Here is a 1,125,922-nt window from a genome sequence, read left to right as displayed (position 1 = left end):
GTCTTTATGCGTTGAAATTTTCGCCACTCCGTCAGGATAATAGTTCAATAAAGCAAAATTATATTTTTTGCCAGTTATCGTTTCAACATAATCTTTTACATTTAGAAGAGTTTGAGTCCATGGTTCTGCACAAATGCTCGTTCCAGAGAATTCGTAACTAAGTCCTTCATCACCAAAACCGAGTACTTTTCTTCGTGGAACATACTGAGTCCCATTAATTTCAAAACTAATATTTTTAAAATCATAATTTGATAGTTCATCTAGCAAAATATCAGCTTCATTTCGTGAGTAAAATTCTTCGTATAATTCCACATTTAACTCTGTATCACATATATTCCTCATATTCGCTTCTGAATCTAACGACAATTCTGAATGATATAGAAATACGTAGCATTCTTAAATAGCAAAAATTATCTAAAACATACATTAACGAAATGATTTCATCAACACTTATCGTAATACATTCTTATCATGTCTTGTTTGTGAAGCCAGTCTTTCCGGCGTCATATGTGTAAAAATAATCATGATAGGATAGTGGGAAAGAGTTATAGTGTCCTAATGTTGTTATTCTGAACCTCGATGTTACATATATGCATAAGGAGAATCTTAAAAGCATCATCCACTTATCATGATAGAGTAATGGAAAATTTCTAAAACTCTGATAATCATACGCGAAAGAATGTATTATCTTAAGGTTGTTGTTGCTATTCCAAGTTTGACAATACATACAGAAGTGAAGGAAGATCCTTGATAAGCGCTGTAGACTTCATGTTATCATGATAACGTGCAGCACTTATCAAGGGTCTTCCTTTACTTCTGTATGTATTGTCAAACTTGGAATAGCAACAACAACCTTAAGATAATACATTCTTTCGCGTATGATTATCAGAGTTTTAGAAATTTTCCATTACTCTATCATGATAAGTGGATGATGCTTTTAAGATTCTATTTATGCATATATGTAACATCGAGGTTCAGAATAACAACATTAGGACACTATAACTCTTTCCCACTATCCTATCATGATTATTTTTACACATATGACGCCGGAAAGACTGGCTTCACAAACAAGACATGATAAGAATGTATTACGATAAGTGTTGATGAAATCATTTCGTTAATGTATGTTTTAGATAATTTTTGCTATTTAAGAATGCTACGTATTTCTATATCATTCAGAATTGTCGTTAGATTCAGAAGCGAATATGAGGAATATATGTGATACAGAGTTAAATGTGGAATTATACGAAGAATTTTACTCACGAAATGAAGCTGATATTTTGCTAGATGAACTATCAAATTATGATTTTAAAAATATTAGTTTTGAAATTAATGGGACTCAGTATGTTCCACGAAGAAAAGTACTCGGTTTTGGTGATGAAGGACTTAGTTACGAATTCTCTGGAACGAGCATTTGTGCAGAACCATGGACTCAAACTCTTCTAAATGTAAAAGATTATGTTGAAACGATAACTGGCAAAAAATATAATTTTGCTTTATTGAACTATTATCCTGACGGAGTGGCGAAAATTTCAACGCATAAAGACAATGAAACTTGTCTCGAACCTGAAAGTGATATACCTATCATCAGTTTAGGTGCAAAACGTCAAATGGTATTTACCAGGCGAAATTTCACATCTCGAAGCGTGGACTTAACTCATGGAACTCTCCTTGTAATGAAACCCCCAACGAATCAATTTTGGATGCACGGAATACCCTCTCAACCTGACATTAAAGATCCTAGAATTAGTATCACATTCCGAAACATAAAAATTTCGAAAATTAAAAAACGACGCTTGGAAGATAATGAGGATGAACTTCCAGAGGATGACTGGTTTGCCCACTATATGAAGTCTGTTCCTGAAAACATCTTCATGCCGAATAATCGAGAACAGAAAAAAGAAAGTTCGAAGTTGATTGCACAGTGGACTCTTGGTTGGGAATATTTTGTGTCCATAAATCAGTTTGAAAACAGAATGAACATTCATCTACGTGAATGTGTGGAACAAAATAAAATATTATACCCTACTACACGCGGTGTTGTTATAACTCCTGCAACATGGCAAGAATTTTCCTCAAAAATATATGAATTTAATCTTGTCTATACGACTGCCAGCATCATTTGCAATAATGAGTTGGTAGTTTTCAACAAAGAAGGTGAGTGTATTTTTCAACAAGTTTTTAAACAAGATGAAAATTCTTTTAAACTGAAACCTACATACCTAGAAGTAAACTGTGATATTTTAAAAAAAATTGAATGAAATTATTCCTGATGTATCTAATACTTTATATAAAAGTATTTTTGAAATTATTTTACCGTTGCAAATCAAATGTAAAAACAATTGTTCGGATATGGTAAGTGATGATGAACTTTTTAAAGAACTCATAAACTCTATCAAAACTGAATTAAATTCAGTGATTAAAAAACTATTTAAATGCGAAGGTTGTATTGTAAATCATCCTTCACAAACAAGACATGATTGCATTATAATAAGTATTGAGGATAGAATTAAATATATTGGGGAAGATATATTTTTATGTATTAATTTTAAAAATATAAGAGATTCTTTAAGGCAGAAAAAAATGTTTCATTTATTTTGTAATAGGTTTTTTGAATCGAAATGTTATGAAGATTATAAAAATGCACTAATATAAGTACAGCTATTCTATTTAAATTTCTGTCTTTGGTTGATGTTATGAGTATTTTTTTTTTCCTTATGTTTTTTATTAATAGAAATATATTGAAATTTTAGTTTTAATTTTAAAGCAAACATGTATATCAAATATCAGTAAATGGATATTGTTGTTAATTTGATATTAACTAATGAAAGAAAATTCTAAGTATATTTTATGTATAATACAGAAACTTGTTCTTTGGAAATAAATAAATGTATTTAAATAGAAAAGCTTCTTGGTGAAATGAATGTATTTTTATTTTTTATAACAATTTTTTTAAGTATTGTATGCTTACAGTGCAGTATATGCTTCAAAGTGATTCACTCGTGTTGAAAATTTAAGAGTTTATGAAGGGATTATTCGCTGAACTTATGTGATATATTTGTAAGGTTTCTTGAATACGAGTAATCTGGAGAGATATTTGAAATCTCATGAAAGAAACATCAGATGTAGTGTATGTCCTAAGAAATTTAAGTTTGTAGTTTGAAAAGTCGCGAAGCTTCTCGTCTTAGAATTTTGTAGTGAATAATCACAAGTTCTTTTCATGTAAAAAGGATATGAAAACTTATAAAGTTACTTTTAAGAGTAAATCGTGATAAAAAATATTTAGTGAGCATAAGAATTTAAAACAATATGAATCTTTACATCGTATTGAATGTTCGGACATTTTTTCAAGTAAAACAGAATTTGAAGAAAATCTCACGAACCGGGTTTTTTTTTTTTTTTTTTTTTTTTTTTTTTAAATTTTGCCGGTGTCAAAAGAAACAGAAATATGCTGATGATGATGTTTTGAAACAGCATGATACTTCTCTTCTTATAAATTGCATCCATTGTTTACAAGTGTTTAAAAGAAAAAGTGATCTCTTACACCACATTCGAATGCGACATGATTTGATGTGAATCTTATAAAAACGAAGAAACGTTGACATCGTTAATACATGCAAGTCTTCTAAAATCGCAAGTCTTAATAGTATGTTCGCAATTGAATCGATTTGCTAGAACATAGAAAATGATCATGTCTTAGATGTACTTCTTGAATATATAAAATTGTAGTTAGTAGGGAAAAAATGAGTTATGATGTAGTTTTACACTGAGTTATGATATCGGTGTTTGAAATGGTAATCAATAGTTACATTTAAAATGTGTCGTGAGTGTGAAAATGCAGAAATAAAAGAGCTTTGGCGAATTTAATAAACTTGGTTCAATGTGGTTGATGGAAAAATTTGTTCCATGTGAATTAAATAGTGTAAGATATGAATCTCTTTCTCTCAATAGTTAATTATTCAATTGTAAGACAATTAAATTTTAAATATATATGCATATAGTACATGTAATGATTAATATTACATTGATTAATGTAAATAACTGATGATATGTGTATTAACATAGTGAATGTTCGCTTTTATGAAGTTCTAAGCATTACTTTAAATACCATTCATAAAACTTTTATCTCATATATACAAACATGACAATATCTATTGAGTTTTCGTTTATTCTTTGGAATGTATGAAAGTTTAAATATTTTTATAAATTTAATGTAGATTGGAGTAAAATATCTGTATCTTTCTTCATTTCAAAGGGTAATATCTGTATGCTCGTAAAGGTACACATGTTCGTAAGAATTATACTGTGTCACATTTTTGACAATCTTCTTTCATTCATATTAGCTAATAAGAGAATTATTGAAGTTAGTAAAGTAATGAAAATCAACGTTATTGAAAGAAAACTCTAAAAGCATTTACATTTCCAGAAATATATCAAAGTTCCTTTTCTTAAAACCAGCAGGTGTATCGTAGTTTTTATTCCTATTTCATGAAAAGCTGAACTTGTAAAATAAAAATTTTCTATTAGTGTAAGGTAAACAAAAAGAAAATCAAGAGACAATCCGTATCATGAATGAAATTCAAGTCTTACATCGGATTAAAAAGAAATATTCTGAATCTAAATGTTTATGCCTATTTAGCTCAAAATGCGTTTATTTGTGTTATAAATTTAACTAAAACCATTCTTATAACAGTATGTTGCCTTTAAACTGGGTAAAAGTGTTAAGTATATTTTCTGATGGTATTGATATACTTGTCAAAGAAGTTCTAGAAACCTCAAATGTCGAAAGAGCATATGATAAGAATCTCCTTTCCTATCGCTACATCAGTTACAGGTTAAGGGGTGGCTTGAATGGATAAAGGAAATGTTTGTGCAAAAATATAGTAGTTCTATTTTTAAATGAGAAATAATTCTCTTTTTGTCAATTAAGGAAACTTGTGGTATTATTAAACAGAATGTCAGTGAAAGACATTGCGTTTGCATAGTGAATTATGAAGGTACTGAAAGGTAGTAAAGAAGGTGAATGAAAGAATTAATTTGAACAAATAAGGTAAGGCTATCATTAAAAGAAAAAACTGTTTAAAAGATGTATGTTAGAATTAAAAGTAAGATGTTAAAATTTAAAAAGATGTAACAGAGTAAAACCAAAGAATACTGGTAATTCCTATCTGGAAAACAGTAATTTGAGTACAATATTGAAAAAGTTGGTTTTAAGAATTTCTTTATGCATGTGATGCAAAACAATTGCTAGTTTATCATGAGTGCTGACATAGATGTAATTAGTGCAGGAAAAATAGTAAAATTAGTATAGTTAGTGTCTCTAAAACATGAAAAAATAATAGTGTGAGCAGTGTAAATTCATTTGAAGTACTGAAATATGACATAGACTAAATATCAGAAAATGTAAGAAATATTTTGGTATGTGTGGATGAAACACTGAACGTGGTTGTAAAATTAGAAATGAAAATTATCAACACACTTAAAGGTAATCGGGATTTAAAACTAAATATGATGTTAGAAACTTTGAAGACCATAAAACTATATGAGAAAGAAATACATTTAGATATAAATGGTATTAAAGTGTAAAGTTGTGAATGGAAATTTCTGAGTAAAACCTGTAGATGATCTATTATGATCGAGGAATAAAACAAGTATTATAAAAATTGTAAGGAAATATTTGAATATGGAGTAAATGAAAACAATCCATATCGTTAAAATGAATAAAAAGGGATAAAATGTTGGAATTACGAGTGATGAGACAGAAATAAAAACATTATAATAAATAAGTTAAGCTAGAATTAAGAAATATAAACACAGAAGGGAAATCATGAACGTAAGAAAAGCAATTAACAGTTATAGACTTAAGTTTTTTTAAAAAATATTCGGTAATGTAAGGAAGATATTGTTAAACACGTGAAAGAAATTAGAAATTCTGTAGAAAATTTAGTAAAAGAACTAAGATCATGAAAAATAAATGTTTCTTTTTAAATACAATTTCATACCACTAAGTTAAAGTGTGTATAGAATACTAGAATGGTTCAAAAAAAGTAAATGAAGTTAAAATTCAGAATATATTGAACATTCTAACGTTAAAAAAAGTGTGAAATTGCATCTAAAATTAAGCAATGTAACAAATAAACAGCACGTGCGGGAACGTTTGTGAAATATAACGTATAAGTTAAAAATCAGGTATTCTGAAATTTATGAAAGGTATGAAAAAAATAGTATGTGGAAATTAAATAAAATATTACAAATAAATTAGAAACGTTAAGTATTAAAAAAATATGACAGTAAATGAATATGTTATTATGAAACAGAAAACCTGAGAAATAAGTTAAAGTTTCATGAAAAACTAGAAAGGATAAAAGTATCAGAATAAATTGATGAGTCGATTCAAATTCCATTTTCTTAAATAGGCTTTTTTACCTGAATCTGAATGTATCACATCAGCTTAGTGGTTAAAATCTTCAAACTACTGAGCTGGTGAGGTATTTTGTTTGAGAGTTCAATTCTATATTTTGAATAATAGAACATTTAAAAAAAAAAAAAAAAAAAAAAAAAAAAACTTCTAAAATAGATTATTTTCTTTTTTCGTCCCTAGAGGACGCCATAAGCAATTCCTAAATAAATTATTTTCTTTTTTCGTCCCTAGAGGACGCCATATCTCCGTTGCCAATTTAAAAAAACTAACTTTAAATGAAAAGCAGGACGTCTACAACTCAACCAGCAATCTAAAAACAACTCAACTCCACTCGAAACCACGCCTCCTAGTGTGATGTCGTTGCCTTTGGCCCCGCCCTCTGTGATGTCATTGACCACGCCCACACCCCACACCGCGTGCAGGTGAACCCCCATTTTCTATCTACTATCCAGGTTCAGTCCTTGTCTACACAACCTGCACTATGAGACACACACATAGTTTGCAAAGTGGGTGAATTTTCTTGCCATACTGGAACACTCTGAATAAGCTGCACATCAGTTTCTTCCATCTTTGCATCACATGCATTTTCAGATGGTTCAATACTTGCTAACTGCGACCGTAATTTCACTATGTGTTTCGACGAACTTTTCCAGTTCCACTTCAGGCACTTAAGAACCAAAAAGCTTCTTTCCCGTCTTTTATTTCTTCACGTTTTCGTTCTTTTTCTTTAATCCCATTAGGTGTTTCATCCATCATTTTTGGATCTTTCTCAGACAGTCCACCAGCTACTTCCTTCATTTCTTCATCCTCTGATTCTTCAGATGCCACTACCACTTCCACATCTTCTTTTATGACTTCAGTTTCTTCTGCAAGCTCCACTTTCATCTATTGGAGTTGCTCTCGCAACTTTTCTCAGATGGCTTTCATCTCTTCTCGTCCGGCCTTCACATCTTCCGGTCCGGCTTTCATCTCAGCTGTCATCTCTTCATATCCAGCTTTTATCTCATCATATCCGGCTTTTATCTCGGCTTTCAGCACTTCTCTCTCGGCTTTCATCTCTTCTAGTTAGGCTTTGATCTCGGCTAAGAAGTCCATAGGTGCATCCAGACAAGAGCCAGTGCACCTCGAAGCGATTTTTTCAAAATTCGAATCAGACTTTTTTTTTTTTTTTTATTTTTCTTTTCGATTTTATCGCAACATTTTGAATAGTTTCATTCTTTTAGAATTGTGGTTTTGGCAACAGTTTTTCATTCAATTGTATGCTGGACTGCTGACTGTTGAAAATCAGCACTGTTGCCACTTGGAAAAATTAGGGCGATTATTCTGTGCAGTTTTTTAATTTAATGTTTCTCTTGGATACTGGACGTTTGTTGAGAGAAGGCAACGTCAAGTTAGTTAATTTAGTTACTAGGATAATTAATATTTGTATTAAATTTGGATATTGCTTATTTCATTGTAATTTTGTTATATATAATACATTTTATTAAAGTATTTTTTGTTATATGTAATACATTTTTTAAAAATAATTTTGTTATATGTAATACATTTTTTAAAAATATTTTTTGTTATATATAATAATTAAAAAAAAATTTTTTTTTTTTATGAAGTTGTTCTGCCGAATAAAATTCTGCGCAGTTTTGAAATTTAACGTTTGGTGTTCCCTTCGGGCATTTTTCCGGTACGTTTAAAAGCCAAACGAAGGAAGCTCCTGGTTAATGATATAAAATGGTAGGTGATTTTTTAAAATAATCATTTAATCTCTTGTCTCCTTTAAGCTATGTAATAAATTATTTTATCTTCCTTTAGTTCATTAATTATTTTGAGATTCAAATAAAAGCTTATTGAATGAAAATTTTTTAGTTATTCGTTCATTTTAACAGCAAAAAAATCTTTAGTCTTTAGGGGGCTTTCTAAAATTTGGGATTAACATTGTGCTACCAGGCCGTTTTTTAATTTGGCAAATTTTGGTTTTTTAATTTGGCTGTTCGATGTGGCTTAAGATCTCTGATTTATCTATCAAATTAGTATAATAGCAAATGCTTAGCAAATTGAGCGCATTCAAAACAACGAATGCACTTGCTTTTTTAATTATGTACACCTTGCTAAAACAAAACAAAAATAATGGGGGGGGGGGGTGTTCCGTATCTTCCGTTTTACAGGGACAATTGACGAAACATAACCTGCGTTTTTCATACCTCGAAAGCGCGATTTAGGACATATATTAGATTTAAACATAGCATTTGTTCTGTAATAGGTATTCTGACACAAAATCGACTTTTTCGGAAATGACATACCTATGTTGTTCCATTTTTCGATTCTACGACTCATATTATGCCAAAATGCCAAGTTCTGTAAAATTCGCATTTTTAAAAATTAGCTCTCAAATTTTAGCTTTGCAGTGTTAGTTGGATTTGGTATATATATTTATTAATATCTCTTTTTTTAATTAAACTTACTTCATCCGTTTCTTCACATTTCCAAATTTAAGGTCAATCCAAATAAAATTCGCAGATATTTTCTGATTTAACTAATTAATCTTTATTTTTTTAGAAATTTTATAAATTTTTCAAAAAAATTGAACTATAAAATATAAAAATTTTACCTTCACCTTAAAGTAGTTGCATTTCTAGGCACACCAGCAAAAATTAGTATTTTATTCAAAATTTCCAAACATGTACGTGAATTTTTGCATTGGCGAGTTTTGAAATTTGGCATATTTGTAATAAGCGATATTAACGCCAAATATGGTTTACGAAATTTGTTAAAATTATTTGAAACAATGAACCAAGCGTCTTTGTTCCCTCTTGTGCACAGTGAAAGGGAAAGGAAACTAGGTTACCGTAAATTAAGAATTTCGCTAAGGGAATTGTTCTTGGCGCAAATTGAAAAAAGTGTGCAAATGTAAAATTTTTAATTTCTCGGTTATATTTCACACCATAATTTACAAAATTTAATATTATGTCTAAATATTAAATTTTTATTAATCTGAGTTGAAATATGGAAAAAAATCGGTATGTCATTTCAGGAAAAGTTCGATTTTGTGCTAAAATACCTATGTAAGAATAATCCTATATATAAAGCTAATGTATATGCTAAGTCGCTCTTTCGAGACATGAAAAACGCAAGTTAAATTTCTTATATCGGCTCAGTAGAAAAGGAAATTTAAAACTGTCCTTTATTTCCTTTTTTCCCCATAGTGTTCATCTTAAATTAATTTCATGTATTAATGTTTTCGCTAAATGTATTTAAATTTCAATAATGATGCATATGTTTGTAAAATTTACGTTATTGATAATTTTTATGAGCATATGCAGTATATTGGTATTAACCGAAGATTTATTTAATTCCTGTTTTCTCAATTGAAATATGCAATTAAATATTCATTTTTTACATTTAAAATATCTTAAACTTAGTTATTGAAAACCATTAAAACAATAGAACAAATAAATCAGAATTTAAAAGCGACTGAAGAAAATAATGACAGACGACACCGTCTGGAGCTTCAGTTACAAAACCGTCAACATGGGTATGACGTCATCAGTTTCTCTTCACCGTCGAAGCTGTATTTGCTTTGTTTGAATTAAATAAATTTTATGAAAAGTAACCTTTGACCTTAGTTTAAAATTTAACGGCTGCTAATATTAAAATGTTTCAGCGCTTTCCAAAAGAGAATCATTGATAAAGATTAGCGATTTCATCGCTTCTATTCTAATCATGATCAAAGAGCAGAATTTCTTGTGACGTTTTCCTGCAGCCGTGCTTTTTTCTTCGATCCGAAGTCTCGTGATGCAACTGGCTGGAGGTGCGCCTGCCTAATCTGATGAATGGTTTTCACATTTGGGCGAATGCCAAAATACCGCCTCTCAACATATACTTGTTGAGACTTATATACTTACTACAATTACTTCCAATTACTTAGCGGTTGCATCCGTTTAATTTTAGATGGAATTATGTCAGCGCAGAAAACCTTTCTCTTCGCCCTAGTAAACAAGTTTTTATGGACTGTTTCCCATGTTCATGAATTCTTAATTTGTGTAAAACCGTATAATGTTGCATATTAAAAGAAAGGCGGCTAATTGCACAGGTATTTCCCGCCTTAATAGGTTTTTCGCCACTTCCCTTTACGAAAGCCTTTTACTTCAGCCTCTTTTCTGATATACAAAATAATTTTTAAAAAAAATCGCTTTAAATAAATGTAAAAATTTAAGTTCTGGTCTACGTTTCATACAAAGAATGAAGAAAAACATAAACTTGTAGAATATGTAGATTTGAAGTTGTTTTAATAATTTAGTAAAGCCTTGATGAAGATCCAACAAATCGAGGCAAACTGTCGTATTTCAAGCCTTGCTGGTAGGCTAGAGCCGACAAGAACCTCGAGTTTTGACACCTGGGCGAGCACACATAGAAATAATCCACGCAGTGACCTGAAAGATGCGTAGCCCAGACGGTATAGTGGTTAGGGGAGCCTCGAAAGGCCCGGGTTCAAATCCCAGAGAAGATATGGATGTTTGTAAATGTATACTGTCGGTACGGCATGGCAGCACTCTAAATATGCAGCTACCCGAGAGGGGTTGGAGACGCCAGGATCCCCCCCCCCTCCGGGGTGCTCTCCCTCAAAATTGGGAGTGGAAAATAAAAGTCCAACCTCTCTTCGGAGTAGGCAATCATTGTTCCATGTAATATGGACACGACAATAACAACAACAACCTGAAGGATGCAAACGACGATGAGGTAACAATGAATTATATTTACCCCCTTCTTCTTAATATCTCCACTACCGAAGCTGCCGTGGGCCCATCAGCGGCCGAGCAGTAAGATCTCAGAACACTGGTATTTACGACCTGATTCGATTCCAGACGAACGAGCTGGCCACATGGGCGCTTTAGTAGTTTTCCCCATGTCTAGCATTTATACGAGCCAGTTTCACTTTAAAAGCCCTCCACGAAGGCACTCCTTCCCTTTGCTATAATCAACTAAATCAAATCAAACCGAATCTCCGGTAACTCTGTTCAAAGTATCATCGTTTTTACTAACACCTCTAAGCTTACCAGTGTGCTTCCTTTCTTCTTAGTTTTGGAAAACGAAACTGCTCTGTGCACTCATTTAAATGCCGATGTAGTGACTGCTTATGAACTAAGAAAATATTATTAAGTTGAGGCCGCATTTTAATTCAGCTTTAAATTTGTTATTTATTTCAAAAAGTTCAGTTTAAACCCAACTGGGAGTTAGCCGAAAAGGGCCATTTGTCTCGAAACAGCGTTTCGTGTCCAAATTTTCAAATTGTTGTTCCCAAATATTATCGCCCTGCATTATATAAAGACACTAAATAATGAAGAATCTACATGAATGTATGTATGTTTCTCGTATTGTGAAAAAACAACGGTACCTAGAGTTATCAAATTCTGAGTAACATAGGCTTTCACCTGGAAGTCCGAATTTGGAATTTCGAGTTTGTTTTATTGTCTATTTTATATTTCGTAAAACTTTAACAAATGTTTGACTAAAAAACTCAACGATCAAAGCGAGCAGTAGCGAAAGGCTGTGTTGAATAAAATCTCCAGCGCTCGAGAGTTTTTGTCGAAAATTCAAAAGATACGGTGTTTTTAAACATTTTTAGCACAATGTGGCGTTAATCCAAATGCTCTTGAAACATATATGCGTCTGTAAATGGGAAAAAAAAAAAAAAAAAAAAAAAAAAGCTTTTTTGTGCGTAATAGAAAACCTGAATGCTTTCAGAATTTATTTTATTTTATTTTTCACTGGCTAATAAATTTGCTGCTTTATATTTCAAATACTGATGCGGCGATAATATTACTTAAAAAACAAATTACAGCTCTGCTTCGTCTTAAAGTTCAAAGCAGCACTGAGCTTTGCTTTATGAACATTAGCGAACGCATGCGAAACAATCCCCTTAATGTGCTAAACCATTAAGTATTTTCTATATGTCGTATAGAACTTTTTTTTCCCTTAAGTCCAAAGGGGCTTTGTCCCTTGAAGAGCTATTATTTTCGTTTTGCGATTTTGCGTTGGTTCACTATAAATGTCCGTTTCACATTTCAAACTGTTGCCACGAAATGTTAGAGTCCTGCATATATTTGAGCAAATTAAATAATTAAAAATCTGCATAAATGTATGTATATTTCTCGCATTGTGATAAAACAACGGTACCTAGAGCCAACGAAAATTGAAATTTGGAATTTGTTTTATTATCGATTTCATATTTTGTAAAACTCTAAGGAATTTTTGTTTAAGAAACTCAACGATTTCAAAGCGAGCAATGGCAACACTGTACACACACACACACACACACACACAAAAAAAAAAAAAAAAAAATATCTCTAGCGCGCGAGACTGTGTATTGCGACATTGCTGTTGAACTGAATTTTAGGGTTTAAGTGCAAAGAATGTGATATTTAATAAATAAAGGTCAGACAAAATGTTGAAAAAACGCCCCTTTAGAGGTAATTTAAAATCTGAATCCTTTCAGATTTTCTTTTCTTATTTATTCATTTTTATTTTTATTTTTTTAAGCTATAGTAGAATCCGACTTCGCTTCCGGAATCGGGTGACTCCAAATCCGCTCCTCTTCATCATACATTTTTTCAGCGGTTTTAAGATAAAAGAAATTTCAGCTTGTGAACCTTAGTTTAAAAACACACATACGAATTCCAAATGAAAGGTTGCAATAACGAAGTTGGACGAACATGTTCATACGTTCTCACCGGGATTGAAATCCGCATTCAAGCATCAATGGTCAGCGTCTTCTTCATTTAACCGTTGGTAGGCTATGAAATGAAAAAAATCTAATGCGGACACCACATGACTTCCTTGTACGGAATATTGAATTAAACGCACTTTTTGCTGCATTTTATTTAAACTTATTCCCTCGAATTTTATTAGAGATATTTTTCTCATTCAATTAATTCGGTTCTCTTTTCGCGTCAATACATAAAAACTTCAAAATACCTTCATTAAAAATTGAAAAATATAGAAAAACATAAAACACCAAATATAGTTAAAACAATTAAAAAAAGAATTTTTACAATTAAAAATAGAGTTTCTGCGCAAAAGGAAGCAATTCGGACAGCAGTCAAGACGCCAGATTTTTCAATGCGAAAAACTGAAAATTTACTTTTGGTCCTACTCAGCAGAGAGACACTGAAGATGCAGAAACTGACTTAATTCACTATTCTGCTAAGTTTCAAATGTAAACAAATATGGTGGCTATGGTAAAAATAAAAATTAGGCATAGCCGCATTTAAACAACTTTTAAATTTTTTGATAGTTCTACAAGTATTTCATGCAGATTAACTAAAGGCATAAAAACCTTAACCGGAAGATAAGAACAACATAATTCGATCATTTTTAAAGGAAAAAAAAAAAAAAAAAATGCTCATATATAATAATGATAAAATACTGAGCTAACCGAGTGGATATATACACCCACTCCGTTACTCAGCTTACTACTATATGCCGCAGCAATCCTGTATACAAAATTTCAACGTTCTGAGACTACTCGTTTTTGAGTTATGCGAGATACATACATAAATACGTATTCAAGCACAGACGCCACGAAAAAATCTCTTCTGAATCCACTTAAAATCAGGTTTATATTTCGTTTGGGGGAAAAAGAGTCCTTTATTCTGTTCTCACGTACAGATGTTACGCAAAAACACTGTTGAATTGCATTCGATAGCGGTCAGAATGGATATTTTCGTTGAAATATGACACCCGGAATTTTTCATGATTACAATACTTCCTTTATTTCGTACAAAGAAGTGGAAAACGCATTGTCAAATCGGCAATATTTTGAAACTAGCTTTCATATATGAACTAATATGAGAATATATATGAGACTAATGAAAAACGAACGTTTAACCGAGAGTGCATTAAATCGTGGTTAGACCGTGTACGTCATTTTTACATTTTTGTGTTATGTATACGTATTTACGAAAAAAATCTAAATTCAAGAACGTAGTTCAATATTTGCTTTATCAAAAAACTAAACAAAAAACTTACTTTAATTGTGAAATATCACTCCGCTTAAGGCTACCTTTTCAGCTTGTTTTGATTGCCTACAAAGAACTGTATATTGGAGAGGGGGGGGGCTTATATTGCTGTTATATAAATCCATATAACAGCAATATAAATTCAAAAAATTAAGTGTTTTTGTCGTACATGTGTCATATAAAAACTAGATCTAGGTCATCAACGTTGTTAATGCGTTATTTAGTATGGCAATGTAGACGTAGGCTGTCTGCCTTAAGGTCATCACTGTCAGCTACTCAAACTTGCAGAATTTGAAGCATTAATTTTATAAAGTAATTTATCCAGAGGGCATCACTTCTACCGGTATTCTCCCAACAGCAAAAAGGAAGTTTCATTCTGTGTCTTATGTCTTATTTGAGGTTACGAAATAGACGACATCATTAATAAGTGGTTTCATCGTAACCTTCGTTTCACACACAAGTGAAAGTAACACTGCTTTCATTTAAAAGCTACTTTTCCTATCCTGCAGCATTTTTACCTGTTTCTGTACCTCAATCCAAATTACATTATTTTTCACTGTCACCAAACCAATTTTAGCAGCCACAACACTACATTCGTTCTACTAGGTAATTGTGTCCGAAGACTTCTTGTACACAGTCTTAACAAATAGATAATTAATACTCAAATTTTACACGAAAAATATTTCTTTTATCCAAAAACACTTCACAGATGCAATATTTTCACGCAATGGAAACGCTTCTATGATGTAAGAATCATCCCTTGTTCAAGTATTCTGCTCGCAGTTTTTTATTAAAAATTTGAATTTTATATTTATATTTATTAATCCAAAGGAGCAATTTGATCAGAAGGACTATTCATTTCGTTTTGGAATTTTGCGTTGAAATATCGATTCACTTTTCAAATTGTTGCCAACAAATATTAGAGCCCTGTATTATATTGAAAGAAATTAAATAATGAAAAATCTGCATAAATTCATGTATGTTTCTCGCATTGTGATAAAACAACGGTACCTAGAACCATCGAAATTTGAATAACGTAATCTTCCATGAATATGGCCATGTAGAAGCCCTAATTTGAATTTGAAATTAGTTTTATTATCTGTTTCATATTTTGTAACACTTCAACGAATTTTTGCTTAACAAACTAAACGATTTCAAAGCGAGCAACACTGTACCCCCCCCCCAAAAAAAAAATTATCTATAGCGCGCGAGACTCTGAATGGGAAATTCTAAAGCTATTATCATTTTAAAGTTATTTTGCAATATTGCTGTTGAACTGAATTTTATGATTTAAGTGCGACGAACATGGTATTTCATAAATACAGGTAACACATAAAATGTTAAAAAGTATAAAATCTTAACACATTAATCTTAATAACAATTACCTTAATTGTTAAACATTGTTGTCTTCGCACCTACGCCATATACAATTCAACAGCAACATAGCAGCATATGGTTAGAATTTCCGATGCAGTGTTTAGTGCTGGCATACATTTTAATATTTTTTGTTCAGTCTTTTCTCAGTTCATTATACCAATGTTCTGCTTTCTCACTAAGATGGCTTACTAACGTCCCCCTCCTTTTTTTTTTTTTTTTTTTTTTCTGTCTCTATATTATTAACGTTTTGTGTGTTAGCTTTATTTATTAAATATCACGTCCTTCACACATACGCCACATAAAATTCAATTCAATAGCAAAATCACAAAATATTTAAAAACAGCATATCTTTAGAATTTCCGACAGACATTGTCGCGCTGGAGATAAAAATATTTTATTCCGTACAGTGTTACCACTGCTTGCTTTCAAATCGTTGAGCTTATTAATTAAAAATTCATTGCAAAAATTACAAAGATTTACAAAATATGAAATAAATAATAATTATTATAATATATATATATATGTGTGTGTGCGTGTAACGTCATTCTATGAAAATACTGAATATTTTATTTAGATCACGAATTAAATGCATTTTATTATTTAAATGAATTGGATTCAAAAATAAGAAACGAGTATCTTACGAACATCATCTATTGCTTTTAAATACTTAATTTCTTAATCCACGATAGACAGATTTAGTTTGAAAGATAAATATCTTACATTTTGCCAAATGGAAATAGACTCGAATTAAAAATGAAATGAAGCATTTATAGTGATTCGACGCAAAATCTCATTTCGAGACCAACAGTCCTTTTAGGCTGATAATGAATGAATGATATCAATATAAACAGAAATGATATTTATACAGTATTGCTTTCACTTGCTAAAACTGGAAAGCGAGCAAGGTGCACCAGATGACTTAAGATGGTAGCAATGGTGGTGGTCGAACTGAGGCGTTGGAGATGAGATAGTGGGCGAGATACAAGATCTACAATGAAAGAGGGAAAGGACAAAGACATAGGTATTTTATTGTTATTTATCTATAAGATCTCTGTGTTTGGAGTCTTCAATGGCTGTCTGACTAAATGATGAAAATGGAAATCTATTGTGCTCTTTCTGTTGCAAAAGATTTGAAATAAGATAGTAGTTTGGATGAAATAAGATAGTAGTTTGACTGACATGTTTTTCCTACTATAATTGTTACCTTAAAATAGGAACTTTCAGATTATTTTCCGCCTCCCGACTTGTCTTGTAGCTATGGGAATGACAGCTGCAGCAAACAATTTGAGACGTATAATTTTTTGAGAAGTGTAATTCATTTTTGTTTAGCGTGATTATTTTTGCGAAGTGTAATTCATTTTTGTTTAGCGTGTTTCGCTTCATGATAATCGCGCAAGGCTGACTTGAAATACAAAATCAAGTGAGGTGGAGAAAATAATGAGCTCTGGGAGGATGACGACATAAGTTACGATAGCAAAGGGAAGAGCTGGCAACACCCTTGAAGTGCCTATTTTACAGTAACAGACTACAGTTACCATTTTACTGTAACAGAAGGAAAACAAAACATCTCACAAAAACTGCCTTAAAATCGTATGCTATATAAGTTACCATACGCTTCTTCAATAAATGCGTCAAAGAAAGCTGAATCATTTCATTTTCGCTTTCTACCTTTTTTCGTAAAAGCAAAAATACTCTTCGTTAAGCGAGCATTTTCACAAAGCTGGGAATACCTATAATTGAATTCTTCAGCAAAAGAAAATCGCGAAGAACAAAAACTTTGAAGGATTAAAATGCAAGAGTATAAAGTGCAATTTTGTTTGTTTACATTGTTAGCAAATTGACACGCTAGTAACGTAAAAAGACTCTTTAGGAGAGTTTTGTTTTCATTTTGTTTAACAGTCTCTGCTTTGTAGATTTGTTGAAATCTGGCATAGAAAGAAAGCAAAGAGAAAAAAAGGTTTCCTAAACAAACTCTCCTTAATTAGAACGTAAATAACAGAAAGCAAGTTTAGAAATTTCGTTTCATTAAACGAAATAAGTTAAATATTCTTAAACCTTCTAAGATGAGAATTTTTAAAATGATCTTTCTTGTAGGGAATAAGTGTGAAAGTGTTATAAAAAAAAAGAATCCAAGATGACAAAAAAAAAAAAAAAAAAAAAAAAAAAAAAAAAACATGAACCGAACTATGTGAAGTTTTCTTATTTTTTGTAAGATGAGAAATATTAAAACAGTCTTTCTTGTAAGGAACAAGTGTGAATGTGTTAAAAAAAGTGTGAAAAAATAAAGTTAAAAAAAAAAAAGATTTTTGAAAGCTTTCAGATTTTATATTACGTCCAAAGGGGCGTTTTTTTTACCGTTTTCTGTGTTATCTTTATTTGTTAAATATAATGTTCTTCGCACTTAAACTACAAAATTCAATTCAACAGTAATGTCGCAAAATATTTTTTTAAATGAGCATATATATCTTTAGAATTTGCGATACACAGTTTGGCGCGCTGGAGATAAAAATGTCTTTTCTTTCCGTATAGTGTTGCCATTTCTCGCTTTGAAATCGTTGAGTTGTCTAATCAAAATTCTTCAATGTCTGCCAAAATATGAAATAGATAATAAAACAAATTCCAGATTAGGGCTTCCAGATGCTCATATTCGGTGAAGGATTACGTTATTCAAAATATGATGGTTCTAGGTACCGTTGTTTTATCACAATGCGAGAAACATACATACATTTATGCAGATTCTTCATTATTTAAATATAATACAGGGCTGCAATATTTGGTGGCAACAGTTTGAAAAGTGAACCGAATTTTATAATGAACCAACGCAAAATGCCAAACGAAATTAATAGTCACCCATTGTTCTAGTTGAGGGAGGCTCGTAGAAAGTTGTGAATATGGGAAATGAATGTTTGGCGAATAATTAAGCATTTTACGTTCTAAAATGAATATTTCATTTAGATATATACCGTGACAACAAATTCAAGACACTGTTTGAAGTTAGACGGATTTACTAAATGCTTCTTAAAGGTCTGTGATCTAAAATCTGAAAACGTGATTGATAACGCTTTTGTGAAATGAGATTTTTTGCGATAAGGCTTCAACAAGGATGTGATAAAAATCGCTTCATTGAATTAGTCAAATTTATAAGTTATTCCCTAGATACATAACAAATTAAAGAAGACCCCTTCCCCCCCAAAAAAATGTGGAAAATCTGTCCGTTACCGGAAAACAAAAACAACTTATCATATTATAATTTTAAATCTCATTTATTTAGGCACAAACGTTCTCCATTTTTGCAGCTTTTGACCTGTGTAACATGAATTCAAGGGAATTTCTCATAGAAAATTTTTCAACAGCATACCTCTTCTATCGACAGATTATCCTCGCAATGAGAAATTTGGGAAAAAAAGGAATACAACTTTTTTTCCATTATGATTATTGGTATTATTACTCTTGATATTTTACGCAAGTTTTTTTAAAAAACGAACTATTGAAATACCAATATCTAATCAGAAACAAAACGTAGATAGCGAAGACAGGATTTGAGATGAAACTGTCACATACTTCATCGCTTTTTAGATAACATATTTGCAGGACACTGCTTCCCCGTCTTCCCATGTTTTTACGAATTTCTTCGCAATTTGTCGCATAGTTGTATACTTCATTTGGATTTCTTTTCTAATCGAAAGGAAATAAATAAGTGAACAAAAACAGCTTGCATTCCAAACCACTTTAAATGATTGATTTTAATCTATTCATTTAAAGGGGATTTTTACCATAAAATTAATAAATAAAAACTGAGGATGTAGAAACCTTTAAGCTTTTTAAAGACAGCAACCATGAAAAATTAACTTGTTACGCCCTTGTTACGAATCGAAGCTTCCAGTCGCTAGCTGAACATGGTAACAACTAACACCACGAGAGTACGTACGGGTGATGCGACAATTCCTTAAATTTTCCGCCACTTACAAGAGCGACTGAAAGGCACTAGACCCAGTCGACCAAATCCAGATGTGATCTAATTGTCATTCACCACAATTTTAATTCGATCGCCACTCTAGAAATTAGTTCCGCCCATTCGAAATTATGGTTAGTGACTCTGACTACCTTATTCTAATGGGCCCGCTTTCAAACCTTGGAGAAGGCATGAATGTTTGTAAGTGTATAGTGCTTGTGCGGCAAGGAACACTCTAAATATACGGCTTGTTGAGTGGTCGATGGTACTTAAAGAGGGATGGGAGAGAGATTCTCGAACAGCCTTCCGAAGCGTATTCTCCATGAAAACTGGGACAAAGCATAACTAATGCGTGCGATTACGCAAGTATACAAATGGAGAGGGAACTGATGCCCAACCCCACTTATATGTCCACCAATGTAGTTCGTGTCCACCACCACGAACTACAGGTTTACCGGATACTAAATGGACGGGCTAATGCGATAATTTCTTCTATCTTCGGTATTTAAAGAGTGATTGGTGAGAAACATAAAACTCAATCAACCAAATCTTTAGATGGTAAGAGTTACCATCCATTATATTTTTTTTTAGTTCGGTCGCCATTGTAAAAACCCACTGAGCATTTTGAACTAGAAAACACGAAAAGAATTGACGGCAGTCCCACAGAAGAGAAAATTATGGTAACATAGCTGACAGTCATCCTAACATTAATTGAGATACGCTTCGCATATTTTGTGGAGTAAACAATCATAAATCAGGAAAAAGAATAGCAGATAATATGAAACAATTCAAAAGAAAAAGGGATAGTAAAATTTTGCCAGTTTTCTTACCAGGAAATAAATAGAAAAAAATTCAAAAAAAAAATTGCTTTGATTTTTAGTTTTCATAAGAGCAAAACTATGCGGAATTTTTCTGCGTTTACATTTTTTCGGACATAAATTTCTTGATATTATTTGAGAATTGTGTAATAAACAATTTTCGCAAATGGCGCCATAGATCCCTTAAAATTGCAGTAGACACTTTCGTTTTTCTGAACTCGGTGCTACGGAAAAAAGAAAAATGTCCATAAGTTTAAAAATTTGCAAAATTTATTACTTTGAGCTAAAAAAAAATGAAAGAAAGTTTTTAGGACTAATGCGACAGTTCGTTAAAATGAGCAGTTCCTAAAAACGCATATTTATCATCGAGCATCGATTTTTATTCGCAAAGGAAAAAAAAAAATTCTGATGTGGACAAGATGACTTCCTTTACGGTCTATGAAATTATACACATTTCTGGCTGCACTTAATTTAAACTTCTTTCTTAGAATTATTCTAACTTAATCAACCGGTTCCTCAATGCACAAGTTGAAAATGACATGAAAAACTGCAAATTTTGGTATTAAATATTCCGGTCAATTTTTGTCGCACGGCAGTCAAACTTCTTATATTTTTATTTTTACTTCAATATACGAAGTATATTATATAGGAAGTACTGCAAACGAGAGAAAATTTCGAGTATCATATTTCAACGAAAATATCCATTTTGACAGCTCTCGAATCCATCTAAACGATGTTTTTGCGTGATATCTGTATGTACACACAGAATAAAAGTCCTTTTTTTCCAAAACGGTTTAGAAAATGGATTTTAAACGGATTCAGAAGAGATATTTTCGTGACGTCTGTCCTTACGTATATATGTACGTATCTCTCATAACTCAAAAACGAGTTGTCTCAGAACGTTGAAATTTTGGATATGGGACTGTTATAACATGTAGTTGTCCACCTCCCTTTCTGGTTGCTATTGGCCGAACCAAACGTACACAGAAATATATATCCATTCTGTTACTCGGCTTTGTGAGCTCAGTTTTTTTATTTTTATAGGGTGGTAAGTTGTGTATTTTTTTCTTTAAACGTGACTGAATTATGTTGTTCTTAAATTCCGATTAAGATTTTTAATGCCTATAGTTAATCTGCATGAAATAATTGTAGAAGTATCAAAAATTTAAAAGTTTAAGTGGCGCTTTAAGCCTAAAAAAAGTCATTTGTTTATATTTCAAGCTTAGGAGAATAGTGAAGTAATTCATCTTCTGCGTCTTCAGTGACTTTTTGCCGATTAGGACCAAAATTAAACTTTCCTTTTGTGCATCGAAAAATTAGCCTCTTTGCCCGCTGGCGGAATTGCTTGTTTTTGCGTAGGAACTCTAATTGTAAATTTTTTAAAAAATTGTTTTAACTGTATTTGGTGTTTTATGTTTCTCTATGTTTTTCAATTTTTAATGAAGATGTTTTGAGTTATTATGTATTTTAGCTTTGCCGCGAAGTGAGAACTTAATTAATTGAGGGAAAAATATATTTCTAATGAAATTAGAGGAAATAAGTTTAAATGAAATGCAGCAAAAAATGTGTATAATTTAATAGGCCGTACAAGAAAATCGTGTGGTGTCCAGATCCAAGTTTTTCATGAATATTTTCGTCATTTAAAGGCACTTCAACCAACGATTTTGAAAATAAAGGCCGGGTAAGGATATTTAAAAAAGGTGGTAAAAGGGGTAGGTGTATATATATATATACTTTTAGTATTCCTGATTGCTGTAAAAAAGGGGGTGCACAAGTGGATGTTTTAGCAGTCCCGTATACAAAAGATCAACTTTCTACAGTTTTCAGCATTCTATAATACTTTCCTTTACTTGGTACACGGAAATAATTATTATGCTTTGCTTAAAATATGAACGATTTCTATGAGATAGGAAAAAGCTATAGAATAACAATCAAATTGCTTTTGAATGGGAGGATCTCGTTTAAAACGATTAACTGGGAAATTAAGCGTGCCGACAGACAATTTCTTAACTGTACATATTTGTTTCGCACTAAATTTCTATCTAAAGCACAATCTTGTATTTCACCTGGAAACAAGATTGTATGATATAAAAAAGGACGAATCAAATTATCAGTCTTTCAATTGTACTAGATTGCTATTATTCTGTCTGATGCGTATCTTCTAAAAGACAAAATAATCGAAACTGTTGTTCTTTTTCCCCTGCTGCTGAAGGTTCGACTGGACGTTTATGGAACCAGGTAATAGGTACTACCTTTTACCAGTTTGATCCGCTTGCATTTTGGCCTAGTTGGGCAACCAACTACACCGCCATTACGACAGAGAAGAGTATAATTTTAAACGTTCTTTCATGGAGCTTTTCTTGTTTGTTCTTTCTAACGTGTACTTGCTTACTCAAGCGCGTAAGAGAAAGTTTCTATTGCGGAATTTTTTGTGCTACTCAAGTAGATATGATATAATGCTAAGGTAGTGGATAATTTATTGTTAGCTAAGAGCACAGTGTTGTAAGTAAAAAAAGCTGCTCCCGATAATTAGGAAGGCATTCATTGATTAAAGAATTCACCTCTTTCATGATTAGCAGTTGTGCAGTATCAGAATTAAACAAGTAAGCTCATTATATCAACGAAATTACTATTAATTAAGGTAGTGGATGTCAACTAAATTCCAAACAGAGAAAAACTAGTATTTTATACTTCACCTATTAATAAAATGGTAGACAGCAGCCATTTCGTAATAAAAATTACGAAAACAAACATTTTAGCAATTTTTAAGGCCCAATTTCATTTAATGGCTTTATTTTTATTTATTTATTTATGCCTTAATGAATTTAATGTTAAATAAAAGGAAAGAAAATATTTTTCTAAATTTAAAACAGGAATCATTTAAATGTGAACTTGTTAGTTGAAAGGGGCTTTGTCCCTGAAAAACTATTGTTTTTGGGATTTTGCGTCGGAACCCTAAAAATGGCGTATCACTTTTCAAATCGTTGCCACCAAATACTATCACCCTGTATTATATCTGAAGAAATTAAATAATGAAGAATCTGCATAAATGTATGTATGTTTCTCGCATTGTGATAAACAACGGTCCTAGAGCCATCCAATTTTCAATGACGTAATTCTACTGCGGATATGGACATCTGAAAGCCCAAATTTAAAATTTGAAATTTTTTATTATCCATTTCCTATTTTGTAAAACTTTAACGAATTTTTGATTAACAAACTCAACGATTTAAAAGAGAGCAATGGCAATACTCTAAAAAAAAAAAAAAAAAAAAAAAAATCTCGAGCGCGCGAAACTATGTATCGGAAAAGATATTCTAAAGATATGCTCATTTTAAAATTACTTTGCGACATTGCCGTTGAACTGAATTTTATGGTTTAAGTACAAAGAACATGATATTTAATAAATAAAGGTAACACGTGAAAGGCTATAAAAACGCCCTTTAGACGTAATTTAAAATCTGAAGCCTTTCAGATTTTTAAAAATTTTTATTATTTTTATTTTTATAGAGCACACATATTAAAATCTCAAGTCTTGGATTTTTTACCAGAGACGTGTGGGAAACTGAAAATAGTATGCAATTCGCACTATAAAAAAAAAAAAACCGAACCATTTCTATGTGATCGACCTTGTCCTGGCATTTCTCAGTATTTTATCTCTAAGGAATGGAAAAAGCCTTAAATGTTGATAAGCGTGTACAGAATGAAAGATATGCCATGTGCTCTTGTAGTGTATTGTCAAAATATCCAGTTTGCGGTGGGAGAGTCTTGTTCGATTCCTTTTTTTGGGGGAGGTATAGTTGAGTTTTCTAGATTTACTTTTTCAAAAATTAAATGAATCTACAAGCTTTTGCCGACATTCACCAGATTTATTGAAAACAAGTAATATAATTTTTTTTCCCTTAAAGTCAGTTCCTACTTATAAGAATTTTCGCTACATAATGGGACATTACATCCGCTTCATTTAACTCTATAAAACTACGATTCTTTAATTTTATACATACATGAAAAATCTTTAGAACTCTGTCTTACTGTTGCCACTTATTTTTGTTAAATATTACAATCCAATTTACAACAGTCATGCACTATTATTTATAAGTTGTTATAAAATTAATTTTTACAGCACGTGAGAATTCGTAATAAAAGGTCATTATCTGTAAGTTTTAATATGTGAAATTTTAATATGTGAACTTTTAAATATGTGAAATTAAATTTTAATTATCTTTAATATGTGAAAAAACTGTATTAACATCAAGTGTCACTACACGTTTAAAAAATGTATTTGAACTTGAGTGGCTGAATAAAAAGTATTTTATTAACGATGGAACATTTGAACAAGATATAGGGAGAGTGTGAATTTAAAGTAGGAATTTAATGATAAAGAAAAAAAGAAAAGAAAAGAACCACAATAAAATCTTCTGCACAGCCTTGGTTGGGAATCATTAAGGAAAACAGACGCCCAGATGATTGAAAGAATGCACCCTCCGTTTTTATCTTTAAGATAGAATATTCAACAAATATCCTCCAGTGTGTCTTGATTGATATTAAGCCTACGAGACTGGTTGAGAAACCATAAATGAAAAATCCCGTTACAGAATGTTAGGCATAAGGAAACTGTTAAGGAAAGTTCTAAAATTTAGATGATTATGCAGTCTCTCACAAACATAATAGGCTTTAAGTATGGATGGCATAAGTAGCCGCTTAGGGTACTAATTTTCTAAAAACGTCATTTAAAACCTACGAAAGGTTATGTTCAAGGAACCATGATGTGTTGAGTTTAAGTATACTATACAAAGAATTTAAGGTATTCAAAGTCAGGTATAGATGAAGAGCATGACCAAAAATCTCAAAAGAATTTTTTATTAGACAATTTGTTTTAGCTCAATTTATTTAATTACAGATGTTAGATCTCCTTTTTAGAGTACTAGTTGAAAGCAAAAAGCTAAAATTCCGTACAGTTGAAAGAGGTTACTTAAAAGTTTAATCCCCACTATATAATGCGAGGGTTGCTTTTAGCATTTGAGTAGGTTATTGCCATTGTTATTATTTGCCCTTGAAATAAAAGTCGTTTAACACTGTTATGTAGGATAAAATTCCTCATTCTGTTGAGACCCAATTATGATTGATCTGTTTGGCTTCGTTTCAGGAAAAGGCAGAAAAGTGTACTTCTTCCGTTTGCTGAGAGTCTTGCCGAGAAAAAGCAATAAATTAAGTGTAATTCTGATTTCATACTTTCAAGAAAAAAACTTGGTCCTAACTATAAACGTATCATATATGCCATACTTATAGCATATAAAAAATTTGTAGAATAATTAGAATTAATATTTTTTAATTAGTCTGATAAACTACCGTTATCATATGTTGCACCACCCTCTCTTATTAACTGCGACATTTTTATTTACGTATAAAACGATAAAATTCTCATTAGTGCTACCCATGCTGGAAACCCAAACCCGGAACGAACTTCTACCATTCGGTAACTCAAACCACTCGACCACTGGCATGCCAGTCGGAGCTTAATTACTCCTCTCTCTATACTAGTTATGTGAATGGAAAATATACAGATGTTCCTATTATAAATTTAGGTTAGGTAACTAAATTACGAAGCACAGAAGCATAAAATGCTTTCCAAGGGGAATATCATATTTATTAATTATTTTATATTCATGATTTTTGATTGTGAGTTGTTTTCAAAGAGAAGTTTAACTTATATAAACAAATATTTAGTCTCGCTTCCAGTTCTTGTAATTCCGATAAGTAACAAAGATATTCTAACACTTCGAAAATAAAGTTTCAAAAATCTAAAAAATATTTAAAAAGCAAAATAATAATAATAAGATTAAAATAAAGCTAAATTTTATGTTGATACGCAGATTTCAGTTTAGAGCCTGAAATAATTTTGTGCTAAGCAGTTACGATAGGTCTAATTCAAAAATTAGATTTCCAGAAATTAAAATAACAGAATTTAAATTATGTTCCTCAAAATCTTGGTGTTACATGCAACTTTGCTAAGGTTTCTGCAAGTCAAAACCAAAATTTGAAACAATTTTTTAATACCAAAGAGATAGAAAAGCATCTAAAATAATTAATTAAATGATCATTTTTTGTATTTTGTTTTATTTACTTTGTTTTATTTATTTCTGTCGCCATTTTTTTACTTAAAACAGTAAGAATCTGATTAAGATTTCTTTCAGGTTTCTTAAAACATCTGATTTATGAGTTAAATTTATTACACTTCGTTCATAAATCTAAAACATCGTGCGGTCTAGGGTTCACGAAATATTATTCCACATCCAAAACAGTCTATAATTAAAAGGCAATGAAAATCAAGTTTCAAGGTTTATTCAAGTCTATTACTTATTCGTCACAAGCTGTTGCCAGATTAGCCGTTGCCAGATTCAAAATAAAAAACATGCATCGTTTACGCCCTCAACGCCCTCTGTGGGCGATTAAAATAGATTTCCAGACAAAACTTTTTACAAACTTATTATTAAACTAGACGTTACGTGGTCAGCCTTCGTCTGGCTTTTAAATGTACCGTAAAAATGCCTAAAGAGAACACCAAACATTAAATTAAAAACCTGCACAAAATTTTACTCTTCAGAACAACTATATTAAAATAAAATTCAATAAAAATGCATCACATATTAAAACATTGCAATGAAATAGGCAATATCCCTTAATGCAAATATTTTCCCGTTGCAAAATCTTACGAATTCCAATGGTATAAAGCAAGAACTCTATTTCCTAAAAACAATCATGCAAAACTTTTTATATAATTAAAATTATATGTTATTAAAACGTAATATAAAATATTTACAATGAAATAAGCAATAAATCTCGTATTTTTGAGAGAAAACAGTCAGCAGTCCAGTATCCAAAGTAATGAATGAAAAACTGTTGCCAAAACCACATTTCTAAAAGAATGAAACTATCATCAGAAAGCAAAGCTTTGTGGATGACATAATTCAAAATATACAAAGCCTCTTTAACATTAGCTAATAAAGAGAGAGAGAGGGGGGGAAATGGAAATTCTTCGCTTCGAAAAAATAGCTTCCAGGTGCACTGGCTCTTGTTTAGATACACCTAATGTCTATTAGTTTACGCGCAGCACGAACGAGAGAGACACAGGCAGACTCTTTCTTTTATTATATGGTAAAGATAATCATAACAAAGTTATTATGAAATAATCATTTTTTAACATTTACTTTTCTGTGGATTATAGGAATTCTTAAAAAGGTTATAGGTTATGTGTGCTCTAAGTCGATCACAGACTGAAGATTGGATAAAAAACATGAAATTTTGTATTTAAAGTGAGGTGTTCAAAATAGTTAAGCCAAATGATAGGGGGAAAATTTGCTGTGAAATTATTTCTTACTAATTTAACGCCACATTAAGTTATATGAGCATATTTAATAAAAGACGAGACTAAAATTTTCAAAGACGCAGCAGTTCACTTCTTCCGTTGCACTGTTGATGTACAAAGCTTGCAGCTAGTATTTTTTTCAAGTGGTATTACTCTTCTGCTTTGCGAAGACACGAAATCCACTTTCTAAATACAAGAATCTCTAGCATTTAATAAATAAATGTATTATATTATTTTCAGGTTAATTTTTTTAGTCCAATGGGGCTTTGCCCTTGAGGGACTATTGTTTTCGTTTTGTAATTTTGCGTAGAATTACTCTGAATGTCCGTTTCATTTTTCAAACTGTTGCCACCAAATATTATCGACCTGTATTATATTTGAAGAAATTATATAATGAAGAATCTGCATAAATTATGTATGTTTCTCGCATTATGATAAAAAAACGGTGCATAGAGCCATCAAATTTTAAATCACGTAATCCTACTGCGAATATAGGCATGTGGAAGCCCAAATTTGAAATTTGGAATTTGTTTTATTATCGATTTCATATTTTGTAAAACTTTAAAGAATTTTTTATTAACAAACTCGAGGATTTCAAAGCGAGCAATGGCAACGTTGTACAGAAAAAAAAAAAAAATTATCTCCAATGCGCAAGACCCTGTATCGGAAATTCTAAAGATATGCTTAATTTAAAATTATTTTGCGATATTGCTCTTGAACTGAATTTTATGGTTTAAGTGCGAAGAACTTGATATTAAATAAATAAAGGTAGAAGACAAAATGTTAAAAAAAGGCCCCTTTGGACGTAATTTAAAATCTGAAACCTTTCAGATCTTCTTTTCTTTTTTTTTCTCCCCCCCCCCTTTTTTTTAGAAGAATATGCATTTCCTTCTTTGCGTCAAATTTATTATGTAATCATATGTTTTGATACAAATTACTTTTCGAATTCTTATCAACCACTCTTCAAAATGCGCTAATCTTGAACTTTCTCCAAATCAAGGGCATTATCAACCACATGCCAGTGTGAAACCCAGTAAGCGAAAATAATAATAGCAAAATGGCTTAAGCGTCTTCTGTGATGAATAACATATTTTAAGAGATGTCAATCAAAATTTGAGAACCCTTTGCCTCACACGTGCTATTCTACTGCGCTCTGTAAAAAAGTTTTTTCTTTTTTGTTTTTCTTTTTGTTGTTATTACTTAATTCTTCTTAAGGGAGGCTTGTCACGAGTTCTGGAACAAGAACCTCGTTTAATAAATACAAACGCCGAGAGTTATGTTGTTTTTTGTCTTTTAACCCTTGTGGTTATGAGAAGAAGCCTGCTCAAATCTAATGCAAATCAATAAATTGAATAAATCTAAGAGACTCTTTGTAAGGATCCTAAGTTTTACTAACGTTTATTTTATTTTAAAACTGTAGTATCGCTTCTTATTTTCTACTTCCGGCCAGAATTAAATGCTTTAACTTGTTTATGCAAATTGTCTTGCTAACGCCAAGTACTTAAGTTGTGGTTTTTTGCCAAGAGAGAGAGAGAAGGAGTTTTAGGAAGCAAGCCGCTTGCCACTGTAGTTTTACGAGTTTTCACTCGGTTGCTGGTTGCCTTTAAGGCCAGAGGTTTAGCCCTTTTGATATTTGCAGACGTATCGTAGTTTTAGCAGCTCGGCGTACTACACACGTACCTTTTTTTAAATAAAGGCCAGTCTTAGTGCTTGGTATTCGTATACTAATTCAAAGTTAGCTTTTAGTTAGTAGTTTTTATATTCTTACGTTCAGACCACAAGTGGGTGGTCTCTGTATTCCGAAGTTCGGAAAGACCTGTAAAGTATTGAAAATAAAGGGTTTCGTATACCCTTCCTGCTTGTGCTGTCTACTTTACACCTTCTTGAACTTAGCTTGAGAAAGCTCCCTGTTCCTATTCAGGATCATTTATGTTTCCAAAGCGAATCAAGAGAAACACAAGTCCTGACATCCTTTCTTTGAACGAGAGTTATTTATTCTTTGTATAAAATAATTTTAAAATAGTGTTTTCATGACTTGATTGTTTAAGACGTGTAGCTTATATTTTACCTGCATTAGTTGAAATTTCCATTTTCTAGATCAATAAATATCAGATTAGAGGTAAAAATATAATTACTAGAGATAAAAATGTAATTATGTCGAAGCACATTTATCTGCACAATGAAGATTAATTAATTTAAGGTGATAGGATTTCTAATTTAAGAAAATGCTTTTATCTGATTCATCGGGAAATGTTATAAGGTATTTCTCCTGCCTTCTTGGCATGCCTTCGTGATCTGCACTCTGGACGCATATTCCAGAGGTCCGCGACTCGATTGCCGGCGAAGGCGTTGCACATTTTTCATCTTTATTATTTCCAAAAAAAATCTTAATGTCTCTACAGTGGCGCCCGAACTAAAAGGGTGTTGGATGAGGATTCTCCACACCCAAGATTTAACAATTGGGTAACCCTAAAACCCCCAGTCGCCCTTTAAAAGGGGGAGTATATAAGGTATTTCTCACGCCTTCTTGGCATGTCTTCATGGGGTGGTGGTCTGCATGCTGGGCGCTTATTCCAGAGGTCCATGCTTCGATTCCCGGCGAAGGCGTTGCACATTTTTCATCTTTCCTGTTTTCAAAAAAATCCTAATGTCTCTGCAATGTTTCGTTAAAAAAAATTCTGATTCGATCTCCGAATTTATAACAATTGTCCAGAGTTACCCATTGAAATAAGAAAGGACGTAAAGTTAAAAAAGGAGGGTAACATATTGTTACGAAATGTCAAGGCGCGGTGAGATGGCTTCCCCGCAAAGCAGTTTTAGGGTTGCCATAAAATGGCAAGGGAAGGCAGAGTTGCCATATTTGGCGAGCAATCTCTTATTTGGCGACAAAATTGCCGATATGCCATGGACTGATGGAGAACCTTCTGGAACGAATTCTTACCACTTTAACCCAGAATGTCCTAGAACACAAGCCGAAAGCTATATAAACCCTGCTGGTCCGCAGTCAGTGAGTGTGTGCCTCGTCTGGCGAGCTGATAGTCAGTCAGTATCGAGAGTGTGTCTCTCATCGAGAGTGAGTATGTCTCGTCTAGCGAGTCAATCCCTGCGGAGTCGATCGAGTTGACAGCCGGGCAACGAATGCCGAGTGGTTCGTCGAGTGCACCGAAGGAGTCTCTTAGTGCATCGTCGAGAGAGCGTGTTGAGCTCCAGGAACGACTGAACCGAAGAGTCGGGAGCCGTGCTCTGCGTGTCGTCGAGTGCATCGCGAGTTGTAGCGTGGAGAGTGTCGAGAGTACGTGAAGTTCCGAGAACGACCAAGGAGAGTCGAAGGCTGTACTCTGGTGCTTTGCAGTGAAGCTGTCTCCACCGTTGTTGCCTGACAGTGGGAAGGCTGTGGCGTATTTATTGTAGATCTTCGACGACTGTAAAAGTGTTTTGGAGCTATCCTGGCAATACTGACTAATAAAGTGTGTTTCGATACTTCATCAAGTGTCGTCGTTATTCATTCCAAATCTACGAACACCGGACGAACGTGAAGGAAGAAAATAACGTAACAACTGGTGTCAGAAAAAAAAAAAAAAAAAAAAAAAAAAAACGCAACAACTGGAGGGGGAAAAAAAAAAAAAAGTAACAATATTGGTGTATATATCAGCAGATGGAATGAGTGAAATCAGAACATGGATGCTTGTAGCCAGGTTGAGAAGTACAGCTCGATGATTGCAGATCAAACACAAATGAGTTGAGATAAGACACTCTGTATCTAGAGCTCTAGTGCAAATTTTCTTTTGCTAACAAGCTCAAAAAAGAGTCTTCTTCCAAATTTTCTCATGTACCCGTAGTCTTAGTAGACATAGAGTCACAGCATCTTGTATTTAAATTACGAATAAGGCATTTATCCGTAATTTAGTAAATACAAGGCATCGGCTTATTAGCTGCCACAACTCAACGATGAAGGCTAAAGGGTCTAAGACAGCGGTTCTCAACCTTTTCACTAACGTGTACCATCTAAACAAAAATTTAAAACCTTTAGTACCACCACTACAAAGTACTACTACCACCACCACGCTTGAACAAAGCTCAGATCGCATAAATTTACGAGTGTTAGAGAAAAACTCAATCAAGGTGTTGCGTCTCTTACGTACCACAGGTTGAGAACCCCTGGTCTAAGACTTTTGGCAGTCGCCGTTTTGCCGTCGCCCTTTCGCCGACAGGGCAATCCCTCGGCAGCTGATTCGCCATGGGCTATTTCGTGGTCACGCAGAAATATAACAGTTCCAATGGCTGCTGCAAACTGTGAACTTAACTGCTAAGTGGTAGACTTCTAGTTACGATTGGCAGTTATTGCCAGATATCGATCTTGAGAAGGAATTTCTATTCGTTTATATCACGCAGACCTCGTTCAAGTATCCTTTCAGGATTCTGAAATTGCTTCTCTAGCGTAGAGCTTTGTCTGTCTGGAAACATTTACACCTCTCACTGCTTCCGTAATTGTCTGTCTTGTTTCTAAACGTCCGATGATTCGCCACTTCACAAATTCTTCCAAAAGATACTTCTGAGCCACAACAAACTGTTTTGAGTCATTGCACATTGAAATCAAGCGCTGTATTGAGATATTCACTTTGCGCAAAGTGCTTAATTCACATTCAGATGACGCCTTGATTTGCATATCAATACCGTTTGATCACTTTTGATTGAATAATGCTAATTAGGCTTGTTTTTCACATATTTTCTAAAAAAATGGATTACATTGACTGGATATTTCACGGAATACCACTATTTTAGGTACCATTAAAATTGCATACCATTATTTCTAGGTATGTAAAAACAAAACTGGACATGAATGTATACTGAGAATATCTTCACACTGATATTGCAACAGCAACGATCTCTTTTACTTCATACTTTTCTACTGCTACTTTCACTGCATGAACAGGAAGGAGCTCTTTTATTTTTAGTATCTGATATTTATAGAACCTGCTGCGTTTCCGTGTTTCATGTAGGAAAAAGTTTACTTCAGTCTGTCGATTTTGTCTGAAATGTGGTATCATAGGAGATTTTTAATGTAAACATTAAAATTTTCACAAGCGTTAAAGAATTTTTTTTTTTTTTTTTTTTTTTTTTTTGTTGTTATTATCATATCTGCTTTCAAATCGAACTCTTCAAGAATCATGTGTCAGAGAAATCGTTGCACCTGTCGTTGATGATGCACATTAACCACCGACGTGTATGATCAACAGTACCAGTAACTATACTAGAGAACTTTCGGTGCGATAAAATTTAAAATTCCCTTTTTCTTCGTACATGTGACAGTCACAAGCATTTGTACCCTTATTGGGATTCTTGACTTGAAGTTGTCTAACTGAGCGCTATTTCGTATATTATATTTTATTATGAAGATCTGTCTACCACCATGTGTATCATCAGAACGGGCAGTAGGCATTTTTGCCGCCAGGTGCGTTTCTAAATTCTAAAAATTTTTCTGTTCGATGCTTCTAAAAATTTTCATCCCTAAATTCTTTCTTCGGGTGCAGCAATGCCGATTGCACCGGCTCCAGCGTCAGCTTTCTTTGTGTTCTTTACCAATTTAACATATATTTTTGAGAACCTAAGGTTGATGGTTATAATTATCACATTTAAAAGGAAATTCTAGTATATTCCGTATTAAATAAATTATTACTATTATCGTTATTTTGTTCATTAAACAAAGGGAGGTAATTGTATAAGGAAATACTTTAATAAGATACTCCGAAAAGTGAATTACATTGTTGAATTTATTCTGAATGCTTCTGCCAAAGAATGAATAGCATTGCGTGTTAAGGCTTCTTGTATTGCGTGTTAATCTTGCATTCTTGACAAGCATTATTAATGGAAACGAAAAGCCTGACCTTGATGAAGTTTTAAAATGCCTACAGTGAAGGGAAAAAGTATTTGAAGAATACAAATTTATGCAATAATTTTACAGTAAATGATATAAATTAAATTAAATTTTTGCATCACAACTAGTTCAAATTTGCTTATGTAAAAAAGAAAAAATAACTATCATGTAATCACAAAGCCAAAAAACAAAATTATGCAAATTTCCAAGAGAAGAAAAGCGTTTCAACAGCCAATGGAAAAGGTAGAAACTTGACTTCAAGTACTGAAAGTAAAAGAAAAAGAAAAGCAATTTGTTTTAGAACATTCTATTAATCTTATCAGTTAAAATTCCCTTTTTACTTCCTTGTACGAAGTAAAAAGGAAGTATTGTAATCGCGAAAAGTTTCAGGCAGCATATTTCAACGAAAATATCCATTTTGACCGCTATCGAATGCAATTTAACGATGCTTTTGCGTGATATCTGTACGTAAGGACAGAATAAAATACTCTTTTCCTTCAAAAAAATTGTAAAACTGCTTTAAAATTCATTCTGAAGGGAATTTTTCGTGGCGTCTGTACGAACGTATGTACGTTCGTGCGTACGTACATATCTCGCATAACTCAAAAACGATTAGTCTCAGAACGTTGAAATTTTGTATATAGGACTGCTATAACATGCAGATGTGCACCTCGTATTTTGGTTGCAATCGGCCGCACCAAACGTATATAAATATATTTATATATATATCCACTTTATTACCCGGCTCAGTGATCTCAGTTTCTTTACTCTTATATGCTTTTAAATTGTGCATTTTTAGCTTTAAAAAATGATTGAATTATGTTGTTTTTATCTTCCGGTTAAGGAATTTATGCCTTTAGTAAATCTGTGTGCAATATTTTTAGAATTATCAGCAATTTTAAAGTTGTTTAATTGCCGCTAAGCCTGTTTTTAATGGCGGCCATTGATGTTTACATTTGAAACAGGAGACTAGTAGATTTGTTGCCAATCTAGAGAAACTTAGCTTCGCAACAAGAAAGATAACGCCTTCATTTATTATTGCCAATTAAATCATGCTTAATTCTTTCTGGAATTTTTTCGACGAAATAAGCGTTTGAAATTTACTTCGTAATTTTTAATATAGATATTTTGAGTTTTTATGTATTTCTGCCTTCTCGCGAAGTGAGAACTGAATTAATTAAATGAGAAATACTCAATCGTCTGTGAAAAACTGTTTCTTTTTTGTTTTGTTTGCTTAATTTCTTTTATTCATAGTTCTAGCTTTATTATAGTATTTGAATAGAACATGTGGCAACGATTAGATAATTCTTTAAATGATATACATTTTGTGCATTCTGAGTTATAATATGAATGAAATATAATACTGTTAAGTAAACCTAGCGCCAGAGTGTCGCTATGGTAAACAAAGTGAATTTTAAAGAATGCATTTATTCTATTGTGGTTTATGCGTTGTCGGCGAAGTAGTTTTAATTCAATCGAATAAGTTTAAATAAAATGCAAGAAAAAATGCGTATAATTTAATATTCCGTACAAGGAAGTCATGTGGTGTACACATCAGATTTTTTATTATTAAAAATTTATTATTTTGAAGTCTGTGGAAAGCAGAATGAGTTGAATGAATATTGCTTGATAGAATTGTACATTTAAGAGGCGGTGGGAATGTTGTGGTATGAGGTAGTATGAGCTAGAATGAAACTGGTAATTTGACTAGAATTGAGGGAATTTTGAATGCGAGAAACAAAATTTTTTTTTTCCATATTTAGATTCTTCGACTCAAATTATGCCAAAGTGCCAAGTTCTGTAAAATTTGCACAAGTTGTTTTTAAAAAATTAGTTCTCAAAATTTTAGCTCCTCCATGTTAATTGAATTTACATATTTGTTAATTATTTCTTTTTTTGTTAAACTTACTTCATTTGTTCTTTCGCATTTCGAAATTTAAGTTCAATCGAAATAAAATCCACAGATACTTCCTGATTTATTTTTTCAATTTGTAGTTTTTAGTAATTTTTATAAATTTTTCAAAAACATTTTGTATTATAAACGACAAAAATTTTACTATCATCTTGAAGTAGGTGTATTTCTAGTCACACCTGCAAAAAATTAGAGTTTTTTATTCAAAATTTCCAAAGATAAACACTGGGTGGGGAATGGGGCAGTTCTATAGCTCTCGTTCTACTAATTGACGATATCTCTTGTTCTCGCCAATTGACGAAATTCAAATTGCGTTTTTCATGTTTCAAAAGCGCGAGTTAGGATATATATTAAATTTATCGACTCAAATTATGCATAGATTTTAAGTTTTGTAAAATTTGGTGCGAAATTTACGGAGAAATTAAAAAAGTTATTTTGGCGTATTTTTTTTAGTTTTCTTCAAGAATAATTTACTTAGCGAAATTCTTGATTTATAGAAACCTATTGGAATGAACCTAAATTTCGAAATGTGAAAGGAAGAATCAAATAAGTTTAAAAAAAAAAAGATATATTAATAAATATATATCAAATTGAATTAACACTGAGGAGCTAAAATTTTTAGAGCTAATTTTTTAAAAACTACTCTCGCGATTTTTACAAAACTTGGCAGTTTGGCATCATTTTAGTCGTAGAATTGAAAAATGGAAAAATTGGCATGTCATATAAGAAAAAGTCCGATTTTGTGTCAAAATGCCTATATTAGAACAATGCTATATATAAATCTAATATATATCCTAAATCATATATAAATCTAATATATATCCTAAATCATATATAAATCTAATATTTATCCTAAATCATGCTTTCGAGATATGAAAAACGCAATTTGAATTTCGTCAATCGGCCCAGTAGAACGGGAGATATAATATTCTTCCATTTTTTTTTTCGCAGTGTACGTGAACTTATGTACTGGCGCGTTTTGAAATTTGGCATATTTATAATAAGTTATAATAACGCCAAATGTGGTTTACGCAGTTTGTTAAAATTATTTGAAAGAATGAACGAAAGATTTTTTTTTTTTTTTTTTTTCTGAGAAAAGTGAAAGGAAAATAGATTGCTATAAATTAAGAAGTTCGCCAAGTGAATTATTCTTGGTGCAGAGGGAAAAAATGCGCCAAGATAAATTTTAAAATTTCTCTACAAATTTCTCACAAAAAATTTATAGAATTTAATATCTAAGCATAATTTGAGTCACAGAATCGAAATATGGAAAAAAATGCTGATTTGCTAATGAAACGTTACATATTAAATTTTTCTATCACTCCTACTGAAGCTTTAATCAATACAAACTGAGAATCAATGATGAAGAAAAAGAATGTTATCTTCTTTAAAAATAACTGTCCAAGCGAGCCAGGAATTATCTCAGTTTTACGCACGACAGAAATTCAAAAGACGAGTAAAAACATTTCTTCTTGTCATAAATTTCCTTACTGGTTAGACTTGTAGCAAGTGCGAGTTGACGCTTGTTTCTGTCAATTCTAACTCTTCTATCATCGGCACTTTCTGTAGGAGTTCAAGATTTATCTGATCAATATTTTGGCTAGTTAGGAGTTGTGAAGGTACAGCAACCTTTTCTAAACCTTGGACGAACTCTGTTAAGAGAGTCCGATGCCATACGAACAGCATTCTTTCAGGGACACTTAATGCTCTTTGTTTTTGTATAAAAGAAAAGCATAGTAATGCGGAAGTTGGGGCTACCCAAGATACAGAGCTTTAGGCTTGGACTTAGTAGGTCTAGGCAGTAACTAGGTTCTATTTTTGGGTTTATTACTAAACAGTCCAAAAATACATTCATACACTTTTTGGCTAGCGTGATTTATAACAAATCAAAACTGAGCTTGAGAGAGTAATTGCAGAATTTGATAATTTTGGCTTGCATTTAGATGTTAATGTAGTCAAAACCATTCCATAGAGGCTAATATGCACAGAAATAAAATAAGAAGTGCAAAGACGTTTAATGAATTTAACTCAAGCTCATACCTTTTTAATGTTAATAGTAAATTATAAAACTAAATTTAACAAGGAATTATTTTTTTCTTGTTGCTGTATTAAAAACCAATTGTATTATCTTTTAAATACATATATTATTATTATTATTATTATTTTACAAATGGCACGCACTTGCGTATAACGGCATTGGCCACTACTAAGGCCAGAAGTGGTAGCCATTTTATTGTGGAGGCACCTAATAGGCGGACATATATTATTATTATTTATATTTATATTATTATTTACTCGTATATTATATATTATTATTCTGAAGCAATAATATTGATTAAGTAACAGGTTCAGGCCTTATATGCGCTTTAATTCCGCAAAAATGACGACAAATATGAAAGGAGCAAGCACATAGCTATCAAAAAACAGCTCAACCTGTAGATTAGCTAAATTTTGTATTATTTTTCTCCGTTTATAAGTGTGTGCAACTTCAATTTTCAATTCATTCGACTATGGGCATCTGGAAGCCCAAATTTGGAATCTATTTTATTACCTATTTGACATTTTGTAAATCTTTAACGAATTTTTGACAAACTCAACGATTTCAAAGCGAACAGTGGCAACACTGTACGGAAAATAATAATAACAATAATAATCTCTAGAGCGCGAGACTGTGTATCGGAAATTCTAAAGATATGCATTTTTTAAATTATTTTGTGATATTGCTGTTGAATTGAATTTTATGGTTTAAGCGCGAAGAACATGATATTTAATAAATAAATTGAGAGTGGTCGTCTAAGAAAAGTTTTCCTATATTTTGACATTTTTCTATTAGTATTATTTCGTATTTCAAAGAAAAATGGAGGAAAAAACTGATGGAGCTTTAAAAATTTATTTATTTTGTTTTGATTTTATTTAATGGTAAAAATTTAGTCCCCCCTCCCCAGTTCGCAACATCATGCACTACATTTATTTATTAATTAATAAAATTCTCTACGAGGTGTTACATGCTATAACTGAAATCATTAGAATGCAAATTTTCTATTTTTTAAGTAAATACTTTTTATTGCTTTATGAAGGATCGTCGTGTTATGTCTCCAAGAACATCATTCTATCTGCATTTCGTCATGGTACTCTCTGATCGTCTGTATCAATAAGTAACTGAAATACATCACATTCTTTGAGTGAATGCTTTGCTTGTAGTTGAATCAAGACTTCGCTTAATTTTTTTATGTTGAAGTTAAGTTTATTTTTCTTGCAGGTGCTACTTGAATAAATAGGAAATGCATGTCTGAGAGAACGATTCTTCCGTGTGATAAAAAAATAAGGTACTGGAAAGGTGATGATAACAGGTGTTGTAATATTTGCTTTACGAGAAACTGTCAATGTGGCATAGAGAAAAATTGTTATTGAAAAAGAGTGTGGCCTTCAAATCTAGTCACATTTACATATAATTAAAAGTGTTGGACTTTTTAATTCATTCCAGAAATTAATGTTACAGAGATTATAATAAATGATTTTAAAAATTGTGTGCACTGTTAAAACTAGAGGATGTATCTGTTTTACATAAATAGAAAATTGCGGAGTTTCCGAGTTTAATTTTTTGTTTTATTTTTAAAAAATGAAAGATACGGGTGTTATTATTTATATATTGCTTACAGCATTTTCGACACAACAGATGTAGCTGTTGCCCTTTAAGTAAGAAGAAGAAAATTATTGTTTCAAAACAGAATTATACTGCTTCAGAAGCTATGACTATTTCGGTGAAAAAAAACAGCGTGATTATTTCAGAATAGAATTAATACATTACTTAAGAGCTCAAAAAGAAATTTTTCAAAATAGAATTATAACACTGGAAAAGCTAAGTAAATCTGTCAGAAAAAGAAAAGAACTAGTTGAAACACCGAATAGTAATATATCATAACATACCTTTACTTGTATGCGAAAAGTTGACGAACTTTTAATTTAAGTTCGAAAAAAAAAAAAAAAAAAAAAAAAAAAAAAAAAAAATTTCTTCAAAAATGATTCTAATACAACAGAAACAGTCGACATTTTAATCCTAAAAGCTAAAAATTGATTGAAAACCATAATTATAATGCCTCATAAGTTATCTTTACTGCAGGATCAAAAGCATAAAAATATTGTTTCAAATGTGAAAAGCAAAAAAAAGTGTTTCAAAGAAAATTTCAACACCTTAGAAGCAATCAACTCTTCAGCGGTAAGGTAAGTTAATTTTGTGGTTGTTGTTGTGACTAATCTCGCTTGTCGCCTCAGGCAAACAGCGTTTGCAGACAGGTGGGCCCGCGTGTGAGCGCTATGCTAGTGTAACACATATGCCGTTTTTCGAACATTTATAAGTTCCGAATACATAACTAGATTGCATAACATGCGATAAACAAAAACATGGCACACGTCGATGAAAAGTCCGCAGGGTAGATAGCGAAGAGCCAATCGAGACCATTTATGCTACGGATGCAGTCGATAGTCAAGTCCAGATGAATACTTAGTGCAAGTAAGCAATGTGAGTAAACGGTAGTGCGAATTCAGTGGCAAGTAGGTTTAAAAAAATGTCAATATGCAAGACAGATCAATAATAATATAACATTACAAAACAGCAGTAAAGAAACGCATAAACATATAGTACTCAGCAAAAAGTTTTCAGAATCAAAGTACATGGTTTAAACATATGGAGGAACAGTGCAAATATATAGAACAGAATTGATATAAGTATAACATATTCCATTTAGTACAAGGTATAACACATTTTTTGGCATATATATGTCATAACACTGCCCAATTATTGTGATAAAACTGCGTTAAAATTGTAATAAGATGACCTGGTTTAGAGCTGCAACGGACTGGCGTTGGAGAGGACTGCATCATAACTTGAAGACTTTGCTGCGTAGTTAGCAAAATGACACTCGAAAAACACACATAACGGCAAATTCTACACATAATGTCATTCTTATATAATTCACATTATCACTGTGGGTGCGCTATGCACCCTTCAATTTTGTACACATTACGTCTTCTTAAAGGACGAAAATTAGAAAAGTTAATTCTCCATGGATAAAAGACGGCAAGGCGACACAAGCGTCTGGGAAGAACGAAGAGAAAAAGAGAGAGTTGCGACGTAATTACCCTTTTTATACCAAATTCCCTTTCAGATCGCATGAAAAATTAAGGCACAGGATTTTGGATTCAGATTTGATCGGTAAGGGCGCATCAGAACTGCAGGGAGAAACTTTATTGCTGTTATTTTCAGAATGAAAGTGAAGTTAAAGGGCTATTAATATATTATTTGAAAGCAAGATTTTATATTTTACAGATATATATATATATATATATATATATACAGAGAGTCATTGACATTAGTTTAAGTGTCTGAGGACCGCGAGGTGTCTTTTCTATTCGCCCTATTATTATAATCACAGCTTAACACAGGAATTGTGTTATTTTGCACAAGTGGTATTTTTCTAAAGTATTTTTCAGCCAACATGGCCATACAACATTTTATTTCACGCATTTTAAATTCACGGTGGATTGCCGAGTTTCTAATAAACCACGGACAATCCACCGCTTGTCTAAGCATAAAATTTTGCAACACTTATGATTTGTTTAAAGAAGTTTTGCAGGCATATCCCCAGACAGGACAGACATAGGTAAGTATGGGACGCAACATGGTCTTATAAATGAGTATTTTATTATCAGAACACTGTGGCGAGCAGTTAAAGAGGAAATGTCGCTTGTCTGAATCAGAACAAGCCCACGAAATTCATCGTGGCAGGGAGCACAAGATTACGCCTGTCGTTGACAAGAGCTTGAGCACCATATAGATGACAGTACGATTTTTTACAACTCCATCCAAATTTTGAGGAAAAGCACCCCGGGTGTGGGTCCGAGGGTCTCCCACTCCTCTTCTCCTACCACACAAGAGGATCCAAATCCACACTAGAGGACTTTTGGCTGGCTATATATTTAGAGTGCCCAGCTGCAAAGAACTACAGATTTACAGACACCCAAGTCTTCTCCGAGATTCAAACTAAGGCCCTTCTGTATGGCAGTCAGAATCACTAACCACTATCCCGTTTGGGGCGGCAGATTGATTTTAATTAAGGCAATGCACATAGGAGCTAGTTGCCCAGACAGAGATGCCTTGTGAATGAATTTTTCACAGAATTACCTGGTATTTATGTTGTTACACATGTGGAAATCATGTAAATGTCCAGTATTCCTTGGCATTGAAACCTAGTCATTGAGTCCTTAAACGGACATAATGAAGAAATATTTCAAAATTCTATGTATTTTAATGAGAAGCTAATTAAGCTTAATTAAGCTAATAATATTTTAGCGAGGAAACTGAAAGAATTATTTCATAATGTAACTGTACACTACCAATACTTAAATGAGAAAAGCAAAAGAATTGGCTTAAAATATACTATAATACCCCAACAGTTTAATTTTCAATAAACTCTTAGTTCTGCAATTAAAACCTAATACGAGGCGTTGATTTTTTTAACTGCTTTGTTGACGAGAATTTTACATTAGAAGCTGTGAAAACATGAGTCGTAGCTGGCAATAACAGCACTGCTAGAATTGTAAATATACAGCTGTAATATGCATTTTTCTGCCTCTTTTTTCCTTTTCATGCTTTCTTACTGATTTATGTTAGAAACTTTCCAAGCTTAATAATACTTCTGTTGAAGTGAGGTCCTGAATACGAATCTGACAACTTTCTGCTACACGACCGTTATTCAAATGTGAAATTTCAGCTCTTTGAAAGAACAAAAACTTCCGCTTTGATTATCTGTAGATGTATCAATTTTAAAGGAAGTTCCGGCGTAAAAGTGACCCGAATGAAGTAATACTACGTTGTTAAACTGCTTAAACAGATTATAAACAGGAAAGCAGTAGTTTTAGTAGGGATGACGTTCAGAATGAACGAAGGCTGAAGGTGGCTGTTTAAAGAGGTGAGTTTCTGTTGTTTTCGTACTTAAAAAGTTTTTCATTTTATCTCCATTATCATAGAAGGACGAATGCATACTATGTTGGAAATGTGTTTAATTAAATGATAAGTTAACTACTCTTGAACGAAATAACAAACAACTACAAACTAAGCTCTCCTTTCGTTTCCAATAGATTAATTCTATAGGAATATTTTTAAAAGAATAAAATGAATAAAATTATTGCAGTTGATATGCAAAAGTAAAGTTTCATTTCTGAAATAAATCTGAAAAGTATTCTTTCGCCGTGTTATGGATTTATTTTTCGGAAGAAGATTAAAGAAAAATCATATATCTTTTTAGCTAAAGAGTTAAAAGAGTTCTTTCAAAATAAAATAGTTTGTTGTTTTTATAGTTTTGTTTTGAACAGACTTGTTTGCTTTTCTCGTTGAAATTTTAGAAAACTTAAACATTTTAATTTTTTCATAATTAATTGATAAATTATTTGACACATAATTTTTAATATTTATAAATATATCTTAAAAACACATACCTCTTTATTGATTTTTTTTCCAACTTCTCAACGAAAGCTCTGAGATGTTGAGAAAAAAGTTTTCACACTTATTTGTCGGGCTAATTATAGATTACAGCATACTGCAGGACTTGCTGTGTTACATACAGGCTTGTTACCTTTTCTTTAGGGAAAATTTTCTTATTTCTTTATGTTAGATATGTTGCAGGCGTGTAATGAATATAAAGCTCTGATTTGAATTAATTTATATTAAACAGAGCTGTCCAAGGTTATAGAAATGTGAGCGTCCTTCAGAGTATTAATTCCTATACTCCTTTTTGTGTTGTTAACTTAGTGTCTTTATTTACACTTATTAGCTTTGGCTATTGTATATGTAGTGATAACTTGCTAAAAGATGGTGAAAATGTTGATGTTAGGGTAACAATCGGAAATTTTCAGAAAAGGAAGTTACGAGTTATGAAGAAATTTTAATCTACTGTTGTCAAAATGCATTTTATTTTTTCTAATATTATTTCAAAATACTCTTTTTGGAGGTTAAAAACCCCGCCTAAAGTTCACACACACACACACACACACAAAAAAAAAAAAAAAAAAAAAAAAAAAAAAAAAAAAAAGGAGCTTATACGCGCTGGTGCCTCCACGCTAATTTCAAGCATATCTAGTCTTTTAACACATCGTCAGGCAATGAAACTGACGACTTCCTTATCTGTGTGGTTAATTCTTCTTTTCTACTCGTCTTGTTTAATCCTCACGCCTATTCTTTTTACAATATACACTCATGTCCATAAATTAAAGATAATGCAAAATCAGGCAAAAGAAGAGTTAGAAGCAAAGCAAATTTGACTTATTTGTAAAGCTTATTTATTAAACAAAAGGTAAAGAGCAAAAGAAGATGCTATATGTTTGATATTATTAAAAAAATTAGCAATTTTTTCTCCCTGGAGCAAATTAAAAAAAAAAAAAAAAAAAAAAAAAAAAAACCCTATTTACAAAAAAAAAAAAGAATATTACATGGTTAGTATGATTGTTAATACGTTGTATGTCTCCCAGACGATGCAATACAGTGCGTAAAAAGCCTAGGTATGCTGAGGATCAAATTATCGATCTGATCTTGGGGGATATTACACCACTCAAAAAGCAATGCTCTCCGAAGTTCCGGTAGACATGTAGGAGAAGGTTGACGGGCTGCAACTCGTCGGCCAAGCATTTCCCACACGTGCTCTACTAGATTCAAGTCCGGGGCGAATGCTGGCCAGTCCATACGGGTGATATCCTCCGAATGAAGGCATTCGCTTACGATGTTTGCACGGTGAGGACGGGCGTTGTCATCCATAAACACAAATTGTGCGCCCATGGCTCCCCGAAACAAACGTGCATGTTGTTCCAAAATGACGTCCCGATAGATTTGGCTTGTCATGGTTCCAATTTGAACATGCAGGTCAGTTCTGGAAGCCAGAATAATTCCACCCCAAACGAGCACTCCTGCACCACCGTAACGGTCTCGTTCAATGATGTTTTCTTGGTGGTAACGGGTACCTGGAGCTATCCATATGAAAGTCCGGCGAGAATCAGACTGCAAGCTAAACCTGGACTCGTCGGAAAACATCACACAAGCCCACTGTTGCAGTGTCCACAATGCATGCTCTCTACTCTAGGCTAACCGCCGGCGACAGTGAGTTGCAGTAAGCGGAACGCATCTGACAGGTCTACGAGCACATAGAAGCAATCTGCCCTAAGCGTCTGTACACGGTCTGCCTTGAAATTGTCGTATCAGTGGCTGAAGAGAGCTGACGAGACAGGTCTGAGGCTGTGCTCCGCCTGTTTCTTTTGGCAGTAACTACCAAATACCGGTCCTCATTCGGCGTTGTAACTCTGGGGCGATCTGTGCTGTAACGTCTACTCACATTACCCTCATCTTGGAATCGTTGCCAAAGCCTGGAGAGGACACTCTGGGCAATTCCAAGTTCGTCTGATACTTCCAGTTGGGTACGCCCACATTCCAGACTGCCGATAATTCTACCACGTAAAAAATCATCCAAATGCGTCCTTTGTGTCATAACTATTCGGTTATTGCACTGAAATGCTTATAAAGCGCCTGCGAACAATTTTACTCCTTTGCCTATATTCCTCATATATCACTCTCTTACACTCTCGTCATCGTGACGTACCATCGGTGTCATATGGTTACTTCCTGAAATTTGCATATGATTCTCGAAGATGTGTGTAGTGATTTTACAGGTGATATATTTATTTTAGAGTTCGATTTCCGCGTGACTCCGAATTATCCTTAATTTATGGACATGAGTGTAAGTACACTCACTCCATATCAGCGTATAGTGAATCATTAAAAAAGGTATCTGTACTTCTCAACACTATTTTGCGACGAATGTTGTTAACGTTTTTCAATCAACATGATAAATAAAGCATGTTTCTAATGCGAGCTTAGAATCTTGTCTCAATATAACTGTACTTTATCGTCTGCATTAAAAATGAAACTAATGGTAAAGAAAATCTGAAAAATTTCAGATTTCAAATTACATCCAAAGGAGCTTTTTTTTTTTTTTAACATTTTGTGTGTTACCTTTAGTTATTAAATATCATGGTCCTCGCACTTAAACCATAAAATTCAATTCAAGAGCAATATCGCAAAATAATTTTAAATTGAGCATATCTTTAGAATTCCGATACACAGTCTCACGCGCTGGAGATAAGAATTTTTTTTTTCTTTTCCGACGTTGCCATTGCTTGCTTTGAAATCCACGAGTTTGTTAATCGAAAATTCGTTAAAGTTTTACAAAATATGAAATCAATAATAAAACAAATTCCAAATTTCAAATTTGGGCATCCAGATGCCCATATTCGCAGTAGGATTACGTCATTCAAAATTGAATGGCTCTAGGTACCGTTGTTTTATCACAATGCGAGAAACATACATACATTTATGGATATTCTTCATTATTTAATTTCTTCAAATGTAATGCAGGGGGATAACATTTGGTGGGAACAGTTTGAAAGTGAAACGGACGCTCAAAGTGATTCGACGCAAAATCGCAAAACGAAAAGAGTAGTCTCTCAGAGACAAAGCCCTCCTTTGGACATCTCCTGCAACATACAGATTTTAATCACTGGTACGCTTCTTTTCAAATTTATCTAAACTCTAATATTGGATGGGTGCTGCTAGTTTCAATTCACTTGGAAGAAATATGAAATATTTTTTCCAAGAGCTGTATGCAAACCATATATAGGGACACAGCCGGATTCAGACTTGATAAGGCCCTAAGATATTTGAGATATGGAGCCCTTTATAAGTCCAGATATCATATGTCAGGGCCGTGCCCCCAAGAAAGCGGGAAGCTCTATGCTATAGTTTGTGTAGCTTATACCTAAATACTGCACTGTATAGGAAAAAGAAAGAGGTTAGCTCCGTCTTAAATAACTTAAACAATTTGGTGTTCTTTGATAGCATAAGCCAGTATCCAAATTCCTGACGCCGACGAGTGGTAAGATGGATGAAGACCGATAGTTTGGTCCGGGGTTCGAACCCTGGCGAACAGGCTGGCTTCATGGAAGTTTTCGTGGTTTTTTTCATGTGTAACATGTATATGAGGCAGTTCTCTTAGAGAGTCTTCCACGAAGGCATCCCTTCCCATAGGCTGATAACTCAAGAGTGTTTTGCGATAATCAAATAAACCGAACTCTGACACACTTGGAGCTAATTATCGCTCATCCGTAGGTAACGACAAAGACTTGAAAAGCTTACAAAATAAACTTTTTATTATTTCAGAACCTTGGACAAAAAATGCACGTCTCGTACTTAACAAAGGCAGCGCCAAACACTTGTGGCGAGATAACTTAAAAGTAGCAGTCATATTCAAATTAAAACTAAATCTAGTAGTCGAAGACTACACAAATTATTTAACGCAAAGTTTGCTCAAACTGCTCACCGGCGTAACAATTTAAATGTCAGCAATTATGGGCAATGCAAAGCCGAAGACTATAATCTTATTTGAACTAAAGAAATCTTCTAACATGGCCTTGAGAGGCAGAACACGCTTTGACTTAATCCAAAAACCTCGCCTTAAATACACCGCTGGCCTCCCAAATTGCAACAACAAGAAAGACAAGAGATATCACAACAAAATTTATTTAATAGATAACATGTTGACCAAATATCAAGTGATTAAATTTATAGACTTCTGTGAAGTGTGGTTCCTTCCAGAATCAGTAGCAAGTGTAGCCGCCATTGTTGATGATCACCGCTGCCACACGCCTCGGCATTGATTCAAAGAGACTCTGGATGTGTTCTTGGGGTACAACAGACCAAGCAGCTTCCACACGTTGCCAAAGTTGATTTGGTGTGGCAGCTTGGGATGTAATCTGGGTCAATCGTTTAGCAACCATGGACTACATGTTTTCTATCGGCGAAAGATCCGGAGACTGAGCAGGCCAGAGAAGCAATTCAATCTGGCGATTGACGAAGAACCCTTGGACAATGCGTGCCCCGTGTGGTCGCGCATTATCCTGTTGAAATATGGCAGTGGGCAAGCCCTGAAGGTAAGGAAGGACAACTGGCTCCAACATCTCGGAGATGTAACGCTGGCTGTTTAAAGTACCGGTAATGCGTATTAGAGGAGTGCGAGAGTGATATACAATACCGCCCCATACCATAATACCCGGTGCAGGACCAGTGTGGCGGTGCATAACGCAGATGTTCAGCGTCCTCTCTCCACGGTGTCTCCAGACTCGAATCCGATCATCGTGGTATTGCAGACAGAAGCGTGATTCGTCAGTAAAGACAATTTCATTCCATTCTGCCGTCCACATCCTTCTTTCATCTCACCATTGGCTTCGGAGACGTCTGTGGTTTTGCCTCAAGGGTAGACGAAGCAATGGACGTCTTGCAGACAGACCACTCTGCTGTAAACGGCATCGAATGTTACGCGCAGACACTGGATGATGCGTTATACAGATTGAATGTGCTGTGCTATTGTTCGTGATGTGACTGAGCGATCAATCACTGCGATGCGCACAATATTCCTGTCATCACGTGAAGTGGTGCACTGAGGTGGATGCGTTTGAACACGAAGGTCTTCGTACCCTCCTGCATCCAACGGTCACATATCCGCATTACACTTGTTTGGTTTCGTCCAACACGACTACCGATTTCCTTGAAAGATAATCCACACTCTCGGTAGGTCACTATCCTTCCTCTGTCGAACTCGGATAGATGATCAAACGATGATCAAACACAATTGCCGAACTTGAAATCGTCGAAAACTCGATCCTTAAATAGCGCTTTGAAGAGGCGCCACAGGCACGTGTGATGTGCATCTGCGTTGAAATTCTAATCATTTGCATATCTCACCTCCGCTAATGCATGTTGTAAATTTCATGTTATTTGCATGCTTCCGTCAGGGTGTTGCATTTACGATGGCCAGCAGTGTAGTATTGAACTTGATTTGCATTCTGGTAGGAGAACAGAAGGGAGAAGCGAGAGTACGCACCTGAATCATAAAAACTAGTTAGATTAAGATAATGGAAAGTTATAAACTGAAACTTTTCGTTGTTAAATAAAAGCGAAAATTCCATTTTTCATTAATTTATGAGGAAATAATATGACGGCAAAGTTGTTTTTCCTTCCAGTTTTACTCTGAAATTTTGAAAGCTCGTTGTGCTTAAGATTGTTTCAAATTTTAAATTAGAATCTGTATTCGGAGATTAGAATGATTTTTTTTTAAATTTTATGATTTTTACATTTTTAATTAATTTATTTTTTTCTATTTATTTATTTTATCGTTGACTTTAAAAAACTTTTATTCAAATTTCAAGAATCAGTTGTTAACGATGATAAATTTCAGATTACGTTCTGAACAAGTCAAGACTGTAGCCTTAGGTATTCAGATTATGATTTTATTTATGAGTTTCGTTTCGCTCATTAAAGATTAAAAACTGAAATAAATATGCGAACGCCTTAAATATTATAAGATGTATTTCAAAATGATAGGCAAAATACTTGTATGCCGTTTTTATTTCAATAAAGTTCAAGATATAGAATTCAGAATCTTTGGAACTCTTCTCTGGTTTACGTATACATAAATATTAGTATTCCTGATCATAGGAAAAATGAAAATCAGTTTCAGTTTTAGTTTAGATTTAAATCTGAATCACCCTTCCCCCCCCCCCATATATACATTTCTTTGCGATTTTTTTTTTTTCCCAGGTACTAAATGGGTAAGATATCGTTTAATTTTGAAAGTGTCAATAGCATTTCTGTTTATCACGATCTCGCAGTATTCCCACAGAGCTAAAAGAAAAGTCAGTAACCTTTCTTTCGTAATATTTCGGAAGAGCTAAATTGGAAAGAATATAACGTGTACTTCCTGTATCATTCTGTTTGTATTCATTTCATAACATTCCTGAAAATTTTAAGTCGATCATGGAAATATTCATGAAAGGCTAAAATCGAAGAAAATATAACAAAGAAATCTTTGAACGAATGATTCGAACCAGGTTAGTAATATTGTAAGATTGCTATTCATCTGGAAACCGAAGTTAAGGCCTGTAGACCCTATTAGAAAAGCTAGCCATTTATCTCTATGTCTTAAAAATTCACGGATACAGGAGAGGATTTTAAAATAACCTTTTTAATTTGGAAGTGAGCCATAAGGCACGTCTTGTGTTGCAGACTAACCGCCACTTGTGACAGTTCTGTAACATGCAATTAAATTCAAACGTGGGTAAAGTAGTTTAAGACAACACATTCAGTAAAATAAGCTATAAGCTGGCTCAATTATCTTACCGCCATGTAAACTTAATAATATATCGGCTAGCGAGAGAATACTAAAGACGGAATTATCACTTTTAGATACAGCTGGCGAGGATTTCTAATAGCAGATGGAAGTCCTAGATGCTGTCGCTCTATAAGATTCAGAACACTCAGCTGAAATACTTTCAAATCTAATTTTCGTTCTGGTGAGGAATACGGAAGGAAGATGTTACAGTGAAGATCAAAATCATAATAATTGGTTAAGGGACGTAACATACTTTGCAATATATTACGATAAAATCCTCTTTGATGAAACTTAGTAACTTGTTCATAAAAATTATTGCTTGGGATACATTACGAATTAAATATATTTTATATCATTTCAATTAGATTCGTTATTTAAAAAAATTTTTAATTTAAATTATTAAGAAAATACGTTCTGAAACTATTTTTATTACATTATTAATATATGTATATTGCTTTTAAATCGCGCAGTTCTTTAAAAATTACAGACTGGTTGAGTTTGGTGATAAGATAAAAATCTTATGTTTTGCCGAACGGCAGAGTGGTATGTAAACTGATTATTTGCAACACCGCGTGGATGTAAAATTCAAGATTTTATGTTTCGCTCGGTGGTAACAAAGCTAACGTAACAAATACAGTGCTGTAACATTTTTTGAAGGATTCTAAGGATATTTTTTAACGTTAAAAGACCTATTAGATTTATATATAACTGTTTTTGTATTTTTTCACAGCATAGTTTTCATTCATCTTTTAATTAGTTACTATTAAAAATTAATATTTGAGATTTAATAGAGAAACTGAAATGCATTATATTCAATTTTATAGAGTAACAGTTAAGCGTTCCGGGTGGGAAAATCTTCAAAATTTGAAAGCTAACTTTATACAAAATATTTGCTTTTATAAGGTGTCAATGGAATAGTTTTCTTTCCTTTTTCCAACAAAATGCTACTTGAAAAGTCGTTCTGAACAAAACTTATTGAAGAGAAAATTGTGATAGTAGCAGATTTTTCCTTTGTTCAAACTTCATGTTGCATTATTCGTTACATTAATCAAATTTGAAGTTTTTTCTATCGCTAATTAAAATGTTTGCTCAAAAAATTCCTCAAAATAAAAAAAGTATAAAAACGACCTTTTTTAAAAAATAAATAATTTTTTTTTTTTTACGAATTTAATACTTTTTTCTTACCAGCATTAAAACATATTTTGCAAGTAGTGAGAAAAAGTTATTGAGATAATCTAAATAATTACATTTTGCAATGTCTTACAAAATTTGGTAGATTATAAAGTTTTGAAATTTGTTGAAATGTTTGAAGTGCTTTGAAATTTATATCGTATTACAGCTGACCTGAAATAATTACATCTGACCTTAATACTTCATCATCTTCGTGTTTGCAAAAAATTAGAATTTGCACTTTTACCGAGTTCTTCCGCATTCTTTAACGTCACTCTGAAGTTCTAAACATCTTTCTGCACATTTATTACTGCCTTTGAGCAGATCGTTGGAGGTTTCTTTTCTGAAAAGGAAAGTTTCGTAAAATTTTTATTATCACTTGGCTAGAGATAGTGGTGTTTTAATTTTGCAAAGAAAATAAATTCATGACGAAACGAGGAAATTGTTTTTAAAAGTGTAACTTCAGTATGAGAGCATTCCAAAATTCCTATCTTCGTCATTTGCTATAATTTTCCATTCTGTTTAAATAGCTAATTCGAAGACCTCTGAAGCAATTTTAATAGGAATTATTGTCAAGGACGTAAAATTTATCTTTGAAATATACTCGTATAACTGAATATAAATCTCTTTTTTTTTTAACTGCCCGAGGAGGCTCAAACACAGTTTAGTTTTGAAGTAAATTAAATACATGATTAATTTTCTATCTCGAGCATTTCTTCAGACAGTGGCTCGGCTCTGCTGCCTAGACCGTCATCAGATGATGTTGTCTCATTTTTATAGTTCTCTCCTCCACGTTTCTGGAAAATCCTGAAATCAGTTAGTATTAAATAAGGGAATAGTGAATAATAATCTGTTGCCAGTCTTTTTTAAGAAAAAGCTTGAATACATTTTATACCTGAACAGCTTAATGACGTAATTTCCTAATTGTTGTTTGGTACAAAATGTTTGGTTGGATACACCAAACATTTTGTACCAAACAACAATTAGGAAAATGCTTGGTTGGATGTTTAAAATGAGATTCTCTTTTCCTCAAAAAAGTCTGAAAGGTTTCAGATTTTAAATTACGTCCAAAGGGGCATTTTTTTAACGTCTTGTGTATTACCTTTGTTTATTAAACATCATGTTCTTTGCACTTAAACCATCAAATTCAGTTCAACAGCAATGTCGCAAAATAATTTTAAAATGAGCATGTCCTTAGAATTTCCGATACACATTTCCGTGCGCTGGAGATAAAAAGGTTCCCCCCCCCGGTAGAATGTTGGTTGCCATTGCTCGCTTTTAAATCGTTGCTTTTGTTAATCAAAACTTCGTTAAAGTTTTATAAGGTATTTCTCCCGCCTTCCTAGCGTGCCTTCGTAGTGTAGTAGTTCTGCAAGCTGGGACGGTATTCCAGAGGTCCGTGGTTCGGTTCCCGGCGAAGGCGTTTGCTCATTTTTCATCTTGCCTGCTTTCGAAATAACCTAATGTCTCTACAGTTTTACAAATATAAAATCGATAATAAAACTAATTTCAAATTTGGGCTTTCAGATGCCCATATTCGCAGTAGGATTACTGGCTCTAGGTACCGTTGTTTTATCACAATGCGAGAAACATTCATACATTTATGCAAGTTCTTCATTATTTAATTTCTTCAAATATAATACAGGGCGATAGTATTTGATGGCAACGATTTGAAAAGTAACACACCATTTATAGGGTTCCGCCACAAAATCGCAAAAAGAAAACAATAGTCCTTCAGGAACAAAGCCTCTTTGGGGAGGCTTAAAAAAAAATTCAGTTTCAAATTTTTGAGAAAGATTTTGGTTTTAATTTCAACAGTTTTGTTTGGGATATTATTTGTATTAAATTAATTTATAAAAATTTAAAATATAATAAAAATTTCTTTTATATTGCAACATTTTTCTGATCCGGAAGCATATTTCAGCATACCACTGGACATTTTTCTCGATGATATGGGATTGATATCATGGGATTGATAATATATTGTTTTAAAATTTATATCATATCATTTATGAAGAAATGAACAAAATCCGAAGTAAATATCTTTAATCCAGAATTAGCATTGCTTGAAAGAGTTCTTCACTTTGTTGCTATTGAAAGCGCAGAGCTTAAGTGACAATTAATGAATCCATGGATTTAAGAAATTAGTAACTTCTTATCTCCATATTTGAATCACTTCCAAATTTGCGTAAAAGAGACATAAATTATTTACACGTTTTACATATTTCATTTCTTCCATCCAAAAAAGAAAAAAAAAAAGATGTGAAAATCCAGTTTTTTATCTTTGAAATTCATACCGATAACAATATGGTTTTATGATGAGCTAAAAAAATAAAAATCAATTTTCTTAACTATGCCAATATTACTGATTATATGTGACTAAAAATTAAAATAGGAAAGGGATTACTAAAATGGCAGATATTTTTAGATGAAACTGTCAAAGAGAAATTTAAATGGATTATTGAATATAACTATTTTTATCTGTCATTTTTAGCCCAAAGGACCATTAGCTCAGAAGGGCTATTAGTCTCAATACGACATTTTGTGGAGTTTCACTGTAAACGGTGAATCACTTCTTAGATTGTTGCCACCAAATATTATCGTACTCCAGTTGGTTGTGGGTGACCCCGCGCGCTCCTGGGGTGGCAATGATTACAGAGAAATCTTTAAAATCTGGTCATCTTGCGAATGGCGGGCCCGAGGCGATGAGCATACCATACTTCGATTGGCGACCCTCTTGGGGAACTTCTACTCACGACACCTTCCTGCTTTAATATGGCAGCTTTTCAGTTGGGATTGCTCCGTGTAGTACCGGATAGGCGGCCCACATAACATAAGATGTGTACCACAAAGCATAACCAAAAAAAAAAAAAAGTATTTTTATGTATCCTTAATATATTTTTTTATCCTTCAATCTGAATATAGGGAAAATTTCCCCTGTAATTTTATACAGTAACCAAGAATGTGGTGTTAATTTTCTTTCAAGATCTCCCGATCTATGTAATTTTGTGAGATTACCTTCAACTCTTTAAGTTTTAATTAAAAATTTCGACTTCATTAGGATTTGAGGCTGCTAACAATGATGGATTTAAAACTCTGTTATATTTAGTAGTAGTGGAATAATTAAAGAAGAAAAAGAAAAGATAAAAACATCTCCACACATAAACCCAGATTTGTGGAATTCATCCAGGTCAAACGGTAAATAAATTTTAGATTTATGATATTTGTGAATTTTTTATTGCTACGAATTTTGAAATCGGCATTTTTTTCCCTCAGTGTACTTTTAGACGTTCATATAACTATATAAAGTGGATTGGATAGCAAGGACATTCTGAATTAACAAATGGAAAATATTTAACGTTTTAATCAATTAACATTATTGCTATAATTATCAAGAGTGGAATCTTGGAATGAATGATGTTTGCATATGGCAAAACACAGGAGGGCTATTTGTCTAAGGAAAGGAAACTGGTTTGTATACACGTTACACTTAAGAAAAACGACGAAAAGCAATTTTGCAGCCAGTCCGTTCCTCCAGCAGAACTCCCAATATGCAGCAGATTAAGCCATTCGGCCAGTGCCTGATAGTGACAGTGCATTGATAGTGCCTGAAGCCAATAGTGATTTTCTTTATAAAAGGAAGATAATATGGATGCAAGAAGGACAGTAAGTTTTTTTTTTTTTTTTTTTTACTTGAACAGTATTTTAAAATGATGTCCTCCATATAAAAAACTGCTCCAGAGATTGGTACAGATGTTGTTCTGTCTAGTGCCGTTCAACCGGGATAGCGGTTAGCAACGCTGACTACTGTATCGATGGGCCCGAAGAAGACATGGGTGTTTGTAAATGTATGTCATGGGGCACTCTAAATATGCGAAGAACTGAAAGTCCTCTCGAGAGGTTGAAGGTAGGAAAAGGGGTGGGAGACCCTCGGACCCGTCCCTCCAGCTTGTTCTTCATGAAAATTGGAAGCGGAACTTAGCAAAATACAGTGTTCAAGGCTCTTACCAACGACAGGCGCAGTCTTGTTCTCTTTGCCACGATGAATTTCATGGGCTCGTGCTGATGTAACTGTCAGACAAGTGAGATAATTCACAGCAATGTCTAGTGAATATGATGGTCGAAGCAAAACTTCCTATTTAAATTCTATATTTGTAATCGTCTGCTGGATGTTTTATGCCACACATTGGTTTGCTTTGTTATAGAATGATTGACTATTCTTCGCGTGGATGACCACCATGGATACTTAACATGTAAAGTTTAATTTAGACAACTGAGTTACAACACACATCTACAATGATAGATTGACACTTGCTTCATTACAGTTTCAGTTCAATACAAATGTTTTCTTCACATTAATATTTAACCCCTTCGCGCCGACTGTCACGTCTACGTGTCAGCAACGAACACACTCACCTACCGGCCGACACGCAGGCGTGACAGAGCATTTTCCCGTTTACTACCGACTGTCACGTATTTGTGCCAGTGTGCTGGAACGTTTTTCAAACCATAATTTCTGCCACAAGATGGCACTGTATGTCCATATGGTTTCAGATATATGTACATTAGACCTTCTACTCGAAATGAGAGAAGCATGACTCACATACACGTGTTTTTGATTATATAAACAAACGGGGAACTAAATGTTTCCGAATGGCGTGATTTATGACGTCTCTTTAAATCGCACTTTATTCGCACGTGGTAGTTGTTTATTGTAAGTAGAAGTTTTATATGCGCTAAAGCATTGAGTATTTCGGTTTACAGTTTAGTTTTTAGAAAATAATTAGATCTTGTTAGACGTGAATTCTTTCTGTTTTTACCGTTGCAATATCGAAGCGTCGAAAATGTTTAACAGAGCATGAAATAGCAGAAATGATGCAAAATATTTCAGATATTGATTCTGAAATTCTGATATTTTGATATTGATTCTGAAAGATTAACTGAAAGACACTTTCCAAAACTTTGTTCAGAAGAGACTGATAAGAAAATGAGACGACGATGCTTCGTTTGTTCACATTCCCGGAAAAATCCTCCAAAACGGCAAATGAGTTATTACGAGTTCAAGGAATGTAACGTAGGACTGTGTGTAGATCCCTGCTTTCAAATTTTTCATACGAAAAGAGAATTTTAAGTAATATATTTAGTTTTCAGATGTATAATGTTAAAAGTCATAAAATGGTGAGTAATTAAAATAAAATGTGTAAAATATGCATTTAAACAAGAAATAAGGTAATTAAAGTATATATATATAAATATTTATAAAACATAAGCCGTTTAAATACTCTATAGAGCATTATTAAACAATGCGTTGATACTTCGGAAATTTCATGGATTTAGGCTTAGTAGCAAAAAAGGCCCCGGCCCTGGAGAGACGCTCGCGGAAGACACTGCCGGCCTCCGCGAAAAGCCCGCGTTTTCGCTACCCGGCTCGAAGGGGAGAATATAATAAATTCAACTCATTTTGGAATACATGGTTACTGTTTTGAATAATTCTTAAAGTGCCTTTAGAAATTTGTGTTTTGTTTTTATAACAGTTTCTCAAAGTGCCTTTAGGAATTTGTGTTTTGTTTTTATAGCAGTTTCTCGTTTCTTTAAATTCATACTGCACATAAAGTTTGTGGGCAAGTGCAGAGTATTTCGGCTGTTCAATGTGCAAAACTGTTATTTTGATGGTATTTATGCAATCTACATAAGTGACTTTTCGGTGAGCTTTGCATAATATTTAGTTCAAAATTTGCATGAATTACAGGAAAAGCTTTCGTCGTATTCACCAGTTGGCCTCGTTAAAAGTCTTGCTTTGCTGTAAAAAAAATCTGTTCGGAATTTTTATTTTTTAATTACAACTATACGAGAAACATTTTATGAGTTTTCAGTGAGCTTTGTGTATTATTATTCATATTCAGTTCAAAATTTGCATGAATTACAGGAAAAGCTTTCGTCATATTTACCAGTTGGTCTCGTTAACCTTTTAACTGTCATGCCCGAGTTAATCTCGGGCACAGCACTGGTGTTCGAAAATGTCACGCCCGAGTATTACTCGGGGTATTTTTTTTTTTTTTTTTTTTTTTTTTGAGTGCATCGTATTGTTATACCCGAATATATATCGGGAGACGTTTATTTCGGCTTCATTTCTTTGCCAAACCCGACAGTATCTCGGGAAAAGTTAATGTGCGCTCAATTCAATAGATGACAGCACTTTACTGAAGATTTCAAAGGTCAGAGGTTATAAGTTCTTTGGTTCAAAGTGCACCGGATCTTTTTGTTGTAAAATGGCGTCCAGTTCTTTGAAACGTTATATAGATGATTTAGATTCTTCAACCGAAGATGAAAGATGTGTGTCTGATGTGCAGTATTCATGATATTTCCATGGTCAGCCTTTAAAAAAAAAAAAAAAAAAAAAAAAAAAAAAAAAATGAAGATATACTCAAGCCGAAGATTGTTTCTGACAACAGTCTAACTATGGGTGGTGTAGATCGCTGTGATTAGGAAATATCCTTTCATCCAAAAATCCGAAAACGTCAGAAAAAATATTATAAAAAGATATTTTTACATTTACTAGACAAGGTACTTTGGAACTCATATTTACTCTATAAAAATTTATTTGGGAAACGTATTACATTTTTAGAATTTCGAATCCAAGTTGTAGAAGAGCTTTTACATAAATATGATGATGCAGCTTCTGGACAAAAGAATGTTGGCAGACCACCTACAATAGATAACCCTGCTCGTCTTACTGAACGACATTTTATTTCCTGTATTCCTCCTGTGAAACGTGAGCCTACAAGACAGTGCAAAGTGTGTTGTTTGAAAAAGGATAAAAATGGGAAAAAGATAAGGAAGGAAACACGGTTCTGGTGTAGTGATTGTGGAGTTGGTTTGTGCTTGGAAAAGTGTTTCCAGTTGTACCACACAAGACTGAATTACTGAACTAATACGTATTCACTTTTATTTATTTTTTCATTTATTTATTTTTTAGAAAATAATTCATTTTCTTTCATTTTTAGAAAACAATGCTCCACTAGAAGCGAACTTTACAACTGCCATGTTGAGTGGCAGCCGCCTCAAGCAAATACGTAGTGGCTACAAAACTTTAAAAATTTTACCCATATACTTCAAAATATCAATTTTTAACTACTTAAGTATATTTTATTTTGTACTAAACATTTGATTTTTCCAATAAAAAAAATTGACAATTTGTGTACCCAAATCATCAAAATAACTCGACAGTTAAAGGTTAAAAGTGAAACGTTGATTAGTCGAGGTTTCGCTTGTTCAAATCACAGTTTTCGAATATTAGATTTGCTTTTTTTTTAGTCCAAAGGGGCTTTGTCCCTGAAGGACTATTGTTTTCGTTTTGCGATTTTGCGTCAGTTCACTAAAAATGTCCGTTTCACTTTTCAAACTGTTGCCACCAAATATTAGAGTCCTGCATTATATTTAAAGAAATTAAATAATGAAAAATCTGCATAAATGTATGTACATTTCTCTCATTGTGAGAGCCATCTAATTTTGAATGACGTAATCCTACTGCGAATAGGGGCATGTGGAAGCCCAAATTTGAAATTTGGAATTTGCTTTATTATCGATTTCATATTTTGTAAACTTTAACGAATTTTTGATTAACGAACTCAAGGATTTCAATGCGAGCAATGGCAACGTTGTACAAACAAAACATTTTTATCTCCAGCGCGAGAGACTCTGTATCGGAAATTCTAAGGATATGCTCAATTTAAGACTATTTTGCGATATTGCCCCTGAGCGCGAAGAACGTGATATTTAATAAATAAAGGTAAGAGACAAAAATGTTTAAAAAAACGCCCCTTTGGACGTAATTTAAAATCTGAAACTTTTCAGATTTAAAAAAAAAATCATTTTATTTATTTTTTGACCTTTTTAATGTGATATTCTCACTATTTAAGTTGTACCTTTAGAAACAGTGTACATCACATATTTTTTCTTCTTTGTTTTCAAGCGGTAAAATAATAAGAAAAGTCTGGAAAATACGTGAGTATATACAGTATTAAACAGCAGCTAAAATTCTGAACGTGCCTGAAATTAAACAAGTTTGTATTCATACAACTACAATTACCGTTATGTTTCGTTTCTTTAGCACGCGTGAGACAAAAAACAAAAGTTGACAAACCAGTCGAGGTTCCTCCAGCTTTCATTACACTTTATTAGCCTTGAAAATAATCGCACGCTCATACAAAAGAGCACCGCGGGGTACTGGTTTCAATATCTAGAGAAGGAAGTAAAATACGTAATTTTCTCCCGTGATATGACGTAAAAGTTATGAAACAGTTCGTATCTGATAAGAACGGTTGGGAAATCTTTTCATATTTCTTGCTGTTTGTAATGTTACGACTGTTAAGTGGAAGTATGAACTTTGGTAGGAGATCGGTAATCTTTTAGCTGTTTATTAAGATTGCGTTTTGTCTGTCTAATCCCTTTTTTACGCGCGGTTACCCGAATCGTGATTGCAGTCGAAATATAGTAGTCGAGTTTGCAATTACAAGTTCCATTAAGAAATAACGCGGCCGGTCATTAAAATTATTATTTTTTTTTTTTAAATCTGAAAGCATTCAGATTTTGTATTACACCCAAAGGGGCGTTTTTATAACGTTTTGTGTGTTTTTCTTTATTTATTAAATATCATGTTCTTCGCTTTTGAACTGTAAAATTCAATTCAACAGCAATATCACAAATTAATTTTAAAAAAGCATATCTTTAGAATTTCCGATACACAGTCTCGCGCGCTGGAGATAATTTAAAAAAAATTTTTTTTTTATTCCCCATACAGTGTTGCCATTGTTCGCATCGAAATTGTTGAGTTTGTTAATCAAACATACATTCATGCAGATTCTTTGTTATTTGATTTTTAAATATAACGCAGGGCTCTAATATTTGGTGGCAACAATTTTCACTTTTCAAATTATGGTGAACCAACGCAAAATGTCAAAACGAAATTAATAGTCCTTCTGACAAATGGCCCCTTCGGGATAAAAATTAAATTGTTGCTATGAATCAGAAGTTTCTAAATCATTTGAATCTAGCGGGAACAATACGCCAGGGGGAGAATATGCAAGTCAGTACGCTAGTTTCGAAATGCAGTATTTATTCGTAACACACTTTTATTTCGATAGAACCTGGACACGTGTAATTATCCATTGAATACTTTTGACAGAAGGCTGTTCTTTCAGGCGATAGTTTGCTTGTCGAAGGAAAAGTCATCGTAATAAACGGAAAAACTATCCTGTATATTTTATTACATAATTTCTGTGATAGATCACAAGTACAGAGGCACTTCGTTATTCGTTGTAGTTATCCTCGTTTCGCACCTCGTTATCCGCACCCTCATTAATCCGTTCTACATCCTTGGGCGTATACCAAACTGGACCAGACTTTTTCAATAAGAAATAAAGGAAAAATAATTAATCTATTCTTATTAAAAAGTCCTATTGTTATTATTAATATAAGATTGTTTAATGCTAAAACATCGTTTGATACTAAACATAGCACTGTTTAATTCCAAAATACAGATAAAGTGGATGAAATACAGAGGGTTTTAACAATTTTAGAACAATTTCGTGGCAGTTTAATTAATATTTAAAACGTAAAATATATTTTTTAATGTTCGATTTGTGAGCCGTTTTGCTGGACTATAAATCTGCATCGTGATTTCCATAAAAGAAGGGCTTTTCGTTAAAATTTCCGGGGATACTTTCCAGAGACCATTAACCGTAGGGAGTTTGCGTTAGAGGGAGATCTGTTCAAAAGACCCAGGTATAATAGTTCATATGCCAAACGTCAGAAACTTTGCAGGAATACGTTGAAAAGTATATATGCCATACTTGTATCAGTCTTTATTTTTTCAAGGAATTTAATGGTATTTTCCGAAGTATAATTTGTTGCATAGTCTTGATGAAATTTATCATTGAAAGTCGTTGGGATGAAGGAATAGAATTTCTTCTGTATATATTGGGCATAAAACTTTCTCTTGACAGTGCGCTGAGTTGATTTCAAAACTTTTCCCACTCTTCATATTTATTTTCCATTTCCCATTATAAGAGAATCCTGCTACAATCATAAACATCTTACTGACACTTTCTTTGATGGAAAAGTTTGTACACTTTTTTCTCTTTACTTTCGATAATAAACAGTTTTTGTTGCAATTTATAGTATCATTTAAAGAACAGTTTTTGTTACAATCATTTAAGTAAATCCATGCTTCATCAAGCGTCACAATGTATTTCCCTTTATCTCCTTCTAAATAGTTTTCATACAAGCAAATGTTTCTGCGTTGAGGGACATGTCTCGGCAAAAGCTGACGAACATTTTGTATTTTAGCATTTTAAATTTGTAAATTCTGGTTTGTTATTTTATTTATTGTTTCTACAGGTGTATTTAAAGATTTTGCAACTGATTTCTACGTTGTCGGTTTTTCTCTTGCTACCAATGATTTAACTTTAGAAACATTAGAAACAATGCGTATCTTTTTCGGGTATTCTTTCCATGTAGAAGTAATGATGACGGTTTTTCCTTTTCCAATTAATAATGTTATTTGTTTTATGCTTACAAATTTTAATGCTGTGCATTTCACAGCTTTTTTTAATTATGGGATAGCAATATTTTTCTTTGGAAAATGCAAAAACATATCCTTCAATCCACAGCTTGTTTACACGCGACATTTTGAAAAAATAAAAAGTAACAGACGATATGTTTAATTTCAAATAAAAATTTGTTGCCAGAAATTTCTTTTCCAAAAGATTTGCTTTTTAAATTTTTTTATCGAAATCGTTCTATAAATGTTTATGCACCTTCTGTACATTCTGTACATAGATGAAACACTGAACACGATAATGTACATAAATATTTCTCCACTGTCCAAATCAAAAGCAAATTTTTAACATGCTGTAACATCTCTGATCTTTGTCTGAAAATCGATCTCACCTCTTTCGCAACATTAGCCGATTTAATAGCGTTTCATAGACAGCATCGTACTCGGCACACTGTATGCAATAGCCAATTCCCGGATATGCATCCCATTTCTCTATTTTCCAACAATCAAAAGTTTTACCCCGCCCCCCCCCAAAAAAAACGCAAAATCACTTAAAAATTCAGAGTATGGGGGGTTCTTTCCTGAATCGTAGTAACAGGCGTACTGGCGCTCATGGGCAGTCGTAACATTGCCTCGAAAGTGACAAAGTATAGCGGGCGCAGTCGTTACTCGAATCGGATTCGAAACAAATATCCTATACCAAATAAAAATTTTCGCATTCAAACAGGATACATACCAAGCGAACGTATACCGAGGCACCACTGTACGTAGAACAAGACCACGTATTTTCAGCAAGAGATTTTAAGAATATTGTGGCTGTTTCATTTTTTGGGCTAACTGTTAACTGTTGTGTTAGTGATTACCGTACCTTAGCATGTATATAATGCTGACATCAAAAATTTTTTAGCTGTATGTTTCTATGCTTCATATACAGCCTGTCTATCTTAAGAAAAACTCTCGCCAGTTAGTCTGCAGTTGTCTGTTGCCGTAGAAACAAGCCTTGACCCATTTTCCGTAAAGGTATTTTTGAGGTTTATTTTTCAATTTGACATATTGGCGCAAGATGAATTGGCAACCCTTCGTTCGCTCCTATTTGAAATGTACTAGCCCTGTTGTTATAGCGACCGCCACCCGCCAGACAGTGTTAGGGAAGCTCTTCTTCTCGTAGCTTTTCTTCTTCTTGGAAAAAGTAACCTTCATAAGGATGCCTAACAGTTATACCCGGGTATTGCTTTTCAATAAGGTTTTAATTTGGTAATCCGGTTAATAATAATAATAATAATAAGTCTTATCTTAATGACAGTATACCAGCATAAATGTTTCAGTATATTTATGAAATTTGCTTTATTTTCAAATTAAAAACTGATCTTCATAAAGGTATATTGCCTACATCATATTGGTATATCGCTGTGAATTGATTCCAGATTTTTAGAATAAATCTATATTACTCTTCTGTGTGTTCTTATCGTGTAAAAAATGTAGAGCATTTATTCAGTCAACAAAATCAAAATGAAAGCGTTATTTAACGGCTAAGTTGTTTTTACATGTGAATAATATAATTGCTGGCTTCAATCTCGTAATAAGGAAATGTCGGAGCACAAATCATCTAACGCTCCAGCGTGTTTCGGCTCGATAATCTTCCTGAAAAACAGACTTTTTTCAGGAAAAACTTCAAGTGCATCCAGCGGAGTTTAAGTATCCGCATGAGTAATTACATATATTTCAAAGAATATATAACATTTATTTCCGTGAAAAATTCAGCACATTCCGTGAAATTCACATTTTTCTGTTTCTATGCTTATTCTGTGTGTTATATGCAAGGTAATCCAAAAAATAAATAAAATTTAAAAGATTTGTATTTCAGGAAATTTTTCAATGCAGGCACACACATTTAACTACAATATTTGGCAACACTGTAAATTCGCTGCATACTAGTAAGTTGGTCCAAAGTTCGAAGCCCGTTGGCTGTAGGGGCGTTTTCGTGGCTTTCTTCATGTGTAAGGTGTCTACGAACCAGTTTCCTTTAGAAAGTCCTCCACGAAGTCCCTCTTCCCTTAGGCAAATAGCACTCGAGTGCTTTACCGTAATCAAATAAATCAAGCCAAAATATAAAATATCAAAATCAATAAAATTAATGGAAGATGTTAAAAAATATTAACATGAAAATTTTAATTGCAATTATGTCCATTAATCGGGTTCTACCAAATATTTATTGCAAAATTAATATTTGGTAGAACCCGATTAATGGACATAATTGCAATTAAAATTTTCATAAATTGATAAATATTATTATTTTAATTTTCATACAACTCTTACAGTACTGTGAGTAAGATTTAAGGCAATTAATTCTTTGAAAAATATTTCTTGGATTAGAATATCAATGATATGCGTTTAGATGCAATTTCAGTTAAGAAGAAATCGTCACCAAGTTGGCATAGTTCAGCGTATGAAGAAGAAAAAGCTAGTCCAGCTGGCATTCCATACGAGATTGTGTGGAAAAGCACGATGATATTTTTTTACCAGCTTTATGTTTCTGAAACGCTACTTATCTGTTTTGTTTCAAGTGGTCCATACTGTCTTAGCTGGCCTTCAGAAAATGCTTTATATTGTAATTTATAAATGCTTTATATTATCATGTTCATCATTTCAAATAATGAGGTACTTTGTGTTCTATTGCAAATAAAATGGCTATCCTTAGAAATAACTATAGCTTAAACATTTACATACAAATTTAAGCAAAAGTAATCATTTTCTGATTCTTTTATCTTTATTATACATCGAAAACTCACTGAAACAGGGAGTTTTCATATATTTGCTGATTTTTTTTTTTTTTTTATCAACTTGAAGGTACGATGAAATAAAAATTTATCTGAAGGTAAGGAAATAAAAGCTATACAACTCTTCGGCAAAAACGCTTTAAGGAAATTGAAAAATAAATAAATAAATAAATAAAAATTAAAAAATAGAAGAAATTACGCATGCTTAAAAATAATACTTGTGCTTAAAAGATAATAGACATGCTTTTCAAGACTAGTTAAGCTTCGCTGCTTACCATTTCAAGACATTTTATTAGTGATGATAGATTTATGACTGGTTACTAGTAAAAGACAGATGTAATGACTGTCAATCCACCATTACAAACAGATATATTTTAAATCTACTTTTGTTTTAAGCCTCTTGTTAAAATGGCTGATTGCAAGATGATCGTTTAATATCCGTTTTCCACTTGAAGCCATTTAGTTGGAAGTTATATTTAACAATCTTTTGCTTTTCGAAACATCAAATTCAGACACAGATAAATAAATTGCTTATTTATTTACTTGTGTTTCGATGAAGAAATATAAATGTAAGACAGTTTCGCAATATAATATGCTTTAATGAAATTAAATTTTGTTTTTTATGTTGAAATGTAGAAATGTAATGTGTGCTAGATTATTTTGTACCCAAGTAAATTATTTTTTGATGAACCCATTTTTTCCCATTTTATTTGCTTCTTCTGTTGATAAAAAGTAGTTCTAATGTATAGTATTATAAATTCAAGGTTTCAAAGGATTCGAATACATTTTCGATTAAATTTCAGTCTTGTATGATATCTTCATTTAAGGCCAAAGGCGAATGGGGTTATAGCAATTTCAGAAAATTCCTGTGATGCTGACATTTCTTATGTTGACGTTGCTTAGTATGTGAATTTTTTCCATTACAGTTTCTACAGCTCTGAAAGTTGAATACCAACAGTAAGGTTCCGTAAATTCCCTTTCGTTTTCCCTTCAGAGTGGAAATTACTAGAAAGGGGAAAAAGAAGGAAAATAAAGCATTGGCAAAAGAGTCTCAGAATCCTTTGCCTTTCTGAGACTCCTTTGCCAATGCTTTATTTTTCTTCTTTTTTCCCCTTTCCAGTAATTTCGTTCTCCTGATGAGGAGGGACCTTTAGCTCAGGACTTAGAAGAGGACTCTATTTATCCCTGCCTTTAGCTGCCCTCGAAATCGATTGAGTGTTTTAATATATGTACGCCAAATACAAGGTTGTTATTGCGATTTTGATTACCTAGAACATATTTCCTACCAATGCCTATTTTCAAAATAAAGTGGAACGGTCCATGGCGAATCAGCTGCCGGTGGATTGTAGGATTGTCCTCTGCTGGCAGAAAGGCGGCGGCAAAACGCTGACCGCCAAAAAAAGTGCTAGACCCATCGGTGTATCTTGTGCCTTGGCGATAGACTCTTTCAATGCAGAAAAAAAAAAAAAAAAAAAAAAAAAAAACCGCAGGTTGCCTTCTTGACATGAAATTCTTGCATCTTGGCGAAAGAAGGAAAGTTAAAAAAAAAAAAAAGTTACCTTTACCTTTTTTCAAGTTGCCCAGAACTGTTAGCCTAACCAATCCGTTCGTATCTCAGAAACTTCTACTTGGATAACTTGGCGCTATATCGGACAAATCCTCAAATTTTAATATATGCATATAAAATCTTATACGAACTACAGACTTTTGTTTAGAATTGCCTGATATGAATTAGGTTAATTTTACTTTCATCCCATTTAAAGGTGTTCACCAACGGGCCGAGCGGTAAAGTTGCTGGTAACTCGTCCGGTGTTCGAATCGTGGCTCCGTGAGCGTTTTTCTGGTTTTCTCTGTGTGTAACGTGTATACGAACCAGTTCCTTAGAACGGCCTCTATGAAGACATTCCTTCCCTTAGGAAAATAGCCTTCGAATGCTTTGCCATAATCAAATAAACCAAACCAGCCAAACCCATTTAAAGGTATCGATTCTGCAGAGTTCCTGAATGTAATCGGCTTATCTCTCGTTTATCAAGCATGAGTGAATTTAAAATCAGTTTAAGATAAAGTGTTAGTAGCGACAAAAGAATACAGTACAATTCAGTTTGAAGAGAAAGACTAAATAAAACGTATCTTGGTTCATACATCGCGATAAAAATGTCGCAAACAAAAACATCGGAGGCGAAAACAACGGATTGACGCATCAGAAATCAAGGAAGAGATAATATGAATAACTGGACAAACTTCGCACTGTTGTTCCAAGTCATCTTGGTAGAAAACAAAGCAGCAGCAAAATTTAAGTATCAGCCATTCAAATATCTAATTAGTGAAGCCTCGCAGGTGGTACCATGGATCCTTCTCTTACTCACTGTTGCATCATCTGTAAAGTGAAATAATTCATCCAGAGTAGTAGTAAAAGAAGAGGCTACCATGCTGATCCATCAGTACTTAGCATCTCTAGTTCCTTTTGAGGATTTCCAATCGTCGTGTCTCTGCAGGCCTGAAAATATCCGTTTGTATATGTTTTGTTGAACAGATATGACCAGGAGCTTGGCCAACCAGCTAAGGAATAACATATATAAGACAAACGCCGCCAATTTGATTATTTAAATTAGCAAAACTCAATATAATTTTGATTCTGTAGAGGAATTATGAGTTTTGAGAGGAGCCAATCTAAAGTTAGATTTTCTAGCTCAAGATGCAAAAATACTTTCTGAAAATACAAACAATTTTTATTAGCTTAAACACGAAACAACGTGATTTTTTCCCACCGCTGTTAAAATTTGTTTTATGTTAATTCGTTTGCATATACTTTTCAAGATGTCAATTTATTTCTGATGATAAATTTGCTAGAAAAAGTGTGCTGTGCTCCTTATAATTGGAATTTATTAAATAAAATCGGGATAGGAAGAACGAAAAATGATGTGGAGGAAAAAATTAAAAATAAGGCACTTTGTCAAGTAAATTAGATAATATATTGCATGAAAAATTATATGTCATTAGAAATTTATTAGCAGTTCTTGCCCTGAATGCATGTAGACAAAAATTTTAACTTAGTGGTTACAGCATTAAATCCGTGCGTCCGAATTCTGTGTATGTAATCAGTCCAAAAGAAAGATCTTCGTACGCAACATACAGTATTCTTCGAACCAGATTTACTAAGTTAAATAAGCTATAGGTTATGGTTAATAAATTTTTAATAAGCTATAGTTTGTACTTTAAGGTCTAAATGAATGCTAATTTTTTTTTAAAGAAATTTTTTTAAAAATTAGTGAAATCATATAATACTTTCAGCAGCAAAAATTTATCTATTCGTGAATATATTTTTTAAATTACATCAATTATTTTTATAAACGCATAATTACGGCATTTGTTTATTAACTTAAATGCTGTAACAAAGATACGTCATTTAAATGTCATTTTCAGATTAAGAATTTTAGGGCATTGAACATTAATTGCCGTCAAAACGTTAATTATGTTAGTTAATAAACACATTAATTAAGAAATGAAGAAAAATCTTTGTTGAAAAAATTTATTAAAATTAATTTTAACCAGCTACATTAGTCCTAAATATTTCATCTTCGTGAAACGTGTATAATTAATAAAATTTGATATTAGAATTGCATGAATGATAATAAAATTTGACATTAGAATTACATGCATGCTACATGTGCCGTTACATATATGCTAATAACATTTGACATTAGAATTACATTCATGCTACATGCCGTTACATGCATGCTAGAACGGTACTCAAAAGTTTTTATCTTAGCTTTATCTTATCTTCTTAAATTTTGAATTAGGTTTCATAATTCGCCGGGAATCGAACCGCGGACCCACAAAAGTAGTGACAAAGTAGTTCGAGGTGTGGTGGCCCAGTGTGCAGACTGATTAGTGTATAATCATACAAAGATTGGATGTCTAAGCGCGACTTCAATTTTCATTGATAGCATCCAAGGGAATGGAATCAGTAAGTCTGGTAACCTTGTAGAGACATTGGGTATATTTTTGGAAGCAGGAGAATTGAAAAATTAGCAACGCCTTCGCCGGGAATCGAACCGCAGACCGACAAAAGTAGTGACAAAGTAGTTCGAGGTGTGGTGGCCCAGTGTGCAGACTACCACACCACGAAAGTATGCCAAGAAGGCAGGAGAAATACCTTATATACTCCCCCTTTTAAAGGGCGACTGGGGTTTTGAGGGGACCCAGTCGCCAAATCTTGGGTAAGGAGAATCATCATCCGAAACCCTTTTTTAGTTCGGGCGCCACTAGAGACATTAGGTACATTTTTGGAAGCAGGAGGATTGAAAAATTAGCAAAATGCCTTTCCCGGGAATCGAACAGCGGACCTCAGCAATACGCGCCCAGCGTGCAGACCACCACACCACGAAGGCATGCCAAGAAGGCGGGAGAAATACCTCATAACCTCCCAAGAGTTTCGTATCGACAGAGTCTAAGTGCCCATATTGAGAGATCGCCCTACAGTCGTACGTGTCTAGCTAACGTACGTCCGGGGGCAAACAGTTTGTACAGTTAGTTTTCTGTAACCATATACACAGACTTCTTTAACCGCCATGCAGACCATACCAGATGGGTTAAGCTTGCCTTAAATTCTACTTGGACATTTCGAATTAAAAATCGCTAACCATTCTTTTTTAAATGACTGTATATCCGAGGAAAGAAATTAATACAGAAAAGTTTTTTACATGCTTTCCTTTGTGCATAATGCGTTGAGCTAGCTACCCTTTAAAGATTCTTCCCCTTCCCTTCTAAGTAAAAACTTTCTCCTCAAAGACAGATCGGCCTCTGTTGCTTTTATTAAACATCTAGTTAACTATTATCTCTCGCTGAACAAGGAAGGATAACATATAAAGGAAGTTGCGCTAATCAAGTTTCATTGAATGACTGATGGAATTAATTCATCATTAAGTTTGTCTCCAACAATAAGTTGAACTTATTTCTTGAGGCAGTTGCTCATGCAGCCATTGTTTCTTTTAAAAGAATTAGCTTTGAAGCTATTGTGGTGTAGTGGCCGAAACCGCTACGCAAACCCTGGGTTGTGACACCGGATTGAAACGAACTTCTAACTCAATTTTTAACAATAACATGAATTTTAATAAGATGAAAAGCTTAATAGTTGCATATCTTGACAATATGGGACTTGGATATATTTAGTTCCCTAATTTCAGAATTTTGTTACAGGAAAAATGCTCTAATGCATTTATACACAAGGAATGATCGTTCTTAGCAGGCCAACATGCACATAGCTCTGAACAGGAAAAATTCTCTTTCTCTTCTCAGGAAACCACCTTATATATCTTCCTGTGTTAACTTGCCCTGAACTCCCAAGGGGGAATGATTCTTTCCCTCATACATAACAAAGGGTCCATCTCCTGACCCTGATGAAAAGTCTTATTTTACCTCTTTTTCCACTGGAGTGACTATCGAGGCAGCAACCGGAATCATTAACAAAGGCACAGGATTTTCCCACTGATGAAAATTATTTCACTCTGAAGTCACTCATCCTAGACAAAGAACCTTTAAGCCACCTTATCACATTATGTATTTTATTTTATGATAGTAAAAACATTTCACCACCGAAACAGAATCCCACAAAATAATATTAGGCTTAATTTTAAGCACTACTGCTATTATAACACAGTAAAAGAAGTCATATTATGTGCTTGAAAATGCATTAGAATCCCGATTACTTCAGTTTCAGCTAAACGCTGTTCGGTATTATTCGAGATAAAAGTTAAAATGCAATTGTTTCAAAATTCATAAAAAATGGTCTATTTGTCCATTCAAAGAGCATGTTTATATATTGAGCAACGAAAAGGAGATGCCACATCTGCGATATTCTGATGCTGAGGTAACAACGGAATAAAGCGCCAATGAAACCAAAAATCCTGTCCTGAAATGAGAATTGCTCCCCCTCTTTAAACAACGTGTTAATATTAAAAGCGACCCGTATCTAAACTAGAAACTAATTCATTTCTATACTTAAGTCATCATTCCCTCAAGAACATGAACCATGTTTGACGTTTCAGAAAAGGCTTTTTCATCCAGGGAAGGTAACAACGTTTCCAGTGCTTCTTTCCTCAATAGATGGCACAATGCGCACTTCGGGATTAAATCAGTGCTCTAGCTTGAAATACTTTTTTGCTGAGAAAGAAATGATGTTTAGTTTGGTTTATTTAACTACCGTAAAACACTCAAGGGCTATCTGCCTAAGGGGGGATGCCTTTGTGGAGGACTTTCCAATGAAAACTGGCTCATATTACACGTGAGGAAAACCACGAAAACACCCATGTAGCCTGCACGTTCGCCGGGATTTGGACAGATCTACCAGTGTTCAGCGACTTTACCGCTCGACCGCTGGTACACCCGGCGAAGAGATGTGACCCTGCCTCTTTTGTAAGGCATTGAATTTGTTTTCAATTGCAATTCTACTCTAAATTTTAGCTATCTTTCATTGCAGAGTTTTAAAGATTTTTCGAAAATTGTGGGACGAATGAACTATTAACTGGACATGCTTCGGTTTTTCTCAAGCGTAACGTTAAATGTTAGCGTAACTTTCTTCTGCGTTAGGCAGCTTGATTGAAAAGTAGCCTTCAAAATCTATGACGATCGTTACATCTTGTTATCTTTAACAAAATACAGGTAAATTACCTCCTTTCTAAAACATAAAATTATCTTCATTTCAAATTATCTAAGATTAAATTATATTTATTTTAAATAATCTACATTTTCCGTAAGATAAATGAGAGAGGCCAATTCTAAAGCATCATGGTAACCTATTAAAAATGCATAACAAAGAAATTGCTAGAGGAAAATGATAAAATTTAATCTCTAAATAGCATCTAATCATTGGGGAGAAAAGTTCGTTTTTTGATAAGACAATACTTTGCATTGCAAAAGAATTTTTGCTATCATCTGGCTACCGTGCATTAATGTGAAGTTATAACTTCCCAGTGTTGTACTTTGAGTTTATTTATATTTGATAAAACGTTTATATTTAAGTACCTCTGCTTAGTGTTGAAATGATGGCAGAGATCGAAGATAAAAGCTCTGCTTTGTATAAAACTGTCGAGTCATTTGTCATCTGGAAGGGGGGAAAAAGATGGCAAGGCCTTCCACCGTTATGCATATTTAAAGCTTAATGCAGATATGTTTTATTAAGGAAGTTTGAAACATCTACTGTGTTATCCACTTATGTTTTATATTTCTGCTTGTACAACATCTGCTAAATTTACCAGTCGTAATGCACGTGTAACACAGCGGAAACTCCGAGACAATACATTCCTGGTACGGTGAAGATGCCTGTTAAGAACTAAGACACAAGTGTGTTTGTATATAGAGAGGCAGAGAAAACTGGAAAAACAAATTCTGATGCTCAAAGACGTTTTTTGTAAGGTTTTGTGTGTCACCTTTATTTATTAAATATCATTTTTCTTTGCACTTTAACCATAAAATTCAATTCAACAATACTACGAAAAAATCAATTAAAAAGAGCATATCTTTAGAATTTCCGATACACAGTCTCGTGCGCTGGAGATAATTTTTTTTTTTTTTTTTTTGTTCGTACAGTGTTGCTATTGCTCACTTTGAAATCGTTGAGATTGTTAATCAAAAGTCGTTAAAGTTTTACAAAATATGAAATAGGCAATAAAACAAATTACAAATTTGGGCTTCCAGATGCCCATATTCGAGGACTACGTTAAAATTTGATGTCCCTAAGTGCCGTTGTTTTTAACAGTTCCAGAAACGTACATACTATCATGAATATTCTTCATTCTTTAATTTCTTTAAATATAATGCAAGGCTCTAACATTTGGTGGCAACAATTTGAAAAGTGTGAAGAGACATTAGGATTTTTTGAAAGCAGATGTGCAAAAGGAGCAATAGCCTCGCTGGGACTCGAACCTCTCAAATGCGCGTCGAGTGTGCTTCCAGTTACACCATGAAGGCATGTTAGAAGGCGGAAGAAATACCTTATATGCTCCCCCTTTTAATAGGCGACTGGGGATTAGAAGATCCAGTCTCCCAATTCTGGTGTGGAGAATCATCATCCAACACCTTTTTTAGTTTGGGCGCCACTATAGAGACATTAGAGTTTTTTGGGAGCAGTAGATGTGAAAAATGAGCAGTGCCCTCGCCGGGACTCGAACCTCGGACCTCTTGAATACGCGTCGAGTATACTTCCAATTACACAAAAAGGCGTGCTAGAAGGCAGGATAAATACCTTATAAGTGAAAAGCCGTTGTATTATGAACCAACGCAAAATAACAAAACAAAATTAATAGCCCTTATGGGCAAATTGTCCCTTTGAGCTAACTGTGAAGATAATTGGCCCTGATCGCATACTGAGGGGGCGGGGGAAGTAGAAATTCTAAAATATAAACGTTTCCAACGTTAAAATGTATGAATAATAATCAGGCTTAAAGCAACAATAACGCTGTTGTTATGAGAGAAAAAAGTTCATTCTTACAATGACGATGTAACCAAAATCTTATTAGGAATTATTTCTAATTCTCATATTTACTGTTCCTTATTAACTAAATTATTAACACTGTACCAAAAGAATATTATTTAAAAACTTTTGTTATATGGAAATCAAATGAATAATTTCTTTTATTTACCTTATTTTAATTTTTTATTGATAAAGAAATGGTTTAAGATAAAAACTAGGATATTGTTCTGTATGTAATTTAAAAAGAAAACTGATTTTGAGTTTAGCCCTTTTTTATAGATTTTTCATTTAATTACCTTGCTTTTCTTTCTTTATTAATTTTATTAAAATGTTTCGATTACTAATATAACATTCACTTTAGTTCGTTTATGAATTTTCACGGTGTAGCCTATGACTTAAATTCTGAAATAAAAAGCTTTGGAATTCTAACAGTAGACAACTAAAAATGTTGATTGAAAGAATAATAATACTTTGGTGTGCAAAAATTTAAGAACGAAACGGAGATTTTAGTAAAGCACAGGAATGAATAAGCAAAAACGGTCTGAAGACCAATCAGGAGATCTTTTAGGGTCCAGTCCGATAGGACATGCAAATATATGCAGTATCGGTTAAATCTTTTGGAAAAATTTGCAGTTGTTTATTATAGGAACTCGATTGATTGCGTTGGACATATTCGAGGAATTTATTTTAGTATTTCACCATGTTAAGCTGACGGGAATTTGGAACGCATTCCCTTTCCCCATTCTATTGCAAATCGAACATAACTGAAACATCCTGCGCTGAATTAGCGGATACGACGCACGGGTAAGGTGACCCCTTCTAGCACCTTCGAAAACGAAAAATTTACTCGTTCTCAAACAAGTCTCATAAATATATTGCACTGGTGAATAAGGTTTCGACAAGTGGTGGGGGCAGACTTTTCTTTCTTTAAATTCTTCTTTAAATTTTTTTAAATTTGTCCAACGGTTTTTTTCGCAGGAAAAGATAGGTATTCATTGAGAAGTTAGAATCGATTTTTAAGACTTGATAACAGTTAAAGAAAAATTTTTCGGCTTCAGAAGAATTTTATGCTGAAATTGTGGTTCCGTTTTATAAAATAAGTGCCGGATGTGCTCTAGCTCTAGATAGAAATACGACTTATGTCAAACCTGAGGAGTACCAGATCCTGGGTCCGGTGGACTTCAGCGCAATTTAAGCTCAGTGCACCTGCATGCCTGTAGAACATTCTTGATAATATCTCACTTATTTAATTTTATCTAATAATCTTCACAGGATAATTTCACAAGGAAAATTTTGCATTTTTGGCGATAAAGGTATCTAGAGTTTTCTTTAATATCGGTCTTTAAGATAGAGTAGTAGTTTTGACTATGGACTCCGGTGCATTCAGGCTGAATTTGCGTAATAATTTAAACTTATGTAATAAAGTTTAGAGACTTTAATACTTTTTATCAACTGATCAGCATTGTGGGATTTAAAGTTATCATAAACAAAATTATTTATCTGTTTAGATTTTGATATAATGATAATTTAAAATGCTCCAGTTTCCTGATTAATCGCATCAAAAGCGCAAGTTGCTACCACAAGCTGTGACTACTGATTGACCTCCATTGTGAACGATGCCACGGAAAGCTCTTGTTAATGACAGAAATACGTTTCGTTTTATAATTTGAAATAAAACAAGAAACGGCAAACAGATTTCACGGTGCAGATAAAAATGTCTTTCATTTCGTAATACGTGCTTATTCTTTTTACTTACTTGTATTAAATAAAGGAAGTATTATAATCGGTAAAAATTTCGGGTATCATATTTCAACAGAAATATTGATTTTGACCGTTCCCGAATCCATTTGGACGATTTTTTTTGTGACGTCTGTCCGTACGGACAGAGTGATCTTATATTTGGAGCAGATTTCAATCAAAACTGTATCGATTTCTAGTGTGATCAGGCACAAGTCCACTCCGTAAGGAGTAAAAATAATTTCTGCTCTTTGATGCCGTCCAAATCAACAGGGTTTTGACTAAATCGACGCCCTAAGGTTGCTGTTTCGCTTGATGATTAAGTTTTGTATTAGAGCAAAACTTAATAATCGATCGAATAATCTTTCTTTTCTCTCTTAACAGCTTAATGCATCTAAACTATTTTGCTGTTTTTAAGGGTTTTTTTTTTTTTTTTTTTTTTTTTTATTTAAGAACTTCCATCTATTTTTTTATGAAAATTATTAAATGTTTTTGCTTGTTTTAGCAAAATTATTTTAAGCTGAAAAGAAGTTTTTGCCGTTAGATTTTTGTTTTCAAATTAAAATTTTTGGAACAAATACTTAATATCCTTTTTTTATAATTTTAAATATTTTTGCATGATTTCATTGTGAATATTAAAATTTTCTTCATAGGTTTAATGATCGATTTTGAAATTAATGAATTAGATTCTGAGAAAAAATTAAAAGCATATTTATATGTAAAAAACTTTGAAAAATATGATTTCAATTACATGTTCATTTTTGTTAGTTTTTCTTTCTAATGTTTTGCAAAATCCATCCTTATTACTATTAAATATACAATAACAGGCATGCAGTAAAAATATTAAATAATTTAGTCCATATGTGTAAGTTGTAAGACTTTTAGTAAAAAGATTTATAAGAAAATTTAGATCAGCTCAAAGAATGTAAACGCTTAAAATTAAAATGTTTTTTGATACCTTCTTTCCAGTATTTTAAACGCTTTTCTTATTGAATTTTGATGCATATATATCTAAAATTAAACCTATTATTACTCAATTAACGATGAAATCATAAATTACAAGTTTTTATTTAAAACCTTATCTGACCGGAAATACTTCAAGACAAATCATTAAATATAAATAGAATTTTTCTGTGTCTGGTTTTTTGTTGTAAATTTCATTCACTTTTGAATGAACAGTTTTGTTGGAATATATAAATTAATTACAATATTTTTTCTAAAATATTTATAATCAATACTGATAACATTAAGTTGTTGTTTAATCCTTTTTTTTTTCTTTTTCAAAATAATAATTTGAAATTGGAACAGACACAGAAACTTTTTATTTAGAACTGTCCAGCAGCATACGTGATTTCTTCTATTCTTTTAGCCATTTGTTCTCATATATATAAACTGCATTTTTAATTAATTAAAGAGCATTATATTTGTTCCAGCATGCTTTTCAGTAATGCTCTATGCAGGAACTTGATTACTTTCATTACCTCATTCTGTTCATATCCATCATAAGTAATCTTCCATTTTAGCAATTAAAATCAATCCTGATCGCACATGTATACAGAATTTTCTGCTAGATGCAGTCACAGCTAATCACTTTCTTCTTATTCTACACTGATTTTAACTAACTGAGGTAATTAAGAAGACAAAGGAAATAAACACTGAGATAGGCGTGGCATTTAAAGGACTGTCAAACTTTTAAAAGCCTTTTTGCGCCATTTATTATCGTCAGATCGTTTCAGAATTTCTTCTCAGTATAGTAATGGTATTAAAATGTACTTCTAGCAAAAAATTGGTTAAAATTGGTTATTTAATCTAATTTAGGGTACCAAGTTCTCTTAAAAAGTGTAAAAGTGACTCTCGGAAATTCTAATTACACTTCTTGAATATTCTTGATTTCTATCATACAGCTTCAATTGACATAAAATAGCCCCTCCTGACCTGCATTACTGAAAATGATCTGTATTACTGAAAATGACCTGCATTTACTGAAAATGACCCTCTGACCTGCATTACCTGCAGGATTCCTACCGCCTTCTATCAATTTTATTATGATCTGATAAAATGTAAGTAAAAAAAAAGTTGTATGTTTTATATGGATAAAGTTTTATAAAAATGCTTTCAAAGGTTAAAGATATAATATTTAAGTACTTCACATTCTTCATTAGATACGGCTAAAAATAAAATAATGGACACCTATGTAAGAATTACATTATGGCATTAACACCATTTCAAAGAACATCAGAACTGATATCATAGAAATGACACATATAAGAATTTAACTTATTTAGGATTTCTCTAGGATAATTTTGATTTAAAATTCATCATTAGTATAGCAATTTGATTTTTTTAATTTTTAGTCACACATAGAAAAAAAAATTATCTGTCTGTGCATTGTATTAAAATTGTGACTTAAAAGGTTTTTTTAAATCATTAATGACGCATATTTTGAACCTATTCATAGGCCCGTTACACCTAAAAACGGATTTTAATAAACTTTTATTTGTCTCACCATGGTGTTTGAAACTATAGTCAGAAGTTTGTTATCGATTTTTAAAACACATCCTGGTAAGCTATTACTCTCAAATTTTATATAAACGCTCTTTTTGGATGAAAATGCAATGCAGTGAAGCGAGATTTTCAAAATTTGGATTCGATTTTTTAAAATTTTATGTCAAAACAATTTTTCACACATATCTTCGTTTAATAAACAAACTAAAGCTCTCAGAACCTGTTTGCACCATCGGATAGAGCGGAAAAGAGATTCCTAAATGAGGTTTATGTGAGATTTTAGAGTAAGTTCTGTTAAAGGTCTATTAGTTTCAAAACGACATTTTGCGTCGTTTCACTTTCTGCATTGATTCACTTTTCAAACTGTTGCCACCAAGTATTACCACCATGTTTTACTTAGGTAACACACAAAATATTAAAAAATAAACGTTTTATATTACGCCCTTTTGAGCATAATATAAAACCTGAAAAAAACTTTCAGTTTTTCTTTTCTTTTTTTTGTCCAAAGGGACAATTAGCCCAGAAGGACTATTAATTTCATTTTGGCATTTTGCGTTGATTCACTATAACTATGCGATGATTTCACTTTTCAAATTGTTGCCACCAAATATTAGAGCACTGTATTATATTTAAAAAAATTAAATAATGAAGAATCTTCATCATCATTCATGTTTCTCGCATTGTGATAAATCAACAGTACCTAAAACCATCAAATTTTGAATAACGTACATTTCCACATGAATATGGGCATCTGAAAGCTCAAATTTGGAATTTGTTTTATTCCTTATTTCATATTTTGTAAAACTTTAACGACTTTTTGATTAACAAACTCAAGGATTTCAAAGCGAGCAATGGCAACACTGTACTGGAAAAAAAAATTCATCTCCAGCGCGCGAGACTGTGTATTGGAAATTCTAAAGATATGCTGATTTTAAAATTATTTTGGGATATTGCTGTTGAACTGAATTTTATGGTTTAATTGCGAAGAACATGGTATTTAATGAATAAAGTTAACACACAAAACATAAAAAAAAAAAAAAAAACGCCCCTTCGAGGGTAATGTGAAATCTGAAAGTTTTCAGACCCCCCCTCAAAATGAGTGGATTTTTTTTAATTATTTGACGTAGCAGAAAATAAAAGAATGGTGCTTCGTTGTTAAAAGACGATTTTTCAAATGACTACTTTGATTGATAACGTGTCATTGAGATGAAAATGAAAAAAAAAAAAAAAAAAAAAGAGAGAGAGAGAGAAAAGAAAATTTGAAAGGTTTCAGATTTTAAATTACATCCAAAGAGGCATTTTTTAAAGATTTTGTCTGTTACCTTTATTTATTAAATATCACGTTCTTCGCAATTAAACCTCAAGAACAATATCGTAAAGTAGTTTTAAATTGAGTATATCTTTAGAATTTAGAGTCTCGCGCGCTGGAGATAAAATTTTTTTTTTTTTTTTTTTCTGTACAACGTTGCCATTGCTCGTTTTGAAATCCTTGAATTTGTTAATCAAAAATACAGTTTTACAAAATATGAAATCGATAGTAAAACAAATTCCAAATTTCAAATTTGGGTTTCCACATGCCCATATTCGCAGTAGGATTATGTCATTCAAAATTCGATGGCTCTGTGTACCGTTGTTTTATCACAGTGCAAGAAATATACATACATTTATGCAGATTTTTCATTATTTAATTTCTTCAAATACTATAATGCAGAACTCAAACATTTGGTGGTAACAGTTTGAAAAGTGAAACGGACATTTATAGTGAACCAACGCAAAATCGCAAAACGAAAACAATAGTCCTTCAGGCATAAAGCTCCTTTGGACTAATAAGTATGTGTTTTCATTAAGTAAGTTTTTTTTTTTTTTTTTCTTTTTTTTTAAATTTTGAAAACTAATTATAGAATTAAAAAAAGAGCAATTATTTAGCATACAGTTTAATGGAAACAAGAGCATTTATAAATTCATTTGCAATTTTATATTACAAATAGTAAAAGCGTGAGCGCTAAGATAATAAAATCCATTAATCAATCTAATTGCGTTGATTTACAAATTTACCAACGGCGCCCGAGTTTTTATTATTCGTGATATAAAATTGTGGATGAATTTTGTAAAAAGAATTATTTTTCACTTTTTTCCATGAAATGCTATGATAAATTATATTTCTTCTTTTAGTTCATTATTATTTTAGGAATTTTAAACGAAAGCTTATTTTATAAAAACACTTTGTAACCGAATTTTTTTCTATCTCTTCTCAGATCGTGTTCTAAATTCCAATAGGTCGCCATTTCGTCATCTTGCAGTTGAGCCGTTGTCCTTGACCGTTAAGGATACGTCGTAAGTTCAATGTTGCAGGTACGGAAAATCCTAATGAGAAATTTGAGGTCATTACGTCTGTACTTTTCCTCCATTCATTTCTAAATTTCAATCTATAATCAATGAAGGGTGAAATAACTTAAATTGGTAATTGCTGTGGCAAATGGCGGAAAAAATCCATTTTACACTCCAATCTCTATTTAGTAATTTTTGATAATTGCAACTTAATTCGACATATTGAGGTAAAAACGGTATTTATATTATTGGATAATTTTCTTTTTTTGTATTTTCGCATTCTTTTGCGTGTACTAAAAGATGATACAATTTGATTTTTTTAGCATTACAACATTAAACAGATCAGTTTCTTTATTCATTTCATTTACTTAAACTAGGTTGATTGTAATTTTTTCGAACAATAATTTCACGGATGAAAGGAAGAATATAAAATTAAAAACCACTTGCATCCTTAATACATCAGTAAAGCCTACTACCTCAGACATGGTTGTTTTTTTTAATGTGTGTGTGTGTGAGGGTGGGGTTGAGATTTGAAAGCATTCAGATTTCATATACGCCCAAAGGGGCATTTTTTTAATGTTTTGTGTATTACCTTTATAAGGTGTTTCTCCCACTTTCCTAGCGTGCCTTCGTGGTGTAGTGGTCAGCACACTGGGCCGGTATTCCAGAGGTCTGTGATTCGATTCCCGGCGAAGGCGTTGCACATTATTCATCTTGCCTGCTTCCCCCCAAAAAAAATCCTGATGCCTCTACACCTTTATTTATCAGATATCACGTTCTTCGCACTTAAGCCATAAAATTCAATTCAACAGCAATATCACAGAATAATTTAAAAAGATCATATCTTTAGAATTTCCGATACACAGTCTAGCGTGTTGGAGATGGGAATTTTTTTTTTTTTTTTTTTTTTCCACGTACAGTTTTGCCATTGCTCGCTTTGAAATCATTATTGAATTTATTAATCGAAAATAAGATACAGTTTCACAAAATATGAAATAGATAATAAAAGAAATTCCAAATTTCAAATTTGTGGTTCCAGATGCTCATATTCGAATGGAGGACTACGTTATCCAAAATTTGATGTCTCTAGGTACCGTTGTTTTTTCACAGTGCGAGAAACATACATGCATTCATGCAGACTCTTCATTACTTAATTTCTTTAAATATAATGCAGGGCTCTAATCTTTGGTGGCAACAATTTGAAAAGTGAAACGTCGTTTTATATATCAAAACGAAATCAATCTCAAAACGAAATATCAAAATATCAAAACGATTTTGATATTGATAAAAAAAGTAACATCAGTCTCCCCCCGAGCTTGGCCAAAAAAATCAATATCAAAATATCAAAACGAAATCAATAGCCCTTCTGGGCAAGATGCCTCTTTGGGGTAAAAATTTCCTAAGGAAGATGTAAGTTAAGTAAAGTACTTGACAAATTTTTAAAATCGAGTTTGAAAATTAAAAAATAAGGAAAACAAACGGTATTTAGGACATTAAGAATCCTTTTTAAGGTGGTAAATCATTGTTTGTTCCTCTAAATAAGCGCTGATAATCTCGAAATTCTGTCCTTTTCCTGCTATCTGTTAGCTAGCCCTGTATAAAAAGAATTTCGGGAATTCTTCGGAATTTTGCAAGCAGAAATAGAACTTGTTTCGTCTAGTTCTGAGAGATAGTGAAATAGAGTGAGGAGGCAGTGTTTCCTTTACATTTCATTTGTGTTCCGAAGGAGAAGGAGAAAAACTGAAGGTCAGGGCTAAGTCGAGAACGTTTTGTGGGCACCTTTAGCTACAAAGAATGACTCCTTTTTCACTTGATTAGTTATGCGTGAAATGCGCAGCACCAGATTCGCTTTTGCTTGAATACTTTTACAGAGGAGTTTACGTTTACTACTTTTTTACTACTGCGTCATTTCAAATTTCGAAAACACAAGTTACACACAGGGAAGTAAGACTGGATAAATTATTCTAACTTTCCTGATCTTAACACATTTCAAAAACTAAATTTCAGAACTTTGCTGTAGTTGGAAAGGTAATAATAAAGCTGTTGGAGCAGGAAAAATTTTAAATTTTTTCTTCTGGTATATAACTTTTATTTACTGAGTAATCCAGAGCTTAAATTGCCCCGGAGTCCAGCTCCGGTACTTCCCAGTTTTCGAGACAAATTATTATTTCAGCCGGAGAGCACCGGAGCCATAAATAAAAGGGCTCCGGCCCTTATTTCATGTAAGTGAATTACAATTTTAGATCATAAATTTTATTTTAATAGTTAAACATGCCTTAGAAATTAATTCTAGCTTCTGAATGCAGGCCTGTCTTTCCCTCACTCTCAAGCATTGCACAGAGGTTGAGAATTTTAAGGAAAGAAAGCTCCAGTATATGCAATGAATTTATGACAGCGGGTAAATTTTGTATTTTTCAAAGAACTAAAAGTGATACACTGGTTGTGCACGTTCCACGCTAGAGCTCCTGTAAACTTTCTGAATGATGTAACATCAACGAAGATGTAGAGGTTATTGCATTAAGTTGCAAAGGTACTCCGTAACAATAATTAATGCCTTGGTCCTTGGTCCAAACGGCGGAGCCACTGCTGCCACTTGTACAGAGAAGTCTTATGTTTATTCTCATGCTGTATTCAGGGAAAATTTCTACTTAACGGCTAGAATTATATCGCGATGACAAAAGGCTTCAACTCTTCTCTCTTTATTATCAAAGTTACACTTTCCCGTTAAATTTCTTACCATATCTTCATACTGTTTCTAGAATTTTCACTATTCTCCTTAATCGATCTTTAATCGTTTTATCTTTTTTTCTTGGTGCGCAGCAAAGAGTGTGTGGTACCTGCTATCCTTTGGCATAGTACATTATACGTATAATCAGGGCGGAGATCTTCTGAGCTGCTTCTTAGTATCTTATTGGAATTGTAATTCCACCCTATGTCTCAAATAAGACAAGGTCCGATACTTTTTTTTTTCTATTTAACTATTTAAAATTAATCTAATAATTTATTAAATTTCTAATTTAAATTTAATTACTTAATTATTTAAATTTTTAGCTATTTTATATATTAATTTTTTCTTTCCTTCCTCTCAGTCTTCCATAGGGCTCCAGGACTGCTAATTTTATAAATTGAGCCCTGGAGTAATTTTAATAAAAGCAAGTAATTTTAAGTTTAAAATCAAAGAGTTTAGTGTGTTTAGTGTGTGGTCCGTTCAGTCCATGGAGGTAAGAATTACTTTCTACATCCATGGTTCAGTGTCGGCAGGGTCCATACGGTAACTGTCAAGTCTGTCCTCGGGGGTTCCAAAGAATCTCTAAAAAGGATCCTTAGACATTCTTTGGGGGGTTCAGCTCCATTGGTCAAGCTCGGGGGGGGACTGCCTTTGTTTATTGGATGACCAGTTCTTGCCTTAAAAATATACCCTGACCTTGCTCATATACCTTGACCTTGCCCTAAAAGTGAAACTTAAAAATGGTAAAGAAACAACATTGTGTTTGGTATTGGATTTAGACAAAAAAAAAAAAAAAAAAAAAAAAATTGTTCGCTTTACTGCAATCTTGCAAATTTTTTTGCTCCTGATGAAGAGGGACCGGTTTGCCCTCGAAATCACAAACTACTCAATTGATTTCTTAAAAATGGTAAAGAAACAACTCTTAAAAATGGTATTGAAACTTAAAAATGGTAAAGAAACAACCTTGTGTTTGGCGTAGATTTAGACAAAAAAAAAAAAAAAAAAAAAAAAAAAAAAAACTTGTTCGCGTTACTGCATAGTAGGTTATAAATAGGATCGTTACTCCCACCGCTTTCCAGTCTTGCAAATTTCTTTGCTCCTGATGAAGAGGGACCGGTTTGCCCGCAATACAAGGCAAATCTACGCTGTATTTGCACATAATGTTAGTTTCCTAATGGTTTCAAATATACAGGCCCTGTGAGAAAGCTGCATCAGTTACGTAAAATTTGCTTTTATTTATTTAATTAATTATGTGTTTTTTACAAATAATGAAGGAAACAAAAATCTCATTATATTTTAACAAATCTCTGTTAACATTACAGTATCTATATTGCGAATCTTGTTATTTCTTAAGTGTACTTTTAATAATTATGTTCAATTTCTATTTCTCTACTATAAAGGAAGAATATATCTACATGTGTTATAGATACATTCTAGGTTATCACATCCTTAAATGTAATAATGAGGACAGTAATATGGTCTTGAACATATAACACGACATCGTATCAATCATTTCCTCAAAATGCAAAGAAACATCTTACAGGTACAAATATACATGTTGAACAAAAGTCGTTAAATTTTAAGCAATTAAAATGAACCTGTTTAATATGCTGTATTATCTTATAATTATTTCCTAAAATATATTTATGCTGTACATACAGAACTTCTTAAAAACTATAAAAGCGTTTCACTACTTAATTTCAGTCACTCATGTTCTAATAACTGTTAACTTCATTAAATAGTTCATAATAATTTTTTACGGATCTGATTTTTGCCTTAAAATGTCAGGATATTTTAACAAGTATGCACTGGTTCAAAAATAGATATTTCACTTTTTTTTTTTTACTTTCCTTTCCATAGCAGGGCGTTCTCTTTGGAAACTCCATTTAGATGAATTAATTTAAGATTTAATAAAAATCTTACATGCGTATTTATTATTTAATATTAAATTGCTAATTTAGTATTAATAAAAAGGAGAGGAGTAGAAAAAATTTGAAAGAAATCTAAAACTATTAATGGAAAACGAATTCCGCTGTTATTTCTTAATATATTTAGAAAACCACCTTCGGTAATTACTAAATAATAATTACTGTAGCTATTCGCGTATTCCTCTCCTTTTTAGCCCAAAGGATATTAACCCAGAAGGGCTATTAATTTCGTTTTGGCATTTTGCATCGAATCACTAGAAATGGCGTATATAACTTTTAACGTTGTTAAATGTTAGAGCCCTGCATTATATTTAAAGAAATTAAATAATGAAGAATCTACATAAATGTATGTTTCTCCAAGTGTGATAAAACACCGATACGTAGAGCCATCAAATTCTGAATGACGTAATCTTCCACTCTAATATGAGCACCTGGAAACCCCAATTTGGAATTTGTTTTATTATCTGTTTCAAATTTTGTTACACTTAAACAAATTTTTGATTAACAAACTCAACTATTTCAAAGCGAGCAATGGCAACACTGTACGAAAAAAAAAAAAAAAAAGAATTATCTCCAGTTCGCGAGACTGTGTATCGGAAATTCTAAAGATATGCTCTTTTTAAATTATTTTGTGATATTGCTGTTGAACTGATTTTACAGTTTAAGTGCGAAGAACGTGATATTTAATAAATAAACGTAACACACAGAATTTAAAAAAGAAGCGCCTTTTGTGGTAATATAAAATCTGAAAATTTTCAGATTTTTTTTTTTTACAAATATTTTTGATCGAAAATCGAGAGAGAAAAATAAGGCGAATAATTTAGTTTCTGGAGGACTCGATTGCAGTAAGAATGTAACAAATGTAAAGTACTTACGGATAAACTGCCGGACACTATCACAGTAGTAGAAACCTATATTCCAATAAAAATACATAAAGATAAAACACTACCAACATCTGATAAGCTATTTTCATTTCTGCTCTTATTGTTGCGCACTGTTACTTTCCAGGCCTTAAATCATCTGAAACAGCTGTTTGTGTCGTCTACTATATCTTGCAATTCGTAAGCAAAGTTACCTTTGTCATCATCTTCATCATGGTTCGACCTTCATCACTTCCCACGTGCAATGATCTTCAGAACCGTCATGGGGCATTTAGATATCCCCTTTTTACACTGAAAATAACAAATGTTAACGTAAAGTTTGTTTTCATGTTCAAAATAAAAGAGCTATCAAAACTGATCTTGAATTTTGCAGTAATTAAACAGCTTGTAAAATTTTTGCTTTCGATAGTTTAGTGATTAATGATTACATAAGATTATTTAAACTTGACATGTAGCCTCGTCCTTTAGAATACTTAAAGTGGTTTGTAGAAATTTGGGTCAAGTATTATGATAACGTTTAAGTTCGCCCTCGGTTAGCATTGCCTTTTTAGGTTTGCGAATGAAATCCAATTTAGGGATACCAAAATTTTTAGAACTTAGCGGAGGTACTGGATAGCAGTTCAGAAGTTCTTAGGCATGGGGCAACCAGAATTTAGGACAGGAAGAGATTTTACTGTGCGGTTAAATGCTTGGCGCCGGCCGTGACCTTACCCTTCTTTAATGCAATAATTGTAACAAAGAAAAGTTCTTTGGTTGTAATGCCCTTAAAAAAAAAAAAAAAAACTCTGAAGAGTGGCCTCTATAATTGTCTGACAGACGATGGACAAAGCGGGAGCCGGAGCCAAGTTAGGTGCAGAATGTGGGAAGAGACAAAGAAGGGATACTGGACGGGAAAATGTAGGAGTCGAAGCTATTGCACTGGGCCTGTCAATGCAGGACTACATACTCTAATTTAGAAAAATGACCCCCCCTTCCCCACCGATATTCCAGACATTTAGCAAATTTTCTCTGCAATGCAATTCCTCTACACTGTCTTAATAAATAAGAAATTAACACTTTTGTCAGTCCAGATGTTAAAACATAGGAAGGAGCTAATAAAATTATTTAAGTATGACAAATAATAGAACACGTATTATATAAAAATAAAAATATCTAGTACTCGTAAATATATTTGTTATCCGAAGCTTCAGAAAATATGCTAATTTTCAGAAAAATTATAGTGGTCATTTGTAATGTAATAATTTACTACCGTATGATTCAAGAAAATCCTAGAGTGAAAAAAAAAATTGGTTTGGTTGAAAAAAATTTGAATTTGGTTGAAAAAAAATTGGTGAAAAAACACTGGCGGTGCCGTAGTATTTCTATGTGGAGTTGCTCTCATGAGTATCATTTGGAGATAGTTGCAAAAGGAGTTGTGACGCTTAAACGAGCCTCCAAATTCTTCCCAATCGAACCAATCAGAATTTCCCACCATTGCAACACAGCTGTTTACAATCATTACAACACGGGAAGCGGTGGATTCGCCTACGGGCATGCGCCATAACCAATCTTCCCTCGCGCAGTGTTCTGTGTGTCTATCGTAAAGTTCAGCTGATTTGGATCGTTGTGTGTCCCCTAATAATTGGAATAATGGAAATGTGCTGATATCAAAGTTTATTTCCAGTGGTTTTTAACTTGATTGTTCATTCGAATAAAGAAGTAGATGTTTTACTAGCAGATCAAGGATTCGAGGTCATTTTCTTGACATTGCTCAGTGTTACAACCCTATATTTTGTACAGACACGTGAATCGTGTAAACTGCTGTTTTCGTTGGGATTAGTTTTGGATTTTTGTTTTATTCTGTTGGTAAGCAGTTTTGTGCATCCACTGTTACATCATGTAAATTAAATCACTAGAAGTTTTAACCATGCAGGCTTTAAATGGGTATTAGTCTAAATGTTTAAACATGATTTATTGATGATCATCATATAGCATAATACTTTTCTGTTTTGTATAAGCCAAAATAAATAAATAAAAGTACATATTTGATGTTGAAATACATCCGATATACAAATCGACAGTTCATTATTTTAATTAAGTAAACAAATTACGGTTAAAAATTCTTGTATTTTTCATTGCATCATTTTTAAATTGATGAATTCTTCGTTTTTGTATCAATATTCTGCACTTTTCGCAATATATCATAGGAAATGTGTATAAATTTATTTTCTGTATAAACTAGGAACACACCTGTAGTTAATAAGTAGTGGTAACTTAATTAAGGAAAGATAAACTGAGGTACATAAACTTCCCTAATTTCAAAACATTTTAAAATGATATATATATTTTTTATTTTGTAGTTATTGCCGTGGTTCAGGCATCTGTTTCTCCATGCTTAGCCTAAAAGAAAAGTCGATATATATGACCCAGTATTTAAGATTGCTTAGAATTCAGAAGGATAACATGGGAAAAATGACTATTTTTCATAATGATTAAACTTGAAAGTTTGACAGAAAACTGTTAAGTGACTTTTACATGTCACATTCATGCAAACATTATGTTAAGACTTCTTACCAGTCAGATTTAGTGCCAATTTAATGTGTACCTTTAATATTGGGCTTGCAATGATGTAGCAAGATAAACAAGAAAATTACATGTAACCTTAGGTTGCTCATATTTGTATTTTACTGATGATACTAAAAAGCAAAATTTGTTTGTTTTCCACTGGTTATTTTGAAAAAACAGTGTAACTGTAAAGAAAATATCATGGCTATTTCTTGGTTATTATTTATTCTTGTGGAGCTTTACTTATTACTTAACATCTGTGTTTATGGAATTAAAAAATGTGATATGTTATACCAATATTACTTGTATAACATATCACATTTTTTAATTCCATAAACACAGATGTTAAGATTTTTTTGCTAGAAAAATTCATTTACTTATAAAAACTTGAATAAACCTTTGTAGAGAATTATGTGGTTGTTTAAAGTATATTATTTTGATTTCTGAGCTATACCTCAAAGTTTATGAAAACCTAGAGTAAATAAATTAGTGGATCTTGAATGCAGTAGCATAGTTTGTTAAAAACAGATATAAAGATGTGCAGGAACTACAATTCATTAAAAAAATTCAGTATGTAATTACAATATTTTTTTTTTAAAAAGCAAAAGGTGTATGTGTATTATGGGCAGTTTTCAGATAACCGGCCCTTGGCGACTACTTAATACTTATTTGTTTACTTTATTAAACATTTATTTCAATGTAAGTTGTTTAAGTTGCTTCGTTTTATGTGATAATACTTTCTCTTTAAATCTATAAACAGACATAATTTCTTGTTCAATTCCAAAGTTCCGCTGTTCAAGTCCTATAATTGCTGTGTCGAGAATACCGACTAATTTGTCAATCGAAATTTTTTCGTTTTCAATAATCTCTGTTACTTTCTTCTTCGCTATCGGAAGTTAATTATAATGACGACGCATTTGATTTAAATCATATCAAAGATGGAGTACATCGAGAGGAAATACCACATTTAGTAAGCAATTATAAGCCAAATAAAATAAAAACATCTGCCCTTAAGATAAGGATAGTGATAAGGACAGATAAGGTAAGGACCCTTAAGATAAGGACAGATCAACTTCCCGTTCATTGCGCTAGATACTTTCGCTGTGTATATCCTTTACATATTAGTAAATATATATCGGAAATTCTATTTGAAATAATCGAAAGTTCAAGCTTACTTTTATAAAATTGCTCTAACAGTCTGCAAAAAATAATAAGCCGGATCCAATTTGAAGATTAAGGAACAATGCAATCTGCAACATTAACTGAAATAGATAATTAGATAATTTTAGCTTAGCTTATCCCGTCCGTTATACATTAAACGCGCATTCGTAAACGTATTTTGCGCACGCGAATTCGCAGGCGTAAAGGTCTTGCGCGTCAACGCGATGAATGCGCAGAAAGTTTGTAGCTTTGAGGTCCGGATTATAGATCATTCCGGATTATGGGTGTCCGAATTAACGACGTTTGACTGTATATGCCCAGAATAATAAATAAGTTGTATTTTTTCATTTGTTTCTTCACGTTTCCTTAGCTCTTTTTGGTTCAAGCCTAGCAAATCTGAGGGAAAATTAATCTAATCAATCTTATAATTTTAAATTTATTGAAAAAAATTCTTTGATTAAACTGTAATTTTAGTACAGTTTCAGAAAACAAAGTTGATTGCATTTCATATTTCAAAGCAGTGTTTATGACATTGCTATTAACAGTTCATTTTTATCTATACTTTGTTTATTAAGGCTATTATAAATTTGTTTATGAATTATTAAGGTTATTATGAGTTAAGATTATTATGAATCTGTAAGGTTTATTGAATGCTGTTGATAGGAAAAACTCAATTTCTTTCTCTCCTTCTTTTTTTCTTTTAGATGTTAAAATTAAGTTATAATTAATTCTTTAGTTAAAAAAAAAAAAAAAAAAAAATTAGACTTGTAACAAGCTTTGAGTTCTGTTTTTATTTCCTTGTATAATGTAAAGAAAGTACTGTTATTGTAAAAAATTTTGGTTACAGTCAAAAGTCGTTAATCCGGACTCGTCGGGACTTCGGCGATTCCGGATTATCGATTTTTCCGGATTATAGATCATCAGTTTAAATCTCGTAAGATGGCATGCAGAAATTCTAAAATTAAAAATATGAAACCTTAATTTATGAAAGAAAGAACAGTTATAATCTAAAGGGTATCAAAATTTACAAAAAAAAGCTTAATATTTATTTGTTTACTTTATTAAACATTTCTTTCAATGTAAGTTATTTTAAGTTGCTTCGTTTTATGTGATAATACTTTCGCTTTAATTCTATAAACAGACACAATTTCTTGTTCAGTTGCAAAGTTCCGCTGTTCAAGTCCCGTTAATCGTTGTGCCGAGAATACCGATTAACTTGTCAATCGAAATTTTTTCGTCTTCACTAACCTCTCTGTCACATTCTTCATGTATTTATCCATTTTTTGCAGCAATTCCACTTTTCGTTTGATGGACATCGAAACATACTTTCGTTTTGTACGATCCTTTGGAAGCTCCAGAATCGGGAAATTCTATTTGACATAATCGAAAGTTCAAGTTTACTTTTATAAAATTGCTCTTACAGTCTGCAAAAAATAATAAGCCAGATCCAATTCGAAGATTAAGGAACAACGCAATCATCAACATTAACTGAAATAGATAATTAGATAATTTTAGATTATACCCTCCGTTATACATAAAACGCGCATGTGAAAACGTATTCTGCGCTTGCGTACACGCATATGCGCAGTGGTAAAAGGTCTTGCGCGCCCGCGTAAACGCCTATGTGCATCTGTCGATGTGGCACATGCGCAGAAAGTTTTTAGCTTTGAGGTCCGGATTATAGATCATTCCGAATTATGGGTGTCCGAATTAACGACTTTTGACTGTATATAGATTTATGAATGGATTGTTTTAGCTCATCAGCAGCCTTTTATTTGCACTTAAAGTGTTTACACTGTTCATCAGTGTCTGATGCGGATACAGCCATTTCTTATCTAAGTAGTTTTGATGTTTCATGTTTGATTTTATTATCATTGTGCAAAGTTCATTTTTGGATAACTTAAGATACTTTGCCTACCTGTGACACAAAATTCTCAAATCAAAGGGCATTGCTTCTCTTGTTTATAGATAACATAGATAAGGGGATAATATCTAAGGGAAAAACTATTTGAGAATGAAATTAGTAAGGTCATTTTTTTTAATGCTTGTTTTACAGCCTTAAATTTAGAATTTCTAAGATCATATTTAGGAAGCAAAAACTGCTGGTTTTGGAAATTAATAATTAATATTAAGATAAAGAGCATTTATAGCCAGTATTTTATTTTCTTAGCCAGTTTAGTAGCTAGTATTTTATTTTTCAGGAAAATGTTTATTAAGAATGTGTCTCTGAAATTTGAATATATTATATTCATATATAAATATCAGAATATTTTTTAAACTAATTAAAGCGTAATGAATATTTCAATGTTGAAATATTTACTCTGTGAAAAGACTATATAAAAAGTTATATTTTATTTTTCAGAACCCTTTTCTATACTAGCAAACCCTAACAACACTAACAAAACATTTTATGAAATTCTGCATTTGTTGTAAGAAAAGTTTACTGTTTAATGATATAAAGAGCATAGTCATTTTTGAACACCTGGTATAAATGAGTCTAATATTTAAATATAAACTTTATGGATAATATCTATGTTTATGTAACCTTCAATATAAAAAATAGTCTGTAAAATTTTAAATCATAGTTTAGTCTCTTATATGTTGTGTTTTGGGAGTTTTCTTGCAAATATGAAGAGTTAAAATATCTGTGCATGTTTACATTCTTTTCATTGATGTTACAAATCCAGTAACATTTTCATCTGCATAAAACAAGCACTGCAGACTTCATATCTTACAGATCTGTAAGATTACTGAAAGCTTTTCCCAGGACTTGTGATATTTCAGCCATTATTTTAAAAAGCAATGCATTTTAATTTGTTATATTTTTTATGCATTTGTTTGTACATTTTTAAGATTTAGCGAATTGATACTTAGTTGAATAAAAAGAGTTTCATTTTTAAATACGAGACAATGTTTTTTTTACTTCTTTTAATAATTGTAAATAATAAAATGTTTATTACATAAAATTAAAAAAAATAATTGAATTAGCATATCAATGAATTATTTTTTCTCTGTATGTAAAGTGTATGCTTTTTTAGTTTAATATCTATGTTTTAATTGTTTTATGCTTCTGATTTGCAGTAACTTCTCTTATTGAAGATGGCAGAAGCTCACTCTGCTGTTGCTTTCAGTTTTACTATCAGCCATGAAGGTGTCAACATAAACTATGACCATGAAATATTTTATGCAGTATGGCAGAGTGGACTTCGTTCTTGGAGGAGGAGATTGACTAAATTTTGGGTAAGCATAAAGCCAGATATTTTATCAAATTCCAGTTTTTAAATTTGTTTGAAAGTTTTTTAATTTTATGCTTAAATAAAAGTTATACTTAATTGTACCTCGTGAACTGAATTTCAACTTAATTTATTTTGTAGCTGAACATGTAGAATTCACTAAATTTGGATAAAAAACTGTTAAATCACTCTTTATGCTGCTTCAATTAATTTGAAATCTACTAATCTACCATTCATTGCTAGTGTAAAATTGGAAGTTATAAAAATTTTTCTTTTTCATTTCTGGAAAATATGTATTTATTTTTTTTTAATTTAAATTATTCATTTATATTAGATTAAATTTTTTGAAACTTTATTTTAGTTATCAGATATCACTGTTGCCCAAATGTGACATGATATTTTCTCTTAAAATACACTTGTGAAAATTATGCTCTATGGATTGGATTGGATTATTCAGTTATGGCAAAGCACACGAGGGCTATCTGTCTAAAGGGAGGGATGCCTTCGTGGAGGACTTTCTAAGGGAAACTGGCTCGTATACACGTTACACATGGGGAAAACCACGAAAACGCCCATGCAGCCAGCCCGTTCGCGGGATTCGAAACTCAGACCGAACTACCAGTGTTCAGCATCTTTACCGCTCTGTATGCTCATCTTATATAGGCTGATCAGGGTTTATAAAATATGTTAAGGTAGTTTTTCATTTATTACCTAATTTTTAAAGGAAAATATATTTGCTCAGCCTTTTTCATGAAGAATTAGATATTTAGACCATGTAATTAATCATTCTTGTAAATTTTTTTAACATATCAATTTCCATATGTAAGACATACATGTATAATTTATTACTGTTTTTTAAATTTTATTGTGTAAAAAGAATTTTATGATCATCTAATGCTGTGGGATGTGTTATGTTCAGATCAGTGTCACTCTTAAATTTTTAGTGAATTGAAAATATCTGATATTGAATTATATGTATTGGAATTTAGTTTTAAGTAATCTCAAATTCTGTGACACTTTTGTGAAGTTATTTTCTTTTTAAGATACTATAATTTTACTCTCTGCTTGTCAATTATCGCATGACTATTGAAGAACATACAGTGACTCACAGAAACGATCAGACACTTTGAATTTTTGTATTCTTTAATGAATATAAAAACTAAAATTAATTAAAACAAAAAGAAAAGCTTTTATTTTGATTATATATAAATTAAATTTTTTTATCGTAAATACATTTTCTAAAAGATGAAAATTAAATTAAAAAATCAGTATTATTTGTTTAATGAAGAAAAATATTCCCACAAAAATAATCGGACACTTTTTGCAACAGCCAAAAATAACAAAAACTTAACATTGTTTTTGCTTCTTGTGGAATTACCTGTACATTTGATCACTCACATCATTTAATCTTTTGGGCATTGGCTCATTTAGTTTTTTTTTTTTTTTTTTTTTTTGACTTATTTTATTGCCACTCCTCTTGAATCACTGCTTTCAGTTGCTGCCACGAAGATATGCTCTGTTTTCAAATTTTTGATTCTCTTTCCTGCTAAATATGTTCAATAGGATTAAGATCTGGTGATTGAGATGGTGCCTCAATTACTTCTGGTCACTTATATAACACCTAGGCTCTAACATTGTGTATAGTATGTTTTAGATCATTGTCCTAGAATTTAAAACTACTTCATGTTTATTTTTTTTTCCTGACGATGCCAAATTTCGCTTTAAGATGTTAAGGTACTTATACTGATCTATAATACCATCTACAAACTCTATATTACCAAAACTGGAATGTGCCATAGATCCCCATACCATAACTCCGCTTTCACTCTGTTTAGCACTTTATACTAAGTTTTGCTTCCGAAATTCTTCCTTGGGTTTTCTCCTCACCAGCACTCGTCCATTTGATCCGAAGCTGTTATATTTGTTTTCATCAGCAAATAACACTTTTTTTTTTTTTCAGTAGTAGGGTGTCTTTCTTTCATCGATTTAGCAGAAGTGAGTCGGAAGTTTTTGTTTTTTCTTTTTTTACTGACATAAAATTTTCGTCTCGCTATTGAGTAACGTCTTGCTACTAAGTACTTCCAACGGATTGCATTACTCTTCCTACAGCTTCTGTATTATGCTTTCTTACCTCAGCTTTCACCATTCCAGCAAATTTGCTCAAATTCTCAAGAATGGAAATGGAAAAGCAAAACAGACAGGTTGTGCAATTCAGTTTATTTGATTAAAATTTGCTTTTATAGACACTCCTTTCTTTTACAAAATAGCTGTAATGTAATTTATTTTACAAGGTAGGTCAGCAACATGACTAAATATTTCAAAGGAAAAAATTGAATGTCATATTAAGCTTGGAAGTTCATTTTTTTGTTTCATGCGAGTCACGTTCCTGCACTTATGTCATTAGCCAAGATGACAGTGAGCATGCTGAACAAGTTACAGTTACAGCAGTCCTGACTTGCACACCAGAATGATCACAAGGTGAAACTGGTTAAATGCAATATTAATATAGCATTGTTGCTGTTGACTGTCTGGAGAATCTGTTTACATGATTTTCAATAACATAAATATAATAAGAAGGTCAAGCAGTTTTAGGCAGATGAAGGAATCTGATTGGCAATGTTTTTCAATTAAAAAAAAATTTTTTTTTCACTTCTTGTAGCTTTATTATACTTCTGTTACACAGTGTGATCAAATATGCAGCCGTACTTCTGACTTAAGCTGTAAATGTAAAATATGATGCATTGGTGACTTGAAAATGATTTGATAAAGTTTCTGTCACAAATCTAAAATTTAACAAATATTTAATAACATAGTAGTTTTAGAAATATCACTACTGTTAAGTATTTGCTTGTTTTTCTTAGCACCATGTTCATTATAGTGTAATATCTGTGAAAATATTTCATTTATATTAAATTACTTTTATTTTTTAGAACAATATATGGACTTGTGCTTATCCAGCATCCCCATATAGTTTGCTCATTATAGCTGTTATCATTGCTTTTTTAACATGGAAAGAAAGAGATGTTTCGCATGGATTTGTTGATTTTCTGGCTTCACATTTCACTGAGTATGTAATATTGTCAGTTTTTTGTTTAATATTTTTGTCTGTTTTGAGGCATTTAAATGTAATTGCTTTTAAAACGACATTAAGTTTATGTATTAAATATTGTTTTAAAAGATTTCATAAGCCATTTTATTCAAAAATTATTTTCTGTTTATATATAAACACCACCATATTGGAATATCTCGACTTTGTGTTACCGCTGCTTAGACATTTGATATAAGCTGTTGCCAGTCATCTACAAAGAACTTGTGACATCCATGCGAAGGCGAGTTACAGCTGTTCTGTAGGTGAAAAGTTGTGCAATGCGTTATTGAGGCAGTGGGCATAATGTTGTGGTTCTTCAGTGTGTTCTAAGATTTCAGTTAATTAACTTAATTATTTAGAGCCTATAATATTAATAAATGCATGCTGTTTTGTACAGTGTGGTCAAATTCATCTTTATTTCTGATGCAACTTTGTCGCATAGTGCAGAGACAGATAGGACCATAGCTGTAAAATTTGGAGCATTTGTTGTTTGAATGATAAAGATGTGCACTTCAAAGTAATTTTTTTCTTTCAAAATTTGGTATTGATTTTTAAAAATTTAATATTAAATTGATTTTTCACACATTTCTTTATTTAATGAACAATCTAAAAATCTTAAGATTTTTTTCTGTTTGCATCATTTAGATGGTGAAAGGAATTCTTTAGATGAAATTTATACTGAATATTTAACAGAATTTACCAGTTTTTGGAAAACTGTTTTTTTCCCCATATCAATTATCCCCCATTATTTTGAAAAACCAACATCCAAATATCTGTCTTTTATAAAATTAAAAAAAGTGGTATCTTTTATTAAATAAAAAAAAAAAATTTCCCTCTTTTAAAACAAGATTGATAAAAATATTGATTAGGTATTTTTCCTAGAATTGTTTAGGTAAAAGTGTACAATTGTGTGCCTCTTGTTTATTTGGTGATTGTTTTTTGACACCAAGATCGGCGCTAGGAAGGCACAATTAAAGATGGCCGCTACACAAAACCAAAATAAAAAGTCAAAGAATTGCTCAAACTCGATGTCCATGTACACATCGATCTATTTTCACTTAAGAAACATCAGATAATTCCACAAACTAGGCATTGTGCACTGCCTTAACTTGGTCCATGTAGACACCGATCTATTTTCACTTAAAAAAAAATCAGGAATCTAAAACAGAGTTAAAACTATCATGGTAACCAAAAATGGGGTTTCATCACCAAAACAACAAAATTTGTCACTAATCAAAGGGGCATCCAATTCTACACAAGAGCCTTTTTTTAATATGCTACAGTTTGACTTTAAGTAGAAGGAAAAGTTCCTGTTTGTGATTTCCCTTGGAAACAAGTCATTCATTCTTCATTGATTTCTCTAATATTGATTTTATTTATTTATTAATTAGTTTTCTTCTTCCTTATTAGGAAGCATTATTTGCAAAGAAACTAGGTTTACTGTAGAAATAGTTTAGCATTTTATAAATCTCATTCTTCTTTTCAAAGATGCATTTTAATCTAAATTTGTAAATCTTTATTCACTGCATTGAGTAAATCAAGCCAGCTACATTGATGAGACATGCAGGAAAAGTATTTTTGTTATTCTGCTTGGTAGATCTTTTTTTTTTTTTTTTGCCTGCAACACTATAATGTTTTCAGTAGCTTCATAAGTCAGTAATATTTGCTCAAAAGGGGTGGAGTAGTTGTTTAAATTGTAAATAAAATATTATTCTTGCATAACATGAAAATGCATTTATCAATCTAGACATTGGGAATATTTAAATTACCATACAGTTGTGAAGTTATTGCTAGTATATTTCTGTGAAAATTTGAAAGAAATGTGTAACATAGTGTTTGTATTGTCTTCTCTTTTTCTAATCATTTTTTTAAAATCATTTTTTAGCAACCCACTGGTAGCTACTTTCAGTATAGCAGCATTTTATGCCATGTATACAATTATCTTATGGCTGATATTTGTGAATACTGTGAGATACTGTGTTAAATTGCTACTAGTATATAAAGGATGGATGTACGAAGCTCGTTCTGGAAAAATGTCACTGAAAACAAAATTATGGCTTGTAAGTATTATTTTTTATGGAATTAAGTTTTCTTTTTAATGTATTTAAATTACAATTATTTGTTTAAAATACTTCCTATAATCTAAAAACTTTCATGAACTTTATTATCTGCTTTTCTAAACTATCAGAATATTTTCTTATTTCCTTTTTTAAGATTTAATTATTTCACCAATGCAAACTATGATTTGGGTGTAGGAATTATCAATTCATTATATAAAGACCGGTTGTAGGAAATAAAATAAAATAAATAAATAAATAAATAAATAAATAAATAAATAAATAAAAAAATCATTGTTTAAGTCTTCTCAAATTTAATGTTCAACTTGTTAGCATTTTAGGAACAAGATGAGGAAAAAGAGAGGTATTTGCTTAATTAAACAGTTGAAAAGATTGCTAAATGTGGAGTATAACTTGTGTGAGGTATTTGTATTCTATGCATTATATTTGGAGGTGCATATTTACATTTCTTCCTTGGATATCAACATGTGTAGGCATGTTTCTGTATATTAACTGTGTTATAAAAAATTCACTATATTGTTGAACTCAGGTTATATCTTCCACTGCTTATTATAATTAAGAAATGGATGCCATATATTTTACAACTAAAACGAGTTAGTCATTATTCAGCATTTTTCAATTAATTAGTCATAAATGCCAAGCATTACTTAATTTTTTAAGTTTATAAAATGAATATTAAAGATAATGCAAAGAATGTAAATAGATAAGAATATATATTTTATAATTGTTTGATCTTATGTCATAGAAAATTATGTATTATTAGTCCAATGGGGCAATTTGTCCTGAAGGACTATTATTTTCATTTTGGCATTTTGAGTTGGTTCACTATAAGTGTCTTAGTCACTTTTCAAATTGTTATCCCCCAAAATTATCACAATGTATTATAAATAAAGAAATTAAATAATGAAGAATCTGCATAAATGTGTGTTTCTTGCATTGTGATAAAACTACAGTACCTAGAGCCATTCAATTTTGAATAATGTATGTTTCTAACCGAATATGGCCATCTAGAAGCCAAATTTAGAATTTATTTTATTATGTGTTTCATATTTTGTAAATCTTTAACGAATTTTTGGTCAACAAACTGAATGATTTAAAAGCGAGCAATGGCAACACTCTACGGTGGGGGGGGGAACCTTTTAATCTTTAGCACGCGGAACTGTTTGTCGGGAAATCTAAAGGATATGCTCATTTAAAAATTATTTTGTGATATTGCTGTTGAACTGAATTTCAAGTGCAAAGAACATGATATTTAATAAATAAAGGTAACGCACAAAGCGTTTAAAAAAAGCCCCTTTGGATGTAATTTAAAATTTGAAACCATTCAGATTTTTTTTTTTTCCCAGTTTACAGCTTATAAGTGTGGGGGAATGCCATCCAGCCAGCAGAGGTGGTTAGTGAATCTGACTGCCGTAGCGATGGATCTGGGTTCAAATCCCAGAGAAGGCATGGTTGTAACTGTCTCTACCTTCATCGGAGGCAGTGGTTGCTACTTGTTAGGTGTTTCCATAATAAAATGGCCACCACTTTCAGCACTTTTGGTGGCACAAGGCTAATGGTTCTTAAATAAAGCTCTCAGCCATTAAAAGAAAATTATGTGGGGAAATCAGCATGTCCATTTTAATTCCTCTGAATGGCATGATGAATTTATCTGGCCATAAGCTTTGTTGCTACTTTGTATATATTACTTCCATTTCTTTAAAATGTTTCAAATGGTTTCCTACCTTCTGATCAGTAAAAATTAATAATGCTTTATGTGATGAATGTACATTGAAAAAATATAAGAAACTGTATGAAGTGGGAATATGCAGTGGTTTTGTAATTTAGAAAGACCATTAATTTTGCTTTGAAGATGGATTTTTTTTTTTTTTTTATAAAATTCAATGCTAATTTTAAAATTTTGCTAGCATCATGCTTAAGAGGATTAGTGTGGGAATTTAGAAGGCTGATTGATATTTTTAGTTTTATATATTGTTTATTATTTCAGATTGCTTGGAATAATAAATGATTAATTTCTTATTATTTGATAATTTTTTTAAACAATTTATTGAACTGAGTAGATAGATAATTTTTGTTATTTTCTTTGTAGGCTGTTATGAAATTAATTGCAAAAAGGAAACCTCAATTGTACAGTTTTCAGGGTTCTCTTCCAAATCTCCCCGTACCTTCTGTAGAAGATACTATGTCACGAGTAAGAAACCAATATTATTTCCGTGCTTCATATTATGCTATGAGTTATAATAAAAATGTATGATTCATAAAATAAGCCTTAAGATTATATTTGTTTCCTTTATGAAACATAATCATATGAAATGAAATTGGCAGTAAAATTGTGAAATGGATTTTTTTTAGTTTGACATATAATATTTGAAATTCATTTCGCTGGTGGTGATGTAAATATTTATGTACTTTAAATGTACTTTTATATCTATCAGAATGCAAAGATGTTACTTTTTGTTTTACAGTATCTGCTATCAGTGAGATCATTGCTTGATGATGAAAAATTTAAGAGAATGGATATGCTAGCTAAAGAATTTCAAAATGGCATTGGAAAAAAGTTGCAACGGTACCTAATATTAAAATCATGGTGGGCTACGAACTATGTAAGTGAACATATCCATTTGTAATGTAAAAGCTGAAGACTCTAAATTTATAATTGGAACAGAATGTTTGAAATCAGTAACTTTTTTATTTGTAGGTTTCTGATTGGTGGGAAGAATTCATTTATCTTCGTGGGCGAGGACCTCTAATGATCAATAGTAATTTTTATGGAATTGTGAGTAAATGTTTTCAGAATATTGGCTAAATCATGATTTCTGTGTACTAATAAATATCTGATTTTACATTAGTGTGTAATATTTTGATTAATAGTAAATATAGAATATGTCGTTTGAATTTATAATGAATGTTGTTAAATTCTCAAATGTTAACTAGAATTTGCAAATAATCACTGAAGTAAATGTTTCCAATATTAATAAAAACTAATCCTTTATTAATGTTTTGTTAATTAATGTTGTAATTCTCTGCAGCATATATGTTGTAATCAGCACATAGTGTCACAGTTGTCATTACCACTGATAATCTGATCCCTATAATAAAATTAGGTAAAAATACTTTGTTTTCCCATTCCAAAGTAGTCTGGCATTCCAAAGATAAAATCGCTTGAAAATGTATTTTGATAATAATTCATTGTAGACATTGAGTAACACTGTCATAATTGAAGCTCATATTGATCCACTGGACTCGAATGAGATTGAAATGGTTTGCCTTTCACTTCTTATCATAAAATAATAATGGAGAGAGCATTTCAGAGTTTCGAGACTTCATTTCCTGTTCAAGATGCAAAATAAATACTAACCTTCCATCTCAAGATTAGTAGTTAAGGCTGTGTTACAGATGCAACTGTTTAGTATTATAATTTGTAGATTGTAGTTTGTGTAGTTGAATATGGTATCTGCATGAGGTTTTTCATGGTTTTCTGGTATAAATAATGAGATTTTTTTTGATGGTGTGTAGAACAACTGTAAACCAGTTTCACTTATAAAAAATCTCTGACAAAGAATCTGTCCTTTTCAGTTGATAGCCATTCAGGACCATATATGATGTAGAGTGAGAAAAATTTTTCCCCCCTGTTAAAGCATATAATTCAAACCTTTTCATTACTTATTTATTTAACTTCATTCTCTTTCATCATGATTGTTTGTAGAATATAGGTCAAGATGTCGAAAACATAGTTTGTTATCAAGATGTCACAAAAAATTAAGCTATTGGTTGAGTAATGCAATAATATGTGATTAGAGTGATATTTTCAGGATGCCATTTTAATACATCCAACGCAGAATCAAGCTGCTAGAGCTGCTGGTTTCATTCATGCCGCATTACTTTTCAGACGAGCAATAGATCGGCAAACATTAAACCCTGTAAGTATATCTCTCATGAAAATGTAGAGTATGGTTTTTCTTTTGTACACATTTTTCATTTTTTTTTTTTTTTTTTTTTTTTTTTTTATTTTATTTTTCAGATAATGGTGCAAAATATTGTTCCTTTGTGTTCAGCTCAATATGAACGAACATTTAATACTACTCGTATTCCTGGGAAAGAAACTGGTAAGGAAAGCGTTGCTACTCATTTCTGTTTCATTTTAATTGTACATAATTGATTTTGATACAGTTGTTTTAATATTCTTAATGTTATCTTTATTTGTCATTTTTAGATAAACTGATACATTTTGATGATAGTCAACATGTTGTTGTATACCATGCTGGGCGATACTTTAAGCTTCCTGTGTATTATATGGGTCGCTTACTGCGACCATGTGAATTACAAAGGTGAAGTTTATTTTTAAATAAAACTCATTTTAAGCATTGGAATTTGACTAAATTTTCCAAGAGAAATTCTGAAGTATAATTTAATGTATAAATTACTGTAATTCAGGGGATACCTAAATAGAAAGTAGTTATTCTAGACATTCCAGGGAACTCTTAAAGTATCAGTCTGTTTTAGACTAATTTTTAAAAAAATTTAAAATAGGTTCTAATTTTAGAAATGAAATAATGTTGTCTTTATTTTGTGCATCATCAGTTTTTCAATAAAAACAGATGGTCGGCATGAATCCTGAAGTATTTCTTCATAGTATGGATCAGTTTTCTTAGTGCTGTATTCATTTTTTCTCAATTTTTCAAATCCTGAATAGGTTGAAGCTTGAACTAGATTGATTACTTCTAGTGAACAGAAATAGGCTTCTGAATTATTTGTGTGATATATAGAACTTAATTGTAGACTTCTTCACATATTGTGTTGTTTATAAAAGAACTGTACCGCACCAGTTGTCGAACGGTTAAGGGCATGAAATATTGTATTTAGGGTTTAATTGTAGGTGCTAAATAATGGATTGGTTGCTATGAGAGTTGTTAAGACAGATGTGACATATAAATGAGTCACTCCGTAAATACATTCCTTGGTACACATGTAATTAAGTATTTTGCTGTAAATATCTAATCGTTCACAGTGTATGTGTGCAATAAATATGTCATTATAGAAAATTTTATTTTGAGCAACTTTCTTCCTTAGAAGGCAGAAATAACTTTCTTTTACTCCTTAAAATGTACCGTTGTTATTCAGAAGTTGCAGAATTATCTCTCACCAACTATTTTATATTCATTATTTATTTCCCTACAAGCCAGTATGTATAAATTTTACTGCTATAGTGAATCCATCGTGGCTTGTTTTTCTGTAAGATACTATTTAACATTATATTTGGTGCATATTAAGTTATATCAAGTTTGAAAATGTGTGCAATGAAAGAACAGTGAGTAATTACACTTTGAGTGTGCATTAAATTTTGTTACAAACTTACTATAATGCTTCAAAACCACAAAATGTTCAGCTTTCTGCAAAAACATTTTTAGACAGATGATAACACAAAAGTGGTTTAACTACTTCAAAAATGCCTTTATGTGTTGAAGGTGGTGATCGTTCTAGCTGTTCCTTAAACAGAGCAATGCCAGAGAACATTATAAACATACAAGAAATCATTCTGAAAGATTATTAGTAGGATATTCACAATGTCCTAGAGGTTGTTTGTCATACACTTCAAGTCAGAATATCAGAAAATTTTTTAAAGATGCATTGGATATGTGAAAACCTACAGACAAGTTTCTTTCACTGATTCATTTTTTTGTTTTGTTTTGTTGGGAGAATGGCATCCAGTTAATGATATTTACTAGCTTTAACAGGGGCAGTTTCTTTTGTCTTCTTCATGGCAATAAAAGTGATGGTTTAGGTCTTTTAAATGAAGTAAGAAGCTAAGAAAAATAACAAGTGGTACTAAATGGTGTAGCAGAAGATGTCTTTGCAAAGGTTTTTTTATTTATTAAAAAAAGACTTAGATTGATGCTGGTATAGCGGTTTAGGCTGATTTGAAGTTAATGGGTGAAGATAAAGTATAATTAGGTATATAAGTTAATAAATATTTTAAGAAATTTTGAATTTTTCAGTAGTAATTATGATTTCTAAATGAATTAAATTTTTCATTTTTTTTTTTATTTTTCCATAAATGGGTGCATTTCTGAATAATAATATGAATAAATAATAAAAGTCCAGCTAAAGTATCTTACTTTTGTTTTGGTACCAGTAAAAACTCTGGATGCTGTATAATATTTAAAACGTATAAAAGTTTGGAAACCACTGTAATGGTACTTAACTTATACTTTTCAGTGGGGAGGGAGATGAATTTATACTTTTAAGTAAATTATTCTTATTTTTTTTTCATGCGATGTAATTTTTTTTTTCTTCTTCCTCCTTCCCCACTGATTAAAATAAGTTTTGGAAGTTAAAACTTTTTAGATATTTACATTTTTATTTTGTTACATTAAAAAAAAAAAAAGTAGCTAAAATTGAACCTTTGTTTCACTTCAGGCAAATTGAAAAAATTCTTCGTGATCCATCTCCACCTCAGCCTGGGGAGGAACATCTTGGTGCATTAACTGCTGTTGAGAGGTAAGCTTCGCTGAAGAATTTAATTTATATGCATGAACTCATCCATTCTTTATTATTTTAGTACGACGAGACTTTGAGTTAGTACATCATTTTGGAAATTTAGCCACAAATGCAGATTTTTATGGTGGTAAAATAAAAGAATAATAATTGCATTAGAAAGAAAACTGCTGAAATATCCAGTCCAGTGTACATTCAGTGTTAATGCAATAGACAAAAATTACAGGAACACATTGAGTTAAAGTCAGTCCTGAAACTATTATACAGTCAAAAGTCTTTAATCCGGACTTGTCGGGACTTCGGCGATTCCGGATTATCGATTTTTCCGGATTATAGATTATCAGTTTAAATCTGGTAAGATGGCATGCAGAAATTATAAAATTAAAAATATGAAACTGTAATTTATGAAATAAAGAGCAATTATGATCTAAAGGGTATCAAAATTTACAAAAAAAGAAAGCTTAATATTTATTTGTTTACTTTTATTAAACATTTCTGTCAATGTAAGTTGTTTAAGTTGCTTCGTTTTATGTGATAATTTTATGTGATTTCTCTTTAAATCTATAAACAAACATAATTTCTTGTTCAATTCCAAAGTTCTGCTGTTCAAGTCCTATATTGCTGTGTCAAGAATACCGACTAATTTGTCAATCGAAATTTTTTTGTTTTCAATAACCTCTGTGACACTTTCTTCACTATCGGAAGCAAATTATAATGATGAGGAATTTGATTTAAATCATATCAAAGATGGAGTACATTGAGATGAAATACTACATTTAGAAAGGAATTATAAGCCAAATAAAATAACATCTGCCCTGAAGATAAGGATAGTGCTGACAGATCAACTTCCAGTTCATTGCGTGCTGCAACGTTCCCCCCCCCCCCCCCCCCCGCAGAGCAGCGTGAAATTGATAAACAGATTTCGGAATGGTTAGAGAAACAAAGGATATGCCTTTATCCATTTTTTGCAGCAATTCCATGTTTTGTTTGATGGACATCGAAACATACTTTCGCTTTGTAGATCCTTCGGCAGCTCCATCATCGGAAATTCTATTTGACATAATCGAAAGTTCAAGCTTACTTTTATAAAATTGCTCTAACAGTCTGCAAAAAATAATAAGCCAGATCCAGTTCGAAGATTAAGGAACAACGCAATCTGCAACATTAACTGAAATAGATAATTAGATAATTTTAGCTTAGCTTATACTGTCTGGTATACATTAAATGCGCATGTGTAAAAATATTATGCACATGCATAAAAGTATTACACGCATGCGTGAATGCATTATGCGTTGACGCATGCGCAGAAAGTTTGTAGCTTTGAGGTCCGGATTAACGACTTTTGACTGTATTGTTCCTCCCCTTCCCTTCCCAAATTTTTGCCTTATTAGAACATATGACATTGGTATTAATTTCTTTAGCTACAGAAATTCAAAATATAAGATGCAGGAAAGCATGAATGCATTGAAACTTGTGTGGATTAAAGTAAATAAGCTAAAACTTCTGTTCTTCAAGAGGTAATGAAATAAATGAATCTTCATTAAAGTTCAAATTAGAATATACGAGGGTTGGAACTTTAATAGTGGCAACACAGCTGAAAAAATGCTACGCTACAAAACCAAAGAATATCGCGTATACCACACGTGAACTACATACCTACCTTACCTCTCAGCAAAAAGACTCGTCCTGCCTACGTCAAGCGCGTGTGGAGTGACGCAAAGAACGGATCCTTGTATTAGCTCACGGTCTAAAATTAGTGTTGTTAGTATGTTTTTAAAAACAAGAAAACGATGTTGGATAAAAATTGAATGTGCCAGAGGTCGTACAGCACGACAGTGTCATCAAGGGCTTCAAGAGGCTTGCGGGAAATCTGCATTGCCTTACAGAACCGTAGAAAGATGGGTAAAAGCATTCAATGAAGGACACCAAAACGTGGCAGACATGCTGCGGCCAGGTCGTCCGAGTGTCAGCGATGTAGACGTGCAAGCTGTTGCCGCACTAATGGACGGTGATCGCCGCCAAACGATTCGTCAGCTGGCCAGACAAACAGGATTAGCACATACGACTGTGCTGCACATTCTGAAGGAACGTCTGTCCATGAGAAAAATTGTTTCACGATGGGTTCCACATCAATTGACGGAAATGCAGAAATGGCTATGATATGATGCTGCCCGAACCCACTTGGAGCGCTATGAGTGCGAAGGAGATGCTTTTTTATGCCGTATCATTACGCTGGATGAGACTTGGGCCCGATCGTACCAGCCAGAACTGAAACGCCAATCAAACGAATGACGTCGTTACGCATCACCACAACGTTCGAAATTTCATCAGAACCCCAGCAATGTGAAAGTTATGGTGATTCTCGTGTACGACTGTGATGGTGTCATCCTAATGCATACCGTTTCCCCACAGCAGACCGTCACTGCGCAGTATTACTGCTCATTTTTGGAGCACAATCTCCGACCAGCTTTGAGAAAAAAACGGCGACACTTTCTGCAGAACGCTCCTCTCATTTTGCATGACAATGCTCGGCCGCATGCAGCAAAAGCTGTGACTGATTTGTTCAAGTGATGGGGCTGGGAAGTGCTTTACCATCCACCATACTCCCCAGATCTAAGCTCTTGTGACTATGACTTAATTCCTAAGATGAAGGAACCACTTCGTGGCACTCGCTTCCAAACTGTTCCTGAGATTCTTGTGGCAGTAGACCGGTCCATTCAAACTATCAACAAAACAGGCACTGCTACAGGTATTCTGCGACTTCCACATCGTTGGAAACGGGTTGTACACAATGCTGGCAACTATATTGAAGGACTGTAAAACATGGTGACATGAATCATTTTTGTATTCCTTGTAAATAAATAGTTGCCACTATTAAAGTTCCAACCCTCGTATACGTATGCATTTTTAGCCCGGATGGGCAGTAGCTGAGAATGGCTATTAGTCTCGAAACGGCATTTTGCGTCGTATCGCTTTTTATATTGTTGCCACCAAATATTATCTCTCTGTATTATATTTAAAGACATTTAATAATGAAGAATCTGCCTGAATGTATGTATGTGTCTTGCATCGTGAAAGAACAACAATATCTAGAGCCATCAAATTTTAAATAACGTAGTCCTGCATCCGAATGTGGGCACCTGTAAGCCCAAACCTTGAATTTCAAATTTGTTTTATTATCTGTTTCATATTTTTTAAGCAATTTTTGATTAAGAAACTCAGTGATTTCAAAGCAAGCAGTGGCAACACACTGTACGGAATAAAATATTTTTATCTCCAGCACACAAGACTGTGTATGTGAAATTCTAAAGATATGCTGTTTTTAAATATTTGTACTCCAGTGTGGCATTAGCCCAAATGTTCTCGAAACATATATGTACCTAGCCCATGCTTGGACGTAATGCAAGTTCCGAAAACTTTCAGATTTAATTTTTATATTTGCCTTTTATTTGAAATATATGTATTTTTTGTATGTGTGCAGATAGCACTGTGTCATATGCAGTGAAAATTCTCCAGGATGACCACCAATGGATTCAGATAAATTTTGATCGAATTTGAGAATGAGTTTCAGTGTACATTGCATATAGTGTGTGTACAGATATGTATTTTGGCTTTCTTGAAAATTTGTACTGTTTTATTCTACCCACTCCAGCCTGTAGGGTTAAAAAAGCACAAATATTTTTATTGATAAAAGTACAAATATTTTTATGATTAATGTTCTGTGGTTAATTGAAGTATTGAATTCTAATTTATAAATGTCTGTCATTGTCAGTTCAAAAACAGCCTGATTCATTTATTTATTTCGTTACACCAGCCCCCCCCCGATGAAAGTGTAGCAAATGGTGTAAATAAGCTTTCCTCTCTTACTGTTTTCATTTTTGGTTTCCACTGTTTTTTTTACATTTTCATGTAGTTAGTCATTGTGCTTTTTGATGTTATATCTAATAATATGTTCTGGGTTAAATATGGAATGGATTTGAATGTTTTATTTTCATTTTACAATATTATCGCCAGTTGTTGCAGCTATCAGCAGACAATTGGATTACATTTTGGACTGCTTTGAATTTATTCATTGTATGTATTAGAGAGAGAGAGAGAGAGACAGAGAATACCATAAGAGAATTTCCTCCTAGGTCAGTTCTTTGAATATTAAATATCTAAAACACTTGTCTTCTAAAAGAAAAAATATGGCATTTCTAATAACTCTGTCAATATTTTAAAAATGCATTTATCCTGAAAATGGTAATTTATATGTTTCTTAATAAATTGAGGCATTTTAAAAATAATCTGAGAGAATTTTGTGTAGGTTAAAATCATGTTTGTACTGATATATTTTTAAATTGGTATACTTTTAAGTAATTTTTTGTATTTTTAAGGAAAATGTTTTTTTGTTATCATTTTGTAATGAAATGTATTTGTATCATATTTTTGTTGCATAATAAATTTCTTAATTACTTAGTAAATATTGAATTCACTGAAGGCTTTTTATGAATCCAGTAGCACTTCCACACTAGAGATTTAAAAAAAAAAGTTTAAAAAGTTACTTTTTCTGTTATTATTTATGTAAAACCATTATGTAATGTAGGGAAGACTGAATCAAACTTTTCAAAAATTTTAATAAATAAATTTATTTAAATTTTCGTATGACAAAGTTTTGATTTTTACAGAATTTTTGTGCACATTGTAATGCTATCAAATCTTTATATGTGGTATTATTATTACTGCTGTTTCATTTATTATTTTTATTGCAATTATACAAGTTTGTTTTTCTTGTGTTTTGCAACAAGTATTGTATCTTTTTCAATAAAGTTATTTAATATGTTTCATGTTTCAAAACTGTCTGTGTCTTTTACTGTATATTTCTGCACAGTTTTTATTTGATTACATATTTCAGAACTGTGTGGGCTGAAGTAAGAGAAAAGTACTTTTGCAAAGGTATCAACAAAGCATCATTAAACACCATAGAAAAGGTGAATTATAAAAATTAATTATTATTTATTCTATTTGGTAAAGTTTTTAGTGTGAATATATATTCTTTTTTCCATAAAAAAATTTGCGTTATAAAAACATGCTATTTGTTGATTTATTTCAATTTTTTTAGGCTGCATTTTTCGTAGCTCTTGATGAAGAGTCGTATAATTTTGATTCTGTAAGTATTATTGAATTTCAGTGAAATTTTTTTAGTTTAATTGTGAATTCTTTTAAAATTACTCAGATTTAAAACTATTTACTGAATCATAGTTTTTCGATTACAATTAAAAAAAATTATCTACTAATGTGATGTTTTTACTTTAGAAAGATCCTACTAAGTTGAATCAGTTTGGCCGTGCTATGCTTCATGGAAAAGGTTATGATCGTTGGTTTGACAAGTCATTCACCATAATTGTGGCTAAAAATGGCAGAGTGAGAAATTTATTTTGTTCAAGTTGTTTCTTCATCTCGCTGAACTTCATAACATAATTATTATTGTAGCTTCTTATTTCTGTTATAGTATTAGTGTTTCAAGAAAGTAGTATTTTTATATTTTGGGAATTTAATATTAGGAATTCATCTTCATTATAAACTCGAATTATTATATTTAATTTGTTATGTTTGTGTAGTGTGATCTGTGTTCAAAATGTATGAGTGTGTTATAAAGCTGTATTAAAATGGTATTTTTGCATAACATATTAATAAGTTAATAATCTTCGTGAACTTGACTTTAGAAGAAAAATTATATGTAAATTTATCACTAGTTTCCCTAGACAATTTATTAGTAATTAATATTTAAAAATACATCTACAATAATCAATAATTAATGTTTTGAAGAAACTGAAGATACCAAGGCAATTTTTATGTGTTAATTTTTTACAAAAAAATGTATCTCTAACTACATGCAGAACAAAATATAATTTATATTTCATCCCTCCAGTAATTTTGAATATGTTATACAGTCAAAAGTCGTTAATCCGGACTTGTCGGGACTTCGGCGATTCCGGATTATCGATTTTTCTGGATTATAGATCATCAGTTTAAATCTGGTAAAATGGCATGCAGAAATTATAAAATTAAAAATATGAAACCGTAATTTACGAAATAAAGAACAATTGTGATCTAAAGGGTATCAAAATTTACAAAAAAAAAAAAAAAAAAAAAAAGCTTAATATTTATTTGTTTACTTTATTAAACATTTCTTTCAATGTAAGTTGTTTAAGTTGCTTCATTTTTTATGTAATAATACATTCTCTTTAATTCTATAAACAGACATAATTTCTTGTTCAGTTACAAAGTTCCGCTGTTCAAGTCCTATAATTGCTGTGTCGAGAATACCGACTAATTTGTCAATCGAAATTTTTTCGTTTTCAATAACCTCTGTTACTTTCTTCGCTATCGGAAGCGAATTACAATGACGAGGCATTTGATTTAAATCATATCAATGAAATACTACATTGAGTAAGCAATTATAAGCCAAATAAAATAAAACATCTGCCCTTAAGATAAGGATAATGCTGACAGATCAACTTCCAATTCATTGCAGGCCACCGCAGCGTTAAAGATAAACAAAGTTTAGATAAACAAACGTTAAAGTTTAGATAAACAAACGTTAAAGTTTAAATAAGCAAAGGATATGCCTTTATCCATTTTTTGCAGCAATTCCAGTTTTTGTTTAATGGACTCCGAAAGATACTTTCGCTTTGTATATCCTTTACATATTAGTAAATATATATCGGAAATTCTATTTGACATAATCGAAAGTTCAAGCTTACTTTTATAAAATTGCTCTAACAGTCTGCAAAAAATAATAAGCCGGATCCACTTCGAAGATTAAGGAACAATGCAATGTGCAACATTAACTGAAATAGATAATTAGATAATTTTAGCTTAGCTTATCCCGTCCGTTATACATTAAACGCGCATTCGTAAACGTATTTTGCGCATGCGCACACGCAAATTCGCAGCGGTAAAGGTCTTACGCGCAAGCGTCAACGCGACGCATGCGCAGAAAGTTTGTAGCTTTGAGGTCCGGATTATAGATCATTCCAGATTATGGATGTCCGAATTAACGACTTTTGACTGTCTATCATTTTGGTACTTTAAAACTATTGAGTAACTACATTTCAGAAGTTGTAGGTAAAGAAAAGTTAATGTCTTGATGTTTTAAAAGAAAGCACTCCTTTTAGAATCTAATAGTTGGATAACAAAATTCATCTGTTGTCATTTTATCTTTTTTTTTTTTTTTTTTTTTTTTTTGAGATGCAACTATATATTTTTACTAGCTAGAAGTAATAGTTATATAATTAAAATGCTATTTAATAGGAAAATGTGATGAAACTAATTATGTTGATGTAAACTTTCTGGGTTATGTGAAATTAATATTTTGTATATGACAAGTATGAAATAATTATGGGTATTTGCAGATTGTCTGCATCCCCCATCTTTCATCTTGAACTTATTGCCAACTTTGGAGAGCATTCATGAACTCATTAGCAATAAAGTTTTCACCAAGCTAATGTACAGGAGACGAGCCAATTTCAAAATGGTTTTGTGCTAAGAATTCCATAAAAAAGCAATCAATCAATAAAATTTAAAAAGCAAGTAAACTTGAAAATAAATGAAATCAAGTACTTTTTCTAAAGAAATCTTTCTGTAGTTTTTTTCGCTGTTCTTCTCTCCATGTATACATCAATTTGTCTTTGCTTAAAAAAAAAAAAAAAAAGTATTTGTGCTGAAATGCAACATTTTCTTTTTCAACAGCCAGCAAACTCTATAGTCTCATTACAACTCATTATGAAAAAGACAAATATACTCAATGTGAAAGAAAATGTTAATCAGAAAAAGGATGATTGCATTTAAAATATGTAAGTTCACGTATGCTTAAACAAACGAGGGCTGAAGACATACCTGGTTTGCTACTAAGTACTTTTTTTGGCAATATTGCATTCCTTCATTTTTCCATGACTTTACAGTGGGGGTTGATTGTTCAGGAAGTACCAAATTATTTTTTAAATAAATAACTTTTTTTCTTGTTTAATAATTGTTTTTTTTAATGGGAAAAAATGAATATGCTATTTATATATTCATGGAATTATGTGAACAATTTTAATCTTAATTTAAATATTTTCATAATTAATATGCTATTTCTTATTCCATAGGTTGGATTAAATGCTGAACACTCTTGGTGAGTTTTTTGTTTTTTAACATATAGAATTTACAAATGGTATAAATACAGGTTACTGTTAATTTGCATAGTTATCTGTATTTTTATACAGTACAAAGTCCGAAATCTGGACTCGTCGGGACTTTGGCGATTCTGGATTTAGGATTTTTCTGGATATTAGATCATCAGTTTAAATGTAGTGAGATGGCATGTAGAAATTTTAAAATTAATATGATATTGGGATTTATGAAATAATGAAGTATTTATGATCTAAAGGGTATCAAAATTTACAAAAAAAAGTGCTTAATATTTATTTGTTTACCTTATTAAATATGTCTTTCAATGTAAGTTGTTTAAGTTGCTCCGTTTTTTGTGCTAATACCCTTCTCTTTAATTCTGCAGACAGACACAATTTCTTATTCAGTTACATTGTTAGAAGTGCTGTATCTGCTGTTTCGAGAATTCCGACTAATTTGTCAATTGAAATTTTCTCATTTTCAGTAACTTCTCTGTCACTTTCTTCACTATTGGTAGTGGTATTTTCTGGATTTAGAACCATACTACAGATTTCACCATTCATTAAATGATTGATGATTAAGAAGCATTGTCATCATCATGAAAACTTCTTTTATGTTATCTTCATTTATTACCGCTTCTCCACATTTCTTTACAAAATCTGTTAATTGGAAAATTTCACCTTTGTTTTGTGATATCCAAAAACCTTTAAAATTAGCAGCTATCATCATCAAATGTAGCTATCCTTCACTATACATATTTGGCTATGCATTATGAGCTTGGCGACTAATGATAAGTTGTTCCATTAAATTTTATCTTGCTTCTATAGCGCACTGAGACAATTAAGCCTGAATTGTATTAGTTTAGTTATTTATTATACTTATGTCTATTTCTTGCACATGCTTAAGGCTTATCAGAGTTCTGAATAAATAAATTCCCACATATACTTAAGCCTTAGTAGCACAAGGAGGGCCGGCACTAGATATCTTACCCCCTGATGCAGTCCTGTGGGTCCTAAATTCTGTGACTCCTTGCGGCTATACAAGCCCTGGTGCTGGTTCTGGTTTTATGTGAATAACAAATCAGTTATATTTAATTCAAACAGCGACAAATGTAATCTTTGGGTCTATGAGTATCATCAGCAAAATCTATTTTTAGCATATGGAAAGAAAGTTTTGGTAAATTTTTCCTCCTCATAATTTTTTAGCTTATTTAATTTAAATCTGTAATCATTGCCAAGCGTAATGTCAACATAAAATGTTTTGATAAAAATGCAGTGATGAAAGGAAAGTATAATAAATAATGATTTGCCAGGTTTGCTGGTGTCAGATCAACAATGTATCTATGTGGAATGTTTCGATTTGAGATGTGTGCCAAAAAGCAGATACACAGCAATGGAGCCAAATTATTGATTGTAAAACTTTATGCTAAAATTTTTGTTTCTTCAATAACAAGTTATTTTATTTAGTGTCGAAGTGAAATTTTAGAATCGGGACTCTTCAGATGTTTTATTATGTGTGGAGGATGGAATTAAATGCACATGCATAAAGCCTAGGAGAAAAATGTTGTTGGTGGTTTTGAGGTCCAAATTTTAGAGCATTCCGGATAATGGACGTCTGGATTTTGGACTTTGTACTGTATTTCTTTTAAAATACTTGTTTATCAGTGTTCTTAAATGTGTGCTAAATCATTTAAAGGTCTCAAATTTTAATGAACAATTCAAATTTAATATTTTGCTGAATTTTCATAAAATTTTTAAAAAATAGTTAAAGTAATATTTTAATATGGCAGCAGCAAAAATGTGCACAAAAGCATAAATGATAGCAGCCTTAATATGAACTGTGCAACTATTATACAGTCAAAAGTCCGGACGTCCATAATCCGAAATGATCTATAATCGGGACCTCAAAGCTACAAACTTTCTGTGCATGGGTAAACGCATAATGCCTTTATGCATGCGCATAATACCTTTATGCATGCATATATGCATTTATGCATGCGCATAATATGTTTACACATGCTCGTTTAATGTATAATGGATGGTATAAGCTAAGCTAAAATTATCTAATTATCTATTTCAGTTAATGTAGCAGATTGCATTGTTCCTTAATCTTCTAATTGGATCCAGCTCATTATTTTTTGCAGACTGTTAGAGCAATTTTATAAAAGTAAGTTTGAACTTTGATTATGTCAAAAAGAATTTCCGATTTTGGAGCTGCCAATGGATCTATAAAAAGCAAAAGCATGTTTCAATGTCCATCAAACAAAAAGTGGAATTGCTGCAAAAAAAAAATGGATAAAGGCATATCCTTTGTTTCTCTAACCATTCCGAAATCTGTTTATCAATTTCATGCTGCTCTGCGGACGGGGGGGGGGGGCACGCCACAGCACGCAATGAACTGGAAGTTGATCTGTCAGCACTATCCTTACCTTCAGCACGGATGTTTTTATTTTATTCGGCTTATAATTCCTTAGTAAATGCAGTATTTCATCTCGATGTACTCCGTCTTTGATGTGATTTAAATCAAATTCCTGTTGTTATAAATATTACGAATACACATCAAATAGTTTTCTGGTTGCAATTTTCTAATTTCGACTATGCGTAATGTATGCTTTATGCGTGTGCGTGTTGAAAGAAATGTTTAATAAAGTAAACGAATAAATATTAAGCTTTTTTTTTTTGTAAATTTTGATACCCTTTAGATCATAATTGCTCTTTATTTATAAATTACGGTTTCATATTTTTTATTTTATAATTTCTGCATGCCATCTTACCAGATTTAAACTGATGATCTATAATCCGAAAAAACTGATAATCCGGAATCGCCGAAGTCCCGACAAGTCCGGGTTAAAGACTTTTGACTGTACTTATCATTTTTTTTGATCGAGTCCAATTTGATATGTACAATGGTAGTGATTTTTCGTTGCTAGTCCTCTTAATCGCTCTCAGATTTGAATGAGTTATATTTACGATCTGCCGTACACTAAGGTTTCTTTTTTGCTTAATTTTAAATTTAAGAATATTCTAAAATTACTGCATATTTAATATTTGTCTCTCTCCATTTTAGATCGTATAAAAATGAAGATAGATGTAGAGTTGTTTAAAATTTAAGATACCCAGCTAGGAAAATAGATGAAAAATGTTAATTCCTTTTTTTTTTTTTTTTTTTTTTTTTTTTATGTACATACTCTTGTAAAATGAGTTTTTCATTTTTTGTCAATGTCTTCTTGTGTAGAAAGTAGTCAGAAACACAAAGGTGATTTTCAAGATGTAAATAAAGAACAGGGAAGCAAGAAACTGTTATTAAATATCCTATTTTCAAATCTTAGTTTACATTATAAAATAAAAATTTATATATTTAATTTTAACATATGTATTTTTGTAAGTTTCATATATGCATAAAAATGTGTTCACATGGTTATGCTTGCAAATTTTATGTGTGTGAGTTACTTACATAGCCCCCCCCCCACACTTGTGCAAGTTTCCATTTAGTACAAAATTGTGAAAATTTTTTAAGCATTCAGCTTCATTCTTTAAACTTCGTTAAAGCACTGATAAAGTGAGCTTCTCTAAATTAAATGAATTCGTTCATGTAGTAGTAGTTTTCATTGTCCTAATTGATTTGCTTAAGGATTTTTGGATGCATGGTCTGTGACTGATAATGAAATAATATTGAAAATCTTCAAGAAAATGTGGATATCTGATGCTTATTTAGGTTCTGAAAATCATTGTTCGTGGAAAGACAGATTGAATAATGATAATGGTAATGATCTGCAAACTGTAGCAGATGACACACACACAGCTGTTCCAGCAGCATTAAACAATCTGAGGCCCAGAAAGTAACACAGGGCTACAATAAGAGCTGATAAAAGTCAGTGTAGAGGAAATTGATGTGAAGATATTTAGATATTGGAATATTAATATTATTATGTATGTATTCTTATTCAAATGTAGATTTCTTTTAAATAAATAGTATTGTGATAGTTACCATTGTCTTATGCATGAATATTTTTCTTTTGTTATGCTCTTATTGTAACTGCATCCTTTGGAAATTAAATGATTTGCATAATTTTCTCTTCTTGATTAATAAAGAAAGGGAGAAAACTAAGTGAGTAAGCATGGTAACTGAATGTAACATAATTTTACAGTCAAAATATTTTTGTAAACTTTATCTGAATCATGCAAAAATTTTTAACCACCCTCTATTTAAATGCAAGGAAAATTCACTTTTAGTTTTATTTATGTTAAAAATATGGTTTTGATTGTTTATAAAAACATTCTGAAATTCAGATCATAACTTAAATATGTTATCCCAGACACTTACAAGCATATTCGAAAGTGAGTATGGATTGTCCACTTTCATTCTGAGAATGCGAATTCTGCTTTTAATTTTACTATTTCCTGAAATTATATTGTATTATGAAAGTTAATATGGAATTATTGTTACTTTTAAATATTTTTCTATAGAAAACAAAATTTTAATATAAAAATAACTAAAAACTATATTTTGCAAATAGGGCTGATGCACCAATTATGTCACATGCTTGGGAGTTCTGTTTAGCACAAGAATTCAATTCTAACTGGTAAGTTCCAGTTCCTAGATTAAATAATTTATCTGCTTTTGTGTTGTCAAATATCAATATCATTTACTTCTACTGCTATGATGACTTGTACTTTTATTTTAGGTATGATGCTGATGGAAATTGTGTTGGGGAATCCAAAAATAACTTATTCCCACCAAGTCATTTGAAATGGGATTTCTCTAATGAAGTAAGAACTTTTCAAAATTATTGGGTAATCTGAAAAGCTCTGCAGATTTTTTGATAATAAATAAAAATGAAGCAACAGAAAAACATGAGGAAATTTCTTTGAATCACATAAGCACCGTTTTATTCTATGACATTTTGCCATTTTTCCAGTAGCTGGAAAATGCTTTTTTAAAGCAAAATTATTGGTTTTAGCCATAAAGAAATTATCAAAATTTGAGTCTCCAAAAAAGTGCTCTCCGGGCCCTTCAGAAAGTTTTAAAATGACCTGAAGAGAAAAAAAAAAAAAAAAAAAACAGAGGGGAATAGGGCAGATGAATATTGGGAGAAGGATGAACTATATTCATTCCAGCTATATGCAAAATAAGCCTTTGACATCTACTGAAATTTGGAGCTGAAAGATTGTCATGATGAAAGATACCTCCAGGATTCTGTGCACTTTGCTTCAATTTCTGCATTTAAAACTGCCAGTTGAGAATGTAGTTTTCTGAATTTATTGTCTGAGTTTTTTTTATAACATGCAGTTTTTTTGTAGTCCAACATGTACAAAGCATTACTTTTTTAAGCATTATTTTTTTTTAGATATGTCAGTAAAAAAAGGTTCACTTGCCATACCACAAGGTTTTTTTTCCAGGTGGGAGTATTGTATAGTATCCATTTCTCATGTCCAGTGAAGAGCCATTTTAAAAAAAGAACTTCTGCATTTCTTTTCAGCATGTGCCAAAGTCGATTAAGTATATTCTACTCTATATGGTATCCATGTATTATAGTGGCTTATGTACTCACTCTTATTCAAATTATCATATGCATTATTTTTTGAAATATTTAGTCTCTCTAATAGTTCCTAAACTGTATAACATCACTTTTCAGCAGTAGCTTCTTCTAATGAGTCCTTGTTTACAGATGACGATCATCCAGACCTAGCTTCATCTTTGAGGCTGAAATTTCCTTACTTAAACCAGCCACCTTATAACTGTGTCATTAAAAACAGCTCTCTATCCATATACAGCTCAAATTTAAAGAGCAGTCTGATAGCATATTTTCCTGTTTTAAAAATAAAATACTGTAATATGAAAATGAACTTTTGAATTTGCCTATTCTTAGCAGCATGCCGAAACAAAAATTATCTCAACTTATGCTAGAGTTATGCAGCAGGAGAAAGGCCGTTTAATCAAGGTCAAGGTCAATTGCTTCAATAAAGGTCATTCTTTATCAGCAGTAAGAGAATATATTTCAATTTGAAAAACTGTAGAAATTTTGGAATGGTTCAATAGTCTTGTAGTTTTTTACATTGAAATAAATTGTTTTGTTGTTAATTAGATAAACTAAAATATCTCATGCAGTAAATTTTGAAAATCAAGTTGCTCATCAGTAATATTCTATTCTGATATACTTTTTTAAGGTACCGAATTTTATTGATTATTTTTTCTTTCCAGGCTATAGAAGTAGTAGAAAATTGCATGCAGTCAGCTCAAACTGCTATTGATGATGTAGACCTCAGGTTATTAATGCATGATGCATATGGCAAAGGGTTTATTAAAAAGTGCCGTGTTAGTCCTGATGCTTATATACAAATGGCTTTTCAACTTGCTTATTATAGAGTAAGATAGTTTTTCCAGTTTTCCCTCTTATCTATATTTTTATTGTATATATATCTTAACAAGAAATACTTAAAACATATATTAGAAGCAAAAAAGAATCTTGAAAGAATTCTTATTGATTGAAATGTAAGCAAAACCTGTAACTGTTTAAAAACAAGAAATTAATGTGATTCTTATATTATTCAGAATGGGGTTGCATAGAAGACTGTGCATTACATTTGATAACTCCTTAAAGTTGAAAACTGCTACTCTACATGTTAAACCATAACAGATGTTTAGTCCCATAGAACCACAAAAAATAAGAGTATTGCTGATTTTAAATAAGATAATTAAGCCAGAATTAAAATTTGGAACTAGAATTTGATAAAAGAAGAGATTTTAATTTACTGTGTATAAATATTGTTATGAACTGAAAATAGGGCTGACACTAAAACTAATCACTAGGCCTTTTGCCTTTCAGTACTGTCCCCACAGCTTCTAAATACTGTCATCTGTCATTCCTCTATGGATTAAAAAAATTTTGCTGCTCAGTGCAGCTGCATTGGTTGCACTGGCTGTGGTGGTGGGCCTGACAAGGAAGAGTATTTATTTTTCAGATTTATTGCCAGAATGGTTGTAATAAAACTTTAAAAAATTTAAAGTGTGAACAAAATTGCAAATATTAGGATTGTTCAACAGAAGCATTATGTCATTCACATATGTAACTTTTTAATAGTCACATAAAAATATTAATGAAGCAAATATTTTAATCAATTATTTTATTTTTGTATTTCAGACATAAATATTATTACAAGAATATGTTGGCAACTTCCATTTTTCATCTAGTGCTTCCATTTGTGATGCCTGAGCTGGCATCTAAATCTTTTTTAGTGATATTAGATTTGTATTTTGTTTTTTTAATTGCTGAATGAACCAGTTCACAACCTCATATTCTTCCAACCCACAGTAATAAATATAATACTTTTAAATCATTTTCTTTTAATAGTATCAATTATATTTCCAACTCTTATTCTTCAGCAGGATGTACAGATAAATTGTAAATATTCTAATTAGTTAAGGTCAGGAACATTGTTGCATATCGGATATGATTGATTTCCGTATTAATCATTTTATCAGTGGTATAATAATAACAGTTGCTCTGAAAATATTATTTAATGGTTCTATACTATTCATCTGTTTGAGATAGAATGTGAGTTGTATCCCATGAAAGCTGTTTGATTTATTTTAGAAAAGACTGCTTGTCACTTATTTATCTGTGCTGTTCTATATTTTCTAGGATTCTCGAAAATTCAGCCTTACTTATGAAGCTTCAATGACTCGCTTGTTCCGTGAAGGTCGAACAGAAACAGTAAGACCTGTCACTACAGAGTCTTGTGCATGGGTGAAATCAATGATAAATCCTAATGCTACAGTGAGTGGATTATATTTTAGTGCTTTCTTTTTTGTAAATTGTTGTTGTATTGTGAAAAATATTTATAATTTTGAGTTGTTTGACTTAAAATGTCCCAGGCATGACTTTTTAAAATTTATTTTCTAGCTTTACTTAGCTTTCATTAATTTTTAGGTTAAGCATAATTATTCATCAAGCAAATTCTTGATTTACCCTTAATGCTTTTAGTTATTTAAATTTGTATTTAAAATATTATTGCAAAATATTTTAAAATCTCCTTCCCTTCCCAAGTCAAAGATTATAAATTTTATAAAACATTATTTTATGAAAAAAAGTTTTTTTAGCGGGTTTGTATCAATTATGAAATTGTAGATTAATTATTAAAATTATGGAATAATTGTAAATTATTGTATACAAATTCTGTTCAGCAATTTTTGGCAAAATTTTATTACGTGATCGTATATTAGCACCAAGTACATGTTCTTATACCTTGCCACTTAATTGTTTATTAGCACTGTGTTGCATTTTTGCTTTCGCTGTGTGTTCTGTATTATTAATTTTTGAGGAGGTTTCTAATTTGCATTGTTTATTTAAAAATATATTCATTGCTTCTTTTGTTAATATGACATTAACTGTCTTTAATTTGCCAAGTAATGAGGTTGATGCCATATCATTTTTTCAAGTAAGAGGTCATTTACCTGACAAATGAGTTGAAAACAGCCACAAAATGAAACTTTTTGTTAATGCTGAAACTATTTGCAGGTGCAGTATTAAAAACTGCAAAAAGAATAAGGGCCTCCATGTTGGAAATTGGTTCAGTGGTTCCAGAAACACTTGTCACTGCTATCAGATTTATGTGTTCATGGGTAGAAGATTTGACATCCATAATATGGTGTAACAAACCACTTAATATGTATGAAAGTGCTGCAGTTGACTGGAACAATTACATGCGATAAAATAATAATAAGGACTCTCAAAAATATTATATATTGTCTTGTTTATTTTTACATTCGCGCTTCACAACCTTGGCAAAATTATAGCTGATATCTTGGTGCAAATCTAAAATCACCAAATATGGTTGGTGGCCGTTATAGCAGAGAAGTACCATGTGTTTCTTAAAGTGTTAGGTAAATTAAGGTAATTAACTGTATTCATTTTCTACTATTTGAATAATTTCTCTTCCCATAGCTTAGTTTGAAAGGTATTTAATTATGGAATAAAAATTAATTGGTTATGTTTACACATCCTGTACATTTAAAGCATAGGATGCTTAGGTAAGACAGTCCCAGAAGAGTTTATAGGTCTTATTAAATTTAGCTATATATTTCTATTTTAGCTATTTATTTCCATATTCATAATTTTATGATTTTTGATTCTGTTGATTATGATCTTTCATTTCCTAAAAGATCATAAAGAATTTTAACTAGACGTATTTCATTAAAAAGGACAAAATATTTTTAGGTACTACATCTGAACTTTAATTAAAATCTTGACAAGGTAACTATCAGTGGTACTAGGTGATTTTATGTTTCATAGAGACAGTCATTTTAGAGAGTTGACATTTAGTGCCAATATTGATGTGTGTTATCACAAATACTGCTCATTATCAAAGGCAGTCATATATGGGTAGTATATGAGAGTATTCACTGTTATTCTTCATGTTGTTACTAAAATGTGTTCATTCAAATACTTATTAATTATTATACTATTTTATAATTCCATTTGCTATGTCTTTTGTGATTCGTACATTAAAAAACTCATAGTACTTTGAGGATTTATTTTTAGTGTTAGTAGTAGTAAAAAGGCTAAATATAAATACAGTAGTACCTCCTGTAAGAGATAACTCTATTTAAGGGACAATTCTGTTGATCCGTGTCTTTTTGAATTAGGCATATAAAGGATACTTCTATTTAAAGAACAAAATGTCTGGCCTGGTGGGTGTCCCATATTGGGAGATACTACTGTACTATTAAAATAGCACGTGAAGTTACTCATTTCGATGGTCTATTTCTGAAAATGATCCATGTGAACGAGTTAATTATTACCATTTCCTAAGTGCCCTGAAAAGCTAAGGAATGTGCCGTATAGTGTATATAGGTATAGATAATACATTCAGTGCACTGTAGCTGTAAAAATGCTGCTTTTGAATTTCAGTATAATTTTAAGCAGTTTTTATACCTTTACAATAAAAAGTATCTAGACTATGCAGAAGTTTCCTCTGAGTTCTTTTGAATTAAAATTTATTATGTGACTGAAATGAATTCCCCCATGTAGCTTGGTGCGCATAATTATTATTTATTTGTAATTAAAATTTAAATGCATCTCTACATTTTTAATTTAAAATTTAAATGCATTTCTATATTCTACAAAGTATAAATGAGAAAGTACATTCAGTATTTTCTCATTTATACTTTTACCATTGTGTACAAACATTTATTAAAATGTGATATATTCAGTAAACGTGTTAAAAGTGTAAAAGTGCTACTCATAAATTTCAGCATTATTTTCCATTTAATTTGATTAAAATGAAATTCACATCTAACAGCTGGATAACCAAATATATGGCTTAAATTGCACTAATAATACGTATCCAGCCAATCTGATACACAGTGCATCCCTAGTTGTGACTGTTACTGCTGAGAATAATGATTTCATATTATTAATTGAAGATTTCATGTTATTGCCAGTGCAGAATACAATATTCAGTATGCAGCTAATTTGATATCTTTTGCATTCCTAGTCATAATTGTTACTTCAGAGAATAATGATTTCATATCTTATTTTATGTTATAATTCAAATATCTATTTGTGGATTTCATTATTACATAAAAGGTTCATTAAAAATAGACAATATTAAATCTAGATAGTAAAATCTAAAGCTTAAGTCACATACCTGCAAACTGGAGGGAGGAGGGGAGGTTAATGATAGTCTTTTGCTTGATACAAAGAAATTGTGTTTGCCATATTATATAACTAGCAATAAGTGACAAAAGTTTAATAAATTTCAGTCTTTTAAATTTAACTTTCAAATAGAGGAATTCATTAAGGGAACATTTTAATACCTCCTTAGTTTGACCACTAGATAGTGTACATAAAATGTAGATGAGCTTCATAAAAAAAGGAGGAGGAAAACTTTTGTTTGAAAGTTGTAAATAATGTTATGTAAGTTCTGTTACTTAGCCATACAGTCTGAATCCCTATGCAGTTGTAAACTAGGTTGCATGAAAGTCCCAATTCTCTTAAATTCTGAGCAGCTGCAAATTTGAAACCTCTCCTTAATATTGTTAAAATCAACACAGAATGATACTGCAACCCAACCATCAGCCAAGTGTCTAACACATAGGTATTTCACCTGGTTCCATAAATAGTTAGTGACTTTTAATGTCAGAACTATCCATTTAGGGCACGAAGCGCCCTCCCCCCCAAAAAACAAGGTGCTTACAGTGTAATTTAGTAGTTAACAGAAGGGAATAGCAACCAAGTTATTATCATTATTTTTGATTGAAGAGTTTTTTTTTTTTTTTTTTTTTTTTTTTTTTTTTTTTTTTTTAATGCTAAAGAAGGGAGTATGAACATCTTCATTTGACTAAAGAGTAAGAAATTTAAATATTGTTTGTACTGTTTTGTTTGTTTGTATAGTAAAATTAAAAGTATTTTAGTGGGGGATTTTTTAAATTATAGAATGAAGAGAGAATAAGATTACTTCGTATAGCCTGTGATCGTCATCAGAAGGGTTATCAAGATGCAATGTGTGGTAAAGGCATTGATCGTCACTTGTTCTGCTTATATGTAGTAGCTCGGTACCTCAATGTAGAATCGCCATTTTTGGATGAAGTTCTGAGTGAACCCTGGAGACTCTCAACCAGTCAGGTATAGCAGGTGATCTTTGTATCTTTGTTTTGTAATGCAAAAATTTTATGGTTTAAAAAAACTGATTAGTTTTTGGAGGTGCAAGAATTTTATACACATAGCATAAGTAGCTATGCGTTAGGTTGAAGAACAACTGAAACATGATTTAATTTTTATTTATGCTAATTATATAATTATTTTATTTATATATTTTGTATTGACTATTTGCCTTTACATAACTTAATATTAATGTAATGTAAAGTTCCTTTCTTCAAAATCATGCAGAAGAAAATGATAGTATTAAAAAATTAAAAAGATTTTATGGAGATCAACATTTTGAAATTTTAATTCATAGATTATGTATGCATTGGTGAGTAATTTATTGTATTAGATACAAATCAAAATTCTGTATCAAAATCTAAATGTCTAATGTAAAAGACACCGAAAAAATTAGTTTTCATGAGAAGTTCGTAAAAATAGCGATATAAATTGAAAAGGACTGCTAATTTATTGTGAAGATGCTGTATTTAATTTCAGCTTCTATCTAAAATGGCAATATTTTGAAGAGTAGCAATTTGTATAAATTTCTCTTTAAAATCTATTGAAACCATAATACCATTTACTTAGCTCTGTATTATCTAAAGAAAAATGCATTATGAATTCTATGCTTTAGTAAAAAATTCAGAAACTGTGAATTACACATAACTAATTTTTATGTGATTTTATGTAACAAAATTCATCGGAGTTATTTCTTTAGTTGGGTGGAACAAAACTATGTTCACTTAAAACACATTTCACTTCTACAGCAAATTAAAAAATACTTGTTTTTAGACTTTATGGATGCATTTCATATGTGTTTAATGCAAAAATAGGTGTTCCATTGCTTTATTTTTTGTAATGAGATATAGGACATGTTAATTGCAACTGATTGAAATGTCATGTGATTTATAGAAATAGCTAATTAACGAATATCTGAAATTTTAGAAGGATAATAAATGTATACTTTCCCTTAAAGGTACATTAGTGTATTCTGGCGTTTACTTTTCTGAGATAATATGAATAAAATTGTAATTATTTTTCTGATTCTGTATTATTTGACATGGCTTAGTTAATGGAAGTTTGTTTCAGCATTTTAAAGTGTAGAATTAATATGCGAGGTATTATTACAAGTATTGTTAGTAATTTTAATTTATATGTGTTAGTTTTAAAGGTATATCGTATTCCTTTAGAATCAAAATTATATCCAGAGATGATGAAAATTTTATTAAATTTTATTTAATAATTTTTGTTCTAGACTCCTCATGGGCAGACTGATTTGATGGATTTAAGGAAAAATCCTGATCATATATCAGCTGGTGGTGGTTTTGGACCTGTAAGCACCTCTCAAATTTTGTGATTGAATTTACATGCTGTGCATTAATATTTATCATGATTTATATATTCTAACTGAACTGTGCTTTATATTGCTGTATTCAAGCTAATAAAGAACTTACGTATATAATACTAAACATATTGTACATTTTAGTTTAAAGCCATCAGAGCTGTGCTACTGTTTGAATAACTTTAAAATATCAGTGATTTAAATTTAATCAGCCAGGCATGTTGACAATTCCTGTTTCTTGAATAAAAGGGCAAATTCATGCAAATTATTCATGTTTAAACTATTAAATATATGCAAAATGCCTTCGTCAGAAAATAGTGATTACAGACATTTACTGATCAATATTACTACTTATTTACTTATTAACAGTAAGAGTTTTTAATTTCATTTCTTACATTTTTAGATTAAATTTCTAGCGATTGTTCAGTTCACCAGTGGTTGAATAAATAAAATCATAAAACCATTATAATTCATGTTATTTTTATACATATATTTTAAGTTTTGTATTGGACAAATCCTCACTAAATAGCTCTTATGGTATAAAATATCTTTTAATTAGTTATTTAATGCAGACCTTCTATATTTAATGTTTTGAGCTGAAAGAGAGAAATGTTAGCAAGATTCAAGAAAACATGACTTATAATCCACAAAATTCTCTAATTCACACAATCTTTGATCCCAAGCTATGCAAATTATCCATCTAGCATTGCATGAAAAGGGCAAAAGTTAAAAAAGAATAAGAAATATACAGATTTTTTTTTTTTTTTTTTTGTTCTTCATTAACATAACCAAGGTAAAAATGTAATCTTGTTAAGAGCTGACCCATATTTCATGACAGCTGTTCACACCAACGACTTCATATAACAGGTAGACGGCTCACCCACAGGGAATTCGTCTGCTAGGCACTCTCCAACATGTACCACGTAACTTATACTCTTGCCGCTCTTGAAGAGTGATAGCTTAAGCTGTTTGGCGTGCTTTTGATATGGCAGGTAGTGTTTTTAATTTCTGTTTTCTGGCAGTCGGCAGACAACAACCTCGGATTAGGTTATTCAATTTTTTGCAATTATTTTTAGATATAATTAACCCCTTTTTTCCTGAATATTTTATCTGTATTTTTAACAATCATTTTAAATTGTTTGCACCGTTGTTTAAGATGTTTAGGTTAAATAATTTTAGGAAGAAAATCTAAAATCAATAATAAAAAATTGAGCTGAAAACTTTAATTTTGAATAACATTTAAAAATTATGTTACGGTTAGTACTTATAAATAGAAATTTACAGTTTCCTATGAGGGCTATGTATAACTTTTATTAAAAAGGGAGCAAAATGTTCATTTTTATTAAAAAGACAGGACAGCCGAGAAATGTTGAGAAAATGGTGCTATACTGTTCATATAATACTTAAGGTCAGCGTTTTTTGTATATAAATATGTAGAAAAGTATAGCTTTACATTTAATAAATATGATTTATAATTTTTAAAGTTTAAGTCTATTTTAGTTGTTAATTATGAGCAAACAAGTTAGTTATGAGCATATTTAATGTATAAAACTAAAGGGGGAAATGTAAACAAAACAAAAAGACATTATCTATAATCCACAAAATTCTGTTATCAGCACAATCATTGGTCCCAAAGTATGCAGGAATTTTACTGTACTCTGTGTGTCATAAAAGTTATTTGCAGTTCCATTAAAATCCTTAGTGAACAAGCAGGTAGCTCTTGACATCTATATTGTAATAAATTATCAGCATTTGGCTATTTGGTTATTTTAACAATTTATAATAATAAATGCAATGGGAAGTTATCAATTCTGCATTATAATTCACTAAATCTGAAATCCTGAAAAATTGCAGCCCTGTGAATAAACTGTTTATTAAAAAGTAGTTTCATTGTCTAAATTCATATTAAATATTGATTACACTACATAATACAATAAAAGGCTGAAAGTTTGCCGAGACTTAAAATTTATACAGTTTCTCAAAGGTCAGCAGTGAAATTCAGTCAACAAGACCACAAAACTTCCAAAGATTCATCAGTAGCAAGGCCAATGAAGGGAAGTGTCAGTTGTAAAAGATGTTTTTTAGTTTGGATTGTTTTGGCTATGGTTTATTTAAATATGGCAAAGCACACAAGGGCTATCTGCCTAAGGTGAGAGATGCCTTCATGGAAGACTTCCTAAGGAACACTGGGTTGTATCCATGTTACACATGGGGGAAAACCACAAAAAACCTATGCAGCCAGCCCATTATTTTTTTGCTCTTCTTCATTATTAAAAAAAGTATGTCTAACTGAAGAGGATGAGTTAAAATAGTGGCATTTCTTGACTATTCACTAAAACTGTGCTTCAATTGGGAAACGTGGTTTCCTTTTTGGTGATAACTGCCAACATTTAAACATTATTAATGATAGGTTTCTTTCTTCGATATTGAAACAACTACTATATTCTATTGCTTATATATATAATATATATTTTTCTATGGAAATACCATAAAAATAAATTAACTGTTTATAATAATTAATGTTAAAAATAAATTAACTGTAACTCTGAACTTTTTTAAAAATATTTATTCTTAATTTTTTTTTTCAATCTAAATCTAATGAGTTTTCACTTATAACACTATCTCATCCTGTAAGCTAGGTGACCTTGTGGTTATTTTCTGTATAATTAAAATACAGAGTACATCAGTTACATTGTGCGAATTACACTTTTCTGTTTCCTAATAATATTTTTGCTTAATATATGAATTTAATTTCATGCAATGTGATAGAATTGCTATGCCATTAATTAACAGTATGATCATTGACATAAGTGAAATGATGTTTTATTTTTTAATAATAGGTTGCTGATGATGGATATGGGGTTTCTTACATAATAGCAGGAGAAGATATAATATTCTTCCATATATCAAGCAAAGTATCATCTCCAGAAACAGTATGTTCTCTTTAATTTTAGTACAAAGGGGCTTTGTCCCTTCAGGACTATTGTTTTCGTTTTGTGATTTTGCATTGCATCACTCTGAATGTTTGTTTCACTTTTCAAATTGTTGCCACCAAATGTTAGAGTCCTGCATTATGTTTGAAGAAATGAAATAATGAAAAATCTGCATAAATGTATGTATATTTCTTGCATTGTGATAAAACAACGGTACATAGAGCCATCGAATTTTAAATGACAAAATCCTCCTACAAATATGGGCATGTGGAAGATCAAATTTGAAATTTGGAATTTGTTTTATCATAGATTTCATATTTTGTAAAACTTTAACAAATTTTTGATTAACAAACTCAACGATTTAAAAGCGAGCGATGGCAACACTCTATGGGGGGGACCTTTTTATCTTCAGTGCGATGTGTATCCGAAATTCTAAAGGTATGCTCATTTTCAAATTATTTTCCGGCATTGCTATTGAACTGAATTTTATGGTTTAAGTGTAAGGATAAATAAAGGTAACACACAAAATGTTAAAAAAATGCCTCTTTGGACGTAATTTAAAATCTGAAACCTTTCAGATTTTTTTTAATGTCATTCCTGATTTTTTATATATTTAAGCAATAAACAAGTGTGAAATTATGTGTAAGTAGCACATATGCTGAAGCCACATATGTAAAGTTACATGAAGATAAATGTGACAGTTAGGTCTCCGTTATCTTCCTTTTTTCAGTGTGCATAGTATGTAGCATTATGATTTTCATATCTTTCAGTTTGCCTACTGCCTTCAAATACAGCAGGTAAAACATGCTGATAAAGCATTAAAATTTTTCATGTATTTAAACATTCTTTGTTTATAGTCGTTTGTTTCTTGAATGTTTCGAGGGTGCATGTTTCTGCATTTAAAAGTGTTGATATTTTGTGCTTAAATGGAATAAGACAGCTTTTATGTCGTCATTGAAGGTAATTGGTTGTTTTAAGGTAATCAAGTTCTGCTGGTGGAATTGAATAGAATCCATGTACTAGTATTTTAACTTCTATTTGAAAATTTTGAAAATTCTTAAAATTTTTTGAAGTATTTTTGTGTTTTATCGAGAATTGGCTAACAGCTTATCAGTTTTCCAATTTATTAACGGTTATTTTGCCTATTCACAAATCAGAGTGATATTATGTCACATACAGTTTCATAGTACTTATACAAGAAATACTACAATTTACATGCAATTTCGCTGAAATTATGTACATGTATACAAAGTTCATAACATTGTCCCCTTCTCAAGGACTGCATGTCCCAGACAGTATAATCCATGGACAAGAAGCCATGCTTAGAGCTAAGGAAAAATCAGTAACTGAATACTAAAGGCAATATTAAAATAATTTCAAAAAATAACATACAGCTAATAAAATACTAAATCAATACATAAATGTACAAATTTATGTGAACAATAAAACCGTGGTCTTAGTGAACTGTTATTTTATACACAATGGGAACTACTTACTGTGGCCATAGTAAGGGACTAGCCTACCATACTTTTGGCTTAAAAATGATGATTTATGGATCGGAACTGTGATGTTGTTCTGCCTGTTTAGAACTGTGTAAGAACTGTCCCAGGATGATTTTATATAGGCGAAAGTATCTTCCGTTGAATCTGACATAACCACACCGTGCCATTTTCATTGAATCAATGTCCTGTAGCTCTGGTGTCACATCAGCTCTTCATCTTCTGTTGGCAAGTTGACTCGCTCTTGTGCAGAACTGTGCATTTTTTCAAACCATGTAATCCTTAATGTACCATCTTAAACCATCCTTAATATACTTCTAAAGTGAAGAAGGCACATCCAGAGAGTGATGAAACAGCAGATCACAAGGCTAACAAAGTTCATGACCGAAGAACATCTGAGATGAGGAATAGCTGATAGTCTTGTGGACAGCACTGCAGTAGAACAGAAGTAACTTCTGGTCCCAATCCTGTTGGTCAATGAGAGGTTATTAAGGATGAATCGATTAAACATGTCTACCAAACCAGCTTATTGTGGATGTAAAGGTGTCCTTTGAGTTTTATCTATTCCAAATAATTAACAGTGGTAGCCAAAATTGTGGACACTTTTGGAAATTTTTTTATTTTTGAACTTTCTATGCTTATAGAAAATGTTACGTTTCGCAAAATGCAAACTTGTATATATCATTTTAAAGAGAATTTATTACTGAATTCAATACAAAACACATAATTCAATTATTTGCAATACAAAAAAAGTTATACGTACTTTAATATAAATAAAAAACACAGTTATGAAGTGGTTTGTAATGTCTAGCTTTCCTGGCCAATTACTGTTCTTGTTCTGAGAACCAATCAAATGTTAGTAACTGCCAGTAGAAGCTGACATCATGTTTACACTTGAAACAATTCATTATTTTGCTTTGTTCTGTAGAAGGAGGACCTGTTTCTTATACACTGCAATTACAAGTAGGAATTTTTGTAAAAAATTTTAATATTTAGTCAAGAAGCAATGACATCAAATAAAAGAGTAGATTGGACACCTAGAAAGAGATGTAATATTATTGTGTTATGAGAAAGTGGTCTTTCCTATGCTGAAATTGCAAGACAGGTGGGTGGTTCAGTGACTACATCTAGAGTCCGAAAGTTTTGTTTACGATATCAGGAGACAAATTCAATAAAAAACAAAGAAGGAAAAGGCCGAAAAAGGTGCACCTTTTCCATCTTTTCTTAGTCCACTTTCATCTCTACTTGAACATATTTGACAGCCTCTTCCAACTTTTCTTAGAATACAGCAAAGCCTGTCACAAGCTCTCTTAGTTGCTGCTCTATCGCTCTTATCACTGGCATTCAGTCCCCTCTTCTGACACTGAAAATTTTATGTGTGTGTGTGTGTTCATAATGGATTGAATGTGCACAGTACTGATGAAAGCTTGATGAAAGTATTTTCCATTTAAGTTCCAATTAATACACAGTTCTGGAACTTTTCACACAAAAGTACTCGTACAGCTCTTCTCAGTATGACAGAACACAGTCAGTAGTTATCACTTCAAACTACTAGTAACGTTGCACACTAGGCAATGCAGAGTGCACCTAAAAGCAAAAGCACATATGATGATCTCTCAGTATTCTGAGCTAAACGTAACACTGATGCTCTCTCTGATATAGTTTTCCCCCTTCCACCAGAGAAATTTCCTGTACTTTCAATTTCTCGAAATTGCTGAAAGCAATATATAGTTACAGTTATATACAGCCAGTTACAGTACGCAAGGATCAGACGAAATTGGCGCCAAGCTTGGCGATTTCTCATTAAATTTGGCGACAAATATTAGTTTGCAAAATTATTGTCAGCTTGGCCCTATGTTGCTAATTGGCAGTTTGCTGAGATAGCAATTTACCTAACTGTTAAATAAGCTTACCTGTGTATTCTTATTTTTCCAGTGATGCTTCCCATTTTGACACTTTGAATGCTATTTTACAAGAGGTACTACAGTTTACATATAATTTCACAAAATTATTTACATGTATACAAAATTCATAGCAATATTTAAATATACATAATTCAATTAAATTTGCATCTGCTAGGCTTGAGTTAAGTGTGGTTTATGCATCAGGTATTCAAGAGGAACAAGTAGTTATATAATTTTCTATTTTTGTTCTGTTGTTCTGTTTTTGTTCAGTTTTGATTTTAAATATTAGTAAGTTTGCCATTTTTGAATAATTTAATTATACAAGGGAGAGTCCAAAAATAAATTTTCTCTTGCGACAGTGGACAGAGGTGTGTATGAAAGACAAAAAATATGAGACATTTAAGATGTTACTTTATTTTTCTACATACTTACCAAGTACTTTGAGACATTTTTCATACCACTTTATAAGCTTCAAAAAGCTCTCGAGGAAAAAAATCAGGGCTCTGCATACGGAAGAAGAGTTGAACGGCTTGTGTGACGTCAGCATTACTTCCAAAGTGCGTTCCACCAAGATTCTACTCAGATATAGAAACAGATGGAAGTTATGGGGTGCGAGATAAGGACTGCGTGGTGAATAGTCAGGGCACTCCCAACCAAGCATTTCAATATGGTTTTGGGTTGCCATTGCCGAGTATAATCTTGCATAGTCATCCAACAACAGAACATTAGATCTGAGAAGGCCTGGCTGCATTTTCCGAATAGCCTGTTTCAGTTTCGACAGGGTGTGACAGTACCCCACAGCACTGATCATTCCAACCTCCAAAAAGTCCAGCAACAAAACTCCCTGGGCATTCCAGAAAGCAGTAAGGAGCACTTTACCTGCAGTGGGAGTTGTTTTGAACTTCTTTCAGACAAGTGATGACAGATATTTCCACTCCATAGATGATGGCCATTCCCCGTAAAAATCCGAAACAGAAATTCATTGCCATCATGATGGTAACACATGAGATGTTTCAGGCTGACTGCCGTGCATTATTCCATGTGGTTCCAAGTCTGTTGTTGGAGCACCCGTCGTGCTGACACTTTCAAATACCAAAGAATGCTGTGGATGATCTTGTGATCTTGTGCATGTCCGATTTCAAGTTTTCCCACTACTACATTGATGGTGATATGCCTGTTTGCTTTAATTATGTCATCCATCTTGATATTTTCGTGTGTAGTGGCTGTGCATATCCATGCAGGTGTCGGTCTGTCCAGCACTTGCTGACATTCCTCACTGAATTTGCGGCACCATCTCAGCACACATCTGGCCCATCCATGAGGTGGTTGTGGATTTCTGCTCTCAAGCAGACAACCATTCTCACTTCCTCCTCTAACTATGGATTCAAGACGCACCTTCTCTCCATATCTACCGCGACCAGGCTCAGAGGAGAGGCTCATCTTTGTGCATGCAGTATAACAGCATCATCTGCTTGATCATGGTTGAACAATACCTTTTGGTGTAACAGTCTCTTACTACCGCTGTCCTGTTTCTCCCATTGCTCTTTGATTTCCTGGTGAAAACTAGAGGGGGAAACCTGTTTTTTTAGACTCGCATTCATTTTATTATTTGTTTTTCAATTAATTTTGAAACATAATGTGTGACTTTGATAATTAATTTTTCAATTTCTGATCTGTAGAATATAAATATGTATACATATATTGAATTTTATGAAATTTGAAATGAAAGGCCAAAAACTGCTTTAAGTCTCCTTAAAAAAATATCTAATTAAGGAAAAAACAGGAGGTTAGTGTAGAATGCACAGAAATCATCACTGGAGTAAAAGAATTTGTGGACAATGAAATTATGCATATATCTTCCTTCGGGGAGGGGGCAGAGATCTATGATTTTTCATTTAGAAGATATGAAAAGAACATTCTATCTAGCATTGTATCTTTTACAAGAACTTAAAATACCTCTGTTTTAAAATTTTTTTAAAAAATTTTTTATTTCTGTTCATGCAATATGTAATGGTAGAAACTACATCAGTATGTTGTTGAAAATTTGATTTGACTTGGATAATCTGTTATTAAAGCTTGAAAAATCAGTATTTTTGTCATGAACAGAAAAGAATACTTGAATGTCCATTAAGTGAAATTTTAGAGCTCTTTTATATATTTTTTAATAGGCTAGTATATAAATTCACACAGTATGATGAATTCTTTTCTTATATCTGATGTTTTAAAAGTTTTTGATCCAAATTTTATGCAATTTCTATTCCTATTCCATATTAAAGAATAAAACAATGCAAATATTAATATATTTTAGGATTCAGAACGTTTCAGAAGACATATTGAACAGGCTTTAATGGACATGAAAACTCTTTTTGATCAAAAGGCTTGAAGAATGAAGCAAACTTTTTGATGTCATTGAATTTTTATTGGCATTTTATTTGCCAAATGTTGCTTTTTTACCATTATGTGCCTCCAAATCTCTCAAGAATGCAATATTGTGAATATTTAAGCAAATTAAATAAGCGCTTTGTTTTTACAAACTGTAAATATATATGGGACTTTGCTACCCATATATAATAAATTTTAGATTTAAGAAAAATATAAGAACTGTTATTGGGAATAAAATTATTATGTATCTTATTGTATTAAAGCATTATGTTTTGTCAAGGTTTGAATAAAATTTGGTATCCATTTATTGGCACAATTAGAGTAGTGATTCTCAGAATTATCTGTGATCATCGTTGGTTTGCTAGTCTTAAATTTTAAAAATGTGAGAAAAATGATGCAATTCAAGAATTTTAAATGAGTTATTTTAAATTTGCCTATAGTTTTTTTTTTTTTTTTTGTGTCAAGTCTTATTTTTTTGTTGAAGTGATTTACTACTCAGATGCTGTTAAATTATTAATGCTGTGAAGTAATAAAATGGACCACTCTTCCCCTATTTATAATGCGGTTTTTATGCATTTATGCCTTTTAAAACTCTGAAATGTTCATGTTACTGCAGACCAAAAAGTTTTTGTTCATGTTTTTCATCTTTTAACTTATTAGCATTTTGTATGAACAAATATCTAATTTTACTAAATATAGTTAATGTGAAATTTAAGCAAAATCCAAAGTAAATTCATTTTAATTTTCTGTGTATTGTTTTACTTCAAAATATATTGGATAGCATTAATGTTTTATTGAGGTACTTGTCCATTGTGATTAAATCAATGCAAGAAAGTATGCCCTGCTTGCTACTTTATGTTGTTGTAATATTGAATTTAATTAATTTATTGCCAAAACACTACTTCATTGAAAATTTTGATCACTTGTAGTTCATGTTAAGTACAATGATTACTACATGCAATTATCAATGCAACTTACTTGTTATCAATGCAATTTATGTATTTGTGTTGTTTTTTAATTTTAGTATTGTTTGGTTGGTTTGGTTATGATTTGAAATAAGGTTGTTCCAAAGTTTCTTTTTTATTTATGCATTGGCAGCTGGTTTCATTAGATAGTTGTCTTTTTTTTAAACTTTCATTTTCTTATTTTTTCATGCAGTCTCTTGCTGTTAGCTGTAATTTATTTGGCATAGTAATTTTGAAAAAGGTAAAGGTTTATATTTCTGGTTTCATAGTTAAAATATAAAAAATTATTTAATTCCTGTTTAGATAGATGTTTCAGTCAAAAATAAGTACGACTTCAGTATTATAAATATATGTAAATGGTATAAATACTAAATATTAGAGTTTGTAAATCAGCACAAGCATGGTATTTTCTTTCTATTTATCAAGTTTTAAATTATTTCATTATTATTTAAATTGTATGATTTCTGAATTAAATTTTACATAAAAAAGTCTGTAGCCTTTTATTAGGAAAAGTTATGAAAGACCCTTATGATCCTTCTGTTCGTACCACTTTTAACCAAATGAATTGTTATAGAATATTTTAAATGCTCATTAAATCGTCATAATAATGCTGTTTAATGTTTTAAATTAAATGTATTAAATGTCATTAGAGGTGAAAGTATTGAATTCATTTGTCTGTCTGGATATATTAAGTATACATTACTTCATACATAATACTAGCTTCAAAAGTAGTGTCTTCAGGAGCATTTTGCCCATATTTTCTTTTTCTCTGGAATAATTCTGTATGTGTTATTTCAAACCCATAAGTTTTTTTTCATGGTTTAATTTTTGGAAATGCTTTAACATCTTGATCACTTAGGCTTTTTTCTTAATGAATTTCCCAACTATTTTAAAATTATGATTTATAGAATTTTTGATGAATGCATCTAAATTTTCTTTTGAATTACAAATTAGCTTTATATGCATGGACTGAAAAAAACCACCCTCAGGAATATATATATCTTTAAAGAAATATATATTTAAAGTAAACTATTGTATGTGATTTTATTAAGTATTATTGCTATGTTGTTTTATTAATAAACCTTGATTTGTTCTTAAGCTTCTGCATACATGTGTATGTGTTATAGGATATCAATTTGTTTTAACGAAATTAAAATATTGTTGCTATTGGAATGTTTGTTATTATTATAATTTGGCTTAATGCTAAGTTTATATGTTCTGCTCATGTTGCTGAAATTAAACTGATAAAAATTTAGGCTAGGTTAAATATGAAATTGCCAAACTAATATTTGAATATGCAACTTATTGAAATTCAGAACACTGAATTAAAATATTTAATTAAAGAATTTTTGATAAAGCTGAGTATCAAATAAGAAAACTGAAGAGAATAAAAATAGTTACATCTACATTACAGCACTCTATTTAACTTTTTGCATGCATATTTTTGAAATTTTCATTTGGTACTGCAATATGTTTGCAGTGTGCTTCTTTTTTTTTTTTTTTTTCCAATAAATCTCTTCAGAGTTGCTAGAGGAAGGATAAATACCACGATTTGTATGATAGGTAAGTTTTCGAAGAGTTGGGAATCTGAGGCAAAAAACTCAAAAATAATGAATTTCAGTTTTATGATAATTTTATTCCTCATTTTGGTAATTAGAATTCTTATTTATTTATTTGAATCTTTCATTTAAATAATTAATAGGGATTAAAGTGATGCCATGAATAACAAATTGCAAATTTCATCAGTAATTGCATACAAGTTGAATGAGATTTGAATGTCAAAGGCATATGTAAAATTTATGCATTTGTGTTTTTAATCTGGGTATACTTATTCTTTAAATTGTATCTGGTATCATACCATTGGATGAACTAAACTAGTGTTTCAAGAACAATTCCTGAGGGTGATATCATTGAGTATCTGTGAATTTAATCTATTTGTAATTTGAGTATAGTATTTTCGGAAATATAAGCCTTTAATTGTGCTTTTATTTATATTCATGTGGCTGAAAATATGGTCTCAACTTTTGTTTCATAACCAAACTAAATGAAACTCATCATGGTGTATAAAGTATGTTTAATGTGGTATAAAAAAACTGCTGGAGTTTTGACTTTAAATGAAGGTAAAACTATGTTTGCAGTTTTCTGTAAAAAGTTAATAAAATTCCATTTGACAAATATTTTCATGTGTTTTTCATTTCATTTATATTCTTTATTTCAAGTTTTTTAAACACATGTTTTCTTCCTCTTCCATGTATGATGTTTGCATATTGCATATCTATATCCAGGCATGAAAAAAATAAATGCTAAGAATAAAAAATAAATGCTATATAAATTCTAGCAAACTTCTATTATTAATTTTTTATAAAGTCTTAGTTTTTATTTAAGCAATCATAAAAATGATCATTTTTTAAATTAAGAAATTTAACATTAGTTTTCAAAATGAAATGCATAGTTAGCATTAGTTAAACTAAGGGTGCTATCTAGTTTTCTTAATAAGATCTGAAACAGCAGAGATATTTATTGACCATTATTTGTGAATGTTTCATTATTAACTGCACTTCTTTAGAGCTACTATCAGATTTGATAACAAATTCTAGATAACACAAGCAATTCTCATTATGTTTCTAAGAATATTTGTTTGTATTATTAGGTTACTTATTTCAATGCATAGCATAATTTGGGTACCAATCATAAATCCAGTGTTTAATAGACAGCACTTGCAAACAGATTTCCTTTTGAAATAACAATTACTGATAGGTTATGAAATGTGACAATGCACTTACAATTATTTAATGATTGTAATAATTAATTTCATGTTGGATCTTGACTATTTTGATAGAAAATTTGTTCATAATACTATCCATTATCTGGTAAGTACCAAAATCTGTTGTCACTGAATCATTTCTCAGGAACTTATGCTTTCCTTCTGAATGGTGGGACAAATATTTTCAATAACATTGCATCTGGAGTAACATTTTGGGTCTTCAAATAAATCTTGGTCTTGGAAATGCATTCTTCAGATAGGTTATATTAGAACGTGTTTTGTGGAAACATTATAAGTTTCTGGACAAAATTTAAAATTAACTCGATCTAATGAAATCAACATCATGTTCAGTATTTGTGTTCACTAGGTCACATTGTTTATGTCACTATTGACTTTTTTTCTTCAGCAGACACAAGAGAGGGTAAGTACATTGTATGAGGAAACTATTAATAGAGTGTTGAAGTGTAATGTGTTCTTACAACATGGCTGCTGTGCACAAACTTTTCATATTATCCCTGTAACTTGGTTTGTAATTTAAGTGCATTAACCACTTGCGCTAAAAAAGACGTGCCACGCACGTCAAGATGCTTTTGTCTCGAACCGCGAGTGACGTGAACAGCACATTGATAGGCATTTATTGCAAAAATGAAAATAACGTGGTGCACACGTCGCCTAACAACGAGATTGTTTATTTCTCGAGTTACAGCTTGGATTGCACTCGCAGACGCGGAGCGGCCAAATGAGACACTTTACCGCTTGTTATATTGTAGCTCATGGCACCGCAACTGTGAAGTTTAATTGTAGCGCAAGTGCTTAAATAGTAGATTTTGAAGTTATCTGTTTTTGCATAATGATAGTCTGACAGTGTGCTCAGAAATTTGAAATTTCAAAAGGAAATGGTCCTATGTTCAAAACTGAATAGTTTCTGCTCTCTTTTTTTTCTTTCTTTTTTTGACTGAATCATCACAAAGTTATTTACAGAATTTAACTTTAGTGGTGTAGTCTGAAATAAGTTGTAGAAGAATTGGAGTTTCATTGTCTATATAAAAAATATTTCGAGTTAAAAATTTTTTTTTCATATTGTATTGCTGTAAGATGAATGCATATTTGCCACTTCACCATTCCTCCAATTCCCTTCTTAGGTGCATAACTTACATTAATAATGAGAGCAAGAGCTTCTGGCATGGAAGGTAATATAATTTGATATGTGTCCATATAAGCTCCTTTTCTTCAGTTTTTGTGGGCTTCACTTGGCACCAATTTGTACAGTTTTGCCAGCTGCCCTTTATTCATCTCTTATAAACATTTTTGAGCATAATCTCTTATGCTCAAGACAGAGGTTATGATAAGAGTTATTGTTTTCTTGGATCTTTTGAAAAATTTTCTTTGTCTAGTTTAGATTTTTGATTGTTTTTTGTGGAGTGGGAGATATTAATTAAAAACTTAATTAAATTAATTAAAACTGGAGCATTAGTTTCAACATATAGACATTTTAAATTTTAATATACAAATTTATCACTTTTTCTACTTATTTACAATTTTGCAATTATTTTTGGAACACTCTCATTACAGAATTTAAACTTGTTTCACTGTCTGTAGAGCTATTAATTGCTCTGAAACCCCGCCCAGATGTGTTTAAATAGCTCTGGATTATGCTTAAATTGTGATAATCGATAAAAAATTCTTTGTCTTAATATTGAAAAGTGTTCATTTTGGGAATAACCCCTTTTCCAGAGTACATTTAATCATTATTGTTACTGCTGTCTGCCTGTAAATAAATTTTTTTAAAAAAATGAACACTTGTGAATGATAATGTGAATCAACAATTTCGTAGGTTTCATCAAAAATTATTGTATTCAATGTAATTGGAAATGATCCATAAAACACAAGATTTAAGGTTATTGGTCGTTATGTATTATATTCTCTTCAAAGCAACCCATCCGACTGCAATGCATTATATAAAACTGGTTCATCATTCGCAACAAATTTTCTTTTTATTGTATCAATAAATTAAAATTAGTGATTACAAAGTGACAATTTTAACCATGGAAATAAAGTCGCATGATGCCTTGTTGGGTGAATACGAAGCTTTCAGAATCATATTTTTTGTCCATAATTTCTGAATACGTCGTGAGTTATATTATCTTGGTGCAGAATATTGAGTTACCTTGTTACAGTTCAGGTCTTTTTCATGAATTGGTGCACGCAAACGCCGTAATACATTCACATAATATTCTTTGTTAATAGATTGGTATTCATGATACAATGCTAAAAAAAATGATAATCGAAGAAACTAATCAACATTGCCTTGCCGTAATTTTGGACCGAATTTGATGTTTTTTTTTGGGGGGGGGAAGGGTACTTGCTTTATCTTTTGCTCACTCTTCTCATATTATAGTCTGTTATTTGAATACATGCATTCCAAGGCTGTAGCCAATCCTTCCTATTTGTGATCATATTGCGTGACGTCATCACCACACAGCATTTATTTTCACCATCGCATTTGAGACTGTAGTTCTAATTTGCATTATAAATTGTTAACTTCATCCGTGCTGCAATTGGCATTGTCGCGTCCACCTCAGCAGCCCAATCAGATCCTAATGTATTCATCTCTGATTCCGGGCTTCATGGCCACCTCCTTTTTTCCTCTTTAGTAAGATTACCACGCCAGGAAAATCTTACTGTCATGCGCCTTAGGGCTTAATTATCAACGAGCCGGCAAAATTACACATTTATATAATAGTTCTGGCGTTATGTTTGTAAGCTGAAGTTGAAGACTGCCTTTCAGGTAAGCTTTTATTCACATGCTTTTTCATGAAGCGGAGAGAAAAAAATTAGGCGAATCAAATCGTTGGTTGCAACTGTTATACTCATGATTATGAGGCAATGTGGACGGCAGAAAATAACCTTGGAGTTCTTATCTGAAACAACACAGACATTTATAGTTATTATAGTTGTAACAGACTATAATTGAGCTCTTTTTTGTATCGGAAGAATGCATGTTTTATGCATTTTAAAAGACTCGTTTTGAGAAAGCATCTTGACAACTCGAATAAATCATTGTTTTAGACAAAATTCACCGTTTTCGAAATAACTCGAGAAATTATGCACCGCAAGCCTAAACAATCTTTCAATATTACTTCAAGTGATATAGAAATAATATCCGTAATTATTAAAATGCAATCGCTAAGCACTAAATTTCTGACTTGATCGATGTGTTTTTCATTAATCGAAAAAGATGGTCATCAGAGTATGGCTCATCTTCGACACAGTCTCTGTCTTCCTTAAATGTCTTAACCATTCAGAAACTTCTGCTTTTGAAAAAGCATTTTTCCCAAATACTTTTTCGGGACGTATTTGTAGCAGAAATTTCATTGCGAAAACAAAATTTATTGCATGTTGAATAACATTCACCATTTCGGGAAATCGCCAAAGAAAAGCTCTTTCTTCATTAAAACCGAATTTATTTGCAAAAGATAAAAGAAAATCAACTTCAAATTTTCGTCAGGTGATAATGAAAGTCGTAACACTTTCTAAAAATACGTTGCAAGTGATTTGTTGGTCGTGTATATTTTAAATTAGTAATCATTCTTGATACTTTTTAAATCATTAAAAAGTATCATGATATTATGAAATATTTTTTAACTATACGTACTAATATTAATATTAATTTGAAATGAGTTTATACAGAATATTAATGCAAAACCATGATATGAAATGACCAACCTGTAGCTACAGAATCGATACTGAAGTCCACAAACCTGTTGTTTCTACACCAAAGCACTTTCATTCATGAACTGCGTGCGTTCCCGACTTTAGCAGATTCCGTCTTATTTGCGAACATCTATTTCAGAGCTACCTGAGGTTTTGCTATTCTAAATTTTAGTAAAAGTAGTGAATGAATAGTTGCAGGGATTATTGTTGAATATTATCATATACTTAGCATACATATTGTTATTACGTGTAAAAGGTACCTAGAATCACCTTGATTTTGGAGATTTTTTTCAGATGAAATAGAACGATGGCTTATAATTGGAAAAAATACATACATGCATATTATTCATATACACATATAATTTATAATTTAATTAGGCATCTATCTCGAAAATCATTCCATAAATTTACGAGCGAATTTTTTTTTTTTTTTTTTTTTTTTTTTTTTTTTTTTTTGGAAGTTTTGTGACGTCCTCTTTAAGAATGGTTATAAAGCAATTGTTAATTTTAAGCGAGTTAGCGGCAATATATTTTATTCCTGCAGAAGTTTTGCAGCAATTTCTTCTTCTGTAGGCAAATCTTACAAGTGCATAATTTAAAACTGAGTGAGTCTAAAGGGAAAAAATATCATAGGTTTTCCATAAATCATTCGAATATAACATAAAGAAAGCATTAATGGCGACGTTATTTGCTGAAAATGAAAAATTATTACGTGCATGGTTGCCAGAATTTAACGCATTTTGAAAATTTGGTGATTTCTAGTAAGTTTTTTGCGTTAATGCGTAAATACTGTCGGAAATTGATTTTTGTCAGTCTAGAAGAGCATTTTGCTATAAGCGCGTGGTTAGAATTTTGATTTAGGTTTTGGTCATTAACCTGATGAACTGAAATGCTGTCATTACAGGGGTGTTGGAAGAAGTAATATGTTTGTGTTTGGGTTTTCGTGTATGGAACTAGTATTCAGTTCTTTCTCACATGCACTATACATATTTTAGACATGAGCATATTAAATAACTATTTTACTTAGCAAAGGTAAACTTAAATGTTTTGTAATGTAATGCACTGCAATCTGAAATGCTATTTCAGTGTTCGTTATTTTACATTAATATTGCACAAAATCTTCTGGTTTAGTGTAACAGAACTCCAATTATTTGGACTACTGGGATAACAATCTTTTCCAGATAACTGAAAAATCTGAATTCTTTTTCTTTGTTTTAAGCCATTTTTACTTCAATACTAGTGAAAAAGTTTTATTTATTTATTTTATTTATATGATGTTTTGTTTTACCATTGTACGGATAAAAAGCTACGCCATTTTAAAAAATGGGATAAAAAGAATCATCTTTAAGAGGAAGGAGAACAGCGCACAAAAAAGAATGCGACGTACACTTTGCGCGCACACACACACACACACACACACACACACACACACGCACAAAAAGAGCCAGTTCTATATCTCTCGTCCCGCTGAGCTTATTGATGAAATTTAACTTGCAGTTTTTATGTCCTGAAAGCGCGACTTAGTATATATATTAGATTTATATATATTGCATTGTTATAACTTATGTATTCTGACACAAAATCGGTATTTTTCTGGAACTTGACACGCAGATATTTTTTTCGTATTTCGATTGCGCCAAAGTGATAAATTTAGTAAAAAATTGCAAGATTAGTTTTTAAAACATTAGCTCTCAAAATTTTTGCTTCTCAATGTTTATTGAATGAATCTCTTTTTATAGTTAAGCTTTATTAAACTTGATTCCTTCTTTCAAAATTCGAAATTTAGGCTCAATCCAAATAAAATTTCACATATTTTCTGAATTGTTTTTAAAATTTATACTTTTTTTAGTAATTTTTATAAATTTTTCGGAAACATTTTTGAGTTATAATCTATAAAAGTTTTACCATCATCTTAAAGTAAATGTATTTCTAAGCATACCTGCAAAAAATTAGAGTATTTTATTCAAAATTTCCCAAGATATACGTAAATTTATATATTAGTGCGTTTTGAAATTTGACATTTTGTAATAAGAGATGATAACGGCAAATGTGGTTTACGCACTATGTTAAAATTATTTGAAAGAATGAACGATGCATCTTTTTTTTTACGCTCATGCATAATGAAAAAAGGGAAAGGAAAATAAGTTACCATAAATTAAGAATTTCGTCAAATGAAATATTCTTGGCGCAAAATAAAGAAAGTGCGCAAAGATAAATTTTTTAGTTTCTCACTAAATTCTACAAAATTTAGTATTTAGGTATAATTTGAGTCGTAGAATCGAAATATGAAAAAAAGTGGTATAGCATTTCAGAAAAGAACAACCGCTATACATAATTCTAATATGTATCCTAAGTCGCGCTTTCGAGACATGACAAGTGCTAATTAAATTTTGTCAATCAGCCCAGTAGAACGACAGATATAAAACTGACCCACCCTTTTTTTTTTTCATTTCCAGTGTACGTTAAAAAGCTATAAAAAATTATTGAGTCTCTTGTATAAGCTGTATGTTAAGGGGAAGATTAAAACCATTTCATTAAAAGTGAACAATTTATTTTTTCCTCGTGCAAAGTCTAAAACTGTTTTTCGAATTTTCTATTTTTATTACCATTCATTCTTTATCAGTTCAGTAAATATTCCGTATGTACTTTCAAACAGAAAAATTATCATAAAATGTCCTTACAAAGTTTTAGCCTGAATTTCTCTTACTGGTTTTCGGTCAATCATCTGGCGACCTATCATTTCAGTTCAGAACTGTCACTCAGCTTAAAGCAAAAATTAAAAAAAATACCTAAGGAGAACTAAAATGATTAAAGTCCCCTCCCCCCCAAAAAAAAGTTAAAAACGAGTCGGATAAATCAGAATTCTGGATACTCGGACTTTGGGTGATTAGGGTTCTATACTGGGTTTAAAATTTGTTAATATTTATTTTACTATGTATATTATAGACATTTATTTTGAAAGAAAACTTTTCATGTGTAGATTCATACTGTTATTTTATACGGGTTTGATCTGATCTTAAGCAACCAGGCCAAACAGGAAGTACATTTTTATTTCAACTTGAGGTTATTAGAAAATCTGCATTATCTTTTGCAGCTGTGCGGTGCAGATGAGGCGTAAAGTTCAACACTATATAGTCCCGTGGCAGAAGCTAAGAAATGTAAATGTGAAGACTCTGTATCCTCCTGATATACACACGCCTAATCCAGGGTGTGTGTCGCTCCTGGTTATCAATGTGTCTAGTAGCCGTGATTATCTCCACGGCGATCGGAAGATGGAATGACGATCGGATGCAAGGCATCCTGACATGAAAAATAGCTATGGAAGACTACAATGAGAATAAGAATCTATCAGTGTATCCCGAACAGCATTTACTATATGAAGGAATTGTTGCAGTTAGTATCTGCCAACATACCAGTCAAGTTAATCCCTTGTTATCCATCTTCCATCTTCATTATCACGTGTTTTTTTCCACATCTCATAGGTTGATATATCCTGTTCATCTGTTAGTAAGCTCAAGGAAAGCACCCATTAAAACTTAAGTTTAACTTACAACAACGAGTATGCTCCTTTGGTAAGGAACGATGTCTTACACTATGCTAATCTCAGTATCCCCCAAATTAAAATTCAACACAGGTGATAACATATTTTATACATATGAAGAAAAATAACTCAATAGCTCGTTTTAGGAAATGGTAAACTTTTTATGAGAAAAATGGTAGTTAGCTATGGCATGGCTAAAATGTGCGGCAAGCTATTAATTCGGAAAATTAAGTCTTTTTTAAGTGCAAGTAAATCTGTTTCTAAAATTTTTGGAAAATTTCATGAAACAGAAAATAAGATAGAGAAAAAGATAAAAATCTTCACGCAAAACGAACTGCAAATGCGATTTAACAAAATAAATGGTTCTTAGTTAGTAAAAGCGCAGAAGCCAGAAAGAGAGAATATTTCACATTTTTACATCGTACTATTATACATTTGTACAAATCTTCCAGTCTAAGCCAACCAACATTACCCTCCTTAATAAAGGTTTCGGATAAAGCATTCATATCTCCTGTACCAAAGTTTTTTAAACTGTGGGTCGCAGGACCTACAGCAGGGTCGCCAAAAATTTTAGCAATTTTGCTATTTCTTTAAATCAATGATTAATTTAATTTTAGTTAATGGCCAGTTTTAATTTAGTTTAACTAAACCAACTGATGCCAGGAATAAGGCTCCAATTTTCACTCCGAAAAAATGCAGGAGCAAAAAAGATAACTAGGAACAGATGGTAATTTTTCTTGAAAAAAAATTCCGTTTTACGTTTAATTCTTGGTACCCTATTAGCACGTTCGAATTGTGAAGAGATTAGGTATTTTTTAGAAGCAGTAGAAGTAAAAAATGAGCAACGCCTTCGCAGGGAATCGAACCACGGATCTCTGGAATACTCGCCCAGCGTGGAGACCACGACGCCACGAAGGCATGCCAAGAAGGCGGGAAAAATACCTTATATGCTCTCCCTTTTTTTAAAGGACGACTGGGGTTTTTACGGGACCCAATGTCCAAATCCTGGATATGGAGTATCATCATCCACCAACCTTTTAGTTCGAGCGCCACTGTAAAGATATAGGGTATTTTTTAGAAGCAGAAGAAGGGAAAAAGGAGCAACGCTTTCGCCGGGAATTGAACCACAGACCTCTGGAATACGCGCCAAGCGTGCAGACCACCACACCTCGAAGGCATGCCAAGAAGGCGAGAGAAATACCTTATAGTATGTGCAAGCAAATGAAGAGAAAACCCTTTTTCTCTTTAGGTAACTTCAGGGCACTATAAAATTAAACAAGTATATTGCTTAAGAGGGGGAAAAAAGAAGTCACAGAAATGAAAGTGGCGGATGCGATCACAGCACTAGCATTTGGAATGGCAAAATTCGATTATGTTACGTAAATGAGCACTGAAAATTCCGGCACGTACTGGTATACGATTCGCGACTCATCACCCAGTGCAACGCATTAATAATAACCCAAACATAACAAAACAATCTCTAATGTACAATAGAGTTTGCTTTTTTTTTTAACTTAATAATAATTTTACAATTACCAAATATTTTTACACAATGTAGCTGAAAATAGATAAAGATTATACAATACAGACAAAGAAAAAAAGAAAACGTTTCGACGCATCTTTTTATAATAGAGAATTTCATTTTAATTGCTTAGCACGTGACGCTGTCAGTTTGTCAAAGACCCTGCGCATACAAGATCCGAGTGTTTTGGTAACACAAGGGCCGTCTTTGACTTTGAGCGTAGCGTTCAGCCGTCTCGCCAGTGTCAGAAGATCAGCCGTTCTATACTGATCCTTTTCACACGTATGAGCGCTCCTTCACTTCGAATATATATATGTCATATTTTAAATGCGTAAGAGGAATCCGTGTACTTTAAAGCTGGCTTTCGTGAGGAAGAAGTTGATGCGAAACCAAGTTCAGCCAATTGTCGTCTTTATTTCAGGCACACTAGAATAATTTCTCGTCGACAATATACTCTTTAAACATAACAATTACGGAAATTTCTTAAATATATAGGTTACCGTTGGAGACATCATTTTAGACGGACAAGCAGAGCATAGAAGATACGTTAGCAGTGGCGGAAGCTAAGGAAAGGAATGGAATGACGTAATTAATTCGCCAGCGGTATTTATACTAAGTCTGACGCAATTGTAGAGACAAGCTACGATTGATTAATTTGAAGTTGTTACATAACATAGAAAGATCTCGAATTTGGGAGAACAGATGAATTTAGGCGGAGAGCACCAAATCTAGAATCGTTCATTTTTAAAGCAGCTATCGTATTTTCTTACATCTTACATTTATGCGGTGCCGTTGTCCCGATAAAACAAACTTCCTGTCGCTTTTGCCATCGTTGTTTCGTTCGTTTCATCAGCAAGTACATAACTTATTTTTATTAATTATTGTCTATTTTATACAATCTCCCCCCCCTTGTGTTCTCAAACACTCCGAAAAAAGCAGTAATTATTATCAAATATTTTTATGAATCATGGATAAGGTGTTGAATTTAGGTAAACAGGATAAAGAAACGGAAAACGATAAAATGTCATCTCCGCTACCTAGCACGAACGCAGTTAAAATATCAAGGTTAACGAAAACATGACGAATCATATTTGGAATCTAGTTTTATTTCTTGTAATTATGATGAAATTGGAAAGTAATTATGATTAATTTGTAAAGAAGTTTTGGCTGCAGAAAGCATGAAACCCGACAAATTAAAGCGACACCTCGATACAAAGCATATTGCGCACTGCAAGAGCCCCAAAGAAACTTCGAACGACTTTTCGAAATCATCAAATCAGCAAAAATTTGGCTTTGAGAAAATTGTTAAACTGTGAACGAAAAGTATTTACTTGCGTCTTATGACGCATCCTACTTAATTAAAAAAATAAAATGGCCCATTCAGCTGAAGAAAATCTGATATTGTTGGCTACTATTAAGAGGTCCAAATTATTTCATGGGGGAAAAAAAAAAAGCGGATGAAATACTTCAAATTCCATTATCCAACGATACTTCGGATATTAATAAAGATTAACATCAGCAGCTAATAACTAAGCTGAAAATGAATCCTAAATTTGCAGTCCAGTTGAATGAATCTGATATTACTAGCTTGGCTCAATTATTAATGCATGTTAGATATATTTTTGAAGGATGTATTTATGAGGAACTTTTGTTTTGTCGTTCTTTGAAAGGACACACAAGAAAGGAGGACATTTTTGTAAAAGTTTATGAGTTACTTTTTCCGCCTTCTTAGCGTGCCTTCGTGGTGTGGTGGTCTGTACGCTGGGCGCGTATTCCAGAAGTCCGCGGTTCGATTCCCGGCGAAGCCGTTGCTCATTTTTCATCTCTCCTGCTGTCAAAAAATCCTAATGTCTCTACAAGTTAATCTATTTTTCATTGAAGAAAGTTTGCAATGGAAAAATTGTGTTGGCATTTACACAGACAGTGCTAAAACGATGGTCGGTGAAAATATTAGGTTTCAAGACAAAGTTAAGGAAAGTGGCAACGAACGTATATCATTTACTCATTGCATGATACATCGTGAGGCCCTGGTGGCCAAAAAATATCAGTAGAGTTAGATGTTGTGCTTCGAAACAGTGTGAAAGTGGTCAACTTTATTAAAAGTCGAGCTCTGAACAGTCGTTTGTTTTCAAATCTTTGTAAAGACATGGGTTCTGAATACAAAAGCTTATTATTATTTGCAGAAGTAAAGTGGGTTTCAAGAAGGCATAGTTTAAAAGAAGTGAAAGAAGAAATAAATCTCTTTCTCCCAGAACAAAAATCTTATTTTGCGAATTTATTCCAAAATAAGTTATATTATGGAATAAATATGTTGTTTGAATGGAATAACTATGTTATTTAACTGTGTTATTTGAATGGCTACAAAAACTATGTTATTTGAGTGACATTTGAAAATCTAAATGAACTAAATTTGTCGCTTCAAGGAAAAGTTGCAACATATTCATTTTCTAATCAAGAACTGATGCTTTTATTAAGAAAATTATCGTATGGAGAGCCATGGTAGAAAAGGTTTCGTTAGAAATGTTTGTCGCAATAAGTGAATTTTTAAGGGAAAATGATGAAATAGGTCATAAAAAAGATAAGTTGTTAAAAGGGATAAACGAACATCTTCGGTGTCTTGAGAAAAACTTTGAAAAATAATTCTCTTCAAATTTTAGTGCCCAAGAACTAATATGGATTGTAAAAACCATTCGGAATGAATGTGAAAAATGTTACTCATTTGAAATTAAAATCACAAGAACTTGCCGAGTTATCAAATGATTAGGTGTTGAAAATTGATTTTAATACGAAGTCCTTAGAAGATTTTTGGCTAGGATTCGCAAAAGCATTTCCAACGATTTCTAGAACTGCCATAAACTTTCTTTTACCTTTTTCTACAACGATATTTTCGCCTTAACCACGATAAAATCAAAGTGTCGACGATAAAATCAAAGTGTCGATCAAATGCAAAGATTATTGAACAAGTGCTTCGTCCTGCGGTGTCGACTATTTTGCCAAGATTTGATAACATAATTAAAAATAAACAGGCATACACTTCCCATTGATGCTTAATCCTCGCATATGCGCTGTTAGAAGTAAGTGGGTTTTCTTAGTAGTGACCTTCCAAGTAGCTACATTTAAGGGACAGATTACATTGACTACCAATAAGTATTTGGACACCTGTGATAGAAAAGAAAAACTAACTTTATTCAAAATCAATAGTTGGTAGAGCCTCCATGAGAGGTAATTACAGCGTGGATCCTCCGGGGCATACTTTCCACAAGTCTTTGTATGTCAGCTAGTGGTATTTTCTTCCATTCGGCTTGGAGAAGACTTAGTTCCTTCACCGATTTTGCACGGGTAGTGCATCCCTGAATTCGGCGATGTAACTCGTCCTAGAGGTTCTCGATAGGGTTCAGGTCTGGACTCTGGGCAGGCCAGTCCATTCGATGAACTGCATTGGCACCATACCAAGCCTTGGTTAAAGTCGAAACATGACAACTGGCATTGTCGACCTGAAAGTAACAGGGGTTCAACCCGTAAAACTGCCACAACGTAGGAAGCACATTGTCATCAAAAATAGTGCAGTAGGCATCGGAGTTGAGCTTACCATGAATGGGGACCAAGGGTCCCAGCCCATACCAGGAGAAACAACCCCAGACCATAATTCCACCTCCGCCGAACTTGACTGTTGGCACAATGCATTCTGGCAGGAGACGTTCTCCAGGTAGACGCCAGACCCAGACCCTGCCATCCGAACAGTAAAGGGTGAACCTTGATTCATCACTCCAAATATCCCGTTTCCACTGATCTACGGTCCAATTTCGATGTGCTTTGCACCACATTAACCGAGCAGCGCGGTTGGACTTTGTGATCAAAGGCTATGGGCAACAGCAAGACCATGAAAACCAAGCAGATGTGCTTCCTTACGGATGGTATTCATTGAAACAATACTCCCGGATGCCTGCTGAAACTCCTCGCGGATGAGGGCCATCGGTTGGGTGCGTTTCTTCCGAATTTCTCTGGACAGCACTCCTCGGTCTCTATCTCCCAGTTTCGTAGGTCTGCCGACTCGGGGCACATTCCGACAATCACCGCTCACCTTCAACTTCTTAATTACATAGGCCACTGTCGATTTTGGGTACTTCAGATCGCTAGATATGTCCCTTAAGGATCGGCCACATTTGTGATACCCGATAATTATACCTTCCTCGAAATCAGAGAGCTCCGAACTACGAGGCATCTTGCATGCGACTAAGACCGATGCTGTTTCCTACACGATATATACCGGCGGAGTCCGTGACGTACCTTAGGACCGCAGATATCGTCATTTGCATAGGTGTCCAAATACTTATTGGTAGTCAGTGTATATTTAATGTTTGAATTTACACAAGTAACTGAATTAATTTTATTATTGTATAATATTTTTAATTGTGTTATTTATTTAAAATGTTCACTTTGTTCTATGTCTTAAAAATTAAAGTTAATGACTTAAAACTGCAATAGTGCAATTACATTGCAAGAGAAGAAACTAACAGTTTCACTCATGTGCGTGTGTCGGATTTAGGCAATGCATATACAGTGGATGGACAAAAATATGGAAACACCTTGTGAAATGCATGTTTGAAAAGAAAGATTGATTTTAATGAAATATGTAGGTGGCGCTGGCGTTTTTGACTACTGACGCCACCTATACAACTTCGTAAATGTGGTAAACAGTTCAGTTGTTATCGGAGTACTGTTATGTGAGGTTGTCATTGCATTATGTCAGAGTTAACAGACTTCGAATGTGGGCAAATTGTTGGAGCACGTATGGTAGGTGCTTCCGTAAGCAAGGTAGCCGAGGTGTTTAGTGTTTCAAGAGGTACTGTATCGAAGATTTATTCCGCATATTTGAAAAGCGGAAAAACATCATCTGCTAAATCACAGCGCGGACGAAAGTGTGTCCTGAGTGATCGTGACAGACGATCATTAAGGGCAATAGTGACGAAAAATAAGAAGACCACAGCTGCAAAAGTTACTGCTGAAATGAATGTTGTGTTACCGAACCCTGTGAGTACCAAAACAATTAGAAGGGAGCTTCATAAACAGGGAATTGCTGGCCGTGCTGCAATTGAGAAGCCACTCATCAGTGATGCTAATGCCCGTGTAGGGTTTATATTTATTTTAACTAACATTTATTTTAAGTTTAAACTATCTTTCCTGTCAAGCCTTACTTTCCCCTGGAACTGCCAATGCCAGAATATGTAAATTTGAGTGGAACGCGCAAGGATTCAAATTATCAGCGGAAGTATTATGATTTAAATAGGAAGGAAACTCGAAGGTCAAGGCCCAAAAAGAAAATTTGAAAATAAACATCCGCGTAGCCAGAAGACACAGATTGAAAGGAAAGCTTTAAACGAATAGAAGGGCCTGTGAAAGGGAGGGTCCAGACCCCGGAAGTTTTAAAAAAACCCTCAAATAGACATTTAAATACGGTCATCGTAAAAAACTCACAGCTACCAATTATACAAGTCCTGGTTGGCGATGTACCAGTAGAAGCCCTCATCGATACAGGAGCAGAAGGAAATTTTATGAGTGAAAATTTCTTCAAAAAGAATTTTTATAGGGTACGACTACTTAAAACCAAAAATACGGAAATTATAGCGGCGCAAGGAAAAACATGTCACTGCATCGGGAAATTATCATTAAACTTACAGGTAAAAGAGGAAAGTCTCAAAGTATTAATTTTTGTGGTGAAAGATCTGCAACATTCTCTTATTTTAGGTATGGAGTTTTTAAGGGCCGCGAGGGCCAAATTAAATTTTCAAGATAGTTCCGTGGTGTTGGAGATGGACCAGAGGGTGGTGGAACCTGTGGAGACACCGCAATTGGACCTTAGCCATCTGAATGACCATGAAAGGAAAGCAATACAGCAAGTGGTGAGTAATTTTTCTCATTTGTTTTCAGAAAAACCAGGAAACTGCCAAATAGTGACGCACAAGATTCAATTAAATGCCGAAAAACCTTGTAGGACTAAGCCATACCGTTATGACAAACAAAAAGACTTAATCATCGAAGAACATATTCAGGAGATGTTAAAGAATAAAATAATAACGCCCATAAATAGTGAGTACGCGAGTCCAGTCGTACTATGTAGGAAAAAGAACGAGTTTCCTCCTTCGGATAAAAGGGCTTGGAGGTTTGCTATTGATTACAGAAAACTAAATAGTATTACCAAATTTCCAGTTTACCCTTTGCCGGTTATAGACGAGATCATTAGACAGATCAAATCGACAAGATATATGTCTACTTTGGACTTAACGTCTGGCTACTATCAAATAGCTATGAGACCCGAAGATATACATAAAACCGCGTTTATAACAAAATCGGGCACTTATGCATTTTTACGCATGCCTTTTGGGTTGTGTGGGGCCCCATCAACATTCCAGAGAGCTATGGACATTGTTCTAAAGCCTGTCATAGGAAAATCAACTTTAATTTATCTAGATGATATAATTATAACGAGTAGTACGTTGGAACAACACATTAATGACCTCGAACAAGTTTTTAAATTATTAAAAGAGGCCGGTCTTACAATTAACGCCTCAAAATGCAAGTTCGCAACTAAAGAACTTAAATATCTCGGTTATAAAATTTCGCAAAAGGGTATAGAAACGCAAGATTCAAAAATAAAAGCTATTAAGAATTTCCCACCGCCCAACACCGCCAAGAAACTTTCTTCGTTCCTTGGGTTATGTTCTTACTATCGATCTTTCATAAAAGATTTCGCTAATATTGTTGAACCACTCTTAGTAATCAAAAGAAAAAAGGGTAAGTTTACGTGGACAGCGGAAGCTAACACAGCTTTTGAAAGATTAAAAGAAGCGCTTATTAATGCCCCTGTTTTAAAATTCCCGGAGGAGGACGAAAACCTGGAAATTGCAGCAGATGCGTCAGACTATGCGGTGGGTGCGCTTCTTATGCAAAATAACCATCCGCTGGCATTTTTTAGTAAAACGTTGAATCAGACACAAAGGAATTATACAGCTACAGAAAGAGAAACATTAGCCGTATTAATGGCTGTACACAAATTTCGAGTTTATTTCGGCAAATCGCCAGTAACAGTCTTTTCGGATCATGCGGCTGTTGGTAGACTTTACTCGGGGAAAAACCTAACGCCCAGGTTAATAAGATGGGCTTTAAAACTCCAAGAATATAATATCACAATAAAATATAAACCGGGTAAGGAAAACAATGTAGCTGACGCACTTTCTCGTATAAAACTGGACGATGAAGGAAATGAACTTAAATGCGCTGTGTTGACTTCAAAAATTTTAGATTCTAGAGATACGGTTATTACTGAACTGAAAGCTGATCCTGAATTTGGAAATATCTATGCTTATTTGAAAGACCCCGAAAGCTTCGAGCACACAGATATCGATGCGATAAGAAATAGAGCAAAAAACTATGAAATAATAGATAATTTATTATTTTATACGAAAACAACAAACGAAAATCTTGAGTATAAGCCAGTCATCCCAGCCTCGCTTCAATTAAGCATTTTGAAGGAGTTGCACGAAGCAAAAACAGCCGGCCACCTCGGGGTCAGAAAGACTTTAAAAAGGGTACGCGAGGCGGTATATTTCCCGCAATTATACAAAATAGTAACGGCGTATGTCAGGTCCTGCAATCAATGTCAGTTAATAAATGATATTAATTACAGCCCGGCCGGGTACTTAAATAGCATTCGCGCTACATTTCCGAATGAAATTTTAGGCATAGATCTCCTTGGTCCCTTCCCCCAGAGCGAGTTAAATAAAAATCGTTTTCTTTTAGTAATAGTAGATCATTTTTCAAAATTGATAGAAATTGTTCCACTTAAACGCGCGTCAGCCAAAACAGTCGCAGATGCATTCTTACACAGATACATTTTAAAATACGGTGCACCGATAAAAGTCATTAGCGATAACGGAAAACAATTCATTAGTCAAATATTTGAAAACATATGCAATGGACTTGGCATACGCCATATCAAAATGGTTCCGTATAGACCACAGGCTAACATAGCAGAAAGAGTTAATAAAAACATAGTAAAAATAATTCGCAGTTACGTGAGCACACATCACAAGCGCTGGGATGGCTACATAAATGAATTAGCTTATGCTTTAAGAACGGCACATCATGATACTACGGGAAAAACTTCAGCAGAATTATTCTTAGGCAGAAAGTTAATTACGCCTTTAGATAAATTATTCTTTGTGCAACAAAGAGAGCAGGAGTTTAAACAAAAAGATGTGCAAAAGTTGATTGATCAGGCGCTTAAAAGTTCGGATACGGCAAGAAATAGGCAGAAACTATATTACGATAGAAAACGCCGTGAAGCACATTTTAAAGTTGGGGATAAAGTATTGAAGCGAAAATTTTCTTTATCAAGTGCCCCAGACAATTTTACGGCAAAGCTAGCTCCAAAGTTTGAAGGCCCCTATGTAATTCAGGAAATCAAAGGAGTAGTCTTATATCTTAAGAACGAGAGAGGGGAAATCTGTAAAGCAAGTCCCGACCAGGTGAAAAAATACTATAATCCAAATGATTTTGAAATCCTTAAAAGTTTCTTGCAGGACTCAAGTCTAAACGAAATAGAAGGTCCAGAGACAACAACTATTCCACCACCCAAGAAACAGAGAACTGAAGAGAGACCTAGCACTTCTACAACCCGGACGTCGGTATCAAAAAGAAAAAATAATTTTCAAACTCCAGCGTTTAAGAAAAACAAAAATACAGATGCACCGGGTAAAGAAACCGTGGTAAAGTGAAAAACACCACCTACAAAGGATAGCAGGAGAAATTACACATCAAGGAGAACGCGCACACGGCCACAGAGTCAGGTGTCGGCAAGGCCGCCGTTCCGGAAACTGAAACGACAACAGGAGGCACAAAAATACGACGAACAGAAGAAATTCAAGAAGGACTCCAGACCGGAGGACATCAAGACCAGCCGTCCCAGGGATAAACGGAAATGCCAACTACCAGACGATTACTCCGCCAAGAGGCCAGCATGTAGAGGAGGCAAAGTCAGGTGGACGACACTCGGAGGGCAGTAAGGAGAAGATTAACATCCATGAAACCTCTAACTTGGGACCAATTCTGCCAAAAACGAATGACGGAGTTTCAAGCATCGAAAACTCAAAGATAAGTTAAAACCTTTTATAAATTTTTTTTCTCTTTTGTTCCGAAATGTTATGCATAAGTACGAAGTTCTATGTTTTGACGAAAGTCAATATGTCTCGGTTGAGACTTAGTTTTGTTTTACTTTATTTGGCTAAGGCAAAAGTATTATTTTCTTTAAGTGTAAAAGCTAAAAACAAGCATTTTCTGTTGGTCGAAAGACTAATTCTGTTATGTTAAAGCCAAAATTGGGCCGAAGATAAAAATAACTTCGTATTCTTGTACTAATAAGAATTTTAGTTTCAGTGCCGCCAGCTTGGCGAAGAATGAGTAAAGTAAAATTTTATTTTCTCTTATTCATTTTATGGTAAATTGTAAAAAGCATATGTATTAAAATTTTGTAAATGTACGTAAATACTTGAATGTTATATAAAAGTAGAATTTAGTCTAGAAGCATAAAATTGTAGATGCTAAAAGTGAATGCTTAAAAGCAATGAAGTCAAAATTTAAGTAGTAAATTGTAGATAAAGTCATGCTTTAGAGCGAAAGCCTGCATGTTTAAAGATGAATGAGGGGGAAGTTAGAATGAATGTGTTTTGTAGGGTTCTCCACCTACATTTGAATTTTTAAGAATATTAAAGTAGCTCATTGAGTTGTAGAATGCCGAGTAAGGTGTGTCTATTTGGTCGTTGAATTCTAACAAATCATGGTGGTTAGGGGAAGTGTTGTAAGACTAAAACACGAATATTCCCGTTTGACACCACACATGGTGGAGAGCCAGGGTAAAGTTAAATTAATGTTTGAATAATTGAATGAATGTGAATTAAGCAGTACCTAAGGAAAACGAATCGTTTTAAAACAAAAATTTATTCAGTGTCAAGAAAGTGTAAATTATAATGTATTTAGAAAGATACTGATACTTATTCCTTCCAGATGCTGGAAGGAAAAGAACAAGATTGATTGCTGAATTCCAGGAAAAGTTGCTGTAAGAAGAGATATTTATATAAGTATCGACAGAAATTTAGTATACATTTTGTTACATAAGATTTTTTTTTGTGTAAACGAGGCTCTTAAGAGTTAGTTCAGAATTCTAGAAACTTACAACAGGTCGTTTGTAGGACCTGCTTCCAAGTTTTCCAAATTCTGGCAGCGGCAAATGTAGGGTTTATATTTATTTTAACTAACATTTATTTTAAGTTTAAACTATCTTTCCTGTCAAGCCTTACTTTCCCCTGGAACTGCCAATGCCAGAATATGTAAATTTGAGTAGAACGCGCAAGGATTCAAATTATCAGCGGAAGTATTATGATTTAAATAGGAAGGAAACGAGTTCGGTATGTGATATTCTTACTTCACGAGCGCGGAGGTAGTTAGCGAGAAATTGAAGAACCCCGCGTTTCGGCCTATGTGCTTGGCGGGAAGTAGTGTTAATCGTTCAAGTGAGCTTCAAGTCTGCTGAATTAGCAGCGGTATTGTGAAACGCGGTGAGTTAGTTATTTTAGAGAGCCTCGTAGTTAGAATCTTGTCTTTAGTTTCTTTTCAGGTTATTATTTTTATTTGACCGCCAAGTAGGCGCAGTCTGTGAGCGTCAAGAGCACGCAATTGTAATTTATTACGTTGAATAAAAATGGACTTAAACCCTTCACAAGATTCTGTATTTTATCCAGTTGTCACAGTCACCTCTTGGTTGCGTGCAAGTTGGAGGCGCGCAACGTTATACCCGTAACAGGAAAAGGTGGTGTTTAAGTCATAAAGCCTGGATTATAGAGCAGTGGAAGCGAGTAATATGGTCTGACAAGTCTTCTTTCACATTGTTTCCCACTTCTGGCCGAGTTTACGTCTGGAGAATGCCATCTCAAGCCTATAATACAGACTGCATGGTTTGGGCAGCCATATCGTGGTTCTCTGCTAGCACCATGATAACTGTGTCAGGGCACATGACTGCCAAGACTTATGTGAACATTTTGGCCGATCAAGTTCATCCCATGGTACAAACTTTGTTCCCCGATGGTGATGGTGTCTTCCAAGACGACAAAGCCCCTGTCCACACAGCTCACATTGTTCAGGACTAGTTTGGTGACCCGTCTCCCCTGGCCACCACAGTCACCAGACCTGAATATTATCGAACCTTTGTGGTCTACATTGGAACGGAAAGTGCGTTCTCGTTATCCACCGCCAACATCGTTATCTGAACTTGCCACCGTTTTGCAGGAAGAATGGTATAATATTCCCTTGGCAAACATACAGGAACTGTATTTATCCATTCCGAGAAGACTGCAAGCTGTTTTGGATGCCAACGAGTTTCCTACACCATATTAAGCAAAGAAACATGTTTTTTTAAAGGTGTTTCCATATTTTTGTCCAACCCCTGTAGGGTTCGACAAAAGTTTCGTAAATATTATGGAGTCCCACACCAAAAAGTTTAAGAAACTCTGTCCTATACTAAAAGATTCAAATTTAAATTAATAAATGCAGGACTTGATTATCCTTGAGTGTACTAGTTAGTAAGGAGATTTCAATTTTAATATCTTGAATGTCTGTACAAATAATCCTTATCTTCTTAACATGATTGATAAAGTCATTTTCTATTAATTTTTAGAAATATTGGAGTTCCATTGATTAATTTGATTGTAGCGAACTTAAATTCTCTTCTTTTGTCACAAATCTTAATACTGCGATGATTAATAATTATTAGTCAAGATAGTGTATAACATGTTGATCGGTATTAATGGGATTAAGTACTGAAATATTTGCTGCCATATTTAAGAATTGGTTTTATATAGGTGTTATAAGTGGGATTTAGAGTGTCCTGTTTGCGACCACATTTTGCACCGGCCAGTTTCTGTAAGATAGGTAATCTTTTTTTCAGCTCTAATCACAGTCTATCTGATATGGTACGAAAAATTTATCTTACTGTCCATTAAAACCACGAAGTATTATGTCCTATTTCCATTTAGTTTCTATTTCTGTTAATTCCATTTGTATTATCCAAATACAAATCAAAGTCAGGTATGACATGTCTCAAAGCAAAATATTATTAATAATTTTTGATTTATTGATGATCATGTGATTGTCCATGTCCCAAGATTGAAGGGTGTTCAGAGCTTTATTCATATATCTCTTAAGTTGCTGTTTTTGTCTTTGATAGCTTCGCCAGTTACTATTTCCACCCCTATCACTAAGTCATTATCAAACCTGCTCACTTGAATATCTTCAACCTCTTTCAATCTCTTAATGAGATCATTTACATAAATGTTGAAGAGTATGGGACTATTCACTGAATCCTGTAGAAAACCGTTATTAGACTGCTTGGTATTTAGACTCTATATTGTTCCTGTATTTAGACTTAACTTATTTCTGAGTTAGAAATCTTCCATTCCAGCCAAGCATTTTCTCTTCTATTATTTGTTTTCCTAATTTGCTTAGGAGTTTTTTCCTGCAAATAGTATCATAGGCTCCCTACAAATCCGCTTGTACTACTATGTTAATATTAATTTTCTCTATTTTGTATGTTCTGTGCATAGCATTTATCATCTTTCACTAGTTGTAGAGTGATCTCTATTTTAGTATGTGATTATTTTTGTTTAGCCTCGAAATTTCCTATCTGAAACTTTCTCTCATTTTTAATTGGATTTACGATGTCGTTGCGATGACCACTCCCTTCCACCACCTTCTCTTGCTTTCTGCAAGTGGGAATTACAAATTACTGACTGTTATCAAAGTGAAATGTCTTCACTGATTTCACTTGATTTCTGCAGCTTATGCTGCTCGGACATGAAGTCATATATGCATATGCGTATAGTCTCAAGTATTAAATATAACATGAAAGCTATTTGAAAAGTTTTTAATATATGTTACTTGAGTTTAAAATTAGTTTCTGCCATGAAAGCATCAAGTATTTACGCATAATTTGAAATTAATATATCGATTGAGTTCGTTCAGACATCATAATTGTGCTTGTTATAAATCTTTAGGAGTATAATTCATAGAGAATATCAACGTTTTAATCTTATTTTTGCTCTGCTACTGTTTCATTTCTAATCTTATTTCAAACAGAAGACTAAACAGGAAAGTTTTCCTCTTATAAACCTTCCTTTTAACCTCTAATCCAGGGATTGGCTTCACGAATCTCTCTTTTTTTAAAGTTTCTCATCATTACTGTTTAACTTGCAGCAATTGTGATGAATTTTAAAGGATTTACTCATACGTAACGAGCCAGTTTCCCTTAATAAGTCCTCCATGAAGGCATCCCTCGCCTTAGGCAGATAGGTCTCTAGTACTTCGCTACAATTAAATAAACCGAAACCAGAGATGAATTTTCGGGCGAACGCATCTGAGGCGATAGCATTTCGAATAACATATACTTTGCAATTGCGCATAATTTAGAAGGATATTTTATCCTGTTTCTAAGCGGAATGACACATTCTAAGCAAAAGAATGTGTCATTCTCTTTAAATTCTAATCATGTAACGTTAGATGTGTTTTTTATATAACCTGGCTGCAGGGAACCTTGTTTTCGATAAACTACTTTGATGAGCGAGTTTTCTTAATATTGACTAAACTTTGGGAATAATTTATAATGATTGTGCAGTACAGTGGTAATTAATAAGTAAAGGAAAAAACTCTCATTAAGTCCTCCTCCTCTAATGTTAAAAAGACTTATGAAAAATTATTTCTAGTTGTGCAACTGAGTTACTTTACATATTCTACCACACATTAAGCGAGCTGAAGAACGATGAACTAATGCAAATGTCTCTCCTGCCCGTATTCTCGGGGAAAAAGGCAAGAAAAGGAAAAAGTGCACTAATACCGTTTGACATGAAGGAAATAATTGTTACATGTTTATTGAATATCATTCGTTTTCGATGATAAATCGGAAAAGTTTCAGTTAATGTTAGTTACGAAGTTATTTCTCTATTTTCCGACCCAACAATGAAACCCAGATGTTCCCCTCTGATCTCTGTCGGTAGTAGCGTATTTCTTCAAAAATAACTGCATTCGACAGATGATTTACTCAATGGGAAAAGTGATTAATTGAAATCACTTTCTTTATTTGCTCGCTTGTAAAAGAATCGTTCTAAGTCAAAAGTACCTAAACTGATTTATTTTATGTAATCTTCTTATTAATAACTACAAAACGAACGTTAATTTGATTTTAACGAGGGAACGTTTTTACCCATTATTTTTAATTTTGGTTTTAGGAATATTTTGAGAAAAATAACGGAAATCAAATTCTAATGCAAAGTTATTATGTTAAGATCTTAATGTTAAATGAAAAAATCTGATGTGTACACCACATGACTTCTCGTACGGAATATTAAATTATACGCAATTTTTCTTACATTTCATTTAAACTTATTGGATTGAATTAAATCTACTTCGTCGATAGCGCATAAACCACTATAGAATAAACGCACTCTTTAAAGTTCACTATATTTATTTACCATAGCAACACTTCGGCGCTAGGTTCACTTAAAAGCGCTACATCTCATTCATTTTCTAATTCAGAGTGCACAAAAATTAGAATCTGAAGAATTATCACATATTCTATTTATATAAATTTAAAAAGATATATAAAAGAAATTAAACAAGTAAAAAAGAAACAGTTTTTCACAGACGATTCAGCGCCGCTTGCCTAATGCGCATGGCGTTACTAATTAATTCAGTTCTCACTTCGCGGCAGGGCAAAATACATAAAAATTCAAAATATTTTCATTAAATATTGAAAGATATAGAAAAACATAAAACAACAAGTACAATTAAAACAATTAAAAAATCAATTTTTACAATTAATATTACAGTTTCTACGCAAAAACAAGCTAATAATTTAAATGATAGTTCCAGAGTTAATTAAGTATAATTTAATTCGTTATAATAAAAGAAGACATTACTTTGTTGTTGCGAAGTTTAGTTTCTCTAGATTTGCAACAGATCCACTATTCTGCAAAGTTTCAAATGTAAACAATTATGGTTTCCATGCTAAACAAAAATTAGGCTTAACCGCACTTAAAAAATTTTTAAATTGTTAATAATTCGATAATTATTGCTCGCAAGATAATTAAAAACATAATTAATTAACTTTCATAAACCCATTGAGTAAATCATCATCAAAAATCCTAACCGGAATATACGAACAAAACGTTTCATTTATTTGGAAATCAAAAAATACACAAGTTAAGAACATAAGAATAACGAAACTGAGCTCACTGAGCCGAGTAACAGGACGGATATATATATACATATTTATATACTTTTGGTGCTGCCGATTGCAACCACAATAACAGGTGCACATCTACATGTTATAGCAGTCCTATATACAAAATTTCAACGTTCTGAGACTACTCGTTTTGGAGTTAAGCGAAATACATACATACATACGTGCACGTAGAGACGCCACAAAAAAAATATCTTCAGAATTCATTTTTAAATCAGTTTTATGTTTTAGGGAAAAAGAGTCCTTTGTCCTGTCCTTACGTACAGATGTCACATAAAAACATCGTTAAATTGCATTCGTTAGCGGACAAAATGGATATTTTATGAATATGATACTCGAAAGTTTTCGCGATTACACTTCCTTTTTACTTCGTACAAAGAAGTAAAAACGGTGTTTCAGGTCTGAAACATCAAAGAAGTAAACGAATGGAATAAAATACTGTCGAAATCCGGTAAGTAACTGGCATTGGCGGGCCGAGGTAAGAGCCGAGTTAGTGCAAAGCAATATTTCAGTGTCCCCATGAAACAGAATTTTCCAATCAAATTCAATTCGAGGAATTTTTATTTGCTTTATATCCAAATATAAGAATATATATGTATACATAAAAATAAACTACTTAAAAAATTGTCACCGAAACAACAACAACGACAAAAAAAAAAAAACAAATAAAAGAGGGAAAAAAACATAAAAAAGAAAAATTCAACCCATTAATAAAATTTTGACTTTGAAAATGAAATTTAATGTTATTTCACTCTTCTAGTTTATCCAAGTTCTTAATTAGATCACTTATAAATTCCTCATAATATCATTTACGTAGACATTTTTGGGACATTATATAACGCAAGTAATTTCTTTTCTTTAAATTTTATTTTAAAACTAAGATTTTATTTTTAACCCTTTTTCTTTAATAGCTACAGATACAACTAACATTAAGTAAATGCATAATAACGCATAACAGCAATGGAAAACATATCAGCTAATTTCTTTTCATGTGCGTTTCAAGGCGACTGCTTCATTGAGCGTCATCATTGAACATCACTTTAATAAGACGAGTATTTACACATAATACCAGAATCTTCTAGAATTGTAGTTAGTAGTCTTATTAGAAAGATTTTACTGTGTTTTGGAACATTGCAAGAAGACATATTTTCAGTGAAACATCGCAAGGCTTTTATTTCTGAATGAAAGGTTCTATTATTGGTATCCTGATAGTTAAACTTTTTATTATCACTTATTTTCCTGTACATATCTTATACTGTTATACTTTTAGCCTCTAAGTCCTAACTAAAGATATTTACTAAACGTTGAATTCTTTTCGTCTCATTTGACCACTCTGAAATATCCCTACCATTTTTTCTGAAGCCGGAGAGATGAAAAATTAGCAACCGCCTTCGCCGGGAATCGAACCACGAACCTCTGGAATACCTGCCCAGCGTGCAGAATCACTACACCACGAAGGCACTCCAAGAAGGGGGGAGAAATACCTTACATACTTCCCCTTTTAAAGGGCGACTGGGGTTTTTAGGGGACCCAATCGCCAAATCCTGGATGTGGAGAGTCATCATCCACAACCCTTTTAGTTCGGATGCCACTGTAGAGACATTAGGTTAATTGGAAAAAACGGAGAGATGAAAAATGAGCAACCGCCTTCCACGGGAATTGAACCACGGACCTCTCAATTACGCGCTGAGCGTACAGACCACCACACCACGAAGGCATGCCAAGAAGGTGGGAGAAATACCTTATAAGCTTTTATAACTTAAACTAAATAGTATTCTGTGTACAAACTATTCGTAGTACAAAACTATTCGTAGTGTACTGTTCAAAAAACGCGGGAAGAAGGGAGGCAGGAAAAAAAAAAGTAATATGTAGACCTTTCAATTATCATTCAAATCACATTTCAAATGCTTTAAAATTTATGTAGTTAATTAAGAAATAAAAGCATGTATCTTAAAATGTCGAGCTAATACTATACGGAACCACTGTAAACAACAGTGCTTTGAAAATTATTTTTAGAAAATTTCGAATTCTGTAAATTTCGTTACAAATATATTTATTCTTTTTATATTTTGCCATTTCCATTTTCAGTTTTATGTGTGGCAGGCCATTCGGTTTGAAATTTAACTACAGAAGGACAGACTTTTGTTATTAAAATTGTTAGAAATACTAGTTGTGTGATAAATGTGCTATGAAAGTAATTGGAAATGTTAATAACTTACAAAATTCATAACGATATTGCTTCTTTTCCAAAGCAAAAAGCTTGCAATCGAATAGAACAGAAAACATATTCACGATCAAAGCATCAATTCTATCAAAGAACCTTGATTCGCTGTTCGAGGAAACAAACGTTGCTGCTTTTGTTCGACAAATAAAAGAGCCATTTGTTCCATTACATTATGTTCTTTCAAAGAGAACACAGAAAATTACAACTCGCTTTTTTATATTTCACTTTCCCTAGATGTACGGCACAGAAAGAGATCGCATATTGTCAACGATCCGTTATTGACTTCGTTTAATTTTACTGCTGTTATTTACTGAAGCATTTTCACAAGCCATAATACAAAACGTTTATTTTGCATTTAACTGATGCCACAGGAAGGAGTCATACCCGAAGAAGGGTCATTCACATACTCTATTATGAAGATTTGTAAAGATGCAAAATGTATTTTTTCTGGGTTGATTGGAAATTAATTGGATTTCATAACTGCTACTTTCCATTTCCATTAATAATTATGCAGAGGCTGCAATATTCCAAAATATTTTTCTTTTGTTAAAATAAACAGTTTTTGTTTGTTTTGTTCAAAATAATGTTTGATGTTTTTATAACTTTCTAGTTCAATAATTAACGAATTTAATTTAAATAAATTAAAATGTGACAATAGGATTGAATTATTCATAGGCAAACAACATTATTAAATATATAGATTACTTTTTAATTCATACATACTTCACAAACAGCAAAGAGATGAGAAAAGCATATATAAGATAAAAAGGATGGATTAGAAATAATTCAGATATTGGATTAGCTACTTTTATTACTGTCATTATTTTGTTCTGAACTCTTTGTAAGATAATCGTAAAAATTTCGTGGTTAAATTTCAAATTGTGAATCCATTATTCCTAAACTAGTGACTAAGAGAAGGAAATCACCTTATATGCGGTCAGGTCGTAAATTTAGAACCCCTTTTTCCACGGGAGGGGCTGAAAAGGAGGGGATAATCTTGCTCATGGTCTTGAGAAAATGTGGGGGTCGTTTAAACATCTAACTTCTCTACATTCAACTTTTATACAGAGGAAAATACAAATTGAATTCTTCGAATGAATGCAATTTTGTACAATGAAAATGTATTAATGAACTATAAACTGTAAGGCAAATAACATCTTTTTTTAAAGTACGAGTAAAAAGATAGATATTTGTTACATCAATGAATTTGTAGTAAATATTGAATTTTTCATTTTGAATGCTATGTTCCATGTATGCGAAGTAGCTGAGTATCTGAGAAAATAGTCTTAACCCAAATCTATAGAAAACTGTCTGAATTTCTGTTTAATAGAGTCTGCATGAATGCATGTATGTTTCTCGCTTGTGATAAAACGACGGTACCTAGAGCTATCAAAATTTGAATAACGTAGTCTTCCATAGAATATCGGCATCTGAAAGCTCGAAGTTGTTTAATGAATTTTTGATTAACGATTTCAAAGCAAGCAATGGCAACACGGTACGAAAAAAGCATTTTTATATCCAGCGCGCGATATATATTCCTGATATACTGATACTGAATGAGACCTAAAAACACTTTTCTTTAAAAATCTATCTCCCCTTATGATCCCTGACACAGCCGTTTACTTTCCTCTTCCGTAATTAACGTCAGGCTCTTGCTCTTGACCGCATTTGCAAAGCCACCAAGAGAAGTACACTGCGGGGGTAAAAAAAAAAAGGATAGTTCTATATCTCCCGTTCTACTGCGCCGATTGACAAAATTTAAATTGCGTTTTTCATGTCTCGAAAGCGCGATTGAGGAAATATATTAGATTTATATATAGCATTGATATAACATAGATATTTTGACACTTTAAATCGGACTTTTCTGAAATAACATGCCATTTTTTTTCCATATTTTGATTCTACGACTCAAATTATGCCTAGATATTAAGTTTTATAAAATTTGGTGCGAAATTTACGGAGAAATTCAAAAATTTATTTTGGCACAATTTCTTCAGTTTGCGCCAAGAATAATTCACATGGCTAACTTCTCATGTGGCAACCAATTTTCCTTTCCCTTCCATTATGCCGAAGCGGATAAAAGGCACCTCTTATCTATCTTTTTACTTTCTGCATGAGCGGGAAAAAAGTCACTTCGTTCCTACTTTCAAATAATTTTAGCAAAGTGTCTAAACCACATCTGATGTTTTACCGCTTTCAACAAATATGTCAAATTCAAAACGCGCCAATATATAAATTCACGTATATCTTCGGAAATTTTGAATAAAAAACTGTAATTTTTTGCAAGTATGCTTAAAAATACGTCTACTTTAAGATGATGATAAAATTTTCATAGATTATAATTCAAAACGTTTTTTGAAAAATTCATAAAAAATATTTAAAAATACATGTTTTAAAAATAAATCATAAAAATGGGAAAAATTTATTTAGAATGAACTTCAATTTCCAAATGTGAAAGGAAGAATCAAATAAGCTTAATAATAATAATAATAAAAAAAGAGATTATTCAATATATACCAGACTCAATTAACACTAAGGAGCTAAAATTTTGAGACTTTTTAAAAGCTACTTGTGCGATTTTTACAAAACTTGGTAGTTTGGCGTAATCTGAGTCGTAGAATCGAAATATGGAAAAAAATGGTATGTTATCCCAGAAAAAGTCCGATTTTGTGTCAAAATACCTATATTAGAACAATGCTATATATAAATCTAATACATGTCCTAAGTCGCACTTTCAAGACATGAAAAACGCAAGTTGAATTTCGTCAATCGGCCCAGTAGAACGGAAGATATAAGAACTGTCTTTTCTTTTTTTTCGTGCTCCGTGTATATTCCTAAAACCTATTGACTAGACAGAAGGTCAGGCAAGTATTGGGTTGCCCCATAAGTTCTGGCTTATTTTTCTTAAAGTTTAGGTTTCCACAAAAATATACAAGAAAGGAACAACAAATCAATCAATAATATATTCTGTGTTGGTCTTTATAACTTCTTCCTAACGTTCAGCAGGCTGTTCTATGCCTCAGCGGTAGAGATCACCGTTTTTGAATATCTTAAACCAACTCTGAGCCGCCTTAACAGCCATCGGTTCTTCACCATACACTTCACAAATCTGTCGAAGAGCTTCTTTTATTTTTGGCACCTCCATTAAACGCAAAAAGCAGGTATCGAAAATGCCTTTTTTTGTTGACTTTGTTGTTGCTGACTTTCTTTGTTGTTTTGTTTACTTCCCTTGCTGTTGTTGTACTGTCCATATTATATGGAAGAATGGTTGCTGGAGCTTACTCCAAAGAGAGGTTGGACTTCGAAAGCATCCCTGGGGGGCCTTTCAACCAAACCACACGAGAGGACTTTCGGCTCTCCGCATATTTAGAATGCCTCCATGCCTTTGGATTTGAGCCCGTGCTCTTTAGTACCGCACTAGGCTCTCCTAACCACTCTACCATTTGGGCGACGACACTTCATTTTAATGACGTGAAGAGAACAAAAAGTATATAAACAGTTAAAAAAAACTAAACACAGTACTTTGTACAGCACATAATTCTCTACCAAATAACATAAAACGCATTGCTAGAACATTTTATTTTTCACACAAAATTTTCACTTTAAAAAAGACGCTAGGACTTATGGGTCAACCCAATAAACATTACTGATTTTATTTATTTTGGCTCTTGCATATAATTTTTGCTTAAGATATCGGAGTTATGGGAGAAATGTAAAATATTTAAGAAAGCCGGTAGAAATTACTGTTGGAAGTTTGCAATATTTACGGAAATCTTATTTTTTACAGAAAACTATCAATTATTTTAGACAGCTCGTTTGATGCTCTCTTTAGGGGAACACGAATGTAGCCGGCATTTGGCAAGGGAGAAAGATTTCTTGCGTGATGACAAAAAACAGTGCAAAAAGTAATGCGCAAATACAATTTTTCTTAGAATGTATCAAAACATGTCAAACTTTTCGTATGTCTCCTGAATCAGAATTTTAATAATAAATCTTTCAAAAAAGATGCGTGTTCTAGTACACTTCTGAGTTGTAACAAACTGTGTTAAATTGCATAAGCTAACCAAAAATTTAAAAATGAATGAAAGTTTTTATAAAAAATCACCGAATGGAACTAAAGTAATTTGTCTATGCTCTTTCTGCAAATAGTTATCTTAGTCTTTAAAAGCCTACTCGTAAAATAAAATTATCCGTAGAGCACAGCTAATGCTTTTAGATGATGGAAGCTCTATTTTATTTTTATCTAATCAATTTCGTGGCACTGAAATTTTTCATGAGTTCCGATGACCTCGATAGCTTTGTAACGGTTGTCTGACTATATTTCGAAGCTTTTATTAGCCTCATAACAAATTTAAGTATATTGATTTGGAGGATAGCAATAGTTTGTGCGGAATATTTCACAATTTGCTTTAAACTGTGAATTGAATTAAAAGCACCACAAGAACCATCAGTGATACAACCATTGATGGCACATTTATAAGTCGAAGCATAACAATATGCTCCTGCAATTGCAGCAGTTAATCAAAGACAATTTTATAGTGGAATGCAAAATATATTAAAGAAATTTCAAACCCAGTATTAAAAGTAGTTAAAAGAATCTTTCAAGTTATGAGGTGTTTCCTCCCTCCTTTCCACATACTTTCGTGGTATAGCTGGAAGCTCGTTCGACGCGTATTCGGGAGGACCGAAGTTCGAGTTCCGGCGAGGATATTGCGGATTTCTTCATCAAGCAATTCTAATGATCTACAGGTGACCCCCGAACTAAAACCTAAAAAAGGGGTATACGGTAATTCGACACCACCAGGATTTGGCGATTGGGTCCCCTAATTTTTAGTCGCCCTTTAAAAGGGGAGAGTATATAAAGTATTTTCTCTCTCCTTTCCGCATGCCTTCGTGGTGTAACTGGAAGCACGCTCGATGCGTATTTGGAAGATCGAATCCCTGCAAGGGGGCATTGCGGATTTCTTCACTTTCAATGACCTACCTTACAAAGTGTTAGATGGGAATATGAAGCATCAGATGACAAACTTCCTTTTAAAAGTCCTTTTCAATGAAATTTTATTGTCAGATGTAAAAGAAAAGCAATAATTAATGTTTGTAAATATGTAATATTTATTCTTAGATAGAGTAAATATATATTAATAACATTGCTTTTTGAAACCGAATAAATTATCTCTGTCTGTTTACCCAAAATTGTGCAAATATTTAATTTTCCTTATGAAAACTCCATTTTAATATCCCTCCCCCCCTTTTTTTTTAAATTTCAGTACAATTTTAATATTTCAAAAACTGAATGCTATACCACTAGCAAAATATGCATGTTTGCGTAAATATGCTTTGTCATCATATCGCATTTTAAACAAGTCTATTTTACTTACTGATGAAATTTCCAAAATGTCTTACTAGGAGCTAATAAATATATTTTACAAGCAATAAACATAAACCAAATATATTTTACAAACTACTAATAAATTATACGGGTATTTTACAAGGAATAAATCTGTACGTTCGTTATTTTTCATAAGCTCTGTAAAGCTAGTAAAAATGTTTTAATTTCATTAATCCGAATCTTTGCTAAGTGTGTTCATAAACTACTCAGCATCAGAGAAAGATTTTCCAGATTCCATTAGAAAAATTTTCCACAGATTTAATAAACGAAATCAGCATTTTCTTCTTTCCAGCAATTTTTATGATTTTAAATTTCTAATTATCTAATTAATTTTCTATATCATATGCACTTATTTAAGACTAAAGTATTGGTGGTAATGATATATATGTATATATATCATTATCTATCTATCTATCTATCTATCTATGTGTCTAATATATATATATATATATATTGATTTAAAATTTTTCACTGAAGTATTTTGTTTTTTCACTTTCGCTTTCAATTCATTTAAAAAGGTTAGAATTCTCTTTATTTGAGATTATTCTAATTAGAATTTACTATTATAATTAAGATACATTGAAATGGTTCATCGACTAATTCTAGATACAGAAAAGCAAGGATTTTCTGTAGAAAAGAGATTTCAATTAATTTCAATGTTCCTCCCCACCTGATGAAGTGGCATTGAGGTTGATTGAATTTCTCTTCTGCTTTTGTTAATTTTTCTTTAAGTTTCATTAATTTTTTAAAGTGGGGTTTTGCTTGTTTGTAACATTTTTAAATTCTTTGTTGTATTTATATGATTATTTTAAATTTATTAATTATGAATTTCAATTTCTGGTCTTTGTGAAATATTGGTTGTAAATTTCTTACTTTATGTCTTTAATGATAATTTTTCTGCAGCTTTATGCGCGAAAATACTAGGCATGTTTATATTTTGTTTTCAAAAGAATTATTTTGTAATTGTTTCAAAAGAATCGTTGTTTGTTTGTTTGTTTCAAAAGAATTGTTGCTTGTTTGTTTGTTTCAAAAGAATTGTTTGTCGTCTCGATATCTATATATATATATATATATATATATATATATATATATTGAGACTTAGCAATGCAAAAATCCTGGAAAGTGCTTTTGGGACTATAGGGATATCAAATTCTTCAGTTCTGACGTTTGGTTCTAATAAATGATTTCCTTTTCAAGATGTAATTAGAAATAATATGCTTACAAATTAGGTCTTCTCTGTAGAAACTCCGAAACTGTAGAAAACTGAAAGAAACAAATAATTCTGGAGTAAGACATAAGAAATTAGGATAGGTGAATATAGTTATAGCGATTGAGACAAGTGTTATTGTTGTGTCTAATCTCACTTGTCTGAACTAATAAGAACTAATCCACGAAATTTAATGCGGCAAGTCGTGCAAGTTTGCATTTATAGTTGGCACGAGTACAGCTGTGTCCATTTCCGCTTGAAGGAGAACAATCTGGAGGACGGGTCAGAGGATCTTTCACCGTTGTTTTCCTACAATCAAACCATTCGAAAGGACTTCAAGCTCGACGTATATTTCAAATTTGTAATTGCCGCATAAATACTATATATTCACAAATATCCATGCTCAACCCGAGGTTCGAGCCCGAGGCCTTTGGCATAGCAGTGAATGTCACTTACCCCTATACCAACTGGGCTTTTGAGAGAAGTCTTAAATGGATCCAGGAACTAAATCATCAAGCATACAAAAAAGTGGTTAGAAGATTTTGAATATTTTCAGTCATAGCAATTATATTTGGCTTCCAGGCTTTTCAAGGAATTTCATTGACATTTATTCCAGCTTTAATACCTCTAATAACTGCAATTATGTTACATTTGCTACTTTATTTTAAGTTCAAAACTCAGCAACTGCCCGCTATTCTTCTGGTCATTCTAAAAATGGCCAATATCTTTACAAATACAGGTAGTACTTGAAATGTCATACGTTAAAACAAATCATAATATATAGAATATTCCAAGGATGATGGCATTCAAATACTCATTGGAAAATGCATGGTTAGCCGGATTGTAAGATGTGTTTAAAATATTTTCCTTGTTTGTGTACGCGAATCTCAAGATGAGAGGATCAGTAGGCTTATGATAATTGTTCTCAAGGAGGTTTTAAGTTTGTAGTATTTATGTAAGAAATCCAGAACCTTTCCAGACCGGAAATCATTACCATGAAAGCATTTTGGATACTGAGAGAATTCACCAAGGAGCTATAATTTCGTCAATGGATATTCTGAGCAGCCCTGTGATATTTTATTTTGAACATTCATGTGAGCTGATAATTTAATGCGATAGCTACAGAGATCATACAGTTTCAGAGACTCCTTATTGAAAGATTATTAACAAATGCGTTAAAACTGTGAGCGAACAATGTGATTTTTTTCCTGGGAATAATTAATAAATTTGTATTATTAAATATCACAAATCTGAAGGTCTGCCTCTTTCGAAGAAGACGTTCGCCAACATCATGCATTTTCAGTGTATGAAATTCATGCGGTATCCTGCCTATATTACTATAAAAGCTATTATGTTGTATGGAAGGCATTAAATTTTTCATTTTAATCCAATGGTGAATACATGCCTATTCAGCATTGGCTACGCCTAAGGCTAGAGGTGGTGGCCATTTTATTATGGAGGGATTATTAGGCGACCACCGTTGTCTCCTAGCAAGGGACGAACAGTTAAATTACAGCTATGCCTTCTCCGGGATTAGACCCCGAGCTTTCCATTACCGCAGCAAGCTCCCCTAATCACTATACCGTCGGCGCGGCAAGCTTTAGAATATATCAAATGCTTGAAAAATGCATCTGTGACAAAAATTTTGGTTTTAATAAAATTCATGCGAAGCATACACAAAACATTTCTCTTCCGCATATTTTGAGCTAATTCATAAGTTCAAGAATACTCATTATGTTAATTTTTCACATATTTACTTAAAATATTTCAACTAAAGGTATTCCGCTATGCAATATTTCAATGAAATTAAAAATGGCAACATTAAGTTGTTAAAAGCTCCCACAATTCAACGAGAAATAAATTTTATTACCTACAGCGGATGAAACTTGAGGCCGAATAAGTCACAACTAATCATACATGATCCAAATGGCTATAAAAGATTTATGAAACTCTAAAAAACCGCGAGTGATGGGTACTTGGCCTTTGACTTTTAGAAAGGAGAAATTTCTGCTTTTACTACAGATTGTGAAAGAAAAAAAAAATCGATGCGAAAATTAAATTTCTATTTTTTATGCTTCAAAGGATTTTATACAAAAAGGATTAAAGTTTCATTAACTTTTATCACAACCCATCTGAAAATGCTTTTTTCTCACAGGAAAATTTAATTAAATATGTTTTCATCAACCGTAAAACTGAGAATTTTAGAAAATGTCTTCATTTTTGAGAAGGAATTAAAATATGAAATTTAAGGACGGTATTAAGTGCAATGAAAGAATGTTAATTATCACAAGCAACCTTTTGAAAGTTTAGATAAAATATAGTATGGTCCGGATTACTTGAGCTTAGGGTAACCAAATTTCACATTATATGAAATGAACTTCTAAGCGCTCCTAATTATCTTTGTTATAACTTAAAAATACTTTGCTATGAACAGAACACCCCCCCCCCCAAAAAAAAATGAGAACGCAGGTGATTTAAATGCAATGTAACAATAGTTTGTAAATTATTCAATAGAAGGAAGCCATTGCATTTGAAGGCATTATGACACTAGGTTACTGGAGAAACATAATATCAAAGAAGTAAATAATCTATAAGGGACCCTTTCAAGAGATAGTTTTAATAAAGTTTAAGAACAGTTAAAAGATAATACAACTAATTTAATTTTAAGACTTCTATTACTTAATTTTTAATTGCATTATAAGAAAAAATCATTCATATGAATAGGATATTACAATTACTTATATTTCAATTCTTAATATTCTTGTTTTGAAATTTATCTATATTTATATCTGAAGGGAAACTACAGTATGTGCAGACCACAACCATTACCGGTATCGTCAATTTCATATTAATGAAAATTTTAAAAAATGAAGCAGTTTGAAAGTTATAGCCCATAATTTAAGCCTACTCTGGCCGAAATAGAAGTTAAAGTTCAGTCATCAAAGGGTACAGTTAAGGAAGATGCTTCGATATTGCTGATGATTATATGAATGGGCCGTTTTGCAGTGTTTATGATTTTATATCAGAATTTTAATTAATCTATTCTTTGGTTACGGGAGAAAGTTAGCTCAAGACCCCATTCTGAATCTAGATAAAACTTAGGGTTTAAATTATTCTTGTCGATTTTACCAGCTATGGTAACATTTCGTTGACATAGCAGGAGTAATAGCTGTTGCACATGTCCGACAGAAAGAAGGAGCTTTATAACGAATATCTTTCAAGATTTAAATGAAAAGTTTGATTGAAATTCGAATCGCATTATAACGGGATTTGAACAGGGAGTGATTAAAGCCATATGACACGCTTCTTTCTCAAAAGAATATAACTACCAGTTTACAGAACATTTTGATGACACAAGCAGGACATTGGTATAGTAAATAAACATCCGGAAAATGGATAATTCGTATTAAGTATTAGATTGAACGTAACATTAAAGCGAGTGTTTAAATCGTTGAACACTAGTAATCTAGTAATTGACTTCGAGTACAAATCCCAGCTAGCATGGTAGTCTGCATGGTAGTTTTCGTGAGTTTTTCCATATGTAACATGAATACAAGCAAGGTTTCATTAAAAAGATTTTCATGAGTATATCCCTTGTCTTAGGCGGATAATTTTCGTGTGTTTTACCGTAATCTGTTTGCACCCCCCTTCGAAAAGACCCCTCAACAATTCGCAGATGAAGGCTCGTTAATAATAGGTGATTGAACAGACGAACATAAATTAAAAGCATTCTTTGATATTTTGCCCAACCAGCAGTTGGAAAATGAAAAATGTTTCTGTGAAATTATGACATTGTAACAGGAGAAGCACATTACAAACAATAGTACAGAAATTTAGAATCGCAAACTAAACAAACTTATGCAAATAAGTCATCTAAACTACAGTTTATCAAAATACTAGGAAAAGAAAAAGGTTAAAAACATAATAACTATTAAGTCGATTATACAGATTTGAGTTTTTCTAGAAAGCAGCAGCAAAACGAATACATTCAGATGGACAAAAAGATAAAAAATATCCTAATTAATTTAGGAGCAATGAACGATATTGGAACATAGCCAAGAATATAAAACCAAAAACTGAAGATGAAATGCTAGTTTGTGCTTTGAACGCAAGCCACTAATGACCTCATGATTTCAAAAGGTAAAAAAAAATAACATTTTTGTTTCATCGAAATAAAGGAAAATCCATTAATTATTTTTAAATACGCCAACATTTTGCTGCTGTCTGAAGGTTGGATAAAAATAAAGAAAAGTACAAATGCCTATAAATCAGATTTAAGGTGTTTATCATTCTTCGCAAAAATACGCGTTAACAATACTTAACAGGAATACATTGTTAAAAATCTAAATTTGTGTATTCAAGCATGCTCAAAACATTTCTAATGAACATATAATACCAAGTTTATTGAAAGATAACCAGGCAGAATGGTTTTAGGTGGAAGAACTGCTAAATTATTCAAACTTCGATTACCCTTCTATCAAAGAATATTTGGGTGAGGAAATCCCTGATTTCGATTTGCGCGCAAATGTCTTGTGTGGAAATGCAACTAAACCATATTTAGGTAGTTTAAGAAATAGTAAATATATCCTTTTTCCCTTAAAATTAGGAGCCTCCAAATATTCAGGTGAAGTCAGCCATCCACAAATTCACCATTGGTTCTGATCTCACTGCTATGTGCTTTTATACAATCATAACAGTTGATAGCATTGAAGGACTCACTTTGCGCATATCGAAGTGGTTTCAACTCCTGGAGATTCCGATGAGGTAAGAAGACAGTTTATACCGAGAGGAAGAAAAAGATAAATGAAGTCTGAAACTGGTTGACCAATAAATGGACCTTAGGAGGTCATAATATGATGGTAATATAAGTATTTTGACTTGCTTGATTACTAGGAGGTGATTAAATCATAGATTGAAAACACATTTTGCTTCACCATACGAACATCAGCCCTGAATAATCATCAGGTGGACGCAATAGATTTAATTATAGATCTTGAATTTCAGAAATATACATCTGCAGACTTTTAAACAACAGTCCATTGTACTTAGTCAAAGAAAGTGAGACTTAGTGATTATATGCTGTTAAAGATTTACTGTGCTAATAACATGTTATTAATTAGAAACCTTAAGCAATAGTTATCACGTGTACCAATAATGCATCTGTTAGCTCGAGGTTTTTGGCAGGAGTGCTGATATGATTATATGTTAGTTGAAATCCTTATGATTATATGTTAGTTGAAGTCCTTATGATTATATGTTAGTTGAAGTCCTTATGATTATATCTTAGTTGATGTCCTTGAGGATTGATAATAGTACTACGAGCTGAGAATCAGTAGGATGTCCAAGATTTATTAAAAGTTTGATCACAAACATTAGGGAAAGAGACTTTGAGAATTCGGTACCTCTCCGGGTCATTAAGGTTCTCATAACCATTCTCATAACTCGTTCTTATTCTGAATCTCATCTTCGAGCGGTACTTTCAGATTACAGTAACAATCAAGCTGTAGTTCAGATTGGAACGCCTTCTATTATTATTAATATCAACAAGGAACTCAATTACGTCAAAGAGTCTGTAACATTTATTTTGAGTTTTTGTGACCATTATTTCTTATTTTCAGTTTGTCTTGTTTGCCTAAGTTTTGGTACGTAAACTTAAGTTCACACCAGATGAAGATATAACTTGAAGCTGACTTGAATGAAGTGGTAAGATTGATTAAAAACAAACAGACTTGCATTTAAGTGTAACTTACGAATATTAATGCTTGATTGGATTGTTGATTTACGCAAGCTGAGGTCAAGCTATTTGTTTTCATTTTTATGTGCGTTGCCGTTTTTGAGCCTAATGGAATTTTTTTTCTACTTACTCTGTATTGTTTATTAAGATTGGTATAAGTTTCATATCTCATCTGTCGAATGGATTGGATTGTTTGTATTACAGCAAATCATGAGAGGGCTGTTTGTCCAAGGAAGGTTTTGGATTGGTTTGGTTTATTTGATTGCGGCAAAGGACTCGAAGGTTATCTGCCTAAAAAAAGATATGCTTTTACGGAGGACTTTCTAAGGGAAATTGGCTCTTCGTATTCACACGCACATGTGAAAACCATGTAAACCAACCATGCAGCCAACTCGTTTGCCTAGACTGGAAACCAGGTCGAACTAACAATATTCGTCGGTCGCCTACTAGTAGGGTAAGGATGTTTTAAGAGAAAGTGACAATTGACTCATATTCGCTTTACACACGGGAAGAACCGCAGTAACTATCCTGAAGCCATAATTTAGTTGAAACGCCTAATGGACGTAAATACTGCCGTTTTTTTACATTACTTGTAAGCAAAACTAGTTGACATTTTTCTATCACAAGCGAAGCAGTACAACACTATACGTACTGCATTTTTATTTACTGGTCCAAATGCAATTCTTTTATTTCTAAATTTAAATTATCAAATATCCCAATTACTTTTCAGTTTCCTGAGTCGAAATTACCTTAAAAATCTTAATCATACGCATTCGGGGATAGGAAAGGAAGGAAGAAAATTTCGGATTAAGAAAAGGAAAAGAACATTATCGATTTATAAGAAGAAAAAAAATTACTGGAGAAAAATGGAGTGGTCCGAAACGTGACGAACTGGTTCTTTGCTTTCATTTCAAGGACAAGAAATAAAATCTTCAATTCATTTGCTCTAATGCCCTTTAAATAATTTTTTATGTTTTTTATTCGTAGAAAACACTGAATTCGTAAAAATAATTCATTTTAATTATCGTCTCCTGTGCAGTTTGGAAAGTTGAATGACTATGTAAGTTGCCAATATTACACTAATTTATTGATCTAGTTATGAGAAGAAAGATAAATATAAGAAGTTTTAAAGGTCTTAAGTTATGCAAGTGCTATATAATTTAAAAACATGTCAAAATAAATTTGAAAAAAAACCAAAGCATTTCAAACTCCTTCAATATTTATGCGAATGTAATAGAACATTAAATATCTGGATTATTTAGAACCAAAGCTCATTCATATATTTGAAATGTTAGGATAAAAGGGATGTTTTTTAGTGCAATGGAAATGTAGAAACTTTTTTCTTTCGTTTATCGTATACTTTATTTAATCAAGATTATACAGTTAAAAATTTTAAAAAAATTACAATAAAATATAACAGAAACTCACATATTTTACCACAAAATAAAACAATGACATTATTTTTTATTTACCTTTATAACCTATTTCTATTTAATAGTAATATAATAATTATATTTACATAATAAAATATAGTAGCAAAATGATTTTTTTGTTTATGTGGGGACCTTAGCACCAAACATATAATGTTATTTTTTATTTTTACAATACTGCTACGAAATGCCCAGAATACTGCTTCCCCGAAAGCGGAGTTACATTTGCCGCGAAATTGTCCATTTGGGGATATGCCATAAATGGAGCGAGAACATTCTAGAATAGATTCTTAGTGGTTTTCTTCGGAAATATTCTCGAAGGTAGGGCAAAACTATATATACCTTGCCTGTATGCGAAGCACGTTGTAGTAGAAGAGTATCTTGAGTTCAGTAGTAGTGTTTTGAGTTTAGAAGATTAATATGAGAGCTTTTTATACTGTACTTTAGTACTCTGTGAAGAGGAGCTGTAGTTTAGTGCTCTGTGAAGCTGTCTTCACCGTTGTAGTCTGAAGGCTGTGTCGCTAATTGTTTCAGCGTGTTTATCGTAGTTTTTCGACGACTGTAAACGAGTCTTTGGAACTCTCCTGTGTATTACTGGTGAATAAATTGTGTACTGATTCTTCATCAAGTGTTGTCATCAATCATTCCAAATCCACGAGCCCATAGAATGTAACAATACGTTGTATTTTCAATGCATTATTCTTAGGACGTGTTTATGCTATAACTAAGTAAGAAATTGCAGAATAAACAAAGAACAGTAATAATAGAAGAGAATTTCTAAAAGACTGCATGACTCAATGTTTCATGAATGGTCTAATCATAGATCCATAGTTTCATTTCAAGAACTGAATCAAGTTATGTACTGAATAAAACCTTATTAAAACCATGTTAGTTACTTGATAATTTGAAACATATTTGTGGAATTTATATTTTTAAATAGGCTTTATAGAGAAAAAAGTTGCAATGAGAAAAATACATTTCCTATCCGAATTAATCAAGTACACAAACTTTCAAGCAAACAAAGATTCATCCTCGTACTAGGAATTTTACCTGAGACACCGTTAAGTAAAGTTCTGAGCATCATACTTAAATACTTCTGAAGATTTACGGATATTAATATTATGAATGGAAATTTTTAAAAAATGCCATGTACTCCGGGAAACTATTAATTTTTAAAGCTTGGTCTTGAACGTTTAAAACCTGTAGAACGGTTAAAACTAGACGTGTTACATTTAATAAATTTCAGTTTCATTTATCCCTACAGCAAGATTGTCATTTTCGTGTGAAAGTAATTCAAATCGCATAATTTTAATAATTTTTTTCCAATATCAGTTACGAATATTTCTGAACGGTTTTTCTTAAAAAATTATAAACAGAATTAAGTGCACTTATTAACTGGAGATTTCTTCGTAGAAGTTCTATATAAAACTTAAATTTCGCAAAGTTTTACTAAAGATGTCAAGTGCTTAAAGTTGTCATAGTAAGAAAGGTTCACTGAATGTGGATTGGATTGGATTATTCAATTATGGCAAAGCACACGAGGGCTATCTGCCTAAAGGGAGGGATGCCTTCGTGGAGGAATTTCTAAGGGAAACTTAAATGTTACACCTGGGGAAAACCACGAAAACGCCTATGCAACCAGCCTTTTCGCAGGATTCGAACCTCGGACAGAACTACCAGTGTTCAGCGTCTTTTTCCTCTCAGCCGCTGGTGGGCCTATTCACTGAATATGATTCATTTTTTAAATTAACCTACGATAAATCCTTCAAAGTATATTTAGTCCTACACACATTTCGAAACGCCTTTTAAATGGTGAACAATTACTTTTTAGTTTAACGATTATCAGCTGAATACTTACCGGACGTTATGGATCAATCAACAACAGATCATACCCTGCATTTAAATGTATTTAATAGCTTTTTTAAAGTACATAATTTACTACATTTTCTTTTTATAGTCTTTAAATCAGTGAAAGAATTAAAAATATTTAAATGAATTATTATGAATAAAGCTTAATAAAGCTTAATTTATATGGTATACCAATTCAGAAGTCAAACAACAAAAATCAGCGTTATACCTACAAAATTTTCACAGGACTAGTTTCGATGGTTTTACCGAACCATCATCTTCAGCTGCAAAACCGCAAATGAACAAGATAGGAAATAATGATTAGATAAGATAAGAAAGCCTGGACAAGAATAAGCAAGTGGCGCCATCTGTTGGCGAAACCAGAACTAAAACATAATTTCTCTAAAAGCCGAAGGCAAATTTGGATTGGAATTAGGATCGTTAACTAGAACAGAAAGATTTTTATGAATGTGAAATGCCTCTAGAAAATCCAGTTCTCCAATGGAAGATGTTTTTTGAATAATTTTGGCAGCAGAAAAATTGAAAGTGTGATTTTCGGACCAACAATGTTGAGCAACAGAAGACTTCTGTGTCTCCTTTTTCTAACATATGCCTCATGTTCTTTGACGCGAAATTCTAAGGCTCTCTTAGTTTGGCCAATGTAAATTAAACCACACTGGCAAGGAATCCTATAAATACCCCAGGAATTCATATCCGGAATGGGGTCCTTGAGTATAGAAGTTGGAATTTTATTGATGGGAGAATAAACAACCCGAAAGTTAAATTTCTGCAAAATATGTGCAACTTTATAGGTAATTGATGGAAAGAAGGGAATGACAACAGAATTTTTATAATCTCCTAAAATAAGATCATTTGCGGTTTTGCAGCTGAAGATGATGGTTCGGTAAAACCATCGAAACTAGTCCTGTGAAAATTTTGTAGGTATAACGCTGATTTTTGTTGTTTGACTTCTGAATTGGTATTTATTCAGCGTGTTATTGTGTCTTAATTATAAAAGCCCCAAACAGGCTTACATTTTGCTTTCTTTTTTGCACGTGGTGTGGCCGCCATTTTGTGATTGTAGGAGTTTCGGTGAGTACATTTTTGCAATTTTCAAGTTATGTTTATGTTTTGTACATTTGGATATTGTGCTTTGCTTGTCTGATTTCATGCATTTTGCTTACAAACGTTTTGTTTTCTATTCATTTCAGTGACGGCATTTTTCTGCTGTTTTGTGTGTACTTTATTATTGCTCAGTTAATTTGGTTTGATTTTCTGCATTGTTTATCATGCCTTCATCCGTTAATCGTTTCACTAAATTACGCCTGAAACGGCAAAAATTCCTGAATCATCTTGACTTTTTATTTAAATGTAAATGTAAAAAATTGATCCCCAATTTTATTCAAATCAAATCTAATCAAAAACCTTCGAGTCGCGTTTCAAGAATTCTGTTAAATTGTAAGCTTGCCTTACTTCGGTCCGTGATAAAGGATACACGTCAACAATTGTCCAAAATTGAACACGAACTCTATAAGCTTCATCTGGAACTCGCTAAATCATATCCAAAATTCACTGCCCTTGAACAAAAGTCTTGGTCTAGAACGGAGAATGCAGTTAACCGTCATAAAAACACCCTTGCAGTTAAATTCGAAAAACTTCTTTTACAGTCTTCCAGTTCAAGTAGTTCAAAAAATCTTCCCATTGTAAACATAAAGCCAATAGTTAATATTTCTAATGTTAGTCTTTCAGAAGAACAAGAGAGAATTCTAAAATATAATTTTAACTTCTCACAAACCTGTAAACCCTCGATTCCAAAGATTTTGGCTCCTATCGAAAAAGCTTTCAAGTTCAGTAAAGTTTCAGATTCACAGAAAGAAATGATTAGGCATCTTATCGCTCATAATGTGAAATTCAATAATAAACCTTTGAAACCAAATCTAACTGCGAGAGAAAGAGCTACAATGCGCGAAATTCATTCTAACCCGGATATTATCATTTCAAAGGCCGACAAAGGTGGCCAGATAGTCGTCATGGATAAGAACACTTACATCGATGGTGTCACTAAACTCTTAAACGAAGGACCATATAATCCGATCCCTAAAGATCCTTCACCTTCGGACTTATCCAAAATAAAAACTGCAATCAAATCTTCGCAAATCATTTCAAGCAACTTAAAACATTCCCTTATCCCATCTGTTGCGAATTGTGCCAGATTATATGCTCTTCCCAAAATTCATAAAAGTGGTATTCCTTTCCGCCCTATTGTATCAAATTTAGGTACTGCCTCGTATCCTTTAGCTAAATATTTAGTTTCTAGATTTTCCACTCTATTAGACAATAACATTTACACCATAAAAAATTCAATAGAGTTTGTAAAAAAGGTTAAAAACATTTCTCCTAGTAATTTACTCATGGTTTCTTTTGATGTAAAATCATTATTCACCAATGTCCCAGTGGAGGGTGCATTAAGATGTCTAGAAACCAGACTTCGCGAATTTCATTTCTCTTGCATCGAAATTGATGAGCTCATTTCTCTCACTCAACTCTTGTTTGAAACAAACACATTTTGTTTTCCAAAATAAATATTACAAGCAAACTGAGGGATTAGCCATGGGAAGCCCCCTCAGTCCCATCCTGGCTGATATCTACATGCATTATTATGAATCAAAATTGTTTGAAACTTTAGACTTCCCGGCATGGTTCCGCTACGTAGACGATACTTTTACCCTGTTTGAAGGTAATAAAGATGATTTAAATAAAGTTCTTTCAACAATGAATTCTATTGATCCTGCTATTCAGTTCACTTTTGAACTTGAGACTTGCAATTCTCTTCCGTTTCTCGACATTCTGGTAACACATAACACATCCAACTTCAGTACTACAGTTTACCGTAAACCTTCATCGGTTTGCCTTCCACCACACTTTAAATCATATCATCCGACTAAACAAAAGTTAGCTTCATTTTATTCCTATGTTTTCCGTGCTCTTCAAGTTTGCTCCTCCAAACTAGCCCTTGATGAAGAACTAAATTATTTAAAAGCAATAGCTATTGACAGGGGCTTTTCACCCAACATAATTAATCAAGCAGTTAAAAAATTCTCATCTGAACACACTAAAAGCCACACTCTTATTTTAGGAGATTATAAAAATTCTGTTGTCATTCCCTTCTTTCCATCAATTACCTATAAAGTTGCACATATTTTGCAGAAATTTAACTTTCGGGTTGTTTATTCTCCCATCAATAAAATTCCAACTTCTATACTCAAGGACCCCATTCCGGATATGAATTCCTGGGGTATTTGTAGGATTCCTTGCCAGTGTGGTTTAATTTACATTGGCCAAACTAAGAGAGCCTTAAAATTTCGCGTCAAAGAACATGAGGCATATGTTAGAAAAAAGGAAACACAGAAGTCTTCTGTTGCTCAACATTGTTGGTCCGAAAATCACACTTTCAATTTTTCTGCTGCCAAAATTATTCAAAAAACATCTTCCATTGGAGAACTGGATTTTCTAGAGGCATTTCACATTCATAAAAATCTTTCTGTTCTAGTTAACGATCTTAATTCCAATCCAAATTTGCCTTCGGCTTTTAGAGAAATTATGTTTTAGTTCTGGTTTCGCCAACAGATGGCGCCACTTGCTTATTCTTGTCCAGGCTTTCTTATCTTATCTATTCATTATTTCCTATCTTGTTCATTTGCGGTTTTGCAGCTGAAGATGATGGTTCGGTAAAACCATCGAAACTAGTCCTGTGAAAATTTTGTAGGTATAACGCTGATTTTTGTTGTTTGACTTCTGAATTGGTATTTATTCAGCGTGTTATTGTGTCTTAATTATATGGTATATTTAAAAAGAGGAGAGGAGAGAAAAATAATCCGGATAATTATAGTTCCCAATATCTGGACTCCGGATAGTTAGTTTCGATATATTGAGTCCAGATGGTTCACGTTTCGGGTATCTGAAGTCCAGATAATTCACGTTTCGGATTTCAGGCTAGTTGAGATTCAATTAAACTGTATGTATAAGTTCGTCACCATGTGCAAAACATGTTGCTGAAGAAATATGCAAATTTATTGTTGTTCTTATCTGTGAGAAGGATTCTACATCCCGGTGCAACGCCAGTAAATGAGGGCAATACTTTTGCTGAAGATTAAACTGATCTGATTGCGAAAAATATTCTTTTTATAAACTTAAAAACAAATTGAGATGGGCTCTTCTGTTACCGATGAAATCATAGAACACCTTCACTTAATTATGTTTTTTCCCCCACAACCTGTATTTGTCATGAATATTCAATCTAACCATTTTTTTTTATAGAAGTTTGTTCTAAATTTCAATGGCCTGTCTTTCAAAACCCGTTTTAAATACGCCAGATGTTATTTGCCATCTGGGTATTATTGATTTTGTGATTCTTTCTAACTTTTAAAATTATTCTTTATAAGTCTGTTACAGTTTAGTAATATTAAATGTACTGTTGTTGAAATATTAATAAAAGTCACAATACTTGGCATGAAGTTTAAAGAAATAACTGGAATTTCCTTGCCGAGAATCGGGTTTTTCGTTTTCCCTTGATTGCCCCATACTTTTATTAGTATTTCACTTTCCAGGAACTAAATGATTCTTCAAAATTTTGCCTGAAATGTTAAGATATTTTTAATATAATAAATTCAATAAATGCACTTATGCTGGATAATCGGTTATGGCAAAGCATGTAAGGGTTATCTGCCTTAAGAGGTACAACTCTATCTAGGTCTTATCGCTTAGATTTAGTTTGGAATTGGTAATTAGTAATTGTCGTGAAATTTAATTAAGAAGAATGTTTTGTGCATTTGTCATACTTCCCTATAATTTTGCGTCATTAATAGTAATGCATACCAAATTTAGATCATTACATCGGATTAAAAATCTTCTTCAAGTCGTATTTTATGAAATATTATTTTTTCTCTCGGGGAGGGAAGCGTTTTTCCGAGGTGACTTTATTTTCACTTTCGATAAAATCACATTCGTGATAAATTATAGAAGTTTTTGCCAATCGACAATAGATAAGATCTTTTCGTTTTATCTTCAATGTTATAAAAATGCATTGTTCAATACTTAAAAGGCCTTTGAATCTATACTCCATAGCAACATTTTGAAATATGTGTTAGTTTATACCATGAGTGTCAAATACAATGCGTTAAGAATGTATAAAAAAAGTCGACTGCCAAATTTCTACTTTGTGTCTACTATTATCTACATCCAAAACGAAATTTAATGATTGTGATAAAATTTTGTAGAGCAATGGCAACCTTCAGTACACAGTTATATTTTTAACTGTATTCAGGTGGTAACGTAATTTTTGAATATTTTCATATTTTTTGTCTATACTATTTTACGTTCAAAAGAGGTATGTCGAAAAAAGTATCAGAACATGTAAAGCAGAAATTATTTTTGAATTGAGTTATTAATTTTGTAAGTTGGCAATAGCTGATTTGTTTTAATATTAAAAAAGGAATATATATATATATATATGAATTTTCCTATTTTTAAATTTTTTGTACTTTTAATTCTTAAAAAATGTAATATTCAAAGCTTCATCGGAATATTAAATTTCAATGTAAAATTCCTGAATTTCGAGTTTTCGATTTTTTATAAAAAAAAACTGCAAAATGCAAAAAATATCAATAATTTTTTGAAGTCTTATTGCATTATAGCTAAAAATTACTTTAAAGAAAATCACGTTTACACAGCAGTTGAATTACTCGCGAGATCGCTTGTCACTTTTTGGATTTCTGGTGCGTGGAACATAGATCAAAATATAATGTTGTTGCGTATTTTGTGTTTAGCTTGCTATTTTTAGTAGAATTATAATTAAAATTGTTTTATACCCCCTTGCAATGCAGCACGTGACTTATTTTAAGAGAAAGCTACGCAGGAAAAATAAAAATACAGGAGCACGAGCATTTAACATGCAATAAATAGATATGTCGTAATTCTAGTCTTTTGTTTTGCAGAAATCTCGAGAAAATGGAAATTACCAGAAGCTTCTCGTGGCTGACTAAAAAGCTTTAAAAAGCCGAAGAAAAATATTTCAGTTCATTGTTTACTAAGTTGTTGTTTACTTAGCTCCTGTAATTTTGAGATCGGATTAGCTTTCGCTGAGCTTTGAATTGTGTTCTATATAACGTTTTAGTAGTTTAAAATATAACTACTGTGTGATATTGTGCTATTGTGCTAATATCTCTGAGGAAAATTTTCAGCATTTTGTTTTATTTCTTGTGATAAGAATAAATTTTATTGACTTTTTTATCAGACTTGTGCATTTAGTCTATTACAAATCCGTACGCATGCAACACTATATTTAACAAGGAGACTAAACAACAATGTAAATAATATACTTAATACAGTTATGTAAGAAACTGATAACGTGAAAGTTTTACAGTTATCCTACCACATTTAGTTCCAGTATTTTGTCAAAATGTCTTTATTAATATGAATATGAAATTGTTTTTTGTTTCTATAAAAACAAGTTTTCGTCGTCCCTTCCTTCTAAAGGATATGATTTTTTCACAGGATTTATGCATCCAAATACAGCAGTTTTCACCTTTGCAACTTTAGCATAATTATCTTGACTCTAAAACAATTCAATAATTCGGACCGAATAGACAGTCCAAACTAAATAATCAAATAAAGAAATAATCCATCTCAGTACAAAATCCCTTTTTCACGACTTGATGATCAGAAGGTAAAAATATACGACACACCAAATTATCTGTTTCGTCTCTTGATATTTGTGTTTAGTTTCATTGGACGTTTTTCATCAGTGAAAACGCAGAGAGTTTTCAACTTCGATTTTCATGTATTCTTGTTGAAAGATTCTTTCTGGGCAGCAAATAAAAGCCTTTTCTCAGTTGCTTCTATTTCGCGAAAAGATAAACCTTCTTTCAATTTGTGATCTGGATTTCCAGAATACTAAAATAATCGAAGTATCCAAGTTGTGGTCGAAAAACTCGCAAATATTTAATTTAGAAAAATGATGCACATACCATTTGTTTTTCATTAGGAGCAACTGAGATGACTGAAGCCGTTATTCCCTTTTATCTTTCTCTAGAAACTTCTACATTTAATTGAATCTCAGAAACAGATCAATATTCTTCAAACTGTTAAAGCCATGATGGCCCTCCGACATCTAGATGAAAGGAGGTCATCCGGATTGTGGCTTGCAGGGATATGCTACCATTGCTTCTTTGAAATTAAGCTTCTTATTTCCTTCATTCGGTTATTAAGAAACATTCTCCAATGATCCTATTTCTTAATCGAAAACAAAACAGTTGAAGCGTCAGTCCAACAGGTGCCTGAAATTAAGTCCATAGCTTCTTTAACTTAAACAGTCCAGGGAAAAAATCCAGTGATAATTACCAAAATTTTCCATTTAAAATATATTTTCTCCCTTCTTTCCGTATGCCTTCGTGGTGTAAATGGAAGCATACTCGACTCGTATTTGAGAGGTTCAGGTTTCGAATCCCGGAGAGGGCATTGCATATTTTTCACGTCTCCTGTTTAAAAACAAACCCTAATGACTCTACAAGTGGCTCTCGAACTAAAAGGGTGGTGCACGATAATGAATTAACACCGGGATTTGGCAATTAGGTTGTGGAATCTAACTCTCCTTTCTATCATCAATCTCGGTAGATCTCACCAAGAAATCTGGCGACATTTCGCTGAAGTTTCACAGTAAATTCAAAGACAAAGAGTTGCGCTGGACTAACAATCATTATTGTTAATTTAAGGCTAACTAAGCTGATTCAACAACCTACCCGGCTATATACTTATTACATAGCCAAAAAGGCGTATCGGTAATTCAGCGTAACAACAAGGACAGACTAGTAACTGGCGCTGGCTAGCAAAAAGTTCTTCATACTCAACAACAAATTTATGTTTGGTAGCTTTTCCATAAGTGCTATCAAAGTTGCTCAATATAATTACAAGTAAAATCAACATTCCGACTTTAAATGAATACATTTTACAATGAGATAGAAGTTAGCGGTAATAATCGTCTTTATGATTCTTTTGAATTGGCTCCAAAAAGCAAGTCAATCTTTGATTTACCCATCAAAATTCAAAAGTTCTATCTTCGGGATCTTTAAATCTCGTTTTTGAGCTGGCAGAGAATTAACGAAAGTTTTGTTTTTAAAAATTCTGTTCAAATAAATATATTTCTACGCTTACTTCTGTTTTTACGAAACTTTTGTTATATTCTTATATTACTGCGTACTCATTTTGATATTTTTTATCATCTTCATCTTCTAGTAATAAAAAGCTTATTTCATTATAAGTTTCAGCTAGCTGAGAATAAATTCTAAGCAAATTAGCAAAATTACACCTAATGTTCTTTTTCATAATGTTACCTCCTTTTAATAAGCCTATAAGGTATTTCTCCCGCCTTCTTCGTATGTCTTCCAGTGTGGTGGTCTGCACGCTCAGCGCGTAATTGAGAGGTCCGTGGTTCGATTCCCGGCGAAGGCGTTGCAAATTTTTCATTTCTCCTGCTTCCAAAAAATCTTAATGTCTCTACAGTGGCATCAGAACTAAAAAGGGTGTTGGATGATATTTCTCCTAACCCAGGATTTGGCGATTAGGTCCCCTTAAAAGAAAACCCCAGTCGCCCTTTAAAAAGAGGGAGTATATAAGGTATTTCTCCCGCCTTCTTCGCATACCTTCGTGGTGTGGTAGACTGCACGCTCAGCGCATCCTAATGTCTCTACAAGCCATTCAAAAAATTAAAGCCCTTCGTAAATTAGCTCTTATAGATCAGCGTTTTTTAACAGTTCCATTTTTTGAATAATGCGTAATTCAAAAAATGTAATGATATGATCTTTAAAATCATATTGTATGGGTCACCATGTTGCTGAGATCTATCAGAGTTTTATTCATTAGTCGGTCAGGCAATCCATCTAAGTAAATCAAAATAAAACCAAAGAAAATCCACCTCAATATGAAAACATGTTGATTATTCCTATATTTTCCCCAAAATGCAATTTTTCTTTTTCTACAATATCTCTTACTTTTCTCGAAAAGTATTCTTGATTCCCATATTCAGGATATCCAAATGAATTTACATAATCGACAACATATGCTTGTTTATTTACAAATTAATTATTAAAAATTAAATAAAAAATATATAAAGTTATTATCATTTACTACACTAATAAGCGTGCACCTTATAGAAAGAACTATAACATTGTATTCATTTTCTGAAAATAAAATAGGTTTATGAAAAAATTACCAATTATAAATTTTCGTTTTTTAAAAAGTAAGTCTTTCTGATTTTAAAAATTTAGCATTTTAATCAAAATATACTTTGTGGCTAAACGCACTATCTGATATTTATTTGTAATAATGTAAGCAGCTTTCGGTTTAGAGCTAATATTCAAATCTTAAAGGTTGATACAGTACCTAAATACAATCACCATTAAACACAGGGTACAGATACCTTGCGTTTGCCTATAAATAAATAAGCAATCGACCTTAGACAATAAAAATAGAATTAAAGCGAATGTTATACTTTTGCTTATTAAGCCCAGAAGTCTTTCAAAGAGCGTCCTTTTGATAGAAAGACTGAAAATCTCTGAACTATTTTCCCGACCAAACTCTAATCCCAAAACAATAGCATATTTTTATTGAGGGCGAAAGAAATGTAAGTCATTTCTATATAAATTACAGGTTAAAATGTTTTAGCTGAAATCAGATTTTGAATAAAAAGGGCATTGTTTACTTTAAAATGTAAGGGAAAAATAGATCGATATTGATAACAAAAGCATTCTTCTCTACAAAATCTGCTGTAATGTAATGTTATTGTTTTTTTTTTTTTTTTTTTTTTTTTTTTTTTTTTTTTTTGTTGTTGTTGTTGTTGTTGCAATATATGTTTTTTTTTCGTAAACACATACGTAAAAAAATAAACAGAAAATTAGAATTTTATGATTCAGATTTCAGCTTAAAACCGAACGCTAACATAAATTCTTATCTTCACAAAGTGAAACGTGTGATTAACAAATTAATTGCCCATTTCTGAAAGTCAAAGATGATGAGAGGGGAATGGCAACTTTAATGTACTGATAACTAAATATTTATAATAAAATTCCTGTTTATAGATATTACAAAATTTAGTCATATATCATTTTCTTATTTTGACGAGAATACAATTCTTTATCTTTCAATTTTTTCCACGGTGCGAAAGATCTTTTTATAATACTCATCTTTACATGAAAGATTTTACTTAGTGCATTTTTTACTTTTAAGTGTAAAAAATATTTTTATATATGCGTAACGGAAGGAATTACACCTGAACTTATAAAGATCAGTAATAGATAAGATTAATAATATTTAATTTACAACTTATCAATTAAATAGTAATATGTTTCAGCAGTTAAAGAGAATTATTACTGCACTGCAGTTACATTAAACAAAATAAGAAAGTACAAAAAATATGTTAAGCAAAAATTTTACTTGTTTCTGATACTCGCAAAACTTATAATTAACAACTTATAACAAGTTAAACTAATAACAAAAAAGTAAAACTCATAATTTCAAAGATAAATATATTTAAACTCAATCAAATTCTAAATTCAATGTGTAAACTCAGGAATGTGCAAATAGAGTACAAGAAAAGTATTGAATCGTCGAGTACTAAAAGTTCGAATTCTAATTTTACAAAAAGTAGTGAAAATGTTAATATTTCAAAGGGAAAATATTAAAAATTTTTTTTTTGAGCTTTGGATTTGGTCGCAAAATGTCTTTCTAATAAAGTAGCTCATCTCATACACTCAGTGTTGATTTGTAGAGACATAAATAAGTAAAAACAAATATAAATTTACTGCCATACTTTATACATATTTGTAAAATATTCAAGATGGAATTCAAATATGCACGTTTATTGGCAAACGTCAAACAAAATTTATTTGACATTTATCGTTTGAAATTTCTGAATTTCTGTTTTTTTTTTATTTCTTCTGTGTACAGTTTCAGGCGAGATCAAGAAGAAATGTCAATGAATCATTGTGACTTGAGAGAGTTCTCTTATTGTTCAGAGATTTCTGGTCATTGAAACGCATACATTGTAGATACTCCACTGCAATTTTGATGCAAATACACTTTGGAAACAGTATATCGGAGTCTTCTACTCGTATTTTCTTGTTATGAGACACACCAGAGGAGTTTCTGACATAAGGATTTTATTTGCTCTTTTCCTCCAGCTTCTTACAGAACATGCCTATTATGAACATTTGAGACTTAATTGGGGATTCGATTTGATACCATTGGCACAATAGCCCATCCGTTAAATACACTCATGTCCATAAATTAAGGATAATTCGGAGTCAGTCGGAAATCGAACTCTAAAATAAATATATCACCTGTAAAATCACTACACACATTTTCAAGAATCATATGCAAATTTCTGGAAGTAACCAGATTACACCGATGGTACGTCACAATGACGAGAGTGTAAGAGAGTGATATATAAGGAATAGAGGCAAAGAAGTAAAATTGTTCGCAGGCGCTTTATAAGCATTTCAGTGCAATAACCGAATGGTTATGACACAAAGGACGCATTTGGATGGTTTTTTACGTGGTAGAATTATCGGCCGTCTGGAATGTGGGCGTACCCAACTGGAAGTATCAGACGAACTTGGAATTGCCCAGAGTGTCATCTCTAGGCTTTGGCAACGATTCCAAGATGATGGTAATGTGAGTAGACGTTACAGCACAGGTTGCCTCAGAGTTACAACGCCGAACGAGGACCGGTATTTGGCAGTTACTGCCAAAGCAAACAGGCGGAGCACAGCTTCAGAGCTGTCTCGTCAGCTCTCTTCAGCCACTGGTACGACAATTTCAAGGCAGACCGTGTACAGACGCTTAGGGCAGATTGGTCTATATGCTCGTAGATCTGTCAGATGCGTTCCACTTACTGCAACTCACTGTCGCCCGCGGTTAGCCTGGAGTAGAGAGCACGCATTGTGGACACCGTGGCAGTGGGCTTGTGTGATATTTTCCGACGAGTCCAGGTTTAGCTTGCAGTCTGATTCTCGCCGGACTTTCATATGGAGAGCTCCAGGTACCCGTTACCACCAAGAAAACACCATTGAACAACACCGTTACGGTGGTGCAGGAGTGCTCGTTTGGGGTGGAATTATTATGGGTTCCAGAACTGACCTGCATGTTCAAATTGGAACCATGACAAGCCAAATCTATCGGGACGTCATTCTGGAACAACATGTACGTTTGTTTCGGGGCGCCATGGGAGCACAATTTGCGTTTATGGATGACAACGCCCGTCCTCACCGTGCAGACATCGTAAGCGAATGCCTTCAATCGGAGGATATCACCCGTATGGACTGGCCAGCATTCTCACAGGACTTGAATCCAGTAAAACACGTGTGGGACATGCTTGGCCGACGAGTTGCAGCCCGTCAACCTCCTCCTACATGCCTACCGGAACTTCGGAGAACATTGCTTTTTGAGTGGTGTAATATCCCCCAAGATCAGATCGATAATTTGATACTCAGCATGCCTAGGCGTTGTACGGACTGTATTGCATCGTCTGGGAGACATACAATGTATTAACAATCATACAAACCATGTAATATTGTTTTTTTTTTTTTTTGTAAATAGTTTTTTTTTGTAATTTGCTCCAGGGAGAAAAAATCGCTATTTTTTTAATAATATCAAACATACACCATCATTTTTTGCTCTTTACCTTTTGTTTAATAAATAAGCTTTACAAATAAGTCAAATTTGCTTTGCTTCTAACTCTTCCTTTGCTTGATTTTGCATTATCCTTAATTTATGGACATGAGTGTATTATACTGACTGGGTATTCACAGAGTGGTGCACGAAATGTCATTCCATTCACACACCCGATAAACTTTTTAATATCATATATTGAATACCGTATTCGTTCATGGAAAATACGGCAGATGTCTGGAGAAGTTAATATTGGCCTCTAATGTGTCACAAAACAACAGTTTTCAAGATGTGGGTGACGATTGGTTGAGTGCTGAATAGAAGGTGAACATTATAATCATTTTTGGGTTCTTCCTTATTATAGTGAAGGGTTTCTTAAACTTTTCTCAGCGGACACCTCTTTTTATCACTGAGATTTTTTCGCGACCCCCCAGGACCCCATAATATTTACAAAATTTTGTGGGACCCCATACGTATTGCGCAAATCCTACACCCGTGAGTGAAATTGTCAATTTTTTCACATGTACTGTAATATACCTTTACAGTTTTAGGTCATTAAATTCTAATTTTAAGTCATAGAACAGTGTGAAAAATTTAAATAAGTAGCTGACGAAATGACAGCATCACGTGCAAAGTAAGTAAAATGAACATTTATATTATAAAAAGAATGCGTCGAAACGCTTTCTTTTTTTGTTGTTGTTGTCTGTATTGTCTTATCTTTATCTATTTTCAGATACATTGCATAAAATATTTGGTAATTGTAAAATTACTATAATAATTTAAAGAAATATCAAAACTGCTAAAATTTTTGGCGACCCCCTGCTGCAGGTCACGCGTGGTCGCGACTCACAGTTTAAGAAACCCTATTGTAGTGGTTCCCGACCTTACGCAATGATTTCGCCAAATTAGTTAAGCGCGAATGTAAAAATAACTCAAATACAATAATAATAATACTCAGATGCTGTTTGCTAAGAATATGTTTAATAACTATAGTAAAGTAACTGTAACTTTTCTATTCTAACTATCTACAAATTATCAGTTATATCTATTATGGACTTAAACACTAAACTAATTATCTGTATAACAGCAATAATTATACAAAAGTAAAAAATAATGTAAAATATTAAAGATGTAATAACGAAATAAAATGTAACAGAAGATACTGAAGAAGTATACACAAATTTATGATTGTTTAAAATACAGTATACCATATAAATACTTATTTACGGCAACGCAAAAGGAATATGATTAATGAATCTGAAGTCTCAGATACAAGCGAAAATGCTTAATCAGAATGAGTTCTTTGAAGCTCTGCTTTGGTTCTGGATCCCTTCACTTCACGGAAATATTTGGCCTAACTTAATTTGCCAGTTTGGCATCACCTTATTACTTGAGTAAAGGACGAAACACCTTCGTATTTATTTATTTATTAATTATTATTCATTGAACGGGAGTTGGTTTGTTCCCCTTGAAAACTCAGCTAATTTCCGATCAATGGCAATGATTACTTGCTTTTAATTAATTTTTTTTTCAAATGAAATTTTGTTATTCATGATTTAATTCAAGGTCCTCTTAAAACATTTTTAACAATTTACATTCAAGTTAATTTAAAAAAATTCTCGGAATTAAACTTACTACACGCTTTTTAGATACTTCTACTAAAATTAATATTAGGAGATAATATAATAATTATTTCTTTAGTAAATAAATTACTCATATACAAACATATGCACATATTTACTGCATATCTGCAATTTATTTCAAAATGTAACTGCTTTTAATATTCATATCGGGTATTTGCAACCAATTTTCAATGCCCAAGCAACTCATTTTATCTACCATTCCCTTTAAGATTCCTTTACTAACTTAGCCACAACCTAATGGTACTTAAAGTACTCACAAAAATAAAAGTACGTTTAGGAAATTTAATTGGATACTTGTGCTTAGCTTCTCTTTTTGGTTCACTACTGAAATAAAATAAAGGAGAAAAAGAAATTTCTGACGTCATTTCCTTTCAACGATAAAAAAACCACATATACCTTTTTTATTATCAACCCATTTTCTTTCATATTACTTAATCCTTCCTTAAAGCGGTTCCTGTAGCTAAAGAATTTTATCAAAAAATTCTTCTGCTATCATTATCGAGGGAAATGGATGAAAATAACTCATTGTTGAGAGAAAAGCTCATATTTGAATAACTTCGTATGCTTTATTTATACTGAAGTACGCAAATTTAAAGAAAAAAATATGAACTTTTTACCGCAAAACTAGTGTTTCAGGTTCATCAAAATACTCAGGAATTGACAAAGGTTATATATGTAATAGTTATTAAAGCTATATATTTTGAGAAAATTTAAAAAATAGTTTTATATATTACATTTTTTACTTAATTTTTGTTTTCATGTATAAATAAAACAGGACTCTAAATAACTGGACTTATCTGTATAGTTATTTTATATTGTTTCCCCTACAAAACAAATTGTATTTACAGCGATGCAAGAAAAATGATTTGTTTCGTTTGTTTCCGAACAAATAAATTTCGTTTATTTCAAAACCATTTATTTCGGAACAAATAAATTTCGTTTATTTCAAAACCATTTTTTTCGAAACAAAGAAATTTCATTTATTTCAAAATAAACAATACAATTAAAAATAAATTAAATGTTCAGTAAAACAAGATACAAACTCACAAAATTTATTCTCTTTCTAGCAGAAGGTGACAGAAAGTAACTGACTATGTTTGCTCTATTAAATATAATTTCCTTCCTTACAGAAGAAATTGAGTTAATGTAGCAAAGGCTCGCCGAGCAAACAGAGAATTGTAGGCTTTTTAACAACATGCAGTTGTGTTTTCATTAATAGTTCTAGCCTATGTATTTCCAAACACTTAGACACATTAACATGCATATAACTGTTTAAATTTAATAGCTATTGCTGATGTCAACGTAACAACTAAACGAAAATAGGTAAAGAGTTAGAAACGACTGATTCTTGTTTGTTCTATGAAAAGGAACAGCGATCCGAATAATCTACTAGGAAGAAACAAGATTTGAATGTTTTTCGAATAACAGTCTTTTTATTCACATTCCGCAAACATCTTATACCGAAATTCCAAGTACACGGAGTACAGAAAATTGAAGTTATGTCGATGATAATAAAATTAGTGAAGATATTGCAATGGCAACGTCTTACGATTCAAAGTTCCATGCCATCATTCAGATGATGTCAACTATTTGACTGCCATTATAATGATATTTCATTTATTGAATGATTGTCTTACGCAGCACTGAAGAAAGTTGTAGTCTTATTCACGAAATTACAATCCATTCTTTAAAGAAATTTTAAAATTATTTTCCGAATATGTTTTTCAATTTAATATTTTATCAACACAAACTGTGTACATTTTCGTTACTGCCACAGCTTATAATTCGTTATCTCATATTTTGACCAAAAGATTTGCCTTCCATAGTTCACATTTTCTTTGGTATGTGGTGCAGGGGATTAGATCGTGGTTCTACCCACAACTGTGAACGATTTCTGAGAAAATTACCATCGTCGGAGTGAAATCGCACAGAGATCATGGAAGATTACAGAAGCCCAGAATACTATCACGCAGCTTTTACAAATTCATATCATGACTCAGAAAATACAATGTACCCTCGATGGAGAATTATTCGGTTTGCGGATTATCTGTTCGTAGCGGTGATCATGCACACTCACTCAACGCTATGCGGGAGAGTGTAGACTATTACAGTCAAAAAAGGGCATGGATGACCAATCTCCGAATATTTATTCGGAGATTGGTTCAGGACTAAATGGGTTCTTGAAGTGAAGGCGTTTTTTAAAAAGGAAATGGTTACCAGAAAATGTTGTATTATTATTGGATAATATACATCATGCACACAAAAAAGGAACTATTCAATATCTCCCGTTATACTGGGCCGATTGTCGAAATTTAACTTGCGTTTTCCATGTTTTGAAAGCGCAATTTAAGTTATATATTAGCTTTATATATAGCCTTATTCTAACATAGGTATTTTGACACAAAATCGGACTTGTGTTTGAAATAACATACCAATTTTTCTTCATATTTCGACTCTACGACTCAAATAATGCCTATATATTAAATTTCGTAATTTTTGGTGAGAAATGTATGGAGAAATTAGAGAAGTTATCTTGGCGCATTTTTTCCAGTTTGCGCCAAGAATAATTCAATTGGCGAACTTCTTATTTTATAGCAATCTATTTTCCTTTCTCTTTTTTCACTATACACGAGCTATCTTTTAAATAATTCGTTCTATCTTTAATAATTTTAAAAAAGTGCGTAAAGCACATCTGGCGTTATTACCGCTTGTAAGAGATGTGCTAAATTATAAAACGGGCTAATAAATAAATTCATATAAAGTTTGGGCAATTTTGAGCAAAAAACACAATTTTTTTGCAGGTATGCTTAGAAATGCATCTACTTTAAAACGATAGTAAATATTTTATAGGTTATAATTAAAAATTTTTTCGAAAAATTTATAAAAATAATTTAAAAATACAAATTTTAAAAATAAATCATAAAAAATGAGCGAATTTTATTTGGAATGAACCTAAATTTTAAAATGTGAAAGAAAGAATCAAACAAGCTTAATAAAAAAGAATTAATAAATATGTACCAAATTCAAATTAAAGCTAAAATTTTGAGAGCTGATTTTTTAAAAACTACTCGCACGAATTTTACAAAACTTGGCACTTTGGCATAATTTGAGTCGTAGAATTAAAATATGGAAAACAATTGGTATGTTATTTCAGAAAAAGTCCGATTTTGTGTCAAAATATCTATGCTAGAACTATAAATATAAAGCTATATATAAATCTCATATATATTCTAAGTCGCACTTTCGAAACATGGAAAACGCAAGCTAAATTTTGACAATCGGTCCAGTAAAACAGGAGATATAGAACTATCCCATTTTTTTGTGTAAGTTGTACCTCCTCATTCAAACGAGACCATTTTAGATAAAACGTATGATCTAATGGTAGCTAAATTTTTACCGCCAAATTTACCAGTTTAATTCACCCGAAGGAGCAATATGTAATATTATCAGCGAAACGACTGTACCATTCTGGTTTTCTCATAACTCTTGCTAAAAGAGATGATGATTTAATAAAGTCCTGGAAAAAGTTGACTGTATTGCATATCATATATGGAGTAGCAAAAGCTTGGTCGAAGTAAAACAAATAACACTGGTTCGATCACGGAGAAATATTCTTTCTATAGAAATAGGAGATTTAATTGTGAAATAGTCGAGACATTTACTGAAATTGTATGCCAAAAAATTTAAAAATATAAATTCCTTGGAAAAAAATAGAGAGAGAATGTGTGATACTGAACTTATAAGCGAAGAAGTTACTGAGAAATACATTAGTCCCGAGACAGCAATGACTACTGGACTTCACAGACCAAAAGGGATTCGAATACAACGACGTAGCACTTTGAAAAATACGTAGAAAAAATACGCAGTGAAATTAAAAAAATATTTAAACATCCTCAAAACCAGAATAAAATTACTGATTTTTTAAAGTAATAAACACGTACAATATGCATGAAAACTTATAGTTTAGATTTTTTGTGTTTTCAGTTATCCGTGAGCTGCTTTCTCGAAATTAGATCAGATAATCGAAAGTATACTGTTTTTCTTATTAGATTAAAAAAGTAAGTCATTTAAAAACACTTTGAATATCTTAAGAATATTTCAGGCCCACCTCTGTGATGAAAGATGCGGACCCGTGACAGTTCATCCCAGGAATTTTATTCTCGATGGCAGAACAAGTTGACTGCATGGGCCTTTCTTAGTTTTGCACATGATCACAAGCCAGTTTCTCTAAGGTTCTTATCCACGAAGATATTTCTCCTCTTAACTAGACAACAGTAGTATGGTTTACAATAAATTTTAGATACAATTTTTAGATTTATTCTATGGAAAGCGTTATTAATATGTATGTAAATTATAAAATATATAAAAAATTATTAAACTTTATTGTAAATAGACCATTTTATTCAAATATTTTAATTAAACTCATATCCTGTTTAACGGTACACTTTGCACCATTTTCTGTCACTGTGCAGCATGTTATGTCACTATTTCCCTGCAATTTATCCGCCCTGAGAAATCATTATTCCAATCACTGCTCAGGAGCGAAACAAAGATTTCTCCGGTTTGTAAATATGATCGCAGTTAGTACATAACAGTTTTTCTCGCCTACTGCTGATTGAACAGACCACGTCTCTCGCTTCGTCTTCTTTCTCTATTATTTAAAAATATGAGAGCGTATTTAAAAGTTTTGGGGGCCACATCGCCCCCAATATGCTGTGATACTCAGTATGATGTCTGAAATGAGAAATCGCCAAGTAATAAAGATATATAGTACTTATCCAAGGACTTTATGTTCTTCTAAATGTTAAGCAAGAAAATTCTTAAGCATTAAATAAGTATACTGTAGTTAAAATGAACTTATGCATGTATTCATGCATTATATATATATTCTACCAGTACTAACTAATGTGAACTAGCAGTAAGTACTAGTACTAATTATCCCTAAGATAAAAAATTACTGTTTTTGTGTAGCAAAAGAAAGTTTTCAGTATATTCGTTTATATATTGCTGGTTAAAAGGCATATTGCTTGAAAATTTAGGCATCAAAATATGTTAAAAAAAGGAAAATTCTGAATACTTCATTTGTTTTCAGGGCTTTGTACCCAGGGATAAACTTCAAGACTTCATCAGATATTGGCGATATGCTTAACAGAAGGATCACGCATTCAAAGTTTTCATGACATCTAATACGTAGTCCTCATTGTGCGTCACATCTATTACCACTTCGACTATAATCAATAAGTTGATTGGTTTCCTCTTCCGCAAAAATTACAACATCCCATACATAACTTCAATTTAATTAATAAATTATGTTTCACTAAGTCATAAATTATTAATAATTGCAGAATTTCTCTCTAACTCACGTACCTATGCGGTAAAGGTTGTGACGAAGATAAAAATGCAGTGACAAAATTCTTATAGAATATCATCTATACGTTTCTTCCTTTTTGACGTTTCTACACTTTTAGAATGATTTTCAGAATGAAAAAAGAAAGGAATATATTTTCATTGTAACTAGATTAAAATCATAACAGGATATTTTTCTTATAAGTGCATTTTATTTCTATGCAATTGGTAAAATGTTTTATTAAAAAGTTTCATTTAATGAATGGTAACACTTTCCATTTTAATTTGGCAAAGATAAAAAATTTAGCCAATAAAACAAATTATGAATGAATTAATTCATTTTATACATGAAACATCATATTGCATTTTTTTATTCTTTTCTACAGTTTAATACGACAGTAATTATTAATGAATACTTTTCTTATGAATATTCAGAGCTATCCTTTTCGAAGACTTCCCTCAATTATTCATGCACCTTAAACATATATGTTATGTTCCTTTTGATTTTTTTTAGGTGGAGTCAGATTATTTTACTTGTTTCTTCGTCTTCCTTAAAAACATTAGCTATCTGTACTTGCTCAAAAAATTCAGAGTTCCGCAAAATAAAATTAAACATTCTGTTTAATCACTAGAAATTGATAAATATTGGTTTTATTTTTCTAGCCTTTTGCGAAAATTATGGATCAACACGAGAAAAATTAATAACTTATTTATAATTATGGCATTTCAATTTTTTCAAATGAACATCATGTGTCTTTTCAAATATCTTTGTTTCACGTTTGGAAAAATTTTGCAGTGACAGCCCAAATTTTCATCAAAATGATTTTCTTCAAGCGGCAGTATACTGATAATCCAACTTTCACTGATAAAAATGCAGTGCAATATTTCGAAATAAAAGAGCAAAAAATATAAAAAATTTTTAAAGCTTTCAGATTTTATTTTAAGTCCAAATGGTCCTTTTGTATTTACAGACACCCAAAAGTTTCGACAGCATTTGCGCTAACGCCATATTGTGCTAAAATATTAAAAACAGCGTATATTTTTAAGAACATCCAATAGAATGTCTCGCGCGCTGGAGTTAAAGATGCTTTATTCCCTACAGTGTTGCCACTGCTCGCTTTGAAATTAAGTTTCTTTAATCAAAAATTTGTTTAAATTTCATTAAAGTGTTATAAAATATGAAATAGATAATAAAACAAATTCCAGATTCCAAATTCGGGCCTCCAGGTGCCCGCGTTCCGGTGGAAATATATTTTATTCGAAATTTGATGAAACTAGATACTGTTGTTTTTTTCTCAGTGCGAGAAATTTACATACATTCATGTAGATTCTTCATTATTTAGTTTCTTTCAATATAATATAGGGCGATAATATCTGGTGGCAAAGTGATTCGGGCATTTAAATTGTTTCCAAGCAAAATGACGTTTTGAGACTAATTGCCCTTCTGGAATAACTCCAATTTGGGCTAAAAAGAAAGTTTTGCTGTGAGAAATCTTGAAAATAATTTTTTTATAGTGTTACAATACCTTGTGTTGTTGTTGTGACTTGTCTGTGACAACAACACTTGTGTTGTTGTTATGACTGTCACTTGCCTGACAGTAACATCAGAACAAGCCCACAAAATTCATCGTGTCAAGGAGTGTAAGATTTCGCCTGTCGTGGGCAAGAGCCTTGAGCACCATGTAGGTGATAACACGACTTCCTTCAGTTCCGTGCCCAATTTAGTTAGAGAACACCCCGGAGCGACGGTCCAAGGGTCTTCCACATCTTTTCTACTACCACCAACCTCTGGAAAGGATTTTCGGCTCTCCATATATTTGGAGTGCCCCCATGCCGACAAGAAACTAGACATTTACCAACATACATGCCTTCTCCAGGATTCGAACCCAGGCTCTTCTGTACCCTAACAGGCTTCCCTAACAATTACATGGTCTGGACCGTTATAATACCTTGTTCCTTTCAAAATTCTGCCTGTTACTATGTATGCTCATGATAACTATTCAAAAGCAAAATTTAAATGTTTATACATTACAAATAAATTTATTGTTGTTTGGAATGTTATCCTAATTACTCCTTTCTCCTCGTTCAGTAAACAGAACAGATAGCACATCTGAAGATGTAACGAAATGACGAAATATAAAAAAGAATAGCAGCAGCAAATGACCATGTCTCCCTGTACGTCTACAAACGTCTTCTCAGTTCACTATTTTTGCATACAATTCTGATAACATTCAATAAGAAATAAACCGATAAGAGGGTATAGCAGTAAATAAGATTTAACTGAATGAAGAGCAAATTACTGGGTTGCCTACTTGTATCCGAATATTTTGCATATAGATATTAAATTTTACTTATCACAAAGTTTACATTTTTGTCTTACGTTACACACGTATGTTAATAGTTTATATATGCATGGAATTACCAACTTTATAATGTTATAAAAATTTTTGTTCTATGGTGCATTAGGGTTAAATGTTAGCCGGTTTCTTAGTAATCCCTATGCATCATATAAATAAAACAAAGAACTTAGTATTATCCATATTTCCACCAGTTATGAACGCATATTATTTCATTTTTGATGATTTAAAAAGTTTTAAACGGAAATATGGAGTTTTTTTAATTATATTAAAAAATTGCATCATTGTCTAAAATGATGAGTACAAAAATAGATATTTCTACTTTTTATGAAAAGAAACTCAGCAGTAGTTATTCAGACATAAAATGTTATTCATAAATTCTCCGCTTTAGCTATTTCGGATAAAAATTATTCGAATGAAATGCCTTTTTATGATGAGACTCTTTTTCCCCCTATACTAAGCGGCTTGTAGGCAACATTTTCAAACTATGGTAAATTTCCAAAGTATTTTCTAGTGTATGCTTATTAAAATTATTCGCATATAGTGCAGTTACGTATTTCACATCTTCTGTATTTAAGATATAGTCGCATGCATAATGAAGTACATTTTTATCTTTTCGTTTTTCAGGTTTTAGGGATTACTCTGAATAAACGAAAATCAAGAACTTACACGAGGAATAGTCGGAAATCAAGAACTATTGATACATGCACTAAAAATTTTAAAAAATAATTTGAGAATGATATCATGTTTTCGATTTATAAAATTAATATTTTATTTAATGTTATTTTTTTAAATGATACTTAATTCGAGATATCCGAAATAGGTATTAGGATAACTTAAATTAATTACTTATGATGTAGCATATGATCTATGGCTGTTATGTAGTACTGAAACCATTTTGTTTCCCCTCTGAGCATCTGGAAAATATCCCTGTCAATTCTTGTAGATGATGAAGCCCGATTATGGTTTAAGAGAAAAGACGACCTGACTCTGATTGACACATGATAAACGGTTCAGAGAGTAATTATTAAGATTGATTATAGAAATAAGGGAGAGCTCCGTAGTACAATACTTTGACCAATCACTACTCTCCACCATTCAAAAATGACAGTGACGTAATACCTGACGTCACAACGAGAGAATACGAATAGCGGAACTTCTTTATAAAACACGCATATCGTCGGAAGCTAAAGACAGTTTTCGAATATTATTTTCGAACAAAGTTCTTTATTGTGATTTGAAGTTCCTGTTTTCGAAGTATCGTAAGTTATATCTTTTATTTTATTATTTTTGGAACAGTAAAGGAATATAAATGTGAAGAGAGATGTTTCTAACAATTTTTTGCAGGGCTGTGGTTTCTCTGTCTTTGAATAATTTACAAAACATTTAAAGCAAGTATTTTTGTACTTCCTTTTACGTAGAGATTTTTGAGTTTTCTGAACCTTAGGATTCCAAATTACCTTTTCAATTCTAATACATTTCTGATTACACATAATTTTATATATACATATATATATAAAATTATAGAATATGATATTTATATGCTAAAATATGATAGAATAATAGATTATAAATGTTACGTAAACGCAGAAAGTCTGAGAAATTAAGATTTTTCCTTAAGTAACTGATGATTTCTTATAATAACACCGAAGTTTAATTACTAATATCTCAATAGCAAAACTAATGTTACTTGGAAACGATAGCCAATTTAAACAGTTAATTTAGGGTAGGAAATACCAAATGTTTTGAGTTTTCTGGAATTTAGATTTCTGAATTCTTTTTTGAATTTTAATTTGATTTTTCTAAAGAAACTTAAGAAATACACTATTATTCTATAGTTAAGAAAAACAGAAGTACCAGGAAATAATATGAAATCGAAAATCCATCCGAGCTCTAAATACTTCACTTCTACAAAACAAAACAATTTAATAATTATTTAAAATCTATACTAGGTAATTTAATAGTTATTTAAATTCTGACTACATAGATTTTTAAGAAATTCGTTTAGATTCTGTGATCTAATTTTTTAGTTTTTCTAAACTATGACATATTAGATACAGATATCCTGTGATATTTATTCCCTTTCTTTTAGGTACAGAAATCCTAATAACTGAATTCTTGTCTAGAATTAATGTAAACAATACTAGTGAGTAATACTGATGAATACCAAAGACAAACAAATAATAGGTTTAGAACTGAAATTTAACTTTGCTATGCAGAAAATTCAAGAACTTATTCTTTTTTATCATGAAAAATATTGTAATTCTTATACCTGGAAATAGTTGAAAGAATCATATAACCTTTAATATTAAGTAAATTGTTTCCTCTGCTTTTCTTTAATGGAGGATTCGAGCTATTACAGTTTATAAAGACCAGAGCAATGCTGTAACAATTCTGAATGGAAAATATTTAAAAAATCTGTTTCGAAAAAAGTGAAACGTTTCGTCCTACCTCCAGAGGCATACCGAGAAGGGAATGGGCGGTGGATCTTCCCAGGTTTTCTGATCACGGAGAACCACCGAAGAACCTTAAGCTTTTCATTACCATATGCTTTATATGTAGGAGTATATAAAAGGAAGAAGCGAAAAAGTGGTCTGAACTGAAAATGTTAAAGTTTATTGTGGAAATGGAATTTCAAGAATAAGTCTCTAATTTATACTTAAATTGTACGTTTTTGATGCCGCCCAAAAAAAGTTTTAGTTCTTTTGGCTTAATCCTATTATCCGGTGCACACGGGATTTGGCTACTTTATTGACAGAAAACTTTAAAACGTTTATTTAAAATCATCTGAAACAGCATATTAATAAACGTTTATAAATATATGTTTGTCTGCCAGATGTAAGCTGTTTTTTTATTATTAGTCCAAAGGGGCAATTTGCCCTGAAGGACTATTAATTTCGTTTTGGCATTTTGCGTTGAAAACTTTAAAAAGCTGTAACACTTTTCAAATCGTTTCCACCATGTATTATCGCTTTGTCTTATATTTAAATAAATTAAATAATGAAGAATAATTGTGATAAAACAACTGTACCTAGAGCCATCAAAATTTGAATAACGCAATCTTCTATAGAATTTGGGCATGTGGAAGCCCTAATCTGAATTTGAAATTTTTTTTTATTATCGATTTCATATTTTGTATCACTTCAACGAGTTTTTGATTAAAAAACTAAAAGATTTCAAAACGAGCAATGACAACACTGTACGGAAAAAAAAAAAAAAAAAAAAGTTTTATCTCCAGCGCGCGAGACTCTGTATCGGAAATTCTAAAGATATGCTCATTTTAAAATTAATTTGCGATATTGCTGTTGAACTGAATTTTATAGTTTGAGTACGTAGAACATGATATTTGATAAATAAAGTTAATACACAAAACGTTAAAAAAACGCCCCTTTGGACGTAATTTAAAATTTGTCTTCTTTTTTAAAATTTTTTTAATGTTCCACATTTTTTTAAAATACTTAATTTTAATTAAATAAATGTTAATTATATAGTTGGGTTAACATTTTACATGGTGGTCATGGTACAATTAAGGGACTATCAGGGAGATTTCCACACGTGCCTCGATAGCCACTGCCTACCTCTATTAATCTTGGTTTGTTTTATTTCTCTTATCTAATGTTACATATTTATTGCAATTAAATTATTTACTATAAGTATATAAAAGAAATGTTATTTTGGATTAAATAGTAATTAATTTCCTTAAATAAATCATGATAAGGACTACATTTCTTGTATTGAATAAAATAATATTATAATACACTAAAGAAATGAACGTGATTCTCGCTCAAAAACCACGTTGTCCAAGTTTTTCTAATTTTCATTCATACATCTCATAAATAAAACTGTATTAGACTGAATTATTCATAATACATCTCATAAATAAAACTGTATTAGACTGAATTATAAATCAAGTATAGTTAATCAGATAATCCGAGAAAAAGAATAAAGAATAAATTAACCCTAGCAAGCAAAACCATATATATGTGACCTTCAGAATTCTAAAAATTTTAACAGAAACTTTTATCGCAAGACTTGCCAGGAAAAAGATATCAGGCGACTGCAAACGTACGATCGCCAAAGATCCCATGATCATTTTATTTCCAACAATTTTGGTTTGCATTATTTCTCTTATCTGAAAATTTATTGATATTAAATTATTTACTGTAAGCGTATAAAAAGAATGTTATTACCGATGAAATATTAATTATTTACTTTGCATATTTCATGACAATAACTACATTATTTATACTGAATTCTTTTGAAGAATGAAAGATAGTCTGTTCCAGAAATTAATAAATTATAATAACGTAAAGATCATTTGACACTTAATAGAATATTCGATTGCAGATATTACTTACATTTGTTATTGCCTATTACTACTGAACAGCTAAACTTTCTATTAACAGTACATAACGTAAAATATCAAGCTCTAGCTAAGATAGAAGTGCTCAATTGAATTAATCATGTAACAATAGTTTTAAAAAGGTCTAATAATTTTAAAATTGGATTTATCTAAGTTCTACGATAGAACTAGATAATTAGCTAATAGTAAAAGTGGGGATGAACTTTATTACCGTAATAAACAGCTAATATAAAATCAGTCTGTAAAAACGAAACAGATAATATTTTATCTTGCACAATATTAATCATCGAGGCATAAGTAATAAAATATTGCTTAGGTAATGCTGTAATAGAACGGAATTAGCGAAAATTTAAACTTTATTTATCAAGTGATATCAAATGAAAAGATTCGTGCATTCAACAGATGAAGGAATGTTTTGCATTCTTCAGAAGCAAAATATTTTCTTGACTTTAACATCTGCCTTGGAGGGAAAATCTCAAATATATCAACTGCAATTGTTCTAACACGAAAGAAAAAACTGCTGGCTTTCTTCAAGAATAATATATAAGTTACAATTAATATTTATAATGAAAACCTTTTAATTAACTCATGAAATAAACTAAATTCATGCAATTCAATAAATTAAATCATAGCCCTCATAAAGATGAATGAATCTTGAATGTATGAAGTATTCTACTGTAACGATTTTACTTAAAATGCTATAAGAAGAGTTTATTTTAAATGTTGAAATTTTGTAAAATATTTTGAAATTTTTTAAGGCTCTAAGTTTTAAAATATGTAACTGCGGTATTGAACGCGCGAAATTTAGCGCAAGCCGTTAACCAATGCTGTTGTTAAATCAAGCAAAGTATCCTTGATGGTCTAAATGGAAGATATTTTCGGTTTAAAATAATTTTGCTTTAATTTAAGTTGTAAGGTATTTTCTACCTCGTTTTCCGCATGACTTCGTAGTGTAATTGGTAGCATACTCGATATGTAATCGAGAGGTCCAGAGTTTGAATCCCGGCAACGACATTGCACTTTTTTTCAAGTCTCCTGCTTTAAAAAAAATAATGCCAATTAATTTTGTCTGGCCTCTGTTCCGTGACAAACAAATCACAAAATTCAAACTATACGCTGGATTCCAGCCTACATCCATTAGTGCAGTAGCTGCCTTTTCTAACCAGCAAACATATAAGGAGGATTTTCTTAAAAAATATTCAGATTTGTAATATTTAACCTCGACATAACTACTAATTACCTTTCAGTGATATTTATACTGTAAAAACTTCACTGTCAAGATAATCCATATTAAATAGAAGTAAACTATTCTGTAACAAAAACAAAATTTTTCCTAAGTTCTCTATAAATATAGAATATTAGCTCAGTAGCAAACTGAAAGGGGTTACCTTAAGAGTCCTTTAAAGTCCTTAAAATTTTTAAATCGATTTTTGGTCTTTAAAAGTCCTTAACTTCGGCCCAAATCGTCAGAAGGTCCTTAATTTTAATCATCTGAAATTTCGGTCTTGTTTTTACAACTGCTCTTTTGAGTGTGAATTATCATTTTGGAGGAATATTTTTGGCGATTCACTGATAAATAGGATTGGTAAAAAGGGTAGGGTACTTGGAGTTTCTGAGCAAGAAGGGAAACATAAGCATTTCAAAATTATTTCATTTTTTTTTCTAATGAAGAGCTCTTAAACAACTTTACGCTATTGTGGATGTGAATTCTTTTATAAAACGGCTCGAAATTTAGTGACTTATCAGCATTTTGGCGATTTTAATATCACTTTCTTTAGAAAATTTTTAATTCGGAGATCTAGGAATTTTTGGTCGATATTTTTTAAAAATCATTATGACATTGATAAATTTAACTAAATTAATGGTAACATGTTGAAATTATATTTAGGAAATAAAATTAAAATAAAGCATTTATATTTTTTTGCTGTCATATTATGAAGAGACATAACTTTCCGTTTTGGCGACTTATTATACAGCATTTTGAATATGAAAAATAAACAAGATAATAAATGTTATAAAGAACAGTTTACAAAACAATTCATAGCAAAAGCAAAATAGCTATCTAATTAATTAAAAATTTCTTCCTTTCAATTTCTCAGGGTAAAAAGTTTTCCCATGTAATTGTTTCAGAATGATTAGAATATGCATCAGTTTTATCTATAAAATTAATTTCCCACTTTTTTCCACTGAATTTTTTTTCAATTTACTTTTTCAATTTTTTCAACTAGTGGCCTTTTTTCTATTACAGAATTGGTAGGGCTAATTTTTCTTTAGGATTTTAGGCATTGCAACTTGGAAAGTTTAGAAGGATGTGAAGGCAAGATTTACAGACCCACAATTCTAGAAGACTCCATTAAAATGTGACAAAATAAAAAATATCTTCATTGTATTAACACATAATGGATGTATTTTACGGAAATTTTATGACGAATTTCATACATTGTGAAGAATATTTGGAAGGACACTGAAAATGTAATGTTTGAATGTTGTACTTCCGATGCTAGAAGTCGTTTTCTTAACCTGTTTATCTTCTCTTTATTTTTCTCAACTTTTCACTAGACAAAACCATCGAAAATACCAAAAATGTTTCTAATATTTTCGCCTGGACAGTCATTTATAAAAAAAATAATTTTTTATTAATAAAGAAATTGAAAACTGACAATTTAAAAGATTTACCTTATACGTCTCAATGTATGATACACGGGGCTGGCGCTGACTCTTTTTACCACCTGATGAAATCTCTGTGGTTCCTAAATTCTACCGCCTGGTGCCTTCCCAAATTCTGCTGCTTAATGCTCTCCTAAATTCTGCTCCCAGTCCCTATCCTAAATTCAAAAGTTTTGCCATTTCTAGATTTTGTTGCTCGGCGTGTCACTAAAATCTAAAAATTCTGCCTCATCGGCTCAAACCAGCCCTTACCACATATCATTTCATATTTATTCTGAATGTTCATATTACTAAAGAAATAAAATTAGCAGCTTTTCCTTTATATTCTAAATGCATTTTGATTTTTTAGAATAACAGAAATCTTTAATTCCAAAAATTCTGAAGTGAAGAGGAAACACATTGAAAGAAACTGAATACATATGCAAATTAATCAGTTGTTTAGAATTTTAGCGTTTACTATAGCTTTTCCTTTCCGTTTCCTCACCATAATGCAAATCAGATAGTTTTTAAGCTGAGATTTTTGGGTTGTAAGACAGAAAGTTTTGGCCCTCCACTTGGATGTTGCCTTAGTTCTTGCTGCATCTGATAATTTGTAATTATTCATCTTTGCATTATCATTGCTAATATTTGAATTTGTTACTACAATAAAGGTACTGAGCCACCTTAGATTAAATTTAAATTGCGTAGTCTTTTAATTCAAAAGTTTTGCCATTTCTAGATTTTGTTGCTCGGCGTGTCACTAAAATCTAAAAATTCTGCCTCATCGGCTCAAACCAGCCCTTACCACATATCATTTCATATTTATTCTGAATGTTCATATTACTAAAGAAATAAAATTAGCAGCTTTTCCTTTATATTCTAAATGCATTTTGATTTTTTAGAATAACAGAAATCTTTAATTCCAAAAATTCTGAAGTGAAGAGGAAACACATTGAAAGAAACTGAATACATATGCAAATTAATCAGTTGTTTAGAATTTTAGCGTTTACTATAGCTTTTCCTTTCCGTTTCCTCACCATAATGCAAATCAGATAGTTTTTAAGCTGAGATTTTTGGGTTGTAAGACAGAAAGTTTTGGCCCTCCACTTGGATGTTGCCTTAGTTCTTGCTGCATCTGATAATTTGTAATTATTCATCTTTGCATTATCATTGCTAATATTTGAATTTGTTACTACAATAAAGGTACTGAGCCACCTTAGATTAAATTTAAATTGCGTAGTCTTTGAATACTAGTCTACATTTTTAGTTTGAATTTGGCTGTTCCTATTTACTTGCATCACCAAAAGCTGTAGTTTATTTTGTCAACATAACATAAGAACGTGCCTGTATGTTCCAAAGTCTTTTTAAATAAGAGGTATATTTAAATCTTTATGTGACGCTGTAGTTACCTTCAGACATAACGATAATTTGCTTCATATCTATCAGATGTTTTGGATTATTTAACTTTTACCAGATCACGTAAAACCTCGTTAGGTACACTGTTGAGAAACTACAAGTTAGGAGATAAAGCACGCAGAAACTAGTGGGAACATTGGTTTGTGTATTGAAACATATTTCTAATTGTTAGAAAAGATGTTTAAAGAGAAGAAAATTGATATAAATTAGCCAAAATGTCTAGGAACACTTCGAATTAAAAAGACACATAAATATTTTGTTTTGTAGCTTTTAATGTGTAATTATCCTAATACTGTTTAAGAATCAATATCATAAATTACATGTACTTTAAACTGTGATATGCTATTAGATTGTGATTTTAATAATGGTCATGTAAATCTATAACGACTGAGGGTATTTAACTACTTAATTTAATTATTTATAACTAACTGCTTATCTTTAATAGTTATCTATGAGTATTAAAGCAAGTCATTGCTTTTCATTAATTATTACTGTGGCTACAAGATACGGCACGAAAATGTAAAAACTATTGTAAACTTATTCTTTGCATCTAGTTAGACTTAAAATAATACAAAACAACTTATCACCTCTGCTATATTAGTGGCTTATTGGAACCTTAAAATATATTAACCAGGTTACAATCCCAGAAACTCTATATGAAGGCACAACACTTATAGAGACATTAGGATTTTTTTTAAAAATAGAAACAAGTGAAAAAGCGCGTTCACCGAGAATCGAACCGCGGACCTCTGGAATATGCGCCCAGCGTGCAGACCACCACACCACGAAGGCATGTCAAGAAGGCGGGAGAAATACATTATATACCCCCCTTTTAAAAAGGGGATTGAAAAAACATTTCAAATACACAGAAAATATGTACAAAGAATTGTAAATAATGAAGTCGCTTTTCCCTTGATAAGTCTGAATTAAACCTCGAGTTGGGCTAATTTACCATTATTTGCAATTCTTTGTATTTGAAATGTTTTTAAATTTTTTGCTTGCATCATTTAAAAATTAAAAATTTAATTTTAAATTTATTAGTCTTCTCTCATCCCTTTTTGATTTTGAAGTTATCTTGTTTTGTAATTGTTACATTAAGTTTTTATGCGATAACTTTTACCTCTTTAGTATTGCATAGTTGTTTTCACATGGTGTAACTATTTTACTCTGGAACTACAGTATCAAATGTACTTTTAAGCAATCGAGTTTGAACTTTCGTCTTCTTTGTAATTATATATATATATAAATGCTTTCGAATTTTTGCTTAAACAAATGTCTTGATAAGTGAACTTATTTACTTAAATAATAACAAAGATCATTAAATAAATAGGACAAAAGTTGTAGACTCATTCAAAGAACTTGAAGTCAGACTTTGGAAAAAAGCCCAGATTTGCTACTCGTCGCATCATTATTTCTGCATGAGAAATCACTTCCAAAGGACTCCCTTAATTCAATTTTGTTTCTATTTTATTTTCGACAAAAAAGAAAGCTTTTTAACGAGCACAATAATTAGAATAAAAACTAGAAGCATTCCTTATGTAATTAACGCAATAAATTCTTTCGATTTCATGATTATTTTTACTTCTAAACATATATATGTTTCCGTCAAAATACCGTAATCCTCCATTAATTAGAATTCCATTTTTAATAATGTATTATTTCAATCCAGCATATTTCTCTCAGTTCAAAGACTTTGAACTCATTTATATTAGGATTTGTGGCGCTTGGTATTTTAAAAGTATTGCAGAAGAAATGTATTAAATAAATTAATTCCAGTGCTTGTGCTAGAACTAAATAGATATATTTTCTTTTAAAATAAATTAATGAATAACTGATAAATTGGCTATACATATTACATATTTAAGCATTGGGTTGCTTATTTTAACTTTCTTGCTCCATTTTCCATAGGCATGGTAGTATATTTGCCAGGATTGTTTTGGAGTAACTCACTTTCAAGCATTTATTGCTTTAAATTTTGTTCAAATGTATTTATTTTAAGTTACGTGTATACTAATTTTGATACTTCACAGATATTAGAGATTCACAGATTCACAGAGGTTAATTCTCGCTCTCAAAATAATTAACGAATGCAAAATTTAGCAAAATGGTAATCTCTAGATTAATGTAGACATAATGCTGAACGTATTTACAAAACTACTTCAGTTAAAGAGACGAAATAATGAGTAATTAAGATTACCACACACTGGCAATTTGACCAATTTCCTGTGAATAGGCTGGCTGTCTGAGAAATTTGGTTGTTTTCTTCATGTATAGTATAAATATAGCCAACTGTTCATAAAAAGTCCTCCAAGAAGACATCCATCCGCTTAGATAGAGCATTATGGCAATACAAAATTAATCCTATTATATTTTAGTTATTTATTAATTAATTCTTATCTAGTTTTACCAAACGCTACCCAAATTTTCGGAGCTTGTGTTTTCTCTTTTGATTATTATTATTATTATTTTTGCATCAGTTCGCGTCATCATTGCCCTAGTAACGAAGATATCTGAATATTGATAGTTCAATAGGGTTAAAATCTCAGCGAATATGCTGTTTTCAAGGAAATTTCCATGGTTTCCCCATGTGCAATATGTGAATAAAATCTGGCTTCCTTTACAAATTTTTTCAAGAATACATAATTTATCTGAGACAGATTGTCTTACTACACTCTACCGTATATAAAAAATCCTATTATCTGTTCTCCATTGTCCGAGCGAATAAGATCGCTGAATACTGGTAGTTTAATGCGCAACAAATTCCGGCGAATGGGCGGGCTTCGTAGGTTATTTTGTTTTTTCTGATTGCAAAAAAGCATACAAGCTAGCATTTTTGTTCTCAGGCAGATAGCCCCGATGGAATTTTGTATACTCAAATAATCCTTACGTCAGTGCATTCTCGAAACAGATACAGCTTTATTAAAAATATACCCAATCTAAGGTTTCTTTTTATCCTTATTTTACATTTTACGCTGTTTCTTTCATATTATCTGTTGAAGCGTCTATCAGAAATACCTAGCTCATAACCACAAAATAGTATAGTTTGCCTAAAATATTCTGGGGTTCGGCCAGAAATAAGTAATCGGATATGATTTTTTAAAAACATTCCCCTGTAGTACTTCAATGTCTAGAAATTAATGCATGCACGAATTTCCTGAATTTTCTATTACATGTTCTCTAACCACAATCCTTTTTTTTTCTTGATTAAGTAAGTAAAATTCCTGAGAAGTTTTATCTTTGTGTTTGTAAATACACGTAAAACAGAAAAAATTATTAAAAATGCACTATGGGGAATAGGTTACTCCCATAGTTTCCTCTGTATGTATAACGGATATTAATTTCTGGAAATAAACTTCGCCCTCAGCTAAAAATTATCCACACTTATCTATCTTTTTTTCTCTATTGCACTTGTTTTCTTGACCAATAATATAAGAATATGAAAGAGAAGAGTAAAGTTTTTAGGAACAGGAAAAAGAAATAAATTAAGAACGCTAAATTCAAATAGTTCAGATACTGCTTTTATATCAGATATGCTATTATTATCATAATTAAAGACATAAAATGATTGTGCATCATGCAAAAGTGAAAGAATTGCTAATTGTTGAAGTACACTATTTCAACGCCAAAGTTGAACATGTAAAATCCTGAAATCGTTTAACATGAATGTTTTTCACTTTTTTTTAATTAATTCCATTAATAAATTGTAAATTAATAAAGTAATTGTTTATTACAAGTAATTGTTTACCACAAAGTTTGTTTGGATATTTATAACTGAAGGCATTCAAACTAGTTAATAAAAGAACATTTGGCGTTAGATGAACTAAAACTAAACATTTCTGAAATTAATAATAATATTAAGAATTTTAGGCTAATGTGCATTTGGAATGTAACTGAATCAGATGGGTGTAATCCTTTATAATATTGCTTTAAAAATAAATCTGTATCTCTGTAAATGATTTCTACTAAAATATATGAAGATATCTCTTTAGGTAATACATGCTACATGCATGATTTGATACAATCAGTTTTATAGGAAACTACATTACCAGTTTACTTCCTAAAATAATTCAGCAAATAAGCAAAAACCTTATATAGTATTTTATCCTGCCTTTCCACTTGCCTTAGTAATATAACGACAGCACACTCGGCGCATATTCAATAGGTCCAGGTTCGAGTGTCGGCGAGGGAATTGCTCGTTTTTCATGTCTCCTGCTTCAGGTTATCCTAATGACTCTACAAACTGCGCCCAAGCTAAAAGCTTGTGGACGAAAATTCGTCACCACCAGGATTTGGCAATTGGATCCCCTAATCCCTAGCCTTTAAAAGCGGAGTATATAAGGTATTTTCTTCCTCTTTTCCAGCATGACTTCGGTAGCACATTCGGCACGTATTCGAGATATCCAGGTTTGAGTTCCGGCGAGGGCATTGTTTATATTTCACGTCTGCCGCATGAAAAATACGTACTGACTCTACAAACTATTTAAGCTGATAAGCACAGTTTCCCAGAAAATATGCATAAGAGTTTCCACATAATTAAATACAATTACTTCTACGAAGGAACTTCATGTGAACGTCTGACAATGAAACTATCGAAAACATATTTCACGGCTTTCTTTTTATTATGTTGAATTACATTCCATACAAATCAAAATGCGTAAGTAATATAAGAATATGAAATTGAGTATACGTGAAACGAGTGCATGTCCTTCTTAGCATTAAGATATTTCAGAAAATGATTCGATTTACAAAGTCTCGAAATTCCTCTATGTCCACAATGCTAGCTTTTTACAAGGAATGAATTTTTTATGCTGAAAGATATGTTTCATACTTAAATAATGAAACACTTTTTCTAAGTAAAATTATTTTTCATATTTACGCGAAACGAAGTATCCAAAATTTCCCAGGAACTAAAACTGCCAATTGCTTTTAGAATTAATACTTCTAGAATTCATCTAACCCAGTAATCTATTAATCTCTCGATAGCGAAAAGAAAAGAAGGGCATATACATGATATATAGTTTTTATGAAGTGTGATATAAGTATTTCATTAGATTTACAGATTGGCTTGCTATAACGTTGAGCTTCGGTTATTGTAGCTATTTTAAAATAGTTACTGCAACTATTTTAAATACTTATTTTGCAGTTAATAAGAATATTAACAGTTTATCAAAATCAGACTCAGTTTAAAGCATTTTAATTATAAATCGTTTAAAATAATTTTAATGATGTTAAAATTTCGTCCTAGGTGTTTTGAGCGCCTGTAGAAGTATTTACCTTACGACATTCAAGAGTATGCTAAGAAACCAACATTTAAGCTAAATTTCATTGAAAGATTTGATAGAAATTGTGCTTTTCGCTCAGTTTCTTTTCTAAATAAACTGTAAATTAATAGCTATAATTTTTAACTACTTAAGCAAATATTCACCCTGAAATTTTAAGTTATGTATATTTTAGTGATAGCAAAGAAGCAAATGAAAAGTAATTTTCATGATTATTATAACTTAGCATTTTATACTAGAGCGTTAAAGACATTTTACTAACCTGACAAATCTTCATTAGTTAGAGGCGACTGAATGCCCGATATTCATGAACTATGGAAATATTATTCTAATATTCATATTTTGTTATAAAATACACAACTATGTCGATAAAAAAATGAAGTTTCTTTTAAGCGAATTATTCAAAATAAAGTCCATGTCTCCCTCTAAAAGAAGATTCTTGTTTAAAATATAAAATGTCGTTATAATTATCAATATTTCGCCTGATTAACTTCTAAAAGAAATTCTAAAGATTAAAGAACTAATAATTTGATTTAGGATGTGCATACAATTTAGAACAATTTTATATACATCACTACAAAAAATTCCAATTATCACTTAAGTTTCAAGTTTTTAGAGGCCAATAAACAGATTGATAAGAATACTAGAAATACGAACCGGTTCCGTACTAGTGTCTGCATCAGCTGGCTGAACAGTTTGTTATGGCTTTGATTGTATCTATAGGGAATCAGTTATCTTTAAAATATATTTCACGAAGATTTATTTTGCCTGAACAGATAAATGTGAACCGTCAAAAGAACATCAAAATAGATGCTATAAATAATCGAAACTTTATGGTTTTTATCAGAAAAGGCAAATAAACTAAAATAAATAACTGAAATGTAATGGCTTTATTCAAATAATCAAAAACATTCAAGCATCTGCACTGCGTATTCTAACTGAAAGTTTTCGTACAGAGGCAAAACACAAACTGTTAATGAAAATTTACCCCGTTATCTTGGATGCATGAAAAAGGTAATTTCAAACAAATAAATATTTCTTTTGAATTGTAAATATGTTAGTTTTGGATCTCAACCAAAATATTATTCCTCATTGAAAGAAGTTAGTAACGTTGCAAACATTTGATGAGCAGCCCAACCTTATAGGGGTTAGCGTCGCTGACTGCTTTGGCGAAAAGGCCGGTTTCGAATCCAAAAGAAGGTGTGGATGTTTGTAAAACGTGTAAGATCTGTCTCTATTATTCCACATCACAATGGCATCGTCAACTTGCGTCGAAACTGAAACTTAGAATATAATTCGTGTCGAAATCTGAAATAAAATAGTGATGGATTAGCACGTTAAATTACGCCTAACAGGTTGACTCACAAAAACCTAAGACGCGTGATGATAATCCGAAATGGCCAAGAGGCTTCCTAGCGTAACAGAGAGATAGAAACAAAACGCGCGCCAGATAGCCAAAACGTGCTCTGAATAAACACAGAGATTAACCCGTTTAAATACTCACTTAACAATTTACATCCTGGTGAGAAAATGTGAGGGAAAGTTGAGGAATTCGGGAAAGGAATCAAACTTAAAATAAATTTCTTATGCATAATAAGGGAAACCTTACAGAATATATAGTGTCCATGCGGCATGGGGGTGCTCTAACTATGCGGCGAGCCGAAAGTCCTCTCGATAGGTGGTAGGGAAAGAGGGGTAGGAGACCCTCGGACCCGTTCCCTCGGGAATGCTCTCCGTCAAATTTGGGGGTGGAACTGAGCTAAATCGCACAACCACGTGTAAGGTACTCAAGGTTGTTGCCAACGATAGGAAAATCTTGCGATCCTTACCACAAGGAATTTCTAGGGATGACTATAGGTCACACAAGTGAGCATTAGTCAACAACAGCAACATTTGACGAACATCTGGTTCAAGTTTAAAAAAATGCACAAGTTTTAAGATTTTTAAGGTCTTTTATGTTTTGCTCCTTCGGTGTTCACTCAGCATCGCCCTTGATATATGCAAATGGAGAATGCATTGGGGAAAACACAGGAGGCATGGAGATACAGCTTACTGTTTAGACAAAAACAGCGAGGAGTCCCAATTCATGTGAATCCTTGAGAATGTTTCTGACCTTAAAGCTGGCTATATTTTAATACGCTTGCTCTGGCTTTTTCTACGTAGTTTTATTTATTTTATTTTTTGGAACCAAACATTAGCGTAGATATTGCGCTTGTTGCGATAAAATACTAGTTGCAGCATCAGGTTAAGAATACCGTGTTTTAGGTAGTTATTCATTTAATACTAAATGCATGAAAAACACTGAGCTTTGATTCTTCGAATATTCTATAAAAACAGAATTTGTGTCTTTCTCCCTTCAACTTGCAATTCAATCTTCCAATAGCGTGTGTTTACAAGCAGAAAATTTTAAATAATATTTAGGTTGTGTGTTTTACTATTTTAGGCGGGATATTCAGTAGAAATCTAGTGATATAGATTTCATATGACAAAGACACCTTTCTTTTTTCTCTCAGCAAAGCAACATTTAGCCTTTGCTAATTTATGTATGCATTTTTTAATATAATAAAATAAAAAGAAGCATACTTGTTTAAAATTCTACTAAATTAATTTATATGAATATGTACGATGTGCAGATCCGCCTATAATGCTCGATGAATACATAGTACAAATTTTAAAATATAGCTTTTTACTCTACCTAAAACTATCGATATTTATTATGTGTGTAGGTAATTTTTTGTTTTATTATTTTGCATCAATAAAAATTTGTTTTAGTTTATATATAAATGTACAGAAATTGTTCTGAGTTTTGTTATGCGGAAATAAGTACTGCAATGAAAATAGAGCAATGTAAAACGATCTTCACCGTTCCAGATAATTTCGGTCTTCTGTGCAGGTGTTATTTTAGAAAAGGTGTTTCTCCGTATTAACAGTTTCCGATTTACATGGCAGATGTACTTATTCAAGGCTCTTGTAAATTGTTGGAGAAAAATACATGTAGTATAAATATAAATTTGAATTTAACAAATATTCTCTATTCGTATAAAGCTAATTTAAATTAAAAATTTAATTATGAAATTTTAATTGCAAATATAAAAGATTAATAACTACTGAGAACCAATTTACAAGATCATTTAAATTCTAAGAGCATATGTAAATTAAGTGCACGTATCTAAAACCATGAAAAAATATATAATATTCCGAAAAATTCCAAAAATTCTTTTAAAGAATTTTTAAGACCAAATTAATTTGCATAAGTGAATAATTGTTGAGCAGACAGGAGACAGATCTTATCAAGGGGAAGTTGTCTCCAAACCTAACTTTTCAATTACTCAACTCGCGTTTCGTCATCCATATAGGCAAGAAGTAATATTCAAGACCAAAAGTAAATCCAGATGTTGTGAATTACTAAAAAAGAAACATAAACTAGCAGGAAACCTTTTAGAAACTTTAATCTAACAGGTTGACTCAGAAACCCACACCGGCGATTACTAACCAAACCGTCAGAATGCGTAGCCGCTACTAAGATTAACATTTGGAGAACAAAATATCAAACCTGGGCTTTCAATAGCGAAATCAAGCTCTGTCTAACGTTTCGTTCCAACAGTTTAAATACTCTCGTTTACCTAGTTAATTTAAATCCTGGAGAGAAAATGCAAATAAGAGAATTCAGGAAAGGCTCAAAAATTAAAATAGCTGTTAGTAAAACTAAATAAGACCCTGTAACATTTCCTTAATGATGGTTATCAAAGGAACGTTATGCGGTACTGGAGTTCCTGTAATGTTACTGGCAATACGGACGTATAAACATTCTCTGTAATATATGCCCATAGAAAACACGATTATAGGTATAAGCTCTAGAAATCTCGTTAGCCATTTGAACGATCTTAAGTTATCTTTTCCATATCGACCAATCCAACGATGAGAGAATTGAACTTTCAGATAGGGATGTACTGCATTATGCCAATGAGATTGAATTCTGTCTTGTTGGAATATGAAATGTTTTAAAGATCTTCTCTTCGAGGAAATAACGAAAATTGCACCATATCACGACAGAGTAAACTCGCCCCAGTGTTCTAAAAATTTGTGTATATACTAATGTCTGAGGAATGGAACAAAAGTGTCTAGTTTTAGCGAATACCGTTTATGTTCTTAAACAACAAGACACATTTTGACACCCCGCATTCGGAAATTGTGACGGTTTGCCTTTCTGCAGAAATAAACCATCTTTTCATCGCTAAATACAAGATGAGCGCGAAACTGTCTCTAACTTCCTTCTCCATTTTGTCATAAATGCTTGGCTTTCAGCATTTTTGTCTTTACACAAGCAACTAACATTCTGAACTATCAGTACCAGTAGAATGCTCTGATGGCTTGATGAATCTCTACCATACTGCCTTCGAAACGCACGTTGCACAGTAACAATTGATAAGTACTTTGCGTATTATAAGACAAAAAACACTTTCAGCTTCAAAATCGCCGTTTTAAAAATAGAATTTTAGTGTGATAAACGATGTTCATAAGTTTGCTTGAAACGAATTAAAACTTTTAAGGTATTTCTTTCGTTATATCAAATACCCATGCGGTGCCTAGCTTGAACGTTTTTGGGCATTAAATTCCGACAGATCATTTACAGCAACCCTGTATTCTTAAATGTTGTATTAATTTTCTGAAATATTATGAATAATATTTTAAAACACGGAAACAAATCTTACGTGTTATGATAAAAATCAACAAAAGCTTTACGTTATAGAATTTTAAAAACATACATTACTTATTAAAGAAATCATTCATTAAAATTTACGAACCATTTGTGATAGAAACCTCCAGCAGAGTACCAATAACTTTTAACTATTTCTAAATTTAATGTTTTTTGTTTTATCACCTTTTAATCTAAAATTAATCACTTGAAAAGATTAACTTCAAATAAACACGACTGATGGCAATAACGTCAGCCTTGCCGTTCTTTGAAAACTGATTTGCTTATTGGCAGCTGAGACAAAAAATTAAAAAAATAGCATAAATAATTTAGGAATTTAAATAAGGATATAAAGAGAACCGTTTCATGATTCGCATCCAAATTATCTGAATCAAACTTACCTGTTAGAATACACAGCCCTGAATTAATGACTATTAAAAGTTTAACATAAAAGTAGGTTCAAAAACTATAGATGTAAATATTTCAGTATTTTTTTAGTCGTCTGGATACATGGTCTCAGTCGGTTTAAAAAGGGGTTGGCTTGAAGAATGCTACTAAAATTATTAATACTAATGCATTTTTATGTTTCACAAATATTGTTTACTTTTAAAAGTGGCTGACTACAGGAGGTGGTTAAAGGTTGACTATACAGTTCTTCTGAACATCCATTTGGACTGTGTTGTTGTTTAATCCAGATATCTGAATTTCTATTTTAATCATTTCTCTCTAGTACTTATTATGGGTGTGTGTGTATTTAATTATGGCAAAGCACACTAGGGCTATCTGCCTAAGGGGAGGGATGCCTTCGTGGAGGACATTCTAAGGGAAACGTTACACATGGGGAAAACCACGAAAACATCCATGCAGCCAGCCCGTTCGCGGGATTCGAACCTCGGACCGAACTACCAGTGTTCAGCGACTTTACCGCTCGGCCACTGGTGGGCACTTATTATGGGATTGAGCTGTGTAAATTTAGTAAAGCACTTTAATATAAGTTTCTATAACAGGATTCTGAAACGTAAAAGCTGTACTCCAGTTTAAAATGCTTTTGTACTCCTTTTATTGCAAATATGTGATCGGAGTACTAATTTTATTATTCGCTTTTGTTATCCTCATCAAAAGTACGTTCACGTTCAACATATTTGAAAATTATCTTTATCGGTCATCTATTTAAACTTTAATTGAAGTTTAGCATCAGTTATGCGTAGGAATAACCTACTAATACGTCAAATTTCGTAAAGTATTTCTGTGACTAATTTAATTATATCACATACAAGTTAATGAGATGTGAATATTTTATGTGTTTACATCCAGAACTAAGAAACGTGCTAACTCTTAGGTATTGCAGGGAAACGAAGCTCTAACTTCAGCTTAATTCGTAAGTAAGTGAAAGCTAATTAATTTGATATTTATAATTAATTAAGGATCCTTGTGCTTCTGAATGTTCTTTATAATTAGTCTTTTGGAAGAAAATATATTTAATTAATTTCGCTTATTCATCAATAAGTGCTTAATTTTTTTTCTTCTTGACGAGCACACTCTTTTCTCCGTTCCTAATCCTTAAGACATACTAAACCGAAGTTTTAAGAGGAATTTAATATTTAATTAATCAGAAATTCAATTTGTTAACTTTTATAAGGGATTGCTAGAAATGGAGTTAAGTATGCCTAACGTTTTTTCCCCAATATTAAGTATAGCTTAATATTAAAACGTGCTTTATTTATGCAAGTTGTATGTAAAAAACCAAAGTGGAGTATGTATAATTTGTACATAAATATATGTGTCAGATGTGACAAAGCCTCTTAATGCAGATTTTATGCATTACAAAATTTCAGCCCTCTTTATAGCATTTGCTAATTAGAGATTTTAGATATAAACTTTCCACTAGATGTTAACTTTTCACGTTATATGGCATAAGATTATTTAAAACCTTTTCTTCATATAACTGAAACTAGCATTTTATCAAAGAAAGCGGAAAATATGCATTCAGATTATTACGTATACTACTATGTTAAGATAAAAAAATCTGATGTGTACACCTCTTGACTTATTTGTACGGAATATTAAATTATACGCATTTTTTCTTGCATTTCGTTTAAACTTATTGGATTGAATTAAATCTACTTCGCCGACAGCGCATAAACCACAATAGAATAAATGCATTCTTTAAAATTCACTCTATTTGTTTACCATAGCGACACTCTGGCGTTAGGTTCACTTAACAGTATTATATTTCGTTCATACTATAACTATGTCTATGTCTATGTCTTATCACTTAGTAAGAGGCAATCGACCATTAACGGCCTTTACCAATATATGATACTTGACTTTTAAATGTTTTAAGAATAGAGTAAGTTGTATCCAATAATATGGAAGTACTTGTACACATGCTGTGCTAGAACTCAGAGATTACTAGCGACGGAGGCTCCTGTGCCGCCGTCCGTAGAATAAGTAAACTTTGAACAAATGAGATGCTCTTGTGGCGCCATCTATTAGTAGTGATCAAAGCATTTTAGTTGACTGGAGCTCTGGTTGCGCCATTTCTTGTAGGATGTATTGTAAGGCATTTTTAAAATTTCATAAAAATTATTCTTTTGATAAGCAATAATTAGCAAGTAAAATGATGAAAAACACAATTTGCAGTACATTGAAACGTTTCACAAGAGTAAAAACTATTTACACACAAAGTCTACCTGCTTTGGCAGGAACAAAGTCCATAGCGCTTTGTAATTTGATAAGTAAATCTATAAGTAAAGAAAATGAAGTAAAATCTTGGCTAACTAAGTAGAAAACGAAAATATATACATTACCACCGACTATTATGGTGAATAGTGCGGGGCCTCTTGTGGCGTTGTTCAATTATGAAATCATAATTTCCTAGTTTTTTGATTGATGATATTCTTAGGATGACTGACACATTTCATAAAAAAGTTATGAGAAGCTTTTAGAATTTCAGAATCCGTGGGTTTAATTTTTAAATCAATGTGAAGAGTGCTGTTTCGTACGAACCAAGGCGCATTTGTAATTATTCAGATGGCCTTGTTTTGAATTCTTTGTATTTTTTCGCGATGAGTTCTTGCAGTTGCAGCCCACGCTGGGGAAGCATACAGTAAAATCGGGCGGATAGCTTGTAGGTAGATAACTCTTTTTGTAGCGAGACCTAAGTTTAGAATTTCTCCTTATGAGTGCATAGATACTGGCTATTGCTTGGTTGGCATTTTTACAGATATTTTCGATATGGTTTTTGAAGGTTAGTTTTTGATCGAGATAAACGCCTAAATATTTAACACATTTTTCATTTGGGATGGAGATATTATTAATTGTAATATTGTCGAGATGTCTTCTGGAAGGGTTCTTTTGGAAATAATAATCTTTGTGGCTGGGAGGATCATTTATGTAGATGTTAAAAAGAAAAGGTGAAAAATTCGAACCCTGAGACCCTGGGACACCTGCTTTCATTACACTGATATTAGATAGCTCGTTCTTAATACGAACTTGAAAAGTTCTGTTTTCCAAAAAACTTAAAATTAGGACGATTAATCCAGGTGGAAATTTGTTTCCGATAAGTTTCATAAGAATGCGCCAAACCTTATCAAACGCCTTTTCAATATCAATGAAGATGCCAGCAACAGTTTCTTTTATATTAAAGGCTTCTCCGATGATTTCAGTAATTCTTGTAACTTGTTGAGTGTTGCTAAATCCATGCCTAAATCCAAATTGATGTTCCTTAATAATATTATTGTCTTCAGCAAATTTAGTGAGCCTATTGATGACTAATCTTTCAAACAGCTTGCCAACAGCTGAAAGTAAATTGATGGGTCTGTAATCTGAAGTGGAAGATCCATTTTTACCAGGTTTCTTCAAGACAATGATTATCGCATGCTTCCATTGTTTAGGAAGAAATCCCATACGCAGGCAAGCATTAAAGATGTAATATAGTTGCAGGATGGCTTTTCTTGGTAAATTTTTCAGGGTTTTATTAGTAATTTAGTCATAACCGGGAGCTTTTCTTGGTTTTAATTTTCAAATTAATTCTGTAATTTCTCTGGGTGTACTAAGTCACATTATAACTCAGAACGCACAAAATTTATATCATTTAAAGAATTATCTAACCGTTGCCACATGTTTTATTCAAATACTATAATAAAGCTAGAACGGTGTATAAAAGAAATTAAACAAACAAAATAAAAAAGAAATAGTTTTTTACAGACGATTGAGTATTTCTCATTCAATTAATTCAGTTCTCGCTTCGCGACAAGGCAAAAATACATAAAAACTCAAAATATCTGTATTAAAAATTACGAAGTAAATCTTAAACAGTTATGTCCTCGAAAAAATTTGAGAAAGGATTAAGCATGATTTAATTCGCAATAATAAATGAAGGCGTTATGTTTCTTGTTGCGAAGCTACGTTTCTCTAGATTGGCAACAAATCCACTAGTCTCCTGTTTCAAATGTAAACATCAATGGCCGTCATTAAAATAGGCTTAGCGGCACTTAAACAATTTTAAAATTGTTGATAATTCAAAAAATATTGCATAAAGATTTACTAAAGGCAGAAAAACCTTAACCGGAAGATAAGAACAACATAATTCAATCATTCTTAAAGCAAAAAATGTGCAATTTACAAACATATAAGAGTAAAGAAACTGAGATCACTGAGCCGGGTAACAGAGTGGATATATATATAAATATATTTATATACGTTTGGCGCGGCCGATTGCAACCAAAATACGAGGTGCACATCTACATGTTATAGTAGTCCTATATTCAAAATTTCAACGTTCTGAGGCTACTCGTTTTTGAGTTATGCGGGATACGTTCGTACAGACGTCATGAAAAATTCTCTTCAGAATTCATTTTAAAGAAGTTTCATAATTTTTTTGGTGGAAAAGAGTCTTTTGTCTGTCCTTACGTACAGATATCACGCAAATACATCGTTAAATTGCATTCGAAAATGGTCAAAATGGATATTTGCGTTAATATATGCTGCCTGAAACTTTTCGCGATTACAATACTTCCTTTTTACTTCGTACAAGGAAGTAAAAAGTATATTGGAATTTTATTTTAATATGAAAGGTAGTGCCAATTGAAGCTGAACAACTAGAATGTAATGATAAGAGACATTTATGAGACCCGCTATTCTTTCAAACTTTCCTTTTATGTGTAAGAATGCTTTTTTTATTCTTTACTGTTATATGCTGCAGCATCATAATGTTTGGTGGGTGCAATCAATGTACTCCTCCTATTCAGCGTGCAAAAATTCTTTTTAGGTGGTAGTTATAAAAACTCTCGTATGGGTTTTGAAGTTTTAATGACAAGGCTCTTATGCACTAGAAAAAAAGTGTATTGCTTCAGGCTCACTCTGGATAAAGCGGAACTACAATTAATTTGGATTCTCCGATATCCCTTTTGACAGTTAATACAAATTAAATTTAATAACTAATATTATTGCGCTTCAATTATTTTTATTTTTTTAAAAACATTTGATTAATGTTTTTAGATTCTATTAATCAAAATTGTTTACATACGTCGAAAAGAGGTTCTATGTGTTCCTACACAAATATGAAAAATTTCTTCTTTTATTCTAAACTTCTTTATTTTTTCAGTCATGAAGCTCTTAAGTTTTAAACAACTGAGAATCAGATTAACTTACAAATCACGTTATGTTACTCTAATGCAATAAATTTCTTAAATGCACAAAAAAATGTTAAATTTAAAAAATGCAATAAAAACGCAGTAATTAAAATTTCTGAAAAAACGGAACTTAGAAATTTGGTATCGTCTTAGTATAAAATGCATTTTTAAGATCGAATTTATTCTTGTTTCGATGGAAAAATGAAAGCTTATTACAGAGTGGTTAATTTGTAGAAATGAATTTAATTTGTTTAATAAAAAGTTTATGTAAATTAATCATACTTTCAATATTTTAAACTGTATAAATTAATTTTAGATAACTCTTTAAACAAAGACCTACTAATAGTCGGAGGATAGTTCAGAAAAATTTGTTGCTGTCAATCGATGTTCTAAATTTGTGCATGTTTTCATACATCTAACCATCTCATTTTTAATATCACACAAAAATCATTTGAAATAAAGGTAATTAATAATGAAATTAATGTAATAAAAATCTTGAAATAATCGGTATTAATTATTTCAGGACATTTTTCTAAATATTTGATAAACAAAACACATTATGCGGTGTAACCCAGTGTAAATTGACTCTTGTAGGTATAGACCTCCACTATTTTAAAGAATAGTTTTATTAGGAGGAAATCATCAAAATAACGTTATAGAAAGCAAAATCTTTTCATTCTGACGTAGTTTTCCAAAATTATCTAGAGACAGAGTTTAATTATGGAAACTTAAGTTAAAATCAGCAGTCTGATCTGAAATCTTGTTAAGTTTACAAAATAAAACTTACTATAATGAAAATTTACTTATTTTTAAATCTTCATAGACAATAAGTTGTTAAGCACTTTAGCTAATTTAATCCAAGATGTTCTTGATTCTAAAATAAACTGTTGTTATATCCGTTCAGACGAGATGTCTGAAACAGGTCGGCGACTTGTGCAAAATCCTTTACTTCAAATCTTTAGGTTGAATCAGAGATGCAGATCTGTTTGTAGGGAAAGATGTTGAATACCTGGTGAGTTCATATACAAAAGTTCAAGTAAGAAAGTGTATATTCTTCTTTCAGATGCACGAATATAACAGCGACTCGAGGTAAAATGAGATCGTACAGAAAAATCATTCTTACAAGCTTTTAAGAAGTTTTTATCAGAAGAAGACTTTGTGAACTGTTATATTCTGATAACACAAAAACGTTTAAGAAAGCAAGTTCTGAAACACAGCTTTTGCGTAAATGCTCGAAGGATCAAGAAACATGATGATTTTTCCAAACCATAGAATATTATGAAAGTTCGCTATTGAAAGATTTGAGTAATGCAGAGTTTTGTGAGTGAGGATGGTAAAGTCGACCAAAAATATCTTAATATGGATTTTAATAAAATCAGATTTATCATTCTCTTAATCAAAAATAGATATAATAAGACATAAAATCCATCCTGAACTTCAAGCCACTCACATTTGTTTACAGTGATCATAATGATCCTGAGCATCTAATATCCATCATTTCAAAACAAGCGAAGATTAGTATTATTTTCTCCTGATACGTTTGCTTCCGCGTCAACCAAAGTTTCTATAAGGAGAAATTATAACTATAAAAACCAAATTGTTAAGCCTTTATAAAAGAGATGTTATTCAGAATATTTGCTGAATAGGAAATTTGGATATCCTTCATCGTAAGCCAGCGGAGACTTTAGAATCAACAGGAACTCGATCGTTTTGATATATGAAAATAAAATACCCAGTCTATTGTGGAAGATCGATCTCTTAGAGGAAGCAGAACCTGCACATGATCGTAAAGCACTAGCTAGTTCTGTAGCACTTTCCAATAGAACTTTAATCAAAAGATCAATACTGTAAAACATGGAATTTATCTCTGAGTTAAAGGAACTGTCTGGTTGATAGATTGTTTATTGGTGTCAGTGATACATTTCGCCGATAGATCGTTTATTTAATTTCTGTATGTTCTTTGCCAGATGATGGTTGACGGCTGACAACGTGCGATAGAACATGTAACTTATAATATTGTAAATTACTCTTGTAAATGAATGTTTCGTTGTGTGAAGAAAAGCCTGACTGATAATAAGAGAGTTCTTCATAACAGGAATTATGCTCAAGGTGGTAAGAGATAAGAAGTAAAAGACAAGATAAGTAATTTTATCATTCAGTATTAAAATTCTAAGAAATAAATTATCTAAAGACCTTTTAGTTGCGCCTGAATACCTATACTTCTTTTATTAGCAGTGTAGCGAAAATTTGACGGCAAATCTTTGCATTGAATACACAGAAAATCAAGAAAAGTAGAGAAGTAGAGAGTAGTTGTAAAGTAGAGAAGTATTTTCATCTACTTTACAAGTTCTACTCCTTGATCGATAGAAATGTGTCATGAGGGAAAACCGACACGTGTGGTTTTGCGCGTAAAAGAAGGAACTCAGTATCGTGATGGGAATGCTTAAACATTTTTTCCAAAACATAAACTTGTATGAAAAATAGTCTTCCTTTCTACATACGATAATTTGATATAAATGTTAAACTGTGCTAGAAGCTTTCATTCATACTTCCTTTGCGTGACTATACTTTAATGACTTTGTAGGGAAGATAATTATAAATCAACAACTTCAGAACTCGCATGAATTGCATGTTAAGACAAGTATATTCTCTGGGTTTTCGGTATGCTCAGTATTTTATGATAGTGTCACAAGATATCTAAATATAGACTCGTAATTTCAGTGCCCTTCTATGAATTCTACCATCTTCTTAGAAAATGTGACGTAACTGATAAAATTTACTTCAGAAAGAATATAAATATTTTTATTATTTGCTACTTTTACCTACGTCTGAAGATCTGAAATTGTATTTTGCCGTGTTTTATCTGACTATGATGTAATTCGTAAATTATCATAGCTTTAATAATAAGATAAAATATGCTTAAAGCTAATTGTCTTTAGATACATAGATCTTATAAATATCCATGTCTTAGAGATTCGAAGAGAGACTTCGAGTTAATGCGAGAGTTACTGTAGTCGGCTTCCTTACTACGCTAACAGGGTGGCATGCTTTCCAAATTTCAAACGCGCCAATATATAAGTTCACGTATATCTTCGGAAATTTGAATAAAAAAACTGTAATTTTTGCAGGTATGCTCAGAAATACGTCTACTTTAAGATAATGGTAAAAATTGTACAGCTTATAATAAATTTTATAAAAATAATTTAAAAATTCAAAATTTAAAAATAAATTATAAAAAATGCGTGAATTTTATTTGGAATGAACCTGAATTTCGAAGTGGAAAAGGAAGAATCAAATAAGTTTAATAAACAAAGAGGAATTAATAAATATATACCGAACTCAATTAACATTGAAAAGCTAAAATTTTTAGAGCTAATTTTTTAAAAACTACACGTGTAATTTTAACAAAACTTGGTAGTTTGGCGTAATTTGAGTCGTAGAATCGAAATATAGAAAGCAATTGACATGCCAGTTCAGAAATAGGTCCGATTTTGTGTCAAAATATCTATATTAAAAGAATGCTATGTATAAATCTAATACATATTTTAAGTCGCGCTTTCGAGACATGAAAAACACAAGTTGAATATCGTCAATCGGCATAGTAGAACGGGAGATATAGAACTGTCCTTATTTTGGTTTTGCGCAACCTCAGAATACTATGTGTGTCAAAACCTCTGAGTATGGTAGCCAAGGAACAGAACCTTTGCTGGCTAATCCAACGAAGACCGTAATTAGTGTCGAGATAACTAATAACGTTATTGCTGGAATGAGGTGTCTCTCCATCCCCCTGGAAGCACATTCGTGTGTGAACAGCTGGAGGAAAAACAGAAAAAACTGCTGATAATGTCTTATAGAAAGATACTATACATGCTACCTTACATTCTACCTAACTAGTACTTATTAGAACCGAATATGTTTTTTTTTTTTTTCGTACTCTGCCATATGAAGCACTAATGGGGAATCTTTCCTTGATCTAAATCCCAAAATTTCGATTCCATAATTATCAAGATACATAATAAACAGGACATGGCCTTTTCCCAATACTATGAACATGGATTCACCAAAATTTATCATTTTGTCTGTGGAGCTTCAGATCACTACATAATTGAATGTTCTCTAACGTAAATAATACCCTATTAAATTTCCTATAGCTAACGTCGTTCCTTTCAAAGGATTCTTTATTAAGCAAAGATATCTTGTCCTCAAAAACTATAAAATTATGAATGTACTTGCTGTAGTGGGAAACGATATTTTTCATCCTTTTTTAAAAATTTGAACATAATCGTAACAAACGTACTTGTTTAAAATTTTATGTAGAACTTATATATATTAACTTTATTTTCTGAGCACAAGGTGTGAAGGTATTAAGACTTGATTTTATTAAGGTATTTTCTTCCTTCTTTCCTCATGCTTTCATGGTGTAAATGGAAGCACAATCAACGCGTTTTCGGAAGTTCTGGAATTCAAATTCTGAGGAGTGCGTTGCTGATTTCTTCAGTTTTTTAACATCAAAGAAATTCTACAAGACTGCACAAGTGGCGCCGGAAACTGTAAAACTCTACAAGGCTATACAAGTGGCGCCGGGAACTAAAAGGTGATGGAAGATAATTCGCAACCACCAGGATTTGGTGACTAGATCCTCTAATGTCCAGTTGCCCTTTGAAAGGGGAGTACATAAGATATTTTCTTCCTCCTTTCCGCATACCTACGTCGTGTAACTAGAAGCACACTCGACCCCTATTCGGGAGGTCAGGAGTTCGAATTCCGGCGAGGGTACTACACATTTTCACGTTCCAGCATCACGTTCCAGCATGGCTATAACTTAATGACGCTATAATTTTTACGACGGTTGTATGATCGATTTTATGAATGTTTGATCGTGACTTCGTGAACTGTGGACTTTATGAACTTAAATTTAATACAACTGCACTTATTTTTAGTTTTCTTATTCCTTTTTCATGCAAATATGTTTCAAAATTTATACTTTTCAGTTACGTAGTGTAATATAAAAAATATAAATAATTTGAGAATTATTATACGAGTAGAAATTCAAATAAATCCAGTTAATGATGGATATGATCTACTTAATGAATACTTGTTAAGCATTGGTAAAGGCCAGGTGTCCTCATTCATCGTCAATTGAAATTAACTTATCTGATCTCATGTCATGAATATTACCATGCCCCAAAATGTGAGAACTGTGGTACTAAACATAAACGAAGCTGCAAGCGTAGCCTCATTGGTGAATAAGATATACGAAGGGAAAGCAAAATATGCTACAGTATGCTACACGTGCCAACGGATATAGTTATTACCCAGAGGATAATCTTCTAGTTTCTGTGCATTATGTGCAAATGATATAGATACAACTCTTCCCCATTTAATGCGCTCTAAACGATTAGTTGCTTCACACTCAAAGCCCATCTAATATCTGTATCATCATTTGTAATATCATCAAATATATCAAATGACTATCAGCAGATGTATATATTACAGATTCTTCCACCACAAGAATTCTGTGATATCTTTCCCTGCCTACATCACTTTGCAAGCACGGAATGATCTATTCTCCAAGTTCATACGAATAAACATTTGGAGATTCGATTACTGCTCGAGAATCGTTTTTAGTATATTATTCGAGAAAATTCTCGGTTTCCGTTCGCAACCCCACAGATAAAATATTTATCGGCGAGCTGTGCTTTCGTGTAGCGATGTTCGAAGTTCACAAGCAGAATGATGAATTATTCCAGCGGACTGCTTTCACATATTACATTTAATGGCGTTCTCTAGTGTATGAACGCGTTATTTCCCCTCACACATTCCATTACAAAACCTGATTATTTCTGTCTCCATTGCTACTTTTACCCTTTTGCCAAATACTTTAGAATCCTCCTATATATTAAATGAAACTTTTATTAGTAAACTTGATTTAAAAAAATTAAATGTCAGTTGAAATCTCTGAATGTAAGTTAAGAACTTGTATCTAAATTTTTGAACTGCATAAACCTTATGTGCATTTTTTTGTTTTCAGCTCATTTATACCAAGATGTCAAACCCTCTTTTTACTACTGCTTTGTTCCTCTGTATTTTGGTTTCCAGTCTAAACTACACTTGGTCTTACCCTGCTAATAATAACTTAGCACTGAATTCTAGGTAATGCTTCCATTAACTTCTTTTTAGTAACTTTTATTAACTTTTTTAGTAGTTATTGCATTTTGTCTTTCTAAATGTTTATGTTTCAGGGAAAGCATCTATACCTTGACAGAAAAATATGTAATGTTGAATTTTCAAATAGTAAAAGAAAGCTATTTAATACTAAAAAGAACTGCGAAATCTACAATTAGATTTCAAAGAATTATCCCCCCACCCCCGCAGAAGTTTGTTACTATCTAAATTAGTTATATCTCAAACGTTGCGAGATTACTTCTCATTCTAATAACTACATCTATCGGGAAAAATACTATCTGGATAACTTTTTTATTATGATATATATATTGGTTCGGACTTATACGAATAAATGTAACAGCGAGAAAGTACTGGATCTTCTCTTTGTGATGAAATATGTTGATTTGGTGTGATTGGAGCAAAACTGACAAATTTGAGCAGTTCAGACAAAGGTATTTTTTCTACAGAGGCATAGATACAATATTTTTATGTTGTATACTCTGCACAAAAGAAGGGGCGGATGGTTCTGTATCTCTTATCCTACTGAACCGATTGAAGAAATTTAACTTGCGTTTTTCATGGCTCTCAAGCGCAACTTAGGATATATGTATTAGATTTTTATTGTATTAGGATATGTATTAGATTGTTCTGACATAGGTACAATTTTTTTTGAAAGAGCATACTGATTGTTTTTCCGTATTTCGGTTCTACGATTCAAATTATGTCCAAATATTATATTTTGTAAAATTTGGTGCGAAACTTACCGATGAATTTAAAAATTTATCACGTTTCTCTGTTTGCGCCAAGAATAATTCTCTTGGTGAAATTCTTAACTTATGGTAACTTATTTTCCTTTCCCTTTCATTGTGAACGACGGGAAAAATAGTGCATCGTTCAATCTATCAAATAATTTAAAAAAATCCGTAAACCTCATTTGGCGGTATTATCGCTTCTAATAAATATGTCAAATTTCAAAACGTGCCAATATATAAATTCACGTATATCTTGGAAAATTTTAAATAAAAAAGATTTTGGAAAGTATGAATAGAAATACACTTACTTTAACGTGATAGTATACCTTTTACAGGTTATAATTAAAAAAAAAACTCTTTCGAAAAATGTATAAAAATTACTAAAAACTTTAAATTTTAAATCAGAAAATATCTGCGAATTGAATTTCGAAACATGGGAAACGAAAATTAAATTTCGTCAATCGGCCCAGTAGAACGGGAGATATAAGACTGTCCCCCCCTTTTTTTTTGTGCAGTTATAAGGTATTTCTCCCACCTTCTTGCCATGCCTTCGCGGTGTGGTGGTCTGCCCGCTGGCGCGTATTCCAGAGGTCCGTGGTTCGATTCCTGGCAAAGGCATCGCATATTTTTCATCTTTCCTGCTTCTAAAATACCTAATGTCTCTACACAGTGTGTATTTGACTTAAAGCATCAACATGTGATAACAACTCGTTAGTATTTCTAAGTATTTCTCAAGTTATTCGCTTAAAATGGTTGGAGTCTAGTTAAGGATTTAAATCTAAAAAAAATACGTTGTTCTACCAATTTAGTTCACTTTTAGAGATTCACGTATTTCACTTATATTTAAATTAAACGAGTTGTATTTATTTACGTAATTTCTTTCTGAGTTTTGTTTAGATAGAAATTAAACGAGTTGTATTTATTTACGTAATTTCTTTCTGAGTTTTGTTTAGATAGCGAAAAAATGTGCCTTGTACGTACAGTGAGAAAGCAATTAGTGTGACAAGAAGTAGAGAAGTGGAACTTTCGATCATGCCAAATCAAAGCCATTTATTTGAACCATATTTGAACTTGATAAATTTGGAATAAATATTAAATCAAGAATTTATTTGTGTTCAAGAGCCATAGAGAAATTTTTTACGGCTGGTGTCTAAGTAACAACATTATAAGTTTCATCTACTTTTAATATTAAGTTTATAAATATGTATTACAATAAAACGGATTTTATTAAAAACCGTAATTTAACATCACAACAAATAAATTCAAGTAGCTAATCTTAACAACTATCCCTGCAGGACTCATCCATTTAAAGCTATAAGAGTAACTTGATTTTAGGAAACTCAATTTAGCTTAACCTTTAATTTTTGGATATCTCTTCGTAGCCACAGTTTAAGCAACTGACTAGTGTTGGGAACACCACCAGCAGATATACAGATATATAATGTTTATGTTAAATAGAGGTGAAGTTCTTTGATAAACGGTAATTAACGAAAATTTCGTTAAACATTTCTCTTTATCATAAGGCAACCATAAATAAGTGGCTATTAAAGATTCTTTGCACGTCAGTAAAAGGTAATATTGAATTAGAGAAACATATATTTATTTTCTTATCATTTTGAATATTTCACTTCTTAATCTGTATTGTCTGCTTATGATTAGATTTATGAAAACTATTATCTAACCTCTTATAGGTCAAAGAGATCTACAGACGAAAGCCCAGAGGAGATCGTCCGCATTCTGATGAAATTAGCCGAGACAGTTCCATCTTATTATATGATACCGTAAGTATTTTTACATCTTCAAGCAAGACTGCCATTGCACTTTCTTCTGTACGTAGAGGGCTCCAACAGTGGGTGAGAATATAAGACCGCTAAACACTGACAGCTTGCTTTCCGATCCCGATAAACAGCATAGCTATACGAGAATTGTCGAGAATCTCTCCGTATGTGATGTGAATATGAATCAGTTTCTCTAAAAAACACCTTCACGAAGGCATCTCTCAGCTTAGGTAGACAGCTCTAGAGTATTTCGCCATATTTTAATAAAATTAAAAGCTTTTAAATGTAGAGCAAAGCCAAAAGTCGAAGACAAAGAGATTCTTCATTGCTAATGAAGTTAATTATTATGCGTTGTAAATGCAACTTACTTCGTAAACTCACCGAGGAGTCACCAAATTTAAAATGCAAGCTGTCATGTTCTATCAAATCTATTCATGAATGAACATGAACGATGTTTGAACGTACAAACGTCATGACGTACTACTGGGGAATTAATAACTAAAGCAGTGGCAAAGCTTATATGTTTTTAACAACTTAATAATGACCCTTAAGTGTTTTAAATTGGTCATCATTCATAGATTTATAAAAACTTCACGAATTAAAAAAATAATATCCAGGCGAATTCCTAAGTCCAGTAAGAAAATAATTGGCAATTAAAGAACTCTATGCAGCCAGAAGATCAATTAGATCATTTAAAGAAAGAGGTAAAGAGGACTGACAGCGCTGTGTTAGATTTAAAATTAATCAGAGTGCACAACGTAAAGGTCATTATTAAACACACCTAAAAGCTAAGAGAAGCTAATTGAAACAGTAAGAGAAAATGCATATTTCTGAAGGATTATAATTTTTCTTACAAATGCAAAAAGGCAAAAAAAAAATTATAAAATGATTGTCCAGTCCACTGGATATCATTTTTAAAATCGTTCATCTTTTGACAGATTCATTCCAAATTCCATATTCAGTGATAGAAAGAGTTGGCTTTTCTCCATGTTTAAATAAATGTTAGTCAATTTCTCTTAGAAAGCTTTCCATAAATGTATACTTTTCATCCCATGATTAACTAAATAGCTAATTAAATGATGACTTAGCCAAAGAACCCAATAAAGTTGCTTTTCACATTCTCATTCTTCATTCGCTTACGATTGCTCAAATATTTCTTAATCATTTCTTATGACTTATTAGATTCGGTAACTTCATGAATCATCCTATTCAGTCGATCTAAGATAGCGATGAGGTCAAACAAAATACTGTTTATTTATTATTTTAACAAAATCTTTAGCACGTTCGTTGTTATTTCGCGGTCACTCTAGTAAGCCTTTTGGCTTTATCAGTTTAGTATCACGCCGGTTAGACTTTTGTGAGTCCATCTCTTAGGAGTAATTTTGAAGTGCGTTCTTGTACTCGTTTATTTTTCAGATTTGATTTATATTATAGTCTACTTTTAGTTACCGCCGCATGTGAACGGTGTTTTTATATTGCACGGCATGTGGACAAGTAGAGATAGATCTTACATGTTTTCTTTTTTACTTTCATGTCCAGTTGTTCTTGTTTTACGATACCTAAAGGTTTCTTGTATTTTGATTTAATTAATTTTTTATTTTTGTATGATATATTAAGGTATAAATACCGAATTTTAGAAAATATGTTTCGTTTTATTTCATTTACCAATTTATTTATTTATTTATTAAGTGCTTCGCCTTTTGGCACTATACGGAAAGGAAGGTAGGCCCGTGGAGGATTTTTTAAAGAAAACTGGCTCACGTTACAGATGGGGAAAATCACAAAAATCTCCATACAAGTCAGCCCGTTCGCTGGGTCTCGAAACCTGAGCCGAACTACCAGTATGTAGCGGCTTTTCCCGTTCAGCCGCTAGTGAGAATTTCCTATTTAAATCGTTTAAAGTAAGACAGCCAAATGATTTTATGATCCACTGTATCTCATGTTAGATTGGGCCATCTGTGGTCGAACTTTATGAATGATATGAACCTGTTGCCTTCTTTCTGTTGCGCAAAAGTTTGTTACGCATGTTCTCTATGTTGCACATTCTATGAAAATCAAGCCGGGTTGTGAAAGTCGTCTTCTCTTATCGTTCCAAATTCAACTGGTACAAACCACCGATATTATCCTTCATTTTGTTTATCCTTGAGTTAGATTTATCCCCAACAAAAACTTCTGAGGGTCTCAAAACTCACGAATTTCATCTGATTTTCTGAACTGCAGAGGAATAAGCAGAAAATCATTACCATGTATGCTATAGACCAAATTCTTCTGAAACATTTCTACTAATCCGCAAACCATGAGAAACATTTGGCTAGATGCAAAGTTTCCTTGGTCTGAATTAATGCGGCAATTCGCTACGTAAGTTAACGTTACTTTTAGGTAGTCGCTGGTAATTCAAAAAAATATAATTTAGATACTAATTATTGCATGCTAGTAACTGCAATACTTTTAACTTAAATGCCGGTCATTGGCTGAAATTAACAAAGTCCTCCATGCTCTCAGGTGCTTTGCCTTGATCTTAATAATCAAATAACTTTCAAATGATAAGTGTAACTTGCTATTCATAATTACAATAGTATTCTCAGAAAAGGCTGAGAATTTAACGATTAATTTAGTTATTACCACGGAAGCGTTTTCTTCAGATTGTTTTCTTTTCTTTTTTATAGCAATGAAAAAAGAGGAATCGATCTTGGTTTGTCCAGAGGATTTTCCGGTAGTCAAGCCGCGAAGCACTTGATGGGACTGCAAGCAGCAAATTTCGCCAACGGACCAGGACGCAGACGTCGTGATATCGAAAGCCAGTGAACGTTATTAAAACAGCCAGATTATTGATTCCGATCCTGTACATAAAATAACAAAATGCACGAATCAAAAATGTGAAGAAAAACATTTTTTCTATTATGATAAAAGCTTTGTTCATTCAAATTTTCTATTATTTGTGTGATAAAAATATTTCAAACTGTACTTGTTTCCTTAAATAAAACGATTTACTTCTAATACATTCTAAATCGTCATACATTAAAAATGATAAATAATTCCGATTTGTCTTCACCTTTATTCAATTACATTTTATAACAAAGCTTCGATAGCCAGGTATTAAATCAACATATGAATCACCTAATTACCCGTTTGATACGAGCATGGATCCAAAAAAAAAAAAAAAAAAAAAAAAAAAGGTTCGTGGGTAATAAAAAATTATTTATTAGCCATAGGCAAAAAAACAAGAGTGAACTAAGAGGCGTGCTTGCTTATTATTTTCCCACATAATCATCAAATCTATTTAGGCTTTTATCTGAACGTAGCAGCAACTTGTTTAACCCAGCTTGATAGAAATCACGTCCCAGCCCATTTAACCAGATCTCAGTAGTAGCTGTTTTCACATCATTTTCTGAAGAGAACCTCACCTTAAATAAATGTTCCTTCGATTTCGGAAAAACAAAATAGTCACTGGGTGCTATATGGGGGGGGGGGGCTCCAGATTTCCCACGTAAACTTTTGCAGCAATTCTTGACTTTGGCGAGCAGTATGGGGCCGGATATTGTTATGCATGAGGAGGACACCATCACTCAACATGCCAGGGAACTTGCATTGGATGGCTTCACGTAACTTTGCCAAAGTGGTACAATAACGATTGGCAGTAACGCTATGGCTAGGCTCCAGATACTCTATCAGCATAAAGAATCACGGCTCGCGCCTCCAAGCAAGACCACTTTTCTAAACGTCTTACCATTTCAATCGCTGTAACGCATCTGCGAACTTACTCTACGTACTAGCTGCACAACTGCTGCTAGCAAACTAGTGCCATCTGTCTGCACTCTGAGCAGGATGAAAGTATTCTCTCCACAATAATTATTCTTCAAATGTTGATGCTTGTAACTTTTTTTGGATCCACTTATGTACCAATATAGAATAATTCTAATGCGAAAAATTTCTTTGAGGACATTTTTAATTATCGAAACACAGTTTTTCTCATCGTGAGCAGATGACACTATACCTATTTTGTCTTTGCATTTTAATGTAATTCTTTTAATAAACTTCAACTACTACACATATCTTGATATGCAATTTTCTTACTAAACTACCGCTTAAAAGCGCTTTCTGTTTAACTCAGTGGAATCCTTTAAGAACTTAGAGCTGAGAATTTTACAATTTCGTATTTCCTAAAACAGTAAGAGAGTTAGGATTTAAGGAATGAAGAAGAAGACCTGTGTCTGAAGAAAGTACCTGGAAGAATTTAGACTCGTTAATCTATACAATAATGAACAGCCGCAGTCCTACAGACTCATGAGCGGACAATAAACCGAACGAGAATTTTATCTGATGCTGAGACCTGTAATTATCAGTATAACAGTATCCAGTAGTACTTGGTAATCAAGACTCTGCCAGCAGTTAATGGAACCACAAATTCTGGTTTTCTTGGAAAAAGATTCTTTGATCTTATGAAGGTAATTTTTCTATAATTCCAGGTTGAAGTATCTGTGAAGCTCTGAATTCCAAATGAAATACGGTTCTCACGTAATAATCTCCAGAAAAGTGTTTTGAAGCACTTGAAGTAGCTTCAGTTGCCTTTTAGAGATAAAAAGATAAAAGGCCAAGCTGGAGATGCATTAATAATAATTGGACAAATGACAGAAAATAATACATAGCATTTTTTTCACAAGATGAGGCTCTTTTTTACGTTCTAATTACACGTAGCCGAGATATATTTAATAGTTTTTCCATTGTTTACACGAATCCTCAGTTTCGAGATTTGCTTGGATGCTGCATAGCTAGACTACAGTGATTTTATCGCAATGGTTGTATCAACCGCATAGCATGGGGGGAAGACAATATCTATAGTTGCTGAAGCATACGTTACTGAGCTAAGAACTGATCTCTGTGGAATTTCAGTCTTAAGATTTTTAAATGAAGAGTTTCAGTTTTACTGCTAGAGTATAAAAAATCTATTTTCATGAAAAGAAGCAGCAAGATAGCTTCGAAATCAATACCTAGTTTGATAAGCTTATAAATGAAATTCTTTATGCCATACTTGAATAAAAGCTTTTGCCATGACTTCAGTTAAAGCTTTTGCCAGACTTGAATAAAAGCTTTTACCATTTTTTTTCATACGGGATGCCACATATTTTTACCGTGTGAAGCATAACTTGTGAATTCTGTGATTCTAAGTATCCCGATCCCAACTTGAATCCTAATTGAAAGACATTTTATTTTTGTAGGTGTAGGCTCAGTGTATATAAAGTGATGATTTCAAAAAGTGTTCCCAGCCAAGAAAGTAGATTTACTGGCCTTAAAATTTTCTCGGAATTCTAAGTTCTTCCCCTGTTTCCGGATACATATGAGTACCCTAAAAATTAGTTATTAACACTAGTTAGAATTAAGCAGCGGTTTGTAAGAAATAATACAATTTACGAACTTGAAGTCTAAAACATTTATAATACATATTTTTCCCAGAAGCTTTTTTTAGAAGTTGAATGATATTAATGGTAAGGGGGCGATTTCTGTTAAGCTGTAGATCATTGCTTTAGTGCAGGATTTCTTAAACTTTTTTCAGTCGCGACCCCCAGGACCCCATAATATTTACAAGAATTTTGTGGGACCCCATAAGTATAGTGCAAATCCGACAGACGCGTGTGTGAAACTGTCAATTTTTTCACTTGTACTGTAATATACTATTGAAGTTTTAGGTCATTAACTTTAAATTCTAATTTTAAGACATAAAACAATGTGAAGATTTTAAGTAAGTAACAGACGAAATGACAGCGTCACGTGCAAAGCAAGGAAAATGAAACTATATTATAAAAAGGATGCGCCGAAAAGTTTTCGTTTTTTTCTTTCTCTGTACTGCCTTATCTTTATCTATTTTCAGATACATTATGTAAAATATTTGGTAATTGTAAAATTATTTTAATAAGTTAAAGAAATATCAAAACTCTTAAAATTTTTGGCGACTCCCTGCTACAGGTTCCGCGACCCACAGTTTAAGAAACCCTTCTTAAGTGAATAATCTACGAAGATTTGTTAGACCTAGTCTTGTATGTCATTGGAGGAGGTTTTCTTGTCTTGCATCATTAGGGATGCTTATTGGTTTTGCATATACTTTGGTTTTGAACTAGCCAATAAAGACTGAATTCTAGATTGAGAAATTGAAATCATATTCAGTGTGACACTAAAATATTTTTATAGCTATTCAGAGGAATTTAAATACTTATGTTATGAAAAAAGAATCTTTAGTTTGTTATAACAACATCTTTGAAATTTGCCTAAATTAATAGGCTTTGAAATTTATGCACTCGGGTACAATCCCAAGCGAGAGATTGGAGATTACTAATCAACTTTTCAAACAAGAGGATCAAACTTTCAAACAATATCGCGCTTCCTCCCAATGAAAAAACATTTCATTCTGTGTCATTCGCTTATGCAATATGAGAAAAAAAAAACTTGTGAAGCAATGAAAATCCTGTTAGAAAGCTTAGTATGTCAAGCACTGCTGATCATAGTTTTCAGTTTAAAGATCAGCTCGGCTATATTAAATTATGGTGCTTCTGGTGGAAAGTGAAAAAAAGGAAAAAGCATCATTATAATAAGAAAGAAAGGCTAAACGTTTAATCACTTATGTCTGGGCAGAGAAATGCTGTACAATTATCATTAATAAACTCTAACATTATTAAATTTATATACTTCGTCCAAAGTTACAGCATTTCAAAAATTTTACTAAGATCGTAGATAAGAATGGGCTGTACTTAACAATGATATTAAAATCAAAGAAAGAAATTTTATGGGCTCACGCGATAAAAGCTTTTATGAAAAATATAAAATTCATAGATATATCAGGCTAAGCTGAAAATTCAACTTGGAGACTTCGGAAAACATATTGAGAAATCATAAGGCCCTAATTACCGCAAAATCGCAGATGAACTCTTACGGTTACAAACATATGGAGTGTAAGATGTTCCTCAAGATGCATTTCCAAGATCAATTAAATTCAATTATCACGATAGTTTTAGTACCTAACAGTCTTGATGCGTTCTGTGAAGAACTTAGATAGCCTTTGCGCTAAGATAAGATAACACTAAAGTAATACTGCTTTGAAAAAATGTGTTAGGCCCAACAGAGGGTAAGAATGTTTGCTGTTACCGTTAGACAGAGGAGGAATATTCCATATGCCACAAGCAGGAGAAAATTAATACCTGGAACATTTTAAGTATAAGTTGAATATTATCACACATGTCTGCAAATATATACATTTCTTAAAAATTTAACTTCAGCGTCCGAAACGAAAGAAAGAAATATAAAAACAGAAAGGTTTTCGATGGAGAAACTTACTTACCTAATTAAATTCATTGCTAAACGTTACGTTAGGATCTGGTGTTTTCCCTTTGCATTTACACTATGAGACAAAAAGAGTTTCTGTTTGCTTCCCAGTATGATAGCCAGCAGTGTTAGTCACCCAGTCAAAGAGAATCACTTGCAGAGAAAATCAAAATCTTCTCGAACTGTGTGTGAATGCTCGTCTTAAGATTCTCTGCAATTTATTTTAAAATTTTTTCAGCAAAGTATGTTAGGCAGTTTGTGTTAGCGATGTGGAATATTAATTGTTTTAAATACAAATACTTTTTGAGATAAAATGCTATAAACAGAAATCAAAAGTTATCTTGGGTTAAAATCAACACATATTGCGTTATGTATACGCGGGATGGGGAGAAGCTGAAAAAGGGAAAGAGGGAAAAAAGAAAGAGAAGTAATCTAATTACTAGGAGTTTTCAGTTATCAAGATAATTACTCAGATTAGCTTCGATGCTTGAAACTCTGCTGCAGTGGAAATTCAGCACTTATATCTGTGTCTATGGCTTCAAATTTTGCATTTCGGTAATTTTTGATCTGACGTCTTTTTGAATCAAGTTTTTCTGTTCTTATCGGGCGGTGTAATGAGTGATGTACGTCCAGTCTTTTATAACAACTTCAAATTCTACAAGCGAATTAGAAGAAACAAACTTTTTTATTTTATCATTTGAACAACTGGCTAATTTGAAATATATTCATGTAATCCATTAACTATAAAAATCAAAAATAAACTTCTTATTATTTGAATAAGCAATAAATTAAAAATACATTTGCTTATTCCCATTCTGTCAAAGCTTCTTAAAGCAAAGGTAGTGAATACCTAAATCTCTGTAGCAGGTGATAAAAGTGCATACCTCACAAATTGGCTTCGACGTTTTATGTGATTTATTACGACAGGCGGTATTATTAGCGACTATGCTATGGTTGTACTACAGAACTGTGGAAGGAAAATAGCACATATTTAATCGATATCTGAATGTTTCGGATCGATATTTTTCCGCAGAGATATTTAGTCAGGATAAGAAACCCCGTTGATCAAATTTCAGTACTTAGACATTTAGATCTACGAACACATATTTCAGTCATTGAAATTATACAAAAATGAAACAGCGTTTCATACTATAGCAGAAGTTTAGGTAGAAGTTTAGGTATTATCTGCTAGAAATTATTGAATTTTTATACGCACGTAAATAGAAAAGTTATATCCTTAGCTTTTGAATTTTCGGCTAGTTATTTTATCTCTAGTGCGTCAAAGTATCACTAACAATAGTAGAAATTATAGTTAAAAAGGATAAACATCCAAAATCGATAATGATATAATTTTTTATATCTTTAGGTTTTGATCCTTAGATAATGTTTATCTACTGTTCGAATTAAGTGCACAAAATGGCTTTCAGTCACATTTTGATCTAGCATGTGGCAGGATAAAGAATTGAATCTGTTTCTATAAATATAATTGTTGTTGACTAATGCTCACTTGTCTAACCTATAGTCAGTCCAAGCCCACGAAATTCCTCGTGGCAAGGAGCGCAAGATACGTCTGCCGTTAGCAACAGCCATGAGCACCTCACATGTAGCAGTGCGATTTAGCACAATTCCACTGCCAGTTTCGATGGAGAGTGCCCGGAGAGACGGGTTAGACGTTAGAGTGTCTTCCCTTACCATATAAACCTCTCAACAGGACTTTTGGCTCGCCGCATATTTAGAGTGCCCTATGTCGCATGGACTCTAGACGTTTAACAAACGTCATGCCTTCTGGGAGTTCGAACCCCGCCCTTCGGCACGGCAGTCAGCGACTCTAACCATTATACCGGTTGGGTAGCTCCAATAAAGTGTTCTAATACAACTGTTCCATTTTGAAATGCTTTGAATGTAATTTCATTATTTGGTCAGTTGCCAGTTTTGTCTTCGAATGGCTTTAATCCAAGCATTCCACTTATCAGTGTTTTCAGAAAACCTTTAAAAGTTTAAAAATGCAGTAGCGTACCTTCATGATTATTTGTACTTGTGGAAGAGCAACAGAAATTAAGGGAATGACTAAAGAATTCATGGAAAAATAGAACAGAAATTTGTCATAAAAATAATAACTGACAAATATTCGGTGGGAAATTACTTTATAAAACATTTAAATAATTGTTGCTTGGAATCTTCACGCAGCAAATAAATCGGAGCAGGTATAACTAAGCATCTTTTCATTTGCTGCATTTAAGCTCTCAAATAAATACGTTGCACTCACCTAACAGTAAATAACAGTAAAATTTTCAAAATTACGATTAAAAAGTACAATTCGCAATGCTAAAACGTTATATCCTCGCTTTTGTACTACCTGAATCATAAAAGTTTAAAACAGCCGTAGCGTTTAGAATTTCTTAGGAAAATTTTTGGCTTTAAATTGTGTTAGATCCTATTATATTGACCTTCTGCATAGAAACATTATTTTTTACGTACAAATAGTAGCTTCCTTAGCGAAAGAAACGTAAATATGAAATTACAAAATAAAAGCCTTTATATATAATTTATTTGACTGTAAATTATTTAAATAAGTTAATAAAAATAAAGCTTTCAAAATTTAATCTATCTTAAGGTACAATAACAAAAGAATTAAAATTAGGCTAATTTGTTGGCTTCAAAAGATATTCCATGAATCACAAACTGGTGATTAACATATAACAAAAAATGATTTAATTTTACTTACCTATAAAGATAATAAATTTTAACTAGTTTAACACAAAATTTATTTTAAATAATTTAAAATTCTACAAATAAAATCAGTCAATTTTTTTAAAAAATCCTTCAAATAAACATATTTCCAAGATCCTGTAAGATTATATTTCACATATATTATCCATTAAAAAGTTAAGAAATAACATTTATATAACATCAAAATCTGTTATATTCAGCATTATCATATGCCCAGACTAAAGTCGGATATTTCCAATACATAACAACCACTTCTAGGACCCAACACAACAGAAAGCAGAAATATTGCGAATAGAAAAGATTAGAAAAGAATAGAAAATTACTCTATATAAAAACAATATATAAAAACAATGCACCTATGGATACTAATTTTTTTTTTTGGGGGGGTACACCATTTTTATTTTTTGGAACATCTAATAGCAGAACAATAAACCATTGCATCAATTTAAATTTAAAAAAAAATATCGAAAACATTGTCTAGAATATTGTTACGTTTTTCTTATTCTTCTGGTACCAGTTGTTACGTTATTTTCTTCCTTCTTTCCTTTTTTCCTGTTCGTACGGGGTTCGGAGATTTGGAGTGAATAACGATGACACTTGAAGTATCGAAACACACTTTATTAGTCAGTATTGTCAGGACAGTTCCAAGTACGCTATTTTCTTCATTCCAGTACGTTATTTTCTTCCTTCACGTTCGTACGGGGTTTGTAGATTTGGAGTGAACAACGACGACACTTGATGAAGTATCGAAACACAATCAGGACAGCTCCAAAACTCATTTTTACAGTCGTCAATGAACTGCTATAAACACGCTGAGACGATCAGTGACACAGCCTCCAGGTTATCAGGCTATCACGGTGGAGACAGCTTCACGGCAAAGCACTAGAGTACAGCTCCCGACTCTGCTTGGTCGTTCTCAGAACTCCACGTACTCTCGAGACTCTCCACGCTACAACTCGCGATGCACTCGACAACACACGAGCACAGCTCCCGACTCTTCGGTTCAGTCGTTCTCGGAGTTCAACACGCTCTCTCGACGATGCACTAACCGCGATACACTAACATACTCCTTCGGTGCATTCGACGACCCACTCGGCGCTCGCTGCCCGGCTGTCAACACGATCGACTCCGCAGGGATTGACTCGCTAGACGAGACACACTCACTCTCGATGAGAGACACACTGACTGCGGACCAGCAGGGTTTAAATGGCAAAGAAAGTCTATGTAAAGAAAGAAAGGCTCCATAGACGTAATGTGTCTTCTACGCTGCTAGAAAGAAGAGGGACAATTCGCCAAGGGATTTGGCGACGGAACCTGTTGGCGAGAATTTCCCCCTTTGTGATGTACCTGGCCGAGATTTTCCCCCTCCGCCACGTGTACAGGAAATTGAGGAACACGGGTTAAGATGAATCGTTCTTTGACTTTTCGCGATAAATTAAATTCGAATTTTCGTGCTTTTTTGCTTTACTAGTTGAACTTGTATTATCCATATCGCAGTTTGATGTCTGATTTTATATCTGTCAATATGTAGGAAAAAAAATGGAGTAACTCAGCTTTAAACTCTTGATAAACGTGACCGTCGAACCTGTTCAAACTTCGACATCATCTTCGAGCTTTGGCGCTTTTTGGCGACAGATATTTCACGCATGCGCAGTTGTGTCCCTTTTCGTTCAGAGGGAGCCACTCCTGCTGCTGCGAAACTTTCCTTCTTAACAATACATATTCTTTGTATATGGCTTTCGGCTTGTGTTCGAGAACATTTTGGGCTAAACCGGTAAGAATTCGTTCCATAAGGTTCTCCATCCGTCCATGGCATATCGCCAATTTTGTCGCTAACAGTAGCCAAACGGGCGATGTCTCGCCAAATGAGGCAACCCTGCCTTCTTTTGCCATTTTATGGCAACCCTAAAACTGCTTTTCGGGGAAGCCATCACACCGCGCCTTGACATTTCGTAACAATATCATCGATGCTCATAATATACAGGGTGACGAGAGAATTGTACGAGGGCCAGTAAAAGAAATTTACTGTGGGGTGAAAATGATTTATTTCCAGTTTCAGATTTGGAACACAATATTCTCTCTAGCTATTTTTTAACTCCACGAGAAAGATTCACGATTTGTTCGACAAATCCTTCTACGAGCTACACAGTTTTAACAGGCACACTTCACAGTAACAACACGGCACAATCCACTCCTGGAATACTTATATTTGTACTGTGAAAAACCAGTTATTGTTTCTTTGGGGAATGAGACGCTGGAAGCACACTCGACGCGCATTCGGGAGGTCGGTGTGTTGTATTTTATATGTGTTGGGTACGTGCTCAGTGATTATTACAAGATACACAAACATCGTTTATTCTACATTACTCATCTACTATTCTATATTACAGTTATGGTTAAAGATAATAATAGATACAGTTACAGTTACATATATAACATCTCCCTTTTTTATAAAAAATAATGATAGTAGTAAAATTAAACATATTCTTTTAAATAATAAGGTTTCTTAACAGTCCTACCAGATCGAGTGACGTAGTTATGTCCATTTGAAAAATTTGATGATACTATACCTCTTTCACTATTTGGTGACACAACACTTCTGTTAGATTTTGAAGAACTTACAGGCACATCTAAATTTGTAGTGCTCCTACTATTTTCATATATCTCGGGTTCATCTATAACTTCATTCTCATAGTTGTTTTGTATTGCAAACTCTTCCTGATTAGTTCCTTTAAGAAGGTCTCTTCTGTTCCTTTCTACAGTTCTTCCATCTGTTCTTATAATCCTATATGAACGTGGTCTTTCTGCTTCTTCTATAAATTTCCCTCTTTCATTTAGTTTTTTTCCCTTTCTCTTTTATGTAAACGTGATCTCCTGTTTTCAGTGGTTTTAATGGTCTTGCATTCCTATCATAATGACTTTTTTGTAAGGTTTGTCTCTTCAGTAAGTGTTGTTTATGGTCTTCATATCGTTTAGCTTGGATGAAATTCTCTTTTATAGGCATCAATCCATTTACTTTTCTTTCAAACATCAATTCTGAAGGTGACTTAATTTCATCTGAAATAGGAGAGTTACGATATTCCAGTAAAACTAAATATGGATCCTTGTTGTTAACTACAGCTTTTTCTAACATTCGCTTGACAGTTTGAATATGTCTTTCAACCATTCCATTAGACTGTGGGTATTTTGGACTTGAAATTCTGGTTTCAAAATTCCATCTTCTTGCAAAATCTTTATATTTCCTGCAATTATATTGTGGACCATTATCCGAATATACTATTTTCGGAATACCATGTCTTGCAAAAATTGATTTCAATTGCTTTATCACTGCTACACTTGACAAATCTTCCAAATGTCCAATTTCAACATATTTGCTAAAATAATCTATAACTATTAGATAATCCCTTCCTTGAAAGTAAAAGAGGTCTATTCCCAATACTTCCCATGGACCATTAGGTATTTCTTTAGATATCATTGGTTCTTTAGTATTAGCTTTTTGTAAACTTAAACATGTTTGACAATTCAGTACCAAATCTTCAATTTCTTTGGACATTCCTGGCCAATATAATATTTCTCTTGCTTTGATCTTGCATTTTACTACTCCTAAATGACCATAATGAATTCTGCTTAACATATCTTTTCGTAAACTTCTTGGTACAACAACACAGGAATTTTTAAATATTAATCCATTTGCTTCTGATAGTTCTTCTCTGAAGTTAAAATATGGTTTTGCCAGTTCTGGAACCATACATTTTTCATCTGGCCATCCAGTTTTAATTAATTTTCTTAAAACTTGTAGTTCTTCATCTTTTTCTGTTTCCAGTTGAAAAACTTCCATTTTACCATTAGACATTGGTATACATTCTACAACTAATCCAACATGAGCTTCTATTTCTCCTTCAAAGAAATCAGATCCTTTATCAGTGAATGATCTTGATAATGCATCCGCTATAAAAAGTTCTTTTCCTGGTTTATATTTTATCTCAAACTGATATGGCTGTAATCTTATATGCATTCTTTGTAGTCTTACAGGGCATTTATTTAATGGCTTTTTAAAAATTGATTCCAGTGGTTTATGATCACTTTCCACAGTAATATTTTTTCCAAATATATACTGGTGAAATTTCTCACACGCAAATACAATAGCTAAAGTTTCCTTTTCAATTTGAGCATAATTCTTCTGTGTATCTGTTAATGCCTTAGATGCATATGCCACTGGTAAATTATTCTGCAGTAAGACTGCTCCTAGTCCTTCTTGAGATGCATCTACAGATAAAACTACTGGCATGTTTATATCATAATACTGTAAAATTGGTTTATTTACCAAGACATCTTTTAGTCTTCTAAATGCTTTTTCATGTGTTGCATTCCAGTTCCAGATAACTTGTTTTTTCAACAAATCTCTTAAACATGATGTCAATTCTGATACATTAGGTATAAATCTAGAAACATATGTAATCATTCCTAGGAAAGTTTCTAATTCTTTCAAATTTTTTGGTGGTTTTATATCCAGAATAGCCTTAATTTTGTCTTCATCTGGTTTTAAATCATCTTTAGAAAATATATGTCCCATATATTTCACTTCATTCAGCCCAAATTTACATTTATTTAAATTAAATTTAACATTCTTTTCTCTGGCTCTGTCCAACAACTTCTTTAATCTTGAATCTTCTTTTTTATCTTTACCCCAAACTAATAAGTCATCTATATATATTTGAACTCCTTCTAAATCACTAAAAATTTCAGAAAAACGTCTGTGGAAAACTTCTGGTGATGAACTCAGTCCATATGGCAACCTCAAAAAACAATATCTACCAAACGGAGTGTTAAATGTAGTAAATTCACAACTTGAATCTGACAGTTTAATTTGCCAAAATGCTTTGTTTGCATCTAAAATACTAAAGACCTTTGCATTTGTCATTTGAGATGAAATTTCTTCAAAGGTTGGTATGTGATAATGTTCTCTCAGTATATTTTGGTTAAGGTGCTGAGGATCTAAACACTCTTAAATTTCCATCTTTTTTCCTTACTACCACTAATGAATTCACGAATTCTGTTGGTTGGTTAACTTTCTTTAGAATACCATTTTTCACATTCTTGCTAATTCCTTTTTTAATGGATTTAATAAGCTAAGTGGAATTTTCCTACAGGGTTCTATTTTACCAACAGATCCTGGTTTTAATTTAATATGATATGTATATCCAGTTAAATTCCCAGTTCCTTTAAACAAATCTTGATATCCTTTTAAAAGTTCTGGTAACTTTTCATTAGAATCAGGATTTACTGTACAAATCCTTTGTATTAGGTTTAATTTTTGCAATGTAGGTAAACCTAAAATAGCTGGAACAGTTTTATCACATGCTACAACTTGAAATTCTATTTCATCCTTGTCCCCTTTTGATGTCTCGCATAATAATTTACATTTTCCAACTACATCAATTGTAGTACCATTGTAATTACTTAAAGTGACTTTTGATTCAGTTAAACATTTCTCTCTTAAATTTAATTGTTTAAATTTAGGCAATAGTAGCACATTACACTGAGCTCCAGTATCCAACTTAACAAATAAATATTTAGATATGTTTACTTTTAGTTTTTCAAACCATTCGGTTTTATTTTTAGAAAATGGATTTATATCTTCTACTGACCCTAAAATATATTCATTACCATTATTATGTAACTCATGCTCTAAATTATTCTGTACAACATTAACATTTTTATAAGTGCACATTTTAGAAAAGTGATTTTTCTTTTTACAGTACAAGCAAATCTTAGTATAAGCAGGACAGTTGTATAACTTATGAAAAGTTCCACATTTTCTACATGGTTTTGGATTATTGTACTTAGTTCCTTGATAGTTTGAAGAAGATTTAGTACTTTGTTGCTTTTGTTTTACATGATAGTCTTTCTTACAAGGCTGACTTTTTTCCTCTGAAGGTCGAAATTTATTACGTTTGATAGCTTCTATTTTATTTTCTTCAGTTAAAGTTTTCAGCTGAAGTTCTGCTAATTCAGAAGCTTTACACATTTTAATACATTTCTCCAATGTTAACTGATCTTCCCTTAATAATCTATCTTTGAGATTTTTATTTAGAATTCCACTTACTATTCTATCCCTTATTAAACTATCTTTTAATTCTGCAAATCCACAGTTGCTACTTAATTTCTTTAAATCGGTTAAGAAATCATCAAACGATTCACCTACATGTTGTGTTCGACAGAAAAATATATGTCTATCAACACTTTCGTTTGCTTTCGGTATGCAAAAATTTTCGAAAGCTTCAATTACTTTGTCAACATCCTTCTTCACTTAAATTAAAAGTATTAAATTTTTCAAGTGCTTCTTCACCAATTATATGCAATAAAATAGCTACTTTAATTTCAGGTGATTTAGTAATACCACCAGACGCTAACATATAAATTTGGAATTTTTGTTTCCATTTCTTCCAATTTTCGCTTAAATTTCCTTCGAAACTTAGATTACTTGGTGGCTTTAATCCATCGATATTTAATTTAGGACTTTAAATAGTTTATATATACGTATTTTTAGCCACTTCCAATAAAAATAAACAACTCACTTACCAGCGATATAAGTTTCGATTTCACAGTAAACAACTTCCCATGATGTTTTTGTTTAGAACATCTTTACCGAGGCTGCATGGTTCTTCAAAAAAGATTTTTTTTTTTAATCAACGACGGGCTGCGCCATGTGTTGTATTTTATATGTGTTGGGTACGTGCTCAGTGATTATTACAAGATACACAAACATCGTTTATTCTACATTACTCATCTACTATTCTATATTACAGTTATGGTTAAAGATAATAATAGATACAGTTACAGTTACATATATAACAGTCGGGAGTTCGAATTTCGGCGAGGACGTTGTATATTTTTCATGTCACAGCAAAGATGTAACTACTGACTCTACAGTTATAGCAGTGCATTACATTTCACAATTAATTGCTTTCATTTCCAGTTTGATTAATTTTATTTTTTTTTAAATTACAATTTTTATTTATTGTTTGGTATTTTGCATTTTTTGGGGGCATATCACTGCTACTTTCTGTCAGCCACTAAGCCATCTGTTTATTATTACTGTTTTTATTCTTATTAAAACTTACTTAAAAAAATTACACTCTGAAAAATAAAGGCATTGAAAACTGCAATTATGCTTGTTTTGAGATCAGTGGAGTTCTCCTATTGGATAGAAATCACGTCATCTGCTTTTAATTCTCTGATTAGCTTAATGGCTCAGATGAACTTAGATATAAAATCTCTCTGTGTAAACAAAAGGTTGTCAGGCGATATATCTGGTAGAAAAACCTGTTCGGAGATATGTCACCTCCTGTAGACGAGGCTTTACGAAGTGGGAGGGGGGAATACGCAACTTAGATCAGCTTTGCTTTCGGGACCAACAGAAGTGTATGGATATTACTACTCTGGTGGCAGTCAACGGAAGTGATTAAAATCTATCTACCTGGTAATTAGCTAAGAGTTTCGCATTTGGTAGTAACTTGGAAACTAATGGGATTTTACAGATTTTGCTTTGTTTCTCTAATATAATTATACATAATTATACTGAAAAACGTATTTTCAAGGCATTCAAATTTGCCAGAAAAACATGAAAAGATATAAAAAGAAGCAGGTAAATCAGGTATTTCGTTGCAATCAATGATCCCTGTATACATCATCAAACTTAAAGCAACTTAGAAGTATTAAAAAAGAATTTTTATTTTGTGCAATCAGTGTAGTGCATCACTCTATGTCTCTCTGTACCTCTATAAGGACAATAGGTCTACTATTAGGCTTAATCTGTTGTTTCGCGTCCCTTGCAGGAAGAAATCTACCAGCTGTGCACCGAGCCTACTGTTACACAAGCTATATTAAACACATGTCGCTTAGTTACAGGACATGCAAGACTCTTGAAGCAAACATTGGGATTCATAATATCACATGAGAATAGTAGATTATATAACCATCAAAGCTCCACTGCAGAAATAGAATTATTTATATCAATCTCATAAAACACATACAGTGACAAACGTTATAGGAATTTCCAATAGAATAGATGCAAATATTAGGGTAGTAATTTAAACGAAATATTTCCATAATATTTTCAAGACCATGATTTGAACAACGTTAAAACGAAAGTTTGTTTTACAAAGTAGGCGTGATTATACTGGCGATTAAAAAATATAAATATGTAAGAAATACAATAAATGTTAAACAATATACAGTCAAAAGTCGTTAATTTGGACACCCATAATCCGGAATGGCGTGCGCAAAATATGTTTACGAATGCGCGTTTAATGTATAACAGACGGTATAAGCTAAGCTAAAATTATCCAATTCAGTTAATGTTGCAGATTGCGTTGTTCCTTAATCTTCGAATTGGATTCGGCTTATTATTTTTTGCAGACTGTTAGAGCAATTTTATAAAGCTTGAACTTTCGATTATGTCAAATAGAATTTCTGATATATATTTACTAATATGTAAAGGATCTACAAAGCGAAAGTATGTTTCGAAGTCCATTAAACAAAAAGTGGAATTGCTGCAAAAAATGGATAAAGGCATATCCTTTGTTTATCTAAAGTTTAACGTTTGTTTATCTAAACTTTGTTTATCTTTAACGCCGCGGTGCGCAATGAATTGGAAATTGATCTCTCAGCACTATCCTTATCTTAAGGGCGGATGTTTTTATTTTATTTTGCTTATAATTCCTTACTAAATGTAGTATTTCATCTCGATGTACTTCGTCTTTGATATGATTTAAATCAAATTCCTCGTCATTATAATTCGCTTCCGATAGCGAAGAAAGTGACAGAGGTTATTGAAAACGAAAAAAATTCGATTGACAAATTAGTCGGTATTCTCGACACAGCAATTATAAGACTTGAACAGCGGAACTTTGTAACTGAACAAAAAATTATGTCTGTTTATAAACAGAAGGTATTATCACATAAAACGAAGCAACTTCAACAGGAAATATATATATATATATTTCCTAAACAATATTGATTAATTGATTATATTATCTCCTAAGTTTAATTAAAGTAGAATTATTTTAAAAGAGTTAATCCATACTAGTAAGTTATATTTTGAAAGATGTTTTGAAGTAACTTGAAAGTAAAATGTTAATAATGTTTTAACCGGGACTGGAGTTAAATCATCAATGTTGACTGGGATTTTGGGGATATGTTCAGGGGCCCAAAAAACTTGTATCTTGTTGCCTCCTCTAGCAACATGCCTGCTCTTTCATTTCCCATCGTCTTAAATAGGCTTTGGTCCATTGTAGGGTGATAAAACCAGTGCACAGTCATCAAAGTCGATGACAGCATCTACAATGCCGTTTGCGTTACCAGGCCGTTTACTTGCCATTACTAATAACTTAATATTAGACATGTCGACTGTGCATTTAACTGTTCTTTTGTTTTTACCGTGCGTCTACTTCTGTTTTGAGAATTGCAAATAATTAATAGACTGAAATCTGGTTTCACAACTAGCTAACAATGATTCATTCACAAAACAATGCCACAGGTTTGAGAAGATTCAAGAATTGTAATAAGAGAAACAAATAAAAAATGAGCTTATGTTTTAATTTATCTCTAGTAGCAAACTGAACAGTCTTCCTGAGTTATAGTCACCTTGGGGAACAATTTATCATTTATTTCTGTTAGGAGTTTGAGGGTGCCTATTTTTTCTAAAAGCTTTAAATTAAAAATTTAATTTTCGTGTTCCATACACAGTTGTCCAATATTATATAGCAGAATATGTTTTCACAGTTCCTGGTACAAGGCGAAGAACCTGTTTCCGCAAATATTCCAGTTTATTTCTCAAATTCTCAAAGCTTGAGCTTCTTTTATATGGTTTTAAAAATATCGTATCCGAATTTATTTATTTTCCTCATTTGATTTTCTGCCTGCGGACAGCAAGATCTAGCAGATGCAAAACAAGACGTCTATCTACTTTGTCTGTCTATCTGACCGATTTAGGTAAACAGTAATATAAACAATAACCGTTGTAATTCGTAACGTTCGAATCAGTATTGCATTACTGCATGTAATTATGTATGTGTAACATTGTGATAAAAGAAATGTTGCACATAATCACTTCTATAATAATACTACGTAGATTTATTTTTAGAAGTACGAACCATGTTTTTGTCTGAAGATAGTATCCAGTAGTTTTGTCAATTTTTTATAGATGATTAATATACCGTTCTTTTCCTCTTTTATTTCATGCATGTTTTAACAAATAACAATCATGCAGTTAGAAAAATTTAGAAAATATAATTAAGGTTTGTAGCAGTTTTAAGAAATATTACATTTAAATCGTTGTATGTACTGTGTAGATGATATCCTTAATGCTGATATGTATTTTATTACAGCAATGTGAATGCTGGCATTACTTTGATAAAAATGGAAGAAAATACCGGAGAAGGTGTAGATCCAAGGGTGAAAGTAAATATTTTATTTATTTTCATACTGGGATTAAACTAGTATAATCCTAGTATTAAATCGTATATTAGGATTAAACCGTTTTTTATTGTTTATTTAATGTTTTGAGGGCGAAATGTAAACAGGATAATTATTGTTATTTTAAATAGTTGAACACTGTTATTCTATTCAAAATAAAATGTTAATACATCCTTACAATTACTTTCAGGACCAACTGGAATATCTCAACTCTTATACTGATGAAATTAATAGCCTTGAATTACAGCTTGATGTATGTATATGTTTATTTATTTTTTCTTTATATTTTTAGTTAAATTGAATCTGAGAACAATATTTTTTATTTCAAAATATGTAAATATACAAAAATAGTTTGGCATATTTTCTAATTAACAAAAGTTAGGTAAAAATATTGCCTCACACCTGGTTCATTTTAAAAAAACATTTGAATTAATAAGCCATTCTCAAATTATTGTGGGCCATACCCGATTGCTATTCATTTTGATGTGTTATTAGCATTCTTAAGTTATAAACCATGGTATAGTTTGTTATGTTTATAGTGGTAGATAAATTATTCAACTCAAAGAAAATTATTGAATTTAGCTTATAATATAGAATTTTTTAAAAATATTATGTCATATTGCTGTATTTTAATAACATTGGCTTCCTGTGCTATTATTTATTCTCTTTTGCAACAGTTTCTTTCTTTTCACAGTGCATCATAGATTTTCAATTGAATTCATACCTAGACTATTTCCTAACTACAGAAATACTTTTACATTATTTTTAGTTAAAAATTATAAATATTTTTTGATTTTTGTATCATGGTGAATGAACATACTAGGCATCAGAAAATAATATTTTTCAGAATACCATTCTCCTTATATGAGGAAAAAAAAATCATACTTTTAAAATATTGATATTTTGTTCTTTTTTTATCTATCACATTCTAGATCCACAGGTCTTTTTCCTTTCATACATCCCTTATAAGATTTTGTAATTATTAAGTACTCCTAACCTTCCTTTCAAAAACTATGACCTTCTGTCTAGCATTCTCGTAATATTTGTTATTGTTATATTATTTTAATGTCATAAAATTAATAACCTGCAGTAGATAAAGTTAGAAAAATATAATAAAACAAAGACTTGTTATTATATAATTTAAAGTAAACACAGTGATAATGCGTATTTTAAACCAAAACAGGGCTAATAAATTGTAATTATTTTCTTTATCAATGTTTGTAAAAAAGAAAGAAGAAATTAAATGAATTGCTGAATTTATTAGCAGCATATACTTAAAACTCCAAGCATTCTTGAAATAGTGTGGTACCACAATAAAGCACCAAATTTAAAATTAATTATTGTATAACTTTGTTCGTACCAAGGTATTTATCACAATATATATATTTTTTTTCCATAACTGACAATCTTTTCATGTATAGATCTAAGCAGCAGGGTTAATCTTTGGATTATGGTAACTTTGGATTTGGCGAAAATTTGGCAACCAACTCTGCTCCCTCTATTTATTTTTATTTTTTTTTTTTTCCACTGCCATTTTGTCTTCATGAAGTAAAGACATGTTTCTTTTCTTTTTATGTACTGAACACTTTTTCCAACAATCTGCTATCTGAATTACACTTATGCTAGAAATTTTATGGAACACAACTGCTTAATCATGACAAATATTAACTGCAAAATTGGAAAAAAATGCAGAATCTCAAACTCCTTGCAGCGTTTTTCAAAATCGCACATACACATAAACAATGTACATGTCGACTTATTTTTACTTAAAATAACATCCCAGAATTGCACAAAAATGGCATTGCGCACACTCTTCACCATATCCATGTACACTGCTTTTTCCTCATAAATTAGAAAAATTTCACGAAAATGCATGAAAATTTTGTGAATCTTTAAATCCGGTAAAAAGAACATATATGAAATTACCTGATCGTGAAAAAGTATATACCCTTTCCAAGGATGAACATTTCCACGTATAAAATAAATAAAATATCCATAAACTTTTACCTCTAAATTATCTATTATATTATAAACGTCACCAACGAATTTATACCACAAACATGAAAAATGGTTACAAATACTTAGTGTCAAATATTTAAATTATTTCCATGCACGTTTACTTCAACTGAAACGTATACCAAATTGCTACAAACATAAAATTCACAAAATAACTATCATTTAATTAAGATATAACTAAACCATGTACACGTCGACTTATTTTTACTTAAAAAAAATCCCAGAATTGCACAAAAATGGCATTGCGCACACTCTTCACTATATCCATGTACACTGCTTTTTTCTCATAAATTAGAAAAATTTCACGAAAATGCATGAAAATTTTGTGAATCTTTAAATCCGGTAAAAAGGACATATATGAAATTACCTGATCGCGAAAAAGTATATACCCTTTCCAAGGATGAACATTTGCATGTATAAAATAAATAAAATATCCAAAAACTTTTACCTCTAAATTATCTATTATAAACGTCACCAACAAATTCATAACGCAAACATTAAAAATAGTTGCAAATACTTAGTGTCAAATACTTAAATTATTGCCATGCACGTTTACTTCCACTGAAACATATACCAAATTCCTACAAACATATAATTCACAAAATAACTATCATTTAATTAAAATATAATTAAATTAAAAAACACTACTTAAATATAAATAAGCACATACATTAAATTAATAAAAATTAGCTTACAATCCTAATTACTTTAAACTAAATCATTGCTAATAACAATTTTCCAATAATACCATATTACTTTATTTACTCCTTACATTTAGAACAATGCATAAAAATAATATCCTCAAATAATTAAAAATACTAACTTACCTAATCTTCTTCAGAATCTTGATTACGTGGCAGATAAACTTTTCTTATTTCCTCCGCTAAATAAAAAGCAATCGTATGTGCGCCTGTTTCAGGATCTTTAAAATCATACGTATAGTTCACAGCTGAAATCCTTCATCCTCCAAACAGACTTAATAAAACTTAATAAGCAATCTTTACTTCTATCTCGCACAACCTTAAAAAAACACTTATTACTACCCCTTTCAATCCCACTAAATACCCATTTCGAATTGACTTTAGATAGGGCCATGGGATCCAAAAATTAACCAACACTGTTTCACACAACATAGAATAAAGCTAAATACAAAATTTGCAGATTTTTTCCAGATTTCCCCCCTTTTCCGATAAAAGAACTGTAATTCGTCCGTTAATGTCACATGACATATCTCATGATCTCTCATTTCCCTCACACAAAATAATGCGTAATCAGAACTGAGTACTTCTCACATTATTCCCTAGTAGTAGGTAAGTCCTAGGTAGTAACCTTTATCGCCTCCAAAATGTCGCCAAACTACCTGTTACCATATTCCAAAGATTAGCCAAGCAGCAGCATACTACAGGTTAGGAATTGCTGTTTTAGAATGTTATTGAGGATGAATACTTTACAGTGTGTTGAGTATACTTTAAAGGCATCTGGAAGTAACTTTAATAATATTTGATATTTTAAATCTACTGAAGTTGCCTTTCTATTTAAAAAGGACATTTTCACCTGTTTTTTATGTGTCATTAGTGGTGATTTATTTTTCTGTCACATTTTCTTTTCAGAGTTGGGTAGATGTTTCAATTTTTTTTAATATTAATCAAAATATTCATTTTATTCTTCAATAAAGGCTTGGGAATCCTAATGCAATTACATATTGAGCCCTCACACTGGAATTTACATTGAAAAAAGTCAACATTTTCATTCTATGCTGTTTTTGCTCCTTATTAAATAGATGAGAATCCCAATGAAGGTGAATAGTGAGCCAAATCTAGAATAAAAAATATTAATTTTAGCTGTATTCTCATACTTAGCATGCTTATATTGAGTAAGTTTAATTGTAATTTTTTAGGACAAAATGTAATAAAATTATTCCAGTAATGTATAATTTGTGGCAATACATGCATATACATTGGTAACAAGCAGTAACTTCCGTGCATTAGAATTGGAAGCAGTGTCCTGGTATCTGTAGTGCTTGTATTGTGTGTATTTTTTTAATCCTAGACTAATGCTTAATTATGATTTTATCTCAGATCTCAAACTAAAGCAAAAGGCAATTACTGATTAAATAAACCCAAAAGGCAATACAGTGTCAAATTTGGAAAATCAGCGAAGACACTTCAAATGCTTTAATAAATTTACACTAACATGTCTACTGTGTGGCACTTACATCTCAAAAGGAGTAAAATAGCATTAGAAGATGTAAGAGGTCAGACTTTTATAAGCTGTCAGAAGAAATTCAACATCTTATGCATAATAATTGTTGGATCGTCATTAAGTAAATTGCCATTGTGTCATTTGGAACAGCACAAGTAATTATCTCATCAGTTTGAACATACATCACATTTTTCAGGTTTATACCAAGGATTCTAAAATAGAAAAGGCATCATGTCTACATTCCACTATCTATATCAGTAGGTCTTGGATGACCTAATTTTCATATTGTGAACAGAAACTGTTGCTGACAATATGGTGCACTTCTTGGATTGAGATTAAACTGTAGTTGTTCCTGTGAAAGACCCTTAAATTATATTACAATATATCCACCAAGCAATGAGCAATGAGCCACCAAGCACCAACCTGAAAGCAATGAGCAATGCAGTAACGTGATGGGGGAAAGCACTAGGTAAGAAATTCAGGTGTTTGGGGCGATCAGCCAATGTCTGAATGCTCGGGTGTTTGGGACGACTTCAATGTGAAAGACTTAAATCACCCTAGTTTCTTATGTTAACCTAGGCCTGAAGCAAGGCTGAGCAATATTGTGATTTATTTTGGTGGGACATTCATGCATTCAATATTTCATAAATTTATTCCTTTGGGGCAAAGTAACAATGCAGAATTTAACTATTGTATTCCGAGGTATTGAAAAGAGGACTTGATAGCAGTAACCTGACCTGCTACAAGAGGGCACTCATGTATTCCTTTCTAATAATTTACTAGCTTAAATGTCATTCAGAAGGCTGTTTTTAGGCTGAATTAATATGTTTGCCACAACTAATATGTTTATTTTTTTGATTTGCATACCCTCTGTGATTTTTTTTTTCCAGCTAGTATTTAAAGTGAAGAGTTGCTGTTGAAATACTATAAAAGAGATTAAGTTCAAATTGCAAATGTTGCTTGGTATGTTAGAACAGGACTTCCAAAAAGTGTTGATCAATATTAGAAATATTGACACAAGAGGGACAACTTTAATGGGTATGGTAAAACAGAAAAAAAAGTCTTGCTATTTTTCTGTTTCACCCTCATATAGTTGATTTTAAATGTTAGTATTAAAGTGCATTTAAAATATTTAAGGTGTGTACATTTATTTTTCATTTTCTCTTTAAAGGCTGCAAATGCAACTTTCAGAAATACTCTGAGTGAATATAGCCAGCGTCTGAAACTAATAGCAAAGAAGCTGGGCAAGTGTGTTCAGGTTGCCAGGCCATACTATGAAGCTGAGGAAGCTGCTCAAGCAGTAATATATTTTTTATAATTTATTCATTTACTGATTTGCTTTAACATTTAAATAAGATATGATTAACCTTATTTGTCTTTCTCTAAATATTTAAAATATTTATCTGCTGATGCTAAAACTGTAGTAATCTTATTTTTTTTTCTTTTAAAGAAATATCTAATTTAAAAAAAAAGAGGGGATTACTAATGAGATTGTATGAAATGTGTGGGATGAGAAAACAATAAATTAAAAAAAAATTGTGGTACATGGTTTAATTATTTTATTACTAGATATTAATGTGAAAATAATTATTGTATTAATAAATCTCTTTTTTTTTTTAACATTTATGTGCATTTAATTTATTGTGGATTTTAATATGTAGTAGAGCACTTAAAAGAATTTCCTTTTACGTTTTCCATTAATATTTAAGTATTTTGCCTGTTAGCAGTATAATTTTATTTGAAAATAAAGAAGACTAAACTTCGTAATTTAATATTAATTGATCAATTTTACAAAGTTGATTTTATTCTTAATTTTTTTATAATTATGGTAAATATTAGATTATAGCCCCGTTCACATGCAACGCTCCTTCGCACAGCTGCCGTTAGCAAGGGGAGAAAAAGGAGACATGAAAGAGTTTCGTCTTTAGGACCCGTTCAGAAGACCACCGTCTTCCTTCCCCTTTACACCTAAAGCCTCTGTGAACAATCATGTCTCCGATTTGGCAGATTTCTAATACTGTTTACACATTTTTAACGTGTTTTACTGTTGTTAATTTTGTAATCTGTACTTTCGCAACTGGTACCTGAACTTTCGTAATGGTTCCTGAAAAATATATGCTTTTTAATTATTATTATTATTATTTTATAAGCTGTTATTTAGTTCACTCTTGATGCTTGTCGCTATGGTTAAAAGAGGGTAATGGATTTTTAAACTGCTTCCCGATAAGATATAGAACTCAAACTTTGTACATACACTGCTTGTGGATGTGGTGTCACGCTTTTGATTTTTAGAGAATTAGATTTTTTTTCAAATTTAAAGTTGAAACGACTTTTTGCAAATATTAACAGATAAACTGAGAATCTCAGAATATTATAGTTTGCACCATAACACACTGCGAAAGAAAAAAGAAATTAAATGAAATTTTAGCGTAATTTTTTAAAAAAATATTTTGGGAGAATTTTGTACTTTTTTGAAAGATATGCAATGAAGCAGAATGGAAAATATTAGTTCTTCTTGGGCATCAATTCGAAACATCGGTTTAAAAGTAATAATCTCATTATACCACACTATTTTTATGACATTATTTACGCTATATAAGTTGTTATTGTTACCAGTTGTTAGTTCAGCGTGAGATTGGAGATATTTCTGAGTTAACTTTCTCTTAAGATGCGTTTTGCATTCCGTTGTGTTTAACGTTCTTTAGATTGAAGCATAACTACTGATTATACTTAGTGATATGCTAAACACTTGTACGAGTATTTCTGTGGAAAATTCCAGAACTTTGAAGTGTTTATGTTGATAAAATAAACTTAATTAAGCTATCATCGGATTTGAGTGCAATGACAATCATTTACGAACTATTATCAATCTATTACAAACCCATATGCAAGCAGCAATATTAGAAGTAATTAATGTATTAAAATTGTTTTGAACGTGTTTTACAAAACAAAAACAGGTAAAGAAAAATTCTGCTTGCGTTTTATTAGTTTTTGCAATTTTTCTGGCCACATAAGGTTTTAAAAAAAGGATTGTAATTTATGTTTATATTTACCAATTGAATAAATAGCACTAGGTTTGATTTATATACATATGTTTATATTGAAATTCAGTAATAAAATTTTAAAGATTTGAAATGATTAAATGTCTATTTAGACAGTTTGAATTCTTTAAACTGCAAATGCAAACTGAGAAACTTTTGCACTTTTTTCAATAAATCCTTTTACTCCTAAAACATATACACGTATGGATTAAATTTTGTATTATTTTTACTGCTTATATAGAATTATATACTTTATAGAAACAAGGATGGATTTTGCAAAATACTTTCGGAAAAAATTATTTGAAATGAAAATGTGACTGAGATCATATTTGTTTTAAAGATTTTAGATAAAAGTGTATTTTTTTTCCCTCAGAAACTAATTCATTAATTGCAAAATCATTCCTTGAAGTTATTACGAACACTCTAATAAATACAATAAAAAAACTGGGGGGGAGACATTGAAAATTGTAGGAGAAGAAAGACATTTTAATTGTAAAATTTTTCTTCAAAAATTTAAATTAAAAAAATGCTAGCAAAAATCTTTTTTTCAGCTTAAAATTATTTTGTCTCACAAAACCATTTAATAATATTCATAATTATTAAATGGATGATTCATAATTATTAAGTAGATGAAAATGCTTAAATTAAAAAAAAAATCATTCAAAAGGTAGAGTCCCTTTTTGTGTTGAAGCCGATATGCACTTGTTTTAACTTTAGTTTTAATTTGAACGATATTTCTGGATTACCTAGCATCAGATAACCTTGTCTGTATTTGCCTATAATTTCCGTATCTGGTACAGTTCTATCTAATTTGGGGGGGATCCCCAGACATCTATCAGCGCGATTGTTTCGCTGACAGTCCAGCGAGCAGTAACTAAAATTAAGTGAACCGCGCAGTATAGTACGGGAAATCTCCCCATTTGCCCTGCTCCCGAGAGGTAAGAAACATTCAACCAAGTTCTACCTCCAATTCGGCGAGGCAGTTAATGCTTGTCCCATGTGAACGGGGCACGTTGGAAGAACCGGTTTTCGCTACCGGTCGAATCTGCTCTTGTGAACGGGGCTTATGCGTAACAATAATCTAGCCTACTTTCAGAATTTTGTTATTCTTAGAATGGTGCTACAAATGTGAAATTTGGGCATAGATAATTGCTTTAATTTATTCAGTTCCCATTTGCTGTTAGGCTCTTAGTTTTTTTTTTTTTTTTTTTTTTTTTTGTTTTTGATAGTCTTTAAAAGTACTTAATTTCTGTGTGCAAAAATATGTACAAACTCTGTTTTTGAGATATTTTAAATTTGTGCAAAAATGTTAAAATTACTTATTTTCTTTTTAGACATTTATTTTTTATGATTTAGTTTTTAATGTATTTTATTTCAGGCGAAATTGGAGTGTGAAGAAGCTGCTATTAGATATCATCGAGCATGTGTAGTACACAAGGAAGCCCGAGAAACTATTGCTATGGCAGAAAAGAAATTTAACTCAAAGAAAGATGATTATGAATTTGATGCTGCATGGCAAGAAATGCTTAACAGAGAAACTATAAAGGTGAAGTGACTAGTTCTTAATTTTTTGGATGTCAGATTTTTTAGGGTGAGATGTTATTAACCATGAATGTTTGTATGTGTAATAAGTGCAAAAAGACTGAAATATCAAGAGCAAATATGGACAATCTTAAATATTTAATTTTTTAAAGTTATCAGTAAGTTTTTTTTTTTTTTTTTTTTTTTTTTTAAGCATCAGTAGGTTGTTGTGCACATGGGAAAACAGCAACATATGCAGTACCAAAAATATGCAATTCTGTGTTATTTTTTTCAGTAAAAACAGATCACTGGCACATTCCCCCAAAAAAGTGTTTTATTATAAATGTTTCTTACATTTTTAATTTTTTAAATTGATTCTGATTTTATGCAAGTATTAATTAAAATAACTGTTGTCTTTCATGTCTTAGCTCAGCGAAAATTGTTCTGAATAGTTGTAACTTTCGAGAGGGGCTCTGGATAATCAAAACTATCTTATCTTTTTCTGTAGTTAGTTACCTCTTGTATTTTCAGTTACAACAAAATTCATTTATAACATCAAATCTGATGTTAATTAATTTTTTTTTTTTTGTGCCAGAATAGATTAGTAATGTTCCTCCCATTTATAACTGTAATATTATTAGCACTGGTCTGCTTATTTGACCTAGCATCATTACCATCTTAAGTACCTATGCATATAGATGCTGTATGTGATTTATTAAATTTCCAACTTTGAGCATCAAATTTAAATCCTGTGTTCACTAAGTATATGGAGGAATGCTTTATTCCTTTATTTACAAGAGATTCATTTTGTCCTACATTCTACATTCTATATAAATAGGTACTTTTCTTGTTTGGACAGGTACTAATTATAGAAATTAATCGCATTGTTACATTTTTCTTATGTACGGTACGGGTTCATGGACTTGGAGTGATTGATGACAACACTTGCTGAAAAATGAAAACACAATTTATTAGCCAGTATTAATCAAGACAGCTCCAAAAGCATGTTTACAGTCATTGAAGAACTACAACAATCAGCTATCAGGCTATACCGGTGAAGACAGCTTCATGGCAAAGCACCAGAGTACAGCTCCCGACTCTCCTCAGTACAGCTCCGAGCTTGGTTCAGTTGTTCTTGGAGCTCAACATCCTCTAAGATAAAACTTGACGATGTACTAACTTGTGATACACTCTCTTGCATCAAGAGACTCTCTTGATGCATTTGGACGACCAACTGGGCACTAGACTACGAGACATTTCCTCACTGACTCTTAACTGACTCTCAATGTACCAGCAGGGTTTATATAGTTTTTGGTTTGCATTTGAGAACATTTTGGGCTAAACCAGTAAGAATTTGTTCCAGAATGTTCTCCATCTGTCTATGGCATATTGCCAATTTGTCACCAAATGGGCGATTTCTTGCCAAATATGACAACCCTGTCTTCCCTCGCATTTTCTGCCAATCCTAAACCTGCTTTGCAGGGAAGCTATCTTACCATGGCTGGACATTTCATAACAGTATTTGACTCCTTCAGGCATTAATTTATTTCTGTTTTATAAACATAAATACACTGCTCGACATTGAAAATGCAACACCAAGAAGGAGTGGTCAGAAAGTGATGAAATTTGGAAAAAAGACAGAGACAGCAAGCAACAATAAGTGATCTTTATTTCAAAATGATATTCAGAATACAGAATGGCATTGTAGGACCACTGTGGACAGCAATGCACGAAGAAACACGTCAAGGCATAGAGTCAATAAGAGTGCGGATGGTGTCCTGAGGGATGGCTCTCCATTCCCTTTCAACCATTTGCCACAGTTCATCTTCTAAACGAGGCAGGGGCAGAGTCTGCAAACGGCGTCCAATCGCATCCCACACATGTTCGATTGGTGACAGGTCAGGAGAGTACAGTGGCCAGGGAAGCATCTGTATATCTTGCTGAGCACGTTGGCAGATGCGAGCACTGTGTGGTTGGGCGTTATCTTGCTGAGAAATTGCATTAGGCAGCCCCTGAATGTAGGGGATATTGCCACTGGCCACAGTACATTATTCAAGTATCGTTGGGTCGTCATAGTGCCCTGAATACGAACTAAAGGTGACCTGGAATCGTAGGCAATAGCACCCCAAACCATTATGCCAGGTTGTCGTGCTGTGGGGCGTTCCACAGTTACTGCCGGATTAGATCTATCTCCACGTCGACGCCACACACATATGCACCGACTGTCACTGGATAAATAGAAGCATGACTCATTTGAGAACACAACGTTTTGCCATTCTATCATCCACATCGCTCCAGTCCGGCACCATTCTAAATGTTGCCGTCTATGCTGTGGGGTCAATGGCAGTCTTCTTAATGGACGGCATGAGTGCAGGCCACGTTCAACCAATCGACAAAAAATGGTTCTGGTCGACATGGGAACATCCAGGGTTTCTTGCACATGCTGCAGAATCGCAGTACAAGTGACTTGCAGGACTGCTACAGCTTGTCGGCAGATGCGTCGATCCTCGCGTGCTAACGTCACTCTGGCTGCACCTGCACCCTTCCTTCCTACATTTCCTTGTTCCAACAATGTTCGCCATAACCAATGTGCCGTGCTCACATCCATGTGGGTATCAGCTGCGGTTTGACGCAAGGACCAATCCGCTTTTCTCAGTCCGATCGCCGTACCCCTCGTAAAATCGTCTATCTGCTGGAAGGGCCTTCGTTGACAGCGGCCTGGTATTCTCTTGTATTACACGTAGCCTCCGGTACAAAAGCCAACTTTCTTTGATAATTCGTCTGGCAGAAATAACAACACAAATATTGCCCATTCTGCACGTTCCTTCCCTTATATCTTACTTCACGTGCGTCGGAGAGCTGTGCATTTCACATCATTCGCATAACTCGGTGACGTGCGTCTACTCTAAAATTTGCATAAATTTCTGACCACTCCTTCTTGGTGTTGCATTTTCAATGTCAAGCAGTGTATAAACATAAATATAAACTAAAAAGGATATATGGGAATCTCATAAAAATGAGATCCTGAGTTCTTGGGAAAGAAACCGTAATTGTTATCAAGCATTCTTATTGGTTTGTTTGAGAGGCTAATTGATTCAGGGATATCTTGTTGAACAATTCTGAACTACTGTCTTGGCTAGTATTACCCTCTAGATTCAAAAATAGAAACTGAGCTTTATTGTTAATATATTGTGCCATCAAAACTCTCATGTTCCCTCAGACAGTTGGTACTGTTTGACGATTGGAGCAAGTCAGTGTTTTTAAAATATGCTTTTAAAAAATGCTAAGGATTACACAGAAGCATGAGGAAAATTCTGCCTTATGTATTTGTTAAATTAATACGTGTATTATGTAATTTGCAGCACATTTGTGATTTTTACATTGGTTGATGATCGCACTAATATGACTTAATCCTGTAAGTGATGATAAGCCAGAAGGAAAATAAGAAATAATTTGAATACTTATCTTTAACTGAGATGTTAACTGCTTACTTCTAAGCCTTTTATAGAACATATATTTTTGCCGTAAGATAGTCATTGTAAAAATTAAAAAACTGTTGCTTAGATGTATCTTAATTTGTATTTTAGCTGATGAATGCAGAATCTTCAAAAGAAGAAAGTGAAAAAGAGCACAAAAGAACCACTCAGATTTTTGCAGCTGCTGTTCAAAAAGTAAAAAAATTGGAGCAGCAACTTAAAAAAGATATTGTCAAATCTAGGTAAAAGTTTGTTTATCCACATTGATGTCTTGTTTATACTTGATTTGTGATATTTCTATATGTAATTTTGCATTGGCAAATAAAATTAATATTTAATTCTATAGATCTTATTTTGAGCAGAAAAAGGTCTTTCTGAAAGTTTTGCAGGTAAGAAATTATTGTGCAGTATGCATTTATAATGCTTCAGAGCTGTAAAAAAAACTTTCCTTTGTTTATATAATAAACTATTTTAAAAATTAAGTTTTTAAATTCTTTGGCTTTTTTTATATGCGTTATCTATAATGGAGATTTTTTTTAATAGGTTCATATTATCATGTACAGTAAAAAACATTAATTGTATTTTATGATATTTTGCATTATTCTGTTTGCAAAATGATATACATTTCCTTTCCATGTCATTATTTGGGGTAGCAGAAACACTGCTTAAAAAAAGGGGGGCACCAATTAGAGGTATTTGTCAAATAGATCAATTAATGCAAGTCACCTTATCGTGAAATAAATCTTGAAATTAATTGAAATTACAGTGGATGGGCAAAAATATGGAAACACCTTGTGAAATGCATGTTTGAAAAGAAAAATTGATTTTAATGAAATATATAGGTGGCGCTGGCGTTTTTGACTACTGACGCCACCTATACAACTTCGTAAATGTGCTAAACATGTCATTATTTGGGGTAGCAGAAACACTGCTTAAAAAAAGGGGGGCACCAATTAAGCTGCGTTCCCACTGGGGTTTATCTGAGCTAACGAACACAATTGACGCAGCCGACCCATCTCCAAAACCAGTTTTTTCCCATAGGGTGGCAAGTTGAAAAATCTGAACTGCAGGCACAGCGGACCTAGTCGACACATAGAACTGATTCCGTTAGCTCAGATAAACCCCAGTGGGAACGGGCCTTTAGAGGTATTTGTCAAATAGATCAATTAATGCAAGTCACCTTATCGTGAAATAAATCTTGAAATTAATTGAAATTACAGTGGATGGGCAAAAATATGGAAACACCTTGTGAAATGCATGTTTGAAAAGAAAAATTGATTTTAATGAAATATATAGGTGGCGTTGGCGTTTTTGACTACTGACGCCACCTATACAACTTCGTAAATGTGCTAAACAGTTCAGTTGTTGTCGGAGTACTGTTATGTGAGGTTGTCATTGCATTATGTCAGAGTTAACAGACTTCGAACGTGGGCAAATTGGAGCACGTATGGTAGGTGCTTCCGTAAGCAAGGTAGCCGAGGTGTTTAGTGTTTCAAGAGGTACTGTATCGAAGATTTATTCCGCATATTTGAAAAGCGGAAAAACATCATCTGCTAAATCACAGCGCGGACGAAAGTGTGTCCTGAGTGATCGTGACAGATGATCATTAAGGGCAATTGTGACGAAACATAAGAAGACCACAGCTGCAAAAGTTACTGCTGAAATGAATGTTGTGTTACCGAACCCTGCGAGTACCAAAACAATTAGAAGGGAGCTTCATAAGCAGGGAATTGCTGGCCGTGCTGCAATTGAGAAGCCACTCATCAGTGATGCTAATGCCCGTAACAGGAAAAGGTGGTGTCATTAAGTCATAAAGCCTGGACTATAGAGCAGTGGAAGCGAGTAATATGGTCTGACGAGTCTTCTTTCACATTGTTTCCCACTTCTGGCCAAGTTTACGTCTGGAGAACGCCATCTCAAGCCTATAATACAGACTGCTTGTTGCCAAGAGTGAAACATTGCGGGGGTTCTGTTATGGTTTGGGCAGCCATATTGTGGTTCTCTGCTAGCCCTATGATAACTGTGTCACGGCACATGACTGCCAAGACTTATGTGAACATTTTGGCCGATCAAGTTCATCCCATGGTACAAACTTTGTTTCCCGATGGTGATGGTGTCTTCCAAGATGACAAAGCCCCTGTTCACACAGCTCACATTGTCCAGGACTGGTTTTCTGAGTACGAGGATGAGTTGTCCCATCTCCCCTGGCCACCACAGTCACCAGACCTGAATATTATCGAACCTTTGTGGTGTACATTGGAACCGAAAGTGCGTTCTCGTTATCCACCACCAACATCGTTATCTGAACTTGCCACCGTTTTGCAGGAAGAATGGTATAATATTCTCTTGGCAAACATACAGGAACTGTATTTATCCATTCCGAGAAGACTGCAAGCTGTTTTGGATGCCAACGGGTTTCCTACACCATATTAAGCAAAGAAACATGTTTTTTTTTAAAGGTGTTTCCATATTTTTGTCCAACCCCTGTATGTTCTTTTGAAAAATTCCAGATGCCTACCTTAAATGCATGTGACCTTGAGTTATCTTTAGCATCTGTAAAGATGTTAAAACAAGTGTATAAATATATGTTTAATGTCTTTTAAGAATTTAAAGTGTTTGCAGCTGTTATAAACTAGTTAAACTAATTTGTGAGTTGAAATGGGTTTTGTATATTTGTATTGAGATTTACTGATTGTTTCTGTAATGGCATATCCCAACTCTGAAAATCGTTTTTTAGGATCTGAAAAATCGAGTAGAGTCATTGCAGAAAGCAGTAATGGATTCCAAAGCCTCATATGCTACATGTTTGCACAATTTAGAAATGATTTCCAGTGAAATCCATGAAAGGAGAAAGCTAAATTTGCCTCCCAGAGAGCCAGGTGTTGGTGCAGAGTGGGATGCAAGAGCTAATTCTGAAATTAGTAAGTTCTTTAAGATTGAATTATGTAAAATAAAATGGGAATGAATGCCAGTGAACAAAATGACAAACACAGACTTCATGAAAAATGAAAGAAGTGGAAATAAAAATATACACAGGGAAAAGCTGTATTATCACTCTTTGATTTTTACTTTATGAAGAGGAGGTCAGTCATTAAGTGACAATACCTCTTTTCTTGCAGAATCTTTTTTTGTTTCTCTAGACTCAAAATTAACAAAGGTAAAATAAATAAACAAATGTTTTTAGTGCCTTCGAAAATTAAAAGTGTCTTATCTACAAAAAAAGGTTCTGCTCCTCAATTTTCATACAAATGTTAAATGCAATATGTAAAACTTTTAAAAAATATACAGCAACTTTGAAACTTGATATAAAAGCAACTTTTGAAAAGAAAATATCATAGCCAAAGAATAGCAAGAATATTATCTGCTGCTGCCTCTTGCTGCTGTTGTTCTGACTTGGTACAGGTTTTTTTAATCTGCTGTTATTTGATTTATAATAGTATTAGCAATTACGTTCTTGGAGATAATTGGGTTTTCTGATATTTATATAAATGTATATAATAACTTTCGGAAGTAGTAAAAACATTTGTTTATTTATTTGCTACCATATTTAATTTTTGCATGTACAGAAACAGAAAATGATTCTGATAGGAAAGAAGGGTTGTCTTGACAAAGTAAAAGTCAAAGAGTGACAATACAGTTTTTCTCTGTGTATATTTTTATTTCTATTTCTTTTGTTCTTTATTAAATTTTTGTTTTGCCATTTTGTTCACTGGTATTCATATTTTGATTTTTAATTAGTGCAATAGGTTTTAATTTAAACCTTTCAATATCATTACTATATATATTTTGCTCAATTTCTTTTTCCTGTTAAGTTATAATTATTTGTACATTATTTGTTAATTAAATCATTGCAGCAGTTTGGCCAGAATGAATATTTAAGTGCCTTTTATGTAATTTGTTGTAATATATATACACACACATTATACATATAAATATACCATGTTCACAAAAGTCCTTCCATAGCCTTAATTTTCACAATCGTTGCTTGTAGTCATATACTTCCACTTACAAAAATGTTTTAAATGATGCAAATATTCATGCTTTTGCATTTTAAAATTTAAAGTGATCAATTTTATGAAAATTATGAAATATAAAATACAAAAAGAGTGACTTCCGTACAACACAAATTTTTTGATATTTTATATGAAAGTCAAACACAATATTCAGAAACTATATGCAAATTGAAGAATCGAATATTTGCATTTGTGCATAATCTCCACCTATAATAAAAGAAACAGTCTGTCTTTCGTTCATGCTGCATGTAAGCTAATAGACCCAGGGTTACAAAATTTGGTATATAGGTGCATCCGGACAAGAGCCAGTGCAACTCGAAGCGATTTTTTCAAAATTCGAATCGGATTTTTTAAAAATTTTATCTTTTCGAATTTATTGCATCATTTGGAATAGTTTCATTCTTTTAGAAATGTGGTTTTGGCAGCAGTTTTTCATTTAGTTGTATACTGGACTGCTGACTGTTGAAAATCAGCACTGTTTCCACTTGGAAAAATAAGGGCGATAATTCTGTGCAGTTTTTAAATTTAATGTTTCTCTTGGATACTGGACATTTGTTGAGAGAAGGCAATGGGAAGTTGGTTAATTTATTTATTAAGATAATTAATGTTTATATTAAGGGATATTGCTTATTTCATTGTAATTTTGTTATATGTAATACATTTTTTTAAAATTCCTCTTTTTTAATATGCATATATATATGAAGTTGTTTTTCAGAGTAAAATTCTGTGCAGTTTTTAAATTTAACATTTGGTGTTCCCTTCAGGCATTTTTCCGGTACATTTAAAAGCCAGGCAAAGGCTGGCAGCGTAGCTGCTATTTAAAAATAAAATATCAATTCAGAGTAAGGATTTAAATGTTAAAAGGTTTAAGTGATGAGCATTTTTATTCAGATTATTGTGAAAAGTATTGATCAATATATATATTTTCAAATTGGTGATCTTTTTCTCAGAATCCTGTAGAATTTGTGTTGTAGAAAACATTGGCAGGTCATAGCCAGTTTGTAATGTAATTTGCATTAATTAAAGATAAAATGTATGAAAATTCTTTCAACTTACCAAATGTAATAGAATTATAAATTGACGATAAAAATAAAGCACAAAGGAATGTTTTTAAATATTGAATTTATTGAAGAAAAAAATCAACGTGGAATTATTGCAATTTATTTATTAACCAACCTCTCAATGCAAATTGAGAATAACATCAGAACCTTGTATGGGAGTCAAACTTTTTGTGTTTAATTTTTTACAAAACGTATAACATTTTCAGAAATAAGGACCAGAAGTAAGTGTAAAAAGTTAGACTACATAATACTTGAAAAACTGATTTCTTTAACATGTTGTGACGGGTAGCTTGGTCACCTAACCACTCTCTCGGGACAGTGCACTAACCAGATGCATTTCTTATGGGGATGGGCATTTCATGCTGATAAGCCTAAATTTGGGAAAAAAATTTGCATAAATTAAATTTGTTGTCCATTTACTCCAATTTTTGGTATATTATGTGGGAAGAGCACTTAGGTAGTTATCAGAATTAATTTTAAAACTTTATCATTGTGTTTTATTTAAAATTTTTTTTAAATAATTAATTAATATATGGGAGAAAAATCCAATTGTGCATTTTCTTTAGTACAAGACCTAAGTAATAAAAATAAAAATTATTACATAATTTTTGACATACCTCAAATAAATATGTCCATATTAGAATAGCTATAATTATCACTTTTCAATTCTGCAAAAATATCATCACCGCCATCAGTGCCAGAAAAAGTCTGATTTATCATTGGTGTATACTCTTCTGTTAAAAACCATACAAAACATTAGTCTTAAGGCTAGAAGAAAAAAAGTCTAAGAGCAATAAGTAAGGCCTTTGAAATGATAGAAACTGCATTTGTTTATATCAACTGAGCAGTTAAAACAGCTAAATGCATCATCCTTCAACATCCACCAATCTCCCTTTCCAAACAAAAAAGAACATTGCATAGGAATGAAGTTCATCATGCTTAACTTTTATAAATTTCACCATAACAGGCATGCAGCTGCATCTAGTGGCAACCAAAAAATACAGTACAAAGTCCGTAATCCAGACGTCCATTATCCGGAATGATCTATAATCTGGACCTCAAAGTCACAAACTTTTTTTTTTGTATGCTTTACACATGCACGTTGGGAGGATGTGTCTCCAGATATGTTAAAAAATGCTTGGCATAATTTATGGTAAGCTACCCTATTTCATGGTGTGGACGAAGAAGATGATAGCCGCGAATTTGAAGGTTTTCGGACATCGCAAACTAAACGTGAAGTTTTCCAGTTTTTGGATTTTGTAAAGAAATGTGAAGAAGCGGTAATAAATAAAGATGATATAACAGAAGTTTTTCATTCATGCCCCAATCATCAATCAATTAATGGACGGCAAAATCTGTAGTGTGGCTCTAGATCCAGAAAATACCGCTTCCGATAGTGAAGAAAGTGACAGAGAGGTTATTGAAAATGAAAAAATTTCGATTGACAAGTTAGTCGGCATTCTCGACACAGAAATTACAGGACTTCTAACAGTGGAACTTTGTAACTGAACAAGAAATTATGTCTGTTTATAGAATTAAAAAGAAAGTATTATCACAAAAAAATGAATCAACTTAAACAACTTACATTGGAAGAAATGTTAAACAAATAAATATTAACCCTTTTTTTTTTTTTTTTTGTAAATTTAGATATACTTTAGATCATAATTGCTCTTTATTTCATAAATTACGGTTTCATATTTTTAATTTTATAATTTCTGCATGCCATCTTACCAGAATTAAATTGATGATCTATAATCCGGAAAAAACCCTAATCCGGTTTCGAAGAGTCGGGATTATGGTCTTTGTACTGTGCTAATTAAATGTTCTGTCTAATGAACATGAATATTTGCATCATTTTCATAACTGGAAATATATATCTATGGCAGAACCGGATTTAGACTTTATAAGGCCTTAAGCTATTTGATATATGGGACCCTTTGTAAGCCTATTGTTAAGAATAAGTTCACAAAAACAAAGTGTAAGTGGACTGTAATATCACTTATTTATTTTACATAACACTTTCAAATAGAAGGAATGCCGTCTACATGACAACACAGCACACTTCACTCTTAGCACTGTAGCAAAAAAAACAAAAACAAAAACAAGCAAACAAAAAAAAAAAAAAAAATACAAATAAGTCATGAGTTGAAAGTTCATTACCATAGCAACCAGAATTGAATCATCAGGCAGCAGCGCCATATATTGTTGCAAAGACACACTAGTAATTCGTTTGGTAGCAAAAAATACTAAACACCTATTATACTATATTTATACAATATTTTATTTTTTTTGCTGCCAAGGATGTGGGAGCCCTAAGCTATAGCTTGTGTAGCTTATATATAAATCCTGCACTGGCCTATGGCTAACAGTTGTAAAAATAAAAGTCAAGTAAGGACTTTTATGGATACAATATGTTTGTGTTTATATATAACACAAATATTGTTTTCCATTTAGTGTTGAATATTACTTGTGTTTTCATATAATTATAGTAATTTTTGGAATATATTACCTGCAAATGCAGTAGCAGCTGCTAGATATCTATTGTATATGGTAAAAAGTGTAATTAAGGGCATGCTTTTACTTTTAAATTCATAGTTCTCACTTTAGTGTAGTTAGTAATTAATTCCCTCTTGGTAATGCTGATTTTTGCTTGCTTAGTTTGTTGTTTTATAGCTATGCTTCTTTATACGTTTTTGGGGGGGCTTCATGCATATACTATGCTTTTTAACATAGCAATCCATCCTCCCTTGTCATTGCTGCAATTATGGGAATCTGAAAGCCAGCATACTGATAGTTTATCATCTACAACTGAACCAGATGTTGCCTATGAACTTGAGCATCTTTGTGAAGAATTGTCACTAGAGCCAAGTATGTTATTAATTTCATGTATTTATTTCTATAGAATTTATTATTACAGTAGATTTAATTTGAAAATGCATTTTCTCTGTGGGTAATTAAAAATTTATAAAATGCTGTCTAATGCCTTTGAAAATAATTTTTTTACCTTGAACAGTCTAAATTTTCTGAACCATCTTTTATGATTTTATATGATTTTTGGATATCTTTATGTAAAACTGTAGTCATATCCATAAGATATTTATATTTCCATAAGATTATCTCATCTATTAAATAGTAACATCACTAGGAAAGGCTACACTGAATTTAGGATGCCCATTGATATAATTCATGTAGCAAACACATCAAGAACAAGGGTTAGAATGGCAAAAAAATTGCTGGCATTATAGCTAGTTCCTAATGTTTTGTAAACTGATTTTACATTTATATGGATCTGTAATATTCTTTTTGTTCCTGAAATATCAGTTTCAGAGCCAGTGGATTTATAAAGTCTCAAGGCAAGCAATTTCAGGTAATAATGGACAGTCTTGGTGCCAGAGCCAATGCAATTATACTAGGCAGCAAAATTAAAAAAAAAAAAAAAATAGGGAGGCACTGAGTGGCAGAATTTAAGAGTGAAAGATATTGTGTCCTGGGCATAAAAAAGCCCAGCGCTGGCCCTGTTGGTGGATAATAAAATGAGTTCATTCGCTCTTGTTCAGTCATTGGACAGGTGGGTCGAAACTAAAGATATTCTTAACTAAGTAAGCATAGTGAAGAATATTTTTTATTTTGTTAAATAACTAATTATGTTCATTACCATAATTTCTGGAAAAAAGACCACATCAATATAAACGCTGTGCTCGAGGAAAATGTGGGGGGGGGGAAAGAAAAGAAAACCAAAATTACACTATCACTGTGGACATCATAAGTGCAAAATGCATGAAATTAAACCATAGCTCAAAAATAAATAATAGGTAAGAAATGTTGAAGATAAACTTATGTTTATATATGTACTTATATTTACCCACTCAAGAAGTCCATTTACACATTATGTTATAACAAAGATAACAACAATAAGATATTAAATTGAACGACAGAAGAAAATTTTAATTTTTAATCCTGATCTAAATTAGGATTAAAAATTTAAATTTTCTTCTGATCTAAATAAGGATCAAAATAGTCCAAATCTGCCCATATCGTCACATTCATCGTGAATCATTTACTCCTTTATCTATTTTGCAAGGCTATTGTCTAGATTTGGCCATCTTATAGTACCATGTCTTTGGCTGGTTCTGTTGTGGCATATTTTCGTGCTCTTCTTTTTCAGTTCTCCAGCATCAGATGCATCGCTCGTCCACTTCAAATTCTCAAGCTGCTGCTCTATTTCCAGTTTGTTGAGCATAGAAAATCGCACTAAGCTTAAAACTAGCAGTATTATTTCTATACCATTTAAGTGCCACTTCCAAAAAATTTTTCACTTTGTCCTTACTTAAAAACTATCCAACAATTACTTTTATCGAAGCTGACAAGCTGTAGCTGGAAGAATGCCAAGAAGAATTGATTCATGCTAAAGGGGGAGAAAGAAGAAATACATTGGAGCTTGTTATTGCAACACAGGTAGAGTTCATGTTTGTGTTCACGTTTGACCATAGTAAATTTACTATGGGAAGGGGAATGGAGATGATGGGTCTCAGAAGATTTATCAAGGGAAGGGTATTCAAACTGATGTGAATGCTGATTTGAATGAGGGAGGAATATTACTGTTCTGAGATCTTGTTTTGGGTGAAAAGGCACATAGGTCCATTCAAGGATAGAAATACAATACAAAGACTATAAATACAATAAAGTTCATAGAAAGCAACTGGGTGTGGGAAAAGTACCGATGTAATCCAAGGCATCTTAGGAATATTTAAGTAATACTAATTTACAATGACATCTTGGGAATATTTTTTTAATCACACATAAGCACCACATCGATAGAAATGCTGCATCCCTTGAAAATTTAAGTTTTAAACACATAAACGCTGCAGCATTTCTTCTGGAAATTACAGTATTTCTTTGTTATAATGCTGCATATCATTTATATAATGAAGCATAGCTTTATAACAAATGTATAACTTTTGAGTAAGGGCTACCATGTTGATAGGCTTGGGTCAACCTCCATTTGGGTGTTTGTGACTATTTAACCTTTCTTGTGTATGCAATATTGGTCTTACTTCCTGTGATGCATTATGGGTAACATTCTCAGTGAAGTGATTATTGAGTCTAGCCATCCTCAAACAAATGTTTAATAAAAAATTCTGATTGTTGGATATGAAAGAGTTTATAATAAATAATCATTGTGAGATAAAAATGATAGTAAAATAAGACGTAATCTTCCTGAACGAGAATTATATGCCATTTCCATATGTAAATGCCACTAGTTATATGTTTTTGTCTCGGGAAGCTTACAGTTTATTAATCATAGCTTATGCTAGCATTCTATTGGTATTATTATTCATTTAACTCTTTAAAGCTGTTATTTGTTTAAATACATCTTAAAAATTTTCTCCCTTTTTTATTTCTTTTATTCAAAGAAAGCTTTTAATTTTATAGATTTGAGGTTTCGACACTCTCAGAGTCTGGAAGAATCAAGTTTAGAGCCATGTATTAGCTTTGACAGTGCCAATGCCAGTGCCAGCGGGTCTGGCCAAGTATCTCTGCCATCCAACACAAGCTGCCAGAAACCGTCCTCTCCTTCTACTTATACAGGAGATTATTCTGATGATTCATTTCAAGAAGTTGATCTTAGTACCTAGCATCTTGCTGAATTTTAAATAATTTTGCCAGTTGAATGGTAATTGTTAAATTCATTTATATGTTTTCATTCTTCCATATTGTTAAACTGTGTGTTCAATTAATATAATCTGAAAATAATTGTATAAAAATTTAAGATTTTAATATGTGTTATAATATTTTTTGAAAGATCTGTTGACACATTAGGAAAACTCTTATCTAATGGAATCTTTTATAGCACTATAACCATTCCTAAGGTGAACAGATTCTTCCCAATTATAGACAAGAAAACATCAGCTTTGAATAAGTTGTACAGGTAATCCTCGATGAACATAGTAGATTGGTTCCTCAAAAACGTCATGTGAAATGAAATCGGGTGATTCGAGTCCGCAAATTACATTGAAAAGAAATGCAAATGTAATAAATTTAACAAATCTATACAAAGCATTATTATACATATTTTGTAAAATAAAGGTATCTACATACATATTTTTGAATAAAAATACATTTATCGAATAAGATTCTATATCAAATTCATTATAAAAAAAATTAAAATTAAAAATATTTTTATTGTGTTTAATCTTCATATATTACTGATAATTTGCTCAGTTTCAGGGCTGTTTTTCTAAAAAAAAAATTTATTTATGGTGTAATTTCTGTGAAACTTTCTTCTATTATATGAATATACGGGATACTGTTTAAAAATTGTAGTTTTAATAATGCAAAGTAAAGAAAAAAAAATTCAAGTCATTTTATCAAATATATTATTATTATTATTATTATTTATTTTGGATATTATATTTGTTTAAATGGAAAAAATTAAACTATTGATAAAAATGTTATTTGAGGTAGCTAATAAAATATTATACAACAGTATAAATTATTGTAGTATTGCAGTAGTTTATACTTTTGTATTGTTTTTATAATAGTGAATAATAACTATTATAAATTTCCTGTATTTTAATAAAACATGATATTTAAAATTTTTTCGAAGTAAAAACTAGTGTCATTTTATTAAAAAATACATCTGATAAAATTGAGCATAAAAATTAAAATGTGTAGTGTGAGTTAACCATATCTATGGATAAATTTTGGACATATTTTGTGTTTGTAAATTTTTTTGTACAATATTATTATTCTTTTCATAATTAGAGTTGTTTTATGAAAAGTATGAGTGAGGCAGCATATCAATGAAATAAACTGTGATATTAAAACTTCCTTAAAATGTTTCTCTGTCTGCCTGATGTAAAAACTTGAATACTGCAGTAAGAAATAATATTTCAGATTCTACAGAGGAAGGAAGGAAGAAAATTTATTTATCCATGAAAAGATCACTTTTTAGTAATTAATATTTAATCAGTACTTTGTAAAAGTGAAAACATTGATTTTTCCAATAATATCATCATGATCCAAAAAATTTTAATTTATAAATGAAATGTTTATCTGTCATTAGGGATGGCTAAAGTGGTATTCAGGCTTCCTGCAAGCTTCCCAGCTTCATACTTTTATGTATTATAAATCAAATGTCAGTTTATGCTTAAGAGATCTGTGTTATGCATTTGAAGACTTTATATGAGTGTATTCATCTCTTGTTTGGTAAAATAATGATTCCACTTTTTTGGTGATATGAATGCATTTTATGTGTGTATTCTATTACTTATGGCAAATGTAAGAATAAATTTAGTTAAATAATACAGTTAAATATAGATGTTATAATATCATCTGAGGATAATTATGACATAGCCAGTCTTGTTATGAACAGTTTTCAGTATGTCTGTATAGATGTTTTTAAAGCCATGTGTACAATTTTATTTGGTTAAGAGATTTTTTAGCAATTTAGAGTTGTAAGGTGTTTTTAAGTATTAAAGTCTGTATTTCTATTTTTAATTGTGTATTTGAAAAATGGCATTCATCTTTAAATATGTACTGATAGGAAATTTTTTTTTAAAAATTTTTTCTGTTATTTTGATCTCTGAATATATTTTTAGTGTAAAATATATGATTTTATGCTATAGGAATTATCCATAAGCAGATTTTTATCAAGTTAAAAAAATTAGGACCTAGACTTGTAGTATATGTTCCTTACGCTGATATTAAAATTTTCAAATGATGTATATTTGTATTACATTGTGTTAGATTCTTTAATTATTTTATGGTTGTAGTATTATTTGTGTTATTGAACGTGGGCGAAAATATTTATTGCTGCATGTTCTTAGTTCTAAAAAGAATTCAAATGTTTCTATAGGCCTGTAAGGAATTATCTTTAATTGAAGTTAATTCATGTATCAAAACAAAGTTTATAGTAGACTTATATTAAAGCAACCTTTTAAATGCCAGGTAATTATATTAGTAATAGGGAGACTGGAAAGTAATGTCACTTTCTTACATTAAATTCACACGAATAAATTTTTAACATGTTTTTATTTTTAATCAATAATGTAATCAGCCTCGTTATCAACAGCCTTTTGCCATCTAATGTGCAGATTTTCGATCCCCGGACTGACATAAATCAATTGGTTTTTGAGTAAAATATCTCAAGATGGCATTTTGGACATCATTCAAATTTTCAAATTTTTTGGCACTAAGAAAATGTTGTAGGGATCGGAATAAACGGAAATCCAAGTGTACGATATTGGGCAAGTATGGTGGGTGATGCAGCACCTCCCATCCCAATTCATTCATTTTTTCCAGTGTCCGTCTTGCACAGTGCGGTCTTGTTGCAGAATGATGCCTTTTCTACTGACAATCACCGGATATTTTTCGATTAAAGATTGGTTCACTCAATCCAATTGTTCGCATTAAAGATCTGCATTAACAGTTTGTCCAGGTTTCAGCAATTCAAAATGAACAATTCCGCGAATACTCCACCAAACACACAGAAGCGCCTTTTTGGAATGTAAACCCTTTGTAACCCCTATTAAAACTGCCTTTTGCATTTTGGAATATCATATAGGACCCATTTTTCATCTCCAGTAATCAAATGATCAAAAAACGTTTCTGTATGGTGCCGTTGAAGCAATATGTTGCATGTTATGGATCAGTTGGCTTTGTTCTCTTTGGACAGATTATGGGAGTATCAAACACCTGCTTTGCTTATTTTTCCATTCTGCTTTAAATGTTTTTGGATGGTCAACCAAGGTTGGTTAAGAGTGTTTGACATGGATTTGCTTCCACTTCTGCCCTTAGCATGTTGTTGTCAACATGTGCAGAAACGACATTACTTTCTATTCCTCCTATTAAAATATTTTTGTTTGAAGTGCAATTTTCCTAGAATTGTGTAAAGATGTTTTAAAATGAATGCAATAAAACAGGTGATATATGCATATATTTACATTACATTCATTTTAAATGAAAAAAAGAAAAGATTATGTATTTAATTCATTTATTTTTGAGGTGCTTTTGAGGTAATTACCAGTTGTCTCCAAGCTATTAACTTTCAGCAGTGTTCCCCTCCATATAAGCAAAATCTTTTATTTTATTCCACATGCAAAAATTAGTTCTGTAACTGCAGTCCAGTTTACTTTCAGAGTGCAGTTTCAGCAGAATTTATCTTCATGTACATCAGTCTGGAAGTGGCTTCATTCATTTGAAATGGAAATGTGCATTTATTTGTAAGAGTGCGAGATAAGCTGGATTATTGACTAGATGTCTGTCATATCATAAAAGGAACTCACTTTGAGTACTCTTAAAGAAGATAAAACTTCTCATTTAGAATTGTATTAGTTTTTGTCTTATAACTGCAGTCTTTAACATTATATAAAAAATTAAATAATGTTAAAGACATTATTTAATTTATTTATTATTTAATTTTAATTAAATAATGTTAAATACATTATTTAACATATATAGTTTATCAATCATTTTGTAATGTTTTCTATATGCTAAGAGGTTTTTCCTCCCCCTTGAACATGCTATGTTGTTAAAAGTAGTAAAAAATAGAGGATTTCTCATGAAATTTCAGAATTCAGTCTGTAATTATTGTCCAGTTACGGAATGTGTTTTGGGCAATAAATTACTCAATATAAGCTCTTTCTCTCTTAGTACCCTGAGAACAAGAAAGACTATCCAGCATTATCAAATTAAACAGAAAGAATTAAATGGTAACTTTTAACTGAATTATTTTGAAAATAAAAGTATTCTTTGAAAGAATCATGATTATTTTACTCAGTCATGTGATTCATCAGTGTATAATTAAATTTATACTTTTGGATTTTGAAAAGCAGTTATGAGCAGTATGATTGATTATACAGTTAAATTATATATTATTGGTGATTTATTTGTTATTTTAAATACTGAAATAATAGAAAATTGAGATTGAAGAACTAATTTCATATGCATCAGACTAAAATCAAATACAAAATAATTATTAAGCTGCTTGATGAAAAACTGCTTAAAATACATATCAAGGAATTAAACATACTTTTGTGTTACATGAACATTTATTATAGTTATTCAAATAATGCTAATCTTAGCACATTGACTATTGATTATTTATAATGCTAGTCTGAGCATATTTTGACTATTTATTATTCCTATAACTCATAATTAGTTAACTTCAACAACTCTCATTTAACAGATTGCTTAAATGCATCTCGAAGAAAGACCTTTAATGTACTTTTAAGATTTTTGAGCTTTCTGTTACTAAATCTTTGAAAATACTAGAAACATTTGCATATGAAATTTGTAGTAATAAATATGGGCTATTTAAAGGGACATCTAAAAAAAGAAAAGGAAGTAATATATTTAAGCGTTATTCCTTTAGAATACCACTAAGTATATAATAATTTTTGTTTATATTTTCATTGGAAAATTATATTTATGTCATGTCAAGGCAAAATGTTGTGTAAATGCACCCATTCTACTGTGAGCAATAATTAGTTAAAATCTGCAAATATTTAATGGCATTTATTTGATTACTGATGATCTATTTTATTATAATACTGTAGAAAGAAATAATATGTAACCTGTATAGCTAGTGTGTTGTTTTATTTGTTAAGAATAGAAAAGTGTTTGATGCCCTTAGTTTTTTTATATTATTGTTTTGAATTGAGATTTTATGTTTTTTGTTCATACTCACTTTAAAAAAAAAGTGCATTTGTATTTTAACTTTCTTTGCTGTGGATTTTTGATGATGCCAAAATATTTTAAATGTCATATTTTTCATTGAATAGAAACATTATTAACACTAAATCTATTGTCAGGAATTCTTTATATTTAATGAATACCACTGTAATTTTCTCTTAAAACTCTTCAGTGTTCTTTGGTTGTATTTTATACGTTCATATTTTGTAAAGATTTTTAATGTGTATATATTTGTAATATTTGTTATTAAAGTAAATGAGTTTGTTAGTTTCATATTTTTCTATGCAAGAAATTTCAAAGAATATTTCTTTCAAAATTGATTATTTATGTTTAAAAAAAACATGCTTATGTTTGTAAATTTAAGTGAAAATTAGATACTTTCCTTAGTTGGAAACACCATTATTTCTACCTGTTGTACATTGTTGACTATCTGGAACTTTAATATGATAATTCTTACTTTTATATTTCATCCCAAAGGGCTCTTTCGTTGTGAATATTTTCATGATTTTATTATTGTATTTTCTGAAATATTCAACTGAGAATATGTCTTCAAATCTGTTAAAAATATTACCTTTTTTAACTGAACTCATTTGTATTTTCAGATGTTTGTTTTGGGTAAACAGCATATATTTATCACATATATATATACATATATACATATATGTTTATTACTTTTTATTTTAAATTTCTTAGTAATTCTGTTTCTTGGGTTTGTTAATAGGAGACAAAATGTGATATGAATTGAAATGAATTGAACCAATTTTTTTACATTGTTTAAATGTAATGTTGCATCACTTCAAAAATTTCCCATTCATATTTAAATAATATTAGTTCTGAGGGTAACTTTATTTCATCCCTTTAAGAGTTTGTTGGCAAAGAAGATGGGTAGAAAACTTTTAAATCTGTGCCCTTCATCAAAATTGGGACACAGATGGACAGAAGTCATGATATTGGTGCATAAAGTCTTGGGAAACTGAGAGGCATTCTCTTTTTCCTGCCATGGTTAATTGATGAACTTGATCAGAATTGGTATCTCAACATCAAAAGGATAAGTAACACCAACTTAATTTTACACCCCCCCCTTTTTTATGAAACATTTAACAATTTAGGGAGATTTTAAAAATTCTTTTAATTCTCCACATAAAGTAATTTTGATTCATTTACTTTCATTTAGATTAGTTTTATTTATCAAAAATATACAGAATTTTTAAACTAATAATCTATAGTTAACTGTATCTGAGCAAAATCATTCTTAAGGGCTATTGAATACCAGAAATACAGATACTTCCAAAATACAGGTAGCAGAGGAGTAGTATAAGTACATATATATGAAATTCTGACTTGGTATTAATAGAATTATTTGATGCTTTACTTTCTGGAAAGTGAAAAATACTCTGGTTAAAAAAAAAGTATGAAACAAAGATATTTTTTTTTCATTTTAATGTTTTGCACATTTTTTGATTGCAGTGCTGTATTAATTTTACAGTGACTTAGGTCTTATCAAATATGCAAATTTAATCGCATTTTTATTGCTACTGTGTAAAATATAATTAAAAAGTAAAGCTGCAATGCAGTACAACAATGCAGATAGTGCAGAAGATGCTGATTTCAGTAAAAGAGGAGAGAAAAGTTCTCGGATATAAATTTTCTATGCTTTGGTGTGTTTTTATTCTAAATGGGATAACAAGACAATAAGTGCCCATATCTGTGTAACCAATATATATCCATTTATTTTTCACTTACAATTCATAGTGAACATATTCAGAAATTATTACAGTAAAAGTGTGCAGAAATAGTTAAGCGATCTGTCGGAAAATTTTGAATGCTTGTTTAGTTTAAATTCCAAGGGTTTCTGTGATTTAAATATGAGTCTTACGATCCCCAGCATAGTAGTTTTTTGGGGGACGGGGGTGATGCAGATTGCTGTGTATGTTAATACTGATAATCTGTTAAATATATAAAAATTATATTATTTAATTTTTTAATAATTAATTTTAGATGAATAACAAATTAGGGGAAACGTCCAGTTTTCTATCTCTTCTTATTTTCTTAAGCATTTTTGATATTTTTAAAATATAGTTCAATTGTGATTGAATTAATTTTTTTTATACACCATAAAAATATTAAAAAAAATATTAATATTTTGAGCATATTGTGCTTGAGTGAAAACTGTCATACATTCCCTCCCCCCATTTTTTTCCTTTGTGTGGTTTTAAATAAATACAGAGTTTTACCTTTTATATGTATGTTTCTATCATTTCAAATGCAGTATAAAATTGAAAAGTGAATATCAGTGCATTGTGAAATAGAAAAAGGGCATTAGTTTTTGTCTGTTAAGTGGTTTAAAATGATGTAGTGCCAGATGTGTTTATGTTACTCTACAACAAGTACTTTCTGTGATACTATATTACAAAAGGTATTTCAACTATTAATGTTGGTGGCAAATCAGAAGTTCATCAAAATGGTTGAATGTGTTTTAATTTAAGAAATATGTTGCCTCCTATTGAATATTTGCTAATTTAATGACATATGAAATGATTTAAGTAAATTAAATTTATTTTTTAAGTATTGTTTCAGCTAAATGAAGATAAACTGCATTGGTTGATTTTTCATATTTCTTGTTCCTAAGTATCATGAAATCATTTTGCATGAGCAAAAGTACAAATACTAGTAAAAAATTTGAATGCCTTGAAACAAATTGCTGTTTTAAAAATTTTGAGTTATTTATACTCAAATTTATGTGTCATTTTTTTAATTTAAAACTGTCTTTTTGTATTATGCAAACAACTTATTTTTAATCTGGATTTTATTATATTAAACATACTGGGCTTTGGATAAAGAATGCTTTATGAAAGTATATATTAAGGTTTTTAAAGTATATTTTAAGGTTTTTAAACCCTTAATGTAATGTTTTGTAATATGGAATTTAAGCTTTGAAGAATTTGATTTGTATTACAATAATAAACCTTTGTTAATAGTAGGAGATAATTTAATTTTTATTACTATTATTTTTAAATGTTGCGAGTTGCTTATTAAGTTGCAGTATTTTAATGTTGTTTGTGAATGGCTAATTTATGTATTAGTCTTTTAAAGCTAATACTTTTTAATGTGTTTAGTTTTATTTGTTTTTGTTAAATTGTTTTTTGTTATTTACTTTAGTGTACCTGCTGTTGTTATACTTTTATGTCAATAATATTATTATATTTTCTTTGTGAAAACATGAAATGTTATCTTTTAAAAGTACGAGGGTTGGGACTTTAATAGTGGCAACTATTTATTTACAAGGAATACAAAAGTGATTCATGTCACCATGTTTTGAAGTCCTTCAATATAGTCGCTAGCATTGTGTACAACCCGTTTCCAACGATGTGGAAGTCGCAGAATACCTGTAGCAGTGCCTGTTTTGTTGATAGTTTGAATGGACCGGTCTACTGCCGCAAGAATCTCAGGAACAGTTTGGAAGCAAGTGCCATGAAGTGGTTCCTTCATCTTAGGAATTAAGTCATAGTCACAAGGGCTTAGATCTGGGGAGTATGGTGGATGGTAAAGCACTTCCCAGCCCCATCGCTTGAACAAATCAGTCACAGCTTGCGCTGCATGCGGCCGAGCATTGTCATGCAAAATGAGAGGAGCGTTCTGCAGAAAGTGTCGCCGTTTTTTTCTTAAAGCTGGTCGGAGACTGTGCTCCAAAAATGAGCAGTAATACTGCGCAATGACGGTCTGCTGTGGGGGAATGGTATGCGTTAGGATGACACCATCACAGTCGTACACGAGAATCACCATAACTTTCACATTGCTGGGGTTCTGACGAAATTTCGAACATCGTGGTGACCCGTGATGACGCCATTCGTTTGATTGGCGTTTCAGTTCTGGCTGGTACGATCGGGCCCAAGTCTCATCCAGCGTAATGATACAGCGTAAAAAAGCATCTCCTTCGCACTCATAGAGCTCCAGGTGTGTTCGGGCAGCATCGTATCATAGCCATTTCTGCATTTCCGTCAATTGATCTGGAACCCATCGTGAAGCAATTTTTCTCATGGACAGGCGTTCCTTCAGAATGTGCAGCACAGTCATATGCACTAATCCTGTTTGTCTGGCCAGCTGACGAATCGTTTGGCGGCGATCACCGTCCATTAGTGCGGCAACAGCTTGCACGTCTACATCGCTGACACTCGGACGACCTGGCCGCAGCATGTCTGCCACGTTTTGGCGTCCTTCATTGAATGCTTTCACCCATCTTGCTACAGTTCTGTAAGGCAATGCAGATTCCCCGCAAGCCTCTTGAAGCCCTTGATGACACTGTCGTGCTGTACGACCTCTGGCACATTCAATTTTATCCCACATTGTTGTTCTTGTTTTGAAAACATCCTGACAACACTTACTTTAGACCGCGAGCTAATACAAGGATCCGTTCTTCGCGTCACTCCGCATGCGCGTGATGTAGGCAGGACGAGTCTTTTTGCTGAGAGGTAAGTTAGGTTTGTAGTTCACGTGCGGTATACGCGATATTCTTTGGTTTTGTTGCGTAGCGTTTTTTCAGCTGTATTGCCACTATTAAAGTTCCAACCCTCGTAAAATTAATTTAGAGTTCTCATTATTGAGAATTACTTTTGGTCAGATTAGTGAGAGTAGTAAAGTGTAAGAAAATTTTCACTGAGTATGAAAGTAATATTGAACTTTGCACATTAGTGAGTTAGAAGTAAAATTTACCAAGAATTATTTTTGATCTGATAATGAAATGCTGTATTGAATGAAAAAAAGATCTCAATAAACTATTTTTTACACCAAGCATTTAATGACATTTTGTTCATTGGTTTCATTTGATACTTTAACTTACATCTCGAATGATTTTGCTGCTTACATCACATTCAGTGTTAACAAAATATTAAAATATCAGTTTTCTGTATTTTTTATTAGAATCAAAGAATTACACATTGAAGATCATTTTTAAATATTATTTCCTATAATTTGAAAAATTATAGTTGTAAATTAATTCTATAATTTGAAAAATTATAGAAAATAAGAAGAATGTTATGTTTAGAAAGAAGTTCAAGGTAAAAAATGTTAAAAAATACTTGTTAAAAGAAAGAAAATGTTAGAAAGGAAGATAAATGTTAAAAAACTACTTGTTAAAAGAAATGTTGTTATGAATATAATTTTCTATCAATAAAATATATTTAAATGCTGGCGTTTAATTAGAATAATCTTCACCTTATTTCGTAGCTGCCTTATCCTCCTGATTTTTTGACTACATCTTCAGGTCTTCTTGACGATACCAAATTTCTTGTTTTGTAACTTTTAGCCTTTTAATTAGGCTAAAAGTTACAGCAGTAATTGAAGCTTATTGATTTAATGAAAATTAAAATTGTGCAGACTTTACTCTAACCACCAGTGACATTACCATAATTTTTCTCATTAATTTTTTTTTTTTTTTTTTTTTTTTTTTTTTTTTTTTGACTGTTTTAACCTCTGTCGATATTTGTACAAATTGGTATGAAGATTCAACCCACGTTAAATTGGTTAATATGTGTGTTTCACATGATTTTGCATCAACATATGATACTTGCTGTGTTGTATCCACACACTAGTATATAATTTAGTTATCAATTTTATTTTTTTCGTATTTGAAAGTACTTAAGTAAATAAAAGCTTACCTTCCCTACTCATGATTTTCTTTGTATAAAAGTGTAAGAAAATTACAGAATTAAACTTGTAGAGACATTATAATTTTTGGAAGCCGGAGAGATGAAAAATTAGCAATCGCCTTCGCCGGGAATCGCACCATGGACCTCTGGAATACCGGCCCAGCGTGCAGAACCACTACACCACGAATGCGGGAGAAATACCTTATACTATACTCCCCCTTTTAAAGGGCAACTGGGGTTTTTAGGGGACCCAATCGGCAAATCCTTGGTGAGGAGAATCATCACCAAACACACGTTTTTAGTTCGGGCGCCACTGTAGAGACATTAGGATTTTTGGAAGCCAGAGACATGAAAAATTAGCAATCGCCTTCACCGGGAATCGAACCACCGACCTTTGGAATACTAGCCCAGTGTGCAGAACCACTACACCATGAAGGCATGCTTGGAAAGTGGGAAAAATACCTTATAAACTACACAAAGAATGTGTAATTAAATATTCATATAATTTTCATCAGAGTCTTATAAATAGTTCAGTAATCTGAATCAAGCATTATAAAATAAATTTAAGACAGTTTGGAGTATTTTGTAAACGGCGTCGCCACATAGCACGAAAATCTTCCACAACTCCCGAATTTTCATTTTCAAGGTTGGCAATTACGTTATTTTTTATTTTGGATTACTGCAAATGAAGTAACAAAATTTATAGATGTTTTAGAAAATACACAGAAAAAAATGTGTGACCACATGACTTTCTTGTACAGAATATTAAATTATACACATTTTTTCTTACATTTCATTTAAACTTATTGGATTGAATTAAATCTACTTCATCGATAGCGCATAAACCATAATAGAATAAATGCACTCTTTAAAATTCACTCGCAAAAATAACGACAATCTGGCGCTAGGTTCACTTAGCGTTATATTTCGTTCATATTATAACTTATGACTTACTTTTTTCTGGTCATTAACTACTAAAGAGTTTTCGCCAGTAAATCGCATTAAAGTGTACTAGGCAAAGATATTTCCAAATAAATGGTACTAGGGAAGTACCAACACCCGTGGGCGAAGAAAATTCAGCTGTGTGAGCAGGCATATCTTAATACTTTAGAAAGTAGACGTTCATTATAAAAATTGTGCAGTAATAAGCAATGGCATTAAATTGAAGCATGCAGGCAGGTGCAGTGAATTATATGGCAAATGCAGAAGGTGAGTGCAATATAGCTAGTAAGAGTGCAGGATAAGCAGTAGTGAGATATGAAAATGGCGGGAAGACAGTTCGAAGCTGTGAATGGCATAAGAGATCAAAGTCCTTCAGAAGTATGCAGTAGCTATATTATAACTCGGAATGCACAAAATTTATTTCATTTGAAGAATTATCTAATCATTGTCACATGTTATTTAAATACTATAATAAATTTAGAACGATGTATAAAAGTAATTAAGCAAACAAAACAAAAAAGAAACAGTTTTTCACAGACGATTTAGTAGTTCTCATTCAATTAGTTCAGTTCTCACTTCGCGACATACATAACTCAAAATATCTATATTAAAAATTACGAAGTAAATCTTAAACACCTATTTCCTCAAAAAATTTCCAGAAAGGATTAAGCATGATTTAATTCGCAATAATAAACGAAGGCGTTATCTTTGTTGTTGCGAAGTTTACTCTCTCTAGATTGGCAACAAGTCTGGTATTCTGTAAACAAATATGTTCACCATGTTATTTAAAAATTAGGCTTAACCGCACTTAAACAGCATTTAAATTGTTGATAATTGTACAAATATTGCTTGCAGATTTACTAAAGGCATAAAAACCTTAACCGGAAGATAAGAACAACATAATCCAATCATTTTTCAAGCAAAAAATGCACAATTTGCAAACATATAAGAGTAAAGAAACTGAGATTACTGAGCCGTGTAACAGTATGGATATATATAAATATATTTATATACGTTTGGTGCGGCCGATTGCAACCAAAATACAAGGTGCACATCTACATGTTATAGCAGTCCTACATACAAAATTTCAACGTTCTGAGGCTACTCGTTTTTGAGTTATGCTAGATACGTACGTACAGACGGCACGAAAAATTCTCTTTAGAATTCATTTTAAAGCAGATTTATAATTTTTTTGGAGGAAAAGGGCCTTTTATTCTGTCCTTACGTACAGATGTCACGCAAAAACATCGTTAAATTGTATTCGATAGAGGTCAAAATGGATATTTTCGTTGAAATATGCTGCCTGAAACTTTTCGCGATTACAATACTTCCTTTTTACTTCGTACAAGGAAGTAAAAATGCAGTAAACCTAATTTATTGAAATACTGAGGATATTAAATAAGTTCCAAGTCTGAATTTAACAGGAAACGATTGCATCGACCTTTGAGAGTATAAGAACTAATGCAGAGGTGATGGTAATTAACAGTTGATTTTTGATTTTCTTTTTATTAGATTGCGGCAAAGTACGCGAGGCGTAGCTACTGAAGGGATAGGATGTTTTTGTATAGGACTTTCGTAAGAAATTACCCCATATCTATGTTATACATGGGAAAAAAAGGATCTTTAGGATTTGAACCCGGATCGAAATGCTGTTTTTCAGAGGTCTTAGCCAGTTGGCCCCTGGAGGCCACGGAATTGTTTCTGTGAAGCTGCGAAATGTTAGAAATATTTGTGCATATCGAAAACAGCAGACGTCTTTCAGTGAATGAATTCTTGAAGGAAGAAAACATTAAACCGATAAATCCTTATGATCCTAATTTATGCAGTCGATAATGATACTGTGTTTTTTTTTATGCCATTCTCAAAAACTGAGCTGCCATATTTTGGCTGCAGAAACTGTCAGATGACCCAAGATAGGACCGCACATGGATGTTAATTTCGAAAAAATATGTGCAAAAGTCGAGGGACATGTGATGATTTTGGTTTATTTAATTATGGAAAAACAATCGAGGGCTATCTACCTGAGGGAAGGGATTCCTTCATGAATGCTTTTTCTAAGGGAAACTGGCTCGTATACGCATTACACATGAATAAACCATGAAAATGCTACTAGCGCGTTTGCGGGGACTCAAACTGCAGACCGACTACCACTGTTCAACGATTTTACCGCTCGGCCGCTGGTGGGCGATATGTGATATGGGAAATTGACGTATTACAGTTTCTTAAATTGCAACGGAAATGGGCGTCGGTGATAGATCGGCGGAGTAAAACTTGCATAAAAAAGCTAGGTATGTCAAAGTATGCGTTCGATAAGTAATTCGAACGCTGACGCTGGAAATGAAGAAAAACTGATCTTTTATTAGAAATGCTCGCTGGAATGAACGCAGATGAAGACAATTTTTAGTTTGGTTTCTTTGATTAGGGCAAAATACGCTAGGGCTATCTACCGCAAGATAATTTTATTTCACAGGTGATGGTAGTAGATGAGACTTAGCCTCACCCCTGTGATCCGGGAACGAAACATGATAATTTAGATGGAAGCTCAATGGATCTCCGCATCCTGAATGTTGTGAAATCACAGTCACATTAAGAAGATTTTAGGCATCATTTTTCCGAATGAAAAACTGCCGTGGTACATTGATTATTCTCTACATAGTACCATGATGACAGTTATTTATTATGCCTGTAACAAGTCCAAATTATAGAATCTTAGACAAGTTATTAGAGACGAGATGAATCCTTAATTTGCCATTTTATCAAGAACTTTCCCTCGCGTTGACAAAAAGCATATTGGTCTATTTTTCTATAACTCCTAACAATTGCCTAATCTTCCAATTTTTTATCAGTTTTTCGAAATAAAATCAAACTGGTCACCTTCCAACATCTAATGGAGTAACTACTTTTAACAGACGTTGAGGGTCAGTAAATAACGTAAAATTTATAATCCTTATTTCAGTAATGATGCCAAGGTTAATCCATTCGAACCTAAAAATGCAGATTCAGCTTCTTCGGTAAAATTGATATCATCCTTAAAATTAATCAGAATCCTGCTTCTATTCTTATCTCAGCTTGTCTAGGCAAATCATCTGAAAAGTGAAAACTGATAATTGCATTCAAAAATTTTGAATACCATGACTTTATTTAAAGTACTATGACTTTATTCAACTCTTTTTGATCTATAATTAAAGGGTATATATAAATAGTGTTCAGAGGGATAAGAAAAGTCTGCAAGAAATAAAAATTAATTTGATGATATAATAGATAAATGGATTTTGTAAATGCAACTTCTAAGAGTAACTGTAAGATAAACGTTAATAAAGCAAAAGTATTTTTCCTGTAAAATGCTAATAACGCAGTACTATGGATCGATGTTTTCTCAGCTCACTTTTCTAGTATATCAGTATTCCCGGGGAAATCGGTAGAGGTTCCATAACAAGTTTTGATGGGGAATCATAACTTGTGTTTCAACAGGTATTATATGAGACATGAGCAATATTTCAAGGGTTTCGTTATAATCCTATAATTTCTGTAATAGATAAGTATCTGCTGATAAGATCTGCTATTAGAGATAAGTATAATATGCCTCCATCCAAAAACTAATTTTATTAATGAAATGTATTATTTTAATCTTTTTCTCCTATTAATTGTTTAAGCAATCTCAATCAAAGCAATGTCATGTTTTCCGGTGTTGGACTATATAATTCAGACTATATAATTCAGAAATATTACTTAATAATTAATAAATTTTCGAACTATCTTAATATAGAGAGACGCTATATCTTAAGTAAATTATAGCGTTTTCTGTTTTTCGCAATTAAAAACTAAAGAGACACTAGAAGACTGTGCGAGGAATTATGCTCAAATCTTAAGAATGACAAAGTCCAGAGAAAGGTGTAAAGAACTCTTTATTCACTCAATATAATCACAGATGTCACCGACTCGTGCTTACAGAAGCCAACACTTTTGGCTTAACTGAAAAAGGTAACGATGAACTTTAAATTAAATGGAGTAAGTTTAGCCTAACGGTTCATAGGATAATTTAACGCGCAGGATGGCTCTGAATCGTAAAAGTCGGCGTAAATAATCGTAATGGCTGGAAGCGCACAACGATTTTACATTTCGACTTTAAACCACTACAGAGGCACTCAGCTGATTAATGGTTACGTTTGCAAGTAATGTTTTCGAAAATGAGAGTAGTCAAAAACGATCTGAGAGAGATCACTGAACAGTTAAAAAAATTTTGGTTCTTTCTGTGCGCTCGGCGAGTTAACATGAACATTGAACAGTCAAGAAAGTTTAGTTCTCTCCGTATGCTCCACAAGAGCACTAAAATGTCAAGCATTCAACATCAAAATATCAAACAAATTATTCGAGACAGATCATTAGGGATTGAAATAAGGATTGAACATTGTTCAGGTTTGGTTTATTTATTTATGGCAAAGCACTCGAGGGCTATCTGCCAAAGGAGAGGGATGCCTTTATGATGGACATTCTAAGCAAAATTAGCTCGTGTACACACGGTATGTTACGCGCCGAGTAAACCACGAAAATGCCCATGCAGCCAAACCGTTCGCTGGGACTCGAAACACTGACCGAATTACCGGTGTTCAAGGACTTTACCACTCAGCTGCTAATAGGCCTGAACGTTGTATAGGAAGTAGGGACTTTGGTTGTCATTTTGATTTAAAGCACTATTAGAGAAACAAGGGCTTACTAGTGAAAATAGAAACACCTAAAGTGTATCTGAGCTCACCAGCGGCCGAGCGATAAAGTCGCTGAACACAGTTCGGTCCAAGGCTCGAATCCCGCGAACGGGCTGACTTCATGGGCGTTTTCGTGGTCTTCTGTGTATACGAGCGAGTTTCTCTTAAAAAGTATTCTACGATGGCATTCCTCTCCTTAGGCAGACAGCGTTAGTGTGTTTTGCAATAATTAAACAAATCAAAGCTAAAGAATATCTTTCAAATCCATAGAAAATTTCTTTTAAAAAGGGCAGGAGAGAAATAATTTCTAAGAAAAACATATCAAACAAATGCACACAATAAAAAATAATTTAAAATTATATTCGAAAGAAAAGACTATACTTTTTAAATATAGTTGATCTCACTATAGCGAATCCGGCTTAGATATAACAAGCGAGGTTCCATCCTATTTCCTACACATTCAGTATTATTTTATACGGCTGCAACCGAGTCCCCAAAGGTATAAATCGGATATAAGGAAATTTACATATCGAATAAACGTTTTTGTAGTTTTCATAAATTTTTTGCATAATTTTTGCAAATGTTAACTGAAATTCTATTGATTCTTAAAATTATCCATGTTTGTGCTATTAGAATAGCCAAAAACATCTTTGCGTTACTGTTCGTTTATCTTCAACCCCACGTTTTTCTAAATAAAGTCTATTCAAAGTAGGTATAACGTTAAGGTCTTGGAAAATCAGGAAGAGACGATAAGAATACCTTAGAAGATCATATTATGTGTCGAAAATGATTATTCATAATTATAAATGCGCATTTTAGAGGGAGATGGAGATTTCGAGGGAAATATCTGAACCATGACTTCTGTGCTAAGTAATTCAACATGTAAAATTAGAGTACAGTGAAACAAAACGAACAATAAACAACTTTAATAACAGTACGCAATAGTAAATGCAGTTAACCTTTTATATGGTGTATTTTTTAATTAAATTTATTATTCACTTCTTTTAGTCAATGTGACAATCTTAATTAGTTTTTTCCTGTGATTTATTAATATTATTATTTTGTATGATAGATAATCATTTTCTCTTATCGGATCAAATTGAACGTACCAAACGTTTTCGTCCCTTGAAGTTCTTTACAGCGAGTTTTACTATATTTTAATAATAAATTGAAATGAAATGAGATACAGGAATAATTACGAGGCTATTTCACTTTGCGCCTTATTAACCTCGCGTACGGTTTTTCAACCTTGATTTTGCCATATGATGTATACTTCCAATTGTTGTACGTAATTGGCTTTTGTAACTGAGTGATTCAGAAGGAAAAACTGAATGCTTTTTAATGGCAGTATAACTTCCTTCTTTTGCTTCCAAAGAAAAAAAAAAATAAAGTTATGTTTCTGAAATTCTAATAATGTTTATTATCAAAACAGTGGGATTATGACGTCATTCTTTTGTACAATTAAACTGCACGCACGCATAGTCAGTACATACTGCTCACGGTTTTCTAGGGTATTCACATGACTTAAGTGAAATAAACAGTAAAAATTGTAAAGTAAATAATACAAAACACGCCGCCGTGGAAAATAAAACAGGCAAATCAGCAGGTCCACCTTCATCAGGAGCCAAACATTTTGGCAGAATGTTTGGCTCCTGATGAAGGGTGACCCGTTTTGCCCTTGAAATCGATTGGGATTTTACAAAATCTACGTCGAATACAAGGTTGTCGATTTGCCTGTTTTATAATAATAATCACTATTAAGATCACAACAGAGAAGTTTCTATTTTACATAGTAGAATACTATTCATTCGCTTTTAACTTAATTTGGAACTATTGTAGGCATAAGTGTTTGTGTTTAACTTACAGATAAATGAACATTTTGTGAACTTGACGTTTCTGCTCCAAGGAGCCACAAAAATTTAAATTTTATATTTAGAAGACCTATATGTCTTATATAAGTATCCACACACAAAAAGTAAAGTTTGTCTTCATATTTTCTTTCTATTGCCAAAAGTGTTTAAAAAATATTCTCTATTTTATTTCGAGAAACTTTGTAATTTTAAGTATATGTCCTAAATTTTGAATTAATTTGTCTTTCTTAAATACTGAATTAATAAATATTGTCTTTCTTAATTATTGCATTAATCAATATTTAGGAAAATTTTGTGGATGTAATCTCACACCCCTTACTTAATTGTATAGCTTTAGTTCAGTTTTTGAAATAAAATGTGAAACATGTGTAGCTCACATCTAGATCCTCAAACCTTATTGAGACTGTAATTGTGGAGGACTGAGAGAACTCCAAATCCCAAGTAGCACACGACGTTACAAAGTCGTTACAAACTGGTCCGAGAGGTTGCAAAATGGTCGTTGCAACTTTTACGACGTCTTTACTACGTTGCGAAGATGCAAAATATTTGCCGTTGCATCTTGGCAATTTGTCGACGTCGCTGAAGTGATATGACCGCTTTTAGACGTGGTCGTTTTAGCATTTTTTTCATAGTTCATCAGCGTTACTTTTAGAATGAAAAGAGACTAATTCTGCCCTTTCAAGAATCTGAAGTCCGCATAAGATTTACTTTGCAATGTTTCATTACTTTATTTCATCTAAATATATTAATCTAAGGCAGGTTCATCAAATTAAATATAAATTTAATATAAATATGATTTATTAAATTTAATTAGTACTAAAAATACGTGCTAAATAATTGTTTAAAATTTTGTTAAAATAATTAATACTTAAAATATTTTTTATAAATATTATAGCAAAATATTTAAAAATGAAACTAAGCTATAAAGTAAGTTATTAAGTTATGCATTTTATATATTTTAAAAAATCATATTTCCGAAATAATTGCAAATCACATGTTAGCAATTATTTCACTACTCAAATATAATTTTATTTATTATTTTTGAAGTAAGGACGAATTTATTTGAATTAACATGGTGACATTATATGAAACATTTTACCGCATGCAGTGCAAAAAGTACAATTTTCGCGAAGATATGATTCTGCGAAACTAATCTACAAAGTAAGTTATTAAGTTATGCATTTTATATATTTAAAAAATCATGTTTTCGAAATCAATGCAAATCACATGTTAGCAATTATTTCACTACTCAAATATGATTTTATTTATTATTTTTGAAGTAAGGACGACTTTATTTGAATTAATATGGTAACATTATATGAAACATTTTACCTCATGCAGTGCAAAAGTACAATTTTCGCGAAGATATGATTGTGCGTGAAGATGTATTCACGGATAAAAATGGGGCGATTTTAAGAATTCCGAGAAAACGTCCAATGTTAAAAGATGATGCATATTTATTTGCTGTCCAATATATATGGCAAAAAACTCATCGACAGTCAGGAGAAGCAGAACGGTACATTATTTACTGGATATAAACGAATATCTCGAGATTTGCGCGCTTTGGCTAGCTGCCAAATTCGAACAAGTAACTGCGCAATTAATTGAGATTCTAGCAGTTCTTTTAAGTAATTTGGTAAAGATGCGATCTGTAATTGACAAGACTGACTTCATGTTTGAAATTGAATCAAGCAATGACTGATATAAATAATATTGCTTATATTAAAAGTAAATGTAAACTGTCAATCAAAGACCGCATTGTGTATCTTCTCATTGTTCTGTATCTACTTACTTCAAATGCCTTCAACGAGTGAAATTTCATTTCTGTAAGCTCCTGTTTGGAAGCCTCTGAATTGAGCAGAAATTGTCGTGAGAATGCTGAATTTGTGCTTATTTTGTTTCTGAATATCTGCTTTACAAGCAATGCTACAATGCTAATCGTGAATATAGTGTTCGTGAAATAGTGTTGTGTTTTGGTGTTTTATGTGTTTCAGTGGCGTTCTTCAATCTCTGAGGTTCCAGCGGTGCAATATTTGGATACCCTTATTAGCTTTGTGCTTAGGTTATAACTTTTTAAGTGCTATATCGTTCCAATTTTAGTATATGCACTGCCAAAGCAATACATGTGCTATATCGTATATCATTCATATTAATCGATTATTGCGTTCATATTGAAAGGTTGGTTTTGAGAATTAATTTATATAAAACCAAAAACAACATACAACGGTAAGGAACTTTCTGGTTTTGCTGAAAATGTAATCAATACAGAAGCAACAACAATTCAAGCTGTTATGGTATGCTCATTATTTTCAAAATACAAAGAAATTATTGGACTGGTAACAGTACTTAGTATGACTGCTGAAGATGAATTAGATGTATGTAATAGCAAGAAGAAATACATTAAAATTAACAATAATGCACATTTTACAAGTATGTTGTCTTTTGTATAGTATGCAGAAAAGGTTAATGATTTTAAACAGTGTATGAAATGCATGATAGAAAAAATAGTGTTAAGGAAATATTAGCATTTCTATGAAATATTGTAATGTATAATTATGTGATATTTAACTGTGTAATATTAAAAAACACTAAATATTTTTTATTGATTGCAAATTGCAGTTTCATTACTTTTCGTTTGCTATCTGTTCTTCCAAACACTGTGTAATTCGAATTTTTTTAAATATTGCCGTTATGTATGTTTATTAGATTATCTCAATAAATGAATATTGGAAATTAGGTTTTATTTTTTTATTAAATTTAAGTATATTCTATTGCCGTTATGTATGTTTATTATATTATCTCAATAAATGAATGTTGAAAATTAGGTATTATTTTTTATTAAATTTAAGTATATTCTATTTTCTTCGCTTACTATTTATGAATATTAAATAAATTTATGTGCTTGTGATAACAAAGAAATTCATAATAAATAGAAACAAAAAGTTTCATCGTGTGCTATTTAACGAAGAGCTTACTTTAACGTACTTAGCTTACTATCCTATACTATATTATTTAAATTATTTCTGTACAGTATCAAAAGAAAAATTATTGATTATAAAAAGTGCATGAAATGATCATTGTAATCTACCACTATTCTAAAATGTAGAAACAAAAAATAAATAAATACATTAACATATGATCGAAAATAAATGGTGTTAAGAAACATCAGCATTACTAGTGAATACTGCAATCCATAATTATTGCACTTTTAATTGCTTACTATTTAAAAAACACAAATATATTTTAATTGGAAATTTTAGTTCTGTTACCTTCCTTCTGCTATTTATACTTTCAAATACTACTAGTTCATGTTTTTCCTTAAGTAGTGCTGTCATGCATGTTGTTTGTTAGGTTATTATTTCATTTTAGATATGAATACGGGAAGTTACTGATTACGTTACCTTAAGAATCCTAATTTATCATGACAGGAGCAGTTTTCAATGTTTCTGAGATTTAGCAGAAATAAATGTGATAATGCTGTTATCAGAAACGCTCTTTTTTTACCCACATATGTATCTTTACTTTTATTTGTGTCTGATTGAATTGTATTTACTTAAAACCTACTATTAATGTTACATATTTATAATAACCACATTCATAATTACTCTCACTTAAGAAACAAACTGATGAAATTTTAAATAACCGTAATTTAGAATTTAAGTTAATTAAAAATATAGTTTAAAGTACTGAAAATAATTAAGGCTATTATTAGTTATGCATATTTAGTCTAAAGAGAAAAAAATGTATTATCTTCTGGTTTTCAGGAAATGATAAAATATTTAAACTTTAGAAAAATACAAGGAATACAAAATTTTATAAAAGAAGAAAAATATATTAATTATTAAGCTTATTTTTTGCATAAATCAATATGTAACACGAGGACATAATAACCAATTTTTCACAACTGTTGCAAAAAGGTGGAATTTCGCGAACATTTAGGCGTCGTTAAGACGTTGCGATACGATGCTTTCACAACCAAAATATCACCTGCGAAAGACGCAATAACGACGTCTATGCGACAAAAACCTCATATGCAAAGACGTAATAAAGACGTCCTTGCAACGGTTGCAAAACAGTGGAGTTTCGCGTACACTTGGGCGTCTTAAAGACGATATATTGCTATGTTTTTGCAACCCGACTCGCCACCAATTTGCGACGTCGTTACGACGTTGCCGTGCTACTTGGGATAATCGGTTGAAGGATTTGTATATAGTGTGATTTCTCAGTTGTATATATTGTAAAAAGCTAATTGTCTTCAGCCTTATGCTGTTACTAAAAAAATGGGCCTATTTCATGATTTCAGTCTGTCTAATAGCTCTTGGACAGTGAAAATTCCTTTTTTCCTTTCTTAAATTCTTAATCATAGCGACACGACAATTATCCAGAAATTAATTAATTTCCATTCACTAGTATTTTCAAAAAATTCTTAACAGACAGTTTCACTCAAATAAGAGCTCCACATAATACATCCCTCAAGAATTCCGAGTTCCACCCACTACCATAAATTACTTCACTCAAGTCTTACCGACTGATATTATTCAAAGCCCCCACTGCCGCTGAGAATTTTCGGACACCCTACACTTATGAGTCAGACACGAAGAGAACACTTTGCCAACTCCCCACTAGGAAGATTGTAAATTACTTAATACCTTTTCTGGCCTTTATATCTTCATGTACATTCACTGTTCTTATTATATTTTTTATATTATTTTTATATTATTTTTGATTTGTTTTTACAAAGTTTGCATTATTTATCTTATTTTGTAATCTTCTATGTTTATTTCAACTTCACTTTGAATTCTATTTCATAATGACAATTTCCAATGTTTAATTTTTACAAATAATATAGAACTCAAATGCATAAACATGAGGGTGTCGGAGACGGTTACTCGAGTTTTTTCGGATTTCTCTACAGAAATTGCTTTTTACTCCAAACTGAATTGGCTAAAATGCTTCATAAGAATAAGTTCTTTGAGTATCAGCATTGGTTCGTAATCCCTTCTATTCGCGGAAATATTTGGCTTGACTAGAATTGCTGGTTTGGCTTTACCTTATAACTCAAGTAAAGACGAAACATCTTCGTATTTACGTATTTTTATTAATTATTGTTCATTGAACGGGAGTTGGTTTGTTTCCCTTGAAAAGTCAACTAATTTCCGATCAATGACAATGATTACATGTTTTTAATTTAATTTTTCCTTTTACAATTGAAAATTGGTTCTTCATGGTGATTTAATTCCAGTCCCCGTTAAAACATTATTAACATTTTACTTTCAAGTTACTTCAAAACATCTTTCAAAATATAACTTACCAGTATGAATTCACTCTTTTAAAATAATTCTACTTTAATTAAACTTAGGAGATAATATAATCAATTAAGCAATATTGTTTAGGAAATAAATTATTATATATGTATGTAAGATATAACAAAATATGATAGCTCTTTCAAAAAGTAATTGATAATCTCAAAATTAACATCCTAAATTTGGTGATTTCCCCCTAGGTTCATCTTTTCTCCCAGGTTCCAGATTTTTCTATGTTACATAATGTTTTAATGCAGATACCTCTTATTTAATCAAATTATTTGTAAACCAAAACTCTGAACTGAAACTTTTCCGACTCCAAAACTTCTTCCACTGAAGTACTGCGACACACTTCCTTTTTCTGCATAAGCTCTCCTGTTGGCAAGACGCTTTTCATTCATGCTGCTGCCGTTTACTTGCTTAAGATGACGTCGTACTTCAAAACGGAATTTATTGTCTTCAAATATGATTAGGCAACATCTTGTCTGCAAAAGGATGGTTTGATATACGTAAAAGAAAATAAAGATTGTGATACTTCAAGATCCGTTGTGCTAAATGCGTCATCATGCTTTTCCACTCAACCACCTTCAAGCTACTACCGTCTTCTCAGCCATCTACGCAATATTGTAAGCTGTTAAAAGTTCCAGTGTCTTCATCTACGCATTTTAAAATCATATATATATATATATATATATATATATATATATATATACATATGTAATGAAACTGTGGTTAGATGACACGAGAAGAAAGATTTGATTATGGCTGCGGCACAAACTTGCATTTAAACTTTCTGTGAAACAGGACTTTTCTCATGATTCACTGTGAACACCGAATAACAAACACATGTAGATTTCTTCATAATTATAATTGGCCGAGGAATGTAATGAGAGGCATTGAAATACGAACGCTGAGACGTAGATGCGTAGAAATACTAATTGCGTAGATACTTGATGTTTAGAGCGTCCATCCATTTTTGAAGAAGAAGCAGTCGAGCCGGATTAAATTCCTTTTATTTATTTAAATTCCCATTTTGTGGCCACAATTCGCTTGGCACTCTACTCGTGCCTATTAAAGAACATTTACAATTTTGATATTATTGCCATAGAAGCGAATATAGAAGTGAATATAGCAGTGTTTCTTGGCCACTCCTTCCGTTCTTACCTCCATGCAGTAAGCAAAGGGGCTTCCTCGCCGCCTGCCCTAGGTAATTCAGTTTGAATTAGCAGACACCTTTTCACAAATCATTTTAATTACAATATCTAGAACAGCGGTCATTTCGTATGACAGCCAGGCTTTCTATCGTAGTTTAAATATAAGCGCATTTCATGTCTTTTAAACTTGCTTTATTTAAAAAAGGCCGTTCAATTTTGTTTACTAATTATGTGGTTGGTAGCAAAGACGAAATTTTAAATGAAAGATTTATTAACTTATAGCAGTATCACGATGTTAAGGGACAGAATTTTTAAATGTAACGATAGTTTAAGTAAATAAAATGTAATCTTACATCACGATATTGTTCAGAACACATTAAAAGAACGGTGTAAAAGGAGTTTAACTATTATTGAAATGAAAAATTTAAATGCTCCAAAACAGAACTATTTTAAATAATTGAAGTTCTTTTCTAAAGAAGAATAAAACATAAATTAAAAATAAAGATTTTTTACAATAAGCGTTTATTTAAAATGTATGTGATAATTAATGTACTAAAAGGTGAAAATAATACGTATATCGTACAGTTTAATGAGAATAATAGATTAAATAATTCCATTTACTTAATTTATCTACAATTTTCTGCCCTTAATAATAAAATCACGGGGAGCCTAATTAACGAAGTCTATTAATTTAATTGCATTGTCAAATGTATAAGTACATCTTTTTTAATTTATTATAAGCGCCTCACGTTTTTATTATTTGCGGTATAAAATTGTACATGAATTCTGTAAACAGACTTATTTCAATCTATTATTCTCATTAAGTTATAAAATAAATTATTTTTTCCATTAATTTTCATACCCATTTTAAATAAACGTTTATTGCATAAAAAACTTTTTACTTCCTTCTACGAAGTAAAAAGGTGTATTGTAATAGCGAAAAGTTTCAGCCAGCATATTTCAACGCAAATATCCATTTTGACCGCTATCGAATGCAATTTAACGATGTTTTTGCGTGATATCTGTACGTAAGGACAGAATAAAAGACTCGTTTCCTCCAAAAAAATTATAAAACTGCTTTAAAATTAATTCTGAACAGAATTTTTCGTGGCGTCTGTACGAACGTATGTACGTACGTACGTATCTCGCATAACTCAAAAACGAGTAGCCTCAGAACGTTGAAATTTTGTATATAGGACTGCTATAACATGTAGATGTGCACCTCGTATTTTAGTTGCAATCGGCCGCACCAAACGTATATAAATATATTTATATGTATATCCATTCTGTTACCCGGCTCAGTGATCTCAGTTTCTTTACTCTTACATGTTTGTAAATTGTACATTTTTTGCTTTAAAAATGATTGAATTATGTTGTTTTTATCTTTCGGTTAAGGTTTTTATGCCTTTAGTAAATCTGTATGCAATATTTTTAGAATTATCAACAATTTTAAAGTTGTTTAAGTGCCGCTAAGCCTTTTTTTATGGCGGTAATTGATTGTTTACATTTGAAACAGCAGACTAGTGGATTTGTTGCCAATCTAGAGAAACTTAGCTTCGTAACAACAAAGATAACGCCATTCATTGCGAATTAAATCATGCTTAATCCTTTCTGGAATTTTTTCAAAGAAATAAGTTTTTAAGATTTACTTCGTAATTTTTAATATAGATATTTTGAGTTATGCATTTTTGCCTTGTCGCGAAGTGAGAGCTGAATTAACTGAATGAGAAATACTAAATCGTCTGTGAAAAACTGTTTCTTTTTTGTTTTGTTTGCTTAATTTCTTTAATACATCGTTCTAGATTTATTATAATATTTGAATAGAACATGTGGCAACGATTAGATAATTCTTCAAATGAGATAAATTTTGTGCATTCTGAATTATAATATGAACGAAATATAACGCTGTTAAGTGAACCTAGAGCCAGAGTATCGCTGTGGTAAACAAGCGTAGTGGATTTTAAAGAGTGCATTTATTCTATTGTGGTTTATGCGCTATCGACGAAGTAGATTTAATTCAATCCAATAAGTTTAAATGAAATGCAAGAAAAAATGCGTATAATTTAATATTCCGTACAAGGAAGTCATGTGGTGTACAAATCAGATTTTTTTAAAATTGTGTTTCAGTTCTGTTTTTTGTCTCAATTCCACGAAACTTGTGTAAAAAACGAACATTGCCAATTCATCATTTAAATGCGTCAAAATGGCAAACTCAAAAGCGATTTTTCTAACAGAATGTTTTTTTTCCTACGTCTGCTTCAGACTGCAAAACATTAAAAAAAATGCAGACAATCGCTCAGTTAATATTTTTTTTTAATCGTTCCTGTTTTAAAAAGAGGGCGAAAAGTTTCTTTTATACTCTGCGAAAATTAAAAAAAATTATGTTCGATTTACTTTTAGATGTTGAAACTTTAAAATCATAAACTTCAAAGAGTTTAAAAAATCCAGCGATTTTCAAAAAATTGCCAATAATCCAGAAATCAAATTAAAACTTCCACACAAATTTTATTGAAAAGATTTTTTACACTGTATTCGAAGGTGCAAACAGTAAAATTCTGATATGCTTAGTTTATTCGGTAAACAAAGATATGCGAAAAATCTATTAAATATTAAACAAAAAAATCTTGATCGAATATTATTTAAAAAATCTGATGTGTACACCACATGACTTCCTTGTACGGAATATTAAATTATACGCATTTTTTCTAGCATTTCATTGAATCTTATTGGATTGAATTAAATCTACTTCGTCGATAGCGCATAAACCACAATAGAATAAATGCACTCTTTAAAATTCACTACATTTGTTTACCACAGCGATACTCTGGCTCTAGGTTCACTTAACAGCGTTATATTTCGTTCATATTATAACTCAGAATGCACAAAATTTAGCTCATTTGAAGAATTATCTAATCGTTGCCACATGTTCTATTCAAATATTATAATAAATCTAGAACGATGTATAAAAGAAATTAAGAAAACAAAACAAAAAAGAAACAGTTTTTCACAGACGATTTAGTATTTCTCATTCAATTAATTCAGCTCTCACTTCGCGACAAGGCAAAAATGCATAACTCAAAATATCTATATTAAAAATTACGAAGTAAATCTTAAAAACTTATTTCTTTGAAAAAATCCCAGAAAGGATTAAGCATGATTTAATTCGTAATAATAAATGAAGGCGTTATCTTTGTTGTTGCGAATCTTAGTCTCTCTAAATTGGCAACAAATCTACTATTCTGCTGTTTCAAATGTAAAAAAATATGTCCGCCACGTTATTTAAATATTAGGCTTAATCGCACTTAAACAGCTTTTAAATTATTGATAATTCTACAAATATTGCTTGCAGATTTACTAAAGGCATGAAAAGCTTAACCGGAAGATAAGAACAACATAATTCAATCATTTTTAAAGCAAAAAATGCACAATTTACAAACATATAAGAGTAAAAGAAACTGAGATCACTGAGCCGGGTAATAGAGCGGATATAATATATAAATATATTTACATACGTTTGCTGCGGCCGATTACTACCAAAATACGAGGTGCACATCATGTTATAGTAGTCCTACATACAAAATTTCGACGTACTGAGGCTACTCGTGTTTGAGTTATGCGAGATACGTACGGACATACTTGCGTACATACGTACAAACGCCACGAAAAATTCTCTTTAGAATTCATTTTAAAGCAGATTTATAATTGTTTTGGAGGAACAGAGTCTTTTATTCTGTCCTTACGTACAAATGTCACGCAAAAACATCGTTAAATTGCATTCGATAGCGGTCAAAATGGATATTTTCGTTGAAATATGTTGCCTGAAACTTTTGGCTATTACAATACTTCCTTTTTACTTCGTATAAGGAAGCAAGAATCACACATTGCATTATCATCGAGCAACAGTGTGCGTACAAATTTGAACTCTATAGCTTATCAAGAAGTCTATTAAAAATCAACAACAAAATTCCTCTCACAATGGTGAACTGAATAAAAGCTTATGGTGATTAATTACACGGAATATGTTTCATAAAAATATGAGAAGAGAATAATTTTTAATATATATTCGTAAAATTTAGAATTTGCAATATCAAGTACAATTGCTTCTTCGGAAAAGTTTTTATTCCGACCCCCGCAAAAAGTTCTGCTTTTAAAACTTTAATTCTATTGTTAAAAGTGAATGTAAATTGCAATTTCGTAAATTACCATAAAATTGCTACTTTATGGAATCGTGTTTCCTGTCCTGAATGTATTAAGATTGAGTTACAGTTAAGATTGTTTTCCGATTTTCATATTGTACCTTGCGAGCTAAGTAAAAAATAAGTTCTTTTCTCGCAACCAGCAGTAGTCGACCTTGAATTCAAACGTAATATTGACAAGGATTTTGACTCTGTCAAAACACATGCAATATGACGCCGGTTGAAGAAGGACCGAATTTTGGCGACTTTTTATTCTGTACTCTTTTGTTTCTGTTTATCTTTGTCTATTTTGATATCATTGGTCGCATTAAGAAGTTACCAGTTACGTGTAAAAATCCAGAGGAAGGTGGTGAGTACATAGTTCTTTTCTAATTTTTAATTAAAATGAACTCAAAATTAAAAAAAAAGTAAAATAATAAACGTAAATTTTTAAAATTTATTTAAACAGGACCCATTTTTGAATAAAAAATATGTAAAAAAGAATTAAAACATTTACCATAATTTTTAGAAGTACTGCTTTTAACTTCTTTTTGCAATTTTTCATGTGAAAATGATAACTATTTTTAAAGCATAAATAAAATAGTTTCCATCTGAGTTTAGCTCATACTCATTTGTAATCACACTGATCAAAATACTTCGATTTGCTCATTTGTATTATTAACTATATTTCTTTCTTCGTGTTATATTTCCTAAATATTTTTTGTAATGCATCGTGTTTTCTTCTGTAATATCTAGTGTTCTATGTACCGTATATACCCGCGTAATAAGTCGACCCCCCCCCCACTTCGACATAAAAAATTCGTAGAACATAAGAAACCCGCGTATAAATCGACCCCCCACTTCCGAAATCGATCGAGAAACTTCGAAAATTTTTTTTTAAGTATTACATTTATTCAAAATCATCTGAGAAAAAAAAGTAAATATACGATAAAAAATACCTTGGTCAATAAACAAAATCAAAATCCTTCTTCTAGAATTTGTTTCGGAAATTCTAGAATTCTAGAATTAAAATTCTAGAATTTGTTCCGGAAAAGATTCGCGTACGTAAAATCTATCTGCATTTCCCCTTTTTAAAAGTTAAAAGAAATATTCAAAACTGTTCAGTTATTGCGTGGGCTATTTTTTTAAATTTTGACGTGTAATTTTACCTGTTAACAAAAGTATTTCATGAATGAACAATAACTATTATAAAGACTTATACGTACGTTTTATCGAAACTTACTCTAGTTCAAGTATGAAACTCTGTGATTAGTTCGTCACATAATTTAAGTCATGAAATTACTTCAAGTAAGTGACTTATTTGATAAGTCGTGCGGTAAGTAATTGAGTGCGGGAAGAAAACAACTGCATTATATAAAGAAATTTTTTAACTTCCGATTCTTTTAATTTTTTATGGCCCCGCGTATAAGTCGACCCCCCCCCACACTTTGAAGTCTTTTTTTTTGTCCAAAATATCTCGACTTATTACGCGGGTATATACGGTAATTTTTTTTTTTTTTTTTTTTTTTTTTTTTGGTTACACTATTGTTAAAATTAAATTTTGGTCATAAAAAATTCAAAACCTATACAGATTATATACTCTTTTAAAGATTTAAAGTAGTCCTCACTTAAATATAAGGATTTTTATTAAATTATTCTTATACAAATATGTTCGTAAAAATAAAGCTAAATAATCATAAAATCACAATAAAAGAAATGTTCTACGATGAATGGTTAAAATTTCACACACAACTGAAAGTATACAATTATCAGGTTAATATCTTTTGTACTGATTGCATTTCTGATTTCATCTAGATATCTTATACATACGCAAAATAAATTTCGAGTTTTTGTTTTACAAACATATCAAGAAATGAGATCATGGTTTTAGGCAGACATTTCGTAATTATTAATTTTCATACTTGTTATCAGGCCATAAGCTGAAAGCGCTTTTTGCAGAGAGTAAGCGGAGGGAGAAAGAAGCATGTGATGAACATTTAGCGATTTCATTTGCAATGGTTACTCAACCTGAAATATTGATTCTTTACATTGTTACTGGAAACAATGGTTTGGTTTTGCTGACGTAGTAAAGAAAATTACCGAAGCTGAAAGTAAGGATCTTGCGATCATTCAGCCGTGATTTTAACGTGAATTTAACGTAAGAACATTTGAGGTTGAAAGAAAAATAAAGTTCTAGTAGATCCTCTATTGTTATTTCATACCTTATAAGGGACTGCAAGAAGAACAAGCATATGAAAATTGTTAGAATACCTGAAAATTCTAAAATTCATCATTTCTGAGAACTTGGGGAAGATCAGATAAACTTCTAAATAACTCTGTGAGGTTATTTTTGAAGTGAATTAATTCAGTGTATGGTGATATCCCGAAATGTTCACAGAACTATTCAGACTCTATAGTTAATTGTTAAGTTATATTGCAATAGTTCAAATTGTATAACTATAATAACATACACTTTTACTTTGCCTCTAGGAAGAGATTCCTTACAGGACTTTCTACGAGAAACTGGTCCGTATTTACATGATACGTGAAGAGAATTATGAAAACCTCAGGCAGTCAGCTCGATTAATTGGCAAAAATAGAAGCCGGAAAAGTGAATAATTATTAAGAATGAAACCCAGATAATCTGTGTAATTCAAATTTCTCACAACAGCAGATAAATAAATGTCAGCTAGCTATTCTAAAGCTTAAAAATTTTGTGAAAAAAGTATACTTTTTAGAAATTATGTAATTCGCTGCACATGGTATATCATAAACAATAACAGAAGTTTCTAACCTTAGTCAGTCAAACGTTAGATATAAGTACCGTTAGTAGCACCCAAGTTACGCTTCAGAAACTAGATCTGAGCTGCAGCAACAACCAATATACAACTCTGAACAACTATTTGGGGAATGAAATTTTTTTCGGAGCAGTCATTTGTCCAATTGTCAGAATATCGAAACTCGAGTAGAACATTTTTGCATTAAAATCAAAACCTCTGCTTCAAGAGGAACTTCATTACCTGGTAGACAGACGAATTCGAGCTGTTGAATACGACGTCATGTCTGTGAATGTTTAGCACGGATGTTTTTTTACGTGTTGTATAAATGATTTCATTTATCACGTGTCGGATAAACAGAAAATACAGAAACAGCTGCAGAAAATATGCCCTTTATCTGCGTATCTCACTTAGTAAACATTTCTAGACCTTTCAAACTTAGAACACAGCAGAAAAATGAAATTCTCTTTATGCAGCTTTTTCTCGTAAAAATTAAAATATTAATTGGGAAGTAATTAAATGTCGGAGAAACAAACTCGAGCCTAAAACTCAATTTTTTTCTTGTATGCTTACTAATTTTTATTTTAATCTTTTTTTTTTTTTTTTTTTTTTTTTGGAGTTAGTCTAGAAATGAAGACTTGTTTTCATGTTACATTCAAGGATTCGTGAATTTAGCATACATTTATTTGCATTTATTTATTAAAGCAAAGAAAGCGTCTTGTGTTCTATTTTGTTATTTAAAAACATTTTCCTTAGGGTGATGTTTTATATTATCCTTTGGTATTAATCCTAATGATCTTAAAGCCTTTTTTAGTTTGGTTAAATGGGTACTTTAAATTTCTAATTTTGTTCATTCTATTTTTTTACAGTCCGTGCGCTCTTGAACTATGTAAATTTAGTTAGACTAAAAGAAGTTGCAATCCGCTTTAGGTTACAGAAGCTGTTAGAAAATATTTCAATGAGTTCTTTATGCTGAGAGATCCCCGCTGGAGCTATTGCAAAATTACCTGCTACGCAGGCGTGTCATTGAGTAACCTTGGGTTTTGGTGGGAAACAAAATAATGAAATTAAGTTTACTGATGAATACGAGCCTGCAAATAATAATTAAAAATAAAAATAATTTTATTCCTTCATTTGCAAGCAATTTCAAGTTATTAGTATCTCGATTAATACATAGTCTAATATCATTCATGATTATAAGGATTTTGGTACTTTTATGTTGTCTTGTGATATTTGTTTTACGTTTTAGAAACAGATAAAAGCTTAAGTTAAACGCAGTCTTGGCGGCATTTTCTTTTGCATGGCATATATTTGCAAAGTCCGAAAAATTATGCAAATGTGAAACTACATATTGCTTTGTTGTTGTCGATACCTCAAGCCAAAGCGAGCCATTGTATTTACATGCGTGTAAGATAAAAAATATGTATAGAAAACTTTTAATTTTAATTGGTAATAACCTCTAAATTCTTCACTTTAGTTTCGATATTTCCCTTTTGTGTCTTAAAAATAGTAATTGCTTATAATAAGCCTGTATGAACTGCGTCATTTCAAAATTAATGCTTACCATACGGTCTTACATAACACTGCTAATGCAGGTACGTTTTAGCCAATCAGCGAAAAGGATTTCAATCGAAACTGAGAGTCTTAAGAAACCGTAACTTTTATTCTCTCCTTCCAGGTTTTCTTTTAAGTGACTCGCACTTTCCTTATTGCTAGCTTTCACGATTCACTTCTATCTTTCATCCGTTTTATTTTTCTTAAAATGCAGCAACTTCTAAAAATATATGAAAAATGGGTGCAGATTGCGCCATTAAAGATGTGTGGATCAGAATATGCTTTTAAAGAGTCATTTGTCCAGAGATAAAGTGTGCTAAATTGTCATGACTGATGCATCTGAATGCAACTACGCAATCACGCGTTCGACATATCAGCAGGATTTACAGACTTTTGATCACGATTGAAATTATTTGTATTTTCTGGCATTCCTAAATCATTAAAAACACACACACACATATACATATAGAGAGAGATTTAGATATCTATAGTGGGGATCACTTAAACTTCGCACGGCAATTATTTCTAAAACTTTTTATGCTTTTGATGTGCTGATTTCACACATTGAAAGTTTAGACAAGGATTCATTCATTGAACCCATATACATATCTTAATAATCATTAGATTGTGTGTTATTTTAACAAATTTTCAAATAAAACTAGAGGAAATTAGAACTTCAATGGTGTTTTTCCCGCAGAATTCGACTGCAAGTAGTTTACGAGCAATCATAATATCAAAACTGTAAGCCCCGACAGTCGTCGACTCCATTTAATTAGTAGTTACTCACCACAATGTTCGTATATTTGCCTACATTAAGTTATCTCTGTTACATTTTGCTCTGCATGAAGAGTTAAATGGAGACGATTTTGAAAATCATGTTAATTTGTGTGCATTGGCATTAAGACATCATGCACTACATTTGTCATATATCGTGTTTAGTGACGAAGCAGAGTTTACAAATCATGCCCATGTCAGCCGTAGAAACATGCACTATTGGTTAGAAAATAATCCCACTGGCTTCATCAAGTGGAGCATAAGCGTCCATGGAGAGTTAACATATAGTATGGAACAATGAACCGTCATCTTCTAAGACCTTTTTTCATAGATGGAGCACTAAATTCTAATAAGTATGTTAACCTTCTGACAGATAAACTTCCACAGATATTAGAAGGTTTCGCACTGCAGTCTTGGAAGAGCCAGTGGTGTCAGCTTGATAGTGGTCACACATAGTGCAAAACATGCTGCTCATTGTCTTTATTGATTATTGCAAAATCATTGGATTGAGCGAAGGTGGCCGGTTCGTTGGCCAGTCCATTTGCCTAATTGACCCTTTTAGAATATTGTCTGTGGAGAAAACTAAAAGACACTATTTAAGTAAACATACCATCTATACAAGACGATCTGAAACAAAGTATTAGAGCTTCCTATTCTGAAATTTCGGCTGAAATGGTATAACGTGTGCAGCAATCTTATGTGACAGAGTGGAAGCTTGTATTGAAGCTGGTGGTTATCATTTTTAACACAACTTGTAAATGTCAGTTTTTTCTTTCTTCTTCTGAATCTTCATAATTTTCTTCGCTTCTCTGTTTCTTAATAAAGGGTTAACCTATCGTACAAGAGAAAAAAATACGAATTGAAACAGGTGGTTAATTGTCAAATCAGCAACAAACACAAAATCACTCCTACGAATATCGCAGGTAGTAACTACGCTATTACATGAAGTAGACAACTGTCAGTATTTACAGTTTTGGATATTACGATAGCTTGTAAACTACTTGCACTTCAACCCTAAAAGAAACACTGACATTCTAATTTCCATAAGTTTTTATTTCTTGATGTCTACAGGCACTGTTCTATTTGAAAAAATGCAACCTAATTAGAAATACACAACCTATAATTATTAAAATACGTATTTGGGCTGTAATTATGAGCCCTTGTCTAAACTTTCATTCTTTAAAATCAGCGCACCAATAGCAAATAGCATCTTTTATTTCAGAAATGCTTCTAAGTTACTTCATTCAACTACAATACTACTAACTTTCTCGAAGGAGATAATATACTCAATAATCCAACATGCGTATCTATAAAACTAGTGTTAGTCAAAGTCCACCTCAGATCCCGTTGCTATCTTGACAGGTTAAGTGAATCCCTACTGTTTAAATAAAGATTAAGCCATATATTTTATTTTAGGAGATTTGACAGTGTTAGTCATTAAGACTATTTAACTGTGAGATTACGTCATTTTTTCTCTTTTTGGCATTACAGATGTTCATTACAGCAACCCTGTAAACGCTTACTCAGTTTTATTTTTTATTGCTGTTGTTGTTAGTAGTAAGTCATCGCTTGAAAGATGGCACGCATTTGATTAAAGTTGTCGAATAAAATATTTAGTACAGTCCACTTCTAGTTAATTTGAAATTGTTGTATAACAACGCACGCATCGCATGAACACTTTATGGCCCGTCGAGCCACAGGTAAAAGACATCGTTGCTAAAATTAACTTTTTAGAACATTTGTAATACTTTCGTTTGGTTGTATTACGCATAACTTCATATAGAGTGTTTGGAATGCTTTCGTTTTCATGTGGATTACGCAATTAAGATTGGATACTGTGTCATCGTTCATTTCCGGTCTTGCTGTCGAGAAATCTGCAATCACGGTAAGTGATAAATTATTTATTTGTTCATGATGAGTGAATTGAAAGCAATTAAAGCTAACAAAAAAAGTTTAAAATGCAGTATCAGAAAGTTTGAAAATAAGGTAAATTCTACAGTGGATGAAGCAGATATTTCCTTATTGGAGTTATACGAATCAAAAATATTAGAATTTAAAAAGGAATTAAGTAACATTTTCGATTATTTATTTGCACATTGTGAAGAAAAGGACACTGACGAATTCATTAAGGAAAAGGAAAATGTAGTAGATAATCTCGATGAAATTCATTTGAAAATTAAAAGAAAAATTTCTGAGATCCGTTCTCAAAGGAATAGCTGCTCAAATGAAAACGGTTCGAGTAAAGACATAATTGTTTCGGATATAAAATTGCCTAAATTGTCTCTTCCAATATTTAGTGGGAAAATCGAAGAATGGATTGAATTTGAGGATTTATTTTCCGCAGCTGTGCATAAAAATAGCAAATTAACTAATGCGCAAAAATTGCAATATTTAAAGAGTTCGTGTAAGGCAGACGCTTTAAATATTATTCAGTCCATTCCAATTTCAGATTCGAATTATGACATAGCATGGAATCTGTTGGTTGATCGCTATTGCAACAAAAAAGATTTGATCAATTCTATCATAAAGAAATTAATTTCTATACCTCAAACGAGTGATTCTACTTCGTCGCTTTTAAAATTTATCGATAAGGTGCATGAATGTTTACGATCCTTGGAAGCATTGGAGCAAAAGATGGAAGAATTTTCAGACACGTTAATTGTTTATTTATTAGTTGAAAAGCTGGATAGAAATACTCGGTGTTGGTGGGAAAGGTCACTTAAAAAAGACGAGATAGGAACGGTTAAACAACTGACATGTTTTTTGAAGGAACACGCTCGCACCCTATCACATTACAAACCTCCGCATGAGGAATCGAAACGTTCATTTAATACCAAAGCTCTTACATCACTTTCGGAAAATTCAAAAAATTGTCCTTATTGTAAAGCTGATCATTTATTGTTGAAATGTGCGCAATTCTTAAATCTAACAGTCAAGAAACGATTGGAATTTGTAAAGACAAAAAAACTATGTTTCAATTGTTTATCTTCTGTCCACACAATCAAGGACTGTAAAAGTTCTAATACATGCAGAAAATATCAGAAATTTCACAATTCGCTCTTACATTTTATCGAAATGAAGAAAATTTCGATAAAGCAAATGGCACATCGAATCAAATCACAAACAAGACTAATAAATTAAGCAGTAATCTTTCTCCAAATGTTGATACATTTACTCCAATGGCAAGCAGCCAAAAGGTTAGTGACACTAATGAAACCAACCAAGCAAAGTCCATTAACGGTACTGCGTTGAATATTTCCAGTTCTTTTAATAAACAAGTTCTACTTTCAACTGCAATTATTTTCGTTAAGGGTAATGATGGAAAATTTATCTCGCTGAGAGCCTTGCTGGATTCCGGTTCTCAAAATAATTTCATTACTAAAGAAGGTGCTGAGTTATTGAATTTGAAGAAAAGAAAAATAAACGCTTCTATTTCAGGTATCAATGGTACAGTTATGGGTGTTAAGGAAAAAGCTATAGCAACCATCGCTAACGCTACTAGAGATTTTATTCGTACCTTACAATTTTTTGTTGTTCCAAAAATAACTCGCGTAACGCCTGCTAGATATATAAACATTCCTGATGTTAAGCAGTTGCAACTCATTGGTTTAGCTGATCCAGAGTTTTATAAACCTGGTCAAATACATGTTTTATTATCTAACGAAATATTTTTCGATTTACTGGGAACAAATAGAATAAATATGCAAGACCTGATTCTCCATCAGTCAGTTTTTGGATACATCGTTAGCGGGTCAGTACGCATGCCGCAGGAAGGCAGTGTTGATAATTTTTGTGGGTTTGTGGAAAATAGGGATAATTTATCTGACAACATGAGATGTTTGTTATGTTTTGGGAGATTGAAGGTATTAATGAAGCAAAAAAAGTGAAAAGTCAGGAAGAGGAATTTTGTGAACAGCACTTTCTTCGTACACACACGAGGCAAGATGATGGCAGATATGTAGTGGAAATGCCAATTAAGGAGGAAGGACTTAGCCTTTTAGGCGAATCGAAAGAAAACGCTAGTAAAAGACTGAATTATCTACTTAAACGCTTCACTCGCAATCCCGCAATGAAACACTTATACGAAGATTTCATTAAGGAATATAATAAATTAGGCCATTCCGAAGAAATTGATGAAGGGGATAGCTCTAGTTTCTCATATTATCTTCCTCATCATGGGGTTTTCAGACCTGAGAAACCTAGCACTAAACTTAGGGTAGTGTTCGATGCCACTGCTCCTACGACTACTGGAATTTCTTTAAACGATATTCTGCTGAATGGAGGGTTAGTTCAAGACGAACTATTTGATATTATTTGCAGATTTCGAACGCATAAAATTGCCTTCACAGCAGACATTGTAAAAATGTATCGTCAGATTTTGATTAAAGAACATCAAAGAGATTTATTACGCATCTTATGGAAGAGTAGTGAAGAAGAACCAGTTAAGGTCTATAGACTGAAGACTATAACTTACGGTACTTCCAACGCACCATATCTAGCAACACGCACACTTAATCAATTAGCAGAAGACGAGAAAAACAATTTTTCGTTAGCAGCGCCAATAGTACAAAGGGATATTTATGTCGATGACGTACTCACAGGAGCTCATACTCTAATAGAGGCTAAAGAATTACAGTCGCAATTGATTAACCTATTATCACGTGGAGGAATGCGCCTGCACAGATGGTGTGCTAATCATCCTGATCTTTTGCAGTTTCCGGATGGACAAGAGGAATATTCTTTCAGTAATTTCGATGACGATCAGAGCATCAAAACTTTAGGATTATTATGGAATCCAAGGATAGATTGTTTTTCGTACAAATCAACCATCAAGAAACCAACTACTTACACAAAGAGAACAGTGTTGTCTGATATTGCTCGCATTTATGATCCATTAGGACTGCTTGGTCCAGGGATAACAAAAGCAAAAATCTTCATCCAAAGACTTTGATTATTGAAGCTTGATTGGAACGATCCGCTACCCAAAAGGATAATTAAGGAGTGGCAACTTTTTATTGATTCAATGCAATCTATCAACAATTTGAAAGTCAGTAGATATGTTTTACAGGATAGTTTTTCTGATATACAAATTCATGGATTTTCAGATGCATCAGAACACGCATACGGAGTAGCCATCTATTTACGCTGTAGAAGTGACAATAATTTATCTTCACATTTGCTTTGCAGCAAGTCCAGAGTAGCTCCACTAAAACCGCTGACAGTACCTCGACTGGAACTCTGTGCAGCTGTACTGCTAGCACAGCTTGTTGCAAAGGTGGTGCCTTTATTGAAATTGGACATCAGTAAAATATGTCTGTGGTGTGACTCAACCATAGTGTTAGCATGGCTTCAGAATCCCCCGCATGTACTAAAAACCTTTGTTGCTAATCGAGTGTTGCAAATCCAAGAGCTAACACATACATGCCAGTGGAATTATGTGCGTTCAGAGGAGAACCCAGCAGACCTTATTTCCCGAGGACTGAATTTTGACAAGCTGCATGATGCTGATCTGTGGTGGAAAGGTCCTCCATTCTTGAGTGAGGGTGTCATACCTAACAAGAACATTGACTTTGAACAATTAGAAAAAACAGAGACATTTTCTAATGAACTGAGAAAAAGAACTGACATTGCTTGTTTATGCACTTTGCCTTCAAAATTTATTGATAATGTCCTAGATATCACTAACAATTATTTAAAATTATTACGTATTTTTAGTTATATTTTCAGGTTCATTTGGAACTCTAGGTGTGCAAAACAGAAAGGAGCACAGAGAAGAACAGGAGGAGTAAGTTCAAAGGAGTTAAATGAGGCAGAATCCTTTTTAGTAAGAGAGGTTCAAAAATGTAGTTTTTATTCAGAATACAACTCCCTCGCACAAGGTAAACCCATTAATAATAAAAGTAATTTACTTTCTTTGAACCCTCTTTTGGATGCAAATAATGTAATGAGAGTAGGAGGCCGATTACAAGGGGCCAGTGTAATGTTTTCACAAAAACATCAAATAATTTTGCCTGTTAAATGCAAACTAACTAAGCTGATTGCTGAGCATTATCATCAGAAATATTTACGCGTAGGTTCGCAAGCATTATTGTGTTTTATGAGACAGAAATTTTGGCCATTGCAAGGTAGGAATTTAACTAGAAAGATTACCCATGAATGTATAATTTGTAGTAAAAATAAACCAGTCACTATCGAACAAATTATGGGGTCATTACCTGCAGAGCGCGTAAATCCAAGCTCACCCTTTAATCATGTCGGCACCGATTTTTGCGGTCCATTTCTTATTAGGTACAAGGGACAGAGGAAAGGAACTCTTCATAAGGTATATTTAGCTCTTTTCATTTGCCTTATAACAAAGGCAGTGCATCTCGAACTAGTGAGTGATCTCACCACTGACGCATTTATTGCCACATTAAAGAGATTTATTGCTAGGCGCGGAAAATGCTCAATCATTTTCTCAGACAACGCAAAAAACTTCGTTGGCGCAAATGCCGAATTGCAAAGAATTAACAATTTAATTAGAAATCCTGACAAAAAATTAGCAGATTATTTAGGTGAAGAAGGAATAGTATGGAAGTTTATTCCCCTACGGACACCTAATTTTGGTGGACTATGGGAATCTGGAATAAAATCCGTGAAATATCACTTAAAGCGGATTGTAGGTAATGCAAGGTTGACTTTCGAGGAGTTATTAACTGTAGTAACTCAGATAGAGTCTGTTTTAAATTCTCGCCCTATTACTCCCTTATCTTCCGATGTAAATGATTTAGAGGCATTAACACCAGGTCATTTTCTCATTGGAAGACCCTTGAATGCTATAGTAGAACCCGAATTAATTGATATACCTGAAAACAGACTCTCAAGATGGAAACGAACTACCAGATTTGTCCAGTTGATATGGAATCGTTGGCATAGGGACTATTTAAACACACTACAACAGCGTTCAAAATGGAAGGTAGAACAAACGAATATTAAAATAGGTATGCTAGTACTAGTTAAGGAGGATGAGCTTCCTGTTTGTAGATGGGTGTTAGGGCGCATTAGAAGAATTTTTCCTGGAGTTGACGGTAAGGTTAGAGTAGTAGAAATACAGACAGCAAAGGGCATCATTAAGCGTGGAATTACAAAAATTGCAATTTTACCTCAAGAAGAAGCTTCCTAAGTTAGTTAAGTCTTAGCTTATTATTATAAAACTTGTATCGTACATTGTATTGTGTATAAAATTTTGTATTGAAAATTGAATATTATTATATTGAATTAAGAGATATTATTCGTATTGCATTATTGTATAAGGTAGTAATTGTACAATTTTGTAGGTTATTATGAGTATTATCGCACGAAATTATTGAAGTAACCCTTCAATGCCGGGGGGTATGTTAAGTCATTAAGACTATTTAACTGTAAGATTACGTCATTTTTTCTCTTCTTGGCATTACAGATGTTCATTACAGCAACCCTGTAAACGCTTACTCAGTTTTATTTTTTATTGCTGTTGTTGTTAGTAGTAAGTCATCGCTTGAAAGATGGCACGCATTTGATTAAAGTTGTCGAATAAAATATTTAGTACAGTCCACTTCTAGTTAATTTGAAATTGTTGTATAACAACGCACGCATCGCATGAACAGACAGTTTTATATTCTCAACTGTTTGGAAACCATTTGTGTGAAAAATGTCGACTTCTCATTCTTCAAATTTTTATCTTTAGCTGCAGAACTGTAAAAGATACTCTAAAATAAGTTTCATTGAGAGGACGTTTGTTGATTTAGAGGACGAGCGGAACTTTAGATAGACTAAGCAGTAGTGTGAACACTTTTAATTTTTTGCGCTTCCGTAATGAATATTTTATCTAATAGTATTTTCTTATTTAATTAACGCCTAAAACACTTAGTCTTATAAAATCTATATGTATTCCTAATTGGCTGGGACACATTAAAGATCAATCGGATTAACATACAGTTACAATAATTACGAAATTTAAATTGAGAAACATAGTTTAGGTTTCGTATAATTAATTATATTTTGAAAACGAATTAATATAATTTTTGAATCTCAGCATACGTTTTTAATCAACAATTAATTAATTAACCTAGAATTAAAAATATAAGCTCATATATTTATCTATAGTATTGCCCAAATTAAAAAATAAAAAAACTAAGCAATTAGAAAAAGTGTTTTGATAATTTTTTAATTTCAATATATTTCAAAAAGGATGATTTTCATTAACACTGGAGTAGCACCAACTAAAACTACGTATTCTGTAGGTTATATACTCGGATAAATGCAAAAAATGCGTTAGGATAGTATATATCACAAAAACTTTAAAAAAAAATATCCCAATATTATTTCCGCCCAATACGCTGCTGAAAAATTAATCAATTTTAGATAACAAAGTAAGAAATTTAGAACCTAATTCACAAAGACAAGAGGAAATAAAGTTAAAACGAATAAAATCTCAAAATTCCCCCTTCCTTCCAAAAAAATATCAACTAATTGTTTTCAAACAAGAATTTTCGAACAGAAAAATATAAAAGTGCCAAAATAGGAAGACAAATTCAATCAAAATCTGATTCAACGTTATCAAGAGGAGGCAGATCAGATTCAATTGAATTTGGAGAAAGCTAAAAAAAAACTAGTTTTTGTTCATCCAAAATTAGCTGATGAACTATCTTAAATAATTTAATTATAATAGTTTATTCGAAAATGAACGCCTCCCTGAAGATTTCCATTCATATGAAATAAAAATATACAAAAACAATTACATATGAAATAAATTCAACACCGCAAATAAAGTAGAAGAGAAATCGATGCATATATGGATATAATTTCAAATATATAAATTCAAAATAAAAAGTAAATTACTAAATTCATATTAATTAAAAGAGGACCATAATTTTGAGATCACCAGAGTCAGAAACAAAGGAAAAAATAGTAGTAATACAAAAAGGAAGCGTAAACGCTAAAGTTCAATCGGAGTAGTTTAGCGCCAATGGCTAAACAAATTGGAGAATGAAAGTATGAAATCTCCCAAAAGGTGAATTTTTTTTTTTTTTTTTTTTTTTTTAGATTTAGAAAAGCATTATACTAATACAAGTAGGAAAAAAGAAACAAATACTAGAAAAGATTAAAATCTTCTCGTCATGGGCATATCAAGACGATTTATAGAGTAGGCCCTCTGTTAATAAAAGTAAAAACAAGGACAAAGTACAATAATGTCATCAAATTACACTAGAAAATCCCCTGAAACATCCTTCCTTATTCTTCTCTTATTTGAGTTTTGAGATAGAAAATTCATTATTTTAAAATATTTATTATAAATTTATTATAAATATTTAGTATAAAATATTTAATTTATAAAATATTTAAAATATTCATTATTTAAAATAATTTTATAGGGTGTAAATCTGGTGTAAATCCCTCCAGTCTTTTTAAATAGACTGAGACAATCTACAATTAATTGATTTTTTTATTGGTCAAGTTTTAAACATTTGGGGTAGACATTGCTTATTTCAGTAAAACTATTATTGCTGAAAGTAATAATATCATCAATATATCTGAATGTATTTGCAGATTTTTTGTAACCATTTCAGAAAGGTTTTTAATATACTTTAGAAAATAAACAGAGGTTACATAAATGAGTCGAATAAGAACTTCCCATTGGAATACCCTTTGTTAGTAGGTAAAGACTGTTTGAATACTTGACAAAGCTATTATTAAAAAGCGAGAAATAGAGATAATCTTTCCATTTGCGTAAATCTAGAATAGTAAGCATTTCAGGAAACAAAATTGGAAGTTCAAGAAGACTCTCATAGATTTCTTTAAGTGAAAGAGACGTATAGAGACATTAAAGTCATAGCAGATGATATTGTAAATTTTGAGATTTTTAATTTTTTCAATAATTTGCAGTTGTTGTTAAAATCCAACAGTAGTGCACTTCAGCATTAGCTTTATCAGAAACTAAATTACATACGGATTTAAGTAGATTAGTAAATATATTATAAGAATTCTTCTTACAGTTTCTAGTACTGCTTACTATAAACTTAAATTTTACACGATGTTTATGAAATTTTAGAGTTTGATATAAAGAGAAATTTTCTATTTTTTATGAAACGAATTAATTTTGTTGATAATTGACCTTTCTTTATTTTCGGAAATATTATATATAGTTCAATTATGCAGCTTCTTTTCAATAAAGAGAATCACAGAACTTTTTTCATAAAATACTAAAACTGTTCCCTACTTTATCAATTTTGGTAACAGTAAATTGTTTTTCCAGTTGCGAAAATTTATGAAATGCTTCTTTCAACGTTCTGCGATTAATTATTTTTGAGTTACACTAGATATAATCCTACATACATACGTACGTACGTAAAAACGTTACGAAGAAATCCCTTTTGAATCCACTTCAAATTAATTTCACAATCCGTTTTGGAAAAAAAGAGTTATTTATTCTGTATCTACGTGCAAACATCATGCTAAAAAAATCGTACAAATGGATTCGCAAATGGTCAAAATGAATATTTTTTTGAAACATGATACCAAGTATTTCGCGACTGCAATACGTTCTTTATTTCATATAAGGAAGTAAAGTGACTATAGATTGAAATAGAATATTCTTACGCTTTTCGCGTAAAAGTTACAGGAAAATATTCTAGTTTTTTGAGAACAATGAGACTCCTTTGCAGGCATTTAATTTAATTATGTAAGATGTACGCAGTTTAAATTTCTCGTGCAGATCAAAGTAATTGTATGATGCTTATTTTATGGAACAATGTTATCTCTCTTGGAAGCAAAAGATCATTCATTGTAAATGCATCATCATTGAAGGTCATCAATGAAATACTGTTAGTTTTGAATGCATTGATGGATATTTATTTAAATTTGAATTGCAACGTTTTCCTAAAATAGTTCAGAGAAGTATAAACAAATTTCTCGTTTGTATATATGCATATATATATTTGCTAGTGTTGCTATTCCTCTCTTTGAAATCGTTGAGTTTCTTAATCAAAAATTCTTTAATGTCTGACAAACTATGAAAGAGATAATAAAACAAATTCCAAATTAGGTCTTCTATCCAACTAGCACAAGAACGTTCAGAGAACGTTCAGAGCAAGTGCTTTACAAACGTGTCGGGAACGTTCAAGCAGAACGTTCAAAATGCCGTCTATATGTTACAGTTCTAAGACGGGCAATAACACGTCAAATACTTGTGTTTGTAACACTTTCATGCAACGTGTCATTAACGTTCTAGTACAACGTTTTTGGCACGCTTTACCTGAACGTTCTGAACCACGTCTATGTATTGTAGTTCAATAACGGACAGTAGTTCTTCAAAAGTGGTACTACTATCACTTTTTTATAACGTTCTATGAATGTTCTTCTAACGTTTTTACAGAACGTTCCTTTAACGTTCAGGCAGAACGTGGTGAATCACGTCAATATGTTACAGTTGAATAACGAGTAGTAGAACGTCAAAAAATGGTGTTACTAACAATTTTATAAAACGTCCCTTGAACGTTATATGGGAGCCCTGTTACCTTCTAACAGAACGTTCCTTCAACGTTCTAGCAGAACGTTTCTTTAACGTTCAGGCAAAACGTTCTGAATTACGTCTGTAAGATGTAGTTCATTAATGGACGATAGAACGTCAAAATGTGGTACTAGTAGTAATTTTATATAACGTTCCTAGAACGTTCTTTGAAAGTTTCTATAACGTGCTAGCAGAACGTTCTCTTAACGTTTGGGCAGACGTTCTGAATGTCGTCTATAGATTAAAGGTTTATAACGAGCAATACCACGTCAAATACTTGTACTGTTAACACTTCTGTATAACATGCAAAGAACGTTCCGAATCACGTTTAACTAGAACGTTTTGAGTTACGTCTAACTAGAACCTTCTGAATCCGGTCTATATGTACAGACTCTGAAGGACAACAGTACATGAAATATTTATGTTTGTAATACTTGTGTCTAATGTGAAACTTAGTTTCCAAATAGTGAATTCATATAATAATTTACATTTCTTTAACGGAAGAGAACACTGCAATTTTCTGGAAAAGACATTATCTGTTTGAAGAGTTGAGCCTGAAATGTTACATTTACAGATATATGTTATGCTTTATATGTGCACCAAAATTCAGATTCTATTATTTTTTTGTATTCTCTTAGTTCATTACATACATGCCATTTATCAATGAAACTTTACACTTTTTCTCTACATTTACATGCAATTCCTCCAATGCAATATTATCTAGACCTTATATTTCCATAAAAGTTTTACACACCATTCCTATTAACTACATATAAAAACAAGATTTGTTACAGTTCTAATGATAGAAATGTATTTTAAGCTTAATAAATTAACCAAGAAATTACGTTATTGTTCTCACTGGAAGGAAAAGGAATCAGGCTGCAAATCACGATTTTTAATATATGGCCAGAATCATTGCAATTTTCAAAATTCTGAAACCTTATTCATGTGATCATATACAAACTATTTTAATGGGAGACTGAATTATATTCTGGACGAAATAATTATTTCTTATTAAATATAATCTTCGGTACTTTTTTGCAGTAAATTAAAAACAAATTGTTTTCTTTCAACACTAATAAGATCTGATATGCCAGTTTAATAACTGTACTTAAACTTTATATGAGACTACTGCTGTCTAGAGTTTTTGTCATTGCAGTAGACTAAAAGCATCAGGATGATGGGAATTTAAAGTGAATGCTTGGATATTTCTTGTCATTAAAATAAATTTAAAAGTTTGCATTTAAATGTATGCAAATTTTGAAAATAATAAATATTTTTTTTTCTTGTGTTCTGTTTACAAGCAATTTAACTGTATTAAACAGTTCTCTGTTAAAATTACTTCTGTCCATGTAATTTTTTTATAAAGTTAGAAGGCGTATTTTGAAAGTTAATAAACAACTAAAATGACATATAGCTTTCACAAATTCATTATTTTGCCATAAATTTGATTTATAAAATTAGTTCGGTGGATGGTCCAGTCAATGGATAAGGTTCTTAACAAGCAATTCTCAGTTAAAATATAATTATTGTCATAATTTAAAATTTGAAGCATTTATTGCAAAAGGTTTTAATTTAATTCAGCTACTAGGAATGCATTAAATTCTCAAAATCTATAAACTGATAGTTTTCTATTATTTCATAAAATTTCAAAGCAAAATTAAAAGTATTAAAAGAAATGTAATGAAATTAATTTCCATATTGCATATTCATGTAATAAATTCCTCTTCTAGAATCAAACATTCAAATTCAATGAACTAATTATTTTCATATTCAGTAATACAATGTATAAGATACAATATTTGCTTAAGCTAAGTATCCTCTACCAATCCATGTCTTCATGAAAGTTAGGAAACAAACTGAACAATTAATAACTTTAATTACAGTATTTTCGTACAAGCTAATACACAATTTTTTTATTCCATTGTTTACAAACTTCCTTCTGTTGTACATTTTCCTTTTTGTTTATGATACGTTTCTCGACAGGAAACACTTTTCAACCAGTCTTTTAAAACATTTTCAATAATATTGCAAGGTACTTCTTTGGTGGCCCGATTTTCTTTGAAAGCACCTAAAATAATAAAAAAATATTTTTTAAACTAAATAATCAAGAAATAATAAATTTTCTCAAACTTTAATAAAAGCGATGCTGTTTCATCCTATGTGGTCGGTTTAATGTAAAATTATGTTATTTTGAAATAGTACTATTGAATAATGCTTCAATTTGAGATTTTGCCGTTAGAGTTGATTTAAAAAAAATCAAAATTTTAGATAAATTTCAATTTTTTCAAAAATTAGATAATTGTTTTATCACAGTGCGAGAAACATACGTACATTTATGCAGATTCTTCATTACTTAATTTCTTTAACTATAACACTGGGCTAAAATATTTGGTGGCAACAACCTGAAAAGTGAAACGGACATATAACGTTTTCAACGCAAAATGACAAAACGAAATTAATAGCCTTTCTCGGCTAACGCCTTTTGGGCTAAAAATGAATAATAAATTAATATATTTTTTAAATATTTGGTTCACATATAAGACGAGTATGATTTTCAGAAGGTAGTTTTAAGATGTATAAAACCATAGTCAAGCCAATATGGTTTTGGAATTAAAGTGCTATTGCGGGTATTTCCTTAAACTGAAAGTGATTAATTTGACTCATAAGGACAGAAGAAAAATACTTCATCAATAATCAGTTTGCAGTTTCTCTCAGCATTTCAACTGCATTTCTTTCAGGCTACTGTTCGTTACGTTATTGATAGCTGCCAATGCGCTTTATGCTTGCGTCACGCTGTGAGGTAATTTAGTGTAATGTTGTGGTTCGTTATATATGCATTTCCTCATCTTGTATATTCTGCATTATTTCAAATCTAGGTCTCACTTCTCAGCATAGAACTCAAGTACTAATCCTTGTGCCTTCTAAAAGGCCATCTGCAATTTAAATCTTTCTTCTCTGCACTGTTTCATTAAAAAATGTTTTTGTTAAGGCAAAAAGTCCTGCTATTATAATGATCATTTCATTTACAGATGAGTGTAATGTAACAGTAATGTGAAGGTCCCAAAAGATGTTACCATAAAAAATCGTTAATTTTAAATAACTTAACATTTGAATCAAATCTAAGAGTTCTTTTCAATACAAAGCATCTCTAAAGTATAATTTTGACACAATGGCTTCAATATTCTTTTTTACATTTTCTTATGACAGAGAGACTGAATGTTTTTCAGGAGGAGAATGAACTTTCCAGATATGCATAAAAACATTTAAAGGATTTTTAAAGGAAATTTTAAGTTAAAATCCAACGACTTGGCGTGGGATTTGAATCCAAGACTCTCATACTATTGAGTTCTTCGAAGGGCTTAATGGATAAGATCTCTAACAAAAAAGTAGTAAAGAAAACCACTTTTCATCAATTATTGAAGGAAAGATTTATTGAAGCAAAATATACTTTTACGAAATGATCAAGTGCATTTATTACTCTTGTACAAATGACCGATTCGGGCAGAATATTGTTGCAGCGAGCATGAACAGTGATTCTCAGTAAAAGCTTATCGTTGTGCCATAAGATGCTTCAATAAGATGAGTCTTAGGTTTTTCTGATACCCTTACGTTCAGTAACTTTCTCAAAAAATAATAATAAATGTGTCCTTATACTCATGGATTTCCGTATTGACCTAAGTTACGATGGCATTGATTGTGACGTAGATATTACTAAGGGTCCCTTAAAAAGAATTTCGTGTGTTCTTCAGCGAAAGTACATATGCTAGCATATTCTTCGTAGTTTGTGCATGAAATATTAAATCATTCATTATGATATAATACGCTACCATTCTATGAGGTACTTTACATTCCAAAATAATTTAATTGATTAATTAGCGGTACTACAACACAATTTCAAGCAGCAAATCATTTATATAGATAGGTATTAAAATGTGTATTAAATGCAAATAAAAACAACAGACATGATATGAAAATAATTTTCATTCATAAATGTAAAACATTCATGTGTCATTACATTTTATCCTTGTGAAAGTGCTCTTTGTTCTGCGAATATATAATATTGTTTAAAAGCTTCCTTCAGGACAAAGCAAATCGTTGGAAAAATGCATTGTCTGTTGTAATAGCTTACGAGGAAAGAAAACTTGATATTTTTTAAGCAATTATTATTCACGGAAATAGTTTCGTTAAATTGCACTCATTTGATAGTAGATATTTGTTGATAAAAATGAGCTGAATTCTAAAAAACCTTACTTCTTAATTTCTCATTGTACTATTTTTCTCAGTTGCATGACGGATACGAGGTGCAAAGCAAACTCAAGAATTATTGTAACATCTCTAAAAGTGTTAAGAATGCTATTTATTTATTTATTTTTCAAGTATGTAAGAAAACTAAGTACGTGTGTAAAATCCAAGGCTAAGGATAAAAAAATGGTTTCTTTTATATAAATTAAAATAAGATACCTAAAAGACGGTACCATTTTTCAAATAGCCATGGGAACTATTTAGCTTTTTGCTAAAAACGAAGTGAAAACATTACCTACAAAGACGTATCATTACATACTGTAATTCATATTAAAAGTATTCACAAAGAGAATTCGCTTGCATTTCAGCGTTTTTCTCTTTCTTTGTCAATTTCGTATTCACAAAGAGAGAAAATAATTCTGAAAAGCGATATTTTCTTATACATCGTGGGCTTACAATGATTTCTTTAAAAAATGGAACCAGATGAATATAGAAAACTTGAACTTTCATTGCGAAAAATAACAGTTTTTAAGGCAAGAAAACAACTACAAATAGTCGAAGAAGAAGAAAACAAAAATAAAACGAAATTCTCCTTAAGACAAAAGAAATATTAAGCAGAAAAAAAATCTAAAAGCTGAACAATGTAAAATATATCAACAGGTCTCAATCTACTGATTTAGAAGTTGCTAACATCTTCCTATTTGCAGAATTTCTCATAGGGAATCAGCACTTCTACTTTATTTCCATCGAGATGACATCCGAAATTCCTAACCTGTAAGGACTTTTAATTTCACTAACGTATATTTTATTTTAAAACTTTGCGATCCTCTCTTATTAAATCCCTCCTGGGGCATCGAAAACGAACTTTTAAAAAATTTCCAAAATGTCACCAAGGTTCCAAGAAATTACTTATTTCGCCATTTTAGCAACAGAAGCAACATTAAGGCTCGGCCAAGGATTTTTGCCCACAATGCTGGCTCTAAGCTTTTAATCGATGTCAAATTAGAACACATGCAACGTAATCTCTGTTATTAAATAATGATGAATTTGTATGGATGTCTTTCGCATTGTGGAAAAAATGGCGGCTCTTAGATCCACCATATCTTAAACACACGTAGTCTTCCACTCGAACATTTTGAATTTTGATTTTGCTTTGATTTATTTTGTATTTTGTGCGAATTTAAGGAATGCTTGTTAGAAAATTCAGCGACTTAAAAGCATGTTGCCACTTGAAAAAGCATTAGATATTTATATTTCAATTATAATCAGGAAACTCAGTGATTGAAAGAAAATATGTTGCCACTGCCCGGCAACATAATTAAAAATAAAACATTGAAATTAAAAATAAGCTGTCATTCCAGAAAGCGTACGATGTCTAAATTTTCTTTCAAATTTAACTTGTAGCAGAGATTACAGAGGTTCTGTTAGTCTCGATACTCACATTTTGTGTCTGTATCACTTTTCAAGTAAAAGCAAACATTATCATTAGGAATTGTTTTGAAAGAACTAAAAGAGAGAACATAAAAGTAGTGCGTATGGTAATCCTTAACACTCTGTCGAGCATTGTAAAGATAGGCTGTTTTAAATATTTTGTGACTTCGCTATTGAATTTTATGTGGCCTAAGTGATGCTAGACGAAATTGTTTATAATAAAGTTAAAAAAAAGCTGGGTTAACTGGATTGGAAGCCAAGAGCAAACTGGTAAACTGCGAACTCAGCGAGAGCATAAAAAACCTTAACAAACCTTCTTGTGCGATGTTAAAATCTGAATTTTTTCAAATTTTCTCTTTTCTTATATATAGTATTATATATATATAAACTATATATAAGAAAAGAGAAAATTTGAAACATATATATTTGAACATATATATATATATAAGATTACATACTAGTTATATGTAAAGTACATATATATATAAGATTACATAGTAGTTATGTAAAGTATATATATATATGTGTGTGTGTGTGTGTGTGTGTGTGTTTGTGTGTGTGTGTGTGTGATATTTTAAGTGCGTAGAAGCCACTGGTAGTTTTAACAGCTTTCGATATGCGTCATGGCTGATGGTTAAGGCATACAGATAAAAATAATAAAACTTGATTTCGACAAATTACTAATCTATATTTTTAGACACATTCAATTAGTTTGACATACACTTATTCAATCATAACTAAGTACGATAAATTTCGATATACATTGCTTTTTTTAAAGAAATGACGTAGGCATCTGAGAAGGATAGCGGCGCGGGGATGACAGAGCAAGCACTTAGGGAAAGAATTGGTTTATTGTGGCGAGAGTACTTATACTAAGTCTGAAGTAATTGTGCAGACTAGCTATGATTAATTAATCTTAGGTTGTTACATAACATAGAAGGATCTCGAATTTGGGAGAACATATGAATTTAGTGAGAGAGCACCAAATCTAGAATGCTAATTTTGAGGTTGCCAATTATTCTTAAAGCAGCTATCGTATTTTGTTAAATCTTACACACACATACACACATATATATATAGATATATTGCTGGAATGATTGCTCAAAATTGTGGTGTTGACAAATCGTAGGGCAGCTAACAATATCAGATTTTTAAATCAAAATTGTGAAAGAGAAATTTAAACAAACTAAATGCAATCTTGAACCAACGAATACAGCGAAAGACCTTGAATGAGCGGTAAAATCATATGATGCTTCTTTATGCTAATTAAAAAAATAATTTCTCTGCGTTTAGAGGCAAAAATGCTTTTTCTTCCTCATTTGCTTCACCTTAATCACCGGACTAATAAGTGCGCACAAAAATATGTACAAAAACCTTTTTAGTTATTTGTGTTTTGTTATATGTCCTAAAAACTAAAAAGTAGAAAGCTAAGGATTCTGTATTACTCAAGACCACAAGACTTGTATAATATGTCTCTGTATGTCATATGTATATTTGCACAACCATTGTAACTTTGTAAAATTTTATTTCAAATAAATACCGCTGATAGAGGATGGTAGATAGTTTCCATCAATAGAGCACAAAAGCTGAAAGTCGTAATGATGGTGCAGTTGCTCTGTTGATGGTCTCCTGTCTCCTGTCCTGTATTACTCAAGCACATAATTTAGAGTTGTAAAGTTCTTTTATTGGTTGTAATACTTCTGTCCATAACAGTTATCCCTCGGATATATTACAAATGAATGCGCTTTAAATTTACATCAGGCAAATTTATTATTTAAAATAAAATAGAGATTTAAATGATTTGTTGTTTCTTGAAACCTTATTGGTTGTTAACACTTGTAACCTGACTAAAACTAAATGATAAATCAAAGATCATATGTTTTGGTACAGCAACATTCTTAGAATATGCTATACGCGGAGCCATATTAAAAACAAATTAAAGAGTTTATATTTTGTGCAGAGGCAATGCTTATAAGGCTAGGGCATGATAAATACATAGTACAACTGTAGAGTTCAATAGGCTTTTCTGACTAGGAAACAGATGTTTTTCCCAGGATTCGAATTCTGGACGTACTGATTGCTACCAATTACACCACGAAGCCACGAGATGAGAAAACTCTTTATAATATAACGTAATATAATGACACAAAAATTTGGAAAGACATCGCTAAGCATATTTCTGACAACAAAAGTAACTTTCCAGCTATTGCAACATTCTTGGTAATATGGAACTAAAAATAAAACCATGAGATGTCCATTAAAGCGCCATTTTGAGATATTAATAAAGTTATGAGGAAACGGTAGACGTGACGACAAAAATATAATAAGAATGATTGCTTTCCTTTCATTTCATTTTTTTATTCGATGATTTTGATTTAAAATTCGCCAGTGTTTTTAGCTTCAAATTTTTAGTTTTATTTACGTATGGTAGAAAAGTGATAATTATAAAAATCACTTTTTAATTTTTAGCACATTTAACTGAAACTATATAATCTAACAGGCCCTTTTACATGTATTTTATAAACAACTGATAGCCATTTCAACTTGACTAAGCAAGCGATATGGCAATAGCTAAATAAATAATTATATTGGGTTGAAATATAAGTAATGGCCGTTTATGTTGTGTTTAAAATTACGCGGTGAAAATAAAATATATTGGCATAATGTTATTTGCTATTTGAAAGAGAATCTTTCCCTCTACAAGATGGCGTATTTGATTTTTTAGTCTGAGCTAATTTTTGTTATTTTTCAGATTTAAATGGAGTGTCGAAGATGCGCGTCAAACCACTTGAGAATTAACCGCACGAATGGGATGTAGCAAAATGACTCTAGTTCGATATCTTGGGTCTATGAGGAAAGTCCGAAGACTAGGATATTATTCACTAATTTATTGCTTTTTTGTTTTGTTAAAATAAAAATTTTTAAATTAAAAAACGGCCATTACTGATGTTTCAACCGAATAATTCTGCCGATGCATTTATCCTGAAAGATATTCAAATGCCCTGTATCTCTGACGACTATCACAACCCTCTATGAATAAAGAGTTTTGTGTAGTTAATATCTGATATATGTGGTATATATTTAACGTATTAACGTTTAAATTTGCGAAGGACACAGAGCCATTGTTTTTACTCTGTGCAGTATTTGACTATCTGATTACTTAAAAAAATGGAAATTTGGCATATCTTTTACGGTTAGATTATGTTCAGGAAATCTGAGTATCAGAATGCCAAAATACTATCATTAACATTTCATATGCAAAAGGAACCCTGCGTAGGAAATATTTTGCGTAAATATTTTCCTCAAAAAATTAGCTTTGATTTCCTGCAGTTTTGAATCATTTTAGACAATCAAAATGTAAAATAAATTGTGACAATAAAAGTATAAAAATTTATGAAACTGCGAAAGAAATGGAATGATAGACAAGGTAAAAGAAAATCTGAAAAGGAATTTGAACGTTAAAGAATGAAATAAAATATCATCAGATATTTTGATAAACGTTGGTATTTTAAGAAAGATTATTAATCTTTTATACTCTTCCTAAAGTAGTTATATAATTTTTGACTAAATTCCTTATTTTAAATATCACTAACTAATTCGATTTATTACAAGCTCTCTCAGAATAATGAAAGATGAAAGTTCTTATTGAATATTTTGCAAGCTCAAATGGTATAAAATAATGATATAACTGTTTTTAATTTAAGTTTGAGCAATTCCAGTTTTCTTATTAGACTTATCAACCGTAACAAATTTCCCATAAAACTTAAATAATATGATAAATAGGCAACCTATATCAAATGGAAATAATATAAGAATTACTTTGAAAATTGGTCTTGAGAAAGTCTATACAGAGTTGGTTACAGGAAAGACAGTGCGTTTAACTAAGATGTTGAAGACTTGGTAGTGGGCAGTGTAACCGTTCAGCAAAAATAACGGGGGAGGGGGGGGGAATTCAAAGTTTATGAGCGCATTTTACATTTGATTTGCAAAATGCGCTGAATAATTTTGCGCCACCCTTTATTTGTACTAAACTATGCAAGGAAAAGGTATTGTTGTTGCTGTTGCAACTAATCTCCACTTGTCTGACCTAATCAGAACAAACCTACGAATTTTATCGTGACAAGGAATACAAGATTGCGTCGTGGAAACAGCCTTGAGTCTTCTGTGGATGGTAGTACGACTTTGACCAATTTCTCCCCAATTTTGATGAATAGAACCCCGACGGGCAGTCTGAGGGTCTTCCAAACTTTTCCTCTACCACCAAACTACAGAGAAGATTTTCAGGTCTCCTTGTATTTAGAACGCCCACGGGCCTCAGAGACACTATATATTTACAACATTTCACGTCTTCTTCAGGGTTCGAACTCGGGCCCTTCTGTACAGTAGTCAGAGCCACTAACCACTACAGCAATGAGGGCAATAAAAGAAATAAGCTGAAATAGAAAGTACTAAACTCTTCCGCTGCTGGCAAATTTCACAAGCATTTACTTTAAAACTAAGTTTACAGCTAGAAATATCACGATTTGTATATAAAAATCATTGGAACATGAAACATTGGAACATCAAGAACAACAAAAAGAAGGTATGCGAAAATGGCTAGAAGGATTGTAGAGACATTAGGTACTTTTTGGAAGTAAGAAAGAGGAAAAATAGCAAACGCCTTCGCCGGGAATCGAACGACGGACCTCTGGAATACCGGCCCAGCGTGCAGAACCACTACACACAGAAGGCATGCTAGGAAGGCGGGAGAAATACCTTATATACTTCCCCTTTTAAAGGGTGACTGAGTTTTTAGGGGACCCAATCGCCAAATCCTGGGTGTGGAGAATCCTCATCCAACACCCTTTTAGTACGGGCGCCACTGTAGAGACATTAGGTATTTTTTGGAAGCAGGTAAGATGAAAAATAGGGCATATACTATTGTATTAGAATATCAGCTACATATTTTTACTAATCTGTACTTAATTACTATTAACTTCCAAGCAAGTTCAGTGAATTTAAAAAGAAAACCACTTAGATAAATTATGGCTGAACATTAATTGAAGTGTTGAACACTGATTGAATTCTTGTTTCTGGTAGAGTTACCAAAAAAATAATAATAATCTCCACCGATTTAGAATGTATATACTAGAATTTTGCATAATCTCCTTGGCATACTTTACAACTAGGTTGATGAATTCCAGATAAGAAGATACAATCTTCACCAACCCCTAAAACTGTTAGAAATCTGGAAAATCTGAAAAAAATTAGAATTAGCGATGATAGACAGAAGAAAGAAATTGCTCTTGCTATCCCCAGCGATTCTATCTTCTGTCTGACATCAGTCTATCTTTTTCATCAGTTTATCTTTATTCTATCTTTCATCAGTCTATCTTTATTCTATCATCTGTCTGACATCATCTATCTTTTTCTAATTCAAGTGATCGGCATTCCGAGATCAACAATTTATCTGATACTGACCAAAGACTTGATGATGGTGATAAAAGTTCTCGCGATAGGTGTTCGGGATATGTACTACAATGATTAACGGTGTAATTTTGCAAGAATTTAGACCCAAATGTGTCAAACTGTTTACGAGAAAGGGAGGTACAAACGATTGATACAGGATAACTGTGTTATACGATAATACACCTACATTCGTCTCATATTGCCAGAACAGACGTTCAGGATTATCAGGATTCTGAACAGAAATTTAGAACTCTTCTTATTCAGCAAACTCAGCCTCTAAACATTTTTTTTATCAGACTCAAATATTTGACGTCCGGGTCAAAGAGATCCTTATTTCATGACATGAAAAGACCACATCTGCTGTGAACCCATTTTTGAATATCGGAACGGATCTTTCTACAGTTTTGGAATTATATATATAACATACAAATGGGAAATTACATCACTGAGAAACAACCCAATATCATTTGGTAGTATGTTATTTTGTGTGTTTCCAAAATTCATCTTGAACTTCCTCCTTTCTCTCTCCGTATGTATGTATACATGCATATATGGGAACAATAAAATATTTAAATAATCGGTTGTCAATAAACAGAAATATTGTGCATTTTTAAAAAATGCCTGTTTGGAGTTGACAAAAACAAGATTTTTAATTCTAAAATTTGCAACGGTAGCTGTACCTCTGTTTTTTGTCAATGAGTGCATGTAATGTTTGTGTTAATGTTAGTGTTACTTTTTGTACCAAAACGTTAATTTATCGTATTAGTTTAAATAGATGTCGAACTCCCCCCATCTCTCTCTATATATACATACGTAGAGAAAGGAGTTGTAGATTTATATGGCATAATTATTTCCCTCTTCTACATAGTAAATGGGTCTACCAGCGACTGATCAGTAAAGTAGCTGAATACTGATAGTTCAGTCTGGTTTCAATTCCAGGCCAACGGGCCGGCTGCATGGACGTTTTCGTAGATTTCCGCGTGTGTAACATGGATTCGAGAGAATTGACTCTAGAAAATCCTCCACATCCATCCTCCCATTAAGCAGATACTCCTCGTGAGTTTTATCATAATAGATAGTAGTATATTTAATGATCGAATCTATGTAGTTAATAAAAAAGGCCAAGTAGTATCGAAAATAAAAATTTACTGCTTAAAGAGAATAAGAAAAATACCATGTTTAAAGCAAAAAGTACAATATGAATAGATTGTGCCTTAAAAGTAGAGTAGTTTTAAATAGTTAATAGTTTAAGATGTAAAAGAATAATCATTAACGACTGAAATCCATAAAATATTTTAATAAGCAAATAACAGCGGAAAAACCCGTTAACGTCAATAAATTTCTTTAAATCTGAAGTTTTTTTGGAGGGCAGGTAATGTTGTTTATTAGAAGTTCTGAAACAGGAATAAAGTTTTAATGCCTAACTATGTAAACATGGAAACATGGAATTAGTACATGGAATTAGTAATTTACAACCTTTCACCAAAACAAAAGTTTAATATTCAGAGAAGAAAATGAATAAAAAGTGATTCCTAAATTTATTCAGTTTGGCAAATTTTGCCCAGCATGAATACAAAGAAAAAGTGTGTTCAAACACTGGACACGCAAATATGATTTAGAATGTAGTTTATCGGCGTTGACGATACCGCTGACCGGTGAACGTTGAAGAGATTTCTAATTTCTGGAGGTATTGTATTGCTCCTAGGTGGTAAGTGCAGGTTGATGATCAAATGGCAATGAAGAGTGTTTGAGAAATTTGATTTCCTAAACTGATTATAGTATAAACATTACAGACATGCGTTTTTACAAAATTTGTATCAAATGATGTCACTCGACCCTTCACTGATTTTAGTTCAAGATGTATGTAAAAATTCACCATTTGTTTTACAGAATTATGAAAAATGCAAATAAAATCCTGGCAATCTAAAATTCGTTAATACAAAAGCCTTTTATCTTTGCCAATGTGTTTTCGAATTCATAATGAAATTTGATAAAAAGTTTCTATGCAAAACAAATGCAGTAAGTAGATACTTGGAAATTTCAATGCACATTGAATCAGCGGGCAGGATATCTATTATATCAATGACGCGAAGCTTTAAGCGAAATAGTTTTCATGAAGGTCTGTGAGCCAAAACTGTTTGGAAAACTATAAGTTAAAATGTATATGTTTAGAATATATTACATTGCCCACCGGTAGGCTCTTGGGGTGTTATTACTAGTCAGAAAGGTTTTAGACTAATTAAGAAGTATGCATGAGTAAGTTCTAAAATTTAGTTGCTTAAGCATTTTTGAAGCAAACATCTATACATTCACTTATCTAAACAAATGTTACAGTCAAGCATTTTTCCAAAAATCATATCAAATTATATTAGCCTACCACAGATACAGTTTGGTGCAAGTTGCATGTAGCTTACTTTTTCTAATTCATGGAATTTTCTTATTTTAAGAAACTTACAAATTATCAGTCTAATTTTCTAAAACCGACGATCACAAATCCGTACTTGCACCAATATCCAGCACACTTTCAATTAGCACATTCTTTGAATATATACTACTGAGCTTGCTATGGCAGAAATCCATGCATATTTTGTAGATTCATTATACCACAAATACTTTGAGAAATCTGAAATCGTTACCATTCTGCTAACGTATTGTTAAATGAGATATAATAATAACTTTAAAGCATTGCAGGTGCAAAAAATACACAGAGATTTTTTTACGCATTTTCAGTTAGTGCTTACAATTGGCATTCAAACGACATCTATTACGAGTATATCACGGTTACTAGGTTCGGCAGTGTTAAACATGGTAAACCACGAAATGGGAACAGCCAGCCAAAATATGGTTGAGAAATTACGATTGAAAATGGCCTATTTCGTACAAAAAATCTTTAGTGCTGCCATCTATTGACAAAAGGAAGAACAATTATATGCTATTCAAATAAATGAAAACATTACAAAAACAGAGGCGTTACTAGATGGCAGCACTTCGTGATAACTTCGTGCAGTTGTCGAATGGTGCTTTCTAACTAGATGAAGTGATTTGATAGCAGTGCAGGATGTACATATAAGCTACACAAGCTATAGCGTAGCGAGGGCCACCGCTTTCTTGCCCCCCCAAAACCCCCTAGGTATCCGAAAATCATATTTAGCACTGACATATAATATCTGGACTTATAAAGGGCCCCCATATATCAAATAGCTTAGGGCCTTATCAAGTCTAAATCCGACCCTGCTTGATAGAATTAATAATTATTCTGAAAATTATCTTTTAAGCTTTCAAAATAAAGGCATTATTAGGAAAATCAAAATAAAAAAAATTAAAAAATATGCCTTGTAAAAATCCAAAGGTATTGATAAATATAAATATAAAATTGAAACGGTATTTACTGAAAAATGATTAAAACCGACATGAACAAAAGCATTACTTGACATAAATTACAAGTTTATCTGTTGATTAATCTCAAAATATTGAAGCAAAATAAAAGCCAAATTTATGAAAATTTAAAAATAGTAGAAGAATGAGTTTTCCTAATTTGCAACTAATCTTTCTTTAATATGGTGTGTAGTGAGTCATCTCTGATAGAAATGCAAACCTCACATTTAGATTTCATAGAATTTATCGAACTGTCGATCAGGCCTTGTGAAACCGCACCCCACTTTTCTGAAATTGCACCTTTCAGATAGAACAGGGTCTGGGGAGGTATTTGGTGACATAAGACATGATCAATTCTGGCGAGCAAGCCGAACCAACCCATTCGAGTGGTATCTTACCTTTGCAAATATTCTGACACCAGATGGGCTCCATCTGAACGAGCATTGTCATCCATTAGCAATAGATCTGGGCAGCTAGCCCTTCCTAAGTAGTCTTACCCAGAATTCCAACATCTCATCGAAGTTTGGTTATGGAACTCTCATCGAAGATGTGCGGCCATTTCTAATGACTCCGTCCCAAAACATGAAAAAACTTCTGTGAAAATGAGCTCTTTCATGAATAAGTTGCGTATTTTTCGCTCCATGCAGATCTAAGTAGTACATCTAGAATAACAATTTACTAACTCGATTTTCAGCAAACAATACACGATTCTATTCCTCTTGGCTAAATTGAACAAGGTGACGATAATAACCTGAACGGCATCTCTGGAAGTTGAAATGAATCGGAAAACTTCTGATGTTTTTCGCATTCTCCGAGAAGTCGGCATATAGCAGTAAAGTAGGTTATTCTAATTTGTAGAACAGATTGAAGGTCTAAAGGCAAACCTCGTGTAGTCACTTCAAAATTTCTTCGAACCGGCTACGACACTGATGCAGTTGCTATTCTTGAACGAGAGTCTGGTAACTGATTCACTGCTTAAAGCGCCGTTCAAGTTCTTGATATAACATTTTGAGAGAAGTTTAGTTCTTGAACGACCTCCATTTGCGTTTGCCTTTCATTTTTCTGTTTATTAGTTAACGCACAGTTGCCTTTCAATTAAACAAAGCTTTTGAATCTTAACTAATGAATAACGATTGCTCTCAAAAGCCGTTTTAAATTTAAACAACACCCCACACTCGAATTCCAACATGCTTCCCTTGAGCAACATGCGTCAATTGCCTAATTTGCATATTTCATACGCAAACTTAGGCTCAGAGGTGCAATTTTGCATTCAGTTACAAATAATTAATATAAATATTTATAACAATAGACATCCGTTAAAAATTTAAATTAGTAAAATAGGTTTTTTTTTAAGACTGCCTTGCCTACTTTTGAGAAGTAGTGTACAATTTCATAATTTTAAAGTTCTCTTTATCTATTTTAATAAGAATAAATTTAAACTCATATACGTTAGATATTAAAATTTTTCATTCGTTTCTGAAAGGTTTTCCAGTAAAATTTTATCTTTTTCACAATTTCTAATATTTCTTTTATGCGCATGCCAATTAACATAATATGTAACAATTTCAAGTTATGTAAATATTTGTTTGTATTGGAATTTATTTGTTGCAATTTATTGCATAGTGGTTTTTATTTACTTTGTATTACTACACATTTGTTCTCAATTACACTGAAGTATTTGTTACCAGTTTCTATAATGTGCTATTTTAGTCTATTTTTACTTATATTTATTTTCTTTATATGATTTATGAATTTGGAGCCAATAACTGTATGTTTATTTATGTAACTGTTTATTATATTGTCGTATATGTAGTTCTAGAAAAATACCTATTGTAGTTGTGTACATAGTTCAAAAAGGTACATAGAAAGAGCCTGTTAGCATCCGCTTGACCTCAATGATAACGTTTATCGAAAATTTGGTGATATTATTCGACATTCTGGAAGTTTCTAGAATAACATTTTTGAGAGGTTAGAGCCAATTTACCTAGACAATTGCAGTAATTCCATTGTCCTTCCATCTTTGAAAGAGACGAGTATTCTGAACATAAATAAATATCGGTATTTAACATCACTTCTCTGAAACGATTATCTTTGCAAAAAATCTAATTCGTCTAGATCCAAATATGATCGTCTTAGGAGGATCGAAGAATAGCCGTTCATTAAAGGAAACAATACTTGTGAATGTCAAGTAAATGAAATACTACGATATTGCTGCCTTCTACGGGTTCGTGGATTTGGAGTAATTGACGATAACACTTGAGGAAAAATCAAAATACAATTTATTCGCCAATATTACACAATTTCAGAGACACGTTTACAGTCATAAAAAAACTACGATAAACACGCTGAAACAATCAGAAACACAGCTTTTGGTTTACAACGGTTAAGACAGCTTCACGGCAAAGCACTAAAGTACAGCTCCCGACTCGGTTCGGTGGCAGTCAAGCTAATCTCTGAACTAAAAACACTACTACTGAACTCAACATACTCTCGACACTCTTCACGATAAACTAGTTACTACTCCGCGTGCAGGCAGGGTTTATATAGCTTTTAACCTGCTTTCGAATATATTCTGGGAAAAATCGGTAAGATTTCGTTCTAGAATGTTCTCTCTTCGTCTATGGCATATTGTCATTTTTGTCGCCAAAGGTGACAACCCTGCCCTTCCTTGACACATTTTGGTAAACTTAAACCTGCTTTACTGGGAGCTATCTTACCGCTGCTGGGCATTTCGTAACAATATCAAGAATAGGTGTGTAAAAAATGGATAAAGACAAAATGTAAAAAATTTTCAAATGCAATGAAACTTTCTTATGACGACCATTTAAACGGTGTTTTATTTGTTCCGTCATATAATACTACCTAATACAGGAGAAAAAAAACACACCTTCGAGAACAGGCAGGTTAAGAGAAGTTTAATATGATGACAGTTACAATCGTAATCTTGGAGTGGGATCGTAAACTTGGAGAAACTGACAGAAGCATTATCTTCAACTAAACACATTTATTTTCACGCAAGGGGGGGGGCACAACTCTAAGTTTTTTGTTCCTAAAAATAAGGAATAATTGGTATTATTGGCATAAGCTGATAAAAATCCAGTATTATATAAATCTAAATATTTGTTATAGATATCTTGAAATTTTATTACAAAAATTTTGAAAGGAATTGGCTGAATTTTATATGTTATATATATTTAAAAATCACTAAAAACTAAGCTAAAGAGGTTAAATCAGTTGAGGTCCCACTAAATGTTTAAAAATTTAATAATTTTATTAACTTTTTGACTATTTGACAAAATTTGAAACGTATATGTAAAATTTTAAACACAGTAAATGTAAATATAAAAATATCTGCATCATTTTTAAATTACCATTTTTATTTTTTTGCTATATATAATATTAAGGTAATTGAACATCAAGTTTTACTATCTATTCGTTTAATCGCCTATCCATTGTTACATAAATACGTGTATATTATGTTAAAATATTTTTTATGAAAATAAAAAAGGACATCATAGTGCAGTAAGGTATTATGTTTGATTATTGACTATCCGTTTGCAAAAAATAAAATTAACTTAAATTTTTTCCTATTATAAATTTATCCGAAATTATCAAAAAATACAGAAAAATTAGTTTTTTAAAAGTGAAAAAAAAAGAAATATTATTCCTAGTTAATGCGACGCTATCTTGAGATTAACAAATACAAAAATTATTTTAATTTACTCTGTTTTCAAATAAGTAGCATTTATAATTTATGTTAATGTAACACACAATAGTAAAAAAATTACAAAGAAATTTGCGATTTGGAACCCTTAATCTATAACCTCAAATACAGTCAAAAGTCGTTAATTCGGACACCCATAATCCGGACCTCAAAGCTACAAAATTTCTGCGCATGCGGTGCGTTGACGCATGCGCATAAGACTTTTACGGATGCGAATATGCGTGTGCGCATGCGCATAATCCGTTTACGCATGCGCGTTTAATGTATAACGGACGGTATAAGCTAAGCTAAAATTATCTAATTCAGTTAATGTTGCAGATTGCGTTGTTCCTTAATCTTTGAATTGGATCCGGCTTATTATTTTTTGCAGACTGTTAGAGCAATTTTATAAAAGTAAGCTTGAACTTTCAATTATGTCAAATAGAATTTCCGATACATATTTACTAATATGTAAAGGATCTACAAAGCGAAAGTATGTTTTGAAGTCCATTAAACAAAAAGTGGAATTGCTGCAAAAAATGGATAAAGGCATATCCTTCGTTTCTCTAACCATTCCGAAATCTGTTTATCAATTTCACGCGCTGCTCTGCGGCGGTGTGTGTGTGTGTGGGGGGGGGGGGGGAACGCCGCGGCGCGCAATGAATTGGAAGTTGATCTGTCAGCCCTATCCTTATCTTCAGGGCAGATGTTTTTATTTTATTTGGCTTATAATTCCTTACTAAATGTAGTATTTCATCTCGATGTACTCCGTCTTTGATACGATTTAAATCAAATTCCTCGTCATTATAATTCGCTTCCAATAGTGAAGAAAGTGACACAGAGGTTATTGAAAACGAAAAAATTTCGATTGACAAATTAGTCGGTATTCTCGACACAGCAATTATAGGACTTGAACAGCGGAACTTTGTAACTGAAGAAGAAATTACGTCTTTTTATAGAATTAAAGAGAAAGTATTATCACATAAAACGAAGCAACTTAAACAACTTACATTGAAAGAAATGTTTAATAAAGTAAACAAATAAATACTAAGCTTTTTTTTTTTTTTTTTTTGTAAATTTTGATACTCTTTAGATCATAATTGTTCTTTATTTCATAAATTACGGTTTCATATTTTTAATTTTATAATTTCTGCATGCCATCTTACCAGATTTAAACTGATGATCTATAATCCGGAAAAATCGGTAATCCGGAATCACTGAAGTCCCGACGAGTACGGATTAACGACTTTTGACTGTACTATTAAACGCAAGTTTTTAAATACCAAAAAATTAAAAGATGAAAAATCGTGCAAATATTTATTTTTTTCTCCTCAGCTAAAAATAATAAATTCTGCTTTCAATTCATTAAATTACATATCTGTAAATGCGGCAGGAGTACATTATAATTTAAACAAAATTTAAAACTGAAGTATATAGCGAAAGGCTTGCTCTATATATTACATAATTTCATGGTAACCACTATATTTAGCCCAGATACAAATAATATCGTATCAAAGAAATAGACTTTTGAGAGATTTCGTTATCAGTGAAACATAGTGCATTAAAAAACTATTTTATTTATGAAGCAAGGTAACTGTTGCTCAAAAATATTGTTGATAAATCCACGCAGAAGTGTTTCCAACTCATGAATTGCTGTAATGATGAATTCATTTATATTGAATTGAGGATAAATAGATCTTTGATATTTTCTAATGATATGGGACTGAAAGATCTGGTCTACGGACAACAACGTCTATTTATCGCAGACACGAGTTTTATCCCTTCGGGATGATTTATTACCCAATGCTTCAGCAGTAAACGGAAAACAAAAATAAACGTAAGATATTGGTCAGTCGGTCTAATAATTTGGCAAAGTACTGAAATGAAATACATTCGTACTTCAAAATCTTTATTGATGTTTCGGAATGGACATAATTAATTTTTAATAATATATGCTTTCAAAAACTATGAATCTTGTATTTCTCTATTCAGATGATTATTCTAAGATATTACTTAAGGATAATTATGTGCACTGCCATCGCATTAACATAGATTGTGCTGCTTCCTATTGGCAGCACTGTAAACTAGAACAGTGTCTATTAGAAGCGATAGATGGCAGCACTACTTGGTGACTAAATTGTTTTAATTTTTGGTAAATATCAGGGTACATTTCTGAAAATTTTTACTTTCACGCAACCCTCGAAATAATATTTCGTCTCAAGAAGTCATTACATATAATTATTAAGATTTTTCTTTCAAAAGGTAAACGATTTCAGGCAAAGATATTTTATTCTAACAAAAACGCTAATATTCTGGACAATATGGAGAACAATCACGCTAAGATAAGATGTCATGAACCTCGGATTTAATTTCTTGGTTACTCAGTTCGTAACAATTTTACAGTTTGTAAACAATGTGCACGTTTCTTTCCTCCTTGCTCTTAAAGTTGGAGGTGACTCTAGTGTTTTTTTTTTTTTTTTAACCGCTCTCTAAACAGCTGCTGTTGAGCCCACTGCCTCAGATTATATTCTTTGCAAAATAAAATTATATCGTCTTCATTATTCTCTCTCCCACTTTAATTTTCATAAATAAAGTCAAAAATTCTTTTTTATTTGTAATTTAAATCTTTAATACACAGAAAGGATTGTAGAAAGACAATATACTGTTATTTCTTTTCTGCAGAACAGTATTTCTTTTACGATATCAGAGACAAATTTTTTAAACACGAAGTAGTATTCAACCTTTGATTTGATTCTAGGCTTTAACAACAATATTCGTTTCAAGAAAAATTTTGATTTCCTTCTAAAATTCATAATTTTTCACAAAATGTTTCATTCCCGTCTAAGAAGACTTATTTCAGACTTTTAAAATGATACATGGATAATCTGCACATTGATAATCAGAAACTCTATACTAAGGGTTCTCAACCAAGGGGAAATTCTCCCTGGGAGGATTTCACAGTTAGAGGGGGTAATGCGGTCAACTTTTTATTTATCTGTTGAGTATTTAGGTTTAGTTTATGAATTAAAAAAAAAGTATTTTTAATTAAGTTAGTCAATATTTTCTACATTTTTTGTTGTTTAATTTTTAGAACACATTGAAAAATCGTATAAATCTATCTATTTATCTAGCTAACTATATTTATATCTGTATCTCTATAACTGATATTTTAAAAGTCAGTCGCGATACGTTGACAGAATTTAGGAGAGAGCTGACTGGAGAAGATGAAAAAAATCACTCTTTAGACATGACCGAGAAGAACTGCTGCGTAGATCGACTTCAACGAAAATCACAACTGGCTTGATCGTTAAAATACTATTTTTTTATTTACAGTAGGAACAATTATTCAAAGATATGCTTTTGCTTAAATTGGTACAACATTAGGAGCAATAAATGTGCTCGCAAAATTTCTATATATGCAGTTTACATTTTAACTAAAAGAAAGAGAAGCTTAGCGAAGAGACGTGACTTTCCGAGGCAGAGCAAGCTGCCGAAAAACTGATACGTGATCCCTGAAGCAGTATTTATAAGCTCATAAAATCTTTGTTTTAATATTAAGCAGCGATTAGACCAAGTTTTTTGCAGTGCAGAGAAATTGTAAGGAAAGAGTGACATAACATGCTGCAAAGTGACTCAAAAAGGTGCAAAACCTACCCTTGAAGAGGGCATATGTTTAATTAATAATTATGAATTTAAAGGTATTGTCGATTGCTTTCAATAAATTTCAATAATTTTGTTTCATATTTTATATTTTACATATATGTACATATGTATAGAGTTTCGGAAAGGAGGGGGGAATAATCTTCTTGCAATGGTGAAAGCATGGAACATAAAAGGCTGAGAATCCTTGCTTTATGCAGTATGTAAAATGCACCATTTCCTAAGGCAGTCACGCTTAGAGTTTTACTTAAACAGAGCTCATAGACGATTATGTAAATATCAGAGGTGTTCCGATTCCCTTCGCACAGCACTTAGTAATTTTTTATACATTTTTTAAAGAAAACAATTTCTATTATTCTAAATATATGGAGCCATCTTTAAGATGTTTCCTATTATTGGCCTTTAGAGGCGAGTAGTCTGATTTGCTGCAAGGAAACAGATCTGCGATAATAGATCTCTGGTATTTTATTGTTTTCCCGTGTAATTTAGATTGTTGCTTCGTTTAAATTCAAGGTTTTATGCAATGTACTAAGTTTTCCTAGATTTTGGTCCAAAATTTCTATTTTGAAAGCCAATGAAACAAACAGTCTTTAAAACATAATATTTTTTTTTTTCGACAGATATACCTTAAGACAGCAATTTATTAAAACTTTTATACACGACACGTGTACAGAGTTTAGTAATGAATTATACAAAATAGATGAGTAAAGAAATTAATTTTATTGCTGTTTAATCTGTTACATATATTTCTTCTAACGCTTGTAGAAAGTTTTAAAGCTTTTGAGTATTTTCGTAGAAACCATTTTGTTACGTTTTTGAATTTCTGAAAAGCTGAGAAAACTGTATCTTTAATCTGAAATGTTATTTCAAAAATAGAAGAATGATTCCGAAAGGTGCCAAACTGAGGAATAACAAGATGATTAATAGAATAGAGCTTTTGTCTACAACAAAAAGCTTAATGATTACAACAAAAAGCATTGTTCGAAGGAGTTAAAACATTTGTTATCTTATTAAGACTTTCCATGCCTAATATTTTTAGATGCCGGACCTATTACTTCTTATAGAGCAAGGAAACTACTGTCTTTCTCTTTCAAGCAGAAATTTATTACAAATCACTCCTTTTAAATTAAAGAAAGAGCCTGTGACATCCTTTACTCGAGGTTTCTAAGTTTCTGTAGCTGAAGCTAACATTTTCTGAATTAATGGAGATGGCTTGCATTAAAAAACAATAAAACGCCAGCTGTCACCCCTAGAAAAGATCTGTTTAAAAACTTTGGGCTTAGGTTCTGCTATTTCAGTCACAACACAATTTGGAAGTGCGTCAGTTTTTTTTTTAAATAGTAGACATGAAAAATATGCAGAGCTCCCGCTGGAAACCTAGGCCTCGCGAATACGGGTCGAGTTTGCTTCGAATTATACCTTGAAGGTATGCGGAAAGACGAAAAAAATACCTTGACCTTGAAAATACCTTGCGGACGAGCAACGGAAAGCAAAACTGGGAAACGTCGAGTTCGTCGAGTTACCTGATGCCTGTGACGTCAGTTTGCTTGATCCAGACAAATATTGCACGCTGATTTAAATCTTGGCATATTCCATTAAATGTTAATTATGATTACAGTTTTAATCCAAATGTAGTCGTTGGAAAGATAGATAAATGATGCATATATTGCAGAGCCTTCAAATTTAAGAATGAAGCACCAGAACTGTACTGCATGAATGGAAAAATGAAATTTCCCGAATAGAATTTACCTCCCAAACAATACCAATCTTGGTATCAAGTGACGCAAGCCAATCGAAGCATACAAAATATGCATAAAGAAAAAATTTCATAAAAGAATTAAAACAAACACTTTCTTTTCTTTAAGTAGCAGTGTAACGTATGCTAGGTAACAGCTAGTAATAAGATAAATTTTATTGAGAATATAATTACAATACGTTATAAATTTGAAACATAAAATTTAAAATTATAATTCTAATTATTATAAAAATAAACACAACTGAATGAATTTCTCTTTATCGGTGGCCTTTCCTGATGCTTGTGACGTCAGTTTAGTCAATTCTTTGTTATAGTTAATCATCTTAAGGCGAATACAGATTCTGTTCGCACATGTTTTAGACGAATTTACTTTGCTACTAAAAAGCACCGTCTGTTTGGAAAATAATTTTTTAACTGCGAGTATATTTTTCAAAGAACACGCTATCATCTGCTATTTGACAATTTTGTTTTCATACAAAATGGTGCTTTTAAATAAATAATATGCGGAAGACTATGTGTTCTTTCCGAAGAAAATTATTCGTATTTAGTTATTAAAAAATGCTCTGAAAGCCATGAGTTTTCGATATCTAAAGCAACGATAGATAATATTGTCAACAAGAAAGGGGGGAATGTAAACGTGTGGTTTTAAGGCCAAAAATTGTTCAAAATACATATCCAAGGAAAAACCGAAATGTTTCAAATGTTGCAAAGGTAAAACATTTAAAAGAAAATTTCCGAAATCAAAGGACATCAAAGCATAATCATTAAAATACTCAGTGTCAACTGTAAACAAAGTGATTAATGCTGATTTGAATTTTAAAAAGGCGAAAAAACTTAATGCGCATGTAGGTCTTCACGACATATCGCCGAAAGCAGAACGAGCTGCAGAATTGTGTATGAGAAACAATTATTCGGATAAAAATGGAAAAATATTGTCACAATAGACGAATCTTGGGTCTTTTTAAATGACCGCAGTAAAGAGAGATCCATTTATGACCATCAAAGAGAAGAAAAATGTCTTAGAACATGTTTCCAAAGAAACAAAAGAAAGTTTTTCAGAGAGATTTGTGATTATTGATGGCTTTTTGATATAACGACAAATAAAAATTAAAGAGTGTAGAAAACTGTTAAAGTGAATTTTAAAAATGTTATTGTTATTATTTATTTTCGGTTTATTTTTTATGTATTCTTCAAGTACTCGTTTCATATTTATGTTTCACAGTTTATTTTTATATAGCGTACTTTATTTTCGGAACTCAAGTAAACCACTTGAAATTATGAAATTGGTCAGTTGGTGAACAGAGGGTCCTAATTTGTCCAGTCCTGAATTAGATAATAATAGGAGACCAGTTGCCTGAAGTAAAAGGAAACTTTCTTGTTGGTAAATGACAAAGATCTTCGTACCCAAGATAACAAAAAATCTTATCAGATCTGTAAAGTGAACTGGAGAAATTCTGAGTACATCTGTCACTTTTTAGGCTGGCACTGATAACAGTTTTAAGCGTAAACTCTTTCTGTCTTTGTTTGTTCACCGTTTTCAGTCGTGTTTACATAATCGAAAAGTACATATTCCAAAGATGAATGACCTTCATCTTTTAGATAGTTTTTTTAGCCTTCGTCTATTAGATAAAGTTCCATTAACAAACAGTTCGAACTTGAAAACCTTGCGAAACAAATAATTATATGTTTTAGATTATTTTTACACTGGCAAAAAAGTATATAATAATTAGAAAAAGAAATCTACGTTAAATTCTTGCCAAAAAGAATTGATTTCATTTGTGTTGTAAGAATTATTATTAAATTAGTTAGTTGTTTATAATTTCAGCCTTCACTATACCTTCTACTTCCCGTTTCCTCACCGAAATGTAAATTGAGTTAAAGTATTTAAGCTGAGGTTTTTGGGTTGTAAGACAGCCATAAGAAATGCATGGCACTCCTTATGCTGGACGTGGCGAAAGCATTCGACTGCATAAGACGTTGTTTTACAAAACTGATCAGAATTTTTAGTGTCAGTCAAGGAAATGTCTATTCAGCCTTCAAACACAACGCTGCAGGTGTACTCCATGGTTCTTGGCTTGTGCCTCTACCGTTTTTACGTAATCAGTTTTCCCAGACATAAGCTGGATCACAACTCTGTGTTTGCTTGCTATACCGACGGTGCGCGGTAGCCATGAGCTCTGTCCAACCAGATAGTACCATCTCCGAACTCCAGGATTTTGTTTTAGATATTGAGGACTGGCCCAGAAAATGGAGATTCATTACAAATGGTTCAATGTCTAAGCTCCTATTGGTAAGGACATGTAAGTTTCGGAATGCAGCACTGAACAACCTTTGCTTATTCGGGGAAATTCTGAACCGTGTAATATAAGTTAACTATCATTAAATAAACGCTTACATGGACTTGACATGTTAAGCACGCCATAGAAAAAGTCTTTTCTATCGCCAACAAACTTTCTGTACTTCTTGGAAATTACTTTGTTCTACCTTTCAGCAAAAAAAGAAGGATAAATTTAGGCATTATAAGGCCAATTCTATGCTACTTACGTACAACGTGAATGCCAGTCTCAAAGGAGACTTCCATAAACCTTTCCTTGAGAGCTGTTCATTTTAAATCTAAGATACGTTTTAATACTATTAATTACCGGAAGCCTAATTCCCACGCTACTAAGTTATACTATTTGTTTAAGATAAAACTGTTTCAGGTACAAAACTGAAATCTGCACTTCTAGATCAGATGGCAATTCCTTTTTAGTTTGATTATTTTTACACTTTTGAAATTTTTATAAATATTTAACTTTTGAAACTTTAAAAAGAAATTATTCCAGGTGCTAGTTTGTAATTTGAAGTTCTTAGACTGCAATAATTTGTTGTTAGTATTATTAGTATATTGAAGTTAGTGTATTGAAGGTTTCATGGAAAATATGCTCTTACTGTATTATTTTGTTGTCACTGTAACTCATTATCTGCACTGGAGTGATATTGGAAGGTAATATGACTTTTCCTGTTTATAATAAAGAATTCGTAAAAATGAGACTGAGAAACGTCTCAGAATATAAATTAGTTAGATACTGCAAAATATTAAAAAAAATTCCCAAATATATTTTCACAATAAGGCTGAATGTGCTTCGAAATGACCAAATCGAATTTTAGAATTATTTACTAAAAATTAAATGACATTAGTAATCAATTTGGTTTTGTAATAGTATATAATTTAAAAATAATTAATGAGATATTTCAGGTCCAATTAAAATAAAAGAAGGAAGAAAAAGAGCTTGTGTTTGTAAAGAGGCAAAGTAGAAGCTTGTGTTGGAAATTAAACTTGAAGCTTAATTTATGTTTCAGCCATATTTATTACCATGCCATATTCACTCACTGACCAGCTTATTTATATTTCAGCCATTCTCTCATTTTAATATTTTAATTGAAATTATCTGATTTCGAATCTATAGAAAATATACCATTTTTCACTTAAACATGCTGCTATTCTCTGAAAATAATTATTAAACATGCTGTTATTCTCTGAAACTAATTATGATCTAGAAGAAACATCATAAAAGAATAAACGAATGTTTTAGATATAGAGCTGGCTATCTTTTATATGTGAATTCCTTGGGTGCTCGGAATTACCAGTCGGCTCTCTTGAATAGCTACCACTCATCTACTCAAGATTAGCACTATGGCTTTTAGCCAACACTCGGCCTCTCTGGCGCTGTTCTCAGACTGTCCTTTTACCATCTGTTAATGTTCTTCACTTCTGCAGATGCAGAGAGAAACTTCTATATTGCAGTCTTACTTTACTTTACAATAGGCACTCCAGGGCCGTTATTGCTACTCAAACCATGACTCATAACCATGGCAATGACTGCTGCGAGAAAAAGATAGAATCTTATTTGCTAAATTCCCTTAATTACCTGTATACGATGACGACCTGCATTATGATAGTAAATGAGGGGCGGGTCGCTATTACTTTGAAGCGATTATTTTAAAATAAAAGACTATAATGATGGTTGTTACTACTTAAAGAGAATTCAGATTATGTAAATCATCTTCGAATATTTGATATTTGATGTTACTATAAAAGGTCAGACAATAGGAACCAGCCGACGATAAGTGGTAAGAAGTGCAAAACTTCTGCATACCTCGAGATATATCTTTCTTTCTTTAAAAGAAATGCTCTACTGGCGTATTTTACCCCTTTCCAACTAATTTTCCCGTTTGAAAACTGGAGGGGGAATACGCAAAGTATACTATTTCTAAAGAGATTGCTTAAATGGTAAACATAGCATATTAAAAACACTCATAAAAATACATTAATATGTATTCTGTATTTCAAAGGCTTTATAAGTTTTATCAAAATTTATCAGAATATATTAAGTTACTTCAAAGGATTTATGAGTATTCTTTTTACTTGCACAAAATACTTTTCTGTTTGCGCATGCATTTCACATTGTTATCGTAAATCAGAAGTTCCTAAATCACATGCTGAAAAACGTACGGGAAAATTTCATGAATAAATATGATTTATGTAAAGGAATTACATTTTCTGCTTTCAGGAACAAAAAAATAAGTGGGTCTTATTGTTTTAGTTTCTTCTTTTTTTTCTTAATCTTATTTTCACGATCTCGATATTCATCCCGCTGTACAAATCAGTAAATGATTCTTTGTATTACGTTTATTTGCTTTTGAAATCTTATACGGATAAAATACGTCCATTAATTTTTTTTTATTTGAATTACATTTCTTACCTGAATCTCTTCCTGTTTTCAGATAAAAGCTAATTTTGAAATATTTTCCCAGTTTCTTTCAGATGCAAAATAAACAAATAATTAAAAATAAAGAATTCATTCTTCTTATATTTAATCCTTATTCATTTTTCTTAATGTCATTCTGAATCGCTTTATTCTAGAGCAAATATTTCAGTAAATAAAGAAATCTGATGATATACAGTGCCTTGTTTTTTAGTTGCATTTATTTTGCGTCATTTACAGTGAAAAAAAATCCCAAAACGTTTGTTGAGTTTTTTGCCTTACGACCAGCAGTGAGAAATCTATGTTACAAGTTTGAAGGATCAGTATCAATGCGAATAGCTAAAATATCTCTTTTAAAGTTTTCGCTAGTTTATATGAGATTAATAATGCTATTTTAGAGTAAGAATCGATGAAGTTTTGGAGTTGTTTTTCGTTTCCTTCCACATTTTCCCTTTCTTTCTGGAGAAAATGATTGTCTCCTCAGAATTCGAGAAACGCTTGATTTTCCAGTACCAATCACAAAAGCAATATTTGTTATTAGTCAATATTAATTACGGGTGTGGAAACTTAAAAGCGATAATCTTAGTTTTTTTTTTTTTTTTTTTTCTAGGCATTATATCCATTTTTATTACACTAAAATGAACAAATGCAAAACGTACTTAAAAATTACGCAAAAATACCTTCTTCTTCTCACTGGCGCAATAATCCTAATTTATTATCTAAACCAGTTCTAAGTAGTCAAATGCAGACATCTAGATGACACTAAGACAGACAAAACTACTTTGAGGGACCTGCTGGTGCTAGCTAGCTAACAACCAACATAAAACTTATATTAAAAAAATCGTTTTGTCCCAGTTGACGTGTCCACTATAATACATTAACTATGAACGCAGAAATGAAATGAAGATTCAAATCATTAAGAAAAACGTTTATTCTTTTAAATAGTGGCTCATTTATTAAGCAATAACAAAAATTTTAAATATATGTGACCTACATAATAAATAATTGTTAAAGGCTGGACTAGAGTACTTTGTATGAATATGGCAAAACACGTAAGGGAAATGATCTGCATGAAGGGAAGGAAAGCGCTTGCGTGGTAATTTTCTGAGACTTTTTTGAAGTTGACTCGTGTTTACGTTACACCATGGTGAAAAGCAAAATATGAAGTCAGTTATTCACCTGGGATCGAGACCGAGTTAAACTCTCAGTATTCAGCGATCTTAACCTTTCGGCCACTGGTAGAGTAAATAATTGTTAAAGATCTTATGTTCTATCGAATAGCAATTCTTTATAAACTATTAGGCAGGCCATAAGGAACAAAAAAATAAAGATGGTTCGTTCGATGGTGACACTTGCCACGTCACTTGAATAACAAATGTCATCGTAACGTAATTAAATATAACGTCTTCATTGGAAAACATCACTTGAAGACGTTTATAATATCAAAATTTTATCTTAACGAAAATCCAGAATCCTTTCTTGACGTAAACGAAAAAAAAAAAAATCATTTTTTAAAGCAACAGTTGTTCAAGCATATTCTAGACAATACATAAAAATTGATATTTAAAAGAATATAGTAGACTTTCAAAAATAAAAAAGTAATTAACTATTATTTTTCTTGTTACCAATTTATTTCGCGAATAATTTAACAGTTAGTTTTACATTCCGAAGAAAATACTTTGGGTTACCAGTATCCTAATGAAAAAATGATTGTTGATTATATTGTAAATAATATCGCAAGAATTTATTTTATTTTCTCCTTTTCTAACAACCAATAGTTTGCCCTTACGCAAAAAGTAAATAAAAAATAGCAGTAGGTCGAAATTCGTGAAATTAAATTATTACACCTTGTCAATATATCATTAGATTGTTTGCTTTTTCTCACTTTTTACAGCTCGCGAACAAGCATGAAATTTATTGAAACTATTCAAGTCACAAAAGTCCAGCTGTTTCAACACGCAATGTTCCTACTGCAAATAGTAGAATACGATTCGCAAATTCAGTAAAGTATCTTTTTTTCCCATTCCATGCAAATAGAAATTATCACGTGCCAAGGTTAGAGAAAGTCTATGTATATAACCCGCTGTACTCCTCCCATCACAGTATTTCTGAAATTTTTTAAACTGGAAGTTTTAATGCCTGAAAACGGCAACACAACTCGGGTTAATGTATTTTTATTTTGTTTTTATCTCTGTAACAGAAGACGTCTACCGGGTGTTAACTACTTTGGGACTGGTAATGTTGTGTTGCATAGTATGTGACAAGCTTGTACAGTACTGTGCAAATGGGATTAGACCCAAACCGGATGACGTGGATTTAAAGGCCTTTTATGAAGGACGACGTAAGTTCGTTTTAAATCTTCCTTCCTGACGATAATTTCATTAATTAAAGCTGTAATGCTTGAGTTTCATTATTAAAATTACCACATTAAGATCTATTAATAAAAAAAGATAACTTAAAAGGCCATTTGTAAGAATTTTTTTTTTTTTTTTTTTTGTAATGAATGTAGTCACAGAGTTCATTTTTTTGTATTCGAGTTAGAACTGAGGTTTAAGTGATAAAAAATATCAACTATATTTGGCTATGTTCCCGTTAACTTCTAACATTTTCTTTAATTATTGCGCAAAAATTTCAGAAATAAGTTTATCGCTTACTTCCCTTAATTACCATGTAACGTAGCTTCTGAAGAAAGCGCTTTCTTACTGTAATCATAAAACGAATTTTTCTCATTCTGAATGTCTGGCTTGTAAATTAATTTTATTTCGTTTATAATTATCTGACGATATTATTTCGGCTCAAAAAATTACCAAGATATCGCCAGAGTGCAGTTTATCAAGACCTGGATTATCATACTGAAATACGAAAGCTTGAATCAGATAATTTTCTCTTTCAACGTAAAACACGTATATAATATATAACTCATACCTAATAATATGTTGTATATAACTCGCATATGTATTTAGAGGAATACGTATTTCAAGAATACACATTTTCAGCCTCCAGAAGTTAGCATGTGCAAGTCTTGAACTCCAAGTTGTACATTTGTACATTTCTGGCGAGAATCTGCCCCAGTTGGGAATGGTATCGTTCTCTAAAATTGCATATTATTTAAGGAAAAAGTATTAGGATTCCTATTAAAGCATAATTATAATCAAATAAGCTTAGCTATAATTGTCAAATATTATTTTATAGTTCTCTTAAATTAGCGATGCATAATTAAAAGTAAAATTTTCTTTTTAATCCGAACTAAGGTTTCATACTAGGAAAACTGAATCAACAAAAGAAACTTTCGGTTTTCTGGCGTAACTTAAATTTTATCAATAGTCGCTGAACACTGGTAGTTCGGTCCGATGGCTCAAATCCCGCGAACGGGCTGGTAGCATGGACGTTTCATGGTTTTTCCAATGTGTAACGTGTGTACGAGCCAGTTTTCCTTAGAAAGTCCTCCACAAAGGCGTCCCTCTCCTTACGCAGATAGGGGTCCCTCGAGGCTTTGCCGTAATCACATAAACCAAAACAGTCGAATATAGTGAATTTATTTTTATGATGTCTGGAACTGTTAAAGATGCTACAAAAAAAAACATAGCTTTCATAAAGCAAACTTGGATAAATTTTGATGTTTATTACAGCTGAAACCTTTAGAAATCCTAGAAATACTTTTAGGAGGAATTTCTCTCTATTTTAAGTTAGTTACTTTTTAGTATGAATTGGAAAATGATGCCCTTAAATTTATTTATAGGTAACCCATTTCTTAGACTCAATCAATTAAAAATACTAATACATCTGTCGATGATTGTAAAGCTAACGCATTGAAAAAATGTTGCGTTTAAATTATGTCGGTTGTATAAAATATTTCGAAATTTTAAAGCTAATAGGTAGCTTTTCTCTGATACTTGAAGCTTTGGTTTAATCCTAGTATCCGGTGCACACGGAATTTGGCGACTTTATGATGAGCAGTAAAAACGGGACATATACGATGAGTAGTTAACGGGTCATTCAAAGAAAATATATAGTTAAACATAGTATATACTCGTACTATGTATATAGTATATATATATATATAGACGTTCTTCGGATCATTTTTGGTGTTGGCAATAATTTTCGCGCCAAGGCTGCACCGTATACTAGGATTCTACCGAAGCGGTTGCTAAAACTAAGTTTACTAAGTAGTAATTTTATTTTACGGCTTGTTTAAATTGCGATATCGTGTGGATCAATAACATCACCCCAGATCTACTTCTAACTAAAACCAGCCGGGCTTGGAACTGGTTATCGCAAAGGATTGAAAACTGATATAGAGAGGGTAGGAAAACCTACAGAAACTGGGATAACTGTCCGGATATAAAATTGATAATTGCGCACAATTTTTATTATCCAGCCATCCTTGCTGAATTGTTAAAAATTGTTGTCAACAATTTCACAACAGAACGAACTTCTTCGATGATAACATTTCGCAGATTGCCAAGGCTTCGCCAACGGCACTGTTTGAATCACTGACAAAAACACAACTTAGCGTCGTCATGTTTGAATATTTTATTTTTTAATTTTAAAATATGCGCTTGTGGAATTTGCGGAAAACCTGAGGTAAATTTTTTTCAGAAATACAGAATTTTGACGCAAAACTTCAAAAGATTCAACGAATCTCCTTCAAGTTCGGACACTTTAGTATGAAATACGGAATCAGTCGTGACTCTTACTCAGAAATTTATCCATGCTTTTCGAACCGCCAAGGCCGCCATTTCGAACATTTGTTTAAAACACCATTTTGAACATTCAGTTTTACCAGAAAGTACACTTAGTTTTCATATCGAACTATAACCTTACGTTCCCCAGAAAACTAACCTTGTAGGTGTAAAATAAATTTCTGTGACAGTTTAAAATGCGTATCTATTTTTCTGATGCACTCTGTATCTCTTAAATAACGATTATTTCATTTACTATTGTTGTAGTCTTTGGCTTGAAATCACCTGATTTCATTGTAAAATCTGCAGTTTACTATGAGGAATGAAGCAATAAAGGAAAATATTGATTAAAATTGTTAGTCTTTGGAACTCGTAAAGTAAAATTTTATTAAATAGGATTTTGTGTACCCTTCTGGGTTGATCTTTACAATATGGTAACTGGTAGTTTGGCGACATTTTGGAGGCGATAAAGGTTACTACCTGGGACTTTGGTAATAATGTGAGCAGTACTCAGTTCCGATTACGCATTATTTTGTGTGAGGGAAATGAGAGATCATGGGATATGTTATGTGATATTAATGGACGAATTACGGTTCTTGAATCGGAAAAGGGGGGGAAATCGGGAAAAAATCTGGAAATTTTGTATTTGGTTTATTCTGTGTTGTGTGAAACAGTGTTCGTGAATTTTTGGATCCCATGGCCGTAACTAAAGAAAAGTTTATCGGACACGTAATCAAGATTCTGAAGAAGATTAGGTAAGTTAGTATTTTTAATTATTTGAGGATATTATTTTTATGCATTGTTCTAAATGTAAGGTGGAAAGGAATTTGGTATTATTGGGAAAATTGTTATTAGCAATGATTTAGTTTAAAGTAATTAGGATTGTAAGGTAATTTTTATTAATTTAATGTATGTGCTCATTTATATTTTAAGTAGTGTTTTTGAATTTAATTATATTTTAAAGAAATGATAGTTATTTTGTGAATTTTATGTTTGTAGGAATTTGGTATACGTTTAAGTTGAAATAAACGTGCATGGAAATAATTTAAATATTTGATACTAAGTATTTGTAATGCTTGCGGTATGAATTCGTTGACGTGTATAATGTAATAGATGATTTAGAGGTAAAAGTTTTTGGATATTTTATTTATTTTATATGTGGAAATGTTCATATTTGTAAAGGGTAAATACTTTTCCGCGATCAGGTAATTTCATATATGTTCTTTTTACCGGGTTTAAAGATTGAGAAAATTGTCATGTATTTTCGTGAAATTTTTCTAATTTATGAGAAAAAAGCAGTGTACATGGATATAGTGAAGAGTGTGCGCAATGCCATTTTTGTGCAATTCTGGGATGTTTTTTTAAGTAAAAATAAGTCGCCGTGTACATGGTTTGTGTGTATGTGTTATTTTGAAAAACGCGTAAGGAGTATGGTATTGTGCACTTTTTCCCAAATTTGCAGTGAATATTTGTCATGATTAAGCAGTTTTGTTTGATAAAATTTCTAGCATAAGTGTAATTCGGCTACTAGATTGTTGGAAGAAGTGTTCAGTAGATAAAAAGAAAAGAAACATGTCTTTACTTCGTGAAGACAAAATGGCGGCGGGGAAAAAAAAATCGAGGGTTGCTGTAGGAGAGTTGGTCGCGAAATTTTCGCCAAAAAAACGCCAAGTTACCATAATGTAAAGATCAACCCTCTTCTGTTATCAGGACCAGATTCAGAAATGTATATATGTATGAATGTATGTATTCATAAGTGCCTGCATACATGTTCGTATGTATGCGTGTGTATACATCTATATATATGCGCACATACATATCGCGTTCCAATAACAGAAGAGTACAAGATTTTATGTATGCAGCTTAATCTGAAAGCAATATGCAATTTAAGCACAATTCATCTAATATTACATACTTAATAATTCAAATATAGGATATGTGTAACGTATTCTATGTATAAGCCAATGAACGAGATTTCTCAATGCAATGCAGCAATTTGTATCATCTATCTGGCCGTAAATTTTAATTACGGTTATTCTTCCGCAACGTGAGTTATGGTCAAGGAACATGAGGAACCATTCGAGAACTAATTGGCTCACACCGGGCAGAAAAAACAAATGAGTTTATAGCATTAAACTGGTTTCTTTTGTTCAGATTTAAATCAAAATATGCTTTCCAAAATATTAATTTTTAATCCAGTTTAATATCCATTATTAATTTTTAATTGTTTATTTAAATATTTTAAGCTTATGCACAGCATGAGATTTGTAGATTTGTGACAACTATTGGAAGGGATTATTTAAAAGAATCTGAGTAAATGAACTAAGATGAACGACTGAATTTATTACGCATGATTTACTATATCTGTTTACACTATTTGTTTACTACGCGTTTTCTCATGCGTGAAAAGCGATGTTCATTAACAAGTTAAACGATGCATCTACACATGGCCATACTTCACAAGATTCCTTAAGATACAAGGAAAGTAAAGTTAGGAATTTAATCTTTTAACAAAAGGCAGAAGAAATCAGCTTAAGATTACAAACAGTAACTAAAATTACGCGACATAAAGTTGAAGATACCAAAGGACGCAAATTTCGTTTTAGCGTTTACCTAGTACGATGCGGGTTCTGGGTATCTAATTGTTATATTTTAACTAATTATATTTTTACGCCAGAAATGTTTATAGCCAAGGCCTTTTCATAAATTCTAACACATTAGGCTTATGAATTGTTCATTATCCACGCAATCTGAGAATTACTGCCTTCACAAAAGAGGCAAGACCAGTAATGTTTTCTTCTAAGAAACCTACAAAAGGTAAAATAACAAAACTGTAGATGAATATTTTTAAATATTCTCTTCGCAATCGTTATCGTGTATACCAATGTATGTAAATTCAAATGCACTCAAAAAGCAGACTTAACGTTTGCACCAACAACTCTTATTGCTTTCTTTTTCTCCGGTATTAAAGGACAATTGCAAGTTTATATTCTACTTAACAGTAAACGTAATTTCTTCAGACATCTCATCATTTAGTTCATCAGACGCGATAGCAATAGAGGTTATATCGTAATTTTCATTACTTCTATATTCTGCTTAGAAGCTCTGATGGGTTTAAAATTACCTGGTATAAGAAATACCTAATATGCCAAACAGTGGGAAAAACCGGTAAATACTGCCTCTATGGTAGTTATATTGGCCTTACAATCTCTAGCTTCCAGTAAATAGTGGCACGCATAGAAACACTGGACACTGTTCGGAACGATGGTGATGTCCTTGAAAGAGACCAGTGAACTGCTTTGATAAATCTTTCTATACAGGCTGATTGTTTTACAAGAACTGAACGTAGTGATTGAGGTATGAACCGTATATACATATATATATAAATGAAGTGATAAAATGAAAAACCGGCATCAATAGGAGATTCTATTCGTCTAGGGAGGGATACTCAATTTGGTTCCTATCGCCCAAGACTGGGTGACTTAAGCTTTTACGGTGGGTGTTGGAGGTGTTTGACAGTCTTTCCACTCGTTGAATTAGGTATGTTTATGAATGGAACAGAGCTCTTGGTGAAGTCAAAGTTCGATTAGTGATGCAAGAATGGTTACGCTTTCATCAGAAAGGATCATTTTCCTACGGTATTTATTCGATCGCCAAGGGCTCATTTTTAAATGCCTTTGATAATTAGACGGTACTAGATGCTAAATTGAGTAACTGGACGAAAACTATTTTGAATACTGACAACTTTAGTGTTAGTAATTAATACAATGTAAACGAATTTGTTTTCCTCACTAGTGAAGTGAGGTAAGTGGTTAAGACCTCTGGTAATTCGACCAGGGCAAAACGAGCTGGTTGCTTCATAAGATTTCAGGATTTTTCCTATCTGTAAGGTGAAAGCGAGGTAGTTTCCCTCAAGTCCTCCATGAAGACATCCCTCCTCTTAGATAGCCTCCAGGTACTTTGCCGTGTTCAAATAATCTAACTACTTAGCGCATTAATATTTATGTACCGATTCAAATCATAAAATGACGTTATACATAGCATATACCTAAAACAAATTAGCTCACCATTGGCCGAGCAGAACATTGGTAATTCGGTCGGAGGTTCGAATCCCTCTATCGGGCTGGCTGCATTGGCGTTTTCTGGGTTTTCCTCACGTGTAACATGCATACGAGCCAGGTTCCCTTAAAAAGACCTACACGAAGGCATTCCTTCTCTTAGGCAGATAGCCTTCGAGGCTTTGCCGTAACCGCATAAACATAAAACCAATAACACATAATGAAGAAAAGATTTTTTGGCTCCACTAATTTTTGAATTGTGAATACTGTTTAAAAGGTTTGAACTGTACTTCACAGAAACAGCGAGTCCTACAGGACGTCACTATTTGAAAGATGCTGATTAATATTGGGCGGAAGTTATCAAAACGCTTCGATTAAGATTTGGCTTGGTTTATTTAATAGGAGAGCTCTTTGCCTAATAGAAGCGATGCCTTCGTGGAGAACCTTCTAAGGAAAACTGGCCGGTATAGACGTTACACAGGGAAAAGCCACGAAACTACCCATGCAGCTAGCCCATTCACTGGTATTAGAGTCCCGGACTAAAATACCAGTTTCAGAAACTTTAATGCTGGCCCGCTGGTGGTTGTAAAGAACTTTGAATTCTAATATTCTTCTAGAAACAATGTTGTTTATTCTATCAGTATAAATGGTATTTATTAGTAGTTTCGTATTATTTACTAGCAGGATTCCTTTATCAGTTCCGCTGCATACTCGCTATTCGAAACGGATCGTACATCGAAGTAGTATTGTAAACCGTTAACTAAATGGAATCTTTTCAGCATTAAAAATAAGGCAATACAAAGGTAAAATAAAATGCAGCCTAGCGATAGATTACTATATTTTACCTTGATAATCTTGGAAATTGCCAGTCAACACTTTTGTCAGACATCAATCTCTAATCAATTTTCTGTTTATACTTCCCTCTTATCTTCATTCTTTTTCATACTCGCATTGCTAAAACAAACATTTTTTTTTCTCAAACAATTATCACCAGAAAAGCATATTAACGTCTCCATAAACATGAGGGATAGATTATTAAAAATTGCATTACTTTTTGTTCCTTGTCTTTCATGTAAAACAAAGATAACGTATCCAGATATGATACACACTGTTTACATAAAAGATTTTACTTTTGTTTCGAATAAGCTTTGCTATTTATCTTCTGATAGCTGGATCCTTTGAGGTTTGAATATTTTTAAGATAAGACCGAATAAACTTACCATTAATTTCATTAATATTTCTGAATTTGACTTGCATAATCTAAGAATAAAAATAAACAGTACTGCTTTAACAGGGAAAGAAAGTAACAAACGATTACATGTGTAAAATACTTGTACATAGCTTTTAAAGCAATTTCATACTTGTCTAGAAGAAAATTCAATTTCAATACAATCACAATGCATTTAAGTACCTCTTTATTTAATAGTAGACAAAATAATTGGCAAACATTTACATCTTGGAACTAAAATCAGAAGGTTCATCTTTTGTCTAGACATGTGGTTGAATGCGAAACATGTTAAACTATTTATCAGAATAAATTAGTCGGAGATAGAAATGTCCTGCGACTATTGATGAAGCATGAGCATTTAACCGACTATAATAAGAGACAAAATAGACTTGTACACTTGGTTTCAAAGAACGGTTAGGTAACAGATTTATAAGTGCTAGTAATTTATATAGCGGGACGAGTTTTCGTGATCACTATGGCAGTTGCAATATTTCTCCCCTTGGATTTTCCGGAATTGAAGCGTTCTGTGCAACAGCCTGGAGTTCTGCAAAACATAGCATTGAGCAAGCTAATAATATTTAAACGAATTTTTTCAACCAACAATCTCGCACGCTGAGATACAAAAATATGCTTTATTTCGAAGTGTTGCCACTGTTGGCTTTCAGATCGTAGAGTTTGTTAATAAAAATTTTGTAAGTTTTACAAAATATGAAATAAAAATAGCATTGTCAAACATTCAATATGATTCTTATATAAGGTCATGTTATGACGTTGAAGAAAGTACGCGATTTCACGTGACGTCAATGTATGTCAAAATTGTTTCGTTGATGTCAGCATTTTAAATAAATAGCGCTTTTTTGTTTCGGATTAGGTAATTGACACGATATGTTATTGCTACTTTCTTTTATTGGTATTGAGAAAAAGTTGTTATATTACATTAAATTTAAATCATGACGTCTGGCTTATTAATCTCAAGTGTTTGTTTCCCGGTTTGATAACAAACATTATTTGCGAATTGGATGTTGCTTGGAAAGAATGAACTCGTTTCATTTATGCTGAAATATTTTTATACATTTTTTCAGATATGCATAGAATATATAAGTTTTGCTTTGGCCGCAGCTCGTTAGTTTCGTAGTAATTTATGTACAAATTTGTCTTGAATATTAGTCTAGAAATTCTGAGTGGGTGAAATGGATGAGAAAGTTTGCTCTAATGATGCTTACAAAAGATAGAACATTTAAATTTAAGTACTTAAAATAATTTAGTGATTAAAATTACAACGCTGAGAAATTCTATTTTCTTCAATATTTCCATTAAAAATAATAAAAGTAGCTAAATTAATAAGGTTGCTGAACAGGGATGTTTGGGTTCACTTTCCTCCGATCGGGCTGACTGTGATGATGTTTTTGTGCATTTCCTCACATGCAATATAAATATCAAACAGTTTCTCTTTAGAAAAATGGCCGAGAAGTGCAGTGGGTAAAAAACGTATTGGCAATTGCCTATAATTTATCATATTAGCTAACAAAGGAAATACTTGACAATTTTAGCTGGACATGAAGAACGCAGGAGGTAATAAACATACAAATACTAATGACACTTTCATTTTAGTATACGTTTTACACAAAATATACAGCAAAATGTGGGAGCAAAATTTAATGCTTTGTATTCCTGCCATTTGCATTTATATCAGCTTTTTTAATCTATTTCTCATAGAGAAAACCATTGTACTATTGTCTTGGTTGTACTATTGGGAGTTTTGTGCCATTCTTGCAGGAGTATAAGCTTAAGTTCATCTTTACACGAAATTTCGCTTCCTGACTTCTAGGTTCAATAAATTTTCATAAATGTTTAAGTGGATTTATATCAAGTGATTGAGGCAGTGTCTTTAACTGGCAAGGAGCGTTATAGAGTAACTACTCCCAGGTGAGGTTCACTGTATGCTTAGGGTCATTGCCTTGTTGAAACACTAATGATTTTCCTAAGCCAAGTTTTAAGGCACTGAATTTCAAGTTATGGCGCAGTAAGTCAATGTACGTACATGCTGTCATTATACCATCAATGAAGTACAGATTACCAGCTCCGTTTGGGGGAGGCTGTTGTACAGCCTTAAACTACGGCGCTCTCTTCGCCATACTTCCCAGTCGGTGTTAAATGATGTTTTTCCACTTCAGAGCTTGGCTTTCTCCACACATACTGTCGTCCATCTCTTCCGAAAATTTTAAACTTCGATTCGTCTGGGAAATATAACTCTGTTCTAAAAATCGTCTGCTAAATTGACAGATTTTACAAAATCTAAACTCTTTCTCCTGTTTATTTCTGAACTGAAATGTTTCTAGCTGGCCTTCCATAATAACTTCCTTCATGTAAAACATTCCGTATAGTCTGTACACTAAACGTTTTATGCGAAGTATTGGCAACATCTTTGGCTAACCGAGGTGCACTTATTTTACAGTTTCTCTTAACCTCTGAAAATGCCACGTTTTTCCCTTGCAGAAAATATTCGAAGCTGTCCACTTCTAATCTTATTTTATGCCGATGTCTCGTTGAACCTTTTTTTACAACACTTCTAACAGTAAATTAATGTTCAGTTGTAGTCCTATAGCACGATACGTCAGATCTTCTATAGCATCTTTTATTCCTATAGCACGATACGTCAGACATGACTCATCGTTTATGGTCTTTTCCTGCTTTGTGTTTGCGAGTTTTGCATGACTATGCTTTAATGAATATAATTTTTGCAAAGTTTACAAAAAAACAAAATGCTGCAATGCAGTTTATTCTTTTGTAGCATATATATGGCAATTTTTTCTAAAGTATTTGTAACATTTATATATCAGTTGTTAGGGAAGCCATCAATTGGAACCAGTGAACCCTGGAACCAGTGAAGGGTGAAAATTAGAAAACGAACTAGCAAATCGTTTCCATGATTTTACGTGATTTTAAAAGTTGCTAAATTTGTGGATGTTTTACACGGAATTCGAATTCAGATTTCTTCTACCTATTATGATATCTATTACCTAGCTGAAAACACGATAATGATTGACAATATAATCATTGGTATACGGGTATCTTTTTTATACAAATAAGTGTTATAACAAAAAGTGATTCTTAAAATGTATATTTTTGCCAGTTGCTACTCGGTATAAAGTAGAATTTTAAATTTATCTTTCAAGCTACCTGACAGCAATACTTACTATAGAGTGAGTAAACAGAAATAAACAATGTTTTTATGTATTACATCATATATGTAAAGTTTAAAAGATGTTTCTAGCTAGTTTATAGCTCACCGGAAAATGTTTGCGCATATGCTGTGGGCTGCAAAATGTTGCTCAAAAGCTAGAACTAGGTGATCAGGGACAAATCAGGGAGATGTTACTTTACTTTAATTTCATACAAAACAAAAATGAGTATGATAGTAAGTACTGCAAATTAAAAATCAACTCTGTAGTAACCAAATAGTTAGTTGAAAAATTTATTAGTCTTGATCATTTATAAATTAAAACATGGCGTTATAACACGTAGGAAGTATTTAAAAAATTCAACTTAAAAAACTGCAATTGGAAAACATTTAATGTGACTGTGGCCAGTTTCTTGGTTCCAAGCAGTGATATGCATCTCTATTTTGCTTAGTTTAAGCCAGGGTTTCTTAAACTTTTTCAGTCGCGACCCCCTTTTTATTAGAGTTTATTCGCGACCCCCAGGACCCCATAATATTTACAAAAAATTTGAGGGACTCCATTAGTATTTCGCAAATTTTATTAGAGTTTTTTTATTAGAGTTTTATTAGAGTTTATTCCCTTTTTATTAGAGTTTATTCGCGACCCCCAGGACCCCATAATATTTACAAAAAATTTGAGGGACTCCATTAGTATTTCGCAAATCCGACACACGCGTGAGTGAAACTCAACTTTTTCACTTGTACAGTAATATACTATTGCAGTTTTAGGTAATTAACATTACTTTCTAATTTTAAGACTTAGACCAATGTGAAAATTCTAAATAAGTAACAGACGAAATGACAGCGGCACGTGCAAAACAAGGAAAACGAACGTTTAAATTATAAAACGAATGCGTGGAAACGTTTTCATTTTTTCCTTTGTCTGTATTGTCTGATCTTTATCTATTTTCAGATACATAGTGTAAAAATATTTAGTAATTGCAAAATTATTATAATAAGTTAAAAAAATATCAAAACTGCTAAAATTTTGGCGAACCTCTGCTGCAGGTCCCGCGATCCCCTTGGGGTCACGACCCACAGTTTAAGAAACCCTGGTTTAAGTCTTAAAAGTGACTCTACTGCTAGTTTGTTTCGATAGTCAGATTTTTAAATAGAGAAATTAGGAAAATACAATTTGGCATATATACAGTGAGCCAAATGATAACTTTTAGAGCTGTATCAGACAGTTCTGAATATTCATTTCGAGCTTAAAACTAAAAATTGTCTAATTCAAATTCTTTGAAGACAAATTTGAATTCATCAAGTGATAACTTAGTTTTTTGGTTAAACGGAATGAAAAAATATTTCAAATAAAACACACTCGAAAGGATTTCAGATCCATTAAGAGTCAATCTTTCAGAAAATTGTTATTAAATTACTGTTTAAGATCAATCAAGACAGTTGTTATCTTTAATTGATTCAACAACTTTTAGTTTTTCTATAACCAAATATCTAAGGTAGAAAATGTTGCAAAATTTTCTTGCAGTATGGGCACCACAAACCAATTTTTTCTGTAAAGGCCTTTGATTTTCATATTAGCTATGAATATATTGAATTGCTTAACGAGCTGGCTGCATGGGCATTTTCGTGGCTTTTCCCCGAGTGTCACGTATGTTCGAGCCAGTTTCCCTTAGAAAGGCCTCTACCAAGGCATATCATTTCCCTTAGGCAGATATCCTTCAAATGCTTTATCATTAAATAAACCAAACCCGGAAGATTTAAATTATTCAAATAATTCAATTTGAGAAAAATATCACTTAAATAAGCTAACCTACATAGCCATTCCTTGTAGGTTAAAAACTGTGAAATTTTTATTATCATTATGATTGTTATATAAAAACACATAAGCACTTCATCTTTACGCTCAGTCTTGGTAGAAACCATACCCTCGAAAGCCAACTCACCTCTGTATGTAAAAAAGCTATTGATGTTTGCTGCCATTTCTCCCCACATTTGCGAAAATATACTTGAGAACCCATCTTTATAAAATTTATTACTGTAACTCCAATATCGAAGACCGACTTTTAGTTCGGTGGTAAGAGCTTCTTTATGAATCACAAAATTAACCCAAGTTACATTGGAAGTGACTTCTTTGATTCGGGCTAGACACCCGCTGTCTTTTCCTACCATGTCACGAACTCAATCACTGCAGACCCTCCACCACAGTTTTATCAAGAAATATTGTTTCCTGTGATGTAAGAATTTACCAAAAGATGTCTTCTTCCGTAGCCCATTGTAGTTCCTTGTGAAAAAATTGACCACCACTAAAGCCCGAAGTACTACCCACTTTATTGTGGAAGTATCTAATAGGTGGGTCACTGTTATCTCCTATGAAAGGATGGCTAATTACAGCCATGCCTTCTCCAGGACTGGAACCCGGGACCTTCCGTATCGCAGAAGGCTCTCCTATCCACTATACCGTCTGGATGACGAGTAGTATTTAATAAATCTGCTTTTCATTTCCGCCAAACATAATACCTGCTATATCCTGGGCTGCTGGAATAATTAACTCTTCAATAATTGTGTACGGCTTGCCAGTTTCAGCTAAACAATAGCTCCCGACTCGTAAGAAACCTTCAGCGATTTTTTTAATATCAGTAAGTGTTTAAATTTCAGATATTTTTCTGAAAAAATTCAATAATTTTTATCTTTGGATTCTGAGCGTTTGGTGTGTAAATAACTCTTCAGTTTATTAGGTTTCAGTGACTCGTTTGACAGTGCTGCCAAGCACAGAACGCATTTAGCCCTTGGTTCATCATCTTCACTACATGCAAACCATATTTTATAAATTCATATTCGAATTTACGAAACCGTTCCTTGCTTTTACTTTATGTCGGTAGAGGCAGAAGTCACCAAATGTATTTGGTCGGTTTCAGAAGTTAAAGCAGTCGAATTCGAAAGGCTCTTCCGGTTTTTTTCATTACCAGTTATTTCAGTTATGCTATCAGTGTTTAGTTACTTGTCTATGAGAACTTAAAAATTTGTAACTCTGAAAGCAATTCATTTAACCAAATACTAATATGAAATTATAAACCAAATGAATATTTAAAATAACAAAAATGTGCCCCGTTGACGGTAAATAGAACCTGCGATTTCATCACTTACGAGTACGTTCTTTGAAAATGAACTTTGAAATGTTCTTTGAAATGTTTACGAGTACGTTCTTTGAAAATGAACGCGATATTGCTGTCTATTAGGAGTATCGCTCTCGCCTTTACAACTAGTACTAGTTGGTAGCGGTCGCTATAGAAGCAGGGCTGATACATCTGAAGTAGGGATGAGCCAAGTGAATGCTTTATTTTGGTTTTGACGAATTTCGTCATTTAAACGCGCCAAGATGGGAAGCTGCAAGGCAATACTTCATGACACCTTCACGAAAATGGATTAGGCTCGTTTCTTCGGCAACAGACAGCTGCAGACTTTCTGTTGAGCTGTTTTTTATAGACAGTATACGAGTCATTGGAAGCACATCCAGGCCAAATTAAACTTTCGAACACTGGTAGTTCGACATAGGCTCGATTCCAAGCAAACAAGTTGGCTGCATGGGCGTTTTTGTCCCATGAGTAATGTGGATGCGAGCGAGTTTTCTATAAAAATAGTCCACCATGAAAACATCTCTTCCCTTTCGAGTTAGCTCTAGAATACTTTGCCATAATCAAATTAAACCAAGTTAATCAGAGATAGTCTATATATTTGAAGTCGTTCTAAAAATAGACTAATCTGCCTAGAATCGTATTTCATATTTTAAAAACCAGACATTTTGTTCCAAAGTTTGCCAATGATGTATTCAATTAAATTTATTTACAATTTTTGCATCCTTGTGACCCATTTGGGCTTGCGACATATGGATTGAATACCACTGTTCTATATCGATCCGGTCGATTGTTAGTGTGTCCAGCAGCGGCTGAGTGAATAAGAACACTGATCGCTGGTAGTTCACAGTTGGAATCCTCTAGAGTGAATTGGTTGTACGGTGTTTGTGGAAGCTACTTTCCTTTCAGCATATCAAAAATGCATACCTACAAATAAGCAGATATTTAGGTGTATTCAAATAAATAGATAATTCTTAGTGATTTGAATTCACTAATTTTATGTGTAAAGTTTCGTGTTTTTGCCCTTGTGCAGTGTGAATTAGACCTATCTGAAGTACGTAGGCATTCTTTCCAACATAGCCCTGTGCTGTGTGGAATTCCAAAACCGGTAATCTGAGTTATGAATCAAAATCAAGGCAAGAATTACGACCGAGGCTGTAAGATAAATGTTTTGAGACCTTTATCCAAAATAAACTTTGCATGTGGGTAATGCGCATATGCTTACTGATGTAAATTATTGGTTAAGAGTTGGTCGGTTAGAAAATCTTAGAACAGGTCTTTTTGTTTCAACAACTAAAATACCATTGGTAAAATCCTTAAAGCATGTTTGGAGTAGTTTACCAACGTTATAGTTATACATAAGTTTTAATATATATGGTATCCGTAAGTGCAACACAGCCACCAAAGGGCCTCACCTATGCGCCAGCAGCGAGAGCGAGGTGAAAATGGAGTATGACATAGGCAGTCTTCAATCCCACGCGAAGGTGGTAAGATGTCTCCACGAGAAGGTGATTAGAAGTAGGTCTACACGTGAAGGTGTTAAATATGAACTATGTTTTCACGAGGAGGGGGTAAATTGAACTGCATAATACTACAGCAAGTGCGAGTAGGCATTAAGCTACTGTTATAAGATTGGTAAAAACCTATCCAGAATCCTGTTTATATCAAACGGCACTGTGATTCGATTTAATGTACCTTCTTCTGTTATTTTTATTAAATGTTCTGTGGTAAGGAAAACGTTGGAATTGTTATTTAGCATCTTCAACTCCCCTACCGCATGTATTTGAAATAATGAATAAAATGTGATACGGCATCGGGTCCAAGCATTGTTGCTACCGTTATACCCTATTTGGTCTTGTTCTCATGGCGCCATTTATAATTAGTAATTGTACAACACAAAAGTGCACTTCCTGACCTCGAGCATTAAGGTGTCATATTCGAGTGGCAAGTGAAGTCACCACATGAGAAATGGTATATTAAAATTGTTTTTGAAATCTTAAACAGATAAAGTCCTTAAAATGAAGAATGGATAATTCATAGAAAGATGCAAAACTGGCTGTCTAATAAAGTACTTCGGTATAGAAATTTCTAAAAAATTGTTTGGGCCGAACATGGCAAAACTACAACCCTCATGTTATTTAACTAGCTTATTTCATGTGCAAGGGAATGAAACTTGTATAAAGTGTTTCTTGCCTTCAGCCATTCGACTTGTAATGAGTTTTTTAAGGCGTGAGACTTGTGATTAATAAGATGTGATATGACTTGTGATTAATAACTTACTTGAATCCCTGGTCGACACGGGCAAAAATTAAAACTCATTTTTCTAAACAAACGCAGAATTCGTAGGTAATTTATATTTTCTTTTAAAATAATTCATGTAAAAAAGTTAAATATCTAATGGAACAAAAAGAGCCACTTTTGCAAATACGAAAACGTTCGTGACCGATACCCAAGTTTCACGTTTTTAATCCTAATGTAAGACAGATGTCACTTAAGTAAGTTATTATTGCTTTCATTACGCAAGTTCCTTATCCTAGCAATACAGTTGCTGGTGCTACTTCACGCGGGGAAAATATATGTTCATGACTCGGGTGCAAGCAGTCCATTTAAAGAAATACATTGCTACATTTGGAATCCTTCCTTTTTTAAATTACTGTAAAAGGCTCCATGTGGCGTTAATTTATGAAATAGCATCAAAGCAAGTTTTCCTCTTATTTTTGGCCCTAACTTTTCTAGTTCTTAATTTTAGCGCTATTCTAATTTGAAAAACTCATTAAAAATAACTGATTTTGTGTTCCGTATTTTTAATTTCTAGAGGTTTATTCTCAAACCAAGTCTTGTTTTTTCACTGTTTAGTTTAAAGCCGTTTAGATGTTAAACTAGAATTTGAACTTGACTATCAAATTGTTAGCTTTTTGTTTTGGAATAACAAGGAAATTTTTAGCATTTTTTAATCCAAAGGCGCTTTGTCCCTGAGGGACTATTATTTTAGTATTGCGATTTTGTGTCGAATCATTCTGAATGTCCGTTTCACTTTTCAAACTGTTGCCAACAAATATTATCGCCCTGGATTATATTTGAAGAAATTAATTATGAGAGCTTTTTCAGATCACTGAATCCAACACCTTTACTTGATTCGGTAGAGTTCGTTATTAAATTCTTAATGTTACAACTCTGAATAAACGTGGATTTACTTCCAATATGCTGCCCACGCGTCAGTAAAAGTTAATCTCGGTATCGGAATATCTTATTCTTAATTTTATAGATAGCTTTCGGATTTGTGCCGCTATGTGTGCAGAACAAAATAAGCTTTCATGTGCTTCAATGCTTTTTATCATCTTGGAAATGCGACTTCTTGCAAAACAACTCAATTTCTAATTACAGCGGTAAAGAGACTTTTGTAGATTAAGTCAGAGGAATGCAGCCGGAGGATAAAGAGCTAAAATGTAGAGCAAATGTTTTGACCAACTTCATTTCCGCCTTAGCTTCTCACGAAGGTGAAAAGCGTGAAAAGAGGAAGCACAAGTAACGGATTTTTTTTCTCTTAATTGTATTGTTTTCCCTCATTTTATTTTATGGAATTATTATTTAACGGGCCATTTCATTTAGATCGGAATTGGGAAGGAAAAATTTCGCCCAAAGGACAGTTTCAAATTTTAAGCATTACTGACAGATTTATGCTTATGTTTTTCAGCCACTCAGTTACTGTGGTCAGTATTTCCTCCATTCAGCTAAATCGCACGTAAGCTGTTATATTTACGCTTCACTGAATTTAGGGACGGTAAACTCAGCTGCAAAAGTACAAATGGAGGCATTTGCACTTTGGCAGCTGAGGCTGATGTTTTGGTAAAATCATGGAAACAAGTCTAGTGGAAATCTGCAATTATAACTGTTTTTTTTTACTTCTAAATTAATAAATACTATGGTATAATCAGTTGGTAGATTCAAATGATTATGAGTTACCTGCTTTGCTGAGTCAAAACTGTTATTGTAACTTTAAATATGTAACCAATCCGGGGTGATTACCCGTGTTCAGCGATCTTAAGCAATTGGTTATTTGTAGGCTTTTCAAGCAAAAGAATGGGTCCACTTTCACCAGAATGTTTTCTTAAAAAATTAAATTTAACACAATTTTTATAACTTGGTGGAGCTCCATTCTGGTGAAAAATAGGCTGATGGTTTCTACCATATTCTGAAATTAATGGAACAAAAACAGCTTCAGGGTGTCGAGACTCGCTGCCGCATTTTGCTAATGCAATTTTATGCTGCTGCAAATTATGCTACTTCAATTTTGCTATTTTAACTTATTTATCGTAAGCGATGATAATACTTACTGTAAACATACTATGTAGGAATTACAACTAATGAAAGATAAGCCGAGGTTAAAGGAAGCAAATTTGGAAGAAAATATCACATGCTTTAGTTCAGTTTATAAGCTGCGTGGAGTTTGAAAATGTGCTTTATATAAATGGAAGAAACGTGGACATCCTCTGAATCGTGGGCAATTTGGTATTAGTTTCTTGCATTTCAGATCGGACAGTGGAAATAAGTGCTAATTTGAGAATATCTTAAAAGTATATGAGCACGTTCGGAGCAAAAAGAAAGATAATATTGCAAATATTTAAGATATTTTGAGCTTTATCTTTCGTAAGCATTAAAAATGAGCAATTTTTGAAATAAATCATTACTTTAAGAAACTTTTAAGTACAGGAAATAGTAAAAGCTTTCAAAAATATTGTATGGGAAAACATTGAAATTAATGACAAACAGTAGTACCGCAATAAGTATGTGCTTCCTTCTAGAGCATATACTATTTCAAAGTACTGCAATAAACAAATGTTTAAATATGCAAAATGATTCGAAGAATAATGTAAGATTTTCAGGCTTATTTCCCATGCTATAATACAAAACGACCATCAGAAAAGTACCACAAAATAGAATTATTTTTAGTACATGCTCTAAAAAACTTAAATCACTTAGAGCGTTTTAAAAATAGGATGTCTTTGAGATAACATTTATGAAATCTTTGCATAAAATTACTTTTGTGAAAAACTCATTTTAAGTAACAATTATTATATTTATATTAAAAATAAACCTGTTACAGTACCTAAAACATCCCAACAGTTATAGGTTATATACTACTCAGGATTACATTTGGCCATTTTTCCGACTTCATTTAGCTATTTCTTTAGGCAGACGCCAATCAGTTATCGATTGATCTGCATTTGAGTAGCGGTGGAGTATTGCCTAAGATCATGCATTCTGCATACTTTTCAGATCATTGGCGTTCGCTCCGAATTGCAGCGCTGCATTTTATTACTAAAGACATTAAATTTTGCGATTCCTTTCGGAGAGCTAAGGCGACAAATTTTTAAATTGCTTAATATATTCATATTTGATTACATCTGTTTTTTTAAATTTTTATTATCACTAAACCTTAGGGAAAATGTAACTTTAAAATATTTTACCTTAAATTACAGAGTGTTCATAAAACATTCCTCGATGTACCTCTAGCGTCCTATCCGCTCAAATAATCGAAATTTCAGATATTGTTATTTGAAGGCATGCGTTTGAGATTATTAAAAACAATAGTTCTCCCAATTACGATTACAGCGAAATTTTTTTAAAAATTTCCCGCGCAAATTGGTCAGCGCGTTAAAAACTATAAATGGTGTTGGAACGATAAAAGTGCGTTGAAAATTTCCGGCACGAAGCATTTGCAAAAAAGAGCATTGTAAAGGAACAATTACGACACAAATGAGTAGAGGGTAAACTTTTATTGGAATTTCGTAAGTTTTCAACATGGCCAGCTTCTCGGGGGAGATTGTTGACAACAATGACGAATGTAACTATGCAGGAGAAATCTGTACAGCTTCCCATTTTAAGGTATCTTTCAGGTCTGACAGATCTTGCGAGTTTGGTGTGTATACCTTGGATTTTGGAGAGTACCAGAAATCCATCGAGGTCGGGGGGTCGCGTTGGCCACGAAGAGGACTATCTTAAAATGTTGTGCACGTTCAAGACTTGTAATTTCAAGAAGTTTTCCTCTTTTCTCTTCTGTGTCGTTAGTGGCTCTTTACAATAATCTTCTTGAAAATATTTTGCGTAGGCAATTTTTCTTGTACATATGATTCCAACGCAGTGCATGGTTTTTCAGTGCAATGATGAATTTGTTCAGGGAAGAAGTTTTTGTTGCCATTAGAAAATTTCAAAATATATTCACTGTAAGTGTGATCTTGAGAGCTCTGTTGTGTGAAATCATCACAATCTCGAGGACATAGGTTTAAATACATGAAATTTCATTGCCATTGCTTGAACAGATAATCCGCTAGTGGCTTCAGATATCGGGGAAGTTTTCATGATCACCTGCATTTTCAGACATATTTATAACACTTTTAAAGACAACTTTTGAGATTGAAACGCTTGCTTATTCATTAAATCTTTAATAATTTCTCTTCTAATACACGCAGAAATGGAAGCATACTTATTTTGTAAAGCTCCAAATAGGCTGCATAAAAATAAAGCAAACATAATTTTTCTCCATAATCGGCAGCAATTCAATACGTTTGGTTAATTTAACAGTTTGGATTGTAATTTATTTCATGATGGTTTCTTTTAACGATAATTGAAGAAATTATCGATTATCACTGACGGTAGACCTTCATAAACAGAAAGCAAACTGAGCATTAGATTTTGCAGTTTTATAATTAACATGTAAAAACCGATTGGTATGAAATTTCACTTAATATCTTTACGGGTTACATTTTTGATACGTAAATCTTCCTCCATTGTTTGAAAGATGCCTTAAAAAGAGAATGCACCGATGACCAGTTGGATAAAACACAAGAATACAAGAAAACCGACTCTGGTTTGAATACCGGTCGAATAGAATAAAGGCATCAAATCTTTCGTTGGTTTCCTCACGTGCAAAGTAACTACCAGCTGTTCAATTTTAAAAAGCCCTGTACAAAAAATATCCTTTCCTTTCGAAGCATGGCCTTTATGTGCTTGCTGTCATGGGCTTTGACTCATTCACTTAAACAATAAATAACTAAATGAAGAAAAACATTTTTATTTCTTAAAATTTATTTATGCTGTGCTGGTTTTGGAATTAATATTTTATTAAACATTTACGCATTGTAATTTACTTTCCCTCCATAACTAGGGAACTTCTGAATATTATCAACAAGAACTGAAATATTTATCTCTCACGTACAGCATGAGAAGTTTTACTTTGCAGATGCAAGCAGCAGTGTAATAAATAATCTCTGCATGACTGCTGAGTATTCACATTTATGGTAGGTCAGTATTAATCAGATTAGGTGTTTCAATATTAAAGACATGCAGTTATTTTTCAGTAACTGAAAGCACTTTGGATATTTCCTGTTTATTACGTGACTGAATTCTTTTGCGATATCTAATTCTAAAGCTCATTTCTTTTTGCAAAAGGAATTCAAAGTAATCACAGAAGAGTTCATGAATAATAAAGCAAGACAAAATTCGATAACTTCTTTTCATTCTGTGGCAGAAATGTAATGAAAAATGAAACTTAACACAATGCAGTTTGGATACGAAGTCGAGCCTGAAAAGTATAGCTCTATTTCACAGTAATATTGAAACGTCATTCCTCAAGTGTCCATATTAGTGAAAGTATTACCTCGTGATCTGGTGTAACAAAGTGATTGGTCTCGTCACAATTCCTCTAATTTTAATATTTGCAATCGTTTTGATTTTAAAAGTATCGGTTTAGAAACGTACATGATTTTTGCTTCAATATACATAAATTTAAAAATGTTCAGCCTTAAAATGCATTGAAAAGGCATAAAGAATTCTCTGCATACCGAGGCGATTTTGAGAGGTACTCGAATTGAAGACTATTTTCTCTACTTCTCTACTCGTATTGGCACTTTTTTATGTCCAGTCATTTGTCTCCAACTCCTCTCTTCACAAAATTTGTTACCAGAATTAAAAATGACAGATAACAGTTCTTCTGTAAACTGGATTGATCAATTGAGTCACTTCCTTTAATGTTTTTTTCTTGGGGAAGAGGAGCAATATCTGCACTGATAACCGAACTCAAAGTAAATGAGTATGTAATTCAAATATGTTATAATAACTGGTTAAAAATGCATTAACTTGTAGTCTCTTGCCCCATGAAAACAATTTAATTGAAGGAAAAGAGGATAATGTGAAACTTCTTTATTAATCTATGAGGGGAATGTTAAAAAATGTTACTGTAATGAACTTGCAATGATAGTGTATTATTAACTTACAACATTCAAATACGGCTGTTGGGAAAACAAAAATAAAATCATCTAAATAGAACACAAGATTTGAATAATTTATCTAATTAAAAATTATGAAAATTATTGGTGGCATCTTCTAGTGAGAAAAAAATATCAAGGAGTCCACAAAAATAATCTAACGGCCCTTCTGAATGGTTAAAAAAAACTCCGATGTTCAATCTCTATTATTAAATATTTATTAGCAAAGCAATGCCAAGTGGCGATATTTTATGCTGATCGCTTGGCCATATATTCGATAAAATATGAAACTACTTTTGCACAGATATTGCGATATAATGTAATTGTGTTTTAGAAAATTTCTTTAAGGGATCGTGTATGTTAATATACAGAGCGAATTAAAAAACATTGCTCAACTGACCACACATTTCGCATACTGTCATGTCGAAAAGCTAGATAAATTTAATCATCTCTATTTTGAAAGTACTATAGTCGTATGTTAATTATTACTTGATTCGACATTCGTTCCAGAGTCAGCGAGCGCTTTATTAACGGCGGAGTGATTAGGATCATTAAACACTGCTTAATGTTTCCCTATTTCGCTTTCGCAAACGAGATAGCTGAATGGAGTTTCATAGTTTTTCCTATGTATTACAAAAATATGATTCGGTATCCTTAAAAAATATCCACGACGACATTCTTAGGGTTTTTGAGTAATTAGTTGCATGTTCAAAAAAAAGTTAGTTTTGTGCTATCAAGTGCATTATTTATAACAAGTAATATTTTTTCGTTGTATATAATAGGTTAGACGGGTATTCAGCATTCAAATATCTTGTTTAAATGGACAGAATGTCCGCCTTTATGCGATTAGGATTATGGAAGAATATAAGAAAATAATTTTCTTTTGAGCACTGAAGCACATTTTCTTTAAATGATACTGAACTAATTTCAGAAGCTTTGTAATGAATATTTTTTAGTTTACAAAATTTTGTTTGCTCACAGTATTACGAAATGAATATTTCAAAAAGTTACATTGGTAAATGGAACAAGCCATCAACATCATTGTATACATTCAACTATCTTCTTATGAGAAAGATAATTTGCTCTTTAAAATATCGCTATCTTTTTAGACTGCAAAAATAGTGCGAATGGAGAATTTTCCTAATTTTTATAAATACAAATTTACCATAAAATATGCTCGTGTTTAAGGCAGCCGCGTAGCAAGATATTCAATAAAATGATAGCAGTAAACATAAAAAGCCACTTTTAAGAGATTTTGTTACATTTTAGACTTATGAAAGCTATTTTAATGAAACATGTGTCGTTTAATAGTCCGTGGAGATACGCATCAATCAATATAGTGAAAGAAATTTAGTGATATAATTTCCCGATAAAAGGAAAAACATCGTGTATTTTGTTTAGGACACATTTTCCTAGAAATGGGGCACCTGATTTTTAAAAATGAAGAGCAACCATAGTTTTTCATACTAGAATAATATGGAATTGAGAAATGTAATCTGACTTATGATAAATTACAAAGTTAAGACTTTTCTTAATATTTTTTATAGCTGCAACATAATTTTAATTTCAATTGATTCTAGAACAGAATTCTTTAGAGTTCGGAAAAACTGCATTTTAGACTTTTTGGTTTACACTTCTGAGTTGTGAGCTCCTGCCTGATTTTTTTATTAACGAGCTGTTTATTTAGGCTTGAATTTTTCTTATTTGACTTATGTTTCTTCGGCTTTGTTTTAGTGGTTTCAGAGTCTCATCTTCATTTGATTGTATTGAAATAGTCTTCGAGGGTAATTACCTTACTGCCGTTAAATGTACCCTTTTTCAATTATTCTGAGGCATTTGTACTCTTTTGAATTTGCTTCTTAATATGTTTATTGGATAATTGACTAATATATATATTAATCAACTACTCTGAAGACTTCTGTGTATTAGTCTAAAGACCGTACGTGTGTATGTACGTATATACACGCACACACATATCCAGTGGTAAGCACACATGTTACTCATGGATTCATGTACCATCAATCAGTAACAGTTTTGAGTTCTTTCTTCTTTCATAGTAGTAATTTCCATTTAACTATAACCTTTAATTTGATGGCAAATTAACTTCATGAACTGGAGTAAAGTTCGTTTTACGGTCTTTCAATCCTCTACTCTGCCACTGACTTTAAATGGAAAGAAAACTTTTGTCCAAGCAAACTGTCTTTTTAACAAGCCTGGAAATTGTCTTTGCATCTACAACTGCTGAAGCTAGAATTTTTTCACCAGAATTATTTTCTATTGCTTTTGTATTAGCTATTTCTTCTAAATGTTGCTTTAATTTTAGGCTGAGACACATCTGATGTACTGAGTCATTGGATATCTCAGTAGACTGCTCAATTAGCCAACGTGTACGATCATTTACTTTTTCTCAAGAAAAGCCGAAACTAATGATCAGTTTCTGTCATGAGATAAAACTGTTGTAATATGCTTAATGTGCACATGACACGAGTAGATCATCTGACACTTATTACCTCATTACTCTAAAAATTAAGCTAACTTGTTTCAACATAATAAAATTTAACGATATTTTTGTTCTATACATTTTAATATGCTTAATTCCCTCACTTTAGAGGAGGGGGATAAAAATTGGAACCTGACACTTATAGTGCCACATAATTCTATTACAACAACTTTGGAAACTTAATTATTACCGATGTTTGATATCAGACCTCAAAGTAAAGCGCTGCTTAACCCTGGTAATCAAGAGAACCCTGGCAATCTTCATAATCAAAAGATTTCCTTAATTATGAAGAAACTTTTCTCATATAAAAGAGAAGCTATATGTCAATACGCTATCATGATTGTTTAAATACCTTAAATGCCACAGTTTACACAAATAATGCAAGTTCAAAAATGTTACAAATGCCCGAAACAGGCTAAATATGGCTGGCTTCTGATGCGGGCCAACCGAACGCCCAGTGGATACAGTAGTGCGGCGGAGCAATACCTGTAAAAGTCGCTGACTAAGTTCTGGTGCTCTGCCTACTTTTCCCTGTCCCTGTTTAACCCTGGTATATGAGAAGGGAAAAAAGCGGAACGTTTCCATATATTTCAAATTTTAACGAAGTGCTTAAACCACATTTGGTGTTATTATCGCTTATAGCAAATATGCCAAATTTGAAAACTCACCATTATATAAATTCACATATTTTGAGAAATTTTGAATAAAAAAAACTCTCATTTTTTTTGTAGGTAAGCTTTTATACATCTGTTTTAAGACGATTACAAAACTTTTATAGGCAAAAATTTAAAAAAGGTTTCGAAAAAAAAATAAATTTATAAAAATTATAAAATTATAAAAATTACTAAAATACACATTTTGAGAACAAGTCGGAAAATAGCTGCGAATTTTATTTGGATTGAACTTAATTTCGAATTGAGAAAGAATTATACAAGTTTAGTAAAAAAAAAGATAATAATGTATATCAAATTCAGTTAACACTGAACTAAATGTTTGAGTGCTAATTTTGTTTTAAATTACTCGTGCTTTTTTTTTTTTTTTCTCCAAAACTGAATGGTGAACACTTTAGCATAACGCGAATCGTAGAATCAGAATAGATCGTGTATAGATATGTTATTTCAGAAAAAGGCGGTTTTATGTCAGAATGCTTATGCTAGGACAATGCTGTATATAAATTTAATATGCAAATTTAAGTCGCGCTTTCGAGACATGTAAAACGCAAGTTCAATTTCATCAATCGGCCCAGTAGAACTGTAAACATAGGAATGTGCGCCCTTTTGTAAGCCCAAAGCGGATTAGACGAGAAGGGCTATTAGGCTCGAAACTGCATTTTGCGCTGAATCACTAGAAATGGCTGTATAACGTTTAAAATTACTGTCACCATATATTATCCTCCTGTATTGTAGTTAGAGAAATTAGATAATGAAAATTGCATGAATGTACGTTTCTCGCATTATGAAAAAAGGTACGTAGAGCCATCCAATTTTGAATAACTTAATCCTCCACCTGAATATGGGCAACTTGAAGCCCGAATCTTCAATTTCGAATTTGTTTTGTTATCTATTTCATACTATTTAAGCATTAATGAATTTTTTTCTTTAACTCGACGATTTCAAAACGAGAAGTGGCAACACACTGTACGGGGTAAAATAATTTTATTTCCAGAGGCTGTATCAGAAATACTAAAGATAAAATTTAGCCCAAAGGGGCTTTAGTCCAGATGCTCTCGAAACATGTATATACGTGTAAATGAAAACGAAACGCCGCTCGTTTGGGCGTAATATGAAATCTGAAAGCTTTCAGTATTTTTAAAATTTGTGTAGATTGTACATTCTCAAAATTCGGAAGACTCACTTAAAATGATACAGCTCAAAAATAATAAAACGTTTAATTTAAAGGAAAGCATGTGACATAACACGCATAAATTATTAGTAATATTAAAGCACTTGATATCTACATAATGCTTCACCTGCAAAGATAAAAGTTCATAGATCTTGCTGAAAAGATTTGGTTTTCAAACACTCAGCTGTGGGCATAAACATCAGAAATTTCGATGTCGCTGATCATCATTATAGATTCAAATTCCTAAATCTTGTGGACTTCATTAATTTTTCTGCAGGGCATTGAAAATTTGATAGTTGTACAGAATTTTAAAAGTAAAAATGTATGGTATTTTTTTTTTAAGGAGGCCACCTCAATCAGTTTGTGGCCCATCAGCGGCCGAGTGGTAAATTCGCTGAACGCTGTTAGTCCGGTCCTGGGTTCGAATTTTAGTGAACTCGCTGCATGAGCGTTTTCGCGATTTTTCACATGTGTAAAACGTATACGATCCAGTTTTCCTTAGAAAGTGCGCCACAAAGACGCCTCTTCCCTTAGACAATAGTCCTTGAGTGCTTTGGCATAACCAAATAAGCCAAAACCAAACCAGTAGGTCTGAAAAATCGTAAGATTAGTGGCCAGAACTGACTGACTGGACTACAGTAATAAAAAAAAACAAAAAAACTCGGTAATAACGGTAATCTAGCGTCTAATATATATCATGCTTAGTGTGTGCAAATTTTTAAGCGGAAACCGATTCTTGTGTGCATGGTAAGAATTCTATGCATACAGCAATCTCTTACACATATGATTTAATTACGGTTTTTCCTATTTTAAAGATTGTCGTAATGTTTTCTATTTTCGCCAATTTTAAATGTCGCCAAATTTCGTCAAAGCGCTTTATTAGCAAGGAAGTACCAAATTATTTACTTTTTAATACGAAAAGTATGACACTGAACTTGAAATGATAGATTGACCAAAAAAAAAAGCATTTTATTTAAAAAAAGCATTATTTTTTTGTGCGTAATTTTGAATAAATTAAAAAAGAAAGCTTTCTCCCTTGATAATATCTTTCAGGGATTTTTATTTCGTAGTTTTTTCTTCTGTTTGGCACAGTTTATCTGTCTTCACTATATGGGTATACTGGCAGCTGTCTGTGAAGTTCAGTGCACGAAAAGGCTGCGTCATTGGCATTTTGATTTACTGCACATGAAAAATCAAGTGGATTTTCTGTTTCGTTTCCGTAGCACTCTAGGAAAACCTTATCCAAAATGATTTCAAAAATGCTGCACTATATATTTTTATGCTGGCATTTGAAAATGTAGAGCAGGGTTAGCTGAGGCACTACTACGAATCCACCAATCTTTACCTGCTCTTCAGTTTCGCAACCGTTCGTGATTCCCATACGACACAACATTGATAGAAATATTTGGTATTAAATACGGATTATATTTATAAGTTGTACAGAAATTAGTTATGTTAAACAAAGATTAAATATCTTAAAAACCTTTGATTTTGGCGGTGGCCCAAAAGAGGTTTTTCTGCGCTATCGCTGGGCTAGCAGTCTACCAGTCTGCTGTTGCACTCACTTCTGCTAACCCATTTCTGTCTTTTTAGCTTCGCACTTAAGCCATATAAAATTCAGCAGAAAAATTACAAAAATTTTAGCGGCATGTATTTAGAATTGCCGATGAGGTATTAACTATTGGTATACATTTTTCTATTTTTCAGTCTTTTCTCAGTTTATCGTATCGATGTACAGTTTTTCAATGGCCAAGATGGCCTGCAAACCATCTTGTCTTTATTATTAAAGTTTTGAGTGTTTAATTTATTAGTTAAATATCATATTGTCACTTTACATCACAGTAAAATTCAATTAAACAACAAAATCGCAAAATATTTCGAAACAGCGTATCTTTAGAATTTCGGAAATTGTCTCGCGCCATAGAGATAACAAAGTTTTAATCTGCACAGTGTTGCCACTGCTCCTTTTCAAATCTTTGAGTGTGTTAAAAATTCATTAGTTTTACGAAATATGTAATATGAAATTCAAAATCGAGGCTTTCATGAGCACATGTTCGGGGGGACTATGTTATTCAAAATGTGATGAGCCTAGGTACTGTTGTTTTTGAGAATGCGACAAACATGCATACATTCATGAAAACGCTTCATTATTTTATTTTTTTAAATATAATTAAAAGCAATAATATTCGGTGGCACCTATTTTTGAAAACTGATTCAGACATATAAAGTGATACGCCGCGAAATCCCGTTTCGAGATTAATAGCCCATTCGGCATATAAATTAAAGGCACAAGTAAATCGCGAAACGTCACTGAATGGCATTTAAGGGGGGGGCGATCAACATCGAATTATTTATTAACGGATCCCTCAATGCAAAATTGAATAAGAGTAAAAAATCTCAAATTTTGAAGTTAAATTACTTGGTCGTCTTTTGCAGTATGGGAGTCAAGTTTTTTCCTTTTCTTGTAGCAAATATGAAATATAGGGACCGGAGTAACGTATAAAAATTTAGATTTCATAATTTTTCCAAAACTTATCTTTAAATTTAAAAATACCAAGACATGAATCTTTGCAATACTTGGAACATTTTTGTGGTTGGAAGTATACCTAAAACCAACCATTGCCAAAGCAAAGACCAAGTAAAGACTAAATATGGTATATATATTTTGCTTAAATTCTCCGTCTGCAGTTCATTTTTTAAAGTCTAGTTTTAAAATTATTTTCTATCAAAATACGCTGTAGTATTATGACTCTATCTTGTACCTTTGAACACGCTAAGTGACTTGAAATAATATGATCTATGTCATTATTTGCAGATAATTCGACCTATCAAAACAAAATTAATGTAGTTTAAGTTCTCTCATGCAAAAGAAATGGGAAGAGTAAACGCGAAGAAATGTAATTGAGCATAAAACAAAGATAAATGGTTGCTTTCCATGGTCAATTTATTTTAACTTCACAGAGCATTTTCAGAAATATGCAATGCAAAGTAGTCTTAGGAGAGGATGTTAATAAAAGGATTTGCAGAAATAAAAACACTATAAAATTATTTTTTAACTTTTTTATTATTTCTACATGAAGTGCACTATTCTAAGAAATCTTTTGATTTTATTTTATTAGAATGTGTTTCAGAAACTAGTAATTTGAAGTAGAATGTTTGAGATAGCTAAATATTTATCCATTTCTGACGCTCATCATTGGATAAAAGATTAAAGCCAGGAAATTCCGTAAGAAATTTGGTTCTCAGAGGTGAAATGACCGTTCTTGGCTTCTTAACGAAATGACAAGCAAACTTCTTTTCAGAAGACGAGGATCATCAGTAACCAAATATATAAGATCAATAAGCTCTCATGAATTCATTTTGAATTTCGTCCTCGATTGCTGAAATGCAGTTAATGTGCAATTTTACCAAAACTGTAGAGTGTTTAGTTACATTTTAGAGTAGAAGCCGTGAAAGATTTATAATGCGCTCGTCAAGATTTCGAACTACGAATTTTCCAATTACTAACTCGACATACTTTCCAATTACACCAGGAAAGCCCGTGGTAAGAGGGGAGAAAATGCCTTATACCCCCACTATTTAAAGGGCGACTAGGAAGCAATCGCTCAATTTCTAGACATTGACGGTGATAAATTGTCGTACACCATCAGTTTATTTCCGGCCGCCACTTGTCATTAGATTTATTTCAGAGCTGGAAACATGAAAAATCTGCAGTACCCTCACCGGAATCCAAATTCCGGGCCTTCCGATTGCTAGCCGGCCGTGCTTCCAATTACGCCACGAAGGCACGTAGTAAGAAAGGAGAAAATGCATTATAAGCATCAGTGACTATCAATGCAGTCTTCGATGTGTAACTTAATAAGAATATAACTTTTAAATACGATGTGTAATTTTGTCGACAATTAGTCTCAAAATATTTCTCATAAATGCATCCTTTTTTACTTGGATATCCTTTGAGTGTTTCATCATATGTATTTATTGTACTTGGAAATAAAGTTGTTTTGGTCACATCAAAAGTATTTTTGCCACTTTGAAAACAACAGTTTAAGAGGTTTGGTTCATTTGATTATGGCAAAGCCCATGAGGGCTGCCTGCCTAAGAGGAGGGATACCTTGTTAGTTAAACCGTTTGAACTAAAAGGGCAAATTTTTGTTTGTCATAGCCTAAATTAATGTAAGCGTTAAACGAATTTTATATGCGGCTCTCATAAATGCTAAAAATTTAAGCCTTTTTATAGTTTGGTTAAAAACTAGTTAATAAATGTCATTTCATATAATTTACCTGACTATATAGTAAATGCCTGAAAATTTAACGCGAAAGACTTTCGCATAAAATTCTCATTCTCATTCTTATTCTTCCTTACCCACCATATAGCCATCGACAACTCACTTAAGCGTTGACTTCATAGATGCACAGTAATCTCCTTTTGGAATGCTGGAACTCGTTTCTTGAATAAAAGCCTTTAATCGAAATTTAATAGACTTTCACGCTCAACCGCTAGCGGGCTGAAATAAAACCACTGAAGACAGAAAATGTTTTGTAGCAAAAGTCAACGGTTTCGCAGAATAGTGATAGCCCAATTATGAGGAAGCAAATTGCTGATATCAAGAAAAGCAAAAAATGTCTTCACTTATCCAATAGCTGGAAATTTATCTTTTTTTTTTTTTTCTGACAGGTTGGACTAATCATTTTGTCAAATATTCTGTTGCCTACATAATCAATAAAGGACTGCAAAAGATGATTCGTCAGGCAAAATTACCCTTTATCATTTAATTTCCAACCAAGAAAAATGATATGCTGCTCATGCAAAACTCTTTTTTTTTCTTTGAATTTGAGTCAGAACTTTGATTTTTGGGTTTACTCTTGTACAGCAACCCCACATATATCACTCTTATCGAGATATAGGTCCCTGCATTCATTCGCTCCACATTTCTGCAGATTTTACAAAAAATATCCAATTGTTGCGTGCGACAAGTTGACCCCAAAGGCGATTTTCCATGGAAGCAGCAATGGAGACATGCATCTTCTGTATAGAAACATGCTCGAATTTTTTTCGTACAATCAAAGAAATGTCCTGATAGAGGATTTCAGTTTAAAATATCAACTGTCTGTTTCTGATTAATCTTTTCGGGTATTTGTAATCATTGTATTTATCTCTAATTCTTTAAGAACTCAAAATGCTTTTTCTGATACGCTTCATTTACGTGTATAAACAAACAAAAATACTTCCACTGTGCCAAGCTGGCAAATGCAATTTACATAACTATTCTATTATACTCGTAGTTCGTGCATGTATGCATATATTCAATCGTAATGTATATATTTTTTATTTTCTTCACCGTCTTTTCTTTACTTTTCGTTTTGCTTTTGATGCAGAAATTTCATAAAGCTTTATTTATGCATGCCACTGCGCAAAACTGAGTCAGTTGTGAAAATATAAATCTCGCGTACTTTATTGATAATGGAAATTCGCCACAGTCTGCTTTATTGAACTATCTCTAAAATTCATCCACTTTGGGACAATTTCGCTTGTAAGAAACAATAAATTACGCTGCTTTTCTTGGATTACTCCAATAACGCCATTTTAATTATTGCAAATTTTCCCGTGTATAGAAAGTTTTATTATAGAAATATTAGCTGGTTTGTAATCTGAATAAGGTGATAGTAATCGAGATTGAAGACAGAGCACCAGGCCACAGGAGCATCATAGTCGGTTTTGTTTTCATAAATTAAAAAATTCAGTTAGTTACGTTTTCTAAGTAAGAAAAACAACTCAATTATATATCATGATTATTTATTGAATATTAAACTGACTTTTAGGGCATACAGCCAACAAATTCGATTCTATTTTTAAAGAAGTAAATCCCAATAAAATTCTTATGACAAATGAAATACGCTTTTCCTTTAAGAAAGGTTAATATGATAGAAATTCAATAAATGTTATGAACAAAACTTCGAGCAACATAAATCATGATGTTATTTAGATTCAGAGACTTTATTACCTTTTGAAACACGTTTTTGATATCGACGGTTTCCAATGAAAGGAAAATAAGATTAGCCGAGTGTTTTCATTACTTTTCTGAAATAAAATACGTTCACTGATCTTCCCCTGTAACCCAATAATAACAATCAAGCAGTCTCTTAAAAACGTTTCCACAAAACTAAGCTACAGATTAAAGATTTTTAAATAAAACCCATTCCACACATACAGATTGCAGTTGCAGAAGCCTGAACTACATATTAAGAAGCTTATTTAAATTATCTAATAATTGGTGCCAGAAAACCATAAAATTCGATCTAATTGATAATTAATGATAAAAAAAAAGCTATTCCCGCCAGGAAATTTAAACAAATTTACGCGCCTAATAACAAAAGTTAATTATTAATCATGCATTCTTGTTGCCTCTTTTGCCGGACAATACACTATAGAACTACTTTACGATGGTTATATTGTGCAGGAGGAAACGCCGAAGGGGACAAACGTTTTTGTTCCGTTCTTTGATGACAGATTTTCCTCTTAAGGCAGCTGGTCAAACTTCCGTGTCTGAAGTTAATTGGATCAATGTATCCATTTTCGAGGCCATTTTCGGTAGGCGGTGCCATTTTTAGGAAAATTACTTTGCTGCATCTAGTTTGTAATAGAAACCTAGACATGACATAAAATTCAATTTCCTTGATTTCAAAATTTTAGGAAGTGGAAATTGAATCTGCTCCGAATTCTAGAATCTCGATCTCCTAAAATCATTAAAATAGAGAACTTGCTTCTTTCTAAATTCGAATCACTCTAAGTAACAGACAATTTCTATCCGTATTCTGGTGTAACGTGAAAAGTCCACGACACGAAAAATAGTTTGAATTATAACTAAACAATTATCTGAGGGGAAAGCCAGCTAGAATTTTAGTGAAACTATATCTAGATGTGTGGACACAGAACGCACATTACCTTATAAAGCAGAATAGGATTCTTTTGCATGTAGAAAGTAATTCGGAATATTAAATTTAACTTCAAATCACAAAAGAAAAGCAGAATGAGCATAGGTTTCGTTAGAAACACCATAGCAATCCATTAATAAACGCGATTTATATTACGAGTAAACTTAATATATGGTTAAAAGACAAGCTTTTATTAAATATTAGTGTGATTTATTGAAAAGTAAGTACCCTTTTAACAGTGAAGACAGTTTGCTCTTACCTGTAAAATCAATGAACGACGACAGGTATCGCTTTATTTCCAAATTTTACACCTCTTCTTAACGAGCAAGATCTAATAAAGTTTTAAACCTACTGCTTCTTTATGTAGAATAAAATGCCTGGCCGTATACATATATTTTTATGAATACGAAACAGAAAACGGATTGTTTTATATTTATTAGCACTTATTTTTTAATTATTTTCGTAATAATTTATGGTCTGCTCATGAGTTAATACTGTCATCTATAACTGCTATTGACGTCATGCCAGAATGTACTCGATCACTTGTATATGACAGTCTTTGAGCTCCGTCCACCTCTGAAATTCTCGAGCACGTCTAAGAGCTTCACCACAATGCGCATGTCTTAGCATTTCAAGCTTTTCCCAAGCTTAAATCAATTTTAAATCCTACCTCTGCCGCACTATCAGATTTCTTCCTCATTCGCTACGACGAAACATACTAAATGCAAATGTATTTCCCGGAAGTAATAGATTGGTCAGGTGACTGGAAGTCTCCAGATTGGTCAGTTGCATGCTTTTCCCAAAACCAAGCATAAAGCTTCCATGTCTAGCATCCATAAAGATGGAGAAGAAAATTTTCAATCAGTTCTTATAAGCTTACTTGATGTTTAAAATCCCAAACTTCCACAGTTTCAGATAACCATCTGCGGCCTTCAATGCACTTGCAATCTGACAGCATATTGGTGGCTGTCTGTCTCACTATTATGCTAAACAGAGATTTTGTAGACCATTGGACATGACTAGTGAGACTTCGATTTAAATGAACGGACTTGTTTCTCGGAATTTCCATGAAATGTAATAAGACGATTGCTCTCTTTGAAGACTTCCATTCATTTGGAAAGAACTCTTGTTTGCGTTGTCTTAATGTTATTTAACCACATTTAAGCGTATTAACAAACTCTCGCATTATAGTAATGAAGAAACCAACTAACCGAAAAATATTCAAGCTCAGGCTTCTCAAATTGTCCACAAGCGGCAGAGCGTTAAAGTCGCTGAAGCTGGTAATTCGGCCTTGGGTTCGGTTCTAGGTAAACGATCTGGCTACATGGGCGTTTTTGTGACTCCCCTATTCCTAACATAAAATTGAGCCAATTTCTCTTGGAATACCTTCCACGATTTACCTCAGATCCTGTCGATCTACTAATGGAGAAATGGCTAAGACAGCTGAACACTGACAAATTCAACTCTGATTTGAATCTCATAAATTGGTCGACTTCCTGAATGTTGCTGCGGTTATTTTTTTTTTTTTTCAAGTGCAAGGAAATGCGTGCCATTTGCTTTAGAAAGCACTTCACAAAGGTAGATTCTAATGTCCTTTATCGTAACTGATTAAACAACTGTTAGCATTCAGAAAATAAGACAATCTCCGCGTGTGTGAAATGTTAAATAAAATGGCTTGAATGGCAAAGCAACAGTCAGAACTGGAGGACCGTAGCGCTGTCACAAACAATAACTTGTTTTATATATTTTTCACATTGCTTTCAGAAACAAATTTCCGAGGTATGTAGGGTTTACGTTACTTGTAAAATATTAATTTCATTAATCCCTATTATTAGGCAGTGCCTGTCTGCGGTTACTTATTTTTTATTAGCTGAAGTTCCTTAAAATGAGCAAACAGTTTTCTTTTAAACTGGTCAAATATTTTGCAAGTGCTATCCTACAGAATAATTATTTTATGTTCGAAATAATAAGTCGTCTTACGAGTGAAACAAGCTTCTAGCCGTGTAAACCAATATTTAATCGGTCATTATTAAATATACACTTTTTGAAAACTTATTAATTTTACATTCACCTATTTAATAACATTTAGCAATTAAAAGTCAAGTTTCATACAGCTAAAACAGCTCATAATATGTGCTGACACAAAAATTAGTACTGTTAATAGAAAATTTTGAAGATCCTCGAAGTGCTAACTCCGAAGCGGATCGTGACTGAAATTTTATGTACCACATAGATAGTTCATCCTCTATCCTGGCCAATTGGTGGCAGATTGGTTACGAACGCTCAATAGTAGTTTATCCTAATTTTTTTCTTCTGTAAACTGGCTGTCCACCCCTGGTTTTGAGGGTTTTGTGTATATAATGTGAATAAGATCTAGCTTCCCTTAGAAAGCTTTCCTTTAAAGGCATTAAAAAATTAGTAGTTGAAATTTATCAAGGAGAGGGACACTGATATTAATGGCATGTTTTATTAATTACCCCAAAAGGTATGCTAGTTCCGAATGGGATATTAGTCTGGAAATGGTATTTTATGTTGAACTATTGTAAACGAGGAATCGCTTTTCAAATTTTATGATCTTGTATTATATTTATAGAAATTAAATAATAAAGAATTGGCATGAATGTATGCATGTTTCTCGCATTGTGGAAAAACGTTACCTAGAGCTATCAAATTATGAATAATGTAAGCCTCCACCCGAACATGGACACCTGGCAGTCTGAATTTCAAATTTGTTTTATTATCTATTTCATATTGTAAAAAAGCCAGCAGCGTCAACCCTGTTCGGAATAACACAATTTTATCTCCAGCGCGCGAGACTGTCAGTTGGCAGTTCTAAAGATATGCTGATTTTAAATGTTTTGTAATTTTGCTGTTGATTCGAATTTTATTTGGCGTTATGTGACATTTAATAAACACACAAAGAGTTGATAAAAAAGGCAGACAAGTTTTTAAAATAATCTTAGTATGATAACTGAACATTGATATGATTAACTCGGAAAATACTGAAAAAAAAAAAAAAAAAAAAATAGAAAATAACACTTAACGCTGCATCGGGAATTCTAAACTATTCACTGCTATGCTGCTTTTAAAATTTTTGTAATTTTGCTTTTGAATTTTGTATGGCGTAAGTGCGAAGAAAATGATGTTTAATAATAAAGCTAAAAACACAAAGAAATGGATTAGCAGAAGTGGGTGCAACAGCAGTCTACTAGACTGCGAGCTCAGCGAGAGCCTTACGAAAAGACTTTAAAAACCCTTTTGGACGACCGTTAAAATCTGACATCTTTCAGTTTTTTTTTATTTTACTAATTCTGTTTTTCGTTTTTCAGCGAAACGATGTAGAGCTTAACGACATGTCTGTTGAATGGCGGGGTAGTACTGTGCAAAGTAAGTATAAGGCATTATTTATGGTATTTTTATTGATGGTGTCTGTCAATAAATTTAAAACTTTCCTCTTTACTATTGTCTTTTAATTTGTAAATAATATCTTTAGAATTAAAGAAACGGAAGAAAAATATTTGTATGTAAAATTTGCATCTTAGAAACATAACTTTTGATGGACAGTCAGAATATTTAAGAGGTTTACCTAAATATTCTTAGTGCATTATAACATAAATTCAGAAGTAGAAGTTGCAAAGTTCCCATGCACATGTATAATTTCCGGTTCTTGGAAGTCTCTTTTAAAAGTCAATAATTCTCGAGTAAATTATCAAACTGAAGTCTGTTATCTACGACTTGCTTAAATCTTTAGTCACAATCTGTTCTTACATCATGATATCGTAATCGAATAAAATGCTTTGTTAAAAATAAAATGCTCTATCAAATAAGGCTTCTTCTTTGCATCCGTCATTATACAAATCTTCACTATATCTATTGAAACTAATATTTCTACTGTCTTTAATACTCCAAACGCCCAATTCTAGAAGCATAGCTCACATTCTAAATAAAAACTTATTAATTTAGAGCATTCCACTCAATTGTTCTTTGTTTTCTTCGATAGAAATAATTTCATTCAATTAAGTTCAAGACGTCTTCATTGGTAATTCACAAAACGAAATCATTATATTTGTTTAATAGCTATTTAATCACATGTCTGCTTTTTGGCATTTATAACTATATAAAAACTTGAGTGTTTATTTAATTTATTTAGGCACAGTTTTGTACATATGCACGTTGAAAATAGTTTATAGAATTTACCTTAGTAACTTATTAAGGATATTTAGTAGTATATAGATATTACTAATAAGAATTTAAAGTAATAAATGCTCATGAAACTTAAACTATTACGCTTATTTGTAGGGAGACTCGTAATTTATGAAACGCATAAACTGTGAAAATTTTATGAATAGTTTACGGATGATATTTATAAATCAATTTACGCATGTTTTTAGATACTCTTTGCTCACCAACTACCAGGAATTTACTAAATGTTTAATTTGGAATACAAAATTTGTAAAAACATAACTTATGTAATAAACAAAATGTATTGCATGAAAATTTCAAAACAAAAATTCATATCAAAGTTCAATTAGTTTTCAAGTTCAAATTGCTTCAAATTAAAATCCTACTAAACCTTAACTATTGCCAACTTCGAAGCTGGCAATAGCAAAAAAGATTATTTTAAATTTGTGATAGTATAATGGGGAAATGGAAATTTTTAATATATATGTGTGTGTAAGAAAAATAAAGACTATATAAAAGATTAAATTAGCAACGTAAATTTCCTTTCTCAATTCTAAAAGTAGTAACCTCTCTCTGCACTGCGTCATTTTTAGATTAATCCATGTCGTATGACTCTTACATAATTCTGGTGATGTAAATAGAACTAAAACTCTTAACAGCCAATAGTAATTTTATACTAATATTAACTATTCTATCAAAATGCGTTGAGAACCAAAACTAACTCAGTATGAATTAAGATTTCACCCTGAACATAACGCACTTGCTTTCTACGTTTTGGCCTAGCTGGACTGCTATCCGTCTGCTCCTTCTATCTTATTGCAAATTTATCTAAAATGTAAGTTTTTGGAATAGGCACATTTAATGTGCGAACTTGTTTGTGGCCGCAACATGTTTGCTGTAATAAAAAATAAATATTTAATCCGCCTTCGCCTCATATTTCGTATTCATTATGGATCAACACTTCTACGCCATCAAAATTTCTGCTCGTCATCACTTCTAAGTTTATTTTTATTGCATATATATATAATCCTTAATATAGTATACAGAGGCTGTTCGCACATTTTTTAGATGACTTGCTTTGCTATAAAAACAATCACCTGCTTGGAAAGATTTTTAATTGCAACTGTATTTTTGAAAGTGGCAATTATCATCCGCTATTTAACAATTTTGTTTCCATGCAAAATGGCGCTTTTAAAGCAATAGATAGAACACTGCTGCGTATTTATAGAAGTTTTCTCGAAAGAAAATAAGGAAAGGGGAAAAAAGCACATAAATTTCTGGTGAAAAGGAATTTTTTAATGTTTAGAAAAAGTCATGCTTGCTGCTGAAGTTTCGCAGTCTTTCAATAACTTTCTTCATTTCTGGAGCCCTGTGATGTTCGTAATTCATAAAGAAAGGCTTTATGTTCCGAAATTTGACATTTTAAGCTAAAAGAACATGCGGTGACATTTTTATGCGGTGTGTGGGTATGGACCTATTTTATTTCCTAACACGTCAGACAGTGAAAGTAAAGGCAACCAGTTTCTCAAATATTTTGGGGTAGGAAATTGAATATTTATGCTTCTATAGGACTTTCAGTTATTTTTGTTTGTTTTTCGATAACTAGTTTCATATTTTTCCAGTTAACTAATTAAGTATCACGCGGGATCGAAAAAAAAAAGCCCAAGGTAGTTTCTAGAACTCTTACTCTAGTCCATTTGGAGTAAAAGTTATTTGATACAATATGTAATATAACATAACATAACACATGAAAAATACATAAAAACTCGTGCGATTTATTCTGCAGTGCTAAATTTTGAGCAGGAGTTTAATACATAAATTCATGCTTGAAAACACCCAATGCGTAAATTCATGCTTTAAAAATTCCCTCATTTCTAAAAATTGTATTAAATTTAATAGATATGTGCAAAAATATACTAATTATTTAAATGTCGGATATTATCAGAACGATGAGAGTAATTTAGTGAAAAGCAGATTAAAGAAGTTAGCAAAACAGCGTGAGAAATTCATTGTACAATTCTTTGGTTTCAATTTTAACTGCAGGCAGGAAAATTCGTTTCTGAAGTTAACCAATGAAATTGACCGTTATTGTTCAAATACGTTTATTTTGCACTGCAGTCTAAATTCTCATTCGCTGAATATTAAAAATTAATCTGTATAATTATAATTCTTGATCATTATGATAATGATAATAATAGTGAATTTAAAGGTAAACTTAGTTATTTCTTTAAGATTTTCTATAAAGCATCTTATAACTTAGTTCCTTATGAAAATTCTGAATTTAAAGTGATATCTGGCCCAGCAACGGCGGAGTTGCTGAACACCGGCAATTCGGTCTGAGGTTCGAATCCCACGAACGAGGTGGCTAAATGGGCGATTTCGTGATTTTTCACATGTGTAACGTGTATACGAGCCAGCTCTCCTTAAAATACCTCCACGGAGCATCCCTATATTTCCGTGTAGTGACTAAGGGAGCACGTAATAAAAATAAGCCCGTAAGTAAAAAAACTGACATCTGCTGATTGAAATTCCTACATATTAAGTTAATTCAACTAAATTAGACTTTCCAACAAAACTTTTATAGTTTTCAGTCGGCTTAAATTCGTTTTGCATTTTGATTAGAAGAAATTTGCAATGTCATTAGATCGAAGTAGATAGAAGTACTGAGACTGAGAACGGAGGGTCTATAGTAGGGAAAATTTTAATTCATCAATATTAAATAAAGATATTTTAAACAAAATCACGCTATCGAATAATTTCAAGCATTTATATAACGTAAGTACTTCCTAATAAATGAAGTACTTAGTAAGGTTTTAAATAAAATTCCAATAAAAGCAATTCCTGTGAAAATTTACTTCTAGATAAAATTCTATTCTTTTTACGTTTTTAAGCATAATTGTAATATTTTGATAGCTTTAAAAAGCAAAAATGAAAGTCTTCATGTAAAATTAACCTTAAATAAAAGCGAAATATGTAAATCAACTATTTCAAGCATTGCATATCATAAGGTACAACAAAAACTTATAGAAACGAAGTGCGCTTTGGTTTAGTAATTCTTATCCAGTTAAATTTACACACACACACAAAAAAAAAAAAAAGCCGATTCTGTTAATGATAAAATCATTTTTCTTTAATCATGTATTCTTATAATTTGTTTTACTCTTATAAATTTTACTCGTATAATTATGACTTTAATCATGTATTTTTATAATTTGTTTTAATTACTCTTATAAATTTTACTCGTATAATTATGACTCCTCAAAAACGCATGTTTCTTTATTACAGATTACAATGGGTTAATCATTCTCGTCCATCCGACATGCATTTAATATTTGTATTCAAGACAGCAAGATTGACCTTCGCTCGTGTACTGTTTTGTGTGTGGAGTACTATATATTGTAAATAAAAATTTTATGTAACGATTTTAATAAAGATGTATTTTAGTGTATATTATAAAAACGGGCCTGATCTGCTTTTGTTCAAGCCCTATGTTTAGATTATTTTACAAATAGAATTCTTATGTGATCTTGTATATCTTGTCTCCAGTCTGTCTAAAATTAGACTGTTGAGTGAATGTTGTACCAGCTCTTTTTTCCTATGATGTATGCTATTATTTTACAGAAAACGTATGAAATTATTAGCTTGTTAATAAGTAAACTGAGAAAAGAATGTAAACACTTGAGACTGTAAAGATTAAAATAAATTGACTTTTAACCGTATTGCTGCCCTATTACTTGCCTTCGAAACATTGTTTATATTTTTGTTTCAAAAGAGCTTACCAGCGACCGAGGAGTTAGTCGTTGAACACTGGTAGTTCCTACCTGGGTTCAATTCCAGGCAAACGGGGCTCGCTGGATGGACGTTTTCACGGTTTTTCCCATGTGTAACGTGTATAGGAGCCAGTTTCCCTTAGCAAGTCCTCCACAGAGATATCCCTCTCCTTAAGCAGATAGCCCTGGTGTGCTTTGCCATGATCATCCAGACCTATTTCACAAGTAAGTCGTTATATTCTTCATGTGGAGGGACTAAAGAACTGCCATTTCCCCTTTCATCTTGACTTTAAAAATCCAATGGTGTAATCTGCCTTTAACTAAGAAGTAACATTTGGAACTGGTTGCTTCAATAACATGCAGTAGAAGAGCGACATGCCTTCTTTGAAGATTATATCATGAGAATTCGCTTATCTCTTTCGCAGTTAGGAAATCAATATTTAGAAAGTGTCCGTTTATATTTCAGTTAGCGGAAGTACCCGATGCCATTTAAATTAAATCGAGAGTACTGCATCTAACATAGAGAACGATACCGCTGTAATCCTTCTCTAATAACGATGCAAAAAATAAGATTCATAGTCATAAATGTTTCCCGATGCGATATGGAACCCACATAAAAAATTTCGATAGAAAAATAAGCTAATTCTCTCTCATATCAGCAACAATGGCATGCAGTTTTTAATTATCGTCTTTCTAATCAAATGGTCGTAAAAGCTCAAGTTCCATCCGATATTTCACCTATATTCAATTTTAGTCTAGTCAATGTGGCAAAAAATTTATCATAATTGATCAGAAATAAGTAACGCAAACACACATTCTTCTTTACACGTATAGATTTTGTAAAACATGCGAATTTTTTTTATTAAACTGCGATTTGAAAGCGAGCAGTGGCAACAACTTTCGAAATAAAGCTGATTTTCATCTCCAGCTTGCGAGACTGTTGCTCTAAAAAATGAGGGCGAAAATGATCGTTTTTCTGAGTTTTTAATTAATATCTCTTAATTTAGCATTTTTTAAAAACGTGGACGTCGACATTTTTCAGGACCCATAAAAGAATTGTAGAAAGTTTGGTGACTATAGCTATAGCAGTGGCTATGTTACTAGAGACAAACGGACTTTCCTCTTTATACATATAGATAGTAACAAATTTTAGAAATTAAAAAAAAGCGTGTTAAAAGAATCGCAAGCTTTTGCAGATCGAATTAGGTTTCATAATTTTCAGTAGTTCCCCCAGTAGTATACTCAGTAGTTATTTCTTACCTACGATTTTTTTCAAATTTATTTCACATTGCACAGTTACCAAAAATACCGTGTTCACTGCTAACGAATCTGTTGGATTTCTAGGTCTAACAATTGTTGAACAATGCATATTTTGAGTCAGGTGTTCTTATGGATTTATTATTTTCACTGTGTATTATTTGGTTATTTATAATTAAATTTATTAATTTGTTTTATATATTTTTTGCGATGGCTCATCTTGTTTCTTTATTTTTTGGTCAGTTGTCTAATGAGAGAGTCTGAATGCAGCTAAGATTTTGTCTAGTAACTCATCAGTTTTCGTAACGTTATACACTGACTACCAATAAGTATTTGGACATTTATGCAAATGACGATATCTGCGGTCCCAAGGTACGCCATGGGCTCCGCCGGTATATATCGTGTAGGAAACAGCATCGGCTTGAGTCGTATGCAAGATGCCTCGCAGTTCGGAGCTCTCTGATTTCGAGAAAGGTATAATTATCGGGTATCACAAATGTGGCCGATCCTTAAGGGACATATCTAGCGATCTGAAGTTCCCAGTATCAACAGTGGCCTATGTGATTAAGAAGTGGAAGGTGAGGGGTGGTTGTCGGAATGTGCCCCGAGTCGGCAGACCAACGAAACTGGGGGATAGAGACCGACGAGTGCTGTTCAGAGAAATTCGGAAGAACCGCACCCAACAGACAGCCCTCATTCGCGAGGAGTTTCAACAGGCATCCGGGAGTATTGTTTTAATGAATACCATTCGTAAGGAAGCACATCTGCTTGGTTTTCATGGTCCTGCTGCTGCCCCATAAGCCTTTGATCACAAAGTCCAACCGCGCTGCTCGGTTAATGTGGTGCAAAGGACATCGAAATTGGACCGTAGATCAGTGGAAACTGGTTCTTTGGAGTGACGAATCAAGGTTCACTCTTTACCGTTCAGATGGCAGGGGAAGAGTCTGGGTTTGGCGTCTACCTGGAGAACGTTTCCTGCCAGAATGCATTGTGCCAACAGTCAAGTTCGGCGAAGGTGGAATTATGGTCTGGGGGTGTTTCTCCTGGTATTGGTTGGGACCCTTTGTCCCCATTAATGGTAAGCTCAACTCCGATGCCTACTGCACTATTTTGGATGACAATGTGCTTCCTACGTTGTAACAGTTTTACGGGTTGGACCCCTGTTACTTTCAGGACGACAATGCTAGTTGTCATGTTTCGACGTTAACCAAGGCTTGGTATGGTGCCAATGGAGTTCATCGAATGGACTGGCCTGCCCAGAGTCCAAACCTGAACCCTATCGAGAACCTCTGGGACGAGTTGCATCGCCGAATTCAGGGGTGCACTACCCGTGCAAAATCGGTGAAGGAACTTCTATGTCTTCTCCGAGCCGAGTGGAAGAAAATACCACTAGCTGTCATACAAAGACTTGTGGAAAGTATGCCCCGGAGGCTCCACACTGTGATTACCTCTCGTAGAGGCTCTACCAACTATTGATTTTGAATAAAGTTAGTTTTTCTTTTCTATCACAGGTGTCCAAATACTTATTGGTAGTCAGTGTACTATAACCCCTCAATACCAAAACATTTGATTCATAAAAAAATCACTGAACTTACACATGTGTATCAATTATGAACAGCTAAAAATATCATGGAATTTTAATATTTTTATTAAGTAAATGCCTAACGGTGGCTAAATTCGTTAAATATTGATATATTTGATTTCACGGTGGATACTTCTAACATTTGACTCTGATAATTTCCTTCATGTAGAATACATGCATGATCTAATTTCTCTTAGAAATCTTCCACGAAAGCATTCATGGTCATGAGCTGATAGCCTCAGCGTGCTTTGACATGATCGAATAATCTACCCCCAACTTATTTTAAATGATTCTTAAAAATTCCGAAAAGTAAAAACTTAAACTTTGTATTACATCAGAAGTATAACATTTTATTCGGCAGGTTTTCTCTGGATGAAACCCCTAAGAACTGGTATTTGTCTTGTATTTTTAAATCTCACGGTAACTGGCTGCATGAATATATACAACCACTGTAAAAATATTGAAATGGTGTAAACTCAAATTAGTTAGGTATCCTCGGAATGTCTTCCACGAAAGAATCCCTTAATGAGAATTGAAATATTTTAAGTTTTCAGACATACGTAGTAATCGATAAGAAACTAGTCAAATTTGATTGTTTCTTATTGATTACTACGTATGTTTGCAAGTTATTTCAAAAACATGCTGTTAAAATTCATTCTACGGAAAAAAAAATAGATCACTCAAAATTATAGCATTAAAAAGACTAAAGGTTTACTAAAAGTTACGAAAGTTTTACAAGAACTAATTTTCAAATTCAAATGTTTAATTTTTTTCAACTTGCGAAAATTTATAGAAAGAATGTTAGCAGGCTGGCTAAATTGAATTTTAAAATCTGAAAACGTTAATAACTTTAATGAAGTATAAAAGTCCCGTTTAATCGTTATTCTGCGAGTTATTTTAACTGGGATAAAGTTAACAACTCAAGTAGTGATGATCACATTTCCTCTTTCAGAAGAAATATCAAGTCTGACAATTTTATGAGCAAGAAGAAAAAGTCTGCCATTTAACTATTAGCAAATCCCAATGAAGTTTGTCAAAATGAAGAGTCTTGGTTAGCTTGGAAAACATTGGGACCTGGAATGCGAAAATCAACAAGTCGAAAAAAATGGATCCTTGAAAGCGCTTTGAAAATGTAATAGCGTCCATCAGTGCCTAAGTGGGTTAAAGCACCGAACATTAATATCTCCAATTTTTCTTCGTTGGCAACGTTAATATGAGCCAGTTGTCTTTAAAATGTCTTTATTTCTTTTAACATTAAATATCATACTTTTAAAACATTCGAAACATTCCGTTTTTTCCTTTGATATGTATTTGGAACATTTTTTCCACTTGAAGCTAAATTTTGATGTTTTTTCCATTGTTGTTGATAAATGTTATCTATCATAGCTTTAGATATCGAAAAGCTATTATTTTCAGAAGTTTTTTAATAGGTAGATACGAATATTTTTCTTCGGAAAGCACAAGCATAGCCTTCCATCCATTGCTTCTTTAAAAGCGACATTTTGCATAGAGGCAAGCTTTCAAGTAGCAGACAAATAATTTATACCTTCAAAAAAAAATCAAGCTGTAAAAAGCTCTCCTGTTAAAAAAAAGGTAAAATGTTAATAGTAGTAATTAGTAAGATTACAAGATTTTTTTAGACGAGTTTGCTTTACTTTGCTAACATTTTTTTAAAGCAAAGTAAAGCAAAAAATGTAAAAAAGAAATCCAAGATTTTTTTACTTTTTTACTCGTACTTTTTTACTTTTTTAGAATCTAAGAATCTAAAAAAAGTAAAGCAAAGCAAACTTGTCTAAAAAATGTGCGAATAGCCTCTGTATTTATTAAATGTTCTTTGCACTTATCACATAAAATTCAATTCAACAGCAAAATATTTAGAAATTAAACATCCTAAGAATTTACTACACAGTCTAGCGCAATGGAGGTAGAATTGTTTTATTCTGTACAATGTTTCCACTGCTTTCCTTTAAATTGTTGAGTTTGTTAATCAAAAATTCGTTGAAAGTTTGCAAAATATGAAATACAAAGCATCTGCAATAATAGACATTTGCATGCAAGGCTTTATACGTTATTGAAAGGCCAAAAAGAAACTTTGATAACTTCCGAGTAAATAAAATGTATTTTGGAATGAGCTTAAAAATCCAAGAAATTGCTTTGAAAATTGAAAAGCTGAAGACAAATTTTAGAGACCTACGCACCGGTTATGAACAACGGGGAATCACGAAATGGAGAGTACGAAGTTAAACTTTTTTAACTCAGTCATTCCATGGCATAAGTAGCTGACTTAAACTTGTTTTGAGTATTTTGGTCGTTAGTGGGAGCTGTATTTATTCTAAATTCTATAATTCTCAGGGCCTGTAAACAGTGAAGCTTAGAGATATATTTAAGCATTTTTAAAGATAGCTTCATGTAACTAATTGTTGGCACAAAATAAAGAGTAAAAAAGCAAATACTTTCAATCTCTAAGCAAATTCGTTTTTTAACTAGAGATCATCTAAATCAGTGTTTCTCAACCGCCGGTCCGCAAAAAATATTTGCCGGTTATTTTTGTCTTCATGATTTATTTGTGTGAAAAAATTGTGCCAATGGGTCGAATTATTAAATTTTCCGGTCCGCGAGAACGTACAGAAATATTTTACCGGTCCTTGGAAGTAAATCCAGTTGAGAAACACTGATCTAAAAAATCCAGGACTGAATTCTAGGAAGAATCTGCAGAATATTTGTTGTTTGAACTACGGCTTTCGTACGTGAACAGAAATGGCAATGTCACAAATAATTTTTAAACTCGAAGAAGCTTAAAACCATAACTCAGAAAAGCGGAAAATATAACTTCGATTATCCAAGGCAGTTGGGACCAAAAGCATACCTCGGATAATCCAAAACTCGTTTACTGGAGGCTTGAAGTTTAAATCCTGCTAGATTTTACTCTCAATGTTTTCTTAGTTTACTTAGCTTTAACATTAGGCATTACTACTATTAACATTTCTAGAACTAGAACTTTTACAAACTTACTATTACTAATATTAACATTTTACCTCTCCTTTTATTAGCGAATAAAATTTATTGCCTCAAACTATCTGTTCAATATTTTATTTCTTGGCAAAAATATTAAAGAATCTCGAATTTAAAAAAACAAAAACTATCAAAATTTACGAAAATTATGAAATTTTGTCAGAATTTCTACTTGAAATTTTATAAGACATTAAAATTTAGTAAAAATATCTGAAGCTTTCAGATTTTATATTACGTCTAAAGCGGCTTTTTTTTTCATTTACACACATATACACCTTTCAAGAGCATTTGGCTAAAAATATTAAAAACAGCATATGTTTAGAATTTCAGATATAGTCTCGCGTACTCGAGCTAAAAATGTTTTATTCCGTACAGTGTTGCGGTGCTCTCTTTGAAATCGTTAAGTTTTTGAATCAAAAATTTATTTAAAATTTTACAAAGTAGAGACTAGAAAACGAAACAAATTAAAATTTCGGTTTCCAGATGTCTATATTCGGGTAGATGATTACGCTATTCAAATTTTCATGGCTCTAGGTACCGTTGTTACTTTACAATGCGAGAAGCATACATTCAGGCAGATTCTTCATTATTTAATTTCTTTAAATATAATACAGAGCGATAATACTTGGTGGCAACAATTTGAAAAGTGATTCAACGCTTTTAGTGATTCGACACAAATTGCCTCATGGGTATTGGGTTAAATGGAAAAAAAAAAGAAAAAAAAGTTACCTTCATTTTGTGAAAGTCCCGCATTTATGTCCTCCGCTGCACAATTATGTCAACATTTTTCTTTACCATCAAAAGATTCGTAGAAGACGAGGCATCAGAACATTGCTCTGTAATGAGCTTTACTGAAGACTTAAGCATAGTTAATTTTCGCGCTGTTCATTTCCGTTTCTTTATCCTCCTCGGCATCCCTTTCATCACTATAATTTTTATTGTTCTCTGGATCTGTGGTGCAAATAATTTATCGTCATTCAAGCTTGAGAACTTGGTTCACTATTTTCTTTATTTTTCCTTTTCGTAATGTCATCTTGAGGGATATTTTCACGCTTTTTTATCCTTTGAAATAATATATGAATTCATTGTCAGTGTTTTCCCGTTAGCCTTGCTTGCATTTGGAAGACGTATAGCCTACATCTTTTATCGAAATACACAGTAGGGAGGCCTTTCAATGAGCCGTCACTGATACGAAAGATCAAACGATAATTGCTGAGAAGAGAATTAAAAGAAAGTTACTTATTTTTGCTGTACCATTTCTAATGTTCTTACATTTTCCCATTGATTCTTAAAACTAATTACAGATTCACTTAACCCTTTCCGTTATTCAGATTTTCTTATTCGGATTTTTTGAGATGCAGGGGGGGGAGTCTTGAAAAATATTGTTTATAGGTGATAGAAGAACTCCCTAACAGATAATTAACAAGTTCCTGTTCGAGTTGTAGAAACTAGGAATTAGTGGCAATTGCCACCATCAGGTCTCTAGGTAAATAGCCGAGTGGGAAGCCGCCTCTGGCCGGTGGATGATGAAATATTTCTGCTACCGACAAGGCCGGTAGTAGACTTTGGAAATTTTTTTGGAATTTAGGAAGGAACCTAGATGTAGAATTTCATGGCTCTAGTCGAAATGGTACAGCAAAAGTCGAAGAGTTTGCACCGGGTGGAAATAAGGTCTAACGACGGCCCTGACTATGGATGAAGTAGAGCTCTGAAGCCACCAGCAGGGCCGAAAGAGTTAATAGAGACCTCAACTGACAGAAGTCTGGTTAATAGAGGTTCTATACTTTCAACCTATAAAACTATGTTATTTAAAGTATCCGATAGGAAAAGAAATGTTTAAATCTAATTCACAAAGGATCTCTTCCTATTCTCAAGGTAGGTCTCCTAATCTTGAAATTTCAATTTTTCTCAAAACTCTATATGTGCTTTTATTCATGTAGAAATATATAATAGTTAAAACATTGGCTGCTGATATTCTAGAGGTAAAAATTGGAGTTTTGATCACCAGCGGAAAGTTTTCTGACGAATTTGATCGTCAATGGCGAACCTTCTGACGTGACATAAGCTTTAAATTTCGTGAAATCGTCCAAATAGCGATGCTTTGCCAAAGATAGGAGATCTGGATTTTCAGTTTTCTATTCACATTGATCTAGCAATTATTTTTTTTTTATTATATGCTTCTAAATGAACAAAAGTGCTTTCAGGTTTTGCGTCTATTGCTGTATTTTCAATATTTTTAATGTTTTATTGTAAAATGCTTAATCCGTTTTCCAATGAAACTGCAATTTTCACTTATTTGAACGCTCACTGGAATTTGGGGGAAGGAGGCAAGATATATAGTTGATTTCATACCATCGAACAGAAAACTGTAAAATCAACTGCCAAATTTCTATTGGTGGAAGAAAATTAGGAAAGTAACAGCAAATAAAATGTTTAGTCACGGAAGTCTCATTTTTTCTGAGAATTCGCTATGAAAAATATGTAAATTATAGACTTATTATCTTTTCAAAAGATTTTTTTGTATAATGTTACCTTTTCAGACATTCCAGAAATAAATGGAAAGTATAATTTTATTACTAAAACTTATTAAATAATTTATTTTTACCTAATCTGACAGATTCATTGAGCGAATCTAGTGAAAACATTTGTTTCATTTTATGAGTTCTGATTTTCATGTTTTATTTCTGTAATAAATGCATGGTGTTACTAGTAAAATTTCCTTGCGAATAAATTGCACCCTTTGTTTTTAATTTAAATAAACATTTAGTAGATGCATTGCGACTGAACTAGCGATTTTTAATAATACCTGACAGAGAAGTTAAGAATTCTTTATTGTTTCTAGTAGTTTATAGAAAATAATCTTTACACAATGTTAGTCTTGAGAAACATGCAGTTCGTTCTTTGAAGTTAATTGTAATCCAATTCCTTTAATTTTATTTACGTTATATATATAAGATATACTGTAAATGTTGCATATATATATATATATATATCGTAAATGTTGCGACTAACTTCTACGGGAGGTAGGGCACATCATAAGGATTAAGAATTGCATAGGAACCGATACCCGGAAATGTCGGGTAAGTGGTATCAGAGGTAGAATATGGAAAGGAAACAAGAGAGTGATTAATTTGAAACATGAATACAAATGGTGTTTCGACAGCTTTAAAGTTACAACAGATGCTCAAAGTTTGCACCATCAGACTCCAAATATGTCTGACACGGACGGACCATTGATTGCCGAACATGTTCAAACACCGGGAGTTTCTTTGATTGTAGCAGCTGCGCAGGCAAGTCTTCCACGAGATCCATTTCAGGCACAATGGGATAGTGATACACGACACTTTTGATGGCTTCACACAAAAAGAAATCAAGGCTGGATAAATCCGGCAAGTGTGGGAGTCAGGAACTGGTCCACCACGCCCAATCCATCGATGCGGGAATGAGCTGTTCAAATTGCTACGAACATCCAGTCTAAAATGAGCCCACTTCTTTAATGACCCGCAGTCGCACAAATTTTGATGCAGACCTGCAAACAAACTGTGGTGTGATTGATGTCTGCCGGGGAAGCGTTCTCAATAAATGCATGCAGCGGCTCGTCCATTACCTTCAGTTATTCCATACACTAAGTACATGTCTGCAAGCTCTCCGATCGTATAGCGTTCCATGCTCTTCGTATGGTGGCTACCTCTCGAATGAGGCAATCCTCACTTTCCACTAGTACTCTCCTGTAGAGCACCCCCTGCGGACGAACAGTGACGTTTCTGGGCCCATGGGTTCCTATGCAATTCTTAATCCTTATGATGTGCTTTACCTCTCCTGCATTTACGGTACGTCTTGTGTGTATATATATATATAAATTGTAGAAAGCTCGCCTAAAAGTTACCAAGAGCTGCCGCTCCAAAAGGTTAAAGACGTTTTCAAAAATCAATACACATGAAAAGCAAATCATTAGACATGTAAAACATAAATACAATAAAATTAAATAACAGAAAAAGTTAAAAAGTAAGCGGAAAATGGTAAATTAGCCCAATTTGATATCCAAACAGGCTTTTCAAGGGAAATTTCATTGTTTGAACGTCGAATCAAGCTAACCCCATTACGCGTTTCGCCGAAACAGACAATTGAAACTTTTACGCTAAAAAATTTTTTGACAAAGTGTCTTGGAAATTTTAATAGTCTCAATTCTCTGTTCCAATTTCCCGACGCGTCCGCTTAGAAAGACACATTAAGGTGTTAAAATATGTAAATCAAAATCAAACTTTCTAAATCTAGTCTAAAATTAAAATCAAAACGAAAATAAATAGCGATGAGCTATTAGTCCTAAAAATACAAATACATTCGGGCTGGGCCTGCAAGCTTAAAGATTAACAATTTATTTTTGACAACACTTCTTTGACAACACTTCTACTACAACCTTCTGCATAAAGAGTTAAATAACACTTGCACTTACCAAAAAATAACTTCCAGTACTCAGATTCTTCTAAATAAATTTAAAGCATTACATAAAAGACTTAAAATACAACCCCAGAAATATAACAACAGGTTTGCAAATCTCTATGCCTTACCGAAATTTCATAAGTCTCCAATTAAATTCAGGTTCATAGCTAATAGTACTAAAAGTTATCTCAAAGAAATAGATTATCTCTTTGCGCAAAAACTTCGTATGATTCGTGAACTAATCAATAACTATGATTTTAAAGGTTTGCATTGCAACTGGATGATCTCTAGTAATGAACAAGTTATTAAAACTCTGAATTCCCTTCAAATAGAACATATCCAATGCTACGACTTTGAAAACCTTTATACATCTCTACCACTCGAAGAAATTTTTACAAGTTTACTTGCTCTTCCAGATTTATTTCCACAAATTTCTACCATTTTCAGCAACGAAAAATGGCAGCTATTCCTTACCAGCGTTCTCTTCAATAATTTTATTCAGTTTGACAATTACATCTATAAACAAGTACAGGGAATACCTATGGGCGGGAATTTTTCAACTTCAGTTTGTGAATTATTCCTGTTCACTAAAGAACTAACCTATGTACGTTCACTCAGAACGGAAGAAAGTCTCTTTTTCCAACACATCTATAGATATATTGATGATGTCATAGCATTTAATAACTACAACAAAATAGAAAACGCTAATATCTACCCTGCTTGCTTAAAACTTAATAAAACCAATACAGAACAGCATGATATAGTCTACCTTGATTTACATATTATTGATTACCGTTTTATTAAAGTTTACGATAAAAGAAGAGAATTTAATTTTTCCACACTTAAACTCACTAACTGGAATTCAAATATTTCCAAAAGAGTAATAATCAACACAATTTATTCACAGCTACTTAGAATGAAAAGAATTTGCAATACTGCGGATCACTTACAAGAAGAAATACTATACTTCGTAACTATTTTAAAAAGTAACCAAATACCACAAAATAATTAAAAATTCCCTGACCAAAGCTGGCATTAACCTTACCTAATTATAGATTTTTTGAGTTAGATAATGATTTTTTATACCTAAAGCTACGGACGGTTTAAGAAGGATGACTAATTCAGAGAATCTATTGTAAAAATGTACAGATAATTCTTGTTTATTCATTCTCTTTCCTCCAAAAAAATTTTGGCACTTTAATCTTAAATACTATTATGTACATATTTTTAAATTTAAATTTCTTTAGTGGCCAATTTTACTGCTTTTATTAACAAAACGGGCTTTTTTCATTTTTCATAGTAGCTTGATCGCCCGCTAGCTTGAAGAATTACGACTTTTTTAACATATTACTGTTTTTTCCTTTTTCTCATGCTTTAATGGCCAAGTTTTTATAGTTTTAGCTGAATTTCCCATTTTCACTTCGAAAAATTTTTTTCCATCCTTCTACAAGCCAAGCGCCATTTTTTGAGCTCTTCACACGATTCACGAGGTTTCCGGCCCCCTCCGATAATAGGAGACGAGTTACAGATAACGAAAATCACTTCGCATTGGCTAAACGCCCACAACTCTTCGCTCCCCCCCTACCTACGTCATCCAAAAATAAGACGCTTAAAGTTAGCAGCCATTTTACTACATGTTTTCAGAGGGACAGCTTTACATCGCCAAGGTCAGTTTTTTTGTTTCTTTTGTTACAACTTTTTCTTGGTCTTAGCAAGACCCACTGAGTTGTTCTTTTCTCAATTTTTTTTTTTAAATTTTATATTGATTATTAACTACAGGTTTTCTTAGTTTTATAAAATCTACAATTTAAAAATTAAATTGTTAATCTTTAAGCTTGCAGGCCCAGCCCGAATGTATTTGTATTTTTAGGACTAATAGCACATCGCTATTTATTTTCGTTTTGATTTTAATTTTAGACTAGATTTAGAAAGTTTGATTTTGATTTACATATTTTAACACCTTAATGTGTCTTTCTAAGCGGACGCGTCGGGAAATTGGAACAGAGAATTGAGACTATTAAAATTTCCAAGACACTTTGTCAAAAAATTTTTTAGCGTAAAAGTTTCAATTGTCTGTTTCGGCGAAACGCGTAATGGGGTTAGCTTGATTCGACGTTCAAACAATGAAATTTCCCTTGAAAAGCCTGTTTGGATATCGAATTGGGCTAATTTACCATTTTCCGCTTACTTTTTAACTTTTTCTGTTATTTAATTTTATTGTATTTATGTTTTACATGTCTAATGATTTGCTTTTCACGTGTATTGATTTTTGAAAACGTCTTTAACCTTTTGGAGCGGCAGCTCTTGGTAACTTTTAGGCGAGCTTTCTACAATTTTTATTTTTTACTTATTTTGCAGCATATTGCGCAAGATGTTTTCTTGACCAAAATTGTTTTTACTGCTTTGCTTGATAAATTATATATATATATATATATATATATATATATATAGAGTATAAGAACAAATAGTACCGCCATTGCTGCAAGGAATGAAATTTGAATTTAACAAATATTCTCTCATTCTTATAAAGAAAATTTAAATTTTAAATTATGAAAATTTAATTGTATACAAATAAAAGATTAATTATTGTTGCAAACTAATTTGCAATATCATGTTTCAATGTTTCTGAAAATCATGGAAACCACCTTAAAGCCACGTTTAGACGAGGAGATATGTCTTCGAATAAGTATCTCTGCAAGTTTGCGCTAAACTGTCTACATAGGGAAACATCTCCGGCGAGTCATATAGTACATGACTGCGGCTTTTGCACCGGCGTCGTGATGGGATACACTGCTGTCGGAAAGATATTTGGCAACAGCCAATGAAAATGGCGAATGGAAATCAAGTGTCCGAAAAGCAATAGTGGTTATTCTCAGCATTTAGCTTACTGAGTAACATGGCTAGAGTTTTTGTTATTTTTGCAATAAATTTACTTAATTTGTCGTACAATATTTCTTTCGGATCACAATTTTCTTGTATATATATCACAATTTCCTTGTATTCCCTAGTATATATTTCCTTGTATATTTATTTCTTTATAAATAGAATATTTTTCACCTTGCTATAAGTGATTTGCTGCTGTAAACTACAGTATATTTTTTACTTCATTTGTTAGCATTAACCAAATCTGCTGGAATATGTTTTCGTATTTAAGGAAATTACTTTATTCTTATGCTCTTAGAAGTCTGACGAACAAGAAGAATCTTAATTTATTATCTATTTGCATTTGATTGTTTTTCCGATTTATTATTGTCAATGACTTTTCAAGTTTTGCGCTACGTCTAACTGGCTCGATCGCTTGGAGTATTTCTCAAAATTTTAAGTTTTCCTCGAACCAACAGAATACGAGTTAGAATGTAGCTAGGTTATTTTCTTATTTTTTTTTCAAATGAAAATAAATGTTTTATTATTTTTGTAATCTTATAATTAACAGCATTCTGTTAATACATAAGCTATTAAAAATTGTGCATGTATGCTTGATGTATAATTTGTATTTATGTATAATAATAAAATTAATATAATTTTATTATTATACATAAATTATTTATATAATAATTACATATTAATTACATAAATATAATTATGGGGATTTTACGTTACTTATAAACTATAAAATGTGTTTTCTCTCTTTCATGTACTCAAACAAAAGATGCTTTATTATGAATCTGCTTATCAGGAATGTATGTCATATTTTATGCTACATATGAAATAATTTTGAAGTAATGGATTTAGTTTCTTTTTTAAGTAATGATTTTATATATTAAATATCTTATATTTCACAAATAATTACTTTTCACGCTTCACTTCTTGTATTTTTTATTTATAATTTAGACCTTTACTGCCACTTCTTTCATTTCGACGCCAGAGTGCAAATTACCACGAGTGTTTTTAAACTGAGCTTTATAGATTGTAAGACGAGCGTGTTCTGCTTCTCCCGATACCACATTTACTAAGTTGTTACTAACTCACATCTTCGGCCTTGCATTGTAAGTGCATATTTAAATATCTGCGCATGTTAGGCTGTGAGCGAACTTCGCGTTAATTTGAATTGTGTAATCTTTCACTACTAGCTTATTTTAAATTTGAACTTACAGTTGTTTTAAGTTTTCCCGTCATAAATTCTGGCTGGATTGCAAATACCAGGTGGGTCTTCTGTTCTTCTTTAATTTTAACTAAAGGATCTTTTACACCTTTCTCAGGTTTCAGTTGTTATTTTAGACTAACAGCAAATTATCGCTAAGTCTATCTTAATTGCAGTTCGTGGTAACTAAGATAATTAATAAACATTATAGCTATATTGTTTTCCATATTTTGCTTTTTTTTTCATTTTTATCGGCATTTTTAATCACTATTACTTTTTGTCAGCTATTAACTTTTTCGCTTATTATTATTATTTATTTTAAAATAAGCTGCGAGAAATAAAGACTGAAAATTTTGCAAATTATTATATTTATTGTGAGATCGATGGAGGTCCTCTATTGGATACAAATCACATCATCTGCTTTGACTACTCCGATTGGCTTTGTAGCTCAGAGGAACTTAAACTTGCTATGTAGACGGAATGCTGCAGGAGATATGCCTCCGAGGGAGAACTGTTCGGAGATGCATCTCCTCCTGTAGACGCGGCGTCATAGACACATATTTCGGGTTTAAATTTAAAGGTTCTATTATTTTCATACTACTGGTTAGGAGAAATTTTACTGCATATAGAATGTTTCTATAGCCAATCTAAAGCTGAATTTTGCCTAATTTTCAAAAACGTACATATTGATGCATAGAAAAATGTTTAGGATTATTATACCGTTAAGGATAAAAAGATGCGAACTTAATTCAATACGTAATTGAAAAAACAAATTAAGTAGTGTTAACTTACAATTTTGAATTAAAAGATTACACGTGTTTTTTTCCCCTTTCCAGTTGTCGAGAATTTATTTAAATCGAGTAATCATGGATTACTTAAATCGGCAAAATCTGTAAGCTGTACAAATTACCTAATGCACTTCCGGTCAATTACTTGAACCTACCGCAAAATAAACTTGGTATGTTCTTTAAAGGAGATTAAACTGCCACATGACGTACAAGGTTACTACGATCAGTTTTTTCCCTAGCGTGACTACTTTCCCTTGTGATGCTTCACTGATACTCTATCAATTGATGCAGAAAACGTTATATCCCAAACACACGCAAATCCTACGGGCCATTAAGAATGATATTAAATGACGCAGGAGGAGGACATAGTAACGAGCTTCAACTTTGCAAACCATTACCGGATATCTACTCAAGCAAAGATCCCCGAAACCTCTCAATTTTCAAGATATTCCACATTCCATTTCATGCGTAAATAGTAGGAGTAATCTAATGACAGAGGAAGCACTGGGTGTGTTTTATAGAGCAAAAGAGTCAGTGATCTGAATACAAAATAATATATTAATTCATTTTTATTGAATACGAATAATGATTATTAAGATAGAACAAGGAATAATACAAACCGCGTGCTACATGAAAGCATTGATGTCCAAACCGTATACTGCAGTGGGATTAAGATTTATAGCTGTAAATAATACCGTGATTTACATTCCTTCAAATACTTGCATAATATTTTGATTTTTATAAGCTGATAATCTTAATATCTGTCTTAAAAGTAAGTGCATATTAAGGTTTACTCTTGTATGAAATCTGTTATGAAACATTTTTCAGCGAAAATGAATGACCATATGACGGAGATCAAAATGTGATTTTACTTCGCAAAAATGATTTAATAGTAGATTATGTTTTATTAATAAGTTTATTTTCTGAAGCAGACAAAAGTTTTTGAACAAAGAAAAATTCCAAATAAACTATTTCCTTGTTCCTGGTTATTCGTAGGACCTCCGAATCATTGGCTTCATGTAATGATCTCTGCATCAATATAGTACATGGGAGGTATCTTTTAATTCCTTATAATGTTTTTATAAGGTTGTAGAGCATATTTATGTTAATTAACCTCTTTTCTTATCATTTGGCACTGCACTATCGTAAAGACCTTATTTTGTTCTAACCAATTATCTTTATTTCAAGAAACTTTCCTTTCCCTTCTGATTTCAAATTACTGCCAGAATGCAAATTTAAATGATGTATATGCAAATCTAAATGAGTTCGGAAATAGTATATAAGTAGTAAAATTTAAGAGTTCGCAGTAGGCGAGTTAGTTCTGAATTTATGTCATGTGTTTGAGAGTAGCTCTGTAGATGAATAGTTGGTGCTAATCACTTACTTTAGATTATCATAACAGTATACTCGGACCATGCGGCAGTTAGCCGCTTGTGTTCGGGGAAAAGTCTTTCACCCCGCCTTATACGGTGAACATTAAAACTGTAAGATTTGCATTTGATCATAAAACATACGCCGAGGAAGTAAAACGTAGTTGCCGATGCCCTATCAAGAATTAAGATTGACGAAGTAGAAAATACAATTAGATGTGCGATGCTAACTTCTAAAGTAATTGAGTTCCGCGAAACAATAATTTCAGAATTGAAAATGGACACTGAATTCAAAGTTATTTACGCCTATCTTGAAGACCCCGAACATTTTGAGCATGTGGGTTTAACGGCTATTCGCAATAGGGCGGCCAATTATGAAATCATTGATAAGTTACTATTTTACACAAAAGTAACTAACGATAATCAAGAATACCGGCCAGTGATCCCCACGAGTTTACGCTTAGGCTTAAATATTTTAGAGGAGCTGCATGATTCGCCAATTTCGGGTCATTTAGGTATCAGAAAAACTTCGCAAAGAGCCTAGAACAAAAATAAATAAAAACAGATATCTGTTAACCATCGTGAATCCTTTCTCAAAATGTTGGAAATAATCCAGCGTCAGCAAAAATAGTAGCAGAGTCGTTTCTAAACAAGTATATTTTAAAATAGTAAAAGTAATATCGGATAATGGAAAACAATTCAAGAGTAGCTTATTTATTTTCTGGTGGGGAAAGATGTAAGGTTTATCCTAAGTTTTTAGCAGTTATCCTTAGTTAAAGCTTCTTTCCTGTCCCTCCTAATTTCAATTTACAATTTCCTACCAGAACGTGTTTTTAGAATTGCGTTTAATGTTGAGAAAGAGTGGTATTTAAGTCGAAGTTCCACTGACATCGTGAGAAAGCTAGAGCTTCTGACCAGCGCTCGTTCGCCTTTTGACTACGTCTCTCTCTAAGCTATTACTACACTCGGCCGTATTTCAGGTCCTTGATAGCTTCGCCAGTCTAGTTGATATTTAGGGGCCAACGACTAAGAATTTTGGTAGTTTCGGCTATATCTTTTAAGTTAAGCATTACTTAAGTTTTATTTCTTATTACTTTGAGTTCAAGCCCAAGTGGAGCCTTTGCTGTACGCTTTGAGAAAGGAGCTTAATGTTAAGTTCTTATTTTAAGTAATAAAGGGTAATTAACCCTTCTTGAGTTTTACGTTTCTGTTTCTGAACTAAAGCGATTATTCGCTCACCTGTTCAAGTGGTTCCTACACATCTAGCTCTTAGACGAAACATTGGAACCCCGCACAACAATATAAAATATTTTCATAGATAACAAACAATAACAGTATTTTCTTTAATTTATATTTACTTATTTATTTATTTTCATCGTTAGAAATAAAATGAAATTTTCTCCTCGGCAGAATTAATTTTATAACTAAACTAGCAGCTTCGCTGCCAGCCTTCGTCTGGTTTTTAAATGTACCGGAAAAATGGCTGAAGGGAACACCAAAAGTTAAATTTAAAAACTGCTTAGAATTTTACTCTGCAGAACAACTTCATAAAAAAAAAGTTATTACGTATAACAAAATTACAATGAAATAAGCAATATCCCTTAATACAAATATTAATTATCCTAATAAATAAATTAACCAACTTCCCTTTGCAAAATCTTAAGAACTTAAATGGTATAAAGGAGGTTAAGAACTTTGTTTCCTAAAAAAATCACTCAAAACTTTTCAATATTTTAAAGACAGTGAAATGAGCAATAGATAACATAAAAGAATACAAAAAAACAAAAAATTCTCGAAAGCAGAGTATAATTAATGATATTTTATCTTATATTTTCAAGAGAAAAAAATTACAATGAAATAAGCTATATCCCAATACAAATATTAATTATCTTAATAAAAAATTAACCAACTTTCAGTTGAGGGAAAAAAATCATGCAAAACCTTTTCAATATCTCACAAATAGTGAAGTAAGCAAAAATTAACATAAAAGAAACTAAAAAAAAAAAAAAAAAAAAATCGCGGAAAATTTTACTTTGCAGAGCAATTTTATCAAAAAAAAATCAATAAAAATGTATTATATATATAAAAATCTGATGTGTACACCACATGACTTCCTTGTACGGAATATTAAATTATACGCATTTTTTCTTGCATTTCATTTAAACTTATTGGATTGAATTAAATCGAATAAACGCCGACAGCGCATAAACTACAGTAGAATAAATGCATTCTTTAAAATTCACTCTATTTGTTTACCCACCAGCGGCCGAGCGGTAACGTCGCTGAACACTGGTAGTTCGGTCCGAGGTTCGAATCCCGCAAACGGGCTTGCTGCATGGGTGTTTTCGTGGTTTTCCCCATGTGTAACGTGTATACGAGCCAGTTTCCCTTAAAAAGTCCTCCACGAAGGCATCCCTACCTTAAGGCAGATAGGCATCGAGTGCTTTGCCGTAATCTAATAAACCAAACCAAAACCCACTCTATTTGTTTACCATAGCGACACTCTAGCACTAGGTTCACTTAACAGTATTATATTTCGTTCATATTATAACTCAGAATGCACAAAATTTATATCCATTTAGAATTATCTAATCATTGCCCCATGTTCTATTCAAGTACTATAATAAATCTAGCACGATATATAAAAAGAAATTAAGCAAACGAAACAAAAAAGAAACAGTTTTTCACAGACTATTGAATATTTCTCATTCAATTAATTCAGTTCTCACTTCGAGACAAGGCAAAAATAAATAAAAACTCAAAATATCTGTATTAAAAATTACGAAGTAAATCTTAAACACTTATTTCCTCAAAAAAATTCCAGAAAGGATTAAACATGATTTAATTGGCAATAATAAATGAAGGCGTTATTTTTGTATTGCAAAGCTTAGTCTCTCTAGATTGGCAACAAATCTACTATTCTGCTGTTTTAAATGTAAAGAAATATGTCCGCCACGTTATTTAAATATTAGGCTTAATCGCACTTAAACAGATTTTATATTATTGATAATTGTACAAATATTGCTTGCAGATTTACTAAAGGCATAAAATCCTTAACCGGAAGATAAGAAAACATAATTCAATCATTTTTAAAGCAAAAAATGTACAATTTACAAACATATAAGAGTAAAGAAACTGAGATCACTGAGCCGGGTAACAGAGTGGATATATATATAAATATATTTATATACGTTTGGTGCGGCCGATTGCAACCAAAATACGAGGTGCACATCTAACATGTATTAGCAGTCCTATATACAAAATCTCAACGTTCTGAGGCTACTCGTTTTTGAGTTATGCAGGATACGTAGGCACATACTTTCGTACAGACGCCACGAAAAATTCTCTTCAGAATTAATTTTAAAGCAGTTTTATAATTTTTTTGGAGGAAAAGTCTTTTATTCTGTCCTTAAGTACAGATATCACGCAAAAACATCGTTAAATTGCATTCGATAGCGGTCGAAATGGATATTTTTGTTGAAATATACTGCCTGAATCTTTTCGTGATTACAATACTTCCTTTTTACTTCGTACAAGGAAGTAAAAAAATGGCAATGAAATATGCCAATCTCTTAAAAACAGTGATATAAGAAATACGATGAAAAATTGTTGCCAAACCCATATTTCTAAAAGGATGAAACTATTCAAAATGATGCAATTTCATCAAAAATCTATCAACAACAACAAGAAAGGAAAATTGTTGCCAAAATCAGATTTTTAAAGATGAGATGTGAGAAGTGTACTTGGAAGCTTCATTTAAAATTTTTTTAAAAAAATACAAAATATCATTTTTTCAAAATTCTTTTTGTAAAAGCAGGCGCAAGGATGAAAGTTTAACGTGTCCAAAAATCAAAGAAAAATAAACTGTACATTTTTTAAAAATGAACTTTTTTAGAAAAAATCCCGTTAAAATGGTGTTAATCTCACTTTGTTAAACAAATTCGTATTTAATCGATTTATTGAAACACGACATTTATTTTAAGTTCGTAAAATAGCTAAGTGCCTACGTTTCATGACGATGTGAAAATGGAGTGTGTAGAGTAAAATCTCGCTTTCCTATAGCCCATTATGTCTCAAAATGACGCGGTTTCGTCACAGAACACACACACACACCTAAAAAAAAAAAAAAAAAACGAATTTCGAAAAAATTGCTTCGAGGTGCACTGGATCTCGTCTAGATGAACCTATGTACCAAATTTCGTACCCTTGGGGCTATTAGCTTATGCGCAGCGCGAACAAAAGACACACGCACTGTCATACAGACTTTCTTTTATTATATGTAGAGATTAAGACGTAAAATCTAACATTAACACATAAATCACATACTGGGCACAATAAAATTTCTTGCATTCGATTATGTTTTTAAATCTGGCGTTAAAGAAAAGAAAGAATCTAAAAGCAGTCTTTGCAATAGTTACCACAATCTGTAATAGTTATCTTTCACCCGTTCTATCACATAGCCGATTCTCAGGGCGTTGCAGTTCGGCAGAGCATAAGATTTTTAATTTATCTTTGAAATTTATCAAACTGTTTTTGATTAACAAACTGAGCAATTTATAAGAACACAAATAGTTCTTATTAATATAAAAAAATATTTTACTTGTTAATGAAATTAAAATCTATTTGATTTATAATATATGCAAATGATTACCTTTACAAAAACTGTAGCGAATGTAATAATAGGAGATGCAAATGCAGATGAAGTTTCAAGTTTAGAATTATCAGCAGAATTAAAAAAAAAAATATCAAGTATTACCTAGATTGTAACTGTAGGGCTAGTTTCAAGCTAACAGAAAGCTTTGATTTTGTTTGATAGGACTTCTGTTTAATTTCATCAGTCTTTTCCAGAGGCTCTGTTGAATTACTTCTGTTGTACTTCGTTACTCTGTTGAAAGGTAACACAAAAAACGTTAAATAAACGCCCCAGATTTTCTTTTATCCTTTTTCCTAGTCAATAATTTATCAGCATCGTCTTTCTTATCTCTCATAATTGCTATTTTTAGGTTTTCGCTTGGAGATACAGATCTGATTCGTAAGAAGTTTATAAGGTATTTCTCCCGCTTTAGCGAGCCTTCGTGGTGTAGTGGTCTGCACGCTCAGCGCGTAATTGAGAGGTCCGCGGTTTGATTACCGGCGAAGGCGTTGTTAATTTTTCCTCTTGCCTGCTTCCAAAAATCCTAATGACTCTACAATTTAATAAGTCTAACATGCTGTGTATCACATGCACAAAACAGCAAAACTGTATTTCCTCCTATTTTCATCTTATTCTAGCTAGGTTGTCTGACTAGCTTCATAATGTTTCACGGTGTGCCGAAAGGAAGACATTGTATAAATTCTCTGACGCGATATTCAATTAAAAGCACTATTATTAAGTTATTGATTATTTTGAATTCCTCATTAAACATATTCACGGTTCTTGTGAATAAACGTAGGTGATAAATTTTCAACATTCAATAACAATTACAGACGTTTCTGTCACTACAGGCGTTATGTTCAATATTACTGACTGTACTTCTGTCCCAAGTTCCGCTTCACACTCTTCTTGAGCATCAATATAGACAGTGCAACTGCCAGAAGCTCTATTTCAGATTTAACGAAAATGTTGCAGAGATATAGAATCCGAGAGTCTTATACATTTAGTGTCCTATCAATAGGACGTTTTAACTCGACTCTGGGACGTAGCAATGGTGGGTCAGTCGGATGGAGCCCATGATATGTCCCACGCCCAACTTTACGTCTCACGTTCCTTTCGCCTAAGGGCTGAGCCGTGTGGAATTATGATACCTGTAGTTTGGGAGACAAAGAGATTTTATATATTCTCTTTCCGCCAATTCATTCCCAGGTACTGATGCCTTGTTCAGTATATAAATTAGTGCACTTCAAAGGAGGAGCAGCCTACGCTTACCACTTTAACGACTCAAAGGGTAAAACTTTATTACGTAAAATTCACCTCTTAAGTTTTCACAAACTTCAAACTTTTAAATGCAATTTTCGATACAACGGTTTTACTTCGTAATTATCGAAGTGGGCCAATGATATATCCGTTGCCCGACTGTTATCCAGGAAATTGCAACAACAGTCATAAACATGAGGGGCATTACATAGTTAATCTTTCTTGGTGATGATAAATGACCTAGCGCATTACATATTTGATCTTTCTTGACTCATTTGTCTTAATCTAGTACATTTTTAATAAAGGGAGGTTACTAATGCTAAGCTTACTTCGGGTTTATAAATATCATCATTCAACTTCTTGGTGGAGAAAAATATATGAATTAAAACGTTCTTATTGCATTGAAAAGGATTGCGTTGTAGCATAATTCTATATACTTTCATAAATGCATCGGCGGGATACATCGGTAGGAAACCATATAGCAAGGCGTTTCCCATTCAGAGCTGCAACTGATGAAGTCGCAGATACAACACAGTCTCGATATTTGAATTGATCTGGACCAAGACGTGTCTAGAGAGTTGAATTTTAGATTTAAGAAAGAACGAGTATTCAGTTATTCAAATAAACTAATTATTCTCTAAGATTACTTCTTTTATTTTAATTAGCAAAATTTGCTCTCAAAATTAATTATGTTATTTCTGTATTAAGTTTTGTTCTTCAGTGAAAACATATATAAGCATCTTCGATATCCAAGCAAGAACTGAATTACAGAGGTTGGCGCAAGATCGATCAGAAATTTCAAACAATTTCACTTATCGCACTTATATTCCACTCTTCTTTAAGTTATCTTCAACATACGTCCACGTGACTTTACTATTTCTACTAATACTAGATGGTTACATTGTACGTCTTTGTAAATTTGCAAACAGTATTCATTTTGGCCAGTATTCTGGAGTAAAATTTCAAGTGCAATATTTTCTGTCATAATTCCAGACTACTATTAAATCTTCTCCCTTATATTTATAATACACATTTAGTTGAGCGTAGAAAACTATATTTTTCTCCACGCTTGACAAAACGAATTTCGAGAGGAAAAACAGCTAAGGCGCAGTCAGTGATTCCTTTCAGTTTTACGCTTGAGATTGCACCTATCACGCAAATATACCTGTACGTTTACAGTTACTGAACATATAATCCCTTTTTATTTGTTCAAAATTCTTTCGGGAACATCTTAACAGATTTAGATAACTGGTGTAAGGATTAAAAAGTCAGCCTCGCAGAATTTTGGCTTTTTTTTTTCAAAATAGAGGATGTTTTCCTCTTTCTTCTTGTCGTTTCGTAAAATACTTTTTCAGTTGTTACTCTCATTTTCGTTTAGATTGTAAGGAATTCTAGAATTTTCTCTCGGTGTTCTTTTTTAATATAAATGGTTAATACATTCTGTTCGGACGGGAAGAAGAGAATAATTAATTTTTGGCATTTCCGGCGTCGAAATTAAAAATAGTCTTCCCAGTAGTTTCGAAATAAAATGTGATTGACAATAACTTGTCATCGGCTGGATTTGGAAGATGAGGTATGGTCCGCGTTTTGTAATCGCTTTTTGCGAAGGAACGATGTAATGAGTTATGGCATTCTTTCTGAGCATGTATTTATGGTGTATGTACTGCTTAGCATATCCTACTAGCAGTGGCATATCTACTGCTCGACTGTCGGGAAGGCATAATTCATGTTCTGTGTTTTGCTTTCCAGAAACCTAATACTGCTCCGAAAACAATATTCAACACCGTCTGATTCTCAGCAGAGCTGTTACCATTTCACGAAATATAAGACTTCAATTATTTCCCTTTTTCTAACATTACTTGTAACTTGCAATATAACGTGAAAAAAAGCCACTTAAATCAGTATGCGCTTCTTAATAACATTTTACAGTACAATTCACTAATTTTTACTTTTAGTATCATATTCAGTTGTAACTCTCGGCGAACAGGCTGGCCGTTACTTTCCCTTATCTGTAAATTAAATCGAGCCAGATTCCTTTAGATGTTTTCCGCAAAGGTAACTCCTTTCTTAGACAGACAGCCCTTCCATGCTGTACCAAAATCCAAATAATCCAAGTAACCTCATATGTTAGGTGCCTGTACTCTACAGAATTTTTAACTTTGATACTCTTTAGCCAATACTATTGTATACTGTTATACTTGAGCTAATCTCAATACTATTGTCTGCAATAAAAAAATTTAATGATAATAGTAATTTATCGACGATCGATTAATTATCATTATATCCGTTAATAACTGGAAGAAGATAGCATGATTCAATGAATCCCTTTTTTTTTGTTTTGTTTCTGCGAATTCTTGTACGATGTTCACTAAACATTTCTTCTCACAAAGATGACAAAGGTACATGGTGGGGCACATTCAAATCAAAGACCGAGTATGTGATGCTGCGGGCAACAATTCATTGACAAGGCACATGAATCTAGCACTCTTCTAAAATATTGACTGTTTATAAGTTCTAGAAATTCGTAGCTTAGTATTCGCCCTGTGTTTAATCTTCTACTTTTTTAAAGTGTATTCCCCGTCAGAGAAGGCTTCCTATACCATAATTTCACAAAATAGCAATATTTATGTCACTTTGTGAAAAAATATTAAAGAATGTTCCTAAGAATGTTACAAAACATACCATGTATTGACATGAAGATCTGAATTCGTCAGATATGAATCCAGTCGTAATTTATAGTTTGAGGTGGATAAATGGTTCTGAGAATATTATCTAATTGGAAAATTCACATAATCCTTTCAGTCATCCTGCCAAATAGCAATAAGAAATACATATCATTATTTGAATGAATCGTACGAAGTGACAACTTTATTGTGGAAGAGGAAGACTTACATCATATATCGTAGTGGTTTTAATGTTAGTAGGCTGGGGTATAATACTGAAAAAAGTCATATTTGTCTGCTTGGGTACAATACTGAAAAAAGAATATTTATATAAAAAGAATGACTAAGCAGTGATGTGAAAATATCAAGGACGAAGAGGAGAAATAAATATATCAGCAGAAGGAACAATAAAACTGATTGAAAGACTTATTAGCAGGTGACATAAAGACTGCCTAAGCAGGACATGAACATATATTGTGGGTGTGGGGCAAGGGTTTAAAACGCAAGGTCGATATGAACTGAATCTTTGTGATACTGCATACGAAACATAATTTTGAACAACCAAACACCTATGGGATATTCTTAGTTGATACCTAGAAGCACGCTGACAGCCGGAGAAAGGATTCCTCGGTAGCGATTGAACCTGCAAGAGAAGTGCGGATGGTCTGAACTCGAACAGACTGTGTACATCGTGCATCGCAATCAAGGATGATCATATTCTCTACACAGAGCTACATTTTTCTTGCTTGCCTCTTGTGGCATAGATATTTTATTCTACTGTGCTTAAAACTCATTGCTAAGTAAAGATCCTCTACATCTTTTGGGTTGCTTTCTTGGTCAATGTTGCACCCATTTCCTATAATTTTGTAATTCAATGACGTTATGGTTTACTTTGTACAGATTGGAAACACTGTTACGTGATATTATTTTAGAAAGACAAGCCTGCTGTTAATTTTTCACATAAAGGTAAAAGAAAAATTCTCATACTTTTATTAAGGCCAAGTTCGATTTCAGTACTAAAATGTTAGATGTTAGACAATGTCTTCTACGAAAATTTGAGTGTTTTAAATCTGTAGACTGTAAGTACGAACATGTTTGGAAATAAAGTCTGGAATATGGAATCTTTTAACAGAGTATCACGATAAGTTTTTGCCCTAACAAAGAAGATATTTCAAAATTAGATTGCTTTAGCTAAATCTCCTGCCATTGTCATGATGTTACAAAAATAAAACTCTAGTTTGATCATGTAAAAGAGTGTTTAAATTTACGCCTAAAAGTAATTATTAAGATCAACTTTCTTTTTATTATGTTTTCAAATGGACAAGGAAAATTATATAAACTCAGTTTTACTCTTCATAAAAAGTTTTTCATGTTTCAATAAAAAGAATTAGAGAATTGAAAAAATTTGAACTTTAAATTCATGCCAGATTTACAGAAAAGCGCTTACTCAAAGGAAAAAAATTACTTTGCAACATCGTGGACATCTATGGAATAAAACTGAAAGGGAAGCATTAAAACATGTTTTTAAATACGTATTTTTCGAAGAACAGAATTAGAATTAAAAAAACTCCCAGTTACCCTTGCTTGAATTTTCCATTTTGCAAATTATATGCGCATCGTCTCCCGAAAATTATCTGAAATAAAGATAAAAAAATTTTGGGAAAGCTTTGAATCTGAATTTACCAGGAATGGAGTATAGTATTTTTACTGGTGGAATTTAAATGCTTGAATGAGAAAAAAATCCTATAAAATAAATCATAATTTTGAAATTATGCTTTTACGGCATCTGGACATAATAGACAGAACCCGAAAATCTTTTCTTATAGCCTTGAAATTTGAAGCCTGCAAAAGATGCTTTTCCTGATGGCGTAGTATAATTTTAAAGCTACTTAACCTTCTAAAAACAAGTTTTTCTTTCCAGTTTATGTTAACAAACCAGTCGTTACTTAATCCGCGTTCAACGGCAGGGTGTTAGTTACACATCATAAAATAGAAATTCTAAGTAGTTTTCGGTGGACGACATGCTTAACTGAACACTCATAATCTTGCGACACAATGATTTAAATTTTGAATTACCATTATTATTGTTATTAACATCATTGTTACTACATGAAGGCAGATTGCATAATCAAATCCCACTATAGCGAACCCATTTTATAACGAGCCTCAGGATATAACGAATGAGTGGTTTGGTACCGTCTAATGTCCTATATACTTAATATTGTTGTACACCATTATAACGAACTTTCAAATATATGATTATCGGATATAACGAACTTTATGGATATTTTTGACTGAATCGTTTTTTTGTGTGTGTGCTTTTCATAATTTTTTCTAGAGTTTTTGTAAATTTTAACTGATTTGAAAATCATACCTGATTAGAATTTTAAAATTCATCCATTTTACAAGAGAGAAAAATACTCTTACATTGCTGTTTTTATAATTTCACCAACATTTGTTTTCCTATGCAAAGGTTATGCGAAGCAGGTACGACTCTTAATTCTTATAGAACAAAGTTACACTATAAGCTTATTTTACGTTATTATGCTATCGGTGACCACTGAGTCAAAGAACTTGAATGGGTTTTCTGATTCCATTCAAATTTTTTGACTGATCTGTTAGGCAGAACTCTGTTAAAGGCAAATGCTGTGTTGGAAATTTAAAAATTTTTAATATTCGGGGGCAGAAGAAATAGTGATTAGATTCTTATGACTCTTGGGATATATAAGTGCTTCTTCGTCTTTTAACGAAAGCAATTTTTTTTTATCCTTAACCGTACGCTTTTTTTTTTCAGTGTTTGAAATGATATGGAAATTTTATCTTGTGAATAGGAGGAGGTTGCCTTCTTTAGATCTGACGCAAGTCTTTATATGGATTACTCACATTTTCTTTGCAACCTTACATTCTTTGGGAAAATGAATGCATTCTTATTGGGCATTGGATAAGAAAGATCAGTGCTCAAATTATCTTCACTTTTCGTATTTTCCAGATGGCCGAAACTTCATACATTCATTTACTAGTTCTGGAAATATAGTATTGGAAATTTTAGTTATAGCATTGGAAATTTTCGCAGCCTAAAATTTAACCGTATGCCGAGTGACAAATGTATAACTTTCTGTAATAATGGTGAGGAGAATATTATTCGAAAAATGCAGAACGTGTCTAGGGAAATCGATATCTGCCGGGAATACAGTTTATCTAAATCTGCAGTTGATACCACGTGAAAAAAATTGAAATTTGATTACTTTTATTAATGGAAAAAATTCGGAATCGAGGGAAACGTTTAAAGGCACATTTATTGTGTTAAATTTCATTTTAATAACTGTTCACTCTTAGAAGAAATTCTCTTCAAACAAAATTAATTTATGTTATTCAGAACGAATATATTTAATTTATTCATATAAAACTTTTATTGTTAGCTATTGATATAATCAGATCATTCATAATAGATATTTTGAATCTTACACTTCAAAATCAAAGGAATTCAAGCATTGAAATAAGAAAATATTAGACTCATTGTAACATTTCCAGTTATTCTCAGTTCAATAAAAAATTATACACTTTCTCCTAATCCACAAGTGTTAGTAAATGCATAATATTCGAGGCTAATTGTAGCTTGAGTCATTGTCTGGATACAAAGAGCGATAATATGCCACGGATATCAATTTGAATATTAATGTGCGCTAAGTTTTGCGAAAGTTAAATGTTAATGATTAAATAAATTTATAAAATAAAAGCAATACGAAATTTTCTGCTAAAATGATAGCAGCATTTATACGCCGTACATTTATAACTGCGAAACAAATTCAAAATAAAACGTAAACAACAGCATGCGCTCATGTAGCACAGTTTGAAACCCCTCCCTCAGTGGCGATACTGATATTACACTTATGAATTAAGCGTGCCGAAAGGCTAGAGGAGTTCTTGTTTCACAGCGTTAAAATCGATGATGCAATAGTTACTGATAAACAAAGTGTAATTTTATTTAGTAAAAGATCGCAACAAGATAGGATATTACAATATGCAGTGAATGTCAATTTAGACTGTCTGATATCACCAATTCAGTAGCAAAATTCCTTGAAATTGTTACCTTGAGTGACGTAATCTTTGGTAATAACAACCCTATTTGAATATCTGGCAGTTTTCATCTCTGACAGTAGCTCTGCATGACAGGGTATACAGAAAATTTACATGCAAATGGTTCATCCAAAAATAATTACCCTGGAGAACTGTCTCAAGAAATGCCAACCGGTATAATGAAACATTTTAGATCGATATTTGAAAAGGATGTTAAAGGAAGAAATATTATGTACTTAAATACTGCGATTTGATATGAATTAGTACTGTAATTCGAATTGGAATCAAAACAAGGAGTAATTAATAATGTAATTCGAATTGGAATCAATGCAAGGAGTGTTTTTAAGAATAACATATTTTATATGTAATGTATAAAAATCTATTTTTCACTTAAGAAATCGCATTCTTTTGTAACATTCCCTCAAATTTGCAATTTTTTCAGGAAAACATTTTATTAACCGAATTTAATTTTCTGCGTTTTCTAAAACAGGAAATCTGAGCATAATATATCTGAAAATGGATTCATGAGAAAATTCATATTTTATTATTTTTCTGACAGTATTCCCATTTTCCACATGGGGGAATACTTCCGAGCCTTAATATAGGTTTTTTGATATTCCAATACGAACTATTTGAAATAATAAAAATTAATATTATTGGAATATTAAAAAACCAGTAAGAATAATACAGTTTTTGTTTAAATGCCGAATAATTGCATGTTATTTCCATATATGAACTTGTTTATATTCTATAACAAACCGTGTCTGAAAATTCTGAACTGTTTAATTTTTTGTGTATTCCATTGAAGGTCAGCATTCTAATCATCTTACACAATATCTTAAAAAACGTTGCAGATGTTGTAAACGAATTATATGTGTAAATATACTCTTTTGCACAAACCTCGAAGCACCAAGAAGGACTTTAGCAATCGTGATGAAATTTGATATGCAAAAACATCTTGATTGAACATGCAAATGATCAAAGTTTCAAGGCAAATGATGTGCTACCGTTACATCATGAAAGCATGTTGGAAGAAAGGAGAAAATGTCTTATAATATTTATTTGGTAATTTAGCTATGAAGAAATGATACCTTCCTTGCCATAGATAAATATTAGTCAGTAGACGTATAGTTACAGTTCTAAGTTAGATTATTCATTATGATAAGTTATTTAAAGGCCAAGAAGGATGCTTTATAGGAGGTTTTCTAAGGAAAATTAGCTATCTAAAATTAGGCAAGAAAGCAGCCTTGGTTTTGCACTGATTTTGAATAAAACTATAAAAGTGGTTCTCAGCCTGTTTTCCCATGAATTCCTTTCATTATTTCTAGAAGAGCTTTCCCCCTTCTTTCCAAAAATCGAAAAACATGTATACGTACTTTTATTTATATAATATTATTTTTAACGTGTTTTATAAATTAAATAACCGAAACTATAGAAAATATTGATAAATACCAAGACTCGAGTAAAAGTAATTTTTCGTATACATAAAATAAAACTTAATGTTTAACGGCTAAATAAATTACTGACTGCATTAATTAAATTGAAAGTAAGAAATTCCCACACGGTTTAGAGACCATGAAATATGACATCAATTTTGATGAAAAATATTTTTTCCATCTTACCTTGAAATACCTATGAATACTAGCCGAAACGTCCTTCGCAAAGGCAACCCTTTCCTTAGGCTTTGTTGCTACCGTTGTTTGTTATATTCCAATAGCTATAACAAAGAAGGAGTTACATTCGATTTTAAATCGAAGATTTTTTTTGAAAATCAATGACAAACTAAAGTTGCGTTTTTGCTTATTTTTTAATTTTGTATTGTCATGTTTCTCTTCCAGTTCAACTAGCTACTATTCACATAGCATTTCAGGAGAAATCTCGCAATTCTCATGCAGTTAGCCCGTTAGCTTACTGTGCGCTGTTTTCGCGATGAGCTGCCAATGTCTGCTGATCTTATTTGGTCAGCCATTGGTCGGCTAAGAACCTAAAAAGAAAGGGTAAAGATTTTGATCTTAAATAATTGTATTTTTTATATTACTGTGGACCAATATTTTTGTTAAAAATTTCATGTAAAAATTTACTGTCATTATTTTATTCAAATAAACATATTGCGTATTTTACTTATTTTCAATTATTTCTTCATTTGTTAATAATTTTTTTAAAAATGGTCGTTCCTCGCTAATTTGGGTAGGATTTACCTATCAAACAGTTTATTAAAACCTCCTCTAGGTCACCGTTAAGCTTTACCTCCGTAAGTGAAAAGGCTGTTGATCTCATGTAAACTGACCTGTTCTGCTTACGCTTGAAATATGAATCTTGTACTCAACTGTGAAGTCAATGAAATTGTTTATGAAGCATTTGAAGTTTAGATTACGAAATATAAAAACAATTTGAAAACACTCACGACACATGAGTAATTCTCATACTAGCATAAGACTAACCATTGGTTATAAAGTATCAACAATGTCAGCCCAAAATTAAAGCATTATACCCAAGTAGCACAGCAAAGTCGTTCGTCGCGGATGTCGTTGTAAAAACGTTGCAATGTCTTCTTTAAAACGCCCAGATGTTTAAGGCGCTAAACTCCATTGTTTTGCAACCGTTGCAAGGACGTCTTTATTACGTCTTTGCAGTTGAGGTTTTTGTTGCATAGACGTCGTTATTGTGTCTTTCGCAGGTGATATTTTAGTTGTGAAAGCATCTATCACGACGTCTTAACGACGCCTAAATGTTCGCAAAATTCCACCTTTTTGCAACAGTTGTAAAAATGTCTTTATTATGTTCTTGTGTTACATATTAATTTATGCAGAAAAATAAGATTAATAATTAATATATTTTTCTTCTTTTTTAAAATTTTGTATTCCTTGTATTTATCTAAAGTTTAAATATTTTATCATTTTCTGAAAACCAGAAGATAATACAATTTTTTCTCTTTAAAGTATGCATAATTAATAATAGCTTTAATTATTTTCAGTACTTTAAACTATATTTTTAAAATAACTTAAATTCTAAGTTACGATTATTTAAGAGTTCATCATTTTTTTCCCCTTAAGTGAGAGTAATTATGAAAGTGGTTATTATAAATATATAATATTAATAGTAGGTTTTAATTAAATAAAACTCAATCAGACATAAATAAAAGTAAAGATATATATATGTGGATAAAAAAAAGAACGTTGCTGATAACAACATTATCACATTTATTTCGGTTAAATCTGAGGGACATTGAAAATTGCCCCGGTCATGATAAATTATTCCTAATTAGGCACTAAAAACTATTCTTAAAAGTCATCAACTGTTTATATACAGTGGTGGCCAAAATTGTGGACACTTTTGGAAATTTTTATGTTTTTGAACTTTGTATGCTTATAGAAAATGTTACGTTTCGCAAAATGCAAACTTGTATATATCATTTCAAAGAGAATTTATTACTGAATTCAATACAAAACACAAAATTCAATTATTTGCAATACAAAAAAAAAATTATATGTACTTTAATATAAATAAAAACACAGTTATGAAGTGGTTTGTAATATCTAGCTTTTCTGGCCAATCACTGCTCTTGTTCTGAGAACCAATCAAATGTTGGTAACTGCCAGTAGGAGATGACATCATGTTTACACTTGAAACAATTCATTATTTTGCTTTGTTCTGTAGAAGGAGGACCTGTTTCTTATACACTGTAATTACCAGTAGAAAATTTTATAAAAATTTTTAATATTTAGTCAAGAAGCAATGACATCAAATAAAAGAGTAGATTGAACAAGAGATGTAATATTATTGTGTTACGAGAAAGTGGTCTTTCCTATGCTGAAATTGCAAGACAGGTGGGTGCTTCAGTGACTACATCTGGAGTCCGAAAGTTTTGTTTACGATATCAGGAGACAAATTCAATAAAAAACAAAGAAGGAAAATGCCGAAAAAGATGCACCACATCTATTGATGACAGAAAAATAAAAAGATTATGTCTCCAAGATAGAAAAATGTCATCAGCGGCCATCAGAAGTGATCTGAATGATGCTGGTGTTTCTGTGAGTTCAAGAACAATCAGGAGAAGATTAACAGATGTTGGACTTAGAGGTAGAATTCCACGAAAAAAGCCTTATCTTAATTTTCAGCAACGAAAACAAAGACTACAGTGGGCAAAGGAACACATTAATTGGACAGATGAGTGGTCACAAGTTATATGGAGTGATGAAACTAATATATCGTTATTCGGTAGTGATGGGCGAAAATATGTAAGACGTAGAATAGGAGAAGAGCTACATCCTGACTGCATTCAAGCAACTGTGAAGAACCCAGTTAGTGTTATGATTTGGTCATGCATGTCAGCAGATGGTATTGGTCGCCTTCATGTCATCGATGGGACACTGAATGCCAGAAAATACATTGACACTATTCTAGAACCAAAACTTCTACCTTCCATCAGAGATCTCTTTCCCAACAATGCTTCGTTTATTTTTCAGCAGGATTCTGCTCCTTGCCACACGACCAAAATATCGAAAGAGTAGTTTCGTACAAAGAGCATTAAATTGTTGTCATGGCCAGGAAACAGTCCTGACCTCAATCCTATCGAAAAGTTGTGGCACCGTTTGAAAACTCTTGTCCGAATGAGGCGCCCATCAAATAAAAGGGAACTAATTGAGGCTATAATTGTTTCCTGGCATCATGTAATAACGAAAGAAGAGCTTAAAACTCTTGTCAGCTCAATGAAACGTCGATGTCAAGCTGTCATAAAAAATAAAGGGTACCCTACTAAGTCCTGATAACTTACTGCAATCATCACTATCTAATGTATATCGATAACTATTATCGTTTAACTTTTTTTGTATTGCAAATAATTGAATTTTGTGTTTTGTTATTGAATTCAGTAATAAATTCTATAAGCATACAAAGTTCAAAAACATAAAAATTTCCAAAAGTGTCCACATTTTTGGCCCCCACTTTAGGTACAAAAACTAACCAAAATTGTAACCAAAAATACTGTTATTTTATTGCATTTGAAGTGACTCAGTTAATCGGTATGGAGGATGGTGACGCTGACTGTCGTACCGATGGACCTGGGTCCGAAACCCGGGGAACATATGAATATTGTAAGTAATAATTAATTAAAGATAAGAATATTATTAGCGTACAATGTTTGACAAGAGGGCACTCGAAATACAAGGCGAGCCGAAAGCCCTTTCAAGTGGTTTGGTAGTAGGAGAAGAGGGAGGAGAAACTCTCAGACAACCTCCAGGGTGTTCTGCCTCAAACATTGGGCGGAACTGCGAGTTAGTGACTGTGACTGTACGACCAATGGTGGAATTCTGGTGTCCCGTTCATTTCTAAGTGTGTGCGTTTCCAAATGATTATAGATTTTGACTTTTTTTCGTAGCATCAGCTAGTACCAAACTACTAACAGACGCTAAGCAAATTATCGCTGTATCTAAAATTAATTAGAGTTTTTAAAAGGTTTAAAACAAGCCTTTTTAATAACTTAGAACCAATATAAAATGCACTTCTTGTCCTTGATAAGGTCAACTATCATTTGTAGCGATGAGACTTAAAATAACAGTCCAAAAACCTCCAAAAACCTCACCTTAAATGCTCTCAAACTAAGTTACATTTCTGGTGAGAAAACGGAGAAGTTATAGTATATGTCGAAATCATAATAACTGGTTAATTAAAATAATAATAACCCTATATGATAATAGCGATTATACTAAACTAGGATGCGTTAGCATAAAAATTATTATTAACCCATTCCCTGCCATGGGCCCCATTTGGGGATCACGAAAATTTTTATCTTGTTCATCCCTAAATTTTAGGTTTTCATTTATTTTTAAAGTCATGTGTCTACATAATAGTCTACTCTTAATGTAGATAGCTAATTTATTAGTTTTATTTGCAAAATAAAATACATATATGACATTTTTTCGAAAAATTTCCTGTAAACAACGCTTTTTCACATATGTCTTATTTTCTAAGTGAATATATGTTAATTTATATTAAAATGAATTATTTTTTCTGACAGAGGTTGTTTGCACATGAGTTCTGAGTAATATAAAATAAAAATTGAGCACATTGTTTACTTCATGCCGTCAGCACCTGTAAAATACAATGATCCCCATTTGGGGCTCACGGTTATTGCAATGTAAAATGATTTATTTATGCTACAATTGAAATTTTCATTTGTTCAGTTATCTGGCGCAATATGTTTCCGGAATTTCCATAAAGGCTGTTACCCACAAAAGTGTGGAATGCTTCCACTGACAAATATAGACTTGATACGGGGGGAAAGAAAGGGGGAGAGTTCCAGAAAGAATGTTTCTAACGAAAATGTTGAATTTGCCCACTAATAATAATAATAGAAACAAGATGTGGGGGTGGAAATAGCAGGTGTTGAGAGCAGGTGATTCTGAAACGCACCTGCTTCTAATTGGGGTGGGACGTCGCCAGTCCTTTTCGTCTATTGGGCAAGATATTTAAAATTTTAGAGCAGATGGACATGAACATTGTGCTGAGAAGTTGTGTCATTTAGAGAGTTTTATCCGCAAGATCAACATGGTTGGATTTTGATAAATGTCAGTATTATTATAATTTGTGTTTTTTAAATATTTTTTTATTTCATTTGGATAATCATGAGTAGAAGAAAATTTTCAACGCTAAGAGAGCTTGAAGAATATTGGGACAATGATCTTGATTTGACAGATGATGATGACCCAGGAGGTACTATTGACATAGTTGAATTACCACCAGATAGAGCGGATGATGTGTCTGATTTAGAAGATACAGATGACAACATTCTGGAAGATACAATTCCAAACGATGTTCCAGGTTCATTAGAAATTCATGGCGGTAGGTGTAATGAAGAAGTTACTGTTCAAAGAAAAAAGAAACCTAAAAAAGAAAAACCCATATCAAGGTGGAAAAGAGAAAGAGCATCATTCAACATTTCTAGTCAGGGAGAAGAAGAGTGCGAGCAACGTAGAATGACCATGATAGAAAGAGTAAAAGATAAAAGACCAGTAGAAATTTTTGAAATGTTCTTCACAGATGATCTAGTAAATCACATCGTACAGCAAAGTGTATCTTATGCAACTCAAAATAATCGTCACCAATTTACGCTCTCTTCAGACTGCTTCAAAAAATTTTTGGGATTTTTACTGTTAACTGGATATCACTCTTTGCCTCAAGAGCAGATGTATTGGTCAGAAGAAGAAGATGTAGATATTGGAATTGTAAGGAAATGTATGTCGAAAAATCGTTATATTGAAATAAAAAGAAATCTACATTTCAGTGACAATACAAATGTACCACTAATAAATGGAAACAAAGACAGATTATTTAAAATACGACCAATCTTGGATGAGCTGAATAAAGCATTTATGCAGTTCGGCGTATTTTCGTATAACATATGTATTGATGGAACAAATGGTACGTTATTATGGTCATCATTTTCTAAAGCAGTTTATTAGAGGAAAGCCCATTCGCTTTGGGTTCAAGCAATGGGCAATGTGTTGTGGTGTGACCGGATATTGCTATAATGCTGACATCTATGAAGGTAAGCCAAGTAGAATTTCAGAAGAAGATAATTTAGAAGGAGATACTTCTGGATTAGTGTGTCGGTAATATTGAATAAGATAGCAACCATAGACAAACCAGAGGAACACTGCTTTTATTTCGATAATTTTTTCACAAGTTTTGATTTGCTGAAAAATCTAAAAGAGAGAAATATACCTGCGACAGGAACGGTGAGATGTAATAGGATGAATAAGTGCCCTATAAAAACAGATAAGGAAATGAAGAAAGAATTTAGAGGGGCTTTTGATTATAGATATGATGAAATAAATGGAATATTTGGTCTTGTTTGGAAAGATAACAGCATTGTTAAAATGTTATCAAATCATTTGGAAGTTTTACCTTTGGGACGTGTGCCGAGATGGTCTAGGGCTGAGGAAAAAAAAAATATTAATTCCACAACCCAATGCCATTATAAATTACAATAAGAACATGGGAGGTGTTGACAGGCTTGACTGGAATGTACAAAAGTAAAGGATAAAAATTAGAGGCAAAAAATGGTACTTTCCTATTTTCACTAATGCAGTGGATGTGGCTCTAGTTAATGCTCATACAATATATTGTATTGCTAATGGAAAAATGCCGCTATTAAATTTCAGACGAGAAGTTGCACGGTTCTATTTGAATTTACATTCCGTGTCTGACCCGAAAAATTGTGGACGACCATCGTACAGTGTGAGTTCACAGAAGCGCGTACCAGAAGACGTAAGAAAAAATCCTCAAGGACATTATTTAGAAAGAACATTGGACGGAAAACAAAGAAAATGTGCGGTTTGTAAAAAAAAATGTTCGGAAACAGTGCGTGAAGTGTGATGTAGGATTACACGTAGAATGTGTTATTCCATGGCACTCTTAAAAAAATTTACAGTTATTTACATGCAATGTACCGTGATCCCCAAATGGGGATTGATTTTTAAATCCATAAAAAACATATTTTTTTTTTCTGTATTGTAAAATTTAATGTACTACATTGGTTTACATGTAAATACGTAAGTATATATTAAAAAAATATTTAAAAAAAATCTGGCAGTTAATGGGTTAATAATAATAATGAGTAAGTAATAATAAGTAAACTTTGTGATATTGAGAACTTGCTTGACACCAGGCAGTAAATATAGCAGTATTTAAACTACTCTTACTACAGTGGAAGTAGGAAGTATGATATCAAATATCGAAACGGTGTTAATTATGGTCTGACTTTGGTATTTTGCAAATTTCTATAAATCATTTTACTGCACATACTGGAAGAATATTTCTAGCTTAATACCCCTTTAATAATGTAAGCAGTAATTCTGAAATGTAACTTTGAAATGCCTGCTAATATTGATGCCTACAACTACAAGTTTTATGATATCTTGTTAATTATTATAAGCTATTCAAAGCCTAAGTATCCCTTTAGAAGGCATGCTTTCTAAAGGGATTTTCTCTCTCAAATTAGACAAGAAAGGAACCTTAATTCTACCTTAGAGTTTGTGTAAAAATATATCAATTTCAATATCTAAAATGCACTTTTGTTTCCTGAACGAGCGTGACCTTTATCAGATATACACACGTAACCAAAAGTTTTACTTAATATCTACACCAATCTACTTTTTATTGCCCTTTTTTAATTTTACACCGGTACTTTCCTTTTTCTAGTTAAACTAGCTATTAGCCTCACTTCAGGAGGAACCACAAAGTCCTAAATGCAGTTTGCCCGTCTATTCACTTTGTGCTGAGTTCGTGACAAACTGCTGTGGTGTAGTGGCCGAAACCGCTATACAAATCCCGGTTTGTAATACGGAGTTGAAACGAACTTCTAACTCAAGTTCTAACAATAATATGAGTTTTAATAAAATAAAAAAATTAACAGTTGTGGTTCATGACGATATGGGACTTGGATACATTCAGTCCCGTAATTTCAGAAATTTGTTAAATAGGAATATGCGCGATCAACAGCATGCACGAGGAGTGATAGTTCTAGCGTGCCAAAATGCCCATTGCTCCAGCAGGAAGGTCCTGGCTCTTCTCAGTACTTTCTCGTTGCCAAAACGTTTATAACTCACGCTGTCGTTACCTCCGATGAACTTCATGGGGGGATTCCTCCACTCGTACATAACAAAGGTGTCCACCTTCCGATTCCGGGGAAAGACTTCTTTATTTCCTCAAACTTTGGAATGACCTTTTAGACTGAAACCAGAGTCATTAGCAAAGGGACCTCGTTGCAACAGGATTTCTCCTCTGGTATGAAATAGGTACCATTGCATTCGGAAATCAGTCTTCTTGGACAACCAAGCAAAGCAAATCTATCGGACCTTGTCACACTGCCCTTGTTCAGTGATGCCGCTGGTGGGTCAAGAAGTTAAGAAAAAAGAGTAAAGAGCTGGATCTACTCCAAAGTACAACAACATTAAATTTTCTTCCAAAGCCTGACAATATTACTAACGGTTTAACACTTCAGATTAAAAAATTCAAGTTGTTGCTTTCGTTCTTCGAAAGGCTTCATTTTCAGAATAAGATGAATTTTTTGCATAACGAAAAATTTGATGCATTTACCGTATATTTGGGCGTACAATATACACCGCTGTATAACGCGCACTACATTTTAAATTTTTTTATTTCAAATTACATTCAAAAATTAAAATCAAATTACATATTTTTTTTTTTTACTTTTAGGTATATTCACCGTATAACGCACACCCTTGGCATAGTAATAAATTTTACAATGAAAGTGGGTTGTATTCAACGCACGTGCGTACAAGAATGTTTTTCTAGGGTTTTGGAAAAAAGGAGACATAATTTGGGGTAAGAATGCGTTTCCAACCCGAATGAATTCGCAGAATTACGAGTCAGACAGTGTGCAGGCATTTGTACAGTCATCTGAAGTACAGTCATTTGACTCTTTATACAGTCATTTGAAGCCATGATTTTGAAGTGAGCATTGGAGGCTTTAGTAAATCGCATTTACTTCAGGAAATGCAGTTGATCTAGTCTTCCTTTTAATAGTAAATATTTTTTCTGCCAAATGAAACAAACATAGTGCTGGTTTCAACTGCAAAGTCATTCAGTTTGCGAAAGGAAACACAATTCAATTTGCGAAAGCTCCACATGTGAGTGGAAGAAAACTGAAATCACAATAATTGGTATGCTGAAGAATAAATGTGTTTTGCTGAAAGAAGCAATGAAAAGCCTATCCTAAAAGAAATATTGCAAATCCTAAAATGTCGTCAGAATGGATTAATTGTAATAAGAAAGAGAATACGGTTATTTGCATTAAATTGGACAAGAAATAAAATAAAGTAAAGCAAAAAACTTCAAACCAATTTTGAATTTGTGCAGTCGATTTATGGTGCGAAATAATTTAGGTCTATGAGAGAAAAACAAAGTTTCGCAAAGGCTTCCGAAAGATTTGGGCACCAAATTGATAAATTTCCAAAAGTATGTTATTGACCTACGAAAGGCCAAAAATTATTTTCAGTCGCACATTGGAAATACGAATGAAACTCCAGTAATTCTTGATATGCTAGGAAATTAAACAATTGACATGCAAGGAAAAAAGAGGTTCACAAATAAATCTCACTTCATTGTAGTGCGTTCCTGCTTAGCGCACAGCGCAAAATTAAAACAACCCATCTTTATTTTTAAGAGAAAGACGATGATGCCGAAAAATAATTTTCTGTATGGAACTTTCATTCGTGTTAACGAAAACGAATGGATGGTCGAAACTGTGTGAAATTGTAGGTAAGCCTTTTGCATTAAATAATCCAAAAAGTCATTTAGTTTAGAACACGTCCAGATCCCATCTAGCGGATTATACTGAGAACTTGTTGAAAACGTGTAGTACAAACATAGCGGTGTTTCAGGTGGATTAACGCCATTAGTTCTAACTACGCAGTAAAACCTCTCCAAGTTATAGTTCAGAGAACCATCGCTAATCCGTTGCAGCTTTCTCCAAGTCATCCTCTTACATATATATATATATAGTGTATCTATACAATGTGTATTTAACCCCTGATTTATTTTGTTTTAGGCTTGAGTTATTAACCCACCATATTCACAACAAGAATGACCAAAAAGTATCTATTTAGAGAAGATGTAGGAAACGATTACAATGTTTTTATTAAGGACATAAATTTTTACGATGATCCGTGTTTCTTGTCATTTTGTGGGCAGATTGGGATATTCAGCATGCCAATTAATAATGTTGTTCCGCAGATCATCAGCGAAAGCACTACATGTTCTTGTGTTCGTTAACACAAGCACATCTTAGTGTTAGACCAACTATGAACGAACTCGAATTCTAATGATACTTTACAAACATTTGAATACTTTGTTCCGGTTTCTTAATAGACATCGCGTGACTCTCTATCGAGAAGCCGGAACAACTTTGATCCCACATCTACAGGTCTCAGATTTCGGCACCAAATAATGCGCTTATATACATATTTTATTTTCGTTATTATACATGCAAATGCTCCAAACATAAACATTTCGTTCTTACAATTTTGTGTTGCCATATTCAAAATTTAAATCAAACTCCGCGCGTAAGAAAATCGTGACTGCTTATCGAGAGGTTAGTATATACTTTACAATAAGATCAATCAACAAAACTGTCACTTTCTTAAACAAAACAACAAATGTCTGAGCAATAAGTATCACGAAACGAGTTTTTACCTTAGTGTACGCACCTATCAAAATAATAGCTATATGAAACGTTTTTTGGATAGATAGCACGAAGCTCCTATGTTACACTGGATCAAGAGCATCACAGAGCAGTCCTTGTATCACCATATTCCTGGTGCCCAATGCTTGTTTATGTTACATTTTGTCGTGTGTGAAACTCATGACGCACCAACTGTATTGACTTCCCATCTTATTGCGTTTGTTATTCCCTCTGTAATGCACATGAATATATGAATATTTCATGATGATCTGATGCATTTAGATTAAAGAAAAATAATCGCAAATGTTTCTCGCTGCTAATATAAATAACATTTATAATGATTGATCGGAAATTTCTGAATCCACTGTATTATACTCGTCTGTTTATGTATGCATTATGTTTATCTACGAAATAATCTTTTCCGAGCAACTAACTACAACCTGAAACAAGCAACATTATTTCAGTATAAACAATATATGTATAACATAAGCATAATAAAATAAACATTATCGAAGGTATTTATGCATTTACCTGCAGCTGAGGGAAAAGAATCGGTCAACAAAGAAAAGGAATCATACGGGAAAATATCGGGTTGCATATACATTGCTGACGGAATTGCTTCGTCTGTATACAAACTACTTTCCACAGTAAAAGGAAATAAATTCTTAAAAAAAATAGAAAGGAAGTATTTAGTAGGAAATGTCATTCAGTAAAGAATAGATGTTAAAAACTCGAATCCAGCGTGATGTCGTTAGCAGATCTTTTCCCTTCTCACGTAACTAACTACCTTTGAACAAACATTATTAAGTAGTAACTGTTTTGTAGCTTTTCATTACTAACAAAAAAAAGGTACGGACGGCTGCTTGAGCGTGAATAATAGACGAATTTGTTTTTAAATTTTTTTTTAGTGGCAGACCTTGACGCGTTAAATTGACCTCCTCATTCCATTCGATGCTGTAAGCTGCGAATACACTGTAACTGCACGCGAGCTTTCAACTGTGAATTTAAATGACTTGATTGTTCTTCCTGTTAGGCGCATTTTGGCAAAATGGTCTGATGTAAAGTGTCTCGTTCGCTTATCGCTTCAGTTGCGATTCTAAAAGGGTAATACGCGGGATGAATTTTAAAATATATTTTGGCTGGCTGCATAGACAATGACTGTCTTTCAGAAATCCAAACCATTGAGAGAATAATCGCAGAAGAGAGGATTGTTTATCAATGAAAAGGATTTATTAGTAATGGGATTAGTAAAGATAATAATAGATTAATGGAAAAACTTTAAAAAAGTGTCTCTTTCTTTTTTAAAATAGGCTTTTATTTAAAACTCATGAAATAATTAATAAATTAAAGTAATAAAAGTTATTTATCGTGTAGTTTAATGAGAAAAAAAGATGAAATATTTTTTTTTTACGAAATTCATCTTCAAATTTACATCATGAAGGAAAAGGTTCGTGGTGTGTCCCTGATAAATTTATGAAGATAATGCAGGCCGCCCAGACGGTATAGTGGTTAGGAGAGTCTACGGCGGTAACTAAGGGCCTGGGTTTGAATCCCGGAAAACGCCTGGGTATTTTAAATGTACAGTTTCCGTGCGGCATGGGTGCACTCTAAATATGCGACGAACCGAAAGTCCTCTGGAGAGGTTAGTGGTAGGGAAAGACGGATGGCAGATCCTCGGACCCGCCCTCCCAGAGTGCTCTCCATCAAAAGTGGGGGGGGGGGCTGGAACTGAGCGAAGTCGTACTGTCACCTGTATGGTGCTCAAGGCTGTTGCCAATGAGAGCGCAATCTTGCACTCCTTGCCAAGATGAATTTCGTGAGCTTGTTCTGATGTTACTGTCAGGCAAGTGAAATAAGTCTCAGATAATGCAGAAGAAATTTTAGAGGGGATTCGGTCAGCTTTCGGTTTAGCTGTTAAGCATTCAGTTTATGAATTTTAAAAAAAGAACTACTTTTATTCAGGATTTGGTATTTGTTAACATTTTATGTACTTTTATAGTCTTTTATTTAAAAGACCGCGTCAAAAATGATCTAAATCTAAATAAATGCATGTGTATTTTTCGACTTTTTAAAGAGGGGGAATGAACTTTTAGCAGTGATGAAAATGGAGGATGGAGCAAATGAGAACCACTTAGATAATAACTCCTACCTTTGGTGATGAATTTCAATTATTCGTTTTCATTATTTAGTCATCCTTTCTTTTTTGCGATTCCTGATGTAAAACCGTATGTGAATTTTGTAAAGATAATTATTTAATCTTTTCTGTTAAAATATAGGATAAATTATTTTATCTTTTAAATCATTAATTATTCTTCTAGTTTTAAGTAATTTTTTTTTTTTTATAAAAACCTTAAATATATACTTTTACGGTTACTGAGTTTGAAAAACGGCTTTGATGATGAACCTTCGTTTTTCTTCTAAATGGATTAAGTGCAGTTTCTTGTACTGCTAAATGTGCAAATAGGATCGTTCTCAACATAGTTTATTCATTGATTATTACTTTTAATATTTTTAATTGCCTGAAAAAAGCATGGCAATAACTTCGGGTATTTATTTAATTGCCTGAAAAAGGCATGGCAGTAACTTCGGGCGCAATCAGCAGTGGCAGATTTTTCTAGTATGGAAAATCTGCCACTGCTGATTGCGCCAAAATACATGTTTTAACGTATGCTTTTGTTGTTATTGTTGTAACTAATCCTTCTGATCTGAACAGTCAAGATTAGATCCATGTATCATGTGATCAAGAGAGAAAGTATTGCGTTTGCCTTTGGCTCGGGCACCTTATAGATAGCGATACGAGTTTTTCAGTCGTACGTATCATAGCAATGTTAATATGAGTTTTAAATGAGAACATCTCGCAGAGCGGGCCATGGATCTTCTTACTCCGCTCTGTTCGGATAGTGGTTAACGATTATATCCATCTTAAATTTGGCAAGATATCAAATGTCAAATTGGAAGAAAAAAAAAGAAAGAAAGAACTTTCAGATTTTCAGCTCGTAATACAAAATCTAAAAGCTTTCAGATTTTATATTACGCCCAAGAGCGCGTTTTTTTTTAACGTTTTGCGTGATACTTTTATTTATTAAAAATATCATCTTCTTCGCACTTAAACCACATAAAATTAAATTCAACAGCAATATCATAAAATATTTAAAAACAGCATATCTTTAGAATTTCTGATGGACAGTCCCGTGTGCTGGAGATAAAAATGTTATTTTTCGTACAGGGTTGCCATTGCTCGTTTTGAAATTGTTGAGTTTGTTAATAAAAACCTTCGTTAAAGTTTTACAAAATTCGAAATAGATGATAAAAAAATTCTAAATTCAAAATTCGGGCTTCCAACTGCTTATGTTCGGTTGGAGGACTATGTTATTCAAAATATGACGGTTCTAGGTACAGTTGGTTTTTCACAACGAGAGAAACATTCATGCATTTATGCAGATTCTTCATTATTTAGTTTCTTTAAATACATGGCTATAATATTTGGTGGCAACAGCTTGAAAAGTGAATCAACGCAGAAAGTGAAACGTAGCAAAATGACTGTTTGAGACTAATAGCCCATTAGGTTTAACTTTCCTTTGGGCTTAAAAAAAAACGTAAAACAGTATGTAAGGATTTATTTTATTCTAACCAATTATTTTTAGCTTAACTTTCCTTTTCCTCTTGATTTCAGTTTCCTCCCGGACTGTTAATTTTTTATGACGTAGTATTCAAATTTAAACGTGTTTCAGAAGCAGTATTTAAGCTGCGGGTCAAGAGTTCAAAAAGGGTAGTTCCGATGTTTATGCTGCGAGTTTGAAATTAGCTCTCTAGTTCGGTATTCGGGACCTTACAGTTTATACTGATATTTCTCGGCTCGGTTTTGCTGTGTGCAGTCGCTAGCGTTAATTTAAGCTAAGGAGCTAGTCGTTCATTATCTCAAAATTTAATGTGCATTTGCATTCTTATTTTCTGTTAATGCACGTTAGCCACAAGTGGTGGTGATATGTGAGCACAAAGTGTGTGCATCTGTTTTAATTTATTTTAAATAAAAAGGTTATTTAAAACCTTTTTTCCGCAGAACTTATTCTTAAAGACATAGCGAGAATTCGCTACTTAGTCTTCGACGTAGAGTCACGTAGACGTTGTATGCTATCTAAAAGAACACGAGCCTTTACAAGTATTTGTGATTAGTGATATTAATTAGAGATTTGGACAGAATTAGGTCAATAATAATAATATTAATCATACACTCATTGAATTTATGTCAAAAAATTAAACCACAAATTAAAAATTAATAGTGCAACAAAATATTAGAATTTTCTTTTCTCTCTTTTTAATTATTATTCATTTATTTAATTTTGTAAATAAGAAAATATCCTATTACTTTATGCCCTTTTCTACAAAGCAGAAAATAAAAGCTATAGTATAATGTATAATCAGTTCATCAACCTCTGGTTTTCTTAATGTTGATAATAATCGACGCTGGGAAAGATGATGCTGGTAATAGCAAAATTACTAAATTAATCTTTGAGTTTCGCTCTGAATGCTACAAATACTGCTCGCAAGTAACAAAAGTACAAATACTAAATAAGATATAAATTCGAGTACAGATTTATGTTCTGTTTCAAGGAGAAAATACAGAGCAAATTCAATTGAAATAATTTACAAATAATTCGCAGGACTAGTGTTAAGCATACCTAACAAAATTTAGGAAAAATTAGAAGGATGTTTGTTTGCATTCTGAATGATCTTAAATTCAAACTGATTATAAAAATCGGTTTTTTGCATATTTGCTTGGAACTATTGCAGTTTTATAACATAATTAAGTCATTTCAAACTTTTCAAATATTCCGTCTTTGAAAAAAAAATCCTGTTTTATTATGTGTACTGGTTGACTGGCTTTTTGGTTCACAGAAGGTGAAAGATTACTATTTCCTGTTTATAACATTCATACAAACTTTTGAACAAACAATTCGAAAAGCACTTTGTTTGGGAGAAAAACATTTTGAACAAACAAAACTCATACAAATCTGAAACATCATTTTGAACTTTAAGAAATATGTATGCTAAACTGTGCATTCTGTTTTTCTTATTTAAATTTAAATTTATCAATTTTACATAACTTTACCTGTTGTAACCAGCAGACTATTCAAAGCTTTTGAATGGCTGCTCTTGTTCAGAGGAAAAATGCAAGTAATTTATCAATCAATTAAATATTTTATTGCTTTTTTGCAGCCCTTCTACAGAGTTTCATAGATATTTACATTTGTTTATTTAATTAAAGATATATATTGTTGACCCCTTGTAAACGAAAAGCACTTCACTTATTCTGTTGTTGTTATTTATGCGCACTTGTCTTACGTAGTCAGCCAAAGCCCCCGAAATTCTTCGTGGCAAGGAGTGCTAGATTGCGCCTGCCGTTGGCAACGCCTTGAGCATGTTTCAGGTAACAGTGCCAACTTCTGAACACATATAATGATAACTTGCATTCATTTTTATTATTTAAAAAAAATTCATTTAAAGCAAAATGCCTTCCATGAAAATACGAATATATTTACTGTTAGAATTTGCTCAGTTCCGCTCCCAATTTTGACGGAGAGCACCCGGAAGGGGGGGGGGCACGGGTTCGAGGGTCTTCCACCCCTTTTCCCTTCCACCAAACCACACGAGAGGACTTGCTTATTTTATTTGCGGCATAGCGGCACTCTGAATATGCTGCTTACTGCGTGCCGCCATGCCGCACCGACACTATGCATTTACAAAAATGCATACCTTCTCCGGGATTCGAACCCGGGCCCTTCAGCACAACAGTTAGCTACGCTAACCACTATACTTGTTGCGCGGCTCACTTATTCTAATATTAAAGACAAAGAGTATCGCTTAAGGTCTAAAATTCGAAACGTTAAAGCTATGTGGAGAGCCATCAGGAATGATGAAGAGGAATAAATTAGTAGAATAATAATAGATAGAACAATACATAATGATTAATTAAAATTAAGTAAAATATTTAAGGGATAAAAATGCTAATGAACTAAGTGAAATTAATGATTAGTAAGTAAACTGTAAATTAAAATACCATAAAATAATAAGATATTGATTAGATAATATTGAAAAAATTAGTAATAATTATTAAATTTAAAAAAAATCGTAGAAACCAACTGAAGTAATAAAATGTATTAAAGATGAGTAAATTAACGGAAACAAAACATGATACCGAGGACAAAACGAAAATGAGAATTTTGATCAGTATTCTTCGCACTCGGATCAGATTATATCTATATCATGGCCTCTAATTGGCTTGAAATCATTTTGACCACATTTTTACAGATTTTCCTGATATCGCCTTTTGACATGGAGGAATTTTTTTTTTCCTCATTCATTCATTTCTGATTTTACTCTGCGCAGGAAATTTGATTCAGTACGAAATAGCAGTTTTAGTTACTGCTAAATAAAATGCTGTATTAAGAACAGAATTTTCTGTTAATATTACTATTCAGTTGCACAATAAAACACCAGAGGCCATTTCATTTATAGCGTTGGTAGATTACGGATGGAATTACAGTTTCACGTATTGAGGCGTACCAGAAACGGGCTTTGACTGAAATTACGAGCTGATTATAGCAAAATTTTTATCCTTAAAATGCATACTTATAACATACTAAAAGCTAAATCCATCTTGGTAAGTGCATTTATTCTTGCAATATCAAAAAAATGACTAAAACAAAAGTAAACCTTTCTTCAACATCATAAACTAGCTAATTTTCTTACATTACGCGATTTGGAAATATATCGTGTTTTTATCTATATATTTACTACACATGGCCGTTTAAAGTTTAAAATGATTTTATTTCTCAGAAAAAACAAAAATCTAAATACCTGTTCAATACTTCCTTTAAACTCGCCGTTTAATTTTCAGTCGACTCATGATTTCTAGAAAAGATACTGCATTTAATTTTAAAATACATTAAATTACCAATGGAACTTTAAAAAAAACTCAGAAATAAGTCAACCATATATAAATATAGAGTACAGTGTAAACCTCGAAGCAGAAAACTTATCTTTGTCTTATGCAAAAGATAATAACAAACAACACTAAATTCAAAGGTAAACCACAAACACTCTCTTCCAGATGTATGCAATACACCTTTTGCCCGCGTAAAATATTTCGTTAACCAATGTCGTAACATGACAGCATGGATAATATAAGGAAGAAGACACAACTCGTTTTGTTTCAAACATCTGATTCTAAATAATATCCCTTAAATCCATGCCCTTCTGTACCTTTAAAATACCAGTAATTAATATGGATTTTGCTCCATGATTTAGTTAAAAAGTGACACTTTATTTATAATTTTAAATTTCTAGGCGTATTTATTTATTTATTTCGTTTATATTTTTATTTATAATTTATTTATAATTTTTATTTATTTATTTATTTAAAAAGTTAAAATTAAATATAAATATATATTTAAAAAATAAAAAATTTTTGAACTAATACTTCAGGGTGACGCTTCTGATCAACAATCACACTTTTCTTCAAAAGTAAAAAATTAACTTCAAAAGTAAAAATTAAGATTTAATTAGTAAGAGAGAATTTTCTAAGGCAAAAAAAAAAAAAAAAAAAAGTATTAATGCTGTCATTACCACAGCTATAAAATATATGGTCATTAAAAAGATGAAAATGTTACGGTTTCATATTATTAAACATTGCGAAAAACTCAAGTAACCTTAAAGTAGTTTATTCACAGATCCAAATATAATTTTTCACTCAATTTTAGAAATATTTGTGTTTATTTTATCTGCTTCTATTACTTACTAAACATTTTAACTCAGAGTCAGATTACGTTTTTAAATGACGCATGACTATATCTGCATCCTTAAAGATAAAGAATTTCTGATGTCAGTTGGATAAAAGATAATTTCGGTGAGCAAGGAAAGGATAATGCTATTAGCTTTGAAATTCTTTTAAACAACTAACATGATATTTCTTTTCTTCACAGGCATTTATTGCACAAAATAACAAAGTGATCTGTCCCTCCAAAGCCATTGCATTATAAAGGATTTTTCTAACGTTTACCCGCTCAACATCCTTGCGCAAAACGTTTAATTAGGCAAACTGAACTTTTCGCACAGTTCAGTAAATAACATATTTCTTGATTATTATAAATTTCAGAAAATCGATGTTTAATTATTTTTAGTCAAAGGTACATAATTTTACATTAAAAATCTAGTCCCACTGTTCTTAATTTTCACAAAATGCGCAGTTTAGTCATTAGAATTCAAGTTTGAAAGTCACAGGAACATTCTGAAAATGAGAGAGTAATTTTAGTTCATTTTACTAAAGGTAAAGTATATACTTATATTTTAAAAGTATATATTTTATTTCAGTCTTATGAACAAATATTGAAATTTTAAACTGCTACGCACTTAATGAAATACAAAACTTCATCAAATAATTTGATATCAGATACTTTCCGTTGCCATAATATTTTTTTGCCAAAAACGTTATGTTTTTAAAGGAATTTCGTTTTGAAGACATGGAAAAAGTCACATTCATAGTGATTTTATAGAAGCTTTGCAGTAATTTCTGCAGTTCAGTGACAAAATTTTGCTTTTCTCGCAGTCGCTTTGTGTTACACTTTTCCTCTTACTCAACTATTATCAACAGAAGAATTTTTCCACAGGATTGAAAATTCCGAAATATATCTTCAAAATCCATATCTGCAAAAATACTGTATTTAAAGCGCATAAAATGTTCATAACTTAAACCTGATCATTCCATTCTTAGTTATGGAAACAAACTTCCTATTTCTGGTTCCAAGCATTAATAAATTTTTCTAACAAATACAGTCATATGCAATTTTAAAAAATTAATAAAATTTTATAAACTCGTGTGTATGCATGTGCATTGTAGCTATTAAATCCACAGTCATCTGTTTTCCATCATTTATAAATTTTTACTAGATTTAATACTCATTTTCATGTAGACTGCGAGATGATGACATTGCGACATCTATTATGCAGAAGTAAGATTTTTCGTCATGAAAATTTCTTATGAATTAAATACACAACATCAATACTCTATAGGTTCTATGGAATTTATTCATTATTTCCGATAACTGAAAAATATACGTTTTTGTACAAGTTGGTGCTGAACCATCTGGTTCATTTCATACATGAATACTAACATATCGCTGTTAGCATAAGCAAAACGATACTGGATAGGTTGTAGTAGTCCCAGTTGAGCACGCAGTCAGTCACGATTGAGCTTTAGAATGCGCTGCAACATGTTATCGGCATTCGTATTCATTACGATCTGTGAAAGATGTGCAACACGATCTTAGTGTACCTTTTTTTTTTTTTTTTTTTTTTTTTGTTGCTTTTAGTTTTTAGAAAAAGAATGAGAACTGGTTCCGGAAGTGGCTTTGGGTTCCAGAAACATTTTATTATTTTCCAGAAGTCAAATATCGGTGGACTGATATTCGAACCCTCCGACGTTTGTAAATGTGTCATGGATGTTTATAAACGTGTAGTGCCTCTGCGACACCTGTGCATTTTAAATTCTTTTAGCTGAATGTAACCTTGAAAGTTGATATTGGGTAAGAGGGGTTGAGATCCCTGGATTCTTTTCTACAAAGTGTTCTCGAATAAAACTGGAATGCAGCAGGGAAGAATGGTACTGTCAATGTTAAGATGCTCATGTTTCTTGGCCTAATCAGGCACTCTTTTAGGTTTGGTCATGATTAATTCATGGATCTGATCTAGCGCATGATTTAGATAAATGCGATAAGTCACAACAATAAAAGAATTCAACAGCCATTGCTCAGGACGTTTAGGCTAATGAAGATTTACTAAAGCATGTAAACAGAAATTTCCAACCACGCTTGCCACAGTGCATTAAAGTAAAACCATCAGCCTGACATAATTAAAAGACTAAGTGTATAATCTATAGCTAATAAAAAGCAGCCACGCTCATATTTATTTATAGATAGGCTGGTGAGTACTTACTGAGACTCGTGTGCAACAATTTCCAGATACGCTTGCAACAAGCAGTGATGTAAAAGAAGGCTAAAATCTCATGCAGTGTTTTTTTAGTAATTCCTTGTACGAAGTATGTAATATGAACAAAAATATGTAAGGAGTTTAATTAATTCTTTATATTTTATTCTTTATAATTAAGGAGAACGTTGTCTGGAATTAGAACTTTTCTGAGAGCTACTGAGTCCTTTTTTAATTGTTATTCTTAGTTGCCATGTGTACTACTGACTGTGAACAATCTTTCTGTTGGAGAATTTTCATTCTGTTGTAAAAAGTGCGTCTCTGATAACCAAGTTTGTTTTATACTTCCTTGTACGAAGTAAAAAGGAATTATTGTAATCGTGAAAATTTTCAGGCGTCATATTTCAACGAAAATATCCATTTCGACCGCTATCGAATGCAATTTAACGATGTTTTTGCGTGACATATGTACGTAAGGACAGAATAAAAGACTCTTTTGCCCCAAAAAAATTATAAAACTGATTTAAAATGAATTCTGAAGAGAATTTTTCGTGGCGTCTGTACGAACATATGTACGTACGTATCTCGCATAACTCAAAAACGAGTCGTCTCAGAACGTTGAAATTTTGTATATAGGACTGCTATAACATGTAGATGTGCACCTCGTATTTTGGTTACAATTTGCCTCACCAAACGTATATAATTATATATATCCACTCTGTTAACCGGTTCAGTGATCTCAGTTTCTTTACTTTCATATATGTTTGTAAGTTGTGCATGTTTTGCTTTAAAAGGTGATTGAATTACAATATTTGTGGAGTAATCAACAATTTAAAACTTGTTTAAGTGTAGCTAAGCCTGATATTTTTTTTTATGGCGGACATTGCTTGTTTACATTTGAAACAGCAGGATAGTGGATTTGTTGCCAATCTAGAGGAACTTAAATTATTTTGGACGTAGATCGGTTAATTTAAAGTATATGTTTTGAAATCTATTGTTTTTATGAAACACAAAGTATCAGAAGAAGCTATTATCAAGAAGTTTTCAATAATTTTTTTAATAATTATTCTATCAACATCATTGTATAACTTGGCTTGAAGATAATATATCTTTTTTCAGAATCTTACATTTAATCTATCAACATTAGTGTACTGAGAAAAGCGATTTGTTTTAAGAAAAACAAGAAGGCGTCAAGGAAGTTGTCTGTCTTGTAATGTGACAGGTTGTTTGTACCAAAGTTTCCTCCAACAAGTAATTAAATGGAACTGTTTGTAGAATGTTGTTTAAAAAGGAACATGATTAATATCCTGAATTCAAAGAATCATTTTAAAGTAATCTGATCTATATTGTTAGCATAGGAAACTTAACTGAATTAATAATGTTCTAACAGAATCTGAAGTCAGCTGATGTATTTAAAAACTATTTTTATGTGTGTTTTATATTTGAATTTTAGAAAGATAACGCCTTCATTTATTATTGCGAATTAAATCATGCTTCATCCTTTCTGGAATTTTTTCAAGGAAACAAGTGTTTAAGATTTACTTCGTAATTTTTAATACAGATATTTTGAGTTTTTATGTATTTTTGCCTTGCCACGAAGTGAGAACTGAATTAATTGAGAAATACTCAATCGTCTGTGAAAAATTTCTTTTTTGTTTTGTTTTCTTAATTTCTTTTATACATCATTCTAGCTTTATTATACTATTTGAATAGAACATGTGGCAACGATTAGATATTCATCCAAGCATTGAAAATATCTCTGCTTGGAATAAATGCTGTAAAAACGTTTTGTATCACCCACATATCGTCTAAATGCCCAGCTTCAAAAACATATATGAAATTTTCTAAGAATTAATAATAACATTAAAAAATTAATATGTTATATCGCGGAATTATTGTATTATCAACAACTCTTGTTGAAACAGTAAAAGAGATAATAAGTGAAATTCGTCATTTTCAGCTAAAGGAGAAAAAATTATTTTGGACGTAGATCGGTTAATTTAAAGTATATGTTTTGAAATCTATTGTTTTTATGAAACACAAAGTATCAGAAGAAGCTATTATCAAGAAGTTTTCAATAATTTTTTTAATAATTATTCTATCAACATCATTGTATAACTTGGCTTGAAGATAATATATCTTTTTTCAGAATCTTACATTTAATCTATCAACATTAGTGTACTGAGAAAAGCGATTTGTTTTAAGAAAAACAAGAAGGCGTCAAGGAAGTTGTCTGTCTTGTAATGTGACAGGTTGTTTGTACCAAAGTTTCCTCCAACAAGTAATTAAATGGAACTGTTTGTAGAATGTTGTTTAAAAAGGAACATGATTAATATCCTGAATTCAAAGAATCATTTTAAAGTAATCTGAAAAATCTGACTTTGCACTCAGATTTGCTTGTTAAGTTAAAGTTCGAGTGAATAAAGTCAGCCAGATAATTTCTGCATAATTATTACGGGTTTCGTGATGAAATTTTTTAAAGTAATTTTGCCCTTTACTTTAATCACTTGAAAGAGGTTTTCTTTAGTTTGCGCACCAAATATGCTATAACAAAATATATTGCTTTCTAAAATTCAAATATAAAACACACATAAAAATAGTTTTTAAATACATCAGCTGACTTCAGATTCTGTTAGAACATTATTAATTCAGTTAAGTTTCCTATGCTAACAATATCTGCCACAGCTCGCGATGATGCAACTACAGGAATAATCAGATTTAAGTTAAGACGTGAAGTAGTAGTCAAGGTAGACATTATTTAAATATACTCTAAGCTGGCTTAGTAATTCTAATCTGGAGCATTAAAAATAACTAATCGGCAGCGAATAACGTACAGCGGAAACTTGCAATTATAAAAGCTGGCAGAAACTAAACGTAGCGTGCCAGAAACACACTATGACTTAAAATCCAAAAAACCTAACTTTAAATATTAGCTAAATTATTCACATTCTGGTGAGAAAACGGAGAGGGGAAGTTATAATAAAGGCTGAAATTATAATTATTTTCATTTAAATAATAACCTTAAAATTTAACGAGAAAACGTTAGTAATTGATTGACTTTGGTTTTGATACAAGAACTTCTCTGCTATTAATGCATCATAGGTAATGCCTACTGCTCTTGTAAAAATTTAGTTTTACAGCTTCTGAAGTGAGCATAAGCATAAAAATGTCTTGTCCAAGGCTATCCTAATCATTTACTCTCAAACTCTTAAGATTCAAAGACTATTATCCGTTACTTAAAAGTAGGTGCTTCAGGTTCCTTTTTCCCTATCCGGCCTGTCATGGTAACAAAGGTAACGACATCTGCTGCAGACGATTGCGTTCTCTAATTATTTCCTTCCCATTTTCTTTCCATTTAGTGCGTTCCACTTCATGGGGAACACACGAATGAAAAATTATTTGAACTATACTTTCAGATGAGGCGGAGCAGATAGAGCTGCGAGATGATGACGATACGTGTAACGATTGCAAATGGTAAAGGTTTAGAAAAGCGTTAAAGTCTTTATTTCAGACTTAGCAGACTATAGTTATAGGTTATAGTTATAGGTTAGTAATGCAGCCATTAAATAGTTTTCTTCTGCAAAGTGGTACTTCACAAGCTTTCCTCAGTGTGAATGAAATTTATGATGAAAAGATTACCGAAACAGTTATTCTCTGCAGCGATTAAGACAGCAGAAAATTTTACAAGAATCGAAGAATTTGCCTCAATATCAATCTTGTCACAGTAGCCCAGTGAAAATTCGACCATATAAATAAGGCTAACACGGCAAGTGCAGAGTAGTCAGCTATTAAGCGTTTCTTATTCTTCACACTTTAACGCATTTTGCCGTTGGTGGTTATTGTGCTTTTCTCCAAGACATCCGTTGCAGACATCATTTTAAATCGTTATGTTTTGGGCACTCAAATATTCGCCACCCATACATCCTCCCCTCCCCCGGGGTCGACTAGTGTTCTTGCTAGGATCTGTACTTAGTCAGTCTCGGCACCGGGAGTATAAAATACACAGATCCGGTTCCTGGTGCCAAAAGGGACAGTTTATGCTACAGAAGGCAGGTGGCTTCGGTATTCTGAGTTAGAGGTACGACGGCCGGTTTTTCTTCGACTCTGTTTCGTGCCCTGCATGGTGCGCTGAGACTTGCGAGCCACGGACCCTGCCTGAAATAGGGAGTAACATATGGGCGACCCTTGTTTACGTCCTTAAATAGGATGCGGTACAAGTAACCTGTTAGCTAGTTACTTATGCATACAGACCATCAGCCTTAGTCCTCGCCTCAAAGTATCCACAGTTGTTTGCCTACAGGTGTAATAATGATCGCTCGGCTACTACGTTTGTTAAGTAATGTTATGTAATAATCGTAGAATAACTGTGTGATTCTGTCAAAAACCCAGAAACTGGTCTTTGTATGTCTGTAATAATTGTTTGGAAATATTTGCACAAGGAGAAATAATGGAATGATTCACAGGAAAAAATGTTCTTCACCTTCAGATTATCCCTGATATTATCTTCCCAAAATATTCTTCTATTAATGAGATTTTCGTGACATGACATGATAAAGCCGTTCAAATTCATCTCTAAAATGTTTAAAAAATATTCTTTAAACATTCAAACTCTTCGACGTAACATTTCTGCTAGATTTACATAATTATTTTTAAATGTCGTTTTTAAAGATTACAACTAATACTCGTCTATTATTTTAAATGAATTTTGCTATCTGACAAGGAAGCTAATCGCTCTTCGCCATGTGATTTAATATTTGCATACCAACTTAAAAATAATAGCAAGCTTCATGCTATAAATTCTATAGAGATACTCGTTACTTGAAAATCTGCTTTTCACATTTTACTTCTGTTGGGTAGTGTAGGAAGCAGCTTCCAGCTCCCGCAATACCAACATTTTTTATTATTTTATGTTGTTGTTCCAAATTACAATGATACATTTCTTATTAGTGAAATGAAAGTTCATCGTTTAAAAATAAAGGCATCCAGAACGACTTTGAAATATTACTGTACATTTACATAGAAACATGATTATTAGTAGAAAATTTGTTGTTCACACGCCGTACTTTTAAAGTACGATTTCTCTACTTCCTTTTGTTTTGGTAAAGATTAATTAATTTATAAACCGACATTTGCGAAGAACTAAGAAAAAGTCTGCACTATCGCTTTAAATGGAAATCGCTAAAGGACCTTCACATTTGTCATTCATCACAAATCACGAAGATATATTGCCTTCTTCATAAAAGGAAAGAATACAGAAGAAAATATACAGATGCATGAAATAGATTTATGTCAACCGTAGCGAAGTATGCTCCTTTCGACATTCCATTCCAACACGTTCAGCAGTATTCTTCCTTATCCTCTTGTTATGCTTTCTGTTCACATATTATGAATGAGTTGTTAACTTCCATGTTACAAGTTCCTTTCCTGTGTCACAAGTTCACACTTCATCCCAGGATTACTCCTTTCAAACATATTGTCGTCACAAATACTTTAGAACTTAATAGTTCTTACAAAATTGCTCAGACCTTAACGTTTAAGAAGTAATGCACTCTGTAAGATACGTTGCACATAGAAATTATAAAATCACATAACAGAAACCTGAAATACCGATATTCTTTACTATCTAAAGCGAAGTTATAAATGTAATACACTATTTTTTCCTATCATTCGTAAAATAATTCCCCTGAATTATGGTTAATATTCACGGGAAATGTTTTCAAATAAATCTTAACTGGATTAACTTTTCGAACTATTCATTCACAGTTTCTCACATAGACATAAGCATTTTGCTATCGAGCAGCAGGACGAATTTTATATGCTGAAGCTCTGGTGATTACTGGGAACTGTAACAAAGAAGCAAAAATCCGCTATAAAACCATGAAGCAGATTCCTCTACAGTCGGCCCTCGACTTTTGCACATGATTGGTTCCTGAGAATATGTGAGAATATTCAATGTTCGAAAGTAGAGGGGTATAAAAAAATAAAACACTAAAAAATTGTATCTTAAAATATTTATTTATCAATAACATTATTTATTCATCATATAAGGCATTTCTGCCGCCTTCTTAGCATGTCTTCGTGACGTAGTGGTCAGCACACTCAGAGCGTATTTCGAAAGGTCCGTGGTTTGAGTCCCGGTGAGGGCATTGCTCATTTTTCATCTCTCCTGATTTCAAAAAATGCCTAATGTCTCTATAATCGATATGCATAATTCAGTTAAAGAGGCGTGTTTAAATGTTTTCAGGTGTTTTCTTTAAAACGTATCGAGAGCTAGCTATATATTATCCTATCATTTTCTTTTCTTGACAAAGAATTCTATGACATTATGTGTCTTCTGCAATCACCCTATATACTTGAGATATACGTTTCCCAATGAAATAACATTCTTCCATGATCGTCAAAAAATTTTCAAAGTGCATGATTTCATTCTCAATTTTGATTTTCAAAGTTTTGACAATTTCTTCAGTTACTTCCCTACTTTCACTATATATTTCATTTAACTCTTTTTGCTCAATTAAGTATTCATTCGACTGATGTACCGAGTGAGACTCAATCAACTCATTAACATCTTCCTGCTGACATTTATGTTAAGTGCAATCATTAGACTAATTAATTCATCTGTGATAGTTTCCGAAGTTTCTTCAGATTTATAAAATCACACATCGCAATTTTATTTCATTTCCAGATGACTGGTTTTTCAGTTTCAGTTTGATAAACTAATATTGGCTTCATTTTAAACCACAAATTTTACAACATCGATAAAAATCTTTGAATTTTAAAAAATGTGCCAAATTATGCTAAAGTAGTTACTGCAGAAGTCGAGGGCGGCCTGAACATGTAAAAGTGGGGCCAAATCAATAAATTTTTTTCTTAAAATTACTGATACATGTATCTGGTTTCGAATTCGACATCTACTTTTTTAGGCTTCATTAGTGACCGAGTAGTTAAGATCGCTAAAAACTGGAAGTATGTTTTGGGTTCGATTCCAGGGTAGTTACATGGTTAGTTTTCCCTATGCGTATTCTTTAGTTTCAATTTAGTAATAAGATAACACGTAGACATATAGGTCAGATAGAAAAATGCTAAGTCTCCCTCACAGCCACTCAGGGGCTGAAAGTATGATCCTAGTTGACACCAGAGCAACGTAAATTAGTGCACTCTTATTGGGCACCGTGCCACTTCCTAGCCAGCAAGTGTTTGAAAATGTCATGCAGCAATCTGAGCTAGTGAGGAAAAAATCGCATTTACCGCAAACCTTCCGTTTTTTGACTCTTACATACTTTATCAGAGACATACATACCTAGACTTTGTCAGAGAAGAGGGAGGAATTTTTTTATAGTATTATAAGGTATTTATCCCACTTTCCTAGCATGCCTTCGTGGGGTAGTGGTTCTGCACGCTGGGCCGGTATTTCTAGAGGTCCGTGGTTCGATTCCCGGTGAAGGCGATTGCTAATTTTCATCTGGTCTGCTTCCAAAAAAATCCTAATGTCTCTACAGTATTATATTATTTTCCCTCAAGCCTGGTGATCCAGAGGTCCAGATATTAGACGTCCGGATTTCAGATTTTATAGTGTACTTGAGATTTTACACAGACACATATGTATATGTTACAGCTAACAGATCCGATTAGTATTAATAATAAATGGTTAATATTAATAATAATTATGTATTTTGGTCAACGAGATTTATAATGCTGACATTTGCCGGCAAATATTAACAGTTATCAGTGAAGTATAGTGAATTAAAGATACATATCTTATGATATATATATATATATATAGAGAGAGAGAGAGAGAGAGAGAGAGAGATAAATATATATTATTTAATAAGTATTCATTATTTATGCTATAAACGAATTATTTTAAATATGTTTTATTAGATGCTTAAATTATTTGTTTTCGGGGGAAATGTTTCTGTATAGTTGATGATTTTTGACTTTTCATATCTGCAGCGATCTGAGCCACAATCATTTGTACAACAACAATATTGAAATCTTTGATAGATTTCTTCCATGGACATTTTATTGAGTTATGGTAATACTTCGGAATTCATTAACTGGAATAACTGTTTCCTTGCAGACGGTAAACTTATTCCTCGTGAAGAACTAGTTTTAAGTGCCATATTTTATACCTAGTTAAATAAAAGTTTTAATTTTTTTCTAGGAATTACCTTTCAAATTCAAATGTTCGCAGATTCAGTTGCATGAAAGCATTACTATTAACAACATATTTTAGAATAGTCATAGGATTTTAAACTGTTATTTATACACCCATTAACTATTAAAATTTCAAACAACTGTTTCTAGTTTGACGTTTGATCACATGTTCAAAGTACAACACTATATTGAGCTTTGTCATTCAACAAGATTTTGCAATTCGACTTACAAAATAATAACAAAACGAAGACAAAACCCTTCTTTTTGCTACGTAGGTAAGAATAATTTATAGATTGATAAATGAAAATAAAAACACATGATAAGAAAAAGAATACAAAACACTAGGTAATGCATTTAGTGCTACTTGATATTACAAATAAACTACCAAAGGAAAATCGTGTAAATGTGCAGTATTAAGCACATTTGAAGTATCTAAAATGCAGGGAAATGTTAAAAACACTTCTCTGACTCCGATTAGATTAATATTTATTTACATTTATTCATTTCGAATCTCGCAAACAGGAATCAGTCATTGTTCCTTGGATTTCAGGGTGTCTTAATGTTGCCACTCTACGTTAACTTAACTTTATCAAAAAGTTTATGATGACGCAATAAATCGATGTGACCGAAGCGACACTACTACATTCATTTACTTATTTATGACGGCGTCGCAGAAAGCTGCGCATTAAGTAGTTCGTGAACTTCTTTCTCTTATTATTTTGATTTCTACTGTATACGAAAGCTATTTTGGATGTCCCTCCATTGTTAAGAATTTAAATTCAAGTAAATATTTTTAATTCTATTTCTGTCCTATAATAATATCAGCAAGTGAATATTTAAATGGGAATTATTGGCGAATGCAGCTTAAGTTTATGTTGCAACTCAAATTTATGAAGTCTTCAATCAAAATCTGTGTTTCATGATATCTGTCGTTTGTTTTGACGTTTCTTTCCATTTTTAAGTTAATCTAATTATAACAAATTAAAACTGTTTTTCTAATTTAATATGATAATGGAAATCAGGTTTTATTTCAGTTGAATAATCAAGTTTATTTCAGTTAAATATCAACTCATTGTAAAAGTAAGATGTCAAAAGAAAGTTTGCAAACAAAGATCGAGTTACGATTGTCCAGTTCTTGATGCATCAAAAGAAAAATGAAAAATTGCAGAAAGGTGCAGTTACCTTAGCTGTAAAACAAATTAAATGCAGAAAAATAACCATACCGAGAATTTGGTAACGTTTTTCCAAAACTAATTATCAAAGTCAATCTTATGTTAATTTTGATTTTTTGAAAAAAATAAGCTATAGAAATGAAGGCAAAGATTATGGGGAAAACTAGAAAATCTTAGACATAAAGTCCTCTTAGCAGAAGAGGCACCACAGAAGCATAGCCTTTTATTATGCATCTCCCAAAATACTGGATCCCTGTGTCTGTCACTTCAACAAGTTATGCTAGAAGCAATGAAGAAAGATGGCTCCAATAATTTTTAAGCTCACGCATACAAGGAATCCATCCTACTTATAAGTTTATTGAAAGTTTCCCAAAATGTCAATAGCATTTTCTGACTCTTTACTTTGACGCCTTTTCCAATATACATTCAATTTGAAATCGGATGCATTAGAATGAGGCAAAACGTTTTATGTGTAATGAATTAGAAAACTATCCTTCTATACAGAATTTTAAGTCCGTAACGCTTAGAGAGTTAAAATACACTAATAAAATTATTCAAAAATCCTAAAACTATATGAACACTCCAAATAAAAATTACGAGTAATAGTTTTAATTTATTGTTTAATGTAATCTAGTTTTTTGGTAATAAATGCTGCGTTCTTACTATGGGATAAATTAAATTTATCAGCTGCTATGATTATAATGGGGCAGAGGGAGTAATAATTTAAATGGCCATTTCTGTATTCTAATATAACCGAAAAAAATTACTTAAAAAAAAAAAAAGAAGTGAGTAAAAAAATTGTAAAACAGTTAATGGAAAGATGACCAAAAATGCAATTTCTCTATCGATCCCGTGATGATTTTAATATAGAACAGCGTTTTTTTCTCAAGACAGCTTTTGCAGAGCAGTGTCATTACGTCATAAGACAATTGAGGAGCGACATGGTTATGATTTAGATGGCTGCTTCACCTTTACTACTCTTCTGGTGCTCTGTAATAATTAAGACCTTTAATGATAGTTGTTAGTGATCAATGCATTATAAACTTAGTTTATGAGGAATCAATGCTTTGTGCATTTAATCGGGTATTTACGTAAATTTTATCTGTCGAATATCGCTTCTTGAGATTTACAACTGGTACGTTTCATTAAATGTGCAGGTTTTGTACATTGTATGCACATGAAGCACCTTGTACAATATCACATGCTAAACGATATTAGGGATATGAAATATAGATTTAGTATTTACTTGTTAGAATAGACTATATTAGCAATGAAGCAGAGGCGTAAGTATCTTAACGCGCTTTCAGCTTAAGTAGCGCTTTCAGCTCGATCGATTTTGTGGATATTTAGAATATGCCATTAGTAGTGATAAAATTGCATCCGCAGATACTAATGAAAGGAACATTTAATAAGATTTATATGTCGAAGCAGCACCCTTGAAGCTACGCAGTTAGACGTTTTTTAAAAAAACTCGGAATATCTAAGTTGCTACTGCAAAGAACAGATGGTGATAGTGTCGCAACATAAGCGAAGATGTATCCGAAGAAGTAGAAGTACTTTTTTCGGAAGTAGAAAATGTGTGGAAAAAAACAAGATGAGTTCAGTAGTAAAAGAATTTACAGATTAGAAAATTGCAGTAGTGAAAGAAAAATTGATTAAAAGTGAAAAATGTGAGTAAAAAGGAAATGGCAATAAAGTTAAACAAAAACGAAAAATAGCTCAAACCAAACTGAAAATGAATTCACACTTTTACAACTTAAAACATAAGCAAAATAAATTAAATTTCCAACATGCGTTTAAAGCTGCAAACCTTGAAAAATGATTAAACTTAAAATCCGAAAAAAAGTATGTAGAGAAAACCAAAATATTTTTCTATTTTCCTTAAAAGTACTTCTATTTCTTTGGACACAGCTTTGCTCTCTATTCTACTGCTTTTAAGGTATTAAAAATTTTTAAGTTCATATTTTTCTAGCTGAAAATGTCTTATTTCTGTTTATTTGCTATTTTATTATGTAAATAGTGAAAAATATTTTTACATAATTAATCGTCTCTAATTTTAACACAACATTTCCGGAAGTGAAGTTTTATTTGTTTGCTAGCTTTCTGCTCTTACTCCTTTTTCGAATGCAAAACTCCTTTTGCAAAATTTTTGCTTTTTCGTGAATTTGTAGTGTTTTCTCATTGCGAGATATCAGTTTTTTATTGCTGGGTTCAATAGCGGAAAATTAAATTTTTCAAAACCGTTTTCCAATTCCATTTTGTTGCACCTTTCAAAATTATTTCTAAAACACTTTTAAAAATTAGCTAAAAAATAATTGGTTATTTACTTCGCTGTCGCTTTTGTAATCCACTTTCATTTTCAGTCTGCAGAGGCTAAGCAGGTGGATGCATAGTTTGTTTTTGATTTAATTTTTTAATTAATTCTGCATCTACTAGCTCAAAAACAAGCTTGTTCCTTTGCAATTCTCGACATACCAGCTCCCTGAAGAAGATATGTCGAGAAATACAAGTCCTATTCGTTTTATTATTCGTCCATAATGTCTTTCGTATTTGATTATTTTTACAGTTACTTTATACAGTGGCTTTTTGCAATCTTTATGCAATTTAATTTTTTTTCCATTATAAACGATCTGAGTATGATATTTGAATTTTCTTTGAATTATTTATTGCCTCCAATTTACATCAGGTTGAAAAGTGCAATTTATGATTTTGCTTTTGAAATAATATTTTCTCTTATTTTAAATATATACATGTAAGATAAAAAATAATGTAAATGAAAATTATAATTTAAACTAGCGATAACCCCTTAATTCCCGCTCTCTATTCTAAAAATCGCAATAATAGCTTTTCTGGATTGTGTCATTTCTACATCGATCCATTTGCATGGCTTGCGTAAAGCTGATGATGTAGCTAACTCGCTGAACTCAAAGTTTCGAGAACTGAAACCTTTCAAATCTAAACTAAATTCTTCTTTTGGTGAGCCTCAATATTGGATAACTGCCACACTTAGTATGAACTGTCCTGCAGTCAGGATGCTACTTCGCTCAGTTTGCTTCTAATTATGCCATTATCTAAAATATGATACTTTATATAAAATTGTGGGATGTATATTCCACCCATTATCATGTGTGATGAAGAATATGTTCTATAATTAGTTCGTATCCATCAACAAAAGTTATATTCAATTCGGCCACGTCTGTCTTACAAGTCTTTCCGTCGAGTGTCTTCTAACTATGCAGTAAAATCTCCGCAGGATATAACACGGAGAACCATCCTTAGTCTGTTGTAGCTTACTCCAAGTCGTCATATTATATATATATATATGTGTGTGTGTGTGTAAATAATCTATAAATATCTTGATGATTGGGTGATAGCTACAATGGATTTAAGCATTTGGTTTTACTACGTCGTTAGAGTCGTTAGAATGTTGAAACCTTATATTAACTTGGTAAGAACAGGTAGCGTTATTGATGCATAACGGAGAAGGAAATCTTGCAGAGGTGGCCGAAGACAAGTTATATATTGAAGATAGTTTTATATCTTAATAAAGCAAGATAGCATAATCAGGTGCACACATTATGGGTGCAATATGCACCCCACAATACTAATGTGGACATAAGCATTTATCATATTGCTAAAGAATCAATAAATTTCTAACTTAAGCATATAAAAGCATTACAAACAAATTATGAAATGAAATTAAAATGATCAGAAAACCTATAAATTCAAAATTATTTAAAACAAATAATAAATTAATTTTCGGATTTTCTTGAGATATTTTTAGGCTTTTGACACTTTTGTTTTTCAATAAAATTTCAGCACTAATTTTAAAAGCCAAGTATTCACAGCATATTTTTCATTCTTGACGCCGAAAGCAAACCTGATTTAGCAATGATATTTAAACTTTTAGAATAACAATGTTGCACTTTGAACATAATGGCGACGTTATAACTTTGAAGGGAATAAATTTTTCACGCAACACTTCGCTAAATCTTGGTTGTAATGAATATGCAAGATGAAAAATGCTCAACATGTATTTGCCTCCATTTGACATGCATGTCATTAATTTATTGCACATATTTTGTGAATAAATTACACAATTTTTGTTGATTACTATAAAAGTGTAATGGCTTGGTTAAATAATTACAACAGAAGCATTCTTTTAGTAAATACAATTAAAAAAAGCTATCTTTTAACGTTCATAAGGCTTTGCCGTTTGCGGAATGGGAATTTACTGCTGAAAATTAATTTAAATTTAATTAATGCTTTTATTTTATTAATGAGCGCTGAGTTTTTTCTTCTGTGCTTAATAACTGATACGACTGCGACGTAATAATTGATAATACGATTACGTCGAAGATGTATTTCTAACCTAGTAATGAATGGTATCTACCTATTATATCCCATCAATTATCAAGTTCACTCAAGCTTAGTAAAGAATAAAAGCTTTCAAAACACTAATGAAAGTGGTTTCGTAAATGTAAACGAATATAAGATTTCTAATCCGTAGCGCTGAAAATTCGGAAGTTGTTAGCAAGTATCAATTTAAAGTATTTATCGCGTGCTAAGTTTTCATACTAGGTAGGATGGGATTTACGCATAAGCCACTAAATAAGCTGAAGATTAAGAGCGCAATGGTTCAGGTGTATTTCGTAGAAATTAATGGAAATATACAATGCTTTTGTGATAAAAGTTATTATGTTTGTGCAGAATGAAAAGGTGGCTATAAGGTTGTAGATACATTAGGTATTCTTTTTTTTGGGGGGGGAAGCAGGCAAGATGAAAAATGAGCAATCGCCTTCGCCTGGAATCGAACCACGGACCTCTGGATACCGGCACAGTGTGCAGAACCGAAGGTATCCCTCCTCTTAGGCAGACAGCTCTTGAAGACTTTGCCATAATCACATAAACCAAACCAAACCAAATCAAACTCATTACAAATGTTTTTTTTTTTTTTTTTTTCAAAAAAAAAAAAAAAAAAAAAAAAAAAAGGTAACCAATTTTATGAAAACTATTCAAGAAAGGGAGATAGAAGGCCCCTGTAATCACAATAATTATTGTTTTATGTGGTCTATGTATATCATAACGTCCAATAAGTAACATGGTCACTATGCATTAATTAATAAATTAAACACAGAAAGTTTCCTAGCTTATAAAATTCGGAGAGCTATTAGAGATGATTTTATTCATTTAGATGACATTCCTAGTTATAAAGTTCTAGTTGATTTACGTGTCCTTGGATACTAGAACTTTAGGGAAGTGTCTAGCGACTATTCGCTGGTCTTCTTACAACTATGAAATATAAAACCAAAGAAGGATTAAAATACCCTTTTATTCCCTCAAAGAAATACTACAGACGGCCTTTCTCGGGCTTACAAGAAAGCCTCCACTTGCGCTTTAACTTAAGATCGAAAATAAGAAACTAATTCTAATTACGTACCTAAATTTTAGCCGAAGTTGTACAAAGATAACTAACCGAGTTGGCCCGTAACTAAACCTCACCGGCGAGTACTAACAGGCACTTAAGAATAGGGCCGAACGTATTATACGTTGCTTTAAGCCGTAGTAAGATAGACTTAATGCAACGACGTGGCCCGAAGACAGAACACACTGTACTGAGAACTTTTGAGCTTTTCTGCGGAAGTGACTGAACTTCCCAGTAAATATTGGTTCTACGTCATTTACATAAAGCGCGATACTGAAATATTTTTCTGGCAGGGAATTGTAAGTGAAAAACAAGAATTTAAAGGAAAGGGTTTCAAAATTAAAAATAACTAATTGAAAATTAGAATAATCCCTAAATAGTGCTTATTGCTAAACTATTTTAGCATATTTTTACCAGTTTTACCTAGAAATTACAAAATAAAAGTTATTCGTTTGGCGATTAATAGCTCTAGACGGAGTAAAATAACATTTCTTATTACATAGCTGGTACCATGAAAATTACTAACTACTATTGTTTGCACCAATATTGCAAACAATACGGAATATTTTTATATCTGACTTTAAAACACGAGTCGTAGCTAGGGAGGAGCAAGGGGGGACATCTGTCCCCGGGCGCAGCATCCAGGGGGCACCAAATTGATGTTAAGAAATTTTAGAATGAAATGTTTTCCATTCTTGGCAAAGAGGATGGGGGCTCGAAATCTTCATTTGTCTCCGGACGCTGAAAACCCTAGCTACGGCTCTGTTAAAACATAACTAATTGAATATCTTTTCTTAAATACAGAATAGAACAAAAATTTTGATTTTCTGTTTACATAAATTTGTTTCTCCCAATGCTGAAACCGCTTTCACAATTTGTTTTATTTTATTTTAAGGTATTATGTAATTGGAAGTACATATTCAAGGTCCATATTTAAGGAAATAAAGCGTGCAGTTACCTTTCTTGAACACTCCACATATTAAATGCACAGCAGTCAGCTATTATGCTCAGATCATCCTTTAAATTCGAGCACAGACAATAAGATCATAGTCCATTTTCCAAACCCTCTCATAATTCAGCATGTTAAAGAGGGTTATTTGTAAGTACTCCCCTACCCTTCCCCACATGCAGAGCGAAAAAAGGAGGAAATTCCTTTGTCCTTGAGAGCCTTCACTTGTTAAAAGCCACTTTTCGGATGATAAATAATGACTAAGGGATTTTCAAAGCAAAACTGTCCACTTGTGTGATAAGAGAACATTTTAAAGACTTATCAAAATATGGTAAATAAAGTAAAGTAACACTTTAATCAGGAAACGGTTTTATAGAAATGTTTGCAAGCTGCAAAAACAGGGATGAATTTTTCGACATGGCCGGTAAGCAAGAGCAACTAATTATTTTTGTTAATAGTAGCAGTATATTTGTGCTGATTTTAAGACGTGTTTGTTCATAAAAAGAGTACTTTTAAAAGTAAATAGAATTTTTATCATAAAATTCCTAGTATAAAATTAAATAGTATAAAATTCATTCACTGCCAGTTTTTAACAAGGAAGATGATATAGTTTTTAAGTAACTGTTAACGTTGATATTTTTATATTAAGATTATTGTCCATTTGCTTGATAAATCTGTAGTAAATTACAGCAAAAGCAGTACAAAGTGTAGAGTAGAGCAGAAACTTTTAAGGCAAACACCACGATTTAATAGGTAATCGTCTAAATATTTTTTGGATTTAAATAATGCAAAAAGGGTCATAAAAAAACTTCTCTGAGCCCCTAGCGGCCTATCTCCTTAATCAATCGAATGAAATGAAATTTTGTATGTTATTATTTAATGGTATGCGCTCGAGATTGTGTTGATTTAAAACAAAGAGTTTTCGCGGTTACGATTATAGTGAAAAAATTTAAAATTTTAACACCCACTTTTTTCCTACGCATTGAAAAACCATAAATGGCATTGAAGCGAAACACGCATAACTAAAATTGCCGGCGTAAACCATTTGCAAAGAAGAACATTGTAAAGGACCAGTGACAACACAAGAGAAGAGAGAGACAGAAACTTTGTAGAGACATTAGGTATTTTTTGAAGCAGGAAAGATGAAAAATGAGCAACACTCATTTTTCATCTTTCATCTTTCGCCGGGAATCTAACCACGGACCTCTGGAATACGCGCCCAGCGTGCAGACCACCACACCACGAAGGCACGCTAAGAAGGCGGGACAAATACCTTATATACTGCCTTTTATAAAGGACGACTGGGATTTTCATGGGACCCAATCACCAAATCCTGGGTGTGGAGAATCATCATCCACCACCCTTTTATTTCGGACGCCACTGTAGAGACATTAGGTTTTTTTTAAAAGCAGGAAAGATGAAAAATGAGCAACGATTTCGCCGGGAATCGAACCACGGACCTCTAGAATACGCGCCCAGCGTGCAGACCATCACACCACGAAGGCACATCCCCAGAGGTGGTAGGAATGTGAGAACACCACGACTGAGATTTTTAGGGAAAAGAATACGTTTTGTTGAAGATATAAAATTTTTGGGTGTTATCATTGACAATAAATTGAATTTCTTCAAACATTTTAAAGAACTGCAACGGCAAACAGATCAGATTTTAATGTACTATAAAAGGACTTTTTCAGCTGACGTCTTAGAAACGATATCCTCCACCCTGGGTTTAATCTACCAGAATGTTATTTTGCCAATGATCATGTACGCCATAAGCGCTTGGGGAGCTTGGGGGGATTTAGGAGCAGGGGAGCTTGTCAGGTTGAGGTTTAAGCTTGATAGCATACAGATAACTCTGGCTTTAGCGGTCCCAAGATGCTTTAGGGCAGTCCCCACTGAGGCTGTGCTTGTCTTAGCCGGATGGTCGCCCCTTTCAGTTCTCTACGAAGTCTTTCTGGACAAATTCTTATTACGTATCAACCGAACTGATTTTAAAATATATAATGATTATATTGTCACAAAGTATGTTTTTGAGCGTTATGATATTCAACTTTTGCACCCCTCTAAAAGAATTGGCTTTTCTTATGACAAAGATATTGTTGATTCTAGTGCATACGCTATATATACAGACGGGTCTTGGATTGAGGTAGGACTGGAGCAGCATTTGTTGTATATTATTTTGGTGTCGAAATCGACTATATGAAATTTAGATTAAAATAACTATGGCTTTCAAGCAGAGTGCGAGGCTCTATATCAAGCCTTAATTTGGATTAACATATGCGTTGCTTTTCATATTGCGATTAATATTTACACAGATTGTTTGTCGCTGCTTCAATCTCTCTCCCGCCCAGACAACTCCAATCCCATCATTTTGAAAATCAAAAACTGTTTACAAACTTTGAACGGGTATTTAGATGTAAAACTGCACTGGATCAAAGCTCATATGGGGCATATTTGGAAACGAGAAGACTGACTGTCTGGCCAAGGAGTCAGCATCTGATATGGATATCTCCTTTATTGAAATTTCAGGATCTAAACAGATGGCCATCACACACATGAAGAAATTTTACATTGACAAATGGAGAATCCTATGGGAAAATTCACCAAAAATTAAAGGATACATGAAAATTAACATAATTTCTAACAAAATGGCTATTTTTAACAATATTGATTTAAACCAAATTCTTACTGGCCATGGGAGATTTCCCTATTATTCTAATAATTTGTAAGATTCAACTTACAAAATAAGGAACTTCGTACTTCTTGCAATGCAATTGGAGACGCGAAACATTTTATTGAGGACTGTCCTATTTTCGCCGATCAGAGGAAGCTTTACAAAATTGATAATGCTATATATAATGATAATTTTGATATCAAGGCTTTTATATCTTTTGCACAAGATGTCCTTAAGTTTGTTAATGCAAATCGATGTGTAATTGGAATTCTGATCTGATGTTGTCCTTTGTGTTAATTTTTGTTTGTATATTCGTGAGTGCTTGTTATATGTTTTTCCCTATTTTTATTTTATATTTGAGTATTATTTGTATCTTATTTATATTTTGTATTATGTATCATTTATTTTGTACCTGACGTTCTTTTAAAGTCACTCTTTTTTGGACCATGAGGCCACTTCGTGGCCAGGAGTGTCTGAGTGTATCCCCAATGTATTACAATGTATTACCAAGAAGGCACGCTAAGAAGGCGGGAGAAATATCTTATAACTTTTATTGGAATTAGAAGTTTTCAAAGTGCCCACCTTCTCAGACGATAACGCACTGCATATGGAAGATTGTTGACAACAATAAAAAACACAACATCGCAGAAGAAATCTATCTAACTTCGCTTTTTATGGCATCTTTTAGTTCTGACAAATCTTTTGAATTTGATATATACACCTTAGAATTTAGATAACCCCGGAACCAGAAATCTATCGGGGTGAGGTCGGAGGATCGCGGTGGCCACGAAACTGAAATGTTACGGGAGATGACTCTATCTTAAAACATTCTTTACACGCTGAAAACTTGTAATTCCAAAGTTTCTTTCCCTCTCCTCTCTTGTGTTGTCATTGGTCCTTTACAATGCTCTACTTTGCAAATGTTCTACGCCTGCAATTTATGCCGTAAGTATGTTCTTCCAACACCATCTATAGTTTTGCGGTGCCCTGATTAATTTGAAAAAGAAAAAGTGGATATTGGCTTTCGAAAACTTCGAAATGTTTTCATTATAACTGTTATTGTGAAAGCTGTATTGTTTTAAATCATCTCGAGCGCATACCTTCAAATAACAGTATCTGAAACTTCATTTGGTTGGTTGAGCAGAGTCTTCGTTAAAATGGCTTCACGTAAATGGTTGTGTGTACTTCTGCGTCTACTTTCACAGAAAGAATAACAGCCGTTTTTATAACATATCATTGTCCCCGAATATTTTTAGATTTTTACTAATACGTGCGATCCTGGATGCCATCTAACAGACAGTAATATTCTCTCACACATCGTTAACGTGGTGCAGAAGTATCTAGAATCCAAGAAAGTGATCTATCTAGATCAGCCAGTTTCTTTTATTCTACTTTTGCTTACAACTGTTAAACATCAATTCAGCACATATATAGCCATCCTTCACGAGCCTCAAGAGTTCCCTGTTGTGCCTATTTAACGGCGTTTTTTTTTTTTTTTTTTTTTTTTAATCCGAGGAACTGTTAGATAACTTTATAAACAGTGTATGGATCCGTCAAACATATTGTTAAGCGTCTATCACTAAGCATACGCCATATTAAATATTTATATAATCACCAGGGATCGTATTTATGGATTCAAAATATGCCATGCTGGATCGCGTCAGATCCATTGCTTTTGGACCGAATGAACTTATTTTTCAATTGCTATTTTGCTTAGTCCCTTTTCTCCTTTTGGGACAAATTTCCGACGATTTGATGAAATAGAACATCCCGTTTACATTTTATGCACGTGAGTGTAATTAATTCATTCAGGAAAATAAGTAAATAACCGATGATGTAATGCTTGAGAATTAATTTCGTTTCTTTAACCTACGATTTCAGGAATAGAAATGGATAATTTTCATTTCTTTTTAAACCTGTCACCAAAGTAAGCAACAGTCAATTATACAATTTACCTCTACGATAAATCAGCTGGAATGGTGTCAGAGAATTCGCATAGTAATGAAGTATTTGCAAACCACTGCGGAATTTGCATTGCCTAAGTTTTATTCTTTTCTCAATCTTCTCCTGCAAATGTTTAGTCATTTGAAACGTGCATAGATTAGAATTTTAAAAGAAATTAATCAAAACTACTCAGTTATTTTACCTTAACTTCATTTTTTAAAAATTTTAATAACTTATTGTTCTAAATTTTATACATAATATTTTATTTTACTAGCTTACTCACATTTTTAATTACTCGTACTGAGATAAAATTTTTCAGAATTCTATTGACAAAAGAAAGTAAAATTAGTGTCTTGCTTCATATCGTACGATGGTTTTCATTATCACACAGGTCAATAGCTAGCAACCACTTCTAAATATTCTCGACTTTTATTCAAAATATTTCAAGTACCAAATTATAGAAGAACATCTTCATAAGCTGAAAGAAGTTTTTACCAGAAGGCCATTAATTGTGCACATCTGTCAAATCTGAACACGCTGAATTATGTGATTTTGGAGGAGGACTGTAATATTAGACCGTTAACGGTCCACCTCACCAAAGACTCAAATTTTCCTACTTAGTATTACTGGTGCGTAGCTACATGTATATTGTGTATACATTGCATATAGACTTGTTATTGTAAAGTACTATTCTATTTTTCGTTTTTTTCTTTCCTTTCTCACACAGAATTGTGACGGTATACTCACCACGTTTTGTCTGTTCATGTATGCTGGATTTTCGACCGAACATGTGGCAATAAATTGATTGAGCCGGAGAAACCGTACTTGGTGCGGTATTCCGGCGATACCTAATCAGTGCGATTTTACTGCATGATCACACTCTCTCGAAATTCATGGAAAATGCCCGCTATACGCGTCCATATAAGTCCACTGCAAAATATACCCGCATGCAACATGTTAATGCATTTATTAAAATTATATTCATAATTTATTTTTGTTTAAAAGCTTAACTAATATTTCTTTTTCTTTCTTTTCCCTACGTTTATATAATGCATTCGAGAATTTCGATACTCGAAAGATTCTATAGAAAATTTAAAATTCATTCCAACTCTATATTTAACACATTCGTTTCTTTATTATCGTTTCCTTATAAACAAAGCATAAAAATGATATTGCTTCAAGAACCAGATATCTGTCTACCCTTATTCATGAATAAACCGCTCCGAATGGAATCTGCGTGTTTGTGCTCATCACAGAGATTGCTACGGGAAAACACGAGTGACTGATTGCCTCATCACTTAGTAATATTTTCCTATGTATTTAGTAATATTTCTTTCTTTCCTTATTAGGAGGGAAAAGAATAATGATCACGTACGTCTATTTTCAGGCTGTAAACGGCATTTCCATGTTGTGGCAAAATCTGGTGAATCTTTGCAGAATGCTGTTTCGCTGGAAGGTAACACGTTTTCTGAAAAGAACGTTTGACGGATTTTATTAAAAATAAATGATTTTGATTTTATACCTAAGCATCATTTTTGCGTGCAAATAATACGTAGTTATTCATCAGTAGTTCAAAGTAAAGTTTTAGAAAATTTTAGAATAACATAAAATTTAATTAGAAAAGATATTTTACTTCCTTGTGAATTTTCTTAAATATTTACTAATGTTTATTTTAGTTAAGTTCCTTTAGACCTGTTATAAGCAAACTTTCCCTCGTAAACGAAATTTAAAATTTACTTCTGTAAGAATGTTTTTAAAGTATTCATTAAAATTCAACTATATTCAAGTTTTGGAAAATACGTTCTCAGTTATATCATTGTTTATAATATCACAGTATCATAGTTTTCGTACGAAAAATATTTTAATCCAAATCATTTTTAAAGCCATTTCCCGAAATTTCTACTCCAATTTTGCGCCCGCTAGCGGCTGAGCGATAAAGTTGCTAAACACTGGTAGTTCTGTCCGAGGGTCGAATCCCACGAACGGGCTGGCTGCATGGACGTTTCCTGATTTTCCCCACGTGTAATGTGCATACGAGCCAGTTTTTCTTTGAAAGCGCTCAAGAAGGCATCCTTCTTTTTTTTAGGCACATAAGCCCTCGAAGGTAATCGAGGCTGTAATCGTATAAACCAACCTAATGCAATTTTAATTGACTCTGTTTCTTCTTTTTAAAATTTAAACATTTTATTTTGCTTTAACATTTTTATGCATTTTCCAATAATTTAATTCTATTTAACATTTAACTATGAGTGTATGTCAAACGACGAATATAATATATAATTTCATGTGCACGAAATTTGCCCTAAATGTTCGCAACTATCTGAAATTAAATTAAATCTAAATCAAACGTATTTATGAAAATAGTTGCTTATATTTAAAATGTTTTAAAAATTTAGTACACATTTTTTTTTTTTTTTTTTTTTTTTTTTCAGAATTGTATATGGAATTTTATTTCAGTGAGAAGTGAAACTTAAGTTATCGTATAGTTATAAAAAGAAAACGATAAATATATGGAATAAAATTTTCGCTAATATTTCAATAATAAAGAAGCAAAACTTCGAAAATAGCAGCTAAAAAGGCTATTTTCATAAGACCGTATAAGGTACCATTTTCTCAGGTGGACGTAACCAAAAGCTTGTAGGGTTTATATTTATTTTAACTAACATTTATTTTAAGTTATCTTTCCTGTCTAGCCTTTACTTTCCCCTAGAATTGCCAATACTAGAGTATGTAAATTGTAGTAGGGCGCGCAGTTTATTCAAATTTAGCGGAAGTAAGTTGAGTTTAAATAGAAAGGAAACGAGATTGTAGGTGTGCTTCTTGAATCGCGAACGTGAATGTCGCTCAGTAGAATTTAAGAACCGAGCGTGTCGGCCTGTGTGCCTATTGTAATGTATTTTGCAGTAAGTTACAAAACAGACAATCTTCTTAGTAGAACATAAATTTTATTTCTAGTTCTCGGTGATAGACAAATTTTATACAATTCTTAAGTGGCAAAATTTTAATACTACTCCTAGCTGCAAAATCTTCAGAATACAAAATCTTTTTAAAACAATATCTCTCGTTGCTGAGTAACGGTTTGATACAAATATGACGTTGCCACTTCAACAATAATTATATTTATTTATTAAATAACAAGATATTACACTATCTCGGCAGATTTTGCTGGATCTTTCAACTGCTTAATCAGTAAGCTCGCTGAATCTCAGTGGTAATGTTAGAACGCGGTTAGGTTAGTTTAAGATCTCAGAGCCTCGTGGATAGCTATCTCACTATTTATTCACCCAGTCATTATTTTTCATTTCTACATTCTGTTTCAGTTAAATCGCCGGGTCGGCGTAGTTTGTGAGCGTCAAGTGGACGCAACTGTTATTTTAAAAGTTGAATAAAAAGGGCTTTAAACCTTTCTTACGTGTCTGTGTAAATTCACACTTAGTAGCAGTCACTACCACAGTTGCTGACAAGTTGGGGCCATCACACGATATTACAAGCTATTAAAATATTGAAAGTATTCATAGAAGAAATAAGCTCCTATAAGTTATACTTCAAAAAAGAATTTTGTAACAAACGGCGAAGGAGGAGAGCTCATTTTCAAGCATTTTTCCATTAGAAGAATTGAGGCTGATTGAAAAATTCCAAAGAGATAATGAAACTTGATTCCATTAATCAAGCGTTTCTCAAATTTTTTTTCAAGTGGGGACCACTTTTATCAATTAGAATCTCTGAGAACCCACCTTACTCTTATCCCTTCAAAAACGATTTCTTCAGTACATGTTACTACCACCATATATATCAAATCGACGTATACATCAAATCGATTTCGGTATTTCGGTTTTTATTTGAGTCAGGGAGGGAAACTCTTTCTTACGCAGATGGATAGAAGCAAAATTTTAATTTTTAAAGCACTGTTGTATAGTTCATTATGTACTGTTTTCACTAGTAATGAGATGCAGAAATTAACCACACCTTCTGTCTGAAATTTTATTTTAAATCCGGTGTCATTCGAAAAATCAATTAATTGCTTTCTTTCATTAAACGAGAATTTGTTATTTTCAATATCGTTAATGGAAAGAATCACGAATCCGTGAAACATTATTATACTTACCATTCGTAAATTAAGTTTCAAATTGTGACTTCAAAGTTTCGAGATGCAGACATATATCATTGCATAATTATTTCCCAATAACAGTATAATTTTCTACCAAAAACGATTATAAGGTTCAAAATGGTAAAATCTTTCTTTGCGTTGGGCAACTACCCACAAAATTAGTTTCTTTTGCAACTCTTTACTTTCTTATGAGCGTTGAGCCAAAGAATTACTTGAAAGTCAAAGTATTACTTAAAACAGAGATTTGGGAGAAAAAAGTGATAGACAATTGTCTTGTATAACTTTTAAACTCTGAGAATTTTAGCTGTAGCGTGGTAAACGCCTTTACATTGAATTCTATGTTTTGTCTTTTTTTTTTTAAATAATCTAAGAGGACTTAAAGGGCAAGCTTCGAAAACCACAGACTGAGAAACGCAGCATTAAGCGATTATATTTAAAAATGAAATTTGGCCGTAAGTAAGCAAAGAATCTAAAAATAATTCAGATCAAAATTCCTATAAATAATTCAGATCTTTTGAATATCAAATACTTTCTTTTAGTTCAAACCTTACACTTGTTGAGACACTATATTTACTGAGAATGCAAAGTTTCTCTAGCCTTACAAAGACAAAGAAAATTTTGAGAGCTATTTATGCTTGAAAAATGCATTCGCCCCTCGCCCTTAAGAGATAAATCTTCGGAGGCTATATACTGGACCGATGTCCTTGCTAATCCTTGCATCACATGGTCTCACGGGCTTATAATAGGAGTGCCTTAATTCTCTAAGTACCTTAATTCTAAAAATTATCTTTCCTGGTATATGTTGTAGAAAACCGATCGCTAGTTTAAGGTCGAATCTAGTATTCTTTGATTCTTGAATTGTTCGTTCAGCTGAGCTTGACGCAATAGTTAAATATTTCAGAATAATTTCTACTAAGTTAAAAGATTCATGTAATCTGACACTGACAACTTATATGGCTGAGCACATCCATCACTTCCTCTTCTATCTGAGGCCAGATGTGTCCTACAAAATACAAAGATGGTGGAAGGCCTTTTCTTCCCAGGAAGCTGCCCCAAAATTCAAGGTCCTTGGCTAGGTTTGAACACAGAATCTTCTGGTCTTCGGAAATTTCTGTATCAACTGAACTACATAATCTACGTAATTTCCGCTTATTCACGAATTAACATAAGTTGACTCTGAGTACTTGGTGCATCTATTATTACATAATCTCTCATATTAAGATATGTAGTTCTTTAGATTTCGCTATTGCATGGAAATGAGCAGAAGTGAAATAAACGAAATTGTTAATAATATGAAAGTAGAGTGCAAAGCAACGGTGGCGTACTAAACACGCAGAAAACTCTCTAAGTTTTTGCTGAATTTTTGTTCAAAATACTTAATAAAAAAATTATATCAGATGAGTGTTGGAATGTTCACTATCCTGTACCTAAAGCTAATTTCCCTTCCAATCTGTGAAAAATCATTTGCGTGTTTTATTTAGGGATTATAGTTAATAAACGGTGCAGCCTTTGGCCTTATTCTAGGTACTAAGATAGTATGTCTTTCAACTCTTACCAAATTCTGAAAAAAATCATTTTTGAGGCTCCATAATTATTGTTTTTGTCTAGTTTATAATTTTTTGACAGTATATGAGTTTTTGCAATTTCAAAGGCATATTCCAACACCCACACTCGAATCTGATAAATCTATTATTACTTTGATAAATCGTAGAATTCTTTCAATCGAAATTTACACCTTGATTATATATAACATATTTCCTTCAAAACATCAGAAATCATAGGTGTAATAATTTACATAATGTTGCATATAGTATTCATATTGCTTCAGATTATTGCATATAATTTGCAATCGAATTACGTTTACTTTACAAAGAAAATGCAATAATTTACATATCGAATCTTTTTAACTTGATCCCTGCTATTTACGCTATGCTGCTCGCTCAGCAAATATGACTGAAATTTCATCCAAATTATATACATTTTCTTAAGATTATTCTTTTAACTTTTTCCGTTAGCATAATTCTAAACAAACTGGAAGATGAATAAATCGCATGTTTTAGAACTTCATAAGTATAATTTTTCATCCTAAAAGCATATCTTTGACTCGCCCTCAAATCTCTTATATATTGCAAAACCGGGAAATATATCTGAATTACAGAATTACCATTTTGGAAATTTCTAGTGATTGGCTAGCAATGCAAATTTTGAAAAATGTATCTAACCTTGGAAACCAGTTTCAATAATCTTCTCTGTTTTCGACAGAACTTTGTCATATCTTAGATGCCTTACGTCAAAAATTAATCGAATTTGCGAAAGCTCTTAGAACGAATATATATTACTTCAAAATTAAAGAATTATCAAACTATTTCCATTATTTCGCAAGAACACATATAGTTAGACTAAGAAGAGAACCACGCTAATGTGACAATCAAAAATCGTAAAAACAACCTTGTATTTAGCGTAAATACAAGGTTGTTTTTACGATTTTGAACACATTATAGTTGTCAATTTCGATGTTCAGTGTCTTACTGAAATGTTCTCCAATCCAAAAAAGCTCAGAATTAGACATTTTGCTTCTAAGTCGCAGATAAAATACATGTGGGAGCAAGAATACAATAAAAATTCCACTGTATACAGATAAAATGTGGTTTTGAAATCAATTCTGATGATTGATTGAAAAACAGGCGTGAAACATGCAAGGTTAGTAGGTTAGTAGGGTACCAGTTCTTCTTTTTTCGAAGCTTCTTTGCTTTGTAATTCATTTCTTTATTGTTTTGTTGGATCTGTGGAAGGTCAGGGGCTCGGGATACCAACAGAGCGGTGTTTTCTGTAGTTTTGCTAATCTCATTCATAAAATGAAAATTCTACTTTCTACAACAGTGCTTCAGAATAGCAATATCGGTACATTTATAAACTTTTTTCTTAATTTAAAAAGTTGATTTTCAGGAAAGTACACCAAGCTAGAACACGGTCGAATGAAACATTCAGCTGTATGAAATATCAACATTTGGCAGCAAATTTTATTAAACACTGAGCTTATTTATCAAAATCTTAAAGCCAGGTTAACAGGTTGGCTGCATGAGGAAGTGTGAAAAATGTGCAATGCTCTCGCCGGGACTCGAACATGGATCTCTCGAATACGCGCCGATTGTGCTACCGTCACGACACGAAGACGTGTTGGAAGAAAGGAGGAAATACCTTATAACTTGTAAGGTATTTTATAATAATTAACCAGTTATTATGATTTTGGGTATTTACTATAACTTCTCCTCTCCATGTTCCTCACGAGAATACAAATTACAGGTGTATTTAAGCTGAGATTTTGAATGTTAAGTTTTTATAACTTCTGGCAATCGGGTTTTGCTGTTAATTATTCTTGTGAGCTCTGCTCAAAGTTTATTCTAGCTTTAGCATTTTGCTAGCTGATGCTTAAACTATGCCCCGATAAAATTCTGAACCAAGTCAGTTAGTTTTTTTTATATGTAAAAATAAGACGACTATGTTACCTGCATTTAAATTTAATTTCTACTGTGTTAATTTTAATCTCGCTAGTAGCGGAAAGTTTTGTCTTTAACACGGGTTGTACCTGTTCTATTCCCTTTTACACTATATATAAAGATTATTTCAAGATTCTTCAGCATTTTGTGAGTTGTTTAAGACGTAGTGATAACTTGTTATCATTCTTGTTATTGATTGTTATCATTCTAGTAGTGTCTGCAGAACACTAGCTTCCAGTTACGATAGAAAACCTGTAGAATCGTTATTTTACTTCAATTAGGAAAGGTAAAAAGTGTGAAGTACCCTCGAATACGCGCTGAGTGTACTACCGTTACACCACGAAGGCATGTGGAAAGGAGGAAGAAAATATCTTATATACTCTCCCCTTCAGGGCTACTGGGAATTAGGGACCCAATCGCCAGATCCTGGAGATGACGAATTATCATCCATCATCCACCACCTTTTAGTTCGGGCGCCACTAAAAAGTCATTAAGTTTTTTTGAAGCTGAAGATGTGAAAAATTGGCAATACCCTCGTCGGGACTGATTGTGCTATCGTTACGCTTCGAAGGCATACGGAAAGGAGGGAAAAATAGCTTATAAACCTACAAGCTAATAAATGTTCTATGAACTATGCAAGCTCAGATGATCGCACATTTTGATTTCATTATTGAGACAACTGATATTGGTAAAAGTCCCTAAATATTACAAAAGCCTAGAAATTTATGACTCTCTTGAGACATCTCTGCTCAAGTACTCTGACAGGAATCTTACAAATGCTGTATCCCCCACTATTTTTGACAAACAGTCTGTTTTTTATATAAACAAATAGCATATTTAAACCGAAAAGCATTGTTATATTAGTAATTTTTTATTATATAACTACATGAAAATTTATTATTATATAGAGAGCTACACAGACACCACAAAAATAGATGTAAATATCAAGGAAAAGCTGTTGCTATCATTGAGTAAAATTATTATTATAATGACGGTCAAGAAGTGGAGAGTGAATTTAAGCTGCAATATAACTAAAAAACTGGAGACCTTCCTTTCCTCGAATTATTTAGAAAATAAGCTTAAAAGTAATTTTACTTTCTAGTGCGAATGATAATACTTCTATCTCGCAGTTTATATTAGAAATAAAGCCATTTACAGAATTATTTTTAAATGTATACGAGGCGTGTTTTTAAATAAGTATCGTTTAGATATAATTCAAAGCTTACATCAAAGTCTGTACCTTAATCTACTTTTCAGCACAATTACCACCAGTATTAAGGCACTTATAATATCGTACAACCAGCTTCTGAATTCCATCCTAATAGAAATCTGCCGCCAGATTTTGTGGGCTGAAATAGTTTGCTTGAATTTTACTTCTTGACAGTGATGATGAATGCCTCCATTTCACAGATAGCTGTATTGACTCCGGTGAAACATGAGCCACCGATGTCTTCGGTGTCAGTAACAATTTGGTTTAGAAACTGAACTCTTTATCACTGTACCGTTTAACGAAAGTCAAAAGGTTTCACACGATTGGTTCTACACGATTGGCTTTGTGCATCTCAGTTAGCAATTTCGGTACCACGTAGAGAACAAAACTCGATCTCAAGCATTCTGCTACAGTTTCAAAAAGACACTCCCTGAAACTTGAGGAAACACATTGCATAATGCAGGGTCTGTTTCCTTAAACCTTTGCTTGAACTTTCTACACCAAGTCTTCGACAATGACACACGGTCGCCCACTACACTCCTTATATGAACATCAGAGCATGCTCTAATCCATTTTCTTACCATTCCAGCGCTCATAGTGTTTTCTCCATATACTTCACTAATTTATCGATAAATTTCGGCCGTTTTCCCGTCTTTTGCATTTAGAAAATGAATTTCTCAATTGGCAGGATTTAAGGCAATTTAAATACGCACAAAGAAATGTAAACGTACCTTAATATTGGTGGTAAGTATTTTGAAAAGTAGATCAAGGTACAGGTTTTCATGTAAAAATAAAAAAATAAAAATTATATTTTTAATATTTAACTCGTATTTATTAAAAAACATACCTCGTATAATAAAACTGTATGTGGAACATCTTCGCTGATCTAAATGTTGTGAAATTATTGATAAGACTGTTACAAAGCAGTGAAACGTAGTCTTACTAGAAGCAAGAAAAGCTAAGAACTAATTTATTTTGCAACTTGGCAAAGTAGACAGTAATTGACTATAATATTAATGAAAACAAGCGACCGTTGTTTTAGATCTTGATAATTTACACCATCGTTTCCAGTTTTAAAAGACAATTTTTTACTTTATATGTTAAAAATAAATAGTAAAATAATCCCCAAAATCCCTCCCGACGTTTAAAAGTTTCAGTATTTCAAAATAAACATGTAAAAAAAAAAATTCTAAACATTATGGCAAACATATGCACTAATATCATTAGAGTTAATATATAATTATAATAAACTAAAAATCACATAAAACAACAGTTCCTCCCTCGGCAGACAATATAAAATTTTTGAAATACAGCTTTCACAGGTGCTTGTTGTCATTCTTACGATCCCCACACGAGTTTTAACATCAGGAGCAGCTTTAACTTTTGTCCGACAAAAAGCCCTTGAAGAGAAGTAAATTATCTTCCTTCAATAGTGCAAGAGCACAAAGAGAAATGTTATCTTCGGAAAACTGCCATTTAGCCCTTTGTTTGCAGGTGGCTAACATAATCGCGGTGCCATCTTTTCCACACCTGCTAAACAGTTTTTGACCTCTGCCAATGTGTTAACCTATTACTTGGCCTGTCTAAGAGTTCTGGTTCTGGTATTGCGTTTATCGGATATTCTATCAAAAAATGGTCGCACGTTAAAGCCTCATAATCTTGTGCTTCTGGAGATAAAGGGTTAAGGGGTCACGAATTGAGAATGTCCTCAATCTAAGCAGAAATAGTTAGTAGTTCTTGTAAGGTTAGCTTGGTTTCTCCAATGGCTCTTTTTTAGGGTGGTGTTGAAGGACTCTCAGAACCTTCAGAACTTTCCGACGTTTAAAGCTTTTGGCGGAAGAAATTTCCACAGTACTTTCTGAGAATCCAGGAAAAACCTGATAATTTTTTATCGAGAGTTCTTACAAGATTTTTACAAGCGTTTCAGTTCCAGATGAGCACCTTTGAAGTTGGCTGCGTCATATGAAAATTACGGAATTTCTGCCTCGTCGTGTAAAGAAACTTTTCAAAGCTGTGATTAAAGCTTCTGTTGTTAGATCTGACACTATATCAAAATGTACGGCTTTCGTAGATATACATATGAAAATTGCAATGTATGTTTTTTTTTTTTTTGCTTATGACAATAATTTCTGTAAAACCCGTTTTCTTTGCTTTATGACAATAATTTCTGGGCATAAAAAAATCACCAAAAATACCTAAGAACATCCAATTCTTTTACTTACGTTTCTTGACTTACGTTTCCCGAATTTTGAATTTTGAATTTCTTTTATTACCTAGTTCAAATTTTTGTAAGACTTTAACGAATTTTTGATTAACAAACTCAACGATTTCAGAGAGAGCAATGCAATACTGCACAGAAAAAGCATTTTTATCTCCAGCGCGCGAGACTGTGTATCGGAAATTCTAAAGATACGCTGAATTTAAAACTATTTTGCGATATTATATTTCTCTTGAACTGAATTTTATGGTTTAAGTGCGATGAACGTGATATTTAAAAAATAAAGGTAACAGACAAAATGTTAAAAAAACGCCCTTTTGGACGTAATTTAAAATCTGAAACCTTTCCGATTTTTATTATTTTTATTTAAATTGGTTTATTATACTATTATAAATTAGTTTCTTTTTCTTTCCTATTCTTTTAATTTGAATTTTTGCAACATTGGTGGCTTAACAAACAGCATGCCTTTCTAAAGCAATCATGCTTAAACACATTCAGTGAAGGGGGAAAAAAAAAAAAAAAAAAAAAAAAATGACTAGTAACTGACTGACCAAGAAATTAATCAGGAAAATGTATATCAAGCAAATATGTATTTATTAATAACTCCTCCTCCTTTTTTATGAAATGTATAAATTGGGTAAAGTGTAATCACCCAAATGTAATTAATGGCCTTCCTGATTTTTCTTTCAACTATTATAAAGAATACACTTATATATTAAAAACGCAACTGTTTATTTTTTATGAGCTGTTTCTTTTTTTACGTTTTAAAATTCTCCGCATTTTATTTGAGAAAGTTGAAACCTACTTAATTTCATTCCATTTTTAATTCCCATTTTCTCTTTTTCATACTTTTTCTTTTTTACATATAATCCATTTTCCTTCGTTGTTACGCAAAACTCTTTATGCGTTGAACCATGTAAAATGAGTTATTACGAATGTCAAAACTTAACTAAAAAGAAAAATTCTAAAGAGGTAAGTTTTGTTATATCATTGCTACATAATAACGTGACTTTGCTACATGTACGAACTCTTTATGTAGCATTCTGTAATGAGATTTTTACGTCATCTTGTTGAATAAATGTATTCTAGGCCAAACTGCCACTGAAAATACAAATTTATTCTTAGGCTGTACGCAAATGAGTATATTGCACACAAATGTATTATAATGTTAAAAATTATTATTAAATTAATTGTATACATGGCGTTAGAAGTGTCATCTATTATTCATAATAATAGAGCAAATGCTTATAAAAATTATCAGTTAAATATATTATAAATTACAATTAGCTGTATTATACACTGCTTCAATTATTTTATTAAAAAAATATGTAAATTATTAAAAAATGCCGTTTGCTGTTAAATCTTTTAAGTAAAGACAATTGTACCGGGTCTAATGGTGTAAACCTAATGATGAATTAGCATTTTGCTAGCCTGTATGATGTATATAAGAAAGATCTTTGCCTCGTGAAATGGTTACACTTGCTAAACTGACAGAATGATAAAATACATTCGCAGTATTAAAATAAGCAATGGGAAGTAAAAAATGAAAAGACTAAGTTATAAACGATTTTAACTTAACATCATAAATACTGTATAACATAAAATATTGCATTAAACTTTGATTACCTGTATGCGCTTCTTAGATTAGTCGTGCATTATATCCCAAAAAACTTTTTGACAGCGACTTGAAGAGCTCGATATTTCTCTTAATGAAGAGGTTAACAGCATCAAGACTTCTGATATTATTTCTGGCGTTACTGAAACTCTGAACCGTGTATGTAAAAAGATAAGAAGGATGAAATATTTAGAATTTTAGAGCTATTAAAATTTTCTCGATTTCTCGTTTGTATACAAAATGGCACACACAAAATCACAAAATGGCCAAGCTGGAGCTCTGATAATATAAAGATACGCTATTAGAAAATCTCAGTCAATAAATTAAATTTGACCTTAGTTATATCACAGTTCTGAGAACTATTTGCCATGCTGTTTGAAAGCATTTCGATATTTTTGAAGAGAAGGGAAACTGAAAAATCAATATTAATTTTATTCTACTTTTATTTAACACTATTACAAATAAAGCATTATGAGTCATTGATTTAAAAATCTCTATAAAAATCTTAAAATTAAATTAAAAAAAGGGCACTTCTGAATAAATTAGAGCTTTGCAGAGCTATTTTGAGATTATCCGAATTTTCGGACAATGCGGTAATTAACTGGCATGGAAATGTTCAGTTCCATGTGTTTATACTAGAAGCCTGGAATTTATCTTTGGAAACTGCTTAAAATCTTCGAATTCCGCGAAATGAGTGTAAAGGATTTTTTTTTTTTTTTTTTTTTCCGCAATAAACTCAAGAATTATTATGCGTAAATAAAATGTTTTACAGATATTGATTAAATAAAGGCTAAAGAAGAAAAAGGTTCAGAATAAAATAATAACTATGTGATGGTGATGATGATAGAATAATAACTTTAAAAATGAGACAGAAAGGGAAAGAAACAAAAGAAAAGAAAAAGTTAGTGTATTTTACGTCAAATCTCAACAATCATCATGGAAGGATAAAATCTTGATCCTCCTGTCATCAAGATTTTATCCTTCCATTATCAGCAAATCGCTTCTAAACATTTGACGAGATTTTTTTCTTGATTTCATTGTACTGTTTTCTTGCTTTAGCAAAATGAATACAGATCATTATTCACAAACGCTATAAATTGTTTTCCAATTCACACACAATTTATGGTAGTAATTATGGTAATAACAATAGGTAGGGGAAATGAAAAATGAAAAAAAAAATTAAATAACCTTTTTCTAACAAAATGCTGCATCGTTTATTTACTAACTTTTCCGGTGATGCTGATAAAATTTAAAACAGTTAAATTACAGCACGATATAGAAAACGTTTTCTGATAAAGCTATACGATACTAAATATCTATATAGTGTTACTATATACTAGTGATACTATTTTAGAAATATGTATTATTGCGCATTTTGTTGGAGATACGTTATCACTTAAAAAATAAATTGTGACTTTACGGAGTAATCAATAAGATACAGTTATAAAAATATTCATTCTGAGCCTTGTATTAACCTTTTCGAGCCCGTAAGATGAGAAAGTTAGTAAACAACTACGACGTAAATGATGGCGCTGTAATCGCAAGGTCGGAAAGGTGTGTGAAAGCCAAACCTGACGGTTCTCCAATTGTGAACTTTCCGGTTGATATACCCTGGAGGCGAGTTCTTTGATAAAAAGTACGTGATCAGCTGGCTGACGTATACTCAACAAACAAGACGGATAGGAACGAAGTGTGCAACTTTACTTACTTGTGGTTTCTTATCAACACGCTAATTTTTAGTTTCTATGAGCGAGTGCAGTTGTACCGCAGTTATATTTCAGAAAATTGTTCTGTATAATATCGCTCATTATTTTGTATATAAAAGAATAAAGTTTGTGATAATTCAAAATGTCTGCAAGGCCACAGGTATGTTCTCTTTGCACTTGAGTTATACAATTATTTTATAAAATGCTACGATACATGCGAAATTAACTGTAGAATTAATAGTACTCCTAATGCATTTTCATTAGACGATTTATTCAAATTATTTTATGATCTGATGTTCATTTTCTTGATAATTAAGAAAGGATGAATGTGAAAACGTAGGTTAGTTCAAAAGTGAGAGCGAACCACTTTTATTATTTTTCAATGGAAACTTGAAAGTTTAAAATGCTTTTGTTTGTAGCAATTTCTTATCTTTGTAATTAAAATTTTAGCACAATACGTAATCTGTGTTCATTGAACCTGCTGAAATTTTTTCATTAACCATTGTCATAAGTATTTAAAGATATATAAGTTTATGATATTGCAGTTCTTTATATGTCTGTTTAACATATTTAACGAAATAAAATAGTTCAGAATTTTTCGTCTATTTATTATCCCTACTGACTTCATAAAATTTAAGTGTTTTAAATGACATAAGGTCTTTATATGTGAAATCAATGTCATAATGTTCTTTTGTATGTGTGTGGTGTTTAAAAATAATATAAAATTTCATGAAAAATTATGCAGTGAAATGTCCAATATCTGACGTACAAAACATTAGCAAATGAAACTTTTTAACAATAATGATAAGTATCGAATAGCTCAGTGAAAAATCTATGAAATCTACCTTAATCTAAACTCTTCTGTTTATATACATAAAATCTCATTTGGAAATGCAAGTTTTATAATGTATTTGCACAAAGGCATTTGAATATCTTTTCTTTGTTTGAAGCAATTTAAATTTTAATGTGATGCACGTAGTTAATTCAGAATTTTTCCTTTTATTGACTTGCTGCTGAATTTTGCTTGACTTGTATTTCTTATTTAAATTGTTTTAATTAGTAACTTTTCAGTCAATTAAAAGTTTCGTTTTATTATTTTGTAAATTTTAACATATATAAATTGTTCGCATCTAATTTAGTGTTACATTTCAAGATGGAACATTTAATATTGGCATGCATATCACAAATAATATTAAATATAAAATTATTAACGTCTGCAAGAATAATGTAAAATAACTTTTTTATGCAGTTGAAAATTACTTCTAAAATCAATGCACAAGAAAATTGTTTCACATGAATCTTATTTAATCTCGTCTCTTGCTTAGCAGGAAAGAACAATTAAAAGGGGTTTTCATCCGCAGAGAACCCGTTAGCGCTTCGGGAAAGAACCCGTTGGCGCCGTTGCATTTTTACTCGCCAAGCTCCGATGAGCCGAGCCGTAAACGTGATATTTTGTAAACGTGGTTTTTAGTGTATATAAATTCAAGTTAGCAGACTATGGTAGTAAAAATTCACAGATAATACGTGTGTAGATGTAAAACTAACAGGTTAAACGTGATATACGAAAATAAATTTGTATTAAATTCAAGTTAGCACAGAAAACAGTGTATTAAGCATAACGGGAAATAGAAATTCATTTAAAAAATAAAAATTAGTATTCTTATACTTACGTTTACATTATACTTATATGTATTTTCTCTAATTCATATAGAATACTAATATTTCTCTTACAAGTGTCATTTTTCATTATTAAGTACTTGGCTTGTTGATTGATTTATTTCGGTAAGAGCCATGCCCATGTAATAAATTAATGAATTAATACATCCATTTTACATAGTTTTCAGTATTTTTTTTTTTTCAAGTTACTTGCATACAGCTTAAAGCATTTTACGTTGCAACAAATACTTGTCCTTTTTTCATGATATATTTCACAATACAAATAACCTTCAACAGTAATGAAATTTTCTTCAGTAGCATTGTGAAGTTAATAAAACTAGAACTTTATACATTTTAAAATTATTTTAGGATTTGGAAACCTCATGGTTCTGCGTGCTTACAGCTGTTAATAATTAAGAACGTAACGTGAACAGCATGTTACAAATTAGTATTCACCCCTCCCGCCATATTTTCTTCCTTTGATCCCGAAATGACGAGCCGAGAACCGGCATCTTTCGACGAAAACTTCTTTAATTATGCAAAAATATTTCTATCTATTCGTTGTTAAAAAATTCAGAAAAAATAACAATAAATACGAGAAGAATAATATAAATCTCCAAATGTGAACAACAACAACAACCTTCGCACAAGCGAATAGGATGAATCAGGGATAAATAGAAGAGCTAGCTCATTTCTTTGTTCGACTCCTCGCCGACGCGAGCCTAATGGGGGGACGTAACAGGCAATAATCTGACGTCACTGTGATGCCACTTGTCCTGATTTCCCGCGTTTAAAACAGTATTTTCATTGAGCTGCGAGACGATTTTCTAGAGGTTACGTATCCCAAATTAATTTTAATAATATATATATATCTGTTTTCTAATAATGTATATATTTAAAATAATTTATACATATGTAATTTTAATCAGTTTTTATTTTAAATTCTATATTGTAAAGTATCGTTTACGTAATATGGCTTTTTGCGCTGCAGTAACATGCCGTAGCACTTACAGAAGTATGAAAGGATGAGATATTTTATTTCATGGGACCAAAGGATCCAAATGAGAGTTTGCTTTTGAAGAAAGTATGGATACACAAATGTCAAAGAGAAGATTCTATTAATGTGAAGAGCGGAAAAATTTGCAGCGAACATTTTCTATGCAGTGTTTATGAAGATGATATGAAAAATCGCTTGTTTGGATAGCCACAAAAAGAAACTGTTGGAATGGAATGCTGTGCCGAAAGTAAATTATGATGACAATAATAAATCGAAATTGATGATGACAATAATGAATCAAATTTTAATGATTTTGAAATAAAACTCACAAATGAAAATGTAGATCATCCTGAATGTTTAAGGATAAGCAAGAATGCATTGATAATTTGAAGAACAAAATAATATCCTTGGAAAATTGTATTAAAGTATTGAAAAATAGAGAAAAGAACAATTTTAGAATGTTTGTTCAGCGACAAAGAAGGTGGACGACATCTAGACAGAAATTGGTATCAGAAATTAAAATCTCAAATAGCGAAATTTGGGGGGGGGGGAGCACAAATCGGAGAATTTTGAAAAATGTCTAAAGCTTATTTTTATAAAGACGCAGATTAATGCATTACTGAAAAAGAAGAAAAAAATCAGGTGGACTAGTGAAAATATTTCACGTAGCATCGTCATAAGAGCTCTGTCATCTTAAAGCTATGATTTTTGGAAAGAAAAAAAAATTGGAATATCTTTACCTGGTATTATCAAATTAAAGAAATGGTGTTTATTTTATTTTTTAGTGTTTTCTAAATTTTAGTGTAGTCCAAGAATTCAAAGTAATATTCTTACTCTAAAGAAGGAAGGAGGCGAATATTTGTATTCTGTAGAAAAAATATGCGTTCTCAGTTTCGACGAAATGCATATAGATTGAAAACTTTGCTATGACTCTAAACTGGACTAAGTTGGTTCTTTTCAAAATGTGCAGTTTGTTTTAATCAGAAGTCTCATTTCGCGCTCTGCCTCAAATTACTGAGAAACCGCGTTTTAGATAGAGGATTTGTTTTAGAAGATGGATCTGTTTTAAATTTTGATATTATTAAAGAGGTTTTAAATAGAGATTGAGAAGAAATCAAATTGTGTCAAAAACTAAAATTATTTAATGGTTAAGGGAAACGAGAGACAAAAAGTCTCTCCAGAGAAAACATTATTTTCAAAAAGTACCGCAAAAGGTATACTCTACCCCACAGGAAATCAGAAAGCATCTGACTTCTATGAGTTAATCGATAATATCTTCGGTATTATGTGTATGTGTGTATTTAATTATGGCAAAGCACATTAGGGCTATCTGCCTAAGGGGAGGGATGCCTTCGTGGAGGACTTTCTAAGGGAAACTGGCTCGTATACACGTTACACATGGGGAAAACCACGAAAACACCCATGCAGCCAGCCCGTTTGCGGGATTCGAACCTACCAGTTTGCGGGACCGAACGACCAGTGTTTAGCGACTTTACCGCTCGGCCGCTGGTGGGCCTCTTCGCTATTATGAATAGTACCAAAATAGTACCAAGAAGAATAACAAGTATTTAACAAACTAATTTTGTTAAAACGTACTTGTTAAAGTTATTCTTATTGTATCCTTTGTAACTAATTATTGATTAGATTTTGTGCTAGATTAGCATTCTAGATAAAATATAATAGTATAAAACATCAAAGTAATTGGCATAAAAAGACCTGCTTCCTCACACTTTTGAAAAATTAAATAACTATTTTAGGTACTCTGAATAAAGTTATTTTGTCAAAATTAAGGTAACAATCTTATATACATTTATTTAATTGTAATATAGATATAAGTATAAATTACAAAATTATTTAAAAAATATCTATTATATTGAATCGGAAGAGAATTATAACAATGTAAAATTTACAATTAGGCAAAAAATCAAACGTAGGTTAGCAGAAATGTTGCCATATATGTCATATATGTTTAAACCTATGTCAGTGTAAAGTTGTGTTTTGAGTAAATTTAAACAGCTGCTATTATAGTTATCTTAGAAGCAGCATAAAAATTCTCTCAGTTAGCATGCAAATAAAGAAATGATTAGAAATAAACGTGCATTAAATAAAAAAAACCTGCAAATAAAAATTAAAAAAAACCACGGAACTTTATGTTAAAAGAGTAGCACATTTTATCTATTATTTTAAAATTGAGTAAGCATTATTAAATTTTTTAATGGTTCAGTCTAAAATTCATAAATCAGTAACATTGCCTCTTCCAAATTATAGCTATCTTTCACACACAGCTCATTTTAAACGCTGGTTCAAAAACGCTAATTTCCAAGCTGTGAATTATATTGGCGCGCTCAGCGTCATCATGGCTACGTCATCACTTCTCACTTTCTGCTTCAGGGGAAAAAGCTCTATGAGCTAGCCCTTCTCTTCTAAGTCCTGGGATGAATTAGCTAGGTTACCAGGTTTGAACTATTATCGCCAAAGTTGGCGATGTTTACATTTACCGGGTTCTCTGCGGAAGTGCTTCCGGATATTTTGGAGCTGGAAAAGATGAAATTATCAAAGAACAATAGTACAGTGTTGAAACTTATATGTATTTATTTACATTTAGTGTGGGAGAACATCTGTTCCTTCAGTTCCATGATATTACTATAACAGCATGAAATTCTCTATGTTTGCATGTTTGTGTATTTTAGTTCATTTGTATTCAACATATGGGCATAATCACTTTGGGTTAATATTTTCACAAGTTTGCATCATATATATGATAAACTTTATAATTATTAATCCATAAGAATTTCAACTTGTTATTAGCTGTTATGAGAATAATGGTTTTTGTAATGCATTCATAATGAAAATATAAATATATAACTATTCTACATAAAGCTGAATTTGCACATGACAGCACTCTGAAATTTGTAAATTTATGGATATGCTTTTATTTCAAGAACGTAAATTTCATTAGGATACTATAGAAAATATTCATGTTAATCCATATAAATTACAGAACAGCTATAGTTTTAGACCAGGGATTTGCAGCATCAATTCCTTTTGAAAGAATTTTCACCAACCTCCTTACATTTTTCTCTGTAATATATCGCATATGACATAATCATAATACAAATAATTTCACTTTATTAACTTAGATAACAATTAGACTAAGAATACGAACAAAAGTTTAAAAACATGGTTTATTAGATTTATATTTTATTATTATTATTACTATCACAAATATAAAAGTTTTTAGAAACAAAATCTCTGATTCTAATTGTAATTAATGTGGCGGCTATGCTGCATGTATTGGTGCAATATTTGCATAAAACTGTGTTGCCATTAAACTACTACTATGTTAAATATTATTCCATCTATTTCTTTTTTCCATAGTAGCTTGCTTCCACTAAGTAAGAAGAAGTTAATAATGTTGTTTGGTAACAACTTTCATTTTGAGATATTTCTCTTTGATGACTTTGAAATATCAAAACTCTGCAACCACACATGTGTTCTGAATAAGACTTGAGCTTAAATATGCAATCAACTCGTCTTGCATCATAATATCAAGATCAGCTATATTTGCAGTTCGGCAGTTCTGTGAGCCTTACTGGCATATACAACTTTTGGAAGTGAATAATAAAATCTTGCAGATTTTGCAAAATGGCTTGTGTATAACTATATATTTTCTGAGGAAATACCCTCTTTTCCTATAATAGACTATTTCAATAAGTAGTTATCAAAACAATGAAGTAATTTTCAATTCAGTGTCGATAATAAATAAGTCAGTTTTAGAACAAAAACCAAGGATAATCATTCTAGCTTTAATAAGATTGTCTTTTCCTTGCAATTTGTTTTACGTAATGTAGAGCAATGAATATATGTCAGTTTCAATAACCAATTATCAATTTTATTAATTTTTTCTGTAATTAGTGGGTTTCTTGATTATGCTGATCAGTTGCAGCATATATCAGGTATTAACCCCTCTATCATCATTGCCTCCTTTAAAATTTTCTATTTAAAATTTGTAACTATATTTAGTTAAAAAGGTATGTTTATTCTATTCTAAAAAAACAGGTACAAAATGTTTGACTCCCATGTGATGAAAGTTGCCAACCTGTTTAGAGCTTGAGATCATAGTACCTGAAAGTTTGGGAGTCATATACAAATTCAACACTGAAATATTTAAATTTGAAAGTTAAATCTGGCAAGGAAAGGGTTTCTGAAGTTAATAGATTATGTGACGAGCATTGATGTGTAAAGTATCATCAAAAGTTTTGATCAAAGTAATTTTTTTCAAAAAGAGATGCTAATCTCAGAACATAATTTAATTCATGTTCCAGAAAACTGTGGCATGCTTTGCAAAAATTAAAAAAAAAAATTAATCAAATGCATTTTTGGTAGAGAATGTTATGGACGTATTTTTAGTATTTTAAAATCTATAAATTATTTTTGGGAAAATGCTTTTTATAAACCAAATGTAACAAATTAAAAATACTGCACATTAATAAATCCCAAAGATATTTACTGATATCCACTGAATAATATTAAAGGGGAGGGGGTAAAAAAGGCCCTCAGATCATCTGTATTTTTTAAGTTTACCTTCAAGGAAATGTAAATATCCCTTTTTGGCACTAAAAATTCTAAAAAAATCCCAAACTTTGAAATTAATTATCTCTGTTAACTTATGATATTGTATGGAAATTAAATATTTTGTGTTCTGTTTTTTAGAGAGAGTATAAATGTTTGTTAAATATAACTTTAGACTGGGGACTTGTTAAAAAATTTAATTTAATTCATTTCTTTAAATTTAAAAATTCAATAACTTAAAAAATTTCACCATTTAAAATATTTTTGAAATTGGATGTACATATCTGTGACCAACAACTTAAAAAATAAAGACCACATAAGGAATTTTATGGATATGCTGCATATTAATAGATTAATATAATATGCAATAAAGCCTCTTAAGCAACCATCTACCTGAGTCTACCATTTGTAAATCTTACCAGCATTTCTAGGTAGTAAACCTAAGTGATAGTCATGTTCTCCAAGGTAACCAACTTTACACGATTCAAATTATTTGGAACCATGAATGATCATCATAGCATTTTATTCATTTTAATTCTGTATGATAAAAGTTGTGTTAAGCATAATCTTATTCAATATAACACTGATCTCTTTATATTTCTGTAAGAATAATCCAAAAGAAAAAAAAAATTGTTTTGCAGCTACATGAAAAGGAGACGGGAAAAAAAAGCCCATCTTCGGCTTTTCCTATGAGAGATGCATTGTATATCTCAAATTCGGAAAAAACTTTTGCTCATGATGAAGCTTTGCCAAGTCTTCCAGTTCCAGCTCTTAATCAGACTATTGAGAGATATTTAGATTCTGGTAAGTATAAAATATTGAGTTTAAATTTTGTGGCAATTCATAACATTAAAAATTGAATATGATTTTACAAAACTATCAAATTTTGTATCTTATAATTTTACTGATGTTGTGCTGCTGCAAATCTTAAATCTGGACTGTGAAAAGTCTTGTAAATATGATTAATTAAATTAAAATTTTCAGAGTATAATATCCGAAATTATTCTGTCTTCAAGGAAGACAGGAAGTACACCTGATATTGGTTGCAAGGCTTTGAGCATTGATGGTTACAGAGCAACTTTAGTTCAATTCCATACTAATTTTGAGAGCATCTCAATTTATAAGATCTGAAGATTTTATATATAGGGTAATGTCTCCCATATCCACAGGTATTACATTGTAATACGTATCACAGATACTTGAAACTGTTAATAATACTGAATGCCATATGAAGTGGGATATTCGCTTAGCATATATAATAATATTTAAGTTTAATTGATAAATTAAGTAAACCATTAGCTGCATGGAAGAATGTAAAGTATTCTGTGTGCTGTAATATTACATTCTACACTACTAAATAAAATAGTGTTTAATGTGTTGTACATTAAATTCATTCTGGTATTATGATATTAATTGATTCAGGTATTTTACTTTAATCAACAAATGGTGAAAAGGAAAAAGAAGAAATATATTTTTTGTTGTAACATAAAATACTATCTCAAAGAATGGTAGAAAAAAAAATTATTTGTTTAATTAGTACTAATGCATAAATAGTGCATTAGTAGTTTCTTAGCTTTTGCAGCATCATTTCTCATAAGTATTTGGACACTTGTAATGGTAAATAACTTTTAATAGTAAGAAAGCTGCAAAAGCACATTCATAATAAGATTAATGCTAAAAGTTACAAGCATGAATAAATTATAAAATGATGGGTTTGAAAATAAAAAGTCAAATGACAGTTGAGATTCTGCATCGACGTATTTATGACCATAAGTTGTTGTGTGAGCTCACAGTTTATGGAATTTCCTACATCCTGAGAATATACAAAAGACTCTGCAGTGAATATTTTCATTTCAAATATTTAGTTATATTGACTCAAACATGCACGAGATTGCTAGGAACATAGCATTAGACATGTTAGAGCTGCTATATTTCTGTTACATTGCAAACCGTTATTTTGCTTGTATTTTGAAACTTATGATAATTTTTTCCCTTTTGCTTGTTTACCTGCAGACATGTGAAACTGAATACTGAATCAGCAGACATGGGAAATAAAACTGTACTTCTTTTCCTACTACCAATCTCATACTAGAATGTTTGGATTGAAGAATTATGCGAGCAGTGATTCCACAAAGATTGTACACAGCCGTTCATTCATTATCTGGAATTTGAATTGACTAATACACGAAGCAAAACTGTATTTCTTTTCTTACCAGCACTCTCATAATGGAATGTTTAGATTCAAGAATTATGAGAGCTGCCTTTCCTTTCCTTAAAGACATTGCTAAATTTATATGCATTAAGTGGTATTAGAATTCAAGCCCATTGGTATAAGTAACCAGTTCTATGAACAATTTCTTAGGTTACTGAGGCATTATTTTATAGCAACAATCAGTTAGTAATTTGGATATTTTTTTAAGGAAAACTCAATTCTTAGTTGAATAAATTGTCTTATTCTTGATACAAAATTCAAAAATGTAGATTTTTCAGCAAAGATTATTAAAGATTAGTCAATATAAACTTCCGTGTGATGAACAAAATCATATATTTTATTGATAATGAAGTTTAACTTTCATAGTAATATCTGCAATAGAATATGGTTATGAATTTTGTACTTAGATAGGTAATTTTAGTGAAATTAGAAGTAAAATTGTTTTATTTTTCTCTGTAAATTAACAAGAAAAATCTAAAGCAAAAAGCTATGCTAGAATAGTAAGAACATGGGGGGGGCAAGTTCGTTTAACTTTGAGTAAATGGGTATCTTGGTAATTTTGGTGACCATTTGTCTATATTTTGGTCTGATCCCTGTTGTATCACCGTAATAAGTATTGTTAATGAGTAAATATAATTGGTCACTATATTAACTGTAACTGTAATTTGATCCTCATACTACCTTCCAGTAATTTCAAGAAGTAGAAAGTGTTAGGAATATCTTGGCAGCTGGGTGAAACCTATGTAAGGCCAGAGAGAAAGCATGTGCTCTTTTTAAATTCAATTTTTTTAAAAAAAAGTATTAATATTAATTATCAATTATAGACAATTGATTATTAGATAATTATTAGACAATTCATCTAAGTTGTTGGCATAATTTAATTCATAACTTTCAGTTTAATTTAATTAGTGATACTGTCTCTCCCCAGGCATTCTGGTGTTTGACACTATTCAGTTTGAACTGCTCTCAGTTGTTGTTAACTCAATGTGAGCTAAGAGTACTATCTCCAGTTTAGCTTTGCTGTTAAGCTGTGCTTTGTACTGTATTATGTTGTGTTTAATATTCATAGTAGTTGGAAGTGTAACTAGTGATTATATTCTGTGGTATTGTGAAGATTCTGTGGTTATATTATTCTGTGGTTCTATTTTTGTGGAAAGCTCCAGATCTCTGAAGTGGTTCTTTTGATAAAATAAATTTAATCAAAACACATCATTGGAGCTGTGTGCATTAAATCTATTACGAACCCATATACATGCAACAATATATTAACCTTATACTGTATCTATGGTTCCAACTCAACCTCACCTCCCACATACACACACACACACACACACCAAAAAAAGAATCTTTGTATCAATATTTATACAGTAAGTTTTTTCATTTTTATATTTTAGTGGAAGTTTTCGTCACAGATGAGGAGTTTGAGAATACAAAAAAGATTGCTTTAAATTTTATAAATGGTGTAGGAAAAGAGCTTCATAACAAGTTGTTGCAAAGAGCTGTTAACCAAAAAAACTGGGTAAGTTTTATTATGTAAAATTTTTGATGGAATTAGAATTTGTTTATGTAAATGATAGTCAGAGATTGTATCAATATATATTTCAAATAAACTAATATAAAACATAATACTAATACAAATTCTCATAGCAGCTTCTATCTGTTGGTGATCATATTTGTTGTATGCTATTTTCAGTGGCATCAGTGAACCAATAAATTTTGTCCTTTTTAGTTTCTTCCTTAAAAGATGCAAATTTATTTTCCTAGTTATCAATCCATTTTTACTGCAAATACATTTTTTATAGGAATTAGTTATAAGCTTTCTGTCAGATTTTCAGGGAATTTCACTCTTTCAGATACCAAAGACTAACTGATGATGTGGAACAAAAATTAAGTATATAACAACTATGACAACTATAACTATGAAAAAAATTGTGTTTATGCTGTTGTAGTAGGATTTTTTTCTGATGGCTGTAACTGACTTGAAATTGCTTCATGAGTGACTTGTTATTCATTCCTTTTCTGTGTGATACTTTTGCATAATTTCTGAATTGCTTTAAATGCTGGAAGAGTGAGATGGAATTTTTTTTAACTCTTCTTGCTGGGTACCTTTGATAAAATATTAATAAAGAATTTAAAAGTAGCAGGTGCAATATAAAATACAGATGCTTTAATCCATTTTTGGTATAGATATATATTTATATAATGAGTGAATTTCTTATGACAGAATCTCTTTCAAAGAGGAATATTCATCTTAATTTAATCTTTTTAAGAATTTTCTGTTAAGATGCTTGACAATAATGTTTATTATTATTTTAACTTGTTGAAGACAGGGCTAATTAATAATACATTAGGTCAGTGGTCTCAAACTGGCATGTTAGAGACCGCATACAATTTCCCAGGAAAATTTTATGTGGCCTGCAATTACATTCTAGTTATTTATTTGTTGTAAATACAATGCCAAAATTTATGGTTGGATATTGAAAAAATAAGCTGAAACAGTAAACTTTATCCATGCTTGAGCTCTAAATCATTGAATTTGTTGCATTATTTGAAGAAACTGAAATTTAGTATACAGTGGTGAAATATTTATGTTGAGAAGCTTATTTGTCAAAAGATGAATACTCTGTTACAAATTTTTGCAATAAGAATAATTGCTTTGTTTTTAAGTACATTTATATGAGAATAATGTTTTCATAGTGGAAAATTAATAAGTCTGAGTAAAGATGTGATTAACCAATGAGTGTCTACAATCCATGATGGATATAGTTTGTAGTAATTGTGCTCCAAAGTTACAAACTTCATCAGAATCAAAATGCCGTCAACTTTCAAGTTTTAACAAGAAATAAAGAAGTGAGGCTTACCAGGGGCCAAACGTTAAAGTTGCTGAATACTGGTTGTTTGGTCCAAGGTTTGAATCCCATGAACAGGCTGGCTACATGGACGTGTTTGTGTTTTTCCCCATGTGTAATGTGTATACGAGGAAGTTTTCTGTAGAAAGTCCTCCACAAAGGCATCTCTTCCCTTTAGCAGATAGCTCTTGAGGCTTCACCTTAATCACATAACTCAGACCAAACCAAATAAGTTTTTAATTGTTTACATACAAATATATGCATTTTTTCTAAGGGAGGCATCAATACTTATTTTCATGCTTTATATTACTTTTCCTGAAATTTCCTGAGGAAATTTAGAAAATTTTCTTAAAATATGCTTATTTTTAGTTTAATAAGTAATTTAGTGGTTAATTCAACATAGTAGAGTTATTTGAAACACATACCAGTTTGAAAATTTAATATTTAGTTATCAGTAGATTGGAATTACAAAGAGAAGTTTTTTTCTTTTTCTTTTGCAATATAAATTTTAATTTTTCTTTGCTTTATTATTATTGTTTATTATATTTTGATAAATGTCTGTAAGGGATTAAGCACCTAAAGAAAATGGAAAAAAATTTAGCCGAAAAAATGTCATAATTTTAAGCAGAAAGAGAAGATGGGGAAATACAAGTTTGAGAAATTAAAAGTAAATACAGTGAAAAACATAATAGAAAAAAAATACGAATATTACTGAAATAAATTTTAAATTAAACCATGCTTGAGGCTAATTAGATTTTAAAAATAGTTTCCAAATGTATTATGTATAAACTTAACAACACACATACGTAATATCAGATAATAAAGGAGTGATTGATACCCATACATTAAAAGTATATACAGCACAATATACATATCACATTTTGTTTTTTAAAAAAAATCTGTCTCATTGGCTGCCTTCATGTATTGTATTTGGCCCACATGCAAATTTAGTTTGAGACCACTGTGTGAAATGTTTGCATGCCTGTGAAGTTTATTTGAACTGAATGTAATTAATGCAATTTCAGGTGTAAATAAGTACATGGGAAGTGTATAAAATGCATTTTTGTGTATATATGAGGCATATAGACTTGACTTGTACTTAAGTGGCTATTTCCATTAATAATAGTAACTGACAAATGTTATATACTTGATAATAATAATAGATAGCTTTATTGGATTTTTAAGAACATATTTCACAGATGTAATGTAAATAATTTTTGGATCTGATTTTTTTCATTTTTTGCCCATGTTAGTTTGAAGATGAATACTTTATCAAACTTTGTTCTTTTCTAACAACAACTATTCATCAGTATTTGGTGTTGAAAAGATTTTTTTTTTTTTAATGCAGCTATTTGGACAGCATTAGTTTGAATTTTTCTTTATACACTGGTCATTAAAATTAATGGTTAGTGACAGAAATAAAACATAATTGATACTTAATGAAAAATTAATATAAATTTGTACAAAAGTTAGCATAAATTACAATGTTTAGCTGTTGATGATTTGAAAAATATTGAAATCAAAACCACGTTTATGGAAAATGAAAAAACTAAGTCACCTCTATGGAAAATATTTTCATTTAATGTGGTGTATGGTTACTTTGGACAGATATGCATTTCTCACATTTTGATTTCATAGACTTTACCAAAGTGTTGGTCAAGTCTTATGGAATGGTATGCCACTTTTCTAAGCATCCACTTTTCAGCTCTTGAAGGGTCTGAGGAGGAATTTTGTGCTGTAAAGCATCCCACACTTCTAAGTAGGGTTCAAGTCGGATGAGTAAGGTGGACAGTCCATTCGAGTGATATCTTCTGTGTGCAAGTATTCTGACACCACCTCTGCTCAATGAGGCTGAGCATTGTTATCTAATAGCAAAGCCTCTGGGCTAACAGCACACCTAAACAGTCTAACTTGGGGTTCCAATACCTCATCCATATATCCCTGAGTGGTTACAGAACCTCCTTGAAAGATATGTAGCTCGGTGCAACCATTTGCCACGATTCCTCCCCAAACCATTAAACCGCAGTCACGGAAAGGGGATAATTCACTAGGAAGGGAAGACAAGTTGCATGTTGTTTCCTTTCTCCAGACCAAAACACTTCTAGAATCAATTTGCAGACAATATCTGGACTTTTCAGTAAACAATATTTGGGCTGAGTCACCTTGCTGCATTGAACATGCTGGCAGCACGAGTTTAAATGGGCCCATTTGGGTGCTGGAGTGAGTAGGACAAGGGAAAGTAAGTTATATGTTGCTTCCTCTCTCCAGACCAAAACACATTTAGAATCACTGTTCAGATTATATCTGGACTTCTCAGTAAACAATACTCGGGCTCAGTCGCCTTGCTGCACTGAACATGCTGACAGCACCAGTTTAAAAGGGCCTGTCTGAAAGCTGGAGTGAGTGGGACACAAACTGTTTGTTTTCTTTCATACAGTACAACCTTGTTAAGCCTTTGTGCAGTAGTAGAATGGCTAATTCAAATTCCCGTGGCAGCCTATAGTCGCATTGTGATTTCTTCGAGCCGACATTTACAGAAAACAGTCGGTTGATCTTTACAATATGGTAACTGGTAGTTTGGCGACATTTTGGAGGCGATAAAGGTTACTACCTGGGACTTTGGTAATAATGTGAGCAGTACTCAGTTCCGATTACGCATTATTTTGTGTGAGGGAAATGAGAGATCATGGGATATGTCATGTGATATTAATGGACGAATTACGGTTCTTGAATCAGAAAAGGGGGGAAATCGGGAAAAAATCTGGAAATTTTGTATTTGGTTTATTCTGTGTTGTGTTCGTGAATTTTTGGATCCCATGGCCGTAACTAAAGAAAAGTTTATCGGACACGTAATCAAGATTCTGAAGAAGATTAGGTAAGTTAGTATTTTTAATTATTTGAGGATATTATTTTTATGCATTGTTCTAAATGTAAGGTGGAAGTAAAGGAATTTGGTATTATTGGGAAAATTGTTATTAGCAATTATTTAGTTTAAAGTAATTAGGATTGTAAGGTAATTTTTATTAATTTAATGTATGTTCTCATTTATATTTTAAGTAGTGTTTTTGAATTTAATTATATTTTAATTAAATGATAGTTATTTTGTGAATTTTATGTTTGTAGGAATTTGGTATACGTTATCAGGTAATTTCATATATGTTCTTTTTACCGGGTTTAAAGATTGAGAAAATTGTCATGTATTTTCGTGAAATTTTTCTAATTTATGAGAAAAAAGCAGTGTACATGGATGTAGTGAAGAGTGTGCACAATGCCATTTTTGTGTAATTCTGGGATTTTTTTTAAGTAAAAATAAGTCGGCGTGTACATGGTTTATGTGTATGTGTTATTTTGAAAAACGTGTAAGGAGTATGGTATTGTGCACTTTTTCCCAATTTTTCAGTGAATATTTGTCATGATTAAGCAGTTTTGTTAGATAAAATTTCTAGCATAAGTGTAATTCGGCTAGTAGATTGTTGGAAGAAGTGTTCAGTAGATAAAAAGAAAAGAAACATGTCTTTACTTCGTGAAGACAAAATGGCGGCGGGGAAAAAAAATAGAGGGTTGCTGTAGGAGAGTTGGTCGTCAAATTTTCGCCAAAAAAACACCAAGTTACCATAATGTAAAGATCAACCAAACAGTCTTCTGATGCAGTTGTTGCTCTTGGTCACACTTGACCGTGCTATCTTAACAATTAATCCAGTGCTTAAAAAGTGCCTTCAAACACTTGATATAACACTTTGAGGGATATTAAAAATTTAGGTGGCCTCCATTCTTGTTTGGCCTTCCTTGATTCTACCAATTATTCGCCTATTTTGACCTTCGCTTAAATAATGCCTTTGAGCAATAGCTACTGAATACTGATCACTTTCAGAAACCACATTCACTTTAAACAGCATCCCAGACTACTGGAATTCCAGCATGCGTGCATTGCGCACTACATTTTCAGTTGCTGAATTTACATATTTCCGCTGCTAATGTGTGCATGGAAGTGCAACTTTGTGTTCATTTGTGTATAATTAATGTAAATAGTTACAGTGTTGCACATTGGGTGCAGCCTTAACTTTATGAGCATATTTTTTCCTATTAATTATCCTTTAATTTTGATGACCAGTACTTTTTTTTTTTTTTTTTTCAAAATATAATGCTAATGATTTTAGGAACATTAACATTCATCTGTGTGAACGTTGTGAAGGAAGATTTTCAATCAACATAACTACATTTCCATAAAAACTAAATATATAAATAACATAAGAACTAACTTTGTTTCATATATTTAATTTTTTAGCTTGAAAAATGGTGGGAAGATGTAGCATATCTGTCACAGCGAACCCCTTTGTTACCTTTGTGCAGTATGGCTGGCTTTACTAACATGGATGGCTTGTGGAAACCAGTACCTGGAACTCAAATCGAAAGAGCTGCTCTTTATATGTACTTTCAACTACATTTTTGGAAATTTCTTCGACAGTATGTATTATATAACCTCCATTTTTCAACTTTTGAATATGCACTGTTGATTTCTAGCAAATGTAGATATAAGCGGGTACACAAATTATATTCAAATTGATGTGCATTGAAGTAGACATGATGTAGAAAAATGAACAGAATATGAAGGTTGTCCATAAAATTATTAATGATTGATCCTTAAAAGTAATTTTGCTGTTTATAAATCTGTTTCTAATGTAAGTATTTATATGTTAAAGATATGACAATAATATAATTACTAGAATAATTTACAGATTACTAAGAATAATTTACAGATTATTTCAGTTCTTAAATTTCTGGAACTTCTACAATTTTAATAACAGATAATTATATTTATTTTCTGCTTGATATAGATTTCAGCTTGATTTGATAGAGATAATTTAACTTTTGTATATTTGGATTTATGATTGGTATAATTGGCACACATTTTAATCTAAACCACACAGTACATTTTCTTTTTGAATATTAGGAGTGTATCTTCAAATAATTTACAGAAATCATTTCAAGACAGTAGTTTTTATTTTTGTAAATGCTTTTGCATGCAAAACAGTAGTACGATCCAATGTAAAATACAAATAAAAGGAATTCAAATAGTTGTTTTAAATGTATTTCTCAATTAAATTTGTTAAACCTTAATTCTAAAGCTTAAAATGTTTATGTAACTTAATAACAATATTGTGATAGTCTTAAGAAAAAAGAGTCAGTTCACTAAAACCAATTTTCAGTATTCTTATTAATAATTTTAACAAATCTTGAGAATGCTTGTCAATCTTGCTTTTTTTGCATAATTTTGTTGCCTTTATGACTGAAAATGTGCAGCTACACCTGTATGAACATCTAAATAAGGATACAATTCTGTTTCTAAAATCGCTCAATTTAAAATATTTTTGCTGTAGCTTCATTTTCTAAAATTCAATCTTTGCCTAGTGAGTTTTAAGAATGTACAGTAAAACATATATTATCATGAAAAAAAGAAAGCAGGGAAATATATGTACACTAGAAAGCTTGCAGTCTGTGTAATATTGGTAATCTTGATAAAATCTGAGGAAAAGAAACTTGCAAGTTCTGTGTCATCTTGGATTGTCACTTGGCAATCTTTATTCAAGTATTTAGGTCACAACTGGAAACTAATTAAGAAATGCTGTTAATTATAGCTATTATTTTTTAATTTTTAAAAAGTAAAAAAAAAGTCTGATTTCAAGAGCTGATGTAGTGAAATAATTAAAGTTTGAATAAACAATTTAAAATTTTGTGGGTAAAGTGAATGAAAGTTTGTAATGGTTAATTCTGCATTTTATGTTTATGTTAATTGAGTATGTTGTTTTAGTTGCATTTAAATCCAAATTAATTATAACAAAAAGGAAACTAGTCTGCTTATATTCAAATGAAATAGGATGGATAAATTAAGATTCCTTTAAAATATGCTATAATGTGAGAAATTTTCTTTCAAAATATGCTGAACTTGAATAGAATATTCAATTTGTAATATCAGGTTGAATATGAATACAAAGCTCAAAAGAAAAATAACATGGATGTGGTTTTCAATACATTTCTAAATCTGTACTTAAGAGTTGGATTATAATACATATGTGGATTTTAAATAATTTTAATGATAAACATCTTATGAGGACGTCTCAGTAAGATTAAGACGAGAGAGGGCGGTGGAGTGGGCACTGCAAGGGTGAGTAAGAAATCACTTACTCATTAGAGGGGAAGGTTCCGAGAAGGCCTGGGATATTTTTGCTATAAATAGGCACGATGTTAGCAAATTTAACGTTTTGCTCAGTTTTGTGAACATTTTTATTTTCTTTGCTTTACGCTTGTAAAAAAAAAAAAAAAAAAAAAAAAAAAAAAACTTTGTGCGGCAGGTGCGGATAATCTGGAGTCTACTGTACTCAGTGAACCTTTTTAATAGTTAATTCTTCATAGCAGTTTGTTGTTTTGCAATGAAGATATGGTTTAAAGTTTAAAATTAAACTATTTTGGATATATTAAAATAAATTTATGATATGAAAATTCTTATAATTTATGTTCCAGTATTTTTAATTGTAAATAAAAATTTTCTGCTCTTCTTATTAAAGATATATTTTTTATTCAATCTATTATAAGCAATATTTAGCACCTTCTTCATTTTAGACTAGTATGCCAAGTGTGTCTGGCTTTAAAAAATAGGAAAGAAAAAAAGCTAAACTTAAATACTGTTGATGAAAGCTATATCTAGCCTAAACAGATAAAAGAAAGTATTGAAGTGGCATTTAAAATCATTAGTATTATATCCATGTATGTTTATTCAAGTTTCTACACTTGGCTATATTGTACTCTGAAAATCACAAAAGAAAGTTTTTTGTCATCTTCATCCTGTAATTTGTTTATAAATGTTCATGAATATTTGTGTTTTTTCTCTTAAATTTGAGTTGCTACTTCTGTCACTGTTGAAGGCAATTTGTTGTTTTTTGTTTATAACTTTAACTCAGTTCAATAGTTAGAAGTTTTTGTTTTCTCGTCAAATGAACTTGCATTATTTTTAAGAGTTATTTAGTTCTCTACAAGTTCTGATTGAAACCCTGAAAGTTTAATTGAATCATTTGGCCTTTTAATAAAGGGAATCTGTAATCTTAAAATTAACTGTTGAACACATGCATGTATAAATGACCTATTAGAAATACACCAATATATGCAGTTATTTTTTCACTGAATACTGAGCAGTTTAACTTATGCCTATTATCATATGAAAGATATTTTAAAAATAGTTTCTCTTTCTTTAGAGAAAAATTGAAGCCTCACATTTCACATGATATTCCATGGTCAATGCATCAATTCCGTCGATATTTTAATACAGTTCGAATACCAGGAGAAGCCCAAGATAAACTTGAATGTTATTTCCACACTGGTAATTATACATTTTTTTTGGACTTCATATAAATTAACATGACAAATTAGAAAACATCTATTATTGGCTAATAAAAATATACTGTATGAAATAAATTGTGTATTGTGATAATATGCAATGTATAATTCATAAATGTTTATAAAATTTAAATTGAGATTTATTGAATTTGAATCATCATTGTTTTACTGACATATAAGACACATATTTATACAATTTAAATAATTCTTATTACGACTTTCTGGTAATGTAATTAATAGTTAGCTGTAATCATATATTAAATATTTGTTAATAATTTGCAGAGTCGGACTGGACCAAAAAATAGTCTTGGAGAGACAATGTACATTATAAAAGCTGCAGTCATTAAAAAAAATTGCTATATGAAAATTTATAAATAAACTTATTAGTTTTTCTTTGAGATGCTACACTATAGTCTAACATTAACATCTAATGTATAGTCTAACATTAACATCTAATGTATAGTCTAACATTAACATCTAATGTATAGTCTAACATTAATATCTAATGTATAGTCTAACATTAGACTATAGTCTATAGTTTATAGTCTAACATCTCAAAGGAGAAGTTACTAAAATGTTTTTTAACTTAAAAGATACGTAAAAAATATATGTATTAAAAAAAGGCATACAAATATTTCACTTCTTTTCTGTGCTAACTCTTGGAATTAAATCTTTATCGATGAGTCAAATTAGAAGTCAACTCCAATGAAATATCCATTTTAAAATGTCCGTTTGTTTTTGCATTTCTTTTCTGAATGTAAAATGGTATTAACAGAAAAATATCAAAGTATTTAAAAAATGTGTTGCTGTTTGAATAAAATTGATAACAAGTATGCATATACTTTTAAAATTATGAGTATTGTACTATGAGATGTACACATGCATACAATGCATGTGTACAACAAAGAATATAAATGTACAACCTTATGCATTATCAGATGACAATACCATCACTTTGTCACAGGCAAGGTTTATTGCAAAACTGAAACAATAAACAGATCAAAGAGATTTCATTCAAAGTGTCTTTAAATACTGTATGGACAAAATATGAAATCAAGATATTCTTCTGTTATCAGGGGACTGGATCTTGAAATGGATGGATGGATGTGTTCATGTATGCATGTATATATGTAAGCACAAATGTATGTGTGTATATGTATTCACATATATGCACATATATACACACTCGCATATATTCATACATTTCTGAATTCGGTCCTCTGATAACAGAACAGTACTGAAATTAATATGTTAAATAAAAGCATCTTGTGTTAAAGCAAGTTTTACACATTTCATACTCAATTGTTTCATTTCCTGTTTCAATATTCTGTCCGCGCTCAGATGATGACTCTGAAGGGAAAGTGACCAGTTTAACTCTGATACTATATTTCTACTTTTAATTTATTTTTATTGCTATTATTTATTAATTTGGTAGTTTTTTAATGATTAGGAAAAATGATTTTGCAATTCTACTAAAAAACTACATGCAGAAAATATTTGGGATTGCATAATTGTTTTCATAGGGTATTAAATCATAAAAATTCTCTACCTCTTTCATATAATGGAATTCAGTATTTTTTAACTATTTTGAAAAAGGAAGAACGATACTCATAGAATATACTTTTAAATATTTTTTATTAAACCATTATTGTAACTGATGGTAGAAATTTAGTAATGCTGTATTTTATCTGTGTTCTATGGTGAATGAAAACGTCTACATAAAGACAGTTTCTTAATGTTATTGATTTTCATTTGGCTTTTTATTGAGTTTGTTATTGTTATTATTATGCTTTATTTTTTCCACTTTTTACAGAAAAGTTGTTCATTTTGCTTTAAGTAGAAATCTCTCTCTCTCTCTTTTTTTTTTTTTCAAATTAAAAAGTTATGGCTTCCATCCAATGATTTTGGTCAAAATTGGGATGAGGCCCTGATATGTTTTGTATAAATTAAATTATTCATATATTCTCTGTAGACACTTGTGAAGAATGACACAAGTTTTATTGTTTTTATTCTTTCATTGTATTATTTTATGCACTTGTAATAAAACATCTTTTCTATGTGCAGATTCATGTGAAATGTTTTTTTCATATTTCTTTAGATGTGTGATAGTAACAATGGAAAAATGCTTTCTGATTATCGGCTCCTCTTGAAAACGCCACCAACCCATTCAAAAAATTTTTGAATTAGCAAGAAAAATTTCTTTATGGCTCATAAGCAACTGTTCTATTCATAAATAATTATAAAAATAATTTTATCAGAAAAGCAAAATTCTAATAGTGAATATTTTACATTTTTATGGCCAGTGGTTTCTGTTTAGTGAAATGACTGCTAAATCTAAAGCATGTAAATTTGCATGCACTCGAGCATGTGCATGGTACCTGCATGCATAGACTATTTATTGTCGTGAATGTGCTTGAAAATACAGCAGAAACGGACAGTTCTACCAAAAATTAAAACTAGGGCGTGCAGATAATCAGAAAGTTTCAAAATAATATGTACTTCTTTTTTTAAATAACATTTTATATTATGGCAGATGGATTTTTTTCAAATTGATTTATTAACAGAGGTTTTTATAGTATAGTTTCATTCTATTGCTGTTGGAAAATATGAATTTATTAGTTCATTTAATGAATATTTATTTAAGTTAATAATTAATGTATCTTTCTTTTGTAAAAGAAATGGAAGAACCAGCTAGTCCAACACATGTTGTAATCCTACATGGTGGTCATATTTTCTCATTTGATGCTGTTGATGAATATGGAGATATTTTGACACCACCAGAATTTCAGCTGCAGTTCAAAAGGATCAAGGACTGGTGTGAAGAAAATGGTCCTGGATCTTCTGTTGGTGCTTTAACTTTAGATGACAGAACTACCTGGGCAAAGGTAGGATGTACGTTTATTTGAAAATGTTTATGAAATAAAACCGTTTTTAGTGAAAAGGCCAATTATAAAAGTTTATTTAAAAATCTAATTTTACTATAAATTAAACATACTGACATTTTGCAGTTTAAAATTTGGCTTTCTAAGTGTTTATTAACTGTGGAATTTCTTTCCATTTGCTTACTAAAACTGGATGCATATGACATTTTTATTATATTGGATCTGTTTAGTTTTTATGTTGTAAAGATGCAAAAGTTTATCACCGTGGTTTTTAGTCCTTTTCCTAGACATTAGAACCTACCATTGTCCAAGTGGATTGGATTTCTGAAGTAGGTAGTTTGTCCCCAATATGATTATTTCAAATCTAAAGGATTGGATATGTGGAAGTTTCATGATTTAAATATTGGTTGGTTTCTCTTGTAAAGCTGTCAAAAAAAGCATATTGTCTTAGACAGATAAATGCCAGTTGCTTTGTTATACTATATAATCTGACTTACCCATAGCCTGAGCATTACTTATAATTGTTAACTTTTTCTTCACACTTCTTATTTTAAAAATGTGTTCCATTTGTGTCTAGTTTTTAACGATCTCACATCTTAACAACTAATCTTTAAACTTAACAAAAGTAATTTTCAATCATAACAATCTCAAAATATCGGGTTCTAATGAAAGTTTCCCACCACTGCAAATATTGTCTGTGCAAACAGATTGCGTTGTTGTGTTCAGTCATATTTTGTGAAACACCTTTTGGCACTTGAAAGAAAGAGACTTGCTTTAAAACGCTTTGTTGTGAAATTTGTAAAAAAAAATATTTATCATCAAGTACAAGATGTCTGAAATGGAACTATCACACTTCCAGATAGAATCATCATTTACTTCCACTTCTGTTGCAAAAAGTCACCTAGAGAATGTCACGAAATCATGTGTACAGCTTTAGGTACTAATGTTCTCTATCATATGACACTGTGATGGTTTGGAACCCAAAAAAATAAATCTACTAATTGATAAATGTCTAGCTGATATAGAACCATTAATAATTAAGTTTTGCAACTGCTTTTTGTTATTTAATTACTGTATTTGACAGCATATAAGACACACCCTTATTTAGAAGGTCACACACAAGGAAAAGAAGTTTCATTAGCCACAATAACTTAAAATGTGGTTTCTTTTAGTTCTCACATATCGTAAAAGCCAAATAAACAATCATTTAATGCAAGTACCAAACATATTTTTATTAAGGAAAATTAACATATGGCAAGCTATTTTGAACATGATATGTAAATTTCAATAATGAATAAATGAATGAACGGGAAGCAATCAAACATAATGCAAAATAAAGCATAAACAACAAAAAACACAGATTCAAGGAAAATGTTGCCTATCATGAAAGTAGACTTTAATCACTTTCAAAACCATAAAAATCCTTTTCACTATCATCATCATAGAAAATGAGAATATCGTCATCACTACTGTTTCCGTCATCGCTAGTATCACCTTCTTCGAATAATGCATAGTCTTCTGTTCCATCAAGAGCATTACTGATTCCACACTTCTTAAAGGACTTAACAATTACTTCAGCCTTTATGTCCTCCCAAGATCTTTTTACCCACTTGCACACTTGTGAAATAGAGGGCCGCTTCATTCTACCTGAGGATGTGAGGGCGTGATGTGGCTCTCCTATCCACTTGTTCCTCGTTCTCACACATTTTTCCTTAAATGGCTTATACACCAATACATCTAAAGGCTGCAATTGGCTAGCCAATCCACCAGGAATGACAGCTATCTGGGTTTTTAATTCTTTCGCTTTATTCTTTATGGTTTCAGTTCTATGAGTACTAAACTGATCCAAAACCAAAAGAGAGGGTTTTCTTAAGAGTCCACCAGGTCGCCTCGCCCATACATTCTGTAACCACAGTTTCATTCCAGCTTCGTCCATCCAGCCTTTTGGATGAACATGAACAATTACACCCATTGGAAGTTTTTCTTTTAAATATGAAAAACAGCGGTAGTTTTGTGCCATCAGCACAACATGTTAGAACCATATATCGGGTTTTTTCATGACCTGTGGTTTTTATGGTTATTGATTTAAACCCTTTAATACTCAGTCTTGTTGGATGGTACACCAAATGTGAGTGGAATTTCATCCATATTTCGTATTTGACCAAGCTCAAAGTTTTCTTGCATGCATCTATAACCAACCTATGAAATGCTAGTATTTTTTTCATAATCTGATGGCATTTTCTGTGCAATAGTTGTTTTTGTGCACACTGATAAGCCTTGCTTTTTTATGAACCTGTAGCACCAGCCCTCAGACTCTGAAAAGTTCTGATTCCCATGTTTTTCTGCAAATCCTTTGACCTCATTGATTACCATTTTCGTTGAAACACTTATCCCAGATTTCCTCTTATCTATCACCCACATTTTTATGGCATTTTCAAGTTCAGGCCAAGATGGAGCTGGGCATCGAAGGTTATGTTTATGTTTTTTAGCAGTCTTCAGTTGATCTTCCTGCATTCGCCAAGTGCATATCATTTTTTCGGTAGGTGGTGGACTGAAATGCTTTGCTGCTGCTCTGTTTCCATGGACTTTGGCGTAGTTTAACACTTCTAGTTTATACTGAATTGTATAGCTTAATCTCTTGTTTCCTGTAGTCATATTTTCCAGGGTATTTGTTTTAAATAGTAAACCGATACTGACACATTTATACAGAGTAGCACCGATACCGACATGTGTCAAAGAAAGACAAGTTGACTGAGTCAAAGAAAGTCTATGTAAAGAAGGAAAGGCTTCATAGATGTAATGTGACCATCGAACCTGTTCAAACTTCGACATCAGCTTCGAGCTTTGGTGCTTTTTGGCGACAGATATTTCACGCATGCGAGAAAATAATTATGGCAGATGTAGAAAAAGTTATGTGTGTCTAGATCTTTATCCGGGCTAAAAATAGCATTCAGTATTGAAAGTTAACCTGTGTCCTTCACGTATAAGATGCAGGTAACTTTTTTGAGACAAATTTAGGAAAAAAAGTGCATCTTATATGCCGTCAAATATGGTAATAGATGTATCGTTTGATGTTATGGATTAAATATACACTAATTTTTTTTTTAATGTCAGTTGATGATGTCATTTTCTGTTTGTCAGTTGATATGCAAATGTATTTTGCCTGGAATAATTTAATATTAGTCACTCTGAACTGTAAAGAAAATTATAAGATGTTTAGAGGGGACATATAGGAGCAGACATTGTAAATTTCAACTTAAATGCAAGATTATCTGAAAAGCATGCAATAGCTGCTTATCCTGGAAGGACTGGGAAGATGACTTTAATTCGTAAATTGTTTTAAAATATCTCGGTATTTTCCATGTCAAGTTGTGAAAATGTTTAGCTTATGAAAGCAGTAAATATCTTGGAATTTTTCCCTTACTGAGAAGTATATAAAAATTATATTTTATTTTAGCATATTTTCTTCATAAATCGTATTTTTTATAAACTTTGCAGTTTACTTTTAGAAATTATGCAACTGAAAAGATTTATCTAGAATCTATATACTTAAAGAAACAAATCTCATACTCACTTTTTGAACACCTTATAAGATGTCATCCGTAATTGCCATAGCAAACATGACTGATGTTTGCTACGGCAATTTTTCCTTTCAGAGAATAGAACTCACAAAATATTTATTGGGATAAAAACCTGTTAATAGTGTTTGGTATATTTTGAAAGGGGAAACATAATATTCTTATATTCTAGAATCGAGAATGGCTGTTACAGATACACCCAGAAAATGAATTGCACATGGAAACCATAAACACTGCACTTTCTGTCATTGTCTTGGATGATGCTGAACCAACAGACTTAACAAGGGTAAGTTGTATTTAGTACCTTAAATTTAGTTACATTTTATATGAAGTTAATAACTGCTTTAAGTCACAAGGAGCAGTGTGTAATGATCTTAAACAACAGTCCTGACATAGGTATTTTGTAGGAAATGTTCAGTTAATTGAACATACTCGGTAAAATTTCTATTGTTGGAAATATTTTTCAGATGAAGACTAAAATTTTTGTCTCTGTTACTGTAATAAGTTAAAATAAAAATCTAAGAAGATATTTAAATGAAGAGTGTGAAAATTCAAAATTTTAAATTCACATTATTTATTTATACTTTAGAAATGATATTTCATTCTAAATATTTAGTCTATTAGGTTATTTAAAGCAGGAAACAAAAATTCAACTATGCCTGTGCTGGCGTTCAAACTTTGGACCTTCCAATTGTTGGCTGGATATGTTTCTATTATATCACCAAGGCATACAGGAAGGAAGGTGAAAATGTTTTACATTTTCTCCCACTTAAAGGGTGATTGGCAGGGATAGGGATCCTGTCACCAAATTGAAGTGGTATTAAATTACTGTCTACTAAATTTTAATAGGTATCACTATATAATCTATGAGTATTTGTCAAAAATTGGAAATGTGAGAAATACTGTTGCCATTATTTGAGCATTGAACCTTCCAACTGCTTCCAGTTACACCATAAAGACATGCTGTAAGAAGGGAAAAATTCTTTATAAATAGACATAACTTTCTTGAGAACAGGCATAAAATATGTTTTAATTGATAAGTATGTGACTTTGACAAGCAATCGTTCTCTAATTATCAAATGGTATATTCATTTTCAATCCATTATCTGTGGTAATGCAATAAAGAAAAAAAATCAAATTAGATGCAGCACATTAAAATTTACAATTTTGACATGACTTAAATGTCTTCTAATATTTGAATTTAAAATTTTTTATTTAAGTAATTGCATAAATCAAGTACATGAAGTATTTAATTTCTTTGTGTATTTATATTAAAAATAATTTATATTAAACTGTTGATATATTTAATAGATTGTAAGAGAAACATTAGCTGGAGATGGATGCAATCGTTGGGCAGATAAATCTGTTACAAATTTGATCTTTAACAATGGTGTCTTTGGTTTGATTTCAGATGTAAGTATGCCAGTTTTCTTTGGTTAATGGAAAAAATAGCTATTCTGTAACTGTTATTTTAAACTTAACCTGTTGTAAATATAGTCAAATCATACCTTGATAAGAGTATATATTTCATGCATTTGTCATCTCATAAACATGGAGTCATGCAATAATGTCTTCTTCTTCTTTTTTTTTTTTTTTTTTTTTTTTTTTTTTTTTTTTTTTACTAGCATACACCTTTTGATGGTTTAGTTCCTGTAGTTGCAGGTCATTTTACTTACTTATCACTACGAGAATCTGGTGGTGTTTGGAAGGTATCATCATTTTAACCTTTTTTGAGGTTTCATGTACTAAATTTCTAGACTTTGCAAATGACTAGTTAATGTAAAATCTTAAATATTTATTCTCTGTAATAAATATACTATTTCTAAAAAATAAGTAATTAACAAATTGTGAATAATTTAAAATTTATTGGATTTGTGGAAAATTTACAAAATGAATTTTTATGGAAGGCTCACCAAGAGTCTAAAAAAGTATAGCAAGTAAATGAAAATATTTCACAAGTATATTAATTTCTGTCTTAGATGTTCATGGGCCCAATTAAACTAACTGTGGCATGCGATGTTGACAAAATGATGCACATATTAGAATTTTTTTTTTTACCAGCAGTTTATTTTTATGATTTTTAAACATCATGCAAAACAATTTATCAAAATTTCAGGCCTCTGCATTTTGTAAGATGTTCAAAATTAACTGTTAGCATTCTTAGTGTATCTTGTATTTTAGCTCAGAAAATTTAAATAATCCTATGCAACCAGATTCAGGTCTTCTAGAGACAGTCTATGTTCCTACAATAGATATTATTCTGTCTTGTATCAACTTTCTACTAGCTTTCCAATGCAGCTCATCGTTTATATGATTCCCTTTTATTTAAGATTTTGAATTTACCTAGATCCCATTTGTTGAAACATTTACAGATTGCAAGTTGAAGTGTAGATAACTTTCCTGTATTTTCTCATTATTGCTTTTGCACTTACGTAATAAAACTGACCTTTTTCTTAGGGGAAAAAATAGTAAAATATCATACAGGAATGCAATGGCTGTTAAGGATCAAAACATCAAGGCATATAACATTTTAAGAAACATTAAAACATTTTAAATTAAAAAATTCATGCTATTTGAAACTCCAGACTATCCATTTTAATTATAAAAGAACATAGCAATAGTATGTTTATTTTGTAATAATCAACATGAAATTTTGAATAGCATCATCAGTCTTTAAGCATTTCTTTGAAAAATATGTTTTAATTTTTCTATAGGAACAAATTTTTGCATATAATTTATGGGTTGAAATGCACAAAATTAGTAAACTGATAATCACTAGAATGCTTAAATTATGAAAGATTGTAATCAGTGAAATTTAAAATTGTTACCTTATTAATTTGCAATAACAGATGATTGTCTAATATATCTTCTAATGTTCCCATATCATTTAGGGACCACAGGCAGTTGAAAGAGATTTGCTACCACCGAGAAGACTTGCTTTTCATCTAGATGGCCATATAAGAAGTGCCATAGAAGAATCTAAAAGATTGTATCAACTTATGGTAATTTTTTTCAGTAATTAATTTTTAAGTATGTAATTAGCATCCTTAAATTGTAATTTACTTTTGAGCTTCTAATTTGCATATATATATAAGTATATATGAATATAATAATTATTCAGTGTATTAATTGAAGAAATGAAATGTAATATTTGAATTTTCATAAAATGTTAATTCAAGAATGGAGGAAAAGTGACATTTTAATGTATGCAGCATACTTGTTAATAACATACTTATTTTTATAATTGAAACATATGTCTATGCAAATAAATTTTGTTAAATTTTATAAGCAAATTTTCATTTGTAAAGGAATTTTTTTTTCTTAATTCCGTTTCTTTATATCTTCAGTTGCAAAATATTTGTTGTATTTACATTGTGAAATCGGAGAATAAAAGTTGGATTGCTTCTATTGCTCATGTGCTGTTTCATGTTGATCAAAATGTATATTATGAGTGTAACATACATGTAAACTACTAATTGATGTAATAAAGGATAACTTTTATCTTCTATTTATATTTATGTTTTGTAGTAGTTACATTATTACTCTATTATTGAAAATTACTCCTAACCTTATTTATAAATCTTATCTAAACCTTGCAAAATTTTTTTTAACTCGTATTAAAATGCTTTAAATAAAAATATTATCCTTTTCTTCTATTATTACATTTCATTATTATGTGCACTTTGAGGGGAGTATTTATGAGGTATTAAAGCTATCTTATATTGCTAGTGTTGGTACCTGTACTTCTTTTTATGAACTAAAGGAAGTATTGTAATCTTGAAAATTTTCAGGTATCATATTCCAACAGATAAATCCATTTTGACCACTCTCAAATTTTAAATGAATTTGCATGCTAATGTACCAGGGATGGCCAAACTTCAAGGCAATGGGAGCCGCAAGATAGGTTTTATGAATGTCCGAGAACTGCAAGCCCAAATTTATATAATTTCAAAAATAATGACACAGGTTTTGAATATAAAGAAATTTTTGAATTAAATTAATTAATATGTTATTAATATGATAACATATAAATATGAATAAATACATCTTATATCTACTGTTTTGTGTTTAGAAAAGTTAAGTCCCAAGAAAATAAAAATTTGTAACTTGTACTGGGCAACTGAGCATTTTTTCTTTAGGTAGACAAACCAAATTTAAGGATTGCAAAACTGCCTAGGATTAAGACAAAAAATATCAACAGATTAAAAGAAGTGTAATGCTGGCATCAGAGCTGGGGCAACCACTGCAGCTGCAGTACTAAGGGGTGAAAATTTTTAGATATGCCAGGCAGCAAAATGCCTCTAATCTAGCGCAATAGTTACTAGCGACTCTAACCTAGGGCAGCAAAATGCCTCTAACCTAGTGTGAGATAGAAAGAAAGAAGGTCATCAAACAGGAAATAAAAAAATACAAGAAAATATCACAAGCTAAAGAGATTTGACCAATATGAATGTGCTGATTTTGACAGAGTTTGGAGAAGAGAGACGTTTGTGTTCTGTTGATTCCTCATTGCTTGATGCAACATTACTGATATAAGGATTTTATGATTAAGGTGAAAGGTCTCTATCTGGAATAACAGTATTTGATAAAATGGGAACTGAACATTTTCACTAAAATTTAAATTGTTGTCAAACCAGTGATTCTTCCTACAACTCCAGATGTTTCATCATGCACAAACTTTGGTAAAATAAATTATCTCTAAAGTTAGGATTACCAAGGAATTATTACGAAAGATAATTTTGTGCTGAAAAAGTATTAAGCATACTATTATGAATGATTGCAAAACTTGTGAAGGAATTGCATAAAAATGCCTGACTTGTTTAGGAATAGGAAATTAATTTTGAAGGAATTCTGCAGAAAACTGAGACGAGTCTCCTAACCATGTAAGGAGCTGAAGGTTCACTCCACCAAAAATAAATTTCTTGTAAGATTCTTCCACAGGTTAAAAGAGCTCTATATGGATTGCAAGGTAAAACAAGTTTCTTCAGCAGTTACTCACACCATTCAAGGACTGAATAAAAGTAGTACCCTAGCAAATCTTTCAGCTGGATCGCAACTATTGTGAACAATGGGATCACATAGGAATGTAAGCAGATACTGCCTGAAGTAAAATTGAAAGAATAAATATTAGGGAGAATAATTAAATAAAAACATTAGCATTGCATTTTACATTAACTTTGTATTAGTGTATTTCGATGATCATTGCCTTTTCTAGAAATAACATAACCAGAATAGCAATTACCAGACATGGAATTATTTGTAATTTTATGTATTTGTTGCTCTGACGATAAGACAGCAGTGGACAGTTTGAAATCTATAAAATTTTTACATACATAATATCAGAAATTAAATTAGCTATTAAAAGAAATGGGGCACTGCATGATTTCTATTTCAAATTCCATTTGCATTAAAAAATTAAATTGTAGGTATTCAAAAAAAGTGCCACAGTTTGGCCATGTCTGCTATATACGCATGGACAGAATAAAGGCCTCTTTTTTCCAAAAAGAATTTTAGAATGGTTCGGAAGAGATTTTACATTACATCTGTACATATGCATCTCGAATAACTCAAAAACAAGTAGCTGCAGAACACTGAAGTTTTGTATATGGGACTGCAAAAACATGTAGTTGTGCACCTCTCTTTTTTGTTGCAATGGGTCCCACCAAACATATATAAGTATATATATATACATATTTAAACATATATAAATATATGTTTATATATATATATACATATTAATATAGGTTTATATATTTTTTAGTTTGTATGTTTATATAAATATAACCAGAGCCAGGAAACAAGAGTGAGTGTTTATACACACACAAAACATATGTATATACATACACACACACAGTCTGTTACCTGGCTCAGTGAGCTCATTTTTTTTCTTATATGCTGGTAAATAGTATTGCTGTTAAAGTGGTTGAATTATGTTGTTCTTATGTTTCAGTTAAGGTTTTTATGCTTTTAATTAATCTGTATGCAGTAGTTTTAGAATTATCAGCAATTAAAAAAAAAAAAAAGAAGAGAGAGAGAGAATTGTCATTTGGTGCACCAACTTCAGTGTCTTTTCCCCCAGTGGGATCCATGTTAACTTTCAGTTTTGTACACCAAAAATTTTGTCTTCATACCCACTGGCAGAATTGCTTGTTTTTGCATAGAAATTTAATAGTAAAAAAAATTTTTTTAAATTGCATTTGATGTTTTCTGTATTTTAAAGTATTTATGTACTTTTGCCTTGCCAGGAAGTGAGTATTCAATTAATTGAATGAGAAATACATCTGTAATCAAATTCAAGGAAATAAGTTTAAATGAAATGTGTATAACTTAATATAAAAAATCTGTATAATTTAATAGGGTCTTACAAGGAAGTCGTGGTGTTCACATCAAATATTTAATTATTGGCATAAGAGACTGAAATTATTTTAATTTAAACAATCATACAGATGTGTAAAATACTTATTCTTTATCTAAGTTACATTAAACTGAATATATATTTATGAATTGCTAAGAATACAGTGTATGACTAGCATGTTATGCAGCTCTTCTTATTATCATGTTGATTTTCCTGTAGCATAATTTTTTTTTGTATAACATGCATGAATGTACAATTCTTTCTCTGTTATCCATATTCTAAGTTTTTCATTGCCAGTGAACATCCGTGGTTTTGCAAGTATTGGATTTTTGTATTGCAATAGTTTATTTTTTGAGAAAATGTGAAATTTATCATATGGAAATTATTGTAATTTTTGATTTAATAACTTATTAATTTATATAAGTGCCTATGTTAGCTTGTTTGGTACTGTTCTTTTATTGGGAACAGGCACAGAAGTGTATGCGTGCATGGATTAATGTGTTCATGTATACATGTATATATGTATGTGTGTGTACACATACATACACTTCTGAATCCAGCTCTGATAACAGAAAAGTACTGCTAGTTCTTTAAATTAAAATGTTTTACTTTTAATTTATAGGTTGAAGATACTGATGTTGTATGTGAGTGCTTCACTCAATATGGCAAATCTTTTTTAAAAACATATAATTTCCATCCTGAAACTTGTGCTCAATTTGCTTTGCACTTGGCATATTATACAATGCATGGCAGGTAAGCTTGCATGTTTTAAATTATGATAAAGCTAAATATTTTTTGCTGTGTTATCTGTTCCTATTGTGAGATTCTGATATTAATAGAAACCAGATTTAATTTTCTTATCTTATAACTAAAATATTGGGGAAAACTGCGTATTGTGAAAATTTTTAGAATTTAACTATTAATAACTATTTATAGAATAGTTATTTACAATGCATATCATTATATGTTGAAAATATGAAGTGTAAAGGTTTCTCTTAATAGAAATTAATGCTAGTTATGTTGTGGGAATGTGATGTATGAGCAAATGAGTGTGCACGGTTATGTCTGAGATAGCTCTTAAATCTCTTCTGTAAGTCTTTTTTTTTTTTTACATACACTATTACAGTAATAATGACAGTATGCAAATGTTTTGTATGTTACATTTTATAAGAAATTCCCTTTAATTTTTAAATATGAAAGCAATGAAGTTATGCACAACATCTAGTGTTTAATTTTAGTGTTTAACTATTAGTTATTACTGTATTCAAATTACTTTAAAATACTGTAAAAGTAGATTATTGATTTACTGATTATGATAGTACTGGAAACCCATGAGTTACATACAACAGGACTAAATTTAGGAAGACTCTCTTAAGTTCCCAATTAAAGATAATTTATGATCAAATAAATAGACTGGTATCTCCAGTGTGTCTAGACAAATATGCATGGTGTTAAAGGTTTACTGGTGCAGTATCTTTATGTTGGCATGTCTTTTGTCTATTTCTACTATTTGAATTTTGTAAGTCATTATTTATATATGATCTTGCCTTCAAAGCAAATCGAATTCTAATTCTCCAGCACCTACTCCATGCTAATCACCATCATTGCCATTATTCATCTTCAGGTTAATATTAGCTTATCTCATTTTAAAAATGTCCCTTTCAGTAAGATGCCAAGGTTGGCATTAAATTATTTTTAATTACTTCTGTTTCCTATTTAAATGTTTAATATGATTTTTTATGCTATGTTTATTCGAATTAAAGCAATCAGCACAATAGTTTTTTCAATTTATTACTGTTACAATATATTATTATTTACACATATCAGCTATTTTATAGTATAAATTTTACTCTCATTCTTGTGGAATTCCTATTTAAATTCGACTATCTGTTTACATGAGCTTTCAAAAACTAATATTTCCTTTATAAGCTTATTTTAAAGCAAAATTTACGTTAATCAATGATAGTTATTAATCTTAAACAAGTTATTGTTTTAATAACTGATTTGTTGAGAAGGTGAGTCTAAATTGACAGCTTCACAACATTTTTTCAATAACTATATTAGAAAATTTTAAACTTAATATTTTATAGAATTTTTTAAATATGAATGAAATTTGTTATAATTTTTCAATATTATATTTACAATTTTCTCTAGAAAGATAAATGCATCAAATTGATACTTCCAGCAAGAAAACTTATTTTTCTCATTAATTCTTTTTAACTGTGACAAAAAAAGCTTATATTTCTCATTATTTCTTTTTAACTGTGGCAAAATTTTACCACACTAATTCAAGAAGCATATCTCTTTGGTTAGTTATTTCAGTAAAAAGAATAAAATGGAATGAAGATGTGAAAAATTTTTATTGATGGTGCTTACTTTGAAACCAAAACATTGTTAAATGAACAACACATTTAATTTAGTGGTGGCCAGTATTCTACATTGGTGCATATTTCTGAAGAAAATTGCTTGGTTATGTTGCGTTATAATGGAGATCCAACAATTTTCTTGAAAATAAAGGATGTAAACTAAGGTAACAATTTGTCTGCTACACTCTTGGGCCTTTTATTGTAAAAATGCAAAGTGTGTGTTATTACAAATAAAACTCTCAAACTAAGTAGTCTGTTAGTATTAAAGTTTTGGTAGAGTGGAGGGTAATTTGCAGCTTGTTATGAATATTGTTTCAAAGTTCATTGTAGTTTTTGAATGACATAAAAGTTAAATATTTATAGTATTAGCTATTTACCTGAGTTTGCATTACTTCTTATAAGTTATAATGAATATATTGAGTTATGCAGAATTATTTTTAATAAAATGTATGTCCAATGCCATGATAAGTTTTTCATAAATATGTTCAGTATAACTTATATTCTTCCATTTGGAAAAAAGTTATCTTCTAAGAATATTAAAACTACATATAATTCAGTTTCTGTGGTTAATTTTGCCTATATATTTCAAAAAATTTAACCATTTGTGCTGTTAGCTGCCTAACATAGTTATCATAAAATATATACAGTCAAAAGTTGTTAATTCGGACACCCATAATCCGGACCTCAAAGCTAAAAACTTTCTGCGCATGCGCCGCGTTGGCACATGCGCACAGGCGTTTTACGCGTGCGCGTAAGACCTTGACTACTGCGCATATGCGTGTGCGCAAGTGCAGAATACGTTTTCGCTTGCGCGTTTAATGTATAACGGACGGTGTAAGCTAAAATTATCTATTTCAGTTAATGTTAATGATTGCGTTATCCTTAATCTTCGAATTGGATCCCGCTTATTATTTTTTGCAGACTGTAAGAGCAATTTTATAAAAGTAAACTTGAACTTTCGATTATGTCAAATAGAATTTCCGATGCTGGAACTTAAAGGATCTACAAAACGAAAGTATGTTTTGATGTCCAACAAACAAAAAGTGGAATTGCTGCAAAAAATGGATAAAGGCATGAAGAATGTGACAGAGAGGTTAGTGAAAATGAAAAAGTTTCGATTGACAAGTTAGTCGGTATTCTCGGCACAGCAATTAACGGGACTTGAACAGCGGGACTTTGTAACTGAACAAGAAATTATATCTGTTTATAGAATTAAAGAGAAAGTATTATCACATAAAATGAAGCAACTTAAACAACTTACATTGAAAGAAATGTTTAATAAAGTAAACAAATAAATATTAAGCTTTTTTTTTTGTAAATTTTGATACCCTTTAGATCATAATTGTTCTTTATTTCATAAATTACGGTTTCATATTTTTAATTTTAGAATTTCTGCCTGCCATCTTACGAGATTTAAACTGATGATCTATAATCCAGAAAAATCGATAATCCGGAATCGGCGAAGTCCCGACGAGTCCGGATTAACGACTTTTGACTGTATAATGATTTTAATTAATCCATCTACTGTAATTTCATAAAAACATTTAATATTTCTAATTAATCATTTCACAATTTAAGTGCATTTTTATTTAAATGAATCAGGAAGGAAGTAGAAAAAATGTTTTTGAGAATAGCTTTTATTGCTTTTCGATCCCTTGGTTTGCTACTCAGAAACAGATTATATTTGAAAGCTAAATATTTTATGCTTTACTGAATGGCAACATGTACTTGTGTATGGAAGATAAAACTATTTATTAAATTCATACAAAACCTGAAATAAATCAAAAACAAAGATCTGGCTTCAAGGTGAACATTTTTGGATGGATGACTACATGTGTTCAAATCTTGGCAGCTCTATGAGTTGCCATTTTTCTTCTAAGCAAGGAATATACTGATTTGTCATTATTAGAGATTTATAGAATGATTACAGTTAAAAGTTTTGTTCTTTCAAGTAAAAATTCAGGCATTGATGAAATGAAACTGTAACCTGACACGTTTAGCGATAAATTTCTAAATATATAATTCTTCTTTTTGGTATTTTCTGATAATCTGCATACCCCTCAAAAAGTAACCTTTCACCAAGCTAAATGCCATTATAGAATGACTATAGTAAAAAGTTTGTTAAGTTTTGTTCTTTCAGGTAAAAATTGAGGCATTGATGAAATGAAACTGTAACCTGACACATTTAGTGATAAATTTCTAAATATAATTCTTCGTTTTGGTATTTTCTGATAATCTGCATACCCCTGAAAAAGTAACCTTTTACCAAGCTAAATGCCAAAGATAACAGCCATTTTCATAAATAGCAGTGCACTAAGAGTTATGTAAAATTGAAACCAATTAACAAAATTAAAAGCCTTTGCAATTAGACACTTGCCTTTTTTCACTGATCACAGTATTCTGTGATCTGTTTTAGCTTCATGAAAACTTCGAAGAAGTGCAGAAACCCAGCGTCACATACTACTACAGTGGAAAAGATAACAGCCATTTTCACATTTTTTTAACTATAGTTTGGCTACAATGCAAAAGAGAATGACTATTTCCACAAATGTAGTGCACTAAGAACTACAATGCAAATTTTAAGATTTAACTTCAGTGCGAAATATCACAAATGGCAGTGCACTAAGAATTATGCAAAATTGCAACCAATTAACAAAATTAAGAACCTCTAATAAAACGCTTACCTGTTTTTTTCACTATTTTCCAGATGTGTCCAGTGATCTGTTTTAACTTCAAAAACATTAAAGAATTGCAGAAACCCAGCATTGCACAATACTTGGTTACCCACCTCCCTATACACAACAATCTCTTTTCACTTAAAAAAATAAGTTCTTAAATTAACAAAATTAAAAACCTCTAATAAAGCGCTTACTTTTTTTTTTTCTGAATGTATCCAGTGATCTGTTTTAACTTTAAAAATATCAAAGAATTGCTGAAACCCAGCATTGCACAATACTTGGTTATCCCCCCCTCCATACACAGCAACTTTTCACTTAAAAACCGTCAAGGAATTGCACAAGTTTGGCATTTTGCAAGCTGTTGTTTTCCTGTGTGCACAGCCGTCTGTTTATGCTTTAAAAATTCTGAGAATTGGACAAATTTGTTATCAGTTTGCAGGAATTCTGAGCCATAGAATTTTATCATTTACGAAGTACAGCTTTATAGAATGTAAATTTTAACATTCTCTACTGTTAGGCGAAGTATCATATTTCTAAGTTTCTTCTTCATCAACCAGCAAACTCCAGTCCCAATACAATTTGCTTACAAAGAAAAAGGCACTCAATACAGTAAAAACAAACATCCATCAGGTTTGAAATTCAAAATTGTCTGTGCGCACCCATACCTAGGTTCGCACTATAAATACATTTAGGTAATGTTATGGATTGCCTATTTTGGTGGCATATTGCATTGTCTCTTAAACACATTTGGAGGGGGGGCAGATAATCAAAAAGCATGTTCTTTTCAATTTGAAAGATGCTGAAGAAATATACAGATTGAATAATAATGTGCACTAGGAACCTTTCTATAATAATAATCAAACTAGCTTGTATGAACTGCATATGAAATATATTGTAATATTAAATTCAAGTGTAGAATAATTTGCATAATATGTATAATAGACCAAAAAATGTTTTAAACTTAGAAATCTTGAATAATTTTACTTTCTCTACTACAGAAATTTTTGTGCTGCAAACTAATAGTTTATTTTATTTAATAGCTTATTGTACAATCTTATTAATATTCACTTTTCATATTTTGACTGCCTTTATGCATTTCTTTTTTGTAATTTAAGATTAGGATTTTTTAAACTTTTTAAGTTATATGAATTATGTAAAATAAATTTCTTAAATGTTAAACTGTGTATTGTGTTCAAATAGACCTGCTACTACTTACGTTACTGCAGCTACACGACAGTTCTACCATGGAAGAACTGAAACTATGAGATCATGTTATCCAGAAGTAGTGAAATGGGTTCAAGCAATGATTGATGACCAAAAATCAGTAATAATTGCCTTTTATATTTTAAAATGTGCTTTTCTTCACTTTTTTATATAAATATGCATTATGTAAGATCCTAATTTACTCATTGATCAAATTTGAGTCATTTTATAAACTAATAGCTTTCTGAAAAATAAGTTTCTAAAATGGTATTAAAATCTTTTCTGTAATTTTTAGTCAGTGTTATTTGTTGTTTGAGACTAAATGTTTTATATATTGTGTATTGATTTGCAAAATACTTTAGACTGATTTAAATTGAAAAATCTTGCAATTTAATACTTAATTATGTAACACAGTATTAGTATTATAATAGTCAATCATAATTTTTCTGGGTACTTGTGTATTATCACGTCGACCATGAAAGTTGGATAAGATCCTGGCAAAGATTGTGGTAATTATTTCCTGCTGAATTTGAATAAACTGGAACCTCTTTGTTCAATAAACAATCGGTATTCATCCCACTTTGTAAAAAGGCTTTAATCAATTTCTACTATTTTGTCCACCCTTTGATTTGAGCAGAAACTCTGTTTAAAACATAATGTGTACAAACTTCCCATGGATGATTATTTCAATCTATTACAGCTTTGTTGGCCATATGCAGATGAGCATGCCCTGTTCATGAATAGGCACTTTTTTTTTTTTTTTTTTTTTTGGTAAGATCCAATAACATCGAAAATAATCCATTTCTTATTGCTGTTTTGTAAAAATACTAAATTTTAATCTCTCTCCCCTCCCCCCCCCAAAAATGTAGCAATAGGAGTCAATAGTATGTACATTTTCATAAAAACAAAAGGAAGTTTATAGAGAATCAATGGAGATTACATTAAACAAAAGCACAGATGTTATAAAGTGTGCTGTAACTTCATGTTTAGCCAGAACTGGCACTAAATTATGTTGCTTCACAATAGTTTCATGTTCAATGGAATAATTTATAAGTACTTTTTACTGTCTTCTTACTGTGCTTGGGAATGTGAATCGCATTTATCTTCATATGTTCTGATCATTTTTTAATTTATGTAATGAATTCTTTCAGGTAAATGACAAACTTCAACTGATGCAAATTGCTGCCAGGAAATTTAAATTGCTGATGAAAGATTGCACAGAAAATAGTGGTAATTCTTTTTAAATATATAAAAGTACAAAGTTAATATATAAAATATGAAATAAAACTCTGCATAATTAACTCCACTTATTCAGAAGCCGAATCAACCAAAACACTGGAAAAAAAATAATATTGAACTTGCTCCTAAATTCCTTACTTTATTGAATAATAAAAGCTCGTTGTTGTCAATTTTTTAAGCAAAATATTTTTGCATTGTTATATTCTTCAGAGATAAATATGTTTTACAATGAAAACAAGTGATTTTTGTATTATATCAAGTGAGCTGTGTAATAAATCTCTAGTTAGGAAATGACTTCAAGTATCTGCCAATTGTTGTTTTAATTGTATTGAAAGTAGTACCTCCATATTCCTATATTCCTATTAATGTGGGAATATGAATGATTTCAATAAATTATGTAACATTTTTTTCAGTGGAAATTTTCCCATTGTTTGAAAAAAAAATTGGACCTGTTCAATTATTTTTGTTTATCAGTTTAAATGGACTGTATGCTTTGGATAAAAAAAAAAAAAAAAAAAAAAATCTGTGAATGCCTGTTTCATTAAAAAAATCTTCAACACTAATTCCAAATTATTAGCTTTTCTCAGTCAAAAATCATCGTTTTCATTTCATTACATATGTATGAAGGGGGATATACACTGTTGAGCTAAGACATTATGACCTTCCCGACATTTTTCTATGAACTCATTTGGATGATGTGGAGGGCACGTGTTTAAGTGGGGATGATACTTAACTGCTGAAGAAAGTTGGGAATCATTCATTCTTTTGTTAGTGATTGGAAAGGCTTCTGATCTAAGCAAATTTGATAGAGGGCTGTAATGGCCTGGAGACTCAGAATGCGTATCTCCAAATCTGAACAATCTGAACAACAGGTTGTTCATGATTTGCCATTGTCAGTGTTTATGCAAAGTGGATAAATGATGATGAAAACAGCAGTAGATGGCAAGGTTTTGGACATCTATGCGTCATCAAAGAAAAAAAGGCATCGGAGACTGTCCTACTTGGTACAGATAATTGGTGCCAGATAGTGGCTTAGCTGACAGCCCAATACAGGGTAGGTGTATTGGAATACACAGTTCAGCGGACATTGTTGGATGGGACTGTGCAGTAAATGTTCCACTCATGTGCCTCTGTTGAATAAGCATCATTGTTAACTATGCATACATAGGGCTCGGGAACATTCAGACTGGACCATGGATAAGTGAAAGACATTTGCCTGGTCGGGTGATTAGGATAAGTGGAAGTGGATAAGTGGAAGACATTTGCCTGGTCGGTGACATTTGCCTGGTAGGTCATAACAGGTTGGTGGTGGAATTAAGCTTTGGAGATGTTCTCATAGGTGGTTCTGGGACTCTTAGTTGTGGTAAAACAAACCATGAAAGCTGCAGATTATCTGAACATAGCTGAGAATCAGTTGTATGCTTACATGGCATCTGTCTTCCCAACTGGAAATGGGATCTTCCAACAGGACAAATTCCCATGTCACAGGGCTGGAATTGTTAAGAGGGGTTCAAGGAGTGTAAGATGAATTCCAATTAATGTCCTGGCCACCTAACTCACCAGATCCGAACCCAATAGAGCACATTTGGGATGTTATTGAATAGCAGTTCAGAGCTCAAACATCACTATGCTGGAATATCTCGACTTTGTGTGACCATTTAGATTTTGTGTGACCACTTGGTAGATGACTGGAGACAGGCACCATCTACCAAGAGCTTGTGGCATCTATGCTAAGGTTAAGTTGCAGGTGTTTTGCAGGCCAGAGGTCACACAGCACGTTATTGAGTCGGTGGTCATAATGTTTTGGCTCTTCTGTGCATAGATAACTTTTATTGTTTTATCTGATGCCTTTCCAGAAGTGTGAGGTGTAGTGAGTTCCAGAAACTTTTGAAATTTTATTTATTTAGTGATGTAATATATATATATATTAGTCTAGTAACTTTAATTTTCCAAGTATTCTGTTAGTTTTACTGTGATGAAAAATTTCTTTTGGATGTGAATTAAAGCCTAGTACTCATCCAGACTTTACTTATTCCTGGAATGAGGTGAATGCATAGGATTTGAGTGTGTAAATTAAATGCAAGTATGGTGCTCATAGGAGGGGTACATTTGCAAAAGTTTTTTTTTTTTTTTCATGCTGTTTACAATATTATCTAATTTTAAAAAAGTTGAAGTGATATTTTAAATACTAACTTATATTTCTCTGTACAAGAAAAAGGGAGTTTGAAATACTATTTTAAGTTATCAAAATTACAATAAAAATTATTTTCTGCATGAAACTACTACAAAAACTGAGAGTATTTGCTTCTGTAACAAGTTTTGTTAATTTGCCTATGGGTGTCTTCCAGGCTGTGATCGTCATTTATTAGGTTTATACATGACATCAGTGGAAGAAGGGATGCCTTTACCAGAACTGTTTTCTGATCCATCATGGATAAAAAGGTTAGTTTACTTTTTATTTTATAAATATGATAATTGAGATGAGCCATTACCTATGAATAGTTTAAAAAAATTCATAAAATATGGAAGCTTTGTTTATCCATAATAATTGCAAATGAAAATATGAACTAGTTGTTTCTGTTCAGTACAACTTTAATAATAATATTCCACTGTATTCCAATGTAGTAATATTAGTTTATCACTGCCTTCTCATACATGACTGACATGCAGACTGCATTCTGGTCACATGACTGACATACAGACTGCTGGTATATTTGCTACTATTAGCTGTTAATATTTGTTATATATATTTCGCATGACTATATTTGCTACTAAGTGTATGATTCTGATATGCTTAAGAGCAGCCTCATCAATTGAGGCAAATTTACTGAAAAACAAAATCCAGATAGTTTTTATTAATGATGTCATACAAAAGTATTGGTGAATCATTCTTCAGCTTATTATTCATTTCAAAAGTAATTCATTAAATATTACTCATGTTCATCCATTATGGTCATCTGGTAATCTCATCCAGAATATCAGGATTTTCCCTCCCAGTTACTAAGTTTTTGTTTGTTTTCTTTTTGTTCCATAAATAACGAAGCAACTTTAAATGATTACAGTTTCTCAATATTTGACACTCTTCTGTTCATTTTTGTGCATATAGGGAGAAATGAACAATAGTACATATCTGCTTCATCTGCATTTTAAGTTGTTTTCTTTACTGTATTTTTTTAGCAATTTAAGCAATTCATTTAACAACCATCCTGCAGGAGGTAAATTGGTATCTTATTCTTTTCTAAACATTTTCCATTTCCTTCATCAGCTAAGCCTGCTATCTGTTGCTACAAATTTACTCTTCATTTGGGTGCCTGATTTCGAAGCTTTCTCCCTCATTAATGGATTGCTGGCTGTGACATCTTTTGCATGAACTATGCATTTCATGTTTTCATTTTGCTTTTGTTTTGACTAGCAAACATTATCTTCATTATTCTTTAAAACTGTGCATAAGAGAAACTGAAAAATGCTTAAATGAAGAATAATAATAATGAATCAATGGAATTCATTATTGGGTTTTCTTCGTCATTTAAGCATTTTTCTGATTCATTATTGGCAGCTAATCACAGGGGTTAGCTGAAGTTATTTGAATATGGCAAAGCACATGTTGTTTATTTTCCTAAGAAGAGGGATACCTTTTTAGTTTTAGACTCTTTAAGGAAACTGGCTCATGTTCATGTTATGCATGGGGAAAACCAAAAATGAACAATGCAGATCAGTTGAACTTCCAACATTTAACATTCGTAACCACTCGAGCATGGGCGGGTCAGTCTCATAAATATTTTTTATTTCTGAGAACTTTATGCCTTGTACTAGTTTCTATAATTTTTAAAAAGTGAGTACAAATGATAAAAATGACTAAAGGTAAGTAAAGAAATTAAAAAGGGAGCTCTTTCTAGAGCAGTGCATTTATCAAAATAAAGTTCAAGCATAGAATTTTGGTATCCATAATTTTGGTGCCATGTCAAGGTCATCTAGAATGCCAACTTCCTTAAACTGTTTATTCCAGTCAGTCTTAAAATTTAAAGTGAAAAAATATTGGATTATGGCAAAGTTCTTAAAGGTTGTCTACTTAAAAGGAGGATGCTTTTGTATAGGATTTTTTAACCTTTCGAGCTTTATGGGTTTAGCTCTGAAATTTTAAAGTTCCTCAAAATATCAAGAATAAGTGGTATTTTCTTGATTATAATTAATAAATGACTCTCTCACTTTGTACCTTGAATATCCTTTTCTTCCAATAAACATCCAGCCAGAAGTTGGATACCTTAAAACCTGGCAGAAATTTTCATACATAATGAATAAGAAAGCCACTCTTCTGTACAGAATTTTATGTCCACAACACTGAGAGGGTTAAGGAGAAACTGGCTTGTATTCACATTACACTTAGAGAAAACTGGAATAAGTCCTATTCAGCAAGTCTGTTTGCCATGATTTGAATTTGGCAAAATATCGGTGTTCAGTGATCGAGCGTTGTTGAAATATCGGTGTTCAGCAATCTAGCCATTTGTGGGCTCAAGAACTTTGAAAAACATATTCCTTCATACATTTTGTACTTGAATAAAAACCCAGGCTATTTGGTGGCTAAATCCCTTATTTGGTAATTTTTCTCTGTCTTTTGGCAATTTATATACCAAAATCTCCCCTGGGGGGGGATTTCATAGTTTCAGGAATGGGGTGAGGAATATGGTTAACCTTTTATTAAGTATTTAGTTTATGAATGTAAAAAATTACTATTATTCTAGTTCTGGTATTCATTAACATTTTCAGTACTTTTTCTCATTTAATTTATAAAGCATATTAAAAAATTATCTAAAATTAAAATAAATTTACAAGTATTTTTCAAGTTTTGGAATGTAAGGCAGGGGGAATGATTGTCTAGCAGTGGTGAAAGTGGTGCATGGGGCAAAAAGATTGAGAAACCACTGTTCTGTACTATGTTTTTGTTTTTATTTGGTCATTTTATTTTTTATTTACAACTTTACTTCAGTTAAAATAAGTCATTTTAAAATATTTTGGTCATATCAGCTGACTTGTTAATTGCAATAAGTGATGTGGTTTTGCATAAGTAAGTAAGATTTAAGCAATTCAGTAACAATAACTGAGTAGTAACATTGCCTGTGATCACATTAAGTGACATTTACCGTTATGCATAATTTTCAGCATCGTAAAATGAAAATATGTTTGATGAAAATGAGAAGAAAAGTTGATTAGCATATTTTGAATATAAATATTATAATAATCAATAATTATTTTTTAAATTCAAGTATCTCAGTTTAATTACTTCTTTTTAAGAATAGAAATATATCATTTTTTACCATCTCTTGTTTAAAAAAAAAAAAAAAAAAACTAAATTTTTCTGCAATATGCTTTTATAGTAATTAATGAAATAAACTTTAATAGAATTTCTTTTTTGGTTTAAAAATAATCCAGATTTTTTTAAATAATGTAACAGCTATTATATTAACATATTTTTTCTTTGTCTGGAAAATAATTAAATAATAGACAAAATTATATGTTAATTGCAATTATCTTTACGCCTATCTTGATCTTTTTCACATAAAAAAAAAAAAAAAAAAACATAATGACCAATGAAACAAAATGGCTACACTTGTAAGCTGTATTAAAAATTACTTATTTTGTAGTATATCAAAATATTTAAATTTCAGAATCATATCGAATATCAGTTTCAATCTTATTTTCTTTTACTGTTTTTTCCTGTATGTTATGTCCCTAAATTGTTTTAATATAAGTTGCATGAAATGCTGTTTTGCACAGTGGTGGAAGTGGAAATTTTGTGCTATCAACCAGTTGTTGTGGCTATACTCCTCTTGGTGGATGTGTAATGCCAATGAGAGAAGATGGTTATGGCACATTTTATAATATTGAAAATCAGAGGTAAGTTGTGTGCATCTGATTATTTCTCCAGCTTTTTAAATTATGATTTTTTTTTAGAATATTGTAGTTTATGTTTTTATTTAAATTAAAAAAAATTCAGTAATTCATATTTGTAATCATCAAGAGTGATTTTAAAGCAAAGTAAAATTTTAAGATTTAATCACCAGCTTATTAAAAGAATTTTCTACAGAAATTAGATTTACTGTGATTAGCTCATGCAGCCAAACTGTTATATTTCTCTACCTAGGTAACATATTAGCATGCTACTTGATTTTCATGGCTTCTGTTATCAAAATGGTGCCAAATTTACTAATCACATATATATTGTGGCTGCTGGTACACACCGTTTACATGATTTGGCAGTTCATTGCAGAGGCCTGAAAACCAAGTACTACCCATATTAGTTCAATAAATTTAATGTTGCATTTTATAGCTTTATTTTAACTCCCTAATTTTTTACACTTTTTAAATTTTCAGAATTCTGGGATGTAATTTCCAATACTGCTTTTTTTTTCTTTTCTTTTTTTTATCTGATTAATAATTTTTAATTATTTTGATTCACATTAGGAATAGGATAAATCCTAAACTTTCTTGACTCTTAATTCTAAAAACTTTCTGAAACTCTAAGATCCTTTTTATAAGAAGGAAAAGTTGTAGTTAAAAAAAAAAAAAAAAATCTGAAATGTGCATTTAATGAAAAAAAAATGTCTAGGTTTTAAAAGTACACTTAACATGTATTAAAATGATGTAAGTGAGCATCAGTAAAACTAATGTTTCTGAAGCTATGAGTCTAAAAATCTAATTGTTATTTCTCTTAATGTTTGAAAGATTCAGCTGATTATAAAAGGTGTGCAACTGGGTTGTTGAATCTCAAATCAGTTTCAAAGTTTTGGGAATTCAGGGATTCTAATTCTTATCTCTGATTTTACTATAATGTATTTAAAATGATTTTAATTTTAATGAATATTAGATTGATTTTTCAATATATTTTTTACTCTCAAATAAAAATTGAATTAGATTTTTAATAATACATTTTATACAATTGAGAAAAGTTATGTTTAAAATTTGGATATTTTCAAATTGGTGTTTCTGAAGGATATCTTATACCTGTAAACTATTCATAAAATGGTACTAGTGTTTGTAACAACCAGTTTGCCAAAAGGGGCAATTTAAACAAAAGTTTTGGCAACCATAATTCCATATCTTCTGCGAGTACCTGCAAATGACTCACAAAATTGTACTAGTGTTTGTGACAACCAGTTCACCAAAACTGCCAATTTAAGCACAAGAAAAATTATTGGCAACCATAATTCATCTTTTGCAAGTATAGGATTGAAAAAAATTCTGTCAGTCTTTTACAATTTTACCACATGAATTCATTGAGATGGGACTCCTAAATGATATATTTGCAAAAGCATTTTATCATCGTTAGGAATTTTAAGGAGAAAGCTACAGTTTTGCAGCATATGCTTCCAAATATCTGTTGTTTGTGTAAGATTCTTATACCGTTGCTTTCCTATGTGCAGAGAGGCTGTAATTGATTTTGACAATTTTATTGAATTCTCTAATTCGACCTTTAGCATGTTTTAATACATGTTTGAAACGTACGGTGTAACATGGTAAATGACATGAACCATCTTGCAAAGTTACTCCAATCAATGGTTTTATTATAAATATTTAATGTTTCTTAAACCACTTAGTTGATCTGGCCAGTCATAAATAAAGCATAATGCAGTCCCCTTCACAGGAAAAAAAAAAAAAAAGGAATTTTTGATTCAGGAAATGGATGTTAGTAATAGGCATTGCTTAATTATACAAAGCCTTGTAAGTTAACTGCAGTGTTTCCTCTCATTATTAAGGTAAAATTTCCTTTTCTTGAAAGAATTTTTCAGTTGCTAGCAAATATAAAGTAGTTAATATGTTTACAGATGAAACATAAATTTTAAAAAGCAAATAGAATTTCACTATAACAAAAAATTAAAAATGAGGATCTATTTCATGAAAGACAAAAAGTACATGAAAAAATAAATTGCCATAGAGATCATTATGTGCATAGATGAAATTGAAAAATAAAATAAATATTGAATGAAAATTAACCATAATGAAGAATTTTCACAAAAAGCTAGCAAACACGACAAGATACATGGAGCAAATAAATGAAACTTGTTGTATTAGAGGCCATCAAATTTTATCATTATAAGCAATTTACTGTGTGTGCCCTGAAGATCTACAATTACTGACAAAATTATAAAAACATTACAGTGTTGGATAAAAAGAAGTAAATAAAAGTTAAACTGCTTTTTTGATAATCCTCATCCATATTTTATTTCATTCTTTTCACTGCAATGTTTAAATTATCAAAATAGTCTATACAGTCAAAAGTCGTTAATCCGGACTCGTCGGGACTTCGCCGATTCCGGATTATCGATTTTTCTGGATTATAGATCATCAGTTTAAATCTCGTAAGATGGCATGCAGAAATTTTAAAATTAAAAATATGAAACCTTAATTTATGAAATAAAGAACAATTATGATCTAAAGGGTATCAAAATTTACAAAAAAAAAAGCTTAATATTTATTTGTTTATTTTATTAAACATTTCTTTCAATGTAAGTTGTTTAAGTTCATCGTTTTATGTGATAATACTTTCTCTTTAATTCTATAAACAGACATAATTTCTTGTTCAGTTACAAAGTTCTGCTGTTCAAGTTCCGTTAATTGCTGTGCCGAGAATACCGACTAACTTGTCAATAGAAATTTTTTCGTTTTCACTAACCTCTCTGTTACTTTCTTCATATCTTTATCCATTTTTCGCAGAAATTCCACTTTTGTTTGATAGACATCGAAACATACTTTCGTTTTGTAGATCCTTTAAGTTCCAGCATCGGAAATTCTATTTGACATAATCGAAAGTTCAAGTTTACTTTTATAAAATTGCTCTTACAGTCTGCAAAAAATAATAAGCGGGATCCAATTCGAAGATTAAGGAACAATGCAATCATCAACATTAACTGAAATAGATAATTAGATAATTTTAACTTATACCGCCCGTTAAACCTAAAACGCGCACGCGAAAACGTATTTTGCGCTTGCGCAAACGCATATGCGCAAGTCGTAGAGGTCTTATGAATAAACGCCTATGCCCATGTGTCAACACGGCGCATATGCAGAAAGGTTTTAGCTTTGAGGTCCGGATTATAGATCATTCCGGATTATGGGTGTCCGAATTAACGACTTTTGACTGTATATATATATGTTGGAGTATAGAAACATTTTTACACTTTAACTTTTTACTGATTTTTTAATGATTTGATGTACTTTTGATATATTTTCTAAATATAAATCTTAAAATTTATGGTATTTTATTTTTTGTGAGTTGCTGTGTTAACTCATTTTCAATTATTTTAATAATATTAATTTTTAATATGTGTTTCTTTTCGCAGTGTCATAATGCAAGATCTTTTAAAAATTTCATAATTTCATTGTCACTAAATTATGTCATTAAAAGTATGTTAATTATTTGTCGGCTAACATCTACATAATTGATGCATTTGATTTAGTGATTGTAGTTGCTGATTATATTTTCTTCTGTAATTCTAGGTTTACATTTACCATATCTGCTTTCAATAGATGTCCAGAGACAAGTGCAGCTAAGTTTTATGACCACATTGAGCGTTCTTTGCTGAGCATGCAGCATTTGCTTCTTTCAGCTAAACTCTAAATTCATAATTTTAGTTTTCTTTGTAATCATAATTAAATCATGAAAAATGTTCTAACCTCCGAGTGAAGTTCATCTGTTGTGTTTAATAATATTTTTATTGAATATGAGTTTGATGTGAATCATATGAATATTTACTTTTAAAATAATCCTTATTTTTCAAAGACTCTAATCATTTAAGTGCAATTAAGAAAAGTGCTCAAAAAGAGTATGGTAAGAGTAAGCTCCTTTATTTTTTTTTTTTTTTAAACTTGTCTTCCATTTTCACATGTTTTAAAGTCCGTGATTTGTTTTTAACCTTTGTTTTATTTTCCTATGAATATTAAAATTTGCTCACAATAGATAAATTATGAAAGTATTGTGATATTATATATTTTATACTAATTCCTAGTGCCACATTAAAACTGATGTATTGCTACATAACCATACATCCATTTTTACAGAATCGTAATTTTTAATGTCTGTTTTAAATTACATAAAATAGGTTATTTAAGAACAGTAATACTTCTCTCTTTCCTCTTATGATTCCTACTTGAATCTGGATTTTGAATTCCATCATATTTACTCATATTGAAGAAATTTGTCCTCAATACATACTTTTTTAAAGTATCCATATATGGACTTGTGCTGTAACTTGGCCCATAAGCCTTGTAGCCTTCAATTTTAATCAGTAAATTTTAAATACTATAATGTTCAAGTAATATATCCACATTAGTCACAAAGATTCTGCAGATTAGATTAATTTTGCAAATTATAGTTTAAGACTTTTGCAAGTTTTGTGTATATTTTTCTCATTCTAATTTTTACTGTAAAGTATTTATAGCACATAAATGATTAAATAAAAAATACTCATTTCTTCAGAATTATTTAATCAAGATTAATTGAATGTAAAACAATTAAATTTCTTAAATACAGTTATTGATAAGTAATAATAATAATAAAGTAAAATCACTGTGAAGAGAAATTGGAATAAATGATAGGGAAAAGTCTTTTGAAAAAGTAGTCTTCCATTAAAATTTATCAGAATATTTATGGAAAACAATTGCAAACATTATTTTCAAAATAATTTTATGCTGTTAAATGAAAAAATAAATATATTGTTTACAAAATATCCAAAAGTAATGTTTTCTCTAAACAGTTTCTGCACCAATTCTTCTATAACATATTGCAGATGTGCAAACAGATCAGTTTCTACTTGCAGCTAATGTAAAATGCTTGTTTTCTTTAGCACCTTTTTCTTTTTTGATGTAAGAAAATACAAGTGCTATTTTTAATAATCTGTTCTTATTTTTTCTGATGTAAAAAGCATGCTTATTGCACATAATGTAAACAAACTGTTATAAGATGGAGACGGATAAAGGTTTTACACATAACACATGACATAAAACAAAAATTTCAGAATATTTTCTCAAAAGTAAGGATTTATCTAAATTGTGAAACTTCAAAGATTCATGATCATGTTTATTATAAGAAAAAGCACTGAAGCACATGTAGAAAATGCAGAGTAACTTTAATAATAAAATTAATTCCCTTTTTGATTAAAACATTTGATAAATATTGAGTATTTTTCTCAAAGTTTAGATTAAGCAGCTGCAGATCAATAGAATTCTACTGTATACATAAAACACAATGGGGCAATGTAACATTAAATACACTATGTTATTTTTGTACAGAATATACATTATTATTTATCAGATAAATTGCACATATTACTACAAAGTACATTTAAAAATATTCATTTATCTTATTAACAGATATAAGTAATCACTAATTTCTGTATAATAAATAGAAGTGATTGCTTTCTTTTAATTCATTGTAAAGTATTTTGCATTCATAAAATGGGAACTAACATTTATTATTTTTCATATATTGTGTATAAAATTGGTGTTTTAAATAAAATTTTTAAAATGTCAAAATAGATCTAATGTAATATTTTCAACTATATTTTCATTCAGTACATGATTCTATATTTTAATATCTAGTGTATTGAACTTTATTCATGATAGTGAGTTGTAGTACTTGAATGCATGCTTATTTTGAGAATTTTAACTTATGATTTTGTTTTATAAATGCAAATGAATTATTTCATTCTTATGACTATTTAATATAGTCATAAGAATGAAATGTTTCATTAGATTTTTAATGATAGAATTTAGATATAACTTGAGTTTTTGTAACTAAAATGAATGCTCGTGTCACTATATCAAATCTTCAATTTCTATAATATCCTTACAAATTTTTAGTTAAGTTGTTGGAAGTAGTTTATATACTTGTATTATATTTGAATTTGAAATGGGTTTCTTTTTCAAAAAAATATACTTCACATAATATTCTGGATTTTTTTTTTTTTTCATATTCAAATATATGTTGTTACTGTATAGTTTTGTATTAATTTTTTCATATAAAAATTGTTTTATATTTTGTACTGAAGGTTAGTGTTTGAATACAACATATTTTTTGAAGACCATTGAAATATGTTTGACAGGCAGCATTTTAAACAAAACATGAATGTTTTAAAATTATTTTTTAAATAATTTTTTCTATGGTTTTAATCCATATGCTTTTTTTTTTTTTTACTTTTTTAGATCTTATGAGTTGTTCGTCCTTATATTTTATTGTAAATAATTTTGAAATTTGTAAAAGAAGAAGGCTTTGTTCTCAAGCAGCCTTTTATACAAAATGTGTCTGCATATTTCCTTGTTTATTCTGTTTTTAATTATGAAATTCTTGTTCTTTTTTCTAACTTGGTATAATACAGAGTGCAGACTATCATCATTAATATTTTTTCAAACTTGTGTGTTGTGTAAAGGGAAGCTTTTTTAAAAAAACAGTATTTTAAACAAAACTTAATTTTAAGTTCTGAAATCTGAATGATTTCTTCTAAATTTGTGCTTCATTCTAATTTAGTATAGTACAAAATATGAAGCATTGTACTTTACAGTAAATCATTCAATATGTGCTGTGTGAAAGATGGCTTCCTTAAAGAGGCAGCAGTATCTACAGAATGTTATTTTTAGAAACAAATCATTCTTAATTCCGTGTTTGATTTATGTTAATTCATATTCTCTTTGTCTTGTTTTAGTTTGATACAAAGTCTGCAGAAGCGCAATTTTATGTATTTATTTATTTTTAATCATTTGAACCTAGTAATTTCCTGATTCTGTAACAAATCATATCTGCGAATGCACGAAACTCGTTGTGATACGATTTGCATTGGAATGAGAACAGAAGAATTAAAATGTTGAGAATAAATCCAGCTTTGCACAACAATGAGCATTAAAGTTAGCAAAATAAACTAAATCATGAAATTAATCATTCTATGGGATGTTTCCTGTAAAAACACTGTTAAACATTAATGCCTAAAACTAATAACCAATTGTTTCAAATTTAATCCTAAGAATGAACTTCCACTGCATGCAGATAGAAAAACATTTGGCTGCTCTCCTTTCACATTGTGGGATGATGGGAAGGAAGAGGTTTATCCCTTTCACCTTGCAAGAGCAACTGAATGAATCCATGCCATACATGTTTCCCCCTTCTGCTTTTCTAATACAAGATAAGTTGTATAAAGATTAGTTTTCCATTCAGAACATTATACGAAGAAAAAGGCCTAAGTTTTGAAGCTAAAGCAATTCTGAATATGCTTTTGTGTCGTTAATGATAAAATTTTTTTATGATTGTTACTGTATTATTATTGTAACAACATTATTAATTCTTTAAGCTAAATTTTATTATGCGTTTTTGGTGAGTATAAGAATATATGGGAAAACAAGGACCATTTTCAGTACATATTTACTATAAATTCACAATAATAATTTAGAATTAAAATTAATTTATGGTAATTTTTAAAATATAACAATTTACGAAATTTTTGTGAATATGTGTGAGATTGAACTAAGTTTGCCCTCTGTTGGAATTTTGATTTTGAATTTTAAAATTCTTGATGCTGTGCAATTTATATGTTTTATCTAATGAGTGCATGTTATTATGTTTCATTAACCATTTATTTAGATACTGGTGCATAATATATGTATATATACCATTGTTTTCGTATATTAGGTCTTGTGATCATGAAAGACATTCAAAAGGCAGTATCAATGCAATTTTGTAATTAATGTTTTATGTTTGTTTTGTTTTTGTAGATTTATGGTTATTTTGTTTTATCTTTGTTATGTATATGCAACATTTTTTTAATGTTGTATGTTTTTGTTCATGCTGTATGTTTGTGCAGTGATGTTTTTTTTTTTTTTTTTTTTTTTTTTTTTTGTTCTTATAATAATATTTTAAAAAATAATGCAATATTTTAAATGCAACACCTAAAATTGCATCTTCTTTGCTTGCTATCTACCTCAAATTAGTATGTTTTGTGATATAAAATTTTTGAGTTTTAAACTCAAACTGTAAGATTCACTATTTACAGCACATAATAGACTTAAGAATATTTTTACTCAATATATATATATATATATATATATATATAGGTTTGTAATTTTTTTGTTTCTAAATTGGTGTAAGAGTTTAAGTGCTATAATTAAAAAATAATTTTATGCAAATATAATATATAAAGTATTTTTTCGTAATTCCATTTTTATAATTTCTCTTCCTAATTCACTAGTGATGAGCATTCATCATGTAATATTCTCATGTCCATTACACTTAACAAATGGTTTTTTATGTTATTTGCTTTTGAACTATGTATTTAAAGTGCAATTCAAGAACATGTTTTGTGTTAAAGTACTATTTAGTGTTGCTAGTTTTTTAGTCCTTCAATTTTTCAATCCCTGTTTCTAATATGACTTGAGTCTACAATTATAAAAATAAAACATTCCAGGATGTCTGAGCAGTTTAGAATACAGTTCAGTAGAAATTTTTGTATCATTATACAATGCATTATATATTGTTTTGGCTTGAATATAAAATGACATCACTTACTAAGTTAAAACTGGATTATTTGAAAGTGTTTTGTGAGTAAAACGAATTGTTTTACATATGAAATAGCTTCTGTATGTTAGCTTTATGACAAAAGAGTATGAAAAACATTGATATAAAACGAGAGTTGAAAACAATATTACTTTACTCATTGCAATGTTTTTTATTTGCATATTTTAAATCTGCTCAGTTTAATTGCTCAAAATTAATCACAGAAAGAAATAATTTGTTATAACTTGCAATAATTTTCATATTTTTTAATATTTATTCAGACATTCTAGATTGGTATTAAAATGCCATTTATATAAGTTATTGTTTTGATCTTGGTTTTTAATAACTTTATTTAATGAAAATTAAATCCTTATATTTTTTATTTATTAAGAACTTTAGTTGAATTTTAGAGAGGAAGCATTACATCTGTTGTATTTTAATATTCATTTATTTGTACCATGACTTTATCCCATTTTTTATAAATAAAGCAGTTTTTAATAATGTGTTAAATTTTATTAAAAAATTCATATTCTGATATAATTTAATCTTTGAGTATTATGTTTTTATTTGTTTTCTGAATATTGTTTTTCTTGATTCTCTAAATATTTGCTTATTATTTATTCAAGTTAATAATTAATTGTAAGTATGAGGGGAACAGGTTGTCTGTAGGATTAAAACTGTTTGCAAATTGAAATTTTTTGATTGTTTAAAAAAAGTTTTTGGCTAGTGAACTGATGGATTTTAAACTCGTCCAGAAAAATTCAGTTCAGTGAAATGAAAAATGTGCGATTCTTCGTTATTCAGGAAAATATGAGGTACTTTTAAACCTAAAAATCTGAGTACTAGGTGCAGATTTGTTAAATTATCAATGTTACAAAGTTCACAACATAGTTATGCACAGTTACAAATAATTCTGTCATATCTGATCTTTAATGGGGAAAAGGATTTTGGGAAATGAAAAGTTTGAAAATGCCTGAATGAGTCTTAACAACTGTGAAGTATTTTTTTATATACTGGATGTTTTAAAAAATGCACAGCTAAGTATTTTTTGAACAGTTGATCCATATTTCCAATTTAATAAATACTTCAAATATGGTGAGCTTTTAGACAAAAAGATTTTGATCGTGCCACATTTTTGTAAAAATAGACAAAATTTTAACATTTATATAGATCATTTACACCAGAGTTTCTTAAACTGTGGGTCGCAGGAACTGCAGCAGGAGGTCGCAAAAAACCTCAGCAGTTTTGATATTTCTTTAATTTATTATATTATAATAATTTTAAGATTACCAAATATTTTTACACAATGTATCTGAAAATAGATAAAGATAAGGCAATGCAGACAAAGAAAAAAACGTTTCGATGCATTTTTTTATAATATAAACATTCATTTTAATTGCTTTGAATGTGGCGCTGTCATTTCATCTGTTACCTATTTAAAATTTTCACATTGTTCTATGCCTTAAAATTAGAAATTAAAGTTAATATCTAAAACTGCAATAGTATATTACAGTACAAGTGAAAAAGTTGACAGTTTCACACATGTGCATGTCGGATTTGCACAATGCTTATGGAGTCCCACAAAATTTTCGTAAATATTATGGGGTCATGGGGTCATGAAAAAATCTCAGTGATAAAAAGGGGTCATGACTGAAAAAAGTTTAAGAAGTCCTGATTTACTCAGAAACAGCCAATGAGTAAATTGTTCTTATCTTCCATAAGATCTGTTGAATGACAAATTGGTCCATAATATAGAAAACTGGTGCTGAGACTCAGAGTAATTATAAAAAATTCTTTTTTTTAATAGACGTGCTATGAAATTTTGTGCTTCTGCTGTAAAAGGATGTGTTATAGAAATTTGCATTCAAAAGCTTAGACAGCTGTCTGCAGCAGTACATAGTATTCCAAAATTTTAAGAAAGTGTTTTTTTTTGGGATGATTTTGATTAAATCCTGGTTGATTTTTTTTTGGAGGGGAGGGGAAATTATTGGGGTACAGAAGATTTTCCCAAGGGCACTCTTTCTCAAGGGGCCTTCATAAAAATTTAACTTTTGTACAGTTTTGCCAAAAGGTATCACACTATCAAAATTCGGTTGATCTTTACATTATGGTAACTTGGCGATTTTTTGGCGACTAACTCTCCTACAGCAACTTTCTATTTTTTTTTCCCCGCCGCCGAAGACATGTTTCTTTTCTTTTTATCTCCTGAACACTTCTTCCAACAATCTACTAGCCGAATTACACTTATGCTAGAAATTTTATCAAACAAAACTGCTTAATCATGACAAATATTCACTGCAAAATTAGGAAAAACTGCACAATACCATCCTCCTTACGCATTTTTCAAAATAACACATACACATAAACCATGTACACGCCGACTTATTTTTACTTAAAAAAACATCCCAGAATTGCACAAAAATGGCATTGCACACTCTCTTCACTATATCCATGTACACTGCTGTTTTCTCATAAATTACAAAAATTTCACGAAAATACATGACAATTTTCTCAATCTTTAAACCCGGTAAAAAGAACATATATGAAATTACCTGATCGCGGAAAAGTATTTACCCTTTACAAATATGAACATTTCCACATATAAAATAAATAAAATATCCAAAAACTTTTACCTCTAAATCATCTATTACATTATACACGTCACCAACGAATTCATACCGCAAGCATCACAAATACTTAGTATCAAATATTTGAATTATTTCCATGCACGTTTATTTCAACTTAAACGTATACCAAATTCCTACAAGCATAAAATTCACAAAATAACTATCATTTCTTTAAAATATAATTAAATTCAAAAACACTACTTAAAATATAAATGAGCACATACATTAAATTAATAAAAATTACCTTACAATCCTAATTACTTTAAACTAAATCATTGCTAATAACAATTTTCCCAATAATACCAAATTCCTTTCCACCTTACATTTACAACAATGCATAAAAATAATATCCTCAAATAATTAAAAATACTAACTTACCTAATCTTCTTCAGAATCTTGATTACGTGGCGGATACACTTTTCTTCCTTCTGTTTCAGAATCTTTAAAATCATACTTATCTTTCAAAGCAAGATACCAGGTAAAATAAATAACATAATAAAACATCTTTATTTCTCTCTCGCACAACCTTAAAAAACATTTATTACTATCCTTTTCAATACCACGAAATACCCATTTCGAATTCACTTTAGTTACGGCCATGGGAGCCAAAAATTCACAAACCTTATTTCACACAACACAGAATAAAGCCAAATACAAAATTGCCAGATTTTTTCCCGATTAAAGAACAGTAATTCGTCCATTAATATCACATGACATATCCCATGATCTCTCATTTCCCTCACACAAAATAATGCGTAATCAGAACTGAATACTACTCACATTCTTAACAAAGTCTAACTAACCTAATCTTCTTCCGAATCTTCCTTACATGGTGGATACACTTTTATTATGGATTCAATAAAATTACTGAACGATTTTTTTTTCCGAATTTGATAGAATTTAATAAAAGAAAAATTCTCTTTATCACATCTACAATTCACTTTAGACAGCGCCATACAATCCCAAAATTATTCAACCCTACTTCGCGCAACACACAATGAAGCTTAATACAAAATAATATACATCCACAGATACTTGTCCAAATTCCCCCCCCCCCTTTTCTGATTAAAGAACCGTAATTCGTCCATTAATATCACATGACATATCCCATGATCTCTCATTTCCCCCACACAAAATAATGCGTAATCGGAACTGAGTACTGCTCACATTATTACCAAAGTCCCAGGTAGTAACCTTTATCGCCTCCAAAATGTCGCCAAACTACCAGTTACCATATTGTTTAAATTCTTTTAGCCTGGAAGCCTGATTCAATTTATTTCTAAAACTAGAATAAAGAGTCAATAGTTCAACCATTCAAAAGTATTTAGCTGAGGAATCTTTTCTAATTATCCTATGTTTTCAAGATTAAATTTAATACTTTTAGCAAGCGTTTTTTCTTTTAAATTTGCTTGTGTAATTAAAACAAAATTAACACGCATTCAGCATTCATACATGGGAAAGTTGAAAAAGTATTTGAATTCAGATATATTTTAGTCGTTATCTTCCTTTTCTTTTAAAGCTTAAGCATTCAATCTTTTTAACATATTCCTTGGTTTACTGATCCATTTTTCGAAATACAAGTATTACAACCAATATGATTGTGCGTACTGAAACTTGAGCAAACCATTCAGTTTCTATCCATTTTCAAAATTCAGTTAGCTCTATGTTTAGAAGTTGTAAAGGTCCAAGACATCATAGGACAGTGAAGAAATAAGTTATATTAAGGAATTATAATCAATGAAAGACCAATAGTCAGGAGGGAAATGGACAGCTGTGATAACGAAGCAATAAACGATATTGGAAGAAATGCTCTTTAAAATGTCAGTGCTATGTTATGCAGAATCGGAGACGAATCGGTCTTAGCATGCTTCGATCTGGTGTCGCCATCTCGCGGTAAAAATCGTATAGTTAATGCGAATCTCTTTCTCATTTGCACCGCTATCCCTGTTAAATTGGGGATGGAATGGTTTGGTTTTGGTGGCGCAAACCTGATTTCCGATTTTACTGCTCCAAACGCAAGATACACTTGGGATGGAGCCCAGTCAATGGCTTGGAAAATTAAAGACCTAAGATTGCACCAGACCTATAAGGCGAAAATGCGCTCTTATAGCTGTGGGACTAATACTTTGGGTCCTATGCAAACCGTGGTTGGTCGCCTTACGAAAGCAAGCTTTGAGAGAGGAATGCCTCTGTAGAGAATTTTTAAGGGAAATGTGTAGTAGTCATATATACACCCGAAAATTCAGACGGGTGCAGACCACCCGTTTACCTCGATTTGATCCTGTCTCCTTGGCTGCTGATGGGCCTGTATGAAAGAAAAAGATCAAGAAAGTAGCTGTTGAGGGAAACTTGTAGTTCGTCACGGGTTCTTTTTTACTTGGCTGAAGGGCCTGAGATTTTCCTCAGCTGTACGTAGATACGAGCAAGTTTCCTTTAGAAATCCTTCCACAAAGACATCTGCCGTATAAAATGATTCGATATGAAATGATCCCAACCATTTTGAATGAAACTGGCCCATATTTAACTTACACGTGAAGAAATCCATGAAAATTTCGTGTTACCAGCGCATTCAATATTCAGGAATAGAACGCTTGCGTACTTCGCCATAATCAAATAAATCAAACCTCTCATATGCTCTTACCACTGCAGTTCTGACCATGAAAACAAGCCCATATAAGCTATCTAAATCAATGTTTCAGTGCTTTGATGGAAAAGGACATGTTCCCCCCATTTGCAGTCTCCTGAAATGGCACCTGATAATATATAGTACTTCTACAGAATCTTTTCATTTTTACATATGGTCTCACCAGCGGCCGAACGGTAAAGACGCTGAACACTGTAGTTCGGTCCGAGGTTCGAATCCCGCGAACGGGCTGGCTGCATGGGCGTTTTCGTGGTTTTCCTTATGTGTAAAGTGTATACGAGCCAGTTTTCCTTAGAAAGTCCTCCACGAAGGCATCCCTCCCTTAAGCAGATAGCCCATGTGTGCTTTGCCATAATTAAATAATCCAATCCATTTCTACATATATCATCTTCAGCCAGTTGGAACTAGAGATAGACAAAACCGCTCCTCTAAGGGATCAAATCGGAATCGTTCACTCTCTGATGTGAATCAGCTCTTTTTAACGATTCACCGCTCTCTAACAATGACCTTGATGAATGCGCTCGGAATAGGAGTAGATTAAGAGCAGTGTGTAAAGATCGATGTAAAGCAGAAAAAATTGAGCAAAGGAGTGGGATCAACTCAACCAAACCGCTGACTCTCTGTGACTGATTTCTTTCAATTGTACTTTTGATATCCCTTAAAAAAACTTTCCACCTAGAACAACAAACAAAATTTTGGAATAAAAAATTTTAAAAGTTAAAAAATAATGAAAACTCACTTTAGTTAAAGATTACATTATTTTATTACTATAATTGATATTTTATTACTACTATTTTGCTAAGTACAGTGTAAAAGTAAATTTTTAGACTGGAGGCAGATCCCAAATAATACGAAATTGTCTACTGACAATACCAGCATTTTCCTTTTTTATTTAATTTGATAAAATGATACCAAATATCGCTCTTCTATTCAGTAGGGTCTACATTTTGTTTCGCAACCTTGAAAAAATACATTAGATGGAAAAATTTGTTTATAAATATATACTAATTCTAAAGAAGAATAAAGAGAAATTCACAGCTCTTGCTTGCAAGACGATAGTAAAATAAGTAAATAAATAATATAATTTATTATTTTACATAAATATTACAGTAATATTGTATAGAAAAGTTAATACCTAATATACTTAGCTATACTGTAACACAGTATTCAGAGAATCGAAATCAAAGGAACAGCTCCGAGATTCTAGACTTCACAGGAGCCAGATTTGCGGCAAAGCGATGAAAAGAGACTCCGTCGGAATCAGATCCGCAGATAGAGCAGGAGTGATGAGATTCACGACTCCAAAGGACCCAGATCTACGACTAGCGTTCAAGCGCTGACAGCTGAGAATCCGAAGAGCTAGTTCCTATAATTTAAGTACTCTGCCAGCTGGGTGGGGGGGGGACCACTATCCATTCGCAACCGTGGGGGGGGGGCTCACTTTTGCTGAAATGCATCGGTTTACTTAATGTTTTGTTTTTTAAATACAAGATGGAACTCAAGAAAAACAAAAGCACACATAAAAATAGGTCAGAGACGTTTCCGGTAAGCAGTAAAGGAAAGAATGCTAATTTTTGCGTTCGCATGATTTCAAGCACTTAAATTTTCAGGGGTGTATGGGAATCTAATTATTTCTCTAAAAATAAATGGACTTTCAGACTTAATTGCGCATAGTCTTCTGTTATTTGATAAATAGTAGCTATGCTGTATTTTATGTGATGTACTAATGAAGTGATTTCCAGAATAAATATGAAATCTTTTCCAAATTAAATTTTATCTTAGCAATTGAAACAGAGAACGGAGATGATGAATTATCGACTTCTTGTATATATAATAGTGTGTGTATGTTATCATAGCAAAGCCTCGAGTGCTATCTGCCCTATGGGCAGGGATGCCTTCGTGGAGGACTTTCCAAGGGAAACTGGCTCGTATACACGTTACACATGGGGAAAACAACGAAAACGCCCATACAGCCAGCCCATTCGCGGGATTCGAACCTCGGACCGAACTACCAGTGTTCAGCGACTTTACCACTGATGGTCTTATATATATAATAGTTTTGAATATAATTACATTACTGCAAAAGGAGAGTATATAAATAGATTCTTTATCCCAGATTTAAATCCCAAAACTAATCACAAATATGCAGTAATAATCCAGTATCCGAGGGTAATCTCTTCTAAGATGATCGCCAATGCCTGAAACTGAAGATAATAGCGATAGCTGTGTATAAATAATATTGTTGCGTGCATACGGGTTCGTAATAAATTGAATGCACAAGTCCGATGAAAAGTGAATAAAATTTATTCTGATCACAACAAATAAAACAAAATGCTGAAATTTCTTCAGAGATATTTGTACACTATCGCAATATCTCACAGTAATTATATTCTAAACTACTAAAACGTTGAATACAACTCAATTCAAAGCAAAGAAACGTAGAGAAAGCTAATCCGAACTCACCGCGAATTCACTACAGTAAACAACAACAGTTTTCTAAACAAATGAAATGAGATGTTTCGATCCGGGCTTTTATAAGCTTTTTAATCGTGCACGAGAACATTCTGGAATTTTCTCAATTCTTCTGGATAGCAAAAGAGTACAATTACGAGATATCTATTTATTAAAATGTTAAATGCGCGTGCTGCTGTATTTGAATTTTTCCGGCGTAGCTTTCTCTTCAAATAAGTCTCGTTCTGCATGCACGGGAATATAAAATAATTTTAATTACAAATTCTACTAAAAATATCTAAATAAATATAAAATCCGTAACAATATGATGGTCATGTTACATGATACAAATGCTAAATATGCTGAAGTTAAATTGACAAATTTACAATGTTAAGAGATTGCAATATAAAAGTTACATATACAAAATTTAAATACCCTGTATATTGTACATTTATACTTGACTTTATCAAGTAAAGAATTTAAATGTTTCAGCCCAATAATGACACAACTATCGGGCTCACCAGTGACTGAACGGTAAAGTTGCTGAATATTGGTAGTTCGGTCCGAGGTTCAAATTCCGCGAACGGGCTGGCTGCGTGGGCGTTTTCGTTGTTTTCTCCATGTGTAACGTGTATACGAGTCAGTTTCCCATAGAAAGTTCTCCACGAAGGTATCCCCCCTTAGGCAGATAACCCTCGAGGCTTTGCCGTAATCACATAAACTAAACCAGACGCATTAGTTATATTTGACTACCATGTTTACAATGAATTGTAGCTAACAATCGAATCAGTCTAACCTAACGCTAACAATCGAATCAGTCTCGACATTATAACTGTAGACATTAACTGCAAGCTATTGGTGTGTAATTAAAGCGCGAAACACTAGTTGTTCTTATTGGCTGAAGATGATATAGACATGAAAAGGCATTCTACAGCAGAACTGTATATTATCACGTGCCATTTCAAGAGATTGTAGATATGGTGGACCCTGTCGTTTTCCATCAATACACTGAAATTAGGATTTAGATTGTTCATGTGCTTATTTTCATGTCAGAATCGCCCTGGTTAAGAGCATATTAGAGGTTTAATTTATTTGACTGTGGCAAAGTACGCAAGTGTTCTATTCCTGGATGTTGAATGGGCTGGTTAGATGGAATATTCATGGCTTTCTTCATGTCTAAGGTAAATATGAGGCAGTTTCCTTTAAAACGATTGGAATCATTTCATATCGAATCACCTTAAGTCTTTGTCTATAGGGCAGATGTCTTCGTGGAAGGATTTCTAAGGGAAACTTGTTCATACGAACAGCTGAAGAAATTCTCTTACAACGAACTCGTTCAGCCACGCGAAAAGAATCCGTGACGAACCATAAATGTTTCCCTCATTAGTCACGCGGTTGTTAATCGTCTCTCTTTCTTTTAGAAAGTCCCATCAGCGGCCGAGCAGTAAGATCGTTGAACACTAGTAGTTTTAACCAAAATGTAATCAAGTTAAACGGGCTGTTTGGATGGAAAATTTTGAGGTTTTCCTGAAGTGTAATATGTCTACCAGCCATTTTCCTTAAATAGTTCTCTACGAAGACATTCCTCTCCAAAAGCTGATATAGCTCTCTCTTGCTTTGGCATAATCTTATTCATGCATTCCAGCCCGTTACGCTTAGAGAGATTTTTCATAAAAGCATCCCTAGCCATAGGCACTAAACAATAGGGCGCTTTGGAACTGCTAAATAACCGATTTAGTAGTTTGTAGACATAGATTATATTTACACTGGAGCTCCGTGGGATAGCAAAAGTATTTTAAAAGTTCCTCCTAGATCTTTTTTTTTTTTTTTTTTTTTTTTTAAGAAAGAAAAAATTTTTTTACATTCGTCGGAAACGTTTCTAAATTTTGTTTTAACATAAATAGATCTTGAAATTATTGTTTTGAATTTTTTAATAAGACAAGCAAATGTCATTCTGCCTTAGCAACAGTGCAAGCAGATTATGCTCGCGAAAAATTTTTTGACGTTTCGGGAAAAGCCTCATTTATTTGAAACATTCTAGTAAGTGTTGATTTACGTTGCATTGCCCCTTCATTAATTTTTATCTTATCTCCGAGACTTGTAGGGTTGCTAACTTTGGCGAGAAATCTTTCCTTTTGTGGGATATTGGATCAGATAAGCCAAACTAAAATCATCTTTTATCAATTGCACTGAGTAAAAAGTAACAAATTCATCCTCTTAAAAATGCTTGCTTTTTCTTGCTTTGAAAGTGGGAAAATGTAAACAAAATGACTTCTTCTCAGAAATAAAATCTTTCTTTTTATCTATAACTTAAAGGGAACGATTCAGTATTGGGATGACGTACTGAATGACTCTAAAACCTCTTGTATGACTTAAAATAATGCTGCAGCTCATTAGCAGTTGGATTTATTATTAAATTAAATGTACGAGTATTATAAATTTTATCACTTAGATGTGTTATTAAGGAGTAAAAAAAAATTATTAAAAAATGTTTAAATCTCCCATTTTACTAGGTTTTTTTAACAGGCTCATTTTATAAGCTTTTACAGCTGCAATTTGAAAGTTAAGTACTTTTTCGAACATTAAATAGCAGCGAGTACTTTGAGACCTAATTATTTGCCGGAAAGCATGAAATAGGAGTTAAAGACATAACATTTCGTGAATGAAGGTCGTATTCTTCAAGAAAGTAGGAACTCTTCTCAAAGGAACTTTTTGCTGTATGGATTGATAACTACTTGTTTTATGTATGTCATCGGCGGTGTGGAGGATAGCTTCTTCTAATCTTCTAAGAAATGTATAAGCAACGGACAATAAAAGGTTGACCACTTTTTTTTTGGCCGTATGTATAACACTGTTGAACATTAGTTAACTTGTTCCAAGTTCATTTTGTTTGTCTGGGAAACACGGACATTAGGTTTCCTTGATTTTTCCCGTGTGTAGAAGGGATAAGAGCCAATTTCCCTAAAATAATCTCACCAGAAGGCATTCTTTGTAAGTTTTGTGTGCTTTGTAAGTTTTGTCATAATCAGTTAGCCGATCAATTAACACTGTGAAAAAGTACAGAAGTGAGAAAACTCATATATAAAATTATACTGGAGTAGTATTCATTAAATTAATCAAAAGTTCAAAATTATTTGATGATTAAATTAGATACTTGATTTAAGCGATGTCACTAGGGATATGTAATAGAGAGTAGGGATATCTTCCTGACGAGCTTTCTAAGGCAGCAGTTCTTAAATATTATGAGGACCGAATCTCTTTCAATTGATATACATTCTGCCGATTCAATCGATTGGTCCAATAAACATTTTTTTTTTTATTAATGTTTCTATTTTGTCCTATGCCAGGGATTCTCAGAGGGGAGAAATTTCTTCCAGGGATGGGAAAAATTAAGTCGATCGGCCCACTAAGCAATTTTTTTTATTAATGCTTCTATTTTGCTCTAGACCAGAGATCCTCAACCGGGAGGAATTACTCCAAGGGGTGGGAATTAAATCGATCGTCCCATTAAACAATTTCTTTTATTAATGTTTCTATTTTGCCCTAGACCAGGGGTTCTCAACTGAGAGCAATCCCCCCCCCTCAGGGGGAATACTGTCAGCCCAATTCTACATGCTTCTTGCTGAGCCATTAAAAAATTAAATCTTAAAAACTGTAGATATATTTTTCGAGTTTTGGAAAGAAAAGGGGGAGTGATCTTCTAGCAGTGGTGAAAAGGGTGCATGGCGCAAAAAAGGTTGAGAACCACAGCTCTAGACTTTAAAAATGAGTACCGATATTCCCTATAAATTAAATTCCCTTCATTTGATATTCCCTAATAATAATAATTCTTCATTCGATATTCCCTATAAATAAATTCCCCCTGTCCGACCCTCAGGTTCCATGAACCAGTTTCAGTACTTGCTTCGGCAGTACATATACTAAAAAGTTAAAGAGTCACCTGAAACGACCATTCCTGAGACTATAATTCAGAATCCTAATAATAATTAAAAAAAAAAAAAAAAAAAAAAAAAAAAAAAAAAATGTTTTCACGGAAACTGGTTCGCATTCGAATTAAGTTACACATTGGGAAAACCACGAAAACGCGCATGCAGGTATCCCGTAAATCAGTTTCGAATCCAAATCACCAGAACTCAGAATCTAATTTAACAAATAAAAATAATCTGTCAAAAAGTCATCTTTCCAAGCAAGTAGAAATACGTAAAGAGATTTTTCAGTCGAAATTTGGAATTCAGAGAAAAATTAATTGGAATTAGAGAGTGATTTTGCTACATTTTTGCCAAACGAAGTTAGACGATCAATCGAATTTTAATTTTAAAAATTACTATCGGACTACTATAAACTGTCCGACCCTCAGGTTCCATGAACCAGTTTCAGTACTTGCTTCGGCAGTACATATACTAAAAAGTTAAAGAGTCACCTGAAACGACCATTCCTGAGACTATAATTCAGAATCCTAATAAAAAAAAAAAAAATGTTTTCATGGAAACTGGTTCGCATTCGAGTTAAGTTACACATTGGGAAAACCACGAAAACGCGCATGCAGGTATCCCATAAATCAGTTTCGAATCCAAATCAAACTACCAGAACTCAGAATCTAATTATCGAGTACTGCTAGGCCTTATCTTTTAAAACCTGTATTTAATGAAGATAACATTTCTGATAAGGGCCCACCAGCGGCCGAGCGGTAAAGACGCTGAACACTGGTAGTTCGGTCCGAGGTTCAAATCCCGCAAACGGGCTGGCTGCATGGGCGTTTTCGTGGTTTTCCCCATGTGTAACGTGTATACGAGCCAGTTTCCCTTAAAAATCCTCAACGAAGGCATCCCTCTTTTTAGGCAGATAGCCCTCGTGTGCTTTGCCATAATTAAGTAATCCAATTCAATCCATTTCTGAAACTAGTAATGTTGCAAGAAATGATCAATAACTGATGCAATATTTTGTGGAGACCTGGAAATCTCTGAAAATACATTATGTGTTACAATTACGTCAAATGTTACATTATATGTTACGTGTTATAATTACGTTATATGTTCTAATGATATGTTATAACATAGCAGTCTTTTACCTAGTTTAGGAAAAATTCAACCTTAGATTGACGCTGATTTTAAAGAAAAATTTTTGGTACTTACTTGCTGTCGCAACATCTTAGTGAAGTCGCCAAATTTTCAGAATGTGCCAAACTCTGGCAATCATGCGCATAGCAATCCTTCAGTTAAGCAACGTCGCCATATTCGCATGTGTCCTTTTTATTTATTTTTATTTTTTTATTATTTATTTAGTCCAACGGCTTTTATTACTAAATCGTTAAATTTTATGCCTTTATTTTAAAAATGCACTCGTGGAATTTGCCAGCGATGGATAAAACTGCGGCAAAATTTCTTCAGGAGCACAGAATTTTGACGCAGAATCTCTTAAAAGGGAACAAACAACGAGGAGACGCGTTTAGTAGATAGCCGGTGGCACCGAAGTTTAGGTGATGTCAATTCTCTGCAGTTTTTTGATTTTTTTTTTAAGCGAAAACAGACCGCTGTGTACTTGAGGAGATGAACAGCAAAAGGAAAATTACAGAAAGATTTTACGAATGTAAGCGTTTTATTTCCTTAATATATCGTGTAATCCTTATTGAAAATTAAAATTTTTATTTTAAATTGCTAAAGTATGTTGACTTTTCATATGTTGGCAATGTTTGTCGATACTTGGGGAATATTTCTGAAAAAGGTCGAGAAAACAACGAACTTGATTAACAACTTTATTTCTTCTTCTGTAAAAAACTGCGAAACTGTTTTAAGAAGATAATTGCGTTAATTCGTAAATGCTAAATTTTGTGCATTTTGAAGGAGAGAACGGTCCTTTCTTCTTCAAGACGGAAAAACATGTATCTAAACAAAAATCTAAAAGTGCCAGTTAATTGTAATAGCAATTTATGTAGAAGCTTGCCATGTAAAATGAAAATTGAAAAGAATGCAGACTCAGGGCCGCCATAGGGTAATATTAGTGATCCAAGTACCGTTGAAAATGCAATGATCGAGCTAATTTTTTTTTTAATAATTACTTCTAGTGAACGTCAATAAATCAAATCATAACTAGGTTTTTGTTCATTCGCTTAACTACAATTCAGGTTAAGATAATAAAGTAGAGATGATTCGAATTTCCAAAGCTAGAATCTTTTCCGAAATTCGCGAGTTCTAATATGCCCTGCCTACTTGTAGCTTATCACTCAGCTCAGTGAACTTGATAGACTGTTTATTTACAGAGAAAGCGGATCTTTTTTTAATGTATATAAGTAACCAGGGAATGTATACAGAATTCAGTTTTTAGTGATAACAAGGCTATCCCACTTTATAGACGAAATTTTTAAAAAAAAAAAAAAATGAAAAGAAGAAAACAAATATATCTCTTATTGCGTAACACTTGGATACTGTGGCAACCCTTCAAGCAAAGCCTTCGAAGTGGAGGTTAATCCAAACGATCCGTAGAGAAGTAGCCAATGCATAGTAGTTTTGTGCGTCGATTACGATTTGCATAATGCATTTAAAAAAATGTGTTGTTATCGCATTCCTGTGTTGCTATTTATATTCATCGCAAGGTAAATGGTTTTTTTTTTTTTTTTTTTATTTTCTCTTAAAGATATAACTTTTAAATGATACCTCTCTTGGCGATATTTTGGCGTCGTATATATTGACGTTTCTTGCCATAGTCTTCTTAGAATAAAAAATATTTATATGATATGGTTTGACTCAAAAGACCATCAATATACTATTAATTTACTCATGTTGTTTCGTTCTCAACGAGTATCTAGAAAATTCGATAATTTATTTATGTTCCTTTAAATCGCCTAAAAATGCTTCTGTTTGTACTTTTTTATACTAGCAAATGAAATATAGACTGAGTGGACTGACTGCAAGTTTTCCATATAAGAAACGTCGATTTCAGTTTGGTTTCCTTATGAAACCCTTCACTGTCCCCATGTAATAAAAACGCTGGTGTTTTTTAGATTTGTTATTTAAACTAAATCGCCCTGTCACTTGTAAAGTGCTCAAGACTGTTGCCAACAGGCGTATCTTGTGCTCATTGCCACGAGGAATTTCGTGGGCTTGGTCGGATGTTACTGTCAGACAAATGAGCATAAGTAACAACAACAACAGAATTGTTTTTGGATTTATTTAAGGTTTCAATTTTATTGAGCAAATTTGGGATCATTTGCAAGACAAAATTGTCAGAATTTTCAACAGAAATATTCTTGGGAAAAAAAAAAAAAAAAAAAAAAAAATAGAAGCAAATCTCAATTAACATCTTATCAAATTTATGCCTAAAAGTGTGAATTTACGCAAAGGAAAGAAGGCGCAACAATTTTTATAGAGTTTTCTTCTAATATGTTTGTGTGGCCCAATAACTTTTAGAACATTATTTTCCAGTTTGTAACGAAAAGTGTAAAATTTTAAGTTACTTAACTTTATTTTTAATTATTTTTTCGATTTCGTTCAGCTGTAAGATATGGCTTGTAATAAAAGTATTTCGTTAAAATTAAATATTTAATAATTCTTTCAGAAATTGTTTGAAGAATTTATTTTAGTTGCAATACTTTTTTGACTCACTGTATATCAACTGTTTATTGACTCACTATATATCTCTATGTCAATGATGTTTGTAACACTTTATCGTAAAGTTAAGTGCCAAAGTAATAGATATTTGCATTACCACTTGCAACTGAACTTCTTTGCCTCTCAACTGAAAGTCTCTCTTGATAAAATCTCTTTGCTTTCTTGTAATGTTCACCGCAAGATAAGTGTGCTTTTATTTGCTTTAAAAAGGTGAGAGAAGGGGAGGGGAAAATAAGTGACATCATTGTTAAGGACATGTTGGTGTCGAAAATTCCAGTTATTTCTCATCGCGCATTGTTATTATTATTATTATGACGCAGCTTTATAGCTGAATTGTAATACATAAATTTGATGTCTTTTGCAGTAGTTTTTAATTAAAGTGAGATGCATTTAGTTTAGTACTTTAAATGTCTTTCCGTTTATTAAAGTGTACAGTGAGACATCTAAACATTCAAAACGTGTAAAAAAATGGTATTGCTTTTCTAACGGAAACTAAATTTTACCATACCATTTGCGGTATAACTGGAGTAAGCGGTGCAACGGTGCCAGAAGGCAAATTAAGCGGCGTAAAAATTTTGGAGATCCGAGCAGCAGAATTTAGATTAGGTTAGGATAGATTATCTCAATATAGCAAAATACAAGAGAAATACTGCCTAAGGAGAATGCCTTCGTGGATGACTTTCTAATGGAACTGGCTCAAATTCACGTTACATACGATAAAACGAGGAAAACTGAATTCCCGAAGGTCACGTTTTAACTTGGCTACTCTTACAGGTGCTCAGAACTTAGATGCAGAGTGTTACGTCCCTCTGAAGCCAGATGGCGCTGCCATCGCTACTGTTTACAAAAAGAATATTAATTACTTTAGAGTTTGCTTCAATGGCGCAGCAGAGAGTGATTGTGGGAGCCTGAGCGTCTTTCACAAATTAGTATAATAGAGATAAATATATGTTACAGAGTAGTTTGTTAATTAGTTTAATTAAGAGTTACAGTCCATTTAGAATTAGCCGAACCACAGAGAATGTACAACGGCGCGAAAAATCTTTTGCTGGACCTGTATGTAATTAATACAGAAACAGAATAATTTGTTTCTTAATATTTTAAGATATTTCATACTTTTATTGTTTTTAAAAAAGAAATTTAAATTTAAATTTCTTCTTTTAGATGCAATCTGAAGTTTTCCGATTAGGGCTTTTTCTTGGAAAGCGTACAATTGCCGTAGCTAACAGTATTTTTATTTTTATTTCTTTTTGATGCATTATGTATCGAACATTCAATTCTCTAATGCTACAATATACTCGTATTTATTTTTATTTATTTTTTGTCAACATGTTTGCTCCTCTGCGTTTTTATCCATGCGCTTGCTTGTTCATTTAATTGTGCCTCCATCTACCGAGAAACACATCAACTAAATATGGTAGGGAAAATCATGTAGTGCCTGATGTTATTAATTTCAGATATTTTTATATTTGTTTAAGATTTTTAATCAAGCATCCTTTCTTAAATTACGGCGGACAACTTTATTTACTCTGTAAGTCGTTGTTTGCATAAACGTTTAGTTTGTTATTATCTTCAAATTTAGTATTTTACCGATAGATGGCGTTACATTGCTCGTTGTGCTTCATTTTACATTCAATGCCCCTACTTAAATTCAGAGGTTTCTATATAGAAAGTGCAATTAACAATTGAAAAAGTGCTAATTAAAAAACTCGCCAATGCTTCATTCAGGCATAACGAATAACTAAGATGGCGAGGAGTGGGAGGGTAGGGAATAGAGCTTAATTTCAATAACTAGTAGTGCCAAAGTCCTCTATGGAAGGCTGTCAGATACGGCAAAGAAAAATAAATATATGAACAAAAAATAAATAATAACTGAAATTAAATAAATTGAAAAAATTATATTTCATTTACACATACATACAACGTTTCGAGAGCATTTGGGCTAACCCCCTTTGGGTTAAAAATATTTAAAAGCAGCAGATCTTTAGAATTTCCGATAGACAGTCAGACAGTCTCGTGCGCTGGAGATAAAAATATTTTATTCAGAGATATGAGAGCGAACAGCAACAGAACTGTTCGAAATAAAACATTTTGATCTCCAGCTCCAGAGACTATTGCCATTGAGCAAAATGTAAGGTTTTCAGTTAAAATCTTTCAATTTTAATTAACAAACTCGGCTATTTGAAAGCAGTGTATTGCCACTTCCAGAAATAAAAACTTTTATCTTCCACACTACGGTTTGTTGCCATTCAATACAGCCTAAGATATTTAGCTTTCAAATTTAATCTGGAGAACAAACAAAGCAGTTTTAAGTAAAAAACGCCGTTCTTAAGAATATTTTCCCTGTTTTTTATTCTGATTGATTTAAATAAAAATGCATTTAAATTATTAGATATCTAATTAGAAATGTTAAACATTTTTATCGAATTACACTAGCTAGAGTCATTGAAATCATTGTATAGTGGCTCGTATTTGTTTTTGGACGCTTATATTTTTGAAGTTTACATGCAGAGATCTTGTACTAAACAGTGAAGCATATTCTCAGAGTTTTTTATAAGAATATTTTTGCTGTATTTTAAGCACTACTTGTTACAAAATAAACATAATCAAAATATTCTTAGTAATAAGATAATTTTTTTAAAATGTAATAATCGGTAAGTCATGTAATAAGTCGCACGAAGCTTTTGTCAAGGTGTTATGACAGATGAATTGTCTCGTCATAATTTTCTGTTTTAAAGGAAAATACGTCAGAAGAATTATCGTCTGCATTTGTAAAGTATTTACTTGTTTAGCAAAATGCGTTAACAGTTCCTTATTTTTGAACACAGTTAGACGTCACAAACTAACAATAAGTTTCGTTAGAAATTTAATTATTCGTCATCTTTAAAACGGCAAAACTATTCAGAATTCCCAATATATTCTCTATTTAACGTGTTCAGCTATCTTTGATGCTATACAACGATGGAAAGTGCATGGTACGGTTGAACACGCATTGGAATCCAGACAGCATTTCAAGCTAATATGAATTAGTCTAATATTTATCCTATGAAACATGAAATAAAACCCAAATATTAATGCTGGGAAACTTATAGCGTGTTTACAAAAGTTAACTCTGAAACAGTTAGAACAGAGATTCTCAACCTTTTCTGCTCCATCCACCCCTTTCACCACTGCTAGACGATCATTCTCCCCCCCCCCCTCCTTTCCAAAATTCGAGAAATACATATGCATTTATTTAAATTTAGGTGATTTTTTCATGCGTTCTGTAAATTAAACAAGAAAAAGCACAGGAAAAGTAAACTTGAATTAAAGTAGATTTTATATTCATAAACTAAAACTAGATCCTTAATAAGTCAGCAAAATGCTGACCGCAATCCCCCCCCCCTGAAACTATGAAATTTTCCTCGGGTTGAGAACCCCTATATTAGAAGAAACATTATAACATTTCGATAGAATGGGCGATGAACAAGAAGCAAATTCTTTGTCAACGAAGAACAAGCAAAATGCGTCTAACATTCCTAGAATCTAGAGCAAGCCAATATTTATCTTATTAAAACAATATTGTATTTGTAAACGAGTCACAGTTTAATACATTTATGTCCGATGGGGACGAATTGCCAAAAACGGAATCCCCAAAACTTATTGACTGCTATTAATCATGTGATTTGGATTATAATGGTTTGAGGATACTTCGCTGAGTCTGGGATGGAAAATATGGTTTTTATAGAAAATGATACAAATGAGCATAAATATATACAAATTCTTAATGAAAAGCTGAAAGCATGCGCAAGAAAACTTGGAACGAAAAATACATTCATGTTAAGGAAAAATACATTCATGTTCTATCGGGATAACGAATCTAAAAATACAGCTCAAAATGTTCGCTTGTTGGTTATTATATAACATATTCTGTGGATTTAATTCTTAGTATGTACGGGTCGAGTATGCTTCTTAGTATGCTCTTCGAGGGCGGCATGCTTCATATGAAACATAATTTTATAGGGATTAGTCATGTGAATTGTCGAGACACATACAAAATAATGATATTCTGCACTGCCATACGGAATTAAACTGAGCCAAAAAAAAAAAAAAAGTATTTTTTTCCTAGATAAAGTATTCAAAGAAACCATCATGAGATTTTAACAGTTACAACCTTTATAATCCGTCGAAACGTTTGAACGAAAATTACGATTAACAACTAAACTGTAATCACAGTAGCATTATTGTTGAAAATGGTATGAAGTCTGGACCGCATTCCAAGCTAACAGCAAGGTATCGCAGATTTATTCTATGAAAAATCAAACAAGACTCAAAAATTAATACTGAAAAATATTTAGCAGATTTAGAACAAATTTTTTTAGTAAAAATTAACCCTAAAGCTTTTAGAAGAGTTATTTTAGTACTCATGGATACAATGGGTAATCAGCAAGAAAGAAATTCTTCATCAACAAGAAAACAAGGAAGCATGCTTGACATTCGCAAAATGTATACTGAACGAAATTTTATTATATTGGGACAATATTATATTTTTGGGTCCGATAAACGAATTAGTGCAAGGTGTACCGTAACTGTTGCGACAAACTTCAAGGAAGGTAGGGCACATCATAAAGATTAAGCATTTCATAGGAACCTATACCCAGAAATTTCAGGGGTATGTGGTAGCAGGGATAAAAGATGGGAAAAGATGCAAGAGTGATTAATTTGAAATATTTATTGGACATGAATACAAATACGACAGCTTTAATGTTACAACAGATGCTCGAAGTCTGCACCAACAGATGATAAACATACCTGACACCGACGGACCATTTGAATGCCGCGAATTATTTGATCTTTATGCAGCAGGTTCTTCCCTGATTTGCTTGACGATATCCCTCCAAATGTGAAACGCAACATGCGATTCTAACATGATAAGGCTCCTGGTCATTTTTGGACTGGATGTTCGTAGCCATTTGAACTGATCATTCACGCATCGATGAATTGGACGTGGTGGACCGGTTACCTGGCCCCCACGCTCACCGCATTTATCGAGCCTTGATTTCTTTTTGTGGCGAGCCATCAAAAGGGTCGTGTATCACGATCCTGTTGTGTCTGAAATGGATCTCGTGGCAAGATTTACCTGCGCAGCTGCTACAATCAAAGAAACTCGCAGTGTGTTTAAACATGTCCGGCAATAAATGGTTCGTCGGTGTTAGGCATGCTTGGCGTCTGATAGTGCAAACTTCGAGCATCTGCTATAACATTCAAGCTGTCGTACACTATTTGTATTCATGTCCAACAAATGTTTCAAATTAATCACTCTTGTTTCTTTTCCCAGTTTTACCTCTGCTACCACTTACCCCTGACATTCCCGGGCATGAGTTCATATGCAATTCTTATTCCTTATGATGTATTCCCTAGAAGTTCGTCGTAACATTTACGGTACATCCTGTATATGGCAAAATACGAATTGAATTCGAAAATTCTGCTGCCTAATAGGACGTAGGTAGCGGCCTAGTGGTTTCGGGATGTTTTGTTGCTTTTGGAATAAAAATTAAATGTTTATCGAAAATAATATGGGTTAGTATAAATACATAAATATTTTAAGGAAAACATTAAAGCATCTCCAAGAAAAGCTCGAATGCAAAGTACATTCAAATTCTATGAGGATAAATATCCTAAACATAAAGTCCTAAATGCTCGCTTAAGTTTATTATGCAACAGCCCAGAAATTATCAAAACTCCTCTATTTTCTGTACTTAAATTTTATAGAACATGTATGGAGTGAGTTGGAGAAAAGAACAAGGAAACGTAATGCTTCTTCGGAAGATGTACTAAAAGGAATTTTTACGTAGGAATGAAATAAATGGAACATACTTGCAGGACAAAAGTTACTTGAATCTATGCCAAAGTGCACAAAAAGTGTAATTTTAGCTAAAGATATCCAATGAAATATTTACTGTCTCATTATATTCATGTTTTTAGTATATATAAGTTATTTATTTAAAATGTCCGAATGCCTATGTGAGTTCATTTTCAGAATTTTTTGAATATTTTTTTTTTTTTCCTTAGAAGAAAATGTTTTGAATAATTTTGTGCAAAGCAAGTAGGTTTTAAAAACGGTGCTCGATGGTATATGTGAAATAAAATGTCATTTCACCAATCTTTAGTAACTGATATTTTCAAGTAAAATTAAAAAACACATGTGCGAAAAACAAATGTGAGCCACTATATAAAAAAATGATCTTTAATACCCATGTTTGCATATATCTTAGAAATATTTGTCACTTTTAAGGCGGTCACCTGAAGGCAACGGTCGCCACAAAGAGTTCATTGTATTTTTTTTCCACCAGATTTACAATACCTTCAGGCTTTGGTGTTTCAAAAGTTATACTTACTTTAGGTTTCTTTGCTAATGCATGCTGCATTAGGGAATTTTTTCCTTGTTAAACCCATGAACTGCAAGTCACATATTTTTTATCTAATATTTCAAGGTTTCTGTTTCATATATTTCCAGATAAAAATTCGAATGCATGCTTTTATTAAGTACAATGCATGTTCATACTTCATTAATTTTTAATTTATGTAATGTTAATATTAATTTTAATTAACTTCCTGACCCCACAAAATTTTGTGCTCATTTATTTATTCAAATTTACATGAAAACATAAGCATATTATTCCTATACCAGCATTTAACAATAACCTTAAAGTGCAGATGAGTTTTTTTTCCTCAGTACTTTCTCAGAGAGAATTTATTAAACGAAAAGAGACTTTGTTAACTGGACAATAACAGCAACAAACCCAATTTTGGCATTCCCTGTTCCGCGAACCAAATCGCACTACAGGTCCCCCCACTCCTTAGAACCAGACTCGGAGGTTCAACCTCCTCTCTGGCCCCTTAGAGAGGGAGGCGCACCGCCCAGGTAGTCATCCGGCACGGCACTAGTCGTTATTTGCTACCCACCAGTCGCTCGGGCTGCTGGTCGCAGCGGGTCATTACCTAGCGTTCCCCCGGGCTACTAGTTCCACGCCGCTCTAGGACCTGCCAGACCCCGAGGCCGGCCAATAAGTGACCTTTCCCGGAGCCTTCAGAACCACCATGTTCATACATTTTATACCCCCGTGGCCGAGACTGCCTAGGTACAGATCCTAGCCAGTAGCTTCGCAGAGTACTCTACGTCGATCCCCGGAGGGGACAATAACAACAAGATAGAATTTAATTTAGGCAAAATGTAACAATAAAAAAATATCAGAAGTGCTGTTGCTGAAAAATCTAAATAACAAATTGAGAAGGTTTCGCCTCCTTGTAGCTTAAAAATAACGATTCTGATTTATATAAGGAAATAAACATACTGATTTTATACTTAATATTTATATTCACTTCGTATTTTTTTTCTTAATTTTGTTGCGTTTTTTCCTGGCACCAGTTGTTAACGTTATTTTCTTCCTTCACGTTCGTACGGGTTTGTGGATTTGGAGTAAATAACGGCGACATGTGATGAAGTATCGAAACCCAATTTATTTAGCCATCATTAATCAGGTCAGCTCCAAAATCACGTTTTATATGCGTCGAAGAACTATTATAAACACGCTGACACAATCAGCGACACAGCCTTCCCACTATCAGTGTATAACGGTCGAGACAGCTTCGCTGCAAAGCACCAGAATACAACTCCCGATTCTGCTCGGTCGTTCTCGGAACTCCACGTACTCTCGAGGCTCTCCACGCTATAACTCGCGATGCACTCGACGACACACAGAGCACAGCTCTCGACTCTTCGGTTCAGTCGTTCCCGGAGCTCAACACACTCTCTCGACGATGCACTGACCGCGATACACTGTGAAACTCTTTCGACGCACTCGACGACCCACTCGGCACTCGCTGCCCGGCTGTCAACTCGATCGACTTCGCACGGACTAACTAACAATAACTGACAAGACAATAACTCGATACTATCTCTCCGCGGGCCAGCAGGGTTTATATAGCTTCGGCTTGTGTTCGAAAACATTCTGCGCTATACCGGTACGAATTCGTTCCAGAAGGTTCTCCATCCCTCCATGGTATATCGCCAAATGGGCGATTTCTCGCCAAACATGGCAACCTTATCTTCCCTTGCCATTTATGGCAACCCTAAACCTGCTTTGTGGGAAAGCTATCTCACTGCGCCTGGACATTTCGTAACAATATTGTCGTAGAGAACAGTGAGATTTTCTAAGAAAGAAATGGACGACATGCGTGATACATCGTTAACCAGATAAAAAGATAAACCGTTTCATCTTTTAAACAACATTGTTAAAGGTCACATATTTCGACTTGTAAGGCAAATACTAACCAATTTACGTTTGAAACAAAGCAAAATATTTCTCAATGTTTGGCTTAATTCAATAAATACAAAGCTATTTTTATTGCATTTGATATAATGCCGTTCTATAATAAATCACACTCAAAATTCAATTTAATTTGAAGATATTTTCTTATTAGTACTAATAAAAATCAAATGATAATGAATAAATTCAAGTAATAAAGGTTTTACAGAAACCTAACTGTATAGTTTTGTTCGACACAAACAAAACACAAGATTTCGCAAGCTTTCTTGTGTCTATAAGACATCAGAAACTGAGTATTGCAGCTGACCAAGTCTAATTTTGAAGTAAAATATTTGATGTAGACACCATATTGTATGGCCTATTAAATTATATACATTTTTGGCTGCATTTCATTTAAACTTATTTCCTCTAATTTCTTTAAAGATATATTTCTGATTAAATTAATTCAATTCTCACTACGCAACAACACAAAAATACATAATAGCTCAAAATATCTTCATTAACAATTGTAAAATACAGAAAAACATAAAATACTCAAAATTGTCGCCGCACAAAACTGAAAGTTAACTTTTGGTCCTACTGGGCAAAAGGACACTGAAGTTGGTGCACCAGCTTACTAAGAGTTTCAAATGCAAATAAACGGGCAGCCTCGTTAGGTCTAGCGCCACATTAAACTTTTAAATTGTTGATAATTCCACAACTATTGCATATAGATTAACTCCCGTAAGGCTTTTAATTGCTCAAAAATACATTCGCATTCACTTGCCACATTACCTACACACAGAGTTGAAGAGCTAGATACAAGGAAAGTTCTTCCTTAAATTACGAAAGGAAAAGTGCTATTAGTAGTATTAATTTCCTGCTTAATCGTACTGAATTAGCACTTTATATTCTTTAGACCAAATTGTCACTTATTTCTTCCATTTTTACACACGTGGGATTAATTCTGTTTTACATGTTTTCGGACTCTGTCGTCTCAAATTGAGAAATTTTTTTTTACGTTTTTAAGCTTTTTTGCTTGTTTAGAATTTATGCTACTCTTTTTTAAACTATCCTGTATGTTTTGAAAATCTGTAGTTTTGTTATTTCCAATTTTGGATTAAAACATTTGTATATCGTTTTGTTTTTCCGAGTATTAGATTATTATATTTCCAAGTTTTGTTTCTATACTCGATTTATTCAAAAACATTTTTTTTTCAATTTATTTGTTATTTCGCAAAGTTTCTGAAGTTATCTATGTTTTTGCTGCTATAGTTTGGTAATTCTTGCAATGCTTTCTTGCAAAATCCTACTGATTGCTTTTATAAGACCATATTTAAATTTTATTATTTTTAGTTTTTAAACTTTAATTTCTCTTTTCATCGGTTAAGAAACAGGGTTTTTTATTTACTTACTGCTTTCGTTGCACTAACAACCTGATGACGATGCAGCGAAGAATTAAATTTCGTATTTAATTTTATATTTGATTTTGGGTTAGCAACCTTGACCGGAATATAAGAACAGCATAATTCAATCACTTTTAAGCAAAAAAAAAAAAAAAAAAAAAAAAAAAAAAAAAAGGCAAAATTTACCACCATATAGGAATAAAAATCTGATCTCACCCGTGAGTACATGTGAGTGTGATTATCTCTGAAATGATGTGGTTCGGGGGGGGGCCGGGAAGATAACACACAAATCATTCTTGAGACATGACCGCGAAGACGGTTGTTAGGACTTGTGGTGAAAGTCATGCCTGGCTTGCTGGTTAAAATATCATTTCTATTTTTTTACGGGAATAATTTGTTGAGAAATATACTTTTCGTTAAAACTGATACAATGCTTGGGGTGCTGAACACGTTCCACAATTTCAGTACATGCGGTTTGCATTTTAGACAATAAAGAAGGCGGCGAATCAAGAGACGTGGGTTACTTAGGTAACATCAAGCGACAAAAAGCCATGCATCAAATAAAATAAAATCCTTCATCATTATACAGAAATCCCTATACCCAAAAGGCTTTCAATTTGTATTAACTTATATTTGCCATTAATGGCCATTTATTAAGTAGGTTCGCAATGGAACATCATTAGGCGACCGATCATAATAAAATTAGTAAGCTATTAAAGTAAACATTCCAAGTTGGCATATGAGGAAGGTATAATTATAGGGACAAAGTTAGAAGGAAGTATTAACTTTTGAACGTGTTAATTGTCGTTCTTCTATTTCTGAAGGAAACTAAAGGCAGTTTTAGAGAATAGTAACGAAAACATTTCTCTTTCAAGTTTCACATCAAAGCTTCAAATTACAAATTGTCTCAAGACTTGTTTCTAGAATTTTTTTTAAGTATCAAACATTTACAATCAAATAAAATGTATTAGGCGCTGGAAGGAGGTCACCGGCATTTTTAATATACAGTAGAACTCCAATTATCCGAAACAATTGGGACCGTACCTCATTCGGATAATCAAAAATTCGGATAATTGGATTTTTTCCGAAGAAACCGTTTAACGTACACTTTTATTAATTACTGTATTTTAAAAATGGAAAAAAAATCTATTTTTTTAAAAAAGGTTATAATTAGTTAAAATGAAAAGGCAACACATTTAAGTATTACATGTTATATAGCGTACTGCACAGTACATACAAGTACTGAAAGACATTGCTTGCTGAACATCTCGGTCAAAGTAAGCTGTGTCACTGTCTTCATCCATTTTCGGGTAGCTAAGTCGTGTGTCCGCTTGACAGTGAGAAGTTGCATGTGGTCACACTCGAGCTGACGCTCCAGCCTCTTCAACGCAGTTTCAAGGCCGGGAAACCCTTCACTAGCTCATGATCCCGTGTCTGCTTCAACTTCGACATTAAGGTCATCTTCTTTCTTGACACTTTCTTCTCTCACACTTTCAATAAGTTCGTCATTTAGAATTTTAAACCGAGGGTCTAACGAATCACACACCATCCGTTCTGCAATATCCTCAGTACTAACTTCTGAACACCCAGGAATTTTCAAAAGAATGTTTCTTAATTCCACAAGTGGCATTTTGTCCTCATCTTCTCCTGTCTCTTCCCTTTCCTTTTCTTGAGCTTCTTTTCCTCTTTTCCTTTTCTTTCCCTTCTTCAGTTGATTCTAAAATATTCTGAAATTCTGAAAGCGATTCGGATAATCGGCGATTCGGATAGTCGGAGTTCGGATAATTAGAGTTGTACTTATTTATTTAATTCGCAGTAAAAAGCCGGGCATGTTCATCTTCCAGGCTCTTCAATATTTGAGCCAGGTGTTTATCAATTTCTTAAAAATCATTGTTGTGAAATTCTTTAAATTTCCTCGGACAATATTTTGCCATCAGCATCATTGCATTATTTCTGAGTCTTTTAAAAAAACCTTTCTCACTAACCTTTCTTACAGATTTAAGACTTGATTTGTTTTGCTTCCGAAACATTTTTTAATTGGTTAAAGAAAAATAAAAGTGCACAATAGAATCCATTATGGAAATCGCATGGAAATTTATCGAACTGTATTTTTATTTAAAAAAAACTGGCGTTATCTTCTTAACTAAAATGCTATAAATTCATTTAAGTCATAAATAAGTAACTTCTTAAATTTTTAAAACTAGAAAAACTGTTATTTCCTGAAACCGACCAATATCTTCTACTTATTCCGATGAACTTTTACAAGTATCTAATATTTAAATAAGAGTTCTGAGAAACGAACTTGATTTATGATAAAAAATGTTTTCTTCCGTTATTAGTTTGTTATTAACTGCCTTTGTTTTTCTTCCATTATTACTCTTATTGCGATTTGATCACTTTTCCCTATTATTACTTTTATTATAATTGAATTAATTTGACTGAGAACGTTAGCTTATTAAATAAAGAATAAAGATACAGTGTCTCAAAAAAGTGATGGGACACTTGTGCTTTACAAAAGGAAACTGCAATAAAATAAATTTTAAAAACATGTAAAATTTTTTTGTGGGTGTGTTTCATACTTAAATTTAGTAACAATTATTACATAACATACATTTTCTCAAAATATTAAAACATTAATTTAGTAAAAATACAATTGTTTAGAACGGAGCAGAAAATGGCTCACTTAAGTGATGGGACACTTACTTTTCCATCAAATATTTATCCAAAAATTTTACTTTTTAAAAGGTTTTAATATTTTGTTGGATTTCCTTTTACTTTTAAAACATGATTTAATCTTCTTGGAATGGATTCGACTAATTTTTTTGTGATTTCTGGAGTGATTTTACCCCATTCTTCTTGAAGCACCGATTTTAATTGTTGTTTTGAAGAAATGGTGTGTTTGCGAATTCTTGATTCCAATTCTTGCCAAATATTCTGTATGGGATTTAATTGTGGAGATCGTGGGGGTGTTTTTATTATTTCAGGACAGTTATACAGCAGCCAGAGTCTAACGTTGAAAGCACTGTGCTTGGGGTCATTGTACTGGTAGAATTTAAAATCGTTATGAAGGTTCAATTTTCGTGCTGAAGATTTCAAATTTTGATTTAAAATGTCAATATACTTGTACTGATCCATTATATTGTCAATAAAAACAAGATTACCAACTCCAGCGGACGACATACACCCCCATACCATAACTCCTCCTCCACCATGTTTTACTGTTGGCACCAAGTTCTGTTTGCGAAATTCTTCCCTGGATTTTCTCCACACCAAGATTCTACCGTCAGAACCAAATATATTAAATTTACTCTCATAAGCAAATATAACTTCATTCCTGTAATCAGAATTCTTATTTATGTTGGATTTTGCGAAAGCCAGTCTGAGTTTTCTATTCTTTTCACTTACGAAGAATTTTTTCCTGGCTGCTCTACCGTGATATCTAGTAGATCGAATTAATCTTCTAATAGTCTCATAATTAACAATTACTCCATATAATGCTTGTAAATCAGCAGCAGCGCTCATTCTTGGATTTTTTTAAAAATATTTCGAACGATAATCCGCTTTATTTCCATTGGATAGCTTTGATGGTCGGCCAGGTCTTCTTTTATCCTGAGTCATATGATTCTTTTTATATCGTTTAATGATATTGAAAACTGTTGAATGACTGAAGTTAACTGTTTCAGTAGTTTCTCTAATAGATTTTCGACGTTCAATATGCAAATTAATAACTAATTTCCGAATTCCAGGCAAAGTTTCTTTTCGTTTAGCATTCATGGCTGCACAGAGCTAAAAAACATAAAAATTCCAAAACAAACTGGAGAGAAATACTGCAGACGATTTTATAAATTATTGGCAATTGCTTTTGAGTAAAAATAAATACCCCAAAAGATATTTTTATTGCTTACTTCAGACGATTTTTGTTGCATAGTACGTAGTGTCCCATCACTTAAGTGAGCCATTTTCTGCTCCGTTCTAAACAATTGTATTTTTATTAAATTAATATTTTAATATTTTGAGAAAATGTATGTTATGTAATAATTGTTACTAAATTTAAGTATGAAACACACCCACAAAAAATTTTACATGTTTTTTAAATTTATTTTATTGCAGTTTCCTTTTGTAAAGCACAAGTGTCCCATCACTTTTTTGAGACACTGTATGACATCAAACAGTTTAGAATAATTAATACTTTGTGTAAAATAGTAAATTCTAATAAATAATTCTAAATAATTGCATATATAATAATTGTTAATAACAAATAATTAAAAACAAAAATGAATAATTTATGTGGATTTTTTCCATGCGATTAGGCATTTGTGCATATAATATGCACTAGTACTAAATACATTTAGCTTAATACATACTCAACGAGGTTTTCTAATTTCATTCATATTATTAACATATAAATTATTCCGCGAAGAAAATATCTTGCTCGAAGAGAACAAATTCAAATTTTTCCCATTTCCTGAAAATTCTTGACACGTATAAGCAAATTTATGTGTTCCTAACTAGGTCAAAAACATAAATAAAAAAAAGATAATAGGCAAAATATTCAACATATGGCTTCCAAAATATCATCAGCATTTTCTTAGAAGGTCCTTAAAATAAATCGACGGCATCCGCAAACCCTTCTGCATGCCAAGAAGAAAAGACAGACGACTGTAGAAGGGTTTTGAAAAAAATGTTAACTGTTCATAGAGATAACATTTCATTCGTAACATCTTCACTTCTGGTATCTTTGAAAAGATGGCAAAATTACACTTAGGCAAGAAACGCATTTATGCCGCACCAACAACAACGAAAAAGAAAATAACGAAATAAAGAAAAGTAAAATAAATTCTGAATTACTTAATGTCGTTCTTCGATAACAATTGCAGTTGAGAAGATGGCAACTCGAGAAATGCTGTTGCTATGACTACCATTATTCGAATGGAAAATATCGTTGCCAGATCACGCTGCGGAAATAGAAGAGGACGATTTTTCATGACTTTTACAAAAGGAGAAATTCCACGAGAGTTTGTATTTTATTCTAGTTTTTTATACATATTTAAAGCAGTCATCTTTTTCGAAGAAGCTGGATAAAAATGAATCAGCAAAAATGTAGTTCATAATGAACCCAAGTAATAGAACGCCCAAATATTCACATGATTAATGATATAGGAATGAAAATGAGGCAGCATTTTAAAATGAAAAAAAAAAGTTCCATAAAGAAACAAAATGAATAGTCGAAATTCACCGAAAATTGGTTCAAGTCATTTAAAAATCGTCTGCTTGTTGCGTTGGAAATTTCTTTACAAACAAACAAACAAAAAAAAAAAAAAAAAGGAAACAACGGAATCTTAAACTTCTCATTTACCGACAACTATTTTTAACTCTGCGAGTTAAAAGTACGCCAACGTTTTGATAAGAGGATTCCCACGGCTTCGCTTATCAATGTACTTTTAATTTAATTTTTTTTCGTTAGTTTGACATGTAGCCTGTTATCTCCTTATATTTGTATGACATGACGAAAGAAATAAAATACTATTTAAGCGCTGGTTGACTTCCGCTGATTTTCAAAAGACTTCTGTTTAAGTTGCATATTAAAGAGAAATAATCCATTTTATTATCATGCATTTTTTATATGTAGCTGAAATGAATTTTAGTTCCAGTTTAATTTCTAAGAATTCAGTATCATTAACTTACAGAAGAAAAAATAGTAAACCAAATTCATATAAGTAGTAAAATATCCATGACTATACTTTTTTTAAGAATTTAAGCACTAAGCCAAAATTGCTATTAAAAGTTTAGAATTTAATTGAACAGAAATGATAAATATATAATGAGTTTTGCACATTACAATGCAATAAAAATAGAATTATTATACTAAAATCTCTTGAACATTACCCGTAAGTATTAATTTCAAAACATTTTAGAAAAATCGATGTTTTAAATGTTTAGCGCAATACTAAATTGTATTTAATTAACAGATAATCTAAATCTAAAATCTATTCGTGGTATGAAAAGAAAGCTTGTTTCGTCAGCAAGATAAAATATGGCATTAAGTGCAGGCTGCGATGGAGAATACACTGACTACCAATAAGTATTTGGACACCTGTGATAGAAAAGAAAACTAACTTTATTCAAAATCAATAGTTGGTAGAGCCTACACGAGAGGTAATTACAGCGTGGATCCTCCGGGGTATACTTTCCACAAGTCTTTGTATGACAGCTAGTGGTATTTTCTTCCACTCGGCTTGGAGAAGACATAGGAGTTCCTTCACCGATTTTGCACGGGTAGTGCACCCCTGAATTCGGCAATGCAACTCGTCCCAGAGGTTCTCGATAGGGTTCAGGTCTGGACTCTGGGGAGGCCAGTCCATTCGATGAACTCCATTGGCACCATACCAAACCTTGGTTAACGTCGAAACATGACGACTGGAATTGTCGTCCTGAAAGTAACATGGGTCCAACCCGTAAAACTGCCACAACGTAGGAAGCACATTGTCATCCAAAATAGTGCAGTAGGCATCGAAGTTGAGCTTACCGTGAATGGGGACCAAGGGTCCCAGCCTATACCAGGAGAAACACCCCCAGACCATAATTCCACCTCCGCCGAACTTGACTGTTGGCACAGTGCATTCTGGCAGGAGACATTCTCCAGGTAGACGCCAGACCCAGACCCTGCCATCCGAAAGGTAAAGGGTGAACCTTGATTCGTCACTCCAAAGAACCCGTTTCCACTGATCTACCGCTCCAATTTCGATGTGCTTTGCACCACATTAACCGAGCAGCACAGTTGGACTTTCTGATCAAAGGCTTATGGGCAGCAGCACGACCATGAAAACCAAGCAGATGTGCTTCCTTATGGATGGTATTCATTGAAACAATACTCCCGGATGCCTGTTGAAACTCCTCGCGGATGAGTTCTATCGGTTGGGTACGGTTCTTCCGAATTTCTCTGAACAGCACTCATCGGTCTCTATCCCCCAGTTTCGTTGGTCTGCCGACTCGGGGCACATTCCGACAATCACCGCTCACCTTCCACTTCTTAATCACATAGGCCACTGTCGATATTGGGTACTTCAGATCGCTAGATATGTCCCTTAAGGATCGGCCACATTTGTGATATCCGATAATTATACCTTTCTCGAAATGAGAGAGCTCCGAACTGCGAGGCATCTTGCATACGACTCAAGCCGATGCTGCTTCCTACACGATATATACCGGCGGAGCCCGTGGCGTACCTTGGGACCGCAGATATCGTCATTTGCATAGGTGTCCAAATACTTATTGGTAGTCAGTGTATAACGTGTTTCAGGCTGAAGTATGGCAACAGCCGTTAGTCACCATGGGTCACCGAGCGACGTCCTCAATACTAACAATCTAACACAAAAGACTCCCCACTGAAACGCCTCATAAAGCACCACTCAATGCCATCCAGTTGCTCCAATAGAGATCGACAAGGAGCAGCCCCTTTGTGGGGACACTTAGCAAGGCAACCTTCAGCTGGAAAGCAAACTGATCACTTTTTTACATTATTTTCTATATTTGATATAAATTAATAATTTGGCACCGTTTGCTTACATAAGGTATTTCCTAATATTTGCAGTTATTTTTTTTTTCAATGGCGGGCACTTGCCTATAACGTCATTGGCCACCCCCTAAGGCCAGAAGTGGTGGCCATTTTATTGTGGAGGCACCTAATAGGCGGCCATCATTACCTCTTATGAAGAGGCAGACAATTTTACATAAATGCCTTTTCCGGGATTCGAACTCGGGCCTTTCGGTATCGCAGTCAGGCTCCCCTAACCACTATAAAGTCTGGGCGGTATTTGCTGTTAATAATTGTGCTTAATTACGTACACTATTTGAACATACTCCGTTAGGTGTTGACTGCGTAATATGGACGTAATCACGTAAAATTGCATTGCTTAAGATAAACCACGTATTACTTATTATTACACTGCATAGTATGAATCACATATTAGTCACATACTTTTACACATTGCAATAAAAAATTGAATGAGAGCAAAAAAACAGCCCAACAAACCTAAGTAATAATTCCTATAACAATCCAAATATTCCTAATAAGTGAGTAAGTATTTGGATTGGTTATATATAATAGTATTTACAATATTATCCATATACTGCATGTAATTTACTACTAATTTACAACATACTGCATGGAAATTCTCCATGCTGATGACATATTCATATGCCACATTTTTGTTTATATTCAAGCTAAGTAATCTTATCCAGTGCAAACTAAACAAAACAAGAGTCTCGTGAAAAAATTATAAATGACTTTAATCACTAATATGTAAAACGACAATTGAAATCGCACTGGAAATTCAAATGGGAAAGTATCTAAAACATAGTTCTAATTAATTCAGAAGTCAAACAACAAAAATCAGCGTTATACCTACAAAATTTTCACAGGACTAGTTTCGATGGTTTTACCGAACCATCATCTTCAGCTGCAAAACCGCATATGAACAAGATAAGAAATAATGATTAGATAAGATAAGAAAGCCTGGACAAGAATAAGCAAGTGGCGCCATCTGTTGGCGAAACCAGAACTAAAACATAATTTCTCTAAAAGCTGAAGGCAAATTTGGATTGGAATTAGGATCGTTAACTAGAACAGAAAGATTTTTATGAATGTGAAATGCCTCTAGAAAATCCAGTTCTCCAATGGAAAATGTTTTTTGAATAATTTTGGCAGCAGAAAAATTGAAAGAGTGATTTTCGGACCAACAATGTTGAGCAACAGAAGACTTCTGTGTTTCCTTTTTTCTAACACATGCCTCATGTTCTTTGACGCGAAATTTTAAGGCTCTCTTAGTTTGGCCAATGTAAATTAAACCACACTGGCAAGGAATCCTATAAATACCCCAGGAATTCATATCCGGAATGGGGTCCTTGAGTATAGAAGTTGGAATTTTATTGATGGGAGAATAAACAACCCGAAAGTTAAATTTCTGCAAAATATGTGCAACTTTATAGCTAATTGATGGAAAGAAGGGAATGACAACAGAATTTTTATAATCTCCTAAAATAAGAGTGTGGCTTTTAGTGTGTTGAGATGAGAATTTTTTAACTGCTTGATTAATAATGTTGGGTGAAAAGCCCCTGTCAATAGCTATTGCTTTTAAATAATTTAGTTCTTCATCAAGGGCTAGTTTGGAGGAGCAAACTTGAAGAGCACGGAAAACATAGGAATAAAATGAAGCTAACTTTTGTTTAGTCGGATGACATGATTTAAAGTGTGGTGGAAGGCAAACCGATGAAGGTTTACGGTAAACTGTAGTACTGAAGTTGGATGTGTTACGTGTGACCAGAATGTCGAGAAACGGAAGAGAATTGCAAGTCTCAAGTTCAAAAGTGAACTGAATAGCAGGATCAATAGAATTCATTGTTGAAAGAACTTTATTTAAATCATCTTTATTACCTTCAAACAGGGTAAAAGTATCGTCTACGTAGCGGAACCATGCCGGGAAGTTTAAAGTTTCAAACAATTTTGATTCATAATAATGCATGTAGATATCAGCCAGGATGGGACTGAGGGGGCTTCCCATGGCTAATCCCTCAGTTTGCTTGTAATATTTATTTTGGAAAACAAAATGTGTTTGTTTCAAACAGAGTTGAGTGAGAGAAATTAGCTCATCAATTTCGATGCAAGAGAAATGAAATTCGCGAAGTCTGGTTTCTAGACATCTTAATGCACCCTCCACTGGGACATTGGTGAATAATGATTTTACATCAAAAGAAACCATGAGTAAATTACTAGGAGAAATTTTTTTAACCTTTTTTACAAACTCTATTGAATTTTTTATGGTGTAAATGTTATTGTCTAATAGAGTGGAAAATCTAGAAACTAAATATTTAGCTAAAGGATACGAGGCAGTACCTAAATTTGATACAATAGGGCGGAAAGGAATACCACTTTTATGAATTTTGGGAAGAGCATATAATCTTCATAAAAGTGGTATTCCTTTCCGCCCTATTGTATCAAATTTAGGTACTGCCTCGTATCCTTTAGCTAAATATTTAGTTTCTAGATTTTCCACTCTATTAGACAATAACATTTACACCATAAAAAATTCAATAGAGTTTGTAAAAAAGGTTAAAAAAATTTCTCCTAGTAATTTACTCATGGTTTCTTTTGATGTAAAATCATTATTCACCAATGTCCCAGTGGAGGGTGCATTAAGATGTCTAGAAACCAGACTTCGCGAATTTCATTTCTCTTGCATCGAAATTGATGAGCTAATTTCTCTCACTCAACTCTGTTTGAAACAAACACATTTTGTTTTCCAAAATAAATATTACAAGCAAACTGAGGGATTAGCCATGGGAAGCCCCCTCAGTCCCATCCTGGCTGATATCTACATGCATTATTATGAATCAAAATTGTTTGAAACTTTAAACTTCCCGGCATGGTTCCGCTACGTAGACGATACTTTTACCCTGTTTGAAGGTAATAAAGATGATTTAAATAAAGTTCTTTCAACAATGAATTCTATTGATCCTGCTATTCAGTTCACTTTTGAACTTGAGACTTGCAATTCTCTTCCGTTTCTCGACATTCTGGTCACACGTAACACATCCAACTTCAGTACTACAGTTTACCGTAAACCTTCATCGGTTTGCCTTCCACCACACTTTAAATCATGTCATCCGACTAAACAAAAGTTAGCTTCATTTTATTCCTATGTTTTCCGTGCTCTTCAAGTTTGCTCCTCCAAACTAGCCCTTGATGAAGAACTAAATTATTTAAAAGCAATAGCTATTGACAGGGGCTTTTCACCCAACATAATTAATCAAGCAGTTAAAAAATTCTCATCTGAACACACTAAAAGCCACACTCTTATTTTAGGAGATTATAAAAATTCTGTTGTCATTCCCTTCTTTCCATCAATTAGCTATAAAGTTGCACATATTTTGCAGAAATTTAACTTTCGGGTTGTTTATTCTCCCATCAATAAAATTCCAACTTCTATACTCAAGGACCCCATTCCGGATATGAATTCCTGGGGTATTTATAGGATTCCTTGCCAGTGTGGTTTAATTTACATTGGCCAAACTAAGAGAGCCTTAAAATTTCGCGTCAAAGAACATGAGGCATGTGTTAGAAAAAAGGAAACACAGAAGTCTTCTGTTGCTCAACATTGTTGGTCCGAAAATCACTCTTTCAATTTTTCTGCTGCCAAAATTATTCAAAAAACATCTTCCATTGGAGAACTGGATTTTCTAGAGGCATTTCACATTCATAAAAATCTTTCTGTTCTAGTTAACGATCCTAATTCCAATCCAAATTTGCCTTCAGCTTTTAGAGAAATTATGTTTTAGTTCTGGTTTCGCCAACAGATGGCGCCACTTGCTTATTATTGTCCAGGCTTTCTTATCTTATCTAATCATTATTTCCTATCTTGTTCATTTGCGGTTTTGCAGCTGAAGATGATGGTTCGGTAAAACCATCGAAACTAGTCCTGTGAAAATTTTGTAGGTATAACGCTGATTTTTGTTGTTTGACTTCTGAATTAGTATTTATTCGGCGTGTTATTGTGTCTTAATAGTTCTAATTGTTACACATGAACTTAATTTTCGAATAAAGTAGTTAAGTCGTGATAGAAAATTAGGATCACTGCTGAATTTAGCATGGCTTTGCGACAATTCTTCAACGAGAGATTTATTACCTGTGCTAGACACTGATGAAAACTATAAAGCAAAACTACTATTCTGTTGGGTTGTAATAGATTATTTGAATATGGCAAAGCAAGCAGGGGCTTTCTGCCTAAGTGAAAGGATAGCTTGGTGGAGGGTTTTCTAAGGGAAAGTATTAGGGAGCATGGGAATATGATTCATAGGAAATGGCTTACAAACCTCTTTTAAAACTGCATTATTTTAAGAAGCGACTAAGCTGGGCTCACAAGTGTATGCCCAACAGAGACTAAGGAAGGGATCAAAGATTAAACGCTCCATACAGCGGCGAATATAGTTTATCTAGAAGGGTGGAAAAGTTACTACTTCACGAAAAGATCTAATCTCAGAAACAGATTTTTACAACAACAGCAAAATAAAATTTTTCTACAAGTAACTGAATTCAATCGGAAACCATTTTTTACCAGAAAGCACTCAAACATATTTTCTACCATCTGGAGAGTTTCTTGGAGTGTTCAGACAGGAAAATCAGATTGATTGTACCCGTATAAAAAAAGTCAAATAGTAAACACGTTCGCAACTGCTTGCTTACGGCTGAGATTTCATCTCACTCGAGAAGACGAGGAGATAAACATACATCGTTTGTCCAGAAGGTTCCAAGACTTGATTAATGAAAACTAAGTGAAGGTTTGAATTTCCAGGTGTTCTACGTCGTCCCCCCTATACACATATACTTGCGTACAACACACAGAATGTTCATACAACCATGTGAAACTGTCAGAAACGTTCTTGTTTGGGATGTTATTCAACTTGCGGGTCCCTGTGGTTTGCATGTCGGTTACGTCGTGATAGAGTTGACCCTTCCCGTAAAGTTCTATTTCCAGAAATTAAAAAAAAAAAAAAAAAAAAAAAAAGCTTTCACTCGAGTAAATATGAAGTGTGGTTAAGAACTGGCACTTTTTTATTTCGCTGGAAACTGCATCACAACTCCAGCCGTGTGAGCAAAAATTCATCTCCTTCTGCCGTTCTAGACCAGTGATCGCCAAACCCTCGATCGCGATCTACTAGTAGCTCGCGAAGACGTTTTCGGTAGATCGCGTTAAGGCTCAGGTTGGCTATCCTTGCTTCCTCCACTGAGCTGACGTTGACGACAACTGCTTGTTTCTCCCGCGCAAATGCCATTGTCAGCCTTATCTCATAGTTTATAGTATACGTGTGAGGTTGTGCACATTATGTTTTTTGTGTGTATACCAGACATTTTCTAACTTGGATAGTTTGATTTACGCATTGGTACCAAGCTAGGTCTGTTCTAACGATAGCGTAGGCAAACAAAAAGCAAAAACTTATCACTTTTATTCGGAATGGGAAACCGATCACTTCTTTACCCATGTAAAGGACAAATGTGTGTGTTTACTGTGCTATGCAAGTGTATCAGTTGGTAAGAAAGTAGTGAACTCAAAAAACATTTCCAAGATTTTAAAAGGATTTCAAATGTTTGTCATTTCGCCTTATATAAAGATTAATGCTAAAGAGTTCTCTACTTTTGTTACGGAGCATTTTGATTTTCAAGAAGATAATGCTGCAATAGAATTGGAACTTAATGATTTTCAAGATGATATATATGTAAAATTGCTTTCTTCAAACTTTGAAAAATTTAGCTTCTTGTTCCTAAAGAAAAATACCCAATTTTGGTCCATGTTTGCTCAAACTGAAGGGAATATTCAGCTCTACATATCTGTGAGAGACATTTTTCCAGTATGAAATTTACTAAAAATAAGTACAAAAATAGACTCACTGATGAACACTTGGATAACTGTATTCGAGTGCAGACACTACCTACTCCCTCAGCACTGAAGAACTTGTTGATGACAAAAAAAATGAGTTCCATCCTTCTCGTTTAGTAAGTCTGATAAAAAAAATATGTCATCACATTTGTTATTTATTAGTAACTGCACTTCAGTTTCTTTCTTACGTACAATTTAATTTCAGTTTCTTTTTTTTTATATACAGTTTGATTAAAACTGATTTCAATGTCGCTCTCCCGCTACCTACGCCCCATTAGGCAGCAGAATTTTCGAATTCAATTCAGATTTTGCCATATACAGGATGTACCGTAAATGTTACGAAGAACTTCTAGGGAATACATCATAAGGAATAAGAATTGCATATGAACGCATGTTCGGGAATGTCAAGGGTAAGTGGTAGCAGAGGTAGAAAATGGGAAAAGAAACAAGAGTGATTAATTTGAAACATTTATTGGACATGAATACAAATGGTGTACGACAGATTGAATGTTATAACACATGCTCGAAGTTTTCACCATCAGACGTCAAGCATGCCTGGCACCGACGGACCATTGATTGCCGAACCCGTTTAAACACACTGCGAGTTTCTTCGATTGTAGCAACTGCGCAGGTGAGTCTTGCCACTAGATCCGTTTCAGACACAACAGGATCGTGATACACGACCCTTTTGATGGCGCGCCAAAAAAAAAAAAAAAAAAAAAAAAAAAAATCAAGACTCGATAAATCCGGTGAGCGTTGGGGGCCAGGTAACCGGTCCACCACGTCCAATTCATCGATGCGTGAATGATCCAGTCCAAAATGAGCAGGATGTTAGAATCACATGTTGCGTCTCACATTTGGTGGGATGTCGTCAAGCAAATCGGAAAGAACCTGCTGCATAAAGATCAAATAATTCGCGGCATTCAAATGGTCCGTCGGTGTCAGGTATGTTTGGCATCTGATGTTGCCAACTTGGAGCATCTGTTGTAACATTCAAGTTGTCGTCCACCATTCGTATTCATGTCCAATAAATATTTCAAATTAATCACTCTTTCTTCTTTTCCCATCTTGTATCCCTGCTACCACATACCCCTGAAATTTCCGGGTATAGGTTCCTATGCAATCCTTAATCTTTATGATGTGCCCTACGTTCCTTTACGTACCGCAACATTTACGGTACACCCTGTACTAATTCGTCTATCGGACCCAAAAATATAATATTGTTCCAATATAATAAAATTTAGTTCAGTATAGATTTTGCGAACGTCAAGCATGCTTCCTTGTTTCCTTGTTGATGAAGAATTTCTTTCTTGCTGATTACCCATTGTATCCATGAGTCCTAAAATAACTCTTCTGAAAGCTTTAGGGTTAATTTTTACTAAAAACATATGTTCTAAATCTGCTAAATATTTTTCAGTATTAACTTTTGAGTCTTGTTTGATTTTTCATAGAATAAATCTGCGATACCTTGCTGTTAGCTTGGAATGCGGTCCAGACTTCATACCATTTTCAAAAATTTCACGCAATTTCCATCGTTTCTTAAAATAAAGATAGATAAAAGATATACATATATCAATGATGTTTTGGATAATTTCGAATACTTTTAACATTATTAAAAACATGAATTATTTAATTTCTAAGAGAATTGTTCATTAATGTAAATCCTCTTGCCATGTTCACTTAATATGATGACATAGAACTAATATTTTATTTTGTTAAACAATTAAAAATTTCTAAATGCAGACGATAATAGTTGTGATGTATTTTCATGTAAAACTTATAACAAGAAACTTTATTTTACCAAAATATTTTAACAAAAATTTGGGTTTCCAAATAATGACGTGAATTACTGATCAGCACTTTTTGAAAAATTATTTTGTTACCAGAAATATTTTGGTATTTATTTTACAACAAGCAAGTCTTAAAATAGAGAAAAATTAAAGCCCCTGTTTCAATATTCAGTACAAGATTTACACAAATAAATTTCAAAAACGGAAGTACCCAGTACAAATGTGACCCATTGTAATACAAGCATAGGAGATCAAAATCCTCTGGAAATATAGGCAGTGATCTTACACAATACTCACTATAATCACAGTAGGTTAAAATATACTTGTAACTGTTTAAAGAGCTAGTTTAAATTATGCTTAAGTTACATATATATTACTGCTGGGTCATTAATTTAGACAACGATAAAAGCCTACGTACCACAAAATAGATTCAACTAAAAACTGTATAAATTTTCTGTACTTTATTTTGCAGCTATTTATTTCAAATTCTGTATAAAAATAGGCCGAATTACAATACAATGAAATTGCGCAGTACAAATTTAAAAACACATAACTGCAGTTACAAAGTTAGCATACTATTAGAACAACAATTAATCTGATTCATATATAATTTAAAAAAATCTGAAAACATTCAGATTTTATATTACGCCCCAAAAGGCGTTTTTTTAAACGTTTATGTGTTACATTTATTGATTAAATATGATGTTCTTCGCACTTAAAACACATAAAATTCAATTCAACAGCCATATCGCGAAATATTTAAAAACAGCATATCTTTAAAATTTCCGATACGCAGTCTCGCGCGCTAGAGATAAAAATGTTTTTTTCCGTACAGCGTTTTCATTACTTGTTTTGAAATCGTTGGGTTTGTTAATCAAAAATTCGTTTAAATAGATAATAATAATAGATTAATTTTAAATAGATTAATTTTAAATAGATAATAAAACAAATTCGAAATTCAAAATTCGAGCTTCCAAGTGCCCATGTCCGATTGGAGGACTTCGTTATTCAAAATTTGATGTCTCTAGATACCGTCGTTTCTTCACAATGCGAGATATATTCATGCAGATTCTTCATTATTTAGTTTCTTAAAATATAATACTAGGCGATAATATTTGGTGGTAACAGTTTGAAAATTGAATCGATGCAAAATGCCGTTTTGAAATTAATAGCTCTTCTGAGGTAACGCTCTTTGAGTTAAAAAGAATGATATCACATGTAAAACAAAATCTATTAAAAGAATGCTAACTAAATGTTATTAAATCAAAAAATTTACCTCTACAAAGTTGACCAAATATTCATAAAGCAGAGCTCCCAAAAGTACTATAAAATAGCTCCTTAGACTATCAAGAATCACGTTTTAGAATCAACTCCATCTATGTCTTTTGTAAAAGGGAAAAAAAATTATTTTTTTTCCTAAACGATTTTAGTCACGAGAACATAACTCGAGATGAGATTATTAATTTTTTGGAACCTTTTATAAATAAATAATGTTGATAATGGAATAAAACTTTATTTTTGCCAACAGTCTTTTGAAACCTTTTATAAATAAAAAAGTGTTGGTATTGGAATACAACCATTTTTAGATGTAACACAAATAAGTAATAGTAACTCCCTTACATGCAGTTTTTACTTCCTTGTACGAAGTAAAGGAAGTATCGTAGTCGCGAAAGATTTCGGGTTTCGTATTTCAAAGGAAATATCAATTTCGAACGTTCGCGAATCCATCTGGACGATTTTTTTTTTTTTTTTTTTTTTTTTGCGTGACATCTGTACGTACGTCCAAAATAAAGGATTTTTCCCCAAAAGGATTGTAAAATAGACTCAAAAGAGATTTTTTTTCTGACATCTGTACGTATGTACGTATCTCGCATAACTCAAAAGCCGTTAGCCGTAGAACATTGAAATTTTGTACTTTTTTTAAAAAATTGCGACTGCTGTAATATCTATTTGTGCACCTTTCTTTTCTATTGCAATCGACAATTAACTTTAATTCAAAATAGATCCTTTCAGATAGAGATAATAGATTTGTAAGCTATAAAGTCTTGAACATACCAGCATCATGAACATAAACTTGAGCCAAAATAAAAACGAAGATAAAATAAAAAATAGTACAATGATACTATTTATATATTAAAAGAACTACTCGTTAGCATTTAGAAGTAAAAAATTGTATAAAAAAAGGTACTTACAAGACGAATTAAATATAGAAATCAAACAAAAAAGTAAAAAATAAAAAGACAATAAATCTTAAAGATTTTAACAGTCGCCCAAAAGGCTTTGCTAGTTTTTTACGCCCTTACCTCGCAGACTAATAGTCTGCTGTTGCAGTCACTGCTGCTAAACCATTTCTTTTTGTCTTTTTAGTTTTATTATTAAACATTATTTTCTTCGCATTAACGGCAAACACAATTCAACAGCAAAATTTTAAAAACAGCATATCTTTAAAATTCCCGATGCAATGTTAGGTACTGGCATATACTTTTATATGCATTTATTTATTTCTCTGTCTTTTCTCTGTTCATCAAATCAATATAAAGTTTTCTTAGTAAGATGGCTTACAAAACGTTTTTTCTCTCTTTATTATTAATGTGTGTGTTAGATTTTTTAATTAAATATCATCTTCTTTGCACTTAAGCCAGATAAATATCAGTTCAACGGCAAAATCACAAAATAATATTTAAAAACAGCGTATATTTTGAATTTGGGATATGCACTCTCGCGCTCTGGAGATAAATGTTTTATTCCGTACAGTGTTGCCATTGCTCACTTTAATATCGCTGAGTTTATTAATCAAAAATTCATTAAAAGTTTAAAAAATATGAAATACAAAATTCGAGTTTCCAGGTACACTTCGGGTGGAGGACTACGCTTTTCAAAATTGAATGACCTATGTACTGTCGACTTTTTACACAGTGTTATGAAAATACATACATACATGCAGATTCTTCCTTTTTTATTTCTCAAAAAAATACAGAGCAATAATATTTTGTGGCAACAATTTGAAAATGATTCCGTGTTTATAGTGAACGATATAAAATCCCGTTTCGAGAATAATAGCTCATTCAGGCTAACACCCTTTTGGGCTAAAAATCAGAAGTCGAATTCACCATTAGTGCAGACGATGTAATTTTTGATGCAAATAATTCTTTTGTAAGTAATTAAAATATTGAATGTAATAAAACTGTGAATATAAACTCAATGTGAAAATGGAAAACACAAATATGATTCAGATAATAAAATTCAGATGTTCTAAATAACACAAATGATGTAAAAAGTATTTACTACCATAACTGAGTTATAATTCAAGAATAAGGTACAAAATTAGAAAATGTGGCGAAAAATAATAGGATGTTAGTTATTAATGGGTAAATTGAGAAGTGATAAAAACAAGTAGTATATGATACATTGATGTTAGAATGCGTGTGAAATTCAAATATGTAAATTCAAATATATAAGCTAAAACGTTAAGTAATTAGTTCTTTAATTGTTTTTCCGCTTGCAATTTTACGAGATACGTCAGATTTGAATTTTGCTTCTTACTCAATATTTTTTAAGTTCATTAAATTTTTTAAAAACTTTTCGTATCATGAAATTGATATCGATAAATACTAATTATTACATATTTTTACGAATTTTGTATATTTTTAAACAGTTTTAATTAAATTATATGTGAAACTGTAGTATCGTTTGTATAATATGACACGAAATGCTTGGAAAAACGAGGCTGTGCCGGAAACACAAGATTTCAGGGGCAAGTCTAACGTTGAGGTGAATAGTTATTTTGTTAAATTGGCGAGATATTGCCAAGCTGGCAATTATTTCGGCGACTAATTTACGCCGCCAACGATAAATCGCTAAGCATGATCGAATTTTGCATTCTTCATGTTAAGCATTTTGCATTTGTAAATTGTTGGGGTCAGACACACCTGATCGCAAATTGCTGCAATCGTATACTTGAAGACGGAAAAACACAACAAGTAATTGATTTTAACTTTCCATCTGCTTAAAAGTTTATGAAAATAACAATGCGCGTAAGCAGAAATCTAAAAAGTTTTTCCGAGCATGCAATTTTAAGGCAAAATTATTCTTCTCGGAGTCTGCTCTACTTTTGAGATCTGTGGTTTGGATTGCTTATATCATAAGGCATAGACCCCGTTTTCAATGATTCCTTTTTGGAGGCGGATGTGGAATATGCGTAAGGAATTTTTCATTCTGTAGTCTGTTAGTTTAAAATAGAAACTTCAATGTTATTTTCCATCGTCGATAATTCATGGGAACAATGGTTGCAGAAAAAAGGTCGACTTGAAAGTAAATGATGTGCTGCCATGGCGACAAGCGTTACAGCCGCAAACGGAGGTGAGAGAGGCAAAGATATCGAAGTGCTTATTTTAAAGTAACAGAGTATAGTGTAGTTGGAAGCGCATGAGGCGATTAATTATGAATCTTGTAGCTCGAATCCCAGCGAATTTATTGCTGATTTTTTTGTGTTTGCACCTCCGAAATAAACTCGATTACTATACATATGCTCCATAAAGGAAAACCTTGAATAAACTCTTCCACCATTATCCATAAATAGCAGAAGTTTCATCTTTTTAAATACTGTATGTCTTGTGCTTAGTAATTCATAAGAAATGTGTTATTGGAACTGGCGCACATAACACACTATATTACCAATGTAAGGTTCAAAGATGTATCAACATTTTTGAAGTATAGGTGCCCTGCGTTAAAAATGGGGCGTTATTATTTCAATATCCAGCAAATCTTCTCCTCCGGCTCGATCAGCTAACTTTTAGAGAATATCTGCTCAATATTTGATGAGGTTGTTAGGGTGTGGCGGTCCTCTCTTTTGTCCGAGGTCGCACAGGTAGGGTGTGGTTCCAAATACTCGTCTCCAGTGACATTCCATCCAAGCGGTTGTTCCAGGCACAAAATGGTGGAACAGTTCTCCTTCGTATTGATTATGCCACTGTACAACTCTTATAATAAACATTTTTGCTTTCAGACGAATAAGGAATATTCAAGCTTTTCTATTATTTTCTTCAAAATGATATTTAATTTTGATAGATAACTTGGTGGAGCAATAGGATCAGAATGGTTATTTTCGTCTTATTTTAAATTAGAATTGCGAATGGGAACAAGGGAGTGTTTGAAGGTACTGAACATACTGAACGTTTTGTTTATTTCATGCATAACTAACCGCTCCGATTTCAAGCAAGTTTTTGTTAATACTTATGTACAATTATTCATTATATGCATTTATAGAGAATTTTTTAGGAAAAATTCATAAATCGTTAAATTGCAAAAATATATCGCGGAGAAATGCCTATGTAGGCATTTGCAAGTACTAAACAACTTTAACTATTGCTGGGATATGTTAAGCATTGAACCTTTTGAAGTCCGTTGAATCTGCAGTGGATATAGATATATTTCAGAAGTTTATCGACGATCAGCCAAAACTTTTCTATACGTCAGTGCATCGAAGCTCGGAAGAAACTTCCAAAGTTCAGTAATTTCAACCCCTTGATGGGTTGGTTAATGGGTTAAAATGGTCAACTCCGATAATGAATAATGCTAAGTTACAGAAAATGAGGATATATATGAAGTATATTTTACATAAATACTAAAAATCATGGGACAAAATTGTATCTAAAGTAGTAGTTAAACTTCCTAACAGAGTCTTGAAGAGCTAAGTAGTTAAACATCCTAACAAAGTCTTGAAGTGCTAAGTAGTTAAACATCCTAACAGAGTCTTGAAGGCAAAGCGCACAAGATCCTTAAAAGAGATCATTTTCGGGTTTAGTAAGAGCGCCTTCGTGTTGGAAATCTGTTAGAAACTATCTATCCTGATAATAAAAAATCAGAAAGAGGATTATGCAGTCATGCAATGGATACTGTTAAGTCAATAATAATTTTATAATTAGACAAAAATCAACTTTTCGTTGATGTTAAATAAATGATTATCTTATCCTAAAGCACTCTGAGTTACATATCTCTTCATCAAGGAACTAAATTTTTCTGCAGCGTAATCTTGAGTACAAAAACAACATTATAATGTATCTTAAAGAAATTGGAGACAGATGTCATACATGATCTTGAAATTACAGTATCATTTTTTATACTCATCCCCTCATATTTCGAACTAAAGCTTGCGGTGGATACCCACTTGCTGGAACTAAGTCTGTGGTGAAGTCTTCAACTTGTCAACACGTCGTCTGTGCTCGTTCCTCCTTTGGGAGCAGGCTGCAGCCTCTCCCTGTAGATCGATTTACTAACCCCCTCTTCTGTCCTCCCTTGATGACGAAAAGCCGCGAACACCCGCGCCATTTTCCAAGAAAGCTCGTTTGTCAGTTTTAGACTTGTAAGAGGGTAATCGGTTTGATCTTGGTCTTTCTAGATGACGTCATCCATACCAAGGGGAAATTTGAGAGGGGCGTAAAATTTTCTTCTATTAAATAGAAGTTAATTCGCTTCAAGCTGAATGGCTAGTGTCAGCTGGATTATAGGGGAAACTGAAGGGGGCAGTAACGAGAAGAAAGAACAACTGATCGCTATTTTGCTGGTATGGATTAATGAAACGCACAGACTTCAGTTTTCTTCAATATCTTACACTGCGACCGTGGAAACAGAAAATTAATTCTATAAGTTACTCAAGTATTTTTATGGAAAATCTGATGCAATTATGTAAACGTATCTCCAATACACTCCCCTACCGCACACAAATGAAAAAAAGTACTTAAAATTATTACAATAAATATTCGATTGTCTGAGCTAAGTGGAAGCAGAATAGATTCGTGTAGCCAATTTATATATTAAAGAAAGTGAAGAAAATAGATTAATATATAGATAAATAAACGCACCTTCTGAAAACTTCACCTTGTAATCTAAACTTCACAGAAAGACAAACCATTAAAAACTTAAAAAAATATGGAAAATTAAGAAGATTTATAAAAAGGATATTCAAGTAGTTTACTTTCCCCTTTAATTAAAAATGATAATTACAGTTGCAAACTAGTAAAACTAACTATTCTATTAGCTAACTATTCTATTAAGACTAACTACTCTATCGTAAAACTAACTATTCTATTAAGTATTTTTGCTTAATGAAAGTCAGAACCTCGGTCAGACTTGCTGCAAAAGGTACAAAATTGACGAGATAATACTATAGAGACATTAGGAGTTTTTGGAAGCAGGAAAGATGAAAAATATGCAATGCCTTCGCCGGGAATCGAACCATAGACCTCTGAAATACGCGCCCAGCGTGCAGACCGCCACACCACGAAGGCATGCTAAGAAGGTGGGAGAAATAGCTTATAATACTAACTGTGAGCTATTCAGCCATTTTCTTATTTTACCATCTTGTGCTTTTCTTTCCTGTAGCTAGCGCACTGCCGAAACGGTATGCTACGCTTTAAAGGACTGAATTGGTTTATGTATCTTGGTTTATGTATTGGATCTTTCGAACACTTAACTTATTTAATTCATTTTAAATGTAGCTATTTTTAAATATTTCCCGATTTTCAGCAAGTTCACTTTATTGCTGTATGTGACGTTTTAATGTCTCCGAAAATTTTAAGAATGTTCTAACGACATGGAAAAAAAAGTTGAGTACTTGGGTCCATTGTGAATTGGGATGATCTCCAGCTGACTTACAACTGCGGTAGATGGGCAGCAGGAAGATGGTGAGAAGTACCACAGTCATAGTGCATTAAAGTCTTCTTTTGGTGTTAAACTAGAGTGGGAGGTACACAGGTAGTGTAATCAGTAATAAATTATAATTGTATGTGATTATAATACTCAACAACCGCCCAGACGGTATGCTGACTGCGATACCGAAGGGCCCGGGTTCGAATCCCAGAGAAGGCATGGATGTAAATTGTCTGTCCCTTCATAGGACGCAAAGGTGGCCCACCTATTAGGTGCCTCCATCATAAAAAGGATTATCACATCTGGCCTTAGGGGTGGCCAAAGCCGGCATAGGCAAGCGCCCGCCACTGGAAAAATAAAAATACTCAACATTTCATTACATTTTCAATCTACTGAAACGTGTTTTCTTGACATATTACCTAATAAAAGAAACCCATTTAGTTCTGGGCAAGCTAACAGCCTGGCTAATGTTATGTCATTATTTAAGATGACCACCGAAGGTTCCAGTCGATTTTACTCTTTTGTGAAAGTGATCTTCTTACAAAAGTGATGCTGTGTTATATATGTTCTTAGGAATACTGGTCCTTTTCATAGGTGATCCTTTTAGGAAGGTGGTTGTTGTGACAGAATTTGCTGCGTTTGAAAATGCAAACATCGTTGAGAAAAACTTCAATGTTTGCGTTTTCAAGTATAGTAAACCCTGTCGTAATATAGGAAGCCCTCTCGAATGTTATCGGCATTACCAAGAGCTCTGGTAGTTATAAGAAAGACTTGAGGCAGAATGCTTTTAATTTTTAAAGGAAAAGTTAATGTCATTGTAATCAAGGGTGAAATAAGAAATTAATTTTTCCCTTAACATATCCTTCCGAAAACCATATACATCTTATCAATAAAGACTTATAATCAACGTTAATTTGTTATGCCCTTAATGTTTTCATTAATAGAAAACTGAATTTATTTCAAGATAGGGTATTTAGGCCTCTCAGTTATTTTTCTTGTATAATATTTTCAACATGTAAAATTCATAAATTTGAGGTTGTCTGATGTGCTGAACTTTTCCATTTTTTACCAAATACCGTAAAAAATTCTGAATCATCTTATATTTGGGCCAATATAATATATACTAGCTATTCAAACATGAGACGGAGTATTGGATATTTTTGCTCCATATTTCATGCGATATAGTAAATGATTTTTTATCATCTGTGATCATCACAACCTAGAACACAACTGGAGTTCGAATTTGTAAGTGACGTATAGCACCTATGAGAGCTACGAGTATGTAGAAAATATCAGGTTCATAGAGCATACAATTAGTGATAAATTTTAGTGGAATAAAGGAATCTCGAGCTGATAAAATTCAACCAATTTTAGCATACAATATGGAGAATTGGCATGAATCCAGTGTATCAATTATGCAAATTTAATTCGGTTGGGCAAAACTGCTCGTTAGGTTGAAACGTAATCTTCGCTTCACGCACCAAAGTGTTTGTTATACTCTTTTAAAGATGTTGCAATGTGACTAACAAGATCTAACTCCAAATGCATTATAGGTAACATATGACTATTGGAATATCCAAAGTCACTTAATGTGATGCAGCGAAAAATCCATCAGTCCGATTCATGTTTCAATACCGTGATATATATTACCTATAAAAAGATTTTAGGACAAGAATAATGTCACATACTTTTAAAATAAAACTAAATTTTATTGAAAGGTACACATGATAGTCGAATACTAAGTCCATGACTGATCTTTTTGTTTGTAAGGAGGAATTTGGAATAATTTAATTCACAAGGATAATTTACATAAAATTAAAAAAATCAAACTGTTCCCCCCCGATTGTGCATTATCTCTAATGTATTAAAATAAACATTTAAAAAATTGTATTTCCGTAATTATTAAAATTGCACTGGTAAATATTTTCAAGAGTTTCTTAACAGATTTAATCAAGTTCGGGCCTTTTTGGGGGTCTCTAAAAATTATGGAATATAATATATAGGAATGAAAATTAGAATGAAGTTTTAAAATGTTATTCCATTACCATCATAGAACGGAAAATCTTCTAACATGTTGAATGTGGTTCGGAGAGGAAGGGGGATGATCCTGCATGTTCAGGCAGAATGATGCCAATCAAAATCAGCCGCTGAATCTCGTGCATCGTTACACATAACGTATTAATACACATAACGTATTTGATCATTAATACAAGCTTTTTGGAAGAATTTGGCAAACCCAGGCGCTTTTACTTCCATAAACTTCACTGCTTTATATAAAATAATTCCTTTGCGTCTCATCAGATATGCAACTTATGTTTTGAGGTTACCAATAAAATTGATACCTTTCTAATTACCTTAACGTTATCGTATCTGCTACTTACATACCTTTATGTAAAAGCAAATCACCATCACAATAGAATTTAAGCTTATGACGTAAGCTGTAACTTTTAAATTTGGATTTGCTTCATTTTGGTGAAAGCAACTGGTATACACATATTACTATTTTGATCATTTTTTCACTCATTTCAGATGCGCCGTGCATTTAACCAGCTATCTGCATATGAATCTCTGATTAACCCGCAACATCCTGAAATAGGGATGTCATAAAGTGTCATTTTTTTATATTGCCTAAATAGGATTCAGGGAAAACATCTTTCTACAGCTAAATGATTTGCAAACTTTCCACCATTCTGGTCGTTATGTTTGAAAAATTAATTTTCTCTTATTTCTATTTAACGTATATATAACGTTATTTATATACCTATTTAACAATTCTGTCTATTAGTTAATAAATCATATATTGGAAACCAGAATATATATGAATAAATTGTAGATTTTTTTCTTTTTTTTCATCTCCTTGCTAGCTGCCAGTCATTTCAGACCTTCCCTAATTCTGGACCTCCAGTTAAGGCCTTTCACCCATGAGGCAGCAACACACTTCTAATTATTCGATGTACCACAAGACTGGATGAACAAAGATGAACAGTATCAGTTGATTGAGAAAGATGCTTTAATCATGCCACTGAAGCCAGAAAGATTTTAGAAGAAAATATGAAAGCAAACAAAATTACACTAAATAATGGAGTGTAAACTTTTATTGCGGCCGTGATATACATGAAGCAGCAAACAAAAAAAAGTGACTAGTATAGAAGTTTTCTTACTTCGATTGATCGTTGGCACGACCAACAGTGACTCAAAAATACTATATTGATGTATAAGGAACTTTCAAACTTTTTAGTGACGAAAATTCAAATATTATTACAAAACTAAGTATTTTTCATTGCTTTCTGTGCCACTTGCTATCTACATACAAATATGTTACCAGGAGTAATAGTGAATAGCATTAATGAATAAACCAGATATTTTAAATACCTTGCCTTTAAATACAAAATAAAGGTACAAAAAGTATTGGGATATTGTTGTACAAATGTAATGAAGAGGAAATTCTAGTAGGTTTTTCTTGAAACCGAATTTTAAAAAGATAAGCATATAGACAATCATACCCAGTCAAAAGACGAAATAACGCCACGGCTACAGGACGAAGAAAACCTGGAATAACTGGCTTTGAGCTGGTGAGACACTCTCAGGCCTTTCCTTTAGCTTCATTTGATAGATAGGAGGCAAATCTCTTCTTAAATTCTAATTTAATTAGGAGTTTTTCAGAATTAAAAGTCAATTAATTTTTGGAGATATCCTGCAAAGAGGCTTTGCTATCGGACAAAATAACAGGCCGAGGGAACTTACTCTTCCGAGCGCTTAATTGATTCAAAACAATTAATATTGCCTCAACTTCACCATCAAAATTGGTAGCATCTCTTTCCACTGCATTATAGAATGCAAAATGGTTACAATAGATTCCTGCACCAGCTCCAGTACCTCGCTCAATCATGGATCCATCGGTGTAAACATGGGTTCAAAGATTGCTGGAATATATTCTATCAGTAATTTTATAAGCAATTTCCTCGTCAAGTTCATACATAGAAGTCACCGTATTCAAGAGGACAGAAGGATACAGTCGTTACATTCATTTCTCGAACAAGGTCTAGGTCTTTTGCTATATGATAACCAATTTGATTGATCTATTGACTTTATTTTAAAGTCAAAAGAGTAAGTAATCTATTCACTTTAATTCTGGAATTCTGTAAAAAAATTTACTTGATAACAGACTACGAATTCAAAGAGATTCACTGAACACCATGATAAGTATATCGTTAGAAATGTTATTTCTAATCCCAAAATAAGTGAAGTTAAACTGACATCAGTATCTCAAGAATATTTAGCAAATATAGTAGTGCAGAAACTGTTAGAAATGTTTTAAGAAAATATACGTTCTATGGCCGAATAGTTAGAAAGAAACCATTTCTCAATGAACTGAATAATAGGATATGAATACAGTTCATTAGTGAGCGATTAAAAGGAAATGACGAGGCCAAAACCCAATACTGAACTTCAGATGAGGAATCTTACTGCATCAGTAAAATATGATGGAGGTACGCTAGATGGTCTTCGGTTATATGAGTGCTTGAGGCGTTTAAATTCTTCATTTTATTTATTACAAAACTGATAATTTTGTGCATTTAAATATTATAAAACAACATTTGAAATACCGCACACGAAATATTAGCATATGTTCACATTAAAATATTCTCAACGGTATTATCTGAAGCATTATACTCATACTTTGCAAAGTGTGAACTTTATGTGCCTATCCTCATGTAATCAAAACGCTTGTGTTTAGTCCGGATTTCAATCCTATTGATTATACTTAGGATCATTTGCAAGGAAGAGTTTCCAATAGAAAGGTAATTGGAAAAAAAAACTCACCACAAAATGGAAAAAAATAGAAGCAAATCTCAATCAGACTCTGAATGGGAGAAAAAGGAAAAGAAAAGGAGGCTTAATACATTACTAAAGCAATCTTTGTAAAGTTACTTTCTTTTTAATATGCTTGTGCACCCCAGTATCTTTTAACTAATTTAATTATATTTTAATTAATTAATTAATATCAACAATTAATATCTTTTAATTAATTTAATAGATTAACTTTTAATTAATTTCAAGGTTTTTTCAGTTTTGTTGAGCTTTAACGTATGGCATGTAATAAAAGTATTTCGTTAAAATTAAATATTTAATCATTCTTTAAAAAATGTCCGAAAGCTTATTCTGCCCCAAAACGCTTTTGATTTACTGTGTTTACAACTTTGCTATCGGTCTTGCAGACGAATTAATTGCATTATTATGTCGAATAGTACGTTTCCAGGAAATTTTCTTACGCAGCTAGATCTTAATTTTCAGTCAATATATTGAGTTGAATATGAAGTAGAAGTAATTTATCCCTTGCACTGGTAGATTAGGTTTCCATGATCCTCTGTCTTGTGTCTCATTAACTAACCTAATTAATTAATAGCCTAAGTAATTAAGCTAACCAGTTAATCAGAACTAATCTAACTACTTACAACAAGCAACATCTTGTGTCTCTGAGCAAAATGTTGCGGTTCCAAGTCTACTCTTTACACTGATTATTGAAGTAGCTAATTTCTACGGAGAAATGACATAAAGCAAATATGCCTTTACTACAATCTGATACCAACTTATAAATTTCATATACTAACGTTTTTGCAAAGTAACACCTGCAGTATTATACAGAAACTGTTACAGCTTTAGTATCCACTATAATATATTTTTTTTCGTTGTACTATATTTCATAACGCCTTAAATGTTCTAATACATTTATCTTTATTTTCCAATGAGGGAATTTTACAGCCGTAGACATAAAGTGATAAAAATACTTACTTATTAAAATGCTTTAAAATAAAATGTTGTATTTTGTTCATCTGGTCTATTTAAATAAACGAGCTTCTGTACGTCATTGTTACTCTATATGAACAATTAACTTGTCACCAATTTGTTCAGTTTACGTTAGGTAATAGAGATTTTATTGCACATCTTTTGCTATGAACTTCTTCCAAAGCATGTGGAGAAACTGACATAAAGCAAATATGTTGGTTACTCATACATAATAAACACGATGATCGAAGCTGACGAACAAATACATACATTAAGGTTCTGAATTTGGATATTATTTTATATTTTTATTCAGATTAAAGTGCAAGGATTCGAAACTTTGAAATTTTACGAAGCCGCAAAATTGTGTTGCATTGCTACACCTGGTTATTTTGCATACTTTTAACTGTCTATCCGCAACGATATATTTTACGAGCGGCTATTTTTTACCGTTATACATTTTTATCCGAGCAGATTCATATACATTATTTTCAAAAGCAGTCACCACTTAAGATAATTACAGAATAGTCCCTTCAAATAGCTTTTTTTAAGTCCTGTTTTAAACAGTTTCTTTCTTCTTCCCACTCCCTCTAAAATTTTTCTAAATATATAGGATCTGTTTCCGGAAGCACTAACATTTATTAGTAGTTCAATTACCATGCAAATTAAATACGAAATTCCAACCGATCTTCTGTTCGGTTGTAAAATGAGCATACCCCCTTCCACTTACCGGAAGTAAACTCGATTTGTAAAGGTCAGACGCATCCATTGGATGATGTCACCAAAACTCGTTTTCTTCGAAGGAGCTTTAATATCCACTTCTTCCGAGTACTTCAATAAGTGAAGCGTGCCTGAGACGTTGGAAATCGATATAGTTTTATTATTTGTCCCTTCTTTTGCCGGGGGAACGACCTAAAAATATGCTTCCATTGATTAGAAAATAGCTGCCTATAACTCAGGTTGACAGCGAAACTCAATCCACCAGTTCGTCTACACCTCAACTCATTTTACGCCTGGTTGCTTGTAATTCATGATTTCAGGTGTGCCATTTGGCTGAAATTACCGCTCATCTTTTTTATCTATTTGCATACTGAATTAATATGATGCAATTATTTTTTTCAAGCAAAAATAAGTACTTGAACTTCTTTAATTAATTATTAGAAAATCCACAAAGACTGGCTGCTTAAGGAAAGCGATGATTTCTTGGACGGAAAACTGGCTAATATTTCAGTTGTGTTAAGGAAATCTTTGACAGTTGTATAGTGCCAGCGTTTTTTGCCTCTAGGTACCCAAACGAAGCATGCTAATACTAAATAATAAAAATAAATAAATAAAAAAAATCTGAAAGCTTTCAGATTTTAAATTACGTTCAAAAGGACTTTTTTAAAAAAAAATTGCTTGTGATACCTTTATTTATTAAATATCATGTTTTTTTCACTTCAACCATAAAATTCAGTTCAAGAACAATATCGCAAAATAATTTTAAAATGAGCATATCTTTAGAATTTTCGATATACGGTCTCACGCGTTGTAGATAAAAATGTTTTTTCTTCGTACACTATTGTCGTTCCTTGCTTTGAAATCGTTGTGTTTGTTAATCAAAAATTTGTTAAAGTGTTACAAAATATGGAATCGATGATAAAACAAATTTCAAATTACAAATTCGGGTTTCCAGATGCCCATATTCAGTGGAAGATTACGTTATTCAAAATTTGACGGCTCTAGGTACGTTGTTTTCTCACAATACGAGAAACATACATACACTTATTTAGATTCTTTATTATTTCATTTCTTTAAATATTACAGGTCTCTAATATTTGGTGGCAACAATTTGAAAAGTGAACCGATATTTATAGTGAACCAACGCAAAATACAAAAACGAAATTAGTAGCCCTTTTGGGCTAACGCCCTTTGGGCTAATAATAAAAATTTAGTATGATGATGGAGAATATGATAATAATGCCTATACTTTTCTGGTGACTTTTCTTCTAATAAAAGGTAGATGTGGATATTCTTAGTTAATCTTTCTTCTTTCTGGTGCGAGGAGGGATAATTTGTTAACTAAAATACATAAAAAAGCCACATAGTCGCGACATCGGATGCATTCCGAGTTCCACAGCTATAAATTCAATAACTTCATATTTCATTATATTTGGAGATGGAAAAAAAGAAAAAAACTACAGACATGTTCCCAAACCAAAGGCAAGTAAATTAGATTTCAAAATTCTATATTTCATATATTAGCTATAACTTTCTACTTTAGATCATAACAGTATTATTAAAATATGTATAAAGAAGAAAGCACAGGACCCAGACTGTCTTTCAAATAAAATTATACAGCAAACTTCATGCAGTATATAACACCTTTTTTGCACAGACTTCCCAACTTTTGTTAAAAGTCTTTCCTACGCAGTGGTAAAGAGCATGGTTTGTTTTGATTTCTAAAGCTTTGGATGCAAGAACTCGTTAATTTTGAGAATATTAGATGCATTAACCCATTAACTACTTTGGAAAAATGCCTTGAAACTGTTCATTAGTAGAATAAACTGTACCTAAGGAAAAAATTCTAGAATTTTTATGATGAAATTTACTCCTCGGAGGTGTACTGACGATGCCCTACTTCGCCTGAGTAAATACCTTACAATATGGAAAGCAAATGAAGCTTACAGCAGTTAATATTTTTTCTAGATATTAAAGGTGCTTTCGATAATGTTTGATGGAAATCTGTGTTAAAATTCTGTAAGATGCTGACCGCTCGTGTTATATGTATATAACCTCTAATAACCGCTCGCGTTATATATATATAAACTTGCTTAAGAGCGTCTTTCCCGGAAGAATAACTTATTCCGTCTTAAACGGAGAACTTTTGCTTGGGATCGAAACTTAGAGATTAATGCCTTAAAAAAAAGATTCTTTGAAGGCTGTTCTCAAGGTTCTGTATCCGATCCTACTCTTTGGAATGTAATAATTAAGGATATGTTAAATCACTTTCACTGCTATTTAGAAACTGCATTTGTAGACGATTTATTTTTAATTTTCCAAGGAAAATTTTGCTATTATTCGTTTTAGAATCCAAGCTGTATTGAGTTTTATCTCTTAAATTATCGATCTTTCATAAGTTTATAAGGTATTTCTCCCGCCTTCTTAGCATGCCTTCGTGGTGTAGTGGTCAGCAAGATTGACGCGAATTCGAGAGGTCCGTGGTTCGAGTACCGGCGAGGGCATTGCTCATTTTTCATCTCTCCTGCTTTCAAATAACGTAATGTCTCTACAAGTTTGCCTTCAAGCCCTTTTTTTCAGTGATAACTCCTAAACACAGAAAGGAACAACATATTGCCTCTTCGACTTGATGTGCTCTTTGAATTTGTAGACGATTTTAAATGTTTTGGTGTCACACTCGAGCGAAATTTCACATGGGAAACACACACTGAGTTCCTTTACTAAATGTGAAAACATTGTTAATGTTTTCACCTAAATGCGAAAGATTCGAAGGAGTAAGCTCTGAAGTCAAGAAATGAATTTATAAGCAGTGTATTGTGCCTTTCACTTCATATAGCAGTAATTCTTGGGGACATGTTCTTGCGAAGAAGCTTAAAAAAGACCCAGACGAGAATTCTTTTCATATTATCAATGGTTATAAGACACTAGGCTATTTGCCAGTATTAGCTGTACGGTTTATTAGTTGAGTTTAGGTTTAGGTTTAGGCTGCTTTCGTTCGTGCAGAAGTCACTTATTGATTTGGAAACTGAATATGAGAATAATTTTTTTGAGATGTCAAATGATACTGATTGTATCAATAGAAATTTACCGTTTTGTGATATTCCTCATCCATTTGCTTTAGAGCCCCGAAATTTCCGTGGATGAAGAGATTGCTGAAGTATTTCATATTTTTGCAGATTGCAGTAAAATGGATTTAAAGGCTAGTTTGACATTTGTTCTCTTTGAAGCCCATCGGAGGACTGCTATATTAAATACTATATATTTGCTATATATTCGAAATTAATACACTGATTTTTAAGCAGAACTTATCTGCATTTATCTTGCCATCAAGTAGATCAAGGATAAAGGAGTGCATTATTGAGCTACTTTAATGGTTTTGATTCTCTTTCTTTGCTTCTTCTTTCGAAGAGTATTACTAACGGAGGGAAACTGGCCATCAAAACTGTCTTAGATAGGAAAATTGCTATTCGCTTTGCTTATATTCTAGGTAATCATGACATCTATAGAAATGAAAGATTTGATTTTTTAGCTAAAACTGCTTTAAATTCAACCATCGATATCGACATCAGTACTCCGAATATTATTGGAAGTATTTTTATTACATAAAGTGAAATGAAGAACGCATTTCAAATTCTGATTCTCCTTTTGTTAACAATAGACTACATTCCGAGTCTTTCGTCTGTATAAATTTCAAAGTATCTTGGTTTTTATCTGGTCGCAGTTAATTTGCATCCAGTTGCTCAATCTAATCTGCCCTAGATTATGCATGCAGAATTAGCTAAAAAGCTAGATGGGACTTCGTTAGTGAACGCATTTGTTTTTATGAAGTCTAGATTGCAGTTACTTATTTTTCTTTATTTTATTAATACATGTAATGTTTAATTAACTTATTTTTAAGCCATGTATTATACAATAGAAAAGTGTCAGAAATGCGAAGATTACGCTCTTTATACTAAATCAAGAATGGAAAAATGATGACACCGGCTGTTAAATATGAGAATATTTGGGTTATTGTAGCCACTTGAGCTAGCTCTGTGGGTTCTAATTATTAGATGCCATTGATTTACCTTCCACAAGTTATGGTAATGGAAATGATAATTCCAGATTCATGCAGACAAGAACTCAGTGGACATTTAAATTTAATAAGTCTGTACTTGAGAATTAGCACAAAAATACAGATGGCAATCTATTTGGCTATTCTAAAATTCACAGTTAGTTTGTAGAGACTTTAGGTATTTTTTGAAAGCAGGAGAGATGAAAAATGAGCAACGGTTTCGCCGGGACTCGAACAACGGCTCTCTCGAATACGCGCTGAGCGTGCTGACTACTACACCACGAAGGTATGCTAAGAAGGCGGGAGAAATACCTTATATACTCCCCCTTTTAAAGGGCGGCTGGGGACCCAACTCGTTAGCTGAACATGAATTAAATTGTCACAAAGTTAGTAAATTTCTCAACAAAAAAGGTTTTATTTTGCTGCTAACTAGATAAAGTTGCTCATTAATTATGATCTGAGAAAAATATTTTACTCTCCATTTTACTGTTACATAAATGCAGGAATTATTAGCCTTATACTTTTTGAAATGGCACATTTTTCAAAATTAACGGACTGTTACAAATTTAAGTTAGAATTTGTTCTTATATTTATCTTGTCTTATTTATGCATATATTATGTATTTTTATGTGTATGGGTATGCGGTGTGTGTGTATTCACGCATATATTATGTATATGTGTATGAGTGTAGGTATGTGTGTGTGTGTGTGTTTTAAAGTGTTAGGAAAATAATTTTTAAATAAGGGAATTTTATTACCAATGAAGTGTAAAACATTACTTTTATTTTTTTCCCCCTAAATAAAATAGAAGCTGAATACGTTGAGTTACACTGAGTCTTTTATGACTTGTTTTTAAATTAATGTTGACCAAATTTTTAACAAATTAATGTATTTGAAATTTTGTGCATGTATGAATTTACTATGGCAATAAAATACTTCATTACTATTATTACAAAAATCAGCACAATGTTTTTTTTAATGTTGAAACAAGATTTTACGACTTCTTTGCGCAAATTGTTGCTAACCCATCAAATTAATCGCAGGATTTCGATATTTATGCTGTGGCATAAACTAGAAAATTATCTTTCCAATGAAAATTTTCCGGGAGGCTTAGCCTAATTGATCAATTTTTGATTATTTTTGAAACGTAATTAATGGGCTTCTAATAATCGTGGGTGATGTGAGTCTAACATTAAACGGATTTTAAAATCCAGTTGGTCATAGAAAATTTTAATTTTGGTGTAGTAGATAAAAAAACTTGAAAGAGATGTAACGTCACGTACTTTTTTGTCCTGTTGATTGGAATTCGTAATTTTTATGCGTGTAGAGGTAGTTAATGGTTTCCTTTATTCCTTTTTTTATTTCTATGAATTAAATGCTATTACATAAAATAAATAAACACTTTTTAAATCTCACAACATTACTTAAATACGCTAAATATGAAGATAATTTCTTGAACTATTATAAAATTCTTCTTCGAATTCGACTAAAAATAAAAATCGAAGAAAGCACATAAAAGTATATTGGGACACAATAAATTAAGAAAAATTGACATGATAGCATAAAATGGCATATGTAAAAAAATATTTTTCATTTATTTTAATTTCTATATCATTGAGGCAGAAAGCCCTCGAGTGCTTCGCCATAATCAAACAAACCACTCTAAACCGAATCTCTTTCATCATTGTAATTTAAAATTCATGGTTGTTACAAGCTCCAAACTTTTATCTTTATTCATATATAACCAAAAAATCTGCGCAAGAGTTAAATAAGTAGTAGTTTAAAAACTGTATATATGACAGTTATGACTAAATGGACTACTGAATGACCACTAAATAACTTCATGTCAATAAGAGCCGAATTTTGGTATTCAGGAGAATATGAGAGCCATAAGTAGATTTTCCGAAAGCCTTATTTATATTATTTTAAAACATAGTGAAACAAGTTTAAAATGGAAAGGAACATCTGATTTTAAGCAGTCATTTTTCAATGACAGTTAGCCTTCAGCATGTGATGATGCGTCGAAGAGAGTACTAAGTTTTGTGTGTTTTTGTCTTCTCTGATTATAGCTTGATGCGGTAAAAAGTTCTCTTTTACAGTTCTTAAACACTCCAATTCTTTTGCGATACCTTATGCAATTCTTAATCTATCATAGCTTTGTAATGCTTATAAGGTATTTTTTAATTCCTTTTCGCATGTCTTCGTGCTGTAACTGAAAGCACACTCGAAGCGTATTCGGGAGGTCCAGAGTTCGAGTCCAGCCAAGGCACTGCACATGTTTACCGTTTCTGCATCGATATAACCTAATGACTCTACAGTGGCGCTCGAGCTAATATGTGGTAGGCGATAATTCATCACCACCAGAATTTGGCGATTGGATCCCCTAATCCCCACTCTTCTCCCTGCTTTCCGCATGCCTTCGTGGAGTAATCGCAAGCATACTCGAGGTGTATTCGAGACGTCTAGGGTTCGAGTCCCGCCATAGGAAATGCACATTTTTCGCGTCTCCGGCTTCAAGACAACCTAAATGACTCTGATGTCTGTCGAAAACTTCGCAAGGTGAAGACATCGTCGTACAAAACACCGTTGTAGAAAAGAAAGCTAGGGGAGAACATTATGGAAAAAAGCGTCGCCAAAAATAAAGCGGTTAAAAATTTTGCAATTTAAAAGCATCGTCTTCAAAAATATCGCGGTAAAAAATAAAACACCTGCAAATCATCGCATGACGATAACGTCGCATACATGCGTTTTCAAGCTTCAAAAATTCTCATATTCGCATAATGATTTGTGAGCGCATGAAGAAACGAGGAATGTTTTACTTTTATATTTTTGAATTATACATTTTTGCTGAAAAAATAAGAAGAAAACTGAAGCACTCAAAGACTAAAATTGAGTAGAAAAATAATTCTAGGTATAGCAATTAACAGAATTTAATCTTCTTAAATTAACAGCTCATTAATTTATTAATCGTTTCTTAAAGTTTTGTTGCTAATTTTTCATGAAAAACATAGTCTAAAAACGATTAGAAAAAAAGATGATGAGTGACTGCACGCGCTTACCTTTATTAAAGTTATTTAATTAATTATCATATTATAAAATTACGTTAACTGCTATAAGTAGCATTAATATTCCATTTATTTTCAGTTTTTGAATGTTTAAGATTCCTTTTGAATTTTTCAGCAAGAATTCATTAGTTAGTTCAAAAATATTCCTCATTCCTTTTTGCGCTCACACATCATTATGCGAATATCCATTTACAACATTTTTAAAGCCTGAAAAACACATGTGTGCGATGCTATTGTCATGCGATGATTTGTAGGCGCTTTATTATTTATCACGATATTTTCGACGACGATGTTTTTAAATTGCCAAGTTTTTGAACTGCTTTATTTTCGACGACGGTGTTTTGTATCACGATGTTTTAGAACTGCAATGTTTTTTCTTTGCTTTTCTTCCATGATGTTTTGTACGATGATGTTTTCACCTTGCGTTGTTTTCTCCGGGACATTTTCACTCGCGATGTTTTTGCCACAATGATTTCGCCTGTAACCAATGACTCTCCATGCTTATAAAATATGGGATTCTTCTACTACAGAGATTCAAATCTTTTTTTTTTCTTACCTCAAAATTGTCCGGAAATTCCCTTGTATACTTGTTCCTCGGCTAGCAAGCTATATACCTGTTGTTCTCAACTTTTACGGTTTTCGAAATTTTCTAATGGTAATATTGTCTTCTAAGGTGACTGTCACCAGATTTATTAGAAATTCCCAAAGTATCTATTTGCCATAAATTTCTCATCAATCTGGACATCGAATCAATCAACAAGCATCCATCCATTGATTCATCCATTCTCCAGAGGTGGCCATAGCGTTGATTATGAGCCATGCTATGGTCCCTTCTGGGGTAGACAATTATTTCAGTATGGTCTTCTTGAAGGTTATTCAATGTGATTAGATCAAATACAGCAATATGACAAAAGGAATCCTCAAAAGACAAAGAATATGACAAAAGGAAGACTAACTTTTAAAGATTTTCTTTAAAAAAATATTTGATAGAATCAGTAAAATATTTTTAATAACATTATTAAGTTTCTTGACTAGCAAGAAATGAGGTGCTTATCAGCTTAAGTTTACCGATAATTTTGTACAAAAAATGAAATAAATAAATTAATTACTTTCTTTTGAACATTAAGTAGTTTTAGTTTACCGTATTTCATGCATACCTTTTATCTGCATATAAGAGTGGCATCACTCACCTTTCGAGAACTGCACGTGGCTTCTCAGCCGCGCTATAGCCATCCCTGGAGTCGACGATTGTTTATACATGGCTTCCCTGAAGGTGTGATTAGAACAAAGCTAGCAATATGATGATGCCCAAACAAATCAGCGACAATTAAAGCACAAATCTATGGAAACTGACATGTGATAATGTTCAAACCTCTAGCGGTCTTTTAACAAATCTTGTTCATATTTGCAGATCTGATAAATCGTTGAGATCACCTTGGGGATCGTTAGAAACCTTCATAGGTTTAATATCTGAATCGTATTTGTAATAAACACGTTAATGAAAATTCAATAGCTTTTTATCCTTCATCAAACTTAAATGCATGAGATGCATTCCGATACTTATTCAAGAGAAATGGGTGGCTTGTTTACGTTCTATCTGCTTTCGATTACTAATTCTCATCATTATCCGGTCTCATCATCTTCATTAAAAACGAGAATGGTTTTATTGGCAGAATATAACTCACTGATGACTTTTCAGCCGATGAATTCTAACAACGATTATGAATTAAAGCTGAGGATTGGCAGAATTTATCGACAGAATATTTCCTTCTCAAGTAATAAATCCCTGGATGAAATTTTAATTCAGAAATCTCGTAGGAGGTGGCGTGTCATCCATTAATTTTCCTAAGCTGCGTGTTTGATTATTGCTAGCAAATAAAACGGAATTGATTTGTACTATAATCATTTTCCAGAAGTTAAATGGAAAGCCATACATAAAGAATTACACGCTTCGGTTGAAACTGAATTTGAATGCAAGTTGCAGATTGAAAAGTTTTGTGATTTTCTGTTTCCGCATTTTGCATTTTTAATAAATCTTCGGCTTCAATAAATAACCTTTCAGGAGAATTAAAAGAGAAGAATCATTAAATTAAATTTCTTTACGATAAAATCAACACATTAAATTTATATTTAAAATCTAAGATTTAAAGTAACTTAAGTATGATTTCTCACGGCTCATTTATAAAAATCTGTATTGCCAGTTGCATAATAGCATTTTTTCTTGTGTAATATTTATTTTAAGAAATCTTTGAATATCTCTTTTTTTCTCACAGAATAGTAATAACTCCTTATTTGAAGAGTTATTAATATATTTTTAAGCTTTCTGTTTTGTATACATTTAAATGGTAGTTGCACCTGTGATGAGCATCAAGTAAAAGGAGTATGTGTTATATTACTTTTTAAAATTTATTCCATTTTAATTAAGAATTTGAGATTTCCTATATTTTTATAACACTGATAATATATTTTATAACACTAGAGTTGACCCTTTTTGAAAACTGGATGATTAGGAAATTGTCATTTCGGTTAATTCTTTCTTTAGTGCTACGGCTGTGACTATTATTTTTAAAACTTCTGCAAGTTTCTGTTTTTCGTATAGTGTAAAGAAACGAATTGCAAACTTCACTTGGAAAATTATTCCTAACATCTAGTCATTGTTGTTATTGCTGCAATATATTTTGTAAAAATGATAATAGGATTTTTTTACTGATAATTTTTTATTGCACTTCTTCAATTTCAAAATAAAGCCCGTTGTTCAGTAAAATACTAAGTGATCTAAAAAGTTAAATTTTTCAATTAATGCAAAATGCGGATTTTTATGTATAATTTGTAAACGTATAATCATCATTACACAGAGAGTGCTTACACAATTTTAGAACGATCTTGGTGCCGTTTAATTAATGATTAAAATACAAAGAGTATTTTTCTAAATGTTTGATCTGATAACTTTCTTCATCGTAATTTCCATGATATAAGGGCTTTCCGGAAAATTTACAGGTGTATTGATTTCCATTCTTCTTTCACTACCTTTCAGAGTCCATTAATTGTGGCGGGTTTGCGCTTAGATAGAGCTCTTTTCAAAAGACCAAGGGCACACCAATTCATAAGAGGACTTTGCACGAATACGTTGAAATGCAGGTACATATGCAATGCCTGTATCAGTCGTTATTTTTTCAAATTAATTAATTTATTTATTTTTCAAGGATTGCAGTAGTATCTTTTGAAGTATGATTTGTTGCTTTGTCCTCATGAAGGTTTTCTCTTGACAGTCATACAAACAAAAGAATAGAATTTTATCTGTATATATTGGCCATAGAAACTTTCTCTTTGACATTGCGTTGATTTTTTACATTTTTTGTCCACTCTTCTTATTTTTTATATCCTGCTATAATATAAACCCTTTGCCTACAATCATAACCTTTATAAGAATAACCACTTAGTTAAACAATGTACTATTTTATCTTAAAGGATAATCAATAATTTTATAGTATGTCATGTGGCAATATGTTTGAGAATTTGCGATTTTTCAGGCAGAATCAGTAATAAATGAATGATATTACGGCAGAATTTGCCAGATCGATTCTCGTGTCTTAACAGTAACTAATATTCTCGTGTCTTAACAGTAACTAATATTCTCGTGTCTTAACACTGTCTAAAATCTGCAAGGCGTTTTTTGTATCAATGATTTTTTTTCAAATATATTTTGTCATTTGTAAACTCTTGAAAATGAGCAATATATCTTTTCTATTTCATGGTGATTTCTTTTCTCCTTGACGCTGTCAACTCAGCACTAAAATATCAACAAGTAATATATCTTTTAACAGTTCAATATATAAAAGTGCTGTTAACTTGTTTAGATTATCTATATAGAAATTATATGAAAAGTTTCTCTGCGCTTGGTAGCAGAGTTTAATTTCTAGCTTTGATAAAAGGCGCAGTTTATGCGTACATTTTCTTTTCTAATTTTTCTATTAAATTTATATTACGTGCATATAAATATTTAAGCAAATCATATTTTAAGAATGATTTAACCAGGATTAATAAGATTTAACCAGGATTTAAGTAATTTAATACGCATTTTTTACATTCTTTTACAAGATATATTCAAGATTTTTACATTCTTTTAGCACATTCATAAACAATCAGAATTAGACACATTACACAGGAAAAGAGGTAAATAATAAGAACATTTTTTAGAAAGTCAAAAATTCTTTTGTAGAAAACGCATTAAAGCATTTCATATTACATAAAATTTTATATTTTCGAGCGAAAGTTATTCTCAGAATAATTTTTACTCTCTTAAATGAGGGATAAGAAGATAAATGAATAAATAATTACAATAGAATCTCATTAACCAGGTCTTTATTAACCGAGGTCTGTATTAATAGAGACAGCAATTAATAATTTAAAGCAATCATTAAATCATGACCATTAGCAGTTTCTTTTATCAGTGATTAGTTTTTTTGTCTTTTTTATAAGTCACGTAATGACTTTGCACATTATCATGAAATATGTAATTTATACGTGATAAAGATAAAACAAGCATCAACAGTTAGACACCAACTAACATTGAAATTCGTAGAAGAATTTCAGAGGCTAAAAGACTCAAAATGACTTTTCGGTATGGGTAAATGTAGGAAACAGTGATCCAAGTGAGTTTTCGCGTTTTTTGAGCGAAGAAGAAATTATTTCTGCTGCAGATCCGGAAGAACAATAAAAATTGCAGTGACGAGAGTGATGCTAAGGATGACGATGAAACAGAAAAGAGCAATGTGAAAAATTAACCATTGTAACATCTCTTTTTTCTGATTTCTTTTCTCATGAAGAGACTCCCTTGCCTTAGTTTCACCATGCTTGACCCCGTTCGGTCATAAAGTTTCGCACGGATGAGAACTTTGTGTCGACCTCAGAAAGAGAAGAGAGTCCTCTCCTCGCCTCTGCTCATGGAGGTAAGAATAAACTTCCTACCTTCATGCCTCTGCGTGGAAGGGGCAGACTTCACCTTCGTCATAGGTGTGGTAATTAAGGAGGAGATAGGAAGACGAACAGGAAGAAAACGGATTTGGAATTTTTCTCGCGTCTTTATAGAAAAGATGCGTTTTTAAAGTTTCTTAAATGTAACTTCTATACACAGTTTTATGTATCATTAAATTTTAGATTAGACTAGAAATGTAAATCTAGGTATTGCTTGTTGGCTACGTTACACCATACTGAAGAAGCCTTAAGCAAAGTTCTTTAGTATCATAAGCTTGCAAAATTTGGGTTGTGTCATATTTTTTAACTTTCGTTAATTGATTTCTATGTATTTTTTAGCGCTGAATCAGAAAATCACGTCACTTTTCACGTCAGCGGTTTTCGGAAATCAAAATTTTCAAAATTTATAAAAAAATCGAAAAATTGCGAAAATGTGCGACTTTAAAATAGATTTTAAAATGTTTTCTTCTTAAAGCTATTCTTTTTTTAGATTTTTAGATAAATATCTTATTTTATTTTTTAAGATAAGATACGTTACAAGGGATTTCTCCCGCCTTCATAGCATGCCTTCTTAGTGTAGTGGTCAGCACTCTCGGCGCGTATTCTAGAAGCCCGTGTTTCGAGTTCCGGCGGAGGCGTTACTCATTTTTCATCTCTGTTGCTTCAAAATAACATAATGTCTCTACAACGTAAAATATGCTGGATGCGGACTTCTGCTGGCGTAGCGACGCTCGCAGAAATACATAAACTCTTCTCAGCGACACCAGCGCCACAGTGACCTTATATAGCAACCAACTGTTCAGGTTTTATGTGGTATTTCAGGGGAAATGTGAGAATTTTTCATCTTTTAATTTTGTCCACCAGTATACAAGATGCATTTAAATTGGAATTCAATAGCTGAAAATCTATCGATAAAATGTTTTATCAGCGTTAACCATATAAAATTAAAAATTAATTTTAGGAAACGACAATAAGCTCACCCAAAAGTCGTACTTTACCTAAAAGGAAACGGGCGTAGATGCATAAAGACAACACTTACACTTGAGCAGAAAATGCTTAACAATTTCAGTATTAAAATTAAATCATTTCTTCAATCAAAATTTGTTATAATTATAATATACTTTTATTTATTTCATCATATTTTCAAGTTTATTTTTATATTTAAATAACTAATTATTAGCAATAAATTTATGATGCTGGATTTTCTAAAAAATCGAAATTTTATCTGCTTTTATACAGAAGTGAGCCTAGATGAAAAACAAGCATTCGAGGATTATCGAAATTCTACTATTTATGTATTTTATTATTCAATAAATAAATCAATGCCATGCACGTAGTTATGTAAACAACTAAATTGCATTCAGAAAATTATGTCGAAAACTGATATTTTGATGAAAGCAACTGACGTCACTACTCACAAGTCCCTTGAAAATGTTAAGCAATGGTACGTTGTGGCTGCTAGAAATCGAGTCTTATCAATGGCATACATATCGCCTCATTTCTAACTGACACGTAAATCGGGAAGCGCCGGACGCGTAATGGCAAAACGCATATTGAGTTGATCAATGTTAACGAATTTCGCTTACTGCGCATGCTCAATAGTGTACCGTTGGCGTGGGAGGAAATACTAACGGAAATTTGTTGTGTGCTTAATGTATGTGCTTATGTTTCATTTCATTTTGGTTTATTTTGTTCATAAACATTACATTTAATATCAGTTATTTGACTGTAATTCAGTAATTTAAATTGGATTTATTCCTTAATTTGTGAAAGTATATACGAATGGAACGTATGGTAAATACTTAATTGCTTTCATTCCTCAGAAGAACAATCAATCAGCCTTCATCTAATATATATTGTTTTCTGTTTTGTAATCCTTCTTAACCCTTTGACGCGCGGTGGTCGCGCCCTGAAACCACCAATTTTCGTATTTTTTTCTCCTCTTCCTTCCGAAATTTTTGAGTGAAAATCAATTGATTACTGATTTTTTACCTCTAAATGACTTAAGAATCATGCATGTTTTAGGTCTTAGTACTTCAAATCGGATGCCTTTTAAAATTCGTTTTCAATGAGACAAAATAACTTCCTTTTATTAATGTAAACAACTTTAAATTTCAAAAGTTATTCGTCGCACATCATGATTTCTATCACAAACAATAAAAAATAGAAATAATTAAACTGCATATATAAAAACAACCCTCTATATGTATGGCATTTGCTTTGTGGTTTCAGGGCGCGACCACTGCCCCACTAGAGCATTGTGCCACAATGTTTTAGAGGCTCGGTGGTCGCGCCTTGAAACCACTGCTCTTCACAATGGCGTTTGCTTGCTTCTCGAATAGGAATGTTTATTTTTACCCTGATATAGATAAGGGGTTTTGAAATCACAGAGTTATTTTATTACTAAACAATACATGCACCTGCCCAGTAAAAAGGTCTTTCTTTTCCAGTAAGTTCAACACACTTGCTCCCTAAGCTATTATTGTGATTTTATAAATTCTTTCCTGTGGTTTAAATTTAATGTACATATACTTTGCTGTAATTAAAAATAGGAATCGCATAAAGTTTTATTTAAATTAAAAATATTTTCTGAACATTTTGGGACGAAATACGAATAAAATAAGTATGAATGGGAAACGAATGATCAGTATCAAAGCCAAAAAGACTAAGCCCCTCCTCATTAACATAAAAAAAAACCACAAATTTCATGTGCCAGATGAAAAGAAACTAAATAACGCTGGACATATACCAGTGAAATTTAGATCCAATCAGTGTACATTTTCTAGCACAAGGAAGAAACCTCATAGAGGAAGATACATGTGGCGAAACGTGCAATGTGGACATGCATGTACCAAAAAGACAAAACATGCTTTGAACAATGTCACAAAAAATATTTGTTCTTTGAAATTAAAAAAAAAAAAAAACACTGAGTCTTTTTTTTATCCTTATTGTACTGAGTTTTTTAATCCATGTAGCCAAACGTCCTTATTATGTAGGTACTTTCACTGCTATAGAAAAATTACATAAATGTTTATTTTTTAATTTTTTCTGACGATTTACTTTGTAAAATAATGTAACAAATATATACATATTATATATTATGCAATTCCTACATGCATTTTGTTTTAAATTAGTAAATTTCGTCATGTATTGGAAACGCGCACGGAGAAAGGTTTTTTTTTCCCTACTTACCTCGGTAAGTTTCAAGTCCTAGACACGCGGTGGTTTCACAGTGCGACCACCACCCACAGAACAATGGGCAAGAGTAGATTTTTTTAAAATTCATATATTATTTGTCTCTAGGATCATAATATTCAATTTCTAGAGTTTTTAGTTAAAAAAATTATAAAAATAATGTCGCGCGCGTCAAAGGGTTAAACGAAAATCGATTGCGTAGTTTACAATCGATATTTACGCTCTAATTAATGAAGCAACTTACAACCTAACAAGTTTTAAAACCCCGAATTGCTTACGCCCAGATAATACAATATCTACCGTATTTATCTTCTTTTAAAATTGCGCCAAATTCTATTCTGCGCATGCGTAGTAAGCGAAATTCGTTTAACATTGATCAGCTCAATGTGCGGTTTGCCATTACGCGCACGGGACTCGTTTTCTGTGAGCCGGAAGGTACCCTACCATTAGATTGATTGAGAATGCGTGAAGTGTATGGTAATAAAATCATTTAGCACTAGACGACTCCAAAATAGTATCCGTTATTCAAGAATAGACAAACGGTCTTTAAAAAAAAGAAGAACCAGCGAATTACAGATATATCATTCCCGATTAGGAAGTCGAGACTGCGAAGCAGTAAATTTATGAAAAATTGGACGAATAGAATCTTCGAACAAATAGAATAATATCAAACAACATAGAGATACTGTGACGAGGTGATATTGGATTTAAGTTTTTGAATTACTATAAATTTTATTAAAACGACTGTGAGATTACATCAGATTATGATGTGAACAGCTAAAAGGTTTCAGCAGTTTCTATTGGCGGCGAAGCCATTCGCCAGCGTATTTGTTGTAATATGAGTAAGCAATTTCATCAGACAAAAACTCATTTCATTTCACTTTATCTGATAAGCTGCAGGAACGTTATAATTGGTTGTTCTTCTCGCTGCAGAACTTCTTTCATTGGGTGAGATGCTTTATCGAGTCAGTTTTGAAGCAGAAGACATGAAAAATGAGCAATGCCCTTGCCGGGACTCGAACCTGAACCTTTCGAATACGCGTCGTGTGTGTTACCGTTACATCACGAAGTCATGCTAGAAGGAGGGAGAAAATACCTTATATCTTAACTGTTGGTTTAACTGTACTAGCTTATAAAAAGCAGGAAATTGTGAACGCCGAGGCGTTTAGGAGTTTGCTTTCTTCATCTGTTTTGCAGTTGAATGAGTGAATGATAATATGGAGGGAAGTTTGCTGCTGTGATGGCTGCTGTTATTATCACCGCTCATTTTAATGCTTGCTGTTACCTTTTTTCTTCTGAACTTGAAACAGGGCCTTGAAATGCCAAATTCGTAAAGTAACTATTTGTCTTATTTACGACAGTGCTCTTTTTCCGGCCTTCGCTTTTCACCCGACGGTGATCATCCTGGAGGCAACTGAACAACAAAGAAAATGTCGATTGCATTTTGTGTGATCTGTAGAACCTACAACATAATGCAATGTTGATCAATCCTCGGTCAATCAAATGTTGAACAATCGTAATGTGATCTCTTGTGACTCGAAGCCTTCATCTTAGAAGGTAAGCCACCTCAAATCGCCGATCATCTCTTCCTTTCTTGGTGTTTTTAAACAAGAGCCCATATTAACGTGGCAGAATTACAAATAAAATGTAGGTCTTCAAAAGGTTGATTTTGTATGCGTCATCTCTGCTCACGATGACCAAGGATACTCACCAGAAGCGTACGTAGGGCAAGCTACTATTCCCAACTTACCACTATTATCATTATTACTTCGCCACACTCTCCTCTCTAACACAAGCGATAAGAGCTATAGATACTCGAGCCATACTTCGGTAAATATTAAAATATACTTCATGATCATATAGAAAAGTAATTTTGGTTGTAACTTTCTTGTTGATAATAAATAAAGGAATTATCATATTTATTTCATATGATTTTCCTTTGTGCTAGTATGACCAATTTTTTTGTTCTCAACTCGTCAGTATCAGGTTTACAACCACGCGAGTTTAATACTTTTCAAAGCAATATGTTCACGACCCCTCGATAGTGCAACGAGCCGGAACAAGTGCATCTGACAGCTACCCAAAGAAGTTGGTCTCATATCCACAAGTAGTCTTCTCCTCATTCATTTAATGACGAAGGATACAAGCTTTTGTCGACACGTCCGCCAGCGCAGACAAATCTCTCTGTGCGCGCGCGCTCTCTCTCCCGGTGGTCTTCATCCTGCAATCGCTTGCACGTGTTGCTCGTATTATACACTTTGTAGAGAAGAAAAGAGATTTTTCTTTCAGCCGGTATATCTTCTTTTTTATATGTCGATAAACTGATGCGAGTTGACATATTATTCTCGGAACGAAGTTTTGTTTGAAAGAACGGGGAAAGAAGGAGTTTTTCTTGTAATTTTTGTTTTAAATGCAGTGTACCCAGACGTGACGAAATGTTTCACTTGAGGATTATTGTTTTACTGAATGCTATTTTTCATCATATGGCTGCTTAAAGTACAGCAGAAGAAATTGTTTATTAGGAAAATTACAAAAATCAATTACTTCTGCACTGTAGTTTTGTGCTTAACTTTGTGCCCATGGTTTCCCCATGTATAACGTAATTACGAGGCACTAACTCTTAGGGAGTACATCATGAAGGCACATATCCGTGTAAGCAGATAATCACATTCGACTACGCAAACAAACTCCATGGCCCTGAAGATTGCCTAAACGAACTGGTCTCAGTCTTTACATGGAAACAGGAAGATAAACTGCCCATTATTTTGTGCTATTTTTTATCATATTAAAAAAATGTGACATGGACACCAGACTTCCTTATACGGCCTATTAAATTATACACATTTTTTGTTGCATTTCAGTTAAACTTATTTCTTCGAATTATTCTAATATAATTAACTAATTCCTCAAGTCAAGTTTAAAATGACATCAAAAACTGCAAATTTTGAAATTAAATATCCTGGCCAATATTTTCTCATTTAAAACACTTCTGTAATGAAAAGTATATGAATATGACCAACGATTGCGAAAACTAAAGGCAGGTGATGGGTGGGTGTATTGTATATACTATATATATATATAAAGAAAGAGAAAGATAAAAAGTAAGAAATTTAGAACCATATAGAATTTATATTTATTTTAAATAACCAATTTAATTTATGTTCTTTCCTATAAGCCTTCATTCCCCTAACTGTCAATGCCATAATATTTAAATTTGGCAGCGCGTGTGAAGTAATGCAAATTCTACCTTGAAGAGAACAAGTTTAAATACTGAATTCTAGAGTGAAAGAGAGAGAGTTTGGCCTTCTCCTCTGTAGCACGAGTTTCTATTTCTGCCTTTATTGCTGGTTTACGTAGCATAACAGCTATTACTTTGCTGCCACTAGATCTTGACGCGGTTTTAAGTAACAGGAATATCTGAGCCCTGTAGAGTAATTTCTATATCTTCGAATTTTTAGTTTAGTTCTTGTTATTTCAGTTACCGCCCGAACGAGGCGTAGTGTGTCAGCGTCAAGTCAACGCATTGTGAATTTTGAAGAGTTTAATAAAGGGTTACTTTTAACCCTTCTCCTGTGTAGTTTCTATATTTATATTTCAGTTGTCACTTTAGAAGATAGACAAGTGGTTCTTACAATCAAATTCACAAAGACACGAAGAAAATGAAATTCAATACCAGTAAAATATAAATTCCCAATAAATATGTAAAAAACATCAAACAATTGTCACCAAACGAGAACAATTTCCGAAAACTACAGGTAAATACAAAATATAAAGTATACAATTAAAATCTGACTGAATGTTATCAAGAGGATATATTGTAATATATGTACACTTTTTGTTCTCTAGATTGCAATAAAGAAGGGAGATGCACAACTAGATGCTATAGCAGTTCCATATACAAAATTTCAACGTTATACGACTAATAGTTTTTAAATTATGCTACGTACATGCATATCATATTATGCTAAGTACATACAGACATCACGAAAAAATTCATTTTAAAATCCATTTTACAATCTGTTTTGGAAGTGAGAGTGATTTAGTCTACTGTACATATAGATGTCAGGCAAAAAAAATAGTCAAAATGGATTGGCGAACGGTTAAAAAGGCTATTTCCATTGAAATCTGATAACCGAGATTGTTCGACATTACAATACTCTATTTACTTCGTACTAGGAAATAAAAAGGTTAAACGATTGATGCATAGTTATTAATAATTCTTTTTTAAAAATAAACTGTCCAATATATTTTTTGTTAAGAGTTATTTCCTAATTGTTAGCATGGTGTTGTGTGATTTCTCTGTAGCTTCTTTTTCTGCTATATTTTATTTTTGTTCACGTCAGTTATTTTTAGTTTCAACGGATAGTGTATCCTGCCTAATTTGCTGATATTATTAGTGTGACTTTGCGTGAAGTAAATGATATTCTGACGGAGAGTTTTTGATCCGCCTTGCAAATACTATACGAGGGATCGTTTGGAAATTTTACAGACTGGTAGGCAATGAGTCATCTTCAATTCCAATTTTAAGCTCTCGCCTTTAGGAAAATTTGGAAACTTAACAAGCAAACTATGTTTGAAATTTCAGAAATAGCTTCGCTAATATTGTGGCGCGACACTCAAAGGCAGCAGTTTTGTAAACATTTTATGGTACTTTCACAAAATTCTTGAAATATTATGTTTTGTTGTTGTAACTGATCTCACTTGTCTGACAGTAATATCAGAACTAGCCCACAAAATGATGATTCAAAACTGACCTAAACTACTAGTGTTCAGCTGTTTTTTCTACTTGGCCCTAGGTAGACAGCAAAGTTTCTTAATCAACTAAAAAAATTTTCTTTAATTTTTATGCAAAATTATTGATTTATGTTCTCAGTCGATTCTTTGCTCTCGAAGAATATTTTGTTATATTCTTTTTTTTTTTTTTTTCTGGCTTAGAATTTGTTTTCTTAATATTTTTTAAAATTGTTTAAAGTATGTGTACAGTAACATGAGATTTTTTACCTTTCGTACGAACATGAATAACACAGTAAAAATCTGTAAAAGAAGCTAATTAATTTATGACATGAATCTTATTCAAAGATTTGAAGATATAAATTTTATTAATTTTTATTTGTATTTGTCAAAAAATAACTAAACTGATTTAGGAATTTTTGCACGAATAATCGCAAACGAATTTTGCACGAATTTTTGCAATAATCGTTTTGTTTTGGAATACATTTATACGTTAACAGCTTTCTCCACAGTTGAAAGTAGAAAAAAAAAAAAAAAAAAAAAAAAAAAAAAAAAAAAGAAGAAGAAGAAGAATTTCATTGATTGGTGAACGTCTGCAATCCGTGATGAAGATAATATCTAGTAATTTCTCTACAAGGCTAACAAACTTTATCGGCATCGAAACGCGGCCAAACGACAGTAAGGAATAATGAAGTTTATAATGTGTAAAAGTTGTTAATAATAAAGGGATTAGGTTATTAGTTCAAAGAGGCAACTTTCCCAGAAGGACTGTTAATTTCTGTTTGGCATTTTGCGTCGGTTCACTATAAATGTCGGTATACTTTTCAAATTTTGCCACCAAATATTATCGCCCTGTGTTACATTTAAAGAAATTAAATAATAAAGAATCTGCATAAATATATGTATGTTTCTCACATTGTGATAAAACAATGGTACCTAGAGCCATCTAAATTTGAATAACTTATGTCTCCACCCGAATACGGGCATCTGGAAGCCCAAATTTGGAATTTGTTGTATTATCTATTTCATATTTTGTAAAACTTTAACGAATTTTTGATTAACAAACTCAACGATTTCAAAGCGAGCAATGACAAGACTGTACGAAAAATAAAACATTTATCTTCAGCGCGAGAGACTGTGTATCGGAAATTCTAGAGATATGCTCATTTTAAAATTATTTTGCGATATTGCTGTTGAACTGAATTATGTGGTCTAAGTGCGAAGACCATGATATTTAATAAATAAAGGCAACGCACAAAAAATTTAAAAATGCCTTTTTGAGCGTAATGTAAAATCTGGAAGCTTTCAGACTTTTTTTTTTTTTAATTATTATTTTTTCTCAAGTTTTGTCCAATTTGATAAAGTTTCTTTTGAAAACTTAGAAAGTTTTCTTATGTAGCTTTTAAGTAAATTTTGCTTAAGTAGTTTCTTGTCGGTTAAATTAAAGTAGGTAACTTTACATGTTAAAAATTATTTGAAAGAAATGCTAATCCAAAAATTTAATGTGTAGCTGTCAGTGTATTTGAATTACGAATTGTAATCGACGAAAAAGGTTTTGTAGGTACAAAACTTTAGATTTCAGATTGGAAATAAATACAAATTTGAGTTTTTTTTCCTTTGCAATATTATTGTTTATGTATGTTTTAATAAGAAAAATTTAGTAAGCAAAATTTATTTAAAATATTTTTTTTTATTTTGTTTTCAAAAACTGGCCTTCGCCTGTTTTTGGAGTGTACATTCGACTAGCATACAATTTGAGTTTGAAACCACTGTCTTATAGCACATGTAAAATGGCCCTTATATTTAAACTTAGCATGTTTCAAGAAATCAAAAAAAGTAAAATATTTATGTAATAAATTCTTTATTTTCCTTTTGAATCAATAATTTTTTGAACGAAGAGCAATATTTACACTTTTTCTTCGTAGAGTCAGTAAGTTCATGTGGAAACCACCTACTTGCTGACCTTAAACACGATTGTCTTGAAAGAACGCTACTGCTGCTAAGGATGAGTTAACCTCTTGTATTATCTCTGCAACAACTGCGTATGGATTTCTTTAAATTGCAGTTTTGAAAACGTTATTATCAAAGAAACAGGGAGCTAAAAGCGGCTGGCATCTTTCAAGTTGAGATCGCCTTGTCGAAATTTACAAAATCATTGTTAACTATTGAGAATGTTGAAGATATCTTCATCATACACTTCCTCCCCATTTTTTGCAGCATTTACTTCTTTGTTGTCTTTTATGTATTAGTAAAGCGTGAGAGGCTAATGTTCTGTTCTGTGACCGACATTTATATGAGGGGTTATGAAAGCAACAAATTAGTATACTCTAGCATGCAAGTCGGAATTTATCTGAATGAAGTTGACCTTGCTCAGTGAATATATATTTAGAATACACATTCGTAAAAACTACTTATTTAAACATATTAGATATTTTGATAGGTTTTGTCTGCAACATGACATTACTTACGAGATAATGTTCCTAATAAGACTAGCTTAAAGTTTTCCGAAGGGCATTCTCTAAGCGGAAAGGCCGTATATATACGGTCTAGAATATTTATTGTGATATCTGTAAGAATGTATATATACGTGCATATTAAAATATGTTAACGAAATTAAGGTAATATATCAAAAGAAAACAAATTCAGGTATGAAATACCAGTAGAGTTTTCACATTAAAATTAAAAAAAAATAATTTGTTCTCATAGTAGTTTTGGGAAATTTGTACTTAGCGAAACCCCTGGCCGCCCAGAGGGTTAAGGCAAACTATATTGTCTTATATTCGGATATGTACGGTATCGGATAAATATTTAAATTTGTTTAGTGCCAATGTTTTTTATCTATTCTGTTTTGTGTGTGATTCTTGCTGAGGTTCGTTCAGAATTAAATTCAGTTTATTTTCGTTTAAAAATTATATAAAAAAAAATGATTCATTGGTCTGACGCTATAAAACCAAAGAAGACAACAAGTTTTAAATGATTTGAAATTAAAAATAATTAATTACATTTTATGAATTCTAAGTTCCTTAATTGAAAACGCTAAAAATCTTTACTGCTTTTAATTAAAAAAAAAATAAATGTAACCTATTCTTTCTATTTCAGGTTTACCGTGGGTTTTAGGGCCTTGTGAAAACTTTTCAATACTGAAGTTTATGAGACATGTCAAATTTTACAGAGAAGTGTCTCTGCAAACGTGTTTTCAAAAATGCCGTGATTTTCATCCTCGAGAATTGTAAGTAATATATTTTAAACTAAATTACTCAATGTCCTTTGTTTATATCTGAATGAAAATAAAGGAGGTGAATGCGAAATTATACTTTCTCTTAGCGTAATTTAACTGTTACAAGAACCAGGAAGTTACTACACAGTGTTAGGATTTTTTGCAGCAGATGTGAAAAATGTGCAATGCCCTTGCCGGGACTCGAAACCTCGACTTCTCGAATACGTGCCGAGTGTGCTAACCGTTACACCACGAAAGCATGCAGAAAGGAGGGATAACAGTGATAACTAATGCTAATTTAAAAAAAGAATGTTTTGGCAGATAAGATTTATGTTTGTAGATTTGTTTGAAGCAATAAGAAATTGAGCTTAAAAGTTATCAGTTGCAGTTGTTGCAGTAAATATTAAGTTTCCACATTCAAGGATATTTTAACAACCAAAGGAAACTTTCAGATTTAAACTGAAGTAGCCTAAAAGATTTTCGATATGGTTCATGTATTTTTTTTTAATGTCAAAGACATTTTCCCGTCTTGTAATCATTAATAGGTTGGCATGATTATAACTGCGCAATCAGTCAATAAAGTGCAAACGTTAGGTGCTCAGCAATCAAAAACATTCAGTCATTACTCGTGCGGGCCTAAAAGATCTTTTGCGATATGCATAGTATTTGCATACCACAAGAGATCTTTTAAGCTTCTAAAAATCAGCAGATTTGCATGGTTGTAATTACTGCAAATCAAGAAGATTTCTTTAGCTTACATGAGGAATTTATTTGCATATCGCAAGAAAATTCAGCTGGTAACAGTTAACAAATTTTCAAGTGATTGGAGAGGTTAGGGACAGGCCTGGCATATCTAACAGTGAAACTTTCTAGGCTTTCGGTTCATTCCGAGTTGCACATCCAGTGGATTCTCTCACATGTGGGCATTAGTGGCAACGAGGATGTGGATTCTCTGGCAAAAGCTGCTGCTTTAGAGACTTTCCAATCAGATATGCTTTGAACCCATAGTGAGGTGTTCTCCGAGAATAAGAAATCACTTAGGATTTCTGGAGTGTCCCTTCAGTACATGACTGGTACTCGAGCCCTACAGGGCGATGCTGGCTACTATGGTAGCCATAGTACCATGTTGGCTACTATGGGAATCACAGTAGCCAGCAGACGGGCATATCACGTTTTGCCAGTGGGCACTTGAGGAGTCTCTTCTTTGAACAAGGGGAGAAAGTTTTTAAGACCTGCACCAAGTGTAGTCCTGCTCAGGCATCACCTGATTGTGTTTTATTTTCTCTTAATTTTACACTGGAAGAGGGTTTTCGAAACCGCTGCTCTTTTTAGGTTTTATAGGTATTTGGATTAGTGAAATTGACTAAAATTTGGACCACTTCGGGAATTAGAAACTACAGCAACAATACGTTTACATTTAATGCAAATAAGTCGAAAGATTTCTCTTTGTGAGGAAATGTTTTGCTGAAAAATATTACTGCTGTTAACACGGTTTGATTAGTTACGCTACGGCAAACCATATTAAGGCTATCTGCCTAAGAGGAGGGACGCCATCCTGGAGGACTTTCTAAGGGAAACTGGTTCGTATACGCTTTACACAAGGTTACTACTGTCAACAGCCAATACTTTCTTAGATATAACTGTTATTAGCTAATTATATATGATACACATCGTTGATTTCATCACACTATATAGTACGTATTATTGATTAACAGTGCGTCTGAATTCATGAAATTTAGGCAATCGAAATAACGTACAGAAACCTTTGCACAGTTTTTGACAAAATGGTATATATTAAATATATTTTGTAAAATATGCTATTCGTTTTACAAAATAGTTATTTTTAAAAATCTTAAAAAGAAAGATACTAGTTACAAATCACTGCGGAGACAGAGTTCAGAAAGCTGAATGAAACTGTTACCTGAATAATAATAATCATAAATCAATCTTAATAAAAAATAAATCATGAATATTTATGTAGAAAATCCGTTTCAACGGCTTGGTTCTTAAGATGGTGAATACTGGTAGTTCACCCCGCGTTCGTACCCACAAGCGAATGGGCTGATCACATGGCTTAATTTTCGTGGCTTTCCCCTGTAACATGAATATGAACTACATTACATTAAAAATTCCTTCACGAAAGCCTCTTTCCCTCCCTTAGATGGCCTTCGTGTGCTGTGCCATATTTAAATTACATAACCTGCTTTTCATGTGGTTTATTCAGCAACGCGTTTCAAAGAATCAGCACCGATAATATGTAATATTTTAAGCAGCAAACATTTTACTTTGATGAAATTTTTATCGAAGCTACAAATGAGCGGCTGGACAAATTTAAACTTCGGTACAACGAAAGCCTGAAGGAATTTCATGGTGAAAGAAAGTCAGCTGATTCACAGGTAAGTGTAAAGTTTGCAGTGAAGTTTAAAATCGAGACTATACTAAACATCTGATCTACAACGAGAATGAGAGTAGATTATTTTAGAAATGTCTGCTTTAATAGCCATTCATACCTAAGACTGAAAAAAAGGTTCTCGGTTACAAAAAATAGAAAAAAAGTCACCATTTTTAGCATATGCAAATTCAATTAATTCAATGTAGTGCACTAATTTACATTACTTTTAGTAATATGATGCAAAATATTGTAGAGACATTAGGATTTTTTTGGAAGCAAGAGAGATTAAAAAATTAGCAGCGCCTTCGCCGGGAATCGAACCGCGGACCTCTCGAATACGCGCCCAGCGTGCAGACCACCACATCACGAAGGCATGCCAAGAAGGCGGGAGAAATACCCTATATACTCCGCCTTTTAAAGGGCAACTAGTTTTTTTTAGGGGACCCAATCCTGGGTGAGGAGAATCATCATCCAACACCCTTTTAGTTCGGGCGCCACTATAGAGACATCAGGATTTTTTTGGAAGCAAGAGAGATTGAAAACTTAGCAACGATTTCGCCGGGAATCGAACCGCGGACCTCTGGAATACGCGCCCAGCGTGCAGCCCACCACACCACGATGACATGCTAAGAAGGTGGGAGAAATACCTTCTAATATGATCGGATGCTTTCTTCATTCTTAGATAATAATACTAAGGAAAATAATAATAAAAAAACTATTGTTACAATAGCGTTTTGTAACTTCTTTTTTATAAACCTTAGTTGTTCCAATCACTTCCGCTTTTAATCAATTGAAATGCTGTATTTTCCTTTGCATTAGATGCTGTCATATATTAAGACGCACATTTTCGGACCAGAACATTTTTGTTAATTTGGGACCCGGAAACTGAAGAAAAATAGTATTATTTTATTTAAAAGACTGGTTTTCATTATCCTGCTGAATTACATTAATAGGAAAAATATTAAGTTGTTGAAATCCAGAGGATAAATAAACGTTGATTGTTTTCATTATCCTGCTGGATTACATTAATAGGAAAAATATTACATAAAGTTGTTGAAATCAAGGTTTATTCAGTATACAGCTCGTCATCACTATCAGAACTCCCATCATTTAGCTCTTCCTAAAATGCACAATAGCCGAATGATGATATCCGTAATTTACTACGTACACAAAATTATTAAGAAATAGTTCGAAATCTAAATGCATGTGCATAACATTAAAGCCTTTAAAAATGATGTTTCTGCATATTTCAAGAATTTGTTTAGGTTTTATTAGCAACCTGTTGGGTGTACTTTCCAATTTTTCCTTTAAAAAGTGATATTTCTAATTTATTTACAATATTATCATAATTTATTAACGAATCATTTCATTTACAAAATTTAAGAGATAGGAAAGAAAGTTACTTTAGTATGCTAAAATACTTCAGCTTTAAGTTGTAATACGCTAAAACAGAAATTCACATATTATTTATTTTTTATTGGCTATAGCAGTTGTTGTAATAGCTAATTTCAGGAAACTGGTACTTGATGCAAATAGTATTTAATCTTTTAAAGCATTTATTGGCATACTTTAAAAATTTAATTCTTAATTTCAATTAAAAAGCATATTGTAACTTTTATCCATTTATCTATTTTTAGAAGTATTTTAGGGGAGGGGAAGATTATTTTTGTCGAAACCTGAGAAAAGTGTCAATTTTGATTAAGCTACAGTAAATGAAATAACTTATGGAATCAGAAAATCTAAAATACGCTGTTCCTAATAGATTAAAAAGTTATCTGATAGAGTAAAAAGGGAATAAATATCCTAATAATTTTACATACAAAATAATAAGCTTTCAGAAAAAACATAAATCTGTAAATTTATAGCATTCTGAAGCAAATTCCTTTCGTTGACTTTTCATGAAAAGAATAAAAGGAATTACATAAAACGTTCAAATTATACAGTTTAAATCCTAGCATATATCATTATATGTTAAGGAACGAAGATACCAGCTATAAACAGAAACATTAAAATGTATTTAACATATTTTGATTATTCTTAAATCCTTTTTTTCACATCTGGAAAGAAAACATGGCATTGTGACATTTTTTAACATACTTATCAAATTACACATAAAAAAACAAAAATCAGTACTTATGCGTGAAAAGTAACCCGAGGAATCTTTTTCGAAAACCTATTTGTGCATCCATATGCAACACAAGCTGACATGCTTCAAAAAGAAAAGGAAAAAAAAATTCCAATTACAGACTTAATTGCAAAAGTCACAGCAATAATTAGTAACATGGCCGCCAAGCTTCACCGTTTGACTTCAACCTTCCCTCCTTCTATTCTAACCTCCTTGTAGAATTATTACCAGGTCCTGTGAACCCAGATACCCCATTTACAGTACTACTGTATTTGCAAGAAAATGAGCAAGTTTATTTACTGCTTAGAATATTAAATACTTGCATAAATTAAACTCTTGACATTAATTTAATCATTGCTTAAGGTGAAATCTGGTAGAGAGTTACAAAATTTGGTGATGTTCCCCAAGATTTTAAATGCCTCTTCCATAAATCTTCATTTAAAAGATTGGCCAAGATAATTAACATCGAAATAGAGGTCACGCGTTGAAAATTTATTACTTTTTAAAATCATCTTTGTTTCAGGCATTTCACGAAAATGTTGCTAACAAAGATTTAATTCATTTATTGTAAAATCTAGCAAAACATATGCTGATAAAAAACTTAGACACTTTTTGTTTTAATTTTGCTTCATCATACTCGAGTTAAAAAAAAACTGAGATAAAAAATGTCTGATGGAATATAAAGTAGCTTTAAAAGTAATAAATAAAAGAACTCCGATTTATTAATCTGCAATGAAATGGATTTAATTGCAAGTGCTGTTACTTTGTCACATATACTTTTTTTTAACTATAACAATCCTACATAAATAAATTCGACGTATATTAAAAAAAAAACACATTTTTTTTTATTATTCATTAACTTTTCATGGCAATGGTTATTGAACTTATGAGTGGATGCAAAGTAAAAGTATAAGTAGCGTAGTTCACCTTCAATTAAAAAAATTATCTGAAAAAACTCCTTTTATTTTTATTTATTCTCATTTTTTTTTTACCAAGAAAGGCTGACAAATGCTGATCATCGAAGCCATTCTAAAGCGCTCTTGCAGCTAGAATGAAAATATCTTCAACAAGCGTGATATTTGTAGTAAAAAAATCTTATTAATTGTACAGGTAGTTATTGTATCGCTACATGAGTATCCTAAGCAAGTGATTTTAATAACGACAGCAAGCAAATCATGCGTCAGATTTATGAGGATTACTGGAACTGCAAGTTTTCAACATGCCCATCTTCGCAGAAAGTGATAAAAATAGATTGTTTTTTATTTTTATAAGTCAGATATTTTATTTTAATGTAATGAAATAAGGGGAAAATAAATTTAGGCAAAAATTCAAACTTAAGTCGGCAGTGATTTATTAGAAAACCCTGCTATTTTCAAAGAAATCGAGCAACGACCACTTTTCAGGAAGTTAAGGTACTATGCACTTTGCACTTTGAACACTGTTTCATACAAGAATAAAATATTATCTGGTAATAAATGCTGAATATGGCAGCCATTATTATGTGACACGGCCTGAAGTTGAAGTAAGCCTTTTACAGAAAATAGAAACAGCATTTCTCTGGAAATAATTGATGCATGTTTTTCGAATAAAGTTTTTTTAAGTTGTCAATGACGTCGGATTTTTTTTATGTGTGTTCTAATTTCGGGTAAGTATGGCTTCAGTTATCTGAAGTTCTCCCTAAAGTGGTAATTACAAGAGTTGGATAAGAGTAATGGCACATCCATAATTCTGAAAAGATTTTATTACTATAGGCATAAGCATTTATAGTCTCTCGATATAGTCAACTGTCATAGTTACCGCCTTCTGCCAGATTACTAGAACATGTCATACTCCGTCAGCACGTTCATAGCAGCGACCGCTCTAAATAATGGATAAAGAATGAATGCCTACTTTTGTAATGGGACTTTCGCAGTGATTCTTTAATTTGGACGAAAAGTATATAGATACATTGACGGATATCGGGTGAGTATGGCCAATACTTCCTGATAGAAGGGTTGACTGGCGGGTGTTCCAGTACCTTCCTTCGTCAATGTCGCTGAAGACCGGTGACAGTGCTCGCATTATGACACTGTGCACTGTCATGAGCGATAATGAGATTTTTCACATGAGGCTACATCTGCGTCCAACACTCAAGAGAAAATAACGACTTTTGTTATATATATTAATCTTGTCAACTTCTATCACAATGCACGGTGTCATAAAGGGAGCGCTATCATGGATACTCTGCGACATTCCGTATGAAATGTGCTGGAACATCCAAATTCCTCATCCGACGGCAAAATTCGTAAGTGCATATCGATATCACAACCAAGGAAGGGGCTTCGAGTCCTAACCAATGAGCATTTACTACAGTTGTGAGGCTAAGGCTTGGAAAACGTTGTTTACATTTCATTTGATATCTGTTTCGCAGTTGTCTACAGTATTCAGCATGCATTTTCATTCTTTTCGAATTCATTCAACCTGACAGAGAAATTTCGACAGTAGCTTAAGGCTGATCTAATTATGCGTTGAAAATTTTTGCAAGAAATCCATTCTAGTTTAATTATTTTGTAGATGAAATGGTGCTGAAAAATTTTCAAATATCTTGCCTTAAACTCGGTAAAGGTCACTTAACACTACGGTAAACACTAATGGAAGCCTATTGGTTCAATTTAGAAGCGCCTCCCTCGGTTGCGATAGCGATGTGCATTTACGAATTATGGCATCCTATGTGAGGTCTGTGCTCTTTATGATTATGCTCTTTTTGCCAAAATGAAAAGTCACAACGAGGGATCTATTACAACAGGAGAGCGAAGGTTATCCGTTCTTAACCCCTTCGCGCCGACTGTCACGTATACGTGCCAGCAACGAACACACTTATCTACCGGCCGACACGCAGGCGTGCCAAAGCATTCTTGCGTTTTCTACCGACTGTCACGTATTTGTGCCAGTACCTTGGAACGTTTTTCAAACTATAATTTCTGCCACAAGATGGCACTGTATGTCCATATGGTTTCAGATACATGTACATTAGACCTTCTTCTCGAAATGAGAGAAGCATGACTCACATACACGTGTTTTTGATTATATAAACAAACGGGGAACTAAATGTTTCCGAATGGCGTGATTTATAACGTCTCTTTAAATCGCACTTTATTCGCACGTGGTAGTTGTTTATTGTAAGTAGAAGTTTTATATGCGCTAAAGCGTTGAGTATTTCCGTTTACAGTTTAGTTTTTAGAAAATAATTAGATCTTGTTAGACGTGAATTCTTTCTGTTTTTACCGTTTCAATGTCGAAGCGTCGAAAAGGTTTAACAGAGCATGAAATAGCAGAAATGATGCAAAATATTTCAGATATTGATTCTGAAATTCTGATATTCTGATATTGATTCTGAAAGATTAACTGAAAGACATTTTCCAAAACTTTGTTCAGAAGAGACTGATAAGAAAATGAGACGACGATGCTTCGTTTGTTCACATTCCCGGAAAAATCCTCCAAAACGGCAAATGAGTTATTACGAGTTCAAGGAATGTAACGTAGGACTGTGTGTAGATCCCTGTTTTAAAATTTTTCTTACGAAAAGAGAATTTTAAGTAATATATTTAGTTTTCAGATGTATAATGTTAAAAGTCATAAAGTGGTGAGTAATTAAAATAAAATGTGTAAAATATGCATTTAAACAAGAAATAAGGTAATTAAAGTATATATATATATATATATAAATATTTATAAAGCATAAGCCGTTTAAATACTCTATAGAGCATTATTAAACAATGCGTTGATACTTCGGAAATTTCATGGAGTTAGGCTTAGTAGCAAAAAAGCCCCCGGCCCTGGAGAGACGCTCGCGGAAGACACTGCCGGTCTCCGCGATAAGCGCGCGTTTTCGCTACCCGGCTCGAAGGGGTTTTAAGGGCTGTCGGGGTAAGGCATTAACAGAAGTGGATGGGCTGATGATAAACAACGTTTTCCAGTAAATAGTAGACATGGTAAGAGATTATAATGAGGGACAGTAAGTATTAGTTCTTACAACGATTAAGGTTTTTCAGATATATTGTCGTTATGTGTTTATTCAGTATTTTTAAAGAGAAAAAAGGCATTCTGATGTTCTATCCGGAATTAGAATGCAACAAATTCTAGACCTTGCCTTTTTCTAAGATTAAAAATAATGATGTTTTGTAACAGGCGAGTGCGATGCTGATTTTTCTTTCTGATACTTCAGATACAGAGCCACACATTCAGGATTCCAAGATATAACGGCATCTGATAGACAGATTGACAGGTAAAAATATTAAATAATAAAATTTCTTACAAAAACATCAAAATTTAGTTCATTTCTGAGTTAATTACGTTCCCATAAATTTCAAATTTATTAAAATTTGCATTTTAAATTTTAAATTAAGTTTTAGATCAACTAGGATTTCTGCGACTCTTCTTTTGCTACAGTCGTTAAATAGACTGAATTTTTCTAAAATTAGAAAGTATTTGGTTAAAGTTTTTAGAATCATTATTTCTTTCTGAAGTAGGATGCGTTAAAAATGTGTAGTTCTATATTCGATCCTCGGATTTCCCAAATGCCAATTCGACATGCTTTCCAAGTACACCGCGAAGACATGTAGAAAGAAGGGAGAAAATACCTTATAAGTTTAATTAAGCAATTCTAAAACTACTAAATGTATTGTACCTTTGTAAATCATTCTTTTGGCAATTTAGCAAGCGATCAATATACAAATAATAATCTCTAATGCAGAAGATATTAGTCGATGTGATGTACACTGCGAAAAAAAAAAAGGGAGACACTTTTATACTTCGCGTTCTACTTTGCCGATTGAAGAAATTCAACTTGCGTTTTTCATGTCTCGAAAGCGCGACTTAGGATATGTATTAGATTTATATATAACATTGTTATAATATAGGTATTTGACACAAAATCGGACTTTTTCTGATGCCAAATTTCTTCCATATTTCAATTCTGCAACTCAAATTACGCGAAACTACCAAGTTTTGTAAAAATCGTACGAGTAATTTAAAAAAAAAAATTAGCTCTCAAAATTTTAGTTCTTTAATGTTAGTTGAGCTTGGTATATATTTATTATTGTCAAAACCTCTTTTTTTATTAACCTTATTTGATTCTTCCTTTCACATTTCAAAATTCAGGTTTCTACGACCAATCATTCAAGGCATAGTTTGTTCTACAATTTTATTGAAATACTCTCTTTCATGATCTCCGCATGCATAGGTTTAGAAAAATCATTAAACCCCTTTGAAACGTACTGATCGATAGAAAATTATTAAAGCCTTCTTTTGGACAGTCCTTTTTACGAACCACTAAATGATTCTGAAAAAAAAATATTGATGGTAATGCGTGGTAAATGGCAGTATGCAACACATACACCCGAGATTTCTTGTCACAAGGCGTGGCATAATATGTTCGAAATTCACAGAGGGTGGTGCAAAGGGGGGATATGCGCTGGGAAGTGCATCTGAAGATCCACAGCAGTAATCTATCGGTAGTGGAGGGGGATGAGGTCATAATATCTTTCTTTTAGTCTCCCCCACACAGTGTCCCTTCCGACCGCATCAATCATTGCCAGATCTTACGAGTGTTTCGCGTGCTGCCTAAAACATATCTAGGACAAGCCTTTTATTTACTAGTGTCCATGTTCTTTTTCTGTGATATATGTATCCTCCTCCCTTCCACGATGTGTATCCCTAGAAGTATATTTAGTGCTGTTATTGGAGCTGTGTCGAGTTGTAGTTGAATAGTATGTCTTTATTTTCTGTAGTTTCTGCCTTTTTATGGAGACTGAAAGCTTCAGGAAAATGAATCCATCAGCAAGTGAGAAAGTAGAATTCATTTTTTCATCCAATTTTTAGTATTAATTATATACACATAAGTACCACAACATTTAAATTCTGGGAAACCTGTAAGCTATTTCTTAAGTAGAAAATAAAGGCGATATAGGAGTCATGTATTTTAATTAGATTATTTCTTTTTCGTTGTCCTCCGAAAGTAGAATGGGTCACCATTTCTTGATTAACGGCTTCCATTTCTTAGCTTTTTGGAATTGAGTTAGTTTATTCTTGAAGACATTTGTTTAATACTCATGGCTTACTAACTAGTGAACAAAAATATGTAAGGAGTATAATTAATGCTTTTATATTTTATTCTTTATAATTAAGGAGAACGTTGTCTGAAATTAGAACTTTTCCGAGAGCTACTGAGTTCTTTTTTAATCGTTATTCTTAGTTGCCATGTGTACTACTGACTGTGAACAATCTTTCTGTTGGAGAATTTTCATTCTGTTGTAAAAAGCGCGTCTCTGATAACCAAGTTTGTTTTTTACTTCCTTGTACGAAGTAAAAAGGAAGTATTGTAATCGCGAAAATTTTGAGGCATCATATTTCAACGAAATCCGGAAATCTCTGTAAAGATAGAAAAATAAAGGGTTTTGTATACCCTTCATGTGTGTATTGTCTACTTCACAATTTATTGAACATAGCTTGAGTAAGCTCCCTGTTCCGAGTCAGGACAGTTCATGTTTCCAAAGCAAGTTAAGAGGAGTACAAGTCCTGATAACAATACTTCAATTAGCTCTTGCAAAGAAGTAAAAATTTAAATTTAACATATATAACGATAAATTTAATTAATTTAGATCAATTAGAGCAAATAAAGAATTTTTGCACTTGTCGCCGTAATGCAATAGTCACTATAACTTAGTGGTATTTTATAGCAAGCGTTGATTGTTTCTTATTTTTTAATTATGTACCAAATACAATAAAATTAGTTACTTACTTAGTATATGCTGAATTATTAGTTACTTAGTACATTACTAACACATATATATATATATTTATATACTAAGTGTAATATTGGTTGATCATTTTTGTGCCTTGAAGAAGACTTGTGTTAAGTTTTCTTAATTTTGATTAGGGCTTTTTTTATGAACCTAACAACAACCGAAGGTTATGGCTTAGCAAATTTTAAGGTCAGTAACCAAGTCATTATCTTTCTTAAAAATTTTTAAAACGCTTATAATTCTGAAAGTTTTAATCGTATAAATTATTTATTAAATCAAACTTGCAATTAGTATATGGCTGTTACGATCTGTTATGGAAATTTTCTCATGAAATGCCAGTGCAACATATAAATAATTTAATAAATGTGAGAAGATATAGACAGTGTATATATTTTGTTCCAATGATGAAAGCTATTACATTTGCGATCAATCAGTCTGATGCTAGATTGAGAGATCCATTGCTACGAGTCATTTGCCTTTAACAATTTCTTGCGAAGTCAACGGGCAATTAACTGCGTCAGTGTCCCGTTACTTGAAAGGAATTAGTTCCCATAATTTTAAATTTACGATAATTGGTGGCCTTTTTCCTTGGCGAAAAAGGAAGTCAGAAGGCTCTCGAAGTAGTTGTGCTTTATTTATGATCTAACTGTGACCATAGGGTCGGGAGTTATTCAGACCGCGATACGGTTATATTAGAGAGATTCGAAATGTCAAACCCTGCATTTGCCACCATTTTTTTACGGGGCTTATATGGAAATGTTTTAACAATGAGGAAAATTTGTGTGGTTTAGGTTTTTGCCTATTCATACTCTACAAAAAAGAATAGATTGCTTCCATTTATTCAGTATCACTATTTAACGGTTAATGACGAGTTTAAAACGCGTAAAAAGGGCTTAACTAGGTAACAATTTTGTATCAAGATCCCTGGTTTTGGAAATAATCTTTAGTCATAAAAAAATCGAGGTTGAAAAACTGCAATTATGGTATAATTCCATTCTAAGAAATAATTATGACAGAACAATGTTTCTCTAACTTGTTAGTATCGTGATCTACATACTCACTGCTACTCTCGAAAAAGTAGGACGAGAAAAAAAAATTAGAGAAGAAAATAATGTAGTAATGAATTAATGTCAAATAAATATGTATGATCATTATCAACTAATTAACAGTTACAAATTACTTAATATTTTAAATAAATATGGATAATTATATAACAAAACAAGAAAATTCAAAATCTTACGGGCTGACCAAAAATTGTCTCGGCACTCATTATATGAGTCGCGACTCATTGCATTAGAAGCATTTGTACTTACTGCATTAGAATATGAGCTGATAACGACCTTCGATCATGCAGCTCACAAAGAGATGTATATATGATATGAAAGTGCTGTTATAAAATTTTGCTTAATAGAAAACTTTGAATGATACTGAAGTTCATAGAGATAAAAAATTCAGTTATTTGAAGTTTTTTTTAAATAAATATATTTTCATCTTCTTATAAATAAATCAAAATTCGCTGTTTATATTATTATGTAAAGAAATCACTACTTTATCACATATTTTACATATTTTACAGAATTTTACATATTTTACAGAATCACATATTTTACAGAAAAACGTACTAGTACGTTTTTCTGTAAAATATAGAGGAGCTATGCAATCTATATTCGGAAAAGGATTTTTAAGTAAGCTTTTTACTGTAAAATACTGTATCATAAGCCTATGCAGTTGACTATTACTGGATATTCAAAACTTTTAATATAAAAATAGGTAAACTATGCCATAGAAAACTCCAGAGTTGGACAGCAGATATAAAATTAAAGGTTTCCCCAAAATATCGAACTTTATATTTTTAATACTAACAATTTCTTGACTCCAGATGTGCATTTAAGCAACAAAAACATCAAGAGAGTCAAAAAGATGTATTAGCTTAGTGATGTTAATAGATAAGAAACCAGAATTATTACCTACACAGGCAACCTAGAAGAAAAGACTATAATAAAATTTTTTTATCAATGAACATTTTCAGCGTTAATTCTTTAAATATTGCAAAATACAAAAATATTAATAGTGCCTACTTACGTATCTCACATGATGGAAAAACCCAAACACAGAAATGTATAAGACTATTTTCATGACAAAAAGTTATAAAACTAATTCTATGATATCACTCCAAGTGTTGGTAAGAAGTTTATCAGTGAGTGTGATCTTGGATTCGAAGTCTACTATATAAAGTATTATAAAGAGAAACATTTCGTCACATTTCTGGTAGATCAAATAGTAACTGTTTGATATCTCTTCGCAGGACTTAACAATAACTTTAGAATTGTCATATAGCCCACGCATGATGTAACAGAAATCAACATTGGTGATTCGAATACTACAAAAGGCAAAATAAGTGGTTTCTACGTTTATAAGAATGGAATTTTCTTTACTTAGAAGTTTTTCTAAATTTCCAGAATATTGCTCAGTGTAGCCAAGCAGAAGAATGCACAGTACTTTAGGCGCTTGTGTGGTGTAGTAACTGATTCCGGTTACTATCAGAGAGCATTAGTTCCTGAGGTAAGTTATCATTCCGTTTCGTTATTAATACACATACGTTTTATTTACAATATAATACAATAGTTAGAAGCATTTTTATTAGGCACACGCCTTCATCATTATTAGGCTTAACACCTTCGTTCTTCCATCAAACTAAAGTTAAGTTACAGAGTATCAACAAAGACAAGAATTTCGGAGCGCCACCTAACAGCACAAACTATCAATTTATAACATGTGGCTTCTTCAAGGTACTGATATGAAGAGCGCAGCTCTCGTTTTTAAAAATCCAGCAACATTCATGAATTTAGAAAAAAATTATTATTTTATTTATTTATTTATTTTTTCAGTTTTCAATTTTTAATTTTTTTCCAATTTGTTTTTGAGAAATAAGGAAACTGAAAGATTTATTTTCATTCAAGAGCAGATTCATTAGCGAATATCTCAAATGGATTGTCCACAGAAACGAATGTGCCGAGAAGTAAATTTTCAATGAAGAAAAAATCTTAAAAGGAGTAATTTCAGGAAAGGTCAGTCAACGTACGATAGCTCCCAAGGGTACGTTTCCATTATTTCTATTGCTACTTTTCTATACCCCAAAAAACTACAGGACATGGAATATTCTGTCATTATTCTATGCGATTTGATACACTGCTCAAAATTTGTTTGGGACTGTTTGGAGATATTATGAATTCGGTATGAAACAACCAAATAATCGTCAACCTTTTTAATAAAAATGAAACGGAAGAGGTTAAAAAGGAAAATTGTGATGTTTGCAAAGTTTGGACTATGTAAACTTTATTTGTGACGTCGAAAATTACGTGTTTTAGATACGAGTGAAAAGTAACCTGCAGAATTTCTTCTATAAGGAGAGATTAAAAAAATGACACGAGTCGAATGTTTGTAACAGTGAATAAGATGTCTTAGCAAGATTGTAAGATTTTCACTAGTGCAATTTTAAGTTATTCTAGAAAGTGACGAATCTTAAGAACTAGTTAGCGAATAATCGCTTAAGTTCGTGTGACAAGAAACAAGATAGAAGGGTAACTAACCTTTTATTATTCCAATAAGATTTAACAAAACTCCGTCTTGGAGCGTACAATCAAAGCCGACACTTGGGCTTGAACTTAAGAGACTAAGAAATAAACTAAAACTAAGATTAACTAAAGAAATATAGCCGAAGCTATCAAGATTCTAATGCAGTTGACCCCTTAAACACCAGATGACTGCGAAGCTATCAAGGGCCTGAGTACGGCCGAGCGTAATAACAGCTTTGAGAGAGAGAGTGGCCAAAAGGCAGACGCGCGTAAATCAGAAACTCTGATTCTCTCTCGCTAAGACCAAAGAACTTCGCGGTTAAATACCGCTCTTCCTCATTATGTATTCAGACGTGATTCTAAAACTACGTTCTGGCCGGAAGTAGTAAGCTGAAGTTAAGAATCTGACAGGAAAGGAACTTTAACTAAAAATTTAACTGTTAATAAAATTAACATAATCCTTACATAATGACTCAGATGATTCCATTGCTTGGAGGGCCATCGGTCGTTTAGAGGGGGTTCAAACGTAATCCGTTGTAGCTGAAGCGTTAGCTGCGTCTCAAATTGTCATTTCCAGACTATGGAATCGGTTTTGAGGAACTGAAAATGTTCGCTTAAGATCGGAACAAGATCGTACGCTAGGAACAACAAAAAATGATGATCTGCATTTAACAATAATGGGCAGAAGAAACTGCTCTATGAACGCCGCGTTCTTGCAACAGCACCTTCAGAGGGGTACTAGTACCAGAGTTTCGATTCAAACGTTTCAAAACCGATTAAACAATGTGGGTTTGTATGTCGCATGCCTGTGGTTTGTGTTTGGTTGACACAGGGCCACGGTGCTTCCGCAGAAGATGGGTCAGGAGCATCTCAGATGGGGACGAGATGAGTGCAGCAAAGTGTTCTTCTTGGACGAGTCTCGCTTTACTGTACAACCTGAATATAGGAGGTTTCTCATCTGAGGAGAGCCTGGTACACGAAATATCCTGCATTAGTGACTGAAAGTGTCCAATTTGGCGGAGGCTGAGTGATGGTCTGGGCCGGTATTTCTATAAATCGCCGCACTGATCTGCGCATTATCAGGAATGGAGCACTAACGGCTCAGCGGTATAGGGATAAGATTTTGCGATTTGTTGTGACCGTTTACGCTGCAGCAATCGCGGATGAGTTCATTCTCATGGATGATGATACCAAGCCACCTTGTGCTCAGCTACCGCACAATTTCCTTTTCGACGAAGGAATCCTTCGAATGGATTGGCCAGCATGTTTCCCAGACACGAACCCAATAGAATATGTTTGGGACATTCTGGGAAGAAGAGGTGGTAATTTTTTATACTCCCAAAAAGAATTCAGTAGTTTGAAAGCTCTCTTCTACAGGAATGGGAGAGTATACCTCATTCCTTCATCGATAACCTCATTGATTCTATGCGTCGCAGGTATGCGACATTCCTTTCAGTCTTGGAAAACAATACTTATTGAAACTCATTTGTAACCTAAATATCACATTTTTTATGTAATAAGCACAAATCAGGTATGTTTTATTTACCGACAAATATCGTCAATAAATTTTAATTATTGCTTGTGCGTTGCTTGTTTTTCTTTCCTGCCAGCTTAAAACTCCTATATATTATACATCAGACGCCAAAAGATGCGCTCATCCGCAGTTTATACCCAAATTCATAATAACACCCCCTAATTATTTCCGAGCAGTGTATTAAAAACATATTATATAAATATGGTTTTGGAAATGTGAAAGATTTTCACACCTAAGTAACTTTCCAGACTCCGTGATATAAAGGAAAGATTCCTCCCGACGAATACTGCAATTAATTCTTTGGCAAACTATTATTCCATGGAAATGGAAAATCCATATTTTAAAAATATTATGAAATCCATGGGAGAAAACAAAAAAATGTTTCTATTTTCTTAATTATTATACCATAATTATTCCGAGATTCATCATTTGCTGACTTAACTACTATATGTTTTTTCTCACTGTTAGCCATCTATCATTTTCAGTGTTAGCCAACTATTTAAATTCTGCTTGTAATGTACACCGCGCCCAAAAAAAAGGGGATAGTTCCATATCTTCCGTTCTACTGGGCCGACTGACGAAATTCAACTTAAGTTTTTCATGTCGTGAAAGCGCGACTTAGGATGTATTTTATATGTAGCATTGTTCTAATATAGGTATTTTGACACAAAATCGGACGTTTTCTGAAATGGCTTGCCAATAGTTTTCTATATTTTTATTCTACGACTCAAATTACGCCAAGCTACCAAATTTTGTAAAAATCGCGCGCGTTGGTTTTAAAATATTAGCTCTCAAAATTTTAGCTCTTCAATATTAATTGAGCTTGGTATGTATTTATAAATATCTCTTTTTTATGAAACGTATTTATGTCTTCTGACCTTGGTTTTCTCAACAGCAACATTCCTTCTAAGGTATACGCAAGTAAAGTTTCTTCCTTATTCAAAATTTTTTTAATAATTTTCTAATGAACGTAGCTACGTCGAAGCTAGTAATATTAGACATTTAGGCCAATGAAAACAGAAATACAGAGGAATAAAAAGTAGTTCTAATATTCTCCATGGTTACCTTTTCAGAAAACCGTTTTTCAAAATATACATTATTATGTTTTAGTACAAAATATGTAATCTTAAAGGGAAACAAAGGAGAGTTTTGGTACAGCGTGTGTTTGATATGCCTTTACTTTGCGTGTATGACACGTTGGAAGGCTGGACCATCATAAACAATCTTCACATGAAGCGATTTCTGAGGAATATCAAAGATATGCCACATTGTGCTGTTTTCAGTTCAAGCAAAATCGTAATTTCTCTTTAATAAACACGATCTCTTAGAAATCTCCTCAACACCAAAGATCTTATAGGTTTAAATAAGGGCAGCAATGAAGCTAGTTTATAGCAAACTTCTTGAAATCGCACGAGCTTTGCCAAAGTTAGCAAGAATTAATTCCTTTACTTGTTAACAACATACTCAACATGAAATACAGCCACATCTTGCCTCAAAAGTATTTTATCTCTAAGCATCTTCGTGTCTACATGGTAAAAATCATGTACTGTGAAAACAGTTGACAATAGCATGCACTTGCAACGGAACATCTTATAGGATCTTTGTATATGTGCTTCTCAGATGGAATACGAGGTCGAAAAAAATTGACTGTAAATTCGTATTAAAGTTAGAATTGAATGACTTTTATACACCAGAAAGAGCATGAGAAAGCTCATACGTGGCAGTTCCGGAAGCTTACTACGCCTTTTAGAATAAAATATGCCATATGTGTCAATAGAATATTCTCAAAGCTAAATTTCTTCAACAACTACCTTCGCAAGAAATCAGATATGCAAAGCCTTTTCCGCATTGTATGGCTTGAATGTTCATACTATGTATAAGGAGCCCTTACAAAATAAGAATACATTTGACACCGAGGAACTGGGAACCTGATAATTCATGTATCATTGTTATAGCACCTTTTACTGAATATTGAAAACAGGAAAGTCTGCCGGCATCTGTAATACTCACGCCGTCAACGATTTCTTTGCAGAATGGGCCTTAGTCAAGATCTAATTTCAATTCTTGTCAAATTTCTTCATTATCTTTCTAGTTCCAGTCTTAATCCAAGACGTTTCATGCGCTCTTTCCGCAAGCTTATCAAACGACAATTTTCTCTCAGCGCAGCTGAGCATTTGCTCCTAAATAGCTTGACAGCAGAGCATGTTCTTTTTCCCCTAAGTTTCATGCAGAACGATATTCTCTAATTTGCACAAAAGAAGGATATTTCTGTTTTAAATAAAAGTTTTGCAAGAAAACACCAGTTAGTGGCGATAGTTTGGATTATTTTAACATCACTATACCTCTTTGTTTTTCCTGGTATTAATAATCTATATTCGAAGGTTTTATCATTGTATGTGCATTAGAATTACAAAAAAGAATTGTAATTTATTGTATAATTTAATTATAACTAACCTGTACATCTCGCTGGCTTTGCTATGATCAGTTAACCAGTTACCGGAATCAAAACATTGTTATTTCTATTAGTCAACATAGAAGCTTATGAACGGTTCGTTGTAAAAAATCGAACTGCCATCAGCAAAATTTGTAGTCTTGCACATCATCGCAGCAGTGGGCCGAGATATTTTCCAGCCTCATTAATCATCACTCTCTAATCTAGCTTCATTAGTGACTGAGCATAACAAACTTACACGTGTAGATTATGTGCAGTAACTCATATATTATTAATAGTGTATAATATGCCCTTGTATCAATAATGTATAATGACTATGTTTTATGCGTATGTTTACGTGTACGTTTAAATGCGCGTTATTATATTGCATATGTTAATTAATTATATGTGATATAAATCAGGATAACGAAACGTTTTCGAAACATATTAATCGACTTTTATGAAACTTTAATTCATTTTCCACTGCTGATTTCTGAATTGGAGTTTCAGTAAAAGGGGATTAATTGTTATATTTTAATAATTATGTACATTTTTCCTTTTAGCATTTTTTTATTCGAGTTTGTCCTACTAATGAATTCTTAATTTTGATATGTTTAGATATTGTGTTAAAACTCTTATACGCTGTTGCAATTATTAATATTGTTGGGGTGTTTTGATTGCAATTTAATTTTAACTTTAGATGCTTTAAGTTTAGTTTACTTCAGTCTTGCAGCTATAACGCAGGATGGGTTTAAAAATTTTGTTTTTAATTTTTAGCCTATTATTATGTTATGTAATGTGTATATAATTTTATTATGTAACCAACAGAACTTATATGTCAGCTATATACACTCTGTATGCCAACAGAACTTCCGCGGATCTTGTTTAGCAGTGTAAATTTAATCATAAATTCTCAATTAACTCCTGATAGGACCTCTTTAAGTTTCCTACGGTAAGCATCGTCTCTTAATAGAGCACTATGAGAAACTACCGCATCACCACTGGTAGCAACCAGTTTCCCCGTCCTCCGTCACCTTACCTACCTACCACTTGGAATTTCTTCTAGAAATGATGAATTCAAAAAATTTTCTTTTCCTCGAGAAATTTTCAAGAAAGAATTCTGGAGATGACACAATGCAAGACCTCACTAAGATAACCCTCAACAATAATCCTAACTCCTAGTATTCTTAAAAGGAGGTTTTAACAGAAAAGATTATGGTTTTTGTCATGTGAAGCAATGAATGAATACGAGCCGGTTGCTTTTAGAAAGTGCTCCATGAAGACATGCTTGCCTTAGGCAGCTACCCTTCGACTGCTTTGTCTTATTCATAATAAAAAAATGTAGAGACAATGCAGATTAAGGTTTTGACAGACGCGATAAATCATAGAAATAAATATCGTGCACATTCATGAAACTCTACATAGTTTGTAGTTGTAAGACTTTTAATCATTATGTTTTAAAACTGAGCTTGAACTGCATTTATTAATGAAAGATTTGAATTTATGTTTGTCATTGTCTTGCAATAGGACCGGATTGAAATATTTGATTATGGCAAAGCTCACAAGTAGCTGCATTATAACATGAAATCCAAAGATAGAATTCTAATCCATATCACGATTGCGTAATAAATGACACTTTTAGGCAACGTTATCAAGCAACTTGAAGTCCAAATATGGCCGAATGGGTATCTCGCGCCATCTTGGCGGATCCGGAAATGTTTTTAATGGCAGCCTAAGCAACGAAAAGCACTTAGGCGTTGATTACATATACCGCTATAGCGATGGGGTTATGGCCGGAGGACATTTTGAGGCTTTTATATACGATGACGAAACGCCATTTATGCACAGCAGGGGTTACCCATTTAGCGAAGGGACAAGCGCACCACCCTTGTGCGATATCATGGCGACGTTTTTATGAGCTTTTATTTATCCCGGAACGAAGTTAAAAGTGAAATGTAAATTGTTTCGGGATTCGGAAAGGGGTCTGTGAGCGAATATCGGGTATTTGATGGTGGGCGTGATAAAGATTGAAGTTTAGTCGCAGTTTTCGATCGATTGATCTGCAATATCGAGCTATTGAGGTTCCATTTATATATTAGGAGAAAGTTTCTTTTGAAGTTGCGAAATTGCTTGCATAATGTAATACCACTTATCCGAACGAAAAGAAGCAAAACCATTTCGGATAAATTTATTTTAACGTTCCCATCACAGTCTAAAGAAGAAGTATTCTTTTTCTTTTTTCATTTCTTTCTTTTTAAATACTAGATAGAATATTCACTCGACTCTGACATCCGTTCAGGGAGTTATTAGGCAATTGTAGGCCACTTGGTGAAAATATATTTCATAGTTTGTATGATTATAAATCACATGCAGACATTTTGAAAGTCAGAGAGCTATTGGTTTCTGTACTTTCATTTTGTCACCACTATTGCTTCAAAAACGAACGTATTCGTCAAGTCGTAGATCATACTGTTAGTTTCTCATTCTCATTCTCATTCAACTTAAAGCTTCCCTTTGACCTTAGACATGTTTACCTCTTAATCTTTTCACGACTGCGCAAAGCAACTTGCTATTGTACGCTAAAAAAGGTTTTATCATCCTTGTGGATTTCCCTTCCATGAAATATAAGATCTTTCACTTATCAGCCATGTTGTGCATTCAACAGTTGTGCATTCATTTCCAATTACAACAGTGCATTTTTAATCAATTAAGACCTTTATTTTAATTTTGAGATTGAAAACAACCTCAACGAAGCCCTTCCAAAATTATTAAGCCATTTAACTTTTAGAGAGACATTAGGTATTTTAGAAGCAGGAAAGATGAAAAATGAGCAACGCCCTCGCCTGGAATCGAGCCACGGACCTCTGGAATACGCGCCCACGAAGGCACGCTAAGAACTTGGTACTCGTTAGTTAGGCTGTCCTCACCGCGATATCTATCGCGCTCTTACCGGCACCTTGATTATCCCTGGGTAGGGTAAACCTCGTATGAAGAATATAGCATGCAGACCACTACACCACGAAGGCTCGTTAAGAATAAATATTTTCCTATTTTTTTATCTGATAGATCAAATAAAATGCATTTAAATCATGAGATGTCTAAGAAACATTAAATATTTTTGTGAAATGGCACTAATTGAACTAATTTAAATCATTATATATATTTTTTACAATAACTCTTTTGGGCGGCTGCACAGTCGAGAGAGAAATAATATAGCCAATATAAAAAGATGTGTGGAAATTCTTATCACTACTATCCAGAATCCTAAAGATATGCTCTTTTTTCTGAACATTTTGCGATTTTGCTATTTATGCGGCGTAAGTGAGAAGAAAGCGTTGTTTAAGAGTAAAGCTAGAAAGAGGGGAAAATGTGTTAGCATGAGTGAGTTTAAGAGCTGACTGGTTACTTGCAGTGCTCAGTCTAAGCATAAAAAACATTAATTAATCCTCTGGTGCAACGTTACAATATGAATCCTTTCAGAATTTTTAGCCCAAAGTGGCAATTTGCTCAGAAGAGCTATCAATTTTGTTTTGGCATTTTGCGTTGGCTCACTATAAATGGCATTTGACTTTTCAAATTGTTGCCACCAAATATTAAAGCCGTGCCTTATATTTAAGGAAATTAAATAATGAAGAATCTCCATGAAAGTTTGTATGTTTCTCGAAATGTGAAAAAACAAGGGTACCTAGAGCCATCTAATTTTGAATAACGTAGCTCTCCACTCGAATATGAGCATTTGGAAGCCAAAATTTGAAATTTGTTTTATTTCTATTTCATATTTTCTAAAACATTAACGAATTTTTGATTAACAAACTCAGCGATTTCAACTTGAGCAATGGCAACACTGTACCGAAAAAAAAATATCTCCAGGGCGCGACACTGTGTATTGGAAATTCTAAAGATATCTTCTTTTTTAAATATTTTGTTATATTGCTTTTGAATTGAATTTTATGGTTTAAGTGCGAAGAACATGATATTTAATAAATAAAGGTAGCACACAAAACGTTAAAAAATGCCTCTTTGGGCGAAATATAAAATTTAAAAGCTTTCAGATTTTATTTTATTTATTTATTTATTATAACGGTCTCTTTCTATCTCTAACGAACGGAGCTAACTCCCATACGCTAAATAAAATCAACTAACCTACTGTTAACATTTTCAGTCCCCTATTAATATATTGTCGCCGAAATAAATCATATTAAATTAAATGCAGGCGAAATTTCAGCCCACTTCCAACAATGAAAAGCAATGCTTTCCGAGACATAAGGGATTGTTTTTCTCTCAATTCGTACGCAGAGTTAAGTTTTAAAAGCACGTGGAAAAGGATGACTTCGAGATCAATGCTTTAAATCTTAGCCGATCCTTCCCGGTATGCATTATTCATCTCCGCAACCAGTAGTGGTGAATTTTAAGATGGTTGACTGTTTAAAAGAAGAAAAATGTCGCATTTTTTTCAATTCTATTCGAGCAGCAGAATGCGAAGGAAGCGATTTTTTTGCCCACTTGTGAATCGTAACTCGCAAGATAGGATGTTTAGGGAGGTAATATCCGCACTAGAGGTATAAATTTGGAAAGCAGGCAGAGAAAGAACGGGGAGGGGGTGTGACTGGAATATTTGGCTGTGTTTTTGTCTTTCTTTATGATACTTCTAATGTATTGCAGCTTCAATTTTCAATGATATTTACTTCCGTTGGTTGAACGAACATTATAATGCATTATACAATAAGGTATTATTTCAAAATTCCAAAAATGTAATAAGATCTCGATATCACTGACTAATTTAAATTATTGATACTCTTAACATTATTTATATATTTGCAAAAATATAAGCTCTACAGAAGAATACAATTATATGTATAAAAGAAATTTTCTAAAATTTGTTTTACATCTGTATCTTTGCCTCCTGTTGTAGAGTAGAAAACTTTATAAATATTGCGATGGTAACATTAACACGAGTCAATTCTTCAGAAAGTTCTCTTCGAAGACGTCTTTTCTGAGGCAGATAGCCCTACCTCGTGTACTTAGCATAATCGATCAGCCAAGCAGCCAATAAATATTTCTGATTGTAAATAGATTTATTAAAACATATTCAGCAACATGTTATTCAGAAGTTTTGCAATAAAATTCAGGGGTATTACACAATTGATTTTTGAGTTTAACAGATGCAAGTGTTGATCCCTCTCTTCTTATTTGCTTAATTTTCTTCCATCTAATTAATCGAAGCAAATCTAATTAAACAGGTATGTCACGGAAATGTCACTGCTTAAACGGACAAGGAATCTACGTCGCACTTTCTCATACAGCCCGACGAATCTCTATTTTCATACGATATGAACCTTCAGGCCTTTATTGTTCCATTTACCCCATTTCTGTATGTCCAAGTGTCAGTCTACCAAACATATTTTATTTTTGAAATGCATTCCAAATAAATAAAATTGAAAATTTAAATTTAGTATGCAAAGTATTCTATAAACATATTTATTAATTTAAAGTTTATTATTATGTAATAAATATTTTATTCCTTATATGTGTTAGCTACAAATAAGAAAACGTTTCAACTGATATTATTGCTCTTACATAATGCCTAAATACATACTTACGAAATGCCATTTTCCATACGTTTTCATAATGTGATTTCAATCAGGCCTTATCTGTTTTTTGCCCCGAGTTCTTTTGTTACAGTTTAAGTCAACTAGACCGAATGTATAGTTCTTAGACAATTAGCTTAACGAAACATTTTGCTATAAATATACTTGCAATCCAACTACGCTCTCTCTTTCTCTGCCTACGTTTGCCAGCTAAAGGAAATCTCTTGCTTGGCTGCTTCTATTAAAAATGTAATGCGGCATTATCAAAATAGTGAGTTGCAGATTGTCCGCATTGTGATATGCTATGCCATAGATTAACCAATAAGTAATAAAGATATGTTTCGATTATCAAGTGATTTTGTAATTCTTCAAAAGCTCCCATCTAATCGAAATTTCAGTGATATTCTAACTTCTATCCACTCGCGACTGCAAAAATAATAATGACTTCTCTAGTCAAGCAGCCATCTCTTTGTATGAAAAAAATTATTTTATTTCGCACATTAAAATTATGGTGACGTAGCACTTTCTCTGAAAAGTTAAAATCAGCGGTCCCCTCTGGTAGCGTTTACGTCACGAACCGCTATATCGATTAGGACGGTTACAGTGCATTACAGCTATTCTTCAATAACATAACAATGTACTGGAGAATAATACTGGCATTGTTCTCCAGTCATAGAGAAAATTCATTCCGTTTGAAGAAAGAGCTCATTTGCTTGACATTTACTGTACATTTTTCAAATGTTCCATTTGTTACAAAATTTCTTATTTTTTATGTCTAATCTAAACTTACAGTAAAAAGGAGCACTCTGTATGCGGTTTCTCTTCTAGGAAATTCTTTTCTTTGGCTTTGTTTGTTATTGTTGTTGTGACCAATCTAGCTTGTCTGAAATCAGAGCAAGTCCACGAAATTCAGCGTGGCAAGGAGTCAAGATTGCGCCTGGCAAGTGCCCTAGACACCATACAGGTGACGGCACGACTTTGCTCATTTTCTCCCCTAATTCTATCACCCCTCTTCCTCCGCCACCAAATCACACGAGAGAACTCGCCATATGTTTAGAATGCCCCCATGCCTCAAAGACACTATACATTTAGAAACATCCATGCCTTCTCCGGGATTCGAAACCACGTCCTTCGGTAGAGCGGTCAGAGTCACTAACCATTATCGCGGTTGGGCGGCTTGGTTTTCTTTAATTTCAGAATGCAATATACAATACATATCAACTCACTTAATATCCTTAAGCATAACTTATTTAATCTGTTACATAATATGTGTTAATTTACCATTTAGGTAATATAAATGAGACTTTTGGTCAACTGTGGGCTATTCAGTTTTTAGTTTTTGAGGAATTAGAATTTATACGCGAATTTAAAACTGCTCTAGATGATGCTACCCCAGCCTGTAGACACTCCAGGGATCAGATGTAAACTGAAATATATAGTGTGTATCAGAAAGATTGCCCAATTAAATACAGCTTGAAAGTCAAAAAATTAAAAAACTAATCAAATAAAGTCTAAAGAGTACTTTATTTGATTAGTTTTTTAAACATAGTTAAAACTTAAGAAATTAGTATTACTTTAGGTTAAAATGATTTTGGTCTTACATGTATCAGTAAACAAATATGAAACTTAAATTCTTATTTAAGTTTGCTTATATTAATTCTTATTTAAGTTTCGTAAAAACAACCCCCCCCCCCAAAAAAAAAAAAAAAAAAAAAAAAAAAAAACTCACCACCAATAAAAAAAATATTTAAAATTTTTGTTTTTAAAGCTAATTTCTGATGAACCTGATTTTAAGAAGAAAAAATGGACATATAAAAATATGAAAATTTTAAGTTCGCATTCAGAGGAATGTTAAAAAATATTTTATGTAATGTAATTCAGTGCCCTACAATTCTTAAAACTAGTGTTTTCGCTGTCAGTGAAACTGGTTTAAGTCTCATTATTCGGATAATTCAGCCATTTCTTACGGGCTGAATGGCTGGATTATGGGTTATTATGAGCAGTCCTTTATTATAACCTTTTATTACATGAAGGAAAGTTTTTGTAAGATCTTTAGTAGGATAAAAACATTTCTGAAAACGTTCATAATGCAAGATGTGTTGCGGAACGTGTTCTTTCGAAGTTTTAATGATATGGGTACGTGTAGAGAATATCAAGAGACATGGCTTAAGGTGGAATAGAGAAACATTTCATAGGATATTAGATGAACTTGCATTTAGACTGATGCTATATATTTTCTGTATATTTAAAAAGTGAAAAAATATGTAATGTAATTCTATAAAAGTAATTAAAGTTTTTAATTGAAGGTATCATTAATTAAACGTATTTTTATGTACATCAATCAGATTAAAAATTAAAAAGTAATAGTCTTAAGAACTGCATCTATTGCTTTTAATGCTTTTAAATTTTTTGGTTTGATATAGGCAGATTAAATACGCAAAAATAATGTATAACGATTTTCCGAACGGCAACAGACTCGAATGAAAAGTGAAATAACGCAAAATGCTGTTTCGAGAGTCGCAGCTGTTTTGGGATAATAATATCATTTTTACCGATACCTTCTTAGACCACCCGCATAAAAATTTAAATTTTGAATATTTTGACTAAAAGGCATCCCATGATCAAAGCTATCCTAATCTGAAAATCCATCTTATTGGATTCATTCCTTAATACAGAATCATGGATTTCTAACCAGTTTTCGTATTTATCAAATGGCCTGAAATGGTTCCGGAGCTGAAACCAATGTCTCCAACGCGAGAAATTTTGCCCAGATTTGGACTCGCAAGGAAAAGAATAACTCTCATAATATAACGAAATTATTTGGCTTCACAAAAGACTTAAATGTCAAATTCAAGAACATTAAGTAAAGTTAATTTTAATAAGGCAAAAAATTAGTGTAATGGTATTAAAACCAGCGCAATTGGGCTATTTTTTAAGGTCAGCCGGATGTCATTATATGTACTTTTGCTTTGTAAAATATCTCACGTTAATGAACTACTAATGAGCTTTTTTTAACATTTGGCTCTTATTTCTGTTTTTTAACCCAGCTAATTATTACGACGAAGCGGTGCTTAAATATCACTCGCTTTAACATAACGGCAGGATTGTTAATTTTCGAAATATAGATTTTATTACACTTGATTCTTTATTAGTACCTTAAATACTAATGAAGTTTCTTGAGCAGATAATGATTATAATTACTAATATTGGTCGGAACATAAATTGTTCAGTGATTTTTGACTTTGAAACGGTAGACTATTTTTTAACACACATCCAAGGATCCTTAAATGTAACAATTATCTTGAAATAATTGGCGGCTTGGTAACATTTTATTCTTTCCCGTTTCATTTTCCTGCTGATATTTTTTGCCATTTCATTCTCTGTTTGTGAGTTTAGTAAATTTATAAGGTATATCTCTCGCCTTTTTAGCATGCCTTCGTGGTCAGCACACTCGACGCGTATTCGAGAGGTTCGTGGTTCGAGTGCAGGCGAGGGCATTGCTCATTTTTAATCTCTCCTGTTTTCAAAAAATACGTAATGTCTCTACAGTGGCACCCAAACTAAAAGAGGTGGTGGTGGATGATAATTCTCCACTACCAGGATTTGGCGATTGGGTCCCCTAATCCCCAGTCAACCTTTAAAAAAAGGGAATATATGAGGTATTTCTTCCCGCCTTCTTTGCATGACTTTTGGTCAGCACACTCGCCGCGTATTCGAGAGGTCCAAGTTTCGAGTCCCGGCGAGGGCATTGCTTCTTTTTCACGTGTCCTGCTTCCAAAATATCCTAACGTCTCTACAAATTCTATTGATGATTTTCTCTTTCTAGTTTCATACTATGTGTTAAATGTATGTGTCTGCGGCTACAGACATGTTTACGTTAATAATTTGCATGTATGCAGAGTTTGTATTAGTTTTGTATATAAGGACGGTGAAAATAAAATGGCTGAAAATGTAATGAGACGCATTTTGCATGATTCTGTTATAAAACTATCTACCAAATGAAGTTATCATTAAAAAATACATATCTCATTGAAATTAGTAGCAATCAGCTTCCGTACGAAGGAGGGTCCGTTTAAAATATCTGCAGTCTCCGCGGTTTTAGGCAATATTTTCGTAACACATCCTGCAATAATGGGCCAGCAGCTTCCGAGAGGTAAAAACCTCTGGACATTGATAGTTCCGTCCGTAGTGCGAATCTCACCGAACCTGCTGGCTGCGTGTTTTTTTTTTTTTTTTTTTTCTCTGTTTTTTTCACATAGGCAACGTGGATGCGAGCCAGTTTACCTTAACTCTACGGGCTATCCCTATCTTTCCGTGTAGTACCAATTGGTAGAGCACGCAAATAAATAATAATCCTGTAATAGTAGCGTTTTGGTAATTGCAAACTTACGATATTCTTCTTTGTAAGCAATTTCGCAAATAGAAGAAAATCGAGATCAAATGTAAAATTTCATGAGAATGTTAAAAGCGCTCATGGAAAGTAATAGTTTCATATAAAACAGTTACGCACTTTCAGAAATCTGCACGTGCATTGTGTGTTATTGAAAAATATGGGAAATATAAATGCACTAGGAAATCTTTGGTCAATAATAAGTCTCATTAATCTTGCGTGGAGCCACAGTGAAATCACATGTTACCCAAGATATACCAATTGTCTACCAATGTTTACTGATCTAAATAAAAAATTTTGATGTAATTAATGAAAACCATCATATGTAAAATGAGTATGAGCGCCGTGTATCTCATTTATCAATTTCTCAGTTTCGTTATTAGTATGATTTGGAAGTTTCAAAACTCTAACTGTAAATATTATTAAAGCGTATAAAAAGATTCGTTATGTATTGTTGTGTTGGTTAAATGTGTTTGATATTCCTTTAAATGCTCATGGTAATCAGGTAAGATTACCAATTGTAGTAAGCAAGACATGAAAAAAAAAAAAAAAAAAAAAAAAAAAAAAAAAAAAAAAAAAAGAAAAAAAAGAAAGGATTTAAAATACAATGAGTCTCACGTAAGAAAAGATATGAGGTATTTCTCCCACCTTCCTAGCGTGCCTCCGTGGTGTAGTGGTTCTGCACGCTGGGCCGTTATTCCAGAGGTCCGTGATTCGATTTGTGGCGAAGGCGATTGCTCATTTTTCATCTTGCCTGCTTCCAAAAAATACCAAATGTCTCTTCACTGGCGCCCGAACTAAAAGGGTGTTAGATGATGATTCTCCGTACATTTGATGTACATTGATTTGGCGATTGGGTCCCCTAAAAACTCCAGTCACCCCTTAAAAGGAGGAGTATATAAGGTATTTCTCCCGTTTTCCTAGCGTGCCTTCGTGGTGGTTCTGCATGCTGGACCGGTATTCCAGAGGTCCGTGGTTCGATTCCCGGCAAAGGCGAGTGCTCATTTTTCATCTTGCCTGCTTCCAAAAGATACCTAATGTCTCTACAAAGAGAGAGATTTCCTGTCTTCAAAATTTAAAGATCTGCCGAACAAATCATAAAAAAGGCCAAGAAGAATACCCAAGTTAGCTTTCTGAACAAATGACGACAAACGTATGCCCTTCTGTGGACTTGTGCTCTAAGGCGGTTTGGAGGTCATGGTGGTCATTTTCTGTATTTCCTGTGAAAAGATATTTTATAACTTAGTGATCGTGTATGTTAAAATTGTATACCTTAAAAATACAAATAGCTGTAAAATAAAATGTGAAATTTTTGTATTAGAGTTCGAGAGTTTTCCAGCTGCACTGTACAATATGTATACTTTCAATATCCAGATGGCTTCTCAAATAAAGTTCACATTAGGGGGAGACACTAAATGGTATCCAAAAATCAGATATTAATTTTTAACTGAACCAAAGTTTTACTACTAGTTGGTGAAGAGTTACACGTCAAATAAAAATTATTAAACATCCAAGGAAGCAAAGAAATTTTCTAAGGATTGTTTCAAATAGAAACGCTGGTATGTTTGGTTTGAAAGTAATGCAGTGTTCACTGCATTGCGTTTTTAGATGAAACTAAATAAAAGGCGAGCACTATAAACAAAATCGAATCAAAGAATCGAAAATGTTCTGCTAGCTACAACAGCTCTCTCTCTATTGCAGAAAAACTGATAAAAAATAATAAAATGTATTCAACGACATCTATGGAATAAGTAAACGAATTCCCAGAATAAAACAAATCAAGAACTGATTCGTTTGTAGATTGGGTGAAATAAGAATTAGAATTTATCGTACTGGATTGGAAGACTGACGGCACATAGATTAAGAGCAATCTTTTAGTCTACAAACAAATACATTTTTGATTTATTTTTCTGATTCCATTTTTCATCCTTATATGGCATTGGTTACTTTTGTTTGCTTATTCATCTAATTCCCTTTCTTATGAAGGCTCTCGCTGCAGTTAGTACGAAGATTTCGAATAATATTTTACTTTTAATCTGGTTTGTGATGTCGATTTAGTTTCATTGAATTTCAAAAGCAAGGCAAACAACTGACCAAAGCGAGTCTAATATAAATAATACATGCACCAATTTCATCGAGTTTCACTAACTAATTGTCTTCTGGAAGTTTTACCCATAAACAGGGGACACAGAGAAACATTTTTAACAGATATTAACAAATATTTGTTATGTATGTGAAATCCACTGCGAACACAGTTAGCAATTAAGTCACTGAAATCTCTATATATAAAGTACGCTTTTAAATTATGCCAGATGAAAATTATTTAAATGCTAAAATGAATGTAAATGTTATATTAATAATAATATGCAAACAAATAAATGTTTGGCCATGAAAGGATTGTGATATCGAATCATAGTATATTGTAAATGCCCTTCAGAAGACAATTCCGATTTTTGTTTTTGCGGATAACCGGCATTGAAATGACAACTGTTTGAAAACAAAGTAAATAAATGTTTTAATTTATTTATTTATTTACCTAGATTAAATGTTGAACTTCATAAGAAAATATTAAATGTCTTTTTGAATCTTTCTATAAAATTTCATTTCTAAGATTTTCGTTTCTTTTTAAAATTTTCCTTCATAGGTAATATTTTCATCATTCAGTAAAACGACGTAATATCAAAATTTTACAGTAAAAAAAAAGGATTTAAGCAAAATTCCTGGTTCGGATATCTATATCGATTCCTTCTTTCTCTCAAAAACTGTCTGCTGAAATCTAATATAGTTTTCTTCGTCAATTTATTACAAACAAATCTTTGCTAACAATACGCAGGAAGTTAAAAAAAGATGCTGCCAGGCTAAATGAAATGGTCCATCAGATATAAAAAGAAATCCCACGTGGAAGGGCGTTTTGCAAATGTCAATTTTGTCTGCTCATGGGATGTTTCGCTGTCAACAGATTCCGGCATTGAACGAGGGTGGGGTGGTATGGAGCGCTCAAACAACTGTGTCCCTTTCTTCCCGGGCTGATCTTGGCACGCCCTCAGACCCCGTACGTGTCGTGTGGAGAAACCTTTTTCCAACTATTGGTTTCGGGTGGAATGGTCATTTGTAGATACCGAAGCAAACTGAGATGATATTAGGAAAGATAATTCTATCAGAGCAGTGAATTTATGAAGTAACTGAAAGAATAAGAAAGTTTATAACTGTAGAAGAACCATGATTATTTGGATCCCAAATATCCGAATCGATTGATCCTCTGTTTAGGCCAAGTAAAATTAATCTTGTTTTTATTTGCATATTTTTAATTTTTTCATACATACCATTTCAAGAAATTGTTAAATTAATTTAGTTGAATATACATGGTATATAAACTTATTAGTAAATAAGTAATGTTGAAAATTAACAGAAATGTTATTGCGCTAATTTATAGTAGCCCAAGAATTTTACTTACTTACTTACTATAACTTTGCTTGACTCCAAAGTAAACAAAATTATATAGGCAACGTGGATTTATAGGACAATCAGCATGTCTTGTACATTTATCAAAATCGAATACTTAATACAAAATTGAATACCTTTTCTTCAAAGTAAATCAAAATAAAGTAATAACTTTTCTTCACCTACTTCTGAGTGTTTCAATCCTGGCAGATCTTCTCCACTCACTTTTAAATTGCCAGAATATAAAATGTCATTTAGGAATGAACAAACAAAACATAAGAATGTCTCCGAATTTCTTAATGGTATAGTTACATGACTTTGTTTTGAACGAGTTTTCAGAGAAAAGTGGCATCGTGTTTACAGTGATAGGTGAGCTGGAACAGATAAATCTTCCAATGTTTGCTTCTTTGGCAAGAATTTTCTTGAGAGGTCTTCGTGCTTCTAATTTTAAAGCAGAGATTGAGGCCATTAAGCAAGACATTATCAGACTTCGTTTTTAAAAATTTCTGTTTTATTTGTTCATTCCTAAGCTGCTATCGTAACCATTTTTACTTTCTTGTACGAAGTAAAAAAGTATTGTAATCAGGAACTTTTTAATCCAAATGGGTGTTAGGCCAGGTGTCATTACTCTCGAAACCGAATTTTGCTTCGAATCACTATAAACGGCTGTATAACTTTTCAAATTGTTGCCACCAAATATTATCGGCCTGTACTTCATTTAAGGAAATTAAATAATTAAGAGTTTGCATGAATGTTTCTCGCAATGTAAAAAATCAAAGAAACCAAATTTTGAATAACGTAATCTACCACTCGAATGTGGGCACCTGGAAGCTCGAATCTTGAATTTCGAATTTGTTTTACAATCTATTTCATACTTCTTAAACTTTAACGAATTTTTGATTAAGAAACTCAACGATTTCAAGGTGAGCAGTGACAACACACTATGCGGAATAAAATGTTTTTAGCTCCAGTGCCCGAGACTGTATAAGAGATTCTAAGGATATGCTGTTTTTGAATATTTTTAGCCCAAACGCTCTCGAAACGTGTATGTATGTGTAAATGAAGCAAACACCCCTTTGGGTGTAATATAATAAAAATCTGAAAGCTTTCAGATTTTTTGTATCGTTATTATTTCGTAAAAACATTGAAGTAATACTTCAAATACTATTTATGTTATACATTATTATCAACAATTACAAAATGGAGTGTTTCATCTATTAATTGCTTTCAGAGTTCTAGGATTTTAAATATTTAAGAGCACTGAAAAATGAAGAACTGTAGAAATTGTGTTTCAGTTTTTGAATTGAATGCAGCTCTTAAATGCAGACATGCATTCTGAAAAACAGTTTGAACATACAATTATTTTGACATCGAAGTGAATATTACAGAAGTGAATATTATTTATTAATTTATAAACAGTATTTTGTTTCAGAATTTGAAAACTGATTTTTTTCAGAATTTTATAAAAACATTTTAGTGGCTTCAGTGGTAATAAGCTTTGTGTGCACATATAAGGCAAATATAAATTGTCATTATGAAATATATATTAGACTGAGTAGCTCACATATCTTAAACGAAATAAGTTTACATCAGCTCATATATCAAACTAGTTTTTCAGACTACATAAATTTTTGCTTCATTCAGACTTTTACATAAATTGGCTCTGTTTAAGCGAATTTCTATTTATGAACTACTTGAGTATGTACTATAACTTCCGATATCGATAAAATATACATATCGATTGAGTACATTAATATGAATTGCTTTTGCTCGAGGTCAAAGCATATTCATATGTCTGTCAGTTTCGAGTGTCTTTAGCAGCTGTTCGCGCAAGCGCCATCTGCTGTTTTCTCTCCCGTAAGATGAAAAGTGGCCCTGTAAAGTGGCTCCTTTAATGCATCTGCTAGGGCAGACTGTATAATTACCTTCTAAAAATAGTTTTCATTTATTTATTGAACTCTTGCTATTTTGTGGCTGAAAAGCATTCTGACGTGAAAGTCAATATCGGTTGGTTGCAAATGGGCCCTGCATTTAAGGTGCTCCGTGGAAATCTATTTAGAGTGTTAATAAAAATGTTATCAGATTTTAGAATAATACCAAAACGAGCTTCTAATTCTTCTTTCATTTCAGAAGATACAAACATCATTAATCAGGAGGCATAGGTCAAAGAATCGTAGCAAATTGCCATAGGGAAATGGAATAAATTGTATATTAAAGTTTGTGGGCAATATTTTCCCCTTTTAACGACTAAGTACATTCGAACAAGAAATCTAATATCCATCTCTCCAGTCAGCTCGATCATTTATTTTTCCGTGTACAGTGAAACAAAGCAAAATTGTGTTTCGAGACTAATAACACTTTTGGGCTAATTTTTTTTAAATGCTGAGGAAGCACCATAAGTAGTCATCTTTTTCGGATATATTAACATAAATTTAAATTAACGAACAAAGAACTTAATTAGAAATCTTCTGTAAATCAAGAAATGAAGTTTTCCTTTCTGGAGTCATTTAGTTTTTAGAATACTGTTTATTTAAAGAATACTTCGAATATTAATCTAATAGGATCCAGAAAATTTAATATTCAATTTGGATGCAAAGAAATTAATGTTAATAATCCTTTTGTTTCTTACATCTGAATTTTGAATTTTTTAACGTATTTCACTTTTCAAGTCTTAATTTCTAAAATCGGAAGTGCCGGTCTGTCTGGAAGGCCATCAGGAAGAAGAGGAAAAAATAAATAAAACAACTAATAATTAAAATAATTGAATTAAAATAAAAAAATAATCTGAGAGGTTTCATATTTTAAATTATGTCCAAAGCAGCATTTTTTAACATTTTGTGTGTTACCTTTATTAATTAAATATCACGTTCTTCGCACTTAAACCATAAAATTCAGTTCAAGAGCAAAATCGCAAAATAATTTTAAATTGAGCATATCTTTAGAATTTCCGATACACGGTCCCATGCGCTGGAGATAAAAATGTTTTTTTCTGTACAATGTTACCATTGCTCACTTTGAAATCCTTGAGTTTATTAATCAAAAATGCTTTAAAATTTTACAAAATCGATAATAAAACAGATTCCAAATTTGGGCTACTAGATGCCCATATTCGCAATAGGATTACATCATTTAAAATTGGATGGCTCTAGGTACCGTTGTTTTATCACAATGCGAGAAATATACATACATTTAAGCAGATTCTTCATTATTTAATTTCTTCAAATGCAATACAGATCGATAATATTTAGTGGCCAAAGTTTGAAAATTGAAACGGACATTCAGAGCGATTCGACGCAAAATGGCAAAACGAAAACAATAGTCCCTTAGGGTCAAAGCCTGTTTGGACTAATAAATATAAAAATATAGATAAATATTTAATAAATTATTAAATTAATAATTAATAGTTAAATAAAAAATAAAATATCAGAACTCGTCTTATTTAGGGCTCCGAATGGACTTGCAGTTTCACACAAAAACTAAGAAATAGCTCAGTCGGTCTCCAGCTGAATTTAGACTCTAAATATACAGTATAGCATACTATTTCAATTGGGGGGGGAAGAACTATTCTTTTCCCAGCACATCAGTAGCTAATGAAAGCAGAGAGAATGCTTGAAACAATATCAGAGTATGGAAAAAAAATAATGGAGAATTGTAGCCTCGAACACAGAGAGCAAAGATTCCAACACTTTATGACCAAGATGCCTTGCCAATATAATTCTAGCATATTCTAGAAAAATGCAACCGGGGAAGAAACATTTCCTTGAATCCAATGCGCGTTGAAAAGATGAGAACAGTTGTACGGTCTGCGTAAGTGACAATTTTTGTTCCCCGTATTTGGTAGCACATTTCAAGAGATGCATGAGCTCAGCAGTGAGAGATCACTAGCATTGGACGTGAAAGGATCAAGGTAATCACTGTTAATATTTTTGGGAACGAAACATTTTATTTACCTTTCATAAATTTATTGCGCTACCTAGAGAATAAGCGTTTGAGATGTGGATGGGGCTTTTCTTTCCTTAAAAGTCTTAACCTCCGTCAAAGCTTTTATTCCACAGAGAAAGACAACCATGAATTCGGAAAGTATAATACATTTTAAAGGTATATTTATTTTTCAAATAAAATTTGTCTGCCGAAACTGTGTTTCACTTGCACTAAAGAAGTACTGGATTATCCTTTTATTTAGGGCTCCTTTGGGCTTCGGCTAGAATTACGATTTACCTCAGAAACTAAGAAGTACAGGAGCCAGGCTCCGGCACAGTTTAAGGTCTGTTTTAACTGCCACGGAAGATGAGCTTGTATTCCCGGACAGCATGTTTTAATGTTTTAGTGTTTATGTGTACTTGTCTAATTAATGCTTAATGTTTATTATTATTTAGATTTGGTATGTTAATCAAAGATGGAAAAATATTTCTTCAAGAAGGATTGTATCAGATTGTCAAAATAGAGTCTTCTCTTATTAAGCTATTTTTTCGGTGTAATCTCTTGTAGACGAATTCATAAACTGAACGTTAGTATCACATCATTTAAAACAACAACACTTCTCATACTTATTGCTTTGCCCTGGAAGAAATCTTGAAAAATGTTCGGTCTGCAAATTCTTCTGCGTCAGTACTTGTGAGTAAAAGTGGCCCATCTAACGAAACGTTAGCCTGGTTTGTTAATGGCCATTTCATTAGTTTTTAGGGAAGAAGTTTAGCAATGAGTTAATTTTGAACCGTTTCACAGTGCACCAAATTTTAACCCATGAACCGTGTACGGAAAGATGTATGCCACATTACTTCGAAAGCTTTACATCTGAAGAGAAGACAAAGAATGGGGACAAAAAAACTAAAGTGCTAACTAGGGACAAAACTGGATTTTCACATCCAGAAATAAAATGTAAAAATTAGACCTGGCATACAAACCTTTCGCGACGATACATTAGCTCAGCAAACTTACTTTCAGCTGATCCATTATATTTCATGATACATTAATTTTGCTAACACATTCAGATCTGTCTACTGAACCGTATGTAGACCGATCAGTGAAGTGCGTAGAGAACAATATAAAAAAACAGATTAAATGCTTTGAGTTCTTTTATGTAAAGACGTTTTCTTTTAATCTCTTTTTGTTGTCCTACATGTACACACGTTGCTTCTTTTATAGACATTCATTGTGTTATTTATTCATTCATGTTTCAGTCCTGTGAACACCAACAAAACCACTTCTGCGCGGAAGATAAAAATATTTAAATTCGGGCTGCGGCAACATACTTTTTTTTGAACTGCTGAGTTTGTAAAGATATTAGGTATTTTGAAGCAGGAGACATAAAAATATGCAGTGCCCTCCGCCAGGACTCGAACCTAGAGTGTGCTGCTATTACACCACGAAGCATGCAGAAAGGAGGAAGGAAATACCTTATATAGAGTTCTCCTTTTGAAGGGTTACTGGTGGTGATGAGGGGACCCAATCGCCAAATCCTGGTGGTGAAGAATCATCATCTACCACCTTTTAGTTCGGGAGCCACTATAGAGTTATTAGATTTTTTTTTGTGTGGGAGACGTGAAAAATATGCAGTTCCGTCCCCGGGACTCGAACCTGGACCTCTCGAATACGCGCTTAGTGTGCTACCGTTACACCACGAAGGCAGGCAGAAAGGAGGGAGAAACACCTTATAAGTTTTTTAAATTCGAAAGAGAAACATATTGCGAGTGACAGCACACTTCTGTCGAATTTTCTGACTAAAATTGAAACACGAATATCTTACGCTCTCCTTGCCAATTCCACACTGTTCTTACCGTGTTATATATTCGATTTAATTAGGAACAAGATTCACGGTGGAAACGATAAAAAATATTTATTCTGCAGAAAAAGCAAAAATTGCTTTATTCACAAAGTTTACGTAACAGTATCCCACGGTGAACAGTATAACACAGGAAGATCAAAAACTGAAAAATTAAACACCTGGAAACAAAGTATTTTTTAAATAGTGCGTGAAAGCAATTATATAAATATTAATGTAGCGTAATCTGTAGGTATTTTTATTTTCAGAAAATAATGGTTTTGTTTCAGAGAAGAGTAAAACATGCGTTTGGCAATAGCAATTTTAGAAAGTGCGCAGAAAGCAGACTTAGCATTTTGTTTCGCAGAAAGGATAAAAATGTTGGTTAAATCAGGATTTCTTGATATAGGATATCTTGATATTAGGGCTATCTACCTAAGGAAATTGATGCTTTCGTGTATGACTTTCAAATGATGACAAACTCGTATTCACATTACACATGTGAACGTAAAACAGTCATGCGGTTAGTTATCCGTTTACCTGAGTTCGAGCCTTGGTCCTACTGTCTGTATTTAACAGATTTAAACACTCGGACACTATTGGGACACAAAAGGCCCGATGAAAGTTTAAAAAAAAAAGAGCGTCTCATTGGCTGACAGCTCATCGGAAAATAGAATTTTATGCTATAACGATATATAGTTGAGCAAAATGCATAAGATACGTATCAGTAATCCGTAACGTATTTTATCGTAGAATGTATAACTAACTTATTTTAGAAATTCAAAGAAAAGTAAACGATTTCTACAGTGTCATATTTGTGACCTTTTGAGATGAAAAATCACAAATATGACTGTATAGAAATCGAAGTGAAAAATGACTGATATGTTCTTATCAAATCTCTTAAAGACCATATGTTTGAAAAGGTTAAATAAAAATTTATTTTAATTATGGTATATGGAGTTTAGATATTGAACTAAATGAATTTATCCTCACATTTTTAGCGTTGAAGCAACTTTATTTTTAACGTAAGATATTTTATTAGATTGCTGTTGACAGAGATTTCGGTGCTTTTCTGTTATCGGGATAGGATTCATAAATATATATGTGCATGCATGTAAATGTGTATGCATATACATTCACATACGCACTGGCATATACACATAAATACGTGCATATCTACGTACATTTCTGAATCAACATAGAACAGAAAAGTACCGAGATTTATTAAATGGAATGGTCTGTTTTGTTTTTAGTTCTCGATATCGAAACACATGTTCATTACCACCTTATCACCTTCTAGATTATCAGGCAAAAATGGCGTTCTAACCAACAAATAAGAGCTTTCTTCTTTAAAATTTAAGTCCTTTTGTAAATATACTTGCAGAAATTTCATTCATTTAGTTTTCTGTGGGATTCTAAGATAATCTAAACAGTCATAGGTTATTTTGAAAAAGGGGATGTTAAAAATGAGCAGTGCAGTCGTCGGGACTCGAACTTGGACTTCTCGAATTCTCGTCGAGTGTGCTACCGGTGCACCACGATGACACGCTGGAACGAGGAAGAAAATTCCTTACATACTCCCCCTTTTAAAGACTGACTGGAGAGTAGGAGACCCAATCGCCGAATCCTGGTGGTGACAAATGATCGTGCACCATCTTTTGGGTTCGGGTGCCACCGTAGAGTCATTAGTTATTTTGAAACACGAGACGTGAAAAATGAGCAATACCCTCTCCGGAACTCGAGCCTGGACCTCTCGAATACGCGCCGAGTGGGCTACCATTACAGCACGAAGGCATGCTGAAAGGAGGAAACAAATACCTTATAATGATGCATGCTACTAACACACTCATGTCCAAATTATCTTTGCGTCCTGAAAATGACGGATTTTTTAGAAAATGAGATTAATAATTTTATGAATTTGTGCGGAGTAATGCATAACATCATAGACATACATACAAAAAGAATAATTCAGAAAAAAATGAAACTATTGAATTTAATATGGAATGTGATATCTTCCGATTTGAATATCACTACGTCACCTCATACTGTCATCTTTTACATCCGTATTCATTGAATATTTTTCATTTTTTACACTATTCATAACTAGTTTGTTTGTTGAAATATTGTATATCAAGTACATCTTTAACTGAACTATGCGTTTCTGTAAAAGCAATTTATCCCACATATTTGCTATGATCCTTAAAATTCTTGCAACGATACCTAGTAACTATTCCAACATAACTTTTTTAAAATAAAAATTAAAAATTTTTTATTATCCTTATTCCTAATTTATTAAACTGTGGAAATTTTCATTTTTGGGAGGAGACGTTTAAATATTTCAAAATTTTCTGATATTTTTTTATATTTAAATTTCATGCGCGCATTCAGCCTTCTGAGTTACAATGATTTATTTGAATCTGGCTCCAGATAAACTGAATTTTTTTAAAAATTACTATGCAAAACACCATTGAGTAGATCTATATTTAATTCCGAATTTCTGTGAAATTCCCCTGCTTTGTTTACCTATTAAAACACAAAAGAGTAGTTATAAATTATATCTTTCTTTTGTTACTTTACAAGTCGTATCAGATCTGTTCCAAAGCGGCGACGGTTATCTCTGCAGCTCGCCGATGCATCGACAGCACAAAAGGAGGGACTTAAATTCGAATGTACCCTTGGAACTATTAATTTATATTCGCGTTCCTTGTAGCGCCACCTATCGCACTCACCTAACACCCTCCCCAAACAACCTTTCCCCACTTTAATCGAAAACTTTCACAAATTATCTCCCGCCAAAAATTAAAACGGAAAAGAAGAAAAACGAACGCACGAGAGAGAGCTTCTAAATTGACATCCGGCAGAAAGAGGACGACAGAGTACTCCGCCAGACGGCGCCAGCGACCGTACCCTCCATAACTTAAATGCAAACAATTAATTTAATCTCTCCGGACCGGCCTAGAAAAATGAAACTGCACCATAAAGCTCCGATAACAGTGCACTTAGCCCGATATATGTATTTTTGTTTGCAGCACTCTTCGCCGAGTCTCCAGCGGAAAAGAAGGCCAAACATTTCATTTTCGGCGATGTTTACCTTCCCCCTAGATAGAGAACTGAGTGGGTAGGCTGCCATTTTGTGGATCGCTGTGTGTGCTCTATCTTTCCCCATCTTTTCCCGCCATCATATTTTGGGGGAGGGGTTATATATTGCGACGCGGCTGCGATTAATAAAGTTATGTCTCGACGATTTCGTTGTTGTTGCTTATCGTAATTGTTTTCGGACAAGTACAATGATGGATAAATTCCAGAAGGTTTCCTGAAATATTACTTAGTTTATGTTCTTTTAGTTCTGTTTGAAATATTGTCTCTGTATGCGACAGTGTTGAGCAGTTTTCAAAAAGGGAGGAACTGAGTAAGTGAAATATAGTAGAGGCAAAAAAATTGAGTTGAAGAATCATAGAATTCTAGCAACGTAAATTATGTTTTATTGTAATCATTGCGCGGATGTTATGTAATTAAAACTGTGTTATAACGCTTATCTTCTAATCAGTTATGTTTAAATTCTTTCTGTTTCTATAATTTCTACTGTTTACCTCAGCTGTGTAAAAGATAAAGTCTTTTAGTAGCAGAGTGTCCAACAGAGCAATTTAATGTAGAAATTTCGAAGCTCCCGAATATTATTTTGCTTTGTTACGTCTAGGTTCTTAGCTTGTTTGACTGTTCTGCTCTATACTGGCAAGTTAAAAAAAAGGAACTGGCAAATCTGAAGTTAATATTCTGTTAGCGTTTCAGTTTTTGTGTTTTGTTATTGAGAAGGCCTTTGAAATGCAGGAATCTTCTCAGCTAATTTGTGGGAAATCCTGGAAGTTTTTAAGTTTAGATTCACGTTTGTATGCTGCAAAAGTACTGATTACATTTTGTATTTTTGTTTGTAACTTAAAAGATTAAACTTTAAAGCAAATGTTTTAGTTTATTATTAAATTGTGTGTAGCTATTTTAGTTTAGTGAACGTAAGTTAAGATAATACAAAACTTTGACTAAACGTTATAGGGTTCAGAATAGTTGAAAAGGAATTTCTAATGAATTAGAGATTAAACGCAATTAGTAATAATAGATGAAGTGATTAGTAAGATTAGCAATAATCGTATAAGATGAATACCTTATTAATTCAATATCATATTAACTCACTTTTCCTTAGAAATATTTTATTGATATTTTTATACAGTAAAATCCCTTTTACCCAGCACCAACGAGACTGCATCGATTCCGGGTAGATCCATTGCCCCAATTAAATAAACAATACGAAAATAGTACAGATTATTTAAAATTAAAACACATAACATTATTTCATAAAAACAAAATCAAACAACGTTGTAAAATTATCATATTTATTATCACATGAAAGCTACGTATGAATCTTTGTATGATGAATATAGAAAATAACTTCTAATGTTTGCTTGATTGCCACTCAAGCTAAAGATTGCCACTCTTGTTTTAAAAATCCGCCGTGCATACAATAATCTTCATAACCATGAAAGAATGGCATTCAGATGAATATTTCTTAGGAAATCTTACGAAAATTTTCAATTCTTTGCTAGCTTTTTTCTACGTAATGTTCTTGCTCTGAGTATCGTCTTCATCTTCATCCTCCTCATAATATTACTCCTTTCGCAATATGTCGTATTATTTCGTCGTCATCTTGAGAGAGTTTTGACTTGAACAGAACTATCTACATCTATCCAAGCCTGCATCTCCTCTTCACTAACACCGATGCTTGAGACGTGAGCCGGACGTGTGTTAAAACCAAGAGACTCTTTTCACACGACTCGTCATCTGCGAACATAATTCATAAGTCACAGTTTAAACCAACAGCGAAGTAAAGTAATATTCTTTTTGTCTTTCTAGGAAAGCGACAAAGTAAATACAGCATCCTTCAGTGTAAAGTGTTTATAAAAATCGTGGACACTGCTTTCAAAGTTTACAAATGGACGCATATAAAATATCGGTAGTTCATTTTTATATGGATAGTTCTTTTATTCGCCGGTTACATATAGCGTTGACACGGTGGTTTTAAAGTCATAAGAGGTTTAATACGAGCTTTGCTAAACAATCAAACTTTGGTACCTCACAAGAATTGGTTTAAGAATTTTGCCTAGATGTTCCAAGTGCCTAAAACCTCACAAGGTACCTCACAAGAATGGTTTAAGAATCTCACAAGAATGATGACAAGAATGGTCACCTTTGGTACCTCACAGGAAATTATTTAAAGATTTTGCCTAAAAGTTTAAGGATTTTGTCTAAAAGTACTTTATAGTTTTATGACGAGTTGGTAAAAGAACCAAAAATCACAGCTAAGCAAGCACCGGTCGACGGTTTCTTTGTATCAGCTAAAATTTTTACGCATGCGCAACTTTCCCTTCCTTGATTCGCTACTTCTTAAACTCTGTAAAACAAGTGTGAATGGACTTAATTGTCTTTTATGCTTTAAGTACAAAGTTTTATAATGACAAACCGTCGCGTGAATGAAACCTTCCTTATGTTGCGCGACAGAAACATAACCCAAATGTATTTTAACATTTAAGTCTTCAGAATGTTGGCACATAGCATTGTGAAATGACATGCTGTGACATACTGATATGAGCATAGTGATAGTGCAGGAAATTATAGTGGCACCGGAAGTGACAGTGAAAAAAAGGAGTTAAACTCAGAAATAGATTTCTTTTGAGCAGTAATAAAGATTTTGTCTCTATGTGTACTAAGTATTATTTCCATTTTACTTCCCTTCACAACTTCAAACGAAAGCAATATTGTAGATGATAAATCAGGTATTCGCGACTTATCCCGAATTTCTTCTTATTTTTTATAATTAGTGGTAAAAACTAAGGGTGCGGTTTATACACACGAGAAAATGGTAATACTTTCTTATCTTATAGGCTTAAATTTCGGATTTAAGTTTAGACTTTTAAAATGGTTGCTATTTTGATATTGTCGATTAACTGGGTGTCGGTTACGAGGTACTTTCCTATATACGAATATGTAATAATTCAGAAACTGAGGACCCAGCTAAGAACATGATTAACGGAGTGACGGGACTTAATGTATAAAAGATGTTTACAGTCGTAAAGGCCGGTTAACCACTTTTTTATTCATAAGAAGCATATACTTAATATGACTTTCAAGGCTCAATTTAGTATCTTGATTAATTTTAAATGAAAGAAACAAAACAAAACAAAACAAAAAAAAAAAAAAAAAAAAAAAAAAAAAAAAAAAAAAAAAAGGCAGGAAGAAAGGTATTTTGGCTCAATGACTGACCTTTTCTTGACAAAGTCAAAACATGATAATACAGCTTTTCTCATTCTTATTTTTATCCACTTCATTTATTCTTATTTAAAAGTAGCATTTATTTTGCCATTTATTTTCGCTAACAGTCCCATTTTAACATTTCTATATAATTCCGTTATAATTTTTGCTCATTTTCCTTTGTCTATTTAGTTGTAATTACTTCTTTTACGACTGTATATGTCGCAAAATACTCCGGCCAGCTCTAAAGGAGCGAATAAATTTATGAAATTCATTTTCCTCGCATTCATTTGTATTAGAACTTCTATAAGACGATCAACTATGGATCGAGATGATTTTGGTCTTCGGTGGCGGTAATATTCTTAGAAAGATGACGTTCAGTACCAGGTCCCAGAAGTACTGGTTCTTTTAAGAGGTGACTGCAAAAAAGTGTTAAATGTGTTTAGTATTCTTTGCCACAATGAAAATACGATTTTCTACCTTAAAATGCTATACAGATTTCACAGCATTTAAAGTCATTAGGCTATTCTGATGCAGGAGACATGAAAAAGGAGCAATGCCTTCGCCGAGACTCGAACATGGACCTCTGGAAAACGCGCCGAGTGTGCTAACCGTTATACCACGAAGGCAAGCAGAAAAAAGGAAGAAAATTCCTCCTTTCAAAGGGCGACTGGGGAGTAGAGGATCCAATCGCCAAATCCTGGTGGTGAAGAATCACCATCCACCACCTTTTTTAGTTTGGGCGCTACTGTAGAGTCATTAGGTTATTTTTAAAACAGGAGAGGGGAAACATGTGCAGTGCCCTCTCCGGGGCTCGAACCTGGACTTCTGGAATACGCGCCTAGTGTACTAATCATTACACCACAGAGGCATGCAGAAAGAAGGAGAAAATACCTTATTAAGTACAAGTCAGAAAATGATCTCACAAAAACAATTGTCAAGTATACTGCTGGTTCAGACATCGTTTTTTTAAATACAGGTAAAGAAGAGGAAACAAAATAAAAAGTGTCCTCTGCGCAAATCTGGTGTTCCACATATTGGAATAGTATAGTAATTTATTTCATATGTATAATCTATTACCAGATATTTTCTTTGTTCCACAGGTAGTTCCACGTTAAATTTATAACTAGCATTAAAATTGCTATTTTAAAGTTCTTATACACAATGTATTGGTTATGAATATCGGCTTGTAATCTGATGGCAATAAGAGACCCACTGACCCATCGGCTTGTAATCTGATGGCAATAAGAAACCCACTGACCCATATTTAGCTACAATGTATGAAGATAATATGTGAAACTTTAGATACCTTGTATTTCTGATGGAGTGCTAACCATTATTTTTGCATTGTACTAGCCTATAAAATTTCAGAACTGCAGTGTTAAAAATAATTATGTAAAGTAAGATTATTACATAGAAATAACCTTGCGCTATATACTCTCTATATGATAATAATAGATAAATAATGAGACTGTGATGTAAAAATCAGAGAAAAATATATGACATTTACTGGATATTGCAACTCATTTCAACTAAGTGTTATTGCTGCTGCTAACACTTGTAGCAGCAGTTATAGTACTTTATTGAAAAAAGCAGAGGTTAGGCTTGGAACATATTTTTCTATGTGCCTGAGAAGAACCAACGGCCCACCAGCGGCCTAGCGGTAAAGTCCCTGAATGCTGGTAGTTCAGCTCGGGGTTCAGGCCCACCAGCGGCCGAGCGGTAAAGTCGCTGAACACTGGTAGTTCGGTCCGAGGTTCGGTTCCCGCAAACGGGCTGGCTGCATGGGTGTTTTCATGGTTTTCCCCCATGTGTAACGTGTATACGAGCCAGTTTCCCTTAGAAAGTCCTCCACGAAGGCATCCCTTCCCTTAGGAAGATAGCCCTAGTGTGCTTTGCCATAATTAAATACACACACACACACTCAGCTCGGGGGTTCGCGTTTTTCTGGTTTTTTCCGTGTGTAACGTGTATACTGTAAGATCTAACTTTCTCAGCTATCATGCCGTTAGAGTGTTAGGAAACCTTCGAGTGTTAGGAAACCTAGCGACTTTTGGCACAGATGTGAATAATACCAGCACAAAAGAAAGGTAAAACACACCCTTTATTATTTCTCAAACTCTTAACACAACACTCTAACACTCTCAAACTTCGTGCTTAGAATAACATCGACAACTTGCTGTGGGAACTTAAGAATTATTTAACAGTAAATTCAAAGATAAGTAGTAGTGATAATTCAAAGATAAGTAGTAGATAAGTAGTTAGTTTAAGGCTAATTAGGCTGACTCAACAACTTACTCGGCGATAGACTTATTAAATGGCCATAAAGGCTTATCAACAACTCACTGTAACAGCAGCAAGGAGAAAATAGTACCTTGCGCTGGCTAGTGAAATCGTGCTTGAATAAACTAGTTTTGTCTGTTTTTATACTCTCTTCACTTACCTTTAATTTGTATCCTGGCAAGAAAATGCGAGGGGAAATGAGAGGCACCAGAAGTATACCAAACTTAAAATAATTTGTTATGGAAACTAAGGGAAACCCTACAAGTGAATTTCTCTCAGATAGTCCTTCACGAAGGATTAGGCTTTTTTAATTATGGCAAAGCACACTAAGGTTATCTGCCTAAGGGACGGGATGCTTTCGTGGAGGACATTCTAAGGAAAACTGGCTCGTATACACGTTACACATGGGAAAGTCCACGAAAACGCCTATGCAACCAGACCGTTCGCGGGATTCGAACCTCGGACCAGCGGGATTCGAACACTGACTACCAGTGTTCAGCGACTTTACTGTTCGGCAGCTGGTGGGCTCCCTTCACGAAGGCATCCTTCACTTAGGCAGATGGCCTTCGAGTGCTTTGGCATTATCAAACAAACCAAACTAAACGGGCCAAAACCAAATAGAAACTAACTCATTAACGAGACTTTTATGATGAAACATTGCAGATGCTATTAAAACGTCCAAATTAAAGAATAGATTAACGTGAGCCATAGTTCTGGCTATCGAATATTATTTTGATCTTTCTTAGAATCTTTTTTAATTGATGATGAATTTATTTCCTCTCATTTGGCATCACTGTTCGCATTTTAAATATATGATTTTAAGTTTTAAATCTTAAAATTTCCTAGGGGATTATTTCTTAAGCATGTAGAATACTCGTAACTAATTAACCCTAAATTGTTTGAGCTGTTACACTGAAATTTGAGTTTCAATATCAAGGTGAAACATTTTAATATTACGGTTTTTATACTTTTAAATTCACGAAATTTTAACTGCTTGAAACTTTACTAATAAATTCTTTTAAGTTGTTAAGGTTTAAGGTTTAGGAGTTAATAATGCTTTAAGGTGTTAAGGATGAATATAACCTCTTATTTTCAAACTCCAATTTATTTATTTCTTAAGAAAGGCATTTTTTGAAGAAGGAGATGGATCTGAAATGCTTCAATAACGACTCTAAGAATGTGTTCTCAGAATTCAGTTTGGATATTTTTTTTTAATTCTTGCCATTGATAGTGTGGTCTTAGACTGCATTATTTCAAAGCTTTTTATTAGTCCAAAGGGGCTTTGTCCCTGAGGGACTGTTGTATTTGTTTTGCGATGGTTTACTATAAATGTTCGTTTCACCTTTCAAACTGTTGCCACCAAATGTTAGAGTCCTGCATTATATTTGAAGAAATTAAATAATGAAAAATCTGCATAAATGTGTGTCTATTTCTCGCATTGTGATAAAACAGTAGTACATAGAGCCATAGAAGTTTAAATGACGTAATCCTACCGCAAATATGGGCATGTGGAAGCACAAATTTAAAAATTGGAATTTGTTTTATTATCGATTTCATATTTTGTGTAACTTTAACGAATTTTTGATTAACAAACTAAAGGATTTCAAAGCGAGCAATGGCAACGTTGTACAAAGAAAACATTTTTATCTCCAGCGCGCGTGACTGTATTGGAAATTTTAAATATATGCTCAATTTTAAACTATTTTGCGATATTGCTCTTGAATTTTATAGTTTAAGTGCGAAGAATGCAATATTTAATAAATAAAGGTAACACACAAAATGCTAAAGAAACGCCCCTTTGGACGTAATTTAAAATCTGAAACCTTTCAGATTATTATTTTTTTATGTGCTTTAGTTTTTTTTAATCTGTAATTTTGTGTACATATTTTTAGATCTTTTGCGGTTTATTTTAGCTTCTAACGTCTTGCGAGCATAAACTAGCTAGACGTCATTAACTGTGTAAGAAATTATCCTTGAGGCAAAAAACTTTTAAATCATGTCAAATATTCAAATATAGATTTTTCTGAAATTATTTATTAGAAACTCTAAATTGATGCTTTGGTACTACTATTAATATTAAAAAAAACATTTTTATTAGTAGGTAAAGTTTTATTTCCTAGTTAAACAGATAATCCATACAAGATTTTCCGAGGCAAAAATATCTATTAAAATTTTATAATTTATCTCCATCAAAATTAACGTAAATTTTGAAATTTTGACAGATTTCGTACATGCATGTTTTGAGCCATTAATTTTTTTGAAGAATCTATTATTCTTTTTTGTGTTCAATAAGCCACCACGCGATGACATATACAAATTTTTCATCAACAGATCCATAGGAAACGAATCAGAATACGGCTGCTTCAGCATGGCCAATTTCCGAAAGCCTGTTTCCGCTTCGTCGCCATTCAGTAAATCATGTTTATTCTGCAAATTTATTTTTCTCTGGATCTAAAGCACGAATGGCTTATTCGTCATTCAAAGCTTGAGAACTTAGTTCGCTGTGTCTAGACTTTTCATGTCATCTTGAGTTTTCGCATGCTTTCTACTCTGAAACATCTTTATGAAATCATGTGTCTGACGGAATGTTAGCCTTTAACCACACCTGTCTGTTACGTCTGTGTTAGTGTTACGTCTTAATAATAATTAATAGAGGTTATACCAAACAATCTTCTCTAAAGAATATAACTTTACATGTAAATATAATATAGCATGTAGCTTTGCAAAGGACATCACTGTTATACCTTTCCGTTAATGGAAATCTAATGGATTGAAATCCGTGCAAACAACTTGTTCAATTATTCCTATCATCATTTGCCTTTATCTAGAGTGGGAAAAGACTTAATGTTAACGTAAATAGGTATGGTTCAAGGAACTAACTCACCCCAGACTTTCGTCTGACAAATTTTAATGTGATGAAATTTTTTTTTAAGGTGATTTTATTTATCTGTTAGCGACGCTTCTTCTAAGCTACGCTGATATCTTGCTGTTTAAATCATTTTATGTTTAAAACCGAAGAAATTAAGCCAAGCGCATCAAAGTAGAATTTTTTTCGGGTGCGCTGTGTGTGTTAAGTTTTAATTTTATGTAAGATTTAGTTTTAATTTTATTAGATTTAGTTTGCGTAAAGATTTAGTTTTGTTAATCACTGAGAGTAGGCATTAGTTTTAATTTATCAATATAAAAATCCTCTCTCTGACACTTAAGACTGTAATCTGAAAGTTTCAGAACGGGAGGTTTTTTTTTTTTTTTTTCACTTTTTAGCCCAAAAGATATATTAGTCTTGAAACGGCATTTTGCGTTGAATCACAATAAACGCCGTATCACTCTTCCAATAGTTTCCACCAAAATAGTAAAGCCCTGCATTATATTTAAAGAAAATAAATAATGAAGAATCTGCGTAAATGCATGTATGTTTCTCGCATTGTGATAAAACAACGGTACGTAGACAGCCATCCAATTTTGAATAATGTAATCTTACTGCGAATATGGGCATTTGAAAGCCCAAATTTGAAATTTAGAATTTGTTTTATGATCGATTTCATATTTTGTAAAACTTTAACGAATGTTTGATTAACAAACTCAACGATTTTAAAGCGAGAAATGATAACGTACAGAAAAAAACCTTTTCATCTCCAGCGCATGAGACTGCGAATTGGAAATTCTAAAGATATGCTCAATTTAAAATTATTTAGCGATATTGCTCTTGAATTGAATTTTACGATGTAAGTGCGAAGAACGCGATACTGAATAAATAAAGGTGACACACAAAATGTTAAAAAAACGCCCCTTTGGTTGTAATTTAAAATCTGAAACTTTTCAGATATACGTATATTTTTTTAAAATTTGGTTTTATCAATTCGTTTTTAAATAGTGCGATGAAAATTAACAGCCATCCCATTTTTAAGGAATGAATGTGTAATCATAGACTTTAATAAACGTATTTAATCATTTTTTTCAGTTAATAAAATTCCCCTTTTTAAAATTATAATTGCGACATTTACCTGATATTTCTTATTTTGTGTAGTGCAAGCCAATGTGAAAAAGATGGAAAAAAATTACATTTCATGAAACGGTAGAGTTGCTCTTCATCTGACACTAAAACTACGTCCTACAGACCCTGATACACGAGATAGCGAGTTATCACTATGTCTCAAATATTCACAAAGTACTGAAGGGGATTTTAAATAGCCTTTTTTTTAAATCTAATTTGAGCAGAAGGCTACAACATGTGCTACAGACAAAAACTACTACTCGTGGCCATTCATATTAAGCAATAACAGACAAATAAATTCAAACGCAGGTAATGTAATCTAAGACTACACATTCAATAAAATACGAAATAAGCTGCTTGAGTTATTTTATCCAACGAGTAAGCTCGGTGCAATCGGCTAGCGAGAATGCCAAAGCCGGAGTATCTCTTTTAAGTAGAGCTGGCGAGAAAACAACAAACGCGAGTGCCAGAAGTTTTCCTTTCTAAAATTGAAAACCTTCACCTTAGCCAAAGCTAATTTGTATTCTGGGGAAGAATATGGAAGGAAAATGTTACAGTAAACATCAAAATCATAATAACCTTTTAGTTAACATAAGATACGTTATAGAATCAAACAACCTCATCCCTACCAAAAATGAGAAACTGTTCGTTGAAGTCGGGCATATGTCAACATATTTAATCTCGAAACGGCAGCTGAAAAAATTGTAGCAACCTATACTTTTCAATTACTATTACAAGTTTAATTTGTAAGCATCCCCTCTACGAGGCTAGGGGTTCGTCGCTGGAGAGTTAAGTTAACAATGCTATCAGTTACGCTTAAGTGAGGCATAAAGTCACTTTCTCTGCTGTTTCGCTAAACCGCACTGACTGGAGTCCAAAGGTAACTAATATCTTGGAACACTCGACTTCCTCGTACCTCATGAGACTTTCACTTCCGGTTAAGCAAAACATTAAGGTCTCAGCAGAGAGAGAGAGAGAGAGAGAGATTAACTAGAATAATAGTACAGATGAATGTTCAATTTCTCTTTTGTTGTCATTAAAAATATTCCGTGGAGAAGAGAGAAACATTATGTCTCTTCTAAGACATTTCTATTCATGCGTAATTTCAGACGAGTCACTATTTAATGTGACTTCGGCTCCGAGTTTCGGTTTTGTCAATATATATGTATTATCGTTGCTTAAGCAACTCTCTACTTTGAATTCAGAAACACGTAACTTTGAACAGCAAAGAATATCATATATTAATTTCTTGCTGTTGCTGTAACTTATCTTACTGGCTTGAGTACAAGACTACGCCTGTCGTTAGCAAGATCCTTTGGGCACCATACAGGTGACATTACGACTTTGCTGAGTTCAGCCCTCAGTTTTCAAAGGCAGCACCCCGGGAAGGTGACGGGTCCGAAGGTATCCCACCCTTCTTTCCCGACCACCGACCTCTCGAGAACACTTTCGGCTCGCCGCATATTGTGAGTGCCCCCCATGTCGCGCAGACACTATACTTTACAAACATCCATGCCTTTTCTGGGATTCAAACCCGGGCCCTTGGGTTACGGCAGTCAGCGTTGCTAACCACTATCCAGATTGGGCGGCACATTAATGTTTTTCTTTCTTTTAAATAATTAAATACTATTCAAAGTAAGCTGTTTCAGGAAACGAATTTTTTTCAGCCAAATTTAATATTTTTGGTTCTTTATGATGCCTACCATTACATACGCTATCATAATTTTTGTATAGGTTTACACACAGAATTAAATGTAAACAGAGAAAGTCATTAGACATAAGTTTAAAATTCCATTCCAAGGTTGATTCTCGGTAGCCGAATATTTCTTACATTCGTTTTTGAAAATTTCGAAGGAAGTTAATAGAATCGCCATTCCCTGGGTGCTCTCCATTAAAAATGGAAAGTTTATGGGAATCTTTTCAACATATGCTTTAATTCCTGTAATAATCTCAGCACTATTGCTTTGAAGTCTGTTAAGAGTAGTGGATGTATTAATTTCTTTCGTAATGCTTCGTAATAATAATCTCGTCGAAATAGAGTGGACTATATGATAGTTTGGTTGGTTTATGTTATTATAGCAAAGCCTCTAGGGCTATCTGACTAAGAGAAGGGATGACTTCGTGGATGATTATCTAAGGGGAACTGGATCGTACACACGTTACTTATGGAGAAAACCACAAAAACGCCTGTGCAGCCAGCCCGTTCGCAGGATTCGAACCTCGGATAGAGGACTATATCTGAAGAAAAATGAAAAGCGTCAAGTGTACATTTAAAATTCATAAAAGGCAATTATATAAATGCAGAGTGTTTAAAAAATATTGCACGAGTAAGGTCTTAGTGAGGGTGTTTGAACTTAAAATGAAGTGTTTGTATTTTTGAAAGGCAGCATGATGAACAGTTTTCTCACTTTTTAACTGATGAAGAATGCTGATGTAGTTTAGCTTATTTAAGTGATATTTTTCTAAAACTGAGCGAGTTGAGCTGTTTCTAAAACTGAGCTGAAGTCTTTAAGGAGAACAATTAGATATATTTATAGCTAATAACAAAATCAAAAACCTTTACAAAGTAAACTGATTTTTGATGCTCATATTGCGGGGAGATTAATTTTGCTGCTCTTTCTACTTCACGAAGTTTTGTTATGATAAAAAAACTAAACATTATTCAGTCTGTTATTAAAGATACAACAACTGACTTAGATCTTAAATATCAATTTAACATTTATTTTTAGGAATTTTTTTTTATTTTGAATGCATCCGAAATCCTTTGTAGTGTGTGTCATCCAAAAATGTATTATTTCGTCTGAGCGAAAAAATAATTGAGTTTTCATATGCGGTAAAATTTAAAATTTGTTTTCAAAGACCTTCTTCAACTTTTTTCTTCAACTGAGAAATTTTGGCTTAAGTTCGAAATAAGTACCAGAACTGTCTGTTGCAGCTCTGAAGGTTATCAGGTTCAATGCTCCTTCTAACCTTCTTCGGGAACATACAAGGACCTGACTCGGAACAGAGAGCTTACTAAAGCTATGTTCACTAATTGTGGTAAGTAGACAGGATACAGACGAAGGGTATACAAAACCCTTTATTTTTCTCTATATACAATAACTTCCGTACTTCGGAATACACTGACCCTCCACTCGGGGTCTAACGTAAAAAAGTATAAAAATAAAACTAAACTCTGATTAAACTTTAGAATAATACACGTGGAAGATTGGCCTTATAATAACAGGAAGCGTATGTAGCACAGAGACTGTGAACACTACAATACGTTTAATTTATCAAGAGGATTAAAACCTCTGGCCTGGAAGGCAAATAACAACTGCGTAACTTCTAAGGTAAGCGGCCTGCTTCGAACTCACTGCTTCCTCTCTTACGCTTGGCAAAAAGGCCACACTAAATACTTGGCGTTCGCCAGACAAACTTTGCATAAAAACCTTCACGCTTATAATTCTGGCCGGAAGTAGAAAATAAGAAGTGATAGTAAAGATTTAAAATAAAATAAACGTTAGTAAAACTTAAGATCCTTACATACTTCCCGCCAGAGTTAATTAGTTTGAAACTGAGGTCTAAAACGACCTTGTTGAAAACTTTTAGCTCTAGAATCTAACGCGAGGCCAACCTTTTACAACCATAACTTAACTAGAAACTAGAAAATTTAAAAGAAAGAAATTTGTTACAATAGCAGCTCCCAGGATATACAACAATCTTTTTTTCATCTGTACTGCATCTAAACAGGAGCTTTATTCAATTCTGGTTCCTTCCAGAGATCTGGAAGGAAAACTAGTTTAATGAAATGTTACACAATGACATTGCAAATAACATATAGAATATACTTCTCTTAACATTCTTATTTCATTCATGACTATTTTAATTATCTCTCCCCGTGCTCTCTGACATGTGTTGTAAAAGAACACCAAACACGAATGTGTTTCTGTCTACGTGTGCCACACTTCCTCCTACAATCAAAACACTAACGTGTTAAAATTCAACATAACGAGACCTCTTAACACACCCTACTTTCAACTCTAAACCCTGAGGTACTATTCTACAAGTGGCTAACTCTAAAGTGTAGCGTCAGAGAGCCTAACTACATCATTCAACCTTTACCACATATTCGCCATGATTTAATCTTTACAGTCACACGAATAACAAATTTTTAACATTACTTTCACTTTTACCATATCACGGTATTTCTTAACATTTAAAATAACAGTTCACATGTATATAAGAACATATCAACATGCCGTTAATTTTACACATTTGAAAACATACATTAGTAGTACATTGTTAACTTCTATTCTTTTCAAAGCAAGTGCCAATTCTTTCTACATTGAAATAATACTACATTTCAAAAAGTCTTTCAGACTAAAACTTCTTTCTTGCTAGAATGTTTTAAATAAAATTTATACAATAACTTTTTACAATATTTAAGTCTTTACACAACGCTATTATACATCAACTTTAGTTTTACGCACGAGTAATTGAAAAACATAATACCAAAATCGGTCACAACTCATTTCTCGCCCTTTTGGCGATAAAGGTAGACCTCGCATGAGGTAAAACTTCTTGAAATCTGCCACTTGCAGTAAGAATGAAAGATTAACTTAAGTTTGCAAAGTAACATAAAATTTTACTTATCTTTGTAATATTCGGACATCCTTTTCTGGGCCCAGTCTTTAAAGGTACTGCAAATAGTAGCTTGGTTTATCCTCCTTCTTGTACGGGCTCGCCCTTCAGTGCTTTCCTCTGGAAGCTTCCTTTTTTCACCAGTACGGCCACCCTTGAATACTTTCCTTTTCTCCTCTGCTTGTGGTCTTTGCCGTTTGATGGCAGCTGGTCTGGGCGGAACCGGGAAACTTCTGTCGTGATCCTGCTTGGACCTCGTTGTTGGCCGTTCAAATTTTTCTTCTACTTTTTCCTCCGCCGCTGATGGCCCTTCCGCAGTTCGGCGACTTTTGCTGCGGAGAGTTCTGTCGGATGAGTAGATCTTCCGTTTTAAAGCCGGGTTATAGTTGCCGTCATTTCTCATGGTCCTCTTCACATACGTCGTCCTTCTCCCTTCTTCATTCTGGGGGTGTTCGTGAACTCTGTTTTCTGGACGGTGGAACGGCTTCTTTTTCTTGTTACCTTCCATTTTTCCGCGGGGCAATTTTCTTTTCACTTGCTTCTGTCTCTCATTGGCTTGCCCTTGTACTTGTCGTTTTTTCACCTCTGGAACTTGTACCTGCGGTGTCTGCCGTGCCGGATCCTGCAAAAGATCTGAAAAGATTTGCATTTTATTACGATCGAAGTAGGGCTTGATTTGATCAATGTTTGCGGAACAGGTTTCACCATTTCTGGCTTTTAACACTACAACAGCGTGAGTTATTTTTTCTATAACATATGGTCCTTCAAATCGTGGAAAAAATTTGGCAGTTTTATCTTCTGGTGCTGAAGAAAGTGAATGCTTAATTTTTAAAACTTCATCCCCTACTTTATAAGTTACTCCCCGTCGTTTCAAATCATAATATAATTTCTGTTTTCTTTGTGCTACTTCCGTATTCTTTTTTGCTTCTTTTATTAGTTTTTCTATATCACCCATTTTAAATTCTGGGGCTCTTTGTTGCACATAAAATAGTTTATCTAACGGTGTTATAATCTTTCTGCCTAGAAATAACTCAGCAGGAGTTTTGCCCGTTGTATCATGTTTTGCGGTCCTAAGGGCGAAGGCAAATTCATTGACATAGTTATCCCAGCTTTTATGAAAATTTTTAACATAACTACGGATAATTTTCACTATATTTCTGTTGAACCGTTCCGCTATATTTGATTGCGGCCGATACGGGACCATTTTTAAATGACGTATGCCCAGTTTTTGGCACATGTCTTCAAATATATTACTTCAAATTGAGGACCATCAACCGATATAACTTTTAGGGGCGCCCCGTATTTTAAAATATATTTATTTAAAATAGAATCGGTAACGAATTTCGCGGAGGCTCGTTTTAAGGGAACAATTTCGGTCCATTTACTAAAATGATCAACCATAACAAGGAGATAGCGACTTTTATTTAACTGACTTTTTGGGAAAGGGCCCAATAAATCGATGCCAATTATTTCATTTGGAAATTCGGATTTAATACTATTTAGAAACCCGGCCGGGCGGAAATTAATATAATTAACGGCTTGACATGTTGGGCAGGACTGGACATACGCCCTTGTTAAGTTTTGCAGTTCAGGAAAGTAGACTGCCTCGCGTACGCGTTGGATAGTTTTTCGAATACCAGCATGAGAAGCTAAAGGGCTGTCATGGAGCTCATGCAGGATATTCAATCTAAGACTAGCTGGGATAACAGGTCGAAATTCGTTGTTGGAATTCGTAGTTTTTGTGTAGAATAATAGACCATCTATTAGTTCGTAATGGGCCGCCCTATTTCTTATCGCCACAATATCTTGGTGGCTAAAATTTTCAGGATCCTTCAAATACTCATAAATACTTCCAAACTCAGGATCCTTACCCAGTTCTGTTATGACAGTTTCTCGGGAATTTATTGTACACGCTGTAAGCATTGCAACTTTTACGGTATTACCCTGTTCGTCTAATTTAATTCGTGATAGGGCATCTGCTACGATATTTTCCTTTCCGGGGGTATGCTTGATTACCAGATTATATTCTTGCAGCTTGAGTGCCCATCTTATTAACCTTGGGGATAAATTTTTCCCTGAGTACAATCTAGTTACCGCCGCATGATCAGAGTATACTGTTATCGGCGCCCTTCCAAAATAGACTCGGAACTTTTGCACTGCTAACAGAACTGCAAGTGCCTCTCTCTCGGTCGCGGAATAGTTTCTTTGTGTTTGATTTAAAGTTCGGCTAAAAAATGCCACGGGCTGCTGATTTTGCGAAAGTACCGCTCCTACCGCATAATCCGAAGCATCCGCTGAAATTTCTAAATTTTCATCCTTTTCAGGAAATTTTAACACAGGGGCTTGCGTTAATGCTTGTTTTAATTTTTCGAAAGCACTATTGGCTTCGGCCGTCCACGAGAATCTTGCCTTTTACCTTTTTAATTTTAACAATGGCTCAGCGATAGCCGCAAAATCTTTTATAAAGGACCCATAATATGAACAAAGTCCTAGAAAAGAAGAGAGCTTCTTTGCCGTGTTTGGAGTCGGATACTTTTGTACAGCGATTATTTTTGATTCATCTGTCTCGATCCCTTTTTGAGATATTTTGTAACCTAAATATTTTAATTCAGGGGCTGCAAATTTGCACTTTTCGACATTAACTTTTAGACCGGCCTCATTTAATAAAGAAAACACCTGTCTTAAATCCTGTACATGTTGGTCTAGATTATCACTAGTAATAATGATATCGTCTAAATAGATAAATGTGGACTTTCCCAGAACAGGTTTTAACACAATGTCCATGCATCGCTGAAATGTTGCTGGGGCCCCTGAAAGGCCAAACGGCATACGCAAAAATGCATAAGTGCCAGACTTGGTTATAAAAGCAGTCTTAGGCACGTCCTCAGGCCTGATCCCTATTTGAAAATAACCAGTCGTTAAGTCTAAAGTCGTCATAAATTTGGTTGATTTTATGTTCCTCAAAATTTCTTCTATGATCGGCAACGGATATACCGGATATTTCGTTATGGAATTTAATTTACGGTAATCAATAGCGAATCTCCACCTTTTTGGATGCTCCAAAGGATAATCATTATTTTTCTTACATAAAACCACCGGGCTAGCATAACTACTTGAGATGGGCGTTATGATCTTTTTACGTAGCATATCGGTAATATGCCATTCTATAATTTTTTCCTTATTCTTATCATACCGGTATGGTTTTTGACGAACTGGCAATGCATCTCCGGTGTCAATACTATGGTTAGTAACCTGAGTAAATCCTGGAATATCACTAAATAACGAAGCAAATTCACTTACCACTTGTCGGATTCTATCTTGCTCGTCATTAGGCAGGTGGTCAAGATTTAACCTTGGCGGTTCAACCTTTTCTACACGCACTGGTTTCATTGTCAGCTTAAGGGACGCTTCATTAAAATCCAGTGTAGCTTGTGCGCCTGAAAGAAAGTCTATTCCTAAGATCAAATGTGCTTGCAAATTCTTTACTATAAAAAACATCACCTTTACTTGTTCGTCCTTGATACGGATATACAAAGGTACTTTACCTACGCACTTACATTGTTCTCCTTGCGCCGCTAATACTGTCGTATTATCCGCATTATATATGCGGTATTTGCGAAAATACTTTCTAAAAAAGACTTCTGCCACACAGGAACACTGCGCGCCGGTATCCAGGAGTGCGGTGGCTGGGATATTATTCACCAAGACTTCAATCTTCGGAAGAGTCAAATTTTTCACCATTACTGTATTTATCTTGTAGGAAGAGGGGTTTTCGTGGCCTTCGGATTTCCGCACCCTCTCGTCAGCAGAAATCCGTTTTAGTTTAAATTATTTTTCCTTTCCGTGCTTTCCTTCTTTTTCCCCTGGCCTTGAGACTTTTTTCCTGGGTTGCTATTGAACTGTCGACGTTCGCCGGCTGTTTTTGAATGCTCGGGTTTCCTTGCCCACTGATTCGCTTTTTCTCCGTAGCCGTATGCTTGAGTTTGCTGTAGTCTTGGCGTACCAAATTGGTTTCGCTGTTGATATTGGCGTCTTCTTTCGACGTCCGCCGTTCTTCTACTTTCAAACTGGATTGCTAGCTCAAATAACTTTTCCAGTGTAGTCGGATTTCTTAATTCAATAAAGTCTTGCACTTGGGGCAGTAACCTCGGCAAAATCACTTGAATTATTTCAGGATCCGGACGTGTAATATTTGTTTTAGCGTTAACAAAACTGATAATGATAGTAGTATGTGTTTCTTACAGAAGAGTTAAGGCCCATTTACATTGTCAAAAAATTAAGCCTGTGACATTTAATTTAAGCTTTACCAAAAATTAAGATTTGAGTCGATTCTTTTCTTTATGCCTCATTTCGTTACGCACTGTCAGAGTTTTATGCAGATTTTAGGCCAAGTACATAGTTTAAATTGAGGAAAAGAAACATAATCGCCATGATTCTTACAGAGACTTAATTGTTGCTGCCATTGTCTGCTTCAGTATTAGAATGAAATCCGTTCATCAGAATAAACGTGAAGGCTTGACATTCAAATAACTGTATACTACACAAATAAATTATATTTGTACGGATACGGATTTGGTTAATTGCTGAACATTTTTAAAGTTTAGTTTATCCGACCCAGAGTATGTTGCAGGCTTTGTAAGATCACTGGAATTATATTTCCTTAACAATACAAGAGGTAACACGTTTGTTCATGGTTATTTTGATAACATTAAACGAATGCTAACATTACATGACGACAAAAAATATCCTTGAAAACAGCAACGGAATTTACCCAATTTAATATAAATACAGCAAGAAACGTATAAATAAATACTTTCATATAATTGTAATTAGAAAAATGCACAAAATTTGCTCACGAACTGTTCATAATGTTTTTAACGCTAAAATTTATTTGTGAACTATAGTCCTTTCATTTCTAAAAATTATTTGACCGATGCTACTTCCCAAACTTTAGTACTTGAAGGACATCTTTCATTCACTGGAAGAGAACATGCAAATGTAAAATTTAAAATTTGGAAAAAAAATTATTTTGTCGCAGATGTTTTTGGAATTTTGTTTCCCAGGAGCAAATGGAAAACAATTCTGCAGATTAACACTTTTTGCTGAGCGCCGCCTGAGATAACCACTGACCTGACTTTGTTGTAAAAGTCTTACAGTGTTAATAGTCATCCTGGCAGAAGGGAAAATTTCCTCCGTGTAAAAATATACATATAAATATTACATGGGCATACAAGGCCTGTGTATAAGCATAGATATGTTGATTACAATCATAGTCTTGTACAAGTTATATATGATAGATACATAAAATCATGACAGCTATGTGTATATTTAAATATTATATGAATTCATATTTACAATACTTTTGCTGAGATAATCAAATTAAACTTGTAATTCATTTACACATTGACTGGATTTTTGCTGTAAAAGCAGAGGGGCCGTGATCACTCTCAAAATCTGTAGGGTTATTCTAAATCTTACTCCAAACTAACTTCTTTTCCTAATTTTTGGCAGATTTTAAATGGCTGAGTAAAATCGGAAACAAGCTGTTTGGCTACTTAATCCTTTCTTGTAGTTATTTTCCTCACACTTAGTATTTTTATAAATATTTTGATTATATTTGGAGACTTTACTTCAATTAAAAAACTATTCTGCAATCATTTGGTAATATTAACCGAATTACTGATATCAGTAAGCGAAGAATTTTAAATGTTTTCGTTTACAAACTAGCGGAACTTCAACAATCCGATAAAAATATCCGAATAATAATATTAACCGCGATCACACTAAACGGCGTCTACTATAATATAATAATCCAGCAAGTGCTTAGTAAAGAAGACTTAAATTGTTTTTGTTGTATTTTTTTTTTTAAATTCAGCTCATCGGCGGCGAAGAAATAAGATCCAATTAACTTTTTTGAGTAAATTTTGCTAACAAGTTTATTTCGTGTACCTCACGGCTCTACGGTCATTATCCGAAGTCGCAGTCTATGCCGCAAAGGACGATAACTCGCCAACACAATAAAGAAAACGTTTGAGGGTGAATGGTTTGTAGAAGAAATTAATTAGGTAGTAAGTCACACCTCAGTCGTTATAAGCCTAAGGTCCGTATCTGAAGAGGTAAGCAAACAGGACATAAGCAAAGAAATATAATAGGTATACATTTGGTGTGGTATATCCACTCATGTAATACTTATGTTTTGATTCAGGAAAGACTATATTAACTTTTCATATAATATTTAATAGTCTACTAATATTATTTAATAGATTCTTCGAGATATATATTGTATTATATTTTCAGGATTAAACTAGCACGAAATGATTTCAGCATTTAAGATGAAGATATCTACAATCGTGGTTAGTAAAACAATTTTTACTTCCTTGTACGAAGTTAAGGAAGTGTTGTAATCGCGAAAATTTTTGGGTAACATATTTCACCGAAAATATCCATTTTGACTATTATCGAATGCAATTTAACGATGTTTTTCCGTGGCATCTGTACGTAAGAATAATAGGACGGAATAAAGGACTGTTTATTACCAAACGGATTACAAAATTGATCTAAAACGGATTTACCAGAAATTTGTTTCGTGACGGCTGTACATACGTATGTATCTCTCATAACCTAAAAATAAATGGCCGAAGAACGTTGAAATTTTTTATATAGGATTGCTATAGCGTGCAGTTGTGCACCTCCCTTTTTTGTTGATATATATATATACCCATTCTGTTACTCGGCTCGGTGAGCTCAGTATTTTTTTATTCTTATATATTGGTAAAATTGTGCATTTTTTGCTTTAAAAATGTTTGAATTGAATTATGTTGTACTTATGTTCTGGTTAAAGGTTTCAGGTTTCATGCCTTTATTTAATTTTCATGTAATAGTTGTAGACTTATTAACAATTTAAAAGTTGTTTAAGTGCGGTTAGGTCTAATTTTTTTTCAACATAGCAGCCATATTTGTTTACATTTGACACTTAGGCAGAATGGTAAATTCAGTTTCTGCACCTTCAGTGTCTTTTTGCCAAAAGTAAACTTTCAGCGTTTGGCTCCTAAAAAATCTGCCTTCTTGCCCGCTGGCCAAATTGCTTGCTTTTGCGTAGAAACTCAAATTTTAATTGTAAAAATTGTCTTTTTAATTGTTTTTAACTGTATTTGGTGCTATATGTTTTTCTATAGTTTTAAATTTTTGATGAAGATACTTTGAGGTGGTTTTATGTATTTTTTGCCTTGCTGCGAAATGAAAACTGAATGAATTAAATGAGAAATCTATCTTTAATGAAATTCGAGGAAATAAGTTTAAATGAATTGCAGCAAAAAATGCGTATACTTTAATATTCCGTACAAGGAAGTCATGCGGTGACCGCATCAGTTTTTTTTTTTTTTTTTTTTTAAGAAGACAAAGCTAAACGGAAGCAAAAACGGAGTGACAGCAAATTGATAAGGCAAAGCAGGAGAGAGTGAATGCAATGTGTCGAAGATTCAAGGTACCCGGCTCAGAATGTTTCGGAATAGCTTTGTTTCATTGTTATCCCTGTTGACTGCTCAAAGTTTCGGTTGCTAGAATTTAAAATTATTACTGATTAAAGCATTATGTACGAATCTGGAAGAATTATGCTGGAAAGATTAATTTTCAAATTATGCGGTTTAAAAGGATTTATTTTTAGCTACTATTTTTAGAAAGGAAAAAGAAACTAACCAAATTAAAAAGGTGAGATGAGGAACAGTTGCGAATAAATTTAGTATTGTGACTTATACTTTTACTGATACACATACATGCATATATATACTGATTAAGTTTTGGTTCTCAAAGTATTTTGATTGGATAGTTAATATTGCTGTAAAATTATTATTTGCTGCTTGAGTTTTAGTTCAATTTACATCACCAGAATTACGTAAGAGTCATGTGACATAGATTTTTCTGGAAATGACGCAGTGCAAATAGATGCTGCTATTTTTAGAAAAGAGAAGGGAAATTCATTTATGCTGCTAATTTAATCTTTTACATATTCTTTATTTTTCTTACAAACACACACACACACATATATATATATATGCATATGCATGTTAGTATAATCATATATAATATATATAATATACACATATAATATTTGTGTATATTATATAGATCTGCGTTTCGCCTAGAGTAATCTACGTAGTGTGAGTTTTGTGAAAGAAAAATTACCACATACATTTACTGTGCGAGTTGAGGAAAATAGATGAATTACGATTTGTTACCGACTGGTTAAAATTCATGAATTTTGTCCACACGAGAACAAGTTCCCAGGGCATCATTTGGAAAGTTTTAAAGCAAGAGCTTCTCGAAAACATTAGATGTATTGAAGATGATTTATTCGTAAGGAAATGAATGATCGAGAAACAAGAACTACGTCATACATTAAGTAAACAATGCTTGTGTGTATCCTTGTATGCTTTTAAGAGGACATGAACAGTAACATCTATTTTACATAATGTGTTTAAAAAATCGTTGATAAAACAAAACCTGCTGGTGCATGCTCTTCGTAACCATTTTGAAGAAACATGTTTTTGTACACACGTTTAATTCTTTTATAATTACAATGTTCTTTTCCCGTGAGGGTAATTTAACAAACTTAGAAACTGAGTATTCTATGCGATGTTTACCATCTGAAAATTCACATTGAAATGTTTGGATACAAATGCGGACATTACTCGAGCATGTACGATAATTTCAAGGGCAGAATTTTGAAAGTTTTGCCAATCAGAGACCTGGAAACTTATCGCATTCAATCTCTCATTGGTATTGAATATTATATTTCCAAAAGATGGCGTAAGATATAATTTCCGGTTGTAAAGTTTTCAGCGATCAGGGAAATTTTTGTGGCAAATTTTAGTGATCAAAGCTGACAAAAAGTTTGATATTTACAGATCTCTGCATTCGTGTTCAACAAATTTATTGTGTTATTTTTTGTTTCTATAACAATTTTTTTATTTATATGCATATTTGTCCCTAAATGTTTGAATGAAATGATTTTGTAGTGAAGTATGTTTCAGTCTATGTTTCTCTCTCCTGGTCTCATATCTTACTATTTTTAATTTACTAATTTTCCGTTTCATAGCATATTATTTAATTCACTTTTTATGATACATTTATTATCATTTTAATTTGTTGTTCATTATCTATTTCAATATATTTTATTAAATATTAATAATTCTTTATTTATCGTTTTTATTTATAGTTTTATCTACGAGATTAATTTCTAAAAACCGTAAATCCTTACGGTTTTTAGAAATTAATCTTGTAGAGTATTTGAAGTTAATTCACTAATTATTATTATTTAAAATATTTAACTGTGACTTTTCCTTTCTGTTATCCTCATCAGGATCAAGACAGTTAATAAGAATATTTAATAGTGATACAATTTGTGTCAGAATGCAAATTATATGGTAGAGTACTGTAAGTTTAAGTTTTTGAATGTTTTAGAGATAGAGCTCTTAGCAGCGTGGCTTGCAGTTTATGTTCGATTGTCCACCTCTGCCAGTGAATAATTAGGCTTTAGCCATATATATCACTAGCCGACTTTAAATTGCACCATTAAAATACTGAGATAGCGTAAGTAAGCCATTGTATGGTTTCTGACTACGATATCTTTAATTTTAGATTTCAATTGTGTTACTTTAAATATTCTCAAGGGGCGGAATTAGTTGGTACGTATTTAAATAGTTAATAAAAAAGTTATTTAAGCGTTCTTAAGACTTTGTCACAATATTTCAGATGAAGCGATAATTTGCTTGTCAGTCTTGTAGAGTCTGAAGGACTTACAATAATAACACAATAATCTACTATTTACAATAATCTACACAATTATCACCATATAATCTGAAAACTCCTTATTTTCTTTCGTTCAAAAGGCTTTGCTCTGGGTAGTATGACAATTATGCTAAATATTTACATGCAATGTTTTATAAAGATGATATAACGCCATCGAAATAGGACTTTTATATATTAATAATGGAAAAACCATAGATTTCTTACGTTACTATGATAATTCGAAATGAAGCATATTGAGGAACCGCGTATTAGCTATGAAAGAAATAATAAAAACCAAATGCTTTAAATAGCATTCTTAAAAAATAAAGAAAATTTTAAATTCCATTTTTTCTACTATTTTTTTATCATTTTGTTTTTAACTTTAGGATGGGAAAAAACATTCATATTAAAATGTAGCTTTAATAACAATTAACATTTTAAATCTGAAAACTACTTTCTGTGACCAACTGTATATTTATTGTGATTATGCATGTTTGTTTCCATATAAAACAAAATTCACAGCCTAAAAAGTATTTTTAAGTTGCTTATTTTCAGTTAACATACGTACAGACACCATAAATCACATTAACAAAAAATGCAGAAGATTCTTTTTCAAATATAATATATGGCACTGTAAAGAAAGAAATGTACATAATATTATGGTATTAAAACATCTGTTAATATTGCAGTCTTGCTGCAAATGCTTATAAAATTATTATTTAGATACATTACAAATTATACGTATTCAAATACATTATAAATAGACATAAATTATAATGCATCATAAATTATGTCACTTAAGTATGTTATTGAAAAATATAAAATAAATTATTAAGAAATAATTTATTGCTTAGTTTTTTAGGGAATTACAGTTTTAGGTTTGAGAGATCTATAGCTTAAGAAATATCGATAGTAATATTCTGAGATTTCGCTAATTATTAGTTCATGTGAAGATGAATTAGAGATTTTATACGCCATGCACAATTGTTACCTTGTGTGGGTATTAAATGACTGCTATCATAGCACGGGGATGATCTCCCAAAATTTTGGGAAATGAGACTGTACTCTAGAAACTGGCTAAAAAAATTATCTTTGTAATTTATTTATCCAAAATTGTGTCAGTTTTCTGTTCAATCTCAAGTAGTATTAATTCATATTGCCTCAGATGAAGAAAGTTTTATAATTATTGCCGTAAATTTAAACTGAAGCAGAGTTTTAATTCTTATAATAATAGAAAATTAATTTTTTTGTATATCCAACTCAGAGTTCTTAATAATCGTATTATTATTGCTGTAAAATTATCGACTTTTAACAAGAACCATGTAAGCAGAATGATGTAGCAGAACCATGTAAGCACTTGACACGTGATGCGCAAATCACGTGTCAAGCATAAAACTCCCCGTGATTGAAAGGTTGATTGCTGGTTGAGGAATGACAGTCATTTAAAATTTTAGGAACTTCTCTCCGAGTCAACGTGGGAAGTCACGAGAACTGATGTCATCCGGGCAGTTGCAGATCACGCGATGTTCGCTCTGGAAGATGGATATGTCCTTCCGGAACTGCCGGAAACTTCCCTCCATCTACCCCGCCCCTGTAATGCACTTGCCAGGAAACAGAATTCTCCCCAAAATGCTCAGTTTAGGACTGGATTTTTATTTAGGGAGAAATGACATTTCGTGTTGGATCCAAAGCGTTAGGAAGAAAACAACAGAGTTTTCAACAATTATTTATTTTAGCATGATTATGCAAATAATTAGGATGACTTATTAATTTATTTATCTTTCTTAGCAGTCATGTTTCGACAAGCATGTGGTTATGGTGTGATAAATGCCAACTCAAGAATTATTTTCAAGATAGGCTAAATTAAAGACTTTTCATCATTCAGTCAGTGAAAATATTGCTCTTTCTTCCATTTTACCATTTCTTCTTTTTACCGTAATGAAGTTCAAGATAATATGGTTATAATCAATGAGCCATCATTAATACACATAAGCTGTAACAAAAATCGGATTTTATTTAGCCATGTTTATGGCAAGGTACGTAAAAGTATTAGGCACAACGATAGAAATATTCAGAAGAGGCATGAAGTACATGGCATACAAATTAAAAGTACGACACAGGTAAACACTCACATGACGGGTAAACATTCACATGACGGGTAAACATTCATATGACGGGGTCCAAAAATCTGATCCTTTGCAAGCTCAATCATTAAATCATTTTCAACTCAATCATTAACAGTACCGTGAATTTTTTTTTCAAAAAGACGAATTCACTGTTTTTATCGTTTGTGAAATCCTCCGATGTCCAAGCTGTATTTGAATTGAGGAAATTCTACCATTGAAAATGATCTTTTTAAAAGCGTAGAAGGCTCGAATTTTAGATGAACATGAAAATCATCGAGTACCACGTCAAGACAGCAAGATAGAATTTAACATTTAACTAGATTAATTTTCGAGGTTTCAGTGGAAGAAGACACTTTGACTATTAGTAACTGCATTCACTTTGCAAACCAAGGAATATAACTAAGAGTTTTACATAAAACCTCAATGTGAGGTTGAACAGGAGTGATTATTCTCTTCGGAAATATGTAATACATATATATGTACTTCCGAAGAATATATACTTCTTGGCATTGTAAAGATTTTCATATAGTTACGATAATAGTAAAAAAAATTATAAAAATTTCTACTGACATTATAAATAAATCATATGTAGTATAGATATGTTTGTTCATATCGGCCAGGAGAGCTGCAGTACTCGTATATCACATTACATTACAGGTAGTATTTAGAGATAATTTAAAAAATAAAATAAAAGCACAAATTTTGACGTTATAACAATACTAACAAATTGAAGAGTAGTGGACAGACCAGCGCAGAGTCTTGTAGCAGCGATAGTAAGAAGCAGTCTTATGAAAAATGGCGCGAACTCTGTATTTATACTAGCAGTTAGATAACATGCCCGAATGTTCTCGAAAATACTGGTCTAGGGGGAAGATCCTGAAATTGTGGAAAGTTAATTAGAGGTTGCCTGTTCGCGTAGAGCAAAGCCATCGTATTTTTTGTATTTTACATCTATATCTCTCTCTTAGTATTTGCATTACATGGTCACATATGCATATTATGTGTAATATCTAGATCCCGTATTTATACACTGTACTTGCACATTTCATCGTGTCTTTTCTTGATTTAATAAATGCTGTATGATCTGTCAGCCTGATCCCCCAGATCATGTTCAAGCAGATAGTGATTGACATCTATTGGGGTAGTAACCGATTCCGTGTAGATATACAGGGCCGTTTCCACTGGGGTTTATCTGAGCTAGCGAACACAACTAACGTAGTCGACCCATCTCCAAAACCAGTAATACCCAATAGGGCAGCAAGTTGACAAATCTGAACTGCAGGCACAGCGGAGCGAGTCGACACACGGAACTGACTCCGTTAGCTCAGATAAACCCCAGTGGAAACGAGCATTAAGAGCTGGAAATTTGCAAGGCAGTACAGATGGTAAAAGGAAGTTTTTATATCTCTTGAGGAGGGAATTGTTAGCCCGCATCAGTGATAGTTTTGTAAGATAATGTAAAGAGAAAAGGGGAAGATTAAGATACAGACCTTTTTTAATATCAAAAATGAAATATTATTTCCGCGAAATTTCTTATATTTTTATACCAAACATCCCGAGCCGAAGATACAATGTGCTGGTAACCTGCTGTTATTTCCTATTTCTATTATAGTTTTTGATGATTAAATAAAGGAGTGATCACTATTGCCCGAACATTTTGTGAGGGAAGTGCGAAAAATGTTTAATGGTAATTTCTCTTTTTCTTCTTTTTGTTTAATGCCATTTTTGTTTACTATTCCTTAAATTTATGGCTTCTATGTTTTTCTCCTTTTTTTTTTAACTCAAGTGTAATAATATTTTTCTTCTGTTTCGAATTCGAGAGCTCTGTGTTGTGTTTTTAGAATGAAAGAGTTTTAATTTATTTAAATTTTTTCAAAATTATTCATTTTGTATTCATTGGTGTTTTTAAATGTTCTACTATTTACAGATAACGAACAGATAACTTTCTAACACTAGGCTTTTCTGATAAATTCTCTATTTGAGAAGGCAACATTTTTTTTTCATGAATTATTACTTTACCTTACTTTTTATTTTTACACATTTCCCCTTTTGGCCATGAAGTTGTTCTTTTATTTTAGATTTTGTTCCTATCTGTTATCTTTTGACTTTGCAATTAAATGTAAATTTTGTATCTGAATTTTGTGATAAATATTATTTACTGGTTTACTGGTTTGTGATAAATAATTTATCACAAACCTACTGTACCAACTAAACTACCCTTTTGGCAAAATTTTAGGCATACCATTTTTCATTTCCTTATAGTGTTATACATTATTTAATTATTGTGGCCTTGGTTTATTCATTTATTCTTTTGAAGTCCTTCAGAGTATGTAAGAGACTTTTTTAACTATTGCTTTTATTATTTTGTGATGTCTGTATGTGTGCATGTATGTGCTCAATGCAAAATTTCTGAACTTTTCTTGATACTTGAATGTTGCAAAAAGTTTTTATCTAGTTAAGTTTAATGACTGAATGCAGTAAATCTTCCGGGTCTTTTCCTTTTGCTTAAATTTTTTCATATTGCAGTCGATAAATCTGGGCTTCTCAACAGATGGCGACACTGTTCGCATTATAGCCCTCTAATATCCATAACGTAACCATAGTTACTGGTGCAACTCAAGGAAATTTCGCAGCTCATTATAGATTTTATCAAGCTTGTGATAATAACTTTGTTTTTAATTTAATTAACTGTTACATCAACTTTGTTGAAAAAAACTGAAAAGGAAAATTAAAGAAATGGGAGGTCCTTTACGATAGTTAATAAGTTTTTAAATCTACTAATTACTATGTTTTCTTGGATACGAGAGTCGACAGGTCAGTATAAACTTTAACAAATGGTAAAATTAATTTTTATTTTGGATCCATTTTAAATAAAATTTAACTAATTACTGCATTTAATTTATTAAAATTACGGCATTTTTGAAGATAAATGAACAGAAAAATATTCCCAATATCTGTTACTGTTGTGTAGAAGCATTAAGTCAGAATTCAACAAAAGACTAACAGAAACTTTTCCAAAATGTTTACAAAGACAGCCACAACTTAATGATTCCGTACATTCGTGTTTGCTGCATGAAAAAAGTAAAATAAACTTAAACTTAAATTTCTTAATTTAAATCATAATCCCTCCTGTTTCAAAACGTTTTCCTTTTCTTATGAATGTATGTATGTTTCTAGCATTGTGATAAAACAACGATACCTAGAGCCATCAAAATTTGAATAACGTAACCTTCCCAAAATATGGGCATGTGGAAGCCCTAATTTGAATTTAAAAATTGCTTTCTTATCGACTTTATACTTTGTAACACTTAAACGAATTTTTGATTAACAAACTCAAGGATTTCAAAGCGAGCAATGGCAACGTTGTAGAGAAAAAACATTTTTATCTCCAGCTCGCGACTGTGTCTCTGAAATTCTAAAGATATGCTCATTTTAAAATTATTTTGCGGTATTTCTGTTGAACTGAATATTATGTTTGAGTACGTAGAACGTGATATTTAATAAATAAAGGTAACACACAAAATGTTAAAAAAATGCCCTTCGGATGTAATTTAAAATCTGAAACCTTTCAGATTTTATTTATTTATTTTTGTTTTCGTATCCTAAATTTAATTATGCTCATGCGATATACTCTTGGGTATGTTTCCAAACTTGACATTATTTAGAAATAAAATAATTCAAAGAAATGTATTTAGCAATGCTTATGTACACTGCGAAAGAAAAAGGACAGTTCTATATATTCAGTTCTACTGCGCCGATTGACGAAATTCAACTTGCGTTTTTCATATCTCGAAAGCGCGACATATGATATGTATTGGATGTATAGCCATGTTCTAATATAGGTATTTTGACACAAAATCCGACTTTTTCTGAAATAACATACTATTTGTTTTCATATTTCAATCCCATGGCCGAATTTACGCCGAACTATCAAGTTTTGTAAAAATCGCACGAGTAGTTTTTAAAAAATTAGCTCTCAAAATTTTAGCTCCTCAATGCTAATTGAGGTTAGTATATATTTATTAATCTCTCTTTTTTTATTAAACTTATTTGATTTTTCCTTTCATATTTCGAAATTCAGGTTCATTCCGAATAAAATTCACCCATTTTTAAAATTTTATTTTTTAAATTTATATTTTAAACAATTTTAAACAATTTTATAAATTTTTCAAAATCATTTTGAATTATGATCTATAAAAATTTTACCATCATCTTAACGTAAACGTATTTCTAAGCATACCTGCAAAAAATTACAGTTTTTTATTCAAAATTTCCGGAGATACACGTGAATATATTGCTGCGTTTTGAAATTTGGCATATTTGTTGAAAACGTTAAAACATCAAATGTTGTTTAGAAACTTTGCTAAAATTATTTGAAAATAGGAACGATGTGTCATTTTCCGCTTATGCTCAATGCAAAAGGAGTAAGAAGGAGGTGACTTTTTTCCGCTCCGGGCATAATGGAAGGGAAAAGGAAAATTTGGTTGCCATATATTAAGAAGGCCAAGTAAATTATTGGCGCAACTTTTTCAGTTTACGCCTAGATAAATTTTTGAATTTCTCTGTAAATGTCGCACCAAATTTTACAAAATTTAATATATAGGCACAATTTGAGTCTTAGAATCGAAATATGGAAAAAATTGCATATTATTTCAGAAAAAGTCCCATTTTTGTGTCAAAATACCTGTGTTAGAACAATCTAATATATATATCCTAACAAAATTCAAATTGCATGTTTCATGTTACGCTTTCGAGACATGAAAAACGCAATTTGAATTTTGTTAATCGGCCCAGTAGAACGAGAGAGATAGAAATTTTTTTCAGAGACTGAATCATTACTGAATGCAGCTTAGTTATTTATTCCCCCCCCTGGAAGAAGTTGGGGTTGCAGGTATCTGTATTAGCAGTAAGTTGAAAAAAAAAGTTAAATTTTGATTAAATGAGCTGTCACAAAAGATGAAGTATATTTTTGTTATGAAATTTAATTTTATGAAACAAAACTAAAGATATTAGAGACGATGAATTATTATTTTTATATGGGGGTTTCCCGAGACAGTGTTACTTAAGGCTTCCGTAAGTGTAGCGAATGTTGAGCTTTAATCAGGTCTTAGAGCTGAAAATTTTTCGAAATGTTTTTAGTTATGTATCATATGACTCAAATACATCCAATCTTTTTCTGTTATTTAATGATTATTATATGTGGCTTTAGTTACCTTTGTTAAACAGAAGAATCTCCATAATCGACGTAAAAAAGAATATATATTTCTCTTTTATTAGGAGATTTGGGATATCTGCTATTTATACAAATATAATTCTTATTTGAAAATATCGCTATCAAATTTTAATGTGTAAGGTGAAATCTCCCTTCGTGTGCTTTCGTGATGCATTTGCAAGCACGCCCGATAAGCATTCCGGAGGTTCGGAAGTTCGAATCCAGCGGTATATAAGCAAACTATACGTTGCTCCAGCAACCAGCTTGGTGTTAACCAGTGGCAGTCTAAATAAGCAACACCCTTAACGCTGCAGAAACATTAGCTTATTTCGAAGCAGGAGAGATTCAAAATGTGCAACGCCTTCGCCGAGACTCGAACCACGGGCCTCTCGAATACGCGCGGAACTTGCTGACTACTACACTACGAAGGCATGCTAAGAAGGCGGGAGGAATACCTTATAACTCTATCGACACAAGGCCAGAAATTTATTAACATTTATGTACAATCAGATTTGTTTTGATAGGTAAAATAACATTTTGCTTAAACTAATATGCTTGAGATAAATCCATTTGTTGAGCATTCTGCCATGCTGCGACTGACACATTTTCGGCCAGCTGGTTTGTAGTATATTCTGCAGACATACTTCTTAACAAATAAACACCAGAATGAAAACTTCCAGCAATATGACATTGCGGGCGAAGTTAATAGTGATTTTTTATCGTGGCTGTTTCAATGGCCAGTTGGAAACGATTGTTCTAGATATGTATAGTTAGCTTACACGCATCCTGGTGACATCATTATGGCAATATTATCCCTTTTCACGTTCCTGCTCCGAAATAAAATGCATTATGGTTTATAAAAGTGTATATAATTCCCAATTCGGAATTACAAAATACGTGTGTAAAGTATTTCTCCAATTTCAGTAATTGCCCTTTTCTCTGTTGTTGTAGGAATCGTTTGTTATCTAACAAGAAAGAGTACACATTTGCTGATACTTCTGTGAGAATATACCTTATTTTACTGTTAATAGTGAGTAACGTGTAACAAGTGCATTCATAAATATTGGAGTTATTAGTCCAAAGGGGCAATTTGCCCAGAAGACTATTAATTTCATTTCAGCATTTTGCGTCGATTCACGGTAAGTGTTGTTTCCCTTTTCATATTGTTGCCACCAAATAGCACTGCCCTGTGTTATATTTAAAGAAGCTAAATAATGAAGAATCTGCATCAATGTATGAATGTTTCTCGCACTGTGATAAACCAACAGTACCTAGAGCCATCAAAATTTGAATAACATAATCTTCTATAGAATATGGGCATGTAGAAGCCCTAATTTGAATTTGAAATTTGTTTTATTATCAACTTCACATTTTGTAACGAATTGTTTATTAGCAAACTAAACGATTCTAAAGCGAGCAATGGCAATACTGTACGGGGAAAAAACATTTTTATCTCTAGCGCGCGAGACTCTGTATCGGAAATTCTAAAGATATGCTCATTTTAAAATTATTTTGCGATATTGCTGTTGAACTGAATTTTAATTTTATGGTTTGAACGAGTAGAACATGATATTTAATAAATAAAGGTAATACAAGTGTTAAAAAAAATCTCCTTTGAGGTAATTTAAAATAATCTGAAACCTTTCAGACTTTTTAAAAAATAGTTTAGGTTGTTTTAGTTATATTTAAATATGAATACTTTTTGTGTCATATTAAAATTAGAAATAAAATAATAGAAATTAATAAAAAAGAAATCGATTGTGATAACTGAAAAGGTATCCTGGGAAGAATTTATTGTTTTACTGAAGTTCTTATTTTCATTCTATGTTCTACCGTCACTTCAGCAACTAAATGACCTCATATGTAGTATATATATATGAGGTCATTAAATAGTACATCATATAGACTATTTAATGAACTGCTGTTTCGAAAGAATCTGTATGAGTAACTGCTTGTGTGTTTTCCTTGAGTATGGTGTATAATATAGTATTTCTATTAAAGCGTTTTGAGAAAAATAATGAATTGCATTGAATGATATAAAACTTTGGATAACTGGAATTCTACGTGGACTGAGTGCAAATTTAATTGTTGAAAGTTTCGAACGTATTTTAAGTCGTTTAAACGTAAAGGTCGTTTTAATATTTGATAAAAAGCATAGTTTAAGATTCTTCCAGAAAAGTAGCATCTATCGTGTAAAAAGGAAAGCAATCGGTTTTAACTTTCGAAATTACCTTTTAAATAATATACGACAGCACTTTACTGAATTTCTTCTTGAAATATATATGGAGGAAGATGGATTTAAGAATTTAAAAAAAACTATAAGGCGCTGTTTAAAGAAAAACTAACGTAATTTCAAACTGAAAAAGAAATCTGACAGATATATAACAAGTGAATAACAATAAACGTATAGCAACAGACTGCAAAAAATCCCTAGGAAAAGATTGTTTCAATAATAATTCAAGAAGCTAAAATAACTGAACAGCGAAAATATACGTTTTTTTTTTCATTCGACTTAATTCATTCAAAGTTTTCTCCACGTTATAATTAAATAACGTTTTGTAATTGAATACTGTTCATCTTCTTGCCGCAGCGTTAATTAACTACAGTCTTAATATGGTACACAAGATAATCAGTACCTACGTTTCACTGTTATTGACTGTGTAATGAATGACTGTGTAATATTGTTTCGAAACTATAAAGTTAATAAAATACTTAAGTAATGTTCACTCTGCAACTTAACTTCTGCTGTAAAATTTCACATTCTTCAGTAACCTTACTAGACTGTCAACGGCATGCACAGGGGAAGGCGATAATTCATTATATTCTCTCTCGTTTAAACAGCGAGGGGAGGAAGAGACCCAGTCTGTAAAATCGAGATGGTGACAAATTGTCTATTACATTTCTGCCTGAGCGACACTGTACATAATTATTATTTTTATTTTTGGAGAAACAAAGAAACGCAAGAAGTCAGCCTTGCCCTTCCTGGGATGCGAGCCATGGATTTTCTTATTACTAGGCGGACATGCTGCCACTTATACTACAAAAGCACGCAAGGGGGAATGCAATAATTCCTTGTAATTTTAAATTTAAGTTTAGAAAATATAAAGAACAGCAAGTTAAACTTTCTCTGCTTTTAATTTTGCTTATCCAATAGTAGTGTGATATTTACAAATCAGAGTAATAAAGCCTCAGAGCCTGGCTCCTGAGATCTTTTTAAAATATCTACAAGTGTAAAATTTATACATTAACAGGCAATACGCCAGCAGAATTAACCAGGTTTTCTGCGTGCCGATTTAAGTCACAGACACAGTTAGTTAAATAAATTTATTATTACAATTTACATTTTTTAACTTTTTAATTAGCGTTTTTCATTTCTTACCATAAACTTGTGCTTTTCTTACTGCTTCCCTATATTCGTCACATATAAGTTATAAGGTATTTTCTCCCTCCTACCAGCATGCTTTCGTGGTATAGTGGTAGCACATTCGACGCTCATTCGAGAGCTCCAGGTTCGAGTCCAGGTGAGGGCATTGCTCTTTTTTTTATTTCTTTTGCTTCACAAATAACCTAATGACTCTACAAAGTGTTTCTGAATTTCAGTGCATAGGAAGAGTATCATTTTATTTATCAGTTAAATAGTACCATAAGAAAAAAACTATAAGTGTTAAAAGACATTGCTTTGAGTAGAAAAAATAAATCTTTCATCACTTTATGGACAGTACCGAGTTAATAAATAGACCATATGTTTGCCCTCTAGGTTCTAGATGAAATGAGTGTCATATATGTCAGCTGATTTCGTGCTGTTAATATTATATTAAAAGTCGTAGAGATATCTTCCGTTCAGGTCACTGATTGTAAAAAAAAAATATTGATGTTTAAGATGGATCAAGACTCATTAAGGTCAAAATTCAGTTCTTAGTGATTACATTGTAGAGACATTAGGTCTTTTTTCGGAAGCAGGCAAGATGAAAAATGAGCAATCGCCTTCGCCGGGAATCGAACCACGGACCTCTGGAATACCGGCTCAGCGTGCAGAACCATTACACCACGAAGGCGCACTAGGAAAGTGGGAGAAATACCTTATAATATACTTCCCTTTTTAAAGGACGACTGGGGTTTTTAGGGAACCCAATCGCCTAATCCTGGGTGTGGAGAAACCTCATCCAACACCCTTTTAGTTCGGGCGCCACTGTAGAGACATTAGGTTAATTTGAAGCAGGCAAGATGAAACATGAGCAATTGCCTTCTCCGGGAATCGGACTACGGACCTCTGGAATACCGGCCCAGCGTGCAGAACCCCTACACCACGAAGGCACGCCAAGAAAATAGGGAGAAATACCTTATAACGTTATGATCGATATTAAGTTTTTGATATTGTGTTTACAGTTTTTCGATCTGGAATAGGAGAAATCTCTCAGAAAAATCAAAATGCAGTGCTCCTTTTCACACTGCCAATATTTTCCTGATCAGTGGTTTCTTTAATAAGAAAAAGGCACGTGCCAATATCAAAAATAAAATTAGGCCAGAGATTCTCAGCCTGTGAGAAGTGCCCCCTAGGTGGCGCGATAATAGGAAATGGGGGCCGTGAGAATATCGAAAAAAAATATTAAAAATTGATTTATTTACTGAAAGGAAAGCAAAACAAAATACATTATGACATTATGAAAGTAAAACATGCATTTTTACCGCTAAAATATACTTACAGGTAAGATTGTATCATTACTGCACAATTGTACTCTCTTTAACAATTAACTTTCAGTGCTAAACTAAAAACAAGTATATTAATTCTTAATGACTCTCTTGGGCCTGTATTTCAGATAGAACTTTTCCACGGAAGATTAAATATCAGAAACAGACAACTTCAGTTCCCCAACCCTTCCAACTTCAAACAACCCCTGCCCAAAATTAAGAGACTGATTTAATGTTAAGTTGTGATAAAGTAGAGATCTTAGCTAAATATAGAACTCAGAAAATCTATTTCTGACATTAAACGTCCTTCGGAAAACTTCGCTTTACAAGAGAGTCCATAGGGATTCACTAATAATTAATAAACTTGCATTTAGTGTAGCATTGATAAGTTAATTATTAAATACAGTACAGTTGTGCAATACTGATACATTTCTATTTGTATGTGGAATCTATAAAAGTGGAAATGTGTCTTTTATTTTTATTACTTCAGAATGCATTTTGATTTTACCATTTACCGTGAAGTTTATGAAAATTTCATCTTCGGCAGTTTCGAGAAATTAGGCATTATTTTGGAATGGCCCCCTAACCCACAAGTAGCTTATTAACAGTTTGACGCCAAGGAAAAAAAAATTGTTTTTGAAATTCCCTGCCAAATAACTAGTGTTCATTGGTTACAAAACAGCTTACATATGCTGTTCTTCAGCTCTGTAAGTTTTAACACAATCATCCACGTCTGCAAACATTTCTAGTTTATTTTTGGCTTTAAATTTCTGCTCCGCTATTCTAGTTTTCTACAAAAGCATTAATGTATCACTCGTATCCAACATATCTGTATTTACTCCTCGGAGTGGAAGAGTCGAGGTATTTAATTTCTCGAATAGTTAGACCAAGTAGCTCAATTTCATCGCAAGCAAACTATCTTGAAACTTCTTGGCTTTCATCGGTCGAGTTCTTTCTTCTAGAAAAATGGCGATTTTGCCTCTTAATTCATAAACACGTTGCAAATATTTCCCACGTGATAGCTTTATTAAATACTGCACTCATGACAAAGTGCAGAAAAGATTCTTGATTATAGGGGTCTCGTGTTAACATAATTTAACTACAGTTATAACCGTCGTTAGCACAATATTCAGACCGACTCATTTCTTTGGAAACCAGAGATTCTGTGTGGATCATGTAATGGTTTAGACACACTGTAGAGACGTTTGTTTCACAACTCCATGTATACTTTAGAATCTTCCAGAAACTGAACGAGCACCATCGTGCATATTCTGACGCAATGTTTTAACTCTAGGTCTGCCTCGTTTATAAAACCATTTAAGATAGCAAATACGAGTGCTGTTGCCTTGTCGGTTTACAGAGAAGTAGTTCTTCTGTTGCAGATAGACTACCACAAAGTCGAACTAGGCAATGCATTGGGCATCTTTATTGCTATCTGTCGCCTTATAAAACTGAATTGAAAGCAATTTGATACGCAACTTCCGAAACGCTGATGCAGTACATTTTCAGCTGTATCATCAGTTCGACGGACAACGGTATCTAGAGGCATGGACTGAAATTGTTTGGCAAAATAATCTCTAAACATAGTTTCCACAGTTTCAGTAGCTGCAGCTAGAAAAATAAGCTTCTCACTAATAGTGTGATTTTATATGGAACATCTAGCTATTTTATATGGAACATCTAGCTATTTTATATGGAACTTTGTAAAGAGGTAAGTAAAAATTTTTCATTCGCAGACAAGGTTTTTTTTTTAAGAAATGATAATTGCTTTTCATATGATTTTATTTTTAATTTGAAGAACACTAGGGTGTTAACGCACTCACTATGACGCGTTTCCAAATGTCGATAAGTTTATTAGGTTTCATGCCGTCTGTTGCCAAACAATTTATCCATGATTCTGAATAAATCTGTTACCGTAAATATACAATATCGTAAATTGAAATTAACACGTAAATTATAATATACATATTTATGATAGATTCGTTAGTGATAGAAGGATCAACTCCACTGAGACTGGCTGGAATTGAACGAGGTCAGCATTTATACACTTTTGGCGTCGCGATCCTGCAGCCGTTCCAGAATTGTTTAAGAATCTTCGAGACAAATCGAAACTTCTCGTGAAACCGGGAAAATGTCCAATATGGTGGACGTTAGGCAGAGAGCAATAGAGAGGCATACATTTTGGTTTTGTCAATGCAGCGGATCGGCACTGCCAAATATTAATAAATTTACTCATTCTTGGTAATTTGTAAAGTTTGTAATCGTAGTATAACTTTAACGTCAAAACACTCAAAAGACACTATTATTGTATGCGTTATTATTGTATGAGGGGTGAAGCACAGTTAAACTCCTGATTGAAAATTGGATCGCAGATATTGAAAAGTTGAGAAACGCTGAATTAGACAATAATTTGAATTTCTTAGACTTCAATCAATTCATGTTTCGTTTTTTAGATTTTCTTTACAGATGGAGCTATATTTGTTCAATTAATGTTACTTGGGTTTGGCGTTCGCCTTTTATTTCTCTATTAATAAGCATCTTTACTGCCTGATATACTTGAAATCGAAAATGAATTTCAACCTTCCGAGAGTTATGTACGTAAAATTCTGTATCTAAGAATGGGTTTCCAATTCGAATCGAAACACACACGTGAAAATTTCTGCCACTTCCTGATGTAACTGTTTTCGGATTGGATGTATATTGCAAGAAAATGAGTCAAAGTACAAAATGAGGGTGGTCATTTTGAAGTAAGCAAGATCACTTATACATCATGACATTTTTTTGAACTTTGAAATATTAGGAATAAAATCGTACACTCGAAGGTTTAAAAAACTGTTCAAGTATAAAGTTGAATTATTGTTTAATGCTATTTTTAAAATATATTTATATTTGAGATTTAGGGTTTTCATGTTTGAGATTTGATGTTCGGATACAAATTTAGTGTTTTAATGATAGAAATTCAGTATTTTTATCACTTGTGTTTCTTCGTGAAACTCTCCTAGTTTCGTGATTGAAATTCGATATTTTCATGGCATTTCATGATAGCTTCAAGGCTTAGAATAAACTCACACGTCTTCATATCAATGCCCAGTATTTTCATAATTGTTCCATATAATTATTTTTTCGCTAATTTCAAGGCATAAGGGGAATTTGTTAAGTACGATACAACTATATGAGTATATACTAAGTACTGATTTAATTTTTATTTTATATATGTTATTACATGTTGTTAATATTAAAATTATTAATTAGGTTTTACATTCAGATGAAGACGCAATGCTCGTGATCTTAGAATTTGAAGCACTGGAAAAATGTAACACTTTTCATGAAACGACAGCTGAGTTTTTCAAAGATTATATTCATTAATAATTACCTACATTTGGTAGCTTGCTTTCAAAGAAGAGATAATTTCTCATGTGTATGCCAAACTTCAAAAATATATTTTTTATCTCCATTCCTCTGAAAAAAGAATTTAAACTTCGACAGTTTTAAATATTTTGTAATTTTTAAGCCACAATTACATTTAGAAAAATTATCCTTCAACTTTAAGCATTCACCAGATTTAATTGAAAAAAATCTTTAACGATTCCCCAATAAAATCAAATATTTTCCAAATGAAGAACCATAAAGTTTGTAGTTCACTGACTCTTCAACTGACTCTTTGAAATGCAAAGATCATTAGTACTTGATTGATGCATAACCAATTAAATGCAATTCTGAATTAAAAGCTATCTTCCACTTTCCAAATCTAGTCTTAAGTCCAAACCATTACTCCACCGTTCTTTTTTCCTTTCTCTCTCTGTCGCATCTTCTCGCTAATTTAACAGTGTTGCTCCCTACGGGGGTTAAAAAGCCTTTTAAGAAGAAAATTCGTTTTCTAAAGGAGGAAGAAATGAACCCTCGAACGCTTCGAAAACATCTCGTTCGATTTAAATAGCCCCTTTCGGTGAACTCCATTAAAGTATACTTCGAAGAAGTTCTATCTGGACTTTATTGTTCGACGTTGCGTGGTTGTGACATATATGAGGAAGATTCCGGAAGAATTCTTGGTCACAATAAGATAGGAGGTCGTGGATAATGGTTAAGGAATAAATGAAAAACGGAATTATTTAATTATCTGTCAATTGTGCATTGTGTGTTGTCGAATCTGTTATTGTAAAGCAGAAAGGCACAGCCATGCTTTGATATGTAATGTAAGTTATACGGTTACGTATTGCTTTTAGAAAAGATAGGAAAGTGTCTCTTGCACAGTCGAGAGTTTCTAAATGTCCCGATAATCGAAGAAACCGTATTTCGATCTCGAAATAAAGCAAAAGCTTTACAAATATTCATTCTTCCTGTTCGAAGATGTCATAATTAAGCAATTTTTATGTTATTCGTGTTTGAATTTGTACATTTGATGCGTAATCTTTATGACCTGTGTCTGCATGTTTCAACTTAGAGGTATAAATCATTTGATTCTGCTTTAATGTGTATGCTATAATGTATGTTACAGTATGGTTTCTTAAAGTTTGAGGAAGGCGTTGTTTGTTTTAGTGTGTTTGAGTGTGGATAGTATACCATCCGTATCGAAATGGCTGTCCTATTAGCATAAATTATTTGTATAGAAATGGTTGTTCCACATAATTATTTTTTCGCTAATTTCAAGGCATAAGGGGAATTTATTAAGTACGATACAACTATATGAGTACACTACGTACTGATTTAATTTTTGTTTTATATATGTTATTTACATGTTGTTTAATATTAAAATTATTTATTGCGTTATGGGCCACATTAATGAACTCTCTGGCACAAGTTAAGAATTCTGGCAGCGTGTTTTGAGATCGAAGTGAATTCCTTTTTTATAAGTTATTATCTTACAAATTTTATGGTATTTGAAAAACGCCTCAATATTCGCTCTTTTTTTCCCTCCATTCTCTGCGTCACTGCCAGTGGCTCTTTGACTCCATCAACAAGGCCTTTTAATGAAGTACGTTAGCGAAGTGGGACCTTCTTAATTTTTTTTCAAAATTTCTTTATGTCCTTTTACATTGGCGACCGTTATGTCCTTTTGCTTCAGTAATGGGTTCGCTCCTATGATAGCAGCGTTTGGCTGGTTGTCGTATCCTAGAAATAATTTTGACTGACACGCCATGATTTTACCGATAGCTGCTATAATACTATGCTTACATCTTTTATTTTTAAAGTTTCTGAATAGCTCCTGTAAAATCGCATTTCAATCTTCAGACTTTATATTGCGTTTCTTCCTCATAGCTCTCTAAAAATTAAAGTAAATCGACATACAGTATCAAAATTATATTTTTTAGGAGTATAAGGTAATGTATTCAAAACATCTTCCCGCTTCTATTTTTTTAATCCCATACAAAATTGTAAATCTCATAGTATGTTCGTCATGATTTTGTAAATTTTAAGGTAAGCATTTTTCATCGCACTGTTTCTTTACATCTGACATGAAGCATGTTGTGTCGTATTTGATAAATTTCAAGGTAAATTTTTATCATTTTTATTGGAATTTAGGATATACGACACAATGCGTATTTGATGGCTAACTATTAAAAAACTTGATTGGCTGCAGATAATTAATTTGAAAATTTATCCACTCTGTTAAAGAAAAAGAATTTATCCAATTACGCTGTTAAAGAAAAAGAAAAAATTTTTCTATTTAATAACAAGCAATATTTATATGTACACTGTTGTTTATATGATTACGTAGAAGAGATATAAGCTTATAGAGTTCCTCACTTTTATTCTGTCAAATGAAGTGTCGAAGAACCTAGTGAACTGTTAACCCTCTAAGCGGCAACGCCGTATATATACGGCCTAGAATATTTTTTGTGATATCTGTAAGAACGTATATATACGTGCATATTTAAAATATGTCAAAGAAATTAAGGCAATATATCAAAAGTACACAAACCCAGGTATAAATACCAGGAGAGGTTTTACATTAAACTCATAAAAATAATTTGTTCTCATAGTAGTTTTGGAAAATGTGTACCTTCTTAGATAAAACCATGGCCGCTCAGAGGGTTAAGCGAATAATCGCTTAAGTCCAAAAACAGAAACATAATTTCATGAAGGGTTAATTACCCTTTATTCACTCCAAATAAAGATTTACAGTCTGCCCCTTTCTTACGGCGAACAGCAAACCTCCACTTGGGCTTAAAATACAAGAAATAAAAATTAACTATTGTCTAACTAAAGAGATTCAGCCCAGGCTAGCACAGTTCTAAAGTAGTTGGCCCGTAATGTTAAATTAGCCAGCGAACTATCAAAAAGCACGTAATACAGCCGAGTGTAATAACAGCTTAGGGCGACGTAGCTTAAAGGCAAACGCCCGATACTCAGGAATCCTAATTCTGTCTGTCGAAGTTAATTGAACTTATCTGAAATACTATTCTCCTTCTCATTTGCATATAACGCGCTTCTAAAACCCATTCTGGTAGGGAGTTGTAAGTTGAAGCTAGGTACGATAGGAAAGAAGCATTAACTTAAAATAACTATTATAAAATTAAAACATACCTTACAAGCTGAACAGAAATATTTAAGATTTCTAATTCGTCGCACGGAACATTAATCAAATACACTGCAAACTTCTCCATTATCCTTTTCTTTTCGTAAACGTATGGAAGAACGTAGATCCCCATGGACAAATGGAAGTGCTTTGATTACCAAACTATCCGAAGCATCCGAAGAAAATAGCAGTATTTTAAAATAACTTTGTCGATTCATCTTGCGCCACTCATATTAATTTTTAAGAGATCGAATTTTGTATTTGGACATCTTATTTTACCTAAATAGAGGTATGCTTCGGAAAAAATAAAAATGTTTTGAAAACCACATTACTATTTAAATGAAATAAAAAAAGGAATATATAGATGATAGTGATCCATGAATTGCATCAAAATGTATTATTATCGAAAATGTGTTTGAATATCGAAAATGTATTTTAATATTGAAAATTTATTATTTTAATATTGAAAATAAACATCTTTCTTGACTTAAAAAAAAATTAGTTTTATTGGAATATTTTTCCTTAAAAGTTTTGAAGATTAATAACAATAGCAATTCTTTCTTGCTCTTCTATTTGGAAAAGCCATAATCCATTTATATCTAAAAAAAGCGAAATGTTTAAACCAGAAATCAGTCCATTTGATATCTTAACTCGAATTAACATTCATCGTTTACTAATACTATCATTTACCTTTATTTCTATCATTATTATCCAATAAGTATTTTACGGGCTTGATATTTTGGTCTGTGTCTTTGCCTCAGTAATACAGTCATGTACTTTCGGAGAAAGGGGAGAGAGAAAATCATTACTAGATTCAGTATTGTGTCGGAGACGAAATATTGCGTTTTATGTTTTGAATAATTTATTTATTAGCTATTTCTGCTTAAAATAAAAATCTGGAGAATAAATCGCATGCTGTTAAAATAATTTCAGGATTTTTTACTTATTTTTATTTATGCCATTCTGCAGCTTTTTTTAATTAGCAATTTAGGTTTAAGTTTGCTGCAAATTTCTGTGCATTTTTTTGTTACTTTTCTAGGACACGAATAAAAAGTAATACACAATAATTCATAATAAACATTTTTCAAGATCGCAGTATATTACTTCAGTTTCTCATATATTCCTTTACATAAATCTGTTACGTTGCCAATTAAATGAGTGCACCATAATAAGTTTTAGTTAATTGATGGTAAAATTAAATGGACTCAACCTTTATCTTGCATAGAAAGAGGCACCCGGCAACAGTGCGCACGCTATTCTACTGTATGGTAAGTTACGGATATAATCTAGTCGTGAATTCATTTACAAATTCACAAATTTTCTTGCATTGTGTCAAGATTATCGAAACAACCCTATGAAGCTTTGGGAAGTCATAGAAGGTGAATAAAAACGAACAAGCGTACATAAAACAAACATTCAAATTTTTAGATAACTTTAGAATTTATTATCCTAGTAAGTAAGTAACTTGTTAACTGCTTGATCAAATTCGTATGAAATGTATTTTATCGTTTCTAGATTGCTCTATCGAAGAAAGATCTATCGTTCATTAATATGCCAAGTTTTGAAAATTATCGCCAAATGTGCAACCAAACTAAGGAAATCTAGCATCTGGGGACATGGGGTTTCGGTAGGCTCCCTAAGTGTGTGTGGGGGAATGATTGGCTAAAAATCCACTATTTTCGGCTCAACTTCCACTACTAAAAGTGCATGCCTTCTTGGTGCAACTGGAAGCATACTCGATGAGTACTCGAGAGATCCAGGGCTAAATTTCCGGCGAGGGCACTGAACATTTGTTACCTCTCCTGCTTCAAAACAAAACCCTAATGACTCTACAATTGGCGCTCGAACTAAAAGGTGGTGGACGACAGTTGCTTAAAAAAGACTCCACAATGTTAAATAACTTTATCCGCAGAAGTCATATATACAGTTGCCGCATCTGCTGATGCTTAACTATCAACAAAACACAAGTCAAATGTAGAATTTGTACAAACCTTCAGGTACACCAGGTACAAACCTGGTGCGTGCTGAAAAATTTAAAACGAGTTTTTCCCGTACAAAGCTCAATAAACACGTAACTTGCTTTAATGCTATGTTTCTGATACTTGCTGACTGCACAGGCAGGATAGACTGCAAAAGAGTGACGTGAACGGCAACAGCCTCACAGTTAACGCTCTAAGCAATACTACCTTTAAATACTTTTGGCTTGACTTTCAACGAATCTTCTGGTCTACACACGTATTGTAACGAGCTAGGAAGCTACGCTTGATGCTAGGACAACATTAATTTCTATTTTTAAGCATGAAATGTTTCGTGCATTGGGAAAAAATATCTTCTTCTAGATCGCAGAGCCAGTGAGTGTTTTATTATGATAGTTTGAGATAGCAGAGTGAAGTTGTTTATCTAAAAGTAACTGTGTCTTGTTAAATCACGTATACGTTACCTCACTACAACAAGGCAGCTTGTTATACTGCCTTGACTCACAGCTTTGCAATGGTTTTTAATCTCCAGATCTTTAAAATTCAAAATTAAGATAATTTTTGCTATGGGAAAAAGAGATATCCAGATTGACTCAAGCTATGCTAAACGTTTTAATTAAAAGACCTCTAGGAAATTAATTTAGCTATGGTGCAAGAACTAGTATCAGTGTATGGATGCAGAAAGAATATGCTTTGAGGATGAAGATCAGATTTATATCAGGTAACGTTTTAAAAGTCTCTTTGACTTTCATTCGCTTTCATTTGATTAAACTAGTGAGTCTTTCTTACGTGGTTGTTTTCTGTGTAAAGCCATATTACTACCTAAATTAATCCTGAGAAAAAAGCTAATGTGTACACCACATGACGTTCTTGTACGGAATATTAAATTATACACATTTTTTCCTGCATTTCATTTAAACTTATTTCCTCGAATTTTATTAGAGATATGTTTTACATTCAGTTGATTCAGTTCTTACTTCGCGGTAAAGCAAAAACACATAAAAACTCAAAATATTTTCATTTAAGTTGAAAATTTTATTTAAGTTGAAAGATATGGAAAACATAAAACACCAAATACAATTAAAACAATTAAAAAAAACAATTTTTACAATTAAAATGACAGTTTATACGCAAAAAGAAGCAATTCAGCAGGCAAAAAGGCAGATTATTTGGTGCACAAAACTAAAAGTTCCTTTTTGGTCCCACTCGGAAAAAAGACAGAAAGAATTAATTAAAAATTCTGCTAAGTTTTAAAGGCAAACAAGTATGGCTGCTATGGCAAAAAATAGGTTTAGCCGCACTTAAACATTTTTTAAGTTATTGATAATTCTACAAATATTAGGTGCATATTAACTAAAGGCATAAAAACCTTAATTGGAAGATAAGAAAATATAATTCAATCATTAAGCAAAGAATACACAATTTACCAAATATAAGAATAAAATACTGAGCTCACTGCGGCCAACTGCAACCGGAACTAGAGGTGCACAACTACGTGTTATAGCAGTTCTATATACAAAATTTCAATGTTCTGACGCTACTTGTTTTTAAGTTATGCGGGATACATACGTACGTACAGACACAACGAAAAAAAATCTTCTCTGAATCCATTTTAAATATGTTTTATAATTCGTTTTGAGGAAAAGGGTCCTTTATTATGTCCTTACGTACAGTTGTTATGCAAAAACATCGTTAAATTGCATTCGATAGCGGTCAAAATGTATATTTTCCTTTAAATATGGTATCCGGAATTTTTTGTGATTACAATACTTCCTTTACTTCGTACATGGGATTAAAAATGGAATAATTCAATGAAGCTTCTGCTGTTTTCTTAAGAAATAAAAAAATGGGCATCCGAGAAAAGTCATTTTGAATCTAAGGAAAAAATATAAGCCTTTCACTCAAAACATTGCTTCATTCATACATTAATGTGGAAAACTGAGAGTTACATATCATCAGTGCACGTCAGCATGTTTGTGTCAATCTTTTCATGTTCCCATAAAATAGGATATGTCCTGCTGTGATGTTTTCTTATGTATATATAGTCAAGTCAAAAGTGGCCGTGGCCGAGTAGTTAAGACCGCTAAATGCTAGTACTTCGACCTGGCTTGGTTTCGATCCCATGCGAACGAGCTGGTTGTATGGTTGGTTTTAATAGTTTTCCGTATGTATAACGTGGAAACGAGCCAGCGTCCCTTAGAAAGTCCTCTTACGCAGGTAGCCCTTTGGCTTTGTGATATTTAAATAACTTAACCTAACCTTAAAAATGTTTAAGATTTCTTTCAGAAGGACATTATAATTCCATACAGCTCATTGCTATCATAATAATATTACTTTTTCCATATAATATGTTCTCAAATATTTCTGATTGCATGTAAAACTCAGTTTTTATGAGTGCAATCGATATGATAATATTAAACTTATCATATACATTATTTCGTATAAAGTTATGTTAGAAAAGAAAATTGTGTGTCGAAAAGTCTTAAACAGCACTTTTTTCAGAGAAATTCAATTTTTGTTATAAAGTTTTGATGTATGCATATCAGTTCTTTTATAGCTGTACTATAATCACGTACTTATAGTCACAGATACGATATAGTGCAGCTACAATTACAGTGCCATTACAATACTCAGCGGAAAACTTCAGGCAACAAGGAATTTATTAATAAAAATTTGAAAGGGAAAAATGTGGAAAGAAAAAAAAAAAAAAAAAAAAAAAAAAAAAAAAAAAAAAGAACAGCAGTATCTTAAACGCTCAAATTAAATGCTTTTTGTAGGGGCATATTTTACGCTCTTTGTTCTCATGTAAGGAAATTCAAGGATTTTTGTCCATTTGCTTTTCTAGTGCATACTTTACATAACATTGGTAAGGCGGCCAAGATATCGTGTGCGACTTCTAGGGAGCGCATATATTTTATAACTAAGTAAGTTCAGCGCAAAGTATCTAAAGATCCTTCTGATATTAAAATATACAAGAGATAGGAGCGGTGGTTTCACTGATCTAATAGTTAAGGCGAATTTTTATTACTCAGAAATTGATATTTTCTTTCTTCTATTCACAATGTCAAACATTAAAAGAATAAATATGACTTTGATTGAAAAAAATACTAATCACATGAATGCTATAAGAAGAAATTTGTAGATAATCTCACGTAAAATGTTTTCCAAAACCATATTTATTATTCATTCACCACTGAATCAGAAAATAGAATCTATTTCTCTGAGGGGGGGGGGAAGAAAAAATATATTTTCAGAAACGCGCTTGGCAGCAGGAGAAGCAGACTAGAGAAAAATGAAATTGAAGCAAATAAAAACTCTGCAGGGGTCTCGGGTATGTCGACCCCATGTGACTGTCCCATAACTCCACAAGTGGGCCCCGGGGACCGCCTAGCGATGTCCGTAATGCGATAACCGTAACTGTAGCTGCGGGAGTTCTTTTCCGACCCGGAGTTATTAAGTTAGGGGGTTGGGGAATGTTGTCAGATAGATTCATCCCCGGAACTGCCACTGAATGGCTATTTGGGATATCCTTATGATCGTTCTGTGGAAGGTCTGTACACAAATTGCACTTATTAGCTGCAAGGAATTAACATCATTTTTAGTCGGCACCTCAATCTCCTTCACGTGTCTGATTTGTTCGGATTCTCGATGAGAGATAAAGTTTGGTGCACTTGGTACTGTTTGTTAAGAAAAATTCACGTTGATTTCTTTGACTGCTTCATAAGTTTAATTTGTGAAATTTATTAAATTTTGTGTGAACAATATTCATTGTCTAGATTCAAGTTGTCTTACAAGTGGTTTTATAAGCACTTACTGGTCATCTTTGGCGGAAAGAAATGCAAAAGTTGATGGCTATATAAATTATGATGTTTAAACTCAATTAATATTTTTGCATTGAAATTATGCATAGACTTACATGTATTTCTTTTACATCCTTTTAACGTCTAATCAATTTTAGGTATCCAAAACTTTCCTCTTTTAATATGATTGTAACTAAGTTCATCGCTTTGTAGACAAGCAATATGCTGTAAGTAATATGCAAACAAAGAAAGCACCATCTGTTGCAACTTACGTTGGGAATAAATGTTATAATTAAAGTGTTATGGGATTTCTTTACTCATTTAACTTTCTCTATTTGTCAAGGAAACATTTGAAATTTGAAAGAGGTTATTATTTCAGTTGATAATTTTGCCTTTCTGTCGAATTTCTTCATCAGATAAATAAATATATTTCTTGAGCATTCTTGATTAGATCTCCTTCAACCTATATATACAGGATGGGAGGTAATGCATTTGTCTCCCGCCGACCTATATAAAGCCCTTAAACGGCTGAGTGGTGAAATCTCTGAACACTGATAGTCAGACCTGGAATCGGATTATGGTTGGTTGCATGTTTAGATGTCTTGATTTTCCGCATTTGTATTGTGGATAAGATCCGAGGATAAGAACGAGATTAAGCTCATTAGGAAAATGAGCTCTCGTTGTCAAGCAGTGAAATGTATTAGCCTCAATCCTCAATTTAGTGTTCCGTTCGTCCTTGCGTCGATTTACTTTTCAAATAAAAGGATGCTATCACCAAATGTTATTGCTATGCATTATTTTTAAAGAAATAATATAGCAGATATAAAGAACAAAGAAAATATAAATAATGTGTGAGAAAACTTATACTGCATATGGAAATCTAAAGATATGCTGATTTGAAAGATTTCTGTTAATTCGTTGCTAAATTTTATGTGGCATAAAAGCGAAGACGGATATGTTTAATAAAGCTAAAAGGGCAAATAAAAAAGTTGTTATCTTTTTACCAAAATTGAACATTGATATTATGACTTGAGAAAACTATAGAAAAAAATGTATGTTAATAAGTTATCGGAAATTCTAAAGGTACTAGTAAGCATTCGATTCTTCACCGAACCGAATAATGCTTTAAATTAAAATGACTAAAGTACCTGTGTCCTACCAACGCTCAACCCTCTTTTGTAATCCTCAATGATCTGCCTCGGGTAGTTTTTTGTGCGTTGTGTTAATACTGATATTAACTCTTCGATTTTTTACCTGTTCAATATTTGATCGAATTTTGAATTATTGAATTGATTCTTGTAGCCTTATATATATATATATATATGACTTCAAAAGTTCTATTCAAAATGAAAACGATCATATATATATATTATTATCATTGGTGTTTGGTTAAATGGATATAATCGGATATTTTCATATTTTAGTCTGAAAAATCACATTTCTTCAGCTCTTACGCGATTCCAAACTGATCGTAACACAGTAGTTTATGTACAATAATAATTTTTCGTGACGAATAGAAAAGTCACTTAATAGCTACACGAGCTTTTGAACTTCATTTTAAATCATAAACACGACGAGATAAAACTACAGCTTTATGAACTTAAATTTTCCATTTAATGTTCAGGAATCTGGAAGAAGTTATGACGATATAATTAGAAGGAGCAAGGCACCTAATCGCAAAAGAATACGCACATAATGCCTTAGGAACCGGCGATCATTAATCGACATTTTCGACGCGATTCAGCGATAATTACGTCGCGGTTCTCGACAAAGGGCATCGCCATTCCTCGCGTTCTCGAGGCCTGTTATTACCTTTCCCGAAGAGAAGCCGAAAATGTGCAGACGACAATTATCGTCCCTCGTTAATTTGTTCCCGGTATTCATTGGCTGGCTAATGTCATCTGTTTCACGATTCCTTGATCTATGATTCGTGGCTTTGTTGGTGAGAATCATTTTTAAGAACATTGTAATCGAGGTTTTCTATTATAACTTTTATGTATTCTGCGATAACCGTGTGTCAGCGTATTGTAAGGAAACTACGTTGTACCTAGCATAGAAAGGGAATTACTGCAATTTATTGCAAAATTTATTAAAATTTATTAACTGTTTGAAATCTTTTGAATTTTAAATTCCTCAATATATTTCTTTCATTGAGATCTCCCACAATCAAACTGGAAATGCTACCTCTCAATAATCGAAATGATATAAATCTTGAAAAATTCATCTTTCTGCTTTAGTATTGCTCGCCAGAAAAGAATAAAGTTTTAAAATATTTGTTGGTACATAAGAATTAAAAATAATAACAATAAGACCTGTTTAAAAACTGTATTTTTTAGTTCTTGTTATACAGCAACCTTTCATTCTGAAATAGCTGCTTAAATAATTAACTATTTATTCCACAATTTTCTAATTTGAAGTAAATATTTTTTTCTGGTATTCCCTCCCTCCACAATGACAGATTGCGAACAGTTACGGTTTTGTAACAGAGTCCATTAATCTACATTAAGGCCAGATGTGGTGGTCTCTTTATTATGGAGGCACCTAATAGGTGGACCACCATTTCCTCCTATGAAGGGAAGGACAGTTACAACCATGCCTTCTCCGCGATTCGAACCCGGGCCGTTCGGTATCGCAGTCAGGCTCCCCTAACCATTATACCATCTGGGCGGTTTCTACTGGTATTATAGTTAATGAAAAAAGTAGTTTAAAATGTTTGGGGGATTAAATATTTGTTAAGCGATTGGTTATGTATACATTTTTTTTTCAGTTTCAGAAATAAATCCAGTTAGATAGATCTTCAGATTACATTAATTTTGGTCACATATCACATTTTAGCAAAAATATGTGAATAACTTAATTTCTCCAAATTTAATTACAAATAACTTATTTCCATTCCTTTTGCTTTAAATTTTGTTTAGATCCGAGAACCCTTAGCCCCTTCCCTAGCGCAGTCACACTTTGTTTGCAGATATTTTCAGTACACTATCCACTCAGAATCTCTCTCGCAATCGCATGACTTGTGTCTTTCCTGTAGAATTTACTAGGCTTCAGCTTCATTTGCGAGTTCTAAATTTGAATTGTTAGAACGTATTACTACTAACTGTTACTTAATCTAGAATAAGGCTACTTGAACTCAGAAACCCAAAAGCGAATGCTGAACTAAGACTACCAAAATGACGACGAATTTCGTTTACGAAACACAGATTGTTTACCCTGAAGATCTTGCTTCCAAAATAAGCGTCGCTGCTGCCAAGTAATATGACATGCAGAGCAAAATCCAAAGTTTATGTTGATCACTTCGTTGTCATTGCGATGCACGTTCATTTGAATAATTCTTGTAAATGTCAAATATATTTCTTGTAAGTATCCGTCACTGTGACTTTCCATTCCCGTTGTGTTCATCATATTTCGTTCTTCATACTGTTATGTTTCTAGGCTAGCATTTCATTTCTACTATACATTGTAGTACCAAAATTGCTGTTTTTGTCACGTTCTATCGCTTCTTGTTGTGTTAAGTACCTATTTCTTAACAAATCATTATTATTAAGTCAAAATATTAAATTTCAAAACATATTTTATTTAAGAATAAAGTACCTGTTGATTTTGCTTAAGAAAGCTATACTCCTTTTAGATTTTATACGTATATGCGCAGCGCTAATTAATTGTAGCTTATCAAGTACTACTATGTTTAAAAGAATTTACATTCTTATACACATCGCATTCAACCAATGGCTAAATGAATAAAGCTGCAAAACACCAATAATTTGCTCTGCATTCTTCTCCCAAAATTTGGAAGGCTATTCAAATAATTCGTAAAGGTAGTAAACGTCAAGTGTATCGTCTTTTTTCAGTTACATTTTATATTCACTCGTCTTAACTTTGCTTTTAAAGCTAGAATTACCATATGCTACATAGAATTCACATAGTTGCTTTCGCATTAAAATTTTTGAATCATAACTTGTAGCTTCGTTTCCTTAATTTAATAAAATACAGGTTTTACACTTTAGTAGGTGAGAGAACATGATCACTATTGAAAATTCGTATATCTTGAATTTTAAGTTTAAACATATTTTAATTTTATCAATTTTTTTAAATTTCAATAAACTTGTTTTTTATATGCATAAACGTCCATTTAATCAGTGGGTAAGTCATTTCATGAAAACCCCTCAAAATCCGAATCTATATCATATTATTAGTATATCAGGATATGAATCCTGTTTAGCTTAGTGTGATATCTTACGGATTACCAACATTTAATGAACTAACAGCAAGGTGTACGCAATCGGAAGTATATTTTGAGGTATATCGTACATTTTAAGGTACAGTACATTTTAAGTAATGATAATAAGATACCTTGTAAGGTATATCATACATTCATTTTCCCATTCTCTCGTAAACCGGAGCATATGGTTTCGGAAAATTCAGCTTAATAGTAGAGAAATTATAGTTCAGCGAAAAAATCCATCATTTGTATAATGAAATAAAGTGTATATACGTGTAGTGCAAATACTATGTATAGCTTCAAAAACTTAGATAATAATAAAAATTATTTTGCTTTACCAAAGCACTGCATAAACAATGAAACATTTATACAAGTTGAGAATGTGTTCATGGCCACATTGCTATGTGAAAGCAAAAAAGGAGATTTTGAGCTTTGTTTTCAAAATTACGTTTCATAATGTTACGTCAGTTCTCTTTTGCTTGTTTAGTAATTATTGTTACTATTATTATATTATAAGGTATTTCTCCCACTTTCCTAGCGTGCCTTCGTGGTGTAGTGGTCAGCACACTGAGCCAATATTTCAAAGGTCCGTGGTTCGATTCCCGGCGAAGGCGTTGCTAATTTTCATCTTGCCTGCTTCCAAAAAAAATCTTAATGTCTCTACAATATGTTTAACTATTGTTATCTAAATCTGTGTCTACTGCAAATTTTTTAATACTATTAATTTACTGTTAATTATTTTAAATGTTTAGAACTTTTGTATTGCAAAAATCACAAAAAGTGAACCAGCGAATTTGGAAGCATGTTCGCGTACAATTCTATACAAAATGTCTTAATATTAATTTTAGTATTTCTACCGGTTATTAAGATATGAGCCTATTTATAGTTTAAACACGTGTTAACTTACTTGCTGGAAAACATCTCTTATTGCTTTGTTTTTCTAAGGCATTATATGTGAAGAAATACAAAAACTAGCGCAGTAAAAATGATATTTATTAGTCTGGTTTTGTATTTCTAAGAAAGGACATGCTTTTTCACTGTAGTTTTATTTTTCAGCTTAGAAAAACGAGAATAGAAAAAAATTTGACTTACAGAAAATTTCAAAACATCGACAGCAAAAGCTAGTATGGAAATAAATCCGTCTAGAAACATTTTACATAGTCTCTTTCGCGAAGAAAAATATGTAAACACTTTCTACTCCCTAAAGAAAAACATCATATTCTATCCCAGAAAATATTTTCTGACTACGCACTTCGAAAAGATTTTATGAACCAAATGCGGATTTGCAAATACTGGTGGGCGGTCGATACATCGAAAAAAGATATTAACTCCTACTAGGTAAGCATAACCAGGAGTAGCTGTAAATTTATTTATTTATGAACTTTTATGTGTTATATGGCTTCACTTTTGAAAGCTGAGACACTGAATCAGGATGTGAGATTTTAATTCTTATTTAAAATTATCATAAAGGTATTGATAAAAATATTACTTTTACAGTAATACGGTTAAGTTTGGTGTTGGTTTTAAATAAAAGGGATGAAGAAAATTTGCCGCTTTTAAGATGCATTCAATGTCCTTGCGTTAAATTAAAAGCGGCATAAGACTGAATTTTTTAAAAATTTTACGCATGTTTCTAATGTAATGTGTGAATTATTACTTGTTTAGGAATTATAAATTGCTTTTGTATACATTTTTAAGTAAAGGTTCTGTAAAATCCGAAACTTACCGTGTTCTTTACTCTCATATTAAATCCTGTAAGGATTATGTTAATTTTATTAACAGTTAAATTTTAAGTTCCTTTCCTGTCAAATTCTTAACTTCAACTTACTACTTCCGGCCAGAACGTAGTTTTGGAATTTGCTGAATATTTAATGAGGAGGAGCGGTATTTAAACCACGAAGTTACTTATTGAGTCAGAGAGAATTAGAGTTTCTGATTTACGCGCGTTTGCCTTTTTAGCCACTCTCTCTCTCAAAGCTGTTATTACGCACGGCCGTACTCAGGCCCTTGCTAAGCTTCGTAGTCAATTAAGTTAAGGGACCAGCTGAATCTGAACCTTGATAGCTTCGGCTATACTTCTTTAGTTAATCTTAGTTTTAGTTTAATTCTTAGTATTTTAAGTTCAAGCCCAAGTGCGGGCTTTGCTTGTACACTACCAGGCGGAGTTTTGTTAAATCTTATTGGAATAATAAAGAAGTAGTTACCCTTCTATCTTGTTGTTTCTTGTCACCGAACTCTAGCGATTATTCGCTTATCAGTTCTTAGATTCCTCACTTCCAACATTAACTTACAATTCCAAAGTGAAGTACTCTACAATCCTACTCAGGACACTTCCCCGAGTTATTACCCCCGAGTTATCGCTGCTGTATTCCGATATTAAAACCATGTGACCAAGGCAAGGAGCTCTTAATTTTAATCACTTTATTTTCCTCTTTAATGTTATATCACGTAAAAAAGCTTAAAAGTCACAAAAATAAATTTTAAAAAATTCTGAAAGGATTCAGATTTTAACATTGCATCAGAGGGTATGTTAAGGTTTTATGCTCTCATTTTTTATGTCGGGTCTTCTTTTAGACTCACTCCTGTTAACGCATTTTTTTTTTTTTTTGTGTTTTTAGCTTTAATATTAAATATCGCTTTCTCAGCAAAATCGCAGAATTTTTGAAAGCAGCATATTTTAAGAATTCTGGGTATACATTTCTGTATTGTTTTCAGTCTTTTCTCAGTTTATTATATCAGTACTCAGTAAGATGACTTAAAAAACCTTTTTTTGTCATTTTGTATGTTGAACATTAGCTGTTAAATACCACGTTCTCCCCACTTACGCCGCATAAAATTCAACAACAAAATAACAAAATATTTAAAAACAGCGTATCTTTAGAATTCTGGATATAATGCTAAGTGATACCATAATTTTTTATATTCAGTATATTACTTCTTTGAAAACTAGCTGCTCGAGAGGTCAGCCACCTAAAATAGTTATAAAAAGTATTTAATGATTTTAGGGAGTTCCGCTAACGCAATTTCCTAAAAACATTTAATATTTGTAATTAGATAGATAGATTATAATTTTAATGCATTTTATTTAAATATATGATACTAAAAAGTAGGAAAAATATTCTTAAAAGCTGTGTTTATTGTTTTTAAATCGCTTTATCTGTTACCCGATAACCTTGCAGATTCAATTTGAAAGTCAAATATCTTAGGCTTTACAGAATGCAACAACTGCAATTTTACTGAATACATGGAAGATAAAAGTGTTTAATTTCCGGATTTCCGGCAGTGGCACTACATCGCTTTCAAATAGCCGAATTTGTGAATTAAAATTGGAAGAAAAATATCTTGCATTTTGACGAATAGCAACACTTTGATGCGCTGGAGATAAAAATGTTTTATTTCAAACAGTGTTGCTACTCCTCATTACGGTTAGCTGACTTTGTAAACCAAAAATTCATTGAATTTGCTCAAAATGTAAAATAAGTAAAACAGCGAACTCGAAATTCACTGTTCGGGTAGAGGACTACATGCATCCAAAATTTTATGATCAAAAGTTTGCCATTGTTTTCTTACAATACGGGAACATACAAGCATGCATGCAGTCTTCATTATTTAATTTTTTTTTTAAAGTAATATACGATGTTAGCATCTGGCGGCAACAGTTTGAAAAGTGATTTAAAAAAAAGGGAGTTTATAGACTAATAGCGCATCTGGTACTAAAAAATCAAAAATTTAAACATTAAAAAAAATACAAAGAAATCTGAAAGCTTTCAGATCATCAATCAATGCCCGATTGCATTGATTGATGATCAATGCAAAATGCCAAAACGAAATTAAAAGCCCTTCTGGGCTAACGCCCTTTATTCTAAAACTTCTGAAAGCTTTCAGATCTTATATTACGTTGAAAGAGGCGTTTTATTTATTTACACATACATACACGTTCCGAGAGCATTTGGGCTAAAAATATTTAAAAACAGCATATCTTTAGAAAATCCGAGAGACAATCTCGTGCGCTGGAAATAAAGATATTTGCTACTGCTCGCTTTAAAATCATTGAGTTTCTTAATCAAAGTTTAAAAAATTTGACATAGATACTAAAAAAAATTCGAAATTCAAGATTCTGGCTTCTAGTTGCCCATTCTCAGGACTGCGTTATTCAAAATTTGATGGCTCTAGGTATCGTTGTTTTTTACGCAGTGCGAGAAATGTCTTGTATACATTCATGCAGATCATTATTATTTAATTTATTTAAATATGCATCTTTAAACAATTTAACAAAGCATGTTTAAATTTACATCTTTAAATTCTTTAAACTTCATGTCTTGCTTTTTTACCTGCAGTACAGAAAGCTCTCCCGTGTGATGATCAAATTTGTCCGAAAGGAACGTTAAATATTTACTTTACGATGTTTAAGAGAATAAGGCGTTTTCATGCAATAAAATTAATATGCGTCAGGAAAAGCTAAAAAAAGAGCGTTTTATTGCAGAACGTATTACGCTACGATTCGTGTTAATTTAACGCGAATATACAGCTGAAAATTAATAATATCTATCTATTAATAAAACTAGGCTGAATAATAATGTGTATAATTTTTGTATAAAATTCATAAATGTTTTTATGACAATTTTTATGGTAATCGAAATTTTTTATTCTTGCATTAATACAATCAAAGGTTACAATTTTATAAATTATCCTGTAACTGCCAAGTACGAACTTAGAAATTTTATAGCTTAGTTCGTGCAAACAGCTTTATTAAAGTTTCAACACACCTATTGCAAAAAATGTTACCATTTCAACTAACGAACATCGTTAATATCGTTAAGAAAAATCTCCGCTATAATAACAGTAATGAGAAACGCATTACCTCTTTAATAAACTTACGTTACTGCTTTCCATTCAAAAATGCGAACCCCTAGAAATACTTGAATTCATCCATCCATCTATTCGCATAGATCATTAGAAAAGAGATTGAAGAAGTAGGAGAGAAGAAAAATATTCGGATATTTTTTTCGGCTCTGTCCTGAAGAAGGGTGGATAAGGAGTTGTTGGGCGTGGGGGGAGCAGGAGGGCGGATGCAAAAGGATTTTAATTAACCATTATCAGGTGCTCCGATAAGCCGGGTATTAATGCCGTGATTTTCGAATCTGATGGATCGTGAGTAATCGGGGTCGCGATTGGAAGAATTCAGATATGCCTGCAACTCTTGCGTTTTATCACGGCAAAGGTGAGGGGAGGTATATGATGTGATATTCTTTGGGCACAGCTCGGGGTTTCTGTGACTATAGATGCATTGAATTTTAATGTAAGTGTCTCTTTTATTGGAGGTTGTAAAGTGTATCACGTTGTTGTTACTGTGAGTAATAATGTATACAAACATGAAGTGTTCTTGTAATGTCATAAATGTATAAAAGTTCCATATATTTGTTTATTTCTTAAATATATTTTAGTAATAAGTAAACCTTTTTCAAAGTATATTCTGTTTAATCTCAAGTTTAAATTTCCCCTAATGTACCAAGTTAATTAATTAATACAAGGTTTCGGACAAGCTGAAGAAGGAATTCTAGGATTAGGTTGGATTAATATAATTATAACAAAGACCACTAGGGTAAAGCTGTTAAGGGAAGGAACACATCCACGTGGAGAATTTTCTAAGAGACACTTCTTAGTGTATAGTTTCCACTCACAGAGTTTCATGCTTCGTTCTGATCGCCCTTTTTAAACAAATGAAAATATGTGGAATTATCCCATTTCACCACGCGGAACGTTAATGATTATCAAGTGTACCTGGCAGTGGATTCAAATTTCGGTAATCAAACAGGAGATTTTCACGTTTCGTAGCGTCGAGGAACTTAATGGGCTGTACAGAGTTATCTGAACAGCCTTGTGTACAGGTGCTACGCAACCTCTGGTATTGACCTTGACGCAAGAATCCTCGAAAGGCCTGGTATTGTTGAAAACGTTTGCTGATCCATGTGTCGACTTCGCGAGGCTATAATGGTATAGATGTTCCCTAAAACTGGAAATATACGTATATCTAATAAAATATATTGCATTAACCTTACTTGCAACTTGTTTATCTTATAGTTTTCCTGTACCTTTAGCACACGCAGTTTAGCATTTGCGGCTACATACACCTATGCAAAAATGGATTGTTTTAATATTCCATATGTATATTTAATTTCTTTTCATAAGACATTTTGAATCATCACGCACATCTGAAATCATCATGCATGTCTGAGGATACGAAATGGGACATGTGTCTACAATATTCTATCTTTCATATCGATGTTATTTATGATCAGGTGATTAGTTCTTCACCCTGTAAAGCTATCTTTTTAGCAGTATTAATATTGTAACAAGAAAGGCATATTTACAGGTTTTTTGAATAGATGTTTTCTTACCAATTAAAATACAGTCAACCTAATTAGTTGGATAATATGTACTTTCTTTTATCACGTAACATTTTTCAAGTCCCGTGATATCTCAGTCGATTGCAAAACATGTTCACCCGTAAGGTTTTGTAAATATGTAAGCTACCGCCATCAATTGAAGTTCAGGCTTGCTACAGCTCAGGAATGTCACAGCTCTGTTGCAACCATAACTAGCCGCTATGCGGCCATCCTTCGTCTGGCTTTTAAATGCACCAGAAAAACAAACGTCCTCTCGACAAACTTCGTATCCAAATAGCTCTCGACAAACGTCCGGTATCCAACAGAAACATTAAATTTAAAATTGGACAGAATTATCGCCCTAATTTTTCCGAGTGGCAACAGTGCTGATATCAGCAACAATAGCAAGAGTGATATATCAGCAACAATGGCTGTGTGCCATTGTTGCTGATATAATGAAAGAGAATTATCGATTTCATCAAAAAACATAAAATAAAAAAAAATCTCATTCGAATGTTGAAAAAATCGCTTCGAGGTGCACTGGCTCTTGTCTAGATGCACCTATGTACCAAATTTCGTAGCCGTGGGTCTATTAGGTTACGCGCAGCACGAACGAAAGGCACACAGACAGATTCTTCCTTTTATTATATGTAGAGATGAGTTTAAAGCAAATATCCGACCACAATTTGGTTGAAAGTAGTCAATGAAGACCTAATTATTATACTCCTAAATACTAGGAAGATACTTCAAGTGTAACTTTAGCTCAATGATACAAATATGCAACCTGTATAAAGACAAAAGCATTACAGATGAATTAAGAATTTAAAGATGATAACAAAGGGTCTCTGACAGTTTTATTTCAGGAATTGAGTAAGGGAAGAAAGCTTGAGAAAATGAAGAAATATATATCAGTATTTACCAATGTCTTCATAAAATACAAGTGTAGTTTTAGAGGCAAAGCGCCCTTCAGATTTCGAATCGCATACCTGTAATGGGAAAGAAAAACACTCTATTAATCCCTAAGATAAAATGATTTAGCACATAGACATTTGTTAAAAATAATCTGCGGATAAAACATGTAAAGATTATAATGCATTAAATAATCGTTTTAAGAGGCATTTTAATAATATATTTAGCACTTCAAAAGGAAATTTTGATTAACTTTTATATATATTACTACTGCATAATCCATAATTATTTAAAAAATTTAAATGGCAAGCAAACATATAAATATTTATTTCCCCAGATTAATTTAAAATCTAAAGAGAAACTCTTAAAATCAATTTAAATCTCTTTCAGCCATGTTTCTAAATTAGCGATGGTTTAATATGTCATAATTTAAACAAACTCGCGAGTGAGTACTGTAAATACTTCGTTGTAAATGCAAATAATGGTGTACAGTTGCTAGATTTATGAATAAAATAGAATAAAGTACGACAATGATCCTATGACTATTTTGTCGTAGTAAAATGAATTTCCTAAATGTAAGCAGGCAAAACGGAATAGAATGCTAATGTGTCAGACATGCGTTGATACGTTGTTATGAATATGTTTATTTACCTTTGTGGGCCGTAATAACGCTGTGCGCACTTTAACTTTCACTGAGCAGAAAGCAAAATTTTCTGCAAGGAGAAAAAAGACAATAAATAAAAAAAGGGATCTTTATTTTGTGAAAATAATTAAGCAAATAAGTGTAATAGAGTGAATCTATGTACATCAAGCTATTTGAAACGAATGGAAAAATTTGGAGAGGACAAATATAGGACATGTAAAATGGAGAATTGGAGACTTTAAATACGAAATTATGTGCAAGTGCACAGGGAAAAATGCAAAGCAATTATAATAAATCAGATGGAAAAGGAAGTGAAACTATTTACAATATAAGGGAAGAATAACTAGGTCACAAAATTATCGTCTTTGAGAAGATACGTCGGATAGAGCCTGATAAGCTAATACGCAAGAACAATACGATATCGAAGAACAATACGATATATGCTAATCTATTATTTATCCCAATTTTTGTTGTAGAATCATTCGTTATATTTTTAATATCATCCTTTGTGGTGAGGTGTGCCATACAGCTGACATAATTAAATAAAAATTTATGCCTATAATTATAAAACCGGTAATAATCATATATTCTCATTATTGATTCCCTTGTAAGCTGAATCTTGTACATCAACTTCATTTTAAGAAAAGTAATTTATGTGTCATTATTCTTCTACACAAGACTGCTGTTTAATTATTGGTGGAGAGCTTTTACAGCATTTAAAATAATCTGATATGGATCTAACTTCTTCATGTGTGCTATTAAATTATACACGCTTTTTAATGCATTTCGTTTAAACTTATTTCATCAAATGTTTCTCAGTTAACCGATCCCTCTAGAAAAGTTGAAAATGACATCAAAAACTACAAAATTTGAAATTAAATATTCCGTTCAATTTTTGTAGTGCGTGAGGTAAACTTTTGTATCTTTAATTTTTCATAACGAGTATGAAACTTTCCCAAATATAATTATAGGAACCGGGAGACACTATTGAAAACTACATTTTATTATTTGTCGAAAATTAATGAAGTTCAAAATTTGATCTTGCCAAAACATGGAAGTTTTCGTTGTGTGAAACACTTTGATAGGTGGAAGTATCATATATATATATATATATATATAATTAACTGCAGTATTTCTGATGCGAAGTTAGGTAAATGGATGTTTAGCAGCTTTCGATACTCGAGTGAAAAGACGGGATGATAACGCTAACTCAAATGAATTTGAAGAATTCACAATCTTTATTTTCACGCACACCAAATCATTTCTTAGTAGATAAAATATTTCTAGATCATAAGCAATTACAATAATTTTATATGCACGTTACATCATCTTAGAATGAGAATAAAGTTAAGCATATCAGTACTGAGTTGTCGGCGTGGCGGGAGCTAATGTTATGTAGAGAAATTATCTGATAGCGTTATAAAAATTAGGTGAATGATTTTATGATTTATGGAAATCTTAATTTTTATTTGATTATGAATTATTTATTTTAAGGCTTTAATTTTGGGGAAAAACAGATGCTTCTGGAAATATTATTTAGTTTAAATGAATATTATTTATGTTCTTTTATTTGCAAATCTTGTACAAACTTTTATTCATTGTGAAAGAAGCAGGGAAAGGGAGGCAATTTTTGGCCAAGTCATGATTTCGTGCGCTTTGTCCTTTAGAATGTTCGAGAAGAATTTTCATTGTTAGTTGACCTTAAGAGAGGAAAGTACGTGACAGAAAGGTCAAAGGTTGCTACTTGTCTTTCAATGTAAGTCATTCAGGTTTTGGCGATTGAGGGTCCGGTTGTTGGCTAAGTGAAGAAGCGCGCGCATGCGCGATCACCCTTATTTCCGCATTCTGGAGTTGAAAACGAAGATTTTGCCATAATTAAGGGGGCGATAAGTGAAGCCATAGTGGGAGCCCGTTTTGTGAAGGAGACGAAGGAAATTCGAGTTGGATTCACTTTTTGAGTCACTCACTTTTGGACTCGCACACTTACGTTTTGGCTCACTCTCGGACTGACTCGCTGATTTTCGGGCTTGCTGGACAAAATGTAATTACGAAGTGAGATGTTTTCCGGCGGGGAGCGGCAAATATGCTCCCCGGCCGCGTTTGGTTAAGAGGCGAGACTCACTTACTCTTGGACTCGCTGATTTTCGGGCCGGCTGGACTAGTGGACGTTGCTCTTGAAAACTGGCTTGAAGGAAATTCGAGTTGGATTCTCTCTCTTACTGACTGGCGGGTGGAACTTACTTGGGACGTTACTCGTGAAGCTTGCTCTTGGGATGAGTAAGAACAGGCGAGCCGTAATTGCCTGGAAAAAACGTTTCTGACCTGAAGCTGAAAACCCTCTTCCTTGCGGCGTGCTGGTAAAGAGGCGAAATTTGAACGAGTTACCTGCGTGTTGACATAGGACTTTCAGGACCAAGCGGATAGCCGTCCTGGGCAGCAGTGCTCCTGTTTCTGTTCTACAGTGGTGAAGTGGAGTCTACATTTTTAGAACCAGTGTCAAGATGAGCCCGGCCGACATCAACGCTTGATAAGATAAGAGTCCTCCACTTCAAGATGTCCCAACCAGATAAGTTGTATATTTTTTTGTGTTTATTCGACCCTCTCACGGCACGTTTCTTCATAACATTGGTGCCGTGACCTCTGCTTAGTGAAGGATCGAATCAGTAACTGATTTTTTTTTTGAATTTATTTATTTAGTAATTTACTGTTTTAAGAAGGTGTTAAATTCTATGTGCTAGGATTAATTAGAGTTTTTGATGTGTGTTTGCTTATTTGTTGATACGAGAGTGATAAAGTTTGAAAATGTGTGTGAATTTCAAAAATTTTGGTCTTTAACGTTAGGCAAACAGAATTGAACTTTAAAATTAGGAAAAATATATTTTTTTTTGATGTAGCAGAATAGGTACTGTATATTTTTACTGTAGAAAATCCTTGAGTGTTTTCTGGATGTATACTTTTGATTTCTGATACAAGATGGAAAATGAATTATTTCACGATAATCCTATGCTATTTGTGTATCCTTGTATAAAGTTTCGAGTGCTTGTCGGTAAAAACTGGACTCATTTTTTGAGCACTATTAAGAGAGCGAGACTTAAGGACTCTAATTATTTTACTGAATGAGACAAGCCATAGCTATGCGTAGCTAGAAATTTTTTTTTTGTGTGTGTGTTTTTGCTAATTATTTAACCTAGAATCTTGTGAAATGTGTAATTGTGAGGGGTAACGTTAGAGAAATTTTGATTTTTTTGACTTAATTGAATAATATTTTGTGAAATGTATGTAATGTTTTCATGATTATCTACTTTACCAAGTATCTTATTATTTTTTTGAGTTACAATGTTTTGATATGATTCCAGTATATTGTATAATGTGTTAGAAAATTTAAATTAGTATTGAGCAATGAATTTTATAAGTTCTTAAGGCATAATGATACAAATGAATGAGTTAAAAAAATTGAAGGTTATTTTTCAATTGCAAAATTCTGTTTTAAAGTGAACATGGGTTAGATTTGAATTTTTGCCTGAGATCAGCAATAGTGACGTTTGCATATTTAATTTTTTTTTTTGGATTGAATTCTTCAGCTTGAGTGAAGTTCTAATTAGCTTAATGAGTCAGAGTAATTGAGATTAGTTATCTTCTGAGTTTAAGTTTGTGAATATTTGTCACGTGAGAATTGTGTTAATAGTAGAAATTTGAGTTTAGTTTTGTGAATTGTAGAAAGTGAATGAGAATTTTGTGACAACGAGAATTTGTTTTGTGGAAATTTTTGAAATAAAATTGAGAAGATTAGTTACTTTTGGCTCTGTACTCATGTGTGGGAATTTTCTGTTGGTTACAAGTAGTTTGTCGTGAATTTGCTAGTGAATCGTAATAGATTTGATTTGAGTTATTGAATTTTCTTTCTTGGTTGGACTTGTTGCGGAATTTGGGGTTAATTCTTGTTTTGGCTTAAGTTTTGTATTTGAATTGGTAGTATCAAGATAGTTGTATCAGGTTTTTGTTTTGTTTTGGTGGTTTCTGCCAAGGTCCGTAAAATGTAAGTTCTCTGATGTTTGGTTTCTGTGGAGGAATTGAGATTTCTGTGGTCATAGGAAAATAGAAGAATTTGAGTTATGGATTTCATTTGTGTGATTTTTAGGGATTTTTGAGTTACGAGTTATGAGTTTTTTTTTAGTTTAGCACTCTTGAGAACTTTGCATTTGTTGCTTGCAGTTAGGTCTTGCGTGAAGTTGTAATGTCCTGAAAGCTCGTTTTCTTGTAAATACTTGCACTTCATGGTGGCACTTGACCTCTTACACCAGGGCAAACAGGAACTTGTTATCTGAGAAAACTATTGTTGTATCTTTTTTCATTGTGTTGGTTCAGAATGGTAACGTTTCAGTCAGCGCACTTTCTTTCCGAGATTAGAGATCTTATGTTCTCTTTCAACGTGTCTGGAGGTTTGCTTGATACATAAAGTTTGAGTCTGTCATTCATAATACAGCGCTTTTCTCAGCTTACATGGACGCGGTAAAGAGTTACTTTGTTTCTATTGTTTGGGTAGAGGTGTGCTGAAAGCTATTGCTTAGGTTGCTATACAACGTTTTGAAAAAGTCTGATGCAGAATAGATCTCAGTTTTTGCCTAAATTGGGGGGTTGTTTTGAACACTTTGTTGATTTGTGATATTTTATTTAGTGTTCTAGTAACGTGCTTCAGTCCAGCTTTGATTGATTTCTTTGACTAGGTTGATTTTTTTTTCTCGTGGACTTAAGGGATTTTTAGAATTACTGAGATTTTGTTGTCTAACTCAGGGGACTTAAATATGGTGTTGTTACTCACTAGTGTTTACCGTGAGGTTTGAAATTTTTAGCGGCACTTCACTCTTGCTGGTTGATTTTTTTTTTGTGACTTGATTTGAATTACAGTGAAATATTTTTTTGACTTGATATGGTTTAACATAATGACTATTTGTGTATTTGTTTAGGTATTGCAGTTTAAATTTTTTTTTAAGTATCACTGATCTCATTGCTCATTTGAATTATGTACGAAATTTTTACAGTTTAATTGTATTTTCATTTTTGGTGTATATGTGTATCTTGGGAGTATCTGTAAATATTGGCCAAACGTTATTTTGTATATGCATTAGGTTGTATTATTATTATTATTTTGTGTGTGCCTTGGATAAAATTCTAATTGGTATTTGCACAGCGTATTCTGGATGCTATTTTCGGAATCGATTTTGGTTGAATTGAATTTTTGGACAATCACGTTTTCTTTCTTTCTGATTTTTTGTGTGGGGTATTTTCGGCTGGTTCCGAGGTTCCTTGTGTTGTAACGTTCTTTTCTTTTCTAATGCTTGGCCCTGATCAGGCCGCTTCTGTTCTTAGACGTGATTGTTTTGGATTCATTCCTGGAAGTTATTCAATTTTGTAGTACTTAAGGGGGTCTTTACTCTTTGTTTGAATACGTTCATGTGACATATTTTAATTGGAATTGTTTGAATTATTAGTGTGTTTATTTTCTCAGGAATGTATTTTATGTATCTGCGGCGCGTTAATTACTTATTTTTATTTATTTCATTTTTTTTTTTGGTGTGAAAAACTGGATTAGATTATTTCTTTCTTCGGGTGTGAGTATCCGAACACATTCAGTGGCTTATCTATCGTAAGGGAAAAATTGAAAGATAAAGTCTTCTTCAACTTTGAAAGAGTGATTGTTCTTCCTTGGTCGAAGGTGAGACGTAGGAGGGTGAAATCTGGTTTCTTTTAAGGTCAAGTTCCTCTACTAAGGAGTATTGTGGTGCTGAGTTGCACATTCAGGGGTTGGTTGCTTTCATTTTCTCGCGTTGAAGGCTGCAGGGGGGAGTTGTTAACACAATGATTTCTAACTACAGGGTTTTCCCTCGCTTGCATTGACAACTCCGTACTCATTTAATGTACTCCATGATTGTGCTCAGCAGAAATTGTCACAATAGTAGAATGTGCTCGACCTCAGGTGAAATTGTTTACATTAATGGACTGAAAAGGAATGAATAGATAAATAAACATTCAGGAATGTGGCCACACAGAGACTGCAACACTAGTGTGATGTAATGAACTAGAAGAAAAAAAAAAGGGAGAAATTCTTTTTGTCATAAAATTATTGACTGATCTTAGACTTATCTTGTTTGTGATTAACGCCTTATTTTATATTTTTATTTTTGTATGTGTTCTGAATATTTCTAGGTTTAATTAATTAAGTGATTTAATTGATGTTTTGATTAATTGTTTTTTAATGATCTTCCTTGAGTATTTTAATTAGTAATTGCTTTGATTAATCTTGTTGTTTTACTTGCACATTTTGGACTTTAAATTTAATGTGTCAGTTACGTCACTGTACCAAGGAGTCGTGTGAAATATTGTTACATTATGTTATCCTTTAGCCTTATTGCACAGTATGAGTCATGGTATTTCAAGAAGTGTCTGTCTGCTAAATTTTGGTAAACCAAAATTTAATTCCTTAGGGGAAAGGAATGTTATGTAGAGAAATTATCTGATAGCGTTATAAAAATTAGGTGAATGATTTTATGATTTATGGAAATCTTAATTTTTATTTGATTATGAATTATTTATTTTAAGGCTTTAATTTTGGGGAAAAACAGATGCTTCTGGAAATATTATTTAGTTTAAATGAATATTATTTATGTTCTTTTATTTGCAAATCTTGTACAAACTTTTATTCATTGTGAAAGAAGCAGGGAAAGGGAGGCAATTTTTGGCCAAGTCATGATTTCGCGCGCTTTGTCCTTTAGAATGTTCGAGAAGAATTTTCATTGTTAGTTGACCTTAAGAGAGGAAAGTACGTGACAGAAAGGTCAAAGGTTGCTACTTGTCTTTCAATGTAAGTCATTCAGGTTTTGGCGATTGAGGGTCCGGTTGTTGGCTAAGTGAAGAAGGGCGCGCATGCGCGATCACCCTTATTTCCGCATTCTGGAGTTGAAAACGAAGATTTTGCCATAATTAAGGGGGCGATAAGTGAAGCCATAGTGGGAGCCCGTTTTGTGAAGGAGACGAAGGAAATTCGAGTTGGATTCACTTTTTGAGTCACTCACTTTTGGACTCGCACACTTACTTTTTGGCTCACTCTCGGACTGACTCGCTGATTTTCGGGCTTGCTGGACAAAATGTAATTACGAAGTGAGATGTTTTCCGGCGGGGAGCGGCAAATATGCTCCCCGGCCGCGTTTGGTTAAGAGGCGAGACTCACTTACTCTTGGACTCGCTGATTTTCGGGCCGGCTGGACTAGTGGACGTTGCTCTTGAAAACTGGCTTGAAGGAAATTCGAGTTGGATTCTCTCTCTTACTGACTGGCGGGTGGAACTTACTTGGGACGTTACTCGTGAAGCTTGCTCTTGGGACTCTTGGGATGAGTAAGAACAGGCGAGCCGTAATTGCCTGGAAAAAACGTTTCTGACCTGAAGCTGAAAACCCTCTTCCTTGCGGCGTGCTGGTAAAGAGGCGAAATTTGAACGAGTTACCTGCGTGTTGACATAGGACTTTCAGGACCAAGCGGATAGCCGCCCTGGGCAGCAGTGCTCCTGTTTCTGTTCTACAATGGTGAAGTGGAGTCTACATTTTTAGAACCAGTGTCAAGATGAGCCCGGCCGACATCAACGCTTGATAAGATAAGAGTCCTCCACTTCAAGATGTCCCCTCAAGATAAGTTTTATTTTTTTTTGGTGTGTTTGAACTTTAGGCAAGCTGTTCCAAACGTCCTTAGCAGTACAAACTACGTCGAATCTAAAATTTAACTCTCATGCCTTAAATTGTTTCCCTTTCCTTTCTTTTAAATTACCAGACAAACCTTAAGTTTTTTTTTATGAATTTAAATGAAAAGACTCTCAGATGAGGTTAAAATTTTTCATATTGTGATGTAATTGAATAAACTGATGTTTAATCTGGAAAACTATTACAGTATGTTTTCTTTATATATTTAATATGAACTTTTCCTTTATATCTTGTATATGTTTATGTTTTCGATCCTCTCACGGCGCGGTCCCGGGATGCATTTTTTTCACAACGCAAAAATGCTGTACACGTTTCACTATACGATCACTAAAATTTTGTTAGTTGGCAAACTCTTAAGAGTTTAGTTTTCCTCCCTAAGAGGAAGTAGAAACCTTTCACGGCAAGTAGTTTCCTATTTAACATTTAACATATAGGAATTTCAGATATAACATGGTACCCTGAAGTAAAACTATTTAACCTTGGTGTCGAAACTTTTAGATATAACACTAAGAAAAAGGATGACGTAGTTATTTGCGAGCGGTGTGTATACCTAGTAGATGCAGAAAGTACTCGAAGCTGTGATTCGTTAATTTTAGGTTGTCGTGCATTATGGAAAGATCTCGAATTTTGGAGAACAGATGAATTTAGGGAGGAGAACACCAAATTTAGAATAGTGTGGTGTAGGGGCCGAAACCGCTATGCAAAACCTGGGTTGTGACATCAGGTTCAAAACAAAACACAGCATAAAAATTTTATTGAACGCAAAAAAAAAAAAAAAAAAAAAAAAAAAAAAAATGGTTACATACAATTCTGCAGAGAAAAACCTATCTATCACAAAAATCAATTTCTATACATTTTACGTGCGAGAGCAATTCGTGGCTCTCGAGCTTGCGTTTTTAACATTGCCAACGATTTAATTAATTTAATAAAGGCTATTTTAACAACTATTGAAAACGTGTTTGTAAGTTAAAAAAAATAATAATTTTCAGCTTATTCTCACGAGACATGCTTGTCCATATAAATCTTCAGTCTCTTCTTCTTTTGTGTAACCTTATCACAGCTCCTCCCCTCATAAAGAAATTTTTCTTGACTATGGAAGGAAAAATTCTAAATACATTTCACTGCTTTCAAAACACAAGTGGTAACCATTTAAGTGATAATAGAGAAGCCAGTTACATTACCCTGCACTTATTTTTAGATAACAAAAATGCAAAAATACAACAAAAAGATTTAAATTTTGAATCTACACAAAGTACCTTTTCAGTTTACAAAATGCTAATACTTAAACATTTGATTCTAACCATTTTGAAAATGAAACACATTATGCAAACAAATTTAAATCTACAAAAATATAATTCCAAAACGCTACAAAAATCATTTTTCAAACAACAGTTTACAGAACAAAAAGGATTGGCTCCTCCATATACTTCATATGCTAAAGTTCCTGCTGTCCGTAGATCTGATCTCGAATAATCAATCACTGAGATAGGACACTCTTCAACATTTACAACTATATTTGGATGAGGTCCCAATTTCTTTTTCCGGACTTATAATTTGTCAGTTCATCCAAAAAAAAAAAAAAAAAAAAAAAAAAAAAAAAAAAAAAAACTCGCCAATGGCTGGTAATGTCTCCTTATACATTGCACGCCATATAGCATATGCATTTGATTCAGCATTATAATTGAACATCATTCTTACAGCAAGGTTATTTGGAAGCAATTTCTCAGAAGAAAACGTCTTGATAGAAGTAGGTTTTTCGAATATCGAATTCTGCAGATCTTGTGCTCCTTCAGTGTGCGATATAATAAATTTTGTTTGGTGTTGAACATTATCATGAGTTGTAGTTGCTTGTGCTTCCGAGAATTCTGCTGGCGAAACATCCGCAAGGATAGCCCTTTCCTCTAAACTGATGTCTGGAATTTTAATGGCTTCCTCTGTATTACTAGTTAATTTCCTTTCTTCCGAAAGCTCATTATTCACAACAATTTCAATTTCTATCTCTTTCTCTTCTTCCAATCTGGAATCAAAGTCTTCTGCACTCACTCTTTCTAAACTCCTGCGCGCATGCGCCTGACTACGAGTCTCCACAACGTTCAAGAGAACCGGTCGTTCCCTAATTTCCTCAATCAACTGTGCAGTTTTATTCTCTAACAAATAGTACTCTTTATCTAACTCTACCGGAGTAACCGCTGCCTTTGTGATGACCACACCAAAATCCCCTTCAATGGTGACTTTCACCAAAGATAAACATTTACATTCTGTGTCCAAAGGCTGTTTTACCCATACAGTTTCCCCTAATAAGTCATTAGTATTAATCCAAGTACTATTACACAGATCTATACCAGCTCCAGTATCTCTCAGATATTCTCTCTCTATCCCATTAATTACTGCTTTCTTGAAATACGGCTCAAAACCTTTTCCTAAACTCTCCGTTCCTAGATTATTCACCAGATTAGCCTTATTCTTTTCCAGCGAAGAACAGTTAGGTCGGATATGTCCGTCCTTTCCACATTGGTAACACCTTATTTTCCGCTGTTTCTCGAAACCTGCTTCATTGAAAACTTGCTTTTTTTAGGAGCCTTCACTTTTCTATGCTCCTCTGATTTAATTCTTTGATGACCACTACTTTTCTGATTATAACTACAGTTAGAATTTACATACCGCTCTCTATCTTTCTCAAATGGTTTCTTTAACCCCGCTCTCTGTTCTAAATTCCTCGTATCTCTTCGCAAAGCCTCATACTTGTCGCATTTCTCTGCTAAAATGGAAGCTGTTTTAAATTCTTCCCAATTGTCTAAGTAGTGCTCTCTTATTTCTAGAGGGACTCGCCGTTTAATTTGCTCAGTGAGCATAAGTTCCTTAAGACTTTCAAAATCTTGAACTTCTACTGAATCCAACCAACTCTCTAAATACACTCTCAATTCATACACTAAATCCACCCATAACATTCCGTTTTTTCTAGAATGTTCTTCAAATTTTGTTTTTAGTGCCCAAGAACTAAGCTTGAATCTCTGCATGAGTAATTTCTTAACATTCTGATAATCATCCCCTTTATCCGCTGGTTCTTTCACTATTAACTGGGCTACATCGTAAGGTAATAAAGGAATTAATTGCGAGACCCAATCAATCTCATTAACGTTCTCTTTTTGAGCCAATTTCTCAAATAGCATAAAGAATAATGAAATATCTATATTACTCGGTTCAAAACGCGGTACTAGATCTTTCAAATTAACCTTTTTTTCTCTAGATTGTTCAACTTTCGAAACCGTGTAAGCTAGGCTATTAGTCTAAACCACATTCATCAGTTTTAACCTTTCCAATTCAAAAACTCGCTCCCGTTCCCGTTCCGCTCTCTCTTGTTCACGTTCCCGTTCTGCTCTCTCTTGTTCACGTTCCCGTTCTGCTCTCTCTCTTGTTCACGTTCCCGCTCTGCTCTCTCTTGCTCGGCTATTTCTTCTGCTTTTCTCTGCTCAGCCGCAGCCCAAATTCTTGCCGCGTATTCTTTCGCAGCTCCTTCTTCATAGTCCTCGGCATTTAGAATAGTCTGCCTAATTTCTCTTACTCTATTTGCCTGAGACACATTTGTTTCAAACTCCTCCGCTAACTCCAATAGCAGAGCTTTAGTAAATTTCCTCATAAACTCACCCATTATGGAAAATTAAAGAAAAATAATCTACCCCGAAAAACAATAACACAAAAACAACAGCAGGTCTATCTCTCCAAAATTGAATAATTCCCTAACAATTCTGAACATAAATTGCCTTACAACACTTAATGATAATACCTATGCCTACAAACAAAGCGTATATAAAAAATGCTAATTAAGAGGCAACCTTTTCCTGCTCTATATCCAAAATAAGCCTAGTCTCGAATAACTGGCATAACTTCTTCAAAATCACAAAAATGGTACTCACCAATTTTGAAGACGCCTACGATTGACTCTCCTGGCACTACTTGGATATTCTTCCAGGAAATTTCACTATTTTGCGGCACTAGATCACGCTTCCTCCGGCGTTCCCTTCTGACACACTGTCACTTGTCACTGAAGAGGCTTCACCAAGCGAACTGTCCTTGCACGCAAAGTTAGATTGTTCTTGAAGAGAAGAAAGTCTTGACTGTTTACATAAAACTCAAGTTCACAGGCGAAAACGTCCGTTCCTAAATTTACTCTCAGGAACAATCCCTAAAAGCTGCCACCAACTTTTAATACTTACTGCTGTGGTGTAGTGGCCGAAACCGCTATGCAAAACCTGGGTTGTGACATCAGGTTCAAAACAAAACACAGCATAAAAATTTTATTGAACGCAAAAAAATGGCTACATACAATTCTGCAGAGAAAAACCTATCTATCACAAAAATCAAATTCTATACATTTTACGTGCGAGAGCAATTCGTGGCTCTCGAGCTTGCGTTTTTAACATTGCCAACGATTTAATTAATTTAATAAAGACTATTTTAACAACTATTGAAAACGCGTTTGTAAGTTAAAAAAAATAATAATTTTCAGCTTATTCTCACGAGACATCCTTGTCCATATAAATCTTCAGTCTCTTCTTCTTTTATGTAACCTTACACAATAATTAATTTAGAGGTCCCCAATTATTTCTTAAAGCAGCCATCGTATTTTGTTATATCGTACCTATAACAAATTTTTGCTACTGTCAATTTCAAACAAAAATGGAGGCGCACAACTGAATGTTGTAGCAGTCCCATATACACACTTTCAAGGTTCTACGACCAATCATTTGTGAGTTATTTGAGATATGTACACACTTACGTATGCATGTATGCGCAGAAGTTCCGAAAAGTCTCATTTGCACCCATCTTAAATCCATTTTACAATCCGTTTTGGAGAAGCATATCCTTTATTTTGTCCGTACGTAGAGATGTCATGCAAAAACAAATCGTCCAAATGGATTCTAGAACGGTCAAAATGTATATTTCCGCTGAAATATGGTACTCGAAATTTATTGCAATTACAATACTTCCTTTACTTCGTACAAGAAAGTAGTAACCTTGCAATTCTGCACCAGATATATAACATATGCTTTAGAAATATTTTTTATTAGTATCTGCAACACTGCAAATATTCATAAACGTTATCAACTTGATACATTGTAAATAAATGTATATCAGTTCTTATCAGTTAGACATATTATTAAAATAATAAAATAAAGAATTTAATTATTATTGAACTGAATTTATTGCATTTGAATTGCCCCTTCCTTGAACAATGACAAACTGAGTAAACATTATGATTTACCTAATAGCATCACTCAGGAAGTTGAACCCGCACAAGGTTGATAAAAGTTGTCACAATCTGCGCAAGGCTACTATGCTATGTCGAGTAGATGTTACATACATGGTAGTGTAATGTCATGAAACTGTCAGAAAACTTGGAAAAGATTCCGATCAGGTCGTCCACATTTTAGTGACATTCAATCGTTATGCTTTAACGTTGAGCCTGTATCTATCGAATTACGATATTACCAAGTTTTAAACACATTTTTGCAGTTTCATCTTCAGGTATCATTTATAAACAAAACTTATATTTCGATGTAACTATAAACAGAAGAAAAGCATTAAAAAGTCAAATTAACTGGTGTTAAACTTCTTGAGAACAGAGTTAGAAAGCTTCTTGAGTTATTTTTAGCGTAATTAAAAAAATAAATAAAAATGTTTTGTAGAATGAATATTCTTTGTTTCTAGGAAGCAATACTGCGTAAAACTGCTAACTAAAGATCGGTGAAAATGTCTTCCGAAATAATATAAAATGGGCTAGATTTAAAGTGAAACGTCAATAAGAGCAACCACTATTTGTTATTCCAAACATACACTTGAATGCATAGAATCATTAGTCTTTTCGTGCGAAGTATTGAATTTTTCCTGCGCTTGCAGTGAAAACAAATACTTGTTTGTTTTGAGAAGAAAAAATTCTTTCCTATTTGCTTTCAGAATATTTCGAAGTGTTTACATTTGGACTTTATTAATAAGATTTGAGTTCAGAATCATCTAATAGTAATAATATTTCATAGCCATCTAAACAAATTTTCTTATTGATTTGAGTATATTAGCCTTTGAATTATGAAAACTGGTTTATTTACAGTATTAAAGGATATACAAAATAAATTGTGTTTCTTGATATTTGTAAATGTTTGATCACACTAAAGTATTATTTTTTTAATCCTTTAGTTTTTTCTTTTATTTTTACAACTCAGAATAATAGTGTAGAACTTGGCGATAATGATGAATTTATATGTTTTAACTATTTATTGAGAATTTGACTATTTTATGATAATAGACAGAAGAGTAACGAAAGAGTGAACAGTGATATTCTTATTAAATTTTATTTAATACTTGATTCAGGATTCTGAAGTAGTTTATTTTCAAGATGGTTATAAAATAATAGTAAGCAAATTAAAACTTTCAATCTGAAATTCGAAGAAGAATTTACTCTTAAAAAGTAAAAATAAATAAAAATAAAGGTAGAATATTATGAAAAATTATGCAAATACTTATCTTTTCATCTTACGTGAAAATACATCTGCTAGTACCATTTCATAAAATTAAGTCTGTTATTAAATAAAATTAAAACTGACGTATTTTAGCTCCTCCATGTTAATTGAATTTGGTATATATTTATTAATATCTATTTTTTATTAAACTTTTTTATTCTTCCTTTCTATTTCTTCGAAATTTTTGTTCATTACAAATAAAATTCTCCCATTTTTTATAATTTAGGTTTACCATTTGTATTTTTAAATAATTTTTATAAATTTTTCGTAAAACATTTTGAATTATAACCTGTAAAACTTTTAACATCATCTTAAAGTAGATGTATTTCTAAGCATATCTGCAAAAAATTACTGTTTTTTATTAAAATTTCGTAAGGTGAATTTACATTTTGGCGCAATTTGTAATTTGGTATATTTATTATAAGCGATAATAATGACAATGTGGTGTACGCACTTTGTTAAAATTATATGAAGGTATGAACAATGACTTTTTCCCCCGCTCGTGCACAAAGAAAAAAAGCGAAGGAAAATAGATTGTTATAAATTAAGAAGTTCGTCAAGTGAATATTTCTTGGCGCAAACTAAAAAAAAATTCGCCAAGATAAATTTTTAAATTTCTCATAAAAATTACAAATTTTAATGTCTAGGCATAATTTGAGTCGCAGAATCGAAATATAGAAAAAAATTGGCATGTCATTTCAGAAAATGTTCGATTTGTGTCAAAATACCTATTAGAACGGTGCTGTATATAAATCTAATATATATCCAGAGTCGCGCTTCCGAGACATGAAAAACGCAATTTGAATTTCGTCAATCGGCCCAGTAGAGCGGGAGATTTAACTTTTTTTTTTTTTTTTCGCATTGTACATGTATCCAATGCGGGATGAACTAAATATGTCAATTTTAGTGACATATATATGACTAAATGCTGTGATATGACTTTGGAGACAGAGGTTTTATTACTGCCTCAAGTTCTGAAGAAAGGATGATGGTTTATTTATGATGATAAGATAATGAAAAATCTCGGAGGGTTCTGTTATGCCGTATAATATTTTGCAACATGTAACCTTACAGATATTCCTGTGGAGGAGGAACTCAGACGAGAAATACAGTAGATAGAGAATCAATTGAACGAGTTTTTATACCTCTTGATGGCGTCTTTGAAAGATTGGCTTTTTATCCCTAGTAATGATGTTAATGAAAAAAAGAGATGTTACTTGAATTGCCAATTTTGACTGGTGATTACGATGGATGGTGCACTGAATCTTGAAATCCAGCCGGAGATCAAATGCCAAGCCCCCAATATCGATAGATATATGCAGAAAATGCTTCCGGCCTTCGAGTATACTTGCCGTTGTAAGGTAATAAATACCGAAAACCATCAGATACAGGTAGTGGACCAATAATGTCCAGATGTACGTTATTAAATCTTGCAGGTGATAAGTCGGATTTCTGTAATGAGCTGTGGATATGCTGGATAAATTTTGATGGCTGGCAGATGAGACCTGAATTGGCCCAATTAGTAATCTCCTAGAGAAATGAGAGCCAAATAGTCTTAACCTGAATCCAGTTTTTCGTTGTACTAATTTTTGAGTGTGATACGTTGCGAATTCGAGAGACACTTAACGTTAGCCTGTTACAGATTATTTGTAAGTTAGGCGTGAATCTGAAATTACCAAACAACAATCTAAGATGATTCAGTTGGTCATCATTTGCTTTGAGAAGAGGTGGTAATAGTAAAACGGACAAAAGCATTTGAATCAATAGTTTTAATACGTGCCAATGTACTTGCCACAACATTGTTTGAACCAGAAATATTCTAAATGTCTGCGCTAAACTGAGCTATATAAATTAGCACCTTATGTAACGTGAGGAAGCGGAATTTGAGATGGAAATAAAGACATAAATTGAAAGCCGATTGCCAATGAATTAGTTTCAACTTTCAACGTAGCGTATAAAATATTTTGTTGCTGAATAAATAGTGAGTAACTCTTTTCTATTTTTGCTGCAGTTTTATTCTATGGAACAGAGTTTCCACAAGAAAAATGCTAATACTTGATAAATTGTTGTCGTGTTGAACACTCAAAACAGCGTCGAAGGATATGTCAGAAACATCAAACATCATGCAACCTTAGGGGCAGGAGAATGGTAGCTAAGCGTTGCAGTATGAGGGCTTTACTTGCACTGCTGAAATAGTTGATTACGGTTACCAGTCTAAGGGATGGATACTTTATGATTTTTTTAGAATCTTTGAAATATCACGTGAAGGAACTTACGTTTCAGCTACTTTCTGTAAAATGTGAAGATAAAAGTTAACCATAGCCCAAAATCGCCTCCTCGTCAGTTATTTTATGTTTTGGGAAGCTGACAATAACTTCTGGTTTTTCGATCAGATGTTTTACAACTGAGGTGGTTACAAGGCAATCTAAAAAAGAGACGGAAATAATTACAAGTACGCATTTGTTGGGATTTTAATTTTAGAGTATGCTTTTTTAAACGGCCAAACACTCGCCGGAGATGGTCTATATGCGTGTCCTCATTAGAAGGTGCTATAAGTACGTTGTTGTAGTAAGGGATGCAAAAATGCAATCGGAACAAATATTCATGAACAAAACGTTTGGAAAATCTAGTTTGAGTTGCCTAAACCGAATGATATAGTCAGATATTCGAACAGTCGAATGGCATGGTGTGTAGTTTTGAATATGGGAAGCAGGAAAATGATCAACAATTGCACAGATTTTAAACTGCGATAGTCACTATAAAGAAAGCAATCGCCATTTCCTTTATAAACCTTATGAAAAGGCCTCATCCAAAGGTATTTAGAAGAGTTGATAGTACTTTGTGACATAAAACTGAAATTACTGACGTACAACTTTAAATAGTTTTAGAAATAGATGTCTGGGTTATGAAAAAATGGGGGACTTCTTTCGATATGATGTAAAAAGATTGTACTTTGTTGAAATTTATAAAGAATTAATTAGTTCGGCTGGTCAGCGAATCTTTAATCTAATTCTGAGTTACCCTAAAGGGTACGAATATCAGTTCTAAGTGCATTATCATTAGAGATCTTGCCACAAGAAAATAATTTGGTTTCACTGCCGATGAAACGGTTATTTTTGACATCTACAAGTAAACAGAACTTCTGAAAGAAGTTAGGAGCTATAACAGGTTGGCTTACGTCGGCAATCACAAAAGGCCAACCGAAAGAACGACAGAAAATTTAAATCAGGTAATAAATTTTTGCGTGAAAGGTTGGAATTGTCGTGCCATCAGCAGCAGAAATAACAAATTCATCAGAAGTGTACGCGTGAGAACGGTATCATGTAGGAATAACTGACAAGTCTGCACCAGTGTCACTTAGAAATTTTTATATTTGGGGAAAGGATGGCCAGGAGGATGTCGCGATCCTGATAATTGCCGATCTAAGTTTACAACTGGGCAAAATTGCATAGTCGGTTTCTTGCCCTAGTGTTTCTATTGTTTTCTGCCCCTTGTACTGCCGATAGCCTCCGATGGATTGATTGTAACTTCTGTTGTCCATTTAGACATTTTCCCGACACTTCCGTGATCATTCGCGCTGATTAGTTACAGCCATTGAGAGTTCGCTGACTTGTTCTGTCAATTGTGTAAGCTGTTGCTGAAGGGGAGATGGGAGTGAAATTGCAGCGCTGATGATATTTGGGAAGCTTGTGAGATCTTCTATGTTATTTGCAATGACCGTGAGTTGAGACATCTAATCACTTAAAGCGAAAAGAATGCTTTGGGTATTTTGAGGGAGGCGGACAGGCCATAGATATTATAACAAAGGCTTGTCTCCAGTCTCTTCGCCTCTTAAGCGTAGGTTTACATACCGAAGCGCGACTACGATTGGCGCTGGTCTCGAGCTCCAGATTGCAGCAAAGCGGTTTTCTACTGTTGATATTCGAAGACCTCAATTAATATATTTTTATTTAAGTTTTTAATTTATCCATCAACTAGAAGTGCAGCATTAAATCATTCACACTATAAGAAATATCGAAATCGATGGCAAGAAGCAACGTGCATTAATTTAGTGGAATTAACTGTAATACTAACAAGGAAAATTTAACCTCGAGTTGAGCAATTCGAAAGGTAGAGATCACCTTCCAGAAAGGAAATAGTTTATAACGAATATTCGGATCACGTTAGAGGTTTTCACTGTTTACTGAGATGGTAAACTCGTGATGTTTTAAAGGCAACTTTAGCTGGTAGTAGTAAAATAATTAAAAAATATGTAAAATAACAACCTTAAACAATGAAGCAAAATTTTCTGAAATACAACTAGGAGGAAGATTGCAGTCAATAAAATATTCTAAATGATTCTTTATATGCAATGCAATATATGGCAAAATCGTATTGTAATATAATATAATAATAGAAACATGTGTGTAGAAAAACATAAATATAAAATATGTATGTATAAACGGCACGAGGAAAAAATTCATAAGTTAGAATATAGAAAATTCGATGTGATATACTTGGTTCGATTAGTATATAAGGTTATTTCTCCCGTCTTCTTAGCATGCCTTCGTAGTGTAGTGGTCAGCACGCTGGGCGCGTATTCCAGAGGTCGGTGGTTCGATTCCCGGTGAAGGCGTTCCTCAGTTTTCACATCTTCGACTTCCAAACTAACCTAATGTCTCTACAGTAGCGCTCGAACTAAAAGGGTGGTGGATGATGATTCTCCATACTCAAGATTTGGCGATTGTGTCTCCTAAGCCCTAGTAGCCCTTTAAAAGGGGGAGTATATAATCTATTTTTCCCTCCTTCTTAGCTTGCCTTCGTAGTATAGTGGTCAGCACGCTGGGGGCGTATTCCAGAAGTCCGGGGTTCGATTCCGGGCGAAGGCGTTCCTCATTTTTCATCTTTCATGCTTCCAAAAATATCCTAATGTCACTACAAGTATTTCCGATGGAGAAACATTCACCTAATGTTGCGGAGTTCAATTATTAATTTCGTCCAGTGATGAAAGTAGAGGTTACCATTTATAAGTAATCAGTTCTTTTAGTTATATTACATGTTTCTAATTATGAGTGAAAAAAAAAAAAAATGAAAGCAACGCTTTCAAGATAGCATCCTTAATTGCTTACGCGAGAATGTTTATATATATGCAAAATAATTTTTGAAAGACGTATAATAGAACAATGAAAACTGCTTGAAATAGTTTTCTCAGAGTTATGAAATTAGAATGCTTTCAAACATGAAAAAGATAACATGCAACTGTTAGAATATTATTAGCTCAGTGAAGATAGTCATTTGCTAATATTTTTGTTTTTATTTTTGTGGTGGCTTATCTCAATTGTTTAACAGTAACATCAGAACAAGCCCACAAAATTCATCGTGGCAAGGAGTGCAAGATTGCTGCTGTCGTTGGCAAGAGCCTTGAGTACGATGCAGCTGACAGTACGCCTTTTCTTAGTTCCGCCCTCAGTTTTGATGATGGAGAGCACCTCGGGGGGAGATCCGACGATCTCCCATCCCTGTTCCTCTACCAACAACATCTAGAGAGGTTCGCCGCATATTTAATGTACCCCACGCCGCACGGACACTATGCATTTACAAACATCCATGCCATCTCCGGGATTCGAACCCAGGCTCTTCGGTACGGCAATCAGCGTTGCTAACCACCGTCCCGGTTGTGCGGCGGTTTTATTTTTTTCCATGTAGAGTACTTCTTTTTTGTATTAAGGAAATGAAAATAAAAAGAAACTTTGTCATAATATGAGTAATGAAAATTTAATTAATTTTATATATTTTGACTTTAAGCCGCCTTAGATGGGTTGGTGCTCCTGTGGTTAGTTGAATGGTGGTTAGCGAAGGCTTACTGTTAGCTCGAAATAAAAGCTGTGACCTTGATCCTGTATAAGGTTTGATTGTATATAAATACTTTTTCTTTTTTCTCGAAGCTGCGATCGATCTATGCCGTGTAAATTTCTCGGTAACAAGACGGCTAAAAGCTCGTTTGGCCATTTTTGGTAAATGCTATCGTACACGGTGTCCGATCTTTGGAAAAAACAAACCGTTTTCTTTAATTAAAACAACTTGAAAAATGAAAGCCTTCTTTCTAATCTGAAAGCCAAAATTATTGGTAAAAAACTAACATAATTTTAAAACTGAATTACTTCATTGTTTTACTAAATTATATTATGCTGTACAGCTTCGATCTTACTTAATATTAAAACGTCCAATGAGATATAAAATATGAAAGTTATAATGATATTCGTTCGCTCCTCTGTTGAATTACTTATGTGCGTAACAACTAAATACAAAAGATTTAACAGGAGCGCGAGTACTATACACGATGAATGCAAAACTCGTTTTAGATTATTTCCGTATTTCACTCGTTACACTTTACTTTCATTCATACCAGTTGTTCCATTATTCAGTAATCATTGTTTGATTTCATTTCTTGTTATTTAATTAATTTCTCCGTCGCTGCGATAAATTACTGCATGAAGAATGATTTTCGGTAAATAACATTTGAACGCACAAATTATAGACGGGTATCAAATGCGGAATTTAATAAACAAAAACATTTAATGTTTCCTAGTATTATATAAACTTAAATACCGTAGTGCAAAAACACTCATTATCAGTTCCTATGAAACATCCTTTAAAAAGAAAATTATATTTTATGTACAACTGGCATTGTTTTAACTAATTTTAGTAAGAACGTATCATAATAGTTATGTCAATTTTCTTTCTATGCTTGTATTGTTATGCGTATTATACAGCACTATTTGATATTTTGCATTCGTATTACAAAACATTTATTAGTGTATTATTTTAAGATTATTTTCAAGAGAAACAACAATATTAAGGCTAACTTCTTCTTTCCGGAAGACCTTATTAATAAAATAGTTGTTACTCGCGGCGTTAAAACTTTGCGTGCTTTAATTTTGACTATACAAATCGTGTTTAGAAATATATTTTAAAAAAAGAGAAGAAAACATATGTTTTAATTAAATCTTTCAAAATAGTATTTTTTATATTCGTCTAAATAATCACATTAACCTGTTTGATTTGTTTAAAATGAATTAAAATGCCATTTCGTTTAGCGTAATAATTTGTTTAAAATTAATTAAAATAACTTCTAACAATCCAAACATTTAAATATTTAACGCATAATTAATTCCACCGTTGGTTGTCGTCTTACTTTTCTAATCTCAAACAATTTTACTTTACATTTTTATTTTAATGGAAACATTTTTCTCTTTTACATGACCTTCAGGATTTCGGCTGATGCACAAGATCGTAATCCTACTTGTTTTGTTCAAATTCAGACAACTATTAAGTCACATAAATATTTTGTTCATTACTTTGCTTCATTTTCATCTTTTATATTTCTTGCGTTAAAGAAAGTGTGACATGGAATGCACAGAAGATTTTTTAAAGAAATCGAAGAGCCTCCTCTTTTAGTTTTATAAACAACTAATTTATCAGCGATTACTTTTTTTGAAGAAATTTACATAATGTTCAAGACAGTTAAGGCGGAGAAAGATACTTATCTTGTAACATTAGGAGGAAAAAAGATACTGCATAGTTGAATGTTGTATTGGATGGATTAAATTCAGGTTTTTGTAAAAGCATTTCTTTATAAATATTTTCAGCCACAGACAGATTATTTTATTTTTGTGTTCCGAGTTGATACGAGTTGTGTTTAATTCTGTGTTCCGAATTGATTTATAGATACGTATAGTAATCGCTTCTATATTGCAAAACATCGGGTAATAAACTGAAAACACAGGACTAAATGCTACTATGCTTTTGAATTTCTGAAAATTAATATCAAGCAAAAACACTGGCCTCCTGTAAAATATTATTACATCAGAGGTGCTATTAGTCTCGAGACTCAGTTTTTGTCTGTATCACTTGTGTGTCCGAATCACGTTTCAAATTATCGGCACAAAATGCTTTCGCGATGTATTCTTTAAGAAAAAATGAAATAATGAAGAAACTGCAAGTATGCATGTATTTCTCTCGCACCGTGCAAAAACGGCGACTCCTAAGAGCGGCCGTATTTTTAATACACGTAAGTCCTCCACCCGAACATTGGAACCTACAGGCCCGTATTTCGAACTGGTTTTTGATCTGTTTTACATTTTGTAAAATTCACAACAAATTTTTATTTCAGAAACTCAGCGATTCGAAAGCGAGAAGAGGCAAACCTGTTGAAAATAAATCATTTTTATTAATTTCATTTATTTAGCGCAAATCTTCTATTGGTATCACAGTTATTGAAGTAGGGTAATACGGCACTAGCTACACCTATCAGGCGGAGACAGATATTGCGGCTAGTTGTTTTATATATATTGAACAGCTTTGTACTTTAAGACAGCAGTGTTACAAATATTGGAAACTGATAGTACACACTGTCGATAAATGTTTGAACTTTGGAGGTAGGTATTCCTATCTATAAAAGTCAGTTTAAAAAACTCTGGTGTGAACACCACATGACTTCTTGTGCGGTGTACTTCCTTCAAAAGTAAAGCAATGCATTTAAAGTGCATCTATGCAAAATACTGTTTCAAGACTAAAAGCTTTTTTGGGCCTTAAAAGAATCATGTGATGTGGACACCACATGATTTTCTATTAAATTTTACACATTCTTTTGCTGCATTTTATTTAAACTTATTTTCTCGAATTTTATTATAGATATATTCCTGATTCAATGAATTCAGTTCCCACTTCGCAGCAAGGCAAAAATACATAAAAACTCAAAACACCTTCATTAAAAATGGTAAAATACAAAAAAGAAAACCTAAAACACAAAATAGGTAAAAAACAGTTAACGAAACAGTTTTTGCAATTAAAATTAGAATTTGCTCGTAAAAGCAAGCAATTTGATCAACAGACAGGAAGAAAACAGTTTCGGTGCACAAAACTGAGGCCCCACTGGGCAAAAAAGCACTGAAACTGGAGCACCTCCTGGCTTAATTCACTGTTCTATTAAGAGTATTAAATGAAAACAAATGGCGGCCTTGTTAAGCCTAGCACCCCTTTTAAATTGCTGATAATTTTAAAGCTATCGCATGCAGATTAAGTAAAGGAATAAAATCCTTAACCCGAAAATAAAGAGAACAAAATTCAATAACTGTTAAAGAAAAAAATGTAAAATTTACCAACATATAAGAATAATAAAAATGAGTTCACCGAACTGGGTAAGAGAGTGTATATACAGGGTGATTCTAAATTGTTTTTACAAATTAAGAGAGGTGATAGTACTCATCCAGATGAGCAATAATTACCATAGAACATAGGGTCGCATTCCACTCTGGGAGGCAGAAAAGAGGAATATTAGAATTCCAACATGAACTTACAACGGTTTTGGGAGAGCGAAATGAACGAGACCAGAAGTTGCACAATCAATTTAATGAAAACCTCACAGAGAGTGCACAAACTAAGATAAAACCGAAAACTTGGCTGAGTCTTAATTCGCGGTCAGACTTTGATGGCGAACACTCAATTGCACATCTTCGGTTGACAAGGTCTCAACCTCGCAAACAATTGCAACAAGTTAATTTTCTAACCAAGGGCTGAATGTTATCAACTAACTCACAACTTCTGCCGTAAGCCGAGATTAGTAGAAAAGTTCCTGCTGTGTTTCGTCTGCTGTCTGCTGTTTCGTCGTCTGCTGTTTCGTCTGCTGTGTTTCGTCTGTCTTCGTGTCCCATAGAAGGGCGCTTCAAGTAGAATGAGCGCAGTATAGTAAGTCCAGGAGGGTAGGATAGAAGATGGCGAAGGAGGAAAAAACTGCTTATCTTTGATAGCGAAGGAGAAAAAACTTCCCGAAAATCTTATCTAAATTATTTGGGGAAAAACTTCCCGTTTTCCCCCAAATAATTTAGATAATTAAATTGTTGTAATCGTTTGCGAGGTTGAGAGCTTACCAACCAAAGGTTGCGAGGTTGAGACCTTGCATTTGAGTGTCCTGTATATATGTATATGTATATACAAAATTTCAACGTTCTACGGCTAATGATTATGACACCTACATAGGTACGTACAGATGTCATATACAAAAATTTCCCTTCTGAATCCATTTACAATCCGTTTTGGAAAAAAATAGCCCTTTATTCTGTCTTTTTATGAACAGATGTCACGCAAAAAAGTGTCTAAATGGATTCGAGAGAGGTTGAAATGGATATTTTCGTTGAAACTTGTTACCCGAATTTTTTCCGCGATTACATTACTTCCCTTTACTTCGTACCAAGGAAGTCTAAAATTAAATTTTTAGTTGATTTAAAAATTCTATTCAATAAAATGTGTGCGTGATTTGTTATTTTATAATCTATTACTCATCCATTCATTAGAATGGCTAAAACAAATATTACTATGTGTTCTTATCTATAAAAAAGGGAAAGTAAGATTCAGGAAACCTATTAGTTATTATCTCTGCATTTTAATGAAGACAACTTATTTTTAGACGGCTTTTCTACGGCTAACATGACGAAAATATCATGCTAGCCGTATACAAAAAGGCCCATAACGAAGCATTAAAAGTAGTGTTTCGTTATCTGCCAGCGGTAGACGTTTTATGAGAAGTTACTATACTTCGCCCGTGACAAAGGACTCAATGTACGTAAGTTATTCTGAGCAGGAGCGAATGAACGGCCTGCCAAAAGAATGATTTTTCTGTCGTGAATTCGCAGCAAGTATGAGGCATAATGTCTTGTTAGTGATATGTATGGGGAAGAAATGAGCTCAAAAGTACGAGATAAATCTGGCAGTGGACCACAAAATGTCAAGTCGGTGCAATTTGAATGACACCTCATCTACATGCCAGTTACGAATCATGCAGGTTTGCTGCTGTTAGCTTTAGTTTGCCGGCGGCTTCTGCTGTGCCGTCTGATACGTTGCTATGGATTCTTCTGCCTTCAAAACCATCGATGTTTGCGTCTGCAGTTCGTCCATTAGCACAGCCACTAGCATGCCGGTTGCTGGCAAATCATCTTTTCTAAGGAACCGTGCTTTAATATGGAGTGCAATGATAGTCGAATATACTTTTGACGCTATAGGTAAAAGCCATCTTCTGGAATTAATACCCAGCGTCATACTGGCTCATCGTCAAGGATGGTATTCTGGACCGTCGCTGAATATGATGGACGATGTCGTCTGCTAAGAGTTAAAGCTACTTTCATCAGCAACTGCTGTATTAAGGAGGTTGTGAAGCCGGTATTGCTGTTTTTCATTCAAAGCGTTCCTGGCTGTGTGTTGCAACAAAACAATGCCCGTCCGCATATTGCTTGAAACGTTTAAGGCTTTTCGATGTGTTAGATATCGCTTCTTCTTCGCTTATCATCTGCAATGAAAGCAAGCGCAAAGACGGCTTGCACCAAAATTTAGAATTTGAGTGAATTAGAGCGAAATTTATGCTGTATTTTATTTTTTATGTTTGAAATACGTAATTTATTTTTTATCTAAGTAAACAAAATCTGAAATATTTTAAACAGTTTTGCGACTAATCGTTAAAACAACGTCAGACAAATTGATGGTTTCACAAAAATTATAAAAATATATTTTGATTTTATCTTGATTTTAGTTTTGCATTTTAACCTTTCTTAAAGCAATGATTACTAACAAGCATAGAAATTGAAAGGGAATCTTTTTAAGAAATGGTTAAATTTAAAAAATTCAAAGAACGTCGAAGCTTGTATATTTTGCTTCATTCTTCTCTTCTTGTGCATCTAGAACTTCAGCTAAGTAGAATATGCAGCATTACATCACTCACAAGATTCACTTAAGTGCAAGAATTCTGAATGAAGCACTTATTTAATTTCAACATATTGCGCCTTAGTGTTTCATGTAACATCATCACAGAATGGGAGATGTCTTCCCACTGCAAATTCTCCACCAAGTTTGTCTCCTCAATTACCTATATTATCGATCTACTACTCTATCCGTAATTAGTGGCTGATCCTCTAAGAGTGTGAAACCACTCGACACTCCATTTAAGTTTATCCAATTAGTCAGATACTACTCGACTAGGCACGTGCGCTCAGGCTTTCAGGCGCTTTGTTCTGCAGGGTCTTTTATGAGCGCCCTCTGTCTCTCTACTCTACTCTAAACCAAGGGAGACGAGAACTGGTTCTCTTAAGTTAGCATTTGTTAGAGAATTTCCTTTAGTGAAGGTATTTGTTAAAATTTGGGAACTTTGTTTTTTCCCTTCGACTCATTTAGTTATCCAGGTGAAAGGTTGGAAAGAAAGGGAATTTTAAACCTTCAGTTAAGGAAGGAACTCCACTTAAATCGTTCCTACAATAGAGTGAACCAACCGATAGACATTAGCAATGATATTTAAATTAACTATTTTCAATAACAAATAGACACAGCTTTCAATAAAATTTAATGAGGTAATTTAGAGCTTAGCAAATGAGTTACTATTACAATGCTTTCTTGTTATAATTCTTGTTTGTTGTTAAGGGAAGGTGGGGTCAAAGTTAACCATGCATTATTCTGAAGGAAAGTGAAGGGATTTGCTGTGGAAAAAACTTAATATTTACGGTAGCTAAGAAAAGTCCCAAATTTTCTCGAATCCGAAATTCTCAAAGGTTCTCCAAACGGTTTTTTTAACTAAGGCAAAATATTCGGCTAATGAAAAAAAAATTAAAATGAGACATTTTGAAAATACACCTCGATTTATCATGAACAGAATGCAACATATAATGGTGTTCTTGATCTCCTTTACAGCTTCAGGTGAACACGAAGAAACTGACATTTTATAAAATAAATAATAGCTAATACAACAACGTTAACTGCTATATATAAGTGGCAGAGAAAATGGAGATAGAACAAAATAACCTTGAAGTTAGTATTTATTGTTATTTATCAAATGCCTGGCCATTGACCATTAGGTCATTAGGCAAAGAGATCTCCAATACTTCCTTGAAATACAGTTCAAACTCTTACTGCAGAGACACGTGCAGATGAGCAGCGTCCATGACTTGTCCAGAATCACACAAAGCACATAAAAGTGAGGCAGTCAGATTAAAACGAAACAAATGAGCACCAAGGCAGTCATGTCCAGTTAAGCAGTAGCTGGGTAACATATTATAATGCTATTACTAAATGCGCGTTTATACAAGTTTTTAAGAAACATTGCTTTGATCCCTGAAATCTTGTTATATTGAAGAGCTCTGAAAAGCAAAAAAATTAATACAGAGTTATTTAACATAACTCCATCCCATTTAACATTTATTTTCCATGGTTAAAATCCCATGGTTAAAATATAGAATACGTAGAACTGTATTCTATATTTTGGATTTAATCATGAATTTCAGCAAATTTGAATACTATTTTTACATTTCTATAGATAAACCATATTAATATGACGATTTTGAAATGAAAATTAATATAATAAAATGAAACTCAATTTTTTTTAAAATTTTACATTTAGTATTTATTGTAAAAGTGAAATTTTTCTCTCCTGCTTCCTGTTTTATAAACTATATGTTTGTCTGTTTTTGAAAAAATTGAATTCTATTTGGAGTATCTTATTATTCTTAACACTTCGCTAACGTTGCAATCATATCTCTCTGGTATCCTAAAATCTATTTTTGTTACTATTTATTTTATATTTTTTAATCAATTTAATACCCTTTCAGATGTAACTGAATAAAGGCCGTTTTTTCTTGGTATATCTGAAGAATTTCTTTATCGAAGACTTTCTTCATTCCTTCAATTCTGTACGTTTCCCAGTATCTTCTTGGAAACAGGTATAGCTTTCGAAGGATAAATATCAGAAGGTCATAGTAATACTTTGTTTCCACCGCATTGAAGGTATTGAAGTCTAGCTGTGCCCTGCTGTTCTGGACTTTTCGATATTGCAGAAGAAGCGAATCCATGGCCTTAATCCTCTTTTAGTCTTTGTTCCATTTACTGCGATAAAAGTAAAATTCCGGATATAGAGTTCATCTCCTCTCCCCTCCCCAAAGATGAATCGTGCGGCACTCACTTGAAACGGATTTCTAGAATATGCTCGCTCCCCTCACACATATATACCCACATACACTCAACTTTATTTTGGAACATTATAACTATTTCTTCACTCTTTTCATCTCGGTTGTATGTAATGCTTTCTGTGATGGCATTTACGATTGTGACTTGGGATTTTATGTCGTTGTTAAACTTCAGTTGGTTTATTTGCTAAGCTATCTTTTATGAGTTAGAAGGAAAATGCGAATTACATCTTTATTGAACGTATAAAAGATAAGAATATCTCTTTTCTTTTGTTTAATGTTGATATAACTGACTAACTCTATAGAAGATCTTTAGCATGCACAAAACCGGCATATGAAGTTTTGTATGTATATAGCTTATAACAATTATATCTAAAATAACTGACACTGTAAAAGGAGGCCCGTTTTATAATTTAGTAAAGAATTACTCTTAAAAATTGCCATTACATTTTGCATAATATTTTTAATCTCTCAGATGCATTTGAGAGATTGTGTTGATAAAATACTTATTAAAGCTGTATGTTACGGATGTATACTGTCACTTGTTTCTTTTCGTTTTCCTGCCAGAGTATAAATTAGCTCGCGTGTATTTAAGTAAGGGTCTGCGATTGTTTTAGTCAGAGCGTATTCTGTCTGCCGACTGTGCTGTCACGGCGTTGCTTTATTATTGGCGATTGTGCTGTCACGCCGGTGTAGATTTATAGCCAACTATATTGTCTAAAGCTTATATATACAGCGTGGCGTAGAATTGTTCGATGAGTTGCCTCATATTTTTTTTACACTTTGTTTACTTAATTTTTTTCTTTTTCAGAATTATGAAAAGTACATTTGGGAGATGTACCAAGGAGAGATTGAGTCCTAAATAGCGCACGAAACTGATAGACCTTTGTTTTAAAAATCAAAGATTCATCGCCCTCACTCACGCAGCATACCGTGAGCATTTCAGTATGCGCACCTGTCCTCATCAGACTACGATTCTTCGTCTGGTAGCACGTTTTGGCAACATTATTCAACCTGCCATCGCCAAGAACGGGTAGACGACGTTCTGTTCGAATTCTCGAAAACATTCAACGAGTGAAGAAGAGCAGCACTGATAACCCCCCAACCCTGTTCTTGGGATTCCTCTTTACCTACTCATTCTTGAGCTATCGCAGAAATAGTCTGCTGATAATCTTGATAATCTTGCCGAAATAATATCTGATAATCTTGCCGAAAGCGTGCTACTAGACGACAAATCATTTTCTGATGAGAAAGGTTGTGTGCACTGAAGTGTCGACGGTATGCTGTTTGAGGATGATGGATCTTGATTTTCAAAATAAAGTTCTGCCAGTTTCGTGTGCTGTTTAGCAGTCAGCCGCTTCATGGCGTATCCCCTAAATATACTTTAAAGTCATGAAAAAGAAAACAAAATAAATAAACACATTACAGAAAAAAAAATATGAGACATTGCTACTCGTGCGCGACCTGTACTGCGCTACCTCGTACATGCGAGTGACCCACCATGCTCCTTACTGCTATTTAACTTTCATTTTCCTCTTCGAGATCTTCAATCGTTTCTTCTTAAACTACTGGAACATAATTTTGTCTTAGAAACTTTTAATTTTATGATGCATAATGTCTCCACCATCCTACGGACATGAATTAACGTTAAATTTTTAATTTCCTTTCAAGTCTTGTCAAAAGATTCTGTGCATCCCAAAAAAGGTAAGCTTTTTGTAAAAAAAGTTTCATTGTCTTCAAGCAATAGTCTGAAAGCCATCTTTGGAAGACTTTGAACAAATAATTCGTAAAACAGATAATTCGCACATCCAACAATATTGAGCTTACTTATTTATTGTGGTCACATATAAAGCAAAACACTAACGACAATAGAAAAAGGGAACTATATATATTCTTGGAATTCACTGTGTATTTTCCAACTGCAGGTCTCATAATTAATGCGTCAACAATTCGCATATACGGGAATTGATTACTGATGGTAAACTCTGCGAAAATCGTATGTAAGTAGTTGTGTTTGAAGAGGAAGTTATACCCGTTCATTTCACTCAAATTTTTATCCTTCTGCACTTTAATTTACCATCTTTCACTAAGGAAATGCACATAATTTATTAACTTCACCAAATATAATAATTGAAAGAAAAAGATCACAAAGATATTTAAAACTAGTGAACACTATGTATTGCATATTATTTCATAAGATTTTTCGAGCATGTGAAATATTTAAGATGTTGAGGTGGCGACTGTACGTTGCGCTGATTGGACAACTACATGTAAGAATTGGTGACGTTACGTTGCGCTGATAGGGTGACTACATGTAAGGATTGGTGACAGTACGTTGTGCTGATCGGGTGACTACATGTAAGGAATAGTGACGGTACGTTGCTCTGATCGGGCGACTACATGGAAAGATTGACAACTGAATAAATAGTTTCGCGTTTGGTTTAGGTCGCGTATTACTTACTGCATATACAACTAGCAAAATATATTTATTAAAAAACTATGAAAAGCTTTATTAACAATACATAACATGTCACATTGAAGACATAGAAACAATTATTGTAAGTAAAGTTATTGTCCTCATTTGTGAAAATCTCGCTAGTGGCAAGAGTCTCTCTACACGGGAGTTTAACAGCATTCTGACCTGTTGCTCTATTTGAAATAATCTGTAGACTGAATTAGTCGCGCTTTACGTTCTTTGATTCGTTACAGTTGAAACGATATCAGAGAACCAACAGGATTATTAGTCTGTCAGCCTCCCTGAAATCGAGAGGTGTTGATGACACACACAATGCAGATCGCTTAAATCTCTTGACACTTGTTGTGAATCTATGAAATGTCAAGTGGAGTGTCACCTATGTCAACTGGAGGCGTTACTGAACGAATTATTGCTTTTGAAGTATAAAGAGCATATCGTCTTAGACCTCGTAACATGTCGAAAACTGCGACTTGTGGGTGACCACATAAATGAATTTCTACCTTAGTGGTAGTCCGCTTCAACGTATTGGTTAATAAACTTATACATAGGCTTCTTTTGCTGCTGTAGCAATCTTGAGTCAATAGTCTCTTTCTCTCAAATTTTTCACGTCTCCTCTACAACTCCACTTTAATACATGGATAATCTTGCTCCGTAGTTTCTCCATGCCAGTAATATTTTTATGTATACTTTGTCCTTTTATGGACACAGAAAGTATTCAATATGAAATCTGGATTTCACCTTGATGAAACAAATTCAGACTCACAATTTTCAATATAAGCAAAAAATATGCATAATGAAAAAAAATATATAATTTTCAACAGTTTGGCCCATAGACTTTGAACGAAATTTCTCACGATGGAAATGCCTGCTCGGGAGGACTATACCAATACACAAAGCGCCCATTTCACCCAAACTGACTCTGCAGACAAAACTCTCAAAATTCCATGATTCCTTTCAGATACTCGCTAACTAATCGACTTATTATTTTCCTAAATGTTATGAAATATTTGTAGATTTACGACGTACAGTGGAACTAACTATTTATTTTGTAAGTCTGTTTCGAATTTTTGTAAGCTTCTATGTAGAATATTTAAAATGTTCGGTTATCAATCTGCGCAATTTAATGTAAGTAATAATTGAATTCAAAATTATTATGAAATAGAGTTTGATTTTCTTTGGAAGCATAAACTAGTATCGAACTCCTAATAGACGTTAAGCGAATTATCACAGAGTCTAAAATGAGCTACAGAGCCTTCAAAAGTTTTGAAACAAATCGTTTTTATTTAATAGAACTTAGGTTCGCATGGTCAACCATCATTTGTGGCGATGCAACTTAAAAGTAGTCGTCAAATTCATTTAACCTAGTTGTCAAGGGCTACCCACAATTTGATTTGAATCTAAGTTAGCTCAGAACTTCTCCCCGGCATAATAATTTTAAATAACGGCAGCTATAATGCAAAATCGAATAATTACAATCTTGTCAGAGCTGTCAAAACTAAGTAACATGTCATCAAGAGGCATTATCTTACAATCTTAGAAACTCTGCTTAAATATACTGTAACTCATTTACATTTCTGGTGAGGAAAACGGAAAGGAGAAATCAGTAATGGGCGAAAATATGAGTAACTGGGTAATTTAAAAAAATCATTCTTACAAAACAGTTATTTCATAATATTTTTAATTTGTATGTATACTTGGATTTAAAATTATGTTTAATAGTTTACTGCGTAATTTTACCTTTTATTTCGCTCATTGTTTATCATAGCTCTCATAAATTTAAAAATTTAAATTTTTAGTTCAATATTTTAAATTTAGTTTTTGTTCCATAGCATTATTTAATAATAACAGTTCAAAATCATTTAATTATCAAATTATTAATATATTTTTGAAATCAAAATTAAAAAAGTATAAAAAAGAAAAGTATAAAAGGATTCAGATTTTAAACGGTCTTCTGAAAGGGTTTGTTAAGGTATTTTATGCTGTAACTGAGCTTGCAGTCTCTTATTCTGCTGTTGAACTCACTTTTGCTAACCCAATTCATTGGTCTTTCTAGCTTTACTAAGCATAATTTTCTTCGTACTTGCGCTATATATAGTTCAACAGCAAAATTGCAAACATTTTAAAAGCAGTATAGGTTAAGAATTCCCGATGAAGTGTTGCATAGATTTTTCTATTTTTTTCAATCACTGCTCTGTTTATCATATCAGTGTTTAATTTTCGTAGTAAGAAGGCGTGCAAAACTATCTTTTGTCTTTTTATTATTAGCGTTTTGTGTGTCAATTTTATTTATTAAATACTAGTAGCAACGCTGCCATCCTTCGGCTGGCTTTTAAATGCACCGGAAAAATGCCTGAAGGGCCAAACGTTAATTAAAACGTTAAAACGTTGAAAAATGCCAAACGTTAAATTTAAAAACTGCGTAAAATTTTACTCTGCAAAATAACTTCATAAAAAAAAAAAAAAAGAAAAAAAAAAAAAAAAAAAAAAAGAAAAATGTATTACATAAAAAAATTACAATGAATTAAGCCATATCTTTTAATGCAAATGTTAATTATTCTAATAAATAAATTAACCAACTTCCCGTTGCCTTCTCTCAACAAATGTTCAGTATCCAAGAGGAACATTAAATTTAAAAACTGCACAGAATTGTCGCCCTCATTTTTTCAATTGGTAACAGTGCTGATTTTCAACAGTTAGCAGTCTAGTATACAAATGAATGAAAAACTGTTGCCGAAACCACATTTCTAAAAACTTGCCACACTTTCGACTTGCCACAAGTAAGGCCAGAAGTGGTGGTCACTTTATTATAGAGGCGCCTAATAGGTGGTCTACTTTTGCCTCTTATGAAGGGACGGAGAGTTGCAACCATGCCTTCTTTAGGATTCGAACCTGGGCCCTTTGGTATATCAGTTGGCTCCCCTAAGCATTATACCATCTGGGTGGGGGCGACACGGTAGTTGTTGCTGTAGCGATTCCATTTTTAATTCTTCGGTGCTGCGAATCTCGGCGCATAAACGTGGTTCTTCAGGTATCCCCAGTAAAATAAATCGAATGGTATGACGTCCAAAAACCTGATGGCCATAAAATTGTTCCATCTGTAAAAATTCCAACGATCTGGAAATGTTTCATTAAGGAAATCATGCACATATGTAACCAAATGACAGGAGTTCCATTCTGTTGGAAAAACGTTTGACTGGATTTCTCCTAATTGTGGCACAGCAAACAATTTCAGCATCAAAGTAAACGTCCGAATTAACTGATGACTCGGAGAAAAAGAAGGGACCAATCACTTTATTATAGGTTAGTGCATTCTAGACGTTAACTTTAAGCCTACCTCCCTGAATTTTCCTTACGTAGTGCAGGTTGTCTGATCCCCAAATCTTGCATTTAACCGGATTAACCTCTCCTGGAAAATGAAATGGTGTTTCGTCACTGAATTTAATTTTCCGAAGAAATTTTTCATTGTTGCTGAGAAGATCAATAATATCTACAGGAAATTTCTTACGAACGATTCAACCTTTAAGTTTGATTTGTTGACAAATCTGGAATTTAACACAATCAGTTTCAACCATTCAAGAATAATTTTACTTTCAGTCGACTTGGAATTTCCTGTTTGCAGACTTGGACGCGATGGATTTACTGAGAGTGCTCTCAAACACATCTCGAATGGCAGAAACATTTACATCATTCTCTGTCGGCCTACTTGCACCTATTTTATGTTAAACGTGTTTGGTCTGTCGTAACTGTTTTAACCATTTTTCAATTGATTGTTCCATAGGTTGAGGTTTATTCAATTCATATCGGAATCGCTTCTGAAATGTTTTCGGAGATTTTGTTTCCCATAACTAGAGAACGCACATTGCGTTTTCACTGCATGGCACTGATTTGTCTGTAAACAAACAAGTTCTCAGTTGCCATTACCAAAAATTAGAACAAATGAAATTTCTTTAACTAATAACTCAACCAGTGCTTCTATCAAAGATAACAGTATTTCAAAATTAATATAATGCCTGCTTCATATTTCTTTACGACTAACCGAGTTTACAACTGAATTTCAGAGGTTCTGAATTACTCTCGCGTGGTGTGAGTTTGAATTCATCTATTTAGAATTGAAAATAGTACCTTTTTCTTGTAGCTATGTCTAGCTCTAACTTTTGTAAAGGAAAATTTCAGGTATTAGACTGTACCTTGGACAGATGAAAACAAAGCAAATATGAAAACTTCCACTGAAAAGTTGCTCGCCCAACAAATAACTCACCGTATCCTAGGGAATTACCTCCACGCTTATGGATATGTATGGTACAATTTTTCTCTTCACGCGGAAATGGTTTTCAATTTTCTACTCGAGTTGATAAGTTTTCTTTCTTTCTTCATCCCCCCTTTTTCTTTCTAATTTAGAGCAAGGCAGAAGGAATTTCGTCCCCTCTCTCCCTGCATCTGCGCGTTATTGATTCAGGGAAACTCACTCTAAAGTATTCCAGACAGCGCCGGTTACGGGTAATGTCTTTCTTTATTTACTTAATTGATTTTCTTCGCAAATTGCTGCCATCGCTGATAAAAATGCACACAAATTCGTGCTGACATGCTCTTACTGGTACAGAAACGATAAAAGTGTTCGACTCTTCCTCATATCTGCTCTTCCAATTTGTGTGACATTGTTCTAGCATCTTCCGATGCATCGATGAAAGCCGGAAACATGATTAGGCTTTTAAAAGGAAGGAATTACGCGCTATTGTTTTTAACACCACCAGGTGGCGTCTAACATTAGAATTGTTTCATTATTCCAACGAAATTCTTTTATATTATAATGCTGTGTTTAAAAGCCCACAGATTTTATTTTTTAACAAAGCGATCTTGAACTGAGTGTACGTAAATACAGATTGAACAGTTGAGCTGGTACTAGCACAAAAGTATTCTTGTACTAGTTGTATATATAAATATGGGAGATAAATCAAGCTATATAGGATAAATTTAGAATCCGCGATTAACATTTATTTGAACACCATTGGGGAAAGAGTTTTAGACTTCGTGCTAAATCAACATCTACTGGCAGTCAAATCCTAATGTATAATGAACAGTAGTTCAGTAACATTGGAAATGTCCTGCGCTTGGGAAAAAATGATTTTTTTAGATGAAATGATTTTTTTTTAGATTTTTTAGATGGTTTTTTTTTATTTACGGGTTACTAACTAAACGTTAACATTTGTTAAATTATTAGAAATTGTATCAAGTTACGATACAACGAATATAGTAAGCTCTTGCTATGGGAAAGTGATTATGTGAAAAAACTTCCATACTTGTAGTAGTACCAGTATATAACCAGCATACGTTCATTCATGTCACTCGAAAACGTTACTTGACCGCGATCGTCGAAATAATGTTACACATATACAAAAACGTTATACGTCTGATGAATTCATTGTTGAATCAATGGGTGAAGGTGGTCTGTTCTTCCACAATTTGAAATCTTTAAAATTCATGTAGACTAGGTAAAGATGTAAACACGATAGATTATTGAAGCATATGCCATGTATACTATCTTCTAAAAGTTAAATATGCAGTACAAAGTTTGAAAACGTAGTTGAATTTAAATGGCTGAAAGTCGCTGCCGACGCAGATGGCAGCATTCAGATATCATATGTTACAGCCAGTTACGATTGACTATCCAAACATATGCTAATTAGGCAGCTACCTTTAGCATTCTGAAGTGTTTGAGGATGTCCATTTAATGCTGATATAACGTTAATAGAATAATATTTGATGATATTCGTGTTTCTATGGCTGAAAGAAGACAAGTGGCAAATAAAAAGCTCTTGGACGCATTGAAACAGGGCAGTCAATCAAAGTTGTCACTGTTTTAGTTGGCTTTGACCATTCGGTAATTCCTCAAATGTGGAAAAAGTTCCAAACAAATCAACAGTTGTCTGGAGACTCCTTTTGAAAATCAGTATATTGCTATCGTAGCCAAGAGGAATCGACGAGTGACTTCCATAACTGTTACTTGTATGGTTACAGCGTCATTTGGTAAGGCAATGTCTGCCAGAGTTGTGCACCGAAGGGTCTGCAATCCCAAGTTCCATGTTTTTGTCGTCCACTGACCCATTTCAGAAGAGCAAGATTAAAGTGGTCAACTTCTCAACTTGACTGAGTCAGATTAGTGCAAATTATTTTCACGGACGAGTTCAAATCTTCCCTGCAGTGAGATCATAAGCGTATATGGCTCTGAAGAGAACACATCGCACGGGATTATCATGCATTCAGAGGTTGTAACATCATGATGTGGGCTAGGATCTTAAAGGGATATCGACTTCAGTTTCCCATATTTAAAGACTTTCTTTGTGACGGCTGCGCGGTATCGAGATGAAGTCTTAAACGCATCATGAGACTGTAAGCTGCAGCAGTGGGTCTTGATTTTCTCATTATGGATGATAAAGACCTTTTCCCATCGAAATAATATAGTCAAGGAGTTTTGGAGAATGAGAGTATTTGTCGTATGGAGTGGTTGCGCTTTTACCTTGAGCTCAGTTGAAATCTTTGGAATTCTCATTGAGTATTCGGTATGCTTTCGGACGGGCTGTCTGTGCACGTTTACCTTCTTCAGCCAATACGTATCACAGTGTTGGAAACTGCTCTGATGGAGGGATGGCCACTGATATAGTTTGTTATTTTAGAAGAGAAATTTTAAGGTTATTTACCACTTCCCGACTTGACTCGTAACCATGCGAACAACCGCTACGAAGAAAAGTCTAATCGCTTAATATTTCCCCCAGCTTCCTTTCTTTTTAGCGAATTTTTCTTCATGCAAAGCATGCGAATGAAGGCTGACTTAAAATACAGTTTCAAATGAGGTGGAAGAAATAAATGCTGTGTGGTGATGACGACACGAGTTACAATCGCAAATAGGGGAGCGGGATGGCAACAGTCTTGAAGTGCCTTTTTTAAAGTAACAGACTGTTGTATCTGCGATAGCTAATCACCTTACTGAAAGTACGGACAATAACTGTAAAATTTGTGTGAAAGTCTGTAAAAGTCATATATTACTGACCCAAATATAATATATTGCTTGTTTTTTAATGCATAAACACACTTTTTATACCGTCATGTGAATTTAATGTTAATCAAAGCTTTATCTTTCCATTTTTGTAGATAATACCATTACGTGTTCAATTTTAGGAAGCCAGTATATTAACGATTATAACTGTAGGAAAGATTTCTCTAGTGTGCATAAATAAACTATCTTATCTATCATTCAATGAAAACATACTAAAGAATGTAATATATATTACTGAAAGCAAATTCAATCTTTTTGATCATATCACAAAACAATTTATCGTTTCCCTAATATGTATTTAAAATCAAAGAACATTTCATCGAATTAAATTTTGGAGTTGGTAACATAATTTTAATAAATGAATAAAAGAGTGTGCTGATATTTCCTGCAGAATAATGATCTTAGATATATTACTCATACCATTCGAAAACGGTTACTATATAATATCGAAACACTATTAATTGTATCTGTTTATTTTCCTGTTGTTAAAAGTTATGAAAATTTGGATTTTTGAAGAAACTCGCTTTGTATGTGCAGGAGTTATTGATCAGCGTTGTTTGATAACTACTTTAGATGTTTATTAAAATAACAGGGAAATTATTTATCAGATTGTACATTTAATAAAAGAAACGTGTTACCATTAGCTTATATAACCCAATAACTGTCTCAGCGTTATTTTGAGGATACTGAGGAGATTTGTTACTAAACGTAAGTTTGCAATGATCTCCGCTTCTTTGTTCAGAGGTCTGGTTACTTATCTCCTTTTTAAGTTAAACAGATCATGACATGCAGTTTAAGTTGTAGAGACATTAGGTATTTTTTTGGAAGCAAGCAAGATGAAAAATATGCAACGCCTTCGCCGGGAATCGAGCCGCGGACCTCTGGAATATGCGCTCAGCGTGCAGACAACCACACCACGAAGGCATGCCAAGAAGGTGGAAGGAATACCTTATAAAGTAAACAAATATTTTAAGTTTCAACATCTCAGAGTTTTAAAAGCGATAAGGCATTTTATTCCATATATCAATTTTAACACCGCTGTATTATGTTGTTTCGTAATGTCTTATAATTCATATCTTCAAGACTGATTTTAATTTCTTACAAGGGCTACTTGAGGAATCAACGTGCGCTATAAACTCAAACGTTTTTCAGATTCTTTTACTCATCTTTCTTTTTTTAGTTTCTGCCTTAATGAGAAAATCATGGTAAAATTATAGATTAGAGTAAAGCAAGTGGCGGATTAGTAGATTAAGTATAGTTGTTTTAGCAAAGGAAGCTGCTATGCAGCGTAATAGATTGTAGCAGAAGCTGTATTATAATAATAAACTGAAATATAAAATCTGAACACAGTAAAACATTAAGCATCTAAAATATTTTACTTCCAATTGACAGCATGCCAATAAATTTCAAAAAGAATAAAGGCGCAAAACGTCATCAAATTTGAGTGGAGTAAAAGGTTAGTGAGAAGAAGCGACAGACATTTTAATCTATCGACTTGCACCATTGTCGAAGAGAAGCTGTCACGTCAGAATGTTTTGACTGACTTAGATGTCAAATCGATTATTAGTGAGAAAATGAGTGAAAAGCCTGTAAAGCGAGTTTTCGATCCGCTAAGGAGCTTTTAAGCAGAGCTCAAACTCTTAATAAGTGATGCCATTACGTCTGCTGGATAAAATTTTAAATGAAAATTGTCTGTGTGCATCTAGCAGACGATTATGATTTATTTTTACGTGCAAGATATATGAAATATTTTATTCTTATAAACATACGCAGCATGTTGTAAATACAATTGCTAACCACAAGTTATCTCGTAGGTCGTTTGGCAATCTTTTCTGAAAAATATTTGTGTTTTTATAACTATACTTTTACCATTCAGACTTTTGCTTCTTTAATTTCTGTTCTCTTCATCCAGACTTTCAATTCTTTAAATTTTAAATAGGAGTAAGGACTATTTCATTTTTTGTTTCTCATATTTAAATTAGGCTATCATTTTTTAAATGTGTTAAGAAATATGATTTCCTGATTATGCTTGTCAAAAATTTTTAATTATTAGTTGAGAAAGATAAAATACTTAACTTTCATTCACAAAGCATGCATAAAATGCCTTGCGAACCCGAAGTTTGCGCATATGAGGCAAATCCGTTGATCTTTAAAGTTTAGGAAAAATAACTATATCCTGTATATTAAATGAAAAGCGATGAAAATGTTCATCGCAAGCATTTCATTAATGAAAACAAAAACCTTTCTTAAAGTTTTCTAAGGTCAAACTGATTATTCATTGTAATTTATCCTTTAGATTTCTTGAAAATTCGGAAATATCAATCTAATGTTTTAAGGTATTTTCTCCTTCCTTTTGGCATTCCTTTATGGTAAAACGGTAGCACATTGGGCACGTATTCAAGAGGTTCAGGCGCGAATCGCGGTGAGGGCATTGCTCATTTCTTACTTCTTCAGCATCAAAAAATCCTGATGACTCTACAGTGGCGCCCGAACTAAAAAGGTGGTGGAGGATGATTCTTCACCATCATAATTTGATGATTGAGTCCCCCAATCTCCAGTCGCCCTTTAAAAGGGGGAATATGTAAGATCGTTAGAATGAGAACCGGAGCGAGGAGTATGTAAGGCATTTTCTCCCTCTTTTCTGCATGCCTTCGTGGCGTAACGGTAGCACACTCGGCGGGTATTCGAGAGGTCCAGGTTCGCGCCTCGGCGAAGGCATTGCTCATCTTTTATATTTCTTGTTTAAAATAACCAAACAAAGCAATTTCGGGAACGATATATAGTTTCTTCTCTGTTCCTGACAAAGGCGAGCGATAACTTGATGCAAGATTCACTTCTTTTAATTTAACTAAGTATTTCACCTTTTATGGTTAAAACGTTTGTTACAAAGGTGTGCAATGAAAATAATGGTTTGAAAACGTTGGCCAGAGTTACTACAAAACTGAAGTCAGCAATAAATTTCGTATTTATTTATGTTAATTTTACTTTAAACGGCTTAATATCTACTTAACCGCAAAAAACACTATCGTAAACCTCAAAAATAGTTTTCTTATCACGATTACATATTAATATCATCGCTGTTAAACAACAGTGCAGACTATGTATTTTTGTTGAGACTACCATATTCTCCTTCTTTCCACGCGTAAACTTTTATTTTGTGGAATGTTAGAAGGTTTTGTTTTTGAAACCCTAAAGTTCTTTGAAGTGCTCTGAAAAAGTGGTGTTTCTTATGCACAATTCTAAAATGACCCTCTCACTTTATGTCTTGATTCCCTTTCTTCCAATATACATCTAACCCGAAATCGCGTCCATAAACAGTTGGCAGAATGTTTCGCGTGCAACATACTTCTGTGTGAAAGTTTACGCCCATAACCCTTGGGGGGGGTCTAAAGCATACGCATTACGCAACAAATAAAATAAGTCAATTGTTAATAGAAAAGACATGATAAGAATTCATATGTTTAACTTGGGCTACCTGAATGTAGACTTCCGTGGCAGAGAACTCTTCGACCTCTCTCCTATCGATTTCAGGACCGTGAGATGTTCTGTCTGAAGGTTTTGTTGAATTAGAGTACCCTTTGATTATCTAGAGTTTCTGAGTTGTATCGCATGTTATTTTACATAATTGATAATATTTAACATATATTATTAATTTACATAATTGACCAATTTAAAAACAGCGATACAGCAGATATGCAAATATGTTTGGAGATAATATATTTGATATAATCACTTATTTACTCAACATTTAAGAAAGAGACTTGATACTTCGAGTTTTTATATTATGTAAGTCTTTCTTGTCTAATAAATATTATTTCAAGGATTACACAAGAATAGAAAGTTTCAGAAATGCTGTTATAAATTTTGAAAAAGATCCCAAAGAATTCACATTCGAAGAATACATTTGAAATAAATTTAATTTTTGTGCTTTTGGAAATCTCCCCCAAATGTCCCAATTTGACCTATAATTTACGTTTTTGTTACACAATTAATACTTGAAGGAGATTTGTGTTAATAAAGGTTTTCCCGTTGAATATTTCAAATTTTGTCTGCTTCAGTTCTACTTAATTTTACTGAAGGGTCTTTCCCGATTTAACTAATTTAGTTATTTCAATACATTGTCGGTTTAAAGTTAAGTTCGACTAAGAGAAAAACGTGGAAGAAGGATACATCAAAATGCCACCACCTACTTTCAAATTACTCCGTTATTTTTTAAATCAAGATGCAGATCCAAAGTACATATAAGGGTTATGATATTAAGTTAGGTTATCTGAATATAGCAAAGTACATGATGGCTACCTGCCTAAGAGGAGGAATGCTTTCATAAAATACTTTCTAAAGGAAATTGGCTCGTATTCACGATACTCAAAGCGTAAAGCCACGAAAATTGGCATGCAGCCAACCCTTTCGCCTAGAATCGAACACGAACCAGGGTCGAGCTCTCAACAGTCAGCGATCTTAATTATAAAGCCAAGTGGTGGTCCATAGAGGATTTAAGAAGAAAAAGAAGATTTAAGAAAACCAAACCACTCTCTAGCTGGTATGTAACGTATGGCCTGAGAAAATCTTTTATTAGTTATGAAAAAAGCTCATAAAATTGTTTTATAAATGTATTATAAATTATGGAAAATGCTCATAAAACTGTTTTATAAATGTATTATAAATTAAATGTTCTTCTTATTTTATTATAAATAATGCATTTGATTATAAATAAATAATATTACTAAAGTTAGTATAAATTTTAAATTATTAAGAAGCTTATTTGTTGCTTTTTAAATTTCGTTTGTTAAATAGTTAATTAGATTAATTAAATTAAAAAAGTAAATTAAAGAACTCATATTTCAACAAATGGCAACACCGTGATAACTAGCTATGCGCAACGTCTCAAGCAAAATAAAAGTTATATGTTTCGCACAATAACAATACTTCCAAAATGAGTGGATGATATATAGTACGTATAATAGTGTAACTTAACGTAACAATTTAAAAGCAGAATAAATTTCCCTCTTTAAATATTATTTAAATTTGTAAATTTTACAATCTTATTAAAAGCTTCTATATCAAATAAATACAAAAATAAAAATAATTAAACTGAAAATTATAAAATTTTTATTTGATAATTTCTTAATAATGTTCTGCAGAATAGTTTCATGATTAGGTAATATAAATAAATTTATTAGGAAACATTATTCCAATATTACAAATTAATCTTCTCTAGAAAAAAGTAAGAGAATACTATATAGAGTTTTCATCTTTATAGCAATTGTGCTTATTCTCTCTTCTAATACTATCTGTACGGAAATTTTCCCAACTGTATCATATACTTCAGCAAAGCATCAGTGAAAAAAGTAAAAGTTCATATTCCTTCCGTAGTACCTGAAGCATTAATTACTGTCATAGTCACTCATCATCACTCCATTAACTACTCGCATCGATTTAGTTAGGCGGAAAGAACCAATTGAGGTGAGGCCGAAAACTTTCATATAGTACATACAATCCAGCAATCTTCACTCAACAGTACATCAGCGAGCACCGCTTCTATCGATACTTTTCTCCAATCGATTAATCGCCGACGTGCTGAAGTCAGATGGAATTTATGCTGACGAGGACTTTTATTGAATCCCATAAATCGAATCAGGAGCCGCGCATTTGCCCCCCATGCGAGATGGCATCAGGGCCCCCTGATTGCAGGAAAACGAGCTCTCCCGAGAAAAGCGGTACCCATTGTTCTTTTTTTAACCCCCCTTTTCGTTTTTCCTTTCTTATAAACCGCTGTAGTTAGGAATCGTTAAGGTTTGGGACATTTGGAATTGCCTGAAGACATGGAATAAAATTGTTAAGTTAAGAAATAGAATATAAATGAAATATTGCTGATGTTTGTTTTAAATATGATAGGGGTAATTTAAATTACATTTTCATGAGTTAAGAGTTTAATTAATACCTATTGTTATTTGTGAAGTGAATTATTTGTGAAGAAGAAGAATTAATTATACCTATATTATTATTTGTGAAAAACGCGCTCGAAGAAAGTTAAGTCTGTCAAGATCAAACCTGGAGAATTTTTTGCCAATATTACTGGCAGGTATAACTATCGAAAGGGGCAGAAATATAGTTTCACTGCCAGGCAACAATACCTTACTCTAGCAAATGTGATATAAAATAGCTCGTTTTAAAGTTTTAAACCTTTACACTATAACCAGGATAAAGAAAACGGAAATCGACTAAGCACACAAATACGTGATGTCATTTCCTACTTCTGTGAAGCAGTAATGACCTGATGCTAAAGAATTCATATCCAAAGCCAGCCATAAAAAGTCTAGCATGGATGCTAATGCTTAAGATGCTCCCTTTTGAGAGAAAATTGTGAATATTCTACTTTTTAGCCCAAAGGAGCAATTTGCCTAGAAGGGCTATTAATTTCGTCTTGGCATTTGGGTTCATTCACTATAAACGGCAAATCACTTATTAAATTGTTGCCATCAAATATTAGAGCCCTCTATTATATTTAAAGAAATTAAATAATAAAGAATTTGCATAAATGTATGTATGTTTCTCGCATTCTAATAAAATAACGGCACCTTAGATCCATCAAATTCTGAATAACGTACATCTCCACCGAATATGCGCATCTGGAAGCCCAAATTTGGAATTCGCTTTATTACCTATTTCATATTTGTAAAGCTTTTATGAGTTTTTGATTAAGAAACTGAACGATTTCAAAGCGAGCAATGGCTACAGTGTACGAAAAAAAAAAAAAATTTTTTTTATTTCCAATACTCGAGACTGTGTACCGGAAATTCTAAAGATATGCTCTTTTAAATACTTTGTGATATTGCTGTTGAATTTAATTTTATGGTTTTAGTGCGAAGAACATGATATTTAATAAATAACTTAAAACACAAAAAGTTAAAAATGCTCCTTTAGGCCTAATATAAAATCCGATAGGCCTTCAGAGTTTTTTGTAAACAAAAGAGTTTAAAAATGGCATTTTGCGTCGAAATACTAAAATCGTTGAATCACTTTTCAAATTGTTGCCACCAAATATTATCGCCTGTACTGTATTTAAAGAAATTAAATAATGAAGAATCTGCATGAATGTATGTATGTTTCTCGCATTGTGTAAAAGCAACAGAAGGTAGAGTCATCAAATTTTGAATAACGTCCTCCCCCACCCGAATATGGGCACCTAAAGCCCGAAGTTGGAATTTCGAGTTTGTTTCATTATCTAATTCATATTTTGTAAAACTTAAGGAATTTTTGATTAAACGAACTTAACGATTTCAAAGCGAGCAGTGTCAACACTACGGATTCAAACAATTTTAACGCCAGCTCGCAAGACTTTCGGAAATTCTGAAGGTTTGTTGTTTTTTAATATTTTTATTCCAAAGGGACAGTATTTTTATTCGAAATGCTCTCGAAATGGGCATGTGTGTGTAAATGAAAAAAACGTTCCTTTGGGCATAATATAAAATCGGAAGTTCTCCAATATTTTTATTGCATTAAAAATTCACAATTTTCCATCATTTTTCTGTGATAACAGCGCTTTTTTACTTCCTTGCACAAAGTATTTATGTTACGCTTGTACATAAGGACAAAATAAAGGACACTTTTTCTTAAAACGGATTATAAAATAGATTTGAATTGGATTCAAAAGGGTTTTTTTCCTCCGTGACCTCTGAACGTACGTATGGATGTATCTCTCGTAACTCAAAAACGAATAATCGTAGAACACTGAAATTTTGCATCTATGACTCCTATAACATCTAAACTTGCACTTCCTTTTTTTTATTGCAATCGGTAATACTAAAAGTATATACGCATAGACTGTGTGTATACATATAGATTATTAGTATGCCGATTGCAATAAGTATATAATATATATTTATTTATCTGTATCTATATCTATCTATCTGTGTATCTATTTATCTATATCTATATCTATATATATATATATATCTGTACACCCCTTTAACGGCCTTTATTTTTGCAATCGTTGGTCGTAGTTATATACTTATAGTTACAAATGTATTTTAAATGAAGAAAATATTTATGTTTTTGCGATATAAAATTTTAAAAGAATTATATTTTATCAACTAACGAAATCTCACATTTAGTTCTATCTCCTGGTTGCTATACTTATATTTGGGTTATATAAGTTTTATACTGGTTATGAAAAAATAAAGTTATAAAAGCTGCCCAACCGGTATGTTAACATCGCTGACTGCCGTGCCGAAGTGCCCGGGTTCGAATCCCGGAAAAGGCATGGATGTTTGTAAATGTACAGTGTCCGTGCTTCAGGACGGCACTCTAAATAGGCAAACAGGTTGCATGAGTATTTTTGTGGTTTTTTTCCCAATGTGTAACGTGTATACCAGCCAGTTTCCCTTAAAAAGTTCTCAATGAAGGCCTCTCTTTCCTTAAGCACATAGCCCTTGAGTGCTTTGGCATAATTAGATATACCGTACCTTCCTTTTTTCCGCCAGAATACACATGATTTCTCGTGCATATAAGTGAGGGTTTGAAATTGTTAAGTTAGAGCGTGTTCTGTCTCTTGAAGGCCACGTTGCTGTGGTTGCTGCTCTACGATAAGAATTCCTATTTTCGGCCTCGCCTTATACTTGCCGATCGTTAGTTCCAGAAAATTTCGCTTTAATTTGCTCAGTGTATCCTTTGAGCGTTAGATATTTAAATTTAGCTTTACATTTGAATATCTACTCTATATCTATTTTTATTCTCGCCATAAATGCTGACATATTTGTAAGCACTAGCTGTGCTTTCTGTCCAACTAATCAAGTTTTAAATAAAAGATCTTTTAAACCCTTCTCAAGTCTCTGTTGTGCTTCAGACATAACGATAGGTTGTTTAATGTTTATCAAACAATTATTCACAGTTTCCAATAGTAGAAAACGTAAAAATTGATCGGCTGAATATTGTAAAAAACGGAATTTAAACCTAAATAATGTAATTTATGCCAGCTTAATAGTATAGTATGTAACCACTTCCGAACAAACAGCTAAAAAGAGCTTCGATCTTCATCTTGGAAAAGGTCCTAGATTCGATTTCCAGCCAAAAGACTAAAACATTGTAACATATTATATATGTTAATAAACTTTAGATTTGTCTATCTTAGATTACAGGGTATTCATCAGTTATATATTTTATGTTTGCAAATCCTCGTAGAACTATCTTTGACTTACTATGCTTCGAGCGACAAAAATAATTCACTTTTTATCGTACCGTTAACTTCATATGGTTTTTCTCATGTGTTGCATGAATACGAGCCAGTTTGCCTTAAAATTTTCTCTACGGCTAACATCCTTATAGATTCCTAACTTTAGACAGATTTCATTCAGGTACGTATTCAAAACAATAATTTTATACCTATGGAGCTTAGCATAATTAATTACAGGAGCCGCGCTCAGTAGGAAGGTAATTATTTTATCTAATTTGAGTAGATATTTATCTTAACTCATAAACCAAGAAAAGCGTATTCATTTATATATATATATATATATACACACACACACATATATAATTCAAAAACCAGTAGAATGTAAATAATAAAGATTAAATTAATCCATTTCAAGTACGCCTTTTGCTACTGTAAATGATGTAAATGCTAATAAGTTTACTGTTTTTTCCGAATTAAAATACTTACTTACTATTTAATATCTAATATACTATTTATATAAAAGCAAATTACGATGACTATGTATATTTATACAGAGGGAGAGATACATAGCTAAAGAGATAAATTTATAAACGTACCCACACCCCCATTTTTTATTTGCTATATGGAAGCTAAAGGAAGGTGTTTAATAATGCGAATTTACCTCACCCAGATCCAGTTGATAATTCATAAAAGTGTGCAAACGTAGAAATAACAGCAGTAATAATATGTAAACACGCGAATTAAGTAACGTAAAGTTGTGAGGATTATGTTAATTTTATTAACAGTTAAATTTTAAGTTCCTTTCCTGTCAAATTCTTAACTTCAACTTACTACTTCTGGCCAGAACGTAGTTTTGGAATCACTCTGAATACTTAATGAGCAGGAGCGGTATTTAAATCGCGAAGTCTACTTGCAGAGTTAGAGAGAATCAGAGTTTCTGATTTGCGCGCGTCTGCCTTTTGGCCACTCTCTCTCAAAGCTGTTATTACGCTCGGCCGTACTCAGGCCCTTGATAAGCTTCGTAGTCAAATAGAGTTAAGGGGCCAACTCGATTAGAATCTTGATAGCTTAGGCTATATTTCTTTAGTTAATCTTAGTTTTAGTTTAATTTTTAGTCTCTCAAGTTCAAGCCCAAGTGTCGGCTTGTATTGTACAGACGGAGTTTTTTTAAATCTTATTGGAATAATAAAGTGTTAGTTACCCTTCCATTTTGTTGTTTCTTGTTACACGAACTTAAGCGATTATTCGCTAACTAGTTCTTAAGATTCGTCACTTTCTACAGTAACTGAGAAATACACTAGCGAGAATCTTACAAAGTACATGGGATATTGGAATAAATTACGAGGAAATTGCAGATGTATTGAATGTTGAAATAGAAACCAATCTCACACAACAGTTAAGTAAAAAATCCATATAGTTTTATTTAATTTAAAATCTGAAATGGCAAATTTGAAAGAATACCAACTTTAAACCGAGCATGAACCTGCGTTAAGATAAAATAGTTAATACACATTTACATCTAAGAGCTTAAAATACGTATTTAATGTGATTTTCTCAAACACACATTCAGTTGAGAATCATAAAATCGTGCAGATATAAAAATAATAGCAGTGGTAAGGGGAAAACATTTAAATAAAAAGTAAATATTGCAATAACTTACTAGAAAATTGTCGTGTGAATGTTGAGATAAAAAACAGTAATAATAAATCGAATTTCCTTACATTTTTCTCTAATTTAAAATTCGGATGACAGACGCACTGCGGAAAATAAATATAATCAATCTACAATGAAATTATACACATTTTTTGCTAGAAGGCTAGGTTATTTAGGTTATTTGAATATATCAAAGCCACGAGAGCCATTTGGCTTAGAGAAGGGATGCCTTCGTGGCTGACATTATGAGGGAAAATAATCGTATTCAGCACGAAAGCCAACCATAAAGTTAGCTCCTTCGCCTTGGTTTAAATACAAAGCAGGTCAAAATACCAGTACTAAGTGGTCTTAAAATCCCGGTTACTGGTGGGATCTCATCAAAAGGCGAAACAAAATTCAATTATCTTGTAAAATTGATTTCACCAGTACACTCATGGAAAAATCTTTAGAAAAACTCTGATTTTTTTAAAATGGTAAATGATTAAAGTGGAAAAGATTGACGAGTCTCTCGCTATGCACTTTCAAAAACAAATGGAACCAAAATAAAAAATTGGTTAATAAGAACTATGGAAAAGTAAATAATATATCCATTCAAACTTAAAACTTCTAACTTTTACACTTAAACTGCCAAGTTGTAAGTTAAATCCATTTAAATTTAAACTTACTGAATTGTTTACTAACTGCTAAGTTGTAATTTAAGTCCATTTAAACTTAAACTGTTAAGTCCATATAAATTTAAACTGTTTAGTAAGAAAATAAAAAAATGAAAAGTTATTGAAAAATCTTAATACATGGGAAAGTACACCTTGTAGAGACATTAGGTATTTTTTGAAAACAGGAGAGATGAAAAATGAGCAATGCCGTCGCCGAGAATCGAACGACGGACCTCTCGAATTTGCGTCGAGCGTGCTGATCACTATACCACGAAGGCATTCTAAGAAGGCGGGAGAAATACCTTATAACCTAACTTGTTGCCGCTACGAGAAATGTGAAACCTTTAAGTTATCGTCGTACACATTCACTCACAATACCCGATCCTCGCTATGTTGCAAATTCGGTAAAACGTAATATTTTAATTCATCTTTCAGATATCGTTAGTCTTTTACAGATTAATGAAATGAGCTATTTAAAAGCAATAAACGCATTCATTAATAATTTAAATGCTTATTTAAATTTTTATTAATGGACTTAATTCATAGGAATCTAAAACTTAAAACATGTAATTTAATGTTTATGAAAGTTTTAACGGTAAACTCGTGTTTGAAGTGTTAAACTAATCTCTTCAGGTTGCAACATTTTCCCTGATTTTTTATCTATTTAAATAAAGGTATTCTCGCAAAACTGTATAGAATACATTTTTTAAAATTTTTTATAAAGACAAAGTTATTGTTTAGGCAACTTCTACCAAATGCCTTCGAAATGCATTGAGTTCTACTCTAAAATTAACATGAAGAAACGATACTACTCTAAAAGTACATCGAGGTAAACCTAATTGGACAATCAGGTTTTTGAAAGGTTTAAGGAACTTCATTATTTTATTATTTCAGTTTTAATTAAATTTTCTTACATGATTATTTCTTTTAATTTTATTTTAAATATTTTCAGTACTCACAGTCACCTGGATATAATTCCCAAACGCGGTTCTGTTGAAATATTTTCAACTGCTCCTTGAAATTAGCAACGTGGAATTTTCAACAATTTTATACATCTTAATTCAGTTTTATTAACTTCATTGAATAATTTCATTACTTAACTTTATTTGTTTCCGTTTTGAAATATTTTTCTTATAATTTTGGTATGTGTATTTCCTGTTGAAAAGTTACCCCTCCTCTCATGGTCTAATTTTGATTTAATTATTATCATTCTACTATTCTACAGTTTCATTTAGTATAGTAACCAGTTTTTCATATTAATGTGCTTTTCTCTCCTCGTTTATCATTTTCTTTCAAGAATGTAAATTTCTAGCTCGCGTATATTTAAATGAGATAGAAAGAAGATAGTATTTAAAGGAATGTTTTAAAGGGTAGAATCAGAGCGTGCTCCGCCTGCTGTAGGCCACGTTGTTATTTTGGTTCTCTTGATAGTAGTATCCTTAGGCGTTGCGTCATTCTCGTCATTATGCTTGTCACGTCCAGTTAAAGTCAGAGCCAGCTTGAGCGATTCTTTTTTATCCGTGTTAGTCGTTAAGCTAACTGTCATTTACTTAGTTAAGTCAATTTAATTAATTACCTTTGATCTGATTTTTCTGGCTATTTTTTGTAAACTGGAGTAGTACCTAATTGTTAACCTTTATTTGAGTTAAATAAAAGTGTTCTTTACACTCTTTCTCAGTCTCAGTGATACCTAACAATACTCTAAAATTTTTAGAAGTTTCCTACATCTGGCCACAAATCATTTGGCACTCTAGTCGTGCCTATTTAAGAATATTTACATTTTTGAATGCCATTATGATGGAAAGGCAGAAGCAGACAGCAGTCCAATTAGGACAAAGAATAGGGAGAAGTGTCTTATGTTCAAGGTGAAATTTTAATTCAGACTGAGTTAATTTTGATTCTCTATGCGGTTTGTTTGGATAATTAATGCTGTTGTAAAATTATTATTGGCTGTTTGGATTTCAGTTCCATTTATATCATCAGAATTATGTAAGAGTCATATGACATGGATTACTCTCAAAATGACGCAGTGCAAAGAGATATTACTATTTTTAGAATAGAGAAGGGAAATCAAATTACGCTGCTAATTTACATTTTTATCTTTTACATATTCTCTATTTTTCTTACATATATATATATCTATATATGCAACTGCCATCGCGTACTTCCGCTAGTATATATATATATATATAAATAATAGCGGAAGTAACCGATAGCAGTTAAGTTAGATTGAAAGTAATGCATCTGACAACATAGAGAACGATACCGCTGTAATCCTTCTCTAATAACGATGCAAAAAAATACGACTCACAGTCATACATTTTTCGGTCTGATGCAAAATGGAACTCGCATAAAAATGTCGGTATAAAAATAAGCTAATTCTCTCTCAATATATCAGCAACAATGGCACTCAGTTTTTGATAATTTTCATCTTTCTAATTAAATGGTCGTAAATGTTCAAGTTCCACTCAATATTTTCCTTATATTCAATTTTAGTCGATTAAACGTGGCAAAACATTTATCATAATTTATCAGAAATCGATAACGCGAACAAACAAACACAAAAACAGACTTTCTTCCTTATATAGAGACATTTTGTAAAATTATAAATTTTTGAATAACAAACTCTACGATTTGAAACCGATAATAGCAACACTTTTCGAAATAAAGCATTTTTATCTCCAACGCGCGAGACTGTTGCCACTCGGCAAAATGTGCGCAAAAATAAATTTTTTCGAAGTTTTTAATTAATATATCGGCTGATTATGTCATACGCAATCGAAATGGCTTCCCATGGATTTTTGAAATCGGAAGTAATGTATTTAATATTTGGCAATGCTATTTTTATTTTTTTGTAAAACTTAGAAATTTTTTATTAACAGACTCTACGATTTGAAAGCGAGCAGTGGCAACAGCTTTCGAATTAAAGCAGATTTTCATTTCCAGCTTGCGAGACTGTTGCTACTGGGAAAAATGAGGGCGAAAATTATCTTTTTTCCGAGTTTTTAATTAATGTCACTGATTTTTAGCTACTTTTTTTTTGGAAAAAAGTGGACGTCGGCCTTTTCCAGGACCCAGAATTGTAGAAAATTTGATGACGATAGCTATAGTAATGACTGAGTTATTAGCGAACAAACACACAGACTTTCTTCGTTATATATATAGATTGCTTTAAAAACTGGAATTAAAACTGAGAAGTAACGTTTTACAGTTTTAAAATATTTTCTAAGAGCAAATATATATATATACATATTTCGAAGTTAAATGAGACGTATAAAATCAATAATCATTAGAATGTTCGAAGAATTTCGGTTCTAATTAAATATATCCAAACCACAAATCAAAAATTCGAAATAAAATTTTAAATTTCTATTCTTGTATGCTGGTTTACTTTAACGAGAGTTAGAAATCTTCAAAATGCCTGCGGCAAATTTCTTCTGCAGTGTTTGCATAATAGAAAGACTTTTCTGGTAAAGCAGGAAAAGAAAAACTTAACTCTTCCACTATTAATCTTCCACCCACCTAAAAATAACACTTCTCTTGTTTTCTTCCAAATTTTTTTACAGTTTGACTAATAGACAGTTATCTTTTTATTATGCAAAGTAAGGGGCTTCTTTCGTGATCTCTACGAAATTAATGTTTTTGTTTTAAAATGTGGATACTTGATTTTATAGCTTTAAAACATTTTTTCGCTCTTTTTTTTCAGTATATTTTCTTACAAATATTTTTTGAGAAGCGTTCCGTGCAGCTTGAGTGTTATTCTTTGTTAAGAAATTCTTCGCTAAAATGCTGATTTTTTAACTCGCTTTTGGTAGAAAAAGTGAAAAATTACTTTAATCCCATTTTAAAGTTTTCTCTTCACAATGGAGTAGCAGCGTTTATTTAATAAATCTGTGCTATTCGCATTGGGAAATTGATACTGATGTAGATGCATGGTAGTATTAATTTCTAATGGTAAGTAAAAAGATAAATATGTACATCATGATTAAACAAACTCTTTTAGAAATATTTAAGAATGTAAGAAATATTTAAGAATTTAAAGGTATTAAAAGTATTAAAGATTATTTCGAATTCATTTTTGAATCAAATGCTGTGGGTATTATGAATAAAACTGAGAGTTTTTTTTTTAACCTGTACCGTTTCTGAATGCTGAGTTTCGATATCAGCACAGTTGAAAAATCCGAAAGCGTATTTAATCGAACTAATTTTATATGTTTTATAAAAATAGAATCTCTGCTAGGTATTCAATAGAATGAAAAGAATGTTATTCAAATCCTTAAAAACTGGCTTCTTATGAGGCTTCTGTTTTGAAGAATAATTTCGAGTGTTTTACCAACATACTGTCGCGAGTGGTTAATAAAATGCAATTATGCCACTATTAAAATTTCAAAAAAGATTTTGAAAGATGATTTTCGAAGTCACTGTATTAAACTGTGAATTCTGAAAGGATTTGAAACTGACTCTACTTCAATACAGAAACTTTTTAAGAAATTTATGAAACGGGCTTAAAATATAAAGAAAATAATCTTTTTAATTGACTTGTTTAAGGAAGGGAATAGAAATATCGAATGGAAATTTTAACTACATAATGAAGTTCTGTAAATTTCAAATGCTTAAAAAATTAACGAAAATTTGTCTCAATATAATATGTGGCGTTAGAAACATATATAACTATAGCTACGAATAATCATAAAAATGATCACTTGAAAATAATATAATTTTTTTAAATTATTTTAACTAAATATATCGAAAACAATTAAAGATCTTATGATATGCCGATCTTATGATGCACTGCAAATTCGTCATTTTCAAGCTACTACTACTTGGAAGATAAAAATTTTATGTCTCGCGTAATTACAATAATTACCATGTTTCATGTAAGCGATTCCAGTTTTTGCACATGCGGAGAGTTAGGCTCTCCGGAGCATTACCTTGAAACATGCCCTCTTACAGAAGGCTTACATATCAGATTCCCTTCGCAAAATCGTCAAGCCTTTTGCAAATTTCTAATCAAGCAGAGGTACTTGATTAATAAAATTAACAAGCTTATGGAAAAGGTTAAAGGTCTTGGAATAGACCTGTGCCAGGTGTAGCATTCATAGGCATAATGTATTGATGCAAAGTACATAATCTTCGTGGTAAACTCTGGTTTAATGCTACATTTATAGATTTTAGTGATATTCTTATAACGGACTGATCTAATGAAATGATCATTGTACTGTATCTTATGCACCCCTATGAAAAACAATATGTTTACTTTGCTTATTAGTTACCACAGTCTTAACGTACCCTTTCAAATAGTCACTCAGTACAAATTCTATCAAATTTTGTGTCTCTGAAATGTAAAAGTAAAATATTTCATAAGAAATTACTGTACCAGTGTAGTGTATTGTAGCAAATATGAGGGTACACCATTATTGGTTTTTGTTGTTCCAGAATGCTTACGTTTGTATGAATGATACTTATGGCTGAATTTGTGAAGCACATTAAGTATGTACTTTTCAATGATCCTCACGACTTGATCCTGTATTTGTATGATCCTATATTCCACATTCTGCTCCTAATGTGTATGTGTATTATTTTGTGGCATATTCTATGTATATATATATATACAGCGCATTATTTATTTACTTATTTTTATTTATTTATTTTTTTTATTTATTTTTTTTGTAGGTTTTTATGTATGAATAATATAATAATATTTAATCATATAATTAATTGATACTTAGTATTTTTCATTTTAACCTTTTGCATTTTAGCTGTATAAGCACCAGCATTATGATTTAATAATCCTGTTTGATTATATACTGTATCATGCATATGTAGGATAAGTATATTTTTTCTTTTTTTTAAATTTTATTTATTTATTTTTTATTTTATTTTTTAAGGTTTTTATGCATGAATAATATAATATTATTTAGTCATATAACTTAAATCGATACTTAGTATTTTACATCTTAACTTTTGCATTTTAACCTTTTGCATTTTAACTGTATACGCACCAGCATTATGCTTTAATAATCCTGTTTGATTATATACTGTATCATGCATATGTAGGAAATTGTATGGTTTATTTATATTGTACGATATCGTAAGTACTGTAATGTATGACGTGTAGTCCCACTAATCTCTAGATAAGGGTGGACGTGGTGCTATTACCAATTAACCATAACGGTGAAGGGATGGTGCCCACGTCCTCCGTCACTAAACTAAACTAAACTAATTACCATGTTTCGTGAATAAATGGTCTAATAGCATAACGCAACCTAACATAAAACAATAAATTAAAATTTGGAAAGAATTTCAATACGTATGTTTCTGTGGAAAAATTAAAATTTGAGTAATTATGTATTTATCAGTGGAAAATATTTATCATGAAAGGTAACGATTTAAAATTTTGGAAAGAATATATATAAATATATTTGAGTGGAAAGAGTAAAATTTGACTAATCGTTTATTAAACAGTTGAAAATATTTATCGTGAAAGGTAAAATAACGACTTAAAATTTGGAAAACATTTCAATAAATATATTTCAGTGGAAAAAAAAAACAAAATTTCAGTAATTTTTTATTGAAGAGTCAATAATATTTATCGCGAAAGGCAAGGCAATGATTTAAAAACTTGGAAAGAATTTCATTAAATATATTTCAGTGGAAAAATTATAATTTAAGTTATGGTTTATTGAATACTAGAAAACATTTACTGTAAAATGTAAATTAACGATTTAAAAATTTGGAAAGAATTTCAAAAAGTATACTTCAGTAGAAAATTTGAGTAATCCTTTATTGGAAATTAGAAAACATTTTTCGTGAAATATTTTCCTAGCTTGGCAAAAAGAATTTTTCTTTTGTTGAAAACAAATAATATTATTATGCGTTGAAAGCAAGAAAGTGTATAATATTAGTTTGAAAAACGAATGATTTAAGAATATTTTACTGCCAAAGATATTAATACAGTGTAGTGTAGAATTGGATTATTCGAGCCGAAAGCGAATTCGAAGTAAATTATAAATATAATAATTTTGTGCTTACATATTCATGTATGCTTTGGCCTGCTAGCATTCTAATTGAACAGAAAGTTTACATAAGATTTTTCACGGGTATGATTTTAACTGCCAAGGAAACAGAGCTTTGCATGTTGATTAATAGGAATGCGTTACATATGCCGATATTTTAATGCTGTGGCTATTGCATAATATTATTGCAATGAAGAGAGAAACCACTTACAGAATACAAGTTAAAATGTGGAAGACATGTCGACACCATTTTTATTAACATTTTTGAAAAGATACTTTGAGTTTGCCATCAAATTCATCTGGTTAATTAAGATAAAGAACGGTCGTTACAGGTCGATGCTACATAAAATCTTCTATTTCTCTTCTTCATTATAAGAGTGAATTGCTCGTCAGCGTAAAAAAGAGAATAATTTATTCTTATTTCCTTAATGACATTTTATAGCAATGGATTTTATGCATTATATGTATGTTAATTGAAGTATGTTTTGAATGTCCGGTTATGGGAATTCCTGCGTTACAGAGCAACGAATTACAAAAGAAAAACTTATCTAGCTGCAAACATACTAAGCTACTATTATTATTTAAGAAATACCAGGTATTGTGGCCAGTAATCTTAAGAAAATATTAATTTTCCTTAAAATAAATTAAAATAGTGAACACAGGAGCTTTTAGAAAGAGCCTTGTGAGTGCAATGGGGAGCTCACACATTTTTAGAATGATTTCGGGGCCGTTTATTTAATGATTAAAGAATAAAGAGTATTTTTAAATGTTCTGTCTGTTAGCCTTTGTTTTAGACTAAACGTCTGCATCGTGATTTTTGTGACAGAAAGGTTTTTGTAAAATTTACATGGGTACTGATTTTTATTCCTCTTCTACTACTATATAAAATTCATGAATCATGGTGAGTTAGCTCTTAGATAGAACTCTTAGGCAAAGGCACGTACATAAGTGAAACATAGGTTATTTTGAAAGAATACGCTGAAAAGATATTTATGCAATATATGTATATGTATCAGTCTTCATTTTCTTAAGAAATGTAGCATTGAATAATTTCTTATATTGCGAAGTATGGCTTGTTGTTTGGTCTTGATGACGTTTCACTCTTTGAAAGTCGTTGGGATAAAGAAAGGAAAATTCTTTTGTAAATATCGGATGTAAAACTTTCTCTGAATAGCACATTGAGCTGATTTTAATATTTTTTACCACTTTTTTTTGAACTCTCCATTGTGACAGAATCGTGCGACAATCATAAACCCCTTACAGAAACTTTGTTTGCACTAACGGAACGCTTTTTGTCATTGCTTTTAAATAGGTCTTTTTTTTTCTTTGCAGTCATTTGAGTAAATCCATACTTCATCAAAGGCCCAATGTATTTCCATTTATCTCCTGCTAAATAGTTTTCATACATTGTTCTGCAAACTGTTCTACCTTGAGACACATGCCTCGGCAAGACCGGTGATCATTATGGTTTTGGGCTTTTTAAGTAGAAATCTTGTTGTATTATTTCATTTATTGTTGTTAGAGATGTATTTAAAGATTTTGCTATTGATTTCTGCTTCGGCGAATTTTGTATTGTTACCAAATATTTAATTTCAGAAACATTAGGAGCAGTACGTACCTTTTTCGAGCATTTGTTTAGAGCTTTCTTTTCATCTGGAATAAATAATTGACGGTCGATATGTAAGGATCGTGATATGTAAGAACTGTAAGTAATATGTAAGGATCGTAATACTTATCTTTGTATAAACATGCTTATGCATGCAATGTAATAAAATGTGCTAGAGCTTGTATACGATAACAAATACTAACCATTGGAAGTTACCCAATTTTGAATATTTAGTTCTTTAATATTGTTAAACAAGAAGAAGAAATTTCTGTTAAATGGCAAAAGTGTTATTTATATGAAATTTTATAAAAATTATCCAGCATATATTATGCCCATAATCAAATTGAAAGGTTATACTTGCAAGTCACTTGTATGTTATGTTCACCACTCTCATATAATATGAGTTGTGCAAAGCTTATTCTAGAACACCTCATTAAATTTGGGCCAGCATTTCTGTATATCAGATAAGCCCTCTCATACAGCCACCTAAATGGATACTCTCACGAGTTAGCTATAAATTCATGAGTCTGTCTTGAGCTGCAAATTATCTCATTTACCTATCCTTAGCTGCTGCGATGATGCCTTCGAATTATCATAAGCGCATGATCGCTACTGTGCCAACTCAAGTAATTGATAGCTGGTACGTATCGTTACGTATGGAAAGCGGTTGTAAGCTGATAGGTGGGGAATATGGAGAAAAGCCATAGGTAGTAATATACCAACACATCTTCTTCTACGAAGAATTCTTATAATTTCTGAAACAAAAAGGATAGAATGAAACAGAAGAACAAAAATAAATAAATGAATAAAAATTTTAATAAGAAAGTTTCAGTTTTTAACGGACGCCCAAAAGGATGTGTGAAGGTTTTTACCCTGTGGCTGAGCTTGCAGTTTACCAGTCTGCTGTTGCACGCACTCTTGCTAACCGACTTTTTATTTATTTTTTTGGTTTTTTTAGCTTTATTATTAAGTATCGTTTTCTTTACACTAACTCCATATAAAATTCAATGAAAGATTAACAAAATTTTAAAAGCAACGTATCAGAATATGTATAGAATTTTGGATGCAGAGTTAATTGTTGGAATATATTTTTATATTTTTTTACTCTTTTCTTAGTTTATCATATGGCGTTATTATGGCAATGAAACGATAGTTAAAAGTTAAAATTCAAATTTAGAACGTGGACTAATAGTCAAAGACTACACAGTTGTATTTAAATACAAGTTGGCTCAAAACTCTAATTGGCGTAACAATTTAAATATCAGCATAAATAACGCAAAGCTGAATAAGTACAGACTTATCAGAGATGGCAGAAGTAAAGTAACGTGGGTTAGAGGCAGAAACACGCTCTGTCCTACAATCCTAAAACCTCAGCTTAAATACTTTCTAGCTCATTTCTGGTGAGGAAACGTAACGAAGTTATAATATAGATCTAAATTATAACAACTGCTTAGTTTAAGATAATCAAATCCAAAAATTTATTAAAGTTAATTTCATATTATATTTCATATATAATATGAAATATAAAATTCGGGTTTCCAGGTGCTCATGTTCGGATGGAAGTCTACGTTATTCAAAATTGATGGCTCTGTGTTCCGTCGTTTCCTCCCAATGCGGGGAACATACATGCATGCAGCTTCTTTATTATGTAATTGTTTAGAAACAATGTAGGGCGATAATATTTGGTGGCAATAATTGGAAAAGTGATACGCCTTTTATATTGAACGAACGCAAAATCCCATTTCGAAACTAATAGAATAGAGAATTTTTTATAAGAATGTGATTTTTTTATAAAAAATAGTAGGCAAAAGTGGATTTATGTGTCTCTTTCTTTCTTAGTATATGCCTCGTGTTCTTTCCTATATTAAACCTTCCAAACTAGTCATGGAATTTATGAATTTACTTTAGTTCTCGTTGCCTTAGCCCCTTCATAATTGTGATACTGCGTTTCATTTTAACTCAGATGGTGGATAATTTTCTGTAGTAAGATGTCCTTACACATCGTGAAGCTGCAGATGTGTGTTCATCTGATACAGGTATGATAATCTATTTCAAGGGATGACATAAACAGTATTCTATTGTTTCTGTCATGTGACTGTTTTATACCAAAAGATAGAAAAGGAATAGCATGGTTCTACTTAAATCGCTGTTTCATAATCCTCTGTTTTAGGTAACATTCAAACAGTTTTTTACCGGATTTACTATTGAAAGAAAGAAACTCGCCCTTTCCTCTACTCCACAAAAATTTACAAATAGTTCGTATATCAATCAATCAGCTGTCTGAATCAAAATATCATTACGTGGTTGTTATGAAATACGTCTTCCTTTAAATGATAATTTTTAGATGTCCGTAGTGATTAGTTGTTTTTTACCATGTGATAAAGCGAAAACAGTTGTCCTTTTCAAATATTTTCATATGTGGTAAGCTATTCATTCAAAGCATTATCATTTTGAAGAAGTAAGTAATTTCTCGTGACAGTTTAGAGCACTTTTTATCGATTCTAAAATGTTGGATCTGGTTGTAGTGCAATGCAGTGCATTTATTGACAAATTTTTCTTCTTCCTAATAGTACTACGAAATGATAACAAGACGCACATTACAAGATATCAAATAAAGGAAGACGCACATTGAAACAAATGATGTTGGAAAATGAGTAAAAAGGCTATTGCGAGTGGTAAACGAATTTTTTATTTGCATTAATTTAAACAACTTAATCGACAAGTTACCTGCCACGTCGAATTACTTTCTGTCGTAACAACCAACAGGGCATTCACAGCCCAAAAGTAAACATGCGTATTTTAGAAAACATTTTACACCCAGTAAATACTAATTTAATGGTTTTCTAATTTCTTTCAGATCTGATATGGCTGTATGGGATACCAGACACCGTTGCCGATGTATAACCAGTGAGAGAATTCGTAAGTTTTCAGCGAAATTGGAATCTGCTTGCATTAATGAAGGGTAAGTAAGTACCTTTGCGTTAATAGCTCCAGTTAAATATTGATATTAAATAACAATCTAAATATCTTCCATACATACCAATATTTATATAAGGAGTTATGTAAATAAAATTATGAAATACTTAAAGCTTTTTCAAAATAAACTAATAAAATTGTAGAACAGCAAAGAACCTAATATCCCCCAACGCAGTCTGAGAATCATTTGTGTACCGAACCATATGTGTTTTGCAGCTTATATTACGAATGCAGTTGCTAACTGTTAAATGGTAATTTATACCAGGTTTCTACGATTAGTATAAAAACGTATTAGTTTTCTATCCATATTTATTATTTTTACCATCTTTACCATCATTCTCATAGTATTATCATCTTTAACTTTAAAAGCAATTATTCTTTCGTTATTATCAGTTTTCATCAATAGATGTAAATAGACTTCCTTTCTGTTACTGTTATCACCTAAACATATGCTTCCTTCATCATTTACTCTTCTGCAGCGAAAGAAGAAGATTCCGTATTTAAACCTTCCAAACTAAACCTGAAAATTTATCATTAATATCTTATGAGGGATATTACATCTATATTTTTATCAGACATTTTGCATTTTAATTACATTTGCCAGATTGGCTCATTCTATATTGCATGCTATGTTGTGAAAAAGATGTAAACCGTTTAAATTCGTTGTTAAATTCTTTCTCTCTTATTTTAATGTCGTAGTTGCTTATGAAATAATTTTTAGTAATAGTCTGTGAAATGGCAAATAAATAAATAAAGCTTAATTCCTAATCATCAACCTGGAAACTATAAGAAGATTAATTTCAACCTTTATAGTTTAATGATAATATTTTTGAAAGAGAAGTCCTGAGTTAAAATTTTCAAAAATAAGCTGTACAGTTGAATTAAGTTTAGCAAATGCACGCTGTAGCTTATTAGTTACATATATATTTAATGCTAATTATCATGTGCAAAATAATTCTCTGAAATATGTGTATATATGTATGCTCTTTATTTTTATAGGTTTCAAAGTAAACATGTAATGGTACATTTAATAATAACAAAAGTTAAATAATGAAGGTTAGATATTATTCGAATCTTTTCCGTTGTGCAGCGACGCGTGTCAAACAATACGCTACAAAAAGATACATCTCCCCAAAGCTGCCGACCACCATCATGCACTAAGACTTTCTTCTTATGTCCTACAAAAGTGTTTCTATTCACGAAGTAAATATTATGGATACAGAGTGTGTAAAATAGGTTATTTTACTTCGTTCTTTGTTTCTTGAAATAGAAAGTAGTTAAACGGATATATTTGTTACATTTCAAAAACTTTTATCACAGTCGAAACCAACTGATAATGGAATGTCCATCAGTGCCCCAGAGGTAAAGATTCTGGGCGCTGGTAGTTCAATCGTGCATCGATGATTTCGTGGTTTTCGCGTGTGTAACATGAATACGAGCAGTTTTATTTAGAAAACTCGGCAGACTCGAACGCGGCTATCTGAAAGCAATGTATTCTTTCTGCCGGATAAAAATATTTCAATTTTCCGCACTCTAGCATGTTGCCACTCAAGATGTTTAAGTTTTAAATTTAAACTGGAATATTACTAATCAACAAGCTAAGCGTTTTAAAAGCAATAAACATAAATAATTCTTAATATTTTTCCTATTTTTAACGTCATTGATTTAACTAAAACTCCATTAAAATTATGAGATATCTAATCACAAATGTTAACAATTTATGTGAAATTACACAACCTGGACTCATTAAAATCATTATATATATATATATATATATATATATTATGATTGCTATTTTTAGCAACCGCCTAGTTTTTAAAGAAATACTATAATGAATAGAAATATACAGTGAAGTGACAAAAGTCATGGGATAGCAATATGCAAATATACAGATGGCAGTAGTATCGCGTAGAAAATGTATAAATGCAAAGTGCTTTGGCAGGGCTTGCATTTGTGTTCAAGTTATTAATCTGAAGAGGCTTTGACGTGATTATGGCCGCACGACGAGAATTAACAGACTTTGAACGCGGAATGGTAGTTGGAGCTAGACGCATGGGTCATTCTATTTCGGATATCGTTAGGGAATTCAACATTCCGAGATCCACAGTGTCAAGCGTGTGCCGAGAGTATCTAATTTCAGGCATAACATCCCACCATGGACAGCGCAGTGGCCGACCACCTGCACTTAACGACCGAGACCAGCGACTTCTGCGTAGAGTTGTCAACGTTTCACAGACAAGCAACACTGCGTCAAATAACCGCAGAAATCAATGTGGGACGTACGAGGGACGTATCCCATAGAACAGTGCGGCGAAATTTGTCTTCCTAGAACTATGCCAGCAGAAGACCCACTCGAGTGCCTTTACTGGCAGCACGACATCGCCTGCAGTGACTCTCGTAGGCTCGTGAGCATATCGGTTGGTCCCTAAACGAATGGAAAACCGTGGCTTGGTCAGATGAGTCATGATTTCAGTTGGTAAGAGCTGATGGTAGGGTTTGAGTGAGGCGCAGACCTCACGAAGCCTTGGACCCAAGTTGTCAACAAGGCACTGTTCAAGCTGGTGGTGGTTCCATAATGCTCTAGGCTGTTTTTATATGGCATGGACTCGATCCTCTGGTGCAACTGAACCGATCATTGACTGGAAATGGATACCTTCAGCTACTTGGAGATCACTTACAGCCATTCATGCATGGACTTCACGTACTCAAACAACGATGGGAATTTTATGGATGACAATGCGCCATGTCATCGGGCCACAATTGTTCGCGATTGGTTAGAAGAACATTCTGGACAATTCCAGCGAATGATCTGGCCACCTAGATCGCCCGACATGAATCCCATCGAACATTTATGAGACATCATCGAGAGGTCAGTTCGTGCCCAAAACCCTTCACCGTCAACACTTTCACAATTATGGACGTCTATAGAGGCAGCATGGCTCAATATTCCTGCAGGGGACTTCCAACGACTTGTTGAGTCCATGCCACGTCGAGTTGCTGCACTTCGCCGGGAAAAAGGAAGACCGAAAAAATATTAGGAGGTATCCTATGACTTTTGTCACTTCAGTGTATGTATGGCAATCTCTAAAACGCTTTCGGGAATTTTAAATGCCATTAGAAAAAAGTTAGGTATTTATCTTTCAATTTTAATTAACATTCTCGGTTTTATAGGAAAACAAAACGTTGCCCCGGGCGAAAATAAAATAGTTTGATGTTCCAAGCGCCAACGTGTTGGCATTTAGTAAAGCCTAAGGTACCTTTAAATTTAATCTGGAAGGTTACTAAATTTAATCTGGAAGATGTCTAATTAGAAATATTGAATAGTTTTATGAAATTACAGTAGCTGGTGTTATTAAAATCGTTATATACCTTTTCGTTTTTCTTTAACAATTTAAAGCGGCTGGCCCTGCCAAATGCTGATTTTTAAAGAAATAACATAGCGGATATAATAATGTGTACGTAAATCGGAAATTCTCAAAATGTGCTGTTTTAAATATTTTCTGATTTTTCTGTTGAACTGAATTTTATCTGTCGTAGTTGTAAAGAACATAGTATTTAAGAAATAAAGTTAAAAGATAAAAAGTTAATCATAAAAAGGCAAACTATTTTTTTTAGCTACGCACCTTGCAAAATCTAAAAATTGACCGGCTATACTGAGAAAAAAATTGAAAAAATATAAAAATGTATGCCAACAATTAGCACTGCATCGGGAATGCTAAATAATATACTGTTATGCAGCTTTTAAAAATTTTGTTATTTTTTTTGTTGAACATCATGTAGCGTAAGTGCGAACAAAACAAACAGAGCTTAATCATAAAGTTAGGAAAAAAAAGAGTTTCCAAGAGTGAGAGCAAGAAGAGACTGGTGGACTGCGAGCTTAACAAGAGCATAAAAACTTAACAAACCCTTTTGGGCAACCGTTAAAATCTGAAAACTTTCAAATTTTTCTTTCCTTTCCTTTTTCTACTCCACTCAGTAAATATTGCTGTGTATTTTCAGTCAGTTTTGTTATGCTTCTTCAGATACGGAAATTTTGTGTAATGAAAAAAAAACCCACAAAAATGGCCCATAAACATTAAACTCTCTCATCAATTAAAATGCGCTCTTTAATTAATTTAAACGCAATTAATATACAATAATAAAGAGCTACAATAAGAAAAGAAGTCAGTTAAGAGACAGTTAGAGAGGTTACATCATGACAGAAGTCAGTCATGTTGTTGGAAGTTTTAAAAAGGTGTTTATGTTTGTTGAAATTCCAAATTTTACTTTTCAAAAAACTAAAACGACAAATTAATATTATTAATATTGATTATACATATTTTAGAAAATAAATTATAGTTAATTCACATATTAAGATTTTCTGAAAATTTTTTTTTTTTACGGAAGAAAAACAGTTAAGAAAAATTCTACTTGTATTTTATAATTTTTCTAGCAATATTTTCGGTCATGTAAGGTTTCAAATAAAATATTGTAATTTATGTTTATATTAACCAATTAGATAATAATATGTTATTTATATATATGTGCACTGAAATTCAGTTAGAAATATATTTAAGTGTTTGGAAATGATTTAAAACTATTTAGAAAGTTTACATTCTTTAAACTGCGTTTTCCGAGTTTTCAGTTTTTCGATAAATTCTTTTACTTAAAGCTTTAAAATTTACACAGATATGAACTACATTATTGAATATATTTACTTATTGTTCATTATTACATAATGGATAGAAACAAGGATGGGGTTTGCTGAAAGAAAAATCATCCGAAGAGAAAATGTAATCTAATTTTTTTCGAAGCTTCTACATATAAATATGCTTTTTATTTTTCCTTCAGAAACTAATTTATTAATTGCAAAGTCGATCTTATTAGAATATTGTAATAAATACAAAAAATGGTGTAAAAACATTGAAAATTGTAGGAGAAGAAAGATATTTAATTGTTAAATTTTTCAGCATTTTTTTTCCCAGCTTAAAATCATTTTAGTTCAAAAACCGTTTAATAATATTCGTAAAAATACATCAAAATTCTTTAATTAAAAAAGTCATTCAGAAGGTACCGAGTCCCCTTAAAATCTGAATCTTTTCAGAAAAATAATGCATTTGAAAAGCTATTTAGGGAAATAATTGCTTAACATTTTTTGCTAAGAAAAATCTTTCTCAACATTTAATGCTTATATTTAATTGCAATAATTTTAATAAGAAGTTATGATTTTAAAATCTTTTATCTAAATAAAGAAGCGTTTCTGTATGTTTGTCTTTCACACAAATCTACAGTTTTATTACCATCTGAATAAAACATTTTCCACACTTAACTTTCAAAGGAAGACGGATGTAACTGTATATAGAAGATTTCTCAGAAACCTCTCTATAGGGCCAACACTCTTTAAATATGTATATATTAGGCAAATTCAACGAACGTTTGATCATAAATTTAAGGATTTAAAAGCATTGTGTTGCAACTTTCCGAAGTACAAGACATTTATATCTCAAATTTAATCAGAAAACTCGGGAATATAAAAGAAGTGTGTGTAGCTTTTCCGGACAACGCAGTATATTGAATTTAGTTAATAAACTCAATGATTTAAGAGAAATGTGTTGCCATTTCGTGAATTAAAATATTATGCTTTCCGTTTCCTCATCAGAATGTAAACAAGGTTAGAGGGTATTTAAGCTGAAGTTTTGGGATTGAAAGGCAGAGCGTGTCTCAGCCTCTCAAGGCCGCGGTAGTTTAATTCTGCCATCTCTGATAAGTTTATAATTATTCGGCTTTGCGGCATTGCAGCTGACATTTGAATTTCTTACGCCGGTTAGAGTTTCTGAAGCAGCTTAGTTTAAAATTTAATTTTATAGTTTTTGACCACTAGTCTACGATTTATGTTTGAATTGGACCACAAGATGCGGTTGATTCTGTTAGCACAAGAACGTGCATTTATGTTCTCAGTTCTGTTAAATAAAACGGTTTGTTTAAACGTTTTCAAGCCTGTGCCCTTACTTCGGACATAACGATAATTTGCTTCACGTCTGTTAGGGTTTTGGACTATTTAGCGTTTAACAGATACAAGAAAACTCTATACAGTAATTGAAAAACTGAGTGATTTAAAAGCAATCTGATGAAATTTAGCCCACACGATCTTCAAAATAAAAAGGTCACTGTCTACATAAAATATCTAATATTATATTAGCTTTTATATTAAATCCCAAAATATTTAAAAGCAGCATATATTTAGTATTCCGAACTGAATGTTAAATGTTGTCTTACATTATTTTTAATTTTCTTTGTATTATTTACATTTGAGATAGTCTTTCTTTAAAAATAATTCATATAGTCTTTCTTTAAAAATAATGCATAACGATAATATTTCATAGTAGCGAATTTTTATATGAGCAATTATTCGATACAAAAGTGAAACGGACACAAAATTGAGGGATGATTAAAACATAGAATATACACCTAAATAAATATCAATGAGATATCAGTTTATAATAAGTCGAAATGAATTAGTCAGAAAAACCCTGCAGCTAAAAGAAAACAAGGTATCCCGTTGTCGGAAATACCTGAATAAGCAGAAGCTTCGTCTATGAGTATGAGAGCTTCTACATCTAGTTCTACGTTTATGTATGAGAGATACGCAAGAGCAACAGGAACTTCGGCGGAAAGAGAACTTCGTTTGCAGCTAAAGCGTGCGAGATCTTCTACGTCTAAGGCATTCAACAGGATCGACATAGAAAGAAAGATGCGAGAATGGTGAAACGACATTCGGACCTAAAATTAGGAACGTTTCCTTATAATTTAGGATTACGATTGCTTAACCCCTCTTAAGTGGAAATAGGACGGATTAATGCTATATGTGACCATTGTCCAATAAAGAAATATAAATGTGAACCTTCGGAAATGAGTTGCTCCATTAGAAAAGTGAAGCTGTTGCTACTTAATAAGCTTCCATAGCCACTGCTATCGTTCTTATCTGGTAGCACAGCAGGTTCAAAGCATTATCTAAAAAATATGTGGTCATAGAACTCAAAGTTTTAAATGACAACGTTTGGCTCCTCATGTGTGAAGAAGGTGATTTCATGCTTACATTTAAGGTGCATAGCCAAAATTTGCACACCACATCGAAATGATGGTCAAGAGGCCTTAGATAAGGATATTTGGAGGCAAAGAAATTACAACTGTGATGCTCTACAAATATTTATTAATAATTATAGACCCTTGCAGACTACAGACGAAGGACAAGTCCATTATACTCTTTTGATTGTCATTCAGACCGGAAATGAAGGTTTTTGTTTCTTTGATGCACCCACTGGGACTGGGAAAACTTGTGTTAAATATCATTGCTGGCTGAGATCTGTCAAAGAAATGAAGTTGCATCATATACAGCATCTTCGGAGATCGACACTGTTGGTTGGTGGCCGAACAACGCATTCAGCTTTGAAACTGCGTTGAATTTGTAGGTATCAGAACGGCCCATTAGCAACACAACCAGAGGCCTTGCTGAAGCAGAAGTGCCCAAGCGGTGCAGCCTTACAGTTCGAGACAAATGTACTTTGGCCCACAAAAGACCACTAGAAGCGCTTGATCGTACTTTGCAAGATATACGCGTAAAAAGGCGGGACTATTATCCTCCTGGCGGGAGATTTACCGCAAACCCTGGTTTGATTCGCCGTTCTGTGCCAGTGGATGAACTTAATCCCCGCCTTAATTCAACGGCCTTTTGGAGACAGGTGCGCAAAATGGATTTCAAGATGAGTATGAGAGTATACTTACGAGAAGAAACAAATAAATGCCAGTTTTATCAGCACTCGTTGTCACCTGACAATTTCATGTTTACTACTGTAAACTAATTTTTTTCTGAAATTTCTGCAATATGGTCAAGTCACTCGCCGAACTAATAGCTCAAGTGTTTCCCGATATACGGAAAAATCACATCTCGCATCGGTGGCTGTGTGAACTGTCATTTTAGCGCCAGAAAAACGACAGCGTTAAATATGTAACACGTTTACCCAGAAAATGCTTCGCGGGAACGCTATCACCTTTTCGTCCTTTTATTCAAAAATGAGTACAGTTAGCTGTGCGTTACCCGATGGAATTTTTAAATTCTCTTGAGCCCTCAGGAATACCGCCACACAAGCTAGCATTATGAAAATGTTCCCTAAAATTGTTGTGTAGATAATTCTGCATCAATTTCCTCCCTAAGAGGAAGTAGAAACAGAACAAAATTATTATCTAACATCGACTTGCCAAAGCTGTGCAACGGAACAAGGCTTATCGTGAAGAATCTATTGCCCAGTGGAGTACAGCCAACATTATTAAGGGGTATGCCGTAACTGAAGATGTACTCATTCCTCGCATTCCATCGATACCCAATGATTCAAATATGCCCTTCGATTTCAAGTGATTACAATTTCCTATCCGACTTGCATTCGCTTAGTATAAAGAAGACACAGGGGTAATCACATTACATAGCAAGTGTAATGCCGAGGTTTTTCACATGGCCAATTATCCGTCGCTTGCTCGAGTCGGCATGCTAAATTGTTTGTTTGTTTATGTTCCATGGAGACAAATGGAAAACATTCTGTACTCTCACACGTTTCCGTAAAAATAATGTTAGTTTTCTATCTAAATAAATTTTGCAGTTTTATTCGATCTTAATAAAATTTTGCTTAGTTGACCATGAACTGAAAAAAAAAATAGGTGATCGCTGTCTAGCGATTTCAAAAACACTACGTCAATCTCTCTAAATGAAACCTTTTTGCTCTGCATAAAGCGTTGGCAATTGCGGATACTTAGCCAGTGTTAAATAACATCCAGATATACTTTTGGGTTTGTTTAGCAGTTTGCAAACTGTTTAATTTTAGTATAGAAATTTCAAAAGCTAGGCTTAAAATTGGTACAATTATTCTAATTAAAACACAGTTTTTAAATTCTTATTTTATTTAACATTAAAAATATTATAATACTTTTTTCAAATGGAAAATAAGTATCACAAAAAACTTCATTTTTAAGTAAAAGTGTAATTTTATATTAGAAAAGGTGAATGTGTGTGCCGTGTACTCAGTCATCTGTAAAGTGTCTACATTTACAGAGTGTTAAGTATTGCCATATTTTTTTATGTTTCCTATAATGTTTTTATTTAAGGATGTAAATTAATAAAAGTATCTGAATGATTTGCTCTGGATATTTTCACCAGTAAAAAGTTTACTACTTGTAAAAATGGTTCCAAAATTTTTTTGTAATATTTTTGCTTTTCTGGCATGTTTGTTCACAAAGTTCATACGAACTGTTATCTTACAAAACTACTAATTCAGTATCCAAAAGATATCAAAATGTTTAATTTAATTATTCTTTGTTCTGAAGTTATGAACGGCAACAATTTGTAAAGTAATTTAAAATGGGATCCTAAATTTTGAAAATTTGTTTTTCGAAAGCAGGTTTAAGATTTCTTTTTTTTACTCTGAGATGTTTAAGTTTTAAGGCATGATTTGCACGCTTTAGCTTTGTTTCTTTAATTACTAATCCTACTGTTAGGAAAGGCATCAGCATCTTGGTTAATGTGATTCAGAATAGTGAAGAGAAAAATATATATTTTGCATGGACGTTTAGCTTTAGCTGGCGGTAATCCAAAAAAATAATAATTACGGACTTTTCTTATTTCGTAAAAAAATGCACTCGAAAAGAAAACTTCTATAATATATTTGTTTTAAAAGTTTTGGGTTTTATATTTTTTATTAATTTTTTTTTCTAATCTGAACTACTAAAAAATTACTGTAATCTTGACATTAAAATTACAAAAACATATTACAAACATGAAAAAAAAAAGATTGTGTTTAAAAAATATGCATGTGTAAATAAGAAAATAAAAATAAGTTGGCACTTCAATTTTAAATCACGACAGATTACTGAGAGAGACCATTGACCAGTCAAATGTTTAGTTCTCGCTGTAATCTCTACCAGAGTTAACATCAATATTAATGCATCAAAGATTATTCGAGGCAAGTCATTGTGTTTTGAAAACAAGGGTTGAAAGAAGTACGGGATACGGGTACACATTGTTTAGTTGGTCATTTTAATTTAAAGCATTATTCGATTAGTTGGGAGCTTAATAATTTATGTTTTTAAAATTAAAACAAAACATTTTTTATAAAATATAAAACCTAGTTTAAACCCTTAGGAAAATTTTCTACTTGTTATAAAAATTAAAACACAAAAGGTTTGTCTCCCGTAGAGTAAAACACGAATATTTGCATTATTCAAAACATTTCTATATCTATGATCGAACGGTTGCGAAAATAAAGGCCAAGTAAAATAATATTTCTGGGCAACTTATATATACACCATGTTCTCAAATGTTCTTGTTCGTCCTTTATTTTCACACCCTTTAGTATTAGACATCATCTTCAAGTTACAAAAATTTTTCAAATGACGCAAAGATCCATATCTTCGTATTTTTTAATTTAAAATATTATATTTTTATATAAAATACGAAATCTAACGTTTTAGACATTCCTTCAGTTCCTATATTTATATTTAGAAAATTGTGCACTCGTTAAAAAAATCAAAGGTTTGACTCACTACACAAAATGACCAACATGTTTTATATAAAATTCTTATGTGGACACCACATGATTTCCTTGCACGACCTATTAAATTATATATATATATATATACGACCTATTAAATTATATACATATATATATATAAAAGGATGCACACTTTTAAAATAATTCTACTTTAATTAAACTTAGGAGATAATATAATCAATTAATCAATACTGTTTAGGAAATAAATTATATATATATATAATTTATTATATATATATAATTTAATAGGTCGTATATATATATATAAATTATATATAAATTTAAACAAATTTAAATTCTAAACAAATACGTATAAAGTAAAAAAGTAGAAAAGCAAATTTAAATTCTAAAAAAAGAAAAAATCCAAAATAATTTAAAATAATTTTAAAATATGCAAACATGTAAAAGATTTAATTCTCGAACTAATCTACAATATCATTTAAATTCAGAAGCATAAGCAAATATATATATATATTTGCTGCAGTTCATTTAAACTTATTTCCTCTAATTATTGTAATATAATTAACCGATCCTTCAAAGCAAATTGAAAATGACATCCAAAATTGCATATTATGAAAATAAATATCCCTGTTAATTTTTACCGTACGGGAGTCAAATTTCCTATATAATTTTATTTTTTCTTAACGAGTATAAGACTTTCCCAAATTTAAATAGAGGAACAGGAAGATAGCATTAAAAGTTAGATTTCGTTATTTGTGGAAAATTCATTTTTCTAAAAAATTTGGCATCTCCCCGACAGGAATAAATTCGTTATTGAAAATACTTTTGCAACTGGAAGTATATGATTACTACCAAAAAAATCGTCTAAAAGTTTCGGTGAACGGTCAAAACGGATATTTTCGTTCAAATATGAAACCCGATTTTTTTTTCAATTATAATACTTCAAAATGGAGTTCGTATTACAGAACCTTATAGAAGTCGTATTCTAGAAAACACTGGCTGGGTTTAATGTTGGCACAGTAGCCAACTTGTAATATTATTGGCATTAAATAAAAATGAAAGTTATTTGTACTTTTTGTAACGAATTTTTTAAGTTTACCAATTTAGGAGTTTAAAGTAATAGAACTTCATGAAAACACTAATAACATATTTTTAGGCTTTGAAAACTTGTAAATTGTGTGAAAATTCTTTCAGCGTAATTTTTTTTTTTTTTTGAAAAATGCTACAAAATTACAAATAAAGACTTTAGCAAAGCACAGTTAAATGACATTTAAGGGTAAAAAGTCAACCTCGAATCATTCTAATTTATTTATTAACTGACCCCTTAATGCAAATTGAAAAAGACGTCCTCTAAAGTAAATATTTCGGTCAATTTTTGCTGTACGGGAATCAAAATATCTATGTTTTATTTTTTAAAACGAATACGAAATTTCTCGAAGCGTAAGTATAAAAAATTAGTTTTTTTTAAATATAAAAATACGAAAACGTGAATCTTTGCATCATTTAAAACATTTTTGTAAATGTTTTAAATGATGCAATTTTTTAAATGATTTTTGTAAATGTATACATACGCCCAAGGGTGCCAAAAAAAGTTAAGGACGATTTCGACGCGATATATATATATATATATATATATAACAATCAAGTGATAACAATTAAATCAAAATTAAAACATTATTATAAATTTTATTTGAATAGTTCCTGTTACAATGTTGCACACTTTCATGATCTAATTTTTATTTATTTGTTATCTCTTGATGATTGAATTAATTTTTCAGCATACTGCCCGACCTTGAATAATATATATCATCTTAATTTTAAATTCCTCAAACTTTTTATATAGATGTCAAATATATATAACGAAGCTCTAGTGTGATTTTTCCATGCAGGCGTTATAAAGTTTTGTTTCTTGCTCCAGTCCATACATCTTTTGTATCTAGTGTTCGTAGCTGATATGATAAGAAAGCGAAAACTTATATTTTTCAGGGATTCAAAAGTACCGATCCAGAATCTGGTACTTTTGAATCTCTGAAATATGTACTACCATAAAGTGTATTTCTCTCACTGTGTGCGTATTTCGAAAATAATCCACCATTCTCAGAGTACGAGGGAATATTAGATGTAGAAATGATGCGGAGGCGTCATTTTGTGCGAGAGGTTAATATTTCCCTTCTTAGTTTATTAACTTCAAAAGAGAGTTTCTTCTATTTCAGTGTTTTCTTGAGAAGTTTATTTTAGCTCAATCAGTCACTAAACTTCTCAGTCAGTGACTAAAAATTGACGTATATGCTTTTCATGTTGAACATCTCACTCTCTCTAAACTATATATTCACATTTATTTTAAATTAAATGTTCCTTAATTTCCTCGCATCCTTCGTTTAAAATTAATGATAGAAAGTCACTACTCTTCTTCCCTTCCCTTGCACCTTTTATGAGGGATGCATTCCCTAGGAAGTAAAAGGATGTCGGAAGTAAAAGGAAATCGGAAGTAAAAGGGTGGAAAAATCCATCATTTTACTTCCGATTTCTGCAGTCGCTGTTCGCAGGACCATACAATGTGATGTCCCCGCAGAAGACAACGCTGCTACAATGCAAATCAGTAAATTGTAAATACAATTATCGTGAATAAATTTCTACAAAAATTCTGAAACGCCACTACACTTTTGTAAACGCTACAATGATTAAAACAGAAGAAATACACATTTTATAAAGTATTTTAATTTTAATAAACCATGCATTTATTTGGAATTTTCTCGTGTTTTTCGATTCTTTGGTTTCTTTTTTTTATAATGGTTTAAAAAAATCTACATCTTTTGCTCTAAATTTCTATTCTGACAGGAATGACCAATCTTGTAAATTTATTTATCCTTGCTAAAATTGATCCATCAAATAATATTGTGATATAATTTGATATTTGTTTATTTTCGAACATATACTGCTTTGTTCAATTATCAGTTATTATGGTTTGAAAAACGCTGCAGTAAAGATACTGCTTGGTTGGCAACAATATTTCGGGATTCCATGCCACTGTTTTAATTTTGCCTTTTTCCCGTGACAAAAAAATTGTCATGACGATTTTAAGGTTAAGTGCATATAACGCATCCTCTCTAGAATGGCACCTGCTTTTCCACATGAGTCTGCAGAGGGGATTGATTAGAGGTAGTGTTTAATACTGATGATTAAGGACTTGTGGAAACTGATATTCTGTACCGATATTTATTTATATTTTAAGAAATAATTGTCTCTTTTAAAAATAACTGATATTCTGTACCGGTACTTATTTATGTTTTAAGAAATAATGGTCTCTTTTAGAAATGTCATCTTAGAGATGTATTGCACGGAAGAATTAACCAAATTTTACACTGAGATTGTAAGTTAAGCAGAGTACTTTAAAATATTTGGGGAATTAAATCTTATTTATGGTTTTATTTCAAATGAAATGGTTAAACATGTTTCGAGACGGAATATAATACGCGTATGTTCTAATGAGAACGAAAAATTCCGCGAAGGGCACTAACTCAGTAAGGGAAAAGGATAATCTTTAAGGATTTAAACGTGATCTTTAAGGATCTTAAATATGAATAACAGAAATTCAAAATAGAATATAATATGGACAATTCTTCACTGAAAGCAAATAATCCCATTAGGTTCAGTCGTCTTGAATGTAACGTCTTAAAGAAAATAACACTTAAGTCCTAATTCAGTTTAATTTCTTTGTTTTGTTTTGACATCCGAAATGTCTATAGTTTAGATTACCGATCTTTAGGGTATAAGGTATTTCTCCCACTTCCCTAGCGTTCCTTCGTGGTGTAACGGTAGCACGCTGGGCCGGTATTCCAGAGGTCCGTGGTTCGATTCCCGGCGGAGGCGGTTGCATATTTTTCATCTTTTCTGCTACCAATTAATCTAATGACTCTACAAGGGTTACGTCACTTAACGTCACGCTGTTATCTGCATAATCCATGCTGCTTAATAAATCGCCAGATGAAATTCTTGTTGTTGTGATTAATCTCGCTTGTCTCTCTTCATCATCAGAACTAAAGCTCACGATAATATATCATGGCAAGGAGTACAAGATTACGTCTGGTCGTTGGCAAAAGCCTTGGGCGCATATATGTGGCAGTATCATTTTGTCCATTTCCATCTCAATTTTGAGAAAGAGAACCCAGGGAATGGGTCCAAGAATCTCCCACCCCTGTTCCCTTACCATCAAACCACACTAGAGGACTTTTCGCTTGTCGTATATTTGGAATGTCCTCATACCGCAAACACGCTATACATTTACAAACACCCTTGCCTCTCTGGGATTTGAACCTGAACCCTTCGGTAATGTAGTCAGAGTCACTAACCACTATACCATTTGGTCGACGCCAGATCATAAGTGATATGAAATCCTTAGTTTTTTTCTTAAGTTACACTTTTACATTACTTATTTTATGTACCAATTTGCACCATTTAAATTTGATTGTAATACATCTTAATAACATTTTGATATTTCTTGACGGCAACACGTTTTATTAACTACGTATGTAGTTCCTAATCGTGTACATCTACTATAGAATTTTTTGTTCCAGGTTTGCACAGTAGACAAACTTTGTATATAATGTTTGCGGACAACCTTTTTTTATATGTGTTTATAGACAGCTTTTTTATATTTTATATGGCACAGCATGTGTGCAGAAAAAATGCTTGTGAAGAAGCAAGATTTTAATCAAGGTTATATTTATAAGTTAGGAGGAAATTTTAATATATTCTAATCCAGAATCAGAGATCTCTAATCATATGAATTCAAAATTCATAAAAACATTTTCGCGTAATGGATTACTAAGCAAAGCAATATTTTCAGCAAATTCTAACGAAGAAGGAATAGAATATCTCCTGCGCCATTTTGAGTTTCCGTCTTAAACGGCATTGCGGAGAAATTGCGATTGTTCTTAATTAGAAAACACGTTTAAATCCTTAAAGATTATCCTTTTCCCTTATTCCTTTCGCACGGTACGCAAAATGAGTCGCAAACTTATCAAACGATTAACCTCTAAATGGTTTAATTATTAGAAAAGCGAGGATGAATGATTAGCAGGCAGTATTGGTCTTCCAATTTAGGCGCAATCAATCACTTCGAAATTCTCGAACTATTCATTATCCTAGTATTAATTACTCACCTCCAAACAACGCACACGTTACCCAATTCATTCCTTATCATGATTAATACTTTATTAATTGGGAATTCGGAATTCCTAAACCTTCGCTCCTTGTCTTTGAAACGGCGGCGTCTTGTTTACTGTCCAGCTAGTGCTGCTAACTGCGACTGCAACCGCTTGAATAGGAAGGGGTGTAACAGAGTTTGCTGCACTGTTCATCAAGTTCTATGTCAGGTATGAGTTTATGAATTCCAACTGGTTCTAGAGTGGTTGCTGAGCGTTTATTGGAATCTTGCTTGTGAAATGAATTGAGGTTCCCTTTTGTAGGGACTTACTTGTTCGCACCTGCTTTATACCTAGTTGGGAAATGAAAGCAGTGGTATTCAGAGGGTGCAATGATGTAACACACTATGCGGCGCCGCATTTCTGTTAACAAAGCCCAAACGCTGCATTATAAGATATTCCAATTTATATCTCCTTTCATGTAATTTAGTTGGTTTTACAAAAAAGTAATAATAATAATAATAATAATAATAATAATAATACCAGATAAAAAGGAGCCTTTTTTATTTCCAATAATAAGGTTACTGAGCAAATGCTACATCAGGCTGCAAATGAGTATTATATTTTTATCAAACCCGTACAATAAACAATGCTCTGAGTACTTTTCTAACTATATGTACTTATTTGCCTCTTTTTTAATGGTAAAAGATTCTAACCATTCATTATCATATTTGATGTAAGTAATCTGATCACTATTTTCATACACAAAACGAATATAGCTTTTCCACATGCTCATTATTTGAAATAACCTCTGGTTCTTAGATGTCTGTATGCCATTTTAATATTCACTCAAGGAATTAAATCATACAAAAACCGTTGTAGGAAGGAATTATGAGTTTCAACTCCAATGGACTTTTTCTCCTCTTTTCACTAACATGAATATGTTGCTGACTCACAATGAAGTCAATAGCTCTGTAAGAACTGTTTGTGATATTTCGACTATATCACAAACAGTTCTTACAGAGCTATTGTTGGTGATATTTCGAATAGAGTTCTATGACTGGCTCTGAAACTTTTAATCCAAAACCTTATTCACTTTACTGAATGAATTTACGCTTTAAAGAAAGCGGTACAGTTCTTTTACAGCTCACGGAGAGCTCTTGTTGGAAGCGTGCCAAAAATAACGATCTGCAATTCGTCCACGAACTGATTCACTTTATTGTATTCGCTTACACCTAATTGACAAAGAACTTATTTGAAAGGTGCGAGGAAATTTCGATTTCCATTAAACTACAGTTGAAAAAAATCTGTTCTGGGAATTAGGTTTGAATGAGTCAATTCTTCCCGATCGCACTTATGTTCGATTCTTTTCGCCCTTCGCTCCAGCCTCCTCAACCGGTCTCTATATAACTATTCGTTCCATTCTATCCGCTATGTGCTCCATCCTTGCTAGGTGCTCTTAATTCACGCTTCGTTCCGGATCCTTTTCATCAAGTTTATTGTTAGTGAGCTATGAGTCATAAAAAAACCGGTTCTTTTCAGTGAGCGAACGATTCATTCTGATCCAATGCCATTAATAAGCAGTTTTGCCCATCTCTAATTTCGAACACTTCTACGATCCTCATAATAGATTTCAATGTGGGGTTTGATTTAGAGTGTGGTAATTTGATAACGAAAAGCTTTTGATATCATGGCTGAAATTGTCAAGAACGTATCTCAATTACTACATGATTATGGGCAATATTGTCACTCATGTAACTTTTGCAAATAAAAACCTAAGTCGCTAAATCCTAAACTATATAAGGTTACAGTTGGGCTTTGTATAACACAATGTATAAAATTCAACCGGAAAAAGTAAACAACAACTCAGTCTGAGGGCTCGAGATAATTAAAAAGATACTTGAAAGTGTTTAAGGTGTATAAGACTCGACAAATTTGGACATTTACGGAAAAGTCACAATATTCTCAAGAATTCTGCTTATATAGTTAAGTCAATCTTCGTTACCTTTTGCATTGTGAAAGCTAACCGAAACGCTATATTATCTTCTGCAATGATGAGAGAAGTTTCTACTTATTCTTCACTTGCTTCTTCATTGGTTAAGTTATTTTCAAAAAATCGTTATGAGACTCATTTGGATTCTGGAAGTAAAGTAAATGTTCCACATAAGACTCAAACATTCAAACTACTTCTACTAAGAAGGCATTTGTATATTTTGTGACTGACTTGGAGCTGCCTGAACTGTCTCTGAACTTAATAAGTTTATTCGACTGTAAGAACGAACTCTAAGGCTTTAAAACTATTTTAGTTTTTAACTGATAAAATCTTATCTTATTCTTGTCTTCTATAATAAAAAAAATGATCATTATTAGAAGCAAAACCAATTCTTTAAAACCTCCCTTCAGGTTCGTAAAAATACACTTATACTTAAGATAATTATTCAGATTTAGAATGATAGCTGTATATATCAGTTCCCAAAGATAAAAACCACATAAAAGTAATTGATAAATAATTCCCAGTTTCTCCTTTCTAATAACAGTGAAATAGTTATCTTTCCTTCGAAAATCAATAAATCGTTTCTTAACTGGTTTCAGATTAAATATCTTAAATTACACTTCGCGTCACAAGATAAGATGAAGAGAAAAAAATATCGCATCAAGACGATTGAAACTTCAATAATATTTAACAGTTTCCGGCAAGTAACGTTAAGAAAATGTCGCAGCCCTAAAACCCTGTTATACGCCGTTTAAATCAAAATTTGATTTACTTCTCATCGATTAATTTGCGGAATTCCTTCTTCGAGTTTCCTTTTTTAATCAGTTATTAATTTTCAACCGTCAATTTCCCCGTTTTTTAATCTTTTCTTTCTTAAGTGGGAAATGAAATTTTAGATTTAAAATGACGTATGTCAGGAATCAACAGTGAATATATTGAGTATCCCTTATCTAGATGTGACTCTGTAACCCTTTTTTTAAATTTAGACTCAATAAATGCAGTTATGGCTTTGAGTATCCCTTATCTAGATGTGATTCTGTAACCTTTTGTTTTAATTTAGACTCAATAAATACCGTTATGGCTTCTGCAGGTCGGACATCGTACTGAAAGGGCTTGTTCCTGGCCAGTAGTCCTCCTTAGCAGTATAAAAGTTTTAAAAATATATATTGAAGAAAACAATAATTTATACACTGATTTCAGGAAGATAAATTTTTGATATTATTAAAACACGTGCTTTATTTATTCGATTATTACGTAGTTTATCTTGGAGTTAGATAAATATTTTTTTGTTCTAAGAAATAGGTATGTTCTTCTAAGAAATTTGTATGTTTTAGGTTCAAATAACACACTGGATAGTGATTATATGAGAAGTCAAACAACAAGAATCTGCGTTACATTTGTAAATTTTGCAGGACTAATTTCGATGGTTTTGTAGTTAAAGCATCGAAACAAGTCATGCAAAATTTACTGACTTCTCCAATAGATCTTTATGTATAGAAAATTCGTTAGAAAAAACTTGCTAAAATTTTTTAAGCTATACTTTACGCTGTATTAACTACATTTGTCACCCAAACCTCTAAAACAAATGTTCCTACTTGTGCAAACATTCCACTGATTTACATAAGATATTTCTACCGTCTTCTTAGCATGCCTTCGTGGTGTAGTGGGTAGCACACTCGACGCGTCTTCTAGAGGTCCGAAGTTCCAGTCCCGGCAAGGGCATTGCTCATTTTGCACATGTCTTGCTTCGAAATAATCTAATGTCTCTACACAATAAGTGTCACTTCACATCAATCTTTTCACCACTAAAAAAAACTCCAGTGAACAATGCTAATCAATATCTTCTATGAATACCAGTTATCTTTTAGGTAATTTAATTTTAATAATCTGTCTAAGTTTACTGCACCCTTCCTTCCCCGGTGACGTATGGGTTGACTACCCATAGGTCACGTTCAATGTAGTTCACCCGCGTGATTAAGAAAGTCTTGTAACTGCATAAAACATTCCACTAACTCACACTGATAAATGCCAACTCGTAAATTATCAGTGGGTATTCAGATCGTAAGTTCCTACGCAAGCAATATCTTTCATGGATTTTTTTTCAGTTAATTTCATTTTAATAATCTAAATTTACTACATCTTTCAAACACTAGTGATATATAGTTTGATAGCCGTTGGATATCAGCCTGAAAGTCACAGGAAACCAAGGGTTTCGACGACTGTCAACCTTCAATTGATTTTTATTTTAAAATTTCATGTAATTGATATAATTCATAATCTTTTGAATAATGTAAATATGACTGTCGAGAATTCTTAGAATATAAACATCTTAGAATTTATTTTAGTTAATAAAGCATGATTCGTACTTGTTATATTATGTATCTGGTAAATAATCGTCTGATTTCTTTTATTTTTTGTCACTTTTAAAGCAAAATGAAAAATGCGTTTCAAGAACAGATTCATATAATTGCGATATAAATACTGTTTAAAATAAAATTATATATATGTAATTTTATTTTAAATATATATGTAATAATAAAATACCATAGTCAAAAATACACTTAAAATTCTAACTGTATGTTCTTTTGATTTTTTAATGGCAACGGTCTCTTATTTGAAGGTACGTGGAATTAAATCCACAGCCCCGTAGTCAAGTTGTTTTTTCCGCCTTTTCTCCACGTACAGTTATAGAATGTTCTGAAGATATTTAAAGTGAACTGGAATGGCTGACGTCATTTCTTGGAAGCTCCGCCTTTCCAGAGGCTATAAAAGGACTCGCAAAGGAATATCGGGGTCTTTTCTTTAATGTAACGATGCAGTAAACTTCATACAAAAAGTTATTAGTAATTCTTTTTTATTTACTCTGGAAATATGATTTTTGTAACTGCTATTTCTCCTGACCAATAATAAATGGATCCTGTTTTTTAATTTTATCGTCTGATAATTTAAGCTATGACTACATCTATGATTCTTCACTAATCTATTTATTCCGGACAAAAGCTGGTACATCACACACATATATATATATATATATATATATGTATATTGTATACAATATATATATATGTACATTGTATACAATATATATATATATATATATATATGTATAGTTATTATTTAACAGTAAGCTGTTGGGAAAGACAAAGTTGTTTTTACACGTGTTGTTCATAAAGCTTTTAAAATTCTGAGCAACACTCCTAACTTTAAAAATATTTACAATAATTTTTTCATCCCATTTTCCCTGCCTTTAAGTAAAAAGATTCCTGGATTTTCTCCGAGTTCAAATTCCATATTATGCTTTCTCCTATAAATAAAATTTATTGCTTATTTCTTAAATATCTTATTTCAAATTTTAATTTTGCGTCATCCCACCAAAGCCACTTTCTTTCAATTGAACTGAAAGTCAGAAAATGACAGGATAACTTACTTGCATCAATTTTTTTTTTATTAAAGCAGATCCAAACTTTTGAAGAATGCCGTCTGCTTTTAACATTTATTTTTCAAAGCTAGATGGAAGTGACAAATTAACTTATTCGGCAAATTTTGCTTTATGAGAACAATTAAATAATACAATATGTAAGAATTGGACAATAAACGGAAGCCAGTGTCGACGTGACACCAGAAATTCCAATCTGGAGACCATAGTGAACTCAAATTCAAATTGCGTGAGGGCCGAATGCACGATCTAAAAAACACGACGGGCAGATTTTTTTTCGGGGGGGGGGTTCAACAGAAAGAAAACAGTTTATCATTAAAATGAAAACTATTTGATGTAAATTTTTAATTTTGCTTGCTAAATATTTATCAAAAACACACATAAACAATAATAATAACAAAGCAGAGATAAAATATTCTAATTTATATATATTTGCTATCTGAATTATAAAGTTTGTTAAATGCAAGACATTTTTGTTGATTGCACTTCATAATTCACGTCGGCAGATAAATATATTAATATTAAACTGGCATTTATTTCAAATAATTCTAACATATTTAATCAATGATTATATAACTTAATTAACAATTTAATTGAGGTAATTAATTAAACTGAAAATAAATAAAATATGAAAACTTTTTAAGTTTTCAGAGGAGCTTTCTAATTGGGAGAAAACGTGAGAATTTATAATGACAATATAGTCTCTTTCCTTTGTTTACTAAATCTTTCTTCGACACATAAAAAATACAGATGTTTGTATATTCGAATAGTTATTAATTTTGTATATAAACACAATATTTATTTATATAATGTTAATAACCGGAGAAAATTCACTATAAATTATCTGTGGACGTTGGTCTATTACCTTTTTTCGCATTAATTTTCCACTATGAAAGAAAGGTTGTTCGCACATATATATATATATATATATAAGAACAATCGCTTTGCTTGAAAACATATATCTATATATATATATAGATATATGTTTTCAAGCAAAGCGATTATTCTTAATGCAAAAATTTGTAGCTGAGCATACTTACGTTTTGACAAGTACGAATAAAAGTTAAATTTATGTCCTCAAATCTTTGAAATTAATTAGCTCAGTTTATAGATTTTCTGCTATTTTATTATGTTATTCCCATTCGTTTTTAATAGCACTGAGAATAATGTAAACTTGGCCTTCAAATTATTAAAATTTTGAAATATTTGCAACATTATACCTGCGACAAATAAGTGAAATATATTCGCGGGTACTTCGGGAACCACATACGACTTTTGAGGCGCCAGTTTCGGAAATCCGGCATAGGAGCCTCTTTCTGGAAGATTTAAAGAGCTCGACAAGAAAGTCTTGCAAACTTTGGTGGAATAAAATTCTATTGGAAATGTTAAAAACCAACAGAGAATGAAGAAGAGTATACAGAGACTGTTCGTACATTTTTTAGACGATTTTGCTTTTCTGTAAAGAAATATTCTGCTTGAAATTTTTTTAACCGCAACTATATCTTTGAAAGTATAAATTATCATCTGCTATTTGACAGTTTTGTTTTCATACAAAATGTCGCTTTTATAGAAGCAATGGATCGAAGGTTATGCTTGTGATCTTTCCTCGAAACAAATATTCATATCTAATGATTAAGAAACGTTGTGAAAGCCATGGTGTTTTGACATCCAAGGCTATGGACAGGTAATGTTGCCTACAACAAAGGAAAAAAACGTCAAAATGTAGCTTCAAATGAAAAAATTGTTGCGAATATATACCCAAGGAAAAAAAGGAATGTTTCGAATGTTGGAAAAGTAATATCTTTAATGTTAAAAGAGAATATGCCAAGTCAAAGGATATTGCAAAATCATTAAAATACTCAGTGTGAACTATAAACGTGATTAATGCTGATATGAATCTTAAGAAGGCGGAAAAACGTAGTGTGCATCATCTTTCTCCACGATATATCGCTGGATGCAGAACGCGCTGCAGAATTCTTTATGAGACATATTTATAGGCATAAAAATGGAAATATGCTGTTATAATAGCGGAATCTTGGGGTATTTAAATGGCTATAATAAAATTATATCCATTTATTATCGTAAAAGAGGAGAAAAATTCTTTAAACATGGTTTAAAGATCTGAAGAAAGTTTTTCAAAAGGGTTTATGATTTGCTGGCGAGAACATTTATTCGGACAAAAAGGAAAAGAAAATGTTGTCACAATAGATGAATTTTGGGTGTACGTAAATGACTTCAATAAAAAGAGATCCAGCTATTATTTTAAGCAGAAAAATTAATCTTAAAATTTTATTGAAGGAATCTAAAGAAAGGTTTTCTAAGGGATTTATGATTGTTGCTGGTTTTTCATATAACGAAAAATTAAAATAGAAGAGAGTGGAGAAAAATGTTAAGATCAACTCCATATATTATCAAAAATATATTTTATACTTAGTTTTCGAATATAAAATACCTTCCCTTTACACACATTGTCATCAATCAATAGAATTGCATCAAGACAAGGCAAGCAGCCACACGTCAAAATCTAGTGTTAATTTCCTGGAGAGTATCCCTTCACTCGCATCTCTGCTAAATCTCGTGTTCAATCATTAGTGTATTTTTGGACTTTTAAAAAGCGGACTGTCCCAACGTCGAGCTTACAGCTTCCTTAGATTTTGGAAAGTTATTCGAGAGCAATGGGATACAATATTTCTTCCGATACTACAAAAGGCTTTATTATCTTGGAAATTACGGTGTATGAATATAGTGAAGAAACGGATTATCAAATAGAATATTTGGAAACATAAAAATTTTAAGTAAAATATTTCGGTAATTCCAATGAAAATCGTCTAAAAATGTGTAACAGCCTCTGCATTTGAGTTAAAAGTGAGCCTTCCTTATCTTAATTTCGCAGAACTAAAGGATAGTGAAAAACGCATTATTTTGGGAATGATCCATTGCAGGAAGATTGTGACTTCATCATCAGTGAGTTAAACCTACATCAAGTAAATTAAAAACGTATTAAAATTTCATATTGGAAAATGCAAATCTTATGCCGCAATGAGAAAAATAGTAGTTTACAAATCTCCTTTCCCTAACCATTGTTGATTCTTCAACTACTTTTTAAAATTTAGTTTGACTAAAAATAAAAAAAAAAAAAAAAATAAAAAAAACTAAAATGGATGATTTCTTTTTAAAGGCCTCCCGAGTTGCAAAATTTATCAATTTTATCTAGAGATTTAAATTTTAATCCGAATTTTTTAAAAAACTTTGTCTCATGAATTTATACTAGTATTTTTAGTCCAAAAGGACTTTGTCCCTGAAGGATTATTGTTTTCGTTTTGCACTGAATCACTATAAATCTCTGTTTTACTTTTAAAACTGTTTCCATCAAATGTTAGAGTCTTGAATTATATTTGAAGAAATTAAATAAGGAAGAATCTGCATAAATTTATGTCTATTTCTCGCATTTTGATGAAACAACGCTACATATGTGCCATCGAAATTTGAAAGACGTAATATTCCTACAAATATGGGAATATGGAAGACCAAATTTGAAATTTGGAATTTGTTTTATCATCGGTTTCATATTTTGTAAAACTTTAACGAATTTGTGAATCACAAACTCAACGATTTAAAAGCGAGCAATGGCAACACTCTACGGGGGAAAAAAAACCTTTTTATCTCCAGCGGGCGCGGAACTGTGTATCGGAAATTCTAAAGATAGGCTCATTTTAAAATTGTTTTGCGACATTGCTATTGAACTGAATTTTATGGTTTAAGTGCAAAGAACATGATATTTAATAAATAAAGGTAACACACAAAAGTAAAAAAAACGTCCCTTTGGACGTAATTTAAAATCTGAAACCTTTCAGATTTATTTTTATTATTTTTATTCTGTTAAAGGAATGAGGTAAAAATGTTTGCATTATTTTTTTTTCTTATCTTTGTATTTTTATTATAAAACTAATACCGATTTTTAAGACTAAACTTTATTTAAATTTAATATTCGAACTCATATGTTCTTTTTCTTGTATTTTAATTTCACGTTGTATCACGGTATGTAGACTCTGCACTCGTGATTCTTCTGAATATTAGTGCATTATGAATAAAATGACACTGCAATTAGAAAATGTTCGATTACAGTGTAGCATCTTGAAGGTTTTACCATAAATTAATCTTGGAGCGATTAAAATTTCAAGAAGTTAACTAAGTACTATAAAATTAAATAAATAAAAATTTTAAAAAATAAAACCTGCAGTTGGATTTTTATATGTTGATTATAATTTACGCGCTTGACTCTTAAACTAATTTTAACCGTTTGAATACTAGGGGTTTAGTAAAAATATTGGCAAAAAATGCTATTTAGTCTGATAATACTATCTGAAGTCAGAAACCAACAAACGATTATATAGAGCTTGTTTTACCTAATATATTGCTTGCTTTAAAATTTAAGTTATTTTGATTTTATGTATATGTATTAAATAAAATAAATTCAGGATAATGACATTATAAACGAAAGACATTGCTTATGTGAATAATAGCAAGTCTTAGAGCAAAAACTTCAGGAAGCTTCGAATGTGTTACTAATTGTGCATTACAGATACAGTATCATGAATCGACATAAAATTTGAAGATGGTCGCTTTTCATGACATTCAGTCTATTAGCAAATAGTTAACTTACTTTTAAAAGACACGTACTGTACTTGCATGGCATACAGAGATATAAATTGTTTTAGTTATAAGGCATTTCACCCGCCTTCTTAGCAAACCTTCGTGGTGTAGTGGTCTGCACGCTGAGCGCGTAATTGAGAGGTCCGCGGTTCGATTCCCGGCGAAAGCGTTGATAATTTTTCAATCTCTCTTGCTTTAAAAAATAACCTAATGTTTCTACATAGTAATAATTTAGGAAAAAAGTTAAACTATTATGATAAATATATTACTTTAATAATTTATCTCCCAGGAATTCAAGCTGTAGAACATAAATTCGTGTACATTTCTAGGTACTGAAAATATCACAGCCAAATAGTAAGGTCACTCTGATATTTTTCCGTCATAAATTATTTCTGCGTGAAAATTTATGTAAGCAAAAGAGTTAATTAGTTTCTGCCAGCAGAATAACAGACCTGAAATTTGAAATAATTTCTAAAGTAATTTCAAAGTATTCAAATGTCCGTTATAACTTGGAACTTACTCGTATGTTAACGTTATAACTTATGTTGACTTGGAACGGTGTTTACGGGAAAAAAAACAATGAAGAACTATAGGATTTTATAAAAATGAGATATTCTTAATCTATTAAATCTATAACTACTAAACGACGAAAGGAAATAAGAAAATGAAAACGAAGGTAAAGCACTAGGTTGAGTGATGTGGGCATCTGCGAATACGTACATGAGGCAAATGTGATAGATATTCATTAATTAACACATAAAATGATATCTTGATTAGTGACGTCATAACTTCAGTCACTGTGCTCTATATTCTGTGGCTGAATATCAAAAGAGCTGGTAAACGAAGCACTATAACCCAATTTGGTATGAAAGAGAACTGGAAATCTAATAATATTATAATTTTAGTAAGACTATAGTTTAAACAACATGTTCTACTACATACAGTTCATTAGATTTCAAAACACTTTATGTTATAAGATATTAGCCGTACAATAATAGTTGATATATTAGGAACAGAAACTCACCAAGGTTTCGCTCACACACTACAGATGTTCTCTGTATGGCTGCTAGTCATATGACATATATCCAAGCGGTAGTCAGATTCGCTAAGTAACTTTTCAAGCATTCTTCGTCAATAATCATTATAGTAGGATTGATGAATTCTCTAATCATCACAAAGTTGTCCTTAACTTAACCCCAGGCTGTCTATTATTATTACATGTATAATACGTTTGGTTCTGTAATACGTCTGGTACGATGTTTTCGCGACCCCCAGGACTCCATAATATTTACAAAAATTTTGTGGGACCCCATAAGTATTGCGCAAATTCGACAAACGCGTGAGTGAAACTGTCAATTTTTTCACTTGTACTGTAATATACTATCGCAGTTTTAGGTCATTAACTTTATTTTCTAATTTTAAGACGTAGAACGATGTGAACATTTTAAATCGATAACATAAATGACAGCGTCACGTGCAAAGCAAGGAAAATGAACGTTTATATTATAAAAAGAATGCGTCTAAACGTTTTCGTTTTTTTCTTTGTCTGTATTGTCTTATCTTTATCTATTTTCAGATACATTGTATAAAAATGTTTGGTAATTGTAAAATTATTATAATAGGATAAAGAAATATCAAAACTACTAAAATTTTTGGCGACGCCCTGTTGCAGATCCCGCACAGTTTAAGAAACACTAATTTACAATATCTTTATTCTGCGTGTTACAGTATCTTTAATTACAGAATGAGTTACAGTATCTTTACACACAGAATGAGTTACAGTACCTTTACCTGCAGAATGAGTTACAGTATATTTACTTGCAGCATGAGTTACAGTATCTTTACACAGAATGAGTTACAGTAGCTTTACGTACAGAATGAGTTAGACTATCTTTGCTTACAGAATCAGTTACAGTATCTTTAGTTACAGAATGAGTTACAGTATCTTTACTTACAGAATGAGTTACAGTATCTTTACTTACAGAATGAGTTGCAGTAGCTTTACTTACAGAATGAGTTGCAGTAGCTTTACTTACAGAATGAGTTGCAGTAGCTTTACTTACAGAATGAGTTGCAGTAACTTTACTTACAGAATGAGTTGCAGTAGCTTTACTTACAGAATGAGTTACAGTATCTTTACTTTGAAATTTCAGAATAATTCCTCTTTTGGTTTCCATGTTCAAAGACTTAATGCATTTATTGTATATGCATACGTATTAATTTGTACACTTAAACGGAAATTAAACTTAATATATAAATATTTTGAAGTATGTTACGCACATATTTAGTGGGCACATTGGCTTTAAACTATTTTTTAAAAAAGAAAAACTGGGTGATTTCTCTGTATTGTAAAATTAACTTGTATTAATCCTTAATAACTTGTATTTTAAATGACGATTTATCAACGCCTAACAACAAAATACAGGAAAAACGATAAAATTATAAAATAGAATACTATAAAATAGTTTTAAAGTTCAGAGCGGGAGTTCAAACAATCACGTCTCTCTTCTGAAGCTCGCATGCTTTGAACTGAGTATTTTCTCTATATCGTCGGTAGAGCGCGTTGCCAACGATATTCATTTGTTACAGTCTCTCCCCGCCCAGTTACAAAGAAGTCTCGATGAGTAGCCAGAGGAAGAACTGTCTTGTTGGTTATTTTGAGCAGCATTCTTAGAAAGGTTCTCTCTTGATCTCCATTTCCAAGTGGAGTGCTTATTCGTGAGATTACTCAATGGTCTTGAGATCTCTGCAAAATTAGGAATGTAGCGCCGATACCAGCTGCAAGTCTGAGGGACATTCTGTACTTGCTTCACATCCTTTGGTGAAGGAATTTGTTGAATGACATTTACTTTGGCAGGGTCTACTTCAATTGCAGAACTTGTGATATATTCTCTGAGATATTTCACTTTAGGACAAGCAAAATGACATTTGTTTCGATTAGTATGAAGCATGAATTTTAAGAGTCGATCACAAACTAAACGCAAGATTTCGAGATGTTTCTGAAATGTAGAAGACATCACAATAATACCATCGCGATAAGTAAGAATGTTGACCTTTAATTCATTCCGTAAAACATCCATTAATCTTTGGAAAGTGGCTGGTGCTGTCTTCAATCCATCCTTGTGAACCTATAGACTCCAAACTGGCATACAAAGGCAGTTTTGTCCTTGTTCGGAGGGTACATCTTAACTTGGTGATACCCTAATTTTAAGTCTATAGTAGACATGTATCTGGTTTGCTTTGCAGTATGAAAAAGCTCATCCATAGGACGCAGCGGGCATGGATCAGACTTATTCACAGAATTCAGTTTCGTGTAGTCAACATATAATCGAAAGTCACCGTTCGGCTTGGGAACTAAAACAACGGGTGCTGCGTATCATGAATCTCACTCTTTGATTATGCCTGATGTAAGAAGTGCATTAATTTATTTCTTCAAAATCTCCTTTCTTGCTGGAGATAGTCTGTAAGTAGTTGTAGCCATTGGATGTGAGTCACCTGTATCAATTCGGTGCTTGATGTAAGGAGAGAACGTAGTTTCGTATTTTTCTATTAAGGCATTCAATCGTTTTCGCTGCTCTTCAGTTAGATTTTCTCCTTCGTCTGGACGCAGTAGGCAGCAAGGATATGTTAACATGTCACAGGATTGGACTTGAACTCTTTCAGAAAATGGAAAGTATTTATTTGGATTGTCACTAAAAAACCACTTTTGCTCACGAATGTTTAGAACTACTCCAGCTTCTTTTAGGAAGTTTTCTCCAAGCAGTGTTCGATTACTTGTAGCATCAGGAAGAGCAATCAGTGTCGAAAGGAAGGTCCGTCCTTCAAGGCCAAGTTTTACACAAGTTATGTAAACATCTTTCGTTGTTTGGCTGTCATCAGCGAGACAAACAGTGCAAGAGGATTTCTCGAACTTTACCTCAACTTCTTTTAAGATTTGGTACAGTTTTTCTCCAGGGACAGAATGACTTGTTCCACAATCCGCACAAGCTGTGCCATATATTCCATTGATGGAGATATTCATTACTGCAGTTGTTTTAGCGTTGTTTAACTTTTGTATATAAATATTGTCAAAACAAGCTGAGGCTGAACTCGTGAACTGCTGGCAATCTGGGCATTTTGATTTAGTAAATCCAACTTTGCCACAACCATACAACCATAGCAAGAGATGGTTTGTTTTTATCTGCTACACTGGTACATATCTTCTTTACTGGCGTGGATTTTGGGATACCAATTTCAGAATTGAAAGTTTACTTTCGGGTTGGTGAGATTGCAACTTTTCTTTGATTATTATGTAATTAATTTGTAAACAATGTAAAAAAACTTTTCTGCTAATTCTTCAGGCAAGTTTAAGTTCGGCCAAATGTCCAAAATGTGATCTCTTATTTCTTGAGAAACTCTCTTTTTCCTTTGCTCAGCTATAATGAGCTGCTTCAAATCATCAAATTTTGTAATGTTTAATTCTCTAAGCCAATTTTCAAGATAACTGGTGAGTTCAAAGTAGAAATCACGCCAAGTACTTTCTGGTTTCTTCCGATGTAGAGCGAACAGTTGTCGGAATTTATCAGCGGTGAGCTCATATATCTTTAGAAGCATTTCCTTCATCTTTTGGTAATTTCTTGATTCCTCTTCTGGCTCACGAGCAATCAATTTTCCAATTTCTGTTGCTAACGATCCCACTAAATACGGAACCCAAGTTTCTTCTAGAACCATTAAAAACTTCTGCATATCTCACTTCTGCAGCTCGCGTGCTTTGAACTGAGTATTTTCTCTATATCGTCGGTAGAACGCGTTGCCAACGATACTCATTTGTTAGAAACTTAACTTAGTTGTCTCGACTAAGCTTTAATTTATTGAACTATTTTCTGTTAAAGTCATCGTGGATGATTTTGCCAGTTAAACACTTAAGCATAGTTTGGGAAGGAAGTTCTATATAAATTTGGTTAAAAATATGTTTTAATGCATTGTTGACTAAATTAATATATGATAAAAATACTCAGGCCTCATATATTTGAAACGGACGCATTGTATTTACATTTTCGAATACGTAATTTAACTTTATATTTTAGTTTTTTTCACTAACTTATGATTTCTTTTATGTGAAATGTCTTAATCTTACCACCTAACTGTTAGTCACAGAAAATAATTTAAAGGGTTGCCGAGTTATTTTTTCTGACACTGTTTAACTAATAACACAACTGTATTGCTAAACTAGAGAGAAATTTATTAGCCACTCTTGATAGCCTTTATTACAAAATTTAAAATAGGAACTTAAACGGGATCATCCCGCACAAAACTTACAAAAATATAGGCGCATGTCGTGGTGCTAAGATTACGATTATTTACTATAGCCTAAATCTCAACCTCACTGACACCTGTATCAGAATCTCATAATCACATTTCTTAAACCCAGGTGCAGTCAGCAATTCTCTGCAACTGCTTCACAATTAGAGCAGGCCGTTTACTCAGGCAAAAGGGCAGCGATACGAGGTTCGAGTAAGCTTCGAATAAGCTTTCGAATAAATAAATTCTTAAATATATATGTAATAAGTAATCAATTGCGTATCATTATTAAGGGCATCCCATGCTTTTATTAATAGTGATATAAAATTGTAGACGAATTCTGTATAGAGAGAATTGTTTAATTTTCCGTTTCCTTAAATGTATGATAAATGATTTTCAGTTCTAAGGGGCAATTTGCCCAGAAATACTATTAATTTTATTTTGGCATTTTGACTAAAATCTGAAACCTTTCAGACTTTTTATTTTTTTCTCTTTTGAGTTCATTAATTATTATATCTATTTTAAATAAACGTTTACTGCATATAAATCTTGGATTTTATATTAGTAATAAGTCTGTCAAAAGTTCCTGAATAATTATTGTTATTGTATATGTTGGCAGCTCCAAACTCTGTAACCATACCTTCAGTTGTATATTAACCAATATGCTGAACTGCGCAATTCAAATATACAGTTCCTTAAATGACTTATGAATCAATGTCTAGGAGCCATATAGCAAAACGTAATACCCCTTTCGTTCTACAAAAGCATCATTTATATGCCTGTTAAAATGAGTATTGTTTGTAATTAATGCGCAATTATTTTAAATTAGGTTAATTTTCTGGCTTATAGAAAGAAATGAGATGCGTCTCTGAACGCTCCTAAAACAAGTGTCGTTTTTATCACACAACTCACTTCACTTTACCTGGTACTATCCATCACATTTATTTTTCAGAGGAACTTCCTTTAGGCGTTTTAATGTGTAAAATATTTAGCTTACCGGCAAGAGGGAAGGTGAGGAACGGGGAAAACAACCTCGAAACTAAATTTAACATTAAATCTGACATTTTATTTCTTCATTTTTTATTTTATTTAATTTTTTTTTTCAATTCCACTCGCCTTCATTTTTGAAGTCCACGAAGACGCACCCAAACCTTAATGACATTTTGATGAGAGAGGAGTTTTTGCCGCTTCTCCGTTGCTTCTTTTCCTTTTTTTCGGTTATTTTTGAAGATTTTGTTGAAGCGTTGTCTCTTCGTTTGCTCACCTGAACTTATTTTTTACCTATCGCACACGTAAGGACTTGAGCGGGGGTCAGGTGCATATTGATTTCTCTACCGGTGTTATGCGAGAACCGAGGCTTCAAAATGTTTAGAAAAGGATAATGTAACTAAGCTGTCATTGAAAGTGAACTAAAATTGCTTAAAAAGTTAGGTAATTTTCGAAACCGGTTATTGACTGTACGGATATGAATAAAAGTGAATTAAACTCGAACAAACGAACGTGATATTTCCTGGGTTGCATGCAAAGAGCTAGTATTTAAGAGCACGTAAATCAAATATGATTAGCATATCGATTAAGAACTAATTTATGATTAATTGCAATCGTTAAATTATATATTATTTTATAGATTAATGTTAGATGAAAAATTTGTTTTTCTTATCTTCTTTTTTTCCTGCCATGGTATAGCCAGCTTAGAATTCCTCTAAATGTGGCTGAAAATTCAGGGAGCGCACCTACGTTTAACGGCACAGGAATACTCGTAGTTAGTTGCAGGGATTTCCGAGGGTGATAGGGGCCTCGGTCGTGCGTAAATATTAATAAAAATAGGTTGAACCACTCTTTGAAACAATACGTGTGTACTTCAAGTTTTTGAAATTTTATGTCCACTAAATCAAAATAAAAGGATTAATGGTAATAAATTGTGTAACAGCTTTGACCATGCTATAGAAGGTTGTAGAGACATTAGGTTATTTCGAAGCGGGAGACGTGAAAAATGAACAATGCCCTGGCCGGGACTCGAACCACGGACCTTTCGAAGACGCACCAAGCGTGCTGACCACTACATCACGAAGGCATGCTAAGAAGGTGGGAGAAATACCTTATATACTCTCCCTATTAAAGGGTGACTGGGAATCAAGGGACCCAATCGCCAAATCCTGATGGTGGAGAATTATCATCCAACACTTTTGTTTTTAGTTCGGGCGCCACTGCAGAGATGTTAGGTTATTTCGAAGCAGCAGACGTGAAAAATGAGCAATGCTCTCCCCGGGACTCGAAGCACGGACCTTTCGATTACTCGGCCGAGCGTGCTGACCACTACACCATGAAGGCATGCTAAGAAGGCGCGCGAAATACCTTAAAAGCAATAACTTTTAGACGGAACCCGTTAGGGGATCGCATTTCCCAACTTGCGATGGACCCCTTAATTCTTAAAACGGGCCGTGGGCGCGTGAGTTTATTTTTGTGTTGTGTAAAATATAAATTAATTTTTTTGCTATCGAAAGGTATTCTGTCTCGATTTTAAACAATTCTTTCTCGTTATATAAATGCTCCATTTTTTATGATATATATATCATAACTGCATAGGTTTAAGTTTGTTTTTAATAAACTTTCCACACTCTGACAGCAGTTTGAATTCATTAAAAGGTTTCAAAATAATGATAGATAGTTATCAACTTGTTTTTTACGTAAAACTTCCTTCCAACAACGCACTAGTCGACCACTAGTGATGTAAACTGTTTAACAAAATTCATGGTAAAATTTAAAAAATTCTCTCCTTTTAAACAAACCAGGAAAGGGAAGGCGTAACCAGGAAAGGGAATTTGCTTTCGAAATCAGATCTTCGAATATTCATTATTTTAATAATAAGTAGGGATGTATTTTATATACAAATAAAACCTCTATCCATTTTACCTGGTCATTCAAAATAAGGATTATGGAAAATTATTAACATATTTTTTTATAAAAAGCATTAGTTAACATAAATTACAATGTTTAGCAGCTGATTATTCACTATTTATTGAAATTGAATCCAAATTTATGGAAATTGGTAAGTAATGGAAAAATTGAATCACTTCTTGTTGAAAGGAGTTTTCTTTGTGTGGTGGTCATTTCAAACAGATATGCATACCTCACATCTTGATTTCATAGACTTTACCAAAGTGTAGATCTAATCTGGAACTGCACACTGCTCTTCTAAAAGGGCTCATTTCAGCTCCTGGAGGATCCGGGTTGGAATTTGATACCCTCAAATTCGGCGCCATAAATCATTCCACACATTATCTAGCTGTTTCAAGTGGGATGAATAAAATAGTCGGTCCATTAGAGTGATCTCTTCTGTTGGCAAACATTAGTACACTACATATTCTGGATGAGGCTGAGCATTGTCATCCATTAGCAAAATATTTGGACCAATAACGCCCCTAAACACTGGGTTCCAATACCTCATCAACATATCTCCGAGCAGTTACAGGTCCTTGAAAGATATGCAGCTCGGTGCGGCCATTTTTCATGATTCCTCCCGAAATCATTGAACCGCGGTCATGGAAACGGCATATTTTACGGAGGAAGAAAGACGATTTGCGGAGTCCTTCCTCTCCCCAGATCAAAACACGCCTAGAATCATTGTTCAGACTATATCTTGACTACTCAGTAAGCAATACTCGGGCCCAGTCGCATTGGTTCTTTTGAAGATGACGACAGCATCTGTTTTAAACGGGCCCCTCTGGAAGCTGGAGCGAGTGGGACACAAACCGTTGGTTTTGTCGCATGCAGTCCAACCTCTTTAAGCCTTCGTGCAGCAGTAGAATGGCTAATTTGAGTTCCTGTGGCATCCTGAAAGTCTAAAATTATATCTCTTGCAGTCACTTCGCAATTTCTTCGAGCCGATAACAACAGAAAACGGTGTTCTGATGCAGTTGTTGCTCATGGTCGCCCTTGACCTTGATGTGACACTCTGAGTGATGTCCAAATCTTGTGCGGCTTCCATTTGCGTTTGACTATCCTCTATTCTATCTATTATTAGCCACTTTTGACCTTCACTTAAATTATGCCTTCGAGCCATTACTACGGAATACGGATCACTCACAAGACACACATGCACTTTAAACAACACTGCAGACCGGAATACCAACATGCGTCCTTTGCACGCCGCAACTTCAATCACTGCATTTGCATATTTCCGGCGCTAACGTATGCGCGGAAGTGCAATTTTGTGTTCAATTGTATTTAATTAACACAAATACTTACAGCATTGGGCACTGATTGCAACATTAACTGAGTGAGCGTATTTATCCTCGTTATCTTTATACATTTGATGACTAGTGTAAAATCTTATATTGAAAAGTATAGATAATCCCAGACGCAATGCTGCATTACTTACTTGCACTGATAGAACAAAACCCCTGAATGAGCGTAGGAATAGCTTCTTAAGTAGCCTGAAAGTTACTGCATGAAATATTGGATTGAAATTTGGAACAGCAGATGAAACATTTCCCCTTTGTAAATTATAACAGGATACATTTTTCAATGGAATAATAATCGGGACGAAAATGGATCTTTTACAAGAATGCAAAAGCTGGAAGACAATGGATTTATAAAGACAAGAAACTATCTACAGCATTCAGAGTAAGCCTATATCTAATACAAAAGCCGAAGACAATGGATTTATAAGGAAACAATCTTCAACATTGAAAGTAGGCCTTATCTAATGCATTCTAGCGTTTGATGAGATATCGAAGGAATTGTTCATTATGAACTGCTTTCTTAAAACCAAATAATCACTGAAGAGCTGTAACATGGTAATTGCTACTTAGAGAAATCTATTCATTAAAAGAGATCTTCACTAGCTAATAAGAAAAGCTTGTTGTAATCATGGTTAAAATACTATTAGATTAAAAATATGAAAAAAATATTATGCGGTAAATAACTTTGTTCTGTGTAATAGCAAGAAATAAAAAATATCAAAACAAATAGACCTAAAATCCGCTGGTGACACAGCGGTTACTATTTCATTCCAACTGTATGAAAGCGTGATTTTTAGTGCTACCATTAATAGCATAATTACAATGTTACACCTGGAAATTGTAGGCTTGTTCAACAGAAAAGAAGGTAGAGAAATGCTATATAATTCACGAGGTTGCTTTGGAGGAAAATTTATGATGCTTGTGAAAAAAGATCCAAATGAAGGGCGAATTAGTGTAAGAAATAAATTTAGTCTTCGAAAGGCTGAATGTTATAACTTCTATTCCAACTATTAAATTCTACAGTGGATTTCTTTTACTTCAATTTAGATGCTAGATTTTTATTTTGGGGAATTTAAACATGTTCTAGCAGTTGCAACAACGATTTGATACTATTAAGCTGGATTTCAACGAAGTTGCAATCAGTAATACATTTTATGTTTGTTTATACTAACGTTTTTATATCAAATTTCTTCATTTGTTTATTGTAATGTTATTAAATCTCCTTCTTATATTTTTGTATAGACTATATATATCTAAACAGGTAAATATTATTGAACTGTTGAAAGTAAATTTAAATTATCTTAATTTTAAGCTATGTTTTAGTAATAACTTGAAACTGAAACACATCACAGTCAAATATGAGCATAACTATTTTAAATGAATGTTCTGCATTATGCGAACGCATGCTGTCTAATTATATAAAGTAGGGTAATATGTAAGTGATTCATCTCCAAAACTATAAAAGTTACAAATACTATATAAAAAGCAATAAATGCAGAATGCAGTAACTATATGGGCACTTGAAAATCTGTACATCATTGCCTCGAGGGACATCTCAATACATAGACGAACAGGTTCCCCTTTTCACTGCATTTCCCGGACTCTGTAAAGACGGTGGTCCCGGATTCCGGAGCTTTATCAATGATGGCTGCTTATCTAGAAGCGGAATTTCCTGTTCGCATATCTCCCGCGTTTGTAGGGGGTTTAGCTGTCCATTAGGAACGTCGAGGCTGACGTTGTCCCCGACATGACCGAGAGTATGAGCTTCTAAATCCTCCAGAAGACATATCTGCTGGCATTTCCTGCAGCAGCTAGCAGTGAAGGAATATTGTGACCGGTATCGTTAGAAATTATCAGCTAGTCTTGTTCCCATACGTATTTGAAAATAACAGTATAATCATTAATAACCAGTCTGCTATGCATTTTTCTCTTACCTGATTGTCTTGAACACGGATTCCCAAACTTTTCTTTGTATCGACTTCCTTTAAAGAAATGGTTTTTTTTCCCTCATCAATCCCGTTAAATTTTTTGTATACAGTTTTTGTTTACAGTATGCAGCATAATCATAATACAAGTAATTGCGCGAAATAACTTAAAAATGACATTTAGATTAAAAATATAAACAAAAGTTTTGAAAAACATGTTCATTAGATTTATTGTTAGTTATTTTTTGTATTATTTTATTATTTTTTAATTTTAAAATAATCTCAGATTCTAATTGCACAGAAGTTTGATTTTAATTAATGTGATGGCTGCCCTTGATGTACTGATGATTTTTTTTTTATATTTGGCACATAATTGCCTAATTAAATTTTTAATTCACATCATTCAAAAATATTCTTGCTGTGTCTTCTTTCCCCTTCTAGTTTTGACTTCTTCGTATTTTTAAAATTTTGTTTATGCATTTTACTTTTTTATATTGCACATATTGCATAACAAATTTTTATATTAAAATAGTATTAATTTAAAAATATATATTACATAATTTTAGTGTATTTTCCTTTATATTTATTTTATATGATTTCTTCCTTATTACATGATGCAACTGTATAGCAATAAATAAATAATTATAATAAATTTTGTTAATAACTTTCTGTTATAATCAATGAGATTTTCAATATATCATTGAATTACCGCTTACATCATTCACTCCGTTTAAAATTTCACCGACCCTGATGTCAATACTATTGGGAAACCGTGATCTAGAATATCCGCACTCAACCTTTTCATTATATCGGTTGCATTACGCTCTTAGTTTAATAACATAAAAATATAAAATAAACGTTAGTGTATCCAAATGTTAATTTAATCATTAACGTAATTTCTTATATTGAGAGAAACATTTTACCATTTTTTAAAGCTCGGATTTATAAATGCTACGTACTAATTTTAATCTATTTTCAAGATGAGAATCTGTGAAATTATTTCCATATAAACTCTTCGCATATTTCATCGCATAATACAATGTTTACGAAGATAGGTTAATGCAATATGTTAAACATCATCAATACTTGTGCACAATTCTGTACAATTTTGAAATATTTAGATAATAACTTCCGAACTTCGGGACAATACTCTTTTTTTCCTCTTTTATTTTAAAAATAATCTCCAAATTTATATCGGTTTTGAGCTCAGTGAATTCATCAAATACCGTTACATGATCGTAAGCTTTAGTTCCTCTTATAAAAATTGCTGTTTCTATATTCCAGGGACATTTAACAAGCAACGTTTTAAATCTCGAAATTTACTGTTAAATTTCTGGAATAAAGCAGCATAATATAAATTATTGTACGGTTTTCTGGAAATATATGAATCCCATTTTATTTAGCTTTTGTTAATGTTGGAAAATTATGCAGAATTTATTTGTTTTTATATTTCCAAGTAAGTTTGTTTTGGAATTAAATAGTTTTATTGCCATCTGTGAAATATTTTTCTTCCTTTAAACTATGCTTGAGATTGTTGGGTTTTTCTACCATGTCGCACAATAAAGCTTAAAGACAGCACTAACCACCATTCTAAAATTTGCCATACAGGTTATTGTTCTCTTGTAAAAATAGACTAATTTCTTGGAGGATCCTCAAACGCCGATACTGAACCTTTTCTGGGTTTAAACATCTCACCGAAATTTGCAAATGATCATCGTTGTAATTACTGCATTCAGTATATTTATTACAATTTTTATCACGGTGTTCAGTTTACGCATAGAGATATGCGACCTGCCAAGCTGTGAATGATGTATTGAAATGATAACAGATTTTTTGGAGGATCCTCAAACGCCGATACTGAACCTTTTCTGGGTTTAAACATCTCACAGAAATTTGCAAATGATCATCGTTGTAATTACTGCATTCAGTATATTTATTACAATTTTTATCACGGTGTTCAGTTTACGCATAGAGATATGCGACCTGCCAAGCTGTGAATGATGTATTGAAATGATAACAGATTTGTTAGATTATATTTTTAATAAGGAAATAAGGATCCCATCATTGATGGATAAGATAAGATAAGATTTTTGGCTTCTCTTCCCTGTGAACTCAGCACACTACAGGTCCACTCCTCCCCCTTTGGTCAGTGCAATTTTGGCAGTGTCTCCCTTTAGGCAGCAACCTCCACTTTTACCCTTCCAGGGAAGCAGCGCATCACCTGGATATGACACCAGGCAGCACTGGTCTTCAATTGCTCCTGCCAGTCGCATGGCGAGCCCGTCGCAGAAGGCCGTTACCTAGCATCATTGATGGATATCCACCTGTGCTCAGATAAAATAATTTCTTTATATCAATGCAATTCGTTTTCTGAAATGTACTAAAATATCGAGAAAATGTTCGCCTCTTGTTTGATTCTTAAGAAGAATCTTTGTTTGCAAGAACTGTAATACACCGTTTTAAAAATGATAAGGAGACAGTGCAAGTTAGCAATTTTTGAAAGCGGAGTTAAATTTGTGTGGTTGAAAACCCTGCGCAAGCAGATAACAGTATGCAAATATTATATGTTACAGCCAGTCACATTTGACAGTCCTTATGTATGTTAATTAGGTAGTTACTGCAAACGCCAGCATTCTGAAAGGTTTGAGGGGTTCATTTAAATGTTGGTACGAAGTGTTTATAATTTTTGAAAGGTAAAATTTAATGGTATTCGTGTTTCTATGCCTAAACGAAGATGGAAAGTCGATTTTCTGGCGTTCTGTCGGACGCTTTGCAAAAGAACAGTTTTTCAAATATGTCGCTCTTTCATATGCGTTTTGAGCATCAGGTAACTTCTGAAATGTGCAAACATTTATAGACAAGTCAAAGAGTTGTCCGGAATCTATACGCGTTCGATCAAGGGTTACTTCCTCTTCTGAAGATCCCCATAATATTATAATAGTCAAGCGCGAAATACGAACGACCTCCACAACTATTATATTCAAGGTCGTAAAGTAACTTGGTAAGACAGTACGTATCAATATTGTACTCCGAAAACTTCACATGAACTAATTGTGAGCCTGAATGTCCCACCAGTCCAAAGGACAAGATTAAATGGTGTTGTCAACATCTCCAGTTGCACATCTTTGAGAATTTTCTATGACGGCTTCTACACTTCACTGCGAGATTCTACGTTGCTACAGTCGGTCAGGATTTCTTCCTAATGAATGATAATGCTCATTTCCATCGAGCCAACGTTTGCTAACAAATATCTGGAGAGTGAAGGCTCTCGTATAGAATGATTGCCGTATTTCTCCGATTTTAGGTCATTGAAAATCTTTGAGATGATTTGGGGCGTAGTCTGTCTGCCCGTTTAGCTTCTCCAGCCAGTCTCAGATAGTTGGAAACTTCCCTAATTGGAGAATGACCGTTACTAGTGCATGTGATATTTGATCACCTTATTGAAAGCATGAGCAATCGCTATAAAGTTTGAATGAAGGTCCGAGATGGTCCCATACTTTATCAATGTTAGTTTAGTTTGTTTGTTTTTAACTTTAAACATCAATTTGTTAATAATAAACCAAATGTGATGTTATTACATTATTTACGAAAATTAATTGTTGTTTTCATCTCTATGTTTAATGCTTATTTTCTTTCATGCACAAACATATTTCCTACCTCCATATGCTGCTTGGTATTAATCAAAAGCTCTCCACTTTTACTGATTTTACCGTAATATGTGGAAGCTAGTGTGTTACATAATATCGAATAATCATGTACTCGAATATTAAAAATATACACTGTTCCCTTTTCTTCAAACATAATTCAAACATTTTATTTTTAAAATTTTTTATATTTTGTTTCATAAACTATAAACTATTGAAAACTTCCAACTTCAAAATCAAGCCTACATTTCATGTCAGAATTATTTCATAACACAAAGTATTCTTTTTTCTTTCTTTTTCTAGTTTTCTTACAACAGGGATAGAAAGAAATAAAAAATGCTTTGTGAATCCTAGAAACGAATATTTTCCCAAATATATATTAATGTTTTTATTAAAAATAGACTAGCAAATTTTAAATTATTAGATAATTAATATTATACACCTTAAGAAATGGCGTAATTTTAAGATATTTGCGTTTGAAATATTATTAAACCAACACTTTGTCTTTTGGGGAATATTAATAAAGAATAGCAACAAAAACTTAGATTTGCTGTTAGTATCGCAAATTTTCGTCGGAATTATAAAAGGATAAAAAATATACTCAAAATATATCATGAATATTATGAAAATTGTTCATTTTTTATTTCGAAATTTTTAATGCAGATTATTATTAGCTCCTTCTTAAATAGATTACCTACAAAGACCGGCAACATCGAATTATTGCTGCAATTAAATTAAAAACAAAGGTAAAATGCTCGGTTATATGAAACATAAAAAAAACAAGCTTATCCTGTAATGAATAAACTTAAATGAAATCCAGTATGAACAAGAGAAATAAAAATATAATAATGAAAAATATCTTCCTTTCGTTCTTGAGACCACATAAAAAATAAGTTTCTTGAAAGTTGTGATAGAAATAAAAACGAACGCATAAAATAAATTAAATACTCTTATTTTAAATAAACTAGTTTTATAACTCAGAAAAAAATTACATGAAATATATTGATAAATTTTCTTTGCCAACTGAGTTCTTGCTTTCAAAACTTCCTCTTGTATTTTTTTAATTCAAATGAAACATTTCGATTAAATTGCTTATTCGTTGCAATTGTCGGATGAAAGTTTTAAATTGAGGTATCGAATTAAGGGTGTGGGAAATGTTATACATTTCTTTCACAGTAGTAGTATTTGAAATATTTTTTAAATAATTAGTTGTAATAGTCGTTCAAATAAACTAATTATTTTAAATCAATCGCATTTTTATTTCTGATTTCATGTGCATAAGTACTAACTCCAGATGTAAGTAAATTAGTAAGCCATAAGAAGTTGACAACTAGATGTAAAAATTTTTATGGAACACGGCTTCAGTCGAAAGTTTTAGAAAATATGTCACTTATTATGTGTCATACGTGACTAAAATTAAAGTCATGGGGGGGAGAGGTTAATAATGATGGATTTTAAATCGAAATTCGCAAAGACAAGTTAAACTGAAATTCTCATATACCTCATTTCTGAGCCATTACTTCCATTGGTTACTTAAAATGCTGTTAATATCCTAATATAATTAATCTTAATGTTAATTTGTTAATGTTCATCCCATTGTTTTGCTTTAGCCACATATGACAAAAAATGTTTGCGACATCTAAGAATATTTATTCATATTTAGTGTGTAAGCCTTTTCTCACTTCTTAACGTGTGCCATTGTGGTGTACTTGGATAGAACATCCGGCGAGCAATCGAAATGTCCGGAGTTCGACTCCCGCCTAGTGCATTTCACATTTTTCACGTCTCTTGCTCCAAAATAAGATGCCTAACGTTCTGTGGATGTATACTTAACTTAAAAGTTTTATTTATTTTTTATGCTTTCTAGTGAAAGTGAACATAAAGTGGCAAAAAGCTGATGTCATCTCCACATAACTTTCTTGTACACGCTATTAAATTTTATACATTTTTTCCTGCACTTCATTTAAACTTATTTCGTCGGATTTCATTGGAGACGTATTTCTCATTCAATCAATTCAGTTCTAAATTTTCGGTAAGGCAAAAATACATGAAAACTCAAAAGATCTTCACATTAAAAATTGTAAAATACGAATACATCTAAAACACCAAACTCAGTTAAAAACAGTTAAAAAAGCAATTTTCGCAATTAAAATTATAGCTTCTACGCAAAAACAAGCAATTCGGCCAACGAGCGGAAAGACAAAATTTTCGGCCCACAAAAATTTCAAGTCAGCTTTTGACTCCGCTGGGCAAAAAGACACTAAAGTTGGTGCACTAACGGATTTAATTCACTATACAACTAAGAGTTTCATATCTCAGTATATTTTCAATGAAGGCCCTGCTAAAAATGCCCCATAGAATACAGTAAAACTTTTTATGGGTACCCATAAGATCTTATGGGTTTCTACTGACTTTTACTGGTTTCTGTTGGTCTCTGTGGGTTTTTCTTACTGGTTTCAAAATGACCCATAGAAACCAGTAAAACTTTCTACTGGTACTTATAGAATTTTTGATGGTCTCTACTGACTTTTACTGGTTTCTATTGATCTCTGTGGGTTTTTCTTACTGGTATCAATTGACACCCATACAACCAACATTCTTTTTTTCAATGGCAGAAAGAACTTTGTACTGGTTTGTATAGGTTTATATTGACTTTTACTGGTTTTCTTACTGGTATCAATATAATAAAAAATCTTCTGTTGATTTATATGGGTTTATGCTATTTTTTTATCTGACGTTAATAGACTTCTTGTAAACAATAAAATTAACAGAATGAAAATATGATCTCTTTAAGACCATCAGAGTAACCTGGAAACGCAGGTGGTCGTTTTAAGAGAGGGTTTTTACTAAATATGCTTATTTATTTGATTTAATTTTTTTTTTCGGAAACAATAACAGTAATCATATACACCACGCACAACGAGGTCTCTCTAAGGCGACCAGCCGCAAATAAAAATCCATCTTTGCAAGTGGTCGCCTTAGAGAGGTGATGCTCAATACCAATATATACTCACGTTCTCAGAGATATGTTTATCTTCTAGAGGTGGTCGTCTTAGGGAGATTGCATCTACGGAATGAATCTCTCTAAGGCGATCAGCCACACTTGAAGAATTTTCTTTGTGAATGATCGCCTTACAGAGGAAATATTCAATACCAAAGTATACTTTTCTCTTCAGAAATACTGGTCTCTTTCAGAGGCGGTCGTCTTAGGGACATGGTTTTTGCTACGAGTTGGTTCTCTGAATACACACACATAAGCACTTACATTTCTGATATTACAAATAAACACCGGTATCAATCAACATCTCTTTAACGCGAACAAGTTCATTCACAATAGCAAAACTTTTCTCCCTGTTAACGCTGACGTGAGGAAAAAAATTCCCCCTCCCTCCCCCACTCTCAGAAGTTTCCCAAACAAGCAATATGGCGCCGCTCTAGTTATTGTTGTGCGATGGTGGTGTTATTTTCTTCGTAGTTGTAGTAATGCAATATATTATTTACTATGTTTTACTGTTTAGAAATTAGTAATACATAATAAAATACCAGCACTAACTATGAATATACCACTAAAGCCATGCATGTGTAATCGTGTCTAATGTTTGAGAGAACGTTGCTGATAACTGACTACTTGTGAAATGGAGTTTCTGAGCGTGAAATTGATTTTTCATCTTTACTTTTATCCTGAAAAACAATGTGCTTAAAGACTAAAAAGTGATAATTTCAGACTTGATAATTTGGTTCAGTGTGCAGATGCAGATGTGATCAGATGCAGAAATATAGTTTTTGCATTCTACTGAAACTGTATTTTGGAAAATTTATTTTTTTTATTACAGTTTAGAAATACTTTTTAAAGCTTGTTCATGTAGATGCTTTATCATTTGAATATTATGTACTAATAAATTTGAGCATACCTTACTTAAAAATGATCTTGCATGATTCAATTTTCCATTTTTCGACTAATGTGATGTGGCCGAGCAAAAAGAATGTTTTTTATGTTTTAAAAAATGTACTAATTATATTTCGCGAGCAAAAAAGGTAAGTTTTATTAATGAAATAAACATTGAAATATTTAATGTGTTTATTACTTATTGAATGGGGTAAACAAGACATACAAGCTTAAGGAATCTTTTTTCCACTACTAAAATTATGTGAAAATTTAGATGATCATAGTAGCTTACATTGTTTTTTTCTTTTTGGTCTATTTTTCTTTACAAGTATGAGACTAGAACCACATTTTTACATTAAATATTTTGTGCTATTTTGTTAAAACACATATAATCATTTTTATGCATACTTTAATTTTCATTATTATTAGTTTGATGAAGAAAATTTCAAATGTGTTTTTCATAAATTGCTTTTGAAATAGAAATAGATTTGTGAATAAGATTATGTAATATTAAATGTACTAGTCTTGGGAGTATAAAACGTGAATTATTTATTTGAAAAAATTACATTTAGTTGAAACCTCATATAGTGGTTATTTTCTTAAATGACCACCTCTGGTAATGGCACATTTGTCAGGACAATAATTAAATAACAGGACATAAAAAATCACTCATATTTTTGTCAGGCTACAGGAAACTGGCATTATCTTGAATTGTGGAGTTGATTGTGTTAGGAACGTTTTGCTGTATAATCAATTGACTTCGGTGTAGTAATTTTTACGTGGGTATGAATTTTGCAGAAGTAATTGAAAGTTTTTACGAGACAATTAAAACCAAAGCTTTTCAGATCATGAGTTTTATAAGGCCTCTGTTATAGCATTGCTTTCAAATATAGTTAGAGTAATATTTAAACATTATTTTCGGAAGCACTTCCACAGAGAATCCGGTTGTTCTCTGCGGATGAAAACCCATATAAATAAATCTTCTGTACAGCGTTATACAAATGCAGTTAAAATTACTGTCATTACAATTAAGTGAATATAGCTACATTTGTTTACAAAAAGTTATTATTGCTAAATACTGCACTATATAAATTTCATTTGGCATTGTAATTTCAGAAAATGCTCAGCATGAGGTATTTTTATATTATATAATCTACTGTCAAAAACAATAGCTACCTTTTCAGTACTTTAAATTTTACTATTTACAATTTTTATGGCTCAAAATAATATTTCTATACATTTTCTAAAGTATTCTTTCTACAATAGAAATCTAAATAACTTACACATAAAACACTGACTCAAATTTATTCCAATAATGCATCGCTTTAACTAAATTTATGTTTCTTTGAGATGATATATGAAAAACCTTGTGTAATAATAAATTATTAATATATATAGGTAAATGGTATTTTTATATATTTTTTCGGGTAAAGTGCAGAATCGCCCACTTATTTATTTGGCACTTTTTACAAAAGTAAAAAGAATTGGATTTTTGTCAATTTTCTTTTCACTTTTTAAGTGAAAATAGGTCGATGTGTACATGGATAAAGTCAAAGGAGTGCGCAATGACATTTTTGTGCAATTCTGGGATGTTTTTTTAAGTGAAAATAGGTCGATGTGTACATGGATACCGAGTATGCGCAATTCTTAAAAACACGCCAAGCAGTGGGCGATTCTACACTTTCCCCATTTTTCTATAGGAATTTAGTTTCATTAAATTAGTTATTTAGTATAATTATGTGTATATGAGTATATTCATACTTATTCACATAGATGGAATTTTTACAGTACGAAAGTTGATCTTTTTTACATCAAGAACTACATATAGTATAAATACCCATTATGTTACAGATTTTATTTATATAAAATCATAGGAAGATTATATAGCACTAAAAGTGAGATACGGAATAAAACATTATACTCTATGAGATATTTCCTTAATTCCCGAATTGTGCGTTGAGAATTGGTATTTGTTGAGACTTGTAAATTTTTTAAAATTCGTTTTATTACAATATAATTTATTGTATTTTGGGTATGATTAAGTTTATTATATGTTATCTTCATGTTTCATTTATCTTTTGAGAGATACAGGTAACATTCAAAGTATTGTAATAAGGGGTCGACACAGTGTTTGTATATTATTATTTCTTCACTACATTATATTCTAGGATTCATCCTTTCTTCCACGAAAAACATGTATGTGTATGCGTGTCATAATAAACTGCAGGGTGTTACTATCAGTGGTAAGCGAGCATTAAGGGGATAGCAAGTATGCTAAATTTGAACTCTATGTTAACTTTCTAATTTGCAAGTCCCGTATTCTTTTTGCTTGCTTGTTAATAATGTTTCTCTTCTTGAAAATTTGGGTTTCTTCTAGTTTTGTTTTTTAATTTGGTTTAGTGCATTGTAGGTAACTTAAAATTTAAGTGGATGCTAGAAAGTACCATCCTTTGGCAATACATTTCTCATTTTCTCATCCTTTGGCAATACATTTCTTTAGGTATCAAATTATTAAACAAGCTGATGTGATTAAATACAATTGTTTAATTTCCCAATTAAAGAACTGAAATACAAATATATGCAGTGAGATACAATACTATATTTATATATTTATAATGAAATCAATAATATATATACAGTCAAAGTAATGATTCGCAACCATCAAATGAAATTATATGTATATATATATGTAATAGATTCTGTAGTCGAATACAAGCAGCTGAATCCGTAATGAACAGCAAGAATTTTGATGGCTTAGGGATGTTGAAACTCCAATCCACAATGAATAAGAAATTTGGCAGTCGAGGTAGATTTAATTCAACTTTTCTTTCAGCAAATATGTTGCAACCACAAACAAGTTGGCACATTATTTATGCCTATTCCAAAAATTAACATTTTTGATAAATGTGTAGTAAGAAACAATGAGCAAACAGACTGCAATCTAGCTAGGCCAAAGCGTAAAAAGCAAATGCGTTATGTTATGGGTGAAATCTTAATTTAGACCGAGTTAATTTTGGTTCTGGATGCATTTTTACTCGTATTTGATAGTTAATACTGCTGTAAAATTACTATTGGGTGTTTGAGTTTTAGTTCCTTTTACAACATCAAATTACGTAAGAGTCATATGACATGAATTAATCTCGAAATGATGCAGTGCAGAAAGATTACTGTTTTTAGAATAGAGAAGGAAAATTAATTTTACGCTGCTAATTTAATCTTTTGCATATTCCTTATTTTTCTTACATATATATATGTACATATATCATTCGATGGTTGTGAATCATGACTTTGGTTATTATCTTTCTATTCATTTTATTTTCAAAATTATATAAAGGTAGTTTAAAACTTTGTACAGAGAATTTATACAAATATTTTGTAATACGTTTATAGATATTGACGTGCATTAAGGACAGGGGTTCGTAGGATTCTAGATATTTTAAAATTTTTATTTATTCGCATCGAATTTTATTTAAAATTACTTTACATGCTTTCTCCGCCATTTAGTTCTGTACATTTCATCAGTGCTAATTATGTACTTCTGCTGGTTTATGTTTTTATGGAAATTTGATTTACAGTTCTATTTTTGTGTATTGTTTTTATAGGGATTCTGTATATGGATACCCATTCTATGTATGGATACTCCACTATGGTATAACGCTAAAATGGAAATTTGGCCAATGGATATGCATATAAAGTTCTGATTTTTGGCTATGGGTTTTGACTGGGAATTTGTTTATAGTGCCTACAGTTCTATAGCTTTCTACAAAGATTTGGCCTACTCGTATCCGTACAGTCGTACGGGTTTCTGTTTACAGGTATTTTACGGGTATTTTTCCTACAGGTACCCGTGCAGCCGTGCAGATTTCTTTCTATGGGTTTTTACGGGTATTTGGCCTATGGGTACCCGTACAACCGTACGGGTTTCTTTTTATGGGTTTTTACGGGTATCTGGCCTACGGGTACCCGCACAAACGTACGGGTTTCTTTCTATGGGTTTTTACGGGGATTTGGCTTATGGGTATCCGTACAGTTGTACGGGTTTCTGTCTGTGGGTTTTTACGGGGATTTGGCCTACGGGTACCCGCAGAGCTGTATGGGTACCCGTAGGCCAATTCCTCGTAAAAAAGTTTTATGGGTTTCTACGGGGCATTTTTAGCAGGGGCAATATTTTCTCAATGTAGAATCACATTTGAATAATTCTGTAATTTCTTCATCTGTGAGTTGTTTCACTTCATATATATAGCCACCCAACCGGTATAGTGTTAGCGACGCTGACTGCTGTGTCGAAGAGCCCGGGTTTGTATCCCGGAGAAGGCATGGATGTTTGTAAATGTATAGTTTCCGTGTGGCATGGGGGACTCTAAATATGCGGAGAGCCGAAGGTCCCCTTAAGAGATCGCTTGTAGTTGAAGAGGGGTGGAAGACCCTCGGACCCCGTCTCCCCGGGGTACTGTCCATCAAAATTGGGGCGAAGCTGAGCTAAATCGTATTGTCACCTATCTGTCGTTGGCTTTGCGCTCCTTGTCGCGTGGAATTTCGCTGGCAAGTGGGCATTCCGTTTTCATTTTTCAATTCCAAATTCTTCTGTTTAGCAGTTTAACAACAAAAAGTTTTTTGTTTCGCAAAAATAATAGTAGACCATGGTAAAACACGTGGTCTTTTCACTAACCTCATTTCGTCTTCGAAGCTCTATTTATTTATCTAAGTCAAGTATACATACATTCATTCAATTTATTCTGTTACGAATCGCAAAATGGCGCCGAAAAGGAAACATGACAGCAATTATCGATCAGTTATGATTGAAATCAATCGAGAAAGGAGATTTCAAGTCATGTTATTCCCTAATGCTCTAATCTCTGAAACTCGCTAATTTGAAGCGGAAGTTAATGATCATGCTTCCGAATTTATCTGATCTTCCTCCAGAATTCAGTTCAGGTAAATCAATATATTTCTTGAAAATGAACTTTGGCTCAATCAAGGCAGAATTTGAAGCACTTCAAAAAGCATTAGCCGCCTCATTTAAAATTTCAGAACTAAGCCAAATCTACAAAATGTTTATAAAACCTTGCTTGATGAAAATCGTGGATAACATATCAGGTGGGCAAGGTAAAAGGAAAACGGAAGAAATTCAAAGGTGAGAACTGAAAGCTATCACAGTGAAATCAAAACAATATCTCCTCGAAAAAATCAGTAAGTTACCTTGATTCACTTTACAACGCAACCAAACGACTAGCGGTTTACAGTGCTACCAATTAATTGCTCATTATTGTCCGATTTTTAAACGAGGGTAACATTAAAGATCGATTATATTACGAGAGGTTGAAACTACGTCGAAAGAAACAGATGTCATGAAAATCGTTAATGATTACTATTTCAAGAACATGATATCATATAATAAAACCTGTTCGTTTTGCAGAGATTCGAGTTTCTTCTATGTTAGAATTGTTCTCAGGTTTAGTAGCATTAGAGAAAGAGGAAAATGTCTTAACATTAAAGACAGGTTGCTTCATTCGTTGACAAACACTAACTTCTAAAACTTTTCAGAAGATTTAACTAATATTATGAAATTGATGAATTTTATGAAGTGCAAAGCATTTACAATGTGGGTTTAAAAAAAGTGGGCGTTGATTTGAATTCTCACTAGGAAATATTTTTTTAGCAAGAGATTTATAGTCTTTCGAATCGCTAAGGTATGGCATTTACTGGAAGCTGTATATGCTTCCTTAAAAGCGCCAAATGTTCATGTAAGGAAGTGCATTTAAGGTGCAAAATACAATGCGTTTTTTAGATTCTGGAAATGGAGGTTTAAACAATGTCAGAAACATTTTCGTATTTGATTCTAAACTTCTTTCGTAAAAATTTGCTCCGTAATATTTCCGAAATTGACAGAGACTAAATAGATCAGAACTAAGCTAGGCCTTCTTCATTTTAATTCCTCTTTAAAACCGCAGTGAGATCAACTCTTTTTGTGGCAGTCGTAAAGACACAAAGCTAGTATTAGCTGAAGGGAAGCCTGATATAGAAAGGGGATGACAATATAATCTAGGCTATATGCATCGGAAATCTTATAAGGGCAGTGGCATATTCTACTAATCTCTGTTATGCTTGAATCTGGTTCATTACATGACTACTTATCTCTACTAATTATATAAAGCCGCTCTGTATTCTAAGTAATAAGATTGTAGTTCACCACCTCAAGGCTGTACGTCTTCTGGAAGAAATGAATCTAAATGCGTGGGAAAAATTAACGCTAGGAAAATGATTAGAGGAGAGACAAAGGGCGAAGCATTTTCTGACTCATTGTATTGAAGATTGGCCTGAATCATTGTTTTGTGTTATTGCTGTAATTGAACTATGTACCTAGTTTTGTAACATTAATGCATGACTTTTCTTAAAGATAGCTTTAGCTTTCTTATAATCAGCAAATTCGTTGTACTTTTGTGTGTCGTCTATTGTAGATTCAGCACGATGCTTCGTTTTGAAGAACTGCGCTTTTTTCTGAAGTGTAGCAGAGTCCATCACCGGATGCAGCTTCTTGCCACATTTCTTTTTTTATCAAAAATGTGGGCGCAGATAGGTGTTTGTTCCACGATTATTTCTAGATATGCCTTTATCTTTGCGGTATTTCGGGATCGTTATAAGATGAACTTCTTCGGGAGCAAGAAAAATATAATAACTATAATATCTACTATATTCCGCGAATTATGTCGTTTTGGTGGTGCAGTACGTTATTTTGTGATCATTGAAAGATGTAATATAAGGAGCATGTCAGTTCTATATGTATGCCACTATGTATGTAGAGGCCATTGTGTCATTTGACCATTCTTGAGCTCTTAAGGCCTGTCTACTCGTGGGAACATATATCCGAACAAGCCTTTGTGGACATCTGCGGCGCCTGCACCTGTCCGTCTACTTGGAGAATCATATCGCCAGTACATCTGATATATATCTTTGATACCTGCACCAGAAGTTGTGGTCATTGAGGATGACGAGATACAATGTGGCTGGGAGCTTATTTGATGACAGACAATGTAACTTTGGAAATCATGTGTCCGAAAAGCGTTGGCTACTGAGTGAGCGTTTGATTTACTACACAACAAAGACAGCGAATTGCTTGAAGTTTTTGTTATTACTTTAGCAAAATTTTTGATGCATGCATCCAGCATTTATTTCTGATTATAGTTTCCTTTATATTTCTTATAAACGGTAGAAAGGGTTTTCTCCTTGACACCAAGGATTTGTTATTGTAAGATATAAACCAATTTACCTAATTTTTTAGCATTAACTATGTTAGACTATTTGGTATTCTTCTGTTATCAGGATCGGATTCAGAAGTGTATGTATGTATGCACATGTGTATGCATGTATGTGCGCATATATGTATGTACACATACAGACACACATGTATGTACCTATATACATTGCATACATCAACACATTCATACATATATACATTGCATACATCAACACATTCATACATACATACATGCATACATACATACATTTATCGACCCAGTCTTGATAACAGAACAGTACCAAATACGTTTTTCTTGTCTAAAGTGGTTACTATATTGTTACATTTTGAGAAGGCTGAAGAGCAAGAAAATCCTAGTTTATCGTTTATTTGTATCATATTTCTGGCTTCTTGCTCTTGAGAGAATTTTCAGCAACTATTTTATGTCTACCTAGCTCGATCACATTGACGCTTGGTACATAGAATTGACCCAAATGCTAAACTTTGGGTGGACCATCAGGTTGTGAGTTCAAATACATCTCAGCTATTTTCTGACTTTATCCTTGAAAGAAAATATTTTATTGTCTCTGGAATTAATAGAATTCTCTTAATATACGTATTAAAATTGTTTAGCACAAAAGGAGTTATATGTCTCGAAATGGGATTTTGCGTTCACTAGAGCCATCAAATTTTGATCAACATAGTCTTCCTTCCGAACATGTGCACGTGGAACGTCGAATTTTGAATATTGAATTTGTTTTATTATTATTAGTCCAAAGGGGCAATTTGCCCAGAAAGGCTATTAATTTCGCTTTGGCATTTTGCTTCGAAATCTTTAAATTTTCACTTTTTAAATTGTTGCCGCTAAATATTAGAGCGCTGTTTTATATTTAAAGAAATTAAACAATGAAGAATTTGCATAAACGTTATAAGGTATTTCTCCCGCTTTCTTAGCATGCCTTCGTGGTGTGGAGGTCTGCACGTTGAGCGCGTATTCCAGAGGTCCGCGGTTCGATTCTCGGCGAAGGCATTGCTAATTTTTCATCTTGCCTACTTCCAAATAACCTAATGTCTCTATAACGTATGTATGTTTCTCACATTGTGATAAAACATCCACTCTCAAATGTGAACTAATGAAGCAGTGGCAAAACTGCTGGAGACAAGCACCACAGGCAAAAGACTGTATGATTTCCAACCAAACGTTAACCACAATTTAAATAGCAGCTCTTCGCACCTCACACAGTATCTGACAGGGCATGGCCCATATATGTCCTATCTTCACAGATTTCGCCTAAGAGACAGTGACCAATGTATTTGTGGCAGTACTGGTGTATGACCCAGATTACTATCTGTTTGACTGCTCGCACGCAGGGAATTCACATTTAAAAAGATAACTGCAATCAATATGCCGGCATGGTTCAAAAACACAATTAAGAATAAATATGCGCTCAGCTGCATAAAAGACTGCACTAGCATTGCTAAAAGCATTGCTGACAGCCTGGAGTGATTTCTTTCCTTGTACACCGTGCCGTCAGCAGTCCGCTCCGTACATATATTAATTTACTTAATGTCTTGTGTTTTTTTTTTCTGTTTTTAATTATGTTTAATATTATGATGAATCCAGAACTCATTTAACGTATTCCACAATTTATAATATAGTTGATCATCTTTACATCTGTACCTAATTATTATAGCCCATCTTTAATATAACTGTATGCCTAACATGTACCATAATGGTGAAAAGTGTTCCGCTTAGTCTCAGGAGTCCCCACCATGCACCTTCTTTCCATCTTCTGGTCCTTATTTCAATGTTCCTCGTTTCGTGGGCAATCCCCGGAGGACACAGTACTAAGCACTTTATTTATATTTAGTCATGTATTTATTTTTCATTCTATCGATGAGATCCAACAGGCTGAAAAGCGCCTAACCCGGTGGGCCAGCTGTTCCCTCGATGGCAAAAAGAAAGAAAGTACCTAGAGACATCAAATTTTGAATAACGTACGTTTCAACAAAACGTTAAAAAAAGTCTCTTTGGGCGTAATGTAAAATCTGAAATCCTTCAGATTCAATTTTTTTTTTATTATTTATTTCATATTTTGTAAAACTTATGAATTTTTGGTTAACAAACTCAAAGATTTAAAAGCCAGCAATAGCAACATTGTACGGAAGAAAACATTCTTATCTCCTGCGCGTGAGACTGTATAAATTTTTTCCGCCTTCCTAGCGTGATTTCGGGTTGTAGTGGTTCTGCACGCTGTGCCGACATTCCAGAGGTCCGTGGTTCGATTCCCGGCGAAGGCGGTTGCTCATTTTTCATCTTGCCTGCTTCCAAAAAATACCTAATGTCTCTACAACTGTCTATCGGAAATTTTACAGATATGCTGCTTTTGAATGTTTTATGCTTTTGCTGTTGAATTGAATTTTATGTTGCGCAAATGTGAAGGACGTGATATTTAATAAATTAACACATAAAAAGTTAATAATGGAAAGATAATTTTTTTATTTGCCATCTTATGAGGAAAAATGAACATTGGTATGATAAACTGAGGAAAGACTGAAAAAGATATAAAATTGTATGCCGAGACTTACCCTGCATAGGGAATTCTAAATATATGCTGCTATGCAGCTTTTAAAAATTTTGCGATTTTCTTTTTGAACTGTATGTGGCGTAAGCACGAAGAAAAAGAAATTTAATAATGAAACTAAAAAGTAAAAAGGAAAGAAAGAAAAGTGAGTTAGCCAAGGGAAGTGTATGAGCAGAGACTACGAGCTCAGGGAGAGTTTGAAAGTCCTTTATAAACCCTTTTGGGCGACCGTTAATATCTCAAGGCTGTGTCGAATCTGTTGTTCGTGTTCTTCCGTTTATAAATCAAAGAACGTAGGGTAAGCATCACGTGGTTCGAGATACTGTTAAAGAATCAGCACTCTTTTATATTAGTTATGTTTAATTATATTAGTTGTTTTATATTAGTTATGTTACGGATTAAGCATAATTTAAATAATAAATGAAGGCGTTATCTTTGTTGTTGCTAAGCTAAGTTTTTCTAGATTGGCAACAAATCCACTAGTCTCCTGTTTCAAATGTAAACATCAATGGCCGCCATTAAAAAAGGCTTAGCGGCAATTAAACAACTTTAAAATTGCTGATAATTCTAAACATATTGCACACAGATTTACTAAAGGTATAAAATCCTTAACCGGAAGATAAAAACAACATAATTCAATCATTTTTAAAGCAAAAAATGTACAATTTACCAACATATAAGAGTAAAGAAACTGAAATCACTGAGCCGGGTAACAGAGTGGATATATATATAAATATATTTATATACGTTTGGTGCGGCCGATTGCAATCAAAATACGAGGTGCACGTCTACATGTTATAGCAGTCCTATATACAAAATTTCAACGTTCTGAGGCTACTCGTTTTTGAGTTATGCGAGATACGTACGTACGCACGTACAGACGCCACGAAAAATTCTCTTCAGAATTAATTTTAAAGCAATTTTATAATTTTTTTTTAAGGAAAAGAGTATTTTATTCTGTCCTTACGTACAGATATCACGCAAAGACTTTGTTAAATTGCATTCGATAGCGGTCAAAATGGATATTTTCGTTGAAATATGCTGCCTGAAACTTTTCGCGATTACAATACTTCCTTTCTACTTCGTACAAGGAAGTAAAAATAAGAACTAACTAAGAGATTTATTCGAAGCTAACACAAATCTAACGCAGCTGGCAGGTAGTCTAAACTAGCCGGTGAGCTATCAAAAGTCTCGTAATATACGGCCGAGCGCAACAGCAGTTAGAGAGATTTAGCCCAAAGGCAAACGCGATTTCTAGTTCTCTCTCACGAATTAAGTTGAACTTTCCTTTAATACTATTTCTTGCGGATTTGCATTCAACACGATTCTAAAACCTCATTCTGGTAGAGAGTAGTAAGTTGAAACGAGGAACGATATGAAAAGTTAACTAAATTAAAATTACTGTTATAAAATTAAAATATATTTTACAAGCTTAGCTGTTTCAGGTATGAAATTGGAATCTGAATGCAAAATCTCAAACTTTGAAACCGTTATTTATATTTTTTAACTTCATTTGCATATTTCTCTTTTTTTGAGTATTAGAACAGTAATCTAGTGCTTACAGATATATTTCTTATCATTTAACTGGGTTGACTCGTCTAACATGATGAGCGTTCAATCATTTTTGTGAGATATTGTACATATGTGTATAGACACCGTGTCTATAAATTTCCTTTACCCGACCTTCATTTTCGCTATCTTGGTCGCAGACGAACGCTGCTGATTACAGAAATGCTTTTAAAGCCTCAAAGATTTGTGTTTTTCTATTTTTGTATTCAAAAACATTGTATAAAACACGAAATCTAACTTTTTATACGTTCTCCTAGTCCTAGCGCATATATTGCCGCTCAAAATGAGTGGTTGTATGTCTACACTGACGGCTCTATGTCAAAGAGAACGCGCGGTGCTGGAGCAGGTATCCATAGCGAGCTTTTCAGTTTCTACTAAACCAGTGGGACCTCTTCCTACTGCCTTTGGTGGTGGAATCGAAGTTATTGCTGTGGCTGATTCAACAATTGTCGATTCGCAGCCACTCTTTTGTAAAGGCAGTCACATTGCCAGATTCTAAAAGTGCGTTTCAAGCTCTAATGAATAATCAAAATAGTTCCCAAAGTTTTTTATGTTTGAATTTTTTATGACTGTAAACCTTTGCTTCAGGCAATAGCACACAGAATTTTTTTTCCAGTTGGGTTACAGCCCACTTTGGAATTATGGGAAATGAAAAAGCTGATTCTTTGGCTAAGATAGGAACTTTCATAATTCGAAGCATTAATCGACCGTTTTCATTTCAAACGACTAAATGGTTTGTTAACGTGACTCTTAAGACAATTCTTAAGCAGTATATGATTCAACGTGGTACGGATAAGAGTTGAAGGATTCTGGGGAAAGAGACAACTTTCATTTCCAGTTTTCCAAGAAAGAAGCGCGTAGCTGTATTTAGACGTTTGACCGGACATGACTGTTTGCAAGACCACCTCTACAGAATTGAAGTGATGGATTCCCCAAACTGTATTTTGTGTGACTCCACTCGGCCCATGATTTTTGAACATTTAAATAATTGTATTGTACTTTCTCGGTATGAGGACATTGATAAAAAGTACTGCAGAGCTCGTGAACTAATGGCCTAAGCACTAATGTTTGGCATTTGTAAAATAAATATTTAGGAAAGTTTTATGCTCTGTTTAAAAAAATAAAGGACGAAAACATTTGATTAAGACCGGAGGAATGCTTAAAAAGTTGTATTTCGTAATATCTTCAACATTCATTGCTTTAAGTTAAAAAATTCCCAAAAATAGACCTTTGCGACATTTAAAACCATTTTGTAACTAGAACTATTCGTGTACTACCAACGGTTGCGAGAATAAATGCCCAGTAAGGAATTTTGTGGTTACGGTATGTACCAGAAATATTGTTTCTTATACAGTGTGCTATAAATACACTTCTTTGTTACATTTAATATTCATGTACTTAACCGAAATCCTTCAGTTTTAGAGCAGCACTAATTTAATTCTGGTTACAAAACCCTCGTTATATTAGGAACACTCTGTAGCAGTTTATCCCGCATTCGTAACCCGGAATGGGAATTTTCCAATTTTTATGTCTAACATTTGCAATAAAATTCTTTTAGTTTGGTAATAAGAAGGGCAAAATTGGATATTCTCAGTTTTATCTCTTAACCATCTTTCCATATACCTTAAAGTTACATATATATTACCATCAACTCCCTTCCTCGCCCCTCGAAAAAAAGAGAATGTTCCATCAAAAAACTATTTCTATTTTTCGCCCCAGGAAGAGATTGAAATTGCCTCTTGGAAGGAATTTTTGCTGCACTGCTTTCGACCAAATATATAATATAAATAACACAGGGAAAAACCTTTTTTTCTCACTGTTACAGCTAGTTTCATAATTTTTCTTCTTATACAAACTCTTTTTTTAACATACTGTATGCGATGTTTTCGCGGAAAAACTAGCGTTTCGATTAAATTCGATTTTCTTTTTATCCGTATTTAATTTAATACCGAGATAGCGAAATGAGAAATGGCAACAGAAAGGTATTAACCGCCTCCACGCTTGCCGTCCAATAGCGTAATCTGTTTTCGTCTTTTGTATTGTTTCTGCGTTTCGTCATTACTTTGGCCGTGTTTGTTACTTCGCATTCTTTCCGAATCTCTATCTAAGTCTTGAATTTTTAACCAAAATATTTTGTTAAGTTCAAGCATTTAGTTTGCTTTAAATATGGTAGAGCTGTCAAGATATTAAATTACTTACCTTCAGATTTTTAGGTGGTTTTCAAAAATCTTTTCATTCCTTAAGCAGAAGTGCAAAACTAAAACGATAAATTTTAATACTGCAGGGAAACAAATTTCACGTAGTTTTTATTATTTCCAAGTTCTAAAAAAATTGGAAATTTCCAATTTATTTCAGTCTGTTGATAATATCTGAAAAGTAATGTATTTAAAAATTTTTAAAGGCTTGATTATGACAAGCAACTGACCAATAAAATGTATCTACAGCGGCATCCTTACAGTGCTACTCTACGTTACGCTATCAGGTCATTTTTCATTTTTCGCTATTCGCATGGCAAATAGCGACATTTCGAGACATGATACATCTTCAATTTAATTTGTCGAGCTCTGTTAAGTATGCAGGTTTCATTGTGTTATCATTCGTTACAGCATAAGAATTTTAGTTACAATTGCAATCTTTTAAAATGGTTAGTGGTGTAAAATCAATAAATTCGCTTTTTAGTTTTTTATTTGCTCTCGAAGAAAGCTCTAAGTCTGATCGCTCTCAAAATCGACAAAGTTTCATTCAAATCTACAGCAAACTAAGGTTATTCTTTTAATTTCAAATTTTTATGCACAAATTTCTCGTCCAATGAAAATATTAACTAAAATAATAATAATTAATAAATGGTTTGTAAGCCACATATTACATACTTTTGTACAGAAAAATCAATCCTTTCTTTTCGGCGGGAGGTAGAGGTTTTTTTATATGCCAGAAAAAACTTTCATGGAGGTCTTTTAGAATTCTAGAACTCTTAGGAAACCTACAGATTTACCATTCATAGAACATAAAAAGTATCACCATTTCAAAAATTCTGTCGGCTTAGCAAATAGCCAGTTTCCAGAGAATTGTGTTCTTTCGTGGAAAACGATCTTGAATTCGTTTTTTAAATTATCATGTCTGAACAAACTTAGGAAATCGAATTGAATGGAAAACAACAAATCCATTTCTGAACAATTTCGTCTTTATTTTTTACGATGCATCAAATTTATATAATTTAAAGCAATGTAATTTACACTATATCGACACAACAGATAATCTGAATCAGGATTTGCAACAGTGTTATAAAAATAAAAGAATACTGAGGGAAGTTATGCGAATAATTTAATTTTGGTAGGAAGCGGTTACAATAAAAACATAAAAAAAGAAAAGTTGTCACAAATAAAGTACCGGTAACTATCACAATATTTATTTAAAAGAAACCAACATTCCAAAAGGAATTCATAGTAATATTAGCGCTACAATATCTGATAAGATATCATCATATTTACATCCCTGTATCTGTAATCTCGCCCGTTCTTATTGCTGTCCACTGCCACTCGCTAGGCCTTAAATAATTTAATGCTGCTGTATGTCTCGTCTGGTATAACTCGCAAGTCGTCGCCATCATCATCATTGTCATTGTTCTCGTCCCCTGTTGAGTCTGTCTTGCTACGCGCAATGATCTTCAGAACCATCAAGAGTATTAAAGCCCCCTTTTCTTGAAGATCTGCACTATTATTGTTTCATGAATTTGCGCCCATGTACTCGAAATTCAGGAGAAAATCAATCAGTAAGATGAAAACAGCCCTTATGTAGAAGAATCCATTTTAAAACTTAATAAAGCAGTTTTTCTGAACGCTTTGAAGATGTTGAAAATTAAGTGAATCCTTTAAAAATTTCGAAACCTTGGTGGTAATATGATGTGGCGGAAAATATGCGAGTAAATACGGTAATTTATTATTTGTTGTATTTCATTAACAATATGCATATACACTGGTGTGCAAAATTTAAGGACGAAGTCGAAACATTAGCATATCAGCTGAACGAAGAGGCAGAGCGACCAGAAAGACCAATCAGGAGATTAAGTAAGGTGATGTACGGTAGCACATGCGAAGATATGCAAGTAGACGTAATGGGGGAGTGTGGAGTGTCTGAGTAGTATAAAGCGTGTTGTCGGTGTAAGATCAGTATTTCTGGCAAAGAGATTGCACGCCGTATAGCAGTTAAAATCACACCGAATTGCTGCCTCTGCGAGAAATGGCGAATAATCAATCTGTTAGACGACATCTGGATGATTTTACCCGAGGTCGAATGATTGGGAAGTTGGAGGAAGGCCGCAGTGTGACAAGTGTGGCTGCAGAGTTCGGAATTGCTCACAGCAACGTTTCACGACTTTTGAGACAATTTCAAACTACAGGAACAGCCATCCGGGGGTTTAGTAGTGGTCGTCCACGAGGAACCACACCCGCAGATGACCGGTATATTGCCTTACAGGCCAGAAGAAACAGGCGGCAGACAGCGGGAGAAATCGCTAGACACACGACACAGGCGACTGGACGACCGATATCGCGTTTTACCGTGGCCAGAAGACTGCACGGTGGTGGTCTGTTTGCACGACGCCCTGTACGGTGTGTACCTCTAACGCCTGCTCATCGGAGAAGGCGTTCTCTGTGGCGCCGGGAACACCGGAATTGGAGAGACAATGAATGGGGACGAGTACTCTTTACAGATGAGAGCAGATTCATTCTGAGTAGCGATTCTCATCGCATACTCATCTGGAGAGAGCGGGGAAGCCGCAATCATCCCTCGAACATCATTGAAAGGGACAGGTATGGAGGTGGTGGTGTTCTCGTTTGGGGAGGCATCATGCTTGGTAGTCGTACAGACCTTCACATCTTCGACGCAGGTTCAGTCAACGGGACCCGTTATTGTAACGAGATTCTTCTTCCATATGTGCGTCTTTTTAGAGGCGCGATGGGTCCGCAGTTCCTTTTCATGGACGACAATGCACCATGTCATCGCACAGTAGCTGCCGAACAGCTCTTAGAGAGTGAGAATATTGAACGTATGGATTGGCCGGATCTCAATTCTATCGAGCATGTATGGGATTTTTCTAGGCAGACGCTTGGCAGCTCGTACCTTACCACCAGTAACGATTCCGGAGCTTCGATTGGCGCTGCAAGACGAATGGGCAGCAACGCCTCAACAACTCATTGACACCCTCATTCTCAGCATGGGCAGACGCTGTGAAACCTGCCTAGCAGTCAGGGGAGATCATATCCCCTATTAAAGACCGGATGTTTCTTGCTGGACACCCATCACAAGGATGTTTCGGCCTTCAGTCGCATTGCGCTCCATGCTACTTTTCAATAAAGCTTCTTTTTATCCCTCTGATTTCTCTTTTAGTAAGTGTTGCTTACATTACTCATGTCCTTACGTATTGGGGATCTTACGGTATTAAATGTGTTGATTTGGAAAGCTTTTGTACAAAGTTATATTGAAAAAAACCGTCTCATCCTTAATTTTTGCACACCAGTGTATGCTTTCATTCGTGACTGAATTTATTATGGTAACATATTAGCTATTTTCACAGAAATAAACTAAAATCTACATGTCGTAAATTAAATTCTGATTAGAGCTGTAAACTCATTTTATATATGAAAATCTGACCAGTCATTTTGAACCTGTTTACAATACTATGGTTGATGTAAATGCATATCACACGTTCTTAAACTAGCAGGCCTTAGAGAAATCCTCGATGGCAAATTTGACGTTAATTCTAGACATCGGGCACCTTTGATGAAATTGTGGCATTTCTCCAGCTCTGTACCTAACTTGATTAAAAAGAAAGTTAACATGTGAGGTCCTTTAATCCTGTTACTCTACCGGACACCAGTTTAGGAGGCATTCATTTTAAGTGCTCGGCATAGACACTGGAAAAGCACATGCTCATACTTTATCCGAAATTAAAATTATCAGACTTCGGTAAGGGAGCTCATGAGGTCCCTCTCATCATTCCACTAACAGACGCGATTAGTGGTACACTTGTGAATATTCCCAAATGAGTACATTTACAGAAAATTAAGTTACTTATTTCTCAAAATATACACAGCAACTAATTAACTTCAACTGCTACTTGAGTGGAACTGACCACTAAATCAATTCACAAAAAAACAAAAAACAAAAATTATAATTAATTTAAGTAACTCGAAACTGATGTTTTTAGACTTTTTTGACATGAAAACTACAGAAAAAAAAAATGTATTCAAATTAAAAGCAATTAAAAATCTGAAAGCTTTCATATTTTATAATTACGCCCAAAGAGGCATTATTTAACGTTTTGTGTGTTACCTTTCTTTGTTAAATATCATGTTCTTCGCACTTAGGCATGGAATTTAATTGAACACCAATATTACAAAATAATTTTAAACGAGCATATCTTTAGAATTTCCGATACACAGTCTCGCGCGCTGCAGGTAAAAATGATTTTTTTTTCATATAGTGTTGCCATTGCTCGCTTTGAAATCGTTGAGTTTGTTAATCAAAAATTCGTTAAATATGAATTTTTATGAAAGTTTTATAAAATATGAAATTCGGAATATGGACTTTATTTCATTATCTGTTTCATATTTTGTGAAACTTTAACGTATTATTCCATACGTTCCATACGTACTTTAACGTATTATTCAATAAGTTCCAAATTCCAAATTTGGGTTTCCAGATGACCATATTCGAGTGGAGGACTATGTTATTCTAAATTTAATATCTCTAGGTACCGCTGTTTTTTCACAGTGCGAGAAACATACATATATTCACGCAGATTCTTCATTATTTAGTTTCTTTAAATATAATGTAGAGATCTAATATTTCATGGCAACAGTTTGAAAAGTGAAATGTCGTTCATAGTGAGTCAACGCAAAATGCGAAAACGAAATTAATAGCCCTTCTGGGCAAATTGCCTCTTTGGACTAAAAATAATTTCTCGGTAATTGCTTGAAAACTAATAATATTTGAATATGCTGTATAATATATATCCTGTACAATATATAATACATAAATTTTGAGATATATATATGGTCAAGAGGTAATAATTTTGTCCCAAATTAAATCAAGGAGGTTAAAAATCTAACCGGAAGAACACATATCAAGAAACCAAAAATAATTCAATAAAATAAAACAATAAGTTTAATATAATTATTGTAAGATAATAAAATTAATATGAAAAATGTTGAAAATCCGTAGGTCTTTTTCAAGGAGCAGCGGAAGAATTTTCACTTTAATAATTTATTGTTTTAATTTGAAATTTAGGAATTTATACATGTATATAGATATTTACATTAATTTTATATATATAAAGATATTTACATTTACTTTATATATATATATATATGTGTGTGTGTTTGTGTGTTTACAACAGTATTAATAACTTCAAAATGTAATATGCTTTATCGTCGTACATGCGAATCCGATCTGACGTATAAGCAGGCCGCAGCTCTTCACAACGTATTAAGCTTTCCTCGCGACATCTGCTACAAGAGAATTTCCAACACGCCGTACAAAAGAGGTGTTTGAAAATTACGACGTGGTTGCAACGGTCGATCTTCTCCGTAATATCATAAGAATCGCTGGAGTGATGGGTAAATATTTATCCGCTTTAAGACCCGGGAACCAATCATATTCTTAGAATAATATTTGATCGGAAGCTCGGCCTATTTCGGGAACACTGCGCTTGGCTAAGGGGATGACATTATTATCTTTCTGTGCGTGTTTTCTTCCCTCCGCTTCTTGTCTGTTGCGGAAAAATTCGGATTTCCGACGCTTCAAAGTCAATTTTTTGTGTGGCCCTCTCCTGCTATGAGAAGGATGATTTTGAGGGATATAGCGTTAAAATTTGTTTTGTCTCATACTCAAAAACATTTCTAGGAAGTTAGAATAAGATATATGTTTCTTGCATCAATAAAAATGTTTTGAATAGTTTCCAAGAAATGGTTGGCTAATGTATAGTAGATTTCAGGTATTCGACATAATACGAGATTGGATAAAGTCATATAATTGCCAATGTCGGTGAATTTGAGTTGAGTTTTCTTGGATTGTAAAACATAGTGTGTTTCTTCCTCTCGAAGCCACGTTGCTAGGCTACTGCTAGATCAAATATTATTGTATTTTTCTGCTTTGCATTTTTGCTACGGACATATAAATTGTTACGCCGGTGAGGAGTTTTGACCTACAATGACTTAATGGAAAAATTAAAATGTCGTTATTAAATTAGACTCGCTGAATATAAAAGAATAGATTATTACAAACTTGACACAATACAAGCCAGACATATCTGCATAGTGGAATCAGAATGCTATAGAGTTTGGTATTCTTTGGTGCTATAAATTAAGTCCAAACTCTGCAGGCGTACAGCTTATTGCTATGTCTGAAATTAACTGAAAAGTCTTAAGAAGGTTTGCAAACCTTTTTATTTAATCAGAACTTGAACATTAAATGTGCGTCTCATGCTTACAAGTCAGCCATCTCTGCTGCAGAGGTAACTAAAGATAACAACGACTTTTATAAATTTAAAACTACGTTTAGTAACCCAAAACTACACAATTGGTTTAACGCAAAGTTGGCTCAAAACTTCTCACCGGCGTAACAATTTGTATGTGGGCAGCAAAAACGCAAAGCCAAGAGATTCAAGCATTTCTGATCTAGCAGAAACCTAGTAGCGTGTCCTCGAGAGGCAGAAACATGCTTTGTTTTACAATCCAAGAAAAGTCAGCTTAAATGCAATTAAGCGAATTTGCATTCCGGTAGGGAAACGAAAAGGAGATGTGACAGTAAAGATTTAAATTATAATAACCGCTTAGGTTAACATAATGGAAAGTTGCAACTTAAGAAAATCATTTTATGTTTAAAAGAGTAAAATTATTTTCGCATGAAATAAAGATATAACTGTTACCATGCACTTTGCACTGAATAAAATTCACACTACAGAAAATTGTTCACAGGGTTATTCATAATTTTATGAAAGATTAAAAAACCACAATAACACAACTGATTCACCAATCCATATAAAATTTTATTAAGCTCAAATGGAGGTCAACTCATTATTAGTCCAATGAAAAATCTGCATAAATGTATGTATGTTTCTCGCATTGTGATAAAACAACAATACCTAGAGCGTCAAACTTTGAATAACGTACATTTCCACCCGAATATGGGCATCTGGAAGCCCAAATTCGGAATATGGACTTTATTTCATTATCTGTTTCATATTTTGTGAAACTTTAACGTATTATTTATTAACAAACTCAACGATTTCAAAGTGAGCAATGGCAACACTATACGAAAAAAAAATATTTTTATCTCCAGCGCGCGAGACTGTGTATCGGAAATACTAAAGATATGCTCATTTTAAAATTATTTTGCGATATTGCTCTTGAACTCAATTTTATTTTTTGAGTGCGAAGAGCGTGATATTTAATAAATAAAGGTAACACACAAAACGTTAAAAATGGCCCTTTAGGCGTAATGTAAAATCTGAAAACTTTCAGATTTATTTTATTATTATTAATAATAATTATGTGCATTCGGGTTCGTAATAGATTGAATGCACAAAGAACCAATGATGAAATTTGTTTTCTTAAAGGAAACTCTTTGCAGTTCTGGAAATTTTCACAGAAGTAATCGTACAGCTCTACTCAATACGACCGAGCACAAGCAGAAGTTACCACATGAAACTACTTAGAACGTTAAACACAAAACAGTATGCTAGGCCTCAAAGCTCACGCAGGGATCTCTGAGTACTTTCAGTACTCTAAACTCTGAACTAACTTCAAGTTCCAATTGCCGCTGGTGCCGCGATTAGCATGCAGTTCTTGCATGCTCTGTTCCGGCTGTCATTAGAAGAGTGCATCTTTGAGCGCATGAAGTAGTGAAATGCTTGAGATGAGCTGTGGGCAGGATGGCTGGAATGGAGATGGAGTGTGACTAAGTCACGAAACTGGGAACTGATGTTCTCTCCGGTCTTATACAGTTTTCCCCGGCCGCCGAGAAATTTCCACTACCTTCAATTTCTCGAATTGCCGGAAGACATTTACAGTTACAGTTACATATAGAGGGATCAGACCAATTACAGTTATACAGGGGTTGGACCAAAATGTCGGCTAATAGTCACCGTTTGATGACTTTTCGCTAAATTAGGCTACAAAATCATTGCAATCTTTTACCTCAATGTTAAATGTACTTGCCCTTGTAACCTTATTTTTCCGGCGAAACTTCTCTCTCTTGAGGCCTTTCATGTTATATTATACAAGAAATACTACAGTTTTATATATAATTTCATTAAAATTATCTATATTTATATATAAAATTCGTAACATTATTATTTTACTTATTTCACAAACACTCAACATGTCCGCTTATTCCGACGCGGTAGGTGCGTCGCTAAGAGGACTTACTTGTATAGACTGGAAAAATAGCTGTTCTCGCAACTATTTGAAAGCAGTGACGATTGCCCCTTTAATAAGAGCTCACGACTGCACATACGAATATCAGTAACATATGCGAGAGTATTTTACTTTAAATTTATGTAGAATTTGACTTAATTCACAGCATGAGAGCACGAAGTAATATTTAAATGGTTTATTTAATAGAAAGAAATAAAAGTAATTAAGAAAAGTATATAAAGATGAAGTTAACGGTATGCAGGATTAACATAATGATGCACCAACAGTCCTTTTACACCTAAAGGCATAACATCAAAAGCACAATCTAAATTCATAAACTCTTGAAGACGAATGAGCCGTCTGCTCACGTCCGCCCTCCACTCTCGACCAGGTCTCAGCGCTGTCTGGGATGATTCTTTACTGCGCTGGGTGATGCTATACTGATGACGTCATAATCCTGGTATTCTAATTCAGCATTGGACGTTGATGACTCCCACAGCTTCGGCCAGCCTGACGAGGCATCGTCCTCGATGTCTGTTGACTGGACATCACTATCATGTACCTACCTGCAAAGAGAATAATAATAATAATAATAAAAAAAAATAAAAAAAAAAAAAAAGAAAAAAAAGAAAAAGAAAAAAGAGTATCAGGTCCTTAGGTTTTGAGCTGATACAAACATCAAATCAATTTGAACATGGCTTTATATGGTCAGCCGCAGTAGATGTCAAATTTGGTCCTTCATGGCATCCTACTTTCTCGACTTCATATCTGTCATTTAATCGAACAGCTATGATTTTATACTGTCCATGAAACTCAGGTCGTAGTTTCAAACCAGTCCCATATTGAGTTCTTTGAATGGCTACCAAGTCGCCAATCTTGTATAGTTTCGGTTTCTTACGTTTCTTGTTGAATTGTTTACGGTTCTCTTCTTGTATCTTCAAAATGTTGTTTTTCGCATCTTCTCTCATTTCATCACGTTCTTGCATCAATTGTTTTAGATATTCTTCATTCAATATCTCACTAATTCTCAAATCTTCTTTATTCTTCATTTTTGTGCCTATGAGAAGCTCAAACGGTGAATATTTCGTACTTCTCGTAGTTGTACTGTTGATTATTCTCTGAACATCTGGAACATACTTAAACCATTTCGTTGAATCTTCATGTGATAATTTTGACAAAACAGGAATCAAAATTCTATGAATTCGCTCAATTTGTCCGTTACCTCTTGGAATACCGGTAGTAATTTTGACATGTTCTATTCCTTCTTCAGTACAATACGCTGAAAATTCTTTCGATGTAAAGGCACTACCTCGATCTGAAATGATTCTGGATGGATTTCCAAATACAGTCTGTTGTTGCTTCAATTTTGAAATAACTTCTTGCGTAGTTGGTGATTTCACTGGATAGAACCAAGTAAATTTCGTAAAAGCGTCGACAACAGTTAGAATGTGTTGGTATCTCTTGTTCGTTGATGGAAGAGGTCCAATAAAGTCGATATGATACGTACTCAAAGGAACGTTTTCTTTCGGTACAGGATGAAGAAATCCTTCTCCTTTTCCTTACTTCTTGTTGTACAGTATACATTCTATACAGTTAGCAATTACTTTTTCAACTTTACATTTCAGTCTGGGAATATAGAATTCTTGCTCTACAGCATTCACAGTTTTATCTACAGCAAAGTGATCTTTTTTATGTACCTTCTGTATGATTTCATTCTGTAGGGATTCTGGCACTACTAGAAGATCTTTACCATTTTCAAATTTGTACAAAATATCATTTCTCACGAAGAATCCATTTTCTTCTCCCTTCTCAACTAAATTCTTTATCAATTTCACATGTTCATCTTTATTCTGTTGTTGTGCTAACCGAATCTTCTCAGTTACATCGGAGGTGTATGATGTTAAAATTAGAGCATTTCTACTTAAAGCATCAGCATATTTCATTTGGCTTCCTGAACGATGTAAAATTTCGTAATCGAATTCTTCAATAAACATTGCCCATCTTGCAATTTTAGGAGTTAAATCTTTCTTATCTAACGTTTTCTGAAAAGCGCTACAATCAGTTACAATTTTGAATTTAGTCCCTAACAAATAGTTTCCAAATTTCTTCAGAGCTTCTATTACTGCAAGGGCTTCTAATTCGTAACTACAGAGTTTCTCTTGCTGCGGTGAAGTCTTCTTACTCATATAATGGATTGGGTGATAATTACCATCATCAGACAATTGGAGTAATACCGCACCAAAGCCTTGACTACTAGCATCAGTATGAAGTTCTAATGGATATCCTTGCCTAAATATGCGTAGAACAGGTGCCTGAGAGAGAATTTCTTTCAATCTGCAAAACGCTTCCTGTTGTTCGGAATCGAACTTAAAACCAATACCTTTTCTAAGTAAGTCACTAAGAGGTTTAGCTATTTTAGCATACTGAGGAATGAATTTACGAAAATATCCCGTTAGTCCTAAAAAGCTTTGTAGTTGTTTACAGTTACGCGGTTGTGGAAAGTTTCGAACAGCAACAGTTTTGGAAGGCGATGGTCGAATAGTTCCGTTTTCAATTACATGTCCCAAAAATTCAATTTTACGTTTTAAGAATTGGCACTTTTTGAAATTTATTTGTAATCCATACTCCGAAGCAGTTTTGAACACTCTTTCTAATTTGTCTAAACATTCAACTTCATCATTAGCCGGTATGACTATATCATCCATATAAATAATTAGTACACCTTCATTTAGCAAGTCACGAAATACTGAATAAATATATCTTTGAAAAACATTTGGACTAATACATAAACCAAAAGGAGCTTTAAGAAATTCGTAGATACCATTATATGTTACAAAAGCGATATATTTGGTGCAATTTTCGTCTATGTCTACATGGAAAAAGCCATTTTTTAAATCTAGTGTCGTGAAAACTTTTGACTGTTCTAAGCGATCAAGTATTTCCGGAATTAAAGGCAGTGGAAATTTGTCTTTAATAATCTTCTTATTCAATTTCCGATAATCTATACATAAACGTTTCGAATTATCACGCTTGTTACACAAAACAATAGGCACCGAATAATTAGAATTGCTAGGCTTTATTATGCCCTCTTTCAACCATTCCTTAATTTGATCGTCAACAACTTTTTGTTCCGCGAAAGACATGTATCTTCTATTTTGACAGACAGGAATATCATCGCATAAATTTATTTGCATCTTGAAGTCAGATTGTCTATTTTTCCGAGGCTGGTACGAATTAATTAAATTACACAGTCTTTCTTTATGTTCTGCATTTGAAATATGCGATAAATCAATCTCGTTGACAGAAATAGCATTCACCAGATGTGAAAGGTAATTAAACGTCGAGCTACTTCCGCTTTCAGGACTTTTGTTTACATTAACAGAGACGTCAGACGATTGCAAAGGATCATAAACATTCTTCAATGAGACAGCAATATTCAAATTTTCCATAACGCAACGAACGTTAGAATTTCGATATGACTCAGCAGTTATCAAGTTTACATTATTTTTATTCCGATGAGAAATTATTTGAAGGCCATTCTCGGTAAAAGAGAAGTTAAACTGATTCAACACATCCAAACCTAATACAATTTGATTACATAATGACTTAACAACATAAATTTTCGTACGAAGTAAAAAACCATCAATTAAAATATCAGAAATAAAAAAGCCGATGGGGTACGTTTGCTTTGATTCAATTCCATTTAATGTGATATCGCTACAATTTAAATTAGGAGAACCAATCTGCTTGTGTAACTCTACGCTGCATATCGTTACATCTGAACCAGTGTCAACTAAACTATTAACTAAATGATTATTTATTTCTACAGTCTTCATAATTCTATCCTTGTCACAAATTCGTTGAATTAAAGCTGCTTGTTTCTCGGGGGTCTGCTCTGGACAGTCAGTTGAATAATGCCCATACTTTTTACATTTTATACATTTTACACCTTTTGATTTGTTTACACAATGTTTTGAATAATGCCCAAATTCCTGGCAATTAAAACATTTGACCTTATTAACGTTAGATTGATTTCGGTTTGATGACGAAAGCTTACTTCTATCTTTAACTTGAGTGTCTACTTTTGGTTTCGGATTTTTAAACTTATCATTGTCCGATCTCATTTTATCATAAATTTTAAGCCTTTGTTTAAATTCAGATATTGTTTCACAACCATACAGTATAGTTTTCCTAACCACAGAATCGGGAATACCATCAATAACATATTTAATTAATGAAGCATCTTCAATGTTACCTCGCGAACACATTTCTTTCATTTTCAAAAAATACTCATCTAAAGATTCATTAGGCATTAATTTACGTTTACATAACATTTCATGCAATTCAGCAGAATTAAAAGCTTTACCATATTCAGATTTCAAAAGCTTTTTTAACTTCCACCAGTCATTAACTTTAGGTTCACTCTGAATAAATAGTTTCGCTTTACCTTTCACTGATCTTTTAGCAAAAACAAATTTATGCAAATCACTTAATTTCAAAGAATTTATAACATCTTCAAATTCATCAATCCATTTATCAACATTTTCATATGCATTACCAGAAAAAGGATTAACAATACTTTCAATATCAGAAAAACTAAGATGAGGTTTAAAGTGATCTTGAATTGGAAGCTGCATACTGTTGTTTACTTGAGACTCATTAAAACCAGGATTGTCTCTTTGATTATCATCAAGCATTACTTCAGAAATTTTATTAATATTTTCATCTTCAATATCACTATTCTCTTAATGCAAAATATTTTCAAATAATACAGATAAATCACATAGGAAAGAGACAATTCGGGTTACGACTTCCATTTTTAAACCTTATGAATTTATGCACAGTACATTGCAAATTTTAATTAAGTCATTCAAAGTAAAACTATTCTGCACTGCATCTATTTTCTTATTAAATTCTTCAGAATCTGGTTTAAATATAAAGCCAGAAAACTCACGTAATCTTTTCCGGTTATTTCGGTCTCCATCAGTATTAAAAATAAGCTTATGCAAACTTTTGATTTCAGAACTTTTACTGTTCTTTAAAGCTGCTTCCAATTCTGGAATTTCTATTAACTTCATATTGGAAAGAAAGTTTTGTACTCACCCGACAGATGATCGTCGTCAATTGGGTAATCCACACTTTATACGAGTAATCCAATAAATCGAATAACTTTCACTCAGTAGTTCAAAGGACAGTTCTACTACTCGCACATTTTGGAATTCGAGTCCGCACGGTTGGTCGCCATATTTTTTTGTAGAATTTGACTTAATTCACAGCATGAGAGCACGAAGTAATATTTAAATGGTTTATTTAATAGAAAGAAATAAAAGTAATTAAGAAAAGTATATAAAGATGAAGTTAACGGTATGCAGGATTAACATAATGATGCACCAACAGTCCTTTTACACCTAAAGGCATAACATCAAAAGCACAATCTAAATTCATAAACTCTTGAAGACGAATGAGCCGTCTGCTCACGTCCGCCCTCCACTCTCGACCAGGTCTCAGCGCTGTCTGGGATGATTCTTTACTGCGCTGGGTGATGCTATACTGATGACGTCATAATCCTGGTATTCTAATTCAGCATTGGACGTTGATGACTCCCACATTTATCATAGAATCAGCTAACAGTTCTGAGAGTATCTACATCAAAATTTGCGACCACATTAGATAGTAAATAGAGGAAAAGGCGAGATGTTGTCAGGGATAACGTTTTTCAGCCTCCACAAGAATCCTCGGAGCTGTAATACCAATAGAGGTATTTAGCATTTGTGAAATGCATATAAAAAGGTATATTTTGTCTTTACTTCAGTGTAATAAAATTTTAGTATATTTGTTACGAATTTTAAAATGTTTCACGAAATAATCATTGATCTTTAACTGTGGTAAGCATTAAAGTCAATGATAATATATGTTCTGTAAATTTCAACAGTTAATTTATCAAAATAACTTAATCACACGGTCAGGGGAATAATGAGATGATAAAACCCAGAGTGCTGTTTTCAGAACAGGAATGTTACATATTTTAATATTCAGTTGGAGGCGATACGGACAACATATCTTGAATAAACACATACAGCACAGGAAAAATAATAACATATTTTTAGTATTTATAGTGTGAATTATTTTGCATGGTAAATGTAATGAAATGGAATACTCGAAAATTGAAATTATTAGCTGAGACTCTGCTAAATAACTTTGACAATTTTATATTTTGGCCTCACAATTTAAAATTTTAGATGTCCGCCGAAAATATCGCAGAAGAAAACATCATGGAGAACAAAACGCAAGGAGATAACATCTCAGTTCTAAAACATCATGGTACAAAGCACTGCCATCGAAAATAAAGCGTGTAGGAAACGATGCAGTTTCAAAACATCTTTCGTAAAAAATAAAGCACCTAAAAATCACCGCATGATGATAACATTGCGTACAAATGTTTTTCAGGCTTTCAAATTTGTAAATTTATACTTGCGTAATGATTTGCGAGCACAAAAGGGACTTATCACTATTTTGTGAGTTAATAATTGCTAAAATGGCAATGGATTTTTGCACTGTTACATATGTTGGCTTAGACGCAGCTGCCCTGCCAGAGATGTGAAAGGATATTGTCGATTAAAATTGTTATATATCTGGTTTTTTTAGTTTTTCGTCACTTACATATAGCCCAAGGTCATGACCAAAAACAGGCAGGCATAATGATGTTGGGCGTGATGAAATGTTTCATTATGATATTCATATGAACATAATCATCCATAATGATCTGAACATAATCATTAAGAATGATTATATTCATACAAAACAATAAAATATGTTTGATATTAAAGCATTAACAGTACAAACAGCACAATGAAATACATTTTACTATCCTTCTTGAGATGAATAATAACTATTAAGATTTATAACCTCGTGGAATGAGAATTCGAAATGTTTGTAATTTATTGAAATTTATTAACTTTTGGGAAACATTTCGAGTTAATATATCATATCTGATAAGAAATAACTATTTATTTTTTAAATTTTAGTATATATTTCATTTACAGTATTGAAAGAAGATAAGAAGACTTTTTTTTTTTAAATCCCTATTTAAACTCAAACATAACTTATTATCATATCTGAGGTTACCCGATTGAAAATTTACTTAGCTTTTAGTGATCTAACGGCTGCTGGAGTTGCTCTTAATTTTTATTGCATATGATGTAAGTGCCTGGGCGAAGCCGTGTTTTACTGCCTAGAGAATTTAAGCAGAGCCAGATTTAGACTTCATAAGGCCCTAAGGTATCTGAGATATGGGACCCTTTATAAGTCTGTTATTATATATTTGAATACTATTTATACTGTATTTTAATTTGGCGGGGCAAGAAAGTGGATGCACTCGACGATAAGCACTAGAGCAGCGGTTCTTAACCTTTTGACTAACGCGTACCTTCTAAACAAAAATTGAAATACTTTAGCACCACCACTGCATTTTACAATGATTATTTTTTCATTTCTCAATAAAATATTTAAAAGAATATATTTTGCCACTTGCGCAACTTGTTGACTGTTTTTATTAAATTTGCACACATATGTTACTCTAATTCTAAAACTTAGTGGGAAATTAGGCCTCTTTAAGAGAGATCAATTTCTCTATGTCTGCTATAATTAAGTTTTAACCGTAAATTAGTATCCTCTTTTAATTTAGATCTGTATTTCTTTTTCAAATAAAACATGAAAGAAAATCCTTGTTCGCATAAATAGGTTGTGCAAAAAGAAAAAGCAATTATTGAAATTGTATTTTAGGTGTAATTTAACGAAATGAAATTGCTTCCTCTTTAAGTGTAAAATTGCAGTTTTAAAGATTAACCGTTGAAAAAGGGAAATGAAAGTTAAAATTATAAAATTAAGAACAGAAGTAAGTCTGAAAACCATAGGCTTACGATTTTTTAGAAGTGTAAAGCTCTTAAAAATAAAGACACAGCGATAGATGCTTTGAAAATATTTTTGTAGAGCAATTTAAAACTTTTATAAAACATCTTTTGAAAAACGAAATGTAAAAAATAGAAAGGTATTTTTAAATGTTTCGGTGCACGGATGTTTTATAAAAAATAAAATAAATAATATTATTGAAGTTCATTTCTTTAACTTTATGTAAAATGTTTTAAATTTGAGATTATATGAATTATAATTATCGTAAAATTATGACAACATTAAATGAAGAAATCTGAGAAGAAAGATATTTCATTCAGCAATCAAACAGTTAAAAAAGCAGAAATACACAAAACTTTAAATGAATATTTATAAATTTATCTCAAGTTTAAAATTTTAAAAGGAAGAGAATGACTTAGTTTATTAAAATGACATTCTTTGCATCTGAACTGCAACCGTTACGTTAAACTATTGGCAACGTTTTAATACTTGGAATAATATTCAGTATTTATTCATCCCTGAAAATGGCTGCTTTGTTGGTAAATTCTAAATACCTTCTTCGATATGAGATGCAGTCACATTCTTTCATAAAATAACAATTTTCTTTATTTCTAGCGATAATATTTCTCCAAGAAAATAATTTTAGTATTTTCTAGAAGAACATGACCGATTGTATAATCTCTTGTTATGCACAAAATACTAGTAATGAAGTAAAACTCAAGCTTACCTGATTATTTTATAATTATAATCGGTTAAAAACTGTTGTTTTGTAATAAGTAGTTTGAATATGTTAATATCCACTAGCCTCAGGCTATTTCCTGATGTTTTAACTTTCAAGAACATGTCAGAATATCAGTTTGATATTTCTGTTCTTATTCTTAGAATAGTTATCTGCATATAAATAGATATTTTAATTAGCTTAAAGTAGTTTCTTAACTAATTACAAGTAGATATAAAAATAAAGTTAAATTCTGTGAAACAAGGAAAATTAGTCAAACTCATTAGTTAAATTTATAAACAACTCGAAGAGCTCCATGGAGGTTTTAAATTTCAAAAACAAATTAAAGGTTAAAATATCATTTCCATTTCCGCGAATTTTGTCTAAGTTTAAATTTCTGAAAAGCTTCTTTTTTTGTTAGCTTTTAGAAATTTTAATCATGTTATTCTGTTTCCGCTGATTCCCACGAATTAAATGAAATAGATCGAAATGTAAAAATTTATATGTTCATCTATGCTTAGGAAATTAGATGCTGAGCTAGTTATATCATATAACTTTATAACCATACATAAATAACATGATACAATATTTATATACATTGCCTAATATTATCATATATTAATACACTTTAGTAATTAATTTAATGTAACTATTAAAATTGCGAGATATTTTTATTACGAAATGAAGAAATATATTTAAAATAATATTATCGATATTTCATTAGACTGTAGAGTTATTAGGTTTATCGAAGCACCAAACATAAAAAAATGTGCAATGTCCTCTCGCCTTTCTGGGATTCGAAATCCGAATCACGTGATTGCTAGGCAGATATGCCTTCAGTTAATCTACGAAGGCATGCGATAAATAAGAATAAAATACCTTACATTCTCCCCCCTTTGAAGAACGACTAGAGAAGCGAGGATTCAGTCTTCAAATCCCGGTAGTGATGAAAAATAGTCCATTGCATTTTAGTTCGGCTGATACTTAGGGATTTTCATTTTTTTGGGAAGCCAGAAAATTTGAAGAATCATCAATGCCCTCACCGGAATTCGAACCGCAAACCTTCTAATTGCCATTCTGATTCCGATGGCCGGCTGGACGGACCTTCCGATCCCATTGAATCCAGGCTTTCCAATTCTGATTGTCAGGCGGACGAACTTCCAATTACACCACGAAGGCACGCAGTAAGGAAGGAGAAAAATTCATTACAAGGTACATGGAAATATGAAAAATGCTTGAGTTGTAGAATGAACTGTAATATTTATTTTAAGGCAAAAATATATTCATGAAAGTAATGGTATGGTAAAACTATTATATCATTATTATAGAAATTCATTTCAACCCTGGAACTCTTAATCATTGCTTAACTAGTATTTTGAATCCATGACTGGTTATCTAGAAATTGATATGGTAAATCGGCAAATGATTCCCTAATAGTCAAAATTAAAACAACTACCTGAATGTTTCTATGACCTTTATTATATATTTTGAATATGCTACCGAAATTTACATTCTGTCCGATGGCATTCAACTCAAAATCATAATAAAAATAGGCAGCTTTTGAAGACATGATTGGAAAACTTATATATTGGAAACTTATATACTATGAGATAATTTAGTTCTGGATGAGAGAAAGCACCCATTCATTTAATAGTCATGGCCGGAGTGCTGATAAACAAAGCAGACATACTGATTACATATTTAGATGACTGGAATAAAATTAACTTGATAATCACAATATTACTCTACTTTTATTTTGACGAATAATGTCTCAGACATATCTTCTTGGTTTACACAACATCATGGGTGCTGTAAGCCCCCCCCATAAATTTATATATTCATATTACAATTTTAAACAATAGATGAAAGCAGCAAGGAGATTAATCATGTGCTTGCGAAGCGACAGCAGGGAAGACTGCCTAGGTCGTCTGTCTAAGAGAAGTCTTCGGCTGTATTTGAGCCCTTTGCTTCTATAAAATCTCTTTTTTCCTAAGGCGATCACAAGTAGAAACGTAAAATCCGGACAGGACGGAAGGACATGAAGCTTGAAGCAGGAATCTCAGCTGAGAAGTCGCAGCTTATACAGTTATCATGTCAGCAGCTGGAGGGTTTATTTTTTATTTTTTTCCCATAAACTCCGTTCTTTTGTTTCGATTTTAAATGCGGATCATTGCAGATGTAAGTAATTAAGACGTAAGTACTGATTTCTTAAAGATGACGTTATTAAATGAAAGTTGATAATTAAAAGAAGTATTCCTAAAGCTGGTAATTTTGAGTTTCATATTTTATATCTTACACATACATACATGCATATATATATATATATATATAATAATTTGGTTGCATAAGTTGAAACCAGTTGCATCGCAGTTGTAGGGAGGACCTCGATAACAGACGGCTTTAAACTATTGCGTATATGACTGAATAGAATTTTAGAAGAACCACAAATAACTGGATAATCACAGTATTATTTTATTTTTTGACGACTATTATTTTAAGGCATACCTTTCTTGACTACTACATCATAATAGGTTCACTCTGCACCTCACATTATATGTAAAAAAATTGCATTTTTAGATAATTGAGGAAGTTGCCATGAAAATAATTATGTACATACACGGCGACATCGGGGGATAATGCTATGAGTATGAAGCAATTATATTTATTTATAAGCTCGAAATGCTTTGTTTGAATCCTGAACAGCGATTGGGCAAACGCTTATAGCAATGCATAAAAATGCTGACGCAAATGGTGAAGTACTTAAGAGGAGATGTATTTAACTTAAAATTAGAAGTTTAGAGGTCTATTGTCAATTAAGTTACTTATTTTCTTTCATATTTTATATTTTGCGCATATACACATAAACTCGTTCCTCTGTAAAACGTAACCTTAAACATTATTTTCTTACCAGTACTTTAATTTTGCCTGTTCTAAATGTGGGTATAGCGTGATTTAGAAATAAAAGTGCAAGGTCATGTTTCACAGTCAATAAGACATCTTTCGCAATATACGTAAACAATGTATTGCTCTTGCAACAACTTCATTCCATACTGATCGCAGGCTTTCGACAAATGTTTAATTGATAAAATCCGAGTATACTTATAAACGTGTTTTAAAGCTCTATCATCATATATCTTTTGTCAGTTTTGTTCTCCTAAGTTTCTTAAAATGTTTCCTTGCGGCAAAACTTTTATACTTCTTTACAATAATTATTGTATTGACCTCAAATGCTATTTTGCCCTGAAGTTTATTTCTCGTTGTACATGGAACCTTTTACATCTATTACTGGTACTTTCTTTATGATGTATTTTGATCTGCAAAAGCGTTGAAAACCAGTAATTACTTTATGTGTTAAGTCCATTACTGCAGTTCATCATTTTTAAAGTTTTTAAATAGTTTTAAATGTAATTTAGCGATGACGTACAAAAATTATGCATTAATATCTCTTATACTTATTTTACATACCTAAATAGAAGTATTAGTGTTTACCTATTCGAAGAATCTTCAACCACGAAACTCTGTCAGATTGCTACAAATGCAATTATATTTTATAGGAAATTAATTTAAAATTGAATTTTCCTTAATTTTAAAATTTCAAATGAGGACTGCATTGTCTCCCCTGTTGCTTCTTGATTCAGAGGAGTGAAGATAGCCTAGCATCTATTTCAGTTTAATTGCCAAATATAAAAACTGTGGCTGCTTGTGTCCCTGGATACACTTTTCAATGTTTTTTAATCAGTATGCATCTCATCGTCACTAAATGTGCTCCATTATCGCGGAAGTTTTGTTTCTGGCGAATTAATTCTACATTTTTATTATGCAAGCTAACATAAATTAATGAACCATGCATATTATATTACACGGAGAAAAAAATGAGAGGACAATTCGTGTGCGAGTTATTCATCTCCGAAGCTAACACGCGACGGATATGCATATAAAAGATGCATGCAAACATAAAAGTTTTCGAAACCCTCATAAAAGGAAAGCTGGTGTCATAAAAATGTTTACGGTAACAACTCCACCCCCGAGAAAAAAATCTTCCGGTTACATTTTTTTTTATCCTTTTTCAGCTATAAAATTTGGATGAGTTGGGCGTAATCGGGCATTTATATCCCAGTCGATATTGTCCACTAATCGTATGATCGGTGATAAGCAAGTGCTGAAGCATTTGAAACTTCTTAGCTGTCCTTGTTGAAACTGGAGTCCCCCCCCTTTTTTTTGGTAGTGTGTCCATGCTCGCCGAAGTGGTGGTCAATTCCCTGCTCTTCCTATGCAGATGCAGCACTTTGTATGCATGGAAACAAGCCGCGGAAGAAATTTTGGTATCATACGCATGCATACAAACAAGAAAATTTACCTCTTCCCTAAGCCTAAATCTGCTTCAGTAATGAGGCTTTGTGATTTATGGGTTGCCAGCGTGCTTCAGGAAACTTTTTCTCAAACATCGTAAACGATGGCAGCGACAAGGCGAGGAAAAAATAAGGAGAATGTTGGGAATAAATATAAACCTTATGGCTTCTCTGATGAAGTCTGCTTGATGTGACGTCATCGTAGTCACGTGGATCCCTTGTCAATTAGAGCACGGTTACCAAACTCTCGTCTTTTTAACAAGTGGGGATCAAAGTCACGTATAAAGATGTAATAACGGTGATAGAGCTAAACCATACATAAAAATGTAAATTTAATATCTTAACTTTCTTAGATTATTACACACTATCGTTAAGCATTTGAGAAGCTTAAATAGTTTATGGTAATGCCGTATAAATGTATATGATTTTGGATTAACTGCGCATTGTGAGAAATATAACTAAAGTCGAAACCTTCTTTCACAAATTTCTCCTATAACATTATGAGGTCGATTGCATTATACCATCCTCTTACGTTATGATTATTCATCTCAGAACTTAAATAACGGCTCATGTAAATAATAATGTTTAAAACATTATTGGCAGTTAATAACCTGTAATTGCACAACCTAAAAATAACACGATAACGCCTCTTTTTCTTCTAGGGATAATGCACAAAGGCAAACGACATAAATTTAAATCTATAGGCGTAAATTCTAATGTACTCTGCTCTAGTTACGTAATTCTTTCTACAGAATTAACCAACTTTTACCTCTGAAAGAATTAACGCTTCGCAAAATTTAAGCCTATTCTAAGTAAAATTATGTTGTACAGTTCGACCGATTTATTCTCCAAATGGGTGGATGGAATCAGGGTAGAAGCATGTGGTAGGGAATTTTTCCGTCCTTTTTTTCTTTGTTTATTTCCACAGAACACAGACATAAAAATACAAAATTACGTTTAAGTAATCTAAGCTGATATGCTGATAAGCTGGAAGCCTATTGACCAGTTTCCTTTTCTTGTTAAGAAATGAATACTTCCACCAAAGAATAAAGGGTACTCTTCTGTTATCAGGACCGAATTCAGAAATGTATTCATCTATGCACATGTGTATTGTATGCATGTGTAAAGATACATATACATATATACATGCATACATAAACAAGTATATCTATCCATACATACAATTCTGAACCCGGTCCCGATAACAGAACAAATAATACCGAATTTAGTTCCATGATATTTAGTGACTTTATATTTAAAAATAAACCATGAAATCCAGATCGTTCATTTAAAATTCATAAATTATATATAAAAAAAAATAAATAAATAAAAAAAATAAAAAAAATTCAACATTCTTAGTTTTCGGGCTGGAAATCAATACGAATTTTAGCATTTATTCCTGTAAATATTAAAAAAGAAACCCCCAAAGACACGAGAGACAATGGACGACAGCATCACCTAATAACATGAGGACTTTCTCTCCCTCGGTCATATAAATTCCCTCTTTCCGGCGAAGAGAGAACTTCCACGTGACCTACTCCCTCATGGCACGTAACTAACGCAGCCAAGGCAGAGTGCCAGCCAATATAACGTTTAAGACGGTTAAGACGGTCAAGGTTACGTTTAAGACGGTCGGACTATATTCACATTTCCGAGGAACGTTTGGTAAGCTATTTTGTTCCTAGCTTGATTTTTGCCAAACAAAAGGAACTACTGGCATAAATCTGGAACTAGTTTCAAGTTGTAAAATACATATTACACATTGTTTTAATCATCGCTCTTAAACACTTTTTCTTAAACGGATGATTTTAAGAAATTCTCCTTATAATAGAGGATTTTTCCTAGTAAGGCGAAACGAGTCATAAAATAATGAAAGTCGCATAAGACGGGTCGACACAAGAAAAAATTATAAAGAAGCATAGCTGCTATTCCTTTCTGGCGATTTCATTTATACTCATTTAATTTGCATAAAAAGCGATGATTAAGAAAAATTAGAACAGATTTCGTAGAAAATTTCATTAACATCAAACGATTAACCGACTCCCAATGGAAGCTATAAGAAACGCGAAAACGAAAGAAAATATCGCAAAGTGCAAAAGGAAAATATAACCCGAGGTTAAAAAATATGGAGCTACAGAACTTCGTAATGTTAAAACACCATCCTAAAATGTATCATAGTAAAAGGATAAATATCGGGGTAAAACAGCATGGTAAGACATAGATCAATTAAACATTGCAGAAATATCCTTTTTCTACATCTAAGAATTTAAAAAGCAAATATTAAAAACTAAACTATTCTTTTGCCATATTATACTATAAATATTATTCTAAGTTATATTGCATTATTATGCTATAAGGCTTAGCATAATTTTATTTATTACGATATTAGTTATTATTACGGTATTTTAAAATACATTCATGTTTTATTTTTTGTTCTGGTACTTCAAAATTGCTAAATTTTAGCTGTGTTTTTTCTTTCTCTGACTATGTTTTACCCTATGCGACTCTGCTTTCCCCTGATCAATTCTTTTCTGCGATGACTATATTGGCAATACAATGATATGTGAAGTTTGGCAGTGCAATAATTTGTTGTTAGCAGAACAGTGAAAAAGCATTAAGCATTAAGCTTTTAAAATGTTCGAAATAATCGGACGTCCCAAACTGTTTCATTTCAAATAAATTAATTATTCAGTTTAAATGCTGGAAGCTAGAAACGCGGCCTTATTAATTCTAGAATATAAAAATGATTTTTTTATTTTTAAATTTTATTAAACCTATTTTGCATACTTATTATTTCACGTATTAGTTAAATTTTATTATTGTTTTTAGTAAATGAATTTCGTGTTTTGGCATATTATGAAACGGCGTAAATGTCCACGAGATATTAACTTACCATGAAATAATAACCAGACTTACCAGACTTAAATTAAAGTACTAATTTTAAATATATTTTTAAACAAGTACTCTTGTCACAATTGTTTGCTTTAAAATTGTTTCAGGAGTTAAGCTGAAATCTGAATGTTTAGACGATAATCTCTTTGTAATTTTATGAATTTTATCCCCATGGGCGCTATTAGTCTGGACACTCAATATTTGTCCGCATAAACTCTTGGATCCGATTCGATCTTCAAATTGTTTTCACCAAATGTTATCGCGATGTATTGTATTATTAAAAAAAGTAAATAATGTAGAATCTGTATGTATGTAAGTATGCATGTTTTTCGCATTGTTGGAAAACGACCTCACCTACAGCCATTTAATTTTCAATACAGGTAATCCTCCATCCGAACACGGGCACCTCGAAACCCAACTTCCGAAGTTCGAATTCACTTCGGATTTACTCCATATTTTGTACACATTTAATGAAGTTTTTTTAACAAACTTAGCGATCTGAAAGCGAGAAATAACAACACTATTCAAAATAAAATTTTTATTTCTAGAGCGCTAGACTGTTGCCATTCTAGTTTAAGGTCTTCCAATTTTAATCCACAAATTCGGCTGTTTGAAAGCAATGTGTTGCCATTGCCCGAAATAGAATGCATATTATCTTCACGCAGCAGCGTATTCCCATTCAGAAAAGCGTAAGATATTTGATTTTCAAATTTAATCTTTCTGATACTGAGAAGCAAATAAGTGATTGAAAAGCAATAAACGCAGTTCTTAAAAATATTTTTTCTACTTTTTAATTTGATCGATTTAAATAAAATTGAATTTAAATAAAACAAAATCTGAGAGCTTTCAGAATGTATATTACGCCCAAAAGGGCGTTTTCTTAACGTTTCGTGTGTTGCCTTGATTTATTAAATATCATGTTCTTCACACTTAAACCATAAAATTCAATTCAACAGCAATATCCCAAAATATTTAAAAGAGCATATCTTTAGAATTTCTGATACACAATCTTGCTTGCTGGAGATAAAAATGTTTTTTTTTTTTTGTTTTGTTTTGTACAGTGTTGCCATTGCTCGTTTTGAAATCGTTGAGGTACTTAATCAAAAACCCATAAATGCTTTACAAATGGATAATAAAACAAATTCCTAATTTTGGATGGCCATATTTGGCTGGAGACGTACGTTATTCAAAATTTGATGGCTCTAGGTACGGTTGTTTTATCACAGTGCGAGAGACATACATACTTCATTATTTAATTTCTTTAAATATAATACAGGGCTCTAATGTTTGGCGGCAACAATTTAAAAAATGACTCGCCGTTTATAGTGAATCGACGCAAAATGGCAAAACGAAATTAATAGCCCGTCTGGGCTAACGCCTTTTGGGCTAATGATGAGCTATCTGATTAAAAATATCAAATATTTTTATGGAATGATACTAGCTGAACTCATTAAAATCATTACTTACTTTTTTGCATTTTTTATAATAACTCTTTTAGGCAGTTTTCTGCTCGAGAGGCTAATTTTCAAAGAAAGAACATAGCGAAAATTTAAAAAAAAACATATGGCAAAAGTATGGTACCAAGAATTTTAAAGGTATACTGTTTTTAAATATTTTGTGAATTTGCTATTGAATTGTACGTTTCGTTAGTGCGAAGAAAGCTCTGATTAGCAATAAAGCTAAAAAAAGAACAAGGAGCAGTGTCTCCCGGCGAAATCGGGAAGAGTTTATATGTTATTATTCAAATGTTACCTCATACGTAAAGTAAATACCTCATATGTAATATTACTAAATAGATGCAGATATACTACATTTGTTCAAGACAAACTTAGGTATATGTTTACGTGACTTTGTAGATGTTATATTATGGATGGTAATTTATTCGTAATATAAAGTTTAAAATTATAAATAAACTATTTACTACTGAATATTAATCTCTTCTAATGTGAGTTTCCTGAAATGTGGACATTTACAAGCTAATTTGTAAAATATTTTTATTTTTCCTACTAAATTGTTTATATTGTTGTAGGTGTATGTATTATTTTCAAATAAATCCTTTTTTGATGTTTAAATTTTCTAGAATTTTCTATTTCAGTCAGACGGTTTCTCTTCCGATTGATCTATTTTCAACAGGAGTCCAAAAGTTAAGCAACATACATATGAATAAGCATATTCGGCAAAAGAAACAGCATTTGGTTACAAAACAAATAATATCTGTATACATAACAGAAACTAGATCGCAGAAGCATATTTTACATAAGTTTTTACGTAAGAAAAATTCTAGGTGTGAAAACGTGTTATTTGTGGAGTTCTTATCTCTGTATTACATACTTCAGAAGGTACTAAAATAGCAAAATTTTGGGAAACAAATATTTGCCATCATCTGTTTAACCTCAGCGGATTGGGCAGGGTGTAACAGGGCGTCTCAGAAGGGGCCAAACCATTCAACTTTCTTTCGAACATGCAGGATCGACAACAGAGGAATCTCTTCTGATTGTTTACAAGTATCTAAATACAAATTACTTCAAACAGGTGTACAGGACGACAAAGGGTTTGCGTGCAACCGACACCCTCGCAGAGAGTTTGTATGAGATGATTTCAAGATGAGACGATTTCAAGATCACTTAAACTAATCTTGAAATCGTCTCATCTGGAATCAACAACAATGGAGTACTATGCTTTTTACAAATGATAGACGGTTTGGTTTATTGATTCTTACCTTATTTATTCGTACCTTATTCTTACCTTATTTGCTTATGGTCTGGAGAACACCTAGAACTCACTACCACACTATTAATATTCGCTTGTGGTTTCATGGTTTGGATAGAGACTGCTATCAACGGCTGCCTTAAATCTCCACATCTATTCTGACGCTACTGTCACTGCTGGTGCGGTACAGACATCACGTTTACTCAATAATTTCTTCCATTTCTTGCACTCACCAGTCTTGGTATTAGTTTTATGGCTAATAACGTGCGAATTCACAGGGCTCGCAGCTACATACACAAAATACATATGTATTCCGTACGCAGCAATCGAAGACATTGCTTTCTATGGAACGCTCACTGAGATCACTCGTCTTGAATCTCACTCAGCATGCATGGAACACTGTTGGAAAAAGTTTAATTTCTTTACAAATCTCTTGCCGGAATATTTACTGGCTAAGAGCATATCGTTTTTGAGAATTCGAGAGATATCTCAAACAGTTATAGATGATCGTATTCTTGACACGAAGCTTCTGGACTTGCGTAGGAAAAGTTTTATCACAAAATTAAGTACTCTCAAAGACAAAACATTGTTTGAAAATCCATTTTTCTCAGAAATAAGAACCATTTTTGCTGAAATAGTTTTCGAAATTCTGATGCAGAATTTTGTGTTGTTTTGAATCATGTCGAAGTTCACTTAGTTTCTGACAATTGTTTATGATCTTATAGTTTCTTTACTGTGTTGGAAACCTGATTGTATACAAAATATGGAAAATTTTAACAGACATTATGCAGATACATCTAGTTATAAAAGTATAGAAGCAATCGATGTTACGTCAGTAATTAAGAAGATGACACTTATTGAATAAAGTATGATTAATGCTCAAGCAGTCTTAAATAGAGTAGCAGACAGAACATCCTTGGCGAATTGTAATTTTGCCATCGCGGTTACAGATGATATATAAGTTATCTTAACACGATTTATGCCTTTATACTTAAAATTAAAATGGCTTTTGTAAAGTTTATAAGATTTACGAATTTAAGAAAAGTATGTTTTATTAATCAAAGAACTGTTAGAATTATTCTTCTACTATTGATTTCTTTTCCTGTAGGTTTTCAGCATCTATAGATATTTCTAATGTCTTCCAAATATGAAACACAGTCAGAATACCTTGGTCATGTGATCTATCATTGTCTTCTTCTTCTCACGTAAGTGTCAATCAGAATCGATGTTCCCTTACCTCAAAGTATTCAGCAGCTGAAATCCAAGAACTCGCAGGTGGTAATGTCAATCCACCTTTGTTTTTGGCTCTACGTGAGTGGCAACGTTCACAAACCTTGATTATAATCCATTATTTATCAATGACGATTCAGAATGTATTTATTCACGTGTTTCGCAAAAAAGTTTACTTTCATATATTAAATGAAGCAATGAATAATAATGGAACGGTACTATGATTGCAAACTACATGACTATCAGTAGATTATATACTGTATTTCGAAAAGATAGTTTCTATGACAAATAGGAAATATTTTCCGCAAACAATATTTTTCCATAAATTACGATCAGAAGAATGAGAAGTATGTAAAAATATTAAATTATGGGATAAATAAACATCAAACACAACTTTCAATCATCATTTGAATTAAGGATGTCAGACGTTCTGGGTACTTTAATAATTTTTTTTTGTATTGATCTATCATAAATATAAATACTTCTTTTTGAGTGCAGTTTTAGTACTAGCTTGAGTTATTTATTGACAAACCGTTCCGCCAGTTGTATTTCTTGCTTCAATAATTCCGCTCGCTGTATTATTTTATTTTACTTTCATTTTTTTATTTTATCCGTTCATCTTTATTGTTGATTGAAAAATTTTATGAGATATAAAAGCTGCATTGTTATTCTTATACACGTTCTGAAAATCTGCTGCTTTGATGAGTTTTCTTTCATACTGAGTATAAATATTTATAGGTAAAGATAAACAATTTAAGTTAAATCCCAAGGTACATGTGGTATTGTAGGAAAAATATGAACCCAGTACCTAATCAAAATAATAAAAGTGTAAAAAAGTATAAATCAGTATCATTATTGCACCTCGAAGAAGGTGATTTATTTCAGGTTTACGTATAATCGTATGCTAGCAAAAACAAAACAAAACAAAAAAAAAAAAAAAAAAATTCGGAAACTGCTGGATGACAACAGTAGAACTACTCTAGAAGAAACTCTTAGCAAGTGAAGCTAGTGTGCGAATGGTCTTCCACGTGACTTTTTGTATAATCCAGTATCAGGGATAAACGATTTACCATGCAGGAAGTTTTTACTTTATTTTTCAAGTAAAAAATACGTCATAGCCATTTAGAAGAGATAAACGAATTTCTTAGTATAAATATTTAGTTTATATTTAATAGTGTGTTTAATGAAAATATATTAAATTTATAATCAGAGTACTTTAATATAATTTGGATGTCAGAGGTTATCATCTTACAGCCTGTTTCATTTAAATGCTGTTCATGGTTTTAATGTGGAAGAGGTTTAGTTTCAAATTTTGGTGGAAACGTTAAACCGAAAAATTCGGGAGTTCCGGAGTTCGAATCTGAGCGAGCACATTGGGGATTTCTTCCGTTTTCTTGGCATCGAAAAATTCTAAGCAAAAATAAAAATTTTTAAAAAATCTGAAAGCTTTCAGATTTTATATTAAGCTTAAACGGGCGTTTTTTATTTCCAGACGCATAAACGTTTCGAGAGGATTTGGGATAGCGCCAGATTTGGCTAAAATAATTAAAATCAGCATATCTTTAGAATTTCCGATAGACAGTCTCGCGCGTTGGAGATAAAAATGTTTTATTTCCTACAGTGGTGTTATTGCTTGTTTTGAAATTGTTGAGTTTTTTAAACAAAAGTTCGTTAAAGTTTTACAAAATATAAAATAGACAACAAAACAAATTACAAACTCGGGCTTCCAGGTGCCGATGTTCGGGTGGACGACTACATTATTCAGAATTTGATGGCTCAAGGTACCGTTGTCTTTTTCACATGCTTAACATTCATGTTGATTCTTCATTATTTAGTTTCTTTAAATATAGTGCAGTGTGTCAATATTTGATGGTAACAATTTGAAAAGTGATACAGCCGTTTATAATGATTCAACACAAAATGCCATTTTGTGAGTAATAGCCCTTCTGGCCTAACGCCCATTTAGGCTAAAAAGGTCTACTAAGTGGCGCCCGATATGAAAAATGGTAGATGATAGTTCGTAACCACCAGGATTTGGCGACTGCGTTCCCTAATTCCCAGTTGCCCTTTAAATCCTTTGATCCTTTAAATCCTCTCCCTCTTGACGTCGTGGTGTAACTGGAAGTATCCTTAGAGGAGACGTATTGAGGAAGTGCGGAGTTGGAATCCCTGCAAAGGCACTGCGGATTCCTTGAGTTTCCTGACATCGGAAATTTCTAAAAGACTCTGCTTTGGCATTGACTGTGTAGAAATTATGATGCAATCATAAGTATCGGAGAATGTTCGTAAAATTCCTTGAAACAAATTTAACAATAGCCTCCCATCTTTACGAAAATTAGGCTGTACGAACGCCATTTGCCTATATTGCTTCTGGTATGGTCTGCTGCTTTGGTATCGTCTGCTGCTGTAGCTAGGCGGTTAACACTCTGAGCCGCTTATTACACTATCCCGTCTTCCAGAATTCCACGCAGTTAAAGACGTAGCACGTGCAAGTATGGAATTTTTGTTCAGCAAAATGAAACGCTGATTTCGTGGCTGTGAACTTCTGAATGTGATAATCATATCCCTTGGACTAAAACTTAGGTACAGAGTATTGTTACCTTGTGTATAAGACGGACAATAAAGAAAATGAGAAATAGGTTTAAAAGTTCGAGGTCGGAAGAAAACAAATCCCAAGAATTAAAGATATAATTTCAGTATATGAACTGTGATTTTAAACGTTACTCCGAAGTCTTTAACCGAAACATGTCTATCACTATCTGCGATTCAGCATTAATGTCATCTGCGATTCAGCATTAATGTCATCTACGATTGTCAGAGGAGATGAGAATTTGATTTATAACTAATGGTATGAACTGAAGCAACATGATCACACAAGAAGCTTTTCCGATAGCAGAAAGACCAAGAAGGACTAGTAGTATAATGAAAATATGTTTATAAATATTAGGCCCACCAGCGGCCGAGCGGTAAATTCGCTGAACACTGGTAGTTCGGTCCGAGATTCGAATCCCGCGAACGGGCTGGCTGCATGGGCGTTTTCGTGGTTTTCCCCATGTGTAACGTATATACGAGCCAGTTTTCCTTAGAAAGTCCTCCACGAAGGCATCCCTCCCCTTAGGCAGATAGCCCTCGAGGCTTTGCCATAATCACACACACACATGTTTATAAATATTACACTATGATTGGCTTGGTTTATTTGATTATGGCAAACCACTCGAGGGCTATCTCTTTAGGGAAAGTATGCATTCGTGGAGAACTTTCTAATTGGTTTCTAATGTGCTAATGCGCTAAACTTTATTATGGAAGCACCTAGTAAGTGGGCCACCGTTGCTTATAAAAGGAGAAGATTCCTTGAAATGATATGGACACCAAATTCAATTTAATTACTGATTCGAAATTTGATTTCTGTTGCTCGGTTTGTTTTTAATAAACGTAGATTATATTTTTTAATATTTTTAATATTTGCTAAATGAATTGTTAATGCATTTAAACTTTATTGTTAGAAACCAAAAATATTTGTTCAAATTATATCAGTGATTTTTACAAAGATAACTCAGAAAGCCTATTCTTTTAATTCAGCTTCTTCCTTTCCATTATATCGAGCTTTATTTTTACCCTATAAAATACGTTTTCTTTATGGAAATATATATGCGTATATTTTTTGTTCCGCTAATAAAGCGATCGTCATGGCAACAGCCGCCAAACCCATCGTAAAATACTCGCCAAGAAAATCTGCTCATTTAATCGTACTCCAGTTGAGGCAGATTTGACTGTGATAGAATGATCATATAACTAACGGCTTTATTAGTAAATTTATTAGCATTTTTGACTCAAATCATTATACATTTGCGAGTAATAATTTAGCTTCTGAGGGAAAAGTCTCAAATTATTAGAAAGCAAAAGGTGCATTAGAATAAAATTTAGCACATAATTTCTTTAATCTCTTTCATTTATTAATATATTTTGGTTTTCTAGTCTACCCTTCAGCTTATTAATTATTTTTAAATTTTACTTTGATCTTACCACAGAATACGCCTTACTATAAAACAGACAGCTCGGTATTATTACAGGCTTTCTTATGGAAGTGGGTAATTAGGGAATGTAAATTCATAGAGGATCATTCACAGTATGTAAGCATAAAACTTTTTTTTTTCAATATGCCATTCAGTATGCTGTAAAAATGTAATGCTGTTCCTTGTTATATGTAATTAATGTACATGCAGTCTTGTTAGACCAAAGTGGGCTGTAGTCTCAAAATGGCGCGTTGCACTATAAACGACGAGTCACTTTTAAAATTTTTGCCACCAAATACTATCGCCCTGTTTTATATGTAAAGAAATTAAATAATGAAGAATCTGCAAGAATGTATGTATGTTATGAACACATGACGCTACCTATAGCCATCAAATTTTGAATAACGTAATCCTCCATCCAATCATGGGCACCTGAAAGACCGAATTTTGAATTTCGAACTTCTATTTATTCTAATTTTACAAAATATGAATCTATTTCATATTTTGTAAAACTTTAACGAATTTCAGATCAACAACCTCAACGAGCGAGCAATAGCAACACTGTGGGGTAAAAAGGCATTTTTATCTCCAACTCGTGAGACTGTCTATCGGAAATTCTAAAGATAATTCTAAAGATAAGTTGTTTTTAAATATTTTATTGTATTGGTTTTCAATTGAATTTTATGTGATTTAAGTGCGAAGAATATGATATTTGGTAAATAAAGGTAATGCACAAAACGTTAAATAAGCGCCCCTTTGGGCGTAATATAATATATGAAAGCTTTGATGTTTTTTTTTGTTGTTCTTGCAACTGTAATTGCATGCACGTTCGCAGTTAAATTAATACTTTTGTGTTCGCAGCTGTATCAAATTAATCAGTCTGTCTACAAAAATGTACATCTATTTTTCATGTATCCAAAATTACTGAAGCAATTTTGTACGAATTTAAAATTACAGAAAAAAAAATCTGATAATAATCTGCGGCAATTGGGAATTAATTATTGGGAAAACATGGACTTTATATATATATATATATGTATATATATATATATATATATATATATATATATATATATATATATATATATATATATATATATATATATATATATATAGATAGATAGATGTAATAGGAATACTTGGAGAAAGCTGCAACGAATTGGCGATGGTTCACTGCATTATAACTTGAAACTTTACTGAGTAATTAGAAAGATGACACTCGAAGACAGACGTAGCCGTAAATTCCACACATTTTATACCTTGATAACTAATTCTTGGGACAGATTTTTTTTTTCGTTGCACATAATCAGCGTAGATGCACTACACAATTTTATGAAGATTTTATTTTTAGAACAAATAACAATAGCTAGCAGAAGTTAAGCGACACGTCAGTGAGCGAAGTAGCGTCTTGCGTGTAAAACATGCGAAATTATCCAGTATGGAAGCTCATCAAGAAGGTTTTGGTTTAAGTTAGAAAGGTTTCAGTTCTCCGAGTTTGGAGTTCAGGTTCCTAATTAGCTTGTCATTAACGTTACGCGAGCTATACATATATAGCAGTGCTTTTTTAAAAAGTAAGAATTTACATAAGTATGTTGCATATTTTGTTTTTGTATTTTTAATGTAAATTTGATGTGATTTTTAATGTAGAATTTTCATTTTAGTTTTTTGCGTAATAAATTTTTCTTTATTATTTTTTTCAATTTTTCATTTTCTTTCGAGATTTGAATTCGTGTTGGGGTATATTTTACGCGTTGGGGTATGCGTACCATCTGAGAAAGAAATGTATAATCTTATTTTTTAATATAGTGTAGGGTTTATATTTATTTTAACTAACATTTATTTTAAGTTTAAACTATCTTTCCTGTCAAGCCTTACTTTCCCCTGGAACTGCCAATGCCAGAATATGTAAATTTGAGTAGAACGCGCAAGGATTCAAATTATCAGCGGAAGTATTCTGATTTAAATAGAAGGAAACAAGTTCGGTGTGAGAGATTCTCTTACTTAGCGAGCGCGGAGGTAGTTAGCGAGAATTGAAGAACCCCGCGTTGCGGCCTGTGTGCTTGGCGGGAAGTAGTGGTCATCGTTCCAGTGAGCTTCAAGTCTGCTGAATTAGCAGCGGTATTGTAAAACGCGGTGAGTTAGTTATTTTAGAGAGCCTCGTAGTTAGAATCTTGTCTTTACTTTCTTTTCAGGTTATTATTTTTATTTGACTGCCAAGTAGGCACAGTACAGAAGCGTCAAGAGGACGCAATTGTAATTTATTACGTTGAATAAAAAGGGACTTAAACCCTTCACAAGGCTTATCTTTTATACAAGTTTTCACAGTCACCTCTTGGTTGCGTGCAAGTTGGAGGCGCGCAACGTTATAATAGAAAGACATGATATGCATAAATAGATTCACACATCATCATTGATAGGTGAGTTATGCACCCCATTAATTCTGAAGATATCTTGACATTAGGAAAACTGCAGCCTAGATACTTAAGACGTGGCCATTAATTTAAACTGATAATTTTGCTTTCATAATAGAACAAGCCTTGATACACATAAGCTTCATACAGCATCATTTACGGGTGCAAAAAAACGACAATGAAGCCTACAATTTATATAGTTTACATCTTATTTAGGCACTGGCAAAGTGGAGCGGCAACTATTCGTGGCGAAGCTAGAGATCCTGAACCTTCAAATAAATGATTTTAAAAAGTTACTTTTAATATACGCAAATTTACCAACTGAAGTAAAGTCGAGCGAAGAAACGTACTTACTGAAAGCAAGATTTTTTTTTTAAATCAGAAATGCGTTACATATTAAAACACTTACTAGATTTGAAAAATCTTAACTTTAAATAAAAATTAACTTTTTACATCTGTATTTTGCATTTTATAGTTCTGAACTCTAAGTAGAAGAATTTAATTATTATCGTATGATTTCTTGGAAAGCTGCGTTCACAATTAAATTGACCTGCGCAGCGATAATTTATTATACATCAAAATATTATAGTATCTGTTCACGGGTAGGCTACTTTGAGTTGGTTATTACAGTAAGTTCTGAAAGTGTTGTTCACCACTTCGTACGAAAAAAGAAATACGCGGCTTATTACACTGATTATTGTATTGTATTACACTGATTACACATATGCTATGTTGATTTGTAAATGTTTCATTTCTTGGATTTTCCCTGCCAATTTTACTTAAAACAGAACTATAGGGAGCAATATTCTGTGTAGAGGTGCACAATATATGGCGTTAAAAACTTCTTTATTAATTAATAATTGCTCGTAAAAATTACCCGTTATTATTTTCCTAATCATATCAGTTTAATATATTATGAATATTATCAAAACCTATATTATCCAAAAATAAAATATAAAATGAAGGACAAAAATCAATAATCTTGTGTCAGTATAAATCACATCAATATGAGAAATTGTAATGAACCACATGGCGTGAGAAATAAATAGAAAATATTCTTCTCATGCAATGACATTTGCTAAATTGTTTAGATGCTGGATCTCTTGGTAACGCAACAAAATGTAATGGCCATGAAATTGAAAAGCAATTCCTGTAAAGATATCAAAAGGTTATAAATATACGTCAAATGGCTATCCTTCTGGGAAATGATAATTTGTGGAGCGAGTAGATGATAAAAGTTGCGGCTTGTCTGACTGTAACATAAGATCAAATCCATGAATTCTTGAGACCTGAGAAACTCCAGAAACAAATCTTGATTGGATAAATGCGATCTTAACTCTTTGAAGGGCAGTGGTTACCTACAGTAACCACCTTTTCTATTGAACGTCTTACTCACTCGTTTGAGTGGTTTTCAAGCCTGGCCGTTTCTGAAGTTCCCTTGTAGATCACTAGATAGCAATCAAGAAACATAAGCTAATCAAGAAACATAACCCAGTAGTTGATGGAGCAATTCGTCTTCAAGAAAATAAGCATCAGCCATCGAAGATAACATCAAGATGATGTGCACTCTGCAGCTCCAAGAAAACACCTGTAAGAACATCGTGGGAATGCAGCACATGCAAAGTTGCGCTCTGCTTGAAAAGGAAAAACTGTTTCCGTATGTACTATAGAGACTGATTTGTAGGTATGCCTTCTGTGGGCGGTGTTCACTGAGAAGTGGTCATTGTTTTCACGCGCTTTGGACAAAATAGACAAAATATGTGTAATTGTTGCAAATAATTTCATTGTAACACCTGATATAGTAAATAAAACAAGAGTTTTGCTGAAAACCTTAATTGCCTTTTCCTGACCCTCAAAGAGTTAAGGCATCCGATGTACAAACGGATATGCGATGGCATGAAGAAATTCGCTTAGAGCATGTATTACAAACCTTATATCTGGAAATGTATCTCTTCCGACGTGCATGACCATTGTAGACTGATTGCCTCAAGTATGACGGCACCAAGCTGCTTGCAAGCATACCAGTCTGATTAGAGGCAGTTCTCCCGGACGAACTGATCTCCAGCCTGAAGAAAATTCCAGAACAAAATTCTTCAAGTGCACAAATATCTGGTGTATCTTTAAGTCTATTCTCCTGAGCTAAGTTATCAACTATTTCATTTAGTTACATAGACGTCTACATACAATGAAACCCACTTGAAGAACAGCCTTCAATGATAGATTTCAATTTTTAAATAATATTCACAATAATGCGATCCCTACATCCCCTCCAGGTAGATAGATACTGAACAGAACTACGACCATTTCTCAAAATTCAGAAGATTTGTGGAGACCAGTAGTAAACTTCAGAAGTTTTGTGGAGATTAGCAGTAGAAAATTAGCTGTCATGCAATAATTTAAGGCTACATCGATAATTATCAGTTCTGAACTGAAACAGAGCAGTCACTGAGTTTCTTTCACCAATTTTTACTAACATCTTTCTCCTTGATGAAAGTTCTGCTGCTTGAAACAGCTCTATCACCTCTACTGCCGTCAGTATAAATCTGTATTGCGTTATTAGGTGTTGTAAAGAATGATCTTCAAGGCCAACTACCCGAGACACTTTCAGTATCTCGTTTTCAAAATACTTAGTTTGAAAACGAGAAAATAGGCTGGAAACTGCAGGACAGAGAAACATGTTTGTCAGTTTTCAGCAAGGCTGAGTAGGTTTTCTCTCTCTTACGGCAGTAATTGTTGATCCCGTTAGAAATTTAGAAGTTCAGTGCTAATCTCCGAAGCTTTCCCTTTTCGCAAAGTGTTTAATCAAAAGGTACTTACGCCTGAGTCTGAGAGCTTGAATATCAGCCCCGTGGAAAATGATATCCCTAGGCAGCTATTACGGAAGCAGTACTAATTATGGGCAGAACTGAGCTGTGGCTTTCCAATTTGTCAAGATTAATGCTAAGGAAGTCTGGTAAACCTGAATTATATCCCAGGATTGGACGAATGAGAGTAGTGTACGTAGATGAAATGGTAGTATCTACTAGATGCTAGGTATTAAATATCCTGGCAAAGTAAAGCAAACAAACGGTATAAAAGAAGGAAAGGCTAAGTTGTAGATATTTCTAACTTTATAGAACTCAAGATACTTAAGACAGAAGCTCTGAATGTGTAATTCTTGGAATTTAGTAGAAAATGAACATTCAGAGCTATTTACCGAGCATGAAAAGATAGAGTTGTGTTATTTTTTTTTCAATTTTTCAACTTTGTGAACACTTTTTATTTTTACCATTTAATATAGTTATTCATTATTTTTTCTAAAATGCTGCATTTTCTGATATTATTATTCAAATAAAAATTTTCCTTTCATTATAATAATAATATGAAAATAGTGTTATTTCTTTCTACAAATAAGGCGTTACTCTGCATGTGAAAAATTAATTAATTATTATTTAAAAAGCATCTTAATGTTTCTGAAAAAAATGTGTGATATAAAAATTCACGTCACTATGCACATCTGACGGTATACACGAAGTATAATTAAAAATAAATAACAGTATCTTTTAGAATGTGTTTTATAGCACTGAATTGCATTCCAGGCATATTTCACATACTAACAAAAGACAGAATACTGTGTATGTTTTTTTAATTATTGTTAGAAAAAAGTTATGAACAATACGCTATTGATAATATAATTATCTATAAATTTTACACTATATGAAATTGAAGCAAATAATTTATAAAGGTTTTAATGTTCATGATGTTAAAATATGATATACAGTGTGTCTCGCCTGTAGAAACGTCTTTAGAAAAGTCTCCAGTTTATTGAACTGTTATCTTAAGCTACCTTCTATTTACAATTCACAGGATGCTGTAACTACTGCAATTGAGGAGAACACAAGACATCTTTCTTTTGAGATACTCCATAAATAATCAGTTTCCTGAGTGTTGCCTTTCGTAAAAGTACAGAATATTTATCTTACAAAATTAATCAGTTAGTAATAGTTCTGCGTAAACAGTTTAAAAGCCATAATGATATTTCTTTATAAATAGCCTGAGTGTATATCATCTTTATAATAAATCTGTTATTTCTCAGACTAGCAATTTATAAGCAAAAATTGCGCCTCTTTATAATTTAAATACTTGAAAATACGTACATTTAATTTATCATAGATCCAAATGATAATTTTATGAATGTGAGCAATATTACTGTGATTATTTAAAGACGTTTCTAACACCATTATTTTCCATCTTGAGACAAATTTTAGACAGATAGCCCTCGAGTGCTTTGCCGTAATCTAATAAACCAAACCAAACCAAACCTTGAGACAAATTCTTTTTTAAAATTTAGATTCTTAAAATATAAACAATGAAAACGGACGCATCCAGATAAATTAATCTGGTTGAAATCAAACTTCATATAAAAATAAATTTCAGTATAGCATACAAATGATTAAAATTTAGTGTCCGATGATTGAATAGCCGTAATTCCAGTGCATTGTAATTGAGCATCCGGAAAGTTTATTTGGAACTCAATTTCAAGAGCTAAACTTCCATTAGAATTTGATCGTGGTTGCTACCTCCACAATAATAATGCTCCTCTCACAAACTTACTTTCGTAAGTCACCATTTAAAAGAGACTTTGCCATCTCTCCTGAGACTGAATAAAGGAAAGGTGCTTGGCACACACAAAGGATCAGCGCTAGAACTATTGCTAAACAACTCGGAAGGTAGAATCTGTGCTAGCACCGTACATCATGCTCCTCTCATTGTGAAGTGCGACTTAAACCGTCCTAATTGGAGATGAATTACGAAAGTGAGTCCCATTTCGAACGTCTTTGGAGACATGCAGGAATTGCTTTGCTTTGGGATCCTGCCTTTAATATCAAGCGCCACAAGATCGACAGCAGGAAGATATGATAAGGAGTGCCATTCCTTTTGATAGCCTTTTGTTAATCATTCCTGGTGCTCTTATAACATAGAAATATGGTGGCGAAATTCTACCACCTGCGGTTTTTCCCAGGACCTCCCGGGCAATTTTGCCAGACACGGCTAACTTTCTGTTGATAGTATCCGTTATTGCTAAAAGTGTGTTTCATCAGCTAGGTTACCGGTCTATCCCTTCGTATAGCCTATTTGGGGGTGATAGGAAGGCACCTTCAACATCTCAGAATGTCAGCAAACCAACTCGGCCGTTGGAGACAATATGGGAAGAAATCTTGCAAGAAAACATCCGCAAATTTAAAATTTATTAAAACAGCCATTCCGGATAACAGACTGCAATTGAGTCAGAGGTGATCCAAAAGCCCTATTGCATTGTTCACTTTGCACAGTCAATAGTTCCTAAACTATTATTATTTCTTTTCCTACGCATGTACATTTTTTTGTATTTTATATCTCTTTTCCATAAAATTAGAATAATAATGTAGTTATTGCTATGAAAGAGGATTTATTGATTTATTTTGCATTTTCTCATCTGGAAACACCCATTTCAGAGCTCACAATGCCTCTCCATTAATAGTTTTATTTGCAATGCATAATCATAAACCTTACTTCTAGAAGGCTTTAAGTAGTTTGAAATAATTGTTTAATTTTTAAGACTTTTATAGCAAGAAAATTAAAATAAATCAGAACTGTCCATAAATATCTATTTGCAATAATGTGTCTCACTAAAACGTACAATTTTGAAAACAAGTTCTATTCTCTTCGAAATTGAACTTGATGAGTTATTACATGAAATTGGAAAAATAATCACGTATTGATGTATGTAATTTATAAGCTTTCATAAATGTGTCTAAAAGGGAACGTTGGCAAGTAACAGTTCATTTAAATTTACTATAATTTCTGTTTGATATTAAGTTGCAAAGTAATGACACCGTAGCTTAAATTTCTATTTCATTTTAAATTATATATAATTATTTCAATTATTTTAGAAGCGAAAAAGGAACGTGCGTTAAATGATATCAGGTAAAATCTTTAAATCTTTGGTTCTAATGGAGGAGAAAACAGTCTTAGAGTCTGTCTGGAGGAAAGCTTGACAACATATTGCCCCAAATGAAGTGGGATGTGAGAAATCGTCAAGCTCGGTCCGGCATTTTATGGAGCCAATTACTAAGCCCTGTAAAAGTGACCAGCGAGCCTTATTAGCAATTAATAAGCAGAGTGGGGGCAGAGTTAGCGCCGATGTCATCGCTCGTTGACTGTCTGTCCGTCCGTCGATGCGTTTTCATCGTTTCCTCCTCCCCACACGCTGTCATGAATCCTCCACGCATCCGGAGCAGATGCTATTTTATGACTACCTGGGGAGCGTATTTGTATTCCAATACGGTTATTTTTCGGTGTTAGAATCAAAGTTATATTTATCGTAATGTAGGAACTCTTACAGCTAAACAGAATAATGTGAGTTTTTTTCTTATTCTAGACATTATTCTGAAAGCATTTGGTATAGCTATACAATATTATAACTTACATGCTCATCAGAGAAAGGCAAAATTAAAAATGAGTAACTAGAACAAGATATTGACATCACGGAAAACTAGCAAGAAATTGATAAAAATAGGAAATAGAAGGGAAAATGCATTAACCAAACACATTTAAAGGTATGTTGATAACTTCATGGGAAACAATTTGGGCAACAAGTTGACAAGAATAAAAAATGTGAATAATGAATAATTTGACTAACATTATAATGTATTTCTCCCGCCTTCTTAGCATACCTTCGTGGTGTAGTGGTCATCATGCTCGACGCGAATTCGAGTAGTTCGTGGTTCGAGTCCTGGCGAGGGCGTTGCTCATTTTTCTCATTTCCTGTTTCACATAAATCCTGATGTCTAAACAACGTGTTGGCAATATATATAGTGAGAAATCAAAAACAGCTTAAAATGAAAGGGGGAAGAGCTATTTAAGTACTTTTATGAATGAATGAAATAGTTGATGAATTACTGGAAATAATAATTAGGAAATTTTTAAAAATAATAACTAAATTATTGAAAGTATAGTGAAACTTCAAAAGAAAGTGGGCTGTAAGTTTACAAATGTTGAAACGGGAGCGACAAAACTGCAAATAACGCGTTTAATAACAACAGTGTGGAAAACAGAAACAACGAGTCAACAGCAATAGAAAACAGAACACGTGTAATGGTTTTTTCTGCAATCCAGATATCATTACAAAGACTGACCCCTAATGAGTGTCCAATTATTACACTTCTGTCCTTTATTATTTTAAGTGTACGAATTTTGATGTGTAGCAATATTTAGTTCTAAATATCTACTTATAAATAAATTTATATTTGTATTGCATACTTTGTGCATGACATGGCGATCTCAAGAGTGGCATGGCTGGAATATGAATCCAGAAGCTCTAGATTATTTAAGGTTATTTAATATAATATTTATTTTATCTCTGCAAAATTATCAAAATTCATATAAAATTTATTTTAACGTAAGGAGCCTCTCAGGACAAGAGTGGTATGTAATTTCATCTGTTACGGAACTGCTTAATGTAACTAATAAACTTACAGCTTAAAGATGGCATTTTATACAAATTTGATACCTGCTTCAGCAAGAAAATAACGTGAAATAAAAATATGAAATTTTCTTTACGAGTCAGAATAAAATATGGATTCTTTATATATATTTTTATCGAGAGAGGACGTTTTTGACCATTACAGATGTCTCCACGAAATGTATTTCTTTATATTTTTATAAATTGTTTTTACTGTGATTTAAGCAAACATTAGCAATATACACTGGTTGACACTTTTCCGAAGAGAAGGTTAAGCATTTGCAACGAAAACTATAAGACATTTGCAAAAAAAACCTGTGTTTTACAGTGCTGTCTTTGAATAGTGCTTCTCCTCTTGTAGATAAATATCTATAAGTTCTCTGTGTGAGTATTCCTCTTTCTTGAATTAAAGATTCCCAATCTCTATCTCTTTCTTTATAGGCCTGATGAAGCAATTGCATAATTTCGTAAGCATTTTTTCTTCACACTACGACAAATATTTATAAAAAAATCCAGCCACGCTATTTAAGCTAATGATTTAATAATACAGTTGATGGAGTGTGCAGTGTAACTGAGTATCAATGTGTAACTGGGAAGTGTGAAGAACGCTACGTTGGGGTATTCTTTAATATGGCAAAGCACAATAGAATTAACTGACTAAGGAAATGGATGCCTTCGAGGAGAGGTTTTTCGAGAGAAAACTGGCTCGTATTCACATTACACAGGGAAGAAACCACGGAAACCAAACATTCAGCCAACCCGTTTATGCAGGATCCAACCCGGGTTGAATTCCCAATATTTAGTCGTCTTAACCAATTAACCAGTGTTTAGGAGAGTATGAAGAAGGAAATTAGGCCTAGATTATTTCAGTTTTTTCCAAACTGACGAAGAATACTTGATTCATATAAACTAGTTTCTAGCATAAGCTAACACATGTTTACCGTTTTTTTCTTTCAGTTGGGATTTGCATATTTGCCAGTGCATATCTCTAGAAGTAAGCACTCATTTTTCAATTTTAGGAGTATTTCCTTCTCTTCGGAATGATATTTCACATATATTCTGGTTAATTTTGTAACTATCAACAGGCTTTATTTTTATTTTTATCATTAAGTTCTTTTCGGATATAATACTGATAAAATTAGAAACTGAATAAGAAATGCAAGAATTCACATTTCAGGAAACGAACTTTACTAAAATGTGAACTGACGAAAAATCATAACTGTTTCACTTCTCTTTTGAAATATTAGGAACAATGCTACATTTTGCCATGTCGAGAGGCAAAGCTGTTTCAGTAAAGCACTTCACAGCTATCTGCTTTTAGTTGGATGCAGTCACATGATGGACCTTTTCTAAATAACTCTGATTTCGTATTCGTGTTGCACTTTGGAAAACTACAAATCCCCGTGTTTCTATCGATTTGAGTCATCGAGAACAGCATTCAGGGCGAAATACCTCTGCTCAGCGGTACTAGCGATCCGACAACACTTTTTTCGACTCTTCCCAAAGGTGTGAGCAATAAAACTTTGTGCTAGTAGTTTAATCATTAAGGGAGGATATGTGAAATAAATCTGAAAAATAACACTTAAATGTTAAATAAAAAATAATAAATCGTACATGGAAAAATTTCCTTCTGGATGGATATGGGCCCCATATAAGTCTGAATACCACCTGGGCCTACAGAGCCGGACTTCAAAGCTTAGGCTTTATGGAATCCTGTAAGTTTTCGCAAAATGATTGTTCCCTAAAATAAATGAATAAAATTCCTAGAACAATGCGGTGCCTAAAGTTTTGGACTAGCTTAATCTAACGCTAGCCCTAATAGTAAAATGCGTTTAGCACATTTTATATCTGCATTTCTTTAAGTCTCTGCACAATGCGATTAAACACGCTCGCTCATATGCAGCCGCAGTGTCTGTTTTATTATTATAAATATGTAAACGGTCATCATCAATATATTTATTTATGAAAAACTAATCGACGCTGAAACTACTTGCTTTTATTGATTAATTGGGAATGAATGTAAGACTGCTTACACGATTCAACTACCAACACTAATTAAGAAGATGAAAAACATTCTCCGAAACAATAATAAATATATCATTTCCCAAAGCAAAAGCAACCGTCTTTAGTACAAACAAGGATGAATCCGTATGTGCTTCTATGCAAATGAATATCACAGTTAAAAATAATCCAAGGCAATTGTAAAGGCCCATTGCATTTTTCTCCCAACGAGCTTAATTACCAATCTACTAATGATGCAAATAGTATTTTATAGTAAACTACGAATAATTCATTGCATATTCAAATGGTTGACTAGCCACTAGCAGCACATTATTTATTTCAACGAGACGACATTCCCTGCACTACATGCAGCTTCTTTCCTAATACCCGAAGACTACTTCCTCGCTAACCGAGTTAAGATGGTCCATCCGAGTGCTTAGTGGGCTGCTTAAGTCCAGGACACCGACTCGCAAACGGCCACTCTTTCTGTGCAGTTTGCCAATGCCCTGCGCCTAATTTCAGCCAGACCGTTTCCGGGCCAAGCTCGGAGATGGCCGGGGATAAAAGCGCACTTAAATCTTATCGGCGTTGTTTCTCAACGGAGACGCTTTAATGTAGAATATTGTCTGGAGCATCATGGGATACTAATTCGAGGGAATTACTTAGCGTGGAAGAGTTTGATGGGGAAGTTGTTTTAATTGACGTCGTTATGTCCTTTCCAGGAAGCTTATTAGTGTCTTCTTTTTGGACATGTAAGGTCTATGGAAGGCAGTATTGCGGAAGTAGAGTTGAGTAATTCAGACCAAGGAAATTTTTAACAAGTTACAAAGAGTAGTTAATTAAAATTAATCATTATTCTATTTTATTTTTCTACGGAGTTAGCTAATTATTAATACAAAACTTAAATTTTTTGTAGATTCCCCGTAAATGGTACTGTTTTTTTTTCTTTTTTCTTTTTTCTTTTTTTTTTTTTCAAATTAGGTAAAATTTTGGTTGCTGTTTTTGATCTTCCGACAGAAAGTATTAAAACCGACAAATTATTTAAATTCCGACAAATTATTTAAATTGGTATTTTTATATAAGTAAATTTGAATTCAGTGTTAGTTATAATTAAATTAAATATCGTTTCTGAGTTTGTCATTCTTTACTTTCTCAATTCTGCGAATGCAGTTGACGGACAGCTTTGACATTTGACATATAAGGCGAAATAGAACATTAAGACATCAGATTTCCAAAATTTTGGCTCTTCTTCCAAGAAAATCTTAAAAAAGAAAGTTCTCTGAACAAAAGGACGTTAAATCAAAGTCATTTTGCCTGATTGCTTGCCGAGTGGTTAAGAAGCATGAAAATGAGTTTGACTCGGGTTCAGTCCTAGGCGAACGGCCTGGCTGCATGAGTGTTTCTCAAGGTCAGAATACAGACAAGGTTAGACTCTTCCCAACTCTGCCGGCACTTACACAAATGGGAGAAAAAGACACAAAGGGAAGTAGTTGTTTTTAAGCAGACTAGGAGTTAATCGCGTCACACAAGAACAAACACTTCAGTAGAGTAATCTTAGTTTTTTCCCATGTGTAATATAGATACGAGCCAGTTTTCCTTAGAAAGTCTTTTACGATGGTATTCCTCCCTTAAGGCAGACAATATTCGTGTGCTTTGCCATATTCAAATAACCTAACCCTGAATCTAACTTCAGCTATTTCTTACAGTAACTTCGCAACCACCTCGACACAGAGTGCTTCGTAACATCAGCTCTCGCTCGGCGAAAATTTGCTTCTGTAGTCATGCTCAAAATTTACCACATATTTTCTCTTTAATTTCAAGATAATGTTATCGAGAATAGGAATAGTAAGAATTAAAAAGAATTATGAGCTCATTTTTATTGCTGTTACAACAGCTCAAAAAATAATGAGCAGGAGCGCAACAGCATATGACGCTCTTGAGTTACTCATTATTATTATAATATAGTTATTTCTGCGCATTATTTCGAAAAATACGTTAGCCGCGCGTGGCTGGTAAATATGCTAGAATACATTTAAAAAAAATTGTACAAAATGATCGGCATTAACAACACCCAAACGACGCTCTTAATCCCCAGTCGGACGGCATGGTTAGAGAGGTTTAATCGACCCATCCTTAATAACCTCGGATTGGTGGTTTCCAGAAATCAGCAGGACTTGCATAAGAAGTTACCACTGTTTTTACTGACTTACTACAGTGATGTCCACGAGACTAACGCTATTCTCCATCTCGGATGCTGTTTGGCCTTCACCTTCTTACGCCTTGTGATCTTTTGTTTGGTCGCCTCCAGATGCGCCTTCATCGCCTGAGGAATACGTTCAAGATCTCCAGGCCCGGTTTGAAGTGATGCACAACTTTGCACGAAAGCGAGTCAACTTGGCGATGGAGAAGATGAAGATCCGATACGACACTAGAGCTACTGGGCATGGATTCAACGAAGGACACAAAGTGTAGTTGTGGAATCCGAATCAACGAAAAGGACTGTGATGACTTCACGGATGAATAAGGCACCATTAAAAAAAACAAAACAAACATTTATTAAAAATTAACATTCAAAGAATAAGAATAAACTCAGAGCAGTACCTCGCTCCTACAACATAACGAAATCTACCACCTTCCTCCTCTGAGGCTAACATGCAACTGTCGTCTCTCTCACTCGCTGGGCTCTGGCAGGCAGCTGATTAGCTTAACGCAGCCAAATACATGACAAGGACTCTGTCTGAAACTGCATTCCCCCCGGGGGTTGACTAAGACGAACGCCTGGGAAGTACTGGTTAGGATCTGTACCTAGGCAGTCTCAACCACGGGGCACAATAACAGACTTCACAGAAGGCCTGAGGGCTTTCGGGACAGGGTAAGGCTCGGCAGGGACCGTAGTGGTACTGCTTTTGTCTGCCTTTGCTCTGTGGGTTCGCAACATTGTGGTTGATCAAAGGGCGGGGCGGCATGTAATTCCGATAAACTCCTATTAGGCCGCATTAGGACGGAAGCTGTCACCTTGGAATGGTCCGTACACAGTCCTAAACAGACTGAACGACGTCGTGGTTCAGATCCGTAAGTCATCCAACTCGAAGCTTAAAGTCGTTCATTACGACAGGTTAGCTCCTTACTAAGACCATAGTACGTAATGTATATAATGTAAATAGTATAAGACCATGGTCCTTTTTGTTTCTAAATTTGTATTTAATTTGATATTTAATTTTATATTTAGTTATCTATATTTGGTAGAATTGTAATTAAAATTGTTTTATTTCCCCTTGTAATGCAACGCGAGACGAGTTTTAAGATAAAGCTACGCCGAAAAAGTAAAAATAAAGGCGCACGCGCATTTAATAAATATTGGGTTGTTCGGAAAGTAATTTCGTTTTTTTTTGGGGGGGGGACGTGAAAGACAATTTTCGTATAATGAATAAATATTTTATTAAATTATATATTGGCCATTCTGGTCCAACACCTTTTGCCATCTTTCTGGCAGTAACATGATTCCCCGCTCATAAAAGTTTTGGTCCTTGCTGGCAAAAAACTGATTCAGGTGGTTTTTGACATCTTCATTTGAGGTAAAGGTTTTAGCATCCAAAAAATTTTGCAGGGACCGGAACAAATAATAATCGGAAGGCACCAGATCTGGAGAATATGTTGGGTGTTGCAGTATGTCCCATTCAAGCTGTAAAAGCTTTTGGCGAGTGACCAAACTTGTATGAGGTCTCGCATTATCCTGGTGGAACACTACACCCTTCCTGTTGGTTAATTCTGGCCTCTTCTGTTTAAGTGCATCATTCAATTTATCCAGCTGATGACAATAGACTTCCGAATTAATAGTTGTATTGTCCGGTAAAAGCTAAAAAAAAAAAAAACGATTCCCTTGAAATCCCACCAAACGGACAGCATCACCTTTTTTTGGTGAATGTTGGCTTTTGAAACGCTTTGAGCCGGTTCATCTTTTCTGCTCCATGACCTCTTGCGTTTCACATTGTTGTATACGACCCATTTTTCGTCCCCAGTAATAATTCGCTTCAAAAATGGATCATTTTCCTGACGTTTGAGGAGCGAATCACACACGTCAACGCGACGCACAAATTTCGCTCCGTAAGAACATGGGGCACCCACACATCGAGCTTCGAGGTTAAGCCCAGGCCTTTTAAGTGGCCATAAACAGTCCAATTCAACAAATTTAACCACTCACCGATCTCTCGTGTGGTTATTCGCCGATTTGCATCAACTAATGCCTTTATCGCATCTTTGTCAGCTTCGACCGGCCTTCCAGACCGTGGTGCATCTTCGACATCAAAATTGCCGGATCGAAACTTTGCAAACCAGTTCTGGCACTGGTGTACTGTTAACACGCCTTCTCCATACACATCCATCAATTTTTTCTCGCTTGGACAGCATTTTTACCTTTTCTGAAGTAAAAAAATAAAATATGACGAAAATGCTGCTTATTGCTCTCCATATTTAAAAGGGCACCAACCAAAAACTACTGCGTAGAATTAATAGAACTTTTTCACACACAAGCCTTGTAATATCAGCTCTCAAGACATATAATGGTTATGCGGCTTAAGTGTGAAGTTGGTTTCGAAAAAATGTAATTAAGTCTCTGACGGGAAAAAACGAAATTACTTTCCGAACAACCCAATAGATATCTCGTAACTTATATTTAAATTGAAATAATGCAATTGTGTGTTATCTGTAACTGTAGTTCTACTCTTTTGCTTTCTAGAAACCTCGAGAAATTACGAGAAACTTCTCGCGACTGATTAAAAAGCTTATAAAAGCTGGAGAAAAACATCGCAGTTCTTAGATAACTGTTGTTGTTTACTGTAGCGTGCGGTGAGATTGGATTGGCTTTCTCTGCATTTTGAATTGTGTTCTATTTAACGTTTTAGTAGTTTAAAATATAACTACTGTGTGATATTGTGATATTGTACGAATATCTGTGAAGAAACATTTCAGCATTTTGTTTTATCTCTTGTGTTAAGAATAAATTTTATTAACTTTTCATCAGACTTGTGCATTCAATCTATTACAAAAACGTACGCTCGCAACAGTATTTTATAAAATTTTAACAAATGTTTTTATTAAAAAATCAACAATTTCCAAGCGAGAAGTGGCAGCATTGTAGGGAATAAACATTTTGATCTCAAGCGAGCGAGATTGTCAATCGGGAATTCTAAAGATGTGTTGTTTTTAAAATTTTTAGCCCAAAATGCCGCTAGCCCAATTGCTCTCGAAACATGTTTCACCCGTGTGGTCGTAATATAAAATTTGAAAACTTTTATATTTTATTTTATATATTTTTTCAATTTTTGTTGAAATTTTTTGTTTGTAACTCTTACTGATGAAAATTGCTAGATGTTTATAGGTGGGACTTTTATACTTAGAGTGAATCAAAATGCTTTTCAGTCAAAATTAGGAGAATGTTTAGTTCTAACATGACTTTCCTTGCTTAAATAAACCAATCCAATACTTAAAGCTAACTCAAACGCACTACTAGCGATGAAAGATTAACTGAGAATCAACGGCTCATCATTAATGATTCATTAATGAGATTACAGCTAAATACGATAATTGCTAATCAGTATTCAAGCTGTCACTATTCAAGCCATTATTACTGTACTCTTATGCTAAACAATTCATCTACAAAATCTGCTACAGAATTTTCAAGTACTATTATTTCTGCTGCAAAATCTGCAAACAATCTGATTTTCAAATTAGCGTTTGCAGTAAGAATGAAACTTTATGATTATTCGAGAATTCCGTAGCAACATGAAGGAAGATGAACATTTTGACCGATTTCTTATTCTTTCTTTAGTTAAATAATTTTCCGTTTTGGAACTTGGGACTCAAAGGCTTTACTGAGTTGCTTGACTTACATTATCCTCTGCAATTAGAATAAAATTTAATGGTAATTAGAGAAATTAGTAGTAACGACAAAGAAGATGAATAATTTTGCTAATTTCGTAAAATGGTTGTAAATGTTGCTCGTAAAATGGTTGTAAAAAAACAAACATTTATTTAAAGATAAATCTTAATAACTTATACGTAACGTATTCGTAAACGTACATAACATAACAAACGTACTTACTGCATCGTACCGTTAAACATTTGAAGCGTACATCATCTGAAAGTATATTTTTAAAATTATAAGTAGAACGACATTCAGAAATTAGCTGTTGCCATTTTCTCAATAGATATTTTGTCTAATAACAATTAAATAATTTACAATCGTTCTTACATTCGACCATCCTGACTTTTCAATTGTCCTCAATTGAACCAAATCTTATCATGCATTAAAACGACAAATAAACAACAACAAAAATATAATAATAGTTAGGAAAAAAATGAAATATAATTTCAAAAAAAATTCTATAAGTCCTATACGAAGTCTCTATAGCGCAATGGTTTGCGCACTGTTCGCTTGGGCCTTTTAAGTTCATCATCGTCTTCGTCATTATCGCCATCTTCTGTATTTCTGGAAATGATGGTCTCCGAAGATCTGTTATTAGCACGTGAATCAGCTTGGTGAGGCTTCCGACAACCCATTTTTGATCTATAAAGTGGACAAGATCTACAGCCTTGACCGCATGGCTGCTGTTCTTCGTCATTTGCTTCAGTATCTTTACTAGTTGCTTCTCCTTCCATTCTACTTTGATTGCATTCAGTGTCATTCCTATGATAGTGGATTTTGCTTTTAAAGCACCTTTGATAAAATCGTCTAGGATTCCAGTGATTGTCTCTTCCACCTCCTGAAACTCTTTCTTCGTTTTTTCCTTCATTTTGTTTATCTTCACTTCCATCACGTCCAACGTTTCGTGGAAGTCCTATGGATATATAACTACAATATTGTCTGAAGTAAGGATGACGTAATTGCCTTCGTACGGGCTTTTGAGGTTGTAGTTGCTGCTTATCATCTACATTCTTTTGGATCTGACTACCATCACTTTCGTCATTCTGTCTTTGCCTTGGCATGGAGTGGTGTTTTGAGAACAGATGGCCACAGTGTCGATTTCTATTTGCAGCATAAAGACTATTTTTCTCTAATTCATTTTCCTCAAGAGCTTTAAGGCAGACTCTATTTATTTTTTCATCAATTTGGAGGTTATTAAATATTTCATCTTCTCTATACCCGAAGTGAAATCTTTTTCCTATTCTGACATAAGCGATATGAGGTAGATCAAGCCATGTCCGTCCGATGATTAGATCAACTGGCTGCGAATTATCAGGTACAAGGTATATATTTATGCCTTGGCCTTTTGCATTATCAACTTCAATATCGGGTTTAATCATTCCTATAGAGGTCACTGCAGGCACCCTTTGATTTCCAAAACCGTACAATTCATTCATAGCAGGTTCTGGTTTCACTTTAAGTTTCTGAGCAACTGAAGTCCTTAAGAGACAACAAGAACTCCCCGTATCAATTAAAGCCTGTACTTCTTCAGAATTATTCAGTTTTGCTTTCTTCAAATATGAATTGCTCTCTTCTATATTTTCGCCAACTTGCTCACCAGAATAATTTTTATCATTTGAATGATTATTTTCAGCTTTAGTAACACAATTTTTAGCTTTATGACCTGTTTTATTACATTTTCGGCATGTTACTACTGGTTTGGGCAGCGGACAGTCCCTTGAGGTGTGTCCAAAATTATTACAGCTGAAGCATTTTGGTTCACCTTTTTCATTATGTGTGATAGCGTAGAGTTTTTTCTTTTCGTTCATTGTAGCAACTGGACCATCTTTAAAAGAGTTTCGTTTGTCGTAAGACCCTTCTTTACGCGGTTGTTTATTGTTGAAAGTTGACTTCAAAGTATCATAATCATCTAGTTTTTCAACTAAATCAATTGGTGAAATCAACTCAGACCATATGTCAATAAAATGTTCTTTTACTTCTGGAGACACTTTACGTTTTATCTGATCCGCTACAATAAGGTCGCTAAGTTTCTCAAAAGTATCTACTTTAATTCCGCTTATCCATTCATTAAAAAAATTTCTTAACTCATACGCAAAATTCTTCCATGTGTTTCCTACACTCTTATTGTGCGTAAAAGATTTTTGGCGAAATTTTTCAGGTGTCATCTTGTACCGTTTCCTTTTAACTTCTTTATAATCGTTTGCAGTCTCATCGGTTTCTCTGGCGATTAACTGAGCAATATCATACGGCAATAAGCCAAACAAATGAGTAACCCATGTATTTTCTGGTATTTCAACTTGTTTAGCCAAACGTTCAAACATGATTAAATATAAACTGATATCATTCTCGTCAGGTTTAAATTTTTGCATCAAACGATGAAGCTCTAACTTTAGATTCATCTGCGTACCACTAGCATTTTCATTGGTGTCAGAATTTGTAAATTTACTTTCTGCTTCAATACGTAGTTTTTGCAGTTCAAATTCCATTTCATACTTTCGTTTTCGTTCCTCATATTCTTCTTTTCGCCTACGTTCTTCAATTTCTTCTTGACATTTTCGTTCTTCAGTTTCTTCTTTTTCTTTTCTTTCATTTATTATAATGTTTAACCATTCTTTGGCGCATTCTTCATCGTACTCTTTGCTAGCCAAAATTATCTTTTTCAACTCGCTCATTTTATGACTCTCATTTACGTCTTCTCCCAATTCTTCAGCTAATATTCTTAAATCGCATTTCTTTGCCTTACCGAAAATAGACATTTTCGTACTCATTAAAATGCAAATTATATATATATGCTATTATTATTAACTTCCAATTAGACAACTTAGTAGAACACAATTCTTAATATTTTATAAGTTTGTTTGACGTTCTAAATATATTTAAAAAATTAAAGAAATGAAAATAATAAACTCTCGTTCCAAAATGATAAAAAAATAACAAAATTAAATTCTGTAATGATTATGTTACATCAATTAATGCACATACCTTGAAATTCAAATTCTTTTCAATTTATTTACGTAATAGCAAATTCTTGTAGCTTTAGGCTTAGGTTTCAGAATAATCCCGCTTCTGATTTATGTCAACTTCCTTTTGTAGTTAAATTAATCACTCGTAAAATGGTTGTAAAAAACAAACATTTATTTGAAGATAAATCTTAATAACCTATACGTAACGTATTCGTAAACGTACATAACATAACAAACGTACTTACTGCATCGTACCGTTAAACATTTGAAGCGTACATCATCTGAAATTTTTAAAATTATAAATAGGACGACATCCAGAAATTAGCTGTTGCCATTTTCTCAATAGATATTTTGTCTAATAACAATTAAATAATTTACAATCGTTCTTTATTTCCGAGAGCATATTGGTTTTATTGTTTTTTAGGAACACTATCGGCCGAGTGGTAAAGTCGCTGAACACTAATAGTTCGGTCCGAAATTCGAATTCAGCGAACGAGATGGCTGCATGGAAATTTTTCTATTTAAAAATTATACACGAGTCAGCTTCTCCTAGAAAACCCTCCACAAAAGCATGCCTACCCTCAGGCTGAGATAGCCCTCGAAGCTTTGCAGTAATCACATAATCTCTTTTGTCCTTTCAGCTTTATTATTAAGCATCGCTGTTTTTGCATTTATGCCGCTTAAAATCCAACAGAAAAATCGCAAAATATTTAAAAGCAGAATATCTTTAGAATTCCCGATAGAATGTTAAGTAATTTTTCATATTCGTTATATTATTTCTTTAAAAACCAGCCGCTTGCGCGGCCACCAAAAAAAGAAAAAGTATATAATGATTTTAATATATCCGTTTGATGAATGAGTCCGTCTGTCCGAATGATTTAAATCTCATAAAAATATTTAAAATTTCTAATTAGATGTCTCAGTTTAAAGCCTTTTTATTCAAATAAATTACATTAAAAAGGAGAAACCTATTTCTTAAAAACTGTGTTGCTTTTAAGTAGCTTAATTTGTTACTCAGTAACTTTCCAGATTAAATTTGAAAGTTAAACATTTTAGGTTTTACAGAATGGCAACATGTAGCGCAGAGGTTAAAACTATTTTGTTTTCGGCCGTGACATTGTTTTCAAATAGCTTAGTTTGATGGCTAAAATTGAAATATGCCGAAGTCCAGCGGTTGAAGATAAAAATGCTTTATTTTGAATAATGTTCCCACTATTGACTTTGAAGTCGCTGAATTCGTTAATCAAGAATTAAATTTGTACACAATGCGAAATAAATTTAAAAAAAAATGAATTTCAAAATTTGGGCTTCGAAGCGCACATTTTCGGCTGAAGGACTATCTATATTCAAAATCTGGGGGCTTTAGCTGCTCTCGTTTTCTCACAATACGAGGAACATACATACCTACATACAGATTCTTCATTATTAAATATTTTTAAAAATGTTATATGACAATAACATTTGGTGGAATTTGAAAAGTAATGTGAAAAAAGTTAGATTCTAAGGGTGACTAATAGCTAAAAACTCATATAATAAACTTCTGGCGTTTTAATTCATCGGAAACTAGTAATTAGTCCAATAATCCAGCAGACGTCAAACGAATAATCGCTAATTCTGACGTAACCACTAAGTCTTCAGAAAGTTTTAAATACTTTGTAGAAACTGTAGGTATTTTTTTAAAAGCAGGAGACATGAAAAATTAGCCATGCCCTCGCCGGGATTCGGTACCACTCGAATACGCGCCGAGCGTGCTGACCATTATACCACGAAGGCATGCTAAGAAAGCGGGAGAAATACCTTATATTCTCCCCCCTTTTAAAGGGCGACTGGGAATTAGAGGGACTCAATCGCCAAATCCTGGTGGCGAAAAATTATCATTCGCCCCCTTTTTTAATTCGCCAATGTAGAGACATTAGTTACTTTTTTTGAAAGCAGGAGATGAGAATGAGGGATGCCCTCGCCGGGACTCGAACCACTTACCTCTCGAATACACGCCGAGCGTGCTGACCGTTACACTACGAAGGCATGCTAAGAAGGCGGGAGAAATACCTTATAACGTTTTATTTAAACATAATTTGGAACATAACGCACTGTCTTGTGCTAAAAATATCAAAGCAGAACCTTCAAATTTAAATCAAACAAGGAAATTAAAGCTATAATCAAATTAAATATTACTATAAACTGTCTCAGTAATTCTACCGGAATGTCAGAATCAAAATGTCGGAAGCGATATAACGCAAAGTACTTACAACTCTCCGAGCAGGCGAATCTAACATCTGGCGTGCAAACGATGCTCGCTCTGCCCTAAACTCCAAAAGCGTCAGTTTAAATACTGACTTTCTCGTTTACATAAAAAGAGAAGTACATAACGGAAAAGAGAAGTACAGATCCAAATCATAATAACTGGTTAGTTTAAAATAATAATCTTACAAACTAAAGAAATTTGTAGCCGCATAAGAGACGAACATTTTAAACAGCTGTTCACTTTTTTTACGACTGAACTGCTAATTAGTTTTAGAATTTGCAAATGTTTACATTATGTTGCATGACTTCTACGCGTAAACTATCATCTGGAACAAAATGAAATTTAAAAGGAATTAAATGATTCTGTAACAAAGTAAAAGATACTTATTTTCACTAATTTCTTACTCCTTTATATTTGAGCAGTTAATTATTTTACAACCATCACAAGAAAAAAAAGTTATGGTGTGACGTATGACTTATGTTTGCTAGTTTGAGATTTAACCTTCTTTCCCACACCAAGCAAAAAGGGCAAACCACCTCTTTCTCCAATTATGACAACTTTATTGATCACCTCAAAAAAAATTTCCATCGTGAATTTCAATTAAGCGTAACCATTCCGAGACACGTTCCAGGAACGTTCTCTCGCTCAACCTCTTTTTTTTTTTATCCCCCTGCTTTGGCAGTTGAAGAAATGTTCTTCCAAGTTCTCTTCCCGCGCAACTACAGGTGGCAATCCCAGCGTGCATTTCCCCGCTACCTCAAATTAGATACCCATTCAGAACGACAGATTTATTACGGCAATTATGCCAACGCACGTTTGCGGGCGCCATGGATTTGCTGGCCACGCATTATTATTTGTGAAAAGAGCGTCTGAAAAAAACATGGGCGACTTGAATAATATTCCTGAATTAGGTGAATGTTTTCTTGAGGTATACATATTTTTGGATTTGTGATTCTGAGTTACGTATTCCGAGTAGAGATAAATATCCTTCTTATTGGTAGGTTTCTGTACAAGAGGAAAGGTGAAATGAAATGTTTGGCAATAAATAAATCCATATAACGTGAATTAAATTACAGAAATGCAATTGAATTAAATAAAAACAAAAAAAAAAAAAAAAAAATCTGAAAGTTTTCAGATTTTAAATTACGTCCAAAGAGGCATTTTTTTTAACGTTTTGTGTGTTACATTTATTTATTAAATATCACTTTCTTTGCACTTCAACCATAAAATTCAGTTCAAGAGAAATATCTGAAAATAATTTTAAATTCAGCATATCTTCAGAATTTCCGATACAGAATCTCGCGCGCTGGAGATAAAAATGTGTTTTCTGTACAACGTTCCCATTGTTAGCTTTGAAATCCTTGAGTTTATTAATCAAAAATTCGTTGAAGTTTTACAAAATATGAAATCGATAAACAATTTCAAATGTGGGCTTCTAGATGCCCATATTTGCAGTAGCATTACGTCATTCAAAATTGGATGGTTCTAGGTACTGTTGTTTTATCACAATGCGAGAAACATACATACATTTAAGCAGATTCTTCATTACTTAATTCTTCAAATGTAATCAGGGCGATAGTATTTGGTGGCAACAGTTTGAAAAGTGAAATGGACATTCAGAGTGATACGACGCAAAATCGCAAAACGAAAACAATAGTCGCTCGGGGACAAAACCCCTTTGGACTAATGATCGAAATTAAATTTTTCTTAGTAAAATCAATGTAGAAATTCTTACCCCCTCTTCGTAACTTACTTAAAAATGACAGGAAACACAGCCTCTTCTGTGATCTAGACTTAAGAGCTACATTTTGTGTTGAATCTTTTAACCTCCTCCTATTTATTTTTGCGTACATTTTAATGCGGAGACTGTAGCAACGTTGATTCACAAAATCTTAAACATGCCAGAACAATGTCATATATACGCTGTAATACGTGGCTATATGAAACCTTTCACATAGCATTTGTGCCTCACGGTTTTCTACATGCAACGTCCTTTCGTACAAAGTAAAGGCAAAACGACAGACACAACTATTTATTATTCATAGACGGAATGGCAGATGAAGTGGAACTAAAGCTTAATCTATAGATTAGAAATGTGAGTGATTAGTTTGGATTATTTTAATTAAGGAAAAATAGGTACCTTTCGATTTTATTCAGTCTTACCGGAAAAATGTATTAATGAGGCAACGCACCATGCTAACATAAATGATTTACGTGACAACCCAAGATATCGATAAAATGTTGTGGGGTTTTCCTTATTTTGCATAGCAAATTTACTTTAAGTTTGATACCTATTCTAGACATTTCAACTTTCCCTTACATTCTTTCGCCAGGATGTAAATTTACGTTAAGTGAAGTGTGTATTTAAACTGGTGAATCTCTCAAATTATTCAGAGCGTGTTTCGCTAGCCAAGCGCACGTTTGGTTGTTATTTCGCTGTTACGCTAGTAAGCCTTTTGGCCTTATCAGATTTAGCCTCACGGCGGTTTCTTGTCCACCTCTTAGGCGTAACCTAACTGCTATCTTTCACTATTTATTTTAGGTTTGACTTGCATTATATTCTACGTTTAGTTTCCACCCCAAGTTGACGGTGCTTTTGTAACGCACGAAGACCGTGCCTTTCTGTTAATTATTTTGAATTAATAAAGAGGCTATTTTTACCCTTCGTCTGAGTCGGTACTTTTATTCACGTTCGGCGAAAATTCGCCAGGTCATTATAGCGTCTATTCTAGTTTAAGTGGAAGACGAGAGAAATATTCTATAATGTATTTCGTGGCAATACAGGTATATGCGTAATATCACAATAGACAGCTTTTCATTTCTCCAGACATTTCCGCCATTGTGGCTACAGATTATGATCCTTCTACGGGAAATTCAGCGTTCTAGCACGGCGGCAGACCATATACTGCAATTTTTCTTGTCTTCAGCGAAATCTAGGACTTACTGTGACTCATATTTTTTTTTTCGGACACTAATGTTTTAGTGAAAGTTTACAGGAGGGTGTCTACCCTACTATAAGTTACAGTTCTTCCAAAACAACGCTGAATGTGTATTCAAACAGCAAAAGTACTCACCGCGTACTGACCACAAGGTATTTTACGTAATTTAATTAAAATAATTATTTCTATTTGCTCATTCGTTTAAATGTTTATATTATAAAATGTGTAACTTACTATTATTTTATTTTTTTGACAATTAAAATTGTAATAATTTTTCGATGTATATTCTGTTTCATTTATCTTCCTTCCTCTTCTCTTTTTCCTAATTCAAAATGGGCCATTTTTTAATCTTATATGGCAACTAAATCTACACATAAGTTTTACAATTTATGATATATATACGAGTATGTATGTATTTATATATACCATAGGATGTTTTGGTAATTTAAATATTTTTTTTTGAAAAATTCAAGTAGGTGTACGATGTTCAAATCGATTAATTTTTGATTGATTAATGTAAGGATATTGCTACGTATTTTATTTATCAGTGGGCTTATTTCCATGTGAGCATATATCTATGTGAGCTTTTTTCCGTTTGAGCATATTTCTAAGTGAGAATTTTTCCATGTGAGCTTTTTTTATGTGGGCATCTTTCTGTGTGGGCTTTTTTCCTGTGAGCATTTATACCTGTGAGCATTATTCTGTGAGCACTTTTCCTGTGAGCATTTTTCCTGTGGGCATTTTTATGGTCACTTTGCGATTTTTATAAATGTGTCCCTAGCGGTACCTTTTAACTATTCAGTTGCCTGATACTCTTGTTGCTGCTCATGCTGTTAAATAATATCCCAAGGGGTATTTTCATATTAAGAGATCGGGTTTATGGCAAGCCATTTTTTAAGAGTTAGCGGATGTAGCTATCCACCTTCTGGAAAACATGTTATTTATGACTTTGATAGCGTTGGCGCATTTAACGAAAGCTTCGTCTATTCGAACAATGTTTCAGGTACAACAGCGGTCTCAGATTGGCGGTCCTTGGCCGCATGTGGCCTCTGAAGAATTTTTATGCCATCCGCGAAATGCATTATCATGGATGGCATCAACAATTATGGCAAGAATATTAAGAAAGGCTTAAGATTTTAATTATTTTGAATCCAATTTTACATTATTTTCATTACGAACATGAGTAACGCCTTGGTGAAATGTGCAAGTAGATCGAATTAATTTACATAGTAATATAAATCCTATTCAAATAAATGAAGGTACAGATCTGATAAATCTTTTTGCTTAGTTGTACCCTGGATTACGATTTTTTCCAATAAGAATAATCACTTTGTTTGGGAATGCATTTGTACGGGAGCAAATTGATACAATAAAGCCTATAATAAGAACCAGACTGACAGACAAGAATCGTACATTTAATTCCTGTGATAAAGATAGTTTCTAACAGTTTTTCTCCAATCTTACAATCATTATCAAAAACGAAATCCTATGAGGTGGTGCAGCTGAAAGTTGTAGTAAGAAAGAATGAAGTTTATAATCATTTACATACAAATATACAATTTTTTTCTGTCATAAAGACAAATTCAATAAATAAAAGAAGTATAAGTGATAGTCATTATTTATTCTTAAGCTCTGTCCCACTCGCAACATTTTTGTAATTTGTTTCTATTTAGTTTAAGTAAGTCAATCAACGAATAAGTCAACATATTCGAATTATTTGAAATAAATGTCAGTCTTAAAAATTTTATATTTAGCTAGCAGTACGTTTGAATTACAAAGTGCAGCAAACAGAAATTTCTTACATATACCAACCTTTAGATTTCCCACAGAAAATTCAGAAAAATTGGAAGTTTTTCGTCATATTTTTTTACTGCTTATATATATTTTGATAAATATTTACTGAAGAAAATTTTAAAATTTTGTTTAAAAGTTTTTTTTCTTTGTAAAATAAATTTAGCCGATCAGCTGCTTTCATATTATGCATTCGGACCGCATACAATTTGAGTTTTAGACCACTGAGCTAGAAAATTCCATATCTGAAGCTCTGGAATAAGTAATTTAGTAAGATATTTGTAGACTCATTACGTTATTTGGAAGAAGCAGACCTGAAAAATTAGCAATGCCCTCGTCGGGGCTCGAACCTGTGCCTCTCGAATACGGGCCGAGTGTGCTACCGTTACACAACGATGGCATGCAGAAAGGAGACAGAAAATATTATGTATATTGATTGACAGCGTCATACAAGAAAAATAAACATGTAGAGAAGCAAGCTATCAACCAAAGCCTTTTTACCTAAACATCTATGAAAAGAACATATAGAGGGAGGAAAAATATTTTAAAACATCCTGTACATAGGATCAAGTCATATAATATACTACAAATATATATTTATAAAAACATTCAGTCTGTAGAAAATGTTTAAAAACTTATTAAACTGTACGAAATGCTTATTAAATGTTAAGCCGATAAAATGTTCACTATACTTTTCACTATTAAAAATCTTTCAGCTTATTATTTGTTTATTAATTTTTCGAAAGGTGCATCTAGATCCTTATGACTTTGTAGAGTCTCGCTCTTTAAGGTAACATACGCTAAGTCATGACTGTGTACTCAACAGTGTACGAAAAAAAAACATTTTTATCTCCAATACGCGAGACTGTGTATCGTAAATTCTAATGATATTATCTTTGTAAATATTTTGTGGTATTGCAGTTGAATTGAATTTTATGCTTTAAGTGCGAAGAACATGATATTTAATAAATAAAGGTAACACATAATACGTTGAAAAAAACGCACCTTTGGGTGTAATATAAAATCTTAAAGCTTTCAGATTTTTTTTTATTTTTATATGTTGATAACAACTATTCACTTTGTAATAAAAAAATTATCCGTCTCGTTAGCTGTTTTCAGATCGTGCACCTGCATGCATGCAGTTTCATTTATATTACTTTTATTTCATTGCAGTCGTAGGGTATTTAGTGATTTAAACGAGATCGAATTTTCCTGCTTTGCTTCTAGAATAATTAATTAATAAAATAGTATTAAATAGCACATGTTATTTTTACTTTCTTTTCAATTGCAGAAGATATTTTTATTTTTTTCCATTCGCATTATAATTAATCATTAAATAATTTTAATAGATTATATTTTTATTTAATTCGCCTTTTTAATTTAAACACTTTTTAATTAAACGTGATAGAACAGAGCATATTATTTTTATATTTTTCATTTATAGAACATTTAATGACTAAAAATAATAGAACCGGGTATGTTACACTCACAGGCATAGAACATTAAACGCGACAGAACATGTTATTTTTATTTTATTTCATTCACAGGACCATTACTCACTAAAATAAATCATAAATATTTAACTAGTTAAATATTTAATGTATATGAATACCATGTTTATGATTTTTAATTTTTATAATAATTCATAGTCTTTTATCGATTGATTAATCATGAGTCACTTTTTATGAGCTGATATGATTTCTGATTTAACAATACTGTAACTCTGTATTCTTTCCAAAATAGACAGGAAAGAAAGTCTTCTTTCATCAGATAAAAACGCAGCTATCTTTACCTAGTACTTTCCTGGTTCTAAAAACCCTTCCATAAAACGAATATTTTCCCCGCGCCGTTTTTTATCCCGTTTTCTTCCAACCTTCTCGCGAAACTCTTAAAAACGCAATTTCCAGCGACACATTATTACATCAGTTTAACTTTTCGATCACAATCCGCCTTTAATCCATACAACGGCTCCTCATCTTGCGTCCCACTACGCATGCGTCCGACTCTTTTCATCGATATTCTGCTTTGGGAGTTTTGCGTGCCGTAGTCACTCGCATCGTCACTTTGAGACATGCCGGTCCTTGCGCAGGGGATGAAGAAGAATTAAAGGGAGTCTTTCCAATCCTCAGATGTTCGATTCATCTTTCCACTTTGTGCCGCGGCGCGAGGACGCTGGAGGTAGAACGGTATTTATCGGTGCATTTCTGTCAAGACTGCTTATTTATCGGTAAAGGTAAGCAGACGATTTTTCATTTTAATAAAAAAAATTAAATGTTTAAAAAGTGCATTTTTATTTATTATCTCAACTGATTCATGCAGTTTTATTGTAAGTAAAATTTTCGATTTTCGTCAAGATATTGTAATATTTAAATAATTTCTACGCACAGAATTTTAATTAGGATAATTTTTACGAGAAGTTCTCTAATGTTAGAAAATAAAAATACCAGATATCTTCAACGAAAAGTTGTTATTTCATTGGTAATTATTCTTAAATTATCTTTTAAAATAAAAATAATCACTAAATGAAAAAATATGCACAAACACAAAAATTAGAAAGCTCTTTTTGGTTAGGTAGGTTTAAGTGACCAAAAGGTATCCAGGAATTTTTTTTTCAATAAAAGTTTTTAATATTATCTTGGAATTGAAAAACTTCAAAGATGGTAATGTGTAATAGGCTCTAAACGTTGTAAAATATCTTAAAAAGTGTCTTCAGAAACGAATTTTAAACAATTATACAAAATAAAAATTTAAAAAAAATTGAAAGGTTTCAGATTTTAAATTACGTTTAAAGAGGCGTTTTATGTAACATTTTGTGTGTTGCCTTTATTTATTAAATATCATGTTCCTCGCACTGAAACCGTAAAATTCAGTTCAGCAGCAATGTCGGAAAATAATTTTAAAATGAGCATATCTTTAGAATTTCCGATACAGAGTCTCGCGCGCTGGAGATAAAAAGGTTTTTCTTTCGTACAGTGTTGCCATTGCTCTCTTTGAAATCGTTTAGTTTGTTAATCAAAAATTCGTTGAATTGTAATAAAATATGAAATCTACATTAAAACAAACTCCAAATTAGGGCCCAAACATGCCCATATTTCATGGAAGATTACGTTATTCAAATGTTGATGGCTCTAGGCACCTTCATTTTATCACAGTGCGAGAAACATACATACATTCATGCATATTCTTCATTATTTAATTTATTTAAATGTAATACAGGGCGATAATATTTGGAGGTAACAATTTTAAAAGTGAAACAACGTTTATCGTGAATCGACGCAAAATGCCAAAACTAAATTAATAGTCCTTCTGTGTAAATTGCTCTTTTGGACTAAAAAAGCCAGATATTAACTGAAAAATACGGATGAAACGTTACATGTAAATAAAAAAGAAGTATTAATATTGCACTTTTTAATTTGAGTAAGAATTTAAACCACTTATATGTATCTGCTTTGATTAAAGTTTTTACTTTGCAAGATGTATCTCTTTGATATCCTTTTCAATTTCTAATATAGTAACTGAATATTAAATTTTTGATAATGTTTCAGATTAATACCGTAAATTTCTTAGATACACATCCTACTTTATTCCGTAATCAAACATTCCTATCATATTTTTGTCAAGTCAACTAAATTAATAATTAACAGTACTCTTAAATATACAAACAACTTCATTTTAATTCACGAAAAAATCCTGTTGCACAGAAATTTAAGAACTTGAGTAGAACCGAACGTTCCGAATTTCAGAGTTTATGTTTCCAAAACTGATCTCAGATTCCATTTCAAATATACGGGCAATCATGATTCTCTTCGAGGCTTTGAAAGTTTATGTATTACATTCAGCAAAAAATGCGTATTGGTACATAAGGAATCTCTCTAGGTTTTTTATTCATTTTAAAGCGGTCGATATGTGCACCCCTGGTGATGTGGGATGATGTGGGATATATCAGTAACTTGCGTTTTTAATGTGTCGAAAGCGTGACTTAGGATATGTATTAGATTTATAAATAGCATTGTTCTAATTTAATTATTTTGACATAAAAATCGGGCTCTTTCTGAAAAAAACCTGCCAATGTTTTTCCATGTTTCGATGCTACGACTGAAATTATGCCAAACTGCCAAGTTTTGTAAAAATCGCACGAGTAGTTTTAAAAAATGAGCTCTCAAAATTTTAGCTCCATAATGTTAATTGAATATGATATATATTTATTAATATATCTTTTTTATTAAGTTTACTTGATTCCTTCTTTCAGAATTCGAAATTTAGGCTTAATCCAAATATAATTCGCACATTTTTTATGATTTATTTTTAAAATTCGTATTTAAAAAATTTTTTGTAAATTTTTCGAAAACATTTTTGTATTATAACCTATACAATTTTTAACGTTATCTTAAAAGAGATGTATTTCTAGGTAAATTCGCAAAAAATTAGAGATTTTTATTGAAAATGTTCTAAAACATACATAAATTTACATACTGAAGCGCTTCGAAATTTGGCATCTTTTTTTTTCAGCGAAAATAACGCCAAATGTGGTTTACGCACTTTGTGAATATTAATTGAAAGTACGAATTATGACATTTTTTCCGCTCGTCTGCAATGAAAAAAAGGAATAGAAAATAGGTTGCTATAAATTATAAGTTCGCCAAGTAAATTATTCCTGGCGCAAACTGAGAAAAATTCCGCCAAGATAAATTTTTGAATTTCTCCGTAAATTTCACACCAAATTTTATGAAATTTAATACTGAGGCATAATTTGAGTCGTATAATCAAAATATGTGAAAAAAATTTGGCATGCTGTTTCAGATAAAGTCCGATTTTGTGTCAAAATACCTATATTAGAACAGTGCTATATATATATAAATCTAATATATATCCTAAGTCGCGCTTTCGAGACATGAAAAACGCAATTTGAATTTCGTCAATCGGACCTGTAGAACGGGAGATATAAAACAGACTTCTTTTTTTTTTTTTGGCTCAATGTACGTTCTTGCTGTTGAGTTAAATTGTGTGGCAAAAGTCGAAAGCTATTTTAACCCCATAAGAATCCAGTCAATTGAGTGGGGGGATAAGACTGGTGAGCATAGATCATGAAAGAAGAGACGAATCATCTCGAGAAGAATATCCAGTTCAATGACTAGAAAGTTTAGCGACGAGCTAAACGCATATGCCCCCATGAAAATGTCAGGAGCTCCATCTTGGTAAAGAAAAAAGCCCTTGCTGTTTTTCTGTAACTAAAGCATTAGCTATTGTTGTAATATATGATAATCTATAACATCTGTAACAGTTTGCTCCGCAAAGAAAAATGGCCATAGCATTTAAATTTGTAATGCGCGATAGGCCTATTAAGAATATAAATCTGAAGAGATTCTTTATGCAGTAGTATGTGACTATTTTATGTATTTGTTGCGATCACTAGACAAGTTTCGAAGCCACGGAGAGAATTTCATGTATCAAATTTCGAAACACAGAAGAAACAGCACACTTCTGTGTTTCTGAGTTTAACTGTGGTAGCAAAATTTAAGCAGACGCCTTAGGACGCATATAACCTAAACAATTTTCTAAACCTTTAAGTAGCTTCATCTCCTCGCTCATCATATTTTGAGTTTGTATCATCCCACGTACATTCTTAATATGTCATTTCTCTCTGATTCGTCAAGCAGCGAACCTTCAGTTACTACTGAACAATTAATTTGATGGGACCAAGGCGTAACATATAAGACCTCTCTGAAAAAACTTAGAGAAAAAGTAAAACTTTTGTTTTGAACTAACTGATCTATTAATACTTTTAGCTCTATTACTATTTTAAAATACATAATACGTTAAGAACGGGGAAACAAACATCAAACACAGCAAAATGCGATATTTGGAATAAATATTCGCATCATTTTTGTTCAAACTGTCCTAAAATTTATTTAGTTAGTGATGAATTACCTGATTCATGGATAATTTATATTATCTCACACGTATTACATTTATTACAAATTTTACATATTAAACCGGTAAAATGCATACGTATAAAAACATATTCTGATTCAAGGCAATTTTAGATGTAACTGTCCGGGGAAATTTTTTAAAAATGCGAAAAACAGAAATTGACGAATTATAAAAATTTAGATTTTTTAGTATTCTAAATAAGTAAAATACAATATATTAATGTATAGCTCCAAATGTGTGCAAAACTAAGTCCATCCGGGAGTTTGAAAAATCCAGATAATTTGGATCTATTCTTTTTTTTTCTGCACAAATGCGCGATTTTATAAACCAAAACACTGAAATAATTTTTAGCAGCATATATGCTATTACCCGCAAAACTCACTTTTTGTCCGTATCACTTTTCTGTTCCAATAACTTTTCAAATTGTTTCCACCATATGTTATCACAACGTACATTTTTACATGTACACAACGTGTATTATTAAAAATATACAGAAGTAATGAAGATATGTATGTATATATGTACAAAAGAATGAAAGCCAAACGCAATATGAATAAATGACGGCGCCTAACGCCACCAAATTTTTAATACACGTTGTCCTCCACCCAAGTATAGGCACCTCCAAGTCCAAATTTGGAATTTCGAATCTGTTTTTGGTTTATTAAATATTTGAATAGATTTAACGAATTTTTGCTTACCAAACTCAGTGATTTGAAAACGAGAAGTGGCAGTTTTGTTCCAATAAAACCATTTTATCTTTAGAGAGCCAGACTCTTGATATTCGAAAAAATGTAAGATATTTATCTTTCAATATTAATTCACAAGATCGGCTATTTGAAAGCAATCTGTTGCCACTGCCTCAAACAGAATATTCATTATCTCTCTGCTTCAGTTTGTTGCCATTCAGTAAAGCGCAAGATATGTAACTTTCAGATTTAATCTCTCCATTACTAAATAAATCAAGTGAGTAATAAATCAAGTGACTTAAAAGCAATGAAACGGATTTCTTCAAATCATTTTTTCAACTTTTTAATCTGATTGATTTAAATAAAAATGTATTTAAATCATGAGATGTCTATTTAGAAATATTAATTTTTTATTAAATGACTTATTATTAGACTCGTTAGAATCATTATATACTGATATGCAATGACCATATACTCATAATCATTATATACTGATATGCAATGATCGTATACTCATTATAATCATTATATAGTGATATATAATCATTATATGAATATTAGTTGTATAAATTACTGTAACTACTCCTTGCAACAGGGTTTTTCTTTTCATATTATCATTATATGTTTTTTTTTATGATTACACTTTTAGTCCTCTGGTCGCTCGAGCGGCAACATTTTATAGAAATAATATAGAAAATATTAAAAAAGAATGTATGGCAACCTATCAGGAATTGTAAAGATGTACTGTTTTTAAATATTTTGTGATATTGCTTTTGAATTTGATGGGACGTAAGTGCGAAGAAAGCGATGCCTAATAATAAAGCTAAAAAGACAAAATTTTGTGTTAGCAAGAGTGATTCCAAGAGCGGATTGGTAACCTGCGATCGCGAGTTACTAGTAAATATTCCTAACAAGTCCGCTGCTTCTGCGTTAAAATCTGAATCCTTTCAGATTTTCTTTATCTTCTTTTTCTGTTTTTTTTGGGGGGGGTTTCTTTTAATGATTTTTATTACTTACTTACGTGAATACAATAAAACAACTTTGTCAGCCCCTGCTAAAATATAATTATGCTTTAAATATAATTACTTAAACTTGAAATAGCATCTAAACCTGAACCTGAAATGTTAAAATATAATTATATTATTATAAATATAATTATATTTTAACATAATAAATTGTTCGAACCTGAAATGTCGTAACACACAAATTTTTAATTATATAGCATTATATTCCCCTCCTGACAGTAGTTGTAGATTTTCCACTGGAAACGTACAGGATTTGAAATTGCTTATAGTTCTGATATGTTGTAGAAAATTCATTTGCGTGTGGTAAACTGCTTAAAATTCTTTTGTATCGTCAAGTGGTGAATTTCATAAGTATGTCTAACAGACTGATAGTTTAATGGGTCAGTTGTGCAACTGGTGTTAAAAAAGCTGTGAAAATAAAAAGCAATGGATGATACCGGTAGGTCAGTTTCGAATGACCTTTAAATTCGACATATATAATTTGAGCAGAATATCCATCAATTCTATGACAGGGATTTTGCTATAGAAATGTCTAGTTTATGCAATAGATCAGCAGCTGCTAAATTAACAGCACACTTAGGCGTCTAATAAACGCTCTTTCATTTTATTAATCATTTACTCTGCTGCGGAGATAGCGAATGATAAGAAAGAGGTGTAACAAGAAAAACAATTAAAAATATATGCCTAATAAAAATTAATAGGAACCTTATAAATATGTATTTTTCTCTTGAATTTATGTATTCTGTTGTAATCACATACGAATACTATTACTGTTCTAAAATAACTTACTTTTCACATTCAAATGAGAAAAGAACTAAAAGCAAAAGCAGTTAAAATAATTTTGAAAAATTTGAAATAAGCACTTAGTAAACGCAGGTCCTTTAAGATATCCTTTTATGAACGCTCTATCCTTTAAAGGAAAAAGTAATTCCGTTTCTAATAAGACTTTAACAACAAGATGCAACAAACAGTTGAGCAAGACTTAACAAGGTAAACAAGCCATTAAGACCACAATTCCTCGAATTTATTGATATAATAGAGGTTTATCTGCAGAAGAAAGACTAATGCGTTACACGGTAAAATGCTCCCCCAAACAACTCATTCAAAATTCCTTATAAATTTCATTCTGCACCATCTGAACCGTTATTTCGCTGGAAAAACGCCCACTTACAGATGAAAGAATGTTCGAAATATGAGCACATCCATCAAAATCACATTGGTTGCTGAATTTTTTTTCAATCCGCCTCTTCTTTAAAGCAAGGGAAAAGACATGCGTGCTAGTCACGAGAAAGCTGAAAAAAATATATTGGCGAAATCGGAAAAGCTTAACTTTGTAAAGAAATGATAATACAGAGTCACAAACAAGAAGGTTTGGCTTATTTTGCATTCTGGAAAAAGATCAATATATATATATTCTGTTTTATTTCTTGCGTGATACGCATTGGAAAGAAACAACTTTTAAAGATTAAATACGGGAATTGCAAATGAAACGAGTTTCGAGAATACTGTTGCGGGAGGTCTCGAAACTTGAGTCATGAAATCATTGTTCTTTATAATTAGAGATTCTCGAATTTTTACAAACGCCATATGAAAGATTGTGATTTCGTAAAATTGAAAGCATTTTTTAACCGTGCAATTTAACAGAAATTTAAAAAATAAGCACGAAAATAGTGCAGGTTTTGAATAAAAGCCTGACGATATTAAGATCCGATAAGACAGAAGCCCCTCTTCTTCAGGAGCAACGTTTTGCCAAATCTATGCCCTACGATTGTGCCTAATTTTAAATGTTACATTGGCATGTTTCCTTTCTAATTTTTACGCAAGTTTGTTAATGTCAGAAAGAAAAATCGACCAAAAAATGGGCTTTCAAAAATATCAGCAGGGATTGTCTAAAAATGAATATTCCTATTATGACATTTATTTTCTTATTGTATTTGATGTGATGAGTTTTGACCGTTATTTATGAAATGAAGGGACATGAAACGAAACACAAGCAGCAGTAGCTTTAAAAAAACTAAGCTGAACTCAGTGGCGCAACAGCCCTAGTGGGCCATGGGCTGCAGTGCGCCGAAATCTGCTTTCTTGACGACCCTGGACCCCGGAGTACATCAGCATATGCCCTGGTCAGTTTGTCGCAGGTCCCCCGATGTTTAGTCCCCAAGCGAACTTGGTACTCAATATTTCGACCCACTCAAGGGATAAAAGGCTGAGTCAACCTTGCTCAGTCCGGGGATCGAACCCCGGACCTGTGGTGCAGCTGCGCGACCCGCTAGCCACCGGCCGATCATTTGCTCTAAAGCTGAGTTTATTTTTCAAAGTGCAATCAACATAATAAGAAGATAGTGTTAAAGACGGGAAAGAAATTTCACTGTCCTATTCATTTTCTAATTATATATCTATGGATGTTACAGTAAATATGCGTTGGTGCAGGGTTTGATGAATTACAGTAACCGCAGGGTTTGATGAATTACAGTAACCTCGCCTTGCTACAGGGTTTGATAAATTACAGTAAATACGTGCTGCTGCAGATTTTAAGCAAGACTATAAGATTTCGTTTCGAGGTAGTCGATTTGTGTAAGAAGATTAGAAGAACATTTTACAAAAAATTGCATTATATATTCTATGGAATTTGGAGTGCAAATATAATATTTTGCATAACATCGGCGTCAGCGCCAAACATAGGAACTTCTCTACTTCTAGAACTTTCGTTTTCAAACATAACGTCCTGTTCAACCTATAAATCAACACACTGTTAGTGAATATTGAAAGACTACTTGAATAAAATGTGTCGCCAACTGGAAAACGAATTCTTTTGTTTTTAATACTTATAAAAAATAATTAAATTATAAAAAAGCAAAATATTTTTTGTTATAATTTTGCATGATTCCACTTGTCCAGTTTCGTTTTTTACCCTTATTAAAACAAAAATTTTTTTCAGAATCTTGAGATTTTCGAAAATTTCCGAAAGAGTATTTCGAATCTGTATATATGAATTAATTACTAACTAAGGAATTTCCGAATCTTCAGAAAGAAAAATGTGTGGAAATAAGCAAGTGGTGCGTAAGAGTGGTTTATAGGATGACCTAATGGCTTAAGTAAGGCAATAAAGTTTTTTTGTATATTTCGAATTATTCAGATCAAACGAGATCACGTTCTTCAGAAAAAATAAGTATCATTCCGCAGCCTTCTATTTTTTTTATATTTTTTAAAAGACCAAATATATATTTAATGCAATAAAATGAGGAAATTTTATTTTTATATTTATCGTCTTATATTTCGGCAAAAAAAATTATATTTATCAAGAATAAAATATTTAAAATTTTGTTAAACAAAATGAAAAACATACTTTCGACGAAATTTTTTACTCGCCTGAGCTCATAGATTATTTTATTTAAAGTGAAATAAAGCATCGAAATTTATTTTTATTTACACAGAGACTTTCGAACTAAGCCCAGTCTTTTTCTACTCACGTTGAGAATAAACAGAAATACAGACCCCGTATAGTTAAATTTGTTTAAACAAATACTATTACGGTTTAGAAATGTTTCTATCAATAAACAAATAACATAAGGTATGCAATTGGTTTTCTTTTGTTCATAACTTACACATGAAATAGATTTCATGTTTCTACGTATTATTGGAATATATGAGATAAATATTTAATGGTTTATGACAAATATATTGTTGCGTGCGTACGGGTTCGTTATGAAATGAATGCACAAGTCCGATGAAAAATGAACAAAAAAAAAAATTATTATTATCACAACAAAAATGCTTAAATTTTCTCAAATTATCATGCAGTATTACAATATCTCACAGTAGTTATCTTTTAACTACTCAAATGTCCAATAGAACGCAATTAAAAACAGCTAAAGAACGCTAATCCGCGAATTCGCTACAATCAACAAGAGCAGTTTTCTAAACAACAACAAACTAAGCAACTACTACAAACTGAGATGTTTTCCTCCTTTTATAAGATTTTAAAATCACGCGCTAGAATTTTCCAGTACTTTCTCGAAATCAAAAAGAGATATTTATTTATTTAATGCACGCGCTCTTGTAATTTCAATTTTACGGCTTAGCTTTCTTTTAATATTCGTCACGCGCTGCACTGCGCGAGAAATAAAATCATTTAATTTGTAATTGAACTAACATTAGCTTTTTAAATACCAAATTCGTAACACTGCCCCCTTCCCAAGGACTGCACGTCCCGGGCAGTACAATCCCTGGACAGGAAGCTAAACTTACAACTGTGGCATAAATGCATTAATAAGCATTACATTACAATAATAAACAACATGAACAATAAATGCAATACATAAAAGAAATCAAATACACATTTAAAAACAAAATGGACCATGGTCTTATACTATTTACAATTATTTACATTATGTACTATGGCCATAGTAATGAGCTAACCTGTCGTAATGAACGACTTTAGGTTTAGAGTTCGGAGACATACGAATCCGAACCACGACGTCATTCAGCCTGTTTAGGACTGTGTACGGCCCATCCCAAGGTGACTGTAATTTCGGACAAAGTCCTTTCCGTCGAGTCGGATTCCACAACCACACCTTGTCTCCTTCGTGGAATTGATGTTCAGTAGCTCTTGTGTCGTATCGGGTCTTCATCTTCTCCGTCGCCAAGTTGACTCGCTCTCGTGCAAAATTGTGCATCACTTCAAACCGGGCCTGGAGATCTTGAATATATTCCTCAGACGATGAAGGAGCATCCGGAGGGCGGCCAAACAATAGATCACAAGGCAGACGAAGGTCACGACCGAAGAGCATCTGTGATGGAGAATAGCCGGTAGTCTCGTGGACAGCACTGCGATAAGCCAGTAAAAAGAGTGGTAATTTCTTGTCCCAGTCCTGTTGGTTTCTGGAAACCACTAATGAGAGGTTATTAAGGATGGTTCGATTGAACCTCTCTACCATGCCGTCCGACTGGGGATGCAATGGCGTCGTTTGAGTTTTGTCAATGCCAAGTAGTTTGCATAGTTCTTTGATTACTGCCGAGGCAAAATTCCTTCCCTGATCGGAATGTAACTGAAGAGGCACTCCGAACCTGGAAATCCAGTGCTGTATCATTACCTCAGATACTGTGACTGCCTCTTGATCAGGAATAGGATAAGCTTCAGGCCACTTGGTGAAGTAATCAATGACAACGAGTATGTATTTGTTGCCATCAGCAGTTCGTGGCAGAGGTCCCAGGATGTCAAAGGCGATACGTTCAAAAGGCGCACCTGCGTTGTAACGTTGCAGTCTGCCTCGGCTGCGTTTCCTCGGTCCTTTCCGACCTGCACAGGCATCGCAAGATCGGCACCACTTTTGCACGTCATTCTTTGCATTATTCCAGTAAAAGCGCTCACGAACTCTCTGTAAGGTCTTCATAATTCCAAAGTGACCTCCTGTAGGGCTGTTATGTAGTTCTTTGAGGACATCAGGAATCCGGGATCTTGGAAGTATCAGTTGCCATCGGAACGTCTTCCCATCATCCGACTCGAATTTCCGGTATAAGACGCCGTTTCGAATGTGAAGTGAATCCCAGAGTGCCCAGTATTGTTTTGTTGTAGGACTACAGATAGAAATGTCCTGCCATGTAGGTTTTCTGTTTGATGACTCTATTAAATCAAGTATGGGTTTAATGTCGCGGTCTTCCAGCTGGTCTTTCCTGACTTCATCATCACTCCACGGGTCTCGATCAGCCGATGTTGATGTTGTAATTTGTCTTGCGACCGGAGTCAGCAGCTCGTATTTCGCTTCCACCCTGGAACAATATCGGCAGCTTTCTTGGCAAGGTCTTCTAGACAGGGCGTCGGCGTTTCCGTGTGATGATCCCTTACGATGACGGATAGTGATGTCATATTCTTGGAGTCTCTGTATCCACCTGGCTATTTGACCCTCAGGATTTTTGAAATTTAAAAGCCAGCCCAATGAGGCATGGTCCGTGCGGAGGAGGAATTTTCTCCCGTATAGATAATGATGGAAATGTTCTACAGCTTTGACTATGGCGAGCAACTCTTTCCTTGTGACACAGTAATTCCTCTCCGGTTTAGACAGGCACTTGCTCCAGTAAGCTACTACACGTTCTTGGCCGTCTATTTCTTGGGACAAAACAGCACCGACACTTTCATTGCTCGCGTCGGTGTCGAGAATAAATGGTCTGTCGAGCTGAGGATACGTCAGGATTGGAGCAGATGTTAAAGCTTCCTTTAAGTTGTTAAATGCATCCTCGCATTCCTTTGTCCACAAGAATCTTTGCTTGCTCTCTGTCAGCTTGTGAAGTGGTCTTGCGATGGAAGAAAAGTTCTTCACGAATCTCCTATAGTAGGTGCAAAGCCCTAGGAAGCTTCTCAGCTGATGGACATTTTCGGGACGCGTCCAGGATTTAACCGCTGATACCTTTTCAGGATCCGTGCGCACACCTTCTGCAGAGATGACATGTCCCAGGTAAGTCACTTCCTTTCGAAACAATTTGCATTTAGCGGGAGTCAGCTTCAGATTGGCCTCTTTCAGTTTCTGAAGCACCTTTCTAAGATTTTCTAGATGCTCTTCAAAACTCTTTCCGACGATGATGATATCGTCCAGGTATATCAGACAGGCTTCGTAGGAAAGGCCTTTCAAAACAGTCTCCATAAGACGTTCGAATGTTGCCGGCGCATTACACAGTCCAAACGGCATCACTTTGAACTGCCAAAGTCCTTGTCCCGTAGTAAATGCCGTCTTTTCTCGGTCTTCAGGATGGATTTCTACCTGCCAATACCCACTCTTTAAATCAATTGTTGAGAACCACTTGCTTCCAGAAAGAGTGTCTAGAATGTCATCAATTCTAGGAAGAGGGTAACTGTCTTTCTTCGTAACCTCATTCAACCGGCGATAGTCAACGCAAAATCTTGTTGAGCCGTCTTTCTTTCTGACGAGAACGATGGGAGATGCCCATGGACTCGCTGAAGGCTCGATGACATCGCCTTCTTCCATATCTTTTAACAGTATTCGCACCTCTTCCTGTTTAGCAAACGGTAGACATCTTGGATATTGCTTGATTGGGGGATGATCGCCAGTATCTATTCTATGTTGTGTCAAACTAGTTCGACCCACGTCAGAAGACGAGCGGGAGGAAACAACTTGAAGATCTTTAATGACGCGATCGGCAGCATTTTTCTCTTTATCGTTTAATTGTGCATTCTGCAATAACTCCGATGTAATGCTCTCTGAGGACACGGATTCTGGGATGTTACTCTTTCTTTCAACGCTGGTTACTGGAGTACATGTTGCAACCACTTCACCTTTCTTAATAACTCTCGACTTTTCAGTTACATTGGCGACTCTCACCGGGATAACCGTTCTGGATAGGTCGACGAGTGTTGAGGCTACTAGTACTCCTTTTGGGATATTACAGTTATTGGGATATTCTATGATGCCGTAGCGGAAATTTCTATTTTCGGCTATGGATCCAGGAAGTAAAATTTCTGTTCTTGCCGGTATTGTGATATAGTCTTGTGCTATGATTTTATGGACAGATTTAACTTCTTCATCATTAACGAGAAATAACGCTATGTCCTCAGATGTAGAATGCAATTCGTTATTTTTAAAGTCCAAGGAAAAATTGTATTTCCTTAGAAAGTCCAATCCGAGTATGCAAGAATCAGTGATCTCTGCTACATATGCTGTGTGATGGTAAGCGGCACTTCCAAACGTGATGTTAACATTTACTTTTCCGTCGATGTCGATCTTCTCACCGGACACAGTCTGGAGGGTAACGCAGGGCGGCGTCCAGATAAGTTTGTTTCCTAGTTGTTGAGCCAAATCTTTTCGGATGATGGTGACGTTGGCTCCTGTATCTATAGTCATATTGCACGGAACTCCATTAATATGTCCTATTATGAAAAGTCCATTACTGCCGCCTCTCACTGCAGAAATCTGAAGCGCTTTAAACGGGGGCTTTTCATTATCTGGCAACCTCCGCCCCGCGAGATGGCCACTAATTAGTTTCCCTGCTGCTTGTTAGAAGCGGTCTTAACATCAGTACCCTGGGGTGTTTTGCAGTTTCGTCGTATGTGTCCTTCAGCACCGCAGTTCCAGCACTTAACGGTCGGTTTCTTCTCACCAATATTCCGTCTCAAGGCGTTCAGTTGTCTAGTTAAATCGTCAAGTCGAGCGGTGACTTGATCCCCTGGCTCCTGGACTTGAGCAGCTCTGACTGGGTGGCGGTCTCGACGAGTGGCTTGCTGAGCTGCCTCAAATTTCATGGCGTACACTAGAGCACTTTTTAAATCTTTTACATCCGCCATTCGTAGAGCTTTCTGTATTTCAGTATCTCGGATGCCGTCGATAAAGTATTGCAAGGACAGGATTTCCCTTGTTTCTGTCGGGCATTCCGAAAAGGCGAGATGGGACAGCCTTTGAACATCCGCGGCGAGCTCCTGAAGTGTTTCGGTAGGCTTCTGTTGACGAGATTTTAATTGGAGCCTGCTGTAGTCTTTTAAACACTTCTCCCCAAAGCGCAACTCCAAGGCGCCGGACAGAGCTTCGAAATCTAACCTTTTGTTTTCGGGAAGAGTCTGAAGGATATCCGCTGCGTCGGCTCTTAGAGAAGCGGCGAGATGACAGGCCTTAGCTTGGGAATCCCATCCATTCGCATCCGCCACGATAGAAAATTGTGTCTTATACACCTGCCAGGAGGTCTTCCCATCATATGTGGATAGCTTCAGAGGTGGACGAGCAGGCATTGGTAAGAATTTAAAATCATCACTCCTGCTCCCTGCCAACGCTACGAATTTCTTTAAAGTATCCATTTCTTTGGCAACTGCAGAAACTCTCTCATCAATTTGTTGTTCGATTTGGTGTTGGACGGCACAAACTCTTCCTTCAATTCGTTCCTCCACAGCAGAAACTCTCCCTTCTATATGTTCTTTTACAGAAGAAACTTTTTCTTCTATTTCTTCTTTCACCGAAGAAACTCTTTCTTCAATATGATCTTTTACGGAAGAAACCTTTTCTTCAATATGTCCAACTTTATTTTCAACTGCTTCAATTCTGCCTTACATAGCTTCAAATTTATTTTCTATTATGCTAGTAATTTCTCTTTTCATTTCTTCTTGACCAGCTTGAACGGCTTTCATTTCGTCCTTAACGGATTCCTGGCCCAATTTCATTTCTTCCTTAACGGATTCCTGGCCCAATTTCATTTCTTCCTTAACGGATTCCTGGCCCAATTTCATTTCCTCTTTAATTTCTTCTTTAAATGAGGCAAAGGCTGATATTAACTGCCTTAATTGCTCTTCCATCGCTCTTGTTATTGGCATTCAAATCCCACTTCTGACACCAAAAATTGTTGCGTGCGTACGGGTTCGTTATGAAATGAATGCACAAGTCCGATGAAAAATGAACAAAAAAAAAATTTATTATTATCACAACAAAAATGCTTAAATTTTCTCAAATTATCATGCAGTATTACAATATCTCACAGTAGTTATCTTTTAACTACTCAAATGTCCAATAGAACGCAATTAAAAACAGCTAAAGAACGCTAATCCGCGAATTCGCTACAATCAACAAGAGCAGTTTTCTAAACAACAACAAACTAAGCAACTACTACAAACTGAGATGTTTTCCTCCTTTTATAAGATTTTAAAATCACGCGCTAGAATTTTCCAGTACTTTCTCGAAATCAAAAAGAGATATTTATTTATTTAATGCACGCGCTCTTGTAATTTCAATTTTACGGCTTAGCTTTCTTTTAATATTCGTCACGCGCTGCACTGCGCGAGAAATAAAATCATTTAATTTGTAATTGAACTAACATTAGCTTTTTAAATACCAAATTCGTAACAATATTATCTTTTATTATAAATGAATAAACAAATATGTTGCTGATACTCATTTAATTTAACTGCTTCTTGTAAATAACTTCTATATGTTTTAGTCGTTGTTGTCGAGTCCACATTCATGGAAGATTGGTTGCCAGAGCCACAAGGAGGTTAAACTTTTATTTCCACCCCAGTGTTGAGAGAGAGCATTCTTAGGGGTGATCCAGGGGTCTCCCACCCTTCTTCTCTACAAGAGAGGACTTTCAGCTTTCCATTTATTTAGACTGCTCCCATGCCGCAAAGCCACTATACATTTACAAATACCCATGCCTTCCTCGAGATTCCAGCCCGGGTTTTTCGGTACTGCAGTAGGTTCCTGAACAACTATACCGTCTAAACGGGTTTTTATTTGTTAATTTATTTAATTTATTTTTTTATATTATTTTGTTAATGAAGAACAAAAATTTAAATTTTAAATGCCTTAAAAAGGAAAAGCAATCAATTCAGGTAATTGACTTTACACTGAATTAAAATTCTCGGCCTTGAACATTAGGAAATGAACATTCTAAACTTCAAATCCTCGAATGCCACGAATATTGGAAAGGAATTAAAGATTTTGAAACTCGAATTTCCGCACTCCTCCCCTCGCTTTAGCCAAATGGGCGTTAGCCTTGAAGGGCCCTTAGTCTCGAAATGGCGTTTTGCGTTGAATCACTAAATCCGTTGAATCCCGTTTCAAAGTTTGCTATCCAGTGTTATCACTCCGTATTATATTTAACGAAATTAAATAAGGAAGAACTTGTACGAATGTATGCGTGTTTCTCGCATTAAGAAAAAACAACGTAACCTAGAGACATCGAATTTTGAATAACCTAGTCCTCATCCCAAACATGGACACCTGGAAGCCCACTTTTTAATTTCGATTTTGTTTTGTTATCTATTTCACATTTTGTAAACCTTTTAACAAACCCAACTATTAAAAGTGAGCAATGCCAACACTGTAGGGGGGTGGTATATCTCAAGCGCGCGAGACTGTGTATCGGAAATTCTGAAGATATGCTCTTTTTGTAATATTGCTCCTGAATTGAATTTTATGGTTTAAGTGCGAAGAACATGATACTTAATAAGTAAAGATATCACACAACACGTAAAGAAACGCCGTTTTGGACGTAATATTAAAATCTGAAGGCTTTCAGAATTCTTATTATTTTTTATTTTTTTTAATTTTATTTAATTTATTTTTTAAAGGATATTTTTTATTTATATCCTAGGGAAAATTAATTTTATCAAAATCAAGTATAAGCGTTTATCAGAAAAATATCTGTATTATTGCAATTCTCAGTAGTTTTGAATCGCTATCATCAACCTCTATTGACTCTGAGTAAGTTACTACAGAAGTGCATTTATGAAATATTAAATTAAGTCATTTTTTCCCTTTTTCTAAATTTTCTGGACAGAATTCAGGATTCCATGTGTAGCGTTTATCCATATAAACTTAAACTGAAATAACCTTAAGTCGCTTTGATTAAAAAAGAAGTTGGAAAACTGGGAAATGTGTGAAGAATTAATCTTATATTTTCCACATTATGTTACGACAACGAAACTTGAGATCAAGCATCTTAACCATATACTTCATTTTTTTTATATTTTCTTTTACACTTTCTTAACAAACATAGATATACATTAGTATTTTAAATAATTTTTGCCATTAAGTGCAGATTTCAAATTATATTTTAATTAAAAATTATCAATATTAATTTTTACTTTGTTCTTCTTATTTTTATATGAAATATATTTATATTTAATATGAAATATTTTTGTACATAATATAAGAATTCGAGATGTTGGAAAAAATTTTGGGTGTGAGATTCGAGGTATAGAAAATATAAAATTTCTGCCACATCTAAGCTAAGTATTTCATTTTCTCTAATGTATTGCATTCAAACACATTTTAAAACAGAATTTGTTTTTATGTTTACTAATTTCTTGATGCACATTAGTGTACCCAGTGTTATTGTATTAAAAGCTTTGTTTCTTTGAAAGTACTTCCCCCCAAAAAAACAGACCCACATAACTCTCCTTCCAAATATATGCATCTCGAAGTGGAATTTGCTTTTTATTTATTTTTTCTTTGTGTGAACTAAAGAAATTTTAATAAACAAACTCGGCGGCTTAAAAGCAATAAATTCTCACTCGACGAATTTTAAGATATTTGTCTTTTTTAATTTAATTAACCAACTGGGCGATTTAAAAGAAATGGGTTACCACTGCTCCAAATGACGTAATTTTTCTTTCATTCACCAGTGTGTTGCCATTCGAAAAAGTGTAAGATATTTAACTTTTCTTTCAAATTTAATTATTCTGTTATTGATTAACAACCTAAGCGATTCCAATGCAGTTCTTTATCACTCTTAGTATTAATTAGTAGTTGGACCATTAAATTATACTAGCCGTATATATATATGCTTAAGTTGCAGCCTAAAATTGTTATTGCATATATATATATATACACACAATAGCTATTTTAGGCTACTGACAACGTAAGCGTCCAGGATGCCTTAAGATAAAAGAACTACATAACAATATAAACACAACTAAATAGCTAAATATTTTTTTCTTAAAGGTTTAAATAGAAATAAATAAACTAGGATAGTTAATTAGCTAATAAAAATTTATGTACGAAAGGGAAAACATTATTTGTAAGGAAAAAATTTTAATCTCCAAAAAAAACGTAAAAAATTGCTAAAAAGCTAAAGAAAAAACTGATAAGCTATATATTATTATAAAAAAGAAAGCATGCTTGTTTATCCTGTAATAACTCTGTCACTACTATAGCTATCATCACCAAACTCTCTACGATTCTTTTCCGGGTCTTGGAAAAGGTCGACGTCAACGTTTTTCCAGAAAAAAGTAGCTAAAATCAGAGATATTAATTAAAAACTCGGATACACGATACTTTTCGCCCTCATTTTTCCGAGTGGCAACAGTCTTGCAAGCTAGAGACGAAAATCTGCTTTATTTCGAAAGTTGTTGCCGCTGCATATCCTAGAGTTTTTTAATAAAAAATTTCGAAGTTGTACGATGAAATAAAATAGCATTGCCAAACATTAAATACATTATTCCCGATTCCGAAAATTCGTGGGAAGCCATTTCGGCTAATGCCATCTTCATAAGACTTTAATCTGCCGAAATATTAATTAAAAACTCCAAAAGCACTAATTTTCGCATCTTTTTTTCCGAGTGGCAACAGTGTCGCGCGTTGGAGACAAAAAAAAATTTTTTTTCCCGAAAAGTGTTGCTAATGCTCGCTTTGAAATCGTAGAATTTGTTAATCAAAGATTGGTAAGTTTTACGAAATCTATGCATATAAAGAATGTCTGTTTGTGTGTTTATTTGTTTGTTTGCTTTATTGATTTCTGATCAATTATGATAATGTTTTGCCACATTTAATCGACTAAAATTGAATATAGGTGAAATATTGGATGGAACTTGAGTCTTTACTACTATTTGATTAGAAAGACGAAAATCATTAAAAACTGCGTGCCATTGTTGCTGATATAATGAGAGAGAATTAGCTTATTTTCTATCGAAAATTTTTATGCCGGTTCCATATCGCATCAGACTGAAAAATGTATGACTGTGAATCGTATATTTTGCATCGTTATTGGAGAAGGATTACAGCGGTCTCGTTCTCTCTGTTGTCAGATGCATTACTATCAATCTAACCTAACTGCCACCGTGTACTTCAGCTAGTACGAAAATAAAGTACAGTGTTAAATCTCAAAATTTACAGGGATATTGGTGAGTCAACATTTTCTTCAGGAATATAGAATTATAAAATTTATTTAAAAAATTCTAACAAGTTTGAGTCTAGAATGCTTAAAATGAAAAGGAAAGTTAAAAACATCACGAAATGAAAAATTTTCATAATGAAAAAATAGTAAGAAATTAAATGATTAATTGATTAAAAGTGTACATGTAAATGCGAAACAAACACTAGTATTATATATTAAAATTATATTAATAAGAGTTAGCAACAGAAATAGTATACGAAATAGGGCTTTTACAAATAAAGTGAAGCTGGAAAGAACATAACTGAAAGATAATTTGAAGAATAATGTTGAATTATGGTTATGAAATTCCTGACGAGTCTTAGAAAATATAAACGCTAACTTGAGTAATTCCTTTTTACGTGAAGGAATACTGGTTTTAATCTGTAACACAGGGATTTCTTTACTGCATATTTCATGAGCGACTAGCCACAGGATCCTTCTTCTAGTTAAGGATATTAATCAAATGAGCTAGGCTTTCAACGTATAGCAATTCTGAAATACGTGATTTATGCTTCATATATTTAAATTTCCATTTTAGTAAAAATCTAATTTGGACACCACATGACTTAATTATATTTAATAGGCATGAATTTAATAGGCTTATACTTAAATATATTTAATAGGCATGATATAATTATATTTAATAGGCATGAATTTAATAGGCTAATACTGCTTATTAAATTATACACATATTTGCTGCACTTCATTTAAACTTATTTCCTCGAATTATTCTGACATTAATAGCCGATTGCTTAAAGCAACTTGAAAATGACATCAGAAACTGCAAATTTTGAAATTAAATGGCCCGGTCAATTTTTGTCGTACGGTAGTCAAACTTCTTATAATTTTATTTTATTATTTTCATAACGAAGCTAAAACGTTTCCAAATGCAAGTATAGGAGCCCGGAAACCGTATTAAAATTTAGATTTCGTTATTTGTAAAAATCAATGCTTTTTTTTTAATTTGACACTTCCAAAATGTGAATATTTTCATAATTTTAAAGTACTTCTACTATTCGAATTATAAGGCCGGTTAGAAACATTTATGCGGGTAAAGTAATGGGTATGTGCACTGCCAAAAAAAAAATAAATAAATAAAAAGTGGGGACAGTTCTATATCTCGTATTTTACTGGGCCGATTGACAGAATTCAACTTGCGTTCTTCGTGTCTTGAAAGCGCGACTGAATGGATATTTTCTTTGAAATATGAAACCGGAAATGTTTTGCGATTATGATACTTCCTTTATTTCGTGAAAGGAAGTAAAGGTACACTGCGGGAAAAAAAAAAAAAAAAAAAAAAAAAAGGAGAGAGAGAGAGAAGAAAAGGGAGAGTTCTATATATTCCGTTCTACCGGGCCGATTCACAAAATTTAAATTGCGTTTTTCATGTCTCGAAAGAGCGACTTAAGATGTATATTAGATTTATATATAGCGTTGTTCTAACATAGGTATTTTGACACAAAATCGGCGTTTTTTTGAAATAACATGCACATTTTTTTCAATATTTCGATTCCAAGATTCAAATTATACCTAGATATTAAATTTTGTAAAATTTGGTGCGAATACGGAGAAATTCAAAAATTTATCTTGGAGAAATTTTTTCAATTTGCGCCAAGAATAATTCACTTAGCGAACTTCCTAATATGTGGCAACCAATTTTCCTTTCCCTTCCATTATGCCGGAGCGGGAAAAAGGAATCTTGTTCCTACCTTTTTTCATTGTGCATGAGCGGAAAAAAAGTCACAGCGTTTCTACTTCCAAATAATTTTAGCAAAAATATTTTTAGCAAAGTTTGATGTTTTATGGCTTTCAACAAATATGCCAAATTTCAAAACCGGCCAATATATAAATTCACCTATATCTTCGGACATTTTGAATACAAAACTATAATTTTTGCAGGTATGCTCAGAAATACGTCTACTTTAAGATGATGGTAAAATTTGTATAGATTATAATTCAAAAATTTTTTTAAACAATTTACAAAAATTGTTTAAAAATACAGATTTTAAAAATGAATCATAAAAAAATGGGTGAATTTTATTTGGTATGAACCTGAATTTCAAAATGTCAAAGGAAGAATCAAATAAGTTTAACAAAGAAAGAGAGATTAATAAATATATACCAAACTCAATTAACATTGAGGTGTTAAAATTTTGAAGGCTAATTTTTTAAAAACTACTCGTACGATTTTTACTAAACTTGGTAGTTTGGCGTGATTGGAGTCGTAGAATTGAAATATGGAAAAATATTGGTATGTTATTTCAGAAAAAGCCCAATTTTGTGTCAAAATACCTATATTAGAACGACGCTATATATAAATCTAATACATATCCTAAGTCGCGCTTTCGAGACATGAAAAACGCAAGTTTAATTTCGTCAATCGGCCCGGTAGAACAGGAGATATAGAACTGTGCACCCACTCTTTTTTCCCTCTGTGTTCATAAAACTAAACAACGCAAACTTTTATGTATGCACAGCAGCAAAAGTTATTAATACAAAAACTGTTTCTCTTTGCGGAAGAATCAAAGCAGGGAAAAAGGAACTCCCTTTTCATTTGATTAAAATTATGCAAGATTCATTACAATTATGGAGTACGCTGTTCAGATGCTTCTAAAGACAGTTATGCTTGCTAAGTTTCTAAATGCAGATTTTGTAAATATTAGCATTTACATGAGACAAGTTAATTGTCTTATACATTGAATAGCAGAAAAGGTTTCAAATTAACGTTCATAAAATACCATTCATTCTTTATTAAATGAGCTGAAACTGACAGAGTGGGAAGACTTAGTAGAATCGGAAGTTCATATATGAGAAAGGTACTAAGAAAAAAAACATAAATGTTTTAAGACTAGTACATGGAGTTTAAAAATGTATAATTCGTCGATTCGAGGATCGAAAAAAAGCTAGACCAGAGTATTTTTGCAGTTTGTGCTGTAAATATGAAAGAAACGAATGAGAAATTTTAGCATTATTTCAAAATTTACAATACAATGCCTATCGCTGCGTGCAATCTAAAAGACTGAAACGGAACACTGATCAAATAATAATAATATGCGTTTAATCGAATAGAATATTTGAATAAAGAATAAGTTTTGCATTACAAAAGATTGCTTCTGCATGAAAATACTTTTCCACTTGAGAAAAAATAATCATCTGAAACCTTAATAGAGAAAAAAGTATTATTTATCAAAACTTTATATGAGGCTTCTTATTAAACTACTTGTTAAAGCTATATGTGAAATTGTTGTAGACAGAGATATTTCCCGTTCCCAAGTGAATTTAGGTTCTTAGTCTCTTTAAAACTGGAGAGTGAGAATGAAATATAATTATCATAGTTGGATACTTTAGTAAAAGTTTAACAAAAAACACTCAACTATGTTGTAAAGAGGGGGAAATGAAAACGTTCTGAATGTAGAATGGCGTCACAGTGAATCGTTCAGCAATCGTTCAAGATTTCTAAAATATACTAGTATCATGCTTGAATGGAGTTTAAGAAATACCTTATGATTTTTTTCTAATTTTTAACCCCTTACATTACTTTTCCTTACACAACCAGGCCTTCATCTTCCACCGTCAGAATTCCCAAGTATTAGCATTGCGAAAAACATAAGATCTAATTTATCTTTCATACGTCTTAGCATATAGTCAAACTCGGCGGTTTAAAAGCAATAAGTTCTAGCCAGTTTCCGAACTGGTTTTCAAAACAGTTTTCGAACCAATTCCGATATAACCAGTTTCTGAATGTTGGTATTTAAAGCAACATAATATTTTGTATTTCATATCATAATTGCAATTCCTTAAAAGCTGAAGGAATTAAAATCAATGCACGCATTGCTTAATAACTTAAATTTTTATTTTATTTTCTCAACAATGTATTTAAATGGCATAACTTGTGAGGAACTAATTTACAGTTTAGGTCCTACTTAATACTGCTCATGAATTTTTGCAGCATTGTTTTAATGGGAGGTGTTTTTAATATAGAACATTATGTATCTGGGTATAAACATGTAGGCTTTTTTTTTCGGGGTATGGAATACAGAATATTTATAGTATTTAGAAGAGTTAAGTAGCTAGTTATTTTACATACAAAAGTAAAAAATTTGTTTTATATTTCTAGATATTGCAGACATGATAAGTAACAATTTTTTCCAGTAATGAACACGCTTCGATTAAATAACTTGTTTCAATATATTAAATTGGAATATACTGCATTGTCTGTTTCACTTACCAACATAAAAACATCAGATCTGCTTGTTTCTAATTACTCAGTATCAAATATTGCAGATATAAAAACATCAGATACGGTTATGTCTAATTACTCAGTATCAAATATTGCAGAAAAGTATAAACAAACTCCAACAATCTTCCTAATTCCCACTGTTGCAAAAGAAGGAAAAGAATCCGCGGTTTGCAGTGTAGTGAAGAGAAAATTATTCTCATTCCCAAGGCTTGGATGGCACATTAAGTTAAAACATCAAATAATCCTTCTTGCTTGATAGAAACTCTTCGTCTAAGAGCCGCCGGCCCATTATCTACTAATGCTGCAACTCTGAACCGATTGGGCCAGATAAGATAATAGAACTTGCATTAATTAGCTGTCTTAACGACGCAGTGATATCGACGCCACTTCATAAGTGGGTGGGGTGGCCAACTCAAGTCAAAGGGTGGGGGCAGAAATGAGATGTTTGCCTCTCCTTATCCCCACCCACCCCCCATCGTAAAGTTACCTGTGCATTAACAGGAGACGTTCTTAAAGAGGGGCATTGAAGGAATATTTTACACCTTATTTTGGCTTTCTAGAAATAATTTTTGGCTGTGCTTTAGTAGTAGACTACTGAGATGGCTTCTACTGTATATTAGAAAATAACTGTTGATATTCTCTATTTAAGGGATAACATTGATTTTTTGAAGCTCGGTTGATGTTTGTGACTTAGCATATTAATGCTCATATATATTTTGGTTCAAAAAGAACGGAAATTAGAGGAAATGAGAGAGAGTTTATACTACTAAGGGTCAGATTAGAGGACCTTCGTGAAACACTTGCATAATCAACCTACGTACTGCGTTATACAACGCACATTGCTTCAAAAATACTGTTCGTATTTTCGTGCTTGCTTTTCTGGTAATAAATATGAAACATTGTTATTCGTGATGTTTCAGTCATGTCACTAAGACGTTGTATATACACGCGGCCTTAATTCAGAGTTATGTTATTCAAACTAAAACATATATATCAGTTATTCATTCTTAAAGAATTATCAGGCATCATAACCTAAAGCTCACAATAGCCTTCGTTGGATTTAACCTTAATTAAACACCCTAGTCCATCGCAACTTTCTTCTGTTTGGCAGCTTAACGGTTTAGATATTACTATCTTGATCAGAGATGGTAATACCTAAACTGGCTGCCAGAGCTCGCGCAATAATCGCTTGTTTACACTTTAAGACGCTTTCATTTATTACTTTAAGCTTCCATCCATCAAGAGACAAAATATTTGGTTTTAGACGGAAGACAAAGACACTATCAACCTACTAAGGCGTTCGGTGGCATTGCCTCACGGCCCCGCATATCTAGCATTAAGAGATACATCAGATTACATTGTAAGCTATTGCTGCCGTTGTGGACCAGGACATAATTAGCTAATTTGCATAATTATTAAGAATTGTATTTTCAGTACTAAAAGGAAGTTAATTTCTTAAAGCTTGAATATTTGTTTCCCTGTTTTGTTCTATGAATGTAGATCAACCTAAATCTAAAAGCTTTAATATATTACTAAAAAGTCATTATGCTTTTATTTGCTAGAGTGATTAGCAATGCATTATTATATATTATTATTAGCCCAAAGAGGCAATTTTCCAAGAAGATCTATTAATTTCATTTTGGCATTTTGCATCGTTCATTCTAAAGCGAGATTTCAGTTTTCAAATTGCTGCCTCCAAATATTAGAGCCCTGCATTATATTTAAAGAAACTGAATAATAAAGAATCTGCATGAATGTATGTATGTTTCTCGCACTGTTAAAGAACACCGGAACCTAAAGAAATAAAATTTTGAATAACATAGTCCTGTACATATGGGCATCTGGAAGCCCAAATTCGGAATTTGTTTCATTATCTATTTCATATTTTGTGAAGCATTTATGAATTTTTGAATACAAAACGTTTTCAAAATGAGTTTCAAAACACTGTGCGGGAAAAAGAAAACATTTTTATCTCCAGCGCGCGAGACAGGGTATCGGAAATTCTGAAGATATGCTTTTTTAAAATATACTGCTGGCCACACAAATTACAGCACCAAGAAAGACAAAAGATATCCCAACAAAATTTGTTTAGTAGATAACATGTTGTCCGAGTATCAAATGATTAAATTTATAGACTTCTGTGAAGTGTGGTTCCTTCCAGAATCAGTAGCCAGAGTAGCCGCCATTGTTGGAGATCACCGTTGCCACACGCCTCGGCATTGATTCAAAGAGACTTTGGATGTGTTCGTGGGGTACAGCAGACCAAGCAGCTTCCACACGTTGCCAAAGTTGATCTGGTGTGGCAGCTTGGGATGTAATCTAGGTCAATCCTTTAGCATCCATAGACCACATGTTTTCTATCAGCGAAAGATACGGAGAGCGAGCCGGCCAGGGAAGCAATTCAATCGGGCGATTCACGAAGAACCCTTGGATAATGCGTGCCACGTGTGGTCGCGCATTATCCTGTTGAAATATGGCTGTGGGCAAGCCTGAAGTTAAGGAAGGACAACTGGCTCCAACACCTCGGAGATGTAGCGATGTCTGTTTAAAGTAACGGCAATGCGTACTAGAGGAGTGCGAGAGTGATATCCAATACCGCCCCGTACCATAATACCCGGTGCAGGACCAGTGTGGCGGTGCATATCGCAGCTGTTCAAAACGGCGTCGAATGGTACGCGCAGACAATGGAAGATGCGTTACAGACTGAATGTGCTGTGCTATGGTTCGTGATGTGACTGAGCGATCCGTCACTGCCCTGCACACAATGTTCCTGTCATCACATGAAGTGGTGCACTGAGGTGGATGCGATCGAACACGTCGGTCCCTCGTACCTTCCTGCATTCAACGTTCACATATCCGCATTACAGTTGTTTGGTTTCGTCAAACACGACTACCAATTTCCCTGAAAGATAATTCACACTCTCGGTAGGCCACTATCCTTCCTCTGTCGAACTCGGATACTTGATCAAACGATGATCGCTGTTTACTACGAGGCATAATTGATCGGTTTTTGTTTTAATCACAAGAAAAACACAATTGCCGAACTTGAAATTGTCGAACAATCCAAGCCTTAAATAGCACTTTGAAGTGGCGCTACAGGCGCACGCGATGTGAGTCTGCGCGGAAATTCTAATCATTTGAATATCTCATGTCCGCTAATGCATGTTGTAAATTTCATGTTATTTGCATGCTTCTTTCAGGGTGTTGCATTTACGGTGGCAGTGTATTTTGTGATATTGCTTTTGAACTGAATTTTACAGTTTAAGCGCGAAGAACGAGATATTTAATAAATAAAGGTAATACATAATTTTTTTTTAAAAAAGTCACTTTCGGCGTAATATAAAATTTGAAAGCTTTCAGATTTTTCACTCTATTATTATTTTTTTAGTAGTAGTAGTGTTGTTATTGTTATTATTGTTGTTGTTTTTGTTGTTGTTAATTATATTTTTATTATTATTATTCTACGGAAGTTAATTATAGTTTTCATTTCTAATCAGATATGACTTCAAGTACACAATAGCATCTCTGTTGTGTGTGCGCAAAAAATAAAGCATGATATATAAACTTTAGTGACAGTTGTATATTCAGCAATAGGTAAAACAAGAAATCGATTTAGCTAACTGATATAGATTTAGAGTGATAAAAGATAATTAGCACATTTCTTTTTTAAGCATTTTTAAACATATCGATAAATTTATAAACTTTATAACATTTCCATTATTACCTAAACCCGTGACTTCTATTCATTCGCCGTTCTTTGCATATTCAATACCAGAGTTAGAAAGAACAAGTCCACTGCTCCAAGCAAGGAGAAAGAACATTCCGTTTATTGGATATCGGATGACACTTATCTGGGGATTATATTCTATTGGAAAATTTCCTGTTATATGTGTTTCATTACTTGTTTTTCACTTAAGAGAGGAACAGATTTTAACATGCTGAAGGTGTATTTTTCATTTGCAGCTTTAGAACGAATTTCCTTATATTTATTGGAAAATGTAGTAGTATCCAAAAGTTTAGTTATGCAGAAGCGGAGGAATTCATTCATTTAAGCTGAGTTTAACCTTTTGTTTTGAAGTACCAAGACTGATACTGAGCGCATGAAATCCCATTGGTGTTTGGCATTGATTTTTCATTTTGAAATGTATCCAAAGAGTATTTCTTTCAAAGGAGAATTGGACAGCTTTCTGTAAAATAAGATATCACCAATAGAGGTCATGCTCTTATAATTTTAATCAGTAGTTTAATAAAGCTGCTGCAGATGACTTCTAATCCTTAATTCTATAATCTTAGTTAATATTTCATTATATTGGGAATATTCTGCCGGCAAAAGCCTAAGCTCTGAGCTGAAAAACAGTTATATTGGTATTGGACGATAGCTGAAGCATCTATTAGTTACAAGTATGTATAATTAAACAGATAAAAAACTGCAATTAAAAACTAAAATATCTCTACTTGTTGAAGGAAGACAAAATGCTATATGTAGGTCTTATGGCTATTATTTGCTGTGTACAAATGTAATTAGTAACTAATTACGTAAATATAAACTGACAAAATTCGAGTTTAATTAATTAACACCAAAAATAAAAGTTTAATTATTTAATATAAAGTAAATCCATTAACTCTCAAATAATGTTCCTTCAGACAATTAGCTTAGGATCATAGATGTAAGATATTTTGTTTCTAAAAACTATATTCAACTCAAATAAGATAATTTTACTAGTTTATGAAATAGATAGTGTTGCATTTATGTTAGGAGGGTGTGTACATTAATCATATATATTTTCAGACTGTATATGGAATTACAATGTAATAAATATATTGATACTGCTATGCTTTATCTGAAATAGTTGTAGAAAAGGATAATAAGGAATGAGACATAAACAAGGCATTATAAAAATTTTAAATTATAATGTAATTTTGTTAATAAATATTTAACTGATATTATATGTTTTAATCCGATGGGCATAACACCAATAAATTTTAAAAAATTTTATTTATTGACGTTTAATTTTTTAAAAGCTGGAGATAGGTTTTGTTTCAATACTATGATATAAATCGATATTGATCAGCATGATCCGTTTTTTTTTTGTTACGTCATCAGATGTTGGTATAAACGCAGTAATAATTGTTGAAAGAAATGTAAACTGTCGGAAATGCCAAAGCAAAATGACCTTGATGAATGAATAACTGTCCGTGTTACTAACTGACATAAAAAATTGACTGAATTATTATTAGTTGAAACATGACTCAATTTTTATAAAAATACAAACCATTCTTTAAACATTTCTATTGAGCAAACTCATTCAGAACAGGCTAATTCGATCAAATAGATTTTAAGGTTTTGCATTTGCGCAGATGGAGTAGAATACGTAGAAAGAGAGATTTAACGTGTGTCCACGCTGTTTTTAACATCTGTTGTTTACATCGTTTCAGCTGTTGATAAGATAATAAAGATATTAGCTTTTGGTTTGAGCTTTCAATCACTTTCAGTCGGATTTTGATTGATTTTAAATTTTATTTTAAGTTAGAATTTTGGAATTCGTAAGGGATTAGTTTTGTAGTTTTTAGTTTGTGTAGTTGCTTTTACACTCGTGCTCAGAAAATAAGCAGCAAAGGCTAAACGAAGATGTACGCATGTAAAATGGAGACTTTAAATATATAGTTTACATATGAAGTAGAAGATGCTTCGCCGAATGCAAATAGGTAACCAAAATTAGCATAAAACACAATCCCACAGTCATACCACATCGCCTTAAAAAAGAGGCATGCTAGAATTATGCGTCAGTTCACAAGCAGCGATAATTCCGAGTAACTCGAGATAGCCAAAGCGGAAAGCATAAGCCTAGGCTTTTTGCTTTGGCTATGTTTTCTGCTTCCGCTTTCCATTTGCGAGATCGATGCGATATTTTTGGACGATAAGGCCCGCTGGCATAAAACTCAAGTTATGCGGAGTTATCTAGAGAATAAAACTATTTCACATCTGCCTTGGTCTGCTAGGTCACCGGGTCTGAATCCCATAGAACACGTGTGGGATATATTGAAACGACGTATAGAAGGTTTGCAGTGTACCCCCAGGCACCCTCCACGAGCTCCGACAGGCATTATTACAAGATTGCGCGCTACTGCCTCAACAAGCAATCAATAACACAACTGCCAACTTGCCACGCCGTTGTCATGCATGAATTTCAGCTAGAGGGTGTCATACCCGTTATTAGCATGATGTTTCCATTGCACATTCTTCTGACACATTTGGTCTTTCGCAATTCGTAATACAAGTGTTTTTGTATGTCTTTGCTTTATTGTTTGCTGTGTAGTTTAGTAATGCCACACAAACCTCTTGGAACAATTTCACGCAAATTCATTAAACAGTTTTTATTTTATTCTGCGTTTTGTCTTTCTTGCCTGTTTTCTGAGGAGTGTCATTAGCTACAAGATAATATTGTAAAATGTGCGGTTAATTTATTTCCAACTCCAAGTAATTATTTTTTACCCGCAAGTGAAGTCAAAGCAATTCGAAACATTGCCTACAAACTTAAAGTTCCAGCTCGGAAAGTAAAAAGTTAAGATAAATTTGTACCTATGTCAGATAATATATTTTCACTATGAATGGTGTATCTATACGGAAGAACCGCTTAACTTGTGTCAAATATGAAATTAATTTGATTTCATTGGAAATCTATAAGCCATAATATTTTAAAATTTATTATGGCTTTTAATATTCTGGTTTTAAAATTGTAGATGAGTTCTGTAAATAGAATTATTTAATCTTTTAGTCTCATTAAACTTTATGATAAAATATTTTTCTTCTTTTAGTACGTAAATTATCATATCCATTTTAAATAAAAGCTTATTGTATAAAAGACTTTTTTAATTGTTTTTCATTTTCTATTTTTAGTCTCCATTATACTTAACTAATAAGAAATTTTTAATTATTATTAATATACAAGATAAAGTAAAAGAAAATTATGAAATAAAAAAATAGCGAACATCATTTAGAGGAAAGAAACTGATTAAAATATTCAATTTTGGAAGTTATATGTAATAAAAGTGTTGCTAACGAGCATTTTAGGTGAATTTAAAATTATTAAACGAATATTCCCAATGCGTCATTACATACGCCAAGATTGTAAACTCAAAATGTGTTTTTGTTATATAATGTCAAATATTTTATGTAACTTAAGTTTTTTAATTAAATAAAATTTGCCTTAAAAATAATTTAGCTCGAAATAAAACAAACGAAAATAACATTCGTAGGAAATTATTTTAATTCATTTACCTCTTAAATTATTTTTTTATGTCAGGTGGGTAATAAAATTTTGTCTGAATGCTTATTATAGTTGATTTTTCAATAAGTAATTTAGATCTAACGAATGTAAAATAAAAATACGAAGAACCAAACAATCCTACAAATCAGACGACGAGTCTTTAGCATATTTAAAAAAGACTTATGCCCATGCTTCCAAGAATGTTCGAAGCACTGAAGAAAATATAAATGTTTCCAAATATGTTACTTCGGAGATGTGTAGGTGATAATTCTTTTTTACATTTGAAACAGAAGCATCTTCTGTAATTTTTACACAGAGGATTTGCATTTCCGCAACGCGTGTAGTTATACAAGGAAACCTGTTTTACAGTGATATCACTGAATGGAAACCAGCTGTATTTTTAAGAAGTACTAATATTATAGTAATTTAAAGAAAAGTTAATTATTAGTATTACAGTAATTTGAGAAACGTTCTTAGCTTTTATTGAAATTATTTTTAATTTAATACGAGATTTTTATTTTATATAGGTCTTAAATGATTTGCGTTTCATAATTTTATTCTACAGCTTCATTCTTTGTAATAGTGCACTGATGGAAACCTGTTTTATCATTGCGATTTCAGATTGATGATGTACATTTTTATAGTGATTTGAAAACTATAAGAGTTTTTATAACACTCACACGACGCTGCTCCCATAGTATTCTGCATAAATGTTTTCATTTACGTATCAAATAAGAAAACTTTCAGATCTCTGAATAATATTTATATCCTAATGTAAATTAATTTGGTCCATTTATAGATTTTCTGGTGCTTTATTCATGTTCGTTATTAAAATCTTTGCAATAGCGCATTTTCAACAAATATATAATAATTTTTCTTCGCGGACCGCATTAAATTGTTTTGGGAACCGTCACTTTTCAAACTATTGGGTTACGAGTTATATACTCTAAATATAAAAAGCCTGAAATACAAATTTATGTGACTAACAAAAAGGAAAAAAAAATATTCTGTAGGAAGTGGAAGATAAATTTTTGAAATTCCATTTTGTATCTGGATTCTTCTTCCTAGTTCCCTCTAGACTTGTCCAATCTGACGGCGGCCATCTATCAGATGCAACGCAAAAAATCCTTCCGCTTCTACTATATTTGAAGTCTAAGAAGTTTTGCTCTCGGTTAAAGGGGAAACAAAAAGGAAATAATGCTGGCAAACATACATTAAGGGACAGGTTAAGACTAATAGCTGAGGGTTGTGTTTACTTTCGAATTTTAAATGAATGCTCGTACTCAATATTTTAAAATAAAATACAGTTAAAAACATTTTTATGGAATAAGTTTTATTTGAAATGGATATGATAATTAATTCATAAAAAAGAGAAATAATTTATCATATAGTATTATTCTCATAGATTAAATAATCCTATTTACAGAAGTCATCTATAATTTTATATAATTATATAAAATATATAATTATAATATATAATATAACATCTGTAATTTTATTATAAATAATAAAAGCGTGGTGTGCCTAAGCAACGAAATCTATTAATTTAATTTCATTGGAAATCTATAAGTCATAATCTTTTTTAATTTATAATAGACTCCACAGGCTTTTATTATTCGTGGTATAAAATTGTAGATGAGTTCTGTGAATAAAATTATTTAATCTATTATTCCCATTAAACTTTATGATAAATTGTTTTTCTTCTTTTTGTACGTTAATTATCATACCCATTTTAAATAAACGCTTCTCGTATAAAAGGCTTTTTTTAATTGTATTTAATTTTTGTATTTTTTAGTCTTTATTACACATTATCAATAATAAATTTTTAGTCATTATTAATATAGAAGATAAAGTATAAGAAACTTATGAAATAAAAAAATAAGCGAACCTTATTTAAAGAAAAGAAACTGATTTGAATATTCAGTTTAGGAAGTTATATGTAATAAAAGTGTAGATAACGAGCATTTTAGGTGAAGTTAAAATGATTAAACGAATATTGCCAATTCGTCATTATGTGCGCCAAAATTGTAAACTCAAAATGCGTTTTTCTTGTATCAGCTTCAGACTGCAACACATTTTTTAAAAAGTGCTTAATCTCTCAATTAATATTTTTTAAATCATTCTTGTTTTAAAAGAGGGCGAAAGTTTGTTTCATAATATGTAAAATTTCAAAACGTTATATCTAACTCATATTTAGATGTCGAAACCTTTAAGTCATAAACGTCAAACAGTCTAAGAAATCGAGCGATTTTCAAATATTGAGAAACTGAGTTACAATTTTCATGCAAGTAAAGAGTTTCATTAAAAGTTCTTTCCCACAATGTTCCATAGTTCAAATAATAAAATTCTTATAGCGTAGTTTGTTCATTCATGTGTGCGAGAAATCGTTTAAGCATTAAACATAATCTCATCAGAATATTGTAAAATTCACTCCACCTCATTGCATTGTCTTCAAAAAGAGTGTGTACACGAAATTTGAACTCAATAGCTTATCAGAAAATAGGCTAAAAATCGATTTAAAAATATATATGAATATATATATATTTATGAATATCTTAAGGTAATATTGCAACTTCAATGAGACCACTAAGTGTAATGTACCATTAGATGTAAATGTAATGAGATATTAATCAAGACTATTTTAAATTAGTGTTACATTAAAGAAGGAAAGAAATTTTTTAAAGAATTTCTGCTTTACCGTAGAAAACGTATTTCCTAAAAATATTTCGTTTAATATTTACTCAAATTTTAATAATTTTCTATGTAAACTTTTCTTTGCTTGCTATCTAGACAATATATATTATTATTCCCAAATGCAGTTTTAGAAGTGCTTTCAACTCCACTTTGAGTTAGAGTTTCTCTAATTTTCTTTACATCTGTTTTAGCTTGCACTTTAAAAGTTAATTTGCTGAGTACGTTTAACTCGTGTGTTTGACGATTTATCTTTGAATCCGCGTTGATGGACTAATATCTGTGAATTACTTTTTCAACCTTTCTTTAAGAAGTAAAGTTATTATTTGAATTAACCAGTTATTATGTTATCCATTTTATCCATTTTACTCATCAGAATGCAAATGAGATAGCTAGTATTTAAATTGAGGTTTTTGGATTTTAATACAAAGCGTGTTCCAGCCTTCGCATGCAAGCTGCATTTAGTTCCTGCCAGCTATGATAGTTGCATTTATTCAGCTTTGCTTTATTCCATTGCCGACGCTTTGATTTTCACGCTCCGGTTAGAATTATTGTGCCAGCTTAGAGTACAATTTAACTTTGTAATCTTTAACTACTGTTCCATGTTTAACTTCAATTTGACTGTTTAGTTACATCACCATGAGCTATGGCTGATATTGTTAGCACAATAACGTGCATCTTTGTTCTAAATTCTCTATAAATGAAAAGGTTATTAAAACCTTTCAATCAGTTTGTACTTATTCCGACTTAGCGATAATTCGTTTTACGTCTGTTAGGGTTATTGACTACTTCCAATTATGGATCAAGTAACACGCCATAAAGCAGATAGCTGGATAATATCTCATAGCAGCAAAAGGGACGAAACCCATTATCCGGCATATTTTTAACCTATAAAATGTCGGTTCAGTCAGTCCCGTTCCATTGGTGTTTTAGAAGCAATAGTTAAAAATGCCCGAATTCAGTCCATTTCTGAGTACTGATGTGCATCTCATCTCTGACACGGAATGTATAAATATGTAATTCTTTTAAATCATGAAATTAAAAATGAATGTCTGATTTAACTCGTTAATGTGACTTAATCTCTCTAGAGAGCTAACTCAGAGCAAGCCCACGAAATTCATTGTAGCAAGGAGTGCAAAGATTGAGCCTGTCGTGCCTTGAGCGCCATGCAAGTGACGGGACGACTTTTCTCAGTTCTGCCCCAAATTTTGAAGGAGGATATCCCAGGGGATCGGGTTCGAAGATTTTTCACCCCCTCTTTCCCTACCACAACCTCTCGAGAGAACTTTGGGTTTTCCGCATATTTAGAGTGCCTCCATGCCGCACAGCAGCTATACATTTACAAACATCCATGCCTTCGCCGGCATTCGAATCCGGGCCCTTCGGTATGAGAGTCAGCGTCGCTAACCACTATACCGGTTGGACGGCCTGATATGATTTAATTAATAATAAAAATATGCACACTTTTTGAAAGAACTTGGTTAAATTCTAAAAATTAAATTCAAATGAGAATTTCAGTTTAAGTTTTAGAATTCTTCTTTCTTCAGCAATTTAAATTGATTAAAGACAGTATCTGAAATTCCTGTCATAAACTTGAAGAACCCGTGTGAATATAAAAATTCAGATAAGTGCTTTAAATTTATTACATCAAAATAAGCTTTTCATTCAGTTAAATCCACTTGCAGAAGTACTTTATGCAAAAGTGGAATTACCTTTACTTATTTATGAAAATCAGCACTCAAACTGACTGTTTCAATCGATACGTAGTTTGAGTGAAAAGTTTTGATCCCGATTCTTTTATTCATAATCTGATAACTCTGAGAGTACGGAACGTTTCTTTGTCGAATTTGTGTCCTTTGAATTTAGTAACACCTCTCATAACGTTTTATAAACGTCTCACCAAGCATAAATAATTCTGTCAACATGTTCTGTTAGATACTCTGTAGCACTGCGAGAGAGGCATTTTTCACTTACTTTCTCATCTGAAGAGAATCCTTTAACGGTAACGTACTTTTCAATGTTGAGACACCCAGAAATTCCATTTAAAATGTTTGGATTATAGGCAGAGTATTCTAGGGTTGACAAATTGATTTCATATAGGGCTGCCATTGCCATACCAGTAACATAAAGTCTAGCGTGTTCACTGTATGTTCATTGGTGAGCGATATTGAGGTCCGTAAGAGTAGTGTTACGATTTTGAAGAGCCTCTAGCTTTGAAATATTGAAGTGTGGCAAAATGTTCCATCACCATATGCATATTGCTATATTCCAAATGTGTCGTAAAGTCATTTCCTAGAGTAAAATTCTGTCACATCTGTGGAGAAAAGTCGCAGAAATGTTTTTCTTACCCACAAAAGCGTACTATGACAAAGCGTGCTACGTGCAGCATAAAGCGTACTACGTGCTTTCACTCGCTGTGACAAAATGCTAACAGACGTTGCCGTATAACTGCAGGTTTAATTCTTTGAGTGTAACTTTTACGGAATTCATCACAAAGTTGCCACTTTTAATGCCTGGAGAGAGAAACAGCAATAATATCATAACTTTTCAATCAGCCTTTTTGCATTAAGTATCAGTAATATATTAATTTTTACTTATACATTCCTTCGGTGCACCTTATAAATGTTTTAAGTATTTTTACCATATATATACTGAAAACGTGCTAATTATGTATTTTCATACTATGAACTATATTAATAAAATTACAAATTAAGAACTACTTGTATTATATATATAACTCAAAAATTTAATTTATACTAGCGATAACCTCTCTATTTTAAAAATAGTAATGCCGTTTTTGGACTGCGTCATTTCTAGATCAGTTCATCTCATATGATTCGCCTAACGCTCGTAATGTAACTAATGCGGAATCTAAACTGAAACTTTGACATAACTAATTCGGAACCTGAATTCAAAATTTTGAGAACTGTAACCTTCCTTTTGGTGTACTTCCATTTTGGATAACTAGCGCAATTTTGTTTCAGCTCTCTTGCCGTTAAAACGCTACATCGCTCGCTGACTTGTCGTTTAGTTTCTAGTATCTAATGTCTATTGTTCAAAAATATAATCTGTATAAAATTGTGGGGGCTTAGTGCACCCACAAGGACGATGTGCAATAAAAACGAATATGTGTCCTAAGAATTAGTTACCAAGGAATAACATTATGTGTGGAATTTACAACTACGTCTGTTTTTGAGTGCTGTCCTTCTAATTATGCAGTAAAGCCTTTCGAAGTTATGACAAAGAAACGAACCATTGCCAACCCGTTGCAGCTTTCTCCAAGGCATCCTATTACATGTATATACACACACACACACGTATAGAAAGCACCGATAAATCGTATTTATTCTTTGATGCTTTAATGTACTTATTCGAAAATGGAAAGCTGTATATGCAAGATCGTTTTTCCAATAACAAAAAACAATTCTTTAAGAAGCTTTAAATTCTTAAATATTGTTCCTAGTTTAAAAACACGCATTTTGCATACTATTATCATCATTCAAGCCTTCAAAAGATAAAGTTAACGAAACAGCAAAAATGGAATAAACAAAAAACAAAAAAAAACAAAACAAAAAAAAAAACAAATATTGCAAGGAATCTTAAAATTGCATTCACAAAGGAAAAGATATTATCTTTTCGATAAAAATATCGTCATCGTCATCGGCTGTTCCATCGAGTTGAAATAATAACAAGCATTTTCGTGTTCAATGTCTCTGAGGGATATTCGACCAAATATTGCCAAAGTGCAAGCCAAAATAAGAAAAAGAAAATAATTTCCTTCATTTGGTACAATATCTTCACGACATATATTCACCAATATTTTATTCATACCCCTAGTGACTGTTTTAACTGTTCACCACACGACCTTCCAAATAATATCGTCCGCTTGAAAGATTCTTCCGCGAAAACCTTCTGTTGCCTATTTGCATAAAATAGCAAGAAAAAAATAAATTCTGCTCGAATTGTTTTTATTCTTTCAATCTTTTCGAAACACTTTTCTTCCTCACCGCTTTGTGATGAGCTTTATTTCATTTCTTTTTAGAAACATAAACATATTTTTCAGCCCCATTTCAATGACAACAGAATGAAAAAGAAGGACCATTTTCTTTTCCCGTTTCCATAGTAACAAACCGCCTTTGCTTCAGGTGTAACGCTCAGATTTACCCAAGTTTGTATATTTATATATTTCCTTGTCTTGTTTCAGTTTTTTCAGGGGGAGGGAGATTCGTTTCCGATGTGCATTTTTAATTTTTGTTCTTTTTCCCTCTTCTCTTTTGTTTCAGTGCTTGCAACTGCCCAGTAATTGATTTTTGAAAACCGTGCAATGTTTTTTTTTTCCTTTTCCATTTCCCCCCTTTTTTTATTCGATTTAGGACTCATTTTTGGTTGTACACAACCGCAAATTAATTGTTCTTCTGTTTATTCCATTTTTTTGTTGTTTTTTTTGTTTCTGAATTAATAAAAAGATTGAAAGAAATGTAAACGAAATAAACGCTTAAGCAGAAAGCTGTAGATTTCTTTGACAAACTGTTTGAATACATATTCACATAAAAAAATCCGTATGTTTCAAAGAAAGCATTTCTTTTCATAACTATGGCACTTTTACATTTATTGCCGATAATATATCTCGAGTAAAAATAATGCTATATATGTTTAAAAAATTAATACTATTAATCAAAAATATTAAAACATTTTTTAATGTATTTTTAAAGTTTTTACTGTCATAATGCGAAATAAAATACCGGTTAATAAATAGAATGCTTAGATTTTTCTCTTCACATTGAACATCAAATAGGATAAATAGACAACGAATGGTGTGTGAAAAAGTACTTTTTAGTTTTTTTTCTCTACAAGCTCTAAGCACTACATGCTTAATACATGGCTCTACAAGTATCTTTTATTCATTCTATTAACGGTGATTAAAGTTTATGAAAATAATCAGTAAAATACATCATAAATTACATCAATTTAATAAATAATTAAAATTCATATAAATCTATAAATTTTTGTGAAGTACGCGTGTATTGCTTTTATGGTAAATCACGTGAAAGATAACTTAAATCTCTTGTCTCGCAGAATGGTAACGCCTTTATCAATTCTCAGTTTACTAGCCTACATGAATGAGACATTAAAAATCATAAGATACTCGAAATAGATGTACCTTTGGGATCTGAAACTTTTCTAGGCTGTATGGATGGTAAATGCCATGGTAGCGTTAGATAATGTAATGCGTTACCTTAGCAAAAATCCCTGGATAGGAAAAACGAACTTCACGCATGAGATTTTCCTTTTATTACGTATATTGTAAACTGTTTTTTCATATCAATGAAGCAAGCTCAATAACTGTAGAAAAACTAATGTTTAAATACTACCATAAACTTAAGAAATATATAAAGTGATATTAACAAGAACTTTTAAAATTTAAACAACTGGCATCTTTTTACTGTAAGTTAAATTATATTTGCAATATGCTAACATTTGCATCTGAACACTAGAACTCAACTCTGCAAAAAAATAACTATTTAGATTAAAGCTTCAAAACTAAAATAAAGCATTAAAAAGGTACTGTTTGCCTTTACACAATACAGATTTAAGCTATGTAATTGTAATTAAAACGCGAATTTTTTACTATGAATAACGTGGCAACATTACTCTACAAACTAGAAATCATATTTGTTCATTAAAAGTTAAAGAAGTTTTAAAATTTCATTTAAATTTAAACTTGCGACTTTTTGAAAAAGTCACATAACGCAGAAACAGAAAAAATTTACTAAAATTTCGATGTGTCTTGAAGTATGTCACAGATTTCGATATGTCACAGAGTATGAATAAACACTATCTGTTTTGTTACTTATTACTATAAAATGAAAACAAAAGTTTATTTTCGATATCTACTGTTAGTAATATATATAACAAAAAATCTGGTGTTAGTACTACATTGTTTCAGATCATATAACAATAAGAACACAACATTTCTCTTGCAAGTTGAAACTTAAGTATTGCTTAGAATACTGTAATCTTATAAGTTTGCATACGTTCTCAGTGTCTTTAATAGCTTTTCCTCTTATCTAATTTATGTAATACTACAATATTTCATAGGTAGCAAGCTAAATTATATTAATTTGTCTGAACAAATTCGGTGTCAGTGATTAAGCTCTCGTTAAGACTTTTTGTAAATAGTAGGCTGCTAATAATTACGATTTGCCAGAGTCGTCCTTAATGGTATGGTGCTTATCAAAGCTAGCTGCTTAGCCACTGGACTCGAATTCGTTTGGTTTGGTTTATTTGATTATGACAAAGCACTCGAAGGTTATCAGCCTAAAGGGAGGGATGCCTACGTGGAGGGCTTTTTAAGGGAAGCTGGATCATATACATGTTACTCATGGGAAAACCACGAAAATATCCATGCAGCCAGCCCGCTCTGGGGATTTGAAACTCGGACCGAACTGCCAGTGTTCAGCGACTCTACTACTGCTGGTGGACTTGCGACTCTTTCGGTGAAAAGAATAAAGCTTTATTCATGTGTTTTCATTATGGAAGACTTAAATTCTCTCAAGACAAAGTTTTCTCGAGCGTTTAGTCGTTGCAACAGAAGGCAACATCATCCTCTGAGGCCATTCCATAGGGTGTTGTCGAAAAAAAATTGTGATTGACCTGGTCATAAAGCTATTTCCCTTTTCACTGGTATTAAAAAGATCACGCCAGCGAAGACACGTTGGGTACCACCACAGGAAATTTGTGAGGATTTCTGAAAGTTACACATAGGGATAAATTCAACAGCAGAATAGGGATAAATACAACAGCAAAGAAAAGTTATGTGCCTTTTCTCTTTTTTACTTCCTTGTACGAAGTAAATGAAGTAATCGCGAAAAATGTTGGATATCATTATTTCAAAGAAAATATCCATTTTGACTGCTCCCGAATCCATTTGAACGATGCTTTTACTTGCAATTTGTACGTACGGACAGAATAAAGGGCTCTTTTTCGTCAAAAGGATTGTGAAATAGATTTAAAATGGATTCAGAAGAGACTTTTTCCCCCTGACATCTGTACGTACGTATGTATGTAGTTCGTATGACTCAAAAACAAGTAGCCTCGGAACGTCGGAATTTTGTATATGGAATGCTATAACATGTAACTGTGCACCACTTTTCTTGGTTGAAATCGGCCGCACCACAGCTCGGAGAGCTCAGTTCTTTTATTCTTATACGTTGGTAAATTGTGTATTTTTTGCTTTAAAGTAATTGAATTACGTTGTTCTTATGTTCTGGTTAAAGTTTTATGCCTTTAGTGAATCTGCATGCAATAGTTATAGAATTATCAACAATTTAAAAGTTGTTTAAGTTGTTTTGCCGAGTGGGACAAAAAGTAAACTTTCAGCTTTGTGCTCCGGAAATTCTGTCTTCCTGCCCGCTGGCCGAATTGCGTGTTTTTGCATTGAAACTCTAATTTTAAATGTAAAAAACGTTTTAGCTGTTTTTAACTTTATTTGGTGCTTTATGTTTTTGCATATTTTACAATTGTTAACGAAGATGTTTTGAGTTTTTATGCACTTTTGTCTTGCCGCTAGGTGAGATCTGAATTAATTGAATGAGAACTATGTCTCTAATGAAATTTGAATAAATAAGTTTAAATGAAATGCAGCCAAAAATATGTATAATTTAATAAGCAGTGTAAGGAATTCATGTGGGGTCCACGTCAGATTTTATTTTTAATAGAATGTGAGATCCTTCCATCTAACTCCGAGCTGTTAAAGGGCCAAATATGTTAATTGTCAGGGAATGATATTCAGAATCTCAAAAGACTAATTTTCACTTATTATCATCAAAAGGCTTTAACATTTGTTCATGCATGCATTTCGTATTAGGCGAAAGTACTCATTTTCAATAATTAAAGACCTAATTCATGAGTGAAATCATGTAAATGCATCTACTTTAAAATCTTTTCCTAACTGGTTCGAGTTATCCACTGATAAGGAAGGTCATACACATCTTACTTTTTTTAATATTTTTATTTCCGCTGATGCAGCATTTAAGAAAACTAGTCATTTTTCTACCAAAAAAAAAATCTGCTTTCGTTCTCTCTTGGTCCCTTGGCATGCTCTGAACAATGCGACACCCATCGTCAGCATTGTCAAAAGACGTCGCACTGCGACCACGGTTGCAGTGAAGACTCGCTGCTGCATCGTTGAAGTGGTCTGCGTGCTTTATCAGCCGGCCATCTCTGCCGGGACGACAGCAGGCACGTGCTCTAGTGTCCATATTGGTAACCACTATCCATTACCTCTCAGCATCCCGATTGTTCTGTTTGGTTGGAGATGGTAGTTGGTATCTGTCCCGACTACTCAGCCTCTGCTTTATGCGAAGTTTATGCGGAAAGAATGAGATAACAGAATGTATTTTCTGGCTGCCTTTTGCTCGTAAATTTCGAGACGAATGAATTTATTTACTCCATGGTAGGAGTTTAATTTTCTATTGTAGCTCATCTATCCGTTTATTTTCGGATTCATCGCTCAATTTTAGTTCTTCTGAGATGAGCCACATTAGGTCTATTACGAAATAAAGAGGATTTTAGAAAACATTACTAGCGCTTTTTGGGGGAAGAGGAATGAAATCATTATGTATTAGACATTATTTACATAGCTGGCTTAATTATAATGCAATTCACCTCTTATTGTTTCTGTAAATTATTAAATATTTTTCATCATAACTATTAAATAATTAACACTTTATATATTGAGTTTGGAGAAAAAATATGATTAAGAAGACGCTTTATTAGTCCAAAGGGGCTTTGTCCCTGAAGGACTGTTGTTTTCGTTTTGCGATTTTGCGTCTTATCACTCTGAATGTCCGTTTCACTTTTCAAACTGTTGCCACCAAATGTTAGAATCCTACATTAGATTTGAAGAATTTAAATAATGAAAAATCTGCATAAATGTATGTTTATTTCTCGCATTATGATAAAACAACGGTACACAGAGCCATCGAGTTTTGAATGACGTAATCCTTCTACGAATATGGGCATGCGGAAGACCAAATTTGAAATTTGGAATTTGTTTTATTATCGATTTCTTATTTTGTAAAACTTTAACGAATTTTCGATTAACAAACTCAAGGATTTCAAAGCGAGCAATGCCAACGTTGTACAGAAAAAACATTTTTATCTGCAGCGCGTGAGTCTTTGTATCGAAAATTCTAAAGATATGCTCATTTTAAAACTATTTTGCGATATTGCTGTTGAACTGAATTTTATGTCTCAAGTGCGAAGAACGTGATATTTAATAAATAAAGGTAACACACAAAATGTTAAGAAAACGCTCCTTTGGACGTAATTTAAAATCTGAAACATTTCAGAGCTTTTTTATTGTTATTTAAGATGTTCCTCTTGGCCGTTTGATGAAAGGAAGGCCTTACGTTTTGAAATGATCCTACTTTGCTGCTGATGCGGCTGCAATGTAAGCAAGCTGAAGATGAATTACAACTCAAACATTTCAGATTCACAACAAATACATTGTTACTTCTTATTAATGCAATATTAATAAGAGTAAATCATAGGAGAGAGCAAATAACTTTTATTGAAAAATGCGAATTTATAAGTTCGAAAAACGCGAATTTTTAGTTCTTTAACTTTTTTTGTGTGTACCATAAAGACTTAAGCCTAAGTAATATAAAGACTTCTAAGGTATTTATTTAAATAACCAGTTTTTTATGTTCCGAATCTATTCATCACTAACCTTATACTGTTATATGTAACAAATTACTTAAAATTTTAGTTATTAGGTGTAAAAACCTTTTCTGCTCAATCATAAACATTCGTTCTGCTTGGGAAAATTTCATCTCTGTTATTATATTCAATATATGTTACATATTGAAACAATATGCCATTATCTATTAATACCCATTTTGAAATTTCCAAACTTGTTGAATGTTTAATGTGCGTGTCTTTTGGATAACCCAATATTTTGTTGCTTGGAATTGACAAGAAGAAATCAGTATCCTTCCCTTATGTATAATAATAATGCTAAATAAACACAACTTGTAATAATTATCCAAATATCTGGTGGCAAGAAGAACTTTGTTGTGTCCTTCCTTTCTGGTTTCCTGCCAGTATGCTAATTTTAACTCCCGTGTATTTAGATGATGTAGAAAGAGATGATGTTTAGAGTGAGGGTTTAGATTACTTTAGTCAGAGCGTGATCCGCCTGCTGATGGCCACGTTACTATTTGATATTCTACGTTAGCATTCTGTCTTCGGCGTTGCTTTATTCTTGCAGACAGTGTTTGTCACACCCGTGTAGGATTGAGCCAACTTACGCATTAACTATTTCTTATAACTTACCTTTTTGCTAACTTAATAACTTAGATTTAGATGTAATTTACACGCCGTACTTTTGAGTTTATACCATAAATGCTGGCTGGTTTTGTAAGCATCAGGATTGCCTTCTGTTCAACGGAAGTCGATTAGCTCCATTCAGGGGCGTGACTTTGTGTATGTTGCCAAGGAGAGTGAGACTCTACAGAACCTAATTTTTTATATATTGTATTCATTTAATCAGCCTTTTAGCCAGCAAAGAACAGGAAAACAAATCGGCAGAGTCTGCAATTTCCTGTTCCGCATTGAGTAGTAAATTTTAAATATCCATATTAAACTAAAATTCTCTCAGTCTGATTCAATAACAAGAACTTGCAGTATATATATATGTTCGAACTCCAGGAAATGCTTAATAGCATCAGCTAGAAAAGGCCATTGCTTTCCTGCTCAACTAATAGTGAAATCGGTTTTAGGAAGGTATTACATTGGGCGATTCAGAAGTAGCTGACAAAGAGGTTTCAAAAATTAGGAAAATTCCAAGATAGATATTAATGGAAAGTTGTTTCAATTGATGTTAACCTTATACTGTTATATGTAACAAATTACTTAAAATTTTAGTTATTAGGTGTAAAAACCTTTTCTGCTCAATCATAAATATTCGTTCTGCTTGGGAAAATTTCGTCTCTGTTATATATTCACTATATGTTATATATTGAAGCAATATGTCATTATCTATTAATACCCATTTTGAAATTTCCAAACTTGTTGAATGTTTAATGTGCGTGTCTTTTGGATAACCCAATATTTTTTGCTTGGAATTGATAGGGAGAAATCAGTATCTTTCCATTATCTATAATAATAATGCTAAATAAACGCAACTTGTAATAATTATCCAAATATCTCGTGGCAAGAAGCACTTTGTTGTGTCCAGTAGAGAGTAACTGAACCCCAGGTCCAATAACTTTAGCTGATAAACTTAATATTTTAGATAAAGATTCAAAGCTTTTTATTACAGTTAATATGGTGATTTGCTTTGAGAAATGTGCATCCAGTGAATTCATGTTGAAATCTCTAAATAAATCAAATTCAAAAGCTTTTAGAGTAAAATCCGTATAATCTCTACTAACTAAATATTACCAATTGTAATTGATTTACCTACATTATTTGTTCATCTTCCCTTTAATAACAGAAAATGGCTTCAAGTATCCATGGTGAAATGGCAGACTTAAAAAATAACATCGAATTTGTTTAAAAGTTACAAAATCATTGGAAAAGAAATTGTCAGGAACAGATACTTTTCAATTTTCCCGAATCACAGTGATGTTCAGCGTAATTCTCTAACAGATTTATGAACCCATATTTCGTTCATATTTATATTCTCATTAATTTTACACATTAAAATTCTTGCTATATAGTTAATTAACCTATATCGTCTATGAACACTAAAGGTACATTCGCCTAATTTTACCTGCTTTCTTAATAAAATAAATATTAAATACTCTAGCGACTACTCTTCCTTCGAATTCATCTAATTTATATACCATTGGAATAGGTGATTTAAATCTGAAAAGGAAATAAAAACACCAAAGAAAAGAAAACAACATAAAATCTTAATTTGTCAAATAAGCTCCTTCCTAAGTAAACTCTAAATAAATATACCTTCAAATGTTAAAGCTTCAGAAGCGAACTAACTAACGTCAAAAAATTAAATCACGAATCTTTTGCATAGCGTAAGCAGCAATTCTGGCGAACAATCGACAACGCAATCAAAACCTTTCACAATACTAAACCTAGTGACGAAGTGGTAATTGAAGAACAAACTCATTTACTCCTAACGACCCCACAAATGCAACAACTCAACTCAAGTGGGAATAAACAGCTTAATTGACCAATAATCATGCACTGGTGGATTCCATATTCAAAACAGCGGATTTCCTTTTGTTCTGTGAATAAATGAATGCGGGGCTAACTCGGGGTGGAGTAAAATTGGAAACACATTAATCAATCGTTCCGACATAGTTCTGGGTCATTAATAAGTGAGACTCGACAAGTTTTGGTCGACAATAACCACCTTTTTTTAACCCCCTCTGGTGGCCGACTTTGTTCCTCAGCAACGAAAACCCTCCGGAAGTTTCAACGGTAATCGATGACCGTAAGGATGACAGTTGGTACATGTCATGAATATGAACTTTGTGTTACCACAGTGTTATTTTAGCTTAAGGAACCATTATTCCCGCTTTTTAGATTGGTGTGAACATGGCAGCAACTGTTTTAACTGAGATGATTGCCTACCTTGTTCATGCCATTTTTCTTCGGTTATATCAACACCTGTTATTCGAAAAAGACGGTGTTATTTTTCTCTTAGGAACTCGGTGTCCAAGCCTTTGTCTACACATCTGTAATCATCCATTTGTCCATCTGCTAACGCTAATCTTCAAAACACAATATTTAGGTTTTTAAAGCTTTTACAAAATGGAAATAATGGGAAAAAGATATTATTCTTCATTAATCATGAAATACTGTCTGATATTATATGTATGTATTGGCAGCTGACAGCAAAAATGTTTCAACGCTTGGTGGCCACTTGCGCTTTTCAAAATGCGTTCTTTTTGTCATCATTTTAAAAAGCAATATTGTATTTGAAATATGTAAAATCATGTAAATTATTTATAAAGTTATTGTCTAAATGGCGTGCTATTTATTATGTTCGAAGTAGGTTTTAATTTTTTTAAGTATAATTCAAATGTTTAAAATATATATACTTTTGAGGACTTTTTACGACGAAAGGGTTATAGGTTTACAATAATTTAAAAGCCGTTCCATATGACATAGTTTTATATTTCAGGTTATAGCTGATTAATACAGTGAATGCTTTAAAAGCAAGGAACTTCTCTTAAATTTAATTTTAAAATTATTTTATTTTCCAAAAATATGTTTAATATTTAAACTACAATTAATTAAATTTTTAATTATGGACATTTTCATGATTATTGAAATTAATGAATAATGTTTCTGATAGATTAATGAATAATATTTATTACACATCTTATACAATTAATAAATTTTTAATTATGGACATTTTCATGATTATTGCAATTAATGAATAATGTTTCTGATAGATTAATGAATAATATTTATTACACATCTTATACAATTAATAAATTTTTAATTATGGACATTTTCATGATTATTGCAATTAATGAATAAGGTTTCTGATAGATTAATGAATAATATTTATTACACATCTTGAGATAAAATTGTTTTAACATTTTATTATTGCAATTTTATATGCATAATTTAAAGTATATTTAATTTATAATATGCTATATATACCGTACGCACAAAAGTTCATATGTGGTCTCTATTTCCGAAAACGTTCGTCGTATACGTATACTTAATTTATAAAAATGTTTTAAATGTAGGAAATATTCATAATTTGTATTTTTAAATTTCAAAAAGAAATTAGTTTTATAAAAATTATGAAATCCAGATATTTATACGGTGAACAAATTTCTACACTTAACTTTCATTACAACACGATCAAGATATTATAAAAATTTCATCTTATGTTCAAAGATCGTAAATAAATTTTAAAGTGACATGTTTTCACTTTTATATAACTAAAAAATATCAATTAAAAAACTTAATGCATTAAGTGATGAACTTTGTTATTCATATTGTGAGAAAAGGTATTGATCCATAGAATTTTCTTCAAAATTGAAATCTTACTCTTACAACATTATATGTAATTCTAGAGAACAGTGACAAACATCTATACTAGCGCTATAACTAACTCATACTACTATTTGCATAAATCAAAAATGAAAAATAATGATTTTTCATATAAAGATTTGATTATGATTCTAAAGTAATAAAGTTGCATGATGTTAATTACGTACAGGGTGGCGCACAAAAAAACCGGCAATGTGGTTTCTACAGACAAATGCAAGCTTGTTTCATCTTCACTGTCATGACTATTGTAGACTGTCTCATTTTCAGTACAAAGCGATGAGGGACACAGACGGATGGAGGTTAGTTACGCTGACTGTCCCGTACCGAAGAGCTCAGCTGTTATTTCTATCTGTATCCAAATATGAAAATTTCTATCTCTTATATCAATAATTTTCAGTCTGTAGTATATTCACAACTAAATAGTAAAATTCGGCGTACACGTTACAAGTTTTGGAGGTACGCAGCAGCCGTATAAACGTTACTGGATCAAGAAATAAAGTAACTAATTTGATAAAAATGCTTCAGACTAATACTAAATAGTGATAAAGTGGGTTCTTTAGTTCATGTTTGTGAATTTTTATGAAAGGCTAGTGTACTTCTGCTTGCATAAAAAACTTTTTAAAAAGGGTAAAAGAAAAAAAGGGACGAAAAAAAATCCTGCTGAGTTTATTTTTAAAATTTCATATTACAGTCTAACATCTTAAAAGAAAGCTTATCATTCAAATCTTTACAACAATCCTAGAAAAACTGCAATTATTTTCTTAAGCCAAAATAATATCTACTCTAAAGGTCATAAAACTAAAACCTTACTATTGAAAAAAATAAAAATTCCAGTTCAAAAACCAAGTTCAACTGTATACGCTCCAGTGTTTGCTTTAGCTTTCCTAATTTGAATTTAAAATAGAGAGAACAGAAATAATCAAAATATTAGAAAGTACATTACCATTTCAATTTTAATTTTTAAAAAAGGAAAAAAAGCGAAATAGAGTTGCTTGTTTTAAAAGCGTTAAGTACATTTATAGCAGAACGACAGAAAAATTAGCTACAGCACTCCAGAATAAAGCAAATGTTCCACGGGCTGTGCAAAAAGAAGTAGAAAATGCGGTGGGATAACAGTAGTGAGAGCAGACGATTTCACAGCGTTTAGGAATTGTTTTATCTGTAGCAATGTTTAATTTAACTGTATATAATCTGGGTTATATAAACATTAAGAAGTAAGCTACTGAATCGTATCGTCGAAATTGTACAGTCATTCATCTTCTGTTTAGAAATACAAGAGTATTAATATAAATAAAAATATTGTTCTCTGTGCTTTGAATAGTGTTTTTGTTTCGTATGCTGATTTAATTTGCATAAAAAATGAACTTATTCTTCAGGTTTAACTGCTTACAAATGCAGGTAAATTATTTTTGTATTTTATGTTAATTCTTATAAGAAGGATTTTCCTTTCCTGTTTCTCTATAACTGCTGTCGTGTTAACCGTGGCTTTGGATTAACCGTGAATGTTTTCCCCAGTTTTATCCGAGTTAATTGGGTGTCTGCTGTACAATCCTTTTATAAATTTGACTTACAAATAGAAATAAAAGTTATTTTAGTTGAAATAAATTACGTCCAAAAATATTTTTAAAAAATAAGTTAAAAAGTTATTTTATGTACTTTATCGGATTAACCGGCCCATTTGTTTATCTGACTTAAGCCTTAAGATCTTTAACTCAGTTAACCGAAAGATGAAATAAGTGGATTTTTTACCGCAGGCTCTGAAATTATCTTCTTAACATCTTTTTTCGGTAATCCGAAGTCTTATCCCCAGACAATGTAAATCATGGCTCAGACCTTCTTTGTATAACCTTTAAAACGTAAAATAAGTGCTGCTAATTTCACTCCTGTAGCTTTATGGGCTATTTAGTCTCTTTATAAGCAGCTGCAAATTTGCTGATGTGAAATACTTAAAAATGTTTACTTGTAGAAAAGAGTGATTCATTTTGAAATGCATTTCTAAAATAAATTTTTTATTTTAGAAATGAATTATATATTTTATTTGAAGAAAACCAAAGTTGGACCCTTTGACATTTTGCACTTTTATCCCAAAGAAAAGATAGGATAAAAAAGATAAGACTAAAAGATAAAATCCTTCAAACATTGTTTTTTTTTTTTTTTTTATATTCTTTACTTTGCCATTTTCAAGCAATATTTCTGCAGTTGAAAGAAAATGCAGCATTTATTAACCTTAAAGGAAAAAGCTCCCTTAAAATTGCTTTCAAGTGTACCGGTGCCGTACAGTTTACTGCCCCTGTCGGTGTTTTCTAATGTTAATATACAATTAAAAGTTTAAATGTTTTTTAAATACATTCCAATATTTTACTGCATTTCCAAATAATTATCATCATTAATGTTTATCAAGTTGTGTGCGTTTTTGTTAAATATATTTACGTGGTATGAGTGGAGTTTATTTGAAAGATATCAGCATGAAAAAGGATTTGTATAATTCTAAATGAAGAGAGATTTTCCTCATTTTAAAATTATGTGGCTTGTTTTACATAATTAAATTGATGATTTACGTGGCTAGTTTCTTTTTTGTTTTCATGAGCATTTTATTTAGTCCATTGATGGTGTTTCAGTTTGAGTAGAATTTTCTCATCGATTTTAACCTACTTCCTAATACGCTATCGAGTTCATATTTCCCACACACATTGTTCGTCGATGACAATGCAGTGTGGTGACGCAGACGTTTTAAAATTCGATTTGCTAGATTCTTTTAATAAATGTTCAAACTATTTTTCGCAGATTTCTGCATTTAATGAACAAACTAGGTATATCAAAATTTTATTATTTGCGCCATGGAAGAGAGCATAAATAAAGAATCTTTTCAATAAAACTTATATGAATATTGTGACTTAATTTCTGAATACTTGACGCATATAGGAAAACCACGCGATTTTTTAGATTAACGTTTATGATTTTAAAATTCAACTTCTAAAAATGTATCGAATTTAACGTTATGAAATTTTCGAATATTACAAGACAAACTTTTTGTCCGCTTTTAAAACAAAATGATAAAAAGGATTAATTATTGATTGCAGCGCTCTACATTCGTTTTTTTTTTTTTTTTTTTTTTTTTTTTTTTGTTTGTTTGTTGTTGTCCCAAAATGCATTGCAGTCTGTAGCATACGAAAGAAAAAAGCGTTTCTCGCTGAACACTTGCTTTTGTGTTTGCCATCTTGGCGCACTTAATGACGAATTTGCGATATTCATTTTTACTTCCTTGTACGAAGTAAAGAGGAAGTATTGTAATTGCGAAAAACTTCGGGTATCATGTTTCAACGAAAATATCTATTTCGACCGCAATCGAATGCAGTTTAACGATGTTTTTGCGTGACATCCGTACATAAGGACAGAATAAAGGACTCTTTTTTGCCAAAAAAGTTACAAAAATGATTTAAAATGAATTTTGAAGAGATTTTTTCGTGACTTCTGTACTTACGTATCTCGCATAACTCAAAAACGATTAGCCTCAGAACGTTGAAATTTTGTACATAGCACTACTATAACGTGTAGATCTGCACGTCCCATTTTGGTTGCTATCGGTCGCACCAAAAGAATATAAATATATATATATCCACTCTGTTACTCGGCTCAGTTTCTTTATTCTTATATGTTTGTAAATCGTGTATTTTTTGCTTTAAAAAATGATTGAATTATCTTCTTCTGGTTACGATTTTTATGCATTTAGTTAAACTGCATGCAATAATTGTGGAATTATCAACAATTTAAAAGTTTTTTAAGTGCAGCTTAGCCTAATTTTGTATTACCATGATAGCCATGTTTGTTTATATTTGAAACTTAGCAGAATAGTGGATTCGTTGCCAATGTAGAGAAACTAAGCTTCGCAAAAACAAAGTAACTTCTTTTTTTATTATTGCGAATTAAATTATGCTTAATTCATTCTGGAATTAACATTTTAATTATTAGCTTGTTTTGGCGTAGAATAATTTTAATTGTAAAATTTGTTTTTTTTAATTGTTTTAACTGTATTTGGTGTTTTATGTTTGTCTATAGCTTTCAAATTTTAAAGAAAATATTTTGAATTTTTCTGTATTTTTGCCTTGCCGCGAAATGAAAACTGAATTAAATAGTAGCGCATGCGCATTAGGTAAGCGGCGCTGAATCGTTTACGAAAAACTGTTTCTTTTTTATTTGTTTAATTTCTTTTATACCTCGTTTTAGATTTATTATAATATTTGAATAAAACTTGTGGTATTTATTCAGATGACAGAATTTTTGGGCACTCTGAGATAAATAATGAATATTAATGCTGTTAAGTGAAGTGTCGCTATGGTAAATAAATATAGTGAACTTTAAAGAGTGCATTTATTGTATTGTGGTTTATGTGCTATCGAGAAAGTAGATTTAATTCAAAATTCGTTAACTGTTATTTCAATATGTTTAAATGAAATGCAGAAAAATCGCGTATAATTTAATATTCCGTACAAGGAAGTCATGTGGTGTACATATCAGATGTTTTCATTATATCTTCAAGTAAAATGCTCTTTATAACAATTCTATTACATCCAATTTCTGAAACTGAATTTTCAGAGCGATGTCTTCATACTATGAATGACACTATCACATAATGTAGAAATTGAAGAAAAATGCATTTGGAATGAAAAACAATTCAGTTATTTTTCTTTAAACAATAATATATATAAAAATAGTGTACTTTTCTTATATTTTATTACTTGGGCTTTAATAATGTTTTCAGATTTCCTCAATAATAATATGCAACTAAGACTAAAAAATGCAACATGAAATATGCACCTAAAAATCGAATAAAATGCAATGAAGGAAAAGGCTTTTATGCAATAAGCTTTTATTTAAAATTGGTATGGTAATTAATACACTAAAAATATTTAAAAAAAAGGTTATTTAAAATTTTATGGAATCCCTGTACAATTTTAGCTTGGGGAGCCTAAATAACGAAATATATTAATTAAGTTGCATTGCCAAATGCATAAATAATTACCTTTTTTACTTCCTTGTACGAAGTAAAAAGGAAGTATTGTAATCGCGAAAAGTTTCAGGCAGCATATTTCAACGGAAATATCCGTTTTGACCGCTATCGAATGCAATTTAACGGTGTTTTCGCGTGACATCTGTACGTAAGGACAGAATAAAAGACTCGTTTCCTCCAAAAAAATTATAAAACTGCTTTAAAATGAATTCCGAAGAGAATTTTTCGTGGCGTCTGTACGAACGTATGTACGTTCGTGCGTACGTACGGACGTACTTACGTATCTCGCATAACTCAAAAACGAGTAGCCTGAAAACGTTGAAATTTTGTATATAGGACTGCTATAACATGTAGATGTGCACCTCGTATTTTGGTTGCAATCGGCCGCACCAAACGTATATAAATATATTTATATATATATATATCCACTCTGTTACCCGGCTCGGTGATCTCAGTTTCTTTACTCGTATATGTTTGTAAATTGTACATTTTTTTTTGCTTTAAAAATGATTGAATTATGTTGTTTTTATCTTCCGGTTAAGGTTTTTATGCCTGTAGTAAATCTGTATGCAATATTTTTAGAATTATCAACAATTTTAAATTTGCTTAAGTGCCGCTAAGCATTTCTTTTTATGGCGGCCATTGATTGTTTACATTTGAAACAGCAGACTAGTGGATTTGTTGCCAATCTAGAGAAGCTTAGCTTCGCAACAACAAAGATAACGCCTTCATTTAATCATTCTTAATCCTTTCTGGAATTTTTTCGAGGAAATAAGTGTTTAAGATTTATTTCGTAACTTTTAATATAGATATTTTGAGTTTTTATGTATTTTTGCCTTCTCGCGAAGTGAGAACTGAATTAATTAAATGAGAAATACTCAATCGTCAGTGAAAAACTGTTTCTTTTTTTTTTTATTTGCTTAATTTCTTTTATACATCATTCTAGCTTTATTATAGTATTTGAGTAGAACATGTGGCAACGATTAGATAATTCTGTTCTTTAAATGATGTAAATTTTGTGCATTCTGAGTTATAATATGAACGATAGACAATACTGTTAATTGAATATAGCGCCAGAGTGTCGCTTTGGTAAACAAATACTAGAGTGAATTTTAAAGAATCCATTTATTCTATTGTGGTTTATGCGCTGTCGGCGAAGTAGATTTAATTCAATCCAATAAGTTCAAATGAAATGCAAGAAAAAATGCGTGTAATTTAATATTCCGTACAAGGTAGTCATGTAGTGTACACATCAGATTTTTTTAATTTCCTGTTAATCTAACTGCATTGTGAAATGTATAAGCCATTATCAACTTAAATTTATCATGGGATTCCCACGCTTTTATTATTCGCAATATAAAATGATGTACAAATTCTGTAAAAAAATATTTAATCTATCATTTACTCTAAAATATATGATAAATTAATTTTATCACACCCATTTTAAATAAAAACTTATTATATAAAACCTTTTTTAAGCTTAACCTTATTCTAATTTTATTTATTCTAATACCTTTAGACCCAAATATTTTTAAGGATATCGGTGTAAAACTCTTCATGTTTTTCAAGTGTATTTTGCAAAAGTTTTTGACTTGTATTTTCATTTATCGAATTTTTATCTATTAATTTCAATTTTTGCTTACTGAAATTAGAAAATAATCGGTTCATCCAATTATATACAAAACGCTCAAGTCATTTTTTCCCCTTTATATTAAGGCTAAGTATAAAAACTATAAATGCAATCAATTATTATCCTAATTTCCCATCCCTCATTAATCAGGACACAAAAGCTTTTTATTATAGATCTCTCACAATATGTGTAACCTTACAACAAATGCAAATTAAATACGATTATTAAGGTCAATTGTCGATGCAGAACTGTGCAGAGAAAATGAGTAATTATCTTAATGCATCGCTTCATTAAGGTAATGACTTTCGGGTGCGGTTCTGGGCCTTTTTTTTTTAATTTCACGTGATGAAAATAATCAGTTGATGACACGATTTGAAACTTGGATGAAAGAAACTCCACTTCAGAGTGGCGATATTCAAATGATATTATGAATTTTAATTTGAAAACTTTAAGCCTTAAAGGAAATATATGTCATAATAGAAGTTTTTTAGAACATATTATATTCTACGTAGAATTAACTGACAGTTATCGCATAAAGCTGCAAATAAACTGCAGTATCAATTTTAGACGAGAATTTTCATCTCCTGAGAAGGCAGCGGAAAAATTCATCGAAGCGTGAATTTTTGCAATAGAGCTTCTAGTACCCAAATTATGTTATCCGAATTCAATAAATTTTGACAGAACACATTTCAGCTAAAATTTTGAATAAATCGCAAAATATATATGTATAAAAACAATTCGGTACTCTTCTGTTCAAAATTCAGGAATGTATGTATATATTGCATGTATGGATAGATGTGTTTATGTAGGCATATATATATATATTGCATGTATGAATAGATGTATGTGTTTATGTAGGCATATATATATATATATATACGTCATACCTACATACAGAGAGATGCATAATCCTTCCAACTATTTCAAGCGATCTAATCGTAATATGCGGTAATTTTAATTCCTGGATCTTTTCCTATATTTAGTTGTTGAGAAATTTTTTTATGTTATATCGATTATCCGAACAAAACTATAAAAGTAAAGAATAATTAAGTATCGGAATTAATTAATTGGGTGGAACTAAGATGAGTTCAGAATTGTTAATATCCGAGCTCATCCTAATTTCGATACTTTTCCGTTATCGAAGTCATTGCCAAATGTTTTACTAAACTCGCCAAGTAATTATTTCATATGAAGTCGCCAATGTTTACTTTCAATGTAATGCTAATGTTTACTTTCAATGTTTACTTTTACATTCGTTAAAATGTTTATTTTTTTAAAAGGTAGAAGAATGCCTTTTCAAAATTGGTAAAGAGGATTCAAATTCTAAAGATAGAACGGTCACTTGTGTATATAATTTTGTTCTATTTACCATAGATAGGTAGATACCACAGATAGATATAAACTTCGGGACTTATTTTATGATGAAACATCTTCCGCGCAAATTTCTTCAAAAAAAGACGAATTATTCACTCTGAAAGAAAGTGAGCGAAAAACCACAAAATGAGGCTCTACTTCAAATTGAAGGAAGCACCGAAATGCAAATATGAAGATGCGACGTGCCGAGAAAAAAAAAAGAGCTTTACATTCTCAAAACTGGGTTTGAGAAATCTAGATTCAGTTTCTCAATGGCAATTCGTTTCATTTATGCATGGTATTTAGAATTAACTTCCCTTTAATTTTGTTAGTATCAATTTGATATGAATTATTTCACTGTTGTTGACTGGAACAGTTATGTATGGGAAGTTTGTGGTCATGCATTAATGCTTAGACTGTGCTAAAACAGGCGGCACTGGTAATATTGTCGAAGTTGGAATTAAGTCTGATTTCACGTCAAAAAAGAAAACAACGTTGGTAGTACGTGGAATGTGCAGCGGAATTTACAGAGGAACAAAAGACTGTTTTTAGTCACTCTGCCTAAGCGCTCTGCCAGAACTTTGCTTGAAGTTATTAAAGAAAATATTATAGATGGCATTATAATAATTCAGATTGTTGGAAAAGACATAACACTAAGGAATTACGAGATTCTGATATGAGCATTCCAGAGTTAACCATTAATATAATTTTATCGATCTCGATATGCAAACTATTACAAAGCTACGTGGCACTGCGAAACGTCAACGCGACACTGACCGTAACCAATTACATTCTTATTTAATTGAGTTTATGTGGTGGCAAAAGCGTCATAAAAACATAAGTTTCCAGACATTTTAAATGATATCCACAGTTTCATGCCTGTACATTAATCTCACTTCGCTAACTTGTGTTTTTTTTTTTTTTTTTTTTTTTTTTCTGATTTTTTTTTGCAAGCTGTTTAATTTACATTAAAGATTTCTAATTTTACAGATATTGAGTTATTTTTTCCTTGGATTTTTCTTAAACTTATAAATATTTTATGCTTTAAATATTTCACCAGAACTTCAGCTTTTGGAGATATGGGAATGTGGTCCCGATAACATAACAATACAGTAATTCCAACCAGTTTGGATAACCGAAGATGCATTAAATTTTATATTCCAATTACAGGGATATACCTATTATACCAGCTTCGTCAGAAAGCATTTTGCTTTCTAAATCTCCTAACCTAATTCTTTTAAAAACTTATTTTTTGAACGTAGTTAACCGGAAAGTAGTATCAGTAGAAACTATCTAGACATTTTTGATTCGAGATTATACTTTCCATCAGAAATCGCTGGCTTACGAAATAGACGGTTAATGCCCAGTTGAAAAACATCTTTACTATGGATTCAACGTCAGAGCAACAATTTAAGCCAAATGGGGAAAAATGTCATACAAAATGACAAAAGACGGAATGGGGGATCATTTCAGGGTAAGAAAAGTCGCCAAGCAAAAATAAACATTCACTAAATAGAGAATAATGGCAGTCATGGATTTTGAAGTGCTCTTCGAAGAGGAGCAAAATTCGAAAGCTCTCGATTAACGATTGTTCGAGGATTAGGGTTCGCGAGATCGCTTCATTCCGAATTTCTTTGAAAATAAAATAAATATTCAGCGCTGGAATATTCCGTGCAAAGTTAAAAAGAAAAACTTTTTTTTTGTTTTCGAAAATGCCTTCGTAAGCACCACTTTCATAAATGACAAAAGAAATTGGCTGTTCTAGAAAGGTGGTGTGAAAAACTGCAAAATGATCAATAAAGTGACTTTTTGTTTTAGGAATATTGGTTAATGTCACATATAAAAAATTTGGAATTGCAGCCGTTATCAGCTGGAGATCCCTGCGATTCTTGGAATACCATAAGCTTCGTACCAAGAAGTGCCGCATGTTAGTATTCAGATGAATTCTACAACTGAAGTAGGATATGTATATCTTTAAAAAGAGACAAAATGTTTTTTAATTAAGACAAACTCTCATTCTAAACTAACAAGAAATTCTTATTTTTTAAATACGTTGATATATGTAACCATAAAAAATAATGCTTAATTATTTGAAAAATTTAGGGATCATATTTCAACGCAAATATGCATTTTGGACGTTTCTGAATCCATGCGGATGACTCTTTTCCCCATGGCATATGTACGAACGAATAGAATAAAGGACTGAACAGATTTTTAAAAACAGATTATAAAATGATTTTAAAATGGATTCAAGAGCGATTATTTCCTGACATCTGTACGTACGTACATACGTACATATGTATGTATATATATGTCGCATAACTTAAAAAACGACTAGCAGTAGAACCTTGAAATTTTGTATTTGTTCGTCAATACCAGACATATATATTTATATATACCCACTTGCTTAGTCGGCTTTAAAGTCCTTAGCCGGCCTTCATTTTCGTACGGTGCATTTTTTAGCGTCGCTGACTGCCTTGTCGATGGGCCCGGGTTCAAATACCGGAAAAGGCATGGATGTTTATAACTGTATAGTATCCGTTCGGCATGGGGGCACTTTAAATATGCGGCGAGGTGAACGTCCTCTCGAGAGGTTGTTGGTAGGAAAGAAGGATAAGAGACAATCTGACACGCCTCTCCCCCCATGGTGCTCTCCATAAAAATTTGGGAGGAATAAGAAAAGTGGTACTGTCACCTGTATGCTCCTGCCAACGACAGGGGTAGTTTTACACTCCTTGGCACAAGGAATTTCGTGGGCTTATTTGGATGTTACTGTAAGACAAGTGAGATAAGTCACAATAACGATACATGTAATGGGGACCATGACACAGAAGTATCTTTTCAAGAATTCCATAAGAGTAAAATGTTTGAGAAACACTGATGTAGTGTGACAAAACTGAAATGCGCAAGAGAAAAAATTGTAAATAACGGAGGTGCAGTCACTAAGGAAAGCTAAAAATATGTACCTATTAGAATTGTTTTCATAAGTAACTAATAATAAAATATCGCAATTTTTGTTGACATTATTCAAAATTTTATCTTTGTTGTCAAAAATTATTGGATAACAAAGCCATAAAAGGGTGCACTTAAAAACCATTTCCCACGGTCAAGTAGAGAAGAGCTTGTTCAGTTACCATGGATTTTTGGCAAAACAAAAAACTTTACTCCAAAATTTGAATGAAAATAAATTTTATTCGAAACAAAAGAAAAATGCTTTGACATTTTGTAACAGTTATGGTTATAAATTATACCTTAGAAATAAAAATTTCATAAACAATACTGGAGAGACGGAAAGACTTTTATGTGTAATGTTCCTAATAATGTCTATGACAACGAAACCTAAATTTTAGTAACAAGTAAGAACACTGTTTTAAAATTGCTTCGTTATATAATGTGATTCATTTAGAAGCTAAATTAGGAATTATTATAAAATAAATTAGAAATCTTAGATGATGTCGTTCTTAGAAATTGCAGTTTACCTGGCCTGATAATACATGAAAGATATTGTGTCTTGTTGAATGGCAGCACTTAGCAAAACCACGAATGATAAATTCCTTGATAGGATAACATAACGGTCTAAGAAACAGAAAAACATTAAACTACTTGACGTTTCAGATACCCCAAAGTCATACATTAATTTACCAGTAATATAACACTGAATAATTTCTCAGTATTTGAAACGAAGCTAGTAAGTAGTCACGGAGCCGTATGAAACGCATAAAAGAGGTTAAAAAGACAGTTTCGAAAACAAAAATTAAATAAACAAGCAGCGAGCCTTTTTATGTAACTCTATTCGATAAACCTTTCACTTTTCATGCCTTTTAACTTTCCATTTATTCTGAAAAAAGAAATAACTCACTGAATTTTAAATATGAGAACTTAAAACTTAAAGGTTGTTCTACGTCGCTTACAAATTTATCTGAAAACTTTAAAGAACATGAAATATTAATGATTTTACAAATTACGAAAGTGCACTTGGGTTTTAAATACGTTTTCGCCACCCGTTAAGTGAAAATATAGCACCAATAAGAGAAAAGTATATGGCTTCCGAGTGATAAAAACGCAAATCGAATTCTGAATCGATTTGCATCGACATCGTTTTAAAAAAAATCATTTTCCGATAGTCTACGAAAGAAGTAATTCATCACGCTCTGGTGTTGCCACTCTTATCTTTCGAAAGCTGTCAAATGCCGTTAAAAATTCTATTTCTCTTTCGCCGACTATCGTGTAAAGTTTAAATTCATTTTTATTGCTCTTGTTAGGTAAATAATATTGTCAACAGCCTGACAAAGTGGCAGCTTTAAAGTATTGACTCTTGGCGAGACCTTTCTGGCATATGGTAAACAAAAGGATGACAACCCTGACATTTTTAATACGATATTTTGGTCGAAACAACCGCTTTAAATAAACACTTTCGTTACTTTTGTTATAAGTTTTTGTGTGTAAAGTGATAATTTTCTATGCAATAAACTTGTATGTATATCAGTTTTTAATATCTCGATCAGGTCGCTTTCTTTTTACAATAAAATCTTTTATAAATATACATTGTTTCTATTCGAAGATGCACAAGATCATGCATTTAAGTTTCATGCTACAAAAACTGCCAAACTAAGTAAATCATTTAAAAAGCCATTTGGTTTAGACATTAAAATTTGCAAGTTTTTAAATCTACTTCTCATATACCATTAACGTCTGCATCTAAATTTTTAAACTTAAAATGATAATGATGAAATTTTGTAATCGCATAGAGATTATGAGTTCTTTGCTATATATTTTTCTTTAATTTTATTCAAACGGTAATATAACTTTTAAATGTTTTGATAATTGTTTTGTTTAATTTTTAGTACAAAGGGGCAATTTGCCCAGAAGGAGTGTTAATTTCGTTTTGGCACTTTGCGTTGAAATGTCGATTCACTTTTCAAAATGTTGCCACCTAATATTAGAGTTCTGAATTATATTTAAAGATATTCTGAATTATATTTAAACAACGGTACCTAGAGCCATCGAATTTTGACGTAATCCTTCCCCGAATATCTGTAAGCCCAAATTTGGAGTTTTTCGATTTCATATTTTGTAAAACTTTAACGAAATTTTGATTAACAAACTCAACGATTTCAAAGCGAGCAATGGCAACACACTACGGGGAAATAATTTTTTTTATCTTCAGCGCGAAAGATATGCTCATTTTAAAATTGTGATATTGCATTTGAACTGAATTTTACAGTTTAAGTGCGAAGAACATGAAATTTAATAAATAAAGGTATCACAAAAAAAAAAAAAAAAAAAAAAAAAAAAAAAAAAAAAAAAAAACGTTAAAAAAGTTTGGAGTATTGTAAAATTTGAAACTTTTAGATTTTTTATATTCGTTTTTTACATTTTTTTAAAAAATTTTCCTTTAATTTTTGTAATTTCCTCTAATTTAATAAATGTTTTGTTTAATTTTATTTTATATTTACTGATTTCAAACCTTTTAATGATAACTTTCTCTTTGGTGTGTTATACTAATCTGCAGTTTTAAGGGTATAAATATTTTATACGTTGAAAGAAATGCATTGTTTTCAGTTAATCTATAATATCATGTCGTGACAAAACAAAATCCGCATGTAAGAACGATTGTAAATTATTTAATTGTTATTAGACAAAATATCTATTGAGAAAATGGCAACAGCTAATTTCTGGATGTCGTTCTATTTATAATTTTAAAAAAGATTTTCAGATGATGTACGCTTCAAATGTTTAACGGTACGATGCAGTAAGTACGTTTGTTATGTTATGTACGTTTACGAATACGTTACGTATAGGTTATTAAGATTTATCTTCAAATAAATGTTTGTCTTTTACAACCATTTTACGAGTGATTAATTTAACTACAAAAGGAAGTTAACATAAATCAGAAGTGGGATTATTCTGAAACCTAAGCCTAAAGCTACAAGAATTTGCTATTACGTAAATAAATTGAAGAGAATTTGAATTTCAAGGTATGTGCATTAATTGATGTAACATATTTATTATAGAATTTAATTTTGTTATTTTGTTTATCATTTTGGAAAGAGAGTTTATTATTTTCATTTCTTTAAATTTTTAAATATATTTAGAATGTCAAACAAACTTATAAAATACCAATAACTGTGTTCTGCTAAGTTGTCTAATTGGAAGTTAATAATAATAGGCAAGGAAATGCGATTTAAGAATATTAGCTGAAGAATTGGGAGAAGATGTAAATGAGAGTCATAAAATGAGCAAATTGAAAAAGATAATTTTGGCTAGCAAAGAGTACGATGAAGAATGCGCCAAAGAATGGTTAAACATTATAATAAATGAAAGAAAAGAAAAAGAAGAAATTGAAGAACGAAAACGTCAAGAAGAAATTGAAGAACGTAGACGAAAAGAAGAATATGAGGAACGAAAACGAAAGTATGAAATGGAATTTGAACTGCAAAAACTACGTATTGAAGCAGAAAGTAAATCTAGAAATTCTGGCACCAATGAAAATGCTAGTGGTACGCACATGAATCCAAAGTTAGAGCTTCATTGTTTGATGCAAAAATTTAAACCTGACGAGAATGATATCAGTTTATATTTAATCATGTTTGAACGTTTGGCTAAACAAGTTGAAATACCAGAAAATACATGGGTTACTCATTTGTTTGGCTTATTGCCGTATGATATTGCTCAGTTAATCGCCAGAGAAACCGATGAGATTGCAAACGATTATAAAGAAGTTAAAAGGAAACGGTACAAGATGACACCTGAAAAATTTCGCCAAAAATCTTTTACGCACAATAAGAGTGTAGGAAACACATGGAAGAATTTTGCGTATGAGTTAAGAAATTTTTTTAATGAATGGATAAGCGGAATTAAAGTAGATACTTTTGAGAAACTTAGCGACCTTATTGTAGCGGATCAGATAAAACGTAAAGTGTCTCCAGAAGTAAAAGAACATTTTATTGACATATGGTCTGAGTTGATTTCACCAATTGATTTAGTTGAAAAACTAGATGATTATGATACTTTGAAGTCAACTTTCAACAATAAACAACCGCGTAAAGAAGGGTCTTACGACAAACGAAACTCTTTTAAAGATGGTCCAGTTGCTACAATGTACGAAAGGAAAAACCTCTACGCTATCACACATAATGAAAAAGGTGAACCAAAATGCTTCAGCTGTAATAATTTTGGACACACCTCAAGGGACTGTCCGCTGCCCAAACCAGTAGTAACATGCCGAAAATGTAATAAAATAGGTCATAAAGCTAAAAATTGTGTTACTAAAGCTGAAAATAATCATTCAAATGATAAAAATTATTCTGTTGAGCAAGTTGGCGAAAATATAGAAGAGAGAAATTCATATTTGAAGAAAGCAAAACTGAATAATTCTGAAGAAGTACAGGCTTTAATTGATACGGGGAGTTCTTGTTGTCTCTTAAGGACTTCAGTTGCTCAGAAACTTAAAGTGAAACCAGAACCTGCTATGAATGAATTGTACGGTTTTGGAAATCAAAGGGTGCCTGCAGTGACCTCTATAGGAATGATTAAAGCCGATATTGAAGTTGATAATGTAAAAGGCCAAGGCATAAATATATACCTTGTACCTGATAATGCACAGCCAGTTGATCTAATCATCGGACGGACATGGCTTGATCTACCTCACATCGCTTATGTCAGAATAGGAAAAAGATTTCACTTCGGGTATAGGGAAGATGAACTATTTAGTAACCTCCAAATTGATGAAAAAATAAATAGAGTCTGCCTTAAAGCTCTTGAGGAAAATGAATTAGAGAAAAATAGTCCTTATGCTGCAAATAGAAATCGACACTGTGGCCAACTATTCTCTAAACATCACTTCATGCCAAGGCAAAGACAGAATGACAAAAGTGATTCTGTCTTTAGTCAGAGCCAAGAGAATGTAGATGATGAGCAGCAACTACAACCTCAAAGGCCCGTACGAAGGCAATTACGTTATCCTTACTTCAGGCAATATTGTGGTTATCTATCCATAGGACATCCACGAAACGTTGGACGTGGTGGAAGTGAAGATGGACAAAATGAAAGAAAAACGAAGAAAGAGTTTCAGGAGGTGGAAGAGACAATCACTGGAATCCTAGACGATTTTATCAAAAGTGCTTTAAAAGCAAAATCCACTATCATAGGAATGACACTGAATGCAGTCAAAGTAGAATGGAAGGAGAAACAAACATACAAGAAAAACATAAGAAGTAAACATACATCAAAGATACTGAAGCAAATGACGAAGAACAGCAGCCACGCGATCAAGGCTCTAGATCTTGTCCACTTTACAGATCAAAAATGGGTTGTCGGAAGCCCCACCAAGCTGATTCACGTGTTAAAAACAGATCTTCGGAGGCCATCATTTCCAGAAATACAGAAGATGACGATAATGACGAAGACGATGATGAACTTAAAAGGCCCAAGCGAACAGTGCGCAAACCATTGCGCTATAGAGACTTCGTATAGGACTTAAAGAATTTTTTTTTAAATTATATTTCATTTTTTTTCCTACCTATTATTATATTTTGTTGTTGTTTATTTGTCGTTTTAATGCATGATAAGATTTGGTTCAATTGAGGACAATTGAAAAGTCAGGATGGTCGAATGTAAGAACAATTGTAAATTATTTAATTGTTATTAGACAAAATATCTATTGAGAAAATGGCAACACCTAATTTCTGGATGTCGTTCTATTTATAATTTTAAAAATATTTTTTTTCAGATGATGTACGCTTCAAATGTTTAACGGTACGATGCAGTAAGTACGTTTGTTATGTTATGTACGTTTACGAATACGTTACGTATAGGTTATTAAGATTTATCTTCAAATAAATTTTTGTCTTTTACAACCATTTTACGAGTGATTAATTTAACTACAAAAGGAAGTTAACACGCAGACATGAAATTATACCTCGAAATTGATCAGCATTTATTATTCTTACTTCTTTTCGATTTCTGTTTTTGCCCCAATAGAAAGTCGCGAATTCGTATGCGGCTTTGAAGAGAAACGTTTGTTTGAGTATCTTTACGTCTATTTTAACGATGCATTCAAGCCTATTTATTTTATATTTTTTACATTCTTCTTTTACCATAATAGACACGCACACTCCACAATTGTTTTGCGCTATTGTTCTTTCTGTGTACACAGCAATCTGTTTTCGTTAATAAAAATCAAAGAATTGCACAAACTCGGCATAGCACACAACCTCGGAACAAAAATTCTAAAACAAGAGTGAAAAAGAAGGTACATAATAATTTTGAGGAAGACACTTTACGCTATTATGTGTGCAAAAAGTTATAATGGCTTACATTTGTTTTAGAACATTTGTATATTTGAAATCTATTTGTGTAGATGTTGTACTAAATATTGAAACACAGGCTTCAAATACTTTTTCTGCCGTATTCTTTTTCCTCTATTTTAAACCTGTAAAATATATATTATCAAAATATTCCTTGTTATAAAACAATTTGTTCAAAAAAGTATTAATAATAATTCGGACATTCCAAACTTGTCTTGAAATTATTTTGTTAAACAATATTTCTTCCTATAATATTTCTGTTTCAAATGAAAATACATCACAAGAATTATCGTCTGCATTTGGAAATTTTTATTTGTTTAGTGAAGTTCCATACCTAATGTGAACATGGCAAGATGCTACAAATTAACGAAATATTTCGTTAGTAATTTAAATAATTTATCTTTTCAAAGATGACAAAACTATTACAGATATCCCCCAAAATATTTAAAGTGTTTAATTATCTTTGATGTAATAAAATGATGAAAATTGCATGGAACAAAAAATGCACTAAAATTTGTACCCAATTCCAAGCTAACACCAAGGAATCTCAGATTTATTCTATGAAAAATCAAACACGATTCAAAAATTAATGTTGTAAAACGATCAGTAGACTCAGAAGAATCTTTGCAAAAAAACATAAACCCTAAAACATTTAAAAGAGTCATTTAGGTCATATGAGAAAATGGGAGATCAACAAGAGGGAAATTCTTCGTCAATAATAAATTTGTGTCCGAGAGAAGAATTAACATACCGCGAAATCCGAACTGAGTATTGAATCTGAGAAACATATTGCCTAATGTTACACATGGGAGATACACGTATGATGGTTTTAGAACATTTGTATAGGAATGTTTCACTGAATTTTGAGTAATAGATAAGGTTCTATAAAGAATTTGTTACTGCTTATCAAAAATAGTGTGGATAACTATAAATATGTAAATATTTTTAATGAAAAACCTGAAAGCATATGCAAAAAACCTTGGAATGCAAAATATATTCAATTTCTATCAGGATAATGATCCTAAATATATAGCCCTAAATGTTCTATTGTGGTTATTATAAAATTGTCCTGAAGTTTTCAAAGCTTCTTCATATTCTCCGGACTTCTATAGAACATGAATAGAGTGGACTGGAGAAAAGGAAAAAAAGGTAAGGAAACATGATACTTCCTCGGAAACTCTACTAAAAGCAATTCTTACTTAGTAATAGAACAAATGAAACTTTCTTACTCGAGAACATTAGCTGAATCGATGTCATGAAAGCTGGGTCCAATTCTATAAAAAGTGTAAGTATAGTAAAGGATAGTTAATGAAAGTTAGAATATTGAATATTCTGGTATTTTTATGTTTTTATAAAATATAAAATATTCATTCAAAGTTTCCGAATACTTAGGTGAGTTCATTTTCAGGACGTTTTGAAAAAATTATTATTTTTACCAAAAACGTTTTAAATACGTTTTTGAAAACAAGGAGATTTTAAACTAGATAATTAATAGTATATATGAAATAAATAAATAAAATAATTTTGCTAATATTTAGTAACTGATGTTTGCAACTAAAACAGAAAGACACAAGTGATTTAGGTTTAGTTGATTATGGTAAAGCACACTACGGCTATCTGCTTAAGGGTAGGAATGCCTTTGTAGAGGACTAACTAATGGCTATTGGTTCGTATACACGTTACACAATGGGAAAGCCGCGTAAATGCCAATACACTCAGCCCATTCGCCTGGAATCGAAACTACTAGTGTTCAGCGATTTTATCGCTCGGCCTCTGGTGGGCCTAAAAGACACGGTTCTAGTTTAAAAAAGCGTGCCCTTTGATTTGGCGCCAAATACCCATAGTTGTCTGGAAACCTAGAATCGACTCTTTTTCGTCTAATGTTATGGCAGCCACTTTTTGTTTCGTGCCAATGTTTTTCTTAAACTTACTCTGATTGGAACTTCTTGGTTCAATGATTGAGGGCTACGTGATTTGTAGTACGTGTATCACGTACTGCAAATATCGTATTTTGATTTTGACCGCATCTTGAATTATTAGAATTTTAATTGCCGTTAATTGACCTTTGGTCTTCGTTAACTGGCTGGTTCTAACTAATCATTGTTCTGTCATTTTGACAAAGAAGTATATTTGGTAAGATTAATTCTCGTTTATTTTCATGAATTAGAGCGAAAGGGATAAGAAACTATAACTAATTCGTACATGATAGAAGATTTAATTAGTCCTCTCTATGAATGTCACGTTTGTACGAAATATGCGTCTGGTCAAGCTTAAGGATCAACTGGATGGCTGTGAATGGGTAATACGAGTGTGTTGCAGCCCTCCTGAGCGATAATAATCGGCCTCATGGTTGTCGCGAGAAATGCGCGAGCAATTGGCGCTCATAACGACACTACATATTGAGGGCGTGGTGAACCACATAAAGCGTGAGTTTTCGCAAGCGGGGTTTTCGGGAGTAGACGGATGACATTTTGCATTCCCAATTTGCGGTGTTTATGTGACGTCGCCAATACCGAGATCAGGAGAAAAAGAGCAATTCCTGGACTACGTGATTTGCATTACATATTTGTAGCAGTCATCCGGCGCTGACCATCAGACATAGCTAACAGCACACGAGGTGAGTACTTTTGCTGTTTGCATAGACATTCAGCGTTGTTTTGGATGGACTGTAACTTACAGTAAAGTAGACACCCTCCTGGAAACTTTCACTAAAACATTAGTGTCCGAAAGCAAATATGAGCCACAGTAAGTCCGAGATTTGGCTGAAGACAAGAAAAATTGCAGTTCAAAATAGTTAACAAAAAGGCACGGTCTTCGTGCGTTACAAAAGCACTGTCAACTTGGGGTGAAAACTAAACGTAGAATATAATGCAAGTTAAATCTATAATAAATAGTGCAAGATAGCAGTTAAGTTACGCCTAAGAGGTGAACTCACAAGAAACCTAACCGGCGTGAGGCTAAATCTAATTAAGGCCAAAAGGCTTACTAGCGTAACAGCGAAATAACAACCAAACGTGCGCTTGGCTAGCGAAACACGCTCTGAAAAATCTGAGAGATTCCCCGTTTAAATAAGCACTTCCCTTAACTTAAATTTACATCCTGGTGAGAGAAAGTTGAAAAGTCTAGTACAGGTATCAAACTTCAAATAAATTTGATATGCAAAATAAGGAAAACCCCACAACATTTTATCGATATCTTGGGTTGCCACATAAATCATTTATGTTAGCGTGGTGCGTTGCCTCATTAAAACTTTTTTTCGGTTTTCCGGTAAGACTGAATAAAATCGAAACGTACCTTTTTTTTTCCTTAATTAAAATAATTCAAACTAATCACTCACATTTCTAATCTATAGATTAAGCTTTAGTTCCACTTCATCTGCCATTCCGTCTATGAATAATAAATAGATGTGTCTGTCGTTTTGCCTTCACTTTGTACGAAAGGACGTTGCATGTAGAAAGCCGTGAGGCATAAAAGCTATGTGAAAAGTTTCATATAGCTACGTATTACAGCGTATATATGACATTGTTCAGGTATGTTTAAGATTTTGTCAATCAATGTTGCTACAGCCTGCGCATTAAAATGTACGCAAAAATAAATAGGAGGAGATTAAAAATCCAACACAAATGTAGCTCAAGTCTAAATCACAGAGGACGCTGTGTTTTCTATCATTTTTAAGTAAGTTACGAAGAGGGTGTAAGAATTTCTACATTGATTTTACAAAGAAAAATTTAATTTCCATCATGAGTCCAAAGGAGGCTTTGCCCCGAGGGACTATTGTTTTCGTTTTGCGATTTTGCGTCGAATCACTCTGAATGTCCATTTCACTTTTCAAACTGCTGCCACCAAATACTATCGCCCTGTATTACATTTGAAGAATTAAGTAATGAAGAATCTGCTTAAATGTATGTATGTCTCTCCCATTGTGATAAAACTACAGTACCTAGAACCATCCAATTTTGAATGACCTAATCATACTGCAAATATGGGCATCTGGAAGCGCACATTTGAAATTGTTTTGTTATCGATTTCATATTTTGTAAACCTTCAACGAATTTTTGATTAACAAACTCAAGGATTTCAAGGCGGACAATGGCAACGTTGTACAGAAAAATGTCTTTTATCTCCAGTGCGTGAGACTGTGTATCGGAAATTCTAAAGATATATTGTTTAAGATTATTTTGCGATATTTCCTTCAACTGAATTTTATGGTTTAAGTGCGAAGAACATGATATTTAATAAATAAAGGCAACACAGAAAATGTTAAAAAAACTCCCGTTTGGACGTATTTTCAAATCCGAAATCTTTCAGATTTTCGTTTTTTTATTTTCGATCGTTTGTTATTTCGATTATTTTATTTTGAATTTTTTTAAAATTTAGATTGTTCCATTTTCATCTGAACTATTGTCGGGGAAGTAAGGCATAGACGACTGAAAAACGCGAATAATCCAAATTGTCAATTTTCAAGCACTTTTACGTGTACAATACATTTTTATTTTTAAAAAAATCGGTAATTTTACTTGGTTTTTGAAGACGTTTAAATATTTATCAAACTGCACTGCTGTTTTTGGTAGTGCTATTTTATTACTGTTTCCGAATTCCCTTTGGTTTACAATATCCAACAGAGTTTAAAAAAAAAAAATCATTAATGTCTGTGAAATAATGTTACTGTCAATATCGTCTTCGCTCGTATTTTTAGTATTAATATCTGTTTCTTCTATACGTGTGACATTTGAAAGGTTATTCGCATCACTTAAACACTGAAAGTCCAGCTCAGTCAAATCAGCGGGTTTTAGAACGTACTCGGACTTGCGTGTGTTTGTTTTTCACGCAATCTCACTCACAGCGTTGATTGCGCATAGGTGGGCACAAAAATTCAGCGAAAAAAAGTTTAGATATTAACCTGAGAAATAAATAAAATTTTTAGAAAAGACAATATTATGTTTTTATGACAAATAATTCGAGGTCGTTTCATGAATATGATACGTATGCTCAATCAAGTCAGGTTGGAGTGCAAAGGTATTTACGTAACTTATATTTTCTGTAAGACACAAACTTAGTAATAGGCAGTAAATATTTAAAATGAGCCATATCAGTTTATTAATTAAAAACATTTTTTATGCTGTATTTCAATTAAATACTATACTCTGTAGGATCAAAACATAATTCCTATTACATTTTCAAATTCTTAAAATCAGAAAGAAGACATAAAAGCAAACACAAGCGACACATACGGGGCTTAACACTCCCTTCCCTCACCTATTCTTTCTGCTTGATTCATTAAACCTTTATACCGGATATTTTTCAATTTGAAGCTCGTTGAAAGGTAGTTATATACTATGGAAGCTTACCTACGGACTAATCTCTTTCTGCTGACTTAATTTTAGTTGGTGTTTTCAGCGAGTATTTACGTTAGGCGCTTTCTAAACAACGAACAAAGTCAGTCCCAAGAAAGCAGTTTTAAAATCCCTTAAAACGACCCGATGGCCTTATTCACCGGTATAAAAGACATTGGGGAACTAATCCCTCGCATAGGTGTTCTAAATCCCCTCTCCACCGCTCTAAAGGTGCCCCCGAGGCGTATTCTGTAAATAGTGAGCGGACTTAGAAAACCAGTAAAAACCGGCCGCCCTCGTTAAAAGATTACGAAAAATAGATGCGAGAAAGAGGAGGGAAAAAAGAAGAGGGAGATGGGGAAAATCTCTTAATGGAGGAAACAACTTCCCTTTAACTCTTTTCCCGAAAACTTCAGGAAAACTGTGTGTGCGTAGGAGAAAAATAGTTGTCATTACCACAGTATTCTATTTTCTGGCAGTCGGAGTTTTGAAGAAGGGGGTCGTGCACTAAATGTGCCGTGATTGTGGGATCGATTAACTGGATACTTTAATCTATTTTATGTGTGCAAATACTGTAAGTCTTAAGAAAGATTAGGCAATATCTTTGTTAAGGAAAGGAAAACTATATTTTAGCATAACAGAATGATGTTACGGTGCATTAAGGCCTTTAAATTGCTTAACAACTATGTTAATTGATGTTTTTAATTAATATTATATGTATAGTTTATTTCAGAAATTGTGTGAGAATATTTTGTTTTGTCAATAACTATTTAAAGGTGATTCCAGAAAATTGGTGAGATTAATAAAGTTTGTTGTTGTTTCTGAAATTTAAAGTAAAATGTCATTACAAAATTGATTTTATGAATGTTAAGTAATCTTTCTATTGCTTTGGAAATTGCAAAAGGAATGTATATTTTGTTCATAGCATTAAATAGTTTAAACTATATTTTGATTATTTAAATTTTGATTGAAGAAATTTTGTTTTAGTTTTTTCTTCTTCTTGCCCTTTTCCTTTAACACGTTGAAAGAACTTTTTTGAGACGTTTATTATTTTCATTTATCTAAATTCCTGTCCACTTCAGAAAAATATTTGTTTCAAGCCTTGCGCTTGGGTGATCAAGTGAAAACGTTTTGAATGAATTTCGTCTTGAATGATTCAAATTTTTCTTTAAAAAATACAAGACTACGCGGATTACAAGAATCCGCGGAATTCTAACTTATAAAGAAATAATACTAACAATTTTACCCTACGCTTTAGCTCTGTCATTTTGAATAGGTGGTTTAAATATGAGACTTCACGTTTTATAGTTTTAATTTCTGGAGGACCTTGTTCTTTTTAACCTTGTAGTATATATATTTTTAAATTTTGAAATACTTTTTAACTTTTTGAAAGTTTAATAGTAAACTTTTAAAACTGTTATATTGCAGTATGAAATTTTCAGATTTCTTATCCAGCAATCAGTTTTTTTTTTTTTTTTTAAAGACGAAACAAGTTATTTCAAGTTTAGTTTTCGTTGTTTCGAACAGGATTAATTTGTTTACCTTTCAGAGAAGGCTGAAGAGGGATAATACAACTGAGCTATATATTACTAGAGGTAATCGAGATTCTAAGGTGTTTATCGTAAGATATACCACTTAATACTGTGGATTTCAGAACTGATGTTGACAAATAATGGCAGGATGAATCAAAATTGTCTTCAGTATCCCTTTCGAATTCTGTTTCTAACTTCATAATGACAGAAACTTATATGCCATTCTGAAATCAGTATGAACAAGTGTAACATAACATAACATAACTCTGGGCATCCCTCTTTCCGTCAACTACTAAGTGACACTAAGAGTTCCCTCGCTTTGCCCAACCATGCACAGGGATTCAATCCCTGGCCTCACACATTGGAGAGAGACGCATCGCTTTTGCGACACTGATCGTTGTCAATGATTTGCTACCTGCCAGTCGCACGGGCTGCCCGTCGCCCAGCGTACCCGTGCGCCACCCCCAGGCAGAAACCCGGACGCCCCGGGCTACTAGAGCCTTGAGTTCTGGGATGTGCCAGACCCACAGGTCGACCAATAAGTGATCTTTCCTGGGCCTTTAGAACTACTAAGTTCGTAATTTTCAGATCGTAATTTGGTATATAAATCAATACTGGAGATTAAATTTTAGAAAATATTCCCATATTTCTTATGTAAGAAACAAGAGAAATTATAACGTACATTTTGTTATTATTTTTGTTTTCTTCGTGTTGTTAACTTTTCAAATGGTTCTTATGCAGAAGGTCTTATGTGTTATTTATCATACGAGAAATTATTGATTATTCATCAAAGTTCGACAGAAGTTTAGAAATTCACCACTAAGAGCAAAATTCGTAATTTTCCGATGATGCCGAGTTAGTAGATGCACAATGAGAGCCGCAACTACAGTTAATTCCTATACTGTGTGCTCGGATACATCTCTACCTGGACCTGCTACGTATTCAGCAGCCAGCTGAGCATTCAACAGCCGCTTATTTCCCTTAACCAAACAGAACATTTTTCGATACCACTCAATCAGGCGTTATCTGGTATGTCTGCTTTCAAGCATGAATGTCCAACGTCTCGATGTTTATTGCCGATTTCGTCATTTTATTTTCCCTTTTCATAGATACCGAAAATGGTAAATCGCGAGTACCCGACGACCATTGCATTTTTGGAGGTACATGTTGCTAGCCATCTAGCCATCACCATTTAACCTCTGGGTGGCACAACCTCCTCTATCCGGTCATGAGATGTTTCACCGCCTGATATATATTAGATTACAATTTAAAATATTTTGCTTTCTTTTCTTTAATAATGTACACTGCGCGAAAACTGGGGGGGGGGGACTTCTTTATCTCCCGTTTTACTGCGCCGATTGACAAAATTCACATTGCGTTTTCCATGTCTCGAAAGTGCGACTTAGGATATATATTAGATTTATATATAGCGATAGTTCTAACAAAAGAATTTTGACACAAAATCGGGCTTTTTCTGAAATAACATACCACTTTTTTCCCATATTTCGATTCTACGATTCAAATTGTTTCGAAAAGTTTTGTAATTTTTGGTAAAAAATTTATGGAGAAATTTAAAAATTTAACTTGGCGCAATTTTTTTCAGTTTGTGCCAAGAATAATTCACTTGGGATCTTCTTAATTTATAGCAACCTATTTTCTTTTGCCTTTTTTCTTTGTGCATGAGCGGGGGAAAAAAAGGTCATCGTCAAATAATTTAAACAAAGAGCTTAAACCACATTTTCGTTATTATCGCTTCTAATAAATACGCCAAATTTGAAAACGCTCCAAAATGTTAATTCACGTATATCTTATGGAATTTTGAATAAAATTCTAATTTTTGTAGGTATGCTTAGTAATCATATACTTTTAAGATGATGGTAAAATTTTATAGATTATAATTCAAATTTTTTTTCGAAAAATTTTTAATTTTAAAAATAAATCATAAAACCGAATTTTATTTGGATAATGGGTGAATTTTATTTGGAACGAACCTAAATTTTGAAATGTGAAAGGAAGAATCGCGTAAGTTTAATAAAATAAGAGAGATTAATAAATATATACCAAATTCAATTAACATTGAGGAGCTAGACCTTTGACAGCTAATTTTTTTTAAATCTACTTGTGCGATTTTTACAAAATTTGGCAGCTTGGCATAATTTGAGACGTAGAACCGAAATATGGAAAGCAATTGTTTTGTCATTTCAGAAAAGTCTGATTTTGTGTCAAAATACTTATATTAGAACAATGCTACATATAAATCTAATACATATCCTAAGTCGTGCTTTCGAGACATGAAAAACTTAAGTTAATTTCATCAATAGGCCCAGTAGAACGGGAGATATAGAACTGTCTCATCTCCCCCTTTTTTTTTCGCGCACTGTACATATAATCTAAAGGCTTTTCGATTCAGGGTGATTTGTGTAGCTGCAACTGTTACCTTAATTTTGCCCTTATTCTTAGTGTATGAATGCAGATATCATATTTCTGATAGCTTGTGAGAAACTAAATGCATATCAGCAAACGTCAGTATGATGTTCTTATGATGGACATAATGAATGGAATGCTCATACTATGAAATCTGGTTCTTCAGAAAATATATAATGGAGGAAAATCTCCCTGAAGCATAGTCATCAATTCCTAGACAACATGCTATGTTGCCATTCATATTGCTATGTAGCTTCAAAAAATATCACGAAATTCCGCGGAAAATAATTTGGAAAATAAGTTGTTCAATAACTGCGGGGGCTGAAGAAGGGAGTAGAAATAAAGTTATTATACATGCTATTGTGTATCTTACTAATGTAAAGTAAATAAATATTTGAACTACATTTTGTAGTGTTGGTTTCAATCTGAAAATCATCGGATTCCATATCTCAACTTTTTTTACTTGATATGAAGTACCCTAATTTTTTAGGAAATTAAATACTTCGTAAGCTATACTTAAACCCGTGGAAAATGGAAAAACTGAAACGTTGTCAGTCAGTTTATGGATCCCGTGCAGTTACAAAGAATGGAATTTAACCTTTAAATATGCACAATGCATACGTAAAGCGATAGTATTTTACAGCTTACTTTTATGCGCCATAAATGAATTTAATAGTTTGTTATTTATGTGAAAAATAGAAAAGAAAAAAAATTAAACCAATAAGGTTATTTTGTTTTATATATTTTCCATCCAGCTGTAAATATTTTAAAATGTTGAATAAAAGATTACAAGGCTAATATCAGAAAGCGAAACATTAATAAATTTTGCATTGCTGATTATTATTAGTGCCTTAGTCCTTCTTTTAACTTTAGCTGCGCTAAAATTATATAAGATAAATTTCTGCAGTTTAAAAATGGGTTTCCAAATCCTTTCACATTATGAAAAGATTTTCGGCGGTAATGGTTTTAATTTCAGTGAATTTTTTTCTAAAACGTATTAAAAAGACATATTTTATTATGTTTTTAATCCTTAGCTTATAATTTGCTCTTAAGTTTACAGTACAGTTGTAACTTTACTTTTATTATGTATTTGTTTATCATTAATTCTCCTGGTTAAACGACGTGTTTTGGGCAAAATGGTCCATGATGTGATATTAGACTCATTTAAATTCAAATTTAATTTCTAGTTTCCAGAATACACCTTGCATCCCAAGAAAAATATGATTTGAAAAATTATTTAAAACCAAAAGCGAACATAAAATCCAATACTTATGAGTTATGAAGTTAAACATGAAAACTGAGAAACATCGCCTGAAAAGTTGACTAAAATGGAAAAATTTATACTCCCATTAATTTTTTTTTCTACCACCATCAACATTTCGCTTCAATTAACTTACATTAACGCTTTTCTGGTTCTCTTTAAATTTATATATCATGAAGAAGATAACAGCTAACTCTCCTAACTAAAGTGTCACGTGAACTTCGTAGCAAATAAAGCATCTTAAATCACTCGTATTTAATTATTTGTAAGCTGGCACGGCGAAAAAAAATTATGCAACTTGCTTCTAGTTCATTGAAAACTTCGCCGCTTTAATGAAACTTTTTTTTTCTATTTTACGTTACCTGGTCTTCTGCTAAATTTCCACTCTTGTTTATTTCCCTTTCTCTAAAGTAATTGTCTGACGGAAAGGGAAATTCATTATTTTTTCCCTTTTTCTTGTACGTAGGCTTCTCAAAACTCCCATGGAAATAATTAGGCAGATTTTCCCCGGCAACACCCTTTTTAAGGCTCTGCGTCTTCCAGTTTTCCTTACCTTAAAGCTTTGTTTAGAAAGGTGAGAGAAAGAAAAAGAGAGTAGTTTATTGAATTTTACCCCCTCCCAATCTCCTGATGAGTTCCTCCCGTTTCGAAAGCGTGGAGATTGGTTTTAAGAAGGGAATCTATCGCCGCTTGACGATAGTTTTTGATGAGCTGGGATGAGTTATCTGTATTAGGACTTAAAGACTGTGGCTGAAAAATGGTTGTATCCATGTAATCTTTTTATACTGGTCTTCTGAAGAGAATTATATAAGTCCTATTCGAGGACGTGACCAAGAAAATTCGTTCTGATTTTGAGTACTATTAAAAACCAAATAGCAAGTTTGTTTGAATCCAAAGCTAAGTTGGTGATCATTTTATATGTACAACACGTTTACCTCCTTTTTTGGGTGAAAAAGAATAGTGAATAAAAAAAGTATATTACCTATGCATTCTCATAATTTCCATCATTTAGTATAACCTCTTGTCATCTGCCTTTCAGTAGATTAATCCTTCATTGATGAAAAGTCTCTGGTTTTAAGCACAACAAATCTTACAATGCGGTTTTATTATTTTTCACATCAGAAGAATTAAAAGACCAATAAATCACGTAGCGATAGAAAAACATGATAGTCGAAAGAAGCCAGGTATATGAACTTTATGCTGAATGAGATAAAACCTTACAAAAAAAATCGACTAGTTTTTTTTACTGAGTGATTAAAGCAGCGTGATGTATAGCGTTATCGTGATGAAAGATAACGCTTTAGTACCTGACATATACTGGGCCCTTAGGTATATTCTGCATCATTCTGCCCAACTATTAGCAATATAAGTCAATATTTTTGGTTTAGGTACGTTGCAACTCCCAATGGATTACTCCCTTATCCATCCATTCACATAAAATAACCCTTTTGGGATGAAGTCTTTCTTTTAGGTGGATGAAGTCAGTTCTGATAAGGGATAAACAGTCCTTCGACATGTGCTATTACAGTTAAGTACTCGCTTCTCATCACACCGGTTGCAATTCTTTTAAAAAAGAGATAACTTCTTGAACCAAAAAAAAAAAAAAAAAAAAAAAAAAAAGACAGGTACTGAATGTCAACTATCGTTGCTTTTCAGACACCTGATGTCCATCAGCTGGATTAAGCTGGATTCACTAATCCAGCTGATGGAGTGGCAAATGCTTGCATTCATTTTTCGGGCTTTCGTGCGTGGATAGCATTTCCAACGACTCCTTTAAAATGTAAATCCAACCTGAAGGAATAAAAATTTTAAGCTCTTACCAAACTTTCAGCCAAAAAGAATTTTAAACTTATCTTAGTGACATCAAATTTTGGAATTTCTTTCTATTTACGTTGTTTACTTAAACGGATAGAAATCTATGGGCACACTACAAGACTTCTTCATAAATAACCTCTAGTTTTCTAACGCCACAGCATCTTCTTTTACAGCAAATTATTTTGCATATATGTGGAGTTGCTTGCCAAATCGTATAATAAAAGCTATCATTCGGTAAGGTAGAGGTACAACAATATTAGAGCTGTAATGTATTTTTCACAACACTAATACTATAACAATGTTTTGATGTAATCCGAAATAACTGGAATCTCATCCCACTGGAATAATCTAATAGAAACCAGCAGCTAAGTGGATAAGATCGCCGGAAATCTGATGGCTCGTTCTAAATGTTGTTTTCTGAACGAAAGATGCAGTAACACACCAGAAGCTGCATGGGGTGTTCGATACCATCTGCCTGCATGAGTGGTTTGAGGTTTTCCCTTATATAAGGTGACTAGAAGTCAAGATACCTTTAAATCTTTACAAAGACATGTGTTTAAAGGTAGATAGCCCTCGCTTGTTTCCTCATAATCAATCAGGTGATTAAGCATTATAATTTAACTTAACATTACCAGAAAGAAGGAACGTGATCACTTAATCTGAAATAGCACGGCTTTAACTCCATCCTAGATTTAACCAAAAAGCAAGACGAAGGTAGAATCTTATGGTTTCGAAGCCCTTTTCCCTCGCCATAAACCTCTGGAAAAGGTTTTTAGCCCAAAGGGCGTTAGCCCAGAGGACTCCAAAAATACAAAAACTCCAAAAAATGACTGCAATACGCGATTTAATGAGCAATATTTGTCAAATAAATAAATCATCATTAAAAATGACATTAATATTAATATAACTAAAAACTAATCTTAAATGAGCAAATAAGTTCTTTTATTTTCAACAAATTATTCACGGAGGAAAATTTTATATCCACTAATGAGCGATAATCATCAAAATAGTTAATATCAACTCAAAAATTTCATTTGGAATTTCCATAAACCATCCAACTACTATCAGTAATAACAATTGAAGATCTCAGCAGAAACAAAAATGTAAAATTCGAACAGAATGGAAGAAGTAATTAAACTAACGAATAAAAAACAAAACATGGGATGTAATGAATTAAGCACACCACTGAATTAAAAATAAACGCCGAAATAATGAATTATTTTAAATGACATTTATAATTTATTAAGAAGAAAAGTAAAAAGCGATGGAAATTATTTTTACCGGATAGGTAAATATTAATTAAAGATAAAGAGTCGCTTGTGCTGCATCACTGGTCTTCTTTAGATTCGTTTTATTGGTATACTTGAATAAAGAAGCGGTTTTTTCTAGTGGAAAAAGAAGTCTTGGGTTTTGCTGAACAAATTTGTTTCTTTAAAAAGAAAATTATCTAAATAAAGCAGTTTTAATTATTTTTGCATAAAATATGATACGGTTCTTTTAGGAAAGTTTCAATAAAAAATGGTAGTAATCTATTATAAAATTACAATTTCTATCAATATGTTTTGGCTTTTATTGCAGAAGTGTTTTTACTATTCAATTAACACTCCTACGTACACACACACATAGACACGAGCATGCTCACAGATACATATATATGCATGACATCATCATTAGTTAGATAATTATTATTAATTAAAGGCAATCTTCTTCCAAAAGAATGCCTTTATACGAAACCTCTCAAGGTTAAAGATTCTTTTAATTAATTTTGTCCCTAGGAACAAGCAAAGAGAAAAAAGTATTCAAAGTGCAAAAAGCAGTGCAAAAAGCTTATTTTTTAGAGCATTTTTTATGCATCACTAAACAAACATGTAATAACCCCAATCAGCAGTAATTTAATTACAAGGAACACTTTTTGTAACTCTTACATATTTTGTAGCACTATTTTCAAGTATGAGGTTAGAAATTATTCCATTGAGTTTAGTCTATTGTGACAAAAATTTCACTATCTTGTATCAAAGACCATTTTGTCTGCTTTTCTCAACATCAAATGCATTGTCTTCAGGTTTCTCAACTTATATGATTTTTCTCGCCACTTTACAATCCCGCTTATTCCGATAAAACATATGGCATATTGGTATCTGTGTTGGATTATGTTAAATTCGTTGATGTATACGCCTGCAGATCCAAATGTCCGGTGAATGCTCGTGCCAGAAACTGTGGTGTTTCCAGTTCACATTATTTTAATAAGATGGCGCTGCCAACGTAACCCATCGTGAAAGCCATTAAAAAGAAAGCAAAAAATAATACGCAGTTTTGGGCAGAAAGATAACAAACACATTACAGTTTAATTTTAAAATATTTATTTGCGGAAACACTGTAAGTTTTAAATATTACGATCCAGCAAACTCATTTCTTAGACATTTTAAGATGTAAGTACTATATTCTTGAAGTGTACAGGGTGCGTTCATGCACTCTTAGTATGCAAGCTTGAAAATATGTCTCCTTCATAAATGCTCAGGTTATTGAGTTATGTTATTTGATCATGGCAAAGCATATGTGGCTTGAGGGTGCTTGAATGCTTTTCTCAAGGAAATTGATTTGTATTCACGTTACATATGGGAAAAACATATAAACCAGCTATGTAAACAGCCTGTTCGAACCGGATCGATCTATCATTAAAGTCATAAAGTCTGAACCCCAGTGGTTAAGTTAGCTGTCCGAACCACTGGGCCACTGGTGGGCCTCATGACGGAGAAGATGCCACGAGCGTATGGAAGGGTGTATGAAATTATAAAACTTTTTCTCAGAAGTAATTACGAGAAATATAAATGGTATATCTGTAAAATTATGAACGTATTGTGAGCTGAAATACCATTAATTTTCTATGTTGCTTTGAGTGGAGTAAGAGAGACAAAGAGAAATATTAGATTGGAAAAAATGTGTCCTAAGTAAACAACATTAACTCCAGTAATTGAAAAAATGCGGTTTCTGAATCCTTAACGCATGCCCATAAAAATGGGCTTGCATCTTTGCATATTAAATGAGGTTTGTTGAAGATAATCCTGAAAACAACAGGCAGAAAAGAGATTTTCGTTTTCCTGAAACCAGCTTCCTTAAAATTCAACTTAAGGAACTTGGTTTACAAAATTTAATTATTTTTTAAATTAAGGAGCTATTGATGAGTAATAATGAGTGATTTCGAACATAAAGGTGCATTGAATAAGCCTGAATATGAGCCAATGTGTTCATTTAAAAAGGAATGATGATGGATCTTTTTAAATAATTAAAAGCCAGAAAACAGCTGATAACTAATCAGTAAGCTTTCGAAAAACTCTAACTGGTGTGTAATACATGGCTTAGATCTTAAAGTCAGTCTAATTCTATCGGAGCTCGTTTTCGGTGTATCGTATTTCTTAGTCAGCCCGAAATAAATTGAGTTTCGGCATTTTAATTTATTATTTAACTACTTGTTATTAGTTTAACTTAATTTATTGATTTTTTTATTTATCTCTTTAGATTTTTACATTTAACATTAATTACTGTTTATATTAACTTTAATTATTAGTCCAAAGGGGTTTTGTGCCTGAAGGATTATTGTTTTCGTTTTGCGATTTTGCGTCGAATCACTTATAAACGGTTTATCCCTTTTCAAATTGTTGCCACCAAATTTTACAGTTCTGCATTGTATTTGAAGAAATTAAATAACGAAGAATCTGCCTAAATGTATGTATATTTTTCGTAATTGTGATAAAACAACGGTACCTAGAGCCATCCAATTTTGAATGACGTAATCCTACTGCGAATATAGGCATCTGAAAGCCTAAATGTGAAATTTTGAATTTGTTTTATTATCGATTTCATATTTTGTAAAACTTTAACGAATTTTTATTAACAAACTCAACGTTTTAAAAGCGAGCAATGGCAATACCTTTTTATCTACAGCACACGGAACTGTGTATCGGAAATTCTAAAATATGCTCATTTTAAAATTATTTTGCGACATTGCTGTTGAACTGAATTTTATGGTTTAAGTGCAAAGAACATGATATTTAATAAATAAAGGTAGCACACAAAACATTAAAAAAAAATGCCTCTTTGGGCGTAATTTAAAATCGGAAACATTTTAGATTTTTTTAATGATTTTATTTTATTAATTTGTGTTTATCTTTCCTGGTGGCCTTCTATGGGACCTTAAATGTATATTGTCAACATATGTTGTACAAATAGTATATTCTAAAATTTTCGCTCTTTAGTTCTCAGGACTACTGCTTCTCCTCATCTGCTTTGAGAACATGAAGTGGTGTCCTGAGCAGACAGTGAGTTTTACTAAAACCTATGTCCTATGGATTGTAGTAGAGGTAACAAGGTGAGAAGGGTTTAATTACCCTTTATGTTCCTCACTTTACAATTGTTCCCGCACTTCGCGATGCAAAGACCAACCACTTGTTGTCTCAACGTAAGAAAATAAGAACTACCAGCTGACTAAATTTAAATAAGAGCTAACTTCGAATACTTTACACAGATGAATGACACTAAAATTGGCCTCTCAGATTATTACGTATGTAGAACGCAAACTGAGGAGAACTACAATACGTCTTAGATATTAAGAGAGCTAAACCTCTGGCCTTAAAAGCGGAGAGCAACTGACTGAAATCACGCGTGAAATAAAGTGGCAAGAAGGCTGACTCTCTATCCTAACTCTGTTCTTGGCGAAAAGCCACAACTTAAATACTAAGCGTTAGCTAGCACACTTTGCATAAACACATTAATGCGTTTATTCTGGACGGAAGTAGAAATTAAGAGAGGGCAGTAAAGTTTTAAAATAAAATAAACGTTAATAAAACTTAAGTTTACAGTTGCTATTAATAGCGATTGTTAAAATTATGCTCAACCCATACTCAAGATTTAAGCCCTTTGGCATTGAGCCAGTAATAAAAGCGACTTTTATGCTGCTATAGGCGTCTTATAGAATAAGATATAAATCGTATTGTACTATAGAATAAGATCTTAATCGTATTGTAAGGAATAATTCTCCTTCCTTACCACGTACCTTCATGCTGCATTCGGAAGCAAGTACGGCCAACAAACGAAAGGTTCAGAACTCGAATCCTGGCGAGAGCATCTCTAATTTTTTTTTTCTGTCTTATGGCTTCGAAAAACTCTAATTGCTTTACAAGTGGCGGCTGAACTAAAATATGGTGACCAATAATTCGTCACCACCTTGAGTTGGTTAATGGGTCGCAGCCTCCATAGTCATCGTTCGTTTAAGTGGGGAAGAATTCTTCTTTATGCAAAAAGCTCTTATTTTCCACAAACTGATTGCTGCCATTTTAATAGTTCCTGACTCAGCTCATTAATTACGAACTCAAGAATATTTATACTTATAAATACAATTTATTTTAGAATTATTGTTAGGTATTGCAATACTATTAATTATTATAAACCATGAAATACCATTAGTTATTTTAATTTATAGCTGGGTGAGGAGTACCTTTCGTTATTTTTCGTTTCATACGATCATTCGGAATTTTTTCGGGTAGCTGACAGCCTGGGAGTGATCGCAATGTGAAGTTAGTAATTAGGCACTGATTATCATTTCACGTCATCAAGTCTTAACAAAAGCAAACACAGCAGAGCATACACATTACGTAATATCGGTAGCCTTTTTACCTGTATGGATTCGGTACGGCAACTGAAAAACTGTATTCATTTTTATTCTGTTGTACGTATTTCAGTTGATTCTACTTAATGTTACGAAACAAACGGACTAAATGTTTTAAACTAGGCAGAATACAAAAAGTAATCACATGCAGACACTGAATTTTAACAAAGTCACGTCTCTCGAAGAAGTGACATAGACCAATTTCATTTACATCGCTTTTCTCTGTATGAGTCCTTTGGGGAAACTGGTGAGAAAATAACTTTCCAACCCGAAATTTATTATTTATTTTAGGGTAAAACGGGGGATTCATTTTCCTATTTATTTATTTATCTATTTGAGCGGTTTTCTTCTTACTTGCTTCCCCACACCCACCCCGTGCAAAGGGTGGCATGGGAAAAATTGGAAATGCATTAATCAAGAGATTTTGACGTTTCTTCGCCTCTCGTTACAGGAACACTTCATTTGAGTTTTGTAACTTTCTTTATTGTAATTTTTGCGACGGGAAGTTGGATGAATTAAGGAGTTTCCGAGTTTGCCGTGGCGTCTTTTCTTTTCTTTGAAAGAATCCCATGAAAAGAAGAGGAGTATAGATCTCAGTACGTGTGTGTACAGGTTCGCTTATGCATGTCCGGAAGAGAAAAGGCTTCTCCAAGCTTAGAAAAGGAAAGAATGAGATAAAGATGGTGAAATGTCATTTAGCATTGGTTTTTAAAATTTTTGTTTTCTTGAATTTTCTGATGATAAAGAGCGCTTTTACTTGTTGATGACTGAAAAAGTTTCTAGGCTAACGACTTTTCCGAAGCTTGTAACAATTTGCGAAGATAATTTTTGAAGCCTAAAAAGAATAAGACCTAGATTTTAAAATTGTGCCCTGTACAATGTACTATTTTTTAGGATACCGTAATTTTAAGATTATGAGCAAGATATGCTGCTGCATTTCAATAAATCCCCTTTGCTTAATTGATCCTTTACTCCTGTCAATGTGTCTGGCGCCTTTAAGATAAACTCTCTCACTATATATATGCGTGTATTTATTTAAGATAAAAAATGTAAATTAAAATTCTAACTTTAATTTGCACTACTCATTTATATCTAGGTTTTAATTTGTATATTTCTCTTTTCTGTTCTAATTAATAAGATTCTAAGAAATAATTGCTTGTAATATAGATCTGACAACTGCGTCATTTGAAAATTAACAGCAGATCATTTTGTAGACTTTATAGATTTTTAAAATGCAGTTTGCAACTCTAAAAAGTCGCCGAACAGTGTACATCGCCGAATATTGTGAATTTTTATAATTTTAGCTGCCTATCTATAAAACATGAGCAGCTAAATGATTCACTATTATGTATTTTTAGGTAAACATATTCACATAATTATTTTTTCGAAGATATGGTATTTCAGATTTAGGAACCTTGCCTTGTTAGACGTGAGACAAGATGATTCCCGCCCATTCATTCTTCATATAATCAAAAAGCACTGAGTATAACGCTATATGAATCACACTACAATAATAGTGTAAGAGTTTATTATTATACTTATGTCACATAACCATATGTATATTTCATTGCTGATACATACTCAATTAATTTTAAATTTTCTTTTCTAGGAGCCAAGAGGATGAACATGCGCAGACGTTCTTTCTTCTATTCTTACAGGGCCCTCAAATGGAAAGTGTGGCCTTGGAGGCCTCCTTAGTGAAAATATCTGACGTTTCTGGCAATGCATATGTGAATTTTAGAGCTACATGCATTCTTCAGACTCAACCCTGGAAATACGGTAAGTGCAGTTCTTAGTTTGCATATTCAATTCCTAGACTTACATATGCCTTTTTTGAATGCACTGCATACTTTATTTTCAGAAACTTGTTCCTCTCAGAATTTTATTGTCGAACGTAATTGTGACGAACATGAGACGACTACAGAGTATCTTCTTACTGTACGTTACTAGTTAAAACCTTGACGATTTTAATATGCATGAACATGTACGTAAATAAAAAAACAATTATAGGTTTTTGCTCGTTACAGTAGATATAGTTTACATACAGGAACACTCGATATATTCATAATACGTTTGACTGGTATATGCATGTAAAGTACCTATATCCTAAGGTTACTGAAGCAATAAGGATAAAGAAACTTGGTGGAAACAGCATCAGCTACGATAATTCAGTGATTATAGCATTCATTTGTAAGCCATTATATATTACATTTACATCGAAATATATATATCGAAATTTAATGTTTTTAATGGTAGCCAATGAAAATAAAATATATTGAGAGGTCTATTATTAAAACTGTGTAGAATGGCTATCGAAATTCAATAATAATGAGAAAAATGTGTGGTATAATAATTAGGAGCTAATAAATATCAATCACTTTCCAGTTTTTGTGCTGATTTAGAGAATGCACTTTGTAGACTTGATTTCTGATCGGAAGCGAAAGTACTTCTATTGTCATAAAATATAATCGCAATAACGCTGGATAAAAGTGAGTTTACTATGTACTCTTATCCGAGACAATTCATTTCAGCAAAAGGTTTTCTCATTACAGTTAGGCAGAAATAGCTTGTTTTCACCTCCTCCCCAAAATGTTCACGTAATTCCTTTTTCGAATATAACTCACTAATAAATCCACAGGCCCTAAATAATAACGATTTAAGTTCTGAAACAAACGTCATTTATGTATTTGCTGTGAATTTTTGAATTCACTGAATTAAATACTGAGTGTTTTAGGTGGCTTAACGTTATCTTTTCATCCGAAGGAAAAATTATGATTCTTTAAAGCCATTATTTTCTTTTTGGAAAATGGTGCCAGTATTTATCCATGCATGAGAACATTATTTTTCCATTTTCCATCCGCGAACCAAAGCATAATTTCTAAAAATTCGGAAGCACTTCTTGAAATGTTTTTTTTTAATATTATCGATGTGTTTAAAGTGCCCAAAATGTGTTTAAAAAATCTGCGTTTATTATGTTCATAAGGATTGCCCTGAAAAATATGACAAAGTTGGAAAAAACAAGCCCAAATATAAATAAATATATTTTAAAATTTTGAGAAAGTTTTAAATTATTATTTTACATTAAAATACATTTAGTAGTTTGATTAAATTTATAAAATATTACTAAATTATTTCCTGTTTATAAACGTTTTATGCTCGGTTGCTTCTTTCAAGACCTGAATATTTCATTTTGTTTAAAATTTTGTTGGTTATTTCCTGCATTTTTTACTTCTGAAAGTGGTGTTCAAATAACATATGAATGAGAAGCGAATGTGGATGTATAAAAAACGAATAAAAAGGTATAAGGTAATATATAAAACTCTTCGGAAAGTGAAGCTAAAAGTCTACTTTTTTTAAATTTTACTCATAATTAGAGAAAGTGTCTCAATGCTGGATATTAATATATCATATTTCGAATGAAAACTTATGTCAACATACTACGTTCATTGGGAATAATTTTCATTTATTTTTCTTTCAGAATAAATTTATTTTATTTTTTCTCTTTTGTTAAGTAATGGTTGAAACTTTCCCCCTGTTTAAAACAGCGCAATTTTTTAAGCATGGCAGGTTGTGATGGAAACATTTTCTTTGAAATTGGACTTAAATATGTTAAAAATATATTCACGAAATATAGAAATGATAACAATAACAACAATAATAATATTAATGAGAGTAATTCATTCTATTTCTGAAATAAATGTTTTTTTATCATTTAACAATATTCTGAGATCTCAGAGGGGTGTTGAGAGGATTGTTGTAAGTGTTTAGTTATGGAAAATTAAAATATGTATGTATGTATAATAATTTAAAAGATAATAACGTCCTAGTTGTTAAAGATAACTATCGATTCATTCAGAACTAGGTACAGTTGTGGCAAGTAGAACACTTTTATTCTTGATAAAATATTTTTGAGAGAGTGAACTCGAATTGATTGAATACCTTTTTTTGGCATAAAACGTTTTTATAGAGAGAACTCGAATTGGCTCTTCATTGGTACATTCTAAATTTTGAAGAAACGATAGGAGAGGATAATAAATTAGGTAGAGAAGTAGTAAGAAAAATACCAATGTCCTATAAGGTATTTCTTCCGCCTTCTTAGCGTGCCTTCGTGGTGTGGTGGTCTGCACGCTGGGCGCGTATTCTAGAGATCCGTGGTTCGTTTCCTGGCGAAGGCTTTGCTCATTTTTCATCTCTCTTGCTTCGAAAATTCCTAATGACCCTACAAATGGCGCCAGAACTAAAAGGGTGGTGGGTGATGAATCCCCACACCCAGGATTTGGCGATTGGGTCCTATAAGAAATCAGTCACCTTTAAAAGGGGGAGTATATAAGGTAGTTCTCCCGCCTTCTTAGCGTGCCTTCGTGATGTGGTGGTCTGCACGCTGAAGGCGTATTCCAGAGGTCCGTGGTTCGATTCCCGGAGAAGGCGTTGCTCATTTTTCAAGTCTCCTACTTCCAAAAATTACCTAATGCCTTTACAGTTCAATATGAAGTACCAGTTCAGAATAAATCAGTTTTGGTTTGCTTTACTTCCGATTAGTTAGGTGAGTTAAATTTTAAGTTATGATTGACTAAAAGTGTTATGAAAGTGCCTGCGCCATTTTCGGTATGTAAATATAGTATGACGGCGATTACGTTTAAAAAGATTTACATTAAGCAGTTACTATTTTTAGGATATAAAGGGGAAATAATTTAAGTAAAAAATGACAATTACAAAACTGGGAAAAACGAGTTCAAATATAAACATATTTTAAAATTTTGAGAAAGTTTTAAAATGTCATTTTATATTAAAATACATGTAGCAGTTTGATCCAATCCTTGATCCATAATCCAATACTTAAAACTAATCCACATACACTTTTTTAATCCAATATTTGAAAAAAAAATTATATGCAAATTTTGAAAACATACAGGCCGGGTTAGAAAAGGTAACTTAAACCATAAACAAGCAATAAAACGTATATTCACAATTTTAGTGGACCGAGACCAAAAGCATGTAAAAATAAGTAATCTAACATATGAAGAAATAAATGAAACAAATGAAAATTTGATCAAATAAAATGAATAAATGAATAATATTTATCCTGTTTTTGACTATGTATTTATTCATTTATATATATATATATATATATATATATATATCTACTAAAGCAACTATTAGATAAAATATGATCAAACCAAATCCATGATTAAACACCCATTAGAGCTACAATGAACTAATTTGGAATAATATAAGGAAGGTAGACTTCTTTATAATCTTTTTTCTGTAACAACTACATCTGATACATGAAAGTGAAGAAAAAATTCAAACGATAAACAAGACCTCGATACATCAAAGTATTAAAATGTAAGAGAACAGAATAAGCAAAGGAATACATAAACAAAAACGAGGTGTTTTATATCTTGTAACATCTTCTCAGGGGGTAGGTGTCGCGAGATAATGAAAAATTGATCATGATAGTGTTAACTCATGGCACCAAGCCCCTTAAGAGATGTTACGAGATATGTAACATCTCGTTTACTTTTTAAAATCTTTTGATTATTTTATTCTGTTTACAGTTTGATGTATTGTGTTCTCATTTTATATTTTAAATTTGTTTTTTGCTTTGATCTGAATAGGTTGTAAAAGTTATTTTTAAATCTTTTTCTCTTTGCACTACATTTTTTGTTTTCTTTTCCTTGTTTAAAAATTCCCAATTTTTTCTCTTTTCCATTATAACTGCATTTCGCAGAACATTTAATAATTTTTTACAGCGCTCAGCCATTTTCATTAAATTTTCGCTGTTTTGTAGACAGTGTTCACGAGTTTGGTCATTTAAAGTGTTTCAAATAGTTTTATTTTACATAATGAGAATAAAGGAATTTTATCACATTCGTAGTTATTTTTTATGTTTTAAGTTAGGCAGTAGGAGATAGTTCTATGTAACTATGAATATAATGACTTAAAACCATTTAAAACAATCTGAAAGCTTTCAGATTTTACATTGCGCCCAAAGGGGCGCTTTTTTAACGTTTTGCGGGTTACCTTTATTTATTGAATATGTTCTTCGTCCTTAAATCTTAACATTCCGTTCAATAGCAATATTGCAAAACAATTTTAAAAACAGCATATGTTTAGAATTACCAATAGACAGTCTCGCGCTCTGGAGATAATGTCTTTTTGTTGTTGTTGTTTCGTACAAAGTTGTCATTTTTCGTTTTGAAATATTTGAGGTTTTTAATCAAAATTTCGTTAACGTTTTAAAAATATGAAATGGATAATAAAGCAAATTCCAAATTTGGGCTTTCAATGCCATATTCGGGTTTAAATGTACGTTATTCAAAATTGGATGGCTCTAGGTACCGTTGTTTTATCACAATGAGAGAAACATACATACTTTTATGCAGATTCTTCATTATTTAATTTCTTTACATGTAACCTAGGGCTCTAATATTTGGTGGCAACAATTTGAAAAGTGAACTGACATTTACAGTGAACCAACGGAAAATGCCAAAACAAAATTAATAGTCTTTCAGGATTGCCCCTTTGGACTAAAAATAAATGTAATTCTTTGCACAAATTCTATATAACAAGATTTCTTCGTTTCCAATAAATTAGATTGCAAAATGTTCTGCTACTTAAAAAGCGATAAAGTTATAGTGTAGGAAAATTAGAAGAGGAATTAAAACAAGAAATTTATTTTTTACTCTAATATAATTTGATGTTGCAACGCTTGTAAAAAGTGTGTCCAGATTTATACAACTAAGCATTTGTGATAAAGATTACTGAACGTAATGAGAAAATGGCTTTGTTCTAACATTTTTACATAAGGTTCCAACATTTTTAAGTAGTACGTTTTACATTTTATAAATTATTTGCATGATATTTTTTAATTTTCTTCATTTTAACAATTTGCGTTATCTAATAATATATGGCATATACATTCAAAGGAAACAATTATGTACCTCTGGGTGTGTTTATATGAAAATGATAAATTTAAATAATCCATATCATCGTCCCCAACGAGTTGTAGTATATACATTTTGCACAAAAATCCTAATCATTTTAATTATTTCGAATCCTTTTTTAAAAAAATAAAGTATTACTCGTTAAATTAAGGAATTTGGCAGTTGTATTAAATGAGAATTTTTTTTATTTTTAATGCATATATAAATGATGTTTCGAAGATAGTTTAAATGCATTCATAATGGAGAAGGGGAAACTGGGAAGTTTTAAACAAGAAAAGAATACAATAACTAAAAAACTAAGAACTTGAAGTTTCGGTTACCTTTTTGTATTTTTAAGATGAATATTTCTTCGAAATCATTTTATGAGGATAATCGTAAATCTACCTTTTTGTGAATTTCCATTCGATAATGTTTTGATTCGTAGATGACGTTTTAAGTGGTGATGTGATCATGTTTTGAAATGGAAGAAGGAATTCAAAAACTAATTTTCGCAGTTTCAGCTTCCTTTTGAAAACGATTCATTCCGCAAGAGGTAAAACATTTGCAGATACTGAAAAGTTTTCACTGAAGTAAACCGTTTTAAGAGTACTTACATGACAAATATGAGAAATTAGAAGTATGTTATTTCTATAGTTTTCTTTCTCAGCTGACGAAGTTCTTCTGATGTAACATCCTTATTTATTTAATCTTTCTTTTTCCATTTTCTCTGATATTCCCTGTGTTGTAATAGTCACCTTTTCTGCATGCATTTTCTTGGTAAGATGCAGATTTTATTCTGACTTAACTTTCTTCATCTGTCTGGTCTTCAGCCTATTAGGACTTTCTGTCGTCATTACAGCACCTTAAGCAATGAATATATCAGAAGAACTAACGCAGAGAATTTTTGCAAAATTTATATATCATAAGTTATTGTAGAAGGTAGAGGTAATGATTTTTTTTAAATATAAACACAGCTGTAGATGAAAATTTTTTCTTTGCTTATGTATGTCATTTATTACTAGATACGTAAATTATTAAAATGAAGAAAATGAAAAAAACATCCTGTAAACAAGTTATACACATATAAAACGTTCTACGCAAAAATATTACGGTTTTTTAAAGCATGAATCTTTTGTGAAACATTGCATCTAATCCTGTCACGTGCAGTAAGAGTTGCTTAAATTTCCTGTGTAAATTACCGATACAACTTAGAAGAAATTATTCCGAAACATAGCATTTAAATATTTTAAATACTACTTTGTGCATAACATATCATAGTTTAGTCCAAACTAATGAAATGGACGAAAATCACTAATTTTATAGGAAAAAAGGGGGGAGAATATGAAAACGGAAGGGGGGAGAATATTTTCATATGAAAAATAAGGTCTTTATTAAAAAGTGGCGCTCAAGATCGTGATATTTTAATGTGATCAGTAAATTGTAACTATGTGTTATAACAAAAATAATTAGTTATAAATATAACAACAATACTATTAATATAACAATTAAATTTACCATTGATACTATCATTCTGATCACTAAATTAAAACTACGAAAGCCCTTTTGAGGTTGTTATTTTGTCCTACGAATATCTTTACTGCGGTGAATTTGCAGTTTACTGTAAACTAACCCCAATATTTGTGTGAATTCTCTTTTGCGTAAAACTCTTATAGTTTTACTGTAGGCATCCTTTAATACAAGACTTATCCTAAATTTTGGAGAAATTTCATCTTCTGCGTTTTCATGTTATCGCCTAATTATCATAGTACTACTAGAAACTTCATCATAGATTTCCATGCTAAAATACTGATATAATGAAAATGCATCAGTTTTTTTTAAATTTAAAAATGGTGTTTTCATCAGTGTTCCTTGGAACAAAATTGCGTTGAAGTTTGAGTTTTTATGAAACTACTTTCTGTTTTCATCCTTAAGGAAATAAATTACAAAAAGACCTAAGGAAACAGAAAATATTTCAGTTAAATATCAGGTGGCCTAACCCGAATATGGATTTCATTTTTGCGCATTTACGCTATATAAAGAAGCCATTTTAATTACAACACTGGACCCATAACGACCTGTTTTGAAGTTCTTAATGATCTGGACTCAGGTGGTAATACCTGAGAAAAATCTGAGAACTGATAACAGCGTTTCACAAAAAGCCAAATTTAATTAATTGTGAAATCCTCCGATTATGCGTGACCAAGAGACACAATCACGAAACTCTAACGATCTGTAACTAAACATTAACTTTGGCTTCTTATGAGATCCTAGGTTTTCTGTAATGCACCACAGAACCGACATACGTAAAGCCAACAGCTTCTCTATGGGCACAGGATCGACAACGCGATTCAAATTCCAGTTTCGATACTTGGTTCTATGCCAGTGTCAATCTTTTGCAGGTACTTTAAAAATAATTTAATCAAATTCTTTCCCCCTTGATTATAAGCTCTTGCTAACTGTAATCCTTAGCTACTTTTTTGACTTATTTTTTGCTCTATTTGCACGCCGGGCCCACCAGCGGCCGAGCGGTAAAATCGCTGAACACTGGTAGTTCGGTCCGAGGTTGGAATCCCGCGAACGAGCGGGCTGCATGGGTGTTTTCGTGGTTTTTCCCATGTGTAACGTGTATACGATCCAGTTTCCCTTAGAAAATCCTCTACGAAGGCATCCATCCACTTAGGCAGATAGCCCTCGAGGCTTTGCCATAATCACACACACACACACTATTTGCATGCCAGTGTCATTATTACGACGTGTCGATTTATGCCGGTTCAGCCCTACGCTGTGTCGATTGTATGCCTGATACAACTCTGTGAAATTGAAACATGTGCATCAGTCCTCTTACTCATTTTTAGATTGTCAACACTTATATATTTAATTTATATACTTGTTTAATCCAAATGATCATATGCTGATAACTTGTATTCGTCCTTTGCCAGCGTTTTTTCTACGTCGTGTTGGTCTTACGCATTGTCAATTCTAGGCAGGGTCAGCTATATACAACGACGATCCTGTCAACGTAATCCTAATTGTACTAGGCTAGAGAATCACAGAATCCTTAATTCGAGCTGTTTTCCTGATCCTAAAACATTTTCGTCTCATGGAATGTGAACCCCGACAATCCTAATAGCTTGGTACTGTAATCCTAGGCTTCTTGAAAGCCAGTTGACAATAACATAAAGTGTGTGAAAAGGATTACGATTTAGAAAGAGCGCTCCAGACGACAAAAGGTTAAAGTTGATATTTTTTCAGTTATTTTGGCACATATTTATCTTGTCCTTTCATTGATTAACTTTTTTCAGTAATACCTTCTCACTGTCCTTTGAATATATAGCCGTCTGTCCGTCTTTAAACCTCGCTTTCACTAATTCCGTCATTTCTAAAATTATCGAAGAATAATTTCAATCGAAAGCCATGGAGGAAATTAAAATTTCATTAATCAGTTGCGTAATCGAAACTCATAGCATTTGAATTACGCCACTGATGGAGTTTTAGATTTCTTTGTATTCTTCCGAAATTATTTACCACCTGTCTTAACAAAGTTTCCAACATTCTGCATGTACATACTCAGGTCTCTCTGTTTCACCCTGAATTCATTTTCCCATTTATAGCAGATTACGATTTACTCATTAACAATCAATCGTCTCACGCGTTATCCGACGCTCCTCCTGGCGGATATGCCCAGAATCCGTCCCTCTTCATCGACTGGCTCTGGAATTCCTCCCAACATTCGGGGGATTTGGCGCAGGACAGGCCGTGACAGGTGTCGCTAATTACCTGCCGCCGGTGACTGGGCAGAGTTCTGTCTCTCCATTAATTTGGGGGCCTTAGCCCTCGCGCACTGAACCGCGCAGGGAATTAGAGGTCTCCCTTAGTGGACATTAATGGCACGTTAACTCGCATCTCCGCCTGTTTAATTATAAGCACCGCGAACACAATGCATGCGAGGAGTAATTTGGAGGTATTTCACACTCTGATAGTCTACTTATAAGATTGCTTATAAAGCTAAATTTTTATATTCTAATGAGGCTGTTTACGAAATTTTGGGGTTAATAATTGAGCATTGTTATAAAATATCAGATGTCTTTATTCTCATCCTTTTCATTTAACTAGCAAAGCTGTTAACTCTACCGGCGGCCAAGCAGTAAACTCGTTCAACGCTTATAGTTCAGTCTAGGTTCGATTCTAGGCGAACGAGTCAGCTGCATGGGCATTTTCATGGATTCTTCCATGTATAACTTGGCTACGAACCAGTTTCTCCTACTTAGTCCTCCACGAAGGTATCTCTCCCCCTGAGCATATAGCTCTCCTACGCTTTGCCATTATCAAATAAACCAACCCAAATATAGAACGTTTACTAGGGATTTATATTTCAGAAGTTAATTCTAAAAACCTAGCTCTTCTTTTTCTATTTGGTTTATATCAGATGATTCTTCTAATTACGAATAAATAGGTAGATAGTTACGATAGACTTTTCTTCGATATGCTTTACCTGATGTTACCTTTTATCAGACAGTTTTCCACAATATTCCGCAACTTATCGAATTTCCGTTGACACTTAAACTTCCGTTGACTATTAAAAGTAATAACACATCGTACTCAGAGACAATGTGTTCCGGTATGTGTATTATTGTGTCCCGGAAAGTAAAGTAAAATAATAGCACTTTTTATTATAGTTTTTACAGCTCTGGACATCATATCTTAGTTAATGGTTGCTATTTGTATATTTTGCCTGCCAACTTGTATACATGTTTATTTTTAATAGGTTCTCGTTGTTTCTTTCACTTACCCAAGGTTACTGTACTACAAGGTTTGCTTTTTCCATAATAGCACTGACTCCTCCTCTGTTTAAAAGCAACTTTTACCATATCCTCTGCCTTCCAGACGGGATAGTGATTAGCGACTCTGAGTGCCGTACCGAAGGACCCGGGTTCAAATCCCGGAGAAGGCATGGATGTTTTATAGTGTCTTTGCGGTATGGGGTCACTGAAAGCTGAGCCTAAAGTCCTCTCGTGTTACTTGGCGGTAGGGGAGAGGGGTAGGAAACCCCACGGGCCACTCTTCAGGGTGCTCTCGATCAAAACTGAGGTGGCAATAGAAGTCCAACCAACCTGAGGCTGAGGCAATCATTCTTCCATGAAATATGGATTCGACAGCAAACAAACCATACTCCTTTTTTCCTCTTCCTTTCTCTAACTTCTGTAAGAGATGTCAGCGTTGAAAAGAGCCCAGCCTTGTTTGCCCATTGCCTTTGAATCTACTTAAATATGGAGAAATAAACTTGCGAATTTTAATTTCTTTTTAAAATTGTAGAGGGCATTTTATTGAAGATTGTTGCTACCTATGGACGCGAAATATTAGAAACCTTTACAATTGTACACAATCAAAGTAAAACATCAAATATCATCAAACTTTGCTGTCAAACGTGGCGTTTCTCTAAACCTGACATTGCTACCGGGATGTCGGCACTTTACAGATGTGGATAATAACATCACATATTTCAACGTGATTAGTTGAATCCTTTTTCTCCTATCCAAATCTGGTCATAATGACCAAATATTTGAAAACTTAGAAAGTAAAGGAAAAAACGGCCGTATAGGACATTTAATAATGCTTTACATACCTATATATACTTACGTCTTCCTTTGTTGCCAGCGGTATTTGAAATAGAAGGTAAATGAAAGGTGAGCTAGAAGTGGCATGTCGTAGCAAAATCCAGTGACCTTGGCGATCTGCTAGGAAATAAAGTTCTAATTAGTCTTTATTCGGAACGATAATGTTCTAAAAATAGCTGTAGTGGCCATGCAGTATTAGGAAAAGCCTAGCTTTGAAAGAAAATTGGGTTGAATGAAACGCGTCATAGTTGATTAATTTTGGACTGGAATAGGTCTGCTGCTGTTTGCAGTTTATCTAAAAATTCTGTTATTTAACATTTACGTATTTTTCTTATTGGCAAAGTGTGAAATTTGTTTCGTGTAATTCTTCTTCCTAGAAACAGAAAAGTCAAAAAATGTTCTGAGAAGAATTCAACCTCATCAAAAGATAGGAATAAAACTGTACGTTTAATCCCATGTCATTTTTCTCCTTCTCGAAAAGATAATTTAATAAGTAATATTTAGTTATTATTACTGCAGTAATAACGCTTAAAGTACTCATTATTATTAATGATTTATTGAATCAATTATTAACTAACAAGAAAGTACATATCGGCTCGTTAAAAACTGAAAATAATTGTTCATGATAAAAATATATTATTAGATGATTTAGATCAATGATTATGAAAATATTCCTTAAATTAATTTCTGTAATATACGTACAGAAATGTCTTGGACTTTTAGTGCAGGGTTCAGCTTCAGGATGTGTTCCAGAAAAGTGTCTCACATTGTTATTAAAAGGCTCACATATTGTAAATAGTCGACATGAGATTTACTAGTGCCGCTTCAGATAGTTATGGAGATATTTTTGTGGGTTAAGGATACAAATAATACGTGTTAAAAAACGTACGCAGTGCATAAAACACATGATTTTGAAAGACATTAGGGGTTTATATTCCAGGTACATTTACGGATTTGCAATAATGGAGCAATTATTGCAAAAGATGCAAAAGATTCAAAGGATGATCATGGAATTTCTGTCAGTTTCCCCTCGTAGAGAGTGAATGCGAGCAAAATGTTCTTAAAATGTCCTCCATGAAGATATGTTTTTTCTTTAAAACCTGTAGCTTTACTGTAATTTCCTTCTTCCATAACAATACATTTCTTTTTAATTGAATTTGTTATTTAGGCCTAAAGATCCTCCTTCAATTAGTTGTTTAGTACTGTTGTTTTTCGATTTTAGTTGTTGATGAAATTACAAATAAATCTTGTCATTGCGTTTTAACATATGTCTGTCGAATTAATGTAGCATTAATAATTCCTTCCAAGAACATGAAGACATTAGTAAAGCTTTCGTCGCCAATAATTGTGGTTTCTTTACCTTTGTGTGATTTCACCAAAATTATTCAGACCTCTTCAGCTGCTGAATTTGGTTCCATTAAAGAATTTCATATTTGTCAATAATCTGTTAGTGTTGTCAGTTTTATTGATTTTAATTCCAGTTCATTGGTTTCTAAAGTGTTTAAGAGCCCTATCTCATACTTTTTTTAACTCTTTTTTTCTAAATTTTTAAACTAATTTAGTGTTCCTTTTTTAAACAAAATACCTTATTTCATCTGGTTAAAAGACAAATCGCCAGCATATGGTGCAGAATATTTCTGCTATATTAAGAAAAAGAATCTTGTCGAGATACAAACGCAAAAAGGAATCCTGCCCGTTACAAAACGCGAGGAATTACGAAAAGAACGTAATTATCTTTTATATAATAATATATGTAGGTATGGAAAATACTGAAAATCCATTTGTTACCCAATAACCATTTATGAAGTGGTTGATTACAGTCAACAGCTTTTGTATCTACTTCGTGACCCTTCATTTAATGACACAGCTCTGGAGATTATCTGATCATCTAATACTCTGCATCAACTGTAGACAGTAAGCTTTCGAGGCAGCCAGCCGAGTATCCACTCTTCATCTATCAAGCATCACTTTCTACTTTGTTGGACAGCTAGTAGTGAGAAATCGTTTGCTATGATCACCTTTGAATGGAAATGTTTGACAGTGTGGAAGATATAAGTGGGGAGCCCAGACGCTCAACCTCTTGCTGTCCGTCTACTCAAACAACTGGAAGATAACAATAAGTTGGTCATGGCAGAGGAATTCTCTTTGAAATTTGTCCTTGTCATGAAGGATATGTCTACATGTCAGATCACATGTCTTTAATAAATAAACTGTGGAAATTTTATTTTTTGTTTTTTCCAGTTCGTTGACGACTAGTTGTTCTTTATGTTATATGCACTGAAAATACCATTTAACCAGTTGTAATTTCATATTAATTGCTCTGTCCTTTTCCTGTTTGGAATATTCATAACAAATTACTCAAATAAGTTCTTTTTCAGACTTTATATAATAGCTATCTGTACTTCGACTACTACTTTACGAAATTGAATTCTAATTTAATAACATTTTAAAACAAAATATAGGTTTTTTTATTTATTATTGATATGTTTGGATATTTTTTTATTTGTTTAAATATCTTGGTGAAGCCACGCTAATTAAGTAAAAAATTAAAAAGAACTGTTCGCAATGTGCAGTACGATCCCAAATTATCTGCCTGAAGAAGACTGAATTGCAAATAGATAAAACCGAATATCCAAGATGAGTTATTAAAGTAATAGTTTCCGAACCAGTAGCAACACTCTATTACAAATTGGAAGCAATATGAAACAGACTTATACATTTGCTTACAAAAAATATTTCATTAATAAAATTAAGATAGGTCTACCGCGATACACTACTACGATATACTACTTTCTAAAAAATGTAAATGCATAGTGCACTAAATAAAAATACACAGTGCACTGTGTAATAGAAATATTCTGTGACAGATAGTAACAGTAAAGATAATAAAAAACATAAAGTTCAAACGAGTTATTTTGTGAAGTTCATGATCACAGTTACTCCAATGAGAAGTTGTGACACATTTTGAATTAGTTTGAGTAATAGACTGAAAAGCCAAATTATTATATACAGTGTTTCAACACAACATCGTCCCCCCCTTTACGGGGATAATAGCAACAGTATACTAATAGCAACAGTATGCAAAAGTATTCGGTGATGTGTTTAAAGTGACATGATGATATTGTCGCTCGACAAATCTACAGTTAACGCCGTAAATCTGTTACACAGTATGATGGTGAATTCAGTGATTTAAAAAATTGTTGCAACTGGTCCCACAGATGCTCGAAAGGTTTCATATTTGGGAACGCTAAAGGTTAGGTAAGTATTCCAGTCGCGATGCCATATGTTCATTGAATCCCTCATGGTTAACGTGTATCCCATGAGGTGGTGCACTATCCGCTTGAAAAAGCGCACCTTGCGGTGGGAACAACAACGGCATGAAAAGGTTAGATAATCAACCGGACTCGAGCTCATCAGACTTTCATCTGGCATGATTAGGAGACTCAATAATGACTATGTAAAGATGCCTCTATCTGATTTGAGGGATGCGTCACTTAGCGCGGTTTACGTGACACACGAAATCGGCCATCCTCTTTCAGAAGTTGGAAACTCGATTCATCATACCAGTTGATATGTCTTCAGTCTTTTATTATTGTCCAGTAATGTTGCGATTTGGCAAATTTCAGTCGCAAATATCGACGTCTTCCCGTTAGTGTAACCCAAGATAACCGTCGGCTATTAATCGAATTGCGGCAGTTACAGACACAAATAATGTTTGTACAGAAACTAGAGGAAAAAAACTGCATTAAAATATATCGTAATTCTGACCTGAGGTCAACCTTCTTATCGTCGATACGTTACGAGTTGCTGGCAGCGGACACCAGACATTGCGAGCTTCGACAAATTGTCTACGATCTCCTTTAGACCGTTGTCTTTACCCATGATAACAAACTTTGGCGTACTTACCAAAGCTTTGATATTTATTCTATCTGACATCGACAACAGCCAACGTCGCGCAAGCTATTGGTTCCTGTTGCGCTCATCTACATGGTCATCTTGCAAGTGTGCATAATACTTTGTCTTTTCAATGGATCTTGAATTATAATGATAATAATAATAATTTGGAGCGTCATAATTATAATTTTTAAGTTTTCAATGAGACATCGGATAAGTGAACATTGGGTAATCGAGAAGCTGTAAATTAGATTGATGAATATAACTGTGCAAATGAATTCTAAACAAAAAATGTGTGGGAGCTTAAAATGGGTATTCCAATATTTTGATAGATCATGATTGAAAGAGGCTAAAATATTTGAAAATTATTTCTGATACTGAGGCAAAACTTCTTTACTATATCCCGAGGAAAAAAAGATATACATTCGATGTCCGTTTATGCAAATGCCTTAAATTTCATTATCATGTTACTTAAAATTTAACACTGAATTGAAAGAAATAGAATATAGGGTACAAATATTAAATAGAATACAAAGGCAGAGTTCATGATACGCACAATTTGGTAACCAATGTTTCCTTTATTATCGTACTTGATAATATGATAACATTTCTTTGAAAACTGAGAAACTGTAGTCTAAACAAGCTCTTTCTTTATGACATTCTTTAATTTTAATGTACCTTACTAACATTTAACTCATAAATAAGGCATATTATACTAGCGATTTTGTTTTTCGCCACGACTAGAGTATTGAGAATAATAATGATAAATATAAGTATAATAATAATGATGAATAATAAGTAATTTATTTCAGAAACTTTTATCATTATTTCCATTTAAAAAATATTTTTATGATTCTAATGCATAAATAGCTAAGAAGATCTTATAAAACATTAAAGTGTTTATGAATTATTAAACAAGATATTCTAAAACTATTTATGAGCTATGAAAAAAGGATGTTTCATTAAAAAAATTATCTTAAGGCTATAGGATAGTTATTTTCATAGCAAAATTATCTTAAGATGAAACTCATAAAATCACAGAAGTCCGAATTGTGTGTCATGTATTGAAAATGCACTTTAGAAGAAAATTTCATGTTTTTTATTACTTGATTTTATCTCTTTGATGAGTATAATGATTAGTGGTGGCTGACTGCTAATCTGAAACCAAAGGATCGAATTGCATGTAAGGTTGATTTGTTTGCTTGTGCCCTTCCCTCTTCCCACGGATGTAATATCGGTATACCTTCTGTCGTGCGCTCCGACTAATGCTTTTGGTGATGAAATGGGTAAATAACCGAATGGTTCGGTTACGTTTGAAGAATGCTTGAGAAGCAAGTGACAAACCTTTCGCGGGGGGGGGGGCGGAGAAAGGAAGATTTCTAGTGGCTTATTAAGCAGCATCATTAAGTCCGCAGTTCCTGACATGGTCCTACTACACTACATAGCTGGTGTGCCCCTGCGTTGTTTGTGTTCTACAAGGCCTTTCAATGTGTTAATTTAGGACACAGTGCGGTCCACCTGACGAACGAAGCTCGTCTTATGACTCAAAACCCTACAATGTGTATCTGGCATGATTTCAAAGCAGCGACACAGACTTATTCGTTTACTGTTTAGCTTAGACACAAATGAAATACTGTGTAACTACATGACGGCTTAGGATGTGTTTGGTGTAATTCAGTCTTAAAAGTTAAAGCTCAAAGATGTAAAATAAATTTTTGATGAAATTTCTAATTTAAGATCAGCTATATTTTCATTTGGAGATTAAAATACAATTTTTGTGCTGCATTTTAAAAACTAATTTATCTTAATGCATTAATAATTGATCAAGTACTACAATGTATATTTCCGTTTCTTGGTATTTTCCAAGTATTGAGTACCTTAAACTTGTTCTTTTATGTTGTTTATTTGGTGAACTCGTACTATACTATACACACCATATGTAGCAAAATTTATGCTCGAAACAGAACACGAGTAGTTAAGATTAGTGAACACCAGTTGTTTCTAAATAGGACCTTTTTATGACTGAATTGTTAAATTATATTGAATTTTCGCGGTATGTTAAGTGAATGCGAGGCTAGTTTTCTTAGGTAAATGTATGCTAAAGCATTCATCCTGGGGTAGATAAGGGTTTGAAGTGATTAAAGCGGCTGGGAATCCAAAAATAAGTTATGGAATTTTCCAAACAGTATACACTAATATTTCGCAAAGCTTCACCACTTACGTCACGAAATTTTCTAATTTATATATGCGTTCTGTGCTATTATAAAAGGTTCTAAGCAGAATACTATGCTATATTTTGCTGAAGTTTTTAAGACTTAATTCTTTAAATGCAGGTATCAACCACGAAATAAGAATTTTCAACCAGTAAAAAATTAGAAGGACTGCTAAGAGACTGGGGCAGATTGTAATTTATTTCTGTGTTGGTTAAACAGTTATAAGATTACGCTTGATGAACCATGTGAAAAATATAAAGTACTGTACAGACTCCATAATTATTAGGTAGTTTTTAATAAAGTAATAATTAATAACTCCAAATAAATGTCTCTCTTTGTCACGAGTGCTTATAAAGTATGTCGAAAATGGCTGGAAATCACAACATATTTTCTTAGTAATGCATTAATTTTGTATTTTATCTATGCGCTTCTGTAAAGAGAAAAGATGGTAAAAAGAATATTCAAGAAATTCAAATCGGCGTTAGGACATAAAGTAACACAAGAAAAGGCTTTAGAGTAGAGAAGAGTCGACACACAAAGTAAAATATAAAAAAGAACTTTCCTTAAAGATGAGAAAAGCTTTGGAGTACTTGGGAACCTCGGCGAAAAAGAAGAAGGAGACATTCAGCAGTATTTACATTTATAAAAATATAAAGGTACATGTACAAAAAAAGGAACTCAACAAATCTTTTTGACAGATAACACGAGTAAGGTTTTGTAACAGAATTTTGTACTTAAGAAATTTCGGTGCGATTTTTTCCCTCCGCTTCGCTCTCTTTTGTCATAAAATGTAAGGAACACAGCGATAAAATCGAACCAAATACATTGTGCCCAGAACTCCCACTCCTCACTTTTTCATTCGATCGATACTATCCGGAATGAATGAATGAATAAAATAAATAAAAATATCTCCCCAAAAATATTCCTCGGTTTATCGTTAAAACTTACCCAGATCGCTTCGAGCAAAATGCATGAATTTGGCCGTAAAAAGGGAATTTCACAGGGAAATAAAACTAAAAAAATTGCAGAAAGACTCAGCAGGGTGAGTGAAATGTATGGGACGAGTGCGGGTTCTGTATTTCATACACGATAAAATTTCAACTACTGGCTGCTACATATAGATATCGTAAAGTCAAAGAGTGACAAGGGTTTCCAATTTTTGTCGCATATCACCCTCCCCTTCCGTCTTCTAATGTTAAAGTTGTAAAGTAAGAGCAGAGTTTGTTTAAAGGTTAAACCTCCGCAGTGCAGAGTAAATTTAAACTCACAGACCTATATGTCTATATTTTACAAATCTTATTTCATTTTTATCGACTGTATTTTATCATGGTAGTCTTCTATTGTACAGGTGCGTAAGAATATTCTTCAGTTGTGCAATTACTGCTGTTAGTTAATCAGGATGGCTCTTCCAGCGCTTATACAGTGTAGTGTAATTACTTCGGATTACTTCAATGGAGCAATTACTTCTTACCGCAATTACTCTACAATGACGCAGTCACACAGTTTTAGATTATGGTTGGGTAATTAATCATCGATTGAAAATATAGGAGTCACAGTTATGTACGTATAATAATTTATCACAAGTTCGTTTCTCCTCTTCTGAATGGGTTGTCTACAAAATAGTCGCATTTTGGGTTTTTCCAAATGTAACGAAAATATGAGTAATTTCAAGAAGGTAATTTCATTCTCTTGCGTTCTAAAGAGAGACAGTCAGTCATAATTAATTACCTTCTTGCCTATTTTTTATTGTTTGAGCTAGTACATGTGTTTTTTTATCCCAATTCTATATAGAACTACTTTGTTAATATTTTTACTATGTCTTTAAGTCACCACGAAAGCGTTAGTTGTACTACTGTATTTAAAGAACGTTTACGAAGTCCGTTGAATATTAAAATGCGAGCTGTTGCCACCTTGATTGTTAGAATTTTATTATTATACGGTATAAGTGTTAGAGGACTGAGATAGAAGGGCCTGAGTTTGAATCCCGGAGAGGGCATGGATGTATATTGTCTATCCCCTCATAGGAGATAACGGTGGCCTATTAGGTGCGTCCATAATAAAACGACTACCACTTCTGGACTTAGTAGTGTCGAAAGCCTAAAAATGCCTATTACCAGGCATATTATTGAGTGAAGCAGTCTCTTGCACATCCTTCTCGCTTGATCAGAGGTGCATTAACCAATAAGCACTTACTTAAGGCGTCAAGGAAAGGAGGAACCACAAGAATTTCCCATTGTTCGCTTTAACGTGTAACGTATTGTTGTTGTTGTGACCTATGTCGCTTGTCTGACAATAACATCAGAGCAAGCCCACGAAATTCATTCTGGCAAGGAGTGCAAGATTGCGCCTGTTTGAGTCTTGAGCACCATACAGGTGACAGTACGACTATGTTGTGCTCGTTTCCGCCCCCAATTTTGATGGAGAGCACCCCGAGAGGACGGGCCCGAGGATCTCCCACCTTTCTTTCCCTGCGACAACCTTTCGAGAGGATTTTAGGTTGGCCACATATTTAGAGTGCTCCCATGCCGCACAGACAGTATACATTTACAAACATCCATGCCTTCGCTGAGATTCGAACCCGGGCCTTTCGGTACGGCACTCAAAGTCATTAACCACTATTCCGATTGATCGGCACGGGAAATATATAGTGCAGCTAAACCAAGATTGAGAGAGAAGGAAGGGAAGAAAAAAAGCATAATATATGTGGGGGGCCACAAAAATCTTTCAAGTAGGACCTCAAAAAAATCTTAATATGGCATTGCTGTAACTCATTGCTTTTGACTATAAATTGAACGGTATTTTATGCTAGTAGGTTAAAACAGTTGCTTGCTTATCAAAGTCGCATTCGTTAGATGAGCATAAAATCGGGATCATGGAAGCAGTCCGTGCATTCATTGATACGCAGCTCTGTAATATTTTCAATCTGTGCAATCATTGATACACAGCTCTGTAATATTTTCAATCTGTGCAATCATTGATAGGAAACTCTGTAATATTTTCAATCTGTGCAATCATTGATAAGCAGCTCTGTAATATTTTCAACCCGTGCAATCACTGATAAACAGTTCTGTAATATTTTCGACAAGTCTGTGAGATGGTTTATTTGATGTGTTATGTAATATTGTGTTTATGCTGAATATTAAGAATATGGGAACTATTTTGAAGAGAACAAGTCTTTTCTTCCTTGTTTACCCGATTTGATTCATCTCAGTTGTATTTAGCCATTACGTCAAAATATTAAGTGCTCGTTTAAGACCATGATCTTGAAAGCAATTTAGAAACATAGCTTTATTCTGTAAAATCACTGAGTAACAATTGAAAGATTATTTTAGAAAAATGAGTTTTAACGACGTCTTACACGATATTGTAATGTTTGATAGTACTGAATGGTCGGTCGTATGGCAGGAAAATTCAGAAGGAAGGTTTTTTATGTAGTTTGCAAAATATTTGTATCTTGTCTCCATCCGAAGTAATGAATGTTTTAATTTTCAAAGATATTTTTCAATAATCTGAGTTTCCCATCATGTAGTGATTTACAACTATCATTAACTCCTGTTTTGCTCAAGTAGTGGCTGTTAGTTAAAAGATTTGGCTAGAATTATGCCATTCTTTTGATAAACAAAATAAGAAAACTAACTAATAAAACTGTTACAAAGAAAAATTAATGAAACCGTTAAAGGGAAAGAGATAGGTTATTTTTTTCACATGCTTCTACATCTCAGTTATTTAATTATATTATTATTATTGTTGCTGTAGTTGTTGTTAGACCAAATCCAGCTGATGGCGAATTATCCTTCACCATATTTTAGTAACGCATCACTATAAAAACATTAAGAATATTCGGAACAAAATACATCAAAAACCAGCGTGGTGGATTTGAGCCGTAGACCTTCCAGTTGCTAGTAGAACGTCCTACGAGTTACAGTAAGAGATATCACACAAGGAAAAGCGATAATTCCTGATAACTTTTCATTTTTAAAAATAACTGTAAAATGAAATTTTTAAAGCAACCTATTTAGGAAAGAAAGAATTTTAATATCAGACTTTTTTAACTTTTAAAACCTCATCTTTACAATAGCGCTTGTATAACACGGTATTCTTACACGATATTTTCTCTCTAAAGCGTTTAAACTCCTATGAAATATTCTTCTGTAACATACACTGGTTTCCCTCTAATACATGATCTGACCAAAGCCCGTAGAAATTGTTATTACCCAGTATCTACGGGAAAACGTAGTTACCTCCACATCGTGGCATATTAAAATACAAGACAGATAACAGAATTCATCGTAGGTAAAATATTTAGAAAAAAAGTAAAATATTTAGAAAAAGAAAATAAGGATAAATGGTTAATTTATCTCCACTTTACAGACCAATTAGCTGTAATTATTCTAAAGGAAGATCTTTCTACTGAAGAAATACGAAATTAAAGAAACATAAGTGCAACAAAATTTAAAAAGACAAATATACAGCAAATTTTAAAACGTAGCTCTTAACATCAATATTTAAAACGATACCTCAACTGAAGGTAACCAATCGAAATGGGACAGTTTTTTTTTTCCTCAAACAATAGAGAGTTTACGTCAAGGTTCTAGTGGAAAAAAACTCAGGAGAGTTGGATTTCCGTAACACGAGAATGTCTTAGTTTAATGTTAAGTAGTACTAGTAGACGAGAAAATACTTAAGTAATATTAATACCTAATAATTTTAATAAATTATTATATCAATAAACATATTTCTCTTACCTACGAAATGAAAAAAAGATACATTTTGGGACGGGGGACAGAACTAACTAGAATTTTATATCACTGTGACTATTGTACTTCCTCTCTTATCTATTGTAAAATTTGTATATTGCTTTTTATGTGTATCTTTATTTTTTTGTAACATTGACGTCATGTGTTTATCCTAAATGTTTAATTTCTAGGTATTGTGCTTACGTTTTATATTAGTAACGATCAATCTTGCCCGAGCACCACAGTTTCCTGTTATCTATAAGCTGCAGCTTCATTATCTCCTTGCTAATTATTACAATTCAATAGAAAACTTTAGGTACGAACTTCATTGACTGGATATGAAACTGAAAACGTAGTCTGCGTGTCAGCTGTCAAATTAATGGCGCTCAAGTTCTGAAACAGATATTTATATAAATCAATCATTTAAGTATACTTTATGCCACGTTTACTTTTATTAAGTATAACTAGGTTTGATTTGGTTAATATGATTACAGCAAAGCCTCGAGGGCTATCTGCCTAAGGGGAAGAATGAGTTCATGGAGGATTTTTAAGGAAAAATAGATCATATATACGCTACGTATGGTAAAAACCACGAAAATGTCCATGCAGCCAGCCCGTTCAAACCTCAAGGACCGTTCAACCTTGGATTCAAACCTCTGAAGAAACTGCCAGTATTCAGTGACTTAACACTTTCTTCTTATCGTTTCGTAAATCAAAGCAAACAGAACGTAAATGAACTTCCACGCAGTTACTGTGAGAATATAAGAAGAAACATTGCTTTTAAACACGAAAAATGTCCATGCAGAATGGTTCATCATTTTTCTGAAGCTATTAACTATAGCTTCAGAAAAATTCTAAAATAGAGCTCCAATTATCCGAAATAACTTCTGTTACGTTCAGTACGGATAAACAGAAAGTCCAGATAACTGGTTTGTCTTTTTCTGTAACTCAAGTGCGTGTTTACTGTAACTTAGGCAAGACAATGTTTTCTCATCTTATCCTGTTTGATTTCAGCAAAGATAAATAAAATAGATTTATTAAAAATTTCTTTCCTGTTAAACAGGATATAAAACATCTTATTTCGACAATGCTGAACAATTCAATTACTTTTTATTTGCCTAAGTGTGCAGGCTGTTTGAATTTCAAATAAACTAAAGCTCGTAAATTAAACTCATAATCTTGTTTTCATTCTGCTAAAATTAAACAAAAATATATTCTGCTTGCATAAACTAACCCCCATAAGCAATTTATATTAATTTAAAATGAAACTGCACTGGATATTAGTCACTATTTAATCTGTTTTACAGTTATTATGGATAAACGATGACTCATGGAACAAGCAGAAAATAGTAAATATACAACGAGCAAATAATTTTTTTGCTTGCGCGTATAATTTTTGTATTTACTAAATTATCTATGATGGCCTATTATTAATATGATATGACGTGTTATTAAATTAAACGAAAAGAATGCGAATGACATTTTTGTAGGCTAAAAATAAAATGTTATGTTAACCAATAAAGATATAGAGATTCATCTAAATTTGTTAAATAATTCTTGAAAATATATATGTTACATTACTTTCTTTATTGCGTTAAGAAAAAAAATCATTCAAAATGCATAAATAAATTAACAGCAAGCTTAAATGTACAGATCCTCGAGACAGCAATAAGCGATCCGGATAATTGAAAGTCCAAATAAATGACTGGAATTCTATAAAATACAACGTACAGTAGCTTGAGTGAATAACACAGTGTAGACAGAAATGCATACAGTCTTGAAGAAAGAAAGTGTCTAAAGAATTTTATTGTGATAATACTTTAACGACAGTTGTAATCACAAACGCTTCCTTTTTTTAATAAAAAAAAATAAAATTCCTGGTATAAATGTTTAATTTTTTAGTGACATTTTTTCATTTTACCCACATGTTGGCTCATTTACATGAACCAACATGTGATGGAGAACTCGAAGCTATTTATATAACCCTCAACAACTTGCTGTTCATCTTTCTCTTCTTGAGAGGGCTGTAATTTTTTTCAAATTTTATTCTGCTTTCCACGCATTGACAAGTAGCTAGGAAAATGGGGATTCCCGTATATATAGTTGAGGGAGCTCATGAAAGGGATTCAGGAAAAGGTTGCTTTCCAGTGGGCACCATCACATTATGGTCTCTATGGAAACGAAATGGCGGACCTTTTAGCAAAAAAAAAGAACAGATACTCTCCAAAAGTTTTATACAGACCTTCCTTTCCACTCTGCTAAACTAGAAATAAAGAAAATGTTCAAGCAATCGTTTCGTTGTGTGGTTTCTCATGCTGCTGGTGTTAAGGCCTGGAGTGTGCTTTGTGGTATACCCAGTGTCCCGGACTCATCCCGCGCTGCCGCTGTTGTCGACTTTAGACCGAACACTGTTGTCTCAGTGCCTGTTTCATTTTAAATTGACTAATCACCTGAATTTGTTCTGTGTGAATGCTGCTCATCTGGACGAATATTCTGCACTTAATGATTTGGATTGTATTGTTATAAAGTATCGGGTAGCTCATCGCCTAAAGACCTGACGTTCAATGACTTGGCATTTGTTTAACAATTATAAGGTTGAATGCGGCAGCTATTACTTTTGATCATTATCTGTAACAATATATAATATATAACAACTCTTTCCACTCTTCTGAGATAATGGGTTTCATCCTTAAAAAGGTAAGCTGAAATGATGAATATTCATATATGCATAGAACGTATAATTGCTCGTTATTGAGCTGAGACTTCTGGACAGCAGAAGCTCTATGTCCTGGAGCATATACATGTTGTTTTTTGAAAGTACCTGACTGACGTTATATTCTTAACCTTAAAGAATGAAGAGTCTCTGTCGTGTTAACACCAGAGGGGAATTAAAAATATTATTTATCAAGTTATTATCATCAGGGTTGAGGAAGTGTTTGCTACAGTTGAGTTTCCTCTACTTTTGTAAATGTTCTGTTATTTCAGCTTTTCAAAAATATCAGTAGAAGGTTTTATTTATACACGTGTCACATTAGTTAAATATGTTAAATTTCAGGTGATGAGAATGTTGCATTTTGTTCTTCATCTTCTAATGTTTTATAATTTATTAAACACTTGTCATATCTTAAATAATTCTTTACTGTTCTGTGACACGGCTGTGAATCTGCTGAACATGTGTACTTTCTTTCTTTGATAATCTTCTTATCACGCATTTGAATTAACGATATGTGTCTGCTGGAAAGAATACAACTGTTAGAAATGTTATATGCTCAGTAATGTCCGTCAGGATCAGAGATCATTCCTCATTTTGTAATCTGATTTTAAATTCATTCATTGCTCATCTCGTAAACTGCTAAGTTTTAATGAGATGAATTAACGTGTCCATCACTATACTTTGCATGCGTTTGCATAATCTCAAAACCTTCAGGAGGAATAAAAAGGATTATTTTTATTGCGTAGCTGACTTAAATTTCAATCCCCTCCCTCCACTTCTTTTAGAGACTTAAATTTGATCCAAAAAAATTTCGTTCTATAATAAAATGATTGTAGTACACAACCTACTGATTATAATAAACAATGATTCGTCATTGTTCCTGCATACAAAAAGGCAGGACTACAATAATCCACTTACACTGACCGCAATCATACTGAAAATCTATCAATAAAATACGCTTATGGGTTTGGTATTTAAATAACTAATATTAGTAGAATTATAAATTGAATTGTTTCAGTCTTTGGCATGCATCTTCCAGACTTCGCAAACACAAATCTCACATTCCGTCCTTACCTAAGGATGCAGTGGTGGCTCATACAGACATGGAGAAAGCTGAATTAATTACTGACAGTCTCCAAACACAATTCACTCCACATAATGAAGGGATTTTTGCTAATACCGCAAATTCCTTCCAACTAGATGTTGAAAGATTTCTAAACTCTCCATATCAAAGAGATATACAATATACACCCATGAACGAAGTTAGCGAATATATCGCTAAATTAAATCCTAAGAAAGCGCCCGGATTGAACTCTATTTCTAATCGCATGGTTAAATACCTACCCACCAACTATCTATTTTTCTTAGTAATGCTCATAAATTATATGTTACTGCATTGCTATTTTTCTCAAAGTTGGAAGAGAACACTTATTGTGCCTATTCCAAAATCTGGCCATTGCCATTAAAATCCTCAAAATTATAGACCCATCAGCCTCCTATCCTCATTATCAAAGATATACGAATTTGTGCTACTTAAACGCCTGAATGATTTTCTGCGGAGGCAGAAAGTCCTTATTGACGAGCAATTTGGTTTCCGAGCAAACCACTGCACAATGCACGAGCTTCTTAGGACAGTGGAGTTCATTCACGAAGGCTTCCGTAGCAAAATGCTTACTGGCGCCATTTTTCTTGACATAGCCAAAGCATTTGATAGGATTAATAGCACTTGGCATACGGATATTATTATCAAGCTCATGCGACTTGGTATTCCGGCTCATCACGTAATTAACTCGTATCTCACTAAACGTTCTTTCTCAGTACAAGTTAATTCTATCATTTCGGCTCCCCGTCCAATCGGACCGACTATATTCACCATCTTTATCAATGACATTCCAAAATCACCCAGTGTCACTCTAGCACTTTATGCAGATGACACAGCCATCCTAATGACATTCCAAAATCACCCAGTGTCACTCTAGCCACTTTATGCAGATGACACAGCCATCCTAATTTATCACAAACATTTGAATGTTCTGGCTCACAATCTCCAGAGTTATCTCCATAGCCTTGAGAACTGGCTCGTTACATGGAAAATCAAAATTAACATCGCTAAATGTGCTGCCATGATATTCACATGTTCCCGAATCCCGTACCCTACCATTAATATAAAGTTCTTCGATGAGTATGTTCCCTGGTCAAATTCATATAAGTATCTAGGAGTGATACTTGATTCCAAACTAATCTGGCGTCTTCATATTGATTATACTCTCAATAAAGTGAAGACCGTCAGAACCCAACATTATCCCCTCTTAGATCGAAAGAGCCCTCTGTCTATTAAAAACAAAGCTCTTCTCTATATTTCCATCATTCGACCAATATTTTTGTATGCTTGCACCATTTGGGGTACAGCTGCAAAAACACACATAAAAAAACTTCAAGGCTTTCAAAGTAAGACCTTACGTTTAGTCCTTAATGCTGCCTGTTATGTCCGTACTGAATGTGATTCATTTGGATCCTAACATTAAACCCATTCATGCTGTTATTAAAACACTTAGTCAAAATTTATTCGTCAAAATTAAACAGATTGATATCCGTGCACTTCAACAGTTACCAGCCTACGATCCTGCTATTCGCAGCTCGCAGAAAAGGCCTCGCTCCATCATTGGACGGCATCTAACCACCGGAACTAAGCGAATACGGCATCTAACCACCAGCTAAAAGGCGTAGACATGCCCCTCTCTTCTCAGTTCCAGCGCCCGACCCATGAAAGAAGGACGTACTACCATATAATTGTTCTGCCATAATTGCTATCTTCTACTCCAATTTTACTGAAAAGTGGCTCACTTCTGCATTTTATCAATCTGTTCACTACTTAATCACATCATGCCCGCAGAAATAAATCTCTTCCCTCGCGGAAATTTAATACTGTACTTCACTATGACTAGTGCCATATGCCAATGAGCCTATTAATTTGTAAAATCTTTCCTATCCGCTTTCTGATTTAGTGTTGTAAAGATGTGTTATAAAAATATCAATATCAATATATATATAAATAAAAAATACATAAAAAGTTTAAAACCAGAAAACTTCCAAAAAAAATCAAAACTTGATATTTCCTATCCCTAAACTTTCTCTAGCTAATGTGGCTCCCTCTGTGCATTATGATAACTATTTATGCATTTTTCCTATTTCTGCTCACTACTTAAATATTTTTCTGATGTGGAGGTACATGGTTTTGAACCATAGGCACTCCGTAATTTATAATCACTAGCATTGGCAATTCAGTTAGTTGTTGTTTTAAGAGTTTGTTTAGAAAACTGCTCTTGTTGACTGTAGCGAATTCGGGGATTAGCTTTTTCTAGCTGTTTTGAATAAGTTCTGTTGAACGTTTGTGTAGTTAAAATATAACTACTGTAAGATATTGTAATACTGTACAAATATCTGGGGAAATTGAAGCATTCTGCTTTATTTGTTGCGATAATACTAAATTCTGTTCATTTTTCATCGGACTTGTGCATTCAATTCATATGAACCCGTACGCACGCAACATTACTTCTACATCTACTGGAACAATATCAGACCTTTCCTGGTTCTTTACTGCTTGCCAGACCTTGTAGACGAAACTCAAGCAGAAAGGAACCACAAGATGACCTTAAAAACCCAGCGACTACCATTTTACGACAACTTTAAAAATCCATAGCCCAGTGTTTATTTTGGGGAGGGGTGCTTGGAAAGGGGAAGTCTGTGTGTGCACAGCTAATGCAAATAAAATCTTATTGATTCAGAGCCCCGGGGTACAGAACGGTGTTTAAATCTCGCTAAAATGTTTATCAAAGATTTTCAGTGAGATAAAAGTTCCGGTAGAAGCACTGGTTTAATTTTAAATTCTCGGGAACTTCTTTCTTGTTTTTTAATTTTTTCTCAGCAACGCTCAGGATATTTATTTCCTCCAGATTGGGAGGAAAATTTTCTGTACACTTGATAAGAGGCTTGGGAAATAATTAACGATTTTAAAACACTGTAAAGTCCGCCACCACCACACGACTGGCTTTTAATGAGTAAATATTGTGGTAATTTGTAAAAGTACTGCTGTTGGTGAGGGTTTACTTTCAGCGCGTCAAATTATTTTTCGTTTTTTAAAAGGAAAAGATTAGAACATTAAGTGGTGATTAAATCATTGAATACAACTGTTCGCAAGCTAAGATAATTGAAAGAAAAAAATAAATTTGAAAGAGAAGCAACCGGATTTAAAGAGGGGCTTTAGAAAAGTTTGGATTTCTTTCTATAAACTTGCAACTTTTTATCTCGTAAAAAATATTGGTTAAGAATTTGTAACAATTATATTTATTTGCTGAGAACTGTTTCCGTTCCTGCAACCTCTTCTTCTGTTTTTCGCTCATGAATGTTTGGCAAGTTCATGCAAATTGTAATCACATGTGAGTACGAGGTTTGAAAGCTCCTGATGTTTAGAAACGAATGATTAGGGAGGACTGCTTTCTCCCTGGATGATTTGTTTGGCACTGACCAGTTTACCCTGCCTGCGTCGTTGTCATTGTACGGGAACTGACCGGTAAACGAGGCCATTTGAAGTAGGCAGAAATAGTTATTCCGGGTGTCTATCCGATTAGGTAAATGTTATATATTTGTTGGCTATTTTAGTTTATAGTTTCAGTTATCTACCGTCACGTCTGTTTTGTGTTCTAATTAATTTTATGTTTGTAAACTGAGAATTTCAATAAAAAACTGCACCGTTACAATAAGAAAACAACTCGAAAAAGATATCTTTGGTAGGCTGTTCACAATATGCAACAACTAGTACCTACCGATAGGTGACTTTTCGAGATCTTCACAAAGCATGGAGTAGTGATAACGTATTGATACCTATGCTCAACACAGATTACTTTATACAACGCTTACAGTCCAGTATGTGCACTGTGGTACTGTGGCTAATAATATACTTGGATATGTTGGTCTCTTTGACTGAGTACGAGGTTTGAAAGCTCCTGATGTTTAGAAACGAATGATTAGGGAGGACTGCTTTCTGCCTGGGTGATTTGTTTGGCACTGACCAGTTTGCCCTGCCTGCGTTGTCATTGTACGGGAACTGACTGGTAAACGAGGCCTGAATATCATTTGAAGTAGGAGAAATAGTTATTCCGGGTGTCTATCCGATTAGGTAAATGTTATATATTTGTTGGCTATTTTAGTTTATAGTTTCAGTTATTATACCGCCACGTCTGTTTTGTGTTGTAATTAATTTTATGTTTGTAAACTGAGAATTTCAATAAAAAACTGCACCGTTACAACAAGAAAACAACTCGAAAAAGATATCTTTGGTAGTCTGTTCACAATATGCAACAACTAGTACCTACCGATAGGTGACTTTTCGAGATCTTCACAAAGCATGGAGTAGTGATAACGTATTGATACCTATGCTCAACACAGATTACTTTATACAACGCTTACAGTCCAGTATGTGCACTGTGGTACTGTGGCTAATAATATACTTGGATATGTTGGTCTCTGACTGTTTGATTGTCGATCGATACACTCATCCATGGTCATAGCTGGTCTTTGCCATAAAGTCTTGTAATAGACAAGTAAAGACACATGGATCTCTGCAAAGACTATTTTTTGCGCCTGTCGCCGTAAACGCTTGTAATCATATACTTGGATATGTTGGTCTCTTTGACTGTTTGACTGTCGATCGATTCGTTCAGCTATGGTCATAGCTGATCTTTGCCATAAAGTCTTACACAAATAAATTTGTACCCGTTACCATTGCAAAATAGTTTGTCATAGTTAATATCCAAATAAACTTCTTAAATAAAATGAAAACATAGATTTTTATCCTTGTTTTAGAACTTCAAGCATAAAAAAGCAGAGAATCTGTATGTGATTAAATGCTTATATCCCTTTTTATTGACAGATTTCGCTAAGAAGATTTTATTTTATGTTATGTTAAAACATGTATGAAGTATGAAAGAATTATCAGTATTTACGAAAATAGGTATATAAGTACTTTTAAGTATGGATAAACATCTCTTTTCCCTCTCCCAGCCACTTTATAAATCTGAGCCTTATAATAGTAATTTACCTTATAATCCTAGGATATATAATAAAAAATTTAGAGGGTACTGCATACTACATATCTTAAGAAACATTCCATCTAGCAAGGAAATAACTAACCAGCGTTTCATCTTTCGATTCATTTCAAACCAGGCGCCAATTTTCTTCTTGTTAATCTCAATATCCCTCCAGCCGGGAAAAAGACCCGATTGCAAATGAAGTGCCATTTCCTATTCTTCATCCGCGAGTAATAATTTTCCATCCCCCAACATCTTCCGCTACCCGAGAGGAAAAGAAGCAAGAGCAATAAAATGCAAAATGGAGAAGAGACATCGGGCCATTGATTGGTTGTTGCGTGGATTCGAGACAGAAGGTCCGGACACAAAATCGAAAACCAGAGGGATTTTCCTAATTGCATCCATTTTGCAGCGATCTGTGGAGGAAGGGGGAATAGAGAAAAGAGTTCCTTTCCCGACACTCGACACCGACTCGCTTGCATCTGTGTATGTGAAAGCATGCTTACTGTCAGAATAAGGAACATGCACTGCGGACAGTTAGAAGTTCATCTGTGCGAGTGAAGAACTATAATCTTCAATGATTCCTGTTCTATAAGACACAAATCGTTGAAAATTATTAAAAGCTATAGAAAAAATAATCATTTGTAGAGTCCTGTAGAATTTGTTGATGTCAGGAAACAAGAAATCTGCAGTTCCCTCGCCAGAACTCTCGATTACGCGTCAAGTATGCTTCCAGTTACACCACGGAAGCATGCGAAGAAGAAAATGCAATACGCACAATTAAAAAAAAACTGGGTTAGCAGGTGTGAGATTAACAACAGACTGGTAGACTGCGATCTCTTAGAGAGTGTAAAAAAACCTTTTGGGCAACCGCTAAAATATGAAACTTTCAATTTTTTCTTTTTTTAGCTTTATTACGAAGCATCGCTTTCTTCACTCATAAGCCACATACAGTTCAACAACAAACACTCTAAATTTTTATGTTTAGATTTAGTCATCAAATTTTAATAACGTATTCCTCCAACCGAACATGAGCATTTGGGAGATCGAATTTTGAATTTCGAATTTGTTTTATTATCTGTTTCATATTATGAAAAACTGTAACGAATTTTTTATTAACAAATTCAACGATTTCAAAGCGAACACTGTTAAAAAAATTATCTCCTGCGCGCGAGATTGTGTATCGGAAATTCTAACGATAGGCTCATTTAAAACTATTTTGCGATATATCTCTTGAACTGAATTTTATGGTTTAAGTGCAAAGAACATGATATTTAATAAATAAACACACAAAACGTTAAAAAAAACGCCCCTTTGGCCGTAATTGAGAAACTGAAATCTTTAAAAATCTTTTATTTTTTATATTTTTTTAATAGTGTAGTATTAAGCCTGTTGACAAGAAAGGAAGCTTAAAAGTGACATTGCGTATAATATTACAGAATATTATATGGAGGGTTGGTTACTTTCATACACCGTAAAATTGAAGAATATTTTTATATCCATAATTTGTTGTCTAAAAGACTACGCTTTCTATATGGCCGAATTTTCAAGTATTTTAGAAAGAATAAGAGCATTTAAATTGGGTAATATTCCTAATTTAACTGGAATGATTCGAAATGGATTATTTACAAAATTGCCAATAGATGGCGCCAAAAGTTATATTTTTCAGCTGGGAATTCAGGTGTATTTAAAATTCTATAAAAATAATTAATTATATACTACAGATACGCAGCTCAATATTTATAAAATTATTTGAACTGGCAATTATAACTATGAAACTTTAAAAAGAAATGTGCTCACCAATGTGTATTAATTTTAAATTATATCTTTACGACGAAGAAAATCACAGCGCCACTACTTAAATTAAGATAAATTTCAACAACGTTCTCCACCAATCACCAAATGCTACTCCGTAGATTTCAATTTAAACGAGTAACGGATGTGAAGATCCACTTACACAGTCTGTGAACTTTCATTTTGGGCTTTCAACGTAGAATTGATCCACAATTTCCGTCAAGACAGATGAACAATAAATTTCACCCGGATTTAATATAGAGAATCAAATGCCCAAACATGCAGGTATAACATTACGATTTTGCTGTTCGATAATGTATCATCTACAGCTCTGTGATACACAAAAAGAGAAAGGAAAGTAAAAAAATAGGAAGAACGCTTTCAGTGAAATAGATTTTTCTTTTCCTGAAATAAACGATGTCCTTTTAGTTCGATAAGTGGCTTTGTTTCGTCCAATAACACGAGAATGTACGTGTAGTTGTGACAGATATCGCCCTTTCCTATCAGGGGTCTAAAAAAGGAACGATATTAAACTTTTTTCGACGAATATGAGTGTCACAAATCATTGATAAGAAACACAGGACTCGATCGAACGAAAAAGGAATAGAAATTGTTCGAAAATACTTCGCGCAGCTGCAACGAAACCAGGTTTTCGATTTCTTCCTGCGGGCTGTTGTTTGTTTATTTATATATTTATTTAATGGTATTACTTGTAGGTTCGTGATTTGTTCACGAATGCTCTCCGAGGGAAATCAGAATGGAAGAATTGTCTTAGGGGCCCTCAGGCATGCTGTGGTGTGTTTTACAAAGCGTAACATTAAATGCGTTTTGGGGCTTGAGATTGGGTGGGTTTTATATTCAATGTATAGAGCAATGAAAATGCTGTTTAACTTTATGGTGTCGGTATCAAATGAAAGCTGCGTTAAAGGAAAGAAAATGTCAGTGAGAAACTGTATCTGATTGACCAAAATGGCGAATAAAATATGTCATATAAAAATATTAAATTTTCAATTTGTTGCACTTTAAATGTTATATCATGAAATTACATTAGTTTAGCTAAGTTCCAAAAGCTTAAATATCTACCACGTTTGAAAATTTCTACATTTGATATTAATCAAATTAGTTATTGAGGCTGTAAATTAACCGCTATAATTCGAATTAATTATTAATAGTCAGATCTACAATAACTTAACTTCTGTTAATTTTCTGTAGCTTTCAATCAGACGTACAATTAATTTAAGTTACCCAAACGTATTTTAAATGTCAGTTTCAGTCATAGTGCTGTTTCGGATGCAGTATTAAAGTCTAACTCTCTTTTCAGAATTATCGTAAAACTTTGTTTTTATCTCATTCGTAACTTGAGTTCCAGTATATTAACTGATAGCTTAATTTTCACGTCAAAAGTAATATTTTTGCTAACAGAAATTAAAAAAAAATGTTGTTATTATTTTAATATTTGTTTCGTTTTGTTTTGATAAGAAATGTTCTTATCCCTAACCTGACTAAAATATATGGCAGCTGTATATTCATTCTAATCGTACTTTTCTCCTTCGTTGATTTATTTTTCCAACGCAATAAATTGGTTATTTAGTACAATTCTGCGTTATTACCGTCTTTCTTGAAACTAAATGAAAAAAAGTACTACAAGAAAAGATAAATGTTAATTTTGTAAAAATAATTTTGTACTTATTCGTTAGTCAGAGAAAACTTATCTATTCCTTCACCAAGATTCGGCTTCCGGATCTTACAATTACTGCCCGACATGCTACCATTTACACCACGAGTATATGCAGCGGGAAAGGCTAAAACTCTTTATAATTTATCTGAAATTTTTGGAGTAAAATATATAAAGGAATTTAATGACTATCATTATTTCTTGAATACTTGAAGATTTTAAGTTGTTCACAACTGAGGGCTAATAATGTATAAAAGTTGGGTATCATTTTTTTTTTTTTTTTTTTGTTGTTGTTGTTGTTGTTTCTGTTTTAGAAGTTTTCATTTATTTCTTTTTGGGATCTCTACTGCCCAAAATGTTGCACATTTGTGTTGACGTAGTTAATTGGTAAAGAATTTCGGAAAAAAGTAATTGTTTACCTTGAAACTGCATAACTGTGGGCATCTATTGTCGTTCCACAGTTTCTAGTGAATTACAGGGTTGCTCTACTGAATAGCTCTGTATGTAGCTCTAGTTCTAGTGAATAATAAGTTTTTAGAAATGTAAAAATGTAATCTTGGGATTATCACCTCAAAGTTGCCATTCTAAACGTCATTCTGCCACTTTTATAGAAACACACATAGGGAAATGTTGAAGTCACTGTGAAAGAAGGGAGCCTAATTTAATACAGGGGGAAAAACTAAATTTTCAAAACCTGAAGCATTTCAGTATTTCAATAAAGTATGTTAACAGTAAAACCTATGCTGAAAGTCATGTCTTCCTGCTCAAAACTAAGATTTTGTAATTTCCTTTAACTCGAATTTCATAACATAAAAATTTAAAGTTGAAATAATATCAAATTTTACAAATACATTTTTAATAGCTACATCAAAGGAACAGACTACATTCTTTATTTATTAGTTTTATATTCATATAGGTTTAATTAAGGTAACCCACCTCGTTCAAAAGGCTGATTTCGACTGAAAAACTCATTTTTTTTTTAAAATTTAATATTTTTAAGGCCATATTCTTAGCCATCGAAAACAGCTTTCCTTTTCTTGATATGTTGATTAGTAGTGGAGATATACACGTTTTTCTGAGATACAACAGACCGGAAGTAACTGTCTGCCACACCGGAAGTTAAAGTTTAAAGGAGAAATTAAAGGTGCAACTTTCACTTTTTTCTGTGTTATATATAAATTAAATAATTTTAAGCCTTTCGATATGTTTGGAGAATCTGGCAAAGTATTTTCATTATGTATTTTCTCTTTTACGTTTGGCAACAACGTTTCAAACTTATTGTTTTGTTTGCATTGAGATTTCGGCATTTCGGTTTTGTGTACAAATTTCCTGCACTAATTTATCACCTAAAGATTCATTTTTCTGCACTTTTTTATTCTGTTTAATAATCGAAAGTTCGAGAATGCCAAAATTTATACGTATTCATTAAAAAAGCGAAAATTTTACAGCGACTAATACACTAAATATCTGACATCTGGTGCTGGTAATCACAATGAAACTGAAACATCTGTCTATGAACTTATGTGGAACATTTATTGCAAATGCAAGAAAGTGATTGGGATGAATTAAAAGGCAATCATAACGTTGAGGTTTCTATTCTTTTAAATCTTATACTCTCACTTTGTCACATATAATGCAGAAGCATTTTATGTGAATATTTGTGTATATAATGTCATGTAACAATATGAAAACTTTAAACGTGATTTTTGATTAGTTGTTTTTTTCATGATTTCTGTTCACAACAACCATGATAACTCTAAACGTTCATTATAGAATCACTTGAAATTTTGCACACACGTTTTATACATTATTATGCATAATGTAGACTAGCAGTTAAAACATTAATCCCATAGAATTTAAGTTACATCATTTTTTCTTCAATAGCGTGTGTATTTTTTTTAAAAAATTAGTGTTTACTGACATATTTGACCATATTTTGCTTGTGAATTAATATTTTCAAATTATTCTGGTTCAATACATGTTTCTAAGTAGTATGTATAAAATAAAGCAGAAAATAGATTTTATCAACAATATTTTCCTGTCAGTGATGGTTGATATTTTTATTAATTTTGATATAAAATTTTCGGTTTTTTGCGTACATTTCTGAAAATAATGATTTTTTTATCGCTTTTGCAGTGATTACATTTAAGTTTGAGTACAATTCATTAAAAAATCACTTAAATTCAAAAATATAACAAACATTTTGAAAAACGCCCTTCGAACGAGGTCGGTTACCTTAAGGTATTATATCAGTTTTTTAGGAAATATTTTGCAGAATGGTTTCTAGCTGTTGTAGCTTCTAATGCCGCCAATAATAAAAAGTCTGTTTCGAGCAAAATGTCGTTGTAATCACTGTCGAATTTATTCAAAATGAATGTATTGATTCACTGTGTTTCGCATGTCTGTAAATGTTTTTTTGGTAATTTTTTAATTAGTTGTTATTCAGTAAGAAAAAATTGGTAATAAAAGTTTTGGTTTAATCCTAATATCGATATTATGATGAGCAGTAAACGAGTCATTTTGATGTTGGCGACAATTTTCAAAATCGCGCCAAGGCCGTATTAGTAGGATTTTACCAATTTGTTTTTAGTTTAATTAAGTGATGTGCTGTATTTAGTTATAAAATGTAAATTGACAGATAAAATGATAATCATTAAGTAAATCGCATCCAGAAGGCTGAGATTGGCTTAGAATTTTCACATCTGATGGTAAGAAAAACTTAACACAAAATTTACGTTGCAGAAACCTAATAACTGGAAATGCGGTGTGCATTAACCCATCAATATTAGATCTCTAGCTGGAAGCATACCAGGAAATTTCGATTCCTATTTCAGGCGAGAACGGAATGTTTCTAAGATTTCCCCTCCTTTGTAAACACTAACAATCTTTCTTTATCATTTTCTCCTTACGTTCTCACCTTTTTATTTACCTATTTATTGTGCTTTTCTTGTTGCCTGTGGGCCATATAATATTTAAAAAATGAAAGATTGCAGCAAGATCTAACTGAAAATGAAATAAACCGACGGATGTCAGCGAAACTGATTACCCTTTTATGCTAATGGATAAAGTTTTTCCTCCATGCACAGAAACATTTGAGATATTCCGCTTCGTAGGTAGACAATACGTCTTCCTTCTGATTTAAAGAATTTTCTTTTTGTGTGAGATTCTCTGCTTAAATTAGTTTAGAAAATTCCATGTCGCAGTTGTATTGAAGCATAAAAAAGTGCTAGCTTTTCGAAAGCAAAGTAAACTTTTCATACGTAACAGAAATGTATGCTTATAATTTATATCGGAAAAGAGGTCTTTAAAAATGTTTTAAAATACTGATTCCATTTTACTTCCTTATAAGAAGCAAATGAAGTATTGTAATCGTGAAATTTTTCAGGTATCATATCTCAAATGAAGTATTCATTTTGACCGTTCGCGAATCCATTTGGAAGATTTTTTCGTGACGTCTGGTACGTTCGCACAGAATATCAAGACTCGTTTTTTCCAAAACGAATTGTAAAATGGATTAAAGCGGGAATTCTTCATTATGTCTGTACTAAATAATCCATTCGAAAATAAATTATGTATATATATATATATATATATATATATAGGGTAAAATAATATTCTTCATGCTTTTGCTTTATAGCAGATGTGATACTGTGGTTCCGGTGAATAATTTTAACACAAAGTTAAATTGCAATTAAAAGTGTAAATACAAGATAAATGAAATTATCACAAGAATACTTACAAATAAAAAGCGAATTTAAAACTCAAATCAAATTGAAACTAAACTGTTGATCATCCTAAAACATATGCTATGAAGTTAAAACCATCCTAAAACATATGAATAGAAATACAAAAGTTATTTAAGACATAAGCAAAATTACAAAGATATAAAGAAGCGGTAAATGGTAAATTAGCCTAATTCGAATCTCATTATGGACTCTTCAGGGGAAATGCACAATGGTTTTTGAATCCAGCTAATTCTATATCCGTTTTGCCAAAACAGAAGAATCGAGACTGTTCACGAAACTTTTTTGATTATTTAATTGACAAAATAAACTAGATAAAAACTGAAGTCTCAATTTCTCTGCTTCATTTCCCGACGCGTCCGATAGTTAAAGGTAAATGATAAACGCATTAATGGTGTAAGAAAAAACTATACAAACTAGACTGGTTAGGCAAATGTACAAAAAATAAAAAGCGAATTGTTATTAGTCAATTAATACAAGACTTTTAGGGAGGATCTACTAGCTTAAAGAGTTTAAACTTTGTAAAAGAAGGAAAAAAACTTTAAAATTAAAGCTAAAAGCGTACCAACTTGGGTCTTGCTATGACCAAATATATATACTATATATCCAAATATATATATATATATATATATATATATATATCCACAATCTTACTCGGCTTAGAAGTCTAGAAGTCCTTTGTAGGGTTTCTATTTATTTTAAGTTTAAACTATCTTTCCTGTCAAGCCTTACTTTCCCCTGGAACTGCCAATGCCAGACTATGTAAATTTTAGTAGAACGCGCAAGGATTCAAATTATCAGCGGAAGTATTCTGAGTTAAATAGAATGGAAACGAGTTCGAGGTGTGCTGATCTTACTTCACGAGCGCGGAGGTAGTTAGCCAGAAATTGAAGAACCCGGCGTTTCGGCCTGTGTGCTTGCCTCGGAGAATTGTTAATCGTTCAACGTGATATTCAAAGTTTGCTGAATTAGCAGCGGTATTGTAAAACGCGGTGAGGTTAGTTACGTTTAGAGAGCTTCGTAGTTAAGTTAGAGTCTTGTTATTATTCCTTTTCAGGTTCTTATTTTTATTTTACCGCCGGGTCGGCGTAGTTTGTGAGCGTCAAGAGCACGCAATTGTAATTTCTTAAGTTGAATAAAAAAGGGACTTAAACCCTTAGCAAGACTCTGTCTATTTTCCAGTTTCAACAGTCACCTCTTGGTTGCGTGCAGGTTGGAGGCGCGCAACTCTACATTGGCGCCCGAACACTTGTCGAACTGAAATGGCCGAAAATCGGATGGAAGCCGCGGGACAACACCAAGAAATGGCAAGCAAATTGAAAGGATTTGGATACCTGGTCCAGACTTTGAGAGCGTCAATCAAGCCAAGCGTCAATTTCGACGGAAAAATTTCGGTGGCGATATTTCTAGAAGGCCTAGAAACTCCCTTTCAGCTCTACCCTGTGCCTGAAAGACAAAAAGTTGCCATCGCCACATCTGCACTAAGAGGACAGGCCGCGCTATGGTGGAAGAATATAGGCAAATTTTTATTAGGGGAATTTGCAAGCCAGACATATACATTTGAAAATTTCAAAAAATCGTTAGTAAAGGCCTTCCCCATAGTGAAAGATCGAGCAAGGCTGGAAGCCGAACTATATAGTTTCTATCAACGGGATATAGAAGAGTTGACGGACTTTATTCTGCGAAAAATTAAGCTGACGGATATGCTGTATGGGAAGAAACCCGACGCGGAGATTATTGAAATAATCTTACCAAGATTGTTACCTGCTGTTCAAGACTACTTCGAAATTAGAAACCCAAGCACATTGCAGGAGCTCTTCGAATTGGCGGTGAAGTTTCAAAATCGCAGAATAGCGGAAAAAGCTAGAGGGGCATCGTATTCTCAAAGTACCCGAAGGCAATCTTCAAATGAGCAAACCAGAAATGCAAACCGCTCTTATGGGGGAAAGAGCTATCAAGCTAACTCATCGAACCTCGAAGGTCAAGGCCCAAAAAGGAAATTCGAAAACAAACATACGCGTACCCAGAAGGCAGAAGTTGAAAGGAAAGCTTTAAACGAGTAGAGGGGCCTGTGAAAGCGAGGGTCCAGAAGTTTTAAAAAAACCCTCAAAAAGACGCTTAAATACGGTCATCGTAAAGAACTCACATTTACCAATTATACAAGTCCTGGTTGGCGATGTACCAGTAGAAGCCCTCATCGATACAGGAGCAGAAGGTAATTTTATGAGCGAAACATTCTTCAAAAAGAATTTTTATAGGTTACGATTATTTAAAACCAAAAATACCGAAATTATAGCGGCGCAAGGAAAACCTGTCACATCATCGGGAAATTATCATTAAACATACAGGTAAAAGAGGAAAGCCTCTATTAATTTTTGTAGTGAAGAATCTGCAAAATCCTCTTATTTTAGGTATGGAGTTTTTAAGGGCCGCGAGGGCCAAACTGAATTTTCAAGACAGTTCTGTTGTGCTGGATATGGACCAGAGGGTGGTGGAACCTGTGGAACAACCGCAAGTTGACCTTAGCCATTTGAATGACCATGAAAGTCAAGCCATCCAGCAAGTGGTGAGTAATTTTTCTAACTTGTTTTCAGAAAAGCCTGGTAGCTGTCAAATAGTTACGCATCAGATACAGTTAACTGCCGAAAAACCTTGTAGGACTAAACCGTATCGTTATGATAAGCAAAAAGACCTAATCATCAAAGAACATATTCAGGAGATGTTAAAGAATAAAATAATAACGCCCATAAATAGTGAGTACGCGAGTCCAGTCGTACTAATGTAGGAAAAAGAACGAGTTTCCTCCTTCGGATAAAAGGGCTTGGAGGTTTGCTATCGATTACAGAAAACTGAATAGTATTACTAAATTCCCAGTTTACCCTTTGCCGGTTATAGAGGAAATTATTAGAAAAATCAAATCTACTAGATATATGACTACTTTGGACTTAACGTCTGGCTACTATCAAATAGCTATGAAACCCGAAGACATACATATAACCGCGTTTATAACAAAATCGGGCACTTATGCATTTTTACGCATGCCCTTTGGGTTGTGTGGGGCCCCATCAACATTCCAGAGAGCTATGGACATTGTTCTAAAGCCTGTCCTAGGAAAATCAACTTTAATCTATCTAGATAATATAATTATAACGAGTAGTACGTTGGAACAACAAATTAAAGATCTAGAAGAAGTTTTAAAATTATTAAAAGAGGCCGGTCTTACAATTAACGCCACAAAATGCAAGTTCGCAACTAAAGAACTTAAATATCTCGGTTATAAAATTTCGCAAAAGGGTATAGAAACGCAAGATTCAAAAATAAAAGCAATTAAGAATTTCCCACCGCCCAACACCGCCAAGAAACTTTCTTCTTTCCTTGGGTATGTTCTTACTATCGTGCTTTCATAAAAGATTTCGCTAATATTGTTGAACCACTGTTAGTAATTAAAAGAAAGAAAAGTAAATTTACGTGGACAGCGGAAGCAACTACCGCATTCGAAAGATTAAAAGAAGCGCTCATCAGTGCCCCTGTTTTGAAATTCCCGGAGGGGGACGAAAACCTGGAAATTGCAGCAGATGCGTCGGACTATGCGGTGGGTGCGGTTCTTATGCAAAATAGCCATCCTCTGGCATTTTTTAGTAAAACGTTGAATCAGACACAAAGGAATTATACAGCTACACAGAGAGAAACATTAGCCGTATTAATGGCTGTACACAAATTTCGAGTTTATTTCGGCAAAGCGCCAGTAACAGTCTTTTCGGATCATGCGGCTGTTGGTAGACTTTACTCGGGGAAAAACCTAACGCCCAGGTTAATAAGATGCGCTTTAAAACTCCAAGAATATAATATCAGAATAAAATATAAACCGGGTAAGGAAAACAATGTAGCTGACGCACTTTCTCGTATAAAACTGGACGATGAAGGAAATGAACTTAAATGCGCTGTGTTGACTTCAAAAATTTTAGATTCTAGAGATACGATTATCACTGAACTGAAAGCTGATCCTGAATTTGGAAATATCTATGCATATTTGAAAGACCCCGAAAGCTTTGAGCACACAGATATCGATGCGATAAGAAATAGAGCAGAAAACTATGAAATAATAGATAATTTATTATTTTATACGAAAACAACAAACGAAAATCTCGAGTACAAACCAGTCATCCCAGCCTCGCTTCGATTAAGCATTTTGAAGGAATTACACGACGCGAAAACAGTGGGTCATTTAGGGCTCAGAAAGACTTTTAAAAGGGTACGCGAGGCGGTATATTTCCCGCAATTATACAAAATAGTAACTGCGTATGTCAGGTCCTACAATCAATGTCAGTTAATAAATGATATTAATTATAGCCCGGCCGGGTACTTAAATAGCATTCGCGCTACATTTCCGAATGAAATTTTAGGCATAGATCTTCTTGGTCCCTTCCCCCAGAGCGAGTTAAATAAAAATCGTTTTCTTTTAGTAATAGTAGATCATTTTTCAAAATGGACAGAAATTGTTCCACTTAAACGCGCGTCAAAACAGCCGCAGATGCATTCTTACACAGATACATTTTAAAATACGGTGCACCGATAAAAGTCATTAGCGATAGCGGAAAACAATTCATTAGTCAAATATTTGAAAACACATGCGCTGGACTTGGCATACGCCATATCAAAATGGTTCCGTATAGACCACAGGCAAACATAGCAGAAAGAGTGAATAAAAACATTGTAAAAATAATTCGCAGTTACGTTAGCACACATCACAAGCACTGCGATGGCTACATAAATGAATTAGCTTATGCTTTAAGAACGGCAAATCACGATACTACGGGAAAAACCCCAGCAGAATTATTTTTAGGCCGAAAGTTAATTACGCCTTTAGATAAATTATTCTTTGTGCAACAAAGAGAGCAAACGTTTAAACAGAAAGATGTGCAAAAACTTATTGATCAGGCGCTTAAAAGCTTGGATACGGCAAGAAATAAGCAAAAAGTGTATTACGATAGAAAACGCCATGAAGCAGATTTTAAAGTTGGGGATAAAGTATTGAAGCGGAAATTTTCTTTATCAAGTGCCCCAGACAATTTTACTGCAAAGTTAGCTCCAAAATTTGAAGGCCCCTATGTAATTCAGGAAATCAAAGGAGTTGTATTGTACCTTAAGAACGAGAGAGGGGAAATCTGTAAAGCAAGTCCCGACCAAGTGAAAAAATACTATAATCCAAATGATTTTGAAATCCTTAAAAGTTTCTTGCAGGACTCAAGCCTAAAAGAAGTAGGAGGTCCAGAAATAACGACAACCGTTCCACCACCCAAGAAGCAGAGAACTGAAGAGAGACCTAGCCCTTCTACAACCCAGACGACGGTACCAAAAAGAAAAAACGAAAATTTTCAGACTCCAACATTTAAGAAAAACAAGAATGCAAAGCCACCGCGTAAAGAAACCTTGGTAAAAAGGAAAACACCACCTACAACGTATCGCAGTAGAAATTATACGTCAAGGAGAACGCTCCCAGGGCCAGAGAGTCAGGTGCAAACAAGGCCGCCGTTCCGGAAACTAAAAAGACAACAGGAGGAACGAAAAGACCAGCAACAACAGAAGAAATTCAAGGACTCCAGACCGGAGGACGTCAAGACCAGCCGTCCAAGGGAAAAACGAAAAAGACAGCAACCCGTCAATTGCTACGCCAAGAGGCCAGCATGCAGAGGACGCAAAAGAAAAACTAATGTGGACGACACTCGGAGGTCAGTAAGGAGAAGATTGACGTCCATGAAACCTATAACGTGGGAACAGTTTTGCCAGAAAAGAATGACGGAGTTTCAATCATCGAAAACTCAAAGATAAGTTAAAATCTTCTATAATTTTTTTTTTCTTTTGTTCCGAAATGTTATGCGTAAGTACGAAGTTCTATGTTTTGACGAAAGTCAATATGTCTCGGTTGAGACTTAGTTTTGTTTTACTTTATTTAGCTAAGGCAAAAGTATTATTTTCTTTAAGGTTAAAAGCTAAGAACAAGCATTTTCTGTTGGTCGAAAGACTAATTCTGTTATGTTAAAGCCAAAATTTGGCCGAAGATAAAAATAACTTCGTATTCTTGTATTAATAAGAATTTTAGTTTCAGTGCCGTCAGCTTGGCGAAGAATGAGTAAAGTAAAAATTTATTTTCTCTTATTCATTTTATGGTAAATTGTAAAAATCATATGTATTAAAATTTTGTAAATGTACGTAAATACTTGAATGTTATGTAAAAGTAGAATTTAGTCTAGAAGCATAAAATTTTAGATGCTAAAAGTAAATGCTTAAAAGCAATGAATTCAAAATTTAAGTATTAAACTGTAGATAAAATCATGCTTTAGAGCGAAAGCCTGCATGTCTAAAGATGAATGAGGGGGAAGTTAGAATGAATGTGTTTTGTAGGGTTCTCCACCTACACTTGAATATTAAGAATGTTAAATTAGCTCATCGAGTTGTAGAATGTCGAGTAAGGTGTGTCTATTTGGTCGTTGAATTCTAACAAATCATGGTGGTTAGGGGAAGTGTTGTAAGACTAAAACACGAATATTCCCGTTTGACACCACACATGGTGGAGAGCCAGGTTAAAGTTAAATTAATGTTTGAATAATTGAATGAATGTGAATTAAGCAGTAACTAAGGAAAACGAATCGTTTAAAAACAAAAATGTATTCAGTGTCAAGAAAGTGTAAATTATAATGTATTTAGAAGGTTACAGCCGAAAACATCGCGGCAAAAACATCGCAGACGAAAATGTCGCGGAGAAAACAACGCAAAGCGAAAACGTCGTGCTATAAAACATCGTGGGAGAAAACATCGCAAAGAGAAAACATCGCAGTTCTAAAACATCGTGGTACAAAACATCGTCGTCGAAAATAAAGCGGTTCAAAGACATCGCAGTTTAAAAACATCGTCGTTGAAAATATCGTGGTAAAAAATAAAGTATCTACAAATCATCGCATGACGATAACATCGCAGACATCTTTTTTCAGGCATGCTTTAATAAGTGTAAATGGATATTCCCATAATGATTTGTGAGCGAAGATGGAAAGAAGGATAATTTTTACTTTCATATTTTTTATTAATTAATAAATTTTTGCTGAGAAAATAAAAAGGAAACTTAAGCATAAAAAATTAATGCAACTTATAGCACTTAATAGAATTTTAAACAGACATAGTTAACTAACAAAGGCCATTAATAAATCATTTTTATAAAGTTTTTACTGGTAATATTTCATGAAAAGTATAATCTATAAGTTACATTTAATTTTCTATGCTTAAGTTTCCTTCTTACGTTTTCAGCAAAAATTTATTAGTTAATAAAATATGTGAAAGTAAAATTTATCCTTCTTTACACCTTGCGCTCACAAATCATTATGGGAATATCCATTTACAATTATTAAAACCTGAAAAAAGCATGTCTGCGATGTTATCGTCATGCGATGATTTGTAGATACTTTATTTTTTACCACGATATTTTCGACGACGATGCTTTTAAACTGCGATGTTTTTGAACCGCTTTATTTTCTACGACGATGTTTTGTACCACGATGTTTTAGAACTGCGATGTTTTCTCTTTGCGATGTTTTCTCCCACGATGTTTTGTAGCACGACGTTTTCACCTTGCGTTGTTTTCTCCGAGACGTTTTCGTCCACGATGTTTTTGCCGCGATGTTATCGGCGGACACCATTTAGAAAGATACTGATACTTATTCCTTCCAGATGCTGGAAGGAAAAGAACAAGATTGATTGCTGAAGTCCAGGAAAAGTTGCTGTAAGAAGAGAGATTTATATAAGTATCTACAGAAATTCAGTATACTTTTGTTACATAAGATTTTTTTTGTGTAAACGAGGCTCTTAAGAGTTAGTTCAGAATTCTAGAAACTTTACAACAGGTCGTTTGTAGGACCTGCTTCCAAGTTTTCCAAATTCTGGCAGCGGCAAATGTAGGGTTTATATTTATTTTAACTAACATTTATTTTAAGTTTAAACTATCTTTCCTGTCAAGCCTTACTTTCCCCTGGAACTGCCAATGCCAGAGTATGTAAATTTTAGTAGAACACGCAAGGATTCAAATTATCAGCGGAAGTATTCTGAGTTAAATAGAATGGAAACGAGTTCGAGGTGTGCTGTTCTTACTTCACGAGCGCGGAGGTAGTTAGCCAGAAATTGAAGAACCCGGCGTTTCGGCCTGTGTGCTTGCCTCGGAGAATTGTTAATCGTTCAACGTGATATTCAAAGTTTGCTGAATTAGCAGCGGTATTGTAAAACGCGGTGAGGTTAGTTACGTTTAGAGAGCCTCGTAGTTAGAGTCTTGTTATTATTCCTTTTCAGGTTCTTATTTTTATTTTACCGCCGGGTCGGCGTAGTTTGTGAGCGTCAAAAGCACGCAATTGTAATTTCTTAAGTTGAATAAAAAGGGACTTAAACCCTTAGCAAGACTCTGTCTATTTTCCAGTTTCAACAGTCACCTCTTGGTTGCGTGCAGATTGGAGGCGCGCAACTCTACACCTTAATCGGCTTTTATTTTTACAATCGCTGGTCGTAGTTGTATACTTCTAATTATAAGAGTGTTTTAAATGATGAAAATATTCATATTTTGCCAATGTCAAATTTCAAAAGATTAATTTTCAGGAAATAACGAAATTTAAATACGATCTCTCTGTTCCTGTATTTATATTTGGGAAAGTTTTGTATCGTTGTGAAAAACATTAGAAATTTGGTTCCCCTGCGACAAGAATTGAGCTAAATATTTAATTTTAAAATTTGCAATGTTTTATATCATTTTCCACTCTGCTTGAAAGATCGATTAACTAAGTTAGAATAATTCGAAGAGAGAAGGTTAACTGAAGTGCAGAAAAAAAAATGTGTATAATTTAATAGGCTGTGCAAGGAATTCATGTGGTGTCCACATCAGATGAAATTATCGCCAACAACATTCAACTAAATTATAAATTATGATACAGGTATACGATACCACCAATAGAATATACAATTCCAGTGTTTAAAACAATATTTAAAGGAAAAGTTTATAATCCGATGGTGAGAAATTAACCTAAGACAACATTTAATGTATTTCTTCATCTGTTAAACAGTTTATCAAATAATCACCTCGCCCGGGAGTCGAGGTAGAGAACTCTGCTGTCTACTGGCTAGGATCTGTAGCTAGGAAGTCTCGGCCGCGGGGATATACAATTTATGAACTTAGTGGTTCTGGAGACCCAGGAAAGGTCATTTATTGGCCGGGCCATGGGCCTGGCGAGGTTCTAGAACAGAGTGGCTCTAGTACCCCGGGGGGTAGTGTCCCGGGTACGCTGGGTAATGTCCCTCTGCGACGGGTAGCCCGAGTGACTGGCAGGTAGCATCTAGGCGACCAGCGTCGTCGTATGTCGATTAGTGCCAATGTTCTCCAAGGCGCGGGGAAGGGAGTCTCCAAGGCGCGCTACTTTTCTAAATTAGGTGTTTATTAAATACAACAAGAATTAGTGATCAGCGATGCAGTGGTGATTAGGCGAAAGTTTGCAATGGGCCGTAACAAAAGCTAAAATTTTACTTTTAAACTCTACTGCATGTCCTGTCTGCTCGTGAGCATATCCACGCCTTGTTACATGAGCATATCCATATCCAACAGCTTAGTAGACAATGTGTGTTACATCTATTGCAGCCAAAATATATTCTGAACCTCGAAATATAGACATTTTCAAATTTCCAAGAAATATTGACTCTGTTTCTTTTATATTTACATTTGAACCCCACGAGCGCCTGATTATTAAAGACCGTTGAATAATGGTAGTTTGACTTAATTTGGGTTCGAAACCAGGCGATCAGACTGGCTGCATGGTTGGTTTTCGTTTTTCTCCCGTGCGGAATATGAATACCAGCCAGTTTCTCCCAAAAACGTTTCCACGGAGACATCTCCCTTCTTAAACAGGTGATCCTCGTGGCTTTGCCAAATTTAAATAAGATAGTCTCTTTAGATCTGACACCTTAAAAAATTCAATATTTCTGTATAAACTCCAAAAGAAATTGGCTTACCAAGTGACGAGGTAGTTAGTAAAATGCAACACCTAATGCTACTTTCTAAGCAATGATATATGTTCTTCATCATTTAAACTCTAAAAACAAATATCGGAACATGATCAGCTATTTGTTAGTTTCTTTGACCTTTCTCATAACAGTCAAATCATTTGAAGCCCTATGTGTTTATCTGATAAACTGAATTTTCTCGAAATTAGCAAGCAGTTAGTTCGCACGGAGCCATATACACAGGATTCAAAAAGGTCATTTACAAACTTTACATGCTGGTCTGTCAGACCATGATGAACAAGCTTGACAAGGAAAGTTGTGTCCGAATCCGTAAGTGGCCGGCGCTAGAGGGCGATGTTCGCAGGCGTATATGAGAGCGGAAAACGGTATCCTTCAATGATGTCGCATGTTAAGGATGCGTCGGTTCAGTTATGAAAATCTGGGCTAATGTACTTTAAATTTAAGAAGCCGTAGATGAAAATGGATAATAGATATGGTTTCGAGGGCATCCTTGCCGAGTCATCCATTGTTCAGACAATTACACCATAGATTAACAGATAATGAAACTCTCTGATTAAGCACTACATCGGTTGGCAGCCTATTACATGCGTACCTAACGTAGAGGATGCTGTGCTAAAGGAAACTGAGAGGTCATTACGATCCCCTTACCTCAACCTCATGGATTTCTTCTTGTGGGAATACATGAATTGTCTGGCTTTGAAGACACTCATAATATCTGACATCGACCTTGTCGTCAAGATCACAGAACTGGCGGCACGTGTCCGTGACACACCTGGCCAATTTGAGCAATTCCGTGAATGCTTGCATCAATGCAAGCATGCGTTGCGATGACGTTGCCACAGCACCGTACGGTTTGATTTTCGGTTACAACTTCCTATATGAAACTTTTTCTTCCTTGTCTGACTGACTAGCACGTAAAGTTTGTAAACGGCCCTTTAGGACAACCCTGTAATCTATAACCATTTAATGAAGTGGTCCTTTGAAATTTTGAGCTTATGATATGATTGCAGAGAACGCATTCATATCGTAATTTGCCAGATCGTGACACTGAATTGATTGAGAAATTCACACATACGCAGAAGTTCACTAGAAAAGTTCTTTAGTAATATGGTGATAACAAACCACTAACATATACTCGTGAATCTCATAGATTTACAAAGTGGAGATTTGTTCTCTGAATTTCCGATAAAACATTCTAATCCTCACAAATCACAGTAATCGCAATCGTCATAAAATCATTCCAGTATGACAAAATAATCCAGTACAAATGTGCCTGCAGGATTTGCGATCAGAAGCCATTTCCTTTTCCACAAATAGCTATAATCGCATCTTATTCCTCAGATAAAGTACTTATGGAATTCTCCTAAATCTTTGAATAACTACAATGATCATGAAATCAGTTATTTTCTACAACTAAAAAATCTTTCAACAGAAATAAAGTCTCAGTCAAAGAATGCAGGCCAAACATGGCAATAATCTCATCTCAGCTTTGAATGTTTGTTAAACAACAGACGAAAACAGAAAAATCGAAGTCCAAATACAAAGAAAAGTCGACACAAGCAATCCATTTTATAAGAAAATAAATATTTCTAGTCTGCTGGGTTTTAGAAAATCCATCTGGTCTGAAATAAATATTTCGTTTTCTCCTTGAATTGCCCTGAACCAGGTACCCACAGGTACTATTAAATCGAAAGAAATCGAGAACAAAATTGTCGAAAGATGAGTGCCAAGTCTGTAATATCCCATTCGATAAAACTGGATTCACAACAATAACATAAATTCAGCTTCCATTATTAAGATATGCGCACACATGGCAAGATATTTATAGATTAAACTTCTATATAAATGATAGATTATGTTCTAATCTATATATAAAGAAAGTTTGTGTGTTTTCCTCTAATAACTCAGTCACTACTACAGCTATTATCGCCAAATTTTCTACGATTCTTTCTGCGTCCTGGAAAAGTCGACTGTCCACTTTTTTCCAAAAAAGTAGCTAAAAATCAGAGATATTAATTAAAAACTCACAAAAACAATAATTTTCGCCAATATTTTTCCGAGTGGCAACAGTCTCGCAAGCTGGAGACGAAAATCTGCTTTATTTCGAAAGTTGTTGCCATTGCTCGCTTTCAAATCCTAGAGTTTCTTAATAAAAATTTTCCAAGTTTTACGATGAAATAAAAATAGCATTGCCAAACATTAAATATATTATTCCCGATTCCGAAAATTCGCGCCAGCCACTTTCCCTTAGAAAGTTATCCACGAAGGCATCCCTCCCCTTAGGCAGATAGCTCTAGTGTGCTTTGCCATAATTAAATACACACACCCCAAAAACTCGCGGGAAGCCATTTACTATTCGCGGGACTATTCCCATCTTCCTAAGACTTTAATCAGCCGAAATATTAGTTAAAAACTCTGAAAGTACTAATTTTCGCCCTCAGTTTTCCGAGTGGCAACAGTGTCGCATGTTGGAGATTAAAAATGATTTTTTTCGAAACATGTTGCTACTGCTCGGCTTCAAATCGTAGAATTTTTTAATCAAAACTTTGTAAGTTTTACAAAATCTATACATATAAAGAAGAATGTCTGTTTGTTTGTTTGTTCGCATTATTGATATGTGATAAATTGTGATAAATTTTTTGCCACGTTTAATCGACTAAACTTGAATATAGGGCAAATATTGGATGGAACTTCAGCTTTGACGACCATTTTCGAGAGAAAGACCAAAATCATTAAAAACTGCGTGCCATTGTTGCAGATATAATGAGAGAGAATTAGCTTATTTTTCTATCGAAATTTTTATGTGAGTTCCATATCGCATCAGACTGAAAAATGTGTGACTATGAATCGTATTTTTTGTTTCATTATTAGAGAAAGATTACAGCGGTATCGTTCTCTATGTTGTTATATGCATTACTCTCAATCTAACTCAACTGGCATCGGGTATTTCCACTAATTAAGTAATAAGCTATAAAATAGCGAATTTAATCAATAGTACATGGATTTTAACATGTTGGCTTTATCATTCAAAGTTGATTTCAAAGTTTTGAGGAAAAAGGGTCTGCGTTAAATTGTTTCGAAACTCATAAACCTTTTATACGAAACAAAAGCCATTTAAAGGCTGACTTTTGGCTAATTCCAAAATAACGCGGTAACGCTAGGCTATTATGAAAGTTCTGCCCGATTCAAGTAATTTATTAAAAAAAAATCACCTTATTGCTACGTTCATGAAATTTCTGTTGTAGATGTTTATATATGAAAAGTATGATACAACACAACAGTGCATATGGATTAAACGCATCATTTAAGCATATGTAGTTTTGTACCTTTGGATTAGTTAGCCTTTTATATTCGATTGTCTACTCTAAGACGCGCTCGACGAGTCCGAATCTAATTATGGCACTTCGAGAGGTGAAGAATTTAATACAAGTTGTTCATTCATGTTGAGAAGTTTGATTCTGTTCAACTCGGTTTGTGGATATGGATTGTAACAAACCTGTGTAAGTTTGCAGAGACCATATGAAATCTCAGATATTCCGACGCATTACGAAAAATTATTGAAGAATTCAAAGAGGCCTTCTCAGATGTTTGTGAACCTAACATGACAATAATTTTATATTTTACGACATGATTTCGAGGCGAATAAATTTGAAAGGTTTCAGATTTCAAAAGTCGCCCAAAAGAGGTGGTTAATAATGTTTTTCTTACACTCTCGTTGAGCTCGTAGTCTACATAATCTGCTGTTGCAGTCCACTGCCGCAAATCCATTCGTTTTGTTTTTTTAAGTTCATTATTAAGCATCATTTTCTTCACACTTACGCCATATACTATTCAACAGAAAATCACAAAATTCTTATTTAATTTAACAAAATTTAGAATTCCCTATGCATGTTAAATGTTGACATATATTTATATTTTTTACACTCTTTTCTCAGTTCGTCATGTTAGCGTTCAGTTTCCTTAGTAAGATGGCTAGAAAAAATGTTTTCTGTCTTTTCATGATTGACGTAATACACAAAACAGATATTTAAAAACAATGTATCTTCAGAATTTTCGACAGACAGTCTCGCGCTGGAAATAAAAATGTTTTATTCCGTACAATGCTGCCATTGTTCGCTTTCAAATCTTTAAGCTCGTTAATCAAAAATTCCTTAAGGGGTATCAGCAACCACTACACTGTACGATGTTAAATTGGCCATTTTCTAAATCTGCTATAGATACACGCTTGAAATGTTTTGTGTAATTAAAGTATACCTGCATGATTATATTGAAATGAGCTTTTGAAACATTTTGAATGTAATTTACAGAATATTTTATTAAGCATAGTAAAATTTAGCACTTTTCTCACACAAAAACATTTAAATTTTTTTCTCGTAGTAGCTCATTCAGTAAATATTAAGAAACCTGATAAATAAGCCATACAAATTTTAGATATCTGTGAGCATTAGTTCCTGAGAAAAGGTACATTGAATATAAAAAAAATCACGTTTGGAGAAAGATGCGTTTTTATGTAAAAATCCTCACTTATCAAAGCATTCGATGACAAATTAAAACTACATCTTTTACAGTTCTAATTTTCATAGAGTTTAAAGAAGGGTATTTTTAGAAAGATAAAAGTGTAAAGAATTTGAAAATGCAAAAAATCCGACAAACCCATTTTTTGAAGATTTTTGGGTTTCAACACCCCTTAAAGTTTTATAAAGTATGAAATATATAATAAAACCAATTCGAAATTCAAAATTCGTATTTCCAGATGCACATGTTCCGGTGGACGACTACATTATTCAAAATTTGTTGGCTCTAGCTACCGTCATTTTTTCACATTGCGAAAAGCATTCATACATTTTTGCAGATCCTTCATTATTTAATTTCTTTAAAAATAATACAGGACGATAATATTTGGTGACAACAGTTGGAAAAGTGATAGGCCATTTATTGTGAATCAACGCAAAATTCCGTTTTGAGACTAATAGGCCACTTAAACTAAAGCCCCTTTTAAGCTAAAAATGGAAAGCATTCCTCATAACAAACGATTTATGCGCAGTTAAATTATATGATCAATTTAATTGCGAGGCCAGTTTTCTAACACTCTTGTTGATGACTGCAATATTTTATTTTGGACTTTGTCCATTTTTGTCCGAACTTGTAAGTGTTCATTTCTTATAATAAATGCTTCCACTTTCTCGAAATCAGAATGCCAAGTGAAAAATGTCTTGTTAAGTTCGCAAATTTCGGAAGGTCTTTTTAAATGCTTCAATAACTTGTTCTTTACTTCTGTAAGAATGTCATAAGAGGTTATTTTTAATTAAAAAAATTCGTTCTGCTTGGGAAAATCTCATGTGCATATTGCACCATATTTAAAGCTAACAGCATAAATTGTCACTAATACTTCAAATGTTTTATTGCATGTATCAATATAGGACAGTAATCTATTGAAACACTTTCCCATTAATATCCATTCTGAAATTTCCGTAGTTTTTGAAATTTTAATGGGTGCAAATGCTTGATCACCCGAGTTTTAGGTATTTTTCTCTTCGAATTTCGCTAGTGAATTTATGTGTCTCGAAACGGAGTAGCAATTCAGTCATTCAAAACGAAAAACCCAAAAGTTATTGTATAATTTGGACATTAAATCTCAGTTTATGACATCTGAACTGAGTGTTTTGCATTCGATCGAAATTCACCGATCGAAACATCAGAAAACAGAAATTTTATTACAATCGAAAAACCAGAAATGTTAATAAATACGTAAGTGACAGCGATATTATACGCCTGATTATTACGTTACACATTTTCAAAGTAGAGTAATACATTGATCACTCCTTCAGTGTACTTCCAATAAATTCCGCATTACAGCGCCATGAGGATGCCTTCAATGACAAGTCAAAGTGTCACTGACGTCTTCTAGGCAAGCACGGGTCACAGGGAATTTGCTAGGGAGGCTCACGAGCTTTGGAGCTTCATGTGAATTCAGTTAGATTTCATTTCCATTTCATTTCTATGAGTGTTTGTTGTAGGGCACTTGTATGCCCAGGGGCCTGTAATGTTGTGAAAGCGTCACTGCTCCTAGGTGCGGCGTAGATTATCCTGTAGCTGCTTCAACTACTCGGAACTGGTAGGGTCCTCGTAGCTGTACAAATTGTATCATATTTATCATATTGCTCAGATGATTAATGCTATGGTAGGGTAACGTAACTGAAACTTTTAAGATATGGAATACAAACGTTTCAAATGCAAAACGATGGCAGAGATTTGCCTGCTTAATAAAGAATAAATATTGATATTTTTAGAAGCGGAGAAATTATTTTAATAATTATTTCTACTAAACCAGTAATTAAAATCAACGAGATAACTATAAAAATTGAAAAAAACATCCGTTTAATTAATTATATATGCAGGTGTTTCTTATTAGCAGCATTGGCATATAAACGGTTAAAAAGAAACCTTCCAAATGGGCCCTTTTTTTAAACGATTATCAACGTAAATATTTTTATCAAAGTACCAAATGAAATATTTTGCTAATAATCTAAAGTGTTGATAAAGTTTCTTTTACATAAATACTAAATTTGTTTTCTGCCAATTGAAATGTCATGTATTAAGTAAAAACAAAATGGTAAAATAGAAATAACTTAAGATGATTTCGGACCATTATATTTTACAATCAAAGCACATCAACTTATTTGAATGGAGGAAGTGAAAATACGCTGAAAGAATCCAAATGTATCACTTCTTTCACTGCGATAATTCCTTCTATTCAGTAAAAATCCTACGAAATAGAAATCCAAACAAAGAACTTTTCCATCGTCAATTGGGGGAAAATGCAAATAATGGGGAAGAAAGGGGAAAATTAAACTCGCTGCGCACGTTCGCCATAAGGTGGCGTTATCTGCACTTTTACGCGCCATATTTGGCGGCGAATGGTTTTTGTTCTAGCATCTTCAAAACTCGAAATTTTACGAAGAAATTTTCAAAATATATAAGAAAGAAAATAAGTGCCTTCCTGAAAGGTTTCGTAAAATTCAGTCTTTACTCTTAGCCAAATCGCATTGAGAAAGCACTTTGGCTACTAAAAATGCAGCCAACATAGAAATTCAAATAAACGTGATTTGATTTTAAAATGTTCAGCGGAGAAAATACTACGCTTTTTGACTTTTTATAGCGCGTAAGTTTTGAAGGAAGCTTTTCTTTTAGATATATATATATATATATATACATATATATTAAGAACATGTGTGAGAGTTAGTGCAGCAAACTCTGTGTTTATTTCTTACTGCTGCCAAAATCAATCAAAAAGCTTGCAGGAAAAGTGGAAATACAAATATTCGAAGTTGTGTTTGTTTCTGTTTCCTTTAAAGTTGTTTTATAAGTGATCATTTCATTTTTCAGTGCTACAAGTCGTTTCTTGTGAAACTTGAATTTGTTACTGCGCACTTAAACTAATACATACATTGCAAATGTTTGTAACATTGCTTGTTATATATATATATATATATATATATATATATATATATGTACATTTGTACAATTTACGCAAAAACTCAGATGTTATATAAGTTTTCTATTTATTCTATTTTTATTGTTGTAAACTTTTATCCATGCGAAAGACTATTATGTACTGATGTAAGTATGGCCTTAGAAATTGCTTTTATTAATTAGTCTAATAATTAACACGTTTATAAAAATAAAAAAACAAAAAAAAATATGAAAAGGTTTCAGATTTTTTTTTAACGTTTTGTGTCTTACTTTTATTTATTAAATATCATGTTCTTTGCACTTAAAGCATAAAATTCAGTTTTCAGTTCAATAGCAATGTCGCAAAATAATTTGAAAATGAGCATATCTTTAGAATTACCGATACACAGTTCCGCGCAATGGAGATAAAAAGTCCCCCCCGTAGAGTGTTGCCATTTGCTCGAAACCAAATATAAGCATGTCTAGTATTTTCGCGCATTAAGCTGCAGAAAAAACTATCATTAAAGTAAGAATTTAGAATTGATATTTCACAAAGACCAAAAATTGAAATTCATAATTAATAAATTTCAAATGAATGCAACAAAAAATTTAAAAATGTTAAAACCAAAAACATTTTAAATAAGCAGAAATTTAAAGAAATATGAACAAAAACAGAAGAGGAATTCAATCAACTTCAATGCTACTTCTTCGGGGGGGGGAGAACATTCAAATCAATTGAATTCTCTTTTCTACAAAAATATCTGCTTTTCTGTATCCAGAATTAGCCGATGAACCATTTCAATGTATTTTAATTATAATAGTGCACCCGAAAATTCTGGCCCTTCCCCAAAGCAAGGGAAAAAATAATTTCTAATTAGAATAATAATTATTATTAGAAATTAGAATAATTAGAAAAACCTTAAAAAAAGGAGAATTCGATTTTATTAAAATTGACCCGAAAGTGAAAAAACAAAATACTTCGGTGAAGAATTTTAAATCAAAATGCTTACTTTTAAACAGATAATCCGATGAATTATGATGTGAGTGAATTTATAAAACACTGTTGAAAAAAACCTAATTAAAACATAATATATATATATATATAAAGTAAGAAATTTAGAACTAATATTTCGCAAAGACCAAAAATTTTGAAATTCATAATTAATAAATCTTAAATAATCCTATAAATGCAAAAAATAATTTAATAAATGTTAAAACCGAAACTTTTAAACAAGCAATACCCAATTCAAAAAAGTTTTAATTAAATTTAAAGAAAAAAGGTCATAACAGAAGAGGAATTCAATCAACTTCAGGATTATTTGAAATTTATTGATTATAAATTTCAAAATTTGTGGTCTTTGTGAAACATTAGTTCTAAATTTCTTACGTTATGTCTTTAATGATAAAATTCAGCAGCTTAAAGCGCGAAACCACTATGCATATTTATATCTTTTTTTTAATTTGTTTTGTAATTATATATATATACATATATATATATGACAATATATGACATGATATGAATTATCTGGAACTTGGCGGTGGCGTAAGAGATGAGTAGCGAAGAAACTTGGCAGGGCAACATGTCTGGATTCAAGATAACTTTATTACTGAGGAAAGCAAGTCGGGATTAGGCAATATTTGGTTCACATGCAGACGAGCGTCTTATGCACCCTACATTTTTGTTAGCTTAGCACATATTCAGTGAACAAAGATAGCCGAAAAGCATCTGGTCGGAGGAAATCTGAAGCCAAAATGACGCAGCAATTTAAAAGAAGAAGGGAGGGAGTCAAAAGCTTCAGTTCGAGTTAAAAAAAATTTTGGTTACCAGTTATTTGATTGGGCAAGAGGTATCTGCCTTAAGCGTTACGTAGGATCGCATGATTAATTTGAATGACGCAGTTTAGACTTATAGCGCTATTTTTAATATAGAAAGAGGAAGCCCCCACATTAAAAAAGAATAAAAGAGGTTATAACCATTTAAAATCAGAAGTTTGCTTTCATATTTTATACCTTACACACTCACACACACATATATATATTTCTAAATGCATGATTTTAATTTAATGCATTAGAAAATTAAAAACAATGTTAGAATATTAAAAACATTGTAGTGCATTTAATGAAAACCTTGTATAAAATTTCTTATATATGAATTTCATTTATTTCTTAGGAAAGAAAAATAAACTATAGCAAAAGTATTAAATTCATTTGTTTTATTTCTCATTTTATAAAAATCAAAATTCTTTTTTTTTCACTTATTCTCAAGCATAGAATATAATGAATCACTGAAGGAGAAATATTTCCAAAAACCTAATAGCCAGTGATCAAGAGTTAAGAAGAATTTATCTGAAATAAGATCCTTGTAACTTCTCAGACTGGAAAAAATTACTAAATGAAAGTTATTGGCCCTATTAAAAGGAATGCGGTGGAAGAAAAGAGGGATATTATCGTTATAATAGAAATACTAACAAGGCACAAGTGTATTGGAAGCGTTTAGAAGCGGTTTTGGACTCCGCAAACAATCCTTTGAAGAAGAGGGGAGAATTCTACCCTAAAGAAGTAAGTAAACGATACCAATTGATGGCAACGGAAAGAAAATAAACAAAAATAAACAAAACGTTTCGAAAAGTTTCGAGTAGTGAAGTGGTAGAACGCAAGCACAACAGTCATCAGATTATTTTTCTGAGAACTCTTAGAGATAGCTGGAATTTTAGACAGAGTAGAAGAAATATTTGGTCACAAAAGTGACGTAAGTCTTCTGTTTTTAAGGTGCTCTTTGCACTTATAAAATATCTATCTAAAAAATTCTTACCGTGTTGAATATAAATCTATTCCCACTGGAGTTTCAAAATTCATAATTACTTCTTTGTACGAAGTAAGGGAAGTATTATAACTGCGAAAAATTTCGGGTACCATATTTCAACGAATATACACTGGTGTGCAAAAATTAAGGGCGAGACGGTTTTTTCAAGCTTTCCAAATTAACACATTTAATACCGTAAGATCCCCAATACGTAAGGACATGAGTAATGTAAGCAACACTTACTAAAAGAGAAATCAGAGGGATAAAAAGAAGCTTTATCGAAAAAATAGCATGGAGCGCAATGCGACTGAAGGCCGAAACATCCCTGTGATGGGTGTCCAGCAAGAAACATCCGGTCTTTAATAGGGGATATGATCTCATCTGACTGCTAGGCAGGTTTCACAGCGTCTGTCCATGCTGAGAATGAGGGTGTCAATGAGTTGTTGAGGCATTGTTGCCCATTCGTCTTGCAGCGCCAATCGAAGCTCCGGAATCGTTACTGGTGGTAAGGTACGAGCTGCCAAGCGTCTGCCTAGAAAATCCCATACATGCTCGATGGGATTGAGATCCGGAGATCGTGCCGGCCAATCCATACGTTCAATATCCTCACTTTCTAAGAGCTGTTCGGCAGCTACTGTGCGATGACATGGTGCATTGTCGTCCATGAAAAGGAACTGCGGACCCATAGCGCCTCTAAAAAAACGCACATATGGAAGAAGAATCTCGTTACAATAACGGGTCCCGTTGACTGAACCTGCGTCGAAGATGTGAAGGTCTGTACGACTACCAAGCATGATGCCTCCCCAAACGAGAACACCGCCACCTCCATACCTGTCCCTTTCAATGATGTTCGAGGGATGTTCCCCGCTCTCTCCAGATGGGTAGGCGATGAGAATCGCTACTCAGACTGAATCTGCTCTCATCTGTAAAGAGTACTCGTCCCCATTCATTGTCTCTCCAATTCCGGTGTTCCCGGCACCACAGAGAACGCCTTCTCCGATGGGCAGGCGTTAGAGGTACACACCGTACAGGGCGTCGTGCAAACAGACCACCACCGTGCTGTCTTCTGGCCACGGTAAAACGCGATATCGGTCGTCCAGTCGCCTGTGTCGTGTGTCTAGCGATTTCTTCCGCTGTCTGCCGCCTGTTTCTTCTGGCCTGTAAGGCAATATACCGGTCATCTGCGGGTGTGGTTCCTCGTGGACCACCACTACTAAACCCCCCGGATATCTGTTCCTGTAGTTTGAAATTGTCTCCAAAGTCGTGAAACGATGCTGTGAGCAATTCCGAACTCTGCAGCCACACTTGTCACACTGCGGCCTTCCTCCAACTTCCCAATGATTCGACCTCGGGTTTATTCCGATCTTAATGGAAGTTTGAAGACTTGACCTTCATAACAAAAGGAAGGTCACTGTCTACATAAGATTTCGAAAAAACCCTCAACGGGATCCACTCTCAGGGCAAAATAAATATTTCTACATAGTTTCAGTATTGAAATCACGTCATCCTTCTTAGGTTCATGTCACCGTTGTTTCGTTCCCGTTAGCAGATCTTAATAAATTCGTCAGATGGCAGCGAGTTCTTATTTTCCGAAAAAAATGCAGAACCGATAACAAAGCACGTATCAGTTCTTACTAAAACAGTTATAATTCGACCGTCTCAAACGCAACCTTCTCTGGCATTGTGCTAAAACACATAGACTCGTCCAAAGGGGCGTTGTTACTTGCCGCCACATGAAAAATTTATATGCTCGCCGGAAAGAAAGTTCCCCATCCTTACACCCTATTCTGAGAATAATTCGGTTCGAATGGCGCATGCGTGTTTGCGCTCATGGTCGCGGATGAGGCGGTCGATCTATAGATGGCGCCATGTTAGTTATCTCTTTAAAAGAGTGACCTTTAGAACAGAATTTAAATCCGCTCTTTGTCAGCTTTTCGCGAATACTTCGAAACGGAATTTTGAAATACGTACCTCCATCCCCCTAAACGAAGCCTCTTCGCTCTGTATAAAATCCAGGTAAAGTCGGGTACTTCAGCTAGTGAAGCAATATAAAACTACTCTTAATTTCTGAGTAACTGATTTTTCAAGTTCTGCTGCTAAAAATTTTAAATTGTGCTTAAATTAGAAAAAAAAAAACGAGAAACTTGAACTTCTGAATTCTTTCAGATATTATCAAATATGGCATGGAGCATTCCATGTGTACCAATATCAGAGGCTTCATTAACAAATCTTATTAAACTATATCTTTAATGCTAAGTATGTTTGCTAAGTATGTTATTATGACAAAACACACGAGGGCTTTCTACATAAGGGGAAAGATGCCTTGCGGAGGACATTATAAGGGAAATTGGCCTGTAGTTGCGTTACACATGAATTAGTGCACAAAACTTCCCATGTGTCGTCAGGTACGGAACCCGAAACAATAAACAATCCCACTGAACACTGGGAGTTCGACATGCGTTCGATCCCAGGCGAATGGGCTGGTTGCATTGTTAGTTTCCTACGTATGATTAATTCTCTTATGCTCGTCTGAATAGTAATTGTCATGGTAAAGTAATATAAATGCAGCACTGTAAAAAATTAGAAAGAATTCATTACAGACTTTTATAACATAAATGCTTAAATTACGCAAATAAATACAGTGTTTAAGATGAATAAAATTGTCAGGATAAACATAAAATTTAATTTAGGAAAAAATGAATGTTAGTTTTATTACAAAAATAAATTAGTTTCACAGTAACAAATATTTAAAACTGTTAACAGATAATTTAAAATTCTAGTAGTCACAGCCTCGTTGCAATAAAGTACTAATACGAAGAATTTATTAATAATTTTATTAGTATAAAAGGAATTACATAACTATACATTGTCCAAAAAAACAAGCAAGCCTGATCTTTCTATTATTTACTCTTACATTAGAAATCTCTATAACGCAGCATTCTGCAACTACCAGTGGTTCGATGGTTAAAACCGTTGAATACAGGGAGTTCGATCCTGGCTTTATTCCAGACGAACGAACTAGTTGCATTTTGTGTGTACATTTTCCTTCATATATAATGTGAATACTACACAATAGTATCTTAGAAGATCCTCCAAGATAGCATCCCTTCTCTTAGGCGAATACCCCTCGTTTAGTGGTACTAGTTTTATGGCACTTTTATGTTAATTTATGTTACCAAGGCATTTATTATCGCGTTCTGGTAAGCACTAACATTGCACAAGAAATAAGATATTTAATACATCTTCTATGTGACCTGGCAAGCAGTTAGTTCTGAAAGTGCTGCTATTTGATGTCTTGTTAAATCATAATTTGATCTTTCAAATAGTGACTATAGTCATTTAAAAAAAATTAGCAGATTAAAAACAATAAAAGTACTTGCTTAGTAACTAATAGCTTTACTTGACTTTTTATGTATCTTATTGATTAATACATTTAACTGATTTAATTATAATTCATCTAATTTATAATTTTTTGGCAATGTTTCACAAATACTATTATGAATAATTGATGTTTCTAATGCCGTATATTATGCGCTTGGGTACAAAATAATTATTCGTTTGTTTTCAACAATATTTCGAGCTTTTATTCATTTGATATTATATTAAAAAAGCATCTACATTTTTGAAAGAGTAAGAATACTTTAAAAAAAACTTAAATTTTTGTAGTCTAAAATACCATTTGTTTCTGTTACTTGAAAAAAAAAAAAAGCTTTCTGTACGTAAAATAAACATTGAGCAGATTTTTTTCGTTTCATTCGAAAAACTTCAACTTGTTTCAGGTTCAATTTCAGTAAAGTGTCTTCTAAATTCCCGTGAAGTAGTATTCCGTTCTTCATTTATTTTTTTCTTCTTTTCTCTTATCATGTTGTTTGTCACTCAGTATTCTTCGGTCTCTCTTAATCTGTTTTTTGTTTTTCTTGCTATTTTTCAAGGAGAACTAAAGTGTTGCTGCCTCTGTTTTCCAGATCACATCCATTTAAATTAATCCTGACGAGTCTAAAACTAAAAATTTGATCAAATTTTAATTGCCTCTCCAAAAAAAGGTGTTTTTTATTTAAGAAAGCTTACAATCTAATAAATTAAATCTTGTCCAAATGTCCGATTATTTGCATGAAAGGATAGTCCTTGTTTCACCAGCTATTAATTAAAAGTATCTTATCATGTGAAAGGAATATTTCTATTATTTATAGCCTTTACGAAATTTGGTTTAATTAATAATGCTTAAACGTATGCAAACAAATACAAGTAAATATCTTATTTAAAAGATACTTAAATCATTTATATATTAATTATATGTGTGTATTTTGAAATTAATTTTTAGCCGCCATTACTATGTACCGATGTGCATAATGTGTGGAATTGAAATCATGTGTTATAATTAAAATATTATAAAATTAATTAGTTAGCTATATTGTAAATTATATAACTTATAAATGCATTATTAATTGCATCATTTAAATACAATGAACAATTACTTTAGTTAGATATACGGCAAAAAATATAAAATAAAGCTATAAATTATTAAGAAGTGCGTGTATTGCTTTTAAATCACTCAGTTTGTGTTTGATACGCAACTGCACCTATAATCTGAAAAATGATTACTGATCTTATGCCACGCCGAAAAGCAATAACATGAGAACAGTACTTTTGTACTATCGCAACCACCGTGGTAGAAATCGCCAAAATGTGGCAACCATGACAATTCTTTAGGTAACCATATCGATAACTATAAGTTTAAATAAGCAACATCGCCATTTTCGTATATGCCGTTTTGTTTGTATTAGAAGCTCCAAAAGTAAACTGCGAAATTTTTGCTCTTCAGCTAAATTTTGAAACTTTTCTTTTCTTTTTTTCTTTTTTTTTTTTTTTTTTTAATCTGCATGCAAACGAAGAAAGTTCAGTGAAATTTGTGCAGGAATATAATATTTTGCCATAAGGACGAGAATGTTCAGATTCGCATTTGATGATGATGTATTTTGGAAAACAACCTTTTCGGGACTGGAACATGTAAAATTGTAAGGAGCACGTCAGCATTTAAAGCGGTAATTGGTTCAAAATTATCATCTGACTACAGCAGGTTTATAAGCCCCTGGAATAAGGAATTAACGAATGATTTCCCATTGCTTTCAATCTGTTCTGAAAGCAATTGCTGCGAAATTTTCCCCAGAAGAAAAGAAACAGAAACTTATTTATAAGTAGTTTTATAAATAAATTGTTGTCCGGGATAATTATCGAACTAACATTAAAATATGAACCTAATAATATGCGTGATAGAAAATAAGTAATTTTCTTCGATTTAAAATTACCATTCTCTTTCTTCTTTAAAAAATCGCCAAATTACGCCAAAGTGGTTGCGATAATACCGAGGTACCTTGAGAACTAACTATTTACAAAGATATGTGGAAAATAAAATATCCAATATCTTATGGTATGGAAAAATTTGCAAGGTGAATTTTAAATGCCCATACAGCATAATGTAATGTTTAAAAATACTATAATGGACCATTCGGAAGCTGACGTAGAGAACATAGCTGAAGAAGAGACGTTTTACAGACGTAGAGAAATTCTCATCCTTTTTGCTCACAGTAATAGGAAAAGTAATGAAAGTATGACCCTGAAAAAAAGCAGTTGATTCAATTTAAAGCTTAGACAATTGTGATTTACTTTATCACTTGAAGAAGAATCTAAAAACCGGTATCATTTTTAGACACTTAACAGTTTTACCGGCGACGAGCGATTAATCACCTAGTTTGGTGGCATTTATCCCCAACAGGATGGCAACCCCAAAACGAACACAAATTACATAATAAAAAGTGTAAAACTTTTTTTTTTATTTTTCTGTTAGTAAGAAATCGTATTTTTCCTTCATTCGGATTCAGACATTGTTAGAGAATGAGATCCATCGAAAAGAGAGTGGACTGTAATCAATTATAAAAGTTTATTCATCAATGGAAAGGCACAGGAGCCATAAGGATCACAGCCACACGCTCTTGTTAGCATTGAGGCTATTACAAAACATGACGGAGGAACCAAAAGGTACAACCACTCTGCTCGCGGTTTACAGGGGATTTGCAGTTTTTTTTCCGGGGGGTCACAGCGCCCTCTCCCCCTCCCCCCGATGAATGTGACAAGATACGATAGGACGGAATAGACATTTTCAAGTGAAAACGAAGATATTGTGTTTTCCCTACAAAGGAATATGTTATCCGCGTTTTTACAAAAACATCAGCCCGCTAGTGCCCGAACGGTAAAGTCGATGAACGTCATTACTTTCACCTGGGTTCATTTCCAGACGTACGGCCGGCTGCATAGGCGTTTTCGTTTTTTCTTGCAATTTTAGATAACAGCCAGTTTCCCTTAAAAAGTCCTCCACAAAGACATCCCTTATCTTAGGCAGATAGGTTTAGCCTTCTATGTCATAATCAAATAAAAAAATGCAAAAAATAAGCATTTTATCGGCATTTTGTATTTTCGAAATTTACGAAAACAGGACTGAAATCAAATACAACAATGAAGAAGTAATATGAAAATACAGCAAGAAAAATTGCCAGAAAAAGAAAGGCCCTGGTATTGACAATTCGTTCACAGCTTTAACGTGAGATTCTTGATAGCAGCAAACTGCTGTTACCGAGTTATGAACATTTTTAAATAGAAATTCCTATTTTTTTGGAAGTAAACCAAAGTAAGTTCTTTTTCAACTAGATTTACAATAAAAGTGCATTTGGGCACGTGTAAATTGATTAAGGACTTCTAGAAATATATTTACTTAGATGTCACGTTACAGCACTATATAATGGTGTTCACCACTACAAGGAGGTACTTTTTTTTTTTTTTTTTTTTTTTTTGTGAGTGTGTGTGTGTGTGTATAACTTTGCACTTTAATCACTGGTAAAATCGATAAGCACCGTTTAAAAAAATACAGCATTGTCTGCAACGTGTTTTACTAGATATTTTGTACGTTCAAGCGTAACTATTACACATTCATTATTTTTTTCGGTTACGATATGTATCGTAAGCAAAAATAACTTTGAATTTTGTAATTAAAATCTTAATGACTTAAAAATTGCAATATGGCATATTTAAATGAATATTTTCATGTACGTGCCATCAATCAAAACAAAAGAGATAAATACTTTGAATTATAAAAATGATTTTGGACACGGTCGGGTACTTTAAAATAATATGAATAAGTGTAATATATAGCTTTGGAGCTATTAATGAAGGTGTCATTCTACGACTAGAATTTATAATTAAAAGTTTTCTTTTGACTTTGCCAGAGTTTTCTTTTGGCTTTCCTTGTTTTAAATGATTTTGTAAAAAAAATATTTATTTCTAATTATATATATTTTAATTTTCTTAGAATAATAAATTCATTCCGAAAAATATTGAATTAAATTTTGATTTATTCTTGTTAGACCAGAAGGGCTATTAAATTCGTTTTGGCATTTTGCGTTGGTTCACTATAAATGTCGTTCACTTTTCAAATTGTTGCAACCAAATATTAGAGCCCTGTGTAATATTTAAAGAAATTAAAATAATGAATAATCTGCATACATGTTTCTCGCATAGGGATAAAACAAAGGTACCTAGAGCCATCCAATTTTAAGTAACGTAATCTTCCACGGATTATGGGCATCTGGAAGCCCGAATTTGGAATTTGAAATTTGTTTTATTACGATTTCATATTTGTAACATTTTAACGAATTTTTGTTTAACAAACCCAACGATTTCAAAGCGAGCAGTGGTAATACTGTACGATAAAAAAAAAAAAAAAAATCCAGCGCGCCAGACTGTGTATCGGAAATTCTAAAGATATCCTCATCTTAAAATTGTTTTGCAATATTGCTGTTGAACTGATTTTATGGTTTAAGTGCGAAGAACATTATATTTTATAAATAAAGGTAACCCATAAAACGTCCATTTGGGCGTAATTATAAAATCTGAATGCTTTCAAATTTTGTTTTCTAGTTTTGTCTCTACTAAGTGTTTTTCCATAGGTTGATAACCGTTGAGTGATTTACTGTAATTTAACCAACTAATTAACAGGCTTATATCTCATGTTTTGCCAAGTCTGCAATAGATCTGTTCATTATTACGTCTTTATTACACGTTTGCTGTACGCATAATGCGGTTTTTCGAACACAGTTTTTTTTAAACCATAAACCTAGAAAGTTTGAATTTTTACTTTAATTTGAATTTATCTGTCTTATCTTTCGAAAATCATATGCTCACTGCATCAAATTCAGTTGCTGTAGCTGGCAATACATATCGGAAGAACATCTGTCGAAAAGTAAATCTGTATAGTTTATATCTAGCAAAAAGAAGAATGCAGTAGACTTTCGACTCCAGAGCCCAAACTGACGATTAATTCTACAGCATTTAAAGAACACACGGAAGATGAATATCTCACATTGTAATTAACAGGAAAATACTATTGACAATTTACCTGTACTTTGAACCAGCTTGATGTGGAGATATAAGCTCACTGGTTATGTAACGTAAATCAGTATTCAAAACAAAAACATGCTTCGAAACACAAAGGATAATATTTTCGTTTCTATTATTGTTTTGTTTGCATTTCAACAAGTATCCATAGAAAACAGAGGATTAGTGGCTGTACGCGTAGTTTATTAAGATTTAACAATTTATTTTTGAAGGATATTTTAACAATATTTTCATATTCCAGATTATATTATATACGTATATATTAAATTATATATACACTGTTGCTGATAAAATCGATTGCTAAGTAATATGACATCATCATTTACCCCTTCTGTTATTCTATGCATTTATCATTCCGTTATATATTTCACGTAGGAATTTTATTTTTTCTGATGGTTTGTGACAGAAATTTTTCCATCATTCCACAATAAACAAATTTAACTATTTTAGAAAAAGCTCCCATTGGAAATCATGGGGCTAATTGTAAAAGTGATTCTGAGATTTGAACTTTTAAACAAGAAGAAAGTTGTGTATCTTATTGTGACTTAATTTTTTTTATTTGCCAAATAGTTTCAAGAGTTACTTTGAAATAGTAACTTGATATTTCCCTGACTAAAATAAGACTTTAGATTAATCTCAACCTTTTTTAGCTTTTATAGTTTTAAAATTGAAGAGAAAAATTGAAAACTTAGAAGTTTCATATTTTTGTCACTAACATGTCATGATCAGGCATACCTTTTTACGTGTAAAAATGCTAAAAGAAAATTACTTAAAAGCGCATCTGACTTGGTCTTTCTCTAACCAACTATACTAAGATGTTCGCTTATCCAAAGACAAAGTTACGCTCCGTCAAACCAATCCTACATTCTTTCTAAACGCAATGGGTTGACGTTAGCGGGAGCTATCTCAACTAGAATGATACATTCTATCATTTACTGGCGAGAGTTTTAATAAACATTCGATCATAATTAACTTTACTGCGGATGCTTTAAATCTGCATAAGTTTCTGGTTTGAGAAAATATGTAACATGAAGCAAAGGAAAGACAAGATTTAACTTAAACTATTTGAAAATTTAAATAAGTACAATAGTACTTTTGGAATTCTGGACATCGATATTGACTTATCAATTTTCCTATGGCTTTATTATTAATAAGCTAGAACTATAAAAAACATAGATCAGTATAATAATACGTAGATTTATGCAATGTCCTTTTTTCTTAATACAAAACAAAATCCGTAAAACAGATATAAGTATCACAAAATAGTGCTTCATTATTGCCAGTTAGAGCTGTCAGTGTAGCCTTAGATCAACACGATAGCAAATAGATTTATGCAATGTTTTGTTCTCTTAATGCAAAACATACGTAAAGCAAATATAAATATCACAAAATTATCCTTCATTATTACGAATTAGAGCTGTCAAAGAAAACATAGATAAACACGATAACAAATAAATTTATGCAATGTTTTGTTCTCTTAATAAAAAAGGAAACACTTAAAACAAATATAAATATCACAAATTATGCTTCATTATTACCAATTAGAGCTATCAAAGGAAAACATAGATCAACATAGTTATAGATAGATTTATGCAATATCCTGTTCGTTCTTAATACAAAACAAAATACAAGCAAAAATATGCACTTCGTTCTTAATATAGAACAAAATATGTAAAACAAATATAACTATCATAAAATAATGCTTCATTATTACCAGTTAGAGCTATCTTAGAAGAACTTATATCAACACGATAACAAACACATTTATGCAATATTTTGTTCTCTTGATACAAAACGAAATCGTAAAACAAATATAAATAACATAAAATTTTATGCCATTTAACATGGATTCACTTTTAAGATTCACCAATTAAATAGCATAATTTAATAATTCCAAAACTGGAAAGTAGATGTTTTGGCTTTCTGTTTGTATCTTAAATAACTGTTTTAAATTAGCCTTTATTGTAGTATTCATCCTTTCACTGTTGGCTCTGAAACTAAAGCAGTACCTTAAAAGTTGTTAGAAAAGCTTACTTTGGCAACGATATGATGAAAAATTAAAGGAAACTTTTAAGTTAGACGGCACTTTGAAAAGCATGGGAGCCGGCTCTTTTATTTTAAGTAATTTGTTTAACACTTCAAAGAAAACTTCTTCAAACTGTTTATTATTTTTAGTTGGAGGTTTATTAGTTGGAGGCAAATTCCGTAACCTATTTATTGGTTACGTAATTTGAATATTCACAAAGCAAATAAGGATTATTTGTTTTTTGGGATGAAAGCCTTCGTAGATGATTTTCTAAGAGAAACTGCCTCGTAAATACTTTATAAGGACTAATTCGTAGTCTAGCTTCTAGTGTAATCGTTATTGCTTATCTCCCTGCAATACTAAGGTCAGACTGCAGTTTCGTTTTAATTGTGGGACTGCATAACTAAGGTCAGACTACAGCGTCTTTTTAATTCTGGGACTTTTTTATGTTTTCTAATTAATTTTTAGCCCAAAGTGGCAGTTCGCCCAGAAAAGCTAATATCATTTTGGCATTTTGCGTCGTCCATTATAAAACGAAGTCCCATTTTTCATTTTGTTGCCACAAAATGTTAGAGCCCTGCATTATATTTAAAGAAATAATGAAGAATCATGAATGTATGCATGTTTCTCGCATCGTAAAAAAAAAGTTACCTAGAGACATCAAAATTTTAATAACGTAGTTCTCCACACGAATATGGGTATCTGGAAGCCCAAATTTGGAATTTGTTCTATTATCTATTTCATATTTTGTAAAACTTAAAAAAATTTGGTTAACAAACTCAACGATTTCCAAGCGAACAATGGCAACACTGTAGGAGAAAAAAATTTTTCTCCAGAGCGCAAGACTTCGTATCGCAAATTCTAAAGGTATGCTCTTTTTAAATAAGAATGTGTACATAATAAGATATTGCTATTGAATTAAATTTTATGGTTTAAGTACGAAGAACATGATATTTAATAAATAAAGCTAACAACACACAAAACGTTAAAAAAAGGTCTCTTTGGTCGTAATATAAAATCTGAAATCTTTCAGATATTTTTTTAATGTTTTTAAAACATTTTTGCCCTTTTTTATCTTTATTATTAAGCAACATTTTCTTCGCATTTACGCTATATACATTTCAACAGCAAAATTACAAAAATTTTAAAAATACACGTTTAGAATTCCCGATGCAGCATTAAGTGTTTGGGCATACACTGTTTTTTTTTTTTTTTTTTTTTTTTAATTTTTGAGCTTTTAATGATAAACTCTTCGAGGAGTTAAACTGCAATATAGTTGTTACATTGAAACTCTGAGGTTGCACTCATCCTTTCTCCATTTAACATATATTATTTGCCTTGCACACATGTGATGGCAATTTTGACATCATAACAGCTGAGGGGATCTAGTTACATTATCAGAGAAAAAAATCGCTGAATGAATGCAGAGAAAATTAGTGTTAACAGAGACTAATATTTATTTCCATGCAATTTGTAACATCCGTTTATTGATGACTTTAGCTTCAGCAACAGCTTCGAAACTATGTTCGTTTCTACGATTGACTCAAATCATTTTTACCGAAAATTGTTAGTATTTGATCAGTAATTGGTTTGTGAGGTACTTCACCACCCTTAACCTGGACCTCTTATCTCCATTCTCCTTTTAGTATCTGAAATCGTTGACATTCCTAGTAGAATATAGCTTGCTACGAAAATAAATAAAGATAAAACGAATAGAAAATATTTTTTTCGTTATTGGCTTGTTTATTTCTTAGATGCTTCTTTCTACTCCATAAATAAATAGGCCCTAAAGGAATTGGATTGAATTTACTTTTGCTGGAAAACAACAGAGTCTATATTTAAAAGAAAAGAAAAAGTTTCAACTCTTTCTTTTTATTTCTCTATCTTCTCAAATGGAATTATTTCAATGCTGTTTGTTTCAAGTTAAAACAGTTGCAAACCAAACTGAATTTTAATTAAAAAACAATTTTAATTTTATCCTGAAATTCTCTGCATTTCGAGGAATCTTGATATGGGTACCCCTTCTTCGAAGAATAAAAAGTTCTTAAGTATTTTGTGCTTAGGTATTATCATAACCACTTTAGTAGAAGTCGCCAAATTTTTATAATGTGCCAAAACTGGCAACCATGCGTATAACCATTCTTCAGGCAACCTTACTTACAACAATTGTTTAGTCAAACAAAGTCACTATTTTTGTATACATTCTTTTTGTTCTTTTACATGACAATTTTCCTTAAAATGTCCTCCACAAAGGCTTTATTTGAAAGTCGAAAATAAATTAACTTTATTTTCGACTAAATACAGGTACTTTTTGTTAAATTGAACATGTGTTAGCATTTGTTTTTACCATACGAAAACATGATATTTTAAAAATAGAATTCTTTTAGCGGAAATGAGAAACTGTTTTTGTAACACATAGTGAAAATTGCTTTGAAAGTGTTCGTGGTAAAGTATTTAGTTGTTTAATAACTCGTGATGTATTACCGAAGTTAATACAATCTCCTCGTTTTACATACAACATTTTGTCCCTCAGAAATTTGTATAAAAGTCTTTTCTCTACTGCTTGTTGTGACTTTATTTATAAGGTTTGAGTGTTTTTGGAAATATTTTGGTTTTGTAATCCTGATGAAGGAGAAACTGAATCACAGGAGATAAAATGCCATGTTTTAAATTTTTTAATCATGATGCAGTAATCCGAAGTTTTCAGGTCGCAGCTCCCTCTAACCCTTGCAGTTTTAAAACAGAAATATTTTAAATAAAGCAAGGAGAGACATTAATACTGCCATCATCTTATAGCACAATTCGCAAACTATGATCCAACAATTGTGCACCCATTCAAGCGTCCTTATACTATTCATGTATAACCCTGCATATTAAACTTCGTCAACGCAGGACATAAGTGCAATAACCTCGTTTTTCTCCCTGCTCATAGTTAATAAATCTCGTCAAAGCAACTGATATTAGACTAAAGACTGTGATTTAACTGGCAAAGTATTAGAACTTTTGCTTTGAATTCTCCAAAGCGGGAATAGGACTTTTTTGTACATTTGTTGTACTCTCAATGCATTTTCATTATTCTAGTATTAGCGCATTTAAACTTGGCAAATAATTTACAAATCCTCATCGCAAGAATACAATTTCTTGATGTAGAATATACTTCATCTATGTTTATTAAGTTTCAACTTTATTATGCATTTCTCATATACCAAATAACGTTTTCATGTTTGTTTATCTTAAATGCTAATTTTTGCGCAAAAGCGCATATTCTTCTTTTTCCAGCCAAAGGCCTCAGATCACAGCGCCAACTAGAGGTCAAAACTTCTAGCAATTGATGCCTCAAGAACCACCAGTAATGTTCGATGAGCCATAATTCATTTTATTGCCATGCTTTAATCATTTGATAGCGTGGAGAGGAGAGAGAAATTGTTGAGAATTTTCAGTTCTAAGGCTAACCTCAAATACAATGTACATAATAAGACTTTTCTGCAAAATAATAGATGTAGTGCATTTAATTATCCAAATTCGAACCCGTTAATTTTAATTGAATAACCAAACTGTTATTAAAGTGCATTAAGAATCATAAACCGTGTACTTTAGAAATCTACATAATTTCTGAATTTAAAATAATTGATATTCAGTTTCCAACTAGGAAACGCTAAGTTAAATTTATTAATGCTTTACGCAAACATCATTTTCCGCCTTCTATTTTTTACCCCTGAACGCACGCTGTTTACACTAAGCAAACACGATGTTTAAAATTATTCACACATTTCGCCCTTGCAGAATCCAGATCTCAGCTCACTCAAACCATTTATCAGTTTGTAGAAAAACTTGAGGCTGCTAATGTCTGTTGTTTTCACTGATTAAAATGTAATTTAATCTGTAATACTACCTCTTTTAAATTGAGTTCTTATTTAGTTACTGTGTAGATGTTAGTCCACCAATGCCTTTATTAAAATTTTCCATTTTACTCTAACAGTCAGATTTATTAGTGCTTAGAGTTATTTAACTACTTTTTTATTCTCCTAACGTAATATCAAAATTTTAATTGCATGGATCTTCTGAATTTTCTTTGAAGTATCTACTTTGTATTAAGTATTTTGCCCTAAAATAAATATTGAGTCTTGATATACATTGTTTTAACTTTTTTTTAAAAAAAATCAAGTCTCGAAAGATGTTTGGACATTAGTTACGACATTATTTTGCATGAAAGTAACGGAGAACATATTAAAAAAACTCTTCAATTCTTCAAGAAATTTTTTTGAGAAATTCTTTTATTTCTAAACTCCTTTTTTCATAGTTGCTTCAAAAAAAGCGATTAGGGCTTTATACACTAATTATTCATTAGGGATTTGAAAGTTCGCTGAAGTGGATACTTTAAAGAAATGAACAGATTTTGATGCAACAAAACATTATCATGTCATCACAGAATTCAAAAGATGAAGAAAATAGACGTGAGAGACCCTGGAATTTTTCTGTAGAATGCAACATAATATTATGATAAATGTTAAAATAATCGAATTTTAAAACTTGTAGGAATTTTTGTATTAATCCAAGAATTGTTAAAGCTATATAAGGAATATAATGAAAGGATTACAAAGGAAGAAAAATCTGATGTGGACACTAGATGACCCCCTTCGGTACTTACCGAAAATCCCGTCGACCATTTTTGCCTAAAAGAAAAGAAGCCAAACTACGCAATTTTTCGCCAAAAATGGAAACGTCTTCTTCAAACACGCTGGGTTTGCTATAAGTTTCAAAGTCCTATTCACAAAATTCCAGCTACTCGTTTTTGAGTTATGCGAGATACGTGCATACGTGCGTACATGCAGACGTTACGAAAACAGTCTCTTTTGAATCCATTTTATAATTCGTTTTGGGAAAAAGTGTCCTTTATTCTGTCCTTACGTACAGGCAAAAATTTCGTTAAATTGCACTCGATAGTGGTCAAAATGGATATTTTCGTTGAAATATGATACCCGAAATTTTTCGTGCTTACAATACTTCCTTTACTTCGTACAAGTAAAAATCTACGTTATTGAAGGAACAGATAATTTTTATTCTAAAAACTTTATGAGGAGTTGTAATTTTGAACGTCTGAATAAGATCTTATTAGCTGATAAAAATTAACTGAACATCTATGCTGCGAATTGTTAATTTATGGCATAGAAAAGATGCAGAAGATTATTACAAAATAATAACTTTGTTACGAATGACTACAAATATTCTAATAGTTTTAAGTGAATTTTTGAGTGATCAGTACAAGAACATAATTTTTAAAATAATTTCAAAGATGCCAAGAAAGTGATTCTAAGCATACCGTTAGAATTATGCGGTATACTGCTAGCTATAAATAGTTGCAGTTTAAATTTTTTTTAATAATGAAAATTCCTTTGAGGTGCTTCTTGGGATTTCTAGATCCTACCGGACATACTTGAAATGAAATGGAGCATAAAATTCGTGGAAGGGAGTAATTTGTTTAACAATAAATGAAACTGAAAAGCCAATAAAGATGTTAACGAGCAAAATTAGGTCACATGTGTGACAACATCTAGTAGAATCTGTTCCAAGAAGCTCAACCAATTCTTAAGTAACACTAATAATCTAAAAATATGTCATTAAAAATGTTAAGTATGTTTTTAGCCCAGAAAGGCTATTAATTTCGTTTTGGCATTTTACGTCGGTTCGTTTTCCAAAATATCAGAGCCCTGCATTATATTTAAATAAATTAAATAACGAAGAGTCTGCATAAATGTATGTGTGTTTTTTGCATTGTGATAAAACAACGGTGCCTAGCGCCATCAAATTTTCAATAACGTTACGTTTCCACCCGAATATGGGCAGCATCTGGAAGCCCAAATTTGGAACTTGTTTTATTATCTATTTCTTATTTTGTAAAGCATTTATGAGTTAATGATTAAAAAATTCAACGATTTCAAAGCGAGCAATGGCAACACTGTACCGGAGGGAAAAAAAGAAAAAAAAACATTCTTATCTCAGCGTGCAGGATTATGTATCGGAAATTTTAAAGATATGCTCTTTTAAAATTATTTAGCTGTTGAATTAAATTTTATGGTTTAAGTGCAAAGAGCATGATACTTAACAAACAAAGGCAACACGCACAACGTTAAAGAAATGCCCCTTTGGCCATAATATAAAATCTGAAAGCTTTCAAATTTTTTTAAATGCATTTTTAAATTTTAATTTCAAGAAAAGTGTCCGATTACTTTTTACACAAGATTTTGTGCATAAGTATAAAGCATGTAAGGGAATTCACATTGTTTTCAGAAGTTTGTAACATAAGTGTTTGTCTTAAAAAGATAGCGCGACTACATCGCTTAATGATGAAACATAGATGAGTTGTTCCAGATTAAGGAATGGATCAAATAAGATAAATGTAGAACTACATTGCGTGATCGCAAGATAAATCTAGTCACTACATCAATTTTGATCACGTGATACCTTTTAGTTAAAATATACTAAATTAAAATTTTTATAAGTGTAATGAAAGAGAAAGAATTAATGAAAAAAAATTATTTTATTCGGCTACTTTAGACAATCTTTTTACTTCCTTGTCCGAAGTAGAAAGGAAGTAGTGTAATCTCGAAAAGTTTCAGGCAGCCTATTTGAACGAAAATATCCATTTTGGCCGCTATCGGATGCAATTTAACGATGTTTTTGCGGGACACTTGTACGTAAGGAGAGAATAAAAGACTCCTTTCCTCCGAAAAAATTATACATCTGTTTTAAAATTAATTCTGAAGAGAAATTTTCGTGGTGTCTGTACCTACGTACGTACGTATGTATCTCGCTTAACTCAAAAACGAGTATTCTCAGAACGTCGAAATTTTGTATATAGGACTCCTATAACATGTAGATGTGCACCTCATATTTTGGTTGCAATCGGCCGCACCAAACTTATATAAATATTATATATAAAATGTTGTATGATCTTAAATTCATTTAGTGCGAAAACAAGTTACTATATATATTCACTTTGTTACCCGGCTTAGTGATCTCAGTTCCTTTACTCATATATGTTTGTAAATTGTGCATTTTTTGCTTTAAAAATGATTGTATTATGTTGTTCTTATCTTCCGGTTAAGGTTCCTTTGCCTTAGTAAATCTGCATGCAATATTTGTGGAGTTATCAACAATTTAAAAGTTATTTAGGTGCAGCTAAGCCTCATGAATTTTGCGGTGGCGGACATGTTTGTTTACATTTCAAACTTGGCAAACTAGCGGATTTGCCAATCTAAAGAAACTAAGCTTCGCAGAAACAAAGATAATGCCTTCTTCTATTATTTTATTATTTATATTAAATCATGCTTAATCCATTCTGGAATTTATTCGAGGAAATAAGTGTTTCAGATTTACTTCGTAATTTTTAATATAGATATTTTGAGTTTTTAATTATTTTAATTTGTCGAAAAGTGAGAACTAAATTAATTGAATGAGAAATACTGAATCATCTGTGAGAAACTTTTTCTTTTTTGTTTTGTTTGCTTAAATTCTTTTATACATCGTTTTATACATCCTTTTAGATTTATTATAATATTTGAATAGAATATTTAGCAACGATTAGACAATTCTTCAAATGATATAAATTTTGTGCATTCTGAATTATAATATGAACAAAATATAACGCTGATAAGTGGTATGGTAAACAAATATAGTGCATTTTAAAGAGTGCATTTATTCTATTGTTGTTTATGCGTTATCGACGTAGTAGATTTAATTCAATCCAATAAGTTTAAATGAAATGCAAGAAAAAATGAGTATTATAATTTAATATTCCGTACAAGGAAGTCATGTGGTGTACACATCAGATTTTTTAAAATAAGTGAAATTGCTTACATGTATCTCAACGAGTCATACGATTGGAAATATGAAACTAATTTCTTATTAAAACAGTTCCTTTCTTAGGCGTATTTTCTTGTGCTTTTTCATCGCTCTAGGTGTCAACGAACCTTCCAGATACTTCGCTTTCCTCTGATGGCGCTTTAGGTATCCTGTTAGGTTCGGCAGAATGACCGTAATTTGACGTATGATTGGAAAAATCTCGCGTGCTTTTGACACCATGAGCAGCTGTCCGCATTTCATGAACGTAGCGAAAACCTTGCTGGCGACCACACGTAACTGCGATGATCGTGAACTGTGCACCTGCTCTCGCCACTGATCTCAGTGCCTTAAGCCAGACTGCAATGTTATCTTTATTTTGGCGACGGAATATTAAGTTGAAAATATAATGCGTTTAATCAGGCGGCTAATAGCAAGTGGGCTCAGAGGCAGCAAATCTTTATAACACTGGAAAGATGAATAATAACACTTCATGTTGCTTAAGGCCTCGTTTGCACAAACGAAACATTTAGTCTAAAAAACGCGCTCGAACTTGACAGCTTATTTAATAGAATGAGTTCTATGTGCTGTGGTAATTTCGAATGGCACTATCATCTAGGCTTTTTGTTTGTTTCGTGCAATACATGCAAAGATAATCAATTTTATCTGAAGAAGAATGAATGCGTTTTTTTACTGTTAAGTAGAACCTCTAAGTTCGCATGCGTTTCTTGGGAAGTTCCGCTAGTGTACATGGGCCTTTACTTTCTATGCATGTAAATTACTCGTTCATATAACTTGGTTCGTGTCTTTTATAACTCTTTCAGAGGAGATTGTCTCTGTAATGTCGCTTTAAATTTGTACACTGCTTTAAAAAAAAATGGGGAACGGTTCTATATTTTCTGTTCTACTGGGCCGCTTCACGAAATTCAAATTGCGTTTTTCATGTCTCGAAAGCGCGACTTAAAATATATATTAGATTTATATATAGCACTGTTCTAACATAGATATTTTGACACAAAATCGGACTTTTTCTGATATGACATACCAATTTTTTCCAGATTTCGATCCTACGACTCAAATTATGCCTAGGTATTAAATTTTGTAATTTTTTTGGAGAAACTTATGGAGAAATGTAAAAATTTACTTTGGCGAAATGTTTTCAGTTTGCTCCAAGAAGTATTCACTTAGCGAACTTCTTAATTTATAGCAACCTTTGTACATAAGTGGAAAACAAAGTCATCGTTTATACTTTCAAATCATTTTAACAAAGTGCATAAAGCACATTTGGCATTATTATCGCTTATAACAAATATACCAGATTTCAAAAACATGCCAATATGTAAATTCCCATAAATCTTAGGAAATTTTGAATAAAAAACTCTATTTTTTGTAGGTATGCTTAGAAATACGTCTACTTTAAGATAATGCTAAAAATTTTATAGGTGATAATTCAAAACTTTTTTCCAAAAATGTATAAAAATTATTTAAAATTACAAATAGTAAAAATAAACTATAAAAAAGGATGAATTTTATTTGGAATGAAAATAAATTTCGAAACATGAAAGAATAAAAAAAGTTTAATAAAAGGCGAGATCTTAATAAATATATTCCAATTTCAATTAACATGGAGGAGCTAAAATTTTGAGAGTTAAATTTTTAAAAACGACTAGCGCGATTTTTACAAAACTTTGCAGTTTGGCATAATGTAAGTTTTAGAATCGAAATATGAAAAAATTTGGCATTACATTTCAGAAAAAGTCCGATTTTGTGTCAAAATACCTTTATTAGAACAATGCTATATGTAAATCTAATACATATTCCTAAGTAGCACTTTCGAGGTATGAAAAACGCGGTCAATCGGCCCAGTAGAACGGGAGATACAGAACTTTGCTCCTTTTTTTTTTTTTTTTTTTTTTTTTTTTGTTTTGCTCAGTGTACCTTAATTTCATTTATATTCTTTTACAACAAAACCATTCAGTGTCTACGTCCAAAGCGAGCATTTATAAACAGCTGCCTTTTAAAGAACGAGATCTAGGTCTCTTTCTCAAATTAATGTCTCAATTTAATGGAATTCGGACACACGAGGACCGACTGGTTAAACTTGTTAAGTACTCACAGTAGAACCCTTTTTCAAACAGACAAATGGACTGTCTGCATGGGTGTTTCTCGGGATTTTCCCGTATGTACCAATACGAGCTAGTTTTTTTAAAAAACCCTCCACGAAAGCCTGTTTGCTTTAAGCAGATAGCCTTAATATGCTTTGCCTTAAGCTAAGCTAACATCCGCGGAATTTCTTATTATTTGGCTTATCAACTGTTTTAATTCAACGTCGAAGAAGATGTATAGTTTTCAGTTAATTTTGTGAAACACATCCTCTCAAAATAAAAGCTGGTGTCTTAAAAGCGAAACGAAACGAAAAAAAGACGAACGAAAGAAAAAAACACGAACAAGAACGAAAGAAATATGAAAGCTTAAACTTATCTATTACGTATCCTGGCGCATAGAGGTCTCATATTGTTGCCACTCGGCAAAGTATAAAATCTTTAACTTTTTTATTTAATCGTCCTTAATCGTGATTTAAAAACTAATAGATTTTAAAGTATTAGAAGCACTATGTTGTCATTAATAAAATATATTTATAATCCTATATATGTTACGTAACTGGTACAGAACTTTTGTTATGAACTACGATGTTTTGCATCTTCTTTTTTTTTTTTTTTTTTTTTTTAATTTGAAGCATTTAAAAGTTATTGCTTCTTCGTGGTGTTCAGTGGGAAATTTTGAAACTGCAATTTATATTTACTTAGGACTGAATCTAAAGGAATTTTTTTTTATCTCAAAAGGTCTATTAGTCTCAAAACACGATTTTGCTTTGCTTCACTTTTCATTCGAGTCTGTTGCTATTCGGAAAAACGTAAGATAATGTTAGCCCAAAATGGTTGTTACTCTTGAAATACGATTTTGCGTTCTTTCACTTTTCATTCGAGACCATTGTCATTCGACAATATGTAAGATAATGTAAATCTTTCAAATTAAATTTGTTTGTGGTTCATTAATAAACTAAGCTATTTAAAAGTAAATGGATGTAGTTCTTAAAATTATTATTATTATAATTATTATTTAATCTGATAGATTTAAATAAATGTGCATTTAATCCATGATATATCTATTTAAAAATACTGAATATTTTTATAGAGTTACATTATATATTTTTTCCTTTTTCAAAATATATAGAAGATATATAATCGTTATATATCTTCTATATATTTGAATAGGAAATGTTAGTCTAAAGGCGTATTCATCTAGTATCTCATAAAATGTTTTCTATTCTATCCGAACCATTTCTATTGGTACTCTACTGATAAATATATTAAAATTCAAAATATGTCTTTTGGATGATAGTTAAAATATGAACCCTCAGAATTTTTTCTGCGTTAAATATAAGGTTTGTACGTATTATCCCGTCGACCCTTGTCTGAAATTTCGGCAATGATCACCAATCGCCAGTCGTTACTGCGAAATTCTATAGGAAATAAGTCATCATTAATTGGCCCGAATTTGCGCTTCTTGGCCGGTCGATGGCATAATACCTAAGTACCCGTGTAAATTATTTTAGAGTAACATAAAAGTAGGAGCTGGTTTTGTTGAAGCATATTCAGACATATTTTTACAACTAAATGTATATATATATATATATATATATATATAATAAATTATTTCCTAAACAGTATTGATTAATGTAAAATTAGTAATAAAGAGTATATCGAATTTCAGGAAACAACAAGCATCTTTAATTCGATGATTTAAGTAATCGAATATCAGCAACATTACGATTTCTGAAGATCTGAACAAATTTCCCGCCGCCAAATTCCAATTAAGTAAAATTCAGTTTTGGAATGAATGCACATCATTTCATGTTATTGTACTTTGCTTTTATTACTGCTCATTCATTTGGCATGATTTTCTGTTTTTATCTACCTATATTCATAATTATGGTAACCCTAGTGAAGACTGAACGGCGGAATTCAGATTGATATCGAATATAAATCATTATTCGATGGTTGTGAGGCTTCTGGAATGAAAGAACAACCTGCTGAAAAAATTCCATCAAGTTCCTATGTAAAAAAATGAAACAACTGGAATATTTCCCTCAAACAAACAGCGAAATTATTTGTTTAAAAATTGTGCTTTTATATTTTCCTACGAATTGAATTGGTTTAAATGACAGAATCAAATATCTTGCTTGAAGACGTTCTCTGCCACTAGCTTCATTGGCCCAAACTACTTCAATAACGTGCAGAAATAATGCTTATGCATAATGTACAGAAGAAAATGTCATTTACGTAATTTAATTGTAGGAGCATTTAATGTGTGCTCAAAATGTAAGAATTTGGCTATATTTTTGGTTCTAAAATTATGATAGGGTCTTACAGTCGATTGTTTTGATAAATGAAATTGCAAAATGAGTGAAAGGTCTTTAATTATCATATTAAGTAATATACTTACGCTGTTCAAATAGTAAAGAAACCACAAAGGTAGGTATCGTATGCATAAACTGCATAACTATCGCCAATTATAGCAATGTCTAGTCGTGCGAGTTTAATTTGGGCCTACATAAACTATATGGTTACAGTTATGCCTGCAAACAAATAGATAATAATGAAGACACAATAACACGCCGAATAAATACTAATTCAGAAGTCAAACAACAAAAATCAGCGTTATATTTTCAAAATTTCTTGTCCAGGCTTGATCTTATCTAATCATTATTTCCTATCTTGTTCATTTGCGGTTTTGCAGCTGAGGATGGTGGCTCGGTAAAACCATCGAAACTAGTCCTGTGAAAATCTAACTAGTCCTGTGATCTTATCTAATCATTATTTCCTATCTTGTTCATTTTCGGTTTTGCAGTTGAGGATGGTGGTTCGGTAAAACCATCGAAACTAGTCCTGTGAAAATTTTGAAAATATAACGCTGATTTTTGTTGTTTGACTTCTGAATTAGATAATAATGTATCGTTGACTTTTCCTAACTTTTCTTTCTACACAATGATCAAGTATTATATTTAATTAGGTAGCATATCTTTCTTTCTAATCATAATCAAATGAATCCTAATCAGGACAATAATGTTATCAAATATTCATCTATATGTATATTTCTTGAAATTTGTCCTAAAATGTAAGCAGAGTCTTATATAAGAGAAGTCTACTTTCAAGTAAATACGATATTTAAAAGTAAAGCATATTGGGTCTGATACCTTTTCCTTCATAGCAGAAACCTCAAAACCTCATTCATAAGACATACGTAAGTTAAATTCAAAAATGGATATCCTTATATTGTATCCAACACAAACAATATAAGACATTAAGCAGGTGAAACGTTTTGATTACCTGTTACTAAACTATATTTTAGCCTCAAATATATTTATAATTAAAAATTTAATCCTGCGAATAAAATTTTAATTTCCAGATAAAATAAATATTGGGGCTACATACGGCCGACTAGGTAAAAATATGCCTAAGGTAAGAACGATACCGTTGACTTTAAAATGGGTTTCAGTAAAAGTAATGCTTCTCGGCGTACAGATGATCACGTGATAGCTTTGACTGTGGAAAGGTGGTTTTCAGTGAAGATTTTCTGAAATAAATTAATTAATACTTTGTTTACACTCATAGAAGAAAAAATCTGATGTGTACAACACATGACTTCCTTGCACGGCATATTAAATTATACGCATTTTTTCTTGCATTTCATTTAAACTTATTGGATTGAGTGAAATCTACTTCGCCGACAGCGCATAAACCACAATATAATAAATGGATTCTTTAAAATTCACTCTGACTCTAATCTTTGCCACATATTCTATTCAAATACTATAATAAAGCTAGAACGATGTATAAAAGAAATTAAGCAAACAAACCAAAAAAGCAACAGTTTTTCACAGACGATTGAGTATTTCTCATTCAATTAATTCAGTTCTCACTTCGCGACAAGGCAAAAATACATAAAAACTCAAAAGATCTGTATCAAAAATTACGAAGTAAATCTTAAACACTTATTTCCTCGAAAACATTTCAGAAAGGATTAAGCATGATTTAATTCGCAATAATAAATGAAGGCGTTATTTTTGTTGTTGCGAAGCTAAGTTTCTCTAGATTGGCAACAAATCCACTATCCTGCTGTTTCAAATGTAAACAAGCAATGGCCGCCATCAAAAATAATTATTAGGCTTAGCGGCACTTAATCAACTTTAAAATTGTTGATAATTCTAAAACTATTGCACACAGATTTACTAAAGGCATAAAAATCTTAAGCGGAAGATAAGAACAACATAATTCAATCATTTTTAAAGCAAAAAATGCACATTTTACAAACATATAAGAGTAAAGAAACTGAGATCACTGAGCCGGGTAATAGAGTGGATATATATATAAATATATTTATATACGTTTGGCGCGGCCGATTGCAACCAAAATACGAGGTGCACATCTACATGTTATAGCAGTCCTATACACAAAATTTCAACGTTCTGAGGCTGCTCGTTTTTGAGTTATGCGAGATACGTACGTACATACGTTCGTACAGACGCCACGAAAAATTCTCTTCAGAATTCATTTTAAAGCAGTTTTATAATTTTTTTGGAGGAAAAGAGTATTTTATTGTTTCCTTACGTACAGATATCACGCAAAAACATCGTCAAATTGCATTCGATAGCGGTCAAAATGGGTATGTTCGTTGAAATAAGCTGCCTGAAACTTTTCGCGATTACAATACTTCCTTTTTACTTCGTACAAGAAGTAAAAACACACTCCCAGTCAGGATTTTCTGTTTAAACTAGAAACATGGGCTAAGTTTTTAGGCTTCAATGTTTTATATCCACCTAGCCGCTGTTGAACTTCAAATGCCTATCAGATAGGTAACACCAGAGGCAACATGCAATTCTTAGCAATCACTCTCGCAGAATTGTTTTGAAGGTTTCAAATACTACAGTTTTATTAGAAAAAGAACCCTTTCCCCCAAGGCCCAAAACATCACTTTTGCTAGCATCATCACACCAGCTGCAGGTTGCTTAACCAGTCAGAAGGAAGGTATTTCGTATTAATGAACTCTTCTTTTGTCAGTGCAAGCAATAATAATAATAACAATAACAGTTAATTTCTGTCTGATCTGCGATTGAAGCTACCAATTAAAGACAATGGTTTATACGTAAGCAGAATTTTAGGAAATAATTATTTGTAGCCGTAGAGCAGTTGTTCAGTTGTTGTTGATAATGACCTCTGTCACAATTTTCATTCATTCCACCTAAGTTTGAAGTACTATTTTAATTCAATAATGCAGCTCATTTGATTTGAGAATAACAAGTGACAAGAAATTTTGAAATACCATTTTTTGGCTTTCCTATGCGATCAGTTTTATGTATGGCAGTTCTATGCTATTACTTCTGTTAAACTTTTAGTATAAGTATCTAGCAGTCTTACAATTTTTTTCCCCTCATATACGATCATGAATATTGCGTTAGCTAAAAAACAATTTTTCTGTTGTTACTCTTCAGTGTATTTAACTAAAATCCTACAATTTAAAAAGTTTCTAATGTATTGTTATCTATACATCTCACTCTAAAATGTACCTGATGTGGAAACCACATGACTTCCTTGTACGGCGTATTAAATTATACACATTTTTTTGCAGCACAAAAGTTTCAGTGCACGAAATTGATTGATAACTTTTGGTTCCACTGGGCAAAAAAAAAGGCACTGAAGGTAGAGCACAAACTGACTTAATCCACTGTTCTACCAAGGGCTTAAAATGTAACTAAACAGTAGCCTCGTTAGGCCTAGCGCCACTTAAACTTAAACTGATAATTCTACAATTATTGCATGCAGATTACCTAAAGGCATGCAAACCTTAACCGGAACATACTAGTAACTTAATTCAATTCACTTTTAACCCTTTTCGGTACGCTACCTTTTAAAGTCTGAGTTTTAAAGTAAAGCTGCCTTTTAAAGTAAAGCTCAGCCTTTAAAAAAATGTAGGCAGTCTAATTAGGCCTAGAGGAGTACACAAGTAGAATTTTGTGAAGATAGCACTTATCTTTTAATTATGTGGGTGTGCCCAAAGTGGGCACACTGATTGAATAGAGCTTCGTAACGAGTGCTGAAACGAGCATTGTTGTCAATGGACCGATGAGATGCGGAGAAACAAAGAATACAGACTCAGATTGTCGGTCAGATTGTCCCAGATTATCGGTGAGTCCGGTCTGGGCACACCTAGTGTTCGCCGTTTGATTTTAGTCAAGATTTCAAGGTGAAAATTTAAAACTAATATAGAATGAGAGATTAGCATGCAGCCAAAATAATAACGTAGAAATTTCTTTTCAAACTATTCCTTTTATAACCTAAAGAAAATCTGGAAGATTTCTTTGAAAAATGAGGGTCTTAAAAAACTAAACATGGCTAAAATATATGGACTAGTTTGTGTTGAGCTGCCATCTACTATAAATATAGAAGGTTCAGAGTAACCTATAGTAACCTATAAATCCTTTTTCATTCAGTTTTTCTGTGCGTACAGAAGGGAATTTTTAGATAATATGCCGCAAAAGGTTAAAGCAAAAACTCCACAATTTACCAAAGTATAAGAATAGCTCACCTGAGTTCACCGAGCCGGTAACAAATAGGAAATATATACGAGTATATAACTTTGGTGCGCCTAATTGCAACGGAAAAGGAAGACAAGATGTTATAACCATTCTATGTACAAAATTTCAACGTTCTACGGCTTCTCGTTTTTGTTTTATGCGAGATACGTACGTACATATCTATGTACGTATGTGTATACATATATATGTACATATCTACGTACGTATGTGCAGACGTCACGAAACATTCCCTTGTGAATCTATTTTCAATCCATTTTATAATCTTTTTGGGGGAAAAGTGTCTCTTATTCTCTCCGTGATATCAAGTAAAAGCATCGTTCAAATGGAGTCGAGAGCAGTCAAAATTGATATTTTCATCGAAATATGATACCTGAAATTTTTCGCGATTAGAGTGCTTCCTTTACTTTGTACAAGGAAGTAAAAGTGGGAGAATAAAAAAGAGAGAAAACGTTTTTCGCTTAAGCGAAGAAAAATTATTTCTTCTAATCAGCACAACAAGCACAAATCGCATTACGTCGCTTTTCATTTAAGGTCTTCCTGTCTATCCGATGATATAAAATTACATACTTTTAATTTTGTAATCCTGATGTCATCATCATTTAAAATTCATGGCTATTAAACATGACGCATAAAATCTTTGATTTAAATATTCGCGATTGCTAGAAACCATGATACGTAATCTTTGATTGAAAAAAAAATTGAATACTATTTTAACACTCCCAAAATTCTTTCAAGTTATGTCATAAATATGGAAAAACATTTAGTAGATTGCTTTTGTATCTAATTAGCGGAGCTAAGATCTAAATTCTATGTTGTTGTCACTTTGATTGTTGAAAAAATACACGCGGAGAAAATTAAACACCAAATGAAAAACATCTGGTCAAAATTTGAAACAACTGCTGTGAAGAATCATATTGTTATCATCGCCAATATATATGTCCAATAATTAAAAGAAATCGGCTCAAAAGAAGGGGTAAAAAACTGATTGGGAGATATGACCAAACAGCAAAGAATCCAAGCTAAATAAAACCGTGCAGTAATAATAATAATGTATAAAAGCTTTAAACACATGCAATTTAATTCATTCAGCAAATAAAATTCACGGTGAAAATAAATAACCAGTCATTCTGTGGTATTTATTTAAAACTGGCTTAACGGTCTGAAGTTTAATATTTTATTGAAAACATCGTGACTCTGAAAAGCACCAAAGTTAACTAATTAATACATTATCATCCGGCATTCGGTCTTAATACAGCAAGCGAACCGGCTGAGCAATTATCAGAGTAACCCCGAACAGGTGAATTGGCCTTGTCGTATCACGGTAAGACGTGCAGACAGCACCTGTTAAGATGGTAGAGATTAAATATCTTTGAAATATTTTTTAAAAATCCTGCCAACCTTTCGTCATACTGTATAGCTGTATTGTTTTGATATATGAAAGGGTTTAATGGTAGCTCAGAGTTGCCCTTTGATTAGGTATGATTACTTCCTTTTATTGCCCAAACGAACAGCGTGGGAATTTCGAATGAATAAGGAAATCGAAGTTATAATGTAGCGTGAGAACTCGGCCTTAGAATATATAATAACACCGGTCAAGGCTTTGATATTGGGAAATTTATCTTTGGGGCTGCATGTTGCTCTAAGGTTCTTGTTTCTACTACCCATTATATTAAATTAATTTTTAAAATATTGCTTATTTTTCTTTTAAGCATATATGCTTTTGTAGTTTAATTAAACATTTGTAAGTCGTTTTGGGGAACGTTTATATGAGTAACTGGGAAGGTTTATATGAAAGTCATTTAAGTGAATAATTTTTCATATTTTATTTAATAATTCAATAGTTCAATCCAATTATTTCCACTCATTTATTAAACTAAGTGAAACTGATTTTTAAAATAATTGTTTCAGACGGGAATAATATATTATTATTTATCGTAAACAGACGTTTGTGGTACTTCTAAAGTAAATATTTTTGACGTGAAATGCGCAAGAATTCATAATAATAAAGTTATGGATCCAAGATAATTATTTGGTAAATTATTCCATGATTCGGGCTTTAATAATTATTTGGTAGGTTATTCTATGATTATAATTGATTTGGTAGAATATGACATGATTCCTTGGTAACAGTTTTTCGGTAGATTATTCAATGATGTCTGGATTCCATGATGTCCATAATTCGGGCTTTCCCAATTTAGGCTTTCTAGAGGTGGCAGCACAAATCATGCCATTTTAGGCTTTTCCCCTTCTGCATTCCAGATGATTTTTCCTTCTTTTGTGTTCTGGATTAAAATATCAAAAATCATACCATACCATATCAGGCTTTCTATTTTTAACCTTTCATTCTAGATGGTAAGAGAACATTGAAGGTAAAATTCGGGCATTTTACGTTACTTCAGAATAAGAGTAAAAGATGAAAAAACAGAGAAAAGAAGGCTTCTTGAAGTGCAAAAAGAACAATTATTTTAGCTGTAAATAAGACATATTCGTTATTATAATACCATGTAGTAATTCCGTTGCACAGATGTTTGTAAAAAAATCCATTTTCCTTTAAATGACGTAATAATTCTTTTCCACGAGGAAAGTCCACGAGAAAAGTTAGACTTTTTAAAAAGTCTGTAAAATAATGAATCAAAAATTGTGGCAGCAGTATTACTGATTATTTTGAGGTTCTTTGGAGCGTTGTATTTTTAATATGAGTTTAATGCCAGCCACATTTTCAAAGTTTTAATTTTTCGTTTTCCACTGTTTTAAATTTCGCTTTCAGTGCTTCAGTTTATAATATGTAGAATTCTCGAAGTATTTTAACCTCGATTATTCTTTAGATATCGACATGATATTCTTTCGAGATAATAATAATACTGAGTTGTAATCAAATTTTAAGAACAACTTTTTTTATGTATTACGTGAAATCACGAATGTTATTTAATGGTTTAACAAATCAGTGCCTGAACTAAGTTTAAAGGTTGAAGCTGCATTATGATATCGCTTTATACATATTTCGTAGTTATGTGACCTTCTATCGCACTTTTAGGATTTTACTTTGAATATGTAGGCTGAAATAGGAACTTTTTTACCTGATACTATGAAGTTTAAAAAAAAAACCTCAACTAGAAAAGCCTGAAATTAGACTTAGTTTACATAACATAGCCGATTATTCAGCACATTCTAGAGAGAAACCCTACAAATGTACAATACATGTGAATTCCTTGGTGAAAATATATATCTGAAAGAGATGTGAGTATGCTTGGACGTGAAATCTCCTCTTTACCATGGAAAAGTCTAAGATAGGTAAAATAGAAATGAAATTCAAAAGCAAAAAAATTAAAATTCATTAATTTTTCTACAGTTACTTCTAGATATAATGTGAGAAACTGAAAAATTAGACCATACGTTTTTATCCTTCATTTTGGCATGCCTAGAAGAAAAGTATAATTTTGAAAAAAATTGAAAAGAGAACTGCAGTGATGCACAATGGAAGCATCATAGTTTTTAAGTATGGAGCAAACCACGGTTTCATATGATCAGTTGCTTTTATAAATTTATTGGAGCGACAACATCCAATTATTAAATTAGGAATGGGGAAAAAAACATAAGTTATAATTTATGTCAATTTCTGGCTATGACTTAATAATTTGTATCTAATTCTTCGTAATTATATTTTTGATGTACACTGTCACCATTTCGGGTTTTACTTCCTTGTACGAAGTAAAGGAAGTACTGTAATCACGGAAAATTTCGTTTATCACATCTCAAAGCACATATCCATTTTTAGCGTTCCCGAATCCATTTCGACTGTTTTTAGAGTGACGTCTCTACGTGCGGACAGAATAAATACCTTTGTTTTTCAAAACAGAATGTATAATGGATTTGAAATTAGTTTTTTCGTTTTTTCTGACCTCTGAACTTACGTATGGATCTCACATAACTCAAAATTAATTAGCCGTAGAACGCTGAAATTTTGTAGATGGGACTGCTGTAATATTTAATTGTCTGCATCCTTTTTTATTGCAATCGGCAATAATAAAAGTATGATATGATATGAGGGATGCAGCCCGACCTCGTGGTAGACTTTACGTCGCCCTGTGGCCTTTTTACGGGCTGCGCCAGAGCAAGCTAGAAACAACACCTTCAACAAACAGACATAAAGAACATAAAACAAAATTCAAATTAAAATCCCTACTGCAAGCTTATCATAATTAATCTTCTCTATCATTTTCCTGGCAAATTTTTTCAATCTTTTAAAATTATTTAAAATATCATATAAATTAAAAACATCATTTTTCTTAAACTCGTTCCCGATATCAGTAAAATATTTACATGTTTCCACACAAAGCTCCGCAGTGCGCGGTTCTTTACAGATATCACAGAGGTCAGACTCTTGTAATTTAAACATTTTAAAATAGGAAGGAAAACGGCCATGACCTGTAATGATTTGGTTAACGTCAATGTCCGAATAACATAAACCTTTTTTAAGTTTAACAAATTTCGTATAACCTTTATCTCGATCAGAAATTTTCCCACTCCTCCCTCCATTTATCTTAAATATAATTTTTCATAGTTACAGCTTTCCTTGTTGATCCCTGTACATCAATATCACGAGCATTAACATCGGTAAGTGCCTACTTGGCCAGTGCATCCGCCCTCTCATTTCCAAAATGTCCAACGTGTGCCTTCACCTAATTAAACACAATATTTTGATCTTCTCTCAAGTCTTTATATAATTCTCTAATATCTACCATTAAAGGGTTGTCTTGATCAGGTAGTGAGAGAGCTTGAAGAACTATCAGACTGTCAGAATAAATATGTATATCATATTTCCCTTTAAATGTCTTCTTAATCCATTTCAGTGAATAAAAAATAGCCATAGCTTCCGCTTTATAAACTGAGTTATAAATATTGAGTTTAAATTTATTATTCTCAATCTCTGTTCCATAATAAAATATAACATATGCGAAAGCAATGGCGTCTCCCAGACCTGACCCGTCTGTATAAATGTCAATTTCTCCTATATAGTATATATATATATTGTTACGAAATGTCCAGCCGCGGTAAGAAAGCTTCCCTGCAAAGCAGGTTAAGGTTGCCAAAAAATGGTAATGAGTTGCAATATTTGGCGCGAAATCACCCATTTGGCGATATGCCATAGACGGATGGAGAACCTTCTGGAACGAATTCTTACCAGTTTGGCCCAGAATATTCTCAAACGCAAGCCGAAAGCTATATAAATCCTGCTGGTACGAGGAGAGTCAGAATGCCTGTCCACTCAGTTAAGAGTGAGTTGACAAGTCAGTCAGTGAGCTAGTGCCGATTTAGTCGTCGAGTGCATCGAGAGAGTCTCTAAGTGTATCGCGATTTAGTTCATCGTTGTGTTTAATCTTAGAGTGTGTTGAGCTTCGAGAACGATTGAACGGAGTCGGGAGCTGTACTCTAGTGTACCGTCGAGTGCATCGCGAGTTTAGCGGGGAGAGTCTTGAGAGTACGTAGATTTCCGAGAACGACCGAGTAGAGTCGGGAGCTGTACTCTGGTGCTTTGTCGTGAAGCTGTCTCCACCGTTATAGCCTGATAGTTTGGAGGCTGTGTCACTGATTGTTTCAGAGTCTTTATAGTAGTTCTTCGACTACTGTAAACGTGCTTTTGGAGCTTTCCTGAATAATACTGGCTAATAAATTGTGTTTCGATACTTCATCGAATGTCATCGTTATTCACTCCAGATCCACGAACCCGTACGTAATGAAGAAAAACGTAACAATATATATGCCCACCATCCTTATCAGGCGCTTAAATGTCCTCATTTTTGCAGTCGTTGGTCGTAGTCATATACTTCCACTTACGGATGCGTTTTAAATGACGAAAATATTCATATTTTGGAACTACCAAATATAAAAAAAATTAATTTTCGACAAATTACGAATTTAACTTATAAAGCGGTATCCCGGTTCCTGTACTTATATTTCTGGGAAGTTTTTTACTCGTTATGAAAAAGTAAAATTATAAAGTTTTGACTTCTGTACGACAAAAATTGACCAGGATATTTAACTCCAAACTTTGAAATTTTTAATGATATTTTCAACTTCTCTTGAGAGATCGTTTAATTAAAAGAAAAAGTTGAGGAAATAAGTTTAAATGAAGAGCAGCAGAAAATGTGTAGTATTTAATAGGTAGTACAAAAAAAATCATATGATGTCCATGTCAGATTTTTTTATTTTGTGCTTTGCCTTCTAGGCATGACAACCATAAAAGAAAAATCTAGTAATGTTCTTACCGGTACATTCATACCATATATAAAAATGTAATTAAATGTTATTTTAACTCTCGCAACAAGTTATATTTTTCCAGTTACTGGACGGCTACGCCAAAACCACGAATCTGTATTTTCCATCTGTTTCGGCTCACAGCAATGATTTTTAGTATATTTCGATATTTCAGACTTCATTAAAAGCGGAAGATTCATAAATATTCTATGAAATTGATATATGAAGATTAATAAACACTTTATACCTTTTGTGCAAGTAATACAATAGGTTCTCATGAACTTCACTTTATGACTTGAATAATGTAAAAACTAACCATTTTTACCTTCGGTACATGTGTATTAGGTTGTCGTGAACTTACACATGAAACGTTTACACAATAAGAATTCGTATCAGCAGGCATATTTTTAACGTGACGTGTGAAATACATGTCATACAGATCATGATGTATGTTAAAGGAATGTCACAAATCTTTACAAATACGTAAACTCAAATCTTTATATTTATCAGCGCATACTAAACATCATGTTACGACGTAGATTAAAACCCATTAGTTAATGTCCTCTCGCTGCTAATGCATTTAGTGCTAAAGCATTTCACTGCTAACGTCAGCGTGATGTAAATTACCTCGAGTAAATAATGTAAATTAATGCACCCAAACTGTCAGCAATATCATACCATTCAAATATTAGTCTTAAATGTTGAACAGAATACGTTATGTTATTACATCAAATCTCGTTTGACAAGTCCTTCTATCCTACGCGTATCTTGAATAGCACCTTACTCATGTGCAATACCTGTTTACTAATGTATAATACGTGTTCATTAATGGCCAAAGGTAAGTGGATAGAACCTCTGGAATGTCCTATTCATTTACCACTACCATGCAAAGTCTTAACCTGAAAAGCAATATGTGCTAAGTCTTTAAAAGGGTATTTATGCCCTAAGTAAACGATTTTGCAGGTATGTCCCGTAGGTCTGATGGCGATGATATTATTTACATAAAATTTATTATTTAATATCAAATTCGCATCTTCATTTAATATTTATTATTTTTAATATATTTCTTAGATAATATAGTTACGTTTTGGATTAATATAATTTTTTATTGATTGAAATCCCGTTGATCCGAGAACTTTCTTGAAAATTTGGTGGGAAGTGAAGGAATGTAGAAGAGAGGATATCAATTTCCTTCTACTCGCTCTGTTTTAGATCAAAACTGTATGAGAATAGGTTGATCGCTTCCAGTCATACAACCCTTGATGTCCTTTGCCATATTTAGGGAATTCAATCTAATCGATCTGATAACATGTAGGCATTTTGTATGAGAAATCTTTCATTTATTTTCTAGTTGATAAGTATTACGCTTTACGTGTTCAGTACAGCTTTACAAATTCCGCTCGAAGAATATCTAATCTTGGTTAAGTGCAGTTCCTGTTCCATAGTACTAGTCCCTTTCTATACTGCTATGCATCTAGTACCTATATTGTCTACGAGGAAATCTATAAAAATAAAAGTAAAATACCATCTTGTATTCTGTTTCAGGTAATTTACGATGAACGCAGCCTTTCTATTAAATTCTATTCATTCTATTAAATTCTATGCATCTAGTACGTATATTGTCTACGAGGAAATCTATAAAAATAAAAGTAAAATACCATCTTGTATTCTGTTTCAGGTAATTTACGATGAACGCAGCCTTTCTATTAAATTCTATTCCGTTTCGTACTGTACAAACCTGCGGCCACTTATTTTACAATCGAATTCTTATGCTTCGTGTAATTTCGGAAGACAGCGTGGCGCTGTTGACAGTGATCTCTCGAGAAAGGTGTCCTTTACTCCGTTTGTGCTAAGACAGCCCGAGAGAATACGTTTAATTATTCTAAAACACGACGAGTGGAGTTGTTGCTCTCCTTCTGCCTTAATTGATTCTCTGGGAAGGCGCCTCGCTCCCGTCGCTGAAGACACATAAAAGGGGTTTAAGGCGTATTTTACGAGGTGCAAAAGCAGCACGTCTCAAAGTTAGAATCGGCCGTTACTGCATCTTGTGGCCTATTTGGCGAGAAATACGGCTACATTTCACTCTCTTCGATTAAAACTATTTCGTCTCGCGTCGCCAAAAGTTCACAACTATTTCCGAAGAGTTGTTCCAGTTCTTTGCAAAAGGAGAGTTGTAAATCTGGGGATTTAGCCAAATGTTTGTTGATTGGGAAGTAATATAAATGTAAATTACTCGAAACAGAAGCAGCTTAAGATAATTTTGAAATGATTAAATAGTGCCTGACTCTGTAAGTTAGGCCTAACTTGTTTACTAGTAGCATCGCCATGGTGCTGAATCTGTTGAGTTATAAAGCGTACAGAAAGAATATTTTAAAAGATTGTTTGAAAGTCATTTTAGCTTCCTTAAAATATTAAATGGGATTCGTTTATTACGACAAAATGTATTAGGGCTATTTATCTAAAGTTTGATAAGACTTCGTGGCGACTGGGTTACTGACAGATAAATTGTTGCTGCTGAAAAATGACTTTCATTTGAGTTAAGCATAGAGAAAAACAAAAAGCATTCAGAGCTCAGTCAGCATCCGCCAACTAAAGCCACAACGAATTGTCACTACCCATCTTTAGTGTCACATCATAAACATTTAGCGTTAACCATCAGTGTCACCTCGACTAGCAGCCGATGGCCAGTATGACGTTGCATATGGGTGGAATACATCTGGTTGGAAGCTATCTAATTTTAGTTGGTAAAGGAAAAATGATGTAAGTCACTTTAGGTCACGAACTGATTGCAGTTAGATATTTACTATCCTAATGCGAGATCTTGAATAACACTTCCACTTTTTATCCTGATGGTGGTGTTGATTTAATTACGGCAAAGCACATGAAAGCTATCTGCCTAAGGAAAGCGATGCCTTCGTGGAGAACTTTATAAAGGAAACTGTGTTGCATACGCGTTATACATGTGAAAAACTATGAAAACCCCCATGCAGCCAGCCCCTTCGACAGGGTTCAAACCTGAGACTGTTTCATTCCTCGGTCTATCAGTGACAGTGACTTTAACGCTTGGCCGCTGGTGTGATTTTACCCGCGGTCAGAGGATGAAATGCTATTAGCCACAGAGGCTTTTGTGACATGTTCTTCCCAATGGCGAGCCCCAACCGCCTGCAGACATTGGCCACTACTAAGGCAAGAAGCGGTGGCCACTTTCTTATGGTGGTATCTAATAGCCGGGTTCCCTCTGCCTCCTCTGTGGCGACGGACAAATGCAACCATGCCTTCTCCGGGCTTTGAAACCGGGCCCATTGGTATAGCAGTCGGCTCTCCTAACCAATACACCGCCTGGGCGTCTTTTGTGGCACGTTGTAGCTTATTTATCTGTTGTCAAGGAGCTTCTGGGTTCGTATTGTAGCTAAATTCTTAGTTCTGTTCAAAACTCGAAGCAAAATTACTTAACTTTTAAACACAAATTGTTGCATCTATACAGTAAACCAAATCTAATAAAACTGCATGAAATAAAGAATAAAATTTCTTGCACGGTATTACTCTAAAGGGACTAAGCACAGAATATTTTTAGGAAATTTTAGGATATAGATGGCAGTATCATAACAGAACTATTTGAAGTACAGTATGCCCTTCGGTTTTAAATAAACGTGCAACAGGCGTTTAGTACAATGTGAGTAACGATAATAACACTAATAATGGAAAATAAGAATTTTTTCTATGTTTTAGCAAGACTCTTGATTGGCTTTTATGTAGCCAAGTTTCATCCGTTTGGGGCTTAATACTACATAAAAGAAGCAAATCGATTTTTCACTCAAAGGTGCATTAAAAGTTTGATATTCTATATCATGAAAATTTTCTAGTTATCTACGACATGACTATACCGAAATGTGGGTATGAAATTTTTAGAATAATGGTTGCATGGTATTATAATATCAATTGATAGTTGAAGTTCTGAATAAAATCTACGGGTCGAATTTTGTTTTAGAACTTAAACTATCTGTCGCTATTACAATGTATCTGCTGTTAACCGGGTTTTATTAAGACTGTGCGGTTAAATTTTTAGTTTTATTAATTTTTTATATAGGCGTTAGGGGAATAAGTAGGAAATTAGATGAAACTTTTTTGATAGCAATACATAAGAGCAGTTATTGAAAAATGCCGTATTTTGCATAAGCCGATATCACCGCAAACCCAAAGGAGGAGACCTCTGGACGTAAAATTCTAAAGAGAAATTTCATTGTTCCCAATTGCCCAAAGATGTGGAATCTATATCTAATCTATGTTTCTTCGAATTGTTGCCACCAAATGTTATCAAGCTGTACTATTTCAAAAAAAATTAAATAATGAAGGATTTGTATGTATGTATGATCTCTGCATTGTATAAAAAAGAGGGCATCTAAAGCCACCGAATTTTTAATATACGTATTCCTCCATCGGAATATCGGCACCTCGAAGCCCGAATTTTGAATTTCGAATTTGGTTTTGGTTTATTTCATATTTTGTACAAATTTAATGAATTTTGATTTAAGAGATTTGAAAGCAAAAAGTTCGAAATAAAACATTTTTATCTCTAGCGCAAGGAGGTTAAAATAGCTGAAGATTGACGTTACAAAAGTGAAGCCAAGGAAATGTCAGCAACGCGACGTCACGACTTATCATGGTCGCCATACAGCGTACAGATAAGACTAAAAACCATATTGTTAAATAAAGTTACTCTGACTTTAAGAGCAAATATCAGCGTCCGCAAGCTCAGAAAAGTGTCTTTAGGCATAATTTACCATTGAAACTTCCAATGATCTTCCAGGTTTTACCATGTATACATTTGTTTTATATTCACCATTTACGCATTTTCATTTACCTAGATTTTATAACATTTGAAACAGTTATTTACAATCCTTGTGATTTTTCTACATACTAAGTAGAAAATATTTTATGTTAATTATTAAAATTAGAACGAGAACTTATAAACGTTCAATGGTGAATAGACAACATGTAGACAAGACTGATTAGAATGTAAGCAAAACCATCCAAAAGTCTGCTTATGGCAGAGGCCATGATAGGTTTATTCCATTTATTCTAACTTCCTTGCTCCAGCGCGCCAGACTGCAGCCATTCGACAAAATGTAAGGTATTTATTTATCTTTCAGTTTTAATCTACAAATTAAGCTATTTGAAAGAAATCTGTTGCCACTGCCTCAAATAGAATATTTATTATCTCGACGAACCAGCATACTACTATTCAGTAAAGCTTAAAGGTATTTAAGTTTCAAATTGTATCTTTCTCTTACTGAGTAGCAAACCAAGTGATTGAAAAGCAGTAAATATTAAAGTATTTTTTCTGCCTTTTATGCTGATTCTGTTAAATAAAAATTCCTTTAAATCATGAGATGTCTAATCAGAAATATTAAATATTTTTATGAAATAACATTATCGGGACTTATTAAAATCATTATATCCTTCGCTCTTTTTATCTTTTAGGAGGTTGCCGCTGGAGCGTCTGGGTTTCAAAGGTATAATATAGCGAACATACAAACAAAAATATATGGCAACCCGTAACATTTCATCTTGGATTCTAAATATATGTGATATGAAATAGTTTTGCGATTTTGCTCTTGAAGTGCATGAGGGATAAGACCGAAGAAAGGAATGCTTAATAGTAAAGCTCAAAAGACAAAAAAGACTGTTAACAGGAGTGAGTCTAAGAGCTGATTGGTAACCAGCAATGTTCATTGAGAGCATGAAAAAGCTCACCAAATTCTCTGGTGCAAAATTAAAATCTAACTCCTTTCAGATTTCTTTCTTTTTTTAAAATTTCTTGTTATTAAAGTTTTATAACTAAACTTATTTCTTCCTAATTACGATATTCTTGGGAATATGCAAAAGAGAATAACATATCTCAAGAACACAATTTTTTTTTTTTTTTTTAACTCAAGAATTACCGAATCTCTAGCAAGTTACCAGAAAAACAGTCACTACATAAGATATGAACTGCATATTTGTTGTATATATAGATATATATATGTTTAAATACGCCTTTGAATTATTACTTGAAAACAGGTGAATAAAATTTGTCGACCGAAATGCTATCAATTTAATTCACCTCAAACAATAAAAAATAAACCGGTTTGTTAAAAAGATTTAATTAAATTTGTTTAAAGTAAACGCAGATAATTTAGTTACACTTATCACTTTTCGGTTCATTTATTCAGGTGTCAACTTTTATATTCTTCAAATAATTGATTTAAAAATTAATAATTGAATTCGTGCTAGCATTAAAATGCACTTTTCTGTTAGCGAAATCTTTCTTGCTTAAGATGTTATTTACAATTATTAAATAACTTCGAAAGTTTTTCCATAAATTCGTTACGAAAGAATTAAGCTATGGATTATGCGAAAAGTAAAATTTATTCTTCAATAAGAATTAAAAGAGGAAAAAACTACTTTTGAGGAGAGAAATTTTTATAATCTAAATGCAATCAAGCCCATTGATCCGCCGCCATTTTTAAGTGTTAAAAAGGCGCTCGCTTGCTTTATAAAAACTGAAATCATGTTTGTCTCCTCTTTTTCCTTTTCTCTGCGTGCGACGCGCTTTTTAAAACCTTTTCATTAAAATTTATTTACTCACATTAACCCTGGCGATCATTTGCCATTTTCTCGAGAGCTTCCCATTTTCATTTCGGAAGAAGAATCTTCCGAAATCTTAATAAACATAAAGGCGGCAGTGGCAACGCATGACCGCACGAGCCTTCTAATGAAGTCCCCTTGCATAATGGCTCGCGATCTAATAATAAAACACTTTTCTTTTCCGAAGAACTAGCTGAAACACTAATTAAAGTGTCTGTTCGACGCTGCTCTTTAATTGACATTGTGGTTCAAGGTTTTAACTCGCCATTTTTAACTGTCGCCAAAGCGAACAATTCATGAGCAGACGATAATAAAAGGAGGAAAAAAGAAGTAAAAAAGAAAAAAACAACATAAGAAGAATTGAGGAGAAAATAGCAGCGTTCGAGCGAACATTTTACGCAGGAGTAAGTTGTGTAATTAAATTACATTTCCCATCCGATTTTTTCTCGTTTTTACATTTTTTGCCATGCGTCGTTGTGAAAAATCCTGAATATATTAACCCTGACGCCATTAGTGTGTGTATTGAGTTGATTTTAGGTAAAGAACTTTTTTCTCTCTCTCTTTTAACATTTAAACTTTTTCTAACTTAAGCATTTTTTTTTTTTTTTATTTCCGTAACAAAGAATGTTCCACTTTATGTGTTGCCAAATCTTATAAATCTAATTTTCGGGGACGCTAATTTCACATTTGAGCATCTGAGAGTTGAGTTGTGTTTGCTTTGCTTGTGACAATCTATCTAAACCATATTTTTCTCCCTTCTGTGAGTGTAAAATACTTCTATACTTTATATTTTTTCCGAGCATAGCATTTTCAATTTTTTTAGTTTCTTAGTTCCATATTCTATACTATTCGTTATTCTAAACTCCTTAAAACAAAGAATCCACTCTTTGAGACATTGATAATCACGAATTTTATCGGGTTTTTTATTTTTTTATTAATACCATGTTAACACCGTGACATTTTGGAATGCGCATGTGTCACACATACTGCTTTTAATAAAATTTAGGGCTCGATTAAATTTTGCATGAATGAAATGACTTGTACTAATATTTAATTTACCAAGAAATTTACTTAAAAGATATTGGAGACATATATCAAATAAAGACATGCTTATCATATGATATTCATTAACATTTCTCAGAACAATAAATGAATTTTATTAACAAATAGTCTTTTTATAATGCTGTCTTATTCAGACTAGTTTTATTCAGTATAGTTTTCTGACCCTTTTACTCTCATTTACTAGAGTCGATGTTCTGGAAATTTTGAACAAGAGTATTTGCGTTGATGATACAGCATTTTAAAGCGATATTTTTAACTAGATTTTGTTTTTAGTCCAAAGGGGCTTTGTTCCTGAGGGACTATTGTTTTCGTTTTGCGATTTTGCGTTGGTTCACTATAAATGTCCGTTTCACTTTTCAAACTGTTGCCACCGAATGTTAGAGTCCTGCATTATATTTAAAGAAGTTAAATAATGAAAAATCTGCATAAATGTATGTCCATTTCTCGCATTGTGATAAAATAACGGTACCTAGAGCCATGGAATTTTGAATGACGTAATCCTACTGCGAATATGGGCATGTGGAAGACCAAATTTGAAATTTGGATTTTGTTTTATTATCAATTTCATATTTTGTAAAACTTTAATGTTTCATTAACAAACTCAAAGATTTCAAAGCGAGCAATGGCGACGTTGCACAGAAAAAAAAAATTTTAACTCCAGCGCGCGACACTCTGTATCGTAAATTCTGAAGATATACTCATTTTAAAACTATTTTGTGGTAGTTATGTAATAATATTTATACTTCGTGGTGTAACGGTAGCACACTCAGCGCGTATTCTACAGGTCCAGGTTCGAGTTCCGGCGAGGGCACTGCACATTTGTCACGTCTCTAGCATAAAATAATAATGACTCTACAGAGGTGCACGAAGTAAAAGGTGATGGACAATCGTCACCACTAGGTTTTCGCGACTGGGTCCACTAATCCCCAGTCGCTCTTTAAAAGAGGGAGTATATAAGGTATTTCCTCCCTCCTTCTAGCATGCCTTCGTAGTGTAACTGTAGCATATTCGGTGCGTATCCGAGAGGTCCAGGTTCGAGTCCGAACGAGGGCACTGCTCATTTTTTACATCTCCTGCTTCGAAAAACCAAATGACTCTCCAAAGCATTACACCTAAAATTTCAGAAAATCGTTGAATATGAATTCTTGTTCCTGATTCGGGCAAAAACTGCTCTGCGAGAAGCTTAAACTGAAAAAAATATATATTTTTCTTGCATTTTGAGACGCGCGATATGAATATAAGGTGACGTAAATCGTAAAAATTTAAGTCTAGTACTCGCTATTCATTCATTTCAAACAGAACGGAGACATGGACTTAGTGTGCTAAGTTAACAGTCATACGTTGTGCAAACATTTATGTTTGAATGTGTATTATCGTTATTTGTAAAGCATGTTATTCACAAGCGCTGGCAGATATCTCTTTTATTCTTTAAGGTGTCTTAAAACTTCTTCACATCTCTCCTTAATAAAAAGAGCTTTGTGTTGTCTGGTGCTGTCACGCAATGTGGCGATTTTCTCGGACAAAGTGAGTCTTAAAAGCGAACACCAGCCAAAGAAAAAGGAGTCATAATAGATAGCGGGGGAAAAAATATCATCTCAACCAATTCCACTTATTGTTAGTTCGGCCTTTACTTCTCTGCCATCTTATTTTAGCTAACGCGAGCCTTTTCTGTGGTAACTTTTCCTTTTTACTTTCCATTCGAAATTTTAACGCAGAAGTTGGCATCACGGCTGCAATTGGCAAAATAAAAACAAAAGCAAAAGTTTAGAAAAAGATCCAACAACATCCTAGAAAGAAACGGAAAATAAAAAAGGCTAAGAAACATCTATGTGTGTTTTTCCACAAGTGTGCAGCCCTGCGTGTGGCTGTAACCGTACATCTGAGAAAAAGTCATCCAGATGTTAGAATCTGAAACAGCTGCCTATTTTCCGCGGTTCTCTCGCGCCAAACGATAGTTTCTTCGAAAATTGAACCTTCTCTCTTCCCCCGTTTCTAAACCGATATAAACTTACTCCTTCTTCCAACCTGTCTTCTTGAGGGACCGTCCTTTAACAGGTAAGAGTGGCTATTGCCTGTATTTCGCTTTGAAACTGTGACAAAAAATTACTGATGTTTTTTTTTATTTCTATCAGTAATGTGTCTTTTTATTAGGTTAATGTCTGTTTAATCTTTATTACTTATTGCTATAATTTCGTAATTTTGTAGGAAAAGAGCTGATGCCCATTTACAAAGTTTTACGCAAATGTTGGTTTAATCTCAATCAGTTTTTTAATCATGCAAGTACTAAAGAAATAATTTTTCGGGAGTTAATTTTCCTCACATTTTGAAAATTCTAATTTCATTTTATTTTATTACATGTATCACTTTGTTCTTCCAAAGAATAGTCTAATTTAGAATTAAAAAATGGAGGCAAATTAATTTTTTCTTGATTATGATATTCATGATTTTAATACAATTGTTAAAATACCAGACACTTAGATGCTTGTCTCTCAGAAATTGAGGTATTAGATCTTTGTTTAAAAACGGTATTAAATAATATTTTAAACGTTATTCAATCTATGGACATCAAAGCTCTAGATTTATTACATAACTAAAGTATTACTCACCCCTGTTTAATAATAATAGTTGATGTATCTTTCATAAATGTTTAATTTATTATTCATTACTTTTTATTTAATATTTATATCTTGATTTTCATACTTATGGCGGCGTCTTTTGAACCGCTAAAAAAAGTAATTAGAATTATAGTTCGACCGTCTGAAGCGCAACCCTGGTTGGCATTCTGCCAAAACAGATAGACTCGTCCAAAAGGGGCAGTATTACTTGCTGCGATGTCAAAGGTTTTCTCTTCTCCGGAAAGAGCTAAGCTGGAAGGAAAGAAAGTCCGCATTTTTCCACCCTATTTTGAGAATAATTCGGTCTGAATGGCGCATGCATGTTTGCGCTCATGGTCGCGGATAAAGCGGTCCAACTATATCGAAGAACTTCACTTAGAAAGTAAGTTCGGCATGCTTGAAAATTTTTCAATGTGATTAAGTCGAATGGTATTTACTGCTTTGTAAGAGCTCAAAAATTATTTATTTTCAAATATTTATTTTCCGTAGTGTAATCTTAGTTTTCTAAGGAATTTACTTTTAATAAACACCCAATTACAATAAGTTTTTCTCTTTATTTCCTAGAGTATATTCGAAATTAAAATATACTAAATACATATTAAAATATATGTAAATACATATTTATATATATACACTGAAGTGACAAAAGTCATGGGATACCTCCTAATATTTTGTCGGTCCTCCTTTTGCCCGGCGAAGTGCAGCAACTCGACGTGGTATGGACTCAACAAGTCCCCTGCAGGAATATTGAGCCGTGCTGCCTCTATAGACGTCCATAATTGTGAAAGTGTTGACGGTGCAGGGTTTTGGGCACGAACTGACCTCTCGATGATGTCCCATAAATGTTCGATGGGATTCATGTCGGGTGATCTAGGTGGCCAGATCATTCGCTGGAATTATCCAGAATGTTCTTCAAACCAATCGCGAACAATTGTGGCTCGGTGACATGGCGCATTGTCATCCATAAAACTCCCATCGTTGTTTGAGTACGTGAAGTCCATGAATGGCTGTAAGTGATCTCCAAGTAGCTGAAGGTATGCATTTCCAGTCAATGATCGGTTCAGTTGCACCAGAGGACAGAGTCCATGCCATGTAAAAACAGCCCAGACCGTTATGGAACCACCACCAGCTTGAACAGTGCCTTGTTGACAACTTGGGTCCATGGCTTCGTGGGGTCTGCCCCACACTCGAACCCTACCATCAGCTCTTACCAACTGAAATCGTGACTCATCTGACCAAGCCACGGTTTTCCATTCGTTTAAGGACCAACCGATATGCTCACGACCCCACGAGAGTCGCTGCAGGCGATGTCGTGCTGTCAGTAAAAGCACTCGAGTCGGTCTTCTGCTGGCATAGCCCAAGGAAGACAAATTTCGCCGCACTGTCCTATCGGACACGTCCCTCGTACGTCCCACATTGATTTCTGCGGTTATTTGACGCAGTGTTGCTTGTCTGTGAACATTGACAACTCTACGCAGACGTCGCTGGTCTCGGTCGTTAAGTGCAGGTGGTCGGCCACTGCGCTGTCCATGGTGGGATGTTATGCCTGAAATTAGATATTCTCGGCACACTCTTGACACTGTGGATCTCGGAATGTCGAATTCCCTAACGATATCCGAAATGGAATGACGCATGCGTCTAGCTCCAACTACCATTCCGCGTTCAAAGTCTGTTAATTCTCCTCGTGCGGCCATAATCACGTCAAAGCCTCTTCACATGAATAACTTGAACACAAATGAAAGCCCTGCCAAAGCACTTCGCATTTATACATTTTCTATGCGATACTACTGCCATCTGTATATTTGCATATTGCTATCCCATGAATTTTGTCACTTCAGTGTATATGTATTTACATATATTTACACACATTTATGTATATGTATTTACATTAAATATATGTAAATACATATATATAAATGTGTGTGTGTTTATAACCGTATATACCCGCGTATAAGTCGACCCCCCACTTCGACATAAAAAATTCGTAGAAAATAAGAAACCCGCGTATAAGTCGACCCCCCCCCCACTTCCGAAATCGATCGAGAAACTTCAAAAAAATTTTTTTAAGTACTACATTTATTCAAAATCATCTGAGAAAAAAAAGTAAATATACGATAAAAAATACCTTGGTAAATAAACAAAATCAAAATCCTTCAACGTCCGATTCATGGTCAGATTCCCCAAACATTTCATAGAAGTCTTCTGTCGTCATTGGCTCGTCATCATACATATTTTCAGTCTCGAACTCTGTATTGTTACAATCACTACTAGAGCCTTCGTCGTCATTTTCACTTTCAAAAACAGTATCATCTTCCGTACCGTCTAGTTCGTTGCTAATACAACATTTTTTAAATGATTTTATAATCATTTCAGAGGGTATTTCGTTCCAAGCATCTTTAAGCAAGCAAGCAAGTTAAAAGAAATATTCAAAACTGTTCAGTTATTGCGTGGGCTACTTTTTTAAATTTTGACGTGTACGCCTGTTAAGAAAAGTATTTCATGAATGAATAATAACTATTATAAAGACTTGTACGTACGTAAAAACTATCTGCATTTCTCTTTTCTTGGCGTGTTGGCGAAACTTTTTTATTGCTCGATACTGATCGGTTGTTCGGGGGCCGAAAATTCTTTGGTTTAATCGAAACTTACTCTAGTTAAAGTATGAAACTCTGTGATTAGTTCGTCACATAATTTAAGTCATGAAATTACTTAAGTAATTGACTTATAAGTCAATATAAAGAAATTTTTGAACTTCCGATTCTTTTAATTTTTTATGGCCCCGCGTATAAGTCGACCCTCCCACTTTGAAGGGTTTTTTTTTTTTTTTTTTTTTTTTTTTTTTTTTTGTCCAAAATATCTCGACTTATACGTGGGTATGTACGGTATGTGTGTGTGAGAGAGAACTATATCAAAATATGAAGAAAATTTATTCCCAAATTAACTTCATTAGAACAGACCTTTAAATTCTTGATTCTAATTGCACATATCCCCCTCCAAGGCTCCGTATTGCACCGTGCTACATCATGTTTTCCCTGCAGTAACCGCAGTGCGAATCCCGTTGAACAAACTCTACTTAGGATTTAAACAAAATCGTTAAGAGTTTATAAATACTACTGCAGTTATTAAGCGCCATTCTTTTGCTGCTTGCTCTGCCTAGGAAAGTCTCGTCTCTGTGCTTAAGCCTTTTTTCCCTATTATCTGAAATGTCAATTGTGTAAATAGAAATGGTAGGGTGCATTTAGCACCCCTAATGTTGCACGCACCAGTTGATGTAAAAGCTTATTTCTGAATAATTATTCCTGAGAAAAATAAAAATGATGTTTTATCTATGAAGCCAGTTGTGATTTTCGCTTCAACCAAATCTACGAAACAGTTGTTTTCTCACATGACTAAAACGTGAATTAGATTCATCTACTCTGTGCTAAATTCTATCAAAGTACTATGACTTAATATTATATATATTATATATCTAACGTATTATATATATACGTTCATAATGTACACTGCGCAAAAAAAAAGAGGGGCAGTTCTATATCTCTCGCTCTATTGGGCCGATTGACGAAATTCAAATTGCGCTTTTTTATGTCTCGAAAGCGCGATTTAGAATATGTATTAGATTTATATATAGAATTGTTTTAATATAGATATTTTTTTACAAACTTTTAAATTTCCTCATCAATTTCTCACCAAAAATTACAAAAGTTAATACCTAGGCATAACTTGAGTCGTAGAATCGAAATATAGAAAAAAAATGTATTTTATTAATTATATCCTAAGTCGCTCTCTCGAGACTTGAAAAACGCAATATAAATTTCGTCAATTTTCCCAGTAGAACGGGAGATGTAGAATTTATACAAGTTCATAGCTTTTGAAGCATTAAATACTGTTAAATACTCACTTGCTCTAAAATTTGACCTGTTAAAGAGTTTATTTACTTAGCTATTTTATAAATTATTTATACAAAAACAGTACTTATTTAGGTATTTTACTATAAAGTGTTTTTATAATACTTTAGTTACAGCGAACATTTTTAAGCTACCTCTTGTTAAGACAGTGAGCAATATGCATACAGAAGAAGCTGCAGTTTCAAATGCAAGAAAGTGTGGCGTAATGAAAGGTTAAATTTTGCCGTGTGGTTATGGGAATGATTATAGTGAATTGAATTTCTTTGAAATAGCGTCATTAAATAATATAAGTCTACAGAAAGGTGTTTAATTCAATGAAAGAATCTAGGATGTTTCTATAGCTTTTCCAAAGTCAATGTGACATTTTCCCTCAGAATGCCCTAACTAAGATATGTCTGGCTTGGCAAATAACCCCATTGCGTGCTTTACTCTATTTCCTGTTACCTTAATGAATGTCATTTCAAATGCGACTAAGATGTTATTTTTCACATATTATTAAAAGGTCACTGGCAAGCGAAACGACGTTCATGATTTGTATGATCAAGTGGTACTTTTCACGAGTTGAAAGTGTTTATATAGAGAGAGTTTTAATACCTGAATATGACAGCAGCTGTATACAAGAATTTTCGATAATTAATTATTCCGTGTATAAACTTATTAACTGTGAAGTTAATTTTTGCATTTATTTCTAATAAACTGTCAAGTCATGTTGTTTTGCATGCCTAAAACAATGATGTAAAAGGGATTAATGTTATACAATTTAGTGTATATATTATACGATTCAACACTCAGAAGCTAAGGATAAATTGAAAAAGTATTGTAAAATACACCAAATTTTCATTCTAAAATTGTGGTAATCTTTTAATTCTTTTGGTATTGTCATCTACAGATGCTGAAAAAGTTCCTTTATATTACGTAACCGCTTGTAATTGGTTAAATAATAGCGTCATCTGAAGTTACTACTACTTCAGGCATTTAACTAATATCACTCAGGTATTTATAGTATCCATCGTACATTAAGAACCCTAGATATTAAACTTTGATTAAATTGCTTTATCTAAGTAAAGAAAAACGGTTTTTATCAAAATAGTCAATAGTTTCAATCCACCCGGTGTAATCCTCTGTTTTAGTTTATTTTTAATTTACATATCATATGCCAATGCGAGTAAACATAATTTTTCATCATGAGAAAAGAAAATTTATCTAATTCAATTAATAATGGGAGGTTTTATTCATTTCACACTTCATGTAATATACACTGAAAAGAACCGCTCCGTCAGTATAGTGTTTAGTGCCCTTGACTGCCGTAGCGATCGGCCTAGGCTAGAATTCCGGAAAAAGCATGGTTGTAACTGTCCGTCCCTTCATAGATGGCAACAGTACACACCTGCAATGTGACCATGCAAGATGAACACAATGGAGACCAATGACTAGTGAGCCGCTGGCTGTCATTGGTCGGCAGAGTATGAGCATCAAAATTTCAATAGGCATATCAGATTATTATACGGATTAAAACAGCGATCTAAGCGAGGCTGACCACGGGCAAACTTCAGTGCACGCACGGCCAATGTTCGATAAACTGCTGTGCATGTCGTACAGTACCATGACACGGGTGTACCAGTAGTACCTTAAAAGTGTAAAAAACGAAGAGAATCGTGAAAATTGTGATTGTAAGTCAGCGAATGATACGCAAATTGTTCCGAGATTCAGTCATATCATAAAAAGCGACGGTAAGAACCGCGCAGATTTTGACCAGGTGTTTCTTCCAGCTTTTGAAAAAAGGCTGCTCATTGGTAATTGCTACAGGTAGGTTATAATAGCTTGACGGCCATCTCGAGTCCTACTGAACTTGAAGATATCGATTGTTGCGGTTGCACTTTGCGAAATCGCATTGCTTTTAGACGGTAGAAGATTAGGAATTGGGTCCAATGAATTGAGGTTCCATTTGCTTCAAGCAGATGGAGGAGTTTGTATCTAGAATAAACCGCATGAAACACTACATTTTTTTGTGTCAGACAGACATTGTACCAGCTGGTAGCCGAATTCTAATTTTCTGAGGCGTATGTATGTCATCAAGCCCTCTGAAAACGATGAACAGAACCCTGCCGAAATTGGGCTTCATCCAACTGCTGGTAAAATCATTTATATTCTGTCATGTGCTTATTATTGTCTCAGAAACTATGCCCTACACCACATCCTCCATTTGGTACCGAATTTAGCTGCCTTCTAAATGCAAGTTTTAAAAATGACGCGAAAGAAGTAGAATGATGTCATATTATACTTATTATAAATGTTTAGCCTTCTTTACAATAGCATGTATAATTAGATGCGCCGGGTAAACCCAAAGCCTATTTAGACACGAACACTTTGAAACAAAAATTATATTTAAAAACCACTGTAGTAATACTGCATGACCACGAGTAAACAGGCAGAGTTGATTTGGATTGATTTATTTGAGTAAATAATCTTGGTAGGTGTATCTGTGCGAGTTTTCCGGCATAGTTGTTTGGCCATAGTTCACAGTTGAAGAAAAGAGTCAAAAATTGCCAAACACTAATACTGTTATATGTCTTCCTAAATTATTCCGAAAACGATAATACGCCATAAATGTCAATGCACAGATTTGCAAGTTTAAATAAATTTTAAACATGAAAATACAGGTTCAGAAGCTGGGTCAACACCTCGCTAGTATCATATGTGATTGCGGTATCGCTATACCTAGCTAACTGTTAAGCTTCTATCTCAGTTTTGAGGGAGAATACCCAAAAGGCGGTTCGTAAGTTTCCCATCCCTTAACACTGTCTGAAGATGTATCAGCTCGTGGTGTATTTTGAGATCCCTCTTGCCGTACAGACACTATACTCTTATAAAAATCCATGCCTTCTCCAGGATTCAACCACAGGCCCAACCTCATGGCTGTAGCTTCAGTAACTACTCTACTAGCTCGACAGTTCATACTTTTTTGGTTAAGCCCTTTTACGATTTAAACCAATATTTTTCATGACATGAATAAATGCTAGGACATTGTTATTTCTGTCGGATAAAGTTCTCCTCAAGAGAGTTCACGTTTAAAGGGACTCGTAAAAGGACAAACAGTGTAACTGTAGGGTCAGAAAATAGTTGATTGAATAATTTGCATTCTTTAATAACAGTATATTATCCAGTCAGAATAGGGATAACACCATCTGTCCATAAATACAAAACATATTGAAATAAAAATATAGCAGTGCAAAATAGGTATATAAGTATTTGCAGAAATGCAAGACAAATAAAAACAAATATTTGCGCTAGTTTATATCAACATAAAATCCATAATATCGTGAAATGACTTTTGTCTAAAGTTATTTTATACCATTACTGCGCAATAAATGCTTGCATACATTGGCAATTAATCTTAGTCTCATATATCAATCTGTTGCCCTTATATTTACATCCCATTTTTAAAGAAAATGAAACACTGTAGGTTCCTAACCGGGGTATGCCCATGAGTGCATGGGAATTTCTAAAATTCTTCTATTTTAGTTTGCGAATATTTTACCGCCTATCATCAATCATGAGCTTTGATGCTACTGAAAGCATGGGTTATTAGCAGCATTTCAGAAATGTTCGCTTCCTGAAAAAATCATTTTGTACGTTTTATTGTCACTTAACGCTTTGTAGCTCTAAACGTTCGAAACATAATTATTTCTCATATATTTAAAAAATGTTTTATAATATATTGCTTCCCTTGGATTAAAGATGTACCTTTTTAACCTTCTTGTACAAAGTAAAGGAAGAATTGTAACCGCGAAAAATTTCGGGTATCATATTTGAAAAAAAAAAAAAAAAAAAAAAATTACCCATTTTGATCGCTCTTAAATCCATTTTAACGATTTTATTGCGTGATAACTGTACCTATGGAGAGAATAAAGGACTCCTTTTTTTCCAAAACTGATCGTAAAATGGATTTAGAAAGGATTTTTTCATGACGTTAGTATGTACGTACGTATGTATGGACGGAATAAAGGTTTCTTTTTTCAAAACGGATTATAAAATGAACTGAGAAGGGATCTTTTTTGACGTCTATACGTACGTACGTATTTATGTATCTCGCATAACTCAAAAATCGATTAGCCGTAGAATGTTGGAATTCTGTATATGGGACTGCTATAACATCTAGTTGTGCACCTCTATTTTTTGTCTGAATCGGCCGCACCAATTTATATATATGTATGTATGTATACGCATCCTTTTAATTCTTATATTTTGTCAAATTTTACATTTTTTGTGTTAACCTTTGAAAGCCAAAACGCCCGAGACAGCCTTTCATTCAAACGATCACAGCCGCCCGATACGGCCGAGATTGCGATGCTGTTTTCTTTCCTTCCTCTAAATAATGCTGTAGCAGGTGCAGTTTCCCCAAATACTTTGTACCAATTTATTGCAGACAGCTCGTCCTGAAAGGATTTATTTGTGGTTTCTTATCCTTAGGTTGCGAGCGACATTTAAAATTTTCATACCTCATTGTGTGTTAATGTACGGTAAGGGAAGGAGACTGCTGTTAATCTCGAAAGGCATTTCTGGCGTTTTGGTATTTTAAGCATATACCATAGCGAAGGCTTCAGTTTTCTAGGGCTGAAAAGTAACTGTTATGTTGTTTTTAAGTTCTGAATAAGGTTTTTTTATGCCTTTAGTCAATCGACATGCAATAGTTGTAGAATTATCAGCAATTTAAAAGTATAAGTTACGCTAGGTTTAACGTAGCGGATATTTGTTTACATTTAAAAGGTCTTAGAAATATAGTAAATAAAGTCAGTTGGTGCACATATTTAAGAGATTTTTTGCCTAGTGGGAGCAAAAGTTAACTTTAAATTTTTGTGCACCGAAAATTTTGCCTTTCTGTCCGTTGGCTGAATTGCAACTGCTTTTAATTTTATTTGGTGTTTTAATTTTTCTGTATTTTACAATTTTTAATGAAGATGTTTTTCATTTCTATGTGTATTTGCGTTTTCTATTCATTTCTATGTGTATTCTATTCAGCGAAGTGACAACTGAATTGATTGAATGAGAAATATCTCTGTCATGAAATCGAGGAAATAAGTTTAAATGAAGTTCAGCAAAAAATGTGTATAATTTAATTCGCCGTTCGAGGAAGTCATGTGGTGTTCACAACAGACTTTGTACAGTTTTACATTGATTTGTGATATCCCAAACTAAGGGTTGTCACAATAATGGCTAAGACAGGGAAATACTGACTTGGAGACCATAATATTCGTTTGACTCAGAATATAACTACGTCAAATTAACTCGGAATGTGTTAAGCTTTATTTATAAAAACAACGTCAGTTTCTTGTTCTGAGCATGTTTGCTTAAAGAATTATAAATAATAAATTACTTATCAGTTTAATATTTATAGGTGAATTCTATTCTCGATAAAATATAAGATAGTAAACTTTTAACTGAAATGTTGTTGGTAATTTGTTTTTAATATCTGAACTGTGCATTTGTAAAGAAACGACTAAAGTTGAAATATAGGAGTTGCACACTCAAACCCTATTGAGGAGTTTAAATGGAATGGATATGTGAGATTTTCATTGCTTTTCTCGCGTGTAACATATATATAAATTAGCTTCACTTTAAATTTCCTCCATAAAACGTCCTTTCTGGTAGACAGACACTCCTCTATGATCAGATAATATAATCCTTACTTTATCGGAATAATATTGAAAAATAAAAGGTATTATAGAGTATTTTATTCTGCCATTCCTTTGAAAAACGTCTTGTCAAAATACGATATCGCACCGAATAGTAGAAAGAGGATTTATTCCGTTTAGCATTACGGAACTAACAACGGTGCTTCGATGTTACTTCATAAATAATTTCTGTAGAGATTACTCCAACACCATCTAATAGCCGTGTGCGCAGAAACATTGTTGATGGCGCAGTTGTATCTTTACTGCAATATTTTGGGAAGATCTTACGTGCCTGAAAGTTGTATAGACCAATATGGTTCGGAATTAGAACTTTAAATAGTAAATATAACTGATAAGTAGAGACTTGTAATATTTTGTTGCTAAATTAGTAATTATAAAGTGATATCAGTCCTGCGTATCCTTAACACTGCAATGTGCAATAACTCCACCATTGGTTATAAATTAGTTTTAATTTCCGGCATTCATACGGCAGATTTATTTTATATTTCTTATAATTGACCTGACCGTTCATGCATAGTGCATGATACACTACTCGACATTGAAAATGCAATACTAAGAAGAAGTGGCCCGAAAATTATGCTAATTTCAGGGTAGACGCACGTCACCGATTTATGCGAATGATGTGAATTGCGCAGCTCTCCAGCGCACGTTGAAGAAGATATAAGGGAAGGAACCTGCAGAATGCTCAATTTTCGTGCCGTTATTTCTGCTGGGGAAATCATCTTAGAAAATTTGTTCTTGTCTCAGAGAAGGCGTATAATAGGAAAGGATGCCAGGCCGTCGTCAACGGATGCAGTTCCAGCAGACAGACGATTTTACAAGGGCATGGTGATCGAACTGAGAAAGGCAGGTTGGCCCATACGGTAAATCTCATCTGACACATACCTGGACGCGTCCACAGTGCACTGGCTGTGGCGACGATAATTGGAACAAAGAAATGTGAGTGAGTGAGTGCACCGCTATGATGGCTTCCGACTACGCAAATGAACCAAACGGAATTGTATACCATCATAGCGGGGAAAACTCCAAAGTGAGAAAGTTAAATATTGCAAACTAATAACAGTTTCTATAGCTTGATAACTGCAGACACCGAGCGTTATATTGAATATCTGCTTTAAATACTGAACATTTCAAACATAATATTATTCACGGTTGTTTCTGCTTACGCAGTGTCGAGATTCTATTTATTTCACCAAGGGCTACTCTGTTTTTGAGTGTGTTATACGCACATATTGCCCAAGCACAGTCCGCTGCTTTCTTTAAGTGCCACGTTCTTGTATGTACCCAATGAAAGTAATAATGATCCATGTTGCCTTCCTCTCCGCATTCGCAGAAAGGAATATCCTTAAGTCTGAATTTGTTGAGGTATACTGGGAATGATTCATGACCTGTGGCAATTTTCTAAGTTGTCGACGAAGCCAGAGGGACGTCAGCTCGAGTGGATAGACGCATCCGCAAGCAACTTCTACCTTCATTCTGCAGCATGTTCAAGATTCCCTGGATGTTCCTATATCGACCAGAACCATTTTTCATCGATTGGTGTCTAGTGGTCTGTACTCGTAGCGTCCGTTAATAAGACTACCATTGACCTTACATTCACAGACGCCAAAGTCTGTAATGGTGCTCGGCTCGAGCAAGGTGGACGACATAATGGCACAGGGTCGTGTTATCAGATGACTCACGCTTCTGTTTCTACCAGTCTCTTCGTACGAGTGTGGCGTCGATGTGGAGACAGGTCCAATTCAGTAGCATTTGTGGAAGGGCCTACCGCGCGACAACGCGGCATCGTGGCTTAGGGCGCAATTGCGTACGATTCCAGGACACCGCTAGTTAGTATTCGGGGCACTATGACTTCCCAATGATAGGTGGATGATATACTGCCGCCGGTGGCACTCCCCTACCTTCAGGGAGCACCCAATGCCATTTATCAGCAGGATAATGCCCGACCACACACTGTTCGTATCATACAACGTGATCTGAAAGGTGTACAGATGCTTCCCTGGCCATCGTTCTCTCTTGATCTCTTACCAATCGAACGTATATGAGATGTGATTAGACACCATTTCCAGACCCTGCATTGCCGCATTCAGAAGACGAACTGTGGCAAATGGTGAGAGGGAATGAAGAGTCATTCCTCAGGATACCATCTGTAGTCTTATTCATGCTGTACCTAGACATGTTAACTTCGTGTATCGCCGTTCAAGGTGGTCCTACAGCCTACTGAGCTGACGCTGTTCTCACTGTGTATTGTGCATATCATTTCATAATAAAGGTAACTCCTTGTTCGTTGCTGTCTGTCTCTGTTTACCGAATTTTATCACTTTCTAACCACACCTTCTTGGTGTTGCATTTTCAATTTCGGGTAGTATAATTAAGGTTAAACACGTGGTGCTAATTAGAAAAAGTTTGTTCTTTCTATAATTATTGCAAATTGATTGAGATCTCTATTTTTTCTAATACTAGGATTATTATATCCAGTTCGAAATTCAGTTTTATTTTAAGCTTTTAAAGTATTTTTATAAATATTAGTAATTCTTAGTGTTCTGGCTGTCAGGAACGAGATTATGAATATTGCAAAATGCGGCACAGCAGATTCATGGCACTTCTTTAACTATTAAATTATAATAAAACTATTGTCGTTTTACTTCTTTTAAAGAAGACTGATTCCGTCTTATGTTTTTTAATTTGAAAGTTTTCTAATTGAAAGAGTAACGAATATTAATAATTTAAATTTATGCACGGCCCCTTACGAACTTCAATGAAAATTGTAGGTGAGAACTAGAGAAGGAGGGGGGGGGGACTTTTCCTTTTTCACCTAGTTTCTCTCTTTTGGTTTCCAACCACACCTCTCAAAGGGTATTCTTTTTCGATCAGATATTCGGAGTTTTGATTTCTGTATTACGTTTTCAGATTTTTCTTTTTGCCTGCTTTTGAGCTTTCGGTTAAAATTTCTTGTCAGATTTGTTTGTTTTTATCGATTTCTTTTCTTTGAAGTGGGCTCAGTGTGGCTGAAATTAGATATTTTCAATTAAATTTTGAAAAAAAATTATGAGTGTAACTTGATTAAATTAAGTTCCTAAAATTAATTTATTTGGAATTTCTTCTTCACATTATGTTTCGTTCTTGCGAAAGAGTTCTGCATGAGTCACCGACTTTATTACGAGATTAAAGCGTAATTTAATTATATTCATTGGAAAGTGAATTCGTTTGCTGGGTTTAATTTTTTCCGTTTAAAAAATTTAGTAAACCTTTGATCATTTACCTGTCGATTTCAGTTACAATGAAAGGTTTTCTATTTTTCAACAACTGAGCGAAGGAGTTATGTTTTCAGTTTCAATAAACATGCATCTGACATAAATAAATAACTTTTTCAACCGATAGCGAATAAATTTTTTTCTCTTCGATGTTATAGTAATACAGCGCTGTGTTTTGCGTTGCATATAAAGTATAACTGCAACCAAAATTTTTATTTTCTGTTGAAAAGTTTATTGAGGATAGGCAGCGAAAAAAAGTAAAAAGTACAGTTTTCCAATTTCGTAGTAAATTAACTTCTTAAATTCTTTTTGTCAGTCTCTGTTCTTCAGAACCAAATTTTCATTCTAAAATAAATAAATAAATAGAGCAAAAGTTTAGAAAACAGAAACACGAAGGAAAAAACAGTAAAATACTATATTTGCCAACAAAACCTGTTCTGGATAGGAAGTTTCCTAGCGGGCTTATTCTCTTCTAAAGCGCGGGCAGCTCTACTTGTCAATCAGAAAAAAAAAAAAAAAAAAAAAAAAAAAAACTAGAATCGCTATCTGTCTCTTTCTAGAGTGAAATATCATTCCATTAAAATATTTTCTATAATACGATCAAACCAGAATTCTTTTATTTCATGTGGAATTGTAGAAAATGAACTGATGACGAAACCAGAAAAGAATTCGAAAGCTTTCATATCTTATATTACGTTCAAATGGGCTTTTGTTTAACGTTTTGCGAGTTATCCTTATTTCCTAAATATCATATTCTTAGCACTTAAACCATAAAATTCAGTTCAGCAGCAATAATATCACAAAATATTTAGAAAGACCATATCTTTAGAATTTCCGATACACAGTCTCGCAGGGTGGAGATAAAAATGTTTTTTTCCGTAAAGTGTTTCCATCGTTCGCTATGCAATCGTTGAGATTTTTAATCAAAAAATCGTTAAAGTCTTACAAAATATGAAATAGATAATAAAACAAATTTCGAATTGCAAATTTCTTTGCAGATTCCCATATTCGAGCGGAGGAGTACGTTATTCAAAATTCGATGTCTCTAGGTGCTGTTGGTGTTTCACAATGCGAGAAACATACGTACATTCATGCAGATTCTTCATTATTTAATTTCTTTAAATATTATGCAAGGCTCTAATATTTGGTGGCAATAATTTGAAAAGTGAAACGCTGTTTTATAATGCACGACGCGAAATGCCAAAACGTAATTAATCGCCATTCTGGCCCTTCCGGCTTAAAAAAACTAAATTTAATAAGTAAAGCAGATTATTAAACGCTTGATTCTTTAAGTTAGTTCCTCAATAGAGTTTGACAACGATATATTTACTTGAATATTCTTGTAAAATAACGCATTCAGACAACGCGCTGTTTCTTGTAATCAGAGAGGAAAAATCACATACAATTCCAATTATCCAAACTCCGACTATCCGAATAGCTGATTATCCTAATCTACCCCCATACCGCACAGATACTATACATTTACAAAGATCCATGCCATATCCGGGATGCATATTTCACAAGTGCACATCTGTGTAGCCACCGAGGGAGTGGCTTCTAGGATGAACCAATGAGCATCCAGTAATATTTCTGTCATGTCACATGACCTTTCGCGTGCTTTAAGATTTAAGCAAGATGGTTGAAAATATTCTGCCACGCAATTTTCTGCACAAAATAATTAAAGCATCGTCGATTGCTTCTAAAGCTTTTTATTGCGAAGTTAAATTAATTATAGGAAATTTTGAAGATTTCACTACCTGGTTGAAATAAATACAAACATATGTTGGATACTTCGCAAAAATATCGATGTGAAATATTACTTAATAAGTGGTAAACAAGAAGAAGAAAGAAATATGTGATAAAGATCTGAGCCCAAATGCAATCTTTACATAAAACTATGCCTATGAGACAAATATTTACACCAATTATATATGTAAATAAGAAGTCAGCACTTTTTATTGCAGTCTATATGAAAAAGATGTTCTATAATAATAACCAATGCAGAATTTTATTCAAAGTTAACTTTACTAATTTGCATTCGAATACATTTAGTGTGTTAAGTTTCACATTTAATAACTGCTCACTCTTAAATGTACTGTCTACACAAGAAATACTCATCAAACAGAGTGAATTTATTGTATTCACAACGAGTATATTCAATTTATTCACATATAATTTTTAATGTTAACAATGGATATAATCAAATCACATGTATTCTGAATCTTACACTTTAAAATCAAAAGAATGCAAGCATTGAAATAAGAAAATACTAGATTAATTGTAACACTTTCAGTCATTCTCAGCTCAATTAAAAAAAATATACACTTGAATTCTCTTAATCCACGTAATATGCCGTGAACATCAATCCTAATATTAATGCGTGATAAAAATCGCGAAAGTGAAATGTCAGCGATTAATCAAACTCAGAAAACGAAAGCACTACGAGATTTTGTACTATTACGCCATATATTTATAACTGCGAAACAAAAGCAAATTAAAACGTAAACAACATACGCTCACATGCCCGAAGATTTAGCGTCACAAGAGCAATAGCAGCTCATTGGTCCATTTTCGAAACCCCTCCCTCAGTGGCTACGCTGATGCGCACTTGTGAAATATGCATCCGGGATTCAAACCCGGGTCCTTTGGTACGGCGTTAGAGCCACTAACCACTATCCCGCTTGGGTGGCAAGAGAAAGAGATAGAAAAGAAAAAAGTTAATCATTCTAGCTTCAGTGAGATAGATGTCTTATCCTTGCAGTTAGTTTTATGTGATGCTGAACAATGAATATATATTAGCCGAATATACTCGTATTATACTAGAAAGCCCGGCGGTCATACCAAATGGCCGCTGTTCTAGATATTATAAATTGTAATTAAAATAATTTGTGCAAAGGTGTCTGCTAATTTAAACTGAATTACCCAGGGCAGACGGCGAGGACGTCCCTTTGCTTACTGCCCCACGGGGTTTTCCCCTTCTACTTGCTTAATGGCTTAAAGTAAAGTGCAATGAAGGAAACCACTGGCGGTACATTTCTTAAGAGCCCACCGCTAGCTCAATCAATAAAGCTGATTTAAATAATGAAATGTTAATTCACGTGTCAAAGATCTCTTTGTACACAACATTTCTTGTGCAGATCTTTCCATCTTTTTTAAGCTCGCCTTGCAGAGGACCATCCATTATTTATAATTTTACGTTCGTTCTTTCACGAACTCTTGAACAAGCAACATAAAGTTGACCGTGTCCAAATGCAGGCTCAGGTAAAAAATGCCAACACGCTTAAGCGTTTGGCCCTGAGACTTATGATGGTCATAGCAAAGGCAACTTTTACAGGAAATTGCCGACGTCTCAATTGAAACGGCAACCCTGTGCCATGGCAACTTCACCCCATTGGCTAGTACAGTTACACAAGCAACTAATAAACAGACACTTAAGCCGCATATATATATATATGGGGTAAAGTAACATCATCTCCTCCGAAACGGCTCGCTCCCGGGTTTAGCCAATCACACCGTTGCATTCCGTAGGACCGTAGCACGCAATTTTGACCATTCGCGTCTTTTTGGGACTTTAATTAGCCGAGATATTAATTAAAAACTAATTTTCCCCTACGTTTTCCCTCGATTTTCCACTTTCTTTCGTGGGTTTTACCTATTACAGGGATTTGGCTACGTACCATTTTTTTTTCCTCGAATATCTATGGAACGGCGCCGAGTTGAAATTCGAGACGCGTATCCTCGGATTCCGAAAAGTTCTCCGAGCCCATCGATACCGTTCTCATCTTCGTACGACTTTAATCGGCTGAGATATTAATTATAAACTGCGGAAACAATAATTTCCGCGCTCATTTTTCCAAGTGGCAACAACAAACTATCGGCGACACCACACACTTTAGCCACTTATATATATATATAAAAACATTTTCCGAAATTTTTAGTGTCTCTATAGGGTTGTAGGCTACAATGTTGTCGGAAAAATTCTATCGCGGTATTAAAATGTCCATAAAACTCTGCAAGCAAATTTTAAAGAAGAAAATATGCAGAAATTAAATAATGAATAATCTTCATGAATGCGTGTATGTTTCTCTCATTGTGGAAAAACAGCGGTGCCTGGAGCCATCAAATTTTGAATAACGTAGTTCTCCACCGGAACATGGGCGCTTGGAAGCCCGAATTTGGAATTTCAAATTTGTTTTATTATCTATTTCACATTTTATTATACTTTAACGAATTTTCGTTTAACAGACTTAACAATTTCAAATCGAGCAATGGTTGTAACGAGGAATAAAACATTTTTATCTCCACTGCGCGAGACTGTGTATCGGAAATTCTAAAGATATACTGTTTTTAAATATTTTGTAATATTGCTGTTGAATCAAATTTTATGTGGCGTAAGCGCCAAGAATGTGATATTTAATAAATAAAGGAAATACACAGATCGTTAGTAATCAAACGTTTTTCAAAGTTATCTTATTTAAAAAAATTGAACACTGAGAAAACTGGTAAACTGAGAAAAGACCGAGGGGGGGAAAAAAAACAGAAAAATGTATTTTAACGCTTAACGCTGCATTGGGAATTCTAAACGTATACTGCTATGCTGCTTTTAAATTTTTTGTAATTTTCCTATTGAATTGTATATGGCGTAAATGCGAAGAAAATGATGCTTAATAATAAAGCTAAAAAGACAAACAAAATGAGTTAGTGGGATTGAGTGTACTAGCAGGCTGTTAGACTGCGCGCTTAGCAATAGCGTAAAAAACCTTAACAAACGCTTTCGGACGAACTTTAAAATGTAAAAAACCGTTCTCCTTTTTGTTTGTTTGTTTGCTTGCTTGTTATTTCTACTTAATTCATTCTGGCACGCAGTTTAATATATGGATAAGATAGCACTTGTGAGGATTTATAAGGACCACCACCATAAACTACTCTTAAATTATTTGTCGCGCTCCCACTGCGTCGCAACTTTTAGCAGCCATTCTATCTATCAGCCATCAAGCAATAATTTTAAAGTTTTGTAGCCTTATCTGCATTTAAAACATCCTTTTTTAATGTCACCCATTCTGATACTTGTACAAATTACTTTCCCGTGTAACACAAATTAACTAGTCTACGAACCATGAACTTTACTGACACCGTTAACTATATCTTCCTCCCGGTAAGTCTAAAAACAAATCACTTATGATAAGTAACCGCCTGCTCTTGACAAAAGTTACTGCCATGCAGTTACTAAAGTGTTATTACTCAGCTGTCGGGGGGCCGTGCGGGTGACAGATATTGCGGAAGCCGTGCAGCTGCTTCGGAGCGAAACGGAGAAATTGCATTATGGGATTGCGGGGAAGAGGATGATGGGAGGGAGGAAAAGAAGGTATGATATCACAGTATGATCCTCATAGTCCCCCATGCATGTAATCTTATTATTCCTGTAGTCTTTCTTTTATTTCCCTCGTTATTTCCACTTGTACTAAAGAAAAATCGTTTAATACAGTACAGTTCTAAATTTAAAGTCTCCTAATGACATCTTAATTAAGAATACTTTTTTGTTTGTAATGATATGCTTTTTAACAAATAATGTAAATACATTCTTGTAAGGTTTCTCTGGCTATTGTAAAACGTATCTGTTATTTATACAGAACATCTGTTATTTATACAGAACTTGAACCGAATATCTTACACTCCATTATAAAGTTAATTGAAAGATGACAACACTAGTAATGTAAACGGTTTATTTAAAGGGGGGAAAATAAAATGAAGTTTTTGAATATTTTATTGAGAAATGCTACTTAAGTTGAAAACCTGTGTATTTAAACATTTAAGTGATTACATACAGCTCTAAATTTGTGATTTAGATCTGAGATGAAAGCAGAATGCATAATTTTAATTGTAAAGACAAAACATTACAGATCTTTCACAAGCAATCCCATAGGCTCTAAAACCGAAAATAATACCCCACAGCAGATCAATGCTATATTATAACACATTTAAATATAGTACAGCTTAAAAGATAAATTTTGTATGTACAGTATTACTATTAATTACTAGTATTAAAAATTACCATCTAACGATAAAGACTAACATTATCACTAGCATTAAAAAAAGTAAAACACAAATAAGACATAGAACCAAAATAAAATTTATCTTTAGTATACAATATTATTAGTCCAAAGGGGCAATTTGCCCAGAAGGGCTATTAAGTTCATTTTGGCATTTTGCGTCGTCCACTATAAAACGGCGTTTCACTTTTCAAATTGTTGCCACCAAACATTAGATCCCTGCATTATATTTACAGAAATAAATAATGAAGAATCTGCATGAATGCATGTATGTTTCTCGCACTGTAAAAAATCACCTAGAGACATCAAAGTTTGAATAACGTAGTCCTCTACTCGAATATGGACATCTGGAAGCTCAAATTTGGAATTTGTTTTATTATCTATTTCATATTTTGTAAAACGTTAAGGAAGTTTTGATTCAGCGATTTCAAAGCGAGCAATGGCAACACTGTGCAGGAAAAAGAAAACATTTTTATCTCCAGCGCGCGAGACTGTGTATCGGAAATTCTAAAAATATGCTCTTTTTAAATTATTTTGTGATATTTGTGTTGAATTTAATTTTATGGCTTAACTGCTAAGAACATGATAGTTAATAAATAAAGGTAACACACAAATCGTTAAAAATAAACTCCCCTTTGGGCTAATGTAAAATCTGAAAGTTTTCAAACGTTTTGCTTTTAATTTGATAGTCTTAAATTTATAATTCTTGTACTTTGGATTTAAGCTGCCCACAGATTTAAGGTAAAAACGAACCAGTTCGCTTTATAAATTCCTTCATGAAGGCAATCCTCTCTTTTAGGCAAGTAGCTTTCGTATTCTGTGCCATTCTGAATAAATATCATTATCTATATCATTTTAATATAAAATATTATTTTTACTGTAATTATGTGAACTAATTTTATGATAGTTATAGTTAAAATTTTATACTGGTTATAATGTAGTTTAAGAATATGGATTATTATAAAAATACAGAACGCATAGAAAACGTGAAACTCGTAAAGCGTATAATATTCCACAAAGTTGTTCCACGAAATTATCCTTCCTAATACAGATTGCTTTCGCTTACTTTTTGAAAATTATTTGGCTAAGCAGTCCACATTTTGGTACTTCTAAAAGTAAAGAAATATTCTATCTTATTAGCCTAGGAGACGGTAGAGTAATGTAAAACTGCTATACTTGCACAATATACTATCAAGTACAATTCGAAAGAATATCAAAACATAAAAATTATGCTTTCTACACAGCCATCATCATGCCAGTCAAACATCATTCCAAATAACCCACTCATATTTAATTATGGCTTTAAAATTCACATGATGAGATACTGAGACCATTACTCTAATGTGCATCACCGTGTTAGGGTCCATTCTCTCTTGTCACGAATTTTATAACTTATAAAAACTTTTTTTTTTTTTAATTTGCAATACAGAAGTTTGGGTTCATGCTAAAACCATGAATTTTGAATAAGCGTATAAGAGGAGTCTGCTATACTACGTATGGTAAGCTGTCTGGTAAGATATTTTGAAAGTATGAGAAATGCAGGTAATCCCATATTATACTCGTATATTCATTATATTTCCAAAATCTACGATGTTATTGTACAAATTTATATTATTCAAAATGGAAAATGGATCAAAATGTAAATAAAAAAGCGATTAGGTCCAAAAAATAATTAAATTGTCCTATTTATTTTTATAACTATTTGAAATATGCTTATTGTAATTATCGATAACTGGACAAAGTTTATTATAAATCAGTGCTAAATAAGGTACTTATGCGCGCTAATTCCCCTCTCCAATTATCAACAAACATCAGTAAATAGGAGCGTTTTCTTTGTGTTAAATTACTTAGTTGATGAAAATAATATAAAAAATTAGGATTCTAAGAGCTGTTTATTATTAACAGAATTTTAAAAAGTAAAATAATAAAAACAGTGACAAAATGTTTCTTTTGGGCTAATACGTCAGCGAGCTAATGCAGCACTGTAATTAAATACAAAAGTAAATAATTGTTATTATTAAATTTTATTAACATACGTATTTACTTAGTAGATATGTACGCCTGTTAATGGTTTTGAATTACTAAGACTTACTAACAGCATATCTTTAATAGCAGCGTAAATTTTGTGTTAGATCCTACCTCTTTGATATGCAACAGTATCAAAGCAATTACTGAAAGTTCTTGATTCAAATATTTTTTCACATGCCCTCCCATTAAATGCTATACTTCAGTAACTTCACCCTATTTTCGCCAGCAGTTGTGTGGAAAGCAAAATAGGATGAATTCTAATCAACCTTTTAATTATTATTTTGTTCAGTAATGTAAAAGCAGTAGTCCACAAAAGTTTACTAAGATATGGTCTAAGTCAGCTGATGCTGTAGCGATGGTCCTTTGGGATAGCTGATTTGCTGCAGCTTAAGCATAAAATTGCCTGGACTAACCGCGATTGAGTTAAACTATTTCTATAAAATCTTTCCCTAAGTAGTAACCAGTGACTGCTATGCACTTTTGTAAATTCTTCTTTTAGTTATCAAATACTTACTGTAGACTATTTAAGACCTTTAAGGCGCTCGCCGTATGTTTCATGAAGAATGAAAAAAAGTTTTTTCGAAGTAGCTTTGATTATAAAGTCGTACTGATTTAGATTTGGGCTATTGTGGATGGAGACCATAGTCAGTAATATATTCGGGCAAATACTGCATCACGGCTTCTTCCCATGTGAGCTCATACATTGTCATGATGGAGATGCCAAGAAAGGTAGATCTTTCTTCGATTCTTGGAACGTCTCTTGGATCTGATCTTGTCATCAAAATCGATTGGTAATATTGCACTGAAACTTTTATTTGATAGGCTTCCTTCCTTTTAGCTTAATTGTTTAAAAATGTTGTAAAATAATGCAATATATACCTGTCATTTCTTTTCTGTATCATCCCATTCATTTTTGTAGAAGTTTAATCCAAAAAGAAAGCAGGATTTTATAGCTTGCATATTGCTCGTTGAGAATAGCAACCCTTTTGGGTAAAGGCATAATAGAAATGTGATTACTTTCGTTACTATCAATGGCGTGAGAATTTGAATATCTTACTGTCATCTAACGAAGGAATGTAGGTAATATAGGACTATTCAAAAATATAGTTCTATTGTAGTTTATGTAATTGCTTTACCTATTTCAGCAAAATAACAGTCCCTTTATTTACTAAATAGCATACGTTTTGTGTAGGTCTATAATTTAGAACAGAAATTCGATCAGCAATTGAATCTAGTTCAGAATTCTGTATGGCAGTCTTCCATAAAGTTTTGTAAAAATTTCCCTGGAAAGTAGAAAAGTGCCAAAAACTAAGAAATGATATTTTCAAAAGAAGTTACAGATTACTATAATGTTTTTAAAATCTTCTCATTCTCAGCTAGAAGTTTTCTCTCTTGGTCTCAAATCAAAAGAATGGTAACATAATGAGGGCAATACTAAAAAATTTCTTTTAAAGAGAAACTATTGAAGCCACTACTGACGTCTTAAATGCTTTCTAACTTGTCTTGTGCCCGCAAAAGAGATATTTTTTATGCAGGCACAAAAACCACCTTTTAAGTGGTTGACCAGTTTACACATACTCGTATAAATTTTAAATAATATCACAAAATATCTTTACTTCTTAAGAAAATGGCAATGACATATTGAATTTATAAACAGAAATGGTATCAAATTCTCATTCCTGTGACAAGAAAAAAGCAAAATGTGTCGCTCAATATAATTAGTTAAATGAGAAACGGGTGATGATGAACGACAACTTTCTGTATGTATGAGATAATAAGTAACCTAAATAGCATTTATATCTATATGAAAAAAAAACGAACCCATAAAAAGTGTTTTGGAAATCAATCTTCCACAGTATTCATTTTTAAATAAAAAAAAAGAAAAAGAAGAAGCCAGAACAAAGATAATAAGGATGTAAGATTAAACCCTGAAAGAATTAAATGAGAAAATAAAAATGGATACCACATGATGCAAAAAAGATTTCAATGCATTTCATATTGGACAAGATATTTTGAGCGTCATTTACAGCACTCTTATTATTTCTTACTCTTATCTAGTATACTAAATTGAAATAAAAATCTTAATTATTTATATAAAGCAGATAAGAAAATATATAAACATTATACGTTAATATAGGTTTTCTGAGATTCCATGGCATGCTTTGCAACCCAGCGCTTCAGAAGTCCACCGGTGACTCGAAAGAAGAATGTGTTTAGTTGCAACTGTAGTCGCTTATGCAGTGCTGTTTTCATGGCTTCGAAAATGTTTGCATTCCATAGCCCTTTTTCAGTCATCAAAATACATGAGATTCACTGGGGAGTAAATGCAGGTGTGAGACATTTAGATTTTATATATCGTTGTTGCAATCATTAAACTAGCAGTATGAGCGCAAGTATTGTCATGCAGTAACAATACACCCGAAGACAAAAGTTTGTCGTTCACTCCTGCTTGGAAGGCGAAAATGATTTAAAAGACATCTGCATAATACTTACTTGTCACTATTGCTCCTTTTTACTTCCTTGTTGTAAAAAGGAAGTATTGTAATCGCGAAAAATTTCGGGTGTCATATTTCAAAGAAAATATCGATTTGACCGCTTTCCAATGCAATTTAATGATGTTTTTGCGTGACATCCGCAAGTAAAAACAGAATAAGGATTCTTTTAACCCCAAAAAATTATAAAACTGATTTAAAATGAATTCTAAAGAGAATTATTCGTGGCGTCTGTGCGTACGTACTTATCTCGCATAACTCAAAACGAGTAGCCTCAGAACGTTGAAATTTTGTATGTCGGACTGCTATAACATGAAGATATGCATCTTGTATTTTGATTTTGGTAGCAATCGGCCGCACCAAACGTATATAAGTATATATATATATATCCATTCTGTTACTCGGCTCAGTGAGCTCAGTTTCTTTATTCTTATATGTTTGTAAATTGTGCATTTTTTGCTTTAAAAATGATTGTATTATGTTGTTCTTATCTTCCGGTTAAGGTTCCTTTGCCTTAGTAAATCTGCATGCAATATTTGTGGAGTTATCAACAATTTAAAAGTTATTTAGGTGCAGCTAAGCCTCATGAATTTTGCGGTGGCGGACATGTTTGTTTACATTTCAAACTTGGCAAACTAGCGGATTTGCCAATCTAAAGAAACTAAGCTTCGCAGAAACAAAGATAATGCCTTCTTCTATTATTTTATTATTTATATTAAATCATGCTTAATCCATTCTGGAATTTATTCGAGGAAATAAGTGTTTCAGATTTACTTCGTAATTTTTAATATAGATATTTTGAGTTTTTAATTATTTTAATTTGTCGAAAAGTGAGAACTAAATTAATTGAATGAGAAATACTGAATCATCTGTGAGAAACTTTTTCTTTTTTGTTTTGTTTGCTTAATTTCTTTTATACATCTTTTTATACATCCTTTTAGATTTATTATAATATTTGAATAGAACATGTGGCAACGATTAGAGAATTCTTCAAATGATGTAAATTTATATGCATTCTGAGTTATAATATGGACGAAATGTAACGCTGTTAAGTGAAGCTAGCGCCACAGTGTCGCTATGGTAAACAAATGTAGTGAATTTTAAAGAGTGCATTTATTCTATTGTTGTTTATGCGCTCTCGACGAAGTAGATTTAATTCAGTCCAATAAGTTTAAATGAAATGCAAGAAAAAATGCATATAATTTAATATTCTGTGCAAGGAAGCCATGTGGTGTATACATAATTTTTTTTCATGTAATGATCCAAAATTGCACTATTAGTATCCCAGAAGAGAATAAGTATGACTCTTCCTGCTGATGGGATGAGCTTCTCCACAGAAGTTTAAATTTTCTAAACCAGTCATACACTTGCTGCAGGGAAATATACCAATCATAGTACTTTATTTTCTCTGAAGGTGAATTTCAGTACATTTAATACCTTCACAACTGAAAACAGACATCACGGACAGATGCTTTAGTGCTGTGCATGTCGACAATGAAGCGGCCATCTTTGCACTAACGCTGCTTCCTCTTTCAGAGGTGCGTGTAATAACATATTGCCACTTACCGGTCATTCTTTGGAGCACAAGGTTAACTTTTGGCAACTTATAAATGAATCATATATTTTTGTTGGAGTTTTATTGCATTTTAAAGTTTTCATTTGAATTACCTACATAGCTGTTTATTTCAAGTATTTTTTGTGTAGTAATTTAATTACGTTTTCTTCCTAGGTTTGTCTTGGAGACTTGCTGTAGATGCTTATTGGTTCATTGACGGGAAATCAATGCTCATGGACAGTAAAATACCTGTTAATCTCATTGGAGCTGGAAATATGACAATGGCAGTATCCACGTGGAATACATCACTGAATTATTTAGCTTCAAATAGCATTCGTAAGTATTTTGTTTTCTTTCGCCCAAATAAATTTCAAAGCATTATATCAGTATTTATACATTTTCAAGTTCAAAGCGCATAAACATAGAAATAAAACCATTTAAGTACATGTACAATCTCTGTACGCCACCTCAGTAAAAAGAAACCTTTGATATTTGGATTTAATCTTGTTGTCAAACCCCCTCTTTTTTAAATTTTCGAGTCTTAATTACATTTTTTTCTTCCAAGTATTTGTCAGTAGCTCTCTAAGCTGTGTGAAGAGCTTTGATGCATTTCTAAAGATTTGTTGAACGATGCTTAAATTATGTAAACGTAAATTTATTATGGTATGCATATTTTTTCCTGATATCACTATAATTATAATATAAGGATAAAATGCTTGATTCCACCAACTCTGAAAACTATTCGAGATTTAAAAGTATCAAATGTTGGATCTTTTTTTTTTTTTTTTTTTTTTTTTTCCATCATCCGAATCCTTTGAGTCTCAGCCTAAATAAACCGTTAAACGTTTTTACTGAGAAGTTCTGAAAGATTAATTTTATTGATGTTCAATAGAAGCATCATTAAGGGGAGGAAAGGCTATTATTGCAATTTTATTAGTACTTCATTCGCCAGGGTCACTTCGTGGCGACCTTGATTGTCACTTGTTTCAGTATGGTATTTGACGAAATCTGTTGGAACTTTCAAGTAAGAATGCAATGCACATTGACAAAATTATTATTGAATCTTGAATTATCTATTTAAGATTCTGGACTTAAATTATTTAGTCTACAAATAGGATATTTGTAGCCACTCATGCCATGTTATATAAACGTAGCAGACTCTTGACTAATTGTTTATGAGTTGATTTATTCAGAGACGGTTGCTGAATGTTGAACTGTTAACTGAAATTTTAACTGCTTGTTTTGGAGACTTCCTGAAATTTCAAAATGCTGCCAAAATTTGTTAGAGAGATAGCCTTGGATAATCAAAAAGTTTATTTCTGAGAATTTTTTCCCTGCATTCTCTCTATATAAATTATGAATAAATAATATTATTCATCTCATTTATTCATAATTAAATATGTGTTTGGCAGTTAAATTTTAGCGGGCCTTTACTTTTTTAATGTACAGAATCAGCTATGTTTTTCTTTTAAACTACTGACTTTGAAGTTTAAGTTTGGCTAAACTCTCTTAGTATTTTTTACTGTTTTCTGTTAGTTATTCACAATTAGTGTTTCTTTTTTTATGGATTTAATGAACGTGAGTTACTACATGTTATATAATATCAGTGAAAATGCTTCTTATTTCTTAGTAAGGTTATTACGTTCTAAATGAATGTGCTTTATTCTGGAAACTTTTCAAAATGGCGTTATGTGATTTAAGCTATGCACTCGAAGCATTGACTGAAAATAACCTGACGCGCCAGGGTTTCAGAACATGGTGGAAATTTTTAAGGCAAAGGTCTAAGGAGAGATTTTTTAAGGGGGAGCTTGGGCTTTTATGAGTTTTGCATATTTTGTAATACATAATATATTTTCCTCTCTTTTCGACGAGAGCCTAAATGGCTTCGGTCTTTGTTCATTCAAGTATTTTTCTGCAAGATATCAAATCTGATACAAATATATTCAATATTTTTTAGAAAAGTGTACCAACTTAACATATTACCATAAATTATATAGAGATATTCGAATTGCGTTAATGAATTTAATAATGAAATTAATCCTCGTACTTCATTTTATACACAGTGCGGGCATTTTCAAAGAATTAAATATATGGCGACCAAATTCGTTTTTAAAATCGCCTCATTTTTTCTGCCTAGAAGTTCCACATACTTTTAAATGAGTAAATGGAATGATAAAAAAAAATCTGAAAGGTTTCAGATTTTAAATTGCGTCCAAAGGGACGCTTTTTTAACGCTTTGTGTGTTACTTTTATTTATTAAATATCATGTTCTACGTACTCATTCACTTCAGCAGCAATATCGCAAATTAATTTTAAAATGAGCATATCTTTAGAATTTCCGATACAGAGACTCGCGCGCTGGAGATAATTTTTTTTCGCAAAGTATTGCGCAGTTTGCGTATTTTCCTTTCTTTTCGCTTTGAAATCGTTTAGTTTATTTGTAAGGATTATGTTAATTTTATTAACAGTTAAATTTTAAGTTATACTTCCGGCCAGAAGGTAGTTTTAGAATCACCTCTGAATACATAATGAGGTAGAGCGGTATTTAACAGCGAAGTTCTATTTGCTTGGAGAGAATCAGAGTTTCTGATTAGCGCGCGTTCGCCTTTTGGGTTACTCTCTCTCAAAGCTGTTATTACGCTCGGCCGTACTCAGGCCCTTGATAGCTTCGTAGTTAATTAGCGTTAAGGGGCCAACTCGGTTAGAATCTTGATAGCTTCAGCTGTATCTCTTAGTTTAAATTAGTTTTAGTTTACTTCTTAGCCTCTTGAGTTCAAGCCCAAGTGTCGGCTTTCATTTGTACACTGCAAGACGGAGTTCTGTTAAATCTTATCTGAATAATAAAGGGTTGTTTACCCTTCCATCTTGTTGTTTCTTGTCACACGAACTTAAGCGATTATTCGCTTAGCAGTTCTTAAGATTCTTCACGTTCAACTGTAAATTAGCATTTACAAAGTGAGGAACCCTATATATTAATCAAAAATTCGTTGAAGTGTTACAAAATCTGAAATCCATAATAAAACAAATTTCAAGTTCAAATTAGGCTTCCACATCACCATATTCTATGGAAGATTAGGTTATTCAAATTTTGATGGCTCTAGGTACCATTGTTTTATCACAATGCGAGAAACATGCATACATTTATGCAGATTCTTCATTATTTTATTTCATTAAATATAAGAGAGGGCGATAATATATGGCGGCGACGATTTGAAAAGTGATACGGCCTTTTAAAGCTTTCGACGCAAAATGCCAAAACGAAATTAATAGTCTTCAGGGCAAATTGTCCCTTTGGACTAAAAAGATAAAAAGAGAAAAAAAAAAAAAGAAAAAAAAGAGAGAGTGTATTATGAATATAAATTTCTATATCTTGGTGTGTATTTCTCTCGTTAAGAAGAGGTGCTTCCTAAACTCTATAGTATTACTTATCGAAATCTGAAGCCAAATTTTCAAAGACTTTTGGTGCTATAGAAAAAAAAAAAAAGAATTTACTGACTGATATTCTCCTTCTATAGTTTTTATTTTTTAAGTTTAAAATGAGTTTTCATTAATTTTTATTATTTGCATTTTCATCATCATTTATCTATTAGCTTCTTCAGTTATATAAAATAGTTTACAAATCAGTCGTAAACATTCTCATTTTGTGTTTTAGTTCTAAATGAAAGACGAAAAAAAAATAGCCATCAATCGTGTCTTGGAACCAGTTTTATGTTTTTCACAACGAGCTTTATTTCGAATCTTCATATGTGTTTTTAATATTGTGCTGCGCTTACATACTATGTATCTCTTCAGAAGGGCGTACCATACAGAAAACGTTGTATATATTCGAGAGCAAATGGTGTGGTCTTATGAATAAATATACTTTATTTTAAATTTATATGTCATTTCTGCCTCCCACGCACTTCAGCACTACTCTGTACAATGCGAAAATTTTAAATTACGCTCGAGAATTTATAAACTGCAACATATATCAAAATTGCTTAACCGACTAATCAAATGAAATTTTCGAATTTTAAATAACTGTGGCATTAAAAAACCCAAAGCCATAAAAATTGAAATCAATTTTTCCAGTTTCGTACCGCCAATTAAAAAACAGGCTAGCTAAATAACATCAATACTTTGCGTGGATAGATACTCATCAATATGTGTATCCTAATCGAAACGAGAATTTTATTTTTTTCCTCTGATTTATTTATATAGAACATTCCCAGCCCTCGAAGCGAACAAAATCACTCCGGAATCAATCACTGGGAAGTTAATTAGAAATCCCTGGGTTGTTTATGATACTGGGAAGGAAGAAGCGGTAAAACCTCGATCCCCACACATATCCGCTTCTCCAATCTCTGGAGCGCCCGTGGATTCATTTCCGCCTTGGTCCGCGATGTATTTTTCGAAACATTTAATTGTCGAGCGCGATCCCTAGACTCTGAATCTCCCCTCCCTGGTTTTTGCACCCCTTCCCAACTAAACTTTTTCCTCTTCGTTTATTTCTTAGGCTGGCCAATATCCGTTTTCCCAACGCTGGGGAAAGCAGTCTTGGAAATGAATCTGCGCGATGTGGACTCCTCGGGGAAAGATTCTTTCTTTGGCTTCAACTAGTAGTTTACCAGTAAGGTTGTTTGGTTGGTTTGCGTTATTCTACAGAAAATAAGTTCTAACTCGCGTATTAGTTGCGATAGTAAGTTGTAAGAATCCATATCAAACCCGATTAAATAGCAATTAAGAAGGAAGGCCAAAGGCTTCGACCGTTCATGGTGAAAATTCATTTTTCTTTTGCAAGTCGATGCTCGGTTGATGGAAAAAAGTACAAAGCAATCCCTGATTTGTTTACATTGCAAAACATCTTACTTTTGTTGATAAACTAGGTATCTACGTTATTCCAAATAGCAGGCCTCGTGAATAACCATGAGCAGATGCACTTGTGGTTACTGTTATTCGGAGTTCAAATACTAATTATATTGTAACGTGAATATTGATTTCCTAATATTTAATAAGAATGTAATTAATCTGTGAATATCAAATGAATTCGCGAATAAAAGCTCTGTCCCTTATTATTTTTAATACCTACTATAACTGTGTGAATAGTTTTATTAAAATAATTTCAAATTCAAATAAATTAGATTACTATTTCATTAATAACCAAGAACAAATGATTTACAAGATGCAGTCAAATCCCTCTTAATCGAAGTTCACTGCCTAGAATACCGTTTAGCCTAAGCGACGGGAAAAAAGTACACTGAATCCACTTGTACCCAGAAAACCTGACATTTCGACCACTCTCGAATCCATTTGAACGATGTTTTTGCGTGACATCTGTACTCACGGACAGAATAAAGGACTGTTTTATCCAAAATGGGTTTAAAATGGATTAAAAAGGAGATTTATTTCCCTTGACGTCTTGTACGTACGTACTTAGGTATGTATTTATATCGCATAACTCAAAAACGATTAGCCATAGGACGTTGAAATTTTATGAGACTGCTATAACATGTAGTTGTGCACCTCCTTTTTTCGTTGCAATCGGCCGAATCAAACGTGTATATATATTCCCACTCTGTTACCAGACTCAGTGAGCTTAGTTTTTCTATTCTTATATGTTGGTAAATTGTGCATTTTTTGTTTTAAAAGTGATTAAATTATGTTATTTTTATGTGCCGGTTAAGGGTTTTTTATTTTTTTTTAATCTAGTTATAAAATTATCAAAAGTTAAGGTCGCGAGTTAAGCCTAGCAAACCGCCATTTGCTTACATTTGAAACTCTTAGCAGATTAGCGAATTAATTCAGTTGGTGCATCAAAATCAGGGTCTTTTTGCCCAGTGTGATCAAAAGTTAATTTTCAGTTATGTGCGCCGAAGATTATGTCTTCTTGCCCGCTAGCCGAATTGCTTGTTTTAGCGCAGAAATTCTAATTTTAATTGCAAATTTTTTAAAAATTATTTTAACTCTATTTGGTGTTTTAAGTTTTTATTTATTGTTTATTTTATTTTATTATTTTATTATTTTTTATTTTATTTATTTATTTATTTATTTTTTATTTGACAACTTTTAATGAAGGTGTTTTGAGTTTTTATGTATATCTGCCTATATATCTCTAGTGGATGGAAATATATCTCTAGTGAAATTCGAGGAAATATTTTTAAATGATATGAAGCAGAAAATATGTATTAACTTTTGCTACAACATGATTTTAAAGAACTAATAAAAAGAGTTAAGAAATCCACATTTGATCTCATCGACTAACGAGTAACAGTCTTCTAGCGAATAAATAAAAAAGTTCATGCTTGGTAATTAAAATTCTAATGCTCTTTGAAATAAATTAAATTGCCTTCTTTTGGAACGTAACTGGCTACAGGCAGTTAAAGCATCTGAAGTTAGAAATAGTTACAGCTTTCATAAACCCTTACGTAATTAATTACATGCATCCTCGAAAGGGTTCATTAAGTTGCAGCGGACTCCTTTGAGAATTTCGATGTACTATGAATACCTCATGTCTGAATCGAGTCTTGAGTGCAGCGATACTAAATTATGTTTACAGTACTAAGTATTTCGGACCCAGTGCGTCAAATTAGCAAATGTAAGCGAAGCGCATCAATTTAATATACATTTTGGCAAATTTTAGCCTATAGATCTGGATCGATTTCAAATAAAGGAGAAAAAAGATGACATAAATCTCTCTTCATTTGGGTAAGAGTCGGAAATTTTTCTTATAACAGCTGCGAAAGCATATGAAATAATAACTAAGGTTAGGGGATATGTTGCGTTCTGAGTTTTTCAGAAGGTACATTTTCTATAATTCACAGCAATTACGCAGTGTAAATTTTGGGAAAAAGGGTTTTTTTTTAGGGTTGACTAATTAATTATTAACTTTAAAAGTATTAATATATTATATGATCTACTAAGCTAATATATATATGTAATGAGTTTAAAATGCGTAGATGAAAACAGTGGAACTTTTAACAGTTTAGATACAGCGTAGATGACCGAAAAGACCGTAGTGGCTTGAATGTGGCAGAGTGGAAAGCATGATGACGCAATTTAGCACAACGTATCCTGAAAAATCACAATCTTTATTTTTTTCCGTATATTAAATCATCCTAATTATATTTGAATGCAAAAGTTGCATTTTGAAGTACGGCGTCATCTTAAGCAAGTAAGTAGCAGCATACATGAAAAGCGTCTTGCCGGCAGGAGAGCTTATGCGGAAAAGGAAAGAGTATCATAAAACTTCAGACGAAGAAGGGTGATAGTCGGAAAAGTTTCAGTTCAGAGTTTTGGTTTACAATTAATTTGATTGGACAAGAGGCAACTGCATTAAAACGTTACGTAAGATAGAAAAATTTGGAACCTGTAAGAAGAGATGAATTTAGGGGCAGATCACCAAATTTAGAATGTTAATTTTGATGTCGCCAATTATTTTTTTTTTGAAATAACTATCATATTTTGTTATATCTTACATATATATGGACCTGTATATTACATAATATACAGGGTGTCCCATAAATGTTGCGACAAACTTCTGGAGGAGGTAGGGCACATCATAAATATTAAGAATTGCATAGGAACTTCCTGCTCAGAAACGTCATTGTATGCCGCCAGGGGGTGTTGTACTGGAGAGTGTTAGTGGAAAGTGAAGATTGCCTCATTTGAGCGGTAGGCACCATATGAAGAGCATGGAACGCTGTAAGAACGGAGAGCTTGTGAACATTTGTTTCCAACATGATGGAGCTCCTGCTCATTTTGGACTGGATGTTCGTAGCCATTTGAACAGATCATTCCCTCATCGATGGATTGGGCGTGCTGGATCGGTTCCCTGGCCCTCGCGCTCAACGGATGTATTGATCCTTGATTTCTTTTTGTGGAGCGCCATCAAAAGTGTCATCTATCACAATCCTGTTGTGTCTGAAATGTATCTCGTGGCAAGACTTGTCTGCACACCTGCTACAATCAAAGAAACTCCCGGTGTGTTTGAACATGTCCGGCATTCAATGATCCGTCCGTGTCAGGCATGTTTGGCGTCTGATGGTGTAAACTTCGAGCATCTGTTGTATCATTCAAGCTGTCGCACACTACTTGTATTCATGTCCAATAAACGTTTCAAATTAATCACTCTCTTGTTTCTTTTCCCATCTTCTAACTCTGCTACCACTCACCCCTGACATTTCCGGGCATGGTTTCCTATGCAATTCTTAATCCTTATGATGTGCCCTATTTACCCCAGAAGTTTGTCGCAACATTTACGGGACACTCACATGTGTGATCTACACTCATGTCCATAAATTAAGGATAATTCGGAGTCACGTGGAAATCGAACTCTAAAATAAATATATCACCTGTAAAATCACTACACACATCTTCAAGAATCATATGTAAATTTCAGGAAGTAACCAGATGACACCGATGGTACGTCACAATGACGAGAATGTAAGAGAGTGATATATAAGGAATACAGGCAAAGAAGTAAAATTGTTCGCAGGCGCTTTATAAGCATTTCAGTGCAATAACCGAATAGTTATGACACAAAGGACGCATTTGGATGATTTTTTACGTGGTAGAATTATCGGCCGTCTGGAATGTGGGCGTACCCAATTGGAAGTATCAGAAGAACTTGGAATTGCTCAAGGCTTTGGCAACGATTCCAAGATGATGGTAATGTGAGTAGACGTTACAGCACAGGTCGCCCCAGAGTTACAACGCCGAATGAGGACCGGTATTTGGCAGTTACTGCCAAAAGAAACAGGCGGAGCACAGCCTCAGACCTGTCTCGTCAGCTCTCTTCAGCCACTGGTACGACAATTTCAAGGCAGACCGCGTACAGACGCTTAGGGCAGATTGGTGTATACGCTCGTAAACCTGTCAGATGCGTTCCACTTACTGCAACTCACTGTCGCCTGCGGTTAGCCTGAAGTAGAGAGTATGCATTGTGGACACCGTAACAGTGGGCTTGTGTGATGTTTTCCGACGAGTCCAGGTTTAGCTTGCATTCTGATTCTCGCCGGACTTTCATATGGAGAACTCCAGGTACCCGTTACCACCAAGAAAAAATCATTAAATGACACCGTTACGATGGTGCAGGAGTGCTCGTTTGGGGTGGAATTATTCTGGGTTCCAGAACTGACCTGCATGTTCAAATTGGAACCATGACAAGCCAAATTTATCCGGACGTCATTCTGGAACAACATGTATGTTTGTTTCGGGGCGCCATGGGCGCACAATTTGTGTTTATGGATGACAACGCCCGTCCTCACCGTGCAAACATCGTAAGCGAATGCCTTCAATTGTAGGATATCACCCGTATGGACTGGCCAGCATTCTTACCGGACTTGAATCCAGTAGAGCACGTATGGGACATGCATGACCGACGAGTAGCAGCCCGTCAACCTCCTCCTACATGTCTACGGAACTTCGGAGAGCATTGCTTTTTGAGTGGTGTAATATCCCCCAAGATCAGATCGATAATTTGATGCTCAGCATGCCTAGGCGTTGTACGGACTGTATTGCATCGTCGGGGAGACATACAATGTATTAACAATCATACCAACCATGTAATATTGTTTTTTTGTAAATAGGTTTTTTTTGTAATTTGTTCCAGGGAGAAAAAATCTCTAATTTTTCTAATAATATCAAACATATAGCATCTTTTTTTGCATTTTACCTTTTGTTTAATAAATAAGCTTTACAAATAAGTCAAATTTGTCTTGATCCTAACTCTTCCTTTGTCTGATTTTTCATTATCCTTTAATTTATGGACATGAGTGTATTAGAGACAATGGGGGGGGGAAGGAGAATTGTTATAGTTCAGATCATGATTTCCTCGCCAGCCCTCATAATATTTAAGAAGTATTTACTTAAGTATATACTTGCAGTTACTTAAGTATATGCTTACAAACTGTTCTTATAAAAATTTCCTTTCTTTTTCTTCTTTTACAGTTTTTCTAAATGCTAAATTCTGTTTCATATTATTATCGATATTACCAAGTGTTTGTTTTATCAGTCTCTTTAATTCTGAAGCATATTAATATAATTTGAGGCATATACAGGAGATAATGGGACTCATCTGACGGAAGCAGATAGTTTTCAAAAGTGCCGGTACCTTTGTTATCATTGATTTGTGATCTTTATGATTGTTCGTGGCACACTTATGAATTTCGCTTTATACCATTAAGAATGACGTATCTTCATCAGTATGCCTAGATGCCATGTGAAGATCTTTATATAAATGAATAGTTGCCGACTTGCATAATGGTGTCGGCATTTTTATGAAATTGTCGGGGTAGCCAGACAGAAAAATTCCCTACTTTTATCCCATAAAGAAAAGAATTAGACTGAAAAGTTTTGAATTTGTGACTAGTTAACCGACGATAAAAATAAAACGATGAGTTTAGTACATTTACGATAAATTTATTTTTGAATATTTTATTTCTGGAACTCCATTAAATTTTTTCGGTTGTTCTATTAAATTTTTTCTTCGGTGGGCTTTTTTTGGGGAGGGGGGGAGATGCTGATATTTCATAATTATGCAAGTCTGTTTAATGTTTCACCTGTTTTTAAACAATCGATAACAAGATGGACCTATGGCGTTTCGGAAAATTTACAAATGAATTAAAAAAACTTATATTAATAAAATTAATTCTTACTAAATTTTTCACACTATTGTGATTAATAAAAGAAAACTGCCATAACGTCAGGTGTCTGATTTTCAAGAATGTATATTCTATTACTTAAAAAAATTTAAAGGAAGAATACAGTTAAAAGATTTAAAAATACACTATATATATATATATATATATACACTATATATATAAAAAATACACTATATATAAAAAAACTACTCGCAGGTTATTTCATATATATATATATATATGAAATAACTTGCGAGTAGTTTTTTTTTAATTTCCTTATCCATTTAATTTAAACAGAAAGTGTTATATATTACAGTTTCGTTTTCGTAATTCTACTTTAGTTGGAGGGACAAAAAATTAAGTACTTGTTTCCCATCTAGTAACATTTTCATTTCAGCTGCATATAATAGATTCAGAACTTTGTGTCTTTCAGTACACTTTTTACCAGTTTTTAATAAAACGCTATACGAGAAAATATTTATGATAGCTAAAAAAATATCATATTGGCAAGGGAGTAGTTTAATATGATTATTCATGTTACTGTCGACCGCAAATTGATCCCAAGAGAAATGTCATTATTCTCGAAGCAAAACGGAGTAAAATGTCATAAACTTAAAAGATATTATTTAATGAGTATTGTAGCGAATACTTTAAGTAGTACTGGATTCACATCAGTGCTTCTATGCAATGGTATTCTACTTAAATACATTGAGTAATAAAATCTGATATTTTAATTCTGCCTTTTACATAGAATTATATTACCATGCTAATTCAATAGTAAACATTTATTATTATCTGGTAGTAAATTTTAACTATCTTAGATCAAGTCCTGGAGTTTAATCCTAGCCAAGAAGGTTGCTTCTGTCATTGGTTTAGGTTTCGGGCGCGTTGTAAATGATAGTGCGAATTTCCTCAGCTCCATCCCTGTTTTGAAGGAGTATCCTCCGGAGACGGATCAGAAGGTCTCACACGCCGTTCTCCTTCCGTTAGCCTCTCTAAATAACTTTTGGTTCGACTGAGTTTGAAGTGCCGTTGTCCCTAAATTTTATGCTACGCACACAAACATTTCTGATATTCGAACACGAACCCTAGGCTATGGCAGTTGATTCTCCTATCACCATGTCAATTTGGCAAGCATTTGTATTTGTTTCGGCTATGGCAGCTGATTCTCCTATCACCATGTCAATTTGGCAAGCATTTGTATTTGTTTCGGCCAACACCAACGAGTTCGTGAGTAATAACAACTACGAAACACTGGTATCTCTTCAGCTTTCAGAATTTAAACTTGATATTTTAATAGGATGTTCTTGTTTGTTTGAATTTATTTCCAGTTGCATAAAGTAAATGTGCCAGAAGTATCCTTAAGAAGTTGTCCGCGAAGGCATCCCGTTGTAAGCGGATATCTTTTCATACTGTGCAGTACTAAATAATGTACTAACGTAACGTAATGTGCAGTACTAACGTAATCACAATTTATCCAAAATGACTACAATAATTTATATTATTTCCTGTTATCGATATATAAAACCTTTTTTAAATGTTACGTTATTTAAAAGTTATTTTATTTTTATATAAATATGCCGCAATTGTTGAAATTATTTTTAATTAAACGTATGTTCATCAGCATGAGTTGAAACTAATTTTTACTCAATATATATGCATCAAGTAGCGTTGAAATTACTTTTAACTTACATATGTGATCATCAAATGTTGAAATGACTCAACGTTAAGTGCATCAAGAGATGTTGAAATTATTAGCTCGATATAAGTGCATCAACAGATGATGAAATTACTTTTAACTTAACGTATGGGCATTAGCAAAAGCTGAAATTGCTTCTTATTCAAAGTAGTTGCATCAGCAAGTGTTAAAATTATTTTTAAATATGTATGTGCATCAACAAGAGTTGGAATTATTTTTAACTCAATGTATGTGCATCAACACGTATTGAAATTTATTTTTAACTCATTGTTAAGTGCATCAGCAAGCGCTGAAATTGTTTTTAACTCAATGTAAAGTTGAAATTACTTTTAATTCAATGTATGTGCCAATAAGTGTTAAAATTACTTTTAAGTTCAATGTGTGTGCCTGAACATATTTCGAAATTTGCTTTTAACTCAATGTATATGCATCAACAAGTTTTGAAATTTGTTTATAACTCAAAGTCAGCAAGTTTTGAAATTACTTTTAACTTACGTTTACAGCATACAGAACCTTCTTACCAACCTTTCGTGTCTACTCTTACATGAATATTTTACTTTTTGTTTATTTATTTTTCATTTCTTATTTACCAGAAACAAAACTTTTGTCCCAAACAGAGTGTCAGCTTGCTGGTATGTGTACTGCTGGTATGAAACGCATTCAACCACCAAATACTAAACATTTTCGACTGCTGAGGGAAAGGCTGTTAACTATTAAAACAGTTAAATTATGTTCCCTTTTCACGAAGTTCCAATGTGCAAAGTATATTTTTATGTACTTAAATTTTGAATAAAATTGCAATCGCAGAAAACGTTGTTACTACAAGAAAGCAATTATTAAGATTACAGAACCCAAACAACAATAATAACAAATATTAAAATATCCGTCATAATACAGAAATTAAATTTCCCGCCAAAAGTGTGGCTCCACCAATTGAACGTTAGCATCCTTTCCGAGGCATGTAGCACAACCAAATTATTCCAGTAAGAAATTTCCCTCCCAATTTCCTTTTTAATGCTGGAGCTTCCATAAATCGTAAATTGTATTTGCTCCAAAAAACTGATGACGACGTTTTTATTATCTGTAGGGCACTAAAAAACATAGAAGAAAAAAAACCTTTATAAATCGGCCAGCCAATCATTCCCTTTAAAAGCCTAATCACGTGAATAGCTTTCTGACATATATAGAGAGAGATAAAAATAGAAGGGAGGATTCTGCGGTTTGTGGGGAAATTAGGAAAGCGCTCCCTGGCAAATTTAATTTTGAAACTGACGTAACTGCGCGTAAGTAACCAAGTAAAATGCTGGTAATTGCGTCATATTTTTTACCCTCACCGTTGTTGGTTGAAGAACTAGACGTGGGTGGAGTCCTGAAGATATGTATAAATTTTCAAAATTTACCATCTGTTGTGCCCATACCTAAATATTTTCATTATCAAGCTAATTGACCATTGCACAGCAGATATTAATGATTAAAAAATTTCGTGTCAGTATTTTTCAGCATTTATGAGTTATATTAATCATGTTGTAGAGTCAGTAATTTGTTTACCTGTTACTGATTGCAAAATATAATAGGCTGAACTAATGCTTACTTACTTAATTACTTAACGTGCTTAATTAATTACTTAACGTGCAACTTACTTAATTACTTGTATAGTATGTCCTCTAGATACTCTATCTTGCACAAGACAAGTGCAATTATTTTCGCTCGTTTCTCATAACATATTCCACGAGCTATGCTAATCTCAAGTTGGTTACACACTGCATGTATGCTAATAGAAATTACTCGTTACGCAGTCGTATAGACGGTGTAATGGTTAGGGGAAGCCCACTACGGTACCGAAGGGCCCGGATTCGAATCCCGGCTAAGATATGGATGTTTGTAAATGTATAGTGTCGGTGCGGCATGACGGAACTCTAAATATGTGGCGAGCCGAAAGTCCTCTCGTGTGGATTGGTAGGAGAAGAGAGGGGTGGGTGACCCCTGGAATCCCCCCCCGAGGTGCTGTCCCTCAAATTGGGGGTGGAAAATAGAAAAATAGTAGTCCAACTTCTGTTCGGATTAGGCTGTGGCAGCCATTGTTCCATGTAATATGGACAAGACAAAAACAACTCGTTACGCATAGCCCGTGGTTAATATTTATATACGTAAGAAAGTAATGGGTTATGCCTAAAAATTCAATAGTTTTCCGCGAATAAGCACGAACACGTTTCTACTATTTTTAGAATGCTGTTTGTCTGTGTACGCATGTGTGACAATTTTTTCAACCAGGTTAACTCTTTTATGAAATTTCTATTTTCCGTATTTAAGCTTTTGTACATACGTATAAAGACTTGACTACATTTTAGGTAAAATTAGACAACCGGAAGTAGTACTCTACCTGAAACCCATAAAGGTCTGTTTACACTAGCGGGACTTTGAGCCCAATTCGACAGTTCCGCTAAAGGGACAATATCAATCGGATCATTCCAAATAAAATTCGCCTATTTTTTATGATTTATTCTTAAAATTTATATTTTTAAAAATGTTTTGTAAATTTTTCGAAAAAACATTTGAAGTATAATCTATAAAAAAAATTTTCCATCATCTTAAAGTAGATTTATTTCTAAGCATGCCTGCAAAAAATTAGAGTTTTTTTATTCAAAATTTTCTACGATATACGTGAATTTACATTTTAGCGCGTTTTGAGATTTTGTGTATTTATTATAAGTGATAATAACGAAAATGTGGTTTACGCACTTTGTTAAAAATTATTTAAAAGTATGAACGATGACATTTTTCCCGCTCGTGGACAATGAAGAAAAAGGAAATGAAAACAGTTTGCTATAAATTAAAAAGTTCGCCAAGTCAATTAATCTTGGCGCAAACAGAAAAAAATCGCCAAGATAAATTTAAAAAAATTAAATTTCTCACCAAAAATTATAAAATTTAATATCTAAGCATAATTTGAGTCGTAGAATCCAAATATGGAAAAACATCGTTTTTTTAGAAAAAGTCTGATTTTGTGTCAAAATACCTATGTTAGAACAAGGCTATATATAAATCTAATATATATTCTAAGTCGCGCTTTCGAGACATGGAAAACGCAATATGAATTTCGTCAGTCGACCCAGTAGACTGGAGATATAGAACTGTCTCATTTTTTTTTTTTTTTTTTTTTCCGCAGTGCACTTGAACATATATAACTATCATTGTCTGTTGTATGGGAGACTAGAATAAAGAAAGAAAATGAGTAATGTTTATAATTAGTACTGAGCGATGAGCGATTAAAGTTTATAAACAAATTATATTCTATTTACAAATGATGAACCGGAAGCGACAGTGTTTACTTAAAGCTCCTCCCTAAAGGACACGATTACAGTACGAAGATAACGAATGAAAAGTAGTCTTGGATAAAATATACAGGTAACTATCACAGTATTATTTCTTTAAAAGAAACCTACATTCTAATAAGAATACATCATATTATCATTACATTATGTAATATGATATCTTTATTTCTACATTTTTGAAACTTGAATCTTGCCCGTTCCTGTTGTTGTCTCGGCTACTCCTTGAGCCTTAAATCATACATAAATGTTTAGAAAAGGCGAATATGCAGCTGACTCAGGGAAACCATTGACTGAATGTCACTTTGCGTTTCTTTGATGAATCGTTTCTTGCATCAGGCTGACGTAAAGTTAAACAGTTAGAACAGAAAGGTTCGGCATGACCTTCAAAGGTAGCTTTTGAGAGTTTGTTAGTAAAATTAAAACAATCACTGCTTGCACGAATCCATTTTAAAATGTAGGTTAGCACGCTCTCTAAACTCATTGAAGAAGAGGAAAATTACGCGAATATTTTTTTTTTTTTTTTTTTTTCCTTTCAATTTTTAGAACCTGGAGCTAAAAGCCTAGGGGGAAAAATGCGTGAAGAAATGCAGTAATATTTCTAAATTTTAAAATTAAATATTATTTATAAAGGACTGGACAAATTGTAGGAAAAACAAGAAAATTGTGCATAATTTATTATGCCTTCGTACGTAAGTACCTGTTTTCCTTGTGCAAAAATAGAGAAGCTCTACATCTATAATTAGCACGTGACGCCCTTTACTGGTTTATTACGGATGTTTTAGGTTGCGTGATAACTCCTCTTGTTTTAAATAAATGTTTGTTAGCTGCAGTGCAGACAATACATTCTGAGTTGATTTCTGGAAATAATAGGCAAAGTATGCAACTTCCTTTCAACCTCATCACCATGGAGAATTGTCCTATCTATAGCCTGAGATCGCAAAAATTGCTTGGATTATATTACCTGTTTTCTTTGCCAATTCTCTACTAACTAGCAGTGCTGAAACTGCAATAGTAGTGTAATGTGTAAATTTATATCTTGATATGTTTTCGATTTATTTGCGATTTTCTTCCAGAATTATATATATAGAATATATGTGTATTGATTCCATGATTATTTAATAAAAAAATATGTTTATTACATGAGTTTTAGCATATCGCATACTTTAAAGAATAGTGAACGTTTCGTTTCAGGATACATTTCATGTGTCCTAAATGACATATGATACATTTATTTGAAAAAAAAAAATTATCTTTCTTAGTAGAGGTTGTTGTAATTAAAAAACAACTTCTGTTTTATTATTCAGTATGTTTTCGTTTTTCCACTATAAGTAGATAGTAAATAAGCGTTATCAGTTTATTCTGATTACGTTTTTAATGTCAAAGAGTCCAAATCTTTCGAATAAAATACCGAAAAGTGCGGTTTTCCTATTGATAGCTTACCTTCTGTGATATAATTAAGGAAAATGAGATCATTTGCTGAATATAATTTTTTAGCATCACGAAAATGTGTGCTTGTTTTTGTAATATTAAATGGGGGGCAAATATGATAATAAATGGTGGTGTCCGCAATAACCCAGAAATATTGGATACGTGCAGGATGAAATGTGTGATCTGAAAAAAAAATATGGAATTAAAGTCACTTACCCCCAAAGGATGACACTTCAAATAATGTGAATTACGAGAAATTTATTATATCTTGACATCGTGAAATTTTAAATTAATACTAGTATAAATCGAGAAAACATATCCAGACAGAAGACAATAGACGGCAAACTACTGCAGCAGTAAGAATCAGTCTTACCATTTTCAGTCCTAGCCTTTCGTGCACAAAATGCGTGAAGTTCCAATCTAAAAAATCTCAGTTCATCTTCGTTACACAAAGTTACAAGATAACAAAATTCAATTTTTATAGCGAAGGACTTTGACTTAAATTATTATTTCAGTATATTTTTGTAGAAACACAAGACCAGTTCTAGCATCAGATGCAACACGTGCACGGGAATTCCTTTCGAGAACATCTTAAGTCGTAAAACATCATTCATTTACCGCAGAAGTTAGCATCTAGATCAATTTAGTTGTATCTTCATATCACTTATTATTATTTATTTATTTATTTATTTATTTTTATTTTTATTTTTTATTTATTTATTTATTTATTTATTTATTTATTTTTTTGACAAAATGCATTCTCTTGAAACTATATGGAGATGGTCGTCAGAAAGGCACGAAAAAGAACAAATTGCAGACACGCATCATCCGCTGTGAGGACGGACAGAAGACCGCCCTACACCTTCGGAGTCTAGCAGCAGGAGAGACAGAAAACCGGTTGTAGTGGTCAATCTCGCTCTGTCATTGAGCGGTCGCAGTGAACAGACTTGCTGTTGAATATATGCCTGCACAGTTTTAAAGTTAGCTATAATATTCTGTCCATTACAAATTGTCTCTTTTGTCTATTGACTGTAAATAATACGTTTTCCCCCACCGTCGATATTATTGAGCTACATAAACCAGTGCTTTGAAAGTTAATCTCTTAAAACTTCATTTTTTAATCCACACTTGGAGTATTTTGTAACAAGTGTTACCTTATACCATGAGTGTGTAGGGTTTCATGTTAGCTAACCATTATTTGTATCTTTGCCGTCACTTCTTCTTTCGTCACCTCTTACCAGGATGCAAATTAGTGAATTTAGGTGCATAATTCTTGAGTTTAAGAGACATTTTTTGGCAACTTTCGCTGACAGTTAAACTATTATTTCTCCTTGAAATTGAATTATTCACATTGGCTTTAGCTCTGCTAGCCGAAGTAGCTTCGTGTAAGTTTGAAAATTTGAGCCAAAGCTTGTAGGCGTACTTTACTTTGCATTTAATATTTTTATTTTTCTTGAGCATTGTTCCGATTTTTCCGCAGGCTATGAAGATTTGATTTTTTTGTTATTAAATAGACTATGTAATAATTAGGCGTGCGTGTAAATGAAGTTTATTTTAAGCCTTTTTCTCAGCTGGTGTTAGAAGTTAAGAAGGGACGATAATCCGTATGCCTATTTTACAATTTCAGGAGTTAACCCTTAGAGTAGAAGTACTTACAAGTTTCAAACACCCTATAAAGAAATTGACTGAAAAATTTCGGACTCTGCTTGTTATGTATATTACTATTTTCGTACGAAATAAAATGTAACGGTTATGATGAAATTTTGTACTAATACAGAAATTACAAGCCTCTATAAAACTTTTCTCTTTCTCTCTCTCAGAGAGAGAGAGAGAGGGTATATATGTAGATAAAATAATATAAAACTCAAAATTACTAACTTTAGCAATAGTCCTTTTAATTCCTAACTTGAATTTGGTTACAATCGCTTCGAAGAATCTATACTATGCCACTTACGTCATTATTTCATCTGCAGTGATCCGCAATGCTCTGGAGCACTTGCCCAATCGCCATTCAAAACTGAAACCAAAGCATCCGAGTTTATAAATACACGTTTATATATACCACAGCTGCTAAATACGCAG

At 32.7% G+C, this 1,125,922-nt stretch overlaps 5 protein-coding genes and 1 long non-coding RNA gene across 11 annotated transcripts; all 6 read left to right on the top strand.

Moving 5' to 3' along the window:
- Positions 1–8,032: 8,032 nt before the first annotated feature.
- whd (carnitine O-palmitoyltransferase whd) lies at positions 8,033–136,675 on the top strand. 3 transcript variants are annotated; one of them, XM_085820083.1, is made up of 23 exons: positions 8,033–8,149; positions 91,863–92,021; positions 94,945–95,081; positions 96,988–97,162; positions 99,270–99,371; positions 99,646–99,783; positions 99,879–99,956; positions 100,993–101,100; positions 101,202–101,286; positions 101,394–101,508; positions 103,598–103,678; positions 108,570–108,645; positions 108,777–108,824; positions 108,971–109,078; positions 111,808–111,833; positions 116,346–116,411; positions 116,514–116,598; positions 118,031–118,195; positions 119,472–119,606; positions 123,267–123,455; positions 124,729–124,806; positions 127,656–127,748; positions 133,460–136,675. In XM_085820083.1, the coding sequence occupies exons 2-23, from the start codon at positions 91,881–91,883 to the stop codon at positions 133,532–133,534; spliced, it is 2,304 nt and encodes a 767-aa protein (XP_085676209.1). In that variant the 5' UTR covers positions 8,033–8,149; positions 91,863–91,880; the 3' UTR covers positions 133,535–136,675. The 3 variants fall into 3 exon arrangements, with proteins under 3 accessions (XP_085676209.1, XP_035209339.1, XP_035209338.1); XM_035353448.2 differs by lacking the exon at positions 8,033–8,149 and adding an exon at positions 42,566–42,698; XM_035353447.2 differs by lacking the exon at positions 8,033–8,149 and adding an exon at positions 86,597–86,921.
- A 65,722-nt stretch (positions 136,676–202,397) lies between these two features.
- Positions 202,398–237,005, top strand: LOC118183846 (diuretic hormone class 2-like). The gene is made up of 4 exons (XM_035353452.2): positions 202,398–202,539; positions 231,345–231,466; positions 233,922–234,011; positions 236,675–237,005. The coding sequence occupies exons 2-4, from the start codon at positions 231,360–231,362 to the stop codon at positions 236,811–236,813; spliced, it is 336 nt and encodes a 111-aa protein (XP_035209343.1). The 5' UTR covers positions 202,398–202,539; positions 231,345–231,359; the 3' UTR covers positions 236,814–237,005.
- A 17,019-nt stretch (positions 237,006–254,024) lies between these two features.
- Positions 254,025–287,344, top strand: LOC118183845 (SH3 domain-binding protein 5 homolog). Of its 2 annotated transcripts, XM_035353449.2 has the most exons (10): positions 254,025–254,350; positions 254,441–254,513; positions 254,719–254,781; positions 259,918–260,046; positions 263,166–263,333; positions 266,896–267,026; positions 267,131–267,173; positions 269,522–269,705; positions 274,592–274,726; positions 277,292–287,344. In XM_035353449.2, the coding sequence occupies exons 2-10, from the start codon at positions 254,472–254,474 to the stop codon at positions 277,492–277,494; spliced, it is 1,098 nt and encodes a 365-aa protein (XP_035209340.1). In that variant the 5' UTR covers positions 254,025–254,350; positions 254,441–254,471; the 3' UTR covers positions 277,495–287,344. The 2 variants fall into 2 exon arrangements, with proteins under 2 accessions (XP_035209340.1, XP_035209341.1); XM_035353450.2 differs by lacking the exon at positions 274,592–274,726.
- A 19,160-nt stretch (positions 287,345–306,504) lies between these two features.
- LOC146996155 (uncharacterized) lies at positions 306,505–395,064 on the top strand. Of its 2 annotated transcripts, XR_015041966.1 has the most exons (4): positions 306,505–306,716; positions 353,545–353,685; positions 390,493–390,550; positions 394,631–395,064. It is a non-coding gene; the product is annotated as an uncharacterized LOC146996155 (long non-coding RNA). The 2 variants fall into 2 exon arrangements; XR_015041967.1 differs by lacking the exon at positions 353,545–353,685 and having other exon boundaries at positions 306,536–306,716.
- Positions 395,065–462,555: 67,491 nt separating this feature from the next.
- On the top strand, positions 462,556–536,148 carry CROT (Carnitine O-octanoyltransferase). 2 transcript variants are annotated; one of them, XM_085820081.1, is made up of 16 exons: positions 462,556–462,591; positions 489,006–489,168; positions 491,971–492,095; positions 497,711–497,889; positions 500,673–500,797; positions 503,491–503,699; positions 507,447–507,560; positions 508,586–508,687; positions 508,900–508,983; positions 510,166–510,276; positions 514,252–514,382; positions 519,874–519,997; positions 521,028–521,106; positions 523,464–523,557; positions 526,888–527,007; positions 530,608–536,148. In XM_085820081.1, the coding sequence occupies exons 1-16, from the start codon at positions 462,571–462,573 to the stop codon at positions 530,726–530,728; spliced, it is 1,902 nt and encodes a 633-aa protein (XP_085676207.1). In that variant the 5' UTR covers positions 462,556–462,570; the 3' UTR covers positions 530,729–536,148. The 2 variants fall into 2 exon arrangements, with proteins under 2 accessions (XP_085676207.1, XP_035232887.1); XM_035376996.2 differs by lacking the exon at positions 462,556–462,591 and adding an exon at positions 480,893–481,299.
- Positions 536,149–549,833: 13,685 nt separating this feature from the next.
- Positions 549,834–1,123,005, top strand: LOC146996154 (uncharacterized). The gene is made up of 7 exons (XM_085821375.1): positions 549,834–549,956; positions 613,154–613,283; positions 775,476–775,580; positions 980,176–980,345; positions 1,106,937–1,107,098; positions 1,119,674–1,119,727; positions 1,122,956–1,123,005. Exons 1-7 carry the CDS (start codon positions 549,896–549,898, stop codon positions 1,123,003–1,123,005), a joined length of 732 nt encoding a protein of 243 aa, XP_085677501.1. The 5' UTR covers positions 549,834–549,895.
- Positions 1,123,006–1,125,922: the final 2,917 nt, after the last annotated feature.

The sequence above is a fragment of the Stegodyphus dumicola genome, chromosome 7 (assembly GCF_044657685.1).
Source record: "Stegodyphus dumicola isolate Sdum_Otavi_A_Nest chromosome 7, ASM4465768v1".
Classification (NCBI taxonomy): Eukaryota; Metazoa; Arthropoda; class Arachnida; order Araneae; family Eresidae; genus Stegodyphus; species Stegodyphus dumicola.
Note: the sequence above shows the minus strand (reverse complement) of the source record. Positions and strands in the feature narration are given on the sequence as shown.

Bases quoted from the DNA above. Each gene is read 5' to 3' on its own strand.
- whd (XM_085820083.1), top strand. From the start codon at position 91,881: ATGGCAGAAGCTCACTCTGCTGTTGCTTTCAGTTTTACTATCAGCCAT. The intron at 124,807-127,655 runs GTAAGCACCTCT...TTTTAATAATAG, and splicing joins CTGGTGGTGGTTTTGGACCT to GTTGCTGATGATGGATATGG. The intron at 127,749-133,459 runs GTATGTTCTCTT...AATATATTTTAG, and splicing joins AAGTATCATCTCCAGAAACA to GATTCAGAACGTTTCAGAAG.
- LOC118183846 (XM_035353452.2), top strand. From the start codon at position 231,360: ATGTCAAACCCTCTTTTTACTACTGCTTTGTTCCTCTGTATTTTGGTT. The intron at 231,467-233,921 runs GTAATGCTTCCA...AACCTCTTATAG, and splicing joins AACTTAGCACTGAATTCTAG to GTCAAAGAGATCTACAGACG. The intron at 234,012-236,674 runs GTAAGTATTTTT...TCTTTTTTATAG, and splicing joins CCATCTTATTATATGATACC to CAATGAAAAAAGAGGAATCG.
- LOC118183845 (XM_035353449.2), top strand. From the start codon at position 254,472: ATGGAAGAAAATACCGGAGAAGGTGTAGATCCAAGGGTGAAA. The intron at 267,174-269,521 runs GTAAGAAATTAT...ATCGTTTTTTAG, and splicing joins TCTTTCTGAAAGTTTTGCAG to GATCTGAAAAATCGAGTAGA. The intron at 274,727-277,291 runs GTATGTTATTAA...TTAATTTTATAG, and splicing joins AGAATTGTCACTAGAGCCAA to ATTTGAGGTTTCGACACTCT.
- CROT (XM_085820081.1), top strand. From the start codon at position 462,571: ATGAATTTTTCGACATGGCCG. The intron at 508,688-508,899 runs GTAAGTATGCCA...TTTTTTTACTAG, and splicing joins TCTTTGGTTTGATTTCAGAT to CATACACCTTTTGATGGTTT. The intron at 510,277-514,251 runs GTAATTTTTTTC...TTTAATTTATAG, and splicing joins AAAGATTGTATCAACTTATG to GTTGAAGATACTGATGTTGT.
- LOC146996154 (XM_085821375.1), top strand. From the start codon at position 549,896: ATGCATTTAAAAAAATGTGTTGTTATCGCATTCCTGTGTTGCTATTTA. The intron at 613,284-775,475 runs GTAAGTAATATA...AATTTCTTTCAG, and splicing joins GATTTTCATCCTCGAGAATT to ATCTGATATGGCTGTATGGG. The intron at 1,119,728-1,122,955 runs GTATGAAACGCA...TTCAATTTTTAG, and splicing joins TGCTGGTATGTGTACTGCTG to AACCTGGAGCTAAAAGCCTA.